The sequence below is a fragment of the Cygnus olor genome, chromosome 21 (assembly GCF_009769625.2).
Source record: "Cygnus olor isolate bCygOlo1 chromosome 21, bCygOlo1.pri.v2, whole genome shotgun sequence".
Classification (NCBI taxonomy): domain Eukaryota; kingdom Metazoa; phylum Chordata; class Aves; order Anseriformes; family Anatidae; genus Cygnus; species Cygnus olor.
Genome location: NC_049189.1, coordinates 1 through 1,042,517, shown reverse-complemented (window position 1 = coordinate 1,042,517; position 1,042,517 = coordinate 1). Strand labels below are relative to the sequence as shown.

General features: G+C 48.9%; 30 protein-coding genes and 8 long non-coding RNA genes across 109 annotated transcripts; 19 read left to right on the top strand and 19 right to left on the bottom strand.

The window, feature by feature from the left end:
- Nucleotides 1-10,427: 10,427 nt before the first annotated feature.
- LOC121058247 lies at nt 10,428-15,214 on the bottom strand. Its single transcript, XR_005814129.1, has 3 exons — nt 15,109-15,214; nt 13,064-13,156; nt 10,428-12,053 (listed from the first exon to the last, which is right to left on the bottom strand). It is a non-coding gene; the product is annotated as an uncharacterized LOC121058247 (long non-coding RNA).
- Nucleotides 15,215-66,933: 51,719 nt separating this feature from the next.
- On the top strand, nt 66,934-82,338 carry LOC121058310. The gene is made up of 3 exons (XR_005814159.1): nt 66,934-67,108; nt 74,472-77,597; nt 82,154-82,338. It is a non-coding gene; the product is annotated as an uncharacterized LOC121058310 (long non-coding RNA).
- Nucleotides 82,339-89,796: 7,458 nt separating this feature from the next.
- AJAP1 (adherens junctions associated protein 1) lies at nt 89,797-136,360 on the top strand. Of its 2 annotated transcripts, none has more exons than XM_040533617.1 (6): nt 89,797-89,899; nt 109,981-110,585; nt 124,665-124,752; nt 126,780-127,022; nt 128,381-128,511; nt 133,332-136,360. In XM_040533617.1, exons 1-5 carry the CDS (start codon nt 89,871-89,873, stop codon nt 128,451-128,453), a joined length of 1,038 nt encoding a protein of 345 aa, XP_040389551.1. In that variant the 5' UTR covers nt 89,797-89,870; the 3' UTR covers nt 128,454-128,511; nt 133,332-136,360. The 2 variants fall into 2 exon arrangements, with proteins under 2 accessions (XP_040389551.1, XP_040389552.1); XM_040533618.1 differs by lacking the exon at nt 133,332-136,360 and adding an exon at nt 131,092-133,198.
- Nucleotides 136,361-173,711: 37,351 nt separating this feature from the next.
- LOC121058339 lies at nt 173,712-191,953 on the top strand. Its single transcript, XR_005814175.1, has 3 exons — nt 173,712-173,747; nt 189,649-190,204; nt 191,102-191,953. It is a non-coding gene; the product is annotated as an uncharacterized LOC121058339 (long non-coding RNA).
- A 2,765-nt stretch (nt 191,954-194,718) lies between these two features.
- On the top strand, nt 194,719-203,426 carry LOC121058325. 3 transcript variants are annotated; one of them, XR_005814171.1, is made up of 5 exons: nt 194,719-195,048; nt 195,663-195,829; nt 196,586-198,927; nt 200,487-200,698; nt 201,524-203,426. It is a non-coding gene; the product is annotated as an uncharacterized LOC121058325 (long non-coding RNA). The 3 variants fall into 3 exon arrangements; XR_005814170.1 differs by having other exon boundaries at nt 194,719-195,829; nt 196,736-198,927; XR_005814169.1 differs by having other exon boundaries at nt 194,719-195,829.
- Nucleotides 203,427-203,932: 506 nt separating this feature from the next.
- On the top strand, nt 203,933-209,566 carry LOC121058379. The gene is made up of 3 exons (XR_005814182.1): nt 203,933-204,289; nt 204,390-204,631; nt 208,928-209,566. It is a non-coding gene; the product is annotated as an uncharacterized LOC121058379 (long non-coding RNA).
- A 43,315-nt stretch (nt 209,567-252,881) lies between these two features.
- On the bottom strand, nt 252,882-269,295 carry LOC121058311. Of its 5 annotated transcripts, none has more exons than XR_005814164.1 (4): nt 268,977-269,295; nt 257,379-257,529; nt 255,038-255,267; nt 252,882-254,214 (listed from the first exon to the last, which is right to left on the bottom strand). It is a non-coding gene; the product is annotated as an uncharacterized LOC121058311 (long non-coding RNA). The 5 variants fall into 5 exon arrangements; XR_005814162.1 differs by lacking the exon at nt 268,977-269,295 and adding an exon at nt 258,975-259,219; XR_005814163.1 differs by lacking the exon at nt 268,977-269,295 and adding an exon at nt 258,896-259,011.
- Nucleotides 269,296-274,365: 5,070 nt separating this feature from the next.
- On the bottom strand, nt 274,366-307,019 carry NPHP4 (nephrocystin 4). 5 transcript variants are annotated; one of them, XM_040533564.1, is made up of 29 exons: nt 306,881-307,019; nt 305,682-305,872; nt 304,487-304,639; nt 302,470-302,642; nt 302,101-302,165; nt 300,585-300,740; nt 298,692-298,828; nt 297,892-298,049; nt 297,673-297,799; nt 293,943-294,125; nt 292,939-293,068; nt 289,658-289,704; nt 288,300-288,601; nt 287,965-288,156; nt 287,132-287,319; nt 285,611-285,771; nt 284,833-285,013; nt 282,570-282,698; nt 282,244-282,443; nt 281,944-282,170; nt 281,549-281,738; nt 281,174-281,254; nt 280,899-281,055; nt 280,397-280,482; nt 279,178-279,263; nt 278,577-278,748; nt 276,935-277,114; nt 275,311-275,454; nt 274,366-275,017 (listed from the first exon to the last, which is right to left on the bottom strand). In XM_040533564.1, exons 2-29 carry the CDS (start codon nt 305,850-305,852, stop codon nt 274,877-274,879), a joined length of 4,317 nt encoding a protein of 1,438 aa, XP_040389498.1. In that variant the 5' UTR covers nt 305,853-305,872; nt 306,881-307,019; the 3' UTR covers nt 274,366-274,876. The 5 variants fall into 5 exon arrangements, with proteins under 5 accessions (XP_040389498.1, XP_040389499.1, XP_040389500.1 ...); XM_040533565.1 differs by having other exon boundaries at nt 287,965-288,150; nt 306,881-306,916; XM_040533566.1 differs by lacking the exons at nt 293,943-294,125; nt 306,881-307,019 and having other exon boundaries at nt 305,682-306,597.
- Nucleotides 307,020-314,705: 7,686 nt separating this feature from the next.
- KCNAB2 (potassium voltage-gated channel subfamily A regulatory beta subunit 2) lies at nt 314,706-335,373 on the top strand. Its single transcript, XM_040533313.1, is given in 17 exon segments — nt 314,706-314,839; nt 315,603-315,722; nt 316,060-316,101; nt 326,550-326,593; nt 327,314-327,351; nt 327,568-327,647; nt 329,578-329,622; nt 329,828-329,872; nt 329,953-329,996; nt 330,096-330,182; nt 333,381-333,466; nt 333,611-333,731; nt 333,826-333,893; nt 333,895-333,921; nt 334,194-334,314; nt 334,385-334,473; nt 334,672-335,373. Coding segments are annotated over 16 exon segments (1,104 nt in total). The 5' UTR covers nt 314,706-314,839; nt 315,603-315,645; the 3' UTR covers nt 334,762-335,373.
- Nucleotides 335,374-336,999: 1,626 nt separating this feature from the next.
- Nucleotides 337,000-373,261, bottom strand: CHD5 (chromodomain helicase DNA binding protein 5). 7 transcript variants are annotated; one of them, XM_040533305.1, is made up of 43 exons: nt 373,130-373,261; nt 371,215-371,345; nt 367,316-367,495; nt 366,079-366,197; nt 365,300-365,538; nt 364,216-364,340; nt 362,044-362,167; nt 360,066-360,232; nt 359,072-359,290; nt 357,805-358,011; nt 357,507-357,718; nt 356,500-356,550; nt 355,055-355,186; nt 354,348-354,456; nt 353,615-353,806; nt 353,326-353,526; nt 352,790-352,927; nt 351,949-352,070; nt 351,304-351,477; nt 350,600-350,741; nt 350,259-350,390; nt 349,578-349,695; nt 348,934-349,058; nt 347,724-347,955; nt 347,508-347,633; nt 347,223-347,395; nt 346,139-346,313; nt 345,597-345,689; nt 345,002-345,090; nt 344,701-344,834; nt 344,359-344,503; nt 342,566-342,725; nt 342,322-342,401; nt 341,695-341,824; nt 340,914-341,003; nt 340,380-340,517; nt 340,076-340,184; nt 339,741-339,873; nt 339,060-339,255; nt 338,756-338,919; nt 338,438-338,552; nt 338,271-338,321; nt 337,000-338,085 (listed from the first exon to the last, which is right to left on the bottom strand). In XM_040533305.1, exons 1-42 carry the CDS (start codon nt 373,191-373,193, stop codon nt 338,314-338,316), a joined length of 5,913 nt encoding a protein of 1,970 aa, XP_040389239.1. In that variant the 5' UTR covers nt 373,194-373,261; the 3' UTR covers nt 337,000-338,085; nt 338,271-338,313. The 7 variants fall into 7 exon arrangements, with proteins under 7 accessions (XP_040389239.1, XP_040389240.1, XP_040389243.1 ...); XM_040533306.1 differs by having other exon boundaries at nt 337,000-338,082; XM_040533309.1 differs by having other exon boundaries at nt 345,603-345,689.
- A 40-nt stretch (nt 373,262-373,301) lies between these two features.
- RPL22 (ribosomal protein L22) lies at nt 373,302-376,440 on the bottom strand. The gene is made up of 4 exons (XM_040533314.1): nt 376,287-376,440; nt 375,824-375,928; nt 374,927-375,051; nt 373,302-373,517 (listed from the first exon to the last, which is right to left on the bottom strand). The coding sequence occupies exons 1-4, from the start codon at nt 376,296-376,298 to the stop codon at nt 373,373-373,375; spliced, it is 387 nt and encodes a 128-aa protein (XP_040389248.1). The 5' UTR covers nt 376,299-376,440; the 3' UTR covers nt 373,302-373,372.
- Nucleotides 376,441-377,247: 807 nt separating this feature from the next.
- RNF207 (ring finger protein 207) lies at nt 377,248-383,205 on the top strand. The gene is given in 18 exon segments (XM_040533620.1): nt 377,248-377,456; nt 377,459-377,505; nt 377,632-377,764; nt 377,848-377,992; nt 378,057-378,138; nt 378,212-378,287; nt 378,364-378,489; nt 378,610-378,656; nt 378,844-378,916; nt 379,038-379,106; nt 379,214-379,282; nt 379,384-379,505; nt 381,050-381,239; nt 381,328-381,513; nt 381,590-381,641; nt 381,714-381,831; nt 381,918-381,998; nt 382,314-383,205. Coding segments are annotated over 18 exon segments (1,938 nt in total). The 5' UTR covers nt 377,248-377,312; the 3' UTR covers nt 382,492-383,205.
- A 120-nt stretch (nt 383,206-383,325) lies between these two features.
- ICMT (isoprenylcysteine carboxyl methyltransferase) lies at nt 383,326-387,799 on the bottom strand. Its single transcript, XM_040533621.1, has 5 exons — nt 387,561-387,799; nt 387,390-387,478; nt 386,756-386,925; nt 386,057-386,274; nt 383,326-385,138 (listed from the first exon to the last, which is right to left on the bottom strand). The coding sequence occupies exons 1-5, from the start codon at nt 387,792-387,794 to the stop codon at nt 384,956-384,958; spliced, it is 894 nt and encodes a 297-aa protein (XP_040389555.1). The 5' UTR covers nt 387,795-387,799; the 3' UTR covers nt 383,326-384,955.
- A 213-nt stretch (nt 387,800-388,012) lies between these two features.
- GPR153 (G protein-coupled receptor 153) lies at nt 388,013-391,854 on the bottom strand. Of its 5 annotated transcripts, none has more exons than XM_040533601.1 (6): nt 391,806-391,854; nt 390,155-390,621; nt 389,585-390,014; nt 389,332-389,521; nt 389,071-389,255; nt 388,013-389,002 (listed from the first exon to the last, which is right to left on the bottom strand). In XM_040533601.1, exons 2-6 carry the CDS (start codon nt 390,529-390,531, stop codon nt 388,376-388,378), a joined length of 1,809 nt encoding a protein of 602 aa, XP_040389535.1. In that variant the 5' UTR covers nt 390,532-390,621; nt 391,806-391,854; the 3' UTR covers nt 388,013-388,375. The 5 variants fall into 5 exon arrangements, with proteins under 5 accessions (XP_040389535.1, XP_040389534.1, XP_040389533.1 ...); XM_040533600.1 differs by lacking the exon at nt 391,806-391,854 and adding an exon at nt 390,712-391,249 and having other exon boundaries at nt 389,332-389,440; XM_040533599.1 differs by lacking the exon at nt 391,806-391,854 and adding an exon at nt 390,712-391,243.
- Nucleotides 391,855-392,461: 607 nt separating this feature from the next.
- Nucleotides 392,462-404,111, bottom strand: ACOT7 (acyl-CoA thioesterase 7). Its single transcript, XM_040533995.1, has 11 exons — nt 403,931-404,111; nt 403,007-403,274; nt 402,535-402,652; nt 402,080-402,236; nt 400,158-400,249; nt 399,706-399,820; nt 399,126-399,140; nt 398,507-398,593; nt 395,901-396,017; nt 395,285-395,469; nt 392,462-393,201 (listed from the first exon to the last, which is right to left on the bottom strand). Exons 1-11 carry the CDS (start codon nt 404,109-404,111, stop codon nt 393,097-393,099), a joined length of 1,440 nt encoding a protein of 479 aa, XP_040389929.1. The 3' UTR covers nt 392,462-393,096.
- A 1,093-nt stretch (nt 404,112-405,204) lies between these two features.
- On the bottom strand, nt 405,205-406,071 carry LOC121058439 (transcription factor HES-2-like). Its single transcript, XM_040533994.1, has 4 exons — nt 406,012-406,071; nt 405,849-405,944; nt 405,451-405,541; nt 405,205-405,377 (listed from the first exon to the last, which is right to left on the bottom strand). Exons 1-4 carry the CDS (start codon nt 406,069-406,071, stop codon nt 405,205-405,207), a joined length of 420 nt encoding a protein of 139 aa, XP_040389928.1.
- A 1,264-nt stretch (nt 406,072-407,335) lies between these two features.
- ESPN (espin) lies at nt 407,336-420,375 on the top strand. The gene is given in 16 exon segments (XM_040533744.1): nt 407,336-407,543; nt 407,546-407,628; nt 408,899-409,092; nt 411,641-411,827; nt 411,927-412,109; nt 412,192-412,323; nt 412,433-412,652; nt 412,729-413,000; nt 414,467-414,628; nt 414,703-414,886; nt 415,212-415,238; nt 416,435-416,580; nt 416,684-416,965; nt 419,529-419,608; nt 419,694-419,705; nt 419,800-420,375. Coding segments are annotated over 16 exon segments (2,520 nt in total). The 3' UTR covers nt 419,948-420,375.
- On the top strand, nt 417,025-419,516 carry LOC121058338 (espin-like protein). Its single transcript, XM_040533749.1, has one exon. The coding sequence runs from the start codon at nt 417,395-417,397 to the stop codon at nt 418,727-418,729; it is 1,335 nt and encodes a 444-aa protein (XP_040389683.1). The 5' UTR covers nt 417,025-417,394; the 3' UTR covers nt 418,730-419,516.
- On the bottom strand, nt 420,354-424,980 carry TNFRSF25 (TNF receptor superfamily member 25). 4 transcript variants are annotated; one of them, XM_040533748.1, is made up of 8 exons: nt 424,570-424,969; nt 422,606-422,801; nt 422,349-422,480; nt 422,123-422,275; nt 421,966-422,047; nt 421,836-421,894; nt 421,549-421,754; nt 420,354-421,470 (listed from the first exon to the last, which is right to left on the bottom strand). In XM_040533748.1, exons 1-8 carry the CDS (start codon nt 424,597-424,599, stop codon nt 421,030-421,032), a joined length of 1,299 nt encoding a protein of 432 aa, XP_040389682.1. In that variant the 5' UTR covers nt 424,600-424,969; the 3' UTR covers nt 420,354-421,029. The 4 variants fall into 4 exon arrangements, with proteins under 4 accessions (XP_040389682.1, XP_040389681.1, XP_040389680.1 ...); XM_040533747.1 differs by having other exon boundaries at nt 421,549-421,894; nt 424,570-424,974; XM_040533746.1 differs by having other exon boundaries at nt 421,836-422,047; nt 422,123-422,480; nt 424,570-424,977.
- Nucleotides 424,981-425,147: 167 nt separating this feature from the next.
- PLEKHG5 (pleckstrin homology and RhoGEF domain containing G5) lies at nt 425,148-443,453 on the bottom strand. Of its 5 annotated transcripts, none has more exons than XM_040533741.1 (22): nt 443,315-443,453; nt 436,373-436,449; nt 432,544-432,673; nt 432,323-432,425; nt 432,136-432,196; nt 431,926-432,017; nt 431,712-431,848; nt 431,488-431,636; nt 429,496-429,681; nt 429,153-429,323; nt 428,983-429,078; nt 428,841-428,891; nt 428,501-428,650; nt 428,313-428,423; nt 428,097-428,246; nt 427,875-428,012; nt 427,673-427,792; nt 427,465-427,597; nt 427,238-427,353; nt 426,995-427,164; nt 426,137-426,919; nt 425,148-426,055 (listed from the first exon to the last, which is right to left on the bottom strand). In XM_040533741.1, exons 3-22 carry the CDS (start codon nt 432,584-432,586, stop codon nt 426,046-426,048), a joined length of 2,970 nt encoding a protein of 989 aa, XP_040389675.1. In that variant the 5' UTR covers nt 432,587-432,673; nt 436,373-436,449; nt 443,315-443,453; the 3' UTR covers nt 425,148-426,045. The 5 variants fall into 5 exon arrangements, with proteins under 5 accessions (XP_040389675.1, XP_040389673.1, XP_040389672.1 ...); XM_040533739.1 differs by lacking the exon at nt 443,315-443,453 and adding an exon at nt 442,870-443,044; XM_040533738.1 differs by lacking the exon at nt 443,315-443,453 and adding an exon at nt 438,982-439,590.
- A 1,106-nt stretch (nt 443,454-444,559) lies between these two features.
- Nucleotides 444,560-451,775, bottom strand: NOL9 (nucleolar protein 9). Its single transcript, XM_040533992.1, has 12 exons — nt 451,569-451,775; nt 451,272-451,497; nt 450,905-451,032; nt 450,522-450,660; nt 449,864-449,960; nt 449,019-449,116; nt 448,081-448,242; nt 447,610-447,898; nt 446,606-446,717; nt 446,084-446,261; nt 445,211-445,344; nt 444,560-444,889 (listed from the first exon to the last, which is right to left on the bottom strand). The coding sequence occupies exons 1-12, from the start codon at nt 451,773-451,775 to the stop codon at nt 444,761-444,763; spliced, it is 1,899 nt and encodes a 632-aa protein (XP_040389926.1). The 3' UTR covers nt 444,560-444,760.
- A 98-nt stretch (nt 451,776-451,873) lies between these two features.
- TAS1R1 (taste 1 receptor member 1) lies at nt 451,874-457,070 on the top strand. Its single transcript, XM_040533619.1, has 5 exons — nt 451,874-452,047; nt 452,263-452,569; nt 452,988-453,776; nt 454,354-454,566; nt 455,715-457,070. Exons 1-5 carry the CDS (start codon nt 451,890-451,892, stop codon nt 457,068-457,070), a joined length of 2,823 nt encoding a protein of 940 aa, XP_040389553.1. The 5' UTR covers nt 451,874-451,889.
- A 98-nt stretch (nt 457,071-457,168) lies between these two features.
- On the top strand, nt 457,169-465,903 carry ZBTB48 (zinc finger and BTB domain containing 48). 2 transcript variants are annotated; one of them, XM_040533732.1, is made up of 9 exons: nt 457,169-457,922; nt 458,869-458,980; nt 459,460-459,552; nt 460,021-460,107; nt 460,627-460,744; nt 461,370-461,506; nt 461,862-462,105; nt 462,289-462,377; nt 462,719-465,903. In XM_040533732.1, exons 1-9 carry the CDS (start codon nt 457,174-457,176, stop codon nt 463,013-463,015), a joined length of 1,926 nt encoding a protein of 641 aa, XP_040389666.1. In that variant the 5' UTR covers nt 457,169-457,173; the 3' UTR covers nt 463,016-465,903. The 2 variants fall into 2 exon arrangements, with proteins under 2 accessions (XP_040389666.1, XP_040389667.1); XM_040533733.1 differs by having other exon boundaries at nt 460,590-460,744; nt 461,941-462,105.
- KLHL21 (kelch like family member 21) lies at nt 463,962-473,745 on the bottom strand. Of its 4 annotated transcripts, none has more exons than XM_040533734.1 (5): nt 473,698-473,745; nt 471,539-472,639; nt 469,236-469,641; nt 467,325-467,397; nt 463,962-467,015 (listed from the first exon to the last, which is right to left on the bottom strand). In XM_040533734.1, exons 2-5 carry the CDS (start codon nt 472,569-472,571, stop codon nt 466,722-466,724), a joined length of 1,806 nt encoding a protein of 601 aa, XP_040389668.1. In that variant the 5' UTR covers nt 472,572-472,639; nt 473,698-473,745; the 3' UTR covers nt 463,962-466,721. The 4 variants fall into 4 exon arrangements, with proteins under 4 accessions (XP_040389668.1, XP_040389669.1, XP_040389671.1 ...); XM_040533735.1 differs by lacking the exon at nt 473,698-473,745 and adding an exon at nt 473,460-473,557; XM_040533737.1 differs by lacking the exon at nt 473,698-473,745 and adding an exon at nt 472,816-473,052.
- Nucleotides 473,746-473,856: 111 nt separating this feature from the next.
- PHF13 (PHD finger protein 13) lies at nt 473,857-478,701 on the top strand. Its single transcript, XM_040533731.1, has 4 exons — nt 473,857-474,029; nt 474,763-474,864; nt 475,160-475,712; nt 476,117-478,701. Exons 1-4 carry the CDS (start codon nt 473,991-473,993, stop codon nt 476,341-476,343), a joined length of 921 nt encoding a protein of 306 aa, XP_040389665.1. The 5' UTR covers nt 473,857-473,990; the 3' UTR covers nt 476,344-478,701.
- Nucleotides 478,702-482,642: 3,941 nt separating this feature from the next.
- DNAJC11 (DnaJ heat shock protein family (Hsp40) member C11) lies at nt 482,643-504,414 on the bottom strand. Of its 3 annotated transcripts, none has more exons than XM_040533728.1 (16): nt 504,283-504,414; nt 500,474-500,603; nt 498,036-498,109; nt 496,785-496,886; nt 491,397-491,525; nt 490,518-490,640; nt 488,986-489,059; nt 487,761-487,950; nt 487,308-487,393; nt 486,738-486,854; nt 485,628-485,783; nt 485,254-485,323; nt 485,075-485,132; nt 484,291-484,433; nt 483,695-483,824; nt 482,643-482,900 (listed from the first exon to the last, which is right to left on the bottom strand). In XM_040533728.1, exons 1-16 carry the CDS (start codon nt 504,352-504,354, stop codon nt 482,875-482,877), a joined length of 1,680 nt encoding a protein of 559 aa, XP_040389662.1. In that variant the 5' UTR covers nt 504,355-504,414; the 3' UTR covers nt 482,643-482,874. The 3 variants fall into 3 exon arrangements, with proteins under 3 accessions (XP_040389662.1, XP_040389661.1, XP_040389664.1); XM_040533727.1 differs by lacking the exon at nt 504,283-504,414 and adding an exon at nt 503,526-504,072; XM_040533730.1 differs by lacking the exon at nt 504,283-504,414 and adding an exon at nt 503,699-503,864.
- Nucleotides 504,415-504,477: 63 nt separating this feature from the next.
- On the top strand, nt 504,478-879,922 carry CAMTA1 (calmodulin binding transcription activator 1). Of its 7 annotated transcripts, none has more exons than XM_040533946.1 (25): nt 504,478-504,556; nt 508,382-508,475; nt 535,051-535,169; nt 607,633-607,700; nt 651,089-651,224; nt 738,806-738,877; nt 813,247-813,400; nt 823,816-823,956; nt 826,216-828,071; nt 832,173-832,299; nt 833,274-833,408; nt 851,379-851,518; nt 851,764-851,960; nt 852,313-852,391; nt 853,250-853,565; nt 853,968-854,491; nt 856,791-856,978; nt 857,408-857,654; nt 858,153-858,224; nt 859,134-859,154; nt 861,908-862,101; nt 862,294-862,368; nt 867,396-867,426; nt 872,513-872,537; nt 877,639-879,922. In XM_040533946.1, the coding sequence occupies exons 2-25, from the start codon at nt 508,409-508,411 to the stop codon at nt 877,641-877,643; spliced, it is 4,989 nt and encodes a 1,662-aa protein (XP_040389880.1). In that variant the 5' UTR covers nt 504,478-504,556; nt 508,382-508,408; the 3' UTR covers nt 877,644-879,922. The 7 variants fall into 7 exon arrangements, with proteins under 7 accessions (XP_040389880.1, XP_040389876.1, XP_040389879.1 ...); XM_040533942.1 differs by having other exon boundaries at nt 872,356-872,537; XM_040533945.1 differs by lacking the exon at nt 872,513-872,537.
- LOC121058415 lies at nt 566,074-598,831 on the top strand. The gene is made up of 2 exons (XR_005814196.1): nt 566,074-566,169; nt 597,799-598,831. It is a non-coding gene; the product is annotated as an uncharacterized LOC121058415 (long non-coding RNA).
- Nucleotides 879,923-884,544: 4,622 nt separating the features above from the next.
- Nucleotides 884,545-888,754, top strand: VAMP3 (vesicle associated membrane protein 3). Its single transcript, XM_040533526.1, has 5 exons — nt 884,545-884,716; nt 886,162-886,243; nt 886,887-887,045; nt 887,752-887,803; nt 888,560-888,754. Coding segments are annotated over exons 1-5 (315 nt in total). The 5' UTR covers nt 884,545-884,714; the 3' UTR covers nt 888,580-888,754.
- A 490-nt stretch (nt 888,755-889,244) lies between these two features.
- Nucleotides 889,245-913,684, top strand: PER3 (period circadian regulator 3). 7 transcript variants are annotated; one of them, XM_040533523.1, is made up of 21 exons: nt 889,246-889,899; nt 891,070-891,224; nt 891,798-891,913; nt 892,794-892,995; nt 893,633-893,681; nt 895,065-895,207; nt 895,588-895,666; nt 896,396-896,502; nt 896,740-896,896; nt 897,891-897,996; nt 898,406-898,531; nt 899,273-899,399; nt 900,433-900,577; nt 901,915-902,042; nt 902,595-902,759; nt 903,423-903,674; nt 904,173-904,909; nt 906,006-906,186; nt 906,757-906,937; nt 907,246-907,396; nt 913,110-913,682. In XM_040533523.1, exons 1-21 carry the CDS (start codon nt 889,607-889,609, stop codon nt 913,215-913,217), a joined length of 3,708 nt encoding a protein of 1,235 aa, XP_040389457.1. In that variant the 5' UTR covers nt 889,246-889,606; the 3' UTR covers nt 913,218-913,682. The 7 variants fall into 7 exon arrangements, 6 of the variants coding, with proteins under 6 accessions (XP_040389458.1, XP_040389457.1, XP_040389455.1 ...); XM_040533521.1 differs by having other exon boundaries at nt 902,577-902,759; nt 904,176-904,909; XM_040533520.1 differs by having other exon boundaries at nt 902,577-902,759; nt 913,110-913,681.
- Nucleotides 913,685-916,028: 2,344 nt separating this feature from the next.
- Nucleotides 916,029-919,903, bottom strand: UTS2 (urotensin 2). Its single transcript, XM_040533527.1, has 4 exons — nt 919,765-919,903; nt 917,515-917,616; nt 916,917-916,960; nt 916,029-916,273 (listed from the first exon to the last, which is right to left on the bottom strand). Exons 1-4 carry the CDS (start codon nt 919,865-919,867, stop codon nt 916,157-916,159), a joined length of 366 nt encoding a protein of 121 aa, XP_040389461.1. The 5' UTR covers nt 919,868-919,903; the 3' UTR covers nt 916,029-916,156.
- A 13,061-nt stretch (nt 919,904-932,964) lies between these two features.
- Nucleotides 932,965-938,177, bottom strand: TNFRSF9 (TNF receptor superfamily member 9). The gene is made up of 7 exons (XM_040533712.1): nt 937,851-938,177; nt 937,652-937,768; nt 937,258-937,395; nt 936,756-936,822; nt 936,525-936,661; nt 936,170-936,304; nt 932,965-934,398 (listed from the first exon to the last, which is right to left on the bottom strand). Exons 1-7 carry the CDS (start codon nt 937,978-937,980, stop codon nt 934,274-934,276), a joined length of 849 nt encoding a protein of 282 aa, XP_040389646.1. The 5' UTR covers nt 937,981-938,177; the 3' UTR covers nt 932,965-934,273.
- Nucleotides 938,178-938,691: 514 nt separating this feature from the next.
- Nucleotides 938,692-947,985, top strand: PARK7 (Parkinsonism associated deglycase). 6 transcript variants are annotated; one of them, XM_040533718.1, is made up of 7 exons: nt 938,692-938,927; nt 941,818-941,921; nt 942,532-942,633; nt 943,281-943,340; nt 944,188-944,257; nt 946,544-946,630; nt 947,534-947,985. In XM_040533718.1, the coding sequence occupies exons 2-7, from the start codon at nt 941,832-941,834 to the stop codon at nt 947,692-947,694; spliced, it is 570 nt and encodes a 189-aa protein (XP_040389652.1). In that variant the 5' UTR covers nt 938,692-938,927; nt 941,818-941,831; the 3' UTR covers nt 947,695-947,985. The 6 variants fall into 6 exon arrangements, with proteins under 6 accessions (XP_040389652.1, XP_040389647.1, XP_040389651.1 ...); XM_040533713.1 differs by having other exon boundaries at nt 938,694-938,927; nt 941,787-941,921; XM_040533717.1 differs by lacking the exon at nt 938,692-938,927 and adding an exon at nt 939,546-939,668.
- Nucleotides 947,986-955,620: 7,635 nt separating this feature from the next.
- On the bottom strand, nt 955,621-965,987 carry ERRFI1 (ERBB receptor feedback inhibitor 1). Of its 2 annotated transcripts, none has more exons than XM_040533705.1 (4): nt 965,854-965,987; nt 958,925-959,120; nt 958,730-958,806; nt 955,621-958,188 (listed from the first exon to the last, which is right to left on the bottom strand). In XM_040533705.1, exons 2-4 carry the CDS (start codon nt 959,044-959,046, stop codon nt 956,990-956,992), a joined length of 1,398 nt encoding a protein of 465 aa, XP_040389639.1. In that variant the 5' UTR covers nt 959,047-959,120; nt 965,854-965,987; the 3' UTR covers nt 955,621-956,989. The 2 variants fall into 2 exon arrangements, with proteins under 2 accessions (XP_040389639.1, XP_040389641.1); XM_040533707.1 differs by lacking the exon at nt 965,854-965,987 and adding an exon at nt 959,894-960,107.
- On the top strand, nt 958,105-965,441 carry LOC121058322. 2 transcript variants are annotated; one of them, XR_005814167.1, is made up of 4 exons: nt 958,105-958,196; nt 960,154-960,241; nt 961,789-961,864; nt 964,487-965,441. It is a non-coding gene; the product is annotated as an uncharacterized LOC121058322 (long non-coding RNA). The 2 variants fall into 2 exon arrangements; XR_005814166.1 differs by lacking the exon at nt 964,487-965,441 and having other exon boundaries at nt 961,789-963,829.
- Nucleotides 965,966-1,028,295, bottom strand: LOC121058318 (translation initiation factor IF-2-like). Of its 4 annotated transcripts, none has more exons than XM_040533711.1 (3): nt 1,028,189-1,028,295; nt 966,904-967,045; nt 965,966-966,655 (listed from the first exon to the last, which is right to left on the bottom strand). In XM_040533711.1, the coding sequence occupies exons 1-3, from the start codon at nt 1,028,212-1,028,214 to the stop codon at nt 965,966-965,968; spliced, it is 858 nt and encodes a 285-aa protein (XP_040389645.1). In that variant the 5' UTR covers nt 1,028,215-1,028,295. The 4 variants fall into 4 exon arrangements, with proteins under 4 accessions (XP_040389645.1, XP_040389643.1, XP_040389642.1 ...); XM_040533709.1 differs by lacking the exon at nt 1,028,189-1,028,295 and adding an exon at nt 967,946-975,064; XM_040533710.1 differs by lacking the exon at nt 1,028,189-1,028,295 and adding an exon at nt 967,946-975,064 and having other exon boundaries at nt 966,076-966,642.
- SLC45A1 (solute carrier family 45 member 1) lies at nt 966,916-1,038,906 on the top strand. 16 transcript variants are annotated; one of them, XM_040533689.1, is made up of 12 exons: nt 966,972-967,045; nt 1,008,028-1,008,089; nt 1,011,441-1,011,551; nt 1,018,225-1,018,360; nt 1,028,189-1,028,601; nt 1,029,621-1,029,713; nt 1,030,199-1,030,423; nt 1,031,251-1,031,990; nt 1,033,103-1,033,256; nt 1,034,141-1,034,317; nt 1,034,958-1,035,163; nt 1,035,230-1,035,528. In XM_040533689.1, the coding sequence occupies exons 4-12, from the start codon at nt 1,018,308-1,018,310 to the stop codon at nt 1,035,512-1,035,514; spliced, it is 2,346 nt and encodes a 781-aa protein (XP_040389623.1). In that variant the 5' UTR covers nt 966,972-967,045; nt 1,008,028-1,008,089; nt 1,011,441-1,011,551; nt 1,018,225-1,018,307; the 3' UTR covers nt 1,035,515-1,035,528. The 16 variants fall into 16 exon arrangements, 15 of the variants coding, with proteins under 15 accessions (XP_040389631.1, XP_040389633.1, XP_040389627.1 ...); XM_040533690.1 differs by lacking the exon at nt 966,972-967,045 and adding an exon at nt 1,008,591-1,008,764; XM_040533700.1 differs by lacking the exons at nt 966,972-967,045; nt 1,008,028-1,008,089 and adding an exon at nt 1,008,579-1,008,764 and having other exon boundaries at nt 1,031,251-1,031,438; nt 1,031,766-1,031,990.
- A 1,821-nt stretch (nt 1,038,907-1,040,727) lies between these two features.
- On the bottom strand, nt 1,040,728-1,041,655 carry MRPS16 (mitochondrial ribosomal protein S16). The gene is made up of 3 exons (XM_040533720.1): nt 1,041,403-1,041,655; nt 1,041,074-1,041,334; nt 1,040,728-1,040,988 (listed from the first exon to the last, which is right to left on the bottom strand). Exons 1-3 carry the CDS (start codon nt 1,041,413-1,041,415, stop codon nt 1,040,855-1,040,857), a joined length of 408 nt encoding a protein of 135 aa, XP_040389654.1. The 5' UTR covers nt 1,041,416-1,041,655; the 3' UTR covers nt 1,040,728-1,040,854.
- Nucleotides 1,041,656-1,042,517: the final 862 nt, after the last annotated feature.

The following is a 1,042,517-nucleotide window of genomic DNA, read 5'->3' as shown; positions in this document are numbered from 1 at the left end:
TGTTGGGTCACAGTGCAGCTAGGTTCATCAGGCACAGAAAGTACCTCCTGCAGCTCAATGCCTCTCTCCGGAGGGGGTTTTGCCCTGCAGCCCCTGTCAAGAAGAACAGTCCCTCATGTGCAGCATCGCTCCCCGGCTGCCGACGTCTCTGTGTTGGGTTGGGGATAAGCCCTGCAACGCTCGCTGCTCCAGTGCTTTTACAAGACATAAAGGCACAAAATGCAGCCGGGGGGCACGTGCCCGTGAAGCACAGCTCTGCTCCTGCTGGCCTGGCCGGCGCTGCAAGGAGCCGCTGGCACAACCGCCCTGCAGGCAGAGCCCCGCGTCTCCCCGGGATGCAGCCCAGGTGTGAATATTGAAAATATGCTGAATATCCCTGAGAAATGGATCTTCAGGGGCCGGGTCGTGCCATCTCACTGTGTGAGGAGAGATGATATAATTCCAGTTCGTGGCTTCTTTAGTGGGGATTTTATTTCTTAGCCTGCGGCAGTGTTTCTCTGGAAGGACTCTGTGTTGTGTTAGCGAGATGATCAGCCAGCTCCGAGGACCTGGGGACAGACCGCGACACCAGCCTCCTCCCCGAGCTTACCTTCAAAGCCTGCACACCGTGGGGGAAGGCTGATGGGGGCACCTCCGGCTGTCTCTGCCACCTCTGCCCGGTGTCCACCGGCGGGGTCTGCCCAGGCAGGGGCAGAGGAAGGGGCTCGGGGCTGGGGCCATGCCACCTCCAGCATCCCAACTGCACCGCTGCCAGCTGGGGTGCGTGCGTGTGCCGCGCGCAGCCTCGCCGAGAGTCAGCTCCGCAGAAGCCTAACAATGAGGGAAAGTGTCAATAAACATATATTTTTTACAGTCCATTATCTTACCCTTGCCAGCTTTTAGGCTGTTATTGCACCAAGCCATTAAATCCGCTCCACGAGCACCACGCGCCGTTTGTGTAACGCCGCGTAATGGGACCGCTAATGCCTCCCCCCCCCACTGCCGAGCGCTTCAGGAGAGGCATTAATACCAGCGTCCGCAGAAACAATCCCTTCGTTCCAGGTTATTTGCACTTAATGCCACAATATTGCCGAAATCCCTCCTAAAATTAGTACAGACGATTTAAAAAAAACCACAATAAAACATTAATTAATAATCTCTATGACGAACGCGTGAATAGAAACAGGTCATTACAGCTAGCCGTAGGCCCCTTCAGGAGCAGAAGGGCTTACAGTTTCTTGACAACGGTCATCAGAGGACACGAGTAATTTGTAGCCCAGTGGCTGGCTCACGTCACAGCCAACTGGCCCTAAGAGCAGGGGACACACTTGCTGCTGAAGGACCAGCAGCACGGCCTGCGTTCACTGCTGTTCCCACCCGCTTGACCTTCCGGAGCCTGTTTTTTTAAAAAATAATTAAGTGACATTTCCAGTTCAATAATGTTTCGCGCTATTAGCGGCAGGATCTAAGATGCAGAATTAAGGTAATGAAGTGCAACAATCAGCGTGCACAGCCTCACGACACCAGCAGCCTCCCACCCCGCCGTGGCCCAGTCTCCCAGCCTCGCGGCTGCCCCTTTCCCTGCCGAACCAGCTCCCCATTTATTCTTACATGGTTCCCTGCAGTCGTTCTGCTTTTGAGGCATGATTAGAAGGGGGGTGAGGGTCCCAGCTGCAGGGCACACATGCAGCCAGGTGGAGCTGCTGCGGGTCGGGAGCACAGCACCCCGAGGACCCCAGCCCCTGTTGCGGGACCCTGCAGCCCGCCGCGGCGCGGGGAACCCCAAGCTCATGGCCTCAGTTCTTTGTGCTCATGTTTCATTTCTCCTGAGCAAGACTCCGTAACTAACATTTCTCTCCAAGCAGCCTGGGCAGAGGAATTAAGAATTCATGGCGCCGTGGTCCAGCTTAGCCTTTCAGTTTGCCCCAGTTCAGCCGCAGCCTGGCTGCTGCAGCATCGCCCTGTGCGCACTGTCCGGGCACACATGCAGCATCCCCAGCGGTGCCAGCCACCACGCCGAGCACCCTGCCAAGCCCAGCAGCAGCCTGAGGGAGGGGATGCACCCCCAGGAGCCTCCCATCTCATTCCCAAGGCTCCCTTTGTGGCATTCGGCCACCGCAGCCTTGTCCACGGCCATCTGAGGCCGGCAAAACCATCTGGCTCAACACCCGTGGCTGCAAGGGCTGCATGTCAAACAGGGCGCGGGGCTTCAACGCTCATCCCTTAATGTGTTGTTAAGGCCTGATTATTAGGCAGCAAAGCTCAGGCATGCTGGAATTTGCAAGATTTGTATGTACATGCCGCCAGTGTTTGTTAAAGACCTCTTGAACAATTGACAAGAATTTGAGAAAGATGTTGCTGCCTTTCTCCTGTGGCATCTTGAGGATGCTGAAAACAAATTGTCTCGCCGCAGACAATGCCCTTGATGCATAATAGCAAAGCCGTTTCTAAACAATTGGGGGTTGATTTTTATTTTGGCTTTAACTCAGCTTTCCCAGTGCAGGTGTCCAATTTGCTCCTGCCTGTGTAAATCCCACCGTGTGAATAGCTCAGCTGTAGGCACGGATCAAACCGGGAGATATTTCCTGGTCGGCCTTGCACCTCGCGGAGGCGGAAGCTCCACGCCTGCGAACCAGGTGGCTGGGATGCGTGCATGACCTGCAGGAGATTCATCAAGGAATCAGCACATGGGGCTAAAGCAGGCTAAAGTGACCCTGGATAGCACCTCTGCAGCCTCCCAGTGGGGCGACAAACCGCTGTTCCCTGGGGGTTATCAAACCTTTCTCTTTCAGGGGAGACCAAGACACGCCTTGTTTTACGATTGACAAAAAACAAGGGCAACCTCCCTGGCACAACTACTCAGAGAAATATTAGGTGAAAGGGTTGTGCCCAGCCTGCCCACACCTGCGAGCACTTTGCTTCCAGAGCAAATGTTGGTATTTGAATGTTTGTGTGTTGCAGCTCTCACGTGGGCTGTAATCCTCACCGTGCACTTGGCTCTGTGCAAACCGTGGCTTAAAGTTGGAGAAACATCACAAAATGTCGAGGTGCTTTTTGTTTTGCTGGGGGGGTCTCTGATGCGCTACCTTAGATCCTTTTGCAGAGGACACGAAGCCGTGCAGGCACACTGCTCAGCCCCACGCCGCTCGCAGCCCCAGCAGGGAAAGCCTTGAGCCTGCTTGGGAAGGCACGGAGGATTTCTCATTGTTGAGGCTGAGGAGCAAAGTCTGTATTGTGTAAAGTAATTAAATAAAGCTGTCGGTCTTCCCTGTGAAGTGGCTCACACTAGCTGCTTCATTATGGTTTTTACTCTTTAGAATATGACCCAGACAACACTTACACCATAGTAAGGTTTCACTTCAAGGGTCTTAAAAGGAAATCAATTATTTTTAGAAATATAAATATTTTACGAAGCAGCTTCTCTTTCTAATGATGGAATAAAGAAAAACACGGCCATTTTGCTCCTCAGCAGTAAAAAGCAATGCAGCAATCCAGCCTCAAAGCCTGCAGCACTTCACCTGAGTCACCTTCTCAAGGCGTCTTAGGAAGGGTCCTGAAATACAGTATTTTCTGCTAAACTATGCACGTTGGAGTTGGCCATGCTCCACCACCAGCACCACGACCAGCTCTTGGCTTTCTTCGAGGGGTGGCTTTTATAATCCCACCCACCTGTTTGCTCCCTGATGCTTTCAGAAGACCAGGAGGAGCGCTAGGCAGCGAGCTGCTGCCTGAGCCCGGGGGGTGTTGGCTCCAGATGGGCTTTCTGTATTCAGAACAGCAGGCAAAGAGTGGCGGAGGTGGACAAAGGATGGAACTGGGGCACGCTTCAAAAAGGCCGTCACAGTTGTGTGTGCACTTGAACCTCATGGCCCCAGCACCCGGCAGGACTGAGACCGGGGCAGGCACTGGGGGCAGCTTTCCCCCCAAACCTGGGGACCAAGCATAGCTGAGGAACGACGGTGTTTAGATTTTTATATTATTATTGTTTATATCAAATGAGTGAATTCCCAAGCGCTTTGGTTTGCTCTTACATAATTTAGACCAATCAGTGCACTTCCTAATGCAACATGCTCTTAACTTTGCTGAGCCCTAAGGCATCAAATTTATATTCTGTTCTGCCGCTGTGAAAATGAATGGTGTAACAGTGACAGGAGGAAGAAGGGACTTTAAAGAGGGAGAAGCAGCAGAAGGGAAAGAAAGATAGTTGAAAGAAGCAGAAAGACAGGGAGAGGAGAAGATACAGAACAGCAAAGTGGTTTATAATGGAAGGACTGTAATTTATTTTGACACTAATCATGTATTATTCATTTGGAACAAAAATAAACCTTATTAACCAGGAAAAACAGATCTCCCATCTCCAGCCCACGTTGTGACGAGCGATTCGTGGTGCTGAGGATGCTGACAGCCGCCGGGCTGGCTCCGTGCCGCATCCTGCGCCCACCGGCCGGTTCTCACCTGGCGGAGCAGCACCCATGGGTGCCACAGGCAGGAGTGGTGGCACGAGGGGTTATTGTCCTCAGTCACTGAGGGGAAAGGTGACCAGCTCTCAGGGAGGGCAGACGATGCACTTGCATTGCTTCCATCCCCAGCTGATGTCACCTATCTCCGCATGGCCACGGAGCCAGACAGGTCCGCTAGGAAAGTGCCGGGGGCAGGAGGCTTAGAACGGACCACGTCCTGCAGAAGATAGGGCGCAGCGCAATCTCGGAGCAGATGCTGCTGAAGGAGATCAAAATCTGCCTCTCCCCAAGCATGGCCCTGCTTACAGAGACGTGCTGCCTTCTGCTCCACCCCATGCAGGTAGCTGCGGAGTGGGGAAACGGATTTTTTGCCCAGAAAGGACTGCCTGCATGTGAGTTTGCTGCACTATTCGCAGCCCACAGGCCCTGCTTTAGAAGAAGGATCCAGTTGGTAGATGCCGGCCAGCCAAGAGGAGCACCGAGGCTGCCATGAACCTCGTGCAGAGCTGACCAGAGGCAGCACCTGCCCCGGGAATGCTGTGATGGCATCGGACAGACAGCAAGGGACAGACGGACAGCATGAACACGGGGCTGTGCTCTCCTCCCTGTGCTTTTCAGCAGCCACAGCCAGAGAGCACCTCCAAGTCTCCTCGTGCTCTGCGCAAACAAGTTTTGTTCCTGCGAGGCAGATGGGAATGGGCAGGAGAAATTAAAAACCCAGCTCATTTACGGGTAATGGGCCCTGCGAGCATCGGCTGCGAGGGAGGGGAAATCAGCAGGAAAGAGCTGACAGGGCTGGGAGCGCTCCTTCCTCGGGCTGCTGGCTTACAGAGGTGGCCGACACGGGGTGGGCAGTGGTCCTGGTCCTGTGCCCTCCCATCTCCGCCCCAGCACCAGCACTTCTCCATGCTCGTCTCTTTGTTTCCTTAACACACTTCGTTCACAAGACATAAAACGCAGCTCATCAGCTCCTGGTGTCAAACAGACCCTCCCTTGCTCCTGGTAAGATTTAGGATGGATTTTAAAGTGTTATTACTGGCTTATGAGGCTTTAAATAATATTGGGCTCTGCATATCTTTCAAATCTACTTTGTTTTAATATCCCTGATCAGTTTTTAAGGTCTAAGTCTGGAGATTTATGGGGCTGTCTGCTCGGTAATTCAGAATCACGTGTGGCTCACGAATTCAGCGTTTATGTTCCTGGTTTGTGAAGCAAGTTTTGCTTCACACTTTGGGGTTTCTATTTTAAAATGGAAAGCAAACACATTTTCAGCAATGCTTCCTTGTTGTCGGAGTGGGAAGAGTCCTGGAGAGGGTGTCGTGTGTGACAGCAGTGCTAACCCTGAGCAGCAACGCTTTAGCCAGCCAAATTAAAATAAAGTCAAAGCAATTTATGTTCTCAGCTTGTTATTGGACTGATTCAGGAATAGCTTAGCCTGAAGTCTGAGAGGATCACCATTCCATTTGGATTTTAACACACACCTTTCCTATCAGTGTCTGCAAGGCACCATGAAGCAGAGACGGAGAGCAGAGGTGCTGCGGCGAGCCCTCCTCAGGGCCTGCTCCTGCTGCACCCCACGATTTGTGCCTGGGGCTCAGCAGGCGAGAAGGGGGACCTGGGCCATGACTGACCACGGGTCACACAGCAAGGAGAGGCATTTAAAGCATTGGAGTGTTGTCTGTTGTTAAAACCTTGAGAATCAGCCCTTCTCTCTGCCTTGTCACTGCGCGGTGTCCACGTCAGTCTGCGTTTTTAAGTTTTGCCAAGCTGTTGCTTGAGACATGGATGAAATAAAGGGGTCTGCTGGTACCCAGCTCAGAGCCAACACGCACTAGCACCAGCCCAGAGCTGGGGGCAGCAGCTCTGAGCCCTGCCAGCAGCTCCAAGCCCTGCCAGCAGCAGGCACAGCGAAACCCCATGCTCTCGATGCCCGGTCCCAGCTCCGCCAGCAGCTCAGCGCAAGCCGTGGCAGCACAGAGCACTGCTGGGCTTTGTATTTCCCCACTCATCTCCGCACACTTCAGGCCATCAGCTGACAAGTTTATTTACTTCTTATAGCACAGAACAAATGACAAAGGGGCTCATTAAGTCCCTTAGGCAGAAACAAGAGCAAGCAGTGCACATGGTAGGCGCGTAAGGCTGATGGAGCGCTGGTTGGAGCAGGCAATAGGCAGCAGGACAGCGTGCTTCGGGAAGCGACAAATTATATACTGAGGTATTCAATCTCTAGAAAGCTTACACATTTAATTATCCAGCCAGACCTTCAGGGAAAAGAATTAGAACAATAATTATCAATTTGTTCTCTGTGTCCAAGGGCAAATTTAGCATTTAGAGGACAGAGTTGTTGTGTTTTTTTTTTTTTTTTCCTACTCTTTGTAATTCTGATTAGCAAAATGCGCTTTAGTCTTTGAAATGAATGATTCTTCCTTTCTCCTCCGTGTGCTGTTTCCTTGGAAAATGGCCTGGGCCATGGGATGTTTGCAGGGGCAGTGCTGGGTTTGGGGACAGGGTGCTGGGACACCGGGACATTTGCCCCAGCGCACGCTCTTGTGAGCGGGGCTCAGCTCTCCCACTTTCCTCTCCTCAGCCTCTTTGCAAGGACTGCAGCATCGCCGAGGCGCCAGGACAATATTTCTGCTTTCTCTGCAGCAAGTGGCCCAGGCAGCTCAGGGAAAGGCACCCAGGCCCTGTGCCCACCACCCCGGAGCAGGAGCACTGCCCACGTCCCACTGTCACCCACCAGCTGGCACAGGGCAGAGAGGCAAAGCACTGCCCATGGGCTCCGCGGTGATGGCAGGGCACACACGGTGCCACCCACCACAGGAACAAGCCACGGGGTGCCTGCACGTGCAAGCACCAGGCAGGCCATCGCCATGCAGAGCATGTACACCCTGCTGCAGCTCGGTGCTCCGCGGCCGTATAAAACACCTTTCTGCGATGGGATTTCCATTACACAGCGCATTCCCTGCAAGTTCTCTCATTATTGATTCAATTTCATGTTAATGGCCACCCGTCATAAACCACATCGACAATAATGAGCCATTTTATGTTGATTGTTGATCTATGGTAATTTCCAGAAACTGTATTCTTTATTTATTCATCAGCGTAATGGTAATTCAATATTGCAGCTATGTAAATTAAGGGTCTTTTCTGTTTTTTTTTTTTTCTTCTAGGGTTGGAAGCTAGGCAGGACGTGGTTTTCAAAGGCAGAATCGCTCCTGAGCAGAGAAATAAGGAGTTATGTGCTGAGGCGTTGTCAGTCCAATGGTCTCCCTCTGCATTTCACCCCATCCTCCCAGGATGAGGAGGGCTGCTCTTCCTCCCCCCTGCGACACAGCAACTCACAGCCCCACGACAGGCTCCCCCCAGCTGTGGCAGTGCCCCTTGGGTCAGGAATCCCACCTTACCCAAGTGTTTTTCTGGGTCACAAGGAAATCCTACTCCTGCCAGAGCAGCCCCAGAGCCCTCGGCCCCCTCCTGCCGAGGCTCCCCCGACGGCGTGAGACGCCAGGGCTCACTGCTTCGCAGCTATCTGCTCCTGGCAGGCTTTAATTTACAGATAATGGACACTTTTTACAGTTAATATTTGAATACATCAGTTTCCACTTGACCTGTCTGAGCAAATTCTTGATGGATATTCAACCTCTTTCATAAACGGAGCTTATCCTTCAGCTCGAGGAGAAAATGAAACATTAACAAGAAATATAAAATGCAATTCAGGCTCTTCACGAGCAGAATAACTCCCGGTTACAGCTGGCTGTGCAGACCTCCTGCAGCGCGCCGCGGGAGCCGCTCTGCCCACTGCACAGCACCCCAGGGCCCGCGGGGCTCGTCCCGGCTCTCAGCCCCATCCGGGGAGCATCGCACCCTCTCACCAGCACCAGCTTCGTGCTGGTGGCAAGAGCAGAGCCGTGCTGGAGAGCAGGAAAGCAGTCAGCAGCAGGTGTATGCCAACACACGCTTTACTCTATGCACTGAACCCAGCGGAGCTTTTGCTGCTTATTTTTTCCTTTTGGGTAGTTTTTAAAGGTATCGAAAGGATAAAGATGAAGCTGGTGTGGAAAGCCTCCTGGAACGAGCTCCATTATTAAAAATGCTCTATTTAATTCAGATTGATAACTGCGTTAAAGTAGCGGGCTTTCCCTCCCGTAATTGAGTTACACCTACAGCATTGAAGTCAAAGCGATTTTAATCACCGCCACTGTTAGGTGTTGTATGCTGAATTCCTGGTGTCAATGCGAGTGCTTGGGAACATCAGTTAAGGACGCTGCTTGCCGATTCCCCCTCGCCTGCCTTCAGGCACCGGGCGTGCTCCAGGTGGGGTGGCTCAGGACCCTCTCGGTGACCCACCACGAGCTGTGGCCCATGCAGGGGGAACAGCTCAGCACAGCCCTCTTCTGAAGCCAGAGCCCCGTCCCGATTCCCTCTCCTGCCCCCATCGGGGTTGGCTGCATATTGCATATATTCCATATATTTCATATCTCTGGGTTTTGTTGCTACTGCCTGCGTTCGGGACTTGGCTGTACAACATGGACAGGCACAAACACAGCATCCCCCGGTGAGTTAAAAGAGTCAGGCTCTCTTTCATTTCGACATCAGATAACCTTGATAAATTTTCTTATTAAATTTAATATCTTTGATCAATCACAGTAAAACTTGAGAGATTATTAAAATGAGGAATCGCTTTGTAGGGTTTATAGTTATTGTGCTACCTAAATTAAAAATGTAGGTGCTGTTATTTAAAGGGAGAAATACTCCCACCCTCCCTAAAGCCATGTATATCATTTTAGCTCCGGCCAGAGATCTGCGATAAGCAGAAATCTCTCTGCATGCTCCAATTAACCCCCTGCCCCACTTCCCAAGACTGTGGGCACCGGGCAGAGCACGGGGGTTCCCCATCACCAGCCGGACCAGTGCCTGCAAACCCCTCAGCAAGGGGGAGCGGGGACTGCACCAGGGGCTCATCCTGCACATCAGCCCCTCCTGGAGCTGCCTCCAGCCCGCCGGGATGCCCAGAAGGAAAGCAAGCGTGTGTTTTGAATTCAGCGACGTGATTATATGCTTATATAATAGTTATATTTCATCACATAAGTCAAGACCACAGCACCACACCGGAGGTTTCATCTCAGGAGAAGCTTCCCATGCTCATGGCCCTGTCTGCACACAGGAGAGGGACACAGGGACAGCAGGGGCTGGACCACTTGCCAGCCTCCCCCTGTACCCCCAAGCACAGCAGCTGATGGGAATCAAGCCAATTTAACTAAAAAGGAGCCATGAAAGCAGAGCCAGAGGCTCGCCCTTACCGGTGCCGAGCACTGGCAGTGTCTGTGCATGCTCAGGGAGCAGAGTGAGGATGGGGAAAACTGCTCGCGGTCCAAGAGCCCAGCGCTGCTAACCGCAGAGCACATTACACCCTGACAGAAGTCATCATCCCGTCAATAACAGGGTGCCATTTCCCAGAGCTGGTCTGTTTGCTCAATACCCAACTCCGCCACCTCGTTCCCTGGTTGCACACCTGGACAAGGTGTCATTACAATGATTGAAACTAAATTCAGTTTCCTGGAGGGCTTCTCTTTGCTCCTTGCTGCTGTAACACACACTGTCCCATTTTCCCAGCTAAGTACTGATGTCTTTTCTTGGCTATTATTCTGATTTGATAACATATATATATATATTTAAGGCTTAATTGTGCCAAATGTGATGGAAGCAGCAAGGACATCAGCACCAGCATGGCAGAGGGCAGGAGCCATTCAGTGCCCAGCACGTGGGTGCTGCTGCTGGGGACGTGGCACAGGGCTCTTTGGGACAGCTGTGCCACCTCAGGGCAGTTGTAAGAGGAGGGTGGGTGGCTTTCTGCTGTGTTTTATTCTTTACATTTCACGTCCTACCAGCTGGGAGACATCCACAGAAGCCTTCCACTGAGGCTTTGCCTGGGGTCTTGCAGGAGCAGAAATAGCTGAGTTCAGCCCCAATCTGTTGTGATGAAGACAAGAGTTGGCCAACAGAAAGGGCAAGTCATCCTAACGCGCCCAGGCTGCTGTCCTCCTCGGTTATCTCTGTGTGCCTAATCCTGGCTGCTACTGCCCTGCAGAGCACACACAGCTCCCCTCCACAGGTCATACTGCTGCCTTTTGGGCCACTGCCGTTTTTAAGAACCTCCACTTCCTTAGCCAGTGTTCTGACAACACTTTGATTTTCTTCCCTGTTTTTTGTACAAACCCTTCAAGACATCAGTAAAGAGAGACACCATGGAATTATTATTAGATACTGTCATCCACCCTTCCCTTCCCCCCCAAAAGCTTCAGGGCACAGAGAGCAATTACTCCACCCAGGAGACCCCAAAATGTTTAATTTCTTCCAGTGTTACTTCAGTGCCTGGAAATCCAAGAAAATTTCTTTTTTTAAATGAAAAGTCATAGAACAAGTCAGATTTTAGGGCCATTGGGCAAAGGAGGAGGAGGACTGGGCAAGAAGTCACCCGCAGAAACACCCAGGAAGCAAAGCAAGCTGCACAAAGGCCTCTCCCAGGCAAGTGGGGCACACATCTGGGTCTGCCCCACACAGATGGCTGTGCTCACACCTCTGCCAGCAGCTCTCAGAGAGGTGCACTTGAATCTGGCAAGACTTTGAAGATCCAGCTTCTTAGACCAAGAAGCTGACAGCTTTACATTTACAGCTTTCCCCCTACCCCACCCAGATTGCAGGCAAAGACAATTAGAAGGGATAAAATCAGATGTTTCTTTAAAAGAAAGCATTATTAGGCTTATGGAGCACTGCTTTGTCAGAATGAGCTGCAAGGGACCAACAGGGTTCATGGGTGGATTATGTGTTTAGAGGGATAAAGAAAATCCACAGCCACAGTTCTTAGCAAGGGAAACTGCAAGGGTATAAGGAGAGGAGGAGGGAGGAGGCTGCGGTGCAGGCAGGAAGCTGTAATTGCCTGCTGTCACATCACCTGGAACTGTGTGCAACATCACTTACTGGTTATTTTGGGAGACAAGACACTGAATATGATGGACATGCTTCTGCTTTTGCTACCTGCAGAGAGGCTTGGCAGAAAGACCGGGGTTGGGAGATCTGTTCCCAGCACCTTTTCAGTTCAGGAAGCTTTGGCAATGTCATAAGAAATAACGATCAGCCCAGCTGCTAGAACAGAACAACACAGCGAGCCCCTGTACTCCAGGTTAATCAAAGTGAACTTGTACATTTCTCACCCATCATGAATTTTCTGTCCTTAAAACCAGCTCTCAGCCACCAGCCTGCAGATATTTTCCACCTACCACTTCCCATGTTGGTTCTCCCCATCGCAGCCTGCCATTTGCTCTGTGGGCAGCTGCCCAGCAGCGATGTCCCAGCAAGGGCTGGGGACAGAGCTGCAGGATGGATCAGTGCAACACCGGGCGTGCTGCAACATTTTGAACATTGGAACAATTTTGTTCCTGACAGCAACACATCCAGCAGCTCCTGAGAACCATGACAGTGGCTTTTAGGAGCTCCTGTTCTCCCGCGTACCCTCACAGCTTTAGGTCTTGGGCTGAAACCGAAGGCAATAATCACCACGGTCACTGGTACAGGCAGATGATGCACGGGTGCTTGGCTGCATGCAGCTGGCCCCTGCAAATGAGACCATTACATTAACTGCTCTGCTGCTTTGGCACCTCAAACTAATTTTGTGTTTGTTTGGGCCATGGGTATTTTAACCTACAGTAACAAACTTTTGCCAACCCAAGGCAGCTTAATAGCCAAAACTGCTGATTAAAATTTTGAGTTGTCCCAGAATGATGGAACAGCTCCTGTCTACAATATATTAAGCTTCTGGCATTCAAATGTATATGCAGTGTAAGCTTCCTTTAGGAGGAAAAACAGGTTTCCTTTCTCACATCCAAAGCAGAGCTCTGCAGAGCAGGCTTCTCCTAAACACTGGCTTAACTGGACAACCCATGTCAGCAGGCAGATGCATGCCCATTTAGCAGTGGCCACAGCTGTGCAGCACAGGGGATTTCCTGGGCACACTGGGACTTTCTGAAGGACCCCGAAGCAAGCATATTTCCAGTGGAAACTGCACCAGGGAGTTCTGTGCCATCAACTCAGTGCCCAGTCCAGCTCTTGTGCCTGGCCTTTGCTGGGGACACACCAGGCATCCCCCCAACATCCCATGGAGGTGCTCTTTGGTACCTTGCACTCAGGTGCACTTGGTAGGAGCCTAAATAAACTCTTGTCACTGCAGACCTCAATAAATCTTCATTACCATTTGCTTCAGCTGTTGCCAAACATTTCTCCTCTCCCTGAGGGTTCCCAAAGTGGCCATAACTCCTTGCTGAGTCAAGGAGTTAATGTTTTATAGCAGATGGATACATTCAGTTTATCCTTTATTTCTCAGCCTCAAGTCTTTAGGCAAACACAGTCATTTTATGCAGGAGGAAAAGCTGACCAAAGATAAGAGCTGGGGCCATTTCTCAGAAGAGGCAAAGCCCAGCCAGGCTCAGCATGGGGCAGAGCAGGGAGGAGGACCCAGGGACCAGGCCAGGAGCAGACCCTTTGCCACAGTGCTGGCACACAGCAGCTCTGCTGCCTGCAACCCCCCCCGCTTCTGCAGAGGCACCCGCAGAGCCTCCCCCGCTCACCTTTATCTGGAGAAGCTGGCATTTAATTTCACATCGCTCTTAATCCTCTTACTCCTCCAGGCTTCACAAGGGCAGGTTTGGAGCTGTTTTTAGCTATATCATAACAGCAAGGAGAAATGAGGGCTTTAGGCTTTGCTGTTGGACTCAGGTTTTGTCCCCCCGGAGCAGTCCCATTGGGGGCACAGCCCCCAGCTCGCCCTGGCCGAGCAGCACCAGCAAGAGGGCTGCAGGAACCGAGCCCATGTAGCCGCCGAGCACCTTCAGCTACACTCCATTAGTGCAGAACAGTTCTTACACCGCCCCAATTGTCTTCCTTTGGAAGAGACTGCGTGAAATGTTGTGAAATACTAGTACTATGAATTATTATCCCAGAAAGGTGTATACATTCGTAAACTCACTTTGCTTGAAAAGAGTGAGACAAGCAGGAGATGTTGGGTAATTTATAACATTTGCTCTGCACTGCTGCTCCTCCCCAGCCACACCAATGCTATCACTCAAGGATTTGGGTTCTGCACTGGGAAAATGCTTAGCTTGAAGTCCTTCAGTTCTGTTGTGCAGGCTACAATAGGGCTTTTAAAGCTGAAGAACAATTTGGAAAGCATACAAACCCCCTCCTGATAATATCATATCCCTGAGAGGAAACTGCATTTATACCTGTTTTGATATACAGGCTAATTAAGAATTGCCAACAGAACTGGAGAATTTGCATCAAAATGTTGTTTCCATCATGATAAATAAGGCTCTCGTAGCTATATTCTACCTAGAGGACAATCTCATGCCATTTATAGTCACTGTGCATATGACTTTAAGCAATAGTCACTCAGCTATAGAAAATTCATTTGTTTCTCTTAAGAAGATTTTATCACATGCTGAGGATCAATCACATGTCTGTAACTCAGACAAAAAAAACTACTTGCTTATAGGTGACTTCTCTTGATAGCTATTTCATGTAGTACTGCAAAAGCTGTTACTGAAGAACAGCTATTGTTTGCATCCTACAAACCCAAGAACTTATCAAGAGCAGCCTCTAGTTCCTAGCTGCCACAGATGTTTCCAAGCTCCCTTTCACTGGTTAACTGCATATCCTTAGATGCCTCATCATACTGCTTTAAAGTTTCATTTCCTCTAGAAGATGTCTTGGATTTTGCAGGTGGACCTGGCACTGATTACTGTGGCACACTGCAGAAAACAAATAACCTAAGTCCCAAGCCCAGCCTGACCTAGCAGGTAAGTTTAGCTTAAAGAGTTCCATCATTTCCAGATTTTGCTGACCACTATTTATACAATGCAGCAATTTAAGGTCTCCATTTCTGGGAGAAAGCAATTCACTGTCAGGGCAAAGCTGGCCTCACCTCCAGGCTCTGCAAGGGCTTTTCCTTTCCCAGAGCAAACAGCATGGCAGCTCTGTTTGCTTTCTCTCCCACTCACAAAATTGAATTATTATCCCTGCAGTGATATTCTTAAAGTTAAGAACAAATAAGTGTAGGAATGTTACAGAAAATGTGTCCACTTAGAAGTCGACAGAATAGCACAATATTTAAAGCTGTCTTAACAGTTCCTCCATCTCTGCAGCAAGATTTTTCATTTCATTAGCACTAAGTGCACTCATCAAGCAGTTATTTTAAAGCAGGATCCTGTATAAAAACCAGAAGGAGCCCCCATGTCAGGCCATGTGCTGTGGGGCACCCCCTGAGCTGAACACATCAGTGTCCTGCACTGTCCCCAAAGCAGGACAGCAGCAAAGCCAAACCAGCACCCCCACTTCCGCAAATCAAGCTGCAAGAGGCTAGAATTGGGATTTATTGCAACATACAGACATTTCTTCAATACTTTAAGTCAATGACCTTAGTGTTGGTTTTGAGCTATTGTTCAATTTGCACTCATTGCAATTTAAAACTCACCACAACAATTAATCATCAGCCCAGAACATTGCAGGGCTGCACTAACAGGGATATGGAGATTAATTAGCAGAGACTGAGCACACTGTTCAGAAGCCCAGACCATCAGAGCTGCTGCACCCCAAGCCCCGCCTGCACCCCACTGACCTGCTGGAGGAGCACACAGCTCCTTCTAGGAGCTGCTCTGCACACACACAATGAGTTGGATGAAGATGGGGCTGGAGTCCTCAAATACAAACCCCCACAGACCAGGATTCATCCCTTACTAACTGGGAGCCCCCACCCAGCCCACTTTTATGCAGCACTGGGAAGCATTTCAGCTGCGGCTCACAGGTGTCCTTCCTCCTGGCTGTTATGACACCTGTTTAAAAGGGAGATTTAAAAAAAAAAAAAAAAAGGGAGATGTGTAGCATTAGCATTAATTGCAGTTTTCCTCTTCTGCTCATTTCTGGATTTGTTATTCTTTATTGAGAGAAAAAAAAAAAAAAGAGCACATTCAGAAGGATGAAGTTATTGTTTGTGTAACTCCAAATAAATACTCTTGACAATGCACCTGTCAGAGATTTCTCAGGCCTGTTTTCTCTGAGCTAATAACTCAAACAATGAGTTGTGAGACAGTGACTTTTTTTTTTTTTTTTTAAAGGTCATTTTAATAAAGTTGTCATTGAGATTTATACTTGCAGGTTAAAAGCACACTACTGATTTCCTCCAGCTGCAGAGGGATCCCCTCCTGCTGCCATGGCGTGGGCACTTCCCCGGCGAGCAGCTCGAGGGGACGCGCGCTGTCCTCCCTCAAAGCAACCCAGCTGGCGGTTCGGGATTGCTGGATGGAGGAGGGAAGCATAAGCTCCTCAGTGGTTACAGTGGGTGCAACGAGTGGGTGTTTTGGGGCTAAAATATGCTCCTGTTGGCACCGCTCCGCGCTGTAATAAACACAAAGTGCCTTTTCCTCCTTGGTGAGCCCGTGTGGCGCACCAACACGGAGCTGTGCATGGCAGAATGGGAAGCACCCGGCCCACTAACGATGTCTGGGGTTTCTGGAGCGGTGTGTGGGGTCCCTCTGGGCCAAGGGCAGAGTGGGTACCTGGGGACTGCGGTGGCTTCTCCCCGAGGCTGTCCCGCACAGCACCGAGCGCCGGACGCAGCAGCACCGGGGCCATCACCAGCAGCGCCCCGCGTAACGAACGCTGACTCCCACCCTGCTTTTATTAACTGTATCCATCACGCGGCAGCGGGGCTGGGAGGACAGCAGGAAAATCAATAGGTGAGGACTGAAGTTATGGGAAACAATCAGGCAGTTTAAGTTGCTTCTCGCTCCCTTTTTCACCCACCGCTCGGGAGCGGTGCGCAAACAGCCCATGGATCTTCCTGGCAGCACCCCTGACTGATGGAAAGTGTTGATTTACAGGGATTTGTGGGCACTTCCTGGACCGAGGCCAAAGCCTTTTCTCTGCTTGCATCCTTGCAATGGAGCACATGAGGGGAGGCTTTCTCTGGAGGGAACATCCCTGGGGGGGGCATGGCTACAGCCTGGCCCCCTGCAGCCCCGGCTGCAAGGGGACGGGGATTTCTCCTCCACTGGTGCCAGGTTTGCTGGTGACATGTCCCCTTGGCTCAGTGCCTGCCAGCAACTCCACAAGACCTTGATTTTTAGCCCCCAGTCCTCTAAAGACCTCTTTTTTCTTCTTTTTTTTTTTTTTTTTTTTAACAAAAAATATAAATTATAATCAAAGGTAATGCACGGGAATGATCAGAGCCCAGAGGTGGTGTCAGTCTTGATGGCTTTATTAAAGTTTTAATATTCTCTTCACCTCCAGCTATCTTGCAGTCATTATGATTAGGGAGAGGAGACAATCAAGCTGCCGAGACCACCCGCACCGTGCCTGGAGCAGCTCGGGGGGGCTCACACCCCTCGTCCCTGGGCATCTGCCTGGCCCCATCACACACACCTCGGCCCCCCGGGTGCTGGAGCGGGGAGCGAGCCAAGTCTGGTGCCAACATATCCAGTAAAACAGGCAGTTCTTGATGTTTGAGAGGCAGAAGTGAAGAAAACCTGTGTTTATGCTCAATCATGTTGTATTACCTAAGCACCAGATACTGCTACAAGTGATGTGGTGGCTGCGAGTGTTAATAACGCCGTTAAAATATAGTTCAAGCAGAATGTATTGATTTGCTGAAAATGCCCGCACCTCTCGAAGCTTCTGCAAGGACATATTTCAGAATGGAAATGAAACTCTGAACAAAACCTAATTTGCTTAAAATAACTGCAGAGGGTGAATTGTTTTGTATTGGAAGAACAAATAAACGAATGGAAGATACGGAATTTGAGTAACGAGTGCAAGCTTCATATGACACTTTTTAATATAGAATTATGGATGAAATCCATCCAGAAGTACATCCGATTTGTATTGTAAAACATGCCTGCTTGTTTAAACAATTGCATCACGGGCCCAAAATCCAGCAGTCTTTGAGAGATTATTAATGAGTGCTTCACCAGGACTTTCTCTTTCAGAGTTTCTAATAACTGTTTAATAAATATGTAAATATGGATCCATCCATTACTGCAGCACGTGGCGGTGAAGCCAAGCGCTCTGCTGCAGGAGGAGCACGCGTGGGTTTTCTGGGGGTGCTTCTGCAAAAAATGAATTTTCCTTTGCAGGGCAGACACGACATGGACAGACTTGCTGGGCTGTGTCCCCCCAAATCACCAAGGGCCCCCCTCACTCCTGCCAGCTCCGGCGGGCATCGGCCACTCCGTCCGCAGGCAACACAACGCCAGGTTCTCCGAATTGCTTTTTCATGGTCACAGCTCCAGGCAGTAAGAGGCTGGCAATAAAAATAATTTGTCGGAGGAATGTTGATAAAACCCTGCTTATTGCGAGCTGTAAATCCAACGTTGACACTTCCACCTTTATTTCCCACCCAGGGAACAATATCCACTCGCACCAAACGTGGAGGAGAGGGAAGGATATACGGCAATCATTCTGCTCCACCAGTCTTACCAAGGAGCTCGTAAAAATTAAGGAATGGCTTTTATTCGGAGAGATAAGGGCTCTGTCATTGCCAGAAACGAAGCACAAAATTGCTCCAGCCCGGAGGAGGTGACTGTAGCGTAGCAAGGTTTCCTCTTCCATGTCCAGTTTACCAAACTCGTGCGAACTACAATTAAAGAAGCTGCAGCAACCCCAGAGGTCTGGACTCGTGATGTTTCTCTTTGACCCTCACTTGGGTCAGAGGAGGGCGATTCGTGGTGGGCTGCTCGCGCAGCAGCACGCCGGGCACGGAGGAGCAGGCGCTGGTGCTGCTCGCTTTGCTCGCTGCGCTGGCAGGGCCGCAGGGCTCCCCGGCGCGCACGGCATTCCTCCAAGCAGCTGATCAATTACCCTTTATTAGGTTTATTTCTTTCATTAGTCATTTCTTCAATGCTTTCGATGTTTCATTAGTCTCCTCTCAAGTTACAGTGGATTTCGAGCACTGTGTAGAAGAGGATAATTCATTTTATTAGGTCATTTATTTTGTGGGTACATTTTTAAAGGTCAATTAATCAATCTAAATGGGGGAGGAAGTATAGAATACCATACAGAGCCTCCTTCCGCTGCTGCCAGGGGAGCCCAGTGCTGGTTTACTTGTCCAGGCAGGGAGAGGCGCATTGGTAGGGGTGAGCGCTGTACATTTGTGTGTCCTTCCACCAGGGCCGGTGCTGTCACAGCTGCCTGGGGTGCTCGGCGGCTCCTCCTTGGTGATGGAGCAGCTCCTGGGGCCCGCGTGGGTGCAGCCCACGCCATCCTGCTTCGCTGAACATCATCGATTCAACTGCAAAAGCTTTTCTGTGGGGTGGCCCCGTGCTGCAGAGGGGGCTGGGGGCAATGCGGCTCCTCTGGGGGTCTGGGGCTGGCCGAGACCTCGCTGCCTTCACCCACCCATAGCACTGCATCGACTGGGATACATATTGCTGCGCAAGGAATCAGAATGGTCGTTTTATATGTATTTTTACCAAAGCAAGTGATTTATTCAGCCCTAGAGCCGTGGTCATTACAGAAATTGGGAAGCAGAAGGCTACTCACCCTGCTGGTGTGAACCATCCCATTAATTTCCAGACAAGAGGAGCTGGCAGGGCCGTGCACCGGGCAGGAAGCACGAGGATGGACGCAGAGGGAACCTGAGTGCTGCCACAAGGCTGCCGCACGAGTCAGGGCTGCAGCAATAATGAGGGGAAAAGTGGCTCAGCAACAAGAGCCGAGAATCTGAAACGGCTTTGGTGAAACATTGGTAATGAGGCTTAATCAAGGAGCTGGCTGGCTCCACTTAGACATTTCATTATTATTCCCTACAGGGAATCAGAGATCTGCAAGTTCAACCCAGGGAGCAAAAGCCAGAAAATCCATTGCTGCCGCTGCCTCTCTTGTTTGTATTTACTTTTTTATTGATGCCATACAGTGAAAAACACCCATTATTTTAACCGCAAAATCCACTGAGCGGTCTAATAAAGCTTCCCTTCAGGAAGGTGGAGCGTGATGGAAAGCACGAGCAGCTTGACGCCTCCACTGAAAAGTAAGAGGTGTGCTTCGCTCAGAGTGGGAAATGCCTGGGAATCTCAGGAAAATCCAGTCTTGCAGGGGCTGAGGTGCCCTTTGGCACAGCTTGGCAGAAGAACAGCAGCAAGGATGTGTGATCAATGCCGGCTTATGTGAATGGCCAGGGCCGGAGGCAGAGCTGTGCTGGGGTGCCAGGGTGAACCCCAAAAGAGGGGGTGAGTAGGGCAGGACTTTAGCAGGGATGAGCTTTTCTGTCTCAAGAGTGGCCAGGGCACGTGAAGTAGCACGCGCATGAATGCCATGGCACAGATGCGTTTTCACTTATTCGGTCTTTTCTAGTTCTCATTAAATGTGTTAAAAAGCTTTGCCAAGGGCTCCTTAAAAAAACCACCGACAACAGATAAAATATTTTCTGATATTCGCTGCAGCAATCTCAGTGTCTTGCTTCGGAAGAAGAAACCCCTGGGGGCCTGGGGCATTTCGGGGCACCGGGCAGGCGCACCCCGTGCTGCAGAGGTGCCATGCGCTGCTGAGCCCCGTGGTGTAGTTATGCTGCATGGATTTATCACTCCCCTGACCTCAAGGGACCCTTGCATTTTCTTTTTTTCCTTGTATTCTTGTGGTGCTTTTGGCTGCCATCAGCCACAAGCCACCCGCTCAGTGCAGCTGAGGCCACCTCAAGCTGCAAAGAGGAGGTTTTTGCAGTTGCCAAAAACATATACACTTTTTCCTCTTCCAATGCAGGAATGATTTTTAAAATCTTGTGATGCAAGAAGGGTTTCAAACCACTTATTAAATAATGCACGAGGAAAACTTAAAAATTGATGCTAAACTTTATTTTCCTTGGTCTGCTGAGAAGCTGCTCGACTTGTTACAGCCCAGCATCTTCGCAGGTTATCAAGAGCTGTATCTGCACTTGCAGCATGTTAATGCTCATCCAAGTGTTTGCAGTAAGCTGGTGGTAAATCTCCTTTCCTTCATTTACTTTCCCATTCCTGGCTTTTTCAGTGCAATAAAATGATATTTCCTGATGAACCCTGGAGCAACAAGGGCAGAAGATGCTCGCCATGCCGCGAGCAAGCAGCACCCGCCATGCGAGGGGCACCCTGGCACTGCTCCTTTCCATAACAGCAGAGGTGGGATGTTTTCTGATCAGAATAGGTGCCCTACAAATGGAAGGGAATTGAGGGTGGAAAGCAAACCTCCGCTGAGAGCCGCCTTACCTCCGGGTGATTTATCCTGCTGGCATTGTCACTGCACACTTCTGTCTGCACGGTGCTAATAGCAGCCTCGTGAGTCCTCCGCAGGATTATTAGGCAATTAGGCTTCCCCTTTCCTCAACGCAGTGCCGATGCCTTCAACATTTGGGTTTATAGCCACGCAGGCTTTAAATAGCGACGTGCTTGAAGTAGGACAGTAAGGAGACAATTTAACAGACAGCCAGGCAGTTGCTACCCGGTACAGGGAAGGCAGAAAGATCCCATCAGTGTTAGATGACATTGAGGGCTTACACGTGCCAAAGACAAACACTTTGTGTCCCCCTCTATGTGTTCTCTGATTGCAAGGCCCGCGGTGTCTGTGCCGGTGGTGCAGGAGAACAGGAGGGTTCTCCAGGATCGGGCAGGCAGTGGGGTGGGGGGCAGAACCCCGACCACCAAAGGCGGTGCCCTTGTGCAGTCGGAAAAGATGCCCAGGACATGTAGGACCAGTGTCCTGGGCATACGAGATGCTCCCGTGCAGTGTGTAAATGCTCAGTGTATCTGCCTGCCAGCAGCTGAGCGAGGAAATCCTTCTGAGAACAGCCTGCGTGACCCTCCCGGAGTGCACTGGGCTGAGCTGGGAGCTCACATCGTCACAGACGTGTCACAAGTCTCCTGCAACACGCTTACGTTTTAAACAGGCTAAATAAATATTAATAAACCATAAAGAACACAGGCTCCGCTAGGAAAGTAGAGGATAACAGATGGTCTGTAGTTAACCATAGCATTATTTCCAGCCGAGGAGCCGTGGTGGTACAGCAGAGCGTGGGAGCGGAGCCTGGGCTCGTCTCAGCGCTCCTCAGACGGGGAGGTTTGTGCGCCGTGCTGGGCTCCAGCCCTTCTGCTGCTCCGCTGCACGTGGACGGCGAGGCTGGGCACATGGACAGGGTGAATTTGCGCACATGGACAGGGTGATCCTGTGCACATGGACTGGGTGAATTTGTGCACATGGGCAGGGTGATCCTGTGCACATGGACAGAGCAATTCTGTGCACATGGGCAGGGCAAATTTGTGCACATGGACAGGGCAAACGTGCACATGGACAGGGCGATCCTGTGCGCATGGACAGGATAAATTAGTGCACGTGGACAGGGAGAGCCTGTGCACACAGACGGGGCAGGTTCGCGCTCTGTCCGAAGGGTGGAAGTTTCCTCTGTGACGCTGCTTAGTGGTGAGTGCAAAAAGCAATTAACGGGGAAGGAAAATTCCCTCTGACAAGAGTGGCCAGAAACCAGCCATAAGCAGAGCAATTTTCAAAGAAGCCGTTGAACCAAATGAGAGGAGAAAAACCCATTACACTTTTTAATACTTTGTGCCAGGCTTGGAAGAAAAAAATATTAATGTAAAAAGGAGCGTAATGTAGCATCCTCTAAATTATCAAAAGAAATATAATTCAGGGCCGAAAGCCTTTAGTGAAGGCCTGCGGGGCTGAGCTCCGAGAAGAGGCTTTTTCCTTCACCCACGAAGCACAGAGCAAGATGTGTCCCTCCCCAAAGGCATGCCCAGGCAGGGCACAGGCTGTCCCAGTGCCACCGCTGTCCCCAGAGCCTCCTCTGGCACTTGGGGCCGTGTTGGTGGTGACCTCCAGGGCTGCCGTGAGCTCTCGTGCACCTGCAGAAACGCTTTGTGAAATCTACAGCTGGGGAAAGGAGGAAAAGGGAGTGGGAGGGAACGTGTTTTCTGAGTTTGTTTGCTGTTTTCTTCTAGCGAGGCAAATAATGTAAGAAAAATGGTCTGGCCACCTCTAATAACCATCAGAGGGAGATCAGAAGGATCCCGGGTTTATTACAAGTGTGTAGGAGATGAGGAAACAAGAGAGAGGGTGGCGTTTATGAATTGGAGCTGTTAAATCCAAAGGAGGGGAACCAAACAGGAGGTAATTGAGCTAACCACTTACTGTAAGAATAAAATTTAAATTTAAGCAGTCAGCAAGAAAGTTTTCACAAGCAGAATTACCAACTGTTCAGGTGGAGAACTTACAGATCTCCGTGGAAGGGAATGATAAAAGAATTGCTTGAATATATTCAGAGCCCATTGTTCAGAAAAAGAAAGCAGTAAAGAAGAGGAAAATAGGCCTCAAAAAAGTAATGAGTGGAGCAGATGAGCGAGAACAAAGGCCTGGCAGCTCTCGCACCCAGTTAATTTGTTCCTATCTCATTGAAGAGAATGAGAAGCCGGGCGAGGCAGAAACGTAGCTGTTTGATACGACAAAGAGGGTGCTGTTATTAAAGCTTAGACAAATAACCTAAAAGGCAGTCAACGGCTGATAAAACAGATCAGGTCTGAGAAACTGAGTTTGGCGAGCAAGTTCTTGCCAAGGGGGTTTAAAATCTCAGCTGTATTTACCAGGACCTGGCTGCATGGAGATGTCTGCCAAGGGGACGCAGGCGTTCGGCCAGGAGATGGGCACAGCCTCGAGCCCCACAGAGCATCCAGCCCTGCCCAGAGCCCCACAGACCATCCCCGGCTGCTGCAAGGTGGGGAGGCAGCAATAAATCAGGCAGGTGGCTTCATTTTCAGAGCAGAGCAGAGCTCAGACACCTAACCTTGTCCACTGGCTTTGAAAGCACCAAGCTCTGGGCGTTTGGGGCAGTGGCGAGCACTGACTGCAGGCAGCACGGTCCCTGGGGCTCCCTGGGGAGGTGGAAAGGGGAAAGCTGCTCTCAGAGCCCCAGCTCAGAGCCTGCTGCCCACAGCCTCCCCTCCCACCGACTTTATTGGGCTGTGCTACGTTTATTCCCAATCACGATTCAGTTTACCCCAATTAAATGCCACTTTTACTTCAACGTAGTTATCCAGTCCAATACTCTTAATTAGTTTGTAAAGTATTAAAAGTCAATTTTAATTATTTCCAGTGGGTTTCAGTGAAATCTCAATTAGATATCTTATGCATTTACTCCAAGCAGTAGCTCTTCCTTCATGCCCCTAAATGCCATTTACAGGTTTCCATTCACCCTCTCTCGCAGCCTCAGCAAGTGAAACCCGCGGGCACACGATGGGGACCGCAGGGACCATCCTGGCCAGCCAGACCCCCAAAAATCACAGGAGAGAGTACGGTCCAACCACCCCACCCTGCCACAGGGCAGAGCATTGCCAGTGCAGGACGTGGGGAGCCACAGCCCGACTGTGGGGACCTGCAGGGGCTGGGGTGTCAGGGACGAAGGATCCAGCCGGGCATGGGGTGAGCACCACGGGCCTCTGCCAGCTACCTGGGGAGCCCCTGTGCTGATCGTTATCTCATATTCATATGGCGGCTTTTTTGGTAATTGCTTCATTTTGCATGGAATTTAATTAAAGGAATCCACACGGGGAAAGAGCTACACGGTTCGATTTTATGTGGCTTGTTTGCTTCCCGGCAGAGCTGTGGAGGGGGAGATGGCACACGTTTCCCCTTCTCCTTCAGGCAGTCCTGGAGCTGGGAGCTGTGGGTCGCCCCTGCCCAGTGCAGGGTCCTTCTTGTCCCAGCAGCCCTGGGAGAGGAGCCCAGGCCTGGCATCCACCCACGCAACTCCCAAATCCCTCAGGATCCACTTTTTCCTTCTTATTCCATCTCAGATGGGTAAAATATTAGGGAGGAAGGAAGCAGCTGCCTTCAAGGTTTCCCACAGTTGAGCGACGAACCCATCTGGAGGCAGCAAACTTTAGCAGGATGCTATTTGTTTGGCGTAAAGCACAACCGCAGGCTGCATCCCAACCCCGGGGCACCCGGCCGGGCTTCTGCACAAAGCCAGCTGTGGCTTCTTGCTAAAAGTCTGGCAATTTGGGGCTGCTGCTTTTGATGTAGAGCCTGACATTTCTACCTGGAGCAGGCCTGGCATGGGGTGGCAAGGCCAGCGCTGAAGCCTGATGGATATTGATGATATTTGCAATGCAGACCAGCTGGGGGTGTGATGCTGAACAGATTGTTCCAGGCTTATTTTACAGCAAGGGCTGCCGAAAAGTGGCTCCACCCGGGGCCTCGCTGGCAGTGGACCTCAGGCTTGGGCTTTGTGCAGTGAAGCTGCTGCTTCCCTTCCCTTACAGGGCTGAGACCCACGGACCTGGCTGCGGGATGTGGCCAGCGAGTGCACACCTAGGGATCCGGTCCCTGTGCCATGCCATGACACATCATCTCGTGCCATGCCATTCCATGCTATGCCGTGCCGTGCCACGCTGTGCTGTGCCACGCTGTGCCGTGCCATGCTGTCCCACGCCATGCTGTGCCATGCCCCAGCTCCTGTGCACAGGACGTGGGAAACTATTCACGACAGCTCCGCTTGTCAGCAGTCACTGGAGAAGCAGTTATAAATGGAAATGAGGGGGAAAGATGACTCCTTAAAATGATGAAAAATAATCTCCAAAGTGCCCTTTTAAGTGTTATTTAAATGTAGCCTTGCTGTGCAACATCTCTGCAGATGTCCAAAATCATTTGTGGGAACAGCACGTTAAAAACCCTGTCGCTTCAGATGCTGATGAGCGGCTGTCTGGCAATCATGTCTTCGCATTCGGATAAATGCTCCTCGCTTGATCTTTGTGGGCTGGGAAATCTGAGCAGCAGAATTCCCCCTTTAGGGTAACAAAATAACAACACCAAGAAAAGATAAAGCAATTCTCAGCTCTGAGTGAAGATGAATCCTCCTTTCTGCTCATTATAAAATACCTATTATCTCCCTTTATCTCCTAGCCAACAGTGTTATTTCAATTTAACAGTGTATGAGAAATGCAAGGAAATATAATAAAAGAGCCATGGATGCACTATTTAATGTCAGAATGACAGATGCTTCAATTAGGCAGACAGGGCTATTTCTCCCCAAAATAGATAAAGATGAAACTTTTATAAGATTGCACTGTTTGTGTTTATGATACAGTACTGTTACAAGCTTTCATTACAATATAAATTAAAATAAAGTCTCTGGGTTCAGTGGAAGCCCGAGTGGATTCCCCGGTGACTCTGAAGCCGGTTTGCCCTGGCCACTGCGAGCACGGGGGCACGGGGCGAGGGCTGGCACGGGGACAGCAGCAGGGAGGTGCTGAGCAAAACGAGAGCTCAGCCAGTGTTGGGCAAAAAGGCAAATAGACCAACCCCAAACCAGCTGTAAGTTTTGTGAACTTAGACCCATTCTCCTTGCCGAAATTGCCTTTTTTTCTCCGTAGTGCAGTTGTGTCACCTCCAGCACCCGGCGGTGCCCTGCCAGCGGTGTGAAGGACACTGGTGCCACTGACACCAGGGATCGGGGCTGACACCTCCTGGATATTTGCTCCTCCTGGATGTGCACAGCTTGCCTGCGAGCCCTTGAAATTTCTGAAGGTCTCGCCTTTTTATCACTGCTAAATTCCAAGGCATATTTGTACAGTAAGTGGGTCAAGGAATAGTCAACAGAAAAGTTATGTCTGTGTTTACCCTGGAATTATATATGGCTTGAATTATGCATGAATTAAAAAAAGTCAACATGAGCGGCACAGTAAACATTGTGGCTTTGCTGGTTACTCGAGCAGGGGGGCTCGGGGGGGCACCGTGCCGGGAAGCCCACGCGCTGCTGGAGCCGGAGGTGGAGAGGTGCCGGAGGGTGCTGGGATGCAGGTGCTGTGCCTGGCCGTGCTGTGCCGTGCCGTGCCATGGGGCTGTGCAAGGAGCTGGTGCTTTGGGGTCAGTATTGGGCCTGGGGCCCCCTCGCCGCCCCGTTCAGCCCATGGCAGGGCCAGGTTTGCCCGGCACGAGGGCAGCGCAGCGCCGGCTCCGCCTTTGCACACCCCCTGCTTCGCCCGTGTTGTTGAGATTATTTATGGCTTGAGCCTGACTTTAATTGTTTCCATCTTGTATATTTTAGCCATTTAGCTTGTATCTGATTTGTCACATAGTGCTGAGGATGTTTTGGTAACTAAGCACTATAAACATTATTTATTATTATATTTCAGCCAAAACAAGCATTACTCTAATTTATTTATTAATCACTTTTCAAATTCAAAGGAAACATCTGTGCGGATTTGCAATTAAGTGGGTTTATGGCTCGAGAGAGATTTCCCTAGAATTTCTATAAATAGATCCAGTGTTTATTCTTTATTGTCTTAATATTTCTGAACAATAATAATAATCATAATCCTTTCAGCCTGCCGTAACCCATTCATTCTCATAGCCCATATGACCCGGCTGCATTTTGCCAGCAGCATGTAATTATGCAGCAGCACTGTTTTTTCCTTTCCCCTCTTCGCGTGGATCCGCAGCAGCCCAGCCGGCGGCTTCTGCTCGCCCCGAGCCCCCCGGCAGAGGCAGTGGCAGCTCCCAGGGGAAGCACGGGCACCCACCGGGCAGGGATCCTCACACAGAACAGCCCTGAGCCTGCAGCTGGGCTCCCAGCACTGTCTCCAGCTCTCTTGGCAAAAACCCCATCCCTCCTTGCCCTGATGCCCGGGGACAGGAGCAGGGGTGCGCTGCCTGACCGTCCTCCCTCCCCGGCATCACACTGGGTAACCCCAGCAGTGCCAGCAGCACCTCTGCTGCTTCAAGAAGTCTGCAGCTGCTCTGCAAGTCCTGAATAAGTAGCTGAAGCCCAGACGCCACATTAGTGATGTCCATTTTAATCTGTTCTTACTCCCACCTGCCTGCTAATTGAGCCCCAACGTGTCACCAATCCATCATGGCCTGAAACTGCTTCTCCCCGTTGGAGCAACGCACTTTGATAATCAATGGCCCCGCTTTCCCTGAGTCTTCGGGGCGCACCGAGCTCCCAGCCGCTCCTCGGAAATGTTGTTTTATTCATGAACGAGCCCAGACCAGGCTCCCCAAAGCACCACGTGTCATCTGCCATTTGATACGGGATGTGTATTTATAATCTGACAGCGTCCTTGGGGACACAAATTATAAACGAGGTGTTACAACTCAGCAGTTTTATTCAGTTCTCAAACTTAATAGATTTGTTAATGATAAATATATTAATGCTATTAGCATTTCAGAGAAAGAGAGGATGATTGAGCGCAAGAGAGACCTCAGGATATATATACGGCTTAATTGCGAGGCGGTGACTTTTGATAGATGGGCAGATGCTGCCTCCACTTTATAAGCCAGCGAGCACCGTGCTGCCGAGGATGTGACCTCAGCGCAGCGCTGGTGCTCTCCAGCCTCATCCTCAAAACCTCCACGTCGAGGACCTAAACCTCTTTTACAGTCCTGGTAAACAGACACCGTATTTCAATTTCTTCCATTTTGCTTTCGGGCCTATCAATCATGCTGTTTTAAACAGGAATTTCCATATTCCGGCCCTGCTCCGATACGCCAGCCAGCTCCCCCGTGCGGGGCTGTAACCCAGTTTGCTACCTGCAGCCTGAAGTAACACGTTTAACCTTTTTTATGAGGCATATTTATTGCTTTCAAAGGCCACTCTTTCAAAAGCTCCTCCAAACAGACATTTGTCTTTCCTACGTTTCCAGTATTTCCAGTGCAAAGCCTTAAAATCAATACATCTCGCATCTTTTCAGCTTTCCCAGATGCGAGATCCAGATTGGATTTAAGCCGGGCCTCGGCCCCTGTTTACGTTTTAAGTATCCCAAGATGGTGCGAGCTTGCACAGCTTTATTGACTATGGTGGGGAAAGCATGATTTATCCTTGCTGATGATCAGTTCAATTTGCCCAAAGGAACCCCTCCTCGGGATGGTTGTAAGTAGGGCTATAAATGTATTTCATACTCTTCCCCTGCAGTGGAAGAGGTAAAATATAGAGTAGATGGCTCTATTATATCAGCCTCTGGTTATTTTCTCTAATATTTATTTCAGAAGTCCTGTGCAAAAAACACTTTGTGCAGAGAGGAGATAAACCTGCTTTTGAACTAATTGCAAATCACTTTTATTGGCAGGGAAGTCGTGCAAGGGAGGATTTACTCAGACAATGGCAGGGCTCAGCCATTGGGAAGCCCAGCGAGGGGAAGGCAGGCGCTGGGCAGCCACCGCGCTGAGCCCCCATGAATTCGGAGCACAATAAGGGGGCACCATGAGCGTGGGCAGCCGGATGAGTGGTCGCAGCTCTGCTCCTTGCTTGGTGCGTGTAAGACTCCCGTGAAGGACGGGCTTGCATGGACAGCAGCTGACCCCGTGTGTGAAGCCTGGAGACATTTGTTGCCCAAATGTGCTCCGAGGCCAGGTTTTGCCTCTCCGCCCGCCAGCTCAGACCCGTTTCCACACCATCATCTAGGAACAAAGCTGGCAGCAGCATCGTCTCCATGCGGGCTCGGGATGCTGAGCAAACGGCAGCTGCGCGCACAGCTGGCTCTGCCTCTCCCGGCACGGCTCCCTCGCCGCCACCGGAGCTGGCCGTGAGAAGCGCCATATGCCTGGTGCGGGACGGCTCCGAGCTCTGCCGGCAGCGCGCCCGGGGGACAGCACCGTGCCGGGACGCTCCGTGCAGCTGCTTATCCTCGCTGCCGTTTGCACGGAGCCCGCTGTGGGAAGGAAGGATGCCAGCGCTGGAATTGCAGAAGAGCTGGCACGCGGGCGGAGGGAGCGTGGAGGAGCGCCAGGCCGGCTGCCCACCGCTCGGCTGCTCGCCCACGGACATTGCTCTGGGGCATCTCTGGCCGGCGCAGAAGTCAGCGTGCACCGTGTGTGCGACTGCGGCGTGAGCAGGGCTCCCATGCGGGGCTGCGGCTCCTGCGGCGGCTGGCGGCGTCTCACTGCTCCTCAGATCTCGCTGCGGATGCTCTGGGGGCAGCTGCCCCACGTGGCCGCTGCCCAAAATCTGCGGCCGTGTGGGCTGGCTGCTGGCACGATGCACTGCGCTGCGTCCCGCAGCACCCACGGGGCAGAGCACAGATCTTCCACGTGCGAGCCTCGGCCTTCCGTGGTGCAAACGGGGAAGGGGACCCGATTTCACTAGAAACTGGGCTATTAATGACAATTGCCATAATTATTTGTTTGCAAATAGTTTACCCAAGAAGTTCTGCTTCCTCCCAGGAGAGGGCAATAACGCACACCCACGCTGGCCACCCGTCCTGCTGCAAGGCCCTCGGCCAGCGGGCTCCACGAACAGCCTGTGCACCGAGCCGTGCTGCCTGCTCGCGTGGCTCCTGTTGCTCAGCAGCAGCTCGTACCGGCAGTCCCAGCACAGGCAAATTTAGTTAAAAACAAACTTTCATCGGTCTTGATTGAAGATGGCCAGAAAATCCCTGAATACGTGTGCTTTATCAAATCAGTGGAAATTAAAACAGCTTATTCTCAGGAAATCATTCATTTCCCAGACAGTCCGAAATGACTGCTTCTGGCTTCCACCCAGCTCGTAGCTAACAAGCAAGCCTTGGATATGTGGCAATGATATCTGAGCGAGAATTATTTGTGTAAAGCTGGAGGATTTCATCTCAGATGAGCTGCCAAAGTGGGAAGTTTTAATAAATGAAATCCTCTAACATAATTAGGCAGCCAGGAGGTTGGTGCTGGAAGGTTTGAGCACCAGGGGCTCGTGGAGCTGAGGACAAGCGGTGTCCCAGGGCTTCTGGACAGGGACCTGGGGCTGGGGGCAGCAGTGGGGCAGGAGCTGGCTGGGGAAGGGGAACCAGGTGCAGGTGGGGCAGGGGGCAGGGGACGGGGGTCCTGCAGCATACAGACCTCGGGCTGAGCAGGAGCCCAGCACTGTCCTTACCTCAGTATTGCTTCTCATTGAGTTTAACGGTCTGGTTAAACACACACGCCCTTAGGGACACCTGCTCTCCTGAACGCTGTCCTGGTGTGTCTGTTTTGAAGAGGAGCCAAGAGGAAAAAATAAGCAGCAGCACTATAAATACCTGCTTTTCTCCTTCCTCATTCATTTCCTCTTTGTCTCAGGATCAATAACCACCAAAAATAGAGGCCAAGGACAGCGGCAGCAAACAAGCATGCTGAAGCTCAGCCCCGTCCCCAGGAGCACCTCGGTGATGCTGCCTGGCTGCTCGCAGCCCCCGCAGGGCCGGGCTACGGGGGAGGACACGCTGGGCTTGTGACAGGGGCACCGAAGATACCCAGGGCTCATTTTAGCTCTAGCTGCAGTCACAGAAACATCCCATCTCCAAGGGCTGAGGAGCTGCCATCAGCTGGTTTTCACGCGCAGACACCCCCAGCATCTGGTGCTCTCAGCCACTGTCCCCAGCAGAGGCAGGACAAGGACATCGGTGATCACCGTGGTTTAAATGTATGCAAATGGCTGCCAGTGACACACCGCACTCACCTGACATTCCGAGATGAAGGATAGGCTTCCTGCGAACGCCGTGACACAAACAAGCTGAGTAATTGAATTATCTGTGCTAGGAAACAGGCAGAGGAGCGACCTGGGGCAGAACTAATTCCACCTGGCCATGGGGCTGGCGCCTGGTGCTGCGCTCCTCGTTTCGGGGCCAGGAAGGGGGGACGCTGTGCCTGGCCTCATTCTGCTCCTGTTGTTTCACCACCTCCAGCCCAGCACGAGCCGTGGGTGCTCTGGCACAAGCAGGCCCCGAACTTTCCCCCAGCATGGTGCCAGCAGCAGGACCTGAGCAGCAGCTGCCTGGTACGGAGAAGCCCATGGACCCCTGGTGCATGGGCTCCCACCAACATTTTGGGGTAGGAGAAAGCCCAGAGCAAAGCGAGCTCTTTTGGTGCGCAGAACCCTTTGCAGGAGGGTTGGAGGCAGCCGAGCCCCGTCAGCCTCCAGAATGCACAGCGCTGGGCTAATTCGCAATCGACATGTTATTAATTGGGGTTTTGCCTCCTCTGCTGCTTGCAGAGAGCCGGCTGAACTCCTGACTTCTCCTCTTGTTTGCTAATGCACGCATTAATTTGCTAACCAGCTCCCTCCCTGCAGCCTGCTGTGCGTTTGGGTGCAAGCGCCCCCACTGCCAGCTCTCTAGGTTTTTTGCAGCCAGGGGTGGCACTTTGCTGACCGCCAGGAGATCGGGCTGAGGTCCTGTCCCAGCAGAGGACGAGTGCAGGAGTGGGCCTGAGTGAGTGAGAAGCAGAAATCAGATAAATCCTGCGCTGCCCAGTGCAGGCAGTGCACACTGAGAGGAACCATTTGATTTTTTTTTATTTTTTTTTTTGCTACAAACCACGCTTCAGGGTTCTCAATTAAAGTGAGCTCTTAGGAAAAAAATATAACAAAGCTTCGATTTAAGCAGCTCAGTAGAAACATCTCTTCCATGCAGAGCACGAACGAGGAAGCGGAGGTATTAAGTTGTTTAAAAGAGGAAGAGGAAGCAGGACCGAGGCGGCTCCGTGCCCTCGGGCAGGTCCGTGCTGCGCCCTGCACCGCCTGGCCTGGTCAGCCATGCCTGGCTCAGATAATTCGGCCTCTATCCAAGCAAGAGATTAACACAGAGGGAATGAAACCTGCTCACGGAATGGGAAATGAATCAAACGAAGGTGGTAAAATCAGCAAAGTGCTAAATGGAAGGACTTTTACTGGGTCAGCCACCAGGTACCTGCATTAAAAGGCTGCCGGGTGACCCTGTTGGAACTTGGCCGGGGCGGGCCTTTCCTGGGGAGCGCCTCTGTGTGCCAAAAAACAGTGACGAGGATGGGCACAGCTTACAGACTGCTCATGGAGCGGGCTTTGTCCCCGCAGGGTGGGCATGTGCAGGGCACATTGCCCTGGCTGGTGACCAGTGGCCAGCCCTGGACGCGCGCAGGGATGGGGGGCACGGGGAACCCCATCGGTGGGGCTGCGACCGGCACCGTGCAGCTTCTTAAATCCAGTACGAGAGCAATCACCTCGTTGTATCTCTTCTGCTTCTTCACACCTAGCAAGTCTTCCCTGCAGTGGGCAGCAAGAAGGGGGATGCAAGGAAAATTACCAGATTTTCACCTTCGTTGAAACAGCTGGATATTAGCTCCTGATGTATAAGACAAAGCAGGAATAAAGGGTCACATTTCCATTAGCTCTTCGTAATTGGGCTTTTCCCTGAAAGCACAAAATCAATGTTTTCATCTACATGAGCCCAATAACCTATTTGGGTCTGCTATAATAATGCAAATCTGGGCTCTGGGTGTGCAGACGGATGGGGACAGGACAGATTCCTCCTACAGTGCTGCCAGGTGCACACTGGGGACACGGCACGTCCCGGGGGCTGCCCCATGGCACCAGCCCCATGGCACCGGCCCCATGGCACCGACCAGGCCCTGCCAGCTCTTGCAGGCTGCGTGCGAGCAGCCGAGGACACCAGACCTGGAGCAAAATCTTGTTCAGAGCCTGGCAATCTCAGTCAATACCTGCCAATTTATAAGAAATTGGCTACCTTGAAGCAACCGAAGTGACAAAATAGAGCAGATTAGAAAAATTAAACTCAAACTGAGATGGAGAAAAGGCCATTCAGCTCACTGAAAACATTATATGCTCTAATTGGGAGCTTTGTTTAATTTGGCTTTGAAATTGAATTCTTTTTCCTTTCTGGAGAACTGTTATTACCTTAATTCTCTGCTTGGAATAAGACCATTTATATGGTCAGATACGTCTCTTTTCAGCATGGCACACGCACCGAGTAAAGCAGCTATTGACCTCTTGTATGGCAGCTGGCTTTGGGCAAGCCAGGTTCGTCAGGCCCTTGCCGTGTTTCTTAATATTGATGCATTTTCACCCTTTTTGTCTTACCTTAGCTTGGCAATTGCATTGTTTGTGAGAAGAGTGATGAACTCTGCCCTCTTTCCACGGGATGAGGCGCACGCCCAGCTCCCCACCAGCGCTGTCGGTGACGGCAGCAGCGCTGCTGCTCCTGTGCCTCCCAACGAGCCGCTCGCTCGGGGCATGAATTGCACGGGTTTCATGAATTCAGCGGGTTTCACCAGCCCCTGGAATAGCTCGTTTTACAAATTTTAGTTGGATGAGCGTAACTCATTTGCAGAATGGCAATAGAGTGGCAACAACAGCATAATGAAAGTATTGCGTCCCAATTTCAAAGTATGGCCAACAAGATCAATCAGGCACTTTGGAAAAAATCAAGAACTTTATCTCCAATCAGGCAGCTTTTATCTATTTAAGAATAAACAAGGCTGAGGAAGCTAGTGGTAGCAACAGCTGCATCATAAATAAGCCTGAAGCCAGACCCTTCTGCTGGAAGTAAATAATTGATCTCAGAAAAATTCTGCTTAGGCAAAGCCATTTCAATTACCTGGCAGATGACAATGAGTGCTGAGAGAGGTTAATGGCTCTAAAATATTTAAAGAGAAGATGTTTCTCTGGGTGCACTGTAGTTTGTCTTTCATTTACCCAATAGATGGAGATTATTCGTGAAACTAAATGGCAGGTAGGTGTCCCTGCCTGAGCTGCAGACAGGCCGCCTGCTCCAGGGAGATTTACGGGGACACCCTGCTCACCAGGAGAGCATCGCCTGGCACCTGGTGTATGGGTGCAGATCCAGATCCTCCTCCCAGAGTGCTGCTTTGGATTTTTTATTATTTCCCATGAAAAAAAATGTAGCTTCAGCTTCCCATTACGCTGCCCAGCTGCCTGTGTCCTTTCCTCTTTGCTCTGCTGCAGCTGCCGCAGATGGGGCAGTGTCCCCATGCTGCTCGGTGTGGCGGCGATGCTCCGCTGGTGCCTTCCCCACCCCTTACAGAGCCCCCACGTGCCTTTATCTGCTGCTTCAGTGGGAATAAAGTAGAAAAGTGGAAGTAAGAATCCTTCCGGGCATCCACAAAAAAAGGCAGAATCAGTCTGAATTTTGATCTGAAGCGCTTTGCTGGAGACGCAGTCCTTCATTCTGTTTTAGGTGGCTGTGTAATACGGACACCTGCCTGGGACAGAATGGAAATTCCAGCTTGCTGCCACGTCCCGTCGTGTGCAGGTGCCTGTAGCTGCTCCCTCACGCAGGGCAATGAAAGGACGCGGAACCTGTTAGCATTTCTCAGCCCGAGCTGCCTCCCGCAGCAGCCACTTCGTGTGGAAAGAACTGCTGAGAGACTGCGTCTGAGGGACTCGCTGTACAGTCATTTATAAAAATATGAATTAACAGAGCATGATTCTGTAGTCCAGCAGCATTTCTGCTGATGGTTTTAGGTGGTTGCGCCAGCCTTAACTAAGACTTCTCAAGGCCCCTGGGTGCATTCAGGGCCGTGAGCTTTTTCTCTGGATTTATCTCCAACGCAGCAGCAGTCGGGCACTGCTGGGCCAGGCGGGTGAGACATAAAGGGGAGTTACTGCAAGCAAGGAGCCGCTGCGCAGAGTGCCCAGGGGCTGAGAGTTCAGTGCTGTGATATTTCTCCCCCAGCATGTTCAACCCATCATGTGCTGGGGCTGTCCCTGCCCTGCACCAACCTGCCCACAGCACCCGCTCGCCTCGGCTGGGACCAGGCTCAGCACCGCGCCGAATGCTGCTGTTCTGCTGTTAGGATCACCAGGAGCAAACCTTTTTTTTTTTTTTTTATGAGGGGGAAGCAGTGGTTAACCCTCATCTCATTTACATTTAGGTTGGAAGAAAAATCAATTTTATTGCAGAAGATGTTAAATAAGATATTAGTGAAACATTGGCTCTTGATGAGCACAGAAGCGAGGAGCATCCCTGGGTTGGTGAGCGTGGCTGTTCGGTGCTGAGGCAGAAGAAAAGCCTTCCTCCTCCTCCTCCTCACCACCACGTAAAGCCAAGGGGAAGGCTGCAGCCCCTGACACAGTGCTGGGGAGCACACAGGACCCGGCTTCACCATGCACGAGGCGCTATCAAAGCGCTCGGCTGATGGCCGCAGCAGGTGGCTCCATGATCAGCTTTGGTTTTGTGAGCGCTTTGATCGCGATACCTCAGCTGTGGGAAGCGCCTGGCTCCCTTTGTTTCGGTTAACTTTCCCTTCTTCGCTTTCATCCTCGTAAATAATTTATTCTTGTTTATTCTATTCACTTTCATATTTTTGTTTTCCTTCCCCATTAAAATTCTGCTTCATGGGCTGGTGGTGGGACTTTGAAGCTCTCTCCCTGCCCTCGACCTTTCTGAAGACACAAGTGCCCCCCCAGGACCCTGTGGGGAGGGGAACACAGATCTCTGTGCAGGGCGCTTGCCCCGCGCAGCCCCCAGCCCCACGTGCCCCGGTCGGCAGCTTCCTCATGAGGCTCTGCCCAGCATGGGCAGTGTAAGGAAGGGAAGGCAACGGCGCTTCTTCAGTGGGCTCTGCCACTTTCCATTGAGGGCAGCATTGGCACGGCAGGTGGCTTGGGGCACCCCAAGCATCTCCGGGTGTGCACGGAGAGAGCCTGGGCAGGAGCAGGGCTGGGCAGAGATGCTGGCCGTGACAACGAAACTATTCCTGTCGTTTATAACACATTCAGCTTCTGATATGCTAGGTCAATAAAAGCCCTCCCCAAGGATGTTTTGCTTCTCTGATGTTAAAAAGATTTAAAATTTTCAAAGCGAAAATGCCCTTATGCACAGCTACTGAGGAGGTCTCTCAAAACCACAGTATTTCTTGTCCCCTGCTGTAACAACAGCATCCCTTGGCCAGTTTTTCCTTTCCCTGTCCATGCAACCGCTTCTCTAGTTGCTCTCTTCTAGCTGAGCTTTATTTTTTTTTTTAATCTTTTGTTATTTTGTTCCCAATTGAAAGATGGTTTTTGTTACATTCACCTTTAAATGAATGTTCCAAAAATAAATGAGGTGCATCTGCCACTTCTCATCACGCACATTGTACCCACATGCCTGTTCTCAGGTTTAGTGACTCCACCTGTGTTCGCTTTGGAACCTGGGTGGGTTTGTTTGCAGGTGGCGGAGCAGCAGCAGGTTTCCCTGCTCGGGCAGTCAGAGCCCAGGCTTTAAAATGCCCGGAGCTGCCAGGAGCCCTCTCTCTGAGAGTGCAGGGGGCTCCTGTTCTGCAATGTGGGGGTTGTGGTGCCCAGCTAAAGGAGGGGATGAAAGATGGTTCTGTCACAGGGAGGAAGCACTTTCCGAAAATGCTGTTTTGTGGTACCAGGACCGGTAATGAGGCACAGCCCCTGGAGGCAGGGCCAGCGATGCAAGGAGAGGAGGACAGCCTGCAAGCAGAGGATGGGCCTTCTGCTGCCCTGGATAAGCAGGTCATTTGCAGCCTTCTACAAGAATCACAGAGGTAATTACTTGGCCACAAAGTGAAATGCCTTTGCGTTAGCAGGTATCATTTGTTCTCACGTAGCAAATTATGCTGCTGTTGCCATTATTGTTTTGACAGCAGTACCCAGGGCCCTTCCGAGGAGGGAGGCAGTGCTCCTCGCCTTGATGAGCGTGGTGTCTCTTGTCTCATCTCGTTACCATCAATATTTATAAGTGTATCGTAGAGAGCCGGGCGCGCTTTCCAGTTTGTGGAGGCTCATTGTGTGTGCCACCTCAAGCTATCCAGTACAATAAAAGAGCAATTAATTATTATCAAACATTTCAATGACACTTACCTCAGGGGATCTCAGAGTGCTTCTAAAACTACTGTCCCTAATGCTGCAGCCTGTATTCAAGGAAAAAACCCACGAAAACTGGCTGAGAGCAGCTCTGACCTGTTGTGCAGCACAAAATACCCCTGTGCTCCTGCAGGGGTGCCCGAGGGCAGGCTGCTCTGCCTGCAGCCTCTCTCTTTGGTGCCTGGGCCAGGGTTATTGATCAGGATCACTGACCCTCAGTGGGTTCTAGCGTCTGTAATTCATGGGTCTGCTGGAGATGTTGCTGGTGGATTGCTGCATTTTTCTGTCCTTCTCTCACCACTTTATAAATACCACTGTAAGTGTCTTTCTATGCTTCCCAGCCCCTGCATGGCATACCTGGCTCCCTGCCTCATTCCTTAGCATGTGGTACCTTAGCCTGGTATCACTGCTGGTCTGCAGGGCTCCCAGGGCACTGGGGGAGGTGGTGTCTGAACCTGAGGTGCTGTCACTGATGTGTAGGTCTCCATCTGTGGCCCTGAATAAAGCCTGTGGCATTGCCTTCTCCCACAGGAGAAAGGATGCAACCCCACTGGTGAGAAGGCGAATTCATTTGTAGGCAAACTCATAGCCACGACTCTCCTGACAAAGATATTTCAAGCTCAAGGGCTTATGGCAATAATAACCCCTTGGATATTTCCTTTTCTTCATGTCTTTGGGATTTATAGCACCCAGAACACTCTCGAGCCCAGGATAGCACCTTCACCAACATGTATTATGTCACTTAGCGTCGCGTTACCCTCCCCGCACGCTTCCCATAGTAATCGGATTTGACTGTTTCCTTGCAAACTGATGGAACATAAGGGAGCGAGCTGAGCTCACAGGCTGGCACATAGACAGAAACAAGTCTTTGAATTAAAAATAGTTCTCTGTCAGGGCTCATCTCTGGTAGTCAGCACCACCGGGGAGCTTTGATCTCAGTCCCATGCAAACGGCACCGAGTGCAGCTCCTGTTGCACGCGCGCTGGGTGTGCAGGCACCGAGCGGTGCTTGGTGTGAGAGGTGCTGGCAATGTGCAGAGCACTGCTGGAGCTGCAGGTTCTGCCCTGGTGACAGGGGCGCACGAATTATTGGCTATTGGCGTGTCAGGCTCGGCCACGGGGCGCTGTGTCCTGGGCACTGCTGTAATTCTGCCGTTCATCACCGCGAGCACTTCGCTACCTGCAAGGCAGGGCAAGGTCTCCTGAAAGCAGCCCTCCTTCCTTTGGCTGGCTGCGGGGAGAGGCAGGTGTATTTTGCATCCCGAGTTCCAGCCTTATTTTGTTGTGATGGGCAGAGACAAAGGCATTGCCAAGAACCCAACTCCCAGTTGCGATTTTTTCAGGAACGTTGCCTGGTTTCAAAGAAATTGGAGTTTCTTAGCCCGCAGGAGGGAGTAAAGACAATAGATACAGTTCAGTTAAACAGTAATCACAGGTTGAGCAAAAGAGCTTAGAAAATTAAAGCTAATTAAAAGTATCTGAGGTTTTCTAAAATCTCTTCTAAAGCAGACAAATGGAAATAACCCACCAGGTGATGATGAGCTTTGAATTTTCTTAGAAATCAAAGAAGAATAAATTTAGTAAATCACCAGGAAAGGATAATGCAACACTGGAGCTACAGCACACAGCAGGTACTGGTAATTCTCCAAATTCCTGACAATTATACATTTCAGGAGACATTTCCACTTATCTGGCTCCACCTTAAAACCTTCCTATTGAGCCCTGTCTGAGTAATACCTGTGCGTATTCACCTTTCTCTGCTCTCCATTATTACTTTCCTGTTTCTCAGCACAGCAACATCCATCCTCACCTACTTGTCCCTTCTGCCATTGTGCCACTTGAGGAGGATTAAGCTTTAATTGTGGATTTCTTTGCCGTGGTGTCCTGTCACAGAGCTGTCTGGTGGGGACTGCCCTGTGGTGTGGGTCAACTGGCGTGTGCTTTTCGGCTCACTGGGGCTTTTTTTGGCTTTGCTGCTGGTAGAGTTGAACCAACCTGTTTCAGAGAAAGCAGGGATGAGACCCCCCCTGAGGGGGCAGGGGGTCCCGTCCTGACCCCAGCCATGCACACTAGTGAAGATAACAACTTCTTGGACTTCATAGCTAACACAGGGATGCTGATTTCTTCTTCTGAAGGCACATGGAAGGGGGAATTTTCCAGAAACTGTTTTGTAAAGGACAAATGCAAAACAGAAGGAATGCAGAGCGAGCAAGAATGCCAGCGTCTGGATGTCCCAGCATCCCTGCTGCAGGCTGGGGGATTGAGAGGGAAAAAATGTGATGGCATAGTAAGGGAGAGGAGATGATAATAAAAAGGGAAATGAAATAAACACAAGGAAAAAAAAAAAACAGCCAAGCTGCATCTCAATAGGCTATAGGGTTCAATGAGCAGCTGGGACAAAAAAAAATTTCAAACGTTGTGCTTTCTGAATAATACAGAGATCGGAGTACAGGTGATAAGAAAATGAAGGAAGGAGGAAAAAAATAGGAGAAATTACTGAAGGGAGAAAACTGCAGGTGATGTGCTATTTTGCTATGCTAATAAAGAGATGAAAGCAAATGGAATAGGAGCAGAGACTGGCAAAAGTCTTACTTTTGTTGGGAAGACTAAGAGGATAAACGCTTTTAACATTTATGAAGTAGCAAAATAAAGCAAAGAAAGGCTCAGAACATCAAGCTTGTAGATGAGGAAATTAAAGTACATAAAATATTTATTCATTTGTGCTTAGTGGCTGTCAGCCATGCATGCATTGGAGAAATGGTATGTTTCTAGGCACAGTTTTATTCTTTCTCCTATTTTTTTCCCTCCTCTCCCAGAGATGAACAAGAACAATTTGCTAAATAGTGGCTGAACACTCAGCTCGTTTTCTACATTCCATTAATGTTTCATTTCTTAATACCCTCGAAACAAAAATGGGAAGTTGGTATAAAACATTTTTCTCCTTTCAAATCATGGTAAAAAGGAACGTGGTTCCAGGCCAATAATCAAGATTATAAACTGGCATCTGTATTAAAATGGGACCGTGGTGCTGATAGTACGTGCCAGCTTGGAAGAGGTCCTCTAACAAGCCACAGAAAGAGATGTAAGACAGGCTTTTTCCTGTCACCAGCTGTCTCCATCCTGGCCCATGAGGACCATTTCTGGAGGAGGCTCTCGGCTTCCTGGCCAGTGAAGAAGGACCTGATGTCCTCGCCTGCACGGCGAGCACATTTGTCTGTTCGGGTGACATATTGGTTTGTGTGCTGGAAATGAAAGCAGCTTCTTAATTATACTTCTTAATTATGGATGCTGGCCCTGGTGGATGGAGGGTCCCTGAGATCCCCATCAGGTGCTTCTCGCGGGGGTGCTGCTGGTGCCCTCCTGTCCCTGCAGGGCAGGGCTGTGTCTGCAGGGGGACCCTCACCTGGGGGGCATGGGGATGTTGTCCTCACTGTCAGCTTGTCCTGGTGCAGTGGCACCAGCAGCAGGCATGGTGTTACCAGGCAAGGTCTGGAGACACGGCTGTGGCTGCGTGCAGGGGGCTGTTTTATCCTTTCAGCCCAGCTCAGCTCGCTGGCTTTGGAGAATTACGGGTGCTAAAGTTACGCTGCGTGTTTCCTCTGGTCTCTTGGGATTAATGGAGAAGCTGCTGCCTAGTCCAAGGGATTTTCTAAATCCTACCTTTCCAGGGAGTGTGTCACGGGAGAGCCAGGAACAAGCCGTGGGCAGGGTGGGAAGCAGGGGAGAGCCTGCCTCCTGCTTGTGTGCCTCTGCAGCTCTCTGTGAAGCATGGAGAGGTCAATATTAATTTCATTATGAAACTCAAAAAAAAAAAAAGTCTTGGTTTTACTGGAAATAATAGATTTTTGGAGAATTTCTTTGTCTGGATATTATGGCTTTCATTAAGATACTTGGAAAATATAAACTGAAGTCACTTAATTGACTTCCCTTGGATCTGCCAACTTATACCAGCTGAAAAGATGCTTTTTTGTCTTTGTTCCGGTGACAATTTTATCTAAGTAAAGCTGAGCCAGTATGAAGGAAATAAGGAGAAGCTGATAACCACAACAAGCAGCTTACTGCATACCCAGATGATGCAACTTTCATCTCCGATGCAGGATCAGAATTCTCTCAGAAAGGGAGAAAAATAGAAGCACCAATTTCTCAGGATCACCACTGAGAAATCACTGTAACAGCTTATAATGGCGCTTTATGGAAGGCACACATGAACTCCCACATCACTGAGATTACAGAGCTTCAGGACTGGGGGCTGTGTGCTGAGCATCCCAATTTTGTGGTGGCTGGAAGCTGCCTGTCCACGAGGGCTCACACGCCATCACCCGCAGAAGCATTTGGTGTTTGGGCTGTCGTGGGGTACTGCAGGGGGGGTCCCAACGTCTGCGTGGCAGCGGGGTGCAGGATGTGTGCTTTGCCTTCCATCTCCACTAACTCTTTTTCCTTCTCCTCTGAAGGATGTGGTGCTAGGCTCCAAAGCCCTTTGTATTTCCCCCCTGGCCTTTGTTGTCCATGTTCTGTATATTGACTATCTTGCAAGCCCTTGCACTTTATACTGTCACTGCTTAATTTAATCCTTGAATTTAATCAATACTTCATGGACCATGTATTTGCTTAAAAGAAAAAACACCAATAAATAAACAAAAAAAACTAATCTTTTTTTTTTTGGTTGCTTTATGCAGGTACTATTAGGCTAATGCAATCAGTGGTGCTAAGCTGCCCTCCATTTAATGAGCAAGCAGCCTTGTTCTGCGTGCCCTGGAAGGGAGGGGAGCTTGGAGAAGAAAACCACACACTCCCAAAATTGGGTGCTTGGGACATTGCTGCTGGCATCAGACTCAGAGGTGATCCTTTCTGTTGCAGAAGTGGCTGGAGGCACCAGAAGGGACTCCGGGTCCTGGGTTCTGCCCACCTGGAGCCCGCGGGTGGCACTGGTGGGGCAGCATCTGCGTGATGAGCCGATGTGCTGCTCTTGATAAGCACAAGTCCTTCAGCAGTTGTTCCATCTTTAATCAAATTTGTAGAGCCTCGGGCCATTTATGGGGAAAAAGTGCTTTCCATCTGTAATAAGGGGAAAGTTTCTGTCGAGTGGAGCAAATCCTGATAATGACGCTATCCTTTCTTGCTGTATTTTACTATGAATTTCTCAAGAATAGCCTCAACAAAGTAATGATGCATGTAGAAGATTATTCAAGCTCTATAAGCTGTCTGATAAACGGTAGCAGCAGCTTCCACTTCCAGGGCTTAGCAATGAATTAGCATGTCTGGCTTTCTAAATCACACTGCGCAGAGGAGGCAGGGAAGGCTGCTCATAAAACTGCAGCGTGGACATGTTTTGTTTAAAGGGACAAGCGTGCCGTTGGACACGAGGCACTGCCTGTGCATTTCACCTCTACCGAAGGAAACCATCCCCAGCGAAGCCAGTGAGGATGTCAGCCCCAAAGGGAGTGACAATAAGCACCGGGGGGGAATGAAAAGCAACAAAAACACCTCTACCATTTTTTTGATAAAGGTCAATTGACTCCCTGCCACCTTGGAGCCCATAACAAAATCAATGATACTTCATCTGTAATTTGATTTTTCCATTCAGTAAGGGTGGTAAGCATTAGTGTCACTAATTTTACAGAGTGCCGTTGGATAACAGAGGCATATCCAACACGAAGATTATGTGCGATATCGGTGGCAAAATATTATACCCAGCAATGATTTAGAAGAACATTAATATCTTAGGCATGCTATAAGACATGTCATGAATTAGACAATAAAATGTCTTGTTCTTCAAATAATTACTCATGGGCTGACATTTCGCTGTTCTGGAGACAGATTAGCACCTATGGAGCTGGAGCTCCCATCAGCAGCGAGTGACCTGCAAACATTTTTCCTAAAGCAGGCACCTTTATTCTTCTGTGGATAATCCCTCGTGTCAGCGAGCCGGGCAGGTGACGCTGCCGGAGGAGTGAGTGATGCTGCACATTTTGCACAGATCGATAGCGGGATCTGTGTAGACCACGGATATTTTTGTGTTTAATTCACTGCGTAAAATGAAACAGGTAAATCACTCAGAAGAGATGTGAGCTGATGTTAATAGCTACATTTGTAGCACTATCTAAAAATGAATTCTGCAATTACTGACTCATAACATCATTTGTGCTCCACGGCATGAAATCTCTGCGGCGAGGCCTCTGCACCCCGCCAGCCTTCCCAGAGCAGCGGGAGCGATGGGCACGCCAGCTCCGGCACCACAGGAGACGGACTGGGGTCTGCTGGCGTTGGGGCAGCACCGAGGGCGATGCCTGAGTGTGGTGATGTGCCACCACTTGTGTGCTGTCCTCCGGGCTGCAGGGCACGGTCTGTTTTTCCATGGCCTCGCAGGAATTGGGCTGAGCTGGGGTGCGGCAGCAGAAGCACCGGCTGGGTTTGGGGCTGTGCTGAGCACCACGGGGGAGCCAGCATGGTCTCTTTACTTTTCCTTCACGACGGCAGGGACGTGAGCAGTCGGCGTGCTGTGGCAGGGAGGCAGCAATGCGTGTAGCTCTGTTCAGCTCTGCTCTCCCAGCTTTCTTACCGGAGGCTTGTACTGAGCACGGACCACAGAGCCCGGCTAATGGGGAGCCCATTCACCCAGGGCTGGCTCATAGCAGCACGTACCCAAAATCTACAGCGGGAGAGAATAACCATGGCTGAGGATGAGAGACTCCAGCATTAGCATGAACCTGGATCATCAGAGCCATTCACCACCAGCTGCTGCCGGCACAGAGCTGTGCCCTGCTCTCAGGGCTGTGGTTGTGGGGGTGCCTGCATCAAGGAGCCACGCTGGAGTGATGGGCAGCGGGGATGTGGTGCCCTGCAAAAGGAGGAGTAGAGGATCAGGGGCCCAGATGATGCAAATATCAACCAATTTATCAGGAAAGAGCAAAATGAATCACTTGGATCAGCAGAGTCATTGTGGTTTACTGAAAGCAAAACAAAACAAATTATTATTCGACACTTGTTGGGGGGGCTGTGGCTAATCTCATTACACCCAGAGCAGCCGAGCACTGGGGAAATCTCATGGTGCCAATGAAGTGCTCAGCAGCTGCACGAAGCGATTAGGGTGAAATCTCCCCCGGTGTGCTGGTGCTTTCGGGCTGGGTGCAGGGCACGCGCCTCCTCTGGGAGCCCTCTGCCCTGCAGGGAAGGGATTCTTGCTCGCAGCAGTGCCCAGGACTGGTGAGCAGGTTCATCAGGCAGCAGCTGTGTTTCCCCAAGTCCATCCCAGAGCCTTTTCCATGTGTCTGTCTGCTGATGCCCGGTCCGTGTGCAGGATGCTGTGACTCTCAGTTACCCCATAAGGCTCAGGTTAGCGCTCAGCCAGAGCCCTGGTGCCACCTTCCAGCCCTGCTGAGCTTTTGCCGTCTCCTCCTCTGGCAGTGTCAGATCCACACCTGCTGCTGACAGCCCCAGGCACTGGGGCTGGCTGCCGTGTAATGTGCTGGGCACCCAAAGGTGTCAGGGCCTCAGGAACCTGCTGGCGCTGCCCTTCCCTCGTGACCTTGGGGCTGAGCACTGCTGGGCTCCATCCCCAGCCAGGAGCTGCTGCGGGGTCTTGTGGACGTGGGACAGGACTGAATGGTGCTGGAGGAGAGCGCGGTCATAGCTGGGATGAGAGCACGCAGATCCGGAACAACTCTGGCAGAAGGAAAGCTGTTTCACGTGGATTTAACCGTCTCTGGAGTTTATTGAAAAATAAATTAGCTGTTTGTGGAGAAGAGATTCCAGAGAAAGCAATTATTCAGGGGCAAGGAGTTAGGTGGGATTGGGGATGCGTGTGGGCATGCAAGCACTGTTGGGTGCCTCAGTGGGGCTGGGGGTCCCAGCCCTCATCCTCGCTCCGTGCCCCCAAGGACACCGCTCGGCGAGGGGACGGCGATGGGAGCGTGGAGAGTTACAGGCGATAGTGGCGGGATGGCCATCGGGCACGCAGAGCTCTTTGCACTGCAGAACAAAGATGTCTTGTCCCAGAGGGCGGTAAAAGATATTTATGGGTTGCCGTGCAGGCCGTAATTGAATGGCATTAGAGTGGTGCTATTTTTTAAAAAAACCCTAAATCATTCCAGAGCTCTCACTACTGTTTTAAATTGTAACTTGGCTTTTTAGAAGTTTATCGTGCACTAATTCATCTCGCTCGTTCATTTACATTCTGCTGACAGGGTATAAAACTGCTTCTTTTTTCATCCCAGAAAATTCTAACTTTGCAATTTATGGGGCCTTTTTGATTTAATCAGGATATTTCCTAAATTCCATGGTAATAACATGGCATTTTTCAAGAAGCACCTGAAAGACGGCTGGGTGTTATTTACACCCCGGTGCAGGCAGTGTTTCTGATGCATCCCCACGAGCTGCCGATGGCTGTACCCGGGCTGGGGCGCTCCCTTGGGAAGCACCAGAGCCTGTCCCCGTCCCAGGGGAGCATCACCTGCAGAGGCCCTTTTGCATCGCTCCAGAGAGTCAAGTGTCATGCCGTTACATGCTGAAACACTGTTATTTCACTCTTCCGAACACTGTCAGAGCAAGTCACAGGAGGGATTATTTTTGGCTCTCTCCAGCGTAGTTACCTAGCAATTTGCACGAGGCTTGGCATTACTGGGTAGTTACTCGAGCCGTGTGAGCTGCCTTGCAGCAGGCACTTCATTTGTCAAATTTAGTTCCTTTTACTGTTCGCAAATAGTCCAGACACCAGCTTGGAGTCTTACAAATTTGTTCTCTGTTGGAAAAATCTCAGGCCTGTTGGCTGTTTGTGAAATATTTCCTCTGATCATTGCTTTTGAGCGCCTGCCTGGGCGCAGCCACCCGGACGGTGCCTCCATTCCCTGTACGAGGAAGGGAAAGCCACAGCATATCCTGATATGAATGCTCTTTAGGACATTGCTTGGAAATGCCTTCCAGTATTTGACTTTTCAAGTTTCTCAGGTTGAAAAGAAATAATGTGCCAACTTCCTCCTCTTCTGGCTTCTCGCTGTGTTCTGGCTTCTCATGGATTTCAGTGCACACAGCATCACTGCTTTAATGAGCCATAAATATTATTTACATTTGGTGTATTATCCCTGGGGCAATTTGTGTTTTTTTTTTTTTGTTTTGTTTTTTTTTTTCTCACCCAGGGCATTTACAGGCCTTCTTTTTCCTGCAGAACTTGAAGAATAGTAGCAGAGTTGTTGTTCTTCACCTAATAAGCAATATTGATTGCTCGAAAGCAAAAGAGTTGCTGCCTTCCATTTTCCCAGCACCTCTGTCGAACTGGAGGGAGAAAACCCCAGGGAAAATGCCAAGTGTCAGAACAGTGAAAAAGCCACAGCACTATGGTAAATGCTCAGGAACATACTTCAGTTCTGTGTGTACCACTATGGACGTTATTAAATTACAGCTGAAAAGGAAGAGAAAGCAAGTTGTAGACCTCTGCCTTTATGCAGACACCACAGCAAGGAGCAGGACAGCCCAAGCTGGAGCATCGTTAGGCATTAGGAATCAGCAGTGCTTGCTGCCCAACACGGATAGCTGAGGAGCACGCGTGTGCTTGGCATTTAGCGGGCAGCAGTCGAACGCCCTGGTGAGGTGCAGAGTGCAGGCAGCATCCTGGCGCCACCCTCACTTGCAAGAGGTTTCTGCGCAGGGTCCTGCTCCTGCGGGTGTGTGCAGCTCCCGCCCTGGCTCCTGCCCCGCTGTGCTGCTGCCCGCGGCTTGGGTTGCAAATTCAAAAGCCAAATGTGCTCTGCTCGCGGCCAGCAACTCGCCCAGCTTCCCCTCCGCTCCCCCGGGCCCAGCATGCACAGCACCATGACGCAAGTGCCGTAGCTGAAGGACATCCATTTAATCTCATCAGCATCACAGCGCGCTTGTTCTTCTGCAAGCAGCTTTTGTGCACGCGAGATGATGCTATCAGGTACACCCGGCGCTTTCCAGAGGAAATGTGTTTATAAAACTTTGCTCCCACGGCACATAAATGTTTGTTAGATCCATTATCCCCATCATTTTGTTCTCCAAAGTGTTGCAAAGAAGATGAAATGAGAGTGATGGTGCTTTTGGAGCTCCAGTGCACGCTGGATGTTTGCTTTAAATAGAATTAACCATGCAAATTGAATCATGTGAGTGTAAATTAGCACTCATTTCGCTGGTGTTCTTGGTACCGCTTAACCTACCATTTACCCCAAGACATCTGCTAAGTGCCATTCTTTCAAGTACTTAAACAGCACCTATTGCTACCAAAAAAATCCCGGCCCCACTGAACAACAAAGCTGCTGGAAAGCCTGTAATTATCATCAGAGGACTATTGTGGCTGCAGGAGAGAGCGGGTGCGCGGCTCCCCGGCGCTGGTGCCCGCTCACAGCAGAGGCAGCGCAGGGCCGGGCGCTGCTCACACGCTGCTGCAGTTTGCTGGGGTTTGCTGGGGCCTGGGAGGGCTGGATTTGGCCCCAGACCCTGCTCGGCTTCGGGCTGGGTGCTGGGAGGTGGCCCTGGGGAGGCAGCGCTGGGGCAGGGCCCAACCCAGCACGGAGACTGGTGCGATGTGCATGGCAAACGGATGAGCAGGAGCTTCTCCCTCACCACCTGCCCCGGCGAGGCTCTGGCACGTGAGGCACAGCACAGCCCTCTAACACAGAGCAGCAGCTGGGGGAGGCAGCCACAGCCTCCTGGTGGTGGTGCCGGGCCTTTGGTGCAGGGGACTGGAAGCGCTGGAAACGTGCCACAGGAGGAGTGCTGCCGGGCTCCCCGGCCAGGGCCTCCCTCCAGTGCCAGCCCTGGGAGGAGGACACAGCCTCCAGGTGAGATCTCAGCGTCCATTATCTCCTGCTGGCATCTCCTCCTCGCCCACGGGTAAAGGGAGAGCCCGAGGCTGCCACCAGCTCCGAGCCCTGGCGGTGTGATCTATTATTTACACCCTTATTTAAGCCTCTGTGGTCAGAGCTGGGAGGATGAACGCGGGAGCCTGGCCGGGGAGACGAGGTGCGGCGGGTGGGAAGCCGCAGGCAGGGCCCTGCAGGTTGGGCTTGCTTCTGCAGATCCGGCCACGGATAACACCAGGACCCGTGGGGACAAGGACGGGAGGGGATGGTGCTGGCCGTGCCAGCAGCGAGGGCAACGGGTCCTGCTGCTGCTGGGGACAGCCGTGGGCACTGCACCTGGATCCCTGGGTCCTCCCTGGCTTCTCCCACGACTCGTGCCACCTCCCTGCAACGCGAGAGAAGTCACCGCGCCTCGCACGAAGAATTGGGCGCAATTCCTCCAAAGCATTTATGCAAATTTCAGACCGTAATGACACGTCGTCTCGTGTGATCCTGTTAACAGATGGTCCGAAGACAGGCTCAAGATCTGAATTAGTCCTGGGTTCCTGTAACATAGCTGGGAGCATATGGTCCTAATGGATTCGTATTTGAGCTTTAATAGCGAAGCAAACTATTTCAGATGAATAAAGGAAAAGGAAGAAGAAGAAAACACTTCACCAGTACTCAGACTGCTGAAAGGCTGCGGCAGTCCCTCATCCAACTTGTGCTTCCTCCCAGCAACAGACGAGGTTTCGCCGTTGATAATCCACGCAGAAGTGAGCAGCTCTCCGCTGCGAAAGCACAGATTGCTCAGCCAGGTGACTGTCCCTGGGCGCAGCCCGGGATGGCAGATGTCACAGCAGCGCAGAGGAAAGCCTCGCTTGCCAGCAAGTGGCTGAGCTGGCTGTCACGCTCGTGGCCAGCAGTTCACCCGCCCTGCCCAGCACGTGGGCTTGTTTCACGTGGATGGAGCTTTTGCCTTGGTGCTGCGGACCGCAGGAGGAGGGCGCAAATGCTGGAGGAGCATTGCTGCACTTCGGATGGGGCTGCCACCAAATCCCTCCCATGCGGGACGTCCCCAGCGAGCCCCAGGCTCGTCGCCCGAGGAACAGCTCCACAGAGGCCCTGCTTGTTTCTAATTCCATCTGGCATTTTGTTTTATTGCAAGGCTGTAGGAATGGCGGTGATAGATAGCTTGTTTTCTGCTGTTTGTCACACCGGTGCTGCATGTTTTATCAGTTGCTGGTTTCGAGCTCCAAGCCATCAATAGGGGTACTATTTCGGAAAATGGGACATCATACGTTGATTTCTTATGGTTTCATGAATCCAAAAAATAGCGGGTTTCTTCTTTTTATTTTAGTCTCAATATGTTTTTAAAGCAGCTTGCCTGTGCTGCTTGGGATTTCTCTAAAGAACAAACAAGAGAGTAATACATATGGTGAAAACGCTGAGCGATGATGTTTGATAATGCTAATTAAATAGCATGTGAATATTAAGCAGCGTCCCCTGCAATAGCTGCATGCCCTGTGCCATCAGGAGAACCACAGCGCTCCCACCAGCAGGTGAGCTGGTGCCTCAAGTCCAGAAGGCAGCACCTGGATGAAAAGGGAAAGTTGTTTTAAAGCTGTGCTGGTTTTAATCAGCTGGGGTCTGGATCCTCACCTAGTGAAAGTTCTTCCTGTAATCCAAGTAACCGGTCCCTAAATAGCATTTTCCGGCTAGGTACGATGTGCTCTCCCTTTTTCTTGTGAGCTGCCGGTGGCCCAGTCCCCCTGCTATCCTCCAGCCTCACCAAGCTGGATGCATTTTCAGTTTCCATGGCAATTGCATGGCTACGTGGAGCAGGATGGGGCTCGCTGTGGCACCACGAGCCGGTTCGTTTGCCATCCCACGGGGCCGGCATGACCTGCTCGGCGGGTGGCGGAGCCCCCGGGGCTGAAAGCTGCACACCCGGGCACAGGGCACGGCCGGCACCGTGGTTATTCCTCTGCAAAAAGAGGGCAGGGCTCCCCCTGCGCTGCCAGCAAAGTCTGCAACCCTGCAGAAAAGCACAACATGTATTTATATATATATACATCTATTTACCAGGGCGGCGAGACAAACGAGCCTGGCTCTTGGAACCATTCATCTAACTTGTTCGCTCAGGACCCCTGTTGCCGCTGTAACCTTTTCCAAGTAAATTAAGCCCTGCACTTGGGCTGTTGGCTCTGCTGAGCTGTGCTCAGGGGCACAGCCACCCACAGGAGGTTTGCAGGTGCTGACAGCGAAACCCCGCTCCCTGCAGAGTGCTTGGAGAGCAGGGATGCCCCGGAGCAAAGTGGCTGGGCTCTGTGCTGTGCAAACAGCAATTGCGTCCGCATTTTCCTCTGCTGCTGGATGCCACCCGTGCCCCCAAGAGGAGTCTCAGCATGCCCTGCTTCCCAGCCTTCCTGCTCCCAGCGGGCTGAGCCACAGCCATCGTGCTGAACGATGCCACGAGGTGAGGGTAGCAAGTGCCTACGAGGAGCAGGGGAGCCACCAAGTTGTGTCGCTGTGGGAAAGGCGGCTGCTGCTGGCTTTGTTCTGCAAGCACTCCTGATTTACGAGGCTCTCCTCTGCCTTCGAATCACTTTGCTGACATGCAGCAGGAAAAAACAAGAAGAGGTTGCAGGCTGAGGCTCTGGCTGTGCTCTCTGCACGCGTGGCCGATGGTGCTCCAGCTTCTCATTGCCAGGCAATGGCTGGCTGCACCGACGTGAATTATTAATGCCTGGAGCTGAAGGGCAGAGAGGTAGATTACACCTCTTCCTCCGTTCTCGGGAAGTTGCAGGTGATTGATGCTTGTCTGTTGTCTTAATTTCCATGTTTCCCATTCCCGGGGCAAAGGCAGCCAAGGGCAGCACGCCCAAACCCTCGCTGCCACCAGCTCGTGGCCTCGGCTGCTCTGCGCGTGCTGCACCTCCGAGCTCCGACCCACGCGGTTCCCGCTGGCTGCGGTGAGGGTCCCTCTCTCCTCGGCCTGAATTTGGTGACTGCGGGTGGTGGAGGGAGCTGGTTTGGTGAAGCAAGGCGCAGCTGAGCCTTCCTCACCCCACGTGCTGTTCTGCACCTGTTTTGGGGCATGGAGGGGGATGTGAGACCCTCCTGCCCCCACACACAGCTCTGTGTTGTGTCAGGAGGGATGGCGTTGTTGTTGGCAGCCTCTGCGAACCAGAGGGAGCACCACAGGGTGGCTGCGGGGTGTCCCCTTGTCCCCCAGCACAGGCTGGGACATGCTGAAACCGTTTGCAGCTCAGCGTCAATGTTAACTAGAAATAGCCCCAAAAACAAAGTTGCGTTCATGAGTCTGGCTAATTGTTCTCTGGCAAGCGAGGATTCGTCAGATTAAATCAAGCTTCTGAGTCCCACTGCAATCGGGAGGTTTGAAATGGAAATGGAAGAGAAATGGTTTGGGGGACATCAATAATGGAAACCTTGTAGGCAGTTTAAAATGAGTGAAATAAAATTCTCCGAGGTAATGATTAACAGCACTGTTAGGGACTGCTCTGTGGCCTCTCAGGCCGTTTCTGTACAGTTCTCCATGGGGACCGGTCCCATGCCATCGTACAGGTTTTGGGGACTGTGACACCCCTTTCTGCTCCCCTTTCCCAGAAGGACAGCGTCCTTCCAGCAGGGCGCCGCTCCCCTGCCGCCTTCCCTCCCAGCCATAACCGGTCGCAGTTATCTTGGTGGATTTCCTGTGCACATGATAAATATACCTCATTCCCTTTTTAACAATCCCACAGCCAATAAAAGAGAATAAAATGTGAAGCGACACACAAATTGTATCCCCAAAGAGCGGTAAAGTGCTAAACTGCTGCTCCTTGCGATAATCGGATGAGATTTTTGTCTTTAAACGAATAACCCTAGTTAACAAAGAAGAATATTCAGACAGTGGGATGTCGGAGCAGGGGCGGGCAGCGGGTGCATCCTGCTCTGGGCAGCGCCCACGTCCCGGGGTGCCCCCTCCAGCCAGGCTCCCCCGGAGGGCAGGATGCGGCCCTGCGGCCCCGCGCTCTGCCTGCCACAAGGAAATCACTTTAATTCCTCTTTGTGGTCCGTGTGAAGCAGCAAAGTTCCCAATCCTGCCAGCTCACTGCTGGCCACAAAGCACCTAAACAGGCTGTTTTGCTACCGGGTGGGGAATAGGGGGCTGCAGGCCGGGCTGGTGCAGCAGGAGGGGAGCACGGTGCTCACACATCACCTGGGTGCTGCCGGCCCCAGCTGAGCCCCGAGATTTTATCCCCTTGTTGCAATTCCACGCAGGCACCTGGAGCCAGGAGGACATCAGTCAGCCTGGGCTGGCCCTGAGACACTGACGGCAGCAGTGACTTCAGGCCCTTGCCTGGAGGAGATGTTGGAAACGACAGGGCTGGCTCCCACCACCAGCAAGGGCAGCAGAGATCACCCGCGTGCTTGCACACGCACAGACCCCGCACGCAGAGCCAGGGAGGGGAAGCCCCACGGCAGCGCCCTGCTGCCGTTTCCAAACGCTTCACGAACGTCACGCGAGCACGCGGTGCCTGTGCTGTCCCCGTGGGACCTTCCCACCGGTGCCACTGCAAATCTCCAGGAAAGAGCCCTCTGAGCAGTGCATGGCAAAGAATAGGAAGGCGCAGCAAAGCACAAAGACAAAGGCACTTCAGGAGCATCCTCGCCTAAATTAGCTTGCCTGATGGAGGTACCCAGCGCACCGCAGCGGAGAGCTCGGTCTCCCTGGCAATGGTTGCCATGCAATAGCTTCTGTGGTGCTGCGTTCTCCTGGCTCCATTCAAATAACGTTCTCTTCCTAACAGGATTTACTTGTTCCAACGTCCCGGGCAGGCAGGAGTGATGGTGAGTCCTACGAGACAGCAGCTCGGTGCTGGGGGACGCACGGCCCTGGGGAGCTGGCACCCTGCGGGATACTCCTGGCCCCTTCCCACTGACTCGGAGAGGAACACAGTGGGACGAGGAGAGTTGGCGTCTGGTGACAAAGCCACCCCAGTCCTGGAGCAGAAAGACAAGGTCAGTGTCACGGCAGGGCCAGCCCTTTGGAGGGAGCAGACCCTGCCCTCCACCAGCCCTGCCCAGCCACAGCTCCTCCGAACATCACCACCAGCCACAGCCCTCCCGCAGATGCAGTTTTGCAAACACAGCGTGGCCTGGAAGACGTTTACAACCGGTATTGTGGCGATTGCTCAACCCCTCCAGCTCAGCTCAGAAGCTGTTGTTTGTTGCTCCCCTCTTGCAGCCTGCTCTCTGCTCCCTGGGTTGATGGCCAAAGAAATTTACAGCAGAGCCCTCTGTCCCCCAGCAAACAATTATAGTTGGACTGTGAGATAACTCCACTATTTTTTAAAATAAATCCTCGGATAGGACTGTAAGTTTCTTACTTTAAACCCAAATATTAACAAAAAAACTTAATGCAGGAGGAAGAAAGGAAAAGAACTGGGTGAGAAGAGGTAACAGCTACAGATGAACAAGCCCTTTGTCTTTTGGCATCCAATAAGTATTTTAGCTTTAAAAATTACATCAATTTATACTTGTGCTGCCACTTCAAGCTGTGATTTTTTTTTTTTTTTAATGAATAATGCCTGGAGTGGAACGAGGTCTCTGAGGCTCCCAGAAGTCCATTTTTTAATCGTTATTGTGCACGGAGGGGTTCTGATTTCAAAAAGCATTTGATCATATATTGTAAAATGAAGCAAATATTTAAAGTGTGTGCAGAAATACGCAATGTTGGTTAGAGCAGGGCTGCAGCCACGTGCATGCCTGGGGGGTGTTTGAGTCCAGAGCCTCTGGGCACTTTTCTGGATCTGGGCTCAGCATTTGAAACACGCGCCTGTGCCCAGCACTTCATCGATTTGCATCCTGAAGAAGTGGCTGTACTTGTGCTGCTGTCCTTGCCCACTGCCACCAGTGGTTCGGTAGCTGTCCTGCTGAAAATAGTCTCGTGTGTAATGAATTACTTGCGTCTGATTTTTGTATCCACTTTTCCACATGAACAATGCCGTTGAACTGAACGTCAGTCATCAGACAGACGTAATTGGATTTGGAAAGTGTTATATTGTGAATTAAGTTGACTGATGGGGAAATGTCAGTTTTATTAACAATCTTCCTTCAGATGATAATTTTATATCTATAAGGATGAATTACAGAAGAGTACTTGAAAGCATCCGTTCAAAACGATGAAGTCATTTTAATAAAGGCTGACTTTCTCTTTCATATACTTGTTTTTAAATATTTTATCTCCTTGTGGGAAACTCTCCAATTAGGAGGCAAGACCAGTGTAAAAGAATGCAACATAATTGAGCGATTCGTTTGCATCTGGACGCTGGGCACAACGAGCCATGCAGCAGCATGAACAGACTGCGTGCGTTTGGCCGGGGGCACCGGGCTCCTGGGGGCAGCCACGGAGCATCGCCTTGTCACAGGCACCAGAGCGTGTTCACCTCCTTGAACGCTGAAATCAAACCTGACGTCAAATACTGCGGGTTCCCGATGAGCTGAATCTGTTCCATTTATACAGCCCACGTCTAATTACATTGCTACAGACCTACAAATAATAAAGTGATTACTTATTAACAGCCTTCATAATCATAATCTGATTGACTTGGTGGCAGAAAAGGGCAACCAAAGACCTGCCCATGGGGTGCAGGTGATGCCGGGCAGAGGTGCTGGCTGCGAGCTCGGGCTCAGCTCTGGCTGGGTGGGGATGCTGGTGCGTCCCCTCCAAAGGGATCTCTTGCTCTGCTTTTTGCATTATTGTCGCTGCAGGAAAAAGCAAACGGGCTGAATTCTCCAGGCAAGAATAGCTGGACAATGTGCTCTGCTTCCAAAAGAGTCTTTGTTAGAGGAATTCATTGCAGTACGGTACCTGAATAAATCCAGGGATTATATCAGTGTGAGAAAGCTGGAGTTTTGCAGTAATAAAGATAGTTTCTGTTCCGTGGTGTGACAAATGGCGATGTGGTAAGCAGATCAGATCGAGCAGTGCGCCAGGACACAGGCTGGGGGTGTAGTTAGCGTCTGACCTAACCAGCACTGATCCCAAATCATGTGGAAGGTGTTGGTGTGTCTCCGTGCCCTCGGCGGTTCCGGGCTCTGCCTCGGCTGCCGGAGCAGCGCTGCCACAAGCCGCCCTCCTGCGGGGCCACCAGCAGCGGTCTGGGACGCTCGCAAACACAATGCTGTAACGTGTCTGGTTGCAGCCCTTGGTTGAAACACTGACCTGAAGGAGCCAGCCTTTGCTATTGCAGCATTACCGGGCTGGTTTGCATCCCGGTGCACAGGTACGTACAGCATGAAATGCTCTGAAAGCCAAGGTCAGCACAGCCTGAAGCTGCTCTGTGCCTGCATCTGTAGAAGCCGTGGTGGCAGAGGAGGAGCAAAACACCACCAGCTCCCTCCCCTGAAGGAAACATATCACCCGCTTCATGGCAAGGGGACACATCTTCCCCCTCGTCACCTCCATTCCAGGTGCTGCAGTCAAATGGCTTGGGGCTTGCACCGCAGCGCCAGCAGGGACAGCTCGGAGCCCTCTTAGAGATGCAGCTCACTGCTTTTCTTCCCTCTTCTTAAGCCTATTCTAATTAAGAGTGTCTTAATAAATATTTGATGTACATTTCAGTGGAAATTGAGGTTGGGAGACATGCCTGTTGCAAACAGTCTGGTCAATGCAATTTGAAATCCAGGAGTCACCTTTGACCACTCATTTATAACAGGACAACGTCTACTTCATTAGGTCTCTATTGATCAGGTAAATACTTGGTGCTTTATTTATCCCGCCGATGGAAAGGAGCATCACACACAAGAGCAAACTCCCAGGTGGGACTGAAATCTAAGCAAGAAAGATGAGCTCAGAGGAGCTGGTTGACTCCTTGCATCCCCACCCATTTGTATTTGGAGGTTTTTTACTAATGAAAAGGTAATGGCTGCAAACCTGCAAATGACACGACGCAGGACCCATTTATTTTTGTTTTCATTGAGAGATAAATGAAAACAGCTCACTGCTGAGTTTGCCAATAACACGATTAAAAATGTCTGCATAAAGCTTGGAAGCTTAAACACTGTACAGAAGGGCTAAGCACTACCATTACTACCCTGACTACTACTATCGCCAAGATAAAAATAAAAAAAGGCATTTGCTGAGACCTGTCCTGACCCACCGTGACGAGTAGTAAGGAGCAACATCTGAGGCTGCTATCAAATATGCCTGCCAATTCTTGGCCTCACAAAAGGAGTCCCAGATTTCAAAGAAAAATTATAATTCAGGTTTTCCTTTGGTTAAGATCTGAATCTGTCTTCTGCTAAAATGGTTTTGTGTGGAAATGGTTTGAAGTCATGTTTTAGCAGCACAGAGAGCGTGAGGCAGGATTTGCATGTGAAATGAATCACACGATGTGATTAAAACTCCATAAAGGTTGAATTTAAGACTTTTTTTGTTACTTACTATTATAGTTTTCAGTAATTTTCCACCCCCTCAGATGAGCACTGTTCAGCTGAACCAGAGAGAAACTTTCTCTGCAATTCATTACTGAGGGATCTGAGGGGAATTCTTCATTTTTAAATGAAAAAGCAAAGCTAAAAATACATTTTTTTTTTCACCAGATAAGTGTTTTTGTAGAAGTTGAGATTCTGTAAAGCACTTTATCTTTTGAATTCTCAGTGGCAGCTCCTTTGGAAAAGGAGACGGTGTGGGCATGGGGCGATGCGCGGTGGGCACCGGCTGCTCCTGAGCATCCCCGCTGGTGCCGGCCGGATCCACCAGCTGCAGGCTGCACAGGCTTCACTCACCATTTTGACTGATCCTGGTGGTTTTTTCGCATTGAAATGCCTGGAGCAGCAGGAAGCACTTTCCAATCAGTGAAGGGAGGGTTTTGGAGAGGCCAGAGCAGGTGGAATTATCTTTGGCTCAGGCTGAAGGAGATGACTCCTCCATGCAAAGCAATGGCATTGCTGAGGCGGTGAGCAGAGGAAAATGACTCTGGGAATGTGGAACTTGGGGGAGAAGTTAACAGAGAAAATCAGCAAGGAGTCATCGTAGCAGAAACCATTTCCATGGGTGCTAGCTGGGGTGGTTTGCTGCTGCCCAGAGCAGTGTGCCCAAATCCCTGACCAGGATGCAAAATCCGTGCTGGACCCCTCAGAAGCAGCACGATGGATGCTCTGCTCCTCTCTGGCTCCATTTCTGGTATATCCATGACCACAGAGACGTGTATTTGGGAATAACGCCCACCTGGCACTACAGACGCAGTGATTTTGGCTGACCTTTCCCTCACAGCGCTCCCATCCATGTCACCATGCCCAGGGACTGAGCAGTTCGTCACCAAGGGGGACGATTTGTATGGTTAAAAAAGGGGGAGAAATATCACAGCGAGCAGACCACAACCCTTGAACATGGTCTGACGACACAGACGCATGCCAACGTACGTCTTAAGGTGAGCGTCCACAACAGGAGCAGCAGCATCAATCAGCAGCTGGAAGAAAGAAGAACTCTGTGTAGATATGGAGCTGAAATCGTATTTGTATGTAAATGTGTCTTGTCTAAAAGCATGCTAACTTACCAGTTGCTACAGGAGATATTGCGTATTCATAGCAGGAGAGCTTTTTAACAGAACAGGAGTTTTAGGAACTATTTTGCAAGATTTTTTTTCTCTTAGTGTCAGAGTTTTACTAACACATTGGAAATTAAAAAAGAATTGAAACAGATCATATGCAACCCGGCACAGGCATTATTTTCCAGTGAGTGGCAAGGGAATGGTGGAGCGGTAATGTGTGGCTTTTGTAGCCTTGTCACTTTGATGAATTCTTTAGTAACATCAGACTGCGAAGCAGGGAGACTCTCGCTTTACACTGCCTTTCCTGTCAGTGAAATGCCAGCTGGAACAACAGCTCTGGCTGGAGTCAGAACGCCTAATTTCAGAGAAGAGCATATGTGTTTTCTGCTAATCAGCAATATACTTTTTCCTTGTAAACACAAATTGGACATGGAAAAAGTTGTCTGATGGAGCACGGATCCGTGCCCTCAGCACCACGTTTTCCCCAGTCCCGGGCACCTGCAACCTATTGCTGAGAAATGCCGGTGGCGAAGCCTCCCCTGGTGCCCAGCAGGGAGAGTGGCTGCGGCTAAAACCAAAACCAGAAGCAGTGAAGTGTGGGACATCTGAGCAGGGGATCGATACGAACAAAGACTTATCTCCTAATGAAGCGTGGATGCCGTTCCCCCAGTCAATGCCTTCTCACAGCCGAGTGCGGCGCGCTGAGTTGCGCCTCGAAGGGCTCCGGGGAAGGGCTTTCAAATGATATTTGCTGGTGGTTTTGCTCTTCTCCAGCGGCACTTGTGAAGGAAACCTCTGCACAGATGCTTCAGGTTTTTCTCCTCTGAAGAACGACAACCTGAATATGAAACTTTAATGGCAGCATTCTGCTCCCTGGGATTTCTTGCCTTATCCTCTCAGCCACGTTCCTGAGGACACGACTTGTGTGTGCCGTTTGCGTGCCCATGGCTCGCTGGAGACACTCTGGGGTCACTGCTTTTTCATCAGGGAGCTCCCTTTGCTGTACCCTGAGATGAACAAAACACAGGCGAAGCGGTGTGCTGCGTTTTGGGGTGTGCTGCACCCTCCTGTGCAGGAAGAGGTGTTTGGGGGAGCGCCAAGCCCCAGGAGCCAGCTCGGTGCTAACATATGGGCTGGAAGCAACCGGGTTTTCCTGCTCCTGGAGTGCTCACAGCCAGGTTTGCCCTGGGCTATGAATTATTCAGTGTTTGTTGTGAAGCTCTATCCCCACTGATGACCTGTGGAGCAGACGTGTACCTGACGTGCTCCAGCTCGCTGCGGTGGGCCCAGCAGCGCCACACGCGTGGGTTTTGTCCTTTCAGTTTGTGTGCAGAACTGCGAGATGTGGCTCGTTATAAACCTCCCTGGCTCAGCCTTGAATGCTGTTTTCTGCCAACATTGTCTGCGAAAACAAAACCCAGTCCCTTGAAGGCGCAGAGAAGACAAACGCGGGGTACCTGAGCCGAGCACAGCAATGCCCAGCAATATCAACCTGGGGCAGGGTCCCCCCGTTCCTGCTGGGATCCCCCGCAGTGTGGGACCCCCCAGCCCCTCCTGGCCCCATCCCGCATCCTTGGGGCTCCCACGCTGCAGGAGGAGGTTGGATGGGGACGGCTGTCCAGGAAAACCAAACCAAACCACGGCTTCGAACCGTCTCTGCCTGCGAACATCTCCATATCACATCTGCTGCTGTGAATTAGGACCTGAATATTCATCTCCAAAATGTATAATTTATAGTTACAGCAGACAATTCATAATTTAAGAGTTATTGCTCTAAATTAAGCATAACATTTAAGCTGGCTGCAGACCAGAAAACCAAAACCAAGATGCCACGAGGAAGGTGGCGTGCAGGCGCTGGCTGCTCCCAGCTGCCCTGGCCGTGGGGTCCCAGCACCAGCGGTGCTGGGCTGGGGATGGCAGGGAACCAGCCCTGGCTGCTGCCATCCATCCTCCGATGGCAGCTGCGGGGGGACAAGTAAAATGGCAGAAATGAAAAAGGAAAATTAAACATGAAAATTTAATTAAATCACCCTTTGATCACTCTCTGTGGAATGGACTTAGTTCAGAAGATTATTTGTTGGAGAGCAATAATAGCTTCTAATTAGGGTAGAATTCAATGTGAAATTGAATTTTTTATTTTTTTTTTTTAAACAACCCTTTTTTCTCCATCACAAATCAACAAGACTCTTTGCCCATTACCAGCTAAATATTATTAAAGTTGTATTTTATAGCCCCGTTACTCACCATTGTTTATCGAATTGGAATTTCTGGTTTAAAGTCAACACAGAAATATCATCAAAGCAGTCCAAGGAGAAGAAGTTCGGGTTTTGATTGCGAAAAGTGGGTGTGGGGGGCAGCTATTTGCTCCGACAGAAAGCAAAGTGGAAGGAGAGCATTTCGGTATGCAGCTGCCCACGGGGTCAACACGTACCCTGCAGCAGAGGGGCAGGCACGGCGTGGTGGGCTCCAACCCCAGCCCCAGGTCCCGGGGGGGAGAGTGGGAAATGCTCAGGACACCCGTGGGGGGGCTGGCAGCACGTTGACTGCAGGGCTGGTGAAAAGCAGGGACTTTGGGCACAAGTAATAATCCTTAAGGCTTTTCCTCACATACAGTAAATTCCATGCAAGAGCGTCTGTAGCTGCCTTGGCTTTGTGAATGAGGCCCTTAAAGATTTGCATATATCATAATAAATGTGAGTCATAACCAGCCAGCATTTAAAATGCTCACTGAAAGAAAGAACCAAATATCCCCATTAGAGCTTTTATCCCCTGCTATTTCATATCACAATAAAATGTCAAAAGGAAAAGAGAAGCAGATTTCTGATATTATTACTTTGAACTTTTCTTGGCTATACTCCCCTGAAGCATGACATTTACTGAGGAGAGGAAAAAAAAGAAGAGGCTGGAAAATCTCCTTAATCATCTTTATTTCAGTGCCACGGCCTCGAGCAGCCGGACTTCACCTCCTGCCCATGCACTTGCAGCGAGTGGGGCAGCACCGCGGTGGGGACCCTGCCCTGCCCTACGGCATCATATAATGTGTGGTACATTATAGCATGGTGTAGCAATTAACATCACAGTAATAACATCTTGTGGTTTTCAAGGTGCCGTCCAGCTGCTCCCACTGTGCTCCCAGGTCAGGACAGGCGCCGGTCCCAGCAGTGCCCCTGCCTGGCTGCATGATGGGGTTCAAACCACCCTGTGAGGGCCTCTCCTGGGGGTTAAAAATGAGTCAGTTTGGAAAAAAATTGCAAGTCATTAAAAGTTCATGGTTGAAGGAAAAGCATGAATAGATGTTGTAAAAAGAGTTAGAGGAATAAAGTGCTTCGTTCGTCAAAAGCTGTTACAAATCCATTTAAGAAATCCATTTTAACTGCATTTTAATTTCATTTATGGACGTGGTGGAGTCAAATCGTGTAAGGGATATTCACAAGGGTGGGGCACTGTCTCCATATATGACTTTAATTTCTGGAAAAAAAAAAAAAGAAGAAAAAAAAACCTGCTATGAATCAACAGCAACTGAGTTTCCAGTGGCTTTGTGGGACGTGAGTGAGATTTCCAGCTGCCTCAGGCTGCCGTGGGAGTGCAGGTACCAAGGACACTCAGTGGTGTCTGTGGCTTTCGGTGGCCTCCAGTAGGCAGCTGGAGGAGAATTGAACAGCAGAATTTAAAAGGTAAGCCCAGGGGCTGGGGCTTGAGAAACTTCTCATAGACTTGGAGAGCCTGGATCCTGGAACAACCCCAGATACAAAATCCTGAACTCTCCTTGGGGATGCTCGGAACACTTTAAGGTTGGGTGGTTGATCCCAAACGAATGTCCAGACACACAGATGAAGACTTAATTGTCTCAGCTGTTGGAGCTCACTGGAGACTTGGATCTGTGAGAGCACAGAGCGATGCATCGGGCGTTCCCTTCAGGTACGGTGTGTGAACCAGCAGCTCTGCTCCTGCAGGGACTTGTGGTTCAGAACTGCCACAAAGGTCTCTGCAGACTGATTCCCGGGCTGAGGGAGTGTTTCCAATCAGTTCGCTAGGAATATTCCAAACCCGTGCAGCGCTGCCAGGTTGCATAAATCACCGGAGATTGTCTTCCTTCCCTGCGCGACGGCTTGTGAATGCAATCAACCAAAGTTTCAATTTCACATCACATTTTTCATTCAAAATTTGCTCGGTTGTTGGTTAATTCTGCAATTCCAAATGTTGCCCTGCTAAGCATTCAAGCATGCAAGCTATTTTTGTGTTTCCACCTTAGCAATGGCCAAATCACGGCAAGACTTTCAGAAAGTGAATACTAAGAGGGCAAGGAGACGGGTGAAGCGAGTTTACTTGATAAATAAATCAGTCTTGCATGGGAAGAAAGGATGGGAATTAACACGCATGGTAATTATCTGGCAGCATTCAATCTCATCTTCCCTTGATGGGCAGCTTCTCGTCCTCTGCTGCTGAGGAGCTGGCGGGTGCCTCCCCGAGGAGGGGGCTGCGGGGCCGCGCTGAGCTCGGGGGGTCCCACACTGCTGCCCACTCATGGACCCTGCCAAGGTGGGAAGAGGATGTGGGAGCTCCCCGGGCCCTTTCTGTTCCCTCAGGATGTGCCCATTGTTGTAATTAGATTTTGTTTTACATTTGCAAAACCCCTGAGCAACAGACAGTGCTCAGCCTTCAGCTGCAAACAGCTGTTTACATGGATTTGTCCCGAATTCCTCTCTGAGACGCTGACCTGAGCTCCCTCACAGTGCTGGCTTGGCTTTAGCCCTGCTGCTGGTGCTGGAGTGATTTTGATCTACGTAGGTGAATCCAATTTAGCAGATTCATCTCTTGTGTTTAATTTTCGTGTTAACATAACAAGGTTATATCATAGCACAGCAAGGTTCCAGGAGCAGGACAGAGAATTTATAACAGACAGCAACATTAACAACCTCTCACCAGTTCTGTGCAGGAGGAAGTTCCTCTAGCAGTATTTTCCCCCTGAGGTTTGGGGAGCTTTCAAAGCCAACAACAAAAAGAATTCCAGAGCTACCAGCGTTGAAGAATCTGGTGCAATTGGGATTAAGCCATAGGTAAGGAACGGCAGTGTGCTGGGAAAACGAGTTGACTCAGCACTTCGAAGGTGAAAAGTGGGAAGGAGAGAGCTGAGGAGGGGATGCTGCACGCGGGGACCCTTGCCACCAGCTCCAGCATGGGCTTGGATATCACCCATAGGTGTGCATCATTCTGCTGCCGAAGAGATCGACAAAATCCGTGACAGCAGCTGGAGCAGGATCTGCCTGTGGGGAAACCTGTGACAGCCCCATCTTCGGTCCCATGCTGGCATGAGCAAGCCCTTATCCAAAACCCAGGCCAGGAGCTGCAGTGGGGCAAGGCTCCAGACACGTGGCACTGGGGTCCTGCCCTCGCCAGGGATGTGTCCCCCCGGCCGGGGGCTTTGTGGGCTCGGAGGGGCAAAGCAGGGCGAGGGAGGCGGGGGCACTCGCAGCGGCGGAGGAGAGGTGTTGTTATGGAAACAAATCACTTGTATTCTCCAAAGAAAGCACAAGTTCTGCTTAATAGGAGGAAAATGCAGGGAAGAAGAAAAGGATAATATTTCAAAAAAATTTAATGAGACATGGATTGTACATTCTCATTCTCCCGGAGTGCGTAATGGTTCGAGAGGGAGGACGGTCGGCGTTTACAACCCGGCTCACGCGCAGCGCGTGGCTGCTTCTCCACTGCCAGCACCGCGAGTGCCCATGGGGAGCCCAAACCTCAGCAGCGCCGCTCGGCTCCTCCGACACCCACGAGCTGCAGCAGCCGGGGCACCCCCAGGAAGGTGCACTTCTTGTCCAGCCTCCACTAAAGGAGGCTGCTCCCTTGGCAGTGCCACAAGAAAGTTCGAGCCGAGTCCCTGTGGTAAAGTCTGACCAAAAAGGCGAAGGGGAGCATCGCAGGATGGCGCAGGGCCGTGCTGCTGGGGCTGCCCCTGCTGAGCCCCGCTCCGGCTCCTGCCTTTGCCTCTCTCTTGCCCAGGAGCACTGATTTGCTGAGGAAAGGCGGTGGTTTGATAAGGAACGCAATAATTTGGAATGCGCCAGAAACCAGGTATTAATAGAAGCACTATTAGAGAATTTATGGATGATTTAAGATGCAGCCCATTCTCCCTGTGAATGCCTCGTCTGTTTAAGAACAGTAATTGCCTATTATCTAGCAGCTTCTGATGTGCTTGGCTCGTGCTGGCATGACACACGAAGATGCAGCACATATTTAAAGAGGTAATGCCAATTCAAAGTACCTGCTTGTAATTTTAAATGCAAGAATCCAATAAAATCCAAACAGCAGCTGGGAGGTGAAAAAGCAAAAAGCACACACAAAGCACCGAATCAATAAACAGGTAAGTGCCCCGTAGCAAAGAAGTGGACGCAGCTACTGGTAACTGCTTAAGCTGCAGAAGACAGTTCTGCTTATCTCTAACAGCGGTAAATTTTTCCCCTCCGTTACTTTATGCCACTTATTTTATGCCCTGTGGCAAAGGCAGCTTCATTGATCAAACAGAATTCACTTAATGGCTAAAGGAACGTGAAAGGGGATGTAATACCGAGAAAGCATCCTACTTGTTTATCTTCATGAATGCCTTTTGAAATACACAGATTTTTTCTCTTCCATAAGATTATGCAACTTTTTGCTCCTTGAAGAGGGTAAACATCATCCCTGGTGTGCTGCTGCTTTTGGAGCAGGCCCTGGGTGCGCTGCAGCTTGGCTGCTGCTGGTTGTGCTGGTGGCACGGCTGTGGGTGCCAGGGCAGAGCCACGTGAGGCAGAGACATCTCAGCAGGGCAGTGTGAGGTCTCTGTGTCTGCCAGAAGGGGCCTTCAGGTGGCACAAAGCTTTCTGGGCGGCGAAGGGAAAGCTCATGCTGCTAGGCCTGCGTGGCTCCAGCCCGCTCTGCGGAGAATAAATGCCTTTTGAACAGCGGCCACCCTGCTTGGGAAGCAACTTCGGCTGCCTTCTCACAGGCTTTTAATTTATCGTGGGTGCACTTTGGCAACTTGATCTTGGTGATTGCACAGGGAATTGAATTTGATTCAGATTTATTTGTTCTAATTTGTGCCTCCTGTTACTTATCACTGCAGCATCGCAGGCCACAGACAGCTTTTGTCCAGCCATCAAAACGAAAGCCTGCACATTGCAAACACACATGGAGGCAGCTGGAAATGTAGTGAGCAAACAGCAAGCAGACAACCAGCCAGAGCCCACAGCGATGGCAATGCCCTTGGTGAAATTGCACTGAGAGAAATTTCAGTGGTTAAATTACTCCTGGTAATTCTCCAGGAGTCTGTCCTGCTGCCCCACTGCCTTGCTGCTGCTCCACCAGCTGTGCTGGGATGTGCTGGGCCATACTGGGCCATGCTGGGCCTTACTGGGCCGTGCTGGAATGTGCTGGGCTGTGCTGGGATGTACTAGGCCATGCTGGGATGTGCTGGGATGTACTAGGCCATGCTGGGATGTGGTGGGCCATGCTGGGATGTGCTGGGCTGTGCTGGGCCATGGTAGGCTGCACTGGGCTGTGCTGGGCCGTGCTGGGCCAGGGGCAGGCACCCAGCCAGGGTACAGGAGCTGGCCCAGACTCTGCTGCTGCTCCTGCCCTTCGGGTGCAGGGAGCTTGCTCATGGCACTGCTCTTGCTGTTCGCCATCATTAAATATTGCAAGATGCCTCTCCTGAGCTGCAGTGTCCGTTCTGCTGCCCTGGACAACTTCCCACTCAGGTTATTATATCCTGCCTCCCTCAAATCCCCTGCAGTCTCGGTTATTTAGAGCCTCATTTTCAAAGGGCTAAGCACCGGCAATTCCAGCTGACTTCAATTTCCTTGTCTGCAAAAAAGGGGACAATGATAGCGACCTCCTTTATAACGTACTTTGAGATCTGCTGATAAACAGCTGCATCCAGGAGTTCAAGATCAGTAATAATGATTCAGAATAACGATAAAAGGCCTTTGCACCTCTCAGCGCCGGTCCCTCTCTGGCCGCCATGCAGTTTTTCCCCCTTGCGGGGTGGTGGCACCGCAGGACCCTGTGTAGGGTTTTCCAGGGGCCATGTTCCCCCCAGATCCTGCTGCTGGCACAAGGGCTGGCGCTGGTGTGTGGGACGGTGCCAAAACCAAGCTTCTGCCAGCCTGGGCAGGGGCTGCCATTTACAACATGTGGTCCAGTCTCATTACTTCCCACCCTGAGCATCCTTCTTGGGCTGGAAATACCAAGAGTCCACCATTTCTCTTGACATCATTAAATGCCCATGCTGGTATTAAAAAAAAAAAAAAAAAAAGGCCTTTTAAACAACTAGCTTTAATTCCCATCTCTTGGTTCTTGCTCTACTCTCCTGTAGCTGAAAGCCGTGCCATGTCCTTCCCGTGCAGGTACTCTCAGAAAGGGTCCAGGTCATCCCTCAGTCCTATTCTGACAAGCTCAATAGACCGAGCTCTTTAATTTGCTATGGGGGAGAGGGTTTTCCAGCCCTCAACTCATCTGAGACTGCCTTTTCTCCAGCTCTCCACAAAGAAGCCTGCCTTTTTTTTTTCTTTTTTCTTTTTTTTTTCCCTTTGAACATTTGCTCTGTTTCCATCAGGTGGGATTTTCTTTTCTCCGTTTTGAAAAAACTATGTTCTCCTTGTAGGTGGCACTATAGAAATCCATAAATAAATAACAATACCATTAAAGGGCTCTGGCAGATCGCATCATTATACTTTGTTCTCCAGAATGCAGCAGCGCTGACGGCTGCTTCCCCCGACCGTCGTGCTCTCTGCGTGACCCAGAGGTGTACCTGGCCCTCCCAGGCGAAATCTCAGCTCCACATCGTGTGCAGTTTACTTCTGCTAATGTAATCTCAGTCCCTCTGGCCTTCTTTTGTGTCCAGAAGTGACAATGACATGGCAATCAATGGCAATGATCTCCCAAGTAGCCTGGCTGATAAACATGCTCTCAAAGCCTCTGCAAGCATGTCTGGGCTGCTGCTTCGGAATAAATTGGGTTTGATGTACACAACCAGAGATGCGTATACTTTTAAATGTATTCCTTCGATGCGCGTTGGTTCTGAACCCCTGCTGCTCTCAGGGTGGAGAGGAACGTGGACGTGCTCCTTAATGACCCCCTGGTGCCTGCCTCTGCTGGGGCAGAGGAGGAAAGGGAGCAGCGGGGCATGGATACAGGCACGGGCGATGTGGTGGATGCAGCGCAGGCGATGCAGTGGATGCACCCAGTGCTGCACAGTGCAGCAGGCAGTGCTGGACTGGCTGCACCAGTGCCTGGAGACTGGCAGTGCTTGGCAAAACACCCACACATGCAAGGTCAGGCCCCTCACGGCAGCAACCAGGTGCTGAGCTCTGCTTTCTGCGGTCAGGGACTGTGCTGACAGCCCCATGTGCTCAGCAGATGTCTCCCGTTAAGGGATCTTGATCAAAAGCCTGTGTAAACCCAGCTGACAGCAGTTACACTGCCTATTTCAGAGTCGGCTAGGTAAGTACTTGCAGGTCAAATGCTTGCATTCACTTCCACTGAAACCATTTAACAAAAAATGGGGTTTAACGGCTGCATTAAGCCAGCAAAGTAGCAGCTGTGGGAGCACTGCAGCTTTCCTCCACTAGCTGGGCTGCCTTGCCTGTTACCCCGATGGAGAGCCTTGAACCGTTGCGAGCTGGGGCAGGCTGGAGCTGCTGCTGCTGCCTGGCGGGTGAGTGAGGTGGGCTGGGAGGTGGTGTGGAGCTGGACTGCTTTCCCTGAAGGTGATAATTGCGGCCGTGCATCATAGTGAGACAGCGGTGCCTTTGGCCTCATTTGGCTGAATGTTTTGTTTGTGTTCGCTTTGTTTATGGAACATGCATGAAAAATGAATGCAAAGGTACTAATAGTACTTGGTCCTGAATATGGATCTGCTGCAAGTACAAGCTGAATAGCAAATGGAGGGGATGATTTTGCTGAAAAACAGGCTTTTGTTTCAGCAGAGGGGTTATAACTTAAGCTCAGGTCTGAAAGCGTCAGCAGGTTCTGGAGTCAGAGCTGGGAGAAGCAGATGTGCATGGAGAGGAGCAGGACTGGGAGGCTGCAGGGATCTCCCCAGACATGGGCCACCCACATTTTGGAGAACTGGTCAGGAAAGCTCCAATGTCAGTCCCTGAGTGGCTGCTTTGGGCTCTGCTCCCTGAGAATAGCCCTAACCTGCTTCACCCTGATAACAGTAGTCCTGGAATCCTGCGTGGGCAGAAGGGCTAGGGGTGGAAAAGAGGAGGAGGAAGAGGAAACTGCCCGTGTGCCGGGGTGCAGCCCCCTGTGAGTGCCTGGAGCCCCCTGGCAGAGACATGGGGGTGCCTCTGCCTCTCTGCGCCCACCCCTCAGCCTGCCTCTTGCAGCCTTGTGGAAGAGCACAGTGCTTGCACAGGTGAGGTGGTAAAAATCTCTTTTGTTTGGGCATCTTAATTGAACTTCCTATGTATAGCTGGGTATTGGAACCAGGTCGAAGCTGCTGAGGTGTGGTTTTTGCAGGGAAGCACGGGTCAGGCACTTGGTTTGTCCCCACGGGCGGCAGCACCGCTCTCCTCTGGGGCAGGACGTGCTGAACCCAGGCCCCAGTGCTCCCAGGGTCTCACGTCCCTGCATTGAGCAGCATTTCTGTGCCACCTTCACCCAAGGAGAACGCCTCTTAAACCTGAACTTAGCTTTTGATTTACAGTTTTGTTCTGCAGAAAATATGCATTAGCCTTTTGATCTCCAGAGTGGGCTTTTGAGAAGGATTGTGGTCCAAAATGCCCAGGATCTGAATACTTCGCTCCGTAATTATCTTCCTGGTACCGTAATGAATGGCCGCAGCCAGCCGTTCTCGTCGGGTCTCCACATACTTCAGCTGCCATTTAACACGATCATTTCCTTTTGCTGGCTATAAATATGTTTGAATTCTCTGACCTCGCGAGCCAGCATTATTCTCAAAGGGAGAATTATTTCTTATTCCTTAGCTCTTATGTTAGCTCTGGCCTCGAAGCTCCCAGACGAGCGCGTGAAGCCTGATTTGCAAAACAAACGAGAGGTGCACAGCGGATCTGGGGGAGACAGTGGAGCTGAGCATCCTCTGACCCAGCCCCCAGTGACAATTAGGTGACAACTAGCAAATGGTGGTGCCCACAGCCCATGCAGAGGCACCAGGCATGTGCCCACCGGCACAGCTTGGCTCTTGCAGGCAGCAGCCCTACCTGGCGTGCAGTGCCTACTCTCAGTGAAATCAAATACTGTGCTCTCCTCTCATCCACAGCAATTTGTTTGCATAAATTATTAAGACTATAGTCTCCTATGACTTGCTCCTCATATTCACTGATAATCCCAGTATTTTGCTGAATACCTGTTTCTTAATAACTGCTTCTGTTTTACACTAGTTCCTAGCTGTACAGTCACTTATTAGCAAACCTATTAATGCTCAGATGTTCTGCTCGCAGTGACCTTGTCCCTAAACCTCTCTACTACTCTTCCCTATTAAATCACCGCGCTGTAACGGTGCTAGAGTGGAAAGAATTTACTGCTTAAATAATTTATCTAGATTCAGTACAGAAAGTCTTTTGAAGAGATTCATCAGCTAATAAAGAAAATTGATTCTGGAAGCCAAAGTCAATACGGGGTTAGAGAAACACCGCCGCCCTCGTGCGGGCTCTCTTCCAGAAGCCTCCGCTCTCCTCTCTGGCTCGCGCTCTGATGTGCCCCCGGAGCACCTCCAGCTTTCCCAAACCATATCGCATCTCTGCGCCGGCTCCATGCCCGTTAACTCTCGCCCATGTTGCTGTGGCTCGACAAGGCATCGCTTGGTGCGTCTCAAAGGCAGGGCAAGCTCGAGCCTGGCACGCGGGCAGAGTGCTGGGGAGTCACCACCCTGCCTGCAGGAGCAGCCCCCTGCCCTGCCCAGCCGCCTTCTCTTGTTCTGGGGGAATGCTGGTTCTCTGGACAATCCGGAATGCAATTACAAAAATATTTAAGTGGAAGCAGCCAGGGAACAACTCAGACTTGCCCTTGGGAAAAGAGAGAGGTGCTGTGATGGGGACGTGGAGAAAAGTGGCGCCTTCTGTGGCAGCCCGTGGAAGATAAAAAAAAAAAAAAATAAATAAATAAAATAAAATGGCCAAAGGAAGAAAGATAAAATTTGGCAGCAACGCTTGGACATATGGCTAATTTGTGCTTCATGTGTATGTCTCCATATGTTGTACGTACGTGTGTTTGTTTACCCCCTATACAGTTTGCATGCCAGTGATAGTCTCAAAACTATCAAAATTACCTTGTAAGAGACTGAGGAGCTTAGACACGCTTTTCATTCCCTTAGGTGCTCCTCACCAGCTATTTATCCAAGCCACCTTGATGGCTCTGAAAAATTAAAGCAGTCCTCGCCCTGACGTGGCAGGTCTCGGAGGGCTGGGAGCGAAGCACGACGTGCGTGGGAGGGTCCGGCTGTAACGTCGTGGGGGGCTCGGGGTCGGTTAATTTCCTGAAAGCCATCTGCTGCCTGCTGGGAAGGGAGCCGCGCTCACCGGCTCTGCTGGAAGCCGTGTACCTATCAATAATTCAGGTCCACGCGTGGTGGCTGCCAGCAGGTCGCTGTCTGGCTAGCGGGGTGCTGGGCTGGCTGGCCCTGCTCACGCAGCGATCCGGAGGTGAGGAAACTGTGGCTGGGACCGAAGGGATGCTGTGCAGACACCTCCTGCAGGAGCACAAGCGCTGCTCTGTCCTGCCCTGGAGCTGGGGGCACGGGGCTGAGCTTGAGGGGCTGCAGGAAGGCAGCGGGGTTGACCCTGAAGGAGAAGTTCAGCACGAAGCTGGGAACGCGGAGGAAAAAATCTGAACTCGCTGTAATCATTAAAACAGAAAAAAATATCTCTGCGAGCCAAGTCTGCTCTCCGAGCCTGATTTAAGCTGAGAATTCAGACCCGTTTCCTGGGTACAAATCATTTGACTGGGACGAAACAATCAATGGGAGATATAATCTGCAATTCGTCTCATCGGCCAAAACCATCTCATCTGTGAACACAAGCTCATTAGAGACACGATTAATGGGGTCTGAAGGCAGGCATTGGGGCAGCCCAGGTACCTGCACACCCGGCCTTGGCTCCACCAGCGGGTGAGGAGCTCTGTGCCACCCTGGCTGTGCCGGCACTGCCGTGAGGCTCTCAGTCCCCCCAGCTTTTCCATCCCAGATCCAGTTTTTCCCTCTCTGGAGCCAAGGGAAACAGCCAGAGCCCTCCACCACAGGAAAAGTGAATCTGAGCTGTTAACATGTAGGGTTATTCCTGTTACTTTTATCAGAAATGCCATGTGTAGATGCCTGCAGGATCCACAGCCGCATGTAGATCAATTCCCCCTCTGAAGGGGAAAGGGTGGGCAGCCAGAGGAGATGGGTGGCCAGCTCAGAGGTGCACTGCTAAAGCTTTAAGCGTTGCAAGAGGTGATGCAGAAAGCAGGATTAACCTCAGAAAGATGTGAAAGGAGGAGAAAAGTGATCAGTTACGAGGTGGCTGGCTCAGCTGGGTGGGTGCCCTTCGTGCATCGCACCGGGAGTGGAGCTGGGGGGGCTCTGCCCAGGAGCACGTCCCAGGGACACAGCCGATTCCCGGCGCTGGTGACATTTGTATTCAGGAGGGATCCAATTTGGATTCTCTCCTAAATTGTCTGCTTGGTTAGATGTATCAAAGGTGCGCTTTGAGGAACAAAGCTCCTCTTGCCCCTGTGACCTGACACCGGCAGAAGAAAAAACCGAAGCCTCTCGGCTTCCTCCCGCAGCTCTGACGCTCACCCAGCCCCGGCTGCCTGTGGGCACAGGGGAAGCAGGGGCTGCCCGTCTGTGTGCTGCACTGCAGGAGCTGCCGGCCTAGGCCAGGTCAGGCAGGTCTAGAGGAGAAAAAGTGGGATGATTTTAGGAGCAGGCTTCGCATAGTAAGGAAATTAATTCTGGAGATGCTGTGGAAATGATGGCCCATAAAGTTAATGAGATATTGCTGAAGAAAGGGTAAACAATTAGGGCTATTAGCTGCATAGATAAACCGAGACCTGTTGCCCTCAGAAACACTGAAACTAATTAAATTGAAAATTATAGCATGGGAGTACAAAAACAAAAGCAAATAAATTCAGAGAAAGAATTAACTGGCTTAATATCACAATGACGATAATATTAGCAATAGCAAGTGAGGACGGTATGATTAAAGCTGCTTACCCTTGTATCGTGCTAAAAGTGGGCAGCGAGGGACTCCAGGCCGGCAGGAAGGGATGTGGCAGAGTGGCTGCTTCTCGGTCCCTGCGCAGTGCCCCCCATCTCCATGGGGTCTGCTTGTGGTCCTGTCCCCAGAGCCAGCTCCAGGCTGCTGGGTGCTGCAGGGGGACAGAGACCGCTTGGGTTGGTCACAGCCCCGCGGCTGCTGCCTCCCCCTCGCGCCCTCCCTGCTGCCAGCACCAGTGCCAGCCCACCACCATAAGCTCTTCCTCACTGACGGTCTGCCCATCTCCCGTTTGTAGGTGCTTAAAGAGTTTGTGCAGTTCCCCAGGCCTGGAAAAAGACAAGAGAAAAATTGTTCCCTAGGGCGGTTAGAGAAGGGCGTCCTGAGACTGAGCTCGCCTTGGCCAGAAGGTCCTGAGCAAGTACGCTCCCAAAGTCACTCCTTGGGATGTAATTTATGGGACCGTAATAATTCTGTCATCCGTTAAGTAATATATGCTGCTAGCAAAAGATGTTAACCTTAAGGAGGATGATCGGCTGCGGATGCGTGGTGAGGTGCTGGCAAGGAGGGACGCAGCGGCACGTACCGCGGGCAGAAATGTCTCCGAGCGAGCGCGCTCGTGTCTCTGCTCGTCGTCCTCCTGGCGCAGGTCATGCTGCCAGCATCAGGTGCGATGGTGGCAGCTGCTGGTGCTGGAGGAAGGGCTGCTCCGCGGGCAAACCTGTGAGTGCCCTCGCCAGCACGGACTGGGAGAGGCCTCCAGAAGAGTCATTAGCACTCGAATAATTGGTTCCATTTAAAGGGATTAGAGCCAAATTAACTTTGTGGTTTGCCACCCAGAAATAATCCTATTTTAAGTGGACAGATTCTTCTTCAGCATCCAAGGAGACTATGAATGGGCAATGTACTGCTTGAACAAGTTCTCAACAGCGAGCAGGGCTCTCGGTCCTTTTTTTAGGGAACCTCTGGCGTGAACAAAACTCATCTAATCAGGGTTGATGAGGTGGAGGGCCGGCGGGTTAACAAAGGTCTCATGCGGCAACCAAGCGTGTGTGACAAATGAAGAAATAAAACCCAGGCTGAGAACAACAAGAGGACGCTTCGGGCAGGAATTTGTGCGCCGTGGAGGGAAAAGAGACCAAACAAATGTGAGCCGTTTGCAGGGCCCCGCTCCCGCAGCCATCTGGCCCCGGCCCGGCTGCGCCCCGGGGAGCGCGAGGACATCGGCAGCTCCTCCGTGCCAGGCAGCAGAGCCAGCTGCACCTTCCCTGGTCATTGCCAGGGGATTAACTCACTCGATGGAAGATTGCAGGGCAAGTTTACACGTGTCTGAGATGCTCTTCGAGAATGTCAATAAAGGGGCTGTGGATGCAGTGACGGCCGCAGTTCGATTTTGCACTATGCACGGCTCCTGCCCGGGAGCAGGCGCTGGCACCCGTCCTGGGCTAAAATCTTGGGGCTACTCCGCTTGTGCAAGGCTCCAGCTGACTCAGATCACTTATTTTATTTTATTTAGACATTTTATTCTTGTGTTTTGTCCTCTTCAGGTCAAGGTTTTTTCTTTTTTTTTTCTCCTGCTGCATTGCAACCACTGCCTTCGGATATGTGCAGCTTCTCTATAAGTTGTTTCCTCCCTTTCCAGGTTTGAGAGACTTATTGGTGGATCTGAAGCCGTACATGATGTTCATAAGACCCTCATACAGGTTTCCAGGAGTGGAAATTAAGCTGAGCGAAACGCAGCCAACACACCAGAAATAAAACAAAAGATGAGGCGTTCAGGAAGGCAGAAAGCGCCTGCAAACTTGGGTCGAGTTTATCGCTTGGTTCACCCAACCTCTTCTGCCAGCCAAAGCTCAGCAGCCTCGGGCAGGCCGGGGCCAAGAGCCCGCAGCATTATTTCGTGGCGCTGCCTCGGGGGCAAAGCAGGGCGGGGGAATCAGCCCCCGGAGCTGCCACCGCTGGGGGCCAGGGGCTGCCCCCATGCTCGCCGCCCTCATCCTGCGGGGCTGCGGTGCCCTTGCACACGAAGTCTAAGACGTTTGCGATCTGTTGATGGAGAACAAAGTCTCTTTTTATAGTCGTTTCATTATGATGCTTAATTCCTTCTGCAGAAGCAATTACATTCTATGGGCGGAAAGCAATATAGGAGACTTATTATTGTTATTGCCATCCCACCCGCTCCCCGGCTGGCGGCTGCCTGTGCCCGCGCGCTTGCGGTGCTACAGGAATGACAATCAGCGCGCGGGGCTGTGCCTGCCTGCACCCTGACAGATAACCGGCTGCAAACCCAGAGCGAGCCCCGTCCACCCACCAAAAACTCACCTGGGAGGAGCGGATCGCATCCGAGAGCTGCTTGACAAGGGCTGATCAAACCTTTGGTGACCTCTGGGAAAGAGGGAAGATTGGTAACACGCCCCTTGGCTGCACTCGCTTGTTTGTTCCTTATTTTCCTTACTAAGTTCTCTAGTTATTTGGGAAATACATCAGCAAATGTAGCGTGCATGGTTTTGGCTTTGTTTTTTATTTCTTACGCTGTCTTCACCCAACAAAAGGAATTAACACCAATACATTTTGTTTTCTATTTCTCCTAGGCTAAATAAAGTGACTTTTTCATCTGGTTAAATCAATCGTGCACGTCAAAAAGTTTTGTGCTGGCTGGTGGCCTGGTTTGCGTAGGTATTGAGAGGGTCTCAATACAAACCATCCGAATCAATTGGGTGCCTTGCCACCATCAAACGTGAGTTTGTTCTGGAGATTAGTCTGCTTAACAACGTTTTCTCCGTAATTAAAAGTGATCTTGATACCGTTTTCCGTTGGATACGTTTTGACGGAGCCTTGCACTTCCTTGTGCTCTTGCAGACTCGCAGCTTGGCAAGTGTAAAACTTCTGAGCATCACATGAGTTAATCACATGCAAGAATGCATCAAGGGTTACACTGCCTTGCGTGCTGGAAAGGAAACTGTGAAAGCGGAGAGATGTTCCTAAGGATTCGCATGGGCTCTGTGTCAGAACACCACACGCACCCAATGCGCAGGAGCAGCGCGGGGCATCCTGGTGAGGGTGGGTTCTCTGACCCAGCCCGAATCCGATGCATCAGAGCAGCTCGTTAGAGTGTGATGACGTTTGTGGAGCTAAATGCTGACACGAGGCAGGGGCAGAGATCTCCAGGCAGGTATGTCGTGATAGATGCTGCCCGTCAGGAGGAAGCTCGGGCTGAGGTGCAAGCAGGGCTCCACTTGCCATCCAGTTGTCTGCTTTTAATGGATATAAATGGTTACCTTTAGTGCTGAAAAAGCTGAATAGATACAAATATTACCAATATCTTAAGGGTGCACTGGGCCTCATTATCCTTGGGTAATCGAGGTTATGTGGAGCTGTTCTCCTTTATCTGTCACTGTCTCTCTTGGCAACGTGCTGAAGCAGAAAAACCTCAAGGATGAATTGCCCAGAAAGCTGAAGAAGGGCTGGAACCCAAAACTGCACTGGGGAGGGCAGAGGTGTCCCCACATCCCCTCCTGTTGGGGGTGCAACCCTGAGTTTGATCCCCAAATCCCCCTGCCCAGATCAAAAAGGTTTTTTTGGGGAGCTGCCATGGGGGAGTGCAGAGCAGGAGGCTGGGTCAATCAGCACTGGTTTCAGTTAATCTCCTGCACGTGGTTCAGTGTGTTACGTATTTGGTGCATTTTATTTCTCTCCGTCTTCTCGAGTCACTGGTGAAAAGCCAGTGTCAGTCACGCATGGATCCACGGTTATTTCTGAACTTCTTTGGAAATGCTGCAATTGCACCCTGCTCGCTGATTAAGTACCACACAGGAACGTTTCTTTCCCTTTACTGGATAAATATCTACCTACGTGCTGCCCATGGCTGTGTGCAAGAGCTGTTCTGGTTACCTGCAGAAATATCCTGGTAAGCAAAACCAGTGCTGCCGGGGCTGCCAGCCGGCAGCGACTTGCAGGGATCCTGGTTTGGTGGAGCCGTGTGTGCCAGGGAGTCCCGCGAGCCACGCGCCGCTCCTTCCCCTTCTGGGAGGGAGTGATCTAACAGCACACGTCGGGTGTTTTACAACCGAATATATAATGCAACATTTGCAAACACCGAGTACACAAGCATTCAAGCTTAGAATTTTTCTGCGAGTATTCTTACTAATGAATCTGAGGCTGTAAAATATTCCTGGAAAGTGCTTACAAAAGGCTTTCAGATATGTGAAATGATGTTTTTATGTTATCTCAAATTTGCTTTCCATTTCTAAGGAACGCGCAGACTCCCAGCTCCTCCTCTCTCCCCCATGCTTGTGGCTTACGAGCTGGGTTTGTAACAAGGACTGAAGCAGTGCACTGCGCACATAATTACACACCGCTGCACCCACAGATGTTCTTACAGAAATCTTCTAAAACTCCATCTCTGTTTACTTCGCATTAAAAAGAAATCGAAAAGCACAGTTTCAAATAACAAGCCTTACACTCTCTCCTTGGCAGAGTAGGCAGATAGTCTGCAGAGGCCAAGTCCCAGGGACAGGGCTTGTCCCTGCCCCTCTGCAGAAGCCACGCGCACCTAGAACCAAGGCTGCCTCCTAAGCACCTGCTTCAAGTTTGTTGCAATCTTCCTCAAAATCCGCTTCTCTGCAGAAAAGCGACGTCATTGAGGAGTCCATCCAAGCCTAGGTCCTCAGCTTGGCTTTTTTACTGTAGGCAGGAAAACCATTAATAAGATGAAAACGACCTCAAGTTGCCACTGCTGGACTATTTAATCTGGCCAGGCTCCTTTCAACTCTCACCTACCATAAAAGAAGACAAATTGCCTGTCTCGTGTTTAAAGGTTCTGGGATACAGGACAGCATTGATTTTGTGTATCTGAAAAGGTGACGTTCATTTGGCTTGCCAGCGAGCGGTGCCGTGCGATGACAAAGCACCTCGCCGTGCGACCCTCGCTTCTGCCCGAGGCGGGCGTCCCGCAGGTGCAGTGGTTGACAAAGCAAAGGCTTTGTGGTGAAGTCCTTGTTTTCCCAGTCCTTTGAAGAGCCGTCTCCTCTTGGAGAGAAAAACAGCATCGCAAGCTGGGCAGGAGCTCGTTTGCTTCAGATGTTTTTCTGGCCTGACATTTGTTTCCCCCGGTGCCAAATGCAGTGGGTGAGCGTGGTGGGGCCAAGGAAGAGGGTCGGAGGGGAGGAGGTGGGATGCGGCGATGGACGAGGATGGAGGAGGAGAGCATTGGCTCCCTGCTTCGTCCTGCTCTTGCTGTCGTCCACCTGGGGCTTGCTCAGACCCCGCTGGGCCCCCAACACCACTGCTGGGGGCTGCAGAGCTGCGCCGTGCCTGGCTTCCCTCGGGGCAGGCGGTGCAGCCGCCTCTCCAGCTCACCCCCCACAAGCCGAGCAGACTGAGCAGTTTGCCTCTCCCCGGGAAGCATTATTTCCAGTCCTTGAGTCAAATGTGCTAAGCACGCAGCATTTCAGGCGTTTATCAGGAGATGAAGGCAGCCTGGTGGCCCCGGTGCCTCGCTCGGGGTCACAGCAGCATTTCTCCGGTGCATCCCGTGCCGTGGCTGTGCTTGCCCCAGCCCTGCAGCTGCACAAACCACCCAGGAGTCTTCATCACCAGGACCCCGGCCCAGGAACGCCAGCTGCAGGCTCCTGCCACCTGGGACGGGCTCTGGGAGCCTGCAGGGGACACGCACATCCCCACCAGCACAGCTACAGCCTGCCCAGGCTGTGTGAAAATAAAACAAATCCCTTGTTCTGATTTTGTTTGCAGATTCCCAGGAATAGCTCACGAAAGGGAAGCTATGAAGGAAAAAGTAGTTAATTCTCTGTGGCACATTTAAACATCATTTGTATTACTATTCATCCTTCCCGTGCACTTTGCCCTTTTCTGATTTATTCCCGCTCTTTTCAGGTGGAACAACATTGCTGTTTTGCAGTTCCCGTTTCTCAAGAGGAATTGTTAACTCCCGATGTGCGTGGCCATGTGTTAGCGGTATCAGTAAGGGTAAGTGTTCCCAATCGCACGAGCGGAGGTGGCAGCACCCTGGGGCTGCTCCCCCTGCCCAGCTCAGCTCCAGCCCCAGCACTTCCCAGTGGGCAGGATCTGGCCCGGGTGCGATGGGGCCTGATGGGGTGTGATGGGGTGTGATGGGGTGCCTCTGCACACAGCGCCTGTATGGCTGTCTTTTACAGAGCAGCACAAGCCTGAAATGTACTGGAAATAATTCTTGTATTGAGTGCATTCATCTCTGTTTGTTTGTTTTTAAATTAACGTTGGGTATGAAATAATTCACTGAACTACAAAGAGATCCCCTTGACTTGACAAGAATCACGGGGAGGGTTTCTTCCACTTCCAGTTATCACAGAAAGAAAACATTTCAACATCTTGTCTGCTCAGTGCAAGAAAAATAGTTTTGTACTGTATGCCTGAAAACAAGGAGCTTATCAAAAAAAAAATCAGGTATCAGAGGAACTAGATGGCAGAGGAGAAGACGAGGCTCCGTCTCGTTGAGCTGTGTGTAACCTGTGCGTTGCTGCGGGGGGAGGACAGGTCCCGGAGCGAGCTGCCGTGGGACGGGCGCTGCTGGGGATGCTGAAGTAGCCTTGGCTTGCCAGCCCCTGGCTCTGTGGGTTTGCTGTCTTTGCAGAAGGTGACCTGCACAGCGATGGGAAAGGGCTGGGGCAGAGAGACCCTCGGGTCTGGCAGCTCCTGTTGTGCTGGGGGTGGCACACGGGCCCCCGGCAGCGGGTCCCAGGCTGCCTGCGAGCTGCTACTGGCAGGGATCATCCCACCGGGATGCGGCACTGGTGGCTCACAGCAACACGTCTAAACCCCTACTGTGGCACCGACTGCATAAATTTACCCCATAAAGCCCCTTCTGATTCTCAAACACTGCCACCAGGTGTGCCGAGAGGAGGGAAATTGTGCGTGTCCCTGTATGGGATGCGTCTCTGGGGCTGGGGTTCCTCAGCTGCCGCCTCAGGACAGCAGCTGGTCTGTGGCAGTGGCAGTTTTCCTGAAAGTCTCTGTGCCCCGTTTCCTGTCGGGAAGATGAGGGCAGAACACCTTCGGGTGTCGCAGGAGAAAGGGGAGAGCCAGGGGTAGGCGGCAGGGGAGGCCTCTCGCCCGGGAGCTGTGCAGCAGCGGGCGCTGGTCTCGTTACCTGCTGGCACTCGTGATTAATGGGACCGGTCCCGCGAGGGCAGGAGGAGCGGTGGCAGTAACAAAGTGCTTGGGGCCAGCGGGGCTCTGGCAGCCCAGAACCAAAGGAAAAGGGGAAAAGAGAATGTTTCTTGGTGGTTTTCCTGTGGAGGAAGGCGGTGGCACAGGTGGGACAAGCAGGCAGCGGGGTCCCTGCCCGTGCTCCATCACTCCGTGCCCCGTCACCCCCTGCCCCACGCGCGGTGCCCACCACAGATCTGCCTCCTGTGCTGCAGGCAGCCCCCCGCCGCTCAGCACCCATCCTGTCCGTGCCAGCAAGGAAGGCGTCTCCCCCTCCCTGGCACCTGCCTTGATTAAATTCCTTCTGGCAGCCTCCAGCACGCGTGTTTCGGGTGGCTCTAATTGTGCTTTATCCATCCTCCGTGTACGCGCGTAGGGATGACAGGGATGATTAGGAGCCGCGGCTAAGAACGCTTGGGGGGATAAGCTGGGCTAGTCAAAGAAGACGTAAAGCGCAGGGTAATAATTAGAGATGGGGAGAGGAGACGTGACCTTGCAAAGCATTAGGGAAGAGAACTCCTAATTAGGAGGCAAAAGGGTCAGGCATTGCTTAACCAGTTTCCGAAAGTCATTAAATGGGTCCCGATGTCTTTATCGCCAAGACGATTTGGAGGAAGAGCTGACGAGCTTCAGCCAAACTGTCCCAGCAAGAGGAGACAGAGGGATGGGGGGGCAGGCACTGCCCGCGGCCGGCACAGCTCCGAGTCCCGGGTGGAGACCCCGGGGCAGGGGGGCCGCTGGGCACCCACGGGCTCCTTTTGCCAGTCTCTGTAGGACTGGTTAGTATGCGGTAAAGGTTTTGGGGGGGTGGGAGCTGGAAAGAGACGTTTAGCTCGAGGAAGAGATGGCGAGGTTTTGCTTCTGGGAAAACAGATGGAAAGCTGGATGTCCAGGAAAGTTTTCCAGAGAATATTAGGCTAAAATCGTACATTTCCAAATTATTTTACTGCATAAAACCCCTTAATTTGTGTGCCTTGGGGCCAAACGCTGAACAAACCTCAAAGAATGATATGAGTCAGAGGAACGAAACCTTTCTCCCAGGTCCTTGCCCTTCAGGCAGCTCACCGCAGCTGCTCCCTTCCCAGCTGTGGGAGGCTGTGGGCAGTAGCTGAGGAGCAGCTTTTGGAGGAGACATTTCTGTGGCAGGGAGATGACCTCTGGGGAGGGCTTTGGGTGGAACTCCCAGTGCAGGGGACTCGTGAGCACAGCTGAGAAGCTGAGGGACTTGGAAGTTTAGGTTTTGGGACAGTTTTTGGTTTTTTGAGCTGTTTTGCTAACTCCTGTTTGAAAGCTTCTGACTTTTCTAGACAACAAGGTTACTCGATGATCAAGCTCTCTTCTTCCGTTAGGTCTCTTCCACCCACTTAATGAAAACAAATACCATCAGGGACAAGGGCCATCGTTCTTATTTGTCTTCCCCAGGTCCCTCGAATGGGCTTGCTTTAGACTCTTTTTTATACATGTTATTTTAACAAATGAACCAAATTATATCCTGGCTGCTCCCAGATATATCTCATTCCCCAAACGTAATGGAGCTGTTTCTGTGCTCCAGTCATTAATCCTATTAGTGTCAGACTTTGTGCTCAGTCTTGGACATGTGAAAAACAAGTTGCTGTAACAGGGCACAAGGGAAAGGCTCTTGGAGGCCGCTTCCTGCACCGGGGCAGGAGCGGGGCTGAGCAGCCGATTCCCTCTTACTCCTTGCCCAAATACCTGCTCCCTGAACGAGACCTCTGGGGCTGCGGAGAAAGCCCGCGGCAGCAGGGTGCTTGGTGCTGGAGGGCGGCGTGGGGGCAGGAGGAGAGGGTTCCTCCTCTCTTACGAAGTTTGTGATGCAGCTTCGTAATAAAATCCAGCGTTTCGGCTGGTAAAATGCAATCTCCTTCTAAAGGCAGAGAATTAAAGCTTCCTAGATGGCTTATGGCAGGACCTTAAGAGGAGACAAGCACGGAGAAGTCAGTCAGCAGGAGGGGATATCTGTGCAACAAGCCAGTCTTAAGACCATGTAGGCAAGCAAATAAGAGTTGATGAGAATCAATTTGCTTGCAATGGGACCTCAGCTGCAGCAGCTCATATTTCCAGCAGCATCAAACTTCATTCACTCGTAAGGACCTCAGAACTTTAAGATCATATTTTCCCTGGGTACTCAAGTGATCACTCAGTCTCCAGCTTGCCAGCCCCACGGTACCAGAGGGCTGAATGAGTGCGGCGTGAAACAAAGTGGAAATAACAAGTTACTTTTGTTGTGAGATTAAAAAAAGAAAGAAAGAAAAAAAAAGAAGACGACAAGGTGAGAGCAGAGAAGTGCTTTAAATAAAACTCTGCAGCTCCATCTGGAAGCAACACGACGAGACAGACACCTGAAGCACACGTTTTGCCTGGGAAACAACCCCAGGTGCAGCAGAAAAAGGTGCTGTGGTTAGGGCAGAGGCCAAACTTTTGTGGGAGTCTCCCAAACTTGCTATGTTTGGTATTATTCTGAGAGCGTTTACTTCCTCTGTGTGCTGAAAATTGAGATATTTATCAAACCGAGCAGAGCAGAGAGAGGACAAAGATGTATTAAAGGACTAATAGGAGATAAAGAAGAGGTTTTTTTTTCTGCCTGTTTTGGAGACAGGAAGGCTGAGCTTGTGTTTCTGAGGGCTGGGTGCTGTCGGTCCGCTCGCAGTCTGTGCCAGCAAGCTGAAAAAAAAAAAAAAGAACCGTGGGGATGGGTACAGGCAGGAGGGACGGCGGGCAGGGGGCTGTGAGGGTGCCAGCACCCCGCAGGCAGTGGCCAGCACTGCTGTCCTGGTGGCTGCTGGCGCAGGGTTATCCTTGAGCTCTTGTTTTGCCTTTGTTCTCCGGAGCAAGACACCTGCTTTTCACACAAACAAAGCTATAAATTGTGGTGCAAGCAGGTTTCAAGGGAAAGAAAAAGTGGAGCTGTGATGACAGCGACAGGGAGTTCTGCGAGGAGGTGAATTACTTGAAATATGGCTGAAAACTTCCACGCCATAAATACACTTCTGATCACAGCTAATAAATCATGGTAATTATTCTATAAATAAGGGAAAGGATTGCTGTATGATACCTGACTTTTTTCCACAGGCCTCTGGAGCAAATTTGTTAGCATCTTAAAATAAACTATTTGCTCCAGATAGTTTGTTTGTACTCCCCAGGCTGAATTGTTTTCTCGTTCATTTTTCATCGCCTTTGGTTTGGTCTCTGCGAATCTTTTTGTTCTTTTTTTCCTTGTCTGGCTCTGACAAAGAGATATTGGGGGGGGGAGCATGCTAAAAACAAAAGGAAAGAAAAAAAAAATAGAAGGCAGTTTCTTCTCTTCTCTGTGTCATCAGGGGCCTTGACAGCGGAGATAAAAGTTTCCTTCCACGTCCCTGGGTGGTCGACCTCTGTGGCTGGGGAAGGGAGGAGCAGGAGGAGAGGTGCTCGAAGGATCCTGTAGTGGTGCGGGGCCGGGAGCAGGCTGGAGGCTCTGCCGCTTCCTTCGTGGTAAGGATGGAAACGCAGACACGGAACGGGTGAAACGTGAAGGGTAATTTTGTTTATGTCCCAGCAGTTGCAGGGAATTACGTCTTGCTGCTGGGTAAGAGGAGACTCAGCTGGACGGCGAAGCCCGTGCTGAGGTTTTCCCTCGACATGTAAATTGCAGATTTCACGACCAGTTTGCTTCAATATCTTCTCTCCGTCAAGTTGTTGCTTCTGCTGCAAGAAGTCTCCCGGTGATGTACGGAGTGACAAACACCCTGTAATGCTGATGTCAAGTGATGAACAGATCCTGAACCTTGTGTCAAACACGTGGGAAAATGAAGATGTGGAGCCCCGTGCAGAAGGAGCAAGATTTCTATCCCCACCTCGCCGAATCTATTACCGGCAGGAGCTGAGCTGACACCTGGCAGCAGCTGCACTGCGCGCACCGGTGCCGCGCTGCGACCGAGAGCAGCGGGGGAGCGTCGCTTCCGCAGGTGTCAAATGCTATTTATTTCATTTCGGTTTTCTTCGGTGGGAAAATTATCAATCAGCTCCACTTATATTTAAAGTGGCTGTTAGAGGCAAAGCCTGCGCACAGGCATACCTCCGTCCCTGCAGCCCTCCCCGGCTCCAGGAAGGAGCCACGGGCTTTCGGAGTGTAATTCCAGGAGGGGAATGCAGTCGCCTCTCACTGTCCCTGTGTGTGTCCCTGCAGCAGCCTCCTGTGTCCGTCCTGTGAACCTATTTCTGTAAAAGAGGTTTATAAGTGGTAGGGGCAATAGCAGCCTGCGATGAGACAAACTCTCTTCCACCACATTTTATCCCGGGCAGAGGTAAAGGACGCTGAAAGCCCTTGCAGCCAGCAGGTAAGCCCAGTTCCCTGCAGGTATTACATATTCACACCGAAATATCAGTTGGCCTGGTGAACTAGAGGATAACAGCCCTCTTGTAGAGGAGAAAAGCACTTGAGGAGCCGGCGGCGATGTGCCACCGGGCTGCTCGCCCCAGGGCGGCCGGGGAAAGGAGCGGCTGCAGCCTGGGCATCCAGTGTCCCCGAGCACACTGTGCTAAGGAGGCCTCTGTTTCATGGCTTTTCCTCATGGCTATAAACTTGCAACAAACCATTTTTTTCCCTTTTATAGATCAGCATTACTAATTTATTGGAAGTTTACTATTTGGAAATGTTCCCATATAAATTAATGGGAAGGTAATATTAAACTCGGTCCCTGGGGGAGGAGAAAGCCAAACAAAAAACACATTCGGTGTGCTTGAGGAAAGGCAGGGAGCTAAATCGTCCCCTTCATGGTGCTCAACAGTCCCGGGGGGTCAGGGCTGAGCACGGTGGGTTTCCTCATCCCACGGGCGTGGGGGGTCACAGAGGCAGCCTTGGCCACAATGCCCCGTGCTGCCAGCTGCCCCCGTCTCCAGCTTTCACCTCTGTCTTTCCTTCCTGAGATTAAATCCCAGCTCCTGGGATGAACACAGAGCTCGTGCTTTTCTGCTGGGCAGGGACACCAGCCCGCAGCTGATGTCCATGTGTCTGCACCCCCTGCCTGCAGGATTTGCTCCCCTCTGGCACCCAGCTCCGTGCGGTCTTCTTCCTTCGCGACCTCAGTGGGAAAACATCCTCGGACTGTTCGCCTCTGTAGTGCTTCCCGGGCAGGCAGACAGCTCAGAACACTTCACCAGGCATTTAACTGTAAGCCAGAGGAGGAAGCACCCTACTCAGACAGTGAACCAGCAGCATCCTAGAGGCCCCAGCATGCAGCACAAATACGTGTCATCACATGGCACAAGAGATCTGCTCATCCCTTTGCTGAACAGACAAACCTGCATTGAGAAGAGGGGATAAGGAGCTGCTATGTGCATGTGTGGAGGAGGAGTGGGGCTTTTTCCAGAGTCTGGGGCTGTTACTAAAGACTACTCATTCACTGCATGTGCTTCGGGGGCTGGCTGGGGGCTTGGGCACATGCCCGAGGCAGGAGGACCTGCGGAAGGGGGCGTCCGGCTGCTGCCTGCTGGGCATGGGGTTCCTCAGCACCGTCTGCAGGTGTTAGGAGTGATGGAGCTGAATGGCAACGCTGTGTTAATTTACATGCGCCTCCTTTCATTTTATAAAACTATTGCCGTTTATGAGGAAAGCTTATTGAGTTAAATCACTTATCCTGCAGTAATATAAAAATCCTGCAGCTCAGGAATACTGACATGCATGAGAGTCGGGCTCACTTTTCTTCCTGAGCAGAAGAGGAACAGGAATGATTATTTCGTATCACTTTACGGAAGAGACCGTAGTGTAATATACCTGCTGCGCATTGATAAATAGCACCAGCAGATAATAAGGGCCCTAGGCAAGGAGCAGCAAAGAAAAAAGGCTTTCCAGCATGTGAACATAAATGGTTTAAATGTGAACTAAATTGGCCTGATCATTTCTCAGATTTGCAAAATTAAACCATGCCCAATTGTCAACACCACTGAGATTTATGAGACAAATATAGCCAGAGCAAGAGAAATCTATAACAGCCTTGCTAAAGATGCTTGTAGGGTTTAAGAAGCACACATTTATGAATCTAAGTGTTATAATTTTATTGCCGTATGTACAATGCTCAGCAATGCAGGGCCTGAAAAGTTCGTCAGCCGGGGACGCTTGGCACCAGAGTGCTCTGGCACCAGAGCTGCAGGTGAGCCTGGCTCAGCTTCATGTCTCCGCTCTTAGGAAAATGTCTTTACACAAGGAGCTGTGGAGCTGGACGTATGTGCGGTACGCCACCATAAAGGTAAAAACCAAGTACAAACGAGTGTCCTAGGAGGGAGCCTGCTGCAGACATGACTGTAAGTGATGGAGAAACCTGCAAAGGGAAGTCACAGACCTGGTAGCCCACTCTCTCAGGCTGTGCCAAGCACATTTGCTAATGTCCCTCTCTTTCTCTGTGCCCTGCAGCTGCCCCTCACCCCCCGTAGAGCCCCTCCTGCAGCACACCGCCAGCAGTGCCATGGGGGAGAGGCACCTCGCTGCGCCTCGCTGCTCCTTGCTGCATCCCGCTGCATCTCACTGCACCTGGCTGCACATCACTGCGTCTCGCCGAGCTCCCTCTCAGGCCTGGGGAACCCATGGCGAAGCCACAGTCGGTGTAACCTTCTAACCAAGCCAAGGAGCTGGGATTTCTCAGAAGAGAAATTGCCCATCCCATCCCATCCCACTCCACGTAGAGGCTAGCTGAGAATCATGCTACCCCACCCCTAAATCCCACCAGGGCCCATACGTTTTTTAAGCAAGCACCTGAAATAAGAACTTTAAAGCACCTCAGTGTTGTTGCTAAACATCAAAAAAATAGAAAAGCTTATAACTCCCTAAAAGCAAAAAATACTTCATTTCCTTGTTAGCTCTAAGAATGCCCTTGTTACAGGGGCTTCTGGTGTTTGTTCAGCTCAGAGGATGGGCAGCAGGCAGAAGTGCCCCCTAAATTCTCCCCAGCTCTTTCACAGCTTCCCAGATCTGAAGAGCAGCCCCGGGGCTGTGCCTCCCGCAGCGCCATCAGCGCCCCCAGGGGAGCCTGAGACCTCGGGAGGTTTTCTTAGTGAATCCACGTCTCAGAGTCGCTTAAGAGCCGCTCAGGCTGTAAAATCTGCTAGGTGATTTCTTTCCAGAACACTATTCCCTGTTAACACAGAACACAGGTCTGAAAAATCAAAGTACAATCATAGGAGGAGGTAGAAATTGCGTTATAGTCCTCTCTTCTTCACAATCTCTAAGTAACACTTATGTTTTTTCCATATGAAAGGGAAATGGGTAACAACAACCTATTCGTATGAAGAGACAATTTTCACTCCTTCTTGGCAACTGTAGCCAGGCCAGCATCCTTTTTTTTCCCTCCCAGGCAGATCAACCGATTTCTCCTCAAGAACGGGACCAGTAAAGCACGGTGCACCCCGCGGCTTCGCCCAGGGATGTTATCAGGACCCAGAGGTGCCCCCAGCTGTGAGAGCCCACGGTGGGTGGGGGTACCCCAGGTGCTGCCAGGGGAAGCCTGGGGCTCGCAGTTGCTGCAGGGGAACCCCTCTTCCCTCGCAGCCCCCGGGGCCGGGCACACATCTGTGAGCCGCAGCCTGGCAGCCGGTGCCTGGCAGCACTCGGAGCTTGGCTCCAGCCATTAGGAACTTGACTCTCTTGGTGAGACGACTCGAAGAAGAACAAGTTAGACAAATGAATTCGCTAATGACTTCCTTCCCTCCTACTTTAATTGTGGGATAATTCACACTTCCTGCTCCCGAAGTGGGCTGCTCCCTCGCGCAGCCTCTCTCCGACTCCCGATCCATTCACTGCTAGGCAACCCCAGCAGTGCTGCTGAATAAATGAGCCAGACAAATAGGGCCAAGATTGTCAATTGGCATCAATCTGCCTTTTAAAGCTCCGCTAAAAATTGTGTGCTTGTTATTTTAAGAAGGCGCAGAACCGAGTGCCTCACGTGTTGCCTGGCCCGAGGTGCGGGCGGCAGCTGCAGCTCCCCGGGGAGCAGCGCCGGCGGGGCCCAGCAGTCCGGCTCTGGCCAGGTACCTCTCCCCACGAGGTTTGCATTTCAAACACCTCAAACCAGCCCTGAGCCCAAATAACGTCCTATATAGAAATGCTTTGTGTGCATGTTTGCTTTGGTGCTGTTGAAAGCCTCAACTCTCCTTTGATATCTTTTCTTTTCTGGCTTAAAAACATTGGGAATTTCGGGCTGGTGCCATTTGGATGCAGGGCAGAGGCAAGAAGCTCTAGAAGAGACTGGGGGCCAGAGAAAGCTGTTGGGTAGGGCATGGCTCCCTTCCCTACCAAGGTTTTCTTGCCTTATTAGCATTAATGTTTACAAGTCTAATGTATATATTAATGTTTATAAATACCATGCAGCCATATAAATAAAGGCTGATGACTTCTCACCCCTTTTCCCAAGCCTGCCCTGTGCTGTTGGGCCCTGAGCCTCCTGCATGTGGCTCTGCCCCATGAGCGTGCAATTGGCATGCCAGCTCCGTGTGCCTGGCACAAACGGGGAAACAATATTTTTTTTTAAGTGGGGATGAGTTAAGAGGATTTGTTTCAGATACAAGATAGCTCTCATTAATGTTTGCTCACTTGGGTTTATTTAAGTCTTAATTGATCGTCTTCTACTTAACCGCGCTCCAGTATCTCTCAGGCTCCAGAACAGACTCTTATGAGACTGAAAATTGCCCCTTCTTCCCTTCCTCTCTGTAAAGGTCTTTCATGTTAGCTGGCCAGGTTTAATGGATGATAAAGTCACTGGGCTTGCACTAGAGCTGAGGTTTCTCTTTCAAGTCACTACACACAGCCTCCAGAAAGACTGTGCCCTGGTGGATGCTGTGCTTTGATAGCTGTTTTTGCTGTGCTAATTTGCAGTGATGAAGTTCATCGTGTACAAAATCCTGGGTTTGCATGTAACGAGTACCACTGTGTCTCGTGGCTCCCCCCCTGCAGGCTGCGGGGAGATGAGAAGTTTGGGCAGGGCTGAGCTCCAGTTTGTGACGGGTCTTGCTGCAGAGGTGGGGAAATTTGTACCTTTGTGCCCTACAGCTGCCATCAACCCCACAGCTCCACCGGGTGTGTCAGCACCCTCTGCCCCAACAGCTCCGAAATGCGCTCAGGAAGACAAAGCAAACCCCAGCTTTAGGGCACCTCTGCACACCTGGCTCCGCTGTGTTTGCTGGGGGGACAGACCTCTCTGTGCAACTGAAATCTGACAGGATAAGCTATTCCTCAGGCCAGCCCCTCAGAGTTCATCCTTCCCAGAACAGGTTCCCTCTGACCAGGAATCCAACCCAAAATAACATGGGGATTTGGATGCTGAGCTACAGCACTTGCAGTGGCAGCTGCGGCTGATCCACTGGGAGCACGCGTAACGAGCAGGGACTTGTTAGGTGTCATAAGGACAACACTGACCTTTAATCTGGCTTGCTTGCTTAAAGGAAGCTATTTGTGTTTCTAGAACAGGATTATATGGAGCCAGAAAAATCTCGAGACTCAGAAAGGCTGTGCAGAGACGTTCATTTCTATTTAACCTTGCTTTTGGCGTGAGTGCTTTGTACAAAGTGAGTTGTGGCTGTTTAAATGCCTTTTCCTCGCTGGCACCGTGCACTGGCACTGAGGAGCATTGAAGGTTTGTTCCTGCAAGGGAATTGACTCTGACTCGGCAAAACGCAATCCTGTTTCTCACCTGTAGCCGGGGCAGCTTTGTGGAATCCATTGCCAAATTCATGCAAAAATTTATTACAGCGATTGAACAGCAAACATCCAAAGCAGCTTATTTTTCTTCCTCCCCCAAAGAGACGCCTTCCTTTCGGTATCCTAGCTATAGGAATAATTCTGTTCCTTACTGTCAGCACCCCCTGGAAGCAGAAAACATACCGGGCTATGATGAAACACCTCCTAAAATAATCGGAGCCTTTCCTGACACATCCGCTCGTGTCCTATTGTCGTTAAACGAGCACGAAGGAAAAAAAAAAAAAAAAGGAAGGGAAAAAAAAAAAGGAAGGGAAAAAAAAAAAAGGAAGGGAAAAAAAAAAAAAAAGCCTGAACTCGCGGCTGGCGGAGCTCCGGCGGCTGCTGCAAGTCCCGGCTCGGGAGCCCCGGGGGAGCTCGGCGGGACGCCGCTGGCCGCCGGGGCTGCCGCTGGCGGGGCGTTCTCCGGCGGCTCGGGAGGAGCAGCCGAAACTTTGGGCGCAGGACCGGGCTGCGGCGGCCGCCAGGAGCCGCCCGGGGCCGCGCCGAGCCCGCTCCGCCCGCAGCCCCTGGGGGCTCCGGCAGCGCCCCGCGCCCCCTGCCCGCCGCTCGTCCCGGGAAGGTCCCGGGGAGGTCCCCGCACCCCGGGGTGCCCCGAGCAGCCCCGAGCCGCCCCGCGGGGGCCGGGCAGGCAGCGCGGGGTCCCGGCGCGTCCACCCGCCCCGCTCGGGGCCGCGGAGGCTCGGCGGGGCCGGGGGCGCTTCGACCGCCTCCGCGCGCAGGCGACGGGGCCGGGGGCGGGATGGAGGGGAGGGGGCGGCCGGGACCCGTCCGCGGGCGGCGGCGGCGACGGCTCCGTCCCCGGTCACAGCCCGCACCGGCGGCTCCGCGGCGCGCAGGGGCCGCGCTCCGCCCCCGCCTCCTCCCCGCGCAACTTCCCAAAGCCGCGGCCCCCCCCGCCCCCGCCCCGCGGGCGCGCGCACACACGCGGGCGCGCAGAGCCGAGCCGAGCCGAGCCGCGCTGCTCCGAGCCGTGCCGAGCCGCACCGCTCCGCACCGCCCCGCACCGCCCCGCGCCCGCCGGGGCCCCGCGCCTCCCCCGCCGCCCATGGGGCGCGCAGCCTCCGCGGGCGCGCCGCTGCCCCGCCGGTGCTGAGCGCCCCGGGGGCCGGGGCACGGGCACCGAGCGCCGCCCTCCCTCCCTCCGCCGGGGGCTGCGCGGCCTTGGGGCGGCCCCCGGGCATGCCCCAGCCGCTGGGCGCCGCCTGCCCCGCCGCTGAGCGCCGCCGCGGGCGCGGGGCGGCGCGCACGGATGGAGAGCTGAGGCGGTGAGCCCCGCCGGGCCGGGCCGGGCCGGGCCGGGAGACGTGACCATGTGGATACGCCGGCTCCCGGGAAGCAGGTACGGGGCCGGGGGCCGCGGTGGGGCCGGGGGGAGCCGCCCGCGGGGCTGCGCTGGGCGGGTGCGGAGCGGGAGCGGCGCGGGGCCGGCGGAGTTGGAGGCTGAAGTTGCTCCGGCGGGTGGCGGAGCGGGCTCGGGGCGATGCAGCCCGGCGACTTGCAGCCCGGAGCGCCGCGAGCCGGGCGCCTTCATCCCGGCCGAGGCGGAGAGGCGCCCGCCGCCTCCCCGAGCCCCGCGCGGCCGCCCCGGCGGCGGGGGTGCGCGATCGGATTCTCTTTGCCTGTTGTTCGCCGCACGCTCCCGGGGAAAGGCAGCTCCCGGGCCGGCCCCCCCCCCCCCCCGACCCTCACCCCCCCCCCCTCCCCGGCCGGCCGGGCAGGTGCGTTTTGGGGGAAGGGGCCGGGAGGGGCGGGCAGGGCGCCCCGGGCATGTAGAGTGCGCATGCAGACAGACAGCTGGATGTGTGTTGTAGATTAATCGGGAATTGCAAAGCGGAGGAGACGGAGGCAAAGTGTTATGTAACGCATTTTCATTACCGCTGCGAAGTCATCTGAGCTGAAATCTTGTTATTTTCGTGGTATTGTGTTTGGAGAACACTAGTTACCCAGCCCCTGCCCGCTCTCTGCGTGTCTGCCCTTAAAGCTGCAGGAATGCCTATTTTTGTTTATTTTGCCCGGGTTTCGGTAGGATATGTTTAAGGCGGTGGTGTGCCAAACGAGTAAGATGATACGGAAAACTATGCTGCTGTGCGATGTGCACTACCTTCCTCTCTCCCCAACCCAATTCTGTATTTTTAAAGTCCTATTTTGAACAAGTAGGTGCTTGATGTGGGGCACAGGTCAGACCGTGCCGTCTGCCACGACCCTCTCCTGCGTCTGTGGAGCGTGAGAGCGGTTCACACGCCGCGTTGTGCTTTCTGGGCGTGCAGAGGGTCGTGCTGCAGAGCGGGGTCCCAGGGCGAGCGGTCCCACCCCAAGGAAAACGAAAATCGGGCCGCACAGCCGCTCCCCGGGGAGTGGGACTCGGAGGTCTGCATGGCTGCGGGGTGAGCGGACGGATGGATGCGAGCACCGGCGGCAGCCCTACCCCGAGCAGCAACTAGGGGAGCCCATCAGCCCTCTCCGCCTCTCCTTGCTCTGCTCCCCGCTCCGAGGTGCTCGCGGCAGACACTGGCACGAGTCCTGCTCCCGGCAGGGCAGGGTGCCCCGAGCGCTGCGGAGCGGCCGTCGGGACGCGGGCGATGCGAAGGGCGCTTCTCCACGGCCTGCCGGAGTCGCTGGAGGCTTTGTCGCTTGGCTCGAGCTTCGGATTAAGTCCTGGAAGGTGAAACTTGAGCTGAGATTTTCTTCCGTGCTGGAGAACTGGGGGAGGCCCTCGGGTTTTGTCTTCGGTGGCGTTCGGGTTTGGCTCTGATGTGTCAGGGCGGTCGCACGCAGCCGTGTCCCGGGGACTGACAGCCGCGCGGCACGTTCCAGGTGGGCACTGCAAGCCCAGCGAGCTGCCCGTGGCCCTGGCCTCGTCCCTCCGGCCATGCTCTGATGGCCCAGGCGAGCCAGCAGCTCTGCGCCGCCGCCGGAGACGTCCGCCTGGCAAGGCTGCGCCGTGCCGGGGGAAGGACGGAGCCTCCGCGGAGCCTGCAGCGGTGCCGCGACCTTAGGAATTACTGCTGGGCGAAGCACCTGAAACATTTTTCAGGGTGCCTCCCAGTTTGGATTTATTTGGTGGAAGATGAAAAGACCGGTGGAGCTGGAGGGCTGCTTCCCGAGGCCGGAGCCAGCAGAAGACTGTAATCTTAGAAACAGAGGACGCCCTCTGCTTTTTTATTTTGTGAGGAGTTTAGCAAGGAAAATGGGAGCCTTCCGGTCGCTTCTCTCCTCGAATTGCCTCACGAATTTCTTTGCTGTGTACCCTGGATCCTCACTGCCAGCCTGTCCTCTGCACCACCTCATCAGCTTGCAGTCCCTCTGCGTTTTATTTTTAATAAGAGATAACTTTCCTGCTAACCTTGCTGCTGCTGCTCTCGCTTCTCTCTAACTCTAATTGCTTCTGGCTTTATTTCTGACATTTCCCATGTCATTTCCCCTCATTTTCTTGAAGACTACCAGAAAAATAGCTCCGAGAGAAGCAGCAGACCTTTCCGGTGCCCGTTTCACCCCGTGCAGTCTCTGCCTCCGGTTGCTGGATGCGCGGGGAGGTGGTGCCTCGCTGTCCCAGTGCTCCTTCCAAGCCTGGTTCCTTTTGCCCCAGGGCAGTGGCGGTTTCATGACCTTACAGACGAGCTGTGCTATCCTAAGCTGAGGAAAGTAGCACCTACAAACCTGTGTTGCTAAAAATTATTCTTTCCTTGCTTGTGTAAATGGGAACTTTCGGCTCCCCTGGTTGGGTGGGAGAGCAGCAAGGAGCCGGCTCGGTTTTGCAGCGCTACCTCTCAAAGCCGCTGCGAGTTCCCAGCGGTGCTCCGGGCCCGCTCTGCCCGAGCAGGGGCCGCAGCCGCAGGGGTGCTGCGGGGCCGGGGCTGCGTCTGGGGACGCCGGCACCGAGCGTGCACCAGCAGACGTGTGCATGCGTGTGCCTGTGTCAGCGCGTACGTCCGTGCGTGTGACGGAGTGACAGCTCTCTGTGTTGTGCTGTCTGCTAGCTCTGCCTGGTGACTTCCCTCCCATAGCCACCAATATCCTATTTTAAACAATACGCCGCGATTCTTACGGCATTTAGCTCCGCAGCGATTTGCAGCGAGAGTAAAAATACTGTTTGCAGTTTGTTTGATTGTATAAAGCAACTCATTAAAAGCATACGTTCCTGTATGTGCGCGCCGAGGAAACTTTATGGGCCCTATAGTTCCTGCCAAGGCAAATATTTCCCATGAATTTCACTCATCAAGTTCACGCTGTCAAACGTAGATTCAGCCGCTCGTCAAAGATGCAAGGCTTGCAGTCTGGGAAGTAATGAGAGCAGTAAGCAGTGGGAGTTAATGGCCTCCGCTGAGGAGCCCTTACTCATCCCGCATCCACGCAGGGGCTGAGCTGGCTGTTCCCGGGCGAATTGATTGCCACAGGAATTCATCTAGTGTCACCGGCTATGATACTTAACGGCCACAATAATGCTCGAATAAACTGCGCTTTTATGCAGCGGTTTGTACCTCCGAGCCGGCAGCAATTTCACCGACGAGGAGAAGGAGCTGTGCCGACGCCGAGCAGCCTCAGCCCCGGCGCACGAGCAGTTGTTGTGGCGGTGCTGGTGGCGGGGGCACGGCGCGGCGGCCGAGCTGCTGCCGCCCTCCGAGGGCACGGTGACGGCCCCGGGGGGTGGCAGTGGCATCGCGGCTGCCCTCGGTCTCCGGCAGCCTCCCGGGAGGCAGCACCGGCATCACCGCCGATCAGGCCTTCGTTTGTCATACGGGTCCATGGGATGTGTGAACTGGCTGCCCATCTGCTCGCGGCGTCTGAGCGCTGCGGCTCGGGCTTGCTTTATGTAACAGTCATCTGCTGGAAGCGAGGAGCGGCTGAATTTTCTTCAAGGCGTAAACAGAAAGTAGACCGAGGTGCAGACCGGCTCGCCAGGTGGCCCGATAACCTTGTGCTTACCTTGCCTCACCTCACACTGATCCGAGAGGCCTCCCAGCACCATTTATTTGTATTTATACCGGTGTGCAGGGCGGCAGCAAGCAACGGGAGCTGCTGCGCCACAGCTCTGTAGGGTGTGAATAATCTATATGACCTTAGACAGGTCTGTGATGCATTATGAAAATATAAGCATGCTTAAGCCTCTAAATAGAGCTAATAGGGGCAGCACTGGGAGGACAGAGGAAGGCATCGATAGGCTGAGCTGGGGGTGCGGGAGCCGTGGCTCCGGCGCTGGAGCTGTGCCGCATTGCCGTCTGTTGCTCTGCGATGGGGGAGCGGGCCGGGGAGACTCAGGCCCGATTTGGGACCAGAAACTTCTGTCGGGGGAGCTCCGGGCTGCCAAGTGCATTGGGCAGCATCAGGGGAGGATGGGGTGTGACTGGGGGCAGACCCCGGTCTCCTCGGTGCTTTCACATCCCCAGCTAACGCCGAGGTTTGTCCCTTCTTCCCCAAGCTGGGCGGTGATGCTGGGAGGGGGCTTTGTGGCTCGGCACCCACCCAGGGGTCTCCTCTGGGTGCTGCCGCTCGGCCCCCAGCCCAGTGCGTGCTCTCCATGGGGATGAATCCTTCCCTGGAATACCACGCGGCTCCAGACCCGAACTGCCTCTCGCACAACGGAATTAGGGTGGATGGGAACATTTCCTGTGGCTCTTCTTACCGGGACCTGCGCCTCCAGACTTTGATAGCTCGCCTAATTTCCTGTGATGGAGACGTACTTCATCTAATTTCACTCTGAAATGCATTGATTAAATCAGAACTGCTGGGAGATTTAAACTGAGCCGCTGTGGCCTGAACTTAACTGCAGGAGGTTTACCTACCTTTATCCTTCAATGTTAATTTGGTTTTGTGAGGATTCCTCGTGAAATGAGGTTTTGCCTGGCACTGAACTGCTGCTGCTTTACCAATTTCCTTCTCCGGCCTCAGCCTCCCATCGAGGCCGTACCGAAGCCTCCTCTCAGCGTGGAGCTGGGACATCTCTGCATGGAGTCTGACGGGGGGAGGCGAACACTGGGGCTTCGGTGGGGGCACAGGAACCCCCCGGGGAGGCTGCTGGCGAGCTGCCCCCCGACACCCACAGCGGGGCTTCCTGCGCCAGGCGATGCCGCGGGCACCCCGCTCCGGTGCTGGGGCAGTGACCGTCACCGCCTCCTGCCCGTGTGTCCCAGCCCTGTGGCCACGTTCTGCCAGCGACTCCCCACCAGCCAACACTGCCAGAGACCCTCAGCCCCCCTGCAAGTCTTCGCTTTTGGAGTTTCATCCCACGGACGGGGCTGCTTGGAGCGGCCATCGGAGCGCAGGGGGAGGTGGAGGCCTCCAGCGCTAACCCCGAGCGCAGGAGGATGCGGCACTTCTCCGGCGCTTCCTCAGCGCTGCTGAGTGATTCAGCCTTTCTGGTACCAAGCAACAGCAATAAAAGGAAAAGAAATCCGGCTTGGCTGGGGATGGATGCGCAGTTGCATGGAAATAAGCACCCTCCAGGCACCGCCTGGCCCCGAGGAGCACGGCCCCGCGCCCTCCGCCTTCGCTAGCTGCGGGGGAGAAGGTACATGGACTGCAGCGAGGAAAAATGAAATGAAGTTCGTCGCTCACAGGAGTCGTCGTTTCCAACTCTGATGTGGGAAATGTCTCGGCATGACTGGGAAATAACGTATGGGGGGAGGTACAGCATGCAACGCCTCGTGCTTGAGTTCCCTCCGAAGGTCTTGCTCCCATCTCTGGTTTCCCACAAGAGGTGTCACAGCCCCAGAGCTGTATTTGTGCTGCTGCAGCTGCTGGGGCATCCAAACAAGCCCGCACAGTGGCTCCAGCAGTGCCCAGCCCTCCATGGAGCCATGGGGAGCCGGGGTCGTCCCTTGGCACTGTCTCAGGGGGACCCTCGCTGGAGCGGGTAATGAGAACAATTTGCCCTTTCCTAACGAAGCAAATGGCTGGCGGCGAAGAGAGCAGAGCCTCTGCCGTGGACCTGCCGTTAGCCCCAGGCCGGGGTGGCCGGGGACAAGGCGTCGCTGCCGCGGGCGGCAGCACATCGGGCGCGGGAAGCCTTCCTTCTGCTGTCCGGGGGCGGGAGCATTGCAAATCCCACGGAGCTCCGAGTTTATCGCTCAAAATAAAGGCTGAGTAAAAGCTGCTTCAAGAACAACATGTAGTCAGAGAGTGGTAACACGGTTCTTGCAAAGGGAACGTGACCTGCAAGAGAAACGCAGGCGTGGACCTTTGAGAGGGAACAACCAGAGCAGTCAGAGTGCGTGTGCCCTGACGTGGGAGGACACGGGAAAAGAGCCTGCTGGCGCGGGTCCCCGGGGAGGTGGAGGTGAGAGGCTGCCTCAGGACGTGGCCCAGAGCAGCAGGACACCTGCAGGTGCCTGCACTCGGTATAGGCAGGAGTGTGGGTTTGCAGAGTTTGGGTACGGTCTTTCAGCAATCAGGCTGACTGTACGTCCCTTTCTGCAGCACCCCAGGATGTTCGGGCGGAGATCTCCATGATAAACGCTCCGGCAGTGGTTTACAGCTCTATAAATAGGGAATGTGAATAGCATAATGGTGGCTTCCGAGCTGTACATAAAGCTATTGTTGGTCGGTGTGGGAGAGCTGATGGATTGTCGCTCACAAGACGACACTCAGGGCTCTCGAGAGCAAGCAATGCAGATTTATGTTGGCGTTGGAGTGCGTTTCCCTTGGATCATGGAAGCGGCCAGGCTGGGGGGGCAGCGCGGCGTCCCCCGAGGCTGGGCTGGCCCTGGAGCTGTCCCGCAGCCGAGGCGTTGTGTCCCCCCGGGGCGCGTTTCTCTAATTGCCGTGGTCCCGTGCGTGACCCCATCCATGCTCCCCGGGCTGCCTCTGTCCGCAGTAATGAAGCGTTAGTTAATTGCCATGGATTAGGACATCCACTTAAGTACCCAGTGCAACGTCGGTGATTGATGCCGGGGAGCCAGCAGCACGTGGCCGCGTTCCCACTTGTGCCTCGACCCTCACAGGGCTCTGCTCCTTCCCCTGCAGAGGGGCCTCGGAAGAGCAGCTCTGTGCGTCTCGAGCTCCAGCCGAGCCTGGAGTGGCTTTGCATTAAACAAAGAGAGCATTACAATCCCAGATGTTGGCGTGCATGATTTTCAAAAGAGCTTCCAAGAAGAATAAACTCGTTTCCTACAAGTAGTTGCCTTTCGTACGCTTTCTTATTAAGTTTTCTCTGGGAAGAGCGGGGATGTTATTCACCATCTTGTTTCCTGGTTTTGTAAGAGGCTCTCTACTCCTTTCGCATCCTCTCAAGCGAAATATGCAGAACTCACTGTGTCAAAGTGACATGTTCGCTGGCAAAGTAAGTGCTGCTCATTTTGACGGAAGAGGATGGAGCTGCTTATTACAGGCAGTTCCTTGCGGGTGCTGTGCACAGGACACCCTGTGCAGGATGGGACCCTGCAGCCCCCCAGGAGGGGACGTGGTCCCTTGGTGGTCCAAGCCCTGTGCGCACGGGGCTGCTGGCACACGGATGTGCGCTGGCATCAGCTCAGGCTGTCGCTGCATGCTGCTAATTAATCCTCTCTGTCTTCAGGTGTGAATAACTTTTGGCCGAGGTTGCTCTTATGAGTGTTGATGCTGAGGGATGAGTTTCGTCTTTTTTTTTTTTTTTTTAATGAAGAGAAGTGTTTCTGCAGGAGTTTCTGTCCTGCTCCCACGAGGACATCAGCAGCGCCGTATGCAGCAAACAGGGGGTTTCTGGGTGACCTGGGGTGGGCATGGGCAGGGGCCGCCTTTCTGCTCTGTTGCAGAAAGCCGAGATGACACAGGAGATGGAGTGCATCGCAGAGGGTTACAGAAAGCAGCAAGGGGTGAGAAAAGTCTCCTTGTCATTGCCGATCTCCCTGGCTGGGACCTTCATCTGCTCTGGAGATAATGCTTTGAAAAGTTTAATCTCTCTTGCGAAAGGGATTTTTTTTTTTAATGAGATGCAAAGCACAGTGATATCTGACTCACTGGCAATTAGCCTCCGGAGGGTGTATGCCCACAAACAGCACAGTGTTTTCTCCGTGCTCGCTGGAGAAGGGCCGCTGGTGACTCATGTTCACCTTTATCCTGCAGGATCGCGCTGCTGCTCCTGCTGCTGCTGCTCCTGCTGCTCTTCGAGGTGTGGCTGCGAGCCGCTGCTGTGCGCGCACCGAGGTGGCCGTGGCAGGGAGCACTGCTCTCCTCCATGGAAAAAGCAATTGTTTGGTGCTAAAAGGGGATTTAAACCTCTGTATGAAAGGATCAAGAGTCTTTGCCCTGGATTTCATTCTCGCTTTCTATTTCTATTTCCTTGCTTTCTATTTTGGTTTTGCTTTTTCTCCGTCTTTTCAGCCCATTCTCTTTTTTCCACTAAGCAGGTCCAGCCACGAGCCTGTTCCCGCAGCGCCGGCCCCCGTGCCCAGAGCGGGGCAGCCCCGGCGGGGATGTGCTCCCTGCCTTGCACCGGGATCCTGCTCTTGCTTTCTCCCAGCTTGTGTATTGACTTTTGATACTTTCAAAGCGTGCTTCGCTTCTTCTATTTTTTATTGTATTTCTTGCTCCATAAAAGCTATCTGTCTGTCTGCTTTTAGTGGTTTGATTTCTCTCATCTTCTCCATTTCTGTAGTGGTTATTGCATCTTTTGAAATTCTTTACACTTTCCCTTTGTTCATTTCCTCGTACAACTGCTGGGGTTTCATGATAGACTGAGCATCCGTGGGCTCGCGGGGCCACCTGGGAGTTCCCATGAAGAAAGCCAGGTTTGGATCTTGATTACAGCGGTGTAAATCGAGAGCAACCCCATTAAATAGCACATCGTGCTGGCTCTGCAGCCCAGTTTGGTTGGGCTTCCCAGGGGAAGCTGGACACCTGGGGAGATCTTCCTGACGAATCACGCTGGCAGATATTCTTTCCTTGGGTATTTCTCACAGTGATAATGTTTTCCTTTATTTGGGATATCTCGGCGGGCAGAGCTGTGAACTCCGATGCGCCTGTTCCTGTGAAGTCGTATTGTGTTACAACAGTATAATGAACCCATTTTAATTATTTTGTTTTAAAACTCGTTAAGCTGCTACTTAATGCATACTGAGCTAACTTATCTTATTTTTTTTAGATCAAAGTGCTTCCTGTGTACGCTGTAATGACACGCCTGAGCACATTAATTTAGAAAACAAGATAAGTGCTCCGTTATTTAGCGGGGAAGCCGTGGTTCCCTGCAGCCTCGTGCTGGCCATTGCCCAGCCCCGAAAGCAGCCGCTCACTGCCCCGGGGGCTGCACAGAGGCGTCCCGAGCTTCGGGGCCGGGCAGAGCATATCAGGACTGGGGGCTGCGGCTGTTGGTGGGGCAGAAAGCGCTTTGGCATTAAAAAGTGCCATAATCAGTAGTTTACACCATGATCTGGGTTCATGGAGGGCCTTTCAGAGATGGGGTAGGTTGCAGTCATCACCGTCTCCTGAAATCCCTGCACCTCTATGGGAGTGGACTGGAGGAGAGGGAATCCTTCCAGCACACCTGCCCCAGCCTCGAGGATTGGGGATTGCTGCAGTCCCCAGATTTGTCTGGTCAACTCAGCAGCCTCCTGCCACCGGGGAAACCCCAGCTCCTGCCTCCCCTGCAGGGCTCTGGGTTTGCGTCCGGATTTCACACGTCGATGCCTTTATTTTGTCGGACTAAAAGGCCTGATCGTTCCCCGGATAAACTGCTTTGTTCGTGGATTGATTCTACAGGGGATAAACGTGTGGAAAAGGAAGAAAACTCGTGAGCGAAGCAGGGAAATGACCTCGTTCTTCGTTTATGGCTGTGGGGGAAATGCATGTTCCCATGTGAGCCCACATCTGGAAGCCAATGGACCCATCCTGGCAGCTCCGGGGGCTGGAGGAGCGCGGCACCAGGGCGTGGGGGGGGTCACGGGGGGCTCTGGGGTCCCGTTCTCCTCCCCATGCCGGGGTCTGGTCCGGTGGGACCGGGCTCGCAGCTGAACTCCGCTGTCCTTATTTATTCTTCGCAGCATTAGGGATAATCTCTAAGCTCCCGGGTTTACTGCTCTCGTACACGTGTCGCCATCCCTTCCTTTCGGCAGCACCATTTTGTAAACGAGGAGCGGTGATGCGGGGCCACGCGTGTGCCAGCCCAGTGCTGGGCATCCCAGCCCCCGCTGCAAGCCGGGGGCTAAGGTGAGAAGTCCTGCCCTTGGGTTACCCAAGGCTAGATCTGGACACAGGAGTACAAGCAGCGTTAGATGGAAAGGCAAAATAACAAAGAGCTAATTTCCTTAGTTTTATGGATTTTTATTTTTCCTGAAGAATGGGGCTTGAGACCGTGACTCTTCTAAAGGATTTTTGGTGGATTTGGAGATGGCATTGGGAGAAACTTTCCAGCAGGTTGTATCTGAGCTGGAGCTCTTGCTTCTGCCTGATAGCCAGCGCTGGTGCAAAATCCTGGCGGGGAGAGTGAAATAAATGGGAGACAGGTGCAGGTTTTAGCTTGAAAGCCAGCTCTCACAGCACCCCTTTGTCCAGGCGGGACAGACGGCGAGTGTTACTGCAGACAGTTTGATGAAATGCCCTACTGTCCAGCCCCGCCGCGCTAAATACGCGCAGTGTTTGAGGCTGCGTTGGCAGAGGCGCTGGCAGAGTTTGCGGGTTGCAGATCCTGGGCGCTGCCTGTGCCAGTTTGTTCCCTCGTTGCTGTACGTGCACCTTCTGTGGGTCGGCAGCAGCCAGAGACCTTTCTCCGTGCTTTATCTGCTGGGCTGGACGCTCCCCGGCACCTGAGCCGCTGCCGCATCGACACCTGAGGAGCGGGCACCAAGGGATGCTGAAGCAGGCGAGGTCGTGCGCAGCTCGCCTCCAGGCTCTGCTTCTCCTGGCTTCACGCAAGCCTGCTCCTCGCTGCTGTAGCAGCACACCCGGGGCAGTGCCGGGTCCTGCCGGGGGCAGCTCTCGGTGCCCGTGACCTCTGCAGCAATGAGCCGAGCTGCTCGGAGCGGAGCAGCTCCCCGGGGGGCTCTGTGGGAGCCCCTCTCCCGGCCTCGTGGTGTTCGTCAGCTGAAGCCGTGGCCTCTGACTCTCAGGGCAGGCAGCTGCCTGGCGGTTGTTTTCTGTCGGCTGGCTGGATGCTTGTCAGAGCAGCAGCAGGTGAATACCGGAGCTCAGGTTTTACACAGAAACTTGCTGAAGACGTTTCTCTGCCTGAAGGCACATGCTGGCTTCCCCGGCTTCTCCCCCGCCCGCCCCCAGTGCTTTTCAAATCCTATCTGAAATAATCCCACACGACCGGGTAAAACAGCCTATAACAGCTGCTGTGTCCTTGTCAGAGCCAGTCAGGCTATGCCGGAGATCTTTGGTGGTGTTCGCTACCCCCGTGCCAGCCGTGCTGGGGGCTCCCCGTGCCGGCTGCGCTCCTGCCCCACAGGGCACCCTGCATCCTGTCGGCATGCATCGAAACGTTTGAAAACGGGGGCTGAAACCCACGCAGGGTGGAAGGGAGGAGCACCAGGAGCCCTCTGGCACAAGCTTGGGTTTAGGTGGCACAGACCCCAGCAGGGGCAGTGCCGTGGCCTTGGGCTCGACCTTCCCCAGGCGCTGGGAGGCCGGGGCCCAGCCGTGCGAACAGACGGGGCCGCGGCACCGCCGAGCCAGCTCCGCTCCCTGACAGCCTTGGCAGGGTCTGCACCTACCGTATCAGCATGTTGGAGATACCGCTGGGTATTAATTACGCCTTCCCCGCTCGCTGCTATTCAGATGTTAAAATTACTTATTTGCAGCTGGGTGAGCTGAAGGCAGTTGCGGGAGGGCTGTGGATGCGAGCGGCCCCGCTGCCGCTGTCCGGCCTCCTGCTGGAAATGGAATCGCGCGTTGTAGCTGTGAAACCGTGCCACCTAAATGCTATGAGAGCCTGGGTTTGGGGCATGCTGCTGTTCCCCTGCTCAGTCGGGTGACTGAGGCTCCCCTGGGTGTCCTGGCACCGCTGGGGGTGTGCAGCCTTTGCCCTGCACGCACGTTGCTCCTCGGGGGCATGCACACCCCAGCACCGGGGCTGCTCCTTCCCCAGTCCTGCCCCATTTCCAGCAGGAACGTGCTCTGTCTGCCTGGCTGCGAGAGCCTGGCAGTGGGAATTCGGTGTGCTTCACCCCCCGCTAATTTTCTTCTGTAATAAATCCCCTCTCTTCCACCACACGAAGTGTTGTCAGTTTAATTACTTGTGGGGAGAGGGGAGAGGGAAGGAACTTAGGAATTGTTTTAAATACCACTTTTATTAGTATGTAATCCTGAAGCTCAGTTCTGTAATATGAATAGGTAGTGATGTGGCACGTTTAATTTACCTAGGTGCTACTGTATGTCAGCTTCCGTGCCTTAATTCCCAGGCCCAGCTTTAAAGACCTTGGCAGCCATGTTTTCCTAAATTTGTAATTAACTTGGAGGGATCTGGGGCTCCAGACAACGCGTTCCCAGCTCGGCCAGGCCGGGCAGGGCTGGGTTCACAGCGACGTCCAGGCATTGCCCAGGAGTGCGGCGGAGCAGGGGGCTGCTCCCAGCGGTGCTGGGCACGGGTGCTCTGTGGAGCCCTGATGGTGCTGAGCCCACACGTGTCTTGTCATCTGCCCATGCATGGGAATTTGCTGCTTTCCTCCCCCCAGCCCATCCGAGGGGCCTGTTCAGCCCCAGAGTGCAATGGCGCTCCTCTATTTCCATGGCAATGGCTTGTAGCTGTAGCTCACGACAAAGGACAGTCGCAGCGCTGCGGGGAGCATCGCGCACAGAACCGGGGCTGGGGAGGGGAAGGGCTGCGGCACGCACCAGTGGCTGCAGTCCCCACCTGGGAGAGGGCACGCGGCTGCAGGCAGGTAGCCTGCTGCCCTGGGAGCTTTCCCCTCTCGTCCCTTTGCTCCAGCATGGAAGTCACCCTCTGAGATAAAGCAGCATTTTTTCCTTGTGAAACCAGGGAGTTCTTCTAAATAATCTTGTAATGTGTGGTGACCTGAACGCTCGTGTAGGACGCAGAGCTGCACTGGCAAAGACTTCCAGGAGCCAGGCACCCAGGTCCGTGCCACAAGGATGCTGCACCTTGCCTGGGACGAGCCAGCATCGCCCTGTCACATCTGCTTGTCCTCCTGGCAGTCGTGGGAATATTTTTGTCTCTGTATTGCTTGCTGTTTGGAGATGTAAAATGCTCGGTTCGTAAATCATCAAAACAAGGACATAACCTTGATTCCCTGTGCAACACCAATACATTACCTAACATGAGGCATGAAATGGAAGAATGGTTCCATTTGTATAATTCTGCATTAAAAATCAGCCTATTCTGCATTTACGGCTGCCTGTGAAGTGTCTCCACAGTCATGGGAGAAAGGGGCCGTTTTTGGAGAGAAAACAAGTACCTTATGAAAGGGATGCAAATCAGCACCTCTGCCTTGCTGCCCTATAGATTCACACTCGAGTGAGTCTTTTGAGGCTTCAGTGAAATGGGTTATTTGCAAATGGCTTGCAAGCTGCTGACAATTTGTATTTTGCAATTTGTCAAAGCCACTCCGTGGCCCTGATCCTAGTTAATTGCTTTGACAGATGACCAAATTCAGGGATTTCCAGGCGTGCAGCACGTAGCCTGGTTTTGCAGCTGCTGGATTAACCCACCTCCCACCCGCGGGACCAGCGGTGCAGGGGCCTGTGTCCCCGGACGGTCAGTGGGACGGGGACATCCCCAGCACGCCAGGGAGCTGCAGACCTGCAGAGGGATTTTGTTCCCGTGTGGCTGTGCCCTTCCTGCAGGAGCCAACAACATCAGGTGGCACCTGAAGAGAAAGGGCAAGGGAGCGTATGCAGCCTAAAAACATTTTGCCTTGGAGCAGTACGAGATGTTTTCCCTTCCCATCATGTTCCTCCTCCTGTTCACCAGCCACGCTGGATCTCCCTGCCTTCCCCTCCCGCACACAGGGATTGGCACCAGGAGCTGGCAGCGGCTGATTCCTGAAGCAGCATCCCCGCAGCGCTGGGCTTCAGGGGCTTTGGGACAGCACAACTACAGCCCCTGCCCTGTGCTCCGATGGCAGCTTCTTGGGAAAGACCCGGCTGTCACCAGGGGCAGTGCTGACACCCAACACCCAGCAGGCATGAGAAATGGCAAGGTCGAGGTGGCACCGAGCCGCATGGGTGCCCGGGCACCCTGTCCCCGAAGACGCGGCACTGGGATGCCACCAGCCCCAGGCACACTTGGGCTCGAGGCAGTGCGCCCCATCACATCGCTGGACCTCGTGCTGCTGCAGCCACCTCTGCCCTTGGGGCGCTCGTGCCAGGCTGTCTCTGCAGATAGAAATGCAAAATAACGTGCACGGAGGGCACAGAAGGGGGGGGTTATTCTGATTATCCTGCCTGCTCTCATCTTCCTTCATGTGCTTTGTTTTTCATACACATTTCTGTCCAAACTCCATGATGCAGTTGGAGACTGCTATGCCGCTGCATGCAGCTTCGTCATTTGAAAAGCAGCACCTAACCCCTCCCTGCTCTGTACTGGTTTGGAAACATAACGTAATTAATTTTCTGCGCCCGTATGGACTGGGCACGTGCCTCAGAGCTGCAAAGGTGTTCCAAGAGCCTCAGCCTCTGCATGCCGGCAGTCCCTGGGGAGAGGCGTCCCTGCGGGTCTCTGAGCGGCGGCAGTTCGGCTTTTACAGCTGGGAAAGTGCTCAAAGGGAATTTGGGGCCGGGTCTGCCAGCCCCCTATTTCATGTGTTTGTGAGGGAGGCCCAGGAACAAAGGTGGTAACGGCAGATCAGAGAGAATCCTGAGATTTGAGATTTGAGGTTCGTCCACAATCTGGGAATACGAATGAGCAAAGCATTTCTCTTGCATGTCTTTGATTCGCAAAATGCTCGGCAGCTTCTGGCTGTAAATGAAGCTTCAGAAGGGTCTGGGTATGGCCTTGGTGTGTCCCGCGGGCAGGAGCTGATGGGAAGAGCCCCAGGAGGAGCCCTGGGCACGACAGCATCTCCGGCACAACGTTCCCAGCACGAGAGCGCAGCGAGATCAGACCCCCGTGCCCCCTCGAATTAATCTGCTTCTGAAGTGCCAGCTTCCCTGCCCTTCAAAGCAAATGGCTGCATCTGAGAGGATTTACAAAGGGATTTTCATACTGGGGAGAAAGTATCGTACAAGGCAGGCAGTGGGGCTGTAAGGAATGCTCTCAGCACCTTCCACGTTGGTAGCGCCATCACCTTGAAAACGGAGACAATTTCTGCTCTCAAGGTGCTCAGCAAAGTCGTTGGAGTTGAAAGACAGAAAATCCCCGCAAGCACGGGATTTAGGCTTTTCTGCCAGGCTGGGCAGGGAGACAGCCAGCCGGGAAGGAACAAACTTCCCCGGCAGGGGCTGGAGGCTGCGAGCAAGGCGCTCGCTGTGAGCGGGGCAGCAGAAGCCCAGGTGCCCCAAAACGGCCCCAAACCTGGCACCAGCCCCGGGTCCAAAAGCAGAGCAGCGAGGCTCGTCTGGATGCTCTGGGTGATGCCTGGGCTGCAGTGCTTGGGTCTGGGGGTCTGCAATGTGGGAGTTAGTGCGGGCTGTCCTGAGCTCAGCTCAAAGTGCAAAGGCTGCTGGTTTCTCCCCCTCACTGCTGTGCCTCCAGCTAAGGGATTTAATCTCGCTAGCGAGTATTTGTTGTTGGTGTCTGGGTTGTCCCTTTCTAAAAGAGCAGGGGAAAAGGGAGGGAAAACAAATGACTAAATATTTGTGTGTTTTTATTTCTGCCAGGAAATTAAACTGGCTAATAGTCCCATTTAACTTGCTCTGGAGAACCTGTCCTCTGGGCTGCTGGGGCAGTGCGGGGGCTGATTCGGGGGGCTGTGCGGGGAGAATCACCCTTCTGGAAACGGAGATGCTGCATGGAGAGGAGCGTGCTCGGATGAAATGCTGCGTGTCCCGGAGGGGTTCGCACCCCCACGCCCCTCCAAGCCAGGGTCCTGCCCTCATGGCTCTGGGAGCACCCGGCTGCAGGTCCTCGTGGGTGGTCGTCTGCTGGGCGGGATGCTCAGGAGAAACCAGCAGCTCGCCTCCTCCTGCTCGTCCCCACACTATTAATGCCCTGGGGACGAGGGGTTGGAAAACCCCCGCGCCTCCCCGCGTGCCCATGGAGCCCACCTCCCCCAGCCCCGCCGCCGCGCCTCCTGCGCTGCAGAGCTGCAAGGAAACCTAATTAAAATCCGCATAACAGGCATGTAATTATTCAAGTGTTTAACCCAAGTTTTGCCTCTGACGTACTGACACCAGTAATTTCACAACTAATTGTGAAGCACAGGAACGCGTGCCTCCTTCTCCCGTTCTCCTCCTGAAGCCGTGGGGCTCCAGCAGGGCTCCGTGGGGGCTGCTTCGGCGCAGAGCTCGGCTGGGCGCTGCCGTGGTGGTCAATGGTCCCCGCAGGCCCCGCGTGCAATCACTGTAATTATCGGAGCGGTTTCATTGAATTCAGTCAACTGCTCTTGTACTCGCCGTTAAGCACACGTAAATATTTGTAGGAGTTTCTCTTACTGCGTGAAAATACGGCCTGCTCACCATCCATTAAGCCACGGGAGCGGATTTGTGGTGCACGGGAACAAAGGCTCCTGGGCGAGGAGGCAAAGAAGGGATTCCGTGGTTTCAGATCTCTCTGCTGCTCTTTTCTTTGCTTAACTGCCTTGCCAAGTTTTGTTGAACTTTCCCTTGAGTTTGAAGGACATTTCAGGATAACGCTCTCATTCACCTCCGAGAAGGGAAAAGAAATAATTGCCCACGCTTCTCCCGGCTTTCTTTGCAATGAGGAAAATGGTAGAGGGTGAGGGAGGGGGTTGTGGATAGTCAAAGCCCTGGTCTCTCGAGGATGCGGTGAGCGGTGTGAGGGACCCTGCCGGTCCCTGTGCAGGTCGTGGTGCTGCAGCCGTCAGCACCCTTAGCAGTAAGTTCCTGCGGGTGCTGCGAGCAGTTATTGTTCCTCTGCCCTCCGCTTTCCGCCTGGCGAGATGCGGTGCGTGCAGTCGGAGGAGGATTTGTGCCATTTGACGCATCAGCAAAGATCGTAAGTCCTCCGAGAGCCGTGCCTCAGAATAGCTGCGCCAGCAGCGAGTTGCTCACAGCCGCCTGCGACCAGCAGTGACTTTCTGCTCGCGCCCCCTGAGAGCCGAGCAGAGGCTTACACCCGGCTTGGGGTGGGTGGGCACGGGGGGTCCCTAGGGGCAGCATGCCGGGAGCATCGGGCTCCTGAGGGATAGCCCGGGCTTTGGACAGGCCCGTTACCAGGGCGAGGCAGGACCTCCGGGGTGGATGCATCCCCGTGCTGCCCCGTGGAACACTTCTGTCACCCTCAGCACCGGCAGGAGGCCGGGTTGGGGCCGGGGGACATGTGGGGAGCGAGCTGCAGCCCCCAGCCTGATCGGGGGTGGGGGACGGGGGCTGCTCCCACCGGAGCCCCGGGACCGCTCGCCGGCGGCCCCGCTGCGCTGCCGCATCCCCAGCGCCGCTCTGCGCGCACCGCGCTGCGTTGCCTGGACGACGCCGACTCCCACACGCTGCTATTTGTGCTGAAGGACACTCTCTCTTCTCCGTCGTTGCAAAAGCCTCGGAAGATCGCGTGCCACACGCAATTCCTGCGTGCTGACCGGCCTGGCAGCCCCCCCTCCCCCCCCCCAGGAGCCGTGCCTGGGGCCGTGCCAGCCGGCGGGTGGCCGGGGCCGTGGCTGGCATCGCCCCAAGGGCTGCGGCAGGCAGGTGACCCCCCCCACCCTTGGGGTGCTGTCGGGGACAGCCTTGCGCTGCCCCAGAGGAGCCCTGGACGTCCCTGCCCATCACCAGAGGCTCGGGGGCCAGACCGAGCCTGGGGAGCGATGCCAGGAGCGAGGAACGCCCCCGCCTTTGGGCATCACCTGGTGGCACCGTGCTTGGGCTCAGGGTTTCTGCATGACCCGCACGGATGCAGGGGCTGTGTTCTGTGTGCTGCATCTTCCCCGCGTCCTCCCAGCGTTGCAGGGAGCAGCCCCGGGGTGCTCGGGCATGGCCCGTGCTGAAGCCAAGCCCCACGAGCTGAGGGCTAGCCAGAGCCAGCCGTGGTGCTGCAGAGTGCTGGGGCTCTGCCACCGCTGCTGCAACTTGAGAATGTCATGAGCAAGCAGGAGGAAATAGGACGAGGGGAAAAATCTGCTTTCCTCTGGGAGCTGCCAATCCCAAGTACTGAGGACCGGTATTTTGTCTCTGAGAAGCTAAAAGACAACAGCTGGGATTCAGCGACAACCAAGTTTGGGCTGGTTTCATTTTCCTTCTCCTCATTCAGCGGCTATTAATAAAAGTGCATCATTTGCACTGCTTTCTCCTGGAGGACCAGACCGGCAGCGGAGAGGTTTTGGTGTGCGCATGTGCGCGCATGGGTGCTGTGGGCGTGCTGCTCGGGGTGTGCGTAGTGCTGGGGAGGTGCCTGGCACCCCTCCTTCCTCGCAAGGAGAAATTTCAAATCGCATCAGGAGTTGAGTTAAGCGGAGGCTGAAATTGAGCCTGGCGTGCCGCTGGGGTGACAGCGGGGCTGTGAATATTGCTGAGGTGATCCCACGTGTGATGCTCTCGATGGAAGCCCGACCTCCTGGCTGCTCACCGGCTTTGCCCGCGGAGCTGCCGGCACGCAGCACGTGGGGACGTTCTTTGTGCCCAAATCCGATTACTTCTGCCCCGTGGGTTAGCGTGTGGCTCGGCTCCCAAAATCTCACAGGGGACAGACCCACGACGCTAGCTCAGGAGTGCGAACCCGCACCTGCCCTCCCTTACAAACCCGTGGCAGAGGCAGTTTCAGCAGGAGCAAAGATAGCTCGGTGCCCCCAGCGCAGCCGTGCCTGGGGGGATGGTGCTGCCTGGGTGGGGCACTGCACCCGGCCCAGCTGGCCTCTAAAAAAATGCACCAACAATGTATTTTGTGTGCCTTTTTTTTTTTTTTTTAACGTCTTGAAATTTTTCCTCCCCCAGCCTGAACTATTTTGGTTTATGTTGTTTGTTGCTGGCTCTTCCCCTTCTCCTTCTGCGCTCTTTCCGTGCATCGCCTTTTTCCTCCCCAAAATAAATGCTGTTATGCTTTGAAAAAATAGCCAATTAGGAAGAAAAAAGAAAAATGCTTTGAGCAGAAAAAGACCGCGCCTCAGAGTATCCAGGTCATCTCCATTGGCTTCATTTGCTCACGCACGGAGGGAGTATACAATTCTTCTGTCAACCAGATGCACATTTTGTAGTGCTACCAATGACTTTACGGGGTATAGTGCTGTGGAGGATTAGTCTCTTTAGCCATATAAAGCTCTCATTAACTCCTCCTGAGTTCGACAAAAGTCTTTCTTGTGTAAAAGCCGAATAAAATGGAGTAAAGATTTTTGGGCTTTGGCCTATTAATTTTTTTTTCTGAAAAAGCAAAAAGCCCTGCATATCTCAGGCATTTTCCTTCCGTGAAGCACTGCGCTTCAGGTGAAATAACATCATAGGGGAAGATACGAGTTAGAGCAGAACTTCTCAAGGTAAGACGTAACTGAGAAAGAAAGAGGGATTTGACATGAAATAATGGTGGCACTTTACATCAAAGCAAAATTTAAAATAATTAACCTGCTGACAGTTCAATGCGATTTCCAGCGATTCCATTTATCCACAAAGAGCGCAGCTGAGCGGGCTGCTCGTCATTCCCTGCCACGCTGGGGGCTTCGCTGGGGGAAGGAGCAGCGCGGGCGCATCCCGCGAGGCAGGCGCGCGGCCGGGCGCGGAGCTGGGATTGCAGGCGGCGCCGCGCCGCACACCCGGCCCTCCCCGCGCCCGGGGAATAGCTGCTCCTTTTGAGTCACAGCGACCTGATTAATAAGAAGTGGGTTACACACGCAGAAGCGAGCGTTCGTGCGCTCTCCCGCACTAACTCATTGACTGGTTAGTGCCGCCGCCGCCTGCCGTGGGCTCGCACGAGGCGAGATCGCATCCAGCGCTCGGTGCCGGCACGGTGTGGCTGCTGCTTGTGCCAGTGGGTTCCTGGGCTTTGTGCAATCAAATGCAGGCTGCCGTGCACGCACATGTCCTCCACCTCCTCCCGCCTCGCCTGTGCCCCTCTCGCACCTCAAACCCCTGAAATGAGGGACGGAAACATCCCCTGGGCCAGCTCGGTGGCTGCTCCCAGTGTTGGAGATGGAAGGACATCCATCCACGGCTGCTCTCCCTGCTGCAGCCGTGGCTTTCACGCAGCTCTCGGGATCTGTGCCGTTCCGCTTTGGCAGCGGGAAGGGGAGTGGGTGGCCAGGGCATCCTGCATTGTCGTTGGGGGAGCGCTGCCTGGAGCACGAGGGGGTGGCAGCGTCCCCTCGCAGCGCTGATGGGGCTGGGGGGTGTCACCGGGTTGGACATGGCCGGGCTGCAGGGTTTCACTCCCCACCTTAGGAAGGGGGTCGCGGAAAGCCGTCTGTTGTGCCAGCCGTGCTCTTCCTCTCTCTAACACTCTCCACTGTCTGTCCGCAGGTCAGGTTGCCCGCTAGGAAGCCATGCTTGGATGTTGATAGCCATGTTCCACCTCGCCATGGACCTCGCCAGCTGTGAGCCCGTCGGGGTCCGGCTCTCGCCGCGGCCGGCACACCGGCACAGACTGCCCCGCGGCGCACTGTGGGGCATGGGCGGCGGCGAGGAGCCGCGGCGCCCCGTCCCCCCCTGGCCCTGCACCCCCCGCTCCCGCCGGCCGCCCCCCGTCCCCCTTCCCCGCGCCAGGAGGCAGCTGCGGGGCCGCGGCTTCGCCCCCCGGGACGGGCGGCCCACGGCGCTGCCCGAGGTCATCGTCTGGGGCCCCACGGGCGAGGAGGACTCCCTGGAGAGCAGCACGCTGCCCGGCGCCTTCACCACTACCGCCGCCACCACCGCCGCCGCCACCACCACCACCACCACTGCTGCCACCACCGCCGCCGCCGCCACCACCGCCGCCGCCGCGCCGCCCCCCAGCAGCCCGGCTCCCACACCCGGCGGCGAGGCGCCCCGCGGCAGCCCCAGCCGCCCCAGCACCGCCGAGCCGGCCGCCGGCCATAGCAGTGGTGGCAAGGACGCCCGCCCGCCCCGCGGCCTGGGAGACACCTCAGGTACCGTCCCGGGCACCGAGCACAGCGCCTGACGTTCCCATGGGGTGGGGTGTGCTATCCTGTACCGCGGTGCTGGGGGATGCCCGACCCTGGAGCGGGATCAGCAGTGCTTGTCTGGGTGATTGGGGTGGTTTGTCTGGCCATTTGGGGTGGTTTGTATGGCCAGTTGGGGTAGTTTGTCCGTCTGTCTCGGCTCCTCTGCGTGTGCCAGAGGCTCGGGGTGCATCACGGCTTGGGTGCTGTGCTCTGCTCTGGATCCATCCTGAAACAGCCCTGGGTAGCGGAGGCAATGCCGGGGTCTGGGTGCGGTGCTGAGCGGCACAACCGAGCCTCGGTGCGCGGCGGAGGCTCGCTGGGGATGGCAGATCCATAGCCAGGGGATCCTGGCACCGGGGTGTCGTGGCACGGGCTGCCATTGCGGAAACGCCGCCCGACTCTGAGATGAGCGATTTCAAATGAGCGCTTGGGAAACAAATGGAAGCTCTGATTCATCACTTTTATCTGAGACATTTTCTAGCAGCTTTCTGTATTCTTCCTATTATCAGTACACATCCACAAACCATCTTCCGTAATCAAATTTAGTGCAGCAGTCAGTTACTGTAATACGTTCCACCAGCACTATTTGCTGCATGGACATGGATGAGAAAGCAGGTTCCCATTTATTTCAAATTATATTTGTTATTACCAGTATTAAACTGTGGGATACTGTTATACAGTTTACAGAATATATTCACTGTGCATTGACTGCTTTTAGCCCACAGTGATTTTCTAGTCAAAGCGAAAAGGAATTTTATGATCTGATCTTAATCCTGATGAATTTATCTAGCACGCCCTGCTTGGGGGAACGGGGAAAAACCAACCAGAATGTTGTTCCTAACTTGAAGTTATTTGTGGCAGCGAAAAATCGCCCAACCCACACATCTTTTTGCTAATAAATAAATAAATAAATAGAATCAGCTGGATGAATTAGCCGTGGAGCACTGATAATTCCCAGCACAAACCGCCGGCAGCCTGACGTCCCTGGCGGGGTGCTGAGCCTCACGGCCCCGCGCTGCGGCATCGCCCGGCCCGGATCCCAGCCTCCAGCACAGCCCCAGTGCTGTGGAGCTGGGAGCTCCCTGGGGGCTCCCACTGCCGCTCTGAGCTCCCATTAGGGGCTTTTCCAGGATCAGAGCTTTTGTTAATGATCTTCTTTCCACTGAATGGTGGATACAATAAATTCCTTTCCTGGGCTAAGGGACCTTCTTATCTCAGTCTATCCGCTCTAAATTGAAAAGTGCCTGAGCTCCAAATTTGCTTTTGTTGCCGTTATCCGTGCTAAGCACCCAGGAAACCTCCAGCAAGGTCTTGGAGGGGAGCACAGAGCCCTTTCTTGCTCTACATCAAATCCCAGCAAGGAAGCTGCTTCGTCAGAGCGAGCAGCCCTGGTGAGCTCGTTCGGGGGGAAGGCTCCGTCACGAGGCACAAAGGCTCAGGATGGGGAGGAAACTCCTGTGCTGTGGCTGCGTGAGAGAAGACGACCAAAAGCTCCACCAGGACTGCTGCTGGGGCAGGCAGGACACCAAGGAAAAAGGCGTTTAACCTCTTACTTAAAGCCTGTATTGCTGCCAGCTAACGCCCCATGGCCAGCCTGACCACGGGGTGACAGCTCCTGCCAGGATCCCGCTGCTCCATGGTTCCCTTCAGGCACAAAATGGCAAGAGGGAGCCGCAGGAGGTTGGGAGCAGCGTGTTGGTAGAACCGGGGTCCCCCTCAGCCCTTCACTGTGGCAAGGAAGTGGCCAGCAGCATCCCGAAGCGCTGGCCACGGTGCGCACGTGGAAGCCCATGCGTCGTGCGAGCCCTGCTCCTCTCCGTTACATAAGCTCTAGCGGCTGGAAGTGTTTGTTCTCTGCCTGGAAAAACATATGGCTACAAATTAGGATTAGGTAACTTGTTTGTACTCTCGATGTGCCTCAGTGAACATCACAAATCGCTGTCCTGCAGCCCTGCGCGGCGGCGCCGCCGATGGTACGGGAGGGCGAGGTGCGGAGGCATCGCGCTCGGAAGCTGCGGGCCTGCAGCATCCCCGGGCCAGGGCCTTCACAGGGGCTCCCACGAGCTCCCAGCCCACCAGCAGCACCCTCGCTGCTGTCCCGTGTGGTCTCGTACGCAGTCGGAGCGGATCAGCTGCTGTGGTGCTGGTGGAAGCACTGCTTCCCCCCTGCTGCCCTCCCTGCGCGCGCCTACAGGGAGCTGCCGCGGTTCGGGGGACAAAAGCTTTCGCCTTCCCTTGGTGTGGGATGGCGGCTGAGGATGGGGACGTGAGTCAACAAAGTGACTGGGAGGAGAATGTTAATTCTCTCCAGAAATGCTTTTAGAAGCTGGGAGGTGCCATCGCTGTGCCTTCCATCCACCGCGTGCATGGCCAGGAGGCCCCGTGCCCTGCTGGCAGGGGCAGCGAGGACAGGGGACCTGGTGGGGACCTGGTGGGGGCCTGGTGGGGACCTGCACACTCGGCTCCCGGCACGGCACCGCTTCCCATGCTGGCAAACGTGGTGGCATTCGGTTAGGCAAGCAATTACAGCAATCTTGCTCAGGTTTTCCTCTCGCCCCACTCCTTCTTGGTTAAGAAGAGAGAAAAAATAATAAGAAACAATCTTTATGTGACTCACCAGCAGAAAAACAAGCCTAAAAATTTCAGTGGAATAGCAAAAATCCTGCTTAGGAGGAGAAAAGATAGACAAGTGATTGCTTCTGGTGTCCAAAAAAGAAAAAAGGGAGATAGTGCGTGCAGCTCTGTTTGTGGTGGGTGTTATCGTGCAAGATTATTTTTTTTTTTTGTAGCAAGTAAACTGAAAATCAGGTGTGTTTATCCCTGTGCCACCTATGTCTGCTCAGCGCCTGGCAAGAGTGCTGATGGCAGTCAGATGGGGACTCAATATGTTCACCCATGCGTAGTTTATGCTTATGGTTTTCGAAAATGTGCTTCCTTTTTTGGGGGCTGTCATATTCATTTTACGATGGAGCATGTAAGGAGAGAAATAATTAAAATTCCATAGTGCTGCGAGAGGCAAAGGTTGTAACAGAGCTTTTGTCGCCGTGGTGGCGCGGTGCTGTCTGCAGGCTGCTGGCCTCCGCAGGAGCGAGGATCTGCTCTTCCTACTGGCTCAGCCAAAAAAAGAAAAGGAAAAGCGTGAATCAGGGGCTGTCGAAGTTTAAGCATGAATTGCACTCGCTGAGTTGTCTGAGGCCTTCCTTTCAGTATTATTAGAATAAAGCCATCTTTAATTAAACCTTTAAGTGCTTTATAAGGCAGAAGACTTTATGTGCCGTCTGCTGCTCTTAATGGTTATTTGATGGCCGGTGCGCGGTGAATTTGGCATCGTACTCTGCACGCAGCATGCTCGTAATGGAGCTCGTGGTGGTGCCAGTGGGCACCTCCTGGTGCATGGCCGGGGTCGTGGGGTGACGTGGGGCTGTGTGGGCATCCAGACCACCATCAGTGGTGCTGAGCTGGCGGCTGCCCCCAGCACCCCCTCCCTGCGCACTGGCTGGGAGCGCAGCGTGGATAAATGATGGCGCAGAGACGTGCGCCTCCCCACCGGGAGGTGACCCTGCCTTCAAAAAAGAGGGTACGGGAGAGGGGGCGCTGGATGCGACGAGATAGCGTGTGCGAAAGGCTTCAAAGGAATTAATTAAAGATAAAATGCATTTAAAAGAAAACCCTGGGCGGCTGGGAGGGAGCTGCTGCTTTGATCCACCGTGCAAAGGCGTCGGGAGCCACCGCAGGCTCAGCCCTGCAGGGGCAGTGACGGAGGAGCCGGGGCACGGGGCGTTCGCTGAGCGAGCACCCGCAGGTGGTATGCCAGTGTCCCCTCGTCCTGGCCCTGCCCCACCGTGTCACTGGCACCCCGGGTGGCTGGGCTCCTGCCCGGAGAGGCAGAGCAGGGTCCTCTGCTTTGCGTGCGGGAGGTGCCCGGGGCCGGGTGCCTCCCCGAGGAGGGGGCTGTTTGTGTGACCCCCACATCTCACCATCTGCAGAAGAGGAGCCCGAGGCAGCACAGAACGGCTGAATATTTATCAGTTTGGACTTGGTCTCTTTGGAGTCATTGCTCCCAAAGCTGTCCGCAGCCGTGGCAGGGGGCTCCAACTGGGCTGTGCAGAGCGGGCAGGGCAGGGACCTCGCCGCAGCCCCCACCCCTGCTGCCTGGCACTCCCACCAGCTCCGTCTGTTTGCCTGTGTGCAGTTAATGAGGTGCAGCTGAGCAGGCACAGGCTGACAAGCCTCAGGACGGAGCTGCAGAGCCAGCAAGGGCTGGGATGTGCTGTGGGGAGGCTGCGTCCCTGCCCCTCTCCTGGCCTTGCATTTGGGGCCACGAGCAGGATTATCAATTATCAATTCTGCAGGATTATCAAGCTTTCAATTGAAATCTGTCCTCCAAACCTAAAATAGCTTCTGCCGAGCTGGAGGCGAGGCCGCGTTTTGTCAGGCAGCCCATTCGCCATACCTGCAGGAGGACTCGTCGGGGCCAGTGCCCAGTGGCGGGGCCAGGCAGTGCCCTGGAAAGAGAAAAATCAGGAAAATCCATCTCTTCCCCTGTTACCCCAGAGGCACAGTCGTTGTGTGTCCCACCCAGCAGTGTGTGCAGGGTCCCCGTGTCCCCACCAGCCTGGGGTCTGTGTCCCCTCGCTGGCACAGCCGGGGACCCACGGTGCCGCACCGAGGGGCACTGGTGAGGCAGAAGAGCCAGGGCTGGTGCTTGTCCTGGGAGGTTTCCAAAGGAGGCTTCTTAAGGCCACGCATCAGCTGCACAAGAGCACGGTTTTCCTTAAGGGTGGAGGAACTGGGAGGTGAGGATGGCACCCGAAGGAAGAAGCTCGCGTGGCTGCAAGCTGAGCCTTCTCTGACGAGGGAGAAGGGGCTGCTGTTTTCCCCGGGATTAGCAGATGTTGTGCGTGCTTGTGTGCCTTCACCCACGTGTGGCGAAATGAGCCAGAAATGCTCCTCTCCTGCTCTCAGAAATATTTATTGCTTGGTGATATTTGCTGTAACACCTGAGCAGATAAGTCCCAGTGTCTTTAGCATAAGCCTCTAGGATCTTCTTTCTTGGCACGAGTATTTCCAAGCAGCAGCAGGATATTCTTCTCCTTTCCACGGTCCAACTCAAAATACCAGGAGGTTTCCAGGAACTGTAGCTTTTTGTTGCTGAAGAGCCGCATTTTAACTCAGGGATTATTGGTGCTCCCTCGGCGGGGTTTCGAAGCTGAGCGGGGTGGTTTTGCAGCCCTGGCCCCGCGGGGCTCCCCGGCAGGGCTGGGGGCGTAGCATCCCTGGGACAACCCGGGCTCTGCTCTGCTCTGCGAGGGGCTGAGGTGTTAGCAGGAGCCGAGCCAAGGACATTACCCAGCACACCAGGTCAGCCCTCTCGTTTATTGGAGATTATTTTTCTTAAAAGCTATTAAGCAGCACTGTGGATAGAATTATGGCAAAATCACGCTGATCCCCCCTGGGAAAAGGCTATTTGTGGCTGCGATTGCTACGGAACGGTCACGCCACTCTCCCCATTGAATTTTTCTATCTGAAGGCATTTTTACAGGCTAGATGAGACTTCTGGGGATCGGGAGCAGCATGAATCTTGAGAACATTAATGCTGTAGCCCTATCACTTATGTCACTGAGGTGAGAGGCACAAAGCCAGCAGCTCGGCTGGGCTGACCTGGGGGCGCATCCCTGCGTGGCACGCCACGGTGTGTGTTTTTGGGTGGCTGGGGGAGCCGTAATGCCTCTTAAGCCAAGCCAGTTTTCCCCAAACTCTCCGTCATGGTCACGAGGGCTGGATGTCGGAGCCGTAAGGTTTTCTCAGAAGTGGAATAAGGGACCAGCTGCTAGCGTGGGCTGTTGTGGAGCCCTGGGGACTCGGAGGCAGGACCCCACCGTGGGCAAGGATGCTGGGGGTGTGCGTGGAGATGTCCCCGGGCACGTGCTGGGTGGTCTCACCTGGCCCACTGCTATCCCCAGGGGTCTGGTGCCCAAACCTTGGCCGTCCTGGAGCGGTGGCCACATGCCTGATGCCTCCCTTCTGCCGTGGCGTGGCTGCAGGCTCAGGCTTCTGGCCGGACTCTGCCTGCTAGGACTCAGGCGAGGAACCAGGCCAAGCACCATCGATAGTTACCAAGCCAACAGCGAGAAATCCTCTGCTCTCTCGGTTATTTAAGACAGCGGGTTCCAGGCTGCCGGTCAGGCTGGAGGATGCAGCGTGACCGACTGCCTGATGTGCTTCTGCTCCGAGCTGAATGCGGGCAGAGCAGCAGCAGGGCGACGACATGGGCTTTTTGGCTTCTGTGCAGGTTTTGATGCTTTCATGGTAACTCGCTGTGGAAATGACTTAGGAGGTTATTTTGGCTGGGGAATAATTCCCACAGGCACCGATTCCGTCTGCATTTTCATCGTTTCCCTCTTTTTAAGTTCTTCAGCTGCTCTCGTGAGCCGGTTCCTTTTTTTTTGCTGCCGGCAGCCTGTTTCTGACGGTCTCTCCCTGACCAGAGGTGTTGCTCTGATTGATGAGCAAGAGGCGGCAGGGCCTGACCTCGTGTGTCTAATTGCGGGCTGCAATCAAGCTCTTCCCTCCCTGCCTCGCCCCGTGCCATTCACGCCATGCCCTGTGCCCACCTCCAGCAGCCCCTTCGTGCCCCCCGCACCTCCCGTGCTCCCCCTGTGCCTGCAGAGCCTGGGGGCTCCTCAGGGATCCTGCCCCCATCCAGCATCTCGACTGGAGTCACCCACGAGCTGCTGGGGGAAAGTGTGGGCTCAGGGTCGTAATTAGGGTTAGGGTGGGGGAAAAGGAGCAAGCGGCGGAGCTCCGGGAGGCAATCATCGGGCATATGTGCAGGAAGGCACTTAGGTGCTTAATTGCAGCTCTCCTGGCTGAGATGTAGCAGGTAGTCGGAGCAGCTGTTGTTTTTCTACCGCGAACGGTAACTCAAGATTATACTCTGCAAAACAAAATGAAGCTGTTTCCTCTTTTTTAATTTCATGCAGCTTAGAGGCCTTGATGAGGGTCTTCAAAGAGCTGCAGCTCGTAGCTGTTTTTATTGGGAAAATGAAAAATATGGTCTCCCTAACCAGTGTTGTTGAAATAAAGGCCTTGGGGGATAGAGGTTCTCTTTGGTTTTAATTAAGAGCTTATATCTCCTGTTCACTGCCATTGCGCACTTCTGCAGTAGCGACACATTAGTCTCAAATGGATTTTCTCATGGAATTAATTCTGTTGATGCAGAGCTGTCCAGGAGCTGTTTCAAAAGGTGGACAGAAAGGCCAAAATTCAGCACTTTCATCTTGGTAGCAAAGATGTGGTCTTTAACGTACAAAATAAAGTGTCCTAGCATCTGCTTGCTTTGAGAAGATTGGATTTTTTTCCCTTGATTTTGGGAACTCAAAATCCCATTTTACAGTTTGATGCATGTCTCCTGTCCGTGCATCTGAACAGACGAATGCCTCAGCCGCTGCCCGTGTGGGTGCTGGAGTTGGGTTTCCACAAGTTTGTGTGTCTTGTTCTCCAAAACAAGGAACCTAACACCAAGATTTCTCCTAAAGACCAGGGCGCTGCTGGTGCCAGATCTGAGCAGCTGAGGCTGGGGCAGCTCCGTGATGGGGCAGCCGTAGCTGTGAGTCGGGAAGCGGGCTGCACGGGCCGAGTGCTGGATCGGGACCTGGAAATGCCAGCCTGGTGCTTTGGGAGTGAGAAGTCCCAGGTGAGAGCAGTGCTCAGCAGGACAATGTGCAAATGGAAAATCCCAGCCATATTTCAGCATTTCCAAGGGTTCAAAGAGCGCCTTTGAAGAGCTTTACCTCCTGGCATGCGACACATTAAATTCTGCTGCACTAGCAGAAGCACAGGGGTTTGGACACACTTTCAATTCCATTAAATACTTCTCCTGTAATTACCCTCGAGTTAAATGGTCACTGCGTCAAATTTACTAGTAAAAGCCTTGTAACAGTGAAGTGCTTGCAGTCCCCGTGCCGGGAGGAGGTCTCTGTGCTCCGTGCAGCTGCAGCCGGCTGCACCCGAGCAGCGGCGCCGTGCCGGGACCCAGCAAAAACCTGGCTGCTGCTCCGGGTATCAGCATGTCATTAAATGACCACCTGCTTCTGTAATGAGGTGATGTCAGCCCTGTGTGGTTTAAAATGTTTTCAGCCTTACTGTTGCCAGGGAGAGGGGACTTCAGCGGGGCTGAGCTGGGTGCTGGCAGCGCTCACCCAAAGCTCACCTCTGTGCGCTGGGACCCCACGGTCACCAGATGCTCCATGAATGTGCCAAAAGTTTACACTCCCCTAGGAAAAGTGATGCCAGAGCCAAGCGCCTCCTGGATTACTTGAGGCAGAAGAAGGAAAAAACAGGAAAGAGAAGGTGAACAGGGCCCAGCGACCTCCTTGCATCAATTAGAGCAGAACCACTCATCCCCACGCACCTCTCCCTCAGCAGGCAGCCTCCCGCCTGTCCACCCCTGTGTCTGCAGAGCTCTCCGGTGATGTTCCTCCTGCCTGTCACCCCTTGTGTCTGCAGAACTCTCCGGTGATGCTCCTCCAGGAGCAGAGGAGAGCACCAGCCCGGGGAGGTTGGACGCTGCCTGCCGTAGCCGTCATTCCTGGCACGCTGAGCGCAGGGGACGTGTCCGCAGCGCTGCGCTCCGTCCTCGGGGAGAGGAACCCGGGCGGGAGAGCGGCTGCAGAGCAGGAGAAACACCGAGATGGTGAGGTGGGCACCGAGTCCCCGAGCCTGGCACACACCGGCCTGGAAATGAGGCACGAGGCGCTCTCCAGGCTTTCCATGTCCACACCTCTGGTTCCTGGTGCGAACGAAGCTCCTCTCCATGCCGTTTGTTTGTGCCAGCTGCCAAGGCTGCCCGTCGGCACGGCCCCAGCCCCACGTCCTGCTGCTGAGCCTCTGGCTTGGCCAGAAACCTCCTTGAAGGGGGAGCAGCAGTGGGGGAGCAGTGGGTTTGCCTGGCTTTCCTCAGGAAAATTTGTTTTTTTCTCTCATTTTTTATTGGTTGTAACGGAGGAAGTAACAGAAAAATCCTGGAAAAAAACGGGAGGATTTTTAGTAAGAAATTAAAAAAAAATCTGAGCAATTCAGCATGCAAATGTATTTTGTGTTGAAACAAAGTGTGGAAGCATGATGGTGAAGGAGGAGACAGTTTTCCATTGAGAAGAAGCGGCCTCAGCAGGCTCTGGACATGGGACGCACGTCCTCGTGCACACGGGTGCTGGTCCTGGGACCTGCCCGGCCCTGGGCAAAGCTCTCCGACCCCAAAGCCCCTGTTGGGGATGTCCCCGGGCGTTTCTAGGCGCTTGGAGGAAGGAAGCAGAGCAGTGCATGAGGAGCAAAGGGTGGCACATGCAGCAGCGTCCTGCCGTCCCCCGCTGCTGCTGGGGCTTTGCCCGCAGAGATGCGAAGTGACGGGTTTTGCTGAGGGACCAGTGAGTGAAGGCGCCTGTGTAAAGAAATCAGGATGATATTCCTCCAGAAGACAAAGCAGAGCGAGGGGAGAGCGAGGCAGCTCGTGGCTCCTGGCTGTGCAGATCCGCACTGACGCGGGGAAGGATTCTGCCTTGCTGCTGCTGCCCGTGGGATCAGCAGCAGCGGGACCGAGCAGCCCAGCCAGAGCCACGCGGCAGGGGGAGCAAATAAATCTGCCCCCTCCCGGCATTGCTGCTTCCAGCTCGGTCCCCAGCAGCTCCAGGCCTTGGGGGCCCAGTCCTTGAGCTGAGTTATGCACTCAGGGCTGCGCACATCAGAGGCTGCCTGCGCTGAAGGCGGAAGGGTAATTTTGCTTTATGAGCTATTGATTTTATTCTCCAGGTCCCTCTCCTCCAGACAGATCAGGTTCCTACGGCTGTATTTAAAATAATGCTCTGCTCTTCGTAGCCTTCTCTCTCTGTCATCTTGCCGCACTCCCTCAGGTGTTGTCCCTTACGGGATGTTCCCGCATCCCAGAATGCCCCATCCGTTAACACCTTATCTTGCAGATTGGATAGTCTTGATCGATTTTGCTTTGTGCAGTTCTATATATTTCTTTGAAGGCCCGGAGGAAAGGATTTGATATATTTGCTAAGTAAGAACAGAGACAAATTAGTCCTTATTCTAGTGGGTATTGCTGTAGGGCTTCCCAAGAAATCATCTCAGTTACCTGTCAGGCCCCGTCCCCAGTTTCTGGCGCTGCTGTGGTTAACGCTCTTGGGAAAAACATTTCCCATCCCCTTGAAATCCTCCTAGACTTCGGTGCAGAATTAATATGCAATGCAAAGGAACTATACTAGTACATATGGCAACTTATGTATGTGCCGGAGTCTAAAATTATCCAGCTCTTCTTAAAATCCATGTGTCCTGCTCAGAAGAGATGCCATCCTTCCCAGAGCTCTGCCACCTGCAATCTGTTCTGCCTGCGTGTTTCGGGTTATGTAAGCGGAGCTTTAATTGCATCGTGGGCTCTCCCGCGCCCCTGCCGCCTCTTCCTCGGCTCCCGTCTCTGCGAAGGTCTGCTTTCCGAGGCTGCTTGTTTTCAAAGGAATCGGGCACTGGGCTGGGTTTACTTTATTTTTAGAGCCTTTCCTTTTATCTTTCCCGGCGGTGTCCCACTGGGAGCTGCTCCAAGACCGCTGCGAGCGGTGCGGCTGGCGGTTGTGCCGCCGCTGCCGGGCTCGCTGCTGCTCCTGACCTCGGCACGCGCGGGGCACTGGCACAGCACAGCGCCGGGGCAGGCTGGCTGCGGGAAGCACGGCTGTCCCCGCGCCCCTCGGGACACCTCTCCCGTCCGGGGAGCAGCGGGATGCTCAGCCGGGATGCTTGGCCACATGGTGGGTGCGCACCCTCCGCTTCCCACGACCCTCGCTTTTGTTTCGGCAGCTGCCGCTGCCAAGTGTTCTCCAGAGGAACCTTGTCACAGTTTGTTTGAACCAATTGAAGTGTAATTGGGAGTAAATGAAGGAAATGGGTCATTTGCAAAATAGGTGCTTGAGTTGAGGGAGAAAAATAACCCTGACTCATCCCTCCTGCTCCGTCTCCGCCAGGACGCTGGCAGGCAGCCACCCACTGCGTCCCCGGGGAGGGAGCACGGTGCAGCTCGCGGGGCGGGGGGCAGAGGAAGACCCCTAAGTACATGTTTTTCCCAATATTCTGCCTCTCCCTGCGTTTTGGTGAGCCATTGCTGGGGGTTCTGCCTGCTCGGGGGAGTGAATCAGCTAGGATTTCTGCTTGTTGCTCAGGCTCCTCTCCCAAACTCCCCCACGTCGCATCCTCTGGCAAAGCAGAGTGTGAGCACCAGAAGATGCTGTGTACGACTCCTTCCAGAAACACTTCTGTTTTATTTGGAGGGATTTTTATTGTTTTGCTCTTGCTTTTACTGTTCTTTACGCCAGCAGCTCTTAGCTCATGGCTGAAATCCTGGCACCTGGTGTTTCTGCTGCTGGCAAGGAGAGCCGACCCCTGAGGGATGCAAAAGGTCCCACCCCAAATCCTAGTGCCGCAGCTGTGAGGGACACGACATGGGCACGAGGAGCCCAAGGCACCCCTGTGCTGGTGAACCCCTCTGTCTGAAGGATGCCCTTCTGTCTCCACTTCAGGCCTGTCCCCCAGTCAGGGGCATGGGTGACACAATCACTTTGTATTGTGCATCATCAGACAACAGCAACCAGAACAGCTTGAGGTGCAGAAGCCACCACATTATGTCTGTCTGCGGGACCTGACCTCATTGCCAACTGCCACAACACAGCTATCGCAAGGGAAAAGCCACGGATTGATTTATAATGTGCCGATCCACCCTTCTCTGGACTTTTTTCCACTTATAATTTCATTGCTGTCTCAGGGGAGCACAAAGGAGGGCCCAGTGCATTGGAATAACTGCACCTGACAGCGGGACCAGTGCATCCCTGGCATCCTGAACCCCTGGGGACAAAACCCATGTGTTTGCCAAAGGGGAATGACTATGGGGCAGCAGGAGCAGTGTGCCCAGGTGCCTTGCATGAAAGTAGCGAGGGGCAGGCTGGGCCTGCATGGATTCAGGCCAGCTGGAAGGCAGCTGGAGTGGATCGGCGGCCTTATTTGAAGCCCTGAAGGCTCACGTGCTGGTTTTGGCCTTTAGCAGCTGGCTTGCAGGCTGGATGGAGGGCTCGGGGTTTGCTTGGGCAGCCTGCAGGGCAGGGCTGCTGCTTGCAGTCCGTGTTAGATGCACTAACACGAGTCCTAGGGCAGAAAGACAACACTTTGTGCCCATTTGAACTCAGTAGCCTCTTTCCTGCTGGGCTGCAGCAGTGGATAGGTTTCCTATCAAAGAAGAGCCTTGCTCACGAGCAGCATTCGGAGGAAATTTGGGGTTGCCTTGAAGCACTTTGCTTTCAGAGCAAGGAGCTCTGGCTGTGCCGTCTCCAGGGCTCTCCAGGGAGGTGAGTGCTCTGCCTGCGCTGTGGGCTGCGGCTTCAGCCGTGCTCCTGGCACTGCTGCGCTGTGGGAAGGAGGGACCTCGCTGTGAGCCATCGCTGGCACCGGCTGCTTGGTGAATCAGGCTGGCCAAAGGTGACCTTGGTTTTATTGTATTAAACTGTGAAGGCTCACATCTCTGCGCGTTTGATTTGTGCTTGGGATGCACCCTGGCAGGGAGAGTCTGCAGCTCCCTGAAAAGGTGTCGCTCCTGGCCAGCGTGTCTGTCCTGTGTGGCCATCGGGCTGGCGGGGGTCCCCTGCCCCCGGGCTTTGGGGAATTGGCAGTTCTCCAGTGCTGTGTGGGCTGAGGAGGCTTTGGGCACCAGTGTGCTCCTGGGAGGTGGCAGCTCTGCCCTGGGAGCCAGGCTGGACTTGAGCGGCTTCTCTCCACTGACAGGTTTTTTTGGCAGCGCAGGGGCATCAGCGGGGAAGTGAAACCACTGGTATGTGGGTGAGCAGGGGGAAGACAAGAAAACAAATCTGATGGGAGCCCAAACTGTTACCCTCTTCAAGAAGGCAGCAGAGCAGCACCCAGATGTGGTGCATATGGCTGTTGCTGCTGGAAATGCAGCGCTGAGCTGGCTCTGGAGGGCTGCTGCCCTGGCTGGCCACGGTGCCACTGCTTCCTCGCACCCTCCTGGCATGATGGTGGTGGGGCTGGGTACATCAGGGCAGCTCCATGAGCTCTCCCTGGCTCCACCAGCTTCGCCTGCAGGCAGCTAGCTGGGGCTTGTCCTGCTCTTGCATGGGAAGAAGCAATTTCCTTGCCACGCACACCCACACGAGCCAGGAATGCTACGTATGTATTGTACGGATACATATCTATATCTATATATAGACATAAATATATAAAACTGCTCATTTTCCTGTCATGCTAACATTTATTTATTTATTAAAAACATCACCCATCAGGAGCTGCAACATCTGTTTCTGAAAAATAGCACATCCTTGGGCTGCAGCCAGGAAAATCATTTCATTACGAAATTGCAACTGTAAAGCAGCACAAAACCACAAACATACTGTACATTGAGATGCTTTTGTTTCCAAACTGCTCATTAGGAATGATACATGAGCCAAAATTATACCCTGTGTAAGGTGAATTAGGAGAAAATGAGCCCATTCGACCTTCTTAAGTGAGCAGCAGTTAGTACTGTAATTATTATCTCTGGTTAATCCTGCACCCACTGCAAGGCTGCGCTCAAGTTTCCCGTTCCATCCCAGAGGGTATGCGTCTTTACATTTCTTCCGTTCTTCGTGCCTAATTCATGCTGACAAGGAACATACTTGAGAGGATAGAAAAGGAGAAGCCTGGTTTAAAGATTATTTTATGTAATGCAGGAGGGAGAATTGCGCTGCGCTGCCTGCGGGCTGCTCACCAGCCCTGTGCTGGGGAAGGGCTTTGGGAGGAGGAGGGCAGGGGGTGTGATCGGGCTCCCTGGGGCTCGTGGGAGCATCTCGGAGGTGTGCACACAACAGGAGCTTTCGTTTTCTCCTGCTGGAGCTGGGGGGACTGGGCCGGGCTGGGCACATCTCACGAGACTGTGGGCTCTGCTTGGTGTTACATTTTGGCCCCTGAGTTCCCATCTCCGCTCTCTTTGATGCTTTTTTTTTTTCTTTGCAGGTCTGGCGGTCCATCAGATAATCACTATTACAGTGTCCCTCATCATGGTCATAGCTGCTCTGATAACAACTCTTGTCTTAAAAAACTGGTAAGGCCTCTCGGTGGTGGGCTCGGACGGGGTGGTGCTGCTGGGGCAGGCGGGGGGCGAGGGCTGCAGCACTGGGTGCCTTCCGTGATGGGAGCACACAACAGCCGAGACGGGCTGTGAAAGGCATCTCAGGAGAAAGTGGTTTTTACATGGAAACTGCCCCAAGGGTCCACCTCCGCTCCCTGTGCCCCAGCTGGCTTTGGGTGAACACTGCACTTCTTTCTCGAAGCCTGTGGTCTGACACGAGCAGGTGGTGAGGATCGGGGGGCCTGAATTCACACGGGGGCACTTGTGTGCCACTGCTTGCTGACTGACTGGTGCCAGATCCCTGCAGTGATGTCATCTGGTGACGTCAAATCCCTGCCTTCTACGGCAGCAGGCGGTGAGACCTGTCCTGCGCCCCAGTGCGCCCGCGTGGCTCCGCAGGCCGTGGTTCTGTTCTCCGGCCTCTCCTGAAGCTCTGGGGCTGAAATGCTTCATCCCAGTGCCTTGGATGGTGCCAGATCTAAGTGTGCCCATCCCCTGGAGTGCTCGTGTGCTCCTCTAGCTTAATTTGCTCTCATTTATTCTCTTAACGTGGCTGCGCGTCTGGTAAAATAGGTTAGCTTTTCACTTCAGGCACTCGTGACTTTACCTATTTTCCCAGAGAAACTGGCCTACTTTGAGGTCAGTGTTGCTGGGTGTAATACTGCTGGTGCACCTCTGGGACCACAAGGATCGCTGCGGCATGGTGCTGCTGGCCCAGGCAGTGCTGGGGTCTCTGCCTGTGGGTTTCTCCCACCGCCGCTGCCCCCATCCCCGCTGTGGTGTGCCCCCCGCTGCCCATGTGAGCCTGGTGCTCTCTGCAGGCACTGCGGGAAATCAGTCCCAGATCCTGGAAGTAAATTAGAAAAACGGGTTGATTAAAAGCTTGCTTGCTTACTGGGACTGAGAGGCAAAGCTATTTGAAGTGCCACAGAGCAAAAAGGGCTGGTGCCAGGTGCTGCCAGGCAGTCCCGGGGAGGTCTTTGTGTGCCCGGGTACCATGGCTCTGGCAGGCCACAGCTCAGTGGGACAGCTCAAGCAACCGAACGTTGAAGCCAAAAAGGAGAGGGGGAGAAGGGTGATTGGTGTGGGTGAAGAGCAGAATTTGTTTACAGTGAGTGAATTGGGCACCTGCTGGGGAATGCATGCAGGCAAGCTCAGCCCGCAGTGAGCTGTGGCACTGGCAGCAAACCGGCACCCCATGAGCTCAGCTCTGGCATTTCCCGGCACGAGCTTGGTTCCCTCGTGCAGGTCGGGCTCCCCGTGTGTGAGAGGCAGAGCAGCGAGGGCTGGGGAGCAGCACGCTGCGAGCTGCTTCAGGGGCTGGCTGGCAGGGCTGACCCAGATCGCCCGCTCAGTCACCGGCACCAAGTGGGACACCGTCTGCGCCTCCTACGCTGGGTGCTGCGTGCCCGCCTTGGGCAGGGCGGGTGGGTGCCGGCTGTGTGCAGGGCGGCTGCTTTGGGTGCTGCTGCTCCTGCAGCAAATGTGCCAGGAACCCCTCATGTGTGAGCAGTTCCACCCGCTCTCCCCCGGGCTTTTGGCCCCCACTAGCCGTTTGGCCACCAGCCGTGCCCAGGGTGCTCACCCAGCCCTGCTGGGGAAGAATAGCACTGGTGTCAGACGCGTTTCTGGAGTTATTTATCCCAATAATTAAAGCCTTTTGATGCCTCCCAAATAGAAGGGGTTTAACTTCATTGTTCTCATCTGCTTTTTTTTTTTTTCATTTAAAATAAGGCTTTCCTTTCCCGCAGATATAAATGTGTGACTTGCTAAGTAATTCTTCTGGTAGTTAAAACCTTATATTTAAAATTTAAATTTGATCGTTAAAAAAATAAATAAAGCAAAATGACTGCTTGATTGTGGCTGATCTTTCCAAAGTGCCTGAATTGTAATCCAATATTGAATGATGTATAATTAATGGTCGATAATGCGAGTTCTTCTTTCAAGCGTCAGCGCCGTGTTTTGTGTCGTGTTTCTGTTCCTCTCCTTCACCGCCCCAGCTGCGCGCAGAGCGGGACCACGCGGCGCAACAGCCACCAACGCAAAATCAATCAGCAGGAGGAGAGCTGCCAGAACCTGACCGACTTCACCCCCGCTCGCGTGCCCAGCAGCCTGGACATATTCACAGCCTACAACGAAACGCTGCAGTGCTCCCACGAGTGTGTCAGGACACCGGTGCCCATGTACACGGAGGAGGCATTACACTCACCCGGAGATTACAAAGCGACGTACAATGGAAACAGGTGAGGCGATGCCCGTTGTGTTCCCGTGCACCTCCGGCACTGGGATCCCTGTGCTCGGGTGGGGAAGACTGTCCCGGTCCTGCTCAGCTCCTGCTCCCCTGCATGAGGACAAGCAGGCATCTCCTGCCGTGCCCCGTCCTTGTGGTGTCAGCTGCCCTCACCCTGAGCACCTCTCATCCAGCCCTGACAGCATTCAGCACTGCACATTTTTCAGTTCCTTGCCTCCGCCTCCGGCAAGTAAATGTTCCTCAGATCCATCTCGCGGAATTTGTGCCGTCTTCTAAGTGGCACCTAAAGAGCTGCTCGGTTGTGAATGAGCGGTGTGATTAATGAAGGAGCAGGCTGCGAGAACCAAATGAACCATTTGTCTGGCACGAAATAATGATACGTTAACAAGGGGGCATAATGGGAGCTGACAGCGAGGTGCGAGACCGGCGAGCCGTGGCTGTGCGTGCCCCTTGCTGCAGGAGGGAGGACCGGGGGGACCCTTCCCTGTGGCTGGGCTCGCTCCACTGCAGCAGTGCCCTTGGCTGCTCCGCGCGGTGCCCACGTGTCTGCTGGCAAACCCAGAGAGAACCAGGGGAGCCTTGCAAGGAGGAGATGAGCAACCGGTGCTTCGGCCCCGCAGTCTGCGTGCGCTGTGGCTGGGCTGCTGCCCACAGCCGGGGTCCAGCCGCATGAGGGACGCAAGCCTGGAAGGCAGCAACTTACCAGGCGCCCTTCTAACCATCGTCTGCGTGCACGTGGGGTTTGCTCCTCTGCGTATTGTGGTGTCTCCTCTGATGTTGGAAGGCAAAGAATGTGCCTGATTTTCAAACCATTTCGTTGCACCTGTGTGTGTGTGTGTGTGTGAATGGATGGTGGGGTCACGGTGCTCTGCTTCCCCGCCCATCTGCGTGGTGCTGGGGACGCCGGGCGCTGGCTGGGGAGGGTTCGTTGCTTGTCTGCCTCAGGGTGATGCTTTCTGGGCTGTTTTATTGGCCTGGGCATGCTCCCCGCAGCCCCATGGAGGTGATGCACGGCACCGCATGTGGCGCAGGCATTGCTGCCACCTGGGGGAACTGGGGCTGCCCCCGTAGGGATGGCCCTGCCATGGCCTGGGTGGGTGACATGTCCCCAGGCCAGCTGGCTGCGCTACAAGGTGCTTGTTCACAGGGGAAAACATGACATTGCAGGCCATCCTTTTCTGCTTCTTTCTCTGCTTTGCACCACCCTGGTTTCCAAGGCCAATAAGCCCCCTGAAAGCATTGCTCCAGAGGTTTGTTCTTCCTCTGAAAAGCTGATTTGTGCAGCAGGCCTCCGCGGCTTGCTCGTGTTATGCACCAGCACGCGCAAGCCCATTTTTCTGCTTGCTGCAGACCCTCGTCTTCTGATCGGCATCTTATTCCTGTGGCCTTTGTGTCTGAGAAATGGTTTGAAATCTCCTGCTGACTGGCCGAAGCCTGTTTTACTTCCCGGGGCAGGGCAGACGCCGTGTGGCTGTTTCCTGGTAGGTACCGCTCCGAGCAGCCCCCGCGCGGTGCCTTCGGTAAAGGTCTCACTTGGGAAGCTGTGTCCCAAACGGCTTTCCCCTGGGGGAAACGGCCCCAAGCTGGGAGTCGGGAGCTGAGATGGATGTGGGCTGCAGAGAGGGACCCCTGCCCCCCAAGGGTCAGGCTCCAATGTCAGTCTCAGCTGTTGATGCCAGCCCGCCCCCGTGCCCCCGGTGGCTCCCAACAAGTGATGGTAATTCCAGTGCTGCGAGGCGGCCTGATTTGTAATTAACCTGGCGTTGCATGATGGGCAGTCTGTGTTGTTCAAGGGTCGCACAACCTGTGTGCATGCCCCGTCAGGGCACTGAAGCTCATCTGACCTGCAAAAACCACTCCAGCAGATTTTTTTTTCTGTTTTGTTGTTTGCTTTGTGTTGTTTTTTTTTTTTTTAGTTAGCTTGGGCTGTTTTCACCTCCTCGTTGTTCTGGTGAAGGTGGCGCTGCTGACAGCGGCGGCGGGGAAAGCAATTAGGCTTAACCGTGCCCCATGGGATGGGGGCCGGGGGGCAGCCGTGCCAGCTCGAGCCACGCGTTCGGGTACATTAACTGGTCTGTCCCAAGTCCCCGCTGTAATGAATCACATATTCCGTGTAAATGAAATTTCCAGTCTTCTCTGGCCGGAGCTTACTCAGAATAGCCTGTTTAACATTACGCTCAGCTACTGAACACAGAGATATAATTAGATTAGAATGAAAGGGAATAAAAAGTTAATGGTCTCTGCTGTGCTCGTGGCTGTGTCTGGGCAGCCCAGGTGAGGTGTGCACCTGGCTGGGCAGGAGGCAGGGGCTGGGCATGGAGGGAGCCTTCTGGGGGGAGCCCAGAGAGCTTTTCCTCTTCAATTAAAGCGGGCTCTTACTCCCCATCTATCAATGATCTCTTGTTATTTCTCTGGTTCTGTGTGGCCACTGTCTAGGGGAGAAAAAGTGCAAAGGTACCTGGCCGGAGAGCTTGTGTTGGTGAGCAAGGATCGGCTGCAGGACACGTTTGGGATAGATTCTGCACTGTCTTCAACAGCACGTGCAGACACACACTTAGAAAGCAAACAGCAGGAGCCTACTATACCTTTACACCCTAAGCTTTGTAGATTGTGAAGTCTGTCCCTTGCCTTAAAATGCTTTACAAAAAAGCAAAACAAAACCCAACCCAATCACACTTAAATGTCCTCAACAGCTTCTGGTGCCTGAAGGAGAGCGACTTGCTCTGATGTTGCCCACTGTACAAACCAGGCAATCCCCACCACTGGTTTTCAAGGTCCTGTGTAATTCTGTGCCAGAGAATGAGTCCTCATTCATTTCAATAGATTTCTTTAAATAGTCTAAAGCCGGCCCGTTATTAAATCCTTGAAATTCTCATTGACCTGTTTTCATGGAATCCATGAAACATGTATCGATGCGCTCTGGAAAAATCTATCCAAATGTTACCTGGATCATTAGCTCTGTAATAACGCTCCAATTATTTATAAAGTTCTGTTTGGTTTCAATTATAATTAACAAAATGAAATTAGTCCAAAAACCTTTCTCTGCATGTGCACACCCCTACGCAGATGTGTGCGTGCACCAGGACAGCTCCATGTCCCAGCGTGTGCCTGCACCTCCTGCCCGGGACATGTCATAGACCAAAATTTCTTGTTTCCCATGTCACCATGTAAGGTAAAATCTGAGAGCAGATGGCGTAGCTGATAGTGGTGAGGAGGCTCGGTGTGTAGGTTGTCCCCTGTTGCGGTCTCGCTGTGCTGACACCGGGCGGGCACTGCCGCGGGCAGGGATTGTTGGGGATGCCTTAACAGCTCTCGTTCCTGGAGCAGAGGGTGCTGGAAAAGGTGCTTGGCAGCTCTCAGCTGCTTCAGGCTGCACTCCTCTGGAGGTGGGAACGTTTTCCTGGCTGGCTTTACAAAGCAAGCCAGCAAAGCCGCCTGCAGGTGACTGGGCTGATTTTAACCAGATGCACCTCAGCGGAGGTGGAAGGCTGCAGGTTGGTCACAGCTTTCTGTTTCCCACCCATTCCTTGCAGTGTTTGCAGGGGATGGAGGGCCACGAGGCAGCACCTGAGCAGGGCACCATGCAGCCCATGGGGTATAGAAACCACACCAGCCTTGGTGCTGGAAACATCTTCCCTTGGAAAGGCTCGGAGTACTTTACAAGTATTAATTGATGGCACTTCACAGCTCTTAGCTCTCTAATAAGCAAATTAGTACTACCAAACGTGTAGACTCGGAGCTTGAGGCACAAGACAGATTACGTGGCCAGGGACAAGGATGGCAGGAGCTGAGAGAACACACAAATTTTAAATAGATGAGCACCGGGAGGCTGGTTTGAGTTTAACGTAGACTTCACAGGTACACTCCGTCGGCAGTCGCTCAGCACTGAGCGCCGTGCCGCCGAGGTGCCCGCTTGGTCTCTGCAGGGTCAGGCTTCGAGGGGCGGCACCGTGCAATGGGCTCCAGCTCAGAGAGCTGCAGGTAGCACGGGGATTTTGTAAGGAAACCTGGCGACACTCGTCTGGTTACATCGCAAGCAGATGTTGATTTTATTTCCTTAGGTCAAGTTCATCTCCTGCCAATATGAGCTGTTCTCAGGGCTTACGTGACACCGGAGTGGTCCCTGCCACCACGGTGGCCCTCTGAAGAGCAGAGTTCCTCCCACGGTGAACAGCTGCTGGAGTTTTCCAGCAGACTTCATCTGCCTGCCGTCAACCCCCTCTGGAGCACTTGCTCATAGATGAATGTCACACCTATGCAGAAGGCAGCGTATCAACTGTTTCTGCAGTTAAAGCAGGGGGCTTTGCCCGTTCCCAGCAGCCTGACATACAGATGCAGCAGCAGTGGCGTGGCCCAAGGCTGTTTTCTGAGAACAGTAAAGTGGTCAGTTAAAGCATTTGTGCCAGGCAGCTGAGTGGAGAGTTAAGAACGTAGAGGCAGAAGCAGCAGAAATGCCTGTGCCCTCACCAGGCCAGGTGCCCATGGAGATGCGGAGGCAGGAGCAGCCGCTATTGCACAGCCCGATGCTGTCCCTGAAGCCTCTCGGGGCTGCGGGCAGCCTGGGGTGACTCCTGGCGCTTGGAATCCAGGGGCGAAGGTTTTGCAGACCCAAAGGAAAAGGGTGGCGGAGGTGGCTGAGGAGCTCAGCCCTGGTCTTTGCCGGGGGCGCTGCACAAGCCCCCTTGGGCCGTGGGGTCTCGGGACACTCGTGGGCTCTGGACTTTGGCTGGGAACCGCAGCAGCGGAGCTGCTTTGGTTGGATTTCGCTCTGGCCTGGGCTTTCTGAAATCAAGTTTGGTATTTCGCATTATTCTTGTCCTTAATCCCACTCTCTTTGACTGAAAAACCCCATGGAATGAGATTATACAAAAATCTGTAAGGTTGATCAAGCGCTGACCTACTTTGCACAAAGAGGCTATTTTGAATACAATATAAATTTTACATCCTGCAATGCATGCATTAAATAGTATTCATCCAACGCTATGTACATGTTCAGCATCAGTATTAGAGAAGTGGTCCTGTGAGATTTTGAAATGTTACTGGTATTATAACATTGATCTGACCCTAGCTTTTTCACAAAACAGTCAAAATTTACAGTATTGTATGGTAATTCTGAGCTTTGAACATGGCAAGCAGCTGCTGCGATGTCCTCATTCTGCCTAACAACAGCAAATGGTTTGTATTAACATTAACAGATAATGAGTCATCATAAAAAATCCAGGCTTGTCTTCTGAGAAATAACAGCATTCCCAGCACAGCCCTGGTACAAGAGATTAAGGATTCTGTAAAATCTGCCTAGCTAATTAGTTCAGTGTTTGTGTTGGAGATGGTGTACGCTAGGCATTTTGCTTAAAAATAGCATTGGAGAAAAACCCTTGAACAGAAAATATATTGCATTTCTGAATGCTCATTGCCAACTAGTCAGAGGTCACAGTGCAGGTTAGTGCCTATATGTCAGGAGCACGCTATGGGCAGCACTTCCAGCGTGCACGGGGCTGTACGTAAAGCTCACACACAGCAATCACGGGCATGCTCAGCGGTAATGCAGCGCACAGTGATATACGTAGAATCACGTACACATAAAGCAAATGGCCACACTAATGATGGGGAGTAATTGTCTTCACACAAAGGTTTAAAGATTACGTAGGGAGAGATCTGTCAGAAGATGGCAAATAAATAGCTTAAGAGGAACTTCAGTAGGCTTTCTGGTTTTGATGCTTAACCAATTCTCTATTGATTTCTTCAGGGCATTTAACTTTAGAAAATCTTGTTAGTACTCATCATCGCCTTCTCATCTGCCAGAGCACTCGATGCTCTTAGCCCAAGTATGAAAAGCTCCAGAATTTGAGAATTATCAGCAATAAATTACGCTTTGGAAAACACACTGAGGAGATAAAAGTGTGCAGTAAGGCACACCTAAGCCTCTTAGTCACTCCTACTGTTCACCAGAAGCTTCCTCTGTACCCCCCACGTGTAGGAAGCCGCATCCTAATTCCGCAGGCCGCCCTCGGAACTGATGAGAGGCGAGCCGTGCTGAGCCAGGGCTGCCCCGGGGCGGCAGGAGGAGCGAGCTGGTCCCAAAGGATCGTCAGGAACCTGGGGGGCCAGGGACCGTCACCTGCCAGGGGACACCCGGGCCATCGCGTGAGGGTGGACACCGTCGGGTGGGGGGGCTTGTGCTTGATAGCGATGGTTTGGGTGCAGGTAAAAATGAGCATGTCTGCAGCATAAAAGAATTGATGCCAGTCGATAAACTTCCCTGTTCTGACTCATTCTTTATTTTTCTTTTCATCCTTAACAGGATTCCATTGGTGAACCTGTAAAAAAAAAAATTAAAAAATAATGGGTTACCTGTACCTACCATTTCTGTTTACCAGTAGGAGACTCAAAGAGCAGCGTTCTATGGGCCAAATATATTTTTATAAAAATGAACACGCCTATAGGTAACTGCATTTCTCAAAGAGCGCGGTTTTTGGAGAAGAGTAAAAAATGTGCGAGCGAAGAATCCCGTGAAGGAAGAGGAAACCGAGAAGAACTGAAAGGAACAGGACTGAGCGTCTGGAGCTTGGGATACGGACTACGATTCTGAACCTGTGCCAATAATACCATTATGTGCCATGTACTGATGCAAAAGACTTCGCGAGAAGCAGAAGCTAAGTCAGTAACACACAGAAATGCTACAGAGGACAGGGGTGGGGCGTCTCTTCTGATGGGGTCATTAATTCTGGTCCATATACATACATACATATGATATATACACAGAGAAAATATATATACACACACAAACACTTTTTGTACTGTAGCAATTTTTGAAGATCTTAAATACTCATTTTTAAAGAAAATGTCATGGGCTAAAAGTCTGATTTCTTTAACATGCATAGTATGACCTAGTTAAACCGATGTTTTCTACTTTGGCAGCTTGCCTTTCAAGCCTATATGTGTATATATGGATAGACATATACATATATATATGTGTGTGTGTATGTATAAACATATATATGTATGTATACATATATATAGAGTTTTTCTTTTTTGTTTCGGGAACACATTTCCAGCAGCAGGCGGGTGTCGGGCCATGGGGGCGGCGGGTGCGTGGCGGGGGCCAGGGCTGGCTGTGAGCACTGGGGACAGCTCGTGCTGTGTGTCCCCCCCCCCGGGGACCGGCCGGGAGGAGCAGGAGGGCGCACGGCTGTCCCATGCCGTTGTGCTGTGCTCCATCCAGTCTGCCACCTCTGCTGGCACACGTCCCCAGGAGACGGATTGCAGGGGTCAGAGAGGTCATTTGTTTTCTGGAGAATGACTTCTGAATTGAACGTGACATAAAACCGTGCCCTGTTGTTGGGAGGGAGACGGGAGGGAGGCCAGTGAGGCTGGGGAGCCCGTCCTTTGCTCTCGGGGTCTGCAGGGGCAGGAGGTCACTGAGAGCATCCAAAGGGAATCGCACATTTTGTGCAGGGGACAAGTGCGAGCATCCCCAGTGAGGTTCCCAGGGGAAGACGATGCAAGGGCCATGTTCTGCCAGGGGAGTTGGGTTTTGTGGCTCAGATTCAGGCTGCTGCAGCAGAAACCCGTCCCTGCTGGGGTGGCTCAAGCCGTGCACCAGCCCTGCTGCTTGGGTCTGTCCGTGCGGGTGCAGCCATCTGCTTGTGGCCGGCCCTGAGCTGGTTTCCCCTTGTGCTGCTTCGGAGTTACGTGAGTGGAAAGGACAGAAGAGTTCAGACCAAAGTCCTCCAGTTCTTTTTGTAAACCGCCCTTCCTAAATATTAGCAGTTTTTTAGAATTATTCAGATACGCATCCCTACTCATCCGCTAATTATCCAGCTCCATTTCTTTATTGTAAGTGTGCAGTTCAAAAAAAAAAAGGAAGTAGGAACTTCTGGTATTGCGCATAGCCACACGTGCAGTCTCTTGTTTCTGTATTGTTTTCTGTCCTTTTCTGATGGGGTTATATAGTCCGGATTGTTTTTCCCTCATTTTTGGAAGCTGTCCCGGGAAGAAGTCTTCCTTGCCAGACACGTGGGTTTGAACCAAACATCTCTGAAGGTGCTGGCAGTATTCCCTGTGGCTTTGATGAACCTGGAGGAGCATCTCGAGCCCGCCCTGCCGCGGTGCAGAGGCTCCTGCCTCGACTTCTGATGGCCATGGGGGGCGGGAGCAGCCAGACACCAGGCGTGGGGTTTCCGTCCTGTCTGGATGGACCTGGTGCTGTGGCCAAGCCCGTTCCTTCTGCGGCAGCGGTGCCTCGTGAGCGCTGGGCAAGGCGGGCACGGGCGGCCACGGAGATCCGCACCCCGGGGCTGGGTACCGCTGCTGGGCCAGGTCCTGCCGGCCTCGGGGTGCAGCAGGCACAGGGCAGCTCCCCTGGGTCTGCCGGAGCAAACCTCCCGTCCCCAGCCCCACTGAGGGACCCCCAGCGCCGCGGGAGTGGGGCAGCCTCTCGGGAGGGCAGCGAGGTTTCGGCATCACTCCTTCCCCGCAGCCTGCACTGGGGCTTTCGTGTTTTACTGATGTAAACGGTGCAGCCCGTGCAAATTCTCCCTGCTATCACAGTGCTTGAATTTTCCTTCTTTGTCTCACTTCTCCGGCATCAGTCCACTCCAGCTCTGCAGTTGCGTGTTGTGCTTTACCCATTGATCTTTCTATTTATTTGTATCTGCCGGCTGCACCGCGTAGTTCTTGTGGGTATTCCAGTGTAATCTTGGTAGCGATTTGACATCATAAAATATATCTCGACTCCCTCGTTCCCGGCCGTTTTGAAGCATCGTTATGTGTTTCTGCATTTAGAGAAGCCGCCGTCTGAAGCAGCTCGGCCAGGCGGAGCCGCGGGGTGGCAGGGACAGGGAGCGGGCCCCCCCCGAGCTGGTCCCCATGGGGGAGCCCCGGGGCGGGGGGGGGGACGCGTGTGTCTGTGTGTCTGTGCGCGTCTGTGTGTCAGGGAGAGAGAGAAGGCAAATAACTCCAACCTCAGATGGCTCGGGCAGGTTTCCGACAGCAGGACTTGCGTGAGCTTTCCACACAGTTGCAGAAGGACACGTTCTGGCCACCCAGAGACTGCTCGGTGGTGAACCAGGAGACAAAAGTAGATGCACAATCTTCCCTTATTTATAAGGACCAACAGCACTTGCACTTTATCAGAGAAATCCTCACATCCCTATGCATGCCAAGCACACCAACAAAAGGAACAACTGCCAGTAAGAAAGGAAGGAAAGAAAGAAGGAAGGACCAGAGCTGCAAGCGTGGTGATTTACAAAGCAGGACTCTAGCATCCCAATGTTTTTTGTAGTAAATAGAAATGAACCGTGCTTATTTCATCCCCTGCTATTGATGAAAGCAAAAAAAAAAAAAAAAAAATCCCGAAATGAAAACACCGAGCTGTATTTCCGTGGAATTGACCTGTTGAGCAGATCTTTTAGATGAGGGAAAAAGCAGGCAGGCGTGGTACTTGCAGGCACGTTCTCCCCATTAGCTTTGCCACGTTACGGCCACCTCGTCTTGCCCCGAGGTCTTTCGGCTGTTGCAGCAACAGGTTATCGCGCCGAACGGACTCCTTCAGCTGCTGCCCTTTCAGCACAAAATGCTTCGTCCTGAGCTGGCAGTAATTGCTCCAGGTTTCATTGACTTGCGCCAGCCCAAAGCTTACTCAGCAATAACAGGGGAGGTTTTGCAGATGCTCGTGCCGCCAGGTACTCGGGATCTGCTGGAACTGCTTGCCTGAGCAGCGGGGTCTGGCTCCTGTGCTAGGACGAGAAGGACTCGTGCGCATTTGGAGAATTAGGCCTTGAGAAAGGATTTTTCTGTTGTCATTCAGCAGCTGAGCCAGTTTTCCAGCCAAGTAGCACTGCATCGGCAGCAGGAGATGTTCCACCCTTGAATGCGGCGCGGTGTTCTGCATCCTCTGTGCCGGGGATTCTCTGAGTGCTGGGGTCGGCGCCGCTCCCCTGCAATATCCGTGGGGTCCCAGGGGCGGTGGCACCCTCTGCAGCACCGTGCTGGGCGCGTTGTGCTTCGCCCTCGCGGGTCGGATCACGCTCGGTGCGGGCACTTGCTGGTCCAAGGTCTGGCAGCTTGGAAAAAGAGTTTGGGTACTTGCTCTGCCATAAGCTTCCAGCTAGCTTCTTTTCTTTTCGGTTCATTTTATGGGTTTCTTAGTCCCTTAGCAGTTATCGAGAAACGTATCACAGCTGCCGAAAGGCTGTAACCCCCCCAGCCGTGTAGTGGCGTATTTGTGGTTTGCTGCGGCTCTGCGCCATCAGGGGGAATGGGAACAAGCCCCTTCCCCAAGTGCCCTCCAAAGGGCCGGGAACGCCTGCTGGCCTCTGTGCAGGGCAGGGAGCCCCTGGCTGAGACCCCCGGGCCCTGGCAGCAGGCAGGACGCGGGGACAACCTCTGATCCCATCGATTTGGAAGCGGGGGCACCCCCGGCAGGCGTTGGGGCGCAGCACGTTGGGGGGCAGCAGGCCGAGGGGAGAACAAGCCCTGGTTTGTGCATGTCCCCGGGTAGCTGCCCATCTCTCCGAACCTGAGCGTTTACCTTCATTCTGTCTTCCCAGCTAGAGAAATGGGCAACCTATCACGGATTTAATTGGAAAGCCGTTCGGAAGAAGCACTCCTGCAGGGTTCTCGCGACTCGAATTTGTTTCCAGCGTAGGCAGAAATGTAGAACAGTGACAGCAGAAACAGGCTTAACAATGAAAAAGAGCGTTGCAAAGACGGATTTCAGGTTACCTCTTCTCCATTGGCAGCTTGTTACAAAGGACGGTAATTCAGCTAAAATGGTAGTTAAATAGTAGATATTCTACACATATTATATATTTTGTAAAAAAAAAAAAATAGAATAAAAATATATATATAATAACTCAGCCCACCCATTTCAGGATGAATGTGGTTGGAATTTTCGTTCAACCAGCTATAAAATCTGTAAGTGATTTTTCAAAACCAGCAAGAAATCCCTCATCATTTCAGACGTCCGTGGGTCCAGTTCGGTCTCCAGATCTCATATAATGCTTGTCATGCATTTTTAAGGATTATTCTCAGCATTTGTAGGTACATTTTTAACAGTGTCATGAGTGGAGATAATACTTACTTTGAGAAAAAGTATACGTTGCACAAAAATGAACACTAAGGGCACAGATTCCTGACCCAGATTCTTCTATTTTAGGTTCGGAGGGGTTTATTTTTTTGTTTGATAGGACATGTACAGCGAAGTTTACAGTTTATTTTTATTTTGCCAAAAAACATTTTCTAACATGAGACAGCTTTTACTTTGTAACCGGTTTTACATCGCCGAGTACTTCTTTATTTTTTCTGGGAAAATTCTGCGAGGCGAGACACCGGCGCGCGCGCCTGTGTGCGGCGGCACGTCCCCGGGGACCCGTCCTGGCGCACACGGCCGCGGCACGGGTGCTGCCCGGACAGACGCCGAGCGTGGGAGCCTCCCGTGGTCCAGGCAGCCCGGCCCGACCCTCGTGGCACTGCTCCTCCGTTCGTGAGCCCGGGCAGGGCGCGGGGCTGGGGCGCCGGCTGGCTGCGGTTCCACAGGGGTGAACTATTTTACTCCGGAGTGTTTTTTTAATTTGTCTCTGTACTTCGAAGCTGTGTATTTGGAAGCACTGTAAATGCGACCCTATACCGATTTCCCTGTGTATATTTAGTACTCTGATGTTGCTATTAAAACTGATATGAGAACAGCGCGGCGGGCTCGTGACTCGGTTCCTCCGTGCTCCCTGTGCCCCGGGGGGGACAGGGGCCTCTGGGGGCCGGGGCTGCCCCTGCGGACAGCGCAGACAGGGCCGGCAGCGGGGCTGCATCCTGCACAGGCACCGCTTCGTGCTGGTGTGTACCTCTGCCGCATACCTGCTGTTCCCACCCTGCTGCACAAGTGGCCTTTTTGGGGAGGCTGACAGACGATTGCCCACCCCAGACCCTGCCCGTCCCCACACCGTCGGTACGGCCATGCCCCATGTTCTGGCGAGGCACCAAGAGCGCCTCAGGGTCCCCAGCAGCTCAGCACCGGCCTGAGACCCCGTAGCAGAGGCAGAACCACGCGGGGTCCTTGGGTTCATGGGGACACGTGTGTCCTGCAGAAGTGACCCTGCCGGGGGGAGCCGCTGGCACCCGTTGGTCACTGGAGGTCCACAGAGCCACAATGGGAAAGGGATAAAGTGCTGGAAAGAGGGAAGCCATTTAACTTTAATAGGACGGTTAGCAAGTTAATTAAACATCACTAATGATGTTTTAAATAAACAGCTATGCAATAAGGTAAGCAGGCATTATGGAATAGCTTAACCTAGATACATGTTTTACATAAAGATAGATTTTTGCCGCCAGCAGATGCGTATTAAAATGGTATTTATTGTATGCAAATCCCGGCTGATAGGGACGGCGATAATTCACACTCGGGCTGTCGAGCTTGCAGGCTGGGCCAGCCCCGCGGCCGCGCAGCTGCGCTCTGATGGCATGACAGACAGACAGACAGACAGGAGCCCGGCGGGACAGACGGCAGCGGGACGCAGTGTGCCTGTGGATGGGGAGCTGCACGGAGGGGCCCTTCGGAGCTCGCAGGCACCAGGACAGCTTTGGTGGCCCTGCTGCACTCCTGCCGGCATCGCCCCTGCTCCCCAGGCGCTGAGGGACAGGAGGACGGCATCTTCCAGCGCCATCTGACCTAGAAAGGGGCAGAAGCCTCCGTTCAGCCTGTGTCTTTGGAGCGGGGATAAACCGAGGAGGCAGAGGGACGGCTCGGCACAGCTGACTGCTGGTTGCAGTTCCAGGCGGTGGCAAAGCCCTTCCTGCAGTGCTGCGGAGCTTCCTGGCTTCTGCGTCAAACGAGCAGCCTAATGGCATGCGGCAGCGAGGGCCAGGGATGCTTCTGTCCCCAGTCTGTCGAAATTCTTCCCAAAAGCTCTCTTCTATGGGAAAATACATAGGAAAATGGGGAGGGACAAAGCGAGATGCTCTTCATTTTAGGGCCAAATTGCCATCTTAAATCACCGTGACGATGTGTACGAGCTAACAGAATGCGAATGGCCCTGATGCTGCATAGATCAGCCAGAGCGCTCGGTTCGTTTCCAGATACAAGTGGGATTTCGGGGAATGAAATACAGTGTCGGGATCTCGTTCCTTTCCCTGCTATTCATCACAGCCGGAAAAGCACTCACCAGCTTGAATTGTTGCAAGCGTCGCTGCTGTGAGAGAGAACAAAGGAGAAATATTGTGCTGAGCTGTGCAGCCCGGGAGCCGGGAGATGCTGGAGCCCAAGGAGGAGCTGAAAGGCTGGAGCAGCCGCTGCCATACATTCATGTGTCGCTTGCACAGGCTGCAGCCTCCGATGGCCACGGGCAGCCCACACGGCCGCAGGAGCAAGCGGCCGGCACGGCGCTGGGCTGTTATTTGGGGACTTTTTGTGCTTCGTGCGCGTGCCCCATGATGGAGCACTGCTGTGGGGCTTGGCTTTCTGCATGACGGCCGAAGGGCACGCATCCTGCTCCCGTGCTGAGCTCCGGGGCTGGGGGCCGCTGGGTGGTGCCCCCTCCAGAGCGGTTCCCACCGCTGCGGGCTGACTCAGCCCGGCAGCAGGGTAAGATTGCAAAATGAGACTGAAAACAAAACACAAGTGCGCTGATGTCGCAGCGCACAGTTCTGTTAAAAAGTAGGACTAAGCATTATCCAAGTTTAATTATTATAATTATACCGGGGCGAAGTAATTACTGGAGATATTTTAAGCATCAATCAACATGCTATTTTGAAAAATGGATCCCTGATTTATCCAGGGCTAGGTAGTAACTATCAACACGCAACAATGCTGCCTTCAGAAAGAGGAGCCGACCAAGCAACTTTTGAAAATCTGGTTGCAGTTTCTTAGTAGCAAATAGAGATTTATTTATTTTTTAGTTTTGTTTTGCTTTTTTTGGTAGCAGGGAGGAGAGGGAGAAGGGGGAAAGTGGAGAGGGGTCCCCAGTCCTCGTGCCCTGCAAGACGTGCGGCGGAGCTGGGCTCCTGGCTCCAGGCTGGGCTGCAAGAGGAGCATCAGCCTGGGGAAGAGGAGCTGTGAGCGGTGGCGGTGACCCCACTGCGGTGCGCTCGCGGTGGCTCTGAGGGAGATTGGCTGGGGCTGGGTGATTTAGCAAGGCTGAAATCATTTAAGCTTGTTATTGTGGTTTCTATGGCTCTCTGGCTGGATGTAACAAATTGTCTGCATCATTTTCCAGATGGATCATTCTTAAATCATCCAGGACAGGCTTCAGGGCTCAGCACTGAAGCAGTAGAAGGCACTTCAGTTCAATAAATGCTGGAAATGTGCTATATTGAGTGCTATTTCTTATTAAAAGTTTAAGTACATCATGCGAGCTGATGGGTCTCACAGCCAAGATCTCCATGTTTCACATCGCTTTTAAGTGCCATTAGCTCCCTGTGGGCACAGCATCGCTGGGGATCAGGGACACTGCCTCGAGCAGAGGGGACGGGGAGAGGGGTGGGATGTGCGTGGGTGTCCGTGGGTGTCCCTGGGTGTCCGTGGGCAGGCAGCAGGGTGCCACAGGGGTGTCCTACCCAGGTGGGGTGGCTCTGAGTGTCCCCCACTCCTCCCAGCACCATGCAATGCCCTGGGCCGTCGGCAGCTGCGGCGTGTGCTGGCGAGCCCACACCAGGCTTAGCCAAAATCCATCCCAGCCCTGCTGCTGGGGACGAGGGGGCTCGTGTGCACGGTGCCCAGGTAGCTGCAGCTCTGGCTGCGGGTCTCGCGTTCGGAGACGTCCGGGCACGCCCAAAACATAACGAGCGTGGGGAGAGTGTTTTATTACTGCGAGGCAATTTGTGGTAATAAGCGGTTTGGAGCAGCAAAGCCTCTCAGCAGAGAGCTGAATTATGGCAGAAATGCGTTGAAAAGGAAGAGCCCGAAGGCACAGCAGTGGAGAAGGGCACAGAAGGTGCCAGCAGCCGTGGACTTCGGGACGGGAAGGTCGATGAGGGGTCCCTCCAAAAACCCAACTGCTCACCCAGAGGGAAACGGGGAGGGGAGAAGGGGCGGTGGGAAGGGGGAGGAAGAGCAGGCTGCAGCTGTTGTCTGAAGACGGGGCTCATGCCCAGCCGGGGTTATTAAAACGAAGACTTGGGAAGGCAAAGCTGATATGATTAGCAGGATTCAAATGCCAGGCTGGTGTTAGATCTAATCTTGGGGTTTATTGACGCTGATGTGATTTGATCCCTGGGACTCTCGGACCTGCTCACTTCTGCCAGGAGTGACACGTCTATATATTTTTAATAAACTTACCCGAATGAAATCCTCACTGTTCCTGTAGCTCTGTTCGCACTGCAAGCAAGATATTAACTGAGAACTCACATTTGTCTTAGTTCCTTGTCAGACCCAAATGCTGCCCGAGTTCCTTTGGGGTTATTATCATCCTTCCCGTGCAGATTTTGAAGAGGAGGGGATGTGGGCTGACACAGGGCGGGATGGAGGACTGGCAGGGAGATGGGATGGCAGAGGTCCGGGGGGGATGTCAGGGCTGGCCCCGTGCCGAGCGGCGCAGGGAAGCACGCCCAGGGGTGCGGGTGAGAGATGCCCCCTCGGGTGCAGCGTTTATTGACCTGTCCAAGGGCCGAGGCACGGCTGACCACTCTCCTGCAACAATTGAATCCTGTCGGGTTGGATCAGAGAGCAGCTGATTCCTCTGCCAGAGACCCGCTCTGTCCTTCGGCTGTGGGTGGGTAGAAATACCTCGCTCGGTGTCACTGCCTGGGGAGCACTGTGGTGTTTCCAGCGGGGAACACTGAGGGGTATGGCCCGCGTATGGCCTCGGGGCTGTAGTTCCCTGAGACAAGCAATAGTGAAACGACGTTAGTTCAGCCACGGAAAATTTCTGTGTTAGCCCCGAGGACTGCTCTGTCCATGATAGCAACAGGGGCCAACTCTCATCCTGCTTTTACCTTAAAAATGAGAGCCACTCGCTGACAGCTCAGTGCCTCTCTCTGAGCCTCCTCTCCTGACCCCCTCCATCGCCTCCCAGCTCAGGGGTCTCTGCAGACACGCACGTCCAACCCCCGGCACATCTCCCCCTGCTTCTCAGAGTTTACAAGGCTGGCCAGCATTTTGCCCTCAGCCTATAAAACGCACAGCTTGACATTTATTTTTTTCCCTATCTATATCTCATTCGTATTTTCCTTCCTCTTGCTTCGGACTCCGTGCTGACATCCAGACCAACAGCTATAAACATACCAGTGGATCGCGGCCAGACCCATTTATTAAATGGTTTTGCGAAGCCATGAGAAGAGCAATATTCGTGTAACAGCCCATAAACCTGTACATTGACGCAATTAGCCACGATCACAGTCCCTGATAAAGAAAAGCCCCACGTTGACCAATTTGCTTTCAATCAACCCATGAGCCGGTCAGGTGGGAACCATCCTGCAGTCCGCAGCAAGCCTCTCCTCCCTTCATGCTTACACTGTGATTTCTGCTCTGTTTTCTCCTGGGGTTTGGAAAGGCAGGAAGCAAATCTGGCCGGGAATGGATGATGCTGGTGAGCCACCGTTGGCATTCCTCCGGCTTGGCTCCATCAGTGAGTATTGATGCGCATGCTGCTGCCTACCAGAGGGACCCACGCAGCACCCGTCCCTGCTGACACAGGGTGGAAATCCCCCGATGCTTGCCCCCTGACCACCAAGAGCCCTGCCCATCCCACCGGCTGCACAGTGAGTGCACTCACACGGGAAACCCATTTTATTTTACGGTTTATCAGCAAACCAAGATGTGGCTTTCCTGTGCTCCTTAAAAATATATATTAAAAAAAAATCCACACATGGCAGTGAACCTTATCTCTTTTCTATACATATAAATAATCAGTTTCTCAAAATCTGGCCCTCCTGGACAGAGAAATGGAGACACTGGGGCTCTTCTGCAGCCATGCACTGCAGGGGCAGGAGCTGGTTCCTTGGGCTCGTGCGTGCTCAGCTGTGCTCCCATTTCCCACTAACTTCTTGTGCATGTCAGGTGAAGTGAGTGACTGGAAAACAAGAGCCACAGCTAACGTTTAAAATGCAAATAACACCTTTACTCTCAAGGCTGGATGGTTTTAACACTGTCCGGTGTCAAATAATCGACTCCCCAAACTCTCGATGCCACCTCTCCTTGAACAGAGCGGAGGGCAGGGCAGTGACCACCCAAATTCTCTGGTGTGAATCAGCAGGGTATCGGGGATGAAGCAGCAGGGGCACAGGAAATCACCTCCTGAGCCTGTTGCAGAGCTCTTTTTCCCCTCACAGACTGGTGAGAAGGAGCTGGCTGTGCTGTGAGGGACGAGCGTTGGGCACCTCCCTGGCAGCACAAGCTCCGTCCTTCCCTGCGCCGTGCTGGACGCAGCGAGGTGCCTCTGGGGCGACTGTGCCAGGGAAAACTGGCGAGCCATGAGAGAGCCCTTTGGAGCGAGCCGAGTCCTGGTGAGACACTGCTGGAAGGAATCAAAGCCCGGTGACAGCTCGATCCCGCAGAGCAGCAAGCGCCGGAGCTCAGGAACATCCTTTCTCTGGGGTCCTGGGAAGCAACCAGACAGCACAGACTCACCAGTGGCAGCAAACCAAAAGTCTTCAGCACATTTAATGAGGAAACAAAGCGGCAGGACAAAAGGCCAAAAAGATGCGCTGCTTTCTGGAGACCGCTGGACCACATTTTAACCCTCTGAATTGATTTTGAACAGTTTTCTGTCCAAGCACAGTACTCAAGGCACTCTGGGGACAGAAAAGTGTATTGTTAACTTGGGCTAGGTTTCAGGACTACGAAATGAAGAAGAGAAAAGAAAAAGGGGATCTCAAGGTCCATGAAATCCATTCCCAGAGTCCAGCTGGGGCTCCCCGCGAGGGGGCCGAGCGGGGACACGCAGCAGGGCCGGCAGCAGCAGGGCCAGTGGGGAAATTCCCAGGGAAACAAGGAAAAAGAGACTGTCTGCAAGCAGAAAATGCGAGATGGGGGAAAGGAGGTGGAGAACGGAAGGAGAGGCAGCAGGAACAGCACCAAATGGGTACTTCTCAACTTAAACAAAGTTTGGAAGAACTATTAAAGCAGGAGATCAGTGAAGGGGGAAATTGAAATGTTAGGGGATGGAACGGAAAATTAGGCACAGATAATGGGTAATAGCACTAGAGTTTAAAGTACCCTCAAATAATTTGTTGTGAAGAGCTGTAAAACGCTCCCCTGTGAGGCTGTGCCTGCATCCAGGCTCCCCGTGAGCAAAGTGCCCGATGCAGCGGTGTGACGGGCACAGCGCCCCGGGGCTGTGGTTCCATGGATGCATCGTATAAAGCCCTGACACCAGGAAGGGATGGGAGAAGCAGCAGCAAGAGCTGAGGGGGGAGATTTCCACAGCCCCTTTCAAGTGGCAGGAGCTGCTCTGGGTGCCCAAAGCTCTCTCTGCTCTGTGCCCTCTTGCTCGGGGCTCTGCCAAGCAGCGCGAGCAGGGGCCCTTGAAGTGCAGCTGCAGCTGGGGATGGGGACAGGGACGGTGGCAGGGACGTGCCAGCCTGCGATCAGCACCCTCCGGCAGCAGCGGGGATTAGTGCTCCGCCAGGAAGCCGAGAGATTGGGCTGGGGATGCGAGAAGGTGCTTTGAAATTAGTCAGAGTCAAATGCCTTTTGATCTAAAGAGGATTTCGAGTGGAGTCAGAAGCACCCGTCCCCCCTCGTGTGTGCTGCCAGGAAGGGCTGGCAGCCAGCTCTTTCCCACCAGCGCTTAATCCTGGAGGTGCGACCGCCCCGGGCAGGGGGTGTTCCAGTTCCAGTGGTCACGGCACCAACGCACAGCACCAACGCTTCACAGCTGCTCAAATGCACTGCTTGAGGGCTCGGACAGTGTTTTAAAGTGCATCGCCATCGGGAGTGGGGGCACTGCCCCACGGGTACCCCACGGCTGTAGGATCTGTGTCTGTATGCACTGCATGGCTGTGAAGTGCACGCGTAATAAATCCCTCCTGCAGCCGAGGGACCCGCACCCCCACCAGTGCTCTCACGTAACATGCAAGTGCACCGTGGAGCGTGGATGTTAACACGGAAACCCTCCCGCAGACCCATTCCTGGGCCTGTGGGAAGCAAAGCGAAAGCGTGAACATAATGCACATAACGCAGCAAAAGCCGGGCAAGGCGCACACGTGAACTGGAGGGAGCAGCCAAGCGTGGCGGCGTGGAAGCAGCGGTGGGGCTGGGCAGGGAGCGCAGCGGTCACACTCGCTGGCCAGAAGGGCTTTTCCACGGCCAGCGGGACCCGAAGCACCGTTCGGTCTGTGAAGCAAGAAGATCCCCGCAAAGAAAACCGCGCCGCTTTAGCAGCCAAACGCAGTCACAGCTGGGCCGTGTCGGCCACAGCAGCAGCTCCCCGCAGCCTGAAGGGTCCGCGCACCGCTCGCAGGGCTCAGGACCAGCAGCCCCCGGCCCACCCCGGCCCCCAGCTGCCCCCCGGCCCCACCCAGGTGGGAGCATCAGGAGGCTGGGCCGGGCCCGCATGGTTCACAGCGGGGCTGGGGGGAGGCTTCGGGGGCCGGCCAAGGGCCGGGGCTGCCCTGCTCAGCCCCGCCGGGCCCCGGGGAGCCGCTCGTCCTCCGGAGCCCCGCCTGCAGCAGGTAGGTGCCGGCCGGGGGGGCGCCTGCTGTGAGAGCAGAGGAAAGCAGAGCAGGGCAGGGCACAGCACCACACAGCACAGCACCGCCTGGCTGGGCTTTCATCCCCCAGGCCCCGGCTCCCTGCACGGGGGGTGCACGGTGCCCCCCGGGGCTTCAGCTCGCCGGGGGTCCTGAGCTGCTGCTGGGGGCTCGGTGCAGCCGGGGGGAACGTGCACGGTGTGGGCTGCTGGCCTGTGTGCTGCCCTGTGCCCAGTGCTTGCAGGGATCTCCAGCAGCTGTTAGCTGCGTGCAGGATAATCCCAGAGCTAATTGCAAGGAGGGGAGAGCCCCGTACGTGCACCCCTCCAGGTAAGTGCAGCACCCCTGCGGCTGCAGCTCCTCCTGCCAGCAGAGCCAGGCCGCCACGCACGGCTCCTCCAACAGCACCTGCGGAGGGAGAGCTGCTGGGGGAACCGGGGGCTGCGCCAGGGCTGGCGGGGGTCTCGGGACAGGGGGTCCACCCCCTCTCAGGGTCCCTCCGTCCCCAATTTGTCCCCTGCCACCGGTGGGGGAGCAGCGACCGCGGGGCAGAGCACTGCTGCTGCCTCGCCTCGCGGCCGGAGCGCTTACCGGAACGGAAATCATCGAAATGGGGTTTCTGGCTGTGGCATTTGCAGTATGTGCGGTAACTTATGTAACTGATGGAAGGAACCAGCGCAGCAGAAATTTTTAATTATGTATTTGACTGTAATATTCTCAGTGTGAGTTCATGCAACATTGGTTAGTTACCTCAGTTAATTAGAAATTTTACAGATGAATAAAAAGTTCGAAAACCACTGAAAAGAGCAGGGCATTTGAGATGACAATGGTCTTTCTGTCCGTTTGTTTTGGAGAACTGAGATGCTCCCCATAGAGAGGCCACACTGCAGCTGAGCCCAGGGAGGAGGCTGTGGTGCTGTGCACGGGCTGCATGGATTTGGCTTTGCTTGGGGACGTGCAGGCAGGTTTGGGGGCTCCTTGCTTCACAAGGTGCTGGCTGAGCCTTGTCACCCCCTGGGGACATTAAATGAAGGCTAATCCGGTGGCGATCACAGTCAGGTGAGATCTGGCTGGGCTCTGAAGGTGCAGCCAGCCTGGCAGCGTTGGAGCAGCGGTGGGTGTTGCTGTGCTTTCCGTGGCAATAACACGTCTGCCTGGAGTGCTTTGGTCCACTGGGGAAAACGGATTCAAGGAGGGAACCATTAAAATAATATCTTTTGTAAAGGAGTGTAACAGCATAGGCTATTATTTACATTTGAAATTGCAGCTCTGTGCTGTGGTAGCTTATGGCAGTACGAGAGGCGTCTCAGGACTGTGCAAGAGGAATAAAAGTGATGGATGCCCACACTTCTCGTGTACATGGCTCATCACGTAGGGGTGTTACTGCGATGTGCAGGAGCACGGCAGGCACTGCATGTCTGCTGCCAGCTCTGTCTGGGTTCACAGCAAGCGCCCTGCCAGCAGCCAGTCCCTGTCTGTCCGTCTGTCCGTCCGGCAGGTGTTTGCTGCTCTTTCCTCCTCCAGCTCCTTGTAGCTGTTCCCTGTCTTAGCTGGGCCATTGCTGGCCCTGGCCCATGTGGGACGTCATTTGTCTCCAAGTGAACCTGCAGGAGATCCCTGCCCAGACAAACTCTTGTTGTTTTGTTTGCTATATTAAATGGACGACAAAAAACCTAAACACTTCAACCCTGTGTGATTTTCAGATTTGGTGCAACTGATTTACAGAGAAGGTTACCACACATGAAGGTTTAAAATGGCTGGTGGTTCATGCAGGTGCTGAACTCTCCTCTGAAGCTTACAGCCTTGCAAACTGAGTTAGTGTTTCTTAAGGTGTTTGAAATCAATTTTATTTGTCATTTGACAAGTTATCATTATGCGCAGTCTCTATCTGACTTCATGATTTATGGGAAAGACCCTCAAATCTATATTTAAAATTACAGTTGAAGAGAATTGCTTTTGTGTCTTCTGTTGAGATAGAACCACTGTTAGCAGTTGTTGCTGGAGAGCTCAAGGACTTCATCAGTTTAGGAAAACTATCTTTTTTTTTTTTTTTTTCATTTAATCTTCCTAGAATTCTGATGCTATATTTCCGTGTAAACTTTAAAGATAAAAAAAAGTCTGCCAGTTGTGGTCTTTGGTTTCCTCCTCTCTTTAAAGTCTCAGGCCTGTGGCTGCATCGTTTGGTTCAGACTCACACGAAATCATAGGCGAGATGTGTGTAGGCAGAGTTGTACCGTGCTGTTCGGGAGGAACCACCACACCTGATGCGGAGGAGCTCATCCACGCTTGGACTGCTTCTTGCTCAGGTTACTGTAACGCTCTTTCAGAGGGTTACTGGAAAAGCTGAAATTCCCCTGGATAGGCTCATAATTCACTCTAAAAAGCCTAAGCGTGTTTCAGCAGCCTCATTATCCAGGTTTGCTGTTAAAAGCCGTCTTGCTGCTGTGCTCGAAGGCATTGCAGGAGGACGCGGGGGCTTGGCGAGGTGGCTGCTTTCATCACCGGGGCATTGGCACCGTTGCGGTCCCTCGGGATCTCCCCGAGGGAGGCAGCAGAGCCCGGGGTGCATGCAGGCTCTCCACCCATGCTCGCCCTCCCTCTGCACCCCTTTCTCGGGCTCCCCAAGGTCTCTGCGGGGCTGGGAGCCACGATGCTGTGTGCCTGCAGGTGCCCCAGTCCCCTCACTCAGCACCACGCAGGATGCTCAGGTGCAGGCGTTGAGGGGAGCAGGGGGAGCAGGAGCTGGGCAGCAGTGCCCGGTGCTCCCCGCGTGAGCAAAAACCCATTTGTAACGGACTGCGCTTCACTATGGGTGATGTGGGGCTGCTTTCCAGAGATAACAGGTTTTCTTCAGCGTTGCATTATAAATAAAAACAAAATTGAAGGGAGGTTAGATAAGGGACTTTAACCATTTAAGATCAGCTGATTGCCTAAGTAGCAGGTGCTCCTTTCATACATAATAATGTACATTATTAAAGCATTAGAAGCACGGTGTGCCAGTCCTGACCTGTGACACCTCCTCTTGTAAGCCACGAAGGAGCAGCAGCCTCCACCCTTCCTGCAGCAACGTCCTGCCCCTGGGAGAGGGGCCGAGGGGGGAGATGCAGCGTGCTGGGGGGGTTATAGCGGCCACCTCTCGCTGCAGTGAGCTGGTAAGGGTTGTGCCGAGGGGTTCTGCTGAGATTCGGGAGATCGGAGACTATTAGAAAATAACTGAAATAGATTGTCAACAGCCTTTGATAATGCTAACGGAAAGAAGGCAGCGCTGTGGGATGAGCACAGTGCAGTGAGGTTTCAGCCTCCAGGCAGTGCTTAAACAGCCATCTATTATACATACCGCCGAAATTAAATTCCTCTCGTCTGCGGTGGGGAGCTGGCCGAGGAAAGGGGGTGGGATCCTGCTGGTGCAGAGCAGGGAGCTGCGGCAGGAGGAGATGCTCCGGGGTGTCCTGAAGGTGTGTGGTGCTCCTGCCCTGTCCGTCTGGTGGCCAGACCTTGCAGAGGTGGCTCTTCAAGTGAAGGGTAATCTGGGTGAACTGAGATTTCTACTTAGGAACCAAGAGAAACTGCTAGAGACTGCTCATGTCTGCAGTTCCTTCTGGCAGGTTCGAGGTTCTCAGAAAGCATGTTACTGCTTCCACGCTGCTCTAACTTCATAACAAAAGAGCTGATAGCAATCATGCATATATACACACGCATATTGTTTCTAGCCTGGAATAATGATTTTTATTGAATTCTATCACATTTGCTTACATCTTTCTAGTTTAACTTCTTTCTTTTCCTACTGAGACATTATTCCTAAACTTTGATTCGAATGTTGATAGTGACTCAGTGTAGGTGCCTTCAGACGCTTGCATCTCCCATGAAGATGCCTTCAGTGCTTTTATTTGGCATTGCATAAGGGTTGCAAAGGTGAGAACCCCTGAAGCTGAGTTTAACAATGAGGCAAGAGTGTTTTTTTGTATTTTTTTTTTTTTTAGGGGAGCCAACCTATACAGTAGGATTTGTGGAGATATACATTCCTTTATGGACAGCACAGTAAATTTCTCTTCAATAGAGCCTTAAATATTCACTCGCAATATTTACATAAGCTTTGTAACAGCTGCAAAAGAGTCATTAAGGACTACTTATGGAGATAATCCAGATTTTAAAATTCCTTTAATGTGCGTTTCCAGAGAGATTACAACCACATCTATCTGGTCAATAAAATGCATATGCTCCTCTGTAGGGTTTGAAGGCAGACTGGGAAGACACTCAGAAATAACTAGGCGAAATGTATCCGGATTATGCTGTGTTTGTTTCTGGCTTCTGTTGGCTTAGTTTGCAGCCTAATGCCATTTCAAAGTAATATCATGTGTGCTAATTAGCTGCTAAGCCTGGGAAATCAAATGCACAACTGATAAAATCAATCAATGCCCCCGAGGAAAGGTTTTCCCCTTCCAGTTTGGTTTGTTGGAGTTATTTACGCTAGCAAAGAAATGAAATAGGGTTTCCTATCTCCCTTAAATATCTCAGCTTCTAAGTTACTGCACTTATATGATGCGAAGCAGGGCTCCCATAGCAGCGATTTATTGATCATTAGGGTGTTGCTGGGACCATTTCGTTATTGTAGGTTAGTCGGTTTCTTTATTCGGTTCCCGGTTTTATGATCATCCTTAGCATCCCCTGGCCAGGACAGGCTTTGTGTGCATCAGGCTCCCTCTTACAGCATGGAGTTCTGCCAAACGCCGTGCTCAGTGCCTTTAACCAGGCTGTAGTGGCTGCTGTTTCTTGTCTTAGTATAAAGTTTAACCTCCCTTCAGGGCCTCGCTCGTGCTGTGATTCTGGTCCCCCATTCAGATAGGCTTTCTTCACGGCTACTCCTCGAAGAACAGCGTTCCTGTTGAAGAGGAGATAAAGGCGACTGGGTTGCCAAATGCTTTCTCAGAAATTTGGCAATAACATGGTGTTTAACATAAGTTAAACCAAATATAAAGGTTTGAAGATCCAGATTCCTTCCCTGCTTGTAATATTTCTGTTCACCCTGTGCAGAAAGACACTAATTTGAGCTGGCAGTAATTCATGTTCACTTTTCAGGACAACAAGGCATCAGAGAATAGTCTGGAGCGAGGCTCAGCTAAAGAATAGCTGACAGGCATGGGGAAGAGGGATGCGAATGTAACCGCACATGATGGATCGGAATGAAAAAAGGAGGAATTAGGCTGCCAGGCTCTGCCTAACCACGCTGCAAGGCTTGGAAGTGTTTTCACAAATGTTCTTGTGAGGCTTTGCTTTCTGTTCCTGTGGAGGTGCGGCTGCGGGAGGAGCACCCTGTGCTGGCAGAGGCTGTGCCCTGCAGGGAGGAGGAGGAGATGCCTTTCCGTGGGTGTGTTATTGCTGTTGGGAGAGATGTCGAGCAGCTGCTGGGTCTGTCTGGCATGGCCGAGGGCAAAGTACCTCCAGGCATGGACAGATCTGGGTGCTCCGGGCTGTGGCTCCAGCACAGCCTCGCCGGGATGGCCCCCGTTGCTCCTGGCCATGCAACAGGGACACAGCACTGTGGCCGGATCCAATTGCTCGAGCAACGAGCTTTTGCTATAGAATGCCTCCATCATCTCCCTGTTTTAAAGCAAATAGGGGAGTGAAGGCTTGGTTCCAGATCCCGTGGGCATTCTGCTGGCAGCAGCAGCATGAATCTTTCCCTTTAAGCTCACAAAACAGGGAAATTTCACTTAGAATCAGGAGGAGATAATAAATATGGAACGTGTTTTATGAGTTTTCTGCGTGGAACAGCACTTTAAATTAAGCACTCTAAAGCACTACTGAATGTAACGGGAGAACAATTTGGAGCTGAGCAGACTGCGTTATCTTCTTTCCTTTGCTTCTTCTGCCAGGCCAGTTAAAGCTGGGACCCCCTTCCCTTTCCTGCAGCCGGGTGTCTGAGCCTGCAGCCCCCTGCACCAGCTGGGTCTGGGCACAGTGGGTTTGGGGTCGGGTGCCACTGGGACACGTGGCCCAGCCAGGGCAACGTGGGGATCCTGGTGCTGGCCTGTCCTCACCGGCACGCTTCCCAGGCACACAGGAGACCGATGCTTCTCGGTTTCGCGTACCGTTATCTTTCCTGCACAAAAGCAGCACGCTGTGCAGAGCCTTGGCTCTGTGGGTTTGCCGTGGCAACATTGATTTTGCTAATTCCTAAACTCCATGAGCCTGAGACTTCTGAATCTCTCATGTATGAAAGATGAGCTCGGGTTGTCGTATGTTTTCTGGCTTGCCATGGGAAGGTGGCAATGTACCAGCCTTACTGCTCCAGCGCTGCTAGCACGGTGCTTGTCAATTATTTATGGGTCGCAGCAAAGCCTGGGTTTGCCTTTCCATCAAAGCCCCTCATCCTGCAGGACATGTATTTCTGCGGGTTGTAAATACCGGATCCTGGCTGAGGCTTTGCTGTGTCTTGTGTTCCCGGGAGGGGTGGTTCATCAGCCCCCTGGGTGCTTGCTGCTCCCAGCAGAGCTGTGCTGAAGACGTGGTTCAGGCAGAGATTCTGCTCGCTCCTGGTTCTGGGTCCCCTTCTTCCTCCTCCTCCTCCTCCTCCTCCTCCTCCACAAGCACCTGCAGCATCACGGCGCTGCCGGCAGCGCTGAGCTCTGGGCTGCTGCTGCCCAAATGAAGGGCCGAGCTGTGAGACCCTCGGGGCCACAGCTTGATCCCAGGCACTCTCCTGAAGTAATTACACGGGGTTTTACACAGCAGTTTAGAACAAAATCTGCCCAGTGAGAGCGATTCCTGTAACTCTGCCCTGCCTCTGAATTGCAGAAGTTTACAGAAATAAACCTGTTCAGCATGAGAGCTGTTTGAAATGGTTTCACTGAAAAATACTGGTTCACTGAGCCAGAAATGCTTTGTTTGAAACTTCTCCAGTTCAGTGAACTTTTCCTGCATCCAAGGCTGGGGTCTGGGCCTGGCAGGCTGCCTCGCAGCGAGGGACTTGACTTGGAGCAAGCCCAAATTCAGAAATATGTGTTATTTCCTACCCAGACAAACCTTGTTTTCTTTCTGCTTCAGCCTGCGTCGCACCAAGCTCTGGCTTTAGCTGGCGATGCCCCATCGCTGCTCGTCTGCAGCTCTTGGCCCTCAGAGGACGGGCTCTGGCCATGAATTTGCCCCTTTGGCCCGGCAGAAATTGTCTGGGGCCACTTCGGGCTGGTGCTGGAAGGCGCCGTGGCGGGAGGGAGGCCGCGCAGGGACAGGCCCACGTGTGGGTGCCAGCTCCCGGCTCCATGTGCGGGTGTCCCCCGTCACCCTCTGCTGGGACCCGATCGCTTCCCAGCAGCTGGCTTCGAGTGTCTGCATCTGCCTGCCTCCAGGAGTAATTTTCATCCCTGGTGTAAGCAAACAGAAATCTGCAGAAACTGCGTCTTTCCTGGGCTGTCAAATATTGTTTTGACTGTGCTCCTGGAGGAAACAAATGAAAAATTTCAAAGTAAACACTTGGGAATAGGTGTAGGGAAGAGAACCAGGACCTTCCGGATATTCTCCCTCTCTGCCAAGACTATACATGCTCCTTTTAATTTCAAGAAGTATTTATAGCTCCTTCCTTCTTTTCCAATTATCACCACGAGAAGGCCGTAAAAAAGAAAGCGGCGAGCAGGAGAGACCCGGCTGTGAAGCCTGCGGAAGGCGGAGGGGTCCCCTGGGTCTGTCCTCACTGCGTGGTCCCTGGGGCACCCGGGAAGACCCCAAGGGCCCAGGCAAAGTAAGCACTGGGTGGGCTGGGTGCTGCTGTCCTCCCTTGGGAGGGAGAGGGGGCAAAGGGCGGGGGGGACGAAAGTTGGGAAATGGGCTGCAATTCAACCTGGTGACTGTCTTTGGTTTGTAATACCTGAAGCCGTAATTGTATGTAATTGTATTTGTGGAGCTGAACAGTGAAAGGAGACAAATGGTTTAATTTGAATCAATATTAATTTTATGCAATTTAACTTTTTAACTTAGCAAATACAATTATCGTACTTGGGATCTATCTAGAAATGGAAAAAAAGTCCTTTTAGTGGAGAAAATGCGTAGCTAACTAGGCAGTGTTTTCAGGCTGCGAGGAGGGTTGTTTATTAGCTCAATTTTGATGGGCGGCACAGTCCCGTTTTAAGGGAGACAGCCCGTGCAGAAGGGCACAGCTCCATCAGGGTGGCTCTCATGGTGCTGGGGACACCAGCAGCACCCCGTGCCACCAGCTTCGTGGCACCCATGGGTGGGCAGCGCCCAGGAAAGCGCCCGGTGGGGAGCTGCCCTCAGGGTGGTTTTACACCATCCTGGTGAGTCCTGCCAGCAAGCGTGGGGTTCCCCGGGAGACTGCTGCATTAAAGGGAGGAGGAACGCCGCTGGGGAGCCGGAGCTGAGCCTGGCAGCGGCACAGAGGAGCTGGGCTGGCAGCCTCTGCAGCGGCCAAGCCTCTCCCAGCCATCCCATGGCTGTTTGCAGCCCCATCCATCTCCGAGGCTGGCAGACTTCCGATAAAATTTATGGGAAATATCAGTTACTGGTGTACTTCTCTGCCTCCTTTTCCCTGACACATTGCACTGCCATAATAACGGAGATGTCTGGAAATAAGGAGTGAGGCAGAGTTTTTAGCATTTGCTAAGAAAAATAGAAGAAAGAATCCATGCCCCTTGTCTTTCTGAATAGATATCCAAGGAGCAAGTAATTAAACTGCCGCAGGCTAAAAAGAAGCCTTGTTTGGATCTCTTATCTCCCTCTTCACCAGGAATCGCACGCGGGCACCCTGAAGCACTGCACAATCTGCTATTGCCCAGGGGCTGCGCAGATACAGGGATACCGATCGTGCACCTCACCTCAGCAGCAGGCGTGCTATAGATAACAAAAGGCTTTTTAATTACAGCATCCCCTATCTGTGTTCGCAGTTTCAGAGATACATTCAAAGCTAAATTGCTTCTCGTTATATAGGAACGTGGCGGAAGGCGTGCTGGTGGAACGCGTCCTGCCTTCCTTCTGTTTGTGCAGCCTGTCCAAGCAGAACAGGGTGAGGGAAAACCCTGTTTTGGGGTTTTTCGCTGCCTGGGTTCCCTGGTCCCCAGCGTGGGACCCGGCGTGGTGCAGCCCCGGGATGGGGTAGCGCTGTCCTCTCTCAGCATCTGCTGGTGTTGTAGGTGCTTCTGATTGCACCCAAAGGAAAAATGCTTGAGTCGTGTAACGGGAGTTGAACAGAGCATTTTGGCTCTGTTGTGAGCTTTGATTTCTTTCAATCACCTTTTCAAAATACTGTAAGGCTGCTTTAGACAAAAAAAAAAAAAAAAAAGGTCTTTTTGTTAAAAGTCAAAGCTGCGTGCTGGTGAGGAGGCCACCAACGTGGCCCCGCCTGGTGCCGGCCGTGACTCTATTGAGCTGGGGGATCCTGCACCGAGGCAAAGCAGGGATATGGGGCCGGGGAACTTGGCTGTGTCCCATGGGACCCAGCTGGGAGCTGGACCCACTCCTGTGCGCCTGTCCAGTGAGCCAGACAAGTGGCAGTGTCCTTTAAAACCATCAGCATAAACTGTTTTTAAGAGCAGTCCTCACGGGTGCGTGTTTTATCTCTTCTTAAAGCCTCTCTCCTCAAGCCGTTCGCCAGTCAAGGGGCTGTGTTACTAAAGCGCAGGCTTTAATTGGGAAACACTGGTGCCATCTCCTATACACCAAGGACAGCTTCTTGAACAATCATCACTGTAAAGTATTAAACACAGCATTTATCTTTCTGAAAATTGGTACAGGCTTTGAACATTGATTTTTACCTTAGGGCTAACGTGTTACTTTTGGGAAATGGCTGTGGAATAAAGGATGTTTTGATCTGTTTTGCTTTAACCTTTTTAAATAAATCTCGAGCACAAATGCTGACTGCTCGTTCATTACGCATTTTTGATCGCCTGTAATATCTCGAGGAAGACAAGAGGATTAGAAGGACGGGAACTGTTGTTGCTTCCGACAGAGGTGCGGGTCTCCTCCTGGGGCATCCCTGGATGCATCGCTCGAGCCGAGCTCCTCGGCATCCCGCGGGGCGATCAGGCAGTGCCCGAGCCTTGTGCTGGCAGCGAAGCCCGGCCTCGAGCAGCCAGGAGCCCGCTGTTGGGCTGCAGCCAGCCCCCAGTGGTGTCGGGAGAAAATCTCCGCTTTGACTTCAGCAAGCTCTTGAATAGGCCGCGCGGGTGAACGCGGCGCTGCAAAGGGCATTTCTTGACTCCCTGACACGGATGCTCGGGCAGTGACGTAGCCAAAGACTTCTGGGGTAAAAGCAGAACAGCCCAAATAACAAGCTCTTTTTGCGTGGGCCTGGTAGCTTGAAATGCCATCGGGGAGGTCTGTGTGCACGACTTCCTTGTGACTTTTCCGAGAACAAAAGAAAAACCCACCAGAGACAGATGTCCGAATTTTAAGGTCTTTTTATATGGTAATTTGTTAGCTGAGCAGAAGCAATCCTTAGTAAGTGCCAAAGGACAGAGGAGCTGTTTTAGGGAATTGGCGTTGAAGTACTATATTTCACCTAAAGTGCAGTAAATAAATGTGTTTCCCTTTTCAGAAAACATGGAGAAGCTATGCCATGAATCTTCCAGAAAGTTAGAACTTTGAAACAAGGTTTTGTACATCATCAGTCATGTTATGCATTAAAAAAGAAAGCAAACTAAGAAACCAAACCAAAAACCTTTCTTTAATGTATAAAAGTTTGAGAAAGTTTCATTTTTCACAATGACTTATCTTCGAGCGGGCCCAGTCTCTTGCTGAGATCTGCATAAAGATTGCATTACGGTTTGAAAAGAAATAATTTGATTTCATAACATGTCTCTCACATGCTCCACTAAATTCCCCGTGTTTTACACCGCCACCTTATCACCACCGAGCAGGTATTGTACAACACCAAAGCTCTGTAACATTAACAGACGGCTGGACAAGCACGACTGCTGTGTGCCGCCTCGCTGCGGGTGCTCGGTGCTGCAGGAGCGACGTGCAGGGATGTGGCACGGTCTGGGGATGAGCCCCGCAGAGCCAGGGTGTGACGCTGCGTGGCCACAGCCCGGTCCCACTCCTGCCTCTGGGCAGAATAGAGTAGCTTCATGTTCTTTTAAAAGAGGAAAAAAAAAAATCTTAAATGAGGCTGCACCTGATTCCCTGCAGATAGCCCTCATTTGCAAATAGAAAAAAAGGAAGAAATGAGCATTCTGGAATTAACCAGACTTTTCATCCAGTCCCTCCTGCAGCAGATAGGATGTATGATGAATGAGCAGGTAACTCCGGGGTGGCGCACTTGTAAGGATTCATTAAGAAGAATGTGGAAGGGAGAACAAAACCTTTTTCCTTTAAAATAGGAATTTGCTTGCGTTCCCATTTGTGGCCGTGGTTATGCCAGAGATGCAGATTCTTCTGGTAGGCAGCCCTGGTGCCCTGCGGTGCTTTGAGCCTTGCCTTCTGCTGTGCTGACCTAAATATGGGATGGGTTCGCTTGGGAAGCATCCCCATCATCTTGTGCCTCTTCTCCTGGCGATGCCGGGTGGTGCAGGCTCCTGGGGAGTTTCAGGGCCATGCACCGGTACTGGTGCTGGGGCTGCCTCTGCCTGGAGAACACCGACTTTTAGTCCCTTTAAGATTGTGTCCCAAAACAAGAGCGACTTGTGTGTGCCTGGGCACACCTGAGCATTCGAGGACATGTTTTAGTGTTCTGCGGTGGTGACCCCAAGCAGCCGGGGTTTGTGATGCTCCTGCACCCGCTGTGGGGCAACCAGAGCTGCGGGAAGGGTGGGAGAGCAGCACCGGGTGGGAGAGCAGCCAGCGAGGATTTCTCAGGCCGAAGCAAGTGGGCACAGGAAGCGTATTTGGAAATAACTTATTTAGAATTCATTGTTCCCTTGGAGCAAATCTCACTTTTAAGGTAGAAACGCCCTTTGACTAAGTGCAAAAGCATGTACTGTGTCCTTCTGAAAAGAAAAATGTGTGATTTGTATCGCTTTCTCTGCGAAAACCCCTGGAACGGATGCAGAAAGGCCGCGGCAGCGTTCTGTTTGCGCCGTGCAGCTAATGGGTGCACAGCAGCTGTGCCCGGGGACACGACGTGGGCCGGCGGGGCCGGCATCTGCCACGCTTCCCAAAAACGTTAACAGGGAGGCCAAGCAACCTGCTCAGGGGCTCAGCAGGCTCCGTGAAGCCGGGGATCAAATGTAGGGCTTCCCTTCATCTCCTGTCTCTCTCCTCGGTCTAATCGTTAATTAGAGTGTGTCTGTGCTCCTGGCGCGGCGCTCCCACTTCAAACGCAGCCGAGGTCAGGAGCGCACGAAGCCGAGCAGCCTGCCATCACTTTCCATGGGATCTTACCAAAGGGAAGCAAAGCAGGAAAGTATTTCAAGTATCTCCGTGAGATTTCTCGTCAAGTTTTCTCACGAGGGAGACTGGGAGGAAGGCAGTTGTTCGGTTGTTCCTCCCCCTAAAGATGAAGGGGGGAGAAGGCAACCCGAAGGATGCCATAGGGGTTGGGATGGGGGTCTGCTGGTGATGGGAGCTGCCCGGGGTGGTGGACGTGGCCGAGGGCCAGCCTCAGCTGCAAGGCATGAGGACGATAAACCTGATGGCCAACAAGCACAGCCCTGCGCCTGCAGAGGCTTTTAACCAGCGCATCTCCAGAAGCGTTCCCCAGGCTCCAGCTTCGGGCTGGGAAGGGGGGAGCTTCCCCGGGGGGGCTTCCCTGGGGCTGCTGCGCGGGGCTTGCCCCAGAGCCCGCAAAGCAAACACGTGCAGGGCTCAGCTCAGCACTCATCCTGCTCCACAAGCCCTGAGCTGGTAATTAACGATGCCTGGAGTCCAAACTAATGACGAAGTGCCGCGTGTTGTGTCAACGGCTATGGCTTCCTGAGGCATTTACTGTGCTAAGGCGGCAGAGTGCACAAAAACCCTGAGCGCTGAGGGGAGCAGCGCGAGGCGGCCTGTTTCCTGGTATTTCCCAGCGAGTTTCTCCGATTTAAATAATGTAAAAACACTTCAGTATGTTTCTGACATTTTCACATCAAAACGTAATTATGTTTCATTATTCAAATATTTAGAAGAAAGTTCTTACCCAATGCTTGCTACATTAATTATTCCTATTAATTATGTATACATTTATAAATAGCAATATAATTAATATTTAACAGTATTTTTATTAGAGAATTTCAGAAATGTGTTCAAAATCTGCATATCTGAAACGCTACCTTTTAAGTCGAAGGACGGTTTTCTTCTTCATCTTCTCTCTCCATCTTACCAGTTTAAATGCTATCTGCGCTCCTCCCCAGGGAAGATATTTTTAGGGGGGGAGGGGATGTTTCTGTGTTTAAACCATCATTTTTGGGCACTGCTAATCAGAACTGGTGCTGTGCAAGTGTTGTCCCTGTGCGGAGGCTGAGCCTCTGCTCCCATCCCACCGGCAGCGGTGGCAGGCGGCTGCTCCGTGGGGGCTTGGTCCTGCCCGGGGGGGCCCTGCCAAGGCTGCCCCCGGTCCTGGGGAGCCGGGGTTTGCTCGAGTGGCTTTGCAGGAAACATAAAGCAGAAATCGGTGCGTGTCCTCTGTTATGTGTCCTGTCCTGCCCATCCTAGCACACCCCCTGCCCACGGTGCGTGCGGTTATTTGGAGTTGCGGTGCCGTTTGCCTTCCGAACGTCACCCCTCGCACCCACGCAGTATTGCTCGCCTCTGAACACGAGCTTGGACGTTTCCAGCGAGCACGCTTCCTCCAGCTTGGGGACGTGCCCCTTCTGCTTGACTCGTCGCTTTTGTGCTGCTTTCTGGGAAGAAAATCCGGTTCTCGTTGCTGACTGTATGCAGAGGATGAGGTCCCAGGAGCAGCTGGCGTACCGCAAGCAGGGCACAGCATCTGCCTCTGTCTCGAAGTTCAAAGTCTGTGCCTGTGCTGCGCCGTCCTGTGTGCGTGATCAGAGCTGCGTGTGCGCGCTGTGCGCCTTCACAGGGAGGTCCCCAGGCAGGCAGCCGGGCTAGGTTAGCACCCAAAAGCACAGCTTTGATAAAGCTGCTTATTAATTTCCTTTTGATAGAGGTGCATTCCTAACAAAATAGTTTCATCTTTTTTTTTTTCCTGGCCTGTTCTTTAGACCAGAACAGAAGAGGAAAAAAAAAAAAGAAAAAGGAAAAAAAAAAAAAGTATAATTTTAGCTCAATGACAAGGAATTAAAGCCTGTTTGTTGGCTTTCCTAATTGCTGTAGATGCTGTTTTTCAAGCCTGCTGTTCCCAACTGCAGTTTCCAGAGCCTGGGAGCGATCCTTACTGGGCGCGTCACTGCGGCGCTGCAAGGCTTATAGCGTTCCCGGTCTTCTATCACCTTGAAAAAAATCTGCATAGGCTGATGACACTTGGGTCATCAAGATTAATAACGATAGACTTTTGCTGATGTTTAGTCAGAGAAAAACACCTGGAGCTGTTCTTTTATGACTGATTAATTAGGGGAAAAAACTCAGTGGTTCTAATTGGCATTTGAGTTCTTTCTGAGTTTTAACATTCATGCTATGCAAATATATCAATTTCTAACAATGTCTAACAAGATCATTTGGAAATGAGTCTCCCTAGGGGATTGCAATCATGGCTTTGGGAAAGGCCTGTTCCTTTGCTTCACACGGAGCCGCAGAAGGCTCGGTGTCTCGGGCAGCCCTGCTCCTGCCGATGGCGTTTGCGGGGCGCACCCCGGCACCTCGCTGTTCAACACGAGAGTGGGCACCCCACGAGCTGCTGCCCTGTGGCACCACACCACCGGGCTCCAGCACCAGGTACCACGGCTCTGTTCCGTCCATAAATATCCCAGAAGTGTCGCTGGGGGTGGTTCGACCTCAGAAACGGGACGGCCTGCGCCATCTCCTGCCCTGAAGTGTCTGTGAAAGGTGCCGGTCATCTAGCTGCTGTTGGAGAGCCTACCTGTTAGAGCAACAATGGGTCCGTGTCCTTCGTTGTCATCCTCCCCGCTGCTTTCCCCCGCTGCTCCTCGAGCCTGGGAGCGGAGCCTGGGCTGCTCCTGTCCTGGCTTCTCGCTTGCCTAGCGCCAGATGTTTCAGCAGAGGGAACAGAATAACTCATAATTAATTTATCTTCATTAAAAGAAGAAAAAAAAAAAAAACCACCACATTTCTATATCCAACTAGTAGCTGGTTTTAAGGCTATTGTATAGCAGGGAGGGGTTTTTGTCATGCGACGTGACTCTGGATTCACTCGTTGCCCACTTGGGCATCCATCCCTCTCCGCTGCCCTGATCCCCGAAGTCTTTTGGCTGCGATGCTGCAGCGTGGGTGCTGTATTGAAGCTTCCTCCTGCTCTCTGCTTCAGAACTTGCTTCTCAGAGCCACCGCTTCTCCCCTTCCTCTGCATCATGAAGAAGATGAAATAAAATCGCCTCTCCTGTCGCAGCAGCCTCGCGCACCAGGCTAAGGCTGGCTGAAACAGCTCCATCGCGCGCTGCCACCCTCCTTAAATCCACATCAGAAGGCTTTATCTGTTCTTTTCAGGGAAAAGGGAAGCGCAGCGGGACAGCACTCCTGCATGAGGCCTGTTTTGAAATTCCGGTCCAGAAAAGTAATAGATCAGGATCAAAACCCACGACTACAAAGCGCAGGGAGGGAGGCGCGACCCCTGCCCCTTGGGGCTCCGCTCCCCGCTCCGCTTGTGCTGCTGCAGTACGAGGCCTGACCCAGCCCAGTGCTGCTTCAGCACACAGAGCACGTGGAATGAACCTGCTCTGCACAGACCCCATCTCAGCTCCTCGGGAGATGCTGAAATCTCCCTGCTCTGCTGGGAGGGTGGCCCGGGGCCAGAGCATCTTGCTGCAGCTGTGCCGGGGCGGCCGTCCCGCTGGGAGGACACCCCCTGTTCTGCTTGGGTACCCCGTGGCTGTTGGAAGAAGGCTCAGGGACCATTGCTCGTGGTTAGCAGGCAAGCCGTGGCACCTCTAACGGCTGGTTTGGTGTGAACTCAATTATAAAACACGATTGAGTTTTAAAATTAATTCCCTTTGCTCTTGGAGGGAAACAACTGGTTCTGTCTTGTCAGTATAAGGTGTTCCTGAAGGTTTTGTTTACACCGTAATGATTGAACAAGTCTTCATCATATTTTAATGTGCTAATTGGGGGTTATTATGGCCCATTTTATTTACGATTATATTACAAATATAATACTCCGTCTCATTTTACTCTGAACTAAGAGCTTTGAAAGGATGATAATTACCTCTCATGTAAACCTATACTTATATAGAAAAAATGACATGTGGAATGAAAGGCCTGAAGAAATGGCATAATATGTTTGCTTTGCATAGACATGCAGTATGTACCCGCACTTCTCTCCTGGATGTATGCAATATTTACACTCAGAGCAGTTCATTAGCGCCGCAGATACGCTGCTGTATTCGGGCTCCAAAGGCAGAGCGAGTGGGCTCCGCGCTCCGCCACATCTGTAGTGTTTGTTTAATATTAAGCCAGCTCTCTGAATGCTAATGCTGGCTGGAGCCGGATGAATAATTCATCACCGCCACTTGCCGTGGATGGATTTTGCCTTTTCTCCTGCATGGCAGAAATCCTGCCTGGGTGCAAAGGCCCCTCTGGAGCCCCGTGCCCTGGCTGGGGAGCGCAGCGCTGGACCCGCGGGAGCGGAGCAGCTCCATACACCCAGGGCAGGGCAGGGGCCGGCTCCCTTGGGGGGATCCGTCCTCAGCATCACCCTGTGGCTTGTCACGGCCTTGGAGGAGAGCCCACACCTCCAAACGGCATCGCCTCCATCTCTTATTCCCCAGGGTTTTAAGTCTCTGAAGTCACTGGGAAGGCGGCTGGCTTGGAGGGTCTGCTGGGTGATGGCTTGCGCTGCTCCAAGCTCAAGATTGCCTTTGCATCTTCTCATCTCATTATACTGAGTGCTTCGTGCCACAGCTTGAAAGATTAACCACGGATTAAAAAGTAAAAAGCACAAGGCTGTAAAAGCAACAGGTTGGGAAGGAGAAGAGGATGCCAAAGTACCCGTGCACCGCGACTCCCTCGCCCCGCAGCGCAGCTCGCTCTGCCTGCAGGGAGCCGGTCCTGGTGCCAGGGCTGGTGGGGACCTCGGTTCTGGGGCTTTCCCACCTTTCTGCCCACCACGCTCAGGAAAGGATGTGTTTCAGTCCCCAGGGGGACCTCAGACCCTGCTGTCTGCCTTCACCTGATGCAGGCAGTGAGAAGGGGCTTTCCTCCCACACCCCGAGGGGAGGGAACGCTGGTGCTGCTCTGGACACTGATGTCCCCAGCGCTGGGGACAAGCTGGGCGCAGGGCACTTGGCTGCAGAGCTGTGTCCTCCTTGCAAACATGCAAACAGGAGCTTTCCCACCACACGTATAACTGCCATCCTGCCTTTTCTGATCTTTTTCCCTGTTTTTCCTTTTATTTTTTTTCCCCACAAGACCTTAGGGCTATAATTATTTTTTCGGGCTAGATCAATACACCGAAGCTCTGCAAATTGCAAGGATAATTTTTGTTTGTTATTTAAGTGACTAAGCTGATTTGCTTAATGCTCGTCTCCAGCCTGGGATGCAGAAGGGGCAGCTCAGTTCAGCACTTCCCCGGGCAGAAGGAAGGAAGGCAGAGCGCTTCCTCCAACCCTGGGAGAGGCGGCAGCCGCGCACAGGTGGAACTTGGTGATGGGGACACTGGCCCCACCACTGTCACTGCCAGGACAGCCCAAAAGCCCAGGGGATGGGCAATTACTGCAGAGAAACAGCTGTGAGCTCAGGGCATCGTGCTGGGAGCAGGGCCGGAGCCCCGCACCCAAAGGCGTCTGGTTCGGCGGTGCCGCCAGCAGGGACGGCTCCTCCGAGCTGCATCGAGAGCAAAATCCTAGCTGCGTTGAATGTATTTTCTTCTGGTTTTGAAGTTTGCGAGGCAACTTGCTAAGGAGGCTAATGCTTAGTTTTAAGCCTTTCAGAGCAAAGCCATCTGACCCAGTTAAGTCACCTGTCCCGCAGTGTAACAGGATCTCTTCTAAACCCTTCGGCTCTGCTGAGAAAGCCACTGCAAATCCTCCTTCCCGAGGCACGGCATTCCCCAGGGGATGGAGGATGGGGTAATGGGGTAAAGCATCTCACAGGCTCCCTGCATGGCAGCATCCCTCACTGCATGATTTATTTTGGCCCTGGGAAGGATTTAGCTCCCCCCCGCTTCCCATGGATGCGGCTCCATCCCTGCCTGCGCTGGCGGCTGCAGCTCCGCGTGGCTGCAGGTCCAGGTGCAGCAGCTGGTGCTGAGCTGAGTGCTCCAGGGGCATTTAACAAAGACAGCAAAGCTACCTCTAACATTCAGATGCATCGCTTGGGTGCTTTTGGGGTGCTTCAGCTGGGCAGAAAAGGCTTTGCAACAGCTACAGGCTCCCTGAGCATCCTTTGGTCACGCTTGCTGCAGGTGCTTTGTGTCCCACCGGTAATCCGAGGATGGTGCTGGCAAACCACAGCTGGACAGTTTTACATGTACAACTGGGCTAGGAAGTGTCTCTGGTATGAGCAGCCACGATCCTCCCAAATATTTGCATTGCAACAGATGTTACTTTATATATTTTCTTTCCCCTAAGTCTTTGGTTATTACTGAGAGGCAGAGATGCCAGGTGTGACTCTAACTACCAAAATCAGGGCTCATTCAGTGCCTTGATGACATCAATTAGCTTCAGGGTGCAAGTGCCAAGATTTTTCCAATTAAGGCAGGTAAATTTCTCAGTCTATAATAATCTCATTTGAAGTGGTTCAAATTAGTTCAATTTCTTTTATATGGAGCCACATACATACGCATGTATACATGTGTGATAGAAAACTGCTTGGTGCTTGTAACTTCCAACTATGAATTCTCTGCCTACATATGCACTGATTTTCCTGAAAAAGATCGGCTTTCTGCTGATGTCTGCATGTGATCTACACACAAATTGTCAGCTAAGGAAGATCTCTGCAAGCAGAGAAATGCCTCCCCATAGCGAGCTGAAGCCTGCCAAGTGGCCGGTGGTCACTGGGAACTTGATTCCAGATTAGTGTGGGATAAACCCACAGAATTATAAGGAAAAAAAAAGTTAACTTTCAGTGTGTAGAAGGTGAATTTCATGCTGTCTAGGGAGTTTGATCTTTTGAGGACTGTGTAACTAGATGAATAACAGCAGTTTTCAGGTGTTTCTGAGGGGAGGGCTCACCTAAGCCTCCTGGGGTCTGCGGTGTCTGGAGGGCATGGGGGCGGCAAGCGCGTGTTCAGGGCAGTGCCTCCGAGGCGGGTCGGCTCTTCCTGAACGTTTCAGCCCAAGCAGGAGAAGAAGGGAACTTCAGAAATCAGCTCTACAGAGGGAATAATTCATGGGCACTCTTGATCTGGAAAGTGATTCATTTAAATGCAGTCAGGAAATCTAAACAGGCTCGTGCCTTGCAGCCGTCCTGCGCAGCGCGCGGGAGCTCGTGGGGCAGTGAGGAATGGCCTTGTCCTTGGTGTAACTGCGCCGTGGGTAAACAGCAAAATGTAATCTTCAGCGCTTTCCTTCAGACACCTTTCATCAGAACTGCATTAACTTCTTTTCTTTTTTTAATGAGAGGGTATTAAATCCGAGAGGATTTGCAGTAGAAGTGAGTTTTATATCCCAATTTCCGCACCCAGGAAATCAACTACTGAGTCCAAGTGTTGTCAGAACAGCTACCAAAAAAAAAAAAAAAAGGAGAGAGAAGAAGAAACTTGCAATCTGCACAGAAGAAGAAACACAAAGTCTTTGGTGTGAAGGGAAGAGGCGTATCTCCCTGGAGAATATGATAATTTATAATGAAACATTATCTACAGACCCATATGTTACATTTTCTATTTATGGCTAATTTGCTTAAGCATTTATAACGTGCACCCCAAGGGAGGACAGTTTGTCTTTGGGCAGCTGGCTAGCCAGGGAGGGAGGAACCAAGGCGCTTCCACCCAAGAGTGCCGGCAGTGAGGAGCCAGCAGCACCCGCCGGGAGAGGGGCTGGGCAGGATACGGGGGGCTGCTCGTGCACTGCGGTGCCTCCACCTGCAGCGTGTGCAGGGACCCTGTGGGGCTGTACCAGGCTGTGTCCGGCACGGGCTGGGGTGAGCCAGCCCCCGGTACGTGGGGGTCAGCCTCCATGTGCCATTCCTGGCGTAATTCCCTCCTGCGGGGACGAGCCTGTGCCATGGGGCTTGGGGCCAGCTCCTCCCGTGCTGTGGGTGTTTCATCTCCTTCTGCCCCGCCAAGCACTGCGGGCAGGCTGGGGAACGGGACCACGTCCCCAGCAAGCCTTCGGTGCCACGGGTTGGGGCCGGCACCGCTGAGCGAGAAAGGCAGGAGAGCGTGCATGAAAATGATGAATGCTCCTTTCAGCCTTGCTACGAGGCTGAGGAGATCCTGGGATATAAACATGACAGTTTATGCACCGGGTATGACGGCTCTGCTCTTCCCGGATGATATTCAGCCACAAACATTTCAATCACAGCCTCAGCGAGGGGTGGATAACCCAGATGACTCTCTGAATCACTCTCTGCATCACTAAAATATTTTCAGATCTGATCCCAGACGTCTCTACAAGATGTTCACAAATCAACCCAGGAATACTTCTCCTTTCCTCTGATGCTCAAATTTTGCCCTTGAGTACCCTGAGGAAAAAAAAAAAAAAAAAAAAAAATTCAAGATTTCAAGATTTCCTCCTGCTATTTGACCCACATGTCTGCTCACGAGCACGGCGAGGTGCTGAGGTCAGTCCCGAGCAGACTCGGCTCAGTGCCGCGCAGCCCCTGGGCCCACGCCAGAGCCGCTCATCACTTCTTTTCGAAAATGGCATCAAATGTTCCTCCTCGGCAAGGCAAAAGGAAACAGACAGCAGAGGAGAAGAGGAGAGGAGGCTGCAGTGCAAAAGAAGCAAATGACCACAGAGCTCTCTGGAGGCAGCTCTGGATGTGGAGCCAGGCGCTCGCCCCAGCCCTGGCGCATTGAGTTGGAAGAGCTCCTTGAAACACGGGTGGTTTCTTGGTGGCACCGCCACGCTCTCCTATCCATTAGCATGGCATTGAAAGCAATAATAACACTGATTAAAATGTTTATTGCTTTCCAAACCCTCCATCCTCAGGGGCCAGCACAGAAGGTTTTGTAGACAGACTGAAGTCGAGTCGAGCCAAACTTGCCTCCTGTCATTGCCCTGCCTTGGAGAGATCACTTCATTTTTCTCAGCGAAGAGGGCTGCTGTAAATTAAGGCTTGTCTGGACAACAACAAACTGTTTGCTGGAATTATAGGATTTTACTTCACACTTGCGTGATCGCTGTTTTCCTGAAGCCAGGCTCCTGGGTGCTTTGTAACTGCAGGTCTGCAGAGGTGGTTCACTTGTAATTCCGTAATTTGTTCTCTGCTCGTCTGGTACAATGGCTAATCACACACGTCTGGAGAAAGATCGTTAATTTATCGGTTATCACTGTTATCAGTCATAAATTCAATCACACTTTGCTTTTAGGGAATAGAAGATTACAAGTCTGAATTTCTGCTTTGAGGTGATTGTGTGTGTGTATATGTGCGTGATTAGGCTGAATGTAGCTCTTTGATGAAAGGACCAGGTACAGCGCTGGAGCAATACCTAAGTACACATATCTGGCAGTAACGTGTGCACTTAATAAATGAAGTAACACATCAGATCATGCTTTTCTCTAGACAGCTACGTCTCTGCTCAGCTACCCAACAGCAGACCAGAAGCTCACCTCCCTAGAATAATTAGATGACAATTTTATGGATACTTCATACCCCTGTAGCATCAATTCAGCTCTCAGCTTTGCCCAGATTATTGATTTAAAGCATATTAAGGATCAATAACCGGTCTAATTGCACGGCTGCCTCTCGCAGCTATCCGCACTCGCCCCAGCCTAGACGCTCTGCAGCAGCAGCAGCAGCAGTGCGGCGCTCCCGTCCTTGCCCCCCACGAGCTGTGCAGCTGTCTGATGTGTGAGTGGGGATCCAGCATCTCCCTGACACAATATCAGCCTCCTGGAGCTGATTTCAATGGAGGAAATCAAAGTGAACCATTAAAACTCATTACCATTTTTATCTCCAGTGCTGCAGATTCTATTTGCTATAATTTTATTTGAATTGGAATGCATATTGTATTTACAACATCCTCTCTTTCACCTCCTCATTTTTGTTCTAAGGGAAACTCGGTCACAACCATAGCAGTAAGAACACCAGCCCAACGCATCCATTTTGTAGCCAGACTCCTGGAAAAATGCAGTTTTGAAGTGCTGAATATCAGTGGGCCGCAGAAGTGCTGGGAGCTTGGGATAGCAGAGAACAAAGTTCAGTCATACATGCAAATGTTTTAGCATGCTTTGAGTATTTGTAGCAAGGCAGCTGATGTACTCTCCAGTGCTTGGCCTCGTCTTGTTCCCCGTTGAGGTGCACGAGGACAGCATGAGAAAAGAAGGAGCCATGACGCCGGTGCTGAGCTGCACCAGCGCCTGCCCCCAGCTGCCCGCTGTCCCCGGGCACAGCCAGCCCAGGGGCTCCTTGAGACTGCGCTGAAAGAGGCGCTGGAGTCACTTCCTTTTGCCAAACTCAGAGTTTTGTGTCTGTTTTTAAACCTGTCACTGTTTCTCCAATCTCCTTCCTTGTTCTGGCACGCTCCCGTGTTCCTGTCGCAGGCTTTGTGGCTGTGTCGATGAGAAGAAGGCAGCGCCAGCCCCGCTCCCTGGGCACTGCTGAAAGGTGGGACTCGATCCCCGTTGCCTTTGGGCTGGTTCACAAGCCTTTGGCACAGCATCTGACACGGGCTGCTGGTGCTTGAGAGCAACACCAAGAAACCAGATGTGTGCCACCAGGGCTGCTGAGAGCAGCAGCGGGGAAAGGCTCAATCCCCTCCTCTGTGCGGGGCTCTCAGCGAGCAGCGTGCTCGGGGAGCCAGCCCGGCCGTCACCGTGCCGCCAGGCGCTGCCAGGGTCCTGCTCCCCCATGCAGGTTAAAGTCAGGAAGAGATGAGCGTGGCTCCAGCACCGAGGCTTTGCTGCGAGCAGCACGGGTGAGCCAGCAGCGGGCTGGAGCTGTGGTGACCCTGCGAGCCCCCCGAGACCCGCTGCCAGTGGCCAGGATGGGGCTGGTGGCCGCAGCCCCCAGCCCTGGTGTTCCCCCAGCTGCAGCAGGCAGTGGCTCAGCGTTTCCTGCACTGCTCAAAATGACCATCAAATGGCAGCTTAATGTGCGCCTGTAAAGCTGAAGACCTCAGATTTTTCTCCAGGGCTGTGCTTTGATATTTCACTCAGAAACAGAAGAAGAAAGAGGCAGAGAGGGGAAGCCACACACCGGTATTTTTGGAGCTCAGCGTGGGGCTGGTACAGCTGCTGAAGCCGTGGTGCGTTTGGGCTCATTACAAACGGTTTGTGCTTCTCGGACCACAGCCGGGCTGTGGGATGCAGCGATCGCAGCCTGCAGGAGTGGATCCGTGCAGCCCCAGCAGGAGCCGAGGCACGAGCATCGCCCAGGAGGGAAGGAGGGCCTCGGAGAGCCCCGGAGCTGCTGTGCCAGGGCCCACGGCTTCCAGGAGCCACCAGCAGTTGCCTGAAGAGAAAACACTGGTAGGAATTAACATGTAAAAGGTGAGAATTGTGGGATGAAACGTTGCCCTGGTAATTCACCGTCAGAGGCACAGATCTCCACCGGAAGATTTGCTCTGGCCGTGTCTGCCTAAAACACTACAACTGCTTTTGGCTTCTTGGAAGCTCAGCAGCCGCTTGCCTGGCCTCCCTGAACGCCGGCCGTGCTGCGCCACTCCTCGCATGGATATGAGGCATGGGCTGAAGGCTCGTCTCCCTCCTGCCTGAAATAAATGATCACAAGTTGTGTTTATACTGCACGCTCCCCGAGTAATTCATAACGGCGACAGAAACATGACAGCAGAGAGAAAAAGAGCAATGTCCTCGCCACCCTCCCGCCCGCCCAGGCGTGATTGCTGGAGCTGCTCTGCTGCAGAGGCGGCCGGCGGGGGGACGGGGCTGGGGGACGCGCGGTGGCCCCGGCCGGTGCCAGCCCTGTGGCCGCAGCCCCATCGGCTCCGTCCCCAGTGCGGCGGTGACGTGCCCGGCTGGCACCCAGCACCACAGCACGGCTGGGAACCGACGCTTTGGCTGATGGCGAGAACCCTCTCTGTGATTTCTGAAGATGTGGACATTGCTGCAAGCCTCGTCAGATGGAGCTGGTTGATATACGGGTAATGGGAACAGAGAGAGGGACACAGCCGCAGCGGGAGGTTCACATATTCCTTCCCATCTCTTGGTTTCCTTCTTCTCTATTCAATACCTGTATGTTGCCATTATGTCTTTTATTATGAAAACAATATATTTCATAGTTTGCCAAAAGAGAATAACAATATTGATTTACACACAACAGCACATTTCATTTTCCATTAAATTTTTATGGAGCATAACAAGCTTTGTGGTGGGTGTGATCATTCCTGAGCATTAATGTAATAGCTGTAGTGGATGTGAACATCCCTGGTGGAAGTGCTAACACGAACAGGCTGCTCCCTGCTTGCCTAGTGAAGGCTGCCCGCCCCAGGACCCTTTCCCACCAAACATCCCTGGGCACGCTCATCCTGTCTGCCTGCAGAGCTGCACCCGGCACAGGAATAGCTCAAAGCGGCAGCAGGAGTCTTATTCTCAAGGAAGAACAGAATTAAAATGCTGTGGTGCCGCTTGCTCTCCAATACAATGGACGTTTAGTCTCCGTAACAGTTTTATACCTTCCAGCTATTTACGAGTTTCACTGAAACGTCGTCCTGTGTACTGATGCAAAAAAAATTCACTACCTTCCTGCGTACTTCGGGGCTCCATCTCACTGTAGTTAAAGCTTATGGCTCACTACTCTTAGGATTTGTTTTTCCAGCACTGGTTGCTTTGAAATTTTCTTCCTATGGGCCACAGATGTTAATTCCAGCTGTATCCAATCTAAGAGAGCAGGTAAATAATTTACAGCTAGGAAAAGGTGTTTCGGCTGGATGCAGGTAGCTTTCACAATCTCTCATAAGATGTATTAGGCAGCTTTTTGTGATTTCTCCATACCATTCATCATTGTTATGCCCCTGCAAACTCTGTCTGGCAATAGGTGCAGCAGATGGTCTGTGGCGATTTATATTTTAATGCCTAGGACACACACAAATGTACCATATGTAAAAACAGGGGTCTAGGTGTATGTCGGCCTTCTGCTGAGAGCAGTCCTGGCTTTCTGGCCTGCGTCTCACTCGCTAACAATGTCCTGTCTGAAACGATGGCTCTGGTGTTTCGTACTGGGTTGTGCTCCTCTGGTGTGCATGTTGCGGGGACACGTCACACAGAAAAGTAATAGAAACAAAATAGTGAAGTAGTAAAAAAATTAAATAAAAAAAAAAAAAAGGAAAAGGCAATAAGCAAAGTAATTAAAAAATTAGAACTGAGGAGCCCATGGAGGGCTGAGCAGGCAACTCAGGAGGCACCGCGAGGAGGCTGCGAAGGCGGCACGGGGGCGTCCTCTGCTTGCGGGGGGGGACAAATCCCCGCGAACATTGCATGCACACACCTACAGACAGATGCAGACGTTACACGGGGGATGCAGAAAATAACCGGCATATGTAGCGATGCGCCATAAATTCAGTGGGACTATTGACGTGGCGGCAAACAGCCCGTAAAAGAACTGCGCGCGGTTCTCCCACTTCAGGCGCTCCCTTTCTGCAGCGCGTTGGTTGAGGATTCCTGGTAGTGCTGCTGCCTGTGCCTGCGGGACGGAGCGCTGCAGATGCCTTAAATACTGATGCTCGGTGCGGCTGCTGCCGGGCAGGGGCTCCCCAGCCGCCCCGGTGCTGCCCCCGCTCCGCACCGCGGCTCCTGCACAGAGCCCTGGGACCGTGCCCTTGGAGTCAGCTTTCTGCAGGGCCTCGCTGTGCAGGGAAAATACCTTAAAAACCGAGTCAGCTCTTGCCTGCACAGTCTACATAAACCGAGTGCTGGCAGGTTGTTCCCTAGCTCTGCAAATCCAGGCAAAACCTCAACACTCCACTGACTTACTACTAGACGTAGTGTTGGCGTGGGTCGGGCTCATAGAAAGCTGCGCCTGCTCTCTCCTGCGCAGGTATGAACAGGAGGAGATGCAGGCTCTCCCAGACTGCCATACTTTTCCCCAAGTTTTAACAGGGAAATCTGATCTTGTGCGCAGAGCAGAGGTTCCTTTCTGACAGCCAAATTAATATTCATTATTCATTAGGGAAGAAAACGCTGAGCTGTTTATCGTTGCTTCATTAGATTTAGCCAAATACAGGCTAAACATAATTGCTTGCACAAACTCCTGTGGCAAGGCTTACAATTCATAGTCAAAAAGGAAAATCTAGGGACCCTGCATGGGCACGCGTGCAGGCAGCTAAAACCGAGCAGACACGGGCTTTAAGAAGTATTTCTCCAGTCTTTGTCATCTCCTGTTCTGTTTGTTTATAACCAGAGAGAAAACATAAACTAACCACTAGCAGCAGACACACCAAGCTGCTCTCTTTTTGTCTAGCCATTTTGCAGTTCCAGAAAGAGAAGTGCTGGCTCAGAAAGCAGCTCAAAATTCATAAAGAGGCACATCCAAAGCTTGGCGAAACTATTGATAACTGCATTTTTCCTGTCTTTCCTCAACATTTCCATGAGTGCGGCATCATCTGGCTAGAGTTCAGGCTCACATCTCTCCCCATAAAGGTGGGGGAAATAAAGCAGGGGAAGAAAAAAATCCTTATTTTCTCTATTTAACTACAGTTGTATTTTGTTCTGTTTTATTACAACTGTGCCCATGGTGGAACCAGAGGAGGCAGGGCTTCACACGAGCCCACACAGGGATGGAGCAAAGCAGGGCCAGCAGCATCCACCGGTGCCCACGCTCAGTTTTAGGGATGGGGAACTGAAACCCAGGCTCTCTCCTGGCTCCCAATTCTCGCTTCCCACACTTAATTAAACTAATCAAGGCTTCCCCCTCCTCCTCAGCTTCCCTGCCAATAAAAGCAGCAGCACAGGGCAGGGTGATGGATGCAGTGCCTTGGGAAGCTGCATCTGACCCCAGCCCTGCAGAGGAGCTGCTGCCGCCCTCGGGTGCTCTGCGGATGGTAGGTCAGCTCTCCTCCTCCTCGGGTCTTGACCAGAACTAAATACCTATGAAAGGCACCTGAAGGGAAAGCAAAGGCTGTTCTCTGCCTTTCAGATCCACTTGCTAATTACAAAGTGCATTCATTTTAGCACCCTGCTATCCCGTAATTGATGTTGGATACCTCTCACAATGAGCCTGATTTAAATGTATACATGTTTCTCCTTCTCCTGAAACCCTGCTGGCTGTGAGACACCTAATTAACAGCAGAGCTTTCAAAGTCTCCCTAACAAATGCATCTCTGTGTTTCTTAGCACAAGGACTCTCATTAGTGAAGCTGTGCTTTGTGATTATTTATACCCCTTCTATAATTAAAAATTCTGAAAGCTAATTACAATTATCCATCAGTGTTTCAACATGCCAGGACTGGAGATCTTAACCTTTTTATGCCGTTGTTTTTTTACGAGCATCCCCTTGTCCTTGAGGCAGGGGCGTGCGCCTGCCCCCTCCCAGCCCGCGCCTGCAGCCTCCTCTTCAGCCGCTTTCCTCTTTCCCTTCACACTTCACAGCCGTCTGTTTATTTGTTTTCATTATGTGCTTTACTTCGTTGTTGCCAGCAGTGGTGTTTGCTTGGGTAGCTGAAAGCAGAGGAAAAGGGCAGCGATGCTGCAGGGGCTGGCTCTTGGGGCGCAGCCCCAGCCCTGCCCAAGCGAGGCTGCGGAGCGGGGGCGCGGCGTGCGGCTGCGATCACGATTCCCCCCATAATATTGGTTGGCCCACGTGGTGCTTTCTTTTTGGGTTTAGGCCAATTATTCCTATTGCCATGGCAACCCAGAAGTTAAGCTTTCCCTGCTCCTGGGCGCCCAGGCTGTCTGCCCTGACCTGGCGTCAGTGGCAAGAGCCAAGCGGGTGCCTTGGCAGGGACGTGGGGCTGGGCACCCACGGGTGCGCTCACGATGCTTGGGTGCCTCGGCTTTGCACCTGCGTGGGTTGTGCCTCCTTCCCCTGGTTCTGGTGGGAGCCGGTGGGGGCATTTTCTCCACGTCCCATGTCCTGCACCAGCACCCAGGCACCTCGTGGGGCACGGGGCTGCGAAGAACGGCTGCAGAGCTGCACGCGTTCCCTGCGCGGGCTAAGTCTGGGAAGTCGTAATCTTAATATGAACATCTTTAAATATCCCTACTAATGGGCTCATTCTTTAATTTCCTGAAGCAATGACAGTTTCAACAGACCCTATATCAAAGCTAAGATGGGATCTGTCACTGAGTGGCTGAATTATATTTCATCCTTTATTTTTATCAGCTCCACTGACTTATTTATTACATTTAGAGTCTCGGCTGGCTTTTGTCTGGCCTGTACTTTGCTGCTGCTCATAGAGAAAAAGCAATAGTTTATAAAGCCATTTTCACAGTGTCCCCATAATTTTAGGCCATGTCTGAGGCTTCATTTTGAATGAAACTCTGCAGATAAACTGTTATTCATGGTGATGCCTGTGAAGTCCTTGGCAGCCCCCAGAGAACACTGCCTGCTTATAAAGGGCTTTCCCTCAGATTTATTTTTGTAGAACAAAGGGCAATTTTCCCATCTTCCCAGCAGCAGCAGCCCACGTGGCAGATGCCGCTCAGGGTGTTATCTTGCAGTGCTTTTTTTTTTTATTTATTTTTTTATTGAAAATATAATAAAATTCCAGGCCACATGTGCTTTGAGAACAAGCCCTGGGAATCGCCTCCAGCGCAGGAGCTGGGTATGGTTGCTTGTAGGTGGCTGCTCTGCGGGCTGGAGCCAGACCCGTTTCCAGCTGGGATGCTGGGGGTACCCAGGTGGGCAGGGCCATGGGAAAGCCCCCACGGGCCCAGGCTGTGAGCATCCAGCCCATCACGATTACAAGTATTACTAAGCCAGCAGAACATTTGGTCGTGCCATCCTGGATGTGTTCCCCGCTCTGCCCTGCTGGCTCGGTGCTGCGCTCGCCCCGGGGATGCTGGGCTGGGCGGCTGCGCCCGCTGGGCTGCGAGCCATCTGCCCGCGGCCGGGCACGAGGACGATGCCTGCAAATGTTGGTGACCTCCAGCCGGCCACGATTCAGGGGCAGGGAATTCTCCAAGCAGAAGAGGAGAGCAATGAGCCGCCCTCTGGGCGCTGGGGAGTGGAGTCGAAGCACGCAAGCAGCTCCGAGAGCATCTCCTGAGACCCAGCAAGTGCCACAGCTAATATATTTAATATATTTTGTGCAGACTGCCAGTCATTAGAAATGTGCTTGTTCTGTCATTGCTCTGAGGCAGTCACGGTGAAGCATTTGTCCTCCGAGTGCATGGGGAAAAATTAGAGAGCCCTGAGCTGAATTGGTCAGCCAAAAATAATGTACAGCTTTATCCTTGGAAGGAAATTGGACATTGATTGGAGGACAGAAGTTCGGCACAATAGTTAAAGCAGTGTGACATTTCCATACATTAGGGGAGCATGTGCAGTAGGCGTAATTCAGTGTGTAAATCATCGGTCTCTGGTTGCACGCCTTTGTGTGTCTGCAGAAGGAGCGCTCCTGCCAAGAGCCCTCCCCTGGCTCCCGTCCTCTGCGCGCTGCCCAGAGCAGGGCTCCCCACCCCGGGGTGCACCCGGGGGGCAGCATGGGGCTGGCTCCCCTTGACATGGCAATTGGTGCCCCACGAGAGCGGGTGGGTTGGGGGAATGGCTGTGAGCGGAGCAATGAACACGTGCAGCTGATGGGGCTTGGCAGGGTCACTGCGTGAAGGCGTGAGCACCGTATCTCCGTGCTGCCAGCGAGATGGGAAAGGTCTGGGGAAGCAGGAACCCGAAATGCTGAAACCCTGCCAGGTGTGGCACCGCTCCCTGCCTCGGGCACGGTGCTGCGAGGCCAGCTCTGGAGGTCACGGCACGGGTCGGTGATTTAGTGCTGCAGTGAAACCTTGAGTGTGGAAATTATGGGAAAGCCATTGCAGTCATTACACACACTGATTTATCAGCCATGGGGGGAGGCAGTGGATCAAAGTACCTTGGTGAAACGCAGGAGACTGTAAACCTGAACCCAGACTGACCCATGGATGCTGCTCCTGCCCTCCACTACTGCTTTACAGCTCAGGTATTGCACATCTCAACGAGGCACATACAGAGAAATGCTGCAGTTTCTAAATGTACATTTTTGCATCAATAGCATATTTCTAAGTCTTTTAATGTAATAATCTCCTTTAAAAATCTCCTTAGCTCCATTGTTTATATGCCTTCAGTTCCTGTGCCATATGGAATGCATATTACAAGGAAAAAAAGCAACTTCTGGCTTAGGTAATTATGAGATTGCTTCTATTGCTGCTGACACAGTGGTGGCAGTGTGTGGGCTTGATCTCTTCCCTGGCTGCTCCTGAAGGAAGTCTGAGCACAGACCCAGGCAGAGCCCTTGCTGCAGGCTCGTGCAGCCCACGCCGGCTCCCAGCCCCAGGCAGCACACCAGGAGCAGGGGCGCTTCCTCTCCTGGGGGGGCAGGAGGGCGACCTGTTGCCACTCATGAATAAAAAGCCCATAGATAAACTCCAGCCACAGATATCCCCGGGAACTTGTCCAGGATGACAATTCCTATCGCCCTTACCAGGCTGGCGGTGTTATGGCATTAGTTCCGCGTGCGTCAAGCCGAAGAAGTGCGAGTTTAGATTGTGCTGGCACTTGCAAGAGAAAATTCCCAGTCAGTGGAACAGCAGCCGTGTTTGTGTTACCGCACAGGAGTAAAGCCACTTTGTGCCTTTGGGCTGTGTTCCTGTAACAGGGGTGCCCGTGAGCTGATGCACGTCGCGTCGAGACTGTACCACTGCTCCTTCCCAAGGCCAGCTCCGTGGCGCAGGGAGAAGCTCCTGGCCTCTTTGGTCAGAGGCACGTCCCCCCTCACAGCACATCCAAACCCTGAGCGGTTTTTCTCAGCTCTATGAATATTTAAACTAACTTGCAGGATCTCAAGGACCTCCCTATCTACCCTTCCTAGGGATGGTAATGATCTCTGAATATGAAATTAGGAATAATTACGATCCATTCATCCCATTTAATAGTGAGTCAAATAATTCCAGTGCTTGTTGGCAGAAGTTCTCTGGAAGTTTTCTGGCCTGCTGGATGTGAAGCAATTTCGATGCCAGCTGAATTAGCAGCTTTTCTCCATGCTAGCTCGCGCTCAAGGCCGCCGGGATCTGCAGTGTCTGTACGTGCCCTGCTGAGGCCCTGGGCTCCCCCTGCCCCTGCCTTGGCTTCGAGCGCTCCCCGTGAGCCGCGGGGCATCCTTGGGGAGCTCCCTGCCCGTGGGGGCTGACACTGCCGCTACACCAGGAGCAACGCGTGGGGCTGTCGGAGGAGCCCGGTCATTTGCTCCCGTCCCCAGCACAGCCACCATCGTGGCGTGCAGAGGTCCAGGCGGGCGAGCAGGGGGCAGCGGCACGGGGGGGGGCTGTGCTGGGCGGGCAGCGCAGCCCCTCGGCTCGGCACCGCCGGTGGGCGAGCTCCCGGTTCCCTCCCCGCATTACTCTTGGTCTGCGGGTAGCGGCGTCGAGTGTCTCCTTGTTTTCATTTAATTGATTTCGCTGCGCTTTTAATTAGCAAAAGTGGGATCAAACTCCAACTCCCTGGTAATGAGGGCATTGTCTCTAGCTTGTTTACATTTTTCGTTTAAAGTGCGTTGGTTTTTATCTCATTTTGCTTTTCCCCTTCAAACAGCTCACTAGTAATTACCTGTTCTCGTATTAATAGGTTGCTTTCATTCTATCACCTGTGTTTTTAAAAGGCTGCTGATGGAGTAAGTGCTGCAGAGACTCATCACCGGGTGACAGGAGCCGCTTCTGCGCTCGCCTCCGGTGGGCTCCCTGCGGTGGTGCCAGGAGCCTTCAGCCCGCATCCCCCTGCCCTCCTGGTGCCACGGGAGGGTTCCCAGCCCCCCTGCAGCCCCTTGCCTCTCCTGAACGAGTTCTGTGGTCTGTTTGATGGGGCCGTTATTGGGTTCACTCACTCACAGGCATCAAGTGGCCGAGAACAGCAGCTATAAAACAGCCTGGAAAGGCAGAGGGGTTTTATCTGATAGCTAACTTCCAGACTCCAGCAGTAACTTTAGGAATTCCCAGGCACGTCCGAGGACAGCAAGGCAAGTGCTCCATTCCCAAAGCTAATATAGATACAAGCAACAAAAGGAAAAAGGAGCTTATGACTAAACATTACCATAGCCTGAAGATCACAGCAGTATTTTAAGCTACTGCTTGCTATCTTTGGACTGTGACTCTCTGATGAGTAACAAAATATTTGCTTTTTTTTTTTCCCCTTTATGGATCTGTCATTCTACTGGCAGAATCTTGTCCTATTGACCCAAAGAACCTCAATTTCAAAGCTATTAAAACCTAATTTTCTATACCGGGCTCCTGAGACAGGCGCTAACTTTCATAGAATAATTCATTTCTTCCCCTGGAAGAAAAAAAAAAAAAGAGAGAAAAGAAAGCAACGGTGAAGTGTTGGTACAAAGAGAAGCGCAGGACAGAGCCACGCCGCCTGGAAGAGGCTGCCTGTGTGTTTGCTGCTGATATTCCCCCGCAGTGTCCTTCCAGAAGAGGAGCACAAACGCTCCTCAGAGCGGCGGCGGCGCGGGGCGCAGGCTGTTCGCAGAAGACGACTGCCACTGACTGATAACGTGCAGCCACCGTGCCGTCGTGCCTGGCTCTGTGGGCAAGGACTGGGCTCCAAGGGGTGGCTGCTGGCCCCCCAGCAGGGTACATGAGTCCCACGGGGGCATTTCTCTTGCATCTGGACCCGTAGCACCTGCAGAGCAGGACGGGTATCTCAGGCTCATCCTGCACCCACTGCTGTCCTGGGAGGTTTGGCACATCTCTGTCTCCTCTCTGTTCTAGGCTTGTGCTAGCTTGTGACCAGCCCCAAAGCCTTAAATGGCCAACATCCTATGCTAAAGCAGTGGCCACTTGGCTGGTGATATTTCTGCAGTGCTCGTGGGCTCTGATGAACGGTTCGGGAGGGATCACGAGGAGTTTGTGGCTGCCAGCCGAGCCGGTCCCACCGTACTGCTGGTTCCCTTTCCAAAACTTAATGAAAGGGAAAAGCTTCAAAGAATAAGACTTAAACTGAATTTCAGCATCTGGAGGAAGGTTTACGGACAAGAACAAAGCAGCATTTCTAGCGGGATGCGGATGCATTTTACCAATTCGTCTCGACAGAGCTGATTTTGAAGGCTAATACCAACCTTGCTGCCAGGGCTGTGCTTACGAATTCCATTACTGATCAAAGCGTGCGAGGAGGAAGGGGAAGGTCACGGCAAATGAAAACATGCAGTTTTCTGGGGCCAGCATCTCATTTTGATGTCTAGGGTAACTGATAATTGAGAAAAACAAACAGCAGCCTTGTGGTCAAGAGAGACAAGGGGAGCATTTGCCTGGACAATGAGGGCCACACGGGGGTTGCAGCTGGGCTGTGCTGGGGCTGCGGAGCCCTCGCCGTGCTCACCCATGTGCCAGCAAGTCCATGGCCAGCCATGCGCTGCCGAGCCACCGTTTAGTATTCTTAGTCGTGGCGACACTTTGTTGGATAAGTGCTGTTTAAACCCTACAGATAGATAGAGTATCTGGAGTGGCATTTTAAAAGAGAAAATTGAGACAAGATTCATTACAGACACCAGTAAATGTCAAACATTTTATCAACTGTGTAAAGTGCCGTGTTAAGCTGTCTTTTCCCCCAAAGCTTGATTAAAACCATAAATGCCTTTTTAATATTAATATTATTCTCTGCTACTTGCTGCTTGTTTGGTTACTTATAGAATCATAGAATCAGTCCTGCAACAGCAAGACGCAGCTCGTGGCTGCGGCGCGGTGCCGGCTCCGCACTGACGCCTGCCTCTGGGCTGTGGCGAGGGGTCCTGCAGAGGATGGACGCCTGCTAGGTGAGGGAAAAGGAAACGTTTCCTCACCAGGAATCACGCTGTAATCCTGAGTGGGAAGGGAAGGCTTTTAGGGTCGTCCCGAGGCAGCATCTCAGCCCCCGCTGCTCTCAGCCCACGGCTGCTGTTGCATGCAGCGCTCTTTGATCTCGGCAATGTTTTGCCTCGAATTCTCCAAAGGCAGCATCTCAGAAAACCTGTCTGCACCCAGACTTCCCCCGAATTAAAGCCGTGACTCTGCAAATAAGGTGGTGCTTGCAGCACAGCTCAAGTGGCCCTGGCCTGGGTGGGTGGGGGTCTCCAGAGGCACTGCCCCGAACTGGGGTGCAGCTGCCCCCATCTGCTGTGGGACCCCCTCTTGGGACCCCCAACCAATGCAGCCTCTGCACCTTGCTCCATTCCAGCCTCAGCACTGCTCGGAAACCCTCCCGAATGCATTTCTGTCTTGCAAGGAGAGTTTTCTATAACAGGTCTTTCTAGCTAAGCTGTATTTAATTAAAAGCTGGCTTTTTGTTTCATGTACTAATTAGCACTCTTTGCTTGCAGCCTCAGAGTCAATCAATATCTAAATCCGTGGTCTAAATCTAGCACAATAATAGCTGTATAAAGTATTTCAAAAGAATCCCAGAGTTGTTGCTGTCGTCATCTTCTGCGTGAACATAACACCAGCAGCACAGCTCTGCCGGAGACGTCCCATGGGGAAGCGAAGAGCTCTCCGGTTTCCCCAAAGACTCTGTGATTTTGCAGAAAATGTACGCTTTTATGTAGTTTTCAAATAGTAGCGTGCCTCGGAAAGCCATCCGCGGCGTTTCCCAGGCACACCGTGCTGGCAGGGCACTGCCTGCCCTCCTGCTAGCGCAGCTGTAGCCACGGTTGCTGCTCCCCTTCGTCCCCAGCCCACCCCTCTCTGCTCTCTGGGGCTCCTCGGGGACCAGGCTCCTGCCTGGCCTTGCAGCATCCCCCCTGCCTCTGCAGCCGAGCAAGGCAACCCAGGCTGCTTTTTTTATTTTTTTTAATTGAGATGATCAGAACCCGCTTTTCAAACAGATTATTCATTACAAAAATTATTTCTGTTATAGATGCATCTGATCCTCTTAAAGGGTGCCGTTTCTGATAGCATAATGAGCTCATGAAAAATACATAACCTGGAGTGTCTCTAGAATATTTATTTATCCAACAAACCTCGCTCGTAGCATTAAACAGCTGACGAGGGTGCGCCCCGCTGTCAGACGCAGGCTCTGAAGTTTGGGGACAGTGCTGGCTGTTCGGTGGCTGCCACCTCCGGAGGCAGGGCCCCGGCCCCACAGGACCTCGCTCGGTTGTAGGACGTGGATTTAGGGTGTGAGTTGTGCCTTCGCTGTGTGGCAAACCTGACTTTGCGCAGGGATTCCTGCTGCTGCGGGCATCGCATGCTCTGCTGGCGTCCGCAGCGGGAGCTGGCTGGCGGCTGCAGCCTGGCTTCCTTCCCCCGGTCCCGTTAATAACAGCGCCGCTCCGTTCCACGGGCGCGCTGACACGGTGACTTATGCTGGGCTGTGGCATAGCAACAGGGCTGTAAATTAATTTCGTGGGGACTGATAGGTGGAATAAATGATGGTAAATGAATTAACTCTGTTTGAGGATTAACGCAGCCTGGGCGCAGATGGAAATGTGCTCCCTTGCTGGCGTTTTTGGCTCACTCGAGCCCTGCTGCAGTCGGGTGGAGGATGGTGCCTGGCTTAGCCACCAGCACCGGTCCTCTTGTATCATTACAGCGTCGCTGTTGTGAATTGATTTCAGAAATCCATGCTATTGAGCAAACTCATCCTTAAAGATCAGTAGTTTACTAAAACTGATGTGTTTACCTGGTATAGCCATTAACCGGCGCTGCTTGTCTGTGTCCTCTCGCACTGATGCCTGTGCCATGTACTGTAGGCAGGCCATTTGGCAGAGTTTCTTAAAAAAAAGGTTTAGACATAAACTGGGATGGAAAGGGATGAACGGAGAAGCTGGGTGAACATTTGGGGTGCTATAGGGGTTGCTCAGTTGTGATAAAATAGATGTTTAATTATACTAGGTACAGCTGATGTGCTCTCCATGGGTAGCGCATGGTTCTGTCTCCGTGACTTTGCCTTCGGTGCTTGCACGTTGTCGGTGAGGCCACCGGTAACTGATTTGCTGTCCTGTAATCACCGTGCTAGCATGGGGTGGAGATGGCACGGCTTGCCTGATGTGTGCCTTCCTGGTGGGGTCCCAAGGAAAGCAGGACCCCCACAGCCTGAGACCCCTCCTGCTGGGCGAGGGCAGGAACCAGCCTGGGGAGGGCACCGTCCCCGCTCGGCATCGGCTCTGGTACTGCCCTATCAGGCTGGAGTAACAGAGACTGAAATCCCCCACGCCACCAGCACCGCCACAGTGGATTAGAGTCAGCTTTTTAATTATCTTAGCAAGGTTTTTATTTATTTTTTTAAGTATGGGCTGGGAGCTGGAGGTTAACACGAGCACAGAGAAAACTGATGGCTGGCAAGCTCATCATCTGTGCAGTTATACAAATCACGCATGATTCACAGTTATATAAAGCTTCTTATATAGTAAACAATCTTGTTAATAAAAGCACAAGTGCAAGGTCCAATGTAATCCAGTAAGTGTGACTAACTGGATTTATAGGCTCACTCTCAGCGTTCAGTGCAGAAGCAGACAGATCCCTCAGATCTTACAGGAACTAATTTTTGTGCAGATCCTCAGCATTGATTGTTCCCTTCCAGAGAAGAGGAATGGCATGGAAATAGGTTAGCAGGATTTTTTTTTTCTTTTTCCTTTTTTCCTTAGAACAAAGCAATGATTATTGGGTGGCTGTAACCTCCCAGGGTGCTTTCACGGAGACAAATGCCTTCCCCTGACCAGACCACTTGGCACCCTCCCTGCAGTCAGAGCTCTCCCAGCTTTCCATCTCCGGGTCTGGGTGGGATGAGTTGGACCCCACGTTACCGGAGCTTTTTTCTTTGTGCCATTTGTCGCTCCTGGGAAGGCAGCAGTGGGCTGGGTGGATTTTGTGCACTGTCTGGAGAGAGGAGTGGGCTTTTGGCAGGTGGGCAGCGTTGCTGAGAAGGAGGCTTTGAGAACAGGGAATATTTATAGAATATTACAGTAACGGCATTTGCAGATAATTTTGGATATTGAGGGAAAATAGTAGCGTTCGCTTTCCTAGCCATGAAAGGTATTTGTGATGACAAGTTTCCCTGTCCCCTCAGGATCAGCCAAGCCAGTTCCCATCACTCACTTGTAAAACCAAAAAAAGATGATTTTTTGTAATTCTCGGAGACAGCAAGTGCTAGTTTTCTGCTTCCAGACAGCACCCACAGAGGTTCCTAACCCCACGCCGAGGCAACCAGCCTCCTGCAGCCTCTGCCCCAGCCGTGCTGCACTCCCCCTGGACACAGATCGAGGAGAAACAACCACATTAACTTGAAACCTGCCAGACCTCTGCCTTCGCTCAAATGGAATAAAATCTTATAATTATGAGAACGTGCTTTTAATTATATATTTCAAGAACAAGAGGTTCGGCTTTGGTGTTGGCAAGGAGGAACTTGCTCGTTGGCTTGTTTTTAGCTCCAGTGCTTCCCTGCCCGTGCGGGGTGCCGGTGTCAGCGGCGTGGTGCTCACAGCCCACGGGGGCTCGGGCGCTCAGGAGCATCCCTCCTCTCCTTCCCCGGCCCCGCCGGTGTTGATCCGAAGGCTGCGAGCTGAGGTGCCATATGTCACCTTCTCCCACAGCCTTTTGAAAGTGCGAAGGGAGAGACATCTGTGAGAGATGGCATTTCCATGCTCGTACCGCAACATATGCTTTTCATGAATAAACCGAGCGCTCTGCTTCAGGCAACAGGTAGCGGGACATATTGCCGGGCCGCCCCGGGGATGCCGAAGGCACGCGTGATAACCTCCTGGCAGGCCCTCGAGAAGGCACGGGCTTCCCAGCACACACACGGGCCGAGCCCTCTCGGGGCAGGGATCCCACACACGAACGTAGGCGAGACCCCAGCGGGGGCACCGGCCTCGCCACGACCACCATCAGCGTGACACAGGACACCACAGATCCGTAAATGTGCCCTAACTCACCGCCACGACCCATCTTTCCAGCTCATTTCCCTGCGATCGTTCTGCTGGCTGCTAATGTACAAACCCCAGCCGCTCGCCGTGGGCTCCTCGTGCAGGGGGAGCCGCGGTTGCCTAATTTGCTATTTCTTTCTTTCCTTTCTTTAAAATTCTGCTTAATGCTTCCAGTGCTTGAGATCCGCAGCATCCCCCCGTGGAGGCCGTTCGTGCGAGCGTGTTGTGTAAGGGAGGGAGGGACTTCATAAAACTTCCTGCATTCTGAAGCTTATTTAATTAAAAACTAGTTTTATGGTGCATGCGCTAATTATAACTTTTTAGCCTCAAGGATCAAAATGAACTTGTTGCTTATAATTCTATAATTCAGATCTACTCCAATTGGTTTGAATGCTCAGAAATTTTCAAAATAATTCATCTATATAAACGCGCTTTGCTGATATGATTTTTTTCTCACTTAAACTTTCTTTGTACTCTTATATGCAAAAGAAACTGCCTGGGGGTATGTTTCTTGAAAAAAAGCAGGGATGCTGATTTTTGAAGCTATGATGCTGCTGAACAGTAACAATTATCCATGTTTTTTTAATACAGCAGCCTAAGATTTCCCACGCAAGTAAGCAATGCAAAAGGGGAAGTTGCTCCAGGGAAGCGCTGAGCCATTTTCTATGGTGAAAACGGGGATGATTTCCCTAACACCATCGCTGCGGGGTCTTGAAATTTTAACCTGGGGCTTTCCTTAAAAGCACAGGGTGGCTGGAAGGATGGGCCCTGCGGAGGCTTTGTCCAAGGGGGTCCCTGGGGGTGGCACGGCCCCTGTGCTGCTGTCCCTGGGTCCTGGGGGGTTGGCCTGATCATGCACTTCCCTCGGGCCCTTCAGCCATCCTCTGGTCTCACACCTTGATGCCAGTTTTGCTGTGGTTGGGCAGCCACCTCCCAGCCGCGCTGCTCTGATCGGTCTCTTCACTTTCACGGACCCATCTTTTACGAGAGTCCTGGGGATGCGTTATTTAGGGATTTCTTTCTTCCTTCGGCCTTGCCACAGGGGCAGGGGTTGGAAAAGCAGAAGGGCATTTGTTGGCCCCTTGTTAATGCCCTGTCAGCTGCACTCGCAGCTTGCCCCTCGGCTCCTGCCCTCCCTCCCCACGTGGCTGGGGCCAGCCGCTGTTGTCTGATGCTGGTGGCAATGCTGACGGCCCGGCGGGGCTGCTGCACCCTTGTTCCTCACGTTTTGCATATTCACGAGCATCCTTTTGGGCTGTAGGTGGATCACAGCCCTTTCTGTGCAAAGATCCTGTTTTCTCAGCTTGTAGTCCCTTTGCCACAAGACAATAATGATTCAAAATGACATCTGCATCCCTCTTGGCACACACGGTACAAATCGCAGTCATTCTGTGTCATAATGAAGCCAATTAGCGCCCGGCTCCGCTGGTGCAGGAGCCCTGGGAAGGCACGCTTGGCAGGGATGCTCACGTTGCACTGAGCACCGGGTCGCGACCCACGGGGCACCAACCCTGCCAGCCCCGGAGCAGCAGCCCAGGCGTGCAGCCTCCCTCCCCCTGGTGCACCCAGGGGAGGAGCAGGGAGGAAGGGAAAAGCAGACGGGGAGAGGCTCCTGAGCCAAAATGCCGAGTGTGGGGAGAGAACAGAGCAAGATCTCCACAGCCACGAAGCACAGAGCCAGAGGAACCGGAGGGGTCTCGCGAGGTGGCGGCACGCTGCGTGCTCCAGCCATTGGGGTCTCAGCTGCTGCGGTGCACAGGAGCAGAGCAGAGGCCACGCTGCAAGCACCAGCCTGCCCTGTGTGTGTGGAAGAGACTCTCGTGGCCTCTGTGTTACTTATCTTGGGGCAGACTGGGGGAACTGAAGGGGAAAGAGAAAGACAAGTCTAAATTCGGAGTGGAAAAGGGCAATGCTGAACTCATTCCAGAGAATGGAGCTGGGTCTCCTGAGCACAGGCAGCAGCTGTTCTTCCTGAACATGGAGCGAAAGATTTGAGCAAACTCTCTGGGGAGTTTTTAATTTTCTATCCACTGATTTCAGAGCTGTTTTCATCCAGACGTGCGAGTCAGGGCTCTGGGAGGCTGTGTGCATGCTGATGCGGCGGGAGGCTGCGTGCAGGGAGCCAAGCTTGCACAGCCACGCCAGTGCGGCCCCGCGACTTCTCGTGGCACAGGTCGCACCTCTCGGCTCTGTCCAGGGGAAGTTTGACAAGCAGAGGATGTGAAAGTGTTTTCCACCCAAAAGCAGCACAAAGAGGTGGTTTTGGCACAGAGCCCAGCAGCTGCTGGCTGTGCAGCCTGGTGCAAGCACACCAAGAGCGCTCCTGCCTTTTCACTCTTTACTTCTTCAAAATTCCTTATTTTGATAAAGTAGATTGCTTTGGAGAGGAAACAAGACATCTGTCCTTTTTCAGGCTGATTTGGAGTAAATTAAACAACTTTTTCCCTTTAGCATGATGATTTGGGGATGCCTAGTTTTGTTTGCCATGCCTCCTGAAGCCTTTGGATGAAACCAAAGTGAAAAGTGCAGTAATCAGTCATTCTTATCATCGGTGAGTGAGCGCCCAAAGCAAGGGCACCGAGTCCCGAACTGCTCTCTGCAGCATGACATCCATCAAACGCAGCAGCGTGTGCCAGCAGAGGTGCGGACAAGCCAAGCACACGCAAATGTGCATCGGTGCCGAGGGCGACCGAGTCCCCTTGGTGCTGAGCAGGGCTCTGGGCAGAACTGGTCCTTGGAGCTGCAGTGACTGCAGCTGGGGCTGAAGCTGCTTACAGCATTTGTGCATCTCAGCACACACATATGTTTTCTGAGTACTTCTCCAGAACTGCCTGGAGATAAGGAGGGTGTTTGTTTAAAGTCCATACAGAGATGTTCTCCAGTATGAGCGGCGTGCTGTAATCAGAAATCACATCTGCAGAGCGCTAATTGGGGGACAGGAGGTTGGGCTGGGCAGAAACTGCCAGGAGCTGGGCTGGGAGCTGCGGGTGCGTGGCTGCTGGGCACCTGCTGGTGACACCGTGGTGGCCCTGCCACTGGCTGCTGCCACCAGCCTCTGCCCCTGTGCCACAGCTCCGGGAGGCAGCGAGCTCAGTGCTCCCTGCAAGGGGATTTCGTGTACTCCTGAATCCTCATTCTGCGCTTCAAAGAGTACCTGCAATTAACTGCTTGCTCCGCTTCCACTAGGGAAGATGATATTTTTTCTTCAGTTCATTATAAATAAGCATCCAGGGAAATATTAAGTCAGGAATTAAATTCCAGCTACTTAGGCATTGACACAAGAGTACATCATCTGAGTATCTCAGTCTGAGAAATAAGACGACAAAAGCTTGTGTAAATAGAGGAGCTTACACCCGGCGCTGGCTCCTCGCTCTGCCGAAAGCACTCCCCGAGCCCTCAGATGTGGGGACGGCCACGGATGCTCCCTGGGTGCACAGGGACTGGCCCAGCCCATGCACCCCTTGGAATAAACCTCCCTTCCAGATAGACGTGACCCGGTATGAGCAGGGGTTTCCATACCCAGCGCAGTGCTTCGGCTGCCCGCCAGCCCCCTGCCCTGCAGAGCAGAGCGCAGCAGTGCAGCTCGTGCTGTGCAGGTCAGCTTTTAAGTGCATCCTGCCTTACTTCTGGTGTATAAGGAGTTTAAATTCGGAGGGGGGAAACCTACTAAATCTTGTTGAAAAGCTTGCAATCTGTTAATAAGTAAATTTCTCATTTAATTATCTTGATTGTGGTTTTGCTGAGCTAATGTCATTGCCAATACAAAGAGAAAAAAAAAGAGAAAATAAAAAAATCTCCTGGATTAGCAAAACTTTGATTATGGGTTAGTGGGTAAGGTTTCTTTTTAAAGCCTCGATTATTCTCTGTTGCACTTGATAGGCACCCACTGAAATGAGGGATAAAGGAAGGCCAGGCTGTGCTCCCCACGCTGTGAGCAGTGCTGGCCTCACCAGTGCAGACCCAGGGCACACCAGGGCTGGTTCTTCGTGTGGCTTTTCAGCGGCACGACCTTCCTTGGGTTACACGGTCAAGGTACATGAAATAAAGATGGCTGGACCCGATGAAGAATGACTAGTAGCCATGTCTGCAAGTTTGGTTAATGTGGTTGTATGTGCTCTGTAGTTTCTGTTTTATCCCTCCACGATAAGGCAAACTCGGCCGGTGTTGCTATCAAATGTTACACGGTTTTTATTTCGCGGGCTGCACGCTCGCTCCGTAGCACTCACCGGCAGATGAGTAACGCTTGCCAGTTAACTGTTTTTTCAGGTGGGATTAGAGCTGCTTTATTTCCTCTGGTTGCCAGAAAAGGGCAAATGAGCAGCGTTTGGCCTGGAGATGCTGTCTGGGCACAGCCCCACTCCGTGGGCTCAGCGCCCCTCCTCACCCCTCCTCGATTCGGCTTCCCAACTGCCGTAATCTCTTTAGAGCAGGCTCGGCATGAAGATAACAACGCCTTTGATGGCTGGAACCCGTCATGATCATGCACTGCTTGGTCATGTCAGGGATAAAAATAACTTCTGTATTTTCAAGGTGTGCAAATGTCAGCTTTTGATAAAAGCAAAGTGAATTTGGAAGGGCATGGCCCCAATTCAGCTGACTGCCATCAGCCTGTGCAGAGCCCATGTTCAAAATGTGCTTAACTGCCATCAAACAGGTGCCTGTTTAAGCATATACTTAAATGTTGCACTAATTAAGACCCATGAGAACTTGTGTGGTAATTACATTTTTCCAGCTAAACTGCAGCTACTATTATTTTATAAATAGATGGAGCAAAAGCAAATGTCTGTTGCTACCGTACCTTGTGCTTTAGGTTAAGAAACACCAGCTGCCTTAAAAAAAAAACACATATTTATTATTCACTCAGAACACACTTTTAAAAATCAGTAATAAATACCAAAGTCAAAATATTTGGTTTCTACAGAAAGTCAAGGCTGCTGGAGGACTTCTTAAGGCATGGAAGCTGAGGAGGTGCGTGATGCAGAGCCGTGGTGCAAAATGAAGGGAAGAGACACAAATAGTTGGAGATCAAAAGATTCTCTTTCAGCTCAGATTCAGTTGGCATCGAGCTGTTGCAGCGCTGCGTTACGCCGTTTCAAGGACACTGATCCCCAGCGTGCCACGGGGAGAGGCAACCTGAAGCTCCTGGGGGAGCAGCACAGCTCTGCTGCAGTCCTTCTGGCTGGGTAGTCAGGACCAGAGCTGCAGCCAGGCAGAAGTGGTCTGCTGGTGGGGACCTTGCGATCACTGGCGAGCAGCAGGAGGGCTCAGAGGTGGTGGCATTCCCACGGTGGCATTCGCACACGGCACCGTGCTGGGCACCGTGCAGGCTGAGGCATCGCAGCGGTAGCAGCACAGGGGACGCAGGGGAGCACGAGGTTACGTTGAGCCTGCTCGTTCTCATTATTAGAGTGACATCCTCAGGGGGAAAGGTGGACGGGAGAAGTCGGGGCTGACACATGCTGACAAGGGAGCTATGAGTAAGGAATGCCCAGATGATTTATTTCTAAAGTAATTAAGGCACTAGGTGACCTGTTCTGAATTCCTGCCCTTGCCACCTGCCCCCTGTGATCTGCTGGAAGTCACTTCGCCTCTCAGGGCCTCAGACCCTCAGCAGTGACCTGGGCATCGCGGCCTTCCCTGCTGCTACCGCGGGCGGCGTGCACGGCGATGTAGCCAAGTCACAAATGCTTTGCTTGTGGGACATGAAAGCACTTGGCAGGATTTATGCAGCCGGTACCTGCTCTGACACGAGGCATGTCCCTGCAAGCATTACTGGAAGGTGCTCAGATCCAAGGCTGGAATGAGAGCTGACTCTGAGCAGCATATGGGTAAACGATTTAGACACTGAGCAATCACACATTTCTGAAGCACGCTTTTGTTAAAGGCCTAGCGGGAGAGCTCCCCTGGTCTCATAATAAGCCCAGATAGCATGTTTATGGCTGTGGTACGTATGGCAAATATAGGCATTTTGTCTGAACACATTTAAGCATTTTCTTCCATCAGGCTGTGGCCATTTTCAATTTAAACGATGATAACGCTTTTTAGAGAATGAGTTATGGGTATCAGGGAAAGCTCTGTAAAACGAGAGCAAACGAGAACCCTGCCTCGCATCAGCACTGTGGCAGCAGGATGAGCGCCGTCAGACACCGATGGCATGGGCACGTCCCAGCAGCCACCCTCGCCCCGCCGCCGAGCCGAATAATCCTCTTTTCCCCAGCCAGAACAAGCACTTCATAAATATTCATCTGATCAAATGAAAGCATTAGCCCTTGTTTCCTCGAGTGGAACTAACTGAAAATTGATGATAGTTTTCTGAAAATGCAAGATTATGTACACAGAAGCAATTATATGTAAACTTATTAATTATTTAACAGCTTGTTAATGAGCAAGGTTTGTTCTCGTCACTCGGGTTGGCCCCACGTTTGGTGCTGCAGGCGGCCACGGCTCCGTGGGACGGATGGGCAGGTGAAGCCACAGAGCTGAACTGTGTTTCAGCTGCTAGTGTCTGAAAAAACAACCTTTGAACCCAGCTTGTGGGGTGCAGGCAATGCTCAGGCTCGCAGGGAAGTGCAGGAGCTCAGAGCCCGGCCTCCTGGACACGGCGCGGAGGCAGAGCAGCGCTCCTCATCCCCTGCTCAGAGCGCCTGCTCGCAGCCTTGAAGCATTAGCTACATTATATGCTTTTGAAATCCTCATTAAACATGTATAAATGGAAATAATTTGATTTTCTAATGCAAGCCAACCATTCACATTCACACGGGCTGCAGGCCACTCATTCAGAGGCTGTGCCCAGCCCCTCGCACCCTGCTGCAGAGCGGGCTGTGGCCTCCCGGTGCTGGGGGCCCCAAAGCACCTTCGTCACAGCAGGCTGGCAGTCTACGGCACACGGTGAATATTCTTCAGTTTTATTAAACTTCCCAAACATCTCGAGCTCTATTATGTGCTATCAGTGCCTAACTTCTTTATTTGGCTGGATGTCAGAGGCCGCAGTCAGGTCAGGTCCTATTGTATCATAAGCACGGCACAGTCGTTTGGTGGGTGACAGGAATGATGAAATTTTATTCAATAACTGCTGTAGCGCCACTTTCAGAAATATTTTTTACATCATTGTGACATGTGCCAGAACTCAGATATGCGCTTGTAAATTAGTGCACAGCACTTGGCAATTTCTGGCTAATGAATTCCAGCAAGCAATTTTCTTTGAAATTTGTGGAATATTTTTGCATTATGGATAATAAAAGTAAAAACTAATAAACACTCGCCCATGTAAATGAAGGGAAGTACATTACTTACGCTAAGTAGATTATGTGCATTAATTACAAGTAGATTAATTCCATGAGCGCTAGTGGACATGGAAAGCAAAACATTTGGTGTAATTGCGTATGTGGGCTCCTCCATGTGTTAAGCCCCCAAGCCGAGCCTCCGCCGGTGCAGTAAGGTGCAGGATGATGATGAACGCCAGCTGAGCAGCTGGTCCAGGAGCTCACCTGTGAAACACAGCTCAGATGGAGAGGAAACTTTTTGATGGCAGAGGGTGAAGCTATAAATGATCCCATTAGAGGGTAAGTTACATCTTAGCACTCTCATGGGCTCTTTTTTCCTGTATATTTTGTTCCAGGGTAGAAAACCCTTGCTCTTTTTTGCGAATCAAAATCTACAAGTCTGGGGTAAGAGCTGTTCCATCCTGATTCCCTCTTGAAATGATATTAGAGAAGAAAGAGAGGAATGTTTCACGAAGTGAGTGATAGCAGGGAATGGTAATGATAACAACAGCAAGGCAGAGGAAAGAAGAAAGGGAAATGATAAAAGTTTTGGCAGGGCTAGAAGAGGGCCCGCAGTGCAGCAGGCAGTGCTTGGTGTGGCAGCAGCAGCTTTGGTCCCTGGGCAGGGGGTGGCCCTTTGGGGTCTGGGTGGCGGTGAGAGGCTCGGGGTTCCCCTCTGTGCCCAGCGTGTCCTTCCTCTGCCCTGCAGTGCTCCTTCCAGGAGCTTGTGGCAATTTGACCTGCCAGGGGGGATACTGCTAGCACTTAGGGACATCGCTGCCCAGCTGGGCTGCTGCAGCAGAAGGACAAGGATGGGCAGGAACAGCAGGCGAAGTGCGACTTGCTGCCTGGAACGGGCGCAGCGAGGCGGGATGGCGAGGGGCCAGTGCGGGTGGGTTCGTGGCTCTGGTGGTGTATGGCAGACACCAGCAATCATCCCTGTGCTGGGAGCTAATCAATTGGTTTGTGCTTCAATTCCGCCTTACCTTTAAATTTTAGTTTCAAATTAAATGTAATCTAGATTATTTAAATGGAATACAGTCTGCTTCCAGATTGCAGAACCAGTTTGATGGCAGCGTTTTTCCTCATGATCTAATTTGCTTATTCCTAAAGGAAGGGATGCGAGATCTTGTTAATGGAAGTCTACAAAGATTGTGTTTTAATTTCAGCAAACAAGAAAGCTGTCACACTGTTATATGAGCAATGGAAAAATTATTAGGGGCATTATTACAGACACATTCATCCCATTAGCACAAATGGGAACAGATAGGCAAGGCTTCTGATGTCTCAGTGATCATTACGAGGGAAACAGGATTCCACATCAGTCTCTAAAATGTATTACTATTATTTTATTGATCATTATGAACATAAACATGATGAGCAAAGTGAATGTGACTTTGTCAGAAGACACGTAGGTTCCTGGGGGGAAGAAGCCCTACCACATTTTTAAATACATATCACTGATCGAGAGTTTCATCATGTTATTCATTCTGGAAACTGTGAACCAGGAAAGTTAAAATGAAGAAAATTGCCACCGTAAACCTAGGTGTTTTAACATGCAAATGATGTCTTTTATTCCCAGCAATAGAACTACTAGATTTTTAATTTTACACACTGTATGCTCAGTTCGCTGCCTGTGCAGATGCTGTAGTCCTACAACTCTGACTAGGGTCTATCCGTATTTTCACGAGTAAAGCATTGCCATTGAACATCTTTCAGATCTGTGATAATTTAATTAACCTACCCTATTCTGCCGCTTCTCTTGTAGCAGGGGAGAAGGATTCAGACATCCAGGGAGTTATTTCATTGCCTGAGCACATACATCTCCAATACAAAAAGTCACAGAACAGTAATTTCCCCACCTGGAGATCTCATTGTGAGAGTGTTTAAATTATAGATCACTTTCATAGACATGTGTCAACTGCTCGGGGTAAGAAAGGAGGTAGGTCTCGGAGGAGCAGAAGCCGAGCAGCAGCGTCGATGCCTCTGTGGGGATGTGCGCCACGGGGCTGCCAGCCGGGGAGGGCAGCCGGTGCCCCCCACGCAGCCCCCAGCGGGTCTTTGGAGGAGCTGTGTGATTGCTGCAGTCAGACACGCTCCTCAGAGTTATTTGCTCTTGCTCCGTCTTGTTTCTCATTGCTGTAAATGGTTCTCAGGGAAATGTCACAGAAGTAGGAGCCGTGCCCGTTTAGACACAACTGCGGGTTTTCTGCCCGGCTTTGGCAATCGCCTGCTCGCCTCCAATAATCAAATGTCATCAGAAATCCCTCCGGCCTGCTCTTGTGCGCACAGCCAGGACATGGCCAGGCAGAAATTTTCATTTCAGTGAAAAAGCCTGGGCTCGATATCTGCCTGTGGGTGGGTGGCAGCCACTGAGCCTGAAAAATCCTGATTTCTCTTGTTGTGAGAGCTGGGCTCTGAGCGTGAAGGAGGCAGCTGGCCCTGCCTGGGCCGTGGTGCTGAGCTCTGCCAGGCGGCTGTGCCACTGCTGTGCCCGGCGGTGCCAAAACGGGGATTTCTGAGGGCACCCCAGTGCGAGCAGGCATCCAGCCACCCCCTTGCTCTCAGAGCGCCTGCGTCCCTGTACTCCTGCTGCCCCTCCAGGGTGACACCTCTACCCCATGGCAAGTGTCCCCTGGGCTGGTCTCTTACCAGCTGCCTGCAGGGATCCCCCTGACCAGCCGGGGACCCCAGGGGGCAGAGCCCAGTTCAGCAAGGAGACTGCAGCTTGTGGCTGTCCCTGCTAGCCCCTGGGAGAGCCCAGCTGGACCAGAGCTGACACCTGAATGAGATGAGTACAATTAATCAAGGCAGATTGGAATTGACACCTATTAATTATTTATTGAACAGCAAGAAGGCAATCACATGGACGCATCAACTAGTGACCTCGTAATGAACATCGAGAGCCTTCGGGAGCTGGGGGAGTGATGTTCCCGGGGGAGCAGTGCTGTGGGGCACTCGGGGCAGCATGCTCAGGGTCAGCACCCATCAGCAGCCCAGCAGTGGGAGCTCACTGCTCCAGGGACACGGCACAGGCACCTCCAGGCACAGAGCATGCTGTAAGTACATGGTGTTATATTGAATTGACACACATTATATTAAAATGCCTGTGCAAGCAATCTATTAAACGGCCGGTGCCTGGTCACGTCAGACAGAGCTGAGCCTGCCCAGGCAGCTCCCAGGAGCTGGAGATGCAGGGGAAGCTCAGAGCCAGGTGCCACCACCTGGGCTTGCTGGAATCGCTGTGTGTCATTGTGTTTAACAGCCAGCTGAAAAACCCAGATGCTTTTACAAGGCCAAATGAGTTTTAAAAGTTTAAAGGTAAGCTTTGACCCTGCCACTTGTCAATGTGATGCTTTGCAGCTCTAAAAATAGAACATCTCTGCCAGAGGAAAGATATTTTTGGAAAAGCTAGTTACTGCAGCCAATCTTGCATCGTTACTGGAGCCGTGCTCAGAGCCTTCTTTTAATTTCCTTCTGCACATAAGTTTTATGAAGTGCGAAAAAATAACCGGTGCGTGCCCTTGAGGAGCAGCAGTGCCCACCGGCACCCAGGCAGGCAGCCCCACGTGTCTGTCTGTCTGTCCGTCCGTGGAGGGCTCTGCTCCACTTGGACAAAGGCGGAGCTGGGTGATGGTGTCCAGCCTGACACAAAATATTGTCTGTGTGAAAGTGCTAACCAGGAAGGCCGTCACACCAAACCATAAAGTACAGCTGAGGATACTGAGCCTGGCAAACGGTGTATCTGAACATCTGTGCTCACAAGGAGAGAAGGGCACGCAGCGTGGGAAGTTCAGCAGATTTGCACAAAGGTGGCAGCACAGGCAGACGCAGAATGCTGTAAGCAAAGAGTCGATAGAGTAATGTTTTTGGAAGGTGACTTTTCTACAAGTAGCTTACATAAAAATAATAGGCAGGTGTACAGTGCTGGCTATCACTCATTTGACATAAAAAAAGCTTTTATCAGGGGTCACTGTCATGTTTCAGTTCTCCTTTAGCCATGCTTTTGTCAGCTTTAATTACACGGTGTGTCTGCTGGGCTGGTGCACATCTTGCTGCACGAGGCAAGGCTGTGCTTCCACCCTCGGAGAGTAAATCTGCAGCTTCCGTGCCAGCACCTTCCCTGTGGCTCACATGGTGCTGTGGTGCCCGTCTGGGTGCTGGTGCTGGGGCGGTGGTGGAGCCTCGGCCGGCACCGTGTGGTGGGGGGGACGTGACTCCTGGCCCCCGCTCGGAGGTGACAGGCGTGCGGTTCTAAAAGCAGGCTAATGAGCCGCTGCAATCAGGTAGTAGGGATGGGAAGTGGCGGGAGCCCCAGGAGATGCAATTAGCCACAACTTCAGTGCAGCCACTAACGCGAAGCCTGATTCGAGCCATTAGAAATTCTGATCCCATGGGTCGTTCACGTGCCTTCTAATGAACTGAGGGGAATGCCCCTGGCAGTTTATTTACTGAAGTCATTGCTGAAAACATATTTTGAGAGGGAATCTAAATATATGGAAGTAAGTAGAAATGATGAACTCCAGCTCGAAATGTATCCAGAAGGAGCAGGTAGCGAAGAGCATTTTTCTTTCTGTAAATGCTGGCTCTCCGCAGACAGCTAGCTCAGCTCTGCCATGGCTCCCTAAAAATAATGGAAACTGCCTCAGATGTCTCTTGCAAGAACTGAAATTAATACCATTCTTCATCAGAACTGACATGTCCAAGTACTCCCCAAATGGTGAGTGTTAATATTCTGATTTCCAGTTATGAGATGCGTGCTTTGGCCTTCATGTCATGGAGAGGTGGGAATGATGGAGGTGGCGCACCTGTGGCTTCTGCAGCGGCATCAGGAGGGGAAAAAGATCCCATGAGGTTTGAGCCCGGAGCTGGAGGAGGAGGTCTGCCACGGGCAGCAAGGCTCCTGCTGCTGCAGGGAAGCCTGCCCTCGGAACCACGGGGAAATGCCAGCCAAGCAGCCGCTGATGGCTGAAACGCGTTGCTGGCGGCTCTCTGACAATTTTTAATTATTATTTATGTCACTAAGCACTCTGCATCTGAGGACATCAAGCAACTGCAACAGGCTATAGATAGGACTGTCTCCTCCTTCGCATCCTTTCCCAAAAAAGCTTGGGGAATGTGGGCAGAGCACACGACAGCACCCCAGCTTCCCTGCCTCCCTGCTGGCAGGTGAAGGCTCCCCCGTGCCGGAGGCTCCACGAGGCGCCTGCAAATTCCGAGCCCTCAGCATTCAGCTGGCGTCTCCAGCCAGGGCTTTTTCCAGGTTGGAAAGGTTGTGCCACGACAGCTCCCACATCAAAAGTGTTTTCAGTGAAAGAAATGAGAAATAAATCTCCAAAGATGCGGCCTCATTATCTATGTGGCATTTAAGCGTAATTTATGCCCAGTATCTTGCCACTTCCCTCGGTAGGAAATTGCATTGTTGGTTCCCCAACACTCAGCTTCTACGGCAGCCGTGTCAAAAATATTGAAACAAATTGATCCAACTGGAGTTCTCTCTGCATTTTTATTGCCAATTTATCAATGTGGGCGAGGCACGGTGCGCACTAAGTGAGTTGTGATCCCTGAAGGAGACGGGTGAGACCAGGGACACTGACCGGGCTGGGGGCATCTCAGCGGGCAGCGCGCCGAAGTCATTCCACACGTAGCCATGGCCCACTCCAGGGATCTGGCTGAATTCTCCTTACCTCAAGTTTTCTTTATTTTCTTTTTTAATCACATCGTAATTGGGGGAACCAGCAAAAGCATAAAAAAAAAAAAAAGAAAACAAACAAACAAGATTAATGAGCAGCATCAGGGGAGAAAAAGCGTTTTCTGGCCAGAGTCCTTGGCAGCGGTAGGAAATAGATGCTTCTCTTGGAGAGTTTTTAGCTGGCGCTGAGTTGCCAGCTGAGGAAGTCAAGTGAAAAGCAAGTGCCTGGAACCCGAGTTCACCGCAGCCTCCCTCTGCTTAGCTCATTTAGTGCCTCAGCCTGAGCAGTGGGTATTTGGATGTTTATTCCCAGACTAAATTGCTTTTGGAGCTCCGGCTCGTTTGTCAGTGAAAGAGAAAACAAGCTGTCGTTTGGACTCACGGCCCTCGTGGCTCCTTCCCCTGTTTGCTGGTGCCGCGGAAGCAGGCAGCGAGCGTCCTCAGCCGCAGGCCAGCATCCTCTGGCTGCTCTCGCCTGTGCTGGACGTGGCTGTGCATCTCCCCGGGGGGTTTTGGCATCCAGACGCTTTCCCTGAAGGCCCAGGCTGGCAGCCAGCCCCACCACGGTGCCAGAGCTCACTCCTTGGTTGCCCACGAGCGCCAGCAGCGCCGAGAGCAGCAGCTCCGGGGAGCTCCGCAGCATCCCGGTGGCCTTGCCTCTCGGCAGCCCGCGGCTCCGAGGTGCCAATGTTTGTGACTGTGGAAAGCACGGCTCCCAGCGCTGGCACGCAGCGAGAGTCTCACACATGCAGAACGGCGCTTTGAAGCTGCAAATTTTGGGGGGAAAAGTTTCACACGTTCATGAATAATCAGAGTTTGTACCAAACTGCGGAGCTTCCCGGATCCTTTGAGCTTCATACTTCGCTCAAAATAAACATAGCCAGGTGTTCGCACAAATTAGGAGGTTGTCTGATATAGATTACGATCTAAGTAAGAGTTGGTAAGTCTCTAGCAGTTGCTTATATGTGGCATTCAGTAGCAGCTTGTGGTGTAAAATTCCCTCTTCGCTTGCATAAACACCAGTAAAATCTGGGGGCTCAGCTTTCTCACCCTTGTATTTGATGCTTTGTTGTCAGTGTATGTTTGGGGATTTAAATTTCATGCTTGTTTTTGCTTCAGGGGTTTCCATCTCCTTCCACCCTGCCTGCGGGGACGGGAGCAGGGGAGGCTTCGCCCGGCTCCTGGGCGCCGCTTGCTGCTGCAGGCAGCCACGCTGCTCGGCCCAGGAGCATCTGTGTGACCGAACGTGAGTAAAATTGGGCTGAGGCTCATCCTAGCGGGGATTTCTGGGGCTCCTGGAGTTGTTACACTTGTCTTTAAGCCTTTCTGTGGCTCGGATGCTGATACCGCAGCCCTCCTTGTAGCCTGCACCCCATTACGCGCGGTGGCGTTGCATTTCCTCTGCCGTGCCTGGCAGTGAGCGTGTTCCTTGTAGGCCGTGTTAATCATGGAAAGCTCATTACAAGGGAAAGATTCATAAAACCTTATCTTCGTTCTCAAGGTCTGTTTCACAAGGGTAGTAGAAGGTAATTTACTGATCTTTAGTAACTGCCATACGTTGGCCCGTGAAAGTCCTTGCGCAAAGAAGAGCTCTTCATACTGCATTCTTCCTCTCTTTCTCCATCCCAGCGCTTTCCAAACCACTCAGCAAATCACTTCTGGTCTGCAGGGAAGTGATACCAGATTTCTTTTTTAAGCCATGCTCCTTTTGCATAGAACTTTTAGAATTTACCCCAAAGTTTGGGGTAGGAGGAAGGATATGGTTTCCTTGCTTTTCGAGGTGGCATGAATTTAGGGACCCAAATGGAGACATGTAATGCCTCACAGGGGTTATCAGAAACAAGTAATGGAAAGAAAACATGCCATAAATCCAAGCCTTTCTGTAAGCTCTAAATCTGTTACACATTAGACTGTACTCTTCTAAAACAAAAGTGACTGCACCAAATAGGGACCATTATTGTTTAAATATTTCTGCTGGGAAATGCTGCCTGAAGAGAAGACACAATAGCTGGCCTGACGCAGGATTTATTAGAGGAAGTTGGCACCAGTATATTTGTAGCGAGCAGAATATGCTTGTAGAGATTATTCCAGATTTACAATGATTAATAATGGATTGGACATGGCAGACTTCAAAGGGTTTGGCTCCCTTGCCGTTCGGTGGTATGTGGAGTTAAAATAGTAGATTCGCTCCAGAGGTTCGAACGACTTCTGTCTCAGGGAGCGTGGCTCTCGGCCAGCCGACATCAGCTCGGCCTGGCCCCACACGAGCCGTGCGGGGCGGTGCTGCGGGATGGGAGCGCACTGCCACAGCCAGGGGCAGGGGCTGTCAGCAGCCAAGGGCTGAAACCAGCCAGTGGGGTCGGACATCCCTCCTGCTGCAGTAATATCTGCATGCACGCGAGCCTCAGGCTGGTTTTAACGACCTCCCAGCGTACGCTGTGGCTGTAACTTGTGGTGTTAAACAACGCAGCCCTCCGTGACTTGAAGTCTGCTCTGTGAGGCAGGAGCTCTGTCTCTCACCTCGTCTGGAGCCTGTGCAAAGGATGGCATAAGAAACTAAAGACTTATAAAATTAATATTAAAATAATTATGCTCTCAAAGATCAAATTAAATCCTGCATATGCTCCACCTGCATCTGTTTTCCTTCCCTGCTTGCTTGCGCTCTTGTGTGTGCACGTTAATGTCGGATCACTAAGACAAGCTAGGAAAAGGATGGAAAGCGTGAGTTACCGCAGAGCGTCAGAAAAACGTCCTTCGTAAGTGATAAATGCTTCAGTGTTAATCAAACGTTATTGTGTGTTACAGTTGGGAGGCATCTCAACTTGATGAAGACATTTTCCCGCTATCTGCTGTTATCTGGGTGCCTGGAAGAATTCCGGAGGAGCTCTCATCCTGCCTCCAGGCAGGGCTTATGGGGTTTGAACCAGTCCCAGTTGCCATGGAGAAAGTGTTAGATAGCTTTAATACATCTGTGCGAATTTCTCCCTGGAGTTTTCCCATGACAAGCTGGACTGGAGGTAGCACATAAGAAGCTATAATCTTCCAACTGAATGAAAAAATGATGGATGGAGCATGAGGGGTGTAAACAGCTTAGTGAGGCTCCGACAGCGCGCGGCATGGCGAAAGAAGGGCGCGGGTGAAAGGGGGCTCCTAGGCTGCACCTCCTGCAGACGCACCCCCAAAAGAGGTGCTGTGCAGGGGAGGGTCCGGGGAAAAATATCGCCTGGGGAAAAACATGGGGGGGCTGGGGCTGGGGAGCACTATGCAGCCATAGGACAGGCGTGAGACCCAGCCCAAGCCTCCTTCAGTTCATCGGCTCATGTCAGCACGCATTTTCTCCTGCTGTCTGCACCCTCTGGCCTTTAGCCTCAACTGGATAAACCTCCTCCACCCTCTGCGTGGCTTTTGAAGCACTGTGGTGCCCTCTAGCAAATGTCCCTCCGGGGGCAGCCACTCTCCCCTGCCGCACCCCGAGCCCACCCGCACCACGGCACGGCCCCGCAGCTCCTGCTCCCCGTCCTCATCCCCAGTCCAGGCGTGTGTCTCATTATTGCTGCTTCTGTCAATACAGCTAAGTGTTCCTGCTCCGCCGCCTTCTAATTAACATGCATTCAACTTGAATTAAAGGAAAGGAAATTAAATATATACTTGTTTTTGCATCAATGTATTCCAATTTAAAAATCCCAATGTTTACATTTGCTTGTTTGCTTTTTAAGCTGATGAAAATATGAATGATTCATAAAAACAAAGGAAAAAATAATTTCCAGCTCAGCATGCCAAGAAGCATGTCATTCACCTGCCTGCATACCCTGAGTTCTTGATTTTGCTTTTTTTCTCCCCAGATCCATTAGTTTGCCCTGCCTTTAACCAGAAGATAGTTGAAGGAACGTGGTGGAATCAAGTAAATCCAAGCTGGAAATCTCCAATGAGAGGAGACAGTAGGAAAACTAAGAGGAACAGAGAAAGAAGTGCTGACTGTCAAACCCTTCGGTGGGTTTCTGTTCTTTGTGTTCAGAAATCTGGAAGCCAGGGGAAGCAGAGCCGGTACGCTGCGCTCAGAGCGAGCCTCCTCGTGAGCAATCCTTCTGTCAGTGCCTTCACTTTCCTCTTCCTTTCTGCTTTTCTTCTAACCCCCCAGTGGTACTTCTAGCTGCTTTGGTTTCTCTAAACATTATCTTTTCCGCAGTTGATGGGCTGTTGAAATATGAAGTCCATAAATCACTGGATAATGTCACATCCACTGCAGTGTCTGTCCTGTTCAGCCTCAGCAATCGCCCTGCCCGGCAAGGAGGGAGCGCAGGGCCCGGTGAGCAGTAGCCCCGTACCACGAAGTCTGGTTACCTTCTGCATGGGACATTGCCGTTATCCCGAGAGGAACACCCGGGGTGGGTGTGCTGGAAAACCAGCGCTGAGCTCAGCTGTCTCCACGCGGGTCCCCAGGGGTTGCTGAGACTTGCTGGAAAGCTGAGTTGTTGAGGTTGCTGGAAAATTGCTGCCCAGCATTAAGAAGTTAAGAGACAGACACGGGGCTGGCGGTGCGGCGATGCCCAGGCTGGCACCGGGACCCCCGGCTGCCCCACGTGGGAAAGCCTGGTGAGAGCAGCAGTGCCGAGAGCAGCATGAAAGAGAAAGGCAAAGCCTGCTGCTTCCTGACTTCCAATTCTCTTCTCTCCCAGGGAACGTGGTGAGGCCAAGCCCTGCTCCTTGCTTTTCCCTTCCCTTGTTCTCCCCTGGTTTCTCTGCAGTCCCCTGCAAATTCCCCCGCTCTGCGCTGGGATGTGCGGGTGCTCGGCTGGAGGATTGCTTGCGGTGGAGAGGAGAGGTGGCATGGCAAAGCATGTGCTTCTGCTGATATGCTGGGGTTAAAAAGTAATTAATTAGCTAGTTTATGGTGTTTTCCCATCTGAAATTAAAAACAAAAATTATGCAGAACATACAAGGTAATTAGGAAGCAGCAAGCTACAACACACCTTTAAATGAGAGCTCTAAAAAGCATGATGTTCGGCAGCAGATTTTTAATGTAACAGCTATTAAAAGCTTACACCCTCGATCGCGTTCCTGGGAACATTCATCACGCTTCGACCTTCCCTTACGGATCCAGGTAGAGCCCTAGCAAAACCTGAATTTTTAATATTCCTGGTGCTTATCCATGATCAGATTTCCCATTTAAAATCTATTAGCCAAGATGAGAAAATTGGTTCATATTTTATGTGCCTAGTTTAATTTTTTTTTCTTTGCATTTACAACTGGCCCCTAGTGTTTCATCCACCCCCTAATGATTTAGCTGTGCAAGATGTTCCACCACTTTATTAGAGTGGAGTGTATGGAGCAGGTCATGCATATTAAACATGAAGTTTTTACTACAGTTGGTTCAATAATCCGAAAGAAAAACATTATTATATTTTTTAAATTTTTTACTGTGTTACCAGCTGCCACTTCTGGAAGGTCAGCCCCTCAGCCTGGCACCCGGCACTGCTGCAGCATGTGGGGCACGACGGGCAAGCAGCAGCCCAGCCCCACGTCTGTGCGCCTCAGGACGGGGCCTGGTGCTGCGCTGTGCTTGCCGTGGTGACACACGTATGGGCTTCACAGCCTCCTCTCGGGAGAGGAGGCGACTATTGATCCGTGTGTCTCTCTTTTGTCATTAAATCAAAGTTGGAAATCAAAGCTTTATGCTGTTATTCGTTTCAGCAAGGTCTGAAACAGCAGCGGAAGAGGTCTGTGCGGTGCTTCGCTCCCCTCGGGTCCAGCCGCAGCAGAACCCGTCTGCGCAGGGCTCGGACGGCTCTCCTCCCGGTGCCTGGGGCTCTGCCCACCTCTCGTTCCCTCACATTGCAGCGGGTGCTGCGGGTCCCGGGATGCAGGAGGTAGGTGTTCATCTGGGGAGCTGTGGGCAGGACAGCCCAGGGATGCTGGGGGCTGTCGGGGGCTGTAAGCCCACCCAGTGACACTTCCCCTGTTCCTGCAGCCCTGTTTGTAGTCAGCAGCTGCTCGCATTTCCAATTACACTTTTGTCACCCGTATCAGTCATTGCCAGTGTGTATTTGCTGGCCAGGAGAAAATCTTTGGTCAGATTGGGGTTGGATTTATGTTAGTTTTCTCAGGCTGTCCTGCGAGGACGTGGCCGAGATTAACCCCAGCACGGCACCGCGGGTTCGTTCCCACGCTGCGAACGCAATCAGGGATGAAATATTCCTGAGATAAGGCTGGCTAATTAGCATACAGTCAATTGCTGCTTCTCTGCTTTCAGATGTCTTTCACTTGTCAAGCTCAGAATCGTAATATAATTAGGATTTTTACGATTAACACTTTTACACAGAGCCCTGCGCTTCCTCTCTGGGCGCTGGGCAGGCTCGCCGTGCCGCGCTTTTCCTTCCTACCGGGCCAAAAATAGTGGTGGGGCTGTGATTGGCAGCCTGTCCTGGTAATTAGCCACAGGATGTCTGCTGCCAGTGGAAGCCAACGGAGACATCAGCAAAAGGGAAATCAGAGCAAACAACCCGAAGCTGTGATCCAAGCATCTGCTGCTGCTGCAGTGACCGAGCTGGGTCCTCAGCCGGCTGAGGAGGGGTCGGTGGCCCCCACGGCGGGGGCCCTGCATGAGACCTGTGAGTATTATGGGCAGCAACCGAATCATTTCAACTATTTCAGAGGTCATTCTTTTTCTGTGTGCTTCTTCATGGTTTTCCCTGTTTTTCCTGCTTTCAGCCCATGCGGCTGGGTGCAGCACCCTTGCAGACGGGGATCAGCACGAGCAATGGTGGCGACCCAGGCTGAGCTGAGCGGGCAGTGGGAGAGCAGGCGTCCTCCCCAAAACGCCAGCACCAAGCCTGGCAGTGAGGAAATGAGAAGATATCTTCTAAAGCAGAGATAAATAAAAGCCACTGCATAAATAGTACCTATGCAAGGAAATACTGCGCCAAAAGCCAATGTTTGGGGGAATGTCAAAGGTAATTACTCTTCTCTGCTTTATTAGCTTCACACACGCTCGTGCTGGGTAATGACTGATCATGTTTATACTGGTGTTTCCACAGTTTTCTCTGCATTCTGTGTTTCTGTTCACTTTCTCCGCCTGTTTCCTCCCTGCCTTTATCTCTTTCTGGTATTATCTGTCTCTTCCTTTGATTTTAGGCTGCTCCTTTCTAAAAATGACAGGCGCATCTATATTCCCTGCAACAGCATCCTTATCTCCTGCCACTGGTGCATCCTCTTGTCAGGCTCGCTCTCCAGATGGCTTTTTTGTATCAGTCCCGCAGTGGTGGCACGCTGTGCCCATCCTGCACCGAGGCGCGGTGTGAGCTCTTTGCTGCAGGAGGAGGAGGAGGAGGAGGGCTGGTTTCTGCCTGTCTCCCCTTTTCCTTCCTCACCCTCAAGGGCTGGTTATCCTCCCTGGGGATCGCCTGCTCAGCGTGCTTGCCCTGCACAGGCTGTGCTGTCTCACGCCGTCCCTGTTCCAGGTGTGCCTGCAGGGCTGACCTCGGTACCGAGCCTCGCGCCGTGCCGTTAGCACCAATGCACCCGAAGCGGTGAGGGCTGCCAGGAGCGGGGGATTTGGGGGATGGATCTGCTGCAGGCAGAGGCCTTCCGTTCCATCCCATGGCTCATGAGTAGGAAGAAAAGGAGAAATGTAACTAAGAGGTGGTTTGTCATGGGTCTCCTGCAGTGGTGGCAGGAGCGTGAGGAGTGGGTTCAGGCAGTGGGGCAAGGATTAGGCAGGGGCTCGTGCTGCCCAAACCCCTCGCTGGTGGGGAGTGGCAGCACCACGCGGTGTCTGCGGCTTCCTAAATTCACCTGGCACACCATAAAGAAAGAACAACGAGGAAAACATTTCCTCCCTAAAGGCCATTTTCCCCGAAGTATTTAGGCAGCTGCAGCCGCAGATAGGTGACATCTCCCGTTAGCACAGGGACAGGTCTCTGGCTCCCGTGAAGATAAGCGCCTGAGCTTCTCAGTACCAAGATTAGGGACGGCGTGTCTCAGAAGGCATTATTTGCTGGAAGCTTTGGGTGCCCTGAAACAGGAAAAGAGCTGGTGTTATGAAAAAAGTTATGTTAGTTATGGGAAAAAATGGTACGCAGGAAGGGAGCTGCTTTTTTCCAGAGAGAGCTGCTTTTTTCCTGGACGTGGGGGTCCTGTGCCCCATGGCAGCGCTGGCACCGGGCAGCTCCCATCACAGCCAGGAGAGGCTTGCCCATGGTGCTGGTGATGCTCCACAGCCCCGCAAGGAGCCTGGCACCCTGACGTGCTGGCGTGTGAGCTCTTCTCTAGTTCTGCACCTGGAATCAGTACGGGCTTGCTTGGGGTATTCGCTTGTCTTTAGAATACTCTATTTGGTTTCTAAAGTGCTTGTTTTGTAGAGTAATTTCTCAAGCCTTGTCAGAGCCTCTTGTCATGTCTGCACTAAGTGAGTTTGAGGGCTATTTTCTGGTCTGCTTTCTTCTTTCTGTTTTGTTTTTTGGTTGGCCTTAAATTTACTCTGGTGTGTAACTCTGCTTTGTTTTGCTGACTTGGGCATGAAAAGAAAAACGTTATCATCATCCAAAACCCCCTACAAGGCATTCGTCTCTCAGGCAGCCAGCTAAGCTTTATGGGTTCTGCTTTTCTTGCTCCCAGTCCTATTCCCTCGTTCCTGAGGGATTCCCTTCCCCTTTGTTGGGCCTGGGCAGTCAGGGGTGCAGGGGCACAGGGATATGGGGGTGCTGCATCCCCACGGCCGTGCCAGCCCGGCTGCCCCTGAGTCCCTTCTGCAGGGAGAGCACAGTAAATTGCAGGATGGCGAGGGAAGAAAATCCTGATATTTACAGATGCCATTTAAGCCTGCAGAAGGCCTATGTATTTTACCCACTGTCACATTTAAAAGGCACTGAATTCATTATACCATTGAATAAATCTTTTTTTCTTTTTTCTTTTTTCTTTTTTTTTCAAATGTATTTATCCTGAGAAGAGCCGCTGCTTCTCAGTCAAGAGCTCATCCTATTAGGACAAAGGCTCCCGGCTCGGGAGAGAGCAGCTCAGCTCCTCCGCTGCTGTGCTGCCCCAGCTGGGGCTCAGCCCCACGGAGGCCGGGTCGAGGCGCTGCTCGTGGCAGGGCTGGGGGCTGGCAGCGTGAGCCCCTTCATCGCCGCCGCTGCCCGTCAGAGGGGTCGGGTCACTGGGATGGAGCTTGGTGAGTGAGGCGGGAAAATAATCAGCTCCAAACCGAAGTGAGGTAATGCTTGGTATTTTACAGCTTCTTCCGTGCACTTTACAGAAACTAATGGTTACACAAATAATACCTAAGGGATGATAACAGGCTATAAATAATTCAGGGGTTCTCCAGCACAGAGCTGCACCGTGCAGGTTTGTGGAGCGCGGGGACGCCCTGGGGCTGGCTCAGGCCCCATCCATCCACGGGGGGCCCAAGTTGATGCCCTCGGTAAGACGCCCCTGCTGCTCTCCCCGCCTTGGCCGGCTGCAGCCTCTCCCTGCAGGTCCAAGCCCTGCGCCCCCTGCCCACCCCTGCCCCACCACGGCCATCGGCGATGCTCTTCTTCAGGCGCAGCTGTCGGTGTGTGCCCTGCTCTGTGCTCAAGTTCTGTGTGAACTGCCTTGACGTCCATCTGAGCTAAAGAAGCAGATCTATTTCTACATCTCACACGTGTGTCTGAGCTCGGCGTGCAGTGAGGATGGCTGCCTGCTGCTAGCTGTGCATCACGGCGTGCGGGAAACCGCTCTGCCTGTGTTCGCGTGAGTGTGGCAGCATTTTTTTTTTTTTTTTGCATACATTTGACTTTTTTTTTGAGAGCCATTGTGTAGAATTTCCCCATCTGTGGATGTAGCAGTTTCAGCTTAACTCCGGCTCTAAATATTGTGACAGCCTCTCTTCTGCAAGCCTAACGCGGAGTGTCGTGCATGGTGACAGCCCCTCCGGCTCCCCCGCCAGCCGCGCACCACCTGACGGAGCTTCCCGCAGCTGGCGGCTCGCCCCAGCACCACGCTACTGTCACCACCGGCAGAGCTGGGTGAGCTGGGGCTCGGGGCAGCGTTGGGCAGGCATGGCTGGCCTCGGGAGAGCACGCACCCGGCACAGCCCAAGCAGGGCTGGTGGGGTCTGTAGACAGCCCCACCACACCAGTGATCCTGCCAGGATGTGGCCCCTGCATGGCTCGGGTCGCACCGTTCTTCCCATGGTGTGCAAGGCTTGGACTTTGTCACTTGTGTGGCAGGAAGCAGGCTCCCCCTTTTGCGTGCATGCCATCACTGAGGGCCTGAAATACGTGGGGATTTTTTAGATTGAGGAGACTCGTCCCTTGACAGTAACCAATTCTGCATGACTTACGCAATGAACTTGATCTCTTAATAAAAACATGAGCAGAAACGTTGGTGACAGGACCCACGGCTCAGTAAGCCAAGAGAACAAAAATCTTCTACATCACAACTGGGAAACTGCTTTTTCCTCGGCCCATTTTGTGGGGAGAAATTGATCTGTCTAATCTCTTATCTGTGGCTATGAAATTGTATTTCCCTCTTAATAGGCCTACAAATGTTACAGATGAATAGTTCATAGACATGCTGCAAATGGCAGGAATACTAAAAGGAGACATTGGATTTGTTCACTTTTGATTGCAGAAACCAACACGCACAAACATCTGGAACTGCAGTCAGCTTTAACCCCCCTCCATGGGGACCTGTCCCAGAAATGATGTTTTCACCCGATTCCTTCTTAAATCAAGTTGGGGAAGTCTCTTAAGAAGTTGTGTTTATTTTTTTCTTACATTCTGCTTGATTCAAGAGTATTGGGATTGCAGATGTGGACAGCCTGTGGATCCTTGTCTTGCACTGAATATTTTGATAGCTGGGGGGAAAGCTTGCTACAGGACTGATGAGAAAAACGGCAGGAATCAAGGCAGCAGCCCTGATTGCTGGCTCCACTAATTTGCTTTGCATGTGGAAAGCCACTGCAGGCTGGTCTTCCAGCCACCAAATGCCCTAGATGTCTCAGGTCCTCATCAAAGCGACAATGAGCACCTTCAAGGCGAAGGGCTCTCATGTTCTCCTCCGCTGCTGTTGCCTCCTCTTCACTCTGCGGGTGTCCGTCAGCTGGCGCGAAGTGCGGTGACTGCCGCCCGTGTGGGCACGCCGAGGCTTTCTGGGCAATTGCACTTACAAGTTTGCAGGCGCTGGCTCTGTGCTTAAGTATTTGGGTTGCAAAAATGAGATCTGACAATGTTCTTTTAAACCTAAATTCCCTATCTCGTGTCTGACAGATGCTGTCTCATCTGCCAGCATCTCCAGCACGAACGCGATGTGTCAATGTGAAGTGCTCCCAGCTGCGTCCGTCCACTCCGCTTTCATTCCCGGGAGAGATTCCTGGGACAAAAAACAGGTTGGCGTGATGGATCCAGCAGAGGTACGAAACGCTCGCTCCAGCCAGGGAATGTGGGGCTGCAGGCGAGAACCCCAGACCACCGAGGAGATGGTTCAGGACGAGGGAAGCAGTGGCACTATGCCCAGCTCTGGGGCTGGCCTCTGGCGTTACGTGGGATCTGAGGTCAGCCCGAGGAGCGCCCACCGCCCTGTGCACTGCCTTCTCCTGGGCCCTCGGCAAGCAGGAGATTCGGGAAGCGTGCCGAGCCCCATGGAGTAGTCTGGGCAATGGGTTTGGAGCTCCCACAGCAGCCATTTGGGGAGGCGTTCCCGTGTGTCCCCTGCCCAACCCAAGGGACCGGGCTCCTCGAAGGAAACCGCTCCGCAAAGCGTGCCTGTGCCAGAGCCAGCTCTGCAGCCATCTCTCCAGCACCAGGCGGGATTAATCGCTTTATCAGCCAAATACAGGTGGGTTAACACAGTCACTTAATCTCTGTTTAAGCAGCTGATGCTTAAAAAAATAGCCTAAATTGTACTTGCCAATGAAGTCTTTACAGTAACTGTTCCTGTTGGTGTAGCTGAGTGCAGTAATTTAAATGTAATGAAGAAGGTAGGGAAATGGGGGAAGGGGGAGTGGGGTGGCTGAATAAAAGGTAAAGCACTGTTATTTTCTCTATATAAATATATTTCTCTGGTAAAAGTTATATCAATAAGCTATCATTTCATTCACTACAGCCCATCTTTCCTCAAATAGCCCATCTGTTAATACAAATCTGGTGACACTCTGCTTCATTTGTCTTGATTGTGCTCAGGGCAGCAAAGCCAGCTCAGAAAGCATTTGGATTTTCAGCCCCCACTATTGGCATTCGTTTATCAGCTGTGGGCAAAAAATAAAAAATAAAAATAAAAAACTATCCAACAGGTCTGTGTCCTCGTGTCAGCAAGCAGAGGCACGTGGCGGCAGGGATGTGTCCTTAGCTGCCTCCTGCGTGCCGGGCGATGCCCGGGCTGAGCAGCAGCCGCCCCGCGTGTTGGTGCTGCCCACGTGCAAGCACGGCCCGGTGCCTCTTCCCCCTTTTTTTGTGTTCTAATCACTTGTACCTTCGTTTTTGTTGTGCGCTTCTAAAGATGAAACACCCCTGTCTGTTTACAGATCGCTCTGTATGCAGAGGAGTCTCTGCTGTCTCCTATTACCGCTGGATAAACACTGCTTGCTGCACAACATGACTTTGAGCGATGACAGGAAAACACTCTGTGCTGTCACACAGATAAAAGCCTGGCGTCCTCGGCACAAAGAAGCTGCAGCAGCAACGAAGTGATGGGGTTTATGCAGTCGATAGTAAAAAGTCATTTGACAGAAAGCTGGCGGGAGAGGCAGTGCGTGTGGCGGCCACTTGGTCACAGAGCTCGGGCGGTGGAATCAGGTGCGGATTATTTGGGGAATCAGGTGCAAGCTGCCCCATGGGGCAGAGCAGCCCGATGCTGTCCCAAAGACAGTTCTACCGCAGGGTTTGGAGCAGAGCAGGGAGGCCACGGGCTGGCCCCGTCCCCTCCTGTCCCAGGCCTTGCTGTGTGGCCGATCGCCACTTTTGGCTTTCATCACTGTGACTTCCCCACTGCCGTTTTCCTTTGGGCAAGGAATTCGCGTTTTCTTTTTACAGATGGAAAAAATGAGGCTCAGGCTCAGGTGGCAAGGAAAAGGGCAGACAAAGGTAAGCTTTTCTGTGGGGTGCCTGCCTAAAGTGCACAATCATTGCCCGGGAGAGCCAACGCGCTGGGTGCAGCACTGGCTTAGGAAGAGCTTTGGTCCCCCCGAAATGCAGCTGTAGGACAGACAGGGACTCCTGAAGTCGCAAATCAGTCTCCTGCTCGGACCATTACAGACAAGACTGAGCAGGAAAATGTGAAAATAACTCTGTCATCTGAAGAAACAGGCTTTATCTCCTCTGTCTGTGTTTTAATACAGGAAATATCACCTGCTTCTCCAGCTCCTTTCATAAGCAGAGAATTTATCTGTGAGCAAGCTAAACCAATATAAGTTGAATAATATTTGTTGATTAATGTAGTCAATGAATTTCATATTTTCTTTAAAATATTTGCTGCATATTTCTGTAAATTATTCATCCGGTTTATAAGGCAAAGCAAATATTTGTGAATAGATATGAATTATGTGATTTATAAAAATGAAATATTCATGAGTCATTTTCATTATTCACCTCGTCCAGGAATTGCTACATAAATCTGATCAAGCAAATAGATTTGGTGAAGCTCAGCCCAAATTTATGGATGTTGTGGAGCTCGCTGGCTCCAGCAGAGAAAACCAGAATGCATTTGGACCAAGTGTTTGCCTCGCGTGTTTGACGACGCTTTGCCTCTTCCAAGGTGGGCTCAAAACCAGACGTGCAAAGTCCAGAGCAATAGATAGAAGCAGTTTGGGGTTCACAAAACAGCTGTTTTCCTTGGCTGCATGAAGACTGCCCTGGCACAAGTTGCTCTCCAGGAGCTGTGCATGGGGTCGCTGCGAGCAGTGCCCCGGGAAGGGACATGGTGCCCACGTGTGCTGCACCAGAGGCCGTTGCCTCGTGCCCACAGTAAGGAGGAAATGGAGTTTGCTGCACAGGCTGCCATTTCGCAGCTTAAAGGAGAGGTAGGGAAGGACTTGAAGACCGAGCCCTCAGTGCTCTGCAGCACCTGCTTCACGCGAGATGCCTTCCTTACCCTGAATTTTAGTAGAGGCAAGGGGGAGATGAGGCAACAGATCCTCTTCCCAGCACCGAAGCCCCTGACAAGGGCAGCGAGGACGCCGGCGCTGATGGGAGGACAGGCAGTGCCGTGGGGAAGGCGCAGGGAGAGGTGCTGCGATGCGGAGGTGGCTGGGGAGGGACAGGCGCGGGCAGCAAGTGAAATGATTGCGAAGACACTGGAGGTTACAGAAATATATGAAAAAATCCATCAGTAGGACAATGGCAGCTCAGAGATGAGCTGGGTGTGAGGCAAGCTGCATCCCCCGTGCCAAGGGCTGGGAAAATACAAATGACACCCAGCAGTGCTATTGCAGGCAGTAGTGTGAAGCAAAGCCCAGCTGTGATGCAACGGCCTACAAACCTTTGGATTGCACAGTGAGGAAAAGTATGGAAAAAGCTAGTTGCAGAACACGTGGGAAAGAGCTGCAGCACCACGGGAGAGCCTCTGCGACACCCCCAGCCCACCCCAGTCCTGCTGCAGCAGGACCCAACCTCACAGGGTGGAAATGAGTCTTGAAACGAATCTGGTGCCAGCCCTGGTTAAAAAAGTAAATTCATTTAAAAAACTCGGTTAAGCACATGCTTAACTTTTAGGGTGTGAGTAATGCCTTCGACTGCACTGGGACTGTAGATCTGCTTGAAGTTATGCATACTCTAAGTGTGTCTTGGACCGGTGCCACCCCGCTCACTGCTGTTCCATAATGAACTCGGCTTTTTTGCAAGCTGCAAAATGAGCACTCAAAAATTCAGCTTTGGGGACCTTCATATTTTCTAAAGTGTTAAAGTGCTTTCTTTTTAAATAGCAAGCTTCCATTTAGAAAATAGACTGTTCCACAGACAGCATTATACATCTTCTGCTACCGGGGTGTTTTGCTCAGCACTGCACGGGGACATCATAAAAACCATGTGCTTAGCGGAGTGAAATTGCTGACTCTATTACCCTGGTCAAAGAAAACTGTCCGTCTTCATCGTCTCTCTTATTAATCAGGAAGGGGCTGGCGATTTGGTGCTGTTCTGTACCATGCATCCCAGATGCGGAGCCAGAGCTGAGAAAGCTGATTCAGTGGAAACCCTTTGGGGAAGCAGAACCTGCGGGCTCGGCTCCTCTCTGCTGGAGAGCTCAGGTCAGTGACTGCCCCTCGGTGACCTCTCCTTGCTGCTGAGCGGGACAGGAGGCAGCAAAGGACCGAGCCCCCAGGCGAGGGATGGGCATGGGGGGCAGCAGGGACCACGGCGGGGCTTTGTCTGCCTGAGGCAGCTCCCTGTGCCCAGCCGGCACGCCAGCTGGCAGGCCCTCTCCGGAGGTCACATTGCTATCAGACAAGGCATAAGCAGCGATGTTTTATTCTGGCCAAGGCAGTTCTTGAATTTTCACACTAAACTCAAAATCTGCTCAACCGTGGGATGGTATTTTTCTCCTTGCCGTCTCTGGAATATCCACAGAGAAGTCATTTATCAACACTGTGTGTGCATCCAATCTCCAGGGCCCTCTGCTTCACCTCCCATTATTGGCCGTCTCCACAGCACTTAATGAGGCAGGTATTTAGAAGAAAGTGCCTAATGAATTTGAAAAGTTTTTGACCCTTTTATTGCAACATCTCAAATATCATGCATCTGGAAAATGGTTTTAATGTTGCATAGACTATTATAACCCAATGTATTTATTCTAGGCATTCTACTCTGAGATGTTTAACAGTTTTGGGAACGCAGCCAGCAAGCTGAAGCAGTGAGACATTCAGCTGGTAGGACTTTTCCTTAGAGGGAGGCTTCCATCTAATGCTCCTTTCCCGTACACCTTTCATCCCCTGCCCAGCAAGCTTGGTGCTTTGTGATGCAGCTGGAGGTGGAAGTCAGCGTGTGCCTGCGGTCGTTGCAGGGAGAGCCAGCACTGCTGGAGAACAGGGGCTGGTGCAGCTCTAACGGGAGCCGTACCTGCCCACCCAGCTCATAAATCCTAGAAGGGAAGCCTGCTTTGGGAGAGGTAGGTGCCTGACCAAAATCTCCTGCTAAACTTTTGCAATTCGGCCTGAAACAAGTGGGCTTACGCAAAGCCTCTGAAGCACAAAGTCTCACCAGCGGCGGGGGCCCGAAGGGCAAGTAGAAGCCATCTGTGAGTGCCTCCCCCCTTTGATAAGAGGCTGCAGTGCTGACCGTACGTTAGGGATGAACTCAGGCACCGGTAAGTGCTGGCCAGCTGGCCTGCAGGCTCTACACGGGCACGCTTTGTGCTGGGGTGGCAGCACCCAGGGAGGTGCTGGGCACAGGAAGGGCAAAATCTCTTTTTCAGGAATATCAGTGTTCCCACAAATATGCCTTTCCCATCAAAGGGCACGGCAGGATGCTAATCTGCTCAACAGCTGCTGAGCTGCCAGCTGCACGGCGGCGATGCGGCAGCGCTGTGCGGGGCAGGGGCTGCTGGAGCAGCAGGGTTTGGCGGCACCGGGCACACCTGGGTCTGCCCCTGAGCCTGGCCCTGCCTTTTGCTGGGGCTGTATTTCCATAAAGGACGAGTTCCTGCGAAGTGAATGCTTTGTTTGGAAACCGAGCACCAGGTGGGGACGTGAGCTCAGGCTCAGTAAGGGTACACGGCTTTAGCGAAGGAGAGGAATTGCACCCTCGGGTTAGTGCAGCTAGAAATACACCTTCCAATACCCGTCTGCGTTAGTTTGTTTTTTTCCTGGCTTTACATCATCTTGACAAAATAAAGCACAGCATGCAGGTGAGGTATCTGAACTCGCAAGTCAAACTTTACAGTAGTTTTGGATAATCCAGAACTTTGTACACGAAAGTGTTTGGTGACCTAGAGATGACTGAAGCTTTCAAGGGCAAGGCAGTAAATCGTCCCTCGTTCAACAGCCGTGCTCCAGCGAGACTCACGGGCTGCGTCTGAAATGCATCACTGCTCCAGTGTTATGGGATGCTCACTGATTTATTGTGAGCATCTCACAATAAATACAGGATCCCAGCTTCTCGGAGGCATGCTGCAGGCAGGGCAATGTCCTCACACTTGGGCTCGCGCAGTTGGGAAAAATCCCTCCTTGGCTGAGTCCTAGGACAGGAATCTCCTGTAAAGCTGCTGCTGGCGGCAGGTAGAAAAATCACAAAAAGCGGCTGCAGCAGCCTCCAGCCTCTGGAATTTCTTTTTTTTTTCTAAAAAAAAATTTCTTCTTTTCCTCCTGCTTTGTCAAAGTACTTTGTCCCTGAGTCATTTATTTTTTTAAAAGAAAACCAAGATACAATCTCCAGCCCTCCAAGGGACATTAATTGCTGCAACTTTAGAGCGTGCTGAGGGGCCTATAGTTATATCTTTGCTCAGCAGCTGGTGGACTTGGAAACCACTTCTAGCCCTCAGAGGGAAGGGAAGGACATGCCATCACCCAGGTGAATCAAGTGCATGCCTTCAAGCACCAGGAGGATGTCTGCCTTCTCCATAGCAGGTGGAAATCCCATAACAAGTGCTGAGAGTGGCAAAACCCTGTGTGGTCCTGGGCTCAGGACCGGCTGGCAGCCCTGGGCACGTCCCGTCGGGATGTTTGTTTGTCAGCGTGAGGAAACAAATGCAGCCAAAGTAATCATTAGCTCGTGGCGATATCTGCTATAATTTTAAGGTCTGTTAAATATGATTTAAATATTTTCTTACTCATTAGCAATAATTTAGAACGGTCCTCTTTTTTCAGAAACTTCAAGTATGATTGTAATAGCTTTGTAATTTTGGGCTCTATCATTAAAATTAATGATATCCTAATGCTCTATGTGCACTAGGAAAGTCTGATCAGTTTTTTTCCCTTTATATATCATTACTAATAGAACATTTTAATGGCTGTAATTTCCAGCTCTGTAGATGGAAACCTAAAAATAGGAAGAAAGCCTATTCCATCATGCCATGCCAGCCCCTAAATAATTCAATTACATAGACTGGAATATCTGTTGCTGGGTGTGTTCCCAACTGCAGATAACGATAAGTACGAGATATTACTTTTAGAGAAGGGCTTATTAGTGCAATGTCTTGACATCCCAACCCCGACGAGCCGCCGCTGGGGATGTCAGCGTGCTGCTGGGCGCGCAGACCGCTAGCACCAAGCGCTGGGGACGTGTTGCTGCTCAGGGAGCTGGGGGAGCCCTGAACCGTCCCAGCAGCCTGGTCTGATTTGTGCTTTGCCTCTAGCAGGTCCTTGCTTCAGTTTTTGTAGAGCTGAATTTTGGTCCTTTTTGAGGTCAGAATACTCTTACTACCATCGTACTGTTGCCTTGTCGGTCTCACCGTTATTTTTCTGCGTCAAAATATTCTTCTGCAACCTGCTCTCCTCCAGTGTCTGCCACTGCCATGGTGGTGGCAGTGCCATCGCAGCCAGCATCGCCAGGAAAAAGACAGGGAGGTCCAGGAGCTCCCGCAGAGGAGAGGAAACAACTTTTATACATCTTTATTAACTGTTCATTAATCAAATCTGAAAGAGGAGGATGTGGTCTGGCCTAGAGCGGCAGCAATTCCACCGCAGCCCCAGCCACTTAGTAACCACCGCCAGAGATATCGGATCGTTTGCAGCTAGATCTGACACAAAAGGCCAAAATAATTAATGGAGACACAGCTCATGGTCCAGAAGCCTCTGCAAAAAAGTCCCCAGTGTCCTCAGGCACTTGGCAGTGCCCACCACCACCTCTTGGAGCAGTTACCCACAGTGTTTCACTGGGAGCACAGTGCGATTCCAGGCAGCCTTCCCGCAGTTCTCTGTGATTTTCACATCCACCTGGCTCCAGGAAAACAACACGGGCGTATTGTGTGCTACATTAAATACAATGGCTAGATTCTCTCTTTTATTCTCTCTTTTCCAGTTTTACACTGCCCAGATGCACCGTCCCAGTGAGCAGACCCGTGCCAGGAAGGATGTATGGAGGCTGCCAGGTCTTAGCTTTTCTGTGGGCTCCCCTAGGGTGCCTGTCCTGAAAATCACTTTGTGCCACTGCATGGGGAGCGACGGTCAGCCCCCAGGAGAGACCAGGACAGCGTCTGGACCTCACCTCCCCATCCGCAGTGAACCCTCACCAAGGGGGTAAGGTCGAAATAACTATTTAGTGGGATGCGCCCAGCTCTCCCCCAAAGCCCAGCAGACCGTAAAGTTTAAAGCGTTCCCTCATTTGCACCTATGTAGGCACGGCCTGCCTTGTAATGCATATTGGCAATTAAAAATTGCCTTTTTGCCTCTCTTGAAGGGCCCCTCAGACTGGAATGTCACTTATTGCCTAGTAAGGAGACCTTTTATTTTTTGGTGTTTCTTTTCCTGAGGTATTTTCAGTATTTGGGAGAAAAAGAAAAAGCCAAACAATAACAGAAAATTAGTGCAGCCGTAAGTTACTGGGCTCAGAGCAGGAACTGGTGCCTCCAGTCTGTGCTGTGAGAGCTCGGGCTGGCTCACGCAGCCTGGAAGCCCTCAAGGATGGCGAAATATGTGCCTGGAAATGGCACGCAGCGGGCAAGCACACGCTGAACCTGTTAGCCTCCCAGCCTGCTAGCTGACGTCCATCCCGTCCAGTAGGCAGGTGAGGTCTGCAGTGCTTTGAGACATTGGCTGAGGAATGAGAGCGGAGGAACAGGCATGAGGCAATTAAGGAAATCTCAGAAAATGTGAAATTAGATATGAAATCAGTCCGAGAGCAGATCGGTGCAAGCTGGTTGAAGCGAGAAGCTGAGCCAGCCCCGGGCTCGGCAGCTTTGTAGAGCGATGCCTCTGTGCAGAGGAGCCAGCCCTGCCTGGCAGTTCCAGCGCGTAAAATCCAAATGCAGCACGAGTCACAGCTGCCTCGCTTGCTGCCCCGTTCCCCTGCCTGCAGGCTGGCAGCACCGTGCGTTAGATGCAAAATGTGCTAGAACGGAGCCCAGGGGCTGTTAACCTGATTCAGCCGCTCTCAGGTGCCAACCTCAGGGCATAAAGAGGCTCCACAGGGAAGGAAAAATCAAAGAAGCTTGAGGAAAAAAGTAAATTTGTTTTCAGATGGGACATAAGCGAGGGCAGACTGGCAATGTCTGGTCTTTGGTATCAGAGTATTACATCAGGTCTCTGAATCAGTGTTTACCACGGGATGATGTATTTAATATAGGTTATTGCAGGGAGCTAATATTAGCCAGTTGCTAACTGTGTGTTCAGAAGAGAAAGAAAACACTTTTATTCCACCTTGTCTTCAGTTTCCAGCACGTCAATGCTCTTTCAGTTTACTTTTAATGATAAAGTTTGAGTGCCAAGGGGAATACTTTATCCCCCAAAGAGGAGCATCTACAGCAGCAAACTGTAGGATAATAATACATCAATTTCAAATTGGCAACAGCACACTAAGTAAAAACAAGGTGCTGCTCTTTCCAACGCGCTGATTTACAGTATATCAAACCTGACCCTGTCTGCACTTTCCCTGCAAAAGGAAGTGATTATCTGCTTAAAGCCATTCACTAAAACACATAGCTAGGAATTTTAGGTGCAATATTCTGTATTTCAATTACTCTATAAAAGTGGCTCGCCTGAGTCCCTAAATTATTCAGGCTGTGTTTTGCCATAAAACTGCCAGCGCTCATTCAGTTCCGAGTCCTACCCGGGGCTAGGGGGGGAGCAGGGGGACACGGCTCGGTGCAGGGGGTGCAGCATGCAGCGAGTGGAGCTGGGCAGGGGATGCGGCCCCAAGCTGGCACCGGGCACCCGCTCGCCAGGGCCAGGCCGGGTTTCGCCACGTTAAAAGGTAACACATATTTTAAAGACACGGTTATCTAAAAAATATCAGGCTTATCTATTTTGATCATTTGAAAGGCACAGGTCTGAAAAATTGACATTCTAGAGGAAGGGTTTATTCTTTATCATGCTCATATTAGGATATTATGATGCTTTTCTTATCAGTCTATTAAAGTCTCTCTAGCTTGATGTCAGCTATGCTCCTTGCCAGTGCATCCAACCATCCACAGACTCCTGATGTTTCTGCTTCTCCACTACAAGGTCATGGACTGCAATGGTAGCATAGTTGGAAAACTACAGCTGTCACTTTTCAAGGCGCTTTAAGCAATGGCGATTCAGTTCACTCTGATTAGCAAATGTACATTGCTTCTCACTTTGAAAAGTGCAGAATAAAAACTTTTAGAGAAGGTAGATTAGATCCATAAGATAAAAAACTTTAAAAAGACCTGGCCAGATTCCGAAAGGGGAGTGCTGATTAGCTCAGCACCAAGGGCGACATCCTGCAGAAGGGACGTTTCCAGCAGCGCCGCGATGCTGCGCTCCCTCCCAGCGCTCCGCGTTCATGTTTCCTGCAGGCCGCCGTCCTCGGCTGCAGCTTGCCCCTCGCCCACGCTGCCGAATCCATAGCCAGCAGCTGTAGTTAGTGGCGAGGCAATTGCCATTTGAACTGCAACCTGTGTGAAGGAGAAAATGGCTTTATGGTAACCGTGGTGGGCAGCGCAGGGAAGAGTGCAGGAAGCCTCGGTGCCGTGCTGCTGAGCTCCGGGTGTGCGGTGAACAGCCGCAGAGCCTTCGAGCTATCAACGTAATGTGTTTCTACAGCGATATATTCAGCCTCTGTGTTCCAAACAGATATACTTTACTATCTCAGAAGTACAAATCTGTTGTTATCAGCTGCATCAGACTTCTCCTTCAGAGTATTGTTCCAGTATCAGTTATACGAGTGTTGTGGTGTTATTAAAGATGTTAGAAAATATTCAAAGCTGTGCTTTGCTCTTCTTCTCTTTCAAACTCAGGTCCAAGTGGAGTTTTCCAATGCCAGATTTCCGTGCTAGGAACACAGCCCCAGAGTCCCCGCCACAGGGAAACCTACGACCGCAGGCAAGGTGGCAGTGCTACAGCAGCAGATCACAGAAAGGCTCCATCTAATTGCGCTTTGTTTTGCGTAATACATTCCCAGGTCTCAGCTGATGCTCTTTGAATGAGATTCCCAAGTGCCTGATTTCATATTTGTTAGAACCATGTAGATAGGGGAGCGAGCGTGTCCGACCGCCCTGCATCCCATTAGCGCAGGAAAGCTTCAAAGATATAATTTCCGAAGCGGTGTCGAACGCATGGGGGAGCGGAGTCCCCGGCCAGGAGCTGACGGCTGTGCTTGCACGCTGCTGTTCGGTGCCAGCAGATGCAGAGTTGAAAGCTGGGGCCGAAACCTGGCTCTCCCTGGGGAGCTGCCGGAGGACGCCTTCGCCCCAGGGTGCTGCCAGAGCCCCTGTCCCGCTGCAGCTCCAGGGGGGCCCCAGCACTCTGAGGAGCACCAGCCGGTGCCGTGGGGCTGCCCTTAGCTGGATCCAGCCCTGTGTCCCTCTATGGGGTGCTCCGGGAGCTGGGGTGTGCAGGAGGGATTTACATGGAGAGAGCTGGACTCCTGGAGTAGGCGGTGGTGATCATCCACCAGCAGCAGCCTCCTGCCCACAGCACTTGGTGTAGTTATGAAAAACTTCTTTACAACCCAGGAGAGTGCTCAGGGCAGCTATTAGAGCGTAATCAATCAGTGTCAAATAAAAGCCATCAGAATATGACTAAGAGTCTGATTGCCTGTAACCAATATAATTAGACAGTGAGGATTTTCTTTCTTTTCCTCTTCTTTAAAAAGGCTAAAAGCCTCCAAAATTGGAGCTAATATCCTGTGTCTGGAGCAAGGTGAATGCACATTTGACCTATTGTTCAAATAAAAATTCTCCTCAAATCCAGTCCAGCTCAGAGACTGCAAACACAGCAGGGACTTCAGCACAGACCTACCTGAAGAACACTAAAAAAATATAATCTCTAAAATTTGTTTTCATTTAGTATGCACAATCAAGCAGATTTCAAGGGTGATGGGGCAGGGAGAAGGTCTTCGTCTTACTCATTAATCACCACAGCGCGAGCAGCGTTTGTCCCAGAATAGGTGAGTATCACACTGAAAGCGTTTGCTAAATAAAGTCATGTGTGCATCAACAGCACGGCAGCGAAGGTCAGGACAAAGTGGGTCGGAGCAGGCGGGAGGAGGCTGGCAGCAGGTCCCCATCCCTGTCCCCACCGTGGCCCCGCAGGCACCCGCAGCATCGCAGCACAAAGCCAGGCTGATGGGCAGGCGCAGGGCAGCTGTGAGCACGGGGGCCCTGATGGGAACAAATCGCACCTGCTGGCCGGCTTCCTGGCACGGACAGATAGCCCCGTAATGAAGCAGGAGAAGGAGGGTGAGCTGCTGAAAACCTCCCACAAGTGAAACAGGAAAATCAGCTCCCTGGCTCAGCTCTGCTGGTGGCACGCGCTGTTAGGTCCCACCTGGGAAGCCCTGGGCTGGGATGCAAAGCCTGGCAGCGCTGCGTTCAGCAGCAATGGCAGCAACAGAGATCTGTATTGTCTGCTTCTTCCAGGCTCAGAATCAAGGCTTAGGCTTAAGGGCTTTCCCTGTGATGATGTGAGGGCAGCTGAAGCTCCTGGCTTGGTTCTATGGGAACTGGAGAGCTCGCATGGCCCTGGCTGAGGACTCGCAGGGACAGAGGTGTGGGCACCCCCTGCACACCTTGCCTGCGCTCCTGGTAGGAACCCTGTCTTTTCTGGGGGCTTTCGGAAGCAAAGGACGAGGCTTAAAATGCAGCCCCACGATGCTGCCATGGCACGCAGGTTCTTGTGGCTAGAGCCCAGCGCTCGAGGGGCAGGCACTGCCTTTCCCAGCTGATCCCTGTGTGGGAATCAAAAGTGTCCCGTATCAAAGCGGTCTTTTTGCCTCTCTAATACCATTGCACTGATTTCCCCAGGCTGACAAAAGTAGGCCATGTTTCCATATTCCCTGTCGCTGCTTATCTGTCGCCTGTGTGTGTCCAAATCCTCTTTCCATTTATATTGACTTTAATGAACTGCTGCTGTCCCGCGATGCCGGCTCCAGCAGAGGAGCGGTGCTGCCGTGCCCACCCTCGCCATCCCACACCACGTGCTGCGTCGGATTATTGGCTTCTTAGTTTTAATTAACAGAAACTTTTAATTTTGAACCATTGTGTTAGCCTCATGCTCTTTAAAGGCTCTCAGCTTCCCCACATGCAGACGGTCACCAGCCAAATCCCATTTCAGCCTGCAGGGTGAACATTAAGCACGCTCGCACAGCTGTCACGTACATTATTAGGTCTCAGATGGGTTTGGAGAACCTTGGATTTGAGTTTTTTTCAGGTTCACCCCTCTGTGTGAATTAGAAGAAAGCCCAGCCTGGGCTCCCTCCTCTGCTCTCTCGTTGCCACCCTCTGGGGCGGTGCTGCCGGTCCCAGCCGAGCTGGCTGCCACCAGGCTGGCTGCCAACGCAGACGCTCAGCACCACGCTTGAGTTCCCTGTCACCTGCCTCCCCCCAAAATTAGGTGCAAACCAGATCCTCAGCGATTCCCTCCTACCTCCTACCACATTCAGAGCCAGCTCTGGGAGCGTGGCTGTCGGGATCTGCGCACCCAGCCCCAGCACATTCGGCACCCTCGCGCAGGGGCTGCCCCTGGCAGGTCCTTAAGGCCACGTCTGTGGTCGGCACACACCGACTTTGCAACCCAGCAAGGTTTTCCCAGGAGCTTAATTGCAGGTCCATGGCAATTATGAACTTGTCTTTCCGCTAACGCCATCTCCCTACTGCCCTCCCTCACTTACCAGCACATCGAAATTTTCCAGTGGAGCCAAAGGCCAGAGTTACGGTTGTTATCCTGGATTCGTAGAGGTGAGGCATGTGGCTTTCTGCCTGCTTAGCCACATTATCTGCCTCTGTTTCTTTTTCATCAGTTATTTGATGTTTTCCTCCTGTCGCTGTGCCTTTAAGATGACCTGCGGAGGAAACAAACAAATGGGGCTCTCATTATTTTTTCTGTTTTTCTTCACTACTTGAACATTTTATTGATCCGTCTCTTCCTCACCTCATTCTTGCTGCTTTGTCATGGTGGTTGTGCCTATGGTTGTTTGGGGAAGGTTTATGGTGGGAAAGGCCAAGAAACTTTCCAGCTGCACTTGTGGTGAGGGTGAGCAGATCCCCCAGGGGCTGGCAGCAGCAGGGTCCCCTGAAGGAGCTGAGCACTGGGGGGAACGAGCCGCCAGCCCCAACTTCTTGCCTCGTTGCACCTCCAGGATCTTTTACTTGGCAGCTTTCGTAGCCCAGCCCACGGGCTGGCCCCATGGACCCCTGGCTTGCAGCCACAGGCAGGGGGCCGGGCAGGGCTGTGCCCACCTGCGCCGAGCATCGCCGGCGGCTACAGCCTCAGCCGTGCCTTCGAGCTGCTCTATTTTCCTAAACACTGAGCAATTAAAAAACAAAAAACACAGAGAATGGAAGTAATTCCCACTTACTAGAAAGGACCTGCTGGAATTCATAATGGGAAGAAGACATTCAACAGATGTGCATTAGCATAATGTGGAAATCATGTGAAGCACAATGCTATTTTTCTCCCCATGCCACTTACAGTAAGCGGTGCTTCCCTCCCCTCTGCTTCCCAGAGCTCAGGTTTTTCTAGCAAAAGGGAGATTTAGAATGAATAAACCCAAGCAACTGTGGGGCTGAAAGTCCTGGTGAAGTGATCACAAACCTTTTTTCCGCTGATCTCCAGCATGGGAACAAACCAGCCTAAAGTAAAGCGTGAGAGGCTTCCTCCGGAGGTGGGACACGTGGGCAGGCTCCCGCCAGAGCCCCCCCAGCTCCTGACATTTCTCTTCAGGCTCTGGCATTTGTTTTAATCCATGCAGCTTTCACATCTACCTCTGGGATTAACAAGCAAAGGAGAGAGCCATCAGCACGTAAAGATGAATTTACCCCGAGCAGGAGCCCCTGCTGCCAGCACAGCCCACGGGGCTGCCCGGTGAAACACTGGTCGCTGCGCCCCAGCTTGTGCCGAGCACCTGAAATGGATTTTCTCCTCAAACACATCTGGGAGACTTTTACTTGTAAAAATTCTGGGGTATCTTCCTGGATGAAAGATTTTTCCAATTTCCCTGCTAGAAGCTGTGGCTGACAGTTCCTCTCGGTTCCGTCTGACCAGCCAAACACCTGATGTCTGTAAAACAGGGACGTCCCTCCACAAACACCCCCTCCGTCCCCAGCCAGCATCGCTGCAGGGCCAGTCATGACCCACATTTTGGGGACCAGGGGACTGCTAGGCAGGAGGCAGCGAGGGCAGCGCCACATTCAGGTGCTTCCCTTCCCCGTGCCGAGCTGGAGGCAGCAGTGTGCAACTGGCCTGGCACAGTCCCGGGAGTGGGTGCCCAGTGGGACCCGGTGGGGCCAGCTGTGACATGGACCGGGAGCAGAGGGAGCTGCAAGGGGGTACCCAATAAAAGGAGGGTGAGCTGGCCAGGACAGCCCTAGGTGCTGGCAGGAGGGCAGGGCGTGGGTGAGGTCGGGGTGATGTGATGCTCGATCCTTTGGCTGTTTGCTCAGAGCAAGGTGGCTTCTGCTGGGTTGTGGCTTGTAGCTCTGATTTGGTTCGAGGCTGTGCCACAGCCAAGCAAAGACCTAGGCTGAGCTCGCAGGACGCACTGCTGCCGAGTGCCCCTTGGGTCCGTGCTGAACCTGAGCAAGAAGTGCTGCTGGGCAGGCTCCGGTGCCTCTCGGTCCTGGTAGGTGTTGCCTGTGGTTCAAGGCTGTGTCTGGCACTGGCTTGCAGCACCCCTTGAGCCATCAGGTCTGGCTGGGGGTGGCTCATCCGTGTGTGAAGGATGCACGCACACACGTGTGTACACACGAGCACACGCGTGCCCACAAGGGCCTGCAGCAGGTCCCAGTGAGCTTGCACTGCAAAGCGGGACAAGGCGAGGCAGCCGCTTCCCAGCCCTCTCCTGGCACCACCCGCGAGACAGACAGATGGACAGACAGACAGGCTGCTCTGCGCTGCTGCCCAGGCTCCACCTGGGAGACGGACGGACAGATGGACAGGCAGCCCACCACGCGTCAGGGCAGCCGGACGGGCAGACAGCCTCCCCCCCGTCCCCGCATCCACCTCCTCCGGCGCTGCCGGCTGCGCATCGTCTGCCCGCAGGCTCCATCTTGTGGAAAATCCGCGCCCGGGGGTGCGGAGCAGAAGCCGCCCTTCGGTGCGGGGTCCGCGAGGGTCTGCGTGGCCGGAGGGACCCCCTGGGCTGGCGATGCCGGCACCGAGCCGGCACCCGGCTCCTTCATCTGCTTCTCTGTGCTTAATAACGCATTACGTCCCTGTACGGTTACTCCGAGAAATAAATGTGGTGGAATTTATTTCAACAGATGGAGGACAATTTTCTTCTAGTCATTTAACTGACACATCATGCACCTCCCTTTGCCAGGGTCCCTGTGCAGCAGATAATTTATATGGAGAGCAGGTGTATTATGCCGTGTTCATCCTGCCCGCTCCGTTACAGATAGAATTTATCTCTCCCCATTTAGGGGAATTTAGATTCAGCAAACAGGAAAAAGGAATGTAAAGTGGTGGCGGGTCCCGCTGTGCCATAACAGATAGCGGTGCCTCAGCCGGTGGCGTGGCAGCACCGGGCTCCGCTCCCGCTGCCCCAGCAGCGGGTGCTGAGCACCTCGGGGTGCTCTGCTCTGCCCCGGCTCTGCTGCTGCGGCTCAGGGCATTACTTCTGCTGCCACGGCAGAAAAACAATGGAGAGGCCGCCCTGCACCTCTCCACTGCGCTCTACGTAGTATTTTCGCTGTTCAGGGGTGCAAAAGGACAGGCAGTGAGTGCTGCCCCCCTCCAGCAGCAATGGCGAAGGGCAGCTGCACCTCGTGGACATGAACCCCGGCCCTTCCCGTTGCAGACTCCGTGTGACATCAGTTCAGGGGAGTTTGGAAGGAGCAGGGCAGGGGCCCTGCCAAAAACCAGTGCTGTAAGATAAAACTGGATGTTTTTCAGTGTGCCGGATGTTCAGCTTCCAAGCCCTGCTGAGGTTTATTTACCATATAATGTGACACAGTAATTTCCCTGTATATAACTTAATGACACATTAGCAAAGAATTAATCCAGCCTGCAGAGCTGCCCAGCACAACCTCACCAAGTCTGGCCGGGTGCACTGGCACAGGGTCTGAACTTCCTCCTAGCATTCACCGTGGGGCTGAGGAAGTGCTGGGGTATGTGGTTGGAAACTGCAGCGGGTAAGAAAACAAGATACACAAAATTCTCAAGAGCACATCCAATTTCCACTCATTAAGCTGTAATTTCCATCATTTTAATGACATAAAAGGCAGACAAATGGTGAGTATACTCCTGCTTGTGCCTTTTCTCTTAATTATTAGTCCTTTGCATGGGCTAGTTTGCAATGAATCAGCGTTTAAATAGTGTTCAATCGGAACATGTTCTGTTTTATTTGAATTATCTTGTTGGCCGATCATTCCCCAGAACATAATAAAACAAACATTAATTACTACTTCAGCGGGTGTAATCTTCTTGAAAGCACTCAACAATACTCAAATGCCATTGTATCCTCATGCTCCACACTTTAAGGAGCTTCGGCAAACAAACTCCTCCAGCACTTGGGATGCGCAAACAGATCGCACGTTGGCCGCTGCGCACAGCAACTTCAGAAAAGTTTGGAAAACACATGTGTGCACGAAGGGAAAAGCAGCTCCTGGTGTCTGAAGGCGGCGGAAGGTCCTGCAGATGTGAGTGTCCGTGGGGTGCGCAGGGGGGCTCATGGGAGGCAGCAGGCACAGGCCAGCCCTCGCCACGTGCCGGGCTCCAGGCAGCAGAGAAGGCAGCGCAGCCACAGCTGTGCGGGCAGTTTTGCTTTGGCTTACACAAGGCTCATTTGGGTCTTGCCTCTATCAGTTTGGAGCATTTTATGTATATATAAATGGCAGCTCCTAATCTCAGCTTAAACTTCCTGATGGCATTTCCAGCACTTTTGCAACCGTGGCTACGAAAACACCCCGAGTTTCACACATCTGCCAGGGGATGCCTGAGAGCCGGGTGCCGCAGCTTGTGTAAATGCTAAAACCGGACCTGAGGCCTTGGGATGGCTGACACAGTCCGTGGTGCCCCCCCAGCACTGCCCACCAAGGATGCTCTCCGCTCCCACACCCACCCCAGCAGAGCCGTGCTTTGGGGCCAGGCTTTCAGAGCAAAACTGCAGGAACTGGAAATATGTGGTAGCTGACATACAGGTCTGCTAGGAAATGGTGGTGGAGATGGATGTAAAAGCCAGCTACAGGGGGAGCACAAAGGTTTTGTCTAGGAGGAAAGGAGGAGATGGGCCATCCCAGCCCCAGCTGCAGGTGGGGGTACTCAGCTGGGGGCACTCAGCCGGGGGCACTCAGCACATAAAAGGCTGCTGCAAAGGCCTGGAGGGCTTTTGGGACAGGGAAGGATGGGTTCCTTGTGTGAGTGCTGCTTGGCTTCCTTCAACCCTCTGCTGCTGCAGCTCCTGTGTGCCTTGCACACCCAGGGCCTCTCCTCTCTGCCTCTGGGCAGGCTTTGCTGCTTGTGCAGTGGTGCATGGGGCAGCCAGGTCCCCAGGGAGCAGGACAAAGGAGGTTCCAGCAGCAGCGAGCTCTGACCTCGGTGCCCTGAGCCTCTCGCAGTTTTGTCTGACTGGTGATGGAGCAGGAGGTTTGTGTGCCAGGCAGCTGCCCAGCACGGGCAGCACTGTGGGACTCTGCATCGCCCACCTGGGGCTTCCAGGTACTGGGGGTCCTGCACAGAAATGTGGGGGTGCAGAGGGGAGAGGGGAAGGTGGTCCCCATCCATGGGTTGGGGTGGGAGGATGGTGTGGTGCTGTTGTTTTCTGTGCTTGTTTCCTGCACTGGTGGTTGAAGGAATGTGCTCAGTGGGGGAGGATCAGATCTCAGCTCTCAGTACCCTTCTGCCACGCTGACTTGGAGCAAAGCAGCGCTCATCCGTCTAATTAGGAGCAGTGCTTCTGGCAGTCAAGCTTCTTCCTCTCAGGAATAAGTGGGTTTTCTTTGCAGCTGCACCTCCTGAGAGTGTTTTAAGTGTTTCCTGCCAAGAGCCCTGCCTGTGGCAGGCACAGCCCCATGGCTTTCCCTATAGGTCCTGGCTGAGGGCTCTGCCCACCTCAATCAATGTGACCTCTGCATCGGGTGGGCTGCTCCTGGCCCACGGGTACCAGGAGGATGGGGACAAGCCCTGGCCATGGGTGATGACTGCTACACCAGCCAGCTGGGGGACCAGCCCCCACTGGGGGTCTAGATTCCCCACAGCTAACCGGGGGGCTTGGCTCAGGGCGACCCAGCGGAGTTACAGCCAGGGGGAGGGAAGAGAAACATCTAAACCCAGGCAGCAGCGTGATGCTTTTCCAGCCAGTTTAAGTTCAACATTGTTAGACATTCCTCCCACACATATTGAGATATGAAAATGTTTTGGCAAGGTCTTTCCTGGCAGCGCTGCTGCCTCTGAAGCTGCTCCCACCTCCTGCCAGCCCCTTCACCTGCAGGAACTCAGCCATTTGGGTCTTCTCTGGGAGTTACTCAAAGCTTGAAAAAGGAGGGCAATTTGCCTTGCCCATAGCCCTGCTGCCAGCTGCAGTGCATTTCTAAGAGCATCTCTGCATTTCATTAGATGCAAAGCTTCTGTCTGAGAGAAATCAATTGCAGCCTGAATCTTAAAGACAAAAATCAATTGTGACTCCGCTTTCCAAGCGTTGGCTAATATGCATAGGCTAGTGCAGCCTCCAGTTCCAAAGGGACCATTATAGGCTTTCATGTCAGGCATCCACAAGAAATAAAAATCAGATATGAAAGCAAAAAAAAAAACAAAAAAAACCACAGGATTTTCTTTGGGGTTCGGTTACATAAGAAGCTGTTTATTGTCAATGAAGGAATGTGCCCCAAGTATGATGAAAAATACACCTTCAATGCAGGTTTCCATGGAGAACTCTGGAATCAACTCATTTTCTGGTGTACCTACATGAGTGCAGGTACCTGCTGGAAAGATAAATATCTCGGGGACTCCAAAATACTCAGCAATGTTGCTTTAAAACTGCTTTGAATTTGTGCAGGAAAAGTAATGTAAGGAATTTAAATGTTTTAAATGAGAATTGTTTGGTGTGGCTTCATTAATCCTTAAGGGCCCCTTCCAACCCAAACCTTTCTGTGACCAGCATCCCCAAGGGGCCGTGCGTTCCCTGGCCATCAGCACTCCCCATGGGCAGGCCAGGAGCAGCAAGGAGAGTCCCTATCCGGGGCTGGGAGAGGGAGCAGATCTCTGGATAGAGCCATATGTTGTCAAGTTAATAAAAGGCCCTGGAAAGCATAAATCCTCTGTATGCTGGCTGTTAGCCCAGGTGCATAATTTGCTTGCTATTGGGGGGGAACAGACAGCATCTGTACAGCTCCTGTATTGTAAGCTAATGAAAAAACCCACAATGAAGTGCTCCATCCTCTGAGGGCCGAGGGAATTCAGCTTCCTGTCAGAGCCATTATTTGTGCTGGAGGAGAGCCGGGGAGGCTCAAACTGGCCTCATCCTGCTCTCTGCAGCCGGAGGAGATGAGCATGGGCTGGAGCAGTGTGTCCCCCGCCCCTGGGGTAGTGAGCTGAGACCTCCACCTGGGGGGCACGGGGAGGGGAAGGAGCTGCCCCTGCGTATGGGGAGCTGTCCCCTTCCTGCTGCATGCAGAGGGCTGCGAGTGCATTGCTGTAGGGTGCTGCAGAAAGAAAAAGTTTTGAATGCGTCAAAAATGTCTTGGGATAAATGCAGCGGGGGGGGGGGGGGGGGGGGGAGGCAGTGAGGTGGCATTAGGGGATGCCTTCGCTCTGACCCAGCAAAGGCCCTGGGCATACTGGGGCTGTGGATTTATTCTGAGAAACTTTTTTTAATCAGTGAAATAAATTCTCAATGACCCACCTGAGGCTTGGAACGAAGAGGGAAGCTATTGTTTGTGTGGCTCAACCGTAATGCAAAGCTATTGCCTTTCTTGTTTGCGAACCTGAAAATTCAGACTTACACAAATTAATGAGTATTATTATAAGCCTCATTAAAAGAACTGTTCTTTAGGGGGAAACATCTTCCCCAATATAACCACTGTGTTCTGTTTGCTCAGCTATTAATTGATGGCAAACTGTGAAATTCTCAATTTCATTATGATTAACTCATGAAGCCTGTGAGCTGCTAGCTGGTCACCCGCCTGGTTTAAGCAAGCAATTATGGCTGGGTGCTGGGTGGGGAGCAGTGCCTGCAGCTCAGTGGTGCTGGGCATCGCTGCTGGGCACAGACCTTGTGTGCGGTGCAGACTGGAGCAATGGGTTGCAGAAGCCTGGCACTCACATCCTTTGGCACTTTTTTCCTTGCACCAGCCCTGCTGCAAGCTTGGTAACTCAGGGGATTTGGCCGGGGGTCTGGGCAGGCTGTGCTGGCCTGGCAGTGTGTTTGTGCTGGAGGGTGCAGGATCTGCCATCCCCCTGTGTGTGTTTGCAGAGGGAGAGCTCGCACCAGGCGCTCACCAGGCCCAAAAGCCCCAAATCCCACTGTTTAGGCTCCTGCTTGTCTCTAACGAGCGTCCTTGCTTGGGAGTCATGAGCGCTTGCTGTGAAGAGGACAGCTGTATGCATCCGATGCGGAATGAATTCATTTCACTTCCCACAGCTCCAGCAAAGATGCCAGACTTCTTAGGGAAATAAATACCACACTGATTTTTTTTTCATCCTTATGTGGATTGATCCAATACAAGTGTTCATTCTCTCCTTAAGTAGAGAGCCAGCGCTGCATCTCTAAACCTCATTTTGCCTTTTGCCATTAGATTATATTAAAAGGGCTTTCATGTTAACTCTAAAGTAGGTGCTTCTCATTCCAGCCACATCTTCTTTATCACCAGATTCTTTACTCAGAGCAAGAGCTTTGCCTTGTGTACAGAAGGAGAAGGCATCTCGGTTGCTTACTGTGCAGATTTTGGACACCTCAAGCATGACGGTGCTGCAGCCTCTCCCAGCAGTGCTGGCAGCTCCTCGCCGCTCGCTGCAGCCGGTGCCACGGGCTTGTGAGCTGCTTCTGCCTCCCCCTGGGAATTAGCATCACCCGCAGGGGTGATCTGCACTCTGGCTTGTCCAAGTCGTGCTCGCTTTGAGCCTGAGATGCGTGCTTGTTATCACTTGCCTGTCTCTAATAAACTTAGAGGTGCTGAAAACGGAGCTGAGTGTGGGTTCTTCTAATTGCAAGTCATCGGCAATTACCTCTGAGGAAAAGGCTTTGCTGTCCTTGCCAGTGTAAATTGCCCAGGCTTTCTGAAGGCACACACAGAGGCACAGTGCTTCTGCAGAACTGGGATGGGGCTCTGCCTGCCAGCCACGCCACGGTGCCTTTTGATTAGAAGCATTAATCTTATTCTTGGGAACAGGGAGAAAAGGTGGGCTCCCACGGCGTGCCCTGCAGCCCCTGGTGGTGCTGTGGCACTGACCCATGCCTGTGGCACCAGCTACAGGCAGAAGGAGCCACAAACTGCGGGAGCAGGGAGATGGGACCTGCCCTGGCCACCTGCAATTAAACTGAGGAGGAGGAGAAGGGGTGGGAGCTGCTCAGCAGTACAGAAGTACCAGACTGGTCTTATCCATCCCCTGCATGCCTGGGAATACCAGGGTGATGTCTGGCCTGCTCCCCATCTAAAGTCCTGAGCAGATTTTTTTTTTTCCACAATAGATGAAAAAACTCAATTTTCAAGAAGTGCATCAAGCCCTTAATTGGGATTTTAATTCCTAAATGGCAGTGGGTACAGCAAAGGCTGGCTCCCCGGGCTAATGCATCCTTGTTATTAGAGAGCAGATACCCCTTGAATGGAGAAGAGGCTGCGACATTTGCATAGCAATGAGGCATTCTGGCAGCCCAAGAACCAAAGTTGATTTTCTTTTGCAGCTAAAAGCAGACATGAGTGGTACTTATTAATTTGAGTCCACCTCTGAATGCACTTAACGATTCAAGTCCAATTAGTTTTCAGAGTGCCCAGGTAGGAAGTAATCATTAAAAACATGTAAATTAAGTTACTGGGGAGCTTAATAGATTAGTCATTGACTTTCTAGCTTATGTTGGCTCTTAACCTTCAGCTTAAATTAATCACCAACAATTTCTCCAAACTGGCTACGAAGGTCAGAGCCAGGGGCTGCGGCATGGCCGGACAGGAGCCCACCTCGGACCCCCCCCCAGGTGGAGACTCGCTGCTGCCAGCACCTGGCGAGCTGTGAAGCCCAGCCCAGGGCTGCCTTTTGGGGGGGGGGGGGGGGTTGGCCCCGGGATGTTCTGCTCCCCCGGCACTGCCAGGCCCTGCCTGCATCCAGAGCCCCAGAGTGATTTACCATATGTGGGAACGATCACTTTATTAGCTTATGAACAACAGTGTGTATTTGGCTAAGTATCACAGGGATTAACTACTTCTAAGTGCAAGTCTCTGGGTTTTCCCACTGGCATCCCTTTTGCTGCGTTACTTTCCCTCTGCGTATCGCTACGTGAAGGAAAAATAGGTACTATTATCCTGTAATAACATGCAACCCTTCCTGCCTGGATAACGGAATCTGCTACAACCGGCATAAATAGGAGTACATTTGAAATCACTGGGAGACTGCCCTGTGGAAGGTGGGGTCTGCTGGGGCAGCGCGAGCCCCTCGCTCTGTGGGATGGGGGGGAATGCCCCGGTGCTGCTGCCCCACTGCGGGCAGCGAGTTCTTCATGAAGGGGAGAAAGAAAGAAATATCTTCGAAAAAGATATCAGGCTGTGAGCATTTGAGAAAGCTATTTCTAAAATTGCAATTACCAGGAAAGAGAACAAATTACCACTTCAGGGACTGTCACACATGGAGAATCAGAGCTTTGGGAAATAATCAGAAAAATATATTCACAGAAGTGCATTATTTATATTGAAACATGTTAAAGTAAAGGTCACAAGGAGAAGCTGAAGATTAGTAATAGGAAAATGCAAGGATCACTTTACTGCCGTAATGATTATGGTCCATTTTGATTATGACTGCATTAGTCACGAAGACTTATGTCACCATGGATTAGCATCCAGGCACTGGCTTCCAGGAGTTAATGGGGGGACGTGTCCTCGCACACCCCTCGGCAGCGTGTCCGCGGGTCCCTGCCCCGGGCCGGATCCTTGCACCAGTGGCACCGTCCCCAGGAGCCCTTCAGCAGCCCGAGGGACCAGGGAGCTCCCCCCTCCTCGCGCCCCTCCAGGAGGCCCCAGCTCGGAGCAGTGCTTGCCCCTCTCTCTGCAGAGCTTGCCACAGCTCCTGGAGACGTTGCACGTTTGTTTGGTTTGTGGTTACTGCTGGTATTAACTATCTTTAACAGGTTTTGAGCATGGAGAGTTTTTCTCCAAACGTAGCAGTGGCCGTGCACTGTGCGGTACAGTGGAGCTGTTAATTGCCTTCTGTTTCAAGCCTTTCAGATGCTGCTGCTTCTAAGTTAGCGGTCTTTTTCCTCCCCTTTTATTATCATAGATCATTTTTAATACCAGGCCAACCTGTCAAGCTTCCCCTGGCTCCATCTAAGCTGTTACAAGGGACTTAAAACAGCTCCTCCTGGGCACCACAAAAGCCTGTAGCAGGAAAGGGCGCTGAGGATGTCTCCAGAGAACCTCCCAAGCCAGATCTGGGTGATGAGCAGTGCTGGGGAGAGCCAGGGGCTCGTGGCTGCCCCCATCCTTGCACATGCTCTGCTGGGTACGAGCAGCTGGGCTGTGCCACAAGACAGACCCAGCAAGGTTCAGCTTCACCAACAGCCCTGAAGGGTGTCACATCGTCTTCCCTTGATCACAAAGTGCAAGAGTAGCCTTGACAAAATATCTGCGGTTTATAAGCAGGAAAAATAGGATTGATTTACTCTAGCTGCATCTCAAAGCATGAAGTGGCACTTTTACACTTGTATCAACCTATTAGACATCTGAAGGCATCAGCGCAGCCCATTTCATTTTTAAAGACGTACAAAATGCTTAGAAGAAGCCATTTGACATCCCCATTCTGGGAGTTATGATAGTGTGCTGAAAATAATACAAATACATCAGAAGTGTTAAGTCTACTCATTTTAGACCCCATTTTCCATTCGAGTTGCGTCAATATGCTGCTGGAGAGCTAATAAGTGTTGCTCTGTAATTTTTCTATATGTCACGGCTGTTGGAGACGCTGCCTGTGGACAGGGCGCCTAAACCAAAGCAGCAGTTGTGTGCTGTGCTGTCAGAGCAGGAGCCCACATTGCAGCAGCCCCTCACCCGATGAGCCCTGCTCTGCAGCCCGGGCATGAGAGCTCTCCTCTGTGTCACTGGTTTGGGACCTGCTGCAGCATCCTCCACCAGGAGCCTTTTCCAGGTTAAGTAGCCTTTGCTGCTAGGAGGACGACGGGCACTTCAGGAGAGGTTTCCTGCTGTTCTCTGGAGCTGGGCTGCAGTCAGAGACTCTGACATTGGTGCCCCATGCTTTCCAAGTCCCTGCAGGGACACGGGTTATGCCCCTTACATGTCCAAGAGCAGAGCAGAGTACATCACCTGTGGGCACCCTGGCTGTGTGCTGGCCATCTCCCACCCTCCGTCCCCGGGGCTCTTCTCTCCAGATCCAGCCGCAGCTCCTCGCTGGAAATGCTTGCAACTTTTAATGGTATTAATCTGTCACTGAGTGCCAGAGGGGAAAGAGACTGTCTGCTTCTCTGGACCACTGTAGCTGCGTATTGAGTAGTGCCGGCACTGATTTATTAGTGATGAGATTTCACCAGCTCCCAGCTACTGACAAATGGCCACAATTTTAGCCCCTTAACTCCCCTCCCCCCAATCAATACCTCTTAATCAAATCCAATTGCACCAAATTAAATTAAAGACAGCGTCCGAAATAACCCTGAAGTAAAGGAATGAAGGTGAGCCCTGCTGGGAGGAGCTGCCCTGGTCCGGAGGTGTCAGCCTCTGCACAAACCCGCTCCCCACAGAGCACTCCGGCGCCTCATCATTCTGCATTTCCCTGCCGCTGGAATGGGAGCAGGAGGCTGTGCAGAAGGGAATCGGGAGAGGGGACAGAGGTGGGCTGGGCACCTGCCCACGGCATGGAGAGCTGGCTGCTCCACGCGGTCACCAAATTTACCTTCCTGAACTCAGCTGGTGTTCGTGAAAGTTTTCTGAACAGAGAGAAAAGCTGGACAACTCATTTAATTACAAGGGGTTTTTAAGATGTCCTGTAGCCAAGGACTGCTCAGGCAAAAAGTTTATATCCCCAGGACTGGATGTGTCCAAGTAACACGCACAGGCAGCAGAAGGGCTACACATATACTTTGGGCATACAGAGCTAGTAGCATTTCTTTCTGTGGTGTCTGGCTCTCCACCAGCAAATCCGACAAGCCGCACGGAAGTTGTTGGCTGCGGGGGGACTTCCCACCTCTTTCTGAGGCTTTCCTCACTCCCCGTACAAATGGGAGCAGCAGCACTGCTGGTCTGCTTAGAAGAACTATTTTGGAATATTTTTTATCATTGCTTCTACACTCTGCTGTAACACTTCCATCGTGTTTGTGCGATTTCCTCATTGTTCCTTGTGGCTTGCTCTATTTAGCTGCTCATGCTTCCACTAAGTTTCAGAGCTATTTCTGAGTATGAATTATTCTCTGACATAATTTTGCAGCAATGGTTATATTTAGAGAGCTCTTTCATTGGATGAGGCTTTCTCATTTTCCGTTTCTTTGGGTGAGCTCCTCTGATTTCAGTATTCCATATTTCAGGCTTCAGTTGATGTGTGCTAACTAATCACATTGTGGGATGCCAGATGAGGCAGAGCTCATGCTTCCTCTGTTTTTTGTGGTGATATTTATATGTGATAAGGCGTAAGGCAGAAGTGGAGAGATACGTTCTCGCGTGTGTGTATTACAACTGTATTAACTTGAACTAGATCAGCTATTAAAGAGGTTTTCATTGTGAAAAGAGAAAGGATATTGCAGTGGGACTCGGGTTACTTTATTATGCTTTTTGTCTATTAAGGGCCCAGCTCTGCGCTGCTGGGTCTGTGCTTCACATCCCTGGCAGAGCCTGGCTCTCTCTGTGGCCACCCAGGGGCTTTGCGGGGTGCCCAGGGCCTCCTGGGCTGGGTTTCCCTGATTTTGTCCATCCGTCCTCGCCTGGCTCGAGGCTTCCCTCCTGCACTACCTGCTCGTCATCCAGGCGCTTCTCGCTCTTCTCTCAGGCTCCGTTTCCCCAGCCGCCTCTCTCACCTCGTCGCCTTGATCTATTTTTAATGCCCATCATTTCCCCTCCTCATCCTTCTGCCTTCCACAGAACACCTGGCTCCTTGCGGCAGAATCGGCAATTTCCAGCCCCCCCCAACCTCTGTGCATGCCCTCGCCCGTGGCCAGCCATGGGTGCTCCCTGGGGATCAGTGCTGTGGGTGCAGGGATCCCACCCGGAGCTCTGTTCCCAGCTGCTTGCTCTGCCTCCCTTAGGGGAGACTGGAAAAGCAAAGCCAGACCCAGAGCGCAGTGTTCCTCCTCCATACCCTGCACCTCTTTTTTCCTCCATGCCGCTTATTGTCCTGCTTCCTCTGCCTGGCACGTGTTTGCTCTTAACCTGCCCCGTGGGGATGGTGCAAATAGGCAGGGGCACCAGGCCTGGTGCAAAGATAGGAGCGTGGTGTGCCTCTGCTGCTGCCAGGAGCCCCAATCTCCAGCAGTGGCTTCGGTGGCCAGCTCCTGTCCCAGGGCTCCTGCTCTGCGCCCAGCATCCTGCGCAGACTTCGGAGCCAATGGCCAGACCGCTGGAGCTCTGCCAGCTGCGGCAGCTGGAGCCTGGCAGAATTAAAGTCTTAACTGCCTGTGATAATTAAAAATCTGAGGAAGTTTCCCCAAAGCATGAATCTCTGTCCTGCTCAAACCCGAGCGTGCGCAGTCGCAGGCAGTGTGTGCAGCACCACCTCGATAGCCAGCGTCGGTCCCGCGCGCACGGCCAGCCGCAGATGGACGGCTCCTGGTGGGGTGCTGGGGACCAGGAGCAGGCTGCCCGGGCTGTGCGTGGTGTTAGGGGTCAGACCCGGTGCTACAAACACGGGCATTCAGCCATCCCAGGGGGGCAATCGCGAGGTCACACTGGTGTTCTCCACAGCCCCCTGACCAAGCTCTTCTCCTCCCCTTGGCCGGATGAGCTCTGCAGGGAGCGACCTTGGGGCCTGTGCTGCTCCGCTCCCTCTCCGTGCCAGCCCTCGAAGCTGTGGGCAAACCACTGCTCCTGGGGGAGTGCTCCATCCTCCCCGCTGACAGCGCATCCCAACTTTGAATCATCGGGCAAATCCCATCAAGCTCTCTCCTAACCTTTGTGCAAAGGTTGTGAGAAATGCCAAGCTCGTATTTCACAAGAAATATGGGTGAGGGTGGTCCCAGACTGATAAAAGTCTCTTGCAGGGGGTTCAGCGGGATGGCCAGGCTCTGCCTCCCTGCAGCAGGAGGCCAGGGCTGGCAACCAGTGCCTGCAGGCTCTGGGGAGAGGCAATGGGGGCTCCAGGAGCCCCAAGGGGCTCCCCGCGCCCTGGGGCAGCGCCGCACCGAGCACACCCTCCTGCTGGGTGATCTCGTCTTTAATTCTCTGCCGGTTCATTTTAAAGGCAGATGTATTCATTGAATCTTAAGCTTAGGGTTAGCCATCCATAATTATAATTCTCAAAAATAAGTCGGTGGGAGGTCTGAATTGCCCAGCCCATGACGAGTGCCGCAGCAGCCACATGGGGACAGTTCATTCGGAAGAGGCCAACCCTCTGCGGCTCATTGGGACGGATTAGGAGAGCCAGGCTCACCTCTGCTGCCTTATCTGCTCAATAATTGAACGGAATAAGCTCTCTTATCTTTCTGGTTTGGCTTTTCCCTGGCGACCCCTTATCTTGCAGCCACTGGAGATTGCGAGTGGCTGTCAGAGGGGCCTTGTTCCAGCCCCTCACACGGGTGCTGCGTCCAGCTCCTGCTCCTGCTGGGCTTGGGCACCCTGACCAGGGGCACAGCCACGCTCTGCCCCCATCCCACCAACACGCTGGCCGTGCTACCGGGCTCGCACTCCCAATGGGCGCTGCCTGTCCAGGTGATGCTCCCAACTCTTGCTGCAGGAGCAAGGATGGTGCCCAGGGCTGGAGCTGCAGGCAGCCGAGGGCTGCACAAATTCCTCGTGTTTGCAACAGAAACGTGTTTGCAGGCACACCAGACATGGTGCACCCAGCAGATTGATGCAATGGTCACAAGAACAAACATCAAATATTTGGTTTGGGTTATTTTGTTATTGGTTATTGTTGGATGTGTAAGAAAATAGAGGATAAAAGGCAGCTGTGAGTGATTGCCACTAGATGGCAATGCCAATGCCAATGCATTTTGCATGCATGGAAGCAAGGGAGGAAGGTGGTGCCAGGTGGGCAGGGGAGAGCAGGCAGGCGCCAGCTCCCCAGTGGGAAGCAGCCCCAGGATCAAGGTCATCCCTGTCCCAGGGCCCCCAGTGCACCTCTGTGCCCTCCTGCTGGTTTCCAAGCCCTCCTAGGGAACCGAACAAAGTGGGACAGAAAGCACTCTGCTGTTTGGTTTCTTTACCTAAAATGGTGCAATTATTCACCTGCCATCTGTGATGTCAGAGGAAAACTTTGCTGTGGACGCAGCAGTTGGCGGTTGGGGTTTATTTGCCATGTTTCAGAGTCAGCCTGCTTGGAGGAAAGCTCGTAATTGGGTCTCTTAGGTAAACTGCATCAGATCAAACACTACTGCAGCTGTACGGAGCTGATGGACCACCAAGGAGACATTAGCATGCGAAATGATGACCATTAACTTGATTAAAGAAAGGACACAACACGCATTTTGTTCTTGTGTTGGAGCTGCTTCTTCCCATGAATTGTTGATTGGGGATTTTGATTTCCTTATGCGAGCAGACAAAACACCTCAGAAATGATGTGTAATTGCTTATGTGCTCAGTTTTTCTAGGCTAACCTAATCTTGCAAGGGATTTGCTTTTAGCTTGAATGCGAGGATGGCTTTTCTTTAACATCAGAATGAAAAACAGCATAATATCTTCGAAGTGGAACACATGACTTCTGAAAACTAGATTTGCGCAGGCTTTTCTTAACTGATGGCCAAAATGGACAAGTCAGCACGAGTCGCACCCGTGGGACCCCGGCTGGGAATGGCCATCCAGGGAAGCTCCGTGGGCTGCGTGCAGGCAAATCCAGTCCCTGCGAGGCTGGGGGGGCTGGGGGCCATCCCTGCTGACATTAACAGGAGTTAACATACACACAGCAGCGAAGGAAAGCTGCGATAGGCGTGTGCTTATTGCTGCTCATGGATCATTACTGCCTTCCGTAGCAGCATTCCTGCGATCCCAGCGGTGTGGCTCGCTCCGCTTGGGGAAGAACCATCAGGGTGAGCTGCAGCCAGGCTGGTGGGTGCCTGCTGCAGGTGGGTGCCCGCTGCATTGGGGTGCTCCCATCACCACCCAGTTCCCTCCCTGCCCGCCGGCAACCGCCCATGGGTCGCCTGGGACAGCGCAGGGGCAGGCAGATGTGGCTGTAATTAGAATGCATCAGATCATTTGAAGCTGGAGACAAAGAAAATGAGAGAAAATGAAGAGGAAATGAAATGGCTTGCACAGATGCAAGGAAAATATTTTTAGTCCTTATAAGTTCATGGTGTCTGTTGTTTCTGAAGAGTCCACGCTGAATCCTCCAAGGACTTGCTTCCTTTCAAATGAGGTTGCCATCTCCCAGTGCTGCAATTAAACATGTCCGCACAGCTTCTATTTAGTACAACCAAAGCACTTAATTTTCATTAAAAAGATGACATTGCAAGCAGTTATCAAGGACAGTCGGCAGTTAGTGGTATTCACGTTCCTGAGGACAGAACGGGACACACATATGCATAAATTACTAGGCTCCTTTTTCACATTCTTTCTTCCCACATCCCTATCAAGAAGACTGACTTGATTGTAGGTTCCTCTTCTTGATATCTCTTTTTATATCCTATTTACATTTGTGTTAGACAATTCAGTATATTCATAAATTAGTGTTGAACATAGTTGGTTTTATGGAAATGTTGAATAATCTCCAGCTCATGTATATTCAGAGTTTGTCCCAGGATTGCCAGGCAGAGGTAGGCAAGGCTGGTGAGCATCCACAGGAGGATGTGGAAGGTTCGTCACATCCCACCCACGGACGGATAACCCGTTGCAGGCTGGGGCACTGTCCTAAAGGGCGTTATTGGAACTAACCCTTAATTTTATTTCTCTGTAAGACGGAAGGTGATGGGGCCATGCCCTCCATCGGGATGTCACCGGGGCTGCACCTGGACCAGGTGTGCATTTCCCTGCCCGGCACCAGCTGCATTTTCTCTTGGACCACAGTCGCTGCACTTCACATCGCTCTTAGCGCTGCTGCCACGTGCTGTTAGAGCTGAACTTATACTGAGTGTTTTCTTTCTCCTGCCAAAATATTGCTGTTTTTTAAAACACAAGCCACTCATGCTGTCATGTAAATTGACAATAACAGCCTTAATTTGCTGGCACTAGTGGCCTTAGCAAATGTCATGACAGCCACGAGCTTGCTGCTGGTGAGCCATCGCGCTCTGCTCTCACGTGCCTGCGGTGCTTCTGCTGCCGAGCACGGCACGCCTGGGCCTTCACCCCAAAACCCAGCACCCTCCTGACCTGCTCCAGTGTGGGACCAGGCTCCTTCTTGCAAGAGCAGCACCTATTGGCTCCCCGGCTGTGTGCCTCTGGGACGTCTGTGGCAGGTTAAGTTGTCCGTAATTAGCAAGACAGGCCCTTTGCTCTCTGTCTGCCCCTCTGCCCAGGCAGGGTGCTTTGAACATGCCCTGACAAGAGACCTGGGATGGAACCACACAGGGTGCAAAGAAAAAAAAAAACAAAAAAAACCCACTGGATAAAATAGGGTCATTTTTATTTTCCAAGCTTCCCATGTTCATGAGAGCAAAGATTCATGTGGTTGAGCCTGAAGACAAACTGCTTCAAAGAGCAATTTTAATTGAAATGATAATCATGAAAGTTTTCAGACAAAATTGAAATATGCATTACAAGTATTCCCTCCTCTTCTCTTACCAAGCATGTCCACCAATAGCAATAACAAAAATAGTGGTCTTTGTAGGAGCCCTTTGGTCTCAGTCTGCGAGCGGCGGTGGTTGTCTTAGTCCATGGATTATCTTTTTCTCCATAAAAAAATCAGTAAGTGATTGTAAGATTCAGCTTCTCCATTGATTTTTTCATGTTCCTCCCCTCCCTTCCCTGGGCGCTGGTGCTGGTTTGGCACCAGTGCTGCAGGCGTGCCCGGCTGCACGTGCGGCTGCTCCCGCTCGGCAAGGAGCTGGCCGCACGCACTAATTCATGCTGATGTATTTTAGCACAGATCCGTTCCTGCTCTACAATACATCACGAGCGACAGTGCTTGGGGTTGGGGTTGTGCCATACATCATCAGCATAACAGCCTCCCGTGATGTATAATGCAACGTGCTGCCATCCCCTGATGCATGGGGATTCCCACACAGGAGGCTGCGCTGTTGTAGGATGACTTGAAGGGGTGAAATTTAGGACTGTTTAGAAAGTCTAAGCCCTGGCCAGCTCTTTTCTTTTCCTAGCAAAACCTGAAAAAGGGCGTGGATGAGGAAGTGGAAGGAGTGCCTCCATCTCCCTCTAGGAGAGGAGTGGTAGTGAGGAGGGAAAGGGGCAGAAGAAGAAGAAACAAAGCTGGAACAAGTGGAAACAAAACAATCCCATGTGGAACAGCTCGCCTCTGATTTTGATTAATAACTGTCAAAACTGGCCACAGTTGCTTTTCAGCATACTGGCATTTGGAGAGTTATTACTTTGCTCTTAATGAAAACAGAATCGACTCATGGAGCTGATGCAGCCAGCAGGTGTTGGCAGGTGTGGGTCGCATGGCAGGACGAGCAGGGGACAGCAGGAGCAGGGAGGGGCAGAGCCGCTGCCTCTCGCTGCCATCAGCAGCCTCCAGAAAAGCCACAGCATTTCAGGGCACGGCAACGTGCACAGGAGACTGCGTGGCCCTCGGGTCTGCTCCCTGCTGCTGGCATCCCCAGGCTGCCACCTCTGCCCCGCACTTCATTCCTGTGCCGTGCAGATCATTTGTGTTACAGCTGGCCATCAGGGAGCCTGCCCTGGGCAAAGGCTTAAAAAAAAAACACCACCACAAGCAACAAAAAAAACTTCTCGGCTCCAGACTGTTGTATTCACGGCACATTCCCTTGCAACCTGTTATTATGCCCAGAGTGATGGCCAGATGAGAACTCGCATAATTCTTATTAACCGGTGCCAGGCATTTGTTGTTGTCCTACAAAGCTGGGAGAGAACAAAGCGGCGTTCAGCAGGAGGCCTTTATGGGAACAAATGTCTTTGAAGAGCGAAGCAGAAGAACAGAAATGAGCCCAGCACTCGGCTCGGCGGAGCCGCTGTGCTGTTACACAGGGAGCGCGGCCAGGGCTGCGCCGGGGGCTCGCAGCCACCCCCTGGGCAGATGCTCTGCTCCAGCCCCCAGCGGGGCTGTAATTGGGGTGCTCTGCTCAGCACCTTGCTCTGCCGACAGATTGCTTTATGGCCAGATTCAGCACTGTCCTGGCAGATTAGCAGAGAGAAGCTCTGAGCTTTCCCAGCGGGACATTTCCAAAGGGAAGGAGGTGGGGCTCGAGGCTGGCTGGCTCCAGTCAAATGGGGAGGGGATGCACAGAGACACCCCTCGCCCTGCCACTAACCTGTGCCCCGGGGGTGAAAACCTCCCCAGATCCCCACAGAAAACAAACACTGGTTCCTCTCTCCTCAGCATTAATCTCTCTCCCTCCTGGGAAATTGCACCATAATAAATCTTTATTCCTCATGATGGCTTGCCAGCTTTAATAACGGTTTGACAGGGGGACGGGAGAAGCCAGCGAGCCCGCGCGTGGTGCGGGCTGGAGGATGCGCCGCTCCCCTGCAGGCACCCACGGGCTGGGGCTGATTTATGCTTCTCCCCCAAGACCTGTTTCTGTAGCTGTTGTGTAGGGCTAAGTGAATAATTGTCAGTGAGAAATTTCCTCGGTAAATTTAGCCACTTCTTGATCTTCAGGCATCCATGACTTTCTGGAATTTATGGTACCCAAATGGCACTTTATGGGGAGAGGCGTCTCAGACCCTCCTCCTGCAGACACGGTGATCCCAGCACCTGAACCAGGTTCGGAGCAGGGGGCAGCGTGGTACCTGAGGCTTCCTGTTCGAGCCGACAATCCATCAGCAGCCTTCAGCCAGAGAAGGAGCGTTGAGGAGGATGCTGGTGGCACTGCTGAGCCTGAGGGACAGCTGCTGCCAGGGAAAGCGAGTGTAATTGTGGGAGATGATCTCCTCCGCGCCCCTGCTAATCTGCGTACAGAGGGGGCATTAACTCCTAATCGCTCTTGTGCCTGGGCAGCCAGGCAAGCGAGGGAAAGTAAACAAGAGACTGCCACAATAAAGTGATTAGAAGTAATGAGTAATAAGGCATAATTGGGCAGAATAATCCCCCCGCTCCCCCACCCGGCAGCAGCTCGTCCCCGCGGTGCAGAGGTGGCACCGCAGCAGCCCCTGCCCTCGCCCTGGCCCCGCTGCCCCTTCCCGCCTGCCCTGAGCTGACCGCAGGCACGCTGGGGCCTTCCTGAGGATAAGGGGCAACCTCGCTAATTATTTTTTCCAATTACACTTTAATTATGTAGAATTAGCTATAATGCTTTATCCTGTCATGTCCTTGCTCCTGCTATTTGCAAGCGATGTGTCACGGCAGGGATTTCTCCTCAGAACAGATAGCAACGTGAACAAAAGTGGGTGAAAGGGGTAGTCCCACCAAATCTCAGCTCTTGTGGTTCTGGCATTGCCATCCCGCACACCTCAGCCTCCCCGTACGCCCCCTCCGATGTGCTCCCCTCATTATCTGCCCATCTGCAGCACGGGGCACCAGCAGGAACAGCTATTATTTTTGAATCTGTCTTGCTGGTGTTATAAATCTTGTTAATTTACTCATAAAGCTGTCTTGCTCATTTCCTGCAGCAAGCTCTTGATAAGTGGCGGTAACTTTTTCCATTTTTGATGAATAATTCTTCCAGGATGACCTCAGACATATTTGAATAAAAGTCAGTCAGAAGATAATTGAATATTGCGGGCTATTTTTTGCATGCGAGCATCTTACGGCCGTAACGCGTGTTGGGGAAGTTTGGCAATTTAATTTCTATGTCTGTTTGATGGTGTCTGGCTGCAGGCATGACCCCCCCCCCACAGTGCAGCCCCCAGCCCGTGGGGACAGAGTGTCTCAGGGGTCCTACAGGAGCACAGCTGCGTAACAGCACCAGTGTAAAAAAGCTTCTCCCCGCCTTGCCGCCGTCTGCAAGGATCACACATCACGTCACGGTCACCTGAAGGGGTGAGTAGGTGGGTCGGTGTGTTTGATGTACAGATGTTCTGTAGTGCCAGGGATTTTTATTGTTTTCTAAGGCAATACAGACCATTTCTAGAGAGGTGTATGAAAAAATAGAATTAGTTCTTATTTCCCAGAGCATCCGATTGGTGAGTGTGAATAATTGTGTTTTCCCTTATTTGTGGAAGTAACCGAAGGGCCAAATCCAATTACTTCTCAAAACTCGGCTGCGACACCAGGACCAGCGTGATCCTGGCTGGTTTTCCTCCCCTCGCTCAGCCTCCCTGGGGCAGCAGGCACCGGTGCTGCCGGTGAGAACTGCGGGGCAGGGGGGATGCCAGGAGGAGGGACAGCCAAGGAGGTGCGTGCATGGTGAAGGGCAACGAGACCCCCAGGAGAGGGAGAAGGCAAACCCAGCACAGGGAGAGGTGTGTGCATAGTGAAGGGCAACGAGACCCCCCCCAGGAGAGGGAGAAGAGAAACCCAGCACAGGGAGAGCGCAGACACCACGTCTCCAGCACGTGGAGCAACCCAGTGCTCACAGGGAAACGTTGCCTGCGGCTGAAATAAAAAGCAAAATGGAGATGTCGCCCCTGTTAACCATCCGGCCCTGCCGCTGCCAAAAAAGCAGCGGTAATGGCTTAAAACGGATCATGTAATGGATGGAGAAAAATTAGCATGGGGACTCCTCTGCCCAAAGCCTCCGCCATGGGTTCTGCGGCCGAACCTCGCAATTAAGGCAGCAGAACAGATTTAGCAGGGGTGAATGTCAAATGTTTTAGCAGGGAGTTACTATAGAAACTATCTCAACTGTTCTTTCTGTGCAGCCTTGTTGGTACTAATAAATAGCCTCATTATTTTGCAAAAAGTACTTTGGAAACCAGCAGCACCATGGTTTGGGCCAATACAAAATTAATGATCGAAAATAGTGGGGCCATTTTTTCCATACACCATAAAAAGAAGGGAGGCAGTGTTTTCCATTAGAGAGAGTTATGGCCCATTTGTTCGCGTTTGCTGTATTTATGTTTTATGTATTAGAAAGCGATTTCAGCCACTATTACAAATTACTAATTCCCACATTATATTAAACGTGTGTGAACAGGAATGGCTGCTGCCTATCAAAATAAACCAATAAGTTATGGAAAAAAACATGCTGGAAGGAAGTATGGATGGGAGCAGGCAAAGGCTGAAGCAGTCCCGACCCCTTTCCTGGCTCAGTTGGGCGGTGTCCTGAACATCCCTCAATTTTCACTAAACTTCAAGCGTGTTCTTCCTCTTTCCCTAGAGCCGCCAAGGAGAAGACAGTTAAAAATAATAACAGGAATAATATAACCTCCAGAGAGAAAATAAAACACACATTGCTCTTTATATATTAATAGACACTGTTGTTAATCACTTTTATTGCTGTCTCTCTCCAAGCTGCGAAGTGTTTCACTTGTGCAGCGCGGCAGGAAGACCTCCCGGACACCCTGGCTGCTGCGCGGCGGTCCCAGCGGCTCCGCAGGGAGAGCTCAGCTCTCCTCCTGCCCACAGACCACCATGCGATCTCGGGCAGCGTGCTGTGAAGTGTGCAGGGGTTCGGGGTTTATTCTCGAGCTGTAGGTTTTAATGGACATTGCCCTCTGGTCGGCTGGAAGTTGTTATCCTGCCATCACACTGCAAGTAGCACGCACCAAAATCTCGCTTAGAATATCAAGTCCTTGCTGATTTCTGCCCTGCTGGAAGCACCCATAGCATGCTCCACTTGTGCAATTGAAGGTTCTGAACTCCAACTCACTCATACCAGCTAAAGTAATCAGGATTTTGCTATCAAAAGCTCAAGTGTTTTCCTTGCACAGCCAGGCATCACTTCATTTAGAAATACCAGCCCTATTATTTTAACCACATGTAGTCATACATATATTTCAGTAGTGAGTCATTCTTTTAAGTGAAAATGAAACATTTTTAGGGAAAAAAAAAATCCATCCCAAGCCTTCAGGTGATTTTTTTTTTCTAATAGATAGCCTTTCTTTCTCTTTCTGAGGAAGTTAAACCTGCTTCTGTTGGAAGGGTTTCATTTTGCTCTTCACATTTTGAAGTGCCCTGCCTGCCAGACACTGACTTCAGCTAAATTGAATATTATAATTGATGGATCGGAGAGGCAGGTATAGCCCAGGAGAAGATTAGTTCAATATTTACCTTAAGGGAGGCTAGAACCTGATAGCCACCAAAATAAATAGTCAGTATATGTATTGTATTGTTATGCACATTCCAAATATTTTCTCCAGAAATATCTGCAGACATCTCCCTCAGCGGCCATGAATTTGAAAAGTGCAACCATTTTCCATTTGCAACTCTCCCTCCAAGGGGCAGAAACACTTAAAAGCCCAGAGAAAGCTATTATTTACCATCAGGAATGCAGATAAGAACTGAGTGCTCCTGTCCATGAAGCTGTTTGTGAATATGCATTTTAACCACTCCAATGCATAGCACTGATAATGGTTTTCTCTTAACTTAGCAAGACTCGCTCGCAAGAAAATACTCACGCATACTCAGAGTGGCTGAGATCCCCCTGGCTCAGAGGAAGGCAGCTCCTCGTGGGATCCCAGGTCAGGCTCAGCTTTCTGGATTTATTCAAGCTCAGTATCAGTGGGTTTAAAGATGCTACTGAGAGGTTTGTTTTGTTCTTGTAAAACCTTTTGCAGCCATGGATTTTTTTCTATTCTTTGCCTCTTGAATTGGTAAAAGATGTACTATATTGTTTATATTCTCATGCTATGTCTCTACGTGTAGGCATTTTTTTAAGGACAAATAGAATTGATCACTCTGGTTTGCCCCTGGCATGAATCAACACATACAAATAGGAAATACTGCTCTCCACGTCTGTTCTTGGAGATCATGGTAATGACTTGCCATGGTACAGACCCAACATCTCTATGGGAGGCAGCCAGGCATCAGAGAAAATGATGGGGAATATAATGAACCATTTGTCTTCCCTGTAGAAGGGAGAGTGGCAGCAGAAAAAACAGGCTCTTAACTCTTCAACATCCAGCGGCTGCTGATGCTTCCAAAGTCTCATTGGCAAACCCACCTGATGAGCCAGAATGGAAAAGGGAGGACAGGACACAAATAAAAGACGACATTACCATGCTGGCATATTTTCAATATTTAAAATGGATGCAGGCCTGCTGTCAAGAATAGCCTAGATGTCAGCAACTGCTTATTTTGCTGTTAACAATATAGGAACACTTATGGAAAATGACTTAACTTTGTAGATAACTGTAATAAAATGTACTCATCTTTGTGTGCAGCATCCTTCATCGGAGGTGCTCGGGATGCGGGAGGGGCCTGCAGGGTGTCAGCAGACGCCGCGTGCCGCGAGGCTGCTGCACGGCATTAGGGATGGGAAAAGTGCTCATGCGAACGGACAGCCGCTGAAACGATTATCCAGCTCCTTGATACACCAGCAGCTTCAATGGCATTTAAGCAGGCGGGATAAGGCTGGCTGTGGGTAATGGAAGGAGCCTTCGTGTCGTGTTAACGAGAAGTGAGGCGAGGAGCCAGTGCTGCCCCGCTGTGGGGGGGCTGGAGGGGCTGGGACCACCAGGTCCCGCAGGGATTTTGGCAGCCCAGGTGCTGCAGGCCCCTCATGCCAAGGTGAGATCTCCTCGGGTGCTCCATCCCTGTCCTGCTGTGGTCACCCCCCGCTCCCCATCCACAGGCACAAACGTGCTTCAGGAGATGGAAGCGCTCATAAATCCACAGCTGCCTTTCCCTTTCACCAAAAATAACTAGCAAACTATAATGGAAATGCCATCAGAAACCCATTAAATTCCTTAGGAGCAGGACAGAAAAGCCCTCTCGGGACTGGCATGGTCTGAGAGCCCCCGGAGAGGGCCGTGGGTCCCCAGGCGCCCTCACTGCCAGCCCCACAGCGAGCGGCCAGAGCTCAAGCACAGCTCATGGCACGCGTGCAGGGCATCGGCACTCGCAGGGCCTGCCCTTTAAAGCCTTGCTCCTTAAAATACAGTAACTTGCTGTCGAAATACTTCTGTAAGGGTATTTGTTCGGCATTCTTAATACCAGCCCCCTAATTACTGGTGGTGAAAGTGGTTTTACGCAGCGGTACCGGGAGCTCCATTATGTTGGTTTTGACCTTTTCTTTATTGGACGATATTGGACGATAAAAACGAATGTGCAGGTGAAAGAAAGACTGTTTGGTAAGCGTAAAGGTAATGCATGTGGCCAAGCTGAGTGCATTTGTAATGAAGGATAAAAAGGTGTTTTTAAGGGTAAGGCTGAGGGTTAATAATTCAAAAATACACTGTAAAATTTTATTGCAAAATCTGCTAAAATTTCTCAAATGCTATTAATATACTTGCACATTTTGCGAGCAGAGCTTTTTGACTAGAGGACAGTGAGTGAAGCACGGGGCGTGAGGCAGCAACGTTAGCCACCACTTTGGTCCAACCGAGCTCCCGGGGCAGAGCTGACAGCCGGGGTTGCAGGCAGGGCCGGTCTCCCTGTGCCTCACAGCCCTGCCGGGACAAGCAATATCCTTGTGTGGGGCAGGGAAGCCATGACAGAGTGTTCTTTCTTTAATTTAAAAATACAGCACCAGATCTGTTAGGAACTTTACTAGCTACCAATTAAACTTACTCCGGGGGAGGGACCGCCTGGAACGAATCCATGCTAAATAGCACACCTGAGCTCCTGCAGCAGGTTTTTGTTGCAACCCACATACACACAGAAGGAAATAGTGTCTGTCTGGGTGGGTCTGCAGAATGAGCATCCAGCAGCTGCTCTCTGGCCTGCTTCACGTCCAGCCCATGCAGGAGCAGAGACCGGCAGCTGGGCCGGCCCCATGAGCGGGGTCGTGGTGAGCACCCTCTGCTCAGCACCACCTCGTGTGCCTGGCCACAGTCCTTCTCCTGGGAGCTGGACACGGGAGAGAATTCCACATTCATTTCTCATTCAGCAATGGGGGCTACGTATGCCAGGTTTCCAAATATTTGTCTGAACGGACACTTGGTGCAGCAATGGCAACGAGATTAACGAAGCAAACAGCTCCAAGTCTCCAATATGTACAGCGATTCCTCAGGCCTAATCGAAATATTGCAAACCTCAGTATGGGGTGGGATTACAGTGTCCGGCCTCTCCGATCTGCTGCTTCCAGCCACACCGGGGGAAGAACCGCCAGCCCCTTCCCCACCCTGCAGACATCTGTCCTGCCCTGCTGCCTTTGGCATCACTGCACCAGCTGCTGCTGGAAACTCGGCTTCTTCTTCTGCAGCCCCATGGTTGCAAACTTTCTTACAGTGTTTGAAATGCTGACGTTTGTGAATAAATTACCAGTTCAAATTTAATCAACTGTGCTCATTGTTTCCTGTTGAGTGAATTAAAAAGCTTTCAGCTGCACATATAAATTGCAGTCTAAACTTGAGACTGATAAATGTTCCTTTTGAACTTTGGCACAATAGGGGAGCCGATTAAACTTTTAACATTTTTCATCATATAATTTGTTTTAAATGTATTAGCAGAAAGAAAAGAAAGCAAAAGGTTTTTTTTAAAATATATTTTTTTAACAGGAGCTGATGTTAAGGATAGATAATTTAGTCCAATAGGCTTAGCTCTGATGTTACAATTCAAACCGAATCCCAGAACTTGGGCTGAAATTGCTGACTTTCAGTGAAATTTGGAATTTCTATTTGAAATGTTTCCATCCCTCAGCTGCTTCGCAGCTTGGTGCAGAGCTCAGAAGCCACGGTCGCCACCAGCATCGGCCATACGACATGGCCTTGTCACCCCCAGCACCAAGCAGCTGGCTCCCAGCCACGAGTTTGCAAGTGCTTTAATCCCAGTTTCCAAATCCCAAACCAGAGTTTAACAGCAGCATCCTCATGTCTGGTGAAAACCAACCCATGAGCTCTTGTTGCAGGGCCCTGATGGTACTCATGTACTTGCCAGTTTTGCCTCGCAAGACAACATGTAAATGACAGTTCCCTGTCTCTATCTATTAAGGAATTAGAATTGTTTCCCTGATGAACCACTCAAAAAAAAGAGAAATAATCAATCTGGAGCAATTTCATTAATACATACAGTATCTTTTTTTTTCTTCAGTAAAATGTAACTTGTCTACTTGAAATCCAGTTATGCATTTTAACTCAAATCATGCTGGGATGAATAAGTCACATTCACCCTTGAAGTCTGACAGCATTACTAATATTTGCAATTTAAATACGGTAACTGCTTGCGGAGCATGAAATGAACATTACACAGCCAAACACAGCCCCAACTCCGTGCTCCCCTGCCTCACTTGTTAAAAAAAAAAAAAAAAATACCTCTCTGATGAAGTGCTCGGGGTGCTTGTAAAGGCAAAGGCACAGGATGCACTGAGGAGATAAGGCATGCTGCAACGAAGCGAGCAGTGCTCAGCGTGGCCCCCACAAGCCCTCCTCCCCCAGGCCAGGAATGGGGCAGAAGCCGTGATCTGCAGCCTTCGCTCCTGCTGCTGCCTGCCCTGTGATGCTCCTGCCCTAACCCCAGGGTGATGCTCCTGCCCTAACCCCGCCGTGGTGCTCCTGCCTGGCCCTGCCACCCCATCCTGCTGCTGGAGGGGGCCTTGGCTGCTGCGGAGCCGTCAGGGACGTGCTGTACCAACCACTGCTCACCCAAGAGCAGTTTGCATGGAAAAGCACCTTATATACCCGCATTAAAGCTAAACGAGCTTTCCGTGATTATTGTGTAATAACAATAATTACCAAAGGAATTAGTGATGATAAACTGTCTAGTGTTAAAGCACTGGAGGCTAAAGAGCCATCCAACACATTTAAAGGCTGTGTAGCATTTTGTTATTTAAGAGACATACAATATTTATCAGGATGGTAAATTCAAGGCAGCGTAGGGCACTTTTTGGGGGAAATGCTCACAGAAGGCTGCTTAGAGCAGCGACTGTTAGTCAGACATTGGGACGGGTGGCCCAGGGAGGTGGTGGAGTCACCGTCCCCGGGGGTGTTCAAGGAAAGATTGGACGTGGTGCTTAGGGACATGGCTTAGTGGGTGACATTGGTGGTAGGAGGATGGTTGGATCAAATGATCTGGGAGGTCTTTTCCTACCTTAATGATGCTATGATTTTTCTCTGACTCCAGGCTCCAAATCGATGTCCAAAAGTAGCTGCCACAGCTGTGGTGTTTCTGGTTCCATCCCTCGCACAATGCCTGGGTCAAGAAAGACCGAGGGAATGCCCGGCCAAGGCTCCTCCACCTCCCCATTCCCTCAGCACCGTTTAGATGTTGTTTTAGATGTTGTTTAGCTGTTGGCTGCAGGGCTTGGGCTGCCCCGCCAGAGAGCCCTCGCTCGCCACAGGGAGCTCGTGGCTCGGAGCCGCGCTGTGTTCTCCTGGTGTGACATCTCAGCAAAACCAAAAGGAGATGCTTTCTCCTTCTGTGGCAATCCCAGTAACAACAGGAATGTTTGGGAAATGAGGATTTCTTTTCTTGGTCCTTCTGGGCAGAGACAGGAGAAGGTGGCAACTGAGCTGTGAGGGCTGCACGAGCCGGGGCTAACCAGCCAGCACGGCGGCACTGGGGCTGCCAGAGGGGGCTCCTGGGGGCAGCAGCTGCCTCTTGCCTGTCCCAACCTCTCACTGCTCCTCTGCTGCCGCTCACAGGTGGCCACCTTGCTCGTTACCGTTTTTCTCCTCCAATTGCATATTTTAACATTTTACTTCTGAAGGCTGGGAAAAAGGCTGCCTGCCGTGTTCCAGTTCCTGACGCAGGATTACACTGTTTATTACCACGCTTTTAAAAGCCTCTGCAGCCGTGGTGAGCAGCCCCGAGCCTTGCTGCACTCCCGTGGGTGCCATAGCTGGTGCGATGCCGGTGCCGGAGCCACGCGAGGCGGGCCAGCAGCCAGCGCTGGGCTCCGCGGACAGCGGCGGGGTGGCCGCGTGTGGGACCAAAGGACATAAATGATGCCTTTGTTCACAAGACTGAAAATCAATGCGAGGAGGAGGAAAAAAAGGCCAAGTGCATTAGCTTGGCAGGCCGAGCCGGCTCCCAGCCTGCCGCTGACTGATAGCAGGTACGCAGCTTTAATTTCCTCCTCGGCTGGCTGCTGCGCCGCAAATCCCCCGCGCGGCGCGGCACCGGCCGGCTGTCAGCCGCTGCCCGTCACCAGCAAGACGTGTTTGTACCGACTGCTCCCAAACACGTCCCTGCCGCACGTCGTGGAGCTGATGGCACTACTTTCATACTGCAGCTCCAGCCAAACAAGGGGCACAGCTTTCCTCCGCACGTTCGCCTTCTTAATTAGCCATGGCCTTGGCACAGCCAGCACCCAGCACCCCCTGTTTGGGGGGTTCTGTTCCGAGCTGCCTTGCTGGGCTGGGGTGCTGCTCAGGGTCACGCAGGCCTCTGCTATCCTTCTTCCTCCTCTTCTTTCTCCTGCACCTGCTGCAGCCAGCCTGCCTGCCCCTCTCCACAGCTGCTCGCTGTCTTTTCCTTCTCAAAGCCACTTAAAGGGGATTTTAATTGTCAGTCCTGAAGAGGCAGGCCGCCATTTCCATGGAGCGGAGAAAACCTTTTAAATCAACGGGGTGAAAGTTGCTTGTTGAAGCTTTTGCGGGGCTTATTCTTAGGACTGGGAGGGAAGAGGCAGAGGACTGCAGGAGAAAAGCAAGAAATAGGCTGTAAGTGTGAGCAGCTCCTCCGATTTTGGGGGTTTAACAGCAGCCTGGTGCCACGCACGGGCATCATTGGCTCGCTCAGCAGGGAGGAGCAGCTCTCGCACCCCGCGGCTCTCACCTCCAGGCAGCAGTCTTAAACCGCCAGTCTTTATCGTTTTGACAACGTAATCTTTATTTGCTGCTGACAGCAATATACGTAATTACAGCTCTTGACACACCAAATAGGAAGAACACCCCAGACACTGAAAGGGAAAAACAGCCACGTGTTTTCAAGTTGAGCACACTCTCACTTATACTTTTCAGAGTTGCAAACTCCGCTGCAAGCCAAGAAGCGAGAGGGTCAACGCCGCTGAGCTGCAGCCGGGGGCTCCCCAAGCAGAGCGCTCCCCCGGGCTACAGCAAGGGGTCGGGCAGCAATCCCGGGCCATCACACTGCAGCTCGGGATCCCCCGCTGCAGCTCCACCATTTCTGGCGGTGGCTGAGCACAGGGTGCTGGCACACACACAGGTCCCTGGGGGTGAGGGACAGGGGGATGGGGGTGCCGGCCGCTCGCCCCTGCCACAGCTGCACCGTGAGCCTCGCTGCTGCCTCACCATCGATCGCGCTGCCAACAGCAATGCCGATGACTTTAATTGTTGATAAATGGCAGACATAAAAGCGAGCTATTGTGCTTCTAAAAGAAATTTAATTAAGGGTGAACATAAGGGATTTATCACTTGACAGCTTAGCTGTTCACAGCGGCTGCACATCCAGCCGTCCATCACCTGCCCCACGGCCGCTCCCGGCCCTGGGAAGGGGGCAGACACCGGGGGCACCGACCCTGCCACCCCCTCCGTGAGGACCCCAGATATGCACAGGAGTTTTTTGTCTTTGATAAGCTTTTAATTACAGACAGCCTTTTCTCAGGGATGGACACTTATGTCTGATTATTTTTCTTAATGCATCTGTTGCATAACCAGGGTTTCCCTTCACATAGGAACATTTTCTTCACTAATTATTAGATTTCCGCATCCAAAGAGCAAATTAAGGGACATGAATATGCAAATCTGGTGCTTCTAAACAGATACAACCGGAGCTGCGTGAGGAGGAGATCAAAGTTGTACTGACATTTGACTCCCAACTTTTTGCTTTTTTTTTTATTTTGACTTCCTCTAATTTGTTTTTTGCACTAGAGAGAGGTAAAAATAAACCTGCAAAATGCTTGTAAGAAGTTTAGAAATCTATTAAAATCATAGCCACAAGATATAATAATATATAATTGAGTTACAAAAACAAAATCCCAGCTCATCTGTGGGAGTGTTTCAAACTTTGTCCTTTTGGATGCATCCTCCTGTTGCCATGGAAACAGGGCAGGCTGTGGGTTTTCAACATTTCCAACCCTTTTTAGGGAGCTGTGCACGCTGAGAGCTGTCTCGGTTTCTCCTTGCATTCCTCCACTCAGACAATGGCTTTGGGGCAGCATCAGGAACCGTCTGGGTGCCGCCACTGAGCCATCTCGTGTTTTCCCAAAGTGACCTGAGATAAGCACACCTGCGTTAGCATCCTTTCAAGACAATGTCTTAAAGCTATTTTTTTCCTCTTGTCTGTATGTTGAGGATCTCTAATGATATCCTGAATAAGTCATTTAAAATGATGATCTGATGTGGGTTGCCAGCAGCTGGTAAACTCCCTTTCTATGAGCACATAAAAGGGAAAGGAAAAACTTGTCTGTAGGAATAGCAAAGCAATTTGTAAAGGCGCTGTTTGATGTAGGAGTCCCTGAACTATAACTACTGCTAATGTACAGCCTACATTTAAGTTTTTACAGGATTAAGATTTCTTCCGTTAGTTTCTACAACATCTGCAGAACCAAAGCCCCCTCCAGCTGCCTCAGCTCCTGCCCCAAGCCCCCCGAGATGTGCCCGCTGCTGTCCTGTGGCAGGGAGGGCCAGAGCCACCGCCACGCAGCCGACACTTTCCTGTCACCTGGAATAGAGGCCTGCTTGCAAAACTCAGCAATTGCTTCATAAACAGAAAATTACTCTTTGATTAATCTATTTCAAAATTTTCCCAGAAGATTGTTTTGGCTTGGGGTTTCCAACAGGTGTATTTTCGTGGGTGGGAAGGGCTCCATTACCAGCAGCGAGCTTGGTACAAAGCACAGCTTGAAAGGCAATGGAAATTTTTTGCTTTTCGAAGTCACCACCCAAGCTCTCAATCAACACTTCCATTTGATAAAAGCCTCTAAACTTCCATAGAAGTGCTGCTCCCCTCCCCCTTTTAATATTTGCACCATGTCAACCAAACCAGCCACCTTCAAGCCCAGGATACAAGACACCTCCAACCTACTCACACTTACCTTCCCCGCTGCCACGCTGCCCTTTCCCTGTTTAACACCAGCTATGGACAGGGAAAGCAGTGACACGAGCACGTCTGCATGGGGAGATGATTTAGCACAGCGGACAGCTTGGGAATGTACTGGATGGCAGAAACTGCACGGCATCACAGATGGCTTCAATTTAGGGCTGTAACTTCACCAAACAAGCCATTTCCACAATTTAAGCCCTTCCAATTTCACTCTTGGGAATCCTGTGGAATAGCAAGAAAAGTAAATTAAAAGAGCTGCCTGCTTTGCTCCCTGAATGGTGCTTGTTTTGCAAATGAGTTCTCCACAGTCCACGCAGGGTCAGCCCTACAGTGAAACGGGAGCTTGTGTGTGTTGGGGGGGGGGAGGGGGGTTAGCTCAGAACCCAAAATAATGAGGAAGATCTAATTTCACAGACTCCAGGGAGAATATTTAGGCTTCCAGACCAATTTTGTTAGAAATAAAGTAGGTCAGCAGTGGCTTCTTTCCACATGTCAGTGCTGGCACACGCACCCGGTGTCTGGCGGGCAGCCGCAGCAGGAATCGCCCAGGCTCCCTCGCTGTGGCTCCTCGGGGTGTACTGGGAGCACTGGGGGTACCCACACAGAGAGGGGGCTCAGCAGCAGCCGCACTGCTCCGACCTGGACAGCAGGAGCAGAAGTGCTTCAAGCTGGGGTGCCTGGGCTTTGAGCCTTGGGGCTACCCGGGCAGGGTGCTGAGCAGCCTCGCGGTGCTGGTGCAGTGCCCCATGCAGGCACAGCACACGGCAGCATTCATCAGAGCAATTAAACACAAGGACCTCCATTGGGTAAAGAAAATGAGGCAACACTGTAAAGGGGAGAAGGGGGAGAATAGAGGAAGAATGCTGAATTCTGCACATCAGGAAAAGAGTAATATATTTAACAAATATTCCATTAACTGCCAGCAGGATTATATTTTTCTTAGCACGCAAAAATGCTAAGTGAGCTTCAAAGGGAGCTTCATGGCAGCTTGGTTGCTCCACTCCCATCTGTGCGAAGCCACATTCAAATTAACAGCTAAGCATGAATAGTCCCCACCCCAATTAACTCTCCCAGCTCCCTTCCTAAGCCTTCCATTTCCTCTTTTGCTGTTGTTTTGGGGTTGGTTTGGTTTTCATCCATCCAGCTGGAGGCTTTGAATACCTCTGCAGCCGCCTGATGCGGGAGCATGCAGGGGAAGGGAGGGAACCATCCTCACAGCAGTGTTATTTCAGAACATTGTCTCGTTGTAAGCACACGAGAAAAATACCTTCTTGGCATCCCGGCCTGGATGAAAATTAGGTCAGTGCTACTGGGACAGGCATCATCACAATTACCATGAGCAATTAGAATTGGTATCTTCTCTTCACAAGATGACTCAAAAACAAGCATCAGAAGTGAAATGAGTCTGCAATTGCCAGCTACCCATTAATTGATCTGGAGAAGCAAAGGCAGGCACCATTGTGCACATCACCCTCAGCTGTTTAGAACAGAAGATAAAGCAACGCAGTGATGGACCAGGCACCGGTATTTGGGGAATTCCCAAATGCCATGTTTTCCCCCCAGGGGACCCTGTCTGAAATCCAGCCACAGGCTCCAAACCTGCCTGTGGAACGACCACTCCGAGGGGCTCTTCTCCTGTTTTTTTCCCCCATTCTGCATTTTGGGTCAGAGCTGGGGCACTTTGGAGAGCTCCTCACCCTGCTCCAGGCAAGGTGTTCCAGCACACACACACAGAACCCGGCTGGGGGGGCTCTGCCCCTACCTCCCCGTACCACGACCGATTCAGCAGCTGCTCACTGAAGCTGGAGCTTAAAAGCACTAAAGGAAAAAAAAAAGCAGAAATTTACAAAGCCTCTTTTTATCTAAATTATGTGGCACTTTAGAAGATTAAATATTCTACAAAAGCCTGAAGACCCCAAGTTATCAGTCTCGAGGAAAAAAATATGATCTCACAGAAGCTGTGCTATAGATGTTTTTAGAGTATCGGATGTAATGGATTTCATCATTCTCCTCTACAGATTGAAATAAAACAGTCTTTTCATGCTGAATGAGAACCAATATTTCATGGAAAATGGTTATTTGTGAAATTATCAAGCAAACCAACAGAAAACCTCTGGACAAGATTACCCAAACCTGCAACGCTTCTGCATGTGTTTGGAGTTAATGCTGCAGAGTGCTCGCGGGATCCAGACCCGCTGCCGGCGTTAACACAGCCTGGGTCCCCTCGCACCCGAGTTCCTGCCAGCAGACACGCGGGCCTGAGTTCCTTTTCACTTTCTTACATTGATTTTTATCGCGGCACATCTCCTCTCACGGAGTTAATCCCGACTTACACGGCTGTAAACATGTTTGGAGGCTGGCGGATTATCAGCCCCAGCCTCTCGCAGCTGGAGCGCTGACAAGCTGCCTTCCCAGCGGATCTTCCTGCGGCTGCGGGCGGTTTGCTTGCGAACGGAGGGAGCACAGAAAGATTCCAGAGTTCTTCTGCAAGGACGGAGAAGTGCAGGTGACGCTGCCGCTCGCAGACCCTGGGGACTTACAGGGCTTGGCTATGGCCGTGTCCCCCTGCTGCCCGCTCCTTTCCTACAAGGGCACACACGTGGAGGCAGCCAGGCGCTGATCCTTCTCCCTTTCCTTTCCCCGACTGCCAGCGTGGTGACAGCTCTCCTGCAGGCCACTGCTGCTCCCAGCCTCCCGCTGCTCTTCACGCACCACTGCAAGTCAGTACCGGGCTGCCAACAACTGCTGAAGGGCAAAATTGGGGGCACAAAGGGATTGCGCAGAGCGGGCGTGGAGATGGGGAGACCGAGGGTTTGCTGTGCTCATCCCAGAGGAAGCCACAACCTTGGAGAAGGAGCAAGGAGAAGAGCAAGGGTGCTGCTGTGCACAGGAGGCTGAGGACATGGGCTGGAGCATCTGTGCCAAGGGTGAGCAGCAGGAGCCGCAGCAGATTTCCCTGCACACTGTGCCCTCACCTGCAGGGGAGCATCCCACTGAGGGGCAAGCACCCGTGGCGCTGCTCCAAGACCCAGTACATCCAGCCCCATGCTGAAGGTGCCTTCCCAGTTGCCAGTTCTCATTAGTAATATGCTGTGAATAAGAGCTGCACGTCCCTCTTTCTATATCTAATTGCAGTAGGGAAAAATCACTGCTGCTCTGAAACAAATATTTGTGCTGTCCCTGCATTGCTTTCAGGGCCCCTTGCCTGCCGGTGATAGGCAGGGCAGTTAGCGAACACCCAGGCAAGGCAGCGACACAGCTGATGCTTATTTGGATAAAGCAACGTGTTGCTAGCCTAAAGGTGACCACATGCCAATCCATCTTCTTCACTTGATGGAATTAAATGCACAAAGCCCTGTATATTACGCAGAGATCAATAAAACCACAGTGCCAAGAAGAAATACTTTACCATTTGCCACGCACAAAACGGACTCCATCCAAGTAAACCTTAAGACCCTTAGCTTCTAGTATCATTTGAGCCTGTCAGGTTTTAATCTTCACAGATAATGACAAATCCCCCCAAAAAGTGTCTATCAGTCACCACCGGCAGCCCAAACACATCAAGCTTAGAGTTAATGGCACAAGCCAGGTCTCTGCCGGCAGCGGGGGCTCCGTGCTGCTGCACCCCGCATCCCCACAGGACGCCTTCACCCCGGGGGCCACCACAGCCCCTCTCTGACCTTCACCACGAGCGCAGAGCCCAGTGTGCCCACAACCTGGCTGGGCTGCAGCAGGAGGGGCTGCTGGCAGAGCTGCCAGGGAGAGGATGCTAATTTGGGCTTTTATAAGCCCTGCTCTGCTCTGCCCAGCCGGCTGCAAACAGCCATGTTAATGAGCTACAGCCATCCACCTGCTGCTGCTGCACATCAAGGTGCTTTTATCCCATCCATAATTCCTCAGTAAATATTTAGAAGCAGGGGGGAACTAACGAGAAACTCCAAGTGAGCTCCCTGCCAGAAGAAGCTGCTGGCTGACGCACGGCCGTCCAAGGCTCTGAATGCACTTGGCTGTTTTCTGCCCATGATCTGTGCCAGCCCAGCCTCTGCTAATAAGTAATTAGGAGATAATTAACATTTGTAGCATACAGTGGGAAACATCTGGGCCTGATAATGTATGAGATGCCTTCGAGGGTGATTAGTGGGGTCTGGAGAAAGGAGAGCGGTGGGCGGCCCAGCAGAGCACCTTGCCGGCGGGGAGGGGCTGGAGACAGGCGGGGACAGCCCAGGGGATGCTCCGGCTGGTGGCAGTGGTGATGCCACCTCTCCAAAAACACCAGTGGGAGCACGGGGCCGTCCTCTCGGGAAGAGCATTTCCCAGCCGGGAGCTGGTGCTCAGGAGCAATCCAGACTCAGAGGAAAAACAGAGGGCACTTTGCAGAGCTAGAATTTATTTCAGATGGCTCCTACTTAATTAAGTGTTTCATTTGCATAACCTTACACAGTTAGTCACTTCTGTCATAATGAAATTCAGCCATGTGCAAACAGTTAGAAAAAATAACATACATAACTCAAACTTATGTTTGTTGTAAAAATGGTTTTACACGATTCGGTTAAATAGGCCTGATGTATAGCCCAGAACTGTCTTTCCTTCCTATTTAAATAGAGAAATAAATCTGCACATTGATTTTTAAGGAAATTATTTCAAATTTTCTGGGCTTCATTGGTTTCTCTTTGGCAGATTTCTGTTTCTATCTGATTTCCCCACCGCAAAGATCTGAAGTGAAGGGTGAACTATTGGGCTTCCAACAATAACTTACAAATTTATTTCCTTGTAAATTATTAAAAGGCCAAGCCAACAGCATGTCAAGGGGTCCTTAAGGCCTAATGTAACCTTATTAAACCCTTCTCTTGGTCTTAAAGGTTACCTGTGTTCAGTCTCAGCCTCTTCCGCCTTTTAAGCAGCAGCATGTGTGTTGAATAATGAAGAGAACCCAAAAATGCACGCACGCATATAAGTATTTTTAGAGCAGCTTTGACCTTCTGCAGCTTGCCGCTTCCCCCGATGTGACACCATGAGAAATATCCTCGGTGACACCATTCAGGTGCTTGCAAGGGGCTGCGAGCAGGCGCCGCAGGTCCACCCGGGCTCTGCCTGTCCGGGCCCTGCGCGGGTACTTCTCACGGCCTGGGAGTCATGATTTAAAATGTCTATAAATACCCAGGAAGGTAAATGCATTCACCTTATCTTGATTCTGGAGTGTAATTACATAAAGTCTGGCTCCCAAGTAAATTAGTATATTAATAACTATTTTGTTCCTGTAATTACTATCATCTCTTAGATCTTACAGCTATTTGCTAGCTCAGGCACACGCACTCACAAGGGCACTGCTGCTGCCACAACACGACACCGTGTGCCATGCTCCAGAGGCATGGCATTGGCCACGTGGCTTCGCTCAATGCACAGACACCCAGGAAACCCATTTTCAGACTACGAAGATGATTCATAGCTTAAATAAAGGCACTACATATGACTAAACCTGATTCTCCCTAAGTGAAAGTGCCAGGCCAGTCCCCACCCGAAGATAAGCCCTCCTGCTTGCAGAGCCCCTTGGAGCCGGCTCGGATCGGCTCTGACTTGTGGGAATAACTTAACTGAAAGCCTGTTCCAGACATATGTGTACAAAGGAAATAAAAAGGGAGTGATATACTGGTGCTTGGTGATACATTGAAATAACGGGCACTGGCAATGACAAGGAAACATATAGCCAGGAGAGGAGACGCTATTTTTCACAAGGTGCAGACACCGGTAACAGGGAGAGGTCCCGGGAACCCATCCAAGGCTGACCGGAGAGCAAGCTGCATTCATCACGCCGGCCTCAGCTCCCTCGCACAGATGTAGCTCCCGGCACGACCGCGGACGTGGGCTGAGCACGGTGTGACGGAAGCAGAGCAGAGGTGGCCCCGGGGACGGGCGGTGACCTGGGGGACACACACGAGGAGCAGCAGGGCTGGGTGCAGAGCCCAGGGGCCACCCCGGGACCGTTCCCTCCATCGGCTGGGAGGAAGCGGTGAGGAAGCAGCACCCGCTTTGATCTCCATGGAAACCCGAGCCCGAGCTGCAGGGAAAGCTTTAATTTGAAGTGCTTATTTGGCTGAGACCCTGGGAATAATCAACAGGAGATTAGACGCATTAAGAACCAGCAGGGGTGGGATGTTTCTCAGAAAATGGGTGCCAAAAGAGTATCTGATACGATTAGGCTTAAAAACCTGCTACTGAAAGGCACTGCGCGGAGCAGGGCGAGCCAGTCGCAGCAAATGATTTATTTTATTAATTTAGCCCCTCTTCTCTGTAGGCAAATTATCCATGAAGAGCCTTTGATTTTCCTGAATTTGTTCGCTAATATGAAGCGAGCGGGCAGACGGCACACGCGGGCACAGCTCGGCGCGGCCGCCCGCCAGGGCCAGTCAAACCAAACCCCACTGCTGCCTCCGAGCCACACGGGTCCCATGCCCAGCACCCTGTGGAGAGCCCCGGCCACTGGCCCTCCAGCCAGCAAAATCAATGATAACAGCTATTCTCAAGAAATAGGCCTCAGTTTTTGGGGCAAACCTTTCCTCCACGCTCCCTGTGCTGCCAACTTGCATGGCTTTACCAGTGCCGGAGCCTCCCCAGTCCACAGCCCATGAGATGAAGGTGTTATTATTTTCCTTCAGTTTCTCCTTTCCCCAGGTTGGTTAATTCCCGTTTGCCAGGATCAGAGTTCAGACTCGACTCAGATACCGCAGCACTGAGTGCCACCGCATCCACAAAGCCCCTTGGCGGGGGGTTCTGCCTGGACTCACCGCCCTGCAGAAGAACTCGCAGCAAATAATCCTCGGGACTGCTTATCCCACAGCAGCAGATGTAAATTTTAGTCTCTGTCCCAAAGGGAGCATAAAGCAGCAATAAAGGCGGAGGACTGCTTTTATGATCAATTCTGCTTTACAGCCTTTCTTCAGCAAAGCAAGTTTAACAGTAGGGCATGGCTGTTACAGAAAGCCTGGATGACATTGTTTCAGATGGGAAAAGGTGACTCACCGGAGATGTGAAGAGATTTCCAGCCATAAAAGAAAGGCTGTGACATCCGGAGCAGGCGGCCGCCCACCGCTGCGGCAAGGCGTGGGAGTTGCTGCTGCCCCCAGTGCCTCTGGAGACGGCGCCTGCCTTGGCCCACGCACGGTGAACGAGCACTCGGTGGTGTGCAGCGATGGTGAGGAGGGGTACCCCACGCCCCCGGCCCTGCCGGCAGCCCCAGGTTCTGGTCGGGCTCTGCAGGCACGCGGAGAACAGCGAGCTGAGCACCCACACGCTGGGCGGGATGGTGGCGGTGCCGTGCCACAGGGAGCACACATGGTGCTGCGGGGGCAAGAAATGCACTGCTCTGCTGGGAACTGCCCCACATCCAGCTCCTCCCGCGCCTACCCTGCCATGCACATGTCAGTGAGGGACGGGGATATCGTCCCGAGGGACACAGCACCACGACCTGGCAGGGCCCATCGTCCCGAGGCCAGGGGAACGTGGGCAGAGATGTTTTCGGAGCAGGTTTCCTCCTGGCTGGCAGCACTTCAAATGCTGGTAGCAGCCACTCGGGCTATTTGCACAGAGCCGTGCTTTTCAGCAAAACTGCAGGTCTAGTCTTTCTACGGAAGGGAAACACCTTGCTTTATAGAGAAAATAAAAAGCCTGAGAGTACAAAATACTCCACGACATATGGAAATGCGCAGTAAAAATAGCTGAGACCTGGCATAGTCTTCTGGCATCTTCCTTCCCCATTTCCCATTCTATTTGTATTTTGGAGATAAACAGAAGGCCGCAGCCTCCAAGGCTTTTATTCCAGGACTTTTCATTTAATTTAATTATTGAAGTATTTTTCCCCCAAGATAAGATCTGTGTGACATTTTATAAGCCATACCTTCTGGCAGAGTCCACTCTCCTTATGCATCCACTACCAGCTGAATATATTTACAAAAGCTAATAAATAGGTCCTATTGCAGGAGGAAAAAATAACATCCCCAGGATAAGTCTTAAAAGATAAACTTGTACATTTTCATTGAACATCTGATGAGTGAGCAAGAGGGGTAATAAGCCAGAGAAAAGGTGCAAATGAAGTATTAATCTGGGACCCAAAGGAAAACGAAACCATCAGAAGCTGGTTCTCAGACAGTCCCGCAGGGCGTGCAGCCGGATACATGCCAGACAGAGCCCTGCTGCCGCCGTGCCCGCTGCACAATCCTGCTCTTTGTGGGAGTGCTGGCACCCTCCGGGATAACACCCGGGGAAGGGTGCAAGGCAGCACAGATGGAAGCTCCTGCTGCCTCCCCATTGCTAACCCTCTCTTCCCACCAGCTGGTGGCAATCCTCGTGGATGTACCAGGCAAGGGCAGCTCGCCCTGCTGCCGGCACTGCGGACCGGCCGAGAGAGCAGTCCCTGCACTGAGGCACACAGCAAGACACCAGTGCTCCTCAGTACTTGAGAGTAAGTGGAAAAGACAGACTGAAGGACATTTAGAACCAGAGAGCTCAAGCAATTTGCTTAAGGTCATTTAAGAAGCCAGTGGCAGAGCTGAGAAATTCATCAGAGCTTCCCTACGGGTCATCCATCGTTGCTTTATCATAAAACCCAGCCAGGGGGCTGGGACCCCAAGCTCCTTGCTGTCTAAGCCTCAGCACGCAGGTCCCTAGCACACCAGCATCGCATCGCCCCACAGCCGAAGTGCCACCCTGCACTCTGTGGCTGGCAGCCCGCAGCAGCCAAAGCCCCGTTCCCTAACGTGTTGTTCTGAGCACCTTGAAATTTGGTCTGGAACCCTCCCAGATTTGTGATTAGCTAGGCTAAATTAAGATTAATCATATTTTTAAAGCGATGATTGTTAGTGCTTTGCTCATTTGTGTGTCTCACCCAGCCCTACCAAATCTGCTCGGAGCATCAAGGAAGGGATGTGCTTTGTTGGGCCAGGTACCAGATGTGCACACCAAAATCCCCACCAAGAGGCCAAATCTTCTGGTCCCGCTTTGTGCTGAGCCTTTGTCACCGTCCACCCAAGAGCTGCTGCAGTAGTGACAGCAGTCTGGGCAGCGGTGCGCTTAATTACATGTGACACTGATACAGATCACTTTAAAAGTTTAAGGGTATCTGAAGCCGTGTAAATACTGGATGCCGTTGGCCTTCACTAACAGGGACTCTGCTCCCCACTTCTGCACAATAAGGTGATAGGTAAATGAACACAGAGCATCAGTTCATCATCAAGTGCCAAGAGGGGGACAGAGAGAAGGGAAATGATTTTAAAGCAACCATCAGCTTGTAAATACTACCAATTCCTCATGATGCAGCTGTGAATAATTATTAAAATTAATCTGCATTTATACGCTACGTTCTGCCTACCAAGATGCGTGCCACGTGCACGGAGCAAGCCCAGGACCTCGCCGCCTGGCCCTGCACAATGCGGAGGCAGCCCCGGCTGGTGAACAGGGTCAGGGGCAGACCCTTCAGGAAGGGAGATGCGAAGTCTCACGTCGCACAACGATGCCGAAACCAGGCAGACTGAGAGGTGTCTCTGTGCTGATGACAGCTCGGGGCAGCGGAGCGAGGGCTGTCCCCAGCCGGGCATCACATCCACACCTCGGCACCACCGCTACAACACTTCGTACCGGAGCTAACGGGAGGCCTCCCACACCCCTGCTGAACAGGACCTGGTCAGGGAGCGAGGACGTGTCTGGAAAAAGCCATGCTCCAATTCATCTAGGATGGATGGATTGGAGTACCACGGCAGGCAGTTCTGGGGCTTTCCATCTCTTCTGCCAGTCCTCCTTTCTCCTGGAGATGCTAATAAAATGCATTTCCTACAGCCATTGTTTCATTTATAGAACCTTCAGCCTGGTTTTGATTGAGTGCACTTAATATAGTTGCTCTTGTTGTATAAAGGATTTTGAGCCCGGTATTTGACAGCCTTGATCTTGAAGAAATCCATTAAGAGTAGTTTTATCTCCAGGTTTTGTAACCATTAAATCAGATTTTTATCAAGTTGCTGTTATGCTTTCAAGAAGATGTGTGGGAGACATGGGGAATAAACCTTCCAAATTCAGATGTTGGGACTGCTTCCCCATATTTGAGCTAAATGTTAATAACCAAAAAGGGATTTTTCTCTGCAGAAGAACATTTTACACCTCACTTTAGAGAAGTAGAGGGCACAAACTTCTAGGCGACAAGAGTGAATCGCAATTGACCTAATAAATATTCCTTAGCTTATTCCTTCTGGAGAAAGAGAGCCATGAATCACGTCCCCCGGCTTTAGACACCACAGATCAACTGGTCCCGGGTACCACGGCCTCAGGGACTGCAGGTCTGTGTCCTGTCGGAAGCACCTTTTTCTTTCCCCTTCTCAAACAGGAAAATCAATGATTCTTGCAGATAAACTTTTGAGAAGCCAGGCAGAAAAGGTCCCAGGGCCTCCCTGTTGCGAGGGCGCCTTCCCTGCACCTCGACCCTGGCGGTGCCTTCCCCCGAGAGCCAGACCTCGCAGGGAGGGAGCGCAGGGCTCAGGTTCTGCTCTCTTTGCCCTGCAGGTGCCCCACAGGGAAACCCAATTCCCTTCAGGTTTGCAACCATCCTGGCACGGACCTTCTTGCATTAAACCATTTTTCTTTTAAGGAGCTTAGCTGCGGCTCTCCATGCAGGGAAATGAATTGGGCCACAATTGATGTCGTCTCCCCCTCCTCCTGCTCCTTTCCTGAGCACCCTGACTTAGAGCTGGAAGCAATGCTGACCGTGTCCATCATGCTCTGTCACTGCAGGAACAATTTGGTTGTCTTAAAGCTAATATATAATTACTACCAGCAAATATTTCTTTGCCAGGAAGCCCAATGACTCCCTGGATTAAATTTGTACAGTTTTCCAGAAAGAGTCTCTCTAACAAGGGGAGATGTATTCGAAGTTTTCTCAATGAAGGCTTCCAATGCTGCGAGGCACCGCTGGCTCGGCGCCTGCTCGGTGCCGGCGTGGCTCAGGGGGAGCAGAGGCACGGCAGGGCTGGAGGCCAGCGGTCCCGCGGATCACAGGGAGGTGTTGAGATAATCTTTGTGAACAACAGCCAGAGGCTTCCAGGAGCTTTCCTCGCTTTCTGGCGTGCTTCAGCTCTCCCCAGCGCTCAGAGGAGGGGGACGGGGCAAGCCATGTGTCAGGAGCCCTACACCTGCCTGCGGTCAGAGTGGAGGGAGCGGGGCCGGGGGGTGTGTGGGTGCTGCACCCCATGGCCACCCCAGCTGCCCGGCACCCCCAGTGCCAGGGGATCTGATTTATTGCCTACCTGCCAAAGACAAAACAGAATAAATTCATCTCAGGTGAATTAAAGCGTTTCACTTGGATTTTGACCTTTTAAAGAAAATGAATAATGCATTTGAAAATAAAAACTCATTTCAGACTTGAAAATCACAACACTTCCAGATGGAAATGCCAGGGCAACACATTATAACACCTAATTTCTCTGATTCCTGATGTGGAAAATCTGTTCAGAGCAGCACCTTTCCTTTGGCAGGGTGGGTGGAGGGGCCTGGCCAGGCCCCTGCTGCAGCAGTCCCAGGGATGCTCCTCGAGGGGCACCTGGGCTCCGGAGCTCTGCAGCTGTGCAACCGCAGCGGTGTCCCACAGGGATTTTTGAGAGTTGTTCTTGCAGATTTCTCTCCAAGTCTTAAAGTTCTTGCACTACTCCCTTAACTATCGATGCCAGCAGCACCCCACCTGCTGATTTCCAGGGACAGCTTCTGCCAGCCCCACTCTGCTGCGGCAGGAGCATCGCTCCTAAGGAAGAGACAGCAAGGACTGCGGGTGCATGCACCGGGCTGCTCGGACAGCCCAGACTTCTCTGCACCCCTCTTCCAGCCCTGCCAGGTTTCTCGGGGCATCGGTAGGGGTTTATGGAGCTGGTGAAGTGGCGTTTCTGCATGGCGTGCCATCAGCATGCTGGTCACCCTGGGGCTTTGGCAGCCCTGCTGGCTGTACTCAGCACCCGGAGCAGACACCGTATCGCAATAAATTCATCATGTAACTGTCCCTCCATGTGTCATCGATTAATTGATAATGAAATTATGTCTCGGGATGTCATCGCCTGCAGTGCTCCGTGAAGCGCGCTGCGCAGCAGCCGGTGACACCACAACAGCACCAGCACCCGAAGCGATGCAGGTGCCGAGGCGCTTTGTGCCTCTCCCCACTGCCACCCGCTCCAAGCAGCCTGACAAGAACCCGGGCATGAATCTGGCAAATGCGTTTTCCTGCCGGGAGCAGCACGTTGGAGGGGTGCTGGCACCAGAGGGGGGGGATGAGGGCACAGGCAGAGGAAGGCTCCCCCGTGCCCTCCCCACCTGCCTGGTGCACACGAGCCCAGGGACCCCCCCCTGGCCGCCCCCACGCTTCCCATGACTGCAGGCAATGTGAGCGGCTGTCCTACACATGGCAAAAGCTTGTTAGCAGATTGGAGAATGTTTGCTTGATGTTGCAGTGCCATTTTCAAACAAGTCTATCATCTTTCAATTTGGCAGAGAACCTAAATACCCATTTTAACTAATAAAGATACCCAGTAATGTCTTATTACAACACTGGCAAGCTCCCAGCAAATATTACGGTGATCTTTTGTTCAATTAGGGTTTTCTCAAGCAGTCTCCATTTCAGCCCCCTAAAGGGGAAAACGCATTTTTAAAAGTTTGGGCTAGAGCAGAACCACCCTGGAGCCGGGGGTCTCGCTGCCTGTTTCCAGGCTGGGGGGTGCTCGGATGCCCCCCGTCACCCACCCGTGCCCACCCGACCCCTCCGCAGCCCCCCGCTGCGGGCGGCGCTCAGCCTCTGCCCACGGCCTCCTCCTGCAGGAGGGCTGCAGTGGACAGGCCCCTCGCCTCTTCCAGGGCCCTTTTTCATGCAAATATCACCCGTAACACTCCTCGGAAGGTGCTAAAAGCTTTCTCATGGGAAGTTTCTGCTCAGGTTTGTTTTTTAATGATATGTCCACTTTTTCCCCTTTTTTTTCCCCCAGACCGGAGTGCAGCTCCCGCTGTTTCAAGCCCAGCACTCTGCTTTCCCCGCTCCAGCGTGGCAAGCATCTCAGCACCTCTCAGGGCCTGCAGGGCGACCCAGCAGGGGACAGAGATGGGCTGAGTAAAAGGGCGATTAGGTGTCCTTATGGTCAAAGGATCTTAGGACTTGGCGTGATGTGTAACACCGAGGGAATTAATATTATGGGATGGCTGCCTGACACAGTCTGCCCTACGTGCGCTCCTCCAGTAATTAAGGATTTTTTGGAAGTGATGCACTTAACGACTTAGGAGCTTTTAGACAAGGTAATTAGCAGTGGTGCTGGACGCTTGAAAGCTGCGTGGGGGGATCTGGTGCCGCAGCCTCAGTGCTCCGGATTGGAAGCCAGTAGGGAGAGGGCTCCAGCTGGCTCACATTTTTTTGAGCAATTACTTGTCTTTCATAGCTTCCACCCCAATGGCTTGAAACTTAATTTAAACCTATCAATCGGAGACGGCAGAACCCCTCACCCAGCCAAACCACACTTTTACCTTGCAGGAGCAGTCATGGTGCCAAGCACAGGGCACGCCGGAGCTGTTTCTCTCCTCACTCCAGAGCAGGAGCAATCAGCAGCAATTTCACTAAAACCCTCTGCGCCAGGCTGGAGGGCAAAAATGGGGCCAGGAGACACCAGGAGAGTTTCTTGGTGAAACGCAGATGAGCTAGACTAGGAGCGAGCAGCCTCCAGAAGCAGCAACCCTGACCCACTGCCGAGCACGTCCTGCAAGCATTTCCCCAGCATCCCGGGGCCGCCCGCACTCACCTGGGGCTGCGAGCAGCTTCCTAGGGTGGCTTGATTGGAGAGGCCAGATGCATTCAGCTGCCTTGGTAGAGAAAATGCTGTTTTTATTTTCTAACCTGATGGGAGGTAATTACACCACTCCTGGCTCCTTACCTTAAAAGCCAGAGCTCTTCAGTGCCTTTCCTGCCAACACCTGGAATATTCCCTGCTTGCACCTGAGCAGCATGAGCCCAGCACAGCTGGAGCGGGGTCAGGGCACCCAGGCTCCAACAGGTTGGGGCAGCTCCACCGACCTGCTTTAAACAGCCCCTTTTAAATGCAGTCAGTGCTGGTGTGCTGGGAACTGGAGCTCTCCCAGAGATAACCACTGCCCTTGTGGCCGTGCTGCCGCAGCTTCCCCCAGAGCCTGGGATGTGAAGGGAGCTGCAGTGAGCATCACAGGCAGCATTGAGAAGCTCGGCTCCTACAGCCCTGCTCACACAAACAGATTGCACACGTGGCACGTTGAACAAAAACACATCGAGCATGGGCTGCGCATCCACGCTCAGGAGGACGCAGGGAGGGAAATTCTTCCACTGCACTTGAGAGAGGCAATCCAAGGTCACTGCCTCGCTGCTTGTCCACACAGTGATTAATTACAGCTCACAGAAGTGCTAGGCACAAGCGAGGTTTTTATTTTTAAGATGGTATGGGTGGCGTAGGTCAGGGAGAGGTGCCCAGTGGAAAACCCAATGCTACAAAGCCACAGCCCAGCGCTGCCCCCAGCCCGGCTGGGACCACGGCGCTGCTGGACGGGGAGCAAGCGCGTCACCAGCACGAGGAGCCAGCTGGGTGCAAGCAGAGATTTTGCTTGTTCATGTGCCAGAAGTCGACATTTTTGGGTTCCAAAGATAGTCCCTGATGGATTATTTGCTCTGGGTGATAAGTAAAGTTCAAGCATCTCAGCAGTGAGGTGCAGCTAAGTCCCGTCTAGGGAAGCGAGTGAATTTTGATGAGTTTTCCAGCGAACTCTCTCAAGACTGGCAAACTGCCTGCAAAAGATGAGGGAAGGGGATCATTGTGTAGGATTGTCCTCTTTATTCTGCCTTTTGTTAGACTTTGGATAGTTCCTTTTTTCCTGTACTTTTTTCCAGATCTTGGTGGCCACAAGAAATGCAGACAGGCAGAAATATGAGCCAAATGTAAATAATTAACAGAGCCTTTCCACACTTGAAGGGATGCGCCTGATGAAAAAAAAATGAATTAGATTTAAACGTGACATTGCCTGCATACAATCATCAGAACGGGATTTCTGGCAGCACCCGCTCCTACACCACAGATATGTTTGAAAAGTTCGGGCCGCCACGAGCTGCCGTTGATGCATCACCAGCACGTCACCGCAGCGCTGCCGCTGCTCCTCTGCCACCGCCCTCATCCTTGGAAGCTGCCTCGCAGCAAGAAGAAACCTCACACCAGCGGCTGTCCCTGCAAGCTGTCTTCTCTCATTGAAGCTGCTCTTCCCCGTGTTTCCCAGACATTTCAGTATTTTATGGGAAAGGTTTGCTCAGTGCCTTCCGGTCCCGTGCTGGATGCTTCAGGGCATCTTCTAAGCACCCAGCCAGGATGCAGCCACACAGGGAGGCAAGGGCATAAGCAGAATCAAAATGAGACATGCGAAGCCTTCAAAGGCTGGATTAAGTACCTGGCAGAGACTCAGAGAGTTCCTTCTTTCACTTCTAGTCAATTCGGCAACCTTTGCGTGACCCCTATAAAATTAGCTCAATTAAAGAGCGGCTCCGGAGCCTCCAATTTACATTCCTCAAGAAACATCCGCGCTGCGAGGCTGCGGGAGGACTGGCTGCAACAAAGCGCCGAAGGAGCAGCAGGAAAAGGCAGCGGTTTACAAGGTTTCTCTGAGCATATGTTCCCTGCATGCCACACGGAGAGGCCTCGCAAAGCCTCAGCCCATCAGCATTTTGATTCACCAGCGTGATCGCTCATCACCTGTCCCACCGCAGCTGCCACGCAGCGCACGCCCGGGCTGGGAGCAGGGATGGCAGCAGCCTGCTGAACCAGGCGTGCCGTTGTACCCAGTTAATAGATGCTGCAGTGCCAAACACCAAGGCATGGGCGCATGAGGTCTTTTCCTGGAGATGCCCCTCGCCTGACTGAGCCTGCCCAGGTCCCGGCAGCCGAGAGGCAAAGCCAGCGATGCTCGGGTCCCCCAGGGGGCTCCTGCGTACCCTGGAGAGGGCACAGCGGTCACAGGAGCGAAGACCAAGGAAGTATTTCCCAATTGTTTCTTCCCTGCGTGTCTCAGTGATGAGACGCGAGCCGAGATTTTTAGGGTGAATTAATTATGTCATTACTGAAATCCAATTTTCTTCCTGACATGAATGAAATAGGAAGAGAATAACAAGTTGCATGTTAAGTGCACGGTGATATGAGTTTATTGTCATTAACGGGGACAACTTCATTAGCAAGCACGAACAAAAGCAGCACAATCGTTCCTCCCCTGCCATTGCCCCAGAGAGCACAGGCACCCGCAGCGGGTGCTGAGAGCTCCTCCTGCTCCTCCCGCAGCCTCGGGCCGAGGCTCTCAGCCTCCTCAGGGCCCGAAGGAGGGTCTCTGTGGCACCAGCCCTGGAACTGCCCCACTTTGGTGCCCTTAAATGAAACCCGCCAGGCAGCTCGGCCCAGGTTTAAGTTCAAAGAAAGTACATTGCTTAATTAAAGCTAATGTAGTGAGAACAAACTGATAGGCAGCAGCAGAGTACATTAAAGTCCTACAAAGATTTATGGTACTTCGCTTGCCATAAGAAATGTATTCTGGGCTGGAAAGGGGAACTTGGTTTTCATCTGCATCCCCTCACTGGACATGTGGGGCAGCAGGAAACCCCAAAGCTTTGCGAGATGTCCTGGATCTGGGCTGGAAACAAAGTGAGATAAATCTGAGGGCTTCCATCTGATCGCTATTAAGGGGATGTTCTGACAGTGCCGAATTACCTACAGACAACCCAAAGTCTTTACAGTTACTGTCAGGAAGCAGAGCCGCAGTGAGGGGAACCATCACCGCACGTACCAACTTGGTGCAACGACTGCACCGCAGCACCCCGCGAGAGGGGCACCGTGGCCGGGGGCACCGCCTGCCCCTCTCACCCCCTTCCCTTTCCTTCCTGCTCCTCTTCTTCCCTGCACGCACCCCCCGCTACTTCCCCAGAGGGGGGCACAGACCCTTGGTGTGTGGGGCAGAGCTGGAACCACGCCAGCCCCGCTGCTTCCCCCGCTCACCTTTAAACCGCGCTGCTAAAGATAGAAGCACGTGTAAATAATTCAGTAATCTCATTACTGCTTCGTCATCTGCAACAAAGCCATTAGCATTAATCTAGCCCGGACGGGAGGGAGACAGCGCGGGCCAGGCTCGTCACTGCGGGCACGCCGCTCTGCGCAGCGGCTCCCAACGTACCCGTCTGCCATTAAAGAGGGATGATTTCTTGCTCTGCAGACAAGTGGCCTCCTTAAACAGTGCTGCAAGTTAGAGAGAGCGCTACCAGCGTGCTGCCTGGCCTTTGGTAAAACACCCTCCTTGGATTAATACCTGCCCGTCAGCTCGGGATAATTAGCACCCCGGCTAAAAGGAAGCTTGCACAAAAGCAGCGAGATGCAGCGTGCCCAGCTGCATACGAGCCAGGCAGACGGACGGACAGAAGGCCAGGCAGCCCTGCCCACACCTCTGGTCCTAACGCTGCCCGTGGGCAGGCACCACGTATCTTAATTACATCTGCCAGCAAGAGCTGCAGAGCGGCGCCCGATCGCATTCCATCACTGTGTGACTGCTGAGCCGCCAGTTTAGCTCAAATCTCTGCGTTGGCATTCGCCTTCCTACCAGCAAATAATTTACTCACCGCTATAAACGTGCGGTGCTTAATACACCTAAGGAGCTTCCTTGTCTGCAGCAGCCAAGGATAAAGCACCGACTCATTCATAATCCTTAAGAAATATTATTATACGAAAACGTAATGAAAATTATTCACCTAATCTACTTTAATAACCCAACTTAGGGGCCTCTCTGCGCTGTAGACAGTGTAATAATTTTTAAAATATTAGCTGTCATTTCCGATCAGTCCTAGGGAGGCAGAGTAACTCAGCACATGACTTAATTGGGGCTACCAATTCATCAGCCTAATACCCCGTAAGGAACAGCCACACGGCTTCCACGTGCACATAAATCTCTCCGGGTCAGCAGTCACTCGTGAGGACCCTGCCTGCCACCAGCAGCCACAGCAGAGGGACACGAAGAAGAGAGGATGTTGGTAGCTGGTCACGACCAGCTGGTGAAAATGCAACAGGCAAAGCCTTAATCAAACAGGGATTTAAGCTGCAACATGAGCCTGCCCTCCAGCAAACACATGCTTATCCAGCATTTGCAGACGGGGCAGGTGTTCCAGATACTGAAAACCTCCCAAATAACTGTCAGGGAAGTAAACAGCAGAATACTGTATCACTGATCCTTTGCTAGAAATCACAAGATACCCAAAACTGAACTGGAAAGCCAGTGAGCTATCCTGCATGGTTTTTGTTTGGGATTTCACAGGCTGTCTTCCATGGCCGTGCAGGAACATGAGTGGTTCAGCCCAGGCCCCTGTACCGCTCCGGTCTCGTGCTCGAGCGCCTTCTGCTCCCAGTGGCATGATCTAATTGAAGTATTCAACAACCAAGTCAGATCTGGCTGAGGAAATTTATTTCTGCAAAAAGAGCGAGGTACTAAGACATTTATGGTGAAAGATCACAGGGCAGCAGCCTGGAGGCCCCAGCCACCCCCACCTGAGACCTCTCCCTGTCTCCCTTGCTCATCTGCCTTTGTTCTCGCCTCTTTTTTTCTTCCACGGAGTGACTATAATGAATCTTCTCAGTAAAATTTGCTGTGGATTTCCAATAGTTATATGTCAAGGCCAAACACAAGTCAGTGCTGTAAAAAGGGGCCAATAAATTAAAATCCTGCCAGACTCACAATCAGCAGGATGCGTTTCAGCCATTTCCTTCTAATCCATTAACGAAAATGGAGTGATCAGAAAATTAGGTAGCACTGGATGTTTTCTGAGTACTAATGACTATGACTTAACAGAAATAAATGCAGTATAAACTAGTGAGGAATAGTGGGAGCTTTTAAGTACCTAGCAAACAAGATTAAAACATATTGGGAGAGAGCCATCATTCCTCAGCCCAAGATGTGCCAGCGCATGTGTTATTCTCCCATAATTGCCAGGACTCACATGTCTGGGTACAGCGCTGCTGCTGCAGCAGAGAGCCCACGGCTGCCCCTCAGCCCCTCCTCACCCCGCTGCTGAAGGCTCAGCCCTGACCCAGGCGTGCAGAAGGGGCTGGCACCGGCACCGTGCGGGCAGCGGGAGGAAGGCAGGGGACCCCGAGCACTCCCCACCGAGGTGCAGCCAGCAGCGCACGCCACATGCAAGGCGAGCCCGGTGCTCACATCAGCAGCTACTGGAAAGGGACTGGAAGGGTTCTGACCTCCAGCAGAAGGAAATGCCACAATGCTGTCAGGTCTGTGCAGCAAGTTTAATTGATCTAGAACAAGTAAAAAGTACTTAAAACTCCAGAAAATTGTTTCCGTTTGTACAAAGTTCAGTGCACAGTAAATATTTTAAAAATATTCTGCACTCAGATATGCAAACTTTGTTAAAAAAAATCAAACGCCTGAAATATATAACGCTAAACAAAAATAAAGACATTCTTCTGCAGTTGTGACACAGTAGCAAAAACATTCATCCCCCCATTTCGAGCTGACGGAGGGCAGCCAGGACTACCACCAGCACTCACTATAAGGCAAGTGAGACCTCACAGCTCACCAGTGGTGAGGTGAGAACCAGGGAGCATGGGTTCCTGCACAGGGCTGGGCTCGCTGAGGAGTCCAGCACACCGCCCATTTGCAGACAACGTGGTCGAGGAGGATTCAGAACTGGAGGAGGCACAGATGAGACGGACTGGTGCTGCTGGGGTGGTGCGGCAGATGCCATGGAAGTTGCTGCACTGCTGGAGCAGCGCCCTGCCCAGTCTCACTGGTACACAACCTTCACACAGAAGGTCTCCTCGTTCTTGTCTTCGTGGTCATTGATGTGGATCAGGATCTCCTCCTCACCTGTGCTCTGGCTCGGGGCGAACCGCAAGCCAATAGTGTACACCTCCCCGCCAGCAACCTGCGGAAAAGCACATGGGAGAAGGGAAGGCAACCTGAGCACTGCCTCCTTGACGTGCCTGTCCCCACCACGTCAGCAGAACCACACAAACACACCCATGCAGCCAGCCCCAGCCCTCGGTGCTGGCCCAAACAGGCCCCCCCTCCCCTCCTGCAGAGCTGTGCACCCCGTGGGTGCCCCTTCCCACAGGGCGCCTTCCTCTGCCTCCTTCACCAGCGAGCCCTGCAGCTGCCCCGGCACAGGAGGGGACCTTGTCCAGGGGTTTCACAGGAGGGGATGCAGCAGTTCAGTACCTCGAAGGAATCCTCCTTGAACTGCAGCAGGTCGGGGCGGCTGGTGCCCAGGAAGTACACCCTCCGAGTGGGGTAGGGGTTGGTGTAGGTGATGCGCTTGTTGGAGCCCCTCCCGCCGCCCGCAGGGAGCGTTATCTCAAACGCCTGTAGGAGCACAGAACAGGACACACAGAGGCATCAGCACCACGCGACACTAACCACAGCGGAGGATACGAGCGGGATCTCACAGAAGCAGAACGCAAAGAATCACTTCCTTCGCTGATTTCGGTTCTTGGAGCATGAAACAAAGCAGGACATAGGCACAGGGTCCTGGGCCACTTTGCCAGGCCCCCCACAGGAGCTACCCAGCACCCAGGCCGGGCTGCTTTGTTCATGGAAGGACAGCGCTGGGGCTGCCCAGCCTAGGTGGGCACAGCGGGGCCGCAGCCAGCATGACCCTGCACAGACCCACTCCAAGGACACCTGCAGCAGCACCCAGAGCTGCCAACACAGAGACCCCAGGGGGACACACTGCCCTGCGTCCTCTCTTCCTCTCCCCTTCTACATGTAACATTTGATCTCCACCATCAGGAAAAAATGGAACAAGCTCTGAGTGAAAGCATCCTCTTCAAGTTGCAGTTTGCATCACCACATGCGCCGAAATAATTATGAGACTGAGTGACAAAGGGCCAGGGGAGCAGCTGCAACTGGCCAACTAATTCTCCAACTAATTAATTTATTTCCACAGGGATAGCCATAGTGCTAATACTGATAACATGACAGAGCACAGGGAGAGGGGCTGGCACTCATCAGGGGCAGCACAGCATCAGTTTAAATGCTTATCTTAACTTCCCCCAGTACAGTGTTCCAGGAAAACATTTTTTAAATGAACACATTAACTAGGAAATCTAATTTTCTATCTTTGAGCAAAGTCCTAAGCCAGCACAGTGCTAATAGAAAGCAGCATGCTGTAACTTTAATTTCACAACTGGGTATACTTCAGAGTTGACATTCCTCAGCATGGAATTACCTTCAAAACAGTCTGACAGATATTTTATGATGGTCTTCAGTGAGATTATTCAAGCACTGGAGGGCTAAATGTGTGCTCCAGTGCCTTAGTGAAATGGGGAGATAGAAATAGTAACAGGAAGAATGGGTAGAGTTCATACAGAAAAGGAAATCCTCCTCTTCACAGCCACTCCTCTGGCTCTACCAGAGGTCAGTGTTTCTTGCCTGGGTTCAGAAATACCACGTTCTTGCAATTCTGGCAGGTAAAGACAAGTGCTCCAGAGTTATTCTGCAATGCTGCTTTAGGAGTAACTCAGAAGACAGTTAATCTCTAATCTGTCAGTAATTCTTAAAAAATTGGCTTTATGATCCTTGCCCATGACAGTTCAAAATAATGGAAGTGTCTGCAAGAAGACCAAGCACTCACCCAGGGATCAGTAACACCACAGGACTGCTTCCCAGCACCTGGCATACGCCCTTCCTTACACAAGAAGGAAAAAGCAGATGCCAGGGTGACAAGAACCAAAAAAAATAGTTGTAAATAAAGTATTAAGTTGCAGACAGCCCCAGATTATTGGCAGGATGGAGACCTCCAGTCCACAGCTGGGCTCTCAGTCCATTGCAAGAGTTGCCGTACCTTAGAAATGAGAGGCTGCCTACAGGAGACGCAGACCAGCCAGGAGGACACCAGCTGGTGGTACTCCACGTCCACCAGGTTGAGGTAGATGAACCTGCTGCCAGCCCTCCGAGGCCTCACGCCAACATACAGGTCCAGGACACCATTCGGGGGCAGAACAAACACTCCTTCAGGATCCACCTGCAGAAAACAAATACCATGGAGCAGCAACAGAACTCAGTGGCCAAACATCTTTTTAGGCTGGCAGTGGCCCTCTGTCTGTCACTCACAACAGGAACAATCAGAAGGTCCCACCAGCATCTCAGACCTCAGGTTCATAATGCTCTATGTCATAAAAAATAAAGTAGAGGATGTCCTAGATGAGAAGAGATGGCATCAGGGATGCTTTGCTCACAGCTATCTCCAGCATCCTTGGAAACCCCCTGCCTGAGAGGCAGCAGAGGAATAAATTAAGATAAACTTGGATGCAGATCATCACAGGAACATTTTAGAAAAACAGGCTGTCACCCCTTGGCAAGCAACAACTGGGAGCAAATCTGCACCTCCATAACATCCAGTCGGGAATACAAATTAGATTTGATTACACTTTAAAAAAAGTGCACCTCTGACACAAATATTTAATCCCACCTACACTAATAAACTGGGACTGGCTGTGTTACAGTCTCTGTACCAGCACCAACCTGCACTTCGCTCATTCAAATGGGTGTTAACAGTGACTGTTCCAGCAGCTGGACCTTTCCTCACCCTCACTGCTTGCTTTTGGATGTTGCTGCAGGATCAAATGCACTGCCATCAGCACAGCCAGCGTGCAGTGTCAGCATAACACAAGGCGCAGGCAGTCCCCGACCTCGTGGATTTTGTTTTTCCTGCATGTTATGTACCATGATGTTTCTGATGCTTCCTCCCTTTCAAAGGGAGGTATGTGAAAGCCTGCCAAGGGTCCCTGGGTTATACTCATCCTTTTATAATCAGTCTTTGTAAAAATCCTACCACTGCTTAAAAAACTTTTCTGCGAGAGCTATCAGTACAATATGCATTAGCAAACTGCCTGGCTTGCTCAGAGGGAAGGACAGGCTATGTTCGTTGCTGGAGCTTCCTGCTTGAGACAGCAAAAAGACTGACATATTAAAGTAAGTGACACTTTTTAGGCTACTAGCAGATTTCTAAATCATGAAAGAAGACAGACAAGAAATGCCTATGGTGAATAAACTCCTTCCCAGCTCTACAGGACTCATTCCTTTTTTCAGACTTCAGGAGTCGAGATTGTTTCTTTTGTTTATGGGACAGTAATGGAGTTTTTGTTCCTTTTATTATTCACATTTTCAATTATAACTAAATGAATTCTAAAGAAATTATTAGTCTTCAGATAGTCTCATTAATGCAGATAGTTTGCCCTCTGGGGCTTTGTACCAATGATCCTACACATGGCAGCTTTAATCAAAAGGTAATTATCACCAATACACTCTGGCAGGAAATTGTTCCTATTTCCAAACGGGATGCATTTCATTTCCGAGAGGTTATTTCACCGGGATTGTCAGCCAAGTCCACCGCCCGTCAGAGCCGTGTGGGATTTCACAGCCCCTCAGCCCAGACAAGAAGCCTTGCCCCCACGGCACGGTGCCCAGGGCAGCAGCCGGGTTACCTTCAGCTCGTGGGGATGCGAGGAGAATGCCTTCACCTTCCGGAGGGCCCGCGTGCCGCGCAGGGGCAGGGCGAGGCGGGCGAGCTGCCCGGCGGTGCAGCTGACGTCCAGGCGCTGCAGGGAGTGCAGGTAGAACTGCCAGATGCGCAGCGGCGCGGCCAGCCAGGCGTCCCTGCAGCGGCGACACCAGAGCAGCACTCAGAGGTGGGAGCAACAAAACAGCAGTGGGACTGAACACAAAACGGTTCTGCTGGGACAAGCGTCGTTACCCCAAGCCAACACCCAACTCTGGGCCAGCGTCTTCAGAAGAATTTGTCTTACCCCTTCCTAAAGCTAATGCGACACTAACATTTAATGCAGAGATAATGAATTAGCTTGCACACATCAAATGGTCTAGCCATGGGAGACAGCTTATTTAGAGAAAGATTAAAGCCATAAACTGCAAACAAGTATTTCAGGATGCCTCCTGCCCAGCTCTCTGCTGGTCAGGGAAGCAAGTTGGGCCTGGGAACAGTGAGCAAGAAAACCTCTGCACGAACACCCCTCCTGCTCTGCCATGTGCTCTGGGTTTCCTTCTGCCTTTTTGGGTTCTGCTACTTACGTATAAATAGCAACAAAGAATTTTTTGATCTGTGGGCTTGGTCCTCCAGCTACTTTTAAGAAGACGTCCTGTGGTTCCCCGGGACCCTGCATACAGAAATCAGAGCATCGTTAGAATAGTTAACCTAGAGATCAAACCAGCTAATGAGGACTCCAGGGTTTCCTTTCCATTAAGGGAAAAAAAACCACTACCAACCCACTTACAAAAGCAGATGCTTTCAGGATCTAGTTAAAACCTATGTTATTACATTATTATACAGCTTGGTTGAGCTCTTCCAGTATTTTTAATTACAAAAGAGGATACAAATGACTATTGCATTCCAGGTCTGCACCTGTAATCAAATTTTGGCAAATTTTCCCCAAGTTTTCTAACAAGCCATAATCCAATTACTACACAAACATATTCCTGCACTAGCAATTAGCAACTACCCTCCACTACCATCTGCATTTATACGCACATGTTTATTTTTTCATTTCTATCTCAACCAGCAGAAAAGAAAGCCCTGCAAACTTCAAACCTTTGCTAGAAACTGCAAAACAAAAGCAGCTCTTGGGAGGACCACAGTGTGAGTTCTGGGTGAAGAACTTCTAGGGCTTGAGCCAAAGAGTAACGAAGGAAGGAAATCACCAGCATTGATTTTCAGTGTCTGCACCAGCCCAGGAGGGAGAGGGGCTGGAACTAGTCTTGAAATATTTGCTCTACAGGAACATACCAGAAGGTAGTCATCAGGTACTGTATGTATACAGACATCTCCCATGATATCCCCCTTTCCACCAAGCATCGGAGGAAAACGTGGCCCAGTGCCGGACAGCAACTTCGCTGCCCACACGCAGCAGACACACTGCTAGTGCACCTCGTGCCTGCCAGCAGGTGTGGATGCTCCAAAGTAGAGGGGAAAATGTCTACCTAGCACCTTGACAGAAGACTTCTTTTTCACCAGTGTTTTGAATTGTTTAGTATTTCCTCCAAAGGACAAGCTAGTACAGGCTGCTGCATGATGTGATAAGGTACAACATTAGGCTTCAGCTGCAAAAACAATGCAGCTCATTTTAATTGGGAATAAAGGGCAATTCCAGCTTAATCACTGCCAGTATTTCATTACTATAGACTGATAAATCGAAATGCTGCCATGGGTGCAAGGCATTTATCTGCTGATTAAAACAACAAACCACAGCAGAAGGATACAAAAGACAAACTGATGTCTAAGTGTAACTGGTACCATATTTTTGGTTTCACAAATTATGTTAGGGTCACTGCAGCGAACATACATCTCCGGCTCCCCACCCGGCATCCCTGCCGGAGCGCCTGTGAAGGAGAAAGACACAGATGAAACAATATTTAGCATTTCCTCTGTTTATGTTTTACTCTACACTATCATGCAGCTGTAAGCTAGAATCCCTTATGTTACGCTACCAGAGAACTACTGGGTCACGCTGGTTCAACAAAGCATAAATCAACAGAAGCAGATGGATAAAAACCAAGCAGGGGAGCCCAAGGCCACAACAAAAATCATGAAAGGCCTTGAAGACATAAGGAAGCAGAGAAACTGTCTGATGGTAGAAATCTGCTCTTGGATGCCACCCGCACTTCCAAGAAGGCTTCCTGGTAACAGAGCCCTGCATATTAACGACGGCTCACTAATTGGGTTAATTCCCTCCTCCCACAGAGGCTCCAAGCCCCAGCCCCGCACAGCCCGGTCCCCCCAGTAGGACAGGCGTCACCTGGCAGCGTGTGCCAGGGCGGCAACCGGATGGCCTTCTTCAGGAAGGTGAGCTCGGGGTGGTAGAACCTGAAGGTCTGGTCCACCACGTGGGGACGGGGTTCCACCTTCACCCGCAGCAGCGCGATGGGCTTCCCCCCGCTCACGCGGAAGGTGACCTGCCAAGGGAGAAGCAGCTCAGCAGCAGGCAAGGAAATACCTCCCAGGGCTCAGCGCCGCTCCTCCGCGGCTCCCAGGCTGTGGCAGCCAACACCCCGAAGTTCCCCTGCTTCCCACCTGGATGTGCTTCGTCTGCATGGCCCCAGGCTGCCAGGAGGTGGTGGCTGCATCATCCCCGGCGCTCAGCCCCGCCGGCCCCTGCAGGACACAGGGCAGTTTGTCTCAGGATGAAGCCCCACTACACGTAATCAATATTTCCTTGGCAATTCTACCACGCAGCCAGAACAGGCCTACACTACGTAAGAAAATAAAGCAGAGGGAAACAATTAAGGATACAATTCTTCGCTTCCTACCAGAAACAGCACAAAACGGGAGTAAAAGAGGCAGGGCACTACAGCCAGCTGGCACGATGGTTAGCCCTGCAGGGAGCCTCCCTTCACTCTGCTCTCTGGGCACGCAGTGGTCCTGAGCACAGCAGAGCTCCCAGCATACCGGCACCGCTGCGACAGCCGGCTCTGCCGAGAACGTCTGGTATCTGAATGGGATGTGGACCGTCTCCTTGGGACGCAGGTAGACCTGGGGCCTAAGGTCATCACGAAGGTGGAACATGTCCTCTTCCAGCGGTGTAGCCACCTTCGTCAGCTCCTTGAAGTGCCGCCACTCCCTTGCGTCCAGTATGACACTGGAGGAGCGAGAGGCAGAGCTGTCGGTGAGAGCTGGATGGGAGTGGGTGCCACCCCCTCATCCCTCTGCTCCAGATGTATGGCAGGAGGGGAATCCAGCACCAAACTGGGGAGGGGACTGTGAGAACAGACCCCCAGCCAGCGGGGACAGACCCCAGCTCAGGCACTGTGAGCACACACAGGGGGATGGCTTTTGTCCCCTACCTGAGCTCGGGGTGGTCGAACTCGATCGTCACCGTGTGCTGGACACTGTAGGGGTTCTTCAGAGCAAACTCGAAGAACTCAGCCGTCCCCAGCACGGCATAGACAGTGTGGGTGGCGGTGATGGCCTGGCTGAGCATCTGGGTGATGCTCTCGCTCTTGGTACGCTCCCGGTAGGCGCTGATCACCTGCAGGTCCCGCAAGTGCTGCAGGCGCTGCTCGTGCCGACCCTGCAGGGAGAAAGGGGACAGTGAGCCCGGAGCCACCACAGCCCTGCCAGGGCACCCCGGCCCCTGCCCTCACCGTGCGCTGGGGCGTGCTCCCGCCGGCATCCTCCTGCTGCCGCACCAGCGCCATGCGCCGCAGCTTGCGCCGCCGGACATCTGCGGCCTCGTGGGGGGCACGTGGGGAGGCCGGGCTCGCCTCTGGCCGGTGGCTACAAAGCGTGGCTGCCAGCTCGCCATCCACCTCGGCCAGCTTGCGTGCCCGCGACACCCTTGGACCTGAAGGGAGAGAGCTTGGGTTACCGGTGTGGCACGGGGGGTGAAGTGTCCCCGTGCTGCACCCACCACCCCAGCCAGCTGGGGACACGGGGGCAGCACAGGCTGAGCCACCCCAGCAGGACTCACCGCTGCCGGCATGCAGGGAGAGCAAGCTGCCGCCCCGCAGGCTGCTGACACTGTCCAGCGAGGGCACCAGGCGGGCACGCGATGGCGATGGGCGCCTTGGGATCCTCGGGGTCTCCTCACAGCGGTGGCCTGCCACAGACAGACACCAGGGTGAGCCCCGTCTCTGGGGGATGTCCTGCAACACCTCCGCACGGACCAGCTCCATGCCCGCCCACCTGCAGCGGGGCTTTCCTGCCGTGCTCCCCCTGGAGCCCCAGCAGCAGCCCCTGCTCTACAGCTGCCAGCCAAGACACGAAGCCAAGCTGGGATCGCTTGCTCCAGCCTCCACCTCGGCTGCTCCAGCCCAGGACCGACACCAGCAGCGTGCAGCAGACTGCCACCAAGCAGGAGGTGGTGGCCAACCAAAGCAAACGCCGAGCAGACAGGACTGGTGACGGCTCCTCCTTGCACAAGGCAGTGTTGGAGCCTGCCCTGTCCCCACGAGCATCCCCCCTCCGCCCCCCCCCTCAGGTCATCACTATTCCGAAAAAAAGCGCACAGCAAGCTCAGGCCAACATGGAAAGAAAACAGTCAGCACAGACTCACCCACAAGGATTCATCAGAAAATAACTTTCCCACTTTTCCTTATATCATCATAAATTTCTTAAATTGTCATAAAATCTACTAGAAAATTTTATCCCCACTGCAGATCTCTGTAGACAATTTACAAAAAAGGCAGAAGCAAATATCTTGTTGCTTACAATGCTCTCTGCATTTTATGATGATCCCTCTGGAATCCTATTGCTACTGCACTCCATATATCTTTTCTGTAAGTGACAGAGCCGTTTCCTACTAAAAAGCAATGGGGACATCATGACTGATTTACCGCTGACCTCTGTAACCAGCTCCGATTCCAATCTGTATTTTGTGAAGTTTCAGCAGAAGTACCTGAGTTTCTGCAGCCACAGCAGGTGGCCAGAAGGCACAGCTCTGACCTGTGACAGGACTCAGAGCACCAATTGCAATTATTCTGCATTCCCATTCTGCAACAGATTCTGATTTCAAAGTGACATTGCCACCTGAAATACGCTCAGTGCAAGACAGGCACCTCAGCTGAAGGCTTCAATGAGAAATACTGTTCCTTGGCCGAACGCTGCTTCTCCAAACAGCTCAATCAACACCACCGCATTCACAAAACAGCTCTGCCACTTAATGCCTTAGACCAAGTTTTATAAATAACTCTCAGAAACCTACTAGCATTGTTCTGAATTTGAAAATAAATTTGGAAAAAAAAGGGGAGGGGAGCAGAGAAATCAAAGGATAGCTTTTGTCCTGGAACAGTGTGTTTTCGTTCTCCCTTCTTTTGCCAGGTTTGAGTTAAACCTCTCTTTGGGTTGTGGATCTCAGATTCTCCTTCCCAGGAGCTTATCGTCCTTTTGCAGGCAAAGTATGAAAATGACAATTTAAGATATCTTATAATGCAGCTAATCTTTCTTCTGAAGATAAGAGTTTAAAACCTGGAGTCACTGCACATTTTTAGGATGGTGAATTAAATATAAAAAAAGTACCCAGTACATTCTGGGAAGAATAATGTCCCTGCAAGCTCGGTTTTCTGACAGGGACAGCTTCGTGCATGCCGCCTGTTCCTCCGTGCTATTTGCTAGCACCCATCTGTGCGTCACTGTTTCCATCCCATCGGCCTGAGAGCTGCCTTACCGTGGGTAAGACAGCAAGGAGCATCCCAGCACCTCCACAGCATCCCCCGAGCCCACACGCAGGGATGGGGCTGTGGCTCCGCTGCCCGGGAGCTCACTCCAGCACCAAGTCAGAGCTCTACCAGGGCACATCCAGATTTTGCCTTCCCCAGTCACGGGCAAAATCTGGGAGACAAACCAAAGGGAGGCCGGCCCACAGCGAGACTTTGAGCCGAGTGCATGCTGCTTTGCACTGCCAGAGCTGCACCATGTCGAGGTTCTAAGATCATGGGGTCAGAAGCAGTTTAAAGACCTCCAAGAGGTGACCTCTACCCTAAACCCTCCACCTGCAGGTTTGCAGCTGGTCCGTCCACGAGCTGTCTGCTACTGCACAGAGACACCTGCACGCTACCACCAGCATCACCAGAGACCAAAGCAAAGGCCACCACAGTGGCTTCTAGCTCAGCTCTGCTACCGACTGCTGGACTTCAAAACACAGTTACAGAGCCACGTGCTCCAGCTAGGCATCGTGTCCTGTCAGCACAGCCAGGAAGGGGCTCGGAGGGACGCCAGGCTAACAGTGCTCTTACCCACGTTGGCCAGGCAGAGGTGGAGGCGACCCCTCACTGCCACGCGGACGTCCACGGGCCGCACCGCTCCGTGCCACAGCGCGTCCCTGCCCACTGCCACCGCATCCTGCTCGTACTCCGTGGTTGCCACCTCCAGCTCGTGGAGGGTCCTGACGGCCGGCCGGCCCTGGCGCAGCAGGGGCTGGAGAAGAAAGCAAGGACAGGGCAGCACCCAGCCCTGTGGCCCCCAGCCAGAGCACGGACAGATGCTGCCGTGCTCCCAGGTCTGCAGGAAGCCCTGGCACAAGGACCCCTCTCCCGCTCATAGCAGCAGCAGATGCATTTCCTTCACAGGCTGCCACAGGTGGAACTGTTCCATTGCAGCTGCTCCCAAAAGGATAACAGCTAGGCATTAGGGTAACTAGTTACTAGGGCAACTCAGAACTGAGAGATTAAAAGATCTGGATAAAGATGTTTCTGCATTTCCTAGGTCTGCCTTAATTTTTTTATCCAGTAAGCCCTAGCATACTGCAGAAGTTCCAGGGAAGAAAGTTAATGCTTTGCCATCGCTTTCAAGGATAAGATGACAAATCCTGTGATTACAGGCTTGTCAGATTGACATCAGTCTCAGTTAAACAGAGTGGCTGATAAAAACTTGATTACTAAAGACTCAAGGGTAATCTAACAGCATCTCTACACAGGACAAAGTCAAGACTCTTCCTTAAAAATCCTGCATTCTAAGCAGAAGTTCTCCTTCATTGTTAGCAGTCATTAAGGCTTAACAAAAAAGGCTCTATACCTTCAATTTAACTGCGGCGGACCCAACAAGAAGCAAAGAGTCTCCATCCCAGATGTCAATCTGAAGACTGTGGTCAGCCAGGTAGCACACAAACCAGCGCTGTTCCCCAGGTTTCAGGAAGGCGGGATCCACCATGTACTTCAGCTGCAGTCCCGGAGCTCCTGCAGGAAACGGATCATGGTGATGAAAACCAAATCCAAGAGGCTGTGCCTGCATGAGCCAGGACCGGTGAGCCCTGCCTGCTCACAAGCCCACTGTCATGGGGAGCAAGGAAATCCAGGAGTCCTGTGCATCAAGCAACAGAAACTGGACCCACATCACCCATCCTCAGCACCCAGACCCCTCCTCTCCTGTGCAGTGCACTTTCAACTTAATAAACCCATCAGTCAAATTAGTAACCAGGTTCACCCTCGGAATGACCCCCTGCACAGAAATGCTCAGTCTGTACAGACCTCTCTCATTACCATTAGTAACTCCAGATGGAGAAGGAGCTTCATCAACTGAAACTGCTCGGTGTCCCTTGGGACCAGAATTTAATGAGACACAAAAAGAAAGAAAAGAAAGCATTCTGCTCAGAGAACCAGATTAGATTATACTAGGCACTTCGTTTAAATGTGTTGCATATCTTTTTAAATGTACTTAACTACAGCTGGAGTCAGCAGTCTAGATGTCTGAATCATGTCACCAATACTTATTGATGTTTTACTTCATGGTTTGACATTTTGAACATTTTTAATTATGTGCCACATAAACTAATAGAGGTTTGCTACTAAAGCAGATAGCAGTCCATTCCCTTGGCCTGGAGGCAAGCCTAAATCTGATTGACAAAAATGCCACTTGAACCAGTAAATGTTGTTTAAACCTCCCAGGTGGCTATTCCTTGCACAGTAACATAATAGCATAGCCCATACACACACAAAAGTTTACTGATGAACCCTGCGAAGGACCACGTGAAATGGCAGTAAGACTTCAGGACTGATGTACTTTTAAGCCTGGGCAAGGTCTGGTGAACGATGAGAATTCAGTGCTCTATAAACATGCGCAGGCCTTCAAACCAGGCACATCATCTCCAGACATGAGCATCACACGCTTCTGAGGAAGGCACAAGGCAGGCAACACAAGAAGCAAACTTGAACAGCCTGGCTGGCCAACTTGCTCAGGGCCGGCAGGCTGCTCCGCCTTCCAGCACCTCTGGTTGCTCCCCCTTCGGGGCAGCACGCTTCCCAGAGCACCTGGGTCTCTGTGTACACCCTCAGCAAGCGATGGCAGCTTGCAGGGCTTTCTACACGTGCCCAGCTCAGCTCTGAATCTGTGCATGAAGTGCATGAAAAGACTCATTGCCTTGCGCCCACTGTATCTTGTGCCCAAATACGCTGCCTTTTAACTGCACGACCAACCCTTCTGCCTAGACAGTGCAATCTTCCTCCCACTCCTCCTTCCACCCTCTCACACGCCTCCTGTTCAATCCTGAAGAGGAAAGGCCATACGAGGATGCTAAAGCATGTCAGGACCAGATCTCACCAGTGTGTGGAGTCCCGTCTTTGTTGATCTGGACAAGGAGCTGAGGCGGTGCGGCTGACCTGGCTGCCTTCTCGTTGTCCATGTCAACCAGCTGCAGACGTGGTGTGGTGACCGGTGGGAAATGGTAGAACTGGAAGGTGAGGAACACGGTTCTGGGCCACGTCCCTTCCACTCCATCCTGAGGAGCCCTTGAGCAAGAGAAGAGCGGGTTTGGTTGGCCCGTAACGCAGCGCTTCCTCCTGATCATAAGCTTCTCGCGCATTTGTCACCCACCAAGAAGCAGAAGAACAAGAGAAGATCAGTATTATCAAAAGTATTTGGACTTCTTTGAAGACAGCGGGCATATGGTTTGCCTTTGCTTTCCAAAAGCTTCATAATTCCAGCTGTCTTCTACCATATGCTGTGATGGAAGAGCCAAGCAAAAGTAGCGTTTTACCTTTGCACAGCGCGCTGCCATCTATAGAAGAGCTGTGAGCAGCGCCTTGGCAGGATAAAACCACCCTCACAGAAAGGCTTTCCAAACTCAGCTTCTCAATGTAATATGCATTTAAGTAGAAATCCTGCATTAACTGGTTTCATGTCACACTGTGGCTAATGTATACGACAAAAAAAATGGAATGTGTTTTAAGAGTGCCTTAAAAGAACAATAATGTTGTTTTAAAGCTCTCCAGGGCTTTGCTTCCATGGCAGGCACTAGGAGAAGCAGCACATTGACAAGGGCTTCTCCTGCTTGAGCATGAAAGCAGCTCGTGGACAATTTTGGGGAGGGATTCTCTCCTGAAAGGCACCTCAAATCCACCTGCAGACCACACCACGAAGGCTTGGCATCTTACCTACTGAAAGCAAGGAACTGCAGGATTATTTCATTGCTCTGCAGAGCATCAGCTTCCTCCAGCTGAGGACTGAAGCTCGTGGAGTCCAGGGGCTCTGCAATCTCCACAGGCTCCTTGTTGCAGTCCAGGATTTCTGGAAAGCCAGAGGCATGCAGGAGCGCCAGGGAAGCACGAGAGCACACGGTGCTGGAACAGGCAGAGAAACGGGGTTGAGCTCTGCAATAATGACCACCCCAACCCAGGCCCTCCCTTGGCACGCTCAGCGTGCTGCGGTGCCCGGAGAGGCCGCTCAGCCCCGCCACGTCATCACCCCCCCAGCACCGTCAGAGCCCCACCTGCCTGCCGGCAGCCCCACGGCCACGATGGGCGCCTGGGCGGGCGCGAAGGGCAGCTCCCGCAGCTGCTCGCTGCCGGAGAGGTCCAGGTCCGGGGAGCCGGGGTGCAGGTCGGCCTCCAGGTGCGTGATCCCAGCCACGTGCCAGGGCACGGCAGGCTCGGCGCGAGCGGTGCCGGGGGCTCTGAGCACGCTGGTGTCCCGTGGTGTCCCGCGGGGCCGGGGCACTGGGGCGCCGCTGCTCCGCGGCAGAGGGGGCTCACCCTTACCGCACGGCGAGGCCGAGAGCTCGGAGAGCGACAACTGGAAAGGAACAGGATACTGTGAACACGCTGGCACCGCCCAGGGAAAAAACACCACGATGCTGCAAGCACCGCAAGAAGTCTCCACGGGCTAGGTGGGCCAGAAAGCACGTATTTTCAAGCAGTCCGTGCAGTTCAAATGCTGTTTGCTTTGAGATTTGGCTCAGCAGCATCTCTGCTCCGCCGAGAAGCGGCACAGCTTGGCTGCCTGTGGGTTCACACCTCTGCTTTTTGCTTTAGCTGCTGTGCTTTCTCTTGCAAAGGGAGGAATAAAAAACGCAGTAGAAAGATCAAAGAGTTCAATGCGGTCCTATGAAGCATTTCATTTCATCAAAAATATTTGTGTGCACTGATCCCTGCATCAAGATACAAAAACCAGAGATTTCAGTATTTATAGCTCATCTTGAATCCTGATAGCTCTCCATGAAGAAATCATTGTCAGAACGTACCGTGGACAATAGTGCCCATCAAATCTGGGTTGTCAAAAACCAGACCAGCCCTTAAAAAGGTATTTGGGGTGTGAAAACAGCTCAGAAAATTCTGCCCAGCAAATTATGTGCAGAATTTGTTTTGTTCCCTCTGCGAAAGCGGATTTTAGCTGCATTTTTGGTGTTACTTGGCCCTGGCAGCCTTGAAAATGAGCAGTTAACGGGACACTTTGAGCATGTTCTCAGCAATTGGACCACATTACATGATGTGGAAATGCCGCTGGTTGCTGCCAGTGCCCACACAACTCGGCAACACAACCACACAGGCAAGGCACACACCCAGCAGGGCTTGCACAGCAAGGCTTCAGGGGAAGAAAATCTCCACAAAACATACCAAGGTAACAATCTTCATTAGCATTACCAGTAACAAATTATGAAAAAGAAAACAAAAAAGTAGTAGGAGTATGTATTTTAAAATTCCTCTGCTCCAGCACCAGTGGTCTGCATGGATCGGAGGAGCCACCCTTGGGGCCGTGCCCCTGGGCTCCCCACCCCACGACCCGTCCCACATTCTGGCTGGTCGGTGGCACGGCCCACGCGCAGCAAAAGGCCCCCAGGGCAGCACTTACCCCTGGTCCCCGCGGGGAGACCTCCAGGCGCAGCGGGGAGGGCGGACCTGTGGAGAGGCACAAGGAGATGCTCTGCTGAAGCCGTTGCCCCCAGATAGAGTCTGCTGCGCCCGCATCCGGCCCAGCCCTCACCACGGTCTATTTTTCAGGGATGGAACCAGCTCGGCAAGGTGGCCTGCTGCCTCTCAACCCCCTGCTTGCCTTATTTTTCCAATAAGAGTGCTACCTGGGGCAGGAACGTGTAGCCCATCTCCGGATTCATCGGTTATTTTGCTGGGAATTAGGCTAAATCTGCCAGGGAGAGTTTTCCTGCTGTAAAACGCAGCTCCTCCATCTCTAGACAGTGCTGCAGTTTCCCTTAAAGCCATGTGGCACTGGCTAAGTGGATTGCTTAATGAGACGTGAAAGTTTTTAGGATACTTAAGGTTTTCATAGCTCCTCCATTATTTCTTGTCACTACTTTCATCTGTTCGTACATTCATGCCCTGAAACAGTATGAGTTTTACTGTGTTTATATTTGGCTGGTCTGCTCGCTTGCTGGCACGGATGAACTCGCTGTTCCAGTAAGCAGCAAATCCTTTACAGCAGACAAGGAACACAGATGTTTTCTGGCAATGTTGGGACTTTATTTTGCTTTCTCGACCACATATATTTCAGCTATTTCATTCTGACTATTGTCCAACGGAAATTGCCCTGTTTCCCTTATGTCAAAAATAATGTTTTCCCTCAATTACAATGACTTTGGCTGTTGTTAAAGCAACCGTGCGCAGAAGTACAAGGGGCACTAGAGCTGTCAGTACAGCAGAAGGTTTTCCAGCCCATCTGTTCGACCGTGGACTTAGCCGCACACACTGTTAAGCTGCTTGCACCGTCCTGTAAATGCTACAGGACAAACCTCCTGCTCCATCCCATCCCAGGGAAAAAAAACACCCACAGAAGCTGCCAGGCTCTGTCAAAAATGGGTGTCATGGCCTCCTGGGGAGCTGCTGGGCTCACTGCACGGCTCCAGGACCGGTGCTGTGGGCTGCTGGCAGGACCGCTCATCCCAGCGGCTGTCACAAGACCAGACCTGGCCTCGCAGGTCTCTTTAAGCGCAGCTGTGAACTTACAGTTGCTGTGCATGTCCTAAATGGGTAAAGCAAGCACCACCTCTGATCACAGCAAACTACCTATCCCAGGAGCTACCAAGCACTTAAACAGTGCTGCTGCTGAATTAACCTGCAGAGCAGAGGCAACTGACTGCATCCCAGCCAGTGCACAGGAGTAAAGGAGCAGTGGCCGCAGGGCCGCAACTCCCACGCCAAACCTTACAAATGCACCTCCGGGCACGCTGCAGGACAGAGGGCCGCATGCCAGCTGCACGCCCGGGGTCCTTGTCAGAGCACACAGCCACCAGCTTTCATTCAACATTTCTGCCACTTGACCACATAACCAACCTCCAAAGCCATTTGCTTTTGGTGGGGAAACTGGGATCAAGAAATCTTGAAGATGCAGCCACCGCCGCAGGGGAGCTGGGGCCATCCCCAAAGAAGGGGGAACATGTTCAGGATGCCCTGAGCACGCTGCTCTCACGTGTCCGGGCAGCCCAGCATCTCCAGCCCCCATGCATGGGCACAGAGGGTCACTGTCAGACCACATTCAGCCAGACTTCTCTTTTCACCATGCTGCAATTCACTGAACTGACTGATACAGCTGAAATGCATTCAAGAGAGATCTTTCAAGCAACATCAGGAAAAGAACAGCCTCAGAGCAATGTCGATGGCAGCCTAATCCAGCGTATCCCAGCAAACTCCAACACCAAGAGCTAAACCTCTTTATTCTACCCTCGAAGATTTCTGCTTTAAAGCCTGTTAAACTAGCAAAGACAGCCCCAGAGGCAGCAAGCCTGAAGCTGGATGTGGGTCAGGGACTTCCCGCGGCAAACCCATGGTGCCACTGCCATCTCGTGGAGGCGATGCAGCTCCGGAGCCGAGCACAGGACCGACTGTGCAGCTCCCACGCCAACTGCATCGCCCGACCTGCAGCCAGCGTGCTCCACCCCGCCTGGCAGCTGCAGCCTTGCTAGGCTCACCAAAGGAGCCCTGTGAGCTCATGAAATATTCAGAGGGAACCCCACAGTCATTTGACACAGCCTGGCTGCTTGAGCAGGCAATTACACGGTTAAAACTGGCACTTGTCTGTACAGCAAAACATTTACTAACAGATGACTTTTCTGGCAGTCCCTCAAGCACAAATGGTCCTATAGACTTCAGTAACAACACCCCATTAATAAGGTAATAAACTCACATATTGATGTTTAAACAGGCAGTTAAGTTGAGAGCAATCTGGTTTGCACATCCATAGATAAATTGAAAAAGATTAAAAACAAGGGAGCTGAGAGGCTTTCAGTGGAAGAGGAGCACCCTCCTCAGCAGAGCACACAGGGGAACATCAAATTGCTCCAGAATGGACAAATAAGAAAACTCATACAGACCTATTTTGCTCCCAGTCCTACCTTGTGGGGTGGAAAGCACAGATTAAAACAGATCTGTGGGTTTCTTCCCACTGATCAGGAAAGGGGAGAGCTGATAGAAACAAAGCAGTGTGACTGGAGTGGGTCTCCAAGAGCACTGGGTACTGACCAAACTCCATTCCCAAATCAAAGGAATTTTTTTATTTCCAGAAGACATAGGTCGGTGCTGAGAATCCCACCATCTGGCACTCCCGTACTATATATATGCATACATACACACACACGCAGCCTGGTTTTTCCCAGCTCAACACTGGCACAGAACCCCTTGCGTTAGAGGTGTGTGCTGATTAAACGTGTGTTGCTGTCACGCTCTAGGAACTGCAGCTCAACAAGATTATTTATTACTCAGCCTATAATTGACACCTCTTCTGTCCTCAACCATCTGGAAGGATTATGATTTCAAAGAGATAAGTAACAGTGTTGGCAGGGAGCAACGCATTGGTGGTGAGGCTGCGAGGCCGTTCCAGGAGTTTTTGGTGGTTTAGCACTGAAGCCCAAATGTTGTCAGAGTGAACCAGAATGGGGGTGGGCTGGTGGCACACTGCAAATTAGTGCAATTCTTGCACATGGCCCTGTTCTAATATCACAGGTGAATTTCAGAAGGTAAAAAGGAGAAGTGAGAGCTGAAACCAAACCAATGTAAACTCCATTCACTACGGTAATTCATAAACTAGTTCACTGAAAGTCACGTGAAGTTTGTTTTTTCTCTTGATCAGATACCAGTGCTACACTCTATATTTTAAATGTCACCAACATGGAAAACACTCACTCAGAGATGGTGTAGGAGGCTTCTCTGACTCTTTCCTGGCTTTACTTGAGATATCTGTAGAAGTTGCAAGATTTTCTTCTGAATCAGTGGAAACATGGAATTGGACAGTACCAGATGCAACTTGCTTCACCTGAATATTTGAAATTAAATACTTTTAGAGAAGGCTTCATACATACATACTCATACCTCTGAAAGCGGACCCAATTCCCTCCCCCTGCTGCCAGAAGAACCACGCTGCAAGATGCAGGCACAGCCAGCATGGTTTGTAAGCTCCCAGACACCCGTGCCCTTGCACACCAACACTTGCAAACTCTGCCTGCAGCCACCCCAGGTATCAGATTCCTCTGAGTGAAGAACACACACGCACACAGCCATCAGCTACTTAAAAGCACGCTGCAGTGCAGACAGGTGCTCTGCCTTTCCCCCGAACTGTGTACATGAATAACCCAGTCTTCAATAGAGCAAGCTATGTAGGCACCCATCTGCCTGTGGCAGAGAGCAATCAGTGCAGTTTAACACTAAGAGTTCTGAACACATCTCTGTGACTCTCCTCTGCGAGGTCTCAACCTGAGCAGTAACTTGCTTTTACTGATAAACTATAAACATGCTGGAGCAAGGCCTTCCTCTTTTCATTTGCGTGTACATCGCTCAGAATAAAGCAGTTCAAGTCACGGAGGCCTCCGAGAAGCATCACAATAAATAAGTGTGCTGACCAGCTCTGCACCGGCTCCATCGTGTGCTTACAGCGAAGCAGTGCTTGACACTAAGTGCAGTATATACAAGTATTCATGTGCACGGGCAAGGGGTGGAGGGCTGTTATCTTCCTTTTCGCATGACTCTTTATTCACTCAGACTTGCATAAAGCTTCCCCATCACCCGGGCACTTGGAAAGGTTCTAGTAATGGAAAGCCTGTCTGGGAAAGCCTTCGGGGTGTTCAAGGGCATTTGTGGTGCAGAGGAAGAGGCAGCGGGGTCCCTTACCTCCTCGGAGCAGCATCCCTTACCTCCTCAGAGTTCTCGCTGTCGGCGGGGGCCCTGAAGACCAAGGCCTGGCCGGGGCTGCGGCGAGCACCACCGCGCAGGGGCAGCACCACCGGGGAGGAGTCGGTGCCCAGGAAGGGGCTCCAGAGCGCCCACCGCACTGCGTGCATGTCGGCTGCCGGGCCCAGGGCACTGCCGGCCTCAGCCTGCGGGGCACACGGGACACGGTCAGCTCCAGGAAGGCAGGCAGGAACAGGACCTTTCTAAATGACTTCATCCATTCAAGGTTAAACACAACATTTTGGCCACAGCTGCACACAGGTATGAATCCTGCTTTCTCACTGTAATTATTGCGCCATTCTTCCTCCTTGAGTACCTTTTGTTTTTGTCTGCTCTTTCCCAGCTTAACAAGCATATCACTGAAATGATTCCCTTCCCTGCATGCTACACTTGCAGAAGGCTAGGCAATCACACTCAAGGTAATTGTACCTTATCCCTTTACAAAATTACACAAAGGACTATACCTCTATATTATGGATCAGCAAAACACAATAAAATGCTTTTCAAAAATACTAGAGTTTTTTCGTCCTCTGTATATATTTAGCCCATGTAGGCTGGGATAAATAAAGACAACGCCGCCCCTCCTTTTCTGCAGCAAGTCTTTTCCTTGGCCACTGTCTGCCTCCAGATGAACATTTTCAGCCCAGCAAGATAAACATAAGAGCTAGCAGACTTGACTGGGAATTTATCATCGCCACTACCATAACAACCAGGACAATGCTCCACAAGACAAGAATTCGCCCCTGTACAGCAGGTAATCAGGTCTCCACAAGGACACAGCGCCCATTACACTGTAGCCCTCTCACCCAAATAGCTGCACTAAATGACGGATTTTTGACCATCTGCTCCTCAAAGACAGGAAACCTATGCTAAGCAGAGGCCGAAGGCTTCAACTTACCCCAACACCTCAGCAGCCTCCCCTTAAACCGAGGGAAATGGACAGACAGGCACCAAACCGAACTTGCAGCTCTCCACCAGCACCTGAAATCACTCCCACAGCTCCCTGCCGGCTGCTAATTACAGCCCCGCAATCGGCTCTGGGATTAAGTGCACACAGGAAGGGCAGAGGGAGCAGGGGCGATGGCAGGGTGGACGTGTGCCCCCTGGCAGGGAGCACCGCGGGCCCACACAGGTCTGGCACTGCAGGGACACGGCACGGCCAAGCACCTGGATCCCCATCTCCACAGGTCCTCAGGTTTCAGTTTTTTAAGCGAGGTGAATTCAACACCTGATTTCCGATGGCACAGCTCCTCTCTGCTTCTCCTCCCCCAGTCAATACAAATCCCTTCGGCCTGGCACACACGTGCCACTTTTCAAAATACCCATTTTCCTGTTTTGTTCTGGACAGCCCTAATGAGAGAAGACATTTACTGCATTACCAACGACCCTCTCCCTGCCATCTTAGCAGGACAATTAGGGACTCATAACAAATCAATTGCTATCGATTCAGCCATGCAGCTGGAATAGCGCTCTGGAGGAGCGCTGGGGAAGTGCACCCGCAGCCCCGCTCACCAAGGGACAGGGACATGTCTCACTAGGAGCTCCCCGCTGGCCCAGCAACCTCGGGTCCCCAGAAGCAGGCTGTCCCCATCCCATCTGAGCTGCCGCTCACCAAGCCACTGAAGGGCAACATCCATCTGTGCGGAGTCGCATGGCACAGCCTGGCTGTCAGCACCTCCACTGAATGATATAGCTAAAAAACTTATAAATCATCAGTAAATTCACACTAGCGGGCATGATCTCTGCAAGTGCAGTTAGTACAGAGATTTCTCACGGTTTTAAGATCCTGAATACATCAGATTTCAGCTCCCAAAAAAACCTCGGCACTTCAGAGGATAAAGAACATGAGGGGTTAATCTCTTTGCAGCATAAATGCTAAATTCTAAAGAAAAGTCTTTTAAATTAAAAAAGCTGAAATTTTCCAAATTGGTTTGCCAGAACACTCCAGGACTGCTGCAGGCTAAATTTCTCCATATACATATACACAGTGGAAAAATTTAACAACATATAATTAAAATGATTTAATAAGCCCATTTGCAACACATTACACATAGTGCTGCAGAAAGCACTCTGACATTTTGATGGGAGACATTTGCCTCTCTTCCTACAGAGCAAGGCAGTTCTTTAGACACCCTTCACGAGCAACAAAAGGAGCTATTGTTTGATCCTGGAAGACACTGTACCGCCAGGAACAATTTTCCCCCCTACCTCAAAGTTTTCTACTGTTCAAACGCAGAATCGGATATTTAAGTTTGATGGCAGCAGAGATCCCCAGCAGTCGTTAGAACTAATGGAAAGAGGCACACTTGTGAGACAGCCTGATGAGCCTCCAACACTGCTGGCCAGCAGGGGGGCAGCAGAAGGGCTGCCCAGAGGCATTTTGGTGCTGGGAGGAGCTGCACCAAGGCAGAGCCCTGGTCCTTCAGCAAGCCCCGTACAGCTGGCCAGGGCTGGACTCGTCCTAAAAGATGCTGAGAGATCAACGAGCCACAGGTACGCGCTATTCCAACCAAGAAGGCCAAGGATGCGCTGAATAATTACACATAGAAAAGTAGTGCCTAGCTAGCACTCACATATTTTTAGTAGTTTTTACCAAGATGAATAAGTCAGCTGTTGGAAATATTCCTTTACTGGGAGTGCTCTCTCTTCTCCTTGATGTTCCTCACCTGCAGATCTGACATACTAGCCAACAAGAATTGGTAAAAGCCAAACAACTGGGTTTCCCCCTAGAGCATTTAATGGGTGAGCAGAGCAGGCCACAGCAAAGAGGGACAGTGGGGAAAAGCAAGGGGAAGCAAAGAAGCAATTCACCCAGCACTAAGATCCTGCAATGGTTCTGGTTCACAGAAAGCACTTCATTTTTCAGAAATAACTAAAGGGCAGCAGTGTGTTACAATAAGGAAGGAAAATGCACAAAATCCTGAAACCCTGCAGAAATGGGAGTTCTGAATCAGAAAATCCTGCAACTCTAAAACCCATGTCCCAGAGATAGCTCACAGAAATAACAAGTGTTTTGAGCCTTGGTTCTCTGATTTTTGAGGTCAATCAAGTCCCAAGGGCACAACATAATGCTGTTCTGCAACATTAACCATTTCTGTGGAAAACACCGTGCTTTCTTTTTAAAAGATAAGGCATAAGATTGCTACAACAGGGGGACGAAAACAGTGAAAAATAACACAACCACCACTTTTAAAGACAGCAAAATTTTCTAATACGCTCAGAAAAATCTCTCCCAACCTAAATTACATTGTTTGTGGCATTTATAAGGGTGTCTCTTTATGAAATTCAAAAAAAAAACTATCACAGATGCCACAGCGTACAGTTTACCTGAACCATTCTCTTCACGCTACCCAATGGTGGGACCTCCAACACCCTTCCTGTCCGTCCCAAGTCCTTACTGAATGTGTTGCTCGGGATCGTTCCTGACTGCCGTGCTCAGGCTGCCCTGATGTTTTCTGCACCCCATGTCCCAGCTGGCAGGACAGGGCCACATGGTGGAGGAGCCCCCCGGTGCCTGCACTGACCCCATGGGGCTCAACACAGTGCTGAGGCTGCCCCCATCACAGCCCCCATGGCACCTGAGGACCAGGCAGGCTCCGGTCAGCCGGGGCAGACTTTACCCATTAATAACCAACGGGGACACCACAGCACAGCCATCTGCCCCCAGGGCCCTCCCCGACACCCCTGCCCTACCTTGCTGCTGGCTCCGGCCGCGGCGCAGACGACATACTCCAGCTGGAAGCAGACCCCGAAGGCAGGGTGAGGAACCATCTCGCTCAGCTGCAGGCGGCTCCTCAGAAGCAGGGCCTGGCCCGCCACGCTGCGGAGGGGCAGAGGAGGAGGAGGAGGAAGAGGAAGGCCCGGGCTGCAGCCCCACGGGCAGCACAGGGAGGAGGCCACGGGCACCCTTACCTGGCCGGGGGGCCGTCGGGCCGTCCGCGGGCCACCTCCGCTGCCGGCAGCAGCACGGCCACCTGCGGCGCCTGGACGAAGCGCAGGCCGTTGTGGACGCCAACACGCAGCCGCCGCTCCTGCACCGACAGCGCGCTGCCGGCAGGCCGGGCGCTCACCTGCCGCACCGGGGGGACAGGAGGGGTCAGGGACAGACCGACAGCGGCCCTGCGCCCACACCAGGTCCCAGAGCAGAGACCTCCCATATCGCGGTGGGAAACCAGCCCCAAGAGAGACTCTGCATGGCTCGGGGCCAGGTGCATAATGACACAGGGACACTCAGCACCCAAAACTGGGACATGTGTGGTCAGTCAGAAACCGACAGAAATGCACCCTGCCCCAGAGCGAGTGCTAGGTATTAACATGTTCCATCTTTACAGCAGCCAGTGCAGGCCTGACAAATAAGCAGGCCTTGGCAAGAGGCCTCCCTGCTCACAGCACTGTGATGCAGAATGAAGCTCACGAGAATGAGCATTAAATCTTTTCTTTGCCTTCTTCATAGCAGAGCTGACCAAAATTCTGCTGATTAGTGTCTGGATATTCAACACGAAACCTACATAAAGCACCTGTGTACTACTAATCCAAAAGAATCTACAAAATAAAGCAAGAAAAAGGCTTTCACAGCAGAAAAAATGGACATTCTAAGCAAAACAAACGCTCCTGTGCAATTTATCTGAATGCTTCCCCTCCACCTGAAAACACGGCAGTGGCATATTGCTCATTTGCTGTACTTTCTCCCAGGGTAATTATACTGGCACTACCTTAAGCGAGCGGTCACTGTTCAGTAACTCCAGCAGCTCTTCCTCGAATTTCTCCAGAGAAGGGTACAGCCTGATGGAGAGCTTGTCCAGGTAGCAGGTGACCGACTTCATGAGCCGCGGTTTCAGAAAGCAGTCACCTGCAAAGACAAGAGGCCGGCCGTGGGTAACACTGCAGAGCCAGGGACAGAGCTGGCTCGGAGCCGTCAGACCAAACCTGAGCAGCAAACAGCACCAGGATGGGCGCAAGGCGACAGTGTGCCCCCGGCACCCCACACCAGGAGCCCGCACAGCCCTGGCTTTTTAACAGCAACAAAAAAAATGAACAGAACAGGTAGTGTCCCTAGCCAGCGAAGCATCATTTTGATGTGCAAGCACAAGCCAGGAAAGCTGGGTGGGATTTCAGTGCCAGAGGTTTTCTTCTGTCAGCCACAAGGTGGGACCGCTGCCCTGTGCCTACACACAGCTCCGTACACACAGACCCCTGCCACGGGACGCAGGGATGTGTAACACGTGCCAGAGCTGCTGGGTTTCATCCTGCTGCCAGTTTTCTGTCTGAAGTCAAGGGCTCCTCCAGCCATCCCCAGCTGCAGCCTCTGCCTCCTCCACTCTCGTGTAGCGCCCTCAGCAGCACCAGGGACCCACCTGCTTTGGAGACCTCGCTGTACTATGTGCGGCTTTAACATTAATTGATACAACCCAAGAACTGGTTAAGAGCAGGGTTTTCCATGCAGTAAATTGAAGAATAATTCCTCTGCCAAATTGATGGTACTGTCTTTCTGTTCTTTGAGTTTCCAGATCACGTCATTTCAGTCAGATCAACGTGAACTGCAAGGCTGGCATCCATAAGGCAAGATTTATGAGGGCTGCGTGTGGGAGAAGCTCATCCCTCTGGACCTGCCAGTTCTCTAACTACCCAGAGCACCACCACGAACAAGGACAATCTTAAACAAGCTGCACAGGCTTCTCCTAAGACTCCTCTGAATGACTCTAATTAAACCAACCATTATTTATCCCTTGCATTTTCCCAGGAGCAAAGCAATTAACAGAAAACAGAGCAGAATGAAGCCACACAGACATATTTCAGGACTGGATACAAATGCCACGATTGCTTCTCCACCACAGGGGAGTTCCAGAGAAGTCCGTGACATTTCTGTCCAAGTGGAAAGCAGAGAGAATGAGCCCCACAGGTCATGTTGGTGTTCTGGGGGCTGTTTTTAACACCCTGAGCACAGAAGAGAGATTGTAAAGCCAAAGAGCAGCAGGACCTGCGGTCCACCCTCCACCAACATACAGACTGAGCCTGCAGCAGGGGGAAAGCCTCCCACAGACACCTGCAGCCCACCTGGCTTGGTTGGTGACCCCAGGGAGTCGGAGCACAACTGGCTCCGGGCTGGGCACCCACAGCGGGCAGCCTGCGCTGCCAGCACATGCACAGCACCACGCTGAAGGGATGTGGAGGCAGCAGGCACTACTGGAGCTGAAGCAGAAAATATCCAACGTGGCTTTGACATCACAGAGAAGTCACAAACCAAGCTCACTGCAAACCTTTCTTTTGTCACTTTTTTCCACCGATAACTTTTGCACATCACTGAAACACGACTCAGGATGCTGCAGCAGCGAGGTATGGATGCCTGCCTGCTCCGGCTGCCAGCGGGTTTTGCTAGTACAATAAAAGTGAATCAGTGCTGCCTGCAAGTAGAGCAGGGTGAGAGAAGGCCAACAGGGAGCAGGAGCCTGGCTCCTAACAGACACACACTGGAGCCGCTCGCAGGGGCTCACTCTCACAGCCGGGGAGGCAGAGGTGCACGAGCAGGACTGCAGGAGCAGCCCCGTGCAGCCCTGTGTCACCCTGCAGTTTGATACCCGCAGCGGTGGGACTCAAGGGGCCCTTACTTGTGTCTCCGTGCGCAGGGAGCAAGCCAGGGATTTTCTGCAGCCCAGACACCAGAAGGTTTTCAGGCAGGAGGTGAAATATCGTCTCCAGGGGTGGGTGGGGCTTCAGGGTGTACTGCAGGTGGCTGTTCTCCATTATTGTCATGTATTTGTTCTCTAAATAAGAGAAAACATTATGAAATGACAAAAGCAATGGGAAGAGAACTTTATAGTGCTGCTGTCAGCTGAAGAAATTATTATCAACAAAGGCACATGTCATGAGCAAAGCAAAACCTGAATTTGACCAGTCAACGTTTCTCCTGCTGACAATATACCACATTCCTGAGCACGGATTCCCTATTCCCCTAAACTCCCCCGTGCCAGGAAATTTATGGGAGTCTGTGGCAGCAAAAGCACAAGACGGGGAAAACCAAACCTACATGAGCTCCGATGGGCAGTGCATGTTCCCGGGCAGCACAGCACATCCTCTGACCACAAACAACTCGCTCCCGAGTCGCTGGGAAGCACATGTTGCCCACCAGCACCGCAGTGAGAAGGCACCGCACTGTGCATCGACACGGCACAGCCCCGGGGTTTTCGGAAGAGTCTTAAGACATCTCTGCTTTCCAGAGAAGAAACGTGAATATTTTCTCAGATTTAAGAAGTTAAACCATTTTCATATCAAATGGAAAAACAGAGGTACTCTTCCTTTCTGGCTACAAGGAACGTACACTATTTCTAGCAACTGTGCTGACACCCTGAGTGCTTGGGAAGGAACATTACTCAGAAGCAGATTATTCCTCTCCAACAGCACCAGACCCAAGATGCCTTCTCCAGACAAAAAGCAATGTATCGACAGCAGAAAGCTTTCCGATGGGCTGTCAGGGGCGGGCATAACATTCACCATTTTTCAAACATCTTTAATAACCATCAGTACAGGGTAAGCACAGAATTTGTCCCCGTCACTTGTCAGTGCATCTCAGCCTCAGCACCAGCAGGCACGTGTGTATTTCCAGTGCAAGGACACTTCCCCGCTTTGCTAGACAGAGAGAGGGATCTCACACAAGGTGACTTTCATTGAGGAGCCTCACCTGGGACAATGCAGCTATCAGCTTCCAAATCCAACACATCTTTTTGGAACAGAAACCCATAACCCTCACATTTTCTTTCTACTGCATTGCTTAGAAAAGCATTTCTAACCCTATACCCATTTCCCCTGAAATGTGCCAAAACAGTACAAAATTTCCTTTGCTTTCACCATGCAATGGGGATATCACTTCTCAAAATGAGCCAAAGTAATAACCATATATTCAGTTATATTTTGCATCAGATCTCAGACTCATGTTCTCAATTTTTTTATCGTGGTACTGAAACCCACCATGCAACTCCAGTGCTTGAAAGGAGAAGGCACGCTTCTGCTTAGCACTGCGAGGGCACAGACCATGCATCTTTTGCCTCCAGCAAACAAACACGATACCTATTTGGATAACAAAAACTGCAAAGAAAGGAGTGATACTAGTATCTTGCTGCTGCTTACTTTCTACAGGGTCCTGGAAAAGTGGATGCAGTAAGGCACGTGGTGTCCCATGGTACAGCTTGAGTCTGAAACCAAAGAGCATGAACCAAATGTGAAGCATTCAGTAAACTCATCCTGAAGCACATTTCCTGCAACTCTTCTGCTCAAAAAAAGAAGCCAAGTTCCTACTCTCTAACATGATAAAAACAGTAGGGGAAAAATATGCATCACTTAACCCCACCGTTGCCTTTCCAGTAACAAAAATCTGTTTTCTAAAAGCTAGGTTTGTCTCTGCAGCCCCAGGACCACCTCTTCTCCCCCCAGAAGCAATTGTGCCCCACTCTCAGAGAGGCCCCGGTGCAGGCAAGCCCTGGGGCCAGCAGTACCTACACTCTGTCCTTGACGGCCAGGTCCGTGGGATCCCACCTGCTGTCAAACAGGGGGACGAGCCCAAAGCCACACGACAGATCCCGGCAGAGCCCCTCCGGTGTCTGGGCTGTCGCCACCACCTCCACCACAGCCATGATGCTGGGGTGGTTCAGCGAGGTGTGGAAGTAAACGGCCTGGAGGAGAGACAGGAAGGATGGGAGAGAAGGGAGAGAAGGCATCTCAGAGCTGGTGGCAGCAGCTGCTGGCAAGGACATGTCACACAGACAGCGAGCACTGCAAAAAGAACAGGGAGGAGGAGACGACGATGCCCGTTTCACAGGATGTGCATGGTGACAGGTCCAGCTAAGGCATCGGGCTGGGTGTGCCGTGGGCTGCAGGAGCAGCCGGTCCCTGGGGCTCACCAGCTGGCGGGGGCCCCCAGGCCCCAGCAGCACAGGGCAGGGGTGAAGGGGACGGGACACAGGTCACCTCCCAGGGACAGGATTTACAGTGGGGTTAATCTTTCTATTAAAAACTCATTATCACGGTGTCCCAGAGAAAACATTTGCTGTAATCACAGACTGTCAGGAAGGGATAACAGAGAGAGACATTATCACATCATCCCAGAGAAATAAATCGTTATTCTATTATCTTTTATTGCAAAATGCTGAAATAATGACCACCAGCTGCTGACAAGTGGTCAGGCTGCAGGAGACTGATGCTATGACTTGCAAAGGAAAAAGTCGTTAAAGTGAATCCATTGTTAAAATAAGTTTACAGTTGTCTCCTTAAAAGCTAACAGGTTCAATAATGCTTTCTTCTCTGCTGAGCCCTACACCAAGGCAGCATGAATCCTCCTCCCAGCAGAGGTAACCTCGCGTTTGCCACCCTCGTGGGGACACACTTGCCCTGCCCAGAGACCCGCTGCTGAGCTCGCTCCTTTGGTGACGCCGCGGTCACGGGGATGGTGCTCAAAGTGCGGGCTGCGCAGCACTGGCAGCACGTGGAACGGTGCAGTGGTTCTCTCTCCTTGCAGCACTCCGTGCCATAGCTTCCTCCATCTCTATTCAAAAAGCACGGGTTGAGTGATGATTGAAACACCCCAGGAAGAAATGCATATGCCAGTGTCCCTCAGATACCATTACCGATTTAAATAAATCAAGGAGCACAGCTCTAATCTATGCTAAACTTCATCCTTGGCGCAATGCATTGATTGAAGTGGAAATAAAGGTTATAATTAGACAGCGTCCTGACCAAGGAGATGAAATCTCAGCTGCAATCGATGTCCATGCTGCGGGGATCTGCAGCCTCCCCCCGGCTGTGCAGAGCAGCAACAGGAGCAATGCCACCAGCTGCACACCCAAGGACCCGTGCAAGGTTTTGTCTCAGGGTAGCGGGCAGGACAGGGGACACCGTGTTTTGCTGATAATCCTGACAGATAAAAGCATGGCTTTGTGCGAGTTTAATACCAGGTAATGAAAAAGAGCTGCTGCTGGCACTGCTGCTCAGTCCCTTTCCACGTCTGAAGAAACACTGCACTCTGCTGCTGGCACAGCGGCACAGCAGGCAGCAGCACGAACCACTGGCTGCTACCACAGCACTGCCCAGCCTGAGCTCACAGGAGGCCTGAACTTTCCCAAAAGAATAAATTGTACATAAAAGAATAACAACTGCACCTTAATGGACAACATCTGAGATGTACCAAGCCAAAAGATTATGAAGCACCAGAAGGAAAAAGGGGTTGTTGTTGCCATTTCCTATAGTAAAGGCATACGTAGAGAAGAACGGTGGTAAAATAAACTGCTGCAGAAAAAGCTCAGCAGGGAAAATAGGCACGGCATAAGACAGACAATGAACCAGAGCCCATAAACACTTGGGAATTGCTATTTTAAAATGCTCATGCTATTTTAAAACAGCACGCTCTCCTGCTCCACCCCAGTGCAAAGACAGACTGCTCAGGTTAAATCCCCGCCGAACACCTCTCTCCTGGCCACATGTTGCAGCCCAGCCCACCCAGGAACGGGTGCTCACCCCATACCTCATTGAACACCACCCTGGGGCGCTGCTGCGGGGCACTGCGGGGGGTCCTGGCGCTGCTCCGCCACGTCCGGCCAAAGAAGTGGTGATAGGCGACATCGAACAGGGACAGGCGCAGCTGGAACTCCACGCCCGCCGAGCCGCCCGCCGCTCGCTGCAACACACGGAGAACAAGTGTGTGGGCTGCGGGTCTCTGCAGGCACGGTACCCTCCCTGCCACTAGACACAGGCAAAACACCCTGCACAAAAGCACAGCCAACTCCTGTTTCCTAACTGATGCTGAAGAAGCATGTGCGTGGCCAAGTGTGCCTCCACAAACTGCCAACGTTCTGCCTGCATGCAGAAACTGCTGTTCTAGATCCGGCTGGACAATCTTTTTTAAAGCCAGAGATTACAAAAAGCCAAGCAAAAGCTGGACACTGAGCGTTAAACATCTCATAAAGTGAGAAAATATTTCTAAAATGTGACCCAGAGATTTTCATGTAAAAATGTTTACCTGCATTAAAAACCAACATGTAAAATTGTAACTCGGACAAAAACGCATGGAATTTAGATGTTACTGGGAGATTCACAGTTAGTTCCCCTGCCAGAAAGAGTAATTTTGTTGTAATCTCAATCTCTGAGCTCTGGCCTGAAAACACAGCAAGTGCAATCCTCCTGTTGGCACCGCGATGAGCAGAAACCAAAGGCTTAGCAGGCAAACATTGATGGTAAAGCACTAAGTGACTTTCGTGGCCAAGTTGAAGTGACACATTTTGTGCTTGTCATTTCTGATTTTCAATATTGTGAGCAGCGGTACTGAAAATGAGAATGTTTTTAAGTTCTGAGCTCGGTTCCTACCTTTAAAATCTTTATTAAAAAACAGCCGCAGAACCTGAATTTGTGCATGGCTTTGCCTTTTCAGCAAGGCCATCAAGAACGAACCAGGCAAGACCGGGCTGCCTCTGCCCATCCAGGGGCACAGCAGCACCTCCTGCCCAAGCCCCACTACTGCAAACCTTACCTGGAGAAGTTCTAACCTCACAAGCCTGCAGCAGCACTGCGTCGCTGGAGCAGACCAAGCAGTGTCCCATTTTTCTAATGGGTACACAAGAGGATTTTGAACCAATGTGGCATTTTTCTGCAAAGGCTTTGGGGCATGTGTGTTCTTTTGTTTTTTCAGCCAGGCCAAGGGCACCAGCAGAGCACTCCTTTACCTGCGTAATGACAGTCCCCTCGACGTACTTCAGGACACATTGAAAAGCCGTTGACTCCTTCGGGATATTCCGCCTCCGCTGAGAGTAGGGAGGAACAGTGAGGTTTTGCAGAAAAATCCTTTCCCACTCGCTCATCTTGATGCTCAGAAGGTCACCTCTTCCTCTAGGCATCTGCTACCGAGAACGTTCATCTGGAAAAGAAGCCCGTTTCAGGGAAGCGCATGCACAGAAGATGGCACATGAAAGCTGGCATACGGAAAAAACACTTGTAAGTGGCAGAGCAGCACAGACGTACAATCCCAATCCTGCGCGTTTTATAGAATTCCTGGGCTCTCCGCCACCCTCAGATGGCTGACATGCCGGCCTTCCCTTCGGAGAGCCGAGCAGGAGTCCCGTGGAGCCAAAAGCACGGCTGCGAGGAGCCACTGAAGGTCACCCAAGGGTACGGCGAGCTGCTGCTGCTGGCAGCCCTGCAGCCCCCCCGGGGCTCCCCCGCCCCACACCCAGGCCAGGGGCTCCCTGGGGGCTCTGCCCCACAGCAGGGGATGGCAAAGCGGGGTTGGGCCAGAGCAGGGGAAAACACCAGGGCTGGATACCCCGGCACACAGAGCCCACGTGTGCACGTAGCACACGCACACAGGATGCTGGAAGTGCAGAGGTTGGACCACGGAGCTCCACGTGCAAACGCGCACGTGTGCCAGGTACTAACGCACCACGCTGTGTACTTACCGTGCCATGTGCTTACACACGATGCCGTGTATCACACACGGTACTGCGTACTTACACACCTATGGCATCTATCACACACACCATGGCGTGTACTTACATACACACCCATGCCATGTAATTACACGCCATGCTGTGCACTTCCACGCCTATGCCACCTATCACACACACATCACGTACCCCCCCCCCCACACACGCCGTGTACTTAGGCACACACTACGTACCCCCCCACACCTATACCACGTACTTACACACCTGTGCCGCGCACCCCACACACACCGCGTACCCCGCACACCCGGGCCACGCCGTGCCCTAACGGAGCCGGGTGCCGCCCGTGCCCGCGCACCGCCACCCCCAGGGGCACGCCGTGAGCCCGGGCTGGAGGCCGCTGCCTGCACCCACGGGGCTGCGGCCCCGTCCGGGAGCTCCCACCCGAGCCGAGCCGCCCGGCCCCGGCCCCGCCGGGCACCCACCGGCCCCGCCGCGTCCCGCCGCCATCTTCCCGGGCGCCACCACCGCGGGCCCGGGGGGTGCCGGTGCCCCCCCCCCCTCCCCCGCCGCCCCGCCGCAGCCCGGAGCCCACAGCGCTCCCCGTGCCCCCGGCACCGCCCGCGGCGGGCAACCGGCCGCGGCCCCAGGGCCGGGCGGCGGCGGGGAGGCGGAGGGGCCGGGGCCGGGCGGACGGCGGCGGCGGCGGCTCCCCCCGTGCCGGGGGTGGGTCGGGCCCCGCTCGGCGTCGGGTTACTGGGCGATGGGCGCCGCCCGCGGGGGAGGCGCCGCTCGGCTCCGCTCGGTCCCGCTCCGCTCGGCGCCGATCGGTCCGGCCGGCCCCGCTGCGCCCGCGCCGGTGAGCGGGGACGGGAGCGGGACAAGGGCCGGCCGGCGGGGCCGGGACCGGGGGGACGCGGGGCCGAGGGATGCGGGGCCGGGGAGCGCGGGGCCGGCGGCGGAGCGGAGCCGCGCGGGGCCTCGGCCCGGGGACGGCGGTGGCCGGGGGGCGGCGGGCGCGGGGCTCGCGGGGGTCCCGGCGCGGCGCAGGGGTCCCGGCTCCCGGCGGCCCGGTCGGGCCCGGGGGCGGGGCTGCGCCTTTTGTAGCCAATGGGCGCCGCGCGGGGCGGCCGCGATTTGCATGCGGCCGGAGGAGCAGGCGGCGCAGCCAATGAGCGGCGGCGGGGCGGGGCCTGCCCCCCACGAGGGCGCCGAGCCGAGCCGAGCCGAGCCGAGCCGAGCCGAGCCGAGCCGTGCTGTGCCTGAACCGTGCCGTTCCGTGCTCTGCCATTCCGGGCCATGCCGTGCCGTACCGTGCCGTGCCGTGCCGTGCCGAGCCGAGCCGAGCCGAGCCGAGCCGTACCGTACCGTACCGTGCCGTGCCGTGCCGTGCCGTGCCGTGCCGAGCCGAGCCGAGCCGTACCGTGCCGTGCCGTGCCGTGCCGTGCCGTGCCGAGCCGAGCCGAGCCGTACCGTGCCGTGCCGTGCCGTGCCGTGCCGAGCCGAGCCGAGCCGTACCGTGCCGTGCCGTGCCGTGCCGTGCCGTGCCGTGCCGAGCCGAGCCGAGCCGTACCGTACCGTACCGTGCCGTGCCGTGCCGTGCCGTGCCGTGCCGAGCCGAGCCGAGCCGTGCTGTGCCTGAACCGTGCCCTTCCGCGCTCTGCCATTCCGGGCCATGCCGTGCCGTACCGTGCCGTGCCAAGCCGAGCCGTGCCGTGCCTGAACCGTGCCGTGCGTGCCGGAGCCTTACCGGGCCATTCTGTGCCGTGCCGTGCCGTACCGTACCGTGCCGTGCCAAGCCGAGCCGTGCCCGCCGTCACTCCGATGCCGCCCGGCTGTGAAGTCGGCGCCAGCCCCCAGGCAGGGCGCGTTACCGGGTCCCGGGGGCTGCACGCCCCCGCCGGAGCTGCCCCCCGAAGCCCTCCTGAAGGCGGCCCCGGGCCCAGCAGGGCGCTCCCGCAGCTCCCCGCAGACCCGAAGCGTTCCCCTCGTGGCCCCCCGGTGTTGCAGCAGGGCAGAGGCGTTGAAGCCCGGGTAACTGCTGCCGAACGAGCGGGCAAACCGAACGGAAAAGTGCAAACGTTTTCCCAAATATTTCCCAAATACGTCCCCGAACACCCTCCCTGTCGTGGCAGAGGGGCCAGCTGCAGCGGCTGGACTAAGCCCAGGGCAGGTGACCCCGTGTGTAGGTGACGGGACGCGCGCGGCTGGCCGTACAGAGCGACCTCCATCCCCGCGCTGATGGACGGTTCCTGCCTCCCCACGGCCCCGCTGCTGTGCGTGCCCCTGGGGTTTGCTGCCGGACGCTCCCGAGGCGTGAGGCGCTCGGGTCCGTACTTCCCAGGGCTGTCTCCTTAAGGTGGGGATGTCCGGGCAGCCCCGAGGCAGCCAGCAAGCCCCGGGTGCCTTTGCTGTTGCGTGTAACACGGACGATTTGGGACGCTTCATGCAGGCTCTTTGGGGCTCCCGTCCTGGTAAAAGCCTTTTGGCAGAAGAGAGGAGCACGCACGTCGCGCCTCCAGAAAGCAGGACTGCCCCTGGCGTTGTGCATGCAAGTGCATCAAGCCAGGCTTCCAAAATCGCAGGTTGCTTCTAAACCTTGCACTGCTGCAAGCCACATTTCCGTGTCACGGGTGAGTGCCAAGAGAGGCAGGGTGGCCAATATATAGAACATTCATGTATGCAAGGAGAGCGTGCATTATATAATAATTGCATATACATGGATGCGATGCTTCTCCTGCTGGTTCACAAGAAAAGCCTCTGCTTGCAGCTGCTAGCAGGAGGTACAGGAGAGCAGTGGTTTTTACATTTATTTTTTTAACCTCATGCTTGTAAGGCAGGGAGCAGGGCCGCGGTGTCCCAGGCACCGTCACCAACTCCTCGCTCTCGGTGTGCAGGTCCGTGGGCCAGGCACATGGCACAGGGAGCAGAATAACTCCTCGTGCAGGTGAACTCAGCTTGCTGGAGCAGCAGAGCTGCCAGGCCGGTGCTGCAAAGCTCTCGTGGAAGGGCTGGGCTGGGTTCCTGCCCCGTGTCCTGCACCCTGCTGCCCGAAATCCTGCAGCTCAGCGAGTGGAGCTTGCAGTGCTCGGCACTCTCAATAAATCTTGGCTTTGGCTTGTCTTTTTTTTTCCTTTTTCCAAGTGTTTTTGTGCTGGCCAGCACGCTTGTGCTTCTGGAGCTGCCCCTGCACATGTTGGCAGGCGGTTCCCTGTTAGTCCTGGTGCGTTGGGAAGTGGCACCACGTCTGGTGGCCCCACCACCGGCAGGACCGCGTCTGCGTCTGCGCGCAAAACTTGCTTGGTTTTTCATCAGGCAAGTGTGGTTACAGTCAGAACAAAATTTGCATGCAGGCTCAATTCCTGGCTATTTTGGGACTCCTGAGGCAGATGTCTTTCCCCATTTTTCCTGAGCTGCAATCCCAGATCCGTGCGGGCGCTGGGAGCGCAGCTGTGCTGCGGCACTCGGCACCATGTGCCCCACGAGCCACGGTGGTCAGCGCTCGCTGGGGGTGCCGCGGAGCGCCCAGTTTTCCTGATTTAAACAAAAATAACCTACTGTGCGAGCTGCCTGCTTCTCAAACCCTGACCCTTTTTGTTCACTTGGCCCTGGTTCTCGTGTTCAACCAAGCCTCCAGCAGTATCAGCTCTGCTCACTCCAGTGATACAGCGCTGTAATGGGGCTGGGGACAAGCCTGCTCTAATTCCTTGGGTGCCTCTTTGGCCTCCAAACCGCGTGTTTTGGGGAGGAACCTTCCAAGACGGCAAAAAAAAGCAAAAGTCAATGAAAAGGTGGCAACCACTGCCAGCCAGGTCATTATTAAATGTCTCTTAACGTACACCAGGAGCTCTCAGTGTCTCTGCAGAGACAAACGCACAAATTATTTATCAGTGCCAAGGAGGAAGGCTTGGTGCTCAGGGTATCCAGCAGCTCAGGTTGAAGTGCTGTGGTACCAGCCACTGCCCGACTGCCCAGAGTCCCCCAGAGCCACGTGGGGCGTGGGCTGGAAGGCAACCAGCACCACAGCACTCCCGAAAATGTGGCTCTGCACCCCTGGGCATCGCTGGGGACCCCTGCCCATCACGGCCAGGCACGCCGTCCCGCTCCCCCCCGGCTGCAGTGGGTGCTGGTGGCATCCTGGGTTTCTTTCTGCTGCTGCTGTTCTCAGCTCCATGCAGCAGCGGGATGCAAACCGGCCGCTGCCTCAGTTGGTGCAAGTCTTGCTCGCTGCCTGGCGCAGAGCTCCCCAGGCTCTCCGCTGTTATCTTTGGATATTCGCAGCTCCTGAGGCCAGAAGGGGCCACTGCCACCATCCCGTGGGGCCAGCAGCACCCTGGCCTCACACAGCCCCGCTCCTGCTCCACACGACACTTCCCTCTTCTTTTATTCCATAAGAAAAGCCTCCGGCATGATTGAAAAGCATCCTGTGGCGGAGACGTCCCGCTCCCCTCCCTCTGAAGCAGCCCCAGCACCAAGCCTGCCTTTGTGCCGCGTCCGGGGCGGCAGGCGCAGCACAGCCGCCGCTCGCTCTGCGCACGCTTGCGCTCCCGGGGGGCGCGGGGCTGGGGCCGCAGCGGCGGCAGCGACACAGTTAAGGCACCGGCGGCATCCGTCGGGCACGGGAGCCCAGGCTCATCTCGTCGGCACGGTGCGGCGCAAAACTTGCCGAGTCAGGATGTGAGCGCGGTGAGGACGCGTTTGCTGCATCCGTGCTTGGCAGGGGCTCCCCCGCCTCCCGCCGCGCGCTTCCGCGGGCACGAGGCTCTGCTCCGAAGGGCTGGTTTTTGGGGAGCCGAGGGGAATGGGATAAAAAATAACACCCGCTGCGTCTGCCTCCAGCGTGCGTGAGCGCTCGCGGTCGCTCTGGACCGGCACCTGGCACCGCTCTCCAAAATCTGCAGAGCCTCCATCTCTGCCAGGCTGCTCTCTGCCGTCAGCTGATTTGCGTCTCATTTTTTTTTTCCTCCCAACTGCACATCTTCGCCGCCGAGGAAGAAAAACTTTCGGGGGGAGGCTGGCTTTGCGTGCCTGCAGACCGTGGAGCTGAGGTAGGTGCGCGGCTTCGGGGTGCTGCTGCCCTTCGGCGTGCCATCGGCCGGCCCCGCAGTGCCGCTGCGCCGGGCTGTGGGTGCCTCGCCCGCAGGTGCAGTGCAGCCGGAGCCCGGCCGCGGGCTCTGCGGAGGGCAGCGTGGTTCGGCGGGGCTGCACATCGGGGGCTTGCGTGTGCTCGGGTGCGTGACGGGCAGCGTTACTTTTCTGCTCGCATACGTGAATGCGAAAAGAAACAATCCCGCTTGGTGTGTCACATGTGGTTTTAGGATTTGTCGTTGACTCCGGGCGCTGAGCAGTGCCGAGTGCCTGTGCTTCAGAGCACACGGTAAAATTGCAGGCGACCTCACGTGTTGCAGCTAGACCCCTGCCGGGCGGCTTTGTTGTTATTTTAATGAATGGGTTATAAACATACCCGAATGCCCGGGCTGCTGCAAGGAGCCCGCGGCGCAGCCGAGGCCGGCCGGGCTCTGCAGGGTCCCGTGCGGGCAGGGGGGGTCCTGCCCCACTCACCCGGCAGCCACCGCTGGCGGGTGGGGGGCGTGGGGGGCGTGGGGACCTGGCTGTGCCGGGGACGTGCAGGGCATGAGGAAGGAGGCGATGGCAGGAGGCGCTGGGTCTAGCAAAGCATTTGCAAGTCACAGTAGGGCAATATGACTAATCGTCCTGAAGTCATCTTTTCCGTAGAGCGCTGGGGGGGGGAATTCACTGTGGACGCTGTTTACCAAACCCTGAAAAAAAAAAATAAAAAGAGAGAGAAAAAAAAACAAATCACCAGGACAGGCACCTTGAGTGGGGAGAGGCTCTGTGCGGTCGCACCCGCACCCCCACAAAAGGGCTGGGAGCTGTGCTGGATCACGGGCATGGCGGGGGTCCCGCAGCCCTCCTCCCACCCCACGCTCGGGGTGCTCAGCCTGGGGACCGCCGTGCCCCAGCCGCAGCAGTGGCGGCTGCAGTGGGGAAGGAAGGGCCTGGGAAGGGGGAAGCATCAATTCGGCCCTGCCGGGGCTCAGCAGAGTGGCTGTGCCTGGGGGGCTCCCGGTGGAGCAGCCACCCACAGCCGGTGCTGTCCCACCGAGATCAGGGCCGCCGATGGGCAGGGCGTCGCGGGATGCCCCGTGCTGGCTTTGCCACCAGGGAAGGTCCGGGCGGAACCAGAGGTGCCAGGTTTCTGCCCGCCCCATGGGCTGCCGCCGGCCGGAGCTGGGGGTGCTCGGGGGGCCATGCTCGGGGCTGGCTGGGGGGCGCTCATGCTTCACGTGGTGGCTCTGCCCAAAGGCAAGAGCCAAGAAGTAGGCGCAGGCCCTCACTTTGGCACTTCAGCGTCACTGCTCATCTGCGGGGCAGTTTGATTTCAGTCAGCGCGTTCCCATGTCCGCACCACGCCTGGTCAGGACCAGGGTAAAGCCATGCAGTCAGATCCCGGCAATTAACGCTCTAATGAATGAGTCTTAAAGCCTCCTTCAAACCATCCACCCGGCTGGACCAGCAGAGCCTCAACCCTGGGCCGCCTTGGCCCTACATCCTTGCAGCATCTCAGCGGCCACTCTTTCCTGACCCATCGTCCTGGCACGGGTTGGGGATGGGGATGGGGATGGGGATGGGAGCTGGGTGGCAGCCAGCATTCAGGGCACCCCTCATGCCCGGGTCCCAGGCGCATCCCGCACTTTTATGCCCAACACCCCACAGAAGAGAACTCTTTTTCTTCTGTTTCCACACATCACCCTGCAGAAATTTGTGCTGCGTTTTGCCCCGATGAAGCTGAAGCTGCAGGAGTTGTCCCGGGCTCCCTGCAGGGAAACGGGAAGGTGCCAGGCACCGGAGGGACGGAGCTTCAGGCAGCGCCTCTGGCTCCGAGCACCTGGAGGGACGCGCTGGTGGCCCGGCAGAGCTGCCCTGTCCTGGGGATTGGTGCTGCCCTGTGGAGTGCTGTGCCATGCTATGCTGTGCCATGCCATGTTGTGCCATGCCGTGCTATTGCCATGCCGTGTTGCCCCACGGTGCATGCCCCTCATGGCACGCCGCTCTGCTTTGCATCTGGGGCAGGTCCCTGGGGCACCGCGCACCGCCCGGGCAGAAGATGCCTCGTGGGCCTCACGTCCCTCTCCACATTTTAGGGCTGCCAGCGGTTCCCCAGTGAGCACGGTCACAGCTTGGCTCTGCCACGCTGCTGTGGTGGGAGCGGAGCCTTTGGCGTCGGCGGTGCTGCCCCACTGAGCTCCTCAAATAGGGCTGGGGGGCGCCCGGCACCAAGGGGGTGGCTGGGGGCCCCCGCTGAGAGGCAGGGCTGGCTCACCAGAATTATCCACAACGCCTGAAAAGTGCTACTCCTAAGCTGTGCAATAGTTTTGAGCCTGTTTCTGGCCTCTCCGTTCCCTCTGCTCGCGCAGACACAGAAGCGGTGCCGCTGCCCCAGCTGTGGGTCGGAGGGGGGGTCCCCTGGTGCAGCTCCCCTCGGCCTCATCGCCTTGCTTCCCGCTAACTTTGGTGGGGCGGGCAGGAGGTGCTGTGCGGGAGGAGCAGTGCCTGGGCTGGCGGCTGTGGCTAGCCCTGCGCTGCCGAACAGCGGGAGGTGCTGTGCGTACAGGGCTTCTGATCTCCGGGAGCAGAACTGCCGCTCCTGCCCGCTTTGCCCTTCCCAGAGCCCCTTTGCAGGGACTCTCGCACCCTGGGGATGCTTCCAGCTTTGCCCATGGTGCTTGGTCTTTCCTTGTGGGCTGCAGAGCACTGCTGGGGCTCCCGGGGTACTTTGGGGGAAGGCGCTTGTGCTGCAGGACCCGTGGGCGGCACGGGGGTGCCGCACACCCGCTGGGGGCCACGCTCCGCAGCATCCCGCTGGGGTCACGCTACGCAGCGGTGCCCGGGCTGCTCTGCCGCAGGGAGCGGCGCAGCAGCGGGAGGGCAGCTGCCTCCCGCCACTAGAAAAATAATCCTGTCCTCGCTGAGCTGCTGCGAGCCGCGCTCCCGGCCCTGCTGCGCGAGGGGGGCCGTTGGCGCAGGGCTGCAGCGCGGCCGCGGCGCTCCCGCCGTGCTGGCGAGCGGCTCGGCGGGGACGGGCCCCGGCTGCCGCAGCCGCTGCCATTGGGCCGCGAGGGCCTGCAGGGGCTGCGCCGCCGCGCGCGGGCTGCGTGCGCGCCGTGCAGGGATGCGCGCGGGATGCGTGCCGGGAGGCGAGCGCGCCGTGCGCCAGGCCCTGCACCTGCTGGGGAGGCAGCGCGGAAACGTCTCGCTCCAAACCCAGGGCACAGAGCAGCTCGCTGCCTGCGGGGTAAAGGTTCGGTTTCACGGGCCTGCGGAAAGGTCGTTTAAATTTAAAAGACTGAAATCCTCCCCTTTCTCTCGGAGCTCCTGCACCCCCCTCATGCAGTAGCGAGCAGACTGCAGGAAAAGCCAGGGTAATTTTCTTTTCTGGTTGTGCTTGGGAATAGCACATACACTGCAGAGGGAGCCTCACGGGGTTGTTTCAGGGTTGTTTTTTTTTTTTCCCTGTCAGCAAAATGTTTAATTTTTCAGGCCCTGAATTTCTTCACTGTTTCCTGCTGTGTTGTAAGACTGCTGCCGCACAGGGCTGGGCCTCACCAGTGCAGCTCTGCAGCCCCAGAGCTGGCTTGCCCCGTGGCGTGTCCTGATTGCCTCCTGCGGGCAGCAGCGCGGGCAGCAGCACAGGCAGCAGTGCAGGCAGCAGTGCAGGCAGCAGCACAGGCAGCAGGCAGCCCCGCTCAGCACCCAGCAGCACGCCAGCAGTGCAGGCTTGCACAGCATCCTGCTCACTGCCCAAGCACGCAGCCCCCAGCCTTGGTCCGTGAACCGCACGCGCTGGGTTGTGTTCTCCCAGCCTCTCAGAGAGTGCTGGCTTTTGGAAGCCACCAGCCCACGAATTTTGGGGAAAACAACCCAGTAAGGGGAGCTGGTGGCACTGGGCAGGGCAGGGTGGGACGGGTCTGAGGGAGACGCAGGGACACGGGGTGAGCAGCAGCCAGCAGCGGGTTGGGGTGCTGGGGTCGCAGCGGGGCTCCATGCGGGGTGGCGGGGACCACGCCGTGCCCCTGCCGCACGCCCATCCGGCTCACAGGCTTCAGCGACAGGAAACGCCGTCATTCGCACGCTCTGCAAACCTGCATCTGGTTCAGCTTATTCTTCCTCTTTTTTTTTTTTCAGAGGGTAAGGCAGAGAGCGGGGCTTGGTACGCGAGGCTGGCTCCATGTATCCGGAATCGACCACTGACTCCCCGGCACGACTCTCGCTGAGGCAGACGGGCTCCCCCGGGATGATCTACAGGTGAGCACCGGCCCGGGTGGCCCCAGGGGCTCGGCAGGACCCAGCAATCCCGCAGCCGTTGGTGTGCTTGGTGGGAAACCGCTTCCAGGACTGCCAAACCGCGGGCAGCCCGGGGCGCCATGGCCTCGTTTTAAGAGCTGATTCCTCCAGTTACCGTCCGGGAGCATGCCGGTACCCGGTGCATCGGGCACCCACGGGTGGGTGCAGCACAGGGGGACACCACCAAATCCCTGCCGCCACCACCGGTCCCGGTTCGGCCGCGCGGTCCCGCCGGGCTCTCCACCTTTCTAACGCGGTTTGTGGCATGTTTCTTCTCTCTCCTCCTTGCTGTCGGAAGCGCTAGGTATGGGAGCCCCAAGCGCCAGCTCCAGTTCTACAGGTAACCGAGTCCTTTCTTTCTCCCTAAAAACGCCCCCGGGAAGTAGAAATGTCCCACACCGGGGAAGCCCCTCACCTGCGGCTGCCCCATGTCCACGCGGGGCTCAGGGAACCCCTCGGGACGTTCCTCTGCGCGCCTGCCGGTGGGCCCGGCCGTCACTTAAATCCTCGAGCCATAGAGTATCCTGATCTGGAAGGGACCCACGAGGATCATCAAGTCCAGCTCCCAGCCCCACACAAAACCAAGCCATATATCTGAGGGCACTGTCCCAACGCTTCTTGAACTCAGACTCGTGCTGTCCGTCGGGTCCGTGATCCCTGCGCGTGCTGGGTGCTGCCCGGGGCGCTGGGGAGCGGCACCGCGCACCGAGGGCAGCAGCACGGCGCCGCTTCGCAGGGCTCTGGCCTGGCCGGTGTGGGGGCCAGCAGGGGGCTGGGACACGCCGTTGTCTCCTCGCCCTTGACAAGCCTGGCTCGGCTGGTGCTGTGCAGAGAACAGCCTGAGCCTGTTAGCTTTTCCCAAGGGCTGCTCCAGGAATCCGTCCAGCCCTTTCATCTGCTCCTTCCATTTAGAGAAATGTCATTAACTGATACATAAGACAACACATGTTTTTTCTCCAACCTTTTACTGTCTAAAATTAAAAAGGCACTTTTCCCTGGCACATGGTGCCAGCAGGGCGCTGGGAGCCACTTCAGTGCTTCCAGGGACACCATACACAGTGGTGCCGGGCCGGATCCGGCCTGGCCACCACCTGGACAGCCCACGGTGGTGCGAGGAGGCGAGGCACCGTGGCCTCCCCCTCCATCCCCCAGCACGGCATGTGGATGGAGGAGAGGGTGACAGGGTCTGGAGCAGATCTCCGTTTAGGAGAAGCGTGTCTGCCCAGAGGTGTTTGTGTTTTGGACCCGGCGTCCCTCGGCAGCCCAGCTGTGAGCCCTGCCACCACGCCGAGGGGCTGCTCGGCACCCCGGGTGCCGCCGCCACGCGTGTCCCGGCGGGGCGCAACCTGTCGCTGCGAGGCGCCTCGCTGCAGCCACCAGCGAGGGGTGGCTCCGGGCAGGGGAAACGATGCCAGTGTTCATAAAGCAGCTGCACATCCACAGGCTTTTAGAGAAGAAGTCATGAATAATTGAGCTCCTGTTCGCTAGGAAGAAAATACCCTAATAGGGCTAATGGAGCGCTGCTAAAAAACTTGACTCTGGAGGGACCTGTATTCACCAATTGCTTTGGATGCTAAGCATCGACACTCCCCTAATGAAAAAAAACACAGCTGTGCATGTCTTATAGCTGTCCAAGGGAACCCTAACAACCCAGAGCTTTTCATTTTAATGAGCAGGATCCCCAGAAGCCGGGTGAGTCCGAGCAGCCGGGCGGCGCGGGGCTGGATGCGCACGGGGCCGGGTGGCACCCGGTGGCTCCGTGGGCGCGAGGAGGCGGCTCCCGGTGTGCGAGGGGTGCATTTGTCTGGGCAGGGGTCTGCGCGCCCCCGGCCACACAGCGGGGCCTGACGGGGGTCAGAGGGATTTCCCTCCCGAGGTAATGCAGGGCTCGTTTGGTTGGGGGTGTTTTCGTTTGTGGTGGTGCTTTTGTTCTGTTGCAGGCAGGGTGTGAGATGTCGGGTGTGGGCTGGAAAGTTCCCTGTTTGCCCCTGGAGGGGGGCACCCACCTCGGGCTCACCGCTGCCTTTTGGCACCGCGGCACCGCTCGTTGCGCCCTTGGAGCACCGTGTGGCACATTTGGCTCTGAGTGCTGGGGTCCCCGTGGGCTGGGGACGGGGGGTGCTCGGGGGTCCTGCCTGCAATCCTCCACAGAACAGCAGCTCCTGCTTTGGCGTGTCGCTGCCCGGGCTTTGTCAGCTTTTCCAGCCCCCCCGCTGGGGCACTGCTTCTCGTTCCTCAGCTAGCACAAAGTTTTTGCTAATAAGTTGCCCGTGGACGCACCCAGTGCTTCCGTGCTCTGCCTGCCGCCTGGTAATGTTGCTCAGCCAAAAATCAGAGAGGTGTCAAAACAGGGCATGCAGTTAATTACCACCTCGCTCCTTGGAGCAGCTCACATCACCCCCACCGACTTCATCCGCTGCCTTAATTTAATTGCAGCGAGATGAAGCCAGAGAAGTGTGCAGCAGCGCTGTGCGCTCCTTTGATTTTCCTGGCTGCTGTGGAGCGAGGGAGCCCTTGGGGCCGGGGAGCTGCCGGCACCGCGGGGTGAAATCCCTCGGCCGTGGGGAAGGGCTCCGTGCCGGCACTGCCGGCTGCAGGCCCCAGCTCCGAGGCACAGCAGAAAGTGTTGGGTGGGCGCAGGAGGTCGGAGGGGTTTTGCTTCCCACGCCGCTGTCCCCAGCTCCGTGCCCGCTGCCTGCCGCTGGGTGCCCCCACCCAGAGCAGGGGCTGGGGCACCGGGGAGCGCTGCCCCTCCAGCCAGCAGCGGTCAGCACACCGCCAGAGCTGGTGTTTGCGAGGTGTTCAGGTTTTGTTTTGTCATAGCCCCGCCTGACCTCAGGAGAGGCGATCCTCTTTTCATATTTCCCTGCATTTTAGGAACTCTTGCTGCGTGATTTTCCTGAGCAGGAGGAGTTCTACGGTATTTTCAAACACATTGTTTATCCCAGAAACTCCCCAGGGTTTTCAGTAATTCCTTGCAAGTTAATGCTCTTTTTTTTCTTTTTTCCTCTTTTTCTGCTTTTTTCTTGAGGTCACACTTCACTGGAAGAGCGCACACTGCTTTCAAGCTGTGCTGCCGTAAAACAACTTCTCAGGAAAAAAAGAAAAAAAAAAACCAACGCCAGCAGTGGGATGTCGGGCACAGCCAGGCTCTGTGCTGGGCTCTCCCCATCCAGGGCCCGTTGGGAGCCCCCAGACACGCGCGGCTCGCTCAGGCCCTAAATGCAGTGGGTGTTCCAGAGAGCAGCAGGGAAATCAATGCCACCTCCTCGGTGCCGCCACCAGCGAGGTCGCAGGCGCTGCCGTGGGGTGCTGGGCGCCTCCGGCCGTGCACGGCGCCCGCTGTGCCGCAGGCTGTGTTCAGTGCCGCGCTCGGCGCCGCGCTGCTGCTGCAGGGAAGGTGTTGGCTGGCGGCACGGGCTGCAGCAGCCTGCTGCGGGCACCACAGGCACCCCGAGGGCTGCCAGCGAGCGCCCGGCGCCTGCGGCCCTTCTGCAGGACTCCTGCCCCACGGGAGCCCCGCGTGGCCGTGCGTCCTCGCTGGCCAGCGAGCGTGGCCCGTGTGCAGGCACCGGCTTCTGTCAGGAGCTGCAGCACCGCTCGTTCCACCCCAGCCAGTTCCAGGGGCCGCCCGTGTGCCTTTGCTGTGCATTCCTTAGGGAAACGCAAACCGGTTGCAGCCCGGTCGGTGCCCGCCATGGAAGCAGAGCCGTGCCTCAAGGCGGGCACATGGCAGGCTGTAGTGGTGCACCCAGCTCCGCACCATCACAGCAGGAGCCCCAGGACCCCGCTGCATCGTGCAGTGTTTGTACCCATGCCGTGCCATGCCAGGAGGGCAGCGTGGTGGGGCTGAGCCCCACGTGAGCACCCCATGCAGCCCCATCAGCAGCATGGTCCAGCCCTGGCAGCACCCCTTCCATTCCCCTCCCTGCTGCTGCGCTGCATTTGCCATTTCTTTTGCTCGTTGGCTTTCCTGTGCCGATTTCTGTTCCGCTTAAGCCAGTTGTTTTGCCATTTATCGCCAGGGCCCCTTGTCCCCTCCCCGGGCCGCGCGAGGGGCAGACCTGCTGCGGGTCCCCACGAGGCCGGGCACGAGGCCGGGGCCCTGGGGCGCTGCAGCGCTGCGGGAGGTCGGGGCGACTGCCCGGCTCTCTGCGCCGCACCCCTGAGCGCCCGCCGCCCGGCCGGCCCGCAGCCCCCGCGCTCGGGCAGCAGGATGCTGTCCATGACGTACAGCGAGAGCCTGCGCAGCGTGGCCAGCCGGCACCACCCGGACTGGGGGCTGCAGCAGCCGCGGCGGGCGGACGCGCTGGAGCTGCGGCGGCTGCGGGACGTCCGCGCGGCGGCGCAGGCCAAGACGCTGGAGGAGTTCCTGCGGACGCACGGGCTCTCGCTGGACGGCTGCACGGCCCGCGCCACCGGCATGAAGTACAGGTAAGGGGCCGCGGCCGCTCGGGCGAAGCGTCGCGAGCACCAGGCGTGCCGGCCGGGCACGGAAATCCCGGCGGCGCCAGGGCTCGGTGCGGTGCCCGGGTGCGGGGCGGCGTCGCAGCCGGCTCCGCGTGGCGCTTCCTGCAGGCGACGCGCTGACGCTGCCCGGCCAAACGTAGCAGAACGCGGCCTCTCTCTCGATGAGGGTGCGATCCTTTGCAGTCCCTCGAGGGAAGGAGATCTGGCGCGGTGCGTGCAGGGGAAGCTGAAGTAAATCAGCGCCTTGCTGTCTCACTCGGTCGATGGTGCTCTTTAAGCTTCCCGTCTTATTTTTGTTTTTACTTCAGTGTTGGTGGGAAGTTTGGAAGTGCAAATGTATTTTGTGCAACTGCGCGGCCCTGGCCTTTTGCAGTGTTTGCAGGAGGATTTAATGTGTGCCTCCGGGTGCCCTGTGCTCCCCCGGCCTCTCTGGCTGCAAAATTAAACACCGACGTGGGGGGGGTGGGTAGAATAAAGCTGAGAAAATGTCCTGCTGAGCCGGAAAGCTGCCTGTGAGCACAGGGACAGCTGGCACCATTAATTTTGCATGTAGGTCCAGGGCGCGGTGCGGTGAGCGGCGTATCAGTGTTTCAGCTCACTCTTGTCCCCCTCATTACGGCACCGTTGCCGGAGGGGGGATGCGCGGAGCACCCGCAGCTTCCCAGCACGGCCCCCAGCCTTCATGCCCCCGCAGGGGAGAGGGCAGCAAGGGCGAGGAGCTGTCCTGGCCGCTTAACAAAAAGCAGAGGTAGCATTTACACGTCGCAGCAGCCCATTTAATATTCCTGCGGCAGTTATTTATTGATGGAGTGCACCAGCAGGCACGGCCCTTGGGCACCTCCTCGCTCGGGGCCGCCCGTGGCCCAGGGGACAGCCCAGGGGACGGGGGCGGCTCGGGAGAGCTGCTGGGGCTGCTCCTGCAGACCCGCGGCCGTTCCCTGCACTGGTGGCTGTGGGCGAAAGCTGTCGGCAGCGTTAATCTGGGCTCAGCGCTGTGGGGAGATTAGCACGGGGCTGCCGGGGGCACGGAGCTCCCCCCCGCAGCTGGGGGATGCAGAAGCGCCCGCGATACTCGTGCCCCCGGGGAAGGTGCCCGCCTGGGTCGGCCACAGGAGAGTGGCAGGAATCCTTTCGGCGGGGAGCGCAGCAGGATTCCCCCCGCCTGGGGCCGGGGTCTGCTCGCGCTGCCGCCCGCGGATTACCCAGCCCCGCCGCCCGCGCTAAGGAGCTTTGAGGCAGAGGGAAGCCCGAGCAGATCACAAGTTGTCTCGTTGCATCAGAGGCTGATTTATGTAATCCCCCTGCACGCCCCCGAAAGCCAGTCCCCAGCCCCGAACCATTTTCCTTGTGCTCCAGAAATGACTGCACAGCCCTGCACTGGCAGTCCGGCCGGAGGCTGGCTCGGTGGTTCCTCTCCTGCTCTGACCACGACTTCCCGGCCCTCGGAGCCCTGCCTGCTGGGGCACAGCCGCGTGTCCCCCCGGCGCGGGCAGCCGCTGCAGAAATGCCCACGGAGCCCGCGGCCGATGGCCCACAGCCACTCGTGTCCTTCCTTCAGCAGCAGATGCTGGAATTGGGTTTCGGCTTGATTGATTTAGCTCTTCTGTGGGGAAGTTTCAGGGAAGAGTCACACAGCACCAGCTTCAAACCCAGCGAGGCTTTTGCCCCAAGAGAAAGCGGGAGAGCTGGTGGCATCTCCGCGGGTTGCGCATTTACCCAGTAATAATGTACTTTTTAATGTGCAAACACTCCTGTGAGAGATTTTAAATCTGACTTGGATCAGCTTAGGAGCAGAGACACGGCACTGTTATTGCACAGCTGAAGGAAGACAACAGACCCCTTCACGGCCAGGGGCTTCCTTCCCCATCGTTGCCTGTTGCACCCCAAAACCCACGTCCTGCGGCTGGACTGGGGGAGCAGCACCTGCAGGGCAGGGTGGAGGCAGGGCTGGAAGCCGGCAGGGCTGGCCACTGTGACCCCAGGGATTTGGCCCCGGTGGCAGCGGGGGGCAGCCCCCTGGGTCTCTGTGCTGGCCAGGAGTTGTGAATGCACTGCTGTCAGCACTCCTCCGCGGAGAGAGATTCAGAGGGACAAGGGGAAGGCAGAGAATTCGAGAGGCTTTCCAGCAGCCCTGCGCAGCAGAGGCACGCGCTTCAGAAATAAAGGGGGGTGTGCGCCTTCCCGGCACGGAGCGGCTGGAAGTGGTCATGTTTCTGCCTCCCCACCTGCTCTGACATGGTTTGTTTGCTTCCTAAAACTCATCAAATATTGATGGCCTGGAGCTGATATAAGCTGGGTCTCTCGACCCAGCCCCGCAGCCGTCATGTTGGCTGAGTGATGCTTCGCAGACGTTAGGAGGAGGGCCCTGCTTCGCAGAGTTTGCCGTCTAAATTTAGGCTGCTGCCGCTGCTCCCTGCCGCCTCCGCGGCCGCGGGAGGGTCGCGGGAGGCGAGGGGCGCCCGGCGGGCGATGCCGGGGGGCTGCAGCGCAGCGCACAGCCCCGGCCACGCGGTGCCCAGGACACCGGCCCCACGGGGGGCACGCACCCTTCTCCCCCGCGCAGCCGGGGCGTAGGGACGCTCCCCACGGCACGGCACGGCTGGACCCACCGGCAGCATCGGCGACGCTCGGCGGAGACCCCGGGGTCTGTGTGTCCGGGAGGGGGCTGGAGGCGGAGGACAGCACCGCGACGTCCCCAAGTTTGCCTTTAACCCTCGGACAGGCAAGCACCGGCGCTGCCGCGGGCTGAGAGCGAACACGCGGCGTCTGCTGGCTGCTGCGCTTTGCCCTCTCCTCCGGGACCTGCGCGTTCCTGGGGGAAGCCCTCCCCGTTATCCTCACCCCTGACGCTCCGCAGCGCGCCCGGGAGGAGCGGCTGAGCCCCGGGGAGGGAGGGAGCCCTCCAGCCCGAACCGCAGGGCACCATGCAGGTCTCCTTTGTGTGCTCCGAGCACAGCATAAAGAGCCGGAGCGCGGAGGACCGGCTGAACCGGCAGAATGCCAGCAGCCCCAGCCTCGGCACGCGCAGCAAATTCCGGGCAGTGGCCATGGTCGCCCGGAGCCTGGGGCAGCTCTCGGTGCAGAACGCCCCGTCGTCCAGCGAATCCAGCGTGAAGCAGCCGGGGATGAAATACAGGTAGGAGAAGGATGCGCTGCTCGCTCGGGAGATGTGCTGCCGCTTCGGGTGCGTGTGATACCCCTCGCTGTGATTTGTGCAGGAGGGAGGCTCGGGGCTGGGGGTGTATTATTCCCATCTTCCTGCTCCAGGTTTCTCGGAGCTACAAGTGCTGGTCTGCTCCGTGTGTGCATTGCTCGCCTTCATTTCCTTCCTCGCAGTTTGCTGTCTTTCCCCTCTCAGTATGGTTTTGGTCCAACCTAATGTAAAACAGTGGAATGGGAAGGGAAAAAGTAGCCCAGAAATGCAGTTTGGGGTTTAGGAGGACCCGTGGTGCCTGGTGAGCCTGTGGGAGCGGGCAGCGGCTGAGCTGGGGAAGTTGGAGACTCCGTGGCACACGCTTGTTCGTGGGCTGTGAAGGCATCGGGGGCTTTGCAGCGCTGCCAGTTCACTCACAGCCCCAGGGAGCGTGTGCTGAGCTGTGAGAAGTGTTCGGACCCTGTCTGTGTGTGCGGGCCTGGAAATGAAGCACGGCGTGTGCACAGCGTGCCCCGGCCTGCACAGGCTGGGTTAATGCGCTCAGCGCCCCGCGCTCGGGCAGGGATTCCCCACGTAGCTGAGCTCCCGCCGAGCCCCAGCTGATCGCGGCAGCGTGCTCCCGCTCCAGCCCAGATGCGAACGGTGCTGGGATGCAAAATGCATCAGGCAGGCGTACCGCTGGAATGAGATCAGCCGTCGCCCTCCGTTATCTTCCTAATTAGCCACGTCCCCCTCGCCTGGCGTGGCTGCGTGCACCGCCCGGGGCTTGGGGTGCCCGGTGTGGCGGGGCTCAGCTCGGCGCTGGGCAGGGTGGGCTCAGCGCCGTCCCGGGGTGCGGAGAGCAAGCATGGGCACTGCCACAGCCAGGTCTCCCAGCGGTGAAACCACAGACACAATGCATACGCCAGCGTCCTGTGCGCCGCTCTCCCCCTGCCCGGTTCCTCTCCGAGCAGGCAGGCGCGCTCTTCCAGCTCCCTGGGCCACTCCTCTGCCAGGCAGTGACCTGCTCGGGCGGCTGCCGGAGCCAGGGTCCCTCCGAGAGCCTCAGGAGGTGATGGTGACGGTGGCACGGCACCTGCACCAGGGCCACTGAGCTCTCCAAACAGCCCCGCACTCCTCCATACAAAAGCTCCTTGCAAACAGACGCTGTACAGGCCCTCCACCGTGCGAGGGGACGCCCATTCCCTGAAATTCCCCTGCGTGGCCTCCCCAGGTAGCTGCACGTGTCTCGGTTTGGCGACCAATCCATAAACTTCTGAGCAGGAACGCCATGAGCAGAGGCACTCCCATTGCTCCTGTGCCAAGGGGCTGCCTCCCGTGCTCGGGGGGGTGCTCCTGGAGCAGTAGCGGTGCCCATGCGGCGTGACACGGGTCGGGCGAGCCATGGCTGTGCTCCTCCCCATGTCACAGCCCCACATCCCTGGCGTTCACCATGCTGACAGCCCATGGCGATCGCCGCTGCCCTCTGCTAAGCAGGCTAAAAATAAAATGGGTTTGAGATGTGGAGCATCTGCTCCGTGGCGCGGGAGCAGCCCGTGCCTTGCAGATGTTGGACAATGATGCAGCAGCGCAGAAAGAAAGCGTCCTGATTAATCTCAGCCTGAAATTAATAAACGGCATCGCCGTCCTGCGGCTCTGCTCCGTCCCCGTGCCCTCAGCCCTGTGTCGGGCGGCCGGGCCGGGGCCGGGGGGGCCGGGGGGCGCGGGGGGCCGCGGGCCCTCGCAGTTGCTACGCGACTCGGCTCCGGCAGCCGCGCGCGGGCGGGCTGCAGCAGCTCACCTACACTTTATTTATTTTAATGCTTGTTGTTTGAACCTTTGTGATTTTTAAAAATGCGCTATCAATCACTGTGGCAAAGGCAGGAAAGACGTCTGCCAGCCTGGATTCGTTCCCGAAAGAATATTCTCCACTTCTTTGAGCCAGCCAAATTTTCAGTATCGTGCAGGGGTGCTTCGTGCCTGCAGGCACCTGCTCCGCTCGCGAGCCGCTTCTCCCCTCGTGAGCTCCCGGCGATGCCGACAGGGCGAGGACTGGCGGTCCCGGGGGCAGTGTCCCACATCAGGGCAGAGCTGGGCACCGCGCTCCCCCCTTGGGGTGCGCCCCGGCACGGATGCGGCCACGTGCTCCCCCGGCAGGCGCTCCCTGCCTTGCCCCTCGCGTGCTTTTTCCTGAGCCGTGGCTCGTTGTCACAGTACGGGCACGGAGGCTGCTGACACAGTTACGGGGCCAGGCTGGGCACTTCCCATTTGGTTTTGCTGCCGGCATGCCCCTGTGCATTCAGCCAACTTTGATTGCTCAGTGATCTCTGGTTTCATCAGCAATTATTGTCTCTCGGAGGAGCCGCATCCACCTTCCCTTTTTGTTGTTCTTTCTCTTGTACCTTCTGGCTCGCGACAGCCCCAGGTTTATTTCGGTTTTTCCTGGTTGCAGAAGTAGAGCGGTGACTGTGGTCAGGTCTCGGTGCTTTCAGCTGGGCTCAGCTGTTTCATCTTTCCCCCCTCCTCCTATTTTAAAATAAATGCCTGACCTTTCCAGCCATGATTTGTGGTTTAGAGGAGAGACGTGCGTCTGTTGGGTTCTCATTTCAGAGGGTCACTTCAGCAGCTGTCTCTACACGCAGTGTGGGCCCTGGTGCTGTGTGCGCCTCTCTGTCCCCATTGCTGCTCTCCCACCCCCCTGCTGTGCAGTTCCCTGTTTTTTTCTGGGCTTTTCCCCCTCTCTTGCTGGTGGGGGGCACCAGCACCTCGGGGTGTCCGGCTTTGGGCACTGGGGGCCAGCTGCTGCCTGTCCCCACGCAGCTCAGAGCAGCCCAGGCGCTCCAGGACCGCTGGCACCGCTTCGTGTCGTGCAGCGATGCGCGGGACATGCAGGGAGCAAGGTGCGGTTCTGTGCCCGCCCCACGGCACGCAGGGCCGTTGTGCATTTCACTTCGTCACCGGTGCCCGTTCCTGGGTGGGTTTCACTCTCCCCGCTGCCCCTCACCTCCCGCACGGGGACGTGAATAAACGCAGCCCCGGCCCCGCAGCGTGCAGGCGGGGAGCTCACGTAGGCTGTGCCCTCCAAGAGCCGGGCAGTGCCGGGGGGGGTCGTCTTTTTAATTAGCTTAATTAATTATCATTGTGAGGATTTACGATTGCTATTCTAATGGGTCTCTGTCTTGCAGAAATCTGGGCAAGTCTGGGCTGCGAGTGTCCTGCCTCGGCTTGGGTGAGTGCCTGCGCCCCCCTGCATGGCTCCTGGCTCGGCGGCGCGCAGCGGGGCTCCCGCGCGCTCTGTGGGGGAGAAAAAGCGGATGGTCAGAAAGCACGCCTCAGCTGCTGGCACGGCGTTTCTTGCACTCCCAGCAGCTAATTGTAGCCAAAAATTTCTGCTTTGTCCTCAATACGCACGCCGGCTCGGCGCAGCAGCGGGGGCAGCGCCCTCACAGAGCCAGCTGCTGGCCTCAGATCTGGCTGGGAACGTGTGCGGGACGAGCGGCCCGGTGGGCTTCCAGCCCGTGTGAGCCGCTTACAAAGCACAGAGAGATGTATTTACGGCTCTGCGATTGTCGCTGGCGACAATGGGTTTCTGTGACTGAAACGTTACCACTCGCTTATGAAGATAAGATAAGAGGGGGCTTTCTTCCGGGCTGGCAGCAATGCTGCGATGTGGCCCAGAAGTTCTCACGTGGTTTTCTCTTTTTCTCCCCCGACATAACAGAAAGTGAACGGTATGTGCTGCAAGTGCTTTGCCACATGCGTTGGTGCAAAGCGTGGCCACCGCACATGGGAGCTGTGCCAGGGTAGCTGGGGTGGGCGGTCGGGGCACGGCGCGGTCGGGGCACGGCGCGGTCGGGGACGGGACAGAGCCCCCCCATGGCATGGCCCCACTGCCACCTGCCCGCACCTGCGGCCACTGTGCTCAACGTGTGACTTCTCTCCTCCACAGGAACATGGGTGACTTTCGGAGGGCAGATCACGGACGAGGTAAGGACGGGGCTGACTGGCGTTGCCTGTGCCCCACGGCACGCGCTCTCGCTCCCCACCGGCAGGGCTCCCCCATGGCCATGGGCCCAGCCGCAGAGCGCCGCATTACGGAGCCGCCCTGGGGCACCAGGACTCAGCTCGGGCTCCTCTGAGCGCGTGGCCACAGCTGCGGCTCTCGGGCATCCCCCCCCAAGCACCCCCGCTGTGTCTTTGCAGATGGCCGAGCAGCTGATGACTTTAGCGTATGACAATGGCATTAATCTCTTCGACACAGCAGAGGTCTACGCTGCTGGCAAGTGAGTACCCCGCTTCGGCACGAGGGGCTGCATGTGCTGTGTGAGCCTTCCTCACCTGGCTCTCCCTGACTCCTCCTCACCCCGGGCCGCATCCTGAGCTCTCCTCCAGTGTTCCTGAGCTGCTGCCAGGCTGGGCAGCCGGGTGTTGGAGCCGTGCGGTGCCACGGGGCAGAGAGGTGCTGAGCTGGGCTTTGGGCTGGAGAGTGCTGAGGCATCCTCAGTCCTCTCACAGCTGCAGGCTGCGGTATATTTAGCATTAAAAGCATCAGCACGGATATCGACGTAATAGCAAAACCTTTTTCTTCCCTCAAACCCACTCCTGCGTTACCCAGAGACTTGGGCAAGGACAGTGCTGCCTTCAGCAAACTCAGTCCCATGTGTCGGTGAAAGAGCCCCAGGCAGCCTCCAGCCCTCACAGAGCCCCTCAGTACTCGTTGGGTGATTTAGGCAAACACGTCTGGATTTACGGAGCCCTTCAACACTGCTCGTGGCAGCTGCCGGGCTGGGCTGTAGCTGCTGGCAGGCGGTGGGCAGTGGGTTTGGTGGGCAGTGGGTTTGGTGTGCCGCAGGTTTGCCGTGCGGTCACTGCGGCGCTGCAGAGCCCCCGCTGGGACGGGGCCAGGCTCTGCCGCATGCTGCAGCCCCGCGCTCACCGGGCGTCGATAACTCGTTGGGTTCGTGGCTCTTTGCAAACCATCCCTCCAAGCCCCCGTCCAGCCCAGTTCTCCAGGCACGCTGGATTTCCTTGTACCTGAGGTTTTCAGAGACAGCCGTGCTCATTCACAGCGTTGTGCGAGCAGTATTCAAGCTCTTCAGTACAGTGTGCCTGCAGACACTCCAGATTCTAAATATTTGAAAGAGAGTTTGAAAGGATAGGTGATCTTAAGCATTCCGGCAAGCCCGTTGCCCCCGAGAGCAGTAATGAAGGCTTGCTCGCCCTCCTTGCAACAAGCGTTGCTCTCCATTAGCTCAGTGAGGACAGCCATTGTCATGCAGGTTGGTTTAAAAGTTTGGAGAGTGGAAATAATTAAATCATTCCGCTTCTCCGCTCTCATTTTCGGAAGTCATTTCACATTTGTTCAAACATTACGTCTCGCCATGCCCTTTCCCGTGGAGGTGAGGGCTCTGTCCAGGCCACGCGGTGCCGGCAGAGGGGTGACAGGAGGCGGGGAGGCTGTGCCGGCAGCTCCCGCACCGGCTCAGACTCAACCATCACAAACCACAGCCAGGGAGCACCCCGAGCAGCCCCGGTGCTGGGGCACAGAGCAAGCACGGCCCACCCAGGTGGTGCTGGGCTGCATTTCGTCCCCCTCCGTGCTGACCTGGTCCCATCGCAGCCCCACGCCTGCACCAGGACGGCAGCGTGCGGTGCCTCGGGACGCAGGGGCAGCGGGTGGCTCTCCCAGGGCACCATGTGCCAGGGCTGCTCCGCGGGAGGGATGGCCCCGTTGCATCGCGGTGCGAGGAGCGGGCCCACACAGCCACTTAAAAATAGAAAGCTCTCGTTGGGGAGCAGCAGCACTGCCGGAGGAGCCGGGAAATGGCTCTCCAGAGGGCTTGTCTCCAGCGAGGCGCCCCTGCCTGAGCGAAGCTGCCCTGGCCGAGCCTCAGCCCTCTTGCAGACACCTGCGCTCCCCTTCCCCTTCTGCTCACCCTCAGGAGGCTTTTGCATCCCCCAGGGCGAGGGTCTGGGGCTGCGTGCGCAGGGCTAAGACCATGAGGAGGGCAGCACGGCCGGCCCTGGGGCAGGCACCGGGCCCTGGGTGTCCCCACCGGGCTCTGCCCGAGCCCTTGGCGCTCGCCCGCTCCTCGCCCTCCGCTCCCGCTGCTCCCCAACGCCGCTCGCAGTCGCTTCTCATTACCGAAGCGTTCCTGACCTAATTCCTGTACCAGCCTAAAGAGCTCACGGCTTATGTCTCCCTTTCTGTAGGGCTGAAGTTGTGCTGGGAAACATTATCAAGAAGAAGGGGTGGAGGTAGGTATGACTTTCCCTGGGTCAGGCATTTCACAGCGCTTCGTTTTCATGCAGCAGATTTCCTTGGCAACTGCGGTGCTTACGGGCTGGGGAAGGAGCTGGGGGCTGGGGGCACTGCTGCTCGCGGGCAGGGGGCCAAGCAGGGTGCGGGGCAGGGCGCACGGGGCTTTGCAGGCACAGCAGTGACTCTCCTCTCTCCCCGCAGACGATCCAGCCTGGTCATCACCACCAAAATCTTCTGGGGAGGAAAGTAGGTAGCACACCCACCCTGCCCTGCAAGAGAGCGGCCAGCGCACGGCGGGCCCTGACCTGTGCCTCCTCTTCTTTCAGAGCAGAGACGGAGAGGGGGCTGTCCCGAAAGCACATCATAGAAGGTAGGGAGCGGGCAGGACGCGGCGCCACCGGCTCCGGCTGGCCGCGGAGAGCCCGGCGTGCGGCGACCACCCCTGACGGCCCCTGTGCTGTGCGGCCAGGTCTGAAGGCGTCCCTGGAGCGGCTGCAGCTGGACTACGTGGACGTGGTGTTCGCCAACAGGCCCGACCCCAACACGCCGATGGAAGGTAGGGGCCGCCGGCGCCGCCGTGCCATCCGGGTGCTGGGACGTGCCGGGCGGGAGCAGGCGTCCAGACCAGGTCCCCGGGGCCGTGCCCCTTCCTCAGCGCCACCGCGCCGCTGCCCCCAGGTCCCGCTCCTCCCCTCTCGCCTCTTGGCGGTGCGGAGAGGCGGCGACCCGCTGGTCCCGAGCGGGAGGGCTGCCTCCCGGCAGCCTCAGCTGTGCATCGCATCGTGCGTCTTGTATTTCATTGCCATCCGTGGGTTTTAATCATGCTTTGTGTGGCAGGCTTTCTCTTCTAAAGCGTGTTTTCCATTACTGAGCATAAATCCTTCCCTCTGTCAATGCGTTCAGCACGGGCACAGTTAAAGCTCTGCGGAACGCCCCCTCCCTCGCCCGGTGCCAGGAGCCTCCCCGGCCACGCTTGGACAGCCGGAGGCTGCTGCCGCGGTGCTGGAGGCGCCCCCAGCTCCACGCCCCTCGTCGTGCCCTTCGCTGTGATACGCCGGCAGCTGTAACCTCTGGTCTCTCTACATCTTTCTTTTATCACCAGGGGACCCATTTAGTTCTTCCAAGTCAAGAACATTCATCATAGAAGGTACATCGTACCCGCAGTCTGAACCCCAGCAGCATTTTATGGGACAGAACCCGCACTTGTCTTTAATTTTAATTCCTTCCCCCCCGAACAATCCTCTCCATAAAATGCGCAAAGGAAAACAGCAGCAACAGCCAAACAAAAATACACCCCCTGCCCCCGAGAACATCTTGCAAGTAAAGGAACAAAGCAAACAGCTGGTGGCTCCCCTCCCCGTCGCCTCATCTCACCCCCGGTCCTCTCCCCATGCATGGCTGTGGTCGGGCGTGCTGCCGCTGGAAGCACTGCTTTAGCCCCGTGCCGCGGGGCTCAGAGCGCACGGGGGGGCGCCGGGAGAGTGCTCGGGAGCGGGGCGAGCGTGCCAGGGGGAACACGGCACGGTCCTTGTTGCAGGGATTTCAAGTATCATTCCTACATGCAGGGGGTTCAAGTCCCCTGCGTGGCAGGGAGCACAGAGGCTGGCGGGGAGCTGCAAGGCGCCACTGTTAGAGCAGACCGGCTCCCAGGTGCCGTGGTGCCAGCTCTCGGCCCTGCCCTGCCGCTTGCACCGGGCTGTGCTGGGTGTTTCCCCTCAGTATGTGGGTACGGGGCTTGGGCAAAAGCCTACCTAGCGACGCGCCACTTGACACAAGTTTTAATGAGTGGAGAAATCCAAACCCAGGCGATTTCCAGCCCCGCTGGATGCAGCTCACTCGCTGGGTGCAGGGGGGGGTGCTGGGGGCAGCCGGCTCCGTGCTCAGCTGCAGACCCGCGGCTCTTCTCTCTCCATCCCAGCTGTGAGTGCATGGGGAGCACCCCGCGGCAGCCCCATCTCCTGCCGGAGCCAGCAGTCCTTCCAGGTGCAGCTTTTCCTGCTGCCCTGGGCGCTGCCAGCCCGTCCCCCTGCGGGCACCGTGCGGGGCCGCAGCCCAGCACCCAGCTAGCTGCACGCGGCCTCCCCCAGCCCCAGGCCACCCCTGTTTGCCCCCCTCCCTGCACGTGCAGGACCAGGCTTTCTCCACGCGGCCCTCTCTCGTCCCATGCGGAGCTGCCAAAGCCTTTGGTTAACACAAACCCAGTGCCTGGCCGAGCTGCCAGCCCACTGGTGCATGCGCTGGCGGTGTTAAACCAAGCCTTGTCTGTGTTTTCCTTCCTGCTTCCTCCGTTTGGCGTGGCAGCACGTCCTGGCTTGCAACCCAGCCTGCATGGTTCAGAGCTGCCTGGGGCCAGCAGCTGAAGATGCAGCCAACCCCCCCCCAGCCGAGCAGCACAAGGCCGAGGTCGCGATGCTGGCCCAGGGGCCACCGGTGGTCGGTCCCGGCACCGAGCCCCTTCCTCCGGGCTGCAAGCCCCGGATGGGGCAGTGAGCCCAGCTGCTCCTGCTCAGCATTTCGTTTTGGAGGTCAGGGCGGTGCTGGGTGCAGAGGACGAGCTGCTTCCTGCAGCCTCCCCATGGGCAGCCTCCGGACAGCCTGGCCGATCCGCAGCTCCGTGTGTCCCATCCCAGCCCGTTCCCCGAGCTGTGGAGGCGGGTGAGGACGGTGGTGCCCGGGGACGCGTGCAGCAGGCGTGCTTTCCAGCCGGTTGTAACCAGAAGGTTGTACAAACGCCCGCCAGCTTCCCCCTCTCCTGCGGCGTTTACAAGCAGCCTTGCAAGCACTGTACGATGTGGCGGCCCCAGGCGTCCTCGCTGCATGCCGGTGGGTCCGTGCGCGTCCTGGAGCCATTCTGCGAGAGACCCATGGTGCTGCCAACACCACTTCCTAAATGCAGGGTTTGGGGAAGGTGCTCTTTTTTGTGTCTCCTTAAGCCCTGTTTCACCTGCGACTCATTTCTGCGATGGAGCATTTTGGGCAAAGCTGGAGCTGGCTTTTAGCCCCCCCACCTTGCAGGCAGCGCCAGCCTCCCGCGCGGTGCCAGTGCCGGACGCGGGGCTCAGCCTGCGCCGCCGCCCCGCGAGCAGCAGGGCACCCACACCAGCTCCATCTGGGTGCTGAGTACTCGAAGCAGCCCTTTTCTGCCTGTTTCTATTTTTCCCCTACTTTTCCTGTCTTTTTGGTGTGAGGGTGATGCTTTCAGCTGGTCTCCGGGTGCCATGCGCAGCATTGGTGCTGGTGCCCTCACAGCGGGGGCCTGGTGCCTTGAGCCTTGGGCTGCTCTCCGTGCCCCAGAGCCCAGCGTCTCCCACCCTGGGCAGCACCGGCGCCTGCTCCCTCAGCCCCCCTCCTGCTCCCTCTCCAAAAGCATCTCCTGAACACCACCCCCACCTGGGGGACCATAAATCACATCCTTTTTGTCTCTCCCTGCTCATCTTAGCACAATCACACCTGAATATGTCAGCTCCATGTGACTCTCTCATGTGGTTTGATTTGGGTCTGTTTTTAATAGATTTGGAAAAGCACTAGGTGTGGAGAAGCGATTTCCAGCGCAGTCTCTCTCTTGCGGTTCGTTTTCGGTTCCCTTTTGTTTTAATTTTACGCGTCAAACTCCCGCCCCGGTTTGGTGTTTGGACGTACACTGCTTGCAAGATGTCTGTGCAGCGCCAGCCCCCCTCCCCGCGGCGTGCCCACGCCCAGCCGCGGGTCCCGCTCCCTAACGCCCGCCTGCCGCTCTCCCCTTCCTCCCCGGCAGAGACGGTGCGCGCCATGACCCACGTCATCAACCAGGGGATGGCCATGTACTGGGGGACGTCGCGCTGGAGCTCCATGGAGATCATGGTAGGGGCTGCGCGCCGCCGGCTGATGCCGTTACAAGTGCTTGCAGAGGCCTCGCTGCCCGAATCGCTGCTCGAACGGCCATGGGGCGGTGGGGCCAGGCCGCAGGCACAGCGGGAGCCGACGTTGCGCACCCGGGCTTTGCAGGAGGCGTACTCGGTGGCCCGGCAGTTCAACCTGATCCCGCCGATCTGTGAGCAGGCCGAGTACCACATGTTCCAGCGGGAGAAGGTGGAGGTGCAGCTGCCCGAGCTCTTCCACAAGATAGGTACCAGCCCCGTGCCCCCGAGCTCTCACCAAACCCAGCAGGAAGGGCTGGAGCGCGGGGAGCAGCCGGCTCACCCCTCTGCTCTGCTCCCCAGGCGTCGGCGCCATGACCTGGTCCCCGCTGGCCTGTGGCATCGTCTCAGGGAAGTACGACAGCGGCATCCCCCCCCTACTCCCGGGCATCGCTGAAGGTGAGCCCCGCACTCTGCACGTGCCGAGGGACTTGTACTGCTCGGGGCTCCCCCAGGGAGGGGCCGGCTGCAGAGCAGGGTGTGTGTGTGTTGGGGAGGGGGTGCAGAGGTTGAGAAGCAAGACCTCAGGACATTTTTGGTTACCTTTTCCATGGAACGCACAGCACATTACTTGCAAGGTGCTGGTCCCGTCCCATATGCCATGGGATGGGCCAGGCGGCGTGCCAGGGACACCCCTGAGACCGCTGCTGACCCCCCTCTCTCACCCCCAGGGGTACCAGTGGCTGAAGGACAAGATCCTGAGCGAGGAGGGCCGGCGGCAGCAGGCCAAGCTGAAGGAGCTGCAGGCCATCGCCGAGCGCCTGGGCTGCACGCTGCCCCAGCTCGCCATCGGTAAGGGGGCCGGGGAGGGGGGCAGGGGGGCGGCCGGGCCACACTCAGGCTCCACGCTCTGCATCCCCAGCCTGGTGTCTGCGGAACGAGGGCGTCAGCTCGGTCCTGCTGGGTGCCTCCAACGCAGACCAGCTGATGGAGAACATCGGAGCAATACAGGTGAGGCCCGCGCAGCTCTGCGGCGGGGACGGGACGGGTCCGGTGCTGCCCTGCACCACGTAGGAAGGGGAGGTTTTGCAGAAGAAAAAGTGTGGGTTTGCCTGATGGAATGATGAGTAAAAGACGCTGCTGGCATGGGGCCAGCTCTGCACCCACCGTCCCACCTGGATCCTGACCACGCTCCCTGCTTGCGCACAGGTTCTTCCAAAGCTGTCATCTTCCATCGTCCACGAGATCGACAGCATCCTGGGCAATAAACCCTACAGCAAGAAGGACTACAGATCCTAAGCACGTACCGCCGCTGGGATGCCGCGCCGCCCTCGCCTCCTGTTCGCTTGCTTACGCTTTGTTGAAGCAAAGTGGAGAGCTGTTTGCATCGAGAACACAATGCGCCGAGACCGTCTAGAGAAATCGTTTCAAATGTCGCTGCAAGAGAACATAATGCTTACTACGTAACATTTATTTTGGATGCAAGAAAAGCCACTGCCGGGGAGCGCGCAGAGGCGGTGCCCACCTGATGCCCGGCCTCGGAGCTTCCTCTCCAACTGCTGAAGCCGCCCACGCCGGTGCACGATGACGACGGGCGCCTTGGGCTCGGGCTCCACGCTGCGCTGGCGTGGCTGGCCCCGGCACACAGCCCCGGCACGCTCGCTGGGCACTGCGCAGAGGACTCGGCCGGTGGGACCTGTCCCGGGTGGCGGCTCCGGCCGTTGCATGCGTCTCCCCGCTGCTTCTCTTCTTTACTTCGTGTTTCTGGACGAGGAGGCTGTTACATTCGGGCGTGCTCGGAGCACGGCGGCCGCGGGAGCATTGCGCGTGCAGGGCTGGCTGCTGGCCGGGACCGCACGGGCTGTAAGAGGCTGCTGTACAACACCAACAAGGAAACAACAACCAAACCACCACCAACAGCAAAGTCTTCTCCCCAGCGGCGTGGGGGCTGCCGGCCCGGGTCGGTGTGCCTGCTCCTGTGCCCACGCCTGGGAGGGGGGAAGGAGGGGAGGGGAGGCCGTGGGCCAGGAGGGGGTTGTGGGGGGGCAGGGGGTGTCCCTCTGAGGGGGGCCCTGCACAGACCCTCCCCAGACAGAGCCCCCAAGGGGCAGCACCCGCCTGTCCTGCGGCAGCTCACAACACTTGGCTGAGTGGAGGTGAGGGGGGTGGGACAGTGTGTGTGCGCGTGCGCTAGATGTATACGTGTCAGTCTGTACATATATACCTGTGCAGATACCGATAGGTGCAAGGTTTGTGTATCTGTGTGCAAACATGCATAAACACATGTAAGCAGACGTACAGAACTGCACAGCTACATGCAGCTATAGGTATCTACACATACTGACATATGTAAATATATGCGCACACAGATTACAGGTGTATATACGTATGTATATAATATACACAGCTGTATATGTCAGTCTAACTATATACTTATACCTATTGCTAGACTGACAGTGATACATATTTATACATCTCCATGATACATATACACTCATATATATCACATACATATATACAGAAACGTACATATATACATCTGTATGCATATACATAAGTATATTGATATATTTAAATATATGTATGCATATATATGCACACAAATTAGAAATGCATATATGTAAATATCTGTATATACATAGCTGTAAACACATACATATGTAGGGATATGTATATCAATACCTGAATATATATCCATCCTTATACATATATCTTTATATGTAAACCTATGTATACAGAGTGCACCTTTTTGTAGAAATTACAGATATGTATAGCTCAACCTATATCCATAAGCACACACCCTCTCTATATATTTAGATATGCGCACATGCATGTGTGTAAATGCATGCATTACTATATGTATGTCTATAAAAATATATACACATCTGTATATTTACATAGCTAAAGCTATACCCATACACCTATACCTATATCAATGCCCATTTACATCTACATATCAAACTATATATATGGCTTTTTATATACATAATACATAATAATACATACATAATAAATACATAATAAATATCTGTGTGCATACACACACTTATGGCTAGGCACACGTGAGTGGAAGGCGAGTGTGCAAGGGGCAGCGGCTGCTTCCCGTGCAGAGCTCACCTGGAGGGAGATGGCTGGTGGGGGGCCGCTCCTTCCTGTGTGCATGGGTGTGTGTGTGTGCATGTGGGTGTGTGCACACGCTTTATGCATGCAGGTGTGTATGTGTGCACCCCTGTGTGTGTGCAGGATGCTGATAAGTGCTGGTTTGCCCCAGTGCTGCCGTTCAGGTCTAGGGCTGCTGTGCCAGTCTGTGGGCATATCCGTGCTGCTCCAGTGAAAAGTGGGGGCGGCACCGTGGGGGAGCCCACACATGGGCTGGCTCTCGGGGCCCCTCTCCCAACTCACTGAGCAGCTCGTTCGCATCCTGCCCCATTCCCGTGGGCAGAAGGGCAGAGCCTCCCGCGCCAGGCTGCGGGCACGTTGGCAGGGCCGGGGCGCAACCGCCAGCCGAGTAACAACGCTGCTCCTGCCTCCATTTTACAGGATTTATTAAAACACAGAGAACATAAACCGAAACACACAGAGTACAAAGTAAATGTGAGTGTGTTGGTTACAGGTGCCATAAACCTCCTACGAAAGGTCATCACGCTGCAGTCAGTATCACAAAATAACAGCCCACCAGGCATGAAGGCAAAAAGGCTTCCGCCTCCATGCTCCGCCCGGAGCGGTTCCTGCCCGCACCCTCCTGTGCCCGCTCAGACCTCCTTCAGCTCCGGGCAGCCCACGGCCAGGGAAGGGGGCAGCCGAGGGCTCTGGCCCCTTCCTTCAGGGAGGTCCCAGGGGAGCCCCACCGCACCCGCTGAGCTGGCACTGCACAGCACAACCCAGCCCGGGCGCACCCCGTGCCGAGCACCGCAGCGGCTGCGGGCGCTCCCCGACCTGCTCTCCCCCTGCAGCCTCCTCCTTCCCTCCTGGGCCTGCTCCGGGAGCCCTGCCACAGCCGCAGCACGGCGAGGGCAGGCTGCAAGCAGAGGGACACCGGGGCAGGGCTCAGCCACCTGCCTGGGGGGCCAGGGCGATGTGAAAGGCCACGCACAGGCTCCTCTCCCCTTCCTCCTCCTCTTCCTCTTTACTCCCTCCCTCTGGCAGCAGGGCAGCAGCGGGCATGCACTTGCTCAAACACAAAGAAGACATAAAAATAGAACTCACAGGGAAGCTACCGAACAGGATTAAGCTTGGTGCCTAACGGTCAGCATGGAGGAACTGGACTAGAAACAGAGCTTCCAACAGGTCTCCCTTTAAATCTGATACATGTCGATAAAAACAGACATAAATACTGTTACTCTATATCCCTTCTTAACTCATCCCACATTTTCCAGACAAACTCTTCAAGTCTTCAATAAGAAAGTGCAAAAAATGTACAAGGAAATGAAATCCCCTTCAGAGCAGTTCTTGCGATGGTGGGGTCACATCGGGCAAAGCACACTCAAAGGCGAGGGGGCACAGGCCTGCGGCAGGGCTCGCGTCCCACGGGCAGCGCCGCCGTGCGTCCCCTGCCCTGCCGTGGCGGTGCCTCAGCAACTCCACGGCTCCTGCTCGCGGGCTGCAGAGTGGCCCAGGGGGCTGCTGAGGGGACAGAGAGGGGGATTCACGGTCTGCTGGGCACACGGGTGGGAGCCACCACCGCCCCAGGAGGCACGGCAACGCAGAGCCCTCTCACACCCCGTACGGACCCATACGTCCCACCCGTCCGCACGCACGCTACCGCCAGTCCCGACACATGGAAGGAGGCAGTTTAAGCACAGTCTTACCTCAGGTGGAAATGGGAACTGCAGAAGAAAATCTTGGAAACGGCTAAATATCTATTGGTAAGAGAGAAAACAGCTCGCTTGCCCACAGTCCTTTGGGTTTGCTCGTGGCCCACTAGAATTTGCCCCCTGACTTCCCCTGTCAGTGTCCTCTAGAAATCCCAACCTACCGGTCACATATGGTCCTAGAGGCATCTGACTGTAGTTAACAATCCCACCAGGCCCAGGACCTCGGAAATTCGGCCCGAAGTTGTTGTTGTAGATCTGGGAGGAACCAAAGGAACCCTGAGGAAATAACGAGGTGAAACAGGCACTGTCGTGGAGCCCGGAGCACAGCCCCGTCCTGCCCTCCACCCTGCCAAGGCCCAGCAGGACCAGGGTGCTCACAGGGCAAGGCCGGGGAGCAGAGCTGGGGACAGACAGCACACGCGTAAGGCAGAGCGGGCACAGGCCTCCCAGCTCTGTGCCCTGGCCCACGGCCCACTGACCTGCTGGACCGGGGGCTCGCCCCCGCGGGTGGTGAGGCGGCTCAGGATGCTGCGCTCCGACATCTGCAGCCGCGCGGCCACGGGCGGGATGCGGGACAGCATGGAGGGCAGGCGCGTCACGTCGGCCTTCATGTCGCTCAGCAGCTCCTCGAGCTGGTTCAGCACTGCAAGGCACACCCACGGGCGCTGAGCCGCGGCACCCCAGCCCCCGCCCAGGCGCGGCGGGCAGCAGACAGCTCCGGCCCTGGAGCTGCTCACGAGGAGCTCTGCGGGCAGCTGGCTCGCTCCCCATCGCACTGCGTACCCTTGTGCAGGACGGCATTTGCAGGCTTGTTCCCAGCAAGGGACTCTTTGGAGAGATGCTGGTGGCTCTCAGCAAGGCACTCCACTTCAGCCAGACGGGCGTTCAATGCCATGGCCGGGTGATTGGGGTCTTGAGTCATGTTGAGGTACGCAGCCCGTCGAAGCTGCTCCTCTATCACCAAGGCCTGCTCCAGCAACTGGGTGGTACAGGAGAGCAAGGACTCGGGACAGATTCAGGACTGCACCAGTGCAAACCAGTGTCACTCCGGAAGCTACAGCTGCCCACATGCCTGCCATCCTCCCCAGCTGCCTGACCCCAACAAGCTCCTGGGGGAACCCCAAAGCAGGCCCAATCACACACTGAGCATCCCAGAAAGGGATTTGGGCAGCATTTCCACAGCACTGCAATTGTCAGAAGCAGGAACAGCGCCCAGTCCACTCCCAGGCACAAGCCCAGATTGGCCAGCTTGGTCTCACCACCCTCCAGAGCCAGTGAGTGCTCCCCCTTTTCCAGCTCTGCCTCTCAGGGAGTGCCTGGGTGCTCCTCTGTCTGCCACGAGTGTCTTACAAAACACCCAGCTGCCTCCTGCTCTGCTGCCAAGTGCTTTCTGACTCCATCCTTGCTGCAGGGGCTCTGCTGTGCCACTGGTAAGGACTCGCCAGCCCCGGACCTGTAACTTGCCTTGAACCGCCGGGCAAGGAACTTGTTCTTCATCTCGAGGTAGTTCCCCTTGTGTATCTCCGACTTGAAGGGCTCGTTCAGAATCACGTAGCGCGGGTCATTCTGGATGTCCTGCCAGCGGGCATAGCCGTGACTGGGCGCAGAGGAAGCGTCAAGGGAAGAACTGGCCAGTAGGCAGCACTTCTCGGTGACACCTCTCCAATCCCCTTCCCTGCTCCATCCCCTCCCCATCGCCCCAGCTTCCCTGCTCCCACTGCTCCACAGAGGTCTCCTCCCCCCGCAGCCTCCCCAGCACCCAGCACGGGGAGGCAACTGCCCACAAAGCTAAAGGGTACGTGACAATTCCTGCCAACAGCCAGTAGTCGTGTCTTCGGTGCCAGATGTCATAGATCTTGCCGGAGGAGATGGCAGCTCTTTCCTCATTCTGCCACAGCGTGTGCAACTCTGCAGAAACAGGAGAGAGACAGCCTGGTCAGCCAGCAGAGCTGCTGGGGACATTGCACGAGCACAGCAGGCAGCGTGAGCTAGGAGATTTCCCAGGCAGCCACGGGAACAGTGCAGAACTGAGACATTCTGCCATGAGACTGTAGAACATTCAAGTTCACAGACCTTTTAAAATGCCTCGTCTCTTGCTGTTACCTGTAAAGCCACCATCAGCGATGTTGAACATGAATCTGAAGTTCACATTTCTGTCATCCTTCTTTCCATCCTCTTCTTCTTCTTTGTCACCGTTTTGCTGAGTCTCGCTTTGCTCCTTCTCTTCCACCTTGGTATCCTCTGCTTGGCAAACACACAAAATTATGCCTAAATTTACTCAGACAAAAGACTGATCGGTGTCATCACTGCCCTATTAACTGCATGAGGAACTCCCCGCTAAAGTTGGGAAACCAACCAGCCCACTTTCTGCTCCACAGCTGCTGACCGTCTGCTCCTTCCAGCAGCTCCTATTGTTTTCACAAGTACAGGCAATGACCACTGTAACAGGGTCTGGGGCTCCCTGGCTTCTGAGCATCACCACAATGCATTAACTGCTGCAGGTGCCGACAGCTGTCCTCACCAACACCCTGCAGGTGCCTGCCCCTGCCTCTGTGCCAGACACCTGCCTTGCTTTCGAGACCCGCCCACCAGGGCACTTCATGCCACTTCTCTCGAAAAAGCCTTCTTGCACCTTACCTGGTTTGACTTCCTTGTCCTCCCCTTTACCAGGACTACTGTTCAACTCCGGCTTTTCCAAAGGCTTCTCTTTTTCTTGAATTCCCTCATCTGTAGAAGGGAACGGGACTGTGAGAAAAACTTGACATGAAAATGCTCTTCAGGGAACAACATCTGGATACACTTCACCTTTTAGGGTAAAGGAATTATATTTTATGTACATTCAAGTTGTTCAAAAAACAACTTCAAACAATATTATTCTGAATTTTATCAAGAAAATATATTTAACTTTCCCTCTTACTCAAGATATCTAGCGGAACACCTTATTATAAAAGAAAATGCCCCCCAAAATGAGCATTTCGCATAACTTACTTTTGATTTCTTTTGATTTGCACATTATACTAAACTAATGCTTTAGTATTACAGCGTAGATTACGTTTGTGATAATGTTCTGTCATTATCTAAACAACAAACTGGAAGTTCAACGGGAAGACTTTTTTTCAGGAATTTCTGTGGGACACTGCGACATCCAGGTTTTCCACTGTGATTTGGAGAAGAGGAAGACCAAAGCAAGACGCAAGTGCCAGAGCTTCCCACCAGAGGGAAAGCCTGTCAGGAGCAATAGCATACCTGAGGCTGTCACGGTCATGCTCCAGTGTCTGTGTGACTTTAGGTGAAGAATTTCTCCAGCACACATCAATGTCACTGGTAAGTGTCACAGCCCTCACAAATGTACCAAAGGCTGCTCAGAATGGAGTCTGCACTTGGGGATCACATTCTTCTGTGCCACAGAGAGACTCACCTTTCACTAAAGGCTCGGGAGAAGGCTCAGCCTTTTCACCCTCCTCTTGTTTCTCTTCCTTCAGTTTCTCTTTGCTTTCACAGCTTTCTTGGTGCTCTTCACTTTCCACCTTCTCAGCACTTGCAGGCACCTTAATGTAAAGCATCCGCACTTAGCCCAGCAGTCAGAGGGACGCGTTTTTTTTTCCTGAGCAATGCTGCAGCATTTCCCAAGAAACCCATTACCCCAACTCTACCGAGTCTGCTGGGTAGTGGCGTGGGCTTAGGATCGTGACCAATTCTCTCCCCACACTTCCTCCACAAGATTTTGTGTTTGTGTGGAAGCGAAGTCTAGTCACTCCAGATAGCAAAAGACTGCAGAAACTCATGGGAGCATGCAGCCGGGATATTTCAGGGCTGCTAATGCTGGCCTGGTTTCACAGATCTCAGCTCCTGCATGACTCCCAGAACAGTGACAGCATGAAATGCCTGTAACTTTGCACTCCAAGAAGGGGAAAGGCTGGAGCCTAGGAAAGGAGAGCACGTGCAGCACTCAGCCCGGCATTGCCCATTTCTCGGTAGTGCTCCAAGTTCCCAGGCAGGCCATGAAAAGGCCTCCCGGAGGAGATGCTGAAAAAAGCCACCCTACCTGGCTGTCAGACACCTTCTTGGGTTTCTGCTCCACTTGTTCCTTTTCCTCTTGGAATCCAAGTTGTGTTTCTATTTTTTCTGTAACAGCAGCAAAGCAAGGAAGCTGTTGACAGGGACCCCTGGACTTTGCCAACTGCACAGTGCCAGGCAGATACCTGCAAAACCTTCTGATGCCTTGTACCACCTCCCTTCCTAAGCCAGACGGAAGTCACAATCACTTGGAAGCCCGCATGCACATTTACCTGCAAGGGTAAGAGGTCCTGGGTGCATATGCGCTGGGCTGGCCGGGACAGGGGTGTTGGGATCTGAAGAAACAATCTCACTGGACTTCTTGCTCTCTGGGCCTTCAAGAATCAGATCTGGGGTGCTGTACTTCCCGTTGACATGCTCAAACTCCTGGACCTGGGGCAGACGCATGCCATCAAGTCAAACACAGGCGGAGGCACAGTAACAGTCTGTCTCGGGGCACTTCTGTGCCTGCCAGTAGTGGCACGCTTTGCTGAGCAGCAGATGCCACTGTTCACACCAGCGTGAGATGTCCATGCCCTGCTGCCCTCCAGACTCCCGGGTCTCAGCAGCACCTCCACCAGCTGCCCTGTACCAGTCTCTCCCTGCCCAAGGCAGCAGACACTATGTTTACACAGAAAGCTCCCCGTGTTCCAGCAGGTCTGCTGCGGCCGTGGTGGCTTTGCAGACATGAGGGAGAAGCACTAAGTTACACTGCGGACACGGCTCCGGGGCGGGGGCGCGACAGAACGGCAGCATGCTGGTGACCATGCCAGTGCTCACGCAAAGCCTCTGCACACATGCAGGGTGAGCTGTACCTGGCTGCTGGGAGTTTTCATGCAGTGAGTTTACAGCCCTAGCCTCTGGGGCCTCTCTGCCCTCTCCCTTTTCCACAGAGCCTCCCCTGTATGTCCCATTCCCTAGGTAGCAATTTCCCACTCTCCCTACCCAGCAAAGTAATAGTCAGTGCTCAAGACACAGCCAAAAACAAGTGCTGTCACCCTCACCATTTGCCTTTCTTCATTGCCACACTGTGACCACTTCTCTGATCACCTAAAGGACTCCCTAGGACAACTCATTGTCTCCCTTGTTGACACCTGGATTGTGATGTGGGGAACCATACTGACAAAAAAGGAGTCTCAGCAATGGGTTTGGCAACCCATCACTTGCAATCTGTGGACGTCCAATTCTGCAAGACAGCTGAGCATACATCTCCTCCTCAAAACCTGACCAACTGCTGGTATCTGTGGGGTCAGCACATGCCTGGGATTAGCCACACAACAGAGAAACTAGCTGAGTTCAGTCCCAAATCAAGGCTGGATGTCTCTCTAAAAGACATGCTTTGGTTCAACAAGATGCTGGGCACAATGCAAGACTCTGCAAGTGAAAATCTCTGGCCTGTACAGTACAGGAGGTCTGAGAGGTGACCATAATAGTCCCATCTGAAATGAAAAAAAACTATAAATCTAAGAATTTCTGCAAGTTCAAAATGTGATTTTCTCATGATTTTTTTGCCAAGCGTGCACTTTACCTCCAACTGACCTAGATCACTAAAATACCACAGACAGGGCTGTGGTATTCCCACCCAGTCTGGAGCAAACTAAAGCCTAGAAGAGCCTCTTTTCCTGACTTTTCTAGCCCAGTGCTGCAGACCCTGTATGTTCAGGCTGCTTTACAGGCAGATTCACTAAGTAGCAGGATCACCACACCCACCCTGCCAGGGACATTTGACCCCATTGTGCTGAGACTCACAGCTCTGGGGAGGCTGAACAAATCTCCAGTGTGATCTTTTTTTGTCTCACAGGCTATGAAATGCCTCTCATCCTATATGCCTTCAGGAGAAAGAAGTGGCAGGATTTGAAAGGCAGTTTGCATTACCATCACATACATCTTTGACAAAAACAGATGTGCATGGAGTCTTGGAGATTCAGTGAGGGGATCCCTGGCAAGGAGGCATTTACCAGCTAATGAAACCCCCAAGTGTCCAGAACATACCTGAAATGGCACATTTAAAATTTTACTCACCCACCTTCTTCCTTACTAGTGACATAACTCCTATCCGAGTCAGCACGTGCTGGCGTGACAGCCCTTCCCGGGGAACGCCATCTGCAAAGGTTTCAGCACCATCTGCTCCAGGTTCACATAAATGTCTCATGAACAGAGAGACGTATGCCCTGCAGAAGGAAAGCCAAAGCATGGTCTAGCCTAGACCACAAACCCCCTGCTGAGCAAAGCACCCAAACCGTCTGCTTTCACCAGAGGGCAAGGGCAGAGTTCCACCGCCAGGCACACGGCAGGAAGAAGCTGCGTGTAACAAACCCAGTGCAGAGCCTGGGACAGACCTCACCACGCCTGCCTGGGACCACTGTACCTGAACTCTTTCTCGCTCTTCCCTCGCAGATCCCGGACCAGCCAGTGAGAGTTGAAGGCATCCTGGGGTGGCATGCCCCACCGCATGATAGCGTTCAGGAAAGCCTTGCGCTGACGGGCATTGAACCCGAGAACCTGCAGGGAGCAGACGTGTCACTGTGATCACAATGTGGCCTTGAAAATACGCGGCATCTCAGAGCCTCACAGCTGTTACACGTGCTGAACCAGGACTGATGCTGGTGACCCAGCACGAATGAGGACAGACAGACATCAGACGTGCTCTGGCCAATGCTGACACTCACCTCAATATTCCCCCCAACTCTTGCCAGCAAAGGAGGGAGAGGTTTGTCTCGGTCACTCTTCAGCTGTCTTCGTGATTGTCTCCTGCCACCTAGAGTCAAGCAGCCTAAGTGATGAACATGCCCAGCCAACAAGGAAGGACGGTCAAAGTGCAGATGCTGATGGCCCTGTGCTCCAAGCTTCCTGTACTCCCTGCTGATGGGAGCAGAACCTGCACAGACCAACAGCAAAGGTGCAGAGTCCCCCTCACCCATCACGCTGGCCTCCCCAAGCCAGGGGCACTCTTCAGCACTTAGCAGGCAAGGGAATACCATGCCTGTTACTCTTGTGGTCTAGATCCTTCTACCGCAAGGATCAGACCAAGGTCTTGCAACAGTCAGTGAGGAGAAGAGCAGGTCATGTTTCCTGCCCTGGAAATCACCTCACCTCACAGGGTGAGCTGGAATACCTCCCTCAGAACGGAGGCTACGAAGCAAGCCAGTCCCTCCAGCCCAGACATTCCTGTTGCATTGGAGTGCCAGCCAGCCCCAGATCATAGGCTACCACTGAAGGTCCTGCAGAGCCAAATACTGTGGAGTATTAAATGATTTAACTCACTCTGACCTTCTGGTCTCTCTTCAAAGTCTTCATCCTCATCCTCGGAGCCAATGGAGTACTCAGACTGGTTGTCAGAGAGCTCGTCCTGCCACTCTGCAGACCGCAAGGGAGGCAAGGTTAGCAGAGAAGACTCAGCAAGCCTGCCCAGGAGTGACAGCAGGACAGGTGAGAGTCTGCCACAGACTGGTGCAACCAGCATCCAGCACCAGGCAGCAAGAGAGAAAGACAAAAATAAACAGGAAATCACAATCTCAACTATTCCAGAACTATTATTATCCTATACAGAAAAAATAAGTATTTTGCCCACGGACATGTTTTTTCCTAAATTCTTCCTGCAAAAACAGTTACAGACAAAAATAAAGTTTCGGAATTTGGGAAGCACAGATCCAGGCAGTCTATCAAACTGCAGAGAAAGGCTGAGCACCGAAATACAGCCACTGTGTTCATTGGAGAACCTGTGTGTGCAGTTCTTGAGAAGCAAGCCCGCAGGGCCTGCTACCCACCCCTGAGCCCACGTGGCAGCTGAGCAATTGAGGCCGTACCTTGGTCCTCCTGCGAGGCATCATTGTAATTGACCTGCTTGCGGATTCTCTTCCCTTTCCCCAGGTTCCTGGCCAGATCTTCCTGCTGCTGCTCATAGTGGTGCCGCAGTAGCTTCTCCCAGTAGTCGGGGTCCACATTCTCCTCTTGCTTGATGATCTCACGTTCCACCTCCTCCTGCAAAGCAAAAGACAAGAGGCTTGAGACGGGAGCTGCAGACCTCCCCACGTCACACTGCTGCCTGTCTTCTAACTGCACTCCAGGGAAAGAGGAATGGAGGGCACTGAGCCATTTGCTGGCAAACAAGATTTTCAGACGTGCTTTGACCACCCAGTGGTCTACTGCCTTCACTCTGCTCTACTTGTATATACACACTCAAAATCTCACCTCTGTGTTTTTGCCCAAATGTACCGACCTCGGTGCCGGCTGTCAAAGGGCTGAGACAACCTCCCAGCCAGCCATCTGTACCTAGAAACAGCCCCTACAAACACTGCCACCCATCCTGCCCTGCAGAGCCCATGCTCAGGCCTAGGGAAAAACTACAGATGTGCAGAGACTTCCCAGAACAGCAGCCTGCTACAGACTTGAGAGACAGATGAAGGAAGAAAGTCCATTAGCTACTGGGAAAATAAAAGACAGCAATACGGTACATAAGCAGCACCATGCCTGCTCTCAGTCTCCAGGAACAGCCTTCAGAGGGACAGAACAAAGTGCCTACGTGCTGGTGGCAATATCGCATCCTGCAGCTGTGGGAAGAACCACAAGAGCTATCTCACGGGCAAGGGACCCAACACCAAAAACATATCTATCAGTGTGGCCATTTCACAGCTCCTCAGGTTCCTGGGAGACCCAGCCCACCAGCACCTGGATATCCTTATTGCTTCCATCTTAAACATCGGGCCTCTACGATGTCCTTTTTCCGATGGGAAAGGAGGCCCAGAGAAACCCAGGTACTACTGAGAGTCCATAACAGGTCAGAGAACCACTGCAGAGAACCACTTGCAAGAACAAGAAAGGGAGAGGAAGACGTACATATGGAGGGACACACAGAGATGTGATTATAAGACGTGATACTAATCACATTACCACACCATCCTCTTCTCTCACAACATACTGGGCCACTTTAAAGGAGCTCAGATACTCGTTCATGTTCTGCAGCTCAGTGTCATCAGTTGCATCCTGGTTTCGGTCCAGAAGCTTAGAGATAGCAGCATCGTCATAGTGGATCACACTGCTGTCATCCACATCCTTATTGTCACCTGGAGAGCAAAGTGCAGGGAACAGAAGGCAAATCACCACACCTGGCCCCAGAGAGAGGAGAGCTCAGGTTGGACACAGAGCCGAGTCGCCCAAGCACTGGGGGCTACAGACCTGGAGGGGTGCCACCATGCTTTTTTTTCATGCCAGGAGTCACCGCACCCCCTTTGGTTGACAGCGTGTCAGAGAAAGGGGTGACAGCATCCGGCATGGCGATCCGCTGTCCCTGAGACACCATGCCTGCAAGCGTAAGAACACAGGAGTGAGCCCCGGCAGCTCGGACAGGGACCTGCCTCGCTCAGAGCACCCCCAGCTCCCTCCCAACCTCACCTTCCACATCATCCTTGAAGAGCTCTTCTGTCCCAAACTTGAGGATGTCATCCAGCTCCTGCTTGGTCATGGAGCCCGACTTTGAGCCAAGCCCAGGACGGACAACCAAGTGGGTGAGCATCATCTTCCTTTTGGCCACCTGGGTGATCCGCTCCTCCACGGAGGCTCTCGTCACGAAGCGGTAGATCATCACCTTCTTGTTCTGCCCGATGCGGTGAGCTCTGCTGAACGCCTGCAGGCAGAGAACAAAGCTGCAGAGCAGCTCGTTCGCAGTCAGCCTGATCAGCGACTCCAGCCTGGCCCCAGACCCCAGCCGGAGGAGCCCCTCTCTCCCAGAAGTGAGGTCCCCAGTGCTGAGGACAAAGCTGGGAACTGTTCCCCGCTGCTGTCAAGGATGGCACCCCACCACGCCACACAAGGAGGCCAAGTTTCTGATCCCTCCAGGGCACAAAAGGCACCGGCAAGACCAAAGTTCAGTTCAACATACAGCTGCTACAGGGCAGTGGAGCAAAAGAGGCTCCTCAGAGACAACCTGAAGGCTTTGTAGGAGTTCTCCTTCCCCCTCCACTGACTGCAGGCAAACCAGCTCCCTAGTGTAGGCCTCTAACTGAAGGGTCTGAAGGCAGGCAGTGTAGAGACATTCCTCCTAGGAACCCTCTACCTGCAGATTCACCAAGCCCTTACTTCTCCTTCACCGCCCTGTACCAGCACACCCTCTTGCCAAAGACTCAGGGAAAGGAAACGCTGGCACAGATGGGCAACTCTGGAGAGGATCTCCTCTCAGCCAGGATGCATGGGAAGGAAAAGAATTTGTCTTCACTTTTCCATTATTTTTAGAGGCATTTGCTGCTCAGCCTCTCCAGCTGCCGTTTCCCACTGGTGGTCAGTCATTAGCTACTGTTCACCAGCGGCTTTTGGAAACACAAGTGGAAGGTCCCCAAAACAGGAGGAGACACCTGGTTGCAAACAAGCAGCAGGAGAGAACAAGAAGCCTGTGAAGGAAAGGCAGTTTTATGCCCAGTCCTCCCCCACACCACAGACAGGCCAGGCCAAGGGCAGCGGTACTGGGAAGGGGGCTCCTGAACAGAAACGTGCCCTGCAAACACTGCAGAAGGAGTCAGCAGCTCATTTCAGTGGGCAGAATGTGGAAACAGAGGGCCCAGCCAGAAAGGTACTTACTATACTGGAAGGAAAAGAAAAAGTAATAAACCTGGATGTCATTGTGGGGATTCCAGTCAGAATCATAAATAATGACTGTGTCGGCTGTAGCAAGGTTTATGCCCAGACCACCGGCGCGGGTAGAGAGGAGAAAGCAGAACTGCTGAGCACCAGGAGCTGAGAAAGACAAACCCACAGGTGGTGAAAGGTGAGACAGAGAGGAGCTTGGCTTACTTGGAAAGGTGCAGTACCGTGCTTCAGTTATAAAACATCAGGAATCATCAGTCTAAGCCAACAAGCAACAGACAAGGTAGGCAAGGAGTAAAAATACATCACTGCCTGGAAATCAGTTATTGGAGAAAATACAGCTCCAGACCTGAAGGGGAAGCTCTGCAGTCTACTGAGACCTCGAAGGAAAATGCCAAGTCTTTCAAGCCAAACAGGCTGTCATTACCAGGCTCAGACACCACTGGAGGGGCTTAACCACGTGGTAGGAACAGCCCTACGCTGAGCACCAGGACACTGAATTTTCAGAGAGCTGCACGACAGATGTGTGCAACCCCACGCACCGCCTGTTCTGTGCGAGCGGGGGCTCCTCAGGCACAGGCAGCCTGACCCCGCTGCTGGCTGCTGCCGTAAATCCACCCCAGCGTGCACTGCCTGCACCTGCTCCTCCAAGGGAAGAAAAGCAAGTACCGTTAAACCTGTCTATGGCTTCCTGGCGCAAGCCTCCGGTGATGCCCCCATCTATCCGCTCATACTTGTAGCCTTCGTACTCCAGGAAGTCCTCCAGCAAGTCCAGCATCTTTGTCATCTGCAGGACGAGGCAACCAGGGTGTGAGCAGCTCTGCACGGCCCACGCAGGAACCGTGCCGCAGAGAGCCTGGCCGTGCCCAGGGCTGGGGGACACCGCTGCAAACAGCGGCACCCCGAGGCACAAACCGCGCTCCCCACATCCCACCGTGTGCCCTGGAGCCACTGCCGGGCTCATGGCCACAGCCTGAAGGTCACGGTGGGCAGCAGCCCTGCAAACAGCAGGGTACTGCAGAGGAGCAGCTCTCACGTCTCATCCTCTAGAGGCAGCTTTGCCAACACGAGGGCATTATGTCTGAACGGCCTTCCCCAAGGGGAAGCGCTATTACTACTCTCTCTCTTTTATCCACAGATAAAAAGAGGTTTTAAACATTACAGGGACTCCCTCAGGAGAGAGACGAATGCAGTCCATCCACCGTGACTGCCAAGGCGTCACGCTGCGATATAAGCTGTCAGCAGCTCTTCCACCTACCTCTATCTGTACCTAACAAAATACTCATATAGAACAAAAAAATCCTTCAGCAATTTTTTAAGGTTCCTCACTAGCCCTTCCACACTGCTCACCTGGGAGAAGATCAGAACTCTGTGACCCCCATCCCGTAACTTCTTCAGCATCTTTTGGAGCAGCATCAGTTTCCCAGAAGATTTAACCAAAGAATTCCCATCATAAGATCCATTGGGCAGAACCGGAGCCTCCTGTGAAGACATTCTGGTTAGCCTTGAGTAAAACATTCAGTAACTTCAGGGAGAAACTCACATGCACTGCAAAAACAAAACATTTATATCAAATCACTCACACCAAAACCCACACCTCTAACCAAAGACAGAACATGGAAACAACCCCACTGATGGATTACACACAGCACTCCGTGAGATGTCCCACAGTGCAAAGTAAGTTCACGTACCACCGCAGCCACAGGGAAGAGGTACGGGTGATTACAGCACTTCTTCAGATCCATCATGATGTTGAGCAGTGAGACCTGGTTCCCTCCACCTTTTGAATTCAGGGCTTCAAAATTCCTTGTCAGTATGAACTTGTAGTACTTCCTGCACAGATGGGGATGGGACAGACACTGGTATTATGGGCCTGGCAAAAATCAGATGGCACCGACAAACTCCAATTAAGTCAATGGAGCTCAAAAGGGATATTTGGTACAGGGACTTTTTTTCTTAATGATGGTTCAGCATCCCCAGCCTGGGGCCAGGTCTGTTCGGCTGTTCTGCGGACACCACAGCCCCTGGAAGTGAGATGGGATCGGGGGCACAGCAGCCAGGAATGCTCCCTGCTGCTGGGTGTACGTGGAGCTTTGCCCCATGGTGAGAGCAAGAAGCAACGCGCCTTTCCCTGCAAAACAGCCTGCCGTGTATCAAGCACCTCCTGCAGAGCAGCTGGGACTACATGGAGCCCAGTTTAGCCAGACTGAGCCCTCCCCAGTGGCACATAAAAGACTCCAGCTCTTCTCACAGGGGGTCTGGTAACAGAGGGGTTTCTCTGACCCATCGAGCCCCGCTGCCACCTCGTGCTGCAGACAGACGAAGCAGCAGGAGGGAAGGCAGCCACACTGCCCCAGGGGAGCCAGGCACAGCCTGCTGCAATGTTGTTACTCACTTCTGCATTTGGCTCAGCTCCACTCTCACTATCAGCTCTGTCTTGGCCGGCATGTTCTTGAACACATCCGCCTTGAGCCGCCGCAGCATGTGGGGACCCAGCAGGTCATGGAGCTTTTTGATCTGGTCCTCCTTGGAGATGTCTGCAAACTCCTCCAGGAATCCCTCCAGGTTACTGTGAAAGCAGCCACAACACAGCACTAAGCAAAAGGGACGTGCGAGGGTAAAGAAATCTGTTTCTTTACGATTTAAGCACAAGTGAAAAGCTCTTATTGCATACAATGCCGTAACACTCCCGTGCCTGTATCTGAGCAGAGCTAAAGCACAAATTCCCCAAAATACCACTGTCTCCACAGAAAGAGGACCTGACTGATAGGAAAGCAGTACCTACACGCAGGGCCCAAAAAATAGTATTCAACATGAATAAAATCTGGCCTCACATAAAATGTGTGTGTGGCTGTTATGGCCAACCACTGGGACGATGTGCTTTGCCAACGACCTGCCACGCAGATCAGTGACGTTCGCACAGCAGTAATTGCATCCAGGCACTACCAAACAGACAGGAGCCCTGCAAAACCCCCACTGGCCAACAAGGATCACATCCAGGCTGTTCTCCCTTTCCAGGGAGAGAACTTGTGCAACTTACTTAAACCTCTCAGGTGTCAGGAAATTGAGCAAGTGGAAGAGCTCTTCCAAGTTGTTCTGGAGTGGAGTCCCGGTGAGCAGCAGCTTGTAATCAATCTTGTAGCTATTTAATACTCTAAAGAACTTGGAAAAGAAATCACGTTAGGTTAAAAGAACTCAGGGGAACTGACAAATCATCTGGGAACTCTTGGATCTGCAGAGTGCACACATGGAAACTCGGCAGTGACCTCTTCTCCCCACCAGGCATGCAAAGCCAGACCACAGCCTGCATGTCCTGCTCAGAGCCATCCCCACTTATTCAAAAAAAAAAAAAAAAGGCAAATTGCTTTTTCTCAAAAATCAAAACACAATAAAACGCCCCACTATGTGTTCTGCTTAAAAAGCACCAATGGCATCTCCCCTTTGTTTAAAACAACCAACCTCGCATCTTTTGCATGCAGAGCTGGAGCACTGAACATAAAATATGTGAAACTCCTGCGTGCATCAGACACTTCCCTGCCTGTCTGCCCGCTGGCTCCATGCTGTTGCGGGGGCAAGCAGAGCTCTTCAGCCCGCGCTCCATCCACCACCAGGCAGGCTCACTGCCCCGAGCCTGCTGCTGGCACCACCAGCCAGGCTGCCACCCAGCTCACTACTGATGGCTCTCTAATGCGAGAAGGCGTTAGAGAGAGAAATCCCACTGAAACATGCCCTGGGCAGAGCCTGTGCAAGCTGAGGACATCTTTCATCCCAAGCAGCAAAGTGCAGAGCAAGAGACTGGCTGCGTGGGGTGGCATTGTATCCCTGCAGCAACTGCAGCAGCACTGGCTTGGAAGAATTGCTCACAAATGTCTGCTACCTACTTTGGACTGGTTGTTCTTCAGCCTGTGTGCTTCATCCACCACCAGACAGGCCCATTCTATCGAGCCCAGCACCGCCTGGTCAATGGTGATCAGCTCGTAGGAGGTGAGCAGGACATGGAACTTGATTTGGGCTTCCTTCTGGTGGAGCAGAGGAAGAGAAAAGCCAGGTTACAAGAGGGCAGGAAATAGGACAGCCTCCACCTTGTGGTGCTGCTGCAAGTGACACGAGTTGTAACCCAAAAACGGGGGCTGCTCGTACTGCACTGCAATGGCATCAGCAGCAGGGCCCAGGCATGAGTCACGCCAGCAGAAGCTACATCCATCTGAACGTTAGAATGAAGCAGGGGATTACAGAAACAGAAAAAGGTCTGGCAGAAATCTCCACAGCCCATCATACATCTACATTTATAAATGGTGTCAGCTTCTCTCTTTGGAAAACAGCTGATAAGGGACACCTCCCTCTCTGGATGTCATTTGGCCCTCTCCCCTTCGTACTGACGGTGAAGAGAGCGGCAGCATACAGACTTAGCCCCTACCTTCATCCTGAAGACCTTCTTCCCACTGCGGATGGCATTGTCTTCAAAAGAGAACTCATTTTCCCGGATGACCGACCGGCTTTCTTTGTCCCCTGTGTAGGTCACGACGTAGAAGTCAGGCGCCCACATCTCAAACTCACGCTCCCAGTTGATGATGGTGGAGAGCGGGGCACTGACCAGGTACGGCCCTTTCGAGTGGCCCTGCTCAGGGAGACAAAGCCCAAGCTGCTCACTCCGTACCAGGAGGCTGAGCAGCTCATAGCCATCCCAGGGACTGCTGTGTGCTCACCTCCTTGTACAGGGAATACAAGAACACGATGGTCTGCACCGTCTTCCCCAGCCCCATCTCATCAGCCAGGATTGTATCAGTCCCTTGGGCCCAGGAAAATCTCAGCCAGTTGAGCCCTTCCAGCTGGTAAGGATGGAGCGTGCCTCCCGTAGCATCAATGTACCATGGCTGTTTGTCAAACTTAACTGTAGGCTGAACAAAAAGACACAGAGCAGTAATCAATTCCCTCTCCCTTCTCTGCAGTCAAGCACATCCCTCCTTGTGACACAGAACAGCCCCAAAAGAGACGCAGACACAGCCCTGCCCCTTAGCACAGGTGCTGCTGTGCCCAGCACGCAGGGCTTTGCTGCGTGCCACCACAGGACCCAGCACAGTGCAGCACCAGCCCTCAGGCAGCTGTGCAAGACAGAAGGACAGCCTGACAGCCTCCTCTCCTTGACTCTTTCCTCCCACCGTAAAAGTCTGCAAGGAGTGATCCAGGCCTTTCACAGCACACGTCCAGCTCTCCCTGTGCACGTGAGACCTGCACAGGTTTGGGGAAAAGAGACCCCAAACATCCTTGTGCACAGGGTGAAGGACCCCAGAGCTTCAAATGAAAAAAAAAATAAAGAAAAACCATCTCTGAAGGAACTAAAGAAGAAAAACCTAAAAATGTAACAGGCTTGGGACACAGAGAGACCTTCCTTTTGGTGGGCTCACACACCCTCGTGCTGAACCCACCGTTCTTACTTACATCAACAAGAGGGGTTTCTGGAGGCTTTTCTAGCTTCTCCTCCTTCAGCTTTTTCCCTTTCTTGTTCAGCTTCTTTAGAGGGCGTGTGTCTTCCCCCAGCATCAGCTCCCTGAAACAGCAAGCGCTCATCGGGAAAAGGCAGACAGACATTTGTCTCCCGGTCTCCAAGCCAGGGGTTAGAAATGCCTCTCAAATTCCACCGCCTGTTTCCCCACAGGAGCTTTTCTGGCCCAGTTCCCATGGGCACTCATGGAGCATTAATTATCCCCTTCCAACAGTCCTTGCAACGTCAGCCAAAATGAAGGACAGCAATCTCATCGGAGCATTATATTTTTCCCCCACAACATATACACAGCAGCATCACGGAGCCTCCATGAAGCACAGTGAGGCTGTGAATATTTCCAGCAGTATAAATGTAGGAGAAGGGGAGCACAGGCTGGAAAACAGCCAACAGACAGGATTTCAAGGCAGTCCTGGCTGGTGGAGCACTTCCATGAGAGACCTTACCAAGCCCCAGCTTTCAGAAAGTGCTCAGCAACCACTCTCTGAAAAGAGGTCCCTGCAAGTGGCTGCGGTGTGCTCAAGAAGGGTAACACCTACAAATCATCGGTCATCTGAAATGCCCAAGCAGGCAGCTACAGGTCTGCACGACCCTCCCGGGCTGCAACACGCACCAACTGCGGTCACGCTGCCTGGATGGCTCGTACCTGTGATTCCAGTAGAGGAGCTTGAGGTTTTCGTAGTACGGAATGTCTATCTCATCAATCTCCCAGGTGCACTGGTCATACGGCAGATCTTTCCACTTGATCAGGTAATGAATGTCTCCCTTTTTATCGAAGCTATAATACATACCACATAAAACATATCAATGAAACAAAAAAAAAAGTGATGAAAACAGCCTGCGTGTGCATTTCACAGTATTGGCACAATGCCCACTTTGAAATGAAAATCCTTTGAGACAAGAAACCCTACACACAGCAGTACCTGACGTGGTAATTCCTCAACGGCTGTCCCCACAAACCCAGGAGACTCACATATGAGTCTGCCAAAGAAGAAGCCCCAGAGACAGCTGTTTGTATGACAGATATCCATCTCTCTCCCACGCAGATGACTGCGTGTTCACATATAAATGCGGACTACTGCCAGCCATGGGTGGCGACAGCATGTCCAAGGGCAACAAGCCCAGGAGCATCCCCCTGGAGGAGCACCACGGCTTCATCAGCTGGAGACATGATCCCAAGGAAAAAGCTAACCATAATTTGCTTCCACAGAACCGGATACGTCATCCTCTGCTTTCGCATACATTCCATGACATCCAAGCATAGCTAAAAAACCATAAGGAAAGCATCGACAGTTTCCAGCAGAAATGCCCATTAATCTGCTGCGCATGTTAAATCAGCGCTGGCAGCCAAAAGCCACCACAGGCTCTGTCCACGTTGCCTGTGATACGGCATGGTTCTTCTTGTCTCTGTTAACAAGCTACTGGTCCACACCCTAAAGAGCACGTATCTACACCTGCACATTAATGTCTATTTTATACACATATTTATTCCATATTGGCACAGGGAATTGCTGTTGTTTATCACAGGTGATGGCATTCCCATGGAAAAAGCTTTAAAGGCTTCTCTTCCATTTCACTGAACCCCATACTCCTATTTTACCAGGACTGGATGAAGACCAGAGCTCACTCTCTTTTCTGTAGCATTCATTACTCGATGAAGTTTCAGTTACACTGAAAAATGAACAAACACACTACAGAGTCCAATTATATACCTATGGGAAAATAAACTTTGCCTTATTAGCAGACAATGTAAAGCTCGCAGGAAAATTAGCCAGACAGATTTGTTTTCTGTCAAACAGCCTCCGAGCAGTGTTGCTGCTTGAAATTTCAAGTTGCCGCTTGAAATACAGAAATTCAATAAAAAGGTGTTTCTAGCTGCTTGATGTAAAAAAAATAAATATCTGCACAGCAGATTTCCTGTGCAGGGTATTTCTTCTGCACAAAGGAAATGCAAACGTCAAGGCTTCATCACGGAGTAAGGCACTTGTTCAAATTCCTGTGGCACAGTTCCTCCCAGCAGTAGGAGGAGGTAAGTGGGCATTATGCACCTCCCAGGTACATGTAATACTCGGATCCCTGCTGCCAGCTTACCTTTGATGTGAATGCAGATGGGCTGCATGGCTTCTGAGAGGAACAAATGACCTACACAAAAACGGACCAGTGTTCAAAAGCAGTTTAGGTCGGCAATAGCAGCCACAGGGTACAATCGATGGAAGAAAGCCTGATCACCAGGCTGCAGCAGCAATTTATGGAATAATTAGGCTGCATCAGGGATCCAAACAATACATCTGGGAAGAACGGAACAACTCTATGCAGCCAACTTTTGGGAAAATTTACTATCTCTATTATTAACGTGCAACATAACTGAAGTGAAAATAAGGCATCAATTCACTGCTGGTGCTGGTATCACCTCAGGAGCAAGCACCCCAAGGTGACAGCAACCTTGAAACAAGCCAGCAGCTGAAATTCTATCAGACTGAGAACTCAGTTTTGCAGAAGGACGACAAGAACTTCCAGCCTTGGGGAGGAGACCTCAGCCAACCCTCCCTTCACCCACACAAGCTGGCAGCTCAGGCTGCTCCCCAGAAACTGGGCACTGCCCTGAGACTGGGAACACGCTCGCATGGGCTGAACGTGCATGGCCTTTCACTGTCACTGCCGCAGCTCTGTACGTGTGGAATTCAGGGCTGGAACAACCCAGCCAGCACGGCAGCTGCTCCTGACAGGCAGCTCCAGCCAGATGTCCAGCAAGTCCTCAGCAAAACCACAGACAGCTACTGCGGAGTTAACAGTTGCCACAAATTAGGCTTGACACAGAAATCCCACGGCTGGCAGTGTAATAGGTGTCCCAGGGTGTGACAGGTGCCCCAGGAGCTCAGCTCACCACACAGACCATCAGAATAAGATCTGTGCACAAAGGGAAAACCAGCACAGAAGACTGAGTGGCCGCTCAAAGCTTCAGCTGCAAAGCCTGCGGGGGCATGGGGAGGGTGGCAGGTCTTGCCCCTGCCCTGGCTGCCACTGACACCACTCAGCGCCTGCAGCAGCAAGGATCTGGGCGCCCTGGCAGCACCCTTCTGCTGCCCATTCCTCCTCACCTGTGGTTCAGGATGCGGTGGATCATCATCCACTCGGGCTTGATGCCGTAGCGGTAGAACCGCTCCTCCATCTTGGCATACTGCGGGTCCTTGTTCTTCCGCTTCTCCCTCTGGCTGTCCTCGTCCCCAGAGCCGTAGTCGAAGGCCGGCGGCTCATCCATGTCGTTCTTCCTTTGGTAGTTGCGGTACATCACCGTGTGGTAGAGCTCCAGCTGCAGCAGGACAGAGCTGCCGTCACCCCTCTGGCCGCAGGGGAACAACCCGGGCCAGGGCACGCTGCGGCCAGCCCCGCGCTCACCTGCAGCTCCTTGACCCAGGAGCAGTGCCAGTAGGAGAGCCCTGCCCACTTGACGAAGAACTCCCGCTCCGGGATGCCCTCCAGCACCTTGGGCAGCGGGAGAGGCAGCTCCGCATCCGGGGCCGGCAGCGTGGACGGGAGCGGGGCCGGAGGCTCCTTCCAGGTCCAGTGCAGGATGCGTTGCACTTTGCCCTTTAAAGGAGGGCACTGAGGATGAAAAAGAAAATACACAAGAGCGCGTAGTTTAACAGGAACCCTGTCAGGCCTCAGATCCCCCCACATCCCTCCCTCCAGCCCCAGAGCCCCAAGGGTCCGCGTGAGCAGCCACACGGCACAACGTCCCGCAGCTCATCAGTAAGGGGGAAGGACGGACCTGGAGGGCAGGAGGGGTCTGGGGACGCCACGCAGACTGCAGCCGTCCAGCCGCAGCAGGGAGAGCACAGACAGGGCTGCAGCAAGCCCCTGGGCAGAGCCTACACCAGGTCTGCTGCTGGAGGGAGAAGAGGAGAGCACCCACGGAGGGGCCCCAGGCCAGAGGGAACCATGCAGGGCAAAGTGGGTGACTTGGATGAGCTCGGGCCCTGACTGCACTTAACTCACCCTGAAAACAGTCACCTGCCGTAGGCACAACCAAACCACTGCCCCAGTCCCAGGAAGAGTTACTCATCTGCTGTGTCTAACCAGGCAGACAGAAAGAGGCGGTGAGGGTGCGTGGGGTGGATGAAGGCTGGCTGGTGCAAGCATGCCTGAGAAGGACATCTGTGACACCGCTGCATCCCCTGTGGGGACAGGCCTTGCCACCAGGGCAGCCTGAGCACAATAAATGTTTCATTACTCCCACATTTAATTCCCCAGCACAACTCAAGGCCCCACAAATCACGCCTACCTCCGCAGCAAGCCTGCCGCAGGGGGAAAGCCCCCCCTACACAGGGCATGCATCAAATGGGACTTGACAAGCAATCTAAAAGCCAGCAGGGGACTCATTAGCCAGCAGCCTACATGGGGAGATTACACAGGGGGCAGAGCTGCCCAGACACAGGCAGGGCCCCGGGGGGACAGGCAGGGCCCCGGGGTGCGATGCTCTCCCAGAAGCAGTGCTGGCAGCAGAGGGCAGGACACCAGCCCAGCAGCAGGGCCCGGGGCAGTGGCACAGCCGCAGGAGGTGGGTGCAAGGGGCTGGTGGGCAGGGCCATGGGGCCAGTGAGCCCCGCTCGGAGGCAGCAGGAATGGGAGCAGGAACAGGGCGATGAATGCTGGAAACACTCACTGTACAGCGAGGGCAGAGCCATTCACCGTTTGGTATCTCTGGCAGGGGCGGGTTCAGGCAGTGCAGGTGGTAGGAAGATGGGCACGTGTCGCAGCACAGCAGCTCCCCTCCATCCTTACAGACACGGCAGAACTCCATGTGGTCATCCTCCTCTTCTTCACCACCTTCCTCTTCCTCATCCTCATCCTCCTTTGGCTCCCACTGGATCCCCTCCTTCTCCTGGGGGAGAACATCCAGCGTCATGCTGAAGGTTTAAGCTGACAGCCCCCTGGCACCCGAGGGGCCCCAAACCCAGCACGGGGCTGCAAGAGGGAGCCGTGCTCCCGATGCCACCCCAACAGCCCCAGGGCCTCTGTTCATGCAGGCAATAGCCACAGCGATACACAACTCTGTCTGCAGCCTGGACCCTGTAACCCACCTCCCTTCTTCCCACACATCTATCAACACATTTCTCTGCCCATCCCATTCAGCAGTGTGGCCCCACGCGGGGTTTCAGCTAACAGCTGCAAGGCAACACCAACAAATGACAGACTGATAGAACCGTCTGGGTTTGGAAGGGACCCCGAAGATCATTTAGTTCCCAGCCCCTGCCATGGGCAGGGACAGCTCCCACCACATCAGGTTGCCCAAAGCCCCGTCCAGCCTGGGTCTTGAACCAGGCTCTCGTTGCGGTGCTCTGATTTGTTTGCAGAGAAATGAAAGCTCTGCATGCCACACGAGGTGGGGAACGTGACACCCCCGTGCCCAGGTGCTAGAGGTGGTGCAGGGAAGGCTGTGGGCGCTCAGAGCAACCCCCTCCCCACCAGGCCCCAGCCCTGGCAGCGCCGACCGCCCACCGCAGCAGGGCTGTGGGAGCACAGGGAAGATGATGGCGTGTCCCCGAGCTGGGGACAGAGCCGAGAGGCACTCTGAGCAGCACCTCCACATCACCCAAGAGATGTTTCGCTGGTGCCCCCCACCCAGACAGTGGCACCCGCTGTGCGCCTGCACTCACACAGTGGGGGCAGCTCCACTTGCCCTCGGGGGCCTTCTCCAGCTCCGGGTCCAGGCAGACGAGGTGGTAGGCACGGGGACAGGTGTCGCACAGGATGATCTCCCCTCCCTGCTGGCACACCTCACAGTAGTCCTGGTGGTCTGTCTCGTATCCATCCCCTTCTTCAACTACAAGCAAGGGACACACGTACAGTCAGCAGGACAGCAGAACGGCCCGCTCTCCCAGGAGGGAATGGGACAGTTGCTCCTCTACGTTAGTTAAGGAAACAAGAGAAACATTTCGCCTCGGTCCCCTCCTGTTACGTCCCCCTACCTCTCTGTCCCTCAGCACCACAGTTTATCTTTGCACACAGCATCATCTCACCTCTGTCTTTCTCTCCACACTGTATCATCCTTTGGTTCCTTCAGGCTCTCAATGGAGAATGCCAGAACCTGGAGAGGTTGCAAGGGAGGCCAGTCAGAGAAACCTCCACAGATACCAGCACCATCAACTGCAAATGTACCATGCAACAGTAACACAGCTGAGGAGGGCTCTCCTCCTCCTGGGACTCCTCTGCTCTCCCTGGGTGCTCACTAGGTGCAGACGCAGGAGCTCTTCCAACTCCGTGCAAAGGGAAGAGGGAAAGAGGGACGCCTCGCAATCACTGGTAAGACTCTTCTCAGCTCCCAGCGCTGCCACAGCCTCCGGGCACAGCTCGGGCAGGGAGAGCAGCCCAGCCGGCCTCCTGCCCTCCGCCGGAGCTGCCCAGCCCGCAGCAGGAGCCGTCAGGCTCCAGCACGAGGGCCTGCATCAGCCCAAGCCACTGCGGCGACGAGCCAGGAGGTGAAGACACGACCTTCACGCGGGAGACACCAAGCCTGCCGGCCAGCCCGGCCTCCCTGACCGAGTGCTGGGAGGGCCACGCGCTGCGTGGGAGTGCGGCCACTCACCTCCTGCCTGTCCCCAGGCCCAGAAGCCACCCTTTGATTTCTCAGAAGCAAAAACTTGCCAGTAAAGAAGCCGAAGCCCGGTGGCTTGGGGTAGCTTGGTGCAGAGTAACTGCTCCCAACAGCAACGAGGATGGAGATGACGTTAACCAGACCAACTCAAGGCCCTCCACAAGTGAAGGAATATGCAAACAAACACAGCTGCACGGCCACTCAGAGACTCTGCCAGATCCTTTCACCGATGTTCACATGCCTCCATCTTCCTGCATCATTACCACGGACCTGCTGCCTGCACAAAGCCTGACCACACATCTCACACGGCCCAACAAAATCCTGTCTGACCCTTCCTCACTCACAGCCAGACCAACTCCACTGGGAGCCTGCCATGAGCCATGCTTCTCCGGGGGCTGTTCCTGTGAAAAGCACTCCCCCTGAAGCCCCACAAATGTCCAGAACCTGCTGCTACAGGACAAATCCTGGCAGGCCCAGGTGTGCAAGCAGGGTAGCAGCTGCCCGTGCCATGTCTCAGCACCCAAGGCGCACCCAGGCTCGTGGGGCGGGCAGGGAGCTCGTCCGCTCAGGCTGAGAGCGCGCACCAAGGCGGGGAAGGCTGGCTTTCCGTGCTGCAGCACGGCAGGATGCTGCAACCACTCCTCTCCCCAAGCAGCTCCAGGTCACAGCACGGAGCTGGCTGAAGGGGAGGTGAGCCCCAGGCGGTGGCTGGCAGCTGGAGAGAGGGCTGGAGGGAAAGTGGTCGATGGCAAGGCCCTGACGCCAGGCTGCTCCTCCACCACCACCACCAGCCCCGTGGGGGTGAGCCCGTGCCCCACAGCCGGATCCACTTGCTGCCTCCTCCTCGGTGTAAGCCCACCAGCAGAGGAGTTTGGACACCAAGAAAACACCTCTCACCCCACGCACACAAACAAGCCGAAGCACATCCTTTCCCACCGAGTCAGTGTCAGACACTGCTTGGAGCTGCAAAGACCAGGAAAGCACCATCTGAAGAGGGAAATCCAAACAGAACAGGAACAGAGTACAAAGGAATGGCCTACTCCTCTTTTTCTTTCTCCTCCTCTTCCCTCTCTTCCCCAGGCCAGCCGAGCACTCAGAGCGCACTGAGGAGCTGTTGATGCTGGCACTGTCGAAGTCGGATTCCTCCCGTTCTTCCTCTTCACTCTGCAGAGGGGAAAACGAAACCACACACAGTCCAAGTGCTGGCATGCAAGGAGTTATCTCCAGAGAGCACTGCTCTGTATCAGAACAAAGCACCAAAGACCCGCATAAAGCAGCATGGCACCATCGGCCAGCAGCTGAGTTCTGCGGGTACCCCCAAGAGAAGCACTGCGTGGTTTCTACATGAACTGACTAGCTACAGCATCACGGAGAGCGGCAGGGTTATTGCACTCCTGGCACTGACAGGCAGGGTTCATAAGAACGTGTCACAAGGCATTAGAAAGCAGGTAAATCTCCTCTATCAGATCAATGGCCCGGCCAGACAATCAATCAGCACAGATCTGGACTACAACTAGAGCTGGAGGACAATTATTTTGCACTGCTCAGCGTTGCACAGAGGCAGCTAGCCCAGTTCAGCAGCACCGTCAAAGTGCAATCACTGAGCAAATCTCAGAGCGCACATAAAGCACGTAAATCAGAGTGCCAAGTCCACGCTGTGCTTGTCTGACAAGAGGTGGGCTCTGGGTGTCCCCTGCAGTCTGCCACCCCTGCTAGCACAGAGATGTCACATCGTGCAGCTGCCCAGGCACTTCGGGAAAGGCACGGCATCTCCTAAGCATCAGGCACCAGCCAGCTGCAAGACCCCTCTGCTGTGGCAGTGTTATCATGGGTGCAGACGAGCGTACAGGCACCCAAACAGAGGTGTGTGGAGGGGACAACCACCTACCCCTACTCCTGAGCAGCGAGGGGACCCCTCCTCATTCCAGCTTTTTGTTAACCTGTTTGTGTGCACGTGGGCATTTATGCTTCACATTCCTCATAAAATGAAAGGAGCTAAAAATGCCAAGTATTCTGTGGCCTTAAAACATAACACGTCTGCATTCTTATTCTGGAGAGCAGATTTACATGTACAAATCCCCAATTTGTGCGCTGTTCATCGTGTGCTTAGCACTCCTGGCTGCAGGAACAAGCGAAAGCTCCTCCCAAGTCTCAGAAATGCAAATGCACAGACCACAGAGCGCACCCAGACATGGAATGGATTTTTCTGTGATGTGTGGCTGAAAAAATGGATCAGCAAATGAATGCCCCAGATTGCCTCTTTCACTTCAACTTGTGATATACAAAGTTATTTACAAACAGGTCGTGTTATGTAAACTAGAGCTAGAGAGTCAGGGAATTCAAATAAAAGTGAACTAATGAGATTTTGAGCAATATCATCAAGACCTACAGGAGTTCCATCCCTATTCAATGGGATATTTGGCATATGTACTCTCTAAAATGCTCTGCTTACACCTGATATTCATACGCTGACAGGAGTGCTGCACGCAGACTGCAGCAAAGCCCTGCTGCTGTGCACTTACTGGGATGCTCTGGTATCCCCGGGTCATGCTGCAGAGCCCCAGATGCCAGGAGGCAAGCTATGGCAACATAATTAAAGCGTCTGATAATTCTCTTTGACATACAGTTCAGCTGGAGTGCAAGCCCTGAAGAATTCCTTTGCAAATGAAATCTGAAATGATGGCATTACCGACCTCATCACTGAAACTAAACGTGATTATATGGTTTTAGCAGAAAACATGCCCAGACATGACATCTTTACAAACACAAACCTGGACACAGCTCTCTGTCAGGGGATGAACAAACAAGTGCTGAACAGAGACGGCACGGAAGAGGGGCATGAGCAAGGCTGGAATGTTTCTTTCCAGCAGCCTTCCCCCAGGCTAACCACAGCCATCCCTCAAACAAAGGCGACTTGCCACCTCCCTCAGATGGGACACCCTGCCACTCTGAGGGGCAGGGAGGGAAGGATGCGCCATGCGAGGCTGGAGAACACAACCAGAACAGAGATTTGTGATCCTCATCATCTCTAGGGGGTGACTGGCACTGCAAGAGGGATATGCAAGCTGGCAGGAACGGGGTAAACCTGCTGGAGGAGCACGCACTCCCCTGCACAAGGGAGGTTTCTAGGGGAGAGGGGTTTATCCTGGCATTTCCCTGCCGCACCCTCTTGCACCCAAAGCCCCACCCAGAAAAAAGGAGCACACACTTACAGAGGAGCCCTTTTTCCTTTTGCTGGGGATTCCTCCAAACCGGAATTTCAAGCCTGCCATCTTTTTCCCCTTCCCCTTTTTCTTCCCATCTTTGGAGCCCTTGATTTTCTTCCGCACACCTGGACCTGGAGAAATGAAAGACTCGTTTGGCACTCTACAAACAGCTGTCCCCAGAATCACCTCCCACCCCAATCCCAGAATTTACATGAATGATGAGAAAGTACTGGGGACCCCAAGGAGCAGGGAAGTTGGCCAGCACCGTCCCAGGAGTCCTTTGGGGCAAACGGCTGCTAGCCCATACCCAGGGCTTGGGAAGAATCAGAGGGACAGCCTGTCATGGGAGGAATGCATCTATCCTGCAATGCAGGAGAGGGACTGCAGCCTGCGGACCACCACAGGGCTGAGAGTATGCACAAAAAGTGTTAGAGGCCTGCAAAACAGGGAGAAAAGAGGCCCCTCTGCCAGGACAGCCAAGAAGACACAGCCTGCAGGAACGCTGCACTGAGGACGAAGCGCAAGGAGGCTGCTGCAAGCCGCACTCCTGGTCAACTGCCAGCTCCAAGCTACTTGTTGAAAACCTCTTGGGGCATCAGGCATTGATGCCTGCATAACTGAAACAGCAACATTCCTGAAGAGAAACATGGTGCAAACAAAGGGATCTCTCTCCTTTTCTCACCACTGCCCAGCTTCTACAGCAATTCACACAGCCCTTTCCAAACAATGGGAAAGAAGCTTGAATTCACTGTCAGAAACGGGAAAACACTTTCAACCCTTTTAATACAAATATGACTATTTCCATAGGAGCTATTGCAGATTTATATGTTTGGCCCACTCCTTGCCAGTGTGCTTTGAAGACAGTTGCCTTCTACCCAAATGCCAGGAGATTAAACCCTTCATTTATGCCCATATCAGAGACGAAGCACCCAGCTCAACCGCCAAGCAGTGCACGTTCGTGTGGCCAGGCCATACCCAACCTGCCAACACACTCAGCAGCTAGCTCTGCGTGCCCAGCAGGTCAACCTCATCATGCACAACGCGGGTGAGAGCAGCGTCTCCATTCAGCCCAGCCACGCTTGGCACCTACCCTTGCCCTCCTTGGTTTTAGCTTTCCTGATGACAGCGGGCAAGGCAGACTGCTGAGGGCTGGCAGCCAGCGGTGGAGCAACAGTGACGGTCTCCACTGCTGCAGCGACGGCTGCTGCGGCTGCAGCTGCTGAGCTGCCCTTGAACGGGTTGTTGGCGCTGAACTCTCGCCACTTGGCACCAAGCACAGTCATCATCTTGGACATGGGGATCTTGGGGTTCTTCTTGGCGATCAGAGGCCTGCAGGGTGGGGCAGAGGGAAAACCACAAGTTAATAGAAGTGCACATTTGCTTCTGCTCGCCACGTGCTGCAGGAAGGTTCTTCCGCCCTTGGAATCCATCAGTGGCATGTGACTTGTGGCTGCAGGTTGCTGTGGACCACTGGTACTTGCTCCACTGGAAAGGCAGCAGAAACCAGAACTTTCTTAAAGAGGAAATACATAACAGAGCACGCTCAAATGTCCCAGAAATACCTGTTGTGTTTTGAACAGCTCATAGTACAAGCAAAAATTTCTACTGTAATTCATTTATTCCACGTCAACTTTTCAAATAAACAAACAAAAAAAATACGGAATTTTGGAGAGAATGTGAGGGGAGAGAAACACTTCAGCTGTTTCTCCTGCAATTACAATGCAGTCTTGAAGACCATTTCTAGTCATGGAGGGAGAAGCAGCAAGGAGCTCGTGATGCAGAATTTACTTCACAACTTCACCCTCTTAGCTGAGCCATGTCCAAATCTCAACACTACCCAAGACCCCATCCAGACCTACAGTGTAATACCTGAGAAACTGGCTGAAAGCCTTGTAATTAGTCAGAGTATGGTAATCTTCTTCTGAGAAAATGTAATCTACATCATCGAGGCCCCATTCTTCCATCAGCTGTGCTGAGCTCTTGGGCTCCTGTAGATTTACAAAGAGACATAATTAATGTAAATGACTGTGGCTTTACAGATGAGCAGTGCAAGTCTAGGTCTGTCGTATCCTCCATGTCAAATACTCTTCCTAGTCAGCAACACACAGGGATTTGTTTCTGTATTTTTTTTTTTTTAAAAAGCATGCACAAGTGCTTAATAAATTAATGCTTCACAGAATTCCGAGAAGCAAATTAATGTGGCACCATCCAAATGCTCCCCATTCCATGCAATACAATGCAAAGCCTTAGCAGGTTTCATGTCTCCAAGAAACATTAATTTCTCCCTGTACCTAACATAAATAACAAGGGAATACAACCTTTCATCTGCCAGTAAAAATGCCAGGCTGTGCTTGAGAGCCCTTGATAAGACTCCATCACAGGCTGGGTCGCTGCTGGAATTGCATATGCTCCATGGTTTAAAAAACGAAAAACTACCTCAACATCAGCACCATTAAGGCTGCACATCTAGATACCTTTGTAGTTTTCCATTGTTCTCCTTGTTTCTGCTCTAAGTCAATTATATTTTGAAATCTCAAATTCCCTCAGACACAGTTCACCTCCGCCCCAGCCGCACTGAGCCACGTGCTGCAGCACGTTGCCTTCACCACGCAGCCTGGAGGGCACTGCAGTGAGACCGCTCCACATCCTAAAAGATCCAGTCCCAGAAAAATACAGGTGAGGGTTTACAAAAGCCATCTTCCTGACCAAGCCCAAGACAAGCCTCTCGTGAAATCCCCAGGCCACCTTCTCTAACGACAAGCCGCTTGTCAGAAGACCCAAGCTAACCAACAGGCCCCCGGCCTCAGCCCACTGCCAACAGACAAAGCACACTGGCTGAACCACCACCAAAGGCATCGTGAGGCATTCTGAGTGAGCATCAACACGTGGCTAAGTCAGTCAGCCTGCTGGCGAGTGCTTCGCTTGTGCTGCTGTGCCTTAACCAAAGGCAACTTATTCAAGAGTGGAAGGTGAATGACCAGGAAACACAGCTCAGCTCTCAGCAGTGACTCGCTGAAGGAGGTAAAGTGCTGGGATCTCAGCGGTCTGGCCTCACCCTGAGATCTCATGCTCTAGCACCGGCTCAGGATAAACAACTCCTCGGTACCTTCAGGCCTCCGTCCTCATTGTCATCGTCCTCTTCATCCTTCTTTTTCCGTTTTGTTTTTTTATCCTTCTTTTCCTTCAGTTTTTTCTTTTTCTTTTTGTTGGGAGAATAGTCACTTCCTTCACTCTCAGATTTCTCCTCAATCTCCTCTTCGTTGTCTGATATTTCATCATTGCTCCCCTAAAACAGAAAGTGACAGTGGAGAAAAAGCAGCGCCTGCCCTCCCTCAGCCACAGCCATGCAAACGGGTGCCGGTTCTACCTCCGTACTCTTAAGCTCTCCCCTGGAAGTGCCCCGGCACTGCGATAGCACAACGTTCAGGTACCGCTCTGATGTGTGGTGGTATACACAGAAAGCCAAGACACGGCAAGTGAAGTAAATGAATGCATACATTAAAAATGGCTGTATAGTAAACCAATGAGCAACTCCACCAAAAGATCCTAAATTTTCGCACAGGATACCTAGGAAACTTTTCTGATTGCTGTAACTCAGGGTAGCATGTGATGTTCTGTCTCATGTTTGCTTATGGTTTTACATGAGCACAGCAACATTTTTCTACCACAGCGTGAACAGTTAAGAAACTAAAGGAAAGGAAGAGATCATCCCTTTGGTCATGTGCAAGTCTTCCAGCTCACCAGAATGATGTTGAGCCAGGCAATAGAGACGGGCAGCCACGTGAAACCTCCCGTCTTGGCCACACACGGCTTCAGCAGCGAGGTGAAGCACGTCAGAGGCCTGGGCCCCGTGGGATGGCTGACAGACGCAGCCTGCTCCCCTACGGCAGCAGGGACCAGGCTGACACGACCCCACCAGGTGTGGCAGAGCCAGAGTGTGGGGACTGGAATTCGGGTTCCATTCTGGGACAGCGACCTGCTGCACAGCTCTGACAGCACACCCGTCGCCACCCTAACCAACGCCGCCGCCCGCCGGGTGGCACACGAAGGTGGCACCCCTCCTTCCCACCTGCCAGACCTGCGGCCCTCACGGCTGCGGGCCCGGTGGCAGAGCCCTCTTCTGCCTCGGGGAGCAGCACACCGCTCCGTGGGGAGCCGCCCCGCCAGGAGCAACGGGCACGGCGGGGGCCCAGCGGGCAGCCCCCAGCCCCACAGCCCCAGCCATCGGCCCGCGGGCCCGGCCGCTCTGCCCGAGCCGTGCCTGGCTCCAGAGGCCCAGCCCGGCCCAAAGGCAACGCTGCTCGAGCGCCGCGCTGGCACCTCGCGGCTCGCCTGGCACCGCAGCCACGCGGGCGGCCGATTATTTAAATACACAACATCGACTGCTCCTGCTGCAGAGGTTCAGCTTTGCTCGGCGGCCATTACTGATTGCTGGTCCTCCTTGCTTCGGAAAAAAATGAGCTTTTCCTTTAGCAGTGTTATAAACAGTTATAATTTAGCACTGAATAATTGGTTGCCATGGTAACTGCTGCAGTACAGGTTGAGATTCCCTCTCCCCGCTTTCTTGTCTAACAAGGACCTTCATCTACATATGCTGAGGTTCAAGCTGCAGCCTGGTTATTTTATGCGGATTTTTATGGGGGTTTGCAGCATCAGTTCTAGCACCAGAGCTTCAGCAAGCGTTGCCACAACACCTGAATGCGTTACAATGAGCCCAAGCCAACAAACCCCCATAAAGGTGCAACGTGGCACCACGCCTGCCACACGCTCTAATGACAAAAACACAGGAACCCGGGGTGGCAGGCAGTCGTGGCTTCAGCACTGGCATCGTGTCACAGGTTTGCACCTCGTTCCCACTTCCCTCTTCCTTTAACAGGGGGAAAGAACCTCCTCCTACCCCACAAAACTTCAGACGAGGTGTTTAGGAGGAGAAAGCCCAGCTCAAGGGTCCCTTTCCTTTTACCTCCTCGCCCCAAAACGCAGCCTTGGCGCTGGTAAGAAATCCAGCTCAGTGCCTACTGATAGCTACGGCGCTAGCTCCTCGCTGGCTCCGAGGGAAGACAGAACAACCTCCAGCAGGCAGAACCAAGTCTGATTAACACTGCCCATACAAGGCATTAATTAAAAAAGAAAACGCACTCGACATTCATCCCGTTATCTTCTCCCCACCCCCAGTAAGGAAGCAGGCAGACCCGGCACAGGCTGCACATGTTGCTGCCATGGCCTCAGGCAGGCTGACATTAACAGAGAATTGCCAGAAATGAAAATACCACAGGTTTGTATTTTATTTTTCCCCAACTGAAAAGCAGCACAGGAAAAATGTGTCCCATGACGAAGAATGCACAGGAAGCAAGGCGGCCTGAGCCAGCTTTGTGTGGTATCTGCAGAAGGAGATCATCATCTCCATGGCCACGAAGGAGGGGAAAAAGCTTCCTCTGGGCTCTGACTTCTGCTCAAAGCCTGCCAGGTAATACAGTGCAGGACCAAATCACTTATTTTTTTAAATGCACACCTCACTCCCGTCACTAGCAAAAGCACTTTAATGTGCAACTTCATCCAGCCAATCTGTTTTCACAGGACCCACGGGGAGTGGCAGCGATGACTGGAAGAGAACAACATCAGCGGTCCCCTGCGAGGGGACGCGAAGGGGACGCAGCCTGCCCTTCTGAGAGCATGCAGGAGCCGCAGGGACGGTGACAGCCCTGCCCAGGGCGTGACGGCCACCCAGCCATCAAACAGGACACGAAGGAGAGTCCCAGGTTAGAAGTGGGTGAGGGGAAGGATGATTCAGGTAATGTGAGACCCGAAGACATGATGCCTTGTCTTTGTTTTCACACAAAAGGCCCCAAAATCCTTCCACACGCTAAACCCTGAGGAGCCTCTACCCGGTCTTCCTTGCAGAACGCTCTGGTCCGGTGCAGCCCACACCGTCGTCCGCAGAAACCTCCGGTCCTGCACTGGCCATGCGTCCAACGCGTTGGTTTGCCCAGACAAGGCACCGGCACAGCTCGTGGCAGCAGGACTTACCGTCTGCCACCAGGGACAACTGCAGGGAGGTGCTGCATTGCAGCGCCGGCAGGACAACGACCAGGCAGACGGGGATGTCACCATCACACATCACAACATCAGCGCCACAGCCCCAGCGGGAGCCTGGGCACCCTGGTGCAAGGGAGAGAGGGCAGAGTGCCAGCACTGCCTGCCGTGTCCATGTGGCATATGGCAAACCCCAAAAGCACCAACACCTGCCTGCACGCTTCCTGGTGGCTCTACCTCTGCCATCTCAGCACTGAGAACCCCAGGAGGCAACATCCTCATCCTCGCAGCTCTCCTCGTCTGCGAGGTCTAATCGTCAGCTCACCATCCAACATGTGACGGGCAGGACATGGGAGCGAGCACAGGGAGATCAAGATTACGTACACACAGCTCGCACAACGAAGGACTGTCAGTAATATTTACTGCATGCATTTCCAGCATTAAAGGAAACACACTAAAAGGAACAGATTCTCAAAATGCCAGCAACCAGAAAGAGGAACACTTAGAGCGCAGATGGATGCCCTCTCCTCATCTTTCATTACATCACTGTCATATCAGTGCCATATTTGATGGCACAGCCTGTATTCCTGGCACAGCACAGCAGGGTACAGACATACTGGAGAAGTGCTAAAACTCAACCATCCTGCAAGTGGTCAGCGGGAGAGAAGAGGAGCTGCCTGGCACCGCAGGAACACGAACCTCACAGACTGGGAATTGTCCCAGCACTTTGCCACGTTTGGTTACTATTTCCTGCACATCGTAAGTTTCCGTACCATTCATTTCTTTCTTTGGACAAAACAATAAAAAAAATCTCCAACCTTCCAGGACCAAAAATGTACAGCTAAGCAGAGGCAGCAAGCACCACAAGAGAGCATCAGAGCTGGACAAGAACTGCTCAAGCCCTGACCCTCTGTCATCTCCCAGAAGCCTAGCAGGAACCCACCAGCCTCGTTTTTGAGCATGCAGTGTTACCTCTTTCTTCCTCCTCTTGATTTTGGCAGCCTTGCTGTCTTTCAGCTTCTTGGATTTCTTCTTTTTCTGCACAGCAACTTGCTCTTCTGGGAAAAACTCATCCAGTCCTTCCAGGACCCCATCATCTTCTTCTGAGGACAAAAGGGACAACTTACTGGGATGGATGTCACAGACACACAGGACACAGCACTCGAGTGTGCTCTCCCTGGGCACCCAGCAGCCACTCCACCGCTGCCCCTTCAAGAAGAGCCTTGACGGACCCCTGCCCAGGAGCGCCTGCGCCACCACTTCTCATTTCCCGTTTCCCATGCACATTCTTACACAAACTGGTACCAGCATTTTTGATCATCTGCATTTTGCTCTCTGCTGACACAGGCGCATCAGGATGCTAATGTGCTGCCCGCTCTTATTGATTTGGATCTAGGTAATTAGGAAGCATTAGGCTTTTATCTTTTACCCTTTAGATTTCCCAGCAGAGCCCATTAAAATCGATCCAACCAAGGCGAACGAGGAAGCAGCAGGCCTGGCGTGGAAGATGGGTGCCACAGCTCGCAGGAGGCTGGTCTGCCATGGCTCTGAGCTGGGGAAGCACCACGCGCACTTGAGCTCCAACTCACATGCCTGCCTTCCTTGCCATCATCACCTCCCCAGCGCCGACACTTACCAGTGAGTCCCGGCTCCTCATGGAACCTCTGCATTTCTTTAAGATCCGCTTCGCTATTTTTTCCCTTCTTTAATTTCTGAACTTACACAGCAATAGCGCCCCAGACTCATTAGCCAGGACAGGTTCCTTGTCTGGGTCAAACCACCGGCCCTGGCCTGGCCAAGGCACGCTCCTGAGCTCCGTGGACGCCCTCAGGTGCAGGGGGAGCTGGGCAGCACCTGGAGGCCACCCCACCACCCCCGGGACCTCCTGCGGGCACAGCACAGCCCCCAGCCTGCTGGAGGGGGTCTGGGAGAGCCCCGCAGCAGGACTGGACTCTGCCCACAGCTGGGCTCAGAAAGACGACACAGAGCATCTTTCAGGGGAGCAGGGAGCACGTGAGGAAGGACTAACACAATGCAGTCACGACCGGGCAGACCCAGGCCTCCTGCAAGCGCTGCTCCAAAAGAAAACCAGCACAACTTTGGGGTCTTCAGGCTGGAGACGCAGCCTCACGCTCCAGCCGGCGCCAGAGGCACCCTGACAATCGGTGCTTCGGCTGGGCTGCTTAGTATCTAGTGGTGGTTACAAACAAATACGCTCCAAGGAACATGGAGAAAACCTCGTTTTGCACCTCCAGGCCTCCCTGCCTCCTCTTCCAGACACCATCTTGCACAGCCCGGCACTCCCAGCACCACAGGAGATGGACCCCGGCCTCCCCCCGGGGGGGGTGCAGGGCTCCTCGCCGCCCGCTGCCCTTCCCTTGCGCTGCGAGCACCCCCGGGGCCGGGACCCAAAATTCACAGCTTTGGGGATGGCAGCCTGCAAGCGCGCTGCTCCGGGGGCACCAACGGCCGGCTTGGTGCTTGTGGGGGGCAGCGGAGGGGATGGGGGGGGGGAGATGGGGCTGGAGGATGGAAGGGAAACGGGGGCTGAAGCAGGGAGGGGAGACGGGGGCTGAAGATCCACGACCCGGGCCGTGCCGGGGGTCCCGCCGCGCCCTGCAGGACCGGCTGCCGGCGGTGTCGCGGGGCTCCGTCCCGACAGACAGACGGCTCCGCTCCGCTCCGTTACCGGGTCCCGGCGCGGGGGCGCTGCCCCCCCCCCCCCCCCCAACAGGTGCCGCTCCCCGCTCCCGGCCGCAGCCCCGACAGTGCCCGCCCCCCCCCCCCCCCCCGAGCCTTCCCCGCGCCCCCCAACGGCCCCGGGCAGCGCCCCCCCCCCCCCGCGGGGCACCGTGCCCGGCCGCGCCCCCCCCGCCCCGTCCCGTACCCGAGACGTCCTCGTCGTTGTCCGCCTCCTCCGGCAGCTCCTCGCCCGCCGCCGGCCCCCGCATGCCGGCAGCGGCCGGGCGAGCCCCGGGAGCGGCCCCTCCGCGCCAAGATGGCGGCCGCGCCCCGCCCGCGCCGCGCCGGGCCCGCCCCGAACAGGCAGCGCCGAGAGATTTTTTTTTTTTTTTTTTTTCCCCCACAATTTATTCAGGAAAATGTACAAAACGCTCCCGGGGCCGCGCGGTTAGTCCTCCTCCTCCTCCTCCTCCTCGTCCTGGTTGATCTGGAAGTACCGCAGTTCATAGCTCTCCTTGCTGTTGGCGACCACGCGCAGCCAGTCGCGCAGGTTGTTCTTCTTCAGGTACTTCTTGGTCAGGTACTTGAGGTACCTGCGGGGACACCGACACGGCACGGGGCACACGTGGGGCCGCGCCGGCACCCCCGGGCCCCACGACAACCGCCCGCCCTGCGGCGAGGGACGGGGCTGGAGCGGATCGATGCCCTGCGGCGCTCCCCTCACAGCGCCAAGGAGCCCCGTCCGCCGCACGCCCCCACCCCAGGCCGGTTGCTGTCAGACCCCTCCGTGGCTCTGACGGCCGCAAATCCCCGCGGGAAGGAGGCTCCCCCGCGGGAAGGAGGGCTCCCAGCGCACCCAGAGCAATGCCAGCCACCGCCGCCTGCCTGGGGACGGGGCAGCAGCCAGCACCGCGCTGCCGGCTGCCTCCCCCGGGCAGGAGCCCCCCTGCCCCGCAGGGCTGGGAGCGCCTCCCCGCTTCGCCCTCCAAGGCGAGGCGGCTGCCGCACGCCGGGCACGAGGGGCCACCCGTGCGGCCATTCCAGCAGAGAAAAGCAGCAGCTCGACAAGCAGAGCACCTCCGTGTGCACAGGCACCATCCGTCCCCTGCTCCCTGCACTTTTCTCAGCAGCTCCTGGGATGCGTCGGGCACCGCACCGACACAGAAGCCGCTCGGGTGCGGCACCGACGCTTTTAGAGCAGGACAAGCCAGCAGCACAGCAGCTGTCCTTACGCACAGTTCTCTTTCCACTATTTCACACCTCCAGCTTCCTCGCTTGCTACCTCCACCACAGCAAAAATCAAGTTTATCAAAGCCAAATAAAGGGCAGAAACACCAGGCAGTCACAAGAACTAGGCGGACGCCCAGCAGGACGAGGGTAAGGACGTGGCGGTGGAACAGCTTGGTTGTGCATCAACCCCCGAGCTCCACGCTCGTCTTGGAGCTGGGCATCCCGCACGGCCAGCCTCCTGAGCAGGCATTTCAACCACGTATCCGCCTTAAAAATCATTCAGAAACAGTCACTGTGCCCAATTTCACACAGTGCTTAAGAGAGTCAATGGGCCTTGGTGCACCTTACGCACCAGGACACCTCTTTGCTACTTCAAGTGTTTCCTCACACCCTCCTGTCTAACAGAGGGGGTTTGGATCTTGCAGCCCTGGAAACTGGCACTAACGACACCATCCTCAGAAACTTATGTTCACTGAGCACTGCAACCTGAGGAAAATGAAGCAGCTCCTCATGACACACACCCACAGCACTGCGTGGGGAAAGCTCATGCAGGGGAGCTCAATTCGGTCACGAGCAAAGGACCTGAAGCCATCGTTAACCAAAGACCAAATAAAGAGCAGAGACTCCCCAGCACAACGTTCACAACGCCCTCCTGCCGTGACTTCCCACAGGCTCGGAGCTCGCCGCAGCCAGCAGCCTCCCAGCCACCTTGCAGCAGCACGGCAGGGAAGCCAGCCGTCCTGCGCCTCGCGGGACGCCCCCGTGTCCTCACCTCTTTGAGAAAGGAACCTCTGAAGTAACAGTGATCTTGCTCTTGCTCCTCTCGATAGTCACTACGCCCCCGCCCAGGTTACCGGCCTTCCCATTCACCTTGATCCTCTCCTGCAGGAACTGCTCCTGAAAGAGTGGAAAGGGACGGCTTAGACAGGGCCGTCTGCAGCTTGTTTGCATTCAGCATTCCGACATTTTGGTTAGAACTGGGAAGAGACAGAATTACCACGTGTCAACAAAAAGCAAGGAAAAGCCCTTTTCCTGCAGGCTGGGAGGCTTTGATGCTGCTCACAGCCGAGCCCACCAGCTCACGCTGGCCCATTCACACCTTTACAAAAGTGATTTTCCCAAGTCTGAATGGACTACACAATTCAACACCTCCTACTTTCTGAACTGAGTTAGTGCCAGGGAAACGACAAGATGCTTTCCAATTTCTCTTGGACTTGATGATCTTTGTAGGTCCCTTCCAACAGCACTATTCTAATTCCCATTCCCAAAGGACGTCTTTGCCACAAGCTCTTGTCTCAAATCCGTGCTCGTGCCTGAACACAGCTTGAGGCAGTTTGACTGCAAGCACTCATCAGACGGTGCTGAAATTTACTGCTCTCCTCCCGTGCTGTTTATCAACGCTTAATAGAAAGCTGATTCCTTAGGGAACGCCTACTAAATACCGTTCCACAGACAGAAAGACGCGCACGCTTTAGGGGCGAATCGTTTAACAATGACAAAGCTAAGACAGTCTCCACGCAGCCTCCGTTTGCCCTTAGGGTGTTTCCTGGGGGCGCGAACTGCCCGAGAGGCGCTTCCTGCGGGGGCAGAGAGGGAGGGCAGCAGCGCCGCAGGCCCCCACCAGCCGCCCTGAGCCGCCCGCCCCGTGCAGCGGGGGCCCGGCACTCACGAAGTTGGCAGCGTCCATGATGCCGTCCTCCACGGGGTGCGTGCAGTCCAGCGTGAACTTCAGCACCTGCTTCTTTTTTTTGCCACCTTTCGCTGCCGGCTTCTTCTGCGGCACAGGGAGAGAGAGCACACCGTCAGGGGGGGCGGGGGCGAACAAAGGGGGGCGGCCGGGACCGGGCCGGGGACCGGGGCAGGCAGAGGGGCCGGGACCGGGACCGGGGCAGGCGGAGGCGGGGGGGGCCGGGCCGCGCTCGGGCCGGGGCCGGGGCCGCTCCCCGGGGAGCGGCGGGGGGGGCCGGGGCCTCCCGCCCCGTGCTCGGCGCCCCGGGGAGGCCTCGGCCGAGCCGGGCCGGGCAGCAGGCGCGGTCCCGGTCGGCGCCGGGCCCGAGCGTGGCGGTGCCGGCGCCGGCGGGGCGGGGGCCGGCGGGGGGGCGGCGGGCGGGCGGGGGCCCGGCGGAGCTCACCACGGGCGCCATGGCGGCTCCAGCGAGGGGCAGAAAGGGAGCGCCGCGCCGCGCGCATGCGCGGAAGGGGCCTCGGGCGGCCAGGGCGCATGCGCCGGCCGCGGCACCGCCTGCGCCCACGCCGCCGCCGGGCCGCGCGCAAGCGGCGGGGAGGGGCGCGCAGTGCGCAGGGAGCCCCGCGGAGCGCCGAGAGCGTCGATGGCGGCCGGCCGCGCCGCGGCGGGCAGTGCTGCCTGGGGGCGGGGCGGGGGGCGGGGTCTGCGGGCGGGGGGCGGGGCCCGGTTCCCGCCGGCGCGCCCCTTTCCCCGAGCGCGGCGCCGGTGCCGCCGGCGGAGGTGGGCTGCGCCCGCACCGGGACCGGGCGCGGGGCGGGGCAGCCGGTTACGGGGACGCCCCGCCGTCAGCGGGACACCCGCACCGGGGAACGCCCCGCCACGAGGGGCATCCCAGTGCGGGGACACCGCGCCTTCCCCGGGGACACCGCAGCGGGGGACGCCCCATTGCGGGGGACACCTCGCCACGGGGACGCCCCATCACGAGGGACGCCTCACCACGGGGACGCGACACCACGGGGACACCCCATCACAGGGGCCGCATCACCACGGGGGACACCCCACTGCGAGGGACACCCCGTCACGAGGGACACCCTCTCCTGGGGGACACCACCACGGAGGACACCCCATCACTGGGGACACCCTATTACGGGGGACACCGCGTCACGGAGAACGCCCCACCGCGGGGGACACCCTATCCTGGGGACACCTCACCACGGGGACCCCCCGTCTGGGGGGCACCCGCCTGCGTGGGGCTGGGGGGCTCCTGCCCCGGGACAGCCCCGCGCGGGGCGCGCAGCCCCCCGGGAGGCCCCTTCCCCGCGCACGCCCGGTGCCGGCCCCCCCCCCCGCGCCGGGGGGCGGCCGCCGCAGGCAGCTCGCGCCCTAAAAATAGCCGTCCCGGGGACGTGCCTCCCGGGCCGCGCTGGGGCCGGGCGGCGGGGCCGGGGCCGGGGCCGGGGCCGCCCCGCGGATGGCCGGCGGCATCTTCTCCCCGCTGGGGAGCTGCTCGGAGCTGGAGAAGGGCGCCTGGCACCCGCTGGTGTGCCTGCTGTGCCACGAGCCCTTCCAGCACCCCTGCCTGCTCGACTGCTACCACAACTTCTGCGCCAGCTGCCCTGCGCGGGCCGCGCCGCCGACGGCCGCCTGCGCTGCCCCCTCTGCGGGTAAGGCGCGGGGACGCGGACACGCGTGGGCGCCCCCGAGCCCGGGACTCCGGGCCGCGGCCCCGGCCCCGCGCGGCGCCCTGCGAAAGGGCTGGGGCTGAGCCCCCGCCCGGCCCCGTCCCGCAGGCACCCCTCGGTGGTGAGGGGGGGCACGGGGCTGCCCCCCGTGGACCGGCTCCTGCAGTTCCTCGTGGACAGCTCGGCCGACGGCGAGGAGGACGTGCAGTGCGCCAACTGCGACCGGCGCTGCGCCAAGGCGGTGAGGGCGGGCGGGCAGGGCGCCAGCACCCTGTGGGACCCCCGCCGTGCCCCCCTCACCACCACCCCGCTGTGCCCGCGCAGGATCTGGACGCCATGTGCTTCTGCAACACCTGCAGCCAGCCCCTCTGCGCCCCGTGCCGCGAGGAGACCCACCGCGCCAAGGTCTTCGCCCGCCACGAGATCGTTTCCCTCTCCAAGCGCACCAAGGACATCCACAAGAAGTGCCGTGAGTACTGACCGCGCCGTGCCGCGCCGCGCCACCGCGGGCGTGACACCCCTGTCCCTTGCAGCGCTGCACGAGGAGCCCTACATCATGTTCTCCACCGAGAAGAAGTCCATGCTCTGCATCAACTGCTTCAGGGACATGCAGGGGTAAGTGTCCCCGCGTCCTCGTGTCCCTGCGTCCCCGCCCCGGCCGTGCCCTCACACCCGCCCCCTGCCACAGGGAGAGCCGGGCGCACTGCATCGACATCGAGACGGCGTACGTGCAGGGCTGCGAGAAGCTGGACCAGGCGGTGATGGTAGGCGGGCGCGGGGGCGCGGGGCCCAGGCACGGAGGCAGCAGCAGTGCCACAGCCACCGCGCCACCTTGGCCAGGCGGTGAAGGAGCTGCAGACGTCCACGCGCGAGGCCATCATCCTCCTCAAGGCCATGATCGAGGAGGTGCGCAACAGCGCCAGCCAGGAGGAGACGGCCATCAACGCCCTCTTCAGCGGCATGCAGGTGGGGGACCCGGCGGGGCAGCGCACCCCTCCCTGCGCCCACGGGTGCCCACGCAGCTCCTTGGCACAGTGCCGAGGTGCGGCGGAGCCGCGGGACGTGTGGCATCCTTGCCGTTTGCAGGAGCAGCTCTCCGAGAGAAAGAAGGCGCTGCTGAAAGCTGTGCAGAGGTGAGGGGCCACGGCTGCATCTCTGCGCACGTGGGGGTCTTGCAGCACCCGCTGGCACGGGTCCTCCCAAGCCGTCATGGTGGGAGCTGCTGGCACCCACGGGTGCTCGAGTGGGTGCCTCCCTCCTGGGGTGCCTGGGGCCGGGCAGCTCGCCCACAGCCGGTGCCCTTCGCCTGCTCTGCCGCAGCCAGCACGAGGAGAAGGAGAAGGCGTTCAAGGAGCAGCTCGCCCACCTCGCCTCCCTGCTGCCCACCCTGCAGGTAGGGCCCGTGCCAGGCAGGGACGTCACGCGCCTGCCAACCCCCGGCTCTGGGAAACGGCTTTCCCAGAAGCCAGGCAGGGGCCCCGGGGAGGTGGCAGCAGTGACACCCCCGCGCACAGGTCCACCTGGTGATCTGCTCGGCCTTCCTGAGCTCCGCCAACAAAGCCGAGTTCCTGGACCTGGGCTACGTGAGTAGCACCGGCACCGCGGGGCAGCCGGCGCACCCTGACGTGGTGCTGGGCCCCCGGGCCGCGTGCCGGGCACCCCCGAGCCCTGCCCCGCCGCTGCCTTTCAGCAACTGATGGAGAGGCTGCAGAGGATCGTGAAGCTGCCCCACCGCCTGCGGCCGGCCCAGACCAGCAAGGTAGAGCCCGCGGCTGAGCCTCTGCCCGCCATCCCCACGGGCAGCCCCGGCCCCCGGCTCTGCCCCGCCCCAGCCCCGCTCGCCCCCATCTCGCCCCGCAGATCAACACCGAGTACCGGGCGGAGTTCGCCCGCTGCCTGGAGCCCCTGCTGATGCTCACCCCTCGCCGCTCCGTGGTGGGCAGCGCCGGTGGCATCGGGCCTGGCATCGCCGGCACAAACATGTGAGGTGCTGGGGTGCCCCCGGGAGGGGTGGGCGGGTGGCGAGCACCCCTGGAGGCCGCTGCGATGAGCACAGCTGTGTGGGGTGCAAGCAGGGGGGGCAGAGCCCCGCCGGCTTCGCCCTGCACCGGCACCCCCAGCAGCCAGCGCAGCCCCCAGCCCGCTCCTGCTCCAGCCTGCGCCCAGCTCCGCATCCCGCTTGCCCCCCCACTGCGCACCCACCGTGCACGCTGCTGCGCACCCCCCTGCATCTTGCCGTGCACCGTGCCACGCGTCCCTTCTGCATCCCGCCGGGCACCCCGGCACGTGCACCCTGCCATGCCAGACTTGCCCCCCTTGCTGCCCTTGAGCCTGTCACCTTGGAGGTGGCCCGGGGACAGCACTGAACACAGCTGTGCTGATGAACGACAGGCACGGGGGCTTCAAGTGACAGTTCTGGGAAGCGGGGCAGGCGGGCAGGGCTGGCAGCGGGCACCCAGGCGAGTCTGCACCCCGCTCCCCAGCGCAGCCCCAGCCCCCAGATGCACCGAGGGCGCTGCTGTGCCCCGGGCGGTGCCGTGCCAACGCCAGCTCCCGCTCACCGCACACCCGGCTCTGCCACGGCCCCGCAGCCTCTTGGCCCGCCACTATTTTTATCAGAATTTCAGAGAAGTGCCCGGCAGTTCCTCGCCTGGGATATATTTAGGCCCATTGATGTCACAGCGGCGCGGGCCCTGCCAGGCACTCCCGGCCGCTCGCCCCGCAGAGAGGACAAACAGGCGCTGCCGCCCCATGGGGACCGCTCCTCGCGCCCCGCCGGGCTCCGCAGCTCGGGGCAGCTGAGCACCGGGGCCCTGGCGCGGCACGGCGGGGCTGTGGGGCCGCACAGCGGGATAGCGGAGCTGCACGGCGGCACTGCGGTGGTGCAGCGCTGCACGGTAGGATTGCGGGGGCCGCACGGTGGGGCAGCTGAGCCTGGGGAGGTGGTGGCAGCAGGTAGGGGCGCGGGACCAGGGAGAAGCGGGCGGGGGGCAGAGGCTGTGACCTCCTGGGGCTCTGCCCTGCAGGAACCAGCCCCGCTCCCATCACAGGAGCGGCTGCCGGCCTCGGAGCTGACCCAGCCTCAGCTGGAGGTGTGCGGAGCGGGGCAGGTCCTTTCCTGTACAAACCTGGCCGTGCCAAGCCCAGCTCCTGCCTCCTTCGTGCCAGGGCTGAGCTCGTGGAGCTGCGTACACCAGGATGCCGGGCCGAGCAGGGCAGCGAGCACCGGCTCAGGGCTCACTGTGAAAACCTGGATTTTGGGGCAGTGCAGCGTGCTTCCAGCTAACCCGGGCACCCGAGCGCAGGAAAGCATTTGGGGAGCTTTGGCGGCTCCTTTCCCAGGGGCTGACACATCCCCAGCCCTGGGCACCGCGATCCTGGGGCTCAGGGCAGCCCCGGGGAGCTCCAGCTGTGTGGGGCTGAGGGGAGAGCCGGGGTCCGGGGGTGGCAGGGCTGAGCCGGTGTCGCCCCCCGGGCGCCTCCCCCTGCCACCATCTGCACTGCATCGCTGTCGCCCTCCGCGCAGGATCCCCGTCGGCCAGTCCTCCAAGACCCTCATCGTGCCCGGCTGCCCCCCCAGCGGCGATAAGATGTCCACGGGCTCCATGGTGCGGAAGCCGACGCTGCACCGGTACATCAGCACCAAGGTCCTGCTGGCCGAGGGGCGCGAGACGCCCTTCGCCGAGCACTGCCGCAACTACGAGAACACCTACCGGGTAGGGGCACGGGACGGGACGGGGGGCGTGGGGGCAGCCCCCTCCCTCGCTGCCTGTTGCTGCTGCCCTCTGCCCCCGCCCCGCGCAGATGCTGCAGACGGAGATCCAGGGCCTGAAGGACCAGGTGCAGGAGCTGCACCGCGACCTCACCAAGCACCACTCCCTCATCCGGACAGAGATCATGAGCGAGATCCTGCAGAAGTCGCTGCAGATGGACGTGCAGATCGCGGCCCACTACTCCTCGGTGGAGATGATGCGCAGCGTGTTCGAGGAGGTACGGCCCGACGGGTGCTCCCCCACCCTGGGTGCCGCCCGCCCGCACCACCGCCAGCTCCCGCTCCCCGTTGCAGGTCTGGGAGGAGACGTACCAGAGGGTGGCGAACGAGCAGGAGATCTACGAAGGTACGGCCGATGCCCGCCTGGCAGGCACAGCCGCCCCGGGAGCCGCGGCCACAGCCCGCTCTCGCCCCCCAGCCCAGCTCCACGACCTGCTGCAGCTGCGGCAGGAGAACAGCTGCCTGACCACCATCACCAAGCAGATCGCGCCCTACGTCCGCTCCATCGCCAAGGTGAAGGAGCGGCTGGAGCCCAGGTGAGCAGCACGGGTGCTTTCGGTGCCGGGGGCCCGGCCCCCGTCGCCCTCCCCGCGTGCCGCACCCAGCCCTGGTCCCGCCGCAGGCTGCAGGAGCCCCGGGAGCCCAAGGACGAGCACACGCAGACGCTGCTCAGGATCGACGACAACAGCGAGGCAGCACACAGGTAGGTGAGGTGACAGCTGTGGTCTCGGCGCAGCCACCTGGGCACGCCGTGCCCTGCCCCACAGCAGCCCTCAGCCCCTGCGGGACCCCAGCGAGGCCACGTCCCGGCAGCAGGGCGGCTTCGGTACCATCAGCAGTGCCCCGTGCCTCTCTTGAGCCTCCCAAACACAAGGGAGGGAGGAGAAGCACTTCCAGGAGCCCTGGGAGCCCTTGCGTGCCCTCCAAGCGATATTTAGAGGTGCCTCTAAAGGGCTCAGAAGGGATTAGAGCTTGGGAAAGAGCAGCTTAACCCAGCGGGCACGGCCGCCTGCCCTAGGGACGGCTCACCCGGCGGCAAGGAGAGCAGGGAGCGGGCCCTGGGGAGCCGAGGGGGCGGCCGCACGCCCACCCTCGCCCCCGAGGACCCGCTCCTGAAGAACGAGGAGCGCTGCCGAAGCAAGCAGAAAAGCGGGACCGAGAGCACCGCTCGGGAAGACCCCGGGGCTTCGAGCTGAACGCCGAGAGCCAAATGCTCCACGCTCACCATCGGCGTTAACCAGCGGCAGCGCGTTAAGCAAGGAGCGTGCACACGGTAACGGCCAGGCTGTATGTGAGAGATCTGCTCTCTGGAGATACAGACTTGTGTCAAAAACACCTGGGTTCAACCTATTTTAGTCTTTGTGTTAGCAGTGGTTATGGTTTTCCTTGAAGTACATTCAGACACGTGGCTTTCACCCAGCTTTCTTTCCCTGGCTTTAGTGGTGAACGCAGCAGCTTGGTCACGCAAGCACCACACTGTTCATGCAACACGGGAATTTGCACTGGGGGGCTTAAAACCCGGGCTGTGGGGGCTTAAAACCTAGGCCGTGGGAGCTTCCTGCTCCCCAGCAAGCGGTGGAGCTGCATCAGCACCAGAGCACGGCGGAGCTCCATCCCCTTGCCCCACGGGGCACGTACACGCGACGCACCTGGTAACCCGGGGATGCCTCGGTCACACCGCTGGGCAGACGTGGGTCCTCAGCGCAGCAAACCAGGTCCCCAGCACGTCTTCCCCTGCCTGAGGTCCTACAGCTTGTGCAGCACTTCCATTATTAAAGAGAGCAATTTGAGAGTAAAACTTTCTGTTGTTAATGCCCATCAAACCCAAGTGATAATAGTTTCTGTTCCGAAGTACACTTGTGCAAGTTCACACACAAAAAACAGTTAAAAAAAATTAACTTGGCTGAGATTCTCATTTGAGGTATGTTGGCAGTAACAGCAAAGGCTGACGTTTCCGTGGGAAGCGCATCGCAGGCGCCTCTACTGCAAAGTCTGAACACGAGCCCACAAATAACTACGCAGAGAAATCGACACTACCTGGTTGTTATATTTTCATGTTTGTTCTTTCCCTCCAAGCTAGAAACAGGGAAAGACAACTTATCAGTGAATGCTTTAAGCCAATATTCAGTGCAGAAAGTACTCTGTAGTATAAAGCATAACCTAGAGAAGAAAGGATTCCACATAGGTTAAGCAAGTAGAGACTAAGAATTTGCCCCTATTTCTCTGGCTATGCAGTTCCACAAGTTACCGAAAGTCATGATCATACTTCAGTGTAACACTGAAGTGTACTGAAAACCCTTTGGGAGGTATAAAATTAAGAATTCCAGCTTTGATGTTGTCACCATCACCTCAAGAGATCCCAAATAACAACCAGACAGAAGTTGGCAACGTTTGTTGTTTTTTTTTTTAATAAAAAAATCACAAAAGCAATTTCCACCAGTGCCCTCTTTCCTGAGCTGAATCACAGTATCTTCAAGGAATACTGCAAGCCCGAAGCGTGTACTGACAAGCAGCTCATTTCCATTCCAGCAAGGAAGAATTATGTAAAACCCAAGAAAACGGTGAACCTCTTTGGTATATAACAACAGAATAAATCATACCACAAAGCCTGAATAGGAACCATTTCCAAAATGGTAATGTTTAAAATAGCATTAGCTAGCCAAACCTTTTGTTTAGAGAATTTCCCTGGAAGCTTCTCCTGCTCACACCGACATCCCAGATTCCCTCCAACACCAGGCAAGGATCTGAAGCGCTAAAGCTCTTTGCAAGCTCGCCAGCTGCAGTCCTTCTCCTGACTCTCCAACCCCAAGCCCTGGGATCTCTGCGGGACAGAGCCGGCCAGCGAAGACGCCTGGCAGGGCAGGAAGCAGCGTGATTTGGAAGCAGGTCTCAGAAGAGCACTGTCTGCGTGGACGGAACAGACTTGGGAAAGCAGCAGCCGGGCGGTGGCTCCTGAAGGCAGGGCAGTAACCGAGGGCCCCGAGACCCAGCTCTTCTGCCGCATGGCTTGGAGGCGCCAGCAATTCGCGGGTGCCAGGAGCGGCTGCAGAGGCTCCCTGTTAACGCGGCGGCCGGGGGAAACCTGATTTGCAGCACGCTGACAGCTTTCCAGCCAGCCGACGTCCCGCAGACCCGAGCGTCTGACGAGCCCAAAGAGAGAGGCCTGCTCCTGCAAGCTGTCCAAGCACCAGCCCGGGGCTTGCAGGACCACGCCTCCAGAGATTAAAGCTGTGCTGTCTGGCTTGTAAGGTCAAAAAGCTTTAAAAGACAGCTACGCCATAGGAACAGCATTCCCACCAGCACGTTTCCAGCGCAGGGGTGGAAGGGCAAAGCTCATTCTCCAGAAGAACCAGTCCCAGTGAGTTTCAGTACAATTCAGCAGCTTTAGGCGGGAGGATCATTTCTCGGTAGGATTGCTATAGGCTAAGTTATCCGGAGGATCCCTGAATGTGCGACGAAGGACTCTTATCTCAAGGAGGATGAACGTGCTTCTGATCTCCTAGTTACCTGGAAGGCTGCCAGGCCCTGCAGCCCTCAGCGAGCTTCTAGTGGACAGCCAGGAAATGGGAACAGGCTGCTTGGCGCCAGCACTATGCATAGTTCCTCGACCTACAGCGTCCGGAGCTGGAGGCTTTCTCCACCAGTCCAGTTTTGCCGGCGTTACAGTTCCACTTTGACTCCTTTAATAAAAGGGAGACCTGACGGCACCTTCTTTTTGTATTCCAGATACTCCTCCCCAAAAAAGTGAATGAGCGTGATCTCCTCTTCCTCTATCCGCTCCCTGAAGAACCGCCAGGACGCTAGCGTGTAGCCAACCACGCAGATGGGATTGCAGAGCAACACCTGCCAACAGACACCAGCGGTTAACGCCCTGGCAGCTCCGGCACCTCCCGGGCTCCCCCAGAAATTATGCTGCCCTCCGCCCCCGGTACTGAAGTCAGCTTTCACGGTCAAAAGAAATTTCGGATGTGAGGTCTACAAGCTCTGCAACAAAACAAGAAATCCCCAGAACCTGTGGAGAATTGCATTCTCCGGTGGAATTAGTGCTTGGAAGGAGGCAGACTGCAGGCACCTGCCTGCCCCTGCCACCCCAGCTGGGAGCCGAGCACCAGCTCTGGGCTCACGCCTGTAGGCGGCCAGGCTGCTCTGCATGCAGAATTCGTGGTTTCTCTCTAAAGAGATACAAAAAATGCCGACGACCAGTCAACCACGAGAAGAGCAGAACGGAGGTAGCACTGAGTTACAGCTCCACCACGGCCAGCCTCGAGTTCACCTTTTGGTTACCCGCCCAGGGCCTTAGGCACTCTGAAAGCAAGTTTTTGTTACCAGTCCTGCACAGTACCGGTCTTTGGTAAGAGTGAGGCCGAGTCTGGCTGCTTAGTGGAAGACGTTTTGGCAGCAAAAATGAAAGGAGACTCTGGACACACCCTGGAAGCTCTGAGGTCCTGCGGCTAGCAGTGGGTCACGCCACGAGCCCCTGCAAGCATCCCAGCTCATGCCCAGGCTCCACTGCTTCTGCTCGTCTCACAGAGACAGTTAAGGCGAGGTCTCCCCAGCCAGCACGCGGGGCAGGCGCTCACAGGCCAGCAGTTTCGTGACTCCCAGCTACGAGAGTGCTGGTGGAAAGCAGACCGTGTCACCACCCACACCCGGGGCCCCGCAGCTGACAGCCCGAGGTTTCTACCGCATACAGGGCTGGGGAAGCACGAAGAAATAAGCAGGTCATAAGGGGAAAGCAGCCGGGGGCGCTGCACACAATACCTGTGTTCCAATACTCCAGTAAAACCATCCCACGTAAGACGGGTGCCGGAACCACCCATACACCCCGCTTGTCACCAAAGTGTGAGTGTCCGATTTCTCATTCTGAACAATATGGTTGAAGTTGGAGCCAGCTGTGAGCATGGCGGCTTTCCTCAGACAGTCCCCAAAGATCACCATCAGTAACCCCACAGTACTCAGCCAGGTGATCTGCTTCATTTCTGCAAGCGAAGAAGCGCCGGTCACAACAGCTCCGAGCAGGTTACCGCGCTGCAGGCAGGGCGAGGAGCCGGGGAAGGGCGAGCGAGGGCCTCGTGTGCTCCCGAACCCACGGGACAGCGGCGGGACCGACACCAGGGCTGGGCTGGGGGCGCTGGGGCTTTCCCCGTCCCAAAGCAAGGCGACAAATAAAACACGGGTTTTGCTCAGTGTGCTATCACTGTGCAACAAGAAGAGCATCAGGTCTTTGCCCCCTAAAAGGATCAAACAGGAGCATCGAAGCCTTCAGGGCGGGTTGCTCTAAAGGGAATCAGGCACGGAGGGAGCGCCTGGCTTTAAGGCGTAACGCTGAGGGAAAGCAAAGAGGTGCCGGCGGGCTGGGGCCCCACGCAAAGCCTGGCTTTCCATTACGCCACCAGCAGCCCTTGCTGTGGGGAAGGAGGATGCCCCCCCCCACCAAAAAAACCCCGCGGCGGGGCTGACCGGGCACGAGGAGCTTCTCGAGGGTGAACTCGACCCAGGAGGAGAGCGCGGCCAGGTTGTACTCGAAGCTGTGGTTGAGCAGGAAGGAGTCGAGCGAGAGGCTGCGCGGGTTGTTGATGGCGGTCACCAGGTACTCGGAGTAGTGGAACAGCGACAGCGAGCACACGTACCTGCGGGGCGGGCAGGGCAGGGCCGGCACCGGGCCGTCCGCACGGCACGCGGTCCCGGAGGGGCCCCGCCACACCCTGACCGCCCGGGGCCCGTCCCGGTACCCGCCGCGGTGTCTGACCCCAACCCGGTGCCGTCCCGGTGCCCGTCCCGGTGCCCGTCCCGCCCCGCTCGGTGCCTGCCCCAGGGCCCATCCCGGTGCCGTGCTGCCCCGTCCCAGTTCTGTCCCACCCCGGTGCCCGCTCCACCCCGGTGCCATCCCAGTACCCACCTCGGCGCCCGGTCCCGGTGCCCGTCCGGTACCCACCCCCGTGCCCGTTCCCGGTGCCGTCCCGCCCCGTCCCGGTGCCCGGTCCCGGTGCCCGGTCCCGGTGCCCGACCCTCCCCACCCCAGTGCCCGTCCCGGCGCCCGTTCCCGGCGCCGTCCCACCCCCGTGCCCGCTCCCGTTCCCGGCGCCGCCCTTACCACCCGAAGTGCCTCCAGGCGGAGCGCCCGGCGCTCAGCAGCAGCCCGCAGCCGAAGGCGAAGCCCAGGAAGCCGGCGCGCACGGCGATCTGCAAGCAGAGCGCAGGGAGGGCGCTGCCCCCGGTGCCCCCCCCGCCCTCCCTCCCCCCCCTCCGGTGCCCCGGCGCCCACCTTGTACAGCGGCCGCGGGTAGAGCAGCAGCAGCGCCCCGTTAACGGCCGCCACGTGCAGGGCGAGCGCCAGGCGGCCGCGGAGGCCGGGCGCGGCGAGCAGGGCGGGCGGGGAGCCCAGCGCCAGCGGCAGCGCCGCCACCGAGGCGCCGAGCAGGAAGGCGGCCAGGCTGGCGCGCGCCTCCCGGCCCAGCCGCCCGCGCCGCCACCGCCCCGCCGCCGCCGCCGCCGCCATCTTGGCGGCACGCCCCGCCCCGCGTCGCCCGGGCAACGGCCGCGCGCGCACCGCGCGCCTCTCGCGAGAGCCCCGCCCCGCCCCGCCGCCGTCGCCCGGGCAACGGCGCCGCTCTCGCGAGAGCGCTTCCGGCCCTCGCCGGGGCGGAGCCGCCGCCGCCCGGTGGGCGTGGCCTCGCCCCCCCGCCCCGCCCCGCCCCGCCCGTCACGGCCCGCAGCTCTGCGCGTGGTTTTTTATTGAAAACTGGAAAATAAAATTAAAAAAAGCGTCCGGTAGAGCAGTCCGTGGGGCGGCGAGCGGCCCGGGGCGACCCTCGGGACCCGCCTGCCCCGGGCTGCGGGGGGGCTGCACCGGGGCTGCCAGGCGTGCAGCAGGCAGGGCCTGTCCTGGCCCGTAACGCACAGCCCGTAACGCACGGCTCGGCCCGTTCTGTCCCGTAACGCACGGCCTGTAACACACGGCACGGCCCGTTCTGTCCCGTGCTGTTCAGTCCCGTTCCGTGCCATAACGCCCAGCCCATTCTGTCCAGTAACGGCCATCCCGTCCCGTCCCGTCCCGTCCCGTCCCGTCCTGTCCGGGCCCTACGAGGCCGATCCGATGGACCCCGAGAGGAACGTGACGTACCCCGAGGAGGCTGACGGCGAGCTGAGGAGGCTGCTGCTGCTGCCCCGGCCGCCGTCCCCGAGGCCTGGCCGCAGCGCCCGGCCCCCGCAGCGCTCGGCGGGCCGCGGGGCGAAGAGCCGCGCCGGGTCCTCGGGGGCCAGCCGCGGCCCGGGGACGGCGAGGGCACCCGGCGGGCCCGGCAGCGCCCGGGGCTCGTGCTGGAGGGTGGCCAGCGGGAAGGCGGACAGCAGGCCGGCCTGCTGCGGTGCGGCCACGGGCAGGAGGGCCACCGAGGCCGAGCGCCCCGGGCTCCCGGTGGCCCCTTCCTCGCCGCCGAGGCCACGGAGGTCGGCCAGGCGCAGGCCCTCTCCGGGGACGTGCAGCAGGGAGGCCAGGCTGTCGGCGGAGCGGCGCCGGTGGCGGTAGGCGAGCTGCTCCTCGGGGCAGGGGACGAAGCCGTGGCGGGGCCGGTCGCGGCGGGGGGCCAGGAGCCTTGCCAGCCCCGCCACCTCCCCGCCGGCCCCCCAGCGCTGCAGGTAGGCCGCGACCTGGCTGCTGGTCCACAGGTCCGTCTCGTCGTGGGAGAACCGCCGCAGCGGGGGCACCTGCGGGGCACCGCCGTCAGTGCCGGGTGCTGCGGCCCCCGCCGCCCCGCCCGCGGGCAGCCCCTTACCTGCAGGTACTGCATGCGGTCCCCCGGCTCCGTCCTGGCGGGGCTCACTGGGGGCAGGCCCCGCTCCAGCGCCGAGAAGTCACGCTTGGCGACGGGGTCCAGCGCCAGGACCTCGGCCGCGCAGCCGTACTCGTAGGGGCGGTCGTACACCAGCTCGCCAGCCGCAGCACCCTCCAGGCTGCTTTCTGCCAGGAACGGGTCCGCTGTCATTTTGGGCAACCCCTGTCCCCAGCACGCACCCCTCCCCGCCACGCACCCCACCTTCGTCCCCATCGTCACTGGCCAGGACGGCGCGGCACTTCTCGCAGACGGCGCGCGGGTCGGCACGGTAGCGGTCACAGGCCCAGAGGAAGAGGGGCAGGAGCAGGGACTGTGCCAGCGAGCACCAGATGAGGCACAGCACCATCCAGTCAGAGGAGGCGTCCGAGCGCAGGCTGGCGGCGCTCACCACCTGCAGCACCGGCACGTCACCAGCGGCCCCCGCGCGCCCCCGCCCCGTCCCCGTGGCACTCACCAGCACCGGGAAGCCCATTAGGACGTCGTAGATGAGGACGATGACGGTGACCAGGTAGGTGATCTGCAGGGAGGTCTTGATGGGCTCGGAGCCGTCGATGGAGGAGCGCCGCTTGCCCTGGGCGTCCTCCACCACGATGGTGGGCACGTGGAAGCGGTTCCTGCTGGCGTCGGGGCCCCGCCGTCCCCAGATGGTGTGGAAGAGGGCGATGGCAATGCAGACGGCGCCCACAGCCATGCTGCCCCCGATGAGGAGCAGGAAGCAGACGCCGAAGCCCAGGCCGATCTCCGTCACGACGAAGCGGCAGTCCCTGGCGTAGAAGCGCTCGGTGGTGTCGTGCCACCCCACCGCCGGCAGCGTGGAGAGGATGAAGGAGACCATCCAAATCCCCATCACAGTGTGAACGGCTTGCTTCCTGGTGTTGCTCAGCCTGGGGAGAGGGGGCAGAGCCCCCGACATGCTCAGCACAGTGGGGCCTGCGTGCCAGGGCTCTCAGCCCCTCCCCAGGTGCTGGCACAGCCACTGAAGCGTGCCCGGGGACGCAGCACAGGGCAGGCAAAGCCGCGGTACCTGTAGTTGACGGGCCAGCGGACCATCCACATGCGGTGGTAGGAGAGGGAGGTGACGGAGAAGCAGGTGACCAGCGTGAGGGTGTAGAAGGTGGAGACGAAGACCTTGCAGAGGCCCTCGTTCCACTCGTAGCCCGAGCGCCGCCGCCGGAGCTGCACCACCGCGTACGTGGTGATGGGGATGGTGGTGTTGAGGATGTGGGTCCCGGCCAGGGAGCACAGCAGGAACTCCAGCGGCTTCCACTTCTTCTGCTTGGCGCTGATGCTGAGGATGCCCCAGGCGTTGGCGAGCAGCGAGACCCCGGCGCACGCCAGCCAGGCTACCGCATTGCCGGGCAGCCGCTGCTCATCACGCATGGTGGAGGGACGCGGCACCATTGGCGAGGCGCTGCGGGGCCGCAGCCGCAGGCATCCTAGGGCGCACCACGGTCCATCGAGGCTGGTTCTGGGTGCCGCCGAGCCCAGCACCTGCAAGCGAGCGCAGGCTGTCAGCACCCCACGGGTGCCCCGTGGTGCCGCCGCGTCCCCACGAACGCTCGCCCGAGGGCCGTTCCCCACCAAGGATGTGCCTGAGGGCCTCCGGCACGGGCACGTTAGCGGGTGGAGAGGAGGCACCGCAGTCTCGCAGCTATAATTAGACTCCTCGGGAAGAAGCAGCAAGCTGGCAGCCACGGCGCTGCTGACACAACCTCCTCGCCCCCGGAGCGGGAAGCTGCCCACAGCCCCGTGCCGTGCCGGCCAGCGAGATGCTCGGGGGTCAGGGACCCCTCCTGCGGGGTCTGCCCACGGGGCACAGCCCCGCACAGCACCCACGAGCCGCATCACACGGCTGCCAAACGCCGGGAGCTATTCTGGGCTTCCCATTAAAAGACGAGGATTTTCTTTCTTAAAAATAACTACAGGAAAAACAGCCTCCGGAGCCTGCTGTGCTGCCGAGGGAAGCCCACGGCCCACGCGGACGGTGCCCCGGGGAAGCTCCCCGCGTCCGTGGGGTGTCCGGGAGCTTCCCCGGGGCTCCGGCCACGCGGGCCGCGCAGGGGCTGCTCCTCCGCGCGAGACAGACCCCGCGTGGGGCTGCCCCCGGGGCGCTGCACGGCGCGGGGGGCAGAGAGGAGGAGGGAAGAGGAGGCAGAGGAGGGGGAAAGCACCCGCTCTTATGTAACCCCGGCCCTCCGCATCCCCCCGCCGCGCGTCTCGGGAGGTGCCGGGCTGCGGGGGAGGCAGCGCGAAGCGCCCCGGGGGCTCGGCGGCCCCCGCCGTGCGGGAAGCCCCGCGGACGGCCCGTCCTCGGCGGCGGCTCCACGGCCCGAAGCCCCGCGCTCGCCCCCGCCGCCCCGGCGGGTCCCGGCGCTCCGCCCGCAGGGCTCGGCCTCCCCGGGCGCCCCGGAGCCGGGAGGCGCCGTCGGGCGGAGCCGGAGCTGCCTCCCCGGGGGCTGCCCGAGGGGCGCCGGCGCCGCCCCCCCCCCGGCCCCGGCTCCCGCTGCCCCTCGCCCGCCCGCGGCCCCGCCGGTCCCGCCCGGTCCCGGAGCGGCGCCCCGCGCTCCCCGGCGCGGCTCCTGCGCCCCGCGCCCCCGGTTGCCCGACGGCGGGGGCAGCCCGGCGGCAGAAGGACGCCGGTGCCGGTGCCGGTGCCGGTGCCGCCCCGCCCCTACCTGCCCGCCGCGGGCGCAGCGCTGCCCGGTTCCGCCCGGTTCCGCCCGGTTCGGCGGCGCCGTGCCCCGCCGCGGGGCTGCCTCCCGCACCGAGCCGCGCCGCGCCGAGCCGAGCGCCCAGCCGGGGCCGCGGCGGGCGGCACAGCGCATGTCTCGGCACCGCCCGCCGCGCCGGCACGGGCACGGGCACGGGCACGGAGCGGACCCCGGCCCCCGCCCCCCCGAGCATCCCCCGCAGCGCCCCCGGGGCCGCGGGGACGGCCGCGGGGACGGGCGCGGCCACGGCGGCTTCGTCCCTGGACCCCGTCCGTTGGACGCCCCCCAACGCCCCCTCCCCGGGGGCCGCAGCCCCCTGCCCGGTTTTGCCACCGGCGTCCTGCGAGGCCACCCCCGGACCCCCCGCCCGGCGCAGGCAGCGACTCCGGCCCCGCGGCCCCCGTGGGGAGACAAGGGGGAGCCGGCCCGGGGTCCCCCCCCCCCCCCCAGGGCAGGGGGCTGCGAGCCCCCCGGGGATTACGGGGAGCGGGGAAATGTCAGCACGGAGCTGAACGCGCTCGGCAGCCAGCGCAGCTGCAGCTCAGAGCGAGGGTTTGGAATAAGCTCTTAAGCCAGCCGTGCCGCCGCTTCAGGAAAAAAGTGACACCCCCTTTATTTCAGTCAGAGATGACAGACTTTATTTATGTCACAGTATTCCTCAAATAACTTAGATGCGCACGGAGATACTACCTAGGGCTGTCAATGGAAGGGGCTGAGACATTCAATACAATACTCGGTCGCATTTATAGTTGCAAGTATCATAAATAAGCTTTGGTGTACATTTTTAGGACATACTGTAAGTTTAACACAGCTTCACAAAGACTCGGGGCCTCGTGCGTCCCTTGTGCTGCCACGTGCGTGCGCGCCACTGCGGTGCGGGCAGGAGTTTCACTGAGGGGATTAAACCCCCAAACCAGGGCTCTGGGGCTCAATGACAAACCGATGCAAATGCTCCCGAGAGCCAGGCAGATCCCAGAGGCTTTCTGGAGCATTTAAGCTGTTTAATACGTGGGGCGAGGGTGGTAAACCCAGCGGCAGCTCGCTGGTGGCATCGCTGCGGCACCATGGGCCAGGCTGCGGTGCACCCAGAACACCGGCTCTGCTCGAGCCCGCTCCTGCGGCATGGCACGGTGCAGCGGCAGCGCACGAGGCCCCGCACACGTAACACAACACGAATGGGAACTTGGAGGTTTGGCCGAGTGAATACTTGAGCAGCGCGCGGCTCTCCTGCGAGCGCTTTGGTCCGGGTCGGAGATCAGTGCTGGGCAGCCTGCTGCATCTGCGCCTGTCTCTTGGCTTTTGTTTGGAGGTATCTCCCCTTCCCTTCCTCAAAGCGCCTCTTCTCGTCCTCGGTTTCCGTCTGGCAGTAACCGAAAGAAAGCAAAGCCATGAACATTAGCTTAATTAGGATCTGAACGGGCAGATCTGATGCGTGGGCAAGTTTACACGGACTTTGTTCGATCAATAAGTTCAGTTCCCTTCCAGCTGTCAGCGGCGCCCACAGCACCGTCCGTGGGAGGTGCCGGATGGAGCCTGGCCACATCCTGGGCGCCGCCGGCTGCTCCCGCTGCCCACGGTGGGACACCACCCTCATCTCACGGCCCCTCGCTGTGACAGTTCCACATTGTCCCACATCAGCCTTGCACCGTGTTCTATCCCCTCTGCCCCAGGCTTGGCCATCCGTAGCCTCTGGACGCCACTCGGATGCGGGAGCTCCTTTCACAGCCAAGGGACGCTTCCACACCCGGAGATGACTCAGGGTTACCGCAAGGCACTTGCAGCAAGGCAGCCCCGAGGTCGCACCCCTCACCACCAGCACCGCACCGCGTCGCGCTCCCAGAAGCTGCGGCCCTGGGCTGCTGGCCCCGTGCTGCCGCTCACCCCGAGCCCTGCAGCCACGTGCCCCGCACGGGGGGCCCCAAGCAGCCCCCACCCCGCCAGCCACTGAGCCCCCAGCATGGATGCCCTTCAGGTTAGCTCGCAGCAGAGAGAAAAAAGAAATGCCATCGCTGCGCACAGCGCGGCTCCCTCTGAGAGCTCGTTAAAGATGCATTACTCTAAGCTCCACTGGGACAATAGAGATTAATAATTAAATTACTGCCAGCAAGAAGATGCAACTCTGTCTGCTCTGCCCGGACTGCCTGCTCGGACAGGCAACGCAATCACAGCTGAAAACTTGGCTCACCCTGATGTCAAAGCCCTACAGAAAAGCGACCCCTGCTCCCTGCATGGCCGTGCTGCCACACCATGGGCTGCCCGTGACCGCGGTGCCGTGGCTGCCTCGGTCCAGTGACCTCTTTAATTCAGGACATCACTCAGAGAAACCCAGCCTGAGCATAACGGAGCTGGCAGCACCCCCGTTAGGGACGAGCACAACCTCGTCTCACGCCCAGGCTCCCCACGGCTCAGCTCCTGTCTGCGAGGGAGGACACCAGGAGCCCCGCACTGCTGCGGTGCCACCAAACCCCACCAGGACATATTCACAGGAACAGACCAATAGCTAGCAGCACACTTCATTCCAGTAACACGCATTCCCTAAATTATTCAGAAGTTTAGAAAGAGATCTCCCAAGTTCAACTTCAGCTGGGGCCGGAGCCAGAGGCAGCACACGGGTTGGATGCGAGCGTTCGGACACGAGCGCCTGGTGGGAAACCTGCCGGGCAGCGGGCCAGATCCTGCCCTCGAGCACTGGCAGCCCCGCGGCAGCACTCGCACCGTGGTGGTGGAGCCGCGGTGCTGCCGGCCTGGCCAGCGCCGTGTGGGGTTGGAGCCAGCCCCAGCCCGCGGCCGTTGGGCAGCGCCGCGCGTCCCACAGCGCGCGGGAGGCACCGCGCCGCCTGCCGCAGGAAGCGGGGATGGAAAACGGCTCCGTGGAACGCAGCTTGGATGGCTAATGTATAATTAGCCCACAAAATACTCCAAAATGCCACAGAGCACGGAACAGAAGGAGACCTACTCGGCATGAAATATTAATCAAGAAACAACTCCCTGCCATCAGCGCTGCGTCAGCGCAGTGCTGCCGGCATCCGGGAGCCAGAGGAGGGCGGCGGGGCCGGGGGCTGCGGGCACCCATCGGGTCACCGCGGGGAGGGAGGAAGCTGTGAAGCTCCAGCGACAGATTTTCCTCAGTTGTGAGAAAGGAAAAACAATCTCTTTGCTGGCAGTTTTCAGCCAGAAGAAATTAAAAAACAAAAAACAACCCCGAAGCCTGGCTTGGTGAGGCTCATTTATGCTCATGTTTTTCTGCTGAACAATTCAGAGGAAGAGGTTTTGTTGGACAACAAAGCCCTGAGGGCATCACATGAAAAGCCCAAGTATGTAAAATATTCAGTGTTTAATAAACAGGAAGCCTGAAACCTCCCGTGCTTGCAGCAAAGAGCAGAACATTTGTGCTCAGAAGCCCGAGCAGCACGGGGCTGTGCGTGCACCAAGCGAGCTCTTACCAGCAGCTGAGGGACAGGCAGGGGCTTCCCCTCCTTGCTCAGGGACACGTAGGTAAAGAACGCGCTGACGGCACGGTATCGCTCCTGCGGCTCATCCACAAAAGGGTCGGCATCCACAAAGACTTCAATTTCCATGGACTTATTGCTCGTGAAGGTCATGCGCCCCGAGATGGTGATAACGCTACCTGCAGAGCGGAGAGGGTTGGTTCACCCACGAGGGCACCGCGGCCGCAACTGCGAGCAGAAAGCTCGCCACATGCAGGCAGGGCCCACGGGGGACCCGTGATGCCCCTGGCAGGGCTCAGCCCCAGGCCGCAGCCGCCAGCGTTACCCACAGGGGCTGCCCCAGCGATGCTCCTCGCGCACCAGCACCACTCAGTTTTGGGCACCCTAGATTAATTCGATGCCCAATAACATGTCCCAGGCACCGGGTGCCACCTGCCCCAGGTCTCTCTGCATCAACGCAGGGGATGCTGCAGAGTTCTGCTCTTTTGTGCTTTACCAGGACCCGGCCCATGGGCAGCTGAGCGCCACACGAGGCTCACCAGGACGGCGTTCCCCCGCGGCGTGCGGCCGGCAGAGACCCCGCTGCCCACACCCCCCGCACCCCCCTGACCTTTCTTGATCTTCTCGTGGAAGTTGATGGCGTCCACGGAGGCGGTGACGATGTTGGTCTTGCAGTGGCGGGCAGCCACAATCCCGGCAACTTCGTCCATCAGCTTCATGGTGACCCCTGCGGGAGGAGGCAGAGCTGTGGCTCCCTGGCCCGGTGCCGATGGCTGCCAGCACCAGCCCAGGGCTGAGGATTCGAGAGCTAGAGCGTTTATTTTGGAGCTTAAAGACTACAAAGCCTGAAAGGCTTCCTCTGAGAAGCCCGTCTGTTCCTGCTAAGCAAAGGGATCTCGTGCCTGGCCTGCACAGCCCTGTGCCTCCTGCACGCCCGGCTCGCTGGTGCACGGCTCAGGACCCCCGTCCTGCCCGGGCAGCTCGCCCCTCGCCAGGCCCCCCCTCACCGCACACGTCGGAGCTGCCAGCCCCGAGGAAATTACTCCTGCAAATTGCAGTAATTTTTATACCCAGTATTTATAATTCGAGGCTTGCAATTTGAAAGATGGCAACAAAATTGTAGGATTTAACGGTCTGACTATGTCAGTTCCCTGGGCTTATTTTAAACGTAGACAGAGCCCTCTCTGGCTCTGAAAATGAGTCTCAACATCTGGTGGCAGAGATATTTCTGAATGCAACATTTAACTGCCTGTGGATCTTGAAAACAGCGGCAGTGTGTTGACTATCTTTGAAGGCTCTATTTTTAACAGCGTTTCCTTAATACATATATATATAAATAAATGGAAGCCGCCCCTCCCGAAGGCAGGCGAGGGGCGATGCCCTGGCCTCCCGCGGCAGCCAGCACGAGCCCCGCGCGCCTCCACCGACCTGGATGGTGGCGGCCCCAAGGGGAACGGGGAGTCGCCATGGCAACCGCCCATTTTTATGGGCGCCGGCCGGTGACAGACCCCGGGAAGGAGGCGGCATTTGCTCGTTCCCGGACCCCCCCCAGGCCGTGTCACTGCTGGTTTGCCCACCACGCTGCACGTTTTATTTTCCTGCCGCAGCAGCACGCTCTGTGATGGCACCCTCACGTTTCCTGCCACGAGCGCTGAGGATGGCGAGGGACGGCCGGGAGCTGTCCCCACTGCCCCGGGCACGCAGCGGGGGGAAACCCACGTCCCCCCGCAGGGCTGCCACCGCCTGCCGTCCCCGCACTGCCACTGCGAACAGCCCGGCTGCTTGGGGTGCCTGACAAGCACAAAAACAGAAAAATGTTGTGCGCTCGTGGTGATTTAAGTATTTTTGAGCAGGTGCCTGGGCACGGGTGACTCGTGCGGGAGCCTAGCACAGGCCTAGCGCTGCGTCCTCACAGCGGACATCGTTCCGCAGCTTTGGTGGGATTTTTCCAGGATCCTGTGACTCGCGCTGCGTTCAAAATAGAGCGTGGTGCCAGTGCCGCTTTTCTTACCGCATCTGTTGCCTTGTGCTAATTAGGCCTCACAGCTGCTAATTACACCTTGAAGTTTGGTGGCATCTCAGCTCTGTTCTTCGGAAGGGGAGACAAACACGTCCCTGTGCCTGGGCTGTCAGAGCCGCAGATGCTGTGGGTGCTTCCCCGCGCGGTGCCCAGCAGCAGCAGCCGCCCGCACGGGGCCATGGCCCCTGCCCCACTGCTGGTCTGACCGCTCAGTCTGTGCCTTCTCAGGGCACTGCTGAACCAGGTACGATTGCATCTACCTGCTGCAGATGCTGCAGCCACGAGGCTCGCCGTGCTCAGCAGCGGGCTGCAGGGATCCCCTGGGGCCAGCCCTGGGGTTTGCTCCCCACCAGCCCCAAAGCCGCTGGTGGGCCCAGGGGACACACCAGCTGCTGGCAAGGGAGCAGCACAAGTTTTCCATCTGAAAAGATTCACGTGGCCAAAAGTCTGTGCAGTCTGCACTTGCTCCATTTTTGATAAAATGTGGTGGTTTTTTCATTTAAAAAAAAAAGAAGTTTCACATGCTCACCCTGTGCTGAAGATCACTGCATCTGTAACCAGCACAGATAAAAAATGCTGCTTCAGGTGCGGTAATCCATTACTGCTGAGCTGAAAGCTCTGCTCATTTTGTTTCAGACACACACAGACAGTCCTTTGTAGGTAATGAGAAAATTGCACTCCCCAATTATCCTCACCCTGTTACTCCATTTACCATTCTCCATGCTCCCAGGGGCTCGTTCCTGGCTCTCTGAGCCGCTTACCATGCACGGTGCCATCAGGCACTGCTTAGGGATTGCAAGCACAAAACGCTAAAAATGAAGTAAATGGTGCATTATAATTGTCACCAAACACGGGATCCAGGTATCAGCTGCAAAGCGCGCACGTGCTGAAACGACGCGCAGAGGAGCACCTGGCAGCGCTGCCGCAGCCCAGGAGGCGCAGCACTTCACTCCTGGCAGAGAGGGTGCTTCACCAAAAGGGTGCTTCACCTGCTGCAGCGCTTGCTTACGCCCCAAATAACCCGATTTGGCGTGCTGCTGGTCTTCAAATTCGGCCGTGCAGCGTGTTTGCTGTGGGCAGGAGGCCGGGTGCCTAAACCCCGCCAGCTGTGGGGCCGGGGCGGCGCTGAGCGGACACCCCGGGATGCGGCCACCTCCCATTCCCCGTGCCAGGGCTCGGCCGTGCCGCTCGCTCACCTCCGTGGACGAAGCCGAGCAGCGTGCAGTCCGACGGGCCCACCAGGTGGATCAGGCTGGACTGGCTGTAGCCCACGGTGTGCGGCTCTGCTCACAGAGAGACACGGAGGGGTTAGCGCAGTGTGGCGGGTGCCTGCCAGCCCACCCATGGCAGCGTCCCACGCGCCCTGGGGAAGATGCTGTGCCAGCTTCTGCAAACTGAAGTGCTTCCAAGCCAGGACAAAACACCTACATCAGTCCTGAGAAGCCCTGAACGCACAGGCTACTGAACACATGATGGACCGCCACCTCTCTGCTATTTGCCTACAAATTTTATTCAAGCTCAGTTTGTTTTTTGTTTCAAAGTTAACAGGAGCCTGAAAGCAAACTGGAGTTAACTGAACGCAAGGGTACCTGCAAGGTTTTCCTCCTCCGGTCACCGACTGCGCGAACTGAAGCTAAGTTTCCCAAACCCGGCCCGTTCACCCGTGTGCGTTTGGCAGTGTCTCAAGGGGACCATGCTTTCTGCTCAGCTTCAACGTCTCTGCTCCCGCCCCCCCAGGCAGCGGCACGTACTGCTGTACAGCAGCAGGGATGCTCCCTGCGGCAGCACCCGCCACCCAGCGTGCCCCAGCCTTACCTTTTGTCTGTCTATCTGTGAGCAGGGAGAGCAAAGGAAAAAAGGTATTTAAGCAGCTTTCATTATGTGTTACCACGGAGGTGACCCAGTTCAGTCCCCACGCATCCATGTGCAGCCAGGCACATTTGGCATTCTAAGAAGCTGACATCCTGTCCCCACGGGCACTAACGGTGTGGGTATTCGAGTTCTGCGAGAAACGCTTTTGGGGTCCCTGGTAGCTGCGGCACCACCAAGCCAGGATGATGGCCTGAGCCGTGGCTCCTGCAGCTCTCTGAGCACACGCAGGCAGCAGAGCAGAGCTGGTTCTGTTAAAGCGAGCTCCGGAAGCCCGGCTGCAGCCAGCTGCTCTAGTTTTGTGCCCAAGCTCGTCCCTCTGCCTCCCCGCTGGACCACAAGGCCTGGAGGAGCTGCCTGCTCTGGACTGCAAATGCCCAAAGAACGCCTCCTCCTCAGGCGTATCAGCAGCAGAAAACTCGGGAAAATAAAAGATGCTTTCCACCTTCCTTTAGCCAAGACAGATCTCGCAGGAAGAACGGAGACACGGCCCGAGGACACATGCTGCCAGCAGGGGCTGCGTTACCTGGGTTGATCACTGGCATGATCACATCGCCGTTCCTTTGCTTGGTTTCCAGCCGATCCAGCTTTTGCTCTTCATAGCGCTTCCTCCCCTCGTCCTCCTGCTCCTTCCGCGCGTACTGGAAGGAAAAGCACGCTCAGTGCACCCCCTGCGCTCCCTGGCCACGGGCAGCAGCCGGGTGCCCGTTAGCAGACCCGAGCCCCCCAGCCCCGCACGCACGCTCATCATACCGCACGCACCTCCTTGCGGAGCTATGGAGGGCAGCTGAGCAGCGCTGTCCCGGCTGGGGACGCGCATGTGTCACGCCGTTGTGCCCCAACATGGCTCCGATGCCTCCACCAACGTCCCTCCACCAGGACAAGGCCCCGTGTGCCAGCGGGGGCCCCGCTCCCACCAGCAAAGGGGACAGGGCTGCGCTGGCTCTGCCCCCGCTCCGTGCTGGCGGCCAGCCCTACCTGGATGGGCGGCACCTCGACCACCTTGTTCACGTTCTTCAGGGACAGCGGCACGTACCACAGCGTCGCCTTGTTCGTCACCTTCTTGGCCCCTGGCAGAGGGAGGGCAGCGTGAGCGCGGCGGCCCTGGGAACACGGCGCTGCCGGCGCGGCTGTCACGGCACACCCCGGCAAAGCCACCCCGAGGAGCCCAGCCAGTAACCACGGCAACCGCAGGGAAGGGCTTTTGTCAGCTCCGAGCCAGCCGCGTGCGCTAAATTATTCCGATTTTGAACAAAACTCATCAGCCGCACCACAACAGGCCTGCAGAGCTGTGCCGCCCCTTCCCAGCGCGCTGCCCGGTGCCCACGGGTGCTCCGTGTCCCGGCAGCCCTCGGACGCGCGCTCCCACCCACGGGTGCTGGAGGAGCCCCCCCGTGCCCCCCGCCCGGCCGTTCCGGGAAGCCGCGCTCTTTGCCCTGCACACACTGCGCTGCTTCTCGGAACTGGCGATCTAAAACAGGGAGGTGGGAAACGAAAGAGAAAGCAGACACCATTCAACGACTTCTGGCTGCTGGTTTTGGTTCAGTTCCTCCATTTCCTTCTCCGGATTTAAGGGAAGGAGCCTGAGCCAACTCCAGGGAGAGCCAGGGCTGAAGAGACCGCGCACGATGCTGGAAGCTCGTGTCTTCCCCAGCACTCCGGGGGTTGCAAGGTGACAAAACGAGAGGAAAGGCTCCTGCAGAAAGCTGCACATCTTCAGCAAGCTAGGAGCACGAGTCAGCACATCCGCAGCCCTCACCAACAACCCCTGCAGGGCTGAAGCCCTGTGCTGAAGAAGAGTGCTCTCGTCTGGGGCGGAGAAAAAAGAGTAGAGCTGTCCGCCCCAGCCCGATGCTATAAGGGATAAGCTCAGCACGGGCTCCTTGCTCATAGCAATTATTTCACCAGAGCTTTGAGGGCTAGGAGGTGTTCCCAGCCCTGATTGCACTGCACAGCCAACGCAGGAGCCTGGGGTTTGCCAACACGGCTGCGCTCGTACCGGCAGGAGACCCATGGCCAGCAGTGGGCAGCTGGGAGAAGGGGATCTGAACCGGGACTGCCCTCTCCTCCCACGCCCAGAGACAACACCACGAGATCTCCTCGAAAGAAAAACTGGAGTCCTAAAAAAGCGCAGGCTGCACCAAGCCACAATGGGGCGTCTTGATGCAGACCCTCTTTGTCTGGGAGGAAGCACAGAAAATCTGGCACGCACTCCAGCGGCCACCACGCATGGCGAGGGGTCCCCGCGGTGCCCCAGGCTCTGCGGCGGGGGGCATCGGGACCAAGCTGCGGTCCCACGGCTTCTGCCAGCAGCTGGGCCTGCGGAAACACCCGGCAAGAGCCGCAGCACACAGGGATGCTCGCAGCGAGCGCAGCCCTCTAGTGTCACGGCCGCCGCCCCCAGCACGCTGCAGCAGCAACCTGCCGCCTGGCGGGCACGGGCTGCTTCTCGCCCGCATCCCCCTGCAGCATAACCCTGGGGACGAGCACCACCAGCCGGCACGGCCCCGGGGCCGACCGCCGCACGTCCCTGCTGCGCAGGGGTGGCTCGCAGCTCTGGTGAGGGTGCGGCAGCCACGAGCCCCCAGACACGCCGGCAGCAGCCCCGCAGACAGCTCAGCGCCGGGCGCTAGCACCGCACGGAGCGCCGCCCTGCTCACCGAGCCCTGCGTGGGAAGGAGCTCGGCTGGGCTGGGGCAGCCCCAGCCCACGGCACAGCCGCACACGGGGCAGACGCTGATGCCGCTCCCACGCACACCATACAGGGACAGCTCTGGTCTCCACGGGAGCGGGGCGGGCGGCGTGGCGCGAGCCCCTGTAGGACTGACGGCCCACGCGCGGGGGCTGCGACCTGCGAGCCCCGAAGGGAGCGGAGCAGCGTGCCGCCTGGAGTCTTTTACCTGTCAAAATGTTTTCGGACATCACGTTGACCTGGACTTCCACCGAGCGCTTGGAGGTGTAGGTGATCTCGGCGCTGACGTTGGCCACCTCGCCGATGCACATGGGGGAGAGGAAGTCCGTCCGCTCCACGCGCGCCAGCGCAGCCACGCAGGGCTCCTGGGGGCGCGGAGCAGCGGGGTCAGAGCTTCCAGGGGAGGAGGAGGAGGACGGAGCACGCCCCGCTCCGTCGCGGGACACCAGGACACCACAGCCCGGGGGACCCCACGGGCGGAGGCTCAGCACCCACCGTCCCCCCCCCCCGCACGCTTCCCCTTCGGTGACGGCGCGAGCAGCGCGCGCCTTGCTCCGGCCGCACAGCCACGGGGGCGGCAGGAAGGGGGTACCCGCGGAGCCCCGGTGCCCAGCCGCAGCTTACGGCGGGCGGGGCACCCAGCGCGCCCCCGCCCCCGCTCACCCCGGTGCCGGAGTTGCAGTGCCGGGTGCTGATGATGGCCCCCGCCTCCTCGATCATCTTCAGCACGGTGCCGCCGTGCACGTTGCCCGCCACGTTGGCGTCGTCGGGCCGCATGATCCTGCGGAGGCACCGCTCAGCCGCGGGGGGGCCCGGCCCGCCGCCCCCCGGCCCTGCCGGCCCCCCGCCCCGCCGCCCCGGTCCCCCCCGCCCGCCATGGCCGGTGGCTGCCGGATGCCCGCGACGTCAGCACGTGGCGGCCGCTTCCTGCCCGTCGCCCTGGAAACCGCCCGGTACCGGCGGCGGGGGCGCGGCCTCCGGCGGGGCTGGGCTCGGCCCGCCCCCCGCCGCCCCCCCCGCATCCCGGCCCCGCCCGGCCCCCCCCGGCCTCTCGCAGCCCCCCGAGGGCGGCCCAAGGGCACCGGCACCGGGCGGGGCGGCGGCACCGGGCGGCACCGGGGGTCGCGGCCGTTACCTGGAGACTGGATGGTGGCCGGGCCCGGGCCGCCCCGCCCCCGCTCCGACATGGGCGGCCCCGGCGCCCGCCAGCAACGGCGCTGCGGCGGCGGCGGCGGGCGGCGGCGGCGGCGGCGGCGCGGAACGGAACCGGGCCCCGCCCCGCCCCGCCCCGCCCCGGCCGTGCGTAGGGGGCGGAGCCGCCGGCACCGCGGGGGGGGCGGGACGGGACCGGGGCCGGGACCGGGACCGGGACCGGGGACCCGGCGGCGCCCACGGCCCGGAGCCTCGCAGCGCAGCCCCCCGCGGCAGCAGCCCCCCGCCGGTGCCACGCGTGCCCCCCCCGCACGCCTCTGCCGCACGGGGGGCCCCGGGCGTCGCCGCCCCACCCGGTGCTCCCCGGCGGGCGGCCCCGGGGCACCCCCGAGCCGCTCCCGGGGTGACAGCCCCCAAATCCCCCGGGCCGAGCCGTGCCGGGGATGCCCCGAGCTCCTTCCCCCCAGCCCTCCGCGCCCTAAAAGCGCCGTCCCCGGGACGGGGCCCGGCCCGGAGCTGGGGGAGCCCTGCAGTGAGCGTCGGGTGCCCGGCACCCAGGTGGGCCCCGGGACCCCTCTGCCCCACGGGAGCCACACGGTCGCCGCGCTTCAGAGGCCGGGAGCGGGCAGAGGCGCCCTGCTGCCGGCCTGGGCACAGCCGGGCCACCGGAGCCGGCTGCGGCCCCACCACGGGTCGGGCAGCGAGACCCCGGCTGCCCGGGAGCTCTGCACCCGCACGGCCCCCGGCTCCCGCACCCCCCCAGCCGCGCTGGGCGCACCCAGGGCCCACGAGTGAACCACGGGGTGCCCGTGCCCGCTCCCGGCAGCACCCAGCGCCGTGGGCAGGCAGACACATGCGCGGCTGGGGCATGACACCCTGCCGACACCCGCTCCTTTCCCACGCTCACGTGGAGCTTCTCTGCCAGCCCCGGCGGCTGCGGGCAGCGCCGGGACCCTGGAAGTGCTGAGCGAAAACTGCTTCGTCACCGGGAGCCCCCGTGGGCGGCGGAGCCGCTGCGGCGTGCCCGGGCAGCTCTCCTGGCCCTGCTGCGGCTCCGTGGCGAGCAGCCCATGGGCACCGGGCTGCATGGGGCCAGGAGGCAGCGGGGCTGTGGCTGCAGGAGGAAGGGGGGCCCAGCGAGGGAACCCCACTGTGGCCCCCTCCAGCTGCCAGGTGCCGGCGCCACGGGGCCGGGCCAGCCCTGGCCAAAGGCTCCCAGCAGCACCAGAAGCAAGCCGCCTGTCCCTGCTCCAGGAGCCACCAGAGCCACAAGCCCTGCAGGCACGGGCAGCCCCACGGATCTCCAGGCACAGCCCTGCCGTGGGGCTCGGCTCTGCCCGGAGGTGCTGCAGCCCCAGTGCCACCTTGCCCTGCTCAGCTGCCCGCTCCAGGACACGGCCGTGCTGTGCCGTCAGGCGCCGCTGCTCTGCCTGCACGGAGCAGGAGGCTCGGGGAGGCCGCAGCCTTCAGGCCTGTGCGGACACCTGCCAGCACCTGCCCGAGCAGGAGGACGCCACGTCGGGCCACCCGCAGCCCCGTGCCCCTCCTTCCCCAGCCCTCGTGGTTCCCACTGCTCGAGGAAGCCCCGCGGGACGCCCAGCTTTCTGGAACTGGTGGGAGCGATGGGCCAGGGCAGCCGGAGATTACAGGGGGTTGGCGGGGATGCGGCGCCTCCCCTGGGGGTTCCCCCGAGGCCACGGGGTGGACGCAGCTTCCCAGGCGCCCACCGTCTGAGGCCGGGACCTGGCAGGGCCACCGCGTGCCCACGTGCGAGGCCGGGGACAGGCCCAGGCCTGACGCAGGAGCGGGGTGCGAGCGCTGCCAGGCCGTTGCGTCAAGGCGCCCGTGCCGCAGCTTGCCCGGGTAATTACCGGGGGGCCGTGGCTGCGGCCGGACCACGCCGGCTGCTGGGGCCGAGCCCAGCGCGGGCGGCCAGGAGGCCGCTGGCGTTTCACCGCTCCCGGGGGAGGCCTGGGCAGGCGGCGGTGCCAGGCTGGGCTGCAGGCAGGAGGGACGCGGCCTGAGCCGGGGCACGGTGCCACGGCAGCTGGGGGCCAGCCGGGCTCCCCTCGGCGTGCCCCAGGCACCACAGCGCAGCTTTGGCAAAAGGTTTATTTGTACAAAGGGGGTCCCTGGGGTCTGTACAAATAAATAGGGCTATGTACAGCTATGCACGGGGGGCTACCAGGGCCGCCAGAGCGGGGCGGCGGGCGGCGGCGGGGCGGCCTTGGGGCAGGCGGGAGGCGGCAGCTCCGGGAGGCGGCGGCGGGCGGCGGGCGGCGGCGGGGGGGCCAGCAGGGCGCCCAGGCGGGCCAGGCAGGCGCGGTACCCGGCGCGGAAGCTCTCCGAGGGCTCTGCGGAGAGGCGGCCGTCAGCGGCGGGCCGGGCGGGTGGGGGCCCGGGGGCGGGTGGGGGCCGGGGGCTCACCTGGGGCCGAGGGCGCGGCCGGCACCTCCTTGAGGAACTGCACGGTCATCTCCAGGATGTCCGCCTTCTCCAGCTTGGAGTAGCGGGAGCTCTGCGGGGCCGGCGGGTCAGCGGCGGGCACCGGCACCGGGCACCGGCGGGAGGGGGCGGGCACGGGACAGGAGCGGGGGGGCCGGGCTGGGGCCGGCGCCGGGGCGAGCAGGGCCGGGGGGGGGGGGCGGAGAGGGAGGGCAGGGCCGGTGGCTGCGGGCCTGGGTCGGGGCGGCGCCGATGGGGCGGGCGGGCAGGGAAGGGGGGTGCGGGCAGCGCCGGGGAGCGGGAAGGGGCTCGACGGGACGGAGCGGCGGGGGCGGCTCGGGGGCGGGCCGGGAGCGGGGGGCCGGGGCCGCGGCACTCACGTCCTTGCCGACGAGCGGCAGGATGAGCGCCTTGAGCTGGCTGAGGCTCTCGTTGATGCGGGCGCGGCGGCGCTTCTCCAGCAGGGGCTTGAGGGTCTGCGGGGAGAAGGGGCGGTGAGGGCGGCCCGGCCTCGACGGGGCCCTCGGGGGGGCCGCCGCTCACCTTGCGCGTCTCGGCGGCGGGGCGGCGCGGGGGCCGCGGCGGGGAGCCCGGCGGGGACATCGTGCTCCGGCGCTCCGCCGCCGCCGCCGCCGCCTTTATGGGCCGCCGGGCCGCCCCGCCTCCCTCCCCGGGACTGCGCCGTCGGGGCAGGGCGGGCGGGCAGGGAGGCAGCGCGGGGACAGCGGGCAGGGAGGCAGAGCGGGGAGGCTGGAAGGGAGGGCCGGGAGGGGAGGGCAGGGCCGGGCGGGGAGGCTGGAAGGGAGGCAGGGCAGGTGGGGAGAGGGGCCGGCGGGGAGGCGGGGGGAGGCCCGGCCTCGCCGCTGTCCGTGGTGCTGGAGGCGCCCCCGCCGCTGTTCGCGGTGCTGAAGGAGCGGGGCCGGGGCCGGGACCGGGGCGTCTGAGCCTGCCCCCGGTAACCGCCGTCGGTGCCCGCAGCGGCAGCCCGGCAGTGCCGGTGCCGCGAGGGCTGCAGGCCGCAGGGGGCAGCGGAGGCACAGCGGGGCCCTCACCTGCGGCTGCCGCAGGTCCGGGGACGCCCGAGGGGTGGGGGCACCCTGCCGGCACCCTGCGCCCCTCGCCGCCTCTTTTCTCCAGCAGCAGAGCGGGCCCGGACGGGCGGCTCCCGGCACAGCCTTGGATCTTATCTGAAAGCAAATTTCTCGTCCCGAGGGCTTGAAAACGGGGCCGAAACGCGGCGCCCAAGGCTGCCGAGGGGCACAGCGACTGCCCCCCCCCACGGCACCCCCTGCGCGGGGGGCACAGCCCCGGCCAGCGCGCCCCCGGCCCCGTGCCCCCTGCGGCCACCCCGGCCCCGCTCCCCGCCGCCGTGTCCCCGCGCCGGCCCTGCCGTCACCTCCGGCCCTCGGGAGAAATCGCAGCCTGCGAGACGACGGCAGGAGGCAAACCTGGGCTCCGCGGCTCCCCGCGCAGGGCCGGCCCGTTAACGCTGCCCGCCGGGGAACTCGGGGCGGCGGGGCCGGTGTCACTGCACGGGCTGCGCGGTCCCGGGGACACCGGCGGCCCCCGCCGCGCCCGGGCTAGGTGGCGCTGCGCCCCCGCCGCGGCCCCGGGTCCCGGTCCCGGGCGGGGTCCGACGGGCGGCGGGGCGGCCGCCGTGCCCCGACGGCGAGGCTCCCGCCGGGGCGGCGCGGGGCCGTCGGGCCGGGAGGCGCGGGGCGGGCGGGCGGGCGGGGGGGGCGGCGGGGCGGGCCGGCCCCGGGGGAGGAGGAGGAGCCGGCGGGGCCGGGCCGCCGCGCCGCGGGGGCGCCGCTCAGTGCCGAGCGGCGGCCGGACGGCCCCGCGCGGCCGGTGCGGGGCCGGGGCCATGGCGCTGGAGCGGGCGCTGCTGGCGGCGCGGCAGGGCGACGTGGAGGCGCTGCGGGGGCTGCGGGCGGCGGGGCTGCTGCGGCCGGGGCTGCGGGACGCGCTCGGAGCCTCCCCCGCGCACCACGCCGCCCGCGCCGGCCGCCTCGCCTGCCTCCGCTACCTGGCGGCCGAGGCCGCGCTGCGCGGCGACGCGCGGGCGCGCAACGGGGCACGCCGGCCCACGACGCCGCCGCCACCGGCAACCTCGCCTGTCTGCAGTGGCTGCTCACGCAGGGGGGCTGCGGCGTGCAGGTGCGAGCGGCCGCGGGCCGGGGAGGGGGCGCGGGGCTCGACGGAGCGGGCGCGGCGGGCTGCCGGGACGGGAGCGCGGCCCCGGGGGGGCGGCCGGGCCGCCGCCTCCTCCTCCCCCTCCCCGGCACCTCCGGCCGCGGAGAGGCTCCCGGCGGGGTCTCGGAAAGCCTGGAAGCGCCCAGGGGCGTTTCGGCACGCCCCAGAGACCACCGCGGTGCCCTGCTCGGCTGAGGTGCCCCGCGCCTCCACCGCAGCTCCCGGGGCCACGGACGCCTGCACCAAGGGGCAGCAAAGTCCCCGAAACATCCGCGCTGCGGGGGCTGCGCCCCGTGGAGGGGGGGGGGTCTACAGCCAGGGCCTGGCCGGGGTGAGGAGCTCCGGGATTGTGTCCGGCTGCGTGGGTCTGGTGCGAGAGGTGGTGACCATGGGGAGAAGGTCACGGATGGGCTCTGCTGAGGGCACGTGGCCACCCACGGGCACGTGGCCACCCACAGCAGCACCATAGCCTCGCGTGGGCTCTGCCTTGCCCGAGCTGCCCAGTGGCAGGGGGCTCAGGAGGGCGCAGGCACGCAGCAGCACCTCGTGCTGGGCCCTGACCCTGCGCTGGGGTGGGAGCTGCTGGCACAGCCGCCCCCAGGGCAGGCACCCAGCTGGGACAGCAGGTCTGGCACGCTCCCGACAGAGCCCACGCAGACCCAAGGCGGACACAGAGGTTCAGGTGGAAGCTGCACCCCAGGGTGCCAGCCCCTTCCCAGAGTTACACAACCAGAGCAAGCCCCAGGGCAGATAAGCAGCTTGCCCGGGGCTGGCAGAGAGGTAACAACATGTGACGTGGAGGAGGAGGAGGGGTGGGAGAAGTGATTAAGCAGGAAGGACGGTTCAGCACAGTTCGGTGCCGTCCTGGCCCAGGGCCAGCTGTGCTCTGCATCCCGTGGAGCCAGGAGGGGAGCCGGGCCACCAGCAGCGCGGTGAGCCCCCGCGGCAGGGAGAACAAGCAGGGCTTTGTGCACCACCAGCAGCCGACGAGGCCCCCACAGCCGGGCTGGTGCACTGCTGCTGGGGCCCACGGGGACCTGGCACGCTTACAGCCCCGGTCTCCTCTCCCCTGCTTCCCAGGCAGCCCAGGGCCATCCCCTCCTGCCCTGAGCCCTGCAGGGCCGCCCATGCTCGGTACAGACAGAGCTTCCCCCAGCCCCGTGCACACACCCTCGCTGGAGGCTCTGGGCAGCCTGTGCTCCCGGATGCCGAGGCCTCTCCCTTCCTCCCGCAGGACACAGACAACTCCGGTGCCACTATCCTACATCTCGCAGCCCGATTCGGTCACCACGAGGTGATCGACTGGCTCCTCCGCTTCGGAGGCAGCGACCCCACGGCAGCCACAGACACGGGAGCGCTGCCGGTCCACTACGCTGCGGCCAAAGGGGATTTCCCCTCCCTGCGACTTCTCCTAGGACACTGCCCAAGGTAACAGCCCCTGCTGCCGAGGGGGGCACAGGGGCCAAGCTGATGGCGTGCTGACTGGCAGCCCCGCTGCCACCTGTCCTTCCCCTGAGCTGCTGTGCAAGGTGCCAGCACTGGGCACCAGCCACTTGGAGAAGCGGCTGTCTCCATTCCCCCTTGCATCACAGCTCCAAGGGCAACACAGCAGCATTATCACTTCGGGAAGGCAGCTGTGCCTTCTTTATCACCCGGAGAGAAAGGGCGAGGAGGAGCGCAGTGAGCACTGACTGAAATATAGCTGCCGACCACGAGCAGCACGCAGCAGGGTTTGTTTGCGGCACTCTTGGCGCGGGGCGATAACACAGCCGCCTTTGTCCGCCTGCCGTTATGTAAATGGATTAGGCTGCCCGCAGAGCAGAGGCTGCTCCCTGCACCAGAGGCGACCTTCCCCGCTGCCTCCAGGAGCTCAGAGCCACGGCACCACCAGCCCCAGCAGCGCTGCTCGGCCGGCACCGCCACGGCCCCCCTCCACTCCTGGGGTCAGCCCCCGTGTGGCCGCCCCCCGCCGTGCCCAGGGGCCACAGGGCACACAGCGCCAAGCCACCCCAGGCCTCACCATGTGATTATGTGGCCCCTAATCTCATTTCCCACGGTGGGCAGAGGCTGCTATAAATAACCAGGGCCCTGGCCGAGGGGGGGGGGTCATGGGGACACACTTCCCCACCACGCCGTGCCCAGCAGGTGCAGGGACCACAGGTATCAGGGGCATGGAGAGGTGGCAGGACCCCCTCAGGCTGTCTCTGGCCTCATTCTCACCCCCCTCCCCAGGTGCCACATGGTCCTGCACCAGCACCCAGACCCACACAGCCATCCCACCAGCAGGGCCCATTGCTGCCCCCCCCAGCAGGTGCCCCCCCCAGCTACCTACCTGACTGCAAGCAGCCTCCCCAGCCCAGCCACCCTGGCTCTTTATCTCCTTGCCCCAGGTGTGCGGGCTCGGGGGGACACCTGTGCTGCCCCCGCACCCAGACGAATTAACCCTCCCCATCCCAGGGCCCAGCTCCCTCACAGCCGTGGTTCCTGCTCAGTCCCTGCATTGTCACCCCCGCAGCACGCTTGGCGGCAGCGCTTTCACATTGAATTTCATGTTTCTGCTGGGGTTACTCTGCTGCCATCGCCCGCCTTCCACCGCCAAGGTGGCCCCTGAATTATTTACTGCTCGCCCTGTGCTCGGGCCCCGCGGCTTGCAGGAGGCTCTGTTACAGCTGTGAAATTCAATCCTGGCGTGCTGCGGGACATGGCCACAGCTCGGGCAGGAGGGCGCGTGCCAGGCTCGGCAGCCAGCACCAGCAGTGAGGCCGCAGCGTCCCCGGCACCTCCGCTGCTGGCTCGGCTGCCCCACGGGGTCCGCAGCAGCTGGTAACGAGGCGGGCGGCCAGCGTGGGGTCGTGGCCATCTGGCAAAGCAGTTCACCCACAGCGCCGAGCGCCTGGCTCCCAGCCGGTGCTCACCCGAGTGGATTAACCCCTCCCCATAACTGGGAAATGGCAATTATGGATTGAAAATGTGCCCATTGCACCCGCACCACAACCGTGCACGGCTCTGCTGTGCCCCAGCCAGCCCCCAGCCCTGTCCCTGGTCCCAGTCTCCAGTGCGGTGCACGGAAAGCTGGCATCCTGCAGCATGGCACAGTGCAGAGCCAGTGCTGGCCGCCACCCGTCTCACAGTTACAGGGATCAATTATTAAGGGCCCGCGATCTCTGCGATAACAGAGCAGCGTATTTATTGCACTTCCTTTTTTAAATATTCAACAGGTTTTTGTGGCACACTTAAAAACCAGCTTCCTGCATGGCGAGGGTGTGCAGTGTGGGGCGCAGGATTTAGGAAGCGGGATTTGGGATGCGGGATACAGGGTGTTGGATGTGGGACGTGGGATGCGTGACTCAGGATGTGGCCACAGGGGTGCCAAGGGCTGGGGGGCAGCAGTGCCTGGCAGCGGGGCTGCTGGGGAGCAGCGAGGCTGGGCAGTGCCAACGTGCAGGTCCACCGTGCCCCACTGGCTGCTGGTGCCTAAGCTGCTTACTTAAAAATACTGCTAGATTGCAGTGTCCAAAAACAGCCGAAGGAATGCGATTAGCCCGAGCTTATTGACTTAATGACCTCCCGCGGCAGCCGCTGTGTCTGTGCGGGGACTGAGCAGGGCTGTGGGGTGGCCGGCCCCAGCCCATATTGCCCGGCAGCTGGTGCTGCCCTGCCTGCCCTGTGCCCTCCGTGCCCCCCAGGCCCTGTGACACACGTGGTCCCTGTGTCCCACACATCCCCTGTGCCCAGTGTGCCCCTGTGCCCTCATATCCCTGTGTCCTCCATGCCCCTGCAACCATGTCCCCTGTGCCCCGCACCCCCATGTCCCCGGTGCCCTGTGCAGCGCTGGCTCAGGGACCCCTGCAGAGGGGAGGGAGGGTCACAGCAGTGCTCACCCTGTGTCGCCCCCCCCAGCTCTCTGCCCCATGCACTCACAGGCTGTGCAACCAGATGAGGGTTGCAGGTGCCCAGCGCCGTGCTCTGCTTGCAGCACTCTCAGTGCCCAGACCAAGACCGGTGCCACCCCTCTGTACCTCGCCTGCCAGGAGGGCCACCTCGAGATCATCCAGTACTTGGTGAAGGACTGCGGGGCTGACCCCCATGTGCGCGCCAATGACGGCATGACCCCACTGCACGCCGCGGCCCAGATGGGCCACAACACCGTCATCGTCTGGCTGGTAAGTGCTGCCTGGGCACAGCGTGGCTCGGCACGGCTCGGCACGGCACGGCTCGGCATGGCACGGCACAGCGGCCCTGCTCATCTGCCACCTCCGCAGATGAGCTTCACGACGGTGAGCCTGTCAGAGCGGGATGACGACGGGGCCACAGCCATGCACTTCGCCGCCAGCCGCGGACACGCCAAGGTGCTGAGCTGGCTCCTGTTGCACGGGGGTGAGATCACAGCAGACGGCTGGGGCGGCACGCCACTGCACGATGCCGCTGAGAACGGCGAGCTGGAGGTTGGTGCTGGTGGCCGAGGGTGCTGGTGGGGAGGGGAGGAGCACGGCATCAACCCTGCCACGCCCCCCCCCCTCTCCCCAGTGCTGCCAGATCCTGGTGGTGAATGGTGCCGACCTCAGCATCCGCGACAAGGATGGCTACACAGCAGCTGACCTCGCCGACTACAACGGCCACAGCCACTGCGCCAAGTACCTGCGCACCGTGGAGAACATGGTACGGTGGCACCCTGCAGCATCGGGACACAGCGTGCGGGGGGCTTGTGGGGGGTGCGCAGGGCCTGGGTGCTGCTGCCCACCTCCTGACCGCTCGGCTGTGCCGGCAGAGCGTGGAGCACCGCGTGCTGTCGCGAGACCCCTCAGCAGATGGGGAGTGCCGGCAGCCCGACTCGGGCATGTCGTCGCCCAACACCACGGCGTCGGCGCCCCAGGCACGCTTTGAGGTGGGCTCCCCCGCCAGCACCCTCTCCAACTACGACTCCTGCAACTCCAGCCAGTCGAGCACCGGAGAGAAGAGGGGTGGCCCCCACGGGGCCCCCACAGCCCGTGAGTGCATGGGTCAGGGAGCTGGGGGGGGCAACACACAGGATGAGTGCTGCTGTGACCCCCCCCCCCACTGCAGGGGTCCCCGAGGCAGCGCTGACGGACATGCAGGCGTACATGGACATGCTGAATCCCGAGACGGGGCCACGGGGCAGGGGGTCAGCAAGTGAGGGCCCCCCACCGCCACCCCCCAGCTTCCCCCCGCCGCCGCCCCCACCTGCCACCCGCCCGCCCCCGCCGCCCCCCGGCTACCCCGCGCCTGCGCCCCCCACCTCCCCCGACACTGCCGACATCTACGTGCGGGCCAAGAACAACCTGCGGCACGTGGAGAGCCAGGCGCTGCGCAGAGAGGTACGGTCCCCCCGCGCTCCCTGCCCAGCTGCTCCTGGCCGTGAGCTCAGGGGGGCTGCCGGGGGCGGGTGGGCACGCCTCCGGGCACCCATGTCCCATGGGCAGTCAGTAACTAGTGGCAGCACCGCCGGGGGTGGCACGCCAAGTGCCTGCCACAGCAGCAGGGGTACGGCAAGCTGGGGCCAGTGATGCCCCACCACCAAACTGCGCCGGCTCAGAGTGCCAGCGCCGTGTGGGTGGCGTGCGCTGTGCTCACGTGGTGCCAGCGGTGCCACCGGCACAGTGCCCCGGGCGAGCTGGGCGTGGGCGGCTGCGTGGAGGCGTGGGGTGCAGGCAGCAGCTGTAACCCGAGTGCCCAGCTCCGGTGTCACCTGCGCCGCAGGTGTCGGGTGGCATTGCCGGCGCTGCCAGGAGCTGAGAGGGCTCAGCTGGGACATACAGGTAAGAGGGGCGCAGCTGCCTGGGGCAGGGGGGGGCACTGGGTGCAGGGGGCTTGGGGTCCGCCTCGACCCCAGCCACGGGCCCCACCACCCGGCTGGGGACAGCCTGGTGTATGGCCACGGCTGCAGGCGTGGGTAAGCGCCAGCAGAGCCCCGCGCTGCAGGGGTCCGGGGCACGCAGGATGGGGTCTTGGCAGAGCAGCGTGTGCCAGGCCTGTGCTGGGCTCCCTGTTGTTTGTTAGCACACATAGGGCTAACGAGCGGCCCTGCCCGGGGCTGCCCACGGCAGGTGTGGGTGCGTGTGAGCTCAAGCACTGTTGGTGCCAGGGTGTGTGGGCACCCGGTGCTGTGAGGCCGGGCGGCACCAACCTTGCACCCACCCGTGGGGCTGGGGCTGCTGGAGCCAGAGCCAGGCTTGGCGCGGTGCCCGGCGGCTGCCGGAGCAGGAAGCACCGAGCTGGCACTTGTTGACTTAGCTGGGGCTGCTGGTGGCGTGCTGTGCCCAGGCTCACCATGCAAATGCCTCGGGCGGAGGTGGCGCACAGAGAAATGCAAATAGTGGGGCCCTGGGCGCAGGGAGCAGGGCACGGGGCTGTGCCACAGCGGCGGGACCCCTCACCCGGGCACGGGCACGGCCCCCTGCAGCGTGGCCGCTCCACAGCACGACCCGCAAAGCCCCGGAGGTATGCACTGGGGTGAGCTGAGGCCGTGCTGCCGCAGGTCTTACTGCCTTAATAGTGATGTTTACAGCCGGGTCTGCGGCAGGGCTCCGGCCCAGTGGGGATAAGCTCAAGCTCCCAGCTAATCCGTGGGGCCGGGAGGCAGCACTCCCGTTCCCAGGGGGTTATCCCAGGGGAGGCTCAGCCGGGCTCCCAGGCACAGGCCATGGGGTCGCGGTGCCAGGCACTGTCGGGGGCCGCAGCCAACCCCACACTCAGCCCGCATCCCCCCAGGGCATGCACCATGGCCATGCCGCGGCCCTGCTGAGCCCTGCGTGGCCCCGCTCAGCTGCGCTCCCCGTTGCAGCTAGCATCACGCGAGGGCAGCCCTGAGGGCCTGCGCCGGGCTGACTCCACGAGGCGGTCGAGGAACTTCAGCAAGCAGCCAAGCACGGGCGATTACTATAAGCACCTGGGGCCCAGCGCGGTGGAGCTGCCTGGCCCCTGCAGGATGGCACACAGTGAGGAGGTGAGCCCGGGCCCTGGCGCCGCGGGCAGCGCGGTGGCACTGGCTCCATGTGACGCCCGCCCGTGATCTTTCAGGCCTCTCCCCTCTCCGCGGACACCATGCACAACGGGGGCCCGGCAGAGAGCAAGCCTGGCGCCGAGCTGCCGCCCCCGCCGCCGCCCCCGCCGCTGCCCGAAACTGCCTGCCCACCGCCACCACCGCCACCTCCGCCAGCTGAGGCCCCCACCGGCCCCCGTCGCTCCTCCTCCTCCACGGGAAGTAAGTCGGGGGTCCTGGGGAGCATGGGGGGCCAGGGCCCAGCAGCGGGCACAGCGCCTGACCCAGCTGCGCGGCGGTGCCGGGCTGCACGTGCCCCAGCACTGGGTGCCTTCGTGCTTCTCCTCTCCCTGGGCTCCGGCTCCTCAGGGCGCGGCTCCTGACAGCCTCTCTGTCCTTCTCTCCTCCGGTCTCGGCGCGGGGGCTCCCACGCCTGCCCGCCCCCACTTGCTCTCACTGCTGGCTGCTTCTCTTCTCTCTTGTCTTGTGGTGGCCAAATCCTTCCTCTGCTACACGCGCTGTGCCGCCTCTCTGCTTCTCCCCCTAGAAGGAAAGGCTTTGAGACAGATGAAGAGTAAGTACCACGGCTCTTTACTCTTTGGTGGTCAGGTAGTGCCTGCGGGGACGGAGCGCCTGCAGCCGAGAACAGGGCGCCTCGATGGGGCGCAGACGGCAGGGCCGGATCCCAGCTCCGGTCCCGGCAGCTTTCCCCAGCACCGGCCCACCCTGCGGCCAGGGAGCGAACATGGTGCTGGGGAAGCGCTGCCCGCACCCCTGCCAGCTCACTGCCTGCCGAGCAGGGCTGTCCCGCAGGATGGCCAAGGTGGCCGCTGTCCCGCCGGCCAGGCGCAATGGTGCCCAGCCCTCGCCAACGTGTCCCAGGCCACGAGGCCTACGTGATGCTTGGCTCCGAGCAGGAGCCCTGAGCTCTGGCACAGCTCCGCCTGAGACAGGAGCAGAGCATGGGGCCACTGCTGCTGCCCAGGCAGGGCTGGCAGGGCCCCGTGCCCCCCGTGGCCCCGCGGCCCCGCGCACAGAGCGCCTTTGTTCGCGCTCAGCCGGCCGGCATTACCTCGCCACGTGAGCACACCGGCCGCTCCCCCACCGCTGATTGCAGCTCGCAGGCTGGCAGCCGCTCAGCCCCCGCTTTATTAGCGCCGGCTCCCAGGGACTGGGGTCTCAGTGGCACTGGATGGCATTGCGAGCGCCCGGCTGGGCCCTCCGCACCGACAGGTGCCTGGCCCCTGCTGCGGCGCGGCCGAGCGGGCGAGCGCAGGGCGGTGGGGAAGGGGCTCTGCCACGGCGCGGCACCATGGGCCTTTAGGGACGCACGCATGGCTGGCACGGACGGTGGGTGCTCACGGGGCACGGTGCTAGAGCCCTGGCTGCAGCTCGGGGCTGGTGGGTGCGTTGCTACCGGGACACTGTGGGCGGCTGCAGGGGGCCAGGACCTCTGCGAGGCAGCACGGGGCTGTCCTGCTGCAACAAGGCTGCTGCCAGCCACGGTCCTGTCCCTCTGGTCACCGCAAGCCGTCGTCACAGCGCGGTGCCAGGCTCACGGGTGGAGGTGGGCAGCGCTCAGGGCTGGGGCTGCCCGGCTGCCCTGGGGAGCTGGGTGCCAGGGTTCTGGTCTGTTGGGGTCCCAAGGGCTCCTGGGTGTGGGGGGCTGTTGGCCGGCCCCCCGTCACCCCTGTGGTCTGCAATCTGCTGGGGAAGCAGGGGGCCGGCAGCAGCGGGGCCCTTACTGCCCACCCTGCCTTTCTCCGCCAGGCACCAAGTCGTTCAACATGATGTCCCCCACCGGCGACAACTCGGAGCTCCTGGCCGAGATCAAGGCTGGGAAGAGCCTGAAGCCGACGCCGCAAAGCAAAGGCTTCACCACTGTCTTCTCTGGCAGTGGCCAGGCAGGGGCCAATGTAGGTGGTGGAGTGGGGTAGGGGAAGGCGGGGGGGCCCTGGGCCCTGCGGGACCGGGGGGGCACAGCGGGCACCCACTCTCCCTTCCTCCCTTCCTCCACAGGCCGAGTCGCCGCTATCCTCCCCATCACCCACCAGGACACCCACCCCGCCGGCCACCCCTGAGGCTGTGGTGCTGCCGCGCTGTGTGGCGGGGGCCTCACCGGAGCTGGTGCTCAATGGGAGCTCACCGGTGCCGGGGCCGGGGGCCGGGGGCCCGCCAGATGTGGAGGCGCTGGTGCCGAGCCATGATGAGCAGGGCCGGCCCATCCCCGAGTGGAAGCGGCAGGTGATGGTGCGCAAGCTGCAGCTCCGCATGCAGGAGGAAGAGGAGCAGCGGCGCAAGGTAGGGGGGGGGACCCTCTGCGGGGCTCCGTGTGCTGTGCGTGCGGTGAGAGCGGCATGGGCATGGCCCAGCAGCCCAGGACCCGTCTCCTGGACACGGCGCAGCACAGCATCGTCTCCGGCTCCCCGCTGCGCCCGGATGGCCCCAGCCCCACTGCATGCAGGGGACAGCTCCGCCACGCGTGCTGTGGGTGCTGTGTACCCTGCCCGGCTGCAGAGCCCTTCCCGGAGTGCTCATCTCGTGTGGCCACCAGCGGTGCGAGGCGTGCGCGGTCCTGGCCCCCTGCTGGACCCCGGTGCTGGGGGGTTGGCACGTGCAAGGCTGCGGGGCGCGTCCTCAGGAGCTGTTTTGCCCTTTTTCCTGCCCTAGCTGGAGCCTGGGAGCGTCTTGTCCCCCTCGTGCTGGCACTACTCCCCCGCCCACGGGGGCATGCTGGGACCCTTTGGGCAGCTTATGACGGAGGAGGACATTCTCCGCATTGAGAGGCAAATCGAAAACCTGCAGGTGATGCACAAGGTGCAGACAGTGGAGACGGAGCTGGAGCAGCTGGAGGAGGAGCTGCAGCAGCTCCTGCCGCTCCCGGCCACCCTGGCCCCCGAGCGCTTTTCCCTCGACCCCCGGCGCCTGCAGGGCCATGCCGAGGACCTGCCCGCCTGGTGCAGCAAGACCTCTGCGCTGCTGAGGAGCATGGCCATGCTGCTGGCTGCTCTGGGGGGCCGGGAGAGCCCCGGGGTGAGGGGAGTGGCGAGCAGCACCATGCCCCAGAGGTTCCCTCCCAGTGCCCCGGCCGGCACCCAGCAGGACGCCCAGCGTGAGATCCTGCACTGCGGTGTGTCCGTCCGCAGCCTCAAGGCCAACTATGAGGGGCTGGTGGGAGCCCCCGTGCCCTGCAACAGGGTCACCAAGCGGAAGCGGTCACTGCCCCCAGGAGCACCCGTGGAGGTCTGTACCCGTGAGCCTGTCCTGGAGGAGGAGTACGGGGATGGGGATGCAGTCGGGGTGCTGCGGCGCAGCCAGCCAGTGCAGACGGAGCTGAGCTGCCTGCAGGAGCGCATCGATGCACGGAAGGAGCGCGCCGTCTCCCTCTTCCTGGAGCACTGGAAGAAGTGGGCACTGGCGGAGGCACCTGGTGCACGCACCCGTGGGGACGATCGGCTGCGGCGGCTCTGGAAGCAGCGGCAGGCGGTGGGGAGGCTGCTGGCACGCTGGAGGAGCGTTGCCCACGGGGTGCCCGGGAGGCAGATCCGGCGGCTGAGTCGCACTGATGTGCTCTACTGGCCCGAGCACTTCTTGCCCCATGTCCGAGGCTCACCCGTGCCCTACGACAGCCTCTCGCTCGACCTCTTCATGCTGGGCTACTTCCAGCTGCTGGAGATGAACCTCAGTCCTGAGGAGCGCCGCTTCCGGCACCTGCTGTGCTACGAGATGTTCGACCGCCTGGGCACCCACAGCTGGGAGTGCATCCGACGCTTCCACCGTGCCGCGCTGGAGCGGGTCGAGGCTGGCCACTGCTGCTGGCTCGACGGCTTCGAGGACCTCAAGCAGGAGTTCTTTGGGGACAGCCCCACAGTGCCCACAGCAGCAGTGGTGGAGTCGAGTCCTTCATCCCCCAGTCTGGCACCCACTGCTGCAGCCCAGGGTGGCAAGGAGCCGGCCCAGCTGGTCTCAGAGCTGGGGGAGTTCAGTGACGAGGACATCTGCCGCTACATCGACCGCAGCTTCTCCTTCTGGAAGGAGAAGGAGGCAGAGATGTTTGATATCTGAGCTCGGTGGGACGCTGTGGCAGCAGCAGGCCCCGGGGCCGTGGTGGTGGCATGTGGCTGGCGGAGTGCACGGCTGGGGTGTGCAGCCAGGAGAGGCTCCGGGTGCAGCCAGGCAGCAGGACCCTGTGCCTTGGCACAGCTCAGCTGCTCTCACGGCAGCAGGACTGCGGGCTGGCTCTGCAGACCCATGGGTTTTGCTTCATGCCCTGGGAGCAGGCCCCGGGTGCCCAGACCCTTCGGGGGCTCTGTGGCCAGCTGTGTGTCGAAGTTGCTGTGTGCCCCTTGCCGTGGCTGTGTGTTGTGCTGGGGGCTCAGCTCCCCTTTGGTGTGCTGTTTGCGGTGCCAGGGCGTCGTTGGCCCCCACGTGTCGGTGCAATAAAGCTGTGTGTGCTGTGAAGGGCTCAGCGCTCCTCACGCTCCTTGGTCACGTGTGCTCCCCGCACAGGGATAACGTGGACAGCGAGGGGCTGGGGATGGCAGGACCCATCACCGCAGGGCTCCTGCCTGGCACCGTGCCCACGGCATTGCGGAGCCGTGTCCCATCAGCGCCGTGCCGTGCCGCATTGTGCGGTGCCGGGGGTGCGCCTCACTCCTGCCGGCTGCCTCCACACTTGTGCTCCCCGTGGCCAGTGGGATGTGGGCCCAGGGGGTGATGTCCTTGGGGCTGGGTCGGTCCTGGCCCATGGTGGGGTTGCTTTCCAGGAGCCTTTGCCATCCTTTGCTTCCCCCAGTGGAGCCTGGCCAGCCACCCCAGGGCCCTGCGCTCCTGAGGCTGTCCGTAACGCGGCTGTTTGTTGCAGGAGAAGGAGGAGGAGGCGCGCCTGGCCAGCATGCCAGCCTGGAGGAGGGACATCCTGCGCAAGAAGCTGGAGGAGGAGAGGTGAGCAGGGCGGGCTGGGGGCCGCCTGTGCTGGCCAGCTGCCACCAGCCCACACTAATGGCATCTTGTCCCTTTGCTTTCACAGGGAGCAGAAACGGTGAGTGCCGTCTGTCCCCGTCCCTGGCAGGGGGGGTGGGCGCGTGGCTGGGCTCAGTGACCCACAGCACCCCGTCCCCTCTGCTGCCGAGCAGGAAAGAGCAAGAGAAGCTGAAGCGAGAGGAGGAGGAGAAGGAGAAGGAGCAGTCAGAAAAGCTAAGGACTCTTGGGTATGATGAGACAAAGCTGGCGCCCTGGCAGCGGCAGATCATCCTCAAGAAAGGGGATATAGCGAAGCACTAGCCCCCGCTCCCCGCAGCAGCGTAGCACCCCAGCGCGCTGCACAAGGCTCTTCGTGGTGGGAGGAGGCCGACAGGTCCCGCCGCAGGCCATGCACCAGCCGGGACGTGCCTCGCCACCCTCCTCCCGCCGCCAACGGCCCCGGCACTCCCGCCTCGCCTGTCCCGGAGGAGCGCCCGCTGCCACTGCCCCGGGTGCCCGTAGCCCCGTCCCGCTGCCACCCGCCTGCTGCCACCCTGCGCACGCTGCTCTTCGCAGAGTGAGCTCCGGGGCCGTGGGCAGCCAGGCTGCCCGGGCGGCTGCTGCAGCTCCCTGGGCTGCCGGCTCCGCTCCTTCTCCTCCCACCTCCGGAGCCACCAGAGGGAGACTTGCAGCTCACGTCTGCCCCGGACCCTCCGCGTTTCAGCGATTAAAACGTTTAATCCCCTCCAGCAGTGCCCCGTGCTTTCCTGGGGCTGCCCTCACCACCTGGTCCCTCCTGCCCTCCTCCCGTGGGGCTGCGCTGTGCTGCCCATGGTGCCATCACCCGCAGTGCCCCCAGGCACGTGGAGCCCTGTTGGCCCCAGTGCAGTGCTGAGAGGCAAGCAGCAGCCCCAGGAAAAAGGGCCAGGTGCCAGACGATGGAGAACACGCCACTTTATTGGAGTGGGGGCAGGCCCACCTGAGTGCACCCGCCAGGCGGACTTGAGAACTATCCCATGGGTTGGCAGCGGGCTCGGCCCCCGCTCGTCCCGCGAGCAGCACGTGCCCAGGAGCCCGGCCAGGCAGCCTGCGAACCGGGGGCAGTGTCCAATGCAGCCCCCGGAGCAGGAGGACATAAATAGTGGGGGGTGGCTGGGGAGGGGAGCTCTGTCCTGCTCCTGCAGCCTGAGCCCACAGTCTGGATAACTGACATAAAATGTCTACATGGCATAAGTAACAATACTTAGGGGTACGGCACCCCACGGCACCAGGGCAGGGTGGTCCCGTAGGGACCCTGCTTTTCTGGGATGTGTCTGTCCCTGGGCCCACGGGGTCACAATACAGCCTAGGAGGGGACCCTGGGGCAGCCGGTGGTGCTGCCTTCCCAGGCTGGGGACGTGGGGTCAGGGTCCCGCCGACAGGCTCTGGCGCAGCGCCTCGGCACAGCCCGCCAGCTCCATGTGCTCCAGGGCGGCAAAGATGCGGTCGAGCGTGGCACTGGTCTGCTGGCACCAGCGCTTCAGCATCTCGTACTGCTGGTCGCGGAAGTGGGTCACCTCCATCTCCACCAGCTCGATCTCCGTGTCCCGCAGCTCCAGCACCCGCATGAATTCCTTCCAGCGCCGCACCGGCACCACATTGATGACGGCGTAGAGCTGGCTGCCCTGCAGCAGGGTGCAGCGCTGGGGGCTGCGGGGGTGCGACTCGGGGCCCCGCGCTGTGCTGGGCTCCTGGGGCGCTGAGGGCTCCACCCTGCCATCCAGCAGTGCTGCTCCGTCGGGGCATTTGTGCAAGGCCCAGGACTCGGGGCTCTTCCTCGCCGTGCTGGGGCCGTGCTCACAGACCTGTTTGGGGTCCCAATGAGGACCATACTGCCGTGGCCGGTAACCCCCCACCACAGCCGCCCTGTCACAGGCACTGACCTGGCACAGCACTGTCTCCGTCGCTACAGCCTCCTGGGTGGGGGAGAATGTGTGGGCCATAGGGCTGGGGCAGCCCTGGGGTGGGACTGTGAGGAGGGGGCTGCCCACCAGGGCCCTGTGCTGGAGCCACCTCCTCTTGTAGATGACGAAGGCGCCCATGAAGAGGGGCACAGTCAGGGCCAGCAGGAGGTACTGCAGCCCCGAGCCTGCAAGGGAGCAACGCGGTGTCCCACAGAGCCGTGCCCACCCCGCTGCCCTGGCGCCCCCAGCCCCGCCACCCCACGCACCTCGGGTGCTGCCTCCGCATGCCTGCTGGCACTCCTCGCCGCACGTCTCCGGGGTGCTCCTGCAAGGAGAGGGAACATGGGCACTGCGCTGCACCGCCGGCCACGCAACCCCTCCCGGGGAGCTGCTTACATGTGGCACGGCCGGCACTCGCTGCCCTCGGCGTAGAAGTTGGGCTTGCAGCTGCCGCACAGCGTGTCCTGCGTGTCTGAGCCTGGGGAGAGGGCACGCGTCAGGACTGCGGTGGGCCCAGGGGGTGGCACCCCGAGGACTGGGTGACAGGACTCACAGGGCCGCTGGACCAGCCTCCCCGGGCAGAGCTGGCACTTGCTGCAGGAGAATTCGTTGCAGTGCTCGTTCAGGCAGCTGCGGAAGTGGCCAGGCTTGCAGCCACAGGCGACGTTGCTGGTGGCCGAGCAGTTGCTCAGCACGCGCTGGAAAGCTGCAGGTGTGGGGGTGAGCAGGGTGGTACAGCATGGCACAGCACAGCGCGGCGCGGGGCACTGCCAGCTCACCGTGGTGGTCGCACTCATAGCAAACATGGCACTTGGTGCGGGTGTTGGGCTGGGAGTGGTAGGTGCCGTCGGGACAGGCTTCACAGTCGCTGCCTTTGCCATGCATCGAGCAGGGGTTCTTCAGGTACGTCCCTGTGCAGGCAGCAGGGTGACAAGTAGCACGGCCACTACTGCACGCCCAGGCAGTGCCATGCCATGATGTATGTGGCAGGCCGTGTGCCTGGCGTACTGTGCCGTGCCAGCTGCGCATCGCTCACCTGGTGGACACTGGGGGCAGCACTGTTGAACCGCATCGATCCAGTTCATCCCGGCGGGGCAGGAGGGCTTTGCAGCGAGCCTCCGTGGACGGGCGGGCAGCCGCGCTGGGCCCCGCTGCCCCTGTGACACAGCGCAGTCCTGGCAGCCCAGGAGCAGCAACCCGCTTGCCAGCAGCCACAGCACTGCCAGGAAAACCTGCAGGCAGGGAAAGGGCAGGGCTGCAGACAGCTGGCACCCAGGCACGGGGGTGGGCACCCCAGGGAGCCGTGCAGCAGGGCTGGGCTGTCGTGCTTACCGTGCTTCCAGCCACGCGCAATCAGGCAACAGGGACTGGCACCGAGGTTTGACCACCTGAGCCCAAGCCAAGCACAGCCTGGCGCAGCGCAAGGCGGGTGGATGCTGTGCCCCTGCCAGGCCCCGCACTGGCATCAGGGCAGGACAGCCGGGGAAGTGGCCCCGTGCCCCAGGGCTGCGCGGGTGTGCGGCCCAGGGCTGGGAATGCCCCGCGGCAGCCCCTGTGCCGTGCTTTCCCCTCGGTACCTGAGTAAGCGGCTTCCTGCCTGGGCTGCAGGGCACGCGCTGCGGGGGCGCGGGGGCCACCCTGCCTGGGCTCGGGCAGGGATGGGGAGGAGGGAGGCTGGTGCGCAGGCAGACCTGGTGCTGCTGCCCACAGGCACCCAGCCGGGGACGCCTTCAGCCAGCCCAGGCTGGGACTCAGCCCCATGCTGCATGCAGGGACTGGGTGCGTGAGGGTTAATGCTGCCTCCCTTTACTTTCCTCTGTTTTATCTTCCTCACAGATGAGGCGATTTCCTCCCTGAGAGGAAACCATGCCCAGCTCATGCTCTCCCTCGATGCTATCGTGCTTTGTACGTGCGTCCCAAACTAGGTCACCACTCCCCCGCCGCCCCGTCTGGGGTGCTGGGTGCTGCACAGAGGGGAGCCCCCGCGTGGGCCGCGCAGGGGGTGTCCGCACCGGCTCCACTGCCGGCAGCGCAGCGGGCAGGGGGTGGGGTCCATGGGGCAGGCACTGCGTGCCCAGCCACGGCGGGCAGCGAGCCAGGGGATTCCACACCAGGGACTGGATTTCCCAGCCGAGATTGCCCCGATTACAGGGACTGAATCATTTTCTATTAAACCCGCCACCGGTGGACTGGAAACCGTGCACGGGCTGCCCCATTTGCATAGCGCCGCGATCAGATCAGGGCGGACGCACCGTGACGAGCTGGCCCGGCAGCCAGCGGCATGTCTGAGTCAGCGGCACAGCCCCACCGAGGCACGAGCCTCCCGCAGCGGGGCCCTGCCGGCACACGAGGGCACTGCCCCTTCCTGGGCACCCGCTAGGGCAGGGGCTGCAGCGCCAGGCAGGGGGTGCCCCGCAGGAAGGGAGCTGCCCGCACAGCTGCCGTCTGCTGCCGGTTGCCCCGCGGGGCCACCGCTTCCTGTGCCGCGCAAGCGCCACCCCTACCCGTAACGCGGCTCCAGCTGCAGGCTCCGCGGGCACTGGAGCACCCAGCCACCGAGTCCCCTCGGCCGCCCCAGTGTCCTCAGCTACCACCACGTGCAGCGCCGCAGCCAGCATCCCTGATGGGTGCCTGCAGGCTCGCGGTGCAGCCTGTCGATGGTCCCGGGGCTGTGCCCTGCCAGCAGGCCCACAGCCACATCACGCCCATCATCCCGGTGGCTACAGCTGCAGTCCCCAAGGCCAACCTATGCCACAGTCCCTGTGACTGGGCTGTGTCTGTAGTCCCCGTGACCATGTCTACAGTCCCGTGGCTGTGCCATACCCGTGGTTCCCATCACCATGCTGTGCCCTGTGGCTGTGCCGTGCCCATTGTCCCTGTGACCTTGCCCACAGTCCCCACAGCCATGCCTGCTGCGGCCACGCCACCCACAGCCACAGCCTGGTCACACCAGGGCTGCTCCCATCCCAGCTGCAGTGACCCCAGCCCCACCACACTCACCGAAGCTGCCCCTGGGCAGTGGCGCTTCATCCTTGAAGCCGATGCGGCTGGGTCATGCCGGGCGGTGGCGGTGGGTGCAGCAGAGCGTGGGGTCCCCAGTGCCAGGGAGGCTCAGCGCGAGGGCAGGGTGCCCCAGCGCCCCATCGCCGCCGCGCAACGCGTGGTGAATGAGTGCCAGCCCTCCCCAGGCAGGCTTTTACACTTAACCACAGCAGGAGGAAATGCTTTTTTGGAAATGAGTCCAGAGGGTGCAAAACCACATGACGGGAGTGCCGCGAAGGAGGGACCTGCGCCGGCCCGCCGCGCCCCTCCCATTCCCCCCCCCACCGCTGGCACAGCCCCGCCATGGGCCGGAGGGACGCACAGGACTCCCAGCTTTGCCAGGCAGAGCTGATGCCCCCAGTCCCTAACTCACACCCTGGGTGATGAGGCTGGAGCTGTCTCCGTGAGCCTCACTGTGGTGTCCGCCCCAGGCTGTGCTCCCTTTGGCTGTGCCCCACACCTGTCCCCCCCCCACCCCACAGTGCCCTGGGGGTTGCCCCGGGTGCCCCAAAGGAGAGGCGAGGCAGGCACAAGTGTGCACACAGCTAGGTTTATTGCTTGGCCGGACCACAACGGCAGGAGGGGCGGCCACGGCACTGGCCCCCATCCACCAGCACCGCGCTGCAGCCAGCACAAGTGCCTTGGCCAGTGCGTGTCCATGGCACAGCCACCGTCACCTCCCTGTCCCAGCAGGCAGTGCTGCCGCGGGGACAGCCTGAAGCTAAATAAATACACACTCCATGAGGGTGCCCTGCTCCGGTGTGGGCCATGTCTATGGGCAGCAACTCCCCACTGGGCCATGGACCACAGCCTGGCACGGGACGGCACCCAGCACTCGGCCTCCGCCATGTCAGCCTGTGCCACCGAGGCTCCTCGCTCCTTACACTGGCCTTGGCCACCCACAGCCGCTGCCTCCCACCAAACTGCCCTGACCAGGCCCTGTGGCAACCGCCTGCCCCAGCCCAGCACCGTCCCCTCCTGCCACCACCCCCGGCCTCCCGCCCCGCACGCCGGCAGCTCCGTGCAGCCCGCGCCACGGCCCTCTCGCACCTTCTCCACTCACCGCTGCCAACATCACGATCCCTCCTCCCCCCGGAGCCGCCCCAGCCCGCAGCCTTCCTGGGCGCAGCCCTGCTCCACCCCATCGCCTGGCCCCGGCGCTCTGCGGGCGAGGGCTCAGCCCGAGCCATGTGTCATGTCCGGCCCCACACGGCCGCTCCCTGGGTAGAAATGGGCAGCCTGGTGCCGCCCTGCCCGGGACGTGTCCTCCCAGAGGGGGCCGCTCCATGTCCCCACACATGCTCGCGTGACATCCTGGCACAAGCTGGCAAGCACTCGCTCTACCCGGCCCTGGCATTACGCTATGGTTAGAAGCAGGAGGAGCTCCTCGGAGCGGCCATGCGTCCGTCCTCATCCTCACCGCCCTGGCAGCTCTCAGACCTCCCTGCAAGGCACAGAGAGGGAGAAGCACTGTTAGCATGGGGCCCTGGCGCATGGCGAGCAGAGGGGAGGGGGCTGCACGTACGAGGCCGTCAGCGTGGAGTTGAGGAGCAAGGTGGTCCGGATCCGGTAGAGCTGGGCCAGCGTCAGCTTGCGGTGCTGTGCCGACGGCGGGTCCGAGAGGGTGCGGCGGGCGGGGGGCTGTGGGCCACGGCTGGGCTGGCCCAGGGCGGGCCCTGGGGTCTCTGCGTGTTCCTCCGGCTCCGAGAGCTCAGAAGTGGAGTCACCGCTGCTGCTGCCGGTGCTGGGGGCGGCTGGGTGCCCCGGGGCACATCCAGTCCGCTGGGGGAGCGGGGGGCTGGGGGGGGCTGCACAGAGGTCGGAGAGGCTCCGGCTCTGGCTGAGCGGGGCCGGGGGGCTGGCCAGCAGCTGCAGGAGGCTGGCCTCCGACTTGGACTTGAGCACCTGGGCCTTGCAGGGCAGGAGCTGCACAGGTGTCCGGCGGCGCAGCCGGGGTGAAGGCGGCCGCGGGGTTGGGACATCCCGCCCCTCCTCGGCCACCACATCCTGCTGCCGGGTAAAGTCCCGCAGCGAGGCGGGCGAGAGCGTGCCGTAAGCGCTGTCGATGGATGCCGAGCGGCAGCTGCTGGGCTGGGCGGCCGGGCCCTGGGGCAGGGGCAGGGTGTCCGTGGGCAGCTCTCTGATCAAGGTGCTGCTGGAGGTGCCGGTGCTCACAGAGGTGCCGGTGCTCACGGAGGTGCTGTCTGATGGTGAACCAAACGGCCCCACGTCCAAGTCCGGGGAGGAGAGCTCATCACTACCATCCACCACCAACACCGAGATGGTCTCAGTGGAGCCATCCGAGGGGCTGCAAAAGCGGGGAAGGTGAGGAGGGGGCGGCACTGTGCCCAGCGGAGTGCAGAGCCCCTGTCCCACTCCGTACCACTGCTGGGAGTCCAGGCTGGTGCTGCTGCGGCGCAGGACAGTGGGCGAGCTGGCGGCTGAGGTGCTGCTCTCACCATCTTCCTCCTCCTCCTCCTCTTCTTCCTCTTCCTGCAGGCGCTGGCACTGCCCGCGCTGCAGCTCCTGCAGACGTAGCCGCTGCAGCAGGTTCTGGGGAAGGGGAGGTGTCAGGGGGCAGCAGGCATGGGACTCCCGCGCCCCTCTCACCCTCGGCACCCCTCACCTGCGCGTTGTGCAGCGCCTCGACCCAGCTGCGGCACAGCGACTGCCCACTGGCCTGGAAGGTGTAGGCAGCCACAGCACTCCCAAACTCATTCAGGTAGATGAGGAGGAAGGAGCCTGCGGGCAGGGGGGGCCGTGAGCTGCACCGTGGGGCCGGCCAGGGCTCCCGGCACCTCCCTGGGGTGGGGGCCAGCTGCCTAGTGCCCCATCCCCACCAGGGCTGCTCACCTGGGTCCTTCAGCTCCCGACAGACGACCTTGTCCACCAGCAAGGGCTGCCGGACCACCTTGGTGCGCTCAGCCTTCTTGACAGGCTTGGTGATGAGGAAGAGGTCAGTGAAGAGGAAGCAGTAGACATCCATCTGGGGGCAAGAGCAAGACCGTGGGTGCTGGCCGGCGCGCGGGGGGGCGAGCTCCCCGTCCCCCATGGTCCTCACCTTGCTGTCTTTACCTTCCCGCATCTTCAGGCTGCCCTCAAGGAGGAGCTGCCGGGTGTCGTCCGGGGAGGTGCCGGGCATGGGGGCCGTCAGGTCCAGCCGCAGGAACTCCTTCAGCAGCTGCGGGGAGCCGCTGGCATCAGCAAGGGGCAGGGCACGGCCTGGGCGGCATGAGACAGCAGCTCTGGCACGCCCAGCCTACCTTGTCCACCTCATCCGTGCTGCCCTCCACCACCTCGTAGGCATCGATGCGGCTGAGGATGGCAGCCAGGCGCTGCTGCTCCTGACGCTGCCGCATACGTGAGTTGACGTGGTTGATGAAGTGCTCCACGGAGCCGATCTGCAGCGTGGGCAGCGGATGTGAGGGGCTGGGGGCTGCCCACTTCGAGCCCACCTGCCTGCATCCCCACGCCGTGCCCCTTACCATGGTGAGGATAGCATCACGGGTGCGCGCATCGTCAGTCTTCTTCAGCACAGACTTGAGGAGCAGCGGGTACTTGGTGAGGCGCTGGTGTGGCTTCACCAGCATGTCGCTGAGCTTCAGGCGGCTGCACTGCTTGTGCTTCTCGGCCCACTGCGGCGTGCAGGTGTCAGCCCCAGCTGCAGCCCCGGCCCCCACCCTGTGCTGCTCCCCCCTTACCGTCACGTAGGCACGGAAGAGCTCGCTGTCCCGCAGCAGCGTTCGCATGTACTCCATGCAGCCCTCCTCCTCCATGCAGTACTGGATGTAGGGCTTGAAGAGCGAGCCGAACTGCGGGCAGCACAGAGGTGTCACCGCTGGTCACAGCATGGCACAGCCCCCCAGCACAGCACGGGCTTCCCGCTCACCGTCTTGAAGCCCTTGAGGAAGTCCACGGGGTCGAGCAGCGCCTTGGTCCGGCGGGCCTTGTCCAGCACCGGGGCCATGACGCTGCTCCACAGGCTGCGGTGCAGCTGGATGATCTCCCTGATGTTGCCAAAGAGTCGCTCGGCATCCACCTGCGGGGTAGGCGGGGAGCTGCACAAGGCCCAGCACCATGCCAGCACCATGGGTGGGGGTCCCAACCCCACACATCCCACTCCATGCTGGGGAAACCCCTGCCACGTGCTGGCCCCCCGAGACCACCTGCGGCGATACTGCGCCATTCCCAGACCCCGCGCAGCCCCGGCCCGCCGCGGTGCTGCTCACCTCGCACAGCAGCCCCGACTCCTGCAGGTTCAGCAGGCAGCAGAGGAAGAGCTGTGGGGACAGAGCAGGAGCCCATGGGAGAGCCGCTGAGGCACAGGGCACCCGTAGCCGGGGATCCCTGGCGGGCGGCAGCGGCACTCACGTCGGTGATGACTTTGAGCTTGCGGATGTAGGTGGCCTCGGTGTGCAGCAGCTCCCAGATGGCTTCCTGCTGGTGGCACTGCCGGCGTGTCAGGGCCTGCGGGGCTGAGCGTTAGTGCCGCGCCACACGGGGAGTGGGGAGGCTGTGGCCACTGGCACCCCCGGCCCTACCTCCGTGCCCTCGATGATTTGCTGCCAGCTGTCCTCCAGCGCCAGGCTGCTGTCATCCCCGTCCTCCTCCCAGGAGTCCTGGTCGAAGCGGAGCTGCGGCGGCAGCTTGGGCAGCCCGAAGCTGCTGTAGGTGTGCAGCTTGCTCTCCAGCTGCTCCATCTTATCCACCTCCTGCCCAGGAAGCGTGGAGCCGATGGGCCAGGGTTGGAGGGGACAAGGCACAGCCCTCCCCGCGCTGCCCACGGAGCTGGGGCGTGACCACAGATGACCTCGTCCCACCGCCCCAGCCCAACGGGGCTGCAGCCTCGCTGCCCCCGCACCCCCTCCCCACGCGCCCACCTACCCGCCCGAAGGGGCCGGTGCCAGCGCCGGAGCTGAAGAAGCCGCTGAAGCGGCTGGCGGCACGGTTCTTCCAGGTGTCGGTGCCATTGGTGGGCAGGGAGCCACTGCCGTGTGGGGACAGCTCGGGGCCAGGGATGCTGGCGTCCCCCAGGAACTCCGTCATGTTCTTCCTCCGCCTGCCTGGAGCCTGTGCGGGGACAGCCGGCGGTGTCCCCAGGTGGGCGCCTGGCCCTGCACACTCCACGACGCAGGGCCAGCCCCACGGGGCCGCGTCCTGCCCCTGCTCTCCTCCTCGCCTGGCTGCGGCCGTGCCGCTGGGATGGGCCCGGGGTGGGGATGGCGGCGGGGCAGAGACCACAGCGCAACACAACCCAACAGCAAGGCCAGCCTTGCGTGCAGACAGCGCCGTGCCTGCGGCAGGCTCCGGCCCCCAGGGCTCCAGCCCCCGGGGCAGACGGGTCCCCCCGCCGCACACCCGCAGCCCCGTCCCGTGCCGGGGCGCGCAGAGCTGTGCCCTCCGTGGGGCACGAGCCCGCTCTGCCGGCACCCGCACTGACCTGCGTACCTGCATCCCGGCTGCGTGCGGGCCGACACGGCCGCTCCTCGCCCTCGCCCCGGCAGAGCGGGGCACCGCGGCTCAGCGCATCCCGCGGGGCCGAGCACCCCGAGCCCCGCGCCGCCCGCCCAGGCGTGCTCTGAACTTGAACTGTGAAGTCGGGCAGGCTCTGGCCGGGCTCCTCCGAACAAAAGGAGGTGGGGCCAGCACAGAAAACCTAATTTCCCTCCTCGCCAGATAAGCTAAACAGACCCAAACAATTCGCTGGCAAAGATCAAAGACCCCCAGCCCGCGGCAGGAGCTGGGTCCCAGCCAGGCAGTGCCCACCTGCCCGGGCACCACGGCGCAGCCCCGCTCACGCATCCCTGCATCCCTGCGCCAAGGCCATGCGGGGACGTGGCCACTGCCCTCTCCTTGCCCCGGCACAAAGGGCGGCCGGGCTGCGGCTCCCCGCCTGCCCACGGGACTCGGCACATCCCTGCTCCCTGCCACGTTTCCCCCAGGAGGGCACCGGGTGGCACAGAGAGCCCCACCACCCCCAGACAGGGACAGCCATTGCCGTGTGCCCAGATGAGCCCTGGAAACCTACCCCACTTCGCTCCAAAAGTGGCCCCGTAGCTCACCGTGCCATGCTGTCCCCAAGCACCCCGGGTCACACCAGCCCTGCTGCCCTGGCTCAGCTCGGCTCCTGACTGCCCTCGGGGACCTGGCTGGGGCTGAGACCGCCGTGGGGACAGCCCCACGCCCGCCGGCCCCCTTGCCCCAGCAGGGGAGTGCTGGTCCCGCTGCCAGGCATTGTAGTGCTGGATGCGGGCAGCCACCAGCCCCGGCCACACAGCCAGGGTGCTGCCTTCAGGGGCCTCTGGCACGGGGCTGAGAGCCACTGTTCCCCTGCTGGGTACCCTGGGGCCACATCCCCCAGGAGCGGGAGCTGCGTGGCTGTGTGGCCCCATGAGGGTGGCACCTGCTCCCACGGGGAGTGGTGCTGAGCCCGGCCCCACGCCTTATCTGGGGCCAGGGTCCATGGGGCAGGACCGAGGCTGCACACAGCAGCTGCCAGGCGCCATGGCAAGGAGGGACGGCGGCCACGTCCCAGCTGGGACCGCAGCCAGGGCAAGCCCTGGGGTCGATGTGGAAGCTCACAGCCTCCCCGCGGGGCCCTGGGGCGTGGAGCTGCCCGTTTGCTCTGCTCTGGTACCAGCCCGTATGTGGCACGGCCGCGGGGCCACCAGCTGAGCTGCCACGCCTGGCACAGGCGCTGCGGTGTGGCATGGCACAGCACTGCTGGCTCAGCACAGCTGGGAGCTGAGCCTGGGGCTCCAGGGAGGTCTTCGGCCCGCCAGGCACGAGGCCATACAGGAGACCGGACATGTGGGGGCATAGAGAGCTATGGGAGACCCCATCCCCAAGCTCCCCAGGGCCACCACCGGTACTCACCAGGACCTCAGCACCCTCCCGGCGGCCCAGCACCGGCTCCAGCACTGGCCCGAAGAGCGCAGCGGTGCCAGCGGGGCGCAGGATGGGCAGGCTGGCCGACCGGGCATCCCGTGCTGCCTGCTCCACCTTCAGCTCGTCCCCGGGCTTGGCTGTGGAAGTGCAGAGCCGTCAGAGCCCCCAGCCCCATGGTGCCTGGGCCTGGCCCCCCGCAGGCCTCTCCGCACCTTTCACCCGCAGGTAGTGTCCCCCGAAGCGGTACGCCTCGAAGTGGAGGGAGAGCGGTGTGTTGGACTGGTCCAGGTAGATGTCCACCTTGCTCTGCTCGATCGCCTTCCTCTCAAAGACCGGCAGCAGCACCTCCCTGCGGGGACACCAGCCCCGTGGGTCCCATGGGGCCCCTGCACCAGGGCCGTACCCGGGCGGCGGAGGTGGACTCACCCCAGGGATTTCTTTTTCATGGCCGGCACGATCTCCGCCTCGATGTCGACATTCAGGTCGAACTTCAGGGTGAAGCACTCCTTGCTGGGGTCCTGTGGAGGATAAGCTGCTCACCAAGGGCCCAGTGCTGGGCTCCCAGCCGTCCCAAATGGGGCCGCAGCACAGCCCCTGCACCCTGCAGAGCCCACGGGGAGCGGGACGGTTCCTTACATCCGTGTGTCTGCGCCGAGCCTTCTTCTTGGGCAGCTTCAGCGCCGAGCTCTTCCTGTCCCTGCAGGCACAGCATGGGCAGGGTGACCGGGGTGCCCCGCAGGCTGGGGACACGCAGGGTCCGGGCACCGCGGAGGCGCCCGCTCTGCCCCGAGCTGCCGCAAGCAGGGGCTCAGACACGGCTCACCCCCTCCCGTCCGCCGGTCCCTCGTCGTCTTCCTCCACGTCGGAGGCAGGGCTGGTGCGCGGGGGGCACGAGCGGGTGGACACGTTGCGGGCCAGGATGGAGCCTGCGCACAGGCATGGGGCTGAGCTGTGCCGTGACCCCCAGCCCCACGCAGGGTCTGCCAGCCCCGCACGGGTCCCACTGCGGCTGAGGGGTCCGCGGCCACGTCCAGCCCGGCTCACCTTGCGGGGGCAAGTCGAAGCGGATGTGCCCGTCGAAGTGCATGGCACCGTGGAGGCGGCCGTCGCAGACCTCACACAGGCTGAGGGGGCTGCTGTGGTTCAGCTGCTGGCACTCGGCGTGGTGGCATACCTACGGGGCGCAGCCCTGGGCTGGGGCGGGGGGCCGGGCAGCAGGACCCCCACCCCAGGCTCTGCTCCGCTCTGCTCAGAGCTTCTTGGCTCAGGGGCAGCGTCAAGGTAGGGGAAGGGGACAGCAGCGAGAGCAGGGAACAGCCATGAGGCTGCCGGTGCTGCCGTGCGTGTGGGTCCGCAGCACCGAGCCCCCTGCCCAGCTCTGCTGCACTGCGCGGGGACCCCCGAGAGCCACGGGGCTGCAGCAGGAAGGCTGCACGATGCCTGGCCATGGGGGCAGGGAGGGGACCAGGGGACAGCCACCTGTGCCTCGTGTCACCGAGCCTCCCCAGAGCCACCACACATTGCTGGTGCCCCTGATTGGGCTGACGGTGCGCCAGGCCCCTGCCGGCTCCCGGGGAGGCTGTGGGGCCGCTCCAGAGCCCCTTTGTGTTTGCAGGATCAGTGTCCCCACGGCAGGACGAAGGAAGCAAGTGTCTGCAGCAAAACAATGCTTGCAAGCCGATGCATTTCCTCCGATTGTGCACCCGGCCTCAGCCTCAGCCGGGCATTCACAAGCATTTATTTTTAAACCCCTGGCCAGCCCCGAACGTGGTGCGTGGCCCGTGACCCCTCGCTGGGGGCTCCGGCTGGCCCCGCAACAGGGGCCGTGGTGCTGCTGGTGGCTGCAAGCCTGCACCGGGGGCACGTCCCCGCTCCCTGCAGCCGCCGGCGGGGCCCCGCAGCCGCCCTGCTGCGAGAGGCGGCCGCAGCGCAGCATCCCGGGAGGCGCGGGCCCTGCCTGCGCGGCGGAGGAAGCGCCAGTGCACCTCCAGCCGCCCCCGCTTCCTGCCCTCCTTCCTCCCGGCGCTGCTGAGGTCAGTGCTGACGCGCTCCCGACACCCGCGCGCTCCCCGCCGGGGCCACCTGCCCCTGCTCGACACCCACTGCCGAGCAGCCTCCGCCGCGGCACCCGCTGATGCAGCCCGGCCCCTGGGACGTGCCGGCCTTGTGCCGCGTGGCCGTGCAGCCCCTCTGCTCTCGGCAGGGCTGCGGCGGTGACGGCCGCCCCTGCCCGCCCTCGGAGACAGGCTCTCCTCCCTAGGCTGCCCCCCGCACCCCAAACACGGCCACCAGAGACCTCGGCGGGGCAGGAACGGGGCAGCATGGCTGCCGCCGTGATGAGGCCAAGGCAAAGGATGCCTGAACCCACTTGGCCCACTCGTGCAGAGTTTTGGCAGAGCCCAGGCGATGGGAGGAGGTGGCTGGTGGGCTCGGCTGAGCGCAGTGCTAGCAGATGAGGTGGGCGGCGGGGAGCAGCACAGCACGGCCGGGCATGGCACAGCATGGCTGGGCACGGCTGCTGCAGCTGAGCCTCTCCTTACCCTGGGCAGGCTTAAAACCCGTGGCTGCTGCGGGGCTGCCACCAAGCACCTGTGGTCATGTCAGAAACACCCTGAGGGACAGAAGGGTCACAAGGTCCGGCCCCACGGTGGGGTCACTCAGTTGCGTCCCGCAGAGCCATGCAGAGGAGATCCCGCGTGGCCAGGAAGGAGCAAGCACCAGCCAAGCCTGCTGGGGCCCCACCGGCACCTCTCGGGCAGCTGGAGGCAGGCACCATGCTCAGGCAGCCAGGAGACCCCCGGGTTTGGGTGCTTTTCTCTGCCCTGACCCCCCAGCTCCATGTGCACCCACCCGGGGGCAGCCCCAGGGCCCCAAGAGCCCAAGCCCAGACTGCACCCCGAGCACAGCCTCACGCATTCTGGCCCCAGCCGCGCTGATCCCCACCGAGCTCAGCTCCTGGCCTGGGACCCCCACCCCACGCTACCTCCCGTGGCGCTGTCCCTCGGGGGTCTCCGGTGCCAGCGGCAGGGCTGTCCGGGCGGCTCCCTCCCAGCACTGCTGGCGACCGGCCGCAGCCCAGCGCCACGTGTGTCCCTGCCGGAGTGTTTACCCAGCAGCTCCACCCGTGCAAACACGGCCACGACACGCCTGCTGACCACCGCGCCGGATCCACCGCAAGCACCGTGCCCGGCACCGCGCACCCCTCGCCTGGCACCGGCCGCAGGGCGCCAAGGCGGTGCTGGGTCGCGCCCCCCTAACGCCACGGGGGCGTCGTGCAGCAGGAGACACCAGCCCGGCTCCCTGTGCCCTCGACGCGGCCACGTTCCCGCGGGAGCAGGGTCCGGGATGCTGGGCGGGCTGCTGGCACGGGGCTGCCTCTGATCAGCCTGGCTCTGAAGGAGCTGGTGAGAAAAGCCCTTCTGAAACTCACTGCTTGAAAGGTCACTGCGTCGTTACTTCTTCCCCAGCGCTCTCCAAAGCCAGTGCCTAATTTCAATAAACAGAGTAGCCCCGCTCATCTGCTCAGAAGAAAAGACCTCGATGGTGTCTGCCAGGGCTCCAGGACTAAGCAGCCATCGCTCTTGTTGCTGCAGGAATTTTCCTGTGGTGGCCTTCCAGCTGAGGCCACAAGCATCATGCCGCACGGCCGTGCCAGTGGGGAAGGGCCCAAGCACCGCGCTCCCTCCCCGCAGCCACAGCCCCCGACCCACCGAGCAGGGGAACCCTGGCACTCACCGGGAGCTGGCGTGGCCGGCGCTGCAGCAGCAGTGAGGACAGCCCTGGACCGAGCCAGCAGGTCGAGCAGCCAGAGATAAGGGGCCCTAAATCCACTCCGGCTTTACATTAGCGATCAACAAGATTAGGAGAGGTGGCATGGGGCACTTCCAGCCGCGGGCACTGCTTAACTCCCGGGGCCCTGCGCAGCCCAGGGCAGTCCCATCCCTCTGCACCTCCACTGCTGCTCGGCCAAATGAATGCGGGCACAAATGGCACCAACGCAGCTGCTCCTCAAGCGGCTCCGCACAGCACCCGCTCCCCGCAGCACTGACACCGAGCCCCGGTACGCAACCGTGAGCTGCAGCAGAGGATCCCTCCCTCCCGGGCACGTCCACGCTGCCTGTGCCGGCTTGCCGAGCGGTGCGCTCCCACCGGGAGCAGGACAGACGGGCTCAATTAGATTAGCCTAAATTACACCAGGTGGGGAAACGGGCAAGCTGCTGCTGTGCAGTTAAATCCCAGCTGTGCACGAGCCCGTGGATACCCACGGGCTGCAGGACCGCGACACTGCCAAGAGATGCATGCCCAGCAGGGGCTGGCACTCTCACCACGAGTGGCCATGCAGGGGATGCAGCTGCCAGGAGCCGCTGCCCTTCCCTGCCAGGTCCCATCAGCTGCCCGGGGCTTTTTTCCTGCACCGGGGCCAGCGGGTGGAGCAGGAGCAGCAGGGTGCAGGCACGGCGCTCCCTGGGGCTCTCCCACAAGGGCTGGCGAACTGGCGCTGCTGCTGCGATTCCCACGGCCCCACGCCACCAGCACGCACGGGAACAAGCTTGCGCAGGGCAGGGGGCAGCACGGCCCCCCCGACGCAGCAGCTCCCGGCAGCACGGGTCGGCCGGCCGGGGCTGGCCTCACGGCTCCGGCACAGCGCGGGCTGCTCAGCACCCCGTGGCTGCCGGCCAGGCGGCTCCACCGACTGGTTCTGCCGGCACACGGAGGCACCAGGGAGCCAGGGCGAGACCGCAGGAGCCTGCACCCGCCCCGGCTCTGCCGAGAGGAGCGGGGCACAGCCGCACACCGAACGCCGCGTGCCCGCTGCCCCTCCTCACCCACAGAGCCGAAGCAGGAAAGCGGCGCTGCCTGGCTCAGGACCTACCTTGGCTGCCCTCCTCTTGTCGGTGCAGTCGGGGTGCTGGCAGTGCAGCCCCTGCTCTTCCGCCGGGCACCGCTCGTCTGTGGGTGAGAGCCAGGGTTAGCACCGTGGGCACCCAGGGGCCCTGAGCCCCCACAGCCCCGTGCCCACCCCTGCCCGCTGTGTGGGTGCTGCCCCCGGGCCTGCCGCCCCTGCACTCCACACACACCGCTTCTGTAACTCAGCAAAGTCCTCGGGCTCAGCCGAGGCTGCTCCTGCCCCACAACCCATACAGGAGGATGGGTCCCTGACAGCGAGGGCCCACCTTTTGGGCACAGGGCAGAGAGTGGAAGCTGGCAGCCCAGCTGGGGACAAACCATCTCCTGAGCTGATGAGCAGTGGCAGCCTCTGATAACGCCCTGGCTGCCCAAGCCCCCATAACCCCATGCCCAAAACCCAGCACTGCGCCTGCTGCAGAAGGGCAGCGAGCACCCTGCGCTGCCCCGGCAGTGTCAGGACCCGCTGACTCCTGCCCCAAAGCGTGGGGCTGCTGCTCTGGGCGTGCAGTGTCCCGGGGAGCTGCTGGCTGCCCACAGGAGTGCACAGCACCCCCGAAACACGGGGCCAGGCGGGCCTGGGATGGCTCGCTGGCGGGAGAGGGCAGCCAGGAGCTGCCCCTGGGATGGGGACGGAGGCGCCAGGCACTGCCAGCGATGACGCACGCTGCTCTCCCCAAACTCCCACTGCTGCAAACTCAGGAATGGGCCCAAAGCCCCAAACCTTCCCTAATATGGAGATTTATTTCCTGACGGGCGGCAGCGCCGGGACAGCCGCAGCACAGACCGGAGCCCCAAGGTGCCGGGGGTGCGGCTGACCCCAGCAGCACGGCCCCAGCCGGGGCACGGGACATCACCCTGCACCCGCTTCCCACGCCAGGCACGGGCCAGGGCTGCGAGGGCAGCGCTGGGAGCGCTAAATCCGCCGCTCGCCAGCCCCCAAAGGGGCTTATGAGCTGCTTTAAGTCCTAACGGTTAAATCGGCCTTTGGGACAAATCCTATTTTGAAGGCTTTTGTTATATGTCGCATCTAATAGTTTAAAAATAACAGACTGCGGGCGGCTCACGGCAGACCGGCGGGCACCAGGTCCTGAAGCGAGCGCCCTCCTGCAGGGCAGCTGGGGATGGGGACAGGGATGGTGGCTGTGCCGGGGGCTCCCGCGGGACGCCTGGGCTGGGTGTGCTCGTCCCGCGCGGAGCCGTGGCAGGGCTTGGCGCAGGCAGGGCACAGCAGCCCCAGCCCCAGGAGCTCATCTGGGGCTTCCCCGCCGCTCCCCACAGCCGATCCCTCTGCATCCCTCCTGCCAACAAAAACAGCTTCTGCCCCGGCCCCAGCGGGACGGGCTCGCGGCCAAGGCCGGGTTAGGTTTAGTCTGTGGAAAAGCTGCTGCCTCCTGCCCTGTCGGGGCGGGGGAGCCGGGGCTGCCGGCAGCCGCCCTGTGTCGAGACCCACGAGGCTGCAGCTTCCCCCGGCTCCGCTCTCAGGACCCGTCGCGGCAGCTCCGGGGAGCCCGCGAGGTGCTGGGGCGCGCGCAGGCGCCGGGTCCCCACGAGGCACGGCACCCAGCAGGGTGAGGGCTGTGTTTGCCCTCCCCTCTGCCTGCCCAGGGGCACCCCCACGGGGACCCCGCAGGCACCCACGGGCAGGGCCGGGCCCGGTGCTCGTGGGAGAGGACGGGAGCACCGCGGCTGCCGTGGGGCCCCGCTGCCCACGCGCCGGCCCCGTGCCGCGGGAGCACAATGGGCGCTCTGTCCCCGCTGCCGCCCCGCAGCACCCGCTGGGCTGCTCCAGCCCCTCCTCTGCCGCCCCGCCACCATTATCATTTCACTTGACCTATTATGAATAATAACGGAAACAAATAAGAAATTCTTTCATGCCAGCGAGGGGAAGTTTTCCAAACTCACTGAAATCGTGAGGACGGGCACAGCAGCCTGCAGTGCTGGGACGCAGCCGCAGCATCCTGCCCATGGGCAGCCCCCTGCTGTCCCCCCGCGGGGACACGCTGCCCACTGGCAGAGCTGAAGCACGCACGGCTTTATCCAAACACTGACCGCAGCAGCGGGAGCTCACGCACGTGGCAGCACCTTAAGTATGCCGCAGAGGAGCTCATTGATAGGTGCATATAGAGGGAGCCCCCGGTATCTGGCAGAAGCAGGAGGGTGCCCGGGTCCCCACGGGCACTCCCAGGGCCAGGGGAGGGATCCCGCTGCCATCAGCTCCTCTCCCCCCGCTCCTGCTGGTTCGTCGCGCCCGGCTCTCCCGGTGACTCCTGCTGACGGTCAGGGTAGGAGAGCAAGGCAAGGCGGTCACCGCACACACCACGGTCACTCGCTGTTTCAGATGTCTTTTGCGCCGGGAGGAAGCGGTGCAGCCGCGTGCAGGTGCTGGTGCAGGGACGGCTCGCCAGGCGCTCCCCAGCCGCACCCGCAGCATCCCCGTTCCCGCTGCTGACCCCAGCTGGAGCCTCCCCTGCCGTCCCCTGGACACACCAGTTCCTCTCCCTTTTTGCAGGGATTAGCGGGTTTTCATCAAGCCCATCGCCGCAGCCACGCACTCCTCCAGCCCCCGCGACCTACCCGCCAGCTCCTCTGTGATGTCCAGGCTGGAGCTCCAGGAGAAGCGCTCCACCGCCCTGTACTCCAGTCCTGCCAGCGCGGGGGGCAGAGTCCCCAGCTCGTACGTGCCCCGCTTCTTCCAGTATAGGAACATCCTAGGGCCGCGGCCCGGGGGCCGGGGTGGCCGGCGCCGCTGCCCTCACTGCCGGGTGCCCGGGGGGGCTGGCTCGGCCGGCCCCACAGAGCCGTGCCCACGGCGCCTGCCCCGCCGGGGCCACCGGTGGGACTAGCCGGGGGGGCCCGGCTCCGGCTTTAAGAGCAGGTCCCGCTCTCCGGACAAGCGGAGCATTCATCTCGTGAGCTGGGAGCTCTGGGGTGGCGGAGGGTGCTGCTGGAGGCTGCCCAATGCCCCGCGCACGGGGCGCACAAAGGCCCTTTCTTCAGCCTCCTACAGACATTGCACAAATTTCACTTTCCGCCGTCTATGAAAGAAATTCGGCTGAGGAGACAAGACACGCTTGTGATTAAAATAATCGGCATGAAGAGCGGGGCTGTTCGGTAGCTGTGCCGTCGGAGGGCTGGGGGGAGGAATGCTGCGGGAAGCAGGGGGCGAGCGCCGCGGCTCGACGGGGCCCCGCCGGCCGGGGCAGAGCCGCTTTGCCCGCACCAGGCGTCGCCCAGGAGAGCGGCTCGGTTCACGGGGAGCCGACGGCAGCAGCGCCTGGGCGGGCACGGCGAGGACGGGACCGTGAGCAGGCGCTGCTGAGCCCGCGCAGCTGCCAGCACCGCTCCCGCTCCAGCTCTCCACCCCGCGCAGACACCTGGTTGTGATTCAAGTTTTAAGATCGTGGCAGAACTTTGTTCCAGCTTTCCCCTGGCTCACACAATGGAATTTTCCCCCTAAATCTGAGCGAGCAGAAAAGTGCTGGGCTTAAAACCTCCCACAGGCGGCGTGCACAGACGGCACCTTTCCCCCTGCACCCCCAGCAGGAGCCCCGGTGGTGGTGGTGCTCAGCTCCCCTACTGAGGCACCAGCAGGTGACGAGGAGGAGACGGGGCTGGGGCCAAACCCGTGCAAGCCCCCCAGCCCCTTCTTGACCGACCCTGGGACAATTCCCAGCCTCTCTGTGGGACGCTGGGGTGTGCAACTCTGCCCTTGCAGTGAGCTTCCCTCCTGGCCTCTTGCCCCAGGCCTGTTATTGTAGGTTTGTCTACATCAAAATGCATTTTCCATATGTTGACTTGGCCTCCATAGAGGCTAAATCCTCATCAATTAAATCTATCCATGCAAATTGTGAATTTTTTTTTTTTTTTTTTTTGCTTTTAAGACCTCTCTTGGTTGGTTTAGCCACTGTCAGCTTGGGATATAAATTCAGCCCTAGAAAGGTTTATGGAAAATACCTGTGCAGGAAGGGTAGCAGCAGCTGAACAAAACTGCAGTGAGCAGGAGAACTGAGAGGAGCTGTGGGCCAGTGCAGGAGCACTTTGTGCCTGATTGCTTCCTTGCTGGGCTGCAGCCACCACCAGGTCAGCAGCACCTGGGGCACACGTTGGGCCAGGACCAGCTGCACTGCTGGGTTTGTGACACTGAGCCCAAAAGAGGGGACCTCAACACGAGAAATGGGCTCAGGGAACACGGCTGGTGTGAGCACAGCTGTGGTGGTGCCCCAGGGGGACGAGGGATGGATGCCAGCCCCGAGCACCCGTCCTGTCCATTCCTGCTCGCCTTCCTGGCTGCTGCGCGCCCCTGCATCGCAGGGACTGCCCTGGGCACAGACGGTAAAAGCAGCATGGCCAAGTAACAGATGAGGGTTGCTGCTGAATTTCTCTAGCCCCTGGCCACGTCTGCAGAGCCACCGCCACCAGCAGGCCCTCAGCCTCACACCCGCAGCAGCGCGAGCTTTGTGCTTGGCCTGCTGAGTGGGACTCCCCTTCTTCCCAGGGGAGCACGCAGAGCGGCAAGCGTCTGCTGCACCAGGAGCCTGGAAAGCCTCTCTGGGGACTGCGGGGGGGAAGGGAGAGGAGAAAACACGGCGGGGGCAGTGCACCCCCCGGCGCAGCTGCTGCTCACCCAGAAGCGACGCCTGCCCCTACGGAGGGGATGTGCCCACAGAGCCGGCCCAGGGCTACGGGGCCCGACCCGCGCGCTGCCTGGGGAAGGGCCGGCAGGGCTGGATCCTGCCAGCAGTGACACAAACTGCCGCCCAGTTAAATCCCTAGAGCAGAACTTCATCAACATTGAAATGACTCTACCCACCAGTCCCGAGGAACGAGTTCAAACACCATTGTTTCCTCCCTGGCAAGCTCTCCCCCAGCACTGGTGCTGCTGGCTGCGGCAGCCTCCGCTGACACCGAGGCAGGCACAGATGCATGGACCAGGAGACAAGTTTCATTTTTCTCCTTTTTTTTGCAAGGAGGACAGGCACTGAGACCTGCACTGCACAAAACTCTCCCTAAAATAGGAAAAAAACTGCATGGAAAGATCAGCCAGGCTAAGACAATTCCAGCCCCAAAATTCATCATCATCAACACCGTCTTCTTCGAGTACCACATGCTCAGCATAGTTCTGCTGTTTCTAGGCACCCTTTGCCAGAAAAGGTAGCCAGAACTAAAGAAAATCATTGCTGGTATGTTAGCAGATTAAAAAAAAAACACGGATCCTGTTGTATTTAGCACACTATTGATACTATTGATGAAGTGCCAAATAATCAATTTCCTATTGATTACAACACTTTTGTATCAAAACACAGCAGGTGGCTCACAGAAAGCCACTCCTGAAACTAACTTGAGCTTTTGTAGTGGGGAAAGGAAGTGTGACTGATATCCATGGTGTGCCCCCATCCGTGGCAAGAAGGGGGCCTGCGCCTCTCCGTTTACCTGCTGAGGATTTAGGAGGAGCAGCAGGGAGAAGCAGGTGGCCCTCAGCCAGCCCGCGCGAGGCGAGCAAGGCAAAGACAAGGCTGGTGAGAGCGTGAACTCCAGAGAAGGAGAGAGTGGTATTTAGCACATATCCAAACAGATGCTGCGAGAAGAGAGGGAATGAATAATGGAAAACTCCAGAGTCCCGTAAAAGTTTCCTAACGGCATGCCCCACTGCACCGGGAGCCGTCCCTGAGCGCCGCGCCGGACCCTTTACTGACCGACGCTCACCAGAGCCCACCCCGGGGAGCAGGGGGTGCAGCGGGCGGCCAGGCCCTCCCCACCAGGCCCTTCCCGGCCCCCTCAGACGTTCCCATCTGTAAATCGCAGCTGACAGGATTCAGCTCCGCCACCTGCTGCGGCTCTGACTGTGGGTACGGTGTGGCGGAGCCCGGCAGGCTGTGCCGGGGGCATTACGCGCCCACGTTCGCTATGGCGGCGCCCCCAGAAGGGCACGTTTTAAGGCTGTCCAAGCACTACACGCCATTTCACTGGAAACCGCCCGTTTCCCACACTGCGGGCTAAACTAAATGCTGGAACTGGTGGGAAGATGCACACAACGCCGGCATTCACTGCTGCAGCGTCGAGCGGCCACCTCAGCGCGTGGGGGCAGGCGGCGGGCAGCACCCCAGCAGGGCCCAGGCTCGAGCGGCGCCGCGTGCTCCACGTGCTGCTCGACGGCCTCGGCGGGCTGAAGGCCCCCGGTCTCGGGCCCCTGTGCGGCTCTGGGCACTTGGAGCTCCGGGCACCCGGCGGTCCCCGTGCCGGGTGCGGGAGCCCCGCGGGGCTGGGGTGCGCTGGGCGCCCCCCGGCCCACGCCAGGACGGGGGCGCAGCCACAGCCCCCCCGCACTCCCGGGTCAGCGATCGCGGCCGGCAGAACGCGGCCACCCCGCTGCCGGGGCTGGGGGCGCCCCAGAGGGGGCTGCAGCCCGCGCCCCGCCGGTGCCCCCCCCCGTCCCTCCGGTCCCGTCCCCCCTGCGCTACTCACGCGTCGCCCGGCGCAGGTTGAGCCAGCTGCGGGGGGGGGACCCGCGCTTGGCCGCCGCGGAGCTCATGGCCGGGGCCGCCAGGGGGCTGCTCGGCCGGCCCCGAGGGGGGCTCCCTCCACCCGCGCCCCCCGGCCCGGCCCCGCTCCGCACCGGGCCCGCAGCCGCCGCGGCGGGGGGCGGAGGCGCGGCCGCGCCGCTCCGCCCCGGCCCGGCCCCGCCGCACCTCTCGCAGCGCCGCTGCCCGGGGCCGGGCCCCCCCGTTCGTTCTCGCCGCCGTGCAGGGGAGGCCGCCGCCAGGCCCGGGGGGCTCGGGGCCGGGTCCGGTCCGAGCTCCGACGCCCCGCGAGGCAGCGACGCCGCGCGGAGCCCTCCAGCTCCGGCCCACGTCTGGGGGCCCCCGGCCCCCCCGTGAAGCGAGCTCCTTTGTTTGCTCCGTGCGCTTACAGGTACGGCTCTAGAGCGTTAGGCGATCTCCTAGCAGCCAGGTAAAAGCATTTTCCGTGGATTGCTCAGCCCCAGCGGCAGGCAGCCCGCACCCCTCCCGCAGGAGCTGCCCGCAGCCAGCGGGGCCCCGAGGACCTGCGGAGGGCACCGCGCTCGCTGCAGAGCCGGACACGGGCACTCCTGGGGACGGGGCCAAGGGCATCGCTTAAATAACCAGACCGGGCTGCAGGCACCGCCACACCGCGGCACCAGAAACCCCGGCCAGAAGGGAGGTTGTCTTCACAGTTACGGATCCATTAAATGCCCAGCTCTCCCGTTACCTATTTAGAAAAGGTGTTCCCAAACAGGTCCTCAGCTTAGCCCAGGATTCTTACTCACCCCTGTGTGACTGCCCCCAAACTCGTCTTCACTCAAGCACAAATTGCTGCCCCCCCAAAAAGGTGAGAAAAAAAAACAACAAAGCCAAAGCTCCTCTAGTCCTTCACTGGGTGAGACTTAAATGAGACCGAGTGCATTGCTGTCCTATGCAGTACAGGGGTAACACATTCCTCTCCCCTTCCAGCCCAGTTTACCTTCTACTCATTCCACAATGCCTTTAGAAAGAGATGGACGATACAGTCACATCAGAAGCAGAGCTCTCCTCAGGTTTATACCCAAGGCATTTAATCTGTCACAACAGGGTGCAGAGCCAGAGCAAACTAAGGCGGAAAAAAGCACGATCACTGGCCACAGAGGATGCGAGGTAGCACATCTGCTCCTCCAGGTTTCTGAGGCGCATGCACCTTCCTTATGTACCGAGTGGTTTCAACAGGATGGCTGATTACAGCTGCCCTTTTCCCCAAAGCTGGGTTAACAAAACACGTACCGCCCGAGACCTGAGCGAACTTGGACAGCCCCTCCCTCCTTCCCACCAGCATCAGCACTTCCTACCGCACTGCCACCCCACCTGCAGCCCGTGAGGAGGCACTATGCTCAGCAACAGTTCAGGAGACAACTGGTATGAGAGCAGTGCAAGCTCTTAAAGTTGTGAGTAAAACTAACTTACAGTTACTGTGGAGTTATATGTGCACCCACCTGCTGTAGCGCACCAATTCTCTGAAATCTAGAGTTAGCTTAAGGCTAGACTTCAGTCAGGAGAATCACTTCATGCTACAAGCTACTACTTTAAGTAAGGAAAAGCTTCTGATAACCACCCACAGCCATGTCCAAGTCAGGGCAGGCTTTGGAAAAATTCAAACCAAACCACCGTTTTTAACGTATTTATTACAAAACACCAAAATACATACTGAAAATATAAAGCATTATTAAAAATTGACATGTTTTAGTATCTACACACTGGAAACTTGTTCCGGGTCTCTTGGAGCTGTGGTAGCCAGTGCTTCTGGAACTACACTTGCCTCTTGCCATATAAAAGAAATCCTGCAGTCAGAGGCCCTAAAGGCTTCATCAAGTGTAATCACACTGGTAAGTATACTCCCTCTTCTTGAAACGCTTCTTCTTTTTCAGCTTCCCAGACCCCAGAATGTTGTAGTTATATTCAGATGTGACATAAGGGATCTCTCCCTCAATTCCTTCCTGGAAAAAAACAAAAATAGGAACAACTTTATGGACCTGTATCTCCAACTGAATTGAAAACACCTTCCTTTAAACAGACTAACAAGAATTTAATGGGGGAAGAGGAGAAAGCTATCACTGAACCTACACTCTGATATCTGAAAAACAACAAGAACGTTATCTCAGTTGGTTTTATGCATTAAGGGCAGTTTCCTACAGGTATGACCATCTGCTAATGCCCAGACTGCTCTGGACACACGTAAGCCTCAAAGTAAGAAAATGGAAAATCTGCCAGCAAGCCTAACCCTTTTTTCCCCCACCCTCTTCCCAAGCAACTCCTACCTGGCTCACAAGAACGCAGTTTGGAATAGCAATATTTCCAAGTAACAGACAATTCACTAGTCTCAGGTTCTCGGGAGGCACCGGTGTTAAGACATGATAAAGTTTCTTCTCCATCTCAACCCCTCGGACAATTCCTAAAAAGTACATAGAAAGTTCAGTCCTAACTCCACCAAATCACTTCACACTGTGTAACTGAATATGGCTGAAGCTCTTTGGATAAGTAGCTTTTCCAGAACCAAGAACGGGATTCAAGACATCTTGAGAAAAATAACCCTGCACTTCTGTATCCCACTTTTCCAACATCTCCGCATACGTAAGAGCGCCTAACATCTCAAAATACCTATCCTTGTTATGTTCCTACAGAAACTCAAGGTAGCTCCTCAAAATCAGAGCTGAGTCTTCACAGCAAACATCAGTACTTAGAGAAATCTTTGCATGTTTCAGGCCACAAACACTACAGTTGCAGCTCTGTTTAGAGAAAGGAAAACATTCCCCCCCACCAGCTGTGAAATAACAAGTCCCACAGACAGCTAAAGAATTTTGTATAAGCCATTTGGAATCTTCTATTGAAAACATGAATCCAAAAAGCGAGTAATTTGTCAAGCTGTGAAAGACCAAGTAAGAGAAGCCAGCTACAGAAGATGCTGCTTAGTGACGTTCTCCTTAACTGCTACCAGAAGTTACAGAGAAGTGAAGGACTTGAAGCACAGCTTGTAATAGAAGACAAAACATGTTTTTGATTGTTCTTAAATCAAATCCTACTTTTCCATTTCTTTTTGATGGAATTATCTACTCTACTCTTTCCATCCTGCAATATACCTGTCAAAACATGACACGTGAGAACATAGCTTAAGGTTTCCCAGGCTCACGTACCGAAGCCAAGGCAATCACAGACCGGTGTCTGTGTCAGCAAGACTGGCCCATCCGTTTGGCATCTGATTTCGTCTGGTATCCTGCAGAGCCCGACCCAGCTGGCATTCACTGCATACATGATATTGGTAGGAGCAACATCAGTATGAATAACCCTGAGTGCAACAGCATTAAAAGGTACCTAATGGGAAAGAAAAAGAACTGTTTCATTAGCTCAATGTAAGTTTGGTTTGAGTTCAGAGATAATTCTAAGTACACAAAACCTGAGCCACCTCTCTACAGACAGATTATCTCAAAATACAGTTCCAACAGTAACAACTGAACACATGGAAAACGTGCCATACTGACATGTCAACAAAAACCTCATGTTTAAACACACTGGTCAGCTTTTTACCTTAAATTACAGAAAATTTTCCATTCTCTGGAAAAAAAAAAAAAACCTCAAAGTACAAGCAGAACTAAATTAAGTTGCTAAGAATTAGACTCCCTGCAACATCTTCAAGTCTTTCAGAAATGCTCATTTACCTGGTATGGCACAAAACTATGCAGCGGAAGTACTGATCCTATGTCTGGAGGCTGCAGCTGACCAAGGTAACCTAGTATTGACATGTCACGTAAGATGCTGCTATGTACTCGCCTGGAAAGATAACCACAACAAATCAAGAAAAGACAGCACGCATACAAAGCGATTCAGCCAGATAACCCCCAGACATTCCTGAGTACACCATGCAGAATTAGCTACTATTTCATACAAGTTAAGTTTTTAGAACATGAATCTTTGAAGAAAATTTAGAGCCATGTTTTTGTTACCTCTAAGGAATCACAGGATTTTAGGGCATTTTGAAGAGGCACAAGTAACCAAATGTAGCTTTAAAAAAAAAAAAAAAAAACAACAAAACCCACAAAAACAAAGAAACAGAAGTCTTATTAGAGAACATTTTCCTTCTCCAACCTTGATATTCATACAGCTGTGAGACAGAATAGTACGCTTGCTTTCTTAAATAGCTCTTCAGGGAAAGCTGACTCAACAGAAAGCATTTAAAATGGGCAGCAAAGAGTCAAGGTCCAGGAAATCATGCCTTTCAAAAATGTAAGCAAATTGACTTGAAATGTCAGAGAAATTAACATGACCATCTAGGTCTGTTAGAAATAGGCAAGGAACTTCCCAATTAGGGGAAAAAAAAAAAAAAAAAAGGAGACAGTATTCTGTAAGCATAAAGTATGCCCAGTGTAAAAGTCCAAATAACTTATAGCAGACACTGGAAGCAGTGTATGGAGGAACAGCTCCCCACCCCACCCCACCCCCCCCCCCCAAAAAAAAAGAAACTGAAAAAATCCCTCAACCACCTCCCACCAAAACAACAACACCACAACAGGCAAACTTATCAAGAGACAATAAACCTTATAGCATCTGAACAATTTAACGGGGGCACTGAAGGCCTATGCAAGAGTTCTGTCATTAATTTACTGTCAGGGCTAAGCATACTTTTATTAAGCAAATTAACCACCACACAGCACTTACTACTTACGCTTCACCTGCAACCCCAGCTCGAGGGAATTCCGGATGGATATAGAGCAGTTTATAGTCAGGAACTGATGCATCTTCCTCCCCTTCAGAGGACTTCCAGCTCTCTGCTGCGCTCAGATTCATCTGCTTGCTCTTGGCTTGCTGTTTGCCTTTGGTATACAGGCCAGGAGCGAGATGAACGTACTCAGGGGTGAGTGGAGCCATGGCTTTCCAGTCATACACATCCATCTGAACAATGTGAGTGGGCGATAACAGCCGAATCATATCGGTCAGAAGCAGCAAACCCTCACCTTTAGGAAGCAGAGAAAACTTGATTATTGCCACCATGTAGAGAAGTCTCAGTGCTGTTATGGAAGACTAACAATAGCTCAAGTGCAGTCAACTGATATTTTCTTATTCTAGACTCTCTAGGAAGTGTAGAAGTATACTGCTTAGGTTCACCATCTCTTCAGAATAGATTCATCATGTTTACCTTTTACCCAGCCCATAGTGTTGATGACTAAAGGCACTTCCTTCTTGTAGGAGTTGAACACATACTTCACAACATCGATGTATCTTTCTGTGTCCTGCTCACAACTAGTCTGTCCATAATACACCATCTTACGTGGAGTTTGCTGATGAGTGAATGGTGGACCTGAAAATAAGAACAAGCCTCTAATACTTCCAGTAATTCAAATGCAAACCCCTATTCCTACTAAGTACCTACAAGCAATCCCTTTTGAAATAAACTGTCTTCTTTTAGCATTTTAAGAGTCATTCTTGTATAGTCTGCACCTACAGAGGAACTTGTTTTGCAAGACTCCATGCAATTTTTTTTAAAGTATTATTTATTTGTTCATGAGTTCTAAAAATTCACAATCTCCTATGACAAGCTATCCAAAAAGCAAACTGCTCTGATAGTATCTTTTATAGACATGGACCCAAATTCACAAAACCACAAATACTAACAGTTTCTCTGGCTATAGGGTTTTTTTGTTTGCTTGTTTTTTTTCCCCTCCTCCAGTGAGAACAGCCCCTGATCTATATGGATCTACTTGTCATTTCTCAAACTAATTATACCTGCAGACACTAATAACTAAGACAAGTTTTCCCAAAGCGACCCTACAAATCCGAAACGTTGAAAATCCACTTTGACACGTCACAACCTGTTCCACTGGCTTATAGACACAAATCTTCCCTTTAAAATACAGGGGAAGAAAAACAAGAAGGGAGAATGGCTCCATGTTATTTATCAAGATTTTCACACGGAGCTTACACAACCCTAGCAAGAAAACTTTTATAGGCTTTTATTCTTTACATGCACCTTCAGTAGATGTGGCAACTTCCCCTAAAGTACAGTCCCTACTCAAGAAGCACCTTCTGGGAATTAAAGATGTTTCTGGCAACTGTTGAAAACAGCAAAGCACGTACCAAGAAACGGCTCTGTTACGTTGCTTAAAGACACGCATCCAGGCGGCGTAAATTCTGTTTGACCTATGTCACATTCCATATATTCAACAGAGGGAAGGCTGCAGTGAAAGAAGCCCATATATTAGCATCCACTAGAAGAAAAAGGACATGACTTTGAATACATCAGAAGCACAATCCGATTTTGTTCCAGGTCATCAAAATTAAACTAAACAGTCAAACCACCACTTGCTTGTGCCCTTCCCTCACTTGAGCAAATGCTAAGCAAGAACTTAAATGGCTCAGCTACACCACACTTTATATCATATGCTTGTATGACAATAGCTTCACACCTATCCAGTCTTAAGAGTAACTAGAACAATAAATCAGAAGTGGTGCTAATCAGTGTACCACCTCTCACGTATGAACTGGGCACTCTGAGATCAGCTATTTGAGATTTATGAACTCTGTAATCCTTATTTTAAGCATGCAACGGCCAAGATAATAAACTTCTACACCTTGTTCTGCCAAGAATCTTGAGACAATAACAAGTCATAACCTTTTGTGTATTTTTAAGTGTTATAAATCTCAATTCATTACTAAACCCTGTTTGGTGTCCAAATAGTTCATATAGTCCAAGTTGCTGTTAGTAGTATTTCAACAGAAATATTTCAGTATGCAGCTTTTCTGCAAGATTACAGAAAAGACAAGAAAACAGAAAACTAGGCTTTTTTGCTTGTTTGTTTTCAAAAGAAAATATACAGTTTCCAGTGAAAACAACATTTTTAAGTATCTTGGCAGGTAGTTTTCTTCTTCTCTTAAATCACATGCAGTACTTAAAGAGCCACAGAACATGAAAAAAAACTCACTGATTCAGTAACAGATTAATCAGGTATCTGTTAAATGTCGACTTCCCAATGCTTTTTGGACCACACACCATAATGATAGGTACACCTTCATCTTCCGCTGGGGGAAAAGAAAAGCATACTCTGAAAGAAGCTGACAGTGAGTTATTCTGAAGTGTCCTATTTACATAAATTTGTGAAAGAAAACAAGTTGCCAAACCTACAGAATCTGTGGTCTGACTATGATGTATTTTAGTAAAAAAAATCCTTTAAAGAGCAGTATGTTAAGCTTATCAATATAAAGGGAAGAGGCTCCTAGAAGGAGGAGAAAGCTCTAATACTACAACCCAGTTGGTATTAATTCCAATTGCTCATGATATTTTTAATGTTGTTAGATAAAGAAGTAGATGTTTTTCTACCCACTAGGAAGAGCAAAACTAAGGAGTTTTGACATCAAATTTAGAAATATCTTTATACCACTGAAGTGCTTATCTAGCAGTAGAGACATAAACCCAATCAAGGTGATGTATAAACTCAAGTTACACACTATTTCGAGAAGAATATGACCTTTAATCAGTTCCTTCTAAAATGCACTCTTCCCCGTAATTACTTATGAACTTATGAAAAACTCTGAGTTTTCTTTTTTCTAGCACTAAAACTCTGCCAAGTGCATGCTACTCACCACAACATGCTTGTATTAGCTCCTCCAGGGCTAGGAACATGCTCTCTGACACCAGCAGTCCATTATCAGGGCTACATTTCACGATACCAACAGATGCCAGAACCGCATCCTCCGTTGTGAAGCTAGACTCTTCCTTTTTCTATTGGAGAGCAGAAAAAAAGGTTGGGAAGACACGTGTAAAGCCATACAGATGCATACTCTGTGCTGCTGGGTACTGACAGGACTGCTGCAGGCACGCTAAGTGGGACAGCCCCGCACGTGCTGGCTCCTCTCGCTCCGCAAGATGCCCGTTTTGGTGAAGGAGCAGCAAAGGCAGCGTAACCCAGCCCTGCCGCGACGGGTGCCCGGGAGGAGCACGCAGCGCAGTGCCCTCCGGGACTCACCTGGGCCTCGAAGAGCCGTGAGAGCGGCGGGAGGCTGAGCAGGAACCGCGTCACCGGCGTGTCCAGGTGCTCCAGCAGCACCACGGCGCACTCGGGCGAGAACCGCGCCATCACCTTCACCCGCGCCTCTGCGGGGGAAGAGCGGGGCCCTCAGCCAACGCGAAATGGCGGCCGGGCCCCGCACGCCACGCGAAATGGCGGCCGCTCCGCACCGCGCCGCACGCGAAATGGCGGCCGCCCCGCACCGCATCTCCCCGCACGCCACGCGAAATGGCGGCCGCCCCGTCCCGTCCCGCACCGCACGCGAAATGGCGGCCGCCCGGAGCGGCCCGCGGGCCCCCGGCCCCCGGCCCCGGCCCCCACTCACGGCGGCGGACGCGGTGCGCTCGCATGGCGGCGCGGGCAGCGGCGCGGAGCTGGCGGGGGTCGGCGGCGGGCGGGCGGGCGGCGGGCAGCGCCTCCAGGGCGAGGGCGCAGTGGGTGGGCGGCGAGAAGACCGGCAGCCCCGGCTGGTGCGAGCCGATGGCGAAGCCCAGGACGCGGACGGCGCCGTACAGGCAGCTCAGGCGGCACTTCCCGGTGAAGGTCAGCGCCTGCGGGGAGACGGCGTGAGACGGCGGCCCCGGCCCCGGCCCCGGCCCCGTCCCGGCCGGGCGCTGCCCACCTGCTGCGGCGCCAGGAGCAGCACGGCGGCGCCCTCCGCCGCCTCCACAGCCGCCAGGCCCGCGTCGGCCGGCGGCACCATGCCGGCGCGGACGAAGGAGGCGGCGAACTCGCGCCAGGCCGCCTCGGAGCGGCCCCCGCGGGCGGCGGCGGTGCGGGCCGTGGCCCGGCGGGGGCGGCGGGCCGGGGGGCCCCGCCGAGCGGGCATGGCCGCCGCAGCGCTCCGCCGCCTCCCGCCCCTCTCGCGAGAGCCGCGCCCCGCCCCGCCCGCCCCGCGCCCTTAAGAGGCGCCGCCCGGGCCCGGCACCGCCCCCGCCCCGCCATGCGCCCGCCCGTGCTGCTCTGCCTCGGAGCCTGCCTCAGCGCCGCCGCCGCCGCCTTCTTCAGCCGCGACGGCGACTACCGCCTGGCCGGGCTCTTCCAGCTCCACGGGCTCGCGCCGCGGGCCGCCGCCCGCCCGCTCGTGGACGACTGCGACGAGTGAGCGCCCGGGGGGAGTCCCGGGGGCAGGCGGCGGCGAACGGGGCTCGGAGCCCCGCGGTGCGCCCCGCTGTGCTCCGCTGGCAGCCCGCCGCGCGGCCGCGTCCCCTCCCGCTGCTCCGTGCGCCCCGGCCGCTCGCAGGGCACAGGCACGGTGACGCGAGGCGGCTCGCCTCCGGTACGCGGGGTACAAGAATACGTTTGTGTTTGCGCAGTGCTGCTGCCTTCAAGAGCCACGGCTACCAACTCTTCCAGACCATGCGGTTCACCCTGGAGGAGATAAACAACTCCAGCTCCCTCCTCCCCAACGTCACCTTGGGCTACGAGATCTACGACACCTGCTCCGAGTCTGCCAACATATACGCGACGCTGCACGCCCTCGTCCAGAAGGGGCGACACGACATTGAGATGCTCCACGCCTTCCAGCACTACGAGCCCACGGTTGTGGCTGTCATTGGGCCTGACAGCACCCAGCTGGCCCTCACCACGGCCGCTATCCTGGGCGTCTTCCTTGTGCCAGAGGTGAGCTTTGCTCCCTCGCAGCAGCAACAAGCGCTGCGGGGGGCTGTCTGTAGTAGCCAAAGGAAAGAGCTCCAGAGTGCTGATGGTGTGAGGGAGAAGTGGGCTTGGGGCTGAGGAGCAGATGGGCAGAGGAACAACCTCAGCTGCCAGTGCAGCCCCTCTGCCCCCGCAGGACCTGGCTGCAGCATTGGCTGGGCACGAAGAGCTGACAGGCAGGAACCATGCCCAGCTCCCTGGCTTTCAGGGGCTTCTCTTGTGGCAGTGCATGGCAGAACATTTTCCAGGTCTGCTGCCTCCCCAGCTCTAACTCCCTTCAAAAGACCTGCTGCTCGTGGAGATTCCCCCTACCACGGCAGCAGATCCTCCTTGTGTGTCACTGCCTGGGGAGGGCAACCCCTTCTCCTGGCTTCCTTTGCAGATCAGTTATGAAGCCTCCTTGGAGAAACTGAGCCTGAAGCGGTTCTACCCCTCGTTCTTGCGCACCATCCCCAGCGATAGGCAGCAAGTGAAAGCCATTGCACTGCTGCTGCAAAGCTTCAGGTGGACTTGGGTTGCTCTGCTGGGCAGTGACAACGCCTACGGCAGGGATGGGCTAAATGCCCTCTATGATCTGCTGGTCGCAAGTGACGTGTGTGTTGCCTACCGAGGCATCATCCCCACGAACAAGGACGCCAGCAGCCCAGAGCTCCACAGGCTGGTCGGAATCCTCATGGACATCAGGGTCAATGTCACTGTTGTCTTCTCCAACATAAACAGTGCCCGGCCTTTCTTTGAGGTGGTGGTGCAGAAGAACATCACAGGCATGGTGTGGGTGGCCTCTGAAGACTGGTCTTTGGCCCAAAACATCTGGCAAGTGCCTGGCATCCAAAATACCGGCTCTGTGATTGGGATGTCAGTTGAGCAGGCAGAGTCTACAATGCTGGAACGCCTTGAATCTTGGAAATATGCAGAAGAACGCGCTGCGTCTGAAAGTGCTGGCAGCACGGGGGCAGGTGGGGAAAACAGAAGTAGCAGCAGCGAGAGTACCTGGCCGAACTGCACCCAGCAGTGCCCAGGATGCCACCTGCTCGCCATGGCCCCCAACATATACGACACTCAGGCCTCTAACAACGTGTACTCAGCTGTGTACGCAGTGGCCCACGGTCTCCATGACCTGCTGGGCTGTGCCTCGGGGGTGTGCAGCAAAGACAGAGTCTATCCCTGGCAGGTAAGAGCAAGGTGAAGAAGGATCTTCTTCCCCCTGCAGTGTGGATTTTCCCCCTGTGCTCAGGGGTTTTCCATCAGCCTGGGAGGCTCATCTCCAAGCAGAAGACAGCAGGGCTGTTCTGGCAGCTAAGGCACTATGACAGCACTTGGGACTCTTGAGTCCCCTGCACTGCTCATGGCTGTAAGTCTCTTGGTCTCTGGCCACGTGGGACAGGCACAGATCCTCTTGCAAAGGCTCTCCCTTAACTGATGTCTCTAGCCGTGTGAGACTGCTTTCAGCCTTCCCTCTCTCTGGTCACTACACAGTTGCTGCCTTGTGGGCTTCAGCTGCTTGTGACAGGCAAAGCAGCCTGAGTGCAGACCTGCACTTTAGATCATTCCTGTTTCTCAGCCACTAGCCCCTTTAAGAAACCTGGAAGGGGCTGTCTGCCACTGGAGGCATGCTGGTTGTTGGGGAATATTTGAGAGGAGGCAGAGCGGAGCAGGTGACCTCCAGTACATCTCTCTCTGCTGACAAGACTCTCCTCAGTGGGAATCTTGTCATCAGGATCAACTCTGCTCTTACTCTTGTTTTACAGCTCCTACAAAAAATCAAGCAGGTAAACTTCAGCCTGCACAACAGCCAGATCTGTTTTGATGCCAATGGGAACATTCATAAAGGTTACGACATCATCATGTGGAATTGGAGCGGCCTGAGCTGGGCTTTTGATGTGGTCGGAACTTTCACTGTGAACCCTGACAGGCTGCTCCTTAACCGCAGCAAAATCCTGTGGCATACAAAAGATCACCAGGTACTGTTCTGCATCCACATCTTGTTTATTGTGTACTGGCAAGCTAATTACATCCCAACACTACTTCCTGGGTATTTTTCCATTACAGGACAAATATAAGGGCAGATGGAGGCAGTATGCAGGGAGGGTACAGGGGGCGTTTCGCGTTCTTAGTAGTGCCTTTCATCCTTCCAGAAAATAAGCAGGGTATGTGCTAAAAGGCTCCCAACTCCTACTTTTACCTTCAAACAACCTAATTTTCCCACTATCTCTGGAAAAAGGACAACAGCAAGCTGCCCGGTGGCTGCCCGTCCTGGGCTGCTGTCTGTCCTCTTGCCTGCCCCGTTCACACTGCCCAGCAGGCCCTGCCTCCACCTGCCTGATCGCCGCTGTGCTCCCCGCAGGCTCCCATCTCCATGTGCTCCCAGCCCTGTGCCGCTGGGGAGAAGAGGCTGCAGCAGAACCGCCACAGGTGTTGCTTCAGCTGCATGGCCTGTCCAGCAGGGACCTTCCTGAACAGAACGGGTCAGTAACCTCTGGGCAGCTTCTGCCTCCCCTTCCTGCTCAGCTCCTCTACGCGCACCCTTCCTCCTCATCTCATCACCTCCTTGCTGCTGTCTTACCCTTCTCCTGCCCCCAGCCCCAGCAGCTACCTCTTTTCTCTCATGCTCTTTACCCCTCTTTTCTATCAATCTTTTTTCCTCCATGTGGCCAGTAAAAACCTCTGAGCTCACCTAAATGCGGTCAGTCTGACTTCCCTGTTTGCTTACTTGTGGGTATGCAAAGCCTACACCCTGCTCTCAGCCCCACGCTTTCCGGGGGATGCTGCCAACAGGTTGTCCAGCACAGTCAAATAAATAACTAGCGGGGACAGTGCCAGCAGAGCCCCTTCCTTTGCAGAAAGGGAACAAGGGACACCTGGCTTGACAGCTGTTTCCTGCACCGCATCCTCCAGGAGGGAAATTGAGCCCGGTGCTGCCTTTGTGCCCTGGATTGCACTCACCATTGTGGTCACCAGCAGCTCCCACATCCTCAGGGCGTATGGAAATGTTCCCTTCCTGGGACCGGCAGCAGGGATGCCCTGCCTCGTTAGCCACCATGATAAACCCCTTGCCAGCACGTGCTCCTGGTCCCTGGGCAGCCTTAGTCTGCATTTGCACTGAGGGTGACAGAAATGGCCGGCTCTGACTAACAGTGGGAGCAGGGAATCCCTAAAGACCCCGATCTGCATTCCTCATCCTGTGGCCAGGCCTGCAGGAGAGCTGCTGCAGACCCTTCCCTGCCTCGGCAGGTCACTGCTGCGTGCAGGAGCCCCTTCCCCTCCTGCAGCCCGTGCTCCCCTAAGCCTTGTCCCACCTGGCAGCGGACTTTTGGGAAGTCCTCTGGGGGAGCTTTTGGGAAAAGAGCCCTCGCTGCTCCTGCAGGCTCAGAAGCACCTGAGGGGAAGGAGCGGGACCAGAGGGGAGGGCAGCTCTAGCAGGCAGCCGGGGGTGCGGGGCACCGTGAGGTCAGGGCGCTCCCCCAGGGCAGGTCACTTACCGGGGCCCGCGGCGCGCAGCGCGGCTCAGCCGCTGTCCGGGCGCGTGTCTCCTCCAGACCTCTACGCCTGCCAGGCCTGCGGGGCGGACGAGTGGTCCCCGGCGAGCAGCGAGGTTTGCTTCAACCGCACCGTGGAGTTCCTGTCCTGGGCCGAGCCGCTCTCCTGGGCGCTGCTGACCCCCGTCGCGCTGCTCCTGCTGCTCCTGGCCGCGCTGGCCGCGCTCTTCGCCCGGCACGCCTCCACGCCGGTGGTCAGGGCGGCGGGCGGGCGGCTCTGCTTCCTCATGCTGGGCTCCCTGGCCTGCGCCTGCGGCAGCCTCTTCTGCTACTTCGGGGCGCCCACGCGGCCCTGCTGCCTGCTGCGCCTCCCGCTCTTCGCCGTCAGCTTCGCCGTCTTCCTCTCGAGCGTGGCCACGCGCTGCCTGCGGCTCGTCGCCATCTTCAAGCTGCGCGGCCGCTGCCCGCGGCTCCGCCGGGCCTGCCTGCGGCGCGGCGCCCCGGCGCTCCTCATCGCGGCCGGCGCGGCGGCGCAGGCGTCGCTGTGCCTGGCGGCGGCGGTCACCGCCCCCCCGGGGCCGCGCGGGCGCCGCGAGGCGGCGGCGGAGCGCCCGGCGCTCGAGTGCGGCGGGGGCGGCGCGGCGGGCGCCGCGGCCGCGGCCTTCAACGTGGCGCTGAGCGGCGGCTGCTTCGCGCTGAGCTACGCGGGCAAGGACCTGCCCGCCGGCTACAACGAGGCGCGCTGCCTGACCTGCGGCCTGCTGCTGCACCTCGCCTGCGCCGCCGCCGCGCTCTGCACGCAGGGCGCCTTCCGCGGCCGCTCGGCGGCGGCGGCGGCCGTGCTGGGCGCGCTGGGCACGCTGGCGCCGCCGCTGGCCGGGTACTTCGTGCCGCGCGCCCTCGCCCTGCTGCTGCGCCCGCGCCTCAACACGGCCGCGCACTTCCGCGGCGCCATCGGCAGCTACGCGCGGCGCCGCGCCGCCCGCTGACCGCCCCGCCCCTCCCCGACCCGCCCCGCGTCACGTCCGCCCCGCCCCGCCCCGGCCCGGCCCGGCCCGGCGGCGGCGCGCGGGCCCCGGCAGCGGCGCGGCCATGGCGGGCGCGGCGGCGGCGCACAGCGTGCGGGTGCTGCGCGAGCTGAACCGGCAGCGCGCCGCGGGGCAGTTCTGCGACGCCACGCTGGGCGTGGGCGGCCGCCAGTTCCGCGCGCACTGGCCGGTGCTCGCCAGCTGCTCGCGCTTCTTCCGCGGCGTGGGCGGCGGCGGCGGCGCGGGGCCGGTGCCGCTGCCCGAGGGCCTGGCCGACACCTTCCAGCTGCTGCTCGACTTCTTCTACACCGGCCGCCTGGCGCTCACGGCGCACAACCGCGCGCGCCTGCTGGCGGCCGCCGAGCAGCTGGGCGTGCCCGACGCCGTGGCGCTGTGCCGGGCCTTCCGCCCCGCCGCCGACCGGCACCGGCCCCGCCGCGCCCCCGGCGCCGCCCCGCGACGAGCGGACGGCGCGGCCGCGGCGCCCCCCGAGCCCGGCGGCGAGGCGGTGCGCGAGGGGGCCGCGGGGAGCGGGGCGGCCGCGGGAGGCGCCCTGACCGCCGCCGTTCCCCCGCAGGCCTCCCCCGCGGCGGCGGCGGCGGCGGCGGGCGGCGGGCAGGGGCGCGGCGGCGGCGAGGCGCTCCCCGGGAGGAAGGCCCCGCGCGGCAAGAAGAAACCCCCCGCGGGGGCGGCGGCGGCGGCGGTGCCCGAGGCGGGGCTGGCGGGGAGCGGGAAGGGCACCGCGGCGCCGGCCGAGTGCCCCACGTGCCACAAAACGTTCCTCAGCAAATACTACCTGAAGGTGCACAACAGGTGAACGCTCCGCCATGGCTCTGCTTCCTTCCGTGCGCGCGGGGCTCGGGGGGGGCTCGGGGGGCGCCGGCACTGCCCGGCCCCGCGGGCGCTTCCCCGGGGTGCGGTGGGGTGAACTCGCTGCGGGACGGGGCGCCCCGGCTGCCCCCGGGCTGACGCGTGAGGTCCCTGCCCCGTGGGGAGCTGCGTGTCCCCCGGCCCTGCCGAGACCCCGGGCTGCGCGTGTCCTCCAGACACGGGTGGGATTCGCACGCGACCGAAACGCTGCGGTTAAAACCCCCGCGGCTGCCCCAGGCTTCTGCTGCCAAGGGCCTGATCCTGCGCGGCTCAGAAAGCACAGGGCGAAGGTGCTTAGGAGCCCTTCCAGGGGACCCGATGGCTGCGGGTGGATGATGGTGAAGGCGCAGAGGAGCTGCCAACTCCTGCGGCTTCAGGCAAGAGTCCGTACATTAAGCTGTCAACTCCTGGGCTTCCAAAATTCGTGTTTGGGGGAACCGACACGGGCTGTGGGGGCTGCACCTGCAACAAGCAGGGCGCTGGTCAGAGCGGTCAGAGCGTGCTCTGGCGTGCTGGTGCTTTTGGGTGCCGCAGGATCAGCAAAACGGGTAACAGGAGGCTTTCCGAGGGTGCTCTCCAGCCCCTGGAGATGGCTGTGTGAGTGCTGGCACTGCGGGAGGCTGTAAGAGCTTTGTTGTTCAGCCCTCCCCGCGCACAAGCAGCTGCTTCAGACACCGAAACAGAGGCAGCTGGTGAGGCCTGCAGCTGTGGGGCAGCGGTGGCAACAAGCGGATTTCTTGCCAGTCTCCTTGTTGAGCACAAACGCCGGAGCCCGCAGACCCGCAAGTGCAGCTCGATCTTGTGCAGCCTCTTCCTAACCCAGGCCAGGGGAGCAGAGCTCTGCTGTCGGACCGGCAGTAACAGAGGCTCTTTGTTTGTGTGTCCCCAGGAAACACACTGGAGAGAAGCCCTTTGAGTGTTCCAAGTGTGGTAAATGTTATTTCAGAAAAGAAAATCTCCTAGAACACGAAGCCAGAAACTGCATGAACCGATCTGAGCAGGTATGCCCCTGAAGCTGCGCCGGTCTCTTAGAGGGCAGGAGGTGGCTGCTGCTGGAGCAGGTGCTGCTTTGCAGAAGCAGAATTTGAGCCTGTCCAGCTGCAGTCCAAATCACTCTCAGCTGCTGAACAAAACGTGAGCTTCTTGCTACCGTGCAGCACATGTGCTGCACGTGGGTTCCCCAGAGCATCGTGAAAGTCCGCTCTGGGTGAGGATGGCAGCAGCTTCTGTTCGTGGTACGCCACTTCACCATAACCTGGTATTTTAGTGGCTTTTGCATTTTTTTCAAGCATATGAGAATACTCTTTGCACTGCAGAAAGTCTGTGTTCCCAGAGGGCAGGTTAAGCACAAAACCGAGGCACGGTGCCGCAACGGCAACCAGGGGTCTGACTCGCTGGGCTGGCTGCTGGCTTTGTGTCTGACTCAGCCTCATTCTTTCCTGGCCTGTGCAGAAGCTGATGCTTTCCCTGTCCCTTGCAGGTTTTCACGTGCTCGGTCTGCCAAGAGGTATTCAAGAGGCGGATGGAGCTGCGGCTGCACATGGTGTCGCACACCGGGGAGATGCCCTATAAGGTCAGCAGCGCCTGCCTCTGGCATTCCTTTGAATAGCTGCTGCAGCTTGGTGCTGGAGGGAGCCGGAGCAGGCGTGCCTTTCTATTCTGGGCAGCCTGGCCCTGCCGGCAGGTGCTGCACTGGGGGTTGTGTCGCAGCAGTGACTTCGCCGTGTATGCGGGCCGTGGCCCGTGGCTCTGCATGGGGATGGCTTTTCTCCCCAGCGCCTGCCTTTCCCCTCGTCCCTGACCTGATCACCGGGTCCCTTCCCTGTCAGCCGTCAGTTGTCTCGAGCAGCAGCAGGGGCGTTCCCATCTCTGAGCTGGTGCAGGCTCTCGGGACGCGCTGGAGCCAGGCAGCTTCTCCTGTGGCCCTGCTCCTTAGGTCTCTGCAGCCTTACCCGCAGATTTGTGTTCTGCACCAGAACCCATCCCACCGCAGTCACCGCTCAGGAGGTGGCTGGAAGCTAACTCTGCTCTTGTCTTGCAGTGCTCCTCCTGTGCGCAGCAGTTCATGCAGAAGAAGGACCTGCAGAGCCACATGATAAAGTTGCATGGCGCCCCAAAGCCCCACGCGGTAAGGGGAGCAAGCTGGCACAAGGTGGAGCGAGTGGAGGCGGTGCTTCTTAATGCGTTCCCTGCAGTAGGAGTACTGTAGAGGTTGTGAGGGGATCACCCTGCAGTTAGGCCCAGGTTAGAGAACGGTGCCCATTGTCCGCTCTGGCTCTGCTAAGTGAGGCAGGGAGTTACGAAGTGGAAATGTGTTTTGTTTTGTTTTTTTTTTTGGGGGGGGGGTGGGTAAAGGAGCAACCCTCGTGGCTTTCTTGGCTGATAGACCCAAGTACTGACCAGCGTTTCACTTTCGGCAGGCTGTCTCATCCCATTAGGCATCTCAGCTGGGGTTGCTGCAACAGCTGCAGGGAGGGCCCCAACACACAGTGGGATGTGTCGTGCACGGCACGCTTGGTGCTGGGAGGGGAGCGGGTCTGTTCTGGATGCGGAGCTGTGAGCTGCGTGTGGGCAAGCTGCCTAACCCTGAGCTCTCCTGTGGACTTGCAGTGTTCGACTTGCTCCAAGTGCTTTCTGTCTCGGACAGAGCTACGTTTGCACGAGGCGTTCAAGCACCGGGGAGAGAAGCTGTTTGTCTGTGAGGAGTGCGGACACAGAGCCTCAAGTCGCAACGGCTTGCAGATGCACATCAAGGCCAAGCACAGGTATGACACGACCCGTTCCTTCCTGTGTGCCACCACTGAACTCCTGCCCCCGAGGCCCCAGCTGGGTGGGTGCTGGGGAGCCTCCCGCAGCGTCTGCAAGGTGCGTTAGTGGTGCTTGCCACCCTCCTCCAGCTTTCCTGGAGGCGGTGTGCTGCAGGTCCTGCCAGAAATTTGGTAAGGGGCCAACCTTCAGTCCTGCTTTCTTCTAAAAGAAGTCCGTACTGTCTGCACTTCCTCCGAGTGTGTGACTGTAGTAATTAATACAGGTGATGACCGAAGCTCATCAGCTGTCCTGCTGCCTGGCTCGTTCCTGTTCTCAAAGGGACGAGCGTGCATCAGCGGCTGCTCTCCACACTTGCCCTTGGTGTTGTTCCCTGGGCTGGTTATGATGCCTGAGGAGCAGGAGGCACCAGCTCTGCACTTCAGGAGCCTGTGTTTGCAGGAGAGAATTTGCGGGCCTCCAAAATAGTTTAGTTTGAGATGGGCTGAAGTGGGATTCAATTACAGTGCTTTGAGAGTTGTGACAGCTAGCTTCAGGGACCGAAGTCAAAGGCAGAGGTAAAGGTGACCGTTCTCCAGCTGGGGCCTGCCTCAGAGGGCTCAGCTGTGTGTCCCCTGCCCGCAGGAACGAGCGCCCCTATGTTTGTGAGTTCTGCCATCACGCCTTCACACAGAAAGCCAACCTCAACATGCACCTGCGCACGCACACCGGTGAGAAGCCCTTCCAGTGCCACCTCTGCGGCAAGACCTTCAGGACACAAGGTACCCCCTGGGCACACAGCACTGCGTCCCTGCCGCCCCAGTCCTACCTCACAGCAGCCGCCTTGGGGTTTGTAGTGCTGAGCACCACGCTCCTGCAGGTATCTGGGACTTCTGGAAGCAGCTGTGCTGAGAAACCTCTGCTTCCCCTCCAGAACAAAGCATGCTCTTGTGTGCGTGGGATAATGCTTCAGGAAGGAGTATTGCCTGTATTTTTCTTACTCCCACAGCACAAAAAGGGGAAGACAGTGGTGAATTTTCCACAGTAATGGTTAGCTTAGACTAGCAAACTGCTGCTTATGCCCCTTTTAAGCATTCATAACTAGCCTGGCACAGAGCATACGTGGTCTCACCACAGTGTAGCCTGCGCCTGTGCCTGGATGGGGACACCCAGTGGACTGCTGACCTCCAGCTCTCTCTTCCCCTGCTCACGGCAGCAAGCCTGGACAAGCACAACCGGACCCACACAGGGGAGCGCCCCTTTAGCTGTGAGTTCTGCGACCAGAGGTTCACGGAGAAGGGGCCCCTCCTGAGGCACATCGCCAGCCGGCACCAGGAGGGGAGGCCCCACTTCTGCCAGATCTGTGGGAAAACGTTCAAAGGTACCTCGTGCTTAGAGGTGTGCTTTGGCACATCTGTCACGGGCCGCGCTCCTTCCGTGTCTCGAGATGGCACTGCTGTGTGGCGCTGCTGCAGCAGTGCTTCACACCGCATGCCTGCAGCTGCTCTGCTGGCACGTGCTGCTGGCAGGGCCGCCCTGAACTGCTGCTTCCTTCTCTTCCCAGCGATTGAGCAGCTGCGTGTCCACGTCCGCAGGCACAAGGGAGTGAGGAAGTTCGAGTGCACCGAGTGCGGCTACAAGTTCACGCGGCAGGTGGGACGTCCTGGTTCTAGGGACATCTGTGACACACTGCGTGCCTGATCAGGGCACGCACGTCAGGGGTTGCTCCTCTGCAGTGACACAAGCAGACTCCCACTTTGTAAGAAGGCTTTTTCGGGAAGCGTGCACCCCACTTGAGGGAGAGCTGTGTGCTCTTGGGGCTTTGGGCAGTGCTGGCAGCACAGGAGGGTGTGGTGGTTGAGCAAGGCCCCTCGCAGACCTGGCAGGCCCATGGGGCGGGAGAGTTTTGCTGTGCCCCTTTCCCCTCCCCAAGAGAAGCACGGCGCCCTGTGGGTGAGCTGGCCCTCACCAGGTCAGTCCTTTCTGTTTCACAGGCTCACTTGAGGCGCCACATGGAGATTCACGACCGCGTGGAGAACTACAACCCCCGGCAGCGGAAGCTGCGAAACCTGATCATCGAGGACGAGAAGGCGGTGGTGGTGGCCCTGCAGCCGCCCCAGGAGCTGGAGGTGGGCTCAGCCGAGGTCATTGTGGAGTCCCTGTCCCACGGCTCCCTGCCTGAGGAGATCCCTGTGCAGAGACTCTGTTCAAACGAGAACTTCTCTACGGCGGATGTGATAGAGCAGTCACTAATAATAACAACAGCAATTCCTGATGACTGTGAAACATAGCGCGACTGCACGCATCCTTCCTACCAAACACAATAAAGTGTTAGGCTGGAGTGACTCTGCTACACTTGTTCTTTTCAGCCTCCAGGGGCTTCAAGTCGTACATCCAGCCCCTCTCCCTCCTCCTGTTTAAAGATCCTACCCCCAGGTCGCAGGGAAGGTTTCTAATGAAGTGATAATTGGGTATCAAATTAAGAAGTATGAAGCTACTCGGAACGACTACTTAAATGTACATATATTGTATGAGATGGGATGTGATTGACAACTCCATACGTGTAATACTGTGAATTGCTTTTTAAGGAGCTCTCATTCGTGACCAGAAGGGATAGCTGGCTCACCTCCCATTTCTACAGTGCTAGCTCTTACCTTGCTCCATTAGTTCTACGTTTGAGTCTGAATGCTCATGATTAAAGTTTACCTTCCGCAAGAGTGTGTGACTGCCCCTTTCCTTAAATGTGTGCTGAAAGGACTGTGTCCTCAATTAAATTTGTGCCTTATTTCTACTTGGTTCTGTCAAGCTTCTGCTACTTATTACTGTTTCTTTACTACATTAAAGGCATGGTGTGATCTTGTATCTTCTCACCATTCAGCTAATTTAGCTGTTACTCAGCTTGAAACAGTAGGATTAGCTCAAGGAAGTGGGTGATTCTCTAAGCTCCCGTTTTTAGATGTGGGGATTTATACTTGTAAGTAATAATTTTCTGAAATAACACAATCCAGGGTTGCTGTCACATTGAAAGCCATTTCCCGAGTATTCCTGCGGGGTGGCAGTGGAATATTGTACTTGAAACTGAGCACACACAAAGATTCATGTCCCACCCACCCCGAGTCCCCTTTCCCTTTTCTACTCACCCAGCAGGCAGCTCTCCCGTTTAAATGCACCTCAGGCCTAGAATGAGAAACATCTCAGCAAAAACTTGTCCTAGTAATTTTTCTATTGAAAAACATAGAGATTTATGTAACGTTTTATTTAACTTGACTGTTGCAAGTAAATTTAAAAACAAATTATGAGAATAAAAATACATTATCTGTAAATGTAAAATGCCTTTGTTTCAAAGGATGGTATTTAAACAGTACTCAAAGATTTGGACACAATGGATTTTACAAAAAATAAATACGAATCCATAATTGTTTAGCTGGTTTGGTAATTTCAGGGTGGCAGGTCCAGCAGTGAGCACTACAGTATGAGATATAGTGTACGTACTAGTTATAGTTCAGCATAAATACTTCAGTCTGCAACACAAGTTCAGCCGTACAGCGCACACGGGCAGCTCGGGGTCTTCACACTTGCGCAGGTCTCTCGAGCATCACCACGTCGCAGCCGCCGCTTTTTCTCCCCACACACGAAGTGCTGTGCGGACAGGTGGCTTTGGTGTGCTGGCTCAGCACAGCGGGACGCGGCGATTCTCCCGGAAACGGAGGGTGGGCCCTGAGCTGCTGGCTCCCGTGTGTCCCGCTGTCTGGCTCCTCCACCCAACAGGGACCGCCAAAGCACAGCCCTCGCCCCAGCCCCACTGTGCCACGAGGAGGAAAGCTCCACCAGCGGCTCGTGCAACCGCACTTCCCTGCGCCTTAAGACAAAACCAGCAAGGAGAGCCTGCTGCGCCCGGGGGACCCCTGCTGCTCCCGCCTCGCCATGGATCCTCTGCCGCGGGCGGCAGTTTCAAGGCACTGTCAAAGTTTCAGACTTTGAGCAAAGCCCAAGCTTCATAAACAGCTTTCTCAAGTTTCACAGCTAAGTAGCTTAGCATAAAATAGTATTCAAGGCAAAACAGATTTTTAAAGCTGTGAACGTGTTGACTTTAGAGAGATAGGGTTCTGATGCACTCAACGGCAAGCCAGAAGGCATGCAACCCAAGCAGACGGGCTTTCCTTTTTTTTTTTTTTTTTTTCCTATTGGTTAAAAACCAAAGGCAGAAAAAAGAGCAAATCTAGCCACCATTTCAGCCACTATTACACTACAATTTCCTGGAAGTAGTGCCCATTTTCAGATGAGCCATACTGCAATCTTAACTGTTTTCTTTTTCAAGAAACATTCCACAAGTAAACTGCAAGCAGCTTCTCTTCAGCTGAAGGTATATTGAGGAAATACAATTCACGCTACCTAGGTCACTTGAGCAAGTACAAAGGCAAATCTTACACGTGCCACACACACACACACAAAGAAAACCCTAAAATAACTAACTTTCAATCCACAACACTCTTGCTAACTCCTACACCTTCGCCAAATGACCTCAGCAGCATTTTCCAATTACTCAGATTCCAAGAGCTTCTGCAAAGTGAAGATGAGACAGGCACGAGAACTCTCCGAGGGTTCAGCAGGTTGCCTCACACCAGCTAATGCATTTCTGCACCATGGTGTCTAAACACCACCAGCTTTTCTTCTACAAGTCTGTGGCAAATCTTCTAGGGAAGTTGTGCTTACCTTTCCAGGCAATCTTTTTTTTTCTTTCTTCTAAAATAGCAGAATTCCAACCTAGCTTTTTTACAGCAGTGAAGGAATAAGAACTTGCCCTCGATACACAGGGCCTACCTGCCCGACACAGCACGTGCTGATAGCCTGCTACAGAAGAATTGACAGTAAATTCTGTTAGTCACGAGAACTAGTCACAGAACAAGCCACACAGACATTTTCTGCTATGTTCAGCCCCAAGCTGGGCAACCCCGTAGGAACAAATTCTGTCAAAATAGTAAAGGAGAAGGAAGGCTCCTCCCTGAGGGCCTCTGGCACGAGCCACGAGCCCTAGAAGTCACTCCACAAGCCAGCTGAGGGGGATTCTCTTTTCCCTTTCCCTTTAAAGAACAGTGCAGTTTGGGTGACCAGAAATGAAGGCACCCTAGTTGTAACAATACGATTAAAAGATAAATAAAGGTGTTCCGAGAAAAAAAAAGTGTTCTTCTAGGAAGGATAGGAAAAGAAACACCTGCAGAAGTTTCAATGACGAAACTTAAAAACAACAAAATACACGAAGAACTAAATTCAGACAACAGGACAGGCGAAGCTTCGTAACCCAGACTCTCTAAGATCCCTGCTATACAGACACGTTCTTTCCGAGGGCATGAACAGGAGCCAAGGGCTACGGTGACATGACAGGAAGGGCTACGCTCTCACAGTAACCTCTCATTCAGGAAGGTCTCTTCCCCTCTAACCGCACCGAGGCAGATGTGCGAGAGGCCTGTCTCCCTCTGAAGCACACAGCAGAGGGGCAGGGTGCAGACCACAGTCCTGCTGGACAGACCCCTCCCACCGCAGGAGGCTCAGGCCATCGGCGGGTCGGTCCTGCCCATTTCCTTCTGTTCCTTTTTTTCTCTCCGTAGGAAGAAACTGAAGAAAGGAATCTGGTGACAAACAAAGCGTTGCAGGGTGAAGGAGCTCAAAGTGAAAGGCATCTGACCAAAAGCTGTAAGTCGTGATGCTGCAGTGATGTTTAACACAACTGTTTTCTTCAGAGTTTGCCTCTCAGATCTTCCCTGTGAGTAGTGCTGCGCCTTCTGCCTCCACAGAGAAGGACTGAGGACCGCTGTGCCCGGAGGCCTCGTGTTCTGCCAGCTAGGATTCTACAACAGCATTTCAAACATTCAGAATTTTTACTCCCTCTACTGATCAGTATATGTGTTTCCAAGCACCAATTTGCCTCTGTCTTCTCTCAAAGCAACACTGGTTCTGGATAATGAACTCGCATCGAGCCAGGGACAGCGCGCTGCCCTGCTAACGAAGCTCGTTAAGGTTCTGGTTGTGAAGGTTCTGGCGCTGCCTGTTCAAGTTGATGGTGTTGTCCAGCGTGATGCTGTCATCCTCCTGCGTGGTTTCCGGCATGAACTGTCGGAATATGCTGACGCTGCCGTGCCAGAAGATGGGCTCAGGGAGTCGGCCCACCACGCTCCACGTTCGCGTTTCGGGGTCGTAAGCTTCCAGGACGTCTGAGAGTTCAAACGTGTTATCATAGCCACCAGAGACGTAGAGCTTCCCGCCTAGCACGGCCACGCTCCCCCCAACGTGAACCTACGATTGAAGAATGAATATGCACCACAATTAGGAAGGGGGATTTTGCCCAAGGAGGCAGACGTCTTCCTACTGTAAAGTTAGAGGGGGCACGGCGCTCACCAGCTGCTGCCTTCCCCCCACGTTAGCACAGCCCTGCGATGTGGAACCGGCACCGACACTCAACGCGAACTTCTCCTTCCAGGTAACCGTATGTTTAAATGCACTCTGTGTTCAGTGGGTTACAATCTAACCAGAATCCTGCTTCCCAAAAGTAAATTAAGCCATTTTTTAACTGAAAAGCATCCAGTAGGTTGGTGAGCATCCTACCTGAAGCATGGCAGGGATTTTATCCCATTCATTCTTCACTGGATTGTAAACATCCACTTCAGCTGAGTCATCTCTGCAGAAGATAACACAAAATTACTCTTCTGTGTTCTCAAAACCTTCTCCTTGCGAAGCCCTGAGTTCAGTAGCCCTTGTACGAAGGCTCTGGTCTCAATGCAAAGCCCAGCCTCCAGTACGGGCTTCTTAGGTACCAGCAGTGATGCTCAACCCCAGGGAACACCCAGACCTTTGTGCTGCACCTCTGTACATGCAACACGCAATCCCAGGCATCACACCTGTACCTCGTACTAATGCGTGAGGGCTTCTCTAATGCTCAGTGCTAGTGACCTACACCCGAAGAGCCTCAGTGCCACTTCTGCGCTTCTCCACAGGCAGAGCCACACTTCATACACTTTCTGGTGTACACTGAGTTTTAGGAGACTACCTAAGAGGTACAGCAGACAATTTGGAGACAATCCTGAGGGCTTTCCCAAACTTAGTCTGGTTTTGGGTTTGCGTCTATGGTAGATGTGTTCACAGACCGACTTTTTGCCAGCCTGTGTTTCATAGGCTTTGGCGCCAAGTGCTTAAGAGTCTGGAAGAAAAACCAGTGCTGTTCTGGAGACTTAAACCTCTATGCAGTTAAAAGTAACGGGATCCCTACTGCTTGAGGGTTTTTTTTTGCCAACACCAAATTTAGACAGGCCAGAGAACTGTAACAGAAGAGCTAACGGGGCAGCATAATCCCCCAAGGCTTCTTTTACCCGCTCACCACTGCAAGATTCAAGCACGACAGCAACAGGTGAGGGATGTTTGTAACACAGAAACGCACATTGCTGACACAAGAATGCAAAGAGGACAAGGTCAGGGTGGCCAGAGAAGTGCTGTCAGTCAGTCCAAGACAGTCCTGCTGCAGATGGATTTGAAAGGCTACGAAGTAGAAAATTCCATTTTATTCTTCAACTGCTGATCAATCTGAATGTCCATTTCCATTGATTTCGCCTCTGAAATTATGTTCTTTCAATTTAACGCACCTAAATGGTGACCCAGGGAGTTTCCTCATTAGCTCCCGCAGATGCTTAAATGATCAGAAATCCTGAAGCTTCAATCGCCCTGACAGTATTTGCTGGAAACCAAGTAACTCAAACTACTGTCTGCAAACAAGCGCCTGGAACCAAGCCATTCAGCTGAGTGAGAACAAACCGGAGCAGAACAAACAAAGGGTCTTTGGTAGAACTTGCTGCTTTATGCAAGATCAAGGCGGGACTGAAAAAAGCAGAAAAGCGTCTGGAGGCCATCACAGAAGTCAATGTTTGCTCAAAGTCAACACAACAGGATGAAATGCTTCGGCACTAGCATGCCTTTTAGTTTATTTTTAATGAAGTGGATAACCGATGGGTTTGCTCCACTAGAATGGCTTCAGATGGGTAATTAACTCCCAGGTTTGGGCAGGCGTTTAAAAAAAGTGACCAATCATTTCATCTTCAGTCCTCCTATCTTTGCTGAGACAGAGGATGCACTCTGCTGTGCTACAGTTTAACGTTTTCTTGGCGCTTACTCACTTATTTACAGCAACGAGGGGGATTGAACTGGAAGCCGAGAAAACTGAGAAGTCTATTCCAAGCACAACCACCGACATCAGCCAGATTTGTAACTCTATTTCCCAACACTTGGGTTTAAATTCAGATATTTTTACAGGACTTCAAGCACAGATCTTTGAGGTTCAGCTACAGCAGAACTAAAATAAGGAAGCGTGGCAGTTTGCGGAGCAGGGGAAGCACTGCCTTGCTTTCTTGACTCAGTAATCTCATATGACCACTTGTAAAATCCAGACACTTTCCCCGGGAAAACCCCTGTTTACCCAGTGCGGAAGCAGGGCGGGACGGAAGGGACGCGATCGCTGCCGCTGCTCACCTTATGAAGTACATGAGCCCGTTGAGCGTCACCGTCTTGGGCGCGAAGGACCACGGAGGCAGGTGGCCGCAGTTGACAAGGGACCAGAGGTCACTGTCGGGGTCGTAGCACTGCATAACCATGGACTCCTTGCCAGAGAGAGAGCCGATGGCGAACAGCTTGCCGCGGCACGAGGTGGTGGAGCAGTTGTCCATGGGGTACAGCATGGGCTGCAGAGCCTCCCAGCTATCCACCGAGTGGTCGTAGCGCTCCGTGCTGTCGGAGGCGATGACGTACAGCAGCCCGTCCAGCACCGTGGAGCTGTGGTACTCTCTGGCTTTCAGCATCGGGGACACCTCCGTCCACTCGTTCACACTGGAGTTGTATCTCCAGACGCAGTCGTACAGCCTTGACCCGTCCGACCCCCCTGCAGCACAGCACACAACATTTCAGGAGTCGTTTCCCAAAACATATTCCTCGGAGGGGGGCCACTACGAGGTGGTGGAGGAGAGGGCTCGACTCGGGACCGAGTTCTTTTTATGCCCTCCAGCTACACCTGTTTAATACCCACATGCACTTTTCTGCTTCCCAGAGCCACACGTTACGAAAACATTTCTGTACTTAGGGGACCACAGTAGTTTGCACCGAGAGGACTTTAACAAACTTTTGTACTATTTCTTTCCCAGCAAGCCAAGAATTTCTCCCGAGTATTCAGCAATGACTCAAAACAAGCATCCTCCCTTGTTCCAAATAATCATTTTCTTTCCCGTTTTGCAATCCCTGCTCCGCTGTTCTCCAGAAGCTACTGTGACATAGCAGAGATTCACATTCACCAGCACCCAGCTGCCAAGGCGCTGCTCCCGTTAGCAGCACGGAAGTCTTCCAGCCTTCCCGACCGGCTGAGCAACGACACTGACACTGCACAGAACCACCTCCACCAGCAGCGACCTCGCCGAAGCACGGGGCTCTCAGCAGACAGCACCCCCGGAGCTGCCTGTAACTGCTCTGGAAGGTTACCACGGGACATAAAGGCGCTAACACAAACTAACTGCACGTTAGTCTTTCCTTTTCACAACTCTGCCTTAAAATCTGACCTCGTTCCCTGCTAACAGCTAGCGAACGAACAGTTTTCTGTTGACCTCCGTCTGACCTGCGCTTCAAATCTTTAATAGCACAACGTGCAGTCAGCGCAGGTTGTTGTGCAGCACCTGAGCTCCCAGGTGTTTGTTCTACATCATGACGACCACCACAGGACTGCCACTGGCTAAGGGATACAGTTCAAAGAAAGTCTCCCTACGTGCAGATTAACAACCAATTTACACTCCTGTGTCACCTTTAAGGAAGTAATTACAGCCCCAGCGGACCGTCAGGAGGACGTATGCAGGGGGAGACACCGTGACGCACACACCCTGCCTGCCGCTCCTCAGTGCCTCAGCTGCACTGCAGCCCGAGGCACCCGGGGCTTTCTGACGGCTGCCTCAAGCACGTGCTTGGCTTGTGATTCACAGGCTCCGAACCCAAACACTTGCTTGGCAGCCAGAAATTCAAAACCCCTCTCATGTCACTCCTATCGTCCAGAGCAAGCAGTTAGAAAGTTTCTCCAGCGCGAGTTCTGGGACTTCTGTCTGCATACTCAGAAGTATTAGTCACAACAAAATACCTCCCAGATTGAGATCAGCTGCTAAATCCCCATCCAGCACCAACGCCAGGAGTCTCTGAACTCCTGGAGTCTTCAGGCTGCAGCCACACTGCGCCCGAGCAGCGTTTCAGGCTCTTTGCTCCTCTGTGCAAAGCCAAGACTCACCGCTAGAACCCAAGTATTTTGGTGGGAGTCCTGACAGCGATGTTTTCATACAAGCTTTCCCGACTCACGCTTTTGCCTGATGTTTCTTAAGCGCCACTCGAAGACGCGGCTGTTTTCCTACGAGCCTCCTGCCTGCACAGCCGTTAACGACCCAGAGCGAAGGCCGAGACAGAAACGAGCAGGCTGCTCCGGACCACGTGCGCCTCCTGCCCCGGGCTGCGCTCAGCGTCAGGCAACGAGCCCTGCTGTTTTTCCACCTCCAGGAGCAGGCGAGTTCCTGACAGAGGAATGAAAGCAGCGCAGGAGGCAGGCGCTGCACGGGGAGCGGGCTCTGGTGAGCGATGTTTGCTTATTCCCTGGAAAGGCCCTCGCAGCGCTCTGGGGAGGACCTGGAACGCCTTGGCCCGTGCCCCGCCCGCCGGCAGCACCCAGCCTGCTGCAGGAGCAGGGGCGCCCTCGGGGTGGCCCTGCCGGCCCACAGCCCGCGCACGGTGCGCCGCGTGCCTCGCCGGTGACTTACCGGTGACGTAGATGTCGTTGCCCAGCGCGGCGACGCTGTAACCCCCGCCCAGGTGCTCGGGGAACTCGGCCAGGTAGCGCCAGTGGCCGGTGCGTGGGTTGTAGCAGTCGACAGTGACGAGCTCGTCGCAGTCGCGGTCGCAGCCGCCGACGAGGACGAGGATCTCGGCGAGGCCGGTGGAGGGCCGGGGCCGCATGCGGGCACAGGGCCCGCGGTCGTGGCGGTCGAGGCGGGCAGCCTGGAAGTCGCGGGCCTCACGGAGGAGGCGCAGACAGGGCGGGCAGCGGGCCACCAGCGGCTCGCCCTCCACGTGGGCCAGCAGGTAGAAGCGGCGCACAAAGGGCAGACGGACGTGCGCCAGGAGCTGGGGCAACAGCGGGGCGCGGGCGGCGGGATCGGCACGCACCCAGCGCAGCGCCAGCTGGAAGGCGGCCTCCTCCTTGGGGATGCAGAGCCCGTCATCGCGCAGGTAGGAGAGCAGGCGCGGCAGCGGGAGCCGCTCCAGCTGGGCGCCCAGCTCGCTCACGTGTCGCAGGACGAAGCGGTGCGCGGCGGCCGCCAGCGCGGGGCAGGCGAAGGCCTCGGCGAAGTCCTGCATGTCCAGCGCGTTGGCGGGCTCCAGCTGGCGCGCCAGCCAGGCACCGCACGCCTCCTTGACGGCGGGGAACTGCAGCAGGTCGGCGGCACGCAGAAGGCGCTCGGCGATGTCGGGGCCCAGCCCGCCCACGCGGCCGGTGTAGGCAAAGTCGAGGAGGCGCGCCAGGCACTCGGGCTCCACGCCGTGCAGCCGCACGCGCTCAGCCCGCGCCTCCCGCAGCGCCCCGCCGAACATGGCGCGGAAGTAGCCGGAGGCGGCGGCCAGCACGGCGCGGTGGGCCCCGAACTCCCGCCCGCCCGCCACCACCGTCACGTCCAGCAGGCTCCGCTCCGCTCGCAGCGCGCTCAGCCCCCGCAGCAGAGACACCGCGTGAGCTGGCTCCCCGGTCGCTGCCGCCGCCGCCGCCGTCCCGCCGCTGCCCGTGCTCGCTGCCATGCCCTGCCTGGAGGAGGACGCGCTGCGCCACAGCCGGTACGGAGCCCCTCGATCAACCCTGAGAGCAGCTTGCAGGAGAAGAAAAAACCAAACAGGTGGGTTAGCGCAGGGAGAAACGTCCTCTGCTCGGGAAACGGGATAAACTAAACAGCCCCTGCAGACGTTCTCCTTCCCCATCACGGGGGAGCAGCAGTTGCATAACGTGCTGGCACCGCCAGGAGCCTGCTGCACTCAGTCAAATCACATTTTTAAGAAGCCCGTGGTCAGGTTTCCCGGGATTAAAGCAGCCTCGCGAGGGCCGGACCACTCTGTAAAGCTGGCGGCTTTGTGAGCGCCGCGCCTAAGCCACCAGGCATCCGCCGCGGGTCGCGTGCCCGACGGGAGGAGCCCTCCCCGCCCCGAGCGGGGCCGCGGCGTCGTCCTCAAGCGCGAGCCGCTGACACGGGCGTTTCCAGCGGGCACCGCGCCCCCAGCCCCGCGCCGATCCCCCCGCCCCGCGGCGCCGCCCTGCCCGCCACAAACCGGCTGCTCGGGCCCGGAGCCCCCCGGCACCGACAGAGCCCCGAGCTGCCGCCCGTCCCGCCGGGCTCCTCCGCCCTGCCGGCACCGAGCCAGCTCCGCGACCGCCGGCAGCCGCCCCCTCGTGTCACACGCACGCTCCCCACGCAAGTCACGGCGCCGCTACCCGCGTGGCGCCTTCGCGCTTTCGGCCCCAGCCCGCGCGGCCGCGGACCGGGTCCCCCCGCACCGCCCGAGGGGAGCGGGGCCTGGGGCCGGGGCCGCCCCGCGGGGCCGCAGCGGGCGGAGGGCGGCGTGGGGCCGGGCGGGACCCCGGGAGCGCCGGTCACGGCGGGGGGGGCCGGGAGCAGCCGGTGCCGCTGTACTCACGGGTCGCGCCGCTCCCGACGGCTGCCGGCGGGGGGCGGGGCGGCCCCGGGGCCCTCAGGCGGCGGCCCCGGCCCCGGCCCCGCCCGCGCGGGGAGGCGCTCGGCAGCCCCGGGCGGGGCCGTCCCGGGGCCGTCCCCCGCCGCCGGGCCCCCGCGGCCCCCCCCCTCCCGCCCCGGCCCCCCCCTCCCGTCACGGCGCCCCCTCCCCTCCCCCCGGCCCCCCCGCCGCCCGCGCTCACCTCGCGCCGCCCCCGCGGCCCCGACCTCTCCCGGCAGCCCCCGCGGCCCCGCTCCCGGCAGCCCCCGCGGCCGCCCGCCGCGCACGCCCAGCCTACATCTCCCGTGGGCCCCCGCGCGGCCGCACTCCGCTTCCCGGCAGCCCCCGCGCGGCCGGACTACTGCTCCCGGCAGCCCCCGCGCGGGCGGCCGCCCCTTCGCCGCCTCCCGCCGGTACCGAGCGGTTCGCGGGGCTCGGCGCTGCCCCCCCACCCCCGCCCGGCCCCGCCGCCGCCGCCGCCCGCCCCGCGGGGCCATGGACTCCGACTCGTGCGCCTCGCCGTTCGCCCCGGAGGTGAGCCGTGCCGGGGGGAGCCGCCGCCCGCCGCCCGCTCGCCGCCGGTGCCCGTTCGCCGCCGCCGCGCCGGGGCCATCTTGTGCCGCCGGGGCGCGGAGCCTCGCCCGGGCCGGGCGGCGGGGGGCGGCCGGCTGCGGAGGGCGGCGGAGGCGAACCCGCCCCGCCCCCGCCCCGCTGCCCCCGCCCGTCCCGTCCCGCTCCGTCCCGCCGCGGCGGCCGGCACCGGGCCCGGGCAGCGGGGCCGGGGGGTCCCAAGGCGTCCCGGGGGGCGGCGGCGGCGCTGCCCGGCGGCTGCCGCGGTGGGTGGGGGCGGGGCGCGGCGGGGAGCGGCGGCGGGCGGGGCACGGCGGGGAGCGGTTGGGGGGGCGGGGGGGGGGGCGCACCGGGGGGGGGAGGGGAGCGGGCACCGGGGGGGGGGGGGGGGGCGGGGAGCGGGCACCGGGAGAAGTTGGGGGGGGGCGGCCCCCGGGGAGCGGCAGCGGGGGGGCGGAGGGGAGGGGAGGGAGGAGGGGAGGAGGGGAGGGGGCGGGTTCCGGGAGCGGGGGAGGGGAGGGGGAGGGGGCGCCCGGTTCCGGGAGCGGGCGCCGGGGGGGCTGGATCCGGGCAGCGGCAGCCGGGAGCGGGCCGGGCGGCCCCGCCGCCGTGCCGCGCTGTGCCGTGCCGTGCCGTGCCGTGCCGTGCCCGCCCCGCGGCGGAGGCGCCGCCGCTGACCCCTCCCTGCCTTCCCCAGGACTTCTCCCCCGCGTCCCGGCGGCACCGCACCGTGGAGGACTTCAACAAGTTCTGCACCTTCGTCCTGGCCTACGCCGGCTACATCCCGTACCCGCAGGAGGTGAGGGGCGGCCCCGGTACCGGCGCCGGCCGTGCCGCGCTGCTCGGTGCCCAACCGCTCCGTGGCCTTACCGGGGCTGGGCGCCCGCGGCTCCCCCCGAGGGGCTGCACCGGGCTGGGCGGTCCCGGAGCCCCCGCGGCAGCTCCGGGCACGGCGGCGTGGCGGGGGGCGGGAGCGGGAACGCGGGGCAGGACGCCCGGCACAACGCGGCGTGGGGGAGAGGGCGCGGTACGGGAGCACCGCGCGCGCGCCGCCCCCGAAGCAGCGCTTTTATCTGATTTCTCCTGTTCTCTAGGAAACGCCGCTGAGGAACAGTCCCAGCCCTCCCAACAGCACCGGAGGCACAATCGACAGCGATAGCTGGGATCCCCGGTTCAACGACGTCCCCTCTTCTGTTTCCCTTCCTGCCAAGAACAGAAAGAACTTCAGTCAGCTGAAGCGAGCTAAACCCTACGGTTCCCTGTTCCAGCGGGCAAAGCCTGGCGGTTTCCTGCCAGAGCGAAAGCAAGTCGATAAGATCAGGAAGAAGAAAAAACTGAAGAGAAGGGAAATGGAGGTGTCTGCGGAGGAAGACTACGAGGAAAAGCTGCTGGAGCTGGAGGCAGAGGACTCTTTTGTAGAGACGCCGATGAGCCCCTCGTCTGAGGGCGACCCTCAGTCTGTGACGGAGCACAGCTCGGTGTGGGACTCTGACACGCCTTCCAGCGTCTCCTACCCTGCCGTGACGGCCGAGCAGACGGTGGAGATACAGAGCGTGGGCAAGCGAACGGTCATTCGTCAGGGCAAGCAGGTCGTCTTTCGGGATGAGGACGGCACTGGTGATGACGAGGACATCATGGTGGATTCAGGTAGGTGACCTGGCTGTCAGGAGGTGGCGTGAGAGGCGATGAGCCAGGTGCAAGCATTGGTGCTACTGCCAGTGTAGCATGAGCAGAATACAAAGGTGCGTTGCCTGTGCCGAGTTAGTTAGCAGTTGTTTTGTTGGGGGTAGGTGGGGGGGGTGAGGTTGACAACTTCTGTGACTTTATAGAAGCAACTAGTTCCGCTCTCCTGGATTACAGCCGCTTTTGTGCTCTTCCTGAGCAAGAGTTTGCAGGGACTAGTTCCCCGTTGATGGAAAAATCAGCAAAGTGCCTGCCTTTGAAAGCCAGGTACTTAATTTGGATCGGAAGAAAAATAATTCCCAGTGTAGCTGAAAGGCAATAGAGATCTGTCAGGAGTTAGAGACGTAACTTGCTGCTTTTCATTTCAGATGATGATTCGTGGGACCTAGTCACTTGCTTCTGCATGAAGCCTTTTGCCGGGCGGCCAATGATCGAGTGTAACGAGTGCCATACCTGGATCCACCTCTCGTGCGCCAAGATCCGCAAGTCCAACGTCCCAGAGGTGTACATATGCCAGAAGTGCCGGGACTCCAAGTTTGACATTCGCCGCTCAAACCGCTCCCGGACGGGCTCGCGCAGGCGCTTTCTGGACTAGGCAAGGGACGCGCGCTGGTGCGCTGCTTGGGTGGGCAGGCGAGCCGTGCAAAGCACAGGCGCCGGCCGGGAGCTGGGGAGAGCTCCCCCGGCCTGCTGCTGCTCGGGCTGAAGGGCCGCCCAGCCTGCCTGCGGCACCGGGGTGAGGTCTCACAAAGCTGTGGACGGCCGGGGCTGGAAGAAGCAGACTGGTCAGAACTGCTGCTGCGTACCGATTAGCTCAAGGGACAGATGAAGCTCTCTGGGTTCAGTGGGGTTTTGTCCAGTTACAGCTGTAGGTTGGATGATGTTTTGGGAATGTATAATACCTTTGCTACATATTTTTTCTCATCCCATTGGGAAACTGCAAAACTTCTCTGTGCTAGGAAACTCCTCCTCTGAAGAGGGAGGAGGAGGAAGAGGGAATCTGTGTGAAGAGTCTGAAAAGTAAATGGCCACGTGTTTTAATTTTAACGTAATGTTACACCTGCCCATTTGTCCGTCTATATCGAGCTCAGATATTCTAAGGCTCCGGGGGAGTGAGTGAATGCATACCGGCCTCTGTGTGATCTGCCCCCTGTTCCGTGGGCCCAGGCAGGAGGTGAGTTCTGTGATTTGGCATTGAGTAAGGATGGGACTTCTTCCTGCTCTGCGGGACTGGTGCGTTTAAAGGAAGAGAACTGTCCTTTTTCTGGATGGGCAGTGCTGGAAAATAGCTGACATCAGATTTCTTAAAGTCTCTTCTTAACAGTGATTTTTTTGTGACTTCGTTTTGCATGATTGGCTCAAATGTGTGTGTGGGGGGGATACTATTTGCTCTGTTTCCTGGCCCTTTGTTAAACTCTAAGGTGCTGTTTCAAGAAGACAATGACTCTCCCTTTTTTCAGCTCACAGTTAAAGCATGGACTGTAAAAGGGGCTGTAGTAAGCTTAGAACCTGGCCAGTCTGGTTCGGGATTAGATCACTTCCATCTGAGTACTACGGCCAAGTTGACTTTGTTTTCACAGTTTGTTTTCTTGAGACTGGATTTATAACCAGAAAACCAAAATCTTTAACCTATTGGTTGCAAATTACACAGATAAAAGCAAATGCAGGCTATGCAGCTAGCAAGGTGAAGTGCAATGAAGAAGATCCATCCGGTTCTGGGAAGGACAAGAGAGCACAGAGGCCCCACCAATGCTGCAGTCCCTTGACAGACCTTTCTGGGGCCTCAGCCCAGGGGAAGTCTCTTCAGAAATGTGACAGGGAGTCCAGGCTTGTTTGCAACGCCACCAAGATCGAGGTGTTGTCCCTCAGTGACCAAACAGAGCAAGCTGTATGTATTGCACAAATTAAGTTTGTTTTTGAGACGTTTCTCTTGAGTTACGCCTGATGAACATGTTCTCTGTCCTGGTGAGACCATGAGGCGAGGGGAGTCACTGACTGCTGCTACAGCTTCGGCGAGACCAGCGCTGACAGGAGCGTGTCCGCGTTAGTCCTGCAGACACCTGGGTAGAGCACTGCCTTACCTGAGTACCGGCTCACCAGGAGACGCATCCTGGTGGTGACCAAGGGTCTGTCAGGTACCCTCCTTTAGACGTCTGACGCTAGGCTGCCAAAGCTCCAGGCAGACCGGCCAGTACTGCAGTGCCCTGGGGCTCCCGTGTGCGACGTGGGGACGTTCAGATTGGGATGATGGAGCTGCACGATGTGCAACTAACTGTTCTTCATAAAAATCCCATCCCACCATGCTGTAACAACTGACTCTAGGTTCTGAAAACCAGCTCCAGCTTCTGTAAATCCAAGACCATGACTGTGGTATGCTGCCTTCCAGAAGCTAAATGGAACCACCAAGGAGTTTGCCAAAGATTTGCCCCCTGCGGCTGCCTGACTGCTCCTTACAGCCAGAAAAATAACCAAAGTTCTCAAATGCTGCCATTTCACTCTGCAAACGGAAAGGCTTTGGAAGATCCTGGTTGCAAGCTATGCGAGGGTTGGACCTGCTCTGAGTATTGGCATTTTTGTGTTTACAGCGTGTCTGCAATTCAACTGGACCTCTGTGGAATGTGTTCCTGAAGTTTTTATGGGAGAAATGTTAAATGGCCAAGTGAACCTGCCTCCTTTTTTTTTTTTTACAGAGGTTCGGTACTAATCAATGTGACTGACTCTTGTTCTGTTACCTTTTCAGATTTATCCCAGTAGATGGTGTCTGACAAGTCCAGCACGTTACAATATCAGCAGAGAGAAAAAAGTAACATCTCCATTCTTTTAGTTCATCACTTTCAGCCATGTATAATTATAGTTTAATTCAGAACTTTATTTTTTCATTAAAACTGTTTTAATGAACCGTGCTTTTTTTAAAATGTGGAACAAATGAACAATGTCCTTGTTTTATTCTGGATTCAAGAGTCTGCTAGTATGATTTACTGGTGTAAACAGTTGTGCTGGGGGGCAGCAAGACTCAACCAAAAGCCCTCTTCCCTAAATGATACGCACTCAGGGAAAGATAGGAGGAGTGCCACAAGCAGATCTCCCCCTCGTGTTCAGACAGGGGCCTGCTATCCCTGGCTTTGTAGCAGTGCTCCTCCTGATTCTGCTGTGGGCAAGGTAAATTGTGGTGGAGCCCAGGGCAGGGACCGCCCCCTGGGGCAGCTGGGCTTGTGGTGGGAGCGATAAGAGGCAGGCGCTGCTGCAGGAACCCAGAGGGGCTGGGGTCTGCCAACAGGCGTGAAGGCTGTGCCAGCCTGGGGGGGAGAGGGATCCGCTCAGGCCACTCGCGGCATCAGCCACGCACAGCCCTGGCAGAGGCCCTCTGCAGAGCGCCTGAAACCAGGCTTGGCGTGCAGCAGCTGGGTGCAGGCCGGGGCAGATCTCCGTTCCAAGTGATGCCACGGGCACTGCTGGCTGCGGTGACCTGAGGGCCAAGCGCCGTACCCTCGGAAACAGCCCTTGGGCTGCGCTGCATCTGCCTCACAAAAAGTCACCTGCTCTACCAACCCAAAACCTTGTTAAACCCTGGGGGAAACCCTTCCCTCCACCCCCACAGCAGCCTGACTGCATAGGTGAGTCCTGAGAGCAGGAGGTGTGCGGAGCAGAGGCACCAAGGACCAAAAACTGCCCAAGTGCCGCTTGTGCCTTGCTGCTGCTCCTCAGCTCCTGTACCAGCCACAACCCTGACGCGCTGCTCAGCCAGCCACATTCAAAGCAGCAGCCTCCCTTAACAGCTTGGCAAAGTTAAAAGATTACTCAACTCCTGAGTTGAGTAAACGGCACTGAATCATATTAAAAGCTGAGCCCTGGCTCCTTACAGCTTCTATTTTAATTATGTTTGTAACTTTGAGTTGTACAGAGCAGTGAGCAGAAGTCCCAGAGGAGGGTGAAGCTGGAAAATGGCAGTTTCTCACAGAACATACAGGGTTGTTGAAAGCAGCATTTTCTCATGTGGGGCTATTCTCCCAATCTCTTTAAAACTTAGCACTGGCTGATTGAAAATAAGGGAGAGAGAAGGTGGGCTGGAGTAAGTATTCAGCAGGAGAAGACCAACCCGAGACTTGGGGCTAATGGGGGAGACAGGCAGGAAGCAGACTCCACCGTGTGGACACAATCCAGCAATGCTTGTCAAACACTGCAAGGAAGCAAAAATGGAGTTAATGCATAAATTGTTGTGGAGAAGAACCTGCTGAAGGAGCGAGCCTTGTGCCTCGCAGATGTGAAAAGCCACTTGTAGTAATTGCAAGGAAAGGAAAACAAAAGTCTGAATCTCTGGAGGGAGGACCTTGCAGGAAAAATACAATCCACGTATTATTTCCATGTACTTTTTTTTTTACTGTTTAGCAAAGGAACAGGGGCAAGGCCCGTGTCAGTAATTTCATTTTAATGAGTTGCAAATTCAAGTGATCAAAGGTAAAATTCACCTGTTCCTTGCATGAACTACCTTATAATTAAGCAGAAATAATTCTGAGATGCTGGGGGACAATATAATAGAGTGGGAACGCAGGAGAAAGTTTTCTTTGCTAAGAACAAAGCTGCGATGAAGAAAGCACATGCTCGAATCCAAGCCGTGGCCAGGTGGCCGAGCTGTCCTCAGGTACCACGGCATTGATTGACTTACATGGGAGGAGGCTGACAAGGTTTTTCCAACGTAACAGGTACCTGAAGTTCTCATTCCTTGTAGTCTTTCATTGGCTGAATCGTACTGAGACAGCAGGAGCATAGGGTTGTCAAAGATGGGAGTGTGTACAGAAAGACCAGGGAAGATTACAAAAAGTAAATCCTAAACCTGTATCTTCGCCTCAGGAATTTCTAGCCTGAAGGCTTGTGCTGAAAAGACTAGCACACGTTCCTGGATCCTCATTAAGGTATTTTAAGCATACGCTAGCTCAGTTAGAGAAAGAGGTGTCACCACACATTTCTATGGCATTTTAAAGTTTACACCTAGAGATGCTACCTGTTACAAGTTTTAACTGCTGGAGCAGAAGGATGTGCTTCTACCTCTCAGAAATGGTATTTTTAAAAGTAGTAATACCATGGAACGTCTTGAAGTATCAAAGCATTTTTTTAAATTGTATTGCTATATATCTACATTTTAACATAGATAATGTCTCTTGAATAATAACAGGATCTGTCTTTCAGGAACTTGTCAGAAGTATTGTTTTATTGTGCAAACTTTTCACAGAAACTCTTCAGTGTCATTTGCTCTGCTCGTTATAGGAGTATGCTTTTTTTTTTTGTAATTAGTAAATACGTTGTCACTGTTTTGCACTTGCTTATGCAAAACTCTTAATTTTCATTACTCTCACTGGGAGTATTTTGCTGCATCCTAGTCAACACAGAATGAGTATCGCTCTTGACCATATACGTCAGGCAGTGACGAGACATGAAAAAGGAAATTCTGGTGGCAAGTCCTGCTCAGTTCAGCTAGCTACAGATACAATCAATCAAAAGAGGTCAAGAAGCAGGATGGGACATGGGGTGCAGTAACATTTATACAACTTGCAACCCTTGATTTTCAGAGAGTTTATTTTCAATACTGTCTTAAAGATGCAAAGGGAACACTGGCTAGCTTTCAGCTGAATATAATTTATTTCATATTTTACATTTAATATCAGATCAACAGAACACTGATCGTAAGTGAAATAAAAACCTGCAGCAGGAGCTGGTCACAACTGAAGAGTTTTGTTTTTATTTAAAAAAGTGAACAACACTTAATTGTATGAACTTGTTTGGGAGTGGGGGCATCTCTTGCAGACCAGCTCAAGTAAGCCTGTTTTTGGAAATCTAATTCTCTTGTTAGTTACTTGCAGCAGGGCATTTAAGATCAGGACTTGAGCAAAGAGAACCATGGTCGAAAAGAAAAAGGGACCAGGTACATGTCAGGAAATGATTTAGGGTAATAATTGTCAAGAGCAGCAATGCACTGCCAAGATACTTTTTTTTCCTGTCTCACGCATGTAAGCCACGAAGGCTGCTCTAGGACTCACCAAGAGCAGAACTGTGACTCAGACAATTATTCCTTTTCTCTGTAACCAACACCCCCCCCAGCTTCCGCAGTGTTGACATACACAGCATTTAGTAGATACTACAGGGCTGCCATTTCTATTTGCTGTGTCACTAGGACAGGACTGCTGGTAAATCGCTAGCATGGCTTCCATGCAAGACTAACCCAGCCAATTTACGTCACAACTGATGCTTTTTAAGAAGAAAGCTGAACTTTACATTTTCAGCTCTTTACCCCATTTGGCTTCTTTCCTCACTTTGGTCTGGTTTACTTCTGTAAATTACGTTCCTCTTTTTCCTAGAAATAAATTACATGATTGCCCTTCTCCCCAGTTTGCTTTCCTACCTTCCTGAAAACCTTGACAGGACATGGTTCTAGGTGGCAGAAGAAGAGTTAATAAGACAATTATACCTAGTGTCCTTGTCCGGAATAGTAGTGTTTGAAGTGAGCAGCTGAACAGATTCATATGGAAGAGATCCATGTTACTACAAAAGCAAAGAGCTTCATTCCAAACATACTTGTTCTTAACAAGTACATTTCAAATACAGAATTGGGATGGAAAACAAGTTTCGTCCTCTTTCCAACAACAGGATTTACACAAAAGACTGGAGGTGGCCTTAACTTAGAGAACTTAACTTTCCCTCAGGAGTAGAAAAAGTTATGTTACCTACCCCAGTAAGCACGTGGAGAAGCGAGAACAAGTCTTCTTCCTTGTTCAGTGCAGGAAGATATATGTGAGACTGCACAAATGGACTGTGGCTAAATTGCAACTGGAAAGATGGCTGCATGACGGGTGGTGCTCAGTGCCCGCTCACACAACCTCAGCAGAAAGCACTGCGCGTTCAGAGTCATGTCGCTTTATTGGTTACTGAGCCACAATTCAGAGAAATATTGCCTTGGAGTCACCTTGAGAAGCAGGTTCTCTCATTTTTTCTCCTAACATAATTGGTAGGCCGCCACCTGCTATATAGATAGTAAAAATAAAAATGTCTCTGTTTGAACTTGTAGCATCTGGGGGAAGGTTTTGCAGTTTCTGTTGACCCAGGTACCGTAACAGAAGTGCACACTCTCACCAGATTAGCCGTCTGCATCGATTCTGTGAGCTGTTGGATGAGAACAGTAAATGGATACATGCCACTTTCTAGACACATCCTAGCTTGACCTTAACTACTGTATCATGAACATTCCTGGTCACCAATTAAACATGATTCATTTATACGTCCACTGTACTTATCAAAAGTTTGTAAATTGGTTATGCTTCTCAAATTGGGCCAATGAAGCAGTCTAGAGTTAACAGAGGTTTGTGCCGTTTAGTTAACTGCCCAGACCTACAGTGGTACCAGTAAAACACATCACTTGTAGATGATGTCTTACAAAATGATTCTGGCAGAGAAAACGTTTTGGCACACAGATAAATGTGGATGAGAAAGAAATCTGGTGCAGGCCTCCAAACTGCCTTCATACATTCAAGTCAGTCCTGAAAGGGCAATCCAGTGCAATGTGAATTGCCTAACAGGGATAGCAGCAGCTGGAGGAAGTCTCTGCTTCTAACTCAGGTTGGATATCTAAGGTTAGATGGTATAAAGAGCTGCATTGCTGCTGCTGAGGTCTTTTATGGTCCTACTCCAGAAGCATATTTATGGGTCAGTCCATTTCCGTAAGCCCAGTTCACCTGATAAGCACTCTAGGAAGAGCAATGCTCTATATTCCACCACTCACTAACCGATGGGAGATGATAACTCCAGCATGCCAGCAGGAAAACCTCCAGCTGACAGATCCCAAGCAGCATCAGAACAGCATCACTGCCACCAGATCTTAGACTGGAAGGCAGCACACTGCTTCGCCTCACAAATCTGAGGCAATCCTTTACTGGGTCCTGAAGGAAGGAGCTACTTACATTGCTTTGGTATCCTAAGGGCCTCATTGTCAGCTGACATCACTTGGTGCAGAACTCCCCGGAACTGATAAAGCACTTTCAAACTCTTCTCCTCACCCACGCAGGGGTCGTAGAAACCTGGAAGCCCAGCCTTTAAACACAGAAGGACAGACTGAGCATCAGGGAATGGACTTTTGCAGATCTTCAACTGACCAAAACCTTTTACAAAACCAGGAGTCATAAAAAGATCAAAGCTTTGTTGGCAATGAGATGAGAAGCTAAGAAATTACCTCCCCAGTGGCAAGTTCTAAATGCAGAAAAGAGTGAATCAGGGGGTCAGGAAGTTGCTGGTGTACAGCCCCAGAATCTCTAACACACACTGTCCCACACTGTGAACACTGGGACACTGTTTCTTTGACACTGGAAATGCTCAGAGAAACAGAATTTCCTAGAGGTTCATAACACTTGTACAGAAATGGCTTCTGTAAATTGATATAAAGTCACTAGCTTCAAACACACTGGAGAAACTCCCTTGTAGGACAACATACAGTTCAATCAAAATTCTGAGTCACACACCTGAGCGCCTGAGTATATGCTTTGACATTAGAGCTACGTACCTTGGATGCCTCTGTAAGGATGAGTTTAGAGTCCTTCACCAAGCACTGCAGGGGCACGGTCACATCTATTACTTTCACCTTCTCATTCTTCCGGCTGTTGTCATTAACAAACTTCCCATACCAGGCATTCACTACAATCAGACCTGCATTTCACATGAAACCACAGATGTGATGAAAGGCTTGCCACCAACAGCTGTGCAGACACTAATGAAAAAAACATCCAGCATTTTCTATTTTTTTTTTTCTTTCAGTGATATTTAAATCCTCCTTGCCTGGACCCATGTTTCTCAAGACAGAAGAACATTTACACTTGGGTGTTTGTTAGCAGTCTTCAGCAATAGGACAGAATGACATGATATAAATGTCACCCTGATGTGACAGTCCAAGTGAATGTCACTCAACCCACTTTGGAAGATTCTCTTGGAAATTGCTAGCGAACATCAGAACTCAGATTTCCATTATGATCCAAGAGTAAGCTGTGTAGATTAGAGATAAGTGGAACCCAAACTTCAAACTTTCGCACATTCTTATACATACCCTCACTTCCGTGGAGAGATGAATCCAAACTGTTGTCTACAGCCTATTGATCCATCACATAATCTGCCCCAGGACAACATTCAGTGCATCCCTAAGCTTTGACACCAGACGCTGAATCACAGTGGGCCTTTCCCACTACATGCACAACAGCAATTATACCATGCTTCATGCCTCCCTTAACCACATTCGTATTGTTCCTTCCTCTCTCCAACTTTATGGAACAAGTAAGTGGTGTTACAATCTTTACCCATTCTGGCTTCCTCTGCTTCAATTATCCTCCGGACAGACTCTTGCATTAACCGGACCTGTCAAAATACAATGGATAGAGTGAAAATCAAGCAGTGTCAGACACTGGGAACCAAAGGGACAAGCCAAGTAAAAACAACTTCCTCCAACTAAGAGGGCTTAGTTACGGGAAAGACTTACTGCAGCTTCTGCCTCCTGCTTCTTCTGAAGGATGTCGCTGGCAGTACTCTCCCTTTGCTTCTCCAGCTCCCTGGCATAAGGAAATCAACATCCCATCAGGTCTACACAATGAATGGGATTCAGCCACAAAGTGGCAAATGTCTACTTACCCACCCCAATTACAACTGACCCACAATCTCACTCAAATGAGATGGGTTTCAAGGTTCTTCCCCACCTTTCAAGATATTTTTGTAGCCTTCCAGAACTCAGTAGTATTGACGATGTAGTGTAACACAGTGCTTCAGCTGGACATTCCAACCTTTGCACCAGACTCCCGGAAGCACTTGAGCAGGACTTCCCAGCTCTGTATTTCAAACACAGTCTTGCTAGCTCACCTCTCCTTTTGTGCCCTGAGGTAGGGTTTGATGATTAGCCTGTGCATGGCAAAGTAGATAACTAGGGGTCCCACAGTGGCATAAAATACAGCACTGGGAAGCAGCTGATCTGTTAGGTGGACAGGGAAGAAGTAGGTCTGGCTAGCCCTGTTCAACCTGCAACAAAAAAAAGAACAGTGACAGGTCAGAAGAAATGCAGAGTTTAATGTGCTTGATTAAATATACTTTGCAGCAGCAACAACCCCCAAACAAGACAAGATACAGATGAACACTGATCTCACAAATACGAGACAGTTGTAAACCTGAACATGGCAATGGTAAGGCAGTCAGCTGATGCCACCAAGAGCCACTGTCACGAGGTAGATCTCTCTTGTGCTAACACCTGGTAACTTTTAAGTGTCTTATTAGTCTTAGGAAAATTTGTTTGGTTGTTACTTTAATCAGACAGTGGGACCAACATCATCATGAAGAGAAAAGAAAATGCTGATAGAGAAGGTCTATGTTCACAACCCCAGCATGTGCCTTCAAGGAAGGAGTACATTAATGTTCTTCTGAAGTTTATCGTGACATTTATTTTAGAAAACACTCTTCCTGAGACCAAGATCTTCATGTCTTTATATTTTCTGCATCCTGGCATGCCCTCTGCTGGCAACAGTTAAAAAGTGCACTATAGTATATAAAGCCTTGAGAATTTGGCATTTGTGAACTGCCTTATTAATAGTGTAATCATCTATATTTGTTAAAGATAATTCACTAATTTGAGTATATACCTGTGTACAGCGTTGTATAAATGGAATGCAATTAAATACATTTCTTCTAATAATATTTTTGGAAATCTTCCATCCACTTACCGTAATGCTCCAAAACTTAAGCTGTATTTTCAGAGTATTTTGATGCATGCACACAACAGTCCCCAGAGAGGTCTTTCAGGCTCAGAGTAATATGAGCACAGCTTGTATTAGAGGTGAGGGCAGTTGCAACCTTTTACAGTGATAGTGTTAATATACCTGTATTGCCTTAAGACTGGGACCTTCCCACCTGAATTTCTGAACTAGAATAATGCAGGTTATGGTCAGCCTCTGCAAACAACAATTATAATCTTGAACTGACTTGATTTTCAAAGACACTCCTTGGGGAACTCCGACACTGACAGTGGCTCCTAAAATGCTGTGTCTGGATATCTTCCTCTCTGCTCCGTACTCCACTATGGTCCCAAAGAAACCTGCCCTGGAATGGGAGAACCAAAAACTGGTAAGACAGGGAAGACTCTAATTTCTCTTTACTGAATTCTGTTTAGTGTAACTTCCCACCAGGTAAAACATACAGCAGATATATTTTGTGCACCCCATGTTGGCTACAGGAAGATTCACAGTGTACCTACAAGATAAGATTAGCCTTTTCAGCTTGTAAAGCAGTTAGCAGACTACAAAAACTTCTGACTGTCTTATTGGTGATGATATGGAGGTATCAAACACACAGGTATTTTATGTTCTGCTTCTCTCAAGAGACACACAGAACTAAGACTCCAAGACACTCACTTCAGTTGTTTACCCGTTATAACTAAAGAAAAGCAGATTCCAAAAGACTACATTCAATTTGCGTGGAATGTGAAGCCCTACAAAAGCAGGACATAACATCCTTCAAGTCCTGAGCAATGCAAATTTCCTCTTGCACACTTACTTGAGAGAACCTTTCACTCGTGTTTGATCCTCATCCTGAAACTTATGCTGATAACTGACCATCATGAAAGAATGGGGGATTCCCAGCTGAAATACAAAAGGCACAAATTTATGAAAACACATCCTTGGCCACTTTTGAATGTTCCCTCTATATTTCCTGTCTTATCCTTTAAGTGGCACAGAAAACATAGCAATGTCTGCCACTTACTTGTCACAGCCCACAATCTGTGCAGTCTGTGTTGACCATCCTAACACTAATCTGAGCTGATCCACATCAGATGTCACGTTGCTGGGTACAAAGTGCCGTGCTCTGTCAAATGCAGCCGGTTACCTATGTTAAATGTTCTTAAGAGACGGTACCGACTGCTCCTTTACCCTCTATTCCCAAGCCAAAATACTGCTGGAACAGAAAAGCTGAGACACTGTCCCCTGCATGCAGCAGCAGGACTCTCACCTGTAACGCCACTGTGAAATGGCTGGTTTTGGTATCCCGGACGACGCTCGTGTTCATGGCTGACTGGATGCCCCACCGCCACTGTAAGTATCCCATTGTGTTCTTATCAAGGTTGCGGGCTAGAACTGTGGTGAGGCCTGGGCGGATCCCACGGGATGAAAACTGCAGAGCACAGTTTGTAGTGATGAAACTAGAAGGAATGAGAAAAGCCTCATCAGGCTCTCCAGAAGGCCTCAAATTCTCTCTTGCACGTGAGCCTTGCTGAATATGCAGAGACTATCTTGCAGGGAGCATGACCCCGAGGGTTTCAGGAAAAACTCCAAACTAATTTGCACTGTACTGGCCACAGTACCTCCCCAGAAGAGTATGCTCATGCCCTAGTTTACTGGTCTGTGCCATAGCACTGCAATCAACACAGCAAGCTACCTTCCAATCTTTGCCCTTCTTGCCATAGGCAGAAAAAAATCTGGTCGTCTGCTTAGAACTGCTTTCCTACAAAACTAGCTTAAGAAATGGATGCTTTTTACTGATCTGCTATAATCCAGAAGTTGTTTCTGTTTTAAGAAGTGAGAAACATACAGTCTTCTGGTCAGTAGGTAGCCCTTAATATCAGTAAAGCTTCATGGAAAAGAAACCCTATAGTTCCTCCTGAAGTAAGAAAACAGTACAGTAACAGTGGTCTCCTAAAACGTAGCATTTTCCAAGAGGCTTAATAATACTTTGTAAAGACTAAAAGCTTCTCAGTATCTGCACTAAATACAAATTTCCTACCACAAAGAAGATTTTGTATCTTTAAACTAATCATAAGAAGTGTTAACTCGAACAGTGCAATACAGATTTATATACAAAGAGTCCTCTATTGATCTAAGAACATGTACACATTTTTCTGGCTGACTACAGCGACATCAGCTCTCCATTTTAGAATAAGCTTCTATTGATCTCTTTGTGAGATCATGTCTTGAGTATCATGATTTTATGACAAGATCAAATACAAATCTAATGAAGTAGAACAAAAACCGTCCTTAAAATAGAAGTATTAAAATAGAGGACACTAACACACAAAAAGAACACAAGTGTTTTGACTGGTACTAAAGCGCTGAAGTCTAAAGACGACAGACATTCTTTTATAGGATAGAAAAATCCAGAATTAACGTGAAAATGAATTCAAGCTGTTTGCTTCCTTAGTGTGAAATATTAACCGCTAAATCATTTTTGTAATATTTACCATCTTGGTGTAAGATTACGGAATATCTTCAGACCGAAGAGAGGTCCCTGAAGGTCTCCTGCTCCAAACTCCAACTGTTATAAATGCACAATGCCAAATAGTTAGAAGAAAACATCTTTTGCAAGTGACAAAGTACGTCACAAGCATCATTTACACCACAGGTATTTTACACATTTCTGAATATTTACTGCATATTTTAGCATCCTCTCTTTCCTGCTGGCTTTGCATTTAGAATAAGAGGTGTCTCACTGAGTAGTGTCATCATGAGTAAAACAAAGCCGTTTTTGTAGCCCTACAGGCTAACTAGCACCTGGCTCTGGCTGCTCCGGCAAAAACAGAGAAAACACCACCACCGCAGCCCTCCAGTGGCAAACCATGAGGCCTGGCTGGTGCACTCTGAGTATGAGTCCTCGTCTTTAATGTTCATCACTTTGATGCAGATGGCCTTGCAGATAACTGGAGAACTCTTAGGACAGCCTCACAGTAACTGTTGTCAGCAGTTCTGCTGCTGCGCAGTCTCAGTGTCTGCAAAGTGCGCCTGCTGTTTCAGACAATAGTCTGGGTGATTTTCAGGGCTGCTATTCAATGTTTATTTGGTGCTGTCCATTCTCATTAACAGAGGCAGTTCTTTGACCTGACGCCTCCCTCGACAATCCTGCAGAAACAGTTCCTACTACATCTGCATCTCCCAAGTAGATTCGTTACATTTTTTTTTTTTTTTTGACTTTTTCAGTTATCTGACTCTTGCCTATATCTACAAGCTCCTATGTTATCAACATTACAAAAGCCCAATATAAATCAAATGCCTCCAGTCCATGAATTTCCAAGTAAGTGGAAAACTCCCATTTCTCACACACTGAGGAAACAGGTTAACAGCAGCTGACGTACAAAAAGGACTTGCAGAAAGCAGATACCTGCCAGCCACAGCAGCAATGCCACAAAGCATCTCCAACAAAGCCATTGGTCTCATGCAACAGAGCTTGTGCTCGTACGAGGAGGCACCACAGGTGATTACTTGGGACCTTTTAGCTACTTAGATCATACCTGCCTGCAAGTTAAACTATTTCCCTCCATAATTTCTCTTGTGAGCAGAGCAGTGTTGTGAAACAATGGCAGACTATCACGCTCCCCTAAGACGCGCACCCACAGTCCCTAGGAGTCTTCAGACAGTGAAATTAGAAAGGCCCAAGAGACAGCATAGCCAAATAGAAAGTGAAAAAAAAAAGAAATTGGTTTGGACTTTCCTTTTTCTCAAACAGGAACAGAACATAGAAAATTTTGTTCTACTATTCCGTACAATATGTTTGTTTTGATACCACTCTATAATGACTGCTATTGCCTAGATCTCCAAGAGCTCTTTTCATGTGACATTCAAGAAAGCTTGTCAGTATTGCTATCCCTATTTTCTGAAATGGAAGCACAGAGAAGTGAAACAAAGCTGAAATCTCCTAAAGAAAATACAACCTAGGTAACTAATCCAAGCAGCCTGAAATAAACTAGATACAAAAATGCCTAACATCGAGTGCGCTTACCTCTCCCCATCCCTTGGCAGATGTCACCCGTCTAAGAGCAAGATTAATTGATCCACCTCCATTCCCATTCTGGGTAGACAGGTTACCAGACAGTATTGCTGTGTCTGTGGCAGTTAGTGGTGCCTGAAAAAATGAATGTATTGTTACCAATATGATCCTAATTCACACATTTAATGCATACTCTGCAGACACGATCAAACCTGCAGGTGAGTGCAGACTGTAAGCACAGAGACAGGTAACACTACAGTTGAAACCTTGTCATCCACTAAGCCCAGGTGTTCGAACCAGACACAGCCACACTTGCTCTAAATTTTGTAATCAGAATACACCAAAACCATATAATTCTTACCGTATCAGGTGCTTGTGACACTAACGTACCACCTTGTAGTCCTGACCTTATTTGCAATCCCTTCTAATCTTGCTAGCAGACTAAATTTCTTCAACTTTTTGTAACTGAGTATATATATTTTCCCTTCTTTTTCTTACCTATATCCTCAAAATCGGATGACATGTGTGTTGTGGTTTAATCAGGACAGTGTGTTTTTATATACTGAATGCTCTGTGTTTAGAAAAAACTAGATAGCTGTTTCTAATCACAATTCAGCCTCCCTGCTATCAGGAAAGTAGGACCACTATAGTGTACAAACCAGTCCCTAAATTCTGTGGTTGTGCTCACACAAATGCATGCCATACTGTCAACATTCAGTCTTATAGGAACTGAGCCGCCTCCTCCCACCCGCACTGGTTAATCACGTCCTCCCATGAAGAAAGACGAGAAACCCCTGAGCAGTGTTTCACTTTCTGCTGGCTTGCATTGCATTGCCTCGTTATCTCAGGCCCTGACCCACACCAGACGCAATGCCTGCCTGTCCTCCTTACCTCGATGGACTGGGATATGTGCATTTTGTTTATTTCAATCTGGGGAAAACTGCTCCCTTGCACATCTTCATATTCTTCATCATAACGATCAAAGAGGTCAGTGGCATCTATTCCAACACTAATTGTTCCCTAAGGAACAAGTGAAACAAGTACCTATTATTAACAAACATCCAACATATCCAGGCCAATTAGCTAAAGTATCTTTACAGGCAACTAGTTTAAAGATTTTTTTTGGCTTTTTCTTGTTCTACAACTACATTTTCCACTCTAAAATACATTTCTTACACATTCAAGACAAACAGAAATGTTTGCAGTATTCTAAAACAGCAATATAAATCATAAAATAAACTGGATAAAAGACAAGTCTTTTTATTTTTCAGAAGGAATGAAAGCAACCTGTAGTACTAGCGGAAATTTTTTCTGTTGTTAAATGTAACAGAAGTAGGTAGAACATTTTCACACAGAGGGTTTCTTCTTCCCCACCACTTTGTCAATATTTTAAAGTTGAATCAATATACTTTAGAAGTGAATCTTCTTCGATGGAACTTGGCCAGAAATTCTCTAAATGCTTTCTTCTTATGAATTATCTCAAAAAAAACTTTGCATCGTTCACTTGCAATTGAGCTTGTCAGTCAAACATTTCATTTTCTTTTCCCTAGCTTATATCTCATAATCAGAAGAAAAGCTTGATAGACTTGTAGCAAGTGGTAAATATTTTCTTCCTCAGGCCACAGAAATAATGCCTAAAGCTTATTCCTACAAAAAGTAGGCCACAGCTAAATAGTCTGTCTACCTGCTGCTGTGTTCACTCATAGTAACTGCAAGAGTGGCTTTATTTGAAAAGGGCATGATTAGATCCTTGTCTGGGTCATATAACTTCAAGAGGCTTTTGAAAACTTCCCTATAGATCAATTAAACAGCATAACAGCATTACAGCCCGTATAAAATGTACCAGTTGCAAAAAAACCCAAACCCTATGCACAAGCATAGAATTAACTCTGAGCAATTTGTATGAACAACACTCAGTAGGTGGGTAGGTACAAAAAACATTCACACAGAGTCTAAGTATGGACAGAATAAATTCTTATTTCAATCTGAGTGAGAATTTTTCCATGCTCACTCCATTCTAATAAATCCTGAACCTTAAAAAAAGGAAGAATTGTAGAGCTTGACAGGACTCAGAACTTCTGTTTGGTTTGGCTCCCAACTATTTATGTACCGGGGAGATTCCCGACCTCTTCTCAATGTTTATTTTCTGATTGCTTGCACGGAAAAAAAAATAATTATATATATATATATATAATTATATATATATAAAAACATAGAAAGTGCAATTATTTTCAGGAGAAATCTGGAATAAGAGCTGCACCCCGATTTTTTTTTACAATTTATTTAGAAAGGCTGTTGAATTTCAAATCAATTATGCTTATCTTTCTGTTTGTGGTGATACTAATGACAAGGTCCTGCCATTTATGCAGAATACTACTTTTCAGGCATGAGCTGCAAAGTCACCTTCAAGGGATCTGCTCTCCAAACGCTACAACTTCTTCAGTTCAGGCCTCTCATATGTTGTGTTGTTCCTTGAAACAAGGCCAAAGTAACAGTGAAGCAAGGCAAAACTGCCAACTGCCTAGGAAGCTGTGCAGCCCTGTGCTGCTGCTCCAACTGTCTGGAAAGCAACTGAGGAAAATAGCCAAAGAGAAACAAAGTGCCAACTTCACTCAATGAAATTCCAATAAATGCGCTCCAGAGTGACTGATCAAACATGTTTAAATAAAGGTGAACTTTTATTTTAACAAAGCAGAGAACTATTGCCATTTTTTCTGATGCTATTCATTTCAAAGAAGTATAAAACCCAAGATCTTCATAGCAGATGCAGGACAGAAAGGTTTTCCCACTTGGAGTGCCACATTCAGTGAGGAACCTCTGCAGACTGCAACTTTAAATTCCAAGTTAAATGTTTTTAAACAAAGGTTATCAAACTAAGTAGCAAGCACGTTGAATTTGAGTGGCAAAAAGAAAACTAAAAAAAATATATTTTCAACTCAGATCAGAATATAAGCAGCAGTAAAGATTTCTTAAGTATTTGCACTAAAAAAAATATTGAAAAATATTTTTATAGCAATATGTTTAATTGTACTGCAATGCTTGTACTCTGTTAATATGTACAAAGTTGTAAACATTCCTGACATTCATTGCACCTCATTTCTTTCAATCATACTCAAAATTTTATGATTTCTGTTTTCACATCTATGAATTTTAAAACAAGTATTCCTTTCAATGAAAATGGAGAAGTCAAAAGGAAAACATCTGGACCTATTTGTGAAAACCTGCAAGATTCATTCAGAGGAAAGGAGCATCTCGGTTTCCTCCTTCGTGGTGTCCCTCCCTCAGCCTCAGCAGAACCTCTATTTAGTTTCTTTTTGCCGAAGTGAGCAGTGAACTCCATGCAGGTATTTTACCTCCTGCCAAGCAGGTGAAGTCACCCTCAGAGATCTATAGATCCTGGCAAGGAAACTGGCTCACACACAAGTACAGGAAAAGCAGCAGATGGTAATGTTAAAAATATTCCCTGAGAACGACAGCACCCCCTATGCCACCGGATGATAGAGAGGGGAGTGCTGCTACTCGCAATTCCCCATCAGCCACCTGCTCAGACCATTGGAAAAGGAAAAAACACTCCCCAAAGTACGAGCAGCAGGGGAAAAGCTGTAAAGCCCTGCTCAGAAGTTGGCTGTGCACGCTCAGCAACATGCTGCAAAGTACACCAGCTCAGCAGGGTGGGAAGTCGGTAACAGCACTACAGAACCATCCTAAGCGTTATCTGGTATCACCTTTTGAAATCACCTCTATTTAACATTCCTGCAAATATGAAACAGTTGCTATTGATGAAATTAAGAGACATGCCAGAGAGGAATATCCTCTATCCCCATCTTTTTTTCTAATGGATTTACCTTCTGAAAGGTGACATATGGAAGCAAGGCTAAGCCTTGAGGGACCTACACTTCTTAAATGTTGACCTTCCACAGCAGGAAATAATGGGATTTAGTTTCTCCAGACAGGAAGCTGTTCTTCTCAAATCAAGTAATAAACTTTTCAACCGTTTGGCATGTCTTTGAAAGCAAAACAAAAACTCTAAAAGCAAATAATAGATTCAATCAAAACCTGCCACATTGCCTACATCTGGTTATTGCCCAACATTTCTGGTTAAAATGCTTTATTTTGCTGGTACCATTTACAGAACTAACAAAATTTAAAAAACCCTCGTGCTCATGTATGAAATGATCACAGCTGTGCTACCTAATTCCACAGGAACACTGCCTGGAGAGAGATTTCTATAGGATGCCAATCGGCAATTGCTGTAAACACCCAGATGGCTATTTTATCACAGGACACAGAGACTGAGGCTTACAACCCAGCTCCGCTTTTTACTGCTCACAGCCACGGCAAAATGCCCAGATAAAATGTCAAATTCCTGAAGTCACAGGATTATGCGGAGATTACCATGCCCTCCTCTCTGCCAATACCTTTCTGACCCCAATCACCCTCATCTCCGACAGAGACATTTGACTTGCCCCATTTGTGGCATCCAGAAATCTCTTCCTGCCTGGAATAATGTTGTCAAGTCATATTTACATATCACCTTATGCTTATTTACCCTTCCAGTACAAGCAGTTCTTAATATCTGTACGTTAATCACAACAGCCGGGAGATCTGTATTAGTCAATTGACCAGCACAGACTCAAAAGTCTGTGCCAAGGGGAGTATCTCAAAACACCACAGGTCTTCTCAGAGGGACGTTTTTCTGATACAATCCTAAATACAAATGTACTCACACTTATGTCCACTGAGAAAACACCGTGATTTTAAACTGCTGGCTGTGAAAACACCAGTGACCTTCAAATCCAACACTAGTAGTAGTTAATCAACTGGTAATTTGTTTCTTGGGTTCCCCAAGTTACGCTGCAACACTTCCCAGGTCCATGCACAAAACGTGACTGACACAGGACACCTCCTCTTCAAAGGCCCAAAACAATATAGCCACCTGTGCTTTAGTGCTTCAGGATGTAGAATCTGTGTTGAACTGCAAGTTTCCAGTTAGACCTCTGGAGATACCCATTTTTCTATCAAGAATATAAGCATTTATAAATAAACAAAAATTTGCTGTCTCATTATAATTTACTTCTCTGAGAGAGAGAAAGTTTCTTTGTCTATGTAAATATCTACACAGTTACCTCAGGGTGGAGAGAGGAAAATTAAGGCTCCCCATCATATTCTATCCTACATGAAAGAAAGATTTCTAACAAGGGTTTCAAAAAATAAGCAATAAAATGGTTCCTGATAGTTTAAGGAAAAAAAGAGGCGGGGGGGGGGGGGAGAGGGAGAAAGAAAAATATATAGATAACAGGTAGACTAAAGTCTAAATACATTAGGTGAATGTAGACGCAACTCTCAGATAATGTTATTCACTGCCTGAGAACCAAGATTTTCCTGATTCAACAAGCTTTGAAACCTCACTCACTGGGGAACCCTGACAAAAGCTGGGTTTGCCTACATATTTATCAAGCCTAGAGCCTGCAAGGCCATTACTATTCTAAACTACTGGAGTACTCAAGTCCCAGCAGGTGACAGAGGAAGCAGCGGTTGATCATCATCTCCACGCTTCCCTGCCATTCCAATGCTACCACAAGCAGATCATCCTCATCACAGGATTCTTGATCATCCCTAAATAGCCAAGACTCGGCTGTCAGGTGGGGTCGTTTAGGGTCACTTTATTGCTGCTCAAACAGACTGAGAGATGAGAATGGAATATTCAACGATTCTCTTTGTAAAAGCGTAATAAAACTTTCTTAAAACAGACATTAACTGAAACTGGCATGATCCCAACCCTGCTCGGGTTGATTTTGCTCACTGTGCTGCAAGTGCTCACAGTGAGCAGGAGGAGTTCCACTACCCATCTGGTTTGGTAGCTGCCTCATATTTTCTGTTGGTTTCAAGGCTGCATTTGAATATTTTGCCCGCATTGTTGGGACACTACAGCAGTGTTGAAGGGAAAAAACTATCTGGTAACTGCAGGGTTTCATTTGGGATATTTGGAAAGAATTCATAAAAATTTCAGTGTAAGGAATGTTTTCTTAAAATTGCTGAAAGAGATATTTTACTCTGAAATTTATCAACAGGAAAAAAAGTAAGAAATATTGTTCGAAGATTTAGCTTTTTTCCCCACATTTTCCAAAGAAATCACATGTTCAAAAAGGAAAAGTAATGCACTAAGTGTGGATACCAAAGGGGATATTTACCATAGCCCTTCACTGAAACTCATCACCCTTGCATATTCCTAAAGATTTAAGGATTCACTGTTGAGACTGGGATGAAGTCTTCGCTTACCTTTGGATTAGTTCGCTGCTGTAGTCTTCTCTCTTCCCTCTCTCTTTGCAAACGCTCAAATTCCTCTCTGATTTCAGCTGGAGTTCTCTTCCTTTCCACAACTGTTTAAAAAGAATTTGAAAAACACAAAGATTACCAGAGAGAACATCCAGGGCGTTTCTGCTGATGAAATGAGGTCCACTGACCTGGGTACACTCTAATACTTTGTCCCTGATGCTGCTGTAAGCCACTCTGCACGATTTAAATGATCAGAGGTTTGGAACCAAACACCTGGGCCAGATCAAATGGCAAGCAGAGAGTAAAACACATGCTTTGAGAGAAGTGAAATGGTCTTGTTCTTTCTACTCTCTTGAAAAAATAGGGCAAGAAGGTTTCAGACCACAGGTAGAAGACACTGCGGTACAGCCCTTGCCAACAGCTGTCCGTTAACTTCTCTACTAGGTGTAGAAATGAAAATGACTGAACGCCTGGCATGAGGTAAACTGATGGACTGCTTTGTGATTTTAGGCTATGCTGATTCACATCTATTTACCTTACATGTCTCAGGGAATTCGGGTTTTAAATAGGTATGGTTCTAGTTATGGATAGAAAAAGTATTACATTTGGGAGTTTCAAAATAAGATTAAATCTGCAATGAACAGCTTAAAATGTCTGTTATATGCTGCCATTGCTCCACACGTCTTGCTACTAACCCCAAACTTGATCTTGGTACTGACTTGACCCAATATAATATGATTTTGCAGCAAGCACTATAATTTAATTGACTAAAACTGACAGAGGGGACTTAACAACAGGAAAGCCAGGAATGGATAAGCTCTTCTTCATAGCACTCTATAGCTGTTCCCTCCCAGCAAGACAGGAAAAAAAAAAAATCAAACCCATAGGCTAACTGGTATGGAAAAAAAAGTTCAGATGAAAAAGACAAGCCTAGCTGGACAATACTGATGTATTTGTCTCAGACAAAAAGATGTTGCCTGTCATGGTAATATCCTATTAGAGAACTCCATGTCAGATTTATTGTTCTCTTGTCAAGTAAAAAAAAAAAGCAAGTATTCTTTGAAAACCCATCATGGTGTTCCAGGGAGGGAGCGGGGAGAAAAAAGAGTAGAAAGAAAATTAAACAAGAATGCCTTCTAGCAGACAGGCATTTTTTTAACATCAAGGTGTCAGTGCAGCTCAATATAACAAGAATTTCAGATAAACCTAGGTTTAGTCAATTCCACTGGCCATAAAGTGTTAAATTTCTCTCACCTCCCATCCTTCCATCTCCAGTCCTCTCCTCCCATATATGTCATAGATGGCTCTGGTCTGTGGATCACTAAGCACTGCAAATTAAAATCAAAAGAGGCAAGAACTCAGTTTTTGGTCTTCTCAAGTTCAGGCCAATACACTTGTGTTATTTAAACACAAATTCTGAAAACTTGTTCTACAGGTGCGTCAACTTTTACATTAACTACCTTTAACATTTTCATGTGTTACAATAATAGGAACACTGACCACCTCCCTCCAACTTCGTTTTTTCATAATTCGTAAATATACATTTAAAAGAACATGAAAGAGACATGCAGACTAACTGAATATTCAACAAGGGTTTTTAATAGTGCTTTTTTGAACTTAAGGGTAACATAAACCCTCTAACATCAATGGGATTACTAGCAATCCAGTGATAGCAGCCCCTGGAAACTTTCTAAATGGGAATAACATCCCCTCCAACTAATGTTCAAAGCCTGCTCCTTGGTATCTGGCTCCTTGTCTTCAACCCCTCACCATCCCCACTCATCGATCCTTTCCCACCCCACTCCAAACACATGGAACATGCCAAGCACCAACAAAGCAATTTCCAGGACAGAATTCAGCCTCATGAAATATCAACTACAGGATATTGTAAAAATGCATGTAGAATTCAAATCTCCCAAAAAGTCACTCAATACAACAGAGAAGATGAAATATACCAGTAGACTGCAACAATTACTTTGGAAAAGACTGTACACAGAATTAAGAAGAATCTCTAGGCATATTGTAACGTACAATCTCTCCTACCAGAGTCTTCATTAAAACAAACAAAACAAAAAAAAACCAACCACAGTATTTTTCCGACAGGGTTCCAAGACAAGCTTTATCATTAGCATGTATTTCTTCTGACTGTGTAGGAACTGATGAGTCCTTCAGGGAGCTGGATGTGTATATTAGGGAAAAGAAGCCTTATACTAGTAAACTGAGCTTTGATCTCAACTACATAAAGATTATTGAACTTGCTAAATGTCACAGGTAGATACTATTTTTCATGAATTCTGAATGAAAGAAAACTGTTAGGGGATATTAAGAGATGGAAGAGGAAGGAGAAAAAATAGGCAGAAGGTGAGGTGGATTATTTATCTGACGTTAATATTATTCTTTTAAAATTTGACGCAGACATTGGTACTAGACAAGCAACAATTTACATATACATGGCAACAAAGCCAAGCAAGGCCGTGTATTTCAATGGGAAAATTGAATCTAGTAGACCTATTCACCACAGAATGTCAGTGCTCTCACAAGTCGAACTAAAATGCAATTAAAAAAAATTATTGGAGTGTCCTGAGATTTTATTCTTCATGGCAGTGACATAAAACTTCAATATTCTTTCCAGTAAAAGTTCCTGTATGTTTTAATGCCTAGCTAGGGACAATGTAAATGACTCCACCCATGTTCAATTTCAACTGGAAGAAACAAATGCTTATCACTCAGAAAACAAGAGAGTAAAAAAAAAAAAGTTTAGCTCATTTTTGAGAGCTAATAGAGGAATATTTATATACCTTTATTCATTTTGCTTTAGCTTCTCTTTAGGTTGTGCCACTAAGCACTTAGCAGTAATTTTTTAATGCAGAAGAGTCCTACCAGCTTCTAATCAGTTTGCATTCCAGCTGCTTCTTATCGCATTTCTAAAACGCTGCAAGCTAATTCTAATGACCCATTTCATTGTGCCTCAGTTATGCTATCTATTACCTTTGGTAATATCACGATTTACGTAAATGTTGGCTTAATTCAGAATATTTTTAAAGGGCTCTGACATCCTTGGATGAAAAAAAATCTACTTGTCTATACTTTGTCCTTATCTCAGTCTTAGAATATGGAAGAACTTGCTGAAAGACAACGGAGACCTTAATCACTTGCTTTGGAACAGAAACACAGGATGTATTAGTTCAAACGTAAAAGCTGAAATTGTCTTTCTGTTTGAAAATTTTCAGTTCTCAGTCTCTGGGGGAGTCTTTTCAGAAGTCAGGGAAGTGGTGAAAAGATTATTTACAATATGCAGGAGATAAGACAAGAGGGAATGGCTTCAAGTTGCACCAGGGGAGGTTCAGGGTAGATATTAGAAAAAATTATTCTCAGAAAGAGTAGTTAGGCATTGGAGCAGGTTGCCCAGGGAAGTGGTGGAGTCACCATCCCTGGAGGCGTTTAAGGCTGGATGTTGTACTTAGGGACATGGTTTAGTGGGCAATATTGGTGGCAGAGGGACGGTTGGAGTAGGTGATCTTAGAGGTCTTTTCCAACCTTAATGATTCTATGATCTTGTTCATTGCAGAATTTATGCTGCATCGCTCCTCTGATTTACAGGACAAAAACAGGGAATAAAAAATTACTAAGTATCAGGAAATGTTATTACTATTTTGTAATAATATTTGTTTGTGCTCCAGAAAACCCCTGACCTTCATAAGCTTGGTGAACAAGGTTAAACAGCCGCTCAGCTTGTGTTTTCAGCTCTGGGTCTCTGTGCTTGTCTGGATGGTAAAGCATACACAAACGGCGGTAGGCAGCTTTTAGTTCTTCCTGAGAGGCCTGCAAAAAGCAATAAAAATGAATTTAGATACAACCAAGGCTAATTAAAAAAGACCATTCTCAAAATGCCTTAGAAGTCCAACAGCTATTACATTCCGTTACTTTTGCTACAGAAGATCAAGAATGGACTTCTGTTTCATTGTAGGACACACCGTTTACTTAAGTTAACAAAAAGTTCAGTATTTTCCAAGCTATTTATAACAACATGACAAGTAACAGCAGCAGCTCATCAAGGTACATCTAGGTTAAAAAAAAAAGTTAGGTAAAAACCAAACAAATAAAAAACGGAATCTGTATTCATATGTTATTTTTTACACAACTGCTATCTCCCCAATTCAGTTCAGAAGAGAAAAAACAAAGTCACCTCAAACTCAAACTCACCTTGGTCACTTAAATACAGAGCTTTACATCAAATTCTACTTCTATTTTAATCCTCAACTTTCAAGCATATCAAACTATCAAAAACATAGTAACTATCAAAAAATGTTGACTTTCCACAACTGTAAAGAAAATTAAACCTGTAATTTTATACTCTTCCCATCACTGCTACGCTCCCTGGCATCTCCTTTCCTACGCAGCAAGGACGCTCTCTTGTGCTGTGAGAATGGCAGGCACATCACGTCCCCTCAAAAATTCACTCACCTGCCATAGATGGATGAACAGAAGAACAGTAAGTCACTAAATGCATCAAGAAAAAAATTGTACTCACAACTACTCCGGAATTTTAGATGGCATCTGGCCTCATTCCAAAGACATTTGGTGAATAGAGATTTTGGATGGCTCTTTCAGAATCAATGGAATAATAAAACATGCCTTCCTTTATCATCTCCAGGAGAAAATCTCAGAGCGTTTTTTTTTTTCTTTTTGACTCTAGAAAGTCCTGGTAGCTTCCCCTTTCTCACCTAATTCCTTGTATTTCAGCCGCTATCTATTCCTTGAAAGCTGATTAACACATTTAGAAATGTAGTTACCAAAGTCAACTGGAACTTCCCTGAAAGGCCCGGTTAGCAAATGCAGCTCCCAGGACTTCAGAGAGGTTCGTACTGGCCAGCTAGGAAACTGTCCATGCAAGGATCGATTCCTGGGGCACTTACTACAGAGCAGCAGGAAGCAGAGTACCACTTCTCTACACCAGGGGAAACATTCAGAGTGAAAAAAAAATGGAACAACATCGCCGTATTTGCTGGCCTCCTTCAACCAAATGCAATCACCTTTTTGTTACAGTGAGGGATTAATGGACAGGAATACAGCAGAGCAAGTGATTAAGGGGCACCAAGAAAATGTCTTCTGATAACAGATTTTAAAGACACAAATTCCACCTACTCTTAATGTTCTGTGACTGAAGCTTTCACAGTTTGCTAATTTCACTTTGGAACCAAAGGCTATAAAGGCTTGTTTTCTGGAGAACTATCCATCTTCTTCCGACTTGTGGCAAGGAGAGTGAGGATTTCCATTTGAAGAAATGCATTCATGTGCATACCAGAACCACAAGCCCATTCGGTTTTTAGGACACCTTAGAATAGATGATTTCTTTGCACATTTGTACTACTTAATGTTATTTTTTCTAAATGATATAGCAAAAGTAAACCTGCTAAATTTGCCATTACCAAGACAGTCAGGTAGCTACAGCCCAGCTACCTTCTTTTTACTACCTTGTGCTTTCTTGGACATTGAATTTAAACTAGATTGAAAAGGTAGGGGAATATAAAGCTCTAAAATGACATTCGTTAATCAAATTAATGATAAATGGCTTAATGTGCTATTGATTATATAATAGAAATGAGCAGTTTCATTCTTCATAAATGCCATGTTCAATAAAACGTTAGATTGGGCCTTTCATCATCACTGAATAGATTGGGTCATTGGTTCAATATTTCATGAGCGATAAGCTCTCAGAAACCACTAAAGAAATACTGACATCATTTCAAGTTGCAATGAAACGCATAAGTCAGTAATAATCATATGCAAGTTACATTTTTAATTTTGCCTGGAATTTTGGTAATAAAATGCACCATTTCCCTGCTTGGGGCTTAAACAACTTCACTCAACGTTTCAAGCACGCCACCACATTTTTACTGGACTGAAATCCATAAAAGATTAAACACACATACACACTAGAAAATTGCTGCTCAGCAGGCTTACTCTCCTCACCACAGCTGCAAAGTTCCGTGGTTAACTCTTTCGTTAAGCTTAGCAGTCCCATCACGCAAAATTCGCTCAGCAGACAAGAATCATAGAACGGCCTGGGTTGAAAAGGACCCTAAAGATCACCTGGTTCCAACCCCCCTGCCCACTGCACACCAATGCTATGCAGGATAGCACTGCTGAATTTAATTATCAAGGGGTAATTAACAAACCAACTAGTACTCTCAAGTGAAATTACCCCTTCGAAGATCATTTTTAACTTGGTTTCCAGTTCCCTGTTGTACCAAACCTGAATTTTCTGGTATCTGTTGAAGAGCTTAAAGTCTAGCTAAGTTAACTATTAAGCCCTCACCGTTAACCTCCCTGGCAGTCACAACGCCCGCGTGCTTCCCATCTTATTCTTAACCTTCATATCTGCGCACTGATGACATTTGGGAGCATGAATTACAAGAGCTGTCGAGTGAGGTAAAAACGCAACCCGTTGATTTTAACAAGAGCCACACAGGAACTCTCCAGAAAAGAAGATATCAGCTAATACAAGTCTGTACTTGGAAAAAGAAACTGAGGGGTATTGATCCTCTTGTTTCGGGCAAAAATATATATCTGACTTGGAAACGTTTGGAAAGTGCAGTCCACGCAGTACTAATTAAAATAAGAAGGAACATAAAGCCAAAAAGTTGTGTATTTTCTGCATATACGCGGAGGTAGGTTTAAGACCAAGCTATTGCATATCCCAAGGAAAATGAACAAAAAGAACTTAATTCAAAAAATTACTACCTCATCTTTCACTTTCCTACACTGTCCTGTGTGCTGGAAAACAATACGCGGTCCCGCGGTTCCATTTCGATTTGTAAAACACCAAATCGATTGCAGTATTACAGCAACAAGAAAGGGAGCTGAAAAAAACCCTTTCTTGGCTGTACGTAATTCGTGTTCGCGGCATTCCTTACGATCCTCACGCATTCCTGGCGATGGCCACCCCCACGCTTATTGCTCCCTAAGCGCCCCCCGTCCGCGTAAGAGGTGATTTTTCCAGTTTAGTTTCCTGCTCCGAACGCGCCCCGAGCTAGGACCGCGCCGATGCGCGCACCCCCCGAGGGCTCTGCGCGGCTCCAGCAGCCCGGGCCGGCTCCTCGGAGGAGCAAGAGCAGAGGCACGAGCTCGGGAAGCGCCGCTCCCGAACCCACGGACAACGAGCGCCTCCAGGCAACGCTCCCGAGGCTCCCGCGCCGCGGTCGGGACGCGAGGCGAGCCGCCGAGCCGCACACGGTCACAGCGCGCCGGGGCTCGGGACGGGCGGAAGCTACCGCGGCCAGCCCCGCCGCCCCCAGCCGCCCGCCGCCCCCAGCCCCGCTCGGAGGAGGAGCAGGCGGAGGAGGGCCGGGGAGGCCCGAGCCGAGCCGCGCTCCCTCAGCGCCCCCCCCCCGCCCCGCCGCGGCCTCGCACCCCGCGGAGGACGCGCGCAGGAGGCCGAGCCCCGGCCCCGCCGCCCGCCCGCTCCCGCCCGCGCTGCCCGCGGCCCGCCGCCGCCCACCTCGCGCCGCACGTTGAGCAGCGCGTAGTAGTCCTCGTTGTCCGGCGCCTCCTCCGCCAAGGCCGCCGCCATCTTCCCGACCTCTCACCCCGCCGCGCCGGCCGCGGCCCCGCCCCCACAGCGCCCCCCCGCGGCCCGGCGGGGCGGTGCCGCGCCCCGTGCCCGCGCGTGCGCCCGGCGGCGGCGGGCGGCCGGGCCGAGTGCGCAGGCGCGGCCAGGCCCCGCCCCGGGGAGCCGTGAGGCGCGGCGGGCGGCGGCGGGCGAGGGCTCCGCGGTGAGTGCTCGGCGCGGCGCGGGCTGGTCTTGGCCCCGGCCCCGGTCCCGGCCGCGCGGGGCAGGCGGCGCTGCCCTGCCCGTGAGGCGTCGCCCCCCGCGCTCGCTCCGTCCCCCCGGTGCCGCGGGCCGGGCCCGCTCCCCTCGGCAGCCGGCCCCGTGCCCGCGCGGCGCTGCCGCTGTCGGCCCGCTCCCGGGACCGCGGTCCCCGACGGCCGGCGGCTGTGAGACCGCCGCGGGGCCGCTCCCCCGCCGCCTTCGCCCCCCCGCGGGTGGCTCGGCGGCCCCGGCGCCTCATCCCGTCCGTCCGCGGCGCGCGGGGCCGGCCGGTGTCCGAGCAGCGCCGCGCCGTGGGGCCGGGTCCGCCGCTCGCCCGGGGCGCTGAGGGGAGCGAGAGGTGGGAGGCGGCTGCGCAGCGCCGGCGCTGGGGGGGGCGGCAGCCGGCAGCTCTCCCCGCCGCTGTCTCGGTGCCGGTCCGCGGCGGCTCCTCTCGGGCCCGCGGGGCTGCCACGGCTGGCGGCGGGCAGCGGCGGGGCGAGCCCCGTGCCGTGCCGCGCCGCGCCGCCCTCCCGGGAGCCGAGGGCTTCGGTGCCGGGCCAGCCGCCGGGGGCACCCGCGCGGTGTTACCGGCAGCGAGGTGGAAGGGGGCAGCGACCCCCGAGCCCGGGGACAGAGCGCTGCCTTGGGCAGGGCTTCTGGGGGTCCCGTACGCCGCGCCTCCTTGTACGGCATCGCCGTGGGCAGCGTTGGCGTTTGTTGGCGTCTCCGCCGTGATGGGGTGCCGGGAAAAAGCGTGGGACCTTTGCTGCTCTTGGTGGGGTGCTGCCCACGGCTGTATTTGATGCTTGTGTGATCCTGGAGCGACTCTAGAGCCCTTCCCTGCTCGAGGAGCTTTTGGAAGGCCTCTTATTACCACCAGTACAGGCTAGCATGAAGCTAAAACTGTTTTCCCATTTCAAAGTTCTGCTCAGATATTTAACAAGTTCTTCTGAGCTAGGTAGTTAGCAAGGAGCATTGATCGCGTTACAGAAGTTCCTCAGCGCTCACGGTAGCTGAGACACAGCGCTTTAGAACAAGGTCTGCAAAGCTCACTTTCTCAGAAGACCACGTTGAAACGCTCGGTTCTGCAGGGGAATCACCTGGCAGCATGCTTTTCCTGAATGAACCCACCTGGTAATTCTTTTTTTCCACTTGGTTTAGAAGTTGAGTCTATTATGCAAAAATACAAAGAAGACTCGAGTTCTGAGGATGTAAATCGCTATGCAACATCCTCTTTCCCATGGATTTTGGTCCTGTCATAGCTACGCTCTTTTCTAACGTGATCTGGGAGTTGTGCAGTCCTTAGGGATGTTAGTGGCAAAGTTACTGGGAGACTTGCCCTTACCAGATTGATCTAACATTTTCCTAAAAGACCAGCCGCTCGTTGCCAGCTCTGGCCACTGTTTTGGCATGCATCACGATGATTCAGGAGAATTATTTGGGAAGTGCCACAGAGTCACGTCTTGGCAGGGACATATAGGGAGAGAGAAAGATGACTTAGCGAGCTAAATATGAACTGTGCTTTCTAAGCATGTGGATAGGCTCTTTAAAACCTTGAATTGCAGCAGAGGAAAAGTTACTTCTATTGCAAAAAAGCAATTTTGCAGAAAAAATAAGTACTTATTTGTGCCAAGTTCTGGCTCAGGGTGCTGTGTTTCCCTTGCCCATGGTGCTACTTGTAGGTTCCTGACACGCATAAGAAGGCGTTGTGGTGCCATGTGGGATGCAGTCTTTCTGATGAGAGCAGCAGATCCCAGAAATCGGATCCTGGATTTAGCAAGCCTGTGTGCTATCAGATATGTGATGCTGTGGCTTCTGCTCCAGTGTGTTTAGCATGTTCCTTTTGTAAATCGTGAGTAGCCTTACTAGTTTCTTGATACGGTTCTTGCATTTTCCAAAGGTCACAATCTATTGGTACCTTCCTCCCTCAGACATAATTGCTTTGGTTCCTTTTTAGATCAGACCATTCAAATTAAAGGAACGCTCATTGTTATCCACCCCCTCCAAGCTTTAATATCCTAGATAGTTTATTTTCTGCCTATAAGGTGTGCACTTTGTTCAGAAGAGATTGAGCCTGTACCTAGAAAGGTATGATGCTGAGCATTGCTGTTCTTAGCTTAAGGTCGTAAGCCAGGGTTAGGTGTTTGTTCTGGGTAAGTAGTGGTAAAGTCAGGCGCTCAAAAAGGTCTTCGGGAAGGTCCTTCACGAGGACTTGTGTGGTCCATGTGCAAGTGTTTGAAGGGTGTTTGAAGTCCCCATGTTTCTGAGCTTGGACACCAATGAGCAGTCCTGCATGGAGAAAAAGAGGGCAGTGAACCTTGAATGTGCCTGTATGGGAAATTGTTATTGGAGCTAAATTTTTTTTTAAGCTAAGGGAAACATCCACACAAGTTTCTCTGGGATGCTCATGACTTTGCTACAAGGATCGGGGTCTTCCAGGAGAACTGACTCACTTCTGCTGCTTTAGAGCAAGAGATACAAATGGTGACCTTCTATCTAGTGAATGTTTTATCTAAGTTGGTGGGCTGGGTGGGGAACCATCTTCCTCTCTCTTGTAAGAGTGACGAGCGCAGGTGAGGAGGCCTTGGTTAGCAGGTTTTCTTAGTAACAAGAATCATGTAGTCATCATTGCCCCCACACAAAGTGGTTTTGCTAATATTAACTTCAGTTCTATCTTAGGTCGGTGGAGGGGAAATCTAGAAGATGCCATAAATTGAGCTGAGTTTGTCAAAGCTGTCAAATTACCACCTGATAAAGCTCCTACTGATTACAGCCATCAGCCGGAGAGGAAATGTATGCCAGTGGGGATTTCGTGTAACAGAGGCAGGGTTCAACATTGTTAGACTTTTAATGTAGTGTGATCTGGGGGCTCTTTGACTTCAGTGAAGGGTGAAGCTTCATTCAGAGTTATTTCTTTAAAAAAAAAAAACACAAAACAAAAATCACACACAAAATATACAAAACGTTTGAAGATCTAGACTGGCATTGTACCTCGCTCTTATCAGTTAGATTAATGGCGACTACTAAATTTTAGTAAAGGTCTGCTTTGGTCCCATTTGTTAGTATTAGGAGTCCATAGAGATAATGTCTTTTCACGTATAAAAGATGCTATTGATTTTCTGTTGCTGTTGTCCTGAAATGTGCACAGTGTGTCTATGGAGCAGTGACAATCCTCCATCACTAGCTTTATGGGAAAAGAATGGTTATTGAATCTCTTCCCATAAAATATAATCTCTTTCTCTCTTCCAGAATTTGCCAACCCCTGAGGGAGTCCCTCATGTTATCTCTTTGAGAAAATTGATTTTTTTGTCTCCTCTTTGTACACTTGTGTTTAGTTTTATTTTTAATTTGGCTCGTGTGATTTGAAATGGAGACTTTCCTAACAATAAGTGTGTTTTCTCAGTGTTGTATTGCTTCTGTTTCATATAAATTAACACTTTCAGAATATTATAAAATAAAGACATTTGCTTGGCACCAGTTTCTCTTGTTTCTGGGAGTTTTTTTTTTTTTTTTACTCTGGGTGAGTCATTGCCCTGTTCCTTCCTTCCAGGCAGGTCTGAGATGCTGCTTTTCAGCTGCTTACAGGTAAATTTGGGGTAAGTTTCTAGAGTCAACACAGACTGATCAAAGAATTTTGAATGAATGGCACTGTAGCTGAGAACGTAACTTGCAGTACTATCTGCTCAAGGACCAGTGATCTTTAAACTCAAACAGTGGCAAAAACACTGTCAAATTTGTCCTTTCCTGTGTGTAGCAAATGACTGACGATGGGACTTTTTCCTTTCAGGAAGGAAACGGCAACATGAATTCGTAGATGATGAGTAGGATGCCAAAGCCAGAGATGACAGTGCTCTTGAAGAAATGCTGGGTAGAACAAAAAGGTAAAAGGAACAGCTAATTGAGTGCATTTTGGAGCCATGTGTTACCTTCCCCCACGAGGCAATGACACATCCCTTCAAATTGTAACTGAATTTTCTGAATTCTCTCCTCTTCCTCGGTTTTGCATAAAGTCTTAGTGACACCTCTCACTCCTGACCTACTTTTTATATGCTCAGGCCTTCCCCAAAGCTGCGTTGTTCTGTACCGACAAGCCTCTGTCACACTTGCGTATGTGTCCCTGCATGCACGCGCTTGCAGATCCAGCACCTGTCTCACCCTGACCTGCAGCTGACGCTACAAAATTAGTCTAGCAATCATCCTAGGTTGTCTGCTGCAATATTTTATGGTAAGAACAAAGAAATGAGATGAACTCAACCAGTTAATTTGCATCCATTAGTGCTGTTTTCCTAACGTGGCAGTTGAGTGCAGGGATTGGCTGTACCAGCTTATGACTTAAGCCTGGGCAGATACATACAGGTAAAATGTTCAAAATGCATTGCAAACAAGTTGCCTCCATGAGGACTAAATAACTTTCTGTTTCTCTCATGTATTTTACTGCATTTTGTGTTAATGCTGTTGAGATGCCGGAGGGAATCACTTATTGGTTCTTTCATTCTGAGGAACACTCTCTGTGACTGAGGCGTGGTAGTCCACTTAGGAACTTTGGGAAGTAAGAAGCAGCTTTAATCACACCTGCACAGAGACGTGCAGTAGAAAGGCCTTGGTTACATTCATCTAATGGCAGCAGAAATGGCTGAAACAGCTGACAGGAAGCAAGAAAATCCTCGTTAGTAGCGTAGCTCTCCCTGAGATATTTTCATTCTTGTTTGCGGAAGACTGACTCGAATCCCTCAAAAAGTCAAATGCAAACATTTTCATTGAAAACATTCCAGGTTTGTAGCAATTATGTTTGTTGTCCCCTGCCTCTCAGCTCTTCCTGGCAGCAAGTACATGGGACAGAAGGGCATTTCTGTGGCAAGCAGAAGATCTTCAAAGTACAAGCAGCAGAATGACGTGTGAATGCTTGATATATAAATAACAGACCTATTCTGCTGGAAATTTCTTCAAAATAAAAATCAAGGAGGAATTTGCTATAGTTTGTGTTGGTGCCACTTGTAATTTTTGTGTGTTTAAGCTGTTTCCAGTCAAGACATGGCCTGTCACAGAGCATTGTGCAGCGCAGGATTAAGGCTTTTGAACATCACACACAGCCTTTCTTGAAGATCTTTAGTGCAGTTTTGACAGCGTCAGATATTATTTCTTCAAGCTTCGTATTGCTAGGAAATCTTTTGAAAAATCCAATAATTCCATATGCACACCGGGTGTCTGGCAAGGGAGATGTTTTTTTGTTGTCCTCTGACACCTTGTTGTTTCCCATTAGAGTGAGTTTCCTGCAGCAGCATAGCTTAAACCAGTGCTTTCAGTGCCTTTGGATCGTTTCAGCCAAGTGTGTTGAGAACCTGGCATGGGGACAGAGCTTGGTGTTAGGGCATTGCTTTCATCTGCAAGAAGTTGTTTTCAGAACGTGTAGAGCTTGATAGAAAGCCTGCCTTTTATACTTTGAAGATAAAAAACGCAGGAATTACTTAGATACCATTTTCCACTCATAGTGCTCTGGATTTTGAGCTGTGATTGTAGCTGGAAGCGGAAAGCCTGTATTCTTTACCAGCTCTTCCCTCTCCAAAGTCAGTCACCAACTTACCTCTACCAGAGCAATTCTCTGAGAAGTCTTCTGCTGTGTCAACGAGAATGTTATTTGGGCTCAGCATGGTGGTTTATTTTTCCTTCTATTTATTTAAAATACTTCCCATTTTTGTCATGATAAGGAGATGCTCTGGATGCTGCAGGAAGTGCTAAAATCCTTGTTATGTTTAGCCAATGTGGTGTCACAGGGGAGGAACAATACCAGTTTCAGTTCATTTAGTGAAAATGTGCTATTTTGTCCTATGCAGTTTGGGAAATGTAACCCATGTTTGAAATGCTGTATAAAGAATATATGAAGTACATGTTATCTTTTAAAATGGTCATAACATGCATAAGGTATCATATAGTTAAAATACATGATCTAATTTTTAATTTAACTTCAGAGTTGAAAATTCAGGCATACTTACAATGCGAACTGGCAAATTGCTGTTGTTGTCAATCCATAGTTTGGCAGATCTGATAGCTCTTCCTTCTTCTGCACGTGTATGTTAAGGCTGTCGGTATGTTATTAGGCTGTGTGTATAAACTGTGGTGTAAATCTGCTACGCTCTCTGAGATCTGAAACTCTTCACCACGAGCCTGCTAAACCTGGAGCGTGCTTGGTGTTGGCAAGGAGCTGTGTCCGTACGGTTGTGCTGGTTCCCCAGGGCCGTGATTTCTGGCTGTTCCCTTTTCCTCCTGCTCACTGTCCTGGCCCCTGGAGTCCATCCAGCATGGCTCGGTTGTGGACCACAGCACCCCCCACGAGTCCTGCATGGGAGCAGTCTATGGCAATGGGAAAAACAGGGCACGGGGAGTTGTTTCTCGCTGTTCTCACTGTGGCTCTGACAAAGAGCACTCTGTGCAGGTAATTTCACTATTCATGCCATTAAACTTCAGCCCAAGGAAGATGCTTGGCACTGTTGCTTTAAGGTGTCTAGTGGCCTCTAGCTGTGTTCAGCATCATCTCTGCCAGCTCCGGCCTTGCTGCACGTGCTGTCAACTCAGCAGTGGCTGGAAAGCTTAGATAGGACCAGATTTGGCATCAGAATAATCGCTTCTGCGGGCATTATGCCTCTGATGCTGCCAATTCCTTGCTGCTGCTTCTTTTTTCCAGCACATGGTATTTTATATGACCCTGAAGATAGACCGTTGCCTCCTAGACTAGCCTGTGTGTTTTTTTTTCCCCCTCAGTCTTGTCAGCATTCAGGTTTTCAATTGCAGGAGAGCACTGGGAAATATGTATTCTATTTTGCTTACTCTCCTGCTAACGCTTAGCTTGCTGGAGTTGAAGAGAGATCACAGCAGTGGGAGTTAGTGTGCTGTTAGTCATTCAGGTGACATGGTCTGATAGACAAAGCTCCCAAGCTAGTAAAGGAGGGCACTTATCTAAGAGAGAATTGCATCCAGCAGTTCAGGGTTGCGTGGCCTTGCCTTACCACTTGATGCAAATTCTTTTACTCAAATGCAGGTGGAGCTTTTCCAAGTGCCTAATCCTATGTTAATGTTTAGCCTATGTCTTGCAAGCACACAAGAAAGGAACGTGACTCGCTCATACTTTAAGATCAAAGTTCAGTATCGTTTCTCTTCTGTAAGTGGTTTGTCAGACAAAATCTCTTAGTCATTGTATTTGAAGACCTCGCCATCAATGTCAAAGACAAGACGGTTGGAGGAGGAGCAGGTAGAATTCCTCCATCTTTGAAATACTCAGTTCGGAATAGAATATTCCATGGGCCCATCAGTGCCTTCTAGTAAGGACTTACATATCAGTGGCTGTTACTAGAGTTATTACTAAAAAGTGGGGCTCCATGGATTTTTGCTTTTGTGTGGGTTCTTTGCTTTTGCGTGGGATTTTCCTCTTAGAAACTATTAGATACGTTTGACTAATAGAGATTAGTTCCTCAAATGAACCATAGACAATCTTCTACTTTTGACTAACTTGCTATGAACCATACAAGCACCCTTTGTGCAAGGAAGCTATCTGTATCACTGCTGAAAACATTTTAAGTTGAAATTTTGATTCTGAGAGATCACTCTGAGTATATTAATATCTGCAACGTTATTTGTCTGCCTCCATCCGTACTCATCCTAACTGAAGATGCTACTCCTAGAATAAAAGCTGGTAACTGACTGGCAGAAAATAAATGAGGCATTTTTACAGACAGATAATGCAGCTTTTCCTGTGGTAGGTGGTGGATACCTACCCCTCATGCCCTACTTGCTTTACAGCATTGGTGTGGCTAATGAGTTGTTTGTAATAGTTTAGTAAATAAGGGCTTTCGTAGAATTAGTGCACAAGCAGGAAAATGTTAAGAACTCCAACTGATGATCTTGGACATATTTCTTGAAATGCTATCGCACCAGCTGTTGTTGGTGAAGGAGGAACTGTATTCTCAGCATTTCTTAATCACCATTGCCCATAGAAAACATATTTTTAGTGGAAGTACCTATGTGGCCCCTCTGAATATCTGTGGAAGAAAAGCTGTCACTGAGGTACAGCGACTCTGAGAGTCTAGTTCAATAAGGATCAGATTCTGCTGTGCCATGTTTTCCCAAAGAATTGAACATGTTGGGATTAATTAAATGCTTTTGGTCTATACAGCAGCATAACCTTTCTTTTATGCCTTTTAGGGCTTGCGTCATGTAAAAAGTCCAATATGTTGTCTGCCTTGACACCAAGGTAAAGAGTTGGGGTAAAATTACATCAGTTCTTAAAATCAGAGAGACAAGATGCTTGTCTGCATGACACACAGCCCACAGCACTGGCAGAGCTCGAGCACAGAGCAGGTAGTGTTCAGCTGCAGACTCAGCAAAGGAAGGAGAGCTCAGCACGTCCTTCTCAGTCCATCTTGAAGTCTGTGGTGGTAAAGTGGCTTAATAGTCTTGTACTTGGTGCTTCCAGCAGGCCTTCCACCTTATGCAGTGTGCTTAGATGATTTCCAAATAACCACTGCATGCTGATGGTTATGCCTTTGTATTGTTCATGTGAAACACCCGTGTTTGGGTTGTGGTGGACACTTGAGGTTAAGAGCATGATTCCATCCCCCAGATTTTGACCTTAACCGTAAGGGTTTAATGCTGAATGCAGCAGAAGTAACTGCAGTCCTTGGGCTGTACGTAAATTCATAAGGAGACTTGCAGATCCGTTTCAGAAATGTGCCCTTCAGGATTGTGATCCAGGTGACTACCCAATGTCGTTAATACTATACTAATCACCGTGACTAAGATGTGTTTAGTTTTTGTATTTTCAGTTGATTTTGATCACTTAGCTATCATACAGAAAGATGAACTTCTAGTTTTAATATTATTCCAAAGTTCCTTATTTTTAAAGCAGGAAGTTTAAATTGTGCAGCACTCGGTCACGGGTTCTACCTTTTAATTAAAGATGGAAGTTGAAAGATGTCATTCCAAGTATAAAAGCTAATTCTAATATTAATAGTTCTGTTACCAGTTCAAAAAGTAATTTTATGCATAATCATTTTGTTTAGGAGCTCTTGCTAATTTTGAACCTGTCTCCCCTTCTAAGGAATCAGTGGAAGTTATTTTAAGCTTCGTTTTGTGGTTACTCTAGGTGAGCTGGCAGTATGTATCTAATCCTTGGGTAGTGCCATAGTGTTGCTCAGTGTTGGTCTTTTCAGCACAATGAGAATGAAAGTGTTGTGGTTAATTGGAGCAACTTGTAAAACGTGCATGTCAGGCTTTTCATGGAAGTAAGCGGGGATGAAGAAAAGTTCATGTACTTCATGTAAACATTCAGATGAGGTTATGCTAACTTATATTTTTGGGAGATACTGTGCATTAATTTCCTGACAAATAGCCCTTCAGATAAACATAGACTGCTGCCAAAAAATAATGCATTTCACTTAACGCTGAAAGTGACACTTCATAAGGATCTTATTTCAATTTATAGTTCAATAAAAACAGTAATCTGTGTAGGGATATTCTGTCCTTGCTTACAGTTCTGCAGTTCTGACAGGTTCACGTTCCTCGTTTTTACCTTCGCGCTGTCCAAGGCTGAAATACTTCGTATTTAACGCTCTGGATTCTTTAGGTAATTGACGTACCTGTCTTAGCAACTGAAAATTGGCAGCAAATTGTATTGTTGTTGAATAATAGGGTTCTTCTGCATTCTTTAGTCCTTTACATCTTAATTTTCACTCTGCTACCAAGGGAGGTGGTTCAGAGCAAAATCAAGAACTCACAAATGAAACAATCTAAGTAAGGACTAGTTATTTCTACATCTTCTGAGTACTGCTTGTATACATTTCACATTCCTTGTAACTCTCATCGGTCATATTGGAAAGAACTGTTTTAATGATAAAGACAGGATTTAGTCAAATCTAGAATGAAAACTCTGCTCTATGGGTAAAACTAATGAGAAAATACTAAATCATTTTTCTTTAGAGGAACTATGTCATATTCCTAATGACAGAGAAGAAAGATTTTGTGTAACGAGGTACTGGACAGGCACCCAAGAGATAATTTGAAGAGCTGCACTGCCATAGTACCACTGTAAGCAGATCGCAATTGATTCTAGTTTGTGATACTGGAATTATGCTTCCATTTGGTTTAGCTATTCATAAATAATGATCGATTCATAAATAAACATTTATTATAATTGGAAGTTCCTTCTCATTGTGGATTTACAGCATGGCAGAATCCCAGTCTTGGTTGAGTCTCTTGAAGATTTGAGATAAAGATTTCAGCAATAATGCTTTTTAACTGAAAACCTTGAGTTGTTGTCTGTTGATGTTTCCATGTTAGAATGGAATAGTTCAGTTGGAAGGGATCTGCAGGGATAATCAGGTCCAACTGCCTGAGCACTTTGGGCCTAACCAAATGTTAAAGCATATTATTAAGGGCGTTGTGTGTGAATGGAGACTTGTTTGGTAACTCCAGGACAGTTTTTTGGGCAAAGGGCAGCGCTGCCATCAGAAGTTTCCTGGGAGTAGACTGACTCGGTTAAATTTGACTTCCCCTCCGACTTTCAGTTCCTGAATCTACGTGGCTTTGAACACCTTCTGCCTCTGCTCCCATCATCAGTTTTCTCTTTCTTCAGTTCTTTTGTTTGTCGTCTTCCATTACTCATTTGTCTGTTTTCAGTGCCTGAGGCTGACGTTTTCATACCTTGGTGACTAAAGTTTGGGTCCTAAATCCATTTTTATTCAGTTAATACAGGCAGCAGTCCAATTTCCGAGGAGTTAAGTATCCTGGAAAAGGTATTTGTTTAAAAGTAGGAACAGAAATTTAGGAACATACCTTTAGGGATCTTAGACTTAAACATACTTTCTCATTATATTTGCTTCAGCTGCTACTAGGATCTGATAGCGAATTAACTTGAAGATTACAGCATCTGGTACATGTTGAAGATAAAATATGAACTGTGGAAAATGTCCTGTCCTTTTCCTCTAGTAATATTGGTTACTGCATGGATTTCTGAATCCCAGCCAAGAGTTTGAACAATTAGCTGACGCTGCCACATTTGTCTAGCAGCACTTCCTGGCCAGTCCCAAGCCAGAGTCTGTTTATTCACTGCCAGTTGTGTCCCAGCAAAATGCAGGATACTGTTGCTATACTGATTGTAGGATTTACTCTTTAGTCTTGCTTCTTAGGCAGTAAGAAGCTGCTCCCATGCTGGTTTGCAGGGGAGAGGGTTTTAGATGTGGCAGGAAAAACGTTCCCAAACGGTAGCAGCCAGTGCATACAGCTTGTTCCAGGATGCTGATAGCTTTAAAATACATATATAAATAAATAATGCTTCCGTGCACCTTCGTGAAGACTGCCCTAAAATTATAACTGAAGCCACCATGGATGACAGTCATATTTCTCCCTTAAACTAAATAACTTGATTGTCTTATTATAACAGAAATCAAAGAGAAATGTTCTGAATATACTGTAGGAAATTGTCTTTATTAAATCTAGCCCGGCATTTATGAGCATTGTATATATTATTTGATTTTGCCAGAATTACATAAACGGGGAAAAATTGTTAATGTAAGTTGACTACCAGAGTAAATCACAGCCTAATTATTCTTTTCTTTTTTTTCTGGCTAAAATTAGGATTTGATATAATGGTCAATAGACATTTTCTTTAATCTTTGAGACATAATTTCTAATAGCTAGTCCAGAAGAACTGGAGAAAGTTGCAGCAGAATTGAAAAAATAAATTATCTGAATTTTATGGTGACTTGCTGGTAAATCCCCTTAGTTGGAAGCCTTAATTTAGCTCATATTTTAGTTTTTTTTCTCCTCTAACTGGTTTACGAGTGTATATTACAGCAAAACAGTTACTTTCTTAGCGCTACCAGGGTGCTTAGGGCGTCTGTAGCGCAGCAAAGTGACAACAGAATCTGCCCTGTTCTAGTGGAGAAATGAAGCTCCAAGGACAACAGAGGAAGACACAACTGGGTTTGTAGCAGGAGCGTGCCTCAGCACGTGGCACGGCAGACATTCTTCCCTGGCATTGCTGGCAGCAGCAAAATGCTCAAGGTTGGCACCCATGTAAGTCACCTCTGAAGATGTTTGAAGTCGTACCAGAATAAACGGGGCTCCAGCCTTGCAAATTGCCCTGTTGGACACTTAATTTTCCCCTGGACTCAGTACCATTGTAGAGGAAAAAAGCATTTTTGCTGTTGTTTTTGGTTAGACAGGTGAATACAATATTTAGTGTTAGGACTGCTGGCTTAAATATCTACAAAAACTTAATGAGGCTTTGCCCAGCAAAAGCATCTTTCCTCCAAGGTCCATTAAAGTGGCTTAGGCTCTGGCATTGTGTTTCGATTTAGTCTGGTATAAATTTCCATTAGCCAACTGGCAGTTGTGCTTCAAATACAGTGAAGTAGCATTGGATTTATGCTAACGTGTTGACTTGGTTAATTTTTTTTTCCCTAGGAAAAACCAGCTTTTGCTACTGTAGGTGGAGAGAGGAAAAAGCAAAAACATTTAATTTCTGTCATCGTGAGGCTTTTAAAACATCTCTATTCACACTTTTACGAATTTTTTTTGTAAGGACACTTAGCGTTCCTTGCTTCTAAATCATGGAGCAACTTTGTGCAAACAATTCAAAAGAAATGGGGTTCCAACATTGTCATTATAGTTATTATAACTGTCTGAATTGTTTCCTTTTGATGCTTGCCATAGCAACTGTGGACATATAATTTGCTGAATATCCATAACAGGGTATTTGAATATATTCTTTACAGTTTTACTTCTGCATATAACTATGCATGCCAAATCATCACATTAACTCAATTAACCAAGCCGTACCCACATCTGCTATGAAATGACAATGAAGATTTTTTTTTAAGGAACTTCTTTGTATTTTACCTCCCTCTTAAACAGAATAAACAAAATCAGAATAGCAGCAGATTTTATCAGTATACCATTAAAATTTATTCTTGATTGAGACTGCAAAAATGCCTAGCACATCTACATTCTTGCTGCTTATCTGCTGGAGGTAACTGTGTGTTTGTGCCCATGGATGAGTAAGACCGAGTCAGTTTATCCTGTACCATACATGAACAGAATCTTTTGTGGGTCAGCACCTTGTAGCGTTAAGATCGTTGATTTTATTTTTTTCAAAAGAGTGGGGAGCTGGGGAGCTTGAAAGATACCAGCCATACTTAGAGACGGCTTCTTTCTTACTCGATTGCTCAAGGAGTTAAATGAAAATATTTGTGACTTGCTGGTATGTTTGAAAATTGATATTCAAACTGCATCAGTAATATTACGTAATATTACATGGAACACATTGTAATAAGCTGTATGCTAATGTTAAAATTACATAATTTCAGGTATCTAAGATTCAGTTTAGTACTTTTTCTCCTTCTGGTGTAAAAGCTTATACTGAGAAAGAAAAACAGTTCCTTAGCCATACATAGCAGAGTTCAACCACTACTTCAAGAACTCCTTAAAAATGCCTGATTCATTTTTACCTGTACAAGTTCTTATTGTCTTTACAGACCAGGAAGGATCTAGAAAGCCAGACAGGTTCTTTGTAAAGTCTTTAGGAGCAGTTGCACTCTACCCTAGAGCCAGGGTAGGTTGCATTAGTTTCTAGAAGTGGAGCTATTATAAATTAGTGAAGTGGACGTTCTTCCTTCCCCAGATTTGTAATGGCTGAGAGAAGGCAGCTGGTGTCTTAAACAACCTTGTCAATCAGACCACATGGACCTCATTACTCTAATGAGCCATAGAAGCACATAAGGAACTACTTTAGCTTTGGAGAGAGGGAAGAGGTGGACACTTGTGCACACATGTAGCTGATTTTGCATTTAATTATGTTTCTGGGTGATCTCAAGGTCTAACCCCATGTGGAGTACCTTATGGTTATTTGTTCTCAAGAGTATGTAAGTGAACAATGCAGTGAGGGCTCTGACCGAAATAAATGTTCGTGCTGGCCTCCCTGAAAATAAGTGAAAGACTATTTGTGGCAACAGTTGTTACCCGTGTGCTTGGGAGTAGCCTGGGTTCCTGCTTGTGTTGCAGCCACAAGCGCTGGCATCTGCAAAGCAGAGTGCGAGTAGCTGTCTGTCGTTGTTGTGTTTGGTACCAAAGTGACAATCTTTTAAATTAAGATATGTATTGGCTCTACTTCTCTCTCAACTCCTTTTCACTATGTAATCTTGTCTGAATATCCAAGGGGAGGCTCATGCCCCTTCCCAGTACCAGTCTGATGTTAATCTTGGGCAGGAGACTGGACGTGCCTGGAGATAAGCGGCGTTGGAAGAGACAGCTGGACAGGATTAGCAGGCTGGAAGTACTGCAGACTGTGCTGCTTGACTCACAGAGTCACCCATCTCTCGCTGAAAAGGATAGCAAGTCAGGTCTCTCCACAGGGGGTAGACATTGGCACCTGCTGCTCCGCGTGGAGCGCTGTACACGTGCTAGAGTAGGCCAGGCATTACTTGGCATCGCATGCTGGGACCTGCCAGAAATAAACGTATGCTGAAACTGCTCCTTACACGCTTGCTTAGGTCTCCAAATGTAACCGGGCTACATGAGTAGCTTTCATCCTCGGGAAACAGATCGCTGTACCAGTAAAGCAGGATTCACCACTGCTCAGTGCTACCACAAGGAATGTCTTCTGGACAGTCTTTTCAGTTTGGTATTCCATTTAGATAGAATGTTACCCCTGGTTTTGCTTATCAAATGTGTTTTTTTTTTAAAAAAAAAAAAAAGAAAAAGCCAGTAGGAGAAGTATCTACTCATAGCATGCGACCAGTTTAAAAACCTCAGTCTTGTTTATAGGTCAAAGCAGCAGCATGCTCTGTGTGTTACACACAGGTACACCTGATGGAGTCTACCAGGGCACAGCTCTATCTTGTGAGAGTCTTATAGCAGGGGATGAGTTCAAGTGGGATAGCTCTCAGTCTTCATAAGATGTCACCTAAAGGTCTGATACTTGCATCAGGAAGCTCTCTTAACTGTAGAGGGGTACCTACTTTAATCCGATATTCCTTTTTTTGTCCTAACGCAAACTGTGAGGAGCACCAACTGTATAACTACCTCCCATCTCTGCCGAGCATGTGTAACACCTCAGAAGAATATCCAAGGAGAGAGACATTGCCTAGAACTCAAGAAAATGATAGCTCTTTGCCAACCTGGCAACTGTATCCTGCCAGGATATCTCGAACATGGAAACAATTACTCTAGCTGATCCTATCAATGCATTAATATTTGTGTGCATTGCTAGTACGAAGTATACTGGGCTGTCAGGGGCGAGCGTGCCATTCCAGAGCCTTTGTATCAATGTGCCTTTCACGCTCCATGAGATTAACAGTTGCTGAAAATATGAAAAAGGAATTTTCCTTTCTTCTGTCTTAGAAGAGACCCATCCTACGACACTCATCTTCTGCCTTAGCTCAGGAATGGCTTCAGTCCTTGACAAAAACAGAAAACCAACAGGTCTTTTTAAACAAGTTCCACTCTCATGAGAATCTAAGGGAAAATATCCCTTTTGAGCATTTAGTCACATCAAAGGAAACAACCGTTTCAATCTTCATTTGCATTGTGCAGGCATTAGATGTGGTCCAGTTCCACTGAGCTCTGCTTGAGAAGGCAGAAGTGCCAGTACTCTTCAAGCTTTGACGGAGATGGAGAGAGAACTCAGCCAGGCAAATAATATATCACTCTTCCAAAGCACTTTCCATTTTTAAAAGGACAGAACAATTTACTTTGTTTCTTGGGAGACTCTTTACAGCAAAAGCTCCTTGACATCCAATTCTAAGAAGGTAGGCTAAGCGTTGATCTCTTGACCATTACGTTCCTGAAGTGAGGCTTACCTTGCAGCGAGCTCAGGACGGCAGCTGGGCTGTGTGTTTTGTTCATGGGGACCCCGAGGCAGCAGATCACTTCAGAGAACTGTACGCAGGTCTGTGGAAATCCCTCAGCACAAAAGAAGAGCAGCGGGCCAACAGCACAAGGTTGAGCCGAACAACACTGCTGCACCTCTGCTGCAGGGCTGCAGAAGCTGATGGACCCAGCCCTGGAGCTCGCGAGGCCACGAGCCTCGTGAATTACCTGCAGTCCTGCTCTCGGCCGGCAGGACAGCGCGTTGCACGGGGACCAGCCGCCTTCCCTGAGATGCTGGTCAGCTGCGCCTGTCCCCACACTTCATGGGCTGGCTTCTGCGTGAGTGCGCTCCGTGTCGTGGGAGATAGTGTCCTGCTTCTGGAGCTGACTGCAGGCACGGAGCACTGGAGCTGGTATGTAAAGACTCTGCCCGTGGCACGTGCCACGCTTCCACTTTTTACTTGATGATGCTTTTCTGCGTGGATCTTACACCCTTACGCTTCTCGTGCAAGATCACCAAGGCACTGATTTGTGTTTAAGGGCTCGCTGCCTCTCATTGCCCTCTCTGCTTCCCAAAACCTGCACAGCAGTCTGCAGCTGGGGCATCTTGTTTTCTTGTCCCCGTGTTAACTGCACAGTTGTGAGATAGGTGGAGCCCAGTGACATGACTGCTGTGGCCGTGATTACACGGTCTGACAAAGCTTGCAAACGTTTCTTGCCCCGGGTGCCTTCTTGACATCCTTAGCACCGTGATAACGGTTGTTGTGTAGAAAGGGGGCAATGGGCCTGGGGATACCCGAGAGCTGTGTGACTTACAGACCCCCCAGCCTGACCCCCTCGGGTGATGCCTTAACTCGTTGCACGTCCCCGGGCGAGGGGGTTCCCTCCGGCAGGCTCTTGGTGGGAGCAGAGCGCCCCGCTTTGGCTGCAGCGCTCCCGCTCTGCGGAGCAGTCTGGCGGAACCCTCGCTGCTGGGAGGCTCCCAGAGAAACAGAGGTTGCCGCTGCCGTTCCTGAGATAGCTTAGTGCTGCTTTCTGTCGGTAATTTTAAAGCTGGGGACAGACTGCTGGGCGGCGTGCGCTCCCCTCCCAGCAGCTTCGAGGACGACGGTAGCAGGGCAGGCAGCGTGAGCAGAACGGGCGGAGAGGTGCAGGTGGGCAGCAGCTACCACGCGCTGATCGCAAACGCTGCGCAGCTCCTGAAAACCCCTGAGCCTGGGGCGTCCGAGGGTGCTTCGCCTGCTCCGCAGACGCCTCAGCTTTTAGCTTCCGATTTAAAAGTTAAAAATCCCTCGTTTTGGTCGAGCCTCGGCCCCTCGGTGCGTTCGGCCGGGCCGGGCTGCGGGCACGGCGGGGCCGGTGCTGCTCGTCCGGGTCGGCCCCGCTCCGCCTTCAGGACGCGGCACGGTCCGCAGCTCTCGGCCCGGCGCTGGGCCGCGCCCCCGGGGCTGGGCCGTGCCCGGCAGCGCCCCGCGAGGCCCGGCAGCGGCCGGGCTCTCCGGTACGGCGGGCCGCCGGCCTGCCCTGCGGGGGGCCGTGAGGGCGGAGGAGCCGAGGGGAGCCCGGCCCCGCTCCGCCGGGGGACGGGGGCGGCGCTGCCTCGCCAGCGGCACGGCGCGGCCCGCGCTGCTCCGGGAGGACGGGGCGGCCGCTCCCATGCCGCGGCCCCGGCCCCCCCCGCCCGCCCGCCCGCCCGGTGCCGGCCCGGGGAGGGGCCGCGGCCCCCGGCCGGCCTCGGGGGCGCCTCCCGAGGGCGGGGCGGGGCGGGGCTGGGCGGGGATTGGCGGAGCCGCCGCCCGCCGCGCCAATCCGCGCCTTTGTTTAGGGTTGCGGGCCGCGGGGGGGCGGCGCCCCCGGGCCGCCCGCAGCCAATGGGCGGCGCCGGGGCCGCGGGGCCCTCCGCCGCCCGGCTCGCGCCCCATTGGCCCCGCGCGCCGCCACTCCGGCGGCGGCCGCTGCTCGTTGGCCGCCGGCGCCCGCGGGGCCGTGCGTCAGCCGCCGGGCCCCGCTCCCCGCGCGCCGCGGTTGGCTCCGGCGGCCGTCGCTCGCGCGGGGCCGCTCCGCGAGTGGCCGCCGCGGCCGTCGGTCACGCGCCGCGCCCCGCCCCCCTCGTTCCGCCGGCGCGGCCGGCGAGTGGCTGCGGCGCGTGTCACTGAGGCGCTGCCGCGCGCCCATTGGCGGGCCGCGCCGTCGCTCGCGCCCGGCCCCTCCGCCCGCCCGCCCCCCGGCCGCCGCCATTGGCCGCCGCGGCTGTCAGCGCGCCGGCTCCCCCAATGGGCGGCGCGGGCTGGGCGCCGTGCGCGCGGGGGGCCCGGCCCGGCGGCGGCGGCGGCGGCGGCGGCGGGAGGAGGCGGCGGCGCGCGCCTGGGTCCCGGCGGCGAGGAGGCGGAGGAGGATGTGGCGCGCGGAGGGGAAATGGCTGCCGAGAACAAGCCGGAAGGTGAGAGCGCCGCCGGGCCGCCCGCCGCCCGGCCCGCCCGCCCGCCGCCGGGCCTCCCGCGCCGCCCCCCGCCGCGGCCCCCGCCGCGCAGCCACGGCTCGGGCGGCAGCGGGCGCCCCCGCGGGGCCGGGCGGCGGCGGGCGGCGGCGGGCGGCCATGTGCGGCGGGCCGGGCAGGCCGCGTGGCGGCCGGGCCGAGCCGAGCCGGGCCGGGCCGGGCACGCCTCCCGCCGCCCGCCGGCACGTGCCCGCCGCCGCCAACATGGAGGCTGCCGCGGCCCGGCCGGCGCGGGGCGGGCGGCGCAGGGCGCGGCGCTCCGGGCCGCCGCCGCCGCTCGGGGTCGCGCCGCGCCGGGCCGGGCCGGGCCGGGCCGGGCCTGCCCGCGCCGCCTCCGGTGCGCGCCGTGCCCGCCGCCTGCCCCCCCCCTCCCGCCTTCTTCCCTCCCGCCGGCCGCGCACGTGCCCCGCGGGCGCGCGCCGGTCACGAGCCGGGCGCCTCCGCCGCGGTCCCCTCGCGCCCGGGGCCTCCGCGGCCGGGCAGAGCCGGGCCGGGCTCGGCCCCCGAGGGGCGGCCCCACAGGCCCCGGCCCGGCCGGCGGCGGCGCGCCGAGGTGAGCGGGGGCCGTGGCGGCGGGCACGGCTCGCCCGACCCGGCGGGGCCGCCCCGAGCGTCCGCGGGAGCCGCAGCGCCCAACTCGGGCCGAAAGTTGGCGGCGGCGCGGAGCGGGGCCGGGGCCGGCGCTCGGCGCTGCCGCCCGCGAGGGGGTAGCGCTGCTCCGCCGGTGCCGGGCCGCGGCGCTCGGGGGCAGGCGGCGGGGCCCGGCGGGCGGCACGGGGGTGCCGGGCCCCGGGGGCTCGGGCGGCGGCGGGGCCGCTCCCCCGGGGCTGCGCCTCCTTCCCCCCGTTTTTTTTTTTTTTAACCCGAGGCAGGGCCGCCCCGGCCGGGCCCCTTGGCCGCCCGCAGGCCTCCCGTCGCTGCCCTGGGGGGGCTCCCGGGGCTGCCCCGGGCCCGCGGGCCGGGTCCCGCTGCGCGGCGCTGGGCACCCGGCCCCCCGCAGCCCCCGGGCCGTCAGGAGGCAGGTGAGTGCCGGCCGTGCCAGTACCGCGGTGACGCCGGCGCGGGGCTGTTGTCACCCGCTGGAGCAAGCGTTTATTTGCCTGCTTCCAACCCGTCTGCGCTTTTTACCAGGAATCCCCTTCTCAGGATAGGAGTTATGGCTCCGCCTCTTTCTATGAATTTTCACTCAAAGTATTTTTGGGATTTCCTTTTTTGGTCTGCTTTTTCTAATGGAGGAGCTGTGGATCGCATGCCGTGACCGCCTTGGGTTTGGTTTTTGCATGTACTCTGTCCAGCACGATGAAACTTCAGTGCTGTACAGAAATACAGGTTTTAAATAGTAGTGGTGGTTATGAGCATGTTGTCAGCTTCATCTTTTATTAATCTTCTTGGTGCTTCCAGATTCATTAGTTCTATCTTTCCTGTGGTCTGGAGAGCCCTGGGCTTCATTCTTTCCTCATTTACGTTGAGAAAAATGATTAACTCCGCTGAAGTAGTGAAATGCCAACTGGATAAATCTGGTGGAAATGAGAAACGAATTAGTTTCTATCTTAACTTCGTAGTTAACTGTGAAATTTTAGTTGCCACCAAAAGCACACCCAGGTTTGATTTCTCTTTATTTTGGGCTTTCTGTGCTAATGCGCAATGACTTTTTCTATGTAAAGCACAGCTGTTGTATATTCAGTCATATGCAGATGAAGCCATGGCTTTGGAGTCCTGCAGATGAGCACTCCTTGACTTGAAAGGTAATTTGACCTTTACGCTTGTTATTTAATGCAACTTTTATTGTGTTCCTTAGGGATAATTCATTTTTGGTACTCTGCTGAAGTTTTTTTGTTTCTTGAAGCATTGGGACCTCATTTGCTCCTCTAACGCAGTGCTGTGTGCGAGCTGCTGGCAAAGGGACCCTTATGGGCAGCATTTAAACGTGCCAAGGCTGCTGTTGGGGCCAGGTGTTTGACTTAGCTAACTAACAGCTGGGTCCCTTCTCTGGACCGGCGTAGGACACAGGAGCGAGGAGCCTTCCACAGGCCAGCTCCCCAGCAGCGCCCGCTTTCCCTGTCGTACGCGCAGAGCAGAGCTCCGTGGGGTGACCCAGTTCCGTGGTGTGTCGGGGCACGAGCCGTTCATCCCTCGGACTTAAACTCTGCCAGCCAGAACGTTAAATGGGAAGGGTGTTAAAGCGTGGGTCAAGACAAGTGCGTCAGCAGTAATACTGATGCTTGAGGAGAGGATGTAATTTGCTTTATGGTTTTTTTGAATATTCTAAACAAAAAGCTTGCAGGTTAGTTGTATGGAATAACCCTGCTTTTGTTTGGGGAGCAATCTGTTTCGATCCGGCCACCGTGGTACAGTAAAAACGAGCCTTGTGGACTGCGACAGCCTGTTCTGCAGACCTTGTCGGTCTTTGAGTTTCCCTGTCACGCTCCAGTCAGCAACTCTGGTGTAGGGCTGGCAGCAGAAAAACCTCTGTAGGTGCGAGTTCGCAGGGAGCCTGTGACCTCCGCGCCTAACGCAGGAGGGGTCTCCACGTCTTGGGGGGCTCGGGTGGGTTCCTGCTTTGGTCTCCTTGGGCAGGCCAGCATCGGCCCCAATGGCTGAAAGCTCCTCGTGCTCCTTGCGGCAGTGGTTTTGTGGCTTCTGCAGTTCTCGTTGTGTTCCGTGTCTCTGAACTTAAACGGGAACCTGAACCGAGCCTGGGAGATGCCATCTCAGCGGGTGTGACGGGCTCTGGACTCGGGGCAAGTGGTCCTCTTCGAAAAAAGCGGGGGGCAGAAAAAGTTTGAATTGAGAAGAACCCAAAGAGAGAGAGAACCTTCTTTTAAATTTCTGTTTATTCTAATCAACCAATATCTGAAACTATTAACTTCAAGATAAAATAGAATAGTGCCCTTGTGCTCAAACTGTGCATCTGGCTCAGGAGCTGTCCCTTTTATTTGTTATGCCTGCTAAGTTTGTAGACGGTTGTTGAATTTCCTGTCTGTTACTTCAGGCTGGGTCGATAAACGGGTAAGTCGTTAGGTGGAATTTCTCCCAGTCATTCCCATGTGAGCTGGAAGAACTAAAAAGGTGTTTCCACAAGAATGCCTGCAATGGTCCCAGGATGATTTGAGTTTTAACGTGCTTGAGTGAATGTGCACGTGGAGGATGAAGAAGCAGTATGGGCGTTGGGTTTGTGCTGATAGTGTTTTGGTCGGGATGCTTGAGACGCGGGATCTGAATCGTCATTTTCTCTGGTGATTTGGCGTTTCTGCCTGGTGTTTGCTGTGGAGCGATTTCTCGGGGTGTTAGCGCTTCTGTGCAAAATCCTGCCCTCTTGGTGCCTGTCTGGTCCATCACTTACTTGGAGCTGACTGCCGACACGTGTGTTAAACCGGGGCTCTTCCCCTGACCGCCTCGTTTGGGGAGGAGGAAGGCAGCGCTGCGGTGGGTGAATTTTGTGCCCTTGTGCAGAACTTTGTGCCCGTGTCTGAAATTGCCGTGGTCGACCACGGGTAATTATCGCTCCACTCGCTGGCTGCGATTGGCACCAGACTGAAGATTATAAAATTAAACATCCATTTTCCTATGGAAGTTTTGGTCGTGTTGCTCTCGTTATTTATTTAGTTTTTAATATAGCGGAGCACGAGGTTTTAGGGCATTAGCTGTGCAGTTAGCTGGATCTGCCATTTTGCCGTAGCTTGCCTGGGGAAGTTCCCACCTTCCACAAACCTGTGGTTTTTTCTCCAAGCATATGGGGGGAGTAAATGGGGATTTTGGCAGCTGTTCAGGTTTCCTTGTTGATACGAACAATAAGGAATTAAGCTTCAGATATTATTGAGTACTTAACTGTTTGGGAAACGTACCTTTTGAAAACAAAGCATTCTCAGTTTTGTTGTCAGCGATTATTTACTTCCCTCTGTGGAAGCGTTGCATAACGTTTTTCCTTAAACGAGTCTTGGCTCACCATAAACGTGATGGATCGTGGATTTTGTGCCTCGCTGGCCGTGCTGCTGTCTTTCTCGGTCAGGTTTGACTGTCGCGGTGAAGAAGCAGAGTTTGACTCTCAGGTTAGTGCACTCTTTTATCTCAGAATTTTTGCCGAATTTCAGCCGTTTAAATTTTACCAGCATTTCTGTTGTCAAGGGCCTTTTACTGAAGTCATAAACCCATACAGAGGGTCTGGGAACCGGCAGCGTGGTTTCAGAAAGCTGCCTTCATTTTTTGAAGCAGCAGGAGCTGTGTGTGTGTTTGAGGCCTTTTTTTTTTTTTTTTTTTTGAGTAGTAGTGGCATTGTAACTGTTTTATGTGCAAGATTTTTGATGTAAAGTGTGGGTCTTGTGTAAAGCTGGAGTTTTCTAATCCTAGTCTACAGCTGTCATTTTCAGTGGTTTTCCCAAACATTTTTACTCCAAGTTTTTGGAGGGGGCTTATTTGCGTGGTGTTTCCTAACTACTGCCGTGGGAAGGTTTCTTACAGATGTTGTAACTTAGAATTAATTCGCTGTATCAGGAAACAGTGGAAGTGCTATGTAAAAGTAAGGTTAAATCAGATGTTTTCAGAACTTACCAAGACTGGGCGCTAACTTTAGTGATATTTTTAAAAGCTTCTTCTCAAACTTCCAGTCTTTTCAAGAGCTGCTTGGAAGGGTGTGCGTTACTGAAGGAGGAGATGAAGAAGGAAGGGGGAAGAGCTATCCCAATTCTCTGCCCGGGCAGCCTTCAGAAAGAGGGAACTGGAATGTGACCTTCCTTTTTTAGTGTCCCTTCTGTCTCCGCTTCAATAAACCAAATATATCTGCAGGGAAAAAAACTTCCACGGAGTGAAATGAGGCTAGTGGAGTGCGTTGTGGAAGGCAGCGCCTCGTTAATTAAAACGCGGTGCTTCCAGCAGCTTCTTGCGTTTTCGGTGTTTCCCGGCTTCCCTCTTCCACACCTTGCTGAGATGTTTTCTCCCACTTTTTTTCCCCTCGCTTTGTCTTGTCTTCATCTTCTGTAGCTTGCTGAACCCCTTTGGCCCTGTGTTGTATTTAACCTGCCTTTTAACCCCAGCAGGATTTAGAACAGGAACGCCTAGAGGTGCTGGCTTCTCTATTAACCCCTCCTTTTGGGGCAGTGCTGAAGGTTCCCACTTCCCCAGGGAGCACGGGGTGCGCAGAGGAGCAGTCCCTGCCCTGGGCGAGCAGGAGCTAAGTGGCAGCACTGGGGTGCTCCCGTCACTGCCGGCCACGGAGAGCTCGACGTCCTCCTGCTCTTGTCACGCTGTCAGACCGAAGGGTTTTGTTTTTTTCCTGCCAGCTCTCCAGATACCTTTTCAAACCCAAAGACTGAAACTGTTCATAGTTAAAATAAATAATTAAAAAAAATGCGTGAATGGTGCTGCCATAGTGTGTAGAGTCAGAGTAGCTCTGCTGCTGTGAAAGTGGAGTCACAGATGGGTTTTTATAGAAATAGAATTGCAAAATTTGAAAAGGATAAATGACAAAATGTTAATTACTGTGAAACCAGAAGCCAGCTCTGATGCAGTATTATAGTTGATTGAAGTTGGAGGGGTTTGCAATTTTTTTTTCAATTTTACCATCTCTCCTTTATTGTCTTATCTGTAGAAGTCAGTGTAGTGACAGTTTGCTACAGCAAAAGTAATTAATTTCACTAACTGTAGCCGATAATTTGGGACTCATGGAAAATTTGTGGTAACATTCAGAAAGTTCGTAGCATTAAAAAACTAAAAATTGGTGGTTTGTTTTTGCTAGGCTTGATTAAAAATACCCATTTCTTCATTGTTTCATTGCAGTTGAATCTGATGTAATCTTAGTGAAGACCAGGGAACGAAGGAATCGATGACAGGTCTCAAACAAACGAGTTGTTGGCTGCGGCAAGTGTTGGTCTGTCTGTTCTGTTGTACTTGTCATGTTTAAAAGCAACACTCTGAAAGTCATGCATAAACATGTTCGTGAAATGCAGGAAAAAAAATAAAGTAGATGCACCATTTTTACACTCCTAAAGTTTGGTTTCCAAATAAAGGTACGTCTGTGTACCTTCCGGGTTTAACCAAATTCTCCTTTGTCTTGTACGTTTAGCAGGGGGATTTACCCCTTGCCCTTGTGGCTGACATGGGAGGAAAAAAGGTGGAGCTTGTGGAATAGAGGTGGCCGTTTCTGTTGGTTCAGGGAGATGCACTTCTGAGTGCAATAGCAAAGCTGAGCTTGGTGATAAATGTACAGCCTAAGAAATAAATAGCTAATTGTGTAAGCCAGACCTCCTCGATCAGAGCGGAGGCTTTCATTAAGGATTGTGCCATCAACTCTTCCCCAAAACGCACCATTTGCAGTTTTATATAACTATGTTGTTTAAATTGAATTCAGCTATAAAGCATCAAGGAACTTTGCTATGTGAAAAGGATAAAATGACTTACAAAGCGTACATTGTTGTGGGGAGAACCAGGGCTACAGTATGCAGCGGCGGGTTTTTAGCTGTAATTGTATTTCTTACAGTTTTAGAACGGTTCACGGAGCTTGTCATAGCATCAAAGTATTTATCAAAAATATTCCAAGGAACTGGGTTAGATCCAATAACTTACTAGAGAAAAATTATTTCATTGTTCGTCCTTGATACTCTACCATTTGTGTTATTTCTTCCTAATCCTTTCTGGTTTTCCTCGTTGTGCCTGGTTTTCCCCGCAGGAAGCAGTTGGAGCTGGACACGCGCTGCTGTGCGCGCGTTCCCCTTCTCTTGCCCCTGTTTCACTGGTTGTGCCTTTCCTTCCACCCTCCCCTCAGCCCCCAGGCCTCCTCCGAGCCTGCCTGTCCTCGGCGAGGGCAGCGTAACGGAGGCGATCCAGCGGCCGCACGTCCCTTTGCTTGGCAAGCGCCCGGGCCGAGCGCTGGAGCCCCGCGGAGCCCTGCCTCGCCGCGGCACTGGAGGGCTGGACTTGGTTGTATCGCCTTGACGGACAGTTAGAAATCTGGTTTTGTTGCCAAGAGATCTGCAAATGTAATCGTCCAAATATTTCTAGAAAACAGACCAAAAGCTGTTGATTTTGACTATATTGCTGCTTGTTTACTGATTGAAACTGCCAGGAGCAAAGTTCAACTATTCCCTGCAGTATGTCCGTCCCGCAGATACTTGACTGGGGACGATTCTTCAGATTTCATTCTGCCAGACTGAATTTATTGGTTTTGGCTGTGTCCAGAAATCAGCAAGTAAAAGAATATAGACTGAATGTGGGACCTGAAGGGGACTTTAAACGTCCACCCACACCCTGGGACTCAGCGGATATCAGTGTCAACCAGCACGTGGGGTAGGAGCATGCAAAATAATTACATTGATTTCTTTCGAACAAATACAGATATTTTAACTCTTATTCTTGTCTTTTTCTTCCCATATCATCTTTTGAAAAGCGAGTGAAAACTCAAAAGCTGTTGGAAGAACAGTGTTTTTTTGGGTTTTGCTTGTTTTGTTTTCCGTAAAGGGGAGGAGCTTCAGAAAAGCCACTAGGATGAGAAATGCAGCTTGGGAGGAAGGACAGTGGAGTTCATGCTTGGCTTCAGACCTTGGTACAATCGCATCTGAACTTTCTTAAATAAGGCTCGCGTTTGTTGTTTTCCTTCTGAGGAGGAGCTGCGTGGGTTCGTACTGCGTTTTGTCGGGGACTGGATGACTTCAAGTAGCCTGTGTTTGCTGTGCTTGTGTGGGTACCAGTTCTGAACACTGTTTACTTGGTTCTGCCGCTTAAGAAGCTGTAAGCAGCCAAATGGCATATTCTTACTCATGTTCGTATTATTCTCATTCTCTTGATGGCCTCCCATTCCATTTCTGTAGCTGATGCTGACAGTGTAGTTTTAACTGTTTGTTTTACACAAAAACACCTGTTGGTAACACTTAGATACCTTTTACCTCTTCTGTGAGGTAGTCTAGCAAATGGCTAACACTGAAGTTATTACTTCATAAAAATGAGTTTATAAAACTTCTATTTGTGATTTTATGAGCTTATTCTTTATATTTATATCCCGAATAGAACTGTCTGCAAATCAGCATTTGATCAACACCCATTCAGACATTTCTGTATTCCCCAATTATAAGTTATATTGATAAACTGTGGTAGTCAAATGGTTTAGAGAAGTAAATTCACCTTCTGGATCACAGAAAATTTAAGAACCAGTTAAAAAAAGAAAAGGGGGGAGATGTTTGGAAAGCAGGGGTGGAACAGAGGCTCACTGTGATTTGCTGTTGTGCACTTTAAAGTTTTATGGCCCATGTTGCATCCCCTGGGAGGATAAAGTGCAAGGAGCATGAACAAACCCATAAAATTACGAAGGGTTTATGTGGTATAATTAATATGGAACTTTCTATGAACTTTATAATAGTTGTACTTTCTTAATTTCACATGATTTTTGTCTCACTAATGAGTAATCTTGAAGACTGCTAATGGAACTTAAATTTTGGATTTTCATACTGAATTACAACGAGATACGTTACACTGAAATAAGGCAGCCTACATAGCTTCCTTATTGTAATTTTCCAAATCAGCTGTGCATGCCATGGGAGGCATTTTTGAGCTGCGGCCAGCTTTACACTAAAAAAAAAAATCATGTCGATAGAGCTTTACTGGCAAATCCTTCTTGTGCAAGTGCAGCTTTGCTTGCAAAAGCACTTCTTATTGACACTGGGTGGGTTTCCAGATCACAATGTCATAAGTCACATCCATAGCGAAAATCATACTAGGGTGAAAGTTCAGGTACAAATCTGGCTTGCATTTCCACAGGAAAATCAAATAAGCATTGTGAAATTGCAAATTCCTTTTTTTTTTTTTTTTAAACTACAGAGGAAAATTTAGTCCTGAGTAAATGTACACTATTCCCTCTGGGATCTAATGGTTGCTCTGTAATTCAGATGTGAATAGGGTTGATTCATATTCCTCCAGCTTCATCCTAAGACTACATGGTAGCAGGGTGGCTACATCAGGCTGACTAGAAATGTTGGATTTGTTTCAAACCCAAACTTTTTTTTTTTTTGCTCCACCTCCCTAAAGATTGACATGTTTTAGTTGAAAGGATTGCGTTTGTGAGGAACAAGAGTAGCAAGGTGATGTTTGGAAGAATTTGAACTCTGAAAAGTCAACGTTGGCGATCTGCGGGTGCAAAACGCTTTCTGAAGAAGGAAGCTGAATCACTGGAGTGGAGGTCCGGGGGTGACCAAGTCTGCCAACACCAGTGGGCGCAGCTGGGGGAAAATTCTTGTCTTTTGTGCCAAGCTTTGCCGTTTTATCTGCGTAGACTATCCTCCATTTGGAAATAGAAGCACTTCCAAGTAGTACATCTCTATATTCAAAGTCCAAGAAATAAAATTGTAGTAGATAAGCGCAGAAGAACCATTTTCAGGTTTAGGATTGTCATGAATGATTCCACTGGATGGAAAGGCAACTGACTTCTAAAGCAAGTGTGCGAGCATCATTTGGGGTGATGCACTTTCTCGTTCAATCTTCATAGCTAGTTGGTCAGTTCCATCATTTTTCGAGGTCAGACCTGTTTCGGAGGTGATCAGATTTAGCATTCACTGCGCGTTACAGAATTGTGTGCGTTTCTGACCATGCTGCTGGACGATCCTCTGGCAGAAAGGCAGACGCCCCCATGTTAGACCCTCTAACATCAGGGAAGGTGACAGTTGTTTCAGTGTTGGGCCTTTTTTTTTTTTTTTTTTGAAATGTCATTATTAAATGCAGAAAGGGGGGGCATACGCAAGATGCAGTCACATTACAGGGTGATGAGAAGTACCTTCCATTGCTGCAGTAATACAAAGGTACGGGCTACTGACGATGCGAGTTGGAAGGTTTAAAGCTAGCAAGTTCTGGTAACTTACACCAAAACCTTTTTAAGGGATCTATCCATAGGCACTTTCTGGATTATTAATGCCGATAACTGATGACAGTGGGAGAAAGTAAAATGAGCTGAATAACTGTAGGTCTGCCAGCCTTGCAGAATGAACGAATGATGTAGGACTTGCCTGATACGGAGGTGAGGGGAAGTTACGCAGTTAATGGCAATTAAAATGTGCCTGTGGAAAATAAGCTGATGAGATGCAACTGTGGGTGTCGTTTGACCGATAAAAGCAATAACGTGTGATGCAAAATACTTTGCCTTCTTAATGAATCGAATGTAGTGCAATGCAATATTTTGAATGGAAATGAAAACGATATGAAATTAATATAGGGAATGTTAAGCAGGTACCAGCTAAACTGGATGGCAGACCTGAATGCAAGTGCGACCTGCTGGCGGATCGCCGTGCTGGTGGGGCCCCGCCAGCTTCTGTTCTTGGCCCCACGTGAGCTGGTGTGCTCGTAGCCCCACGGGTCGCCAGGTGCGTGGACACTTGGCGGGCAGCGGGACGCGATGGCGTGACAGGCACGTGCGCAGGACATCGGGAGAAAGTCACGGCCACGAAGCCCTGTCGAGTGATGCGTGACACCGGAGGCAGGGCTGCGAGGAGCCGGCAGAGGAAGCGTCCTGTGGTGGAGCCGTGGTCGGCTCCTGTCCAGCCGCTGCTCTGCTCCGGCACGGCCCTGCCGGCCCTCGGTGTCTGCCCACGGCCTCGCCTGGTGCCGTGAGACGGCGTGCCCGGCGCTGCCTGACCCTCCTGCGTGCCGCCGGCCATCCCCGTGCGGCTGGGCTAACGCGGTGGCACAGTGAAGTTCCCAGCAGCTCACCGAACGTGCGGTGCTCATAATTACAGGACAGCTCACGTTTATCCTGCACATCGCTGCTTATCTTGTAAACTCATCTGCTGCGCTTGCACGAGTAGTTGATTTAACAGCATGTATATTGTTGAACTCGACACATCCAGGACTATAATCAAGCTTTAAAAACACTAGGGATGTTTAGCTACTAGTTTGTGTTCTTAGTCGGCTTTCTAACGTGATTGCAGCACAGATTCGCTTTTGTTTGCTACAGGTCACAGCAAATTTCAATGTTGTACGTAATTACACAGGAGTTTTATCGTGAAACTGGCATCTGCTCAATGGCATAAAATGATGAGGTGTTAAAGGAAAAAGTTAATATTCCAAATGTGAAATTACTATGAGTTAATTTTGTAGGGTGAAATCTGGCTGAGGAAGTCTGTGTGTAAGAGATTCTGGGCAGTGGTATGCAAGAAGCGTGAGAATAGCAGAGGAAAGCGAGGGAGGCTTTAGAAGGAGAGCTGATAAAAGTTTTGTGTAGTAGCTTGTACAGCTTGGATGTCTTGTCCTGCTGTTGTGTTTCCCTTTTCAGCAGGGACTGATTTAGTCCATAAACACACCTCGTTTATGTATGTCCCGAATCTCCAGGTGCTGCTTGAAGTATGGTAAAGAAACGTAATGATGTTGGTGCTTCTGGGACTTCTGCCAGGCTGTTGTTGGGGCTTTGGGTTTTTTGGGGGTCTCTTTATTTTTAAGGGACATCAGTGCACCTTCCATCTACCTTTAGCACCAAAAAAGAATGATTTTGTATTCTTCAGTATTTCTGCTATTGAGACACCTGAGTGTAGTGAGGCAGGAAGATTTCCATCCTTCTGCCTCACTCATTTTGAGGAACTACATTCACTTTCTGAGCTGTCGTGGAAAGGAAAGTAACTTGTTTTCAAGCAGGGTACAGTGCGTTATAGAGTTTTAAATGAACTAATAGACCTTCAGTTGCATTTCTGCTGCAGCTTGACAAAATTATAGCAGGTACAAGAGCTCCGTGGTTATTTACTTGCAAATCCTGTCTAGTGTGAACTTCATTTACGACTTTCCTGGCAGGTCATACTGCTGTGGTCACAGCTTCTATAATGTTTTGTTGTTATTGCTTGTAAAAAAAGTCTCACAGAGGGAAATAATAAGCTAAAATAGTCACAGGTAAGCACACACACACGTGCTTGTGCACAAATCCATCACAGCTATTCCCTTCGCAACCGTACAGAATTAAACAGTATTTTTATTTCTGAAATAAAGGTGGAATTTCAGCAGAAGGCTGTATTCTTATTTGCAATGGCACATTACCTGCTATTTGACAAGTGAACTGCTAGATTTCCAAGTTGTGTTGTAACTAGGATCTGCTAACAGAAATCACCTCTTCTCTTTCGTATATATCATGTGTGTTCTCCTCTTTCTAGATGATCATGGGAACAGCAATGGCAGTCATGTAAAAATCTTTTTACCGAAGAAGCTGCTTGAATGTCTACCAAAATGTTCAAGTTTACCGAAGGAGAGGCACCGCTGGAACACTAATGAGGTAGTTAAATCTGCTACTCTTAAACATACGGATTTTCTTGATGCTTGTGTATTGTTGTTTTTGAGTACATGCCCTGTTAGTTACAGAATATAAATTCAGTTGCTCTGAAACCTGTTGTTTAAATAATAGAATCATATTAAATGTTAAAAATGAACTTTAAACTAGACTTAAGGGCAAATGTGGAAGCTGACTAATGGTACAGTAGGAGTCTGTTGCTCATGTGTATGTCACTTGTCTGAGTCGAATTTTGTATCATCTTATTGACACATTTCAAAATTGTTTCAAATTTGATATTTTGGTAGTAGTAAACAATGTTACCTTGCTATTTAAAATGTATAAAGACTTCAAAAAAAAACAACCAAAAAAAAACAAAACAAAAACAAAACAAACAAAAAAAATACCACCACCACCACCAAACAACCACAAAAACCCAAAACAGTGCATGTTCTTTCTTGCACAGCATTATTCCCTGAAATAACTAGCCTAATTTTTGAGCAGTCCGGTTAAGGACAGAAGACACAGAGAATCAGACATTTTATCCGGGAATCCAGTTACTCCGAATGCATTAGTTTGCTTATCTCCTGTTAACCCACACATCACACCTGTGTTCACTGATGTGAAATGAAACTTACACAAAATTCAGGTGTCTGGTGGTCCTAGGTAAAGTTGAGGAACAGTCCAAACTGTCTAAGATCCCTTGCCTTTATTCCTTCTGGGTAGCAAGGCTGGAAGTGTCAGATGAGTCAGATGAGAATTCAGCACCCTGGACAGGGGGAAAGGTAACGTTTCTGATAGTACTTGCTAGCATATTATAGTTGTGGACTTGTCTCATACCTTAATTCTAGATGGATTGTTTGCTAGTAATGGTAAATAATCAGCTGGTATGTTAAACAACAAACAAAAAACACTTGTGCTTTTCTGAATGTCAGGTTTGTCGCAGTCATATCTCTTACCTCTGAGATCTGTCGCTGTTGTTACCACGCAGTGGGGACAAGGAACTGTTTCTGTGTGTGGTGTGTAGGTCGCAATTTCCCTATTGCGTTATTAGAAGGGGAGAGCTTTTATTGTGGACAGAGATTTTTGGCCTTGTTAGGGCAGAGCAAAAAAGCAGAATCTTATGCCTAGATAAACTCCTGGAAAACTTGGGTTGTTTATATGGGAAGGGGTAACTTAGCTTAGAGAGTATGTTCCCTCCCCCACCTGGAAGTTTAAATCTGGTCGGTGCTACAAAACTTGCATTTTTCTTAGCGTATAATTGAATAATAATGCTGGACTACGTTTCAGAGTTGGTTCCTAAGGGAATATATTTCTAATCTGACTACACAGGTGTTCTGAATATGCTGGAGAAGGCACAAGTTATTAGTTATTGAAGGAAAAAGCATGTTTTATAAAGTGGTACTTAAAGAATCTTTGTGTTAGTTTCAAAACCACCAGTGCTGCTTGCAAGGTGTCTCACCACCAGGCGGGTCTGTAGAATCACAGACTGTCCCAGGGCGGGAGGGAGCTGCAAAGATCATCGAGTCCAGCTCCTGGCTACACCCAGGACTGCCTGAAAATTGAAGCCTGCATCTGAGAGCGTTGTGTTGAACTCCAGCAGGCAGTGCCTCAAGTACCTTACGGATGCGATGGTGCCGCGAGGTTGATGCCCTCCCTTGCTCGGGCTGGGACAAGGCAGTCCTGCCATGGGCTTGCCCAGGTGGGGCAGGGTGCTGGGGGCGTGGGAAGGGATGCGGCCGGGGCTGCGCCCATCTCCCACCCAGGGGCACCTGTCAGCAATGCTTTTTCTGCTGCTTTGTACGGAAATATTTCAAGGAAACCTAAGCGTGGCTTTTATACGCAGTCGTGTGCCCTTAGAGTGAAGTGCGAACGTTTTCCGCCATCAGGCTGAGCCGATCTGAAGGGTGTGTGTTACACGTTAACCTGGCGGTAGGGCTCTGCCGAGGATTTTGTCATCTGCAAATGAGATGCTGCAAACGCTCAGTGCAGAGGTCAAGGAGCAGCTGGGGTTTGCTCTTTCCTCTACCAGGGCATCACCGTGGGAACACAGGCAAATAACTTTTTCTGATCACTTTCATCCGTAGACTGAGGATAATGGTCATGCTTTGCTGTGGGTTGGGTAATGAGGCTGGAGAAGCAATATCCTTTGAGAACTGGATAGGTTGTGGTTGACTTTACATTTACTAAAATAGTGTGGTGAGCAGCAAGGAGTGGAGCATTTAAAAATGCTTAGAACATGTTACTGAGATGTTTGCTTTCAGTCAGATTATGCAGTTTTAACTAAAACGTTTGATGGAAATATATTTCCATATCAAGATGTCATCTCTTCTTAAATCAAGTTTATGGTGTTTTTATATTTCACAGTGAAGGAAGTGTTCCTTCCAATTTAATGTTTTTTCCCAGTGACACAAAATCATACGTCTAGCCAAGCCATTTAATTATAGATTTACATTGTTGAGATGCCTGTGAAAGTGTGTGTGTTTTTATTTGTTTTGCTCTGGGGAAGACAGAAAGGGGATTTTCGTATGGTTTCTCACATTAGGGCAAGTTAGTTAATTGCCAGAAAATTCTGCAGAGCTGTGTTTGTGAGGGTGCCCTGCTCTTGGGTTTTAGTTGCCATTCGTTCTGACCCGTTTCAGTATTTGTGTAATACAGCTGGCTCTAGTTCCAGGGGGCTGGTGGAGCAAGGGCTTTCCCCAGTGTGGCGCTTGCTGCAGTTGGCTGGGAGGAGCGGTGACACCTCTGGGCTCCCCTGTCCTGTGCTCGCAGCCTGCCTGCGCTCCCCAGGGGAAATCCTCCGAGTGCGCTCGCCTTGAGCCGGGGCTGCGGGAGGGGGCGCGGGGCCGGGCGGGAGCGGTGCTCTGGGGGGTTTCGGGGCGCCTGCCTTTGCCTGGCGCTCGCTGTCACTCTTCTCTCGAGCTGTCCCCTAACAGAGGAGGCAAAGGTCACCGGCTCGTTAACTGGTAATCACTTCAGGCAGCGAGAAATGTTGTCTGCAGGAAATTCATCCTGCTGCTTCGTGTAGAGCGGTCAGATTATCTAGGAATTGGGAGTTTCCCACACTGTTGTGCTATTTCAGTGACACAAATAGGTGCAGGGGCTGAAGGGTGTTGATGTAACCTTGTCTTTGTACGGCTTGCCAAAAACCTGATTGCAGTTTTGAGCAGAGATGCTTTTCATTAATGGAGTTGGCAGCCGCAGTCATTAATCATCCTTGTAAACACTTAATGGCACAGTAAAAGAAAGACAAAAAAGTTAAACATCCAAAATGTAAAATATTACTTAGAGCTTCTGTTTCTGGCCACATTCTGTGTTTACGTTCTCTGCAGGGAAAACCCCAGACTTGCCATGGTAGAAAAAAGAAGTAATACTTGTTAAATGGGCTGAGGCTCTTCTTGAGGGTCAAGCAAGAAATGCCATTTTTTGCTGATGGGGTATTTAACATCCTTTTTGTTTTTCAGTTTAGTTTTTAGAAATTTCAGGCTTAGTTATTGCTTGATAATGTGCAACTAAGTGCAACTGCAAAGCTTTTTGGATGTTATTTCATGTTAGGAGTTCTTTAACTTGTTAAAAAAAAAAGCAAATTTGGGACTGAGTATAGCCATTGTATTGTGGTATTTTATGTGCTTCTGCACTGGAAGTGCTTACTGCAGCTGTATGTTTGCATGTATTTGTTTGAACTTTTTAGAGCAGCATTCCAGTTTTCACCTAGAGAGTTTTATTTGTTGTTATTGTGGAAAGTCAATGTACAACACTGCATTAGTGAATTTCAGTTGCATGCTCATTTATGTCTCTGATTTAGTCTTGCTTTTCTGCTTTGCTTGCAAGATAGTGACATTCTTCCTTTTCACTTGACATTGAGTTATTTCTCTTTTTTTTTTTCCTCAAAAGTGCAGAGAAGATTCAGAAGGTTTGGAGAATTGCCTGAGGGTTATAAGGGACCCAGACTGATACGGGAAGTGAGTCTTGAGCATTTGGGCTAGCTATTAGGCTAGCACAGAGTAGGTGTAAGTGGTAACGTTGTCTGCCACCTGCAACTCAAGTTCCCCTTAAGGCCCCCAGGAAATAGGGGTCAGGCAGCCAGTTACCTCTGTGCCTCTGTCATCACGAGTTTGTTCATCCACACACTGCTCTGGGTAGTGACGGAGCAGCAGGGCCTATTTCTTGTTTCTTTTTTTGTTGTTTGTTTGTTAATGCTTTTAAGTGCATTTCAGAATTAACGCTTCTATATGAAAATGAGAAACACCTATTTGTTTTCGAGCGGCACTGGCCAGTATGATGGACTGTAACACTTCACTACATTAGCATACCAGTTCCTACCTTATTTATCGAAGGAGCTTAATGTGTTACTAATTCATGGGTTTGAGAGCAGGCATATGGCATAAGTGGAACAGGAAGAAAATCTTGGATTACCTGCACCAGAATGAATGCGAAGTTTGATATTTGAACGTAAACTTTGTAATAATGCATAGGGCTATTTTCATGAAGGCTTCATCGTCACTACTGGTAGAGCAAGGAAGGGATGCCTGGCATCCCCTCTGTGAGACGGCAACACTTGGGGATGCTTTCCCAAGATGGCAAAACTCTGAAAAAGCAACAGCGCTCATTACAACTTCATGAGGACTGCAAAATTTTTCAGTATATTTTATTTAATGCTTCCCATTAAGCTCCAGTTAATTCAGATATGTTTTGCTTAAGTGCTGAGTTTCCTGAAACAACAGGCTGGCTGCTGGAAACGAGCGTTGCAGTTGTAGAGCAGCCAGCACTTACAAAGCTGGAATGCCTTCACTGTCTGCATCAGCCCTGTGATCTCTGAAGAGCAACAAGAATATTTAATTTTGACTAATTGCTTCTGCTGCCCACGTGATCACAGAGTATAACGTCCTGCAGCGATGTTATCAAGTGCTGTTATTAGGAACTTCCCTGCTCCCCGTTCTGCCCGACGGCTGCCCCGCGTCGCTCCGTGCAGGGCGATGTGGGCACGGAGGTCGGGTGAGCGGCTGGGGGCCGGGCAGGGCTCGGAGATGAGAGCTTTGTGCTGGGCCGGCAGCTGAAACGAGTTCACTTCAGCTTTCGGGAGTAAACCAGGAAGTATCTGGGTGAGGACAAACTGCTTGCTGTGTGCTGGACCAGCCAGAGCATCCACGAGGCCCGAAGGCTGCGGTCACGCGTCCCTTGGCCGCGGGCGGCGTTAGGACGGCTCGCCTCTGCCGGGCCCTGCCCGATGAAGTCCTCGCGCTACCGGCTGTTCGTAGAGCTCACCGTGCTTCCATTTGTGCAGCCCCCGTCTTGGCTCAGGCACAGAAATGTAAGAAAAAACACTTCATTTGAAGGAGAAAAAGCTCTGAACGTGAAATCGGAGGGAAATGCTTTTACACGCTCATTAGAGCAGAACTGGGCACAAGCTGTGTGTGTACCTGCCCGACGCAGCCTAGCGCGTGGGGGCGGTTTTTCTCACTGCGTGTGTGGTTATGATTTAAGGCTGATCAGTGAAAGAGACGGAAATTTGTTTAACAGAAGCACTTCATTATGGGTTTATTTTGTGAAATTAATGAAATTCTGTGCTTTGCCTAATATACAAAGCAGGAAATCTGCTATTGGCTTTGCTTTTGCAGTTTCTCAGTCATGTTTACATAATTAGTAAGCGTTGTGTGCAGGCTCAGTGATTGAGCAGAACTGAAAGGTTATCGTTCTCAGGAATTTTAACAAAAGCCGAGTAATGCCTGTTATGCTCTTTGTGCTCTAGCAGAGAAAGATTCCTTGTCTTCCTCTTGGGAAGATCTGACTTCTTCCTTCCTTTTAGTTGAATGTTAGGGCCAATGTTGGAATAGCCTAAGTCTTAAAAAATGGCTGATGTTGCAGTGTTGTGCAGTTAATGTATTGGAGACCTGGGACCAAACTGAATCCTGTAAAGAGTAGCAAATGGATGAAAATGTATTGTTTTGGATAATGTATTGTCCTCCTCTTTTTATTCCAAGTCAGTCTGATTGAACGAATTAACTTTTTTACGTTTATCGGTAACTAAATAAAAAAAAAAATCATAATTTAAACATACTCTAGCAATTGGTTTGTTTTGAACATTCATGTGAGCATGTGTTTGTACACAGGCTTTGCTCTGAATGCCTGCCTACCACTGTACGTAGAGATACAACTGTGTGGATTTGGTTTGTCCAGGAAGTGGTTTTACTGTTTCATATGCTACGTGAGTGGACAGAACAGATGAGGACGGATCTTAGGTAAAAGAATGAAACCTCCCAGCAAACCTTAAGTGACTATTTCAAATGGAAGGGACTTCGCTTTTCATTTATTTTTCATGGAAGCTTATTAGATTTTTTTAAATCTGGTTTCGCTAAATTTGAGATAAAGTGAGTCATGCATCAAAAGAGAATTTTGGACTTTGGATCACAAGTTCTGAGTGTGGCATATCCTACATCAGCAGCTGCTGATGGGCCCCGGAGAGGTTTAAGGAACAGTGCTGAAGACAGATGAGTAATTTTGCTGATTGAAAAATGAGTTTAGAAGGTGAAAACCAGAGTGATTTATATGAACAGAGTTGTAGCGTATTGGACCATTCATCTGGTTTTGCTTTTTCTTTGCGTTGCCGTTGCAATGCTTGAAAAACATTCCTCTGAAGAAGACGCGTAATTCTGCAACCTGATATAAAAAAAGGGGTATAACATCTGAGATTGCAGTCGCTGTCTTCATGAACAAAGTTACAAGTAACAAATTTGGTTCCTTGGGTTATCGATGCCAGTGAAGATGCTGTACTTGCAAGTTCCCTGTTCTCAAACACCAGTATGACTTGTCTATGCTATGTAAATTACGTTCTTAACGTGCTGCCTTTTGCCAAATACTGTTCTAGTTGGCTTCCAGGTAGTTTAGGTTTTAAAGGTCCGACTTTGGCCCCACGCAGCCTAGAGCCCTGGTGAAGCCCTGCTTCAGTTGGTGGGTCTGCCGTTGCGTTGCCTTTTGCTGTAGAGAAAGCGTTGGAAGCTGGCCTCCAGGCATAAGGGTTCTCCTTTTAAAGACTATTTTAAGGGTGTCCCCTGTTGGCAAAGGAGCCTGAAACCATTTTAAGATTACTTTGCTTTAGAGCTATGGGGACAATCATGTCTGCTTAAGCTTCTTTCAAAAAATAAAAAAAAATATATATGTAGGTAGGCTAGATATAAACCTTCTAATACGAGGGTAGTAAAACCTGGGGAAGCTGCAGGGCAGAAGAGCAGCATGGCTGGGAAGCCAGCTGGTCCTCCGCTGCGCCTGGCGGCCTGGGCGCGGGGCAGGGCTGGGGAGCCTGCGGGCGCAGCGGGGTGCGGGGGCTGTCCCTCCTGGGACACGGTGCTGAAAAAGCATGCTGAGTCGGGGGAAGGATGCTGAGCCCTCCTGTGCTCAGAGCACCTGTAGATGATTAAAAACTGGTGCTGGGAGAAAGAGAAAAGCATCAGGAAGATAACCAAATACACAGCGCTTTGCCTTTTTGTGCCGAGGCATCAGAGCTAAGCTGTTTTGTCTCGTTCTTAGGACTGTTGTCCCGTTTGTACTAGAGGTAAATTTTTTACATGGGTGCTGTTTAATGTCAGAAGTGTGATTTTCTGTGGCTTTCAGCCTCCTGGTTTGGATTATCTTTTATCTAATAAGGCTGTAAGAATTAATGAAAGCTTTCTTTGCGTTTATAACAGGTCCCTTGACTCTTTTGTGTGATTAATTTGATGCTCAATATGAAGGTAATGTCCTGTTACAGGCTTTGTTTACATCAGTTGTATTTAACTTGGCACCTTCTGTACCCAGCTGTTGCTATTTCATGTAATCTGTAGGCATTCAGTGTTTGAGATCTCCCCTGCTATGAAGGGCAGCTGAAACTTGCCAACTAGGTCAAGATATTTGAGGTTATGGGAAGCAGAGTGGCAGAAGCACAAAGCGAATGATGACATAAACTTTGTTTCTGTGAAATAAAAAAGAAAACATGCAACAAAAGTGCCTTTTGTCCAGACATAGAAAACTGACCAGTGAAGTATAGCCATTTATTTTCTCCACTGTAAGGAGTTTCCTCATTATAGGATTTCGGTCTGTCACTCAGCCTGGCATTCTTAAAAGCTTGGGCTCCTCAGTGTAGTTATTGCCAGATAAAAGTGGAAAAAAAAATCATTCTTTTGATGATGGGAGCTAACCTATAAAGGATGAATCCAGCACAGAAATCTCAAAAAAGCAAAGAATTGTTTCAGTCCCCAACTAGAAATTCATACAAACGCAAAGCTGATTAGTTGGATCAGTTTAGATTAGTTGGATGGCTGGATTTAAATTTGCACATCAAGTTCTGGGTTCTCTTGTTTTTTTTTGTTGTTGTTTTGTTTTTGTTTGTTTCTTTGTGTCTTTGTTTTTCCCCTGGAGATGATTTTTTTTCCCCCGGAGATGATTCCCAGCAGAGGGAGTAGTACAGGAGAGTAGAGCTCGCAGTCAGCGGACAGGTTTCTGTATGAGGAGCTGCGGCACCACTGCCACAGGCTTGTCATCGATCCCAGACGGTTTTGGCTGTTCTACGTTGTATGGGTGGCATTTGGATTCAGCAATTCAGTTAGGTGTGTATGGCTGCTGTCTACATTGCCACATGGCTTATAGGCTTCTCTAGCTAGCGGGTACAGGGGTTTTAAGCCCCTCCTTAGTTTAGTAATACAGATGTGGTAGTTTATGCAAAAATCAGTTGATCGATCATTTGCAGATCCTGCACACCATGCAAAAAAAAAATAGCAAAGGGTAGAGCACCTTGTATGTCCCACACGGAAAACATCCCGTGCTCTAAGATAAGTGATAGCAAAGTCCTGGGACCGGATCAGTGAGTGTTCATTTGAACTGCATGCTCTGCCTCTCAGGAGTATGCAGCGGGTGTAGTTCGCAAAGTCCCCTGAATTCTCCTGCTAAAGCCAGGTTGTGTGCGCTGTGGTTTTTTTATGCCACGTTAATTTGGAATGACTAAGAAGTGCTGTGTAACTGAGTTCTGTAATGTGGATGGGTTTGGGCAGCAGTTTCTTGTACTAAAATACTTCAAGAAGTCAGTGACCAACTGAATGAATGCCCTGGTTCTCCCTTCCTTTGAATGCCGCCTTCTTTCAAATTGTCGTATCACCAAAATTAAACACGTTGTGTGTGGTGGTCTCGTGTCTTCTTAGCCTTTACGTGACGAGACTGGGGAATGCGCTGCTGAGATGTTCGTGCGCCAAGATTCGTGGTCGCATCAGGAGAGGAACAGCTGCTTGCTCAACTGCTTAGTGTTGTTAAATGTCAGAAGCTGAGAGGAGCTTTTGTGCAAAAGGTGGTCGCTTCACTGTGTCAGCCAAGTTTAAGTTCTTCCGCTAAAAGCGTGTTGTGTAGGCAGCCATGGCTTAGCAGCAACGAATACGTGCTCAGGCATCTCTTCTTACCTGTAAGAGTGAGCTCTAAATCCCTTGTCTGTTGTGTACTTGACACAATTAGAAGTAGTGCTATCACAGGGTGCTTGCTCCAGGAATGTGGGAAATCGTGTTGGGATATTACATAAACCTAGCCTGCATTTCCTAGCTCGCGTCTTCTGTTGGGGTTCTTCCTCTTTGTGGTATGGGATTACTCTGAAATGTACTATCAGGAAACACAGAATCCAGCATAGTGGGAGTAAAAAAGTTGGAGTTATGTAGTAAGCAAGCCATTCCTCAAATATAAGAGATTTAGAGTGCATTAATTTAATTATTATTTAGGTGTTTGTGTACAGGAACACACGTGGTAGCTGTAGGTACTGCTGCATCACATATTTGGATCTCCAGCTGGCCCAGCACTGGGTAAAATACTGACTAGTGTGTTATGTGAGTTGTACTTTGAACTGCATTTTACAAGGAAAACGTTATAACAAAGTCAATTTACAAAGTCAATTTAAATGTCTCTTTGCTGGGGACTGGCATACATAAACACAAATGAATTGGTTCACTTGTCAAATGAATGGAAACTGAGGCTATTACATTTTGTAAGTGATTGAAATCCTGTCTTTTCAGTCTCATGTTCAGTACTTCCAAGTGTGACTTACGCACTTAGAAGAGAAATCACGGAATCTAGGAGAAAAAGGAAAACTAGACATGAAGGAAAAATTAGTACAAATGAAGCTTTTATGCAAGGGTAGTATTAAAGAAAAAGGACCAAGCGAAACAAATTTGTTTTCCTCAGAAAGTGTGATGATCATTGGGGCGTTGTGGGGAACAAAATTCCATCTGGGGGAAGAAGGGGAAAAATCTCTTGCGGCAAGGGAGAAGTTGAGGAAAGAAAGTCTTTGCACTCACTCCTTAAATCAGCCTCTGTAACCGGTTGTTTACAACCATGGCTGAGGATCATGAAAACAGGAGCAGGGAAGCATTTGCTGGCTGGTAGACGACAGAGGTGAGTTAGCAAAATGCTGCGGGCATTGTAGTGCTTTGTGTCTGCCTTGGGTTTAATGCCGAGGGACGTGTGGGTGGTGGGTGACCTGGTGGTGTTTGGCTGCTGTTTAAAAACAGTTACTTGAAATACTTCGGCGCCAAAGTTTGTATTTACAACTAAGAAATGACGATAGGGGAAACAGCCCTGGTTAATTTACCGATGTCTGCAGTAATTCTTTAATAGCGGACAGTTAGAGAATGAGCAGGAATAAATCACAAGTTCCACAGAACTAAAAAGGCACAATGACATTCTCACAAAAGAGGGTTTTCAAACTAAGCTATTACTCTTCTCTCCCTTGAATCATTTCTTCTTTTTTTTTTTAATAAGTGGGTCTCCTTTTTTCTTTTTCATCATAAAAGATATCAGGAAGAGAGGGAAGGGGGAAAAATAGCCTGTTCTAGCACAAACTTCAAGGAAAATGCTTTATACCTGTTACCTTGGTAGTTTCTTTCAGCCTTTCGTAATGGGTACTAGTAGCTTTCAAAATCGCTTTAGGAACCTAAGCCAGCTGCTGTCCTGCAGGCAAGATGCTGGGCGTCTCGCCTGGCTGCACGCAGCTCTCTGGGTTTCGTTTCCACGGTGGTGTGGCTTTTGTTTTTTTTCTAACCTTTGAGGAATTTCTGAGATATGAGGTCTTTCTGTTAATACAATTTGTGTTAATGTCTTCTGGATTTAATTAGCTGCAGAGTCATTGAAAACCTGTACCTTTGTTGTTAAATTATTTGTAAGTTGATTTGTTCCTGACTCACATTACTCCAAAATGAGGTCGTCTTAAAAATCTGCAGCTTAAATTGTGGTTAAAAGATCCAGCCTTGGCACACGGACGAGATAAGAAAGGGAAGGCTGACTTGTTGGTTCATAAAAACGTCTAGTTTTTTTTCTTGTTGTGCTTTCAACAGTGCTCCTCATTAACATTTTACCACACATTAAATTTTTACTTCTCTTTTGGCGCCTGGCCGTAGACTGCTGGGAAATGCTCTGCACCCAGATGCGTGTCGCCAGGTGCCTCCGTGTGCCTTTTCTTTCCTGAACGTCCGCAGGAGCGGCAGGCAGCTCTGCCGGGTGGAGGAGGCCGAGCCCAGGCTCCGGGGGAAGGAGGTGCTGGCGGGCCCGCTCCCTGCAGCCCGTGCCAGAGGCTCCCTGCTACCCAAAGCAGCCCAAAGGCAGCGCAGCACTTGCTGTGCCACTTGGGCGCTCTGGGGGCGGGAGGCAGGAGGGAGGGCGTCAGCCTCCTTAGGAGCCTGCTTACTGCTTCCTCTGAGCTGCAGGGTCTCCTGGGCTTCCTTCCCCGAAGAAGCTCTGACATCTGTCCGATCTAATGTTCGGGTAGTGCAGAATTGTATTGTGGCAAGAGAAAAATCAGATGTTAATTGGGAAAGAAAAAAGGCTTCGGTGGATTATTTTAACTGCCAAGAATTGGAACTGATAAACACTGAAATTAACGGGACTTAGTTGTAACTCCAACATGTAGATTGCTCTAGCTGGAAAGTTTACTAGGTACAGCTAATGAAGGGGATATTAAAAATAGAGAACTGGCTGCTTTCTCCATCAGGTTCTTAACTAAGATGCATGTAAAGTGAGAATGATGCAGAAAGATGTAATGTGTTTTCTGGAAAAATGCACAGGCAAATGAGATCAGTGCATACCCTTCAGCTTCGAATATGCTGGTTTTCTATCATTGGTGGCTTCTTTACTTTATGAAGATAAAGTTTTGTGGGGTTTGTTTGTTTCTTTGTTTCAAACGTGAAGCTATTTTCGTTCAGATGAGAGATTCCTGAAGCTTAATGTCTTGAGAGGCAGGCAGGAGAGGAATGCAGAAATGAGGAAGGGATATAGTGCCCTTGGTGGGTGTCTGTCTTTTAAAGCTATCTGATGTAAATATTACACACTCTGCATAAATTTGGTAAGATAATTGACTGTATCTTGCTCGAAAATGGGTAGGAAGATTTTTTTATAGCTTCTGTGTAATTGAAATTCTAGCGGGCAAGGCCTTTGTCTTGGTAACCACATTTGAATTACTTTTTTATTGTAGTGTTAAACTGATACGTTATGATGTTAGTGGTTCAGTGTAGGTATGTGTCAATAATTACAGTATTTCCAGTTTCAAGAGTTTCCTTTATTCACTGAAAATGAGCATTTAACACTTACCTAAAAGCAGATGTCCTGAAAGCGGCAGTGACGCCCGTTGGACTGCTGTGTCCCTAAATGGCCGGCTCCCTGACCGCAGCAGTGGAGCAGGACTGCTTCCCCTGTGCATCGCGCCTCACGCACTGGGTTACGCGATGGCTTAGTAATGCTAATTCTACCCGGAGTTCTGGAAATGCATTTTGTATAGAAACAAGTGTGCCAAGAGTGTGCTTGAACGGAAAGATTTTTATGAGCCAAAACGTGGTGAAAGTACGAGCTGATCTCCGTAGCGAGCGTGGCTGTGGTGGCAGGAGGTCTGGTGCACCAGGCATCTCCCCTGGACCGGTAGAGCTGGGTCAGCTGCATTGTGTTGTTTGTCAATTTCAAGAACTTTGATTTGATTTCGTGAAAGGTATTAGTTTTACTTACTGAAGCTCCTTTGTTTTGCAGAGATCTTGCTGCAGACGTCCTTTTGGATTTCTTTTTAATAATGTGTGACCCTTCACCTTTGATCCCTTGACCTGCATTACTTTGGTAATCATTTCATTTTTTAATTTCATTTCATTTTTAATTTTGGTGTGCAAGCTGTAACATTTCATCATTTTAAACTGTAGCATTCTTTGACCTCCCCAAGTATATATTTTTTTTCTACGAAGATGTGTTATGTTGGCTTTTCTGGAATAAAAAATAGTTGTTGTAAGAGAAAATAAAGTATGTATTTCTCATTGTTTTTTTGCTTCTTTTAAGTTTAACACTGTGTATTTCTTCTGTATAGCACATTACTCTTTTGACCTGTGTTCTCCCAATACTTAGTCTAATTTATTTTGATATTTCTGTACATCTTTGGTTTTAATTTGCATTTCTCTACAGTTCCTTTGGTCAGTAAAACATATATGATGTTTACTGTGTTTCTTTTTTTCTGCACATGTCATGTTTTCATAGCTCAAAGTAATCTTGGGAGTATTTAAGATTCTCTTATGAATAAAAAATATTCTTTACATTTTTGTTCCATGTCCTGAAGATAACTGTTCTTAACCATCAACTTAAAACTGATAGCTATTTTAATAAAAGATTAGACTTCAGACCATCCTTGGGAAGCAAAAATCTCAACTGAAGCCCAATTCACTTTTATTTTTACGTTATTGAAGCCAAAAAGGAAAGTTATCAATGCTGTGAGACTGTAAGGCATGGATATGCTTAAAGAAGCAGAATTGTGTGTACATGCAGGAAAATACCCAAAGTTTAGTAGCCATTTCTTCCATTGTTCTATTGAGAGGATACTGGCGTATAAGACACAAGCTATTGCTTTTGGACAGATTCTATATTTATCTTGTAAATGATAATATGAAACCTACTGAGCATGGCCCACTGAAGCACAGATTATTTTTTAAGTGTCTCATTATTTTATTCTCTAACATTTAATGCTGAAGTTTTAATTGCACACAGCTGAAGCTGCTAAATGAGCACTGAAATGGATTTAGGTCTTCTCTGAGCCTTGTTGATGCTTATAAAAGTTTATATCTTTCATTAGAACTGCAAATTAAAATTAGGGTTGTAGTGAGCTGTTCACAGGAGATCTGTATTACCAGCAAGCTCCTCGGACTTTACATGGCCGCTACCAGCATATGTTCTTTTTTGGGCGGTGCTTGAAGCACATCTGAACATCCTCTTGCTGATATTTTCCCCTAGATAAACAGAGGCTGCAGCAAGCATCACTTCAGTGTTTTGAGAAGCACTTCCATGATTTCAGCTTCTTGAGTCTGAGAAGTGAAAATGAATTAAGTTCACTTCTTTCAGCAAGGGCTTGCTGCTCGTCTGCGTTCACGTGCCGTCAGCCACGTACCTGTGCAGTCACAGTTCTGCTCGCTCCTTCCTGGAAGCGCTGCCAAGCCAGGACCGCCGAGACTGAGCTGCCTGGTCATACCTGCGGGCCCTCAGCAGGGCTGGGTGAGCTGAGGCCCAGTTAGCCTTACCCGTGAGGAAACTCGCAAAGGTGGTAGGGATGCACAGGCATCACCAGAACCTGTTAGAGAAGCATCTTTTTGGAGAGGAGTCCAGAGTCTGAGGAAAAAGCTATTTCTGATACTGATCTTTGCATTTAAACAGCATAATCGTTTTTAAAATCATACAAAACTTCATCTTATTTGCCCAATCACCTGTCAAAATAATGTGGCATTTGAAAACAGCGTTCAGGAAGTCTGCTCACCAGTATTTCTCGTGTGTTGATGTACCTGTTTGTCTTTGACCCAACAAGTAGGAGCTGAAATGGAAAATCACAGCCTAGATCGCTGTTTGAAGCGTCTGGGTTCTTTTCTTGTTTTCCTGTCCTGTTCCAAATTTTCCCTGTAATAGCTTTTGTAGGCCCAGAGTCATCAATTCTGTCGTACAAGGCTGCTACTCCTACAGCGAGTGTTTTTCGGATAGCTGGGATTTGGCTTTTACTCTGGTTTTACCACTGCCTGTCAGACTGAGAAGTATTATCCTCCGAAACCATCTCAAGCTATTTCTCAAGTCTGCAGAACACAGAACAGGGTTTTTAAAACTCTGCGGAAAAATATTTATTTTGCCCAAGAAAACTCCTTGAAGACCATTTCTCTTTTCCTCATAACGTGTATTTTATATCAGCCACAGTTAGATGTGAATGCCCTGACTTTCTAGGAACGCAGTTTTTAGAAACCTTCAGGTAGTTAGGCATCTGGTAGCCGAAGGGAGTCTTGCTTCCACTCTGTAGAGAGCTGGTTTTAAGCTGTCTCCTGGTAAAGTGAAAAGGAAAGGAAAGGAAAGGAAAACAAGTGATGAAATAAAAATGTCTGATGTTGGGAATTGGAATCGGTTATATAAAAGCATACGAAGCTAACAGATGGCTGGAAAGGGCTAGGTGCCTTGTTTCAGGAGAAGGCAGTGCCACGTCCACCGTCACTTCCTCCTGTAAGGTAAGCGCTCTTAGCTGTTGAAATGTGCTTAAGTTCATCCACAAAGTTCTTCTGCAACAGGATGATGCCTGCTGTTTTTTCATTATGTTTCTGAGTATTGTTAGATAAGAGTTAGTCAGTCAGTGCTATTTTCTGTGATAATGGGAAATTTGGGTCGATTGCTATTTTTGTAGCATAACAAATAGTACCTCAGAAGTTTGCGTTGCAGTGTTTCAAACACTTGAAACGTTTCCTTTGGATCTTAAATGAGCGCCTCTGAGATACAGTAACAACAAATGCAATTCAGTGTTTACGTGGAGGAGATGAGATGTTTACATGTCAGTAGGAGCTGCCACTGGTAGAAGGTTTAAGCATTCAGCTCAGTGCTGATACCGACATTTAAAATTCAGCCTTAAGAATTGTTTCCAGTTTTGTGTATAAACAGGAATGAAGGATTGTAAAAAAAAAAAAAAAAAAAAAAAAAAGCAGCTACTCATCATTACAACAAGACCGTTACCATTTGCCTTAACTTGAAATTTTTCTTCAGGTTTCTGCTGTACTGTTAATGGATGATAGTAAATGGTGTCAGCATTGGCCATTGTGTAGCTATAGGTTACAGAACTTGATTCACTTTACTGAGCTTGTTTTTTAACTGAACAGGAAACAAAATACGTGTTCTAATCAAATACTTGATCCAAAAACTAAATAAATACTACAAATGTTAGTAAAGCAAAAAAAAAAAATTATCTAGAGAGTTATACTTAAATATTAGGAGAATACTCTTTTGAAAGAATTGTTTCTGTTTATGAGGTTTTCCTGCTACTCAAAACTAAAATATTGATAACATTCATTCCTGAAACAGCTCTTCATATTGAAATTCATGAAATATCTTCTACTGCTGTATACTTTTATATGCTAACTTTAACATAAGGCTAAATGGCTGAAATGAAATACCTTGCACATTTACTAGATTTAGAACACTGCATGTCTTACATTTCAGGTAATGCAGCTGAGGTAGAATTAACCTAATCTCCTTTATTCAATCTATTAGACGTACTTGTGTATCAATCATGTGCTTGTGCTGTTCATTTAATAAAATATACATAGGCAACAGACAAATTGCTCACTTCAGTTTGGACTACTTTAAAAAACAGTTGTATCAGTCAACACAGGCAAACGTGCTTTTTTCTATTAATAATAAAACTCATCCAAGCATGCAATATAAAAAAATGCATAGCATGGATATGTATATATATCTTTAACTAAGTATCTGAGAAAAACAGCTCTCTGTACAGGATGTCTCCATGTTAAACTTGACAAATAGGAAGCCATCTTCTACTACTGTGTTTTAGGGATGACCTCCTTTAGCCAAGGGTGCTGTTGCTCTTGTGCTTGGAGGGGAACAGGACTTCTCCCTTTTCAGAGGAAAGCCCAAAAGATGTGAAAGTGGGAAGTGGAGGCTACTTGGGCCTTGCGTGCGGCTGCACCGCACGGTTGGACCAGCTGCCACGTGAGGACCAGTGTGCTGGCAGCCTGCTTCCCAGGGCGTTTCTCTGGGGGTGGAGGTAAATTCCCCAGGTCTCTCCCTGCTTGCTGCTCTGTGTGTATATTGTTTTGAAAAGTACTGAAAGAATTTAATTACTACTATCGCTTTCATCTCTGAATTCTTGAAATGCATTAAGGTCTTTGATCGCTGAATTGGTAAGCTGGTGCCATTGGGCAGCCTTCCATGACTCAGTTCTGTGCTTCTGTTCATTCTCTGCTTGCAGAAATAGAACTCCTATGCCAGTCAAAATGCAATATTTTGCTTTCCGTATGTACTTGAGCTAGGGTTCTTTGTCTTTCCTTTGCTCTTAGCTGCAGATCTTGGGTGAGAAAATGTTCGGTGATCAAAATGTGTTTTTATTTCTCCTTTAGGTTTGGCTTATCTGCTTTTCAGCTCTTCTAGACATTGAAAATTCCAGTTTGTTTTTATTTTCTTTGGATTCCTTCACACGAGACAGAAGTGAATTCAGCATGGATTATTGGGGGGAGAGTCTTGTCTGAGAATAAGGATAATTGCAGTCTCTGGCTGTGCCACAGATGTACTGATGATTTCTTTTAAGTCATTCACCTGCACTGTATCTGTTTCCTCAGCTGTAAAATATGGGTAATTACCTCCTTTGTAAAATATTATGGGGTCTACGGGTAATTATATGAATGAAGTGCTAATTACAGTGATTATTACTTGGACCTAGTCTAGATCTGGGTGATGTTCCTGTTGTGGTGAATGTATGAAACAAATACCACAACTTGCCTGTCCTAATTTTTTGCAATGGACTTGGAACAGGAAGGTGCTCCACTGCTCAGAAATTCCCCAGGAGTAGTGCTACCTATGTTTCACCCAAGTCAATCTGTTAATGTCCCGTCTTCCTTTATCATGCATTATTAGCACAGGAGTAGGCTGATGAGATGCTAAGAAATAACTAATTCAGTAGTTGGATCTACATGTAATTCGACAACAAGCGTTTGTGCTTCTGGCATTTGCTGTGTCTCTTGGAGAAGTAGAAGGCGGGGGATTTCGAACAGTACTCGTCAGGATATCATGCGACTGGGTTTGGGCCAGTCTGCACACCACCTTATGGCCTCAGTTTCTTTGAAGAGCTGGCCTTGATGCAAATAAAGGTGTCTCTCAAGATGCAGGTTTTTTTCCCCTGTAGAAGGCTAAAGCTTGGAAGATTTTGCTATGTAAAATTTTATTTGCCTTTCTCTTCTACGTGTATTTAGGACACATTTTCTTTGTGTTTGGGAATAGCTTTCCTATCTACTAAGCCAGGTGGAATAGTGCAGGGAGGAAAGAGGTTCTTTAAGGTACACATGGAGTGTTCTCATCCAGAAAATAATGCTGTTGCTGCCAGGGATTATGCTGCAGTTTGACATTTTGAGTAATAATGAGTAATGTCTTACATCAGTTAATAACGAGAGGCTCCGACCCAACATAAGCCTTCCCCTGAATGGAAATTTCGTAGCATGATAACAGAAAACAAGTTCTTGGTTTCTCTTGTTTTACTATAGCCCCTGCGTGTGCTTTTCTGCCTTCCAGGGCTGTTGTGTTGGGCATTTCTGGGTTCTCCAGGATGGATTTCAGGGTTTTATGTCCACATGCTCATTTTCCATGAACTTTGAGCTTTCTTCGTCTTGAAACACCTGTTGTAGATCTCAGTAGTGTCTCCAGATGCAGAGATTTGGTAGCAAGCTAGAGGTAATATGATAAGCAGCTTTTCCTTTCTCACAGTTTCATGATTGCAGTAAAATTTTGGCCTTCAAGAGAAGGATTTAGTTACTGTCCAGTAACAAATACTATGAAAAGGCTTTACAGGAACATTAAGGCAATTTTTAATTAATGTTAACTTTAGCATGACTTCTGTTTCACCCTTGTGTGGAGTGTATTTATCCCTAAACCAGCTCTTCTCACTCATTCACAAATACTGTTTCATTGCTATCTTATTTCTTTTTGTTGCATCTTAGATGTAAGGACTGATGGGGTGAAATCAGGTCATGGGAAGTACCAGCTGGCAAAAATCTAGGCAGGCTGGAGAAGATAATGTTAGCAATAGTCTTCCAATTGAGTTTTTGATCAAATACAATGGCAGGTTTAAAAAAAAAATAAAAATAAAAAAATAAAGTCGAACTGTAGGGATTGCTGTATAGCCACTGTCTGTAATTACTGGGCACGTGTTTTTCTGTGACCAAATATTCACGTGCTTCAGTGACAGGTATCGGTGTGATTCCAAATAGGTAAGTGTAAAGTCATTAAGAAATAACAAGTTTGTTAAAAAAGCCTACCTTATTAGCTGAAAATAGAGGAAAATGAGGAAATATCCTTCCCACAGTCACTCTTACCTTGCTTTAAAGTGTCTAAAACATCAGATAGTTTTCTGTTATTCTGTTTTTCCTCCTTTGTGTGCGACAGTGTTCATCGCTTAAGCAAATATTCCTGATAGATTACTTGATTTTAAAATCCTGTGTTTATTTGGGAAACCAAGTGCCTGGTTCGTTCCTGTAGAAGCATCATTTATTAAGATTAATTAATTTAGTGTCAAATGCTTCAAAAGTGGATAAGGCCATATAGACATTCCTACGATAGATTGTGCAAGTGCATTGATCTGTGCGGGTTCTGCAAGTCCTGTACGGTGAGGCACAGTAAGTTACTGCCTAATCTAAAGGATAATCAATAATTCAGATTTGAGATTTACTCAGTTCTCATTTTAAACTGTTCTTGCAGAAAGCGGAAAAGTGTACTATACCTACTGAGATTCTGTGTCTTAATAACAGTGGTAATACTGTTTAGCAGTAGGTGTAAACTTAGACCGTTTTTCTAAAACTTAAACACTTGATCACATTAAGTCTTCCTGAAGTCTTCCTCTTAAAAATTAGCGAACTGGTTTTTATTGCAGTGGCAAAATGTTACATAAAATCACTGTAGCTTATGATAAACATGTTTTCAAGTACCTGAATTAAAATGTAGAGACACCGTGAAAAGGAAAGCGTTAAAGGATGTGTGATACCAAAATAACTTCTTACCAACTATTCGGCTTTTCAGAGCAGATGTTTAAATATCAGCGTAACCACTTTCGGCAGCAGTTACAGACCGCAGCGAACAGTCGGGGTGGCACTTCTGTTTGCCAACGTTGGCTCGCGCAGCCGGCGTGCCCGCGGCTGGTGTGGGAGCCCGAGCCCCGGCCCCGCTGCCAGCTGCCCCCGCCTCTGCACGGCCGCGGAATCCCCACAGGAGGGTGCTGCGAAGGCACGAACGTGCAGATCTCGCAGGGAAGATCGGTGTCTTGGAGGAGAGGATCGTACTATAGGCAAGCAAAGCTATGTTGTTCCAGTAAGTACAGTGCATTAACTGTCTTTTGGGAACGGTCTAGAGAGAAATTCAGCGTTCGTGCTTGTTTGCAGCATCGCTGCTGCTCGTGCCGGCGGGCGCAGCGCAGAGCCGGTGAGCGTTGGTTCCCGCGTGGAGGTGTAGGGGCCGAGTGCAGGCCGCGAGGAATGGGTGTGCTTGGGTGGCTTAGCATCGAGTGAGCAGTAATTGGCAAAGTATCCCTCTTGTTCCGCGCTTCCCCCTTACAGTGATTATTGGGATCTTTCATGGTGAGACTCATCAGTGGCCGTAAGGTCTCCCATTTTGTCACCAGCAAACCTTGTAACTGCTCGTCTTCTTTCCCATCTGTTTATAGAATATTCAGTCCACATAAGCTGTAAAATCCATTTAGTTCTAAGTAGAACCTCTAACTTCTTTGCTAAAATACTTTTGTAAATTAGACAACTTCATTTAGCGTGATCAGTAGGGCTGGTTAAAAGTAATGGAAGCTCTCTTCTTAGCTGTACAAATTTTCTTTAAAATGATTTAGATGAATAGTATATGCTTGTTCCAAAACCTTATACTTCAACAAAGCCAATTAAATAGCATTTCCCATATTCTGCTTTCTAGGTTCTGCTGCTGGGTTGCTGCTTCCAGCAGAAAAGAAATATGATCGTTTAGAAAGAAAAACACAACTAAACAAAAAGCAACAGAAATCCAGGGGGAGTTAGGGACAGTTCTCATTTACCTCTCATTTCCATTCTTCTCCCTCCCCTTCCCCTTGCTTCCTTCTGTTTTTCACATTTCCTTTAAAGCTTTTAAACAGAGGTTTATAACTAAAAGAGGGATTTATTTTTAGGAAGACCACTGAAATAAATTGGGGGATTAGATCTGTTTTTCTTATACAGAGTATGGATATTCTGATCCTTTCTTTTAATGGCAATGCGATGAAACTGATAAAGCTTTATTCTTTTTTTTTTCCCCTTGATCTACTAGTCATTAAATAAGAATACATTGTTCCTAAACTTGGCAACAGAAATCCATGTATGTTCTATGCAGGTCCCTAAGAGAATTCACTAATGGCCTTGTTAGCATTACTAGACATGCCTTTTTTTTTTTTTTTTTTACAAGATTTTTTGACATTTTTGGATGGAAGATTGTGTTCAGCAGATAGGATGCTTTATATTGCCGTGGTTTTTTTTTGGCACTACTATTAAATTGCATCATCTAAATCTTTTGATGGGACATAACCATGAAGCTCACCTAATGAATAATGCTGAAGGGTGGTGCCTGCTAGCAGTGTTTAAGCTTTGCCTCATAGCAGGAATAAAATTGAGTGGTTCTCGTACGTTTATATATGTTAAATTGGCCACGTTATTGCAAATAGACTTGGATTTTGATTTTGTAAAATTAGATTTCTGTTTCACAGAGGAATTGCGGCTCAGCAGTAACTAACTGTAGTTCTGGTATCGTGGTTTCAAAGTAGCCTGTATTTGGACCTTAGAAAATAAGCATGAAGTCTTACGCAGATCAGCTCTCACCTGCATCACCTCTGTGTCCTTTAACCAATGTTGCTTCCGGTAGCTGCTGTTACACATGGTTGTTAAGACCTTGACGTGTTCTGTAGAATCTCTTCCAACTGCAGTCTTAAACGAAAAACAAAAATTTTAAGCATGTAACATGCTAAACAGAATGATATTCTGTGAAAATATTTTAAATTATAAAATTAAAATTTAAATGATATTTAAAGTATTTTACCAGGAAAAATACCAGGGCAAGAGCTGTCTTTTAAAGAAAGCCTATTTGGCTTGGCAGCAAAAAGGCTTTGGAAGGAGTTCTTTGGGAGACATAATTGAAAGGCTTTTTCAAATGTATGTGTGTGTTTTTTTTTTCTTGATTTATGGGTAATTTTAAGAAATCCCTCCTTCCTTAAATTGATTACCTCTCAACATCAGAACTCTTTGGCTTTAAATACCAGTTAAGCTGCTACTGTGCAGATTTGACTTTGTCTTGCTGTTAAATGTAAAACAGTTTTTAATCTTCGCATTTAGATGTTATAATAGAAAGTAAATGTTTATCTTGCTTTGCTGTTGCATCCAAATCTTTAATCCATGGGAGCATTTATAATAAAATGAAAACATTCCTTTGTTTAAACAAAATGTTATCAGCCATCTGAGAGATGTTCTAAGCATTTTGTTTCAAGTAGCGACATTTTCTAGATGGAAATTACGTATACACATGTTATTTTAGGTAGTGATGAAGCATGGGTTGCTATACAAAGCGTGGCAAAAAGACATGATGTTTTTCTTTGTGTCACAGGAGGGGAAAACGCTGCAGGGTGAGCTGGGAAGGGCATGGCGTGATCCCTCAGTGCCGTCACTTGTTCCTCAGCTCAGGGCCGTGCACTTGGGATCATCACATGGGATTAATGCCACTGCGAGCAGCCTGGGACCTGGTCCGGCAGCACCTGGGTCTTCCTGCGAAGGGCTCTCAGCCAGCTGTTGATGGGCTGGGTCTCAGTTAGCTTGTGGGATCTTGACGCCAGGTTGTGGCTCGGGTTGGTACAGCTGGAGAGGATGGGGATCATATAACGCTGTTCAGTAGTAAGACTTTATTTGTTTTACTTTGAAATGTGGACATGGACTTCTGTGTATGTACCCCGAGGGGAGGGAGAAATTAGGAGGCAGAAAGCAAAGTGGTGGTAGCCCAAGTTCACGCTGGAGAAGGGTCCTGCCGCTTCACGTCTCAGCCCAGCCTTTGCAATTGCTTTAGACGACGCAGAATGCAAGTCCTTCCCTGTGAATGTGGCAAAGTTACGTGGATGCTGCTTAAAGTACAGTGTTACCTGGATTTCTGGCTGCGCGTTGGCCCCTCAGGTGCTCAGGTTCCAGAAGCGCTCGTCCCTTGCAGAAGGGGTTTCCCCCTAGAGAGGTAAGCTGTGAATAGGGTGACTGGGGGGGCTCAAAAGTGGTTTTGATTACTCAGCTGCTTCGCTGGCCACGCATTCATTATAATGCTTGTCATGCGCTGTGAGGTTATCGGGCCGGGTGGCTGTGGGGAGAGCAGAGCTCCGTACGCGAGGTCGGAGGGAACGAGCCTCTGAGGGGCAGGGAATCGTTGGGGTGAGGCATCACAGCCGTGTAGCATCCCGAACCCGTTCTTTGTAGCTATATGCAATGTGCTACATTTAAAACTTTTTAAAACAAGGGAAAGCCCAGAGTGAATGTAGTTGGAAGCCTCGGGTACAAAAAAAGCTGCTTGTGTCAGCTTTGGTGACGAAGGCAGGAGCAGCAGCAGTTCTCATGTCAATTACATTATCCAGATCAAATGAAAATCCGTATTTTTCAGGCTGAAAGGCCACCGAGTACTGGAAGGCAAGGGGTGCTGCCCTGTGCCGGGGGAGCGTTCACCTGCACGCTTCCGTCCGCCTGGGCTCTCCGGGGGGAGGCGCCTCCCAGGGTGGCAGAGCTCAGAGGTACCTGCAGAGTCTCAATGAGCTGAACCGAGGGGGAGCGTGACCGGCAGTCTGACCTCACGGCCGCGTGAGAGCTGTCCCGGTCCTTCCTCCAGATGGGAATTTTGTACTAGGGTGATGCCTAAGTTCAGACTGATTGTTCAAAGTGTATAGAAATGTGTAAGCTTTGTCATTATCAATGCAGAACCAGCCCTAACACCCAAATTCAAAGATGTGTAACCAGTAAATTTAGTGCTTAGTTAAATATTTGCCAGATTTCTACCATTTAAAGATAGAGCATTAATATAGGTTTGTCTGGATAAATAAAGTGCTGTGATACTCAGGCTTGTAAGTTGTCAAGCTCTAATTATGTAAGTGCTTGTGTTATAAATAGCTTGGTACATCTGGCAAGCTTCAGTCATCACACACTGAGTTCTCGTACGCTTTGTAGTAAAAATCTGGAGGGTTTTGCTTCAGTATTTTTGGTTCTCTTCTTGCTCTCTCTGCTGTCACCAGTCTGAGTTAATTTGGGATGGTCCAAGTCCCAGAGGTGCTCAGCACGCACGCTTATGTTACGGCTGGTGATCCTTCCTGCAGAAATCACTGAACGCAGGTATGCTCAGATGCAAGAGCTCCAGCATCGCAGCCGAACTGCCTTCCACCTTCTCCCGTGGCCTCGTCTTCATTAGTCGTGGGTAGGTTGTCAAGTGCCAGGAAAGTCAGCCCTCTCCATCGTGGAGAAGGTCGTCACTGTGCTGAGAATGCAAAGACGCAGCCGTGGGGATGAGCCAGGCAAACGAACCATCTTGCTGTGTCAGCTGGGCCAAGCTGAAAACCATACGAGTCTCTTGTCTGAGTCTCAGGACTGTCTCTGAGTCTGAGTCCTGTCTCTTGTCTGGGGCTCAGGGCTCGCATGAAGTCGTTACTTTACAGAAGTCGTTACCTTTACAGCATTCGTGTCCATGTTGCACGTCCTTGCGCTGTCGGCAGGGGCTTGTCTGGAGGTGGCACTTCTCCAAAGAAGCCAAAGAGGGGCCAATCTCTCATAGGAAAAGTTCCTACTCTGAAGGAATGCCACAAAGCCGCCCATCGGAGTAATGGCAGCGTGTGAGAAGCTCGAGCTGACGTTTGTGCCACTGCTATTTGAAGCACTGGTCCACACAGACATGGTTGTGTACCCAAATGGCTCCTGCATGTTGTGATCAGAATGAACACAAATACCATTAAATGGGATTACCGCGTGCAGGTGCTTTGGGCAGTCAGGTGACATTTTTTTCTTATGCCTCAAAGGAAATTCTGTGTCCCTGTAGCGCAGACGATCAGGGCTAATGAAGTACGGTTTATCCCTCTGCACCAGTGCTCTGCCTAAGGCGGACTTCAGGATTTCATGTTCTCCCATCCCTGTTTATACTGTGTGGCTTTCAAAGGCAATTACAGGAGTAGGCCACTCAAATTAAGGGGCAAAGTACAGATAGGTCCTTTGATTTTTATCTTAGTATCTCTGCCCTAATGCATATTCTATGCAGTAAGTCAGAATTTTTATCCCGACTGGCTGTACCGAGGGTGCTGTGATAGTTCAGATAATGTTGCGTCTTTCTTCAAGCGAAGGCTTTATTGCTGAGGTAGGAATCTGGCACGTGCCTTCCAGGGGGAAGGAGGATGTCAGCGCCCGGTGACCAAGGCCCTGGGCACCCTAGCCGTGGGTGCCTGTAGCTGCCATCCTTCTCTCGGACCGCTTTGCTCTGCTCTGCACGTGCAGCGTAAAACTGGGGCTTCTTCCAGTTCCTTCGGTTCTGCTGTAAGCTCGTATATATTTAATGCTTTTCTTATCCTTGTTATTTTTTTTGTAAAAGGGAAGTGGGGGGAAAAGTTTGGAAAAATGTTTGGTTTTTTTTCTGGCTTTTTGTTACTACCAACATAATGGGCAGAAATCCTTTTTTGACCTTAAATAAAATGACAAGTCGCTGTAGGGTGCAGAACACAGAGCAAAATAAAATGGTTCCATTTTAGACTTGTTCTACCCCACTGATACAGAAAATGAGGTTAGGCTGGAGTTACTGCCGGCAGTGTAATAACCTTGCCAGTAATCTTTGTCGTATAAATTAGAGTGATGCATTTTTAATTGATGTATTTGGATGAAGGAAGGTAAAACAAGATGATTATTTAAAATAGCAAAGGGGGGGGGGGGGGGATGTTCTCTGCCTTTCTGTAATTTCTGTGGTTTGTGACAGATACCTGAAAAGTTTCATTCTTCAAAATCCGAAGAAAATGGCAGCCAGTTTTACTGCCTTCAAGGAAAAAAATCTGCATCTTTTAGAATATTGCATCTTGTTTGTCCAATTTAAATATATGGGTGATTAATGTTAGGCATTTGCTCTGCTCTGCCCTGTAGGGCAGCTGAGATGAAACCCTCCGCTGCCCTCACATGCCAAAATCCACATCGGGTCCGAAGACTTTGAGCCATTTAAACCTGCTTGTTCAATGGGCTTGGGTACGGCAGCCGCCGTCGCAGCCTGATGTAACGTTCGTTAGTCCTTCAGCAGTGCTCAGCACCACGCGTGGTTCTGGCAGGTCTGTGAACGGGCCGTTTGCATTATTTTTGGAAAGTCTGTGTTCGTAAAAGCCCACGTCATGGGACGGGCAAGACTTTGACTTGCTGGAGCAGAGAAAGGGTGAGAAACTTGTTAAATTTGGTGCTTTTCTTCCTGCAGACCAGCTGAGCAGATTTTATTGGGGTTAGGGTTGTATTTCAAAGAAAAAAAAGCAGAGTTTGGCTTAGTGGAAGGCAGCACCTGTGCAGGTGGGTGGATTCGGGCTCCGCCCTAGGGACCCAGGCGGCTCTGGCTGCGTGCTGTGGGGCACAGGCTGCAGCTGGAGCAGGGAGAGAGCAGCAGAGCAGAGGGAAGGGTTGGCAGCTGTGTCTTGGTGTAATTCCAGTAGGTTTTACTTAACTAAAATAAGAAGTGTCTTGTATTCAGGCTAATTACAGACAACAGAGTGAAACCCCGATTCAAATGAAATCCTCCGTTACAGAAACCCTTTTCACACTGGCTCTGGGTCTTGAGCATCATACAGCGCACCCCCGGTTTTTCGGTGGTTTGCAGCATTGCTTCCTTCCTGCAGAGTGCCTGGAGGATGAAGCGGTGCAGGCGGGGGCACTCGCGGTGGCTGGCAGCTGGGGCCTGATCCCCCTGCCCAAATCCCAGAGCTGCGCTGTGTCAGCGCGGTGCAGAGCAGCAGGGAGCTGGTGCTGGGCCGGGGGCTGCTCCCTGCTGCACTGCTCAGGGCACAGAGCCAGCGGCTGCTGGGGGCAGAGGACGAGGCCTGAGGCTTGTTCTAGCTCAGGCGTTTCTCTCGCGTGTTTTTATGAATGAATGAGGAATCTTTGAATTGAGCTGTAAAAATTCTTCAGCATGAATCTCCTGCACTTTCCCGTTGCATGTCACTGTCCCCTCGCTCCATCCCATACTAACTTTATGTGACAATGGAACCAGGTCATAAACTAGAGGGCAATGTTTAATAAGGATTTAATTAATAAGACTTCACATCCTAAACTGACCAAAGCCCTGCCTGTGCCATTTCCTGTCTTCTGGTGTGTGTGGATGTGCTAGCACCTACTGGAGAGCTGGCTTTTCTCTTAGTGTAGGCAGTATTCATCAGGCATCAGTCCTGCCCGCTGGGACCCCGAGGCGCATGCTGACGGCGCGGTTGTTCCTCGCGGCAGGGGTTATGCAGCGCGCTCGGTGCTGCTGCTGGTCCGGGGAGCCGCGGCGCCTCTGACCTCCTGTGGGTCACCGAACTGGCATCCCTCTGTGTGTGCCGGGGGGCAGCTGCCGGGCTGTGCCCACCTCCCCCGGGACGCAGCAGGGCCCTGGGCAGGGGGCGGGGGTCAGGGCAAGGCACAGGGCAGCAAAGGAGCAGCACCCGGGGGTGCAGCAGGTTCTGGCCTGGGCAGCGCTCGCTGGAGCCTGGAGATGAGCTCGGGATCCCCCAGGAGGTCGGCGTGGGTACTCGCCCCTCCCAGGTTGTTATTTGCGGAATCGTGTAGGTGCTCTGGTGCCCTGTAGGGATAATCTTAATTTATTTCTCATCGTTCACACATGGAAACAAAAGCACAACTTTGACTTAAATCCGCAAGTATCCTTTGGATGAGATGCTTATATTTCCCAGGAAAGAGGATTGATAAAAATGATCAAGGTAAGGTATGAGATGCCAGGACCTGTGTCCAGCAAAGAAGAAGGAAGAGTTCATGCGAGACTTCCCCCTTTGCTGTTCTCCGTGAGAGGAGTTATGAACAATCAGCGCGTATCTTCAGGGAAACAAAGCTGCTAATTCACTGTGCACTTGATTTACACGTTTGATTTACAGGCATATTAACCTAAATGTTTAATTTTCTGAGTTGTGGTTCTTCTAATTAAATTAATTTGCAAATTCCGTGTGTTTGCCTTTTTCCGCTGACTTTGTTCTCTCTGACCAACATCTTAAAGCTTAATACAGCTGCCCTGGGGGGTGATTTTCTAAGAGGGCCTTGAACGAGAGCAGCCCCAGGTGCTCAGGAGGGATGTTGCCACATGCAGGCTTCCCACCAGGTGAACTGCCCTCTGACCAGAAGGGAAAGCTCTAGAGGCCACTCAGATTTGTTTACTCACAGAATTTCACTGTTGGTGTATCTGTAATGGTGTTTGGCTGAGGCACAAACCACATCAATTCTTTAACACCAAAAAAAAAAATTCAGCATTTTAAAAATTCAGCGTTTTAAAACGTACAATTGCAGCTTGCTGGGCTCGCATCCTGCACAAAGGGTGACCATGTGTGCGGGACGGGTGCTGTGGCTTTGCCATGTAGACTCTGCTCGGTACTGGCTGGGCTTTCGCATCGCATCCAAGGTTTTCTTCTTTTGGCCCATTCTTCGTTTTGTTCTCCTTGTTACCAAGTCAGCACCGCCTCGTTTCAGCCCTGGGCTAAAGCTCTAGTGGCAGGGGGAGGTGGGTTGGGTTGGGTCTTGCAGTACAGGTGGGGTGCAGTCCCTTGGGGTTCTGCTTTGCCAGCTCTACACGTGTGGAGCAGTTCAGCTGGCAAGCCCCAGGTACGTGCGTGTCCCCAGGGAGGGAGCCTGCTGGCTGTGCCTGGGGCCTCAGGACCACCCGGCTCTGTCCTGCTGCAAGCTGAGCTGTGCAAGTTGGCATTTGCTTAAGCCACCGTCGTCACTCACCTCTGTCTGAAATTTAAATTTGTCTCAGCTCTGCTCCCTGCTGCCTGGCATTGCTTCGAAGTAATCTCAAGTAAACGTTCTTGGGGAAGCCTCACGGTTATTTGGGATGAAGCATGTAGAAGGTAAGAAATGAGCTAGCTGCTTGAGAGTATTTTGGATCTGTAGTTTTTAATTAGAGTGTGCCCGTTAACCTCACGCGGTGTTGTGTGTGGTTCAGAAATATCTGGAAATGACACAGCGTTGTCAGCCCAAGTGCACCGCCAGAGCCAAATGCCAAGAAGATGTTTCCGGGCCCCGTCCCACCGTCCCAGCACGGGGAGCAGTGCCAGCCCGCCTGGGGTTGCCGCTGCTGCCCCTACCAGCGCCGTGCCAGCAGCACCTCCCCGAGCGCGTCGCCCAACGGGACATGGGAGAAATGGGCGGAGGTGGCGGAGGTGGAGCTGCTGAGCCACGGCACGGCACGGGGCGAGGGAGAGCGCGGTGTACCTGAGAAGGTGGATGGGGGTGTTTGTGTTCGTGTAGCCTGTAGGCCTGTAGGAGTGGGTTGAAACACTACATCAGACGCGTATCATCAAAATAATAAAAGTATTATGAAAGCAATCAGGTATAAGTTACCCACTTGGCATGTTAGAGGTAGAATCCTCCCTCCTGTACAAGGCCAAGTGACTCTTAATTCATCCCCTGAGATTTCACGTTAAAATGTGTTCGCTGCCAGCTGACAAAAGAGTCAAGCTCAGATTTATTACACCAGCACCTGCAGTAAAAAATGACAGATGATGAAAATGTATTTAATTATCATTCAGTGCCACATCTCTGTCTGCTTCAGTCTCGGTGCTGCAGCTGTTGGCACACACTTTATTTTAAAGTCAATGTGCTTATCTGGAGAAGAGCCTGATCTCCCTGAGTAAATTGACTTGTGGGAGAAGGAAAACGGTGAACTCTTCTGAGGAGCAGTTGAGCAAATGTGGATCTGTACTACCTTCACTTGCGTTAATCGCCTCATCCATTCGACTTCACAGAAACTTCCAGCTTTGTAAGGAGCGCGCGCCCTCCCTAAGTCCAACTAACTAGTTCCCATTCCCTGGTGTGGGAGCAGCCTCTGCCCGGGGCACGCTTCCGGATGGGCCAGGCACGCGCTGGGGTGTTTCTGGGAAGTGCTCGGCAGCGCCGCTGCGTCAGGACGGGATTTTATTGCTCAGAGAGGTGTCCTCTGGGGCTGTGGCATCCTCCTGCACCTCAGCTTTCAGAATGGTTTTTCCGCTTCCTGCCCTTAGGGGGACGTTTGCAAGCAGAAAGCTTTCAAGCCAGGGTGATAAAGTGTTCCTGCTTTTGGGGATAGCCTTTCACAAGATCTGGTAATTCCCTGTTTTAGCAGTTCTGGCACAATCTCCATAAATCTCAGTGCAAACTGGCATGCGTTATGGTAGTCCAAAGCGATGCAGCATACAGTAAGAACCAGTTACTATCAGAACGGACACAACACGCTTTCTGTGAGGTGCCCAGCCCCAGCTGCGCGCATCCCTCTGCCAAGCCCCACGGGACAGCAGCGCCCCTCTCCTCCCGTCCCTCCTCTGGAGCAGCAAACCCTGGGCTGTCTGCGCCCTTCGTGGCACCGCCGCGCTGCTGGAGGGGCCCTGGCACCCCTCAGTGCCTGCGGGGCTGGGGGCACCGCGTTGCGCCGTGCCCGGGGGGCGCAGAGGAAGGAGGCGGCGGTGCCGTGGCCCCGGAGGGGCAGCTCCCGGCCCCATCCCTGCTGCGGGGCCCTGCCGCGGGCGGCTGAGCGAGCGCCCAGCTGGCAGGGTGCGGCTTGGTGGTGGGGCAACGGCAACTGCTGTGGTGTGCAGGCAAATCTAATCAAACAATCATGGGGCAATCATTGGCTACAGTCCTTAAAGGGGAGAGACGTTTCTCAACCAGAATCATGGTTTGCATCAAGGTCAGGTGAAGTGGAATGTTGTTTTGAGCTTTTCAGAGGAGCTGCAGCAGAAGGTGCTAACGAGGCCCCTTTCCAAATGCAGGTAGCTACGCGTTCCTCCTGTGTTATTTTTTATTAAGCATTTTATGTTTTAATACAAAACCACACGCTGCATGGGGGGCTTCAGTACGTTTAATACGAGCAGTATACTTTGCAGGTGCTATATGGCCTGTGTCGGTGTGTGTTTCTGGAAGTCAGACATCTCGACTTAACGTCACAAAGGACGTGTGGAGCTGCCGAGCTGCCCGTGGCACAAGGAGCCTGAGCAGCAGCCACCCTGCCTCGCGCAGCAGCGTGCTGGGGGCCGCCGCAGCTGCCTGGGCACGAGGGCCGGGGGGGACACGGCAGGCAGGAGGCGCTGGGCTGAGCCTCCTAGGCTGGGGCACAGGGGCACCTAGTGGTCCCAAAGCAGGCCGTGTGCTTTTAGCTGCTGGGGCTTCTAGCCAGCTCTGTTTTTCCCCGGTTAAGGAGCTCGGTGCTGTGCTTGCTGTTGGGGTCTCCAGCTCCCTCCTAACACAAACCTTTGTTCTGAGAAGTGTGGGCTATCGCCCCAAAGTCTTGCCCCATCCTTCCCTCTCCCCAGTCTTTGCGCTGCCTGGGGGGCAGAACGTCTTCCTGCAGGGGCAGGATCTGGCTGTCCCTGCACCGTTGGGCTCAGCCTGGGGGGCAGCAGGCACCTGGGCAGGGGGAGTGATGGGGCTGCGGGCAGCCCGAATCACCCCGCGGTCCCCTGAGCTGGCTTTGCTGGAGCACTTCCATGGAGCAGAGCCTGCTGGTCCTGCATGCTCCCTGGAGCAGTGCTCCTGCTGCTTGGGCTGTTTGGGGGCAAAAAAGTACTTCTGAGGGGAAGTAGCATGTGCTTTGTTGGCGTTGGGGCTTCAAAGTTTGCTGTAGGATGCCGGTCACCTGTGTTGGGAGCAGTAACGCGTGGATTAATAATATGCTCTGTAACTCCTAGATAGCAGAAGTGTCGTGTCTGTGGAAATTGCCAAGGTAGAAAATGTTGTTTTTCATTACCGGGAATGTAGGAACACATAATGTATGCGGGCTGTTGCATAATTCACTGCTGTTGTCTGCAACCCACAGTGCTTTCCACAAAGCCCTTTAAAAACAAATCCCCATGTTAATAGGAAAGTATGTATTGACAGGGAAGTTCCTGGGGAACCAGCCCCTGCTCCGGCTTTGTTCTCCTCCCCACCCTGTCCTTGTGGCTCAGCAGTCGCGGGGCTGCTGTGAGTCCGGGGCGTTGAGGAGCTGCGGGCATGGGGTGTTTATCCCCACTTGATGGATGTGGGAACCGCTGTTTCCTGCAGCGATGCGTTCAGCATGCCCTGCTCCCTCTGAAAGCACGAGGCTCTGCTTGGCCCCCGCGAGGCACCGTCCCGTGGGAAGGCGGCAGCGGAGCAGCTTCGCACCCCGGGGTGCAGCGGGAGCCCTGGAGGCTGCGGCCGTTGCCTGCGCTTCCCCCTTGGCAGGGCTTCCCCGTTGCCTTACGGGTAGGGGGTGAGAATAACGGTGCTGCTGCTTCAGACGTGCCCCCAGCTTTTCTGTGTCGTGTACGTATGTTTGGTGACGCTTGCAGAAATTTAGAATGGCAGGTAACCATCTACAAGAAGTGAGGAGGTTTCCGGGGATGGCTCTCGCCTGTAACAGCAGGGTCTTTGTGGTGCTGTACGGAGTAATTAACTCTAGAATATCGCTGTCATATTACTCGATAAGCCACTAATGCGAGCGTACACTTAGAGCAGAAACACCCTGCCGTGAGCTTCACTGCAGCTGACGCAGCACAACAATTAAGCGTGCATAAAAACAGTAACCAGGAAAGCAGAATTAACTTCTGCACAAAGACAGACAAGCAGAGGTGAGCGTGCTGTCAGAGGAAATTACAAGTTCCTCTTTGTATCCACAAGGACACTGCCCGCCAGAAAAGTCAATTAAAAACCTGGGCAGTCTCATGCTTTTTGTCACGAGTCATGAAAAGGACACGAAGTGGGCAGGGTGAAGGTGCTGAGCAGTAGTAGTAATCACCTCACACGTGTGCGCGGTTCGTCCAGCGGAGCCGAAGCAGCTTCCCCGTGCGGGGCTCCCTGCGGCTGCGCCAGCTCTGCCCCGGTGCAGCGTGTTCCCACCAGAGCCCCTCCGGGGAAGGCAGCCTAAAGACTTATTAGTGGTTGTGTCAAGATTCATTCTTGGGAACAAATTTTCTTGCGTTCATGTTAATTATTAATTATTTGTATTATTGCGTTTGTATTATTTATCACTTGCAGAGGGTGTTAACGCCAGTGGCAGCGCAGCCTGTGCAGAAAGCAGGAATTTGTGACGCTGGTGCTCTGCGGCCCTCCGAGGGGCTGTCGTGCGCAGGCCGTGCCGCTGGCTGGGGCGTCTCCTGTCAGCTTCGCCCCGGCCTTCTTGGGGGGGATTCCTGGGAATTGCTCCCTCCTTCGTGCATCCTCCGGGCGATGAGCAGTGGGGATCCTGCCCCTGCCTTCCCGGGGGTCCGGCAGCCGGGAGGCCCCGGCAGCAGCACCGCCGCCTGTGTCTTTGCCTGCCGAGGCCCACCCGGGTGCTTCCGAGCGCGGAGAAATGCCCTCGAGCGCTGAGCGCGGCACGAACTGCGGGTAGTGCAGAGACTGCACGTGGGCTGGCTTCTGCTGGCATCGCCGAGGGGTCAGGCCGGGCAGGCGATAGCTATCCATCCTGCAGTCAGTGAAGCAAAAGAGCTGCTGGTTTTTGTGGTTTTGAGGGTTTTCCCCATCTGTTCTGGGGCTGTTCCGACCCTTGCTGTGGCCGGCACCGCGGTGCCCCCCGCGCCGTGTTAGCGTCAGCTTTGGCTGTGCCCTGCTCCCGTCCTTGCTTGCTGCGTGCTGTTCCCAGCAGCGACTGTAGCGGGGCTGAGCCGAAAGCGTGGTAGAATCCCTGAGCAATTTCAGTAACAGTGTTCTGTGTGGGAGTGACTGTAGTTCTTAATTTTTTATAAAAGTTTTAAAACTGCAATAAACATCTCCCTGAGCGCGCCACTTCACGTACGCAGTGTGGGGCTGGGCCTGCCGCGGGCTACATCTCAAGGGTTTCCTGAATGTTTTCCTCTGCAATTTCACGCTTTGTCAGAGGTGAAGTTACTACTGGGGCTTCATTTTCATTTGCATGGAGCCTTTGTTCACCAAACAACTCAGAAAAGGTTTTCCAGGAGGACTAAACATTTAATTCTCAGCTGCTTCCTGATGGTTGCTAAACAGGAGCTTTTAACCATCAATTCCAGCAGATTTGCAGCATATGGAGGAAGCAGCAATCAGTAGAGGTGGTCAAAAGTATTGGCCAGAAATCATCAGGAAAATCTGATTTTCCTAAAGGTTAAGAGGAAAAATGAAATATTTTGGTCTTGCCAAAACACGTTTGACACCGGAGCACTTTCTCACCTTGAAACATTGTGCTTTTAATAATATCTTTTAAAAAATGTTAAACTGGAAGTGAAGATTAGAAGTGACCTGGAAGAGAGTGGTTTTCTTATCTCGTTTCACAGGATATTGTCACGTTGGCATGGAGCACAGGGTGGTGATGGCATTTGGGGGAGCAGTCGCGAGGCAGGAGAGCCTTGTGCAACAGCAGCGCCCTTCTGCGGGGCGGCAGCGGGGGATTGGGCAGGGGCTGTGCTCCCTTAACTGCGGGGAACGGAAATCCTGCAGGGGAGCAACAGGCTAAAAAATGGGGACTTTGAACAAAACGTTCAAGGCATGTGGTGTTGGCTTATCGTTCCTCCAGAGGTGGGTGTGGGAGCATTGCTGTGTTGTGAAGCACCACTGCAGTGTTATTAACCCCTAAATGGAGAGCTGGAGACCCGTGCCTGAAAGTTTCAAATGTGTAGTAAAATTAAGCAGTTTTTAGTATTCATGAAAAATGCTTGTGACAGCCCTACCACAAGTAATGAGAAGCCACCTGCAGTTCAGAGCAGTACTTGATAATGCTGTAATTAGATTTGAGATGCAAAAAAGCTCATTAAAATTAAATAACATATTTGTCACTGTTTTAAGAGGTACAGATTGCCTAGAACCATGCTGGTCTCTTGACCTTGAGTATTTTGCTGTAGTCCTTGCTGTTGAGAACGTGAAAATAACGTCAGCGATTCTTCAGCGCGTTCTGCAAGTGGTTTTGTTGTAGGGGCTTTGATGCAAGGAGGAGAAATCCACGTCCGTCCGGTCGTGGTGCCGGCCCTGTTCCGCACAGGTGCGCTTTGGCCCTGTCCCGAGCCGCGGCCCCTGCGGAGCGGTCACCGCGCGCCCCCCGCCAGGAGGAGCGCCTGGCTTCGGCTGGGCTCCCGCTGGGTCCCGCAGTAAGATGGCGCTGGGTAGAGAGGTGACCTCCTCCCTCGCCGCTTGAACGTTCCCAGTGGACTGATAAAACTGAGCCGAGCAAGTCCTTAATGCTTCAGAGGACGTGCAAGGAGAAGGACAGCACAGCGTGTGGACCGGGAAGCTAGCAGAGTGTCGTTTCCACCTGGTTGGGGTTGCTGTAAAAACCTTTATTTGTTTTCTGCCCCCCTGCAGTGAGGTTGCTCAGATGCGCAGGCTCCGCTCCTCAGCCCGCGGCCGGTCTCGCCGCTGCCCCAGCCGGCGCGCGAGCTCGGGGCGCTGAGGGTCGCCCTGCCACCTGGGGTGGGTGCTGCCGGCAGGAGCGTGGTGGCCTGGACTCAGCAAAAAGCGAGAGTCGGTGGGGGGAGGCACGGGCATTTGCGTGCAGCGGTGAGCGGGCTGTCTGGACCAAGGCTTCCAGATGTGCGTACCGTGCAAAGTGACGTCAAACTATGCTAAAATGCAGCAAACGGGGAGATGGGGAAGGTGGGGGAGAGAGGGGAGGAAAGCTTGTGATGAGAAAATCACTCATGTAATGGCTTTTCCTCCTTGCAAGTGTGAATTGCAAATGCAAATATACTTGGGTTGTGAATTTGTGCAGTGCAGAAACACAGGCTTCCAAAGACATTTATCTCCATCTCTTCAATTTTTGATGAAATACAATAAAATGTGTTTGAAATCCCCTTCCTCCCTCTTCCTGCCCAGAAAGGAATGTGCGAAGCTGTAACAGTGTCTATTAACAAGACTGTAATTTTCTAAAATTAATTTTTAATGACTAATTTGTCTTGTTTTCAGATGCTTTATACAACACCTATTGTTTAAAGCACATTTATTTCTCAACAATGTCACCATGAAGGAGAACTGCATTATTTCAGGATCTCCTGCTAAAACATCTGTAGCTGCTTTGCTCTCACCTCATTCTGTAGATGGGTGAGTAAATGACCGTCACAGGGCAGAGCTGTCCTGGGGGCGACCTTCCCCAAGGCCAGGCACAAACACCAGCATCCTAACAGGGTCTTTGGGCAGCGCTTCCCCCGGCGGGGAGCAGCCTTGCCCTGGTGAGATGCTTCCCCCGCTCTGCTTTTATTAGAGCAGCGTTTTAACTGCGGTCACAAATAAAAGTCGGAGTGCCCGGCAAAGCAAAGCCTCGACCTCTCTTAGTGAAACAGAACAAGCGGCAGCGAAGGGCAGAGTCAGAGCAGTTGATAGTGTTACCTGCCAGCGGGTGTGTGGTGGAGTTGCCTTGGCAAAGCTTTTCTCCCAGAGGGCTGTACGGGCAGCGGGACGCGGCCTCTGGAGACAAGGCGGATCCGGGGGCACGCGGCACAGCTTGTGGATGCTCCTGGGGTTGCTGCTGAAGATGCTCAGCGGGGACAGGGAGCTCACACTGCATGAAGCCTCTGCTCCATCCGTGCCTCGAGGAGGTTTGCGGAGCCTCGCAGTCGATGTTCCTGCCAGCAGAGCTCCAGGAGGAGCTTGCTGGTGCCTTCTGCAGGTTGGAGGCGGTTTTGTTGCTTTACGTGGCCACGCAGCTGTTGGCAGGAGGAAGAGGGGTGCTTGCTTCCCACTGGTGCTCACCATGGAGGAGACAGGCATACACCAGGCGTGCAACGTGCAGTGGGCTGGCCATTTCGTCATTAACACAGATGGGAGTTAGTGCCGTTGTGAGGGTGTCATCTCCACACTGTAAGCATGTAACTATTAAAAGCTCTGTTAATTCACAATATCTGGGATCTGTGTTGTTGCTAGTAACGAGCTTCTCATTCCAGATGTACAAAAAAAATCGAACAGGCTGACCCCAGTGACACTGATGAGCTCCAAGCCTAGCCCCAGGCTGCAGGCACGTTGCTGTTGTTGCTGGTTCTGCATTTTGCTGCATCACGGTTTGGCAGGAGTGTGCCGGGGGAGGCTGGGGTTTCCCTTGCGTTCACCCCAAAACATGGCAGAGGTCAGCACCAGCGGCTGTTGCCAAACACAGAAGTGCCCTCGCTTGGGTCCCCGGCCGGGCTGTCCTCCCTCCTGCTGCTGTACCATGCGCTGCCCTTCCCCTCCTGAAACTCCAGCCAAGCCAGGGCTTTTCCGGCAACAGCCTTTGTGCACAGAGAGGAGAATTAAAAAAAAAAAACACTTTGATTTGCTCTGTCTATCTACTCACATCCCCTATATGCACCTTCCTTCCCGAAGGTGCGGAGTGTCCCCCTCCTCTCCCTGCAGTCTAGTGGCTCGGTGCCCGGGGACCCTGGAGCGGAGGCGAGCGGATGCCCCAGAGGTGATGAAGGGGTGTAAAAGCGTCTGCTGGGAGGGGAGGCACAGCTGTGGGTTTTTCTTCCTCCCCCTCACTCTGTGAGTAATTACGTGTGGGTGTCTTAGAGTGGGAGTATTTACAGATACTCTGTATTTTTGGAGTGTGGAAATTTTCCCTTTGTAGCACTCCAGCTATGAAAGGTAATAAAGGTACAGTGTGTGCCATCCTCTCACGGCTTTTAATGCAACTTTAATTAGAAATGACAATGGGATGTTAGAAAAATTGTAGAAGAATTTTCCTTTTCAAAGGGGTTTCTAGAGGAATTGTAGTATCTTTAATGCTTGTGAGCACAGTGACTCAGGTAATTTTACTTTATGGTTAATTGAAAAGACACTGCTTATTATTAGACCCTTAGTGAGTTTTTTATATGGCTAGTTGCTGTTAGGGTGACTCTCCCCTCTGCAGGGTACTTACAAGCAAAGAGCCACAAAAAAATAAAACACCTTGGGCTGGTGAACATCTGGGTTACTTTCCACCCGGAGCTGGGGGAACAGGTCAAGCTCAGGGTTTTCCTTCCCAGTAATAAACTCTGCTCGTGTGTGTGCTTCAAAACACAAAAGAAGCTTCCCTGGCTCGTGGCGAGCGCCGTGCTGCAGGACCTTGCCCCACGCAGCCAGGAGCAGCCCCATCCCCAGGAGCTGGGGTCAGCAGCAGGCTCTCAGCCCCGCAGCCGGGCACCCTGCTCTTCGCTGGGGGTCACTGGCACGCTTGTGCGCCCCGGCACACCTCCCGGGGGCTCGCCGACGGAGAACTTCCCTTGGTTGCTGTTGTTATTTGCCTCCTCTCGTCGCGCAGACAGCCCGGCGCATCCCCACATGTGTGGGGCTGTGCTGCATGCAGCCCTGTGTGCCAGTACCAGTGAGCTCCCTGAAGGGCTGCGTGCTCTTGTGCTTGTACAGGAACCCCCCAAATCGGCACACGTCACCGTTTGTGACGTATTTCCAGATAAAAAGGAGGGCATGATTTTGCTTATGAGTGAAGAGGAGCAAGGGCTGTGGGTCCTTCTGCAGCGCCGTCCCCTGGCTGGGCGCCTGGGGAGGCTGAGGGCTCGATTGGGTTCCTCCTTGGTGCGGGGGCTTTACGGCCCTTGTACCCCGCATTGCTCGGGCTCCTGCTCGGATCTGTGCTGGTCCTTTAAGGTGGTCTCCAGCAGCTCCGGAGGAAAAAAACATTTAGTCTGTGTGGTTAAGTTGAGAAATCTACTGGAAGAGTAAACCCTGGGTAAACATCCTCAATTTGCTGCCTCCTGAAATAGAGCAGCTTTTAGAATTTCAAGCCACAATTTGTATTCAAATGAAGGTCATTTGAAAGGTGTAACATAGTAAACAGCCATTATTTCATTTTGATAGTGGTACTAAAATTATAGTGTTGGTTGAATTATTTTAGTATAGGACCATTACCATCTCCCTAAAACACTTATAGGAATTTTTATATCAGTGCTGCAGTCCTGAAATTAGAGGAAAATTAAAAATCACACGGCTGTGGTAGTGAAGTAATTTTTGGAGAGCATGCCTTCATTTTATTGTACGTTCTTTTTCCCTCGATTCTCTGCCAAAAGAGAGATGCACATCTTCTGTCTGGGGCTGCTGCTGACAGATTGCTGCTGCTGTTTCTCTCCCATTTACTACAATGATACATTTCTGCTTTGACTGCAAATTGCATTAGGATAGCATCCTCATCCCTGCAGCAGACACTGTGCTGCGCATTGCTCAGCAGCTCCTACCCGCGTGTTCATTGTGTGCCGGTGCTTACGGCTGGAGAATAACACATTTATTATCAGCGACACCTCAAAAGTTATCAGTCTTCCCTGGAAAAAGTGTAATGCAAAGCAGTAGAGACAGAAAAAAGGATGGCAAAATACTAGAGGGAAGCTTTGGGGAGCTTTTGTAAATCTGCAGGTGAGTGCTGAGCTGGGAAGCAGAGCCGGTGGATATATGGCTCGCCAAGGAGGATGTGGAGCAAGCCAGAGCTGCGCTGTCGGTCCTTGCAGGGCTGCGCCGTTCTCCTTTCCTGCCTTAGCATGGCCGGGGCGCTGCCAAGCAGCTCCCATGGGGGAACCGCGGCGCTGGGCAGGCAGCGGCCCCCTCGCACCCCGCGGGTGCTGTGGGCTCAGCACCCAGGAGCCCTCGTTCTGCAGGAGCTCCCACTGGCTCGAGCCTCGAGTGTGAAAATGTCGTCTGTTGGCTTCCGTGCTTCAAAGCAGATATGTTTTGGTGCACTTCCCGCTAAGCAAGGTTTCCTGGAACATTTGGCCTCCAGAGCATTTGGCAGCAGTGACACTGGGCGTTAGTCCTGCTGTGGCGTGAGGTGTCTCGGTGCTGCCTGCCCGTCTCAGTCTCCTCTCTGAATCCCAGGCCTTGAACACCAGCGGCCGGGGGCTGCTTTCGGACAGGCAGACCCAGCTGCTTGTTGCGGGTCGGCAGAGATTTCCACTGAAGCGACGAAGTTGTGCCTCCAACCCAAAGTTTGGCAAGCCCTAGGCAGAGGCTGGGTATGTGAATGTACTCCTTTACAGCTGCCAGAATAACTGCAAAATGGCAAGTTGCATTTATTTACTCTAAATGTGAAGCGATGTGTAACGGGAAGGTTTCCCTAGTGGTACGCAGGCAGGGATGTACGCAGCCATAAATTAACGGCCATGACCCAGGGAGGAGAGCTCGACGTCGAGGCGGGTAGCTCTGACATCTCTCAGAGCTCAGCCGTGGCCAGAAGGACTGCAGCCCCCCGCGCCCCTCGGCTCGCTGCTCGACGCACCGCGGGGCGCGGGCGCCAGTGTCTCCTGTCGCGTGTCCTGGCTCCGTGGCCCGAAGGTGAGCAGTGGTGCAAGTGGGCACACCAGCCCTTCTGTGCTTGTTTTCACCACTGCATTTCTGTACCTGCAGGAAGTATTCAAGGGACTCGGAGATAGCAAAATTGATCTGTCTTCTGATCTGAAAATTAATCCTTAAGAACAAATTTCTGCACAACAAAGAGCCACGAGGGGACTGTGCCTATCCGTGTATCATGATAGAAACGCAACTTTGCTGTGATTAGCTCTCATAAATATGCCAGCCACTTTCAGGTAACTAAGGACTGGTCTGGGATGGTTGATGGATTGAAGGGCATTAAAACAATACTCACGAGAAGCTGAATTCTTAAGAAAATAGGACTCTTCTTTTCCAATTTAGGAGTTGACCTGTGTGGCTTAGTCTCCATGGCATGCTGGTCTGCATCGGTTGCTCGATATCCTCCTTGATAGGATGCCTGGCGCTCTCGGCCTGTGGTAAAGCTGTGAAGGTTCACGTCTCTGAATGACAGGGGAAAAGCTGTTTCTCAGAGTTGGTGTTTACAGAAGCCCAAATATTAGTGCCTGTAAAATCAGAGCCCATTAATGAATCAAAAGAAACATTAGATCTGTGAACAGAAAATGCGTGACAATGCGTTAGTTCAGTTAATAGTTCCTGCAGAGCATTTCAGCTGGCCGCAGCGCATGACGGAAGGGTTCCTGTCGGCATCCCCGGGAGCTCGGCGGCTGGCCCGTGGCGGTGCCCGGCAGCACCCCGGGACAGCTGCGGAACCGCGGCCGGGAGCGAGGCGGCGTTGTGCAGCCCGTGATGAGCCTGGTGCAGGTGAAGGAAGGTGCTGTTACATCGCCTTACTTCAGTGCTCGTCGTCATTGTGTTTTATTTAAAAAATACTTGTGTAGGGGAGTAGCTATGCACTTAAAATCTCTCTGCATTTATTTTCTTTTAGGAATACATGTAATAAAACTTCAAGTTAATAGAATGAAAATAATTTCTACAATAACAGTTCCAGCAAATCTGAGCGTTGCCGGGTGAAGGTGGCTAGACAGAGTAAGGCAATTACGTCTATTATTAGTAGCACAGTGGAAGGATTGATGTACAATGGGCTGCGCGTAAGCAGAAGCCGTCAGACGTGAACTAAATTTTAATAGTGAAATTCTCATAGATTATAGCTCCCTTCATTAACATTTTCACACTTCGCTGACTAACAAATGAGGAAAAGGGCTTTCTGTACCAGTGGATTTATAATGCTCTGAATATACTCTGTACCTCTGTATGTGCCAAAGCTTAATCTCCCCTAACCTACGGCTGCTGGAGGATTAACTCTTTCTGCTTCAAATACTGCCTTTCATTAGGGCACGGAAAGACAGCGCATTGCTCGCTAAGAGCAGCAGGAGCAAAGCAGGGCATTGCCACGGTTAGCTTGTTCCACAAGAAGTCTCTTATATTTACTGTACTGGCCACTGTGAACTGGTGTCAGCAGCTTGGAGAGGCCAAGGCCATCACTTGTGACTGCAGTGTCCCTGGTCAAAACCACAGCTCTTGGGTTTGGATGTGCGTTTTGTTTCCCCTCGTGACATTTTGGGATTCGATCATAGTCACTGGCTCGCATAGAGAAGCTCAAGGGTTTTTTGTTGTTTGTAAAACTCGATTCCTGTCTGAAAGTGGCATAGTTCATGTGAGATGGATGAAAGACCTTGATGATCCATTGCAGGGTGCAGTGTTCTTTGCATGCTGATGTGAGAGGAGGTTCTGGGTTACATCTATCTCATCCATGTGCATCAGTCAGGTGCCTTGCTCCCGCCTCTCTTCTTGCGCCTCTGACAAGGGCTGACCCAGGGTTTCATCAGATCTCACGTCGTGGTGGCTGCAGGGGAAGCCCTGACCTCTGTGCAGCCGGGGGATGCAGGTGCTTGTCTTGTTGGGCTTCTGTGCACTGCCTTTCTGTAAGGCGCCTTAGGGTGTCCGGTCGCGACTTGCAATTCAGAAGCAAAGCCGGTGCGACTCCGGACGCAGCCTGGATCTCTGATAGAGCCCTGAGAGCTTCCTGTGGGGCACGGAGGAGCAGCCGGGAGGCGACGCAGCCCGTCGGTGCCCACAAGAGAAGAAAACTGTCTGCAACATGGATTAGCTGCTAGAGGGTGAGAGAGAGGAACCTGGGCTGCGGCAACCTCGACCCGCTCAGCGGATGGCGCCCAGCGCCGGTGGCACGAGGACGCGCCGCAGCCGCCCTCGCGGGCCAGCAGCTTTCGGGGAGCAGCCTGGCGGCGGCGGCGGCCCCACTGCACTGCTCCTGGCGTGGGCACGACCGCTGCCAGCGCCTCGGGGAGAACTTGGCTTCACCGTGCCAAACGGCTCCCGTCGAAACCGTCCTTCCCGTGCTGTGCGCTGCAAATTAACAGTCTGACTCGCACACAATGAAAAGCCAAGTATTGTACAAAGTAATAGTTCTTAGGTGGTGGAGACGCAGATGGAAACTCATTTAATGACCTACAGCTCCCAGAATAGATTCTGAAGGCTGTGCAATTACCCTGGAAAAGCCCAGAAGAAACAACAGCGTTCCTCAGTCTCTGCAAGAGACGGAGGCTTGATGGAGCCTATTGTTAGGAGGAGAGAGAAAAAAGCAGTTTGAAATGAGTGTCAATTTAACGTAAATACTTCCAGCAGGATTTTGCAGACGTATCTGTAGCAAAATATGGCTGTGCTTGTGCAGGTTGTGTGGAGACTGGCTCAGAGAGGTGCCAAGCACACCCATGGGTCCCTTTAGGGCTGGATGTGGCCCCTCTGTGCTTGAGGCCACCAAGACACACGATGCTGTGCCTGCAGTGTGGTTATATTCAAGCAGAAAGGACTGCGTATTTTTTATGGAAGGAAAAAAAGCAGATGTTCTGTGAGTATTTTTAGTGAAGATCTTTATTGGCGATAAGCTGATTCTCAATAAAAAGAAGGAATATTGTGCAAATAAAACTCGCCTTAATCTATAATTCCCAAAATAATTTAAGATGCAAAATTTCTATTTTCTAGCTGCATCTCTGGAAAAGTTCAGATTCTTTATGATCTTTGATCTGTTACTGCCTGAATTTCAGGATATTAGTTACATGAGGAGGATGCTGTTGTTTGTACACTGGAAAGAGCATAAACTCGTCAAGTCCAGAAATTTTGCTGCAATTTTGCTGCTTCACCTATTACGCAGAAGCCCACACAAACGAGACGTGACTGGGGAGGAGCCGTCCTGCACCATGGCATGCTGCCTCCTCTTCCTCAGCCTGGCCGTGCCCCATCTGACCCTTCGGGAACTCAACAAGGAGGGAGAAATCGCTCGTGCTCCCAAAAGGTGCTTTCCTGGCAGGGCTTTGGCTGTAGGCTAGGACGGAGCCTCCCTCGCAGGGTGCTGTGGCCGCGTTGTGCCGGTGCTGGGGCTCATGCTCAAGCCCTCACCACAGGTTGTGCCGGCGGCCCAGGGCTACACCAAGGATTACCTGAGGCTTAACGTAATGTGATAAATCTCCCAGAGTTAAAAAGGTTGCTATAAAGAGAACACGAGGAGTGATTTTCTGTGTACGCCAGGGATCAGATGAAAAATAATCGGCTTAATGTGCAGCGGAGGAGACGTAAGTGAGTTACGAAGAGAAATGTCCCAAGCGGGGAGGGTGGTTCGGCAGTGGATCGGAAGACTCCAGAACAAAGATCCCCACAACTAATGGCGACTTGGGAGAAAAGGCTAGCCAAAAGCCAGCGAATGGTGGTCTCAGTCACCTTGCAGGTGTCTGGGCCAGGAGGACCGCTGCGAAGACCACTGGGGACAGCTGCCCGTAGCCTTGTTTCTACATCTCGGAGCAGAGCTTCCAAAGCAGGGAGAGAGCCCAGGCCTGGGGTCTTGGGAGCACTTCCCATGCCTCGTGGGTACGGCATGAAGTGTGGTTGGGACCGTCTCATGCCGGGGGCTCCGTCCGTCCCCCAGCGCTGCCGGCAGCGGGCATCGCGTGGCGCCGGGTCCCAGCTGCGGGCCAAGGCTGCGCTCGCAGGGCAGCCCCTCCAGAGGAGGAGATGTGCCGCCAGGACAGGATGCCCTCAGAGATGAGTATCACAACCTGTTCCGTATTTATTATGGGCAACAATTTGACTAACGGAGAATTTAGATTAATAACATTCAGCCTGGAGAAGTAATTTCCTTTGAGAAAGCGATTTACATGCACTCTGCCAAAAAGAGCCGTCACCGCTCTCTCTTGTCGTGTCAGCTCAAATAATGAAGTTGAAAATAACATGGAAGGTTAATAGGTCCTACTTATCTCCTTAGAGCCGAGAAGGAAGATTTACAGTGTGGAGTCTGTTTTGCATATTTCCATTGGAAATTGAAAGGTTTTTCCCAGACAAGATTTATGAGAACTCCTGGTTAAAGGGTGTCTGCTCTGTTATTGCTCATCGCTGAGGCTGTAAACCTCTCCATCCTGGGAGATGTTTTCGTGCCTAAGAGGGAGCCACGTTTCCCTGGGTCGCTGACCAAGGACTTTTTTGGATGCCTGGGCTGCCGTTCACGCAATAATTATTTTTAACTGACTACATCTACCTTAAGCTTGGAAGTTCATACATTTGTGGCAGCTACACAGTGGTTAAAAATGGCTTGAAGCATCCAGGGTTTTCCCCTGGAGCTATCTGTTGAATACTAATGAAAAGTACAGGCTGTGAACTTGCCTTTGTCTTGAGATGCAGTAAGAGGAGTAGCACGTGGCCTTATGGGCTCTGTAGCGGCTTGTGGGGCTGCCTCTGGGTCTGCTTTTATTACGCCACCCTCTGGGCTGTGGGATCTGCCAAATAGCAACAGGTTCTGACATAAATTAGAGTATGTTTTATTCTGTATAAATGCCTGGGGAAGATGATCTACATTATGATCTTTAGGACTGGGAGCTGCCAAACTGTACTCGTCTGTTAGCCAGAACATGTTCCCTTGGTTAGAAACAGTAATGACCTTGTCACAACTAGTGAGGACGCTGCTGTGTTATCTTTCAGTAATGCTGGAAATAACTTCAGCCTCCCCTATAATTGCACCTTTTTTTTTTTTTCCACTTTAAGAACATGTCTTGCTTACGTATGGATGATAATAGCATGCGCAGGAGGGGACAATTCTCAGGCATTAGAGCCCCATCACTTCAAATTACGTTTATTAAATTCCCAAAGGAGTCACGGCATGTTATGGACTACTGCAGGAGTTATGTCATTTTTAAATAGCAAAGCTATCTATAAGTTACAGCAATTAAAAAAAAAAAAAAAAGAAGGCTCTGAAATTCTTTTACTTTCCTCCTCTCCCTTAGCTTAAAAGGGCCAAGAAGCTGTTCCTTGAACTGGATGTCGGGGGTTCTTGTAAGCAGGCAGATGAAAGCCACAGTCGGCGATCTCCCTCTCCCCGTGTCTCTGGTTCCCACGTGTTCCCCGGAGCCTGGTTCAGACAGACACGGAGCCGCAGCAGCTGTCCTAACTGCTTGCTTAAAACACCTTGTGAGTCCCCGGCAAGCCTGGAGGGGAAGGGGAGGGCGGCCGCACCCGCCGGCGGCTGGCTTGGGGCTGGCTCAGTGCCCCCTGCGCCCGCAGGGGTGCTCGGGGCACCCAGCCCCAGGTGGAGCACAGCTCTCCCCTCTGCTGCTGCTGCGCGGGGTGGACTCCGTGCAGACCACAGGTGTGCTCAGGTGTGTAGTCACCCCGAAAATAGCTTTCTAGCTGTTATTTCTTCCATCAGATTTACGTTTGGGCCCTCAGTAGGTTGTTGGGCTCTTCCGTACTGGAAGTGAAACAAACTTTAAAGAAATTAAAAAATTAAAAAGAAAAAAAAAACATTCCTTCTTGATGATTTAAATTGCATAATGCATTGAAGCCCACTTAAAAGAATAACTCCAAAAGGGAAAGAATTTTTAATAAATGTTCTGTCTAGCACAAACTGTAAAATATTCATTTAAGTTGGTTATTTCACATTACTGAGTAAGTGCAAGAAGAATTAAATTTCTGAACAGCTTAAGGTACAATTCAGTAATAAAATGAGACATTTAATGAATGAAATATTTAAAATAATTTGCATACATTAAGTGATGGAATACGGCGTGTAACAAATGTAACTCTGGAGTTGGAGAGTAAAGCTGAGAACTAAACAGAAATTCCTCGGTGTAAATCTGACCAGGAGAGGCTTCCCTTCACAGCAGGGGAATGAAGCATGAGGCAGGCGGTGGTTTGCACCCGCAGGTGCCAGGCTGTGCCTTGACATCTCCAGGCACCCTGGAGAGCTGGCTGCATTCGCTGTTGTATGCAGTACGAAATTTTTTCTTCTCTCGGCCTGGGCAGATGTGTGTAACTGACGTACGTGTATTTCACCCAGGACTTCCTGAAGGCCTGGGTGGCATTTTCCCACTTCTGGTGGCAGTGAAATTGTTTCTCTGGGTTGCGAAGCAGCTCCTGCAGTACTGCCTGTCCTTGGGTGGTTCTGTCTGCTAACAGCACAGCTTCCCTCTGTTGTTCTCGCAGTGCTAGTCTGTGCAGTGGGAATTGAGGAAATCACGCTCTTCCCCCCCGTCTCTGGCCTTATCATGTGAACCAAGCAGATTGCAAGAGGGAACAATGCTGTCTGAGGACAAGAGTGTGAGCGGGCATCCAGAGCATTTTTGGCTAAGCAGCACAGGTCGGGTTGTGGAAGGGTCCTGCAGGAGCAGAGGCTGCACCTTGCATTCCCTTGCCCCTGAGCTGGGTCCCTGGAGCGAGCATCGCACCCAAAACGCCCCGGCCAGGAAACAGAGGCCCTCTGATCTCCAGTGTTGCTAAAAGTGGTCAAGGGGAAGCATCACTTCTGCTGCTTTTCCTGCTCCTTAAAACTCCGAGTGCTCCTGAACTCTTTTAATCAAATGCTGTTAAAATGCACGTGAGAAGCTGGGAGATCTCTGCATGCCAGAGGGCTCTCTTGGCAGCACAGCGCTCGGTGCAAGACACAAAATGATTTGGGAGCTCCCCTATTTCAAAGGAATCCAGAAGACCTCTGACAACACTTATGTGCAAATGTCACCAAAACCAGGCTTCCCTGAGAGTCAAACCCCACTGTGGATCTGTGAGGGGAGGATTTGGGGCTTCTTGAACTGAGAGAGTACATTTCTCTTTCAAAATGCAGGTTCTTAGGGTTCTCAGGTAGAGCCTCTCTCCTGGGAGAAGAGAGGTAACTGAGGGGGGGGTGCAGGGGAGTCTTTTTTTTTTTTTTTTTTTCAGAAAGGAGCATTGTAATTTTAGATGGTAACAGAAGAAATTAGTCCTGAGCAGTCCCCAGCACCTGCTTCTGCTCTGTGCATGTGTAAATCTGAACTGAACACAGGGCTCGGACGGTCCCATGGAAGCTGTAACAGCTTTGTGGTGCCGTGGCAGTAGGAACCGCCTGGCAGGCCGGAGGCGTTCTGTCACCTCTTGTCTGCACGCCTGGAGGCAGGCTGTCCTCTGCAAACCCCAGCGCCCCGCAGCCGCCTGAACCCGCTTCGTTCGTGGTGAGGGCGCGTGGCGTGGGGGTGCTGGCGCCCGAGCCCCCACGTTGTGCATGGGGAGCATGCTGAGCCCACCTGGGACGGGGCTGCCAGGGGCTGTCCCCCTGCAGGTCCGGGCCTGGCTGTGTCCGTCCACTGCGGGTGAAGTAGAATGAAAACGGTTTGGCTGGAAGGAACCTACAAAGGTCCGAGCCCAGCTGCCTCGATGGGGATCCCCAGTGCACGGCAGGGCTGGGCAGGGCCGGTCGTCGCCCCAAGAGCAGCCCGTGAGGTCTGGACCGGGGGGTTCTGCAGAAAAGCTTTGCCTCGAGTGTCCGCAAGGCTGAGCATCCTGCGGCGTGCTTGTTAGCTGTCTGTACCTGTGGTCCTGTTTCCTTGACAGCCCTGTGGTCCTCCTCTTCTGCGAATCTGCAGTGCGCTGCGTTGCAGGGCTTGTGCTAAATTCCATTAATTGTGTACCTGGCCTTTAGCCGTAGAGGACAAAGCTGTGTTCTCGTTCTCTCACAACTATAGTAAAGAAATTTCTACCAGGAATATGCATCTTCATTCACTAACGGAAATTAGATTCTGCATTTGTATGGCTTCATGTTTTTTTTGTTGTTGTATTGGTTTTGTTTTTTGGAGAAAAAATCTTTCTAAACCTAGCCAGTTCTGTATTGCACACGCATTTAGGAGCCTGTTCTCTCATTGACGTGGGCTTTGTAACTGAGTTGTTCTAATGGATGCTGAGCATGCATGTTGTGTCCTGGAGAGCAGGGATCCTTGAGCTAGCATTTCTTTAGAACGATTACAAGGTAAATTGGGGCCAGTTAAGGCAGCAAAATCCACAGGAAAGGAAAATAAGAGGTAAACCTTGATACTTCCCCCATAAAAAATAGAGAAAACATTAACAGGCATTGAGTGACCAAGTAATTTGTTCTCAGCAGGTCACTTCAGGAGGAGGTAGCTGCTAATTTATATGTGCCCATAAAGTGCAGTTCATAATCAAAACAGCGGCAGGGTTGGATTCTCAATTATGTCCAATTAATACAGGATTTTCAGTTAGTTTTCCATAACTTAAGTGCACTTTAATTCATTAAATTCTCTTTCTTCTTCTCCATAAGTGGCTACCATTCTGGAAACTATATAGTGAAATTAAGCGTCCCAGGGAGTAAAAGAAAATCTGCCTTTAAAATAATTATCCAGTGACTAATGTATTCTGTCTTGACAGCTGGTTATATATATATATAACCTTCTGAAAGTCATCGCATCAGCCCTGAACTCCCTGTAGTGCTCCCAGGTCCAGCTTTGCTCACATGGCAGTTGAGCGCTGCTGAAGGGACAGAAATCTTCTGGCTCCAAAGGTCTTGCTTTCAGCCTGTCTGAAGGTAGGCGTGCTAGCGCCATTTGTTATCCTATTTCAGCCCCAGCAGCGGCATCCTGGTTATAAACCAAAGCCACAAATGGCTTCTATTTCATCGAGCGCACAACACGACGCTCTCCTGGGGCAGGGGCAGGGGTGGCTGCCTGGGCAAAGTGGGCGCCGGATGGACTGTCAAGTCTTCTGTGGTCATAGCCCTTCTGAAAAGGACAACCTGTAGCTGTTAGCCTGTCTTTACAGGTAAGCTTTTTAGATCTGGACCATCGTGATTTGCTCTTATTTCACCCTCTTTTGTTTTGAGGGTATTTTGTGTGAACCGGTGACTGGTTGTACCGCATGTGATGTTCCAGGTAAAACAGCACCACTGGTTCACCTGAAGGCACTCTAGTGTTTTATTACTTCATCCCATTCCCTCTGCAGTCTGACTCCTTCTCTGTTACCCCCCCAGCACACTGAGCAGAGGTCTCTATCGTGCTGCATGCACCGATGCTCTGATCTGAGATCACCTGGAGGTGATGCCATTAACTCAGAACCTTGCAGGCTCTATGAATAATGTGTGTTCCTCTTCCAGTGCATGTTACTTTGCATTTTTTTCAACAACATACTTTGTTTCTCTCATGTTGGTCATTCACCTAGTCTGTTTAGGTCTCTCAGCTGGTTTTGCAGCCTGTCTGATCCTGACTTGAAAATGCCTATTGTCACGTTTAAATTTCATCTTCTCAGTGCTCACTTTCCTCAAAAGTTGTTGGTAAATATTAAGCAATATGGGATGTAGATGGCAGACTAATCCTAAAAGGAGGTAGGGAATCTCCTTGTAGCTGGGAATACAGATCTCCTCAATGACAAAAAACGTCTCTCAGGAAAGCTGTACGTGTAAAGTTAGAGAAGAACGTGTCTTGGCTCACCACTGGCCCAGAAGGCTGGGAGGTCCCTGGGAGGCCCCGGTTCTTTCTGTGTGTGGTCCTTTGTGTCACTGCTGTAGTCATTCATGCGAGGACCAGGTACCATTTGGGATAGTGTTTGAGAGCGTGTTGTGGTCACACAGCCTTCTTCATCGAGCAAAGCAGAATCAGGGCTGCGAGGGACAGCTTCCGCCAGACAGCTGAGGCGGCTCCATTGCGGGCCTCTGGAGCAGCCATGAGGCGCCGGGCCTCGAGGGGCTCCCAGGCCTGGGGAGCGCCCAGCGCCGTCCTCCACCCGCTGCACCGCCTGCGTGCAGTCAGCTCCCTTTTGCGGAGATGGCTGTCGGTGTGGTCCTTGCAGAACAACCGAGGTGCGTTTCCTTCTCTTTGTTGAACAAAATTTTAAAATATAGATATATATTTTAAATAACTTATCAAACTAACACATTACTGTGGGCATGAAACATGCACTTGGATGAGCATTCAAGGTCCCTCTCAGCAGCTGGATTTGGAGTACCTTAAAAGAGGGAGGGATATTTTCATCTGTGCTGTAGATTTGCCTTGACAGCATGTTAAAGTCAATATTATCGTAAAACCATTCTGCTTTTATAGCAGCCAATTTTGTTTTTGTTGAAAATACATTGTTTGATTTCTAGAGCCATTCATTTACAGTATCAAGGCTTCAAATTGGAGCCAGTTAGGTCTCAGAGTTGCTTTTAAAAAGCTTTTTCAAAAACCAAGAGCTTAAAGGTTAAAACTCGGTGAAATAAGCAGATAGCCAGCTGAAAGCTCTGAGGACAGATGCGTGAATAGCCTGCACGGAAGCTGCTGCTTATGGCTGAGTTCATACTTCAATGGCTATTGCCAATGAGAGCATCAAAATGTGTGGTCACACGTGAGTTTCAATAACAAAGGCGGGTAGGAACCTTGTCAGAAAATCATGAGCACGGTGCTGCATTTCTTTGTCCCCCCAGTGCCGCATGCACCGGTGCTGCCAGTGCCGCATTGTGAGGCCGGGCACAGGGTGCGGGTTGGTGCCTCTGCCCCAGGCTTGGTTCCTTCTGCCCTGCACCAGGAGCTGCCTGTGTCATGGCTATCTCCTTTTCTGTATTTCCTAAGAGATGCGTCAGCATCCTTGTTCCGTTCTTTTTTTTTTTTTTTTTTTTTATATAATAAATTTCCTCGGTAAATAGAGCTTGTAAACAGCTCCATGCTAAAAGCAGTGCCTGCACCACTCCTTGGCAGCCTCTCCCCCTTTCCTAGCTGAATACGTCCAGGATGACCCCAGTCCACCTCAGGCTGAGCAGCTCCGACACCTGTGTGGAGAGGCTGGGAGCAGCAATGGGGAGCGGTGCTCCAGTGGCTGTGGCATCGCCCTAGTCAGTGGTGGAGCCCCTGAGCTGGAGCTTGTCGCCACCCCAGGAGCAGGCGTTTGGACTTGTGTTTGGCTGGGAGGAGGAAAAAGATAAAAAGGGGGAGCGGAAACCAGCCGCTTAAAGATGTAAAGACCATGAAACAGCCTGTAATGCTTAACCTTTGGAAACTATTAGTGCTATCAGGCAGACACAATGGGCAAAATGGTGGAAATTTCCCTGGCACTTGTGCCCCTCTGACACGCTGCTTGTGGAGTCTCTCTGGAGCAGGACATGCAAGACACGGCTCTTCATCGTGCTGCAGGCCAGCTGCGAGGTGATGGATGGGCAAGGGCTGGTCTGCCCCTCTGCAGATAGAGGGCAATAGCAAGGTAATTTGCTTTAATTTTGGAGGGCTGAGCTTCCAAGCAGCCACAAGGAAAAGCTGATGGCTGCATCCATGCAGGTAGGGTGTTCCCCACAATGAGCAGAGAATGCAGTGAACAACAGGATGTCGGTGTTCCCAGCAGTGCCCCGGTGCTACTCAGAACTGCAAGTGTCTCCTACTGCAGAAATGCTTGTCCTTTTTTCACGAGAGTTTTCTCATAAGTGAAGGATGAATCTCAGGTCTTTGAAAATAACTTGCAAAGAATTTATAGTTCCCTGATGTTGCTTTGGTTTTCACACTGTTTACATTCTGTTCTAAAATATCAAATAATTCAGTTGCTGGGTGAGTTTTCAGTGCGGGTAGTTTTGAATGAAAAATAGATGGCAGCAACCGTTCTGTCTAGGGGGTCAGTTCTGCTGTGACTATCCAAGACTAATGGCACAGGATTAATAATACAGGCTTGTTTAATATTCATGGCCTGCTACTTATGTAGACCAGAAATATTTTCACTTTTATGCCCTGCACAAAGCTGTGAAGGGAGGACAGTTTCATTGCAGCTGTGAGTGTAATGAGTTGCACAGGAACTGATCCTGTACATTAATCAGCATTTGTTAGCTGTTTCTAGAAACTTGACCTATCGTTCCCATTACTGCTAAGAATCCACTGATTTACTAGATTAGATTTGGCATGTACATGCAGGACTTGAAAACCACAACCTAGCAGCACTAGCTAGGAATTGGAAATTGCAGCCAGGTTCTAATACTCATTTTTCATAGTTTTTTCATTTTAAACCTCAAGTAAGTAACAGTTAAAAGAAGGAGGAAGAACTTAATGAGCCATGAACACTAAAAATGAGGAAAGAGAGCCTAACATTTAGATTTACAACACAATTTACTGGATTACCAGGAATATGGAAGAAGATAGAATGGAGCTCAGAAGTACATGCACACACTTAGAGGTACAGGCACATAAAATACAGGCTTCCCAATATGTTGCTTTTCCTGGTAGCTCATCTTATCTTCTGAGCATGAGACATCAGCGTGTGCACCAACCGCAGACATACGTGCGAAGTGAGGCAGGCAGCAGGATGCTCAGTGGAGGGGACGTGCCCGCTGCTGCGCCCTGCCCGCAGAGCCGTGCCTGCAGGAGGGGACCCAGGGAAGCTTCACTTTGCCTTTCTTTAAAATTGGGAGATTATATTAATGTGCTAAAGGAAGTGGAACTGTAATCTGGAGTTTGGACAGGGAAATGCAAGCAGTCATAGAGAATAAAAAACTGTATATACCAATTTTAAAAAAACAAACAAGATTCAGGTGAAAGTTGTGGCATTAGCACATGCTCAGGTGTGAGGCACCGATGGAAGCTGATAGCTGGGGAGCAGCATTGTTTTATTCCAAGGGGCAAGTGGGAGGTGGGCATCGAGTTGGTCTGAGGCTGTTATGTGTTGCTGAAGCTTTGCGTTGTCCGAGTGAGAACTTCCTCGGGGCACTCATCATCCATGTCAGACAAAACGTGTGTAACAGGAAATGTTTGGTACCGGGCAGAGACTGAAAACACGTGAGAACTACGTGGGGTCTGAAGAGAGGGGCTCGGTGAGAAGAATCAAAGAACTAAACTGGCTTCATTCTGCTCTGGGGAGGAATTGCTGGGGATCTCTTGTCAGAGAGGGGCCTCGGCAGGGCTCGGGGCGCTGCGCTGCCTGGTCTGCAGCCGCCTCGTCCTGCCCGACGGAAGAAAGGCGCGTTTCTTAATTAGTTCTGTAATTAGATCATTTATAGCATTTTAGGTAATAATAGCAACAGTTTCAAAAGGTCTTTTTCATCCCATTGACGCTTTTTTGTTTGAGATTTATTTGGATTAATTGTGTAGGTGTTTGGGAAAAAGAACAAATACCTGCTGATATTTGATTTTATTCACGCAGCTGTGTGATGAAGAAAAATGGCAGCAGAAGGCCCTAAACTCTATTATGTTGTGTCTGGGAAGATTTGTGAGGGATATTTGGGTCCTAAAAATAGAATTTTGCACTTATCACTGCAGTTAACTGAAGAATTTTCATGTCTGTGTATCGAGGTGATCTGAGAAGGCTTTAGCTAACACGAACAGCCAAGTCGCTTGTGGTAAAATACAGAGGAATTGTTTCCTTGCACTGCTTCAGCTTTTTATGTGTGTGAATGTTGCTCCGCAAGGAGCTTTTGATTTCTGCTAGAAGACAGGTCTGTGGCCTGTGAGCAATGAGTAATTAATTTACATAAATATTTGAAGAGAGTTCTTCTGGTGAAGTTTTTCCTCTTGTTTACTCCTGCATTAATACAGGTTTGTCTTCCGTTTAGATTGTTTTGTTGTTTGAAGCAGAACAATACAAGGCTGTGGACTCTTGCCACAGAACTGCATCTGTGATGTAGTAGCCACCATCTTTACAAAGGGCAATCACAGGCCCATAGTCTCTCATAGGCCCCCTTTCTTTTAGGACCTTGAATACTTCATAAAATATTTGGGAATTGTATCAGCACGCTCCATGGCTTCATTTGAAGAACTTTTCATAAACTTTCATAGGTTTCATTTTGCTCAGCTGTGGTGCTGCATATACTGCAATGCTCAAGGCTTTATCAATACAATTTTTTCTGTTCACAGGTATGAAACATAAAAAATAAGAATTATAGTGGCTAGCATTGATAAATTTTATTTATTTTTAAGTTTGAATGTTGTTTACACAGTGATATAGGGGCATTTATGCTATATTTACATAGCCCCTTAGCTTGAGGAATCTCCCATGTTAACAATAGAAATAAAACCATTAAATAATCATTTAAGGTAAACTTACTGCATTATTTAGATAGGTGTTTAGGAGAAGGGAGGTCCTTGCTCATCCGTCTTACGGAGGGCAGGAGAGGGGTGTACAAATGATGAAAGTAACAGCATCCAGGATGACATTTTCCACTAATTAAGATTTGGACCCAGGTTGGAGAGGACTACTGAATTCAGTGTGAATTCAGGGCAGCTCTGCTTAATCAGAGTGCAGTATAGAGGGTAAAAATGTACCAGCTATTTCTGTTTCCAAATTTCTTTGCTTTGTAGCTGTCTGACCAGCATCATCATTCTAACACAGTTTTTATCATGATTTAATATGTATCTTTTAAGAAGGATTTTAATTCCCTGTCTGAAATAAGAAAACGCCATAAATCAGACACAGAATCTTTTAACATTTACAGTTTTAAATGAATTCCTGTTGAGAGTCTCTTAAGCCAGATTTATATCTGATTTTGCATTGAACTGTGTCGTTATGTGGGACTGAAAAACTCTTACAAAATTAGGCATAATGCAAAAACATGCTGAAAAGACAGTTCTGCAGAAATGTGGAACATTATTATGTTAGAGAATATTGGAGTGAAGAATATGCAGAAAGGGACAATTACCATAGATATTTTCCTTCTAATGAACCTTGCACAATTCTTTGGTGGAAGGGTTTGCTGATGTCTCCTTACAGGAAAATGCAAGCTGAGAAACCAGTGATAATTCACCTCGTCTGGAACTTGAGCGTAACTGTGTCGCCGTGAAGAGCTGGCCTCTTGCTCGCTGCCCGCACAGCGGAGAGGGGACGAGCTGTGCTGGGCTGAGGTCCCGGGGTGCGGGCAGGAGTGGCCTTGCTGGCCAGGGCTGGAGGAGCCGCGCGCGTGGCCCCGGCCCTGTTAGCAAGGTGCCTGTGGCCATGTCCCTTGTCCCCAGGGGAGCGTGCGGTTGGTTTCCGACCTCGAAGCAAGCGGCCTGTGGCCAGCCGGCTTCGCTGTGGGGCTGGGGGGAGGCCTCCCCCAGGAGGCAGCACCCACACCGCGGCCTGCGTTGCCCGGCGGGCGCCTGCTGCTCCTGGAGCCGCTGGGGGTGGCTGAGGAAGAGCTGTGCTCCGAGGGAGCGTGCCTGCTTCTGTGCCCTCGGAGGGCCTTCGGCAAAGCAAATGCGGGAGCAGGAGCTTAGAGGTCATTTGGTTTTCATTACTGTTCATGTTGTGTATGTATTTTGTTCTTTGAAACACAAATGGGGGCAGCCCATGTAGTTTCTCAGCCAAATGACCTTAGGAGCAGGTTGCAAATAAAAATAAAAAAACCAAAACAAAACACAAAAACAACAGTGCTTCCCCCAAAATTTTTTATAGACCAGTAGTCTAGATCCATACAGCCTCAATTCTAACAGTGTCCTTCAGCCTCCCTGTTTGCCGAGGCTGGCAATGACAGAGCTGTGCCAGTCCATAGCCAGTCCAGAGCTGCTCAGTGAGAGGGGCTGCATCAATACCAGCTTGTCCAAGAGGGTTCCAATAGAATAAGTCCACCCAGAGCAAGGAGCCATGTGCACACTTTGTCTTGTTACTGTGATGCTAAGAGACTCCCAGAGCTCCCTTATGGACTGTGGGGACTCATTTACTCCTGGATCAATCTGGTGGGGCTAAGAAACCCTTGTAAAGGAAAGAAGTTTTGTCGATGGCACCGTATACACAGGAATCGCACCAACAGCTCCAATGCGTGTCCTATGTGTTGGAGAAGTACAAACCTGAGTTTTAATGTATGTTCAGAACTGGGAAAGTATCTAGAAAGTATATTTAAATACCTACTTGTAAAAACATCTCTCAGCTTCCCATAAATAAACCTTTGTTTCATGAGGTTGCATACTCTTATACATTTATTGCTGTTAATGAAAAGTCTATAACAAGCTTGAGGATTATGAGAGCAATACCTTGATTCTGGAGATGGAATTGCCTTTCACCAGAAAATGTGCCTGTTTGTATTGACAGAAGTTAATGTAAATAGCTTTGCAGTTTTCCCTTTCTAAAGATATCCTCTAATATCTGCTATTGGATTGTTCCATTGATAGGGGTTTGGCTTTAAGCACTTCCTTAGCTGCAACAAATTCATGCTTTCCTTTAAAAAATGGAAGTCAAGTGAGTTTGAATTCTTCCAATTTAGATAGAAAATAAAAAGTTAAACTTAGTGCATTTGCTGATGATGTGGTACTTAAACCTGAATAAAGTAGGGAAAAAGATTAATTTAATAACACGGACACTGCCTGAAGTATTACTTCAGTTACTGCTCATGCAACTTAATTTAACTTTGCTGTTGTACTGAAAAAGCCAAAAGAGCTAAATATTCTCAATTTGTCTTTCTTGGTTGAAGAAGATGATAAAAATTCGAGGTACTGACTAAAAGATGCTTTATCACATAGCCCAAATCCATTAGCGGGGAAAGAATTTGAGAGAGGTGGAGGGGAAAGGAAGCTCACTGCTCGCTGGATTGAGTGCGGCATTGGGGTCTTTCCTGTGAAGATCCCTTGCGTTTCTCCCTGTGAGACAGCTGGGTCGGCTCAGGGCTTGCTTGCTGCAGTACTGAGCACCAAGATCTGATGCTTGCTGGCTACTCCTTGGGGAGGAGTGTGGGGTCCCAGCCCCAAAACCTCCTCACTAGGTTTTGGCCCAGGCACCCCCGAGGGCTGTCAGGGGTTCGGGTGTACCCCAGCCCTTCGTTGGCCCCGAGTTCACTGGAGTGAGCAGTGCCCTGAAGGACGTCTCACCGACGTGCCACCATCTCACGAAATGTGCAGTGGTCAGATCCTGAGCTTGCCATTAAACCGCTTCGTGCTTATTCTGGCAGTCAGGTGGGGCCAAACGTGGTTGTTTAGCCGCTCTTCCAGGCTACTGAAGAGGAATCTGGTTTGCAGTACTAAGGTGAATAGTGACAGCAAGTGGACAATCCCCACGTTCCTTTAAATCACAGGGCTTAGTCCAAGGTCACTTAGAATAATAATAATAATAAAATAATCATGTAATGATCTGTGGGTGTTTTCCAGTAACTGGAGATTGAGCATTATTTAATATCACTCTGTTTTTCTGACTATCCCTTAATTTAAGACTTAAATTGAAGATAAAATCTATCTTAATCCTATTAGGCATTGACTGATTCAAGGTCTGATTTTGCTAATACTTGTGACTAACTGTGCTTCTGAGACAAGTGATTCAGGACAACCACTGCTAACGTATTTGTGCAGAATTGTATTCATACTATCATGAAGACCCATTATATATTTAAGCTTGCTGTTACCAGTGTGCACGTGCATCTGGCAGGTAAAATTGCTGAGCGAATCTCGTTCAACCCAGTGACTTTTAACCACAACTTACTTGAGTGGTGTTTTTCCTCCTTTTCATGTTTTGTAGAGAAAATTCCTATTTTATTCCAGTTTCTTCATTCCAGGCCTGGCCTTGAACATTAAGCATTTAAGTTGTCCACTTGCTATTTAAATGTTTAAGAGGGAGTGAGGGGGGCTAATCACTTCATGGTCTGACCATGCTGCCCTAAAAGAAAATGCCTGTCCACTTAGTTTAATTCCGAGCCGAGCCCTACAAAGCTGCACAGCTCAATCAGTGTTCTCCTTGTAGTGATAAACATCTCCAGCAATTTCTCAATTTAAAATTTTAATGAAAAGTACAGCAGATAAGGCTGTGTGTTGGAAAAGGGTCCATGAAAACGGTCTAAACTGGATTGTGTAAACCCGTGATTGCTGTAAACTGTCCACGCTTTTCAAACAAGGGCCTGTCACGGCTGCATCCTGCAGCATGTGTGGGGCAGCCCACCCCTGCCCAGGCGGGACGGCGGGAGTGGCGAGGAGGACCCCGTGGTGCCGACCGGGTCCATCCTGCCGGGGCTTGCATGGGAAAGCTGGCGCTGGCCGGGGCGTTGAGTTTGAAGATCCATTCCTGTCCCATGGGGAATATTCCTCGTGCACTTCTGTTGTAGCAGCGGTGGAGAGACTGCAAGCATTTAGCAGCAGTGCTCTGGAAACATGCAGGCATACCTGAAAGTGCTGCATGGGCATGCCGTGGGGCACCTTTAGCTGAACGCATCACGTTCTGCGTTTCCATGCAGTCCCTCTGGCAGTGTTTCGATGTAGGCGTAGAACCTGTTGCGGTTGGGCTGTGGAGTGGATGAGGGCCTGTTTTTGTGCACTCCTGTCTCTTCCCATGAGTTTTCCTTGGGGATATGTCTGCCCATGTTTGAAGCTGTTTTTGTTGTGCTAAGGCTGCCAGTTGTTTCACTGTTACATGTCTGTGTAAGAGTTAAACTCAGCTGCTCAAATGTTAACTTGATGCACACTAATTCCGGCAGCATATTGAGTACTTGCTGCCATGACATTATTGTGAAACTTCTTCACAGTCAGATGACTTTATCAGCTAATCAGAGCTCAGGATTTCTAAATGTCATCTTATAATGTCTAATTAAGGTTGCAGTTTGAAGACATCATGTACTTTAATTGAAAACTGTAAGAGTAATCTATTCAATTTTTTTGTTAAATTAATAGTATGGACCTTTAACAGATGGTTAGTAAGACATTGTTATTAATGAAAACATCCTACTGTTTGAAATCCATCCACTTGCCGTCTCATGTAACTGGAAGAAATAAGGCATACATCTCCCAAACCAAATGCATTTTCCACTACATGGCTTTATTCTTATACTGTGCCAATTAGCAGTCCCAGTGCTGTGATTACACCTCTCCTGCAAGATTTAAACTTTTCAGTGGCTGGGGATGTATTTTCTGTTGGGCAAAGCTTAGCGAATGAATTGGCAGCAGCTAACAGACTGCAGGTCATCTCTCATGTCCCTCGTAAAACAAGGGAAAACAATAAGAACCCAGGGCCAAAAATACTTTTTTAATCCATTAGGGGAACCGGCCAGCTGGTCTGGCTTCAACGATGCCATGGTGTTTGCTGGCCCGCAAAGCAGCACCGCTGCCTCTCGAGAGCAGGCGCTGTCAGCCGGGGCACGCTGCCTGGTCCCCGCGGAGCTGCACTCGCCGTGCCGTGCTCGCCGGGCTGGGCCTTGCCAACAAGCCCGCTGTTCCTCCCGCTGGCTTTCTTTCCTTCCCTCTATTGCTTCCCTGCATCCCTGGGGACGTGTGGCAGCAGCAGAGACTCAGGAAAGCCAGCGTATTTATCACTCTCTCCTATGTGGAGGCTCTAAAATGGCTTCTGAAAAATAAATCTCCTTTAAGATCCTCTCAAAGCAGGGTTCGGCTTACTGCCCCAGGAATAAGGAAAAGGCTCCTCTTTCCGTGGGGACCTGTGGCTGCCGTGGAGGCAGCAGTGTCCTGCGCCCACCGCTCCCCGGTGTCGTCCCTCCTGCCAGGAGCCGCGCTGCCCGATCGGCCACCGGCTGGAGGCCCTGCGGTGAGGGGAGCGCTCCGGGCGCTCCGCAGGAGGACGCTCAGCCGAGGCCCAGCGGCACCGGGAGGCCACTCGGGTGGAGCAGCCTGGAGGCCATGCAGTGCCCCAGCGTGCCAGGCTTCGGAGGAGGCCCTGCGCCTCTGCGAGGGGCACGAGGGCAGAGGCCGGACACGCTGGTGGGCACTGATCAGCGCTCCCAGAGGAGGAATTTGCATCCACTCCGAGAAGATGGTGTTTGTGAGCCAGGAGGAGGAAGGGACTTCGTTACAAATCAAATCTTTTTCCCCTCAAGGGTTTTGAGGAAACGGAGGCTAGAACAAGTTTTTCTTTACACAGGGGATGAAGACAAGTAGTGGGGGGTTGGCAGGCAGCAGCCCAGCCTGTTCTGCCTTCCCATTCCAGGGATGGGAGTATGTCTCAGCGCAGCAGTGACTGTAAATGTTTCAATTAGTTAGCTTCAGATATCGATAATAAAATCTAGCTTCTATCTAATTAGATAGAACATTAGTTGGTGTACCCTTACTCAATTAGAAAAATACATTTTAAATGAAGTTTTAATTTATTTTTGTCTTTAATTTAGTCACAATGGAAAAGGCAATTTAGTAATGTGAAAGCTTTCTTTCAGGTACTTTGAGTTAGAAATCAAGCGAGGTAATGTTGCACCACCACATTTCTTTCCCCTTTGTTTTAAGGGGCAATTAAAGCAAGTCCTGCACAAGTATGATTGCTGCTATGGAACTGAATGGCACCCAAAATCTTTGACATTCTAGCTCTTGTAATCAAGTATCTTGTGAGCAGGATAGAAAGGAAGGGCAGAAGAGCAGGGCCACTGCACTCCTCCTCCATTTGCTTATAAAACACAGGGCTTGAAAGAGTAATTGCTTGGCAGCTGCGCTGTGTAAGTAACACAGCGTCAACGTTGGTGCATGGTTTGGGGGCTTGTTGCTGCTGGCTGGGGTCTCAAATCCATCTCCTTTAGCACTCCGTCCTCCCCTCTGTTCTCTGCCATTGGCTAGAAGTTGCTTTGCAAAGCAAACATCCCTTACTCCTAAACATCACCACTTCTGATTTGGCTGGACTTCTGAGGGAAGAAAAAAGCATCTTGGATCTCACCGCAGAGGGCAGGAGGCCTAAGCCCCTAGGAGACCTCCACAGGCTAACCAGCGCTGAAGGCTGTGGCTCACAGCATGCGCTGTCCTCAAAGAGGAAAGGCTTGCTGAGCTAGAACAGCTGCTACCAGATTTTTGAAAGGCTTAGTCCCCCACTTTCCAAATGTGGCTTCTGCGATTTCAGTCTGCTGCAGGATGAAGAGGAATGACCCAGTGCACTTATGATTTGTTGTGGTGGAGACACCAACATAACTAGGCGTCTCCATGCAACTCAATGCACTGGTTTATGTGATAAAATTGTTTGTTTCACTTCGTTTTTCAGTTTTGTAATGAAACACCTCTTTATCAATGATCTAGCTTAATACACGGAGTATAAAGTTTTACTGGAATTTTTTGGAAGATAATTCATGGCATGCTTTCTAAAACCAAAACCATGCACCTCTTGTCTGACAACATAGCTTGCTATGTCTTGACAAAATGCAATACCATGGAAGCTTTATCGTGTCCACTTCCGACTTATATTGCTAATGCAGTAAAATTACATTGATACTTAGTTTTATTCCCATTTTCAACTTTGGAGACCATGGATCAAAATTGCTGCTTTAGAAAATCATAACTGGGTAACACTTCCAGACACACACACACAGACACACAAGAAAAGAAGGAGAGCACTAATGTCAAGAGGAAATAAAACATTTTGTTTTAAAAGTTTTCTGTTGTTGATAGATATTTGTCAAACTAATGCCAACTTGACTTGTATTTCTCTGCTCTTTAATCAAAAGCTTTGTTTGCTTTTCTCCTGCTTCTAATCTCTCTTACCAAGCAAAATTCTTTTCTAGACATTATTTCTATTTTAGGCAAAACAACTGGATAAATGAAATTGTGTTGTGTTTTTTGTTCTATTGATGCTGAACAAGATAGTAACAGCCTGCTCTGTGTGGCTTTCAGATCAGTTTGTATTTGTAATATTCAGAATATTAATGGCTTTGACAATGGGGACTGCTAGAAAATGAAAACTGCTTGATCCCAGCTGAGAAGATGCTACATAATCATCATGAATTTGTATTTTCATTTCAGAGTGGAAGGACAATAAAGAAGCTATGAGCTGGAATTTGTCTCTGTAGCAGTGAGGACATAGAGATTTCCTAAGAGAATAAATGTGCTTGCTTAAGAGATCTCAACTTTATTAGCTCTGTGGTATAAATTCAGAGATGTATACAAGCTCTCATGCTTTCTCTTAAAACATGCATATATTTCAGTTTTATTAATTTGGATGTGTATAATTCATACAGAGTAATAACTTGAAATTCAGATATTGTTTTTAAACTCATTATTTATTATTTTGAGACAAAATAGATGACCTAAGCTAACTGGACAACTACTGGGGAATGGTATTTTGGTTCCAATCTCTTCTTTTCTTTTCAGAGGCCTGGTGGGAACTGATAATACACTTAAAGGTGCAAAGATATAAACCGGGGGAGGTCAAGCCAGGGGGAAAGAGCTTGCATTCAAATGGCGTCAGATTCCCTGCAGGTAGAGCCTCTGGGACAGAGTTGGTTGATGCTACTTTTCAGAGCTAAGAAAGCTGCGTCTGTGCTTCTGTGTTGAATTCTGCAAGTCAGGGCTGCAATAGCAGCTGTAGGAGGAGGGATGATGCGGATAATCTGGACGTTGGTCACCTTAACCTGGGCCCTCTGGCAATGCACAGCTGCTGCATCCGTAACGGACCAGAGGACTTGTTTGTCAAAAGCAGGATTTGTTTGTACCACTGCCTCTATATGGACTGGAGCCAGCTTTTCAGATGAATGATGTTGAAACCTTTTCTCCATTTCAGTTTTGGCTGGTGTCTGATGCCAGGCTCGGTATCAGCCACGCACCAGGGAGCCACTCGCAGTCCCACGCTCCAGGGCAGCGAAGGGGCTCTGCCGCCCACCCGCCTTCCTCACGGTGCTCTGAGGAGACCCCCTGGCACAGGGGCCTGGTGTCTGCAGGTGTCCACTTGGTTTTGCTGGGCTAAATGCTGGCGCGCTGGGCTGCAATGCTGAACTTCAGCACTGGCTAAGCAGGTGCAAACCACTGGTTGTCACTCAGAGCCTTTGTTCTTACACAGTTCTCCTCTCTTCCGCTGCCTCTTGGGTCCATGTCAGAGCTTTCCCTGATGCTACCTGAACAACTTTGTCCCCAACACAGTGTTTCCTTCTGTCTTTTTCTCTCTCAAACACTTCCTCAAGCAAGTGGAGCCTGGACTCAGAGTGCATCAACAACAATTAGCTCAAGCAAAGGAGTGCCTGCACATGGTATTTTGGGTTTGGCCAGAAGCAGAGCCCTACAGGATTATTGCCTGCTGCCTCTGTCGGGTGATGCCTGCCTCTGCATTTGCAGCCCGGCTGTCTCTGAAGGTGGCAGGCTCAAGCTCATGTCTTTATTAGTGCATAAAGCCAGGCTGACACGAGCCTTAGTTCACACCTCACAGAAGCGCTGGTTGTTCATGCCAAAGGTGTCCCTTGGAGATGTCCAGACAGTGCTGTGCACAGCCCGCAGCTGTACTGCCCTGTGCTGCAGCTCTCCTGCACGGTGCTGGGCGGCAGCCTGCAGGCTGGGTGGGATGCTTCGTCTAACAACATCAGTGGGAGGCCAGACTACAGCTCATCCTGATGCTCGCGCAGTCCCAGGGAATAGTGTTTTCTTGCATCTCCTTCAAGCTGATGTTCAGGTTTAGGCTGCCTACTGTCAGGTGAAGGTATTTGTTGCAAATCTCAGAGTGTTTTATAGCTCTTTATTTTTTCTTCTGAACAAGGTCTTTGTTTTGCTGCAAATCCTTCAGCTCAGAGCAGAATAAAGTCTGCAGCTTTTCTGCAAGCATGATGAATAATGGGCTTCTCTTGAAACCGTTATGTTGGATCCCTGCCCATCAGTCCATTCTCTGCTAAATGTCCTATTTAGTTCCCATTCGTAAAGACAAGCACAGATTTTGCAGAAGTTGCTAGGGCTTAGGTTTAATTATTAGATTTTAACATGCATGATTTTCAAGATACCGTGTGCAATAAGACTAGCTAATCTAAACATGAGATTGTCTTGGATCAAGACGGTTCATGTGATAAGGAGGGGGGAGGTTCCTCAGGAGTATGTTGTCATTCCCCATTTTTGCCTTAAAAGGGAATTGAGGTTTTCTCATTGTCTTCTCTGGTGGTTGTTCCTGTTCAGGAAGTCTATCTGGAGGGTGAGCTGTGGTGCCCAGGCTAGGCATAGCTGTGGCAGCTGCACCTTCTCAGTTCTTCAGAGCTGGATCCTGGCATGGCAGTGATGCATGGCTGCCATATGACACTCCAGAGTGAGGGCTGCTTGCCAAGCGTCCAGCTTTTGTCCTTCTCCTGTGAGGTATTTCTGGAGGTTAAGACAGTACTTTGTAGCCCAGGGTCACAGGCGCCTGTGCTTAATGTCTTACTAATCAATGGCACAAGGGTAAACATGGGCAGAACGGCTTCTGTGGAGCTAGTCACTATTCTCTTTGATGCCTTGATAAGCCCTGGGGAAGTTAAGGAGAACAGGAGCTAAGCATCATGGAGTATGGAAGATGTTTTTCCCTTTCTTTTTTAACTTTCACAACCTTGTTAAGCATCGCCGTTGCCATTTCACAGCGCACTTCAATGGTTCAGTCGTTTGTCTTTTAGTGTAGTTGCAGGTAGTAGGTATAAAATCAATGGCACTGACACACAAATGAACACTGTGCATGACGGGTAAGGAGTTTATCCACCAGTTGGCAGGGTATACTGTCAAGCCTCTGCTACGCAGTGTGAGTTGTAGGGGTTTTCTAGACTCAAGGCACATAGTCAATACCCAGCTGCAAAGCCTGGTTTGACCAGTTTGCAGGTGCAAACAAAAAGCAACACTTGAGAGCAAAGAGAAGGCCTGCAGAACACTTCGCAAATCCCCTTGACAGGCAACATTCATCGTTATCAAACACATTTTCTTGTGCAGAAAATCACCAAGATGAATTTTTGTGTACAGGGACCTTGTACAGGACAAAACCCACCATGGATGTTGTGAGGACATGCACAGGTGCCGTGGAGCTGCAAGGAGGCTGTCCTGATGCCTGACGTGGATACAGGAATGCACCTCCTGTCCTCTGAGACTGGGCAACACAGTTTCCAACACTTGTGCTTGAGAAACCTTCAGTACAGCATTGCGCAGCACCGGGACAGCCCCTCAGGTTCCGCTCTGTGCCCCCATGAGAGTGGGGCGAGCCCAAGGGTCCTGCAAGTGCTGCGGGATGCTTCCGTTCAGTGGTAGCCCCCATATGAGGTGCATCCAAATGCTTGCTGGTGTTGTTAGTAAACATGGAAAGTAACCATCTAATACAAAGCATAAGGATTTGACTTCTAAAAAAGATTATTTTATATGAGCCCTCAGATATCTCATGAGGCCTGTTGGTACCGAGTACGAGTGCAGCACACCATCACAAATGATCTTCAGAGGTTTTGTCCCAGCTGCTCCACACCTGATGCTGACAGCCTGCAGTGCGGTGGCTCGCTGTCCTCGGAGGCACCTCCTGTTTTCTCGGTAGCTGGGACGTGGGAGGTTAGATCAGGTCATCTGGTCTACTGCAGCTCTGGACTGCTATTTGCTGTGTTAAAATATTTAAACAGCCAAGAAGCTGCAGTCACGTAGCTGTGGTTGGAAAGCGCAGTTCTAGTTCTGCTGCCACCACTGCCTTTTAGTCTGGGCCTTGTGCACTGTACCTTGAAATTATAACGTGATCAGTTAATTACATTGTTCAGTTTACACTAGGCTTACTAGTGTGACATCTGCACAAGACTGCTGTGGTAACGCCGGAGAAAGAGCAATGGGAAATTCTTCAGTGTCAGTCACCTAGAGACATTATAGCCTAAGTATATTCCGCCTAATGCTGTTAGCTTTGCTATACAACTTGCAGCTCTTTGATGCATTCAAGCTAATAATTCTAACAAATGTAGAAATGCAAAATAAAAATAAATGTTCATTTATATAAATTGCTTTTGGTCTAAGCAACAAGGAATAAATTAAACCTCTGAATTATATGCCCAAATTTAGGATAAAACATGGCTTGTGTGATTTTAACATTAAATTATCTAATTGCTTTATGGGATGTTTCCATTAACTGATCAAATTAAGCCTTTTTTTCCTCACCAGTGCATTATAAACTGCAAACATACAGCTCAGTCCTGCAAGCTTGCATTTAAGTGAAAAAGCTGCCTTCTTAGTGTTCCCACGAAATTAGCAGACATGGTTAGAAATAGAGCTAGATTTGCATGATTGGGACTGGAGGTTTCAGTATTTCAGCATTTCTCAGCACTGCAGCCACGTAGGAGCCTGGCGCCTTCGGTACCTCGGGCCGAAGGGAGCGAGTGCCCTGGTGACTGCGCCTCCTAACGTCTGTTGCCCAAAGTAAAGTAAGATATTTTTCAGACTCTAAAGCCTCATTATTCTGAGAAACATGAGTCTTTGCACTTACTGACCATTGAAACTCATCTGCAAGGCTTTTTGACTCCAAAAATAAGCGGCCCAGTATCCGTCATGCTTGCTCAGTTTGCTTGCTGCTGTTAATTTTATTCCCAAAGCGGTAATTGCTGCTGCATGAGGAGGGGCGTCCCAGCGGGATGTCCCGGCCAGCCGCCGTGCCCTCACCCGGAGCCGCAGCTGTGTGGCTGCCTGGCTTGGTTCTAAGTTTCCTTGGGGAATTTCGGTGGGGCTTTAGGAAGAGCCCTGTTTGTGCTGTGAGGAGATCAAAGATGACGACGACCCATGCTGGGGCTGCAGTCATCCTGTGGTCTTCGAGGGACTCACCAGCACGACCAGGCCAAGGCATGGGCTGTGGACAGGACAGTCGTGGGGAGAAAGTGAACAATTGGGTATTTATGCAGACTTGGGTGTCCTTTTTTTTTTTTTCGCTGACTTGATAATTAAATGGTAAAGATGAGGAGACAGAGTTGGATTTTCAAAGCCTGGATCTTTTTCTTCTGACCTTGCTAGTGACATGCTGCCTTTTGTTTGTAATCTTGGGCAAGAAGCAACTGAGAAATGATTTGATAGGAGACAAAAGCAAACAATAGGCTTGTTTGAAAGATACGATGAATGGGATTTAATTGAATTTTTTGTGAAGACATTGATTTGACCCTGTAAGACATATAGAGTGAATCATTAGGGGAATTAACACACATTAAAATGCAGGGTTTTTTTAATCAGAGGGCTTTTATTGTGCATATAGTTTTGTTTTTAATTATTTAATGACTTTGTGCCTTATAGTGACAAATCTATTTGTTCCCCCTTTTTTAAAGGAAAAATGCTGTTAGTGCCATAAAGGGGTATATGGACAGAGCTGATGAGTACTGAATCTTCATTAATGGCCCTGCTTGTGCTGCAAAGCTAAGCACAAACAGCCACATGCTTTCAAAAAGCATCTCTTTCAAGCTGTTGATAAAGTATCAGTGTTAGTTTGACCACTTTCTTCTGGGCCTTTCAGGCTTTTTTTCCTAATCCGTGCATAGCAAAAATTCTGTAGAATTTATTTATTGCAAAAACCTATATTGAATAGGGTATTTCAGAATAAGATTTCCAAACTTGGGCTGGTCACTGTGGGTTTTGACAAAGGATTTTCAGAGTACCGACTGCTCTCAGCTGAAGCTCCTTCCTTCCGTGGTGTTTGTGGCTTTAAGACTTCCGAAAAATCATGTCCTGGTATTTTGTCTCTGCAGGGCAATAAGTTAGCTCCGCTCACTTCATGCCTCTTACAGAAAACTATTCTTTTTGTCTGGCTTTTTTTCATGAGCGTTCTCTCCAAGTATCACTGAGCATCACTGAGTCATCTGTTTCTTGCAGTTCTGCTACAGTTTGAGGTGGTAGACAAGATATTATTTTCCCAGATTCTTGTTATTTATGTAGTGACAGAAGTTGGCACATAGGTGTCAAACTGTAAATATGAATTTCTGCTTGTTTCTTCTCTACATAGCGTGGAGTAGTTTGACTGGAATAACTTTCAGCCATTTTAGCAGAAGCTCTCCTGAAATGCAATATTTTGTTTTTGTGTATCTTGTTTCGGTTCCCTTTGCAGCTGTGAAAATATCAACTGTATTGGAGTTGAAAGTGCAGTTCTCAGTATGGTGGGCTGCCCCAAAGTCTTGGTGAAGGACGTGGCACCCTGACTGTTCCACACAGGGTGATGGGGTTGCAGATGGGCACATGCAGGTTAAGAAGAAGACACGGGATCCACTTGGGGCTAGGATCCAGAGGGTTGTGTGTGACTTGGACAGAGCTGCAGAAGGGTGCATCTGAGCAGCAGTGCAGGAGCGCAGGAGGGCAGTGCCTGATGGAAGGAAGAAGGTGGCTCTTGTGACTTCTGGGGAGGTCGGGGTGAGTTCTTTGTGGGGTTTGGTGAAGGGGTGTCTGCGGAAGTGCTTGTGGCAGTATTTCCTGCCATTTAAACGCATCTTGCTTTGCTTCCCCCATTTGTGTGTGACCCCTTATAATTCTGAATACAGAGGGCATGGAAGGCAACATGGAGAATGTTCTTTTTGCTGTACGTGTTAATTTATACCACTGCTGTGAGCTAGATATTCCGTGTTATCCAAGGTATTTCCTCTGCAGGAGGGAAATCAGGCTGTAATGTATCATTAAGCAGAAAGCCTCTGGGAACTCCTCTCCTAGTTGATGTGAATCCCTCTTTTATCCTGTTAGAAGAATTGAATTATACATTTTGAATTGTTTAAAGATCTAGCTCTGGGTCTGATTGGAGCTATTGTTTTTCATATTATCACAGTAGGGGTAAAAGCTCCCAGAACATCTCAGTAAGCATCACTCCACATGTATGTACATATATGTTTCTGCGGGTCAATCGTGCTTACAGCAGCAATTCTTAAAAAAATTACTGCAAATGCATTGTCTTCAGTCTATTAGGAAATGGCAGACTGGAAGAAGCAGATGCATTTTCTGCAGCATAGCTGAGGCAGACCTTCCATTGCAAAGCCAACTTTGTGTTTGCCATTTCTGTTGTTGGAATAGAACAAGTTGCAGTGAGAAATACAGTTTTCAACGAAGGAAATTTTCTTGATGATGCATTTAATGAAATAGCCTCCAAATGCTTCTTACCGTGTTCTGCTCTGGGAACTCGGTGACCAAGTCCAGCACGCCCTGGATATTTTAAGGAAGTGCTTTTTTGCTAAAATGCATGACGATGCTTTTCTTCCGTATTTATTGGCTACCTGAAGAAAAAAAAAAGCACACTTATCAAAAGCACTAACTGCCCGTATATCTCCTGCACATGTTACACTTATGTGACCATTTTTCTTTATCTCTGACTGCTTGTGTTAGTCTGAGTGGGATGATCATGCAGACTTTAAATCTACTTATTCTTTTGTCTGCTGAAATTTGCTGAGCAAGTCCAGGTCAGCAGAGTGGAGATGAGGGAAAACAAATGTTCTGTCTCTAAACAGTAGCATTTCATAGCTGCAGTTCATTCCTTCAGTGACAGTTTGGGGATGAAGACTTCAAATATGTGGTACAAAGGCCAGCTGGAAAGAAAAAAGTAAACAAGTCTTAGGGTGAGACTTAGATTCTGTAGCCTGAAATATTTTTGGTTTTCTGTGCTGACAGTAAGTTTATTCAGCCACAGTCCAGGTTTGATTATCATGAGAGTTACAAATTATTTCATTCTCTTTATGGCAAGTCAATTTTAGTAGGAATAGGCACGATCCTGTGCTAATTTGAGAACTGCTCAACCTGCCTATTTTTGCAGGATTTTGAGGGTGAATCAGTCTAATCCATCTCTGTGTTAAAGGGATTTGTTTCTCTAAATGCCTGCTTATACAGACCATCTGCCACAGGCTTCCGTGAGACTTCTGCATTAGAAAAGATATATAGATAGCTCCATCTTAGTCATCAGGTGTTGGTAGCTCCACAGCATCTTTAAAGCTCGTCTCCGCTTTAAGATACGGGATGACGCAGATTGTAATGTAGCTCATCAAGGACATAATGTGGGATTGGTTAACAATAAAATTGCACACCACAGCAAATTCTGTGCAACTATTGTACTAGCTTAAAAAAAAAAAAAAAGGCAGATCTCGCTTTATATTTTTGAAGAATGTTGGTTGCAGGTTTGTGTGTGCTATTTACATGTAAAATCAATGGTTGACTTCTACAACTCGCACCCTGTGTGTCAAAGCCTTGAGGCAATGCTCTATCAGCAGCTCTCACAAGAAGCAGTGGGCTAGGTCTCTTCAGAGCCCATGGACTTTGGGAGCTAGACCCTTTCAGCCATACATGATCCGAGCTTTAGGACTTGTATTCAATTCACTTACAGCTCCTGCAAAAATGCAGTGTTTGGCACGCACTTGGGGGACATCGTGAGTGCAGGTGTTGTGCCAGCCACCGGCATCTTGCTGTAGGGGGGAGGGTTGTGCTGGGTTATTTTGATATTGAATTTTAAATGGCAATTAGTCGGAAATTAATAAGGGGTGTTTTCAGAGCTATGCTACTGTTCTTCCTCCTCATTCACACAGAAGTGGTGCTGCTCTGATAATCTGCTTCTACAGTAATTGTTTAAAAATGTAGACCAGTACTTGTTTGTAAAATGAGGAGTGCGGTGGATTCTGGGAGAATTTATTTGCAGTGTAAACATGTTGGTTAGGAGTCATTAATATGACATTCACACAACTCTAATAAAGTACATAACACGGAGATCTGGCACCACTGAAATACCCGGAGGACATTAAGTATGAGTCTTAAAACCAAGAGTATTGGAAACAAGATATTTTTACGTCTCGTTTGGGAGTAATATAATTGCATTTTGTGGCTCTAGCAGATGCTTGGGCCAGCTGGTTGGAGAGCATTGTGGATTTTTTTAGCTTTGGTACTATACAGATAAAACCCTTATATAGAACTCTTATTTAAAACAAAACAACAACAACAAAAAAACTACAAACAAACAAAACCTCATGGTTGAAAACCCATTTCTTGCATGTATGCTACCTTCCTGATTGCACAGCCTGTGGATGCTTCTATTACAGGAGCTCTGGTGACTAAATGACAAATGCTTTTTGAGTCTGATCGTGGGCAGCTGAGCGGTGAAGCCAGCTCTGCCGGCTTTCTGTGTAGCTGTTGCTATTCCAGGTCTCTGAGAGGGGAACTCTGTGCTTGGCTGGGAGTCGGTTTTTGGACGGGAGCAATCGAAGTGCTACATGTTGGTGAGCACACCTTCCTGTGGCCCACTGCACGTTTCCAGCGGCCCAGGGGCCTGAGGCAGCCGCCACTCTGGGACCAGTGCCGTGTGAGGCCTGGAGGCCGGGCCTTGCAGAAGGCTCCGTCATGGGCTCCTGCAGCCTGGCCAGCGTGAGGAGATTACTGCCCGCTTCTGCTTGCGCCACTCGGATGGGCGGTTTGGGGCAGTGGGCGGCTGGGTGGGGCTGCCGGGGGTCTGCGCGGCCTGGCTGGGGCCCTGGCAGCTCCACCACCGGCGGTACGCGGCCACCCAGAGCGTCCCGGGCTTCCTGTGGGTGAACGGGTGCATCGGGAGGTAACAGGCCGTGCCATTCCTGCGAGCAGCCGCAGTGACTTAGGTTGGTGGCACCCACTGGCTTTTTATGGCAATGATTAATAATTCAGTAATCCTAGCTGCAGTAATGTTGTTCTGTTTATAAATATCTGGCTTAGCTCAAAGTGTCCCTGTTTTCGCTGTCTTCCCTTTGCCTCCTGATGCAAGGCCGGGCTCTCGGGAGCACTGAGGGCCAGTTCTGGTGGTACCCGAGTCCTGCCTGTGTTAGAAAATGTTGTTGATTTTCCTCGTTTGTATCTTTTGTTAGTATTTAAGATTGGGTTTGGTGGTGTAGATGCGCAAATTGACAAGGCAAACCACTGTAGCCTCAGCCTCTGGTCTGCGTCTGCATTTTTAGGGTGGTGCAACTGATCCAAAGTGGGAAAAAGGAAAGAGTGTGCGTTTAGTCATAAAATTGTTCTACAACTTCATTATTTCATGGTCCTGGTTCACAGAAGGAAATACCTTGTCCTTGCTGTAAGTTGCTGAACTTTTAATGCAAAAGTACAGGGAAACCTACAAATAAGTAAGTCTTCAAAAACTAACTTAAGTTGCAGACTTATAACTGGGCTTGTGGAGATGGTGGTTCCTTACTGGAGGTGAAGATATTTAGAAGGATTCTGTGTTTTAAAAATAAATAAATAAAGTTTCCAAAACAGCCATGCAAATAACTTTTTTTTTCTACATTTCTTTTTCAGGAAATTGCAGCTTATTTAATAACATTTGAAAAGCATGAAGAATGGCTAACAACTTCCCCTAAAACAAGGTAACATTGCTAATAATTCAGCCTGTGAAAATGTACATTGACTTATTTCCACTGATTACTTGACTTGCTAATCAATTCATTGGCCACAAAGTAAAAACTCCCAGTCATGCTTGATGGCTTGTGACACCAAAGTCTCATTAATTGACTTAATGAGCATTTTATTGAATGAAATCAGATTGATTAAAAATAGAACAGCTGCAATCTTGACAGGTTAAAGTTTTAACCTGATTGTTCAACATTTAATTGTATCCCCTCAGATGAACAGATTTAAAAGACTCTGAGTGAGGTTGTAGGCTATTTATCTTGACAATACTCCCTGCAGCCTCGAACTTTAAATAAATAAAAAAGCACAAAGCCTTCCCTTGTGCTTTGCCTGTTTAAAATGCATTCTCTGGGATTGTTTGCATTTTTGGTGTTTTTCTTGTTGGGGTTAAGTGTTTGACGGTGAGGAGATCCCAAAAAGCCAAATTAACAGACATGTTTGCACTTTATTATTCAGTAAATGTCATGTAGTCTTCTCACTGCCATAAATGTTTAACTTCTCCAGCCCCGTGGGGTCTGATACATTAAGTTTAGACTACAGATGTTTTCCTGGCATTTCTGCTGTGTGAAGACTCACAAAGTTTCAGTGCATGTCAGTAACAGAAAAAATGTTGCTTGCTTTTCATTGTTGCTTTTTTTTTTCTTTTTTTTTTTTTCCTTTCTTTTCTCCTTATTCCAAATCCACCTCTTTCTTGTTGAAAATGGCAGGTTTATTGGCAGGAGCAGTTTAGCTTGGGTGGCCCCTGCGTGTGGAACGTCTGTGTTGTGCAGCTGAAGGAGATGCATGGTGCATTTCCATGCCTGACTCTGAGGAGCTTTGCCCAAATTAAGCTTTGCAGTTCAGCCATAGCTGGGTCTAGAATAGCAGACTACTGCTCGTGCTCCCTGATCACCAAATTAAATAGGACTCATTATTTTTTCCATTTTTTGTGTGTGTTTTTTCTGGTCTTGTTAAGTAATGCTTTTGCTTATCATTGTCAAAATGTGTCTGTAACACCTGGAAGGAAAGAAATTTGAAACATTTTGTCTTCTGAAATGGTTCTCCAAGACCCAAAGCTGCTGTAGTGGTAGACCTGTAAATGGATCTTTCCTGCTGATGACAGCAGTGAGTCTCATTTTCTTTTTGTCTTTGGAGTGTGTAAATGCTTGGTTTCACTCCACTTCTTGGCTGCAGTATAACAGGTAATATGATAATATTAGAAAAGGTTATTTTCTGGCCTGGTTGGTAATCCAAGTTTCAGAAATAACACAAAATAATTCTTGCTGAACCTTTGTCAGACAAGCCTATTAAGTGGTCAGAAAGCATATTAAATAGTTGGGATACACATGGCATCATTAAAGATAAGAGATTATAAATGTGTTTGTAGTAGTGTTTTATGACTTTAAGAGTTTGGTTTGCTAAAGGCGACGCATGAAAACAGTTCTCCTATTAATATTACAATACCTTCCTCCTGCATGTTTACACTTGAAAGAAGTAACGTCCCAGGAGAAGGAAAGTTGTGATGGCTGCTCAAGGACCTTCTGAAATTGTTGAGTTAGTTTTGATTTTTTTAAATTTTCTTTTATTATTATAATTAATTGGAGTACTTAAATGCTGAGTTCATACAATCAGGGCTCTTGGTATTAAAGAATTAATGACATCGATCCTGCGCTGAACTGGAACATTCTCTGTTCTTGTTTGCTGCTGTGGGTGCTGCTAATTTCATTTCAGAAAATTAATAAAAATGAATTGCACCACTGACACTTATAGAGTTTCTTAATACAATGATATATAGTATGATTTGAGGAATAAGTATTAGATGAATTGCTGCAGCTGACTCTAAGAGAACTGTTGGACTTTACACTTCAGGACCAGGTTGCTGCCTGCGCTGCTGTGTGCACAGGAGAGCACTGGGCAGGCACGTGCTTTGGGGATGTGCTATAGGACTTTCTTGGCCAGGAACAGTTATGTTAGGTGGAAAAAGAGATGAAAGTTGCCAAGTTACCGTTCTGTGCACAAAAAAATGTACTTGTCTGTTGGATGTCTGCCCATTTAAAAAAATATCTTTCAACCTTTGTTTTAAGAGTATAACCTGATATTATTTAGGATTCTTGTAAATGTGGATAATTGCAATCTCATGCTTGGTTGCATATCCTAGAATTTGGATATTGCAGAACAAGATATGTGGACGTTGAATAGGATAGGGTTTCATTGTGATCCAGTAAAGGAGCCCTCACTGGGCTGGTTCAATGTGGTGGGACCTGCCAGGCAGCAAGTTTTGAAATTTCTGATTACTGAATTAATACATAGGCTGGTAAAAGAGGGAAGAGTTTGTTTTGAGCCACACCTGCATGCCTGCAATTGCTGAATGTCTTGATCTTTCTCACAGGGAAGTTTCAGTGTTTCAAATGCAGTACCAGTCAGATACTGTTTTGGTCATGGATGGAGGAGGACCCTTCTTATAATGCCATTGTGTTGACATTTAAGGAGCTACAAGAAAACTTTAACGGTCTTTAATACTGCTTTTTTATGAAACTTCTTGCTGAATGACTCTAGTTGATAAAACATGCTAATAAGTATACTGAAATATTATTAAAACTGTCTTTCGAGCTCTCCATTTTATCAACATAAATTAACAGTGTCTCTCACAACACATCGACCTTGATGTTTCCTTGTAATGGTGTTTGGTTACTTGATAATTTGCCAGATGATCTGCAATGGGTATTCCAGTCATCAGTGTGAATTGGTGGAGCTTTTTTGCTAATGCAGCAATACTGAAATTTCTGCCATTTCCAAGTTTAAATGCAAATCATTAAAATAAATAAATAAATAAGTAGATTGATATTTATATATCAAGTAAAATTTAATCATTATTTTCATTGGAATTTCAATGACAAAGCTGACTCTCTTAGTCTAGGAAGTTCTGTTACATGAAGATACCTTGCTTATTTACTTCTAAGTATCTCCTATAGTTTAGAAGTTTGTTTTACATTTTAGAGTATTTTAAAAATATTGTACTATCTGATGTATTTTCACCTGTATTTCACAAGTAAGGCACAGACAACTAAAGATTTAGCAATGGCCATAAGCTGCAAGGTTAGTATTTCAACTGGGAATGGCGTTTGGGTGTTTCAGCCTTATACACAACGCTCAGAAATGGTGAGCTTCTAGTGCTCTGAAAAATAAGTTTCATGTAGTATTGAGTGTTCGGTTATCAGATATTAAGAGTGAAGTCGTATTTTTTCCTCCAACTGATGGTTATTATTGTCCTGATTCCTGTGCTTGCCTCTTCCAGCACTGCATTTAGAATTTGTACTGCGTGACCCATCTCTGGATCAGCCATGTTGTACCCCATAGCAGGAGCTGAGGCGCATTGTTTGCGGTTTGGCCATGCCCTGGGATGTGCGGTGTGTCCAGACCCCGTTAGGTACCTCCAGATCTCTGCTGGGACAATTGCCATCAAGCGGGTGGTGCTCGGGTGGGCATGGGTGCGTGGGTAACAGTGGGTCCAGCGATACCATTAAAATACAACATTTTAGTGGTCATCTGGTGGGGTCCAGCACATATTGCTGAAATGTGACTGTAACAGAGAAAGCTGGAGATAAAATATGTGCTTAAAACAAGGCCAAAACAGATTTTTGGAAAACTGAAACGTTCAGTCACTTGCTGGGGTGCGTTTCCGTGCGTCCTGCCGCCTGCTTTGCCACCTCGTTGGGGGTGGGAGCGGACTTGGATGTCGGCAGGCAGAGGGTAAGCGAAAAACTTCTGCTGTGCTGCTCGCAAAGCCTGGAAGATAAACGTTTCTTGGGAAGTGTTTCAAGAAGCTGACACTGCGATAAGCTATCATTTGTACTAATATGTGAAGTGGCTGGGGAAATTCCCAGATGCGGATTTTCAGCCCTGAAAGAAACCAAATGCCATTTTTAGGCAGTGAGACTTGGCAATGATTAAAATTTCTAGAACTAAAAAAAGTTCAGTTGCAGTATACTCATACAAATCAATAGCAATTTGCATATACTGTCAGTATCTATTTGTGGTAATTTAGTCGTACTTCTGCTACCTACTGGGTTATTTTTAGCATTTTAATTTCTCTCTCCTGGCTTAAGGAAAACAAGCGTTGCTTTTCATTTAATAGACAAGGACAGTAGGCTGTACAGCGTTTCCTACTGATAAATTCTGACCTAATAAATCACAAAGTTGTCAGGATCCAGTTCATCACAACAGCAACAAAAGAGGCTGACCTCCATTTGCAGCATCTGGCTAGGAATGGGAAGGGTTTGTCTCACCCATTAGCGCTCTTTGTTTGCTGAGAGGGGCGAGGGCTGTGCTGTCATCTGCCAACACCTCAAGGTCACGGAGCTGGTTGGAGCAGCGAGGCGCTGAGCAAAACTCCGTGGCACGTGTGGGTTCAGAGGTGCGCTTGAGCCCCGTGTTACCGCTTGGAATCCTTCTCAGGGGGTGACTCCATGGATGAGAACATGCTGGTGCTGAAGGAGGATAAAACGTGTGGGACTGGAGTAGGAGCGGCACCTTTGTTTTTGGAGGAAACACAAACAAGATGAAAACCAGACAAGATGTGTGCTATGATTTGAGCCCAAGGGAAAATGCGTGGGAAAGAGCTCGTTGCGGTTGCAGAATAAGGCCCGGCAGAAGCTGGCATTGAAGGGGAAAGGGCAGGGGCAGAGTGGAAACAGCACTGGGCACCAGTTTAGGTGACACTGAGAGGTGGCCCCAAGCCTGAGCTCATGAAGGACCGAAATCCCGCTCCTGCCTTTACAGGCGCTCTAGGCTGGAGAGCGGGAGGCCTGTACTGTGCAAGGTGGTTGTGTGCTGGGCGAAGGACGAGGTCAGGGAGGAAAGGTCTGGTATTTCTGATTTTATGGGAAATTGCAGATGATAACTCCCATGCTCTGTGGTAAGCCACGACTTCAGGGAAGCTGCGCCCCGCTCAAGTCCCAGTGACATTCCAAGCAGAGCAAGACCCAGAAAAATCAGGAACCCAACTTTCTTTTGTCACTCCTGTAGTGTCTCGGGAAAGGACTGCTCTGCCACTTAGTCACCTCAGCTTTAGCTGACGCTGGTCGCTAAAACAGGAGATGCAGATTACATTAGACTGGTTAGAAATCACTTTTGCTGACAGAAATGCACTCAAAACAATAATTGTTTTCCTCTATTATTTTTAGTGATTTTTGCTGGCCACGGAGTTTTGAAATTTCCTTTGAAATCCAATTTTTTATGTTAAATATGGGCTTGTACCTAGGCTGAAGTGGAAGGGACCCATCCACAATGAGATTTAGAGGGAGCATGGCAGGATAATGTAATAAAATAACTGCTTCAGCAAGAATGCCTGAAGGGATGTACAAGTGAAAAGCAATGCAGCCACTGCCCGGCATGCAGTACGGCAGCAGCAGAGGCTTGCTGCCACGCCGGATCCTCGTGGCACTCGGGCAAGGGTGGGCACAAACCAGCTGGTGGCCTGCAGCAGGGGAGTTGCTGGGGGCAGGATCAGCCCTGCTCCCCTTGAGGAGCAGCACGCGGGTTGTCCGCTGGCGCTGCCGGGCCTCCCCCTGCCCCGTGTCCTGCAGCGCGCCCTGTCCCTTGCTCGTCCGTGTTCCAGGTCAGGGGGCTGCTTCTGGGAGCTCCTCAGCTACGGCTTTGGTACTGGGCTTAAAAACAACAAAAAGTTTATAACGTGTTTCCAAAGTCTCAGAGGAGTTGTGGAGCTTGGGCAACTTGGTGAGAAATGTGGTTTATGAACCCGTTAGCTCTCACTGCCAGACCGTACCCGTGTTTCAGCTTCTGGTTGTGTTTTCCTGGTCATATCCCTACGTTTGACAGAGGCTGTATTCCTCTGCTTGCCCATATCCAGTGCTGTGCTTTGTGTTTGTGTGCACATGCGTATTATGGGGAGAAGGAGGTTGTTCAGGGTTTAAACATGGTTTAGTGAGAGTCCTGTTGGACTGTATGATCTATTTTTTATATATATATATATATGTACATACGTATATATGTACATACATATATCATAATTACATTATATCTGCAATAGCCATTTTAATCAGAAATTGCCAGGAGCTTCTAAAGATAAGTTAGAATTTTGCAGTATATTAATTTTGTATTAAATAATTAATAATAAAGTTAATTGAATTATTCAATTTTCAGGTAAAAAAATAGGGTAATAAATATTCATAACTTATTTTATTAAGGGAATTTCCATTTCCTATGTCATTAAAGTGAGATTAACTAAGGTTGGTTTTAAATGAAGATTGAAAACAATTGTGCTTTAGAATTAATTTACTGTTAGGTCATTACCTTGCAAGCCAGCTCTCCAGTGTGCTTTGTGCTGAAGCCATTGTGCTGTATTGGGTATTTGTTGTAGTTTTCTCAGTGAAATTACTCAGTTATTTATAAAGGGGGGGAGCATGTTTTGTATATATTTTTTGATGTATGTTTATTATAAAAATCTCAAAACTCAAGAAATATTTAAAATATCTGGGATCCACAACCCCTTACACAAAATAGCTGCCACTGTTCCTCCCAGGTATTAACTGCATAGTTCTCAACTTGGTTGCTTTCACTGGCTGCAACTGCAGCATTTTGAAGGAGGCATGAGGTCCGGGGCTGCACAGATGCATAAGGGATTTACCCTTTTAAACTCAACCTAGTTGGCTGCTAGTTCACATCAAGAGTGTAGCTATAATTCTCCCTGGTATTTCAACTCGGTAATAAGAGACAGTAGCATTCGTAGCAATTTAGTACCTATTTTTGATAGCTCTTGATTGAGCTGTTGAAGAAAAGCCCTGGAATTTCCTGATATTGAAACTTGATGCAGTTAGTAAGAAGCTCCAAAAGTAGTTTTCAAGATTTTCATTTCTGCTCAGACCTGAAGAAGTGCCATGCTGGCATATTTTTTGCTGCAGAACGGGGTTTCTGCAACATTATGCGTGAGAAACCTTGAGAACCTGCTGCCACCAGGTTGTTTTGGGACTTCTGAAACGAAAGGTGGCTCATGAGGCTTAAGGCTGCGCAGCAAGGTGAAGCACGTGTTAGCTGGAGGCTGTGAAAAGACAACAGCACAGAATTTGTGATTGATTCCAGAGGATCCGTTGATCTCCAGTTCTGGTGAGCACAAATAAAAATACTCAAGAGCTCATTTTAGATGTCTAAGGCGTGCTTTAAGGGTCCTCAGTTTCTCATGCAGCTCGTACATAGAACTAGCAACCATACCCATGCATGATGCTGAAATTCTGGGTTTTCAGCTTATGTTGTTGGAAATTCTGTTTACATGTTTGGGGTCTCATATGACCTATTTTTCCTCCATCAAAGGAAATGTGTGAGCTGTCAGCTTTTTCTAGCTTGGGATGCTGCTTGACATAATCCCTGCTAAATATGGCACATCGCTTTTTACACTTTAAAGATTTCATGACTCTCAACTTATAATGCTCTCAGTATTTCCTACTCTTTTTTTCTTTTCTTTTCTTTTTTTCTTTTTTCCTCCCTGAAGAGGATAAACCGTATGGGGATGGTTTTACTAGGCATTGATTCATACAGGTTTTTAGCCCCTGTGGTCCCAGGGAGTTGAGAAGCCAATAATTAATCCTTTCAACAGCCCATTCCTTTTGTTTTAAAAGGACCTAATAGCAGAATTGTTGGTACCGTCAGGATGCCTGGCCCAGATCTGTTCATTGTCTTCAAGTATTTCGTTCACATGAAATTATTCAGCCAGGACAGCAGGTTAAAGCTGGTGCTACTGGAGAGCTTGTTACGCTTAATATTTAACCAGCAACGCAGGAGAGTGGCATCACTGTGAAGGACAATGCTGGCAGACTTAGAAGTAAGGTGAGATATTCATGTACGCTCTAAGGACAGGATTCAATTGTCGTGGATGCTGAAGGTGGCCTCCTTCCACCTCTTATCTCTCTGCAGTGGTCAGGCTCCTACTCCGCCGCATTTCAAAGCTGCTTGCTCTGCAGTGGTGCCCTGGGCCTGCCCGTCCCTGCGCGGGGGCATCTCCTCCCCTCCCCGCTGCCCCTCTTCACGTGGGGATCAGGAGGGAGTTCTGCGGCATTGCCCCTCCTGCTGTGGAGACAGAGAACCCTAAAAAATGTAGAATCATCAGAAAAAGCAATTATCTGATAATATAGTGATTAAATTATTCAGCAAACTACTGTCTTTCTTTAGCCAGGCTTGGTATGCTTTTCCCATCGATAGATAAGGTCCACAAAAACATGTAGCGTTACTTTTGGGACAAGACTGGCATTTGGAATTTGTCCAGGCCCTGATTATTTCTAGATCAAATATGATGGGGAGCAGGAGGTTGTTCAGGGTTTCAAAGGCTGCTCGGTACGAGTGAGTTCTCCTGTTGGATTGTGAGATCTGGGCTTAATGGACTATGAGCTGAATGAGATAGTAGCTGCTTTTGTCCCGCTCAGAGTGAAAGAAAGATTAAAAATGCAGTAAAAGATGCATTGTCTTGTGCTGCTAGTGGCCAGAACCAGACTATCTGATATTTTATGTACTTTGTGCTTCAAGGTTGCAGGGTATCAAGAAGTAGGGAGGGTTTAATTGCCATTATGGTACTACTTTGGAGATACCCTTGTCTATGTAATGTGTAAAGGCTGCAGAAGGGCCAGGGAAGCTGATATTTGTACTGTTTTTAAAAAGTAACAAAATCTATGTCACATTTTAAATGGTTTACAACTTAATTTATATTCTGGTATGGTAATGAAGAAGCATCCTTTGTCCAGGAGGTGAGATATGCAAAAATAACCTTTAAGTTGCTTGTAATTAACCTTTAATGATATTCTCTCACTTTTCCAATACATTCTCTGCATCAAAAACAACATACAGAAAGTGTCTGAGACTGCTTGTTGCATCTTAATGGCCTGCGAATACCAGCTGATTAAAAATAACCTATTTATTGGGTTATTTATGGACAAAGAATTTTTCCTCCAGGAAACCTGGCACTGAAATTTAAATGCTGGACTGAAGCCAAGCACCTTGGTTATCCGTAGCCTCCCGAGTTTAGTCAGCAGAGATCAGGACGGACACACAAGGTGCAACGGAAAGGCATGCGGTATGTCGAGAATGTGGATACTTCCCTTTCAGATAGGGACAGCATTAATAGTATAATATTAATCATAAATACACCATGATTTAAATTGCACTCTGGCATATTTAGTAAGTGCATGCTAAAAAATCGTGAATTGGGAGCAGGATTTTTCAGCACTATGTATGTGAAGAACAGCCAGAGAACTTGATTGAGGGGAGCTGTGCATAATGGAGGACCTGCTATTCACACTTGAAGAATACAAATTGATTTGTGTAACAAACTGTGTTTGTCAGAAGATGAGGAGCTGACTACAGAGGCTGATTTTTGTGCTGAATGAGAGTGCTTGTAGGTAATGAGTAGGCTTTTATCTTCATGTGGAACAAAGAATAATTTGCTAACCTGGTAGCTGGTGTGTTTGACAGATACACATGCTGTTCATATGCACGCTGCTATGCTTGTGATGTCCTTAGTGGATTCTTCTAAAGAGGTTATGGTCATGGTGGATATTTACAGAATTGTGTAATTATTTCTTTTTCTCCTCCCAGAAGGTCCTGTCCCTTGAGCTAGAGTTCTTACTTCCGACCCTACTGTACCTGAACAGCAAGAGGCTTTCTTTTTTTCTGGTTGTGAGGCACTAGCTTTAGCTTCTGGTTGTTTTCTTTTCTTCCTCTTCTCTTTGAGGTTTTTGAACAACGTATTTTTATAGTTGATATGATCTGGTGCAGTTGTGGGATGTTTTTTGCCGCTGTTGCCAGAGATGCAACAGGAAAGGTGAAATCTTTTGCCCAGTAGGCATTTGAGTCACTGTTCTTGGCACTGAAGCCAAAGAGGATGCCAGGAGCACTAAGATGATCCATGATGAGGCTGAGACCTATGAATATCATTAAAATTGAGACTACCTTTAGGTATATTATTGCTGGGTGTGGAGGAATGGATACACTGCATCAACCTTTATTGTTCATTGTGGGAGACTGTGACAACACTCAGTCATCGCAGGTAGTGGAGGGGTGAAGCAGATTTTAGGTGCCGCATGTAGATTTGCCTTCAGGGAGACTCACTGGGTCACATTGGCTTCAACATTAAACATCTGAGCTGAGCCCTCAGTGAGGTCCACGAGTATCTGGAGCAGTTCTGAGGACATGACCAAACCTGCCCTTTTTGTACAGCCAGAAGAGAGGGCAAGGAGGCATTTCCAAAGTGTCCTCAATATGGAGAGAGGTGGAAGCTCACAAGTATGTTCTGAATGGGTATCTTCTATCCTCTATCTCTTTTTGCTGTTTGCAGCTCTCATTTCATTAAGATGTCTCCTTTTCCCTTTCTTGTGGGATTTCTCCAGGACTTCAGGTACATCCTGTTCCTCCTGCTGGGGAGATGAATGTTTTATGAAGAGCTTAGTAGTTGGTGGCAAGGTCTCTGCCACTCCCGGTCCATCCATGCAGATGAAAACCCTGTGTGTGTTTCTTCTGTGGGTTCCTGCTTTGTTCTGTACAAAAGTACAAGGATCCTGCAAACCTGCCACCAAAGTGTGCTCTGCAGGAGCTCGGAGTTCTGAGGGAAAGAACCACCAACGTGGGCTAAAGATCCATAGAAGTGGTTTACAAATGTCTAATGGGAATGTGGAGAGCTAAAACAAGTAAGGGTCACCTACTGTGCTTACCTATGGAGTCGATGCTTTTGCATCACTTCATTTAAGCATATTAACATGTTGCATCTGTTTTGCATTTAAATGGAAAGATTTTCCAGTCTTTTAATGTCATGAGTGGGATTAGATGTATGAAAAGACAATTGTGGAAGAGGACGTGTAGGGCTTCTGTTCCTTGCCTGAGGCATGTGCGTGATGGGCTGACTGCACCGTGATGGTTCTTGCTGTTTTTGAAATGCCCCTGGTGCCCTGTGTCTCTGGTACAAAACACTGAAGTTTAGCGCCCATGAGATAACGACAGCAGAGAATCTGGAATGGGGCATTTTGGCCACTTTTACCTCTGTGGCAGCTGGGGAAGGCTCCTGGGGACTGCAAGAGAACAAGGTCAAACAAGGAGGAAAGCAACGTCAAATGTGGCCTGATCTGATAGCAAATCATGGAGACAGAGGTTGATCAGAAAAAATAAGCGTAGTCTGAATGTTGTATTCCATTTGCTCATTCCTGCCACTTTTGTGCTGTTGTTGGTTTAATTTTACAGAGCAGAGACTGACCTTCCCTCTGTGGTAGTAGCCTGATGTTCCTGTGATGCCATATCAGCAGGTATCATTGACAATGATATTACACAAACCAAATACATTTTTTCTTTGTGTCTAGATGTCCAAATCCATTCATTTTACACTCCCTGAGATGGTGTAGGAAATAGCCATGAGCACGTAGAAGCTCCAGATTTCACTGTTTTTGGACAGGGCGGCAGCTGAGCCTTGCTGCCTCAGCTCTGTCATGGAGGGATGCCAGCTGGCAGGAGAGGTGTGTGGGTCCCGAGCTTCTACGTATATCCAGTCCGTACATGGCGCGCGTCCCATGGACCCCCGTAGCCACGTGCCATTGCTGACGGGAGCGCGGTGACTGCTGAAGGGGCGTGTGCGAATGCTTGCAGGAGCGACTCGTGTCGGGGCTGGCCCCATCCCATGCCACGTCCTGCACTTGCCCCGACTCCCGAGGTGAATTCTCCATATGAATTTGTTTTAAAGCTCATAGGCAACATTCCTTATTTTAGACATGTTGCTTCCAAATTGCCAACTGCCTATTTGTTCCAGACAATTGTGGATACAATCAGTAAAGTAAGCTGCGCTGTAGGGTTTAATTATTTGACTAATGGACAATGACTGATGAGCTGGTGTCCCAGCTGTGCTGCACCTCTGTGCTGCAGGAGGGAGCTTGTGCGGCGGTGCTGCTCGCCGCTGCGTGCTCCTGGGTCACGCTCAAAGCTCTCGGCTCGTTCTCTGGTTCATCTTGCCGGCCACTTGCTTACTGTTCTGCAGTCTGTTATAATTTCTCTCGAGGCTGATGATTTTAATTCAGATTGGTTTCCTGTAATTCACACTCCTGTTTACAAAGTCATCAATTCGAAAGCCCCACAATCCTTACTGGGGTTCTGCAACATCAACATTATAACAAAACTAATTATTACTGTCCTTTTCATAATGTCACCATCAGGTACTTAGGGACATATTTTTCCATTTCCTCTGCTGTTGCTTTTCTGTGCTTCATCCACTGACTATTATGTCTGTGGTATTCTGTTCCCTGTGGCTGTATGTATTTTCCTGTAGGTATAGATTGGTTTTGCAGTATCTGTACGTCCCCCTGCTTGTATTTACCTCCTGTGGGAAACTCCTTGTGCATAATACAACAGCAGGCAGTGCAGTTCCTGCTTCCTGGATTTGGCTATCTGCAAGGAGGCTGATATGAAAGGATGCTGCTAATAATCCTATCAAGCCCAGGATATGCTTAATAATATTGGTAGTTGATCTAACCCCACCTGAATTCACAAATTTTGTAAATACAGAAAACATCTCTTAATATTTTACGTTTGTTTAATCAACCATACGAAATACTGGTATTTCCACTTCCGTACAGATCCAAGAATGAACATGAGTGCCTGTGATGAATTGTCAGGTCTCCAGTGCCAAGTTTAGTTAGAAACCAAGTGAGCGATCTGGGGTGAGCCCAGAGGCTGTGTTGGCTGATGGCAGGCTCGGCGCCGCGGCACAGGGGTTGCTGGCCTCTGGGGCAGCGTTGCCCTGCAGAACGGGCCGTGCCGCAGCCGTAACCGCTCGCAGTGGGACACGTGCTCCCCACAGGTCCCCCTTCGCGCGGTGACGATGATGGCTCCGGGCACGCTGCTCTGTGTCCTGCTCTGCAGTCAGGCAGGTCTGGTTCCAGCGTGAGCGTGGTGCCACTACAAAGCCCTGAACACTGTGCCCAGGAGTAAGGGAAAACCCTTTATCCTTCTCATACCGCCAGTCCCAGGGTGCTCCATGGCTTCTGTCGTACTTAGCGGGCTGTGCCTGCACCCCCGAAGACGTTCTGTGTGCATGGCTTCGTCGGCATCGGCTCGCCCGGCACAGCTGTCCGGGAAGCAGCTGCCTCGCGCAGGACTGCAGCTGGGCTGGAAGCTTCGTCGTGGACTCAGGGTTTTATTAATCTTATTCAAGGTCTAAAGCTGTTTCGATACATTCACAACCAGGTGCGTTTGCTCTTTTTTTTGTTTAGCATACGTGAAAAGACAGCAGTCCCTGAAATGGCTACAAATTTTTTTTGTTTGTTTGCTCTTAAATATGATTTGCTTGTTCCTTACATCTTGCTTTTGTCCCCTGTTAGCCTGTGTTGCGTCCTTTTCTGGTGGTTGGATTTAAGCACCTCAGTGCCCGCTGCACAACCTTCAGTATTTCAGTACTTTAGGTTTGAAGCTGTTCTGTGATGAGGACAGGCTCGCGCATCTTGTAAAGGACCCCTGCACCTTGCCTGTGTTGCCCTTTGGCATTTCAGACTTGGTGCATCTTCGCACCATCGCCTTCATCAGTGGACATGTGCCTCTAGGCAGACTTAGGGATGCCCGTGAGGTTTGAGCACAGGCCCTTGGATTTTTGGTTCTTCTCCACTGTTGAGCTGGCAGAGAGCTCTGCTTCACCTGGCTGCCAGGTGCCTGCAGCGCAATGCAGCTCTGCTGCTCCATGCCGCGCTGTGGTGCAGGAGTGAGTGGAGGGACAGAGGTGCTGCAGGAGTGAATAAACATGCTCAGATGAAATGTGGAGGAGTTGGTAGGTACGCAATAAACGTGAAAGCTGGGAGCGTAGATATAAGGGTTAAGATGACTTTTTTCAGTCCTGAGAAACAAAAATCTGGCAAAGATTCTTCTAGAGTTACACTTGGCTGGCATTCTTGCTATGCACACTGTAACAATACTTTAATATAATTAAATTTTAAATTCCATGTAGAATCTAGTGGGTAGGCAGATGTACCGGTATGTTAAACTTTATGTCACTTAAAAATGGTTTTCAGGTACATCAGAGGGAGATCATCCAGCTGTAAAATTATCTGCTTTATGACGCTGCATTGCAGCTTTGGTCTTTTTGTTTTAATTAAAAATGTACCTTAAATCTAACATCTTCAGATAACTTTCCCCATGCCTTTTTTGTTGCCTGCAATTTACTGACAGCACGTAAAATTACATGATTCTTCTGTGAGTTTTTAGCATTGTTTATAGGGGAAGAAAAGTTTATTAATTAAGATAAACGTTTCCTGTTTTACTTAGCTTAATCATTGGTAGGTGTTCTTCTGCTCACTGTGAACAGCAGAGCCGGTCATTCACCGAGCCTGCAGCTCTGGTGCTGAGGTGCTGACGTACGAGGAACAAATAAGCCCTTCCCCTGCCTTCTCACCCTGCGCTTCGCTGTCTCCTGCCTGAGAGCGGAGCCCCAAACGGAGGCAGGGAAGACGCCACCAGAATTTGCTGCAGCCGGTCCTGCTGCTTGCTGCCAGCAAGCCCATGAGGGCTTAATCTCCCACTTGTGACTGCAGCTTCTCTGCCTACCGGTATTTGTAATAGTGCAGCCCTGCAAAGTGTTTGTGGTCGGAGGCAGCGCCGTCAGAAGGGCTGTTTTCAGCAGTAAAACAGACTTGCTGAGCTGCTGAACAGCCAGCCCTAGGGTGAACGTGTGCAGTGGCTCGGATGTGCAGGCTGCGCTCCATGCGCGGAGCTGCTCTGGTGCTCGTGCCGCCGGCAGACCGAGGACACCCTCTGCGCAGCGATGCTCCCGCGGAGGGACAGGGTGCCACCCTGCTCCGACCTCGCGCTCCTTACCTCCGCAGCGGTGAACCCTGCTGAAGGGCCGGCACGGTTCCTCGTGCCTTCGCTGTTCTGTGTTTACAGCCAAGCCTTGTGATAGGACCCTGAGCTGCTCTGTCACTTCTCCAGGCCGAAATGTGCTGCTGGCCACCGGTGAAACACTGCCGTGCGACTGCTTTGGGGGGATCTGGGAGTTACACAGGTCTCCCACCGCGGTTATTCAATGCATTTCTCCTGAGCAGGATGGGATGGGGTGGGATTCATAAAGGATGTGGAGAACAAGCTCCTAAAGTAGCCTGTGGTATTTGCAGGTTATTCTTATTAACCTTCAGACAACCAGTCCAAACGTCACTGGCTCCTGAAAACACGGCGCTTCGGAGGCAGCTGTGAGGGCAGGGCTGTGACAGGGCTGAGGACCGCCGGGAAGGGCCGGGGTGGCGCTTGGCGCTTCTGCCAGCGCTCTGCTGGCCTCTCCCGGGCTCCGTGCTGGTGCAGCCAGAGAATTGCCCATGCCTTGAGCCACCTGATCGTGGTCGGGGATCACTGAAGACCCTCTGTAGAAAGAAACAGGGCTTAACTCAGCTTTCTGTGTGCTTGCTCTATCAATAAACTTTAAGTGCTTGTAGGAGAACTGTAGTCACATTCAATAAGGATAGAGATCTCACTTACAGCTTCTGCCCAGAAGACTGCGGGGACCAGGTGGCCAGACAGAGGACGGGGATCAACATCAGGCTAAATTACAGGTCTGATGTGGCTTCGTGCTCAAGGCAAGAAGCCGGGCAGGAGAGACCCGCGGTGCACTCTGGGGGCTGCTGGCCGACTGCGAAATATGAGTCTGCTAAATCATTAACTGGGCTGTTTCTGGAATTAAATAAAATGCCTGGTCCCAGGGCGTTCCACGTGATGATTCACCAAGTTTTGCAATGTGATTTATGTTTAGCTGTAGGATTATTGTTTTCTATTGATTCTGAGGGAAATAAAACAGCAGTAAAAGCCCATCGTAAGCCTCCCAATGGAGCTCGATAAGTTGAAGCTTTCCTGCAAGAAATACTGTTGTCTCTTTGGTGGGTAACTCCTAAATCACCAGCCCCCACAAGCCTGAGTGTGCAGGAGGTTTCCAGCATCGCCCCGCTCCCCTCCTCTTCGCCTGTTAGTCATCAAGCAGGCCGAGCCGGCGGTGACGCGCTGTGCCCGTGTTCCTGCCCTGGTGTTCCTGGCGGGCTGTGGCCTTCTCTTTCCTCCGGATTGTGGTTGGGGTTTAAGGTAATTGATCCGTGACTGGTGATGCTGGGGAGGTTTCTAGTGATCCTCCTGGCTGTGTGACTGTCAGAACTGAAACCCTTCCTGCCTCCTGCTCTGCTTGTGTTACAGTTGGCAATTACAACTTTTTCTCTCATGGTTCAATTATTTTTAATTCTCCTGAGAAATGAAGTTTTGCCTAAAAATGACTCTGCTTGCTTGGAAAGCACTATTTTTTTCAGTCTTCCCTAGTGTGCTGTCATCCTAGGGTGTCTTGTTTGCTTCTTAGATGCCTGGCATTTTTACAAAATGAATAGTAAAATCTATCGACTCTGTCAAAGCTGTCATGCCTTCTTGTAGAATCGAGCCAAAATATGCCAGTGTGTACTGCTGGAATTTATTTTTTTTTCCCCAGCCTAATTTAACAATGCCATGTGCAACACAAAGCACTGAACAACTTGGCCAGATTTTTACAACACTTAAGTGGTGAAGAGTTCTGAAGGCTAGTCAGGATGGCAGCAGCAATAGTTCCTCCCAGGAGGGCCAAGCAGTGCTTAATGCCAGCTCATGCCCTGATCAGGCCTTGTGCTACGGCAGGGAAGAGCTATCGTGTTACGCGGTTTCTTGTGACAAAAGCAAAGACTTCGTAGGTGTGATGAATCACATATTCCTGCTCTGATAGTTGGCAACCGGCAACATGGGCATGTTGCATTTGAACCCCGGAGTACCACAGGCTGCTAGCATCATCTCTTGGTATGAAGTCCCAAATCAAGGCATTCCCAATGCAGGACTTCAAGTAGCCGGGAAGCGTGTAGGTGCGAGCCGCAGATCCCTTCGGGTCCGCGGGGGTCCCGTCCAGCCCCTCTGCTGGCACGCAGCGCTGTCACTGCCTGGGCGTCAGCAGAGTGCGCCTGCCTCCTGCTGCTGCCAGTGAGAATGAGTGGTGCCCGTAGTATTATTTCTGTATTTATGTTATAAATGTCAATGATGAACTAAATGAAGACAAATAAGGCTCTTCCCTCTCACTGTTTAATTTACAAAATTTTAATGAGACTAATAACATCTGTACTTGTTCCATCTTTCTGCTGGCTGGAAGACTCTTAGCGGGTCTGACAGCTCCATGTTCAGCTTGGTCTGCAGTGACGCTTAAAAAAGTGAGTTTACAAATGTTGTATTAAGCCATTTGTTTTTTAGGAAGTACAGACACACTTCATCTCATACCAGTGGGGAAGCTGAGGGAGTGATACAGATGACAGAACAACAGCATATTTACAGTGAAATTGTTGTATGTTTTAAGTGCTACTGTAAAAGGTAGCTGATGGGCTAATGTGTCACTTGGAATGGCAGCGGCAGGCAGGCAGAGGTAAAGCCTTACATCTGGCTATCTTATCTGCAGCCTTCTCCGTGCTGATGGAGGTGTTTGTCCTGGAAAGGGTAAATGTTGCCTCCTGTGGATTCCCCTGGAGAAAATGGGGAGTCAGCGTTCACCCTGCGCACAGTGCTTCATCAGGCTTGTGTTGGCTGCTTTGCGATGCAAAATATCCCAAAAGAACAGAGTCTGGGATCCAGAAATAGATAGCAAGGCCTGCCTGCCTGCTTAAGAGCAGAGAGTTAGCACTAGGTTTGAAGACTTGTGCAAATGTTCTTCATAGTGACCTTCATTGACTTGCACGTGGAAATCCTGAAAGGCTCTGCTGCCTCATGGCTGAGCGGTTGTTTCTGGAACTGCTGCGCTCAGTCACAGCGCTGGAGGCACCCCTGGGGGATGGAGCAGAGCAAACCTCGTTAGCAGGCTGCAGGCAGTGCCCAGTGGGGGCCTCCCGGCACCTGCGCCTGCTTTGAGAAGTCTGCATCAGGCCCGTGGCATGGCTGGGCTTCTAGGGCAGCTCTGTAAAGCTGGTTTCTGTAAGGTGATTTCAAGCCTGCGTGTAGCAGGCTCTGTCCTGCCCCTAGTCACTCTCCTCTCCTTCTCAGAGAGCGGGGAAGCTTCTTCCAGTGCAGATCGTGCATTTACTTAGGGAGAACAGAAGCTTGAAGAGCGCAGAGCTACTTGTTTTAGGGTTAACGATGTGAACTTGCAGGGGCGGTGAGGTGCGGCCGAGGTCTGCAGGGGCACCAGGTCCCTGCCCTGCTGGCCGCTCACCGTCTCACCTGGCACGGCGCTCGGCAGCACCGATGCCTACCAGGACCTTATTGTCTTGCCTCTTACGCACTGTGGACAGTTAAGTTGCTGACCTTAAGTAGCCAGATTGTCAACTTCCACTACTACCATTTTTTATTTTTTTTAAAGATTGTACTGTGTCTGTGGTTGTGAAGTTCACGGATGAGAGCAGGGTCTTGAACTTGCCGTTAGGAGATGAAGGCAGCAGTTCTCCCTTCTTAGGCTGTATAATTTGTTCGTGGTTTGAGGATCAAAGCCATGTAAGGAGAATCCATATGGCATCATTTCAGTGCCCTCTGAAAGGTGTCCGTTTGTTTCTTGTCAATTGAGCCTCTTACACGGCAAATGGGGTCATGCAATGGAGATCTTCTTGCTGGATAAGCAATTAGCTAAAACCAAACTACTCAGAGGACAAATTATGCTGGGCCCTCACTCTTAACAAATGAATTAATTGACTTTGTTTTGTATTTGTGGCATGTTCCCTGTATTCTACTTAACTTTCTCTCTAGCTGAAAGGCTCCTGCATTTCCTCTTGTTCTTTGCTGCTGCAGAGAGCAAACAGCATATTAAGAGTTGATTTACACAGATAGAAATAAAGGAAGTCAAGTGATAAGAAAATGTGTAAAGGTTCTCTCAATTAAGAGAGACGAAACTTCTTTCAGCAGATTGTCTAGGAGTATTTATTTCTTCTGCTTATCTAGGCTGTCATCAGTATTCTCTCTGAAACTGGCACTGCAACAGCACAAAGCTTGTCCAAAGCAGACTTTGCTAAAAACAAGCGTGGCCACCAAGATGTGGGACGGGATCGTGATCTGCATGCTCTTACAAAGGCCTCTGATGCTGACTTTGTAAATCCTTTAGCACACTGGCTGAGCTGCCCCAATGGTGAGATACAAAAAGAAAAACTGGGACCTCAAAAATCCCATATATGCCTGTTCATTAGTTTCTAAACTTCATTGACTGTACTGAGGAAGCTGTCTCCGTTCAGTGCCCTGAAAGCCACCGACCCGCAAGCGGTGAGTCAGGTGTATTGCTTGAGAGAATGAGCTTGTTCCTCTGCACCGTCAGGAAAGGCCAGGACAGCTGCCGTTTGCCTGCACCCTCCCCTCACCCCTCTTGTGCTGGATGATGATGTCGTAAACATCGGTCAGAAACCTAATAATTGCCCTGGCAGAGCTGGGAAACTTGATTCTTGGCCAACAAACACACTGCTGTTGAGTTAAACCTCACCGTCGTGCAACCTCCACCTAGGCAGGACTGGCACATAACAGGTTTCATCCTGTACCGTGCCTGGGAGTAGTCGTGTGGAGTACTGCTCCGCGCTGCCGTGTATTTTGTCTTTTGGAGGCTCTTGGCTTAGTGGAAGGTTGAAAAAGCAACTCGTTAGAGAGCAGTTACAAATGACTAAACGTGCTTATCACAGAAAAGAATTGAGCTGTGGCGCTGAGATGTCATGCTTGCGTCTGTTTGCAGCGTCGGCCAGGTATTTTGTAGAGGAAAACACAGGGCCACACAAGGATTCTTCGAACAACTTCCAGAAATGATTGATTTTCATATGGGATGCTGGCAGAAATCTGGCAGACCTCGTCACTAGCTTCTTGGAAGCATTCTTATTATGTGCTGAGTGGGGATTTACAGGGGCGCTGCTCACATAACCTGGACACGAGACCCCGAGACCCATCAGAGGGATGAATGATAAAAACTGTTCCTGCTCCCCATGTGGATTTCTGCTGGGAAGACGTGGCTGCCGTAGTTGTGAGCAAGGTTTTCATTGCATGCTGAGCTTAATTCCATGTGTGGTGTAAATTTGATTTATAAATGTTTTGAATTCTTAATTTTATAAACTAACATAGTTCTGCTATTAATTGCTCTCTGTGATTTAAACTCCAAGGTGACATTAACACTGAATATATTTTAAAGGTCTTATTTGGATCTTTGGAAACGATATGATGTTATTAGCAGTACATTACCTTAGGTTATAACACATAGCTTCACCTCATGCTGTTGGAGTAAGGATTACAATTTTCTGGCCCCTCTGGTATACTGGGTGACTCATGAAATGATCTGGCCAAGTTGCTGAATTTATTTACAGTAAGTAAATTAAAGCTATGGTAGAAATCTTTGCTGTGTAACAGGATTTGTGAGCAGCTAAGAAAGGTTGAAACTGTTGGAGCAGTTACCGAGAAGGGACTTTGTGTGTAAGGGAGGATCTGCTTCACTGAGTAACATGTTGTCCCAGGCACGAAATGCTCAGATGAAACATGCTCGAGAGTCATTTTTTTTTTCCTTGTCCTGCTTCTTATTTCTGCTTTGTAGTATCCAAAGGGAAACTTATTTAAAAAAAAAATCACGGAGAAGAGACGAGTTGTCTGGCTGGCCAAGCAGGGAGTTGCCTGCTTGTCCGTGGTTAACCTGGCTGCCTTCCTGCTCTCCGTTCGATGGGTGCGTGTCTTTGTGGCCTGCTGGTGCTCTGGAGCTTTGCTGCGGGTCAGCAGCGTGCATCCAGTCGCAGAACAAACGCGCAGCAAACGCGATAGCGTCGCGTGCGGCGGGCCGAGGCCTCGCTCCTTCGATGGGTCCCGTGGCTCCGAGCGGTGCCGCCGCTCTCGGGCTGCCTGCAGCCCCCGGGGGCTGGCAAAGCCCAGCGCTGCCTTCCCCCCCCCAGAGCTGCTGCCAGGTGGCTTGGGATGCTTCTGCAGCCATTCCAGCAGCTGCAACCAGAATTTTTTTCTCAGGGATTTGGATCATTTCCACAGCTACCAACTGAGGTTTTTTTCTTAGGCATTTGAGCCGATGTTTTTTCCATCATAATCCTCTGGTGTTGATAACACAGAAAGAGATGTGTTCAAAACAAAAGTTGCTGTCCTAAATGTTCCAAATTCAGTATTCTAGGAATTTCTCAGGGGTCTGATTTGAAGAATCCTCACAAGAACGGTTTCCAACACATCTCCACGTATCAAGAGAACACAGCCCATTTCAGAGCTCCCTTCACCCCAGCTCTCCTGAGGCTGCATTCCCCTTCCTCACCCGGTGGCATCCAAGGTGCCCAAGCAGCAGAGTGCCGCCCTGCTGCACCAGCTGCCCTGCGCAGGCTTTTCCATTGCTGTGCCTTTCATTTATTTTGTGTCGTGACCTTTCCACCTCATCGCCCCAACCTTGCATGTGTTTTTTGGGGAAGGACAGGCATACAGCAAGGACACACGAATATGAGGCTCCAGCTGCACTCACCCAGCGATGCATGATGCCGAGATGTGTTCCCTGCTGAAGAGTGTTTATAATCCAAGACTGCAGCAGAAGATACCAGGTGTGAACTGTTCAGCAAACATTGTTTGATAAATTGTGTCTTTGATAACAGCACCAGTGGTTCATAGCTGTATGCTCCATTTTAAATTTATGATATTAAAGATTAAGACAACTTCATGATCACTGTTCTGCTTGCTTGCCCCTCTTCCTTTTCTCCCTCCAGTTTTACTCCAGGACTTTTCTAAATGCTGCTCTCTTCAATTCTCCTTCTCTTCAGTCCTCTCTCTCTCATTTCCTTTACTCTTGAAATTTAAAAAAGTCTGTAGTGCTGTTTCAAAGATCCTCATTCTGAAGAGACCATTTAGTTAATATGATTTCCTTTATTTTGCCCATCTACCTCTATAGAAGTCCCCAGTGTTGGATTAGGTTTCATAACTTGAGGCTTTTGAAGATGGTGGAGCATGGAGGGTAGCGCAAGCCCAGCTGCCTCGGGCAGGAGAGGAGGAAGAGGGCAGGTGACCCTGGGACCGAAGCACGAGCGTTCTGCCTGAGGGATGTTGCAGGATCCCATTCACGACCTGGGGAATTTTACCCGTGGTCAGGGACTTGCTTCTAGTCAGCTGTGCCAATAACTATTTTCAGTACTTGAAGAACTGTCAGAATTAGAAAAAAAATCCGAACGCCTGTGTTACTGCCATATTCTGCATTGCATAACTTTAAAGTAATCGCACTGGGGTCTTTGCTGGTTCTCTGACCTTGCAATTCAAGGAAGCCTCCTTTAAAAGTGAGAAATTAAATACGTCAAACTTCGTGCCGGTCGCTGTTTGCCTGTCATTTGCTTAAGCCTTTGTGTATGATCACACATACAAGCAAATCACATCTATTTATTTTTAAAACCCAGAAGGCCTGGTATTAAAGCTGTCAGCTACTTAGCACGGCATCCATGAGGCGGAATGATGGATCTAGAGCCTGGCTGTGTTTTCTAGGCTGCTTGTGGCACAGAGCAGTGGGCAGGATTTTGCCCCTTGGGCTTTCCTTCCCTTGCCATCAGGGATTTCTAAAAGCGCTGTCGGATGCTGGCTGTTGGGCAGAGATGCTCCGCGAGTTTACATCGCCAGACTGTGCTTGGAGCCCAGCTCTGTCTGAGCGAGCTGGCAGCAGAACTGGCTGCTGGGCCCCGGGTTCAGCACTTTCCTTCCCCTCCTGTGATTTTTTTTCCCCCTTAAATCCTCATATTTGCCTCTAGCAAGAAGATTTTTGCAGAGCGAAGCACTCTGAAAGAGATCAAGGTCTGACCACCTCTTTTTTTCCTGCTCCAGTGGGAGCTTTATTGTGTTAGAGAAGTGGTTATTGCTTTTGTTTTGCTGCTTTTGGTGCTGCTTCCTGTTACATTTCTGCTGAATGGCCTTGTGACATTCAAACTAATAAGCAAACGGTGCATTTTGGATTTTTAAATCTATTTTTAATGATTAATTCTGTTTCCTACTGCTTAGGAGCCACTAGTGGCAATGCGTTTTTTTCTTTGACAACTTCAAAAGAAGTTTCATCTGAAGTAAAAGAAACTTGTTCCCAGGACTTTCAGAGCTATTACCAGGTTTACTTGAAGCAATTTGGTCTCCCCAGCTGTTCAAATGAAAGTAAAATATGACGTACAAAGTATTACTACTTTTTTATTATTATTATCTATCAAGTTACTTCTTTCATAAGCCGTACTTCATCAGGAGTAAATCTATTTCCTATTTCATCTGTGTTGCCTGATTCTATATGGATTAGCATTTCCCACACTGTGGAGCATTTTTGCTCTAAACCAAATCTCTCTTCATACAATAGATTGCCATCTTATAATATAGGAATTATTTCTCAGTCACTTAAAAGTCCTGCTTCATTAGCTCGGTGACTGTTTGGTAATTTGCAAAGTCACTTTCACAAGTTTTAATACTCTCTGGCTGAGAGTCCTCATAATAAATGTATTAGATCTTAATAGTGTTATGATTCCGTCAGAAGTGAGGGAAAAAAAATTAGAAGCGGTAATTAGCTCTGACCTCAGGATAAGCAAGCACCGTGTAAGAGATGGCAGGGACGGGGCTCGGAAAGCCCTCGTGGCCTGGGAGCCGTCCGGGTGCCGGGCTGCGGGCACACTGGGACAGGGCAGTTCCTGCACCGTGGCCGCAGCAGTGGCCGGGCCGTGGGGTGCCGGGCGGGACGGGCACGGGGTGACGGGCACAGGGTGACGGGCATGGGCACGGGGTGACGGCCCCGGGCTGGCGCATCGCCGACCCGGGCACTATCCTGCTGCGCTGCTCGGGCACCGCGCCACCTGGGCTTGGGCAGGTCCTGAGCTGTCCCAAGGGATGTCCTGGCCCTTGGGACTCGCATGGAAGCTGGCTGCTTAAGATCCCCTAAAATCAGGGGGTTGAGGGTTACAAGCCCTGAGACCATTAAATTGCTTTATTTGCTTCTGGAAGCTTTTCAGGCGGGGGGAAAAAGCCATAATAACTATTGGGAAACCACACCGACTGGCCTGGTGCTGACCGTGCTTCTCTGGTGTGTCTTTGGCTTCCTTATTTGTCCTGTGAACAGCAGCTTCTTCCCAAAAGTTTACCTGGTTGTTTTTGTTTGTATGTTTTTAAAGGCAAAACTTAATGGGAAAATAAGTTTTGACATTTTGATAAGAGCTGGTTCTTGTTGCTCTGCACTGTGGATTTTTGATTCTAAGCAGCTTGAAAGTGGCTGAGCTTAAATCTCATTTGTCAAATCTGCATATTGCATCAGTGGTAGAAATTGGGTGAACTCAAAGGTCACTCATAAACACTTGAAACATGTTTGGATGAATGTAGAAATGTTCAGTCATAGTAGTTATCAAAATGCTGCCATTTGTGGTTGTTGGGATAGATGCATAATGAATATCTTGAACTCTTCAGTCTCTATGGTATTTGGAATGTAGAAACATGGACTTTAATGGAAATACTTTATATTCATGAAAAAGGCAAACTTCCTGTTATTTAGAAAGCTCAGTTGCAATGTAAGTGAATAAATTGTAAATTGTGTGCCCTTCCATCATTTGTAATAAAGCATTCCCTCCCTCCCCCTAAAAACAAATCCTGAATTAAATTTAAAAAATATATTTAAAATATTCAGTGAGCTTCCTGTTAGCTGGGCAGTGCACAAAAATTCAAATGCTTGAATTTCACTTCATTAGAGAGTTCTGCTAGCACCAAGATAATGTCAACGCAGTTTTTGGTCATGTCTTTCCCCAAATGCCAGAGCTTTTCTGAGTTTTTTCTCCAAGTAAATAGCCAAAGTGAAATCATAATTAAATTTCTTAATTATTTTCATAAATCTTACATGCATAAACATACACAGAGCTCTTTTTTTTTTTTTTAAGTGGCCTTTTGAACAAAGAAAGAAGGTCTTTGTTACTGGGAGGTTTCTAAAGTGAAAAGAATAAGGAACAATAATGTCAACTTGAAAGCAAATTACACAATTTCCAGAAGGGGTGCTTGTCAGGGAAATGCTGCACATGTGCCTTCAGAGCTAATAATATCAAGACTTGAGAGTTTTTGCTTTTGGCAAAGGAGCAGAAACTATCTGTTTTGGTTTGTGTTTTTCTTTTTTGTTTTTTTTTTTTTTAAAAACCTGCCTTGCACCTTTTTAGCAGCATTTCTGGTGCCAGTGTGTGGGGAACAGTAATCACCTGACTGTTCACTGTCAGCATAAGCTGAGAAAATAACAGAGGAAAAAGCAAGGCAGTAGGTTTTAATTTAAAGAGATTCAGCAAACATTTACCCTTAGATGTCTGGCACAATGTTCTAGGTTTTGAAATTGCGAGTGCAGTTTACTAAGTGGGTGTGACAGAAAGTTTTAAAAAATGATTCATACTAATTTAGATGATCTCGAATTAGGACATGATATAAGAAGGATTTGTATTATTAAAAGTTAGTTCAAGTTAAATTAATCTGAAAATGTGTAATTTTATCTCAAATAAAAATACCATAAGGTAATTAAATTCATAAATAGGATGAGCTGAGAAGGTATAAGAAATGATAAGCATCTGAAAATAATAATTGAGTTTGTGTTGTAAACAAAGACTCATAGGAATTCTTTTTTTTTTTTTTTTTTTTTGAGTTGCTTCATTATAAACTTTAAGTCAAGAATGCTTAACAGCTTGGCATATTTGGGGAAAAGGTTGATTACATTTATATTTGTTTGTATGGTTTGTACGTCTGCAGGATTTTCTGTATTTGGGGTTGATTCTTTCTTTGCCACACTAGTTTATTAAGTTTGAAAGAACAACACTTAAAACTGGGAAATGTGCGTGCCCAAGTGAAACTGGTCGTGTTGTAGATTCATGTAAACTTTTCATCTAATTTTTCGTAATGTCACGTTTATAGTCATACTTGGATCTTTAACACAGAAATCTATAAATGAGATAATATCATTAAAATAGTTGGTATATTAATTCTGAAGCACATGAAATTAATATTAGAGTGAATAAGTAATCTTTTGTTCTGTGCCAAAGTCATTTGCTTATTCCTTCAAGCAAGCAACGCAGGAAAGGAGGGTCTCATTTGGCCGGTCAGGTCACCTGCGAGCCTCGTCCCGTTGTGATGTTCATGTGCCCCACAAAACAGAAATCTGTGAGAGAGAATAAGCAGTATATTAAAGCATCATTTGAATTAAATTCTGGAACACAGAAGATTTGAACACTTTTAGAACAAAGGATTAGCTGTAGCAGCCCTCAGACACTGATAAGGGTTTGAGATTTTCTTAGTGCTGGCATCTGTATCTTTGCAGTGAGCGTTGGATGATGGATGGAGAGAGAAAATAGGCGCTGTCTTCTTCTTGGCTTGGTCTAGAAACCAAACAGTTTGGGGAAGTGAGATGTTAAGGAGTCTGCCTCGTGTCTTGTTTAGTTATAATGACTAATTTAATGCATCTTTGTGATATCGCACAATCTGCTTGGTACTATTGTGGTATATTACGCCACTCTTTCATTTTGCAAAGGTCTGTGGGAAAAAATGCAAAATGTTTCCTTTCCATTTGCTAAAATTACTTTACTCTTAATTCTGAAAAATTGCTTTACGGATCTTCATATTTCACAGGACCATAACTGGATTACTACCTTTTACTGGAATACTCTGTGTTAATGAAGACCGATTGGGATTATATAATAGATTTCTCTAAAGAAGGCATTATGTGGTTATTTTTAACTGTCTGGCATTCTAGTTAATTGCCTTGTCATCATTAATTGATGGAACTAAATTGATATAAATAAATAGATTATCTTCTTGAGGTTAATTTGAAAGATAGGAGGGGCTTCCACCTGACTGCTGTGGTGACGAGGGCCCCTGCCGGCAGGGCGTTCAAGCATGCACCTCAAATAAAGTGTTCAATTAGTGCCGTTGAAATCGACCACGGGGTGGGACTGCTCACGCGCCGAAGGTTACGCTCACGCTCAGTCGATGTCACAGTTCATAAAACAGTTTTCCTGCACTGCCTGGAAAACAACTGAAGCCGTGCTCGGTGCTGCCAGGGGGAGGAGAGGGGTCCTCGCCCAGCGGGAGAGCTCCAGGCTCCCTTTTCTCACTGCTGCCCAAATGCATACACAGGTATTGCTGTGACATCTCCTGGGTTTCTTGGACTACACCAGCATAGCCCACATTGCTATATCTTTCTGAAACTATCCTCGATGGCACATAAAGATTGAGAGAGGCTCAGTTTTAACTTCGGCCCTCCAAAGAGCTGATTGTCCTTGCTGAAGACTGAAAACAGCCAACCCATCAGCGTGACTTATTTGGCAGATTGAAGTCCTCTGGTTTTCAGGTTAGTCCAGATTTACATGTAGACGAGTTGCTGTTAATCAGCAATCAACTGAGTACATGAGTAAATCGACATTTTAAAAATCAGATTGCAATGTTGCATAAATACTTGTGCCTGTATGGAAGGAGAAGCCCGTGGTGGCTGATGAGCTGCACATTATCTCAGACAACCCTTCCCTTCGTGCTCTGCACATTTTCTGCAGAATCTTGTTTTGCTAATCAGGGCACTCTCCTTGGCATTCTGCATTTATATCTTGACACCACTCCCAGATGGAGCTTAGTGCTATGTAAACGTGTGCTCTGAAGAGTATTCCCCGGAGCTCTACGGGAAACTTCCTCCCACTGCCTTGCACATCGCTTGCAAGCATGCCAAAAAGAAGAAAACAAAACCCAAATCCCTCCCAAAAGCAGGAAAGAAGCTGTGTTCCAGGGCAGGCAGGGGCGCCAGAGGCGGGTGCGTGGAGCTCAGCTGAAGCAGGCTGCGAGACCCGAAGGCATCGAGCGGCTCTGCCAGAGGCACAGGCCCAGAGACCCAGCCTGGCATTCGGGAGCCACCACCTCGCCGTCTGCTTTCTCCTCTCTTTCAAACACAGTCAGGTCGACTGTTTGTTCCCCTTTTGACAGCTGCTTCTGCTGTGCTGTTCGCGTGTGCTATGTGGGATGCAGGGGCTAGTCCATGGCTTTCTAGCTGCTGAATGATGCTCATTAGCAGGCGTTCTTCTGTGCTGCTTTGCAGCACCCAGGGTTTGCACTGTTTGTTCAGATTTACTTTCAGCACTTGCATTTGCTCTGAAAATTGGTAGGGAAGATTCCTCTTCACAAGGCTTCAAAAACAGAGAGAGTGAACAACTGGTTCCTTTGACTACATCTACGTTTAAAATGTCGTTTCTGAAGTCCACATTACCCTGGCTTATACATTGTATGTAGTATTTAGCCCTCATCTTCTGCTGGAGCAAGGTTTGGGAACTCACTCCCTCCTCTCAGGTATTTACAGACATTAGTAGGACCCCCCCAAGCCTTCTCTTTGCCTGGCCGAATGTGCCCAGCTCTCAGCCCTATCTTCGTACTCCAGACCCACCATCGGATCTGTGCCTCCTGCTTGCCCGCTCCTGCCTCGTGCTGGGCAGCCAAGGCCAGGAGCCTGGCTTGTGCCCGGGTCTTTCTGCTGCCCCCAGCCTGTTCCTCCCCAGCTCACTGGCGGGTGGATGACAGCGGCGTGAGGCTCTGCTAGCCCTGCTCGTGCTTACAATCCAGACTGCCTCGGCTGCCATCTCTGCCTGCTCCTGCCTGTTCTGGAGCCAGGTGAAGTAACACTGACTCTGGCTTGGAGTTAGCAGAATTTGCCGCCTGCTCTTCTCCTGGTGGGAGGCGGGCTGGTGAGCTGGAGGGTGTCCTGTGAGCAAGCACAGCTGGGAGCACCTGGAGAGTCTTTGATTTAAAAGCAGCGAGTCGCGGGCTGTTCCAGCAGCCCCGTTTGTGCAGCGTGCTGCCCTGTGCCGTGCAGGCTGGGCCAGGCATTGCCAGCGCCTGCAGCAGCCGCACCGGCCCGCTGGCTCCCTGCGGCTCGCTGCTAATCTCAGCACCGCTGAGCGTCTGAGGTCTCTCCAGATATGTGGAGGAAATTGAGGTCTGTAATCGCGTTCTGCCAGCCAGGTTGTTGGCTGTGGTGTTGGAAGTTCGTTGACTGTCAAACTGCAATTTCATTTTGAAGTGGTTCTCAATTAAAATTTATAATTAACAAGTTATTATTCAATTTTCAAATATTTACAGATTTTATAGTGTCTCAGGGCATGAGCCAAGCTCCACTGTAACTGAGGGAAAACTGGAAACCTATCTCTTTCCTGGTGGCGTTTTCTCAGCATGGCACGAAGCTCCCTGTGCTCCCCTCCAAGATTTTCTGGATCTCAGCTGGGCCCCAGCAAATCCGTGTTTGTCCTGCCCGTGAGACGCAATACTGCTTCTCTGCTGCTGTCCTGGTCAGCCCTGCAGGGAGCTCGGGCAATGCGTGTGTCCCGGAGGAGCGCGGGGGGACACCTGTCTGCCAGAGAAGGGCTGGAGCTGCCTTCCGCAAGGCACAGGGCTCCAGAAACACCGAGGCGGCTTGCTTCGTGCAGTCTGCAGAGGGCTTGTGTGCTGCTCGGATGGGGAAAGGGAGGTGGCAAAGCCACTCCGGCTGTATCAAACAGCAGAAACTGGGTGAGGGTGTATAAAGAGGGGCAGGAGGTGGTTAAACCCACTGCAAATAGCAGTGTGTGCAACTCGAGCTGGGGACAGGAGGAGGCATTAGTAATTGTAGCAGGGTGGGGTGAAGATTTCATTTGTGTAGTAGCAGCTTCTTGAGTGACTGAATATCAGCGCCATGCTTGTAGGGGAGCAGAGATCTTTTTCATTCTAGAGAGTGAAGAAAGCAGAGGTAGACAGATGTGCCTGAGCACATCTTTCTGGGTGATAATCTTAGGGGCGTGCAAATGCATGTTGTCTTTAAATGTGCAAACACGTGGATGCTCACGTAGGCAGAAACAACCTACCAAATATTGCAAGGCTCAACTCCCCCTGACCTCTCTGCAGAGGAAAGTAATGCATTTCGCATTTCGTGATTCAAGGAAATGGTCATAGACCGCATCTTTGCAATTCTGACTGGAATATGGTATTTCTGACTAAATGAGATTCGGTCCCACTTTGTCACAGCCCTGGAAGATCTTGTTCGCCTTCAGCCCGTGTTTGTGATGAGTAGGGAAGCTTAACCAGAAGTAAATTAATAAAACAGTTAGAATTTTCTTTTTCTCCTCTAAGCTACGCTCCTTCCTCCCTATTGTATGTATATCCCTCTCTGTCTGTATCCATGCTATGCTGGGAAGTTACCTCGATTCAAAACTGACGTCTACATGTGGTCTTTTACACTGGTTAATTAGAGCAGTATGTGGGCATCGTGTAGAATGAGAGGTCTCCTTCTGTTTGAATGTCTGCCATGATACCTGCTTTATATGTTTTTTGTTGGTTTTGTTGGTGCGCGCGCGTGTGATTTTATAGAATCAAAGCATACAGAACTCAGTCATCTTAAAATAAGATTTTTAAAAGTTTATCGGAGCCCTACGTCTTTGTCATAATGACTTGTTTCCATGGAGGTAGCAATCAATAGTGCAAAATGACTGTTAACACCAAAGCAGTTTTGGAAACCTTGTAGGTATATTTGAAAATATAGATCAAACGGGCTCTCCTTGTAGACTAACAGATATTGGGGTGATTAATATGAAAACAGCTTAAAGCATTCATGAGTTGTAAGAACTAATTCTCAATAAATCAAGCAACATCCCCATAGGAGTAAGGAATCGATAAATGAGGACTAAAGAAATTGGTAAAGGTTCTTGAGCAATAAAGAGATGAACGCCAGTTCTTTTTAAAATTATATTTAAATGAACAAAGTTGGTTCAACTGTCTTTTGTCATGCCTTGTACTAAGATTTAGGTCTATAGCATGTCATTATATCAAGAAATAATTTGCCAAGACTTTTTAGCATTTCATATGCATTCCACTTAATGACAATTTTAATATTCTAGCTTTTTTCCGATATTGTTATGAGAAGTTTCAATTGCTTGGCATACTGAGAAGTTCATAAAATTGTTTCTAATTTCTTTTTCAAGTCTGGTATAGAGTGTAGAACCATCAACATATGAATTATCATGTTATTCAAAAAAAAAATGTTCAGAACACTGTTGTTAGCCTACTGGTTGAACTAAATATATAGCTTTGGGACAGTGCGGTTTCCAGAAGTACATTCCTGTTTAGTGAACCTAATGACAAGGTACTAAAAGAGGTTCTGAATTACTGCTTTGATAAAAGGAAAAAAAGCTCCTCTGTCATGTCATATTAGGAAAACAATGTGCATGAGATATTTCCGTTATTGACCAAAAAATTAAAAAAAAAATCCACAAAAAAAACCCCTACCGGTGTGATTTCACTGTACGAGTTACTGATGCTTCAGAAAAGTTTAAATTGTGGCTAATATTGGTGGTGGGGGATGGTTCCAGATGATCTTGGAGGTCTTTTCCAACCTTAATGATTCTATGAAATTCTGTTGAGAATCAGAGATCATAAAAAGCCACCAGTAACTAAACTTCTCCTTTCCCTTACAGATTATTTTGCATTAAGTGAATTTCTGAATGAGAATTTCTAGCTTTAGGATCTCAGAGCTGGAGTTTTGTCTTTCATATGGAGGCAAAGGAAAGTAAGAAATTCAAAGGGTTGTTTTTTTTTTTTTTGTTTGTTTTGTTTGTTTTGTTTTGTTTTTTTTGTCAAATAACTTTCTTGCTGTGCTATGCTATCCCAACAATACAAGTTTGGGGAATCATATTCAACTGTATCTAACAAGCCAAATGGGACTGGTGCAACCGAACCACTTACATATTCTGAAACTGCACCCTAGGCAGTGTCTAATAGAGTCTGTATTTACATGGGGAGTACTCTGAGCCAAAGGCTCTGTTTGGACTCCAAAATCCACTGAAGCTAATGGAAGTTCTTCCCTGACATAAAGGGTTTTGAATGAGGTTGCTCTACTGAAGAGCTAATTTGGAAGGCATAGACCAGTGCTCCCAAATCAATATGGCATATATTTATACGAGCAAAGTACATCAAACTACCGAGGTGATTTAAGTAACACTTAACTATAAAACTCCCTGGAAATTCTTTCAACCTCTGTAATGAAGCATTTCTTTAGTAGATGTTTATTTTCTTTTGGGGATATGTTTATGGTGTAGAGACGCAGATACTTGAGGTCCAGAAGAATGTTTGATAGATGGAGGCGTAAGAACAAGTGGTGGTTATCTGGGATACTTTGCGGTTTTGCCAATGCAAGTTCTGGCATTAGAGCTGCCTGAGTTTTGCATTTTTATTCCCTTGAGAGGTTTTAATGTTCAGTATTTTAGGCAATTCAAACTCATAATGGCACCTAGAAACTGTTTCCTGAAAAAAAAAAGTACTCTGACTAAGTTTCACTGTTGGCACTTCACAAGACTAGTGTTTCTTATTGTGACATGCCCTAAGGTGTAAATTGGAGAAGGATGACATCCAGATGGTGCTTTGGAGGGAGACGGAGCAATGAGGGCTCCTGAAACTGAAGCAGAGATGGTGGGGGAAGATGCTCGTTGCTTGTGTCAAAAATTAACACAACCTCAAAAGCGTCGGCATTCACTAAACAGAATTTCCCTCTGCTTTTTTTAAACGGCTGTAGAAATAAGCAAATTTTTAGTGATCAGATTAATCAGACCAAGTAGCCATGATATGCAAAGATGCTGTGTGATCTTTTATAGAACTCAGTCTTTGGCAACAAAACACAATATTATTGAGCGTAACTGACAGCAGAATAAATGTTTACTGAAAAGTCAAATCCTATTATTAGCTATATTACTATTATTAGTGCTATTGTTACTGTTCCTATTTCCTTTCCAGTTGTATCACGAGCAAGTACAGAGTGTGAAAACGTGCAGGCTTTTCCTGTGCATTCAGGAAATAGGTCTTGGTAAAGAATAACAATGCTGACTGGTGCCAGTTTTTAAATGGAAATACACGTCCTGTGGCTGCCACATCACGCTGCCCCTCTGCAGCCTGCTGAGGACTTTGGGGAGCACGCGCATCTGACACACATTCCTCATGTTGTGGCGTTGCACGCCTTTGGCAGATTTCATCAGGAAGGCAGGTCGATGACTGTGGATCGTCGCTGGGTCCGTGACACAGTTAGACGGATGATTAAATGTCTGAGCTGCACTGTCCTCCCGCTGCTGTCCGCTCATCACTCACCTCAGAGCCTGACCACAGCCATGCAGAGCACGGCAGGGGCCGGAGCACTGGGTCAGGCTGCTCAGAGGAGCTGTGTGAGCGGCGCAGTGCTGCACAGGAACTGCTGATGACCTCTGTCCGGCACGAGACCCCGGCCGCGTCCCTGCCCTCTGCTCGCCGTGGTGCTGGGCAGCACGCTCGCTGTCCTGCGCTGCCTGCCGAGCTGCAGCCTCCACGCTTTGCACATGGCTGCGGTGTTGCCAGCACATGCCACAAAAGTGCCCAATGCTTTCATAGTCCTTTGTAGCTCGTATTTCAATTCTCCAAATGTATCCTGATCTTACAGAAATGCTTTATTTGGCAGCCCATAAACAGTCCTGTGATATGATAAAAACGCTACCTTCGTACTGATACGCGCTTGTTCAGTCGTGTTTGGTTGGAGCAGTATGTAATTACTCCAATACTTAATGAACAGCATTAGTTTTATTGATGAACACTGAGGCTGCATGCTGGAAAAGAGGAGGTAAGGATTAAGTTTTATGGCCCTACTGCTGATATGAAAAGGAGCATCCAGACACCAATTAATGTCCCCTTGATGGGATTAGTCGTTGCATTAACTGCAACTATGGATAAAATTGCTAAGTCTGTCATTTTAGACTTTAACCTCTTAGATATTGCAGATATGAAATAAAGTCACTTTTATTTTAAATGCAAATTATATTTAATGCTGAAGACAAAAAAAATCCAGTGTATTTACAGTTTTGTGGGATTTGCATCTCTTCCTACATGGATAAGAAGACCTCTAAGTCTGTATTTCATGAAGGCAGAGTTCAAAGGTCAGGTAAGTTTCAAACATGTAATTTGGAATTCCTTCACTTGCCACACTAATCACCTCAACTTCAAGTGCAGGCAACAGAAACTGTTAAAGGATAGGATGGTGGACTCTCCATGCAAGGTGACATATTGCTGGGTCCTCAGTGGATGCTGTGAAATCTGAACATCTGTATTAAGTTATTGTAAGCTTTTCTTTTGCTTGTGGTCTGCTGATAAAGGCTGAACATAAACTAGGATCTCTTTTCTTCCAAGGTGAGTGTGAGTCATTGCCTTAGGGTAAAAGCCACGAGTTTTATTTGGGAGGGGAAAGAAATAGATTATAAAAACCGTTCCTGCCTCTGATGTGTGATCTGCCAGCGATACAGCTGTGATGGACATGCTCCCCAAAGTCTAAAAACATTAGTCTGTGTAAATATTGTTTTAAAACTCTGTGTGGAAGAGAGCTATGTCTGAATAAAGCTGTTTCCCTTGGGGTTACTGGAATGAAACATTTGTTGGCCTAACGAAGAAAAAGATGTGCATCTACCGGGGTGTGCTGTGAGCAGGGGCAGGGCTCACTGGTGCACGCCGAGGAGGAGCAGCGTGCCCCCGCGCTTGCTTTGCTGGGGTGGAGGCTGGCTCCCCGATGGCTAGCTTCATCTCCCAGGGTAGCAAGGGCATGCAAAGCCAGTCAGATTTCTTGAATGTGTTTTTGTGTTTTCAAAAGTCACCATATGACTTTGCTATTTCACACAAAGCTATTGAATTAGCAGAATCTTTGTTGGTTTTTTTTTTGGAAGACTACCCCATACCCAAAGCTGAGGGATGTTCCTTCCTGTCTGCGAGGAGAAGGGGGGAGAGAGTGAAGCACCATGTGCATCTCCCACAGCAGTGTTTGAGGTAGATACAATGCTAGGTACAGGGGGGAAAGGATGTGTCAGTGTCCCTCAGGTCTCTGGGTAGCACGGTGATGCATTGCCACTCTATAGAGGTGTTATGGCTGTGCCTCGCCTTTGGGTGACCTCTTCCTTAATGCAGAGAAGATAATCTTTGTGACATCCTAAAACAACACAGATCTGGGTGTCTGCTTGACCAGCTACAGGCGTGCACTAAAATGCTGCGTTGAGAAATCCTGGTCTGTTGCTGCTAGAGATTCCTCCTTTAGTTTTCAATTCGGACTTTAATCTTCTGATAAGCAATTGGCACCGTGCAGGGGAATGTCAAGGCAAATGAGTACTTTCAGAGCAGCATTTCTTGGGGAGAAATAATTTCTGTCATCAGATTTTTTTTTTTCCCCTGTAAAACAAGAACGTGAAAGACGAGGTATTTTTGAAATCTTGATGTCAGTCAGAAGGAATTGCAGCTGACAGTCACCGGGTGTTCCCTCCGAGCCCTGCAAGTAAGAGCTGCGATACAATGGCTTTAAATGCTGCACCATAGCACAAAAAATAAATTAATAGATATTTATTTGAAATCCATCATCTGGCATGTTTGATTCTTATCTACAAGATAAAAACATGCCTGCTTGGATTTCTGCATGACACTGCTTTAATGTGAATGGGAGGCATCTGGGAGCACTCGCTCCTGGCATTTCTCTCCATTCACAATTCACCCATCACTTCTGCATAGGTTTTCATTCCTGACACTGCATGTTCCTTCCCTTCTTCACTTCCAAACAGGAAGTGAGCAGGGAAGTTATAGGCAATGGGCCTTTGCTGACGGATGAGCTTCCGAAGACTTTGATGCCGTTAGGTATGGTTTGGAATGGACTGAAGGCGATTTCCAGCAAAGTGAAGCAAGTCGGTCACATAAACTAAATAGATGATGCTTTTAAGGAAATTGACTGAGTACCAGATGAGGGAATTAGGGGACTGCATCATTCTTTTCAGATGTTATTATGTACATTCTGTGTTATTTTAAATGGCCTGTGTTGGCCACACACTATTTTTCTTAGTGTATTCAGAGCGGGATGTGATTTCCCATGAGTATCATATTCTCAGTCCTCTCTCTTTAGTTTAATTAACCTGAGAAGATATTTTGAGGTGTGGGTTTTTTTCAGTCTTGCAGAATTATTTCTTGTGACAATAACTCTTTCCTGAACCACCTTCCCATCCACCTTGTTCACATTGCCTGTGCTGCAGCAGTCTTCTCCGCTGAGAGTGAGAAGGGATAGACAGAGTTCTCAAGAAGGAATAGAACAGCCCGTTCTGTTCTGCAAGAGGTAGAAACTTTACATGATGTGCAGCATGAGAGTTGTTCTAAGGATAGACATCCAAAGGCAAAAACCTGCAGATCTTTCCTAGTAGTATTAAGCTGTTTTAGGGCTGCCTGCCGAGATCATCTGCCTCTACCTGCCGGTTCGGTCTTGCCTTGCTTTATTGCCTCTGTCATTACTCTCCTGCTCGGAGGGGTGGCACGTAGCGGCAGTACAGGAGTGGTGCCTGCCTGACCGTCTCGTTAGGACCATCCGCGAGAGGATTTCACCAGCTTTGCTGAGATGGCCTTTCACCCCACTTCTGTGGCCTGAAACTCACTGCAGCAATGTTCGTCTCACTGTGATGATGCTGTGTAGAAGCATTTTCAGGGCTGGAAAGCTTTGAGTTGCTGATGCCTGCTGGCTTTTTGCTGTGAGAAACTCCAGACTTGATTTGGTATTTTTGCTGTAAAGAACTGAGGTGTTTTAAATATCCAAGTTGACAGGCAATTGAATACAAATGTCGGATGATATAGTAAAAAATCAGCTTTAGAGACATGGACCCTTCTAGAGGAAGGGTTCTTTTTCTGTTGTCCTGGGGAAAAAAAAAAAGTCTCTTTTAGCTTTGCAATATTTACAATTCCCTTTCAGCAAATGGAGCTCCCTAGGCAGTAAAACATAGTTTTCATTAAATGATATGTCTGACATTTACCAAATCTTTATGGACAATTTAGAGGGAACTAGTTGCATTGAACAGCCTTATTAACATTTGCATTAACATGATTAGGGAACATCTTGGTCATTTAGGCCACAGGGACTTTAATTTATGAACACCAGCAGAGAGGCAGATATGAAGCATCAGCTGACCAAAATATCTTAACCTTAACTTGTTTTCTCTTTACTCTCTCCTTGTATCTATTTTGTGTTCATGACAAGATGAACTGGTTTAGATTATTATTCAAGTAAATGACATTATTAAAAGAAACGAACAAACAAAAATCTGCTCAAAATAGGGCTCAGAGCTGTAAGCAGATATGCGCGGCTAGATTCCGGCAGCCTTGGTCTGTGTATGGAGCCACGGAGCCATGGGTGCCAAACCCCAAATGCCATTTCTGTGAAGTATTCCCTGGAGCAGCCTAGTGCCCCACACTCAGATGAGCGCACTGTCGCCACCTTCGTGTTGTATAGGACGTCCCAGGGGCCCCTGTGGCCCCCAACGGTGCCACCTGGAGTGGCGACCAGCCATCCCATTGGTCCCGTCAGCAACAAGGCGTGATTGTTTGCTTGGAAAATAAGTCCGAAAATGCAATTAGCATCTCTCCCTGGCTGCAGCAGGAACAATTGGGCAAAATAGCTCTTACGCTGTTGTGCCAATTCATCTGAGAGCCACGGTGGTAAATAACAGGAGGAGAGAGGGAAGCATCTCAAATCTCATCAATACTTAAGACAAAGGCTTTCTGCTCTGCAATTATTCTTCCTGTCCTTTTCCCTCCTTCCCCCAGGCCACAAACAAGAAGCCTAAAAAGAGATCAGGCAGCTTTTAAATGCCACAGGCTCATAAAAGGAAGGAAATTCGAAGTTGTAGCTGAGACTTCACTCTCCACATGCTCTGTGCTATTTCGGTCTGTAAGCAAGTACACTATCCTGCAAGCTCCACACAGTGGGACCAGAAATAATTACACCGTCTCTGCAAAAAGCCTGGCTGCCCTTGTTTCTGGGCTCAGGGATTCACTCTTGTTTTTTTTCCCGCGCAGCTTTCTGGAAGACAGAAAGTGGTGCATCTGCCTTCGTTAGCGCCCAGCTGCTGCGCAGACGGCAGGTCTCAGGGTGGTGGGGGCTTTGTGAATGTGAGGACGGGGCATGCATTGCTGCTCGCTGAGCAGTTGCGATGGTGGCCGTTGCGAAGGTTTCCTTGTTGGTGTTCCCCAGCCTCTCTGTAGGACAGTAATTTACAGTATGAGCAAGCAAGGCAAAGTGCTCGTCTCATTCTTTGCTGGGGCTGAGCTGTAGGTTAGGATTGCTCCGCTCACCTGTTTCCAGTCCCTTCTTTCCTTTCATTTGCTGCCTGTTTTGTAACAGCAACAAACTTTCTTGCCTCATTGAAAACAAATATATTCTGAGTGGAGGGAAAAATGCTAATGACCTTTCCACATTATGCTGGAAAATCACCTCGAGGGAATAAGTGAAGTAACGTGGTGTTTGACGTATGACAAATATAGGTGATCTCACCTGCTGTGAGATCGTGCTGCTGTGTCATGGCCACAAGTGTTTTGTCACGTGCAATGCAAAACTTGCAAAACTGGGCTGTGCCATGGCCATCCCCAGCTCTGGGGACAAGGAAGGGATGGCACAGGCTGGCCACTCCAGCAGCTCCAGCGTTTAACACTGCTGGGGGAACATGCTTCTCACTGGTTTAGATTATTCCCGCTTGCTTTCTGCTGTACAATAATATTAAAATACTATTTTATTATTTTCAATTAGTCTTACAATTAATGAAAAGAGCACTCTGTATCTGCAAACTAGTAGCTAATCAAATAAAGTAAATTGCTGTTAATGTGTCAGTACTTCATATATTGCTGTGGTTCTAGGTGGAGTTTAATACGAAGGAAAACAATTGCTTTTTGGAACTGATGCCATGCAGACAACTCTACCTTACTTTAGTTGCAGGCTTCTTAAAAACACAATTGGAGTAGACTGGTAAGGAATTACAGTCCCGGGATAGTTGGCCACTCAGGTTTACAGCTTCTTCCCCATCTTATGGAAAGGTTGTGAATGAAATCTCTGAAGTTATTGGTGGCCAGCAAAACCTTCAGAGGAGATCTGGCTTTCAAGCCATACCCGTTGCGTGTCCTAGAAATAGCTATCAGATCTCGATCGAGTCCTGCTGCAACCGTCAATTTATTGCTCTTGGCTGTGTTTGTGCAAGAGAGATAAGCACAGGAGATCTTCCCTCTCTATTTTTTTCTTACAGCAAGAGAAATATAGTAGCAATGTATATCAGGTTAAAATTGCCTCTCATTTTATGAAGATATCTTTAAAAACCAGCTGTTTTCTATGAGCATTAAACCAACTTGATACACTGCTATCAGAATCGACAACTGCTCCAGAGATTTTAAAGAGATTTTGTTTCACCGTGTTTTATTTTATTTTATATAAATCTTGTTAACTGTTTTCCAGTGACCTCTTACTGCTTTTCTTTTTTATCACAGAAATAAACAACAAAAAAACTTATTTCAGCCTTGCAAAATCACAGCAAGGTTGCATAGCTCAGCTTTATGGTCTGTTCAGCTACTCGCTCTGTTGTGGCACTGAACACAAAATTAGGAGCATTTTACTCGCACATTAAAATTTTCAAGTCCTCCAAGCAGGCATGTAGAACTTGTCATACTTAATCAATATCCTTGATGTCGTCTTTGCAACCTTGCAAAGCAGCTAGAAAAAAAATCAACACAATAATGATTTACCGTGTCATTAGTCCAGCATATCAAATCAGCATGCTCAAAGGAGAAATCAAAGCCTTAATGATAATAGCGCTGCATATAATCTCAGAAAGTGCATAGCGGCCGAGTGGAGGAGCATGTTACCTCACCGGCCAGGCCGCTGGCGCTGTGTGGGGCTGAGGAGGCCACGGGCACGGCCCGTGCAGCACTCGCACCTTCCTGGGGAAGGCCGCACATGCAGGGGCTGGAAGACATGAAGTTCCTCTGAAATCACATGAGCACTCATTGTTAGCAGTGTACAAGCAGCTGGTGGTGCTGCTATAACATGCCTGCAGTGCCAGACTCTTTCTAGTGTACACTTTCTGAAAATGCCTGTGCTATGAGTGCCGCGACTCGAGAGGAGGTAAGTTCGTGCGCCCAAGTGCTGATTAGGCCTGCCACAATGCTGGTATTTTCATTACTTACCCTAAGAATGCAGGTAACTTGTAAGCCATGGCATGTTTCTGAGACTATGACAAATGGAAATCTTCAATGTTTTGGAGAGTTTGAGCTGACATGTGAAATGACTGGAATTTTTTTAGAATAAACACAGCAACAAGATACGTAATATCTCTACTGAATTAATCCCACACTATCTGCACCACTGTGTCACATAAACTCTGGAGTTTCAATAACACTGAGGTGTTTATTTTCAGGGTGATGTGGAGGAGAGGAGAACAACAGCAGCCTCAAGAAGTCCTTAGTGCAGCTCTGCTCAAAGTGGCTAGGAGAAGGAGGGGGAAAGGTGCTGGTTTTCATCTGGTCGGTTACACGTGAGGCGTAGGGCAGGGGAGCAACATGAAGGAACTGCGACAGATGCAGCAACCAGAGCGTGAGTGTGTAGGTCTCCTGGCAGTGCTGCCACTGCGTGGGAGGCTTAGGCTCCACACAAACCTGAATCCCTGTCAGCCCTCAGCATGCTGTGTCTGAGAAGGGAGTGCAAACACCGGGTCACGCCATTTTGCCTGTCTGAGACCCAGTGCAAGTTCCTGGAGAGAGTATTGCAGGCCTAGAAGCAGGGCTGGGAGGCTGGAAGACTTGACAAATGGTCCAAGACCTCAGGTGAAAAGAAGTTGAGATACCAGATGATGGAATCAATTGCAGCATCTGATCTCCCAGAGAGAGACAACTCTGGAAGGGGCGGGGAGGTGCCGATGTTGCTGGTCCTGGGTAGCGCTTGGGTTTTTGGTCACAGATAGAAACATTTGCATGTGTGTGGAAAAAATCTACTATTTCTGTGGTGATGTCACATCTCACTTGAGTCTGTGAATGTAGCCATGCCGGAAGGTGCGGAATCTGAAGTGCTTTTGATTTTGTGTATTTATTTATTTTGTAAGTTCTGCCTGTTTCACAGGCTGCTTCTCTGAGGTGCTTCATTGAAGTGGATGGTTTGGGTTGATTTTGACTGCTTTCGTGCGTTGCTTTATTGTGCAAATCAACTGATAACAAAAAACCTCCACTTTCCACTGCTAACCATGGTTGTCTGGCTAGCTGAACACACAGACTGTTATTATACAGGTTGTATTTGAAATTAAATACTGCATTTTTATTTGCATAATATGAATGAAGATTTCTACATGATCACAAGCAGCTTTTTTTGTGAGCTGGGTTTCTGGTGTTTGTCTGGTTTCTGATTACATCCCATCTTAATTTGGTGCCTCTCTCATGTGTGAACTAATAGGAATGCAAGTGAGAAACCAGACACGTCCTGGAGCCCTTCTGTGGCACAGCGGTAATGATGCAATAAAGTAAAACACCGTCATTATCGCATTATGAACTTAGCACAGTTCTGCTGCGATAATAAGATAGAAGCATTCCTCGGGAAAGACTTCTTCCCATACTTCACCGAAGCCTCTTGCTAATATTCATGATGTACATTTTTAATAAAAATGTCTCTCCTTCCACTTCCAGGAAGGAAATAAATATATAAATGTATATGAATGGGGCTCTGTACGGTATGTGGAAGTAGAAAGTCTGTTTTCATACTAAATGAGACTTTATGCTATTTCTTGTACACATTTGTTACATTTGTATTTTGGTGTACTGTGCAAGCGCACTCTGGAGGGAAAACACTGGGAGTAAAAGAGGCAGGGCATGCTTTTACGCCTGTGCGAAGACGGGTGCTTACGTGCGGAGACTGGGGACAGGCATGGCTTTTATGGCAGTTTCCGTGGTTGCTGGTGGTATTTGTTTTGACAAAGGAAGGGTATTGGTTGATCCTAGGTAATTTCAGCTTTCCTATGGTGGTAGAAAACTGTAATTTCCTCAGTAGTAAATTGGCTTTATGCACTTAATAGAACATTGGTGTGAGTTACTCTATAATTAACAGCATTTATATCAGTGTTACTGCCCTATTGTTGTGTGATAAACACTGGTGAAGGCAGTTGTCTTCAAATGGAGTATTTTGTTAGTAGCCTTTGAGAGAGAAAAATGGAGGGAGAGTACCTGCGGAAGACTGGTCTGGTGCTTATACCAGAGCGCCTGGAGTGTTTGAAACAGAAGTGGGAGGGGAGAAAAGATACCTTCCAGCTGGTCCAGGCACTATTTTTAACACCTTTGGCATGCCTTTGAAATCACAAGCCAATAATTTATGAACAGACACTACTTAATTTGGCTTATTTATTTAAAGAGCTTAGTTGTGTTGGCTGGAAGCTGGACTGAACTCACAGCTGGCCTTAAAAATATTCAGCAGCTTTTAACAATTCCAGAGAACGCTTTGCTCCGTCTGAAAACACCTTGCTGATAAGTTCAAAAAGTTGACATGCACAAGAAGTGCAAAGTGTATACTGTTTGGGGGTTTCCTCTCTTTTTCTGGGAAGACTTCTCTCTCTGTTAACTTGTTTTGTTTCTGTAGGCTCAGGAGTTTTACTTTATCAAATGTCTTCAGCCAAATCTTTTCTGTGAAAGTTGTTTATTGCTTCTGCTTCTAATGTTGTTGTTTTTCTTTCTGTTCTTGGTGTTCTAAAGCCAAATTACTGTGACTAATGTACCACTGTAAATTTTTGCAGCATCTACAGTACTGCTGTCTGCATGTGACGCATGGTGTCCTTTAGTGATTTTTTTTTTAATATTACAGCAGAAATGCCCCTTTTGTGTATTGGCTTAGCATATGGCAAAACATTTCTGTGAAATATAGTAGTACACCAAAAAGATGCTAACTCCTGTATATTGGACAAATGTCAATGTTTCTTTATTGATATTCTAAAGCGCCAATGCACTTTCTAAGAGGAAAATATTTTCATACATCTTTGAAGTCAAGATGATACTCAAAAAGGAGAAAGTTATTCCATGTGTAACATTGATCTGAGTATGAACAGTGAAACCAATGTATAAGTTAATGTTTTTCTCTTTACCTCTTTGTTTGTTGCATTATTAAGCCAACATCCATATTCTGGTGCTGCATATGAGGCATTTGTTATCTAATCCTACTGATGGATTAAAAAGGGAGATTGTCCAAACAAAAAAAGTCCTTTTTTTCCTTAGCCATTCTTTCATTCTAATTTTCAGTGTGTAGTTGAGCTCAAGCATAATATATCTTGTGAAGACACAGACTATTGTACTTTATTTTTTCCTTTTTTTTATATATATATATATATCAATCATTGGCACACTTCATTAGGTACAAGGTTCTCAAGTAAAATTTTGCAGATTGTAAAACATAGTTAATCCAGTTTACAGCAACAAAAGGTGAAATTTTTTTTATGGTAAATACGAAATAATGCTTTTCTGTAGAGACTTTCGCTGGTCTGCAGTATGTTGCTTCATAAATTCTCTTAGAAGTGTTTTTTTCTTTATCTAATTCCTAATTGTTTCTTATTTTCAGACCACAGAATGGTTCTATGATCCTATATAATAGGAAGAAGGTGAAATACAGGAAAGATGGATATTGCTGGAAAAAAAGGAAAGATGGGAAAACCACCAGAGAGGATCACATGAAACTGAAAGTCCAAGGAGTGGAGGTAGGAAAACAGAGGGGCTCTTGTTTGAATGATAGGTGGGCTAAAAAGCAATGGCTCCCCAAATACTTTTAACATGAAGTTGTCTATTCATAGGAATTGCATTCTCTGATGGTTGAAGTTCAACTGCAAAGCTTCCACCAGCTTAGTTCTCAAGACAGTAGGACTGTATTCCCTAGATTTATACTGAGTTTTGGGTCAAAATTGTAGAAGGGTGTTAAAACATTTAATAGTAGAATTTATCTGTGTTATTAAGAAATAATCTGATTTCAGCAAATGAATAGTGAAGTTGAAAGGATATATATTTGTATAAGCTATATTGATTTTTGTAGTTAATAGAACGTGAGCATTGCTGTGGATCTGAGGCAGCACCCAGTTATATAGGCATAATACAGAATAATTTGTAGCTTTTAGAGTAATTGGTATTGTTCAAGGACTGGCAAAGTTTGACCTGTTCTCTCAAGCTGTGTCTGATAATGCTACACCTGCACTGTCACCAACCGTAACAGGAGTGTTGCTTGTATCAGTCAGCCTTACTTAGTGTTGAATTCTGGGTGAATACACAAATATTGGCCTTGATTACACTTAGATCCGAAAAACATGAAACCTCAGACACCTTCAGAAGAAGATTGGCTTCTTCCAAACTTGTTTGTGAGACGTATGGCCTGTAAGACATGTGTGGGACATACGGCCTGCTACTCTTACTTTCCATGGCTGTCAAATGCAGCCTCTGCAGAAGCAAACACCCCCCATGGCTCTTTTTTCCTATGTCTGTTCCTCACACCTACTTCTACCATGATGGAAGTTTCGCTAGCTTTCGGCTCGAGCTATGGGTAGGCAAAGCTCTCAGATGTCACTCCTGCAGGCCCATCTTCACATCTGTTCACACAGAATTAATCTTTCTTGTGTCTGGGTGTTTAGTACCCTACACTTCCCAAAGTGGCTTCAGGATTTGTGCTGTTTTTTGACATCTGTGCTGCGTTACTGAATTAAGTGTGTGGTATTCTGAACAGTCGAGTGCATGGAATACGTTTCATGCTCACGCTTCCTGCTAGGTAATTTGTCATTCTTACATTCTGTCTGTTTTAATGAGGTTTTTGGTTTTAAAATAGTATTAAATGGATTTCATTATATTACACGAGGGAGACATAACTTTGTTCCATAATTTTTTACATCCAATAACAATGTTTTATTATGACAAGCCCCCAAAAAAGTCAGCATAATAGAAATTGTGCTTTGTTTTTGTTTAGGGTTTGCAGAGCTGGATTTAATTAACTTCCATGAACTTTAACAATGCAGAATACCAAAACTTGTGCTGCAAAATTTAGCTATAGGACAGTGTCCATTGACTACAACACATACACATTATTAAATAAATACTTCCTGACATTTTTTCAAAGATGGAGTGATCAACCATTAGTGCCTGACTTTTTAAATGTCTGTGCCTGTCACATTTAACTCAAATAGTCCTTCACTGAATCCAATAATTTCTATTTTATTGAAGTCTATCTTCTAGAAAGTAACAAACCTTAAATTGAATATATCAAGGGATGGAGAATTCGCAGGTCTCCCAGCAGGTAACACAATGACCGTGCATGAATCTGGTTCCTGAGTCTATCCTGTGAATGATTAATGGAATTTTTATTGGGGCCCAAAACTGGTGGAACAAAATTTCTACATAAATCTGTGTATTAAGTAGCACTAAGGGGAGTATCAAAATCCAGACTGATCATCTAAATGTTGAAAAAAAAATTAACATTTTTTCCCTCAGGGTATCAGGTCCTCCAAAGGAAGCAATGATTCAAGTAGTAGTGATTTATGTAAGGAAAGACAGGAGAAAATATAAACTCACATGAACAACCAAATAGAGATTCAGGTCAAGGTGAGGAAGTTAACTCAAGCATACATTTGAAGCTAGAAGAGTTGTATCCATTGTAGAAATCTCTCTTGTACTTTGAGTATGTCCCCCTTCACTTGTCTTTCAGCTTTCTTGACTTAATTCTAGGTAAAGCCAGACAAAAATGGACACAGTAATAAAAAAACAGTTTGGGTCTAACACAGTTTACTGTGTTCCTACCTTTTCTAAACGCTGTAGGAATTTTCCTGTAGGATGAGCTCAGGCTCGCTCCACCTCACTGCATCATGGGTCATTTTCTTACCAACCTGCTCTAATGTTTTTTTGCTACCTGCTATCTCATTTTGCTGACAGCATTGCATCTAAATAATTACTACAGATCTGAGTTGTGAACCATGTAGAAAAAGGTAATTTTCTTGACCTCTAAGTGTTGCTTGGAAAGAATTACGTATTTTTAACCATCTTAATTACTACATCAGGACACTCTACAATGCTGCTTCATGGATAGAGTTATGTTTTCATTTCTGATGCCATCCTAATTGGAAGTGATGTTCTTTACTTTGACACATAGACAACAGATTTAAAATAATAAAAAAGGCTCTTTTTAAAGTTGGAATGATATTGTTGTTAACCATATTAGGGTTTAACAGGGCATGAAACAACTGTCTGCCTTGTGGCACTGCCAGATCATTTCTGCTATTCTTGCAGCCAGGAGATAAATAGGCATCATAGTCATACTGATGGAAAAATACAAAGATGACAGCCAAGAACACGGATAGTATCCAAATCAAGTTTTGAGAGTTGCATCTAGTAGGTAAGAAGGAGAAACATGTTGGCCCATAAAACTACTGACCAGCCGATTCTGAAACACCATTTGTATTAGTAGATTTTATAATTAATTACTTCCTGAGTTTGATGAATATAATGGCTTATACATCTTTCCAAGTTCTGGATAAGAGGAAGAAAAAAGAGTATTTTTAAACAAGTTTTCACCAGATACTTGGGGACCTTGGTGTTTATCAGTACCATATAAAAGGATTTGGTGTGCATGGACAATGAAGGTAAAGAAAATCTTGAAAATCTAGAAAGAGGAATAAACTTACCAAGCAGACATTAAATGATAACTGCTTGAAATGCTTAAGCTATTGCCTTGCTTAGCATCACTATGAATAACTGTTTTGGACATTAGTTGGTTAATCTGGTGCACAGTCCTCTTAGAAAACGCTTGATAAAGCCAGAAAGAAGTTAATTTGGCCTTTCCCTTAATATACATCTTTGTGCAATTCTTTATGGAATCTATTAAAAATCTCCAGTCCGTGATCCTTTTTAAAATTCTAATTAATTAGGATCCCTGGTGATATGTTCCTAATCAATTCACATAATTAAAAATTTTAACTAATAAATAATAGTAAGGAGTGTGTTGAAATAGGCGTAACATAATTCCAGACTGGTACTGCTATGAATTTACAAATGGTTGCTTCAGCTAGTGAATTTGCCTTTTCTTATGCATGAATCTTTCCGGTTGTCTATAAATGGCACATTCACATGAATTCATTGTAAACTGCTGCTAAAATTAAAATGAGGTTGTATTTTTGTAGTAAATTCCCTCTTGTCCTCTGTGTTTTGAACGGATGGCATGGGTGCTCTTGATCTTTATGCTATATTGAAGATAATTTTATTCCTTCCAAATCCCAGTGCCTAAAGAGATGTTAGAGAAAATGGTTTTCTTAGACTTCAGGCAAACCACTCACCAGCTGAGTTGCTGTCTGAGCATGAACAGTGTTATCTGTGATGCAATTATGCCAAACAACTGGTATGAATCCAATGCTCTACAAAAAAATCAATGGTTGTAGCAGCAGCAGCATTCGTAAGTGCACATCCTCTCGTTTCCATACTCGTGTGGCAGAGGGAACAGTGCTATCAGCTGAACAATGAGGGCCACCTGCAGCAGTCCCAGCTCATCAGTGAGACTGGTTCATCGGTTTTGATTTAGTCTGACATCACTAATTTAAGACTGGAGAGATCAGAGAGCAAGATGAATGTGCTAAACTCATATATTTGAAATATCATTTTCTCTCATATATAGATGTACGTTATCTCAGTACAATATGATAATCTTTATGAATTCCTTAAAAAAAAAAAAAAAAAAGGTATAACTTGATTTAAATCTTATTAAGAGAGAAACTCCCTTGTGGAGATGGAGATGCAGAATATCAATTTCGCATGCAGGACTTGTATTTAATTATTATCATAACAGTCCCTTAACACTATTACAGATTAGTCCACAAGGACATGAATGGAAATTTTAGATTATTCAATTACTACATAAACCCTGGAACATAACTGTCAAAACTTTACAAAAGGTTTCTTTAGCACTTGGGTCTCAAAATGCAATGTACCTAAACTCGGTATTACACAGGCTGTATAACCTTGGTGATGATAGCATAATTTACAGCTTGTGAGCTGAGAATGCATGTTAAGATGACTTTTTCTTTTAGTAAATGACCAAGTGGGCTTTTCTGTATTATGTAAAATAACCCATAATTGAATATTAAACCACAAAATGTTTTTATATCTTTCAATTCCTTGTTATTGTCAGTGAAATTTACTTGTAAGTTATTACTGGAGGGTGAAAGCAACTTCTGAGATCACACGTTCAAGCAGCACTAATCTTGAAAACTATTCCTAGGACAGTCTGATCCAATTCACTTCAATTTACATGGGCTTTACTCACCCTCAGAGGTGAGCTGTGTAGTTTGCAAACTAATTAGGATTACATTGTTCAGTCAGGCTGCTTAATGCATTCCAGAAAAATACTGCAGAATGGCTTTAGAGAAGAAATTAGAGTTTAATGTGAAAGGCTTTCTGAAAATATTACACACATATGTGCATACATTAACACAAACAAGCACAGCCCTGAAATCAAAAGAGAAAAACTGCTTGGGAATAGTGACAGTTTTTAGACAAATCTATTCTTTATCATTGCTATTAAGATTTTTTTTCTTAGATGACTTTAAGTATTTAAAATCATCTGCCAGATGATTTCTAAGCAGAATCTTCGTTAATCTCCCATAATTCATTAGAGGGCACAGAGCATAAGAATATTTCCCCAGCTACGGTTTGGGTCTTGCATCTCCGATTTCCAACTTGTTAACATAATTCATGGCTCAACTCGACTCTCAGAACTTCTGCTAGGAAAACACTTTCTCCCCATGTAACGGGCCTCTGAGCAGAGACAACATCAGTGCAGGTGTGCTTGCTTTGGGGTTGACCAAGACACGTGTAGTGCAAGGCGAGTGCTTTGTGCTGGACTACAACCTGGTAAATCAAACTGCAGTAGGGGTGCTGCTGCTGCTCTTCCCCATATGCCAGACACAACTGGTGCCCTGTCCTGATCTGCCATGTGTGCTCTGCTGTCTCCTCCACCTTCCCTCATGCTGAAGGGCTCCAGGGGACGGATGGGTCAGCAGAATTTCTGGTCTCCCTTGCTAGGCATGTTGGGACTGCCTGCAACCTTCCTCACCTAATAGCTTTAGCATCATCAGACATTAGCTCCCCGTTCTGGTTAACTAACATTTGCTCCATAATCTTTTGTTTGTGCATAAACTACCCTTAAGGTCATTCTGGCATCTTAATGATTCATGCATCTGGGTAGTGCAGGGGAAATCAAGGAGTTGGTTTACAATTTCTGAAGGGGAATATGTATTATCATTAAATCAGAATGAGTCACCTGAGAACCTCTTCTGAAGGGAGCGTACATATCAATAATTTGTTTTCTGTATTGGGATCCTAATGTATGCACTTAAAGTAACGTAATTCACAGCAAATGTTTGTGGGTTTTGGCATCTTCTAGCACCCTGTATGTGTTGAACAGCTTTTATTCTGCAACAAACCTGTAACATACCTAATTCTTTAATTGCTTTAGCTTATTTTATGGTTTGTAACTTTAATCAATAAAAGCTTTCTCAATATCTCGCTGTTTCAGAACTGAAGATTCTGCTGAGATGAGGGTGATCGGCTTGTGTCTATGTATTTTTCAGAGTGGGACTATTGACAGGATTTATTGTTGTCGTCTCAGATAGAACCTGTGATGGTTATTAAGTCTTCTAAGACTCCTCTGGGAAAGAAACCCAAAAGAGTTGTATGTGACTATGTTTGTTCGTTTGTTTTTTATTATTTGGGCAGATTATTGTGGGGATGTGCTGATGACAAAGATGTATAGAGTCTTCCTTGCTGTGTAGAAATGATGTTTAATTAGTCTAAACCTTGCAGAATGCTTTGCTGTCTTTTTCGAACATTTTGTACAGGAATGCATGCCATTAGGCATAGCTGCACGGTAGGAAGGTGTCCATCTCTGGAAAGCTTGTCAGTACCTACCATCGCACTGCTGAGTCTGCCGGTGGTCCCGCGGGCTGCGGCTCAGCAGCGCCTGCATTGCTCTGACCGTGCGTGGGGAGAGGCCGGGTCCAGGTCTGCGTGGCCGGGGGGCAGCGCTCGGAGCCACCCCAGCGAGGGGGCGAGCCTCCAGGCCCTCGTTGGTGTCCTGGCGGGAAGGTGCGTGCAGGAATTGTTTGCTGATGTTCAGAGACATGTTTTTAAACATTCGGCTTTACCTGCTGCATGGACTAACCCATGCCAAGCCCCTGCTGTATTGCTGTTTAATGTTATAAGAAAATTTGTCTTTGGGTGAGAACTTTAAGAATTTAAATATTCCAAACGCACTGATCACAAAGCAGGTCAGCAGAGTTATTACTTCTGGGCAGGGTAGTGTGAGGAGAAAATAGATAATGGGTAGCACGAAATGCCAGCAGATTAATACAGGTGTTCTGCATGTGCTTTTGGTCCAAAAGAATTAACTGTGCATGCGGTGCGTGGGAAGAGAAGCGCTCTTCCTCCTGAAGCCCTGGGGACAGCTGTCCTGGCGTGCTCTGCAGGGGGGAGCTGCCTTTGTCAGAAGGTGGAAGACGGAGGCTTGGTGTTACTTCTCATTGCTCTAGCACACCACAAAACCATCTTAATCACAGCTCTCTTGAAGCACCTTGAGCCCATGTTTAACGTTACGTTCTGTCTGTGTGCGCTATCTCTATTCAGTCAAAATTCCAAAGCACTTGATGTGCAGCCGAGGGTAAGGAGCTGCAGGTAAGGACAAGTGTAAGTACATTATTAAATGCTTTTCCCCGTTCTTAAAGGAAGCATGTGCTTAAGGGCTGTGCTGGGTAAGATGCCTCTCTATTGGGGAATGTGTACATTGTTTCTTGTTTCTTTATGCATGCTATAGAATAAACTTCATAGAACAGGTTTGCTGTAACTGATAAATGAATATTTTTGGGAAAATTATTAAATCTCAAGACAATATAATGCAGTTTTTACATCGCATTTTCTTCAGGATAAGTAAATGTTTTCTACCAGGTGAAAGCTTGTTGCACTTATGGATAGTCATTTAGCCTGTACAGTTGGCTACTTGGAGGCTTCCAGTTGGAGCCACTTGCTAAATGGAGGGAACAGAATGAAAGAAATGAAAATAAATTCACAAAGAGATGAAGAATCTGTTTCTTATAATTCCTTCTGCAAACAGTCTTTCCAATGACATATTGAGAATGGACTGAATTATAACAAAAGCAGAAATCAGAGAGCTGCGAGGTAGAAAGAACAATTGTTACATTTACAACTGATAACGCAAAGCAACAGTTTTTACACTCAATTAGTTCATACATTGTTTTGGATGCAAACCAGATTGTAAAACATGTTAGGTTTTGATTTTATATGATTAAGGAAGAAAGGGTGAAATAGAAGGAGTAAATTGCATTTTCAGGACTTTTGCCCTTTGTATTTCATTCCTTCCACCATTGGCTTTGTATGATTTGAGTGGGATAAGGAGTCTTTAATCTTGCTAAATCTGCTTTTAACCTAACTTTCATAATGTGACAGATTGAACTTTCTTTTTTGAAAATAACTTGGTTTGTGGCATGTCATGGTTCTGGCTGGGATAGAGTTAATGGCAACAACTGAGTTTTATGCATAAATGTTATGAGGCAAAATAAAAAGCAATTCGGTGAATTGTGAGGTAGCTTCATTGTTTGCAAATGTTGAAGCAGTGGGTACTTGTACAGCAGACTTAACATATTTGCCTTAACTATCCTTATGTTTTGTACTAGGTTTTAGAAACACAGATTAGCCTCATTTTACGGTTACTTGGAATCCTGAATGGGCTTAAACCCTAACACATAATTAACTTGAGATAGAAGAGGGAATGTAAATAGGAGCTACTTCAAGTACAAATCTCTTTTGGTCTCCTGGACTCCTGCTTAAACCATACGTACTCTCCTATGAGGCTTCTGGTGCTCATTTGAGACAACAGTCTGACATTGGGACTTCATTATCTTTTAATTCCTGAAAGGGGATTGTGATTATCAGTAGGATGTGGGACAAGCAGGGACTTACGCTGCAGTACAGTGGGGGTACATATTAATTTGGCAAAAAATGTGTATTTAATTTGGGATTATTTTGCTGTGTTAATACACAATGCAATTTGGTAAGCTGTCTTCTGTTGTGAGCTTCAGCTTCCTTGTCTATTAAATGTCTCATATTCTGTGGGAAGCACCATGATGGAAAGAAAGAATGGTCATGATGACCTCACGGTCATCAAACATCCTGAAGGTTTACATCTACCGAAGTTTTAGCATCATCGCAGCTTCTGAAAGTGACTTTCCTAGTCGAGGGAGTTTGTCCCCCAGTGTTGTCTTCTCCTTCAGCAGCAATTTTGTGGAAAGAAAGAAAAGAGAAAGCATAGCACTGAGTGCAGAGACTTTCAAAGCCTACCAGAAGCAACAGAAAGGGATTCTTTTGGACTTAGTTGAGCATAAGTGGAGGTCAGGACCCCTTTTTGGGTGACAGGCAGATGGCATGTAGACAAGTTCGAGTAAGTCAAGGGCAACTGTCTGTTCAGTGCAAGGAATGGTAATTGTTGCACAGCACAGGTTTGCAATAACTGTTCAGGTAATTGCTTTGTAATTGACTGCATCACCCCTTCTTCTTGTTTAATAAATAGCATGAATAAAGTCGAACCACATGTGGTAGGATTGTAATTCAAATTCCATTCGCCGAAGTCTGAACATTTTTCATTTAGCATGTAAAGGCAGTTTCTATGTAAATTATTCGAAAAGAATCTCTGTGGACTAATGACATTAGCGTCTGGATGGATTGAAATTGTTTGAGTAATTGATACTACAACTACACCACATACTGTAGGGAAAAAGGAAGAAGCTGGTGATGTGAGTTTGCATGCTTCTATGTTGAGAACAAACTGGGAATTTGATTGCTGAATATGCTAGACGTGGTCTAAAGAAATGTATTCGTCTTATTGTCAGAGGTTACAAGCATCAGGAACAGTTTGTTTCTTTTCTTAAGCCTCTAAGCTTCTCCTCATCTGAGAATTTACGAAAGCGCATGGTGTGGCTGGGCCTGTGACAGCAGCAGCTTTTGGGAGCGGGCCTGTCTCAACGGGAGCGACGTTCGCAGCTCTGCAGCACAGTTTGCCCTCACGACAGAGCGTGTGAGCTGGGGGGCTAGCCATCCGAGGGGGTGAACGCATACTTGTTCTGCACAGAGCTGTTCGTGGCAATGAGCAGGCTGGTGTATTGTAGGGAAATCAGTTTTGACTCAAATCCGTGGCAGGTACAAAAAGCAAGAAAATTGAACAACCTGAAATAACTCCCGAGCACTTCCCTTAAATGTATAATGCATTTCCTCTGGATCATGCCTCTGAAAGGCAGCACATACCTGGTTTGATGTTCTAAAAATAATACTTCACATTTTCAGAGTGCCGGGGAGCCTCGCAGAGCTTTAGTTATCTTCTGCCTATTATTATGAAAATAAAACCGGCGTTTTAGAGTATGCAGACCTCTGGGGAGACTCCGAGGGTTGCTTCTGAAAGGATTCCCTTCCTGAGAAAGGTGCAGGTCAGGTGTGCGCTAAGCTAACCTTGTGCTTGTTCCAGTTGTGTTTGATGATGTGGCATGCACAGTTTTGAGAAGCTCCCCGACCCCCCAGCCCTGGAACTCCATTATTTTATTGTAAAATTCTTTGCACTAAATACAGCATTAAAGGTTCGGCGATCAGATGCTAGCATCTTACATTTGGTTACTTTTGTTCTGAGTTTCACGGTGCACTGTGGCTTCTGTATTATAGACATTTTAAATTATATTCCAGTTTGTGGGAGAGGCTTGTTGCTAAGCCGTGGGGATTTCAGCGCGGTCCCTTCTTAACGCTTCACTCCAGGTGTGTTGCCCTCTGCCAACTGCAAAACGCTCCCGCTCCCAGCCAGGCTCGGGGGCTGCGGGGCAGCTGGCTGTGCTGGTGCCGGGGTGCCCCGGACCCACGGCAGCACGGCCTGCCCGAGCTCAGCCGCCGGGCCGTGGCAAGCAGCCAATGCTCGGCGTTTTCGGTGGGGACAAGGTGAGCGGTGCTGCGCTGGGCCCAGGGAATCCGTCGTTCTTCACGCCCTTTTCTTGTAATGGAGGTATCTGTGTGTTCTTTTCAAAGGAGAAGAAATAATTTATTAATTACCAGTATTTCAAATCACAAGCAAGTTAGTAGATGAAAGTCTTCATTACTATTTAGCAGTACTTATTAAATAAAATATTAGAACAAGCATACAGATATGGAACAAGGTAATAGGCACCCCCACACCCAGCTCTGAAACACGAAGTTTGTATCACCTGAAAGGCTGTGCAGCACAAATACACATTGACATTTATATTGACTATTTCAGTTTAGAGAAATTTGAAATTAAATATATTTTCTGCCAGCTCCGTGGAAAAATCCATTTATGAAAACAAAATCCAATAGGAGATCTAAAGATTGGTGGCCAGAAAAGAAATATTTTGAGAATAAAATATATGGAGATTGGATTGCCGGATCTGTGGTCTCTGTTTAACATGCTGGGGACTAGAGATGAAAGTAGAGGTTTATTGCTCTGAACTTTATCCCAAAGTTTGCAATTTAGATGAGGAACTTTAAACCAAAACAAAATAAACATGAATATTTTGGGGATCATAGACAATATTCTGTGTTTACTTTTTCTGATCACCTTTAATGTGTATAGTTATCTTTATATGCACACATGAAGAAAGACTCGATGTTGTATTCATTTATTTATTTATTGCTTTGTTGTTTTTTTTGGAGGGGGGTGTCATCTACAGATGAATTTGCAATAGAAGCTAGATTTCTTTATCACTGGAGCAAGGCAGAATTTAATCAATTGTCCACGTCTGCCTCATGCTGGGCAGCGCAGGCCTGGCACCAAGCAGCTCCCGCGGCCTGTGGCTGCGCTGCTCCCGGCCTGCCCTGCGCTGCGAGGGTGCGTGGCTGCGGTGCTGCTCGTCGGACCGCTCCCGGTACCTCCTACGGTGCTTTTCAACCAGGGCGCTCTGCAGTGCCTGCCGTGGCAGGGGGAGGTTCAGTTCCTCGTGGTGCACCCCAGCTGCACCCCGGCTCCGTTCCTTCCCAAGGAGCCACCTCTCTGCGTTGGGCTGTGGCTTGTTCGTTACGCAGGCAGCTCAGCTGGTAAAACGTTCTAAGTAGGGTACGGTGCTGTGAAATAAAAGCATTGCAGTTTCTCACAAGATGAGGAGGTTTACTTTTTTCTGTAGAGATCCATATGATTGCACAGAGGATACAGATGATGGAGCAGTGTGTGCCTTGTAACCTTGTAATTGCGTTGGTAAGAACTTCACTGGAAAGGAGGAACTTCTGTGTTACTGTATTATATTTTTTTGTTTTTGTTTTAAGTGTGGGTTTGTTTATTTATTTATTTCACAGTATATTAGAAAGTAAATCAAATCTCATTTGCTGTATTGCTGCTAATTTTGCATACATCAGAGACGCATTAAACATTTTAATTTCCTAAGTTCCTGTGTGGAAGACAGATACTGTTTACAAAAGTGTAAATTGGGAGGGGAAGCAGTAAGATCAGAGTCATGTTAAGAGGTTTGGAAGCACTGAAGTTTCTAAATAAAAATAAGGCATTGTCCTCATAGAGCAGAAAAAAAAGCTGCGAATTTAGAGAATGAATATGCAAAACCAATGAAGGTACAAACTAACTTATTTGGTGGTATATATTATCAGATACAGTTGCTGTGTGATTAGTTACAACCATATAGTTCAGCTGTGTTAAAAAATAGATATATATTTTGTCTTAAGCACCAGAAAGTTCTGATCATTGCCTATTGTTATTTTTGATACTGCTTCTCTGTGACAGATTGGGTTCCTGTACTGTCCCAGCCTTGCTAGTATATGTGATGAGAACAAGATACTGGTGTCTTTTGAGTCTTTCGTAAAAATTTATTTTTATTGTGCACATTTACAGCATTTTGGTCCATAATCCTAAACATAGGTACTCAAGAAAAAAAAAAAATAAAAAAAAATCTTATCTAAGTAGCCAGTCCCTGTAATTAGTTCTGTCCCTTCACAGGACTTTGAGCTGTTGATAGTATTAAGACATCATTACCCTTAGCCAAAAGACAATTTGCATCATATAATAGAATATATTTAACAATGCTAATAATAGAAAATCTGACAAAACAGGATTTCAGTTTGCCACATGTCTATAGATAGACACTTTTTAATGGCCTCCACTTCGTAGGATATTATTTACTCACCTTTTTTACAGACAAGAGATGAGAATTAATTAGCCAGTGTTTGCACAATTCTTCAAAATATACATCATTAATTGCATACTAATACCCTGTTGGCAGAAATGGAACAGAAATAAGATAGAGAAATGGGGTTTTATTGGCCTGGGAATGCAGTCACCACAGATGTGTAGTATTTTTGAGAGGAATTATCTACTGATATGCCTGATATCCAGAAAGTATGAAAATCAATTCAGTTCAGAAATTATAGAGTTTCTGGAGGCACCCTGACTTGAAAATTTTAAATGCTTTTAACTTTATAGAATGAGGATTTTGTAAAAACGTTGAAATATCGAATTTAAAAAGAAAATCTGTTCATCTGTATTCTACCTCATGCACAGACTCATTTCCTGTTTTAAAACCAGATTCTTCAGATGCAGAATGACAGTTATGGTTCAGTTTGTTTGTTTGTGCGTGCTAGTACCTCTTTCATGTGCTCTGAAGTGTACTCATAGTCCTTGGCAAATAGCTGTTCTTAATGACAAAGTTGCACGAATGAAGTTTGGAGACCTGAAATCCTCTGTCATCTAGGTGGGATGCTTTAAATGCTGTTTGATACTGTATATCTGTGAGGAGCAGACCGTAAGAGTTATATTTATCAGTACAGCATGATGCTTTGCCTGATTTTTATATACAGTCTCACTTCAGTGGCCAACTGCAAAATAAAAAGTGCCTCGACAAGCTTCATGGAGAATAACCTTGTTGTGAAAGTGGCTTAAAAAAAAAAAAAAAAAAAGGAAAGAAAAGAAAAGAAAAAAAAAGACAAAAGACAAAAAGCAAGTATGCATTTTAAACAAAAAGGTGCTAATGAGATGTTAGTCGACACTAAGGTAGTTGAGATAATGGCTGCTGATGGGATGGAGTTGACAAGGCTAAGATCGCTGGTTGCCAGTCACTGAGTATGTTGGATTTGAAACCGTGGTACAAACATCCATTTAACAAACCAAATATCTATTTATTTGAACAAATTAACTGATATTCTGATGGGGACTTAGGTGAATCAGGGCGGTTCAGCACTTTCCAGGAGATACACAGCACCTTGCAGGATAAGCTCTTAGTCAAAGCTCAGAAAAGTTAGTAACCCAAGGCTCAAGGAATTGGTTTGAAATAGGAGTTGTTCTTTCAATCTTGCTATATCTGTCATAGGTCACATTAAAAAAAAAAATAGTGGGAGAAGACTGTGTTGTATCAATTCTCCAGCAAGGCAACACAAGTGACCCTATCAGCTATTAAGGTTATGTATCAAATGTAAATTATTGTGTTTGAGGGAAAAAATATTTTTCTACTCCCTGCTTCTCTTAAAAATGTCATGGACATTGGGTTATGTTTAGCAATTGCTTCATCTTTGCAAAATATCTTTTCATTATAATTGTATGATAATGTATTCATTCATTTCAGTGTTTTCATATTTCTACTGCCATCGCGTGGCTGCTGAGGATTAACACTCCTCTGTGGGCAGCATCCCTGTGACGGGAGAACAGCGAGGCTGTCTGTGGGGGCTTGCGTGGCAATAGCATAATTCTTGTGAGACTTTTCTTCCCCTCCTCCAAGTACAGTCAGCGCTTGTCCCTTGCTAATGCCCAAGACGAGATGTATTCTACTCCAAATGGCAGTATTCAAAGCCGTTCCTTCCAGTGCTGGTGCTGGCAGCCTCCATCTGTCCGTTCACTCAGCCGCTCTGGGCAGAGCCACTTGCTGTTCTTGACCCAGCATCTGCAAGAGCTGCCTGCAGTGTCTTTGGCACAGCAGCTTAATTTCTCTGCAGATTGAGCTAAACTACCTTTTGTCCCTCAGCGTTGTGCAACTGCATTCTCCCTTCCCTTCTCTTCCCGATAGTTCCCGTTTTACAGCCATATGTTCCGCATTACAAAGTAGGAGCATACAACAAATTCTTATGTGTCACTTAAAACAGAGGCCTCTGGAATGAGCTTGGAGTTCTTCTGGCAGTCTTGTCCAGGGAGAGGCATTATTGCCTCCTGAATGAACTACTCGGTCACAGCCCAGAATACCTGGTTTCCTTTGGGACTCTGCTGGTGATTTACTAGGTGACGTATCCCCTCTGTGGCTTCCAGTGTTCCCTACCTGTTAAATGTTTACTAGAGCATGGTAAGAAATAGCCTGCCAACATTGGGCAACCTGGTGAGGCTTAATTTGTTTTCCTCCCTCTTCTGCACTAGGATGGAAGGAATATTATTTTCATGCGGGATAGACCTGTGCTCATGTTCGGGCCAGTTCTTGTTCTGACCCAAAGCAGCGGCTTCAACCAGGACGCTCTTGGCTACCCTGTGTTTGGGACCTTCTGTGAAAAAAAATATCTACATGTCAATCTAAATGCTTTAATTAAGCACTTGAGGGGGGTGGATATTGGCGATCTTTGAGAACGGACCCTTTTCTCATAACTGGCGAAGAAAACTTTGCCTCCTTTGTCTTAGCTGATACTTAAATATTTATGCCACATTGCAGCTCCAGCAGTGGGAGCGATGACTTGGGTCATTCACGTGGGAGCTTGGATCCACATCCCAGATCTGAAGCAAGCAGGGCAGGGACACTGACCAGTTCCCGCAGCACGTATGAATGGCCTACTTACCGTGTGTCGTGTGTGTCGGCATTGCTGGGGCTGCCTCTTTGATCTTCTCTGCCAGTGCTTTGAGATCTCGAGACAGTTGCTTAGTTGCTGTATTATCCTGGTTACTGACCTTGCTGAGGAACTTCTGTGACCTAGAAGAACAAAATCACGCATTTCTTTTGTAGCTTGCACCGTTAACTGGAAATGCTGCTTTCAAAATTATTCTCAAAGAAAAAACGCCAAGAAGCTAGTAAGTACACAAATTTTACAGATTAGAATCAGGGAAAACTTGAAGTTTATCTGCAATGGCAAAGCTTGGTGAGTTCTAAAAATGGCCATCAGGTAAAGTAACCCTGACCTTGACTGAGGAGGCCGTGCGAGATGGAGCTCCTACATCTCTGACACAAAGCTGGAGGGCTGGGGCCGGCTGCCATGCGCTGTGACGCCTGGGGGTGCCCTTGGCACCCAGGGGGCCTGGGGCCAGGGCTGGCAGCGTGGTGCTGGGTGCTGGGCACTTGGCTCCGTCTGACCTTCAGCAGCCTGCCTCAGTCTTGTAAGACGGCTCCCACCCAGTACGTGTTCAGAACAGCTTTTCTATGTCTGCTTACAGCTAGTTCTTGTCACTTATTGCAGCAAATATGTTGTATTTTTCCATAAAAAGGCCCCATGCTACTAAGGACTGCAACGTTTTAGAGTACTATAAATATGTTTTTGAAGATTATGTCTTCTGTCTGACCTAAGTATATTTTATAATACTATGTGGGTGTTTCTGTTTATGGTTACACTTTGCCTGCAGTATTTGTATGCCTGTTGCCATAAACAAATTTTGAATAAATGAGAAAGAAAAAATATATTTATTCTTAAGCAATGAAAGTTGGAAGTTGGAAGAATCTCTGTGATTTTGCTGCAATGGCTGATGTTCTTACTGCTCTTATTCTTTAATGTATGTGATGTAAGCAATAGCTTTGCCCCTTCCCTGCCCTTCTGTCAGTCAGGCTCATTGTCAGCCAAGGGGATGGTTTTCCAGTCAGTATGTAGTGTGTTACCCATTATAGCCAGAACGTATTGACTTGAAATATTTGAGAAACACCCATCTAGAAACAATCAGTTTCTTTTGCCACAGATTTTCTTATTAAGGGACACTTTTAGATTTCAGCATCTTTCTAATCTCTCCTTGTTGTAGTAACAATGAACACATTTCTAATCACATAAATGTGATCAGTTCTTGGGTTAAATTGTGAACCTTCTTGAGAGTGCTGACTGAGGTTTCTGCCCCAGGCTCTGTGGTACAAAGCCATGACCCTTCCTGTCTCCATCCTTAGGGCATGCAGAATGGGCAGAGAAAGTTTCCAAACTCAGAGGCTCTTCAAATTCTGTTTTGTTCTTTTTTTTTTTCACATTTTTGAATTAACATTTTTTGAACTACTGTAATTGTATAAAATATATGGAAAGGTTTTGATTACCAACCCAAAATCTGAAGGTTTATTAATAGCTGGAGGGGATTGGAATTTAATACTTACATGAGTCCTCTTGTCAATTCAAAGCATTTAAAAATCCAGCAGCGGTTGAGATGATTCTATATATAGGAACTTTATTTGAATAGTCTACATAGCTTTCAAAGTAAATATTAATTCCATTATGCTATAAACTGTTATTTATCATGACAGAAAGCCATAAAGTTATTTTACTAGAATATAGCCAGTAAATTGCACATCCTAGATGAGATACAGCACACATTGAATTTCAACAGCAATTAGGCAGTATACTTTATACAAGCCAGTATTAAACGCACTTAAATACGAGTCACAGCCAAAGCTTATGCAGAAAATCCTCTTTAGCCATCATCCAGCCAAACTGATATATCAGCAGAAGACGGCCCTTGGATTGCAGTGAGCACAGGCCAGAATCAGAGACCAAAGTGCACAGAGCCACAAAGCAGTAACTCATTGATAGTGCTCCTTGCATATTACGGTTGACTTCTTTCATTACCTTAATTACTCATTAAAAGTGCCTTATAATTGCCTGACTCTGAGGTATTGCAAGAAGTCTAGGTTTTAATTATGTTTTCTTTTAAGACATAGCGCATTTAGACTAGTACAGGCAATTATTTAAAAAGATGGATTTTTACTAATTGTTGTTCTGAATGAAGATAGACGTCCCACCTAGAGGTATGGACTGTTGGTGAAAGTGGCCAGAGCTTTGCACTTCATAACCTGTGTGTGCAATTAAACCGGCTGCACCGGCAGCCTCCACGTGGTCTGTGGCAGCATTTCTCCTGCACAAGCAGCGGTGCATATGTAGGGGTACTTCTCACTCCGCAGTGTCGTGGACAGAGGACCGATCACTCTAACCTCCACGCAGCCATGCTTTGACAGCCTCCTAACATGTACAGGGCTGCCTGAGGCCGGGACGATGCCTCATCCTGTGCTGCTGACAGAGTTGCCCGGTCTGGTAGCAGGCGGTTTGTGTGTTGAGCTTTTCACCAGGCAAAACATCATCACATTTCCTGTTCTTTGGACATGTGTGTTACTTCTTTGTTTCAGGCATCCTCTTCCCTTCCCTCCTGGATTGCTTGTGGACCTTTGTACACAGGCTATGCTGCAGTCCTAATAATTTATTGTAATATTAAGTATTTTGTTCTTTCTCCTCAGAGTTGCTATCAGTAGAGTCACTGTTGAGAAAATCCAGAGAATGATTCACAATATTACAAATTTCAGTCAGTTTTATGGATGCTTTCCCTGATTACAGCCTTTAGTGTGAACTGACCTTCAATGTAGATTAGATCTTCCATTTTATAGCAAAAAACAATATCAGAGAAACATTAAGGTTCATCAGCGGTTGAATATACTCCTGCTAGCAGTACAGAAGGCTATCTGCCAGAAACTATTGACATGTTGTTGACTTTTATCCACAAAAATCTCTCTTCTGCATATAGTCTCTGTGAGTCATGTAGTGGACTGGTGTTATAGGAAGACTCTAATAAAGTATTGAATAAAATAATCAGTTTTTAAAACTTTTAATTTTGATTTTCTGTAACAATTAATAGATTTATCAAACATGTATCTGTGCCACAAGAAAAGTCAAAGTATTGTAGATGTCTGATCAGTCACTCAGTCCTTAATTCACCTTAGCAATAAGAACAATAGAACAAAAATTTTTAGTTCTAAAATTAGAAGTTTTAGTGGCAAACAGGGGATGTTGTACAACCAGAAGACCCCATGCAGACTGCTTCAGTCAGCTGCCAGTTCCTGGCCACGCACTGAGAAACTGGAGCGTGTCTGCTTCTAAATCAGTTCTTCTGTTGAACTCCTCTCATGACCAGATGCTAAGAAGAAAATCCTGTACTATAGACCTGATTTTTTTACTTTGTTGCCCTAAGTGGAAAAGCAAAGTTTCTTATATCAGCCTTATTTTCACTAGGCTGCAGGTTTTTTTTCTTCTGCCCAGCCTCATGTGAAGGTGGCCAGAGCAGGCAAGAGGCATCCACAGGGACTGGTAATAAGTCACGCCTTTGGTTTGGTGTGATGATAGTTGTCCCACATTAGTGAAAAGTAGAAACTCAGCAGTGGGAAAATGGGAAGGTGAGCATCAGGTCAGACTGCAGGTAAACCTGTCATTTTGGGGTACACCTCAATTCAAGGGGGCACAGCTAGGTATAGCTTCAAAGGTCAGATGGCAGCTGTTTTTGCTTGAAATTAACATGCAAAGCTGAAGGCAAAAGTAGTGTAATTTATAAATATTTTGGATATTTGCATGAAAACTGGGGAGGGGGGAGGCTTAGGTATGTCTGTAAGATCAACTAGTTTGCTTTCAGTACTAGAAAGATTCAAACCATGAGATCATCACTGGGGGACTCTTCAAATATCAAAGAAACTTGTCAGCATGCAACCAACTGGGAATTGTAAAAAACACCTTTGAAATTGCTCAACTCTTCATTAAACAAACAAAATCTCAAGTGGTTTGGGAATAGTTCATAATTTTAGTGTTAGATTATCAAAATCAAAGAAAAATGTATAATGATTGTTGAAAGTCCATTTTAGGAGGAGAAACCTAAGCAAAAGATTGTTAGCTGTAATGTTTCTTGATATCTTATAATCAGAAGGGTACATTAATTAAAATATAGATTATAAGGTCAATAAGAACTACTGTGATCATCTAACCTGCATAACACAAAACAGAAAATTCCACCTATTGGTTTCTGAATAAACCCATACCTTCTTGTTGAGCTAGTCCTTATGAAAAGATGTTGGTCATGATTTAAAGATATGAAAAGACAGAGAATTTGCTGCATACTTAGGAGTGATGTTTCAAGTGGCTAATTACTTATACTATTCAAACGTTTCATTTATTGCTACTATGGATCTGCACAAGCACGTCTGGATTTTGTCTCTTATATTCCAGGAGTTTAAAGAGCCTACAACTGGATCTTTTCCACTTAGCAGTGCTTAGGCTGCCATGATGAGGGGAATGTGCAGGGGAGGAGAAAAGTTAATCACAGGGGCTCATTGTACTGCAGGCAGCCTAACGCCTCTAGATTCTTCTAGAGACAGGAGAGGAAAGTGGGCTGCTCTGCAGGACAGAATGCAGGTGGACATCAACTAGAGGAATCATAAATCATATATGGGAAGAGCACCTGTGTTTTGATTGTTGAAGGGACCTATGGAAATAAGCTATCCTAACCTTAGCTAGACTAAAGGTAACCTTCCTAAATACCCACAGCATTTTTTTTATTTTTTTATTTTTTTTTACTTTTCACTTGAATAGATTAGACTTCCTGAAACTCTGAAATTAAATTCCTAACACAATGGTAGGTTTGACAGACTGCATTTATGCTTTTGTGAATCTTGTACTCAGGATTCCCTTCCCACTTTTCCCAGTTTCCATCTATTTGATATTTCTGAGTTTATACACTCTAGGATTTTTTAGTGTCTTACTGTGTGCACTGCACATACTGCTCAAGTCCCATGACTTATCTACCTTTGCCCCTATTAGATTCCTGACTTCCAGAAAAAGTTTTTCCAACTTATTCATAAGAAATGTCTTCCTTGCTCCCAGATTGTGTGTGGTCTTTGGCTGCATTGGAAGGCATGTTGTTCAGAAGGGCACCTTTTCGCTCAAAGAAAAGCAAAATTCTGTTCTTGTTCAGAAACCCAAAGCTTGCTTTCTTACGTTCTTATTTTTAACTTTGACTTTAGGTCACAGGAGATAGCTTTATTTAGAATTCGTTGTTGTTGTTTTTTATCCTACTGAAAGCTAAGTCAAAGTCTACTCTTCTTAGCTGGTACTGCTGTGCAGCCAGAACCCCTGGTGATGCAGTGATGCACATAGGAAAAAGATTTTGTAAACTTGGTCAACATTATGTGAAGAAATAACACATCTGCTGGCAAGAATACAAAGCTGTAGAGAGACACTCTATCAAATAGATAAAGCTTAATTACAATAGGTTATAAAAATATCATGATGGAAAATTTGCAGGGTAGAACAGAGTTCGCTTTTAGTAAAATCAATGAAGCTGAAGAAACTGCATGCTAAAAATCAGGCTGGTGACTTACCATAGAAAGAGGCAAAAAGTTCAGGAAATCAGTATGTGATTAGTGCAAGTGCAGGTTGTGCTCCAGTAGAGTTTGTGACAGATGACTTAGCCCTCTGCCTTAAGTGAGGGAGTTGTGCAAGTAGGGTGTAATATCAGGTTGCTAATAATGCAGAAGGGAAAAACAGTCAAATTAGAAAGCCAATTCCCATCCCAAAAGTTGCTTGACATGCACTATACTTCAGTACAAGTTTAGTTTAGTACAAATATGTCCAGATGCTGTGGAAATTGGAACAATACAAGAGGGGAAATTTGAATGTCAGAAGGCCACTGACAGATTGTCAAGAGTTTGTATTTGAATCTAGAAAGTATGGGACTTCAGCACTGGTCAGGAGCATGAGTCGAGGCCATGCCCTGTACAGTCCCTTTGGCAAGAAACATGAAACCTGACTGAGAGAGTTGATCAAAATGTAATGTATATTTATAAAATGTTTCTGGTGGTATTGCATAACAAAATGATTCATTCTTGTATTTTCCACTGTACTACATTAGTTCTTTTATGTATTATTTTTGATCTTAAACTGTATGAAATTTACCAAGGCTAAGTGCTGGGTCCTGCACTTGGGACACAACAAGAGTGGCTGGAAGCTGCCCGGTGGAAAGGGACCTGGGGGTACTGGTTGATAGCCGGCTAAATATGAGCCAGCAGCGTGCTCAGGTGGCCAAGAAGGCCAACGGCATCCTGGCTTGTATCAGAGAGAGCGTGGTCAGCAGGACTAGGAAAGTGACTGTTCCCCTGTACTCGGCTTTGGTGAGGCCATGCCTCGAGTGCTGCGTTCAGTTTTGGGCCCCTCACTGCAAGAAGGACGCCGTGCTGCAGCGTGTCCAAAGAAGGGCAGTGAGGCTGGTGAAGGGTCTAGAGAACAAGTCTTGTGAGGATTGGCTGAGGGAGCTGGGGTTCTTTAGCTTGGAGAAAAGAAGGCTCAGGGGAGACCTCATTGTACTTAACAAATACCTTAAAGGAGGTTGTAGCTGGGTGGGGATCGGGCTCTTCCCACAAGCACCAAGTGATAAGACAAGGAGAAATGGCCTCAGGTTGTGCCAGGGAAGGTTTAGGTTGGGTGTTAGGAGAAATTTCTTTACAGAAAGTGTTGTGTAGCATTGGAATAGGCTGCCCAGGGAAGTGGTTGAGTCACCATCCCTGGAGGTCTCCAGGAAACGTGTAGATGTAGAACTTAGTAGCATGGTTTAGTGGTGGACCTGTCAGTACTATTTTAAAGGTTGGACTAGATGATCTTAGAGGTCTTTTCCAACCTAAATGATTCTATGATTTTATTCTATGATCTGATAGAACATAAGCATCAGACCCTGCACAGATACTCAGGTTAATATTATCTCTTCCTATGAAGATCACAATTTTAGATAAGGGGAATGCAAAGGTTGGGAAAGTGGATGCTTGAAATGTAGAAGAAATATTAATGCACAAGCCCTAAGATGTTATTGGTTAGCATGTTTCCTGGAGTCATCAGAACAGAAGGAATAGTCTTAACAACTCGCAAAATGCTGAGCATACTCTCTCCCCAAACAGTACTGTCTTTCCTCTGGTTTTAAAACATTTTTGTCACTCTTTCTAGAGCAATACTCATGTTTTGAAGTTCCTTACAGTTGTTATTGTTAAAAGCCTTTCTGTACACTGTGATAACCTTCTTGTTCTTTCAGCTGCTTCCCTCTGACCATTTAAACATGTTCAAAACTGTCCTTGCCTGCCATCCTAATTCTGTCACCTTTTTTGAATCCCATTAGTGGCATTTTGGCTTTTTCTGTACCTGTTTCAAGGCCCTCTTCTTCACCTTTTATGCTTTAGGGTTTTGCCCTATTCACTCTTTCGTCCCAATTTCTTGTCTATCATATCCTAGGATTTCTAACCCTGTCTGTCTGAGATAATATTGAGTATCTTTTCTTCCTTTGTCCTTGTTTGCCTTCTACACTACATATTCTTTGGGGCACACAATGTGCCTTCTTTTTCAGAGAGTATTGTGTACATTTATGGGCTGTATAAATGATTAACCATGCTTATGATAAAATGTAGGGCATGGTGTTTTTTGGATAGGAACTACGTTGCCATTGAGAATACATTGTGCTTCAAGCAATGCAAATGTCTTTCACCAAGTAAAAGAAATGTTTCGGACCTTCATGAAAGTCCTATTTTTGTAGCAGGAGGCTCACAGTAAAAAACAAGACCTTGAAGTGCTTCCACTTTACAGGCATGGGGTTTTATTATGTGTGAACAGAACTAGCTTCAGCTCTGGATTTCAGGTTTTTCCTCCCTGAGGATCTGCTGAGTGAGGTGGGAGCACTTCTCCCCCACTTTCTGCAGAAGGAGAACACTGATTTATTAACAAGCACTGGGAGCTAGGGCTCCTTTGGAACTGAACTAGAAGTAGAAACGTATCCAAATTGCTAGCTATAAAGTGCTGGAAGAGGTCAGGACTGGAAGTCTCTCTGTGTAATAAACTGCTCTGGAAACTGTGAATTCGAGGGCTTGATTTGTGAGGTATTTAGCTAAATCTTGTAGCTCTTGCTCAGGATCACCTGGGCTAGAGGATGGGTGTGGGAATGGCCGCTGCATACTCTGAAGCAAGAGATGGTAGGCGGAGCCTGCTTTGAATATACAGGCCTAATCTGATTTTGGGGAGATTTAATTGATTTTTTTTGTTTGTTTATTTTATTTTATTTTATTTTATTTTATTTTATTTTATTTTATTTTATGATGGAGGATTTTCAGTTGCAATTTGCTCTTTCATTGAACATAATGAGAGTTAATACGTGCAACATCTCCACGCTGAATGGGAAAGAGAGGGCCACGCTACTGGAAGGTAGGCCTGGATCATGGGTTAGGCCCCAGTCCCGCCTCTTGTGGCTGCCTGGGTGGCACCAGGGTGGCTCTAGCCTGGATTTGGTGGCTGTCACTCTTTCAGCCTGGGGAGGCCTGCTCCTCTTCCCCCCTGCAGCCTAGCACCACGCACGGCCTGAGGGAATGGTAGTGGTGGGGACATGGCGGCCGTGGAGCCTGAGCTGCAGGGACAAGAGACCAGAGGGAGCTGCTTCGGCGCATACTGTGAGTCTGGCAAGGTGTCAGAGACCGGCACAATCCTGCAGTGCACAGGGCCGGGCTGAAGGTTATGCCTGGAAGATTTTGGAAATAAATGGAAAACTGCACAGTTCATTTCTTATGCCTTCCCTATGTAATTAGTCAGCAGTTACAGTCTGTCAGGCTAAATCGGCAACAACACATTTATGTCCTTTCAGCATCTTTGGTCGAGATGTTTTCCCACAGGTAAAGCTGGTAAATGTAATCAGGTTTTGTTTCCTTTTTATAACTTCTTTCCTCTGGTTAGCAAATTAGGAAATCAGGCAAAACTGCCAGAAACAGTACTCATTGTTGGTAGGAAAGAGTGAACCTCTGCTTTTTAGACCTGTGTGAAGTTCCCAGGAAACAATGGAAATGTATGAAAAGAAGCTACAAGTGTCCAAATGTGTGAAAAAGTTATGCTCAATAAGGTCAAGGCAAAAGTTGTGAAGTCCCCCTAATGATATGAAGTGCTACTTCTGATTGTTATCAGAGTTCAGGGAAGAACCTTAGAACAGAACACATTGTGAATTATTGGCAGACTCCAGACTTTACCTGTTAATTATGTTGTATTTCCGATGCTTACTAATCATTTAGATTATTATACATGAAATGGTTGGCTTTTTCTGTAAATGCTGTATGTGTGTGGGCATGTTGTATATATGCCATTGACAGCATTTTAGCTCTTATTTATCTCTTCACCATTTATTGTACTCTGGAAGCTTATTGTTTGTATTCAGGTTGATTTCAGTATCCTGCTCCCACCACAGATTTTAATTCTAAGTGAAGATGTACTTAATAGCACCTAAAATAAGTAAATAGCTGCTGGAAAATATAAAGCAATTATTTAATCACGGTGATTTGTGATAATTAGTTGTTAGGGTTACTAAGGCCACAGGAACTGCATTAAGTTGCATCCCACTTCCTTTTGTCTATTTTAAATGCTGCTCAATCCTGAAGTGTTCTCTGCTGACTGACCTCCTGACAGAAGATGGGCTGCTGTCAGTTGGCTGTTATGTTGCCAGATGTGAACAAAAGTGGCTTATTTGGACAGAGCTATCTTATATGGAGTCACCAAAACAGTTACTGCTAACTCTTTCAATTTCCAATGAAATTTTCATAAGAGATGTTGAAAAATATTACTAGTGTATGAATTGTCCACCTAGTGATAAAAACTAAGTTGGTTGATGAGCTCTATTTATGCCCGTGCAGTACAATGCCTCACTGTTCTTCACAGCTGGTCTCTTGAAGATTATAAATGCGTTTGTCTAGCACTGTTGAACCTGTCTAGTACTGCTTACTGTTCTCTCCAACACAGTACTGTCACGTCTTGTGCTTAGGTGTGTTCATTAACGCACACCAAGATGTGCATAATTGGGGAAAGAACGAGAGAGAGTTTCACAAATTTCATATTAAAAGAAAAGAAAAGAAAAGAAAAGAAAAGAAAAGAAAAGAAAAGAAAAGAAAAGAAAAGAAAAGAAAAGAAAAGAAAAGAAAAGAAAAGAAAATACAACTACTATCAGTTATTTCTCTTGCATTCACCCTGTCCTGCTAGAAACTTGTAAGCATCATTCCTAAGATCTTTCAATCTTCCTTTTTAAAGGTGAAGAACAGTATTTGTTATAATCTTAAGCTTTTCAGGTACTCATAACTTGGTTATGGTTCTGTATCAATATTAATGTTGCTTTGTAGCTCATGGTACATCAGAATTAGACCCACTTCTTGATGGCACAGGTATGAATTTGTTAATTGTTCACCACCTGGAAATTACTCCCACCAACAATTGACCAAATACTTAGCTATTCTTTCTTTTGGACCAGAGCAACAATTATACAAATAAAAATAGCAATAATTAGTTTTAGGCGGGCTTTTAGATCCTGAGTTTTCTAGTTATATAGAAAGCAAAGACTTGTTTTTCATTCAGGCTCTTGCTGGAGTGGATTCATCTGACCTTGTTGGCTTTGGGCGATTTATTGTCATTTTTGACACTAAAATTTACTTGCAAATCAAACCCAGTTTAATCAAATCATTCTGAGAAACATGGAAGAATCCAAGTGAGAGGAATCTTAAAAATTTTCCACCCTCCATACTCCAGTGCCCTGATAAAGTGTTTTATACCAGGAACTTGGAGGAATGTACTTATTTTATGAATGACTTTAGGGAGAGGAAAAATCCCCGCCAGAAAACCATCAGGGAGGATGGATTTTATTATATTTTGTCAGTAAACAAAAATTGGTGCATTTAATACTTGCACAGATCCTGTGGGATCTCTCTGACTAATGCAAAATGACGGTTGTCACAATATTCCATATAAATACCAGTCTATTTGCAGGTGTCTATTCTATTTTTAATGTAATCCCACCTATCTTGCTATGAGGGAGGAATGGATGATCGATGGACTATACACCTATATCTATCATTTATACTGTTTTGACATTTATAAGAATTCAAGGATTTTAATACACTTACTAGCTTAACATTGTAATTGTTATTCATGTAATTTAGCTGCAGAGTGCAGATTGACAGCATGATAGTGAACTGATTGCTAAGTAGCACTGCATAGTGACGCAAATGATGGGTGACTTCACACAACAGCAGTGTATGTTTTTGAGCAGATCCATAATTTAAGATCAAACTGAGGTACAATATATTGTTTTTAGTGAGAGTAAAATATGAAGTAAAAAAAATATACCTGAAAATATATCTTTAACACCTGATTCAATGGCAAGTGCACATGGTAGGAGGACCACTTTATGTCATATTTTCATATATTTACAGGCTGCTTTTTTAGTTAGAGTTTTACATGCTTGATCAGATATTGAACAAACATTCTTATGTTGCTTTTTTTTTTCCTTGTGGATAACTTGAGCCTTTACTGTATTAATTTGCACATATACTTATCTATTTATATACATATATATTTATATTGCTATAATATACTTGCACACGTTCAGTGAATTATTCATGAGGGAGGTATGAATTTTAGTTCCTCAGCATCTTGCTTAACACGCACTATAAATGTATTTCTAATCTCAAAGGTAGGAGTTCACTGTGATCTTGAAGGTGTGCACCTCCCCACAACTATTGGAATGCCTTAATTAGAGATTGGGTGAAATGGAAATGTACCCGTGCAATTGCTCTCGCCCCCAGTCTGGCAGGACGTAGGTTTCTGTTCCCCCAGTCAGACCTAACCCCAACCACCCTGACACCGGGGACTCATGTTCTCATGATGAGAAGCTTCTCCTGACAAAACGTTGAGGTCGTGTCTAATTTGTGAGCTAAAACCCCCATAGGGAGGTCTTAATGTGACAGGGCACAAATTTGGAATTGCCTATAGCATTCGAGAAGACTGTTTGTTTCAGGAACCTGAATATGAAGCACCTCAGAAGGAGCACTCCCTGGCAGACACCTTCTACTTGTCAGTGACTTTAATAAATACATAACTATAATATTGACCTCTAGTGGAACATGCAACCAGATGTATTTGCATGCAGTGCTGAGTTTAAACAGCCTCAGACAGCCTTTCTCTTTGACTATTGAATAAAGCATTTTTGTAGCCTACTCAAAATCTTCTAGCTGTGTTTACATTTTAATAGGCAATGCTGTAGAATAGAACATATCTTTATTGCTTGCGTTTATCAGTAAAAGCAAAAACCAAGTGCCTGGCTGCAGCTTTGCAGAGAATACTCTCTTCTCACTAATCAGTACATGAAACTATTTGGTGGAAAATACCACAGACTTCTAACTTGCCAGATAACCATGTTGTGTCAGCATTTGATTGCTGAGATACTTTAGCAGAAATAAATTCTATTTAAAAATGAAATTTTAAGCAATGTCAGCATGGCATAAAATGAGGAGGAAGCTGAAAGCTGCATCCCTTTACTCCATGCTAAAAGGGAGACCTGTACTATGTTCAAACATAACGAAACAAACAAGTAGAAGTATGTAAGCTCTTGCAGTTGCTTATTCAAAATACGTTGCAATTGAAGGACAGTTTGCTTTCACAATAGCATTTGAGGCATTTTGTCTGACACTGAAAGAAGTCAAGAAGGGAAAGCAAATGTATCCAGGCTAAGCATTTTTTGGTGGCACTCCTCTCTTCAATGGGGAAATCGTGCCTGATTTGTGCAGAAGAAAAAGTTTCATGGTGTCATTGATTCCTGTGTGATGCTCCCATAGTTTCGTTATGCACAGGAAGGATCTGCCTGTTCTTTTATGTGCTTAATGTCAGCTTTCCCTGGTGCGGAAGATCCTGTGCATCTCTGTTGGTTGTGTAATGCAATATCAGCCGAGTCAGCTATTGCCGTGCTACACAGAGAAAACTGCCAGATTTTACCCTAGGGAAGTCTCTTTTTCCTCTCCTAGCATTCCCAGAAGACAGCTAATTAAAACTACAGATGCAATTTAAAAATACACTTGCCAGATGTTTGTTTAAAATGACCTATAACTGGCAGCAAGAATAGAAAAGGCCGAACATGTTCGATGCCATACTGTAACCTTTTTGTAGGCTGTCATTCTGTATGCTAATGGAGCACAGCTGAATTTCTAAGCCAGACCTGCCAGGCCATAAAACAAACTGCTTTGAAAGCAGTGCATCAGTAATTCTTATCACCTGGCATCTGGAGCGCCTGTGAAAGCCGACTCTCTAACTAGAACATGGCATATCATGATTTAGGAGGAAGCTCTGATTTTGCAATCTGCAGGCAATTTAGGCTGATAGATCTGCTTGCTAAAGCTAATACAGGTCTGCTGAGGACAAACAGTTTTGTCTGCAAAACCCTTGCTTTGAAACATTTCAGCACTCATTTGACCGAAGTGTGATGTTGATAGATATGCAACATCCCAGCAGAGTCATGTGTTGCTACTTAATTGGATACCTTAAAAAGTTGAACCAAAGTTTTGGGGTCAAATACTAAGTTGTTATTCAGACCTTGTTTTTCATTGGAAAAAAAAATGTTGATGAATATAATGTTCTCTAATCATTTTTTTAAGCAAATTGACTTTTATTTTTGCTATGAATGACAATTTATATGCAACAAATGCCTATTGGCACATTTATCCAAGAAAAATATGGATTAAATTATAGTGAAAATAGAAGCTATTTTTCAATACATAGTGATTTTAAACTACTTCCATAGCTAATGTTGGGCAGCTTTTAGATAATGCTCCTGTAAAATACCAGCTTATTACCTTGTGCATTTTTAAGCCAGAATTTGATTTGTTTTGTAACTTAAGTTAGTTCTTCACCCCAGGAAATAAAAAAATTAAGGCACCAGGAACAAATATATTTTTTTTAATTAAAAAAAATATGAGATTTATGGAGAAGTTCATGCAATATTCAGGCAAGTATAAAAGGAAAATGTATGGCTTTCTAATTCTGCCAGCTAGAAAGAGTTATGTCTGTAGCTAATTTTTGGAGAGACAGGGCAGAATATTTTATAGCTGGACTTTTTTTCTTGTAAACTTTGTTTAGTCAAACCCATCCTTCTGCTGCTTTAGAAGAGCTGCAAGTGTTTTACCTGCGTTTTTAGCCATTTCCTTTCATGTGTCCTATACCCAGAGAAGTGAAAACCAAAAAGCTGTCCGCAGCCACTTTGACTACATTTGATTTCATGTTTGTGTTTTCCTGCCATTATGAGATGTCTGGTTGGCCAAAACAAAAACATTCCAGTCTGTCTACTTGTGCCTCCTACTTAATGTCTGAATATTTGTGTTGTCTTTAAAGTTGGGGGTGCCAGCGTGAAAGAAGTTTGTTTCTGCATATTTACACAGATTCCTCTCGATGAACAAAGCTGGCATAGCGGGAGCTAATTGGCGTAGGCAATATTCAACGAGCAGATAAGGGAACTGGTAGCAGAGCTGGAAGCCAGCAAGAACTGGAAGAGTTAAGTGTCTGTAAACACCTGTGGACCCCCTTATGCCCACAGATCTCCATTGTATTTTGTGTCTTTAATTGTGCCTTAGTGCACAAAGCTCTGTGTGTCCATCAAGAAAGGCCTGTGATACATTGCTTTTCTGTTGGTTTTTCCACTACACGTCTTTGGGAATAGGTTTACTTTTTCAAATGCAGATAAGGCCCCAAATCCTCAGGTAGAATTTTGACTTCTTTGTTCAAAAGTCAGTAGCTATCTGCACTGAATAGAGAAGGTAAGTGGAAAGATGGAATAACATATAGCTCCCTCAGTATTACCTAGCTGGATCCAAACTTGGGCATTTTCCCCACTGCTGTTTTCAGTATCCTGCGCCAGACCCAGTGCACTGGCAGTGTTAGCAAAGTTTTCTGATTGCACTGGTTCTTTAAATATCATTTCAACTGGGAAGATGTGGGATTAGAGACTGGTAAGGAAATACAAATACAACTTAATGGGACATTAAAATAGCAGGACATTTTGACCTTCAAGGTGAACTCAATAAAGGGTCTTTAGTTCTTGAAATAAGCCTTTCCTGCAGACATGGTGACATTTTGAGGCCATAGTGCAAGAGGGGGAGTTTTCTTTTTCTTTTCTTCCCGCCCGCCCCCCTCACTCTCTGATAGAATCGATAATTCAGAGGACTGACTTCATTCCAAGCTCATCTTGTGTTTTCTCTACACCCTCCCTCTCGGTTGTGTTTCCCTGTCCCTGTGCAGTCTGCCTTCCTAATCCTGGTGATGTGAATGATGCATTGGCAGCCAAATGGGGGAGCACAGCGGTCCGAGTCCAGCCCTGGACACGTACCTGGCACAACCTGGTGCTGGAGAAGGCTGGCACGGAGCAGCAGGCAGCACTGAAAAACCACGTTCCTTCTTGGGCTGCCTGCTCTTGCCAACGCAGGAAAAACAAGGGAATGATTTGAACCAGGTTTCTGTGTAGAAGCTGGCATCAGTTGTTCCCTACACGCGCTGCCCACGCATGGCAATATTTGGGGAATGGCTGCTGCTGCCCGCGGCTTCTCTTTGCAGCTGGTTTTCTGGCTGGAGAAAGGCTTCCTCACTCCAGTGCTTCCTCCCTTGGAGCTACTCTGAAGCAGCTGCAGGAAGGTGCCAGGCAGTCACGGGAGCTCCCCTTGCAGGGGCAGCTCTCCATTCATGTTAATCTGGTGCGTTTGTGCTTGCACGAGGTAAGAGTATGTGTTCAGGTGTCTCCCTGTGGTGAACAAAGGCACGAGGGCAGCTGTCTTAACAGTATTCTGGGAAGAGGTGTGGTTTTTTTTGCCAATTTTCAAACGGAAATGTTCTGAGGTAGTCTGCAAAGGTCTTGCTTCTTCCCCTGATACATCTCTTTTAATGTAATTGCTACATCCAAAGTGGCTCTGGTTAGGAGAATGCAGAAAAATGTATAGTAAACCATTTTAAATAAAGACTATGCAAAAATATACTAAATACATCAATGTATAAATTGGATCCCAGGTAGCTGAACAGACTGCTAGGAGGTCAGCACTGTTTTCTTTCTGTGCAACATTCTCATTTTATCATCTCTGAAACGATCCTTTTCTGTGACTCCTTTCTTGGAAAGCGTATGGAATTATAAACACCAGCAACAAAATCTTGATGTAGCTCTGGCATTACAGTTATTCCAGCTATTCTCATGTGAAGAAGTCTTGTCAGGCTTTCCTTTTGGAGGACAGTTTTACTTCCCAGGTTCACAAGCAGCGAATGTTACTTGCTTGAAAGTTAAAAGCTAAACCAGATCACTGACCCAAATAAATCTGAGAATCTGCATGTCTGAGTATACAAGAAGAATCCTTACACGTGTGTACCAGCAAACAGAAGTCACTGGAGAGAGAAGTGTTTCTGGAGTAAATAGAGAGAAAGCTGCTGTGGCAGGACAGTGTGTTACATGTTTCTCTGGGGGCCAAGCTGTGGAAAACATAGCACATGTAGAAAACACTTGCCATCCTAGAAAGAGAGGAACAGTGAGGCGAAAACATTGCAGATTCTTCATATTCGGAAATGCCTGATGCTAAGGGGCTGAGGGTGGGCAATTAACATTGAGGAACAATTTATGCTGGTACATGTGGTGTTCTTGCCTTGCTTGGCAGCTGAACCCCACTACAGCCACTCTCTCACTCCCCTTCCTCAGAAGAGGGGGAGAAGAAGGTATGATGGAAAAAAAAAAAAGCTCATGGGTTGAGATAAGGATAATTTAATTAAAGGGAAAAGGAAGAGGGGAAAAAACAAGCAAAGGCTGCATGGAAGCACCGAGAGAAAAAAAAATCTCTACTTCCCATCAACGAGCGATGTTCAGACATGTCCTGGGAAGCAGGGCCTCAAAACGCACAGCGGTTGTTTGGGAGGACAGACATCTTCATAAGGACCCCCTCCCCCTTCCCCTTCCCACCTTTGATTGCTGAGTGGGACCCCACGTGGCACGGAATAGCCCTTTGGTCGGCTTAGCTCAGCTGCCCTGGTGATGTCCCCTCCCCATCACTTGCCCACCCGCAGCCTGGTGGCTCTGGGGAGCTTGGAGGGCGTCCCGATGCGGTGCCAGCAGCGTGCAGCAATAGACACAACGCTGGGGTGACACCAGGGCTGTTCTAGCTACGAGTGCAGAGCACAGCACTGCATGGGCTGCTGCAGGGAAAGTTAACTCCATCCCAGCCAGACCCAGCACAGTAGATCGAAGAAAAGCATTTTGTGTTTGAACCGTGAGGTCCCTCAGTTCACAGAGATGTTCAGGTAGAAAGCTGCAGAAATGCAGGTGTTCAGTGCAGAAGAGGAGTTCTCATCGAGTCTCGTTGGCTGGTGGTAGCACAGCGCGAGACATGCTCAAAATGAATGTGTGATTGTTCTCCCTCCTCATAAACATCATCTGCATGCATTATCTGCAGACAGCCTCAGCTCAGCGATTTGGGCAGAGTCCAGTGGTTTCTCTGCAGAATGCTAAATCACGTTGGTCTTGGTCTGGGCTTTTTGCCCTCTCTGAGGAGTAAATAAGACTCTGAAAGGGAAAATGTGGCTCAAACAGCAAAATGAAGTTTAAATATAGTGATAATAACATAAATGATTATTATAAACTGAGAGCTTTATAAAATGGGAAAAGGGGTTTGATTTTTGAGGTTGAGAAGTCTCTTTTTATGTCAGCTACTGAAAAACACAGCATCACAGGGATTTGTTCTTATTTCTTACACTGCTCTAACTTTTTGAATTTGAGTAAGGCTGTTCCTAATTTACTTGGTTGCGACTGAGTTCAGAAATGGGTTCTGAATACACAGTTGTCTTTTTTCCCTTGGCTGCCTTGCTTCCAGATGACAAAAGTAATCCAGAGATATAAGGTGTAAAAGCTGCTCGGTGTCAAGCACAATGTACATGTGATTCCTTCTGGTTCTGCTGTTGTTTTGCTCACGTGAGCTCAGCTGCTTATGTTGGTCTTAGCCACCTGATACGTAACCAAACATTAAATAGTGTGTTGCGACACAGGTTTGTAGCCCAGTGCTGTGCCTCTTGCTCTTTCTCAGAGAAGTCGATAACCATTCTGGCACAATAGAACTCAAGATTGACCAAGACTTCTTCCATTTTGCTTTAACAAATCTTTGATTGCAAGTCTCAAGATCATAGTGAGATGCAAGAAAATTGGGTATTCTGGAAATGTTTCCGCCATGCCAGCTGTTGTGGTTTCCCAAGTACGACAGGCACATTCACTTTATATATTTAATGCCTTTAGTCTCTTGTAATGTGGAGTGTTTCTATGCATGAAGCATTACGAATAGATTACTCTTAGAACTAGCACGTCATGAACCAGTAAATACTTGCTTGTAGAAACCATCCAGAAGTTTGCCTGCCAGGGCTTCAGTTCTGGGACGCTTTGGTTTGGGGAGTCATTATTAACATGAATACTCACTTCTGGTGCAGGGGAGAACTCTGTGTTCTCTGACAGGTGTTGAAGGGAGAGCACATCTGCCTTCCTTACCTGTGCCAGCACTCGGGATTAAGCATCCAGCCCCCGTGTACTTAAACTGAGGGAGTACAAAGATTACGCTCATCACCAAGGGATCCGTCACTCTGTGCTTTCTCTTTAATTATGTGCTAAAGCACAGCACAAGGGCCTGAGAAAGTAGAGATTGATGAGGTACATGCACTTGTTCATGGCGTGAATTTAAAGTTTATCGGTTTTATTTCCAAGCAGTGTAGTCAGTCTTGTATAGGTTCATGTACTGCTGGGAAAGATGAACAAGGAGGAAAACCACTTGTCAGGTGAGGCAGTTTCCCAGAGTGGCAGTAAGGCTGTAACCCAGCTTTGTCTTTAAAAACCTGTGGTCCTGAGCATTGCCAGAGATATCAGACTCAGCAGGCTACGTGGTTTGAAAATGTTTATTCAAGAGTTTTTTAAAAAATAACTTTGAAAATAATATGTAATTTAATTCTATTACATTTTTGCTTTCTTTGCGTTCCATTAGAATTTCTATTTTGTATTCAATCTTCTTCTGCATTGGACTTTTGAAAAATATGTTGAGTATCCTGTGTTTTCTGCAGGGCATGTAGATATGAAGAAATGAAGGTAGGTATCCAATGCAAGAGGTTAGTCTAAGACTTGTATCAATGTTAATAGGATTTGCACTACTAGTTTCGCATGAACTAACCTCAGGCTCTGTTGCCTTACGAAAGACTGAGCATCATTAGAAATCACAGGACCCTGCTCTGCTACTAACGAGCCTGGATGCCCCTGTCCCATTATGACTCAGCAGTGGCTACAGCTGGAATAATTCCCTGGTGGGGATACAGTTTATTACAGTGCTTCCTCCCAGTGACCCTCCTGCAGTCTACAGTTTGGATAAGTAAAGAGAATTCCTTTGAAATCATTTTCCAAATTTGATTCAGATGAGAACATTTTAGTCTTTCTGCCCTGGGGACTGACACAGTAGCAAATTTTTCTAAGCAATTGGGCTGGAATGTATGTGATTTGTTTTTATCCGTGGAAAATGATTTATGCTTTTTTGTTTTGTTTTGTTTTGTCTGTACTTCTGATTGCTTTTCATGTGCTACATCTGCTTCTCAGCCTTTTGAATAGTATTTTCCCACCTTGGTAGAGATAATCAACCAAATTCCAGTGTGCTGTATTATTAAGGCTACCATGGTGGCCCTTTGAGCCTAGTGGTACTGGCCTTACTTCTTAAGACATGCATCAAATGGCAAAAGCCCTGTGGTTCTTTTTCTTCTGACCTCACTCACCGCTAAAATATTGTCCTGTGGATATCGAATGAAAAGAGTACAACCTTATTTCTTCAAAGATCAGCCAGTCTAGCCCAGAGGTGTAATAAAATTCCAAACTTTGCTTTTAGGAATCATCTTTTATAAGTAATATTTTTCAGACTTAAGTGGTAGGTACACAGTTGTGAAATAAAATATCAAGGCTCAGTGCCTTGAAGCTGTGTAGGGTTTTATGTTGTGGTGTAACTCGGTTTCATTAGGAGAGTTACATGATGTAAAGTTCATCCCTTTTGCTGTGGAAAGCACTTCCATACTAACTCTGTCCAGTCCTGCTGCTGGTCCTTTTGTAATGAGAAGTGGTGTGGGTCCACGCTAGTGCTCCCCGCAAAAGCGTTCAGATGAATTTTTGGTCTGAAGCTCTCTGTCTCAAGGTAGAGAAGCTTTCCAGTCACTCCTATTAATCTGGAGAAGTAGAAATACCCAGATTTGTTATCAGAATTCCTGCAAGTGCAGCAACTTTGGGAAGACTCAGGCTGGCGGTCCTCAGGCTGCTCAGTGCTGACCCGGGCGTGCATCGGCCCCGAGGGGGAGCTTGCGTGGCGTGGGGGGAGAAGACGCAGCAGCTGAGCAGTAGGCTGAGTTCTGTGAATATAGTCTGTGCTCTGACCATTATTTGTTAAAGGGAAAAAGTGTTATTTCTGTGTGCATAAGAGCAGCGTTGTTTTTCACACCCAAAATGGGTTGTCTGTTGCCAAAACAGAATCTTTCCCTCTGCCTGTAGGTCTGGTGCCACTCGCAGCTGTGAACGTCGGGATGTTTTACAGCCAGGTGGTTTCAGACAACAAATCCAAACTATGATATGAACTTGGTCATTAGAATTCTGTGCGTTTGCATGTTAATGGCACCACAGAATAGTGATAATTATATGAAGCATCATTTAACATCATTGCCAGTGTACTCTGTGTTCATTTATACACAGTTTCATTCACAGTCAGCAGAACCCAAACTCTTAAAAAGCATCTCACAAGTAGAATATCCCATGGCCATTACTCAGGAGGTTGCAAATACTGGAATTCTGCTTATTGTACCATAGGCCATTTTCTCTATTCAAGGGGGCCTTCCTGCTTCTTTTTATTCCGTGGTTCACCCTTGTGGTATCACAAACTGTGGAAACGAAAGTAGTGAAAGTGGCATTCAATGTAGACTGTGAAAGGTAATCTGGAACCACTGAGAAGGTCCTGCCATGCCCTGAGTTTCTGGGGAGAACATATGTAAAAGCAGCGGTGAGTTCAGATCGGGGGAAAAAGAGTTTGTAGATGGGAGTAGCAGAAAGGGAACTTCCGGACTGAAAGACAAAACATGCTGGGTAGTTGGCAGAGCAGGTAGGTGTAGAGAGGAGACAATGTTTTCCTGACCGGAGGTGTGCGGTTTTGTCTGATCAGCTGGAATCACTGATGGGACCTGCTGCTTGGTTAGCCATTACCAACCTCAAGTTTCAGCCATTACCAACCTCAAGTTTCACTTGTAAACGGTTTAATAGAGAGGCTTGAGTGATGTTACGGCCCTGACACTGGCGATTACGAGGGGAGAGAAGGGTCACAGAACCATAGCATGGTTTGAGAGAGGGACGTATAAAAAATCCTGACGGTGTTTGCAGAATCGAATGGCGGATATTGGCACAGGAAGATCAGACATCCCAGCAAGATTTTTCCTTCCTGCTTGGAGTTTTGTTTGCTTTGTTTTAGATAACAAGGCTGATGTGAGAACACTCTGAAACAAATCTGTGCTCTAGCAGCTCTGATGGTGTGGCAGCTTTACCTTAAGCATCAATCTGTCTTGCTGGCTTCGGAGTTGTCATGTTGCTAATTACTATTGCACCCAGGCTGTGGCATTTCTTTGAAAAGATCATGTTTGATTTCCCATAGTCCTTATATGCAAAGCCATCATGCTCTCTGCTCCTATTACAGTGTCTGCTGCTAATTTCTCCGTGCTCAGATGCTGCAGTGTTCAGGTCTCATAGATGCCGTATGAGCAACATGCACGCTTCTGCCCAGACTCCTGGCAAGGGGAGAATACAAAATCCAGAAAATTGCACCTGTTGCTGTTTGCTTTTTCTCAGGAATCCATTAAAAGTTCATTAAACTTTTCACAGACATAAATTCAAACTGCTGAAAATTGCTGTAGTTTAGAAAATGTGAGGAGAATATGGAAGTCTTTCCTCTCTCTCGTTGAGTGATCTTACTTCGCTGTGGTACAATTTGGATGGCTAAACAAGGGCTCCTGTCTGTGGAGGCACTTGGGCCATAAAAAGAAAAGTACATTGCCTTCCAACTAAATATCATTGTTTTCAAAGGCAGTTATTATAGATGTGTGTATTGTATCATGGAGGCAGTGCTGGGAGCTAATAGTATATTTTTAATGGAAAATCACCATTGATATTTTGTCTGGTTGTAAACCACATACAGTACAAAAGTTAAATCAACATTTTGAAGTTGTTAACATATGGAAAATGGGTAAACTACTCACTGATTTTTGTTTTCTATTTTTCTTAACCTTGCAATTTTGTAGTTCCAGATTAAATCTGAAAGTAAAGATTTCTATATGTGATGTGTTCCGGGTCCTGGCAATAGGGTCTCAGTTTCATGTCCTGTGCCACCCAGCCCTGCACCTTCAGAAGAAAGCACAGAAAGTATTTAGTACTTCTTGAAGGTTTTTTACTCCACATGCAGCTACAAGTAAACCCCAGCATTGTGAGATAAAATAAACTGTTATGTATTACTTTGGTCTGACATTTATGGAAGTGTAAATGTTGTGCTGTTATGCCCAAATGATAAGGCGTAGACCAAGGGAAAAAGCAAGCTGAGAGTACACAAGTGAAAGGAGCCTTTATACAAGAGAACAAAATGATGTGCCCTGGCTTTGCATCGTACTGGCTATAAAACAGAAAAGCGAAGAGCGGAAAATTGAAACAGTCATTAAAGTGTCAGGTCTGAGGCATTTGATACAAAAGTCTATGCTGATAAATAAGTGGCACGTATTTAGGATATTGTGAAGCAACACATGATTGGGGGAGGCATTTAGTGCATTAAACTCTTATACTGTTGAGGCTTTTTGCAAGGCTCTGAATTGCCAATAATAGAGATGTTTCTGGAAATCCTGGGAGAGGACCCTGTTCTGTTATCTTCTGAGCTGTCACACAGAGAAAAATTTACTCTTATCTCTCTGGCCACGTTTGGAAATTGTCACAACCTCCACAAGGACGGCCTCTAAAACCAGGTATTGCTCATGTGTTCGTGTTGCATACTGCTAGCACACCAAAGGGGGGGCTGTCTTTCAGGCTGGGCAGCACTGCTGTCTGTTTGCATCCTTATGTCTAGAATAGTGTGATGTTCTTTAGGATAAGTTCAGTAGTGGAAGCTAACCTTTCTCCGCTCAGTTTATAGCTCTTGATCCCGTACTGCTGCTGGTGCCACTATCTAATTTGCTTTTTTGAGTGACTCATGCATGCTCCCGTTGTGCAGAGCAACCCCCAGCACCTCTTGCAAGCCAGAGATGTACCTCCACGCTGCTGTCTGGGGCCCTTCAATGCAAACTCAGTTCTGCTCTTGAAAGGAAGCATTGGAATCCCGTAAAATGGCATATTGAGTGCAAAGTTCTCCTACCGGACTCACCCGAGCTTCACAAGTCCCACAGGTTTCCAGAGTAACTCTTTGACATGTGGGTGCCATGAGGTCCAGCTTACCTCTTGAAATCCATGGAGAAAAATTAAGCTTCAGTTTTGGGGCAGCTGCCAAGCTAAAATTCTGCAAATTTTCATTTCCAGGTTTTCACTGTTTTCAGTTATTTAGGGAGCAATCTAATTGTTTTTTTTTTGTGTGTGTGTGTTGCTTAATAATGGAAGTTACCGTGGTTTTGTTTTATTACTTATGTGTGCACATTTCTTCTGTCCTTATGAGTTCAGGTCAGGCTTCATGAATGGCATTTACTTGCTTAGTGGCATGAAAGATTAACTAATTTCCAAGCATAAGTAATTTTCTTGAATAAAAACCCAGGATATCCTAAATACGTTGGGACTTTATAGATCCTGTAGATCTATATGTAGAACATACCCTGTCTCTAAAGTGAACTTTAATTTATGCTTAGTGATAATCAATCATTAAAGAGAAAGGCAAAAGAAAATGCAGTCATGCTCTTATACTCCTTTCCGTTCCATGGGAAACAGGAGGTCTTTGGTGCTTTCCCTACGTGTAGTTAAAACTCTTGACTTGCAGAATGAGATGTGACCTTGAAGTAAATTTGTCTGTTATATGGAAGTCATGCAAGCAGCTATTAAGAATGGACTTCATTTTATTTTACAAGGAGTCAGGGCATGTCAGGCTGCTAATAATTAGAAATAAACTTATCTCTGCTTATTTTTTATGTTGTTTTTATTTTTTATTGATGTAATCATGCTTATGCCCATCATTCCTCAGAGGCAACGATGGGGTTATTGTAACAAAAATGTTTCTTATTTTGCCAGTGATATCTTCCAGGTTTTATTTTGGTTTGGCTTTGGCAATAGCATCTGTATTGTATAAACTCATCTTTCTGATTACTCACACCTGAAGCTAGAAAAAAATAGATTTCACTCTAGTAAAAAGGAACAACAAAAAGCAAGCAAAACATTTGCATTTTCAGATTTTTAACTTAAAACAAACATAACTGCTGTGCTTATATTTCTTTTAATAAAAAGAATGCAAAGAGATATTGCCAAAGCAAAAAATCTGAACAAATGCAGATTTTACTTTTGGGGCTTCTGTTTATGCTGTGTGTCTTAGTACTGTGGCCAAGCCTGAAATAAAGTATGCTAACTACCTCAGTGCTGTACACCAGTTCCTAACACCTTGCAAAGATGCTGACTGGCATGTTTGAATATTATCTTGGGGGGGATGCAGGGGTGGGCACCTGGATGGGGGCAGCCTGAGCCGTGCCCGAAGAGGCGAGGAGTTCCTTGTGCCTGCCTACCCAGGGCATGGCTGGGGCAGCTCGTCTCCAGCGAAGGAACTGGCAGGGAGGGCTCCAAAGCAGAGCTGTGGGTGGGTACGTGGGATGCAAATATGTTGACAAATCCAAGTTTAATCAAACTTGAGCCAGTCTCTTCCTTCCTGCTTTTTTTAATGCACATTGCAGTCTGAGGACATGCAAATTTCTCTGGAAGTAAGTTTGCTGTTAGGGGTAACAGGGTCATTTTCTGTGCTGTGTAAATCTACAGATTCTAGGCAGCGACTAGTCTATTAATGGGAATATCATCGGCAAATATGGAAGTCTCTCTTGGTATATCTATTTCATTACAAGGACAGTTCCATACCGCTCCTAGGCTGTTACTGAATAGGATGAAATTTCTTCTCCTTTGGTGCCTTTCTGTGTTTGCTCCCTCTCCCTGCTTTTTCTCTCATTGGTGATTTTTTTTTAAAGCATCTGTTGTTAAAATGTCTTCAAATGTAATGCAGCTAAATAAAGATGACTTCCTGAAAGGTATAACCTATGAGTTGTTACTACCAGTAGTAGATTCTAATAGAAACAACCTTGGCTGTCTTGTTCTGAGTGAGGAATGGGAGACTGGTGAAAAAGTCTCCATAAACTGGAGGACAGACAGGTGAGTCGGTAGCTGCTGTATACAGCTTATGCAGACTCACAGTGCACCTTGGTGGCAGGGGAAAAGCACCATGCAGGTCAGCATGCGTCAGAGTTACTAGAGAGTCTTCTCAGGTCTAGCAGTGCTATGAACCTTTTCCCATTCAATTTAATCTTTATTTGGTAAATTTTCCATTGACTTGCTAGTATGCGTATCCTCAAAAGTGCTGCGCAACATATAGGAATCACTTTGTAAACTTTTTGCTATACCTGCAGGAGACCTTGAACTATAAAATAGCATTTTATTATCTGCATAATGCTGGACTCTTGCTGTAATGCCAACGTTAGAAAGATTGTTAATAAATAATGAACATCAGAATGAGCCAAGGGTTGACCTTTTGTAGAACACCATCTGTCACAGCAGCTTCACTTGATCTTTTACTTCTGGTGTTGATTTCTATTCCCATTCCCCTTCGGGGATTTTGTAGTTTTCAGTCTTATTAATAGCTTTTGTCTGACTTGTAAAAACTCCTGTAAAATTCAGAGGTTCTCAGCTTTCATGGGAGACAAATATTTGGGGAACTAAATCACCGGTATTTGTGGAACTGCCAGTGATTATAAATTGCTCTCCTCAGACCAAATATGTGTAGCAGAGAAAAGTTGCTTTAAAAAGTCCCTGGCTCCCATGAGTTAGGGAGAATGTCTAAGAGCTTCCTTGGGACAGTAGATTATAACCTGAATTTAGAGCTGCAGTGTTTTCCGCCTTCTATATTTACTGGTAATGGTAAAGTAAGAAAGAAAAAATACAGGGAAGGAGTTCGCTGAGCATCTTTCAGTTAGGGCTTGCTCGTGAGATCTTAGCAGGTGCTGAAACACTTTCTTAGGTTACCTAAGGACAAGCAAGTGAGTTGCAGTGAGTGAGTGCTCCTAGTCCATTGCAGGGTGAACATGGTGTACGCATTGTCACGCGACTTGGGAGGAGATTACAGGAAGATAAATGCAACAGTTTGTCAAGCTGTTCATATATAAGTCCTTGTTAAAAGCATGCAAGCTCATTCCCTCAGGTTTTTGGCATAAATGGCCCATTTGGCAATACATGGTTCAAGTTTGCTTCACGCCCCCCCCCAGCAACAGTGCTGTCAGTTGAAGAAAATCGTAATCAAGTATGATATAATATAAAATTTTCTTTGTTAATTCTTTGTAATTTCAACATGTCTTGAACCATAGAAACTATATATAGGGAAAATCTATTAAGTGATTTATCCTGTCTTTTGAGCCAAGTTGGATTATGCCCTGCAGTATATTTCCTAATATTGTGCAGAATCTAAAATGTTTCAGATGATGAAACTTCCGTCAGTTGGCCAGGAGGTGATTTTAAAACGTAATAAATCACACTGCCATAAAGATTTCCTAATGTTCTACCTGAGTCGAGAAAGAATTTCCTATTTTCTACCATCTACAAAAACATTTTGTTTTCTGTCTTGATGCCTGGTATTTTCTTTCTTTGTGGACTGCTCCCACTGCATTGTACTTCCTTCAGCGAGGCAGAGTGTGGTGGGGAGGTGGAGTGAAGCTTGTTTTATGTTGTTGGCTCCTTTTTTCTCTTCTTCCTCAGTGTTCCTTTGAAGTAATTTCGATGTAGCTCATTTTAGTCTCCGTATCCTTAGAGAGTTCTAAGGAGGCATGTTCGTATTATGACTCCTTACATCAGATGTGTAACTTTAAACAAAACTGTTTTCTAGTTAAACACGTTGCGAGGTCTTGTTTCAAAACTGTCTTCTGCCTCAATTTGGCTACAGTTCAGATGTAAATTATTCCCCTTCCTACCTGTTAGCACAATCTGATTCTTGTAATTATGTTTGTAACATTAGAGACACCGCAGAGATGAATGTAATCACGCACAGATCACATAGGTATGACTCAGTATGCCGAAGGCAAGGAGAAATGCCGCTGCTGAATACGGGCGATGGCCCCGTGCTGACAAAAACAGTCTAGCGAAAAATCCAGATATACTATATCGTATATAGTATATATCTTATGGAGGTGCTGTTTGCAGTATTCAGTGGGAAAACAAAACTTTCGTTCAAGAGCCCTCCTTCAGTAATGTCACTGCGATATGACTTGCCTGTTAGGCAAGGCAGCACAGGCACTGACTCATTTAAAAATAAGGGCGCTTAAAACCCCAGCTTCGGATAGTACAAAAAATGCAACTTCTTCTGATGAAGTCAGGCTGTGGTGTCTGACCAGCTTCTGAACTTAATCTGCAAGTTACCTTCACTAGCAGCGTGAGTCTAGCGTTTTTAGGCAGACTGCTCTGTGTCAGGATCAGTTTTTCTAGGAGTTAATTTTGGACCCAGCTACACCTCAGTAGCCATCCAATTTATGTAAAAAGTGACCTTTGCCTGCATTTTTCCCTATTTCTGTCCTCCCTTTACAATCTTTTTCTCTCCTAAAGAGTGCTGACAGGAGCCTTCTTCCTTGTCATTTTGGAGATCGTCAACAAATTCTGTGGAGAGGTGACCTCCATTACGAGAGAGATCGGCATTTGGACGGAGCCCAGGCTCGAGTGCCAGAGCCCTCTTTTGACTGGCAAGGTGACATTGTGTGTCATATCAGCATTCACGACCAGCTCCCTTCTCCGCAGAGAGTAATTATTTCTTTCGGAGCGAAAGGTCCAATTTGCTGTAAAGAACAGAGCCCCAGGTAACAACGAAAGGAGCCTTCCTGTAAGCTCCCTTGACATGAAAGAGGTACAGAACTGAACTTTACATTGTAATAGCCATTCAGTTTGATTTATTATGTTTATTTTTACTTTCCTCCTGTCAGATGGTGTTAGGGTGTTTACACTTCAGCTTGCTCTGTCCGCAGGTTGGCCAGCGAAGGCTGCTAAATCACAGGTGACACCACTGCCGGCATCCCAGCCCTCTGCTCCGCTCAGGATACTTTTTGTGCGATGTCTGCACCTTTTCGTACAGATTGCAATATTTATTGCTTTGAATTCCTGCTTAGCTGAACATCATAAACACTCTTCAACTTTCTCGCAGCATTAGCATTACAGTGCAAACATAGGGAGGCAGTAATGAGTACTCTGAGGTGCTGGGGAGCAGGGGAACTCTGTAGCTTCATACTTCGAATTAAAATTAGGTAGAAGTAGAAAGATCTAGTTTTTTGAAGCCAGGCGTTCTGTTAACCTTATTCTAGGGTTTAAATGCTTTAGCTAAGATAAAGCACTTTCCATGGAAGCGCATTTGTGAACCCTTGTAAGGAGCTCAAACTCTAGAGGAGCCAAGCAAGTAACAATTGCCATGTTAGGCTTAGCCGTGTGCGTGCAGAGCCATGCCCAGCAGACAACATGGGCGTCTTTTAAAAGTCCGTGCACAACACGTGTCTTGACATCTGAGATAAGAGCTCAGCATTAGGAACTCTAAATATTTGCTATTTAATTTCATTGATGTTTTTTGTGTTTCTTTTAGCTTTTTTTTTTAATTCATTCCAAGTGTATCTGCAAGAAAACATTTTGGAACTTTCCCGCTTTGTCTCTGATGGACAATGGCACTTTGAGTATGTAGACTTTTGCTCACAGGACTGCTTCTCATAAGAATGAGAGATTCCACAGTCCTCTTAAACTGAGGAAACAACTTTATTTGAGTCAAAGTACATGGAAAGATAAAACTTGAAAGTCAATTGACTTAAATGTGGAAAAAATGCAGCTTATTATTATGGCGCATGCTAAATTTTAATAGCATTTAGAAAGTGTTTTGTGGGGTAGAGAAGAGAAGCAAACCTATCAAGCCTCAGCTGTGTTCTGTTTTATAGCGCAGAGCATTTTTCTGCTACCATCTGAAGGCTTTAAAATGTAATAAGGCATGGTTGAACCCAAGGGTTTTAAGATATATGTTAAAAGCATGCACATAAAAGAGTAGAAAAAAAGATTCCATTGCAAAGCAGGTAGGATTTAAGCAGACATACTCTCAATGGAAAAGCCTTCTTGATTTCTTCTGCTTTGTAGATAGTTATTTCTTACCATGTGCTACTATTTAAAGAACATTTTGAAATGTTTTGAAGGCTTTAACTATCTTCAACATATTCTGGTTCTTCCATTTAAAAAAAAAAAAAAATCTGTGATTTCTGTATTTTTAAATACATTGAAAAAATCAATAGGAGAAGCTGCTGTTCTTTGGGTTAAAAAATAAATAAACCTGAGGAGTTTGAAATACCGGTTATCATTTCTGGCTTCAGCCGGCACTGTCACAGCTAATGTCTAGTTTTCATTTGTAATTTTATTTTTCACTGTATTTCTTTTTTAAAGATACTGTGCTTTTTTACACATATTTACAGTCCTTTCATCTTTATACCCTAATAAGCATGGTCTTATGCACTTCTTGCAAACTGCTGCAGAGAGTTATGGCTGTAAGTCTTTCACTGACAGTAGTTCAGGTGTTCTGCCTTGTTACTGAGTGCCTTGCTTTTTAGTAATGCCTCCAAAACCTAAAACAAAACTTAAAAAAAAAAAAAAAAAGGACAACTGAATTCAGGTCTTGCTTCTAGTGATGTGACAGCCTGTGAATGGCTTTCCCAGTTTTCTCGGGTGAGTTATTCAGAAATTTTATTTGCATAGTGGTAGCTGTGAATTTACTCAGTTACATGATTCTAAAAAATAATTACATTCATAAGTATCTCAAAGCTGATCCGCCATGTAGTCAGGTCCTCACTTGGTGGTTTAGCTGTCCTAAATGTTGTCCATATTGCAGCCCCGCATCAGCAGTGTCAACAACTGATGCTGACAAGACAGAAATCAACTGTGCCTGAATGGCGTTAGAGCGTGCAGCTGTCAGCTGGGTTTGGTGAGCCTGGCTGTCCTCCGGGCTCGTGGCGCGCTTGCCCGCGGGGTGGTTTGCGTAGCTGTAAATGGATGCGCTTTGGCAGATATGCTTCCGCTATTTTTGCATTTTTCTTCTGTCTGAGTAAGTTTTAAAAATTGAACACACTGTTCATGCAAGATGAAAATATCCATGCGGCCTTTGAGTTGAGGGGGCACTACTCCTGTGCGGTTTTTCTGAATCCTAGATCTGGCTCGGGAGCTACGTTTAGACAGCAGTGTGCTGTAACAGGATTTCCACTGACTTTCTGGCAGCTGGGACACCAAGTTAAATACATTCTTTTAAAAGTACCGGTATAAATAAATACTTTAATTAATGATACTCTGATAGTGCTGAAGAGTATGAGAAATAATTACTGGGCCAGTTGTCGGAAAGTGTGGTAGAAGGATGGATTGACCAAGCCTGTAGCACCCATTTGCAGTAGGGAATAAGCAATTTCTTATTTCTTTCTTCAGTTGTACAGATTACAGGGACTAGTCCAATAGGTAGGTTTTACCACCTGGATTTCTTCGTTTTGCCTCACTAAAGCTCCTACCATTTCCGCTTAATGAAAAGTTACGGCGTACATACGCAGACTAGTTAAGTTTTTTTAAAAGCTGTTCCTTAACTGTAGCAACTCACCTCTGACTCAGCAGCTTAATGGAGATGAGGGCTAAGAGCATTAAAACCCTCTATACAAATCTGAAAGTGGTTTGCCTTTCAAGCAAGAGTTTTATCAGTTCAAACATATGTGAGAAGCTAATCTGGCATTGGTTTCTATAGAATCTGTATATCACTATGAACAACAGCATCCGTTTGTATGTGAACAGTCCTACCAACTGGATGGGTGGCAAGGGGAAGAGAGAAGGGAAAGCAAGGGAAGAAAAGCAACTCTTGCTTGATGGCAGAATGAGCTAGATCTGTCTGTTGTTGATGCAGTGGTTGCTTGTGTGCTTCGGACAACCAAAGGATGCCCTTTCAGGGCTGGTGCCTGCCATCCTTGCTCACAGATGGAATCAGCAGTCCATCTGGCAGGAGCAGGATGACATCTTGATTTCCAATGTACAGTAGTTGTCAACCACTTTGGTGGTGCTTTTCTTTGGAAATAAATGCAGATGGCCTGCTTGGAGCACAGTATAAACAAGTTACAAAGTCAGTAGTCCCAGGAGTTTCAAGTTAAAAATGGCAAACAATGAAATATCTCTAGCATCAACAAAATTAGATACTTTGTATTTGTTGCAGCATTAGTTATTAAAATATAAATTATAATTGTATAGATAAATCATGTTTATCTTAGATCATATTCTCTCTGCTAATGGAGTAAGTACAGAGTGGATAGTTGCTTAGGATTTAGGATCATACCTTCATGAGGTTCTGATGTCTCATGTGAAAGCTATTGATTTTGTACTGCATCTCGTGCTGGCGACTGTCAGAAATGGGGCACCAGCTAGACTAAACAGTCCTGGGTGTAGTGCGTTTCACATATGCCAATGAGTAATCCCCCACAGATTAAATTTTAAACGTGTTGCCGTGCAGATTGGTTTACAGACATACTCTAACGATCCTCCCTTCTACTCGCACACAGATGCACATGACTATTGAAATGCAGTCACATAACGGGGGGGCACTGTTGAAAGTACAGCAGTGACTGAACGGGGACATACAAGAAAGCACTTCTTTCTCTTACACTTCTTTTAGGCCTAGCTGGGGAAACCTATAAATTATCTGAGGAGCAGTATTAATCCTTAGCCTCTGAACAAAAATTCTGTCTTCAGTAGAGCTTGCTTTTGAAACATAACTCACGGAGTTGTACAAATACCCCATCAATAGTGCAGTGGCTCATTGCATTGTGCTCAGTGCATAGAATCTTCATTATTTGCACTGTTGATAAAAGGCAGCATTTTTAGCAGATCTGCACTACTCCATTTAGCTGAGAACAATGATTTATTCCCCCCTTGCTATTGGACATCCTCTGTTTCCCTAGCTATTAAAGAACACTTACTCTGCGGGAGTGAATGGGGAAGAATGGCTCTGCGTTTCTCAGAGGCAGAAAAGGAGCAGAACGAGGCATTGAAAGCAGGGGGGGAGTATTTAAGAAGCTTCTACTTCCTGTGGAATGGCATTAAAATATACATGCATGTGTGTGCATCTGCAATTATATATGTTGCTTAAAGCCAAAGATTATCAGATGGTGTAAACATCAGTAAAGTAGGCTTTAATTCTGAATAGTTCAGCACCTTGTGCAGGGCTGCAGGTGGAAGATACTGTCTTAATAGTGGATGCTTTGGGGCCATACATCCATGTCCTCGTATCTCTATAGCTATCTCTTTCCTTCTACCTGTGTTAGGGCTTGAGTGTGTACAGAAAGTCTTGCTGAAAACTGATGGCACCACTAGCTCCCTTCATGAATACCTTCCCCTGCTTGCGCTTGCTCCCTGCCTGCTTTCTCAGCCTGCTTTATCCCACAGTACAGAAGGGTCCTCTTGGACTCCTAGCATGCAACCTCTCGTTCACATTTATACGTTGCTAGCAAACGAAACTGTGGACACTTCAATGTTGTTTGTTTTTGTTTTTTAGGGGCAAAGGTTTGGAATTCATGTTGAATTTCCAAGACTTAGCACTCTGGGCCTTTGGAATAAATTGACAGAGGAAAAATGCAAGCTGCTACCATCAGGGCGTTAGCAGGGGCTAGATGAGCTCCTCAGCATGAGCTTAATGTAGGGCAGGGTGCAGCTCAGTGCTGGGGCTGGACTGCAAACATCTTTCTCTGCTCTCAATCTGTGAGCATTCAGTGTTGATAACAGAAAGAATCAAATACCGGGGACTTCTGAATCCCTGGTGGTTCTACCTTTTTGACCTTCCACCAGTGAGTATGAGTGTGGGATGATGAATTACATTTGTGGGTAAGTCCTGAAGGTGCCTGGAGTCTTGCATGGCTGGCCTGTAGGTTCGGCTTCAGTTTAAAGCAGGTTCGTGCATGCTGGATATGCACGAAGAGCATCTGCATCCTGGAAAAAGAACAAGGAAGGGAATCTTTGTTGTGCAGCTTTTGAAAACGTTCATCCTTAAAACTGTTGTAATTGGGCATAACACATGGCAGAGATGTGCGGTTATTACTTCGGTATCTGTGGCTGTCATGCGGATGCCTTCACCAGCCCCTGTTCTCCATTGTTAGTGCCAGGCATGACAGCAATTCTGTTTCATGGTTGCGTGCACATGTGGGCTTAGTCCCTTGTCCGCTCTAAAGCCTTAATTGTTCCGGAGTCCTTGCTTTCCAGGGTACAGCCTCCTTTTCCAAAACTCACTATTCACTTGCAATTCCCAGTTGACTACTACTTTTGAAAAGTCAGCTAGCCAGCTTTTAATCCATTAAATGTGTGTGTTATAGATAATGGATAGCACTATTCTTTTTATATTAGAGTGCTGTTTGCTACTAACTAAAATGCTGTGCAAAATGTGGCTTACAAATATGTTACCTTTGTCAATCTCACTGAATAACCTTGAATAATGAAGTCAGCTTGCTTGACATGTGCTACTTCCCACAAAAGCAGGCTGGCAGGCATTAGTTATGTTCACATCCTTTAATTCCTTATCGGTGGAATCCCATATCAATTTTTTCACTGTTTTGCCCGAGGCTGATGTTAGACCAATCAGCCCTGTGTAAACGAATGAGAGGCTTCTTCTGGTTGACCTTTTTGGATATTGGTTAACAGAGAAATTATGCAGAATGTAAATATTACGTGTAAGTAAAAGTTAGTTTCCGTGCTATGAAGGGCAAACATTACCATCACTTTTTTCATATTATTCCATAATGCTATATACTATGTACAGATATTCAATGTAGTTAATAACGCTAGCTAAAAATAGTGTTTCTGGTTACCTTATAAAAGCAAAGAGCTATGATGTGAAAAATAGAAAAATCTCTTAACAGTCTTGGAAGTGTTTGACGTGAAAATGAGGTGCATTGTTAGCCATGTCTGAGATACAAGACTAAAATTCAGTGGGCAGGAAAACAGGTCATGACTGAGGGACTGGCTCACGCCAGCATTTAGAGGTGCTGGATCTTTGGGTGACACGTGGAGAGTTAAACAGATTAGCGGTGAATGAGCATTTGGGTTGTATGTAGTGGGAGATGCACATCAGTGCTTCATTCGACACATCAATGCAGATAACGCTATTATGGTTTCATCCTGGTTTCATTAGGGAAACAAAAAGACCAGTAACTAGATTAAATTTTTGGCTTCCTCTAGTAATGCATTAGAATAAACCAGCAAAAAAAAGCCTGTACATTTTCTTAATCCTAGGAAAAAAAATGTGTAATTTTATACTTAAATATTCTTGCTTCAAGTTTGAGTGCTCTTATTTGGGAGTATGTTTCCAGTTATTTGCAATGTGCTAATTACCCAGTGGCAGAACCTAAGTGGGTGTAAATTGTCGTATCTCTGCTGACTTCAGTGGAACTGTGGCAATTTGCACTTCATGAGGATCTGTCACCTAGATTCTTGCCAAATTCGAAAATCCCTTCACTCTAACTTGGCTGGGGAGCCTCAGACTCGTGGGAATACAGAAGAAAGCAAACGTTTTTCAGGGCTTAAAATTCTGTGTGTCTCATTGATTTGTCAGCATTTGTACTTGTTATTCAATACAGCACAGTGATGTGTAATGGATGCTTGAGCCATCTCAACTGATGAGAAAGAAATCCTGCTTCAGAGTGCCACGGTCGCCATGGAAACTGCTGCTGCTGCGCCTCGTGCTCCGTGAGCCGGAGGGGGGGAATTTTGTAATAATTCAGTGCAGAGGAGGTAACATCGCATCCGGCCTTCAAAAGCCGCTGGGAAGTTGAAAATGCGTTAACGACCCGTGCCTTTTATTGCATCCTCTGACGTGGCCGTGCATCTGGCCAGGGCCTGTAAACGCCTGCTGCGTGGCGGGGTGGCAGCAGGAGTGACCCCGGTTCGCACAGACGGCTGAAGCTCGCCTTCCAGAGAGGCCGGATGAAAGATGACTCAGTGTGATGGCAAATAGTAAGTGGGGAATTCCAGGCTGAAGGGCATAAATACAGATCCGTTTGGCAACCTAACGTCCTGTAGTAATGTCCTTTTAATTGATTAATCTAGATATAAAAGATTCGTGTTGTCAGCTCCCTCCGCAGCTTTCCCAGTTCAGCATCGTCTCGGAGGCAAACGAAAATGGCTCAAATTGATGAGCTTACAGCCGCGGAGAAAGCGGTGGTAGACCCAGGCATGGGAGGCTTTGAAGGGAGCGCAGAGGTTCAGAACGATGGATCTGAAACGCAGAAGGAGTGTCAAAGAGCTGAAAGCCTCAGGTTCACAAATAAGTGAACTGAAAATTTGTTGTGCAAAATACGCGGTGCGAGCGGCAGGTGGGACTCGCAGAGGCTTTCTGGCTGCTCTGTTCAGACAGAACAGATCAACAAACTTTAACAGATGATGTTGAAGTCAGGCTGTAATGACTTCAAACTTGGAGGGTTGTCTCATCTTACCCTTTGTCATCCAAAACATTACATCTGGGTGGAAAAACCCTGCTCTTTGGGCCCACGGTTCTGACTCAGTCTTAACGAGTGTAATATTCAGTGCCTGCGTAATTGAGGCCGCCTTGGTGCTTCTGCAGCAGCTCCGTGTGAGTCACCTTACCTGAGTGTGAGATGCTCTTTATTTGCTGGTTAGAGCCAGCTAGGTCTCACGCCACTTCAGTTATTCGGCCAGTTGACTACACAGGCGAGTTGTCAGGTGATGAAAACCAGAAGAGACACCAAGCTGCAACTGGTAAACTGCACTTTCCACCCTCCGTCTCCTCCTTCAGTACAGGTTCTCTTTTTTTTTGGTCTAAAACTGTTGATAGAGATCTTCATGGCTGCACATCTTATCTAGACACATGAACCATGAGCCTTTCCATATAAATTCAGGGGTGTCTACTGGTGTCCCGAATGGTTTTCTATTGGGATGTCACAGTAGGTAGTCAGCTGGTTTTCTGTCTACAAGGGCTGTAAAAACAGCTGAAGCAATAATATCACTGGCAGGGTGATACCCAAGAGCCTTGTGAGCCTCTGCCCCCTGCATCTAGGTGCATCGTGCAGCTTCTGTCAGAATTTGTTTATTGGAAGAAGCGGATGGAAAAGAAAAATTCTTTTATTCCTTTACTCTGTTCATTCCTCAGTTACATCAGTGCTTTCTCAGTGTTTTTAAAAACAAAGGACTTCCCTTAAAATTACTGGGTTACATAAATGCTTCTAAGAAGACTTTCTGTGCTAAATCTTTTCATTTTTCTAGGTAGTATTTGCTAGCTGTATTTACTCATGTTAGGCATGGCTTTGGAAGCATCGGTACTTGGCATTAATTTTAGTCAGTGGCTCAAATGGTACAGCCATTTCTTACGTTTCTGTTACTGCCTTCAGTGCAGGTACGTGGAAGTGAGTGTAATAATCCTCTGGTAACTTGTGTGGACTTTGTTAAAGAAGGCAAATTGACAGGCAGTGAGAGGTCTTCCAGAATCTTATTTATCAACCGTCTGCTTGTATTTCTCATCCCTTTCCCATTCAGGGAAATCTAAATGCTGTTAGACCCAATTTCCGGATGAAGCAAATGTTGGGGTGGGGAGAGCAGAATGAGCTTCACAGTTGTGCTGTTGCAAACATCTTCTAATTTACCACGTATGCCTGACTGTCCCGTGTGTGTGAATTGCTAAATATTAAAACAAATACAAACATTGATTTCTTAAACAGGTCTAAGGTACCAGGTAGCAGATTTTTGTCTACTCTGGATCTAATTCATTAACATTTTACTTGTATGGGCATATCATTATCTTTACGGGGCTTCTCTGCTTGGCCATATGTGTGTGTTGGTTGCACAGTATTTTTCAACAAGGATACAGCATACTTGCCATCTGGGTGATACTTGCCTGACTACTTGAAATGCTTCCTGAAACAGGGGCTTTGCCATGGGTGGTGCGTGTTTTGCCTTCCTCAGCATTTCAGCACTTGACACGGGGCAGTGGTGGCTGGGTTTTAGAAGTGTTTGCCATGAGAGGATAAAAACCTCTCTGAACTGTACAGTGCTGTTATTATGTGCAAAGGTGTGCAGAACTGGGGAAGCTGGTTACGGAGCTAACAGAGTAAGTTACTTTGCAAACAAGAAACATCCATATCACAATAATAAGGGTGTATTCTATTGCACTGTTCCCAGACTTTTACATTACTTTATATAAAGCTGATTTATGGATGCAGACACAACAACAAATGAACTGCAGGAGCAGACAGTTTGAGGGTGTGAATGTTCTGGAACATGCTTCAGCTTCTGGAGCTGGGAGGGTGGTTTTCCTGCTGAGAACTGACATCTTGGAGGTTATTTACCTCTGGTGAACGTGTGCCTGCTCTTGGTGACAGGATAGTGGCCTGCCTAGTCTGGTGAGCGTCGCAGCTCCAGCACTCCTGCTTTTATTGCTTGCCTCTTTTAGCTCTCTAGTAGAAGGGGGAACACACGGTACCATGTTATTTAGCAGCATCTGTAAAATTGCCCTTAGGTCTCACATTCATGTTTGTAACCTTTGTAAAAATACTATTTCCCATTGCTTACTCAGTTTTTATAATGTCAATGTACTAAGCTCTACCTCTTAGTATTACATTTTACACACAATGCTGCCTTCTTTGTTCCCTAGAGCACGTGTTCTAAGCTGTCTTTCAAAAACAGTTTGTGTCGTGTGTCCCCCTTCCTCCACCCCCCCCCCCAAAAAAAAAAAAGAGACTTTGCTGTTGACATTGCAAGAAGTTTTTATCATGGAGTAGAGCAAAATGTGCAGTGGATCTTTAATCGAAGTTCACCTTTAACATTCAGGATTCTTTTTACTTTAATTTGAAACCCATTGTGGTGGATCCTTATCTGCGGAGACGAGCTTTCCTCTGGGACTTTTCTTCTATGCTGTAACTTAAATGCACAGAGCCAGAAAAAACACCCACTTGCCACGTGTCCTGGATCTGGCAGCAAATGCTCTGACAGCACAGTGTCTGGGAGCTGCGTTTTTGATCACCTACAAATAACTGTGCATTCTCTCTTGCTTTGCTTAGATTATGAGCTCGTGTGAGTGTTTAATGCCCAGTACTTTGGGCTTGTAGCTGGTAGGTAGAGGCGGTATCGTTAGAGCCCTGCTGTTGAGCAGTTGGCTCCATCAGTGGCCCAGTGACTTCGGTGCTCCTGCACTGGAAGCTTCCCTCTTTGTCCTCTGGAAAAAAATAGCTTCCATTCTATTTAGTTTTCAGATTTTATCCTGAAAGCCTGTTATGGTCCTGTTTTCCCTCCATGAAGCACAGAATTAAGAAGCTGTGCTTAGATTATGAGATGGATTGCCTGAAAGTATGCATAGCTGAAAAGGGCAATTCCTAATTAGCAGTCATAACTTCAATAAATGTAATGGTAATGCAATTAATTGTACAATGCCACTGGTAGTGATGGAATTCTGTGGAGTTACACTGGAGTTTAAGGAAATTAAAACAAATTATGTATAACACTCTGAGTAAGAATACCAAGTCCTGGAATCTTATGTTTTGACGTCTATTATTTATATGCAAATTCAGTCTTTTCTGCACAACTTCCTTGGAGATAAATATTTTACTAGAAATTTGAGGAGGACACTGTGTTAATGGAAGATAATCACATAGCTTGTGACTTTGGGAATATAATGGTAAGAAAGGCGGAGATTAACTTTTATGAGTTTTATTCTTTGAGATATGTTCTCACTTCCCTCTGCCCCGCATATGTTCTGTTCTCATGCTGTGCAAAAACAAACTTTGTTAATTTGTGTGTATTTAGCAATAATTCACACACTGGAATATTTTTGCAGTTATAACTGATAGTTTTATTACATTTCCACACAGTACCTTCCTCTCTTGCACCTTCTTTCCAAGGAGACTTGCACCACTGCTTCACAGCCTTGTGCAGCATATAATGTAGCTTTCACACACGATTGTGTGTTATTCGGAGTATAGAATTTCTTAGCCTCAGACAGAATGTGCTAATTGCTATTATACCAACTTTCTTATAGCAACAATGCAACCTTGATTTGTAAGAGGCTGTATCAGTTTTATTTACTAATTTAAATGCACTGTGACAATGGAAAGATTAAAGGGCATTTTTATTAAGCAAATGAGAAGAAAAGCAACTTTCTAGGAGTTTTAGCAGAAAATGATGTTAGTGATTAAAACGTACGTGCTATTTGCTGGTGTGAGATACTGGGATACTTCCAAGCAGGAATAATCGATAGCCATAGAGCACTATGAAGGCCTCTGAACAAGGCAATATTACGTTATGTACAATATTATGTACAACTGAGGACAACAGTGTTCAGGAAACATCAACAGAAAGCAGAACAGAAAAGGACAACTCAAACTTATCAGGAAAATGGGTTGTTTTATGAGAGGAAATAAAAAACTTGTTTAGCTTGTTTAATCTGGCAAAACGAAGGCTGAGAGGTGATATGGTTGTTCCATCTACAAATGTCAAAGGAATAAAGTGGGGAGGTGAAAAGCTGTGTAAATTGAAGGACAGCATTGGCACAAGAATTACCTGGAGGAAGAATGGCTGCAAGTAAACACAAATTGAAGACTAAAAGACGATTTCTATTTATTAAAGCCTTGAGGTTTTGTATGAGCCTTCTTGCAGAAGCAGGGGGTGCAAGCAACAGAGCTCATGTGAGGATGGAGCTAAGGGTGGGTTGAACAATGGGATCGCTTGAGGTGTTTGCATGTGGGAGGGCTGGACTAGAGGGCCTTGGGAAGACCCTTCTGCTTTTATGCCCCATTTTACTGGCCACAAGTCGAGATGAAAACAAGGAGGTGTAGGTTGCAGAGAACTGGGCAGATTGAGCTAAAATTTGGTGTTCCTGCTAAGAAATTAGCAGCACTGGTGAAAGCTACAAAACTGCCTGTTCTGGACAGGAAAAGACTTCTTCTTCCCCCTCTGTCCCTTTCCCTCCAGAATATAGTTAGATTGTTGTTGTGTTAGGATGTGCTGGAACATTTGCTGGTTAATTATGCACAGTGGCAGATTTATCATAAAATACTGGAAATGTTACACCTTTATGGGATAGCATAATCAATATTTAGAAGGCTCCAAAAGCTACAATTAGCCCTGTACTCTACAAATACTTGTCTACATTATTCTTCTCCAAATGACTCCATTTCACATGCTGCTGTTACCATCTTGATGAATCATTTCATTTACAGCTTGGAGATGACTTCTAAATTTAAGGCATGACTTCATGAAGCCTCCCAAAATGTCTGTATATATTAAGAGAAATTCTGCTCAAGGATACAAATTGCTGAGCCCTATAGCTGGGCACTGTTATTTGCTCATTGTAACTGTGGAGTTTTGTTCTTTTGCTTGAATAAATATTGTTTGTTTGTACAGACTGGTGGATATCATGTATGTAGTTAGCAAGCACAATCTTGCTGAGTCAGCACCCTCTGTCCTTTCAGTGGAAAGGCTCTTTCTGTACATGTGCTGTGGGAAAAGGGAAGAAATATTGTGAAGAGAATGATCACAACAGAACAGATCTACACACTACCTGCAGAAAGATATCTTTATAAAGATACCCATGCATTTGTGAAAATAGTAAGTGTGGTCACTGGTAAAGGCACAACATTAGGTGCTATCTCGCTCCAGGAGAACACGTAGAACTCAGTTGTTTTTTATTCTGTTGGAAGATCCAGATAAAAGGTATTGTCAAAGTGTATTTTAAAGGGAGTGTCTGGTGGGAGGCATCTCGCCTGCCGAGCAATCAGTCCTTCTGTCAGTGTACACCCCTATTTGTGCTATTTGTGTTGTGCTTTCAGAATTTTGGTAGTCTGATGATACCTCAACACTGTGTGTCCTTGCACCCTCTATTGTGTCTTTAAGTTATCTGCAGAAAGTCTTGAATATGAAACTGGATTTATGCACTTGGCAGTGCTAGCAATATAATTAATAATTCCTTTTTTATAGAATTTTCATTTGCAAAATTTATTACAACTGCTCTGTAATTAATTGCTTACTTGTAAAGACACAGGGTATAAGTGACTCTGTACAAATTATAGAAGCATTTTAATTTTGTGGGGCTACTTTTAATTCTTTTTTTAGTGAGGCAGCTAGTTTCAGCCCATATCCAACTTTTGGATGCTGAGGTGGGTCAAATGACCGCCATCAACTGTTATTTGAGGGACCGGGGTGGAGAGGGAGCTGTGTATAGGAACTCATTCTGCATAACCCAACAAATCACAGTTATTACAACATCTCGCGCAAACACTTGGAAAACCTGGAAGTGGCTTTTCAGCATCCAGGTAATGAGGATTTGGAAGCTACATGGGCCACTGCAGCCTTCCAAGAGTTGGGCAGTGTCTGTGGCTGCACGTTTCGTGTCCTGACAAAGCTCGCAGCCCCTGATCCTCCTTGGCTCACGGTGTGCAGCAGTGTGTGCCACCTCCAGCCCACTGGCAGGCAGGCATGTGCGTATGCGCTGTGTGCCAAGGCAACCCACTACCTGCAGGGGAACGGTATTTGTTACCCATACTGGCAGACTGCATTTCAGCTCTGCTTTTTTCATGCATGGTCAGCTTTCTTGTCTGTACTGACGATATTAAAGGATAAAGCACTCTCTGTTGGAGATGATGGCACTGGAACTGATAGGAATTTCCCAGAGTTGCTGTTACTGTTTTCACTGTGTCTGTATTGCTGTGGCTCATTCCTTTTTGTTTGTTTTCTACTAATAGAGTATTTAATCTTTGCTGTGCAACAGCAACCGATATTTTTTGAATAAATAAGTCTGCACAGATATTTGCTTTAGGCTTTTAACTTTCAGTCTGAATTCATTTATTTCAACTTTTTTTTGTAGTATCTTCTCTGTAGGGATATTTTGAATGTTTAAGTTTCATAATCACAAGCAAAGGCTGTATAAGCGAGGTGATACAGACATCTTGGGGAATAGTTCTCAAAATCAATCCCCCTTTGAATAGAAGAAGGTAACAAAATCAGCTAACCTGTAAAGAAATGTTGGGCACTCAACAGAAATATCCATAAACTGGAAAGGAAAATCCTCTGCTCTACTCTGAGGAACACAATGACGCTGACAGTGTAAATTTGGGGTAAGTTATTTAAGCTTGACTTGTCATTTACAACAGCACATCCCAGCAAGCAGGAAAGACGTGTTACAGGAGGCGCAGCCGAAACGTGTTGGGATCCAGAGCGGATCGGCCGGCACAGCGGTGGGGAGCTGCGCTGCCGTGGGCTGCCCGGCACTCGGTGAGCTCGGTGGGTGGCAGCGAGCCGCTCCGCGCTGCCTGCGCCACTTCGCCTTCGTTATGCTGGCAGCCTGGGGAAGCACTCCTGGTCCGTCTGTTTGTTGTGTTTGTGTTCCTTTCACCCAGTTGTTTTTTCTCAGTTAACAGTTTCGCTTGTTGATTTTCCTGCTTAAACAATTATCCCCTTAGTTACATTTCTTTGTCAACCAAGTATATTTGTTACACTAAATATGGTTCTTGTGAGCTTGTTAGTTTATTAGTTTTTGACCCACGTTAATTGTCAACGTATTTACTTAAAGTAACAAAGCTTGAGCTGAGCATACCTTCATTTGTTTTAAGTATTAGAATCGGAAGAAGAGAATTTAAGTGGCAGAAAATAAAGCCTTTGGTCTACATAAATTAATTTTGGACTGTGCAATGTTCAGAATATGGAAGGCTGTGGCTGCCCACTTTCATAGTGAAGGGGAGTTTGTGCTAACACCAACACTGAAGCCAGGGTGCTGTGAATGACCCAAGTGTTGTTCAAGGTTTAAATGCATCATCTGGTTAAACAGCTTGCACATAATGATGGAGGAGGAAAGTCTTCAAGAAAATGTCTTTCCACTTTAACTCATATGTTTGGGAAATAGCACAAAAAATATTTTCAAATGGCAGTGACGTGCAAGGGTGGATGACCAAGACTATACATGGGCTGCCTGCTTGCTAAAGCATGCAGTCCAAGACTGAGACTTTTTGCTTAGGGAAAACCCACATCTAGATAAATATAGTGCTTTAAGCCCAGGGTCCGTGCTCAGCCTTAGTCTGGCCCTCCTGGTGTCACTGGCAGGTTTTCGTCACCCAGAGGCAATCTGGAAGAGACTCGGAAATCTGGTGAGCGTGGACCACGTCATTCCTACTGCATTTAGTGATCCCTTTTAATTTGTGAAGAGGTTAAGAGCTGAACCTCTTTAACAGACTACTGTAGGAATGAGCTTTTATCACGGAAAGGAATGTTGCTTCATATATAGTAACACAAAATCGGAGACAAGGTCATCTGACCAACGGAAAGAGGTGAATTAACACAGAGACCAGACTTCTAAATGTTTATGGTACTGAGATGATACGACTGACTGCACAGGTGTGCAGAGAGCTGCGAATGAAATGGGTTCTAAAATAGTGCTTTGAAAGAGCTTTCCAGAAAGATTTGGTTTAGATTGAATCCTTTGAAGTACTTCTTAGGAAATGTTGTCAGGTTAATTTGTTTTTACATTTGCGTCTATATGTATTTTAGAAATAATAGAAAGCATTGTTTCATCAAAATTGTCCTGTAGATGTGTTTGCTTGTGAGGACAGCTGAAGTTCACACCACCCCTTTCTTCAGTAATGTTTCAGTTGATGATTATGTCTACAGATAAAATCAGTATTCTGGGAAACACTTCTTTCTTGGAGTTTCCTATTAATGTGAGCTGCTCTGGTGGCACAGTGGCCTCATCTGTAACCGTGACAGGGATGCTGTAGAGTGGCTCTGTCCTTGGTAAAAGTCATCTCGTTGCCTCTGTCTGAGCAGTGGTTTGACAGTGGACGCGTGCAGGCATGACAGAACAGACGTGTAGACAACTTCTCACTGCTTCTCACTATTCCCTAACTATTCTTCCAAATTGTCTGGTCAAGAAAGGTGTTTAACTCAGCACAGAGGTTTTTCTGAGCCTTTATTATATGGGTAAAATTCATTCATTTGGAATCGGAACACTGGTGGGACTAACTGTGCTAATGATGTCTAGTGACAGGGACAATACAGAAAGCACTGATCCTCATCCTGCAGTGTTTATGCTGTCATTTAAGTAATAAATAATAGTTCGTTATTTTTTTCCTCCTTTAAAAGACACTTTTAGAAAGAAAATCGATTAGTTTTGTAAGCTTATTCAGGGAAGCAGAAGTTACGTGAAATACAGCCAGGTAGTCCTACCGTCTTTGTCAGAGTTCCCATTCTGCCTTCCTATAGAAACACCAGTATGGAGATTTTCCTTTTTGTATAAATGGGAACTTCCTATTGAGACTGTTCTCATCAGTCTTGTCAGAGTTCGTTCTTTTATTAATAGAAGCAAGGGACTTTCAAGTGTGGCTGTTTGGTGAGTGTTTGTGGGAGTCCCCTGGGTTGTCAGTGCTCACAAGGGTGTTTCACAGAATGGCTGAGGGTGGAAGGGACCTCTGGGGATCATTTGGTCCGACCCCCCTGCCAAGCCCAGCCACCTACAGCGCACATTGCACAGGATTGCATCCAGGTGGGTTTTGAGTATCTCCACAGAAAGACTCCACAGCCTAGCTGGGTTTAGCTGCTGCTCCATACTTCAGCAGGCTGGGGCTGAAAGTGCTGTGGGCAGTTGATGCCAGCCCACAGGCCTGTGGTGTTCCTGGGTTTCAGAGGAGTTGTGTCCTGGATGATGCTGAGAAAAATTTATCCTCAGCCTGCCAACAGATAAATTCAATGCACGCGCCCTTTGCTAAGACCAAGAGAGTTAAACCAAGGATTAAATAGGCATGTTTCTTCCAGTTTTCTTGGCGCTGTACTGCACTGGAGTTAGTATCATCATTAAACAAATAGCTGTAAGTAATGAACAACGGGCATCGCTTGCTTCACTGATTTACCCTTGACCGGTCTCTCAGAAACAGGTGCCTGCAGCTACAAAGCAAGGCAAGCTTAAGGATAGATCTGCTTGGGCACATAGCATGCAGGGTAATTTGTCTTAGTTATTAGAAGCACTGTGGAGGGAGAGCAAACAAGCCTCGCAACACAAGCAGCTGCCACCCTTGTGCTGCAGGTTCCTCAGGTCTTGGAGCTCCTTGAAGTGGTTGCTGTGTAGCTCCTTGTTAATCTGGGGACTAGAAACAGTTCTTTATTTCTTTATTTATTTTTAAGGCAGGAAAGTCCTCTGTTCCCTTGGTGTCACAGACACATGAGAGCCACGGGAGTGAGGGTGAGGTTGTCTCAGGGGTTGGGCTGGCACTGGCTGCCCTTCATGACAGAACCTGAAGAGTTGAATATGAACTGCCAGGGAGCTCGGAATTACATGCTGCTCTAACGTTTGGATTTGGGGCAGCTGTGGGGCACTCTACAATTTTTTTGAACCATTCTTTGGACACTCCAGACGGCATCATGAAGAGTCAGCAAGTCAACACTTCAGTCCTGAACCATTCAGATAAATTCTCATCAAGGGAAAGGGAGTATGGTTTCCCCTTTTAAGCCAGCCTCCCTCTGTTTCCTTCTGGATCGTGTTTATCTTTTCACAATGCAAGTACAGAATTAACAGACTAAAAGGCAGCATTAATAAGAGTGAGTAAGTAGGTAACATAATTCGATCGATGCTGCTGCTCTGTAGGTTAACATAGTCAGCAGGGACACTACCAATATTATCACTCCAAATCCTGTGTGAACTGACGTGTGGGGTGTTTGATGAGTGTCCATACAAAGACAAGATGTTGTGGTTTTACCCGGCCGGCAGCTAAACACCACACAGCCACTTGCTCACGCTCCCCCCTTCCTCTCTGGGATGGGGGAGAGAAACGGGAAAGTGAAGCCTTTGAGTTGAGATAAAGACAGTTTATTAAGACAGGAAAATAATAAAAACAATAATAATAAAAATAATAATGATAATAGTACTACTAATAATAATGTGTACGAAACGAGTGATGCACAATGCAATTGCTCACCACCCGCTGACCTATGCCCAGCCTATCCCCGAGCAGCCGGCCCCCCACCCCGGCTAGCCACCCCTATATATTGTTCAGCATGACGTCAGATGGTATGGAATACCCCTTTGGCCAGTTTGCGTCAGCTGTCCTGGGTCTGTCCCCTCCCAGCTCCTGCTGCACCCCCAGCCTGCCCGCTGGCAGGACAGAGCGAGAAGCTGAAAAGTCCTTGGCTTGGTGTAAGCACTGCTCTGCAACAATTGAAACATCAGCTTGTTGTCAGCACTCTTCTCATCCTAATCCAAAACATAGCATCCTACCAGCTACTAGGAGGAAAATTAACTCTGTCCTAACTGAAACCAGGACAGAAGAATAAAGCAGCCACTGGCTGCGGGCTAGAGCCCCGCCGTGCTTTGCCAGCTGCCGCCCGGCGCAGGGGACGGAGCGCTGCTCGCTGCGGTGCCACAGCGTGTCCTGCGGCTGGCGCGCAGTGAGGCTGGGACTCGCCCGATGCCACCTTGGCCCTGCCAGCCCGGGTGTTCTCCCGGCAGCTTTTCAAAAACATTTTGTCCCACAAAGCACTACATGCAGTTCGTAGTTCCGTAAACTAGGTTCTTTACCAACTCGTCAGCCGGGTTGCCCAGCAGCGCTGCTTGGTCATGGTCTCACGCGGGCAACAAACAAAGCAGCGTGCTCCAACTGCCTTCACAGAACAAACAACGTTTGTTTTGTTCTGGCAGAGACAGACTGAGAGAGTTGGGGTTGTTCAGCCTGGAGAAGAGAAGGCTTTGTGGAGACCTTACAGCGGCCTTCCAGTACACAAAGGGGGCTACAGGAAAGCTGGGGAATCACAGAATCACAGAATTGTAGGGGTTGGGAGGGACCTCAAGAGATCATTGGGTCCAACCCCCAGAGGAATCTGACAGGGGGTGTAGTGATAGGGCAAGGAGTAATGGCTTTAAACTAAAAGAAAGTATGTTTAGATTAAGATATAAGGAAGAAATTCTTTACTCTGAAGGTGGTGAGGCAAGGGAGGCCAGGTTGGATGGGGCTAGGAGCAACCTGGTCTGGTGGGAGGTGTCCCTGCACATGGCAGGGGGCTTGGAACTAGATGATCTTTAAGGTCCCTTCCAACCCAAACCATTCTATGAAACCTCACACAGTCACCTCTTGTGGCCTTCCCCAGACTGGCGGGCAGTACAGTAAGGACAGTGGCCACAGGCTGGGGATCCCATCCCACCTGGGAGTCACGATTCTCTCTTTTTCCATAGTTGCAAAACAGTTTCAATGCTCTATGAGGTCTGTCCTCATAGAATAAGGTAATTGATATAAGCAATTTCAGTTCCTTTTAATATAATAGACCTCAAGTGTGAAACCTCCCTAGTTAATGATCGGCATAAAATAAAAGAATTTTTTTAGTGTAAGTTCTCAGTTAATTTTACAGTTCAGTTGAAGTGAAAATATCATTAAATAGGATAGCATTAAACTTTATACTTATTGGACCTCTCCTACTCCGTGTGAGAGAGAGAAGTTGGTTTCTCAATAGTTGCTATTGTGAGTTAATTATTCAGTGATCCCCATTTCTTGCACATAGTTGACTTTTTCCATCATCACAAGTCTGAAAAGGCTGCGTGAAGAAAAGCAGATAAAGGGTCAGGAGTGGTCTGGGTCATACAGAGTGCGTCTGCCCTGATGGCGCAGGCATCGTGTAAGCTGTGAAGGATGGACAAGCAGGCCAGGTCTGGACTGTAGGTAAGTAGGAAGAAGGGTCGTAAACTGACTATTTCTCTGTGCCAAATCAGTTTCACCTGCTGCTTGTGTCACATAGGGCAAGACTCAAATGTAATAGACACTCTGTACTGCAAGAGTACATCGATGAGGACAAAAATACATCCTGCAGGAAATATTTGGAAGCCTGAGTTGTGTCATGCCTGCCAGCACTAGGAGGCACCAACGGAAGAGACTTCACATTTTATCTTAAAAATACACACTTTGTGCAGAAAAGGCACCTTGTAATAAATGGTACACAATTTTCATACAAGTGCAGTTTCTGATTAGTTTTCACTAACGGATGTGACTGTGAATGACATATGACAGGTTTCTCATTTAAGGGTGTTTCTGACCGGTTCCACATCCAGCTAACAGCATTGGTTTCAGTGCATTGGTCTGAGGCAGGAACCATTTGCAGACACGGCTGAGTGAAGCGCTCATTGAGATGCTGATGAGCAGAGAGTCTGTGTGGGCTCCAGAGTGAGGGAGTGAGGCTGAAGCAGGCTAAGTCTGGATCCTCTATTCTGAAGCAGGAATGCACAAGTTTTCTGTCTAATCGAAGTGGAAAATCACACCCACAGAGCAGCACAGTAAAGGTTGCAAACACAAGCACTCACATGCTCAGTGCACAGTCAGATGTGCCTGGAAATGCCCTTGGGGTGCCACGTGTTCCCATTCAGTGCAGCTTCAGCTGCCTGGTCCTTAGCTTCTGACAAAGTGGTGCTTCCTACTGGAGGCAAGCAGCACTTAAACTTCATCTTTTAAAGGTTTTAAAAGAGAAAATCTGAACCACTGCAAGATGGGTGGAGAAGGCGGGTCTTCTTCCAAGTACTAGTCTACTTCTGTCTTCTCTGTGATTTTGTTGGATAGCTGCAAATGCCCACAAGGGACCACAAATGAGTCTCTGGGCACTTCATCCCAAGGAGGTGCACTTCAACTGCTATTCTAGTTTGGTCTTCAGTAGAGTGCCCCGAACCACCTCGAAGTAAACTGTGAAATTGGTATGGTTCGGAAGCGTCTCCAAGGGTATGTTCTCCCTGAGCCCTGCAGGGATGCTCAGCTCATAGGCACAGTCAAATTCAACCTTAACACAAGTCAGTCTTTCTCTTTTCTTGACGTCATTAGAGGAATACTTTTTTTTATTCCAAATTAAATTTGCAAGTGAACCTTGAGATAAATGATACATTTTATAAAAACAAACGCTATCGTTACAAGGTGGCATCTGTAATAGTAAGTTATTACAAAGGCGATACCTAATTTATTAAGCATGCATACTGAACTCAAAAAATATATGTATTTTATTTTCAGCTGCCCTTCTGTTTAGTTCAGTGCTGTACTTAAAGAAGTCTTCAGAGTTGATCTGAAGGTTGCGTTGGCTTAGGGTAGCTGTGAGAGGACAGGTAAATTGCTAAGGAGGAAGCCAGCACAGGTTCTCTGTAATTGTTTGCTATCAGCCTGGAAAGAGCAAGGAGCTTTGAAGGATACAGTAACTGTGAAACTGTGTTCCTGACAAAGGGCAGAGGATGTGGTTTTAGCTCTTCATCCTGCTGCTTTCCTTTGCTTCGAGGAGAGTGTTAGGTACACATCGTGATTGATTTTATAGTGAGTCAGGTGAGAGCAAAGTTCTTTCCTCAAGGCAGGATAGGTAGATGGCCATACATTGGTTTTAAAACCAAACTAGACTTTAAGTTATACTGTATCAAAATGCAGCACTACAACCAATAACCATGGAAAAATGACAGCAAAATAACAATTTTTATTTTAAAAGTTTAACAATGTAAAGAAAAAGATAATGAAGAAAAACTGTTGTTTTCTTGAACTTCAGTAGACACTGTTGTCAGAGAAAAAACATGAAAGGTGCTCTGTTAATGGAAGAAAAGGTTTGGGGAGACATAACATCTGTAAAGCTGGTGCACTCAACCAGCTTTAGAACGCTTGGACATGAGCTCTCCTGATCATGGAGTTCCTTTCAGGAGTCAGATCTGCAGTGCAGGATCTTTTTTATTTTTTCTTCCTTGTTTTTATTACAAATTCATTATGTAGATCTGTTAAACACCTCTTTGTAATTTGTGTATGTTTAAAAAAAAAGTCCTCTAGAAAAGGAGCTTCTAAGTCCTCAGGCTAAACTTTAAAACAGAAGGAAAATAGTATCTGCTGTTGGATTGGTTTAGAACTGAAGATTTTTAATTGTATTTGTTCCTCTTTCTATTAGAGAACTAATGACTTGTTAGCTCTAGGATTTCTGACACACTGCTCTTTTGATGGGCAGAACTGTGATGCCATAAATGAGCACTTTGAAGATTTCACACATCTTATATTCCCTGAAACATGGGTTCTGTGTAAAATACTTGGAGATATTGGAAGTATAACAAAATGCTCCTCAGAGACATTTGTTAGTTTGTCATTCTGTGTTAGGCTGTGCCCTGGAATACTTTGACTTTTAACTCAGTACATTTGTCTGTATGGCTCAAAGAGAATAAATGATAGATATATTTAAGCTGTAAACCTGATTTTTGAAAATGTCTATCTGGCTGTATTCACGGCAGTAAGGGAATGTCCCTTGTTAAAGCAGTTGTTCCACGTCTTTAACTTCTGAGGAGCAAAGAAGCACTTACAGGGGCTGAAGTCTGACTTCATAACCTGAATTCCATCATTATTAAAACATGTCGTAATTGTTAGTTTTCCCTTTCACAATGAGCCTTGAGGAATAGGCTCTGTCCTTCCAGGGATGAATCGGTGCACTGGGAAGACCTCTTCAGCTATTTTAGGCAACCACTAAGGACCTTGGCTAATTTAATTCTGGGGGTTGCTTGAAACAAACAACCAAAAAAAAATCTAAAGAAGCAAAGGGGGGGAGTTCTTAAGGAATGATGCCACTTGTTCTCCAGTAAAGGAATGTTTTATGGCATTATGTCTTCTAAATTAATATTTTATGGTCAGGGGGGTCTTCTGGTGCTTTAAATGAATTCAAATAAATCTGAGACATCCTGGGGCAGGTCGGGGGCAGCTTCCACACCCCAGCGGCCCTGAGCTGGTGCTGCGGCGGGGAGCAGGGCCGCGGTTCCGCTGCCCCATGGCGCTCGGAGGTCGCTCCCCACAGAGACTTGCGATGCCCTGCGGGCAGCGTGGTGGGGCATGGGAGGTGAAGTCCTCTCGCAGGCGAAGGACGTGCCAAGAAAAACACCGCTCATCACCCTGGAATCGCTGTTGTCCTGAAGGAGAAGGCAGATGGAAAGCTTGGGCTATGTGAAGGGCCGTGCCCCTAGGCCTCCCTCGCGCCTAATGGGCAGCCTTGCGGGGCGAGGGGCGGTCGTGCTTCCCTTTATCGCCCCTCCTCAGGAGGCATAGCTGTGCAGTGCCAGACCACTGCCAGCTTTTGTACGGAGAGGGCACTCTGACTACCGTAGCCCTCGTTTTGGCACAAACTTCATTCCAGGGGGTTCGTGCTGTGTCTCGTTCATGAAGTCCTCTGCTCTTACCAGAGAGCTCACCTCTTTTTGGAGCTGTGGGTGGGGATGGCGTCAGCTGCCAGCAGAGTGCTGTGACAGAATAAGGCAGCTCCTACAAATCAGCCACTGCTGATCATGTGCTTGCCCCAGATGGCATAACTCATGGGCCAATAAATTCAGGGTAAGTCTGCAAGCCGCCCTGCACGGACTGTGCTGTTATGGACCAGGGACTTTGGAAACAGCTTTGCTGTATTTTAGATGCAGTAAAACAGAGACTAATACTGGGTAAAAATGGATTCAGAGGTACAGTGTAAATAGAAAGAAAATCAAGCTCTGCTACTGATTTGCCCCAAATAAATACTAAAAATCATTTTCTCAACGCAGGGAAAAGGCAGAATGAGAGATTTGTGAGCTGCCTTCAGGCTGCTTGAGAATCCATTGTCTATTTATTGTTGCACGTTACCCTATAAATGACATCAGAACAAAGCTTCCCCTGTCAGAAGCATCCTGTCATGGCGCCTAGGCAAGCAGCAGTGTGGTTCTCAGTCAGCTTTCACCTTAACGATATAATGTCTTCATTAGCCGCCCTAGTGGTAATCTGCTGCTGATTGAGATTAATGGAGAAAATATTTTCTAAACACTTCTGTATGCATTTTCATTAATCTGTGTTCAGAAAATTAATCTTATGGGGTGACCTGCAAAAGGTGTTAATAGCAGTTTTAAATGCGAATTTATCAAAAGTTTGAAGAGGTGCAGTAATACCTGCATAGCGGTAGCATGAGTTCCAAAGGGAGTGTCTGTGTCTTTCAGACCTCTATGCTTAATGGAAATAAAAACATTTCTTTTTAAAAACTCTTTGAAGCAAAAAGCAGTCTCAACTCAGTGTATGCCATGTTCTTGCCCCTTAAGGTTCGGATTGGGATTAGAGAACAAAGAACGGATGAATAATTGAATAAATATCTCTTCTTAGTGCTGTACCATTATTTCTGAAGATGGCTCAGACTATCTGTGCTTGAAAGAACATATACATCTGTAACAGGAAAAGGGAAGAGGAAACACAGCTGAACTAGCCCAAGTTTAAGAGGCATCACTACTGCATCTCAGAGCTTCCTACTGGGCACGTTTACATCCGTGTTAAATCTTCATGCTCGAGACTATAAAAGCGCTACCTTTCTCTGACAAATTATTAGGCTGGGTTGCTTTGTGTGTTGGTGTATGTTGTCTGCATTTCCTCTTCTTGCAGAGAATTCATTGTAAGATTGATTTATTTTTTATTATTATTTATATTTTATGATTCTGGTAGCTTTAATTCCTGCTTGGTTTTATATGTGAAGTAGATACAGCCACAGGCAAATGTCAATATCGGATGAAGAAGCTATTTACATATTCTAAAATGGCAGCAACCACGTGCTACTGAGGAGCTGTTACACATAATTCACCTGAGGGAGATGGTGCCCTGGGAACGGATTTGTCCATGGGGCATTTGCGCTCCAAGCCATTTCACCCCAAGCAGACTGATGCTTACTAGTTAGGAGCGTTGTTGTTTCCTGGTGTTTGGTAGCAGTAAGGTGAGATGATAATGAAATGCAAAGAGAAAGGGGCCAGAATCACACTGCCGTGCAACTCTTGGTGTTGGTAGAGGGGGAAAAATAAACTCCCTGTACTAGCAGATCAGTGAGAATTGTGTTTTATTTTGCTTGGTAAAGTTGTTTTTTTTTTAATATTAATGCTTTTAGGGTGATAAAAACAGACCTTGTGGAAGTAGAAAACTAGTGATAATTTGCATATGCTCAGATGTTACTGTAAGGCTTTTTGTAGACTGTATGTGTTGGAGTGATCATGGGAAAGGGAATTGCCTTTTGCTGTATTTCATCTTCTCTTCATGTACGGGAGCCTGGCTCCGAGTTCCCCCTCAGGTCTCTGAAATCTCTGTACCTCAGGGGATACACGAGAGTGCAGTTCCAGGAAATTCTTTGAGGATTTTCTTTTTTTTTTCAGTTATCAATAGTGAAATTTGACACGAAAGTGAAACTGTGTGTTTTATGCGAGTGGCTTTGGTATGATGATGATTTATTGTCCACTTTTACTTATGAAAGCCCACTTAGTAAATTCCTTGTGATTTGTAAACCTGCAGGCAACATACTGGATAAGAATGACGAATTGGACAGCTGAGAGAACAGATTTCTGTCCACTCCTGGGACTAATTTTTAATGACACTTACTGTGGTGTTAGCATACAGTGGGGAAGCTAGCAACCCAGAGTTTTCTTCCCCCTCCCCCCCCCCCTTTTTTTCCCCTTGAATCTTAAATATGAGTAGGTTTCAGTGACTGAGAAAATACTGCTTTTCGGTTTTGTGCTGTAGCCAGCTTAAGTAAGACTCAGCACATAGTCTCAATGAAGTATTTTGTCTCGACAGTGAACAGGTATTTGTGTATTCTTTCCTTTTCTCCCAAATGCGGATAAACTTCTATTTACGCAAATGAAGAACAGCGCTTAACTCTGATCCGTTGAACACTGTGAATGTCTGGATACTATGAATTACGTGTGAAAGTATCGATCTTCTTTTAATCTATATTTAGCCAGTGAAAATTTTAGAAAGTGTTTGAAGTTTCTCTGTACAGACACTGGTTTTGTAAGAGAGGACTGCTCTCAAGGGATGGTGTTTCACCATTTCAATCCTGAAAAAAGCTGAGGTAATTTCATATTTAAATAACAGTTCTTGCTTGGATCACATGCTTAACTAAGTGCTGCATCTCACCTGTAGAGAGCTGAGAACTGAGAGCCTTCTGAAACAGAGAAGTCAACAGTTATAGGAGGAGGAAAATGAGAACCTTGTAGTTTCTATTGTAGAGACTAACCTATCATCATGCTGGAATTGGAAAGAATAGGAATGACATGGAAACTGTCCTGGTTTCAGTTAGGATAGAGTCCTCCAGACTGCTTTGTTTCCTACACACCGTTGAACAGGTCAGCTGTGTACATGCATGCGAAAGGCAAGAAGTTTTTCAGAGCACCTTGTCTCCAGGAGCAAGGGAAACGGAACTCAAACAATTTAACACCAGCCTTGCAACTAGTCTAAATGAAAACTGTCTTTCCCGTTTGCATTAGTGAAGCCACTCTTTGTGCTCACAGTCAAAAGCTTCAGGGAAAAAAAAAAAGAAAAAAAAAAGTTTGGGCTGCGAAAAATGCTGATCTGACATACCCCATAGAAAGCAGGGAAAACTAGAGGAAAAAAAAAAAAAACAGACCTAATGGCATGAACAGTTTATTTTATAAACTCGTATGGTCTTCTCTCATCACTGTCCCTGTGACAGTAATAGCCTAATAGCCTGAACGTTTTAATTGGATAGGAAAAATTCTTCAGAAGTTTTATTCTATGTGAGAAGAGGTGATTTACTGAAATGATTCAGCATTCTGTTTTATTTTTATTAGGAAAATATGCAGAAAACACCCTAGAAGCAAAATTGCTTCAACTGCCATTAATCAGTTCCCTGTCTTTGCCTGAATCTCGCTTGCTGCGTGTCAGAACTGGTGCAGGTGAGCACAGGAGGAGCCCAGAGCCCGCGGGGCACCCTGCTGCTCGGGCAGCGCTCTGAGCCGCGGGGTCTGGCGTACGCGGCCGCAGCGTGGTGTGGAAGGGACAGGGACGCGGGGCTTTGACTGCGACTCCTATTGCCTGCTGAATAATTTGATTGATACTATGTGTTAGCATTTTCAGCTCCTTAGTGAAAAAATGAAAATGAAAATAAAAAAGGAAGAGTTGAAGGGGATGTATAAAATCCTATCAGCGTGAGCAGAGTTCGTAAGATTAATTTGTGTGAAGGCTTGCATTTAGTTAATCCATAATTAATCAGCAGAGCCCACAGGTTCTATAATTGGATGCTAGTGACAAGTTAGGTAAAAGCAAAATTAAATCGCTTCATGTCGCATTTGTGTATGGGAGACATCTCAGGTTAGGTACTTAATTGATGTGCGTTTGCTTTGGTTTCCTGCCCTTGCTGCTGCAGCCGACGAGGGAGATGTTCATCCCCCCATTCCCACGTGCGCCTGGCGGGGGTCCTGGCCGGGTGCAGCTTCTGATCTCAGGGCCCTGTGGTCGCTGATGCTGTGTGGGCAGGATGTGACAGCAGTCTGTGTCTTTCCTTCCTGGAGCCGGGAACGGAGGGTAACAAGGGTGTTAGAGCTGCCATTTTCCACCCTGAATGCTGGCGAAGACAGATGTGCTGCCTTTCCCATTGCTGGGCTAATGGAGGCAGTAGGGTGAGCATGAGGGGAATGCCTAAATCTGCAGCTGGAGAGGAGCAGTCCCTGCAGAGGAACACTCAACAGTCTGAGTGTCGTAACTATTACATGGTTCTGAACAACTCTTCAAAAGGCAGAACAGTAACGTACAAAATCTTGCAGATAGTCATCTCAAGAAGACTTAGAGAAAGACCTCTGAAATTCTGCTACGCTTCATGCAGCAGCATATACCTATCTTGTGTATCTTGCCACAGTGGCCTTTTCCAACATTTATTATCTGACGTGAAAATGAGCTTTCCGTTCTTTGGTACAAAATTAATACTAGTAAAATGTTGACATTTTTCTGCCTCTGAATGTCAAAAGCATTCAGCTCTGTTTGCTGATTGTGAACTTTGGTAAATTTAGGCACACTAATCTTAAGAAATTAATGCTTTGCTGTTTGGATTTTTGGAGCAGGAATGAAATATTTATGAGTTGATTACAAGCAATATAAACCTAGTATTTCTACAATAGCTTGTCCAGAAAGACATTCTTAAATACTAACTTACTGTAGCTCCTGCCAATGCTTGTAAGCGATAGAGAAGGTCTAAGGATTTTAAATTGGAATGGAAAGATTTAGTGTTGGCATACGCAATAATTTGTGTTAGGTTGTATAAATGCTTTTTAATTAAGGGGTTCATTGGAAAGATGTTTGAAGGTTGTATCCTTCCAAGTTTTGTGTGCACTTGGATTCAGTGTTCAGAATTTAGGAGTCACTGAAAACCTTAAATGAATTGATGTAAAGAATATTTTAAGTGATGGAGAAGCAAATATCAACTTTTGAAACTCCCTTGATGGAATACAGATTGCCTTTCCAAAGCTGTGTTGTTTTTCCACCAAGTAGTTTTGATGTTATAACGTGAGTTATGCTACCTTTGCAAAGAACTTAGTGATCAGTCAGGGAAGAATTTGTATGTTGATTATTGAATCAGTGACTCCAGTGGTTTCTGGTTTTACATGTAAATATGCAGTAAAAAGAGAGTAGGACCAAGAAATTGGGTAGCTCACAAACCAGCTGAATGTGCCATTTTGTAGATACAGTCTAGAGATAACTCTGGGGCTAATTTTGCACAAGAGAGGCTGCCAAAAAAAGATTTCAGCTAAGACTTCTGGTCCATTCCAGCACAAAATTAATCCAAGATAAATCTGTGTGCATAATACATAGCTCCCCAAAGTTATTTTAGATACTTATATATTTATCAATTGCTTTTGTTAAGCTTGTCTTTATTTGCCAGAATCTGAAAGACTGAATGCACTTAGTCCTGTGTGTTGTTGTCTATGTCCTTCATGCAATCATATCCCATGCTTGCCACCCCACCGCAGTCATTAGAAGATGCAGCTTTTTTCTGCTGTGTGTGTGCAAAAAGTATTGGGTCAGGCTACTTCACCCCAGGGCACAATCAGATCTTGTATAGTTTCCCTTCTGGCCTCATGCTGTAATGGCCTTCTTTTTCCCAAAAGAAGACATTTAGGAGGGTCATAAAAACTTCCAATTTCTGCACCACCTGACTGCATTATGGCCATACTAAAGGTGGCTGGACTTGAGAAAGTGGTGTTTTATGGCATTTATTGGATACTTGACATTTTTACTCTAAGCCCATCCTGATCTCTTTCCCACAAATGCAGTATTAGCTTTTCACCCTTCTGGCTCCCTGTTCAGTCTCCCATGGGATTTTTTTCCCCCTGCTCTCTCTGGTTGTTTCTGTTGAACAGAGTGCACCTGAGAGCACCCAAATATGAACATAGCTTTAAAATCCATGTGTTTTCAAAGGGTTCAAGGTCAGATAGAAGTATTGATGCTGGCCCTGTCGATTATTCTTTCCCAAGCTTTCGTCATAACTCTGCTACACTCTGAGTTGTTAAATTATTCAGCCCTCCCTTTGAAATCTATCTTGAACATCAGACTCCCTTTTCCCCAGTGCTGACTTCTAAAGCCTGGCTATCCATTGAAATATATATATATATATAAAAATTCCTTTTTATTCATTCTAAGTTTTTCAGACATTAATTTAATCAAGAAATTCTTTGTTCTTTTATTACAGTGGAATGACTAATTACTTTCTAAATACTTTTTGCTTGTGTGTATGCTAGCTCAGTCAAGTCTCCTTTAAGAACAGCTAGATAATCCGTTTTCATACAATGGTTCCTCAGATATAAATGTATTCAGACCTCTACCTATCTTCATTAACCTCTGCTGAATCTGTTCAGTCGCAGCCTTCCCAGCTGTTGAGAAAACCAACACAGACATTAATAGTTAGTACAGGTTTAGATCTGATTTTCCATTTATGTTGTAGTAGACATGATTAAAGCCTTCGAGTACAATCACAGCTAAATCCTGTCATAGCCTAGGCCATTATTTTTTTGTTTTCCTATTAGGACTTCAGGCATTTCTTTGACATATTTTTATTGCGAGATTAGGAAGAAAACACTTGACTTGTTTGCAACATTCTCATTATATTCTCTTTATAACATTCCTAAAAGAGAATAAATATAAAATGCTTCTGTGTATTGTAGTCATATTTCAGTCTGACTTTAATATGCTCCATGATTTCCCAGCTCACAATTCTTCTAACCTTGTGGTGACAGTCAAGAAATCCTCATACCTGAAAAAAGGGCAGTGGCACAAGCTACTGGGGTCTGTATGATGTGTGGGGACCTGGATAATTTGTCTCTGCTACAAAGCTCAAGCCTTTAGGTTTTATATATGCTACTTGAGTAACTGCCAAGACGGTTTTCGGTGAGAAAGCTATCTCGTGGAGACAAAGCAGCCTTTCATATCACTTTTCCTTTTATTAACCCCTCACTGATGTCAAGGTCACTAGGCTGCTTTTTTCTTACTAGAGAATATGAGAGTCTAGGTTTCCCATTAAGTTTACTTCGTCCAGACCTGTTCTTACAAATTGCTTGCAAACTCAAACCGTTTCATGTTTAACGGGGTCTCATTAAGCTATCCATCTATATAGCTTAATGCCACCCCATTTGTACACGCGTCCAAAGGGGTCATCTGCCTCCTAGTCACTTCCCCTTAGATGGTAGAGGTAAATGTTGATCTTGCCTAGTGAGAATCCTACTACCTTGTGTACTCACCTGCATAGGGATTACTTGGAGCACACAGCATGTGCAGTTTGAGCCATAGGTGAGTTTTCCTGTCATCTTCTAATACTCAGCTTCCTCATCTTGAGTATCAAGTAACACTTAAGACTTTTCAGTTTAGTGGAAAACAGCATGGGCAGAAAGAAATTAGGTGAAGTGAAGCCTTTTGTGTCAGATTAGGAAGTGGTTTCAAAAGGATATTTCGTGGCTAATTGACCGTGACTGCTAGCCCTAAGGAAACTGTTAACTCCTGGAAGCCTTGTAATCCTGTCAGGAATCCCATGTACACTCCCCGTTTGAATTGTTTCCGAGGCAAAGCCGTGACATTTTTCTCCTACGTCTTACAACTTTGTCCATATCAAGGCAACATCCCTTCTGTATGGTTCTCACCAAGGCTGGGGTGATTAAGCACTTAAATTGATTAATCAAATTTCTTGTGATGAGAACCACTGTCATTCATTAATCTGAATGGGATTATAAATAAGAGTTGGCAGATACAGGAGACAAACATGTTGACAGATAGACCTGCTGGTTTGAATACAAATTATGCTATTGCATCTGGAGGATTTTAGCTCCTGGCAGCCTCAGGATATAGCTTCCCTAAAGGTAAAATTAGACTGAGATTAAAGTATCCCCATATTAATAAAGAAATACGCATTTATGAACAGACAGCTACTGCGGGCGGATATGCGGGATTGCATACCAGATATCCTACATCAGGACCAGGCTGTGGATTTTGATTCCTATGTCATTCAAGAAAGATTTTATGAGGTTAGTTATAGTCAAAATTCAAAGATAACCTGGCTGCAAATGTGTGGCTAATATCAGTTTGAGCGATAAACTAGCAGGCTAGCAAGGGCAGTTCCTGTTAAATTGTCTTGAAGTTGACAGCACTGAAAATAAAATTTGTATCAAATTTTGCACTTGAAGGAGCACTGTCTAACATTCACTTTCTTGAGAAATAGAACCTTGTGATTTTAGTATTGGGACTTAGTCCTGGATATTGTTTAGGTGACTTGCAAAGAAGGATGTTGAAACCCTCACCATGTTGCAGTCAGTGGCAAAATTCCCATCAACTGCAGCAAGGCTGGAATTTTGTCTTTAGGGGATTAGGTGACTGTGCAAGTCATTTCTGTGGTTTCTAGAGTGACTGCAGAGCAGCAGGCAGGAATGCTGCAGAGCGTGCTGAGATTAAAGCTATCGTGTCTTGTTGAACTGGCCTCGTACATTTTTCATAAATATTTAAAGAATTCTTATTAAAAGAGTTACCAGCATAAAAAAATTAAGAGTTTGATAGCTGGCATATAGCATACTACTGTGTTGTTTCAGTTTGTGATGGAAGGTCAGGAAGCTACCGTGCTTGCTGTCAGAGGAAGGTGCTAGCAGTTTATCCACGTTGATGTCCACGACGAGCAGCCCGGTCTGCCTGCTGCAGGGCAGGGGCCCCAGCCCTGAGGACTAGAGCTTGGAGGGAGGGCGTTTGCCACTGCAGATTCCAGCGTGTCATCTTCATTCATTTCCAGGCTGGCTCTGGGATCACTTCTCCTATAATAAATATCTGCAGCAGCTCCACAGCTTTTATGTCACTGCGTGTTTGCATCCCAGGACCTCAGGCCCCGATCAGTGCCCCTGTGTCTTACCACTGCAGTGAATGCTCTTCCTTGCCTTGCAGGCAGGGAGTTTTCCCTTTCTTTGCAGAAGGCCAAAGCCATCTCCCTGATTGTCATTCTGCTGGTGGTACAAGCAGAAACTTATTTGTTTGGCTGCCTGTTTCTGTGGATCAAAGTCCTTTCCCTCTGGCTGATATAATCAAAACTAGTAATGGTGAATGGATCGGCAGCCAATGTCCATGTTCAGGCTACCTCAGACAGAGAAAGGCAGGGGCTTATATTGAATGTAAACAACCTGCTAAAAAAGGCTTGACCTTGGACTTTAATTTACTATTGAGCTGCAGGTAAGAGATCAATGGGTAAGTGCCAGAGGATTCAATAGAGAGTGGACAGTACCAGTAAATGCTCTTGCTGAAACTGTGCAGGCTACCAGAATAAAGAAAATGTATAGAAAAGAGGGGTTGGGGCATACTGGAAAACACAGTTTCTGACTCTATTATTATTATTATTATTATTACAATAATTTAACCCACTCTGACAACCCTGTTGGATTTGCAATTATATTTCTGCGTAAATCTTCCTTCATGTCAAACCCAATGAAAAGAATATCCCGGTACCCAGCTGTGCAACGGATTTGGAAAATGTGTACTGGGCAGTACGCTGGGCATTAATTACTGAGCCTCTTTCTGCACGGACAATGGCCGTGTGCCATTAGTGTTCTAATAGGGAAGGTGAGAACAACAGCAGCTTCCTGGAGCTCCTGCCTCAGCTGAGCCCGCGTCCTGCTCGGCTTTGCAGCCGGGCTCATGCTCGAATGAGGCGTTGTACCCCGTGGCACCTCTCACAGTACTGTGATGAATCTAAATGACTGCAGTGTTTGAAATTCCTGAACCTGTGGTGAGTCCTTCAGGTGCAGGAGGAGGTGGTGGTTTATGCAGCCAGCCTGCAAGTATCCCTCTTGCTGCAGAACGCCAGCTTGAGCTAGCAACTGGGAAAGCTCTGCAGGAGCCTGTTTGTTAGGCTGATGGCCCTGGTAAGAGAGAAAGTATCTGCTGGTAAGGACAATCATTTTCCAGTAAGACAGGCATATTAAAAGTATAAAATCTTGTCATGGACACCACTGCAAGTAACAACCCATTCAGAGTCCTTCCCCTCTGTGTCCCATACTTCTCTCAGCAGACGGTGTATCACAGAGCATCTCCTCTGAGTGCTCTTTGCTTACAGAAAGGCATGCAAGTGAGGGCATATTATACCCTGGTGCTCACTTTGGGAGTGCTTCTGGGACTGAGCCACATGCTTTGAACATTAAAGTAGCTGGGAACAAGAAATAGATACAGCTAGATTTAATTCCTGAAGAAACGCGTACATGTTAAAAGAGGAAATGTCATTACCCTTCAGTGTTACAAAGGTAGCACAGTTCGGCATCTCTTCTTTTTTTTTTCCTCTTGATACATAAAAACAGAGTCTTTGTCTAAAGACTAGACTTAAAGGAAACAGCATTTACTGTAAAAATCAAGAGAAAGTGCAAAAAAACCCATCACTTTCTAGAGACTCGTCTCCTTCCTGCATGAGAGGAACATGGAGCAAAGTGTGCTGAAGACGGGAGTTGTTCACAGGGATCTGGATGAGAAGTGCTAAGATGGAGAGCTAGAGTCTGTGCAGGGGACTTGCAAAGAAAGCTCTGAAGATCAAATTGGGAAGATGGAGGGACGTCTGTAAGGCATGCAGCATGGGATTGCAGGCATAATGAAACCTGGTTTTGTGATGTTTTACGTGAGGTTTCAAACTGGCGTAGAAAAGAGCAGATGATTTGAGGAGATGCCAAATGCAGGAACCACCATACTTGAATAGCTGAGGTTTTCTTGTTTGAATCTCAAAACAAACTCTTGGTAAGTTTTAAAATTTGGGGCACCCAAGCTTAGTGCCCATATAGGTAGATTTCTGCCAGTTAGCCATTATTATTAGAAGGGTAATTTATAGGAGTAAGACAATTAAAACCTGCAATCCTTGCAGTGATTTCAGAATTCCACAGAGGGAAAACGGGTTTGAAAAGCAACCCATTAAACATTTAAATATTTCATAAAGTATTAAACACTTCAAAAATTGCTTTCTAACAAGTCGTGAAGTAAATAGAAAGATATTTGATAACAAAAACTACCAGAATTGACAAGGTCCTGTAAGCAGTACAGCTTGGCTTTAAATTGAGGATGCAATAACCTCTGCTCCTTTGATTAGCCATAAAACGAGATCTGTGTGCTCAATCCAGAAATCGTTATCTAGGTGTACCTGCTGGTGACATCAAGGGCATCAGGAGGGTTTGAAGCACGTCAGAAAAAGAGCCAATACAGTGATAAATAAATAAATAAGTAAAAAAATAGTCTTACACCAGGCTGAATGCCTGAACAGCAGCCAGTGCCCTGATGCTGCAGAGGTACACCGTGATGCTGTGCAGGCTGGGACATCAAAATATCTGCGTGTGCGTGAGCTCAGCCTCTTTCTGCTTGTGGTGAGCAAAGTGAGGTCTGCAGAGAATCCACTGCAAGCCTTGCAGGTCTCCCAGGACTGAGTATTAACACCCTGCACAACAGTATTTTCTTGGTGGAACAGAAAAGTAAAAATCACAATGAACTAATGATTCTCCAGTAAAGGCAAGGCAAGGAACATGGAACTGGACTAATGTTTCATTGCTGTAATGTCCCCTTTAACTTTAGTTATGAGGCCTCTTGGGTTTTTCAGAGAGAAAATGAAGATCCTAACTGAATCAGTCTTTTATGTTGCAATCTGTTGCCTAAAAATTAAAGGCCAGATTATCTGGGATTTTAAACTGTAGAAATGTTAAGGTGTTTTTTTGTGATTTGCCGTCAGTACATAAGGATTCCTTGTCCAAATTTACAAACTATAAGTAATTGTTTAAGCTTTGGTGACATCGATAAAATACTTGCCAGCAGCGTAGGTTATTCCCATGCACATTTTTTGTTGTACTATGTATAAATGGAGGAAAAATCTAAACCTGTCCAATGTCTCTGTTTTGTTAAAATCAGTAGTGAGAAAACATGTTTAGCAATTTTTTTTAGTTGAAGATTTGCTGCAGTGGAAATACTGTAGCAGGAAATTTTGGATGCCTCCCTATGTTATGACACTTTCTTCCCTTTTTAGATCAAAATAAAACCTCCAAGTGTTGCCTGTCTGCCCTCCTGGATGGTTTCTCAGTGTTGCGGGGTTCAGCCGGTGTTACACCTCATGATTTTAAAAGGTTAAACTGGGGCCGATCTGTACAAAGAAATGTTTAGGTTGGTTTTCTGTTTCATACCTGTCAAGTTTGTGTCATTTTGCCCTATGAGAGTGGTCAAAAAAAATCTTCTGGCTATGTTCGCTTGGCCAAGCCCCATCATTGCTCTCCCCCTCCCCAGCTGCATCTTACTGTTCAGGGAGAAAAAGTAAGATTGATGGCATCAGGTTCCCTGTGCATGGTGTTGGCATCGAGTCAGGGGATTTTATAGCAGCATGTTGGCTTTTCTCGCTGAATTTTGATTAATGGAGCTGGCTGGAGCTGCTGCTGTCTCCCAGCTCCTTCAGCTGACAGGGGCGAGCATAATCTGATGTTTAAATGGATTTGGAACGCGTCTGTGGCTTTAGCATCCGTGTCCTGAAGGAAAGACCATCTGCTACAAGATAACCTGATCTCAGAGGGCACTCACTTCAGATCTGTTTGAGAAGAGAGATGACATACACGGAATCTGAGGGTTTCCCCCATGCGTACTAATTTGGTGGTGAATAGGCAGCTCACATTACAGACTCAATTTTTAAGTTGCCCTGCACTTCTAACCAGGTTCTTCCCTTTCAGAGAAGAGTAGCAGAGAATTTTGTGGGTACTTTTTACAGATGCAGATGGAAAATGGTTCCTACATGTAAAGCAAATATATTAGTACAAACAGCTAACAAACTTTGAGTATTGATTACGATTTGTATGACATTCAGATATATCATGTTCAGGAAGGTTGGGTAGTGCATCTGCTGGGATGTGGTGGTGAAAAGAATGGGATGCAATGGTGTCTATATGAACAGATATTGGAAATGTCTATGATAGAGATGGCGGAGTTGTTTTTATTGTTGCATTTTGACTGGTATCTCTGAAACACAGGTTGTTGCATTGAAAGGAGAATACTGATACGAGAACTTACAGGCTGCTTTCCCACTTTTCCTTATCAGGGAAAAGTATTGGGGCATCCTTTCACACCTTACAAAGTAAGGGTGGGCTGCATTATCCTCAAATGCCTAGAGGCTCCAAGCAACTTCTGCTTTCTGCCTGTGAGTTTCAGTGCTGCTGCTGCACTGGTTAGCGTTCTTTTGGAGTATGCTTGCGTTTTAAAGGAGTAGAACGGTCCAAGGCAACAGAAAGCTTGTTCCTTTCTGGTTTTATACACCTCAGAAATTTTTATCACGTGCAGCCCGCATGTTACTGTATGGTTTAAATTGCTGTGCTCTACCTTTTCCTAGCATGGTGCATGGCTGAGGAGGTAACGTGGAGGCTGAAGTCAAGAGCAGACCTTGACTGGGCTCAGGTACAACAGTTAATTTAGAAGACCTGTAATTTATCATTAGAACGATGAGAAGAATGAAGTTAAAACCTCACTTGGCTTTCCTGGGAGGTCTGATCCATGGCAGCAATGCATACTGCTGCAAGCTGTAGGTTATTCCCTGATGACAGTTGGTGGAGAAGCTCTGAAAATGTAGGTGCCATTCCAGAAGAAAATGCAGCGCCGGGCAGTAGTGTAACAGAGAGGTGATTAGTTGCATGCTGCTTAACAACATGAGGGCTAGGAACAGCAGTGGGGTTTTCCACCCTCCAACACTAGTCATATTACAGAGCCATTGACACAGCCGCTATTCTGGCGCTCTCCCTGCTCGCATCCTCAGTTTATTAAACATTGACAGTATATTCACATTGGCAGTTCCAACTTGCTGCTGTGGGCTGTGGAAAATGTTTGAAAGACACGGGACTACACAGAAACTAGCACGTGTTCAAACACTTCAAGGTAGCTCTTAGGTCCTGATGCTTTCCTTGCTTTGTGCTCTTTGGGATGTGAGGCAAGCTTTTGTGTTCAGCACGACAGGGGACAGACTAAGAGTCATTTTCCCTGTAAGCTTTATCCATGGGAGGTGGAGGTTTTGGATTTTGCTTGTGTTACAGTCAGATTCCATTATTTGGGGCATTTTTTGTTGCTGTTGCCGTGACTATGTTTGTTTGAAAAGGCTATTTGTTTAGGGATTTTGGTGTAAATCCCATACTGCCTAGGAGAGGCACCAGGGCAGAAGCATGTGCCCAGGGCATTGAGCAAGCAGCCTGGTCCGTCCCCTGCCCTCCCACAAGTCTGGAGGCAGAGGACCTTATTTTTTCCCTGCTGACCTGTATAGGTCATACTTAGGATGTGTGCAAGCTGCTGGGATATTAGAAGTTGAAGCCTTACGCCATAAAATTACTCAAGTATATTTTAATAATTTAGAGCCACGGGTCTTACATGGTTTGTTCTCTGAAGATTGATTTAGCTTCTTATTAAGGGAATTGGGAATTCAGTGTGAAAAACTGAACAAAATCCTGACTTTTTTTTTTTTATAAATATCCACTAGTGTAACTCACTGGGGAGAAGAATTTCAAAGTCTGACCAACCCTATCTTGAATTTTTGATTCCTTGCTCTCCTATTTCCATTCCCAAGGTGTTCTTGTTAAGGAAGAACACCTCAGCATTATTGTATTATTTTTAAATAAGCTACAATCACTTTAAGGAGCTTAGGATAAAAAAATGCACTAATACTTCGATTTTTTTCCTCCAGTTTTCAGAGGTTTGATAATGCAAGATGTGAGCTGCATATAAATGGAAGGGTAGGCAGTTCTAATTGCCCAACTATGCCCCTCTGTCCAGAGAAAGTCCTTTTTTCTTTAATGAGCAGTCGATTTTAGAAAGGTACAAGATGAAGTGGAGCTGGCAGAGGTGGACTCTCTGGGAGCAGCCCTGGCGCTGCAAATAAACTGTTTGGAGCTGAGAACTTCTGGAGGCATGTATGGACTTCATGTTGAAGGGGAGTTACGGGGTGTTGTCACTCAGAAGCAGGAGGGACGTAGCATGGAGAGCGTGGCTTTGTCGTACAGGCTGGTGTGAGCTTGGTAGTACTGTTCTGACCTGAATGGAGTTGCCTGCAGAAACAGGACCGTCTTCACCTCAGAGGTACTCCTGCTATCAACATGCGTGACTGTCAAATCTCTGCTTCTCTTCCCCTGGCAGTTGGAAGGATTGCCCCATGTGCCTCCCCACTGTCCTCCAGGCGAGCGGTGCTGGGGAAGGTTTGCGTTGTGCTAGTGGCGTTTTGCCGCTGGGTGGTCTCAGAATTGCACTGCTGCTTCCCAGCCCGGCTGCGGCAAGGGGAGGATGTTTAACCGGCTGGTTTGTCAGCATAAAGGGGCACCTCTGACACTGCAGTATTTCAGGACAAAGTCTACGCTCGTTGCATGTTCAAATTTCCTGCCTAAGTGTGTACAACACTGTGCAACGTTTCCAAGACCACTCTGCAATTTTGCTTGCACCTCTCTGGAAAATGCATCCAGCAGCCTTCCCTGACGGTGCCTAAGTTAATGGCCAAAAAAGCACTCTGCTCACCTCTGCAAGCATTCAGAGCCTTACTCTCATCTCATTGTTTTCCTCTCTTCCCTGCTCTGTAGGCTTCTTCACCTGACTGTTGCCTCCTGGAAACATCTTTATGGCATTTTTTGTCCAAAACCGTCGTCTTGATTACTTTCTGTTGGCTGGAGGGGCAGGGGGGATATGAAACTGTTAATATTTAAACCTCTAAACGTCATGTAATTTGCAAACCTAAGCGCATCCCTCCCTGAAAGGTGACTGCAGCACGCTCCAAGGGAAGCTGTTCCTGCCGCAGCAGTCACCGTCCCGCGGCACCTGAGGGCTGGGAGCTGCATCCAAGTCCTCGGCCCAGGGCAGCTGCCCCCCAGGGCTCCCTTCTGGGGACAGGCTGGTGCCTATTGCCATACCCAGTGCTCATCCAGGAGGTGACAGAAGTTCACGTCTTCGTCTCTGTTTTCAAAACAGAAATCATAAGCTGCTGAAGAGGCTTTTCTCTTCAGGCAGTTCAGAAATACTATTTCTTTTCTCCTAGAGATTTTGTGAACTTAAAAGGAAATCAGGAAAAAACAATTCTTCGCTGTCCAGCCCATTAATTCAGCATGCTCAGAACAGAATTAACCTTGGCAAGCCTTGTAGAGGAGAGAGTAATTCTAACCTTAAAAATCTGCTGATTAAAGCTGGTTTCAGGAATTCGATTTCACTTAATGCATTGGCTGAGAGCCCAGCCCAGCATTAACATAACCACAGACACACAGGCCGTGGCATTTTTTTTACCTTCCCAGTAAAAAAAAAAAAAAAGGAAAAAAGACGAAACAGCTAATGAAACCCCTTTTGCCTGTTTTGAGCAAGAGGTTGGGTTTTGTTGTTGTTGTTTTGTTTGTTTGTTTGTTTTGTTTTTTAGAGATTCCTTTAACTAACTGCATTGCTTGCTGTGCTAACTGGGAGTTTGCCATAGAGCTTTGCCATCCATGCTTGGGGATGTGTAAGATTTAGTCTGTGGCTGTTTGTACTATCTGAGCTTCCTTTAGATAAGTACAGCTTTGAGGTACCATCTTCAGCTGGATTTAAACAACAGACCTATAGATAAAAGACCAGGTCTCTCAAGGAATTTCAGTTTTGTTCTGAAGAGTTCACAGGAAAAGCGCGAGTCTCAGGAGTGAAAGCAAGGAGGACCAGGTAGCAGTCACAGATGAGATTGCGGTGCTACCTTCCACGTGCTCTTGCTGCAGGCAGCCTGTGGCGTGCCTGGACCCAGCTCAGGGAAGGGACTGCCTCATGCTCAGCAAATAGCTTCTGTCTCCTCCTGGAGGACAGTTTCCTTGAGCAGCTAAGGAGTGCTGCTGTGCTTTGGGCACCTCTCTCCTTTGCAGTGCCCTCTCCACCATGGCAGCGTGCCTGTAGCTGCTGGCTGCACAGCGAGCCCGGGGAACCTCAGTGCTGCTGGACTTGTGTAGTCCTCCTGAAAATGCACCAGTCGCTAAAGCCATCAGCCTCAACAGGAATCCAGAAACGTGTATCAGATGGTTTTAGTCTCTCTCATAGCTGAGGAATGTGGGTGCTTCCCCCATTCAAATAGATCATAGCGTTTAAAACAGCACTTACCAGTACAAGGAGAAAAATCACTTTATCTGCTAAGCTATGCACACTTTTCCTTCCTGGGATCTAATTTTTAATTTTAACTTTCCCTAAGGTTGGGGTCCTTGACTTCTGCATCAGCCTCTGTTTTGGGCACCAGAGTGGTGGATGCACATGCTGTGAAAGCTTCTTCAGAGGAGGGCTCTGGACCTGCTTTCAAAGTCCTTGCTGGGAAGCTGTTCAGACTTGGTGATCCTGAACCTTCCACGCTGCTTTCCAAAATGGGAAGACCAGTTCTGAGTCAGCAGAACTGTATATTAAAGACCTTTCAATAAAGCACCAGGCTGCAGTGCAGCCAAGAATCACTGTCAAGGATTATCTTAAACAAACACTGTCTGCTTTTTTCCCATGCTGAATGGTGGGATTAAAATGTTAAGCTTTTCTTTGGATTATTTTCCTGAGGTTTTTCCCCCTTTTTTTTTTCTCTCGCCTTTTTTTTTTTGTGTGTGCGTGTGTGAAATGTACCCTTCACATATTTAAAAACCGTTATTAATCTTTGTCATTTATATTTTAAAAATAACTCTGTAATAGAAGCCAGCAGTCTTTAAATCCTTTTTAATTCAAGCCGACCTTGTGAGCGATTATCTTGCGGAGGAGACGTTGCAGCCAGCCTCTCGGTGTACTCGCTGATAAGCGTGCGCTTTTAATGGCACACCTGAAATGATGGCTTTCCCTCTGCACTAATCCTGTTACAGGGCTTGCTAATGATGTCAAGGCTGGCAAGTTCATTGTTTGCAGAGTATTTTCATAGTTTATGAAGGTGCCTTCGAGACAGAAGACTTATAAATCAAGATACACCAGACCCTTTGTGTTTGCACCAAACAGCTGGGATTCCTGCACTGGAGAGATTATAGAGACAGAGCCCGTGTCCCGGTGTGAGCTGGTTTGCAGCCAAGATAATGGCATTACTCAGGCATGACAGAGCACAGAGTAAAATATGCAGGTCATCCAAACAAGTGCCAATAAAGCCTTGATTCCACACGTTAACCTTAACGTCAGTATTTATGACATGGCGTCCGTATCTGCAAAAACAGATATTCTAGACAATTCAGACAGTGATTTATAGATAAGATTTCCTAGCACCCATCCGCTTATGTTTCAGTTAACGTGATTTAAAGTCTTGTTGAAGTTTCACCAGAGTGAGGGCCATCCCATCCTGCAACTGTGGGGAAGACCAGAATTAAGAGTAAGGAAATAAGAGCATTTTTCCTTGACAGCAGACAGCTGACTGGCCTTCAGTCTCCCCGGCACGCTGACCCAGCAGCACCCCGCATCCCTCGTGGCAGCACTTACCCTCCCTCCCTGTGTGCAGAGCGGGGTGACAGCTTCAGCTGCTGCCAGCGCCCAGCTCCTGCCCACGGACGCTCCCCATTCAGAGCTCCCACTGAGGGCAGAGGTTGCCGGATGGCCACCGAGAGAGGAATTAATTGCAGAAACTGGGGAGACACTCCTAACTCACTCAGTTTTGATGTTTCAGGACTTCAAATACACGGCATACGTTCAGTTGGTAAATTTGTTTTATGAGAGCCCTTTAGCTGATGGCATTCAGGTTGCTAATATTTACACTGAACATTTTAAAATATTTACCCCAAATAGTTTTTAATAGTTTTAATATTTAAAATGTTTTGGAACTCATAAACACTAGGCTTGCTTTCCAAATAAGGTTTTTTAATGATATAGCTGTTCTGCATTTTTTCCATTCTTTTCTTAGTGTTCATAGACCAAATTTCCCCAATTTGAATGTACCTGTCCATCTGATGTGCTGTTGTTCATACCCAAACACCAGAAGAAGGGCTTAGGGTGGTGATAATTTATGAACGTTTACTCCCTTTCTGCATATGTTTGTTTATTTCAAGATCATCACGCAAGTTGGTTGTATGTAATTTCAGCATCTTTCCCTCAAACACAGCACTGCAGAAGGGAGTGGGAATACCTGTTTGGGACAGGGAAATTCTTCCTTGCCCTGACTGCTGTTGTGTTAGGGAGAAGTTGGTAGCTGTCTATTTGCCTATTGTAGTTTGCTCCTACTTGTTGGGAAATGTTCACTGGATTCTAAATATCTTTCCATTGGATTTAAAAAAAAAAAAAAAAAAGAAGAAAGCAGCAGCCTGCCACGCCATCAGTGAGGAATTGAAAGGCTTAGCCCCAAGTTCAGCGCTGGATGCAAAAGCACCAAGTCCTGTGTTTCCCTGTTCGTTCTGCAGCTGCACAGAGCGCTGCTCTCCAAGCTCTGACACCACAGGGCAGAGCATTTGCATCTGCACATACTGAGCTGCCTTGGCTGCCTGCGGGGCACAGGCACTGCGCGACCCCGCACAAGGCCCTGGAGCACTGACCTGCTCCCCAGGGAACAGCAAGGGCCCATAGCAGTGTGCAGAGAGTGGTAATTATGAGCGTTGTTGCAACCAGTGCAGTCGCTGGAGTAAAGCGAAAAATGAAGTTCCTCTGCAAAATCCCCTGCAGCTGGCTTTACTTAGTTTTTCCTTCTGTAATTGTAGAATATCGGCATGCCTAAAACATGCATGATCTGTGATCTTTCAGGGGAAATATCTGAAGAAAGCTGCAAGCAGATTGCTCGTTTGTTGCAATCTCTCATTTAAGGAAAACTAATCACCTTCAGTAGAGGGGAATATATCATCACATGCATGCCCATCCCCACTCCCCACGTGGACTATATTAAAAGCCAGCAGAGTCAGAAAATAATATTGTTTTCTTAGCAATAAACGTGTTTTTGGGGCAGGAATTGTATGGGGATCTTTTAATAACAGTTTTGTGTTTGGTTTGTACTGGGCTTAGCTTCCAACTGACAGTGTTGTTTGAGTTTTAACACACCGGAAATCTGATTTTGCTACAGGAAGAATTCCTTACCCTTACTCGTTTCAGGTAATTGGACAAGCAAAGTTCATTAAAACAACAGTAACAAAACACTATCTTCTCATTTTGCTGTATAAAACAATACATGACAACAATTTTTTCAGTTTACATGCTCTCAATTTTAGATTTGTGTACCTGAGTGATAAGCCATGTAAAATAGGTGTGTTTTTTTTAATATATATTAATAAAGAAATTACATATGTTGAATTGTTTGGATCTGGAGCAATATGGGGGGACTTTATTTCTTCTGATCTTACCTAGGTGGCTGAGCTTCAGTTCAGTGCAGTACCTTGTCACAGAAGTGGCTATGAAGAGAGCCTAGGCAGCCCGCTAAGTGTTTCTAATGACAACTGGGACAGTTGGCAACGCTGATTTGGGAATTCAGGCACTTTGGTTCTAGTTCTGCCCCCACAGGGCTAGTGCATCTCCAAGGGGTTTCTCTGCAGCAGAAGCTGAGGACGTTGCTGTGTGGTGGAGGACTTGGTTCCTCCACAACGTGCAGGGTGGGCACAGGCACCTCTGCTGCAGCGATGGCACCGTGAGTCATTGAGTAACTGAAAAAGCCTCTGTCACCCCTATCAAAAACTGACAAAAAGGCTGAATAAGGATCTGGTCATCTGCAGTTTGGGGCTTATGTCCATATATAAACTAGAGAAATGTTTAAACTCTGTCCATTGAGTCTTTAACCCACAGTAGTGTTTAAAATGTATTCTCCTAAAATTTTGCCCTGCTATAACCTGCCATTCTGTTTTACCAGCAGAATCAAAGCCCTGGACTGACTACAAAAAATGCCAGTGTAGCATACCAGATAATGTTCTCTCATTCCCGTCTCTGGGTGCTGCCTTTTAAACTTGCTCGTCATCCGGATAATGATTTCTTTCCCTAACTCTGTATCTGCTTTCTCTTTTTTTGTCCTTAGTGCTTGTATGGCTGTTACGTCCATTCTTCCATCATCCCCACGTTTCACAGAAGGTGCTACTGGCTTCTTCAGGTAGGATGGTGATGAATTCCTTTCTTGTGGTTTTATTCCAAATGAACTTGTATGGCTATGTTTCTTTTTGCTGTTGGGGAGGTCAGCTGTGCCCTTCGCTGGGGTGTTTGATTGCTTTGGGGGATGTTTCTTGTCCGAAGGTGATAGGAATTTTCATAAAGTGTTACATCTTTCTTTAGAGTTGTGATATGTTTTCTCTAGATAAGTTTCTAGCAAATACAGAGCTGATGTATAGCTCCCTTTCTCTTTATAGCATGAGCTTAAGTGTACCCTAAACAGTCAGCTAAAGTGAGATTTCTAGATTTTTAGTTTGTTTTTTTCCATTTTGAAGCAAGTCATGCAGTAGGAGCTCAGGAAGCCAACTGCTTCCTGAGCATGCAACGTCGTGGGAGAGAAAGCAGCCTGTGGGGATTTGTCTGAATTTAGTGTAAACCTCATGGCAAGCTGCACAAAAAGGGTGGGTGGAACGGCTTTCCTCCAGCAGGGAGTTTAGTTCTGAGGTAGTTCTGGTGGGTTACTGGGTGATTCTTCTCCTCATTGTTGTGGGCACGATCAAGTCCCTTGAAAGGTCTAGCAGTTTTCCTCCTCGTTCTGCAGTGTTTGGGTAGTGGCCTCATACTGAGTGGTCCTCGGGACGTGGTAGGTGTGCTCGGGTTCACTCGCTGAGTGCCTGGGGTGGGTATTTGCTGACACTGGAGTGCTAAATGTAGGTTTGCTGAGCTACTTGTATTGACTATTTACTGTTGCTTACAAACGCTGAGCATGTGGAAGCAATTCATTTTCTTTTGTTAGAAAACAGCACTTGACAAATACTGTAATAATGTTATTGTTTTAAAGATTAAACCCCCACAGTCCTGAACACAACTGGGTCTAAGGAAAATGACATCTGTTTTGAGAAGTAAATGGAAAATACTTCCATGTTTTTCCCTTGGTTTGGAATCACACTTCCATATTAAAAAAGTCAAAGCCGTTGCTCTCTCAGCTGCATAAAAAGACACCCCACAAACCACAGAAGATGGTGCCTACTCAGTGGGCTTAATCAAAGGGAACATACACAAAATGTTACTGTCCTCTGTTACGCTTACGTGCATCTCTGAGCTCTGTTTGCATCCTCAAAATACAAATGTCGAATGTAAGTAAAGGGGCAAAAACCCTTCACTGCTGCAGTCAGAGCAGTCGGTATTTCACCTACATGGAGGAAAACTGTGGTATTGTGACTTTGCTGAAAATGCAGTGCAACCATGTTGAATCTACCAACTTTAAGCCCTTCTCCTAGCTGCAGGAGGTTTTCCTCACCACCTCTCCAGCTCCTGACCTGTGTATGAAGTTGGATGTAGCAGGCAGCAAGGAGATGGGGGAGCTGTTTATAAGCATGACTAAAGAAGCCATTAAAAGTTCACAGTTCAGTGCACGGAACTGAACAAAATCTCTAAACTTAGAGTCCGGTTTTCCTTGGGCAGCAGACAGCTGTTTGTTTTATTATTTAGCGGCTGTCTCTGCTGGTGCCTGTGATGGATGATGTGACATGAGAATTCAAAGGAAATTCTAAGTTAATTCTGAAGTGTAGGCACAGCATGGCAGCACTGTGTGTGCTTGCTCAGTTAGTGTTTTCTCCCAGGTGTCCCCAGTGAAGGCAGAGAGAGGACTAGGATGGGTGGAATAGCAGCAGATCACTTGGTTCTCGCAGTTCTTGTCTACATAGGAACAGGAAGTTGGTTAGGGTGTTGGTGAAATGATCCTCATTGTGCAGTCCCAAGAGCTCTGGGAAAGAGAAATGTTGTGAAAGCTTGGAAGGTGTTTAGCTTTGCTCAGTGCATACACCAGCACCTCCAGCTCCTGGCGTGCTCGGCCCCATAGTGGTGCTGTAGGTGCTTCCCCAGAGCACCAGCTGCTGGTCTGCAGCAACTGGAGCCCAGGCTTCAGCCCCTGCCAGTGCCAGGAGGCTTCCAGCATTGCTAAAAGGCAGCTCTGCTAACGAAATTTTTCACGTAAGCTGAAAATCTTGAGGAAGGCCACTTTCTGAAGAAATTCACGGGGCAGACAGCAGAGTCCCTCCTATCAGATGCCAAGATGAACAGGTGATGCAAAATAGACTGCAAAACTCCAACCCAAAGTTGGACTGTGACCTGCAGGGAGGCTTGCTCCCAAACACTAGGCATTTCTTCATTACCTCTAAGAGAGTATTTCCTAGCTTTGCACATTTTTCCATCAGGAAACTTCCCCCAGTTTCAACCCACTATCCACTAGCCTGAGCGATGCTCGTGTAGCCTGCGTGCTCCCCAACGAAAGACAGTCCCGGGAGCCCCCTCTGCTGTGGGCGGAACAGCCTGCGGGAGTCCCGCAGAGGTCCTCCTCTCCCAGGTCAGCCCTCTTCTTGTTAATCACCTGCTTTTGTTGTCCGCTCTCAGGGGGCACCACTGACCCTTGCTGGGACATTTAGGAAGCCTGTATCTGACCAGTTGCAGTGCAGTACCATAGGATCTCCTTTCCTGTGTCCTGAGGTCTGGCTCTTTCGTGGTCAATGTTTAGGCCATCTTCTTTGCTCTGGTAATTGATTGGGATTGAGAAGAGTGAACTTGGAAATACATTTCTTATGAGCCTATTTTTAAAATGTGATGCAGGACATTTCGTTGTGGATGTAGTATGCTTTTATTTAGAAACAAGGGCGCATTGTGCCTTCACTGTGTGAGGTGGCTCAGTTTCAGGCAGGGCTGGATCCCACGAGGCCCGCAGCGGTGCGGAGCTTCGCGCTGGGTCGGTGCCCGACGGCCAGGCTGCGGCGCTGGTCGGGGGGCTGGCTGCGGGCACAGGGGGAGACGGCCCCGCTGAGAGCCGAGGTCGCTGCACCCAGGGGCTCTGTAAGGCTGCCCCAAGCGCAGAGTGGAAAAATGCTTGCTTTCCTCACAGACTGACTTAGGCAGCCGTTTGGCCTTGCTTTTTCCACTTGGCACTGCGTTTTGATTTCTTAATTTTACAATGGAAGGCTTTAAGGGCAGTACATAATAAAAATAATAAAGTACTTTTATTATTAAAGTTAATAATAAGTATTATTAATAATAAATAAATAAATAGTATTAAAGTTAATAATAAAAGATTAATGTGAACAATGCTATAAGCCTAATTCATCAACGTGCACCCCTGTGGGACACAATTCTGGAACACCCTCCTGTCCTATTAGAACTGCCAAATTATTCAAATGTATATTTAATGAATCTGAACTGTAAGCAAGTGTGTTTTTCAGGGGAGGACAGTGTCCTTGTGGCAGCAACACCTTGGTGAAGGGATGAGGCCCAGGTGGGTGCGAGGAGCCTGATCTCAGTCTGCAGCAGAGCACAAGGACGATGATGCTGGGTCTTTCACAACTCAGCAGTGGATGTTAATTTAGAGAAACAGGTTTTGTGTGCACTTGGAAGGCAGCATGACAGCCAGCTCCTGACTGAAAGGCAAACGGTTTTCAGTCGAGTAGCGTTCACAACAGACCAAGTCCTTTTATCTTTTCCAAGCATTTCCTTCAAGGCTCTGGCCAGTAAGTTCATGGTAATAATGTTTTCAGTGTTTCCTGTTGCCAAAGAGATACTATCCTGGCTTCATTTTCAGAGGGGAAAAAGAAAAATATCATTGCGATGGCAAACCTGGCACTGTGTGGTTGCGATAGCAAGTCTGCTATACAGGACACAGCTGAGTTTTCCTCCTTTGTAATCTGAAGTTTTGTGGTGGTTTTTTTGAGACATTTTAGTCTTTCTTCATAATAGGTTTTTAATGCTGCCTTACCAAAAAAGATACTTTAGTTTTCTTTTTAATAGATTTTGTAATTGTAGAACAAACATTGTAATGCCTCTGCAGAAGACCTTCCAGCTCTGGGCACTCAGCCTCCCATACTGACTTCTTGGAGCTGAGTGAAGGAATAATGACAAAGGTGGTTCTCTACACTGTTTTCATATTTTTCTTTCGCATTCCTGATTTCTAGAAAAATAAAGTCATGGTCTGCACAACACACAGACAAAGAGAGAGATGATGAGGTGAACAACTTCGTCGAAGAGCATTTGGGAGGCCATGAAGAAATCTTCAGTAGCACCTTAAAAACCAGGCTGCTGCAAAGCCTCCTGGACTCATAATTTGCTGCATCTTTAATTAGTTGTACTCTTTTTTGGACTATCTTCCAGTTCCCAGACATTTCATTTGGCCCTCTGCGCTGCCATTCCCAAGGAAATTAATGATACTGTTATAAAAAGAAACAGCTTTTGTTTTTGAATTCTGCCCCAAGTCACGCGTTGCCTTGCCTTTTCAGTGCTTCTTCTGGCTCTGGGTGAGGCAGTGCTTGAGCTGCACTTTGTGAGCACTGCGGGCGGGTGGCCCTCACGGCCCCCTGCTGCGGCGCAGCTCCGCATGTGGCCCCGAGGAACCCGCCTCATGCCGCGGCCCCAAGGAGGAGCCGCTCTGTGGGGACAGCAGGGGTCTGGCCCGTCTGGTCCAGGACCCAGCCCAGGCGGGTGGAGGCATTCCTCGCGTCCCGCGGCGCTGTCCCCAGCTTAGGCCTCGAGCGGGAATCTCGCTGAAAGCCTGACAAAGCTGATGGCATGTGACACCATCCCTTTCTAAAGGGCTCCTCGTGGTTTCGCATGCCCGGCAGCGCTAAACCCAGTAACTGAATATAGAATGGTTCTTTTCTTTTTGGCATTACTGGTTAGCTTTCTAAAAGAAACAGTGCCTTAGCCGTTTGCAGTCAGTCAAGCACAGAACAGCACTGTGAAGTCTTTTTTTAGGTGTGAGTGATGGCGGGTACTCCTGGAAAGCCTTCAGCACACAAGCACTGCCACTGTGCTGGTTGGCTTGTTTGCCAGCAGGACGTTCGTGTACGAGCACACGTGCTGCATGTGTTCAAACCTCCAAAATGGCACCAGATTTTCTCTCAATAGAAAAGAAAAATGTTTGTACTCATAATGACTAACGCAGGAAAAAATGTGGATTTTCAGATATAGTCTATTTTCAAACATTGGCACAGCTGACTACAAAATGCAGAGTTCCCTTCTGTGTACTAGTAATTGGCACCCCAGAAATTTAAAATTAATCTAGTGCCAGGCTCCCAGGGCTGGCTGCTGTGAGCGAAGGTTATTGGAAGCAGGCTTTGTCTGTAACCATTAATACCAATGTGTTTCTTGCTCCTTTCCACTCCCATGCAGTACAGCTGGAGACTCTCTGTTGGACAGTCTGATGGGGAGCAGGGCTGATGGTTGGCATTTTCCATCCCGCCTTTAGGAGATTCTGAATATCTTTTCTTGTGTTGGTGTTAAGACACTGCAATTGTGGGTAGCAATATGTTGAAAACAGTCTTTCTTTCTCTTGTAATAAGTCATATACAGACCGTGCGTGCTATAGAAACATGCTTTTTTTTTTTTTTAATGAATTCACTGTAACTATATATATTAGTTCTTCATGACATGGGAGAGAACTTTTTCGTATTGCTATCTTTTCTATAATTGTTTGCTTAAACATGGAGAGAATGTGTATTTGAGGCACTTTGTTTTCATTAATATTATTATTTGTTTTTTTCCAAATGCCTTCCCACTTGCTGCAGTAATTTAATAACAACAACGGTCACAGCAAAGAGAGGCCAGGAATCGTTGACAGAAGGCTGCTGACATGCTAGGACATCCTGTGGTTCAGCTATAAAAGAAAAAAAATGGAATAAAATAAAAGGAATTATGAGCAAATATTCAAATAAAGCCTATGAATTAGTTCAAAGAATATTCATTAGCTTAGTCATTTGCCAGTACCATTTGCACAGGTGAGATTTTCTTGATAAACATGTTTGTGGAAGTAGGAAGTGCAGGGAATACTGATACCTATGGATGTTCAGTCTGTTGGTGTTTACCTATTCATCACAGCCCATCAAACAAATTAAGGCTAGCAAGCATTTGAGAGCAATATGTAGGCAGATACCTTTCTCACACGGTATGCACATTAACTGCTCGCTGAATTATTTACAATGGTGAAAAAAGTGTGTAAATAGCAAAGAGCCCCCAGATAAGTCCACGGAGAGGAGTGTGGCACAGGCCAGCAGGGCACAGGCTCATCTGCCAGCAGAGGGAGGACAGGGCCTATGTCCCAGCAGGGCTTGCCTCAGTCCCACGATGGCCCTGGGTACCCCACCTGAAAGGCACTCGAGGACTTTTCCCTTGTCTCCTGCAGACTTGTGTAACATCTAGAAAATCTGCACCGTTCATATACTGCCGCATTGCCCCTGCACTGCTCTTGTGGTGGGTCAGACATGCCAGTGCTGGAAGAAGGTAATCTGGGGATGACAGAAAAAGTACAGGAGATGCCAGTACCCGTCAGAGAGCTGTTGCAAATCAGGCTTCACGGTAATGGCTGCAATGCAAACATCCAGTCTTGTAATAGCTAAAAACCAGCTGTGTTGCATCATTATGCCTTGCACACTCACGGGATGCTCTCAGCAGCCAGGGGAGTCACTGTGAGGCTTTACCACAGAGTAGAAAACATCAGGAAGAAATCCAGGCAGATCAGCAGCTGTACAGGTGTGATGTCCAGGCAAGAAGTCTGTCCTGGAAGGAGTAAGTGAGACATGCTGATGGGGGCGGTGCAGGTGTGCAGAGTGCTGTTAGTGGTCTTTAATCATCCTTCACGCAGTCCTGCGTGCACCAGCTGCATCTTTCAGAGTATCCATAAGCCATATCTGATAGCTCATGCTGTGCTGCACCAAGCAGCAGCTTCCGCTTCCCTGGCTTGAGAAGCAAGTGACAGCTTGAAGATTTTGGTCTTTTTAAACATGAATTGGAAATATTACAATCTCATAAAAATTCTTGAGACTTCTGCTCAGTAATAGTTTTTATTTTTCATTTGGGTAAAATAGAAATGACTGGGCAATAAAGCATTAAAGATCTTGCACTGTATGTGGGCACTTTAGATAGGTCCCATATTGTTGAAGGAACGAGGAGTAAGTCAGGCACTTGGCATAATGAGCCTTTGCCTTTTTTCCAACAGGAATGCAAACTGTTGCTATTATGCTAGCACATTTTCCCAAAGTGTGAATGTTAGCCCATATGACAAAATTAACTGTGTATGGCAGTGTGACAAAGGATGGCAGTGGTATCTAACTGGCGTTAGTGTGGCCTGGTGTCACGAGCTGCGGCTCCACAGCACCGCAGCACTGATCTGCTACGTGGCCATGGGACCGTGACAGAAGAACCCGAGGTTCAGGATCCCTGCCAGAGAAGTGACGGTAGCGGTGATGTCCACAACCCTGCACAGAGGCACTCTGAGACCTATTGCCTTTAGCGCTATTTAATTTTGAAGTTCTTCGTGCAGGGTCTCTGCCCCAGTGTAGAGGCAGTTACTCTGTGATTGCTATTAAGCTTAAGGAAATCCAACAGAGAATATAGAAGTAAAGTGGAGTAAACTGCTATTTATTCCAGTGCCTAATCAGAGCCTATGCATATCCAAGGGTTAAAAACACTCATTTTAATCCCAAGATTTCTTTCTACCTGTGGCTGGAAGGTGAAGCCTCCCGGAATTTTCACAGGGAGGTTTTGCGATACTCGCCATGCATGACATGGTTTCTGGGGCCTGAAAAATCCAGAGGTTTTTTTGTAATTATGTCAGTCTCTCTGATGTCACACACTTTTAACCCATATTTACTCCTGAAAATAAATTTCAAAGAAACCCTTTGAGAGGTGTTAGCTGCGCCCCCTCACAAACACTTGAACCCGTTTCCTCCATTTTGGTCAGAGAAGAGAAGCTGTTAGGTACCCACTTGCCAATCTCAGTGAGACTCAGTCTCTGCAGGGATCACACAAAATGAAGCTCTGTTTGAGAGGAGTGAATAATTACATATGTTTGAAGGCTCCTTTTGTGGCTCTGGACTTTGCATAAAGCTCAAGTTCCATTTAGTGTGAATGCCCCAAAACTTAATTTTAAATTGTATTAGTACAGCTTTTCTAAAAACAATTTGTGTTGTGCTTTGTTGTACTTACAGTTCTTTGGACAAATTATTTTGGTCAGTAGTCCAAAATGCTTTTGTTATGTTTGTAACATGAATTGAAATTACAAATTACAGTGCAGGAGCCTTTCCTTGCTTTCCTTTTTCCTTAGAAAACCTCACCTTTGTTTCTTATGTAACTCATTGCTCTGAATAAGGGTTGCCACTGAGGGTTTTCCTCTCTCCTTTTCTTGTTTTCAGGACTAGCTGTGAAAATGGCCATTTGTTTACTCTGGTCACTCCTTCAAATCTGTAGCTGTCTATAAGTTGCAGGACGCAGGCATTAAACCCAGCAATAAAGGGAAAAGAGAAATGGTGTGTCATGTAGTTCCTTAGAGATGAAAATTATTAATTAGTCTTATTATCCAGAACATGCCAGTCTGCTAATCCTTCACCAGACAAACTGTTTTATGCCTCCAATGCTACATGCTATCAGCTCTGTGAAATGGTTGCTTTGAATATAAAAGACTGTGCACGATGGTTTGGTTGCCATCTTAATTTGTCAAACCAAATAAATGGTGTTCTCACTTGTATTTGACAACTTTGAAAAGGCAGAAAAAAAGTAAAAGCCCTTTAATTGTCTTATATACAGTTGTTTCTTTAGTGTAATCTTCTTTTGCAAGTGCATTCTTAATGAAGTACTCATCTTTAAAGCACAGGAATAAGTGATTATAAATATATATATTTGCCCCAGGAAACACTTCTATTTTTTTCTCTTTTTCCCCTTTGAAGGTGGATGCAGCCCTACTTGAAGACTTTTTGGTCAATCTCAGTATTTCTGCACTGTTGTTAAAACAAATAAAAGTTTTGTGATGCCTTGAAATAACAACTTTGCTGGGCATCTTCTCTGTTTCACTGATGAATTTTGGGCAATGCAGTTGCCGTTTGTGGCTCGTGGCTAGCTGAGGTCTTGGCCAAGTCTCTTGCCTGGACGTGGTTGTTCGTTTTTGCTGAGTTTCCGCAGGGCAGAGCATCCCCCTTTGGGAGCGCGTGGTCGGCCAGTGCAGCAGTGGTGGGCGCTGCTGGTGTCCCTGAGAGAGCTGCTGGGGAAGCAGCCCTCCTGATGGCACAGCAGAGGCTCGCCGGGGGGTGGTTCAGCTCAGTAACATGCTGTGGGCTGTCTTGCACTCATCTTCTCATTCCTCACTTTACTCTTTTCACGTGAACAGCATAAGCAAGACAAAACAAATAATGTAAGATGGTGCAGAAGAGGTAGAGTATCCTTTAACTTCCTTCTGATACAATTACGACCTTTTTAATGAACGTGTAGACGTTTTCAGGGCAACTGCATCCATTGAAACCCATCTTCAGTCTTTGAAATAGTATAGACACACGTTTGTGCGCACACACGCACTCCTGTGATCTGTTCAAGCTGAAGGCTATTTTTGCCTTATTTTTCTTCCTTCAAGTTTTACTTGCTCACTGATGTTAACTTCACATAGGGTCATTGCCTTCACTAAAATTAAATTCCATCTGGCAAAGCTCATCACAAGCTGTTTTCTGTCTCCTTCCTCTTGGTAAGAACAAAGCTATCCTGTGCACTGGACTCCAAAATCACCCTCCTTTGTTTCACAGAAAGTACACCCCCTCTTTTATTAGAGGAAGGACAAAACATAGAAGGGGACCTCACCTATGAGGCCTCCTTTTTGGGAGAACCAGAAGTGTGTCTATTTTACATCCATCTTCACACTCCAGACCACAGAAATAAATCAGGATGTTGCTTTCATGAAAAATGTTTTTCATGACAAAAATCTATAGTAGATAAAATTGAACTTGCAACTCAGCCTAGGCCATACCCTTTTATCAGTCTGGATACCTTCAAAACAAAGATGTGTTTTGACACTTGCAGGATGAGGAAAATGGGTCTGTGGAGAAATGCAGCAATAACCCTCTTCTGATGTTCCAGCAAAGGGGAAACAGAGAGGATTACAAATGAACTGGTATCTAGAAGGCTGGAAACATTTTAGCAGGAGTGCTTTATCTTTTGTAATGTTTTTATAAATTATTTATCAACACACTTGCTGCATTTTTCCTTGAAATTGGATAGAAAAGCAAAATGTATAGCAGGCAGATTATATTCTAGAAGAAAGACGCCAGTGATTAAAAAACAGTTTCCAACTATTTCAAACGTATAACTTTATTTTAGATGAGTAGTCTGCTATTTTGGTATCACTCTCCACCATTTTAAAGAAAAGGCAGGATTCATTCTTTAGATGTATGAGAAGACTGACACTAATGCAAGCAAACTAAAACACAGTCAGAGCGCTTTAGCTGTTGCTTAAATAATCTGTTGTCATTTATAGAAGAGATGCATTTCCCAAACTGCTTTGGGACGTGCCTTGGTTGCTAATCAAGAGGAGTTATTATAGGGGCAACATAAAAAAGTCCAAAACATGGCCGACTCCTGCAAAAATGGAAAGCAGATTTTATGCTTTTGGCTCTTTGTGGAAATGATGCACCATTTGCACTTTACATTTGACTTGGGGGACTGAAAGCAGTGTTATCTGTCACTTTATAGCCGCTGTAATCCTGCCATGTGCTATTGGCACAGCTAATGTGACGGGGGAGAGCAGCACGTGCCCAAGCCAGCTGTGTTACCAGGCAGCATTTTGTTTGCAATTCAGGCAGCGCCGCACTGATGTGACACTGGCCTTATGCAAACAGCCTTGTCTCTATCTGTTCCTAGTGACTTCTTCCAGGAGCACCTGCGTTATCAAAAATGTATTTTGCCCCAATGGTTACAAAAAGAACAGAAAACAGGATTAGTTCAGGGATGCCTGAGGACCCTGCTGAGGTGTCACATTGCTGGAGAATATTAAAATCTTTATGACACAAATTGGAACCGGATTGCTTTTGCTGGAATGTATGCCCACCTGTTCGCCTAGGAAGATCCCATCAAGTGGGCCCATGCACGCTTTCAGACTCTGCCCTGTTTTGGACCTGTGATGTTATCACCAAAGTATCCTCACTGCAGGAATCACTGTCAGAGAACAGCACAACTCAGCTGGAAATTAAATCAAGACACAGATTTCGAGTTACTTATTAATACTCCCTTTATACCGAGGATTAGGTTTTTGGTGATGCTTAAATTGAATTCTAATGCTGTTTTGAAATGTATAATATGCTGAATTTACTTCACCTCAGGTTTGAGTTAATGGTTTATTAAATTACACCCCTTGCAGTAGCAAGGCTGTTTCCTGGCGTAGGACATTTAGGCTTAGAGAAGGAATGCAGCAATTTTGCTGATCTCATCCACGTACTCCCTGACCAATTATTAGGTCTGCAGGTGTCCATGAATGTATTATACTGTCAACTGAAGTTTCACCTGCACTGGTAAGGCATAATGAGGGATTAGGTTGGAAATTTTGTAGTAAATAAAATTGCAGTTTGAGTTTAGAGATTTAGAGTACATTTCAGGGTGGGTGTGAGAGGGCTTGTAGCAGATGTTGCTAAGACTGAAGTCTCTCATTCTAACACAGGACATTTTTTCTTTTAATATGTAGTGGTTTGGCCTGCAGTGAGTTACCTCTCTTTTGTATTTCATCTATTAAGGCACTCTTTTCTAAGTGTTTCAGGCAAATCACTTCCTAGTTGCCTGTGGTTTTGAATGCTTTTCTTGCTGTCCTTCTGCCTGTGTGAACTTCTCACTTATCCAGGTTGCTTTTATTCTCAAAATCATCTTTTATTTCTGAAGGAGTATCTGTCTATTCCTCTTCTGTTGAATGGCTGCCTTCAACTATCTCCTGCTGCCTTAACACTGCTGCTGTCTGCTCCCAGCTAATGAATCCTCTGAGGTCTCCTTTCTTGCCCTGCCCTGCTCACATGAGGGGCACAAGCTGCTACTTTGCTGTCATGACAGTCTGGCACAGTGTCCGCGGCTCAGCTGAGGACCCTTGCCTGTGTCCATTGCCACTGATGGGCTCTTTCCTACCTTCTGCTCTGATCCACCTGCCTGTACTCCAGTACAGCGTTCTTTAGGCAGAGATGCGTCCTCCTTATGACTGATTGGTTGGAGCTGAGCTATGCAAGGCGGGGGCTTTCTCCTGATATTTTTCATTGTAAGAACTGAAACCTTCCCATGCTGTCTGAGGTAGCCTCCTGTAACATGCTAATTTCTGACCTTTTTGTGTATGTCTTTGGACAAATGCATAACTATATATAAAACATACAGCAACGCCATCAATGTAACAAGCTTTGAATGTACAATTCCAAGAGCTTGCGTGTTGCAGGGAAATTGAAAGCAAAATTCAGATTTCACTAGATGGCCATGCATCTACACTTTAAAGTATTCCAAGTCCCCACCCTGGTGAACACTGGTATTTGTGAAACCACAGGACTCTGAATGAGACTTGTTTGTGCTGTCCGCCAGCATAGGGCATGGGGGAGATGCCAGGCTGGATCAGTCCAGAGCATCAAGGAGGGCTGTCCATCGTGCAGCGGACCACATGCCCAGAAGTCCAGGCACTGCGTCATTTCTGTGGCGATGTTCTCCCAGGAAATCTTTCTAGTCCAAGATGAGGGCTTTGTTTACAAGAATTTAGAATGGTATATACTTCTGATACTGTCACTGGTGACCTTGCACTTTCCATCAAGAAAAAACAGTGTTTTGCAAACATGACTGCTTCTTCTTTTATAATAACTCTATAAGTTATTTTATGGTTACATAATATGAGGTACAGAAAGGTCAAATGAAACCTAAGGCCAAGAATGGGCTCGAGAGCGTGCCCTGGAAAACCACCCAGGAGTTCACACCCTCAGGACTGATGTGTGTGACCTAGAGGGGGACCTTATTTCTACTGACTGGGAAAACAGCAGGCATTCTCAGATAAACTTAAACTAAAGGCCCTTCTGCATGTTGATAGATCTATAACATGCTGTTAAGTATTGTCTGGTTGCAGTTCCTGCAACATTCTTACGGATGTGCAGGATGGTCTGCATGGCCCGAATACTGGAAAACCATGCTTTGCTGCTGGTATCGGGCTGGTATCACCTGTAACTGGATGTATGTCACGATGGTGTTAAGCACTCTGCTTGACATGATCAGGCTACATATAGTTTTTGAAGTAAGTATGTAATAGTTGTGGCATTGTCAGGGGGAAAGAAATTCAGAAAATGCGATCAGTCCACATAACCTGAGTCTTCCTTTAGGTTTCTTTAGGTACTTGAGGCTAGGAGCAGCTTGCTTGTGCCAGGGAGAGCTCCAACCCAAGGGAAGGCTTATCAACTGGAGATACGCAGGAAGATATTTCAGGTTCTGGTATTGCGGGTGTGTATGTACTAAGTACAACAGCTGTCAGCAAATTGTTTGGAATGGAATGTCCTGCCGTCATTCTGATGGGCCTAGTGCAGGTTTTGGTGGTCAACAGCAGTTGTAACAGAATCTTGCCTAAGTGGTGATGTGCGAAAAGGGAGCAGTGAGAGATGAGGTGTGAATTTAGAGTATGTTTAAGAGATGCTGGGCTTAATTGTATTTTCTTAAATGAAATAAAATAGGGAAGAATTAAATTGCTAGCTTACATCTAGCAGCAAAATTTATCAGCAAAACTTGTTTGCATTTCTGCAGTCCTAAGAGCTCTAGTTATGACCCAGGACCCAGTGTGCTGACTGTCATGCAGAGTGGCCTTAAATGCTTGCTTTGTGAGGCTCTGAAAATGGCTGAGAAAAGAGAAGTAATCCAAACCAATTTACAGAAATTAAATGTGGACAATAGCTCTGAAAAAATTAATTTAAGGGAGATACTTCATGAATAGAAGTACTTTCAGAGGAAGCTGAGGAAAAGGAGTTGTTTAACTATGTTACGTGCTGTTGCATGGGGTGTGGCTGAAATGGCTGAAGATCAAGGAAACTCACTTCAGGTGGAACAGGAGGAGAAAAAATCCAAGCTCTGGTGTAGTCATGTGAGAATGACAAAATCTGTATTATGTGGGATATTTGAATGATACTGGACAATTGTCTAAGATTCAGATATTTTCCAAACACAACAGGCTTGCAATGTTAACTTCAAAGCTTTTTTTTCTATAGAAAAGTAGTGCTCACGCACTTAAAATTAGTACAGAATTTGTATGAATGCAATGCATATGCACTAAAATGCTATTATTAAGCAGCTGTCAGGAGTACCAAGCAGGCACTTGTTAAAAACAAAGGTTATTTTGGTGTTGCTTGGTTATTTCTTAAAAATTCAGCTAACTGCATTAGATACATATGAATATCAAAGATATCGGAGGTACTCTTGGCCTGTCTCATTCCTTTTGTTCATTAGTTAATGCATCTTGTGGGAAGACTAAATTAATGGTACTTTAGAAGGCAGAGGTTTTAAAACTGACAGTGTTAAATGGGAGCTCTCTAAGGCATGACACTAGTAAAGAGAAAATGCTTTCAAGTATTAAGTAAGTATAGCTACTCGAATGTCCTTTTAGCTTTCAAGTAGGATAACAATGTTTTTTAAAATCACTCCCCTGATTTCATGTATAAAAGCCAACAATTGAGAGGCAGATTTTCCTTCAGGTTTATTTATTTGCTCTGGTGTGAAATAGCATAGCAAACTTAACGGGATCACCTCGGAAGAGCTTATTATGATGATGATGATTATTATGACAAAACTAAGTATTCTGGCAAATCCAGCTGAGTTTTCGAATAGCAGGTGATTCTCAGGAAGAAGCCTTTACTTTTATATATTTATCTGAAAGTATCATAAAACTTTGGATTTGTTCTTCCCTCAGTTCAAACTGACCTTTGTTACAACAACAGGGACCCCACCGCCACATACCGATGAGGAGGGAATAGTAACATGCGGTGCTTCCTATCGGGTGTACTTCAGGATGTTTCCTGACAGGAGAGGCTAGGAGCGTAAGTGATATTGTGACTCCTTTAATGTCTTTGCGAGGAGGGAAAAAAAAAAAAAAAAAGGGAAAAAAACTGTCCAATTTATCCATGGTTAAAGAAACTCTATTTTTCTTTGGTCAGAAATACTTGCCCTGACAAGAGAAGGGCATTCTAGAGCTCTAAGAGTATAGAATCAAAAGGGTTAATTAAAACCATGAGGCACCGGAGGGACAAGCTTGGAATTCTGAAGCTTCATCTAGGAAATCATTAAAGCTGTGCGGAAAGACAGCTTGAAAGTGTTCTGCACAACGTGCTGCCGCCCACGAGCTTCGCCATGGGGCCCCTCACCTCTCGTCGTGGCTCCGTCCGGCCCAGCCATCGGCGCTCCATGCGGAGCCGCAGGGCCCCGGCACTGGCACGGGAGGCGACACCATGTCACTGCTCTCTGCAGCCGTTCCAGACGTCCTTTGTAGGATTTGCCCTTCACAGTTCAGCTAGACACTGCAGTCATTTCCTGCTGGAGAAGGGAAAGAGGGGTCTGCTGGCAATTTCACTATTCCTAATGCTTGTTCCTGGAGTTTGTTGTAAATGCCAGATCCCAGAGTAAATGAGGCTGCCGACACACAGTAAGAAACTAAACTCTAACGTAATATTTGAGGTGTTTCCCATTGTTGTCGCCAGCTTCCTAGATGGCAGCAGCAATCCTGAGTGTGGATCTACATTTCTAACACAGGGGTAGAGCTCTTCACCTCACCCCAAAGTCTGTGGCTATTTCTCAGTACTGCTCTGGAGCGCTGTCGTTGGGCGGCTCCGGTGGCCCAAGAGCAAAGCTGGGATGGAGAGAAGAGGCACAGCCGCTCAGCCGTGCGCTCAGCCTCTCATCCCTGCATCAGGTGATCAGTAATTGCAGTCATTTTTTTGTGAATGCAGAACATTTGTGTTTATTTCTCTTTATAGCCTACTCTGTGGCTTCTTTAGGCATTTTGCTGTTCTGAAGATACAACACTAGTGTCCGTAGTGCTTTCAGACTGCGAGGAGGCCCTTCATCAAGTGTGGTTCAACCAGGTGTCACAACATGCTTAAACCTCTACCTTCCAGTATGGAGGCACATGCAAGGTCTTTGCTGTATTGTGAACATAAATAAGTCTGGTTTTATAGTACCCACATTAGATATTTAATACATTGGAGAGTTGTTGCCTTTCTGAAATGCATCAGTCAAATTTTGCTCAGCTCATGCTTTTGCGAAAGAGAGAGGAGAAGTAAAAAACACAAACCAAACCCGAAAAACCTACCACCCAGGGGTGACAAAGTAAAAAGCTGCATCTGTCCTGCTAGGAATTTGCCTTATATACATAATACGAAGCCTTGTAGGAGAAGGAATTGATGTAGAAGACAAATCCCCTTTTCAGCCTACAGGAAAGAGAATGGAGCCACTACATCAGTTTTGATGTGAATGGGTTGAGTGAGGTACAGAAATCAGCCCTGAACTCTTTCTGCAGTGTTTGGCACTTGCACAAATAGCTTGAGCCTGAAATGCTGTTATTCTCTCAGTTTTATTGAACATTAAATCCGTCACAAAATATGCAGAAAGAAAAATGAATGTAACATCTTTCAAGGTCACTTATGTGGATTGTTTCTTTGCATGTAATGTAACTGCATTGGGCTTTCCATAATAAAGTGGCATCAATGCAGGAAACCATACATTTCCTAGTATGAACTCCAAATCATATAGCAATGTTCATCTTTTTATGGAAAAATAGGGCAAATATGTACTGTAACCTGCTACCTCTAAAGTGAGGCACTCTGATTAACAGTAATTATAACTATTATGGAATGTCATATCCTAACTGCCATTTACTGACCTTTTCTTCAGTGTAATTTTCTTCTCAGGAGCCCAGTTAACTGCATAGTGATTCTGTGATATCCCAGGAAACACTAGCCCTATGAACATCTAGGGCAGCGCAGCGGCTGAGACCCACTTAAGTTCTGAAAGGCACTTGGTTTTAAACCCATTTAATACCTACATTCTGCTGATAAATCTGTGTACTTTTGAGAAAAAAATTATTTTTCTGAGTTCACCTTGTAGTTGTAGAGGGAAAGGAGAACATTGCACTTACTGGATACTGGGGAGCTGATAAAAGAAGCTACCTAAAACAGCTTTTCTGTGTGTAATACCACTACAGACCACAGAGTCTTTCCAAGCTCAAAGTGACCCATAATCTTGCTCACACAGTGAGATTTGTCATCCTTCCAGGGAACTAAACCCTTGTTTTCTGGTTTTTTAGAATGACAAAAAATGAAATCTGCAGTCAGATTCAGGAATTAATGACCTGGGGGGCAGTTCTAAGGAACTCCGAGGGAACTTCTTTGGCGAGAGGTGCAGTATTGAGTTTTAACAGCAATTTCCTGAAATCGCTTAATTATCATGAGCTAAGAACAAGTGAAGCACCACAGTTGCTTTAAAATGTCAACTTCTTTACAGCTTTACTACACGAGGTAGACCTAAGCACCATCTTTAGGCAAGGTGAGGAATAGTCTGTCCCCCAGCTGCAACCTTTACACAGTGCCCTTGTCTTTTGAAGGCCTCATGCTGTCCCTGGTGCTTCATGGACCAGGGCTGCATAAGCTCAAATTTCCAGCCTGTAGCTTGTGTTGCAAGGAAAGGGAAGGAGAGGCTATGGAATAGGCTTGATTAAAAAGTGCTTTTGCTTTTTCTCTTGAAAGATATTTGCAGTGAAAACTGTACATGAAATTTATACTCCTCTCATATGATTTTGACTGGTTTTAGTGCACAAATTCTCAGTAGAAAATGTGTTCAATAAAAATTTGATGTGGAACTATAGCTCAGCAGAATCTTTTTAAAAAAAATCCAACTCCGGAATATTTATTTTGTATCTAGTTTCAGTTTTAGTGCCTATTCCTTCTGCAGATGCCCTCGTTAGCCTGTTAACAGTTTATGAAGAGCTAAGTCATCGGCCCCTCTCACTCTTAGCTCTCTGCATCACAGTGTTGCCGTGTTTCTTCAGTGCCTGACAGTGAAGTTTTCAGGGGAAAGCACAGCTGCATGGGATGATACTTAAGGCTTTTGTTGTTGGCTTTTTAAGCAAGCAAATCAATGCTTTTTGTTAATGAAGAGACTAGAAGGCTTTATGGCTCACTTGAGTAGGGTGGATTAGGCATGCGGTATGTGAAATGTTACCATGTTGGTGGGCAGCACTGTGGCTGACAAGAATATGGTGAGCTTGATTTATAGCAAGTCAGCTGTGAAACAGTTTTAGCAAGAAATGTGCAATAAATTGGGATTTATTCTCCTTTGATGCTTAGTATGCAAAAGGAGACCATTTAGGGGAAATACAAAAGGGATCTGGGATGGCCGTAATGAAAATTTCAGTCTAAACCTGACATCTGTAAGCCTCTAAAATGTTTTTTCATGCTGTGGAAAAACATGCCTTCAATGTAAGTGGTATAATCCCAATATATAGGATGGGTTAACTCTGATGTGCAGGGGAGAAGTGATTTCTTTTTTAGGCTTTGAAGCAAGACACATCTATGAATGAAATCCTTGCTCGCATTTTTGATTTCTAACCTTTGTGCCAAAAGGTTGCCATTTGTTTCCACAGCTGTAAGCAAGCATCACTTCACTAGACTGCAAGTGGTGGCTGTGACAGCAGAGCAGGAATTCCACCTTCAGGCACCAAAGGAAGGAGCAGGATGCAAGCCCTTTGGTAACTGGATTTGGAGCAAACCCACACCTCTAAGGCACTGCACAATCCCCCTGCAGCACTAGGAGGGCGGCTGGGAAAAAGGTGGAAGCACTGCTTCAGAGCCATCCTTCAGCAGAGGCGGTTTGTGGTGTGACGGCTGGGGAAGTGGCAGCTCCGTGAAGGTCCCAGCAGCCCCCACCTGTGCCCTGGCTTCTGTTTGCTCGTCTCCTTCTTTCCACTCTGCGCCACAGAGCCAGGGCAGATGTTTGCACAGCATGGGGAAAAGCATCCCAGGGAAGTAATGACCAGAAAGGCATAAAGTGACGCTCCAAACATAAATCCAAAGGCTGAAGTCTACGTTTAGCATTTCAGGGTCACTGTAAAGATTTCTAACAAGTTTCTGGTCCAGTGTATTGCACAAAAGCAGATTGTGAGCAATGAGACAGAGTACTGCCTCTGTGAATTATTGTTTTTTCAATACATTTTAACGTAGAGCTGGAGGCTCAAAACACTGAGAGCTTTTTCGTAATGTTTAGTGATAAACTTTTGTCTCCTGTGAGTAAACAATCTGCTTTCTTAGCCACTTTTTTCAATTTAAACGGAAGTACATTGAAGCCCTCTTGCAAAAACATTTATTATGTCAAGCAAAACTGGAAGTTTTGGGTTGTGTTTCTCTATTATTTTTTTCTTTACTTCTAGTGTTCTTATATCAAATTTTCACTCAAAAAATACTGTTCAGAGGCATACAAAGTGGCACATGGCGTTATGAAATATACCCACATCCTATGATATGCCATGTTTTTATTTTGTGACAGTCCAGGATTCAGTGCATGGCCTAAATATTGTGGCATCCTATTTGATTTTTGGATTGTTAGATGGTCTAGACGCTATAGCTCATGGACACCATGACCATTTTTCCTTGTGGTTTACCTTTTTTTTAGGTTACTGTCTGTAAGTTTCAGAATGGAACAGGATTCCTCAGTGGTTTATAAATTAGGGCCATATTACAGCAGCACCCAATAGTGCTGCCATATTTTAGACAGTGTCAGAGTTTCTATTATAAACCTCATTTTTCAGAGGTTTATAGCTCAGCCATAAAAAAGTCACTGTATGCTGGGACTCAGAAGGTAACAGCTGCATCTCAGCTATGTAGGGGATTTGTCTGTGTGCATTTTTTTGAAAAAAATAAAGCATGCTTTTTTACATAGAGCTCTATACAATTATATTAAAAATCAATATGAAGTTACACTATCTTTTGATTTCAAAGTTAATTACTTGGAAGTTAGAAAACGCCTCATTTTTGGCAACCTCTGCAACTTTAATTCTTCCTATTTGTGAGCCTGTTCTATGTACCCTGGGACAGGATCCTGTTTAAGAAGTAATAGATACAGGTGTAATTAAAGACTCTCAGATTGCGTGTGCCCAGAGCATCAGACCAGGGCTGTTTTGTCTCTTCGGGGAAGGAGCACTTTAAATGCTGGCCAGCAGCAAGAAAGGCAGTGTCACCCCCAAGGACGTGGTGAAGGATGCGCCCAGAGCCAGGCCCCGCTCCAGCCAGAGCCTCCAGAAAGGGCACAAGCTCCAGGGGATGCGGGATGCTCTCGAGGACACACACGGGGTGCTGCAGGAAAGTGCTTGGGGTCCTCTGACTGCAGGCAGGTGATAGTGGGGGTGCCCAGGGGTGTGAGAGCTTCTCCTCTAAAGGATGCTGAAATCTTTTCGTGGCTTGAACACAGGAACCTCTTCCAAATACCCTGTGGTGCTATAATTTGTCAGTTTGGGGTAGGTTTTTTGAGCTACAGTAATGAGAAAGGCCACAACCTTTTTAAGGGCAGAATCTAACTCATCTGCTAATAGCTTTTGCTAACTTAGAATAAACAGCTGGGAGCAATATTAGTAATAAGTGCCATTTTTACTCGCAGAGGGGTATCTAGCCTACACAATAACAATTGCCCATAAATATTTCCACTCTACAAAAAAAAATATATATATATATATTTACAGCAAAGGCTATACCTCCAATAGTATCTACCTGCCTAAGCACCTTTGCATATGTATAATCTGTAGGATTTCTTATGTTGACATATGCCTAAGATACCAACAACTTCCTTTTAATAGCCTTGCATAATGCTCACACCTGCTCTTTCATAATTTGCTGCATTTTGACAAATAAGCTAACTCAAATGAATTAAGAATATCTTTCCACAGTGCTGCAAGCACTTATGTCAAAAGAAAACAAAAAAAGGGGCTATTTGCATCCCAGTGCTATATACAGGCATCACAAGACTGTGAATATGTCTTTATACCCATAATTCAAACACTCTCATCAACACAGAAGCAGTTTTATATATACGAACTGCCAAATAATGAAGGAAGGACGCAGATTCCATCTGAATGTAAAAAACAAGCAGCACACATTTTGCAAGTTGGTATAAAGCTAGCTACAGCTAAATGCATCCTTTGTGACATTTCATCATTCGTGGGGTGTTTGCTCCTAACAGGGAGACCGAAACAACCTAGGAACACGCAATCCTCGATAGAAGAGCAGGGTTTCTCTCACTAGCTCTCCTTCCTTGAGTTTGAACTTCAGTGTCAAATAGGTCAGTCTCTAAACTTTTGTTTTTCTGTATGTTAACACGTTTTAACCTTAGTGCTACTGGCCTGCTTTAATTGTCACTCCAAAATTCTGTCTTGTGAGAGGTGCCCCATCAGATTTCTTTTCAGGAACCATAAGGGCAAAAATACATTAAGGAGTGGTTTTGTTTTAAAAGTCATATTGAGTTACTGCAGGGAGCGTACTTCTACCACCTCTTTCCCAGGTGTTCCTCAGTAATTCTCATCTGAATTTAAATCCAAGTAACACATACCGTTACATGTATAATATATAATGACAGCAAAGTTCTAAGTGTATAGTGACATGACTGTTATACGAAAGCTAACCCCTAATCTAGCTCCCTTAAATATGCACAGAGCTGGAACTCTTTCATGAGCACACCTGCAAAGCCTCATTAATTAATAGCTTGTTTTACATTTCTTTTTTATAAATCCTTTCTATTGTGGAGCTTGCTCCCATGACAGGAAAAAAATGAAATTCTTCTCAAGAATATTATAACTGAGATGTAGCGCAGTAGGAAAGAACGCATCTTACTTTGAAAATGTATCTGTGGCTTTGTAAGGGAGATCTCCGTGCGTAAACAAATTCTGATAGTGTATGTTTGGCTTGTACTTTTGAAAGATTTCTGTCTGAAGCGATACTGTCTGCCCGGCATATTGCACCTTCACTTGTCAAGGATTTCAAAGGATGGAGAGCTGGAAAACAATCTCTAAAACAGTAGTTTCCAAATTTTTAGTTCAGTGTACCACTGACAGCTCTCAAACATGCTCATGGCCAACCAGGGTAGCCATGGTGAAGCAGTTTTTACTGTTTAGTGTGGCTCCACAGGTCACTTTCAGTCTTGCAAGCTGCCAGCTGTGTGTAGGCTGTGGCCTGGGAACCATTCCCAGCTGGCACAGAGGCGGTGTGGAAGGCGTTAGAGGTCTGGCATATGGAGCTTGGGGAAAACCAGCAATGTGAGGAGCACTCTGAAGGTGGATGAACGTTCAGTCTGCAGCTGACTGCTTTGGCACATTTTTTCTTAGATCTCTCATTTGGTTTCCTCTGGTACAATTTAAACTCTCAGATACGTACACCCAGTAGAAGGAAGAAGTCTGGAAAATGAAGCTGGTGTAGAAGGGCAGGACAGCAGAGGTGGTTGGGTATGACCTGCTAGCTTCTCCCTCCCTCCCACCCACGGCCCTGCCGGCAGGTCCCAGGGAAATATCTGGGAAAAAGAGGATGTTTGTCACTGCAAACATGGGATTTATTTCAAAACACGGATAGGACAAAAACACGGTGGTTCCTTGTAACACGTTTGCTATGTCCCATTTTATGCCACGCCAGTCTTCAAAAAGCTCCAGTATTATTACCTCGTCTGAATTACATTTGGGGTTTTGGTGTTTGGAGCACAAACTTTTAAAAGCTTAAGCAGTTACATAAGCTTAACAGCACTTCAGAGTTTGGGTAGGTTTTTGGTTTAGTATAAGATACCAAGAATAACAATAAATCAGTTAATTTATTATTTTAGGTGTGTGTTGTGTCTTGTTCCTGTAGTTTAAATATACCTAATATATACATAGCTGTTCTTAACATGGAGATTAGTTTTGATGAGCTTATGGAAAGTGGGGGTTTGCAATCAGATTAATGTATTACTATTCAAGAAAGGCAACTCAGTAAAGAGGAGTTAATTAAGTTATGTCAAAATTGTTTGTGAATTTGGAAGCAGATTTTATTTTCTTTGACAAAAAGTAACATTTATGAAATTAGACAAAGCCTGCCCAGGAGGAGTCATTCTGCTCCTGCTTGCTAGCGCCTCTCCAACCTCAGGGATGCTTATTTACGAGCTATACAGCAAGAAGATTGAAATGCTTCATTAGTAAGCAACATTGCATGTTATCTGGAGAAGATCCTAATGGAGTAAATTAGGAGAGAAACATCTGTTGCTTTCTGTCTCTGTTTTAGCGCTCAATCTGGTGCTAATTTTGGCCTTTCATGACCTTTTTATATGTCCCTTCATCCCAAGTAGTAGACATGTTTAGTTCATTAACTTTGGATGTGTGTTGAAACCTTTGGACTGAATTGCTTCAGAGTTCATCTCCACCATCTAGGAGAGCCTTGTTGCTTTCTTGATTTCCTTCATTCCAGACATCCTACAAACAAAATCTTAGAGGTGGATTTGAAGGGAAGGGAAAAGCTAAGGGGCAGTAAAATCCTGAGTAGGGAAAGATGTGTGTGCATATTACCTGTGTGCGCACATGCAAAGTTCTGCCCTCTTTCCCCTTCTGATATAATGATTTTATCATAAAGCAATAGCTACAGTTTACAGTGCAATATTAAGTTTATACAAAATTCAAGGAACGTTTAGGAAAAATTATTTCACAGCTTTCTGTCTAAATATCTAGGTTTTGATGTTAGAAAAAGACATCACGAAGAAATCCTCTTCCGAAATCATACTCTTCCCACCAAGCAGCATTGTGCTGGCCGCCATGGAGCCGTTCTGCTGCTTGGTCTGTAACATTGGTACCTCCAAGAAAACATCCCATGGTAGGAGAAACCTGCCAGGGCTGAGCACTGGCCTTCACTATTCAGAGCAATGCAGACTGCCTAACTGTTAGCACTGAGGCTGTTGAAGACAAATACATCTGGACCACTCTGAGGGGCTGAGCCCCAGAGGTGAGACGTGCTCAGCCCTGCCCGCCTCTCCTGGCCCTGCACATGGGAGTTGCTTTACCCAGTGGAGGCAGGAGCGCATCCTCCTGAAACAAAACGCGAAGGATTTGTTTTGCCATACCTAGGGAGAATACCCGCCCTGCTGATGAGCCCTTCTTCTCTCTGCCGTGGAGAGGTTCCCTCGCTGGCGAGGAGGAGCTGAGCTGGCTGCTTCCGCCCGGTGCTCCCGTGCCCGCATGCGTTGGCGCTGCACGTGCACGCTGCTTGGCGCCGAGCGGCAGCCGAGGAGCGGTTTTGTTCAAGGCTCAAAACACTTGCTCAAATTAACGACCCAAAGTGTCAAATGTGTCCGCAGCTAATTATTCATTAGATGCATAATTAGTGTGAGATTATGACATTTTAATGTTATTAATTTTTATACTCTGGTAGGAATTGGATTGGTCTAAGATTGCAGAGCACCATTTTGAACTCTGCACTGGGGATGACTGCTGTTGAGTTGGGACCGCTGTTCTTACTAGTTCTTGTTGGCCAAAGGTTTTGCATTAAAGTACTGAATGGGGTTGTTCTGCCCTGTTCAACGTAAGTGGAAGGTGTCATTCTGCAGGGACAGGGGTAGAGGATGTAGCAGCCAGAGGTCGCTGCTGGACTTCAGGCATGTGCTGAGCAACCTAACCTTCCCCCAGGGCCATGGGTCTTCCAACACCAGGGAAGGAGGAGCGGCGCAGTGCCGTGGGAAGCTTTACCCTACAGCCACCTCTGCCACAGCTCATCTTTCTCCAATGGGATGAGAGAACATATGTTGCTTTCCCACTTGCTGGAAGCTAAACACTGCCACAATAATTCATCTGAAACATGACCTGTTGGCTTCAGAGGCCAAAAGGAGTACAGGTCTGTGTTTCTGTATTGCAACATGAAGACTCCTCATCAGATGTCTGGAGAAAATTCTCAGTGAAGTCGGTACTTGCCTGAGTGATGCTCAGACTCTAGGATTCAGAAGCAAAATCCATGTGATTCAGGGCAGGTCATAATGAATTTCAGTTATGCTTTTATGTTCTTGAACTTCACATTGTCACAAGTTCAGGTAATTCTGTTTATGAAATTTTGGACTTTATAATCTTGAAGGTCTTTTTCAGCTTAAATGATTCCATGAAATTCTTGTTTGCAGCTAGAATGATACTCAGTTGCTTTCTGCTGTAGGCATCATACCACATACTGAGGCGCAAGGCATCTGCTTGTTACAGGTTTGTGAAAAGCTTGCAAAAAGAAGACAAAATTACAGTGAAATGACTGGAATTTTATTTGGGTTCATTCTGAAGGCAGTGGAAAGAACTGCCTTTGAAATCTTAGAGTCATCCAAACAATCATTACTTTCAGGGCATTTAAGGAGGAGAATTCTTAAGTTTATTGGAAAAAGTGGAAGAAAATATTTTGTATTATAACACAGCTTATCCCTCGGCGCTATGTTCTAAACAAATACCTTCTGCCGCTTCTGATGAGATAAGACTTTCACTTGACTGTGGTTTCCCTAATTGCATTTTCTTTTCAGTCCTTGCTGGGAAACATACCTTGTAAATTTTGTATTGTGATTAATTTATATGAAGAATGCAGTATTGAGTTTCACAGCTTCTTTTCCCTTGTAAATATGTTAATTCCTCAGAGGTCCATATACTTTGGCATTTAGAGCTTTTGCACCAAGAGGAATTGAGGATTTTCTAGCAAATATAAAAACAAATAAGCCTGGGATGATGCATTTCTGTTAAAAGTATGTGTTTGTGCTGTACTGTGCCACTGATCAGTGCTGAGACGCTTTTAAGCAAGCATGCTGATAGCTGTACACATTCTGTCTCTCTCCATTTTCCATCAGAAGAACATAGGAGATAACAGATCAGGAACCTGGGCACCTTTTTCATTCAGACAATGCAGCAATCTTAGAAAAGAGTGCACAGAGGTCAGTAACAGATAATTAGTCCACTTGTTCCTATTGCAGTAGTTTCTTCTGATTCATCCCTCTGTGGCTGGCTGGCAGGCAACGTTTTGTGTAAAAGCACTGCTTTTCCGCTCTGGATATGTATAGAGCAATGTGTGAATGTGTGTTTCCTACTGTCAGTGCAAGTACCCAGTGCTTTTAAAGTTAAAGGATTATCAAGATAGCCCTAACAAAACTGGGACTATTTTGTAGATTTATATAGCGCACATTTGTAACTAGTGGACAGCCATCCCTCTGTCTCTCCTCTGGAAAAGATGAACAGATACTTGCTATGTTGTTGAGCAGTCTCCCTCCCCTTTCAAGAGTGATAGATGGAAAACCAAAATCTGAATGAAAAATGTCAAAGGATCTTACTAAACCTAAAAAGTCGGAAAGCTTATGTTACTGATAGTGTTAGAAGTGCATTTTCTTTTAATGTTCCACCTTGCAGTACAGAACAGTGCTACATTATAGTGTCTAAGCATGGCATGATTTTTGAATGGAATTGTCAAAGTATTCCCATCAGTACAAAACCAGCAGCAGTGCAGAGTCTGGCACGTTTTTACCCCAAAAGCTGCTATTAAGGAATAATACATGCCTCATACATGGACTCCAGTTCTTACTCTGCAGCATGTCCTCCACTGTCTCTCATGGATGCCTTAGGAGAACCGTTCTGAAAGTCCTGATGAATCATTCCAGCAAGCACGATACTATGAGGAGAGCAAACTGAGTTCCATGCGACTCTGACAATAAAAGTATAATGATGAAGGGACATGTGTTAAAAAAGAAACGTTCTTGAAGATTTCCTTAGCAGGAAGAAATAAAGTTGCTGCAGAATTACGTAGAGGTGTAGGAATATAAGAATTTAAGAATGTAAGCCCCCTAAAAATAGAATATAGGATTTCCTAAGCATGTGGCTTTCTTCATAAGCATGGCAAGTCCTGCTGCTAAAGAGTAGTGGTTCTGGAGAAAGTATTAAAAGATGTCTCTTCCTATGATAATTCCTCAGGCAACAGGAATGTATTTGCATGGATTTTTAATCGATGCATGGAGAGACCGAGACAAGCAAGCAGTAAGTAGTAGAGTTTAATGAATTAAAAAATAGCTCTTGTACGTAACTGGAAACAAGTAACTATTTCAGCAAATGTTGATTTTTAAGGTATTTTGTTCTAAGAGAATGTTGTTCTTCAGTTTTCTGAGATCAGTTTTAGCTTCCTGTTATATTTCTGCTCTCAATAGCGAGTTCCAGGATGCAAGTAAGCTGAGCCTCCGGAATACTAGCCTAGTTGTCTTCATTAAAGCAACAATAAACTTAAAAAGAGCAAATCCAAATGTATTGGGTTCTGTTCATTAAGAGACTGGTGGGTTTCTGGCTTTGTTGTCTTTTAATACACCGAGAACAGATGCAGGTTGACAAGTGGCATCAGCTGAGGGACACAGCTTTATAAGGTTGTGTTGAAGCAGGGCTCGGAAATAGCCAGCTGAAATCTAATTTGTAGCCAAGTGGAATAAATTGGACCTGATAGTTATTCAATTAATGGCATAGGCAGCAAGGTGAGGTCTCCTCTCAAAATAGCAGAATAAGGTTTCTTGACAGGGCTTGGCACCAGGTTTTCAATCAAATTCAGCCATTAATCACCTAAGTAGCAGGAGGGAGATGTGATTATTATAGAGAGGCTCAGCAAAATGGTGTGAGTGGGCACTTCTCAAAAGTGTGAAGTGTGCTGGAATCTAAATCCAAAGCAGTGGATGTGTACTGGAGCCTACCTGAAGCAGAGCATTTCCTAGATAGCACTGCACAAACTGGTAACCTCTGTCCTGCGGGCCATAGCAGTCATGGCCAAATGTGTGTTGTCCTCTTCTCTTGGGGTTCTTGATAAGCACTGAGGGCATCCCTGGGGCACAGATAAGACCTCTTCTGTCATTTACATGCTAAATTAGAAGTTCCTTTTATATCTGAAATATTGTACTTCCTTGCTGAAGGAGTTAAGGGTGAAAAGACAACTTTGGTGTCTTTTTAGTGTTTTTTGTGCATTCAGTGGTGCAGAGTAGTGGTTTGCTAATATATTCTCTAGACTTCTTGGAAACTCCCATGGTGCAATGTTTCAGATATTTTGATAATCTGCATAGTGATGAAACTGCCATAGTTCTCTCTACCACAAGCAGACCAAGAGATATAGTAAAACATTTTTTTTTTATCAAAAGGAAAATTTCATCCTATGCAAATGGCCCCAGTAATAATATTATCAGTGTTGCCACAGGCTTGCAAATGCTGAATGGAAGAGAAACAGAGTTTATGGTTTTCAGCAAAATCTTTTTTAGCTCTATCAGTTCTGTATATAAGTGGGAAAGGAAGACCCATTTTACGTGGAATAATGGGATTCTTTGGTTGCATTTAAGGACAAGCCATACAAACAATTTAACTAGAAAGTTCATGTCAGCAGCTGAAAGCCAAGTGGATCATATCTGTGCTACTGTGCTCAGGGCACTGAAAGCTTGGACCTCCGAAACTGTCAGCACAGTTTGTGCCCTAATCCAGACTGCACAACTGAGCACTGATCTTCCCGTGCTCTGCCTGCCATGACCTGCACGCAGCGCCAGAGCCTGCTCACTTCGATAGCCATCAAGTTTCAGTACTGGCTGCAGCAGGGCCAGGCTTTAGCTTGCAGCAGTGAGCGCTTGATGCTTGCTGCAGCAGAGGGCCGGCTTGCTGTGTACTTTTGAACCTCTGGCATCTTAGTGGGTCCACAGGAAATGCGCTGTGCTCTGAAAAGCCCAAAATAGCAGCAGGAAGCAAAAGGCTCGTCCAGGAACACACTTAATAATCCCTTCCATCTGAGCTCTGCAGTCACTGGGCCACCAAAGCATAAGAGAGTTTCCTTCTTCAGTACTCGGCAAATCCCCAGTGCTGCTGCACGTAGCTGTTGCAGTTATACATTACGTGATACCCTGCTTTCCTGGTGAGAACTGTAATGCATGCTGGCATATATAATAGCACAGGGTGCTGAGGCTTTTTCCAAAGCCTGAAAGTTGTCTTAATGCAAGCTTTGAAGGGTGTGCTTGTTGTTCAGGTTGCAGTTTTATAATAGGTACCTCATTGTGCTATACAGTGCTATGTGCCTTGGGCTCTCTTCATGTGGGGTTGTCTCTATGCAGCAGCCAAGTAACACTCTCTGTGCTGTTCTACACAGAAATAGTATGCAAGAGTTTAGGCTTTCTGAGTTGTTCTGGTGCTTTGTTTCCAGTTATAATTATTAAAGGAGTTGTGAAAATGATTTTGGTTCCCTAGCAGTAAACAGTAACATGGTTATGGACTTTCCCTGCAGAGGGTAACAGTGCGTATTCTGGTTTTGGCACAGACTGCCTTGCCACTGTGAACGAGCACAATTGAAAATTTGTGCAGATTAGCTCAAGTATGGAGGTCAGCATAAATGAACCACATAGATGTAGTCTAAACTATGAAACATTTCTCAAGTTGTGATATGAGTATAGGCTAACATCTGTGGTCTTTCATTAAAGGAGAAATTATGTAAGGGAGGTTTCACTCAGTGATACAGATTTGATGCCTGTGAAATCATTAACAGTTTGATAATGTAGCTTTCTCATTATAAAGTTCTGCAGAAAAGGAGAATTAATTTTTCTGTATAGTGAGAAGTTCTCCAAGCAGTTCCTTCCCTTCCTGCATAATCAGATCAGAAATTCCTTGCATACATGCATCTAACCCTTCTCTCTGGGGAAGACATTAGTTGAAGTCACACTTCTAATTAAACTTGCACTACAGAAGAGGAGTACAAAAATAATGTAGAGTAACAGTGGCAGGCCTGGAGGAATCTGTAGGAGTACGAAACAAGGCAGAAGACAATATGTCATGCGGCTTTCAGATTGGGATTGCAAAGAGGAGTTTGCTAGTGGCAAATCTTTTCCACTTTTACATACGATGTTTTCCTGTAAGCAAGAATATAAGGAAATTCATAGGATTTTCTTACTGCAGTAAAATCTTGGGTTGTCTCTTGATGTAGAAGCACTTGATCATCTCACTAGAAAGCAGAAGGTAACCGGGATAAAAAGTAATTCTTTCTCTGTCCTCACGCTTTTTAGTCCCTTTGGAACCTATTACCCTGTGCACACCTTCCCATGCTCCATGCTTTTACTGAGCGCTAACAGTACCAAAGTACACGTGACTGTAAACTGGAGATGAGTAAAAGACAGGCCCACTCTTGTTTCCTCATTACATAGCAATCAATTATCCCTTTGACTGAGATTAATGCCCGCTAAAAGGAAAATGTAAATTCGGTTTACCAGAACCATCTGACAAACACGCTGTGTTCCTGGCTGCTAGCTATTTTCAGTTTTGCTGATAAATTCTTCTCTCTCTCTTTACGTGACACTCAAAGCAAGTACCTCAAACACAACTTCTGCTGCAATAAATACCCCTCTGCCTCTCTTGAGAGAGGTGTTTGTTCCCCTCTGCTCAGCGCTGGTCAGACACAAAGGAGTGCCCAGGTCAGGGGTCCCCAGTGCATGAGTCCTGGGCATACTGGAGGGAGGCTGGCAAAGGGCCATGAAAATGATGAAGAGGCTGGAGCAACTCTTCTGTGAGGAAAGTTGAGGATGGTGGAGCTGTTTGGCCTGGAGAAGAGAAGGCTCAAGGGGATCTGACTGATGTATGGGAGGGTGCAGAGAAGCTGGAGTTAGACTCTTCTTGGTGGCTTGCCGTGAAAAGACAGGAGGTATGGGCACAGATTGAAATACAGAGTGTTGCTGTAAAACATAAGAAAGAAACCGACTGTGAGGGTGATCAAACAGTGGGACAGGTTGGCCAGAGAGCTGGTTGAGTCTCCATTCCTGGACATACTCAAAACCTCTGGGAAGGGAAGAAAGGGGTAGAACAGGGAGGAGAACACAGAGAAACAGGGGTTCCTGCACTGACGGCAAAGCTGCCCACTCCACCTGGCTGGGAGCGTGTCCCCTTGGGCTCTTGCACCCCATCATGAGCAGGGGTTAGGCTTCAAGCCTTGGAGCTGGGCACTCCCCACTCCAGGCCCCGAGGTGTACCGAGTGCAGACTTCCAAACGTGGTGTCAGCCCCGAGCTGCTCTGACCCCGCGGGGCTCCCTGCCCTCCTGGCCGGCAGGCGGTGGCAGTGCTGGGAGAAGCATTCGCATTCCTAATGCCCGCTCTCCGCCTAGCGACACTTGCTACAGCCAGCCTGTATGTCTTTCCCTGAGCAGTTTGCCCTTAGGGTAGGATGCCTCAGACAATTTAGAGCTTAGCATTATCTTTAAACAAACTATGTATAATTTCATTGCAAAGAAAGCAACTTACATAAATGGAGAAAATGAGAAAAGATGCCAGCGGTCTTATCTAACATTGGTATCAAATTTACAAGGTAGACACGATTTGTGCTCTCAATAGTGCTTGATCTTACCAAGTTGAAGTAGTAATGATGAATATTTCTCTTTGGCAATGTGATATTGATGGGGGGATTTACTTGCCATGGCTGTGTTCACATAAAAGCTCAGGAGAGCTCCAGGTGTTCTCTGTTTAATATTGCATTGATAGCCTGATGGCTTCTTGCTGACAAAACTTCCACAGTTCTTAATATCAGCCTGTCTGCATTCATCAGCTGCAAAGGTTTTCCCTCCTGTCGGATACTGGAATAGCATTAGACAGAAAATGGAGAAAGCGTTGGAAGGCAATATGATCATTTTTTAATCTAACCCCCATGTGCTAGGGAGTTCGTTCTGCTGTGATGTGTGGAAGTTGTGATGCAAAATGGAGAAATACTAGACATCATTTCAGTGAAGCATGTAGAAATGTATTTTTCAATATTCTGCTTGTGTCCAGCTGCAGTACTTAAAAAAAAAAAAAAATCAAAGAAGAAGAAGCATGTTCACAGCCAGCACACCACTTCTATGCAGGACCTATACAGATCCTATAGGGAATATGATTTAGGAACATGGAGTGATGTTTGGAAGGAGCTACGAAGTCCCATTCAGTAACCCATATCCATGCCCTGCTATGGCATCCCTTAAAAGTTATTGTCTCCAAGAGGAATTCTAGCTACTTTCATAGATTATCAAGCATTTACCATTTATCAAGCAAATAGTGTGCAATACCATAGAAGTTCAAACTTGATAGTTCTGTTGTATACCCGGAGGTCTTGTATAAACTAGAGCATTACTTGGTTCTAAAGGGCAGCAAGGTGTCAGGGTAGTATTGGGTAGTATTGGTGATAGGAGGACGGTTGGACTAGATGATCTTGTAGGTCCTTTCCAGCCTTGTGTTTCTATGATTCTGTGAGCAGCTGTCCTTGCTGGTAGGGTCGGGTTGGACGTGCCAGCCAGGCTCTCCCTGAAGAGCCTGCATTCAGCACCAGGTGTGCTCCCCTGGGTGCCTTTCTAAAAGGCTTCTCTCTGTGCTGATATTAAGATTGTGTACAGGGAGATAATGAAATTGTGTAGTCTGTTACCAAGATCGACACCTGCAAAACACGATGAACAGTTTCTCTGCTCTCTTTATCATTGGATCCTGGAGCTGGATGCAGAAGAGGACAACAGGACTGATCATGATCTAGAAAAGAGGGCCTGGGAGGGAAAAGTGGTGGAACTGAGGTGATTTTTAGCCAAAAAGAGTGGGTAGATAAAGGAGAAAATAACTGTTGAAATACGTAATAGATTACTGCAAGGAGGAAACAAATAGCCTGGTATACAGTAGAGCAGCAAACCCTACTTGATCATTTATGAGGGATCTTCTCATTATTCCTTTTCCATCCAAGACCATGGAGACAGATGTTCCTGCTGGTCTGCAGAGTAGTGCTTATGCTTCAGTTTTAAGTGGGGAAAAAGATGAGGCATTTGACTTGTAACCACACTCTTCTATGGCATAAATATTAACACCACACACAAGGATTATTGAACTGGCAGGTGCCATGCAGCTTGCAGCAGACTAGCTGATGGATCTCACCATTTACTTGTTAATGGAAAATTTATCAGTTTGTCATGGTAGTTCCTAGTAGCATGCCTCTGAGACCGGTTTTGAGCCCAGTTGTATTCAACATTTTGTCAGCCATTGGAAAGAAATTATAAAATCATTACCTGTAAGCTTTATCACCAGTCCCACTTACAAAGTTTTTCAGGGTAATAAATATTGATGAACATTGGTCACAGAAATTAATCCAAACATGGATATTAAAGATGAGTAGAGTTATCAATATGTTTGAAGTGAAAACTGGGCTTTTGTATCAAAAAAGAACGGTGAGAACAGACGAAGAGGACACCAGCAACTAGCATTGTCTCTGGAAATGGCTTCCAACCCATTGCAGTCCGAATTTATGGAAGTTGAGACTTTGTACAGTTCTGTGATGAATAGTGCTAGCATGTACCCGGTCATGGTCCTTTAACTTTTAGAAGTGGAAAATTCTTCGAGAAGAGTTTATAGTAAGAAAATAGTGTAGCTCAGAGAGGAGATTGAACAGAGATTTGATCACAGCCTATTAATTACACTTGCATTTCGGCAATTTAAATAGACAAAAGCTGCACAAGATAACGGTACCTCTAAGCTGAAGTCAGCAAAATTAAAACTTTGAGTTGTGTTTACAGTCTGAATGGTAAACACAGTTATCAAGGGAACAAGCTGTGAATGGGATCCACCTCCTGAAGGTGGTGATTTTTTGAGATGTGCTTCTAGCTCAGCCAGCCGTCGTTGGTGGGGACTTCTGCCTGTGCTGTGCAGGGAGTCAGGCTAGATGTTTGCATTGCTGTATTCTGGCCTTGAAAGCTGGAAAGATAGGAAATGTGAAAAGTTTGCAAGATGAATGTTGTGTTCTGCAAGTTCATCTACAGGCTTTGGAATATGAATGTCTTCAGGATTTCTGCCCAGATCTCTTGCACAGTAGCAAGAGCCTTTGTGAAAGAATAGAAGCAGAATTGAAGGAAAGGTCCACGTTTCTACACTGTCTGAATTGCACGTAAAGGATGTCTGTGATGGGATTTTTGAGCCAGCGATACTGGTACGCTTGCTGGTCCTGGAAGTCCTCATGTTCCACCTCTCAGGAAGCAGAGAGGCCAGGAGATGTTGACATGCTGCCTACTGTGGAAAACAAAGGAAGCCCAAAACCCTCGCCCTGCAGAAACGAAGCCAACTCCCTGGACGGACCGTACCAGAGCAGAGGTTTGGGGCTCTCAGCGGCGTGGGCCAGGTGTGGCGCGCAGGCAGCAGTGGCAGCGCTATCAGCCCACGTGCGGCCCCGGCCTGTGCCATGTGCCCGGCCGGTGGCAGCAGGTGCAAACATGAGCTACTCCGGGCTGTGGCTGAGGTGATAGGGCAGGGGCAGGGGAAGAAGTTGGGTCGGGAAGGTGTTTGTGCATGAAGAATGGCCAGGACTAGAGAGAGATGGAAATCTGTTGCACTCTCCCAGGGCTCCTTTCTTCCCTCCGGGCAGCTGGCAGGATTTCTCTAAACATTTGAGGTGGTAATGGGCTTAAACTGGATTACTCCTAGACATGAACAATTATAATTGTAAATGAACTATTATCTTTGCACTCCCCTGATGCTGTTTTGGCACCAGTGCATGATACGGTGACAGGGGGGGCATGAGGGTCAAGTGCAATGCAAGGAGAATTCTTCTCCGGTACCTGGCTAGCTGTTTCACAATACACCCGACCTTCTGGGATTCATCCCTTGTGAAGCACCCCCTTCCCATAGCATTAGAGCAAGATGGGCTGCTGGCAGCGAGGCGGACATGGAGAGGAAAGGCACCCACAGAATACAGCATTCTCTACAGGCTGAACTATTCCCCTTGTGGTGGTGAAAGGTGAGGAATTTACTTCCTTCCTGCCTTCCAGAGAGATCCTCGGTGTTTCTGTCACACAGGAGATCAGAGGGCACTCAGCAGGAGCCTGAAGAGCCTTGTTTCGGGAGGCTGGTGATTTATGAGCCTTTTAAATGAAATGTTTGTATCTAGTAATGTTGGAAACAGGTAGCCAGTAATTCACACGCTTACACGCCCTCACGCTCAGCATCTCTCTGGCCTCTGGGAAAATAGCTGCTTTGTTTTTCCACCGTTACAAACTGTGCAACTTCAATATCCCCCCCCACCATGAAAAGCAAGGAAAAACATGACACATGAACACCCAGCACAATAGAAAGAACCAAAATAACCCACGTACATGTTTAGAAAGCTTGGCAAAATCATCCAATTAATTTTTTTGCCATGACTTCCACTGGAAATTGAGGTAGGGGTTTAGCTTTGTGATGAAATAGCTTTCAGGTTTGTGTAAGGTTTGCTTGCAGCACTTTAATTGGATTTTAAAAATATAACTATTTCCCACTGCTGCAGAAAGAGAACCCGTGGGTGTGGTTTTTTTTTTTAATAATTATGACTGTTTTAAAATGAATGTTATACATGATCTATGCATCTTTCTGGTGCCCTTGGAAGCATCATGGATTGCTCTAAGCAGAGCTTTCTGAAATGCATGTTTTTCCTGAGATCTTTCTTGTTTGCAGTTCTATTCAGACACAGCATTAATTAGACATGGAAAAAATACAAGAAAACAGGAAACTCAGGGTTTCCAGAGCCTCTTGCCCCTGCTGTGTCCTCCCCCTTGCCCGTGATCAGCTGCGTTTATTCCAAGCGGCTTTATTTATATTGGGTTAAGAACAGGGAGCACTGGGCTGTACATGCCAGGCAAGCAATGCCGTGAGTGCCACCCATGAAGTATTTACTTTAAAGCCTAGCATATGCCCAATGCAAAGAAGTTTTCTTCATGGGAACAGTTGAACAGAATAGACACCTTCAGCGCATCCCTCTGAATATCTAGTGATCTCTGTTGCTTTGCTTTGTATTTGAAAGTGTTTTGAAGTTGAGATGTTGATAAAAAGAAAGCTTCATAAAACAATGCCAACAAAAATAAATGAAATCCTTCTATCTGATTCCTAGCTGGTCCCCTGAGGTTCATGAGACATGGGGTAGGGGGACTGCAAGGTCATCTGCAAAGAGTAAGCTGAAAAGGCTTTTTTTATATCTGCATGACAAGTTAACTGGAGCATGCTGCAGAATGTTTACGGCAGGATTTTGGCCTTACAATGGATTAAAAGATTTTAAAATCCATCTGCAAAGTATCTTGAACTTTAGTGTTGTTGTGTACTCAAAATAACGTTAGTCTTTTAATGTTTGATGCACTGGGATCCTTGAGGGGAATCAAAGGATTTTGAAATGGCAGGAGAAGGGGAGGGCGACTCTTGGCATTAAGAGGGGCCTTTTTTAAATCTGTGAAACGGGAACACCTGCTCACTACCAGGCAGAAATACCAGTGCAAGCTCAAAAAGCATCGGTTCAGAGTGAAAGTGTGAAGAGGATTTGGGAGCTGTTATGCTCAGACCAAGCATCCGAGCTGCCGCTCAGCCTGCGTAATGCAGCCCGCCTGACGCAGGCTCGGCTGCGGGCTGCAGTCAGGGCCTTCTTCGCTGCAAATCCCCCATCCCTTTCCTACTGCTGCTGGCAGCTTTGTTCCTGCCTCGGCTAAAACTCTCAGCAGCTTCATTTTGTCCCAAGGAGCTGCTTTGTAGAGGAGAGGTTGATGCTCTGCAGCATGAGCCAAAGTTTTCACACTCTTTATAAAAAAGATGCCATTGCATGCCCAAGTGTGTGATCTTTTCCAGGAGGTTATTTGCTGCTATTACAAGATCTCTCCCAATTGCTTTGTTTTCAATTATGCAATTGTCTTGTGTACAAAGTACCTTTTCACATAGGTGCCCGTTTTCTTGTGCTTTATTGCAATTGTTTCAGAAGATGTCCTTTACTGTTTGTGGTAGTGGGGGAGCTACGAAGCACCACGGTGCATTTCCAGTGTGAGTATGGATGTGGCTGAGTAGGGTACAGACATAAAGGAGATGAAATATGCAGTCTTGCTCTATCTTTAGCAGGCCTGGTGTGAATTTGGAAAGCCTCATTCTTAACCCACCCCTAAGGTGATATTCAGAATTATTTTTAAGAATTACTCAGAAATATTATCAGCATTGGTTCCGTGCACAAAATGTATGGCCACCTGGAAAATCAGCAGTTAGTAAGAGTATGTCGACAGCTTTCAAAGGATTCCTGCCATCTGTAAGTCTTCCTACAGCAGCTTGGGGGTGCTGGGATGTAGAGATGCCAGGTGTTGTAACCTGGACCTTCTCCTGGTGCTCCAGAGCAAGCCGAGTTTTTCTGTCACTTCTTGATGGTCTTTCTCTCTCTCATGGGCAGTGGTAGAGCAGAGTAATGCCTGCCAATATGAAGCCATACATCTTGGCGTGTGACAAATCACTTTTTAATTGCCTCAAGGAAGAAATCCATTAGTCTTCCCTTTACGTGAGAATCATAGTAAAATTTTGCTAAGCATGAGCAAGATGAAATCCAAATAATGCAGCCTCCGCTGCTCTTTTCAGTTTACATCATTGTCCAGTTGGAGCATTAATTTTCAGTCCAACAAAATTGAACTGTCTGAACTCCCTCCTTACCCGCTCCAGGCAGATGCTGAAGAAAGCTCTACTGACACAGGGAATGGCAACACAATGATGCATTAATTGTCAAAGAAATTTATCGTGCCTTAGACCCAAGCAAATTTCAGTTCTTTCTCTCCTTAGAAGTACAACCAATTGGACCTAGAAGGTTTTGACCCTTTTGGCAGCGATGTCCCTTAGCTTTCCTGAATCTCACCGTTGCAGAAAACAGGCAGAAGCCATTACGGCAAATTGTTGTCCTACCATCTCAATCTAACCCTTGTTGCTACAGAAAAGGTTCAGAAGCATCTCTGAGTTGTTGACAGCTGTGTTAATCACAGACTGCTTTTGCTGTGGCTTGTGGCCATTTCAGAGAGTTCTTGAGCTTGTCGTTCTTTTTAGGAGCCTCTTATGAGAAGAAATCCAGTTAATGGCAGGATCTAAATCGTACCGGTCCAAGATAATTTGTTCTCTCTGGGCTTTTCCCGCTTTAACTAGATCCTGACGTAAGTTTGCAGAAAAGCTGTGAAAAGGAAATCCAGGATTTGGGACCACCTATAAAACCATCTTCTCTATCTGCTTTTCTAGTACTAGCTGGTGATTTAGTACCAGAAGTTTCCTTCCATTCACCCGTGCTTCGTCTTTACAGTATTTGTAGCACGTGAGAGACATTGCAGGTAGGCGCCAGATGGATCTGATCTGCCCCTGATCCTCCGTCCCTGCTCCGGCGCTGGCGGGTTGCCCTGGGCTGGCGCTCGCAGAACCGGGGCACAAACTGGCTTGGTTTGAGAGCACAGCAATGTATTGTTGGCAATTGCAAGGGATCCCTGCAGTGCAAATTAGAAGATAGAAAAAGGGTTAAAGATCCAGCTGAAATGCATATAAAGCCAGAAAGAGTTGATCTGGAATCTTGTTCAACAAGTGGCTTGATTTTCCTTTGTTCAAATGATTGCTTAATTTCAGGTAGAACAGTAAAAATAAGTATTATTTCATACCGTACAATCAGGGTATAAAATGTGCTACTCTTTAGTTACTTCGTAATCTTTCATTGCATAAATAGAAAAAACATTATCTTTGAAATATTAATTTATTTGAGGTTGGGTTGTCTTTTTACACATTTAGATTCTTTTTACAGTTTTAGATTCTGAGACTTGCAAAGTGCTAGAGTGTTAGCCTCTTGCTTGGCTGCTTGGACTGGGGTGACACACAGTCTCCTTCCATTCAGGGAGGACCAGTTTTCTGGACAAGGAATACTATTGTCAAATATTTAAGTGTAAAATGAGAGACCAAAAGAGGTGACAATATTTTAAATTCGGTCTGTAGAAAAGAATCAGTGCTGTAAGTAGGAATCTTGTGTTAACACAGGCAGTTGGGTAACCCTATGCAAATTTTACTGTTTGCTCTGTTATTTAACTTTATTTCTAAGGTTATTTTGTAGAAACAAATCTCTTAACGCTCACCTGTTTGCTGTGTTCATATAAGGAATATGCATCTTTAAAATTGCAGATTAACATTATGTTAAAATTCATTATTACATGCAGGGAAATGATACAGATACACACATTTATAATAGAGTGTAATTGTTCAGATTTCAGGAAGTAGTCCCAGTTTAGTATCCAACCTGCAATATGAAACACTTTTCTGGTCACAGTTCTTTCTTGCTTATGGGACCAGTAAATGAATTCTCATTTGCAAGTTAGATAAATCCTTTGAATGTATTATTGATGCAAACAAATGAGGATTCGGGCTCTAGACAATACCTAATGAAGCTGATTTGACACAGGCTGTTCCCACTGAAGGGTGCCAGGTTCCACTGCAGAAAGATTGATGCCTGTTTCATCCTGTAATTATCCCGTGGCTTAAGCTCTCTTTGTACATTACTTGCCTAGGCACAAAAATACGGGCACCACAATAAGTAATTAATTCTTGAGGATCCACTGACAGCTATTAAAAAAAAAAAAGTCATGCTCAATTGATAATTTGTGACTGTATCTGCACTTTGATCTCCATGTAGACTTAGGGTGTTGACCCTCTGAATTATTTTTCCTAGTAAATATTGTTTATCAGACGATCTTTCAGAATAAGGCTGTACTGTTACCTTTTCTGAATTTGATTGCTTTTTTCAGCTGTGGATTCCAACTGGTGCTAATAAACTTAGTTAAAAAAAATTAATTTATACATGTGACATAAATAAGGTGTGCAGCATTGAAAGAAATACCAGCTCAAAGGCTGCAGCAGTATGCAGTGAAAATCACCTTTAACCTGTTGAAGAACTGAACATTTTCTTTCCCTGACAAGAGAATTACCTGAGAGCAAAAGGTTACTCTCCTTTTATACCTTTAAGGAAGGCATTTCCAATGCCAGGACTTCATCCAGGAAACAAATCAGATGCTTTATGCTGTAGGGTATGGCAAATCTGCTATATATGCTTCAAAAGTACATCCACAGGATGTAAGAGCCAATAATTTCTACATTGAAAATGAATGTTTGTGATACTATAAAATAGATTCAGTCCAAGATAGTAGGATCCTGTTTTATCTCCAGGCATTTCTGATCTTGGCTAGGTTCTCCAGACTGCATATTTATGCCTGCTATATCTGCAAGCATCTTGCAGAATGCAGAGCACAACACACATACATCAGCGCTGTCACGTCAACATTGCGAGCAGGGGCTCCAGCTTCAGGTCATGGTTCTCACCCTCATCATGGATTTGTAATGTCACTTTGAACATGTTACTGAATCTCACTTTCTCTCAGATCTCTAGCTGCAAAAGAACATAGCCTTTCCCTACATTAGGTAGACACAGGTCTTCAAAGTCTGTGGTGGCATAGGCATAGCAGCACCATATTTGAGAGATGTATATGCATGGTCAGTAAAGAGAGCCCGAGAGCCTGGCGGTACTACAAAATTTTATTTCAAGTGTTTGGAGACAGCTGCAATACTATGGAGATCTTCTGAAACATGTAGCCAGAAAGTTACCCTAACATCTTTCAGAATACGTTTGTCCCCCTTAAGAGTGCAAGTAAGATTCCAGTGGGTAACCTAATTTGGAAACTGGCCTCCATGCCTGTCAAAGCAGACTAACATCCTCTCTAAAATGTTGAGGAAAAAGTTGTACGTGTACCTGAATGACTTTCCACTTTTTAACTACCATTTTTCAGCACCATGTTTCATGTGTATCAAAGAGTTGACATCCCAAATACTATCCCTTGATGGGCCACAACAGTGCTCCTTCTAATTATAGTCTGTGCTGCGTGAAAGTTTGTTAACCGTAGAAAGACATCAATTTTACAGGGCAGGGAGGGATGGCATTGGGCTAATGAGAGCCTAAGCTCAGCTTCATTCACTGTCTTTTCCCTTGCAAAATATCCCAGGTCATTTTGGTTGTTCCTGTGTTCCTGTGTGTGAGGTTACACTGCTAGAAGTGGTATATTTTAGAAAATGGGCATTTGCTGAGTAACTGCAGGGAGTTGCATCTCTCTGGACGTGTCAGCAGAAAGGTGTCTCCATGGAAATAAATGCAGCGTCAGAGTTCAGGGAGCTATTGGGATGACCTATAGAAATGTCACCAGGGACGACAAGTTAAGTGGCACTGAGCTGGACTCTTGTTTTGTGGGAACAAGTGAAAAAAGATTCTAAAGTTTGCTTTGAACACCTTATTTGAAAAGTGGCAGCTGGAGTTTTCCTGTTTCTCAGCTTTATTTCTCACTGGCAGCAACTCGAATTCATAGATGTAATTGCTGGTTCTGTCTTCTGTGCAGGTGGCAACCAACTGGCCAGTTGGTAATGAATAATGCATCGGTTTAAAGGCTTCAGAGGGATAGTTATGTGGTCAAAGAGGTCACAAAAACTATTGTTGAGGCCTAAACACTGAATGGAGCTATTGCAACTTGATTAATTGACTAAATTAGAGAGGCTTTGACCTATCTCTCAGAAGTTTAATGAATTAGTTGATTAGTTACGGAAAGTTGTTTCACCACAGAAAAGCTGAGAAAGTCAGTGGTCGCTGGAAAATGACCTCCACTGGAAACTGCCAGCATGATGCTTTGGGCAAACTGTTTTTCTCACTCTTGTGGAGTGAATGTGATTTCCAGACCCTGTGCAAAGGATGTGAGGAATCAGCATATTACAAGTCTGCAATGCATGTGGCCTTCTGTTATTTTTCAGCATCCCAACAGTAGTGAGACTAGTTTACTTATTCATGACTTGTGCATTCCTATTTCCAGCCTTCTTCCTTTTTTTTTTCATTTGCTGTGTTGATGTGTTTGAAGAAGTTGCCACCCTCCCTCCTGTTTTGCACAACTCTGTGCTACAAATAATTTCTGACCATGAGTTAAAATGTGATTATATCGCCAAGAAAAAGCTTTTTCCATACATCCACAGCAGCCTACTCTTAAAAGAAAAATGTCATATTTTTCATAATCGCTGTTGGGCAGGAATTTCTGAGTTGGGATTGATAGAAAGTTGGTGTCATGGCGTTCAAACCTGATTTGATCAATGAAGCAAATTTCCTTAAGTGAAAATAGAACAGCAATTGTAAGCACGTTAGACAAATAAAGCAATTGCAATCTGTTGTGCGTGAAATAGAAATCCCAGTTTGCTATGAGTTATTGCAATTTATTTTTGATTACACAAAAAGTACAGATATTATTCATTTGTAATTTATAATTTGTGATATATTTAAGACCTCTGTTATGCATAAGGAAAATAAAAGAGTGGGTACAGATCTGGTAAATATTCATTCAAGATGCAGTTATAGTTTTCATTCAGAAATACCCTATAACACTCTGTCTGTCTAGGTTTAAAAGCTTGGTACCAATATGCACCACAGAATGATGCTGCAAATCTGCTTTTAGTTTGGCATACTGTAGTGTAGTGGTAACAGTTTGAGGTTAATCATGCTTATGATATAACAGTTTTATGTGGAGATAGTAAAGTGCAATAGTGTGAGTTTGGGCTTCTGCCTATGTTCATAATTTTTGGAAAAAAGCACAGATGAAATTCGGTACAGAACGTCTGCTAGAAATTCGAGGCAGGTTACTTTTATGTGATTTGAGTGTAGAGGCCCATTATGGAGATGCAGCAGCAGGCCTGCAAGGAGAACCTGAGAGACAGGCCTAGCACCCCCCCAAGATGTACAGCCGAGTGCCGCTCTGTGTTTGGTTTGGAGCAGTTGGCTGGGTGAGTGTCAGATGTAGCAGGGAAAATCTCAGTTTAGGGGGAACTGAGGTGATCCTTAGAGAACACGGACCTCACTTTTGTGTTTATTAACTGGAGCTGATTAGAAAGACCACTGAGCAGAGGACATGGTAGTTACACCTTCTGACAGTCACAAGGGGTGCTTGCGATGTCACTTTGCACCACAGCAATGATGGGGTGTAGGTGTATGAGGGATACATTTCCAAAAGGCCCCAACAAGCAAGGGTCAAGGCTTTGTACATTACTCAAAAGGATGACTTTCAGGGGCGCTCCTTGGGAAGGAAAGTTGCTTTTCATCCTTGTTTCGGCCTGCTGGCTCTGTACCAGAATTGCAAGGGTTTCTCTTAACTGGATTGTTCCTTTGGAGAGACGTAGATGACACAGTGACACCGTGTGCTCCTCAGAGCGTGGGATTTGAGAAGCTTGCTTTGCCTGGTCACTCTCCTTTCTGATTGATTTCAGACTGTTTCTGGGATGTGTTGGGATCCTTTGTGTCACCGTCAAGGTCTCAGAGAGGCTTTGCTAGGCCCAAGCACAATAAATTGTTTCCTGTTCCCTTTGAGACACCAAGATATAGTTTATAATCAGGTGTTGAAGAAAAAAGGGCTGCTGGTATTAGCATTTTGGAGCTTGCTAATTACAAGTAGTTGCACTTTTAAAATGAGTTTCCATTTACATTTTTGCTAAAAGGCAGCTGTGAAAAAGCCCATGGACTAAACTATCTCCTTAGGGGGTAAAGCAGCCTCCAGTATATTCTAATGGATTCTTGTCAAATTACTGATCAGAATAAATCCAAGCACTCTCGGAGGCTGAATGTTTCTTATTAAACTCTCCAATAAGGAACAAGATTGATTTGGAAATGTCACTTGTGATTTAAAAGCTTAAAAGTGAGAACGTCAGGATATAATTAGTGACCTCTGGTTTTTCTGTTATTTATTCTTTGTTGTCTGGGTGATAATGTGATACCTCTGAGTGACTTTCTCAGCCAGTCCAAACTGGTGGCTAACAAAGGCGTGACCTCAGTCAGAAGCAGGGTCTACGATCTGTTACCTCCCAGCTTTCAGGAAAACCAAGCAACTTAGAATGATAGCAGTGTGAGGGACACGCTTCATGTTCCCTTTTTCTGCATTGTTTTTTGTCTATGCATTGCCACAGCCTCCTCAAGGTGGCTGTTGCATACACAGAGGTTCCCGCCGCATGGATGCTCACATCTTATTATCAGGAAAAGCTGTGGAGAAGATTATCCTGGGTGCTACTGAGTCATTCCTTGTCTTCGCAGCCCAGCGCATCCCTTCTCCTGCAACAGCTGCTCATCCTTCACCGTGAGCGTGTCAGCAGACACCTCCTCACCTAGCATGTTCTAAACCTCTTCTCCTTTTGCTCAGACACGCCTTGCTTTGTTGCCTGTCTGGAGCTGTGCTGAGTTAAGGTCCCACTGCAACCATTGCCTCTGTATCCCCAGGCTCCTTTTCTCTTCCCAACTGCTTTGGAGTGGGGCAAGCAAGTAAACCCGCAACGGGAGTCCAGCCTGGACATCTCTGCTAGGCTGGTGCAGGAATTTAAAAAAGCAGTAAAAGGAGACTTGTGTCTCCAAGGGACACCGAACTCCAATCTCATGTGCTGGGTTTTTTTTTTTCTTTCTTTTCTTTTCTTTTTCTTTCTTTTTCTTTTCTTTTCTTTTCTTTTCTTTTCTTTTCTTTTTTTTCTTTTTCTTTTCTTGGATTGATTTTTTTGTTGTTGTTGTTGCTGTTTTGTTTTTTTCCTTCAGAAGATATACAAGGCATAGAGAAATAATGAATTGCAGTAACTCCCTACTGAGTCACAAAGATGAGTTCAGCCCTCACTGCATCTTGATGTTAGACTGCAGTTCCCTTCCTGTAAGGAGACTCATTAAAATGTATTTAGGGACACTTGTTTCGCACAAACTTGCACAGGCAGCATTAACTCTATCCTTGCTGAGAGGCTGAAACTCTAAAACCAGGCAGAAGGGATCATGCCTTTATTTACACTGGCAACTCCCAAATCTTACATTGATCTAACCCAGTGGCTCTCTCCCCAGGAGATAAAACACCTGTTGAGAAAGCTACATATTTTATTTTCTCTTGTATTGCAGATTGTTCGATTCAAGATTAGCCACTTACTGCTATATGATGAAATCAGTGTTCTCTTGCACAAGGAAAGGCAGCAAAAAATGCAGTCATATTTAAAGAGTAATTTTAGCAGCCGAAGTCAAGACCTGCTAATGAGAAGAACCTTACCGGGTCCTCAGTTCTTAGTTTAATTGTATCCTTTCTTAATGTCAGAAAAAAGACAAGGTCCTACAACACAGATGCAGTGCATTGTCTGCTTTATAGATAACTTAAGCGTACCCAGCTGTAAATGCTCCTGGGACAGCTTAAACATAGCATCTATAATGTATGAATTTCCTTAAAGGGGAGAGGCAACAAAAATGTGTCAGGATTTTAATTTGAACTGTGCTAAAGGACTTTGCCGATATTGTGGAGGGCAGGAGGGGATACCTGAGTGTAATGCCTAGCACTGCTCAGTGTTAACTTTTAATGGAGTGAAAAGCATCTGCACTGGGCAACCCATCAGTGCCAAGGAGAAGAGTAGAAACCAAGTCCAGAGCAAGTGGTCCCAGGTTTCCTATACTTCACCTCAGTGATTTCACTTAAATTTTCATTTCTATCATGATACGGTGAAGATATGTGAATCCTGTGCTAAGTTTTCATGGTAGCAGAGGTCATGGAAGTATTGAAAGCTGTGCCAGAAATGGAAGGTAGAAATTTCGTGTTTGTGCCCGCAGACAATTCTTGCAGTTGTGCTGCTGCTGCCAGAGCAAACAAGTCCCTTTTCCAGCCAAGTGGGTTCACTCATTCTGCAGCTGTCTGCATGCTCCAGAAGAAATGCAATATTGGACAGGAAAAATTATCAGCTGATACCAGATCTTCGGCAGGTGGGCAGATTCGGTGGGCTACCTTCTGTCGCATTGCCTCCATGCTCCCGTGTTCAGCCAGAGACGTAGGGCAGAAACCCCGCTTCATCCCAGGTGTCAGCAGAAAGCTAGCCTGTTTACTACATGTGCTTTTTACTGGGTGAACTTGTGCTGACAAACAACAGTGTCAGCTGCAGCGAGGCTAATAAAAAGGGGTGACGGAGGGGAGGCAGCCCTTGGGCTGAGCGCTGCAGGTGCAACAGTGGCTGGGGTGCTGCTGGCATCTGAGAGCTGGGGAGTGTGGCATCCGCGCCAGCTGCAGGCCTTTGATGTCAGCCCTTCAGGGAGCGTGCATCTTCCAGCGCATCGCCAAATTCAGGCGATTCCTAGAAACCACATGTCAGTTTGACTGGGTGGGGGGACAGCTTTGAGACAAGTAAGAATGACTGCAAGCAACAGGGAGAGAGTGTTGATGCTCCTCTGATGAGAGTAGTGCAGCATATGGATAGTGTGAGGCTCATGGCGCCTGCAGGGAGCAGACAGCAGCGCTAACGCCTTTTACGTCTGCCGAGGCAATTGCTGGAAAAATCTTTCTGTGAGTCCTTGCTTGTTGGCACGGCAAGGAAGGTTCTCTGAGCAGGAGGGCGTGTGAGGAGCTGCTGCGCCTGGCAGCGCGCCCGACCCCTGTGCCTGCAGGTGCTGCCGTTGGTGGACAGAAGTGCTGTGCCTTGTCTGCACTTCACCCTCAGTCGGTGTCAGCTCTCCAGCACTGAGGACCGGCTAACCCTCTGGGACAACAGGCGTGAGGAGGGCCATTTCTGCTGTACCGAGGTCCTCGCCCTCCAGCAGCCACATCCGTGCAGGCTGCCTGGCTACCTGCCACCACGCATGCAGGCAGCAGAGCAGATTCACTGGGAAGTGCCCCTTCCTTGGATGCTTGCTCCCATGTTTCTGGACAGTTTGGGCAGCAGACTTTGTGGATGGCCCTCTCTGAAGAAACTCGGGCAACCTCGCAGCTCTGCAGCCTTAGGTATCGGCCTGGTTTGCCGGTGCACAGGGCTGGCTTTCTGCCGCTTGCTGATGAGCACACATGCACCTGTCAGGTGAAGGAAAAAGAGGGACAATCCTTGCAAAAAAATCCTTGAAAGCCTTGCTCTGCCTCTACTCCTGACCTTTGGTACTGGCAAAGCTGGGCTTCGCTATAGTCGCCCCAGCCCTACATCCCACTTCCGCTCCAGTGCCACACAAAAGAGACAAGAACTCATCCTTCACAGTAACTGGGTGCTCTTCTTCTGTGGCAAAGCTGCAAGTTGCGTATTGCAGTCTTCAGGCCAGGGCACAATGCGCCAGACTTCCAGTTCTGGTATGGCAGGTCCTTGCATCCCACCGACATCATGGCACCTCACCCTGCAGTGTCCTTCCCAGGCCTAGCAGCATTGTTTAAATGCTCTGAAAGTGTCCTTGCAGGGTCCTTCACCTGACACTGCTTTTCTGGTGCTGCTCTGGTGACATAATGAGCCTTTGTCAAGGAGTAAATGAGTTCAATGAAGGAATGACCTGACCCAATGCTTTGCATGTGATTAGTGGTGAGCGATGCTGCCTGGAAAGGAGCAGAATGAGTCCACAGATGCCTAACAGAGCTGATTTTTCCTGATGTGGTCTCTCCTCTCCTTGCACAATTGTAAGCCGTGGCCTGTTTCTCTACGATGGCTGAGAACTAAGCAGTTGTTTGTAGACAGCGGATGGGAAACTGGAAATTATTGCAATACTTTCCGTACTAAATAATACAGGTTGAATGATTAACAGGGAGAAATATCTTCAGTTTACCTGGATTACCAGGCTATGTTCCAGATACTGACATGTGCCTTCATTTCAGCTACCATGCTATCAGGGAGCAGACTGCAGAGATAATGTTTAGGCAAAGGACTGGGTCTGTCTCCTGCAGTTCACTCATTAAGTCAAATCAGAAAATTTTCACTGGTGTTGTGAAACTGGATGTGAAAGTACATCACCCAGCCCTACGCAACAGCAGCTTGCTACCTGACTTTGCATCTACTCTCAGCCACAGGTTTTCCACTTCCAGCTTCGGCCAGGAGGGGCAAATAAGAAATGCACAGTGCCATGCAGTGCTGAGTTGGTGAAGCAGAGGGTGAGCTGTGGCCTCTGCGCCACTGCAGCAAGCGCTGCACACACAGTGCCGTCAACAGCACAGTAGCAGACATCCCCTGCAGTTTGCCTACTGCCCTGTTTATTCCTGCATTCCTGTGTTCGTTACCAATTTCCCTGTAGCTGCGGAAGAAGTGAACTCCTAGTGCTCGCATTCTCATTTTCTGCTGCCTTAGCCATTTTAAAAAAAAGAAATCTACATTAGTCAACTGTTACTCAGCATATTGTGTGGTATTTTGCCCTGGATTGAATGTGTAAAGTTACTAAACTGTTTAATTCAGCACTTTTTCTGCATAGTTTGAAGGCATAACTCAATTTGATTTCAGCTTCTTTAGCAGCAGTGTGGAAAAGGGATCTCAATTTGGGAAACTTAATCTTTGATTGCTACCCACAAAACTTGTGCCGCATTGTAAGTGTCCCTCTAATGGATGAGCTCGGTCTCTCTTTGGAGTGTTGTGCTGTGGGGAAGTTGCAACCTTGCATTTTTCCAGCTCTTTTCATGATCGCTGCAACCAAGGCTGCCTTTGAGTTTCACATTCCCCACCAGCCCCTCCTTGTTGGTGAGAATGAGATCCAGCTTATCGCCTCTCCTCGCCAGCTCCTCTGTCCCTTGGAGAAGGAGGTTGTCATCAGTGCATTCCAGGAACCTCCTGGATTGCCTATGCCCTGCTGTGCTGTCCCTCCAACAGATATTGGGGTGGTTGAAGTCCCCTATGAGAACCAGAACTTGTGAATGCGAGGCTGCTTCTGTCTTTCTATAGAGGGCCTCATCTGCTTGGTCTTCCTGATCAGGTGCCCTGTAGCACACTCCCTCTGTCATGTCCCCTGTCCCCGCCCTCCCTGTAATCCTGACCCATCAGCTCTCTGTCAGCTCCTCACCCACCCCCAGGCAGAGCTCCGCTCACTAGCATAGAAGGCATTGCCCCCTCCTCGCCTCCCCTGCCTGTCCTTCCTAAAGCGCCTGTGTCCTTCCATCCCAACACTCCGGTCATGGGAGCCATCTCACCACGTCTCCGTAATGCCAGTGAGTGTTTATTCCCTGCAGGCGTGTACATCTCTAACTCCTCTTGTTTATTGCCCGTGCTACGTGCTTAGCATAGAGAGCTTTAAGTTGGGCCTGATGAAGCTGGCTGACTCTGGAACGGCTGGCCTTCCTCTGTGCTGCTGGGAGCAGGTGTCCCCTTCAGGTGTCCCCCCTGCCTGTACGCAAGACCCCAGCCACAGTGGTTCAGCTGTGAGTGTGCCACGGGGAAATCCCGCCCTGTGTTGAAATGCCGGGCAGCCAGGGACTGTTCAGCCCTTGCTGGATGGGAGGCCAGACTTCATTCCTTGCCCAGGCACCATTGGCTTTGCTGCTTTGCTTTGGGGAACCCACCCCCACCCATGAAGATCTGGGAAAGGAAATGTTGCTTGTGTGCCAGTGGTGCTCTGCCAGGGTGATGAGAGTGCACGGTAACGACCAGTCTCCTCCAGGTATGGTGGCCAGGGTGACAAACGTTCTTTGGGAAGGATCTTTCCAGGGCATTTCCCCTGCCCTGCCAGAGACTCTGCCAGAGGCTCTTGCCACTCACAACGTCTTAACGTTTGAAGAGTGAGCGTGACACTGTCCGTGTTAAACTTTAATGAGGCTTGGTATTATTGAGGGCCCTTCAGTGTCAGTTCTGCATTAGTCAGCAAGTAAATGTGTCAGCTGGTGGCGTGGGGGCAGCCCGTGCTCCCCCGGCAGCCTGGGCTGACACGAGGCCAACTTCTGCAGGAGCTTACACAGGGAGCGTGACTCGGGCAAGGTGGGGAGCAGAGAGGCTGTTCGTTTTCTCTCCGGCAGCTGCTGGAGCAGGGGATCCCTTTTATTTGTTGTTTGCATACTTTAGCCATTGGAATTGAATTTGTGCCCATTAAAACTAAATTAGCGTTGCCTGGAATTTTAAATAGGCTCTGGCAGAGCAGCCCATTAACTCTATCAGAGCAGTTTCTGCAGATCCCCCGTCTCTGATTCGGGTACACAATTCACACTGGAAACTGCTGCACAATGTTATTTGCACGTTCTTGAGGATGACTGGAGTGCGATAATGTGCAATGGTTTTGAAAGCCATCAACGTGTCTCAGAGCTAGATTTAATTCCATAAAAGTTATGGTGCAAAAGTGTAACCAAATTAGTTTACAATTCCTTGGTTTTAATACCATAATATCTTTCACATTTTCCATTTCCTCTTTTTACATCTTCATTTCTGGCCTCAGCTCCTTCATTCTGATCACCTCTCGTTTCCGCTGAGCTAAAAGGCAAAATAAAGCAGTCATGACCTATGTTAAAGGTATATACCAAACGTGGTATGTTGAAAATGGGTTTGTAGAATTTTCTCCCAAAAGTTAGAAAATACTTTGTTGTGTTAGTTTTTACTTTGGATTCATTACAAGACATTAAGTCTAGATTTAATGGGGGGGGGGGAGGGAGGGCAGCTTAACGATAGAAGCATCTCATTATCTGTTCAATACTTCCACGTCTTTTTTGAGTGGAGTGTTGTGGCAGGTCGTGCTGGCCATGCTTTGTGCCCAGTTCAAGCACGCACACACAGTTTCCCTCAAAACTTAAAAAAAAAAATAAAATAAAAAAAATCAATGTACAGGGGTTCATTTCTGTCTCAAAATTTGAAGACCAACTTGCCACATAAAAACGTCAGTCTAATATGTAACTGTATTTTGTGCCACAGGCCACAAAAAGGTTGTATCTGTTTGTAGTTCTGGGTTACAAAAGTATTTGCATCGTCTTTAGGAAAACTGATTGTCGCGTTTGACCTCCCTTCATCCTGTTCATTTGTTTTAATGTGTTTGATTAGGATTGTCTTGAATTTGGATTTCGAGTTATGGTTGTTAGGATTCTTCTGCTGTTTATCACTCTGCTGATGTTTGTTGTATGTTCAGTGTTGGCATTGAACGCTCCCATTAAAATACTGGAAGTTGTCTCAAAAACACTGAACAATTCCTGAACCTGAATTCCCAGGTGCAAGGAACAGACCTGCCACAACCTCTAGGTCCCAGTGTCATAGTCACTCTGCAGCAGGTGCTGGCTTTGCCCTGGCCAGCCCTGCGCTTCCCTCCCACGGGCTCCCTGCCCTGCCCTGGCCGTGGTCTGCACCTGGCCCCCCAGCCCCAGCCTTGTCCCCATTCCAGCCCCAGAAGTCCCGTGGCTCTTTCCTGGAAAGCATTCAGAATGTGGGTAGCATTGCCAGGTCTGGCAGTGCTCCTTGCCCAGCAGTGCTGCGAGTAAGTGGACACTAGATGTAAGCTTTGATATTAAAATCTTTTGATAGTCTTTAACGAGAAAAGAGCAAGTACACCTGAACGAAACAGTGCATCTTGGTTACAAAGAATGAAATTTCATTTAAAGCTTATTCTTTGCGGAAAAAAACCCACATGTTCAAACAGCCAAAGATACAGCACTGTTTATATGACAAAGCTTGGCTGCCTGTTCCTGGTATCAGCCAGGGTCCTCAGATTCTGTTGGATTATATATTGGATATTTTTCATGATTATGAAATAAGTGAATGGAGCGTCACACTGGTGTTCTTCCAGTGTTACACGCTTCTCAGCAGTCCCTGCTCCAGACATTTCCCAGGCATGCTTCCATCAGGCCCTTGTGTTGTCTTTATTTTGCTTGGCTGTGCGCATGTGTCTGTACATCAGAAAAACAAAAAAAAAAAGCCAAACAAACAAACAAACAAAAAAAAACAGAAGAACTTTTCTCATTTGAGCCCAGAGAAATGGGTCATCAGCATATACAGACAGGCATCCGTTTTTTTCATCCTTTGCCAAGTCTGGTCTTCTCTGTTCCTAGAATGTCCAGAAATGCTTTGTGGCTTTCCAGACTGAGGGAGCTCACACAAATGCAGGTCACTTTGTCCTCGAATATAAAATGACATGATACACATCCTTTTTTTGGTGCTGGGACTCATAAATCCTAGGGCAGGTGCAAGGTGTGCTGCAAAGGCAGAGGACTGCCTGTTTATCTCCTCAAATTACAAGTCTCTGCCTTGCAGTTCTTCCTCATGTAATAATAATAAATACACTATAGACATCAGTCTACAGGCAGAATTAATTCGTCTCCTTTGCTTCTGCAACTCCAAAGCCTGTGCACCCTCTCCCTGCCAGGCTGAAACAAATAATGGAGAGACCCTCTGTACAGGAGTGAGCATTACAACAGGACGCTCTTCTGCGGGGTACGTGTTCCAGGTTGCTGGCAATCTAGTACAGTCCCGTGCTCGGTGCATACCGGCTCCTTCCAGCCTAGAAAATGCAGACCCGTTTCAAAGAGGGAAAAGTTGATGGTTTGGGTTTTGTTTGTACAGCATGGAACCAGCACAGCTGAAGCATCAGTACTTCAGCCCTGGAGGGCAGGCGGTGGGGGTTAGAGGAGGAGATCTGGTGCAGGATTTGGTGCAGAGACCTGGTGCAAGATCTGTGGCTCACAGCTTCTCCGTGCCACGTCCCTGGTCGGGGCAGGAGCTGCCCGGCGCCCTGCTGGCAGGACAACTCTGCCAAGTCGGGTTTCCATCAGGCAGCAGCAGGGGGAAAGGCTGGGAAGCAGCGCTGTGACGCATAGTGGTGCAGAGCAGAATTCTCTAGAACTTGATGCAAAGTGGCCAACATGACTCCTGTGTAATTGCTTTGAATCCAATTAATGCTGCCTGAGTAGATGTTTGGAATTATAAAGAGGAGTACGAGTCTGAGCTTGTCACCTAAACTATGATAATACTCCTTCAAAGAAGGCGTATTTGCAAACAATATTAATTACCTGGGGAACAGTTCAGTGTTTAAACTGAATTAAGGGGGAATGGTTTTTTGTGATTTTGGATTTGATTGAGGGAGAGATTACAGTATTCTCGAACAATGAAGCATTTCTTAGTTATAAACCTAGCAGCAAGACACATAGAGTTCGTCTGCACCGTCTCCCACCCCCCAAAACCAATTTCCCAGAAAGGATATTATGCAAGCAATTACCTGGGGCCAAAAGAGCTTTCAGAAGCGTTTAGCACAGGCTCCTCTAATTAGGAAAAAAACAGGAGTGCATAGCTAAAATTTGGTTTTATTGATTGGAATGAATGGACATTTGGCTTTAGGGTGAGTTAGAGCGCTTTTGTTTTTGATTATTCTCAGGATGAGCTGTGGATACCTTTGTGGGGTCCTGCAAGCCACTGCAAGGAGGGAAGACCCTTCTTCCACTTATAGCCATGGGGCTCACAGGTACATGGGCTGCCTGCAATGACAAGGCGCATAAAGGTGCCTCCCCAGTCCCAGACACACCAAGGCCCTTCTCAGCTGCAGGTCATGCCGTAGAGGTCAGGTGCTGAGGGCGCAGCGAGCAAAGCCTTTTGCTCCCAGACCTGCCCAGCAGCATGCCGGCTGGCGGAACGGAGGGAGCTCTGCAGTAAGTTCTGCAAATGCTCAAGGAAGGAGTCTGTCCTTTCTGCTGGCTACCCTGCCTTAACTGTGTAGATTTTGATTTCCTGTCCTGTTCCTGCTTTCCTCCTCCCGTAAATGCGTTAGCCAAGCCCATGCTCTGCTGGCCTGGAGCCTGCTGCTGACAGCGCTGCCTGCTCTCACCAATGTCCTGAGCTGCTCTCGGCCAGCTTAGAGCAGATGCAAGTGGAGGTACCCAACCAATTTCCCACTGAACAGGGCTATTTTGAGAGGTGATTGCCCCTCCTGCTGATCCATGCCCACCAAGCCAAGTCTTGGGGTTACCACAGGATCCTGTAAGCCAGGAAAGCTGAAACAGTGTGATGTGTGATGTTTTCTGCTTGGAGAGGGCGGACGGGAGGATACAGTTCCCTTGGAATTATGCTGGAGCCTCCTCCAGGGAGAAAGGATGAGCTGATCCCTGAGCAGGCAGGTGTGAGATCAGATGGGCTTGTGGCTCATGCAGGGCCAGCAAACCTTGGTGTGGTGCAGCCAATAAAAAACAAAGGACAGGGTAGATTACCGGCAGCACAGGCTGCAGGGGAGTAGAATGTGAGACTGGTCCAAGAGCAAGACTGCTTTTCTGATACCTGAACAAAGAGGACAACTCCAAGGAGGAATCAGAGAGACAGGTCTCGGTGCAGAGAGTAGCTGGAGATTAGCTCTGACTGCACTGTAGCTGACCTGTTCTTGGGTTATGTTTGTATTTCTGGGATTGCTCGGTCTTTGTACTACAGACATGTTCTGTGTCTTAGTTTGGTGCAGGGCAGGTTAGCAACACACTGCAGCAGCGACCACAAGTGTTACAGGTAACAAACCTTGTTAGTCAGTGATTTTATTTTTTTCCTTTTCTAACCTCACTATAAAGTAGTCGTCAGTTTGTCCAAAATTGCCACATCCTAATCCAACGTTACCAGGCAGATGTCACCTTCAGCTGAGGTCTGCTTATTAGGGAGGAGACCTGGAGCTACTCTCAGCCTGCAGTTTTACAGGCATCCCCACACCTGAATGGATTTAGAGCATTCAGGAGCTCTAATTGCTTTAATATAGAGCACAGCCGTGGGAGTACTGTAAACCCTGACCTTGTCTAGTACACAGACAGCCTTGGAGGGGTGACTTAGCAAGTGTAATGTCCTTATGGTCAGTGTGTGGTCTTGGAGTCTCTATTGAAGCTGAGATGAGGGACTTTTCCTGCAAGCCACAGAAACGTGGTATTTTCTTAACTGCAATATCTAGTTCTCATGCAAGCGGCATTTGAAATACCTCTGAGAAGCTATTTGCCACTTTGTTCAGCTGTGAGCTGATGATGTGACTGAAAAGGACTTTGGGAAATTTAACATGGAAATAACATCTTCATTTGACCCTTGAGTTGCTGCTGTCACCAGAAGGTAAATTTTATTTTAATTCTATGGTGGTAAAAAAGCCAGCAACTCGGGTAGCATTTCTAGCTGTGTGTGAGGAGGCTGCAATAATGTTCCTTGAATTGCTAAGCAACTGTGGCCCATTTGCTCACATGGAGCAAATTGAAACATTGATTTATCTATTTGTTTTGCAACTAACACTAGGGCTTCATTACTCCATTCCCTGGGGATATACTCCCACATGCTCAGACTGGAAATTAACTCTTCTTACCAAAAAACATGTGTGGCTTTCTTCTTAACTTTGAAGACAAATCCAGAGGCTTAATGCTTTTGCTAGCTGTGTCTGCATGTGGCCGTGGGCTGTTTTGGGAGGAAAACATGGAGTCTCTCTACATTGGGCTGTTAGGTGATGGTACTGCAGGTCTGAGCCAGAATGTCATTTAAGCTTCATATGCCATCTATAGGTCCGTGATGTATGCTGCTTGTAACTGTACCACAGCTAGTTATTGGGAGAAACAGATGCAAGCAGAAAGGCAAATTCAGTAGCAATATAGACAGAAACTTAAAATGTCTCTCAAATACAAGTGACAAAGTGGTGTACCCCCAAACTAGCATACAGCAGGTGACAAGAGGAATGCAGGTGTTGAAGGACAGCAAAAATCTGTTCAAGTAGTATTAGAATTTGTGTACAGTTGGCACAAATGAATGTACAAATTTCCGTGCTATGTAGGCAAAACACAGTAGTCTTAGTCTCGCAAAACCACGTAAATGCTTGATAGCAGTAACCTTGGTGAAGGAGGCTATGGCTTCCCATGCTGTGCTCATCAGACACCCGGAAGCCTCGACTTGTGAAGCAGGACTGCTGTTAGGGGTAGGCAGGTGTGGTTGTGGCACACCAACTCTTGCATATTTGCAAGATAAGTTAGAAAATAAAGAGGCTATCAGCTTGATTGTCAGGAACTTGTACTGTGTCAACAAACAAAAGGAAAAGTGTGATCATTAAGCCAAACTATGTTCATGATTATTTTTCAAAGTATTTTCAGGAAAGTAACAGTAATTAATAGTCTTTAAAATTCATGCAAGTACTGCTTATCCTGAGATTTCCTTTTGGACTAGCTGTGCAGTCAAGCTTCTAGGTGGTGCTTCAAATAGCCATTCCTCACGTGTGAGATGCATTATTAAAATGCACTTAAGCAAACACAGCAAATGGCTCCCCTTCTAAGATGGAGCAGAGCTGGCTGCCTCTGCTTGTATTAAAGACAGTTAGCAGCTAAAAGAAAAGAAATGATGAAGTACGAGGTTATTTAAGGCTCAGTCTGCCTTGGCAGAATGTGCTTAAATGAAGATGTTGCTGATGAATAGAAAAAGAGAAGGGGGGAGGAGGCCCTGGGCAATGGCACTTGGCACTTGGATGAGCCGGTGTCGTACCTGCCGGCCTTTGAGACAGGGAGAGCCCTGGGCCAGTGGAGGCCTGGAGAGATGCGGCATACGGCTGAATACCTCAAAGGCTGGATCCATGGTCTTGTCTCTCATCCCTGCTGCTGCCCTGACGGGTGGTGCTTGTCCACCTGTCCTCCACCTCTGCTCCCGCGCTGTGCTGAGGGAAGACAGCACTTGGGTGGTCGGAGAAAGGCTGTGTCTTCCACCCTGCTAAGGCCTGCGGTGCACCTTGACATAATAGCAATCTAAAATAGTCATCACATTCTTCTGGCTCGTTGGAAAGTTTTTAAAAGAGACCAGTGTGTAGTTCTTCTGCAAAGCAGATACGGCATTATCTGAGTAACTTTTTATCTAGTGACTAAAGGGTTCCTGGCACTTTATTTGAAAGCTTCAAGGTTCGAGAGGGCAGGAACCTGTAATATGAGACTGAGGGTATCCCATGCCATGTATTTCTTGACTGAGGCAGCCAGCAACACCTGCAAAGAGTTACAGGTCAAAATTTTTCTGTATTCAATCAAAGCATATAGACATTTACTCAGACTCGTTTAAGTAAAGTTAGGGCTGTTTTCATAAGCTTACTGACAGTTATGTTATCATAAGAGAACCTTTTGGCAAAAACATTGTATTCTTAGGAGGACACCACACATTCAGCTGGCAATCCTAAGGAATTTCCTTATAGTGGATAAATGACTTAGCAATGTCTGAGTACAATCTTTTACCCTGTAGGAAAGATGAGCTTGTTTCCTCCCCCCCCCCCCCCCCCCCCCACCTGCCAAAGTATTAAAAAGAAACATCAGTTACTCCATAATGGAAATTAATAACTCATATTCTATTTGATGTTATGTCCTGTTAGTACATGAGTATTACATGTGTTGCATATCCCAGGGCAGCTGTTACAAGTTGATAAATGCTGACACATTTCTGTTTGCTCTCCTTTCCCATGAGGATGTTTCAGTGCTGGTGGAGATGCAGTAATCCCATTGTGCTTTGGTCACGGCATCCAGGATCTCATCTGCCCCAAAGCTGCTTCTGAGCCATGGGGTGAAGCACATGCCTCCCTGTACAACGTATACAGTTGACAGTTGCAATGCTGTGTTCTCACGTTGTCAAAAAAATAAATAAAACTACACACACACAGAAGACAGACTGTTTTTCCTGCACATTGAGTCAGTTACCTGTTTTAATTCCAGTTGAGAAACTAGGGCAAGAAATATACGTCAATGCTGTATACTTTCTAAATCACCACAATCAAGCTTAAATTCTTTTTAATCTTCACTATAAACCTGTCCTAAAGTAGGTTAGTAGATCAGAACAGATTTGCTCTGTATTACTTATAGGTTATTTCCTGTTGGTTCTTGCTACTTGGCTGGATGCTGCTGAAGAGGACTTCATGTTCCAGCAGTCTTTCTTTGCTGTAACTTTTAAACTGTCTATTTTTGTCTGTAGGAATCCCATCTCCCTAGTTCCCTTCTCTGCTAAAATCAACATACTTGTAGTGCTGAAATTCTTTAAAGTGCTATGCCAAGGTCCAAGTATGAAAAAACTCAGTCTTTTTGTTAGCGTACAAGCGCAGGTAGCACTGTGGCCCCAGCTCTGCTGTCCGTGTCAGGACACGCAGCCACCCAGCACAGATATTCTCCTGCTTTTCTCCCAGGGCCAGCATGCCTCAGAGGACATTCTTCAGTGAAGGCTCTTTTCCTCTCCCAAGAGGATGGTCTGGCCTGGATATTGCTACAAAAGCACCGCTACCCTTTGAGCCCGATAACCGTTGAGACACCAGAAACTTTTTTGCAGTAGAAGCAGTAGATACCTTTGGCTATGAAGAAGTTTGAATTCAGCAGGCTCCAACAACCAAATGCAGGCTGTCCTCTCAGCAGAGCATGGCAGGAGTCTTCATAATTTTCAAGGAGCCAAGGAGTTCTCGTAGTTTAAAACCGCTGCCAGGTGAAGAGACTCCACAGAGCAGCCAAATGTGATAGGCAGGGTAGGGCTGCATAATTTATCAATCTTCTTTTGATGAGATTTCAAGTATAAAAGCTCTGGGAAGGGTGTGCTATTTCTTTATTACATCTCTGAACTGAAACAATGTTAGATTTAGTGGGCACAGTCTATTTTGTAAAAAATAAACACTAACTAAATAAAAACTGCTCAAACTAGGGGAGCACTCCTGGTCCAGCTGAACGTAGAGCAAAACAGCTACTTTCAAGCTTCTGCATTTTCCACATGAGGATTTGGGGATTTAATGGATGGTGTAGGTCACAACATCCACACGGAAGAGAATCCAGGGGGAAGCTGTTGCTTCCAGATCACATGCACTGATGACGAGGGGCTACCTGAGACTTGCCCGGGATCGCAGTGAAGCCCTGTCAGCATGGTGCGGAGCCCAGTGATGCGGGCAGGAATCACAAAGCCCCTGCTCGGCCGTGAGCTTGTTCAAACTGTCCCGTCAGGGTGGAATGAGAGACTTGCCGCGCCTTTGGCAAGCGACTGAGGGCTTCTTGTCAGTGTCCCCCATTTGATTTCTCTCCTTCCTGTTTCACAGCACTTTTTCAGTTCCACAAGTGAACTCCCTCTAGTAGTTCACTTCTAGAAGCCTGAGCTTCTCCCTGTGTGGCCAAGGCATCTGCTGGAGAGCTGGCTGAGCTTGCTGACTTAGAGCTGCACTGAGCTATGCAGGGCAGCAGCTCTGAAGATTCATCAGCTTTGCTGGAAATCTTCCAACAAAAAGCTCAACTGATCCTGAGCTGACACAAGTGACAGGCTTGAACGGGCACCATTACAAGCCCATGTAGGGTTGGACCATGCTGACCTTCTCCCTGCACCTTTTTCTCCATGGTCCCTGTGGCATTGGCTTGCTCTGCTGCTGGGAGACCAGCTGGAGGTATCTTTGCTCTGCCAGACGCTCTTCGAGTTCTTTATGTTAACATAGCATCCCTAAGCATCAAAATATTTTTCATAGGAGCTCTGGTGATTGCATGAGCAATATCAGAAGTCATTGATTCTGAAATGTAGACTTTAGGGGACGCTTTCAGCAAGTTCATCCAGCAAAAATTTTCCTTGTTAATGCTTCTCCTGTTAGGCAGGTGCTGGACTGACAGTCACCCATGTACAATCCTCCTGAAACAGAAGCAAAAAAACAGCTGGAGTGCCCCTCTTCTGCACCATCCCTCTAAAGCAGAAAGGGCAAAAGGCTCCCTAAGCCGTGGCAAAGCTCACGTTTTCCCTGAGATAAATATTTCTTCAAAATAGTATGGCAAAGTTTATACTCTTTCCTTTCAAACCAAAGTAATACCAACTTACATGTTGTATTATGTGAGCATTGGGATGGTCTGTGGTGACTAAATTTTATTGTCGTGATACATCCTCTAAGGTCTTTTTAATATAATTCGGGATTATTTTTAACTTCAAGATGCAGGTTCATACTGCCTAGTTGAGGCTGCCTATTATACTGAGCAACAGTTGGAGGATAAAGGCTTTCAGATCTGATGGCTTTTGGTCATCAGGCAGCAAGGTAATAGCTAAGACTCAATACAAAGCCTAAATCTGGCCTACAAAAACGAATGAGTTATTTCTAAAGTGTTTCAGTGTTGAGATGCATCTAAATCAGATTATTCGGCATGGGGTGGTTTGCTGCCACTGGGCTAGCAGCTTTTCTTAAACATTAACTGTGTGCAATGCCTGAGCTGAATACCCTTCAGAGCTATTTAAAGATGTTCTCTTTTCCATTTTGGTGATATCTTTCTAAATTATACATTAAACTTAGCAGGGTGAGTAATGCATCACAGCTTCCCCATGTCAGACTTAATGTTACTTACTGAGCTGCAGCTTCATGTTTATGTGGAGGAGGCAAATGCACTCTTTTCTCTTCCGTTTATCTTCAGGCTCTATGCAGGGGGAGCACACCCAGGCCCTCTCGTGCTCCCAAGGCGCCGTGCGCACCTGCAGGCAGGTGTCTGCTTTTTGCTGTTCTGCTCAGGCACTGGTGCGTCAACTGTTGGCAATGGGCCCCTCTTCGTAGGCAGCTGACGGTGCTTCTTCAGGAAATGTGATTATCTTGGAGGCCCCCGCTCTATTTCCTCTTTACCAAAAGCTCGTCTGGCACAGACAGCTGGTGCATAGGGAGCCAGAATACGACTTCTGATGCAAAGCACGTAGGAGAGCGGAGCGCTGCCTTGTACAAAGGCAATGCTTCTTCAAGAGACCAAGACATACCATGCTCTGATTTCTATGAAAGGGGTTTACAGGTTAAAGATAAATGGATGGTATGGTTAAAGATATGTGGATGGTATGGTAAAATGTTATTTTCCATCAAACCCATGCTTTTTCTCTGTCTAGTTCAGATGCTTTGCTGTAGAAGTTTTTTGTTTCTTAGTAAATAAGCTAAACCATCCAAAGAACTTACGGTGCCACCCCAAAAGGCAGCACACAGGAAGAATGTTCACAGCAATTTATGAACTCTGTAAGTGTTGACTTTTAGGTAACAAGGGACCGATAGCATAGCTGTTGTAATTTTAGGTGCTATGGAAAAAACAAGTAATTTGCTACTTTTCCTTGCCAATGGTTCTGAAGACTGATAGTATTTGGTTAAGTGCCACTTTAAAATTGAAAACCAAGCAGTTTTCTTTCAGTGGCTTTTCAGAATGTTGTGCGTAAAGCAGATGCATTTCTTTTTAGCTATGTATAGTGCTGGTTTCTTTTGTGAAATTATTGGGCTTTGTTGTTGAAATTCTGCTATCATCCCCCCCCCCCCCCTCCTAGAAATAGTATCTCTTCTTTAGGTGCTGATGACAAGTGTGTTTCTAAAGCTGATCTAGTTTCTTCTGAAATATTGACGTTACACAGGAAAGACAAAGAAGGAACTCCCCATTTTAGGTGTGTTTTCTTTTTCCTCTTGCAATCTCTTTTTGTTACATTGCCTTTTACATTTCTTCTACTAGCTTCTAAATAACTCACTCCCAGGAAATCAGCTGAAGTTCCCTCTCCTTTGATACTGCCTCTGTCTTTAGCACTAACAGCCAACGCTCCCTTATTTGATCTACCCGTTTCCTTGGCCAGTCCACACACTTAATATGCAGGTGGTCTGTAGTACTGGTGCTTTTTCAAGGAGTCCCTTTATAAAGTTATATTTCATTTTATTTTGAGGTATATTTAAATAATTTGATGCATTTAGTAGGTTGCAACTGTGCTTGTGAGTCATATGTCCACCATTTTTCCTCTGCCTTTTTTGTAGAAATTGGTGAGCAGATGTGAAAATCATTGTTGCTCTTTTAATAAATGCAGTCACTCAAATGTCTTTAGCACCTGAGCATTTTTTTTTCTGAACAGCAGTCAGCTTTTACTATTTGTATCACCCTTTCACCATATTATGTTTACACTTCTATAGCAAAACACTGCATGTTTTCAGCAAAATTAATCAGTATAATTATATGTGATTTCCAGTGTCAGGTTCAGCTGAAACACTCATTTAGGTTGGTGATTAGCCCTATCAGAAGCAACAAGGATGGAGAACTAATCTGTGCCTAACACTGTTACTTTGAAAGATGCCATTTATACTCTATTCATAAATCGAATATTTCCTCTGAACCACCCCCACAACCAATCTGAATAGAAAACGTGTTTATGCTAACTGGCAGTGCACCTTGTTTGTTTTAGATTGCCTCTTTGCTGTTGTTTGCAGAGGTTGCCGTTACTCAGACAGCAGGAAGGGGTTGAGCTTGGTGTTTTTTTGGTGATATTTATCAATAAGACCTGAGCTTTTATTTGGCTGAGGTTGTACTAAATGAAGTCTTGAAATTATTTAAATCTGTATAGTCTTCTAAGATCCCTAAAACACAGAAAAAAACCTCCTGTGCATATTGTGTATGGATGTTTGTGGATGGTGTGGCAAGAATAGGCATGTCTTGAAATTCTGTTCTTCAATATAAAATACCTCTATGTGGCTTGTTGTCTTGGTGTACCACCTGAGCCATAGACAAGTCCTTGAACCTTTACAAAGTTCACAAAACAGTGTTCATTACAAACATGAATGGGCAAGAGACGTGGAAGTATAAATTCACTCTTCAGCAAAGCATTTCAACCGTGCAACTTTTCAGAGCATTTTAAAGATGATAAGCTCTAAGTGATTAACATGCTATTACAGTTTTTAAGCAAGTGGAGTTATATAGAAACAAAGTTCCTTCATTGAAAAAAAAAAAAGTTCAGATCAATTAAAACAATTTACTTTGTTGCTAATGATTTAGGACTGTTGTAATTTATTGGTAAATAAGTGCCTTCAAAAGCACATCCATTCAGTGAGTGGACAGAGGAAATGTTAACGAGTTCTTGGATAAATTACATCTAGAGTTTGGTAACAGACTTGCTGCAAAACATTTAGAGCAGGCTCACCACACAGATTTAAGTATTCCATCTTTCAGAGAACAATTAAAACTTCTAATCAATTTTTCAGTGTTTGGAGAAATGCAAATAACAAGAGAGTCATCATTGGGCTGGACCCGTAAGCAGCCACCCTGTTTTCAGTCTGCCTGGCTCCTGGCAGAGAATGAATGTTTGGTTTTCCAGAACCAAAGTAAATGGCACAGGGAGATGGTCGCCGGCTTCCTCTCTCTGGACGCCCCCCAGACTTACCACCACATCATAAGAAAGTATCATCCTCAGCCTTACATACTGAGGATATCATATCCAGGCACAGAAATGATTTGGTTTTAATCAGAACTCATATCAACCTCCTTGGATATCTATAGGAATTGTCTATGTGGACAAACAGTGTTAGCAAGCTGAGGTACGTTAAGCAGCAGTGAAAAATTACTAGTGTTAGAGAACAGGCTAGGTCCACGTTACATTCATCAGAGGTAAAAAATTACACAGCAATTATTGAGCAACTGCTATATCAGGTGCAAATATATTCTGAGAAATCTTTTGAACGGTCTTTCAAAATGGACATTCTTTTAGTAGAATTTAACAGTTAAAAATTAGGGAGTCAGTGCTGGTTTTGTTGAGGTCTCACCCTATAGACAAGTCTGATGTAGTTCCAATTTGCCTGCCTGGTAAAATAGTCCGTCATATGCCAGAGATAGCCAGATCTGTCAAGCTCCACACAGTTTTCCTTTATTGGTTCTATTGGTTTTATTGCCTGCCTTCTGCTCTAAGGGATGGTGGTCGTTCAGTGACAAGAACCTGGAAAATCATTCAAGTTGACAATGCTTTTTAGATTTCATGTTTTCCTTGTGTCTCTATCTTTTAAAAACAAAAAAGGACGACTCAATGACACAGTGAACTTAGTGGGGAATTTGTTATTGTTGAGAACTTACCTTCAGATTCTGGGGACTGCTTTTGTTGCCTTCCAAATAGATCTAAGCTACAATGACGTACTTACCTGTAATCCTAGAACCTCTGGTTGGTGTGATACAACTTTTTGTATGACAGGTATGGACTTTGCTTTCTGGTGAACAGAACTAAGATACAACTCCAAGATAAGCCGAGTTCTCCAACACTTGTTTAGCTCTAGGGCTATCCCTATGGATTCAGAGGCTGGCAGCCTTGAGAGGTGGAGGTTGTGCTTCTGAAGCCTGCCAAGCCTGGACTTTGCTGATCATGCAGGTCAATCATACAGTGTATCCTACGTGTCTAGCACTAAGTCAAAGCACTGGAAATGTTGAAATGGAAAGGTAAGGAAGAAAAATGTCTAGAAACTTCTTTTTTCAGACAGAAGCCCCATCAGCCAAACAAATGGATGCGCTTTGGTGTTAATCCATCACACTCACATATCCATATATTTTCTCAGAACCTTAAATGCAAAGTAAAGTTGGACTCCAAAACTGAAAATGTGTAACACTAAGGGGAACTTTGGACTCACTGACACTGCAGGTTACTTTTGTCTGAAAAGATAATAAAGGCACAACAAAACCTCCGATGAATAACCTATGTGTTATATAGCAGTGTCAGAAGGGTTACGCTATAGGAATAAAAATGTTGCAGGACAATCAAAGCCAACATTATGAAAGTGTTTTGAACATTACTGATGTTCTTCTCCCAGGAATTCTATTACCAGTCACTGATATCAAAAGTAACAAATTTTAAAGAAGCTATAAATGACAAAGCTCTCAGAGCATGGCCAAAGAATGAAAATAAAACGGACTCATTGGCTACCATGTACCAGATCAGCTACATGGAACATTAAATGGCATTCATCTGCTATTCCTCCAGGCAGGCATCAAGGTGTTGCTTGCATCCTTTTCTCTCACCTGGAACCCTGTGTTTCTGAACTTGTTGTGCTGTACCTGTGGGAGAAATAGGGGACGTGCTGAGAACTGCTGTGCACTGTGTCCTCCTGGGGGGAGGACTGGCACGTGCTGGCCACAGTTGTAAAAGCCATTCACACAATCCAGACATCTGCCAGAAATAACGAAAGACAAGTAGCAGGTAGTAGCATACTACCAGGAACTTTTTACACGACTCATTTATGTGATGCTTTTTTTCCGTCTCGTGGCCCAGCAGCTACATGCCTGTGTAGCAGGCTCAGTGGAAGGATCAGGCTGCAACAGCCTTGCCTGTCAGGCAGGGCTGAAGCGTGGGTTATTCCAGCGCCTGCCACATGTGCCAGTCCGGAGGCAAGCACTTGGTCCTCTCACGGATTGTGGCAGAACGCAGGTACATTGTGAGTCTGTCGTGCCTAGCAGCAGTCTTGTGTCTTCCTGGGTACAAGTGGCTGCTGGATGGGAAAGCCGCTGCAGAACCTTGGAAGAGCTGCTCTTCGCTGCTCAGTGCCCCAGAGGTCACTACAGGAGCTGCTGCTAACTTCTGATGCTTCAGAAAGTTCCCTTGCTGGTAGGCATGTGGGAAGATGGGCTGTGTGGGGCAGGGATTATACAGATTTTGAGGGGCAATCAGCTTCCAAGTGCTTTTGATGCGTTTGCGTACATGCAAAAATAGCTTTGAGCTTGATGATGCTGCAGCAACATCACTGAGGGACAGCATGTCTCTGGAGGGAAAGCTTATTTTGAACTCTGGGTACGTTCTCCTGAGGTTTTCTCTCTTGGTATTTGGAAATGTCAAGTTTCTATTTCTTGGTCTGCCTAAAAAAATACCAATTAAAAAAAAAAAAGTATCTTTAGGTATACATTGAACTGTCCTTAATTCTAAATGCATTAATATTTAAAAGGTAATAGGGTTATTGAGGCAAACTAGACCAACAGCACATCAGAGAAAAAACTGCACCATCTGCATTCAAAACAGAATTTGAAGCAGTGTGTTCTGTTGTTATAAACTTTGAAAGCACTTGGTGAATGTCAGTAGAGCTTTGAAATTAAAATTTCTTCTTATTCCAGACCAGCTATTATTGCATCTCTAGCTTGGGTTATCTGGGAAAGGGTAGAAGCCACTTGGGGCATGCTTGGTAAATGCTGCCATTTCTAGAAGATGATGACGATGGAAGTGTTTTGAGTTTAGCTCTGTGTCTGTTTGAAATGCAGTGACAGAATTCCCATATCAAGATTGCTATAAAAACAGAAGGAGGAATAGGAGGTTCTGTACTGAATTATGAAAATAAAGCAAAATCCTTAGAAATGTCCGCTAAGGGTTCTGTGCCTTGCACTTGTTTTTCATTTAATAGGGGAAAAATAGTCTGAATAAATCAGTAGTAAATCTTTTACAGAGTAACAGTCTAAAAAGAGGTTGGCACTGTTAAATCATATTCAATACCTAGTTATTTACATTTCTCTGTGCTAATTTGGTAAGGATTGGTTAGCATTTGCATGGGTAATGCAACATGTTTTGAAACTACGTATGCAGTGCTGGAGCAGATTTTGCTGTCTCCTCTTCGTCAGAGTACCTCTTAGGAATTCAAATCCAAAGTAACCTGTGCTGTGCCCTCAGAGTTATTGTTTGAAGAATCTCAGGGCTTTTGCAAAATAAGCTGTTAAACCTCAATTCAAAACTTGGACAACCAGAGAGAGCAAGTGACAGAAAGAAGGAAGAGATGCTTCAGTGATTTCCATAGCAAATTTATCTCCCTTAAAAAGTAATAAATATTAAATACATCAGCTGGGTTAAATGGATCCATTGCAGTTACGTGATTTTCATGAGCTGGATGTGTATTAAGAAAGAATATTCCTAAGCAAGCTGAAGTGGGCAGGTCACTATCTATAAGTTTACGTGCTTTGATCATGGCTACATTTTTATACACAAGCAATCATATAGCTGCATTAATTCTTTAGAAGGTTATTAAACTCAAACAGCTGCCGGGCAGCTTGTATGACTGACTGCTAGATAGCTATTGAAGTCTCCGGTTGGTCTTTCAATGGTCCAGATGTACCATGATAAAGGAATGACTGGAAAACAGTAAAAATCGTGTTTTTGAGCGAGGCAATAGTAGCTTTTTCTCCTTCAGCTTCTCTGCCTTATTCTGTAGTTTGAAGTTTGAAATCTGCCACCATATGGAACCGTCCTCTTGGGAAACCTCTTTGCAAACTCCTCTGTGCCTTGGAGCTGAGCTGAGGCAGTGCATGGTCTGGCAGCCTGGGATGTGTTGTTCAGTGCTCCACGTACAGGGTGATTATAAGCACTGTGAGTGTTCGGGCACCAAAGACTTGCGTCTCCTCTGACCCGGTCCTAGTGAATGCTCCTGTGCTGCGGCAAGTTCATTGCTCTAGAGCAACAAGGAAGACCGGAGAACTCCCTGCTACTCATCTGTCCCCAGGTGCCAGGACACAGGACTTGGGTGTCAGCACCTCTGGCTCAGCTGGGTGTTTCTAGATGAACAAATGCAGTCCTAGCTCATGGCAGAATTATCTTGTCCCTGACAGCTGCCTGTGTAAGTTAAAGCTGCCAGCTGGGAGCAGTGACACAGACGGAAAGAAATTTCCATTGTTTGGAAGAATAATAACCTGCATTGAGAAAAAGAAGTGCCTTTTGTTTTATTTTGCTTCACACTTCTAGTTGTGCAGTATCACCTTCTGTTATACTTTTTACTGACGCAGGAGACGTTCTTCTGAAAGGTAATAGACAACTCAGAAATAAATTTCTGTTTGGAATTTTGGAGGCCAGGAATTTCAGCACTGCATTTTCCTGTTTTCAAAGTGCATATTAAATAAATGTGATCCCTAGAAGTATTCAAGGACAGCTCTTTGTATATAAAATACACCATCATCAATGGTGGTGCTTTGGCAAGCCTCGAGGACAAGGTTTTAGAGACCAGAGTTTCGTTCCTGTTTGTATTTGGGATGTCACTGCCAGCACATTGAGGACAGATGAGCATTTCAGTCAAGGATGCTGTTTGCAGGCTGGCTGCTCAGGCTCCCAGCAGTGCTCCCAGACAGTAGTGGGAATTTGCCCCTGTCATTGGTGCGGCAGGTAGTCTGTAAGTGGGAGACACGTGTGCGTTGTCAAGGAACACCAGTAGCAGCTAGAGGAAGAAGGAAGACAAAGGACTGAAAAAGAAAGTAACAAAAGGAAAACCTGTATTTTTCTAATCTAAACCCTGCCCTGCAGTGGCTTTGTACCCCCTAGTCATTCTTTTGAGGCATATAATGTAGAACAGTGCAATTACTTTACTGATTACACTTGATCTTCCCTTACCAAGGTATTAAAGAGGAACTGGGGAGCATATTACAAAACATACAGCCCTATTAAATTTGATTCCCTTTAAAACAATTGCAGGAAATCTCACTCTTGTAATTACATGAGTGTAAAAAATCATTTTTTTTAGTTTTCCAAGCCCTTCACAGTTCTTTTCCTTGTCTGTGGTACGTGGAGTTGTATCAACCTGATGCCTTTTTCTTTTCTCAAAAATCAGTTGATTTAAACAAAAAATCTCAAAAGGTCTGAGAAACAGGCAAAATTGCTAGGTTTTATAATTCTGGGCTGACTGATCTTCAAAGAAGTCTGTGATATCCATACAGTGTAAATCCAGTGGCCACAGACATAGCCAGGATGCAGGGTTGGAAGTGGAGGGAAAACCGCTGACTTCCCGCAGGCTGGCTGCTGCTTAGTCTCTGTTCCCAGTGCTTCCCTGGGTGCTAGAAAGGTCTGTTGGAAAGACTGCTGTGGGCATCCAGATCACTGCAGAGCCAGCGAATATCTGTGTGATTTAACTAGATTTAAAACTATATACGTGCTGATGTCTCTTTCTGCCCTGCTGCCCCCAGGTGTCCTGTGTTCCCGAGGATGCTTTTGAAAGGAAATAAATTCCCCCATCTCTTCAATGCCACTGGAGGCGTAGGATATAAGGTTAATTCAAAGAGCTTTACAGACTAAAATTTAAGCTCTCAGCCTGATTTCTCGTGAGAAACCTCCTTGAGTTGGTGGTGAGAATTTCAGGCCAGTGTGTGTACTGCTCATGGGGCACAGCGCCTGGGCAGCTCGGGCCCTGCTGGCAGGAGCCTTTTGGCGCGGCAGGCAGCACCCCGTCGTCTGGGTGCGGGAGCGCAGAAGGGCGAGCCCCAAGAGGAACACGTTTATCAACAAAGGGATTCTGCTCCCTGGCTCAGGTACTAGCACCCTGCAGAGGTCTGCCACGGCCCACTCCTTCACGCCTGCTGCATGTCCTCTGCAAGCCCTGAAGAGGCGCCTGCTGGCCACCACGTGCCTCTCGCCTCACCTCGCTCAGCCCCTGCTCCTGCCCCTCGGGGAGCCGAGCTCGTCCTTCCTCGCCTCTTGGCCGCACCGCAGGGAGGGCCTCGTGCTCGCCGTCTGCATCCAGCTCTGTGGGGGCTCAGATGCTTCCCTTCAGCTCTTGGGTGACAGGGCTGTGCTACGTGTCTACTAGTTGTCTTGTTCTCTCTAATTAAATATGCCCAGCTCAAGATAATTTAAGGCACTGAATTGTGCCTTTAAAGTCAGTGTTGTAATCTTTTCATTTTTGCTGTTGCTATGAAAGATTAATATGTTCTAATGCGTCAGCCACCAGGTTGTCTTCCACAGCATGACCTCAATTAGAAAATAGTTCAAGGAAAAAGAAAATACTGGGATTTAAAGCAGTAGTCTTGTCTAAAGCTAGCACTTAGTCTCTTAAAAGGGAAAAAAATCCAGTTACTTCCGTGTCCATTGTGTATTTGTGCCTTGTGCACCTTGTATTTCAGGTATCCCAGGCTCTATTCTCAAACCATTAAAAATACAGAGTAAACTCTCCAAATAGATCCTGCTATAAATAGCAGAAGATGTGTATAGATGACACACAGATACTCTCAGTGTCCATCTTAGAGTTACCTGTTGGTACTGAAGCATCGTGTAACAGCAGCTCCTGGAAACCTTTTGTATTACGTTTTTCTGAGTGTTAATCTGTTAGGTGTTAATCCAGTCTACCCCATATGGATGGATGTGAGTTATGTTCCCAGAAAGATGAGATTCCTTTTCAGTATTTTGAATGGTTTGAGGAAAACAAAGTAAACTTCTTGAACGAATAGCCTTCAGAACATATAAAAACTTTTTATAATGTCAGGGGTGAAAGCAAGAAAAAGTTAACAATGCTTGAATTCATTCAAAACAGGCAGTTATGTAACAAACTGCATGACTTTTGTCCTCCTTTTATTTCTATTTTAAATAATTACTGAATTACGAGCCAGCACTCCAAAAGGGAACACCAGCACTTTGTTAGCCCAAGCACGCTGTGAGAAAAAGCTGTCAGCTGAAGCTTGTGCTCTGCATGGTGGCTTCCCCTGGTTCACAGGCTGGGGATTGCAGGGCTTGGTGTGGCAAACTTCTAGATTTTATTTACCTTAGGGCAAATGGGATGCATTGCCTTGTTTTTTAATTTGTTTTTGGTTGTATAGGAGGGGCTGTGATGTCTGAGGGATCCTCAGTGAAAGGTGATCATTACTCCATATAGAGCAGCTGCGTTGCACTGTATTTCCTACATCCAGGGCATTAATAAACCTGTTCTCACTGGCAATTAACAAAGTCAGTAGCAGGACGTGGCCCACAGAGTCCCATGCAGTAGACTGCGGTGTCTCCCGTGACCTGGGGCAAATGGAGTCTGTTTGCAGTCTTTGTGCTGCCAGGAGAGTCCATCCTGCCTGGCCGCAGCGTGGGGACCCCTCCGCAGCGGGGCCACATCCGCATGGAGCTGAGCTCCTCTGAGCCTTATGCCTGCCTACCTTCTTGCCTTGCAGGTAAGCCACTGGGGCCAGGAAAGGCTGGTTTCGCCTTACATGTTTTAATAACACGTAAAGCTTCACAAGTTTGACATCAAAGATGTAACACTGGTATCTAGCAGAATCCAGAGTGGCTGGGCACTTGGCGGAGCAGAGCTAACGGCCACCGATCCTGGAGCCCTGGCACATATATGGGGGTTATTTCTTTGCAGGGTGGCTCAGGTTAAATTCGCCCATGCTCCTCATCCTTGAGGGTGATTTATATCCTTTCATTCTTCTATCAGGGAGTACAAATGTAAAACTTTCCCTCAGCGTGGAGGTATTGTTCCAAATAAAATATTTTCAGCTATGGCCACTGCCAGTGGGATTTAGCTTTGAGCTGATAGCCATTGCTGAGCAGCTGAAAGCTGGCCAGAAACCGGTTTTGATTTTCCTTTTTAAAAATAAATAAATATATATATAAATAAATAATCCATGCTTCAGGGTGGGAAGGGTAGGAAGGGTGTTTTGTGTGTGTGTGCATTTGGTTATTCCTTTCTGCATGACAAGGGAGACTTCCCTGTGCATAGGGCTTCCAGTCTGGTGCTGTATAGCAAACAGAAGGCAGTTGTTGAAATGAGAGAGAGGTTTGCTTCACAGACCTGTCGAGCTTGGTGTGCTGCAGGTACCTGTAGTTTCTTCATCCTAACATTATCCAGCCCTTTATAGACTGGACATGCTTTTCTTTGCATTTATGTGCTCCCTGTTTGACAGAATTCAGGAGCTAGAAAAACCTTGCTTGTTTCAGCTTTGTGTTTCTGCTAATATGAAAAAATAGTCATGAAGGGGGCTGGTGGAACAAACAATAGCTGATTTACTTGGTTAATTTAAATGGCACATAGTGGGTAGCACAGGGAGGCTGCCTCTGTGCTCCAGCAATCATGCTGGGAGGTCTGCAGCACCATTACATGCTATTATTACTTTCTGGATAATGTATACGTTTTTCACTATCACATACTTTTTTCTCTTCCATTTTTCATGAGAACCGGCATTAGATTAATGGTTATGCCATAGAAGAAACGTAACGCCATGCCAGTCTGATTTATTGACCACTTAGTGCTGATGAAGCTGCAAACTAGAGTCAGACAGATGTTACAGTGGCATTTTTCTTTTTCAAAGCTAACAGCTTGTTGTATTTTTAACCACTTGTTGTGCTGTCTTCTGCTTACCCTACAACACCAGGAATACCAGAACAAGCTTCTCCACAACCCTAAGGAGAACCTGCTCAGGAGGAGGACTGGATGCCGCAGGATTCAGCAAGCCAAGCAGACTCCCCCAGTTAAGGGATAGATGGCAGCAACTTTGCTTCTGATGTGTGGGAAGCAAAGTAGCTCTGCTGAGGGTCTGTGCATTGAAAATATTAACAGCTTTTTGACAGGAACATTTCCAGATCCTTCAATAGCTGTCCAAGGGTTCCCTGCAGGACTTCCCTGCCTCCCAGGTGGAGGGTTTCTGAGATGGCACATCCAGTGTGCTGGCATGTTTCCTGCATGTGAGTTACTGTCACTACAGACAGAAAGCAGGTTTTGTGTACCCAGAGCAGGCCAGTTGGATAGGGACAAATGCAAAGCTTGATTCAAATTGAAATTATGAGTAAAAAGATGTCTTGCCGATTTCTGATTTACAAGCATGTGTGCACATAGGCAAATACGGAGCTGGAGACAACGTGTAGCAAAAGCTGTAATCTGTAAATGCATTGAATTTACTACTGAGGATGTAGTTGTACTGGAGTCTGTTTTCCATCTCCAAATGTTAGGTTTTCTGTCATCCTGACTTGCCTGGTGACAAACAGGAACTCTCAAGCTACAAAAAATACCTCTTATCTGAAATATAGCAAGAAGCACGTGCAGAATTTCTGTGTTGCCTGTCAGCAGCAGTGTGTCCTTGCTTTCTTCTTTGAAACTTCTGTGAGAGCAAGAGGTGTCTTTACATGAAATCTCTGAAGCATATTACTTTTTATTACTTCATCATCTAAATCACTAATTAAGTTAAATTCGCTGATGGAGACTGTTTGGGTATGTAGGTAATCATTTTTATTATCCAAATCTTTTCTGAATTATACATGAGGACAGTAATGTTTTAAAACTTCCTTTCATCACCTCCCCATTCCCAAGCAGCTCCATCTGCTTGTTTTTGCAAGTGGCTTGGCCATTTCACCATGTGTCCTAGCAGGGATGTACAGCCAGACCTCCTGCTCCCACCAGGCCAGAATAAATCAACAAGCGCACCCCTGTCCTGATCTCAGTGCTTTGTTGTGACCTCCATTGTCTTCAGTGAGTTAAACAGGCCAAAATTCCTTGGAAACTGGAAGGCTGAAAGAAAAAATGTAGCTCTGTTTTGCATGGTTGCTTGAGGATGTGTGCTGTGGTGTGGAAAGGGTGAACCTTGCAGCGCTCTGCAAAGATAGGATGTAGTGTTTTATGTACCCTTCTTTGTCTGTCTCTCATCTGGGACAGAAAAGATGTGCCCTGTGAAATGGAAGGCTTTACATGCATGAAAATTGAAAGTAAAAGTTCCAATGGTTTGTCTCAAGGAGAATGTCAGGAATGGAAGAGCTGATAATTTTCTTTGCTTTAGCACTTTGCAGAACGACTCCAAAATAAGTTGTTAACACTTCCTTATTAGTTTTCCTTGCTTCTTCCCTGTGCAATACAACTCTTTTTGAACACAGGCTTCGAGAACTTCATACTGTAATTAACAGAATCTTCGCTGAAAATCTCCTACTTACAATTTTCATCAACAGAGGGGGAAAAAATGAAAGTTTCACTTTGTTCTCCCTTTCTTCCTAACTAAAATGAGAGCTTCTCCTCCAAACGGTGAGGAACGGTGTGATTCGTGGAGCTCCGCTAGGTGCCAGAGTGCACAGGGTTGCAGACAGCGGGCGAGCATACTCTGTAGGGCTGATGTGCTGCAATGCTGGCTGCGCACCAGCGCTGTATGAAGGGATGGTCCTTTGGCTGCCAGCAGCATCTCAGCAGGTCTCAGGGAGCTGGGAGACGTGGCCAGCTGCCTTCTGCTCTGGGATGTGCAGGACGCTCCCTGGGCACAGTAGCAGACAGGTCTTGTGTGGTTGCCCCTGCACTCAGTGGACGGGAGTGCTGCCCTGCACGCGTGTGGGCAGGGAAGCCGGTAGACAGCAAGCTTCTGCCCTGGGTGTGCTTCAGGCACAGCTGCACGATGCACCGTGCCTGGCTTCTCTCATTTCGCCCATCAGAAGCTACCTCCCACTGGTTGCATTTACGGGGCAGTTTTGCTGCTCTAATATTTTCCTTGGTGCAAGTATCTACATATTGCTCTACTTCTCTGCGGTTTTCATAAGCAAGTACTCCCATTAGCACACCCTTTGCAAACAAATGATGGATTGTATTCCCTCTCCCACTCAGAATGGGGCTATAACAACATTAATGAAACATTAGAGTTTTAATTACACCATTATCCTATTTATTTTTATAAATAATTCCAAAGCAGTCATTAAAGTTTGTGGAGTTAGGAGTAAATGACTTAAGGGAAAGAAATCAACTTCTCAATCTTCTTGTTATCTATCGTACAATATCCCAGGGATGCTGTTGGGAACTAGCTGAGTTGTTTTGGTTGCTGTTGTTAAGATGATTCATTTACTCACACGGTGGTAACATACTGCTAAGCTCCCTACTTGAAATGTCTGTCAGTGGGACAACGCTGCAGTGCGTCAAAGCAGTGTTGCATTTCTTTTCTTTCCCTCAGCTCTCGTAAGAAGGTGCATTGGGAAAGAGAGTAATGCACTGAACAACCCTGCAGGAGTGACTGCCTTGCAGTTGTTCCAGATATTTTTTTTTCAGCAGTGCTGCAAAGGACATTGTCTCTTCCAGTCCCAACCTTCCGCAGCTTGCTGTTTTCATCGCAAATCTGCAAGCTCTTCAAAAGACAAGAAATTACAGGCTTGTCTGAAAAGAACCTGTCCTTGGGGACACTCTTGCAGTACTGCTAGCTTCTTTGGTTCTTCCCTCCCTCTTTCTGCAGCTGTACTGAAAATGTGGCTATCATTGATCCTCTCAGGTGAACTTCCACATATTTGAAATAGTCTGATGTGGACCAGAGCTGATAAAAGCATTTGATCCAACAGATCACAGATCCCCTAAACTAAAGCAAGTGGCCTGGTGTTTGTTGCAACAGATATTTGCAGGCCTCTTGCAAGTATTCCTTGTTGTATGGGTTGAAAAAAACATTCACACTGAGCAAAGGGAACACGGAGACTTTTCAGCAAAGGGCACTCGAGGAGGAAGCTGTGTGCAAAGTGTCGTATCTTGCCTTTTGCCACATCACCAAAAGAACAGCTCTGATCTCAGGGAAAGATGGTATATCGTGGGGTCTAATTATGATGCTTTCTGTTGTAATTTTACTTAGGAAGATAGATACAGAGAGCACTGAGTCAGGGACAGGTCCAACTACATAACTTTTGTTCTCTGTTCTCCCTGTAGAACCCAGACATCGTGTTGGTGCACTACCTGAATGTACCAGCCATCGAGGACTGTGGGAAACCATGCGGCCCTATCTTGTGCTCAATAAATACAGACAAGAAAGAATGGGCAAAATGGACGAAAGAAGAACTAATTGGACAGCTCAAACCAATGTGTGAGTATCTGGAGGCTTTTTTGCTCTATGAAGGGTTAATTTAGAGTATGATGTCTCTCCTGGCCACTGACCCTCCCTCTAAAGTAGCCGTTTGTCACCATCAAACTCAACATGTATCTGCATGCACTTCTTTCTTCCTGATGTATTCTACGCATGTATGAGCCATCAGCTCTTTCCACTTAGTTTTTACGAGAAGCCATTTACATGGTATGAAAGCTGCCCAGACTGTTGCAAAAAGGATTATGTTAAGTTCCCCTCAGCACACACTGTGCTGGGGAAAAAGCATACCTATGGTCTTATATTTTTCAAGTGACATTTCTAGGCATCTACTCACTTACAAAGAGCCTTTATTACAGTATTGGCAGGTAGGTTTCCCTGAAGGCCCCTCTATGTTTGTGTTGTTCTGTGTCAGGTCAGAATTGGTTGCTGTTGTTTATAGAAGGGCTCTGTGGAGCTGAATATCTTTTTATCAGCAAGACACACCTGCGGTGAAATGCCTTTCAAGTGCCAACTGTCAAAGCAAAATTTCTATTAAAATAAAAAAAATCTGCATCCTGTCCATTGTCTGCACAGCAAAATAGTGGAGTTGGATTGCTTGGTGATGCCGTTCTCTGAACTTCAGTGCAGCCACCTCCACAATAAGCTTATCTCATTATCTACTATCCAGCTCCCCTGGTCGACTTGACTTGAAACTCTAGTTTGTTCTTGGAAGTCCAGTTCAGGAACTCTGGCGTTTTCTCTAGTTCTGTCTGAAAAAACAGTGGATATGGTGGAAGGGTGGGTATCATTTACTACTGTTCTAAACTTTGCGGTGTAAAGAGAAGGCTACTTAGGTGTGCAGAGTGATCAGGAAGTTGGTCCTGCAGACAGGCAGCTCTGTGGAGCTCTCTGCATCCACCTTGAAGTATATTTTCTTAAATATCGGTTATATTGTATGTCTTCCCCTGGAAAATATCTCCGAACTGCACAGAGACCTGCAATGAAAGAGTGATTAGGCATATTGTGGGTTAGTAAGAAAAGAAGATTGATTGTGGGAGACACAATACCAAATCCAGGTGCTTACATCTGAATCAACAAATACCAGGTCTGCTTTTCTCCCTTGCCCCTTCCCCAGTCAGATGCTGGTTCTGTGCCCAGCTCTCAGTAACCAGAGGCCACAATCGTGAAGTATATTCTGATGGGTCTTGGCAATCAGTGAAAGGTAAGTCTCATGCTGACCATAGCATTATTAGTTCTGCGTTGCTCCTTTGTTACTTCCTGAGCTCTGCAGGCCGTTCTGTTACTGGTGGGGGGAGGAATGCAGCCAAACTCCAGGTGTCCATGCCAGAGCTTTGCATCACCTCTTCACTGCCCGCAAAAAGCAGTGGCAAGGAGGAGACCTGTCGGAAGTCAGCAGCCAGTGAGCCCTTCCCAAGTCAGTAGCACTGCTGTAAGTGACAGTCATCTAACAGACAGGTTCTGCTTTCTCTTTAGCTGCCCAAGAGGCAGAAGCATGGTAATTTCCTCATATAAACAATACCCCCACTTTTTTGCTCCCCCATGTATTCCTTTTCCATGCAAAACTGAAGGAGAGAAAACAAGCCAAAGAGAAGAGAAAAAAAAACAACCAACAATTTGCTAAACAGAATGTTGCCCTGGGACCAATAAACTTAGAAATCCAAGATGTTGAAGTTGTAGCTGAGACTGAACAAGGGCCTTAATAATAAACAGGAGAGGAAGTGGCAACCTGTTTTTTTCTGGTTGGTTGGTTGGTTGTTTTAAAAAAAAAAAAAAACAAAAAACTGCAGTGCATCAAGAAAATTATGTGAAAACTACAACGAACTAGCTGTAAATTTAATAATACTTGGCTTTTTTGTGTCTCAGGAGGGAAGAGTGAAATTCTGCACAATTATTCAGAGTATGTATGCAAGTACACATCTCTGTTTATGAATACATATCCTGGGAAGCACATCCTTAGAAATGTAGCTACTATAAAAGCATTACATTTTGATCAGACTTAGAGAAGAAAGAGGACACATAATGGTGTTCAAGAAACACAGAGGGGCACTGCTTGCCAAGATGCCATCAGATTTGTTCCCAGTATTGGGTATGCTTTGAAAGTCCAGAGCCAAGCACATTAGTTTCATCGTATTTTCACATTAATCATTCTTTCAAAGACTTCAGTTTGATTGCCTGATGTTTTCAAATTTCTCTGCCCTAAAGCAGATTTGTCAGTGACTTGATAAAAATGTTGTACATAGTGTCACTGGTGAAGTGTGCATCTCCCCTTTCTACATGTTCCGTGTTGTGGTTCATCTAGTTTTATTCCTCTGGACTTCGAAGCTGTGTGAGGGTTTTATTGGTTCATTTTCTTGCTTGCCATTTTTCATAAGCATATCACATTCAGGACAAGTTAGTAATGATATAGTCACAGTGCGCATGGAGGTCTGAGGGTGAATGCTGTATCTGCAGGGAGATTTTTACATCATGTTTCAGACAATTGATGTCTTGCAGAACTAGGAGGAGAAGCTGATACTACTTCTATCTTTAGGGACAATGCTTCTTCCTGGTCAAAGGTTAGTAACAGCATTCAGTTGCTAATCTGGGAAAGGGGAAAAGTTTTTAAAGTGGGAAAGGGACTGCCTAGAAATACAGGCTGGTTTTATAGCAAGTGGGAGGTTTTTCTGAAGACTTGCTGAAAGCAAGTTCTGTTCATTCAGGTCCTGCTCAGCCTGGACCCAAGTGAGATATTAAAGCTCTTGACCTCTGGCAGATTTTAAAGCTTTTATATCCAAATAAAGGATTGTGGCGAGTCCGTGGTGTGGCAGCCAGAGGCTGGGAGCATGTTCCCTTGGCTGTGTGTGCCTGGAGAACTGCAAGTGATGTGACAGGTGGCATCAGCAAGAGGGGGATTGGTGTAAGAGTGCAAGCCAAACAAGTACATTGAACTGTTTTTTCTGAAGTGCAGAGAGAGCTTGACTGGGTTCGCTCACATTTCTTGTATTCTTAAGTCACTTGGCTCCATCTTCCTTTCTTGTTGCATCATCCTAAAGTCAGTCCAGGCTTCATCAAGTGTTCAACATGCATCTGGGACAGGCACAAGCTCCTGGTACCAGACTATGTCTCTTCCATGATCACAGCAGTGTGCTGAGGTATAGGCTGCCCAGGGGTGAGTCCTCCTGTTGTGGTCTTAAATAAGATGTCTGCAAACCCTGAGCTTCTTGGCTGGCTTCGGGGATGGCTTTCACCTGTCTTGCACAGGTGGTTATGGATGAAAAAATACCCTCTCAGGGTGGTCAGGCAGGTCTGAGAGCATTATGGAAACACCATTAGCTTGTTTTAACTGTGAGCTAATTAAGGGACTGAAATTAACACATCTGAACATCCATGAAAAGGAAAGTACTCACTGCAGATGCTCTGAAGATTTGTGGTTTTTTTTTCAACATCTCCAATTGATTTTCTTTAGTAAAATTACTGAATGGAGACTGTAAACAATGAAATAGCCTGCCTTCAGTTTTTGTTGCTTTGAATTTTTGATTTAGTTCTGATGTGTTTGTCATTTGCCTTTACACTATGACATACACAATCTCCTGATTGTCCTGTCTGGACTATCACTGCTGGCTTGTCAAATGTCAGTTTCAGTGACTCACTGTGGCCAAACCAGCTCCTGGGAGACAGCACCACTTTGCCAAACTGCAGTCCTTGAGACTGAAGCTGATGAGCCTGGAAGGAATGGTTATGCTATTCACAACCTCTGTCAGAATGATTCCTCTCTCCTTCAAAGTTAGGAGGTGGGGTGCCTTGTCTTAAAGGTATAAGCATGTTCAGGGAGCACAGGAAGGTACTATAAAGCCTCTACTGAAAACTAACTGTTGCTGTTTGCAGACCTGCAGCAACCTTACTGACAGCAGTGTCCTAACTGATCATCTGAATCAAAAGGGTCATTGTGTGTTGCTTCTGAATGAATGCAACCTTTCAGGACATTTGTGCAAAATGAGTAGTTGATAATACATGAAAATTTTGTGGAAACTGTCAGAGACACGTGTAAGTCATTGCAGTGTGCCTGATATGAAGAATGGATCTCAACTTGGCATTGCTTTCTTTTTCTTTTTTTTTCTCTCTTATGTCCTGTTATAGTCTTGCTTTGAGATCTCTCTGAACAGATTAGCAGATGTCCTTTGGGGCATCTGGTGGTAAAGCAGAATGCAGTGGCAGAGTCCAACACAGCAGAATTCTGTATATAAACTCCATATGATCAGCAAATTGTCAGCCAGCTCATGTTGGGGGTTTCTCCAAATCATCCTCTTCTGGCTTTCTCATCCCTCAGCTGGCAAAGTATGAGTTATAAGCTTACAGCTGGTGCTACATTGCAATCCTTCTTTCAGGTCCACTATAATTAAGAGATATCTTTCTTTCTGAAAAAAAAAAAAAAAAAAAAACTTTTTTTAAACTTTTTTTTTTTAATTTCTCTGATGCTTGGAAACTGATTGCTCCTGCTGCCTGCGTGCAGCCACAGCTGGGGAAACTGGAGGTTTCACATAATACCAGTCAAACAATAATTTTGGGCATAGGCATTTCTTGTCTCATGTGAGTTGCCTCTCCCTAGAGTAACTGATTCTGTCTGTTCTGCATGTGTCAGTGAAACAATCTGAGGCTCTTGGAGGTAACCTGAAACTGCATATCTGTGTTGTTGCAACCGGAGAGGACATTAAACACTTGTAGCCCAATATGAAGTTTAAATAGTAGTAGTCAGCATGAATGTGGTTTGACGAATTGAGTTGTTGGGTTTTTGTTGTTTTGTTGTTGTTGTTGTTTGTGGGTTTTTTTTTGGTTGAGTTAAATTTATATTCAGTTTCAGTAATTGTTTAAGGTTTTTTATACTTAATCTTAAAAGACAAATTGTACAGAAATGCTGTATAGGTTGATTTTTACCGTTCCCAAGCCTATTTGTCAGAGCTACAAAGTGATCTTCAATGGAAGCTGAAGCTTGCCGGCTGTTTCAACTGACCACCACATAAAAAGTAGCACAGATTCTTTAAAAGAGCTCGGTTTTAGTATATTAGATGTCCAGCTTTCTTTGAATAGTATTTACATGTTACTATAATTGACTTCATTAAAAAGAGAATACAGTGGTAATTGCTAGATTGGTTCTCGTATCCCACTGGCTACTATGAATACTGATAGGAATATCAGCCACCTGCCTGATTTCTTATTTTCTCACTAAGATGTATCTCCTACCCTTTTCATTACTCCACACATACTGCTCTAAACGTGGGTCACCTGTGAGAAATGCATCCGTCCTCTCCCCTGTAGCACAAGGCTGTGGCCAGGGATGTCTGGGCTGTCCCTAAGCACCCCCATGGTCTCTGTTTTGCTCCTCCACCTCGTGAGCCCGACAGAGCTGGGCAGGGGGCCGGCAGCTGCTGTGGGCACACGGGGTCCGAGGGCTGGCAGGGGGCTGTGCTGTGCAGTGCTGGGAGCAAGCGAGTGCCTGCCCTGCGTCCGGAGTGGGAACTTGGTTCCATCGTGGGTGGTCATCGTTTCCCCAGAGTAGCTTATTCATATGCCTATGTGGGCCACCCCTTAAGGAAGCACGTTTTCCGTAAGAGATGATTTTGCCTGCAGTAGAACATTCCACTTTGCAAAAAGAACAGAATTAGTGACCATTTTTCACCTGTTGCCTTGGGCAGTCTTTCAACCACCATTCAGAGATATCACAGTGAAATAATCCTGATCTGTGAAATTGAGCGTTAATAGTAACCCAGTATGAACTTGACTGTTACCAGTAATGAAGAATTGAGGAAAACTAAACCAAATTTCCTGTCCCCCTAAAAATGGCTTATTAAACCAGATACGGTAATTATAGAACCATCTCTGGTAATTACAGAATACATCTCTGAAGAAGTCATGAGCACACCATCCTCCTTTTCCATTCTTCCTTAGTATTTTTTTCTCTCCTCTTAGCCTTCAGCTGTAGTAACGATCAGAGTCAATACTAGAGCATCTTCTCAGGTGGCTGTTCTCATTTCCTGGCATTTTCACCCAAGATCTTGAGGGGGAAGATAGGCGTTCGTCACTGATAATTACGTTAAAAGAAACTTCAAAGTTAGAATAGATTAACGTGCGCTCTCACGCACCTCTCTGTTCCTCACCGCGGGGCTTGCGGGCCCGGGGGCGCCCCGGCCGCCGCCCGGCGCTGCCGGTTCCTGGTCGGCTGCTGCCACCTGGCGGCCGCTGCCGGGGGGCCGCGGGGGCTGCGCGGGGCCGGCGGCCGCGGCCTCCCGCCGAGCCGCTTCCCCTCAGGCCCGCGGCGTCCTGGCTAGGAGGAGGATTCGCCGTGCGGGTCGAGTCGTGAGCGGCTCCGTTGGCGTGTCGAGGTTCTAGTTTGTCGCAGGAATAGGCTTTTAAAACCCTCAAAAGCTCGCTCTGCTGTCGTGACGCTCATCGCAGCCGCGGGAGCGGTGGTCCTGCCTGTGGTGCTGTCAGCCCAGACGCCGTCAGTGGCAGCCTGTGGCTCGGAGGCACGGTCCTCTGTCCAGTGTGAGCTGTACCGTGAGTGCTGGGGCTTGACAGCAGTAACGAGTACAGAAAAATACACACAATTCACGTTGATTAGCTGTTGAGATTGTTGGACAGAAGCCAGGACAGAGGATAATAGTAATGGGTAGTAAGCACACAGCGGCTGTAAGAAGCGATGCAAGGGTGGCGTGGCAGGCAGCTGGGCTGTCAGTACCAGCCGTTTGACTTTCTCTCTTGAACAACCCAGCTTTTTGCTGTTTTTGAACAGCAGGAGCTTGGGGCTCCTGGCAGGCTGTGCTGTGCTGTGGGAAAAAGTTTTGTGTAAAACATGTTTTAAAGAGAGTCCTAGAAAACAAGTGGGAGACGTGTAACTTATGTGAGGTATGCATGTTCTATAGCCTGTTGTCTCTGTGAGCAGCGAATGTTAAAATATCTGCTGCTGTGATAGCATCTTTGTCCTGATTAACATTGTCAAAGGCAAGAACTCGTAGTGTGATCTACTTTTTATTATAGGTGAGTGTCATAGATAGCTTATGAGACTAGCATAAGGGAGTTTGCTTCAGCACTGTTCTTTCATGTATGAATAGTCTTGAACTTCAGGTGGTTGTGCGTAAAAATGCTGTTAGCTGTAAATAAAAGTTGTGGACGTTTCACTTTGAGCTTCAGAAGAGTAGTGTCCCACTGGTCCTCTCTAAGCGTAATTCAACCACATGTACTTCCCATTTGCTATTAAATTATCAGGTTGCAGTTGCATCTGAGCAAACTTTTGAGGAAAGGTTTCATTTTGGAAGAAAGACTTCTCTTTAAAGAATGGCTAAGAGTGAAACTTCCGCACAAGCCCTTACAAAGACATTAAAATTCATTAAGTGACATTAAGAAATGTCAAATGTACAAGGTCATCTTCCCTACCTGCATTCCCAGCAATGTGGCTCAGGAAATCTTCATAAGTGATAAAGAGAGGAAGTAGATGGCTGGAAAATCAAAACTGAATAGTATGCAGGTGTCTGGATATGAAAGGATAATGAAAATCTCCTCCAGCTGAGCTGAGAAATCAGAGCAAGGCCTTTATTTCTGTTAACACAAATATTGTGAAAATTAAAGGGACAAGGCTGCCGTTTCCAATTGATCGTCTCCATGGAATCGGCCTCCTAGTGTCAACAGTTTGTGGAGCAGGATCTGGGAAGCAAAACAGACTTTCACTCCATCAGCAAGGGAGCAGGACGAAGTTTTTCTACTTAGAATATGGTCAGCTGTTGGAGGATTTTGTGAAGTGTTCTGTATCAGATGTGAGCAGGACTCTTACACAAGGGTTTGCAGTGGACCATCCAGGATATATCACATAGAAGCCTGACCTTGAATATTCCCAATGTTCCAGCTTTGTCAGTTTATCTAGATTACCTGTTTCAGGCGGGCAACATCATCGTTATTCAAGAAACAGAAGACAGGCCCTTACCTGTCAAAAACAGGCAAAGGAGCAGCACCAGAGGTGTAGGGAATGGCATTATATAGTGTATATCTATCTGTAACCTGTGTGCTGCATGTATAGGATACAAAAGAGCAAGAGCTTTGGATTAGAAACAGAAAGTGTAAAATGTGTGAAGTGGCGAAGAGGAACATCTAGAACATTCAGAAAAGGTAAAACGATCAGATCAAAATGTAAGAAGTTTATTTTAGGGGCACAGTTTGTTTAGGGTGGAAGAAACCACAGAGAGGGAATGGTCAGGGTTTTAACCATTGAGACAAAGAGAAGTAGGTGTCTGATCTAGAGTGAAGGTGAGACAGTGAGGTAGGCTTGAGGTGATGGGGAGGAGGAAGATGCATACAACACTGAAGGATTGTAGACCTGGTAACTGGGGAGGACCGAGCACCACCAGCAATTGAAGAAGTCAAAAATAGCCAGGATATCATAAGAAACCTGGGCGGTCATATTTTTCTACCTGTAAGCTTTCTTTGGCTTTTGAGCTGACTTCTTGCTGGTAATCTAGGTAACTTTTTCATCCTTTGGTAATGATGGTTAGGAAGGTCCCGACAGTGTTAACGAATGGGGAGCCACTGGATCAATACAGGGAGGTTATTTTGATTCTCTTCACAAGGGAGGAAATCAAAGGAAGGTGTGAGCCAGTTCTCACAAAGCAAGGTTGGAGGCAGTTCTGCTAGGAGCAGCATTAGCAATATGAATTGTGGACCCTCCTCCAGCCTTCCTTCTCTTCTTTAAATACCCAGTGAAATACCAGTAATTTTCCCTGGTTCTGCTGCCTTTGTTCTACAGGCACTGTGCAGAGGGTGCATGGCAAGGAATATTTTGCTGCTATAATGCAGCAGCTTTTAGACCAATTCATGGTAGAAAGGAAAGTGTTGGAGTGCTTCGCAGCTTTCATTTAAATTATAAGGAAATATAAAAGAAATCTGAACAGAAATTAGAATTAAAATACTTCCCAGAATTTATTTTAAGTTTTAATCTTTTTTTCCTTCATGTCCTTACATTAGGACTATATTTAATCCGGCATACTTCTACAGTGGTTTCACTTTTTGAGCCACTAAGAAAGAGAAGGAGTGTATACGTCTGCTTTTTGTTAATCTTCTTTTCATAATGCACTTTCTCCCCTATAGAGATCTCCTTTCCTGGTGATTCATTTATGTGTTAGGAAGCCAAGCATGACATGTTAGAAGCTGTCTTGATAGTATTTGATATTCGTTACTAACAACTCACCTACTCACAGGAGTTTTTCTTTAAAAGGGGGAGGGAGAAAATCTGCATGTTGAATGTGCTAAGATAGTGAATAATTTGCATTAAGCATGCAGACATTCTTTTTTTTCAGTCTGTCACCCTTCACTGTTTTTTTTTTATTATTATTATTTTATAACCTTCACAACATGCAGGGAGTATAAGCACTAAAAAAATAAAAATAAAAAAATAGTCATGCCACATGAACAGAAGCTGGAGCCTTTCTAAATCAGCCAGAGCAAGGCTAGAGAAAGACCTTTCCTAAGCGCACCATCTCAATGTGGATTTCATGAACTTGAAACTACATTGCTGCCTCAAACTGCCAAAGGCTAGAACATGCAGCCAGGAAGATCAGTAAGAAATGCGTCCCCAAGATAGCTGTAGCTTCCAGATGTGACAATGTAAAGACCATGAAAAAGATGAAGTAGAGAATAAGGTGTTCCCAAGAAAAGCCAGTGTTTGGAGACCTAATTTGTGAATGCTACAGACATGTTAAAGAGAATCCAAAGCTTTGGCTTCCGGCTGCTTTTTGCAATAGATCCGTGATGGAACTTTGTTATGCTGGAAGGACCTGAAAATAATATACATGGTATGTATATGTATCCAGCTATAAGGCTGTCCGTCACTTCTCAGCTTCCAGCTCACAGCTGGATTCTGACTTAACGAGAACCATCATGAATACACAAACCATGAGATATCATTCACTTACCAGACTTGCCCACTATAATACAGTGCTCATCACTGGATTTATTAACAGTAGGGAGCAAACTCCAACATACTGCTGTAAAATACACTTTCTGCACATGGCAACGTGTATCTGAGCTCACCTCTAGAGCAAAACATTTCTGAAGTAACCAGAAGTAACTTAGTACAAAGTTTCTCAGTAGTAATTACAAATCAGTAACTTTATATAGCAGAAAATATTCCAGATACTTTAGTGCATTTTAATAGCACTTTCAATGTATTGTTGCAAAATTGCTATTTGAACATTTCTTACAAAGCATAACCTCATATGTGACAGACTAATGTACCTAGAATAATAAAATGAATGTGAGTGGAGGAACTGAAGCAAGAAGCATGTATAAACTAAAACTTACACATAATAACAGATAATAAACAGATAATAATAAAGGTTGACTTTTGATGTTTTCTGGCAAGTTTTTGATGAGAAGTCTTACTGTTCTCTTCACAGTTCATGGCATTAAGTGGACATGCAGCAATGGAAACAGCAGTTCAGGGTTCTCAGTGGAACAGCTTGTGCAGCAGATCCTTGACAGTCACCAGACCAAACCACAGCCTCGGACACACAACTGTCTTTGCACTGGTACCTTGGGTGAGTACACTGAGAGGGTACAAAATGCTTTCAGCTTAATCCAGACTTGGAGTAGGGTTTGTAGTACCAAAATGCTAAAAATACTGTACCATGGAGTAATCATGCAACTGGAATTTCTGTAAAGAATGCAAAGACTTGGTAATGTGCAAGTTCTAATAAATGCCCTCCGTATGTGACCTACTCAGAAAGTTTTTCTCTTCTACATGCTCAACTTTTGTTACCAAAGCCTCAAAATTCAATGTTCTGCCAATCTCACCCTCTGAAATCCTTGCCCTGCAGCCTGCTTTGTTGGAGAAAATGGGCTCAGGTGGTTAATTACAAGGTATCACTAGAAAAAGACAGGTTTTACTTAGTTACCATGAAGACACAGATTTCTTTCCTGTTAAAGATGCTTTTGTTTTGAGTGAGAGGAGAAGAAGAAACAACATCTTTAGTATTAGAACTTTATGCATCAAGTGGGAAGCTGAATGAGTCATTTTTCCATCTCATCTACTTTATAACCACCCCTTCCAATTACTTTGGTCAAGTAATATATATATATCATATATTAATTAGTCTTCAGAGAAGTTTGTAAAGGAAAGCTGTCTGTGCTTCAAAGAGTTTATTTTCTTCTTCATTTTTGGGCGGTTGCGTTATACAATCAAGATTTTAAGTAAGAATGACGACCTCTGAAATACCTGGGTTTGGATTAAAATGCAAGCCTTAAGGCTCAGCATTTGATCCAGGCTTGCAGATCTGAACATGAATTCTTTTATGCTTCCCTTTGATGTTTTGTCTTGTGCTAAGTCTGCTGCATGTTTTTTGACATAACAATACCACTTTGTTTTGTAACAGCTGGCACATTGACACATGCATTCCCAGTTCCTTACACAAAGACTGCAGTGTGAAAGCCTTTCCCTTGTCTTGTTCATCTCTATACCTAGGAGAACAGAGAGATTTAATAGTGCATCTAGTCTCAAAAGCACTGTCCTGGACTACTTTAAATGACCTGGTTCAAAGCTTGAACACATAACAGAGAAGTTCCACTTCAAGGGCAAGGAACAAAAGATTTGGCAAACTACAGTGGCTATGCAAACACTTTGTGTTACCCAGAAGATGGCATTTATAATTGTAGCCATTAGCTACAAGGAGGAGGTTTCTTTTCCTCATTAGTCATTGTATAGTACAATAAATAATGTTCCTATCTGATTCTAGGAAGAATGAATCAATTAAAGAAACATACATCAAAAATTTCTGGGCTCTTCTTTAAACAACAAATGCAGTCCTTGCAACAGAGTTTATGGTTAGGATGCCTATGCAGAGAGAATTGTTTACTTTCCATAGCTGATTTCCAATCTCCTAGAAACTCAGGTGATGTTCATCTTCTGCCAGACTCATAAAGGCAGTGGCTGAACTCCCACAGAGAGTTGTCTTCTGGTGACCTTTACTTAAGCGTTCTTCAGCCTCTCTGACACTAATCATGCTGTGTGTGACCTCTCAAAGTACTAAATGTTTATTTGTCAGCATACAGACAACTTAGAACAAGAGAAACACGTCACCAGCCTTATGGGAGGGAAAGCATTCTTTGTGCTGGCTAATGTACTTTCTCTTTAATAATTTGATGGCATCTGTGATGGACACGATGATGACAAGAGAACAAGGGTTGCAATCTAGGCAGTAGGGTGATGTCAGGGACAGGAGCACAGTATAGCATGTCACCTCCAGACTACCAGTCAGCGTCCAACCCACATGAGCAGTTGTCAAACCATCTGACATCAGCCAGTGTGAAGAGCGGAGTGCCTGTGTCACAGGGGGTAGAGGTCTTGTCCATGATGCAAATGGAACAGGGCTTCTTCTGCCACAGCTGACAGCAGTAGTCCTTGCTTTGCAGACTTTGCACTGAGATCAGGCACGTGTTTAAATAGGTCCGAAACTTGTCACAGATGCTGATTCCTTTCATGTGTCAACTGGTTAGGGCAGGGAGGAGGTGGGGGGATAGGTGCTATGTGTGGTGAGGGGAAGCGTGCACATGGGCGTGTTTTGAGGTTGCTGTCTTGCACACAGATCTATGCATTAGACGGAAAGTGTGCTTTAAGTCTGACACTAGCAAGAAATTAATTTTACTCTCAAGGTGTCTCTTCCTCTCTAGCACGTGTGCTCACTTTCTCTCTCTCACATGCACCTAAGCATGGCTTTCCTTTGCTACAGCCATAAGATACACACCTAGCATCTTTTTTAATTTTTTACTTACTGAATGACAAATGTTGTTTTCTGGCACAGGGGCAGGAAGCAGTGTGCATCACAAGTGTAACAGTGCCAAACATCGCATCATATCACCAAAGGTCGAACCAAGGACAGGTGGGTACAGCGCTCATTCAGAGGTACAAAATAACGATGTCTCTGAAGGCAAGAATGAGCACAGTCATGGCAAGGCCTCCAGCCGAGAGAAGAGGAATGGCAAAGTGGCGAAACCAGTGTTGCTCCATCAAAATAGTACTGAGGTTTCTTCCACCAACCAGGTGGAAGTCCCTGACACGACCCAGAATTCTCCTGTGTCCATCAGCAGTGGATTAAATAGCGACCCAGATATGGCGGATAGCCCAGCAGTCACTGGTGTGTCCAGTATGGCTGTAGCATCAGTTATGGGAAGCCTGTCACAAAGTGCCACAGTATTTATGTCAGAAGTCACCAGTGAAGCTGTGTATACCATGTCACCCACCTCTGGCCCAAATCAACACCTTCTGTCCTCAGATGCAGCTGCACAAGGGCTGGTACTTGCCGTGAGTTCAGATGGACACAAATTTGCTTTTCCAACAACAGGCAGTTCAGAGAGCTTGTCGATGCTGCCCAGCACTGTCTCCGAGGAACTTGTGCTCTCCACAACTTTAGAAGGAAATAGAAAAATTCCAGAAACCACCATGAATTTTGACCCAGACTGTTTTCTTAATAATCCCAAGCAAGGGCAGACTTACGGTGGAGGAGGTATGAAAGGTGACAGCATCAGTACCAACATAAGGCAGTCACCCACAACAGAACGTAGCTTCAACTTCAATACGACCCTCACGAAAGAAATTAAAACTGAGGACACATCTTTTGAACAACAGATGTCCAAAGAAGCATTTTCCTCCACTTCTGCATCTAACACTCTCACCCTCACCACTGGTTCAGGTTTGCTTCCATCTGGAGGAGGTCTGAGCCCAAGTACCACCTTGGAGCAGATGGACTTCAGTGCCATTGACTCCAACAAGGACTATTCTTCGAGCTTCAATCAGACAGTCCAGAGCCCTCACGTTCATCAGACCCCTTCCCCCAGCTTCTTTCTGCAGGATGCCAGCAAACCTCTTCCCCTTGAGCAAAACACCCACAACAATTTGAACGACACAAGTGGTTCATTTGTGAGCACGTTAGGAATCCCCAGTGTGAAAACAGAGTCCTCATCCCAAACCACTTCCAACTGTAACGGCACAGTGGAAACCAGAATAGAGTCCACCTCTTCTCTCCAGCTCATGCAGTTCCAAGCAAACTTCCAGGCTATGACTGCAGAAGCTGAAGTTCCCATGGAGACCTCCCAGCAGGCAGAAGGCAATGAAAATCTACTTAAATCAGGGGATCTTCAAGCCTGCAGCACAGAACACTACTTGCAGCCTGAGGCCAATGGGAGTATCAGGAATGGGAACAATCTCCCTATTCTCCAAGGAAACATGGTCCAAGGACTCTATCCTGTGGCCCATCCCAGCTTGAATAACTCCTCCAACATGGAGCTTAACTTGGACCACTTTGACATCTCCTTCAGCAACCAGTTTTCTGATCTAATTAATGATTTCATATCTGTAGAAGGTGGGAGCAATGCTCTCTATGGACACCAGCTGGTGTCAGGTGACAGTGCCGGACTATCTCAGCCTGAAGACAGTAACAGAACAACCTACAGCCAGGCTGAAATGTGCATTCCTTGCTGCAGTCCTCAACAAGCCAACATGCAACTCAGCAGCACAGAGAATGGAGCCAGCACAATGGCATACATGCATGTGGCTGAGGTGGTCTCGGCAGCTGCAGCACAAGGCACCTTGGGGTTGCTACAGCAGAGTGGGCGCTTGTTCATGGTGACAGATTATTCACCAGAGTGGTCTTATCCTGAGGTAAGTTAGGGCTTTTACTCATGCACATTTATTGCCTTACCTTTACTCGCTTTGTTAGTAACAGCTCCCAAGAACTGTTTTGTTAAAGCTTTGACAGGGCTTTTAAAATATTTCTCTTAGTAGAAAGAGCATCCGAGGCCCTTTTCATGTCTGAGTGTACTTTTAATTAAGCACTTCATCACCCTAACAGGGCCCTTTCTTCACTTAGAAGCATTTGAACAGAAATGTTTTGTTTCATTGAAAAGCAAAGTATTTCCCATATGATGGCCTCATAATGCTACCAAGCTATGTTAGAGCAACATAATTTGCAAACTGGAGCTGATCATTGAAGCTGGCTGTAATGCTCTTAGCAGAATTAACTCCTGACCTGCAGTGTCATAATGAGTTCAGCATTTACCTCCATCCTATAAACTATCCAAAGTGAGTCACATGCACCACAAATTAAAAATGTCAGCAGCACTGACTTTTCTGATGTGAAGGAATGCTAGAGGAAAGAGGCTGTTTTGAACCCAGAAAGATAGATTGTTTAACCTTCAGCCAAATGATCCTGCAGTATCTCCAGGAGCAAGGCGTTACAGAAATGGGTGATGAATTGGCTTTCAGTGGCTCTAAGCACTCACATGCTCTGCAACATGGGACTTGGTGTGAAAACACGGGTGTTCACTCTACAAATGGAAAGGAAATGAGGTTGCCAGCATGCAGTGCCAGTGGGCACTGATAAAAAGCCTCAGTCAGGAGTTTTCAACCTCCAGTTAGATGCTTTCCCTCCAGACAAGTCCACCTGGGCCAGCAAAGTGCCAGTACAGGCTTAGCAAAATTCCAGCTATTAATTTTCTTTATTTGCTAGCCAGTATTTGCTGTGCAGAAGCAGTCAGATACAGTGAATACTGCTTGTCCTGCATTTGCAACCACTGGAGAAGGATATCAAATGCTGCTTGTTTGCATTTGTGCAGCTTTCCTGTGTGATAGTCATCAACAATCAGGGTTTCTCAGGGCACATTAGCTCCAGCACAGAGTTAAATATCATATGCTGCTCTTTGGATAGGCACTCAGAAAGGGCCCTGAGATTCCTAGAAGTTTAGTTGGCAATTGTAGAGATTTACAATTTGTATGATTTTTTTTTCATCTTGGCAACAGGTATCTCACCTTACAGTAAGCCCAGACCTCTGGTCTTCTTAGTAGAGAAACTCTCAAAATTACAATCTGATAATGTCCTTCTGGCACTATTTACATTTTTCTTTTCTGGCATTTCAATCTCCTCACTGCTGCAGCTACATCGTAAAAATATTAGGCATCATGTGCTTTATATCTCTCAGCAACCCATGAGCAAGTTTATGTTGTGAACTCGTGAAAGAGTCGGAAAAACCATGGAAACAGTATTGTCATCTTCGGAACAAATTCTACCATAGATCTATGGGATTCTTGGGATAGAGCCTTGCTTGGTTTCTTCAGTACAGTAATTTTGCTTTCTTACAGTTTTCACCTGGTACAAGTCTGTTAGTGTTCTCCCACAGTAGTAGCTGTGTCTGTGCCCTGGATGTGGTAGTTTTGCCTTGTTTAAAATCAGAATGGGACTGTAAGTCTTGTCAAGTACTCACCAAGGCAATGGTGAAATTTCCCAAACACACCTGGTTTGTGCTGAGTGTCACTCTTGGTTTTGGACTTGGTTTTGCACTCCTGTATCTGCTCTGGCTGCTTGAATTACAGTTAAATAAGCATCTTACTAGTGTTACTACACTGAATTATGTGTGGTGGATGTTGCAAATGATACAAAGTGATATTTTTCCTAAGTTAGGCATGTCTTGCTGTCACTGCTTCATGGTCTCCTCATGTTCCCGTATACATGAGGAGAGCTTCCAGTGAAATGTGCTGGAGTGCCCCCATGAGAGTGCTGGACACAGTGAACCCCTGGACAGCCCCAGGGCGCTCTTTCTCCCAGCTGGGCCTCCACTGCCCTGAGAGAAGGCACAGGGAAGCACTGGATTAACTCAGTCCTATTTGTGTTGATTTAAGTGCTGGATGTGGCTGGTGCCTTTTTACACGAGCGGGAAAGGCAGATGCCAAGGACTTTTACTTGCATTATTCTCTTATGGCTAACGGAGCACTGCTGAGGTCCTTGTCAGGAGAAGGGTCTGGGACAGGCTTGGCTCAGGTCGCTGAAGTTGTGGTTGAAGGACCCCTTTGCAAACACAGCCCTGCTTTTGCAGTGCCCCTTCAGGGTCACCCCTACATCATCACACTTCCTTATTTAACCAAGTTCCTAATACCCAGAATAGTGCACGGTGTATCATTGCTGTTTCTAGGGCAGATGTTCCTGTGTCACGGTCATGTCAGATTCATTGTCCAGCCCCTGTTGTGCTCTGAATTGTGACCTTGGAGGCAATGTGCCGCCATTCACATATCAGCAGATGTGAAGATACCATGTATCTTCCATCCATATCAGCAGGGGCAGGATGGCGATGGCAAGCTTTCAGTACACTTGCTGTGATTCACCTGTGGCACTGTTCAGTGACAAGGAAACAAGCCTGAATCCTGCCCAGGCAGCAGCAAGGAATGGAGAAAGCTAAGGTGTTAATGGGCGTGAAGTGGGGATGAAGGACCAAGAAGTTACAAGGAACTGCCTGCTGGGAGGGATGTTTGGCATGCAACATTGAAAAGATTTGCCGTCACTGATCTAGGAGCTGACAAGTGACCAAAGGAAAGAAAGGCCATCTGCATGGAGGGAAAGAGCAAGGTCACATTGGTGAAGCATGGGATTTGAGCGTATAGACAGGTGCAGGAAACAGTGCGAATGAAGAGAAACAAAGATGCTCTGTTATGGAATACTATTTGCTTTTGACCTCAGTGTAAAGTTTGCAGGCCTAAGGCACACCTGCATTGGGTTTCCATGGAAGGGTTTTGGTAGCAGGGGGCTGTAGGGGTGGCCTCTGTGAGAAGAGTCTGGAAGCTGCCCCATGTTAGATAAGGGCCAGTTTCAGCCAGCTCCAACAGGACCCAGCCCTGGCCAGAGCTAATCAATAAGTGATGTTTTTTGCGCCTCTTTGAGAGTGTATATAAGAAAGGGAAAATAGAAAATACTGCTGCACAACAGCAGCTGTGGAGAGGCCCCTGGTGGAGCAGGCTGTCCCCCTGCAGCCCATGGCTCCCACATGGAGCAGATCTCCACGCTGCAGCCCCCCCGTGGAGGAGCCCCCGGTGGAGCAGGTGGAGGAGGCTGCAGCCCACGGAGAGCCCCCGCAGGAGCAGGCCCCGGACCGGAGCTGCAGCCCATGGAGAGGAGCCCACGCAGGAGCAGGGGTGTGGGGGGAGCTGCCGCCTGTGGGGGACCCGTGCTGGAGCAGTTTGCTCCTGGGGGATGGACCCCATGGTACGGAGCCGTGTGGGAGCAGTTCTTGAAGAGCTGCTGCCTGTGGGCAGCCCCCGCCGGCTCAGTTCGGGAAGGACGGCATCCCATGGGAGGGACCCCACGTGGAGCAGGGGCAGAGACGGACCGTGAAGGAGCAGTGGAGACGAAGCATTAGGGACTGACCGCAGCCTCCATTCCCCGTTCTTATTCACAGCTCCAGGGGAGGAGGTGGAAGAGGATGGAGGGGGGGAAGGTGATTTTAGTTTGTTTTCAGTTTCTCACTGATAAAGATTGTTAGTAATAGGTAATAAATTTCATTAATTTCCCTATGCTGAGTCTGTTTTGCCCATGAGGATAATTGTTGAGTGATTTCCTGGTCCTTACCTCAACTCTTGAGCCCTTTTCATCATATATTCTCCCCCTTTCCCTTTGAGGAGGGGGAGCGAGAGAGCAATTGTGGTGGAGTTCAGCTGACCAGCTGAGTAAAACCACCACAGCACCACACAGTATCATCACTTCCCTGCAAAGGCTGGGCCATGGCAGTGAATAATGTGAACAGACAGCAGCTGGCTTGTGACTTGCTTGCTCTGCCGATGACTGGGACATCGGAGGTGACTGGTGCCAAGGATCTGTGTTAGCTTGGCACTTTTGTTAGCCCTCACGACACAGTTTACTCTTCATCTGTTTCAGTGCATGGTCCTCCCTGGGTATGGCTTTTTTGGTAATACTTTTTTCCCCCCTTCTCTTCCTTGTAGGGAGGAGTGAAAGTTCTAATCACTGGTCCGTGGCAAGAAGCCAGCAATAATTACAGCTGTCTGTTTGATCAGATCTCAGTGCCTGCATCTTTAATTCAGCCAGGAGTGCTGCGCTGCTACTGCCCAGGTAAGGAACGCCTCTCTCTCAGAGCTGGCAGTTTCAGAGGATGTTCTTATCCTAATAGTGTCTTGTATATATCTGTTTTTTGTGTGGGAATATGCAGTGACCTGTTGCTGTTTCTTCCACTTGCTTTGTCTCACTTCAAATCTATCCATCTACTTTTGGCTGCATTTTCAATTGTTTCATCTGCACTTTGGAAGCAGATCTCTTTCATTTTGAAAAGAGTTAGTAGACACATGCTCACTTCAAGGGGATGCTGAGTGAAAGCCGGTAGGAGTAGCTAGCCTTTATCTGAGGCTCAAAGTGCTAAATGTCTTGACTGGACTCATGGAAGGGTAGTGTATAAACATTGAGGAGCTTTCCCTTTTTCTTCAAACTATATATAGTGTGAGCACCTCAGTTTAGGATCTTGATACAGAGTATAACATGATTTAGAAGCTTTGAATTAGATTTAAAATACTTTCTAAGCATTTATTGAATACTGAAATAGCAGATTAAATAGTAACTGTTATTCAGAGCTGCACTCGCTGCTCTACTGCCTCTTAATTTGCATATATTCTGCTCTTTCTCTTTGGTGCTTGTGGGATGAGAACACCTGCAGCAACCCTGCAGAAATTTTCAGTAGTACTGGCCCTCAGTATGTGACTTTATGTATGCAGAATAACTGAGCTACATTGTTATGCCCCAGCTTGCTGTAAGAAATGCAGTGAAGTTGGTTAATCTTTAAGAACATGTGATTCTACCTCCTGCCAAAACAACCTACTGCATGCCTCTTAAGCTTACAACCTGTGTGTTTTAAAATACAGATTGTCATTTTGGACTCCTTAGTTGTCTAGTCACAAAAATATTGTCAAATGCCCCTCTCTGTACTCATTGCATCTGCTTTCAGCCTGCCAATGGGAAGACCATCAATAGGATAATAATGTCCTGTGCATTTCTGCAGGGAGGTCTCTGTCTTACCACTTGTTCTTTCCTTTCAGCTCATGACACTGGGCTCGTGACTTTGCAAGTTGCCTTCAACAATCAGATCATCTCCAATTCTGTGGTGTTTGAATACAAAGCCAGAGCTCTGCCAACCCTGCCTTCCTCCCAGCATGACTGGCTGTCCTTGGATGGTAAGAAGCACACGATATTCTTTAACTAAGCTTGCCAAATGGTAGGACTGTGAATGAAAGGAGCTGCCACTGGTGTGGGGGAGAGATGCAGAGGCGCGGGCTTGTGCTGTGGGGAACGTCTGTTGCTCAGTGCTCTGTTAATCAAAGCCCTCTTTCTGAAATTTATTAGTTCTTTTAATGTGAACAAAATGTGGATGCATTTGATGGGAAGGAGACAAAGAGGTGTTTTCTTTGAATAGCAAGCTGAATGTTTCCCCAGTCATATTTCCTGTCAGGAAATGAACATGTACCCTGCATTTGTCTTCCCTGAGAACTCTGAAGCTTAAACTTGTCTAGAAAAAAATGCAAGTAAACAAGCAGAAAGTAGGAAGATGGTGCGGCAATATAAGGAACAAGGGCACTTTACAGTCAGCCACTGCTATGATTTCCACATACCACCTCATTACCTAGGAGTACTCAAAGGGGGTATGTATAGCTTCTGTCAGACACCTGAGAGTCTCAATGCCGGGACAGTCTATGCTGATGGCAAGCCAGGGGATTTTCTGGCACCTACCAGCCACAGTCAGCCTTTTTAGATGGGCAAGACTCGCAGCTGCACCCCTTATGCCTTGCAGGGATGGGACAGACACCCCAATAGCATTAGCTCTTAACAAGGCAGTTGGCAGAAAAAATGCGTGACTGATCAGAACATGACTGCTCTTACCTCAATGTCAGCACGGAGGAATGGGAACACAGGCTTTGGATTTATATGATAACTCTGTTCTTGAAAGTCTTAAGTTGGGATATACCCCAAAAATGCGTTTTATAGAGGAGCAAGATGAGAAGAAGGAGAGTAGAAGAACGTAGAAGCCTGGAACACCAGGCTGGAGGAATTGAATTGCCTCGGTTACGTCTGACTGCCGGGGCTACTTATAAACGCTTTTGGAGGAAACCAGCTAGCAAGGTCCCCAAGGAAGCAACAGATCTGCTGGCTGGTCTCATTTATTTAACAAGATGGACAGCAAGTTCATTTCCCTTCCTGAGTGTGGTTGCTAGAGAGGTGTAGCTTCCAATTCAGACCAAGAAGATCTAGAGAAAGAGATGATTTGTGTTAACAATGTGATAGGTTGAAAAGGACCAGCAATACTGCTTTCATCTTTCTTCACCAGACAGAGTCAGCTGTTGCAGCACTGTATTATAGGCAACCTTAGTAAAATCCTAACACTCTTGCTAGGTGACCCATTTGTTAAGTGTTTGTTTTCTCTGCTAAATAAGGAGACAAATACAGTAAGGTCAGATCCTTAGTCTTCTGAGGTATCATTGCTGAGAAACTAGTATTAGCGTTACAAAGTGTTACACACAAGAAATCACAGGAATTGTTGTTCGCATAGGACCATACTGAGGATGAGCAATAATGAGCTAATATATTGATTCAGTTTGTTCCTCGGTCAATTAACCTCATCCTGTTTTGTCTGTGAGCTGCAAACATGGTAACTGTAATATAATGCACGCTTTGGGAAATCTACCACGGATATTACTTTTGATAGCAGTTTAGTAACTTTAAAATAACGCTATCTTTACAAAGATTTGAAGCTTGTGTTACTGTGTTATTATTATTATATATACTTTGACAGACTTGGCAAATATGTAGAACTGATTCACTTCAACAGAAATATTGAATGGTTTTGAGCTTCTATCAATGTAGGCAGGTAGTGTTTGAAAGGTTTTTGATGGGCTCCCTTGATCTGTCTGGGAAGCCCTGACAGAAAAAGCTTTCTTCATTAAAATATTCATTAGAGGCTTTCTCCGTCCTATTAGTAGCTGTGAGCCTAGGGACTAGTCACATGGGTCACATCTGAGCACTCTGACGCTGCTGATTAGTGCATATGTAGTTCATCTGTAAAAAATGTGAGCATCAGGGCAGATGAGGAGGAGCCATTTCTTGCTGAATTCTGACAGAGCAGTGTGTGTGTGCGCGTGCGGAGTCTGAGCTGATACATTTGGGGATAACGGGGGCAGGAAACAGAAAATGGAATTTTCTTCAGAGTAGCATTAGGCATGATTTTAGAGGTACAGTACCTGTATCTTCAGCTGTTTAAGGGCTATCCCTTAATACTAGCAGCGAACTGATGCATCCTACTGTGATTCTCCCCCTCCGTGTAATGTCACAGAAAACATGGGTTTAGCTTCTCTGTTTTCTGACTATTAGATGCATTGTTTCTCATGCCATTTACAATAAGACATTTCAAGAAAGTCAGAGCAGCACTACTTCTGATGTTTCTAAACACGAGTGGAATGGAGACAGGTCACTGTGATTATTGTAAGGTTAAAGAGAGGTTTGTGACTTGGTTGTAGAGGTGCACATAATGTTATGTTCAGCATCAAAATTGAGTTTGACTGCAGTGTTGGTAAGGTTTGCAGATGCTTTTCATCTGCTATTGAAGCTGCAAGTTGCATGTGAAGTACAGCAGATACTGATGTGATGGAGATTGATACTCAGCTGTTAGCAATCTCTCCAGTGCAGCATGCAAAGGGGATACATTTTAAAACCGTTGTTTGACAACTCCCTCAGTGCTGGTGAATTTGGAGGAGCTGCAGAAGCTGGCCGTGGGGGCTGAGCGCTGTCTCTGTTGCTCTTTCACGTTGTCTGGGAGCTGCTGGTTAACAGGCAAGCTTTCAATTAGAGACTGTTACAGTGTGGTAATGGTGGAAGGGAGGGGGACTGCAGCAGTGAACAAACTAGGGCATTGCTAACAGGGAGAAAAAAAAAAAAGTAAAAGGACCGCTGCAATGCAGAGGCTCTTCAGGGAAAAAGACAGAATAATTTTATTAACCATGACATATCAGAAGCCTCTGCCTTGATGCACAGTGCTCTAAGGCAGCAAATTATATTCTTTTTAATGGACCAGCAACATCTTTCTGTTTATTCTGAGAGAACAGATGTTAGTTTAGCTAGCTAAGGTATAAGCTAACATGAATTGATTCTATCAACAGAATAAATCCACAAATCCCTGTCTTCTTTGTTCACTTTAATTGCACTGCTTCAAATCCTTGTCCTACTGCCTGTTATGTAGTCTTGAGGGAAGGATTTCAAGGACTATTTGTAGTCCCAAAATGTTGACTAGAATTTTAATATTCTTTTTAATTAACCTGAAGGAACACTTTGAGTTCCTTTACACTAAACTGTTAAAACACTTCTGATGATTCCAGCTATATGACCAGTGCAAGAGAGGGGTAGGATTAACAAAGTCTACCATACCCCAGGAATGGTGTAGTAAAAGGATAAACAGTATCTATCTTACATAAGTTTGCATAAACAATAGTCATCCACAGACCTCTTTAAAATAAAGATAAAGACATTCTCTGTTGGGGCTGTATATTTTCAGTTATACCGAGACAAAAATAAATCTTCTTTCTTTGTTCAGTTCTGCAGATAACTGAAAACCTTTAGCTTCACTTCTTTTCTTCAGGAAGCAAGTCTCAGAGCATAGTGGCTTCAATTTCTCTTCAAGCTCTTGTTGAGAATTTACTACCCAGTTATTGGACTGGTGTAGTTATATGCTGTTGTAGTAATAGGCTGTGCTAAACAGGCTGTAGCACAGCTCCAGACATAAAAACACAGTATCTTGATCATCAAACCATATGCTGTAAATAAAGCCAATAAATATATATATATATACATAAAATTCCTGCTGTTGGGTATGGCTGGTAAGATACTAGGCGCGCTTGGAATCACACCTTTGTAGAACTTTGCAGGTTTCGACAAAGATGGGTTAGCAAAGAAGCATCTGAACCTGAGCGTGCAAAAAAGAGAGTTCCCCCATGACCAGCGGGAAACAGTGAGCATGAACTTTTGTGCATGCTGAGCAGATGCAGCTTGCCTGGGGCACATTGGTGCTCCTCCTATCGCAGAGCAGTGGCATGAGATCCCTGCATTTGTCTGTGCAGTGTCTTAGCAGGATCTGCTTCCACTAGGCTACTGCACTGGTAGAGAGCAGCAGTGGTACGATGTATTGCACTTCCTTCTCGTAAGTGCTTACAGAAACATCTGGTTTAAGATTTTTCTAAAGGCAGGTAATTCTTATGATTATTGAGGGAGCATTGAACCAGTGCCTGTAGAGCCCAGAATCTGGGAGAGATATGATGAACAGAAACACATTTTAAGTGAAATCATGATAATTGTGCTTCCCGGAGGAAAGCGTGTCATTAAATTATTTCCTGATTTAAAGTGGTTGCTACTCTTGGAAGTAGTGACCTTAGGGTAAGGATAAATCCCACCTTTTGGAGCACAGAGCAAGTATTGTTCATTGGGATCAGGGAATAGTATTGCAAATGCCTGCTAAATGTGAGACCGTGTTCTTCTATACCTCTGTTTCCTAGGTCTTTATCAAGCCAAGTGAGGGAATGTGCAGAGAAGGAGTTCTGAGGGGCAGCATGTTGAGTGGCCATCCTCTGAAGGACTCCTTCCTTTTTCAGTGTATGCTGCACTAAAAAGGATAGTGCCTCCTTTTTCTGAACTATACACAACCACTCCTTTTTTATTCTTAATTTTTCTTATTTTAACCCACAGATAAATTAGATCTTTTACTAATGGGCAGTGGGCACTAGCTGCTAACATTCTTGCATTTTTTTCTAGCTCATTAGAGGTCTTTCTTTTCAAAGAAAGCCTTTCTTCTTCTCATAAGGGATGCACTCCCTTATTGCCTTTGTCTCCTTTGATAAACTTGGCAGCCTCTTCTTTTTTTTTCATCTATAAAACAGGCAATTTTCAGATGCTGCTGTCAGCTCAAAGGCCATCATGTACTTCTGTAGGCATTTGACCTCACTTTTCATTCACTGTCTGTAGAGAAGTTCTCTCGAGAAAAATGAAAAGCAAACAAGACCCCTTTTGAACTGAAGGAAAGAGATCTTCTACTGACAGATAAATAGCAAATTAAACAGGCTTTTTAGTACAGATTTCTAGTGGAAAGCATGTGTGTTTGCCTTCCACTGAAGCCTTTGCTCCTTTCTGTCTGTAGAGATGATGTTTCCTTAGCACGGGATGTGATCAGGCATTCCAAGGAGTGCTCCTTGGCATTATATTTACGCACCTGCAGAAAAGAGGCTGTGAAGGAATAAGTGGTGCCATAGGGAGCTCAGAGAGAAATAAAAAATTTGGGCAGGGGTCATGTGAGCTGATGGTTTAGGTGTGTATAGGATGGACGAGGGTGTGACTGGTACTGAACCTAGCTGGTACTGACACAAAGGAGCATAATAGGCAGCCTTACAACCTTTTAGTTAGTTCTGGATTCTCAGTTTAAGATTTGACTGCCGTTCCCAGGTGGAAGATGTAGGAAAGTTTGGTGGCTGACTGGTGCTAGGGTGACATGGCCATACCTGTGGCCCCTAAACTCTAGGCGTTGCGTGCAGGAGGTAGATGGGATAGGACAGGTCACTGAATTCAAGTTACCTGTGAATGATGGTAGATGTTCAAAGTCAAAATCCACAAAGGATGTTTGTTTTCCAGCACCTGATGCCTGTTTCTAGCATGTAGAGGTTACGAGATTCAGATAACACAGGCTTGTAGGAATGACATGTTTGGTATTGGTGAGGTCCTTAGAAAATGTAGTTTCAGAGCCATAGAAGTCTATCAGTAGAAAAAAGCAAGTGTCCATAAACAGTAGCACTCTGTTTATCACTCCTCTCTCCATCTAGGTAAGCATGACTGTGTGTTTGACTTTACACCTTGGGTTTTACCATAAAAGACTATAATTTGGGTTCTCCTTGGGAGGAGGGATGGAGCTGCGGTGCTGTGTGGCAGAGCTGCCGTGCAGCGGGCTGGGATGTGCGAGTGTCGGCACAGGCGCCCGGTTCCTTACTAGGAGCTTAGACTGCACGCTTCAGATGTTTCTGTTCGCCCTCTCTTCTTCGCATTTACCCTGAAGAAGCAGGAGTCTGTATGGAGGCTTTGTCTGACTCACCGTTATTGTTGTTGGGATCTGTCTTTTTTTCCCTTTTACACAAAATCGTTAAGGACAGGCTGCTCTGCTGCAGTTGTTTCAGGAAGCCTGTCTTTTATTGCTTTGACTGCATTTCGCAGACGGTCGTTTTTTCTGTTTCGACTGCGTTGTGGGGGAGTTGAGGCAAGGGGTGTTTCATTTTCCGTCCTGGATGTTGCCTTTGAGCGGGTCAGGTTTCACGGTCAGGCACTCGCTTTCCTCCGGGAAGCCTGCTTTTGGCATCAGCCCGGCTTCCTTTCGGACGAAGCGAGCGCACGGAGCTTCCCGGGAGCGCTGGGCTGGGTCTGAGCTCCGCAAGGAAGCCCGGGAGGGCCGCGAGCCGTGCCGCCGCGCCTCGCTGGAGCAGGGGCTGCAGCGGTGCCTGCGGAGCGGGCCCCGCCGCGCCGGGTGCCGCGCGTGCCGGTGTGTCGGGGTGCCCGTCGCTCGGGGTGCCCGTCCCTCCCCGGTCGGTGCCGGCGGCGGCCGCGCCCGCTGCAGGAGCGCAGCCCGGAGCCCGCCGGGCCCCGCGGGGCTGTGGCGGCGGTGACGTCACCGCGCGGGCGGGGCCGGGCCGGGCCGGGCCGCGCCGCCACAGACAATGGAAGGCGGCGGCCGCAGCCGGCTCCCGCCGCAGCGCCGGGCCGCCGCCGAGCGCGGCGCGGGCCCGTAGCCGGCGGCCGGGGCTCGTATCCCGCTATGGCGGCGCCGGGCGGCCCCGGCGTGGGCTGAGGGCGGCGCCGGCGACCGAGCGGCCCCGCTCCCCGGCGAGGCTCCGCCGTCTCTCGGAGCCCGGCCGTGCGAGGCGGTCCGCCCGGCGCCCCGAGCCCGGCGGGGTGCCGCCGCCGGGCGCCCGGCAGCGGTTAGAGCCGCCGGCGGAGCCTCCGGTCGCCGCCGAGGGGCTTCGAGCGCGGGCGGCGGGCGCCGTCGGGGCACGAAGCGGCTGCGACCGCGGCCGAGCGGAGCCGGGGCCCGCCCCCGGGCAGCCGGCGCCAGGCCCCCCGCGGCCGCTCCCGCACCGAGCGCGGGCGGCGCCGCTCCCGTCAGCCCGCCGCGGCCTCTGGCGTGGGCTCGCCGCCGGGTTGGCGCGGCGCACGGCCCCGGCTCGGGGCCGACCGCCGGTCGCGGAGCTCGGGGGCGTTCGCCCGCGCGCGGACGAGATACGAGAGCCCTCGGCCGCCAGGCGCCGTTTGCCTCCGTCTGCACGCGCGGTCCAGATGCCGGGCCGTGCCGCCCGGCCGTCCCGGAGCCGGCTGCTGACCGCCGCTCGTCTGCCCTGCGAGTCTGCCAGCCGGGCCGACGCTGCTGCGCTCCGCGCGGTGCCGGTTGCGTGCGGCACCATGCCCCGTGCCGCGGGGCGGGCACGCCCCGTCTCCCGGCGCCGTCTCCTGCTGTTCCTGACGCACGCCGGGGAGCGCTAGTCCATGCGCCGCTGCCACGGAGGTGCGGAGAGGGCACAGCTGAGACTCCCGCCTGCGCTGTGGTAAGGCAGGCGCTCCCGCTGGCTGCGAGCATGCAAAAGACCCCGAGCACGGCTGTGGGAGAGCCTGCTCCGTCCACCCCTGCTGCAGGGGCCTGCGCCAGGTGCTGGCTGGAGCCTCCGCTGCCTTTGTAGACTCTCAGGTCAGTCCTCTGATACTCGGTGTTGCCGGTTTATTTGCCTAGAAGCGAGCACAGGTACAGAGGGGTCTGGTAGCCTCCACCCGTTGCAGGTGGATATGCAGATATGACGAAGCATTGTTTTCAGTAAGTATTACAGGATGATATATAGTACAGTATTTGTTTGGGCTTAAGTCTGCGTGCTTATGTGTTGTCTGTCACTGCTGTACTTAGGATGTGAGTGCGTGCCTTTTGAAGCTTGCTGATCCTTCCTCTCACCCCCCCCCACCCCCGTGTCCACAGCGGGAGTTGTGGTTGTGTTTGCACTGACTTCCCCTCCTGTGGTGGTCCCTGGCCCTTTCAGGGTGATGTTACAGTATAGGCTGAAAATTGTGATAGGGCTTTAACCGTAGCATCACACGTGCAGAAGAACATTGTAACACCTCTAGCTCACAGTTTCATATTTGAGTGGGTACAGTGAAGTAAATAGCCCAAACCTTCCCCAGGAATTTAAGGATACTGAAAACACACTCCCGCGCTGTAGCAGGTTATTGCAAGACTTGTTTTGCAGGGCGCTTCATCAAAAAGAGTAGGACTAGGAGGGGGAATTAAGTCCAGGTAGGCCACTCCCAGTTCAGAGATGGAATAAGCGTGACTGACTTTTTGAAAGCTTCCGTTGAAGGAGATCTTAGTCTCTTTTTGCTGATCGATTCTAATGTTTCACAGTTTGCATCTTGCAGTAGTTCACGTTTATCTAACTTTGCAGCAAATAGAGGCCATTTCATATCATTCTGGTCATCGTTCTGCTGATTTCTGGGTGAATATTTTGTCTCTCGAATTTGCAATTTATATGAGAGAGAAAACTCATGTCCAAGTTTTTACCATACTTCCAGTACTGTAGCAGCACAGACAGTGCCCCATGAGGTCCTCTTCTCCTGCTAATAGCTCCTTTAGCATGTTTCTCTTGGAGGAGAAAGTCTCCATGAGCAGTGCACAATGTCCTAAGCTGTTGCTCTTTGCATGCATCAAAAAGCACATCTTTCATAGTGCTGGCACCTGTAGGAAAGCACAGCAAGTTTCTGACCAGAGATATACAAAGCAACCTTAGGCAACCAACTGTTTTTATACAAATTACTGAATAGCATGAAAAGTGACATCTCAAGTCTACCTTGGATCTCTAAAACCTTCCCTGGTTTGCTTTTCCTGGACAGTGTGAAAAAATCTCACCATCCCTTAGCTCAGGGGAGAAGTCTGGAAGAAAAAAAAGTAGTACTTTATAAAGGTTAAATATAGAGATGGCCACTTGAGGAAAAAGTCAGCCCATCCCACCTCCTTTCTCCTCTTGTGTAGTAATGGCATGGTAAAGAAAAGTGGGGGGAAGTACCATCTTTTGAGGTAGCATTGGCTGCTGGAGATGGTGGAGAGGAACAAAGTGTTCCCAGATGGTGTGGGATGAACAGCTGAAGTCCTGCAGCACCGGAAAAATTATGGAAAAAGTGTTACTGATAAGAAATCTTAACACTGCTAAGTGGGTTAACAGCTTAAAAACAATGGCAATGCCTGTATGTGCAGGTCTTGATTATTGCTTTATTCCTGCTCATGCCCGGTACTATTTATTTCTTATGTGAAAGCATAGACCTTTTTCAGCTGTCACTTAGGCTCAGTGGAATGACAGTGTTTTCCTCGTCTCATGCCTCAGTATTCGTGGCATTTCTCATTGCCTGGAAGCAACCTACCTAACCAGCAGAGATATGCATATGTCTTAGAATATTAAGTAAAAATTTTAAGGGCTTTTATTGGTGGTAGAGACCACGTCCTGTAATCTTGTATTGTTAAACAGATCTTTTCATAAGATGTATCAAGGGTGGCACGGAAGTTTAATTTCAGAAAAATCTGTTTCTGCAGTGGTGACTCCTCAGTAATAAACCAAATCAAATTGATGTGGCGGTATGTTCAGCGTTTTTGCTGTATAGAAGAGTTGAGCAAGTTGTATATGCAAATGACAAATGATTTGTAAAATAGAAGATCACTGGCACTCAGAGTAATAAAGTGCCCTTAGGCTGCTTCAGTCACCACCCACAGCTTGCACTGGTTGAAAGAATATGGTGCATCTGCCTCGCTCTGGAAAGTAGAAAAATGTCGTTGTGCTGCAAGCTTTCTTACAGTGCTCAGCTATTGCACTTGTTAAATTCAGTCTGTGTGTGTTCATACCAAAGATGTTGTAACACAGAAACTGCTGTTAAAGAAAACTGCATGTGCTGGGAAGCCAGTGCTCTTGGAGTGGATTCTTACCTCCAGAGCATTTAAACGTGGCACTTCGGAACATGCATATGCAGATCTAACAAAACACCATTAATTTAGTGGTTAGAAGACTGTGGGGAAATGACTGTAACTTGGGCAGAGAGTGCTCTAGTAGAATAAGCAGGAAAGATCATGCACCTTCTTCATTAGTTCCTTAGACTCAAATATTGTTACTCAAATATCATCAAACATTTAGTTTGTGTAGAGTGGCAAAAAAAAAAAAAAAAAAAAAAGGCCTCCAAGTGTATGTGTGAGACATACGCACTGCTAAGATTTGCTGGCTGTTTGTTTTGTCGGTGAAAAGCAGAATTTCCTGTGTAATAGTCCTGGCTTTGCTGCCATGTTGTGAGTGGTACGGATGAAATTTCTTGCTTGTTGATTCTAGAGCACAAAAGCAAGAAAGTGATCGTTTTGGTTCTTCCCTTGTCCAGTAAAGCAGCATGCAGAGATTAGAAAAGCAACTCTGGTAATCTTTGAGAGCCAAAGGCAATGGTTTGAGCTGGTGTCCACCAAACAAGACACTGTTGTTTCTTGCCACCTTGTGTAGCTCAAAGAGAGGGAACCCGGGTGTGAAATCCTACAGTGTCTTCGGATAATAGTGTCTTTGAACAAGTCATTGGGTTAGAAGATGGGGAGGACCATGCTTTATGCTATCACGGGCTGGGTGAAGTGTTTCATTTATAAGTATTTTCTGCATCACAGGTGTTTACCCCAAATTTGCTTTGTGTTTTTTCTATACCATTTAGAGTGAGGACTCTGTGTCTTGAGTGTCTTGACACCTACTGATGGGACAACACAGCTGAATGACAAGGGCAATAGAGAGTGTTTTGGTAGATCTCCAGGGGAGTTGTCCCACTTGATACATGATCAAGCTCATTCTCAGTAGCAACCCTGTTACCTATTCGCATGGGGAAAAAAAGACAAAAACACTTGGAAAATGTTTGAAACTGCTGCCCTTTAACGTAGAGTACATGTAGTCAGGGGCTGTCACAATCTGAGCAGGCACTGGAAGTTTTACAAAGCAGGTACTTTTGCAGTCCCAGGTAAAAACTTGTGTGGCATGAATGGCTAGCATCTATTTAGATTTTTACTGAGGAAGTTCTGTTCTATCGGAGGATGCTAAGGGAGAAAACAGAGGCATGACTCCCGGGCACCTCCCTCAGGGAGTTAAACCAGATTAACTCCTCTGCTCATTGCACTTTCTGTTTACTGCATCTGCTGTAGTGGCTCAGAGCTGTTTTTACAGGTCTGCTTTAAGTTCATCAGTGAAGTGATCTGGACTTAAGAAACGCCAGCTTAAACCAATCCTGCCAAAAGAGACTGTAACATGAAACTATATCCAGGTTCTCTGGTCTTAACTGTGGAAGTATACACCCTGTAGCTCTGTAAAATGCTGACTGATGTGAGTAATCATTCATCCTTAAAAGACTTTACCAGATTAATTTTGCATCTATAGAAATACTGTGTGTGTAACTTGCTATCAGTAGTAGGCTCCCTCTGAGTACAAATTAAGAAGCTTGTTCTGGTTACAGATGATGTCTGTTTTAGGGAAATGAGAAGGAGGTTTATTTTTTTTCTAGATTCAGACCGATTGAGAAGGAGATTTATTTTTTTCTAGATTCAGACCAATTTCACAGTACACATCAAAATCTGGCCAAGTAGCTCCTTCTATCCCTTCCATCTGGACAAGCCAGGCTCCCGTCAGGCTGCTGGCACTGTGGAGCAGCCCAGCCCTGACATGACACTGAAGCAACTGGTTTTCTCAGGAGTGCCAGACCCTGCCACGAAATACCACTGTGGAGACTGCTGTGTTTCCCAAGCTTGTTTTTGAGTTCATGGGTTAGCTTCTCACTATACTATGAAGGACTGAGGACACCAGAAGTGAAAATGGCTTTGTGGCTTGATAGAACAGATACACTAAATTAATCTATGATTCAGGAGTAGCACTAGGAGCTTGCAGAGTTTCACAGGAGTTGTGGAGTGAGAGGGCTGAAACAAAAATGATTCAGTGCATATTGCATCAACTTTTGGGATCCTTCATATCCCAAAAACTTCAGAGCTCTCATCAGATCCAAGCAACTGCTGTTGAAAAAGCTCTGTGAGACTTGTCTGTGCTACCTTGCTTGGGCTCAGTCTGTTCACAAAATAGGCCCTTAATGGCTAAAGTCACCACCTCCTCCAGTTATGTTAAGGAATAATGGTGAAAAGTAATTTTGATGTTAACATTTTATGGCTAAATTTGAAGAATAATAATTTCCAGAAAATATATAAAGTTCAAAATGTTTTCTGTAAGTTACGAGGTGTCTCAGTTACATAAATGCAATCATTTTCATCAGCTTTGTTGGAGGCAGCCTTGAAGAAGGGCTTTAGAAACCTACAAAGTCTGTGAAGTTTAGTTTTCAAATTACGCTACATTGGCAAAAGGTTTTTCAGTACTTTATATACTGCCCCAGGTTTTAAAGAGGAGTGTTTGAAGAGGTTAGAGTACATGTGATAAGGGAGACCTAGAGCAACACAGGTGTTACTGGCAGGAAAGCCTGGAGACAGTATTATGAGTTTTTTGGATTTTTTTTGAGCATCACCTGTTGGAGGGCAGAGCATTAGTAAAGAATATGTCAACTGTTTGTTATTCCTTAAATGTTATAACATCTCTTCAGTTTATATGTAATGTGACAAACTCAGTTTTTACTTACAAAAGATTCTGAAATGTGATCATCAAAAGCAGAGTCCTTGGATAAACCCTTAAATATGTGGACATGTCTGTGTTCACTCTCATCTTTGATGCATTTGGAAAAAGTTAGGGTGCTTCCAGTGCAAGAAATCTGCTGGGCTGGAGCAGTTTAGATTTCCTGAGTATTACAGCATGAGAGAAGCTTATTTTGACAACTTGATTTGTAGGCTATTGAGCATTTGTCTTCAGTGCACTGTGAGGTAGATACTTGTCATGAGATCTTCTGTTTAATATAAAAGAAAAGAACGTAGAAAGTGTGGTCATATAACTTGATTGCATTCTAAATAGGTGGTTCTACACAGCCCCCTGAAGTGGGCAAAACAGTAAAGACTTTGACTAGCAAAATAAGAAATAATAAGGGATAAATGGTCTTGGATGTCAGAGCAGTATCTGTAATGTTCAGCCCTGTAGCTCGTATAACCCATCTCTTAATTATTGCAAGGTAAAGCAGTTATTGATAAACGTAAAGCAAATTACTGCCTTTTTTTTTTTTCTCTCTTCATTTGTACTTCATTTTTATCCTGTTTTTGTTGCTTGGGTTTTGCTGATAATGTTTTTTTTGGCAATTACGTTTTTTATAGGAAAATCACTGTCAGAGAGTCAACAGGACTGGGTCAGGTTTTGTCATGTTTTCTTGACCAGTGCCTCTTTCAAGACCAAGCACTGCAGTTTGCTTAAACAATGTGTTGTGGCATCTTTTTTTTGTTGAGCTACAGGATCGTGTTTCAGACCTCAGTTATGTTCAGAGCAGAGTTTCCGGGAGGGGAAAAAAAAAAAAAAAAAACCTTTGCTTCTCAAAATGTGACAGGTTTTCTTTCTATTCAATTTCTTTGTTTTACCTAGCTGTAGCAGTCATCTTCCTGTATAGACTGTTAACATGCATACAGATATATCAGTTTTAAAGGTATTGCATAAGACTCAAGGGTTACGTAAAGCTGATGTTGTTTGAGCCATTTGAACCCAGGACTATATAAACAGAAGATGGTATTTTCATGCCAGTTTCTGTAACATAAATTGTACTTGCATATTCAACATTCTACTGATGTCCTCACAGGTCAAGCTGACCAAGTCCTGTTACTGAGGCTACAGAAGCAATAATGTTTTGATTCAAGCTGACAAACCTGGGACTTACAGAATAGTGATTCCTAAGAGGTCATGCAAAGGCTTACCCTTTAATTAGACCCCAGCAAAATCTGAGTTGTCAAGGTACAAGATCATCTTTATTCGTTGTAACTTAATTTTGAAATGTAGGACTAGTGCAGCTTTTTTTTTGAAGAAGAAAAAAAAAGTCTGGAAGTTCATCCACCTGTAAACAGTTTGTTTTTAAAAGGATCCTGAGAGATGCTGCAAGAACGCACCAAGAAAGAAGCGTGTGGGAGCCGATATTTGTATGTGGTTTACTTTCGGGAGCCATAATTGGAAGCAAGCAGGTTCCGTAGTCTGTTCCCAATGAGGAGGGGAATGTGCTGTTTACGATGCTGAATGACTCGAGAGTCTTCTACAGAAACAGTGAGGTGTGTTGTTCTCTCTGTGGTCCGGATGAGGCATCTGTTAGATTCTTAGCAGTGTGCAAACTGTGCTGACTGTGGTCCAAGTGCCTCGAGTCTGAGGTGTGTCCAGACCTCCATGTGGAAGAAGAGCAGCCTTCCATCTCGTTGCTGAGTCCAGAGGAAACTTCAGGTGGAGGTGCCCTTCCCTTTGGCTGTTATCCTGTGCTTAGGCGTCTTGGTTAGGTTAAGAATGTACCAACTCTTGCAGCATAGCTCGTTGCTGTCTTCCCTTTTACTGTTCTCTCCTGCCCTGACTTTTTTTTTTTTTTTTTTAGCCCCCACAAGACTAGAGCAGCATGTGCACTTCATGTGACAGTCATTTTTGAAGGCAATGGTTTAGTGTATGGAAATTTTGTAGGAAAAGAATTCTGAAATTGCCGTCAGTTTCGGCTTTGATCTAGTTGCTTAGGTAGCACATTAAATAACCTGGAAAACGGGCAGCTTAGAGACAGATTAGAGACACTTTCTGTGCATTATCATCCTACTTCCATGTTTGCTTCCTGGAGCTTTCTAATCACTGTAGAGTGCTGCTGCTGGGTAAATAGTAACCATTTCTGCCATACTTGGAAAGGGCTTCCTTCAGTTTGTGTCGGAGCTCCAGAATGTTTAATTCCACTTGCTATTTTATTAACAGCAGCATATTTCTGATCTGTCTTTAGACAGAGCAGTTATAACCATCTGTTAAAAATACAGCTGTCTTGGTAAGATACTGAAGGTTACAGGTTTAAGACTTGAATTAATTTCTTATATTTCTCCTTCAGATTCCTGTTAAGTCAAATAGATACCCTTCACCACCTAAAATCAGGTAGTCCTGTCCTAAATACCTCCTGGGAGCATTGTCCAGGTGTCCGAATAGGAGTACATGAGGATGTTCTATTTCAAATTCTGTCTCCTGAGAAAAGTTTCGTTCTTTTCTTTCTTTGTTTCAGTGTTCCTGTCTGAGGACAGTGGTAGTGACAGACATCCCTTCAGTAAATTCAGTCCTCTGACAAAAAGTGCCAGGAAGTGTTCACTGCTATCAGTTGCTGTGTCAGGAAAAATTGAGGCTTCAGTCATTAGAGACCACAGGGCTACATCCTTAGAGAAGAGCCTGGAAAATGGACACTAGCATAGGGTCCCCCAGTTCTGTTCCACAATGTCTAGAGCTTTAAAAAAAAAAAAAAAAAAGGAATCTGCACAGTTTACTTTTGTATCTCGCTGGAATAATTTTTTGATGTTGTTTCTGACTGTACAGAATAAGAATTATCTTTTGACAGCTGAATGGGTAGGAGCAAAGCCCTGGTGTCTTGCAGCCCCGGGCTTCTTGTTCTGTGACACCAGTTCAACATAAATTTCTTCTAGTATCTTTTTAAAAAGAACTTCTGTCTGTATGAGGTTGGAAGCCCAGATGTGATAGCTGGGGTTTGTTGCTCCTCTTAACTCTAATAAAATGCAAGTGCTGGCAACTCAGATAGTTGTGTACAATTGAATGTATGTTTTGTACGTTCAATACCGCTCTATTAACCTCAGTGGCAGACACGGCTGCTTTCCCTGGTGCTTGAGTTACACCGGCTCTGTTTGACACAGGCCTGTGGTGAGAGGGGATGGCGCAGCAATGCCAGGTCACTGTCAGTCTCTGCAGCATACGTGTTCTGCATGGCAATGGGGAAGGAGGAGACAGGGATGTGGACTGCACTGCAGCACACTGCAGCACTGCCAGAACAAAGGCTTGTGAGAAAACACGACTTGCTGCTGTGTGCCAACCGCAGTTCAGAGGCAAGGCCTTAAGACTGCATCTGCATTACGAATATTTCCTTACAGAACTGCCAGCCATTTTCCCAGAGGCTTTGCAATTAACAGAACGAGTAAATTATTAATAAGGCACTAATAATAAATAATAATGTTTTCAGCTAGGCAAGAGAAGACCATAGTGAGCTCACCTCTAAAATGAGGTTAGAAGTGGGGTGCCAGCCATACTCCTGTGTTCCTGGCTCTTGAGCAACCAGGGTGGGATCACAGAATCACAGAGTGGTTGAGGTTGGGCGGGACCTCTGGAGGTCATCTGGTCCAAGCCCCCTGCTCAAGCAGAGCCACAAAGATGCTGAATTACAATTTGTTGGAGCTGGCCAGAGGAGAGCTGAGTTCGTGTCTGCTGCCAAGCCACGACATCCTTTTAGGGAATGAGGGATGAGTTTAAGCCAGTTTCTGAGATGTGCCTTAATGGTTTGCAATGTGATCTCTGGTGCAGTACAGCAAAGAGATTCATATTTCTGTTATTCTCTAGTAAGAGTTGTGCCTTGCAGGATGTAGTATGCTGGATGTTTTATTTATTTGTTTGTTTGTTTTGACTAATGGTTGGAAAGTCAGCAGGTGACATGGAGCCGTCATCTCACAGACAGATGGCTAGGTAAGGGGGTAGGTAAGGAAAGACCTTGCTTCATTTCATTTCTTCAAGTTAATTGATGCCTGACTCTTGGTTCAAACATAGGCTAAAAGTAGATCTAGCGTGCAAGAGTTGTGCTGGCATGGACTTCAGTTAACTTCATGATAGCTTTGAAACACATCCAACACAGTTGCACTACAGCACTACTGGAAGCTGTTAACAAACTTTTGAGGAGCAATTGCTCCTGCAATATGCTGTTAAGGACTCTGCGTGTGACAAGGCCAACTGGAGAAGAGTTTCTCTTTTAAAACCTGATCAGAGCTTGTTAATTTTCATGCACAGATTTCCATTACTATTAGTAGGCTTTGTTCTGGGTTTCAGTGCTCTGAACCACCTCATCATGTCCATGGGTACATGAAACCAAACAGGACGGGAGTTATTTTTTCCCAGAAACTTGTTATGTACACTGTTAGCATGATAAAAACATTCATGAAATACTTCCTATCCACAAGATTGTCCTACCCAGCAGGTGCACTCGTACAAGCCATGTGAAGTATCTCCCCTGTGGGTCATTAGAGAGAAGGAGCCCTCTGGGTTTGCAGCCACTCGAGTTGCACTGACTGGACTTAAACACAACAGTATCTGTTGAATTAATCTCTACAGTCTCAGGTTTAGCAATGTCCTATTAGCCAGTCTAAATTTCCCTCCTCTACTATTCAAGCAATAGTAGCTGTATCATAGTGCTAGGTTACAATGCAAGGAGGAAAAAAAAAACTAATACTGCGTTTAGACTTCTGCAGAGACCACAGAGCTCTGCTTTTCAAAAGGATACTCCTGGATTATCAATGCCCACACTCTGTGATTTCTGATAGTCCTATTTCAGGTCCTTGGCTGAAGCTGTTTTCCAAGAAAGGGAGTCAGTCAGGCAAGGAATGAGTACCTTCTTAATGGCTCCTTGTTCTAAGCACAGAAGGAAGCAAAGCAGTCTTTTTCCTCTAGGCACCATTACTGCATGATTTCAGGAGGCAAGCCAAGATGAATTCAGTACTCCAGTGAAAGCAGGGTGATTGTCTGTAAAATTGAGAGTATTTCAATACAAGTCTACTGAAACACTGTCCGAACGATTGTATTTGCTCAGGGTTTGCGTGTGTTTTCAAAGAAGTTGCATTACCCCAATCTTTTATTGTATGGATGCAGCTAGAATCACAAGGAAAGGGACCTGTCTTCTCCCCATTTTTTGTATTTTTCCTTCTATTACCTTTAAGGAGGTTCTCTAGAATTGCAGTAAAAGGGCAGCCACAGGAAATTAAAGAGGTAGGATGCTGCAGGGCAAGTGTCCCCGTGCATTGTCAAGCGAAGCAAATCTCCTTCATGATGTTCAGGACTGTTGCTTGTGACTCTCTGCAGTAGGCTGCCAAAAACTAAGCTTTCTTTCCATAGAAATACCCTCATTTCTGCCTTTCTTCAACCTAGATAATCAGTTCAGGATGTCAATACTGGAGCGCCTCGAGCAGATGGAGAGGAGAATGGCTGAAATGACAGGCTCCCAGCAGCACAAACAAGGAGTAGGAGGCGGGAGCAATGGGAGCGGGAATGGAGGAACACAGGTACAGGTACAGATGCTGCTGTGTAGTCACAGCAGCTTTATTCTTTCCTACCAGCATTTGTATTTGATGGGGGTTGGAAAGGATTATACCTTTTCTTAAAAAACAGGTCTTCTTTATGGGCGTCTTTAACAGTAGGTGACTTTAACTTGCATTTGCCACTGTCTCAGTACTTCTGAAAGTGAAAGGTTGCCTGCTTAGGGCAGGTTGCAACTCCCGTCAGTGGTTAAAGTGGGTTGTGTGTGGTGTTTCAGTGCGTTTCTGGGACTGGGACCTTGGGCAGCTGCTTTGAGAGCCGCGTGGTGGTGGTGTGCGAGAAGATGATGAGTCGTGCTTGCTGGGCAAAGTCCAAACACTTGATCCATTCAAAGACTTTCCGAGGAATGACACTGCTCCACCTAGCTGCCGCCCAGGGCTATGCTACACTGATCCAGACCCTCATCAAATGGCGGTAAGACCCAGCCTGTTGGACTCTTGGGTGTCAATACAGACATGTAAGAAGCATATGTAAGCTCTGCTTGCTCCAGGTTTCTAGTTGCCCTTTACAAACTGCACCTTTTGTCCCTTAGAAACAACCAAGTCCCTGAACTTGTTCTTGTCCCCTGTATCTTGAGAGAGATGAGATCCAGTCACTGGATGTATCATGCTCTTAAAGTCTCTGTTGGGGGCACCGTCTGTAGTATATGTGTGTCACGGACGTGTGTTTGGCCATTTTTGTGGTATGGTGCACTGAGTGAAGCTACAGATTTAGGAAATGGTTCTAACTTGTCTACAGAGCATCATTTGTTTTGTTTCCTCTCTAGCACCAAACATGCAGACAGCATTGATCTGGAGCTGGAAGTTGACCCTTTGAATGTGGATCATTTCTCCTGCACTCCTCTGGTAAGCAGCAGAAACTGAAACTTCAGAGGGCCCTCAGACTCTCCCAGGAGTCCTTCCTGATGTGTTATTTTCCTGATGCATTTTACACTCTGAGAAGTAGATGTTTCATGTGTGTCCTTGCTGTGTAAATGTTAAGACATGGTACTATTAGCTTTCTAGCATTTTGTTGAGAGAGACCAAAAAGAAAAATCTTTGAGTAATGTGAGGACAGATGGGTGGTTCTGGTCTGTGTTTTACCAAATATCTAGTCTCTGCTGTCATTCTGGGGAAAGGCCTTTACATGCCTTCTTTCAAGTTTTCCTCTTTGACTGTAGAGCTTGTAAAGACATCACAATAGCTTGGTCATTGGAATCTAGACTGAGAGCTCATGCAGGAAGCCAAAGCAGGTGGAACCAGAAGTGCCAGGTTACAACAGCAGAGTGTTTGATTTTATTGTTCCCAGCTTTTATTCCTGCCTGAATGTTTCTGATCTCAGAGATTCCTTTCTGTTTGAAGCTGGTCTGTCTCTGCAGTGGTTCCAGTGGGTATGACAGCTAAAAAAACAATACATGCATTACTAAACGAGAAACTAACAGCTTCATTTGGCAGATAGAGGTTTCTCCCTCAAAGGAGTGAGCATCTAGTCCTCTGTAATGGCCTTTTGTTCATATAGGACATTTATAAAAGCCCATTGGTGGTGTTCAAACATGGCGTGGTTTTGCCAGTCAATTTTCTGTGAGCTGAGGATACAACTCCATTGCATTAACAAAAAGAGAAAGAGAAGGCAGGTCTACCAATATTCAATGGGTCACTTGTTTTTTTTTTTTTTTACAAAACATGTACAATGGGTCACTTGTTTTTTTGTTTTTTTTTTTCCAGATGTGGGCATGTGCCCTGGGCCACATGGATGCAGCTGTTGTGCTGTATAAGTGGGACCGCCGAGCCATCTCTATTCCTGATTCCCTTGGGAGACTGCCACTGGCAATTGCCCGGTCTCGGGGCCATGTAAAGTTGGCAGAGTGCTTGGAGCAGCTACAGCGTGATGAGCAACCTCAGCTTGGGCAAAACCCCAGAATTCAGTGCCCCTCAAGCACAGACTCCAGCGCAGAGAGCTGGGTGTCCCAGTGGCACAGTGAACTTATTGCCTCTCAAGAGCCTCAGAAGGGAGTCACTGTGATTTCTAGTACAAACACAGGTAAGACAACCCTGATGGCATGCACTGCTTTGATGAGATGTGACACGTAAAATCATGGAGCAAAGACCTCACCTGGGTGGCAAATGCCACCTGTAGCCCTGTTGGCCATGCTTAACTGCTTTTTTTGTGGGCTCTCTGTCATGTGCTCTATACTCTTGCATAAGTATTGGGAAAAGAACCAGGAATGTCTGCTTTAGAAAGATGTGTGTATCTGAAGAACAACTGAGGTAATATCCTCCCTGGGTGACAGTTACTTCTTTGCAAGTACTTGACACCCATACATTTGTGTGTCCTAGAGCATGGCATGAATTTCTACCTGCTGCTCTGCAGCAGAAGCTGTTGTAGTTCCTACAGCAATCACGTTGCATACTTCGTTTTGACCATTGATCTGTTTGTTTCCAGAGTTGAGACGACCAAGATCAGAACCTTCCAGTTACTACAGTAGTGAGACTCAGAAAGATTACCCTGCACCCAAAAAGCATAAGCTGAGCCCTGAATATTTTCAAGCCCGGCAAGAGAAGCTGCTTTCCACTGCACTGAGTCTGGAACAGCCAAGTGTCAGAAAGCAGAACTCCAGCTCCAAGCAATCCGCCACTGAGACAATCAGCCCCAGTGAAGGGATAAGGGACTATGGCCGGGAGCTCTCCCAGCACATCCCAGAAGTTGCTGGGTACCGGGGCTCTGGCAGCCAAGCAGGCATCAAATGGAACCCAAAAGACATTTACATTGGTGTGTCTGCGGTGCAGGTGGCAGGGAGCCAGAAGGGGACTGCTCTGGGGAAGGACACTGTAGCCCATCGGCTACGCCAGCGAGAGCAGATGAACGTGCTGATGATGGCTGACAGGGAAATGGTGGATGCAGAACTCTTGTCTTATAGGGACAATGTAGGGGATGAGGACTGTTTACCCCACATGGATGACTTGCAGGTAAACATAATCATAGCACCAAGATCGTCTAGCCTGAGACATCTCTCTGTCAGTCTCTTCTGCTCAGCCACATGTCTTGTCTGTGGAGAAGAGCATAACTGTGAGAAATTTTTGTGGAAGCTCTTAGCTCTGTCAAGGCTAAGGGGAAGGCCTGTAGGGGTGACATCTTGGTGGGGGTCTGTTATAGACCACCTAATCAGGATGAAGAGATGGATGAGGCATTCTATGAGCAGCTCTCAGAAGTTGCATGATCACCAGCACTCATTCTCATGGGAGACTTCAACTTCCCTGATGTATGCTGGAAATATAACACTGCAGAGAGGAAGCAGTCCAGGAGGTTTCTAGAGTGTGTGGAAGACAGCTTCCTGACACAGCTGGTACGAGAGCCTACCAGGGGAGCTGCCCCACTAGACCTGCTCTTCACTAACAGAGAAGGACTGGTGGGAGTTGTGAAGGTTGGGGACTGTCTTGGGTAGAGAGACCGTGAAATTGTAGAGTTCTCTATTCTTGGTGATGTGAGAAGGGTAACTAGCAAAACTGCTGTCTTGAACTTCCGAAGTGCGGACTTTGACCTGCAGGACACTTGTTGCAGGGGTCCTTTGGGAGTCACTCCTGAAAGGCAAAGGGTTCCAGGAAGCTTGGATGCTCCTCAAGATGGAAATTTTAAAGGCACAGGAGCAGGTGTTCCTGAGTCCCGTGAGGCAAGCCGGAGTGGAAGAAGACCAGCGTGGATGAACCGGGAACTTTTGTTGAGACTCTGGGAGAAAAAGAGTATGTCCTGTGGAAGAAGGGACAGGCTACTTGGGGAGACTACAAAGAAGTTGCTAAGATATGCAGGGAGGAAGTTAGAAAGGCAAAAGCCCAGCCTGAACTCAGGTTGGCCACTGCAGTAAAAGAGAACAAGAAATCCTTTTACAAATATATTAACAATAAGAGAAGAACGAAGGAGAATTTCCATCCTTTACTTGATGCAGCAGGGAATGTGATCACTGAGAATAACGAAAAGGCTGAGGTTCTCAACACCTTCTTTGCATCAGTCTTTAATAGATGGATCAGTTATCCTCAGGGTACTTTATGCCCTGACCTGGAAGTCCCCTGTGATTCAGGTAGATAATCACCCCCTGTGATTCAGGAAAAGAAAGTTAGAGACCTGCTCCTCCATCTAGAATGTCACAAGTCCGTGGGACCAGACAGGCTCCACCCTAGGGTGCTGAGGGAGCTGGCGGAGGTGATTGCCAAGCCACTTTCCACCATCTATCAGCGTTCCTGGTTATCTGGAGAGGTCCCAGAGGATTGGAGGCTTGCTGATGTGACTCCTGTCTATAAGAAGGGCTGTAAGGAGGATCCGGGGAACTACAGGCCTGTCAGCCTGACCTCTGAAAATTAGCCTCTTTGTTTCACCTGCAGATTACCATCACAGGGTTCAACTGTGCTTAGGGCAAGCTTGGAGGAAGCATGGTGCTGGTGAGCAGCTGAAATGGCAGGTGACTTCTCAGCTGAAGAAGTTGCTGAACTTTAAAGGGCAAGGAAATAAGAGTGGAGAAGGGGAGAAGAGAGGTGGTAGGTTTGGGGAAGGAAAAATTCCACCAGTTAGGGAATGGGGGGGTTGGATCAGAAGTAAGACAGACACGTGACAAGTAATCACTGGGGGAAGGATACTCTGGTCTTCTGAGCAAAAAGAGTAATGGCAGCACAGCCTTGGCATATCCAAATATTCTTGTCTTGCTAGTGTAAGAAAGATGTTGCAGATTCTTGCAAAACAATCTATTTTCTGTTCTCTGTATTGAAAGTTCCTGTGAACCTTGGTTGGGTCAGGGGGGATACATAATTCAGAAGAATTCCTGACAAAGCTACGATTCCAAGGGTTTTAACTTCTCTCATTGGTGTTCCTTAAAATGCCTTTATTGTCCTGTCATGATGTATATGCACATTTTGGGGAAAGAATGGAAAGATCACTTTTCCTTTGGAAACAGGACAGTAGTGATAGCTGTCAGTAGCATACAGCAAAGGTCCATTGACATGTACCTTTCACTAAATCTCTTAGGCTCCCCACACACTCTGTGAAAAAGAGGTCTAGAGAGTGTGAAACGCTGCTTTGTAAGAAGAGACAAAAGCGAATGAGCTTTGGTTGTTGATTTCTCTCCAATGCTGAGAAAAGCAGTAGACTCCAGCTACGGCAAGTTTGGGAAAAATGGGGTGGTGTGTCTTTTCTCTGAGATACAAAGCTGGGTTGTAACATGCAAACACAAGGCTCTTGTTACCAGTCAGTAAAAGTTTGCTCTCCTTTCCCCATACTCAGGTGAATATGATGACACTTGCAGAGCACATTATTGAAGCTACGCCTGACAGGATCAAGCGGGAGAATTTTGTGCCAATGGAGTCGCCGCTGGTAGAGAGAACGGAGAGTGCTGCCATGAGCACCACAATGAGCTGGCTGGCCAGTTACCTTGCTGATGTTGATCATCTGCCGAGTGCTGCACAGATAAGGTCAGTAAGAGTTGAGAAGTTGCTCTGGGATTTTGGGCAGACTGAATAATGGGTAGCACGCACTGATTCTTTAGCCTGCAGATGCTGTTTCTCAGTGGCACACAGTGCTGGTGCTCCAAGGCCAGCCACACTCTCATGCACAAAGGTATCATTGCCAACACAGCTACAAATTCATGGAAGAATGGGAGTGCATGCAAGAGGGGAAGTGCAACAAAATTGCAGTACCGTAAGGTCTGACTTGTGACTTCTCTTCCAATGTCAAGCCTATGCAATACAGTACAGTCAGCCTTAGGAATGTGGAATGTTGGTTGGAGAGAGAGAGGGGAGCTTGAGCTTCTCCCTTAAGCTGACAAATGTTCAGTTCCTTTTCTGTGATGCCAGTTCAGCTGCTTTGTGAGCCAATAATTCCTACTGTGATTGGTATTTCAGAAGTCTGTATAGTGAACCCTTGACCCCTTCTTCGAACACCAGCTTGAGCCCTGCAGGCTCGCCAATCAGTGAAATAGCTTTTGAGAAACCCAGCCTTCCCTCGGCAGCAGACTGGTCTGAATTTCTGAGTGCATCCACCAGCGAGAAGGTAGAGAATGAGTTTGCACAGTTAACTTTGTCTGATCACGAGCAGAGAGAACTCTATGAAGCTGCCAAACTCGTCCAGACAGTGTTCAGGAAATATAAGGTATGTGGCCAAAACATCCGATGTCTTCCTCATTAGGTGTGAGAGTACAATTTGTTACAAAATGACATGTGGGTAATACCCACCCTTGGGATTAAAAAAAAAAAAAAAAAAAGTTTGTCATAACCTTTTCAGTGCTCCTGGCACTCACTTGTTGATGTTTACCCAGCATCTACCATACCAGAGAGAGCACGCTATGCCAAGGTACGCATATGTACGTGCACAGCACTCAAAAAATCATATCCTCAAAATAAACCCTAGAGATTCTGGCAAGTTGCCAGAAGTGATCAATGTAAAGATCAGTTTTGAGGGTTTCTATCTTATATGAATTGGGTGTAGAGACGTCTCTAGGAAATGCCTACACCTGAATCAGACTATGATTAGGAGAAGATTTAGAAGTCAGTGTCCTGCAAGCTGCTGTGAGCCACTTACGTTCTTACAATATCTGTCCTGTTTTTTGTTGAGGTCTCCTAATTATTGCTTCTTTGCTTTTCCACGCAGGGTCGTCCTCTCCGGGAACAGCAAGAGGTGGCTGCTGCTGTCATTCAGCGTTGCTACCGAAAATACAAACAGGTAATCAAGGAAGTGAAATTCTATGAAACACACAAGTGCCACAAACACGGCCCTCTATAATAGGAATTATCCCACTGTATTTCTGTTGTATGCTTTTCAGCATGGAGCAATGAAATACCCTGCTTAGACAAAATTAAAAACAGAAGAAAATTTGTATCCTGAGTCTTAATTCAGAGAGTGCTTCCTTCAAAGGGTTTTGTTTGTGATGCCTGCATTTTTGCTGTGAGATAGAGGGCAATAATGTATTCTATATTGGCTAATATGCATGCTTTCATCTGGTGAAACTATTCTGACTAGTTGCTTGCCAAATTTCATTGTGAAATTGAAGTTGGTTTTGCCTTCAATAAGGGCAAAGATGAAAAACAGTTTTTTATTTTGTACATACTCAACTTTTAAACTATGGGGAGTCCCGTGTTTAAGCTTGATGCAGCTTGCAGCTTGTTCCAGGACTGAGACTGGTCTCCAAACTCTGGTTGGAGACATGTTTTTAGGCTGAGTTCTCAACCCCAGAAGAAGAAGACTTTTTTTTTTTTGGTGGAGGCTACAGCCCAGCTCCATCTGTTTGCTGTACCTTGCTAGACGCAAGCTGTCTAGTGCCTTACAGGCATGGTATATGAAATGAAAGGCAAGATGCTGTACTCTTTCACAACCTTCAAAAATATTTGGGAAGCCTTTCTAGTGTTAGGTGACTGCATTGTGATTTACATTCAAACTTGTCACATGGAGTGGTGCTTTCTGTAAATAGTGAAACTTAATTCCTTTCAAAATCTGCGTGACAGACTGTTTTGTCTTGGATCCTGGAATCACATCTTTTTGAAAGAAGATTTTTGCTTGGTTTTTTTGTTTGTTTTTTTCCGTTCTTTATTTGTAGAACTAACATTAACTATGTATTTTCTGTTTCTCCCTAAGCTTACTTGGATAGCCTTGAAGGTAATACAAATACAAACACTGTTTTGGAAACCGTCCCCCTTGAGTCACAAACTTTCACATCCAGTATAAACCAGGGGAACCTGGCATTTAGTAAAATGTTTTAATAGTATCCGCTAATAAATTCCTGTGGTAGATAAATCACTGACAAATCAAACCTCTTTTGGGAGTTATGCAGGGGCTGCTGTGCCACAGCATATCAACAGGAAAGTACAATTTAAAAATAAAAAAGTCTTCTGCTTCTACAGGTGCTCATATAAGCAGTGATGGGCTGAGGTGCAGACGATTTCAAGAGGAGAAGCTTTCCTTTGTTGCTACTTATTAGCTTTCACTTTATGATCGTTGCCTTGGCATTCAGGGAGCACAGGGGAACATTTATGCCACCCACGCAGCTGATGTGCTCTCCATTCTACCTGCCTTCCAAAGTATTTTGAGCATTCCTCTTTAAAACACCTGGGCCATGGATTCCTTAGACCACTGTCTCTTGTACTTTGCTGCTCTTGCTGGGGGCATGGCAGTTAATGTCAGCCTTACATTGTTCATGGCCAATAATTTTCTACTGTAAAAATGGATTTTCCAGCTGTGCAATGTCTTGCTCTTATCAGATACTGCAATCAGCTGAGCTTTTCTCAAAGCTAGCCAGGATGCAGGGCATGGTTTTCCTGGAGAGATGTGTCCTCAGGATGATTTTCCATCCTCAGCTTCCTCCAGCACCACAGACTTGTATCAGTTAAGTATTCTTCTATCAGGGCACAAGAGCTGAGCTTTCTTTGGACTGCTGAACTAGCTGAGACTTGCCTCTTTGGAGATCAGGTCACTCCTCCATTTATCCTCTTCCCAGTTGGAGGGAAAGGAGGAAGAGAGGGAGTCTGGGGAGTTGTGGGTGGCCCAGAGGCTCAGTACTTGAGCAGGTAGTCATCCAAGTGGGTCTTAGAGTTGAATGCAAACATACTGAGGTCTAGTCTATCCAGAGAATTTTCTCTTTCGTATACCTTGTTCCTCTGTTATGTTACTTTATCACTGGGATCAGCACAGGCTTATGAATAGATTAGAATAGTCATAGCTCACATCACTGTTTCATACTTAAACCCTTCTATTCAGGGGTTTGTAACTCAGCCACAGAAGTGCCCTCTGGGCTTAAAATTGGAAGGAAAACCATCACCAGCCTGTGAGCAGACTTATTGAAAACAGCTAATTTAAAAACACAATCTGGTCTATTTAATTATAAATGTATAAAGCAGGAGAAGAAGAAAAAAGGCAAAATATAACTGCACCTAATGACTGCTTCAATTCCAAAAAGTGAAATTTGGTAAATAGTGGTCTGTTATAATATTGAAGGGATTTTTGCTTTTGGGATGGTGTTGGGTTTTTTTTGTTTGCTTTGTTTTTGTTTTTGTTTTCCCAATAGACAAGAGAAGTCTATTAAAATATGATAGGACATTACCTTATAGAGGGCAGTGGCTGCTGTGTCTGTGTCTCATCTGTCTGATAAAGTGAGCAGAAGTCATAGCTGATAAAATGTCCAGGAATAACAGTGCTAAAATTTTTGAAAGTGATAAAGCTTTCAAAATAACACTCTGTCATAATGTTAGTTAAGACATATGATTGCAACTTCTATAGATTATTCTACATCTCTATTAATCTTATAGAAGATGACTTTTTAAAATATTTATGGTGGTATATGGTTTCTGTTGTGGCCATCTACTTGCACATTTTAAAATAAAAGGGCATAAAATAAAGATTTGCTTTTAAAGTGTTTATTCCTGCTTTATTTGAAATCGCAGGGATAGAAATAATACAGCAGTGCCACAGGGAATTTTGAATGTAACTGCTCATACAGATTTGCAGGTTCAATGGATGCTTATTTATAGACTTCTAATGAGAATTAGTTTTGTCAATGATTTGTTTTAAGTTATACGTTATTCTATTTGAAATGTTTGGATTTAAATGGATATATGAGCAATAAAAACTTTTACAGTATTGTGTTGTGACATAGAAAAAGCTGTTTTAAGTTGGCTTTCAAAGTTATTTGTCCTAAGAAAGTGAAATACACACGTGAACACCAAAATAGGTTCTTAAAGTAATTCATTCACAAGATACATTTAAGTGAAGACATTTAAAAAGTGTATTTTGTCTTTTGCTAATTTGTTAGCATTTTAGAATACTTACTAATGCTGCTTTCTTTATTCGTATAGTTACTTAGATGGGTGTGTTTTGTTGTTGTTGCTATGAGACTTGACAAATAATAGCTGCACAGAAGTGAGCATCCTGTACTTTTAATGAGATTTCTGCATGCAAGGGAAACAAACAGTTCATCTAAGTGTACTTAATTGAATTGTTTCTCTCTAATGCAGACCCACTCCAGTAAAAATATGAAACAGTGTAAACACAACTCAGGATTGGCTCCAGTTGCTCTAAAGTTGGTTGTAAGTGTAGTACAACTGGATCTGGTCATTAGCATGTACTCATAGAGCCTCTGACGGCTAGGTGTTAAAACCAATCCCATCAAACTATTCCATTGACAGCAAAACAGGTAGTTGCTTTTCAGGTTCTGCACCTGATTTCATAGTTGTTCTGGTTTGCTGTAGTCCTTTTCTCAAGGAGTTCCTGATCAGTGAGTAGGTGCTCATTTGCTTTACATCATGTCTTAGCAGTGCAAGTGGCCTTTCACTGTAGGAACCTGCTTCTTGCTGTCCTTGTTTTTTTGATTTGTTTTGTTTTTGGAATGCCTCAGCTTCTCTTTGTTTTTCTTGTAGTATGCACTTTATAAAAAGATGACACAAGCTGCCATTCTTATCCAGAGCAAATTCCGAAGCTATTATGAGCAGAAAAAATTCCAGCAGAGCCGAAGAGCCGCAATGCTGATCCAGCAGTACTACCGCAGCTACAAAGAATGTGGGAAGAGGAAGCAAAACCGTCGGGCAGCCACCATTGTACAACAGAAACTCAGGTGAGTTGCTGGGATTGTTAAGTGCTACCAGGATCTTTATATGACATTGTTTACACTGTTAGGGACTGTGCTGTAGTTTAAATAGGCCAGTGGGATAACTACAGTGGTTCATTGGATGATTATTCTTGCATGTACTGCTGTCCTCCACAGTTTTGCCTGTGCTTCAAAGTTGTTTTTTGTGTGTGTGTTTAGAAGCAGTCTGCTTACCAAGAAACAGGATCAAGCTGCTCGCAAGATCATGAGATTTTTACGACGCTGCCGCCACAGGTACAACATTACCTTATGGTATCTGCTCTTCAGTAGAGCAATTTAACAATATTCAAGTGTGTCAGCAGTGAGTGCAATGTAAAGGATAATAGAATCAACTCTCTACAAATCTTTTAATCAAATAACAAAGCACAGCTGCTTCCAGGATACACTCACAGAAAGGAAATCTTTAACTTAGGACTGTTGCTGAAAGAGAATCATCATGTTCACTTCCACTGCTGGTATAGTAAAGCAGCCAAGGTCACGTCAGGCAGACACAGAATAAAGAAATATTGAGTAAAAAAAAAAAAAAAGGCAAAAGGTTTTTAAAGTTGGACTTGAGGATGTTGGGAGCGGGGAGGGGATAAGCTCTTTGAAGGATAGCTACAGCTCATAAATGCTACACAGATCTGTATGCTGCACAAACTGTTTGTGGTATGTGGTAAAATGCAAAATGTGATATCTTGTATATACCAGAAATACTTTTAGTTTAGTCACAAGGGTCACTTGGTAGACTGTCATCAAATATAGCTTCTTTTTAATGTGGACAGGTGGAATGTGCCAGCAAAGTATAAGTTAGTTCACTTCAGCCACTCCACACATACTCGATAACTGGGAGTACAGACAAAGACATGAAGACGAATTCTCTCCTGCCAGTATGAGAACCTGAGCATGCTTGCCAAAGTGCTCACTTGCAACGCGAGGCAGGTTGACACATGACACTACTGTGCCAGTACTCTGCTATATGCAGGGTGTCTGTCCTGATTTTCCAATGAAAGGAGCTCATATATGATCAGTTTGCAAACTGGAAATTTGCCTAGACAAAAGTGAATTTAGATGTTTCTGACTCTGCTCTCCATTCTCACCACACATGCATCTCATCTGCTAACAGCACTCAGGAGCTGGTCTGACCTAATATATTTTAAAGCATGTATAGTTCAGCCCAGTGATGTCTGAGAGTAAACAGAGCTCTGAGAGTCAGAGACGCATGTGATAAACTTGATTTTAGACACATGACTCTAGTCCATGTGGAAGATTTTAGAGCTGCAGTTTGCAGGAGGTTGGCGTGGCTCATGTTGTGGAAGGGCATCTTACCTCCAGGTTCAATGGCAAGTAACATGCAGATAAGAAAGAGGGCTTTATAGCTTCCAGAACAGTTCTAAATGCATTTGAAACAGCCACAGTAGATCATGAAGAAGCACACGTGGCTTTGTGCTCATAGCGGGGCGTATGGAAGGGACTAAAAGGTTTGTTTGATCATGTTCGTTAGGCAACTTGTCCCAATGAATTAGACAGAGACTTGGAACTTATATCCTCTCAGATCTGCTTGAGGTCCAGGCAGTCCCTAGGAAAGCCACCTACCTGTTGCCGTCTTCGAAGGTTATGGGGTCAAACTGCCAGATGCTCCTACAGCTTACTTGCATACCCAACTCCAGAGAATGTGACGATTAGTTTTATCACTGGGTTTCCCAATAATGTCTGGAATGTGCAATGCACTTCATTCATGCTCTGTTAGACCTTCATCTGTCAAGTAGCCTAGACTCTTCAGAATTGCCCATGGTTCCAGCAGTTTTTCTTGCCTTCAGCTCATTGCCTTCCTCTTTCTCAGTATCTCCTATTTCCTTCTTAGAGCAAGACCTACTCATCTGCATCACTGAAGCTTGCAGGCAAGTCACTTCCCTTTTGCCTGTAGCCTGACCTTTCTTTTGAGCAGCATTGTCCCTGCTGCTGTGTACCTCTGGGAGAAGGGTTTAGGTCTTGTGTATTTCTAGGCAAGCAGTAAGAACAAGAAGCAGGTTGGGGGGAATCCATTGTGAGAAGGTGTTCTCTGGCTTCTGTCATGCTGCACAGAAACTCGAGTTTCTGCAACAGTGTAGCCCTGTGTGTATCCGTAGGCACTTTGTTAGAGATTATGGTGACTTGGGAAGTAGTCCATGGTTCCTGGTTAGGATGCAACAAAGGAAAAAAAAATATTTCTACCGAAGATGTGACTGTTTCAAAACCTGCCTTGTGTTTTCTTCTGAAATGAAAACAATCACAGTCATGGTCATGTACTTTTTCTAAGCAATTATAAGGGTTTAAAACTGTGTTAGTGTTATTAATATTAACGGACACAAACTTTATCCAGGAGCGTTCTGGCATCAGCAAATGCCAAAAATAAAAGCAAATTTTCCCAAATATGATAAAAAACAGTGTTGAGAAGCTGTTTGACACCAACATAACTTTAGAGAACTTTTTAAAAATTTGTGACAAGTTTGGGCCTCTTTTCCCATATTCCCCCTGCTTGTCAGAACAGCTTGAAGTAAGCAGTTACAAAGAAAGATTTTTTTCCAGAACAGTTGGTGCTCTGTGCATGTAGGCTGCATCTGTGATCCTGGGATGATGCCACAGGGACAGCTCATGGGCCCTTGGACCCTCCTGGCTTCAGGTACCATACAGAGTGATCTGGTCCTTGTGCTTGCTTGAGCTTGTTGAAGAATGATATGCCAGTGAGGTTCATAGACCTTTATTACTACACAGGATTTTGAAGGTAAATGGATTTAAGTGTTTTGCTTGTGTAAGCAACTGCAAAGGGAAAGTGTAAAAGTGGAAGTAATACAGCTTTACTTATTAAACCAGATATTTACCTGTTCACTGTCTCAGCTGGCTCTGAAACTGTCCCATTTGCTTCCTCACCTGGCTGGAAGGAGCCAAGGGCGAGAGCCATGTGCTTTCCCCAGCACAGCCATGTCCTGGCCTTGGACCGTTTGTGTTCCTTCCTTCCAAAGCCAGGCTCTGCAACCTTCTTTCAGTGCTACCCTGTTCATTGTGCGTGTACACTGGGGTACTAGGTGGCAAGACAAGGTAATTGGTTCCTTCTCATCTGCTGCTCTTCAAGCTTTAAATCTCTTTTTTGTAAAAAAAAAAAAAAAAAAAAAAAAAACACTTTTCTGTGTCTTAATAATTACACTTATTCCTTGCTACTTGGCTTTTCTTGCTTACATCTTTCTAAAGATAATGTAATAAAACTTAGGATGTTAAATAAGTTTAAAAACACCTACATATATATATATGCCTCATAACTTTGCCCTTTCAGCCTCCTGCGTATCCTGTGTAATGCTCATATAGGATACAGCTGATGGCAGTGTGCCTGGTACAATTCCACACACAGTTTCAGGGGTACTGCTTTTGAAATCCCACCACAGACTCCTGTTGAAATGCTCAAAATTAGCACATGGCTGCTATAAACAAGAAACTAAGAAAGCCTAAAATACGTCATCCATCCAAGCTCCTGAACATGCAGGGACAAGCCCTAACAACTAGTGTTATTTATTGCTCTTTATCATAAAAATGGCACAAGGCTACTTGTTAAACCACAGTGCCTTGTCAGTACCGGAGATAGAAATGACTGATATTTTTGGAAAATCTGGGGGAGTGACAGAGAAAAGAGAGCGTATGGAGGAACATCAAAGAAGCATGATCTTGTAGCAGATGCCTGTCAGCTGATAGACAAGGCAGGATGTAAAAGCCAGTTGCAGTCTGTCATACGGATATTGAGCTAAGTGAAAAGGCAGTGAATTCTTAAAGTTCAAAATTCAACCTCAGAAAAAAAATAATCAATTTGACTTTTGTCCACGTACAGATTCTGTTGCTGGGACAATAAAGGAGTCTTACTGAGAGATTATCCTGGAGCCTTTATGCAAGGGTTACTCAGGCTTTCTCCTGGTAACCATCTGGTTGCTTACTTTTCACACTTTTTTAAATAGATCAAAGTCTAGTTTAAGCCAATTATGAGAACTCTTTCTAGGCTAACGTTCAGAAGAACAGCTTAAATGATCTTCCTGTTCCATTTTTTAATTAGCCTTTTGTCACAAATACCAAGTAGAGCAAACATGATTCCTATCAGCTTGAGGATCCGTGTCAGTGTGTGTAAAAAGGCATGTTGGTCTTGTGATTTCTGATCTCCTGAACTTATGCTTGTTGCCTGATCAGACAGTATTTCCAACGTTTAGACAGTTAATGATGTGGTTGGAGCTCTTTTAGTAATGGATGAGTAGACATTGCTGAAAATCAGAAGAGGGATGTAAGTTTTGGTTGAGTGTATTCTTACAGAAGATATTGGCATTCTACTGGCTGAATGTTAGCAGGCATCATGAAGACAAAAGTAGTCATTCATCATCAGCAGTCATTCTGATTTCTGATGGTCAGATGGATTTTTTCCTTTTGACTTTGAAAAAATTGTTTATTCATCTATTGTCATGTTGTCAAAAATCTGGTGAAAAACATGCATCAACCATAACACGGTTCCAACATGACTTGTTGCTGAAGTGTTGGTTGTAGAGAATGAGAAACACAACCTTCCTGGCCTCATAGGAGAGCTTCACCCATCATTGTTCCTTGCCCAGACCTCTCCATTCATTGGCATTTGGCTTTCAACATAAAATTAGCTGTTACATCTACTATGAATTGGCTTGTCTCCTGGAATACTGTCCTGTGTGAGACAGAATTAAAGGTTTACGTATTTGATGGTTTTGGAAAGAATCCGCCTATTTAGTGTTTTCCAACTACTTTAGAGCTGTAAGGAAAACTGAGAGCTCTGAAGTAGGTTTGGGTTATCTGAACTGAATCCATATGTGATCCATAGTCAGCTTTCTCCAGGAAGATAATGTTCTATTTCCTATTCTTTCTCTGAGTTGTATGAGAACTTTATTCTTCTGAGAAGTATCTGCACCATTGCTAGGCTGTGCTGCAGTGTTTTTTATGGAGTAGTGTTTGGCCTGAGTTAGAAATCAGATAGTTGTTGCAAGAAGGGAAAGCAGGATGCAGCTGGAAATACCATGGGGATGACAGTATTGGATTTATTTATGTCCTGCCCTAAAACACCTCAACGAAGGACTCCTCTTCCCTGGTAAAGAGGAGGAGTCCAGTAGGCAGGAGGTGGGAAGGATTCTTTCTCTCCAGGCAAGCAGAAGTGTTGTCTCCTTCTCCCTGAAGTGAATTTCTTGGTAAGGTACGGTTATTGCCATGTGTGTGCTAATAGCTCTTTGGTATTGTTTTGCAATCTGAAGCCCACTGGTGGACCATAGGCTGTACAAAAGGGTGAGTGTAGCTGCCTGCTAGCCAGTTCCTCTCTTCCATTTTAAATATTTTTGCTTTCTGCTTGCTTGCATGGGGCTGCAGCCAAGATATGCCAGTAAGTTTCACCTCCATTAATTATATAAACAGAAACCTGTGTAAACTAACCCTACTGCAATGACTAACACTGCTGCTTTTATAACAGGACAGAGCTCTGCAGTAGATGTTACCAGTGCATGAACATGTGAAAAAGGACATGTGTATTCATCATGGGCATGCTTAGGCGGTGGTGTTGATGGGATATTTTACAGTATCCAAATAGACTGTTAGTAGATCTTGGAACTTGACTGTGTCTGCATTTACATACCCTCAATGAATAATGATGTCCTTTGTTGTGAGAATGCAATGGCATTCACGCTAGAAGCTGCTGTACAGGTGCAGCTTACACTAGATGGGTATTTTTTTCTGCCGGAGCCAGAGTGAAGTAGAAGAGCTCTTCACACTGCTTTTTTCTTCCTAAGATGACTAAGCACCAATGCTTATCTTCCAGAAGTTGCTCTTCGGTAAGTTGCACATCTGGTTACCTTGCCAGGGCCAGCTCTTTGCTACCCAACAGAAGAGTGAGAATACACCAGTGTTCCCGTGGCAGGTGACAGTCCCTGTGTATGAGCAGAGGATGCTGCGGCTTCCGAGACGTGTGCCTGAGTTGTCAGCAGGACTGCTCAATATCACCTTGAATTTGAGAGGCTGTAGGACAACAGAGTTTATATTCTTTCGCAGAAGCTGCAGCTGGAAATAACACTGTGTTCATTACTACTATTTCAAGAGGAATTGTGTGAACTCTTGTAGCATTCAGAATAGAAAACTGAATTGTTGATTGTGGAGATTTACTGACCTTGAAATGCAGAGATGATTTTTACAATTTAGGATTGAGTGTATGAATCAGGCATAAGACTGCTGGAGGCATCATTACTGGTTTAACTATTGAGCCTAATAAAGAAGCAATAACTAATCATGTTTCTTTCAAAACTAGGATGTCTCTTCACCATTTTTGTTGCATATTCTCAGATTTTTACAAGTAACAATTTGGGTTCTTTAATAACAACCAATGAAACAAGAATGGCTTGAAATGGGAATAAAGGCCCAGATGTGCCTTAACTTTTTAAGTCCTTGCTTTGATGGATTTTGCCCTGATGGAGGAAGAGAAACGTTGCTCTTGACTGCAGAGGCACCAGTGCTGTGCCAGAATTTGCTAGCCAGAACGCCATAGGTCCAGCTTTTATGGCTTATGTTAATGTATGTTTCATCTAATGCAGGTTAAATCAGGAACAGTGTAAAAATAGCTTGCATTCTCTTAATGGTGGACCACCTGGGTGGCTTGTTTTTACTAATCTGATTCTTTGGGTTTAATTAAGGCTGGTGCTTTTTGGTCTACAGTTGTGTGTATGGTTTCAAAGGCCTCTTGGGGGGGGGGGAACATAATTTGGGTTTGAAAACAAATCACTGTAAGTAACTTTAAAAAAAAAGTCATTCTGATTAGATAAGTCAACCTATCTTTGTTGTAAGGGTATTAGTAAGTGTTGATCTCTTTTTTTATAAAAGTAGACAAGTTTAACCATCTTTAATCTTGGGGTCAGCTACCATCTTTAATCTTGGGGTCAGCTACCATATGCCGTAGGACAGTAATGAATGCTGCAGACAAATGATGATATTTTCTTGAGCTACCGGTAGAGCAGGACACACAGTGTGTAAGAAAACAACTAGCATAGCTTCCAGCCTTTCCTGTTTTTGCAGTTTTGGTGCTCTCTTCTCAGTCTTCCTTCTCTCCAGGGAATTTCTGCTAAACTGATGGGGCTGGCCACGTGCAGGCATGCCTGCATGATTCCTGCTGCGCCCCAGATGTGGGTGCCTATGCCTCACTGTCCGTAGGCTTGGGATACCAGCAGAAAGCCCCACTATGAGGTCAGGGTGCATGCTGCAACCCTGGGTGCTGCACAGGCTGGAAGCTACACTGCATTCCCCACTAGCAGCACCATGACTTCTGCGCATCAAACATGAGGGGGATATATTTTAAGACCTTTGTTCCGTGAATAGGAAAAATGATTTAAACTTAAAATGTGCATACCAAAGTGGGCTAGTTGCATTCAAAACTGAAAAAGTGCAATGTATGACTTGAACACAGACAAGTAAAGCAATTGTCCTTGTGTGCCTTTCCATTCAAGACTAGGAGTCTGAGTTGGAGAGCAGATGCATGCTGCAGTCTCAAGATATACTAAAGCTGATTTGTGTTACGTGGTCAGTGAACTAGTACAGGAGACAGTGAAGAGCAGTCTATATGTGAGACCTCAGTACATGCATTTTGAAAGCTTGCTAGTTAAGTGAATGGTCGGTGGACAATAAAGAATATTCTGTGAATACATATCAACACTACATGATGTGTTTCAGTCTTTTGTTAGTGCACATGTATGGGACGGAAAACAGCAGCATAGCTGCTGTATTGTATTGGGTGCTCTACAGGGAGACTGAGCACCCAGATAGCATTGGAGAAGCAAGTGCAGGGTGCAGGTACACAGGTAGCACCCAGCTCCCTGGGCATGAGCAAAGCCAGGGAAAGCCATCCCAAGGGCATGCTCCGTAGGCATGGTGACTCAGCTCAAGATCCCTTTGGTAGGCCAGTCACCAGTATTGGCCAATTAGTTGTTGCACCTTAAGACTTCATGTTTGTAAAAGCAAATCAAAAATTACCAGAAAGCAGATTTACAGATTCTGAAAGTTTAGTAGTATATGCAAGTTTTGCCTTGAATGGTAAATGATGTGGGATACATCAGGAAATCAGGAAGTTGCCACTCCCAGGAGAAGGCTTAATGGCTAGGGTAGATGGTCTAAAAGAAGCCCAGAACTTCAGTTATGTTGTTCTTTGAATTGTGTGTGGCTTCACACTGTTATCTCAGGTTTTGTGTACAGTAACATTCAGCTGTTAGAACTGCTGTTGAAAGTTTCGGTAAAAGTAGAATCTGCGAGAAAAGTTGACTGGATTAAAATTTTGTTTAGCCAATGGCAAGAAAAACAAGGTATAAGCAAAAAACTATTCCTACATGTGTTTTAGTGATCTGTCCTTAGCTTTATTACCATTGTCTGCAGTGACAGTTTCTAGCACTGAGAGTTCTTCCAAAGAAAATACAGTAATGAATTCTGTTTTACAGATAAAATGCTGTAAGAGCAATCCTTGATATCCTGTGGTAGTATGTGTCAAATTTTCTCACACTCCTCTGTTGGGCTTCACAGGGATGTCTGCTGGTGAAGTGAGGAGCTTATGGGAATAGCATTCAGTTGATATTTAATAATAAAAGAATACATTGCAGGCAAATATATTTATGTACATAGGTACAAGTAAAATATACTGCTAATATTCTCCCTTTCCCAGTAGGTCAGTGTTTTATTTTTAAGGCAGTGATTTGTCATTCTGTACATTCTTACAGTGGGACCCAGCCAGTAATGCAGGCATCTGGATTCACCTCTAATGCACATCACTGAAGAAGCATGAATCAGGAAAACAGTTTCAATCATGCTAAATTAACTTGTTCCGCTTAAATGTACTTTCTCTCATTATCTGGAAAACGTTAGCTATAAAATATCACAAAGTCTATCAACTGCTGTTCTGCTGAAATAAGTTTGTTATGGCAAGTGATTTTTTTGCTGCTTTGAGTTCATGTACAACATATGTGCATATGCTGTTTGTGCATGCACATATGAAAAGTATTTTGAGGCATGCTGGCTTATCCATACATGCTGAAGGAATGTCTGTAATGTACGAAGTTGATGTATTCTGTACACAGACATTGTGCTCACGTAGTGTGCATATGCAGATAAGTGTTTGCTTCCATGTTTCAGTTTGAGATCAATTTGAAAAGAGGTTTTCATTATTTTTTTCTGGATTGATTTGGGTTATATTAAACCATGATCAGTAAAGGGAGGGAAGGGGTGACATTTTATTTTCCAACTTAAGTGAGACTAAATTTGCTATCTTAGAATCATAGAATCATTAAGGTTGGAAGAGACCTTCAAGATCATCCTGCAGTAGAAGTTAAAAGACTTAATAGAAGGAAAAAAAAAATCCAGTTATTATTGCCTTTAAGTAATAGTTTTACTTCTCAGAGGAATTTAGTCCAGTGGACATATTTCAGCTGACCAATGCTTGCTATGCAGAGTTGTCCCTGCTCATCTGTTAAGCCATCCTCTGTAGCTTCCTGTGAAAGAGACCTTTGTTTGTAGTCCAGAACCAGGATGTGAACAGAAACATGTCTGCTTGAGCTGTTACCCCTTTTGCCTCTCAGTAGGCAGGTGATCTAGAGCAGAGCACAAGGAGCAAGTCTCTTCACTCTGGTGGCTGATCACTTTCTGCCTGCAGCAAAGCTTAAGTTCTCTCTGGGGCAGAACAAGTGCAGTTGTTATCGATGATAAGTAAAAAGGAATGTATTCATTTATAGCATCTTTCACTTATAAGTAGATTCCCCTTCCCCCTACCTCATTTCTTACTTGATTAAATGCTGCTCTCCGGTGTGGGGAGCGTGCACATAACACCTGAATTCATTTTCTCCGGTAAGTATAACTTTATTTTCTACCTGAGTAAACAACATTTCCTATATTTTGTTGTTGTCTGCATAACCTTCCCTTTCTTGGCATTTCAGCAACGAACCTCTTCCTACTCCTGTGCAACTAGGACTTGTATTTTTTTTTAATACATTTTTAATATATGCTGTGCAGCAGCAATTTCATTTAAGTACCTAGGTTTTTATGCTTCTAAATGAGATTGAGAATGGGGTAATGTTATAAGGGATTGAAAAGTCCACTTTGCTCAAGTTTAGGATAACGTGAGAAAAAGTATTGGGATATGCGACACTACATGCAACAAATTTTTTCAAAGTAATTTCTTTTTTCATTTACCTCTTGCAGGGGCTGAATGTGTTTGGAGCTCAAATGTGTGTGTTAAATTGCAGACCGCATGCTCTGGGGTGTCATTCTTATTGGGCCTTTCTGTCTTTTTTGTTTTGCAACCCAAATGAGATATCTGGAAAAAGGCAAGAGCTCCCTTTTCTTAAATGTCCCACAGGCTATTTCAGCTCTCAGAGCAACAGGTAACTCACCAGAAAGACTACTCTGGCTCCTGCACCCTGTCTGTTACACTGATCAGCATTGCCAGAACTTACTGCTATAAAACTCACAGATTCATTAAACATTTCCCTGGCTGGGCATTATGGAGTAAATTTGATGAAGCAGCTTTGTGTTATGCTTTACCCATGAAGCCATTGTTTGCTGAAATTCTTTCTAAGTAGGCCTAATTCATTTGCTGACACACTCCCATACAAGACTCGGGGAGGGGTACGTGGGGAGAGAAGTTGCTGCTCGCTTCTGGGGCTGTTGCTTTCTACATTGCTTCAGCACATAATGATGCAGCCTCCTTGTATGGTGTCCAAGTAAGTAACACAGTTCAAGGGGCAGAAGCTTTGTCTGGCTGGAGCAATCTGGGAACTGGGACGTAGCTCCTGAGTGTCAGGGTTGGAAGCTCATAGGTGAAACCATCTTCTTGTCCCTTTTCGTGAGTCAGTACCATGGCCGTGATTCAGACACCTTAGCAGTGATCATCTCTATTGCACGTGCTTTTTCCGTCCATCTGCTCTTCAGCAATTGCTGAGGGAATGACCTTGTACTTTAAAAGTGTTTACCATCTAGAGGAAATGTTATTTGAGGAGGTTTTTGCTGAAGGCTTCATCAGTGCAAAAGCAAACTCATAGTCCTTGTAATTCTGTGCATGGTTTCAGTAGCTATTGAAGTAGGATGGTACTTCTTGTTTGGAGTGTTGCAACAGACATAGCCTGATACCTTTCCTGGTGTGCTCTGGATTGCAGCCATGTTATCACTTGAACTGTCCTCACCTCTGGTCCCCATGTAACTGGAAGTGCTCTCAGAAGTGATCTAAACCAGCACACTGGTGCCTGTAGCTATCTAGCGAGATTTGTATACCATCCATAGCACATGGCCTGCTGGTATGATGTGCTCTCAGCTCTTGGTTTTCTGTTATTAAAGCAAAAAAGTCTCAGTGTTTGTCTACCAAACTGAACTGGAACATCTCTAAGAACATCCTTCTCTGCTGCAATGGTCTGTACCGTTCTATAAAATGTTAGTGTGCTTCCACCTAGAGTAGTTTATTAATGCTTGTAACTATGGATGCTACACTTTGGCCCTTCTCCCCTATCCGAATTTTGAGAGTGGAAAAAGAGCAACGAAGGTAGATTGTCTTCTAGCATGAAGGCAGTGCTATACTGTTCACTTAAATGTTGTCCTAGTAGCTCTCACTCAGTAGATTTTTATTTTCAAGGGTCCTGATCTGTCCAGAGTTTTTCCCTGGTCAAATTACTTTTTAACTGCATTTGGAATTCTAGGGGTTTTATTACACAAAGGGTTAGCGAAGAGGGGATACCAACCCCCCACTCATGTTGACAACTTTATATTGCAGTAATGAAATCAAATCAATATACCACTAAATAAGGAACTTTCTCAAAAAGAAAAATGAAGTGCTAAATGAGGACTAAAATTTGTGTTAAATCACAGGAAGAGTTACAGCATAGACACTCCAATAAAGAATTAATTGGTTGAAAATAATTAGCTCTAAGTTCTCTTGGTATAACAATTCAGTGTCTTGTTTAAGAATACAGTTATTTAAAATGATAAATAAATTACATTAATCTGGTATATAGCTTAATGCATGCACTGGTTCTGGCACTTCGTATGTAGCCCTGGTTTGGGAAAGAAGCAGGGCATTCACAATACTTCAGTGCTTTCCAAGTGTCACTCTGCCCATGAATTTGCTCAGTTATTGGTAGCAGTTAGAGTTGCTTCAGTTCCACTCTCTGGACTACGCTGCAGATCCCACAGCAGAGCAGGGCTGCCTTTAGCCTGCTGCCAGGAGAGGGGAGACCACCTTCTCTGGCTTCTTGGTGCCAGCCCAGGGCTTTCCTGGACCTTGCTCTTCAGAGCGAGGATGAGAGATCCACAGCTGTAGACTGTGGGTCTTACTACCTACCGTGCAGTACACTATACAAATAAATGATTCCTAGTACCTACCTGCACTCCCATTTTTAATGTAACAACTGCCCGATTATGTATACTAAACACAGGTTAGTTTAATAAAAACAAATGTGGTAACTTAATAAGTTTGGATGATGATCATCTTGAAGCATAAAATTATAAATGCTCTGGAATACATGGTTTGTTTCATTATATACTAAGCAGTATCTTTCAGTAATGGTACCCATGACAGATTTTCAAAGGCTGTAACCCTACTGTAGGGAAATTCAATACTAGTATGTTCTTGTTTTCTTTTTTTTTTTTTTAAGCAGTAATTATTATTGCACTTGCAAAATTTTTATAAGCCCGAAAATCTGCAAACCAATGTAAAACACATTTGACCAAGGAAGGCATTGCATATTTCTCAATAGATCTGTACTAGTGCAAATGTTTGTTGAGTGGTATAGTAATTAACTTGCATTGGCATGTATGTTCTGTTCCAGTTAAACAGATTCAATAGGTCTGCACCAGTACAGATATTGCATGCTGTAGGTTGAAGTTTGCAGCAAAGCATGTCTTGCGTTCTTCCTGCAAAAGTGCTTTGTTAGCATAGACTTTGCATGTTGAAGTGCTAAACTAAGGTATAGCATGTCTTGGTGAAAGAGCCACCAGCTTAAATAATGTGCATGTTCTCAGTAAGATCTACAATAACAGTTTAATTTTACATTGTGGTACTGAAGTGCAACAGAAAACACTTGGAAGTTGCACTGCAAATCATGCATTAATAGATGGTATCTTGAACATATATATAATTAAACATTAAAAATAGTTTACTGCACAGGTGCATACATTTTTCTAGCACAGCAATTATTTTGGTTCAACTTCTGCTTCGAAGTGGTGCAGTAATGGAAACATTAATAATTTCAAGACCGAGTTCTGTTACAAAAAGATAAAACTAAATATACCAAAAATGATCAATTTGTCATTTGCGAGCATTTTCAGTTCACTGCAACAGCCCTCATATGTTTCCTTTAATGAAAGGATGATGTGGACTTAACAAGCAGGTAACGCCATAAGACATCCTAACCCACTAGGAGCAAACAGGCTCGTTGTCTTTTGTTCAACGCTGAAGTCCTCACTCCCCTCACATCAGCAGGGTCTTTTATATAGTACCTTGCATAAAGCCAGAATTTTTCAGAAAATTTCACTGTAAAATTGTATTAGGAATTTTGGCTCGGCACAGCAGTACCCAAATAGGAAATCAGAATTGGTGCTACTGCTTGCTGCCTTGCCCTTTCCTCAGCCTGAAGATCAGAGTACTTCCTGGCATCTGGGGGAGCTGTATTGAGACATTCTCTCTGCCTGACTTGGATTTCAGAAGAGTGCCATAGCCTCTTAAAGGTACGTCTTCAGGCTCTGAAAATGGCGTGTGCATTTAGACTGGCAGAGCCCTCTACCTTTCCACACATGATATTCTCCAACAGTTTGAGGTAAGCAGCAAAGGTCTGACCTTACTCGTGTTGGTCAGCATGATTTCTTCATCGACTCCAGTTTCCCCCAGTTTCACGCATTAAGGTAGTGCCTTTGAGTGCTAGAGCTTTGAGTAATCTAAACCAGGGAGTTAAAAACAACCAGCTCCTCCTGAGTATGTTTAATTGTACATGCAGAAAAATAAATTAAAAAAAAAAAGAGGAGGTATATTTATAGGCCAAATCTAGAGGTCAGATTATAGCCTTCATCATGTTTTTGTATTACCAAGCTGGTGAAAGAGACAAAAGATAATGTATGAGTACCTAAAGAGGCTACAAACTGACATTTGTGCTGCTTAGCTCTTTTGACATCTCTTAGTATCTAAATTATATTTGCTTAGACTTCGTTAAATTAAATCAATTTTAGTTGGATTCTGTTTCATAGGTTTGCAGCTCTGATGTGATTCTTTGCACCATGCCTTTGTCACTTGTCCTTTGAAGTTTTAGCTAGAGTAATTGGGCATGTACATACTCAGCTAAATCATCTTAACTTAAGCTGTCTTCTACTCCTTTTACGGCAGGTCTCCCCTTGTGGGAAAGGAGGAAAGGCATGTGGAAGCAGGCAGGTGGCAGAGGTCTTGCACCATGGAAAGGAGCACCCTGCAGAACGAGGCAGAGCCAGGTTGCCCAAGCTCAGCTGGGCACCTGCCTTCAGGTTTAGGGGCAGCACAGGAAGCCCTTTTGGATTTGGTTTGGCTCCTCTGCAGGCAGCCTTCACTGACATGCAGCCAGTTTGTGAGCCTGAGCAGAGAATTACTGCTATGCCAGCACCAATGCAGAATCCTACTTTATTTGATGGGACTGAAGTTATTCACTTCTCTTCATCTTTTTAATTTACTTTTTAACTATTTCAGCTTTCAGTGATGATTTAGTTCTTATACAGACAAGTGCTAGAGGGAGGTAATGTATTGCATGGATTTTAAAGGGTGGAGAATGAAGTATCAAGCCACATCAAGGGAGAGTAACCCTTCCACTTTGTCTCCTTTGGCATGCAATGTCCTCTACTACTGGCTGTGAAAAAACATGTATCTACTACCACTACCAACGTAGTAGAGACTACAGTGAACAGAAGCTAGAATAAGTGTGAAGTAACTTTTCTTCACACCCTACCAGATCCTTTTACTCACATATAAACACTCATTTACGTGAAATTCTGTACCTATTAACATCAGGCTTCCCCTCTAAGTTTGATTGATTTTCCCCCACTGTGCCGGGCATAACATGAAATTGTCCCATGATTCAGTGGTTTACAGAGAAAAGAAGTTACCACTGAAAAGCCACTTTGCCATAACAGCTGCAATAGCAGACAACTACACAATCAGTTAATGATAAGAAAAAAATAAGGGGGGGGGCAATTAAATAGAACAATACCACAATGAGGCACGCTGTATTTACATGTAACATGAAAACTCATTAGCTAGAAATTAGTATACGTTTCCAAATGTGCTTTTTTCTCAGATTTCTACTGTTCCCTCATGCGCTTCCAACTGTTTACAGTGTCAGGAGCATACTACCTTCCTGTCATTTCTCTGGGAGGTGGCTCTCTTACACTGGAGGTTAAAGGGAGGAATCATTTTGATTTTTCTATCTTGAAAAAGTTTTCGGAATAGACATGTTATATAGCTCCTCTTTGTTTTTTCAGAGTGAAAGAATTGAAAAAGGCCAAGGAACTTGAAGATACACAGCAGCATCCCGTAGCAATGTGACATTGCTTTTCAGACTGTTTTCATTTTCTGTTTTTAGCAGAGACATGCAACAACAACAAAAATACCCACTGCAGTTCTGGAAATACCATCTGCAGGATTTTAACAGTAATGTTTTGGTCATTGCATTTGCACTTTCATGGACAACTTTTAATTTGTTCAGCAAGACATCTTGGAACTCAATCTTCTGTTGGATCATAGAAAAAAAAAAAAAAAGAGACACCAGGAAGAATTTGTGAGTTGCTTCATTCTCCAAGACGGAAGAAGCGATTATTTATCCTTTTCATATAGGGCTGTATTGAACAACATGTGGAACTGTACAAATATTATACCAAAAATATTGTTAAGAAAAGGTGGGAATGCACAAGCAACACAAGAATGTTGTTCCTGCACTTGTCAGTCATCTCCAAGAAACTGAAGCTTTGAGAGTCTCAGTGGAGGGGCTTAGATCAGTACATCTTTATTGGGTCCATGCATCCTCATTTCCTTCGCTCTTCTGTCCTTTGTGTTTCTTTTAAATCTCTACAGCACACTTAATGCAACTTTTTAAATCTGCAGGTTTTTAATACATCCCGTGGGAACTTACAGAAGGGGTTGGTATTTGAGATAAACGGGTAATGCATGAGAAACAGAGAGAGCAACTTAAGCAAGTTTTAAAAAGTTTCTTTTTGGTATTTTTTTACTAGAACCTGCAAAAACATATCAATTGTCATGTACTTTCTCTCATATTCAGCACTTTATTTTCTAGCCTTACTTTCATGTGCTATTATTTTAAGTTCTTGAAATAATTTTTAAGATGTGTAGCTTTTTATCTTCAGTAACTGTCAAACCTCTTGTCATTTTGCAGAGTCACATACATATGTTGCCTGGACATTTTATACCACCTAAAGATCAGAGTGGTGCTGCATTCTGGCCAGTAAATTTCTTATTTTGGCTATTTCATCAAATCTGGGCAGTTTCTGTATATATAGAAGGTAGAAATGGAAAATGACAAAATATTTGAAAGGGAATATATTGATTAATTACTAAATATTTTATTCACAAAGGGTCAATAACTTGGCAAGATAAAATTATTATTTGTATAGTTTTGTCTGAATGAACGAGAAGAGTGTGGATGTATTGTTTGTACATATTGTATATATTAAAACAAAGAGATATGTGCATGAACTCAAGAAAAAGAAATGAACAAAAGCAAAGCATTAGTGGCTATGGTCTGTAAAATGAAACAAAAACTTTATTTCACTATAAGAAACTTTATTTTAAATGTTCTTTAGAAGAACATTTTTGCTAAAGCATGACTAAATGGCAAAAAAGAGCTACTGTATTTAGACTTAGGAAAAAAAGGCAGAGCAACATTACTTTAAAAAAAAAAAAAAAGAAAAAAAAAGATATGTTTACATTTGATTTTGGCTACCAGGAGTTTGGTTTGGTTTGGTTGAATTTCATTTATTTATTCCTTCCTTCTTCCTCCTTCCCGCCCCCTTTTTTTTTTTTGCCAATGGTGCCAAGTAATGTGAATGCTAATATTGCTTAAGAAAATTAAGTTACTTTTGCAAAGCAGATAATCATAAGAGTACAAAAAAGCATATCTAGCTTAACACCATACACTCACTCCAATAAAGAACACTTAGAATGAACATAAAATGAAAAACAAAAACAAAAAAAAAAAAGAAATAGTATGAAAGTAGAAAATATGTTTCACATTTTCATATCTCCTGCTGGAAGTCAGAAAATCTAATAAAAATTGCACAAAAAAATTTAAAAAAAGTAAAAAAAAAAGATGCAAACTGATCTTGTAGGGGTGTCATGGTATATTGCTATTTCCACATAGTGAGGAGCCAAAGAAATTAGATTTTTTTTTTTTCATTAAAGTACTAACTTAAAACTGTCACAAATTCTCAACAATAGGAACCAGGTTCTGATCTTGATTACACAGGAATGTAAGGGAAGTAACTCCTGGTGGATTATGTACATGTGTCTGAGATCAGAAACTGTTCCTTTGTGCCTGGTTTGCTAGCGGCAGTTTAAATTTTCTGAATGGACTGGTGTAAATTTGAGATTGTTAGTTTTGGAATAGTTGTTCTTGCTCGATCCCGGCCACCAACTGCAATGTTTAAACACAAGGCTTGTTGTGAAGCCTAAAAATATTCACACATAAGAAACTTTTAAACTGGTGTCTTTAGAAGAAGAGTAAAAAAAAAAAAAAAAAAAAAAAGATTGTGGCAAAAAAAAAAAAACTGGGGTCAGTGCTCTTGGTGCCTTTTCTATAATTGTACCTGTTTTTAATTACTTCTTTTCACTGCCAGCATTGAATTACAGTAGATGTGCTATAGCTCATTATCAGAATTCTCTTGTACATTTCTGAACTGCTGCTTTATGACCTGATTCAATTAAAAAAAAAAAAAAGTAAAAAAGAATGGTCGGGCTCTCACACTGTGTCTGTGGGCAGCCTCATAGACTCAATTTATTGTATGGAATTAGGACTTTAAATGTTAAATTTTCCTCGCACACAAAAATGGAAATCAAGAAGAATCTCCTTTAGGATGAACAAGAAATGCTCTGTATCAATACTGGAATAACTCTGACATTCTGAAATAGAAATGTTGCTCCCATTAACCGATATGTGACGATATAGAATTGACCTTTTTCCTAACAAGAGTAGTGACCTCAGTGGAAATATTTTAATTCCCTATATTTATAAAAACAATTCAGTAATATACAGAGCTATTTCAAATTACTCTTCCAGATCCATGGGCCTGGTGGTGTATCTACTAACCTAGATCCTGCTTCAGCCAAATGTTTAAGCGTGTACTTGCTGTTAGGCATGCAAGCAATTCCATAGGGTCAACAGAAATACTTGCATGCTTGAAGCTAAGTACAGCTTCTAAGTGCTTTCTTGTGTCGGGTCATAACCCTTCAGTGTATCACTGGGGAGTTAAAAAGACTCCCAATGAAGTGAAGTGATTTTGCTCACCCTTTTCTTGATTGTGGAACTTGTGTTTTCACAGAAGATAAGTGCAGCTTCCCGGGAAAACTCAAATTCCCAAGTGCCAGGAGCCAAATCTTCTGTCTTCTGATAATGGAATTGCTCCTTTGTGAAACACACTTAACAGCAGTAATACTGTGTGAAAGAAATACAAAATATAACATGAACCCCCTCTCTGGATGCACGCTTATGGCAGTTCCACACAATAGCTGGTGCCCAATGGGGGGTCCCCAAGACTTGCATGTAAAACTAGTATAGATGTCTTCTCTTTTGTAAGTTTTATTTTTGTAACCGTGCATGTAAAGCATCACTGAATCAATGGATCTGTTGAAGAACTCAGCTGCTGGAACCATGCAAAATGTTTTGAATTGCCCTTAAAATATGGAAAATGTTTTCTGAATGCTTTATATTCTTTCTGCTGTAAATTAAAAACAAAGAAAATTTCCCCATACAAAGTGTGTGCCTTTTTTTAAAGTCTCTTCTGTTCTAGTGTAAAAGGGCGACATACTCCTTTAGTCACTGTAAGTAACTTTGAAAATAAATGTTTCTTCTTCTAGAATGTGTTTTTAAGCTGCTTGTAAGTAGCACTCTGTCCTTTAATCTAGGACATCCAGGATGAGCTGTTCCATCACCTTTCAGGGATGGAGGTGAGGCTGACTGGCCTGGAGTTTCCTGGGTCCTCCTCCTTGCCCCCATTTGAAGCCTTGCGTGACACCGGCTTTCTTCCTGTCCTCAGGCACCTCTCCTGTTGTCCACAACCTTAGAAAGATGATGGAGAGCGGCCTAGCAATAACATCTGCCAGTTCCCTCCGCACTCATGGGTGCATCCTATCGGGGCCCAAGGATTTGTGGCTATCAACTTTGCCTAAATAATCTCTAACCCATCCTCCTCAACCAAGGGAAAGTCCTCCTTTCTCCAGACTTCCTCTCTTGTTTCCAGGGTCTGGGATTCATGCCTTAGCAGTAGAGACTGAAGCAAAGAAGGCATTCAGTACCTGCCTTTCCTGTATCCTTCGTTACTCCTTGCTCATCCATGCAGGTCTCCTGCCCCGTTTGCTTGGCTTCTTGCTCATAGGGATGCGCTGATCTAGAGCTTGAAGGAAGCAATGCTTGAATATTAACCAGTTCTCCTGGATACTCACACACCAGCCTTCTAGAGCCCTAACCCATGGGATTCCTGCAAGTAGGTCCCTGAAGAGGCCAAAGTCTGTGCTCCTGAAGTCCAGTATTGCAGTCCTGCTTATTGGCCTGCTTCCTCCATGCAGGATCCTGAACTCCAGGATCCTGGTGACAACACAGCCTCTGGATCTTCATCCCTTTCTGCTTCTATCTTCCAGTATGTAACCTTTGTCTCTGGTGTATAAAACAGCATGTTTGAGAGAAACTGTCTTTCTCAAGTAGCAAACTCTTCCAGGTCTTCTGCTGAAGAGTGCTGATGTACAGTGGTGTGCTGCAGCTCCCCTGCACAGCGCTGCATGTGCAGAGCTCCATGGCGCTGTTCTGTGCTGCCCACTCAAACCTGAGGCCCTGCTGGCAGCTCACACACTCCATCCTGTGCCAGCAGCAGCTAGAGAAACCATGTACAATGCCAGCCACCTTTTCTGCTTCTTCCCTTGAGGCCCTCACCCCTAACAGAAGCTTCTCATTTTGCATATTGGCTACACTCTTACAGCTATATTGGGCTGAAGAAAGGAAAACTGTTGTAAGATCACAGATGGTAGGTACCCATCCTCTCCGAGCTTCAAAGTTACAGTTTTTGCCAAGAGGCCTACAACTACACAAAAGCATTAAAAATCCAGTAGGCCTCAAAAACAAATAGTTCTGCTCAGCTGCAGCTAGCAGCTTTGTTTGGTGGAAATTAATTGCAAAGCACTATGATATGCTGTAGTTTTTCAAATTCTGAAATACTCTATAAAAATTCCATAAGGTGACATAATACTACATAGTTGTAAATATTTGACAAGCCCTTCAATGGTACCAATTCTGCTTAGGTTTTTCTGGCACAATTTAAAGAAGTGCTGTCTATACTCATCTATGGATGACTAGTTTTCTGAGATCAGATTACTCTCAGGTCTTCTGCAGCATAAAATTCACTATCAGGACAAGATGTTGGCGTTCTTACTGAAAAACTATGCACACCTAGTACTAGAATGCTAACTCCTACACTACACAAAAAATAAGGGTAAATCTTAGAATTCATGAGGCCTGCAGATACAGAAGCCTAAGAGAGAACGTCTAATAACACAATAATAATTAGAATTAACAGCTAATTATTGCACTGATAGAAAACATAACAGATACATAAGAGATAACAGATACATAAGTTACATGACCCAACCCTCAGTAATGCAACTATTGTACCTGACTGGAAGGCTAGCCTAGCAGGGTAAAACAGCTTAAAAAATTTAATCATCTGGTCTGTGAGACTGTGTCAGTACTCTTATGAGTAAATTCTTCCAAAATCCGTAAGTGCAACAGAAGATGAGATTTCATTAAGAGTTTCTTCTGGACTATAGTGAAAATTTAACTATATTTCCCTCTAAAAGTAAATCACCATTGTTACATAATGCCACAGTTTGCTCACAGGTTCTTCTCTGCTTCCCTGTGCCTATTAATTCCTGAGTTCTCCTTTGGCATTATGTTAGGTAGACAGAAATTAAACACCCACCCAATGCTCATTCCCACCCCCCCCTCACCCACCCCCCCAGAGGAAGAGAATTGTAAGAGCAATAGTAAGGAGAAAAAAAAAACAACTGGAGATAAAAACAGCTTAATAAATGAAGGAAAAGGAAAACAAATAAACAAAAATACAGAAAGGATGCAAAGGCAATCACGCATAACCTCCCACCAGCAGACAGAGACCTTGAAAAGACACACATGCACTCATGCACGCACACACACCCTCCCCCCGTTCTGTTGCTGAGGATAATTTTATCTGGCACGGCGTATCCCACAGCTCAGCTGGGCCCTTCTCCCACCATACCCAGCCTACTTGCTGCAGGGGGTGGCATGAGAAACAGAGAAGGCCTTGACACTGTGCAGGCCAGTTCCGCAACAGCCAAAACATCGGTACGTTATCAACACTTCTTTGGCCACGAATCAAAAATACAGCACCATACAGACTGAGATGAACGTTAACACAACCCCAGCCAGGTCCAGTACTGGCATAACCCAACTAGGTCTCAGAAACGAGCCCAGCTGTACTTCTGGGCTCGGGGCACTCTAACAGACCTTCACAATTTGAATAGAAGAGAACAGAACAGAACAGTTAGGCAGGACCTACAAAGATCAAGTCCAGCTGCCCGACCTCTTCAGGGCTAACTAGAAGTTAAAGCACATTACTGAAAGCATTGCCTAAATGCCCCTCAAGCGCTGACAGGCACGGGCCATGAGCCACCTCTCTAGGAAGCCTGCGTCACCGGCTGGCCCCCCTCACTGCAAAGTTTTGTCTGTACTGCCCAGCCCGACCCTCCCCGGTGCGGATTCTGGCAGGAGCTGCGTGTCCTGCCCTCAGCAGCGGGATGCACGCAGCCGGCGTCAGGTGCCCCGTGCCGATGGGGCCGCCCTGCTTCCCTCCTCAGCGCCTTCCCTGCCTTCGGCTGAGCCGCGCACGAACGGTTACCACTAAAAAAGGACCCCCCCGCCCCGGCACACGGCGGGGTCCCGAAATCGCCCCTCGGCGTCAGCAGACCCGGGCCGGGCGCTGGGACACAACCGCGGGCAGCCAGAGGAGCGCGCGGCGGGCCGCGGGGGCAGCGCGCGCACACTGCCGGGCACGGCCACGCGCACGGCCACGCGCACCGGCAGCTGGCGGCCACCTTGACGTCACCGAGCACGACGTCAGCACCCGGCACCGCGGCCCCCAACGGCCGCGCCCCGCGCGTTGCGCCCCGCCTCGCCCCGCCCCAGGGGCGGTCCCAGACAGGGCCCCGCCCCTCCCGCGGCGTCACTTCCCGGACGCCGCCGGAGCCGCGCGCAGTTCCCGTTGGGCCCCGTCAGGACGCGGTCGGCGCGGCCCCCGCCGGCAGGATGTGAGCGTGGGCCGGGGGGCACTGGGCCGCGCCTCGGGGTCCCCCGGGGGAGCTGGGGAGCGGCCCGGGAGTGGCGGCGGCCGGCCGGGTGGGCGGGTGGCGGCGGGAGCGGGCCCAGGGCGCGGCGGCCTTTCCGGCCCGGCCCGGGTCGCTGGTGGCGGCTGGGTGTTCCTGGGCCGGTGCCGCCCGCGGGCGGAGGCTTCCGAGAGCGGCTCCGCTTCGGGCCGCGAGCGGGAGGCCGAGCCCAGGCGTAACTTGGGCTGTGCGCGCGGCGCGGGCTGGGTGCCAGACTCCTGCTCGGGTGGGGCATCCTGTCCTGTCCGGGCTTCTTTGCGACAAGCTAGGGGGGGTTCTGCCAGCCCGAGGGGTCTTCGCGGAAGGTATTGCCTTTGCAGTCAAAGAAATGAGAGACGAGTTTCTAGTGACTGGTTTGTTGTGTTTGGAACCTCAGAAAGTAGTTTTACTTCTGAGTCTATTTGGCTTTGGACCAGCGCTAAAACAGCGTGAAAGGGTGACTGAAATGCCAAAACCCAACAGCAGTTGTTTTGTCATTAGAGCATGGGCTAATTTTGAGCCTTGTCAGAGGGTACCTGGCTTGGTGCTTGTGTACGCGTATGTTTGTTTCCTTTAAATGTAAATTTGAATCCAATGTCCAAATGTGTAAAGACAGCCAACGTTCAGATTCAGCTTTCTGGATATCAGGTGACATTCAACCGTACATGTATGTGATGCAGAAAAAAATGAAAACATGGAAAAGCAAAATGAGTGCAGGTAGTTAAAAGGTAGACAATAAAAAGTCGTTAAAGCTGTGAAAATGGTATGAGAAACCACGAGGGACTGTTGCATCAATTATGAAGACGTGGAATGTTGTACCAGGTTAAAAAGGTACAACCTGAGGTTATAAGCTTCAAGCTAACCAGAGGTAAACTGTTGTACATGCTGAATGCCTCTTCCTTCTTGCGCTTTTTCTTGCTCAATGTCAACCCTTTCAAAGAACAGGAGCAGGCAACCACAAGAAGAGCACATAAATAGAACAACCATTAAGTTTCTGTACTTAATTTTTTGTAAACTGTTTTGAAGATTAGTGTTTGTGCTGGGGCAGGGGGGAACACCACTGAGCCCAACCTCTTGAATATCTGAACCCTATGAAACCCTACTGGAGTTGTCATGTGCTTTATTATAAATTATAGCATTACCCAGTCACTACTGTCTTTTAGCACATGAACCAATTCATTGGCAGGAGATTTGGCATGCAGTGTGACTTACGCCCATAGTCAGCTGCTAAAGAATCACTTCTCCAGTAGGAAAGGAAACGGCCCTGTTTATTTTAAGGATCAAAGTTTCCTGTTTTCAGGAGTGTCAGGTAACTTGTATATTCTATGCATATCAACTTAAAAACAAACAATCTGTAAAAAGCAGAATACTGATGACTTTCTTTACTGCAGGTCAGCCAGTGTTCCTGGAAGCTCAAATGTGGCTGCTGGCAGTAATCGTCGACTTCAGCAGACTCAACATCAAGTGGATGAGGTAAAAGTTTAGTTTATTAACACTGTAGTCCTTTTCCTTAGGAAACTCTGGTAACTAGAACAGATATTTTTGTCAGAGTGGTTATATAGTCATTACATAACCTGGTGAAGCTTAGTACCATTCAGCTTTCTTTATTATAGTGTCACTTTAACTCTTGAAAACTTCTTAAATAATAATCCAGCTGGAGTGGGTAAGTGGGTACCAGTGTCCAAATGCAAGTTGTGAACCCAGTGCTTGATGGATTGCCTTAAGCAAAGATAATCTTTACAGAGACCAAGCTTTCTCCTTTACAGTAGCAAAGAAGGCTCACCTCCAAATATCACATGTTGAGTCTTCAGGGAAAGCCAAAAGCCAGCCTGGCTACCAACAATATTTTTTGACATATGGTTGACTATTGTATTTAAATGCCTCAGCTCCTTCTGGAGCTAGTTAGGAATTACTTCCCAGGTTCAAGGGAATACCAGCACAACTGGCAGTACTGACACTCAAACGTCCAGCTGCAGGTGAATTCAAGAGTCTTGTCTAAGTTTCTAAGTCTGTCTTGTTTTTATAACCTAAAAGGCAATAGCTTCTACTCCTTAGAGAACATTAAGAGCACCATGTTTTGCATGCAATTGATAAAGCTGATAACTTCCTGATGTAGGTTGTTGACATCATGAGAGTAAATGTGGACAAAGTATTGGAACGAGATCAGAAGCTGTCAGAGTTGGATGACCGTGCTGATGCACTGCAAGCAGGAGCTTCCCAGTTTGAGACCAGCGCAGCCAAGCTGAAAAGAAAGTATTGGTGGAAGAACTGTAAGGTAATCATGGCTTGTACACTTACAATATTCAGTATCACAACTAACAGCATTACGGTCAGCATCTCAAATGGCAGAAGTAACAGGGACTTCAGCCAGTGTTACTTGTTACAGCATCTAGTTTTAAAACATAGCAGTGTTCTGGTAAAGCAACCAAAAGCTGGATTACCAGCCATGCTGCTTGATACAAGACACTGTCAAAGATGGTAATGGCCACAGGGAAACACGACAATCTGAGGTGTTGGGGAGCAGGAGTAAAAAGGTGAAAAATGCATAGGTTGAGTTAATACGCAGGCAAGCACTGGACTGCAGAAGGAGCTCGTTCAGTCTCCTATAGTTGTAGCTATTGGCAAAGGTTGGAGTCCTCATTGGTGAGCAATGAAGACAATGGAAAATGTGGTGTAGGATAAGAGGAGAAATGATGTTTAAGTTCGTTATTCCTGGTTTTATGGTCACCTGAAATGCGCTCTGGATGTAGGCGTAGTGGAGAAGAACTTGTTGGTCTACTCCAATTTGCCTGTGTTATACAGCTTAGCATCTCTAAGTGGTAATGGTGAATTAAAAACTGTTTACTGAAAAAGTTTTAATTACAATGTTAAATGTACCCCACAAAGCAAAAGTACTTTGCAAGGGCTGCTTTCCTGTACTCTAAAGGCCTGTTAATGGTGCTGTACTGCTTATAGTAAGTGTTGTCTGACTTTCTTCACAGATGTGGGCAATTTTGATAGCTGTTGTTCTCTTTATCATCATCATCATTATTGGTAAGTTTCACTGAAATGGGTATTTGTTATAGAATTGGAATAGATAGGGTTAATTCACTGACTAGTAAAGCTTAAAGAAAGCTGAGATATTGAGATGAAGGTATATATGTAAACTTAAAATATCAGTGACCACTTTAACTATTGTTGACTTGCAGTGAGTGGTAAATGACCACTGTAAGAGCCCCGATAGCTGAATTTCACACACCTGTGCAATGTGAAACTGAGAACCCCACTGGCCTATGAATGCCCTTGTTTTTACAGCTGCATATTGCAGAAGAAATACCATATCCCTCCCTTGACTGTCCCATCTGTCCCAGTTTCTTGCTAGATGAATCCTTTTCAGTGCAGTAGGTCCTGTTATACTAGGCAGACTTCTTTCAAGCAGAGACTTTGCTACTGCCAGGTGAAATGGTACCAAGGCTGGATCAGAATAGTAAGCCAGGGAGCATACAGCTCAGACTCTGTTTTGAATTTTAGCGTATGTACTCTCTATTTCTTGAGAGGACAAAACAAGTTTGTGCTGTAATATGGTAACACTGCAGTTCTTGTTTGTTATGATAACAAACGCTAGCAACATAGTCCTAGATGAGAAATGTGCACAAGAATACGGGAAAACTAAAAGCAGGAAAACCAATGTGGAAAACTCTTAAATTCCTCTTTACCTATCTCTAGGATCTTAAATTCTTAAAATACAGGATTGTTATCATAGAGGGCTGAAGGAGGCTGTCCACTGTTCAATTTTTCTTCTTTTTATAGTCTGGAGTGCGTTTTCATGAGTTACAGGAAGAAACTCCAGTCCACTGAAGGTGTCTGTCTTCAGCCTCTCCAATTCAAACCTGCTGTGTTTTCAGCCCATCTACTGCTGTTTAAAGCAAACCTATTCTGATTACTGAAATGCTAACTTTACCTGGTTGCCTTAAGACACTCCTAATACAAATACTAACAAGCACAGCCCGCCACTTGCACAGTGCCTTGGTGAACGGGGAGCACGGAGCTCGGGAGGAGGCGTTGGTTCTCAAAGCTTCCGAAGCTGATGCTGTAACCAGTTACAGGCTCTGTAGTCGGGGCCGGGATTTCTCCTCGATCCTCCTCTCCTGCCTACCCCCGCTCGGTGCCATTTCAGAGGGGCTCGCCCCTGCCTTGTCGGAAGCGCCTCTGGCTCCCGCTCTCGCCCGGCCTTGACGCGGAGCCGCCCCGCCGGCGCCGCCGCCGGGGGCTGCCCCGGGGGCGGCGGCGCCGCACGTGGCTGCGGGGCCCGCGCGCGCACGGGGGCCGCGTGCGGCGGCGCGTGAGGGGCGGGGCTCCGCCCCCGCCGCGCGCCGGCCCCTCCAATAAAGTGGCTCTGGACCCGCTCCCGCCTCCTGTCTCTGTGTGGGCGGGGGGGCGCGGCGCACGTGGCCGCGGTGTGTGGGGCCGGCGGGGCCGCGTGCGGCGGCCGTTACGTAAGCGCCCGGCCCGCAGCGGGTAGGGCTCGGGAGGGCGGAGCGGCCGCGGTCTGCGGAGTGGAGTTGGCCCGGGGCGCGCTCCCTCGCGGCCGACCGGAGGGGCCGGCGTACCTGAAGGAGGGGGGAGCGCGCGCTGGAGCGACGGAGGAAAGCCGCGGCCCAGGCTGAGGCAATAGGGCTGCGGCGGGGGAAGAGGAGCTTCGTTTCCCGGTGTTCTCCGGGAGTTGCCTGTTGGTTTTTTTCCTCCGTGAGAGGTTCACGAGACCCTCCTGCGCGGTAGGTGAAAGGGTGCGAGCTTGCTGACGAGCCGGGCTGTGGCGCTCGATGTCCCGGCGCCGGAGCGCTTCCCTGCTCCGGGATGGACGTGAGCGAGTCCCAGGGCAGCCGCTCGGAGCGGGGCGCGGGCCGGCCCTCGTCTGCCGCGCCGGGCGCTGGGAGCGGGCGGGAGGCGGCGTTTAACGCAGCTGGCGTGGGGAAGCAGGAGGGAGAGCAGCGGGAAGATGCGGAGTTACGTTGGGGTACACGCGAGGGAGCCAGCTCCGGTAGGAAGCGGTGCGATGGACCGAAATCCAGCAGAAGTGATTTCTTCAGCTACGAGTCAAACGGCAGTTCAGCTCGAAGTTTCAGGAGGCAGAGCAAAGTTAACAACAGGTAACTCTTGGCAGCGTGTGGAGCTGACTGTCCTGCTACTTGAATGAACGTACTTAAGCAGAGAGCTAACGTCAGAACCGAGGATTTGATGTATTTGTGGTTCAGAGCTCTTCTCGGGGCTGAATTACTTCAGTTCTACAAGGAAGCTTGCGTGCATTGCAAACCACGATGTTTGTAATGGACTCAGGTGTAGTTCAGATTGTTGTTGCATGATTCCTCCTAAGCTGTTTGTCAGATACATAGATAGGCAGATCTAGATATATCCACAAACCTTTTGTGGCTTCTAAATATAATCTAAAGATTGCATTTAGCAGTAGTAAAGCAGAATTAAATAATGTTTTTTGAGAATGCTCAGAAATTCAATGAGGCACTTCTGTTGTTTGTTTTTTTTTTTAAGCAATTTGAGAGCCATAATTCATGCAACGTTGAATTTGCGTGTAAAATTAATACATAGTAGTTAAGCTTCTTTAGTGATTTATGTAGTGAGAATATGTTTCTAAGAAAATGCCAAAAGGACAATAGTTAGTTAAAATAACTGTGTTTGTATCTCACCTGTAAGATTAGAATCAGTCTACATTTTGAGGGTATTGACTGCTTCTGTTTCAGCCACTGAAATAAGTAAAAGTAAGAAGTGGGAGATTTTGCTTGTTAATAACCTTGCAGCTGCGGGGTCCTACTGCTCTGTTGTAATGAAGGCACATAAATCATGTGAAGAATGAAATTTTTGCATCAGGTGTATTTTGAGGATCTCATGGTCCTGTGAATTGTTTTTAATCAGATGCAGACTTCAAAACTAGAAAGACTTACTTACACAAAGAGTAAGCATCTATTAATGATTTTAATACCAGCAAGATTTAGAAAAATCTGTAGTAAACATCAGCTTATTTTTAATTGATAAACGTCTTAGCTAGCAGTTTGGTTGCGATGCCTTTGCTATCCGTAATGTGCTGGAATTGGAAAGGAGGAAGGTCAGAGGAGAAATGGTTAGGTAGCAAAGAAGTCAGCAAGATACAACAGCAAATAACAGTGAATGAACATTAGGTCTTTTCCTGATATTTTGTGAATCTGGAGCTAAGCCCATGTAGTGGTAATTTAGTGAATAATTTTGTGAGAGGGAAAAAAAGCTGCTATACCAGAAATCCCCAGCAAAATCTAACCTTGGTTTTACAGTGATCAGTTAGATTGGAGCCAGTCTCACAAAGACCTGATGATGATGATGATCCAAGAAATGAAAAAGTGGTTGCCTGAAGATAAAAGGAGTTCCAGCAAGCCCAGTACCATCAGTGCTCTCAATTATGCTTTGCAGTGTGTCCAACAGGTCCAAGGTAAGCGTGGAAAAAAAATGGAAGTGCAGAAGCCATACAGCAGCTTGTTTTGAATAGATATGTCTGGCAACAGATAGCATTAAAAAAAAGGAAAGTATTTTACTTATCCTGCAAAGAATTAACTTTTTGAACCATTGCTTTTTAATCATGATGTTATCTTTTCTATTTAACTGCCCACTTACTGCTTTTCTTTTATTCAGGGTGCAGCTGCAAATAGGTGTGTACTAATAACTTGCCATGTGTGTTGAAAAAACAGCATTCTTGTCCCACCTCAAAAACTTACTAGATAATCTGTTTTCAAACAAAACTAAGTAGCTAAATTTATTCTTTTGCCATCACATTCTGTCTTTTCTATTTTCCTGTGCTTCTTTTCTATAACATAAATAGGTCACTCCAATAGTATAATCACTATGCCTTTTCCTTTGTCATTACACAGACTTTCCTCATCTCAACTTGGGCTTCACCTAAAAAGATGACAAAAATATGAGGGCTGTAAGAAATACTTTCAAAATTGTCCCCTTACTGACTTCCTTGTGTTTGTTTTGCTTTTCCTGTTTGTTTTTTTTCAATTAGCAAACAAAGAGTTTTTCCAGGCCTTGAATGATCGAAGAGTGTTTCAGACAGGTATGATGACGTACAGCATAGAAGAGTTGGTGACAGTTGCATCAGAACACACTCCAAAAAACAATGTAAGGAATTCAGTAACACTCAAGATCACTTGCTATTTCACTCTCCATTTTGTCTCCTTATACGTTTTTCAAATAGAATATATAAAAATGAAAAGCACTTAAGTTTTATTCAAACAGATCTTTGTGTTAGTAATGGTAGGTCGGTGCTACTGCTTATCAAAGCTGACTTAGCATACCCAACAGAAGCAAGTGAAAAAGTACCTGTGTTTTCTTTTTTCTTGTTTCCTAGACACAACCATGATCTCTGAGACTCTTAGAATTCATTTACAGCATAGTAATGTTCTGAGTTGGTTATAGCAGAATGTTTTCAAAGCTGATCAAGTCCATAGCTGTGAAGGTCTTAAGTTTCTATTTGTACTCCTGGATTGTTGATCGATTGATTTTTTTTGCAGTATGTTTCATGGTTTCTGGCTCTGTTTCAAATAAAAGAGTGCTTCTTGAGATTCAGTACTATTAGATGCTGTATCAGAAATACTGTAAGTTAAAAAGATCGTAGAATATTCTTGTGTGTGGAATCATGGTGAATACTATGAAATCTGGGGAGAAGTCTGTGGACTGATAACCATTCTGGAAAATTGCAAGCATCAGTGGAATATGCTTCGATTTTGATATTGTAGTCTTACTCACTTCTGCAAATAACGAGTAAGCTATGATAGCACAGGAGATTTAAGTAGCGCACACTATTTTAATTGAACACTAGCTTAAGAAAACGTTTTTGGTACTTCTCTCTTCAGTTTTGGTCTGTGGTGGTTTGTATGTTTTGTGGGTTTGTTTTTTTTTTTTTGGGGGGGGGCTTTTTTTGGCTTTTTTTTTTTTATTCCTTTCAATATTCCTACTGTCTTTTGGAGGAGGATTGCCTTTAACATCGTTTGTTTTCCAGGATACCTTTGTGGTTGTGTTTTCTCTGCTTTCTGGGCGCATAGTGCATATTTCCAAGCAGGCAGCATCTATTCTAAACTGTAAGAAGGAAGTGTTGGACTCTTCCCGGTTTGTAGAGCTGCTCGCCCCTCAGGATGTGAGTGTGTTCTACACACATACTGATCAGTCCCACCTGCCGCTTTGGAATGTGGAAAATCAAACAGGTATGATTTGATGCTTTATCTGTCTTTCTGTCTTCACAGAATTTGGATAGAATGGTTGTTTGCTTTAAATGCTTATGCTACCAATATATATAGGCAACAAAGTCAAGAGGTGTCACTACAGAAGACTGTGAGACATCAGAGGGTCCATTAGTGGACCCTTAGTTAGGGTCCTCTAACATGCTAGGGATTCCTGAACTTCGCAAGCCAGTCATATGCCTGTCCATCAGAGCAGTGGCACCCCTGGGGAGCTATTGTTATTTTCTTGCTGTGAATTATTACTAAATTTTCCTCTCCCCTAACTCTTGGTTGTATATAGTTTTTAGTACATGGTTCACAAATTTTAGCCTTTGTTTTCCATGGTAGTGAACCGGAAAAAGCTTTTTAGATCATGTGTATTTCCTCTGAATTTAGCTCCAGGTCAGCAGTTTCTCCAAGTGAGTGGGCTGGACAAGAGAGAAAAATATTTGAAGTGGTAACAGACAGTTGAACAGCTAAATCAATAGCTATTATAGAGCAGGTTGTGAAACTTTAGTCTTGCTCCTAAAGCCTGGAGAATGCAGAGTTCAAAACAGTTCTGATAGGTGTGACCTTTTTTAGGATATGAACTGATACCTTCAATGTATGTTCTTCTTCTTAGCCTCTCTGTATGAATATGCCCAGGTGAAATCCTTTTTCTGCAGGATCAGGCAAGTACACTGTTACAGTTTTATGTTTATGAGGGCTGGGCCCAGGGAATGATATTGGGCACAGACAGCAATTTTCTTGTTATGACTGACCATTGTGAGCTTGTAGAACTCCATTACAAAAATGACTTACTTTGTTTAATATCAACATCCAACAGGATGTTTTGAATATCTTTTCCATAGTGATGGTTAAACTTGTGTGGGATAGAAGGAAAACTGTTGATACATGTTTTTTCAGTACTGCTGTGCAGGATATGAATGTTCTTGTGGAAAAAGCATTGTTCTTCGTTTTACAGTTTGAAAGTGGAGGCAAAGGGTGTTTTGCTTAAGATGTTCAGGAGTTTGTGACAGAGGTAGTAACAGAAACTCAGTCACCTGAGTCCAAATACAAGACCTGAATCATGAGATACTACTTTCTGTCACTGTGGATTCAATTTGTTGCGTTGTGCCTGGCTAATCTTATCCCTAAAAGAAGAAAAATACAGAGGTTAGCCTGTAATCTTGAGTGTAACTTTGTTCCAGACTCAGGTGGCCTCTAGATTTCAGTAGGAACTGTTTGGTTCTGAGAAGATATAATACTTATTCTGTCTTCCAGTAGATCACTGATACATTCATATGTTTCAAAAACCTGAGCTCTAAAATCATCCTTCAAGTCTCTTGAACTCAGCAGGGCAGATTTCAATTTTACTTTGGGGAACTGTTTGTAGGATGCATAAACATTTTGCAATACTTTTTTTTTTTTTTTTTCCATGTTTTCATATAACATCTCCTTCCTTTATGTAACAGAACCTTTCAACTATGTGGGCTTCCTGAGTAAAAATATTTTTTCACAAGGACTAAGTATGAAAATGTTTTTTTTGTGGGTTAAACTCTTTCTGTTACATCCAAATTCTATTTGTTTCATTTCAGTCAAAGAACAACAACTATTTCTGAGCTGAGGCTGGAGGAGTCTTGCTTAATTAGGTCAATGAAACAAAACCTGAGAAACAAGTTTTTGCCTTAAAATGGTACAGAATAAAACAACAGGGTTTTTTTGTTTGTTTATTTTCTCTATTTAACTGGAAGGAGAGCACAAGAACAAATGATTGGTTCTCATGTGGGCTGAGAATTAGAAGGTGGCCTTTACCTATTAGGGTAATGGCATTCAGGAACGGCCTTTCAATGCATGTACTGGAGGCAATGCACGTACTGGATTTGAGGGGAGCAACTGTACTGCTGAATTGCTGGCCTGTGATTGCATGGGATTGTGCCTAGGACCTCAGGAGATTCTTCCTGATGATATGGTTCTGTGTGCTCTGCATAATATCCTTGTGCAGGGCTTTCAGCATTGGCGTAAAGCATCTGAGCCTTGATATCAATGTGTTAATCCCTTTTACTTTTTCTCAGGGGTGGTAAAGATCAAGAACAAGAAACGCATTGTTACCCATTCCGAATCACCCCGTACTTGGTCCACGTGTGTACTTCTGTCCACATAGATGCAGAATCCTGCTGCTTAGCTTTGGCTGAGAAAATTCACTCTGGATATGAAGGCAAGTCAGGAGAGTCCTGTGGAACACAAGCCAATAAGAAAATACAGTATATGAAAGTCAGCTTCATTTGATTAGAATTTGTTCTTGGGTAGTCTGGCCATTGTAACTTTTAGCATATGAGTGTGTGCATGTATGCATGCATGTGTATCCAAAACATATGCGCCTTTGATAGGCCCTGAAACATATGACCTCATCTCACTACATTTATATTTTGGAGAAGTCTGTATCACCTAAAAGTTTATGTCTCTTTGAGTTACTGATCAGAAAGCCGTGAACAGTTAAAAAGTTCAGGAGCCTATAACGCTCTGTCATGAGCAAAAGTTAGATTTTCTGTCTTAATGCATATTTTCTGTTTCAGTAAATACTTCTTTTTCAATTAGCTCCTCGAATTCCTATGGAGAAAAGAATCTTCACCACCACTCACACTCCAGGATGTGTTTTTCTTGAGATAGACGATAGGTGAGATTTGAATCTTAAGAATGGTGAGGTACGTATGGAGAGGTAGCAAAAAGTCCTCTCGGAATGCAGCTGGAAACCCAGGTAAATTATTTGAACTGTGAAGTTGGCAATAGTTATCATTAACAAATAAGTTTTGTGTTAATTCTCAGTATTATTTGTGTTAGTCTTCTCATTGAAAAACATCTAGAACTCCAAGAACATAATCTCCTTTAACTAAAAATGTAAAATAAAACAGAACTGCAGTCAGTTTTCAGGGACCTGTGGTAATAAAAGTAGTGGAAAACCCACATCATACAAAGCTCTGAAGAATTACAATGCAGAGATGCAGTTTCACTGAGCTGGTTTAAATGGATTTGGCCAGACAAAAGTTGTTTCCTGCAAACAACTGAGTGTTCTTACAACCCACTTCACAGCATCCCTGTCAGATTTATTGCTGACATTTTGCCTGTGACCTCTTTCTTCATGATCACCCATCCCCTCTTTTTTTCCTCCATATACGGAAGCACAAAACTGCTTGTGACTTAAGTCTCCAGGCACAAAAATGTTTGTCATTGGTATTTACGTGTTTACGTTGCACTGGAAAGATTATCAGATGGTTTGGAAAATGTTCTGTAGCTTTAGTTCAGGCTGTTGTGGATCATGCACGGGGACTTCACTGACAAGCAAAGGTTTAAGGATGTAAATACTCAAGACTAAATTGTAATCAATGATAACGTGTTTGGGTTTCAGAGCAGTGCCTTTGTTGGGTTACTTACCGCAAGATTTAATTGGAACATCCATGCTGATGTATTTGCACCCAGAAGATCGTCCTTTGATGATTGCTGTTCACCGTAAAAGTAAGTACAGTTGGCATAAAAGGTATTTATATTCTTTTTGACATTATTTCATTCACATATTGCTTATTGTGTGACTGGTTTCTAGTCTGGACAAAAATAAAGAAATTAAAGCAACCAATTTGATGTCAAAGCAAATTCAAAATTAGACTTCCAGACTTCTCCAGTCCTGCATGTTTGTGCTTTCATTGCTGTGTCATAATGTAAACTAAACCTTGTTTCTTGGTTGTTTTTGCTCAGTCTTGAAGTTTGCTGGCCAGTCCCCTTTTGAACACTTACCCATTAGATTTTGTACTCAAAATGGGGATTATGTCATACTGGATACCAGCTGGTCCAGTTTTGTGAATCCATGGAGCAGAAAAGTGGTGTTCATCATTGGCCGACACAAAGTCCGAACGTAAGTCAGTTGTAGAATTGAACTGAACTAGAGCTGATGTTGCTTGTGTAGTCTGTGATAACTGTCTAGCATGTCTTACAGCCCTTCAGAACAGAAGCCCTGTCTTGCATTCCTTCTGAATAGTACTGTTGTTATTAATAACGTTATCATTTATCATTTATTTATTTATTTATTTTATCATTATCATTTATTATGAAAAGAAGTAAATTACTTAGAAATAAAAAGCAAAGCTTACTTTTTTTTAATTCTGTGTATGCACATTTGATGTCCAAATACTGTGACAATGGAAATGCCTAAATCAAAATTTTCAGTTTCAGATAAGCAAAATAAAACCTAAAAAGGAACGTAAAAGTGGATCACTTTAACAAATAATTAATGGACTTTTATTCCTGTTTTGCTCCAAAAAAAAACATTAATTGGAAAACAAGACGGATTTTGGCTATATGTTTATCTTTGGGATGGTTCACCTGGTACAGAATCTAAGTATTTATCTCTTTCTAAGAAAATGGGATTAGTACTGAATGTGAAAGTTAATCTTTTTTCATGTTTCTCATTAGTTTCCGAGAGATTTGGAAATATGTCTGCCTGATGCGTCCTCTTACCTGGTTTCTTTCATAGGAGATGGCTTTTTTGGGGATGGCCTTTTGACTTTTCAAAGTGATCTTTCTTTCAAGGCTTTCTAGAATGTGAATTTGTTTTATGAGTGATGGAGGCAGAGGGGTAGATGCTTGTCAACCTTAACTTATGTTACTGTGCTGGTGTTCTGTCTTCTCCAAATCCTGGGGCTTTATGTGAAGCACTGCTTTCATATCACAGCCTCACTACCCTGGCTTAGCTGTTGGTGGAACAGATGACATCCTTTTATGTTGGTTCAGGGAAAAAGTCAAAATGAAATACAGATACTTTTTAAAACACAAATCTTTTTTAACTCTGCTTACAGCTACCTTTTCTTCATCAAATTAGAATTAATAGTGAAATTTTGTTGGCTCTTTAGAAGCCCTCTGAATGAAGATGTCTTTGCTGCAAGAAATAAAGAAACAAGCAGTGTTGAGAAAGAGATAAGAGAGTTGCAAGGACAGATTTACAAGCTGCTTCTGCAGGTAAAGAAGATGAAAATTTCAAAACACTGGTTGGCCTTTTGAATGAAAGGCAAAAGAAATTGAGGTTTAGCAAATTTCTTTGGGGGTGATCTTCTAAAGCATCTGAAAGGAAAGTTGTAATTGGAGACAGGCTTGTGTGCCAGGTTTAAAAATCTAGCTCTGGGTGGCCCACCTGATTAGAAAAACATTTTGACCTGTTTGCCAAGTCTTTGTGTTGAAAGATAAATCTGCATCCTGAAACAGCTTTGAGGATGGTAGAGAATTTTTTCCCAAGCAAGTGATGTGGAACCCAAAACAACACTGACTTCTCATTTATTCTTGTTGTTTACTTTGAGTTATGCGTTGCAAATTATGTTGTTCCCTTCTCTTTAAGAGAGTGATTCTTCTTTTCCCCTCTCCACTAATACAGCCAGTTCATAGCAGCATTTCCAGTGGTTATGGTAGCCTTGGTAGCAGTGGCTCTTATGAACACTATATCAGCATAGCATCTTCAAGTGACTCCAATGGGAACTGTGCAGAGGAAACACAAGAACCAGTAAGTATTTAAATGTGTCAATGCCTGCATGGTAGAAAAAGCTTATCGTATACATATGCGCTACACATCATGAATTTTACTGAAGTGGAAACGTACAGCTATGTTCAAGCTACATGTACTTGAATTGGTCAATTATAGAATGCTGGTGTTTGTTCTTAATTTTGCTGATTAAAAAGAGCAGATAGCTGCTACAGTAGTTGACTATAGTAAATTGAAGGCTTGCTTAAAGATCAGCCTTCTCAAAGAACCAGTGGACTCTGAGAAGGGAGGTGGAAGAACCATGCGACTAGAAAGAGTGTTGATGCACAGGGTGGATAGGGGCTCTGTTTGGTTGAGGTTTTTTCCTTTCTTTTTTTTCTTTTTTCTTTTTTTTTTCCTAAAAAGGACATTAGAGATGTATTGTAAACTTCTGTGGAAGAGTGGAAACAATCCTGTCCTAAAACAAGCATTTAAATTACTTAATTTCCTTTTGAGGCTTTTGGGTAAATCATCAACTTAGTGCTCTCTCAAGGCTTGCATCAGTATAAAAACATTCAAATGATGAGGCTGTTTAATCTGTATCACAGTTAAATGTAATTATCATGGTGAATTTAATTACAAATTCCAATAGGTATCAGACCTAGGCTGACAGTCTACTCCCTTTCAGTTAGGAGAATACGGGAACCCAAGTCCATCTTAGTGGTCTCCTATGGCCTCTTTTTATTCATTTTATTCTGACTTCACATTTTTACATATCTCAAGATAACTTTGCAACAAGTATGTGCAGATGTCAACCGAATAAAGAATCTGGGGCAGCAGCTGTATATTGCATCAAGGAGCAAGCCGCAGAATGGAAATGAACAGGCTATGAGTTCAGAAATGCTAGGAGGTGAGTTAATGTAATTATGATCTCTAAGTTAACATAAACTCCTGTAGTCCTGGAGCCATGATTTTGGCTGTCTGGTGTTACACTGAAGCACTTACGTTAGCATCTTAACATGGCTTAGATCTGGGAAGTGGTCGTTTCTGTGTGTGTGTGGTTGTATGTTTTGTTTGTTTTTGTTAACTCAGCAGATAGAATAACTGCTCCCTGAGATTTGGAAGAATGTACTTGTCTCTCCAAGTTAATAGACTTTTTTTTTTAACACTTTCTAGTGAAAATGTACACTTGTTCGTTGCAAATATAAGTCTAATGTGGACGCTTCCCTTAGTTACTGATTGTGGACTCTCAAACAATCCACAGAGAAAAGGCTGGAAAACTCTGCTTCACTTCCCTTTGAAATAATGGTTTGCTCATTGTGTGCTTAATATTGCACTATTGCAGATTATTTCCAGTTAATACCTAGCACAAATACGTGGAGAAAACTGTGTGCTTCACCAAAGATGATAGGAATCTGTACTAAAACATTTTGGATTGTGATATTTTTTATGAGTTACATTTATATACTATTCTGACCAGTGTATCTAAGCTATAAAAAACTAGAAATTACTGTTAAATAACAGATCAGATTCTGTGATGTGTAAATTCGGAGAAGAATATTAATTGGAGTTTTGTTTACAATTGACAGCCTTTGAAATACCGACTTACAAATCTAATTAAGATGTGATGCATGCATCTTTTAGCTCTTGTATTTTTTAGTTTTATTCAGTTCCAATCAGTTTCTTAAATACTCATTTTTATTTTTTTTTTCTTTGTGTTCACTAGATTATTCTTAGTGGATGTTTAAGGTTTTGGGGGGCTTCTCTTCTTTTTTCTTTCTTCATCCTCCCCTGCTTCAAAATGTAAGAATTGAGGTGAAAATGCGGAGTAACTTAGTAATGAGAGCTGTGCTGTGATAGACTGTATATTCCTGTATGTGTGTCATTGGGGGTAGTGTTTAGATGCCTTTGAGAGTAGTCTTTGAGAATTTCTTCTTTTCTAGGGAAGAGGCACAGTGCTTCCTGTTTTCTTCAGACAGTGAGAAGTGATAGCACAGAAGAACCAGGCAATGTACTTTATGATGATTCAAAGAAGACTCCACTTGTTCCTTCCTATCAGCAGATCAATTGTGTTGATAGTATCATCAGGTAGTAAACTATGAAGCAATTACAGTGATACAGGTTTAAGATTAATTTGTGGAAGTGAACAATGGAAGCAGTTTGCATTGGCCTAGACTGTCAGGGTTTTGACTTAAAATTCCAATTTGGAATGTTTCTGCATTAAATATGTTAATGGTATCCTTATCACATTTCTCAAGAAAACTGGAACGTGTCTGAAAAACTCTTATGGTAATTAAAATTTTAATTTTCTTCGATCAACTGTTACATATACATATATATGAACTATATTACCAACTATTAGACTTTTTAATGATTAAAACATCCTTGATAGTACACTGCTTGACTGAAATTATTTATTTACTGCAGTCGTATAAAGAAAAACACAAGTGAAAAAATCAAGTCAGTATGCAAGTTTTTTCACTTGCTTTATCAAGAACACGAGTTTTTGGTCACTGCAGTAAAGTACATACACTCGTGGTTACCTCAGTTTTGCGCTTAGCTTTAACGCTTTTCCACAAAAGCAAAGTAGCACTGCAGTTTTGCTTATGAGCAAGTGTCATTTTAATGGCTGTAACACCTTGGAAGTTGTAAATAGCATTGCTTCTATTAAATCTGAGAGATGTACATCCTGGACCTTTAGAGGTTGATGTGCGGATACCTTTGAAAACAAAATGTGAATATATCAATAATTGTGCTTAAGCAGGAATTTTCCAAAAAAAAAGTATGTTTGAGGAAAAATGTCAAATGTTTCCAACTAACAGATAAGGTAAGTCTCCGAAGTAACAATTATTTTATATTCCAGTTTGGTTACATACTCAGTCACAGAACAACAGATGGAAGTTGGGAGGGTCACCTGGACCAGGTTGCCTGGGACCATATTCAGATGGCTTTTGAGTGTCTTCAAGGGTGGAGATTCCACAGCCATCCCAATGTGCAGTCAATCTGAGCTATGCATTAATGAAGAGTTTAGGGCTCAAGATGCTGTTTGTAACCACTGACTTTTGTCTACTGCTTGTTTTGTCATTGGTGCAATATGAGTTTAAAAGAACTTTGGGCATAATACTTTGTCTTCTCAATGCATGCTTTGAGAATATCTGTACAAAACATTAAGTCGACAACTATTTATGAAACGTCGGTCTTTTTAGTCCAGTGAATGTCTCTTAAAACAAACAGAAAATTAATTTTTATTTAAAATACTCTTTGGAAGGCAAGTGTATGTCCAGAGCTTTCTGCAGTGAATTTTAAATGCTAGTTAACAGTACCTGCACCTGTAGTTTGGATTGTTCAATTGTTTCTCTCATCAAACTGGATTAAAAAAAAAAAACGGAGTGGGGAGAGTTTCCTGTGATACACTTGTATTTCAGATATCTAGAGAGCTGCAGTATTCCAGTATTGAAAAGGAAACGTAAATCTTCTACAAATACATCATCATCATCTTCAGATGACGACAAGAAAGCCCAGCGAAGTCAGCAGGAATTCAAGGCATTGGAAGGTAATGCAAGGGATGCTGACAATCATCATGGAAACGCAATGATCTGTTTTTGATGTGCTGCGCTCGTATGTTTCAAGGTTTCTTTCTGTTTTTTAAATTGTTGTCATACAAATGACACAAATATTTTGGTTACAGGTAGTAAATAATCTGCTTCATTTGTCCAAATCATACAGCGTAAACTACAGTAATAAGTCTTTGAACTTGGAATGCATCATAAGAAGTACTGTTCGCAGTTGCTAAATAAACCTTCTGTTGCTCTTTATTTTTATTCCATATTTATGTATTAAATGTTTAACATTTATGGCACAGTTATGTATTAAATTTGTGTTTAACAAAGTGCGTGTTAAATTCGCACTTGTGTATGAATGTTATATTTATTTATATATAAGACTGTCTTGTTTAACAGTATGCATAGCGAGTGGTTCCTTCTGAACCAATCAGATTTGATGATTTCAGAGCAATTGCAGTGCTTGGACAGAAATTCCGTGTAGAAATGTTGTCATTTACCAGTAGATACTGCTGTCCTTTCATCAGTTAGTTCCCAAACTCCAGTATCTGCTGATTGGGAAGAGATGCTGAAAAAGCAGACAACTGCAGGCATTGTGGGGACTCCTCTGGCAGACCTGACCCTGTCCAACAAGTCTCCAAGCGTGGTATCTGCCACCAGCCAGTGCAGTTACAGCAGCACTATAGTGCATGTCCCGCACCCTCAATCAGGTACTATTCACGCCTGGAAAGCATTGACTTGACTCTGTAATTTTTTTTTAAATTTAACAATGTCTTCAGACTAAAGTATGCAGTGGGAAAGCTTTGTCCAAGTCAAGTATGTTCTCATGAATGTATGATCTCTGAAATACAATTAAGGTATTTTTGGGGACACTGTGAAGAAAACTTGAGCCTGGAAATGTTTACAGTGTTTTTATAAAACCTTTTAATACAACACAATTTGATATAATATAAACTTTCAAAAAGTTTGCACTGTTTCCTTACCCATTTAGCTTCATTGCATACATCTCAAGCACAGCAATATGCTTTTGTTCAGCAACTGTGAATGAAAACAAAAATGACTAATGGGCCAATATTACTTACTCTTAATGCAGAAAGAAACATAAAAATGAGAACAATTGCAGTTAAATACTAAGAAAGTATGAAGAAAGAAACGCCTCTGTAACTTCAAAGTAATTTAAAGTAATTTGCTCAGTTCGTGTTAGTATAACTATATTTGAGTGTAAAGGGTCCCATGTTCCATCCCGCACCTCTGCAGTCTCTATTTGCTTGGTAGCTCAGACATGTTTATTTTCTGTGTAATGCTCTAAGTATTGTGGGAGACCAGAAGGTCAGAGCAAAGAATGAACGATTTATTTTCTTCCTTCTTCAAAGAAGTGACTACAATGGAGGATACTACTGTTGGAAATGAACGAATGGAACTGCTTCCTGTGAATGCTCTGAGTCTCATTATGGTGCCTGAGGAGTTAAAGCCTGTTGGGCTAACAAAAGAGACTTTGTCAGCCCACACTCAAAAGGAGGAGCAGAACTACGTGGACAAGTTCCGCCAGAGGATCTTGCTCTCTCCATTTAGGACTTACCTTCAACAGGGTAGCAGAAGTAACAATGGACATTCCTGTGGACAAGGTAGGCAGCACCTTTAAGAAATAAAGATTTACTAGACTTACTTTAAAGACCAGATTAGCAATAGGCTCTTGTTCTCCTTTGTATGATTTAGTGAGAACCTTACTACGGTTGCAAACAGAATACTTTGTTCAAACTGCCAAGACCTGACAATGGCATTGCCCATACAGAAGTTCTGCTCCATCTTGGATGTTGCTTTCTTAACTTTTCACAAAGCACCTAATTACTGCAATAAATACTGCAAATCCCAAGTAGTTTATTGTCTTCTGCTGAAGAAATGTAGAGGATCTGATTGGATTAATATAAAATAATAAGAAAATTGATTATACGAAGGAAAATATTGTCGATATATCAACAAGTCCACCACTGTAGTACATGGAAGAATTATCCAGAAGAAAGTCATCTCTTTAAATAAGCCACACTTTAGTTATCTGGATGTTTCTCCGTACTTTTTTTTTTCTTAGGTCTATCATTTCAGTGTCTATTTTTCTTCCTCCTTAGGAGATTCCCCTTCAAAGGAGAGGAGTACAGCTAGCTGCAAAAAAGGCAAACATGGAAAATTCAAGTGCCAGAAACCTCAGAGACAGTCCTTAGATAGCCACTCTTGTAGTAAAAATAGAAATAGTCTTCCACGTGAGAAGAGAACAATTCGGAAACAGTCCTTTTTTCCCCCAGAAGTATCCTGTCTGAGGTCCTCCAGTATGAATGTATTTCCTCCTGTGGGATTTCCTGTCTATTCAGATTCACTATCTAATTTTCCAGCCTCTCCTGTAGGAGAGGAGCTTGCCCTTTGCTCATTAAAACCTGAGCCCACATCATTGTCACAGCTATGCTGTGAAGCACCATCGTTCCCAGCACTTTATCCCCCAAACTTAGGCACATCTATGGCTGTATTTTTTCATAGTTACCCCATGTATGCTCAGCTGCCTCAATATGCCTTTCTTCCTAGTCCTCAGTACATTTATCCCCCTTCTTCGTATCCATGCACAACGGTACCTCTAGCTCCCCCTCCTTCTGCTCCATCACCAATAGCCCCAAACTCTGCAAATCAGCCCTTTCCAGCCTCTTCTGCCACATCAACTGAGGAACAGCAAGAGGGCCAGCATGACTGGGCCCTACAGCTGAGTAGCTCACGAGGCAGCTCCCCACTTCAGCTGAATTTGCTTCAAGAAGAGCTGCCAAAACCTGTGGAGCCTTCCATCATTACTGATGTTAGAGCACAAGCAGAAGCTAAATGTGTAAGTAACATGGATCTTTAGTGTTGAAGAGAAACTCAGATTTTCATGGTGTTCAGTCACCAAAACCAGCGATGATCTATGTTTCAGGGTCAACAGATTGTTACCTTTTTTTGGCCATCGCTGTGCTCTGTAGACTGCAGAGCATAAATAGCATAGGAGGTGGAGAAAGCTTTTTATATTTGAGCCCTTGGGAATTTGTAACACTGTAGTCCTGGCACTTAGAAAATGACACAAATGTGAGATCTGGTCTAGGCTCCCACAAACTGCTCTTGCTCAGTACTTTGGCAGCATTTTTCTTTTTCCATTAAATTGTTGGCAGGAAGTTGGGGCGGGCATTTATGCATGTGGAACTTGGTTAGGACTACACAATTCATGTCTTTCTTTACCCAGTCTCACAGTCTCTGTGGAGAACCAAAACAAAGGGAAGATACTTTTCTAATTACTCCCTCTGTCTCCCAGGGATGCAGCTAATGAACGAAGAACAGGGATCCGTGTGGGTCGGTTTCCATACATGGGCATAGAAAAGGCCTCTCCAACTTCCGCTGTAAACTCAGAGGCAGGAATCTGAGCTCTGCAGGCAAGGAAAAAAATGTTGGCTCCTGAACCCAGATTGGGCTGAAAAGGCTGGATCAGCTGAAACTGCAGGGTAGGGTCCTGGAGTTGGTGTACCTGTAGCTGCTGAAGCAGCGAGCTTAATGTAGTGAATAAAGGGAAGACCCTTTCATTTTCCTCATAGTGCACTGTTGCTTGATGTGTGTGGCTGCTTCATGCCATCTAACTGAACGTGAAAGGGACTGACACTATTGTCAGCAGAAGATCTTGACTTAATATGAAAGTACAGTGTCTTGACAGAAACCCAGCAGGGAAGGATTTACAGCAGAAACCAGTAAAATAGAGAGTCCAGACCCTTGTTTTCACCCACAAAGAGTGTTATCCTGAGATCCAGATATCCAGTCATTTTCAGAGCTAGAAACTCCAAAGCTATTGAGCTGACATGAGAACTTAGTAAACATGTTACAAATTCAATAAATGCATGAACTTCCTTTCTCAAGATAAAGGGTGACTTCCATGGATGTGTTCTGTTTTTTGTTTCCAGGACAATGATCCAGAAGGTAGTGGTAACAGTGCTAGTAGCCCTTGTGCTTCTAGTGAATTTACTGACCACCAACTACATGAGGACTCCCAGTCGGGCACAGGTTCAGCAGCATCAGGCAGTGGATCAGCTTTATTTAGTTCTTTAGATTTTCACTCCAATGAAACTTCTGGTTATGGCACAGGTAGGGAAGTTCAGGATCTAGACGTTTGCTACTCTGATTCTAGGTGGCTTGCTAACATGTTGGTAATTCGTAACAAGATGCTGGGGAAAATGGGAAATCCCAGTAAGAGGATCTGTAGTCTGTATTTTTCACTAGCTTTAAGTATTTGAAGCCAAATGCATTTCACCATAGTCAGAAATGGGAATCTAGAAGCTATTCCTTTAATGTGTAAGTCACACTTCGTAATTTCGCTTGTTAACACTTTCTGCATTCGATACTGACTTGCATCTTATTTGAGTAGAGGTAAATCTGCGTAGAGCAGGGCCTCTTGAAACAGAAGCAGGGAAGTTGAGCCAATTAATTTTGAGAAGAGTGAGTAAATCTTTGGAGATACTGAACAGTTTAATAGAATAGACTTTATCTGTGAATTCTCAGTAAATAGTAATCGCTTGCAAGAGCAGTCATCTGAGAGGACCTGTATTAACATTACAGAAAGCGCTCAAAAGAAAACACTAGCAAATTTTACTACTTGTGCTGAGTTATTAGGATCTGTGACACATCTGAGTTCATTTTTTTCATGGTAATTCCCAGCAGGTAGTGGGAAAAGCAGCAAGTATTTTGCCAGTAATGATTCTTCCGAAACTTTCAAAGAAGAGAAGAATCAGGAAGCAAAAGAAAAAGAGACACCTCATAAATCCAAATGTGAGTCAGCCTGGGTGATGATGGATCACACACCGGAGCAAGTTCTAATGACATACCAAATGCCCAACAGGTTAGAAAACGTCAACAATTTGTGACATGCAATTTGGAATTGTGCATGAAAGAACTGTAGAGTTAAAAATGAGACCATGGAAACAGTGTGCATACCAATAAAACTCAAAGAAGATGTATTAATTTACTAGTTAAGTCCTGAATATTTCTTTTTATCTACTTTTTGCCTATTTTTTTCCCATCACTTAAAATACGGTAACATGTAACCTTTTTGCTGAAGTGTTAAGGAGATAGATTATTGTCATTATCGTCAATACCTGCCTTGCTTTGTTTAGTGCAGCTCTGTTAGCAGGTGTGTGTTACTTGCAGAATTAAAGAGGAAGTTTTAAAGGAGGATCTGGCAAAGCTGATAGTCATGCAAAAGCAGCAACCTTGGTTTACGGATGAGCAAAAGGAGGAGCTTGCAGAGGTGCATGCGTGGATCCACACCCAGTCTGTCCCACTACAAATCAACACTCAAGTAAGGAGTTGTGAAAGTAATCAGCAACTTATTCATGCCTTAGCTACCAAAGGTAGTTCTGTCTCTAACTAGAGTGGTCTTAACGTCTGGGGGGGTCACTGATCAGTTACTACTTCTGAATCTAAGAAAGAAATGAGCTTCAGAATACTAGCCAAATGCGAAATGACAAAATGCAGCTATTTCCGTTGTATGTATTTGCAAGGTATGCCAGTTTTATGTAGGAACCACCAGCAGCAAAGTTGCTTCAGTCACACTGTTAGATGAATGGAAATAGTGTCAAACTCTCAAATAGAAGTCCCTATCTAGCGGTTTTTTTTTCTGTTGTTAGGTATTTTTCTCTTCTCTTACAAAGTTGAATGTTGATATGATTGAATGGCACACAACACTGGGAAGTTAGTGAAGATGAGAGCAGGCGTGTTCAGTAAAATGAAAAATAGTCACAGAGGAGGTCAGGCATATATTAAAAAAATGTGAAAATAGCTGTCTTTTTGTAGGTGGATTCATTCTTTAATCAGGTTTAAGATACTAAAATCATTATTTTATGTCAATTATTTAATGTCTATTATAGCACTGTACACTTCGTGTGCTGGGATTTTGAAATAAGATGTTCTGAGCTATGGTGACCCAGATAGAAAAGTGATATCCGGTAGTCTTGCCAATAAAATATTTCCATCTCAAACGTTATATAAGATAAATGAAAATTGGCATGCAAGTATAAATAATTGACATCTAAGGTACTAAAAACTGTTCCTACCCTATAAATAATGGTTCTTCATAATGAGCGCAGTAAGCTGTGTTTCCGGTATAGATTGTCATTTTGTGAAAGCAACCAGACTTCTGACAGTAGAAAACAATGCGAGATTTCTATTTTAATACTTTATTTCATACTGTTGCTTAAGAACAAGAAAAATCTGCTCTGCCAATACCATCAGGAGTTTCAGCATTTTTTGTTGGTCGGTGTTGTTGCTGTTGGTTCTGCAGTCCAAATTCTTTAACGAGAAACTTGCTCATAAAGCTGAAAGAGAAGGCCTTCATATTCAGGGAAGTCATGTGCCTTTTTATCTTAACACTAACACTGTGTTCTACCAACCAAAGAATTAATTTCTGAGACAAGCTAAGTTGGAAGTACAAGTGCCTGCCTCTGAAAATAAGATGTTTGTATAATCTTCTGCTTTTTAAGAGATTTCAGTCCACTGATATGAAATTTCAAGAGACTTCAGTATATCATGCTATCAGGATATACTCTTTGAAATACACAAAGAAGAATTTAAATGATAATGTCCTTGTTCCTTTCTAAAGGGCTGTGTTACGTGCAACATCAGGGAAGCAAGTTGTGAGGCTGATGACAATACGGAAAACAAGGGAAAATCAATTCCACTGTTGCAACACTGAAGACATCAGTACCTGTGTTAGTGAAACTTCTTGGAGTAATTCCCATTCTCTTTGCCTTTGCTACACACATTTGCAGTAAATCTCTCCAGCTGTATTTTCCCAACATGAGCAATCGTTCGTGTGGAACTAAACCTTTCTCCGTTACTCCTTCACCCCTGGCTTGATTTTGAAGACAATCTTCCACTAGGAGGCTGTTCCCTTCCTGACCTTACAAACTTGACACGTAATGGGTTATGTTTCTAACTTTCAGTGCTCTGTGATGAGCAGAATGTAAAGGCTTTTCTGTTTCTTTGGTTTTGTTTTGTGGCGGTGGTGTGTTGCTTTGCTGTTCTTAACTTGGCAACTAAGAGTGTGAAAAGATGTAATGCTTAAGAGCCTACATTGATACAGCCCTAACGAATCAGAGTATGTATATTCTCCAGTAAGGTAGTGCCACTGAATGCAAGCTACAACAGAACACACTTCCTTTTTGTTTATTCAATATTCAGAGGTCTAAACTAAAGATTCTAAAGGTAATCTGAAGCTCTAAGGTTTCAGCAGGTTTTTCCAGAATCAAGCAGGCTTTTTAATGAGCAACTGAAAATTGGCCAAGTTACTGTGCATCAAAATGCCTTTCTCCAACTTGTGCCTATCAAAAAAAAAAAAGTGAAAAGAAGCAAAGTTATTCCTTATGTTTTCATAAGTGTTTGAGAACCTAATTGTTTCATCACTTTTGCTTAAGATGGATTTTAAAATTAATCAAGGGTAACTGATTTGCAAATTCATTGTAAATTAAACTATAAACAGCAAGCCAAGAAACTAAAATTAACAATTCAGGTATTATTTCCTAATGTAGGATCTGCTTTTTAAAGGAAGTTGCACGAGAAATTTTCTCTGTCAAGGCTCTCGTTATCAATTCAGATAGTTGCATGCAGTCTTTTATGTTGCTTGTGCTCCGGAAGGTGAATTTGCGTCGTAATCTGTGTCGTATTAGAACAGATGCATAAGTTGAATCCAGACATAACTAAAAGGCAATTTTAAGCCATTTACATGTTTTGTTTATGTTGTGATGCTGCCACAAAAAAAAAAAAAAGGCAATTAAGCTTCATTTCTCATTTCTCCTGCTTTCTTGAGAAGCCACATGTGGTCAAACGTCAAACTACGTATTCATTGTTTCTTACTATTGTTGACTTCCTGTACAACTTTTAACCTCTTTCTTTATAATGGAGTTATCAGCTGTTGAAACCCATGAATGAAAAATGGCTTTAAGCATAGTGTAAGTTTGTTCTTCAGAAAGTGGTAATAACTTTCTCATTCACTATGTAAAAGGACTTGTTCTCATGCTCATATTTCCAGCTTAAAGCTTGATGTTTCAAAGTACTCTTCAAACAGGACACTCTTTGTTTAAAAAAAGAGCAAATTTTGTCTGACTTCCACTTTGTTTATCGATAGCTGTATATAATAATGCAGATTTTTCATTTTGATGTTATTAATCATCTTATCCTTCTCAACAAAGAGTTTAAAAGGTAATACATTATTCACCTTTCCATGCTCTGTAACTGTTCTGTTATGTGAAGGATTTTCAGTTTTTCAGTCTCATTTACGAGTGAGCTAGTTGTTGAGGAGTAAGTTAAAGATAATATGATCTTCAGATAATTAAAATTATATTTACCTATAGGCTTTTCTTAATCTTTTATTCAGTTCAGTAAAAATCTTTGTCACAAAAGTTTGTTTCAAGGAATGTGTTCTTTAGATTTTTACAGTATGCCTTCCTGTTCTGTTTATACCTATTGTTTTCTATTTATTCTTAAGTTATAATTCTTTGTCTTTTTCTTTTTTGAGCTTGGACTTCTTTTTTCTTAAGTGTTGTAAATCAGCAGGGATTCACACATTCTCACTATTTCATGTGCTTGAACTTTTAAGTACTTTTTAAAGTATGAGTCCTCAATAGATATTTACGTACAGAAAGTTATGTGCTCAATTAGGGAAATCTGGGCAGTACCTTACACCTTTCCTATTATTTTTTTCAGCACTTTCCAAATACAGAATGCTGCTTTGTAACCATACTGCCTAAAATATTTGCTCTAAACCACATAGCAAGATGCTTTCTGTACAAGTTCTTTCCCCAGTAGGGAAGGTTCTTAACTAACTTTCCCATCAAAGTGGACTGATGTTATTGAATCAACTAAAGCTATACTTAAATTAAAATGACTGCTTTTGGTATATTTTGAGACTTAGTGAAATGATCCATTTCACTAAGTGAAATGAATATTCCAAGTAAGGGCAATCATGTCCTTTAAAATAGTTCAAATGTGTAAGCGAGAAAGAAAGTTTAGGTAATCAACTCTTTTGCTGTACATTGTTTCCACTGATTGTTTCCTGAGTGGAAAAAATAAGATTGATGGAAAAGTCTTAGTAGGCATATAAGTCATCCATTTTATAAAAGAATGAGATTTAGTTTAGGAGAAAGATAACATGTACCTAATACTTGATTAATACTTTTTGTTCATAGGTCTGGAAACATGTCAAAAAGATGACTATCATTATCCCTCTTGTTTAAAAAGAGGCAGAGGCACAAAGGACTTGCACAGATACATGCCCCCAGTTCATACTAAAATCAGGAATATAATTTGGAGATCTTCATTCACTGTATCTTGTGCTGTCTTTTGCTACAAATGGTCAAGGTCCTCACCTGTACATAGAAACTTGATCATATTAAATGTGTTTCTCGTTTGGATATTTTAACCCTTCTTGTGCTACCTACTGCTGTGAATCTGTGCCTAGTAGAATCATATAGAAGCAGAAATCCTAGACAATTTTAAAGTGATATGAACATTCTATCCCATTATCACATATAATGCAGGAGCATGTGCCTAGGAGTTTAAATTCAAAATTCATAATCCTGGCTAAATCTTAGGTGCAAGATTCTTCGTCTGGGGCTACAGAAGCTATGGGTTACAGGGGAAAAAAATGGTATGGAGTATAAGAATTTAAGAGGAATTAAGTGGTGAATCAGTGCATTGTTTGACAAGGACACTAAATGGGTTTGCCCAAGAACACAGTCTTATCTGCAAAAACAGGTTTAGGGCAAAAAAAGTTTCCCAAGCTATTCTTTACCCCACTGTAACTATAACGTCTTGCAGTCAAAAGCCTTACCAAGCCTTTTGGAAAGGAGCTTGTTTCTGTAAATTTTCAGGAAATGGTAGTTTTTTCTTCAGATTATGTATTTATTTTTTAGTCTTGGTAGTTTCCTGGGGTAGTCAAAGTGAAATTCACTTTTGATCTGAAAGTGGAGTAAATATTGCAGCCAGATTTGCACACAGTATTTTGTTTTATGTGACTTTGTTTTGCCTGATACAATTAAAATGTTGGAGACAGTTTAGCTTCTTAGAAGGTCACTTTTTGGTGATCAAAGGGAAAATGCAAGTACAGCGATGATGCAGTTATTCTACTCCCTGTGGGGGTGTTGGCTGTTTGGTGGATTAGGCTGACAATCTTTTGTTCTGTTCAAAAATAATAGTTTCATGTTTAAAAAAAAGTTAGTTGATGTGCAAGTATTTTCATGCCATTGCTGTGAACAGGAGGGACCCCAGTGTATTTTTCCAGTGTGATGAATATTTGCTGCATAAGTAATGTATTAGTAAATTTATTCTCCAGCTGAATCAAGTTTTAAATCACGATCAAATGAGTATTTACATTGGTTGATAGGAATATTTTATTGAAGTAATACTTGGCTGTTGTTTAATTTACAGTTGTGATTTTAACTGTATAACTTCAAGGAGTGTCTGCTTTTTATAAATAAAACTAAAAAAAAAAACCCTGTAAAGAACATTCAAATGTGTGTTTACTTTCGTTATTTGATAATTTCTAGAAAATAAATATTTCATTAAAAGTCTGTTAGATGTTTTTTTTTTTGATTGTTTATAGCTGTTGACGTTGTAGATACAGTGAAGACAGTCATGTAGTTGCCATTCATCCTGTTTTGAGTTTTTTGGTCTTGCTCTACCTTTCCCACTCAGGACATACTATGTTCCATACTTATTGCATCCTAGAAGGAAGGGTAAATAGTTACTTAATCTACCAGGTTATTACTGGATGTGTAAGTTGTTGGAGTTTTGCATACAAGATCTAAAGCTTCTGTCTGTGCTGGTTTTGTTAGGAAAGGGGTAAATAATAAACACCCTGAGAGCACTTCAGCCTCACCATGCTAAAAATTGTGTTTTAGAGAAAGTACAAAGAAACAATTCATGGGTTTAATTCACAGGCATGTCTCGTAGAGCAATAAAGTTCTTAATTGCAGAGAAACAATTTGCTGATTTTTTTTTTTTTTATCTGCATTAAGGTTCTTCAAAGACAAGTGTGGTTGATAGTGCTTAAAGAAGCCTGGAGGAGAAAGGCAAAGACTGCAGGGAGCGCAAGTTACAAAACAAAAGATCTAGCAATTTATTAAAATTAGGAAGAAAAAAAAAGTAATCTTAAATACTTATGTAACTGAAGGTGATTCTGGCAGGGTATGTGGTCCCATTCTTTGGAGAAACAGGCATCTCTAAGGTAACAGTGGATATTTTCCAGATGACTTATTTTTAAAGGGTGATTTGGTCATCCTAAGTGTATTTACAAATGTGAACCAAATTACCTAGATATTTTTAGTCCAAAATTTAAACAGCTTAAGGTGATGCTATGTTTTTTACTCAGATCTGGGTAATGTCAGTCCAACTAGCAGTCTTCCTCCTGTCAGCTGAAGTTCTTGCTTGCAGTTAAAAAAACAAAACAACAAAAAAAAACCCTGTAGCTTTCACCTGTGTGTGAATGTCATAGGTGAGCTGAGTGATATACTTTTCTATTTTTGGCAGATGATGAGAGGTATGTATTGAACCTGTAATTCTTTCTTATCCTAATCTAAAAAGTAATAGAACCACATCTTAGTTCGTAGTAGATTTGTTCCACACTTGTGTTAATTTCCAGAGTATAGTTATTACTCTTGTCCTGTTCAAATAGGTTTCTGTATGCATGTCTCCTGTTTGAAGCTCCTGCTCACAGTCTGAAACCATTACAGGCAGGCCTCTTACTGATTACTTTCCCCAACTACAGCTGCACCTTTCTGCCTGCTCGGAGAGCTCTGTCCTGCAAAATAGAAAGATGATCAGCATGCCTCAAGTTAGCTAGTTCGATACAGGTAAGTTTTTCTCTATAGTCTGTTTAGTTATCTGTGATGGCTTCAGCCCTCTTGTCTCTAGTCTGCAGAAGAGAGAAAAATCTGAGCTAACAGCTGGCAAGAGCTGTAGGTTATAGTAGCATGGGGGAGAAGCTAAGTTTGCTAATTCTCAGTTGAGAACTGTGCAGGCTTCCTGCTCTAGGGCACTGGATAACCATTTCTGGTATCTGCCACCAACATATGCTTCAGAAAGGAGTGCAACAGTATCTCAAGCAATCTTCTTTGTAAGAACTGTCAGTCATGTCCAAAGATGCAGTCTGAACATCTTGCTACCAGAGGCAAGGACTTTTAATTACTGGAAGTATCAAGCCAATAGGCCTTGTTTCAGCCGCATGGTTAGAGGTTTATGATTTATATTACTGAGATCAATGTAGCATATGTATTACTTAGGCAAAGTTTAATTCAAGCTTTCCGTGAACATTGATTCATTTGAGCTTTCTGTGAAGCTGTGTGAAGTTTATGAAAAGTAGATGCTGAACAAAGTAGGACTTCACAGCTCAGAATGTTAGTGCATATTGTAAAGGCTGATGTTGCCCAGAGACAACAACTGACTCTTTAGGTTTATTCATTTTAGATGCTATCAGGAAGTACCTGGGACTGAGATCAAGTATGCTAGTACTTGATACAGGGATCAAGGAATACAAAGGAATCGCAGAATATCCTGAGTTGGAAGGTACTCGCAGAGATCATCGAATTCAACTCCTGGCTCCACACGGGACCACCCAAAAATCAAATCACATGTCTGAGAGCATTGTCCAAACAATTCTTGCACTCCAGCAGGCTTGGTGCTGTGACTGCTTCCCTGGGGAGCCTGTTCAGTACCTGACCATTGTCTCAGTGAAGAACCTTTTCCTAATATTCATCCTGAACTTCCCCTGACACAGCTTCATGCTGTTCCCTCAGGTCTGTCAGTCGTCACCAGAGACAAGAGATCCACCTTTGTGAGGGGGCAGATCTCCCCTCCTGAGCCTCCCTTCTGCTCGCTCTTGTGAGGAAGCCATAGGCTGCATTGAGGTCTCCCTTCAGTCTCCGCTAAGATGAAAGCCGGACTAGAGCCCTTTTGCGGATGCTTTTAAAAGCGCTTGGACCCAAGCAATTTGAAGAGCATCTCTTCCTTCTCATATGCTTTAGATGCCAAGGTACAGTAACATTATTGTGTGGTGGCTCAGGGGAATAAATTTCATTGCCCTTGAGTACTCAAGCAGGAGGTGGCTTGTCCTAATAATACCTGTGAGCTGTGTCCATATATGACCTTCATGCATCTCTGTGTACAGCCACATGAGTGCAAGTTACAGAGTCATAGAATCATTCAGTTCAAAAGAGACACCCCTCCATTTTTTTTTTCTTTTCTATGCACTTCTGTAATATTCCCTGCTTTAAGTACTGGAAGTCTGCTGTTAAGTCATCTATCTCATCCCTGCCCTTCTCCACTGACTATCCACAATCTGGGTTGAAAGCCTTGACATTGTCAACTGTAATGTTGACCCTCTATGCTATACTTCGTGATGATCAGCTGCAATTCTTAAAGCTTGTGCTATACACTGGTAATTCCGTTGTCCTAGGCAGCCGGGACTAGTCAAGGTGTGGCAAATAGACTAGATTGGCCTTCATTTATGAGTGGTCTCGCCAGAGACAGTAGAAGCAGATGCTTGATCCTGATACGTGCTTACTGTTTTTATGGTGCCTTGGGGATGTCAGGAGGGGACTGGGTGCTATTAAGCTGCCATTCTTCAGTGGGCAGGTATTATCATGAAATGCAACAGAGCCCTTCCTTCTGGACACATCAAATTATATCAAATGATGAGGTGGCAAAGGAAAAAGTCCTCATGCCTTTGGATTTAGACGTGGTTGAGGCCACTTGTTGAGGCATCACCCTTCTGGTTAGTTTGCCACCATGGACAGTCATGCTCCCCCTGCCTAAGTTCTTGTGTTGCATATTTGTCGCTTTGTACCATTATTTTCATCCCATTGTGCTGAACTCCAAGAAAATACTATGCTGCTCACAGAATATTTGCAAAACATCAAGAATTTATTAATTTTCAAGTAGCGTAGAGTTTAAAGTTAGAAGCTGTCTTCAATTTCCTTCATTCTCATTTTAAATCAAGCAAATCTATATACATGTTTTCAGACGTGTATAAATTATGTAGCCAAACTCAGAGAGTTTGTTTTCCTCTTTACACACAGTATTTCCAGAAGCATTCAGAAAGGTTCCCACGTTTCTTGTACTGTTTCCTGTCCTTCGTCAACAGGCGGCCCAGCAAAGCAATTCGTGGGTGATTTCCATAGAAAATCTGAAGTCAAACAGCATTAGACAGGTTACCAATGGGTGGTAAACAGAGAGAAAGCACACTCTTCACTGCCCCCATCTGATCACCTCACACTGTGTTCTGACTGGGGGGAAAGGAGGGGCTGCCCAGTGTACACCTCCGTGTCTTCTGCCTATATTTGCCAGCAGGCAAGCAAACAGTAATGATGTTCTCAAATTACCTAATGGCTTATAACAAATCTGAATGTACTGTGTAGCCTATGTTGTAGTGGGTGAACAGTGACATGCAGCCTTATACTGGTTGGTGTATTAAGTAGGCCTGCCAAAGCTGGAAATCGGCCTTTTGGCCTTTATTGACAAAGCTGGTTTGGGGGGGGGGGGGGGGGAAGTGTTTTGGTTTTGTAAGATTTTTTTTTCTTTTTAGAATGAAATGCTCTAGATTACTTTTTTTGTTATTATCATGTAATTTGTTTTTATTGTTCTTTTCTTTTTCTCCACTGCAAACCTAACTGCCAAGTGATTCTAGCTTCAAGAATTTTGTGGCATACTTTAGTCTGCGCTGTTTATTAAGTCTGTGGATCTTAAATGATGTCTTCATAACAACTCTGCATAGTTTAAAATATGGGGTCTTAATTTCTTGTTTTAGTGGAAGATGGTCATTTACTTACCTCTTTTATATTTTCCCTTGGGTTATAGCTGTTGGAGCTAAGATCTGGTAGAGGGGAGACAAAATGAAATGTTTTGTCATTTAGAAATAATGAACATACACAATTCATTCATGTGTGCCATAATGCTACAACTGACAGAAGGCTTGAACTGGAATGTTCAGAGTACCAGAAAGGAAACCCTTTTGTTGCAGCACGACCAGTTCTTGCTGTGGCCCATCATTCCTGCCGGATCTGAGGTGCAAGCTGCAATACGTTTTTCAGCAGGCATTTCTTGTATCTGTGGACCCCCAAATATTCTATGAGTATTAATTCTGCACTTTCTGCAAGTGTTGCTCTGATTTTACTATATGGTGGTTTTGCTAAACTAGTTTGAAAGATTTTCCAGCTACTACTAAGCTGTAAACATGGCTGCTCAGCAGGTTTCCCCAATGTCTCAGTTAACTAAACGACAGCTGACTGTTGCTTATGCATAATGAAGTACTTCATTAATTGCCTGGGAGCTAGGGTGCAATATATGTGAATGCTTGCATCCTATTGGCACTACTGGCATACGCAAACTATTGGCACTCTGCCATAAATTGCAGTGGTAAAGCTTCACCTGCTTTATTGTCTTCAGTCAGTGTACTCAAGAGATCCTGCAGAAACTGAAGCAGAGAAGTGCTGCCCAGCCGCTCCAGGTTTAATCTTGAATCTTCATCAGCTGCAAGTAGAAAATGACAGAGACAGGCATATGGTAAGAGTATTTTGCTTTGAATCCCTGTTTCATTCAGTGTCAGAAGATTTCTGACCAGGTATGTTGGCTCCACCAACAAATTATCTTGAAATTTTGAATTATCCATCCTCATTTAATGAATGCAATAGGGAATAGTTTCTTCCTTTCAGAGCTTTGATAAAAGACACCTGATGTTAATCTCAGATTGACATTTCTCTGGTAGACCTTTCTTTAAGATTTTTTTTTATTTAAACTAACAGCAGCCTCTCACATTGCTTGGAGAAATCACAAAGTAATCCTTCTGGTACCAGCTGTAGGCACCCCAGATTTGTATGGTTTATCTTTGTCTTTTTTTTTTTTAATCCATTTCTGTATCAACTAGTCCCTATGCTGGAGCTTTTCTATGAATAAGGATAAAATTTCCTGTTCAAGTGTTATTAACCTGCTCTATTTCCCAACTATAAAATGCAATAAAATGGGGGGAAGGGCAGGAATAAATGTAGGAAACCTTAAAAGAGATTTCAGCATCTACACTTCTTGGTACATTTCTACCATCAATCTCAATCAAAGTGCGTACCAATACAGATCACCAACCTGTTGGTTCAGGAAGAGTAATATACCTGATGGAATTGATTTGTATGTACATAGAGAATTTATAATTCTTTAACCATCCTGTTTCCCCAAAGTGGGTTGCAAACAGGAGCTCTTAGTGGTGTTATACTTGAGGTAACATAAGGTTTTTGTAATCTGGACAGTAAATTTAATCTCTGCTAATGAATAGCAGACATTCAAAATAGTGGACAACGAGAGGGAGGTATTGCAAAACTCTGAATATTAATATATATATTTTTAGTTACGCTTTGGATTGTACTATGTAGTTTTAGTTGCTTTTACCCACACAGATGGGTGACACCATATAGCTCCTCAGTAGGAAATATACAAGAAAACTAACTGTTGCAAATAACCCCCCCAACAGTTCAGAAGCTTGTTATAAAGATATTTGCAGACCTTAGACATCCAAGTTGTTAGCTTGTCAAATGTACAAAAAGACAGCTGCGAAGCACAGTGGGGATTTCAGTTTAAGACTGAATATGAATACTATAAATTCCCTGTTCTATGTTGAGCCAATTCATATCTCTATCCCCACATTGTTTTTTAATTCAGAGCAGTGTTAGCAAGTAACTTTGCTTTGAGATTTAAAAACAAAAAAAAGAACTCTCTTCAATATAGAGTTCTACTTCTGTCTTACCAAGCCTAGTAATTCTTTGTATTTGCAAGTAAGATTGAATAAGCCCAATGAGTCCAAGATTTACAAAGCAAACCTATAAAGGTATCTTTAAGGTCCCTTCCAACCCAAACCATTCTACAATAAACCAACACAACAGCTGTTTCACCTGCAAAGCAGTTCTATAATGGCTGCTTTTTCATAGTTGGCTTTGTGAAAGAATTTAGTTTTTGATTTGCTTGTTCTTATAGAGCTCATTTCACAAAGTCGTCCAGCACTGGTTGGGTCTGATGATAGTAACCCTCCAGACTCTGTGTGCAATTTAATGATACATCTTAGTCTTGACCTACAGTATGACTTCAAAATTTGAGAACAGCAAAGTTTAATTCTTTCACTGGGCTGGATGGAGTCTGCATTAGTGCAAGTAAATACATTGCTATTTTTGTAGTGTAAAGCAGGCTTGCCTGTTCTTGATCTATATAGGATTGTATTATCTTTGTAGTAGGCTACCCCCTTTTAAAATATAACTTCAGTTAAGCAAAACTTCAGTTAAGCACAGCTCATTTTAAAGCGTGGCAAGCGGAGAGACAAGTTTCTTTAAATTACCTAATGCCTACTTAAGTTGCTTCGGAGATAGATGCTGTATCTGTCAACTCACATTCAGCAAATACATCATCCCTTGAATCTCAAAGCAGCAGGAAAAAAGCATATAGGGCACCCAACCTCCCCATTTTACAAGACTAGCACCCACCAATGATATTACTTGTGCTGCCAGTGTTCTGAAGTCATTCCTGCTTTTTCTCCAGCTGATCAGCACAGATAAAGGTCCCCTCTGAAAGCATACATGCTTCTCTTCTGGTTTTAATGCTCCATCCACTGTTTTATGACCACTAAAACCAAAAGACTCTTACCTGAGAGTTGATGAGACATCTCACTGGTGTTGATGGTGGGGAGAGAAAAGAGAGGACAGGAGAAGCTGATGATGATGAGACAGCAGAATACCAGCTTGTACATTGTTGCTGTGTTGAATATATTTTGTCTTTGTCAACCCCTGGAACTCTGAACTCCTGTCTCACTGTTGCCTCTGCTCCCAGTTTCACTCGTTATATAGCTGCTCATGACCTCATAAATATCATCATGCCTCCTCCACCCCCACCCCCCCCAAAAAAAAAAAATCCAATGAATTTATTGCCCATTGATTCTAAATGGAAACCACTTTGCATTGATGTAATTTTTCAAGGTAACAGTTCACGGACAATAAATTTACTGTCTTACAGCTTGGTGTACAAAATGGATATTATATCAAACCAAGCACAGTAAAGTTTATAAATCTGGCATAAAGAAAAGTAACTTCCAGTTATAAATCATGAGTTAACAAAAGGGTCAGACGTTGGTTGAAATGACCAGGGCAATAAGACAGCTGATTTATGAGCCCTAGCAAGCTTGACGCAAAGCATCTGATATGAAATATGCTTTTTTTTTCTTTTGTGAAATGGATGGATGTGTTACGTTTGGCATTCTTGTGCCAGAACAAGCAAAAAAGGAAAGCTAAAGTATCTAGTTAATTTACACGAAAATGTTAGTGTGGTGGGTTGTTTGGTTGGTTGATGCTTTTTTTTGATTTTCCTTGTAGTATTTCACATCTACTTGTTTGAGAAGACCTTACCCAACGTTGCCCTAGAGAATCATCTTGACAGAGAAAGTAGAGCTTCCACATGGAGACTTGCTTGAATGCTTGTAGACTACTTTGGCTGGTATTGAATGCAAGTGCCTAGCTAGACTGGGTGTCCCTTTTCCATTTCACTTTATCTTCTGTTTTCTTCACTTCTAAGTAACTACTTTATTCTGTGTACTAGCTTTTTTTTTCCTGTTTGCCTTTTGCTTTTATTTAATGCTATGAGGTGGCTGCTATGCTTAGTATATTAATCTTACAACTTTAGCTTGTTTCTATCTATCTGATATATTTTGTCTTCTCTACTTACAATTTTTTATATCGAAGAACTCACTCGTCTTATCTTCATTCTCTACAGAGCATCATATCTAATAGTCTAGAAACTTTAAAAATAAAAATTAAGAATTTTATTTGAATTTTCTTAAGTTGAGAAAAACTGATGTCTGTTCAGATTAGTAATAGAGGTTCCATAATTTTCTTTCCTGCCTCTCTAATCAAACATTTGTGCTTTCAAATCCTTTTCAAATTACAATGAAATCTAACTAATGTCACTATTGTTTCCATATTTTTAATTGTGATAACTGTAAGTTGCACAAGTTACATGCTTCCTTCTTTCTTTGTTAACATTTCTTGTTGAAGATTAAGATTTTATATCATGAATTCTGTGGCTCCTAGAACTATTTTAAAATTAGCAATATCTGTTGTATTAGAATAGCTGGATTTCTGCTGCAGATTTAATTCAAAGAAAGCATGCTTTACATGTGCATGGTTAACAGGTTGTCCAGAGAAGCTGTAGACTCTGTGAATGACAGAATGATTGCTGTTGGAAGGCACCTCTGCAGTTCATCTAGACTAATCCTCCTGCTTGAAGTATGCTAAGTCGGAGCAGGTTACACAGGAGCGTGTCCAGTCAGGTTTGACCAGCTCTAAGGATGAAGTGGAACAGAACTTCAAAACTCAGACAAGGCCCTGAGCATCTCCATGTAAGTTCAAATGCTCTGCTTTGAGTCCAGAGACATGGTGGAAGAGGTGACAGAGGACCTTCAGATAGACCTCCTTTCTAGCTAAGTTCTTCTGTTATCCTGTGTGTACAGAGAGGTCCAGCATTGACTTAGAGAACTCATGCTGCTGGTGTCTGAACTATAAAACCTGTTTCTCTGGACTTCAGTGAAGTGAGTGGATGTGACAAAATAATTTCCCTACAGAATTAACCTAATACATTTCATGTGCCTCTTTCCCTGTGCTTCCCTACAAGATAAATAAGTAGGTAGAGAGGAATTCTCTCTCCTCATCTGAGTCATGCAACTCTTCGTTCCAAAACTGCGGACAGTTATTAGGTCTGATTTGATGTATGATCTCACTGTTGGTGCTGGATGCTCTGTACAAATGCTTCTCCTTCAGTGAACTATCAATGACAATGGCATTATCAATATTCACTCTGAGCATCCTCCAAGGAAAGCTAATGAAGCACTCTTCATGAGCAACTTGATGTCCTTTGTCTTCTGACAAGGAAGACTCAGCCTCTTAGAGCAATCATGAAGTGCGTCATGTAGAAGTAAGGCAACTTGCCCACAGATTATTGCCTTCACTCAGATTTGAAATTGTCACTTAGACACTCTTTCTTCCACCAAAATGTCAAAGGCATTTTCCTGAGGTGACAGTGCACACGTCATTATACAAAGCAAAGAAACAGCTCATCCTAAACAAAGGTACAAAACTGGGAATACATGTGTGAGGGAAGTAAATGTGAATTGCATTTTGAAAAATTGAGAATTGATTTTCAAAAAACGATTCTAAATTTTATCAAAGCTACTATTTTGTGCAAAATCTTTTAAGTTCTTATTTGTGCTAATAGACTTTCTTTCAAGTGCTTCAGTTTTAAATAACAGGGCAGCAAGACTCCAAATAAATTACTGAACAAACTCTGAATAGTAAATACAAGTTAACCTAGTATAAAAAATTGTTCTGAATTATTGGAAGAAATAACTATTCTTGATTTAAAGTGATGACTCATGAAGAATAAATTGCTAATAATGTTAGGGAAACATTTAAAGAAATAACTGCAAACTACCCACCTTCTGAGTTAAATAGTAAGGAAGAAATCTGATGCAAAAATTATTTCCCCTGTTTTAAAATACTTTATAACAAGTAAGCACAAGTTTTGTTATTCAACTATTGTGGTTGTTGGTAAAAAGAACAAACTTCAGAGAAGACGATTCATAATTTGTCAGTAGCATATGTACGAGAGACTTTTTCCTGGGATATAATCCATGATGTAACTATATGGCTTGCATTTAGATTGCATAAAGATAGGCATGCAGTCGAATGCTTATGTATTGACAGTGTAATTGCAGATGAGCTTATCATTATATAAATTATAATTATATAAGTAGTTTTATGTATAATAATTATATAAAAAATATATAAAATTAAATTAATCACTGACTTTTGCTAGAATTTTTAACCTAACATGTTGTTTCAGTGAATCCCTCAGAATACTTGCACATGTATACATGTCAGCTGGTGTGAGAGAAAAAATATTTGTAGTATTATTCACTTACTTGCTAGGGTCTAGCATATCACTTCGGGGTTTATGTTTGCTTTGATGTCACTGATGGTTTTAGCAGATCTTTGTCCTCAATAATACTTATGAAGTTAACTTCTAATTTCTCTTTGTAGCTAATTCTTCAGCTTCGTAACATGATTATTAGCTCTATTTTGCATATAGAAATAGCTGCCTTGTGATATCATATGTGCAATAACTTTTTCTGTCACTAACTTGCATTGTCTTATGTATACATTTTATTTTGAGTGTACTGAAAATAGCCTGTTGGGAGACTCAGTGGATCAATGGAAAAAAATAACATAACTTGGGCACTAGCTTTTGGACACTGAAGATTCTGCTGTTGCCCACGCTGTGCAAACTGTGATGTAACACATGCAGTGTATGGTCTGTAAGAACAGGTAGTGCTATACGGTCTACTTGGCTATGCACAGTAGTACTTCTGTGTTCTGATTTTCTCTTAAAGTTATTTAAGATCTGTTAGGTTCTGACCTAGGTTTTCTTGTTCTGTTACGGGCATAATTATGTGCATAACTCAATGCATACCTCTTCATAAATGAAGATGGGAGGGCTGCACACATTTCTGAAGATATTTTTATTTTGTTACAGAATTGGCAAATGGCCTAAAAATTTAGTCTGGTACAAGATTGCAGATCACAGCTGCTAAAACATTGCTCCTTTGTTAGTATAGTTTCTACCATTCTGGGGGGGGGGCGGAACTCTTGCTTTTGTTTTCTTTTCTTGTTGTTTTTGGTTTTGTGTATGTGTGGTGGGTTGTGTTTTTTATTGTTGTTGTTTTGTTTGTGTTTGTTTGTTTGTTTTTCCCTGTTGGGCTGGCACACTGTAGTCTGGGTATTTTCTCCAAGTGAAGCTTGATAAACTGGTCCCTAATTCCCCTGTCTTCTCGGTATTACAGAATTAGCAAGCTAAAGCTTCAGACTGTTTGACATGAAGGAAAGTAAGTCTGGCATGACTGGAACTTTGAAATATAGCACATCAATATCTTATGGGAATTGGATTCTGGATATAATGTAGCCACAAACAGAAGAGCAGAGACCAGATCTTGAAATGAGGTTTGTTCCACGAAAAATGTAATGGAACTGACTATATGGTTAAAGTTTATTTTTAAAACTGAAATGATGAGAGCAGACAGTCTAAGTAAGGAAAAAGAGGACATTTTCTGCAGAAAGGAGCTCTCTTTACCTTTCTTCCTGTCTGGTCAGTGCGCCACAAAAAACGGAGGACAAAGCAGTCTTGCTGAAAGGCATAGGCTGCAAGTCAGTGACTGTCCGTACTTACACTCCTATTTCATCAGACCAGGTGTAGACCAAGCTGGAGGCTTGGGCTTATTTTCTTTGGAGGTGCGTATCTGCTTCTGCAACACCGCAGCAACTGGAACACGTGAAGGTTTTCAGTTTGGATTTTCTTCAAAGGTTTGTTGTAAGGTGTTGTATTAACAGCTGAATCTTTAAAGACCTACCAGTCATCCAGAGTAGTCCAAAACAGTTCTGATCCTAGACACGGTGCACCAATCCTTTCTTTTCTGTTTTAGGAAGCGTAAAGGGAGAGAACAGTTACGAAAGAACTGGGATAGGTGAGTACGTTTACCTATTTTTTTTCTGAATTGGGCTAAATTAACTAAATTAAATTAACATGGCTGTATTCTTTAACAGATAGCCAGCGTGCCCCGACTAGTAACAGGTACCTAGTTCTTTCAGGCTATTCTTCACAGAAAAGAAACATTCTCTCTCTGCTCATGCTGGTTTTGTCCTTTGGTCGATTTAAGAGACTTGATAATGAAACTGCTTCCCCGGAAGGTGGCGCTGAGAAACCTTCAGAACAAACCTAGAGTGCCTCAAGAGCAGAACCCGGCACTTAGTCTACTTCAACAGTCAGTGGAGTGTAGGCTTAACATTTAGGTCTCTAATATAAATAATTTGAGGAAAAGTAACAGTGGGGTGATGTGATTTTTTTTGTTTGTTTTCTCTTCTGAAAAAGTTTATATTTTTCTTCTCTTCTTGCATTACATATACCTTTTTCAGCTAAAGATTTTTTTTTTTTTTGAGTGTGAAGATAGATTAAATAAGGTTAGAGATTTTTATTCTGGAGGAAGTCTCCATCCAATGTATTTCTTATTTTTTTGTTTTGTTTGTTTTTTTCCTTGAGTATCTTCACTAAGAGGAGTCAGCATCGTGCTGCTGGTGTTAAATCTACACTGGAAGTTCAGCCTACTAAATAGCACAACCACAATTATGTGGATTAAAGTACAGCAGACAGTTCAGGACAGTGTCTTCACTCTTGAATGACTCTTGCATGAAGAGTAGTATGATCTCCTCCACTTTCTTTTTTTACTTTGAACATCTTTTTCCTTCTCTTAAATGTCTTCAGTCTTGGTGCTTCTAGAAGTGGCCTGTTGAGAAGGCTTGGAAAGCCTGCCTCAATTATCTGTTTTAACTCTCTGAAATTACAGACAAAAGACCTCAAGCAGAATTTTGACCTTCACAGGGCTTTAACGTAGCAGCCCCTTTGCTAGTCTTTTCTTACATCTTGTTCCATTCTGTGTACTAGCTTGTTTTTTCTTCTCCCTTCCTGCTTGTGGTCTCAGTACGTTCTTGGCATTGTTCCTCTATCTCCAGTGCGCAGCCTTGTTTGTCTGTTTGCTATAGGTGGAAGTGTAGAGAGTGGGAAGAAAAAAAAAAAAAAAGCTTGTAAAAGGAGGATTCAGGAAGGTGTTTGCAGAGCTCTGTCCTTATCCAGCCTCCTGCACAGGACCACGGACAGGGAATGGAGGATGACACTGGTTGCCTGGAACAGCGCTACCTCATGCTGCTAGAGTCCTTGTGCCTGCATAGGCACCAGGTAATTATTTGTTCAATTTACGTTGTATAAACTATTAAAAATACATGTGACCAGTGATAGGACCCAAGGGAATGGCATGTAGCTGTGTCAGGGGAGGTTCAGGCAGGATGTTAGGAAGAGGTTCTTCGCTGTGAGGCTTGAGGCACTGGATCAGAATCCCCAGGAAAGTGGTCATGGTACTGAGCCTGCTGGAGTTCAAGAAGCATTTGGACAATCCTCTCAGACATAGAGTTTTAACAACTAGGTTGCCCTGTATGGAGCCAGGAGTTGTCCTCAATGATCCTTGCAGGTTCCTTCTGACTTGGGATATTCTATGATACCTCTCCCTTGCTCCCCTGCCCTTGTATTCTAGCTTGCTGAGAAAATTACATCCTCAGCAAATTGAACTATGGAGCTTAGTGTCATTTTCTGTTTCTCTCTACCCCTGAGTACTATAGGCTTATTCTCATCTTTGCATCCCTGCAGTTCTGATCTTGAGATCCTAAACTCTCTCTGGCTTCTGTGGGAAGCAGCAATAACCTAATGATTCTTTTCTTCGTAGTTTGGGTGGTGAGGTGGGCAGGTCAGGCTGTTCTTTTGCATTCTTTCTAGCTCAAAGAACTGCAGAAATTTAAAGCAATAAATTACAACAGATGGTGAAGCATAAGAGTTGTCTTCTACACTTCCCCACTTGGGACATTCATGCTTAGTTAATTGTATGATGATGTGCCTTGTTGCTTTCTTATTACAAAACAATTTATTAGAGACTTATTAAGATTTTGCTGCCTTTGAATATAGTGCCCTGCTTCATTATCTTAGGAGCAAGAGGATAAAGCCTGGAATTTACAGTGAAGGATGGGTTAGGATGGAACAAAAGCAATTTTGTCAGAGGTGTTTTTCTGCTTTTTTTTATTTTTTTAATCAGATTTTCTCATTTGTTGCACACATTCTTCCTGTTTTTACTACAGAGGCTTAGGATCACTGATCAGACTCATTTTTACAAAAATATAGTCGCTTTTGACTCTCCTGCAAGTGATATTAGAGGACAAATTTCAGTCAGTTCTGAAGAAGTTTAGTGCTTGGACAGAAGCCACTGACTAATTAAAGAGGTCTCTTAATAATCATTGGCATTTATCTGTCCTACTAAAAGGCAGTAAATGAATGGCTAACACAAGCTGACTTTAATTTTTTTACTTTGCTTTCCAAGTGCATAATCCTTTTAATCCTTTTTGTGTGTGTGTATGTTTGTTAATTAAATGGAATCTCTGCAGACTCAGTGATTCACATCTCAGGACAAATGTGTATGCTTAACAAGGGGAAAGTTGGCATAGGTCTCATCAGGCAACTTGAGGTTTAAAGCAGTTTTTTCAAGGTTATTGTGTAAATAAATGCACATTCCTTGGCAGTCAGCCACATAGACTCTTCTCTTCACTGTTTAAGAGAGAGATTCCAATTTATTAAATAATTTCTTCTGCAAGTAGTAACTGATTTTCTCCATAATGACTGACTGACTGACTTTCTGACTGGTCTTGACTTTAGTGGAAGTCCATTCCTGGGCATAGGGGTGATAAATAAGAGTATGGATTAACAAAGGTGAAGAAAGCAGTTACCAGAGCTTTGTCTTCTGATTTGGCAAGTGGAATGTTACTACAATGGAATTAGGTAATGGGAGCAAAATCCTGCAAGAACTCTCTTCTTTCCTGGAAGAATTCTCAAGAGAGATTACAGTATACGAGAATTCTGAAGGGCAGTTAGTATTTAGCCTCTTACTCTTATTCCTTTGCTACATATGCGTTTTTTTAGCGAGTAAGGCTTTTACCAAACAGCACCACCTAGTTCCTTCTGAGCAGAGTCTGGTGAACAGGTATGGAAATAGAAAGGGTTCACCTGTGTACAGAAGCATAGGTTTTCACATTTGGAAGAGCAGAGGATTATGATTTTATATCACAAGGAAAGGACGTATTTATACCTGGACAAGCTTGAGATGTGGGCCCACGTGAATCTACTGAGGTTCAACAAGTCCAAGTGCAAGGCATAATACCTGGATCAGGGCAATCCCAGACATGAGTACAGACTGGGTGAAGAACTCACTGAGAGCGGTCCTGCAGAGAAGGACTTGGGGTTCTGGTGGATGAAAAGCTTGACATGATCCAGCAGTGCATACTTGCAGCCCAGAAGGCCAACTGCATCTTGGGCTGCATCAACAGAGGAGTGGTCAGCAGAGGAGGGAAGTGATTGTCCCCCTCTGCTCTGCCCTTGTGAGGCTTCACTTGAAGTACTGCATCCAGGTCTAGGGCCCCCAGACAAGCAGGAGTTAAGCTCAGAAGGATCTAATCCATTGCTACCTGCCACCTACGGAAACAGAATACTGTGGGAGGCCTACAAAGCTTTCTTCATTTATTATTTGTTTCTGCCACGATACTAACATTTTATTTAAATGATCTCTTTCTGTGTCATTAGGCATCACTGGAAGAAGGTGCAGAAACAGTTATGTAGGGTAAGATAATTAGTACTTCCACAGCACAGTAAGTCCTTTGCATATTCAGTAATTCCCTGAGGCCTATTTAATCACTTTTGAAAAACACATAAATGTTGTATGTTCCAGCCTCATTGTTCCATGTGAGCAGAAGTATTTACAATCATAGTCTACACTGCTGATGAGTGCAGAAAGTTAGAAGATGTAATGACAAGAGAGTGGTTTACTTTCATGTCTGTAGGCTTCCTGAGTGGAGTGCCTGCTCAGGTTTCTAAATCCTTTAACTCTCCAGTTAGAGAGGAGAATATCAGCTTCCTTTCTTATTAGAACTGAAACTCATGTTCTGAGTTGAACCATCGAGCATTTTCTGTGGTTACACCTCTACTTCTATAAGATAATGCACTTACTGAGGTGTACCACAACAAGTCAAAAAGATTCCTTATTATGGCTGGCTATAATAATGACAATGTAAATCATCATCATCATCATAAAATCTCTGGCTTTCTGATGAGATTTTTAGCTTGATGAGACAACTGTGGTGTTGACTTGCAATGTTGCAGTTCTTTTGGAGTAAATAGTGTTTCTTCCTTTCATGTACCTGTTCACTGTATTTTCCATTCTAGTTTGAAAACAATGTATTATGCTTTAGATACTTAAATTCTGTTTTAGACGCTGATGTGTTTGTATACATAGATATATTTAGAATTCTTTTCTACTCTTTCAAAGCTGTTTTAAAATTTGTATACTGAGTAAAAGTAGTTGGTTTTTTTTTGGCATGCTTACAGCCTAGAGTAGTGTTCTCTTTCAGGTTAAATGGGTTATACTTTTTCTAAATGGAAACAATCAAAATATCAATACTGTGAATGTTTTTTTTAAAGATATAAACATTTCTCAAGTCTATAGTATTATAGATAAATGTAAATTGTCTTTTTCACCTCTCTGTCCACCAGCCTCTTTTTCCAGAATAGCATTTGTTCTAAACCTGTTGAAAACGCTTGTGTGCAGGGGAAAAGTGTACAAATGTAACCTAAGATTTGGTTTCATACTGACTTAAATTGGTAGATTGGACATTTTATTTGTTTTGAAATGACTTGTTTCAGTTTAGATTATGTAAACTGAGAATAGATTTAACAGGTTTAAGGTAAACTATACTAAATCATCCCTAAATTGAAGTAGGTGTGTTTGTATGGGGTTTTGCACTTGGTTCATCACATTTAAAAAATGATTTATTTTCTTAATGCAAACTGGCTAGACAAACAGGAGAAATCTGAACTGATTTCAATGGATGTTCAGCTGGTGTTTTTTTCCACTATAATAAAAATCCAGTTTGCTTCAGAGAATTGCGGGAATAATATGTTGCTTTCATTGGCAGGCATCCAGGATCTGGAAGGTGAATGGAAACATAATAGGTGATATCATAACTAGCTCTTGCCAAACTGAGGTTAGAGGGAATTTCCATTTTCTTTGTAGACTATATTAGAAGCTCTTATTTACAGTGAGGGCAATGACAATATCCAACAGCCTTGTTCATGCCAGTTCCAGGGATAGAAGGATGCTCAGATATCTGTTCATGACACTCAGCTAACAAAAAAAAAAACAACAAACACTCCCCACACACACACCCAAGAAAACAACTGTGGGATGAAGCACCTCCTTTGACAGAGTCTGAAGAAAGCACTGTATCAGGGAAGCCTTATTTGTAGCTGAGAAAAAAACTGAGGTAATGCTTATTGATAGAATAAGACTTTGTATAATTTTAATAGTGAAAACTTATCTCCAATTTTTGTGACCTGCTTAAAACGCAAGTGTTGTGGTGTGAGTTACTTGTTTAATAATTTTTCCTGTGTTACATCTGTTCAGAGTGGGCCATCTCTTTATGGAGAGTTTTAGGTGATTAGTCAGAATGACTGTCAAAGATAACGGTGCACTAGCTTTAATTTATGAAAAGACAAGTTGGAAAGTGTTTTCAAATAGTGAACAGCTTCATTTGGGGAGTACAATATACTTGTGTCCTTTATTCTTCAAACAGCATTGATTCTGTTTGGAAATGTTTTGAGTGTGACACCGTGCCAGATGTAGAGGAATTCTTCTATACATTGCACACGTTTTCTGGGAGATCTTATGCTACATCTATACTCACTAAACTGTAGGTCTTGTTCTTCGCTGTTGGAAGGAGATATGTAATTGGTGTACCTGAAGGAAGGCACATCGAAGCAGAAGGAGGTGCCTGAGGGAGCTCACAGTGGACAAGAGATACTTGATGCAATAGCAGAGTAAGTATAAAAGATCTGATAGAAAAACTGAAAAATAAGAACTCATGTTTATACTTTAAAAAATATGTTTATATGTTTGCGAGAAGCTATTACAGTTTCAGAGTCTTTTCCACCCAGAAGTACCAGGCACAGGAACACACAAGCATGCCTAGGTGTTGTTTACTTGTAGAATAAAGGGAGATGAGGGACAGAAAACCTTTTGCTATGAAGCTTTTGCTTTCCTGTACCACGCAACTCAAGATATCTGGCAACCAAGGTTTTAAGCACTGATGCCAGTAACTGTGTCAGGAAATGGTACTGCTTCTGGAAGCAATAAAAAAGCAGCAGGCTTCCCTGTTTAAACTTATCTTTAAAGAGGATCTGTCTCCTCTTTCCATGCTTTCAGAATTCTGATCTGACATCACCAAAGCCTACACACAGTCTGGCTAAAAGGACACTTTCTGACTTCCAAAAAAAACAAATGGAAATGCGAAAAGCTTACATCTGGCCTGTTACCTCATTCTCAGCCACCTGGGCTGCTTGAGAGTCATCATGGCATTCCCAGTTTCTTTTTGCTCACCACACAATAAATTAAAAAGACTGTTCAGAAAAGAAATATTTACAGAAAGCAGACAACAGCTACAGCTCAGAAGGACTGATCTGCATTATTTCTGTGTGAACTGGGAAGTTTATTCAGATATTAAAAAATCTGTATGTTTTAAGAAAATCTACATGTGGAGCCAAGATGCTCATGACCTATCAAAAACAGGTGTAAACCAGAGCTTTTTGGAATAAGAAGTACTTCTGTTTAACTCTGCAAAGTTTATGCTAAAAAGACAAGTTCCAAGTTTTAATGTTTTGCAGAGGTCAGAATGATAAAGAAACAGTTCATTACAGGATGTGAATGAATGAATGAACTACACAAACTAAGTTTCAGTTTGAGGCTGTTGACTAAATGTTTGGCTCAGGATCTGATGTATAGTTGGAGAAGAAAACATGGATTTTAATATTTTTTTTCCTGCTCCCCCCTTCAACCCCCAAGATTTGGAGGTATATAAAAATGTTGGAATATTCAAGAATTCCACAGGCAGAAGTGACCCCAAAATATTACTTAAGATTTGGACCTAACATTTTAGTCAAAAGAAGATAGTAGAAATGATTTATGTTCCACAAAGCACATGATTCTATGCCTGTAATTTGAATTTCTTACGGAAAGTTACAATTCACAGAACTTGACAAAAAGCTGCTAAACGTTCCATCTTAGTATGTACAGTGTTCCTGTTGCTCTGAACTGTAATATCTTGCTTAGCAGCAAAACAGATTAATTCACCTGTATTTTCAGTTCTGTGATAACCACATAAAATACAGCATTGCTGCCAAGGCATTCCAGTAGCATGCAAGCACTGTAGCCCTTCTGTGAAGTGCCCACCTTCTCTTTCCCATGATTTATTTTACTTTTGAAAATAACGTGTTTTGCTCTTCACTGTTAGGGCTTCTTGGCTGATACTTCAAATCATGTCTGCATTGTAGATGTAATTAAGTATTTCACAGAAAGAGTACAAACCTAATTTTATCATTAATTTACGCTTCTATGGTTTTAACTGACAAAAATTACAGGTAGAATTATTAACGTAATCCTTTGATTTAAAGGAAGATTGCACCTGGAATTTCATTCGGATTGTTTCTTTTCTTTCTGTGAATGACTGTTCCTTGAAATAGTCCAGCAGGCCAGTTCTAGTGTAAATGTGTCCCTTGTTTTCTGAAATTAATTTGTACTGATTTAGGTGTTTTTGTTTGTTTGTTTGGCCACAGGCTTTCTTTTGATTCGTGGAACTTTCATGTCACTCCTGAAGCTTCAGTATGGAAAAGCAAAACGAAGCTCTCTGGAAAAAGTGTTGAAATGAGCACCTCAAGTAGAGTAAGTAGATTTGCTTCCACTTCAGGTACAGAAGAGGAAAATAAGGGTTTCACAGTCTTCTGGGTATTTCAAAATGTATGGAGAATGCACTAGCAAAATGTAAAACTCCAACTAGTATATCTTTTTCCAAGCAAAAAACACCAGCTGTTCTGAGTTTTTACAGGATGTGTACATTAATTCTCATACCTAACATGTGGATTAGAAACTAATCACAAGCAGAACTATTTTATCCGGTTCTAAAATATCCTCCCCAGCTGTAAAGGCCACTCTTTGATTTATAAATATTGGTGGGTTTTCATATGTCCTATCTGTGTCTTTAAGTTTTTGTGAACTTGGCTTACTCGTCACTTATTTCTTATGAATAGAGATGAAAGGAGACTTGGACTAGGGACTCAAAACAAATAATTTATTTAAATATACTTAACTTTACAGTTCAGGGTTACTACACTTATTTCCTAACGTGTATAAGAAGTTACAAAAGAGGAAGTTTATCAAAATTAGTAAACATGGTTCAGTGAAAATAACCTGCTATCTTGATTTTGTGCTGAATGGAGAGATGGGCTGTTATTCTTCAAGCACAACAGCATCCTTCTCTAAGTTGGAATCACGTAGGAAAATCACCCTTTACCCGACAGGTTGGTGGGTTTTCATTCTATTTTTGAACAACATTTACTGATGAAATAAAATAAAATATTTGGTTTTGAAAAAGGTTAAAAATGATGTCATTGCCATGACTCAAACATTCATTTTCTTTTTTCTCTTTAAGACCAAAGTAACAGTAATTGATCAAAAAGACAGATACACTGATGTTAAAATCTTTCCAACCTCAGAGTTACAGAAATAGTACCAGAAATGTATCGCATTCTACATATACCTCATCTGCAATGTACATAATATATTTACATCACCTAAAAGATCAAAGCTGAATGATGTAGAACAGAAAGTGTTACAGTCCAGCTGCACAGTAATATCCCTTTCTAAGAGCAAGTCAACCACAGCTTTTCTCAGAGTTTCCGCTACCTCTTTTAAGGCAATCACCAGAATATAACAGCATACAAAAACTATTATAAAACACTTTACAGCTCTAGATTTTTATATCTTCCTCTCTCCTACATAAGGAGGCGTGTGGTGGTCAGGCCAGGTATCTGTTTCCACGTCTGATAGCAACTGAAAATCTGAAATGAGATCTATCTGTAGCTGCAAAAGGAACCCAACACTGTTGAGTTTGAGCCATGATATAGGAGGAGCTGCAGCTCTACACTCAAGACGACAGCTGAGCTGGTAACGGCAATACAGAGACCATGAGTGTCACATGTGGCTCTCCAATGTGCTACTGATCTCCTTTTTAGTGACAAATGCTTTCAGACTGCATGTACATTATGGTTCAGACATCATTTATAAGAGGAAGGAGAAAGCCATACTGCCTTCTCTTATCTCTTTTAAGCGCAGTACTACGTTTAGATCAAGCACTACTTCTTAGAAATATGATTCCTAGTGCTAGATAAAGAAAGTCAACAAACTAGATATTTTTATATATTTTAACTTTTTTAAGAATTAGGAAAGGTATGTTTTTTTCTTTCCTCGCTGGGCTATGTAGCACTCTGAAATTCACAGATTGTTTCCTCCCTATTTGTGTAAACAGGTTCTTGTTCTGTGTTCTAAAAAGAAACACAAATATGGTTGACCTGGACAGTCCAATTCCTAATTCTCCAAAAGATCTCTGAATTCTGTGGATTTGCCACAGTCCTGATATTCACCTTGTTCTTCTTCAGGAAAGCGGCAGCTGCAGGCATCTTCCTGAACTGATTGTTCAGGTGTAGTATGCACTAAAGAAAAAGAGCAAATGTTCACTTTCTGTTGTTTTTATTCTGCCATCCTATGTCACTCTTCCTCAAGTCACAACTGCAGGAAGTCAACAAGAATTATTTTTCCACATGATTCCATAATTTGGCATGAAATTATTCCTCAACAACACTATTTCTAATAAAACTAATTTATAATACTTTGTTTTCCCTAATGCAACAGTTGCTGCTTGTACTGTTTGCCACAAAGACGAAAGGAAGACTAACTTGGAATTGCTGTTTTTTTGTTTGTTTATTTTTGTCTGAGTAACATTCTCTCCTGTATTCAGAATTACCCTAGAAGATCAACCCCTTATCTGTTAGGAGAAATTTAAAAACAGAACAACAACAAAAACAACCTTGCTATTTTCTTCTAGTTGCTAGTTTGAAGGGTAACTATAGTATTAGCTTTTTTAGTAAAACAACTAGGTATGCAGGGCAGTGCAAAAGAGCGACATGTACATGCTTACTCAGACACAATTTAGAAGTCTCAAGATCATAGACTCATAGAACATCCTGAGTTGGAAGGGATCGACAAGACTCATCAAGTCCAACTCCTATCTCCACACAGGACCACCCATCCCCTCCTTTCCGAAGTTTTTTGCTTCCAGTTAATTTTAAGATAATACATACTTTTGCTAACAGCTCTGTCAGTGTCAGCTGCAAAGGACTGGGAGAAAAGTCCTGATTTGGAACGCTTATGAAACTGCAAGCAAACTTTCTTCTGGTAGCTTAACTTATGATTACAGTCACTTTCCATTATCCAAGGTAATATGGACTAGTATTATCCAAATAATTTGAAAGCTTAGGTAATACAGGTACTGTACAGTTCACTCTAAATGCAAAAAAAAAAGCTTTTGGTAGAGCCAAACTAGAGCTTGATAAACTGTTGGATGCAATTCATCTCATCTTTGTGTAGTAATCTTGTGCTTCCTCAGAGGGCTTTTTAGCTCTCAGAGGGCAGTGCTAGATTCAGGCTGGTTCTGCATCTCTTTAGCAGCACGTCCCATCTGCTACTACAGTGCAGACCTGACTCCAGCTTTGGGCGCAAATAAGACAGCCAGGCTCTTTTCAGTGATACCCACTGCCATGACAAGGGGCAATGGGCACAAAGTGGAATGCAAGAGGTTCCATCTAAACATCAGGAAGCACTTTGTTACTGTGCAGGTGATTGAGCACTGGCACAAGTTGCCCAGAGAGCTTGTGGAGTCTCCTCATTTGGAGATCTTCAAAAGCTGCCTGGAGATGGTCCTAGGCAACCTGCTCTGAGTATTTCTGAGCTGGACCAGCTGACCTTCAGAGGTCCCTTCCAACCTTAAAAATTCTGACTGATAACCCCACTTTTACTGAAGCCAAACTTCAGAGATACTGACTCCAGGCCACTGATAGTGTTTCTGAGCAGACAGAAATGGAAGGTGCTATTGCGGTGCATGCCAAGGTTGGTACTTGGAAGTGATAGAACTGACCTTTAAATTAGATCAGTAAAGCTCAAGTTAAGCTTTTCCACCTGCATGGATACTTCACTTCTACGGATATGCTTGCAGTTAGCCTGTAATACTGCTAAAACACCCACCGATAATTAAGAGTATTTTTGTAATAAAAATAACAAAATTAATTTTCCTTTCAGTTACTATTTCAAACTTCTAGAAGAAAAAAAAATTATCTGCAACTTTTAAAGAGACTTCAAAAACGTGGATTCCTGATTTCTGCCTAGTTTCAAAAAGATAAATGAAATTGAGGAGCGTATCTATCTTACTTTTCTTGAAGACAGCATGTAGTTTCTTTTTCTGCCAGATGCTGAAGCATACACACGAAGGTAGCAGAAATACTATGCACAACAGCCCAGCTACAGCAAGAGAAATTCTGATAATGTCCATCTGGATATTCTTCCCTAGGAAGCAAACAACATTCTTTAAGAAGTGCTACAGAGCAAAATTCTACTGCACTTGAATTAGTTGACTTCCTTGTCTCTATTTCAACATGGCTGCTTCTAGATTAGTCTTGAAAAATGGGTATGAGAAAGGACTCCTGCTTTAAACAGTAAGTGAAAAAGCTATAGTATGTTGGTCATAATTCCTCAGCTCCCTAAGCAATATTACACAGTGACTCACCTGGCACAGTGACAAAAAGTGGAATCCCAGGAGAAGTGGTAGATAGAATAGTGGCTAAAGTGGGATTATCTGAAGTATGTTTGCAAACCACATCTTTTGCTGCAGTTCCAGGCTCCACAACCTGGTTTGCTGAACACCTGAAAGACATTTAAAGGGAAAAAAAAAAAAAGGAAAAAAAAATCATGGAGAGAAGTCCAGTCAAGCTACAGCATTTATCTTTAGCTTACTTACTTTGTCCAGTTTTTACAGGAGCCATTTGGCTGATCATTAAACGTTCCATAGTGGCAAGTCTGGCAACCTTCAACAGACAAGGACAGGTATGTTTTTACAAGATGAGCATACAGAACAACACGTGAAACATTATTTTTAACAGCTTAGAGTAACTATGATCTACGTTCACAGAATTACTATTCTCTTTATCTTATTATGTCGCTCTAAGCATTCATGGCAAGTCCTTCCCTGTGCGCTATGTACTAGTACAGTACTTGGATACAGTTTCCTACATGCTGGCAACAAAATAAGTGTCATGCCAAGGGAACCAACTGGTGCATGATTTCAGTGGGCTTGTCTGCTACCACGCTCACTCCACGCAGCATGCAAACTGCTGAACAGCACCAGCAGCTTTTATCTTAGGATGTTCTTGCTGTAATTCTTTCAGAGATGTGCAAGAGGCCGTGCTGTGTAAGGTGCCGGGGATGCAAACGCATTAAGCTAGCAGGGAAGGCAATCTTACCACTCCCAGCGCTCTCCTCACCCACGCCACAGCTTCTGTCACACCGGGAGCAGCCGTCGCCACTGCATCGGTACCCCTCCTTGCAGGTACACTCGGCATCGCTTTTTGGTGAGCACGCTTTTAAATACCTGAATCTTCCTGGAAGGTGCAAACGAACCTGATGTTACACAAAAAAAACAAATACACAAAAACTAGTGCAGCAAAGGCCTGGGACCTTTACTCTTATAGAAATTAAAGCTGGTCAGTTCAGCGAGATGCATCATCTTACTTCACTGGTAACATCTCCGCTTACAACGACATGACAAATGTTGTCTTTCCTTTTTTTTTTTTTCCCCCCAATCCAGGCGGAGGTTAAACCTCGCCGTCCCGTCCGGACCCCACCGCCTCCCGGTACCTTCGCACTTGCGGCACAGGGTGCAGCCGCTGAGTCCCGCGGCGCTGGAGAAGGTGTCGGGCGGGCACTGCCGGCAGTCCGCGCCCCGCCCGCAGCCCGCGCTCACCACGAAGGTACCTGCAGGCCGAGACAGACAGACGCTGCAGCGGGGCCGCGCCCGGCACCCCGCGGCGCGGCCCGGCCCGGCCCTCGCCCTCACCCGCCGGGCAGTCGGCGCCGCAGGGCGCGGCGGCCGCGGGCCCCGGGCTCAGCGCCAGCGCCAGCAGCGCTGCCGGCAGAAGCGCCCGCGCGCGGCTGGCCCGCGGCGGCCGCGCTGCTGCGGCTCCCATGGGGTCGGTGCGCGGCGGCGCGGACGGCTGGAGTGCGCGCGGGGCGGCGGGCGCCGGCCCTTAGGGGCAGCCCCCGGCGGGCTCGGCTGCGTCAGCCCGGGGGCGGCGGGGAAACCCCGGGCGGCGGGGGTTTCCGGCCTGCCGGCGCGACCCCCGACTCTGCCGGGCAGCGCCCGCCGCCCCCCGCCGGGGCTTCCCGGTGAGTCCCGCGCGGAAACCCCGCGGTGGGCCCGGAGGTCCGGCCCGTCCTCGCCGCGAACCGGTCGCAGGGCACGTCCCGGCCCGAGGGATGCGGTAGGGACGGCCCTGGGAGGCAGAGGGGACGCATTGCAACCGAGCCCGGAAACGGCTCGAAACGGTCGCGGCGGAGAGAAGTCGGTGTGCCGAGCCAGCGCGCAAGCACGCGACAAAGCGCGAAGCACGCACGGCCCTGCGGGCGCCGCAGCCCGAGGGGAAGCGTCCCTCAGGCGCTCAGCGCCGCCCCGGGCGGGTCCGAGCCTGGTGCCGCAGCCCGGGCCGAGCGCCGCGGTGCCAGGGAAACCGGGCCCCAAAGAGGCCGTCGGGCGGCCCCGGGCGCGCCCCCGCCGGCGGGAGTGGAGGCACGAGGCCCGGCCACGCGGCCACGCCCCTGCGGCTCCCCGCGGCCGGTCCCCGCCTGCGTCGGCGCCGCGGCCGGTCCCGCGGCGGGAGCGCGGGGCTGGTCGCGCGTGCGAGGAGGCGGCGGGGGCGGGGCGCGGTGCCCAGCGCGCGCTCGTGCGCACGAAACCTTTCTCCAGCTCCGTGGGCAACGGGCAGAAGCTGCACGCGTGCCCGGGAGGGCTTCCAGCCGGGTCCTTCGCTGTGCATCACGCTTCCGGTTGGCTGACCCCTGCTTCTGTGCCAGGGCTTTCGCGGCCCCGTCACTGGAGAACCGGGGAATGAAGTGACTGCCGGCACCTGCCAGCTGGGTGAGGGACTGTGCTGGGTCTGGCTGGGATGGAGTTAACTTTCCCTGCAGCAGCCCATGCAGTGCTGTGCTCTGCACTCGTAGCTAGAACAGCCCTGGTGTCACCCCAGCGTTGTGTCTATTGCTGCACGCTGCTGGCACCGCATCGGGACGCCCTCCAAGCTCCCCAGAGCCACCAGGCTGCGGGTGGGCAAGTGATGGGGAGGGGACATCACCAGGGCAGCTGAGCTAAGCCGACCAAAGGGCTATTCCGTGCCACGTGGGGTCCCACTCAGCAATCAAAGGTGGGGAAGGGGAAGGGGGAGGGGGTCCTTATGAAGATGTCTGTCCTCCCAAACAACCGCTGTGCGTTTTGAGGCCCTGCTTCCCAGGACGTGTCTGAACATCGCTCGTTGATGGGAAGTAGAGAGTGACTGCTTTTCTTTCTCTGTGCTTCCGCGCGGCCTTTGCTTTTTTTTTCTTTTTTTTTTTTGAGGGCAGCCTGAGGGAAAACAGAAGCAGCTTGTTTTAAAGCCACGTAACTTGTGATTGTGCTGCTGTGAGTGGGTGATACGTGAGAAAAACGGTATTTCGTAAGTCGAAAAGGAGAGACGAGTAACCGCGGCAAGAGCAGGGGCAAAGCTTTCCGCGGGGCGGCGAGGCGCGGAGCCGCGCGGGGGGGGCGGGCGCGGGCCGAGCGCCGGGTCCTGCCCGAGGCGGGGCGGGGGCGGGGCCGTGCAGCGTCGACCGCGCTGCGGCTGAGGTGAGTCGGCGCTGCCGCCCTCGCGGGGCTCGGCGGGGCGCCGGGCCGGGCCGGGCCGGGCCGGGCCGGGCCGGAGGAGCCCCCCGGGGGTTGGCGGGCGGGGAGCCGGCTGCCGGCTGCCCTTCGCGGAGGGTGTGGGGTTCGCGAGGCCGATTAGAGAGGTGCCGGGAGGCCCGGAGGCCTGCCGGGATGTCTTGGAGCCTGGCGGCGGTCGCGGGCGGGGTGAGAAGGTCGCTTTCTTGTCCTCCTGGCTGAGCTAATGACCCGAAAATATCTCTTGCCTGTGGTAACTGCTGGTCAGGACATTGGAAAGTGATTTTTTTTTTTTGTTGTAGTCGTTTTTTTTTTTCTAGTCAGCCTTTCTAGAGTTTGTGATTCAGCCATCTGCCAAAAGCTACCATCTTGAGCAAATTGCACGTACTACGCAGGGGAATATATTTAGCGTAAAGATTTGGGGCAGCCTTTGCTCTTGCTGGCGCTGAGAAGCAAACAGACTTGTATTTGATGTGCGTAGATAGCCTGTTCAGTGAAATGGCTGCAATGTCTGCATAGCTTGGTTCTACCTTCTCAGAAAGCTTAAGGTTACACTAGTAGTATTTACGGCATGACAGGTATTCACATATGCACCCCCATATCGGAACAGTACTAAAACTGAGGAATCTGTCAGTATATCAGAATAAATGTCCAAGGATGGTAGGGAAAGGTTAGGGAAAAGAGTAAAGGTTTCAGGATCAGATGCCTGTTTGCATCTAAAGAGCCAATGAAAGAGAGGGATACAAACTACTTACCTAGAGTATTTTTCCCCATTTATAAGTAGATGCAGTATTTCTGCATTGTGGCTATTCAAGGTGTCTGATTCTAGTTAGTCAAATCTGTAAGAAAAATTGTCACAATAAGCATACACCATCCAGAAGAGCTCCTGCATCTCTCTGGGCTGTCCAGAAATCATTGCTGATGATGTGACTTCAGTGTACTTGCTCAGTTGGCCTTGTGTTGGACAGTACGTAAAACCTCACTAAAAGTGGGATTTGACACTCTGAATTTGGCTGCTGAGGCTGGTTCTCCATGCTGGAGAGCATTCTGCTGTATGCTATTGCATTCTAGAAATTGTCTTTCAAAAAGAGGCTAACTGTAAGGACAAAACCTGAAAATACATGCAGTTGAAGCAGGGTGAGGGGATAGTTTTCTTTGGTGAAGACAACTAAGTGTGGATCTCATTTTGAGAAGAACTTCCAGGTACTCCATGTGCATTTCTGGGTGGAAATTCCTTACATAAGAAAAAAAATCTGTCTCATAGAGTTAATGATCTGTGAAATGCCTTCTTTCACATCATAGATGCTTTCAAAGACTTCTGTCAGACCAGTATAAGTTAATGTGTGTTTTTACATGATGTAGTTAAAGTTACTTTAACTTAACCTTCCAGTGGAAATTTGGTCACTCACCTCAATGTGAATTTAGGAGCTAAAAAAAAATTTCTTAAGCCTAGTTTTTTCCATTTGCTAAATTCTGTGGTCTGCTTCCCCATCACACATGTGCACACATTTCTCCCCCACAAAATTGTGAAATACCCAGAAAATCTATTGCTCAGGGTTTGCAGGGGCACTGATAGAGTCATTGTAAGTCACAGGAAACTTCATAAAGTGTGCTGTGCGGAAACTAAATACCAGACATGAGGTCAAAGCTCATACAAGCTCTTTTTGTAAATGTTGACCTGGGTAGGAGTCAGTAGTCTGGGTATGAGTGAGGGTGTGCAAATTGAAAATAACCCTGCCACCCACCTTGAGCCCTTCTCTCTGGCAGACTGAATTCATGTAAAGTCTTGATCAGGCCAAGTTGTTTCTTGTTCTGGTGCCGATGGCCTGTGTCTCCCAGTGCACAAATGGTTTAGTCCCTTAGTATTGCAATTATTTATAAAAAGCTCTTTGGTTAAATAAGACTGCTTTGAATATCAGTTAAAGCTAGTGAACAGTTTTGACATCGCTTAAATGGAAGGTAATGTAAAAAATGCAAATTACTTGCTGCTAAACTTTACCGTTAGGAAGGATTTGTACTAAGGGATTTGCTTTTTAACCATATCACTCTCTGTGTCTCTGCCTGTCTTCACCCCAACCCCCTTAGCCTCTTTTTTCACTGACTTCTCACTCAACAGCAGCCCCTTAAGACATGGCCTCAAAAAGAGCATTGGTAATTCTGGCAAAAGGGGCAGAGGAAATGGAAACTGTAATCCCCACTGATGTTATGAGAAGAGCTGGGGTGAGTATGCAGACAATGAAAAATCTTTTAATGAGTGCATGGTGAAGTGAAAATCTTTGCCACAAATTAATGTTCATTGCTGGGAGTTTAAGGTGTAGTCTGTTGCATACGGTGAAAGTTTATCTGTGCCTTCTTACTGGTTAGAAATATTTGTGTTGTGCTCCGAATAAGCATACATAACAAGTTACGTTTGTGCTAAAGAAACCTTTAAAATATGAGCCTGAGGTTAAAAGTGAACTAGAGCAGATGTTTCAAGTAAATCTTACCCTATCAAAAACCATATCTACTCCCATGAATAGCAGTAGGGTGTTTTTTTGTTTTGTTTTGTTTTTATTGTAGGCATCTGACCAGCTCAGTATTCATCAAGCTCATGACATTACATAATTCTCCTTGAGCTTTTAAAATTGTGTTATTAACTTGAATTCTGCCTAGTGGAATGTTCTTTGTTAACTTTTGCATCTGTAGTTGTACACAATATAGTTTAAGTGTTGCTCTGTTTTTGCCAGCTTTTAATATTGCTTGGCTCATTTTATGTACCATTTCAAAACTAATAGCTAAGAAAAATGTCCTAAATTCTTGAATTGTAATGATATATATATTCTTCTGTTAGATCAAGGTGACGGTTGCAGGCCTAACAGGAAAAGATCCAGTGCAGTGCAGTCGAGATGTCTTCATTTGTCCTGATGCCAGTCTAGAAGATGCCAGAAAAGAGGTTGGTCATCACCTCAATTTGGTATAATGATCAATAAGGCTTTTCTTACAGTTTCAGGAATGAATTCTTAAAGCTTATACATTACCTTTAGAGATATGTTGCGTGTTACCTTTGCTCTGTGCCGTAGTGACTCACAGAACTGCCCAACCTGCAGTGCAATTGTCCCTTCAGTGTTGTTCTACTTCACAGCATGCCAAGATCAGATTTCATAATTCTGAACAGGTATTTTTTTTTGTGCAGTGTCAAACATAGAGCTTTATTTTTCACGTTCGTCAGCATGCCAGAATACCATGATTTGGAACAACAAAAAACTTCTGATGGAAAGCTAAGCAACGGTTTAGTAGGTTCAGCAAAAACACTTGTCCTCGCAGTGCATGAGCTGCAGTTTGCTTGCTGAAGCTCTTAAATTCACTAGGCTTAGAAGTTTGTTCTGTGACAGACTTCATCAATAACAGGCTGCTCCTGGAACAGGAAATAATATGTTGTTCCATAATTGGATCTACCTCTGTGCTCTTAAAGTGTCGTTCAGTGGAAAAAAAGGCAGATCCCTTTGCCTCTCACTTGACTCAGCTGTAGTGTCCTTAAAACAATGGGACAAATATACCAGCCTCTGTTCAACAGAATAGTTTTATCTTTTGTTTGTTTAGGGGCCTTACGATGTCATTGTCCTGCCTGGAGGCAACCTCGGTGCTCAAAACTTGTCAGAGGTAAAGTTCTGGTATTTTACAGGTTCATCAGCATTCTCATGGGTAGTAGGTGGTCTGCACTTGTTTACTAGTTCTTCAAGTTCAGTACGATATCTGAAAATTCTCTTCTGAGTAAATGAGTAAGAGGTAAGTAATTGTTAATCTTACGCCTTCTTGCATATATACTCTATAAATTCTTGGATTTGAGTGCCTAGTTAAGCTGAGCGAAAATGGAAGACTACTCAATATTGTGCGAAGGTCTTTCTTTATAATCTTACGAAGGTGAAACAATTGCAAATGAAGACTTAGTTCCATGAAGCTTGAAACAGGCCAAACCCAGAGGACTCTTTGTTCCTTTACTCAAGAAGTCTCTCTCTGGTGCAAAACTGTTGTGGTATTTATACCATGTGGAAGGCAGGCAGACAAACGAGTGAATCTGTCAAATAGCACTTGGATAATATCACACAGTTTGTAAGCCCTGGAATGTGAGACAAATATCTGTTATAAATCTTTTTAAGAATGATGCAAACTGTCTGGAGGTAGCTTGTGAATGATCTGTCCTATTTGTCTCATGAAGTTCTTGAACAGTGACTTCCTGTGGCCATAGAATAGCCTGCTTTTATGTAGGTTGAGGATTTCCTTGTAGTTCCTTCTGATTTCCTTGCAAATTCTTTGTGGGGCAAGTATTTATTGGTTTCAGTTTTTCTTCCTCCCCTTAATGTTTTCATTGCCGTCTGTCCTGAGGTAGGATGGAGAGTTGTCAGCTGTTTCTCTCTGTAAATCTTGCTCACAAATTTGCAATGGAAAATATTTCAACCATGCTTCATATAATCAACCCAAATCAATGACTTCTTGTATCTTTGTACAGTCTTCTGCTGTTAAAGATGTTTTGAAGGATCAGGAAAGCAGAAAAGGCCTGATAGCTGCTATATGCGCAGGTTAGTCAATAAAACATCTTGCTTTGTAAAATATTTGGATATTGAAACTTGGATATACTTGAAGGGGCATACGGACAGTTACCCTGGCTTAGGAATCTTTATTCCTGTAACTTAGTAGCAGGAATTTGTACTATATGCAAACACAAATTTGAACATTTGAATTTTGTGCAAACTTAGCAGGAGGAGGTTTATGGAATATTGTGAATAATTAACCTGCAAGTTCTGCAGTTCTGCTTGGTACCCGGTTCTTTCCAATCAGTTAGGTTAGTGTCTTAAAAATAAAAAAAAAAAAAATTAAAGTTCTATTTTTTTTTCAAAATACTTGCTTATTCTGGTGATCCTTCTGTAAGGACACAGTGCTGGCAGAACATCATTACAATAAATTTGTCTCGAACCTCCTCTTCTGCCCTTCAGCTTCAGAAGGAAGGCTGTAAATATAGAATTACAGACTCACTCTTCCTCAGCTGAGTGGAAGCAGAAGATGGAATCACTCTGTGGAGAGGGTTGTCTGTTTACATATTCTGCACAGCCAGATATCTCGTTAATTTCTTCATGAAATTTGTATGTATAAGAAAAAAAGGATGAACAATAACTGCCAATATTCCCAAGTGTTGTGGTTTACCCTGGCAGGTGGCTAAGCACCACACAACTGTTGATTACTTTCCCCCTGCCCAGTGGGATGGGGGAGAGAATCGTGGGGGGAAAAATGATAAAAAAAAAAAAAAAAAAAAAAAAAGTGGGTTGAGATAAAGACAGTTTAATAGGACAGAAAACGAAGGGAAAATAATGATTAAAAAATATACAAATCAAGTGGTGCACAATGCAATTGCCTACTTGCTGCTGACTTTTGCCCAGCCAGACCCTGAGCAGTGGCAGACCCCCTACACCCCCCAGCCAACTTCGCCCCCTCCCTCCTCCCCTCCCCCCCCCCCCATCAACTCCCCCGTTTTTATTGTTCACTGTGAGGTCATATGGTGTGGAATATCCAACTGTCCGGTTGGGGTCATCTGTCCCCTCCCAGCTTCTTTTGCATTCTCCTGGCCTCCTTACTGGCAGAACAGCCATGAGAAGCTGAAAGGTCATTGACTTAGTGTAAGCGCTGCCCTGCAACAACTAAATCATCAGTGTGTTATCAACATTATTCTCACCCTAAAAGCACCAGCTACTAAGAAGAAAATTAAATATCCCAGCCAAAACCAGAACAGCAATTGAACTGAGAGATTGGCCTAGGTATGTGTAGGCAAGTATAAGGAGAGTGATGATGAGTGTATAAAATACAGTCTAACAGAGCGTATTTATGGAATATTTTTCAACTCTTTTGGGAGTCTGGTATATAGCTGTTGTTCTGTTTTGGTTTTGGTTTTGTTCCGCAGTTGGGCAATATGCATACAGAGTTGTGAATATTCTTGAATTTGGCAGTGGTAGTCTTCTACTCTTCTATCCATATTTGTTTCAGAACAATTACAAATTCTCAGTTGCCCAGTAAAGGCTTTTAGCTTGTAAACAGGAGAGTTCATTTATCTTGGGTATAATGCTTCTCAGAGCTGATTTCTAGCTGAACACAAGATAATTTCCTGGACTATATCTGAAATGAATCAAATGTGCAGAAATGAAACTTGCATCAGGCAAATCCTATATTCAGTTTCTTATGGAATTCCCCTAAGGATTTTCTGTTGGGTGACCTAATAAGACTTTACACAAATTCCTTCCTCAATTCAGGCCAAGGAGGAAGTGAAGAAAAGAAAAGAGACTGTTAAAACCCAAAACTTAGCTGTTAGCCCATCATCTGTACAAAATACCGCTTGGCATACAATTCCAACATGTAACGGCCTTTTCAAGTCAAATTTTATCTGTTAGGTCTCTAAAGTCAAGACTCAACATTGTAGTAAGATAAATGTACCTAGTTAATGTTCAGATTACAATATAGACTCTTCATTACTTAACTTCAAGCAGTTTTAAATAAAAAGTGCAGTGACCGTTGTTCTTGATTCTTTCATAAGGCAACACAGTCACTGGTAGGACAGGTGCTTAAACTGAGTGTTCTCTAAACTTTCTCTGTTCTTCATATGCTTCTCTGTACAAGACATTTTGTATAATAGAATGGGAGAGAGTATACAGCTATGTTCTTTTTGAGGCTTTTTGCTTCAGAGGTAAAGTCAGCATCAATTTTATAAGTAGTCTTCCCACAGTGAGACTTGGGCCTTTGAGGGCCTAGTGCCTGAATGTATGTTCTTAAGTGTTTGTAGAAGAAAAGTTCCTCACAGATGCAACTCTGTGTCCATACAGGTCCTACTGCCCTTCTGGCACATGGGATAGGGTTTGGAAGCAAAGTCACAACGCACCCTTTGGCCAAAGACAAAATGATGAATGGAGGTACGTAATTAATTTTATAGGTTTCTCTCTAAACCCTTCTCAGAAATTATTTTCTTCATTTAAAGAAAGACAAATAACATTTGTATCTTATTTTGTATCTCTGAATTTCCTAGTTCTTTCATACACATAATCAAAATTCGACTGAATATGCTAAGACTGTATCTCCAAGTCAGTTTAACCTGAAAATACAAGGCTATATTTACATTCCCAAAATACGCTGCTGCAGTCATGCTGGGAGCGTTTTTTTCCTTGTCCTCTTGAAGGCAGAGCTACCTCTTGCCATTTGGGTTCTTTGCCTCAACAGTCCCAACAGCAAACACTGGGAGCACCTTTACTGTTTTCCCATGGGTAGTGCTTTGACGCTATGAGCAGCTGGTGGGCCCATCTTTCTTTCTCATACCTAAAGAAGACGCTGGTAAAGCACTATTAAGAAGTCATTCTGTGAGCATTAACAAATCTGGAAGTGCGCAGGAGATGGCAAGATTCCTCCAGCATGCGTTTGGAAAACAGAAAGTTGTGAACAGATGTACAAATGCAGTCTGACTTCCAAAAATAACCCCATGGGAGCCAAGAGGCACAGCGAGCGCTTCTCAATGAGCTTGTGTGCTCACATGCCATGTGAATAAGCTGGCAGCTCCCAAGGGGCCATTTTCCTCTCTGAGGACCACGTGCAGCGATGGGTTGCTTGGTTCTGGAGGAACAGGGATGCAGCACCCAGAGTGGGCTTGGCCCGCACAGGTGTTTGAGATGCATACTGTAGAGCGTGAAGATGTCATCAGAGGCGAACACTGCTCAGTTGCCACAGCCTGTGGGCAGTGCCCTGTGGCAGACAGCTCTGTGGCGTCAGTGGCACTGCGCTGGAGACTGATTCTCTTTCTATTCTGTCACCACCACCACCCCCAGCTCACTACTGCTACTCCGAGAGCCGCGTGGAGAAAGATGGGAACATCCTCACCAGCCGTGGCCCTGGTACCAGCTTTGAGTTTGGGTTGGCCATTGTTGAAACACTGATGGGGAAGGAAGTGGCCGAACAGGTGAAGGCACCCCTAATATTGAAAGAGTGAAGAGTTGGTGTGGGACAGGGATTAGAACAATTTCAGAAGGAGAGTCTTATCCTTTGTAGAATAACAAAAAGATGCACTGTTGTAAATCCCATTTAATTGTGGTTGAAATTAGCAGCAGTACTCACCTATATTGGGACGTCTTGCAAACTAATGGTCTTTATTCCTGGATCCTGTTAGCAAAAAGCTTTATCACTAAAAAGAAGCCAGCTTTTAATAATCTTATCTCTTGGATGGCATTTAAAAAATCACATGGACAAATTTTTAGTGATAAATAAAAATGAAGCAACTCTGCTTGTGTGGTGTTTCTTTGTGTGTTTTCTCCCATCCCAGACCTGTGGCACCTTTTTACCACCATGGCTAGCAATGTACTGTTCAAAGCAATTTCTATCTAGTATTTCACGTGGTTCTTTTGAAGTATGAGCCAAAATTCATTGTTAAATTGTAACCTAGAATTTGTTGAAAACACTATTTAGTTTGCATTGTATAAATAAGGCCAATAGGTAATCTTCATTCTAATGCAGCATGTAACTGAAGTATAAGTGGGAATGTTCTCTTATTAAGCACCCTAGAGTTCCTGTAGCTAGGAGCTTGCCCATGCCATTGATACCATTTGATTTTGTTTTCTAAATTATATGATTGCGGATTCATCAAGCTATTTAGGCAGCTAATCATCAACATAAAGTAGGAAGTTTTGGACTTAGCAGTTTACCACCAGAAGCAGTGCTTGTTTCTGCTTATTGGAAATTAGAATTTGCTTCAAGCCTGGCTTAAGTGAGCATATGCTGGTTTAGAGGAGTTGTTGGATAGCTCTGTAGAGGAAGTAGTAGAGACATATTTCCATGAGAATTAAGAATTTGGGAATGATTTTTGTCTATGTTACCTTTCTTGTACCAAATAACTATGTTCTGGTGTTTTCTGACTGACAGCAGTAATGCTTAACAGCACCTCAGTGGACTCTGAATTTGCCACAGCATCTGAAGACTCGGTTCTGCATACATCTGAAGTGTAGTCTGAACTTTAGAAAATGACTGCATAGGTTCTTTTATGATTGGTAATTTTAAGGGAAAACAAGTACAAGTTGCTTCTCATTTACTGCATTTTGATAATGGGATACATAGGTACTTTTGCATGCTTAGAATCAAGCAGTGTCTCTATAGTGTTAGTATTTACTGGGAGAACTCCTTTAGCTATATGCTCTTCCTCCAGTTTGTTCAGAAAAGCTTTCATGTGTCTCTAGCTTTGAAATATGCTCGAGATAAGCAAAAATTGCAATCTGTTTAAGACAGGACAGGCTTGTTCATTAAATCTACATGTCTAACTGGTATTGCCATGCAAATGTAAACCGAATTATGGAGAGATTCTTCTGGAACCTGGAATAATCATTTGTTTTGTAAATGGGCATGATTCAGAATACAGGAAAAGCTGTGCATTTCTGGATTGTAGTACTTTATAACAGTAGAAGGAAAATATTTCTATGCTTGTATTGCATTTAGGCTTCCAGAAATCTTTTATTATCAAGCATTTATTATTTTATTATTGTGCCCACTGGTGACAGGACAAGAGTCAGCGGGCACAAACTGAAGCACAGGAAGTTCCGTCTGAATATGAGAGGGCACTTCTTTACTGTGAGGGTGACAGAGCACCGGAACAGGTTGCCCAGGTAGGTCATGGAGTCTCCTTCTCTGGAGATACTTAAAACCTGCCTGGATGCCATCCTGCGCAATGTACTCTAGGTGATCCTGCTTGTCAGGGGTGTTGGACTAGATGATCTTCAGAGGTCCCTTCTAACCTTGGCCATTCTATTTTTTACAAAGAGACCAGGAATTTGATTATACACTTTTAATTTTTATTCTGTTCTAAGACAGAGAGAGTCTACTTAACAGAAATTTGAGCGTGGCCAGCAGGTCATTGGAGGTGATCCTCCCCCTCTACTCTGCCCTGGTCAAGCCTCACCTGGAGTACTGTGTCCAGTTCTGGGCTCCCCGGTACAAAAAAGACAGAGATCTCCTGGAAAGAGTCTAGCGGAGGGCCCCAAAGATGGTACGGGGCCTGGAGCATCTTGCCTATGAAGAAAGGCTGAGAGACCTGGGTCTGTTCAGCCTTGAGAAAAGAAGAATGAGAGAGGATCTCAGTAATATTTACAAGTACCTGAAGTGTGGGAGACAGAGGGATTTGGCCAATCTCTTTTCAGTGGTTTGGGTTTGGTTTGGTTTGGTTTTTCCTTTCACAGGGGACTACAGAGCATTAAAACCCCTAAAATAATAGAGAAAAACGTAGCGGCAGGGGGCGCGTTAGGGGAAGCGCGAGCGCCAAGCAGGTCGGTAGCTGGTAACGGCCCCGTTCTGAACGCCTGCGACGGGAAAAGCCCGTTATGGGCCCAGCCGGGGCGGGCCGGCAGCGCAAGCGCGCCCCCGTGCGGGGCCTGCGGGGCCTCGGCCTCTGCGGCAGCCGCGGCGGCCCCTGGCCCGCGGCACCCCCGTGGCTTTAACGCGCTGGGGAGGCGGTGTTCGCGGCGGGAGCGGAGCAGGAATTTCCTCGAGTGTGTCTACAACGAGGAGGCAGGCCTTGGCCTCTCTAGCTTTCAGTGGAAGGGTCGTGGCCGCTTGTGGTTTTCTTTGCGCGGAACATATTTAGAGGGAATGTTGGCTTCTCTGAATCCAGGGCTGTAGCCAGCAAGACCGTCTGCATCTTGTCAGGTTGCTTGAGAATGTCAGGGTTCCCTATTTATGTTGCACTGAATTTCCCAGTGTAAAGCTCAGGCATTAAATTGTAAACTGGACTGCTTATAAAACAGCAGCTTTACATATTTTACTGCTTCAGGCATGCAATAGCATCCTGCCTTATCAGGGAGACTGATTTTGATTAAGTTTGATTAAGTTTGTCTGATTAGGCTCAGATGACAGGAGAAGTATGGCCTGAGAGAGGTAGTAGGTCCAGAACACCCTGGACCAGCAACTTGAGAGACTGAGCAATCTTGAGCTTACTTCTGTGTGCCTTGTAGTGTTATCTAAAGCCAAGATTGCATTGCTGTCTATCTCACTAAAGAGGTAGTCTGGTCCTCCAGTCAACAGGTTGACTGGGGAGCGATGGGGTCCATCCAGCACAGGGCATCATATGACTAATAAATCCTATAGGAGAAAATTGCATCTGTCCCCTCACCCCAAAGAAACACGTATGTTTAGACTCAGTCTTTAACAAAACACTAGCATTAAGTCATTTAACTTGAAGCTAGGTGCTAAACAGCTCATCCTTGCTTCAGGCTAGCTCTTCAGTTTTAGAGCCCCATGTCAGTCCTCCATCAGCCTATGTAAAAGGCAGGAACTCACCTATCACTCCACTGCCATCCATTTTTAAAAGAGCGTATCTTAAACAGGGCTGTCTGTCCCTGTGGCTTTTAATGAACTGACCACTCCATTTTCTTTTTATTATTATTATTATTTTATTTTTAAAACATGATGAGACAAGACTCTGTGAGAAGACATTCCCCTGCCCCCAGGCAAAAGCAGTTCAGGCTATTTTTAATCTAATGAGCAACGGTATCTGTCATGGTGTACACTTGTATTCTCATCTTCGCCCTGAGTTGTTAGAAGCCTCTGCATTGCCACGTGCGTATTGGTGCACTGAAGTGATGCAGAGTCTGCATCATAATAGCAGAATGCCAATTCAAATTGCTTAAGCTCTAAGTGCAAGGGTGTGCAGCCAGGATGCAGGAAAACTTTTCTGAATAACTTGTCAACGTGACAGATGACAAACGAAGTCATCAGGTGCAACCTAATATGTGTCTTGGGTTTCCTCTGGACCTTGCTCAACAGCCAGTAAACACCACCACATACCCTTGCAAAGGTCCACCTGCTGTTCACTAGTGTCTTGCCATGCAACAGTTGGACGCAATGTGGCATGAAATGAAGTGGTCTTTTAGTGAGGACTTCTCTGAAAGGTATAATTTCCCCGAGGACTTTAGGCCTGAAGACTGCTAAGTATGTAGGGTTGGTCATATGTTCCTCTTGCTTTCCAGAACGGTGCTCAGTAATGTTGACCCTGCCCTTCAAGTTGCTGTGAGAATAATAAACATTTTTAAAGGCAAAATAAATTATTTAGCTAACAGGAATATACGTGTGGATGATACGGGTGAATGGTTGACAGATCGTTCTTTGGGGTCAGGATCATGTATCCTATGCTTGATCCAGAGACTTTGTGCACTGAGGGCCTCAAAGTGTTCAGCCATCGTGATAAAACATGCAACGGTTAGCACCCTTGAATAGGTTCAGGGTGGTGATGGTGGGGTAATTTGGCATGTTTTTTTTTTCTCTGACATTTCATGTCGGTATATTTGCGCTCTTCACTGTGGATTTAAGAGTCATAAAGGTGGGTGACCTTGAGAAAGAAGCTGCAGGTTTTAAACAGAGAAGCTACTCTTCTTCTGAATCACTTTGTAAGGAAATGAATAGCAGTAATGATTACCATGTTTCAGTGGCACACCACTTAAAATATGGAATATAAAACACCTTTTCCAAAATTAACCACAACTAGGATCAAGGTGCACACCAATATATAAATAGTAGAGCAAAAGTCTATGAGCAATCACAGGTGTGGCTTCCATATGTGATTCAGAAAAAGTAATGAGCTGTGTGGTTGAAAATAGGCATTTGGGCGGGGATTATGCAAGGCCTGAATTACAATGCAGGATGGGTGGGGATAACGCCTCTTTCAGTTTATACAAATGCTAATCACAAACTCAGCAGCCAGAAATCTCTGCAGTGGTATTTAGCAAATATTAATAAGTATAATTAAATTTTGTGTGCTAGATTTTCATTGCTCAGGAAGTATGAGAAACAGAATCTTTACCGTATGTTTTCTGTTTTACATGAATAGAAACAGTTCAGGAAAACAAGTTATCAAGAAAATAAAATATTAGGCTGGACTGGGGGGGAGGGGAGGGGAATGGGCAGTTGTAGAAATATACAGTTTGTACAACTATTAGAAGTGTTCATAGGGGCCACAGTCTATAGTCATGATTTTGATGGATAGGAATTGCACCAAGACTGGTCTGGGCATCATCTTAATCCTGAATTCCAGGATTAAGCTGATATACTATCAGTTTGGACACCATCAGCAGCTACTCCCTACTGTAATAACTGCCCTTGCAAAATTGGTGACTTTGTCCTGGACTGTCGGGATACTTTCCTTTAACATTTCAACCCTACCACATCATTCAGACTTTTAAAAACAAAACAAAGGCTGCAGCAGAAGGAAATGCAATTTCAATGACAGCTCTTTTTGTGGTATTTGTACAGTAGTAACTGTACCTATTGCAGTTTGGGAATGAATGGAAAACTAATAACAGCAGCAATGCCAATGATCAATAATTTTAAACTATTATGGAATTTTTCTATCAGTACGATCCTAAATCAGGTTTATTTATGTTTAGATTTGTCTTTTATGACGCAAGAGAAACTGATGATCAAAAGTTTTTTAAATGACTTCCCGTTAAAGTTGTGTGATGTTCCCTGATGTTAACTGTTTAAGAACAAGTTATCATAGTGGAGAAATTCAGTTAATGGTGTTTTCCAAGTGTACTGGGTCTGGCTAGGATGGAGTTAACTTTCAGCCCACTTATCACATCAGGAAACTGTGGGAAGCATTGCCTTTCCTTAGTTGCACATCTTTTTTTCATATAGATTTTTTTTTTTAAATATTCAGGAATGAGTAGACAACATGAACACTTGCAGGAAAGGAGCATACAGTGTTTTGTTTGTTTTTTCCTAGAAGAAAAAACTGCAGTGGAGGTTAAGTTAAAAGTCTCAAACTGATTGGAATTTCAGAAAAGGTTCTGTCAGACCATTCAAATGCAGAGATTTTGTAATGTTTTTTTAAGCTTTTCAGTGCTATTAATACAAAAGTAGCTCATGCTCAGAAGTAGATCTTACTCTGAGGAAGTAAAAAGTACTTTGCTGCCTCATTAGCAGAAAAGGCTTTGGCCCAATGGCTAGAGAACCATCACTGCTAACAGAAGTGAAAATAAGTACTGGGGGATGGGGAAATTGTAACAAACACACCATTTTAAACTGAAGACATGTTCAGCTGTTAGTCTTTGGCTTGTATTGTGCAAATACTAAGCAATAGCAGGTCAATGTGACGTGTAATGAGTTATAGGCTGGCTCAAACTTACAGTTTTACTTCATCCAAATAGGGCTTTATACATCCAGTAGCACAGAACGCCTGGGCTGGCCTCCCTGTCAAGATGTCAAGGTTTAATTTCTCTGTGTACACTAGGCACTTAGCCCATGAGGAACATGGCTCTTCCCTGAACACTCAAGTCAAAACAATCTAATTGAAAGCAAGGAAGACATTTACTGTGGGATATCTGGATGGGAATGCTTTGTCCCATGCAAGAGTGGGTTTGCTACTAACTTGAGAGTGAAAGTTATTAAGGGCTGAACTGAGACTTGTGGCTTTTGAGACTCTCAAGTTAAGGGAGAAAAAGCGCAGTAAGTGCAAGCACAGGAACCTAGGCAGAAAAGGGGGTTCCAAGTACCAGCAGCGGAGTAGGACCCAGAAACAAAAGCTGGAAATGTCCAAATGCTCCTTGAACTCCAGCAGGCTTGCTTGACTGCTTACCCGTAGAGCTTGTTCAGTGCCTGACTGCCTTCTCAGTGAAGAACCTTTTCCTAATATCCAATGTGAACCTCCCCAGTTCCATGCTGTTCTCTCGGATTCTGCTGCTGTCCCCAGAGAGGAAATAGATCAGCACCTTCCCCTTCACTCCCCTTGCAAGGAAGATGTTGGCCACCACAAGTCCTCCCCTCAGTCTCCTCCAAGCTGAACAAACCAAGTGACCTCAGCAGCTCCTTGTACATCTTCCTCTCTAGACCCTTCAACATTTTCATAGCCCTCCTTTAGAGGCATCCTATTAGCTTTATGTCCTTCTTATACTGTGGATTAGGGTTAAAACTGCTCGGATTTACGGGGAAGGTTGCAAGTATTAATTTCATTTTCCACCTAAGAAAAATCCAGATGGGAAACAGAGCTTTTTGTAGGATGAATAGTATTGTCAGCAGCCTTGCATAAGATTAGATAACTTTATGTTGTGGAGGCCAATCTTTGTGTGGGTTCTTACCAGTGCTATGGCACAGCAGGAGGTTTTTAAGCACTTAAGTGTAACAGTCTCCTTAGCTAAAAAAAAAACCAAAGTAATTAGGCATTACTGAAAAGCTACACCTGACATTTTTTTCATCAAGTATAATTCCAAGGATGGTAATAACCTGCTTTATTCTGAAATAATCTCATTCACAGAAAATGTGATGATTCCAGACTGCCAGATCAAGGCAAGTATTTACCTGCATACACAGCTAAGAGATCAAAAAAACCATGATGCCTCTTCATATTTTCAGCAACCTTATCCATGGCTCAGGTACTACAGTTAAATACATATATTTTGTGATGAATATTAGTAATTTTTTTGCTTAACATGAAAAACAAAACGAAAACAAATGATGTTATACTTGAGCTTTTTTTCATATTCAGAATTAGTAACTCCACCCTCAAGCACACAATATAGTTCCTTTTTTAACAGTTGAAAAATTGAAGTCAGGGACACTACTGTTCTCTTTTCTGTAAGACAGTACCTAACATGGTATGGGTGACTTCAGAAGTAACAAAGGCTATTAATCTTGATAGGCCATATAACTTAATCTTACAAGATGTTTTATTGCCAGCAGACTATATGCACCAAGCTGTCAGGTAGTAAGGAGGAATTAAAATTAATTTGTGCAACATGAATTATTGAACACTTCCATGTCAATCCTAAACGCAAGCTGAGGTCAACATTTGTTGCATATTTAACATTTTCCTCTTTGAATTTCCCAGTAAATGCAAAGCTCAAAGGAATAACTGCATACAATATTCAATGAAGCAAAAACCAAAATGTATCATAAATAAGTATATTATAACTTTATTAAATTCAAGACATGACAATATTCAAAATACAAAGTGAATTCTTCTTTATTCAATACTGTACATGATGCAGAAATATCAGTGCATTTCTATAGCATGTATTTCACCTTCATTTAGTCTGTACTAAAACAAAAAGTAAGCTTTAAAATAGCTCAAACATCTCATTCAGCAGTTTAAATTGTAAACAGCTTGTTTATTTCTGTTAGGAGGAACATATTCATTTTCATGTACCTCTGTTAAAGAGCACCCTTTCTTTTGTGCTTATCTGTAAGAGGATAAATGTAATCAAAATGAGCATGAGAAACTGCTAACAAATGTGGCACTTCAATTAACTTTACTGGAACACTGAGGCAGAATGAGGAAAAATTAAACAGCAAGAAGCAGTGTCTGAAGCAGAGATAAGATTGACACTGTTCATAAATGGAATCATGTTTTTTTTCCTCACACACTCCTCCTCTCCTAAAATACTGAACAGAAACCAAAACACAAGACCAGCTTGTGTTGTTTGTTTTTCGTATACTCAGAATTTCATACTCTAGATGAGCATGTAGTTGTTGCTGCCTACCTACTAGCAGTCATATAGCTGCTCATATCCTCTGTCACTTTTATGACTTTCACATCTTTCTAGGATCAAGCAGGAAAAGAGCAGCAGCAGAGGCTTAGCAATAGCTGGTCCATGTCTCTCCTAGGAAAACCTGCAAAATTGAGCCAAGTGCCTCTAGTAACTGAAAGAATCTGCAAAGCCTAACTCAATTCCAAGCTGCTTCATTGTAAAAGTCTATTAGTTTCCAATTAGGTTGTAAAATGGACTCATTCTAAACACATTTTAGTTATTCTTAACAAGTCTTTAAGTGGATAACTGATCTTGCAGTTACCTTCTTAGCAGGTTGGCATATCATAGTGAAAGAGAATAGAATCTGTTCTCAGCAGTTACTGGGTTAAAAAAAAAATGTTTTGGAAATGCCTGATACAAAAAATGGACTGCATTATCTGCTCTGTTGTCAGCTTTATAACTAACTCATAAGCAAAGCTAGATTTTTTTTTTATAACGTGACTACCAAATACGTTAATCTAGGGTAGCATATAACTGGCCAACTGTGACTATTATCTCTCCATACGTTTCTATGGAATCTTTGTAAGTTTTCAGCTCTACATACCAAGACAAAAAACAGTCTTAAGAAACATATCAGAGATATGCAGTATAAGAGGACTTTACCATCCACTATTTAGTTCTCAGAGGATCAACTTGTACTACTTCATTATTTGAAAACCTTAAGAACTTTGTAACACGATACAATTTTGCTCCATCCTCAACAGCACAGCTGTGTTGTGCTCCCAGGGACTATGGAGAAACCACGTAAGACAGATGTTTTCGTTTGAGATGACCAGTTATGTCCACTCTAGGTTTTGAGTCCAGTTTTGTTGCGGATGAAGCAGCTACACAGTCACCAGACCAGGACTGCATCTCCATGTTAGAGCTAGTTTCTTCTGCTTCTCTGAAGAACTTCTCATACTTGTCCAGATATGGAGGCCTTTCAGGCAGCAGGTAGTAGTGTGTTGAACTGGCCTTCTTACCATTTTCAATAATTGGAAGAATGCAAGGGACCTTGTTGGAAGATCCTTCGCTATTTTGTCTTTGCAGAGCTTTGGTGCTGACATATTTAGGATCAGGTGCAAAACTCTGGGTGGGGGGCATAACCCCATTGAGGTATGACGGCAGGCTTTTAGGACTCGGTGTACGGGAATTACTCCGTGACAGAGGTTCTCTAGGGGGCACTTTGGGAGGCCTATCTTCATCACTGTATGCACTAGAAGCAACTTCTGCTGACCACCTTCTGTAATCTGGTTTGAGAGCCCTTGGAGGTATGGGAACCCTCGGTGGAATCTCTGGTTTATCTTCATCAGAGTTTGGAGAAGACCTGTTTAAGTACCCAGATAGTCTCACTACTGGTTTATTAAGAGAGCCAGCTGGGCCTGAATGAGACCTTCGCAAACGTCGATGCAGCTGCTGTGGGGGAGGATAAATACTGGATGTGTATCCATTTAGGCTTTGTGTGGGGTTGGTATCTTCTGTTTTTGGTCCTGCTGGAGCATCAAAATATGCATAGTTGATTTGTCCACAACCCCTAAAGCTCCGCCGGCTCGGAGCACTGGATTTAAAAGGAGGAAGTTCATAATCTTCTAACAAAAAGTCAGTATCTGAACAAGTCAGGAATTCCACTTCTCTGTCAACCTCATCTGGAGTAAGATCCTCCGAAATAGGCAGAGGGGGTAGTGGCCTGGAGCTACGGTCATTGGAAGATGCACACAGAAACTGAATTGGCCCATTTTTTGTTGGCATGTGAGGAGGTGTTTCTTCAGAAACATAGCCTACAGCTAATGACAGTTTACTAAAGCCAGGAGCAAGATAGTCTTCACATCTTGAAATTGGCTGTTCATTTTTGGGACTTACAGGAGCTGGACTAGATTTCTGAGATGGGACCTGGATACAACTTTCAGCAAAGCTGGGGTCGCTTGTGGAAACGTGGTTGGAAGAGTGCCCTAAAAAGGTGAGAAAGTCTTAGAAACTTTTCTAACTAATACTTTACCACGTGACTTTCCCACTGCATATTTAACTATTTCCTGTAATGCAAGAAGTAGTGCCTACTTATTAATGCCAGTAGCAAGCCTTAGGTCTCTTTTAGTTATGTGCTTAATTAGGACAGCAGCTGATTACCTTATTGTTTCAGGCTAGTGCTCCAGTTAAATGAGGTAGTTCAAGAGACCTCACGCATAAACAATAGAACAGAGCTGTAGCTATGAAGATTTTAACAGACATACCAAATCAGGAGTATAATGGAAACTCAGAGGCTTGCAAATACAAGGAAAAGTGTGGTGTGTGGGTTTTTTTTGCTCACATCTAAAATGTTTTTACTGTTTTTAAGTAGTATTTTGTTGAAATGTCTGCATTCCCTCGCCAGAGGGCAGCCTTATATCCAAAATCAGAAAGCACTTATTATCTTACTGAAGACTTGAAGATTTTTTTTCCCCCAAGACACATCCATTACACAACCTAAAGATATATGTTAGTCTTTATACTTACCAATGGATGGTAAATGTTGCTCTGCTGATGGATTCAAGTTATATGCCACTGCTATAGGGTCCACATTAAAGAAAGTACTAAAAAAATAATAAAAGAAGTCTTCACTGTAAATAAGCCACAGATTGGTACTGGTAGAATATTCTCAATACTTATTTTCATATATGTGAAATGCTATATATCAAATTTTACACTCACTTCTCAAATCCACTGTGGCTACCCCAGCAGGTTTTCAGACTCCCCACACCTTGACTAGCATGAAGAAATCCATTTTTTAATGGGACTCTCATCTCCTGAGCAGCAACTCCCGCAGCTGACATTGTGTACTGCTCTGTGATCAGTCTCCCAACCCTAGAAATTCAGTGGGTGACAGACTTGCTGCAATTTGCATTCCCTGAAAAAAGAGACAATTATCAGAAATGCAAACATGAGTTGACCTCCAATCTGAAATTTCAAAACCTCAAAGAATTAAATAGCTCTGTAACAGTTTTTCTGTCCCCATTCATGCCAGAAGGAAAACTTTACAAAATTTCTTACTTTGTCTCTGACTGTAAAACTGAAGAACAAAAGATAAGTTCTCTTACATGGAATTAAACTGTATAGAAACAAGACAAATGTTCAAGTAAAGCTACTGGTATATCAGAACTGTGCATCAACAACTTCAGTTCATATATATAAACTGCCAGATACTCGAACAAATTTAGCTTACCAGAGCAATTTAACTTTCTAGTAGACATCTACCTTATGTCTTTTTGCTAATGAGTTCATGGATTCCATTGTATCCAACACATAATAGCCTAACATGTTTTTAAGTGCTACCTTAAGTGGAATAACAAGTGGACTTTTCTCAAATAACAGCTCCAATAAACAGAATTACTATTTTGGTCAGAATTCCAGAACTTTTTATATAGAGCAGTCACTATTGTAAACAATTTTAAGCATCAAAATACTTTAAAATATGCTTGAGTCTTCTAGCTACTTATTTCAAACAAGTCAGAAATCTAGTGACTTGAAATAACCTCCATTTAAACCGTCCTGCTGTGTTCAGATTTACTTCAAATGTGTGAACAATGCTTTGTCTGGCCTGTTTACAATAGGAAAAAATGTATATTGGAAATTGCCTTAAATTCAGTAAGAAATCGTAGTCTAAGGAACAAGTTGACTCACAGAATTTTGTTTAGGAAACTGAGAATGTATTATCTCAGGAAAAGAAACAGTGTAAAACTAGTCAACAATTCTGAAAGCAGGAGAAGGTTAGTCCTGGTCTAAGCAAGGATGTTCTTTGGGTCTGCTCTTCATCTACGCAACTATCCTATATTCAGCAGATACACTATGGTGTTATGGCTGGGAAAAAAAAAAAGAGAGGTTTAATTTGCACCTTTCTCAAGAATATGACCAGTTTATTAAAATACCTTTTTTCCCTGAAGAAAAAAATCCACTTCAAGAAAAGTCTCAACCAACAGTTGAGAGCCAGCTACATCAGTGGACTAAGTGTATCAAGAAAACCCCTTCACGGTATGGTACCACAAGAAAACAGGGTACAGAAATAAGTAATAGCTTATGATAAATCTGTTCAAAAATAGGTTAATTCTTTTATGCAGACAAGTCATCTTGTTTTTCCTTTAAGAAGAAAGATCCATTATACCTATTTGTAATATGAGGAATGGGAAAACTTCTAAGCAGGACTGTAAATCAGGTGTCCCAGGATTAATTTGCAATCTAACACCAACACTTGCCTTTTATAAATAATTGGTTGACAAAGAACTCTGTCAGCCTTTTCCAAATGTTTTCTTAATCATGACTGTCAGTGGCAACACTTGTGTCAACAGAAGTGCTTTTTATTTACTAGCTGATACCAGAATATTCCAACCAGCAACTTAACAAGAATTCTAGACAGGAGGCTATTGGCTTTACTGGAAGTGAGCAAGGGCCCAACCAGTGTTTGGACTACAGTGTTAAGAGTCTTGGTCACATCTACTTCTGCCCTTCTGATTTTAGTGAAGAGTACGTTTTTCCTTTGCAGATAATCTCCTTAAAAGCTAGCTTAAGCCAGTTAATTTTTGCACTACACAGTCCAGTTGGACTCTTTTCAGTAATGTGAACTGCAGATTTTCAAAGTAAAATTAAATATAAACATGCAGTCCCAGGAAGTAATGACATAGTTATGATTAGCAAATGAGTTCAGAAAATCTCCAATAGTTCTCTAACAGCAGTATCTTCCTTCTAGTTCTGTAAGTGCAAACAGAACCGATTTCTATGGTGGAAGAGAAGACTGAAGTGTTTTTGATGAAATGGATTTCTTAAGAAGCACAGTACAAATATAGCACCATTTCTAATTAATATCTAATTTATATCTTCATAACACAGTTTACAAATAAGACACCTATGATATCAGCTTACGCTATACTGAGTAATGATTTTTTCATGCCTCACAGATTCTAGACTATTAGTAATGAATCTGCAAATTAAACATAGGAGAATGAATTAGTGAACTTAAGAATAATGTCTATGAAGGAGTTTGCACCTCTAATTTTTTTTTTGAAGTCAGATGTAAGTTACAAGTTTAAATCACTGGTACAGAACACTGATTAGTCAGCAAATGACAGTACTCCACCTCAGTGAGCATGCAAGATCTGACAAGACCATGAGAGAGACATTGATTATGATACAAAAAAATTGAGACAGGAAGGGGGGTGGCATTGCTATAGTTTGAGAGCACATGTAATGCACTTGCTATGATAACATACAACCCTTGCAGGGCTTGTTAAGAGGCCCAACCTCCATCAGATCCCACGCCAAAACTACTGCTAGTAATTACTGTGTCAGCTTTCTAAATGCTGTCTAAATCTCAGCTCTCAAGACTGATAGTTGCACAATTGCTTCTCTGAAATCCCTCTGGCATGCTAAGCACAACTTCTGAAATGGACTTAAATATTTACATACTCTAGTAGAAAGTAATTTTCACTTATTTCAATTGACTATTTTTAAAAATAAAACACAAACACGTTTTGCAGCCATAAAACTTGCCAGCTTCTACCAATAACCTCATTCTGAACTCACAGGTGACTTGTCACGTTTCAATGAGGAGCTCTGAATGGACTGAGTTAAGAAATGGTCCTCCATGCTTCAAAAGTTAAGGTATGTATGTGCTCCTTCACTAAATCACCTACTTATACTTTTTCAGTCCAGAGTCTGGAGAGTTGGTGCTTACATTGTAAAGCATGTGTTTAAACAAACAAGCTTGTTTAAACAAACAGTACCTTAAGAGGGACCCATAAGGTTATTTAATTGAGAAGTGCAATCTCTACATTTTATATGCAGTCTTCTTTCTAAAGCTGAGCAGTACATAATTTCTAGCAATTGGTTTAAAAAAAATTACACAAGTCAGTCAAGAAAATATAAACACCAACAGTTTCCACTCTAACTTGTAACTGTTGGTCCAATACTGCATCCTTAAAGATTTAAGGATCTAAATTTACCATAAATAAAATCAACCTAAATTTGCAAAAGAAAATGGACACTAAGCAATAATGAAGCATTCTGTATCTCTCATGCTTGTTTGCTACTCATTTGCACAATTTATGTTCCTCAAAATGGGTTTCCAGTTACTCTGCTTGCCTGGCCTAGTTATGCATAGATTATGACACTTACAGAGAGATCGAGTGCTTTGAGTGCACCGATTGAGCACTTTGAGTGCTTCTGAAGGTGTTATAGTTTGTGTTATTCAAAAGAAACTTGGTTAGTTCAAAATACAATTATAGCTAGTAATCACTACAGTGTTGATACAAGCCAGGGCAACTCAAAGGTTTGAGAGTACATTAGGAAATACAACACTATCCACTGTAAGGCAAAGGGGAGAATTTTTAATCATTCATGTGTGCTCACATTAACCAATATTAATTACCCTAAAGGATACGTTTAAACTGAAAATTGTCAAATGTACCTGTTAACAGTAGGGTATTTATCCAGTGAGGAATGGATATGTGAATATATCAGGAAAATCTTGAGAAGAAATGCTGAAACTGAGTTACATAAAGCATCCTCAATACAATTTTCATACTGATTTGTTTCACTAATTACTGTTGCTATACCACAAGTATTCCTCTATTTAGATACTAAGAAGCAATTGCATATATCTTTGTTCATGACCTATGGCTGATCACAGACTTTTGTTACCATTTCCTGCTCAACGCTCCAACACTAGCAAGTATTTAAGTCAAGCCAGTTTCATAATAAACCAAATTCTGGTTTGCACAATAGACTGAACAAGTCCCAGAATGTTTCACTTAATGGATATGGATGCAATTTGCTATGAAGCATTTCTGAATACCTGTACAAATTTTGGACAAATTTTATGAAGGCAACAATCCTAATAAGCAGCTTATACACTTCTTGTTAAGACACGGGAAAGGAGGGGTGGGGAAAAGACCTACTTACCACTTTTGGGAGGGGAAAAAAATATAGCTACCTTAAATCTACAACCTATTTTTGTTCACCTTGTTCACATATCTTTAACAAATCTCAGAAGCAATTCACAGGAGGAGGGGCACATTTTTGCACTACAAGTCATCCACTCTACCTAGCTGTTCCTTATTTGACAATGTGATGTAATTTCCTTTTTTTTTTTTTCCTTTGACTTTCTGGTTAACGTAAGTACCTGAAATAGAGTCCCCTTTTAATATTTAAGTATTTCAGACTTCCAACTGGACATTTAAAAGCCTGAATTACCTTACTATACTTTCTGGAGTTCCATATACCTAAAAACGAACAAACAAAACAAAGGGAGGGGGGAGGGTGGAAGTCACCACCACCACCACCAAAACCCAAAACTAACAAAAACAACAAAACACAACCCCCCCCCCCAAACAAACAAAGAACCCCCACAACAATAAGCCCTTTGTTCTCTAGTGGTCATATCAACCCTTAAGTACTTTTGTCTTTGAAACCAGATAAATGCTCAGTGACTGACAACTAGCAAGAACGATCTTACAAGAAGGTTGTTTTAAAACTATTCATTTAATGCCTTGATCTTATTTACTAGGCATCTAAGCTCCACTGTGCAATTTCACAAAGTAAACTGTGTCCCAGAAATAATAAAAATAAAATAAAAATAAAAATAAAATAAAAATAAAAATAAATATAGGCCCCCGAAGATGTTCCATCAGAGGAACTTTATTCTTTAGGGTTATTATACAAATGAGGCATATTTGTAACTTTGAGAGTTTTTACTATACATTCTCTCAACCACAAATGGACCATTCTGCTGTAGAGTGTTTAACATGACCACCTAGTGCAGACAGATAAAAGTGCTGCTCAAATCATATGAGGTTGCAAATACAGTAAATTCTACGGCTATAACCCAGAAGATGATGGGCATAAATTTAGAGACGGATCCACACAGACCACGTATTGAGATCGTAACAGTCATCTATTTTGGAATGTACTTCAAGAAGTGCACTTCATCAAGGAGTTAAGTTTATTTAAAATCTGGGCTACCATTTCATGGTCCTACACAGCAACTGGGAGGAACCTGTAAATTGCCAGCAGAAAACTAATAATTAAATAGTAAGACAATTGCCTTGCCTCTGCTTGTCAAATTTCAGATGCATGTTTAAGGCATGGTACTTCATCCTCTTGAAAATTTTCATGTGAATATAGCCAGCTTACATTCAGGAAATAAAAATTCCTTTTTAGCTGACTCAGTCATAACCATTGAATTAGACTTGCTGTGATAAGTTTTAATTCTGTTTTTCATTACAGAAAAGTAGAACTGTTCTCCTCTGAAATAATTCCTATATTGCAGAGGATGACAAAGGGCTTTACCAAGAAGCCCCCTCAAAAAAATTGGCTTTTATTTAATAAATAAATAAAATGTCCCATATCGGAAAATTGGTAAGGAAAGAAAACTAAGTCTAAGCATTTTTGTTTCCTCTGCATCAACTTCATTGACAAGTAGTAAAAATTTCAAATGCATTTGTGATGCAGATACATTGTTCACCTGCCAATCCTGTGTGACAAAGATTCAAGAATCCACAAACTGACCAAATGCACCTTGTCACCAGAGCCTTTACCATGCAGTTTATCAATACATAATTAAGTATTGTTACCCTTAGATCGATCATACCAAGATTTAGCTTATTGTTTCAGCGATACTGCACATGGTTCTTAGTCAGTTCACTAATGGCACAAGATCACTGAAGTGTCAGAGTCCCTATGGACTGCTCACGCTGCGTAACTACTACAGTGCGCATTCACGGAGTGCACACATGCTTAAGAGCTACACTGTAAATGCTTTAAGAGTACAGTGATGTCTCCAGATTTAAACACCACAAAGCAGCTATTTTTGAAGATCAAGGATGAGTATGTACTGGGGTGCTAACTCACGAAGAAACGTTTATTCTAAATTAAGCCATCCTAAATTAAGAGTGCAAAGCACTGAGCCTAAGCCCACAACGCGACCTCAGTTTTTGCTCGAAAGATGCAGAGAAGAACGAGAGGAAACCGATGCTGTGTCGGCTCAGGACGAAAACGCGCGGCACGCCGCGTTAACTTCCAGGAACGCCAGTACGGGCACCGCCGGCTCCACGCGCGAGTCCCACCCAGCAGCGCTTCAGCCGCGTGAACGTCGCCGTTGCCCGCAGAGGCGCGCTCCTCGCCGCGGGGAGCAGGGCGAGGATCGCGCAAGGCGCCTCCCCGCCGAGCCCCCGGAGGGCGGCACGGCCGCGCTGCCCCGCGCGCCCCCTCTGCCAGGGGGGCGGCAGAGAAGCGCCGCCGCTCTCGCCCGGCGCGCCCCGCCGCCTCGCTCCGCGCCCGATGGCGTGGGCCGTGCCGCGCCGGGACCGCGGCTCCGCGCCAGCGGCACGGCCGGCTCCGACGCCGCGGCCCAGCCAACCCCTGGCGTCCCGCAGGGGCCGCCCGTCCCGGCCCCCCTCTCCTCTCCCCGCCGGCGGGGCCCGACGCGGCAGCGAAGGAACGGTCCCGGGCCGCGGCCGAGCCCCGCGGGGCGGCTCAGGTGCCCGGCGGCGGGAGCGGCCTTGGCCGGCGCTGGCCGCGGGGGTGCCCCGCCGGCACGGCGACGGCCGGAGCGGGGCGGGGGGAGGCTGCGGTCCCGCGGGAGGAGCACTCACCCCGAGAGCGTCACGCAGCTCCGCATGTCCCCGCGCGGCCGGCGGCGCCACACGCATGCGCCGAGCCGCGGCAGCGCCCGATCACTGTCGCGGTGCGCGCGGACAACCGCTCTTATAGCGGGAGGCGGGGCCGCCGGGGAGCCCCGCCCTCGCCCCGCCCCCCTCCGCCTGCTGCGCACTCGTCAGGAAAAGCCTTAAAGGGGCGACGGCCGCGCCAGGGCCTTAGCAGGGAGGGGGGAGCGCCCCGGCAGCTTCCAGGCAGGCCGGTACTGCTGAGTGCGGCTGGCGGGACCCCGGCCCTGGGCCGCCGCCGATACTTCGCCGCCTCCGTCGCCGAGGCGCCCCCCGCCGCCCAGGCCTCCGGGCGGGCCGCTCCCGAGCGGAGCGGAAGCCGCGTTCGCTGGGCGGGCTCCGGCTGCCGCTGGGCGGAGGCGAGCGGGGCGCGAGGCCGGACGGGAGCTTCCGCCGGCGGCGGCCGCCGGAGGGAGGAGCGGCGCGAGCCGGCGCTGGCGGCGCCTCGTGGGCGGCGGCAGCGCGGGGTTCGCGCCCGGTGCCGCTGCGGGCGCCGCTGCTCGGCTCCGGCTGCCGGGAGCAGTGGGCGGCACCGGGAGGTGGCGGCGCCCCTTCCGGCGGGGCCGGGAAGCGGCGCTGACTGACAGCCCCTGCGCGCAGCCCGCTCCCCGGGGCAGCGGGGTCGCTGCGGCTTCGTCGGGCACGCACACGCTCGCTTCGCCAGAGCCCGCCTGTGTCCGTCCCTAGCGATCCGCGCAGCTTTCCCTTGCAGACGAAGTAATCCCCGTGGGTAACCAGCGCCTCCTTCCCCGGGACGCCGGTCCCGCGGGGCGGCGGGGCGGGCGGCTGCCCTGTCTGCTCCCCTTGCCCTCGGTCTGCTCAGGTCCCGTCCCTGACTGCCAGTGAAGTCGCTCGGCCGCCATACGCGAGCCTGCGTGAGGCTCTCCCCGCCTGCGGCGAGACACCGGCAAGCCCCGGGCCTCGCCGCCCTGCCCGGGCGGGGGACGGGCTGGGTAACGCCGATTCCTTCGGTTTCAGCGCCGGGCCCGGGAGAGGCGCCCGCTTTGTCGTCTGCCGCCAGCGGGTGCTCGCTCCCCTCCTCCCGACCCGAAATGAGCTGCCGAAACTGGGAGATGCCGGGCAGACGCTGAGGTCCTGCGTTATCCGTCCGTGTCCGCTGGTGAGAAACGTTACGGCTTTCGCGTCTGTGCTCCTCTCCCTGCTGGTAGTGTGTTAAGCTTTCTGTGCGATAACAGTGCCTTTGTTTGAGGAGTAACTAGTTCTCCCCTTGACTCATTTGATGTTCAAGTACTTTGCGGTCACAGGGAAGACTTAACCTTCGTCATCACCAAATTTAAAAACAAACGAGCAAAACTTTTCACTTTCATAGGAATTGCTGCTGTGAACATTCTCTTTCCAGGACTTTGTCCTGAGATGAATTCATTTTTACGTGCAACGATTTATTAGGAATCTTGAGTAATCATATGTGAATTACCACAGACTTGACAGTGTATTTGGTGTCCAGAATTAGCATTTGTGATGATAAACTGTAGTGACTAGAGCAGTAAGATTCTCAGTGGAAGGTGTTCTGTAAATATAGCCTTTTGTGAGCATTTGTAGGCGATACTGCATATTACAGCATAAACGATGGAAACCTGTATAGATTTTTTTTTTTTAATTGTAATTGTTTTAAAATCAGTTTTGCTCTACAGTGCAGTCATTGCTTTGGTGATGAAAGAAGCGTCAGCAATGGACTCTAAAATTCCCGGCACTGAGAACTACTAACGATAGTTTAAGAAAACGCATCCACTATACTCCTTGAACTGGAATACATATGACCAAGAAGGAAAAATACTTGATTTCATTTCACAGCTGAGTTTTGGTTTTCCTTTTCACTTTTGCACTATGTGGAGCACGCCTGCAGTTGAAAATCCGTTATTTGCCTTCGTTTTTAGGGACAGTAAGGTATCCTACTGTATATTTGTATTATAAGAACTGTTGTTGTGTTGTACCAATGAAGGTGATGTGCAAAAGGATATGAACTTGGAGATATTTTTTTTTTTTTTTTCCTTTCCCTTAGATGTGAGAAATAACGAAGAGGTCCTCTAAAGCAGGCTCGATGTGCGATGTGTAAGCAGATGAGAGAAAGCAAAAGACAAAGGGGGGTGCAAGCCATCCAAAGAAAAGAATAGAGCAGACAAATGAGGTTTTGGTTTTGGTGAAAAACAGGTTCACCCCTGTGTTAGGGTGAAACTGCGCTATGTTGTGCCCTGGTCCCATGTTTAGACAGAGTGGCAACTAGTGGTGATGCCTTACAATAAACCGTATGTGGTCTAAGACTTATTCCAAATGGTCTACTGTATTTCTATTGTACTGGACTTCAAGACTGTAGTTGGTTAAATTTTTCTGTGGATGAACTGCGCATGCAGTGTGAGTTATTTTGAATTTAAATCGTCCTGTTTGCATAGTTGTGTTGAGCAGTAAAGTGTTTTTGTTTTGTTTTTTAAATTCTGAGATGTTGATGTATACTCACTGGTGGTACAAATAATCCTAAATGTTACAGTGAATGGATATGAGACAAACTTTTTTTAAAACGCATTTCAGAACATTGCAGTGACTTCAATAGGACAAACTGTCGCAGTAGTCTTTTGTTGGAATTTGAGCAATAATATTTGCTTGGCTTTTTAACTTGTTTGTGCGTGAGAAACTGGCTCAGGGTAGAGCATTCTGTCTTTCCCTGGAGATGATGCTACCTAATAGCCCCTGTGCTTCTATCAGCAAGTCTGGTTTTATTCTTTTGGATAATTTAGAAGTTGAGTCAGGTGCAAGTAATTGATTTGTATTTAATTTTTTCTTCTTACTGTTAAGCGACTCTACCTATGGTCTTTGTTCACTGAAATCCTTTTGCCTTTAATTTCTGATTGTTTAACAAAAATATTTATGGCTTTACTTGCTGTTGGAACATACTGAAGAAGTAAAACATCATTAACCGTTGACATCCTTTCCTTGTAATAGATCATGTACTAACAGTTACATTCTCGTCTGTGTCCCTTCATTGCAGTATGAAGTATTTCAGGACTCTTAAAACACCTCACAGTTTTGTTGGCATGTGTAAACTGCTCCATGCAGTTTGGTAATTGCCTTAAAATCTAATTCCTAAGTAATCTTGGACATTCTGGATGTTTAATATTAACCAGCTTAGTATTACAAGATATTCTAAGTCTGTATTGTACCTTGCTTTGGAGGTGGATAACAGTCTTGTCTGCAGATAATAAATGAAATGTCTGAATTTTGTGGAAAAATAATATTTTGGGCTCCATACTGCAGAGAGAATCCCTGTGATACTGGAAATGCATTGATCAGAGTTGTCCTATTTCTAGCTTGCTTTGCAGTGTATACCTTCTTACTGATTTGATGCCCTTAATATTTCCTGCTTTTAACACTTATGATTCTCAGCTGCTATTTTTGTTTGTTTTGAGAGGAGAGTGTCAAAAATATAAGTAGCAACTGGAGCAGTGAAAGGCAAAATCTCCTTGGGGAGCTACAAAATGATGAAAGTAAAACTTTGTAATGAAAGACTAACATGGGAAGTAACATACATATTTATTATAGAATGTCAGATTTAGCTCTTATATGGCCATCCTGGAGATCGTTGTGATTTTTTGGTAAGCCAACTTCTGTAAACAATAACTTCATTTTACGGTAGCTGCTGCTGTGTTATAGCTTAATCCTACTTATTCATGGAAGCTGCTCTGGAGCAGGAAGCTTTTCCCTTTTCCTCTAATTTTTAGTAAGTGTACCTCCGGTCTGTTTACCTGAAAGGCAGTAAGTAGCTTAGATACTCTTCTTTCCTTTCTTGTAAAGGACTAGAAAAGGCAATTATGGTCAGTCATCAGAGAGGGAAAAACCTCTATAAAGAGAGGTAAATAAAGTGTAAGTTGGATGCTGTGGTGCTAGTTTTTGTGTGACTGGTTATGTGAATGAGGGTGGCGTACATACAATTCTATAGCACGTCCAGAGGTGCTTCTGCAGAGCTGAGACAATCTATCGCTTTAGTTATTTCAAATGTAGGATTTATCAGCGCCTTTAGTAAGGAGTCAGTTGGGAAAAGAAAACCTAGCAAAAAGCAATGCAGAAGGTGGTCTGTGAATAAACCTTTCCATCACGGAAAGTTATGAATTTTACATTATATGATAGTTTAAAGTTCAACGCATCAGCCTTTGCTTGGATACTGACTTCCAAAATGAATGAGTTGTCATATTCCTCATCTCTTCCCTAAAAATCACGGTCTTTACCTCAAGCAGAATCAAGATATGCCCAGCAGAAATGAAACAGTGTGATCATTACATAGTTTAATTTCATATGTTTTATTCAGGTCCTTATCTTCTCTTCTGCTTTGTGGTGGTCTGACTGTGTCTACATATGAATTTTGAGGTTAAGGAGTCTGTGTGGTACTCTTACTATAGTGATGCATGCATTATGACAATGTAAGCAAAATAAAGAGAACAATAGAACTTAGTTACCTAAGTTTTCAACCTATCAACTTGAAGTGACAGAAATCAACTGGAGCATCTGTTAATCTGGAGGAAATCATAACACATACAGGTTGCATCAGAACTACTTATCTCACTGAATTGTTAGCGAATCAGAGGCTATCACGCAGCAGTTGTAAAGTCGTGCTGGTACGTGAGTAAATAAATTAACTTGCCCATGTTACAAGCAGATAAACTTTATACCTCTTCTTACTGTACAGGGGGATGTTATGTGGTGTACTGTGGCGCATAATTTGGGGTAGAGAAAGATGTGGGTGTGTGAGGAAGAGGCAGAGACAATGAGTTCCATTAACGTGTAACCATAGATAAGCAGTGCAGACTCTTGGATTACAATGGCAACAGTATACTACTGTGCACATCTGATGCTCAAATTCTGTCTTATACAGGGCCCATTATTCAGGCTTTATATGAATTCTCCTTATACAAGACTTTTTAGCTTTATCCAATTGCTGTATTGCCTTTTAAGTCATCTGTAGAAAATGACACAGATAGGAAATCTTTTATGCTTCAGGCACATGGAAGTGGTTTGTTGTGCAAACGTACTGTTTAAAGTGGAAGTACGGCATGGCTTTTGTGAGCTCTCATCTGTGTACCTTCATTAAATGTGAATGCTGCAAATGCCCGAAGTGTTACCATGAGTTGAAAAAAAATACATGCAGATAGACTGATGAAAGAAAAATCCATTAAGGCTGTAGAGGAAGTGCCTTGTGTCAGACTGTTCTGAGAGGACATAGCCCACTGCCCTAATCATCTGTTGTTTTCTTTTTTCCCTCAGCTAGAAGCAATGTTGTCTTAGATGGACCTTGGATTTGAGCCAGCATTTGGCTATTCTTAGGATGTATCTGTATTTTGCTCTCCCTTCTATATTTCAATCAGACATTTTCATCATGTTCTGCCTATGTGGGTACACAGTGATTAGATTCTGCATACAAAATTCAGCTTAGGTCCCTGTCTATGCAGATTGGCCTGCCCAGGGAGGTGGTGGAGTCACTGTCCCTCGCAGTGTTCAAGAAGCACCTGGATGAGGTGCGGAGAGATACAATTTAGTAGCTTAGTGAGTAGTATTGGTGATAGGAGGACGGTTGGACTAGATGATCTTGTAGGTCCTTTCCAACCCTGTGTTTCTATGATTCTTCCAGGAAAGGACTGCTCTGTTCTTTGAGTTTGGAGTCAGCAAAGAAGGGAACAGGATTAGGAGAGTGCAACAAAACATTTTCATTGTAAGGATTTGTTGTTGTAAATGAGGAACGTATGTTTATTTCAGTGGTCGGATTTGTATGAATGCAGTTACACCAGGGAGGTATGGGGCAGAATGAATGTGCTGCATTTCCAGTTTAGCCAGAAGACCCACAGAAGGGAATGAAAACTCATGGGTCAGTAAAGGAGGGCTAAATTAGAGGTTAGCATATGCAAGTGTCTAGACAGCAAATACAGACATACTGCAAAAGTCAGTCTGTCAGGGAGTGGAGAGTCTAAATTAAAAAGCCATTTCAAAGGCATGTTGCCTGGATGGGGTAATCATGTGCTCAGACTTCTTCAGTACACAAGCATAAGCTGAGTGAGGGAAGAGATCAAAAAAGGGCAAAGATTGACACACATTCTGTAACAGCTTAGACTGGAATGGAACTTGATAATTTAAAAATAGCTGTTTGTTCACACTTGTGTTTCCCAGAAGTGGCCACAGTCACATCTGGTTTTTTTTGTTTGTTTTTTTACTATCCATCCTGTAATATTGGAATGCTTTGGAGAAATATTGCTTGTATATTGCTGATGTAGAGACATTGTTACACAGACCTCCCAGACTGAGTTCATTTTTGCTTTCAGCCATGCAAACTGGTTGTCAAAAAGCCTAGCTCTACTATGGTAGAATACCTGGAGCTTGCTTGTTCCCTGTCATATGGAATTCTTTCAGGGCACTGTTGAGAGACTTTCCATAGCAGAACACTGGGAGGATCAGCAGAAACAGAGGAGCTGACTCAAATCCCAGTCTATGTGCTTCTTTACAGAGCCAGAGGGCTTGCTGTGAGCTGATTGGTTCAAACTATGTTTTTATGCCCTTTAGGCGTATTGTTTCCACAGGAGTGTAGTGTTTTGCATCATAATATTTTGGGGGAAGTTTCTGGAATCTATCCACTTGCAGTGTAAGGTTCTGCAGCATGGCTTAAGTTTTGATCCTTCGTGAAGAACATAGGATAGTCTGTTGCTGTGATCTACTAGACTGTTCCTTTTCCAGTGTACTTTTTCTTCCACAGTGAACTCCCACTACATAGATGCCTTTCTTGCAGATAATCTAAAAGGGTTGAGAACAATAGGATGTATTCACACAGTATTTTGCAGGTAGACATTGTTTTTGGTGGCTGTTCTTCCAGAGAACTAGAAGCTATATGATTAGTGGTTAGTAGTGCTTAGCTTGAGCTATTATACCTTGCCTTGTATGTTGGCTTTGATAAATGGACAAAGTGAGCTTGCATCTGAAAGCTGCAAAACACCTGTGTGTGTGTGTCTTTGTGTGCATCTGTGTGTTTATTACCCCTTCCAGGAAGGGATTTCTCTTCCTTGCTGCAAGAGGTCTCAACTGTTTTGCCCATTGCAGAGTGTTTGAAACAAGGGGCTCTGAACTGGTCCTGACACAAAGTAAAGTTTGTTTATTAGGCTCTATCAAAGTCAGCAAGATAAGGAACGTGAATTAGATCAGGTACGCATCAGTGGAAGGAGCCAGTCCCAGGTGATCCCATGCACTGCAGTGTATGCTGCTGAAGTCATGTATCTACTGAGTTGATCACCTGGCATAATATGTTGTGTTGTGTAGCATCAGATGTATGGATTGCTGTGGCCAGGCTCATGTTTGTCAAGACAGACCAGGAACTCTTCAAAATAAGTAAATGTCAGCACCTGTAGACGTTGGGTATTTTGTATTGGCAAGTCTAGAAGTGCTCGGTCTTTTAAAGTCTTCATAACTGGTTGGTAGACTTGAGTGAGATTGAAAGGAGTGATAGTAGTCAGTTCTTTGATTTCTCTGTGCCTTTCCCATGGTTTGCTTTATCATTTTTATTAATGGCAACACCACAGTCAGCTCTTTTAATAAAATTGTTTATGTGCAGAGAATTACTAATTGGCATGGTTTGTGTTCTCTACAAAATAAATTGTAAGTAAAACTGACAGCCTAGAAGGATAGCTTACCATTAAAAACATAACCTGTGAAAGCTTGGGCTCCCTTATCTATCTATTTATGAAACTTCTGAAAGTAGGGGAAGGGATATTTCAGAGACTTTACATGAGCTGAGAGTGGAGTAGTGTAAGAGTAGGCCTGGCTTTGGTGAGCCAGGGAGGTAAGAGTAGACTGAGCAGGAAGGCAAGTGTGGGGTAAAGATCAGCTGGTTCTCATTCTGAACCAGTGATTTCAGTTTAAAAGCTATATATAGAAAAATGGTATTTGGAAACAGTGTGAAGTGTATCATTGTAGAAATTAATAGTTCAGTAACTTGACTCCCGAACACTGTAAAGCTAATTTTATTTGTATTTGAGATTCTGCCTAAACAGCTCATGGGGAAGAGGACACGACAGTCCACTGTCCAGTTTTATTTTGAGATGTGTGTATGTATTTGCAGTACTGATCCTTTACTATGGACATCCCCATCAAAGTGAGACTGTGCTACTGGATTTGGCTCTGTTTTTTTAATCATGTCAAAATCTGACATACAATTTCAATATCTATTTATGACCAACAGTAATAATTCCAGAGGCTAAAGTTTACTTCCATAAGTACATTTTTTGTGCGTACTAATAAAACACTGATTTTCTGAGAAGCTGAGCACTCTAGGACTTAATGATAAAGATTAAGCAAAACCTATGAATTTCAGCTCCTTACTTATGTCTGCACTTGGAATTAAACAACTGGTATTTAAAATACTTATTTGGAAATAATTTTAAATGCTGGTATCTCTAGTCCCCTGTCTCTACTCAAGGTCATGTATATGTGACTTAAATAATTTTTGCGTAGAGAAAAAACTAAGGTCATTCCTTCCGAATCAGGTTGCATTAAAACATTTCAAATCGGACATCTAAAAAATGGAGGCATGAGAATAGCTTTTCACTCCTAAACATTTGTGTCATTAATGTGTACATACACACGCACGGTGTCTGTATAGGACAGATCTTAACTACACTTGTGCATAGCAGTATTGGCTGCAAGCAGATGAGAAAAGGGGAAGAAAGCTGATCACAGTAATTCTCAACAAACTTTTTGTGCATTTTGTAAGCTCTTCAACTTACAGAGATTTTTTTCATTTCAAAATTAATTCACTGGTCATATTTATGTGGACAGGAAAAGTTTCCTCTTACGCTTGCATCCCACCACAGACCTTGTTTCAAGTTACTCAGAAATACTGCGGAGTGAACTTTTGTGTTCAGTTAGTACTTCTGAACCTTGTAGCAGCTGCTGGAATTTGCAGCTGTCACTAATGCAAGTTGGCAGAAAAAGCAAGACTGGCAGATAGTAGAAATTCTGACAGTGAGATATCTTTGTAGATAATTTCATTAAAATGAGTTATTTTATACATTTTTATGAGGTTATTTCTACATGATGTTTACTTGATGTATTGTGTATTAGTTCTGTTATGAAGTCTGGCAAAAAAAAAAAAAAAGACTGCAAGGTTAACCAGAATTTATTGATGCTGGCATTGTTGTAGGAATAATAATTTGCTTTCAGGAGTGAGAAACATGAGCTTTTGAAGGGTCTTGGTCTGTTGTCCAGCATTTTCAGACCTCAGATTATTAACATCTAGAATTATTAAAAATAAATAAATAAATTGAGGGAATAACTTTGGTTTTGTTTTTCAAATAAAACAAAAAACAAACACCCCAAAACTAAAACTACAACAACAACAAAAAAACAACTTTGTCTTCCATTAATATAAGACGCTGGAAGATAACAAGCACTTTTTTGAACCCTGACTTGAATTCTCCCGTGTTCAAATCTAAAAATGTACAAGGGATAATTAATTTATGTAATTACTTGTTTTCCAGTATGTTGCAGAAAAAATAATTGGAAACAATTTCACACGTGATCTGAGGGGTGATTCCAAATGCAAATGATGCTTTTTTGTTGTTGTAGAGCAACAGGAGTTTTTAGCACAACTTTGATTTTTCCCTATTTAAACTAGTTAAATTATAAGCATCATCTTCTGTATGAGTACTATAGTCAAATACATAGCTTTCAGCCAGTTTGGGGACATTTGAGTTTTACACTTTAGGTGCAGATTTGTGGTACTGTGATTGAGTTGTTCAAAAGTATGATTGAATTGAATTTGCTGTTGAGTTTAATGTATGTGGCGGGGAGGGAAAAGCATTCCTGCTGCATGGCTGGGAGTAGTTCTTTGTGAGACAGTGAGGTGAGGTCTGGAGTGGTGAGGCTGCACGTGCATGGTTGTGCATAGTTCATGGTATGTCCAACAGTGGTACTGGCAAGTCCAGAAGTTGCTGTAGTCTCAAGACTACACTCATCCATAGGGTCACTACAAGTTTAGTAGTTATAACTTCTTCGGAATGTTTTCTTTCCAGGCTCTGCTTAGTCTCTTCATCCACTAAGGGCGGAGCAGCTCATCACTGGTGAGTCAGTACAGCCTGCTGCAGTTTGTGTGACAGATGTGTCCAGTTTGCTGGGCAGGGGGTAGAGAAATGGTAGCAGCAGTGGTGGAGGTAGCCTTAGCATAGAAGCTCATCCTGTTCCTGGATGATTATATGTTTTCTTATCCCTTCATCTCCCCTGCTTCCTCCTTTGCCGTTCCTGTGTGCTCACAAACACAGGAAGAATAATTTTCTTTCTGATTTAGCAACTGGGAATCCTATCCCAGATAAACCTTAACATTTCCAGGAAGACATAGGTACTTCTTAAACATAATGAGTTCATCTTTTTCTCCTTCAATAATTGGCACTTTCCATTCTAATCAACCAACACCCACTAACTATGTAAGCCACGTGATCTTTTCAGTTAATACAAATCGTCATTTCCAGTCCAATAGACTCAGTTAATTGTGCAAATCTGCAACACACCCATAAAGCGCCTATCTAGTTTATTATGCAATGATGAATCATGAAGGAAATGTGGAGTGCAATTAAATACAGTGATGCAAAGATAGCAGTATGAAGCTAAAATCAAAGAATAAATGATAATCATCTGTACTAAATGTTTGTTTTTGCATGTTGTTTTCAGAAAGTACCTAAATGGTAAGTTACCTGGCTGCTGCACACATGCCTGGCATATGTTTTGACAAGTTAAAAAATGACCCTTAAACTTATTAAAATACACTGAACCAAATCTGTCTTTTTTTTTTTATGAAGCAAAATTATATGACTCAATTTCAGAATTGGCACGCAAGTCTTTTCTAATTCTGGTGTGATCTGCTCATTTTTCTGGTCTTCCTGGAAGCAGTAGTTTCAAAATAAGGCATTCATAAAGGTTTTGCTGTGATTTTACTAGAAGTCATACAGGTCTCATCTCCAAGTTACTTTAGTATCCCCTCACTCTAGCAGGAAAAGGTGATATCTATATATTGATGGAGAACTTTGGGATTTTGCAGACAGATTTTTCTGGTGATGGGTTAATGATTTGTCTTAAATCCTCTTTTTATAACTTTGAAAATAAGCATTACATACACAAATGCATACATGCAGAGGTATGTGTGCACAGTACTCCGTAGGTGTGCAGAGGTATGTGTGCAAGTACTTTTATACTTTCCGAAGTTGCTCACCGTTTACAAGAATGTTTGTCTGCTTATTTGCTTGTCTTCAATACATACCAAACACCAGTGATAACCTTTGGCGCAATCATGCTAAGCACATTAATAATTGTTTTCCTTGTCTATCAAAATTGTATTGTATTCCAGTGCAGTAATTGATAGCGTTCAACTGCATTCTCTCTTGATGTCAGCTGACCGGATCACAAGTGACAGCCCATATTTCAATGGAAAATAAAGCTAATCCAGAATTTTGTATAATGAAAGTAACATCCATTCAGGATTTGTGTGTGTGTGCAGGTGTCAATGTGTGAGCCAATGTACAAACTGAAGTTTTGAATTTGAATCTTCTGTTTGGCTGTGGATCAAACTAAAGCTGTATGTGGGAGTAAAAGCAACGTGAGATATGCCCTAATGGGTCAGACTAAAAGTTGATTTAGGCCAGTAGTCAAATGCCTGTGATAGCAGTAGGAAAGGCTACTCGGGGGAAAGCTAGCAAGCCCACACACTTCTTGTGGTCCACTCCTTCTGCATTCCCGCAGAAGCCACAGCTGTTGTAGTGAGCTTACATCTCTCACTGGTCCTGTATTTTTTGGTTACAGATCTGTTTTCCATAAATTTATCTGGTCCCATTTTGAACTTGCTGAGCATGGCTGCCTCCACAGCCACTGGTGCTAGAAAGCTCTGGAAGTTCCCTACTCAGTGTGCAAAGTGTTTTCTTTTATCTGCTTTAACCCAGTTTGCTGCTGGTTTCCACAAAAGCCCCCACTCTTAAAATTACAGGGTCTGTCAAGTAACCATATGTGGTGAGGGTTGCACATTCAGCTTGTTTGCTGCCTTTATGTTTTTGGTTTTTTTTAACCTGGATCATAATCCTTCCAGTCTCCTGCACCCATCTTCCCTCCAGATCGGAATCCCAGCATCTCTGTGCTGCTCTTCAGTCTCTCCAAATAAGCCTCTCTTTGTTTCATCATTGTAGTTACCTTTCTCTCTACATCACCCTTGGTGCAGAGACTAGAGTCACATGTGGGACTCAGATGCAAGCTTGTGAAGGCTTTACTTCGCTGCACCCTGTCTGGTTTGCCATACCCCTTCTACTTTCTGTTGGCTATTTTTCACAGCTGCTCCAATTAGAGCTGGTGATTTTGGAGGGCTGTCATGGAAGATTAATTGATTTTTTTATTCAACTCCTTCAAGCAGTTTTAGCGTAAACAGAGATCGCTGAGGAATAAAAGTGTATTGTATGCCTGCGCTAGTGGGAGCATCCAGCTAATTTACTTCCAAGTATTTTTTTCCCCTAAGTAGCTTAGGATGCTGTTTCATCTGCTGGGCTAGAGAGGGTGCCACCAGTATTTGAGTGCTAAGCAGGAACATGGCTGGCAGATTTCAGCGGTTAGCAGGGCAGCTGTTATCAGGGTTTTAAATTAGATTTCCAGCCATTTTTCTGGTATTTGTTGAAGGATATGCTTTATGTTTTTAGGCTTGGAGGTTCTTAAATCAGTCTATAGCATGAGCTCGTTACTTGAATTGAGCTACAGGTTATTTTATAACAAATAAGGCAGTGAAAGTGCTCCTTTGGGGCAGGATGAGCTCATGGTAACTCTGAAGGGTTCATCCAGAATACCCTTTTGCCTCAGCATCAAAGGAAGGAGGAAGAGGGCCTGGAGCAGGTAGCTGACCGTAAGTCTGTTATAATCTGTGACGTGTCACTAGAGCTTACTAGTGAACCCGTAATGGATGATGGACAGAAGTCGAAGGTTTGCTCTGCTCTGTTTCTACTGTGTTCTCCTCTTGTATTTGCTAGTGGCCTCTATTAGAGACAGTACAGAAGACTAGAGTTGAGTAAAACACTATGTATTATGTAAAACAAAATTTACAGTAATACATTAGAACACATTGCCAGGTGAGGATAAAATGGTTCTTGTGTAGGCTGCCCCACAATAGGGCACTCAAGGATAAGGGTATTGGTGAATGTCCCAGCAACAGTGCCTTTTCTACCAGTTTGCTTGGTGTGGAATTGTTTTTAATGCCCTTCAATAAATGCTTTGAACTTGCCATGGGTAGTAGGATAAATAAAACTCAGCCTAGAGAAGAGAAATTTACATAAGCGTTACCTTTTCCTCTTTGAGGTGCATGGCTACCCAAAGTTGCGGTCTGTTTCTGTAAGGCTGATTGGTCTGCAATTCATTTCAGTGCCTGGGCCAGACTAGATAGCATGGCTTTGTATCCTGCCTGAAAACTCCTGATTCTCTGAGTCTGTGATTCTCTAGGGACTTTTTGCTATATGGAATTTTAAGAAGCCACTTTGCTTTTTTAGAGATGTAGATGCCTAAGAATATTCTAGGCGATACAAGGTATGTTAAGTATTTTTAATAACTTGAATTTACAGTTTCTGGTGATTTACCTAAACTGTACTATCGTGAGAGAAGCTGGAGCAGCTTGCTTGTACATCAGGTTATGGTAGCTGGTGTTTATTTTGTAAAGAAGATATCATCAGTGTTATTTGGCAGGCAAGTGAACAGGAAGAAATGTCATGAGAGTCATTATTACTTGGTGTCAAAGCGAAAGGATTGGCTTGATAACTTGTCCTGATAACTGAGTAACCGTGAGTCACCCAATGTACAACTTGACAGCTGGAAGTCAGATTTAAGGTAGCTGTGATATCCCAGTCTGTAATCTTTTTTGTTTGTTTGTTTTTGTTGATTTTTTTTTTCCCTTGGATTCGGGCAGGGAAGCAGTCTGTCAGCATTTTCCTTATGTTACTATAAATTCACCTGGAGTTCCTTCATGGGTAACTTGCGCAACTGGGCTGCATCTCTCATTTGCCTGAAGTTCTTTGGAAATTGGCACGTGCCATGAGAGTCGCGATAGCATTGCCTCATGCAAGTTTTGGCTTCATCTACAGTACTCTGTCAAGAGTCTCCAGGGCAGGATCTGAAACCAGGCTAGTTGCCAGCTCAAAATATATTGTGAGAGATTTCTGTGATGCTCTGAGGAATGCTGCAGAAGAGAGGAAGGCAGACACTCCAGTGCTGCTTTTGAATGCAGAATGGAAAAGACCTGGGCCTCCTGCAAGTATTTCAAGCAAAAAGGTGGCATGGGATCCTCCTCTGCAGGGACTAGCAGGCATTCTTAGATCAGAGAGAATTTAGGGAATAAATTGAGGAGAGAATGAGAGCAAGAAATCCCAGGAAGGTTTTTAAGCAAAGAAATAGCAAGGTGTTTTAAGTGTAGGGGATGGTGTAGTGAAGATGAGAAGTCAAGGTTAGGGAATGTCAAGAAAGGAATAAGGGAACAAGTAGGAGTTGGATGAGAGCAGGGGTCTGATAAGTGAGTATACCACTGTGAAAGTTAGGAAACAAAAGGAGGAAACGACCAGAGCAGGAGCAGAAAAGTTTCTGTGGTTGAAAAGGCCATTTTGTCATCTGCAACTGGATATAAGGGGAAACTTCCTCACAGTCCAGCACTGGAACAGGTTCCTCAGAGAGGCTGTGCAATCTCCATCCCTGAAGGATTTCAATACCAGACTGAATCAAGCCCTGAGTTACCTGGTCTGACCTCATGGCTGATGATCCTCCCTGGAGAAGGAGGTTGGACAAGAGATGTCCTGAGGGCCCTCTCACTCTAAATTGTCAAATGATCCAATTCATACTAAAAACGAAAACAGAAAGCTTTAAGAATGTCTTTGTCCAGCTGACATGAATTGTGTGTGCTGGGGGGAATCCTGTGGATTTTTTTCTAGGGAAAGCAGGAAAAAAAAAGGACATTGCTCACTTGGCCGTTCTTTGAGTTGAAGCAGGAGGGTGGAACAGAACAAGCAGTTGGCCGAAGGTGAGGGTGCTGCTGAGCCCCTCCCCAAGAAATGCTGGAGGCGCTTGGTGCAGCAGCCTCTGGCCCTGAGGACCGTAAGGAAGACTGAATGCTTGCAAGACACAGCCTAGCATCTGACTCAGAGTTTGGCATCCATTGTACTGTTTGTGGTTGCTGTGGAACATTGCATTAGGTGTGCTCAACTGGAAAGAGAAATAAAACGCTGTATATGAAGTGTTCTTTGTTGCTAAGATGCCAACATATCTGCAATGCGTTCTGGCAGTATGGGAGGGAAAAGGTTAAGCAAAGGTACTGGATATGGTGTCACTGCCTCACCTGGGCCTCTGGCCAACAAAGCTAGTATTTCAGGTCAGACAGGATTCAGGAGAGGCTAGGCCTCCTCTTAAGTGCGTTAGATCTGCTGGTTGCTGTCTCTGAAGAAACTAGACTGGAAAATGAGAGAGAGGCTGTGTTTGTATTACTTTCAATGATGCTTCTCTGTAGAAATGGGGAAAATGCAACTGTGCTTCATCTGTGTGTAATGAGCAATGAAGATCAAGCCACATGCTTTCTTTGAGGCTGCTAGTCTTGGCATAGATGTGTCCCAGGGCACCTTCCAAGGATTCGCACTGGAGCTGCCATCTGTATCAAAGGAGATGGTTCACAAGTGCTTTGTGTTGACAGCAGTGCTGAGCTGCCTGCCCACAGGCCTTCCCCAAGGATGACTCGAGCCCCAGGAAGACTACGTGACTAGTAATTTATTTGATTTGGCTAGGCTCTTGCCATACTGCGTGTTTAAAACAGCAGTCGCCATTTCAGCTAGTCAGGAGATTTTCTAGTGAAATTTGATTCAGAACAGGTAAGCCCTTATGGATAGGATGGGGCAGATGAATCAACTTACTGAGCCATATTCAACCCCACTTGCATCTTATCTGCAGTTCAGAGAGGCTGTTATCTAAAACCCACAGTAGAGAATTTCTTAAGTATTGATCAATTCCACCTATTGATCCCTGGCTTCCTGGCTGTCCCCTCCTGGTCACCTGCTTTGTTCTTGCCAAAGGATTAATTTTCTCCAGTTGTAAGACTAACAGCTCAGACATTTGCCAAGGTTATGAAGATGTGGGAGCTGGACCTTTAAGGCTCTGGCATAAGTCTGTTGGCAGTGATTTCTCCATAGCAGAGAGGGGTTGTAGCCAAGAGGACGGCTTAGAATGCAGTGGGTGTTGTTGACCTTCTTGGCTCAAAGTGACGGGGAATTGCACAAGGGAAACTTGATAGCCAGGTTAGCTCTTTCTTTGTAAGGAAAGCTCTTATCTGCATGTAGAATACGTGTATATATATATATATATATATTTACATCCTGCTTTAAGGATGCTGGTACTGACAATTTATTTAGGCAAGACAGAATTAGATGGATTCTTTTTTTCTGGTCCAGAGCATCTACTTTATTGCCACCAGCAATGGAGAGACTACCTCTTTCTGTGCTTATGGAATGACTAACATTATTCATCATGGTGCTGTTAGGAAAGTAGCATGGATATTTGCATTGAGCTCAGCATACAACCTCTGGAGTTGTCACAACAGGCACCTCAAGTTTGCTTTGCGGCTTCCCCTTGCTGTGACAAATGTGTTAAGTGCAGAAATGCTGTCCTAACCTTGTGCCCTCTCTTAAAGTAAGTCTTTCACAGAACTGGTAAGGCAATTTCCACAGCTCCAGCCTCTACTCATCTAACCTAGATGCTTTAATGTCTGTACCAGGTGATACCAGAAAGTGTGCGGTGCTGACCATGCTGTACACTGTTTTTTGTTACTCAGAGGAGAAGGAAAAAGCCCTCTGTGACCGATCACTCTGCATGGAATGCTGAGAGGGAAAGCTGTAATCCTCACTTTACTTCCAGTGGTTCTGAGGACAAACCATTTTTGTATCTTAATGACCAAAGAGACTAAAGGAAGGGAGAAGTTCTGTAAGGAATAGTCAGCAGGATTAATGTATCATCTGTTGTTTTGTCAAAAATTGGAAAGGAAAGGTGTACTTTTAATATTTGCCTTCTCCCGTCCTTTCTAAAAAACACTTGGGGCCATCACAGATAAGCAGCACAAAGGGTCTGAGCTGATTTTCACAAAGTGAAAACACTGTGAAGCTAACTAATTGCATCCTTAAGGATAGAAATAACTGAAGTCCACAAAGCTGGCGATGAGGAAGGGAAATAGGTGTACACAAATACAAAGCAAAAATTGGAGATGATCAGTCTCTGGAGTTGGAGAGTCTGGAGTTCTTGGAGGCCCCACCTCTTGTGTGGGAGGTGATATGGGTATAGCCCTGCGTGTACTGATCAGAGGGGAATTCATTGCTCAGCTTTGAGCTATTTTCCCTTGTTATTCCTGCTCCCATCACTCTGTACCAAATACCAGACATCAGCACTGCAGAAACTGCAGCTTCACCTAGGTGACTCAGTATTGGGAACCAGCCAGATGTCACTGCCTGTCTGCAAAAAGCTACGAAGTGAGGATTATTTTATTCAGCAGTATAGCAAACTGCTTGCTGCATGTCTGAGTGTTATAGCCATTAATATTAATTCTTTGTTCATTTAAGCTTACTCACCCTACCGTAGAGACTAGAGAGGCTTTAACTCAACCTGTGGGAAACAAATTGATTGACATGTGCCCTTGACAAATATCCAGATGTTTTGAGTAGGCCTGGTGTTATTATATAGTGCTACCTGCTTGATGGAGAGGCTTTCAGACAGCAGGTTTGGAAGTTTGCTTTTTGACAGAATGACTGACAAAGCCAGTAGAGACTGCATAATTGGAAAAGTGATATTTGTAATTTGGTAGATTTAATGAGGGATTGGAAATGAATTCTGTTGAGGCAAAACACTTACAGGAAGCATAAGACCAGGCTGCTTAGTACATAGGATGCTGTATTTGTCTTCAGGTGGAGGATAGCTGGATAAAGATCCAATGCAGAAATGCATCTGGTGTAGCAAATAGATGTGTGTAAACATGGAGGAGCACAGATCATGGAACTATAATTGATTAAGGTGTGCTTGGATGAGTCATTGACTAGTAGGGATATGGCCAGAATCAGAATCACAGCTGTGTTTACACTGTGTGCCCAGTTTGGGAAACATGGGCCTGTAGTGGAAGAAAACAAGGGGTGTTACACAGAGGTGTAAGAGATTCCAAGTCTCTTTTGTTATGATTCACCAAGGCAATGGCACCTTGCACTTGCTACTCCCTGACTAATGCAGGGGTTATTCCCAAGTGTTCAAAGAATATTGGAGGTTACTAGTTCAGAATTTTTATGTGTTACATCATTTTATTGCAATGACTGACTCGTCGGGTCAGTTCATTTAGCAAGTAAGCAGCAGTAAGTGAGGGAACAGTAACAACGTATACCTGCATTGACTCAGCTGACACTACACTTTGCTGCCTGCTGTAATTACTTGATAAGGTTCATCTCGTTTCTCAGAGGCAGAGAGAGGACAGCAGTACCTGCAGGCAGGCTACGAGTCTTAACCTCCCCACACATGCCATTTTTCTGTTTTTATTTTGTGGATTAAAAAAAAACAGACCAAGTATTTACTTAATCTCATTTTATTATGACTTTGTGTATAGGAAGCAGTATTTATTATTTGTAAAGCAGTATCCTGTAGGGTGAATGCAGAGGGAAAAGGCCAACCTGGAAAAATCAGTCTTTAGGTGTAATACACTCTGAGGCACATCTGTTCCTTCAATAGCTCAGGTTTTGAGTGCACTATAGGCATAGCATTGCCCCACAAAAGCAAATAGCTAGGGAAAAATATCATTAGGACAGCCTTAAGGACAATCTTTCATGAGTCTGTCAGTCACAAGCATCAGGAGCAGAGCATTGCCTGTAGCAGTAAAGAACATTTATATCTAGATAATGATTTTCCTAGTGATCCATATTTACTAAGTGATAAGCTTGTCTTATGAGAAGGCATATCTGACAAAAAGTAAGAGAATGATACTATGTTTTAGTGTTACTCCTTCAGATCTTTTCATTTATAAAAATACTTTCTGCATGTTCTAGTTAGTTATTGTACAAATTCATAGTATGACGACACTGAAAGTTAACAGATTTTCAGTAACACTTTGAAAGAAATTGTGTATAGAGCAGAGTACTTTTAACCTTGGGTAGAACTCTTTATGTGAATATAGGCCCCAGGTTGTATGAGTTTGTCCTGCATACCCATGTAGGTGACAGCAGATTCTGGACATGGTTAAAACTTTGCTGAAATAGTTTTATTTAAGTTTAAACTTGCCCCTTATGATACCACCAGCACTTGATTTTGCTGATGCAGGGTGGCGGATCTAAAAGGGTTCAAGATTCATGACAGATCAATGTCTCCCATAAGCCATAATTCGTTAAATGGTGAGGGATATTCCCTATTCTGAAGCAAAAAGAAACCACCTTAACTTTTAGTTGTACCAGGACACAGTTAAGCGTGATCTGAGCATGTGAAGCTATTCCAAATGGAAGGTATTTTTACTGTATTCTTACTGAAATTACTTATTTCTCTAGGTTACAATAAAGACATATTATTGCAGAAGAAGTGTATATTTTGGAATCTTCTGTAGTGAGTGAATATAATATTCTTTCTAAAAGGGTTTATTAGTTTGAAAAACTTTAGCTGCTTTGGTCTTTTTGTTCAGGAGTGGTGGGCTTCCTTGTTTGTAACAATTTAGTGCCCCTGAAGTTACCCTATGATTTTTCAGACCTCGCAAACATTCATGCAAGACTTGCAAGTAGGACTTTGTGCTGCAGTCTTTGTGAAGCTACTGTAGTTCATTTATCACTGATACAAAGAAAGGCTGAGAGAGCTGGAGTGGTTTAGCCTGGAGAATCGAGGCAGCTCTGAAGAGACCTTATTCTGGCCTTTCAGTACTTAAAGGGGGCTTATAAGAAAGATGAGACTTTTTACAAGGGCATGTAGTGATAGGACAAAGGGTGGTGGTTTTGAACTGAAATAACCCTATTTCAGATTTAGATTAGACATTAGGAAGAAATTCTTTGTGATGAGGGTGGTCAGGCACTGGAACAGGCTGCCCAGAGAAGTTGTAGATGCCTCATCCCTAGAAGTGTTCAAGGCCAGGTTGGATGGGGTTTTGAACAACCTGATCTAGTGGGAGGTGTCCCTGCCCATGGCAGAGTGGCTTGGAACTGGATGATCTTTGAGGTCCCTTCCAACACAAGCCATTCAGTGATTGTGGTACACTGCAATGGGTGCAAGTTCTGATGACACTTTTGGAGTCTTCTTGTTGCAAGATTATGAATGCCTTCAGTGTCTTTCAGCAGAAAGTTGTAATTTGTAACAATTTCAAATATAGTAACTGTGGATACATCACCTGCTCCGATAATGCTGGTGGAATTAGGCCTTTGATAAGATGTGGTAGAGGCAGGACTAGTAATCTGGGGTATGTCTATAGGTCACTTGTACAAGTGAGAAATCAGGCAAGATAAACTGCATTCAGAAGGAATGTGAAGTCAGACTATTTTAGTGTGAATTAGAGGAACTGATGTGGTTTGAATTGATGCTACTAAGATGTTCTTAAAGAACTGAAAGACCAAGGACATTTTAGAAGACTTCTCCTGTCCTGCCCCAGGGATCCATTGTGCCTTTTGTGGTGTCCACATTCGCTGAAGAAGTCAAATTCAGTGATTTGCAGTCCCTCAGACTGGAAGGTGATGCAGAAAGCCACATTCTCTGCCTGATCTTAGCTCATCAGGCACAGGATCTTTCTCCTGATGTGGAGAGAAATGCTATTAGAACTGGAGCTGAAGACACCACTGATTCATTTGCGTTACCTGACTCCTGCACTCTGAAATCACTCAGCTCAAACCAGATTCCTCAGCTGTAGTCTGCCCTGCCCTATCGAGGCCGCCTAGAAAATATCCTCCTGTTAAAAATAAAAAATTAAGAAGGTCTTAGTGTCACAATGGAAATCAGAAAGCAAAAGAATTAATAGTTCACTGCTGAAGTGCTTGAATGTATTTGTGTTTCCTTTATATCACAGAACAATTTTTCCAGTAGCAAGACTTGTGACAAAATGACCAGCATTTAAAAAAAAAAAATATTCAAGGCTCAGTAAACGGTATTAACATTAGGAAGCTAGCAAAAACAAGCATAGGAATCCTGCTTGTGTGATAACTACTACCATGAAACAGAGAGCTAAGCTATTAAGACTACATGTTTACCTAGAAAGACAACCTGTAAATTTTTTTTTCAATGAGCTGTGAAAATGTCTTGAAGTGTTCAATTAAAGCCTTTCCTTGACAATTGGAAACTTTCTCCAAGTCCAGCATGTTAATTTATTTATTGATTTTTGTTGTTTCTTCCCCTTTGTGAATTGTGTGAATACACATGTGGAAACCTTTATGATTATGAATAATAAATTTTATCTCCATTTTTTTTCTTGTTCAAGACTGTCAGGAACTGCGAGGAACAGTAGAGAAGTATGCTAATTGTTTGGGATGTAGAGATTTCAGTGAGAGTAAGCAAGCACAAATCATGATTAGAAAGGGAATGGTGCAGAGATGTTGGCACAGTGGAGATCAGATGCTATGTCCAGATTAAGGAGGAGACGTTTCAAGATCCTGCTTCTCCAGTCATCCAAGTCAGGTACCTGAAATAGTGTGCTCTGTCTACCTGCTGACTTGCATATTCCTCCTCTGTCTGTAGAAATGAAGGAGGAATAGAAAATTAATGGCTAGCACATGCCCAGCTCATACTTCAGCATAGGGCTGGAGCAGGCACCCATTAAGACTTAGCCTAACTGCTGAAGATTTTCCTCCACCTGTTTAAAGCAAGGTCCTTTAGTCTATCTTGTAGTCAGGACAGGAAGGAAGTTTTAAAGAGATTAATGGTTGTGGGGAAAAAAAAGACTTGTGCATGTTATGTCTTTTGTATCCTTGCTTTAAATGCCCGCATGTGTATGTGGGAGAAGAGAATTCATAGTTTACTGTTGTTATGATCGGGGGTATGGCATAGTTGTACAGGGAACAATTTGTGGCCTGTTCAATTGTTTGCAGTGTTGGTTTTTAGCATGAGAATGCTTGAATTATCTGCTTTTTACTTAAGGGAACCATTGGGTTTTTTCTTCTATCAGCTGAGTGATTGAAAGGCTAGTGGAGGGGAGTATTAGTAATTTCCTTTTGGCAAAGGATGACCCAGTAGATCAAGTGACCATAAAGCACCCATTCTGCTTGAAGAGCAGTAGGAAAAGTTAAGAGACTGGCTCTGGTATCCTTCATTCTGAGTTTACTTCAGAATATGGGTTATTGGAGAGGAGCAGCTCCGAGTCTAGCCAGACACATTGACACAAAAGTGGGCATTGTTGCCTCCACACTGTGATATTTGAAGACAAATATTTCTTGCTTAAAAGCAAGAAAAAGGCACAAGCTAAAGTTGAAGCATTTTCCTGACTAATTTATGTTATACTTTTGTTGCTAGTGCAGGAAGTGCCTAAGGGATAGACAAACTTTTGCGTGGAATTTCTCTTTGCCTGTCTTATGGTCAATTTAAAATGCAGTGGTAAATGATTGCTTAAAAAGTTTTTTAAGGAGGCAAGATTAATAAGAAATGACTTTGAACTCTACATAGATAGTTAAGAATCAGCCTCTGAATCTCCATGTTGTTCCTAATTCAGTGAAACTGCTGTCTTTTTTTGGTAATGTTGGATTTTATTTTAAGGAGTAAACAACCGTTATTAGTGGACAGAGCCTAAAAACTGTAATCTGAGGCTGTAGTTAGATGTACAGGAGCTGTACTCTCTAAACTAGATTAAAAATTCAATGCATCCCCTACCCTGGACTGTCCTGCATATCATGCAAACATGTTATTGTGCCATGGCTGTGACTTAGTGAGCAGGTCAAACTGTTGTACCTGCGTGCACAGACGAAAAGCAGTGATATGGTAGAATATGTGTTGTCATGGACCGCTTGTATGCTCTTGCACCTTTTTCCTTTGAATTTCTGCAGGTGATCTGATGCTGCTTACCGTGCTTTTGTATGGGAGCAGATGGGCAGTGTAGAGTGAAACATTGTGTGCGTTCCAAAAGTAAACGTGAGAGCAGTGTGGGTGAGTAGACTCTGTCCTAGTCTTGACTGCAAGCGCAGCAGATCCGTCTGGGAGTGAATCCAAGCCAGTCTTGGTCTCTAGCACCACACAGTGGTGCGCAGGACTCTGTGTGTTGGAGCTACCTTAAGCTGTCTCTTTCCGGGTCATTCATTTGAACCTAATGCTCTGGGCTACCGGTTGCATACAAACCATAAATCCTAAGAGATAGCTTTCCTAGAATCAGTTTCACGTCTGAGGAGCTGATTGACAAGATGGTTGGTATTTTTTTGTCATAACTTGTACTTTGACTCACATTGCATCTTTTCAGCTAATTTTGCCCTCAGCTGCAAACATGCCTATGAGGGTACAAAGTTACATTTGAAAGGTATTGCTAATCCCTTATATGTAGCTGCAATTGTAGCAGCTACCTTTTAAAACAGGCATTCTCTAGTGGTTCATGCCAAAAAAGTGTAACCAGATTTGGCTAACAGATTTTGTTAAACACCAGGTATTATCAAGAGGATCAGTTTACTTCCATCACGCTGTGGTTACTAAAGATGGTTAAAAATGTAGTGCTGTGCATGAATTAGTGTAATAGGATGAACCTAGATCCCATAAATATCAGAATTTAGAGCACTATGTTCTTGTGCTGAGATTCACAAACATATTTTTACAATCTGAAAGTTTATTCAAGAGTAGTTTTAGTATGATTTGGTCATGCCAGGGGCCACATTAGCCTCTTGATGGATTATGACAGATAAAGCTTCCCTTCCTGCTGATAAGAAATAATCCCCATATAAAAACTAATAGAGAGTCTGTTTTATAGTCGTGCCCAAGTACATCTAGTCTCTTCTGGGAATGCATGAGTAATGAAGTGAATTTCTCAGCACATGGCATATCTGTGACTGAGGAAGAGCCTTTTGTTTCCAGATTACACCCACATATTGTCACGAACCATTTACTTTAAAGAAAAGGCATTAAGACGGAACGGGGGTAAAGTTCTAGGGAATATGAAATTTACTTTTAGCTTGCTTAGAATGTGCATTGCAGAAAATGACTGTAGTGTATGTCTATGAATTATATGTTGTCTGGGTGATGTTCAATCTTACGGCAGTACTTAGCATCTAGAAAGCAAGTTAACACTGCTATTGCTTTAGTCATGCTCAGGTAAGATCATGAGGGTGGAAAAAACCCAAGCTTGTGACATGCCTAGAAGACCTTCATAGGTATAGCTTCAGTTTTAACAGTATTTTGCCATATTCTTTGCTAGCTATTAACAAATGTTAGATAACTTTCATCCTTGTAATCAATAGTTTTGGATCTTAATGTTTATAAGCATAACGATTTAGAGGTTTTGTTTACTGTAATAACATCAGCAAACTATTCCTTGGATTCAATTGTGCAGTAATAGGCTGTTGGGAATATGTTCATAATGTGTAAAAGTAAATGTGGCCACTGATACAGTGTATACATTTGTCATCAGTGACCTAAGCCTCACCTCTCTCCCTCTTACAGCATCTCTCTAACTATAATAAGCTTATAACATAGTTTGTGTCACAAAGCAGTCAGTCTTAGAAATAGTTTTGGTCTTGTAGGAAGCCTACTGTTAGACTGTAAAGTCCATATAGATGGTCTGGAATACAAATCACTTCTCAGTTCTCTGACTCCCTACCAGTGGTGGATAGTCTTATGAGTTACAAATAACTGCTTAGGAATCACCTTGAGGGCTGTAAAGGAAGACCTATGGCATTCATTTTCATGCCAATGCCTTTCTTCAACTGCGTCAATACATTAATACATCATAATTGAAGGAAAAGGGACTTTCGGGGGAACATCTGTGATCTCTGTGACCCAAGGAAAGAGGTAGAGTAGAAGTGGCATAAAACATGGAAAGAAGACTGTGGAAGGGCCCTTGACAGGCACGTAGATTGAATACAGGGCCCTGGTATCAGTAAAATCCATAGTAGCCTAAAGAGGACTTAGGATAGAGACTTGTGATGTTTGTGACTTAACTCTGAAGAGCAGAGTGAAATGAGGAGATAGGAGATCAGCTGAGGATTTGTAACGCCATAACCCAAATGTCAACCTTCAAAGTTTCTTCAGGGTTTGTTAGAACAAAAATTCTCGATTGCTTCATGGAGGTATAGCCATTGCTTGCAGATCACACAAATTGCTGCCTTTTATCTTAAACTTTTCAGCTTCTGCTTGGATGAAGGCTAAAATGATTTAAGTAATTCCCTGAGATAGCTATTTTGTGAAAGTACTGAACGGAGTACAATCTTGATAAAATTTGAAATGAGAGACTAGATGTCTATTAGATATTCAGACGTCTTTTACAGTATGTAGAAAGATGTTGCAAGGAGCACGTATACAATTTAAGAGTACAAAGCAGTTATTTGTTGGCTAATGCATGCAATTGTAGCTAGGACTAATGAGCCACTAGACCAAGTGTTTGTCATCGTTTTGGCTTGGACAGAGTTAATTTTCTTTGTAGAGGCTCACACAATGCTGTGGTTTGGATTTTTGATTAAAATAGTGATGATAACACCGATGTTTTTAGTTGTTGCAGAGCAGTACTTACACAGAGCCAAGGACTTTTCTGCTTCGTGTGCTGCCCTGCTGGTGATATACAAGAAGCTGGTAGGGTACACAGCTGACCCAGACTGGCTAAAGAAATATTCCATACCATATGATGTCTTGATCAACAATAAAAGCTGGAGTAAAGAAAGGAAGCGGGGGGGGGGAGGCATTTTGAATGATGACATTTGTCTTCCCGAGAAATAGCTGTGTGATGAGTCCTGCTTTCCTGGAAGCGTCTGAACACCTACCTACCTGTCTGTCAGTGGGAAGCAGTGAATGAATTCCTTGTTTTGCTTTGCTTTGCTTGCACATGCAGGTTTTGCTTTACCTAGCAAACTGTATCTCAACGCATGAGTTTTCTCACTTTCACCTGTCAGATTTTCTTCCCCATCCCACCTGGGGAGAGTGAGTGAGTGGCTGTATGTTGCTTAGCTGCCTGCTGGGGTTAAACCACAACAGTGGTGATTTATTTCTTATGAGGCACTCAGTGAGTCCCTGTGGCCTAGGCAGGATCAGGCAGGCAGTCTGCCATCAGGCAGGATGGGAGTGGTTTGTGTGTGCTCCTTGAAACAGGCTGATGATGGTTCATGTTGTTGGAATTAGATGATCTTTAAGGTCCCTTCCAACCCAAATTTTTGTTTTCTTTTTCAACATACCTATGCTGTATTAAATTAGGTTTTGCATTGCAGCCTGAATTACTATGCTGAGTGTTACAGAGGGATAGAAGTGTCCTTACTGTACTCTTCATTTTAATGTAGTCTGCACCACAAAATGAGCACTCTGTACTCTGCAGAAATGGAGTTTTTTCAAGCTCTATGCAAAATACATTTGATGTTTGTTCTGTTCTGCTGCTGCTGAATGTTCTCAAATTTCCCTTCCAAGAAGGCTCTAAAGATGAGGAGCAGTGTCCTACTGGAGGACAGCCCACTTACCTCAATGAGGCTATTCTAAATAATTTTTTCCTGCTTGTTTGCATGAGACCAAGTCATTATCATTTACTTGGTGCAATCAGGCTGTAATGATTCAGCTCCAAAAAGCTGTAGGTACAGTCAGCCAAATGAAACACACAAGTAGACGTAAGTATCTAAAGCAGGGAGCTTGGCTTTTTGATTCTTTTTTTTTTTTTAAGAACAAAATATGATGGTAAGTTCTTAAAACAAAACAAGCAAACAAAACAAACCACTGCGGTTATTTCTATTCAAATTCTGTGTTAGCCAAGAGACTGAACAGTGTGTAATTCTTAAGTAACATGGCAGTTGTCCAATGTTCCGAGAAAGAAATCTGTCTGACAGATTTGGTGTGTGTGAGATCTTTTCTGGCTCAATCTGAAGGAAAATTAGGTATCTTTAATGCTGTATATGATCTTAGGGTGACACTATGCATACAATGTCAATTCTAAGTCCATTTGCATTATTTGTGTGACAGAAGGTCAGTACCTTTTTTTACATAATATGAAATTACAAATATAGTACAGTAATAGCCCTTTTGCATCTGTTTCCCACTTTGTAAAATGGATTAATTCAGTGGAATTAAAACTGAATACGATGTTATTTTTAAGGGACACTGTATTGTATTATCCATTTGTGAGTATTGGTGGTGGTATTTCAGTCTCCAAACAGCTTAAAATGCTGTTTGAATAGGACGTTACAGGGTTACAAGGTAGTTTGTATCCCATGTTTTCTTTGCTCATGTGGTTATATTGACTTGGGAATGAAAAAAACAAACAAAACAACAAAAACCTGAGCTTTGCCTCATTGCCTAGAGGAGCCCTACTTGTATGGGTTGCTGTGATTTACAAAGGTCAAATCCAGTGATAAGGAGAGTACTTGTGGCCAGAATATCTGACCCAGGCATGTCCTGGTCAGTTTTGTGACGGAGATTTCTGAGTTGTGTCCAAGGCTCTTTAGTGCGTCACTGAGTTATGTGCCTAGCTGGTTATAGGCTGGGTAGTCCTCAAGAAGTCTGTGTTTTTCCAGGCATATGCACAATCCTGTTGCTGTCTTAGGTCAATGGTAGATTTTTATTTATTATTTTTAGCTTCTTTAATGATACCAAGACTTGAATACACATTTGCAATGTCAGAAGGGTGTACAGGTTGATTTCCAGTTTGAATGGGGCTCCCATGCTTTTAACCAGCTCCAGAACAAGTATTGCTTCCTTTATATGTAAAAAGCTCTGAAAGTGGAAGGTTTGATTAATATGTGTCTGCTCAGTCAGCAATGTTTTGTTTTCTGTTTGGGTTTTTGCTTTGTTTTTACTCAGTTTTGGGATTTCCCTGTGTATGCAGGAAAAGGTCTTATTTTGTGGTTTTGAAATTATGGTCTTTGAAGAAGATGAAATTTCCCATACTGTAGAGACAGCAGCCTCTTAGAGTCCTATGGTCACTGATTTATCTGTGAACTGCATGTGGTGCTTAGGAAGAGACAGAGCAGGATGGATTTGCCTGTCCAAGTAAAGAGTTCTGCTTTGGAGCTGGTTGTCTCAGTTTTCTTGGTAGTCACTGAAGAGAAACGAGTGTTGCAGGGGTATGACTCATCTCATCCAAGGCTGTGTCCCAATAACTGTCTGGCTGTGCAGATCATCAGAAACAATGTGGTCAAAGTTTCATCAGAGCAACATTCATGCCAGGGCTAAATATTTCACATTTATTTTACCACAGAACTCGATTAGCTGAAACTTACATGATTTCTATTTGATGTATGCATATTCCTCTTGAAAATAATATCTTGATTACTGCTGTGTATCTTTCCACTGGCTAAATTCAGTGATTTTTTTTTTTCCTCTCTTCTGTTGCTAGTTGAACAGGGGGAGAAAATATGTGTGGATTAAGAGGTGTTTTATTTTTGTTTTTAACAGATTAGGTGGCTGAGTGAATTTGGCTTTCCAAGTGAATATATAACTTCACAACTCAGTGCAAAACCACAGTTTGTCTATTCCTAACAAGTCAAGAATAACAGTCCTTTTCATATTAAACAGTTGTTCTTATTTTACTTTCATGCTGGCAAATGAGGCTTCTGAAGCACTCTGAATTTGGGTGGGGTCTTCACTATTTCAAGTAGAGAGAAGTTTTTTGTTGCAGGAAGTTCTGCACACTTACAACTTGATCTTTGCTATAGCTGTCATTTTCAAGTGTGCCGAAAAGGCTAGTCTTTAAGGATAGTTTCAAGAGATTACTTTTTATCCATTAACCAGTTTTGGTGAACAAATGTTGGCAATATTACTCCTTTAGGATCTTGGTAGATCTTCAGGCTTAGGTTTCCTCTAGGGAATGAAACCAGAGTGGAAGAAGTGCTAGTGTTAACATGCTACCTTGTGTCTGTTTCCTGGAGGAAGGGAAAAAAAAAAAAGGAAAGCAGTAGTCTCCCACTGGAATCTTGGTCTGAGGTGAATAGTTAAATGACAGGTTCTTTGTTCTGCAATGGGGCCTCTCTGACCTTCCACTTCCTGTTGAGTTGTGAAATGAAAAAGTAAACATTTAATTGAATGTGGCAGGCTGAGGCAGTTGGCCTTATTGTAGAAGAAATGTCAGTCCCTTTTATCTCTGCATAAGTTCCCTTTACTGGCAGCACTAATAGAGCTACAGTGGAAGAAAGGCAAGCCTTTAATTTGGCGAGTCCTAAGTTTAGGCAAAATAAAGGTAGTATGCTTCTTGGTCCCTGGAAGTGTTGTGTGTGCAGCAGGGTTGTTGAGGATTGCCCACAGTCAGATTCCTTTCAAAAGTATTTTGCTTGTAGCATAGGAAATCGTTTTGCAATACTGAACTCTTCAAAGCTGCCATGGGACTTGGTGGGAGTGGTTGGATATGGCACAATTTTTTGTACTGGTGTCTTGGTTCCAGAGTGGAATTGCTGAGAGGTGTTCCTTGTACAAACACAAGAAATTCTTCAAACTAGTTTCCTTGAGCTCACAGCACTGCCACGACTGTGCATTTCGTGCTGAGGTAGGCCTCTTTAAAAGGTTCTCAGCATAAATAAAACCACAAGTTTGGTGTCCCTACCCATGGCAAGGGGGGTGGAATTAGATGACCTTTAAGGTCCCTTCCAACCCAAACCGTTCTATGATTTTGGAATGCTATAAATTTACCTGAACTTACTGTTCATCCGACTCAGATGGTAGGTAGTCCATTTACTTCTTCCATGCTTAGCAGTGCATACTATCCTTCAACTGTGCTTTGTGATGACCTTTCATAATGTTGAAGCCTGCATAATCTCCTGCTGCAGAAGACTTGGATAGTGCTCATGTACTACCAGTGACCCTTGTATATTTCCAGTTTTAGTTAATAAGAACATCTTGTCATGCCTTCAAAATAATGTCTGCTGTACCTATAAGTAAACGTTACAAGTAGAAAGAGACAGTCTAGAAATGAATTAATTTTAATGCTAGTTCTGCCCATCTGATAAGTCTCCTGCACAACTTTATTACAGGCTTTTTTTATTTTAAAACAGGTTCATAAGTAGATTGCTTTAAAGAGTTTACATGTCAGTAAGGATGATACTCAGTGTTTAATGGACTTTATTGCACTTATGTTTATAGGGAGTTTTGCTTTCTCCTCTTGTTTATGCTCGAATTACAAGTGTCAGTCTTCTTTGACTTCCCATAATTAATTTCATAGTAAGGCCAAGTCAAATCCACCTTTGCAATGCTATTGCTTTCATAGAATATTGGTTTTCTGAAAATAAATAAATAAAGTTTTAGCTGCACGAACACTTATTTGCCTTGTATCCATCTCTCAGTCCCCAGCAACAAAGAGGTTCCCCCATTCTGAGTGTCCTGCCTTGATGTTGATGCTGGGGGCTCCTTGGCTAAAAAAAAAAAAAAAAAACAGCTCACACTTCTAGCTCTTTGTGTTGAGGACAAGCCTGAGGAAGTCTTAGTAATGCAGGAGTTTTTCAGTCTTACAAAGCAGAAGTCCAAGTTCTCTATTTAATTTTCAAACCTTTTCTTCTGTACAGTGTCTGCATATTTAGTCTGTTCAGTCAGAGTTGTCTTGTGAGGTATTTTAGTTTGTTTTTATTATTGTTTTCATATAAAGTGGGAAAAAAGATAGTGTTGTCTATACAGGTGCAGGGCCTCCCTGTCCCTTTCAATTATCTGCTGGTTTTCTGCTTGCTTTAGTTCTCAATTCATTTTATTCAAATATCTAATTAGTGTACTTGTAGTCTCTCTACAGATGTTTTTGCCAATATATCTTTGCAATGACATCTCGTGCTGAAATTGGTCTGACAGAAGATCCTTCCCTTTAGAAGTTAAGGGAGTTAGGACCAATGATGTCTACATATTATGCCATCTATCCCATTGAGCTCCAGCTACAGACGGTCATCACTGGATTATCCCTGAAATTCAGTGCTTCTGTCATTTATGCAGAATTTGAATATTTCTAGGGAAATGTCATGGGGGGTGGGGGGAATGGTGTGTACACAGCTGACTGCTGAGACCTGCCATTTTGTGAAAGGGAAAGTCTTTGGAAAGGCTTTGGACTCCCTTCCTAGATTCACTTCCTCTGAGACTGTGTCCTAGACTGTCTTCACAAGTACATATTTCCCAAGCTGTCTTGTAGGAGGACTTTTAACTATCATATACTTTGATCTGCCAAGTTCCTAGCCTGGCAAGGCAAGCTTTCCAGTTCTCTGTGAAAAATTAATGGCTTTAAAACTGACACTTCTCTGTTTTTTCAAATGCATTGTGCCTCTGTTTATTCTTCCAGCACCACCCTATGTAAATGAGTTCCCGTTAGTCACACAATTTTTTTCATAATCTGGTATGCAGTGGTATATTCTCAGTTGAGGGTTCACTAATTATTGCACCTTCATGTTCCTAATGTCATTGTACATCAGTGCTTTGTCAGATGGGCATCTATAAGCTGCCTAGGAGAGAGAAAGTTCTTGCGGCTTCTGTTTTGTGAGGCTTTATTTGAACGAGGATGAACTTCAAGAGCTGAAGTTCTTTTCTCCTGTAGTTGACAAAGCAGTCTGGAATTAGTTAGCTTACTGAAAGTCATTCTTTAAGGTTCATTGCTGTCTTGCACTTGCCACCACTGTAGCTGCTATACTGAGCTCTCCTAATTTTTTATTACTGCCTGTGAGTAAATCTTCTAGATGGACTTCTTAGACTGTTGCTCAATAGATTTTGATAGGTATATTAAGAAGGGACTATGCAAAAAATAGTATAGCGTATACAACTCATACTTATTACTTCTGCTCTGTTGCTTAAAATGGACCAATATATTGTTTTGAGAGAGTCTAAACATCTGGACTTTCTGAGCTGTCCAATTCCTAGTAGTGAATGATACAGTCTAAGGCTGGCTTTGCTGGAAGCACAGACAGGACAAGCCACTCTTGCATGCTTTTCTTCATTGCAGCAAGCCGAATAACTCCTGAATTAGAATTTCATCAGGGTTGGGCATGCATTGAAGTCCTATCTTGGTTTCGTTTGTGTGAATAAAGGAGTATGAGTGGAGTTGGCATTGTCAATGAACACCAGGTGCTTCTTCTATTCTAGTCATTTAAAACTATTTTAAGTTTATGCAAGTGAGTTGCTGTGCCCTCTTTTATTTTTAAACCATACTTGAAATAATGGAGAAGCTGTCTACCAGAAGCAATGAAACCAGATAGAACAGTATCTTGTGCTTTTATATATTACATGACAAATTTAGCCATGTGTATTTGCCTCACTTTCTGCTTCCATTTTATTTTGTCTCTGCAATTGTACCAACTTTTTTCCTGTGCTTTCCAAGGTTTCTTCCCTAATAATATAACTTACAGGTAGATTAGAACAGCTTTCCCACCTGTATTGCTATATTTGGGCTATTTGTAAGCCGAAAATGTTTTTCAAAGTCTGGGTAAAAATGAGTGAATGGACTTCAGGGGCTAGAATATTAGTAAGGAATCACTTCACGTGGAGGTATTGAAAAAGTTTTGTCCATTTGTGCCATTGGGGAAATAGGCTGTTTGCTGCTCATGCTAGTCATTATATGAATGCTGTATGGAATTGCCCATCTCTGTGTGTCCCTCTTGGGCATCTGAAGCACTGGAAGTTGTGCTCAGTGTCTTTGTTCACGTGTTCTTTCCATTTTTGTTCCTAAGAGACACTGTCTGCTTTAGTCTTTCATCTCCAAAAGATTGTTTTAACTTCTCAGTGTTTAATGGAAGACTGTGCAGATGGATTACATAAAAACTATTGTTCTACAGAATCACTTAGGTTGGAAGAGACCTTCAAGATCACCTAGTACAACCTCTGACCTAACACTAACAAGTCCTCCACTAAACCATATCACTAAGCTCTACATCTAAACATCTTTTAAATTCCTCCAGGGATGGTGACTCCACCACTTCCCTGGGCAGCCCATTCCAATGCCTAACAGCCCTTTCGGTAAAAACACTTTTCCTAATATCCAATCTAAACCTCCCCTCGTGCAACTTTAGCCCATTCCCCCTCGTCCTACCACCGGGCACATGGGAGAATAGACAGACCAGTGCCCGCCTCGCTACAGCCTCCTTTAAGGTACCCGTAGAGGGCGATAAGGTCGCCCCTGAGCCTCCTCTTCTCCAGGCTAAACAACCCCAGCTCCCTCAGCCGCTCCTCTTAAGACTTGTTCTCCAGACCCCTCACCAGCTTCGTTGCCCTTCTCTGGACACGTTTGAGCACCTCGATGTCCTCCTTGTAGTGAGGGGCCCAAAACCGAACGCAGCACTTGAGGTACAGCCTCACCAGAGCCGAGTACAGGGGGACAATCACTTCGCTAGCCCTGCTGGCCACACTATTTCTGATACAAGCCAGGATGCTGTTGGCCTTCTTGGCCACCTGAGCACACTGCTGGCTCATATTCAGCCGACTGGCAACCAGTATTCCCAGGTCCTTCTCTGCCAGGCAGCTTTCCAACCACTCATCTCCCAGCCTGTAGCGCTGCTTGGGATTGTTGTGCCCCAAGTGCAGGACCCGGCACTTGGCCTTGTTGAACTTCATACAGCTGGCCTCAGCCCATCGGTCCAGCCTATCCAGATCCTCCTGCAGAGCCTTCCTACCCTCAAGCAGATCAACACGTGTGCTTAACTTGGTGTCGTCTGCGAACTTACTGAGGGTGCACTCGATCCCCTCATCCAGATCATTTGTAAAGATATTGAAGAGCTCTTTCAGTCTTGGGAAGGCTGATTGGTGACCTGTTGGCAAGCAAAATGCAGTTCTTTCCAAGAAGCAAAATTTATGATCCTTCCTGCCAGCTTAAATTCATTCAGTCCTTCTGGAGTTCTTCCAACCCTCAGTTTTCAGACTTGAAACAAAACATTGGCATTGGTTTGGTTAGACCTATATTAAAAAGGGGAGTTTTAAAGTAGTTGTTGTTTTTTAAAGTTTAAAGTTTTAAAGTTAATGAATACTTTTCTGCTTCTATAAATAAAAGAGCTTTGTAGGATTGATTCCAGATTTTTTTGATATACCTTAGCATTTCTGTTGTCCTTTTGAATTATCTCCAACTTTTCCAGGAAAACTGCGGGGAAATTGTCAGTATCAAAGATTGAATACATATATAGAGATACATGGGGGGAAAAAAACACCACCACCACCACCACCAAAAGGTTTTCTGTGAAGAAAAATAATTCATTTACTAGTTGTTTATGGTTTTTTAAACTTGAAGGCCCAGTATTTAAAAAAAAAAAAAAAAAAAAAAGAAAAATGTAGTGCTAGTATTTCCTACTGTGAGGCATTTTTGTCATATGAAATTTGTAAACTGTGTCTAGGTTTCTTCCTGAGCATTTTATCCAGCTCACACTCACTCCTTTCCTTTAGAAATGACTGCGTAAAACTTTAGGTCTCTGTGGTGTCAAATCATAGCAGAATATCACATTGATCTTCACCAGATTTAAATTCTAAGATTTTTCTTTTCAGGATCCACTTGTCAGATAAGTTTCGTTAAATATAAAAGTTAGTTCTGTAGAAGGTTGACTAACGTGTGTTTGTTTTGCTTTCAAAGTGAAGTTGTAGAAACCTTTTGGAATCTGAAAAGATAAGGGCAGGATATGACACAGACAAAAATCATAGGCTGCCCAAGAACCTCAGAATAGTACAGAGATGCTGGAGAGACAGAGCAGGTATTGGGACAGGAGAAGGAGATTTGGACAGCAGGGCAACAAAACTGGAGAGGAAAAGAGGAAATGAAAGCTCCTATTGTCCTTGGATTGCATAACATATGCACAAACCCAGACATCTTTCAGCCTGTGAAATTTGAAGCCTGTTTTTACTCCTCCTATTATTCATCGTTTCAGTCATATGTGTATCCTATCTCTCAGCAGAAACAGCTGCTCTGTGCTGCCCCAAGGATCTCTGCTTTACTTTTTATGAAGTGTTAACAAAGCCATTTCCTTATTCTGTCTCCAGCAGCTCTGAAGGAGTAGCAATTAAAACTTACTACTGGAGGTTTTATGCAAGCTTAAAACGTGCCTTATGGACAAGAGTATCGTGCTGTCATTTTTTTAGGTGGCTGAACTGTCATGAAACTTTTACAGCAGGTACCAGACTTAAAAGTGAGACATAGACTGCTAAATCTGTAACTTGGGCTTTAAGGGAAACATTGTGTTTTTGGGAGTAGGCTTTTATGCTAGATACTATCCAAAGATGTCCAGAGATGTCAATGCTACCTGAATTTTAATGAGATGAAAACAATAGGATGTCAGTGAAGGAAAGAAAAAGTTAGTTTCTATTTTCTCTTGTTAATGGGGGGCAAAATTTCTACTAGAAATGAGAGCTCAGGTTGTGTGAGGCAAATTTCTTTTTTCTTAATAAATAATATTCCTGTAAATTAAAACTTCTGACTTGTCAGACTACCTGTTTAATATTTTTGTCTTAATATTTTCTTTCAAATAGAAATCTTAGTAGATATGTACAGTGTTTAGTTCTATTTAACTTTTGTATTATGAGCATTACTTAGAAAATAGTTACTGAAAAAGGAAAAGACTTTAGTTGTCGGAATATCCTGTTTCTTGTTCTTTGAGATTGCTTTTTAGATGGGTGTTTAAGCATTTGCTAAGGACAAATACTAGTTCCATCTATCTCAATTTCTACCAAATTGAAGAGAAATGGTGTCTCTATAAACATTTTCACATACATTTTGGAAAATTAGTTGTTTTGCAAGACTTTGAGTTTAATCTTGTCAAGTTTATATCTCCACATGTTTCATATCAGCTATATGGCCTCTGTGTGTTATTTCATGGTAGTCTGTTGTGACAGGAAGCAGAGAAGAATTTTATTTGCATGGGTTGAGGACAGCAGAAAACCGTAAATCTGCCCAAAGTGAATTTAAACCTAGGTTCCACTAGATCTGCTGCTCACAGAACTGCTTTCTTTAATAGGTCAGTAAACTCAGTTTTCTACTAAAATGACAGCATAACAAGCTGAGCAGTCATAAAATACCCGTGCATTTCCATGTTAAGTGCCACAAATGTCCTTAAGGGAGCTGCATTGCAGTCAGCAGATCTTTTCTCATCTCCACAGCATTCAGTAACCTGTGTTCTTACCAGATATGCTGTGTGTGTTTCTAGCTGAGGGGGTTGCACTTCAGTCAGGCCATGTGAAATAGTCACCTGGGTAAAATGCCTTTCTCAGTTAGTGTGGAGTTAATTACAAAGTCATTTATCTGTTAAGTGAGTTCACAGCTCTTGCAGGCTGGCTGCTGTACACAGGTGTACTATGATTAAAATGTCTGTAATGATAAATAAAGAGTCACAGTGACTTGGTTAAAACCATTTCTATGTCTTACCTTCCTACAATGCAATAAATCTTTATGTATTGTACACAAGGATTTTAGCTGTTAACTTTTTCTAGGCATCTAGACAAAAAAGCGACATATCCCCAAACAGCAAAATGAATAAAAGTTTGTGGGGATGCTGGATACCTGCCTCTTCAGGGGAAGTCTGGCAATTACATGTATGCAGAATTTAAGGACTTTATTCTGCAAGTTCAGAGCGTGATGCTAACAAGCTGCATTTGTACTGTACTATTGTTATCCAAACTTTATGGGACTGAGTCTGAGTGAAAAGCTCAAACTTATAGTCGATATGTTCCAGTTGGAACTCACTGTCAGAATGTACATTTTAGTAGTCTTTCCCATGTGCTGTGCATGTGTTTCTCATGTTCAAAGATTATGCTTTGCTAGAGCTGGTTTTATCTGTGGTGTGGTATCAGCCTGCCACTGGTAACTGTTCTCTGAATAGTACATATGCAGTAGCTCTTAGGGCAGTCCTATATGTTGACTGGAAAAGGTGGTGTTCTGGGGTTTGTGGAGAGATTTCTACCGCAAGTTTGTAATCAGAAAAGTAATAGTCATCTAAGTCCCTGCATGTAATTCTCTCCTAATCCATAAAAAGGAATTCCAAGATACGTGAAAATCACCACTGTCATAAATGTTCTGTCTTTTGAGCATTAACTTTTAAAAATGTGTATAGGAAATATTGGCATAGAATCACAGAATGGTTTGTGTTGGAAGGGACCTTAAAAATCATTTTGTATCAATGCCCTACCATGGGCAGGGATACCTCCCACTCACACCACGTTGCTCAAAGCCCCATCCAGTCTGGCCTTGAACACTTACAGGGAGGGGCCATCCACAACTTTTCTGGGCAACCTGTTCCAGTGCCTCACCATCTTCAGAGTAAAGAATTTCTTCTGAATATCTAATCTAAATCTACTCTATTTCAGTTTAAAACCAGCACCCCTTGTCCTATCACTACGTGCCCTTGTAAAAAGTCTCATCTTTCTTATAAGCCCCCTTTTAAGAAGCGGGCACCATGCCTGCTCTACAGATTATGCATAGTTCAGGAGGCAGGAGTGGTAGGAACTGGAATTTCTGTGAAAATTATCTATGAATCCGTAGTGTTCACAGGTTTGTGGTAAGTTTGCATATAGTATGTTCTGACCATAACAATGCAAGTGATTTAGAGCAGTGTTTGGTGGTTTCCAGATACCTGCAAGTAGAAACACGAGTTTTTGAGATTACAGTTTAACATGCCATCCACTGGTTTGTATTTGTTTAAAAAAAAAAAAAAAGTACACAAATGAGTCTCCAACACAAAACAGAAAAATCCAGCAGTTGAGTATGGAACGCTAATGTTATGACATTAGCATGAAAATATAGGAAAATATATAAAAAAGTTACCGCATTTGCTGACATGTAAGAAACACATAAGAAGTTATTTGTCTGTTGTTACTGCTAAGCAATTTCCTAACAAATGTATTTGCGTGCTCACCTTTACCCTCTAAGCATCTGTCTTTGGATAGATGAAAGTGTTGTTGTTTGTTTGTTTGTTTTTTTTGGGGGGGAGGGGGGCAGCAGGAATGGTGCAGTGTTATCTGTTTGTGTATCTTATAGACAGATTCATTTTATTCTTCAGGACAGTGCAGTAATACAAACCCTACCAACTGGTTTAAAATTGACATCCAGTTTCTAGAGCAAGATAAAAATATACATATATAGTCTGGATTGAATCCAAAGCATCTTTACCTCTGAACTGGTTTAGGCAAGAGAGACGGGATGTTCCACAGAGCAAAAAACCGTGTGATTAAAGACCGTGAACAAACACAGAGTGTATTATTAACAAAACACTAGACCACATTTAATGTTGGGTTTTCTGGCTGGTGACCCATGGAGTTGACTCAAAAAGTCAAGAGACACAAAGGTGTGGTCTGTTCTAGCATAACTAATAATCAGAAAAGATTCCCTTGAGCCATCATCTTGTATGGCAGTTTCAAAAAAACTGTTCATACAGACCCTGCAGTGTATTAGTACCACTGTCAGTGGGATTTCCCATTCAGGAACGTGTGCTGAGAGAACTTTTTTGGCAATTTCTGCAGAGAGGTTTTTCCTTGATTCATGATTCTCTACATGTACAGAAATTAGACTCCCTGTTATTTCCAGGCTCTTCATGCTGTTGACATCTTCCGTTTCACCCTTGCATTCTGACTCACTGGTCAGCCAGTGTCCTACTGTCTTATCTTGTGGCCCCTTTTGTTTTCTTCTGATACTTCCACATTCTGATCAGCAGCTGCCTAGGCCGTGTTCTCTATGGGCAGACTATGAGTCATGCTGCTTTGTGGCGAGGATGCATGTAGTAAAGGCATGAGATGAAGAGTAAATGGTGTTTGGAGACTTCTGGGAGCACTTGCCCATCAATTGACAAGCAATTTTGGTCATAAGCAGGTAGATAAGATGGAGTAGTCTTGGCCTGTTGTGTACAAAGAAGAGAATTGAAAAACCTGGATCTCTTTTTATATTTATTTATTGTTTTTTTTTTTTTTTCATTGCTTATAGCATTGGGATATTCTGTTCCTGAGAATTTGCATGCCTTTGACCCCAGAAAGCCTCAAGAGATCTCAAATCTTTACCATGTAAAAATTTCTTCAGGAAATTCAGTCAAAAGGTCTTGAAACTGCTGTGTCCCATCCTGTCATTTTGCCATCCTGTCAATCTGCATGCCTTTTCCTGAGGGCTGTACTTCTGTTCTTCTCTGTTAGTAGAAGGCTAAGTGCCAGTGAATGTGTGTGAATCCTGGTGGTGGTTTACAAAGAATGCTTTCTGCCATTTGAGCAGCATGTGGGGATCCTGGGAAAGGGAGCATCACCAATTTGGGTCTATTTTTCATAGAATGTTACCTTATTGCAAATGCACTTATGTAACCTGGATTTTCCTCTCCAGGATTTCACAAATACTGGCAGTTTTTTCTGTCTGTTTTTAACACTTTTAGTCAAACAAAAGATCTAGTTGTAGTCTAACTCCCTTTAGTGTTGAAGGCTCATCATATTTAACGTCTTTTAGCCTGGAAGGAAAGGAGCATTTGGTGCTGTGGAAGCAGCGGGTGTCCTGACAGGCAGTATGCTGCTGTTTAAGATGCCAGCTTTTCCTGTAGTGCCCACAGCATCACTGAGGAAAGTATCTCCTCCCTTGAAAGACGCCAGCTCCCTTCCCCATGCACACTCCTCTCCTCCAGATCTGAAGTAGAAGACTTTTTTTTTTCTTTTTTAACACTTCCTCCGTCTTTGTTAACTCTCTTATTTGTTATTGCTGAAACGGAGATTTCCTGAGGCATTTGGAGCATGTTGACTGAAAGGAGAGCTGCTGTGGAGCAGCACGTATCAGAGCTCCAAGGATAGAGCCTGGTGTTTCCTGCCTGAGAGTGTGGGGGTGCAAATACAAATCACAAACTGCAGAACCAGGAAAGCAGTGACATCAGCACAGTTATTTCTTGGATTGCTCTTAACCAGCAGCAGGTCAGCTGGTGGATGGTTGCAGCCTGAAGTGAAAGGTTATAATTTGCCAACCAGCAAATAGATCCAAAAGTGAATATCTGCGTTTTGCCAGCATCTTGTATTGTCTCTGTGAAAAATAGTATTCAATTGCAGGTAATTGGTAGTGCTTCAGTTTCCTGTGGCTTCCTATGCATTCGTGTTAGGTCAGCTCAACTGCTTTATAAACATGGAAATGTGCTTAAAATCTGATGAGCTTGCAGCATGAAAGAACTTACAATGGTACTAGATTTCAAACACCAGACCTACGAGGCTTTCTACCAAGCTGCATTAAGCAACAAAGCCTTGCCAGCAGGTTCAGAGAGATCACCCACCCACCCACCAAGATGAACCCACCACCAAGATGATAAAGGGACTGGAGCACCACTCCTATGAGGAGAGGCTGAGAGTTGGGACTGTTCCTCTTGGAGAAGAGGAGGCTCATGGAGGACCTTATCACCTTTGCATTCAGAGGGAGGGTGCAAAGAGGATGAAGCCAGGTTCTCCGTAGTGGTGCCTGGTGGCAGGATAAGAGGTAAACTGGAACACAAAAGGTTCTGTCTAAACATCAGGAAGCGCTTCTGTACTGTGTGGATGATGGGTTAGGGTTAGTCACCCGTTTCTGCATGATTTGCATGATAAAATCTCAAAGAATGGAATAGAAACACGTTTCAGATGTAAAATAATTATCAAGTTTGTCCAGAATGTTCCATCTTTTATGTTGAAGTTCTAGAGACTTTTCTATAAGTTAGGTGGAGTAAAAAGGCAAAATTACCATCCTGAATGCTGTTTTCTGATTGTGTCCCAAATACATTAAGCTATATTGTTTCCTTAACATGAATGTTTTGGAATTAAAATTGCTTTTGCATTAAGTTCTTTAACTGCTTATGTCAGTGTTTCCTTTGCCACTAGAGAAGTTATACTTGAAGTCCATAACTCACAATTTGTTTTGTCTCTTCATCTTTCCTCTCAGGGTCTCCCAAGCTCTTCCTGACTCTTAGAAGTATTAATGTATTTTAGTAAAGAATTTTCCATGGTGCAGACTTGCATGTATTTTAGCTGTGTCCTGGCTATTGTCTCCAAATACTTGAGAGAGAATTCTGCACCAGTATCCTATTGCACTGCTACGTTGTTTTACAGCCCCACATTCTCCCCACCCTATCTTTCCCTAGCTCAGTGTTCATCTATGAACAAAACTATGCAACCTTTGATACAGGTGCTCTGGTCAGTCAATGGCTGTGGTGCATCTTTGACCAAATGCAGAGTCCCTGAGCATTTCTTAGGGCCGTTGGTGAAAATCTTGATGCCTGAGGCATCCTGGGAAGCTAACCAGTTTGGCAGGGGTGTGATGGCGTGGTCTGCCAGGCAGTGCATAAATAGCAGCTGCTTGCTCTTGGAATGACCTCCCTTTTTCTCCAGAAAGTGAGTCTCTTCTCCCCTGTTTTGGACTGATGTAGAGCTCTTAGTCCTGTGTTGTCCTGTTTTATATTCTTAGAGACTAGCTTCCTCTCAGACCTGTGAAGTTTCCTTATTGTTTAATGACTTGCAGAAGTTGAGTGTCAACAATTAGATCTAACATTTCAGGACTCTGGACTGCTGATTCACAGATATTTCAACTTTGGTACTGATATCAATCTGAGTTGAGAATATACATCATCTTGCAGTTCTGAGCAGAAATAACTATGAGAAATATTTACCTTTTCTGTATTACTGTTGGCAGATTTTACCCTGTTTATATAGTAATGGCAATCCAATAATTACAGATGTTTTATAGATTGCTATGTTTGCTTTTATTCTAATATATTTAAATAATTTTGATCATCTTTGCTGGGAACTTTTCCATCACTTAATCTTACTTCCATTATCTATTTCCTAGCTGATTATGTATAGTGGCTGCTTTTTGCAATCTCCTTTCTGGCTTTCATTAAGCTTGAATTCCCAACATTGTCAGTGCCATACAAAGGACAAGTATTTTCAAATTAAAATATCCTCTTTTGAACTAGCCTGACTTATAGGATCTAGTCGAGAAAGTATGTATCTTAACTATAACTTCTGATCACTGGAGATGCATCTTTTCCTGCCACAGGTATAGTTGGCAGCACAAGGTTTGCCTATGAACCTTTGTTTCTTGTTTTTCAGGTCAAAGGAATATACAGTCAGACTTTGCATGGCATGAGGCAGAAACAGGATTTTCTAGCAGGGTGAGTACTTGCAGAATCAGCAGGTTGATGATTTCTAATGACCAAGAATTCCAGAGACACTGCTTCCTAAATAAAAGCAAAGAGGGTCAGTAATCACTGAGTAAATTCTATTTCACTTCTGCCTGTTTAATAGTTGGCTTCAGGGAGGAATTTAGGAAAGGTGCATTGCAGAATGATTTAATGTGAGCTCCTGTGGTAATCGTAAGGAGTACTAAAAGGGAGAGGCTCACAAATGGAGTTTTGAAGGAGCTATTTAAAATGATAATATGACTAGGGATTTAATGATGCTGTTCAGGAGAAGACCTTAAATAGAGATCATGTACTAAAGGATGGTTTTCTTTTTGAGTACTCACTGTCTTTGACTTAAATTGTAATCTCTTTTCAATTTTGTGACCATTGCTAGATGTAGACTTTCAATCCCATTTTGGCTTTTTTGCTTCCACATCTGAAGACATATGAGAAGTGCCTCTTTCATGAGGTTTGGATTTGCTGCTTTTTCAGGCCATTTTCATTGAATGGCTGCAGGAAAAGCTAGAAAAGACCTTGAGAAGTCAGAGTTCCTCTGTTCTACCTCCATGGCCCATGGCAGGCTCTCATAACCCTGAACTGCTCTCAAGCATGGTGGCAGATGATCCTAAAAATCTACAGGGATAGAGACTGCTGTATCTCCCAAAGGTATTTACAGTTCTTTTGGATAGAGGGTTTTGCCTTCTGCCTAACTTAAATCTCCCTTAATGCAATATAGTGATAACTTCTGATTTATTGTTTTACTTATTGTTTAGAATGGACAGGGAGAACAAATAATTCCCTTTTTCCCCCCTATATATATTGACACCTGTCTCAGGTTGGTTACACAAACATTTTTCTAGCAACTATCACTAGTTGTGTGCTTTCTTTGGCCTCATATATTGCTGTGTTCGGCCTATGCAGTGTGTGTGTGATGTGGTGAATCTGGATGTCTGTCTGATTTTAAGGGAAAATACTTGATTTTTCAGACAGCAAGGGTTGCTTAAGTTGGCATACAATACATGAAAAATGTATGTGCAGTCTTGCTGAGTGCCCTCAATAGGGCTCCACTATAAAGAGTGGAGCAATAGTTTTTTTCTCTTGTATAGACCGAAACCCCTTCTATGTTTCGAAATAGGCAAGGTTTACATATTTGCATAGGGCTAAGGGATATCTTGTACTTTTGCTTGCTTTTCATAATTCAGTAATCATTTCATGCAAAATTCAGGTACGTTAAATCAGTCCTGCAGTTTGGATTATCATTTTCTAAATCATTTTACTTGGGGTTTCCTGTCAAGATACATTTATTGAGATTAGAAGATCAATAGAGCAATTATATATACACACCATATGTTTGCACCCAGTGCTCTGGAAAAAGATTATTGCAAGTTTAAATTTTTGTCACTTTCATCACTGCAATTGAGTATAGCAGGGACCCAGAGAACAACGTGAGTAACGTTAATCTGGCAAAAATGTAAATTGTGCATTTCTGTGTTAGAAGTTTTGTGCTACAAAATGTGGCAAAGTTAAATGTAGAGTCACAGTAAATAACTGCAGAGAACTTTTCAATGTTCTCAAAGACCATGGTGAACCAGTCCCCATTAGTAGCTTTCACAGGAGACATTCCACACAGATGTGGAAATCTGTACTTATTGTTATGAATAAAGGCAGAGAATGTCACTCCCACATGCTATACTGCATTTGCTTTTGGAGGGCTAAAAGTTGGTGGTGGTGTGTGGCTTTTTTTTTTTTCTTTTAGGTGTTTTAGATTATGTATTTAAGAACTGTGATCTATATCTTAAGAGGGTTATTCATACTCATTCAAACATGCCAATTACCTTTAAATAGGCTATGTTATTTTAACATATGATTATTTCTTGAAAATAATCTAAAGCCTAATCCTGAAATTTTGCATACTTGAGTCAATGTTTTTATTATCAGGAACCAAAAGTGTTCTAAGTGATGTAATTTTTAAACTTTACACTTAAAATTTCCAGCAGCATATGACAGGAGTTGAGAAACTTCATGATAGAGCAGGGAGGGAAAATATATTTATCATAAAAATTACCATATCCCCTCTGACCCCAAATCCCAAACCTACACTCATCCAGAACACTAAGAATAAAACTTATTTGATTTATACTTACAGCTTTTTCCAAAACTCTTAAAACATCATCTGACGTTCTGGTAAAAATGGAACATTGATTTCAACAGAAATTCTATCTAGTTGTTCCCATTCCCTGACCTCTGTCCTGGCTGGCAAAGGGACAATAGTCATAAGTTGTCCATATATTATATACAACTGCAGTATTTAATTACTCAGCCAGTGATTTTGTTGTACTCTGTATAGCTGACATCACACACCAAATTCAATGTGCTATATATTTTGTCGTAGCTTAGTGCTTTTTCCTACAGCCTTTGGGTTATGGATGGAAGTAAAGGATGTGTTGCTCCATTCACGTACTTAGTCATTAAAAGCAAAACTTGAAAGGTTAAAGTTCATGTGCAGTCTAGGAAATTTTTCTGCAGGCCTTGAGTGAAAAGGATGAATCCTGCTTTGACCCTTTTCCCTTCTGCAGGGCTAGCTGAGGGGAAGGCTACTGGTTTGAGTCAGCAGCCTCAGCTTTTTCCGGTCTGGGGTGGGGTGGGGGGGAATCTTGGGATCACTGGTCACAAGGCAGGATGTGTCCTGGAGCAGGTACCAGACCAGAGAGAGAGAGCAGATTCCCTAGAGATATTGTGATGCAGATGGTTCCACAAGATCAGATTTGTGTTCCTTCTGGCCAAATTAGGCTTCAGCCTACTTTCAGTGATTTTATTTTCATGCCTTTAGATTTTTCTTCATGTGAGCTCTGGCTCTGCTGGAGAATATCTCTTATCTCTCTCATGCCATGAGAAAATTCCTAGTTTATTTATAACCTCCGAGTTCACAACTTAAATGTGGAGCTTTTGTGTTTGGTGTACTAAAGAAAGTTAACCCATTTCTTGAAACATTGCTACTTTAATAAAGGTATGTTATCTCAGAATTTGGGCAGAACATGTCATGGTTTATGTGGATTTTCAGGAAGATAATTGCACACCTTAAATGTAATTCATCCCAAGACTAAGCAGGACATAGCTATAACGTAAACAGAGCTACGTCTCTTATTGTTTCAACTCAATATATACTTAATTTATTTGGAGTACTTCTGAAATAGCATGGAGATGGTCCTCAAGTCAGTCATTCAGTCAGCTGTAGCATAATTGAAGCTTGTCTCTGAAGCTTATTTTAATTTATTGCAGAATATTATGTTCTTTTTGCTTGTTGATTGACTAAATAACACAACACAATTGTTATCTGTACAGGAGAACTTGGTTTTGACATGGACACTGGAGGGAGAGTGTTATGAACTCAACTGCTGTTGCTTCATTTTGTATTTCACTGCAACCTACTAGATGACAGAGTGCATGATTAAGGTGTATGCTGTTTGCTGCAATAATGATCTTTACTCACCTCTTGACCCCTTGATTTTCTTTAAGGTTCTATACCCTGAAGAATTCCCACTTATTGCAGCATATTTTCTTGATCTTTGCTCATGCTGGTTTCATGAATGATCCTGTATGAAAAATTATTTCCTGTCTCCAGTGAGGATTGTTAGTAAACCTGGTGTTACAGATGTGGGAGAGGCTGTGAAATCACTAGGGAAGGGAATAAATTAGACCCAGATAATACACAGATAAAGGATGTGCAGATTAGGGTTATTTTTCACAGCCCAGCATACGTTAATGATTTACCTCAAAAGGAAAAATGCCTGAAAAACAAAGGGAGAAAGTGTATTTACTAATATTGTTTAAAAATAGGCCCCAAAACCAGCATGGTGAATGATGATTATTTTGTCCAAACTCTGACAGTCTTTCTTGCTGTATAGCATGAGATCAGTGGGATGCAGAAGTAGGAGCCTGGGAAAGCCACTATCCAAACAAATGCTTTAAGTCACCTTCATGGTGTGAGGGAAAGAGGACAAGGGTCAGTATTGATCCAGAGGAAAATGGTGAACAAGTCAGATTTTATGGTCACGGATTGGATTAGTGGTGGTGAATTACTGGTGGGCAGAAGTAGGGACTCTGATGTAGAGTGCAGAACAAGAACTATTTAGAAAAGAATCATATGTCGCATGAATTCATTTGGAGCCAGGCCCTTCCTGCATAGTAGTCAATCTATTACAAACACAGATTTCTCTGGTAACCATGCTTTCTTTGACTGCTATGATACAATTAGTTTCTCATGATCTACGTGGTTATGGTACGTGGTGAAGTTGTTTCTGCAGCAGAAGCAATTACTTTCTCGTCAAGTCTAAAGGATTAGTTAAAAAGCCCAGCAAGTTGTACCTACCTACAGTCCGTGTTTATTGCAACCAAACTCTCTGTGCTATGGTCTGTTGATGTATGAGAGATGTGCAGATCCATAATATAAGATCCACTATGCTCCAGGATGATCAACAAGCACCACTTTTACTGGCATCTTTTCCACTTGCCTCTTGGCTGAAGAAAAGAGAGAGTATAATGCGCAGTGATGCAGCAGACATTTCAAAAGCCCTGTCAATAGGGAGATTACCTAAACTAGAGTGTTGTGGAATGTCAGAAATACAAAACTAAATATCCATGTAAGGTTTGAATCTGCTACGAAAGTTTTGGGATTAGATCGCACTGGGGGGGCCTCCTCTGTTACTGTTTTTGACCGCTCTTATGGTTTTATTTGTTGGGTGCCTGTTCTGTACTAAAACAGTAGAGCAAGGAGCAGATCAGTAAAGAAAATACAACTGGAGGGTGCATCTGGTTTGCTGTAGAGAAATTGTTTACCTTTGTATTGTTTACTTGCCTCCTATCTTCAGATTTACCATGACCTGCAAGGGAACATTCCTCTACCACAGCCAAGGCATTCAGGTGGAGCTAATTGAGCAATTATATTATCAGGTAATAGAAGTAAAAATCTTGTCAACACATTTGATGGATTAAGCAATCTGACTTGTTTTAGTTTGACTTACTGTTACATAATAGTTATGTTGCTACATAGGTGCATGCTCTGTGCAAAACAGAGGTAAACAGCTGTTCTAACATATATGTTAGCTGACATGGAGATCATGACTTCAGTCGACTGACCACAGAAGAAGGTTACAATAGAGGTTTCTGATGATCAGCTTTGAACGTGGGCAGTCCATGTAATATGACTTTCCTTCCTGACCCTTTCTTAGAAATCTTCTGTCAGGGCTTTTAGCTGATGCTGAGCTAACACATGAAAAAATTCTACCAGTGAGGTGCATTTCGTCTCTTAAGTATCCATGAAGGAGTGCACAAAGCTAGGCAGTGTCTAAGTGCTGGTGGGTTTATGCAGAATTGCAAAGGCAAGCAAATTCCATTTTGGTGAAGAATAACAAAGATGAAAATGATGATCTGACCGAAGATTCTTTTGCTATATCAAGTGGAGGCAATCTAAGATGCATATGCTTTCTGAGAATACCTTGAAGATGTGATGTTTGCTTAGGCCAGTTTTCCAGCTTGGCAATTCTTGGAACAATGTGTAATAAAAGCACATCAGAATTCTATCTATGTCTTCCCGTACAAAGCTACTACTGCAGAGGTTGTTTTAGCTGTGGTCACTAGCGGCAGAAAACACATGTCCACAGCAATGCTGCCATTATTAGACAGGCAGGGGACAGGGCATTAGACAAAAAATACAAGGTAACCCAAAATCCTAGAATGGAGTGTGGAAGAGGGTGCAACATACTCACTGAGACAAATTTGCGCAGTGAGATTTGACCAGAGTGTAACGGAGAAAGTGTGTATATTGGAAGTGGGGGGGTGGGGTGTCTCTCTTTTGGCTTGCTAGAATGGCTTAATTTTAAAATTAAAGGGAACATTGTAAGAGGTCATGGACATTGACTCCTCAGGTTAAAATATGTTTTCTTCCCTTTTATTGATAAGATAGATAGAAGGTCTTACAAGAATCTGTGTGTTTCTACCCTACTGTATTTCATATATGGGAAGAAATTCTGGGTGGATGTCCAGGCTCAATGTGGAGCAGTATGCCATAAAGCTTAGGAACAGACTAGCTCTAATCATCTCTTCTGTTGGGGAGAATGTAGTAACTGCAGTTTCCAGGAGCAGTATTAAAACTGTGCTTCTGTGTCCATGAGCCAGGTGCCCAGGTTTTATGGTTGCTATGATCCATGGAAAGTAGAGGGCAGGGCCTGTCTGAGGTTCATGGACTACATTTGGTAGCAGTATTTCTTCTTAGACAAGAGGGTGGCTTGAGAAGCTGTGCAAAGGTAGGTAACAAGTTAATCTGCAGGAAGATACTTCCATAAAACCTATTTTTCTCCTGTCCAACTTGCCTGTGAACAAAAGATAGTGACAAAGGCTATTTTGTGTAGTATAAATCTCAAATATCAAATTTCACCTCTATCCTTTATGGCTGTTCTTTGGCTATGAAATCTGATCTCTGTATCCCATGGTGAAGACATTGATTTGGTACTTGAAATTTACATGGGCCTGTATTCGAGTTTCTTAGGATGTCCGTTACTCTTTAGGCCAAAAAGATCTCACATTTTATTATCCCAGTATACTTGGATTTTTATTTATTTAAAAAAAAAAAAGTGCGTGTGAGGACTGGAAGTATTTGTCACTTGGGCTCAGGAAGGGGAAGGTTGTCCAGCATCTTGGAAGGTGTGAAAAGGAGAGCCATGAGAATGGCTCTTTGAAGAAATGTTTGCAGTAATCTTGTCCTTCTCTCTGATCGCAAGACCCAACCCCACCCCACACCCCCCCCACACCCCCCCCCCCAAAAAAGAGATTTTTTGACTTGACAAGAGATTGGTAAAATAGCTTAGTGTAGAGTGGATGTGATCTAGCTATGTCTTTACTGTTTTTAATAAGAGATTGAATAAATAAGTGCAAAGCTCTTAACCTTTCTGGCTGCAAAGGACCATTAGCCTTGTGGGCTGAATTCTCATACAGCAAAAACATCTTCCATCCATGTTTCCCTCCAGTGATTTCTGTTTGACTAATGCATGTATTCCACAAAGGCATGAATATCCACTACTTGCTTTGGTAGTTTGTGATTATTGTTCCCTTCTCACTCTTAAAAACATGCATTTTACTTGTAATTTGAATTTGTTTAGCTTTAATTTTCATGGTTGAACCAGCTGATTGAGAAGCCCTTGCTTTTTGTCTTATTCAGGAATTCTTTGATTAGATTATTGCAAAATGTTTTGCAACTCACATATAATTTGTTGTTCTTTCCTCCAAATTTTTCATTGTTATCCTTCAGAAGTGGACCCCAGAGCTAGACTCTGTCTCCAGTGTCGCCTTCATCTGTACCAGGCCGAGAAGGGAAAATACTCCCTATTGGTTAAGATTTCCCAAGGCTGTGATCAGATCCCTTCCTGGGGAAACGTTTCTGTGGGGCTGAGCCTCGGATTAGTGGAACCAATTTTTCATTTACTGATTCCAACATGTTTGATTTTGAGACATAAGTCTGCCCAAGAAGGTGTACCTAAGCTTTCATATAAAATTAAAGCCATGAATGCGTGGCATGCCATGCTAGTCATACACCGAAAGAGCAGATAATATTACTGAGAAATTCAGTAACTGTGTGCCTTCAAAAATCACTTATTCCTCATGGGAGGAAACAATAACAAAAAAGAGAGAAGTCACACTAACAGCAAGCCTATTTTTATTCTACCAGGCAGTTGATTAATTAGATTACTTTGAGGCCCAATTTCCTATTTTGTATCCAAAGGTCATGGCTCTTGTTGGAGAGATCAATTAATATATCAGTGTATCAGACTCAACATAGAAATGTCATCCAAGCAACGTACAGGAAACCTTTGCATACTGTTTGTTTGCCTTTGCTGGTAGTTAATCTGGATTACTGTTTGCTACCTGTTCCATTTATCTTGCTCAAGAGCTTTAGCAAATGTTTATTGGACATGATGTTCTGTTCCTTTCCCTTTTTTCCTAAGAAAATGCAGGCTAACCCCAGAGCAATACCAGGCTGCAAACGTCATGTTGCTGGCTGCACTCTGGTCAGAGGAGTTTCTTTACTGCTGGTGGGGGAGAATAGACAACGTTTTTAGGGATGAGAATGATCTGCCAAACAGGGAATGGGCCTTTAACCATTTTTTGAGTGAGAAATGAGCACCAATTAGATACTTCCACTTATCTGAACAAACCAAACAAATTTAATACCAAAGTAAATACCTAGTAAGTAGCAAAAAGCAGGCTAGTGAATAGCAGCAATCTGTTGTTCTTTACCCGAGTGTCCACTAATAGCCTGTTCTGGAAAAGGGACACAGGTCTGCTATCTAGTAAGGCTGTCTTCCTTTAGTAGGAAGGTGTTCAAAAGATCTCCCAAGACCTCCAATGCTGTTTTGTGAACATTGCTTTCCAGTATACTGATTATTCAATTTTGTTCAAATGTAATTCATATGCTGCCTTGAAAGTGTGGAGCACTATACAAGTCATTATTGTTACCCTGTGCAAATATAATACAGAGCAAGTGATGCCTGATAGTTAGCAATGCTTGTTAACACTTGAAATGACAGATCACAATTGCTCATGATGGAAGGAAAGTAGGAAACAGCAGGCTAGGAAATGTTTTGTATCTCAGGAATGGTTGTATCCCATGATAGTGTGCTGGAACACAGCTGTCAGAGATGAGTTCTTCGGATGGGAAGAAAGTAAGGGTGAGATACTAAAAAGCTTTATCCCTTTGACTATGCCTAAAATTACCTTTTACCAGGGAAAGGTAAATTGTACTCATCACCCAGCAAATGAACGCAATTTTAGTTCCCACAGGAGAATTTGCTGACCATAAACACTTGTCAAGTCAGGATGCACAACTCCTGCTTGTTTCTGTGTTCTGTGGGAGCCTGTACATGTCTGTACTCTGTTGCTTTGAGGATTTCTCTGGTGCATAAGACAGGCCTTGAAAGAGACAGCGAGACTCTGAGAGTGGCATAGGGGTGCCCTTTTTTCTGTTATTTCATCTTTGCCTTTTTCTCTGCCTTGGTGTATGAGAAGAGAGATGCAAGGGGGATGGTTAGATCAGCTCCAGGACCATCCAGGAATATTATGTGCCTGTATGTATCTGTTTACACCAAGTGGCCATACTACACCCCAGCATCTGTCTGTCTCTACAGTGTAACTGATCATTTGGGATGGCATGTAGACATCCTTGTAGTCTCTGCCTTGTTGGTCGACACTTTCAGGCAGAATGGGGATGACACCCCCTACCTCTCCTGTCTGACAGGCAGTCTGTATGGATGGAAGAGGCTAAATTAAAAGCAGTAGAAGCAGACTTTCTGGTTTTTCTTGATAGCTGGAATAAAGGACAGAAGGGAGCAGTCTGTGCACTGCAATTAACATCAAGTGCTATTGCAACTCATCTTGTAATGCGATATAGATACAATCTCAGCAGAAAATTGAACACTGCACTGAGTCAGAAACACAGAGCAATGCTGAGTTTTGAAGAAAGTAATTAGCCCCAGGGACCTGGTGGTTTCTCATTTCCCCTGTGGTAAACACAGGGAAGTGGAACAGTACTTCCCATAGGCTCCCAAAGTCAATTTAGAGAAGGTACACAGCCAATTTATAAACCAAAATTTTAATAAATGCTTAGTAAAAGGCAGGTGCACTTGCCATCTTCCTGCAGTGCCCTTCATGTACAGCTCAGTGTCCCACTGATTTTCCTTCATGAGCGTGTAATACCCCTCATCTGCCTATGCACTGCTTAGTCAGCCTCGAGCCCCTGCCAGCACAGCTGCTAGAGAATGCAGCCTGGTGCAGCATCTCTTTGGTACCCCTTGCCACGTGGTACCGTGCCTTTCCTACTGACCTACTGAGGCCAATGCTGGCAAGGCAGGTCTGCGTGGGTCACTGTTCACTATGCTTGCCTGGAACCAGGTGCTGTAGGTCTGCCCTCTGTATGGTGCTTCACCTGATCGCTGCTTCCCTTCAGCCCTCAATGCAACAGTGGCCCAGTCCATCCTTGTGCTGCTCTGCACTTGGCTTTCACAAAAGCGGTGATTTGAGGTTTTCCAGAACTCACTAATGATGTGAATTCTGCTTTAATTCTGCTTTCCTTCTTCAGTAGAAGATTAGAAGTGTACTGAATTGCAGAAATAAGACACTTGGTAGCCAAGAAAGCTTTGATCTTGCTAATGACAGGATGTGATGGCTGGGAGCTCACAGGAATCATATGAGAAGCAAGGAATCAAGCTGTTCAGGTAACTTAACAGGGAAGACAGTGATCTCTGTTTATGCTACATCTTGAGATGAAAGTTGAGTTTAGTTCTTATATATCCTGTGCCTGCTCTGGGTGACCGCAAGCTCATGCATCCAGGATTCTAACTCCCGCTTTCCTGCTATACTGCTTGCTACTTTTCTGTGGCTTGTCCCCTTCAGAGAGAGAGAGAGGAAAAAAGAAAAAGCTTGCAAGGTTTTTGGGGCGTAATGATGTCTGTTTCTTGTGAAATGCGTAGGGCACTTGAGGCATCATAGTAAAATTAAATACTCCAGTGAGTTTGCCACAGTGCTTTGCATGTTCCTGTGCCTCTTTCCCCAAAGCTGCACCCAGCAATGTAGACCACCAATATTGCATGCGGTAAAGTTGCTTGCAGTGAACACTTTTGTTCAGCATTTGTCTGTCCAGAAGTGTCCAGTCAATATAGTCTTGCATGTGCGTTGATTCATAAGAGTTTTTCTCAGACTTCTTTCATTCAGTTGCTGGTACAACAGAGGTTGGTAAAGAAAACTGTTTCCGTTGATCCATATCTTAAAGTATTGGTCACAGGAACTGGTTAGGAAATAAATACAGAGCCCGTCACTTGGACTCTTCAGACTTTTTGTGGGACTGCAACCTTCTGATATCACATTCGTTTTCAATTTTCTAAATTCTATAAGTGCCCTCTAGTGGCTCATTCTCTGTACTGTGTTGTGTATTCATTGTCAGAAACAGACCGGCTATTGAGTGTTCCTCTCTGGATAGGGCAGGAGCCATGCAAATGCCCTCATTATTTTGACGACAGTACTGGTTTGTCCTACATAAGCAAATAAAAATGATTATTGGACAGTCACTGCAGAAAACAAAGCAAACCACTAAGCCACTATTGTGGAAATTGAATGTCTGAACTGAAGCAAGTGTCAAATCAAGTGTATATCAGTGGTGGGGGAGAGAAAAAAAACAACTAGTGGACGCTCACTGGACTACATTAGAATGCTTTCAATAAGCATGGCATTAGTGAAATTTTTCTGAGTAATTATGCTCTCAGGTTTGAGGTGACAGTGTAATCTTTGTTTTAGTTTCATATAGCAACTCTAGTCTGGGCTGACAGATTACTGATATTATGTTTATACCATGACAGTATCCCAGTTTTTCTAAAACCAAATTTGTTCTTTATTAAAGACTTGGCTTGTTAAAATATATATAATTTTTTTTACAACAATATCTGGACTGTGGTCCAAGACTATGCCGTGCTTTGTGCATTTGTTAGTAATGGGAGTATTTCTGCTTTGTGTTCAGTGCTGTGCATTGTAGTTGCCTGGCACGCTTGTTGGGGGGCATCTTGAAGTTGTTTATTAATGGATTGTTTTTGGGATCATGGGCTTACCTTGCACCAGAAAAACAACAGGGGAGGACTTTCTCTGCTCCAGGAAAGGATGAGATGGGATGCAAACTCCTTTTGTACTTTGTTATATCCCCGCAAGTACAGACTTTCAAAGGGCTCTAATAGCATTTGTCAGAAAACGCATGCTTATTTATTTAAAAATTAATGTTCTTATCTTGTGTAGTTGTTTGCTATGTTGATATTTTTTTCCTCAAAGGATTGAAAGCTCATTTTTAACACAGATAGGTCAGCGCTGTTACAACTTTTATTCTGCAGTAAAATACTTTTTCATTGCTCATGGTGTTCTGGTGTGTGTGGTTTTTTATTTATTATTTGTTAATTTTTTCTTTCTTTTAAGTAAAAAATGAAGTGCCCTTTTAAACATTTAATTGCATCCAGTAACGTAGCCAGTGTAGGATTCTGGTGAATCCACATTCAGGAATGGATTTATCCAAGCTATTAAAGTCATATGACAACATGCTAAGAGTCAGATATACAGGTACTGTGCAAACTGGCACGTATGAGATTTCCTTATGGTCTCATATTGTATTAGCCTCCCACCAGCTTACTTGTAACCCACTCAGTTGACATGTAAAAGAAGCTAGGGTGGTATACTTTGTGGTAAGCTCCTCTTACCATGTAAGCATTAAGAATGCACTATTGAAATGCGCCTTACCCTGTCTGAACTTGCTTCTTTTTTTTCTTATCATACTTTGTATTTGCACTGTGTTCAACATCATAGGCAATATACCTTCAATGTGGAATAGGAAAAGAAGGACATTCATTTTTCTCTGTGTTACTCCCTGGTTGTGGTAGTCAAAAATGACATTAAGCTAGACTGTTCATTCTTCCTACGGAGTAAGAAATATGCAGCGTTTCATTCTGGGCACAGGGAAACTTACTTGCTTCTCCGTGCTATGGAAAGGAAAGCTGTCCAATATGTGACAGCATCACTGACTCAGAAATTGTGCAAACTGACTTGCGACAGGCTTGACAGTTATTCTACTGTAACCTGTGCTGCTCTGGATTTTCCTCACCCACTGCCCTGCCACCCCCCCTCCTTTGTCCTGGAACTCAGGAGGAGGCAAATTAAAGTTGTCCAAACTAAGGAGCTTTTCTGCCTTTTAAATGAAATTATTTCTGCTATTTTTAATTTCATTTCATTTTTTCCATCTCATTTTCTTTGAGAGCCTTTTTTACCCATCTCTTCAGAAGGGGATATAGCTTCTGGGGGTGTTCTACAATCTACAATATTGGTAAGGCAACTCTTCTGAGAACTCATGTCAGTGGCAACAAAGTTGTACTGCTACTGCAAGCTTACTCTAAGGAGCTCTTGTAAGCCATGCCCATGGTCACCCACAGAAATGCAATGCATCTGTGTTCTTGGCCTTTCTGAAGGAACAGGGATTAATGTATGATCTCAACAGTATAGTTTTTTTTGACTTCTTTGCTTCTATAACATCATGTCTGCTGTTCTGAAGAAGGTGGAGAATAATTTGTTGAGGGCATATGTGGAACTCTTTGCAGACAAAAACGTTGTGATTCACAAGGCCTCTGCCTCTCTGGGTCACTCACTGAGTGTTGATTCATCTGTGCTCCAGGATTCTTCTGGCCTTCGGATGTCCTAAAGCTGCAGCCCCCAACCCAACCCCCAAGTACCTTTCACAGCATGTTTCTTTAGTACAGACTTAGTATGTCCAAAAGAAATAGTCTAGTTATGCTTGAAAAAGAAACTGCTGTTACCAGGTGGCTGGCTGACTGATACTGTGGAGTCACTGAACCTAACTGAAGCATGCTTTTAAAAGCGTTTTAAGAAGAAAAAATGAAAAAGGAATACCTGGCATCACAGAACTGAAACCCCATTTTTTGATGGAGTTTCACTTGATTGGAGCTAATGTTTATCTCAGAGAAAAGGACTGTAAGGATACTAGGAGAGGCTTTCAAGAAACAGGAGTAGTCCTGAACTGAGAGAGGCAAATAATGGCTGTTGGCAAGTGAAACAGTGAACCTAGCATGAAGCTGTAAATGAGCAGGGAGATGAATACACTGTCAGAAGTTCTTCCATAGAAAGGCCAAACAAAAAGGTTTAATGAATGCAAACCATCTTGCACCCAGAGAAGGTACGAGGAAACACCTTGGATTCATAGCAGTACATATTCATCACAAAAACTTGCTTCCTTGAATGCTTTTGGGTTAAACTAGAACAAAGCAAGTGGTACCTTTACATCACTGAAGGGATGGCTGCCTCTGGGCCTTCAGCAAAAAAGGCAGCAAATGATTGTGGGTGGTCTGACAGCCATAGTATCATAGAATGGTTTGGGTTGGAAGGGACCTTAAATATCTAATTCCACCCTCCCTGCCATGGGCAGGGATGCCTCCCACTAGACCAGGTTGCTCAAAGCCCCATCCAACCTGGTCCTGAACACTTCCAGGGATGGGGCATCCACAACTTCTCTGGGCAACCTGTTCCAGTGCCTCACCACCTTCAAAGTAAAGAATTTCTTCCTTAAAGTCCCACAACCCATTTAGTTGTTGTCCCTGAGCACTAGAAGCTGGGTGAGCGGTGGCTGGTGCTACTCCAACTACTGCTGACTGTCTCTTCCTGGCAACAGCCGTCTCTTGCCCTACCTGTCTGATCCCTTTGGCAGACCTGCCTATTCATGTTCTCTTACCAGTTGTGGTACCTGGCTGGACCTTCCTCTGTTCCTGCCCTTCCAGCCCTTGCCCTTCATCCTTTGCCTAGCAAATCTTAATTTTTGCTTATGCTGCTCAGAAGCATGAAGGATCTTTCAGTGGCTGTGGCATTGGAAATATGAATAAAAGGGATGCCATCAGCAGGTTGTTTTGTACAAGAATGTTACCGTTTTCTTCCATGGCCACAGCAATACTTCTAATCACTTAAGTAATCACTTAAGAATTCTGCTTCTAAAATCAGTTTGCTCTCTCAATAGACTGCAAGTGGAGCAGTGGCTGCTGTTTTGTGGATGAGACCTTGTGACAGGAGAAGACAGTATTTTGATGTGGTGACAACCATCTAACATCAGTGCTGAGAAGTGGTGTGTGGCAAGGCTGGTTTGATGCAGGCTGCAGAAGTGCTGTGGTTGGGGAGCTGAAAGGAAAAGCTCAGCACAGACAGATGAGGGACATTTCAATACCAAATCTGCCTCAAACCTGCCAGAAGGACTGGGGAATAGAAGGACTGGGAAATAGACTGTGTCAAAAGAGGAACCTTTATCATCTTTGATAGAAGCCTGTAGTGGTCAGGCATGGCAGCAAAAGAACAGAAGGATACTTTTATCTAAAGATGTATGTGATGTTACACTGACATCTCCCATCTGTGTTTAGTCTATCTGCATGAGTATTTTGACATGGGTGGAGGTGAAAAGGTGAAATACAGCAAGTACTTCAGAGCAACAGTGCCAGTGCTTGACCAGTTCCTTGCTGGCTTTTACCTAGTTTTGCAGAATTGTAGGGGCAAGCGTTTTAGGATTATTTTGTGAACGATGTGCTTGCATAGGGCATTGTCTTAGAAAGCAGTAAAAGTTTTGGTGTGACTGTTGATGGTGAGGTTTCAAGAAAGAACATTTGTGAGGATAGGATAAGGGTCTTGGTTCCACTTTCATTTAGACCAGGTACAACCCCCTCTTCTGCCCCAAACCTTTAGTTGTGCTGTGAATGAATAGTCCTTAGTCTTGTAAACAGGGCCTTTAACTTTTTGTTGGACTTCATAAATGTTCAAGAACACTGATATTGACCAACACTTGACCATCATAATGCCCAGGTTGCCTTTAAAAAAAATTGAACAATACAGATTATGCAACCGGGAATCCACGGTGATAAGAAAATTCAACAATCCTTTGCACCTTTCCTTGAGCACTGCAACATCATCCTCAGTGCTCACTCTTTCTCACAGGGCTCTATACGAACTGGGAGGCCCCGCGCCCCTCCCCAGGGCCCGCTCGGGCCGCGGGCCGGGACCGCCTCCGCGGGGCGCGGCGCGGCGCGGGAGGGGCCGCTTCCGCCGCCACAGGGCGGGGCTGCGGCCCGGATGCAGGTGAGGGCCGACGTCCCGGGGGCGGGGTGGAGCCGCAGTGCGGGGCAGGGCCCGCCGCCGCCGCCGCCGGAGGTGAGGGTGCGCGACCGCGGCGGGGCGGGGGAGCGGTGCCGGTGCCGGGGGGCGCGGAGGTCATTCCGCGCTGGCGGCTCCGAGCGCGCCTCCCGCCCTGCGCAGTGAGGGGCCCGCCGCCCCGCCCCGCCCCGCCCCGCCCGGCGGCGATCCCGCAGCGCGATTTTGGGCTAAAACAAGCGCGTGTGAGACGTCAGCCGACGTGCGGCGCCCACGGCGGCCTTTCCCCGCCACGCTCGGGTTTGCGGTGCTTTTGGAGCCGTCGGTGCCCGCCCAAGAAAAAATCTCTACCAGGCTTTGCTAAAGTAGGAAACAACGATTTTCAGTATAGAGGGGCTCGGTAGGAGTGACGGGCCCCTGCCCGTGACAGACGGGATGCACGTACAAACGTTTGGCTGCGTGGGTAGCAGGCGGCAGAGCCAAGCATCTCCAAGACCCTGCTGATTAAGATGCACGGTTGTTATATAACAAACGTCAAAAATCAGAAGTAACTATTAATAGCAGACTGCAGCTAACAGCTATGTAATTGTTTTCCATGCAGAAGTTTCCTGCTTTGAAGCTGTTGTGATTACCAGACAGATTCACCTCAGAACAGGCCTAAAAACAGCCTTTGGTGAAGGGCTCAAATGTTAAGTAAAATGGATGATGAGGAATATAGGCTTGGCTCACAGCTTTACGCTGGCTTTCTGCTTTACCAGTAAAACGCTGTCGATAGTAGTCTTTCATTCCAAAAAGTCACGGTCACAGAGCACCACATGTATTTTTGAGCCACGAAGAGGGGTTCTTCTAATAATTGCTGAGATATTGCTGCTTATAAATTGTGATATAATCCCTCTGCACTACAAATAATGATCTAATGTACAGTGCAGAGCAGGAAGATAAAGAAGGATCCAGTATGAGATGAAAACCTTAAAGAAATATAGAAAGATCAACTCACTTTGTTTGTCCTCGGTGCAAATGACGAGATATATCAGTGGTGAAGGGGAGTGCTACCACAGCTGTATTGTATTGTCTCTGTGAAGAGGTCATTAGGGCAACCATTGTTGGGTTCTGGTTGGTTTTTCACTGTCTTTGCTTTAGTACCTTTCTTGTAATTTGTAACAAATTCTCATCACGAGGGAGTCACTTCACCCTGAAGGCTCATAAAGGTACTCTTGAAAGTACTCTCTGCTTATGAAAGATGTAGGTCATAAGAAGGTTTCAGTAATTTGTCAGAATAGTATTAAGGTGAACGCCCATGTGGGCATCATCATGAAGTCTTTCTATATGCTTCTCCTTCTGCTAGTCTATTCAGGATATTTTGCGTATAATGAGCTTTCCTAGAAAAATGCAGCTTGGTGTGGGTGCCTTGTGAGATAGCAGTTGTCATGGCATGTAGTTACAATTATTATTATTACTTGTTATTATCTCTTGCATGTTATTCATCTTGGTATGAGGAGGAGCAGTTTTGAGGAAACACGTGGTACAAAGTTAGCAGTACTTTGGTAGATCTCTTCTGTATCCCACCCTTTCTTCTCCATTCCAGTCCCCCATATATAGACAATTTAACCTAACAGCGGTCTTCTGTGAGGTGTTTGAGGTTGCGTTGTGCAGTGTCTGTCTCTGGATGCCTGTACAGAGCTGGGAATTATTGCGTAAGGCATCCTCCCACCATGCTGCATAGGGCGTCCTACCAACTGTTGCATCAGCATGATGGTAAATGTGGGTTTAATGAGTGTTGCTTTTGATACTGTTTGGGGGACATTCAGCAAAGAATAATGTTGCTTTAAAAAAGGGCTATGGGAAGAAAGACCGGTGATCTGGAGAAGGTAGCAGAAAATGAGGGCTTTGTGGGAGTTCTGTACAGCCAAAGTAGCAAGACAGCTGGGACTTTTTACCCTGGGGGAATTGTAAACGGATAAGAAAGAGATTTGTTTTGCTTACCTAGTATGCACCTGTGAGGGTTTTCATTAAGAGGTATGTGGTGGTGTATAGCCATCCCTGTGCAGTAGTCTTTGGTCTGTGGGCAAGAAAGCAGAAAGTCAGACTTTACGTATAAGCTGTTTCCATTTCTGGTGATGAGAAGCAAGAAGTCACATGCGGTTCATTAATTTAGCAGATCTGTCAGCATCTACCCTATGATGCTATTTTGAAACTTATTTTAGCTGTTTAACCCACTGCCGTACGTGAGTCATCCAGACAAGATCTGAGGAGGCTGTTTAGTACTGGAATGCTGTTAGTCTGTGAGAGGAGTAGCTGTTCTGACCATGGTTTGTGGTGTATCTATCTTATTCCCTGGAAATGATTTGAAACTTAAGTTCCTGCGTTGAAAAATGGCAGCAACATTTGGTTCCGAGCATATTTGTTGTCAGGTGACCTTATCGAACTGCGTAGCTTGTGCAGTCTGAACTTCAAAACCACATTCTTTGGGCACTACAGTATAGTCTTGTTGAAATATAACCTACGAGAAACAGAGGATCAGAGGCTGAGAATTCAGGAATGTAAATATCAAGAAAAAAAAACTTGGTCTGTGGGTAAGAGCTTTGGGTTAAGCCTTGGCCTCAGTGTAGGTAGCAGTGATAGTCGAATCAGAACTGAATAGTAATTTTACGTTGCAGTAGGGGTCTGGATCTGCAGTTAAGCTGCAGCTTTGCTTTGTTGTAGACTTGCAGTGAGGTCATGATTCATCCTAATTTATTTTGAGGGAGTTGCAGATAAATGTAAACCCATTTCTGTTTTGGGAACGCCTGAAAAATGTGACGTGTCTGACTGCTGTTTAAAATATTTCAGTTTTAATCCCAGATGTAGGTAGGTAATGCCTAGGGCAGCCGTGATGGGAGCTCTGGTGTTTCATTTGTGGGGAGGCATACTCATAAAATGCATATGCCTCATGTCACAGAGATGGACTGAAATGACTCTCAAATATGAAGACAATTTTGAGCGCGATCAATTTAGGTAAAAATGACCCACCGTCATTACTGATAGTGTCTCTACACAGAAAAGACATATTTTACCTGCAACAGTTAGTATACAAACAGTCTGAGGGCAAAATGCTGTGCCATGGAACTGCAGATCTACTAGAGGTTTAAGGCTTTCAGAAGAACAAACCTGGCTACACCAAAGCTGCTATGCAGACTCATTCTCTTCTCTGCAATGGGAATGACCTCCTTTGGGTAGAGTGCTTTTCGTTGTTGTAAATTTTTTAACAAATGTTCTGCATCCCACAGATAAGATACTTTGTACTTAGCTAGATAGAAGACATTAGCAATAAGCTATTGTCAGTTAATAGAAAGAAAATTTAAAATAGGAGGTTGCCAAGTGTAATATCAGAGGAACTGAGTGAATTTGGAAACTCTGTATAGAAGTTGGTTCTGATGATAGGCTTACCTGTGAGCTAGAAAAGTGAGCCATTGAAATTGTTGAAAAATGCCAGAAACAGCTTTGATGAAGTAAGCCAGTAAGAAAAAGGAAAGGTAGCTAGTGAAGCATGCAGGGTCCACAGGTTGGCAACGCTGGGGACAGAGGGGATGAAGCAATGTTCCTTGAATCTTTTTCAAAGAACAGCTTGGCTGCTGCCCTGGCCTGTACTCGTTCTTCGTTCTCCCCTAGAGATTATTTACCGTCTGGGGCTTGTCAGAGTGCAGCTGCTCTTACCTAGCTCTCTTCCCTGAGTTCAACATGTACTTCCTGAACTTATTTGTGCCACCTGAGGGGTGTAACTGCTGTCTCTGCTGATTTTGTTAACCAAGGACCTTGCTGGTGTTTGTGGCCGTCATTGCAGTTTGTCTTCTGTCTGTGCTGTTTCCTTTGAGTTTGCCATCCCCACTGTGTGCTCTTGTTTTCCTCCTGTCTGATCTAATAATTTTTCTCGAAATAAAAAGGAAAGAAACACCGTTTGGTAATGTGTGACTTGGCTTTCTGAAGGAGGCAATAGGCTGAGCCTGCTTGCTCTAGACTTAAAAATAAATAATGAATCATGCGGAAGGAACAACTAGGATTTCCCTAATGGCAGTGAGGAAATTAATCTTTGTTCACTGTGAACAGACAAGGGCTCTGACCTGTCCCAGTCAAGCGCTGCGCTGTGACTATGAGGTGCCACATCCTGCCTGGTCACTAAGAAGAAGAGTGTGCTAAACTGGAGGTGAGAGAGCAGCATTTATCTCTTTGCATCATTTGTCAGGAATTCGAGCCCACGTGGATTCCAGGTCTACCTGAAAATTGTAACTAGTATGAAGGTTGCACTCATTATGTGAAATGTTCAGAAATGGTTTGACCTTCGGTAAATGAAATTAAACAAGGTTTTCCTTACTCAACCATTTTATTCTGAGCTATTTTTCTTCCAGTTGCCTACTCGTGATGATTCCACCATCTGCAACAACTCCTGTCAGCGATGCTGCACTCTTGCCAAGTGTGGCTTCTCAGGAAATCTGGAGGTCGCAAGTTCCAGGCTATTCGGGATCAGTCACACAGCATATAAGTCACCGGGCCAACAACTTCAAGAGACATCCGAAAAGGAGGAAATACATTCGCCCTTCGCCACCACCTCCGCCAAATACTCCGTGTCCTATTGATCTGATTGACTTTGGGGATCTACAGCCTCAGAGGTCTTTCCTAGAACTCCTATTTAATGGATGCATTCTCTTTGGGCTTGAGTTCAGCTATGCCATGGAAACAGCCTATGTTACACCTGTGCTGCTTCAGATGGGTCTGCCAGACCAACTGTATGGAATGGTGTGGTTCATCAGCCCTATACTAGGTAATTTTTCTTTCTGCTGTTTCTTTCTTCTTGTTTTTTTTCCACTCTGCAGGGGTATAAATGATTTTGTTTTCTCTGCCTCAGCTGTTCACAAGTATATTCCATGTGATGTCATGGTTAAGAAGACATAATTTTAGACAACTGAATGGAGAATAATTACTGCTGTGTGTTGCCTGAAATGGGCCTGGCGTGATCAAAAGGTCTGTTCTTTTAATGGCTTCTCAGTGTCTCACATCTTGCACAAGAGTAAGCTTTGGTTACTATACTAAGTTCTTATATTTAAAAACAAAACAAAAATGGCAAAAGAGGATCACTGCATCCATTTACACCCCTGTGAAAAGAAGTATACAGAAACAGTTCCCATGGGTGTGTGAAAAACGCAGAGTGGGGTCGCCTTCTCTTGTTGAATTTTCTGAAACAAACAAAATATTCCAATGATGAAAGACTTGACTACTGCTGTTATTGGCATTAGATTACTTGCCTGAGCACGGAGACAAGGCTGGGATTATATTCATTACTGCAGGAAGAACCCTATGATAGGTTATGACTGCTTGGAAACTATTCTGCCCGTCCTCGTGTTTCTAGAATGTGCCTCAGAAGTAGGTTTGTACTCACAGACAGGCACCTTTCCAACTTGCGTTTTTACTTGCTGCTATCCTACCAACCTAATTTAGTAGGGGATCTCCGATATAAGACAGGAGTAAATGAAATAGCTGATAAGGAACTTAATTGTTCTACTCTTACTTTTCATCTGATGTCAGACTCCCTTGTACTACTGACGCAGAGTGAGTTGCATTGTCATAGCAGTCCTGAATGAGCTATGGTGCATTACACTATTCAGTCTCCAACGTAGGAAATGTCAGGCACTAAACTGTGTACATTTAGGTGACTAGTACTGACTGGGGATATTGCTGTGTCACGGTGTCCTGCCTTTGACTGTCTTCTAAACTGCCCATTTTAACCCCCCTGTGAAACAGGGTAGTAGAAAAAATCTGCTTATTGGTGATCACCTTTTTTAGGGTTCTTGCTACAGCCTTTGCTGGGGGCCTGGAGTGACAGATGCACATCAAGATTCGGGAGGAGAAGGCCATTCATTCTGGTCTTAGCATTAGGTACGTCTTTTAGAAACGTTGGGCATAACACTTGTAAAGTAGAAGCATTGCACATCTCCTGTAGCATCCCTAGATGTAGACATCCCTATAGCATTAGGCTGAACAAAGGGCCTTTCAGGTGTGGGGTATTGTACGTCTGAAGAAGGTGGTGAGTGGCACTGAGGTGATGCTCTGGCAGCTGGACTTTCACACACAAAAGCATCTTCTTCTCATAGTTAACAAGAGAGATGATGTTTTGAGGGACAGGAATGGTTTTCTTTGTCCAGCCACAAATCCAGGCATCTGTAAGCTTGAACAGTGTAAAAGGATTATGTATATCCTATAAGCCATACACATTGCCAAATCTGTGATGATATGAACAGGAAAAACAGTGCATGCCCCAAGGCTGTGCAGGTAGTATAATGCTTTTAGAGAGCATGGACAGATACAGTTTCTCTTGTTTACAAGTGTTTGATTGATTGATTCTGATTTGTTCTTATTCCCAGGTGCGTTGCTTGGGCTCTCACTTATGCTGAACGGCAGAGATATTGGGAACGCCTTGTCTGACACTGTGAATAACCACAAATGGGGGATCATCCTTACAGTCTGTGGTGTTGTCCTCATGGACTTCAGTGCAGATTCGGCAGACAATCCTAGTCATGCCTACATGATGGATGTATGTGGCCCAATGGATCAAGACAGGGGCCTCAACATCCATGCTTTGTTAGCAGGTATGCTTTCTTTGTGCTTCCTGGGTGATATGAACCCTGGGTAAAAAAGCTCTGCTGTGAGAAGGCGGTGTAAATCGTTGGTCTTTTCCTGTATAAGCGTAACTGAATACCTGGAGAGATAGCAATAAATAACGTTGAAAGAGAACTTTTACTTCAAAAGGCTTTCATAGCTGACAGAAGTCAAATAAGACACAGTCCTGCACTGTTTGTCTTAAGATCCCTTGTGCCTTTTATAACCCTACAGAAAGAAAATTATCACTTTAGGAAGCAGATTCAGCTTTTCACAGGTGTGGGAAATGCTTTTTTTAGTTGCCATATCGGAGAAGAAAGCACATATCGTTCACTTTGCTCTGTTACTGCTGTCATTTTCAATTGCTGTAGTGCTCTAGTCTAGTTTTCCTCTCCAACAGGGGACTTTTTTTGTGCTCTCTAACGTGTTTGTAAGAAAGGGAAGATAGTGTCATAAGGCTTTTACCACATGAATGGCGTGAGCGTGGCATCTGGTGCCCCAGGAATTCCCTGAATATCGGTAGTAGTATAGAGGCAGCTTTTGTACACTGTTGACATGTCGCTGAGTAATGAGCTTGCTCCATGTCTGAAGTGATTTGGTCAGTCCTGGACGCAAGTAGATCTGAGTTCTTCTAACTCTATGTCCGTGTGGTGCAGATAATTGTTTATTGCTGCCTTTGAGCTGAAAGGGGATTAAGTAGTAAAACAGAGAGAACACATTGGATTCTACTCATGAATTGTTAGATAAATGGTGCTGCGCTGTTTCTGACTTTGAAGGTTGTCTAGGAAAGATAATCTCGACTCTGTTTTTCCACCAGGTCTTGGAGGTGGCTTTGGTTATGTTGTTGGAGGAATACATTGGGATAAAACCAGTTTTGGAAAAGCTGTGGGAGGGCAACTGCGTGTCATCTATGTCTTCACCTCAATTATACTGACCATCACTACTATGCTGACTCTACTTAGTATTCCAGAAAGACCCCTAGGGTCCTTCAGCAGGAAGAAAAAGGTGATGAAGAGTCCAAGTCTTCCTCTCCCTCCTTCGCCACCTCTCTTCTTTGAGGAGGCTGTAAATGAAAACTTTGCTTCTCATAACTCGGCTCACTTATATGCAAGTTTTACAAGTCCTGTTTCCCCTCTCAGCCCACTCACACCCAAATATGGCAGTTTTGTCAGCAGAGACAGTTCCTTGACAGGAATTAATGAATTTTCATCGTCATTTGGGACTTCAAATATTGACAATGTGCTTATAGACTGTTTTACAGGTGGGCACAATAGTTACTTAGCACTTCCAGCTAGCTTGCCCAGACATCCTGTCAGTGTCAGCTTTCCTCAGGTACCAGATGGCCGTTACCAAGAAGAAAATGGAATTCTGGAGCAAGGGGAGAGCAGCATAACTATGGGGCCTGACAGCGAGGCACTAACAGTGGGCTCCCTGGATGCAATAAAGCCACGGTCATCAGGTATCCTGAAAAGACCTCAGACCTTGGCCATTCCAGATATTGTAACGGGACGTTGTCCAGAAAATAGCAGAAGAAGAAATGTAACTTTCAGCCAACAGGTAAGGCCAGAAAATCAATTATATGACCATGTAAACCTGAGTATTAATTTATTCTCTCTTTATGATTTTAAATGTTTAGTGCGCAATTGGATCACTAAAGACTGCTCACAACAGTTTACTTATAAAAGTCACCGTAGGAACAGAATACCAGCTATGACTTTATTGTTAAAGTCATGGGTAGGACGTGAATTATGATTGACTGGCAGTCTGTCATCTGCTTTCGTAAAGAGGGCAGAAATGCGAGCATTCCCCTCCCTTCAGGCCACATATGAAATTTAGGTTGGTATTTTTAGCCCTAGTTCACCACCCAGGAAGCTACCACATGAGAGCAGAAAAGAACACATTCTTATTGAGCCTGTATCTTCCCTTTCCACAGAAAAACCTGCAAGATAGGGCCAGGGATAGGATTCTCCCATGAGCTTCTCGTTTTGGCAGTCATTGCATCTGGTTTCATCAGGGAGGTGAGGTTTTCTTTACTCAGGGATAAGACTCTGACCTCACCTCCCGCTGTTGGTGATAACTTGGAATGTCTGAGACCTCTGTATGCTGACCCATTTTTTTATGATCCAAGATGAGGTAAACTGTCCTCTGTGTATGTGGTTTTTTTGTTTTGTTTTGTTTTTTCCAGTTGCTGTACTTTCTCCCAGTTTGTGAGAGCAGACTTTGCTAGGGTCAGGATTTTATATACTGTGCAAGTAGAAATGAAGCATCAAGTGAGCGATAATAATGTGTTTCAGTTAAAACCAGGCTCTTTTTTTCATCACTGTCTCTAAAACTTCAGGGACCTGATTCACCCAACTGCAGGTATAGCTTGTATTAAGTGCAATAGAATTTATGCTTTTCGTGTGCTAGCATCTGACTGTGGTTGCCAAATGCTCTAGAACAGTTTCAAGTACACCGACAGCTGCAACACAGAGCTGCTACGTATCGCTTGTTCTAAGGCTGAACTTAAGGACATCCTTAGCACTGTTCTTAATCTCCAAATCAACAGCTGAGCAGCAGAGTTTAACTTTCAGATGATCAGACAGATATGTAATATAGCGTAGATTTGCTCAAAGGTCGTTTAGATTTTTTTTAACCTGTTTATTGACCTGGGAGTTCTTATGGTGCAGGTTGCCAATATCTTGCTGGATGGTGTTAAATATGAGAGTGAGCTGAATGGATCAAGTGAGACCTCTGAGCAACCGCTCTCCATCAGACTTCTTTGTTCAACCATCTGCCACATGCCCAAGGCTCTTCGTAACCTCTGCATCAACCACTTCCTAGGTAATGAAAAAGTTCGTTCTTGTTTTCACCACGAAGCGGTCTACCTTGTGTGAATCTTTTAAAATATTTTTTCTCTTGCAGCACTTGCTGCTTCCTAAAAAGGACATAATTTGTTCCGTATATACTCAACAATAAGGTACTTCCTGTTATTTAGTTTCTTAGAATGCTGAGAAAAATCAAACAACAAAACCCAGAATCGTGAAACCTACATCCCTACACAGAGAATAATATTGGTTTAAATCAGCATGTCTGTTAAATTTAATGTTTACACTAGGATGAGAAACACCATTGAACCAAGAACTTGAAACTGCATCAAGGCGCTTTCTAATGCTTTGAAACTGCAGTTACTGAGCAGAATGCAACAAGATTAGATGTATTTCTCTGCTTACATCTGAGACCAGCATTTGCTTTCCTCCCTTTGATACCATATATATAGGGGCAACAGAACAGGCTGTGAGGGGGCACAGAATGCAACACTACAGGTGTGCCTGTAAGACTAGCGTAGCTAAGTGCAGGAGGACAACAGCACCCTGAAACTAACATATGATGAACTACTCTGTGAACTTCAGCAAGGCAGTTCAGACTGCTGTAATCAATTTTGCTCTCTTGCTAAACCAGTATTCTGTGACCTGCAGTCAGCCTGTCAGATTCCATGTGTGAATTCAAAGGATAAATCTTGATCATTAAAATCACAAACAACTTGTACAAACAGCATAATGCACAGGAAACAGCAGTCCCTCATAAATGTGGCTGAACATTATGTATGTAATACATTACAAATCACAACTGAAGACAGGTTGTGCAATGTAGCTAATAGTATTCATGGCTTACCAGAGAGAATGGATAATCTGTAATCCTAATGGGTTATTTCTGGCTTCTTTCAGGATGGCTTTCATTTGAGGGGATGTTGCTCTTCTATACTGACTTCATGGGAGAAGTAGTGTTTCAAGGGAATCCAAAAGCACCTCACAACTCAGATGAGTATCAGAAGTACAACGCTGGGGTCACCATGGGCTGCTGGGGAATGTGCATCTATGCATTCAGTGCTGCTTTCTATTCAGGTACTAAGTGTACAGCCATCCCACCCACTGCTGTCAGAAAGAGACACCTGCTCCTTAAGTGGTGTTTCTGCAACAAGTAGTTTGGCATTTATGTTGCACATAGCCTACCACATGGCACGAAGCGCTGAAACAGAGCGTTAACACCGTATTATCTCTGCTAGTTAGTATAGCCTACTCTGAAAACAGAGGAGGTGAGCAGTCTGGTGAAAACACATTTCTGTTAGAGCATTGTTTCTTTCAAAAGCTGCATTTTGAATGCACATTGAGTCCAGAAATACCTGCAGCCACCATAGGCATACTTTGGGCACAGCAGCAATCAGACATGCAGCAGCCCAGCACTGTGTGTTCACCCCCATAGAACAATTCCCACTTGCCCCCTTGAGACAGAGGGAACTGCCAGGATGCAGCTCTGCCATGCCCTCTGCACAGGTAGGGTGTCAAGGCTGCATTGTGGCAGTGGGAGGATTTGGAAGGGGATCTTGGTGCTTGCATGCAGGCCACCAGTTAAGCAAAGCTGTAACAGTTGCTGCCGTGGCAACCAGATGGCTAGGCCGTGGGGCTTGGAGGTATACTCCTCAAGCCTAGTGCATGGCAGGGGACAGTCATGGTTCATTGCAAATGCCATGCTGTTGTCTTGCAGCTGCGCTGGAAAAGCTAGAGGAGCGGTTCAGCACACGGACACTGTACTTCATTGCGTACTTGGCCTTTGGGCTGGGTACAGGGCTGTCCACGCTGTCCAGAAACATCTATGTGGTGCTGTCACTGTGCGCTACCTATGGTGTCCTCTTCGCCACTCTCTGCACGCTGCCCTACTCCCTACTTTGCGACTACTACCAGAGCTGTGAGGTGAGCCCTGGGCAGGGTGGGGGACAGGGGTCCTGGTGGTACTCCCTCACACTGTGTCCCCTGTAGTTCACAGGCTTGAAGGCAGAGGGCATGCGGCGTGGGATGGGTGTCGACATCTCCCTGCTGAGCTGCCAGTACTTCTTGGCACAGATCCTGGTGGCCCTGGCCATGGGGCCACTAACGGCAGCTGTGGGCAGTGCCAGCGGTGCCATGTACTTCGCCAGCCTGGTGTCCTTCCTGGGCTGCCTCTTCTCCTCCCTTTGCGTCAGCTATGAGCCGATACCACCCGCTGAGGAGCTGCCACCTACCGAGGAGCAGCGCCCACTCCTGCCATGTGCACAGGACCAATAAATGAGAGAAGCTGCCACAGCCTTTTCTGCCTCATCGCATCACCCTTGTCCTTCCCCGTCATGGTATGGTGGGCCTTTGCACCCCCAGGATGGTAGTGGACGGTGGTGGGACGTGGGTGACTGTGCTGGCAGTGGGCATGGGAAACCACAGAAAGATATGCACCAGCTTTGCTAAGCTTTCCCCTGCCTGTGAGAGGGCACCACTCCACCTTCCCCTGAGGTGGCAGAGGCCCATCTATGTCCCCAGGGTCCATGGCTACAGCGGCGGGAACCCTAGGTGGCAGCCTGAGGCCTTCCCCTCCAGCCACCCTGCAGCGGCATGATTCCTGGGGGGAACAGTGCTGCCTGGCCTGAGGCAGGGAACACAGGATTCCATTGCCCAGGCAGAGGGACCCCGATCTCTTGGGTGTCAGCAAGCTATGGGGCTCCACTGCCATGGGAGTGTTGTGACCGCAGTGCTTTACCAGATTTTTGAGCAGAAGGTTCCTTCTCACTGCCAGGCAGAGTGACTTGGCCCTTGGTTGCTGAGGGCTGTGGGAACTTTTGCCGGGGCCTCAAGGAGCAGTGGGGCCAACCCATGGGTCCCAGCCTCTGCCCATGGTACGCCTGGCCCTGGAAGGTACTTTTCAAAACATCGGAAAGGTTGAGAGTGACTGGTCTTGCTTTGGTAGCGCGAGTACTCTTCTAAGGGCTGTCTCTGGGCTCCTAGGCGTACTACAGAGCTGCTGTCAGCAGAACAGCTCCAAGAAGTTGCTGGGGGCTGAAACTGCAGGGGCCTGGCTCTCAAGCCCTGCTCTCTAGGTTCTGACTCTGGTCCACACTGATGGTTCCTGATATGTACATATTTCTTTCTACATTAGACTTTTAACTGGGACTATAAGAGCTTGTGATGACTTAACAGGGAGATGGGTAGTTGTCTGCAAAACGGCTTTGGGGAGAAGGTTTTTTTTTTTGCGGCAAGTTGCCTTGGGTAGAAGCTTACACTCAAAATTAGGTTGAGAATAATAGAAAAAAAAAAATCATGTGTGAAAGCCTGTAGTACATCATCCTTGTTTTTCATACAGTTGTACCATGTGACATTTTAGGGATTAGTGATTTTTCAGCTAGAGCCACATCCTTTATATCTCATTGAAACTAGCAAGACTTAGTAGAGTTGGACTAGTGGGGTTTCATTACCTGTGAGAATTCTTAATTATTCTGGTTTTGGAAGTAAATGCCTGAAACCTTATACAAGTTCCAGTTAAGCTCAGGAGTACTTTAAGTGAAGAGCAAAGATGAAAACAAATAAAAGTTAGAACCATTTCTAGGATTCCTATGAGTCTGCCTTCATATTCTAGTAGTGAGCCAAGATTTACCATGGCTGATGGGCATTTTGGTATCAGGAATGCCATGCATGGCATCCCTTTAGACACTCTTTGTTCTTGTCTACTGGGTCCCGAAGAAACAGTTTCTGTGGAGGCTCTCTATTTTTCAAATGAGTTGTTCTGGACTGTTCACCTCAGTGTTTTTTTTTTTTTTTGTTTGGTTTGGTTTTTTATGCTTGATGTATGACGCCAAGAAGAAATAACTTCTGTAATATTTAGCTGTTGTGACTTACTATACTCTAGCGCTTGAAAGCATAATGCACAACTCGTAAGAACCTCTCACTCTTATCATCAGTGCCCTGGTATTATTTTTTTTTTTACATGAGAGGCAAGTTTCATGCTATTCAGTATTTACTTAAATGGAGGAACACTACAGAAGTTATGAAGTCAAGCGTTCAGAGACAAATGAGTATCAGGTTGATGACTGTTCATCTTTATTTTCCTTATTTGGGCTTACATGTCCTTACCCGGTGTCACACCTGCAGGAATATTTGTGACATGTTGTTTCCTTTATAATGGGGCATCTGGGCCAAGAATGTTTGGGATAAAACTGGAACTGGTATATAAGCAGTACATCTGGCACTTCTGAGTGTCTGATTTCTTACAATCTGACTAGCTGGCTTTGTGGAATTTTTCTCTTCTTGGTCTGATGTGTAACCTTATTTTCTCCTCCTTATCTTACCAAACTTTTAAACTCAAAAATGATTGTTTTATTCCCACAATGTGATAATTAGTTCTCAAAATGCTTTCTCCTTTCAAGTTTTGTAGACAGCAGTGTTGCAGTGAATGGATCATGAGCACTTTCCTTTTCTAGGTAGCTGGAGTTGCAGATCATTGTGTGTTGCAAACAACAATCTTAAAAAAAAAAAATCAGAATTGATTAAAACAATGTATTTCTCAGTGTATATGTCTATATATATATCAATGTATTTTACCAATGGATATTAGGAAAAGATTCTCCACTGAGAGGGTGGTCGGGCACTGTCACCATGCCTGCTGGAGTTCAAGAAGCATTTAGACAATGAACTCATAAACACGGCTTGATTGTTTTTGGGCGGTCCTGCGAGGAGCCTGGAGTTGGACTCGATCCTTGTGAGTCCATCCCAACTTGGGATATTGTATGACTCTGTTTGATGGTAATGTTTGTCACTCCTTCCCTCTGTAAATAAGAGTATGAAATACACATAAATAGTTATAAAACTACCGCTATGCCCAAACGCATTGCATAATAGAGTATATATTACATTTTCTATTATATTGAAAAGTCAACATCAATGTATGTTAATTTGGGGATATTAGTGATACTGGTGGTGTCGAGGGAAAAAAAAGTATGTCACCATTCTGCAGAGTTCCTTGGAAGTTGCACCAAATCCATGGAGAGAAAAAAAAAAGGGGGGGGGGGAAGGCAGCATTGCTTACTTGCTTATTCTCTTCATCTGTCATATGTTTTGTGTTTTACAGAAATGACTGGGAGGTCACTGTTGAACTGTGAGCTGCAATGTGATGTTTACCTTTTGGAATCCAGACACTTCAAATATTCTGTCTAAATCTGCGAGCTGCTGTTTAGAAGATGTATGAGTTTAGGCAGAAACGTGATTTTATTCTGTGGCATAGTTTAGTCTCTTCAGCAGTACCTAAAGGCTAATTTTGATTAAGTCATTATCATTAAAGGTTCCTTGAGGCAATTATCTATGGGTGTTCATAAATGTATTTACAGGACATGTACAGAGGTAGGGTAAATGGAAAGAGGGAAGGAGAAAGTACCTAGTTAATGCTCTCATGGGGAGAGGGAGGGAGAGAGAAAAGTACATAAGGAATTGTGTCATATTTGTAATTAAGATAGTTATAAACATTTCAGCATGTATGCAGTTCACTCAACTTGCGCTGTATCTCAAAAAGAGAACCTAACGATTTCAGAACTTTTGCTGGATCTTTGGAGAAAAACATTTTTTCAAGGAAAAAAAATAGCCTGACTGTAAAAATAATCAACCAATAGCTCCACCCCCCAAGCAACAATAAAATAATGATTACAAAAAAAAAACACCCCAAAACCTCTGTTGGGAACAATTTGAAAAGAGTAGTTTTAAACATTTCATTTTCTACTAACAAGTAATGAGTTATCTTGTACTCTATAGGATGTGTGCTTTTTTACGGGGAGTGGGGTGGAGGCGAGTGCTTTGCCTTTGGGTATGAGGCAGCTTTCTTAATTTATCTTTTCCCTCAGATTGGAAGATAGCCCTCGAGACTATTCAGATGCCATTACCATAACATCAGCCAGTGGACTGCATAAGTTACAATAAGTCTTGAGAATTGTACAATCACTAGAGCTGAAAAGCCAAGGGAGAGCTTCTGCACCTGTTTAATTATCTACACTGAAAATTTCCATACCTCTTCTTGCAAGACATTTAACTTAGCTTCCCTGCTAGGAAGGTTTTTGTTGATGTTCATTAAGAAAGTGACTGCAGCAGCTTTCCATTGCTGTTTCTCTGCCCCAAACTGCTGCTTCTGCAGTAGAGAGTCAATGGAAGAGAAGGTGCTAGTGAAAATGGGCTTGCATTTTAGGGTGACATTTCAGGCCCCCAAGCTGCAGGGCAGCAGTGCCCTAAGCATCAGTGCTGAGACGGATGGGAGGTCTTGTACGGAAATCCATAGTTCTCTGGATATTGCCATTCATGCTCTGTCCTAACAGGTTTCAAAGTTCTAGGAAGACAGCATTGTACACTATATAAGCAGTTCATGCTAATCATGCTAAAAGCCCTATTTTTTTTCTCTTTAAAATATAAGTATATGTGTAGACTGTGCAGAAATGGTAACTGTGTGGAACGAGAATTTTGGTGCAGGCAGCTTGCTGTCTAATGCCCCCAGCAGCAGCCGCCTAGGAGTTTTAGAATAGATCTGAAAGGCAGCAACATAGTCCAATATCCAAATAGAGCTAAAAATTACCAGTAAATAAAAAGGACTGCTTCATCAGTCTGCCTGTTTTATGGAACTTGCACATACTCTAGGAGCAGGAAGAAAGCAGGCACTGAGTAGTGTTAGACATTCGTATGCATGTAAAACAGAGTAGACCGTGAAGCAGTCTGCAATGGGGATGATGCAGTACTTGCCATGTATATAAGCTGTATGTAAGCTTTTTTCTTTTTCTCCTGCTTTTCCTAGGATCCACTACTAGCCCTTTTGAACAAAGGACAACAAATGTTGCAGTAGCCAATGGAACAGCCAACAGAGGAAATCATAGCCTCAGAGGGAAAATAATCATTTTTGTTTGTGTGAGTAGTGTTAACTAAACTTACAAGAACTACTTAAAACAGAGAATTTAGCAGTATATGTATCAAATGCTATGCTAGAGATTGATGATTAATCTGTAGCTTTCTTCAAGCCTAGCATTTGCCGTGCATCAGTCTGTCTATCTGGGATAGGGTCAACTGTGTGATGTAGTAAGACTAGTATTTTGCTTCCTGTTAAAACCCACTCCTTCAGCTGAGATGGAAACCTTTCTCTTGTGCTCCTAAATGAATAGGTCCAGAACTTCTCTGGAGAAACTAAACACAGATGCAGTCCCTTTGCATTTGCCTGCAGCAGCTGTCTCCTAAACCATTTACTGCCCTGAAACAGTTTATCAGAGCCAGGAATCGAAACATGTGACAAGTGCAGCAGATAAATGGAAGCTGGCCCTTGCCCTCTTGCTGCAAAAAGGGGTATGCTACAGCCAGAAACATGCCTTTAGGAAAAGCCATATACGCCTCTTGGGATAGGTCTGTGCCTACATTATAGTTGAGGAAAAGCCGTTTCTAGTTGCTGCACGCGAAGTTGACACTAATAGTCACGAGTCTGGAGAGAACAGCACATGCACGGATGACACTTTAATGCAGTCTGATGCGCCAAGGTGTGTGCGTGGGGGGGAGTGCAAGCGCTGTGCCCCGGGCCTGACCCCCGCTGTCCTGGGACGCTCGGCACACCTGGGGTCGGGGCGCCCCTCAGGGCGTCTCGCCGGGCTGGTGCAAGCCGCCCGCCACGGGGGGCACGGCGGCCTCCTGCGCTCGCCGCCGCCGTCGTAACCTCTCGGCGCCCGTCACCGTCATGGGGTGGAGCGGCAGGAACCCCGCCAGACCTGCAAGGAGAGGCGCTGAGCCTCGGCGAGCCGCTCCGGGCCCCCAGCCTAGGTCCCCGCCCCCGGCCGCCCGCCCCGCGCCTACCCAGGAGCTTCTCGGCGGGCCGGGAGAGCTGCGCGCCGCAGCCCAGCCAGTGGCGCAGCCGCTCCAGGTTGAGCCCCGCCACCTTCTCGCCGCGGGCGTTGGGCAGCGGGTCGAGGCAGCCGAGCTGCTCCAGGTACTTCCCGTCCCGGGCGCGCCTGCTGTGCGCCGCCACGATGCGGAAGAAGGGCCGGTTGGTGCAGCCGCCGAGGGCGAAGCGGATCACGACGTGCCCGCCCCGACAGCCCTTCAAGAGGCGGCTACCTGCGGAGAGAGCGCGGGGCGGTTACGGGCCGGGCCGCGTCCAGCGGGCCGCGCCCGCGGGCACTCACCGAGCTGCACCATGGCGGCGGCCGGGCGCTCTCCGCGGTCGCGGCGCGATGGCGCACGGGGCGGCCCCGCCCCAGGCCGGCGGGGGGCTGCGGGCGACTCGCTGCTGGGGGTTTCCGCTTCCTTCTCGGCCGCGCCGGGCTTCCTCTCGCCGGCGGCGGGCGAGAGCCGGAGGTACCGAAAGGGTCGCGGGCTGTCGGGAGGTCTCGGGGGAGGGGGTGCCCGCGGGGGAGCGGGCCGTGCTCCGCGTCCGTTCCCGGGCCTGCCGGCGGGCGGGGGCGACCGGTCCGGGCTGCGGCTACGGGGCTGGCGGGAGGGGGAGGCGGGCGCTGCGGAGCGTGGGCGGGGCGCGCTCTGCAACAACTGAAAACATCGGTGTGTTTTCACCGCTCTTTTCGTTAAAAATCCAAAACAGCGCAGGTTGAGCCTCTACAAAGAAGATTAACTCTGTCCCAGACAAAGCCGTGACACATACGGTCATTCCCATTTTGGGTCTAGTTTGGTTTTCTGCAAAAACACTTTAATTAGTATCGCATCCCCCGGTCATACATGATGTACCTGTAATTTGGATGTTACTGGCTGATACCATTGTGCATATTTACCGTTGCTCTCAAATTGCTTTCACAAGTCCACTACGTACTGGGTTACTCATTCATCTCCATCCTGTCGGCTGGTCTTAGCCAGGATAACAGCTCCTCTAAGAGTGTCTGGGGAGGCTTCTAGATCATGCTGGAAGACGTTGGAGAGCCCTGCGAGTTCTCCAGGGGATATTAGAACACACCAGTAGGCTCTGGGAGACCCTGGGTTCTCTGTGGTGCACTGGAAGGCCTCTATAGCACACTGTGGGCCCTGATAGACCTGTGAGGCTCTAGAGCAGACTGGAGGACCATAGGACATAGCCTGCAGTACGCACTGGAAGATCTCTGAGGCATACTGAAGATCCTTGCACAGTCTCTAGCTGGTACTAAAGCACACTGGCATATGCTGTGAGATCTCTAGGTGGAGCTAGAGCGCCGTGGGAGGCCTCTAGTATGCCATAGAGCACACTGGGTAGCACTGCAGTGGTTTCTAGGGTGAACTAGGCTGTTCTTAGGGTTCCCTAGAGTGCACTGGGGGG

What these genes read in the sequence shown, in the direction of transcription:
- SLC45A1 (XM_040533689.1), top strand. Translation starts at nt 1,018,308, where the DNA reads ATGGCTGGGAGCTCACAGGAATCATATGAGAAGCAAGGAATCAAGCTG. An exon ending in GTTCATCAGCCCTATACTAG is followed by an intron (nt 1,028,602 to 1,029,620) that starts GTAATTTTTCTT and finishes CACCTTTTTTAG; the next exon opens with GGTTCTTGCTACAGCCTTTG. An exon ending in CATCCATGCTTTGTTAGCAG is followed by an intron (nt 1,030,424 to 1,031,250) that starts GTATGCTTTCTT and finishes TTTTTCCACCAG; the next exon opens with GTCTTGGAGGTGGCTTTGGT.
- PARK7 (XM_040533718.1), top strand. Translation starts at nt 941,832, where the DNA reads ATGGCCTCAAAAAGAGCATTGGTAATTCTGGCAAAAGGGGCAGAGGAA. An exon ending in ATGTTATGAGAAGAGCTGGG is followed by an intron (nt 941,922 to 942,531) that starts GTGAGTATGCAG and finishes TTCTTCTGTTAG; the next exon opens with ATCAAGGTGACGGTTGCAGG. An exon ending in AGACAAAATGATGAATGGAG is followed by an intron (nt 946,631 to 947,533) that starts GTACGTAATTAA and finishes CACCACCCCCAG; the next exon opens with CTCACTACTGCTACTCCGAG.
- KLHL21 (XM_040533736.1), bottom strand. Translation starts at nt 472,748, where the DNA reads ATGGGGAAGGAGAACGTCTGCAGGGGCTGTTTAGTTTATCCCGTTTCC. An exon ending in CAACGACATCTACGTCACCG is followed by an intron (nt 469,642 to 471,538) that starts GTAAGTCACCGG and finishes GCTGTGCTGCAG; the next exon opens with GGGGGTCGGACGGGTCAAGG. An exon ending in GGGCTCATGTACTTCATAAG is followed by an intron (nt 467,398 to 469,235) that starts GTGAGCAGCGGC and finishes TATCTTCTGCAG; the next exon opens with AGATGACTCAGCTGAAGTGG.
- NOL9 (XM_040533992.1), bottom strand. Translation starts at nt 451,775, where the DNA reads ATGCCCGCTCGGCGGGGCCCCCCGGCCCGCCGCCCCCGCCGGGCCACG. An exon ending in CACGGCTCTTCGAGGCCCAG is followed by an intron (nt 450,661 to 450,904) that starts GTGAGTCCCGGA and finishes GCTCTCCAATAG; the next exon opens with AAAAAGGAAGAGTCTAGCTT. An exon ending in CACTATGGGCTGGGTAAAAG is followed by an intron (nt 447,899 to 448,080) that starts GTAAACATGATG and finishes TGCTTCCTAAAG; the next exon opens with GTGAGGGTTTGCTGCTTCTG.
- PHF13 (XM_040533731.1), top strand. Translation starts at nt 473,991, where the DNA reads ATGGACTCCGACTCGTGCGCCTCGCCGTTCGCCCCGGAG. An exon ending in ACATCCCGTACCCGCAGGAG is followed by an intron (nt 474,865 to 475,159) that starts GTGAGGGGCGGC and finishes CCTGTTCTCTAG; the next exon opens with GAAACGCCGCTGAGGAACAG. An exon ending in GGACATCATGGTGGATTCAG is followed by an intron (nt 475,713 to 476,116) that starts GTAGGTGACCTG and finishes TTTTCATTTCAG; the next exon opens with ATGATGATTCGTGGGACCTA.
- UTS2 (XM_040533527.1), bottom strand. Translation starts at nt 919,867, where the DNA reads ATGTACAAGCTGGTATTCTGCTGTCTCATCATCATCAGCTTCTCCTGT. An exon ending in GACTGAAGACAATAAAGCAG is followed by an intron (nt 916,961 to 917,514) that starts GTGAAGCTTTAC and finishes CCCCTCTACCAG; the next exon opens with ATCTTAGCTCCAACAGCTAT. An exon ending in CAAGGGAAAATATAAAAGAG is followed by an intron (nt 916,274 to 916,916) that starts GTAAGTAAATGA and finishes GTTTGACTTCAG; the next exon opens with ATTTTCTATGGAAATCACCC.
- NPHP4 (XM_040533564.1), bottom strand. Translation starts at nt 305,852, where the DNA reads ATGCCTAGAGGAAGAGGTGACCTTCTGAGCATCAAGATGAGCGAGTGG. An exon ending in TTTCCAGGACCCTGTAGAAA is followed by an intron (nt 300,741 to 302,100) that starts GTAAGCAGCAGC and finishes TCTCTTATTTAG; the next exon opens with AGAACAAATACATGACAATA. An exon ending in TTCTTTGTTGCTATTTATAC is followed by an intron (nt 278,749 to 279,177) that starts GTAAGTAGCAGA and finishes TCGCCGCTGCAG; the next exon opens with GGACGCCTGGCTGGCCGCGC.
- LOC121058318 (XM_040533708.1), bottom strand. Translation starts at nt 968,041, where the DNA reads ATGGCTTGCACCCCCCTTTGTCTTTTGCTTTCTCTCATCTGCTTACAC. An exon ending in CTCTTCGTTATTTCTCACAT is followed by an intron (nt 967,046 to 967,945) that starts CTAAGGGAAAGG and finishes AACGTTTCTCAC; the next exon opens with CAGCGGACACGGACGGATAA.
- ERRFI1 (XM_040533705.1), bottom strand. Translation starts at nt 959,046, where the DNA reads ATGTCAGCTGCGGGAGTTGCTGCTCAGGAGATGAGAGTCCCATTAAAA. An exon ending in AGCCACAGTGGATTTGAGAA is followed by an intron (nt 958,807 to 958,924) that starts GTGAGTGTAAAA and finishes TTATTTTTTTAG; the next exon opens with TACTTTCTTTAATGTGGACC. An exon ending in GCAACATTTACCATCCATTG is followed by an intron (nt 958,189 to 958,729) that starts GTAAGTATAAAG and finishes TCACCTTTTTAG; the next exon opens with GGCACTCTTCCAACCACGTT.
- TNFRSF9 (XM_040533712.1), bottom strand. Translation starts at nt 937,980, where the DNA reads ATGGGAGCCGCAGCAGCGCGGCCGCCGCGGGCCAGCCGCGCGCGGGCG. An exon ending in CGGCGCCGACTGCCCGGCGG is followed by an intron (nt 937,769 to 937,850) that starts GTGAGGGCGAGG and finishes CTCGGCCTGCAG; the next exon opens with GTACCTTCGTGGTGAGCGCG. An exon ending in TGAGGAGAGCGCTGGGAGTG is followed by an intron (nt 936,823 to 937,257) that starts GTAAGATTGCCT and finishes TGTCTGTTGAAG; the next exon opens with GTTGCCAGACTTGCCACTAT.
- CHD5 (XM_040533305.1), bottom strand. Translation starts at nt 373,193, where the DNA reads ATGCGGGGGCCGGCGGCGGGCGAGGAGCTGCCGGAGGAGGCGGACAAC. An exon ending in AGTGGAGCTGCCCCCACTGT is followed by an intron (nt 359,291 to 360,065) that starts GTGAGTGCAGGC and finishes GTTCTCCCCCAG; the next exon opens with GAGAAGGAGGGGATCCAGTG. An exon ending in CCTGGGTCAAGGAGCTGCAG is followed by an intron (nt 357,719 to 357,804) that starts GTGAGCGCGGGG and finishes GTCCTGCTGCAG; the next exon opens with CTGGAGCTCTACCACACGGT.
- ICMT (XM_040533621.1), bottom strand. Translation starts at nt 387,794, where the DNA reads ATGGCGGCGGCGGCGGCGGCGGGGCGGTGGCGGCGCGGGCGGCTGGGC. An exon ending in ACCCGCGGCCGCTGTACAAG is followed by an intron (nt 387,479 to 387,560) that starts GTGGGCGCCGGG and finishes CTCTGCTTGCAG; the next exon opens with ATCGCCGTGCGCGCCGGCTT. An exon ending in ACTGGAGTATTGGAACACAG is followed by an intron (nt 385,139 to 386,056) that starts GTATTGTGTGCA and finishes GTCTGTTGGCAG; the next exon opens with GTGTTGCTCTGCAATCCCAT.
- TNFRSF25 (XM_040533745.1), bottom strand. Translation starts at nt 424,599, where the DNA reads ATGAAGCGCCACTGCCCAGGGGCAGCTTCG. An exon ending in CTGCCCCCAGTGTCCACCAG is followed by an intron (nt 422,481 to 422,605) that starts GTGAGCGATGCG and finishes CTGCCTGCACAG; the next exon opens with GGACGTACCTGAAGAACCCC. An exon ending in CGGAGACAGTGCTGTGCCAG is followed by an intron (nt 421,471 to 421,548) that starts GTCAGTGCCTGT and finishes GACCCCAAACAG; the next exon opens with GTCTGTGAGCACGGCCCCAG.
- PLEKHG5 (XM_040533738.1), bottom strand. Translation starts at nt 439,114, where the DNA reads ATGTTCCTATACTGGAAGAAGCGGGGCACGTACGAGCTGGGGACTCTG. An exon ending in TCTTCCGTGCCTACGTGACG is followed by an intron (nt 428,247 to 428,312) that starts GTAAGGGGGGAG and finishes TGCACGCCGCAG; the next exon opens with TGGGCCGAGAAGCACAAGCA. An exon ending in GTGATGCTATCCTCACCATG is followed by an intron (nt 428,013 to 428,096) that starts GTAAGGGGCACG and finishes CCCACGCTGCAG; the next exon opens with ATCGGCTCCGTGGAGCACTT.
- ZBTB48 (XM_040533732.1), top strand. Translation starts at nt 457,174, where the DNA reads ATGGCGGGCGCGGCGGCGGCGCACAGCGTGCGGGTGCTGCGCGAGCTG. An exon ending in CCGGGGAGATGCCCTATAAG is followed by an intron (nt 459,553 to 460,020) that starts GTCAGCAGCGCC and finishes CTTGTCTTGCAG; the next exon opens with TGCTCCTCCTGTGCGCAGCA. An exon ending in CTGTGGGAAAACGTTCAAAG is followed by an intron (nt 462,106 to 462,288) that starts GTACCTCGTGCT and finishes TTCTCTTCCCAG; the next exon opens with CGATTGAGCAGCTGCGTGTC.
- LOC121058439 (XM_040533994.1), bottom strand. Translation starts at nt 406,071, where the DNA reads ATGTCCCCGCCGGGCTCCCCGCCGCGGCCCCCGCGCCGCCCCGCCGCC. An exon ending in TGCCGCTCGTCGGCAAGGAC is followed by an intron (nt 405,542 to 405,848) that starts GTGAGTGCCGCG and finishes CCGGCCCCGCAG; the next exon opens with AGCTCCCGCTACTCCAAGCT. An exon ending in GGCCGCGCCCTCGGCCCCAG is followed by an intron (nt 405,378 to 405,450) that starts GTGAGCCCCCGG and finishes GCCTCTCCGCAG; the next exon opens with AGCCCTCGGAGAGCTTCCGC.
- MRPS16 (XM_040533720.1), bottom strand. An exon ending in GCCCGCCGAGAAGCTCCTGG is followed by an intron (nt 1,040,989 to 1,041,073) that starts GTAGGCGCGGGG and finishes CTCTCCTTGCAG; the next exon opens with GTCTGGCGGGGTTCCTGCCG.
- RPL22 (XM_040533314.1), bottom strand. An exon ending in TCATGGACGCTGCCAACTTC is followed by an intron (nt 375,052 to 375,823) that starts GTGAGTGCCGGG and finishes CCACTCTTTCAG; the next exon opens with GAGCAGTTCCTGCAGGAGAG. An exon ending in GAGGTTCCTTTCTCAAAGAG is followed by an intron (nt 373,518 to 374,926) that starts GTGAGGACACGG and finishes GTGTCCCCGCAG; the next exon opens with GTACCTCAAGTACCTGACCA.
- PER3 (XM_040533520.1), top strand. Translation starts at nt 889,607, where the DNA reads ATGGACGTGAGCGAGTCCCAGGGCAGCCGCTCGGAGCGGGGCGCGGGC. An exon ending in GAATGTGGAAAATCAAACAG is followed by an intron (nt 892,996 to 893,632) that starts GTATGATTTGAT and finishes TCTTCTTCTTAG; the next exon opens with CCTCTCTGTATGAATATGCC. An exon ending in CACAAGCAGAAGCTAAATGT is followed by an intron (nt 904,910 to 906,005) that starts GTAAGTAACATG and finishes TTTTGTTTCCAG; the next exon opens with GACAATGATCCAGAAGGTAG.
- AJAP1 (XM_040533617.1), top strand. Translation starts at nt 89,871, where the DNA reads ATGTGGATACGCCGGCTCCCGGGAAGCAG. An exon ending in CGCCGGCTCCCGGGAAGCAG is followed by an intron (nt 89,900 to 109,980) that starts GTACGGGGCCGG and finishes GTCTGTCCGCAG; the next exon opens with GTCAGGTTGCCCGCTAGGAA. An exon ending in GCGACGTACAATGGAAACAG is followed by an intron (nt 127,023 to 128,380) that starts GTGAGGCGATGC and finishes TGCTTGCTGCAG; the next exon opens with ACCCTCGTCTTCTGATCGGC.
- TAS1R1 (XM_040533619.1), top strand. Translation starts at nt 451,890, where the DNA reads ATGCGCCCGCCCGTGCTGCTCTGCCTCGGAGCCTGCCTCAGCGCCGCC. An exon ending in CTCGTGGACGACTGCGACGA is followed by an intron (nt 452,048 to 452,262) that starts GTGAGCGCCCGG and finishes GTGTTTGCGCAG; the next exon opens with TGCTGCTGCCTTCAAGAGCC. An exon ending in ACAGAGTCTATCCCTGGCAG is followed by an intron (nt 453,777 to 454,353) that starts GTAAGAGCAAGG and finishes CTTGTTTTACAG; the next exon opens with CTCCTACAAAAAATCAAGCA.
- ACOT7 (XM_040533995.1), bottom strand. Translation starts at nt 404,111, where the DNA reads ATGCAGCCCGGTGCCCATGGGCTGCTCGCCACGGAGCCGCAGCAGGGC. An exon ending in GGCCACCATCCAGTCTCCAG is followed by an intron (nt 402,653 to 403,006) that starts GTAACGGCCGCG and finishes GTGCCTCCGCAG; the next exon opens with GATCATGCGGCCCGACGACG. An exon ending in TCGAGGTGCCGCCCATCCAG is followed by an intron (nt 399,821 to 400,157) that starts GTAGGGCTGGCC and finishes TTTTCCTTCCAG; the next exon opens with TACGCGCGGAAGGAGCAGGA.
- LOC121058338 (XM_040533749.1), top strand. Translation starts at nt 417,395, where the DNA reads ATGCTGGGACCCTTTGGGCAGCTTATGACGGAGGAGGACATTCTCCGC.
- GPR153 (XM_040533599.1), bottom strand. Translation starts at nt 390,975, where the DNA reads ATGCGGCTCGTGGGTGCTGTGCGGGGCTGTGCCCCGTGGGCAGACCCC. An exon ending in TAATGGGCTTCCCGGTGCTG is followed by an intron (nt 389,522 to 389,584) that starts GTGAGTGCCACG and finishes CCGGTGCTGCAG; the next exon opens with GTGGTGAGCGCCGCCAGCCT. An exon ending in CAGTGACGATGGGGACGAAG is followed by an intron (nt 389,256 to 389,331) that starts GTGGGGTGCGTG and finishes CGTTCCTGGCAG; the next exon opens with AAAGCAGCCTGGAGGGTGCT.
- DNAJC11 (XM_040533727.1), bottom strand. Translation starts at nt 503,711, where the DNA reads ATGCGTGAGGATCGTAAGGAATGCCGCGAACACGAATTACGTACAGCC. An exon ending in ACATATCCCAGTCCATCGAG is followed by an intron (nt 490,641 to 491,396) that starts GTAAGGAGGACA and finishes TCATTTTTTCAG; the next exon opens with GCACCACTAACTGCCACAGA. An exon ending in AGCAGGAGGCAGAAGCTGCA is followed by an intron (nt 485,133 to 485,253) that starts GTAAGTCTTTCC and finishes GTATTTTGACAG; the next exon opens with GTCCGGTTAATGCAAGAGTC.
- VAMP3 (XM_040533526.1), top strand. An exon ending in CTCAACATCAAGTGGATGAG is followed by an intron (nt 886,244 to 886,886) that starts GTAAAAGTTTAG and finishes TTCCTGATGTAG; the next exon opens with GTTGTTGACATCATGAGAGT. An exon ending in TATCATCATCATCATTATTG is followed by an intron (nt 887,804 to 888,559) that starts GTAAGTTTCACT and finishes TTCTTTTTATAG; the next exon opens with TCTGGAGTGCGTTTTCATGA.
- CAMTA1 (XM_040533942.1), top strand. Translation starts at nt 508,409, where the DNA reads ATGATGAGTAGGATGCCAAAGCCAGAGATGACAGTGCTCTTGAAGAAA. An exon ending in TGGACAGCTCAAACCAATGT is followed by an intron (nt 813,401 to 823,815) that starts GTGAGTATCTGG and finishes TTCTCTTCACAG; the next exon opens with TTCATGGCATTAAGTGGACA. An exon ending in TTCAGCTCTCAGAGCAACAG is followed by an intron (nt 872,538 to 877,638) that starts GTAACTCACCAG and finishes TTGTTTTTTCAG; the next exon opens with AGTGAAAGAATTGAAAAAGG.